The sequence below is a fragment of the Mustela lutreola genome, chromosome 7 (assembly GCF_030435805.1).
Source record: "Mustela lutreola isolate mMusLut2 chromosome 7, mMusLut2.pri, whole genome shotgun sequence".
NCBI lineage: Eukaryota > Metazoa > Chordata > Mammalia > Carnivora > Mustelidae > Mustela > Mustela lutreola.
Genome location: NC_081296.1, coordinates 26475060 through 27543317, shown reverse-complemented (window position 1 = coordinate 27543317; position 1068258 = coordinate 26475060). Strand labels below are relative to the sequence as shown.

The 1068258-nt window shown below is 42.5% G+C and overlaps 8 protein-coding genes and 1 long non-coding RNA gene across 24 annotated transcripts; 4 read left to right on the top strand and 5 right to left on the bottom strand.

Moving 5' to 3' along the window:
* Window positions 1-8870: 8870 nt before the first annotated feature.
* On the top strand, window positions 8871-61219 carry MTMR10 (myotubularin related protein 10). Of its 3 annotated transcripts, none has more exons than XM_059180210.1 (16): window positions 8871-9074; window positions 9667-9727; window positions 27583-27719; window positions 29539-29611; window positions 30326-30468; window positions 36849-36939; window positions 43655-43820; window positions 44444-44531; window positions 44614-44702; window positions 47115-47245; window positions 48477-48546; window positions 49582-49652; window positions 51900-52069; window positions 53141-53311; window positions 57256-57438; window positions 57829-58020. In XM_059180210.1, the coding sequence occupies exons 1-16, from the start codon at window positions 9015-9017 to the stop codon at window positions 57892-57894; spliced, it is 1770 nt and encodes a 589-aa protein (XP_059036193.1). In that variant the 5' UTR covers window positions 8871-9014; the 3' UTR covers window positions 57895-58020. The 3 variants fall into 3 exon arrangements, with proteins under 3 accessions (XP_059036193.1, XP_059036191.1, XP_059036192.1); XM_059180208.1 differs by lacking the exon at window positions 57829-58020 and adding an exon at window positions 58043-61219 and having other exon boundaries at window positions 8873-9074; XM_059180209.1 differs by lacking the exons at window positions 8871-9074; window positions 57829-58020 and adding exons at window positions 20887-21105; window positions 58043-61219 and having other exon boundaries at window positions 9684-9727.
* An 870-nt stretch (window positions 61220-62089) lies between these two features.
* On the bottom strand, window positions 62090-97340 carry FAN1 (FANCD2 and FANCI associated nuclease 1). Of its 6 annotated transcripts, none has more exons than XM_059180203.1 (14): window positions 97240-97340; window positions 94981-96396; window positions 92291-92431; window positions 89659-89860; window positions 81771-82004; window positions 76609-76740; window positions 74650-74758; window positions 73169-73288; window positions 70410-70574; window positions 69762-69912; window positions 66892-66995; window positions 66127-66321; window positions 65392-65520; window positions 62090-62352 (listed from the first exon to the last, which is right to left on the bottom strand). In XM_059180203.1, the coding sequence occupies exons 2-14, from the start codon at window positions 96233-96235 to the stop codon at window positions 62215-62217; spliced, it is 3075 nt and encodes a 1024-aa protein (XP_059036186.1). In that variant the 5' UTR covers window positions 96236-96396; window positions 97240-97340; the 3' UTR covers window positions 62090-62214. The 6 variants fall into 6 exon arrangements, 4 of the variants coding, with proteins under 4 accessions (XP_059036186.1, XP_059036187.1, XP_059036188.1 ...); XM_059180204.1 differs by having other exon boundaries at window positions 97136-97274; XM_059180205.1 differs by lacking the exon at window positions 97240-97340 and adding an exon at window positions 97123-97233.
* Window positions 97341-105709: 8369 nt separating this feature from the next.
* On the bottom strand, window positions 105710-124942 carry MPHOSPH10 (M-phase phosphoprotein 10). Its single transcript, XM_059180201.1, has 11 exons — window positions 124593-124942; window positions 122037-122715; window positions 121347-121501; window positions 120741-120912; window positions 118741-118882; window positions 117281-117348; window positions 115306-115443; window positions 113292-113402; window positions 107658-107765; window positions 106380-106610; window positions 105710-105962 (listed from the first exon to the last, which is right to left on the bottom strand). Exons 1-11 carry the CDS (start codon window positions 124679-124681, stop codon window positions 105813-105815), a joined length of 2043 nt encoding a protein of 680 aa, XP_059036184.1. The 5' UTR covers window positions 124682-124942; the 3' UTR covers window positions 105710-105812.
* A 126-nt stretch (window positions 124943-125068) lies between these two features.
* Window positions 125069-153880, top strand: MCEE (methylmalonyl-CoA epimerase). Its single transcript, XM_059180202.1, has 3 exons — window positions 125069-125232; window positions 136043-136380; window positions 153089-153880. Exons 1-3 carry the CDS (start codon window positions 125148-125150, stop codon window positions 153239-153241), a joined length of 576 nt encoding a protein of 191 aa, XP_059036185.1. The 5' UTR covers window positions 125069-125147; the 3' UTR covers window positions 153242-153880.
* Window positions 153881-213658: 59778 nt separating this feature from the next.
* Window positions 213659-456704, top strand: APBA2 (amyloid beta precursor protein binding family A member 2). 7 transcript variants are annotated; one of them, XM_059180196.1, is made up of 16 exons: window positions 214146-214339; window positions 219308-219460; window positions 259574-259680; window positions 330282-330335; window positions 386349-387354; window positions 409200-409280; window positions 410378-410414; window positions 432540-432685; window positions 433302-433337; window positions 436646-436732; window positions 439198-439383; window positions 442589-442768; window positions 443576-443788; window positions 445334-445453; window positions 452823-452963; window positions 455444-456704. In XM_059180196.1, the coding sequence occupies exons 5-16, from the start codon at window positions 386389-386391 to the stop codon at window positions 455513-455515; spliced, it is 2265 nt and encodes a 754-aa protein (XP_059036179.1). In that variant the 5' UTR covers window positions 214146-214339; window positions 219308-219460; window positions 259574-259680; window positions 330282-330335; window positions 386349-386388; the 3' UTR covers window positions 455516-456704. The 7 variants fall into 7 exon arrangements, with proteins under 7 accessions (XP_059036178.1, XP_059036180.1, XP_059036179.1 ...); XM_059180195.1 differs by lacking the exons at window positions 214146-214339; window positions 219308-219460 and adding an exon at window positions 213659-213777; XM_059180197.1 differs by lacking the exons at window positions 214146-214339; window positions 219308-219460 and adding an exon at window positions 213791-213902.
* LOC131835707 (uncharacterized) lies at window positions 319052-329887 on the bottom strand. The gene is made up of 4 exons (XR_009355336.1): window positions 329649-329887; window positions 320916-321373; window positions 320166-320297; window positions 319052-320033 (listed from the first exon to the last, which is right to left on the bottom strand). It is a non-coding gene; the product is annotated as an uncharacterized LOC131835707 (long non-coding RNA).
* Window positions 456705-457767: 1063 nt separating the features above from the next.
* ENTREP2 (endosomal transmembrane epsin interactor 2) lies at window positions 457768-956875 on the bottom strand. 3 transcript variants are annotated; one of them, XM_059180189.1, is made up of 11 exons: window positions 956415-956875; window positions 729124-729180; window positions 583288-583398; window positions 532939-533073; window positions 486169-486276; window positions 476621-476781; window positions 475916-476051; window positions 468622-468697; window positions 463696-463902; window positions 462107-462181; window positions 457768-461004 (listed from the first exon to the last, which is right to left on the bottom strand). In XM_059180189.1, exons 1-11 carry the CDS (start codon window positions 956631-956633, stop codon window positions 460682-460684), a joined length of 1608 nt encoding a protein of 535 aa, XP_059036172.1. In that variant the 5' UTR covers window positions 956634-956875; the 3' UTR covers window positions 457768-460681. The 3 variants fall into 3 exon arrangements, with proteins under 3 accessions (XP_059036172.1, XP_059036173.1, XP_059036174.1); XM_059180191.1 differs by having other exon boundaries at window positions 460880-461030; XM_059180190.1 differs by lacking the exon at window positions 532939-533073.
* NSMCE3 (NSE3 homolog, SMC5-SMC6 complex component) lies at window positions 594425-596068 on the bottom strand. The gene has a single exon (XM_059180192.1). It carries the CDS (start codon window positions 595944-595946, stop codon window positions 595080-595082), a length of 867 nt encoding a protein of 288 aa, XP_059036175.1. The 5' UTR covers window positions 595947-596068; the 3' UTR covers window positions 594425-595079.
* On the top strand, window positions 879197-887190 carry LOC131835703 (syncytin-1-like). Its single transcript, XM_059180188.1, has 2 exons — window positions 879197-879761; window positions 884480-887190. The coding sequence occupies exon 2, from the start codon at window positions 884978-884980 to the stop codon at window positions 886685-886687; it is 1710 nt and encodes a 569-aa protein (XP_059036171.1). The 5' UTR covers window positions 879197-879761; window positions 884480-884977; the 3' UTR covers window positions 886688-887190.
* Window positions 956876-1068258: the final 111383 nt, after the last annotated feature.

Below are 1068258 nucleotides of genomic sequence, written 5' to 3'. Positions count from 1 at the left end.
ATCTATTTACAGTAGTAATTTCCTTGTTGTAAAAAAAAAAAAAAAAAAATTACTCAGAACCTAGATGGCTTAAAACACCTATGTGATTATGCTCATGGATTTTGGGGGTTAGGAATACAGACAAGGCACAGAGAAATTCCCCTGATTTGTAATCTTTGCTGATTTTCATGAGGTAAATCCTCCTACCGTGACCAACTGCAAGCTACATGTGACATCACTGAATTCAGACTTGGGAAAAAATGCTGACAATTAGCTCCTGCAAACCAGTGCAAATGGGCCTGAGCACATCACTGTCTCTATTTCATGGTGTTTTTTTTCCTCAAAGATTTTATTTTTATTTATGACACAGAGAGATAGCCACAGAGGGAATACAAGCCTAAGGGAGCTGCAAAGGGAGAAGCAGGCTCCCCACTGAGCAGAGAGCCTGATATGGGGCTTGATCGCAGGGCGTTGAGATCATGACCTGAGCCGAAGGCAGACACTTAACCAACTGAGGCACCCAGGTACCCCAATTTCATGGTATTTGAGCTGAGAAGATTCAGCATCTGGAGGTGATTCAACAGCTGGAGGCTGACGTCATCTAGAAGCATCTTCCCTCACATGTCCGGGAGTGGATCCTGTCTGTCAGCTGTGATCCGAATCTCAGCTAGGGCTATTCACCAGAGGACCCAAGCATGGTCTCTGCATGTAGCCTGGGCTTTCTCACAGCTTGGCAGCCTCCTAGAAATCAGATTTTTTACATAGTAGTTCAGGGCTCCAAAAGTGAGTGTCCCAGTGAGCAAGGAGGAAATGTCATTGCTTTTTATAACTTAGTCTCAGAAGTCATGCAGAGTCCCTTCCATTGCATTCTCTTGGTTACAGGTGAGTCACTAAGCTCAGTCCAGACTCAGGGAGAGGGAGGAGTGTTAAGAATTTTGCAGACATAGAGCGTCTGGGTGGTGTAGTCAGTTAAGCATCTGACTCTTGGTTTCGGTTCAGGCCATGATCTCAGGGTCACAAGACTGAGCTATGTCTAGCTCTGGGCTCAGCATGGAGTCTGCTTGAGAGTCTCTATGCCCCTCCCTCCCCACCGCATTTCTCTCTCAAATAAATAAATATATCTTTGAAATAAAACAAAATAAAATTCTGCAGACATATTTAAAAGTAACATTTGCATTTCATTATAGCTTCATCACCTGAATGTCTTTTAGCACTATAATTGAGCTTTGCTCTATTTTTTTTTCCACTTTCTCTTTCCCATTCCTTTCTCTTTCTTATATCTATCTGTGGAAGAACACGAGCCATTTGTCTCGCAAAATTTCCCAGAGTCTGATTTTTACTAGTTGAATATTCATGCGTAGTTTGCATGTTTCACTGTTTCTGCAAGCTGGCAGAATTTAGAGGCTTACTCAGGCTTGGATGCAATTCTTTTAGCAAGGCTATTTGGGTGGTGTTGCTTCCTTCCTCGTGAGGCACATATGTCTACTTGCCTCTTTTTGGGATGTCTGTAGCTGTTGATACTGCTTGATACTATGAATTAAGGCTTCTTGATTCATATGAAGCTAAAAATCATAATCTACTGTACGATTTCTTTTTCCTTTATTTTTTAGAAGACTATAAAGAAATGATTCCTTTCACCTGTTATTTGGTTGCATAGTAGTACAGTTCATACCATACAGCAAGGATGACGATTGACTTTTCCCATTTATTTGTCAGTTTTTAGGATACTGAATTGGTTCCCTATCATCCTCTAATGGTAACCAATAGATTGAAATATATATATATATATATATATATATATATATATATATATATAATTACCTCATAGATTTTAACATATGGATGTGTTTCAATCCTTGCAATTATCATATTCTCACATTTTTTTCCTTAAGTATATTAAATATGTTGCTCTATTTTATTCTGGCATAAAGCATTGCTGCCAAAAAGTCTGAGGATAATCGAATTCCCTTTCATCTAAGTCACTTGCTCTTTTTGTCTAGATACCCAAAGAAATTTGCATTATTTTTTTTCTTTAAAGTCTGGTATTTTTACAAGAATGTGTCTTCGTGTTGATCATTCTAGGTTTATTTTCTCAGGTGCAATATGTTCTCTCAATGCATAGATGCAAATACATATATATATATATATATATATATATATATATATATTATATATAATAATAAATATATATATAATTTCAAGGAGGCTTTCTTGAAGTCTAATTTGTATTATTTGTTGTTTTCTTATCTCTGCCTCCTTCCCCCCTCCCCCCAGGGACTCCTATTACCTGAATGCTGGGTTTCCTTTCTCTATCTTCAATATTTGCCATTTTCTCTCTTTTTTAAACCTCTCTTCTTTGATTTTTAAAATCTTCCTCCTGCTCATCTTCCGCTTCTCTTAAAGCATAATTAAATGTGTTTACTAACTTTGGGTTTCATTTAGTCTTCATTTCCAAAGTAACTTTTTTCTTATTTCCAATTCTATTCTGAGTTTGTTCACTTCATTTTGATTGTTTCTAACTCTGATTTATATAGTTCCTTCTTGTCTCACATCATTTAGTGTCTCTTAAGTAGTGGGTGTTAGCTTTGATCTACCCTGTGCACATGTCTTTTTGGTGTGCTTTTATTGTCTGTAGAAGTGCTATTCTGTTCTTATTCTCTTTTCACAACAGTAGTCTTCTATGGGATTTGACTTCCATACTTTCCTGTTACTTGTGTGTATGTGAAATGGGTTTTCTTGAACTTTTGGAAGGAGGCAGTTTTCAGGATAGCTTTTCTGACTTCACAGAGAACCTTCTTCTGTTTTTACAGTGGTATTAACATTTAAAAAGTCAGCTTACTTTCTGAGACTTTTTGGTCCTCAATTTTTTTTTTCCTGGACCTCCTCTTTCCTTTGTTTCTATCTGGTGTAATTTTGTTTCCATGTCCAGAAGTCTGTCCTCCATGTGGCCCCTTTCCTAGGGAAGCCTTGACAGGTCAATTTCAAGAGTTCCTACAGCTATACTGCTCCAATCACCTCAGATCCTACCATGAGTCCCTCATACTCCCATCACCTTGGAGTCAGCAAACACCCATTCCTATTTCTGCTGCTCTTCTCAACTTGACTGGCCAGGACCTCCAGTGAATACTTTCTGGCTATTTTGGAATTTTCCAGATGTCTCGCTGATTCCCTTTGCTGATACAATAAAGATCTGTGACTGCCACTGCTTTGTTCCCACTTGCTGGTGCTGGAGATCATGGGGTTACCATTTCACTTAGACTTACTTGTAGATGTCATCTATTATCGCCGTCCCACAGCGATAATAACGAACCTCTGTCTGGTTGGGTTTCAAAAAAGCAAGGGGTTGGGTTTCAAAAAAGGAAAAAAGGGCGACAAATGGTGCCGGCACCCGGGAACTAAATAAAGGAATCTTGCAAGGTAATCCGCAGGAAAGCGGGGAGTAAAGGTCCACAGGAAAAGGAGGCTCCAATTTGGATCCCAGAGTGGCTGGTGCGTGCAGCCTTGCCTCCAAACACCAGTCATGATGCTGAAGATGCTGATGATAACTCTGGGGATGCTACACCTCCTGCGGCAGACTCAAGCCAGAGAGCTGTGAGCAGTGGTTAAAGCATGGCTATATCCTTTACCAGTGACTAACTCTTCTCTCATATTCCCTCCTCTCCCTTTGATGCATGGCAGGTCTGTAACTTGCTAGGAGCATGTACTGATATCTCAGCAGTGTCCATGTTAAATGGTGGCAAATTCCTCAACTGTTCTTATCAACAAAATGACTCTAGTACCTTTGAGACAACAGTTAATGTGTCTTGTCCCAATAATATTACTTATCAGCCCACTCCCATATGCGTCTGGCCACCGTTCCTTTTCCTTGTAACAAATGCTAGCTGAATGATACGTTGAATTGCACTAAGAATTGCTATCTTTCCCAGTGCTGGAATGTCACGGCTTTCAAGCTGGCTGTGATTATGCGTATCCCTACCCATGTTCCTATCCCAGTTTCCATTCCAGAGGACAAGTTACCGGTGGTGCTATCCAGAAAGAAGAGAGATTTTGGTATCACAGTCACCGTTGTGACATTGGCTATATCTACAGCAGCTGCCACGGCAGCAGCAGTCTCGCTTGCTGCAACTATACCCACTGCGGAAGCTGTGAACACCCTTGCAGAAGGAATGGCGGCTGCCCTTCAAACACAGACTCAGATCAATGCACATCTGCAAGCAGGAATCCTGATAGTCAACCAGAGAGTGGATTTGGTTCAAGAACAAGTGGACATATAGGGGGGCCCTATCGGGACTGGGATGTATAGTACCCTTCCCGGCAATTTGTGTAACTCCCATAGCCTATACTAATATGAGGGACTTACAGAATGTCTCCCGACAGCTCTCCCAATACTTGCGGGGGAATTAGTCCGCAGAATTCCAAAACTATACTCAGCACCTGCTACTAGGCATAACAAGGATAAATAACACCAGAGTTGAGTTTGCAACCCTCCCAGAGATAATCAAAACATTGCAAGATGTGTTAACCTTTACGAAACAATGGGCTAGCGTAATTGGTCTGATGACAATCCTCGTAGTGGGCTTGATTCTGCTAGTAAGGAAACTGCAAATTTGGAGGCGACAGCAACATAGGCAACAGCAAGCCATGGTGCAGGCTTTGTTAGCCATCGAGGCTGGAACATCCCCCCAGGTGTGGCTAAGTATGCTGGATCGGTAGTCAACGACGGGTAAGATTGGTGGGGGAAATATACCAACCTAAGACAGGACGCAGATCACTGATATCTGCCGTCTGATGACGGGTAAGGATATTCTCCACCACTGACAACCTAAGACAGGCACGATCCCTGCCATAAAAGAAAAAAGGGGGAGATGTCGGACACAGGCCACTGGCCAGGGCGGCCTCTGCCATTAAAAGATGGCACCTGGCTAGTTGCCAGGTTAGGATTGCCTCGTGAGACATAGCGGAACGCCCAAAGAGGAAGTAAACAGCATTGGTTGCTAGCGAAGTTGTTCGTTTAGGTGCACCACCTGATTCGCTCCCTCCTGTACCCTGCTCGCTGATTGGTCATGTAAGCATATATAAGTGTGTAGACTTGCGGAAATAAAGAGATAGAAGATGCATCCGAACTGGGGCTTCTTGTCGTCCTTGCGGGCAGAGGGCGATAATCTATGGGTTTTGATTTTGCTTTAGAATTGCTTTGTCTATTTTTATGTGGAGACCAAACAATAATGCTGCTGAATCTCCCCCACAGAAACAGACTTTTTAAATTACTGAATTGTCATCTTAAGGGTCCACACACCCAGGTGATGGCATAGTTTTGTAGACAGTATGAGTAACCATGTTTTACCTTTTCTACTGTTTCCACCATTACCTTCTTTTATCTGAACAATTCTAGTAGCTCTCAACTATTCTCTGGGCTTCTACCATGCTGTACCTCTACAGCAGTAGGAGTGATTTTAAAATATCAGCCAGATAACATCACTCTCAGCTCAAAATATTGCAAAAGCTTTTCTCAACTTTCAGGCCCTCGAGATCTGGCCCGGTCTTTCTCTCTGACTTTCTCTCCCAGTGGTTTAGGCTGCATCAGCTGCACTGGCCTCAAACACACCAGGCAGGCTCTCACCTCAGGGCATTTGCCCTGCTATCTACTCTATTCCTAAGCTTGTCCCTCTGATTTCCACTTGGCTCTCTCCCTCACTTCTTCGTCTCTGCTTAAATGTCATCTTATTAGAAAGGTCTTCCATGACCACACCTCACCTCCCATCACAAAATAGAACTCTCATCCTCTTGCCATGTTTTATTTTTCTTCATGGTTCTTATTACCATGACATGTTATATATTCATTTTTTAAATGTATTGTTCTACCCATAATGCCATGAAAAATAGGAACTTTGTCTTCCTGGCAACCTGAACAGTTTGTTTTTGTTTTGTTTTGTTTTAGCACAAAGGTAGCACTTGATACAAATTTGATAACTGAATGAATATATAAACTACCTAACACCTAACAGGTATTCAAGAAATGTTTGCACTTTTTTTTCTTCATAGAGAAAAGGAAATGATCTGTAGGGAATACCACTATCTGCCATGATAAAACCAATAATGGAACACAGTGAGAAAAATAAGAGAACGAAATGGTGGCATTAGAGCCAAAAGAAGAGGGTAGTCAAAGTATCAAGGAGGTCAGGGCTGAATAGAGGCACAAAAGTGGTGCTTTGGACTGCACTGTATCCCCCCCAAATTCATATGTTGAAGCCCTGACCCCCAATGTGATTACATTTAGAGGGAGGAGTTTTAGGAGGTAATTAGGTGTAAGTGAGATAGATTATTAAGGGTGGGATCCCGATGCAACAGGATCAGTACCCTTAAAAGAAGAGATACCAGAGCACATGTGCTCACTGTCTCTCTCTCTCCCTCTTCCTCTCTCCTTCTCCCACCCTCTGGCCTATGAAAACACAGCCACCATTAGCAAGCAAGTCAAAGAGCTCTTAGCAGAAACCTGTCTGGTCTGTACCTCAATTTTGGACTTCCCACCCTCTAGAACTGTGAGAAATAAATTTCTGTTGTTTAAGCACAGAGTAATATTTTGTTGTGGCAGTCCAACTGGACTAATACAGTTAGGTTTCTGAAAAGGTCACAAAATTTAGGGTTAGGTTAGTAACAAATCTGGAAATCAAAGTTTTTCTCCTTTTCTTTTTTTTTTTTTTTTTAAGATTTTATTTATTTATTTGACAGACAGAGATCACAAGTATGCAGAGAGAGGAAGGGAAGCAGACTCCCTTAGGGATTTAATGCAGGGCTTGATCCCAGGACCCTGGGATCAGGGCCCGAGCGAAAGGCTTTAACCCACTGAGCCACCCAGGCGCCCCAGTTTTTCTCCTTTTCAATTTTAAGGCCAAATCTTAAAGAGTTGTAGATTCTAAGAAAACCAACATAACCAAATCACAAAATCATTTAAGTATAAAGAAAAGCCCATATATCGCTTGAAGAGTATTTATGGGAAAAAAGCCATTTTTCCCTCAGTTCTGAGATATAATTGACATATATCTCTGTATAAGTTTAAGGTGTACAGCATAATGGTTTGACTTACATACTTACATATACTGGGAAATGATTACTGCAATAAGCGTAGATAGCATTTATCAATTTATAGAGATACAATAAAGAGAAAGCAAACAAAGAAAAAACTTTTTTTCTAGTGATGAGGAATCATAGAATTTACTCTTAACAGCTTTCCTATCATACAGCTGTATTAACTACACATTACATCATGCTATACATTAAATCCCTAATGTATGTATCTTTTGACCACCTGCCTCCAATTCTCCCTCCCTATCCTTGCCTCTGGTAATCACAAATCTGATCTTTTTTTGCATGAGTTTTTTTTTTTTTTTTAAATCCATTTAAGGAAGAAAAGTCACAGACTATTCATAGAAGTTTAAGAAATGCATGTGCACAAGTGTTTTTAACACCTATAACCACGTGGACTTAACATTTTAAAGTACATTTGTGGTTCCTGAGCTAATGAAATCATGTGTTACCCAAACAAATTAACCATACAGATCAGTAGGGTTCTGAATCCAGGATAAATTATTTTCAGAGAAAAAGCAAACTTTTGAATCTTAAAATTGTTTAATGTTTCAACTAGCAACACTTGTCGGTATGACTGTGATTCATATGACTACATTGCAGCTTCCTTGTGACGTTAGTTATAAAACGCTAGATTAGGGTTTTACTCTTCAAAGCAAAACAAGAATCAAGTCTCAACTAACAGGTCACCAAAATGATACATCACTAGCCCTTCTCCACCAAAGGCTGCTCCAGTTTCGAGTTAAGAAATGCCCTGTGCTCCATATGGTGAAATTCATCTGTTCTTTTCAATTCATGGATGGACTATTTGGTCCACGGCCTATTGAAGGTCCCACACTGATAGTGCCTCACTCTCACTGGGCTTTTGATCATTTTTCTGCTCACTAGTTTCTTTACCTGAGAGGATGGGCAAGAAAAGAAAGGAAGGTAACTTGCTAAGTATCTCTTAGCACATTCAATTTTTATAAGGAGGGTAAAAGTTAATAACCTAAGTTGAGGAGTCTGGATTGCCCGCCAGTGTTATGTGCCAGTTGCCGCCAGGCCGGGGCATCCCCTGGAAATCAGCAGTCCGCTCAGCTGGTAGGACGTCCTAGCCCCAAAGCTTTGCGCAAACACAACAGACGAGATGATGGAAGAAAATCTCCCCCAACCGTGGGACATTTAAGGGAGCTTTATCACATGCGGTACAGACCGCGCTGGACGTTTGATCGTGGCCACTGTCGGTAGCACGGTCCACTTTCCCAGTTCCGGTCCCTCACGCGCTGGATGCACCGCGGGACCGAGTCCGGGACACCAGAGCCCCCTTCCCCAAAGCCCCGGGCTCCTCCGGACGACTTAAAACCACAATGATCGCGCCAGCTGGGTGACAAACGAACAGCAGTCCAGGGAGCTGTTCCAGGAAAAGACAGAAAGGAGCAGCCTAGAAAGAGAGGGATCTGTGCCAAGGTCGTCGGCCCTCTCCAGCCTCCGCCATGACCCCCGCGGGCCCCCGTAGGTCCCCGTGGGCCGCTATGAGCCCTGCGGGCCACCGTAGACGCGCCGGTGCTCTCAAGATGGCTGCCGAGCCCTGCTCCCCCCGGCGCCTTCGCTGAGGTCCCGGCAGCCGGCGAGCGATGCAAGACTTGCGTTCCGGCACCAGCGCAGCCTAGAGGCCGGGAGCGGCCGGCCGCCGGCCCGCACGCACCGTCGCTCGGGGCGGGGCGCCGGGCCCCTTCCGGGGATGGGCCCCGGCGCCCCCGTCGACCCGACTTTGCCCCGGCTCCTCCCCGCTCGGGCGGGCGCTCCGCCGTGTCCCCGCCCGTCAGTCGGTCCGGCCCGGCTGGCCGCAGACGGGGCCTGGGCGGCCGCACCGGGAACTCTGAAACCCCGGGCGTCGGGAGGCGTCGGCGCTACCGCTGACCCGCGGCGGGTCCCGGGTTGCGACCCGGCCAGAGCGAAAAGGCGGCGACACCATGTTCTCCCTCAAGCCTCCCAGACCCACCTTCAGGTCCTACCTCCTGCCGCCGCCCCAGGTAAACAACCCCCACCCCGCGAGCGACCCTCTCCTTGGCGCTTCCTGGGAGCTGCCGGGCCGACTCCCGGGAGGCTCCCCCGGTCTCCCTGTTCCCAGCCGCGCGATTGCCGGAGCCCCGACGCCGGGGAACGCGCCTTCTCGGGAGCCCCCACTGGCTCGGTGGAAACTTGTAAAACTTCGCCGCAGCCATTCTCAGCTCGGAGACTTGTGATCCGTAGTTTGCCGTGTGATGAGACTCAAGGGAGTGTTTGGAGTCGGATTTATTTAGTTCTTTGCCTGGCGGTTGTCCGCACTGTGGCCGCCAGCATGATCGCATCGCTTCTGAGCATCTGGTGGAAGACGTTACCTATCTGTCATAAATGTGAACACCTGGAAGCGGCACGGCAGTTTTAATGGTTTTGTCGGACTCGCAATTGATAATGAACAGATCTTGAAAAGATCTGGTAAAACATGTGAAAGATTTCAAGGGGGGGGGCCGGGGGAAATGTGTATCTGTTGCATGTGTCATCACTTAGAAAACAAAAATTGCTTTAGTATCTCACGGGGGAGGAAAAGTTTTTATCTTGATTTATTTTGCTAATGTATTTCAGACTGACGATAAGATTAATTCAGAACCGAAGATTAAAAAACTGGAGCCAGTCCTTTTGCCAGGTAAACATCAGAGTTTCAACAGATACTTCAGTAAAGTCTTTTGGTCCAAGATGATTCTCCCAGCTAGTATCATGTGGTTAAGTTCTCCCTTGTATTTATTTATGTTAAACTTTATCCTGTTAAAAATCTAATGACTGAGATGACAGAAAAACTTGTTAGAACTAAGCAACAGCAACAGAAAGTAGTTCTGAATTTGGTGTTTGACCTTGAAAATGTAAGCACTCTAGAGAGCTGTCAAGAATATCACTACCTCATTTCTTTTTTTATTTCCTGAAATGTTCATTTTTAAAACTCTCATTACTTGGATAGGTAGTGAGAGTACTCCTTGCCCTTCATGTCTGCAACTTCATGCATTAATGATTAATGTCATCGTTTTAATCATGTGAAAAGCAACTTTTATTATGTTCGGGTCTTTATACCAATAACAAAACTTAGTAAACTTTGAATTAGTTAACTTGGCGATTTTTTTTTTTTTGGAAGGTGTCCGCTGTGTTTGCAAATTTACTTGTTTCAGTTTAGAATGGAGTTTCTCAACAGAGGCTCTATTGACATTTGGGGACTGATAATTCTTTGTAATAGGGACTGTCCCATGCATTATAGGATGTTTAGCAGTATCCCTGGCCTCTACCACCAGATGCTAATGGCACCCCTTCTCCATCTCCTAGTTGTGACCACCAAAATGTCTCCAGATGTTGCCAAAACTTACTTTTGTCTTTTGCCTCTGGGAGCAAAATTCCCTCCCAGTGGAGAGACACTGGTTTAGAACAAAATTTTACCTTGGAACACCTTAAGAGGTGGAGATAGGAATTGGCAATTGAAGTTTTAAATCATATAAAATATTATTTAATTGGTATTTGAATTGTATGACAATTGAATAATAAATGGAAAATTTAGTAGTTTAATATGATTCTTGTGGGGAGTAGCCGGATACTTAGGAAAGCCCGTTTTAAACCTGAAATCTAATCAAATACCAATTTGTGTGGCTACTGTCAACATTTAAAAATCTTAGTCATTACTTAATGCTAAACCTAGTAAAATGATTAGAACTTACAGGCAATACCTGAACAGATATGGAAACTTTAAATTTTGTGCTTTGAAATTTTAAATGTTAAGTGGGAACAAACATACTGCAGTCAACCTATAGTTCAATATTATAGATGCTAACTCTTAAAAATTGTTTTCGACTTTATTATGGGACTTAGTTATAAATATTTGGCCTTTATTTAGTTAATGCTTTTTATCCAACCAGTGTGTACTAAATAATCCTTTGTACTTTTCCTGAGAGTGAACTGAACAATAGAATTAATAAGTAACCTTTGCTCCCCCTGTGTGCTCTGTTTTAGCCTTAGTCACTCCAGGCATTTAAAAGTCAACTGTGGGAAACAGTACTCATCTTAAATGAGTGAGGGCCTGTGAGCTATTAACTTTGGCTTTCTTTACTTTTTCTGAATAGGCCCTGTTCTTAGGCCTTGATTTCCCTCTTCTGATAGGATATTTGGCATTAATAAACAACAGGTCTTAGATATAAATGATAGTGCTTGATTTTTTTAGGATTGACTTTTATATTTAAGATATGCTTATGAAAGTGTTATTGAATATTGATGAGCAGGAAGAACTTCACACTGAAGAATTATCCCTTCTGTAGAAACTTAGTTTCTACTAAAAAGTCACAGTTTTCTGGGGGAAGATATAAACTCATTTTCTGCCTTTAAGTGGTTTATGTGTCCTAGAAGGGGCAGCTGAATCTAGATACTCTGATTTGTGTTTGCAGCTAGCCTGTTTCCTACAAAATATTTAGCCAGTCCTAGATGAGTGTGTCTTCTGCCTTCTTTCCTCACCCCTTCTATTCTTACTCTCTTATCTTGGCCTTCCCATACACTCCCCAGTTTCTTTCTGTCTGGCTACCTCATTTTGGTCTCTGTTTCCTGCCCCCCCCTCCCCCCAGCCACCTACCTGTCTGACTACTACTAGAACCTCCGTTACTCCTCCTTTGGCTTGCATCCTACTCCTTGACCTGTGAAATCTGGAAGACAGCTGGAAAGTAACTGAGGCATTGGTGATCTAAAGACTTGGGCTAGGTTAGGGTTTTTTACTAAGAGGGCTTAATAATACAGTTCTTGCCTTCGTTATAGTCAGAAACCACAAGGAAACTTGGCCAAGTCACCTGTGGCTTTACACAGTCACACGGAACAAGAAGTGATTGTTTAGGGAGAGAGTATTGCATGTTATCCTTTGGCATAGAGCCTTAGGTTCAAGGATATCCTACTGTAGTTGCCCAAAGTTTGAACTTTTACGTGAAATGGATTGTGTATAGTTACTGTGTGTTCCTTTGGAACTTAACAAGGTTAAATTTAAAATGATCTCCATCTTTTATTAGGTGAAGAAAATAGAAGAAACTGGCAATTTAATTTCGATTGTGCTTTATGTTAGTAATTTTCTATTTGCATGGTTCATGAACTTCCTTGAGATAGAGATTGTACCTAATTCAGCTTTTGGCCTTGATGTCTTGTGTGGTGCACTGAGCTGCTGATTGAGCGATGACTAAATGAAAGAACCCCTAGAACACCAGCTTGAATTGTTACTATAGCCATGCCCACATGCTCAATCCCAGGCCCCTGAGATCATGACCTGAGCCGAAGGCAGAGGTCCAACCCACTGAGCCACCCAGGCGCCCCCAGAGACTTTGAATTTTTAAATACATGTGTGTGTGCATGTATGTTTCAGCATATATTTATTAAGGGCAAAAATTGCCAGACTAATATATATTTTGGAGGGGAGGATACAGGAGGTGAGAGAGAGAGAGAATCTTAGGCAGGCTCCACACCCAGCACAGAATCTAATGTGGGGCTCGATCTCAGAATCCTGAGATCATGACCTGAGCCAAAATCAGGTATGGGTCACTTAACCAGCTAAGCCACCCACGCACCCTAGACTGTGCTCATATCTTTTTCGGATAGCTGCTGGAGTGGTGAAGCAGTCACTGAGCACCTGAGCTAGGGGCCTGGCTCTGTGCTAGATGAATAAAAGTGCTGGATGAGTAGTATGCCTGGATCACAGCAAAGCTGTGGACAGCGTAGAAGACAGCGACCTATATCACTCTTTCCCAGGGTCTGGCTGGCATCAGATCTGGACGAAGTTTTTAACAGCCCTTGGTCAAACTAAGAAAATTAAGAAAAAATGCAACTTTTCCCCATAGAGCTGAGTTGATTTAAATGATTGTCCTGTATTTCTGAGATTTTGTCCTTCCAGTTTCCTTGGTATAGATGTGTTCTCTGTTAAATGATGGTGGTAGTAGCTGTGGCTTTAAAGAAGTTCGCAAAATGACTTTAAAGAAGTTAGCAAAATAAAAGGTTAAGAACTCTATGTTGGTTGCATGAATTGTTTTTGTGGTATATCTGATTTGTGAAATCTGGGTTAGAAACCACTTGATGAGGTTTTTATAATATCATAGATAGGATTTTTTAAAAAGATTTATTTATTTATTTTAGAGAGAGGAGAGAGAGCACAAGTGGGAGGAGCAGAGGGAGAGAGAATCCCAAGCAACTCTGCACTGAGTACAGAGCCCAGGGCAGGGCTGGATCCCAAGACCCTGAGATCATGACTTGAGCTGAAACCAAAAGTCAGATGCTTAACTGACCTGTCCACCCAGGTGCCCCTCATAGGTACAATTTTTTTTTCTTGTAAAGATTTTATTTATTTATTTGACAGAGAGAGATCACAAGTAGGCAGAGCAGCAGGCAGAGAGAAGGGGAAGCAGGCTCCCCGCTGTGCAGAGAGCCTGATGCAGGGCTCGATCCCAGGACCCTGGGATCATGACCTGAGCCGAAGGCAGCCACTCCACCAACTAAGCCACCCAGGCACCCCTCATAGATACAATTTAATGAGCACTTATACAGAGAACATCAGTAATTTTGTCTCCCTAGGAATTGTTTCACTGTCTTCTGAAAAATTTACCCTCTCTCCTTTGACACATCAAACTTCCCCGTCCCCACACTGCCTTGGGTTCTAGTGTAGCCAGCAAGGATAATAAGCCACCCCAGACTGCAAGAATGGACACAGCTGGGCCTCTGTTATTTTCAGATCGGTACTAAGGGAAGAGATCCTTTTTTGGTAGTTCTGCCAGTGGCCGTAGTTCCAGAGAACCTGCTCCAAAGAATGAAGTCCCATGTTTTAGAGAGAGGCAGAGGTACAACACTGAGGGGGACTTGTGAAGGCGTTCAAGCTGCTGGGCTCCATTTTGCTTGAAGTCCAGCCGACACAAAAGGCAGATTTCTTTTTGCTTAGCTGGCTCCAGGTACACTTCTGACACTTTTCAACTAAAATCCCTAACTAATACATAGCTTTCAGGTTACTCCTCATAACAGCTGTCTCAGGGAGGCACCCGTTTATCTTCGTGTGCCAGATGAGAGGACTGTAGTTGCACATGCTAAGTCACTTTCCCTGTATGGCAGAGCTGGAATTCTGAGCCCAGCTCTCAGGCTGTGCCTTTAACCACTAAGCAACAGGGCCTACCTCACTGCACTGGGGACATTAGGGTACAAATTTATGCTTTGGAACTGGAGAGAGTGGATTGGATGTTGGCCTAGAAGTTCTCTAGTTGGGTAAAAAAGAGCTCTGTCCTTAGCGGTGCCCTTTCCACAGCAGTGACAGATTTTGACCCAACTTGAGAAGCAACTTTCAATTTAAGCTGCCAGAAAAACGGACTGCCTTGGGAGGCAGGGGACTTCCTGTCACTGGCTGTGCCAAAGCAGAGGCTGGTGGAATGTCAGCGGCTTTGTCACGAGGTGGTGAGCTTTGCAGTAAGTGGGCTTGTTGGCCTTTTCTCTCTTCTAACTCTGGGATGGGATCTTGCTAAGGATCTGAGAGGTCGGAGGTAGGGCTTGAAGCGCTGTGGCTAGTAGTAAGGAGTTAATTGTTCCACAGGTTTCCAGTGCATGTGGCGTAAAAAGCTAAAAAGGTTGGGGTCCTGGCTTAGACAGTTTCAGTTCATTGGGGAAAATGCTTCAGGAGAGCAATTGTGAGAGCTCAGAGGAAGGTCACTGAAGCAAGATTTGAGGTTGGGGAGGCGTCAGGAAATGACTTCTGCTCTGCATCTTGAGTGCCTGCCCAGCCCGGGCCACTGTGCTAAGGCCGAGTCCGCTCAGCTCTTTCCCCCTTCCCATCTGTAATGCCAGCAGCGCTTTCAGCATCAAGATTAACTGTTAGATGATAATGAATGCACTCATTGTCAGAGTCTTTTGTAATCGGATCAGGAAAGCATACGGCCCTGGGCCATCTGGAAAATGAAAATAGCCATTGTTGGATAGATGTGTTGTTTATTTTCTTACATATTCACTGTTTAGACCATTTATGTACTATTCTTGTTTTCTGCCTCACTGTAACTCTTATTTCCTTGCTTGCACAGTAAGTCCGTTGAAGGTAGATGTTCTCTTTTGGGTGTTTTATGTTTTGTGTTGTTTTTTAATACCTTTTTGTAGATCGGCCTTCGAGATGATTGTAGACTGATTTTTTTGTAGTATCTTGCTTCAGAGGTATGTTGCTTTTGAAAGCCCGGAAGGACCTATAACTCCATTTTGGAATGGCGAAGCATGTAACTATTATGTTTGTCCCTCGCCTGTGGAGCCTTCATAGCGGGTCCTCCTCAGACTGCAGCTGCAGGACCTTGGGCCAGAATTTCGTTACTTGCTTCCTCACTTCTGACCATCAGTCTCTCTGTACCTTGGCTCCTGCTCAGAATCTCTCCATGAACTTGCACGAGTAAAATCCTGCTTACCCAATATAAAAATCCAATTCTGTAACCCCTGTGATTTGCCAGCACTCCACCTTGCTGACCTCTGCACTGTTTCCCAGCGCTGATAATTGCCTCAGTCAGGCTGGTTCCTTTCTCTCTCCCAAATGCCTGATTCCTCATTTAGGCCTTTGTCACTGTTGTCATCACATGTTCTATCTCTGTCCTCTTCTACCTTCAGGATTTCCTTCTGGTTTTTTCCCAGGGTCTGCACTTCTGACTCTCCTTCAGCCCACTTTGTAGGTGACACTTACTGGACATGCTCCTTGATCTCATACTCTTCTGTATAGTTATCATCTGCAAAATTGGACCCATGATGGCATCGGACGTTTTGTGTTTGTCTTCCATGTAGATTCAGCGTCCCTTAATAATTTTTAGGCTACTTTAATTCCTGTATTTATGTACAGCTAGGGTGGACAACTGGTTCCCTTTTGCCTGTGACCATCCTTGTATTAATGCTGAAAGTTGCAGACAGCCAGCCAGTCATCGTATGTAAAGCCATATACTGAACTCTGTATTGGCTTAAACACATTCTGTAGGTTAATTAGCCACTGTATACAGTGTGGCTTTGTCTTAAACTATTTCTTAAGCTAAAATGTATTATGGGAAAATTTATTTTTATTCATGAGGCATGTATTGACTTTCCAAATGTATTGGCTTCCTAAATGTGGAACTGATTTTTTGGTTCTCTGAAAGTTAAAAACCTTAGCTCTACCATTTTTGAAGATTTATTAATTTTAATTATATTTCCTTTCTTATTTACTTTTATGGGTGGAGGGGTCTTGCGAAGAGAAATTTTGATGATTTCTTGATCCCTTTCCAGGTTGTAGTACAAACTCTTGACCCATCATCTGATTTAGAGATAGCTTTTTCTGGGGGGCTTTTTGCTTACCACACAGTGAAACAAATTTCCTACTTTATCTTCCATGAGACCTCCCCGTGGCTTCCCTCCAGTGGTGTGCTGGGAAGTGCTTGGTGGTGAAAATCCTCTCACCAGGGCTGATTGCGAACTGCCATCTTAAAGGCCCAGAGCCAGGGCTGGGGGGCGTGGGGGGTGCAGGGAGGAACTGGAGGTTCTCCTGAGCCAGTTCACGCTGGCTAGCACAACACTGCTCTGCCACCTGACAGACGCCAGAGTTGTCCCTGGGAAAACTTCATGGTCTCCTGGAGTTCTGAAGCTTTTGTCAGGCGCTTTCTTTCTTAGGGCTCACTAATTCAAGGTGCAGCAAGGATAGTCTCAGTACTCTTGTATTTTGTATCCATCATCTCTAGGAAGAGCCTATTTAGTATCTTTTTCTTTCCTGTCTCTAAGCTCAACAGTACTGCAGTACTTGCAGTAAGCTTTAACAGCTCCTACTGTGTTACTGCTTTTTTATGGAGTATGAGCAGAAAATTGTTAGGAGAGCAGATAGCTGTGCTACGTGAGCCAACCATTTTAAAGACTGGTTGCATGTGAACATAATTTAGCGTCATCAAATAAACTCAAGCTGGGTTAACTTGACACTTACTTAATTATATGCTTATAATAATACGACTCAAGCAGAGCATTTCTCCAGCAGTACCCTCCTTTCCGTCCTCCCCTCAATCCCGCCCAATTTCTCCTCCCTTCCAAGGGCTCATTCCCATTTTCTGCTCTCAGTTCTGGTTGACACTTCAGTTTCCTTAAAAGACCACAGCCCAGAGAATCCCTATTGAGCTTTTGTTGTTACTTTTCTATTTCTGTTCAGTTTTTTCTCACTTTTATTATTATTTTTTAAAGATTTCATTTATTTTTGAAAGAGAGAACCTGAGTGGGGGGCAGAGGGAGAAGAAGCAGACTCCCCACTGAGCAGGAAGTCCGATGCGGGGCTCCATTCCAGGACCCTGAGATCATGACCTGAGCCGAAGGCAGAGGCTTAACCAACTCAGCCGCCCAGGTGCCCTCAGTTTTATTTTTAAATACACTTGGACTTATAAGAGTTGTATAAAAGAGTGCAGTTAGCATATACTGTTCACCCAGCTTCCCCTAAAGTTAGTATCTTATATGACCTTGTTAAATTTAGCTAAATTAAGAAATCAACAATGCTGTTTTATTCACATTTCCCTAGTTTTTCCACTAATGTCCATTAGCCGTTCCAAGAGGCTGTCAGGGATACCACATTGCATTTAATCATTATGTCTCTTTAGTGTCTTTACTCTGACAGTTTCTCCATTTTTACTAATGGTGATGACTTCTTTCATATTGGTGCCTGTATCCTTTTGAAATGACCTCCCACCTTCTCTTTCTCCTTCCTTCCTTTCTGGCATTCTTGACCTACCAGAGACTCCCTACTTATATTGTGTTTCCTCTGCCCCAGTCCTGGAATTAACTGTTTTTGCAAGGATCGCATGGTCTTTAAATACCAAGGTCTGTGTGCTGAATGTACTTTGTTACTGGAGTGTTACTGTTTTTAGGCCTGTAGGGGCCAGAGTAGAAAATATGCACCTGTGTTACTAATCCACCTATATACACATCTCTTTATGTTTCAGTATGTGAATATATGAATATATGTATATGTATATATGTAATATGTGAATATATGTAAAAGTTCTTAAGAAACCATGTCTAGCAAACTTTGTGTAAAGTAAATGTTTTGGACTTTGAAGGCCAAAATGTCTCTGTTGCAAGTACTCCGCTCTGCCTTTGTCCATGAAAGCAGTCAGAGCCAATACACAAACAAATAAGCATGGATATGTTTCAGTAAAATGTTACTTACAAAAACAGGTCTGTGGGCTGTGCTTGGCCATCCCCTGGACTCATTAAATGCATTCTCCTTTTATCTTTGTCTCATTCTCACTGTGTTCATGGGCTTGACATTTTACATTTGTGCCATCAGTAAGAGGATCATGTTGCTAGAGAAGAAGGGCTGTCCTTGAGTGTGCGCCTCATAAATACTCTAGGCTGATGGCGCTATGACGCGGCCATGTCCTGTCCCACAAAACCTCCATCTCTTTTTTCTGTTATCACGTCTTCTCCCCTTCTCAGGAACCTAAAATCCTGTGGTGTGGCCTTTTTTTTTTTTTTTTAAAGTTAATTTTTGAGTATACCATACATAAAAAATATATATGAGTCTTTAGAGTTAGAACTGAATGACCTTTTGTAGCACTGGTTTGAGAGTCCTTGGGCAGATGAGTTTGCTAGTTGAGAAAGTTGGCACAGCATGAAGTGATATAGGTTATACTTCGTGAGCCAGTAGTTCTTGTATGAAGAAATCAGTGTTGTAGGAGTATGACATCTGAGTGCAATGTGAATAATTAATTTAGGGGTTTTTTGTTTGTTTGTTTGTTTGTTTGTTTTTTAAGTTCAGGGCCCTCTTATAATTGGTAGTTAAGATTTCTTGGGGGGAAGACAGGCCCACATTCTTGGGAGGCATATCCTAATATCCCACGATATTGGGAGGCATTGGGCTCAAGGGGCTGTGGAAGATTTAAATTTTATGTGTTCGAATTATTTGATGAGTTTCAACGTAAATTTATGTCATTTAAAGTTTTTTTTTCTCATTAGAATCCAGTTAAGACTAATACTTTGAATCTTTAATTCAGTTTTTGTGCTTCCTGTTTCTAGGTATAGTAGGTTTAATTTTATGTAAGAATAGAGAAAACTGGATTTGAAATCAGAACACTTGGTTATAAATTGAAAACTTACTTCTTAATATTTTTTAAATCTTAAGAAAGTGATATAACTTCTTTGGATCCAAGTACCTTATCTGCCATACCTTATGGGTTGTTGAAAAAATCAAAGAGGAAAAATGTTGAGAAACTCCAATTAGTATATTTTACAGCTCCCTATGTATGTGGTAGGCACGCATAGCAGTTCTGTTCCTTTTTTCTAACTTGATGTGAATTTCCCATGCATTTTTTTTTTTTTTAAGATGAAGGGTACAGGTATTTTTATTTTTTAAAGATTTTATTTGTTTATTTGACAGACAGGGATCACAAGTAGGCAGAGAGGCAGGCAGAGAGAGAGAGGAAGAAGCAGGCTCCCTGCTGAGCAAAGAGCTGGATGCGGGGCTCGATCCCAGGACCCTGGGATCATGATTTCCCATGCATCTTTTTTTTTTTTTTTTAAAGATTATTTATTTATTTATTTCACAGAGAGAGAGAGAGAGAGAGATCACAAGCAGGCAGAGAGAAGGGGAAGCAGGCTCACCGCTGAGCAGAGAGCCTGATGCGGGGCTCAATCCCAGGACCCCGAGACCACGACCCGAGCCGAAGGTAGAGGCCCAACCCACTGAGCCACCCAGGCGCCCCCCCATGCATCTTATCTCCTCACCCTCTTGGCTGCTTGGCCTTGTTCAGTTCCTGGTTTTTGTTCTGTCTGGAATACCTCCTCTTCCATTATTGGTAGTTGCCTGGTGAACCAGGAAGCAGAGAAGTGATTTCACATGTTGAGCACTCATTTAATAGGCACCTGCCTTGTACTGGGCATTTGTCTAGGAACTGAAGTATCAGCATTGTGGAAAAATCATTCCCCCTTCTATCCTCATGGAGCATATGATCCTAAGGGTGGGACAGGTAGTAATTTAAAAATATATATATAATTGTAGCTGTGTAAATGCTAGGAATTACAAGTGTATGATGCTGGGATTGAGGGATTTAATCTAGGCTGGGAGATTTAAAAAAAAAAAAAAAAGGCATTTCTGAGAAAGTGATTAGGCTAAGGGAGAAAGGGAGAATATTCCCGGAAATGGGAACAACATGTGCAAAGACCGCATCTAGTGGGAGCAGTATGATCCCTAGGAGGGATGAAAAGAGCACTGTGGTGTGAGGGTGTAGGTGAGGAGGACAGTGGCAGAGGGTGAGGGGTGCAGGGCCTCAACAGGCCACGTGCAGAAGGTTTGTCTTCGGGATGGGAGATTATTCAGGTGGTTTAAGCTGAGACATTGACATGAGTAAATTTGAACTAAATCTTCAAGTAAATAGTAGGCTGCTGTTCTTAAAATTATCTTGTATATTTTTAAGAACTTTGAATAAAAGCTATTATTGCAACTCAGGTTTATGATAACAGTTTTGTTGAGTGAAAGAATCGCTTTGAGAACATAGTTGCATTCTTGAATTGGTAGGTTTTTGTGGCTTGTCAGCAAACAGGTTCTATCCACCACTGTTAAGGTTTTTATAATGATAAATATAGATGAAGTAGGTCAGTACCCTCCCTTTTCTACCACTGAACCTGAAGATGGAGTGCTTAAAAATGTCCGCGGGTCTCGTCGAATTTTAGATCTTGAAATTAAGGTTTATTTTAATGAAGACCACGCTTTAAATAAATAATTTCTTTCAAAGCACATTATAAATTTTGTTTTGACCTCTTACATTTCTTTCTTTAATCTTCCCCTTTTTTTTTTTCTTTTTAAAGATTCCATTCATTTATCTCACAGACAGAGATCACAAGTAGGCAGAGAAAGAGAGAAGGAAGCAGGCTCCCTGCCGAGCAGAGAGCCCGATATGGGACTCGATCCCAGGACTCTGAGATCATGACCTGAGCCGAAGGCAGAGGATTAACCCATTGAGCCACCCAGGCGCCCCTAATCTTCCCTTTTAACTTTGAAACTATATTTTAAAGTTTTATTGCCAAGTAAGTTATAATTTGGGTGCAGAGGGAAACTCACTTTGGCTTTATAAAATATAGCTTATTTAAATTTTTAAAATACAATTTATTTAAACTAAAAAAAAACAAACCAGTTCACCCATTTCTTCCAACCTGCACCTCTGGCAAACACGAAGTCGTTCTCTGTATCTAAGACCTTGGGTTGTTTTTGTTTGTTTGTTTGTTTTTTAGATTCCACATAGAAGAGAGATTATCAAGCATTTGTCTGACTAATTTCAGTTAGCATCATGCCCCCAAGGTGCATCCATGTTGTTGCAGATGGCAAGATTTCATTTTCTTTTATGACTGAATAGTATTCCTGAGCGGTGGGGTTAATGTGCTGCATCTTTACTCATTCATCCACTGATGAATACTTTGTTTCCATATTTTGGCTGTTGTGAATAATGCTGCAGTGACATGTGGGTGCATATATTTTTTCATGTTAATGTTCTCATTTTCTTTGGATCAATACCTAGAAGTGGAATTGCTGGATCACATGGTATTTCTGCTTTTAATTTTTGAGGAACTTTTATACTGTTTTCCAGTGTCTATACCAATTTTCATTCCCACCATCAGTGTAGAAGGATAGCCTCTTTTCCACATCCTTGCCAACACTTGTTATTTCCGATCTTTTTGATAATAGCCATTCCAGCAGATGTGACGTGATGTGTCATTGTATTTTTGATTTGCATTTCCCTGACAAATTAATGATATAGAGCATCTTTTCATGTACTTATTGGTCATCTATATGTCTTCTTTAGAAAATACTTATTCAGCTCTTCTGGCCATTTTTAAAATCGGGTTTGGTTTTGTTTTAGCTGTTGAGTTGTATGAGTCTTTTTTATATATTTTGGATCTTCGCCTCTTACATAATTTCAAAGTATTTTCTTTCATTCAATAGGTTGCCTTTTCATTCTGTTGATGGTTTCTTTTGCTGTGCAGAAGCTTTTTAGTTTGATGTAGTCCTACCTGTTTGTTTTGCTTTTGTTGTTTTGCTGTTGGTGTTAGAGTCAAAAAATTATCAACAAGACCTTTGTTAAGGAGTTTACCACCTATGTTTTCTTCTAGGACTTCTATGGAGTCTTTAATTTCTAAAATTCTAGTCATTCTAAGTTAGTTTTTGTGTATGATGTAAGATAGTGGTCCAGTTTCATTCTCTTGCCTATGGCTATCTAATTTTCTAAATGCCATTTATTAAAGAGACTGTCCTTTCCCCATTGTATATACTCTTGGCTCCTTTGTTAGAAATTAACTGGCCATATGTGTGTGGGTGGGTTTATTTCTGGGCTGTCTATTCTGTTCTATGGATCTATATGTCTGTTTACCTTGTTTTAATTACCATAGCTTTATAATATAGCTTGAAATCAGGGAGCATGTTACCTTCAACTTTGTTCTTTTTCAAGATTGCTTTGGTTATTTGGGGTCTGTTATGGTTTCATACAGATTTTAAGATAGTTCTATTTCTGTGGTAAATGCTGATTTCATACAGATTTTAAGATAGTTCTATTTCTGTGGAATTTTAATATTACATTGAATTTATATATTGCTTTGGGTAGAATGGACATTTTAACAATGTTAATTTGTCCAGTCATGGGCATGGGATATCTTTCCATTTATTTGTGTCATCTTTAATTTTTTTATTTAACATCTCATAGTCTTCTATAAACAGGCTCCCCCCTCCAACCTTGGTTAAATTAGATCTGGGTATTTTATTCTTTTTGATACAATTGTAAGTGGGTTTCCTGAATTTCTCATTCTCATAGTTCATTATTAGTATATAAAAATGTAATCACATTTTGTATATTGATTTTTACTGACTTTGCTAGTTTAGCCATTTTTTGATGAAGTCTTTAAGGTTTTATATATATCGTATCATCTTTGAATAATGACAGTTTTACTTCTTCATTTTCAATTTGGATGACTTTTGTTTTTTTCCTTAGCTAATTGCTGTGACTTAGAGTTCCAGTACTATGTTGAATTAAAGTGTGTAGCCTTGTCTTGTTTCTGATTTTAGAGGGAAAACTTTCAGTTTTTCACTATTGAGTTTATTATTAGCTGTGGGCTTATCACATATGGCCCTTATTATATTGAGGTGTGTTTTCCACGACACAGGCTTTGTTGAGTTTTCATCATAAATGGATGTTGAATTTTGTCAGATGCTTTTTCTGTATCTATTGAGATGATCAAAGGATTTTTACCCTTCAGTTTGTTAATGCAGTGTATCATCTTGACTGATTTGCAGATGTTGAACCATCCTTGCATCCCTGCAGTAATCCCACTCCATCATGGTGTATGATGGTTTTAATATATTACTGAATTTTTCTTATTTGTAAGTATTTTGTTGAGGATTTTTGCATCTGTGTTTATCAGGGAAATTGGCCTGTAATTTTCTCGTGCTTTTAGTAATTTATTCAAACTATTGACTGGAATAGAGTCCCCAACTGTTATTATACTGCTGTCTTATTTCTCCCTTTAAGGCTGCTAATAGTTTCTTTTTATATTTAGGTGCTCCACTGTTGGGCGCATAAGTGTTTACGAATGTTTTATCTTCTCATTGGATTGACCCTTTTATCATTATGTAGCACTCTCTTTGTCTTTATTGCAGTCTTTGTTTTCAAGTCTTTTTGTTTGATGTAAGTATATATACTCCAGCTTTGGTTTCCATTTGCATGGAAAATCCCTTGTTCTGTCCTTCTTTCCATACATCTATAGCAAGTCTCTTATAGGTAACATATAGATAAGTGTTTTTTAATCCATTCACCCACTCTGTATCTTTTGAGAGGAACATTTAGTCCATTTACATTTAAAGTAATTATTGAGAGATATGTGCTTATTGCCATTTTATTACTTGTTTTCTGGAAGTTTTTGTAATTCTTCTCTGTTCCTTTCTTCCATTGTTCTCTTCCTTTGTGTTTTGATGGCTTTTTTTTTTTTCTTGATGGCTTTCTTTAGTGGTATGCTTATATTCCTTTCTCTTTATCTTCTGTGTATTTAGTATAGGTTTTTGCTTTGTTTTGCAACTGTGAGGTTTAAATATAACAACTTCTATCTGTTACAGTCTACAGTCTTAAATTGATAACAAGTTTTGTACCATTGTAAAGCTTAAGATATTACTTTTGCCATTCACACTTCATGTTTTTGATGTTACATTTTACATCTTTGTATATCTTCAGTATCCCATAACCAAATATTGTAGTTTTAGGTAATTTTATTACTTTTGTCTTTTAACCTTCTTAATAGCTTTAGAAGTTTAGAATTCACTACCTTTACTATATGTTTATCTTTCCAGTGATATGTATTTTTTCATATGTGTTCTTGTTATTAACTAGTGCTCTTTCTTTTCAGTGTAAAGTAGTCTTTGTTAGCATACCTCCTTTAGTTTTTGCTTGTCTGGAAAATTTTTTATTTCCTCTTCACTTCTGAATGATAACTTTGCTGTGTAGAGTGTTCTTGATTGAAAGGGTTTTTTCTTTCAGCACTTTGAGTATATAGTGTCACTCTCTCCTGGCTTGTGCAATTTCTGCTAAAAGTTCTGTTGATAGCCTTGTCAGGCTTTGTTGTCTGTAGTAAGTTATTTTTTCTTGCCACTTCTAATATTCTCTCCTTGTCTTTAACTTTTAATATTTTAATTACAGTGTGTCTTGAAGTGGGTCTCTTTTTGGGTTCCTCTTGTTGGGAACTGTGTGATCTTGCTGGATTTGGATGTTTCCATCCCCAGATTAGAGAAGTTTTCAGCCATTATTTCCTTTAGTAAGATTTTCCCTTTCCCTTATCCTGGGAGCCTGATGATGCAAACATTAGTCCATTTGATGTCCAGTAAGTCCTTTAAGCTATCCGTACATTTTTCCATTCTTTTTTTCTTTTTGCTATTCTGATTTGGATGGGTTCTCTTGCCTTTTTTTGAAGTTGACTGATTCCTTTTTTTTTTTTTTCATCTACCTTTCATCAACCCTTTGGGGCATTTTTGTTTCAGTTATTGTTCTTTATTGTTCTTTGTTCAACTATTGTTCTGTTCAGTATCTTCTTAGCTCTTCCATCTTTTTTGTTGAAGTTCTCATTGTGTTCATGCATTTTTTTTTTCTTCCCAGTTTGGTGATCATCTTTTCTTTTTTCTTTTTCTTTTTTTTTTTTTTTTCACTTAAGTGCAATTTTTAAAAATCTGAGTATAGTTGACACACAATGTTACATTAGTTTCAGGTGTATGACTTAGTGATTTGACAACTTTATACATTATGCACTGCTCACCATAAGTGTAGCTTTACCATCTGTGGTATTACATAGCTATGACAATATCAGTGACATATTCCTTATGCTTTGCTTTTTATTCCTATAAGTTACTCATCGCATAACTGGAGACCTGTATCTCCTACTCTTTGCCTAATCACCCACTCTCCTCCCCTCTGACAACTATCAGTTTGTTGTCTGTATTTATAGTTCTGATTTTGATTTTTCTCTATTTTTTCCAGATTATACTTATGACTGGAATCAGACAGTATTTGTCTTCTCAATCTGACTAGTTTTAGTTAGCATGATATCCTCTAGGTCCATTCATGTTGTCTCAAGTGGCATGATCCTTCCTTTTTATTTTATTACTGTGTAATATTCCATTGTGTATATATAGCACATTTTCCTTATCCATTTGTCTATTGATGGATACTTACATTGTTTCTCCATGTCTTAACTATTGTAAATAATGCTACAGTAAACATAGGAGTACATTTATCTTTTTGAGTGACTGTTTTCATTTTTGGTGAGCACCTTTACCACCATTACTTTGAACTCTTTTTATCAGGTGAATTACTTATCTCTTTTTAACTAAGTTTTTTCTCTGAGGTTTTGTCTTGTTCTATCATTTGGAACATATTCCTCTGTTTCTTCACTTTGTTTGACTCTCTTTGTTGGTTTCTAGATAGTAGATGAAACAACTACCTCTCCCAATCCTGAAGGAGGGGCATTGTGTAGGAGATGAACCTTATTGTTTAGCCTTATTGTTCAACCTTATTCCCCAGCTCTTTGTTATCTCTCATACCATCCTGCTTGTCCAATCAGTCTATTATATTTTTAGTAGATCCCAGTAGTTTAGGATGTGCCAAACCAGTCAATATCCCAGAGGGGAGGATCTCAGTGCCTCGATTTGGCTGACTGGAAGCCAAACCCTTAGGCATCAACTTTTTAAGGTATGCAAATACATATAGTCTTGTAGGACAAGTGTAGGCCCTACTGGCCACGAGAGCCAGGAGGCAACCACAAAAATCAGGGTACCAGATGTATGTAAAAGCTGCCTTTTGAGAGATACTGGTGGTCTGGAGCACAGCAGAGGGAGTGTGTGGATATGGCACCCACTAGTCTCTGTCCCCAGAGAGTGTTCCATCAGGCTCCTAGATAGATGTGTTAAATAAGGCACCTGCCCTTCAGGCCAGGCCAGTGCTTTAATATAAGAAGGAGGTAAGCCTCCTTCGCTTGAAGTCTGGCTACCATCGCTGCCTCCGACCTGGACCCCAGGTGTGTGAGTCCAAGTGTCTTAGCTTTTTAAGAGCAGTTTCTCAGATCTCTAGGGTCTTATGGGTCTTGGGACACAAACCTCATTGGTTTTAAAGTTCATGTTTTGAGGGCTTGTCTCTCAAGGTATGTGTTAAAACTTGGGGTGCCTGATGTAGCATTTGAACCCTTCACTCTCAGGAAGAAAGTCTGGGTTTTGAGTTCCATCCTGGTTGTGGGTCACCATGCAGGGATGGTATATATATATATATATATTGAAATTATGTCCCAGCCTCTCCTACTTGCTTCCATATGGTTTAGTTCTCCTTTGCCCAGTCTGGAGCTGTCACTCAGCTAGCCTTTAGGGTTTAAAAGGAAATTATCTGTACGTAGCTGTAGACTCAGTATGTCCATGAGAGGAGATGAGTTCAGGGTGTGCCTAGGGTTCACCATCCTGAACCCTGTTTACCAATAATACATTTTGTTACTTATTTTGAGTCAATAAGTACTTTGGAGTTACTTACTTATTTTGGGTTAAGCCCAAACTCTGTTTCTCATCCCTTAGTAAAGGAATCAAAGACATTGGTTTGGGATGTAAAGTCACATGTTAATAAAACACAAATACTCCAAACAGTACTTTGAAGAAGATAGTGTAGTTTATTTCTTCTCCAGAATGCCTTTCAATAAAAGCTAATGGGAGGCAGTATCACATAGTATTAAATGCAGACTCAGTTTCAGCCTTTCTGGTTGAACCATCTCAGACCCTTCAGCTCTTCGTGCCTTAGTTTCTGTATCTTACAAATGGTGGGCAGTGCCTCACTGTTACTGCTGCTCTTGATGAAAGCTTTCCTGGCACCCGGCACCTGGTGAGCCTCCAGGGTTCATTCTTACTCTCGTCATCATGAAGTAATCCTCATAGACCACACGGTGACTGTAGACATTTTATGGTATAGTTGTAGCTCACACAATATTTTTCTTTTTTAAAAGGGGAAATTGTTGTAAATGAAGTCAATTTTGTGAGAAAATGCATTGCAACGGACACAAGTCAATACGATCTGTGGGGAAAGCTGATCTGCAGTAACTTCAAAATTTCCTTTATTACGGATGACCTGATGCCATTACAGGTGTGTGTTATTTGTGTGTTGTTTAGTTGTATCAAGGATTTGACTCTAAGCAGTATGTATAATTTCTTAAAGCACAAGTATGGAAAATTATAGTAAAATTATTATGCAGTTAACAACATTGGGAATGTGTTATATTAAAATTCAAAATAAAGTGTACAGAGAATGTTGGGACTCAAGGAGAAGAATTCGTGAGATGGTTGAGTTATCTTGCTTTTTTATCTCCTGTGATTATTGCTTAGATATCCTTTCAGTAATGGAGTTAGTATTTTCTTTCTTCTACATGTTTTAAACTGCTTTTAAAAATGAAGCTATCCTTTTTTTTAAAGTAGTCCTAAAGAGAAAAGCTTAATTATTTAGCAAATAATTGCATAAACACAGTGGATTTTATAGATTTCATAGTATTTTTAACTAATTCCTTTTCCAAACATCAAATTCTAGTTTGAAATTTCAATTTACTGGTCCAATTAGAAGGAAGAAAAATACTGATAAAATTTTTCTTTAATAACACTTGCCATTTTATGGTCTCACTAGAAACCCATAATACCGTTTAAGTTTGGTTTTTTAAAAATTGAGGTATTTGTTTGATTAACTTAAAAATTGTGGACTTTTCCTTGGCTCTTCTATTTTGATTTCTAAAGTGTTATATACTTTTATCTCCTAGACTTTTATTTATGATAGGAATTGTTCTCAAATCAAATATTTGGATATTAATTGTAAACTTTTGACTGAAATGTCTGACTCTGGATACATATATTTCATATAGCTTTTATTAGTTTACCAAAATATTTACTTTATATTTGTGTGTATATTGCAAACTATTGTAGGTATATTTAGACTGAAGGCAGTTATAGGTACCTAGTATGTGGACACACTAATTTGGCTATAGACCAAAGGGTTTTTCCTCTTCGTTTTTAGATTCATTTTTATCTGTGGCTGCAGACTTCACTGTAAATGAAATGCATATACTTAATTAAAATAGCCACATCTCATACTGCTGGTAGGGGAAATAAACCAGTGCTCTACTGACAGCTGGTTAATAGTGAGAACTATTTTCTTAGTTTAAAAATGGGTATAAAGGGGCGCCTGGGTGGCTCAGTGGGTTAAGCCGCTGCCTTCGGCTCAGGTCATGATCTCAGGGTCCTGGGATGGAGTCTCGCATCGGGCTCTCTGCTCAGCAGGGAGCCTGCTTCCTCCTCTCTCTCTGCCTGCCTCTCTGCCTACCTGTGATCTCTCTCTGTCAAATAAATAAATAAAATCTTAAAAAAAAAAAAAAACGGGTATAAAGTGTTTATTGACAGATTAAAATAAAACGAGCTGTAGTTTGCCTGAAGATTTTTATTTCTAGTATAATTTCTGCTCTAAAAATTACTTTCAAAAGAGTGATTTTCCAAAGTCTCCTTTGTAAAATCAAGCCATGATTTTGCCCATTAAAATCTGATGACTTGAGAGTACCTTTTTCTTTGTTATTTTAATGACCGTCTAACCAGAGTCAGACATACAAATGGTTGCCTATGAAGTGATTGATAATATTGCATATCTTGGATATTATAAACGTATTATTGTATACAATTTAACCTCATTTCATATATAAAAGTATGGAGAGAAAGGTGGAGAGAGTGCGAACGAACATAGCATGTGTTTCTTTTTCCTTTTCATGATTGCAGTATGTTCTGAGATACTTCCTCCTTAGAACTGTCATAGTTCTGGAGACAAAAGCATTTTGTTCTTTTTAGAGATAGTCATCATGGTAGAGTAAGGCAGTTACTACCATTTCAGGTTGTTGAGGAATGACCTAACATGAACATAATTTTTATTTCAGAAATTCCATTACAGAAACCTTCTTCTGGGTGAGCATGATGTCCCTTTAACATGTATTGAGCAAATTGTCACAGGTATGTAGTATTCTTTACTCAGTCCATAAAAGCTGATTCTCCTCAAGAAGTGTTGCTTGAAGACTCACACCTCTCAAACATTTGGGTTGGAATTTTATTTCTGTAGGTTTATGTCCCCCCTCCCTTTTATTTGAGTCCCAGGAATATTAATGAAAGAGAAGTCAATAAATTATTTTTTAAAACTTTTATTTATTTTAGAGAGAGAGGGAGAACAAATGTGAGCAAGGGGAGGGGAAGAGAGAGGGAGGGAAAGAATCTCAGAGTCCTCGTTGAGTGCCAGGCCCGATGTGGGGCTCAATCCCATGATCCTGAGATCATGACTTGAGCTGAAAACAAGAGTCAGATGCTCAACTGACTGAGCCACCCAGGTGTCCTGAAGTCAATAAATTATTTTTAAATGGAAATACAGCATATTTAGCTTTTTATGTTTTCTAAGTATTTGTCCTCTTTTTAATTAAAATTTTAAGCATTAAATGTGTCTAGATGGTGGTGGTTTTATGCAAAGATCATTTAAAATATAGTCAAAAGCGAAGTTAAAATCTATCCCCTTTCCAAGTTCTGTAAATTGTAGACAAATATAAAAGATACCAGAGAAGCAGTGTTTAAGTAGGGGGTAACCTAATTATTTTCAGTAATAATTTGTTAAAGTATACTAAAGAGTGAGTGACAAAAAAGAATTTTTACACTTTTTTTTCTTTATTTTTTCCTTTTTAGTAAATGACCACAAGAGGAAGCAGAAAGTCCTAGGTCCCAACCAGAAACTGAAATTTAATCCAACAGAGTTAATTATTTACTGTAAAGATTTCAGAATTGTCAGATTTCGCTTTGATGAATCAGGTCCTGAAAGTGCCAAAAAGGTAATACTATTAAGCTTTATCAAGTTTGGGGTTTTGCACTGTATTTACCAGTATCAGTTCTGTGTGGAAGTTCTTTTTTCTAAGTTGCTCAGATTTTTTTTATCAGCTCCTACAATACTAGAAACTATGATGTAGAAATTAATCTATCTTTTGCACTTAAACCATTATCAGCTGGTTTCTTTCTTGGTTAGAACTTTAGAAAATACCTTAGAATGTCATCAATGAACTAAGTTAGACTTAACAAGTTACATAAGGGTTAGGTAAAGGTACAGTTATGGGAGAGGCGTAATAATTATTAGTACTTTAAGGAAATCTTAGTGAATTAATTTGAGAGCTATTCCACGGGAACACCTAAAATCTAGGAACTTTTTAATTGGCTCTGTTTTTTTCCCTGACTTCTGGGAATGTTTATTGCCTGCTCATGGAGTGAGTTTCATGGGCAAAAATTCCCACTTCCTTGATCCCACTTTTGGTTTTGGCAGAGGAGGGAAGCTGGTGGACATGTTGCCTTACAGGTCCAGGCCATGATGCAGCAAATGCAGAGAATATAACACTTTCCAGGAGAGGTCTGCTCCCACACACTGGGAATACAGGAACAGTTTCTTAGTGAAGTGGAACCTTCTCTCAGAAATGATTCAGCTTTTGCACCACCCCAGAATGCTCTGGTGCTCTTGGTTTCCATGGTTAGTAGACTTATTGCAGTGAATTTTCTGTTGATATCAAAATGAAGCCGTCAAAAAATTCTTAAGGCAGCTGTTTTCATACCCTTTGGTGAGGACATTGTGGATCTATTTTTAGAACTTCGAATCATCAGTTTCCTCACAGGAAGGCAAGCATAGATAAATATCTGAACATGCTGGACCTCAAAGACTAGATTATCTAGCAGAGTGTGGCGAGCTCTGTGGCTAAAAGTATTCAGGTGTAAAACTATCTTTCGGCATGCTCCATAATCAAAGATTCAACTAGGTAGCTGTGAGTCATTGGTTCACGTTTTGTAGGCCGCTTTCATCTTTTCAGTTCTGCAGTTTGTGATTTGGGCATTTTACTAACTTGACATGCCTGCTCTTATGAAGAAGGACTTTTAAGATTATTTAGGTAGTAGGCTCATTATAAAACATTTTAGCTGAGTTACTTTCTTGAGCTTAAATATATACGTGTAATTTAATCAGTCAAAGTATCAAGAATCTGCTTATGAAAATCTTAATTTCAGAATGCATATCAAGAATAGGGACACCATTGCATGGAGCTCTGGGTATGGTACATAAACAATGAATTCTGGAACACTGACAAGAAACTAAAAAAATGAATAAAAATTAAAAAAAAATAAGAACAGGAACACCATAGATCTTAAGAGATTTTAGGACAGGATTTTTTTTTAAGTAAGAAATTGATACAGTGGCCCAATATTCTTTCAGAACTTTTCCCTCTCTCCCACTGTCAACTATATTTTTCAGATGACTCTGTTTCAGTAATTGGAAATCATAATTATTTGGCCTCATTCTTGAGCCTTCTAAGAAATACCTGCTGGTCATTTTTTAAGTGTGAAGTTGTGTGCTTAGTTGAGAAGACTAGAGCAGAAACACATGAAAATTGAAGAGTGGTACAAAGTAGTGGCATAAAAGATGTTTTCACATAAGTGATTAGTTGCCAAATGAATGAAACAGTTGAGTGCTCTGGAAATTCAGGATATCCCTTGTCTTGTGCTGCTGGTAAGTGATGAAGGGGACTGCACGGAACTGTCTACATGAAACACCCTAGTCCAACTGTTTATGCCCTTTTCCAAGACGACTTCTGGCACAAATCCTTTCTCCTCTGTCTTAAAATATTAAAAGCATGTAACTTCAGGCCTGAAAGAAATGCTCTTTTTGTCTTTCGTACAGACATGTTATGGGTGGGGGTTGCAGGTGCAGAAAAGAAAATTGGAGGCAGTAAGAATATAAAGAGAATTTTTTTCCCTGACTTACGTTTCAGACACAGAGGTGAAGGCATGTATGCTGGCTTCATTAGTTAAAAAGAAGAATTCTAGCATATTCTTTTATTTCAAGTGAAAGTTTTCAACTAAAATTAGGTAACAGTTGGGGAGCTACAGCTTGATTTTTACCTCCTGGAAATTTTGAATGCTAAATTTTCTGTGGAAATGCTCTGATTTTATAAGTTGTTTTAAAATGACCAGATGCACATTCAGAGTTCTCTGGTGGGTAAACCACTGATTAGCTTTGAAATACCAAAAGGATTTATATTTCTGTTTGAAATATGAAATCTCAAAATGCTAAATTGGTTCACGTTTTGTTAAATATTGCTCTATAACCCTCTGGTAGTCTAGTTGGTGTTGCCTAAATTGCGATAGGACAAAGTGAGATGACACTGTGCTTCTGCATCCATTAGCGTTCATCCTTCTCATCCTGGGTCTGTCAGCGTTTGGGACAGATCTGTATAAAGCAAAAAGGAATTTGATTTTGCAGAATTGGGTGTCTAGCCTCAAAGCAACTTGGAACCACCCTTTCCTTTTGCTGAGGAGCAAAAAAAAGAAATTGTTTTTAATGATTTATTACTTACAAAATATATATGTGTGTGTGTGTACATGTATATAAAGATGATAAGTGAAATGTATGCCCTTTATTTCTACTTTATTTTCAGATTAGTTGGTTGTGAACCACTTGTCAGGCATACTTTCTAAAAGTGAAAATTCAACCCATCTGTTTAAAGAATAGTTGGCTTTTCCTGAACTTTTTTTTTTTTTTTTTGCTTTGAATCAGAGACTTACTCCTTGGTAGCTTTTGGAGCACAAAATAAGGAAACCAGTTCTGTTTGTCAGTGTGCTAGAACTTGCTGAGGTTTGAGCTTCTCCAGGGCCGCACCCCCAGCTGGTCTTAGAGGAGAAACCAACTGTGGGCACTTCTGGCTTCTCTGTCCGTAAGATTGTCCTTGGTCCACAGATCACTTCAGAAGTAGTTTACTCTTTTCCCTCCATAATTTAATGTCTTTAATACCAAGATATTCTTCATTCCCTATGACAGCCAGGGCAGATGAACCATTTTCAGAAGCAGTGTTAAAAGATGTAGAGTTTTTCTAAAAATTTTTAATGCTATGGAGCACGTTGCAAAATTAGAATAATTTTACATAAAAATGAGACCTACTTTTTTGAGTCTTTCAAGCTCTTAGTGACGGAAGCTAGGAATATGGACGTAAGCTTTTTAAAGAGCGTGTACAGAAAAGCCTGAGGGAGAGGATTCTTGGCTTTATTTCTCTTCTCAAAATGTCCTACATAACAGCATGAATGTAACCCAGATAGCTCAAGTGATATGTGCCTTTATTTGGGTCCCCAAGAAGGTCCCTTGCTTAGGTTACGTAGAAGTAAGTTACACACACTTGTAATTACACTACTCAGCACCAGCTCTAGTTCAAGTTGTGCCCCCTGTTCCCTCCCCCCATCAGCCGTTGTGCAGGTGATTAACCAGCTTTGGTTTCACAGATTGTTCGTAGTCTTCTTGCACTGGAGATGCCATTAGGCACACTCATTTGTTTCCTGACCCTTTATAGATGTGGTGTGCTATTCTCAAGGGCTTTCTAAAAGTGGGCTACATTGGCTTTGCCTAGTTGGGTTTGCTTTGTTTGTTTTTGCTTTGTGACCATAAACAACATACTCCATAATGATCTGTGAATTTCTTTTGTGTAAACAAGGCCTGTGGCTGCTTTCTAAATGTGTCAGACAACGTGATATGCTCATTTCATTGGCTTAGAGGATTTTCCTTACTATGTTAGTAAATAATTTTGTCAACTAGTATTTTTAGTGCAGCTGCTGCTATACGCAAAGCACCTTCAGAAAGCTGCTGAGGAAAACCAAAAATGCAGAAGTCTTCAGGTCTTCACTCTGCTCTGCACAGAAAGGTCTTTCCTGGTCTCCTCCTCTACATTATTAATCTACTCCCTTCTCTACCTCACCCTAACACCTCATATCCCTCCCCCGCTGGGCTTATTTTTTCCTTTAGCTCTTATGATGATCTCACTATTGTTTTTCTTGTTTGTCTTGCTTCATGTCTGTCTTCCCCTTGTAGAATGTACGCTTCAAGAGGCTGGGGATGGGGATCTGGGTCTGTGTTGTTAATTGCTGCAGCCCCAGGGCTTTGGATGTGGTGGATGGGCAGGAAATACCTGTCCAATGAATGACAGAGGTAGCATCTACTTGAGGGATTGAATTTAATTTTGGAAGTAAAACGAAGAACCCCTATGCCTTTTCCATCTACACTCAAAACTATGTCATGAATACTTTGAAATTCATTCAGCTACACAAGCACAGCTAACAGAAGGGACACTTTATATCAGAGTGATTGTTCTTCACAGAGAACAGAAGGGTTTCTGCAGTTAATACTATGAAATCAGCTTGGACTAGGAAGACTGTGAAGAGATTTAAGTTCAACGAAGCTCGTAGATACAGGGACAGCATGGTTGGCCGAGCAGTGGAGAAGGATTTCTCAGGCAGAGTGTGGCGGGTAGGTGGCTGGGAGTAAGGCAGGCAAAATATGAAATATGGGCAGATACGTTGTTCTTGACAGGAGACCACTGAGGGAACATTGGGAAAAGAAACGATGTCTGGTAGAGGAGAGCCAACGTGGTGAAGAATCAAGAATGAGATTTATTTTATTATGCAGGTATCTGGGAACCATAGCAGGATATTGGGAAACACAGTTGCTGGTCAGAATTTCCTCTTTAGAAGAGACTTCTTAGGCATTGTGGATTTTTTTTTTTCCATAATACAGGGAAGCTCACAGAAATGCCGAAAGGTGAGTATGGCTTAAGAATATGGCTGTGGTAGTGCAGGGAAATGGAACAAAAGTGAAAGATAATCTTGAGGAAAGTACAACAAAGCTTATAAACTACATATGGTAACCAGAAGAATAGGAGGTGGTTGAGGACTACTTCAGGTATACGGAGGTCAGTAGTTTTGCTGCTGGAAGAAGCTCTCTGAGGAAGACTGTTCGACCGATTAGGGATGGGAATGTAGGTTACTGTCTCCTAATTGTGTAACTGGGACTGTTCTCAAAGGCTTTCCCTGTAGTCAAGAAAATTGAGGTATTACATAAAAGTTTCAAGAATCTTTCGTTATTGCTTTTAGTCAAAACTAAAACTAGTGATAAACTCCTTTTATTTGTGTATATATTCTAATTTAGTAAGACAGGAAACATTCTATAGAAGACTTTTAGTATACTTGTTAAACAAGAACTTGACACATAGTTGACCTATTAGTAGAATTTGTGTCAACCCTCCCAAACACCACTAATCAACATGGACTAACAACTAAACTTTTCCTGCTTGCTCCCTGTCAGAAATATATTGTTTTGGCGTAATGCTTTTTCTTCTAAATAATATTTAATCTTTTTAAGTAAGATCTTCTCTTCTCTCCTTTCATATGTCTTAAATTTCTTCTTTCTGTTCCAATCATTTAAGAATATTTTCTTCTGCAGTCTATCCAGGGCGTTGTCAACATAGAGCACTGTCCGTCCTTCCTTCTCTCCAACAGCAGTTGGAAATGATATCAACCATATTTCCATGTATGGCGCTTCTGCAGAGGCCAAGGCATGCATTAAGATTTAATCCTTACTGTAGCCATAGGTATTATCTTCATTTTACAGTTGCTCAAACCAAGGCTCAGAGAGGTGAACTGATTTTATATCATTTACAGGGCAAGTGTTTGGTAGACACTATGATTCATGGCCTGATCTGTTCGATGGGGAAGCCCACACTCCATCCTAGACGTAGTCTCAAAGCATTTTCTTAAACACAGTTGTTTGGTTCTTTTAATGAGTCACCCTGTACTTTTTGGGTTTCTTGCTAATTTTTACTTTTTTGTGATTGTAACTTTCCTATTAAGTCTAGTTTTTTTTTAATCCATGAGGTTATGAACATTAAAATTTCATACCTTACATTAAGCCTTCCAGATTGCTGGTATTAAATCATTACAGTCCACCAAAAATGAAACTTTTTTTAATCCTTTCTTTAGGAGTATGTATGTATATATATATCTATATCTATATCTCTTTCTGTATGTCATTACCTTTTTGGAGAATGCTTCTTTAGGTTTCAAGTTTCTTTATTTGAATAAAATTACTTTCCTGTTAAAATTCACAACAAGCACTTACTAAATACTTAACCATGTACTCCCTAAAGATTATAAACAGTGTCCTGGGGGCACAACAATGAATGAGATACCTGGCCGTAGGGAGCTTTTTCCCATTCTAACTTCAACAGAAAAAAACACGTAAATAAGAATCTATAATCACTGGCCCACCCAAGATGATGCTCCCAGTAACCAAGGCCTTATTGTACATTTCATTTAAATAAGTGTGTTAAAAATCAAATTCTAAATGTAGAATTTTTCCTAGGTATGCCTTGCAATAGCTCATTATTCCCAGCCAACAGACCTCCAGCTACTCTTTGCATTTGAATATGTTGGGAAAAAATACCACAATTCAGGTAAATATGAAAATACTAAATATTGTAACTAACTTTACATTGTATAAGTTTTATTCTTATGTTTATCAGAGGCTTCCAAGTACATGAGCTTTAATGATTGTAGAATTATTAGCTTCATAATTGCTACAGAGTAAAGCACTATATACTAAAAGAGGCGAGATTTGTTAGATTATTTGTTAGAAAGTGACCAGGAAGAACCTGTAAGTAGCTATAAACATAGGTTTATAAGAATCATGTTAGGTCTTTTACCAATGGTCCCTGGCTTGTATTTTACAGTCAAGAAAGATCCCCCTCCTCCCCATTTTTAATTGATAGCTTGAGTTGAAATAGTCTAAACTTTTAAAGAAAACAGAAAATCAAAAGATATTTGAAATGCATGATCTTTTCTGACATGGTGTGATTTTATGCAAAAGCTGAAGTGGTTAAACTTTTTAGTGGAGAGATCATCATTGAGGTCATCAAAATACTGAATTTATATTTCTTAATAAAACTGATGAAAGGAAGAGGAGCATTTGTCCAAAGGACAAGTACATTCCAGGCAGTTTTTGTAAAAGTAAAGTAGTACTATTCATATACTTCCTGACTGTGTGATTATTCAGTGATGACATCACCAAGGAAAATTCCAGATGATCATGTAATTCTGTACATTTCTTACATGCAAATTTAATTTTAATCAGCCATTTTTAAAAATCTGATAAAGGGAAGAGGAAAAACAAAGGGGTCATGTCTCATATTAGCCCTTTGTGGATTAGGGACCACAGGTTGACTCAACCTACTAAGGCACATGTTCTCCCACTACTAAGGAAGAAAAATAAATCCATTATGTATTTACAATCAAAGATCAGTTCACCCTAACATGGTCGGGAAAAGGATCTTACAAATTATTAATTATACTGGTCTTTCATTTTATTATCTCAAAACATAACATACTATAGTAATTTAACCAATGTAATAACAGCACATTTGAGTATTATTATATTGTAAATACATTAAAATGTAGGAAAAATACAGAGTATCTACAGGTGCATATGGTATAAGTATATTTTCACTACTCTAAAAGATCTTTGTAAACACCATAGAGATGGTATGTGAAAGTCACGCTTTGCAGAGGGAGTAGCTCTTATCATATAGTGTTGTATTTATAGAAATGAAAGACAAAGTATTTGTAACTTAATTTTTCTTATCAAAATGTAACCAATTGTAACTTAGGCTTGAACAAATTATTTTTAAAGTTTATTTCTTAATATAAATTATACATTCACTTATTGTCTAAACATAAAAGTATTGTAGATCCGGCATTGCTCATTAGGTGAATATTTCTTTGGGTCATCATCAAGCTACAGACCATGATCATCAAGGTTATTTTCAGTAAGATCCTCACCCACACTTGCAAGAGAGTAGCTGAAATGAAAGTTTCAAGAGGTCCGAGAGTTCTAAGAGTCTTTGATTCCCACTTTAATTTATGAGAAGATCAATTCTTGATGCTTTTTTTTTTCTAATAGAAATGATTCTGTCCAGGATATAGATTCATGATTTCTGCAGTTATGTAATGACCTGAGCTCAGCAAATGCACTAAACTTCATTATGCGTTTGGGAACCTGATGCCTGCTCTGGTTACTTCTCAGTTTTCTTCATCCATTCCTTGTGGGCATCTCTGGGTTAACAATACCTTAAATACTTATTCTACCCATAGCTCTGCTAGGGGATTTTCTTATTTACATCAATCGGTTCTGTATGTCTTCTTATATAAAGCTTTGTTGATAAAGTTTGATAATTAATACTTAAAATATTCAGGGACACTTTTTTTTTATTACATCCTTCAGTCACCTCCTGCTTTAACAGGTACTTCATAAACATAACACTTGGCCAGAGTTTTGTTACAATTCCTCATAGGGTAACACCCTTTAATATCCTTCCGTGCTGTTGCAGAAGCATAAACTGCATCCTTAAGATCAAAAGAAGCCTGAACTATCCACACACTGCAGTCAGAATTCATTAATTTGTGAGTGAAAGATGCCCAATAATCCACTCTTGAACTTCTGGATGCCACCTTGATTCCTTGGCTGGATTAAAGAATAAAGAAGTCCTTTTTGCAGGCAGGTAGGTGACAAAGCTGTTTCCACGAATAAGGTCTGGAGTTAGAGGATATCCCCTGCAGTTATCTAGGGAAAGACTCTCTTAGATGGCCTTAAGCACTCTGAGGTTTTCTTCCATGTTCGGCATCCCTTGAGTGAAAACACCATCTCTGCAGAGCTCACCAGTCATCCAAGTACTTCTGTGAGGATCCCGAAGTAAAGGACGTTGTGTAGCACCCCTAGGCTTGGAATCCCTCAGGAGGCGCTGGCACAAACACACAGAGGTTCTGGGTTCTTTCTTTCTTACCTTGAAAGAAACCACAAGGATTCTGCTTTCATCAGTCAGGTTGTTATTGGGCAGATAATGTCACAAAAGTACAGATGGATTTTTGTAATAAAATTGGTAAGATGTCAGATTATGCTTCCAGTCTGGAGAATTGAAAACCTCATGAATTTGGGGTACCTGGGTGGCTTAAGTCAGTTAAGTGTCTGACTCCTGATTTCGGCTCAGGTTGTGATCTGGTGAGATCGAGCCCTGCATCAGGCGCTGCCCTGGGCATGGAGCCTACTTAAGATTCTCTCTCTCCCTCTGCCCCTGCCCCTCCCCTGCTCAAAAAAAAAGAAAGCAAGAAAGAAAAGAAAACCTCACGAAGTTATCTGTAGCCTCAGTGTTAGCAGCTCTACTCCAGGGCAGACACTGACGACCTTGCAAATGCTGTGATATAATCTCAAGTTGTCATGTAGTCTCAGGGCAGAAAATGTTCATTTTCAATGGTTTATTTTATTTTGTGATTTTCTCCTTTTTATTAACCTAGGCCTTGGTATTAGATTTTTTCCCATTAAATGCTTATTTGAAAACCACTTGCAGAGTACATAGTCCATTTGAAACTGTAGACATTTTTAAAGTTTTTTGCCTGTTGGTTCTTTTAAGATTCTCAGTGTAGCTGTCTCTTGAATACTAGTGATTCCCAACCAGCGTCCTGTATCAGAATTCCCGGAGGAGCTTTTAGAAATGCAGCCATACCAGCTGTGCCCAGGCCCAAAGTCCAAGTCTCCTGGTTAGAACTACTTTGTTGACTCACCCTGTTGAACATAACATCACAGCTTTGTTTTTACAAAACTCGACATCCTTGATGACTTCTTGTTCCTGCAGTATTGTCAAAGCGATAGGCTTTCTTCTCATATGTTGACCATTTTTACTGTCTTTGCTGTTCTTTGAGGCCATTCTAAATGTAGATGGCAGTAGTTAAGTGGAAATTCTCTGATAATTTCAGCACGGCATGGGATCCAGACTTCTGAGCTGTGTCACAGAGGATAGCCAAGATGGGGCACCTGGATGGCTAAGTTGATTGAGCGCATTCAGTTCTTGATTTTGATTCAGATCATAATCTCGGGGTCCTGGGATCAAGCCCTGCGTCGGGCTCCGCACTCAGTGCGATGTTTGTTTGAGGATTCTCTCTCTCTCCCTCTGCCCTTCCCCCCACCCCGCTTATGCACACGTGTGCACATGTGTTCTTCTCACCCTCACTCTCTGTCAGATAAATAAATCTTAAAAAAAAAAAGAAGAAGGTAGCCAAGGTCAGGAGTGCTTACTATCTGGTTTTCACTTTTAGTTGGCTGAGGAGCTGTCCTAAAGCCTCAGGTAACTCTGAGGGGAGCTGGATCTTCGTAATATGACTGATCTTGCCACTGTGTTGCTGCATGCATTAGTAATCCGCTTGAAGAGCAGGCCACAGGCATCTGGCCTTTTGGACTTTCTGGAAAGCGTTAGAATTTCCACACTCTCTGATGCCATATTAAACATCTGCTGCACATTCTCTAATAAGCTGTCACTGAAGAAGATGTAAACATATAACCTAGCTCTAGTTGTTGAGAAATGGACAGGTTTTCAACAACCAAAACCTGTAAAATAGTAAACAGTGTAATATCTTATCGGTTCTCTCACCTGATCTTCAGAAGCTTTGTCTTTTCGTAGTTAGACCAGACTACATCTTTCTAGAGAAACTGTCTCATAAACTGTATGTTCTCAGTAGCTTACTAAAGTCTATAACTTCAAAACACTCAAAAGTGCTCCATTCTAGACTCCTAGCTGAGTGTATCCTGCCAAACTATTTGCATAGATAGCTCTTTAAAAATGGTGAATGTGCTCTTTATTACTTCTTTTTTGGTGGTGGCTGTCTCATCGCGTGGTGAGGACCTCTGATAAAGTGTTGACTGGTAATCAGGATAGCAGGCATCATTTCTGTTCCGGATTTTTATAAAGATGATGTTTACTGTGTGTTTCTGGTAATTACCCTTTATCAAGTAAGGAATTTCCCTTTGATTCCCAGTTTACTGAAGTTTGTTTTTTTTAAATTATGTGTAGGTACTGAACTTGATAAAATATTTTTCTGCATTTTGAACTGATCATAAGGGGTTTGTTTTTCCTCTGTAATTTGATCGCATGATGAATTATATCTTCTAATGTTGAATAGCTTTCTGTGGTTTTGGTGTTCTGGAACACTGTGAGTAATGTGACAGTTGCCTGGACATTCCATGAAGGTTCTGCCTCCCAGAGAGATGACAGCTCTCAAGTTTCTCAGCAGACTTTGCTGTTATAGCTCCTCTGGAGAAGGCTCTGTGATGGAGTGGCACTCCAGGATATGTGCTTGGCTTTAGCGTTTTACTATTAAATAAGCTCTGCTGAAATCAGAATGGGTAATTCAGATGCCACTTAAAGCATAAAATTCAAAATTCTGAACATGGTGCATAAGACCCTTTCTAATCTAGAGTAGCGCAGTCCAGGAAGGGAAATGTTCTCTCCTCTGCATTTTCTGGTATAGGAACCTCTAGCCACATGCAGCTGTTCAGCACTGGAAATGTGGCTGGTACAACTGAGGACCTGCATACTTTATTTTATTTCAATCGCACATGTGGCTAATGGCTACTGTTCGGGGCAGCAGAGACCAAGAGTCTTGGCTCCATCTCATTTTCCAGCCTCTCTTCCACCATCCCTTGCATCCCTTGTGCTCTAGCTGGTATTCTACAATTACACCATGTTTTTTATGTTCGGCTTTACCCAGCATGCCTACCTTCTTCTCATCTCGCCAGCCACCTGGCAACATTGGGCTCCTTCCTTAGGTCTCTGTTCAAGTGTGGTCAGATCCTGAGGTCTTTCGTGCCCCGGCCTCCGTCTCCAGTGAGTGCCAAGGGCGTCCTCCCCTGGGCTGTCGTTGCGCCTGTACATCCTGCTCACTGTGACTGGGGCCGAGCTTACCCTCCACTGTCTTGTTGGCAGTTTCAAGGTATAGATAAAACTGCACTCATTTTTAAATTTTCAGGCCTTAGCACATGGGAAGTTCTCCAAAAATACCTGTCTGCACCAGGTGTTAATAAATGGTCCACAGAAGTGGGCATGGCATGTTCTTGGGACAGTGAAGGGGTTTCTGTGGTTACAGGGCAGCACGGGGCTTAGGCAGTAATGAAAGGTCAGGTTGATTATCTAAGGGCTTTTTAAGCAAAACCACTTAGGTTTGCTTGAGGAAGTTGGAAAATGACCATGAGGGAAAGTTTGGGTGAAGGGTATAGCATCACGAAAGCACCATTTGGGGGCATTGGTCATGTAGCAGGCTACAGACTATTTGAGTGCTGCAGAACGTCGTGTCGGGGATGTCAGACTAGAAACTTGCTACCACCATTGCCACCTGCAGCAGTGAGACACAATCTTCCACGAAAGATTGTGTCGTCTGTCACCTCAGATTGCCAGGGTAGATGAGGCTGACTGCTGAGACACTCTTTTTCCCTCTGGTCACTCTGTTGGTTTTCCTGAGTCTGTGGGCATGTCACAGAGGACAGCAGTTCTCCATGAGAGAGGGCTTCTTGCTGAGGAAATTCAAGTGTAGGCCCTCTGCTGAAATCCCCAGATGGGAGTGGCCCTGTGGTGGATGGAGTACAAGGAACCCTTGTGAACTTATCAAAGGAAATTTGAGTAGATACAGGAGACCAAGGATTTTATAATGAACCGTAGAAAAGAGTGGGGCGTCAGTATTAGGCGGATAAAAGATTTGGTCAAGAGCAGACATGTTTGGATGCATTCATTGTTCCAGGCAAAACATATGGAAAAAATGAGCAAGGATTTGAATTTACCCCACAGTTTAGGGCAGGGGGATGAGGGAGGCTTGTGAGTGGCTTCCATGAAACGATAGGGTAGAAGACCATGGAAGAGGAGAAGAGCTGGGCAGCAAGCATTGTTCCTCATTTCGGGAAGATCGTCAGTAATGGGGAGGAGCGAAAAATGTCTATCTAGCGCGGTAGCTGGAGTGGTGCAGCTTGGTCTCGTGAAAGTCTTTTCAAAATCAAGGTGACCTATTTGAGTTTGAAGGCAGAGGAGAAAGGGCCAGTAGAAGGACAGAAAACCAACGGTGCTGAGGGAGTCAGGAAAGAGCTGATAAGGACGAAACAAAATGAGTTCTTCGAAGAGGAGGGCTGCCTCTTTCTCCGGACCGTTGGGAGCAGTCGGAGCATCTGAGGGAGACTTGAGAGACTCGCAGGGAGGAGGCGTCCCGTCCGCACGGGTTCCTGACAGGCGCCGAGAGCGGAGAGGGCGCGTGGGACGAAATGGGACCTTGAAATAAAATTAATCATACCGCTTTCTCTTGTAGCCAACAAAATTAATGGAGTACCCTCAGGAGGCGGCGGTGGAGCTGGCAGCACCCAAAAAACTCCGCTCTTCGAAACATACTCAGACTGGGACCGAGAAATCAAGAGGACGGGTGCCTCCGGCTGGAGAGTGTGTTCTATTAACGAGGGTTACATGATCTCCACTTGGTGAGTCCAGACTTCTTATGCGTAATAATCAGACTCTGCTCTCTGGTGACTTCCACGTTACCGTGAATTGAACATTTGTTTTTAATAGTGCTTCCATGGGTGTTTTAAAGATAAGGGAAGGAGAGAGAAAGGAGGATGCGTTCAGGCGCAGTGAGCCTGCCTGCTAGGAGTTGCTGTCCAGGCAGTGTCCTGGAGTCTGGGTGTCTTCTGGGGTTGGAAATGGTTAGAAGACGGAGAGAAGGAGCTAAAGCTTCTTGGGTTTGTGGCTCGGGTTTGGTTTTGTCTTCTGTACTTTTGTCCTTGCCCGTAGAGAACAAAGATGGATATGTTTTTCAGAAACCGAATACATCTTTGATTAAAAATCATTTTGGAGAATATTTCACACATCTCCTTTGGCTGTTTTCCATTGCTATAAATATTAGTTCTGTGATAATTGACCCCATGATACATGTTTTAGGCAGAGATGTCTAGGGTCTGCCTCGTCTTCCACGGTAGATGCCATGTGGCCGTCAAGTAGGGAACACACTAAATGGGCATAAATGTGTATACATGGCATCTGGAAAGTACATTTACTTGCCTAAAGCACAGGACTGTTGTGTCACAGTTTGCTTTTTCCTCTCCAGCCTTCCAGAATACTTTGTAGTGCCAAGTTCTTTAGCAGACCAAGATCTGAAGATCTTTTCCCATTCTTTTGTTGGAAGAAGGATGCCAGTAAGTGATGTCTGTTGGATTTCATTCACTCCGATGTCTTTTTCTTCTGCCCAGTTAAGTAAAGGCTCTGCTTCTCTCCTAGCTCTGGTGCTGGAGCCACTCGAATGGCAGTGCTCTTGTGCGAATGGCCCTCATAAAAGACGTGCTGCAGCAGAGAAAAATTGACCAGAGGTAATCAAGACATGGCTGTTGTTACTTGGGACATTTTAGTTATCCTAAATGAGTACAGTAAACTCCTGACTACTTGAAAATAGTTGGAAAATGGCATAGTTTTATTAATTAGTTAGCAGCATGTATTCTGTACATGAATTACCATTTTGAAAAAAAATGTGCATATATTAAAATTAACATTGAAGTTTATACTAAACATAATTTAACCCTTTGGCTTCTAAGACACCAGAGGATCTTACGTTGCTGACATCTTGCTATACCAGTGTCACCTTTAACATACTTCCAGAGTGCAGTGGTTTCTGGTTGAGATACTTCAGGATAAATCAGACTTCTCTATTAGTAGGTGTGTCTAAGGTCTAAGCTCCTTGTCATTAAAGCAGTGGGCATTCAGCAGGCAGCAGCCATCACTGCTGTTCTCTGTCTGTCCCTAAAGCGCTCTGCTCCTTCCCACTCTCCTGCAGCCCCTCTTTCTCACTGGTACTGTGTGCCCTCTGCAGCCCTGGCTCTTTGCAGACTACCTAGAAGCTGTCTGAAGCCACTGCTTCCTATTCTCTATTTCCTTCTTCATCTGTGGCTGTGGCTTCATTGATCATAAAATTTCTATCTCTAATGTGACATCTTTTCTGGAAGTCTCTCTCTCTCTCTCTTTTTTTTTTTTTTTTTTTAAGATTTTATTTATTTATTTGACAGACAGAGATCACAGACAGAGAGAGAGGAGGAAGCAGGCTCCCTGTTAAGCAGAGAGCCCGATGCGGCGCTCGATTCCAAGACCCTGGGATCATGACCTGAGCTGAAGGCAGAGGCTTTAACACTGAGCCACCAAGGTGCCCCTCTTCTGTGGAAGTCTTAAAGGCCCTTTAAACTCATGATGTCCAAACTCAGATGCCAGGACGGGCACCATGCCCTCTCCCAGCCTGTTCTCAGAAACCCAGGAATCATCCTGGATATGTTCTCTTCCTCTTCCTTCCCCACATTCAGTTCATCAAATTCTGTCTCTTTCTCAAAATCTTACAAACCCATGTGTATCCACTCCAGCTTCACCCCCAGTGTGTCAGGGGCCCTCATGCCTTCCTTCCGTGTCTCACCAGTACCAGGCCTGTTACTCCGGGCCCTGGCCCCGTGGACTGTGCCGGGGCTTTCCCACCTGATGTTCACTGGTGCTGTTCCCTTTCAGGCTGGCTGTCTTCATCCTTATCCTCACGCACTCTCTACCCCACCCGCTCAGTGCTCACTCATTCTTTATATCTCCGTTCAGACATCATTCCTGAAAGTAAGCTGTCCCTCACCTCCTAAATTAGATCAGGCCTCGAGTTATACATTCTCCATGGCTGTTTTCATCGAAACACTTACTTCGGTTTTTAATTGTATATGTGTGTTAGTTTGGTTACTGCCTGTCTTTGCTATGAGGCTGGAGCTAAAGGGACTACGTTTTGGACACCGTTGTACGTTCAGCACTCAGGAAATACCTGCTGTATCAGATACTTATTCAATACTTACAAAATAGATGAGGACAAAGGAACAGATCTTTGAAAACTGGCTCAGAGAGCCTCAGATTGTATATTACACACTATTATTGGTATAGCCAGCCAGATGCTAGGGTTTTTTTCCACACTGCCATACCTAAGAAAACCATGTTTGTTGAAGCAAATAGCCGACAAGTGACCCTCAAAGGAGGTTTCTGGAAAGGAGGGTGACTGCCTTCACATAATCTCTGATGGATTTTTTGCCTTGGTCACGTTGAAAGTGACCTGTCTGTCATGTCATGCTCCAAGGCCAGTGTTGACTGCCATGTCTGCTCCTGAAGTGCTCAGGAAGGGGCACAGCTATTAGAGGGAAGCCTGCAGCACTGCTGGGCCAGGGTTCTTTCTAAACTCTTAATCTTTTTAATCTTTTAACTTTATTAAGCTGCAAATTGTTTTAATTCCTTTGTTTTCCCAGCTCTCTCACCCTTCATAAGTAAGACAGATTGTCTTCGCTGTCTGCGCTCTCTCCACCCCCTTTTCCTTAGGCTCATCAGCTCAGCCCTAGTGGCCTTCTCTAGGATTCTCCACAACCAAGCTTGTGTCCACCAGAGGACCTTTGCCCTGACTATACCTCTGCCTAGAGCACTTACCCACCAATCTTGCATGGCTTCTAGTCATTTGGGTTTTGACTTCAGTATCATTTTCACAGAAAAGCCTTTCCAACCACGTGACCTGAACTAGCCTGTATTCATTCGGTGAAGCCACCATGGCCCCTTGTTACTTATTCATTTATCCTACCATCACTAAGCATAGAAGCCCTATGAGAGCAGAGGCCCCACCGGTGTCATTCGTCTGTCTCCAGCCCTTAGAGTAGTGCTTTAGCTCATAATAGGTCTTCAAAAAATATGTGTGGCATGAATGAATGACTCAAGGATTTTGTCTTTATTAGGATTTGTAACGCAGTTACTAAAAGTCATCCACAGAGAAGTGATGTTTACAAATCAGATTTGGATAAGACCTTGCCCAATATTCAAGAAATACAGGCGGCTTTTGTGAAACTTAAGCAACTATGCGTTAATGGTAATTTCATTTTGTGTGTGTGTGTGTGTGTATATATCTGTATATATATATGTATGTATATAATGAATGGGGGTTATAGCATTGCATGAGGTATGTTAGAAAAAGTTATATTCCTTGAAAATACACAAATAGACAGATTTAAGTTGAGGCTCATTGAAATATCTACAAATTATTAAATGTGACAATATCAGAAGCTCTTAGAAAATGAGGTGTTTAAACTGCTTTTTGTTTTGGAGGAAAGAAATAAACCAATGAAATCACTTTCAAAGTGTGAACTGTCATGGTAGGATCATTTGGTAAAAGTGCCAAGGAGAACAGTGAGCTTACCTTCCAGACAAACATACTGAGATTTTAATGCAGACAGTTACGTTGTGAGATATGGAACTTGACATGGATTTCAGACAGAGCCGTGTTGTAATCTGTGTGGCCTCCGAGTTCTAATCCTGTGTTTGAGCAGGTGCTTCTCAGGTGCTTTGAGTGTGTCCCAGGGAGGGGGTGACTCACGAAAGCATCTTTGGTGTGAAGTGAGTCCTTCCCAAAGGCTGCCCAGAGAGGGCCCCTTGTTACCCAGGAGCGAGGAGAGGCAGCTACTGGGGCAGGTCTGCAACGGTGAGGGGGCACTGGCCTGGAGGGAGAGCTGGCGGGGATGGGGGGAGTGTTAAGAAAGTACAGTGACATGAATGATTTTCGGCTGTCTGATGGAATGTGACCAGAGCCTGGAGTTCATGAGGTGAGAGACACCTTGGAGACAGGCCGGGCGGGACTGGGGAGGGCATGCAGGCCCTGCCAGGAAGGTGTCCTTGTTCCTGCCGTGGTCACAGACACCGTGTCCTGAGAGGCAGGGCGGACGGCAAGGGAGGTGGAGAGAGACAGGGAGGGCAGGTTTTGCCGGCAGGAAGCTGTGAGTGCGAGCTCCAGATTCCAAGCAGAGGCTGCCCAGGAAAGCGAGAACCACTGGCTCTTGGGAGCAGAGAGGTGCTGAGACTCTCCAGAATTTCCCTGAAAGCCAGAGTGAAGGAAACCAAGGCCCAGAAATCCTTGTTTTTTTTATAGGCTTGTACCATGTCTCTTAATGTTTGTATTGTTAAATGAAAATGCATAATATTTTCTTAAAGCCAGCTTTTAAATATGAAAAACTGTGATGTGTATCACTTAATTCTGATACTGGTCACGTAAAGTTCTTTAAAATGCCTAAACATGTATGTGTGTATAACTGCCATATTTATTGCAGAGCCTTTTGAAGAAACTGAAGAAAAATGGTTGTCTTCACTGGAAAATACTCGGTGGTTAGAATATGTAAGGTTTGTACAGCCACTTTCTTTTTTTGAACTTAACTTTTTTTATTTTGAAATAATTACAGACTCACAGGAGGTACAAAAACAGTGCAGTGCTCCATTTACTCCTCACCAGCTTCCCCCAGTGGTAACATCTTCCATACCTAGAAGATGGTGTCAAAACCAAGTGGCACGGGGCACCTGGGTGGCTCAGTTGGTTAAAAGCATCTGCCTTCTGCTCAGGTCATGACCTCAGGCTCCTGGGATTGAGTCCCGCATCAGGCTCCTTGCTCTGCAGGGAGCCTGCCTCTCCTCCTTCCTGCTGCTCCCTGTGCTTGTGCACTCTCGCTCTGTCAAATAAATAAAATCTTTAAAACAAAACAACACCACACCCAAGTGGTATAATGTATAGGCCTTATTCATATTTCATCCATTTATTCGTGTTTCCGTGTGTGCGTGCGGCGGTCTGTGTATCTGTGCGCGTATAGATCCCTGCAGCTGCCACAGTCAGGATAGAGACCTGCTCTGTCACCACAGGGCCTCCGTGCTGCCCCTTCAGAGTTGCATCCCCACCCCTGTCCCTGCAACCACTGATCTCTGTGTTTTGTGATTGTGATTTCAAGAATGTCATGTAAAGCCGCTGGGTGGATCAGTGGGCTAAGCCTCTGCCTTTGGCTTAGGTCGTGATCTCAGGGTCGTGAGATCAAGCCCTGCATTGGGCTTTCTGCTCGACAGAAAGCCTGCTTCCCTCTCTCTCTCTTGTCTGCCTTTCTGCCTACTTGTGATCTCTCCCTCTCTGTCAAATAAATAAATAAAATCTTTAAAAAAAAAAATGTCATGTAAATCAATCCCCTTTTTATAAAAGGGTTAATGAGTTTCCCTGATTAAAAAAATCAGAAGATACTCTGTTGAAGAATCATATAAATACTGATGAAATTCATAAAGGTTATTGAGAATACAGTTTAGTAGAATATTAGGTGTGTTTGATTTCATATACTTTAAAAGGAATATTTATAGTGGAAATCTGATTTTTTGACAGTATTTTTCCCTTTCTCTTTCCAGGGCATTCCTTAAACATTCAGCAGAACTCGTGTACATTCTAGAAAGCCGGCATCTCTCCGTCATCCTACAAGGTAATTTGTTACCAGTGACACTGGTCACCATGCCAGGCAGCTCGGTGACTGTAGTCCATTCAGTCACATGACTCCTAGCCATCTCTTACTGTCCACAGTGCCACCAGACACTACAGCTTCGGCACCTCAGTTGAGGACAGCTGTGGTCCAGCGGCAGCAGACAGAGAAATAGAAGGGAGTCTGCCCTGAGTTAAACCTTCCTTCCTATAGCATGAGAAGTGTGGGTCACAGCTCCCACTGGAGTCATACAAAGTGTTAATCTTGGCAGAGCATCCTTTCTCTCTAATCTTATGACGTTTTGAATTCATACAGATTTCAGTTTAAATGCCTTTGGATCACGCTGGATTGGACTCTAAAGAGAGTTGGGTACCAAAAAATTGAGTTGAATAGCCAATAATGTGAAGTTTGTCTGATGTTTAGGAGCAGTACAGTACAATATAAAAATATTTCAGTTAAGCAAAGGATAATTATATGTGAAATAACTTTACAGCTAAAAGAATTTCTAAGCTAACCAATGATGAAGTTTCATAAACCATGAGCTACCTTATTTTATGACATTCACATTGCTTAGTTTATGAATATGCTATGCTACTAAAGCTTACAAAAGTATTTTTACTAACTGTCGAATTTAACTGACTTGAGCAAAGTAAAGATATTTAAAACCTTTCGGGGGAGAAAAGAATAGTGATGCACTATTTCAAGTAATCCTTAACTGATGCAGTCAGAGTTATTTAATTCACAAATGCCTGCAGAACCCAGCAACCCAGTAATCTGTCCTCTGAGCCAGTGGGTCTTCTTACCCTATTGCAAAATCCTACTTAGCGCATGTTTTGAAGCATTTGTTATAATACAAAAGGCTTAGAAGAGATACCAAGCCTGCATTTTACTAACAATTTTTTTTGCAGAACATGTTTTTGAAATAAGTTATTATTCACTTAGTTTAAAATTCACCCATTTTGAGTGTAGGAATCATTATTTTTTAGTAAATATACAGAGTAACTGTAGAGTTCAGAGTCCAGTTTTAGAAATTTTTTATCACACCAAAAAGATTCCTTGTGTCCAAGCCCCAGACAACCATTAGTCTGCTCTCTGTTTCTGTAGATTGGCTCTATCTGCATGTGTCATGGAAACAGTCATACAGTATGTGATCTGTTGCTTCTTGCTTCTTTCATTTAACATACATGCTTTCGAGGTTCATTCATGTAGCATGTAGCATTTTTTTTAAAATTTCTGAATAGTATTCTTTTGTCAGTACCACATTTTACTTATATATTAGCTATTGATGGACATGGGTTTATTTCCATGTGTGGCTGTTATGAATTATGCTGCTGTGAACATTCCTTTAAAAGTCTTCATGGGGACATACTTGTTTATTTCTTGTGGGTAGGTGCATAGAAGCGGAATCCCTCAATTCTAGGAGTTACCATCCTTAAAGAATGATGTTGGTTGTGGGTTTTCATAGATTCCTCTTATGAGGTTGAAGTATGTCTGTATTCCTCGTTTAATGAGAGTTTTTATTGAGAATGAACTTTGGATTTTGATCACACAAATAATTTTTATGCATCTAATGAGATGATTATGTTATTTCTATCATTGATTTTATTTATATGAAGTGTTACTTTATTAGATGGATGTTAAACCAACCTTGCATTCCTGGAATAGATTCTTGCATTCATGAGATAATTTGACTTGCTCATATTTTGTTAATGATTTTATAATCTAATTACAAGGGATACTGGTAGACATTTTCTTTACTGATTTCTTTCGCTGGCTTTGATATCAGGGTATTTACTGGCATTATTGAAATGGATACAAACTATAAAAGATGGGAGGAAAATGTTTGCCACCTTTTCAGGTGATGGTGGACTGTCCCATCCCCCCTCATTCACTTCTGAGTCACCATATGGAGTTGCCAGTAGAAAAAGTATATTTAATGTTCTTAGGAAACAGAAGTAGAACAGACTCATGCAAGATTTCCACCACAAATCACTGAAATATAAGAAGTATGAGGGCTGTTCTCTGTTTTCTGGAAAATATTGATGTATAAAAGACTATCTCCCATTAGACACTAATTGATCTGAAAGTCTGTAATGCTTTAGAGTTGCTGGAATCCAGTGAACTTTCCTAATTTGGATTATTTTCAAGGCAGCCTAAGCAGAGAGTAATGTATTATCCACTTTATTCTTTCTTCCCCTTCTCTCAGCATTTTTCTAAGTAGTATTCATTTTCTTTCCATTTTCTTGACAGAGGAAGAGGGAAGAGACTTGAGCTGTATTGTAGCTTCTCTTGTTCAAGTGATGCTGGATCCCCATTTTAGGACAATCGCAGGATTCCAGAGTCTGATCCAGAAGGAGTGGGTCATGGCCGGATATCAGTTCCTAGACAGATGCAACCACTTAAAGAGATCCGAGAAAGAGGTAACAGAATCATAATGCTCCCTGGGAGGGAATCTTTAAGTGATACAAGATAAAATTCACGTCATCCTGTGAAGGGGTGTTCTGTCTGTAAAGAGATGAGGAGCCTTTTTAAATGTTGCATTTGGTACCTCTTAGCTTCTTTAGTCTAAGACTAGTGATGGATTAGCATCCAAATTGATGCACTTATAAAGATGACTATAACTATAGAAGTGAAATTCCAAAAAAAATTGACTGCTGCATTTCTCCAAGTTGAAAGCTGCTTGAAAAATGCTGTATTATCTCTTCTGTAAAGCAGATAATGAACACGTTAGGTATTTTGAAAAATCAGTTTTGGAATATCACATTTTCTTAAAATGGGGCCCATGTGTGGAGAATGGAAAGTTGGAGAGGGTCATCTTTTTGAGGGCTGTGGGCATTGTGAATGGCCCCGCACGCCTCTCACGGATGTGCTTGTCGTGGGAAGCGCGGCCTGACTCGCGGGCTCTCTGTTTCACCACCACCTTCTGAGGAAATCCCAACACTGACTGCTTCACTTTTAAGTTGCCGGGACTCCGGGATACAATGGCTGTCTTCAGCTGCTGGACTTGGTGACCCACCATATGACCGAGAGACTGGCGCCAACCGCGTTCTGAAACTCTGCCAAGTTTTCTGGGTGCTGAGCCTGCACAGTCCACCAGAAGCGAATACAGAAGTCGCTTTTTGCTTTGGGATTATTTTTTTCTTTTTTTCAGTGTTCTAAAGAATTATTTCCAGGGCAAGCTTTATCACATCTCTTAATGTCCCCCATTTATACAGCAGCAACCTGTCCATTGGCTTTGCCATTTCAGCTCAATAGGCTTCTTCGGCAAGGAAGGGCTGTGATGTTTATGGAAGTTGAACCTACCTCTGAGCTTTGGCAGAATCCGTGTTTAACCTGCCTGCATAGCCTTGGCACAGCTTGGGAGCTTAGTGTTTTAGGCTGAGGGGTTTTCTTAGTAATCTCTTCCTTAATGTGAGCCATAAATTTGGAAATAAATGGGAACAGTTGAAGGCTAACATTGAATGATCCCATTTTCTGTCTATGTCTGCCAGTCTCCCTTATTTTTGCTGTTTTTGGATGCCACGTGGCAGCTGCTCGAACAGTACCCGGCGGCCTTTGAGTTCTCAGAGACGTACTTAGCAGTGCTCTATGACAGCACCCGCATCTCCCTCTTCGGCACCTTCCTCTTCAACTCTCCTCACCAGCGTGTGAAACAAAGCACAGTAAGTGATGTGTGGCGAGAGCAACTGCTCGGTTTGTCTTACAGCTTTATGGAGGTAGAATTAAAGTACAGTTAGCTGCATGCTGAAAATACATCAATTAAAACTGTCTCAGCTACCATTTTAAGCTGCAGTTTCTGAATGAATTATTTAAAGACTTAAAAAATCTAGGAACCTGTTTCATTTTTATGAGTGAGCACGTTAGGTGTTTTTCTCTGATGTACATTGTACATAATAAACCAGTTTTTAGGGGCGCCTGGCTGGCTTAGTCGTAGAACATGTGACTCTTAATCTCCGGGTCATGAGTTCAAGACCTTGTTAAGCATGGGGCTTACATAAAAGAGAAAGAAAAAAGAAAATGTGATAAATAACAATTAAAAAAAACCCAGTTTTTAAAGATATAAATTATATAAATTATTTTATATATATATTTATATATATATATAAGTTATTTTAACCACTGTAAATGTTGTACTTTTATATTTATATTTTCACATTTGGGCTGTCCAGATCGATAATTAAAAAGGTTCTGCTGGAGGACTTTTATTTCCTGGAATAAAAGTTGTACAAAGCAAGATTATTTTCTTTAAGAGTTGTGTGGGAAGGACTGTCAGAGATGAAGGGTACCCATGTGTTAGACTGAGATTCTCAGTGGGTGCTGGCTTACCAGGTAATCTCAGAATCCATGTCACCTGCCACACAGCAGTCCTATTGGGGTAGGATTATCAGTTTCTATTCACATTTCATTGACCTAGAGGAAGAATCGTGACTAAGGAGGGTCTCAAGCCACGCTTGAGAATAACTTCTGATTGCCATTGATAGAACCTTCTGGAACCACAGGTTCTGGCTCGCCCACATTTGAACCAGCAGTGGGAATAGCTGGTATATTCTGTGATAACCATTGAGAGAAACAAAAAGGGCAGCTCTCGTGGGCCTCTCAGAAGACTTTCTAAGAAGGAGGTTGCCGTCTTGGTGAGGGGTAGGGTCCTCAGCCTTGGCAATAAGGCCCTTGGCCAGGCGACATAGCCTGGGTTAACATGAGTCCCACCCAAGGTTTGGGGGACCAGTGAGCCCAGGTTCCTCATCTGTAAAAATGGACCCACAAGACTAACAAGTATTAGCTTTGGCCTCGTTCTGTGAATGGAAAACATTTTGTCAACTGTGAAGCATTATGCTGCACTGTTTTCTAAAGAAATGAATTGTTCTAGATGTGGATATGAAAGACAAAGTGCACTGGACATTTGAAGAGATGATTTTTTTTTTTTTAAGATTTTATTTATTTATTTGACAGAGAGAGATTACAAGTAAACAGAGAGGCAGGCAGAGAGAGGAGGAAGCAGGCTCCCTGCTGAGCAGAGAGCCCGATGCGGGACTCGATCCCAGGACCCTGAGATCATGACCTGAGCCGAAGGCAATAGCTTAACCCACTGAGCCACCCAGGCGTCCTGAAGAGATGATCTTATTCAGGCTGTTGTAGTACGAATAGGAAGAACTTTATTAATGAGGAATACCCCAAAGTAAAGGAGGATGCCTGGAGGCTTATTACGTGAGGGAGGAGGAGACGTGAGGGAGCAGGTCTGGGCTCAGAGTAGGTGAGCCATGTCTCAGTGGTGCTGCTTTGCAGGGGCTCAGGGTTGGAGAAACTTAGCACTGTCATAGGGTATTTATTTTAGGTTGGAGAGTTGGAAGAAGATTTTCATAAAATATATTCTCTGCTTCCCTAGAAGAATGTCACCTATCCCAGTCCCATGCTGAGACCAGCAGTGGGCTTGGGCTCTTGAAGTGTGGTGAACTCTGTCCCTAAACTAATGGACTCTGAGTTGCTCCTTTTTGTTTCTCGTCCATTGGCCGTCATCCTTGCTGAGCTGTGGTGGTGCTGTGCATGGCACTGCTTGCCTGCCCTGGTGCTTCTCCCCTCCTCTCCCTTCACTGTCCCGCGAGCACACCTGTAGACACACACACACACTACACACACGTGAGCCTTCAAAATGTACATGAGGCTAGGAAATGAGACAGCCTTGTTAGATGGTAAAACCTTGGATGTAAAATGCCAGTACGTCAGCCTGGTGGTCCCCGTGACCACTGTGCTTGGGTATGTGGGGGGGGGGGGGCGCTCTGTGGAGCCCAGGTTGGCTTCCGAGAGACAGTCACTCCTCCCCCTGCTTCTTGGCTGGATTCTGGATGTGCCGACATAGGTTTACAAATAGATTTCTGTGGAGGAATAAAAGTTAATATTTTTTTTTTTTAAGTGTATCATCTATTTTTCCTGGTCTGTCCTCCAGTGCTATATTTTTTTTAACTTGACTTTTTTCAAAAGCTTTTCCTGGCAAGCACTAACATCAGATCCCTCCTGCCCTCGGTGCTTTATTATTCATGATTTGATCTTACAGCCAGACTCCAGGCCGGCAGTGCCGCCTCTGCCTTCCCTGGGAAACTGACTGTTGATTTGAGGTCCTGATTTTTAGCAAGACTGCTGTTCTCAGTTCCTTCTACAAAGACTTTTCCTTCTTTTCTCCATTCTGAGGCTGCCTTAGATGCTCATGGTCAGGTACTATTTGTGGAAAACCTAATCTTCCTTGGAGATATTTTTAGTTTTCAAATTTTAAAAAAAATGACTGATTTCTATATATTTTCCTAAGTAGGCCATTAAAACAGATTGGGGTTTATGTTTTATTAAATTTCAACTCTTAACAATAGTATTTTTTTAAATGGTGCTTAATGGGTTCAGTTTTACTCATTTGAAATAGACAATGTTGTAAACTGCCCTGTGCTGTTAGATAGCTTACCTGTTTCTGGCTGGCCCCTAGTCGACGTGGCGTGGGTCACACCTGTGGCACGGAGCTGGCCTCCTCACTGCTTTTCTTTTCTTTTCTTTTCTTTTTTTAAAGATTTTATTTATTTATTTGACAGAGAGAGATCACAAGTAGGCAGAGAGAGGAGGAAGCAGGCTCCCCGCCGAGCAGAGAGCCCGATGCGGGACTCATCCCAGGACCCTGAGATCATGACCTGAGCCGAAGGCAGTGGCTTAACCCACTGAGCCACCAGGGCGCCCCAGCGCTGCTTTTCTGATGACACTTAGTCTTTGCCTTTTTTTCTAATTTCCAAAGAAACTGGTTTTTTGGAGAATACTAGAAGGTACACAGAAAATACGAATCCATCGTCTCCCACCATCGGAGAATCGGTATCTTGAGATATTTCCTCCAGAGAGCTAATAATCTGCATAAACCTGCTTTTGTCACTCAGCTGAGATGAGGGTCATGCTTTGAGATGCTCCTCACCTCCTCCACGCAGACGCAGTGGGCTGTCAGCCCGCACCCTAGTGCCGCTGGCTCCCCAGGCTGCGTGAGCCCGGGGAGCAGGTGGTCCGGCCTCCGTGCATGGTCTTCATGGTCTTGGCCAGACACCAGGACGATGCACAGTGTGGGGGGCGGCTTCCTTCCTCGCTGCTCCTGGGCTATGGTTTGGATATCAGAGGTCACTGGGTAAGTGCAGGGTGTCTCTTCACCTAGAAGAATGGGGTAAAATAGACGCCAGTGATTTCCATCCGAAGATTGTCTTGCACATCCATTTTGAGTACATCGTGTGCTCAAAAAGTAAAATGCTCCAAGTACAGAAGTAACCGCGACATGTTTCAGACTCTGTGGTATCATCTCTGTGAAATTTCACTTCTAATCACATGCTCACTGCTTGGAGGCCTTGCTTCCTTGGGGTCTTCCAGGAGAAAAGGCCCTCTGCTCGCAAACACAGCATGTGAGGTGTCCCTCTGAGGCATGGTGCCAAGAATGTGTCTTCTCTCAAAGCAAAACATGCTGCCCTCGGGGAATAGAGTTGCTATAGTCCAGAAAATTCAGCTTAAATAGTGAGTGGCTCATCACAAAAAAGGCATGTATGTAAGAAAATCTTTCATTTGACAACTTTTCAAGATGTTCAAATATTTTATTTTGCAGGAATTTGCTATCAGCAGAAATATCCAGTTGGGTGACGAAAAGGGTTTGAAATTCCCCTCCGTTTGGGACTGGTCTCTTCAGTTTACAGCAAAGGATCGCACCCTTTTCCATAACCCCTTGTACATCGGGAAGAGCACGCCTTGTGTGCAGAACGGTTCTGTGAAATCTTTCAAACGGACAAAGGTAAATTACAGAAAGGCACTGACAATAAAAACCTGGTGTCTGCTCACACCTCACACAAGGTATATTTTCAGAACACTGAGTATTAAGAGCCAAGTCACTTCCCTTAACGACAGTGCCAGAACAGATTCTGAGGGATCATTTGCTTTGTACCTGAAATAACCCTGCCCCGACTTTTCTTCTTGGTGACTGAAGCCCACAGAGTTTGCTCAGCCTCTGGAATTTAGCAGATAGGAGCTCTGAGCCTGGGGGGCCCCATTCCTGAAACCCATCTGCTTGCCTGTTCTTTCTAGAATGAGCCAGGTGTGCACTTTTTCCTAACCAAGAAGTCTTAGAAATTTGCATTTAAGCAAATTACTGAACAGGATGTATCCCCTCCCCACCCCCATGCAGGCAAGTGCTGAGAGCCAGAGTCCGTTCCTAAAAACGTGGAACTCCAGTGGAGGAGGATCGGGATGAGTATTACAGGGAAGGAACCAAATGTTCTTTATGGCCGCAGTTCCACCATCTCTCATAGTACTAGGCTTCTGTTTGCCACTGCCCCTTTACTGTCTTTCCAAAAAGGGGAGCCCAGGAGAAATAATGCAAAATCCTGTCTTCTGCACAGAAAAGCTACAGCTCCACACTGAGAGGAATGCCATCTTCCTTAAAGAACGGAATCATCGGTGACCAAGACTTAGTTCCAAGGAGAAATTCATTAATATTAAAAGCAAAGCCCGACCCTCCTCAGCAGCCTGATGGCCAGCGCAGCGGGATGGAGCGGTATTTCAGGGAGTGGTTTTCCAAACCAGCCGACCTGCACGGCGTCCTCCTGCCGCATCTCTCTGGGACACACGTGAAGCTCTGGAAACTCTGCTACTTCCGCTGGGTGCCCGAGGCCCAGATCAACCTCGGGGGCTTCATCACTGCCTTTCATAAGCTCTCCCTGCTGGCCGACGAGGTGGATGTGCTCAGCAGGACGCTCCGGCAGCAGCGGGCTGGGCCTCTGGAAGCCTGCTATTCGGAGCTGGACAAGAGCAGGCTGTACTTCCGGGCCAGCGGCCCGCACGATGCCTCCGCGACGCCCGACTTCCTTTCCTCCTCCTTCCCCTTCTCCCCCGTAGGCAACCTCTGCAGACGAAGCATTTCAGGAACACCATTAAGCAAATTTCTAAGTGGGGCCAAAATATGGTTATCTACTGAGACACTAGCAAATGAAGACTGAAATGTACTGTTTTCTGAACATTTTGAGGGCAGCCATAAACTTTTCCTCTGACTTAAAATTGCTAACCTAGGCATTTGAGGCTCCAAGAATTTTCTATGTCAGAATAACAGTTGAAATTTGCACTAATATTTAAAAACATGTTGAATTGTGCGTCTTTCATAATTTTTTTTTAAATATAGGCAGAACTTTTCTTTCTTATGGCCTCTTTTTTGTCATTTCAGGCCTACCTTAGTTTTAGGTGATCTGTAGGCAGACATTCCCCCACTCTTAATACTGTGAGCAAACGAATCAGGTTTTGTCTGTGGCATTTATTTTGTCCGCATCCATTTTCTCCTGCCACCTTCTAAAGGTTACCTGGTCTTCAGGTGAGCACCCCAAAGAAGCAGACACCAGGAAAGCTAAGAAATTAATTTTAAGTAGATTTTCAAGATGCATCTGGTAAGCGCCCCTCACAGGTGTTAGGTGGTATTTGTATATGTTTCTGGTCACTTGGTTCTTGCTAATTGAACTCACTTGAGGGTTCAGTATTTCCAGGGCCATAATTTATTGGAGGTCACCTTGTTTGGTACCGTAGATCACTGTGTTTTAAAATCATGAGTTTGCTTTTACCCTCATAGGACTAATATGCACTGTTGACTTTAAAAGATTTGCTGTAGATAATACAAACTTAGAAGTGCCTTTGACATTAATAGTAATTAAGGTATGCATTAACACAAAGTTAAACACAATTTCAGTTTTTAAAATTAGGGTGTTAAAAGCCTACATATTAGAAACAGGTTTCTCACCACTGAGCTTCATACCAATAGCCAGGAGTGCCCAGAACTGCATTTCCTTCCCTCTGAAAGTCAGTGAGGACACCGCAGTCCTGTGGGGAGGACCAGGTTGGTGACAGCAGGAGGGCTGAGTGCTGTCTGTGCAGAAATCCACCCTCGAAAATAGAGGTCTTGCTCAGGCATTCGGGGCATTGCCTGTCAGGATTTCTGGTGCAGTTAACTGTTGCTGACGCTTTCCCTTGGAAATTGCTAATGAGGTGGTGAGTCTGCTCACCTGTACAGAAGGCCCTTCTCCCACGGACAGATTTCTTAGTGGTTAGGTATAGCCAACAGGACAAATAAAAGGGCACTCCTCTCAAAATACTGCCACCTTAATGTGGAGAGAAGCCCCCCCGCTCCTGGCCTCTGCCAGCAGTATTGTGATGGAGAAGCACACAAAGGTGTGTGTTGGTCAGATTGTGGGATAGGAACCCAGGACACACAGTGGAGGCCCTGAGCAAGGCTCGAAATGACAATGGCGGTCAGCACCACACCCTGGTCCCTGTTTATAGGATGGATGTTTTCTAATTGGGCGGTTACTTAGAGTTTCTTAAACTGCCACCTTAAGCTTTAAAGAAGTTTTATAGTGAAGTGGTTAATATTTTCTAAAACAAGTTTTTTTTGAAGCCGTATTTTACTGTTAGTGTGTAATGAGTAGCTGTTTCTATTTGAATTATTCTCCTTTTTACAAATGATGTCTCTGGACTTCAAGGACAGAAGTTTTTAGAAAATGCCTTAAGAAATGCATCTTGTGGCTAAACCCAATGTTTTTGCCAGCTTGTTGCCTAGAAGATAAGGGCTTTTTTTCAGTTTATATAAAGAAAATAGCACTGTTGCCATTAAACATTTTATAGTCCTTGATTGGAAACCAGTCCCAATCCCCTTAAAATCTTACAGCGTATCCTGCCTTAGAAAGTATAATAATTATCCCTTTTTGGTTAAGCTGCCTTTTTATTATTACAGATTATCCTAAATTGGGGGGTGTTGGAGAGGGGTTGTTAAACATTTATTTCTTTATACTTCTCTTTCCTCACACATTTATTTCAATCCCTTTAGCAGTTTTTTTGTTGTTAATTTACAAGCTTAAAAAAATTAGGTACTATTAATACTATTTTAAAATAGAAAATGTGCATATTTTTGTATGATAATCAAGTGTACTAAAAATGGTTTTTTGTTTTATTTTTGCTGGACAGTTGTTATATCATGATTATTGTGCCACAATTTACCGTGCATAATATGAAGAACAACTATACCGGCTTTAAGTCCTGGCTGTTGTAGAGCTGCCTGGCACCTGTGCTGGCAGAAAGGCAGCGGAGGTGACGGAAGTCTTGTGTATGGTTATGGACGCCGCGCTGAAGAGCGCCTCACGCTCCGGCCCCTCTGCCCTGCAAGCCAAATATGTGCCGACCGGACGCCACGCGGCCCTCACAGCTTGGGACTTTGTTGTACTGAACTGAAAGGTGTACAATGTCTTACTGTTATTTTATGATGGAAACCAGTTTTAAAACCAAAAATGTCTTAACTTTATTTAAGAAAAGTATATTAATTTGTGCTAACAGGGTTAAAATTAGTCTGCATACTTCAAGAAAACCTGCCTGCCGTAGCAGTAACCTCAAGTAGTTAGAACTTGATTTTGAGAGAAAACTAAAACCTTTGTGCCTAAAATTCTGACTTGAGTTAAAGTAGGATGAGCAGGAAGTGAGAGATCTTGTTCAACAGTGATGAATATGAAGGAAATTTTGACTGCTAAATAAAATTTCCACAGAAATTGGTTGCTGTAGTTATCAATACGAAATCATCTACAAGAATGCAGTGATTCAAGAAGCGAAGGCATTTTCTTCCAACAATACTTGTGTGGGTCTCATCCACTCCATTGTTTTGCCTGCTCTAATCAGAACTGGCTATAGTTAAGGCCATGTGGGTATTAATGGACAAAGCCCTAACCTGTCCTTCCATTAACTAAATTACCAAGCTGGGGAGTAACATTTCCCTAAAAAGGCCTTTGAACTAGTCTGGGGGGAAACTGGGGCCCCCATCCTGGACTCCTGGTCCTATCGTCCTGGTTAGTTGCCGTCCTACCATAGACCTTCCTTGGCTTAGAGCTCTTGGGAAGAGCCCAATTGCAATTACACTGTCTATATAGAAAATTGCCCCTCTAGTCATTAGGTTAGGGATGAAAAGGGACAGTTGCCTTTGATAAAGACTGTTCATTCCTTTGATAATCTAGGCCCAATTAGTAAAAGCAAGTTAAAAGTTATAGAACTTAATGAGAATTTATTTTTAATTCCCAGAGAAAGAATTTGTGCCCTTCTTTAGATAATCCTAAAGCAAGAATGTTCAACAGCTGAGTGTATCAGGGCAGGAGAGAAAACCTTAAATTCAGGTCTCTCCAATGTACTTACTAGAAACATCAAGAATGTTACTTTTATGAAGGACCAAAAGCTGTGAAACATCCCATTTGTTTGTTTTTTTTTTTTTCCCAGCTGTTTTGCAAGTCTAGTTTAATAACGTAGATGCATCCATTTCCTAAAATGGCCACCAAGGTACTGACCTAGAAAATTCATTACCTGCTCTGTGTGATCAATGAGTACATTTGAGCCAAGACCAAGTTTTGTGACACACAGACACTGTACAGTGATGGGTCTTAAACTCTCAGGTTTATTACTGACATAACAAAATCAAAGTTAAATAAAATGTAATGATGCTTTCTACTTTTGAAAATCAATCCATTTGTCACCAGACACCCCCAGCTCCACAGCTTAGTTAAGTGAGGCTTTTGCTCTTAGCTCCAATGGCAACCACGTGGCAGACTTCTACCTCAGCCCCCAGCTTCTGCAGTTCATCCAACCAGAGCATTTGCTTATGTGAAAGACGATCGTTGGGGCCTTTAACTTCCACCAGCTGGAATGTAAGTTTAAAAAAAAGTTATTAGTATCTTACTGAAACAATAGCCACGTATGCTATAGTAGTTTTCACCTATACTGCTCTACTTACATATATAAAATAAAGATACATGTATGGAACTCAGAATTATTCTGTAGAAAGTAGGCAGTTCTTCACAAAGAACTAGCAATTTGATTCTGATTATACAGTTGAGAAGCAGTTTTAAAGCATGCACTAGATTGTTGCTCCCATGCTTAAAACCCTTTGATTACTTTCTCTTTATTTGCAGTTAAATCCAAACTTTTGCAGTCAAATCCAAACTTTTGCCAGGACCTCTAAAACTATGATCTGGACTGTGCCAACCACTCCAAAGTTCCTGAGAAAGACCAGCCTCTTCCCAACTGAAGGGCCCTTACATATGCTTACTATTCCCTCTGCCCGGGACATTTCTTCCTGTTCTTCACAGGTCTGACTTCTTACTCAATGCTTAGCTTAAATTCATCTCAAGAGAGGTCCAGCACATCTCTAAGGAGGGTCCTTCCTATGCACTTCCTCCACGGCATGTATCCAAAGACAAAACTGTGCATTACATACCAGCTTCATGAAGGCGGAGACACTGTCAGTTTTATTCACTGCAGATTAATGAACTTCAAAACAGCAATAAAAACTACCCAGATTTTCCAAATTTGATGGAAACTATAAACCCAAGGATCAATGAACCCCAAGAAAAGAAACATAACACTACACAAAGAAATAATTAAGTAGCATAATTGGTGATAAAAGGAATATTCTAAAAGCAGCTAGAATATTTTAAAGCCTAAAGGTAAAGATTACACATATATCATTTAAAAACAATCTAAGCTAGAGGACAATGGACCATTTTCAAAATGCTGAAAGAAAAAAGCTGTCAACATAAAATTTTTTTCTTCAGAGAAAATACCCTTCAAAAGCAAAGATGAAATAAAGACTTAGACATAGAAAACCTAAATAATTCATCACTAGAAGGCCTCATTTCAAGAAGCGTTAAAGTTCTCTAAGCAGAAGGAAGACGACATCGCATGGAAATGTGGATCTTTACATAGGAATAACAAGCAGAATTTTTATCTGGTAGAGGGGGTGCCTGGATGGCTCAGTCAGTTAAGCATCCAACTCTTGATTTCAGCTCAGATCACGATCTCGGGGTCTTGGGATCAAGCCCTTTGGGCCCATGCTCACCAGAGGCTTGAGGATTCTCTCTCTCTCTCCCCCCCTCTTCATCAACCCCTCCCCCTGCTCATATTCTCTCTCTCTCAAATAATTAAATCAATCTTTGAAAACAAATTGTATCTAGGGGAGGAAAAATAATTTGTATCTATGTGAGTAATTACAAATATTCTTAAATCAACTGTAGAAAGCAAAAAAAATATATATATATATATAGAGTTTGTAACATGTAAAAATACGATGTATGAACAGAACAAAAAGACCAGGAGAGGAGATACAAAAACATACTCTGTTCTTTATACTGTACAAGGGATGGCATAACATCACCTGAAAGATGGGAAGTTTAAGATCTACACAGTCAACACCAGAGTGTTGACACTTACAACAAAGAATTATAACTAACAAGCTAACAAAGGATTAGAACACAATCTTAAAAAAAAAAAGATGAAGAAAAATGTGAGAAAAGGAGAAAAGAAAGCTCAAACAGAAAACAAGTATCAAGATGGTAGCTTTTTTTTTTTTTTTTAAAGATTTTATTTATTTATTTGACAGAGATCACAAGTAGGCAGCGAGTCAGGCAGAGAGAGGGAGAGAGGAGAAAGCGGGCTCCCCGCCGAACAGAGAGCCCAATGCGGGGCTTGATCCCAGGACCCTGAGATCATGAGCTAGCCAAAGGCAGAGGCTTTAGCCCACTGAGCCACCCAGGCGCCCCTCAAGATGGTAGCTTTAAAGGCAATCATCAATAATCACATCAAATGTAAATGGTCCAAATACCCCATTAAAAGGCAAGAGATTGTCAAAGTGAATTAAAAAGTCATACCCCGCTATAATGCTGCCTACAAGAAGCCCGTTAAAGATGAAACCAGTTAAAAGAAAGAACAGAAAAAGATACGTCCTGTTAGCACTAATCAAAAGAAAGCTGAAGCGGCTATTTACTAGTATCGGTTGATGTCTGAGTGGAGAACACTACCAGGAATAAAAGAGGGTCATTTCACGATGATGAAGAAATCAACTCATCAAGTGGATGTGACAGGCCTTCACGTTTATACATCTAATCACAGAGCTTCAAAATATAGGAAGCAAACTGGAGAGAACTAACTGCAAGGAGAAATACACAAATCCACAGTTCCAGTCTGAGATATCCCGTGACCCCAAAAGCACGATCCGTTAAAGAACAGAGAAGTTGGACTTGGCCAAAATTTAAGATTTTTGCTCTTCAAAAGATACTATTATGAGCATGAAAAGATAAGCCACAGCCTGGGATAAAATATATCTGATATGGGATATGTATCTAGAATTTTATTTTAATCTTAGAACTCAGTAATAAAAACCAACCTGGGATGGGCAGCAGGGGAAGACCAAGGTGAAGCAAGGTGGCCCTTGGCCTTGAACATGTGACAAGGCATTCACTCCTGGGAGCTTAGAGAACAGCACCCCATCATCTCAGCATCCCGGTGTTCACACCTGCAGAATTCCTTCCCTTGGAGGGGGGCACTGGAATCTGTGACTTGCTTCTAACACAAGAATTCAGCAAAAGTGATGGAAGATCCCTTCTAAGATCCGGTTAAAAGAGACTGACTCCCATCTTGCTCACACTCTGGCTCTTCTCGCCTGCATGCTCTGATGAATGAGCTGCTAGGTGGAGTGTTGCACAGCGGAGAGGAGAGGCCTCTACAGCCCCTGGTGTGGAGGCCCCACCAACAGCAACCGAAGAACCAGGGCCCTCAGTCCAACAGCTTTCAAGGGATTCGATCTTGCCAACAATCAACCAAGAAATGCCTAGACTGGAGCCTTTGCTTAAGTTGCTAAGGAAATTATCATGGAAATAGGACTTTCCATTCTGATGCAACTGACCTTACAGCGATGGCTCTGGGAGTCCCACACCACCAGGTCGGGGAGGCCCCCTCGGCAGTGTCGGAAGTCTGTGGCCAGGCGCCGGCACACACCACTGAGGATGGGGCCGCCCAGGCAGGAAACGAGGTCCTGAACACAAAACACAGGGCTGGTTAGCCACACCTTACAGCAGAAATCCTAGAATACTTTCACTGATCATGAAACAGAGAAAACTGTAATTCCACAGAGAAGGATTCCAAGGACAACAAGGGTCATTCTGCTGCTTGGGTCAGGGCCAAGGCCACAGGGCCCCTGGCCAAAATGCCCACCACAAGCTCTGGGAAATTAGGTTTCCTTTGCCCAGTCAGACTTCTATCTAGTCGGGAAAACCCTGGGGAACAGCTGAGGAAGAGGGAATTTGGTGTAAATCCTCAGAAATAGGACAAGGATGAAGGCCAGTAGTTGCAGGGACAGGAAGAGCACCTCCCTGCTGAGGGTCATAGGTCAGGGAAAGGGAAGCTGTCAGCTAAGGGGAAGAAAGCAACACTGGGCTTACTCTGTGTCCTGATATGGTCCCACTAATAACAGGGACATCTGGACTAGGGCACTAGAATCTCCATGAATGTATATGCAGGACCATCACATAGAGAAATATGCGTGCATGAACACATGCACACATGTGTACAGATCTTGCCAGAAGCACACCCAGCACTGGGGGGTGGTACTTTTTGGCCAACTCTCCCTGCAGATTTTCACCTGAGCTTGCTGAAGAGAAGAAAAGCGATCCCAGCTGACCAGGGAAGCCACTCTGCCCTCCTGGGCCTGCCACGCAGCTGCCACCCAGGCACGCAGGCTCTCCATGGGCGCACCATGAATCTGCTGCAACCTGGCCTCGATGGCCGGCCGCCGGCTGGCGCAGAAGCTGTCAGTGCACAAGTCCAGCGGGAAGGCCTGCGTCATGGGGAAAACAAGCCCTCGTTGGGTGCCCGGACAGAGCCGGGGTCATCAGAAGAACACTCGATTCCATAAAATCTGGGAAACTGGCCAATCGTATTAAATTGACACATTCTTCTTCTCAAAAGAGAAGTAAAAAATTAAGTAATCGCACGTAAAGCAACTTATTGCACTGGTTTGTCAGAGTTGTAATCGGTAAAAGGAGCCTTCGGTTTACATCAGCAGTGCTCTCAGCAGGCGTGTGCGACAGCACACGCGGGGAGGCCTGGCCCTGACAGGAGACTGACTGGTCAAGGTCGAAGCTGAAGAAACCCACACTACACGTTCAAGTGGAATGAAGGTAAAGTAGGTTCAAGGTGAAAAGTTAACAGACTTACATTTTAAGATCTGTGGATCCAAATGTAAAACTAAAGACCATTCTTACAGAGAATCAGCACCATCTCAGAGCCCGTCACTGGCAGGCTTCTGATGGCTACAGACACGGCCCGCAGGCAGGCGGGAGGCACAGAGGGCAGGAGCCGCTGCTCGCCTAAAAAGCACACCCGGGGTCTGGCGTGACCTGCGCACCTGGTAGGCATTTCTGAAGACGTCTGGTATCCCGTCCATGAAGATTATATCCCACAGGAGGAGGCCGAACAGCGTGCTGAAGGTGGACCCTTCCCCGTGAATCCCTAAGACAAAGCAACACACACAGCAAAGTCAGGTTTTTCTGTTTTTTAAAAACCCACCATAACCTACTGTTTACTCAATTTGAAGGAAATAATAGATTTTAGTTTCAAATGCAAAAGCTGTTTTCTTGCCATTCCTAACTCATCTGTTTACATCACTTTGCTTATATACAGAAGGCTCATTTAAAAGCAAAAATCTTAGTAATTATGGGGAAACTCAGACCCATAAAGTAACAGTTCTCCAACTTTAATGAGAAATGTAAGGAACGTGTTTAAAGATAAATAAATGAAAGCAGATATTCCCTCCTCAGGTTCCTGGGGATCGATTTGGCGGGTGTGGGTGGGCCAAGACCCCGGTGCGGGGCTCCGTGCAGGGTCCCGCAGCCAAACCTGCAGAACGGCTTCCCAGAACAGATTTATCAGAGAAAAACCAGCACCCAGGAACCCGCAGGTGCTGTTTCCATCCACCTCACTGGACCTAGTGTTCCACTGCTTTGTCCTGGACAAGTGAGCCCAGTGTTTCTGAGATCCAGGGCTCTCCTAGAAACCATCCATCCCAGAGCACCAGGGCTCTCCTAGAAACTTTCCACCCTAGAGACCACCAAGTTCAGATCCCTGCCTCACACCCCACACAAACTGTACTGACTGAACCAGGCCACACAGGTGTTCACAGCAGAGTTGAGGAAACCAGAGGCTCAGTCTTAGCACAGCACACAGACCTGTCTCCCAGACAAATGATCTGCACTTCAACACACCTGACAGGGGATGGTGCCCACATGGGTGCCTGACCCCTAGGACCCTGTCCTGATAGGCGAAATGAGGTGCTGACCCCTATGACCCTGTCCTGAATGGCAGGCAGAAGGGCTCTCACTCAGGCCTCTGGGCTGGAGCCAAGCTGTTTTCACCAGCAAGCTTTATACCAGGATCCGGGGCTCCTACCCAGCCAGGGGTAATGCTGGGTCTCCACTTCCAGCATGCTCTCTGCCCGGGAGTACACACCGTCCACCCTCCAGGCAGGAACACTGGCGGTCAGAATTCCTGCACTCCTAAGTGGTCTACATCAAGCATTTGTATTGGAAGTGAAGTCACTTTTGGTGAGCTCCTTCTGAGTCCCTCCGAAATAAACTTCCCTGAAGGGGGCCTGAGATGGGCCTTACTTCCAAATCTCCTCTCAAACACATGGACAGCAAGGGTTCCACTCATTTTCACTGCAGCATTTTTAAAAAATGAAGGAAATATTCTATACTCTGGAAATGGAATCACCTGTCCGTTTTTCAAGCTCATGGCTAGAATGAAAGCATTTCACTGTGCTCGCCTCACAGCCTGCCCACCACACGCCCTAATCCCCATGCGCTCTGCCCTCGACTGCCCAGTTTACGTGTCTCCTGTGGCTTCTCTGAGGACAGCTCTTCATTCTGTTTTTTTATTTCTAACCTTTAAGTCTGTGGTATCTCTGTCTTCACTGGGGTTTGTACTTCTTCCCTTATAGCATCTCCCTTCCCTGTGAGCAATAAAGATACCACAGAGATTAATCTCAACTGTCCTAACACTCATCGCCATTTCACAGTCCTCATTAATCTTCCGAAAGCTGATGTAACACTCAATGGAATAAGGTCCTTATTTTCACCAATTTGAAGGTATTAGGGTGTTTGTAATCCTCGTGACCCCTCGGCATGGGCAAGGGGAGTCCTGCCTGGCGGAAGGATGGGCTTGGTGGGCAGCCCCGGGAGCAGGCATGTGGGCCAGTGTTCGGGGTCGGCTTCCACGGCCTGAGGGTAGGGAGGCTGGAAGGAACACCGCAACCAGAGTACAGAGGGCTGACGGCACCGCTCCGCTTTGGTACAAGGGCATGTTCAATACCTTCCGTAACAGTTTTAAAAAATAAAGAATGACTAGAGTGGCCTCTCCAGCAGAGCTGCCCTGCCCTCCCCCTTGTCTCTGGGGGTGGCTGATGGGTGCTTCCTTTGCAATTCCTCTCTCACAGCATTTGCTTTTACTTTTTCTAGTCAGTACTACACTTTGCTAAGGACAGAGTGACAAGTTCATCAGAAAGCAAATTCCCAACATCTCCTCTTTGCCTGGGCCTTGGATAAAGCACTGATTGTCGGAGAGCAAAATCAAAACAATAGTAAGAAGAGGGGCTAATGCAGATAAACAAACACCAGCAATTCCAGAAGAGATAATTATTTAGAAACAAAACACTTTGCTGTTCCTGTGTTAACATAGCCTGTATGTTAAAGAACCAGAATTTTAATAAAAAATGTACAAAAAAGAAAACTAAAACAAAAAGCACTGCTCTTTCCAGCCATTTCTCTGGTTCCTCTGGTGCTATCCCATCGCAGGACTTGGTCCTTCAATCCCCTGAAAGTTGCTGGCTGACTATGAGGACTGCTCACTCTTTCCAGAACAACCTGGCCCAGCTCCACAGCTCCTACCTCCTCTAATGGGCTCTGCTACCAGGCAGCACCTCTGGAATCCTCTGCCCTTTCTTCTCCTGCTAGGTCCAACGAAAGTTCTCTGAAAGAAAAACCCAGTCCTACTTGCTTCTAACATCCACCAGAAAGTGCTGTTTCTCACAGGCCTTTGGCGGTGGATGCTGCTGGCTAAATGGAAGAAGACAGCCTTTAACAAATATCGTGAGTAAAATCCCTTTCCACGCCCTCCCAGGTCAGCAGATCTTCCACCGGGACAGGACGGAGATGGCGGCCACCCCCTGCTGACGACCCATCACTAGGGACCGGGCAGCCTGGGAGAAACGTTGTGCTTTACCCTGGTCAAAGCCGCTGCGTCTGTAATAGGCCAGCGCCACTTCCTCCACAGAACACAGGACTGCGGCAGGGGCGGTGGGCTCCCCAGCCTCCATCACAAACACAGACTTGCCCATCCCGCGCTGCGGGCACAGCCGGCCCGTGATGGTCACCTGAGATGGCAGGAGAACATCCATCAGTCTCCCTCGAGCTACAGTCCCTGCAAACCCAACTTTCCTGTCTTAAGGACCCACCTCGCTCTGCTCCCCGTAAGCCACCTATTCTAGCAGTGCGAGACCATGTGACCCATGCTCTGGCGACTGTGAGGGTATGGACAGGCCCCGGGAACAGGGGAGACATGGACCCCAAAGCTGCTCTCTTAGGGGCCCTGACCAAGCAAGAGACACTGGCAAAAGGCTGTGAGCTCCTCACTGGGGAGTTTTATAGAAAGTCACTCAGCCCAGGGCTCAAGCAGACCCACGCCCCGACCAGCCCAGCTTCTGATGTAGGAGCCACTGGTGTGAAAACAGAGTCCTGTCCTAAACGAGTACTAGAGTTTTCTACGTCTAAAAGAAAATGCATACAAGAAATTGTTCTTAGGCTGTTTCCTTTCAGGAAAAAACCCAGCATATCCACTTAAGTCCAAAGTGCCCAAAGGATATTTACTTACATGTTTGACATCATCCACAGTTATTTCTGGCAGCTGATGGAAGAGGTGCCTGTACTTCCGACAGCTCGGAGACTCTCTCAGGCGCAAAGCTCGCTGATACAGTGAAAGACGATGTCCCGTCCTGACTTCTGGATCAGCCAGCCCTTCTGTGATGCACTTAACAGCCTAGCGAAGAACATGGTCCCACATCAATATCCTGAAAGAGCTCATGGCAGCGTCCGCTAATTTAATGTGACAGGAAACCCCACTGTTTTTTAATTATTCAATTTTGTTAATTACTAAATGGGTAAAGCAATACTTCCATAGATAAAGGGTATTTCCTTAGATCTCATTCTGTTCATTTCTTTCTTTTTTTAAAGTAATCTCCATGCCCAACGTGGGGTTTGAATTCCCAACCCTGAGATCAAGAGTCGCCCGCTCTACCGACTGAACCAGCCAGATGCCCCATCATCCTGCTACTTTTAATGTTCAGGTCCACTCCAGGAACCACAGAGCTGGCCCAGCCTCCTCATTTACGGGGAGAAGAATCTTGTGTTTGGAGAAGTTAAATGCATTTCTTAAGGTTACTCAAAGTTGGACCAAAAACAAAAGTACTGAAAATACCGTAACATACGACTTCAGGCTTCAGAGGATGACTAAAATCTGAAACAAGGAAAATAGTAAGTGCTGACAAGGATGTGGGAGAAACCGGCACCCACGTGCACTGCTGGTGGAAATGAAATATGACTCAACCCTGGGGAAGTCAATGTGCGGTTCCTCAAAAAGCTAAACACAGGATTACTGCATGACCCAGCAATGCCACATCTAGGGACATCCCTGAAAGCACCAAAAGCAGCATTTTGAAAGATATTTGTAAACCCATGTTCATAAGCGGTGTTATTCCTAATAGCCAAAAGATGGAAGTGAGCCAAGTGTCCATGTGGAGACGACGGGACGGACAGAATGTGGTCAATCTGTACAAAGGAATATCATTCAGCCTTGAAGAGGAAGGAAATTCTGATTTCCAGGCCCGAACCTGGAACACAAGCTGCCAAAGTGAAACAAGCCAGAGACAAGAAAGAGGAAATACAGGAAATACCTAGAACAGGCAGCAGACGAGCCATTACCAGGGGCTTCTGGCGGGGGGGGGGGGGGGGGGGGCAACAAGCAGCAATGACTAGCTGGCTGCAGAGCTTCTGTGTGGAGTGATGACGAAGCCTAGAAACGGACAGCGGTGGTGCCGGCACAAACACCGTGATTATAACCAATGCCACCGGAATGTTCTGTATTAGTTCTTCTGATAAGAGAATAAAAAGTAAAAAACAAACAAATAAAAAAACATGCTGAAAATCAACAAAAGATCAGACCATCAGGAGTGGAATGGTCAAGGGAACGGGAGGGGCAAAGGAGACCCGGGCTCTGTGACCACGTCCACGGGAGGGGCCGGCCACCCGCTGAGCGCTCTGCCCACAGATTCCTCCACCGGAGACAGATGTAAAGAAAGAAAGGCGACAGTGATGAAATGATGAAGACCATGAGTGCGGCCAGGAAGATCTCTGAGAAAAGGCCAAGAGGAATGAGGATTTTCTGTCAATCTCAAAAATCTCTCCATGGCTCTTCTACCTCTGTGCTCCTGTGAGTAGAACTGTGAACAAGGGGTAAATCCAAACCCTCTGGAACCTCTATTTCAATGAAAGAAAGAAGTAGGGGCGCCTGGGAAGCTCAGTGGGTAAAAGCCTCTGCCTTCGGCTCAAGTCATGATCTCAGGTTTCTGGGATCGAGTCCCGCATCGGGCTCTCTGCTCAGCAGGGAACCTGCTTCCTCTTCTCTCTGCCTGCTTCTCTGCCTACTTGTGATCTGTCTGTCAAATGAATAAATAAAATATAAAAAAAAAAAAAAAAAAAAGAAGAAGAAGAAGAAGGAAGCAGCATAAATACAGGGTTTCTCTGCCTTTGGCTGTGGGGCCACCAGACGCCGTTTTTTGCTATTTCAGCCTGAGTCAACACGGAGGGGTAAGGAAGCACCACACCCACCTCCAAGAAAGAAAACAGCTTTTACCAGCTTGAAAAGCTTTAGGTAACAAGGCACTTTCTCAGTTTAAGGCAGTAAAAATAGTCTGTCCTATTTCCACACCCATGGTCAACCTTTCCACCTCCACCTCACCCTGATTCACTTCATGTTGCCGCTGGAAAAAACAAAAGCTTCCAGAGCCATAGTCCTCTCCGTTCAAGGCAAACAGGAGGCTGGTGGGGAGGAACCCCAGGCAGCCACACAAAGAGCCACTGTTGCCTCTGGGCTCAGCAGAAGCTGCCTTTGCAAACCACCCTCCCCACCCTGCTCAGCTCAGGCTACACCCTGGAGTCCCAAGAGGCCTGCTCAGCATTCAGCAGACCACACCATTCCCAGGGGAAGGAAACCTCTTCCATCAGACTTTCTACCTGGAGGCCCCAAGCAACAAATGAATAAAATCTCCATTTCCAAAACAAAAGGACCTTCCTTGAAAGCACCTGCAAGGTGGGGACCTCTAATTCTGCTCCCTTAATTCCTAAACCTCAACACAGAACTGACCACCAACCCATCTCCAGAATCAGTGTAAAGTGTCCTGTCCTCATTGTAATGCTTCTGTTAGCTTTTGGGGGGTTGGAAGAACTTAGACAAAAGAAGGTTAAAAAAATATATATTCTCATGACATTTAGGTTTCTAAGGTGCTAACATTAGGCTATGCATTTTCACTTAGGCAGAAGCTAAAGAAGGCTGTGGTGAAGCTAGTTACTGAATACCAGTTCAAGGCGTTTCAAGTGCTGGTGTAAGTTGAGCGCCAGTCTATCCCACCACCGGCCTCTGCTGTCGGGACAATACACTCTCTGGGACAAGAGGCTTTCAAGCTCCTTGACTGCTTCCTGTTCCAACAACAATAACAGAGAAAGCCCATTAGACTCGTATACTCCAAAAAAAGGAACTACATTTAGTAACCAAGAAGGTTGGCAAAGTACACTTAGAAAGCCCATCTTCCATCCTAAAAGGAGACCAAGGACCCTGGAGTGAGAACAGGACTCTGAGACGTTCCCCCTGGAGCAGGCCCACGCCCCTGAGGCATCGCCTGTCAACTGGTGAGAGAGTGTACAGAGCTCCGTCAACACTGCGGACTGGTAGTCTCTGCACAGCAAGTCCACGGGTGTGGGGCCGCACACAATCAAGTTCTGGGCAGCCAAGCACTGCTCCGGGGCTGCGAGCGCATGTGCTTCTGGGAACACAGCAGGTCACAGGGCCAACCGATGGTGTGAGGAATGAGGCGGGCAGAAAGCAGTGACCAGTGTGTTCATCTAAACACCCCTCTCAGCAGGGAGTCTTTTGGGTCTAGATTTATACACAAACTGTTCGGTTTTATGGTTCATCGATCTCTTTCAACATCTAATGTCTTCTTGCAGAACGTGCAGCACAAACGCCCATATACTCACAACTATGACTCTCCAAAGCCAATCCCATGGACCCTCTTGGGTTTCGTGGACCCATGTTAAGAACCCAAGTTCTGGACGCCTGGGTGGGTTAAGCCGCTGCCTTCGGCTCAGGTCATGATCTCAGGGTCCTAGGATCGAGCCCCGCATCGGGCTCTCTGCTCAGCAGGGAGCCTGCTTCTTTCTCTCTCTGCCTGCCTCTCTGACTACTTGTGATCTCTCTCTCTCTCTGTCAAATAAATAAATAAATAAAATCTTAAAAAAAAAAAAAATTCTAAGAAGCCCAAGTTCCATGTATCCTCTTTGTAAAATAGCATTTTTCCACATAGAAACGTTAACATAACAAAAGCTAACTCTACCACTCTCACATTTTGTATAGGGAAGGGATGGGACCAAATCTCTGATTTGTGATTTTAAATTACTTCCAGGCAGACCCTGCCAGCTGTCAGAGAAACATGAGCAGAGGTGAGGTTTCCACCTCGGAGATTTTGGGAGCCCTCCCAAGTCACACGTGGAGCCCTGACAGAGACTCACTTAGGCTGGGGCTCCCAGCACGGCTCCGTCCAGGACCACCAGGCCCTTCTGGTGCATGCACAGCCACTCACACGCAGAAGAGATGACTGGTTCTCTTTGGCCATCTCCCCACTAACCCTGGAGACAGCAGGCTGCCCACATCAAGCATGCTTTCGTGACATTTCGTGACATTCCTGTATGCTGAGCAAGTGGAAAATGCTGTCAGGCGGGCTCTCCTGTATAGCTTACCGCTGACCTACCAGTAAGCCAGGGGTCGGGGCTTGTGCTCTAACCTCATACATGTGAAGTCGCTGCAATATTTCAACAGTCCGAGACAAAATCCTTGTATAAATCCACCCAACAGTAAAACAGCGCAGAAACACTGGTAAGTTCTCATGGTATCTAAAATGAAGACAGACACCAGCAGTTTAGCAATCTGATTTATTTGTGACAAAACAATTATAAAAAGAGACAAAGCAGACCGAATTTTTAGCTTCTAAAAAGATACACTCCAAATATTATCAGTTGTACGCAGTTTTCTATATCACAAACCTGCATTCTTCTAGCCAGCCACCATTTCCTAGGACACTCCTTGGGATAAAATAAGAACCACTGAAATTTTCTAAGCCAGGGGTCAGCAAACCCAGGCCAAATCCTGGGCCCACCAGCTGATTTTCTATGTCCTGCAGACTAAGCATGGTTTTCCCATTTGGCAATGGTTAAAATAAATGAAAAGGAGAATAGTCTGTGGCATGTGAAAATTATGCACAACTCAAATTTCAGTCCATAAATAGTGCTGGCATCTTGCCCCTCCGGTTCGTTCACATTCCTCCTGGGGCTGCTTCTGCTGGGGGCAGCAGAGGTCAGCAGCTGCCACAGAAGCCAGCCAGCCTTTTATGAAAGTCGTCTACCAAACTCTGGTTTACAGTCATCTAACTTCCCGGCTATGATTTTCTTTTCTTTTTTTTTTTTTTTTGATGAAGAAAATCACCTACTAACTTGTTTTAACCATTTGTCTTGCTGCTTGGTGTGAGAAATGTTAATAAATTGACCTAACTTGTCATAAGAAGATCTTCCAGTGTCCATGGGTATCATAGGAGTAGTGACTCTACATTGATTATCTCATTTCTAGAAAGGCCTTTCAGGGAATGGCTTAATTTTCAATCTGAATTATAGAATACTTCTAAAGGAAATATGGGCAAATGCAGTTTTGTTTTTTTTTTCCTAACTTTAAAGGCTATTTTCTTGGCGATGATTTTTAAGTCATTATCATTTCTATATGAACTTTATATCCTAAAGGTTTTTTTTAAAAGAGCTAGTGAATAACACAAATTTTTCTCACCCCTATGTAAAAATAAAGGAACAAAATTTCTTAACAAATACAGAATATGTTTAACATGAAGAAAAAAAAAAATCATGTGTTGTGTACTTGAACTTTTAAAGAAAATGTTAATTTAGTTTTCTTTTTCAGATTAACACCTACTTGAATTTCCATTGGAAGAACACATCTACCATGGCTCTTACCACCTGCTCTTACCTCCTGCTTCTGGGTTTCCCAAACATTTAAATTCAGCTGACCAATGTTCAGAGAAGCGAACATACCAAAAGATGGTGAGTTAAGGGAATAGGAGATGCATAAAAAGGGTGAAAGGAATTAAAAAGTACAGACTTTCAGTTACAAAAATACGTGAGCCATGGGGATGTAATGTACAGACAGCATGGGGATGTAATGTACAGCATGAGGTTAATAATACTGTATTAATAACTCAGTTATTAACTCAGTTAATAATACTGTATATTCAGTTAATAATACTGGATTGCATAACTGAAATTTACTGAGAGTAGAAAAAAATTTTCTAAATATGGTGATGGATGTTAACTAGACTGTGATGATCATTCTGCAAGACAGAAATATCAAATCATCGTGCTGTAGACCTGAAACTGATACAATATTATGTCAATTATATCTCAATTAAAAAAAGAAAAAAAGAAGACAAATGGAAAGCCCATTTGTTTACTCCCATGCCTGTTGTATAGCAATTCGAGTTATAGAAAATTCACTTCAGACCTGCAGACATTTCCTTCTTCCTCACACAACACTGACTACACAAATCAAGTGGGGAATTCAACTGCGCAGCTGATCTGACCCCGGAACAAAAGGACTAAGGGCTTCACGAAGAGAATTACCTCAAGTGGTCAGAACAACTTGGTTAGAGAAGTAAATCTTAACAGGTACCTGGAAAAGATCTCACCTCAAGGAAGGGTGGCTTTTCAGTTTGTTCCAATCACGTTTTGCGCATTGAGAGAGCTCGTGAGCTTCTTTCCAGTTCCCATTGGCCATCGCGGTAGAAATGTCATTCAGCATGTGCGCAGCGGCTGCATATCTGGGGAAAACCCCCACAGCATCCAAGTTCAAATGTGAATGAACATTTACATAACACATACCACATCCTATCCCCGAGATCTAACCCTGAAGGGCAAAGTGTGTTTTTTGAAAGTATGAAGGGTATTTAAATCTGATTCTAGTAAAAACACGGTAGGATGGCCCTGAAGTAGCCTGAAACAATGAATACAGGCTAGCCAGCTAGAAAGATAAAAACATTCACATGTTGTTACATAACACATTCCATTATAGAAATGTAGTATTGATCAGCTCATCAGTTCTGATTCTTGGTACTCATTCATTCATTCAAAAATCTGGCAGCAACCCCAGAAACACATAACCGACTTCCAAATCACATTAGGGCATAGATCTGGTAACAGTCATTCGGTCAGAGGTTGCCCGGCAAAGGCTGCCCAAAGAGACACTCTTTGGGAGACAGCAATGCTGAAAGATTATGAAACCACTTAGCTAAACAGAGACAACTTCTTGCCTCTTTAGGTACCCAAAACAAAGACATTTGCCCAAGTGATACTGAGTGCAAGGTCATTGTATTTTGGACTCACACCTAAAAGAAAAGCACAAAATATTACTATGGGCAAACGTGTTCAAATAAGAAGAAAAGAAATTGCCTCTCAATGTAGAAATTTGCTCAAGAACTCTTAGATCTAATTCTCTCATAAAATGCTACTGGATAATTCTAAGGTTGATAAGAAAAGGGAATGCAACAGGGAGAATTGTCCAGAAGCTGGCCCGGCCCCGCAGGACCTCCTCCATGGTCAGGAGCGTCAGGAGCAGCCTCCACACTCCCAGCCCTATGGATCGAACAAGCCCCACCTTCGAGGGGCCACTGAGACCAACCCCATCGTGCCTCATCTCCGGATCCATCTCCAGTGCCACTGGAAAGGGTTACTGGCTCTCATCTCATCCATACCTCCCAGTACTGCTGGGAACTTCCCGTTCATCATCCCCTCTCCCATTTCCTCAGCCCCTTCCCCCCACCCACTGTGTCTCCTGCATCCTCTAAACCCCAGCTAAAAACACGGCCTCCCTCTCCATGCTGCACCCCCAGCCCTCTCACATGGAGGATAGCTCTTCTCACAACCCTCCTACCCAGAGACAGATGGAGGAGACTCCCTTTTTTTGCAGCTGCTTCCAAATCTTACTGTCCTCTCCTTGAAAGCCCCCTATTCCTTGGAAGCCTGTGCTCCCTCCTTGTGGGCACCAGCCCACCTCCTGTCTTGTCTTGCTCTGCCTCGCGTCTCCAGCCACAATGGCCTGAGACTTCAACGTCTGTGACACTGAGGGCACGCCCAGCCTGGAGACCTCCAGCCAATAACCCTTTCTCCACCTCCCTTCTGCTACCCACATGCGCACGGCTGCTCAGAACCACTGTCTCCCATGCACTGCATCACCCTCAAAATCTTCATTTTAGGCATTTCATTCACTGACCTCCACCTCCAATCCTTTCGGTTCACTTAGTGATGGAAACAGTTCTCCAACTTCACCGAGACCCACCATGACCCTTTTCTCCAGCCACAGAGCCTCCTGTCCTGCAGGCTTCCACCTCTTCCCCGCAGTCAACCAGCTACTATTCATTGGTGAATCCGCACTGGACATCGGGCCCACTCTCATCACGGTGTCCACGGTGACCACCCCCTCTGAGCCTGGACCCCCAGCTCCCTGAACTATGCTGAGCCAGGCTGGTAGGCTTCACTGTAATCCAAGACCACACCTCAGGCCAGCCCTGCTCCCCTGGGGAGCCTGCCCACCTGCCCACCCTGTAGGACTGCTGGGTCTTACCTTTGCCTTCCCAACCGCACTCCCCATGCAAGCTTCCCCATCAGACTCTCCTGCAGGGACCGAGGGAGGCCGTGGGAGGGGAACCTCTCAGATTCCCATCACAGCCGCCCCACCCCAGCCTCCACTCTCCCCTCCCCCAGTGCCCCGAACCCCAGCCCTCCCGTCTCCCCAAGGCCTGCCCTTCCTGTCTGTCCCCTCCTCCTTCCAGTCAGCGTTTCTTTTCCACCGGTGGGCAGGGCCCGAGTACACAAACACCCTCCCACGGTGCCCTCGACAGCAGAACAATACTGCTTGCCCTTACACTCCAGTGCAGCAGCAGCTGCTTCAAAGCCAACCTCTGACTCCCTTTCTTCCCAGAATGGCTCCAGTCCTCACCGTCATCCTCCGCAAATTTCTCTGAAGCGGCTCTTAACACAGGCCACCAGCTGCGCACACCTCGCTAAATCCAACGGCTCTACTTCCAGGCCCACAACTACTCAGCCTCCGAGTGACTGCAGACAAGCGACCTCCCTCGCCCCGAGCCACTCTTTTCTCGACTTCCACGTCACACGTGCTCCTGATCCCCCCGACCCCGACTTTCCTCGCTGCTCCTCTCTCCCTGACCTCTGAACGCTGGCTGCCACAGCTCGGTCCTCTGCATCCCCGCTTGGGGGTCTCTCCAGTTCCAGGGCCTCCAACACCATCCATGTGCTGGTGACTCCAAATGCTCTCTCCAGGCTGGAGCTCCTCCCTGAGCACCTGCCGGCACGTCCGGTGCCTCACCTGAATGGCCAGTGGGCGTCCCAAACAGCGATCCCCACCCAGCACTGCCATCCCTCCCGCCATCCCTCCCTGATCCCCAGGCTCATGGATGGTACCCCCAGCCCAGTCGGAACACCAGAGCCTTCCATGACTCCTGCTTGTCCTTCTCCCACAGTATCTGGTCATACTCATAATCAAAATCAAAATCAAGGCTTGTCTCTCCTCCTTCCATTCACCTCATTGCCACTGCCACGGCCCAGTCAAGACCAGCAAGGTTAAGCCGGCCTTCTCATGGCTTCCCTTGCTTCCTTTCACCTCCTATTCCACAGGATGCTTTTGGAAAATGTGAAACAGATCACTGGCCTGCCTAAACCTCTTCCACGGATGCTCACTGCTCAGAGAACACCACTGAGTCTGCTCATGGGGCTTCTGAGGCTGAGCGTCCCAGGCCCCACCTTCCTGTCAGACTACTGCCCTGGGGCTGTGGTCACAGAGGTCTTCTCCACCTCAGAGTTTCTCCACCTCAGCAAGCTCGCTCCTACCTCAGGAGCCTCCTGAGGCTCCTGCCTCATGCATGCTCCCAGCGTGACCTAAATGCATACCCCCTCCCCTCAATCCTGAGGCTCAAGCGGAACGTCACCTCTCCAGGGACACTCTCTCTACAACATGGAACCTGCCCAGTCTGCCCCTCAATCATCACAGCACTTTTCACATGCTACGATTCTTCTCTTTTCTGTCTCCCCCAAGAAAACAGAACCCCATGGTGGCAAAGACTCTGAGTTCTTGATGGAACCCCACCACCTAGGCCCATAATAGGTACTCAACACTCAAGTCAAGTATATTGATGAATGAAGAAAAAGGAAAGACAGGATAAATTATTTCATATACCCTTATGACCAATAAGAGTTCTCAGACCAGGTGTCATGTGACCAGGTATTATACAATTACCATTCCTGAAGTCAGTTAAACCCAATTTCATTTATATGTTAAGGCCCTTTGTCCAACAAAAGAAGTTTCAGTTATTATTTATAGGATACCTACTTTCTCAAAGGAATCTGACAGGGTTTCTTTTTTCTCCTAGCTCTCTCCCTTTTAAACCTGTCAACACAGTTTTCTCAATCACAGAACTGAAAAGTAATCTCTCTTAGATATGACAGTAATAAGGACAAGTATAATGCTAACTAAGATATACTAAGCCATCCCCAAGGGCAGGCTCTAAGCACTTTACATGTATTAACAGAGATCTGGAGGAATATACTATTATTCTCCCTATTCACAGATAAGGAAACTGAGGCACAGGGTGGTTTCACAGTTCATTTGTACAGAGATTGGAACTTGCCTTCAGTGTACACAGTCTCTCAAAAGAGAACAGCATAAACTCACTAAAAATGAAAAGGTAAAAAAATACGAGACAACTCAAAATAGAGTAAGGACATATTCTTATTAGAAGAATTTATTCCAATCAAACACAAATAAGACAGTGAGCTTCCTGAGAGCTAAGAAAACTGGGCTAGAGTCAGTTTATATCAATGCTGCTTTGATTCAATAATTTCAATGTTATTATTTTTTTTAAGATTTTATTTATTTATTTGACAGACAGAGATCACAAGTAGGCAGAGAGAGAGAGAGAGAGAGAGAGAGAGAGAGGGAAGCAGGCTCCCTGCTGAGCAGAGAGCCCGATGCGGGACTCGATCCCAGGACCCTGAGATCATGACCTGAGCCAAAGGCAGCGGCTTAACCCACTGAGCCACCCAGGCGCCCTCAATGTTATTTTTAAAGAACACATTAGACAAATATAAACAACTCTCCTAACATCACATATCAGAATCAATTTCAGTTGCTTCTGAGTCATAAACTTTAAGTCAAGAATCAAAAGTGCCATTTTAGGAATCTGAATTTATCTTTCTTATCAATGACGAGTTTTTAAAGGAAATCCAAGTATTTTTTTTTCCTCTAAGACCTATACCATTCTTTACCTAAACCTACTTTTGACAGTCAGAACAAATATTCACTGAGTGCACGTACCAAAACAGATTGGTGACAATCTCTAACCTAGCATGTGCATGATTCGAGTATATGCACACAGATTAGTATTAGCTTTAGCTGAAGCACTATTGCTAGGAAAACACTCACCTTCAGCTTTGTTCATGCCAACAACATATTCACAAGGCAGGTTTTGTTCAAATGTCTGTATTTACAATACACTTCCTGCCAAAGCTACTTGGGAAAATGAGTCAGGGAAAATTTTTGTAGTTCTAACTCAAAACTCATTGGTTTTGGCAACCTTAATCTAAGCACATTTCTACATTCTCCTTAGAGTCTCGGAAACGTATACAAGTCAGGCAGAAAGACAACAAAAACACAAAAAACTTAAAAAACTGCTTTGGCTGTGGACTTAGGTTTCTACTGTAAAAGGCAAACAATAATAATGAAACCTTTTACATACATGTAAAGTGACACAGTTATTACTATGAGCTAATATGATCTTACCTGATAAGATCGTCTCTGTCTAGGAAGATTTGGGTTTTCCGATTGATGGTGTACCTGGGAAACTCCATTCGGCCAAGATTGACCAAGAGCACAGTAGAAAGCTGTCCCTGACCTCCACAGGCAGCATCCTCATCTTCCAGTGAGTCCGTCAATGAAAATAGCAGCAAGACCCGGGAGAAAACAGCACGAGGACCTCTACAGACTCGCAGTGACTGTCCTGCCAAGCCTTTAGCTCTGAAAAATGTAAAATACAGAAATAACCTTCTGGTTTCTTAAAAAGCATTTGGATGTTAGAGTTTACAAATTACTTTCAGAAAAAATAAAGATAAGTGGCTTTCATTATTCTAAGCCTAAAGTTAATCTACCACTTCCAGCTGTGCAACCCTGGAGCCTAACTTAGCCTCTTTGGGGCTCAGAGTCCACCTAGGAATATGGTGAAGAGTATGTGAAATTCCATCTCCAAATGGTTGCACACATGGTTTGGCGCAAAAAAATAGCAACATAGGGTTTACATGGGTCGTGAATGTGTAAAATACCAGCAAAAGTCATAAAAGTATTATCTATTCGACATTAGCCATTCTCACCTCTTGACAAGTGACATTCAGATTAAATAATAGTTACTTATTTAAAATATCATTATTTGGGTGCCTGGCTGGCTCAGTTGGAAAAGCATGTAACTCTTGATCTTGGGGTTGTGAGTTTGAGCCCCATGTTGGACACAGAGATTATTGAATAAAAATTTTTTTTGAAAAAGTGAAATAAAATGCCATAAGCTGGTGGTTAGGTAGCATTATTTTGTGCACCAAGAAGTAGTACCAAGATTTGGTGCTGTTCTGTGATTTGCAAAGTGGTCCAGAAACATCTCCACTCCAGGGTAACCTGAGAGGAAATTCAGTTTGATTCTGGATGCCTTCAAGGTAGACCTGGAGGTCTGAAATAAATTCAGAGCCACTTGGGCCCTCTGGCTCTTACAATTTGTATACCATCCAGAACAGGGTTTCTTAAATTTGGCACCACTGACATCTGGGCAGGATAATTTTTTTTTTTTTTAAAGAATTTACTTATTTACTTGACAGAGACAGAGATCACAAGTAGGCAGAGAGGCAGGCAGAGAGAGGAAGGGAAGCAGGCTCCCTGCCGAGCAGAAAGCCTGACTCAGGGCTCGATCCCAGGACCCTGAGATCAAGACCTGAGCTGAAGGCAGAGGCCTAAGCCACCGAGCTACCCAGGTGCCCCAGGGCAGGATAATTCTTTGTGGGGAGGAGGGTGCTGTCCTGGGTGTCGGGAGCCAGTACAGGAGGCCTACTCTAAGAGCTGTAAGGGACTGAATATGATTGGCTGTTCATTTAGGTCCACTCTCGCAGGAGGTGCATGAGCACTGCATTTTGATTGGTTAACACTGCCTGTATAAAAACGCATGCGCCGAGGGTAGAGGGGAGAGAAAGAAAAAAGCGATTAAAGAAGAAGGTTCGCCGCTACGTGAGTTTCCGAGTTGTTCTTGCGGGCCGAGAGCGACAAGTGGTGCCGAAACCCGGGAACTCGTGCAGAAGAGACGCGCGGAGTTAGGCAACGATCAGGTAAAGAGTGCACCTATTTCTGTCTAGTGACAGGGAAAGTTCCTCAAGTTGAGGACGAGCATAGAAAGCTTTCCGGGATGGGAAACAAGATGGCTGCAAAGTTCCTAGGATAAGGACGAGAGTAAAGCTTTCCGGTATGGGAAACGAGATGGCCACATATAAAATGCTGGGGCCACTTTCTGATATCCTTAAAGCAATTGGTATTCCTTTAAAAAATAAAACAGCTTGTTTGTTTTTGAGAGAAGTAGGACAAACGGCTCCCTGGTTTTTGGAAAGGAGCAGAGGAGGGAAATTGCCCAAAAGCCAAAAGGTGAGCAAGATGCAAAAGGAGCTTGCAAAAAAGGAGGAAAAGCTAAAGAAGGCTATGGCGCAGCTCAAAATGCAGGGGAAAGTTATGGTGCAGCTGAAATTAAAAGTGAAAGAAGGAGCTATGGCGCAGTTACAAACAGAGACGGAAGTGGTAGATAACTTAGATCCTATGCCCACGCGCCCAGCCCCAACAGCGCCACCTTACGAGGGGCCTCCTCCGTATAAACCTTGCTGCACCAAGGCCTGCTATTGTGCGAGCTGCACAGCACGAGTGGCTGCCATAGTAGCCTCTCAGGAGTTTGGGTGGGAACAGGATTCTCATTCAGTCCTAAAATCCCCACGTACTCTAACTCCACCTTTTTTGGCTATAATTATACTTACCAAGACTCGGCGCAAGGTGCGTCAGCTCACCTTCTAGATAGGTGGCTGCTCTGCAACGCTGCACAGGCATGTACAGGCTTGGAAAGCCTTCACTTTATTAATGGGTCTACATGGCGTAACTGTACGTACAACTATCACGTAGGCTCTCGATTTGAAACAAATGTTACTTGCAATTGCACCTCAGCTAAGCACGTAAGTTACTCACCAACGCCCGTCTGTGTTAGAGCTCCCTTTCTCTTCATAGTTTTTAATGCTTCTACTATTAACAAGTCATCTAGTCTCTCTTGTGAGTCCCAGAATTGTCTGCTATCAGAATGTTGGAACGCCGTGGTGGGAGACTCGGCAGTAATAGCCAAGATACCGACATACATCCCTATGCCGGTGCAAGTGAACTCCGATAACTTGCCTGTGTTGCTACGGCATAAAAGAGATTTTGGGATAACAGCAGCCATTATTGCAGCTATCGCAGCATCCGCCGCCGCTGCTACTGCTGCCGTAGTAGCGTTGACAACCTCAGTACAGACAGCAGCTGTGCTCAACAACGTCACAGGAATGGTCGCTGAAGCATTGGCTACGCAAGAACAAATTAACGGACATTTGCATGCTGGGATCCTTATTGTAAATCAAAGGGTTGATCTTGTACAGGAACAACTTGATATCCTAGAGTCAATTGTGTCGATAGGATGCATACATAATATGGCCGGACTTTGTATCACCCCTATAGCTCATAACAACTTATCCTTAGCAGCTAACCTCTCTAGACAATTGGGAAATATGCTTAATGGTACCTGGAACCGTCAATTTCAAAATTTAACTAGGCACTTAGGAGCTCAAATTATATCCATATATTCTACCAAAGTAACTATTGCACCTGTTAGTGAGTGGAAAAAATGTTACAGCAATCTGTTTAGTTCCTCAAATAGTGGGCCGGACTTGGTGCCATGGCTGTTCTCTTAATCACAGCTAACGTAATAATGTTACATTGGGTGTGTGGCCGTGTCCATCGCAATCAACGACAATAACACCTCATGGTTCAAGCCATGATGGCTCTTGAGGCTGGTACCTCCCCCCAGATATGGCTAAGCACGCTAGATCGGTAGTCAAAGACGGGTAAGACTGATCCCACACCATAGCAACCTAAGACAGGGGCTCTTCGACCAGGGAGAGTACCCGATGACGGGTAAGCATGTGTGCTGAGGATTGGCAACCTAAGACAGGCACGATCTCAGCCATTATAAATAAATAAAAAAGGGGGACCTGGGCATTACAGGATGCTCAGCAGCATCACTGGTCTCTACTCACTAAAGCCAGCAGTACCCACTTCCCTCTTCATCAGGACAATCAAAGATGCCTCTAGACATTAACAGATGTTCCATGAAGGGCAAAGTAGCCCCCAGTTGTGAACCACTGGCCTAGTGGAAGACCTAACTTTTCCCATCCATCCCAGCAGCTACTAACCCAAAAGTAGTGCTGCATCTCTAGGAGCGTTGCAGAAATCACTGCTGCTATCAGGTACGTGGGGGGACAGAAGTGAGATTCCTATCACACTATCATGAATTGAGAACCATTCATCTATACTGATATAAAGTGCCCACTTCTTCCACCTCCAGGTCTCTGAGTTCAGAGGGAACCATTAAACATAGTAAAATAAACAATGATTACCTACTGGGATTAAGGAAGTATAAATAATGTGCCTTTTTTTATTTCTTCATGATAACAACAGAGTATGATAACAAGGCACTGCCCTCCTGAGGGCTGTCAGAGACTCAGATTCCACTGCTGGGCTCTACAACAAAATGCAGAAATAAAGTACAGTCCTGAAGGACAGAGATTTTAGTATAACTAAAATAGGCTTGAGAATGTTATGTTTCTAACAAGTCCAAAGTCAGGGATAAAAAAAAAAGTTAGCCTTATTTCTTTTATTTCTGTTCATATGCTTAGTGTTTATGCTGAAAGAGGGCTGCTAATTTTAATGTTCATTTACTTATAAAATGTTATATAAGGATAACATAAAATATTTAAATACAATTACAGAAAGGACTTAGAATGCAGGATACAAAATCAATGTACAGAAATCTGTTGCATTTCTATACACCAATAATGAAGCAACAGAAAGATAAATTAAGAAAACAATCTCATTTGCAATTGCACCAGAAATAATAAGGTATCTAGGAATAAACCTAAACAAAGAGGTGAAAGACCTGTCGTCTGAAAACTATAAAACAATGGTAAAAGAAAGTAAAGATGACACGAAGAAATGGAAAGGCATTCCATGCTCATGGAATGGAAGAAAAAATATGGTTAAAATGTCTATGCTACCCAAAGCAATCTGCATATTTAATGCAATCCTTGTCAAAATACTAATGGCATTTTCATAGAATTAGAATAAACAAGGCTAAAATTTGTATGGAACCATTGAAGACCCCAAATAGCCAAAGCAATCTTCAAAAAGAAAAGCAAAGCTGAAGGAATTACAATTCCAGACTTGAAGTTATATGACGAGGTTATGGTAATCAGTTATCTCTATAGCCAACATAAGGCTCGAACGCACAATCCCAAGATCAAGAATCCCACGCTCTACCAACTGAGCCAGCCAGGCACACTCAGAGCAGCAGTCATCAAACTCTATGGTGCCGGCACAAAAACAGACACATAGATCCATGGAACAGAACAGAAAATCCAGAAGTGAATCCACAATTATATGGCCAAGTAATCTTCAATAAAGCAAGAAAGAATATGGGACCCCTGGGTGGCTCAGTCAGTTAAGCATCTACCTTCAGCTCAGGTCATGATCCTAGGGTCCTGGAATCAAGTCCCATATCAGGTTCCTTGCTCAGCAGGGAGCCAGCTTCTTCCTTTGCCTGCCACTCCCCCTGCTTGTGCATGCGCTCTCTCTCTAACAAATAAATAAATAAAATCTTAAAAAAAAAAAAAGGCAGGAAAGAATATCCAATGAGAAAGAATGAGAACGGCAGCATCTTCAATAAACGATGTTGGGAAAACTGGACAGGAACATGCAGAAGAAGGAAACTGGATCACTTCCTTATACCAGACACAAAAATAAATTCAAAATGGATTAAAGACCTAAATATGAGTCCGGAAACCAAAAAAATCCCAGAGGAGAACATAGGCAGTAACCTCGTTGACATCGACTGTGGCGACTTCTTTCTAGATATGTCTCCAGAGGCAGGGAAACAAAACCAAAAATAAACTATTGGGACTTCATCAAGATAAAAAGCTTCTGCATAGAGAAGGAAATAACAAAACTAAAAGACAGCCTATGGGATGGGAGAAGAGATTTGTAAATAACATATCCAATAAAGGATTAGTATCCAAAATATATAAAGAACTTACAAAGCTCAACACCCAAAAAACAAATAATCCAATTTAAAAAATGGGCAAGAAGACATGAACAGACATTTTTCCAAGGAAGACATCCAGATGGCCAAGAAACGTAAAAAAAGATGCTCATCATCACTCATCATCAGGGAAATGCAAATCAAAACTACAGTGAGATAGTACCTCGTACCTGTCAGAATAGCTAAAATCAACAACACAAGAAACAACAGGTACTGGTGAGGATACGGAGAACAAGGCACCCTCTTGCAGTGTTAGTGGGAATGCAAAGTGATGCAACCACTCTGGAAAACAGTATGGAAGTTCCTGAAAAAGTTAAAAATAGAACTACCTTATAATCCAGCAATTGCACTACTGGGTATTTACCCAAAGAATACAAAAATATTAATTCCAAGGGATACATGCACCCTGATGTGTACAGCAGCACTATTCACAGTAGCCAACTTATGGAAGCAGCCCAAGTGTCCATTAACTGATGAATGGATAAAGATATGGGGGGTGTGTGTGTGTGCGTGTGTGTGTGTAATAGAATATTATTCAGCCATTAAAAAAAAACAATGAAATCTTGCCATTTGCAATGACATGGGTGGAGCCAGAGAATATTAAGTGAAATAAGTCAGAGAAAGACAAATTCCATATGATTTCACTCATATATGGCATTTAAGAAACAAAACAAACAAGTAAAGGGAAAAAAGAGAGAGAGAGAGAGAAATCAAGAAACAGACTTAATTCCAGAGAACAAATTGGTGGTTACGCAAGGGGAAGGGAGCATGGAAATGGGTTAAACAGGTGATGGGGAATAAGGAGGACACTAGTCATCATGAGCACTGGGTATTGTACCCAAGTGCCGAATCACTATATTGTACACCTTAAGCTAATATAATACTGTACATTAATCGACTGGAATTAAAATAAAATTTTAATAAAAAAATTTAAAAAGAAAAGACTTAGGGGACATTTAACATACCAGAAAGATGAGGATTTTATAATCCTAAAGTCAACTAGCTATAAATAGATAATTAAAATATTTTTTAAAATCTATGGTATAAACTTTTTGAAGTGTTAGTAGTGACAATTTTCTTAATAATGCATGCCTAATCTATACGCATGTTTTATAAAGTACTAGTATTTGTAGTACCTTCCCAACAAAGATGGGCTCCTGGTACACAAGAGCTCAAGTCACTTGAGCACATGCACATGTATGAAGGTATGTACATTCAGATATACACACAATATATTAGACAAAATAAATAACACTGACATTGTTTTTAAGTATTTTCAACAGCATCACTCACTTCATCCTTAACAACTCAAGAACAGTGGATTCCTAGACTAAAATTAATATAGTTGTTTTTTATAGATAATGTGAGTAGAAGAAATAAATTCTCGAATTTACATCTTTCCCAAATTGAAACAGTTCAAGGTCTTCACAAAAGCAAAATAAATAGGGGCGCCTGGGTGGCTCAATGGGTTAAGCTTCTGCCTTCAGCTCAGGTCATGATCTCAGGGTCCTGGGATGGAGTTCCACATTGGGCTCTCAACTCAGCAGGGAGCCTGTTTCTTCTCTCTCTTCCTGCCTCTCTGCCTATTTGTGATCTCTCTCTCTCTGTCCAATAAATAAATACAATCTTTAAAAAAAAAAAAAAGCAAAAGAAACAAACCACAGTTTCTGGTAAATTTTATGTCCTAGACTCAAGAAATATTGCATTTTGGGGCCTAGGTGGCTCAGTGAGTTAAAGCTTCTGCCTTCAGCTCAGGTCATGATCTCAGCGTTCTAGGATCGAGGCCCGAATCGGGCTCTCTCCTCGGTGGGGAGCCTGCTTCCCCCCCCCTCTCTCTCTGCACCTGCCTCTCTGCCTACTTGTGATCTCTGTCTGACAAAAAAAAAAAAAGTTGCATAGGAAGACTGACAGATTACACTTGAATAAAAAGTTGACTAAAGTAAGTATTTGACCTAATATATTACCCTTAAATCCTGTAGGAACAGTACTTGTAACTACATTTTTCTTGAATAATAAAATGAGAATTTACCAAATGCTTACTGCCTCCTTATTTTTCTTATTCCTAGAATATTATTACAAGAATTATTAATAATAAACCAAGAAAGAATCCAGACTATTGTTATACAGTTCTTCTGCCTTCTCAATCTAAATGCAAATGAAATAAGCAATTATAATCCAAAAAAAAGTACCATTTGTTATCATGAGTTAATCTGTGCTATCAACATTTTAAATGTTTTTTACTGTAACAATATCCAACAAAACCTTTTTAAAATCACTGCACCGACTCCAGGCTGATTCTTGCCCCAAGTGCAGACTGAAGGCTGTTTGGCCAGTTTGAGAAAGGTGTCCACCAGCTGCTGTTTCTGTCCGTTGGGATGCACCAAGTGAAAGGTCTTCGCCAGGGTTTTTAGTTCAGGAGCAGAAAGCAGCTCAAGCACTTCAGAGAGTTCTTGCAACTCAGACTCTGAAATGGATTTAAAAAAAAAAAAAAGGTTAAACATAGTTTTAAAGATTTTTACTGTTTTCTAGCTCTATTTAGTTTAAGAAGAATGAAGCTTAGTTAGATGCAAATATAATGATATTCTACCTCAGAAATCGTAATTAGTAGGGGCACTGGTTGGCTCCATTGGTTAAGCTGTCCCACTCTTGCTTTCACCTCTGGTCACGATCTCAGGGTTGAGAGACTGAGCCCCACATCTGGCTCTGCACTGGGCATGGAGCCTGCTTAAGATTCTTTCTCCTCCTCTCCCTACGCCCCACCCCCTTTCCTCTCTTAAAAAGAAACTGTAATTAGTTTGACAAACCAATTATTACAGAACATGAAAAATGGTAGGTATCTCATAGAAGTTTATAGAACAGAATTTCTTACCAAAAAGTAAAGGACACTGAATAAAATGAAGATACATATGGATAGCTACTATGGACTGGACATCCTCTTAAAAAATTCACTGGTGTGGGGCGCCTGGGTGGCTCAGTGGGTTAAGCCTCTGCCTTCGGCTCAGGTCATGATCTCAGGGTCCTAGCATCGAGCCCTGCATCGGGCTCTCTGCTCAGCAGGGAGCCTGCTTCCCCATTTCTCTGCCTGCTTCTCTGTTTACTTGTGATCCCTGTCTGTCAAATAAAAAATAAAAATAAAAATAAAAATTCACTGGTGTATTTGCTCTCTGATTACAAGGCCTCCAACCAGACCTCTCCCAAAGAGGTCAGGGAGTAAACTGACCATCAGCTCTGCTCCCCTCCCCACAGGCTCTGGCAGGACACCCCTTCAAGGGTTCACTCACTCAACACACATAGACATGTCTGCTATTATGGGAGCCAGACACCATGCTAGGCCTGGGATTCAGCTGAGTCATACCTGGCTGGTCTGCCTTCAAGGTGTTTACAGCTTAGGGCAGTGTCTTTTTCCTCCATTTAGTAACTACTTACGGGGTACACAATGCATGCTGAGGAACGTTCGATGGCCCGGTGCACACTACAATGAACAAACCACAACCACCTGGCCCACAAGGAGCTCACCTTGTATATATATAAGCAAGTATATATACATATACATATATATATATATAAAATAAAAATATAAATATATATTCTTATATACTTATATTATATATAAGCAAGTATCTATGTCATGCCGGTAACGACTAGAAAGAAAAACAAAACTGAGCAAGGCAAAGCAAACATGGTGGGAGGGATGGCTGTATACACGGGGCAGTCAGGCAAATCTCTGAACAGGTGGCACAGAGCGAGCTAGAGGAAATGAGGGAGGGAGCGTGTGGCAGCAAGCACAAGGCTCTGTGAGGGGAGCGCACCGAGCACAAGGGAAAACATGGAGGACTCGGTGGCCATGGCAGAGTGAGCAGGAAGGACAGCAGAGCTGGGGCCCAGGGGCCGTACAGATCGAGGGCAGGACTTGGACTTGACTTGCAACAGTGAGCCACTGGGGTTCTGGTTTTGTTGCTTAAAGGTCATTTAAAGGTAAGTCAAGGCTCACCTGGCATGCCTGCCAAACTTGTAAATTTACGAATCTGCACCGAATCCACACCAAATCCTCACAGTCAGCTGAGGACAGAAGCTCCCACGTGGCCCTTAAGGCACTGGCGTGTGGGAAACAGTGCTCTAAGCGGGGCCGTGTCCCGCTGCCCAGTCCCTCACATTCAAGCCTCTTCACCACGCCTCTCTGCCTCTGCCCCAGCCCCGCCACCTCACCTACCCTCTCCTTACCAACTGCTCTCCGCAACAAACTTCCACACTGAAACCATCGGGCTTTCGCCTGATTTGCTTGTTTCAGTCTAAACTGTCAGCAATTACCCAAGACTCCCATTCTCCCTCTGCCCACATTTCTGATACGATACTGCAATCAGTATGGGTAGGTGCTTAAGGAATGCCACTGACAAGAAGAGCAAGGCCATCCGTCTATCTCCTTGGCTTAAATCAACGAACTTCTGAGGCAACCAACTCCAAAACTGTAAGAGCTGTATGTGTGTAGGAGTGGGTGGATGGAGATTCTAGTAGTATTAGCTGCAAACAAGCCAGCTTTATTCTCTCACAAAGATGAGCCATCTGAATAAGTCAGACCTGCCGGAAGGTGAGAGCTGAGGAGGGAGGAGTTTCTTCGGTGGCCCATGGCCATGTGGCTCTCCAAAGGGGACTTTATCATCCTAAACATGAGACAGTCAAGAAAACAACAGTAGTCTTCACCCAGGCTAAGAATGGCTTTAATATGAATAATTTGTCCTCAATTTTAAACTCAATTTAAAAACAAAACAAAATAAAAACAATTACTATTTACCAGGCACCAAGCAGGAGAGGATACCATACTGGTATCACCATTATTCTGTAGAACTTAGCTCTTCATGTCCTATTTTCATTTTACATTTTCTTTGACCAACCATACCTGTCTGCAGAAAGCCTGCTTGCTGCAATTCTCCAATCACAGGTGTTAGGTCCGGGGCAATCTCTTCATATTCTAATTTATTCATCTTAATCCAGCTGAATTTACGTTGAAAAAGTCTTACATATAACTTCTGAGCACTATCTGGAATAAAGTTAAGAAAAATGATGAAAAATATTAGCACTCTTCTCAAAACAACCACTATTCATGTTTTGAAATTGAGTGTAAAAGTAAAACATATTCTATTAAAAATAACACTTATGCCGAGGCACCTGGGTGGCTCAGTCCATTAAGCATCTGACTCTTGGTTTCCGCTCAGGTCATGATTTCACGGATCATGAGATTAAGCCCTGCATCGGGCTCCCTGGGTAGTCTCCTTGAGAGTCTCCCCTTGTGTTTCCCCTCACCTTAAATGCATGCTTGTGCTCTCTATATGTAATAAATAAAACACATCTTAAAAAAATAAATACAGGGGCGCCTGGGTGGCTCAGTGGGTTCAAGCCTCTGCCTTCAGCTCAGGTCATGATCCCAAGGTCCTGGGATTGAGCCCCACATTGGGCTGTCTGCTCTGCAGGGAGCCTGCTGCCTCTTCTCTCTCTGCCTACTTGTGATCTCTGTCAAATAAATAGATGAAATCTTAAAAAAAAAAAACAAAAACAAAACATACATTTTATGCTTACTCAAACTGATCTTCCAAGAAAACATTTTTCTTCCTTTGGAAAATAAAATTTACTTCAAATAGAAGTCCTCATGGAGACATCTCCGTCTTGTGTACCTGTCAGCACAGGACAAGGAAGAGCATCCAGGGTAGGAAGCCTTGGGCCACCTCTGCCACTTCTGAATTATACGAGTCTATGAACTTCACTGAGACTCCATTTTCTCTTCTGTTAGAAAAGGGGGGGGACTGGGGCAGTAACACCATCTTCCTTTCAAAGTTGGTGAAAAGATTAAAAAAAAAAAAGATGAGGTAAGGGTGCCTGGGTTTCTCAGTGGGTTAAGTTAAGCCTCTGCTTTCTGCTCAGGTCATGATCTCAGGGTCCTGGGATAGAGCCCCGGGTCCTGCTCGGCAGGGAGCCTGCTTCTTCCTCTTTCTCTGCCTGCCTCTCTGCCTACTTGTGGTCTCTCTCTGTCAAATAAACAAACAAAATCTAAAAAAAAAAAAAAAAAAAAAAAAATGAGGTATTCAATGATTGGTGGATCAACCACTAAAAAGTTCCAATACTGATAATGATGATTGGCCATTTCAAAACTTCAAAGAACCAGGTTTCCCCATTTCCCACCACCACCATTGTTCCTCCCTCAGAGAAGCCCTACCCAAAACTCTAGTTATTTTGTTCTCTGCTTTCAGTTCACTATGCATGATTCTATTGTTGGATGAATATAATCTGAAAAGATTTTCAAAGTATGCGTAGCTTTGGTAAGGTAGCCATCCCTAACTCAGTGATCCTGGTAAAGTTATTTAATTAACCTGGTGAGTTTTCCTATTACCGGGATTATCTTTAAATTTCTGCCAATTCTAAAATGGTATAACTATACTTCTTAAATCTTCAATTTTCCCCCCTTTTTTCTTTAAAGAGGCAAGCTCTTATTACCTATACTTATTTTCACACAGAGACATTGCAAATGGTATCTGTGGGAGCCATACACAAGAATCCACAGAACTTGCACTAGGGAAACTATTCGTACTTCTCCGTCACACAGAAGCACAGAGCCATGGACCACTCGAACACTCACATGAATGTAACCAGCACCGACCACATTGATAGAAGAGTCAATGTGGTTATCATTTATGTCCATGTTCTGGTGAGGACTGCACAAGCAGAGATGGGGGGCTATGTAGATAATTTATGCAACACTGCCCAGGTAAGTATCACTCACACATTAAAAAGTAATACAAAGTCTGTAATTCCATTGTGCTTACTTAAAACAAAAATCCTTCTCTTGAACCTTACTGGTAATGTTTCAGGTATTTTTTTTTTTTTTAACTCAACTGGAGTCAGATCTGACTACAAATTATGAGAGATCAGTGTAGCCCCCAAATAAGCTTTTCCTACCTCAAAGGGGACTCAGTTCCATAAAGCCATCATGGCCCTTTGGATTAACAGTACAAGGGTGGTTTTTGCTCCAAATCTGCACTACCGGCTTGGAGCCACCACTGGCTGCCAAGGAACTGCACCAAATTAGCCTGAAAGTTTCCAATTCCTCCTCACCCTGACCTTAAAGGGCAGAGCCCAGAAACCTAGCATATTATCGGAGGAAAAAAATATGCCTTGGTGTGTTCTTTCCTGTATTTTATTTCATTTTTGAGAAAATGGTTAAGTGAAAACAACAGAACCACCTCAGTTCATCTTGATTACATGCTCAGAATGCAAAGTACACTCTTCTAAATCACTGTATTTTTTTTTCTTAACGTGGAAAAGGCTGTTTTACAAGCATCAAATATACACACAAAGGAAAAACAGCTGCTTCCATTATAACCAAAGTGCAGCTTGTAAGGAGAGGCTACTGCAGAAGCACATACAAAATCCTGTCTTTTTCATGCATATTCTTCTCAAGCCTTGTAGCTGGCTGAGTCCCAGGAGTATTCCCAGAGGACTCAAAGAACCACACTGACTCCTTGTGGTCATGAGTACTGTCCACATCAGAACAGTAAATGGAAAACAAAAACTTGAAAGCACACAAGGTTAAGATACCTGATAACTGACAAAATTTAGTTACAATTTCCTTCTCATGTTCATCAAAGAGCATCCTATCCTCTTCGTTCTCAAAGACAGCTTTCAGCACCACCAGGAAACTCCGAAGGTAGTAAGGATGTCTGGGTGGTACCGTAATCGTTTTATCAGGAACATCGCATCTTGACCCCTGCTCCGAAGGAATTCTGCAAGTGATTTCATTCTTTAAGTCACCGTCACCTTCCAGAAGGCCCTGGAGGTTACAACCTTTAGAGTCATCCTGTGTAGAACTGTGAGATTCTGCCTCCCAATCTGACAATTGTGTTTTAGGTTCTGAAGCAGCAGTCATTTTTAATTCTTCACAACTACCTGCCTCACATTTTTCAACATCTTTTCCGTCTATTCCTGTGACAGTCTCCCACTCAAGACTGTCCTCTGAAGTAGACCCCAATGGATTCCCAAGAGTTAAATCTGGTGAAAACAACACAGAAGCGTTATCTGAGAAGGCAGGGGTGAGGGGTGATCTCCCACATTCCTGGGTAGCATTTTGGCTTTCAGCTTCCAGTGTTTTAGTGCCTTCTACAGTATGTTCCTGAGTTCTCTGTTCATTAAAAGAGTCACAGGTAAACATGTTCTCCTTTTGAGAACTGTTCTCCAAAATTTCATCCTTGTCCTCTGTCTCTGAACAGTTATAAACTGGGCTCCTAACCACTGTGGATGGGGGACTCTGTGGACTCTTACTGGCAAATTCCTCATTCTTCTTACATATTGATCTTTTAGCTTCTGTGTATCTTCTGGACAGTTTAGATGACAGGCTTCCCAGAGTAATGACTTTCACATTATGATGTCTCAGCTGATCTTGAGTTTTGCACACCAAGTCATTATTATTTTTAAAGTAGGGGCTGGTCTGCTGTTTTATGCCCGTTTTTGCTGAACCACTTTGGTCAGGGGTTAAACTTGTCTTTGATGGTGACAACTTTTCTGGCGTTACATCTTCTAAGACTGTATGGGCTGAATTTACTGAGGATGCAATTGAATTCGTTAAGCCAACCTGCCTCAGATCAACTGGAATGATGTCACCACTGTTACAATTTTCATCGAGATGCCGGTTTAAGTCGAATCTTGGCACCATTTTACTACAAATGGGGCAGGCAAGTTTAGCAGGTGGGACATTGTTAAAAAATGAAATAATAGAGTTACATGCATTTTTTTTAGTTTTACTGACTGATAAACTTCTACGAGCTCTTTTCTTTGCAGGAGATTTCCCTTCTGACATAATGAGTATTAGAAAAACGGGGTGTTTCCGGTAAGAAAACCCAGGATTTCACCGCAGAGTGCCAGCACCTGTATACTCTTACTTCCCTGACTTGAAAAAATAACAAGTGGGATTCTAATCCTATTTGACTTCATGTTTCTCATTTAGTCAATTTCTTCCTCCTACAAAATAAAACACACGTGGATTAAAAACACTTATGAATTCAACAGAGTGGGCAAAGTAAAACATGGCAATGGCAGTATCCCTTGAGGTAAGGAAAATCCTGGGCTTGGGACAGAAGACCAGGGCCCTAATCCCGGGTCTACATGCAATATCGGTGTGTCCCTGAGCCATAAAATGACCAGCGCTGCGCTCCGCAGGCATAACTTCTGAGACTTCTTACGCTCTAAAATTACCCATTTTTTTTTTAAGGTGGAAATCTATTACAGATCCCCCCCCTTTTTTAAAAATTATTATTTATTTATTTATTTGACAGAGAGAAAGATCACAGGTAGGCAAAGAGGCAGGCAGAGAGCGGGGGGGGGGGGGCGGGGAAGCAGGCTCCCTGCTGAGCAGAGAGCCCGATGCGGGGCTCGATCCCAGGACCCTGAGATCATGACCTGAGCCGAAGGCAGAGGCTTAACCCACTGAGCCACCCAGGTGCCCCCAGATCCCTTTTTAAAACCATTGCATCAGTAACCTTTTCCGAGAGAGACAATGCCTATCTGCACGATCCCGGAGTCGATTCGGTCTCACAGGCCCGTACAGAGGAACCCTCCAAGTCGCGGGCATCCCGTCAACACGCGTGGGGCCCCCAGCGCAGCTTCAGCCACCGAACTTCTGAGGCTCTGGGGAGCACCGCCGGCCCTTCCCCGCTGGGACCGCGTGCGCGCACCTGGGACCCGCACCTGGGACTCGCACCTGGGCTCCGCCACCACACCCGCCAGCCCTTCCTCTCTCCTTCGCCCTCCCCGCCCCGCCGCCTCCAGCAGCCCGCGCGAATCCCTCAAGCCAGCAGAGCCCACCAGAAAGTCAGCCCGCGACCCCGGCGGGCCGCCCCGCGCTTCCCACGGAGCTCCGCGCGCTCAGGCATTCCCAGCCGATCCCCGCGTCTCGGCTCGCCACAGGCTCGGCAAGTAGAGGCCCGAGTGATCGATCCTCCTCTCTTCCATATTAATGGTTTTCCCCCATCCAGAGTAGCGGATGCTGGCAGAGCCGTCCGGGGCGACCCGGTGCACCTCCTCCAGCACACCTGGAGTCCCCTCCCTGCACGTGCACTGGAGGGAAGCCCTGTCCCGAGTCTTTGGGAAAGTGGCCTAGGGGGACGAGTAGGGGGCGCGCTCAGTGTCAGGGCGAAGCGGGCTCCTGTGAGCAGATGCACGCGGGGGCTCCACTGACCCCACGCCCGCGAGTCCACGTGGAAGGTTTAGCGGTGCGCTTGACTTTCCCTAAGATGTGCTGCTCGCCGCCTTGCTACAGTAGATGTGAATAACCTCAAGAGCAAAGAAACAATAAAATGCAGCCAACTAGTTAGGGAGTAGGGAGTGTGGGGTATTGATTATTTCTGTTTTTCATATGGTTTAATTGTGAAGTTATATAGTTTAGTGTATAATAATGGCTGCTTAACAATGGACCTTTTAAACTGAAACAGAAGGTGTATCACTCAGCTCTTGAGCACTGATACCAGCTGGTTCCAGCATCCCCATGATTGATTCTGAATGAATGTTCGTTTCCTGGGGGCAGGGGCTACGTGTTGCCCTTTGCCAGTGCTTGCAACAGTAGCCAGCACGGTGTAATTACGATCAGGATGCCAGCGTGGCCAGGTGCTTCTTCTGGATCCCAGGCTTCTGGATCCCAGGCTTCTGGTTGTATCCTCACATGGTGGAAGGGGCTAGGGAGCCCTCTTAGGTCTGCTTTCTTTCTAAGAGCACTAATCGCATTGAAATGGGCTCCTCTCATGATCTAATCACATGGTAATGGCCCCACCTCCTAGCACCATTACATTGAAGGTTAGCATTTCAGCATGAATTTGGGCAGGAGGGGTGGGGCATATGCAAACCTTAAAACCATGGCAACATGTAAGTTTGAAATGCCAATCAGACATCATTGTTGTGGATGAAGACACTTGAATTTATTAATTAAATCAGGTCAGGAAATAAAAATTTAGGAATCATCAGGCTTTATATGGTATCAATATATGACACCACAGAGTGAATACAAATAGAGAATTAAAAGGTTAGGAAGACTGAATGGCACAATAAAAAGAAGGGAGATGAGAGTGAGCCAGTAGAGGAGTCTGAGAAGTTACCAGTGAGGAAGAAGGCCAACAGCTGGCATCCAGAAAACTAGGTGAATGATGTGTGGTAAGGATGAGGCGGGGCTGGTTTTCAGATGCAACTCAAACAGAAGATGAGTATTGAGGACAACCATTAGATCTAGCAATGTGGAGGGCATTTGGTAACTTTGACAAAAGCTATTACTGTGAAACAGTGGGATGATTGAATAGGATTCAAGAAAGATGGGGAGAAAGGAATTGGAGACAATACAGGGACCAATTCAAAACCCAAGTTGGTATGAAGATTATTTTAAGCTGAAGGCATTTGGGATACAGAAAGAAGCCTTCTTGGAGCTTCCCTTATCTGACTAAAATCAACTTCTAGGAAATAACACTGCCATAAGTTCCCTCTTTGGGGGGGAGTGGAGACTGGGATTTTATTACCAGGAAGGAGACCTAGAGAATATCTACTATAAATTCCCTCTCCAGGGAAATCTTAAAGCCACAAAAGTGCATGAACACCTGCATGAACAACCATTATCACAGACTTTCTTATCTCCCATTTGTTCTTCTAGAAACCCATGGACCAAGACCTTTTCTACCCCTTTCCTTTCCTACTAACTTTAACCATCTATCAAGCTACTTCTTTTGTAAGCTCCCATAAGTAAATGAATAAGTTTTCCTGTTTTCCTGTTCATCTTCTTTTGTCAGTTTAATTCACAGGCACCTAGGCACTAAATCTAAGAGGGTTGAGGAAAAGTTCTTCCTGACAACAGAAGTGTAGACTTAAACAGGTTTTGTAGTGAAGGAAAGCAGAGAGGTATAGCAGAGCTGAAAGAGGAGGTGGATCTAAGAGTTTTGCTTATTTAAGATGGAAAAAATAACCGTATGTTTCTATGTTGATAGAAACATTCAGATAGGTGAAATCTGAAGCAGAGAGAGAAAGACTTGCTGGAGTAATATTCTTAGGTAGGTGAGAGGATGGGATATAGTTCACAAGGGAAGGGGTTGCCCAAGTAATGAAATAAGCATAGCACAAGAAAATCCCAAACTATTTATGGGAATGCAATAAATCCAGTCCCCAACATAGTAAATGTTGTAGGTTACTGAGGGAAATCTGACTATTGAATAAATGGCTCTTGAGAATAAGTTACCTATGTGGAAAAGTGAAATTGGATATCTGCCTCACACCAAATAAATACAAAGATTAAGGGTAACTAGATTAACAACTGTGAAAAACAAAACTTCAAAACTTTTAGAATAATAGACATTCCTCGAGAGATACCAGGTTTGGTTGCAGACCACAATAAAGTGAGTATCACAATAAAGCAAATCAAATGAATTTTTGGTTTCTCAGTGCATATAAAAATTATGTTTATACTACACTGCAGTCCATTAAGTGTGCAACAGCATTATGTCTAAAAAAAACACCACCCTATGTATATGACTTAATTTAAAAATACCTTAGCTAGGGATAGGGTGGTTGTGTTACGGACAATGGGGAGGGTATGTGCTATGGTGAATGCTGTGAAATGTGTAAGACTGATGATGCACAGATATGTACCCCTGGGGCAAATAATACATTATATGTTAATAAAAATAATTTTTTAAAAAGTATTTTACAGTTTAAAAAAAAATAAAAATACTTTGTTAAAAAATACTATCATCTGAGCTTTCAGCAAATCGCTGATCACAGGTCACTTTAAATAAAATCATGAAATAATAATAAATACAATCATGAAAAAGTTTGAAGTACTGCAAAAATTACCATAATGCGATCCAGAGGCAGCAAATGAGCAAATGCTATTGGAAAAATTGTGCCTGTAGACTTGCTCAACACAGGGTTGCCATAAATGCAGTATCTGTAGGGGCGCCTGGGTGGCTCAGTGGGTTAAAGCCTCTGCCTTAGGCTCTGGTCATGATCCCAGGGTCCTGGGATTGAGCCCCGCATCTGGCTCTCTGCTCAACAGGGAGCCTGCTTCCCTTCCTCTCTCTGCCTGCCTCTCTGCCTACCTGTGGTCTCTGTCTGTCAAATAAATAAATAAAATCTTTAAAAGAAAAAAAAAATGCAGTATCTGTATAAAACACAGTACCTGCAAAACACAATAAAGTGAAGTACAATAACATGAGATATTTATTATCTTGAAGGTATTATAGGATTCTTTTAAATAAGAGAAAAAGTGCTACCATAAAATAAGAGATTGACAAACTCAACTAGAGTTAAATTAAAAACTTCCTAGAATGGCTTTGTAGCTTGTATTTTATTGGGCTAAAAATCTTGCAGATCACAAGTATAAACAATGTAAAAATTACAAACAATATAAAAATTACAGAAACAAATGTTTCATTATAATTTTAAATTATAAACAATTATAAAGTGTAAGAAAAATAGTCTATTTGAAAACTTTGGAGAATGATCAAAAGTAGGCAGAAACTGGAGGGTCAGTAGCAAAAATAGTAACAATGCATCATAGGATTTTAACATACCTAGATGAATTACAAATGACAACAATAGCAAAAAGGATGAGATGGTAAATGTAAATATATCGCTACAAAGGTCGATCTTATCTGAAGTGGTAAAATATTAACTCTAAGTAGACAGTGTTATGTTAAAGATGCATACTGTAATTCTTAAACAACTGAACATCAATACAATGGAGAGCTAATACATGGAGAAATATTCCTTGATATTCCTAGAGTATCAACACATTTGATTTTAAAAGCAAAATAGGAAGAGAGAATAATTAGGAAAGACGAAGAGAAAATAAATAGCAAAATGGTAAAACCAAGTACAACAAAACCAATAATTACATTAAATATGCATGGACTAGGGGCGCCTGGGTGGCTCAGTGGTTTGGGCTGCTGCCTTCGGCTCGGGTCATGATCTCAGGGTCCTGGGATCGAGCCCCGCATCGGGCTCTCTGCTCTGCAGGAAGCCTGCTTCCCTCTTTTTCTCTCTCTCTGCCTGGCTCTCTGCCTACTTGTGATCTCTGTCTGTCAAATAAATTAATAAAATCTTTAAAAAAAAAATATGCATGGACTAAATCTTCAATTGAAAGACAGAACCAGGGGCACCTGGGTGTCCTTGGTTAAGCATCTGACTTCAGCTCAGGTAGTGACCCCAGGGTCCTGGAGTAGCTTGCCTCAGGCTGCCTGCTCACCGGGGAATCTGCTTCTCCCTCTGTTCCTCCCACTCCCGTGCTCATGCTGTCTCTCTCTCAAATAAATAAATAAATAAATAAAATATTAAACAAACAAACAAACAAAAGACAGAACTTGTTAGATTAGACTTAAAAAGCAATTCCTAACTATGTGATATAGCTAAGAGTCACAGGCAACTGGAAAGTAAGAAAATGGAAAATAATATAATATTCAAACAAAAATCAAATGAGCTCTAGTATTATATTGAAAATAGACTCCAAGACAGGGAGTACTACCAGAGAAAAAGAGGTCATTTTATAATCAAAAGGATCAATTTGTGAGAAAGACATGAAAATCATAAATGGGCATATACCTAATAGGTCTTCAAAATACATGAAGCAAAAACTGATACAATTACAAGAAGAGAAAAATCCACAATCATAATTAGGAAATTTATATGCTTTCTCTAATTGACAGACCTAAACAAACAAAAATCTGTAAGGATACATAATAACTGAACAAAAATACCAAAGTTTTGGACTAACTGAAATAAGAACACTATTAAACAACCGATGGACACACATTTTTTCCTTTTCCTAGTGGTATAAGTTTACTAATTCTGAAAACTACTTGTATATTCTAGGCTTGAGTAAATGAATAAATATACTAAAGATAATAGGAGCAAGATTTCTCACTGTTGGAAAAGGCATTACAAATATGGAAAGAGTGAATACTAGAATTTAATCTGCAGGGGTATTGGATTAGAATTGTAGGTTTTGGTATGCACTCATGTATAGAATATAACACACACACACACACACATACCACAACCACAGTTTTCTGGGTCTGGAAGTGGGGCTAGTGGCAACAGTAGCAATGAGCACATTTAGCACCTACATCTGTTTCAAAATACCATTCTCCACGAGGAACCAGGGTTCTGTGGAAAAATGGCCAATTCCAGGGAACAGACGGGATAAGCCTGGCACACTGGTTAGGAGCAGAGAATAAGTAAGTGCTCAGAGAATAATGGGAACATAACAGAACTCAAAAATTAGTTTGAAGGGCCTTCCGCTGTACTGGCCTGGGACAGCTAGAAAATCAAAATTCATAATAAAAGGATTAAAAAACTCTGAGTAATATAAAAATCAGTCAATACTTAAATAAAAAGAAGGGAAAACTTCCCTTACAGAATGCCAAATAATAGATATAGAAGAAATTAAGTTAGAAAATCATCAGTGGGTGCCAAACTGAAACATGATATTCAGAGGTTCAAAGTATCTCCTTAACATTACTAAGTAAAAAGGACAAGCAGTAACTTTATAGTGGGGAAACCTGGTGGTCATCACCATAACATGAAATGTTTTCATCACCAGCTTCACAGAAACAAATGGATTATCCTGACCTCTGTATTTGAGGTACTAAAGACACACCTCTGCTTTGGCTTTCCTGCCAAAGATGTATAACCTCAATCTATTCCTGGGAAAACAGACGAATCCAATTTTGTGAGACAGTCTATATAAGTGGCCCTATACCGCAAAAATGTTAGTCAAGACAAAGAAAGGCTCAGGAATTGGAAACTACACAGACATAACACCTAAATACAACGAGGAATCTTAGAATTACTTGATCCTGGACCAGGGGAAAAGAGCTAGAAAGGACATTACTGGGACTATCAACAAAATCTGAATAGGGACTATGGACTAATAGCATCCTATTGATGTTAAATTTCCTGATTTATATATATACATATATATATATACACACACACACACCAAAATTATATATATATAATTTGGTAATTATACTGCAGCTCTATGTGAATATTTGTATTCTTAGGAAATAGAGACTGAAGTATTTAGGGGAAAGGGCCACAATGTCTCTAACTTCCTCTTAAAATGTTCAGAAAAAAACAAGGTTCATAAAGCAAATGGAGCTAAACTTCCTGGAATTTTTCTGTAAAAATTGTATATAAATTTTGATATTTATTTTATATTTTTTATATTTATGTATCTTTTATGTAAATTTTAAAATATAAAAAAAACTAGCTAAAAATGAGACAGAACACAAGAAAATGCTCCATCTCATTAGCAGACAGATAAATTAATACCACACAGGTATGTCATTTTATATCCAGCAGAAAGGCACAGCATTTTTTAAATCTTGCTAATGCCAAGTCTGACAAGGATATGATTAAGTGCAAGATTGTACAACTACTTTGAAAAACAAGACGGCCGTAAACTTCTGTCTGCACTTTCTACCCAGTAACTCTACTCTGAAGGGCGTTAGAGGCTGGAGCCTAAGAGTGACAGTGTGTGGAAACAGGATGTTCAAAATGGCATTATTCCTAATAGTATAAAACAAAACAAGTATCTTCACAAGACAGGGTAAATAAAATCGTGATAGATGCATACGATACTATGTGGCAGTAAAAATGAATAGCATTATGGAGGAATGAGGGAAATCAAGAGTGAAAAAGCAAGCCATAGGTGAGTGCCTAGTGTTCTATTTTCATGAAATTAAAGTACTAGTAAACAATGCACTAAGGTACACAGGTGGCCAAGTATACATGAATGTAAAGGACGGATGATACACCACTCAGAGCCATGACTTCCTTCTTACCTCCTTACGTAGTTAAGTCAAGCAGATGAAGAGCACCACTAAGTATTATTTTGTGTTTTTAAAGATTTATTTTTTTTAAGTAATCTCTACATCTAACGTGGGGGCTCAAATTTTACAACCCTGAAATCAAGTCCCAAGTTCCACCCACTAAGCCAGCCAGGCAGCCGTGTTTTGTGCTGTTAGATAAAGGGTGGTTTCTACAATGTTAAATGGTGCTTCTAATTTGTGTATAAAAAGTATGAATGTATTCTACCAGAATGAACACTTCTGAAGTTTAAGAATTGTTTTGTTCAGTTATATCCCTGCTCTCTAGAATAATGCCTGGCACAGAGTATAGAAAAGAATATAACCTTTAGAATGTATCAAATATTACATTAAAAAAGTGAATGAACAGATACGCCTCACCTAGGGGTAGCGGGGAGAAATGAAGATAAAAGGGATTCAAACTAGGCACACATCAAACTGCCCTTGGACAGGTAAAGTGAATCATCACTTGAGGATCAAACATTCGGATCCTGATGAATGATTATGAAAGAAAGACTCGAGGGAAAGAGAACTAAGCTAGCAGTTGAATGGGGACTGGCAAACTGAACTGAAAAGAAAGCAGGAAGCCTTAGAGCTATAGAACACTCACACCAGCATTAACATGAAATGACACTTCCACTAAGGCTAGACAGAGACCCGGGGTTGCTCAAACAGTTTAGAAGACAAAGGTGCAAGGTGAAGGGAAGTCTCCTGAATAAAACTTCCAACAAATGACCAGGTAGTATTGACTGGTGCTCCAGCTAGCCCCAGCCAGCCTGGTTCTACCTGATGTGGCCGGCTGCTGCATTAGGAAGCAGAAATGCAGAAAACACATGCTCACAACCTCTTCCTTCCTGCTGATGGTTGCCTGTAGATGAAAAATCAGAAGGGCTTTCCCTGCTGCTTAAGGAGGTTAAGGTTTAGGGCATTTCCACCAGCATAGCATGAGGTCCTATGAGACAAAAGGCAGCTCTCCACAGATGCAGAGGTGAGTACCGGGGAGTCATGAAGATTCACCACACTGCCAGTCTGCCTTCCTTGCTGTGTTCGCCTTCCATCCTGTCTAAGTCACACCTGCCCTCTATGTATCTGACCATACTCTAGAGCCTACACAAAGTCTTCAGGCGGATGGCAGGTCACCTGTTTTGTGAAAGGATGACAGGGCAGTGGGAGAAGAAAACCAGGACCCAAAGAGTGAAGACCCCTGCTGTAGACAGCTGCTTGTGACAGGGACAGCTGGCTCCCGGGCCCTGGTCAGTGGTCAGGCCAGCTCCTGCTTACTGGCCAGTGCCTGAGCTGGCCTTCACCTGCCCCAGCAAGAACACAGTGTGGAAAGGGCTTTGGGGGTTACATTCAGCTTCACAGAAGAAGCAATTTGGGGCTTTCCAATGACAGTTTGGAATTTGTCTTTTCAAAATAAGGAATTCTCAAATATCTGCCATGTATGCAAAGAAAAGTTCTCAAAAAAATTTATTATAAAAGGGAACAATGACAGAATATAAACTTATACCTTAATATTTATATTATATTCAAAATATGTTACAGCTTTAATTTATGAACAGAAATATCCTGTCTTTTCTTCTTTTTCTTTTCTGTTTTCTTTGCATCGCTGATTTGCATTTTTACTTGATCTTGTAATTTGGAAAAGAATGCTTGAGACGACTTTAAGGCTTTGTCTTTACCTTCATCCTGCAATTAAAAATAATAACACACTCATGCTATAAAATGTTCTTGTAAGTAAAAAAAGCCAAATGCTTACAATGAAGTATAAAAGTATAAAAATCCAGAAGATATTATGAAAATACCTTCTCCTTATGAAGATATTATGAAAATATTGAGAAGATATTATGAGAAATCACACCAGTCAGCACAGAGGTATTATAAGCTTTCTATGCCGCTGCAATGTTCTCATAATTGAAGGGAGGAGGGAGTGGAAGACCACCGCTGCCAGGCCCCAGGGCACCTGTTTCAAGCTGTTACTCCAGCGGCCTTTCACTGGCACATGGGCGGCGTCAGCAGGCTCACAGTGGAGCAGATGTCACCACTGCTTACCACCACCTTGCCTACAAGGCCCCTCTATAGCGGTTTTCTTTCCTGCATCCTTACCTTTAGTAGTGAAGCTTTGCCTGTTCTGGTCAGCTGTTTTAACTTCTCTGAAGCTACTGCCTTTGTGTATTTCCCTGCTTGGTCTGGGTTGTTCTTTTCAAGCAATTTTCTCCGCTTTTCCTTCTCTTTTAGTTTCATATGCTTCTGATATTTCTTTTTCCTCCGTTCTCGTTTCTTGTCTGTAGCTGTTTTTTCAGCAGCTGTTTTTACATCTCCAGCTTTATTTTTTTCCTATTAAAGGTAACCACCAGCATACCAGTTAATCCAACTTATAAACCCTACTCAGGAAATGGGAAGAGCAGCTATTCCAGAGAGTGTGGCCAATGGGCTGTACCTGCCGCCAGGAGCTGAACGCACAGCACCCATCTGCACCCCACAGAGCCTTGGGAGCTCAGCTCTTTAAGACCTGGAATGCATTCTTTGACAAAGACTACAATGTAAAGGCAGCCTGGAGAGCCGGGTTATCCCACTGACAGTCCCAGAAGAGGGCCCCTAAAGCACCCAAGACTCCAGATGGACATCAGAGACAGCCTCAGCTGCTGAGGACAGCTACTGGCTGGCAGGAGGGGCTCCCAGAAATGGAAGGGAAACATCTATTCAGGGAGGATCAATGTCCTCTCTATTCTCCTCAGCTGCCAGCCTATCCTGCCACGGTTGTTACCCATAGAGGTGGCAGAGGTCCTGAAGGGGTGGGTGTGGGTGCAGCAAAGCAAGTGTGGAAGGACAAAGAGGCACGCTGCTACACCAGCCGGGAAGATGAGACCTGGCAGGAACCATCCTCCTGTGTAATGCATGAGCATCAATGTTCATGAGCCAGGGACCGCCTACATTTGGTGACCTCCAACTTCTAATAATCCAAATATTCTACTCTAGACACCAATTCCATTATTGATAAGCATTAAATGGATACAATAATGGGGAAAATGCTGGCATTAAAGGACTGCTAGTTTATGACCAACATAAACCATTTATGTTAACCCAACACCACTGCTAGTATTCAAATTGAATTATAACAAGATATAGACATTAGATATTTACAAGAAGCCTTTATAATAATTCTTGTACCTGTACCTCATGATATCTGATTATAGAAGACTGATGCTTGAATACTATGTAAAACTATTAGCTTGATTATAATTAAAAACTGCTGATACTTTAGAATAAAAGCTACAAATTCCAGGATAATGACACTGAGTAAGGATCTAGCTATAAACAACTAATTTATTAAAAAACAAACAAACAAACAAAAAACTAAATGTTTCCACACTGGTTTCCTACCTTGACTTCCTCCGGGGCCAGGAGAGCTGCATCACTCACGCTCACTGGGGCTACCTCCTCCATGGTTATGGCCGGCAGATTTGACACAACTTTAATCTCTGGAACAGGCTAGAAAAGAGACAACGTATATAAGAGGAAGTCATAAATAGTCCTAATATAAAATATTTGTATTGTGAACTTATTTATTTTTCTTAATATCCTTTAGAATTGACTTTACTATTATTTTTATGTAGTAGTTCATCATTTACATACAACACCCAGTGCTCAACCCAACAAGTACCCTACTTAACAGCCATCATCCATTTAGTCCACCCCCCAGCCACCTCTCCTCCAGCAAATCTCAGTTTGTTCTCTATTGTTAAGGTGTGAACCTATTAATTTAAAGCATAATACATAAAATACTTTATAAAGGGGAGCCTGCGTGGTTCAGTCAGTTAAAAGTCTGCCTCGGTTTTGGTTCAGTCATGATCTCATGAGTTACGAGGTTAAGTGCCACATAGGGCTCTGTGCTCCACAGACAGTCTATTTGAAGATTCTCTCCTTCTGCCCCACTCACTCTCATATAAATCAATCAATCTTTAAAAAAAGCTTTCCCACTGGGGCGCCTGGGTGGCTCAGTGGGTTAAGCCACTGCCTTCAGCTCAGGTCACGATCTCAGGGTCCTGGGATCAAGTCCCACATTGGGCTCTCTGCTCAGCGGGGAGCCTGCTTCCTCCTCTCTCTCTGCCTGCCTCTCTGTCAAATAAATAAATAAAATCTTTATTAAAAAAAAAAAAAAAAAAAAAAAAAAAAAAGCTTTCCCAGGTTTTAAAAAAAATAAAATATTTTATGGAGATTTAAAATGTGAGATGGTTGATAGCAAAGCTAACTGGAATGACAGCCATGCTGGTGGGCAGCATAGGCTGCTTGAGGAATCTTGATAATCTGAGTACTCAAGGGTCTTCTCTGTCTCACTGCTGCACCAAGAACACTTATTTCTACACTTTTGGAGGACATTTCTACCACATTTGAACACCTACTCTTTCGCCTATTACACTAAACTATTACCATCTGCCATGGACGTGGACATTTTCCAACAATCCTATCTATTGTTAAAGAATCTATTGATTTTTGTGAATATTATCCTGTCTTTAGTTATTAAAAAAAAAAGGCCAGCTATAAGAAATATACAGAAAAAGATACAAGGAAAAATGCTTATCAGAACAAGAGTCAAAATAGGCTACTGGATAAACAAATTTTCTCATCTTTTAGCTACTGAAAACACAGCTTTATAAACAAATGTGAGATGATCAAGAACTGCTTTGGAAAACTAAAGCAGTATTGAAATAAATCAAATCTGTTCATTATAAAAAAGAGGAATGTTATGCAATGTCATAAAATGTGATGGTAACTGAAGAGCCTTTTTTTTTTTTTTTAAAGAAATGTCCAGGAAAGACGGAAATTAAAACAAGCTTCATACAGATTATGGTGATAGCAGGACACTAGTGATTATTTACCTAACACTTAGACTAATGCACATCTCATTTACATCTAATTTTTGCGCATCTCTGAGGAGCACCACGGGACAGGGACAGGGACTCTGTTTCTAGAGTGAAGTAAAAGATGGAGTGTGCCCTGGAGAGAACACAGGCCTGAGGAGAAAGGGGTTCTACTGCAGAGACTGTCACTGATTCCTTTGCACACCTTTTCCTTAATGCATTCCTGGCCATATGCCAATCAACTAGCAGATGTGTGCCCCAGGAAATTTCAGACAGAACAAAAATAAGTCATACACACAATAGGATCATGGATTCTAATTGAAAAAAATGTCAGTGTGAAAGAAATGTTTTCTTCCATTGGACCACTGTTCACTTATTTATTAGGAACACTGTGTTCCAAACTACAATTTAAAGAGAAATACAAAGAAAATGGGAGACAACCCAGAAAATTAAAAAAAAAGAAAAGATGGTCAACAGGGTTTCTGGAGCTCATGAAATACGAAACTGAATATGAAAAAAAGTTTGTATTAAGGGGAACCTGTACCGAAAAGCCTACATTTCTGAAGAGGAATAAGAAAGGCTTTCAAATAGGGCATGTAGGCCCATATACTATTCCCGCCTTCTTCAATTCCCAAGGTTCCAAGGAAGATCTGAGTACCTCCCCATGGCAGGCTCCACATTAGTGTGACAGACACAGCAGGGAAATAGCAGTGAACAAAACACGTTTGTGCCAGCTTGATAATGAGTAGAGAACGATCAGCAATTGACCAATGGCGATCATAGATCTGAGGGAAATGAGGGCACGGAGGAGGGCGATGGCATTCATCTGACACCCCAGAGATTGGAAGGAGCCAGTCATGGAAAAAAGCAGTGTAGCCTAACAGGCAGAGGAGAGCCCAGCAGGAAGGTGTGGGGGAAGGGAGCACTTTGCCCACTGAAGGCACTGGAAGACGACGAGAGTGGCTGGGGGACAGAAAGCTGCAGAGACCAGACGAGTGAGAGGGAGCCAGATCACATGGGGCCTTGTAAGGCACAGGAAAGGATCATGCTCTTCACGTCAGTAACTTTTTCACAGTAGGACCTGTGGCCAAGAGGGGTTGAGGATTCCTCTTTTCTTCATCCCCTACATAGCCCACACTAGGTGCTTTGGTATCTAAAGATGGCTCCTGCCACCAAAACCTTAATAGAAATTACACTTGATTAACAACAACAACAAAAAACCAGGTGATAAATGCTGACTGAGAAGACAAGACACACAGGACAAAACATTTAACCATCAGGGGCACCTGGGTAGCTCAGTTAAGCCTCTGCCTTTGGCTCAGGTCATGATCTCAGGGACGTGGGATCGAGCCCCACATTGGGCTCTCTGCTCAGCAGGGAGCCTGCTTCCTCCTCTCTCTCTGCCTGCCCGTCTGCCTACTTGTGATCTCTATCTGTCAAACAAATAAATAAAATCTTTAAAAAAACAACAACAAACATTTAACCATCAAAGAATCAGAAGGATTTTGGAGATTACCTCTTCTTTATAGATGAATGTGAAGCAATTTGCCTAATTCTCAAAGCTAGTTAGGGGAGAATCAAATTCAGGTTTCGGACTTCTAGACTAGTCTCTGAGATTCATGGTACCTCATTTTTAGAAAACACAAGGGACACAAAGGGGCAATAGGTGAACAAGTACCAGAAAGATGGCACTGCATGCTTTACGGGTCCACAGACGACACTGAGAAGGAAGCTCTAAAAAGTACAGAAGCAGTGAGCCCAGTGTGGTGGGAGTCAGACAGACTGGAAGATCACTGGAGGTCTGGGCCTGGTGTAGGGAACATGATGCAACGGCGAGAACATGGATGCCCAGTTAGATCCAACCTTCCCAATCTCCTAAGCCTCAGTTTCCTCATCTGCAAACAGAAAGAGTAATACCTGCCTTGGTATTCTGTGGATGAAGAATTAACGGACAGGGCCACTACCGTCATCAAGACAACACTGGTCAATCCCTACTTTAGTCTTCCTCACAACACCAACTAGCACTATCCATACACAAGATAACACTGGAAAAATCCACAGGACTGTGAAGGACCACATTTAGAAGAGTAGGAGAGACTACACTCATCATCTTATCCCTATCCCAGGCCAGCTGAGAGAGACTTGGCCTATGGTTTCTCCAGTGAGAAGAGAGCCCAAGGTGGCCTTCGAGCTCCCCAGCATTGCAGAACGCTTCTGAGCAGGCCCAGTCATTTCTGTGTCATGGGGATCACAGAGGGAGTCTGTGGGACTTGACCACTGAGGATCAGACTGGGATGAAGAACAAGTGCAGGGCTTCTAGCAACCCATGCTTAGATCTTGGCAGACCATGTTCCTCTTCACAGGAGTGCCCAAGCAGAGATCCCAGCCAGCACCTTGCCCATCTGTAGAGCCAAGCAGGTGCCCTTCTCCGGCTCAAAGAGATTCTGTACCCCCATGACCATGGCAGGATTATTTACAACAGCCAAGTCATGGAAACAATACAAGTGTCCATCAACAGATGAATGAATAAAGATAATATGATAATATGGTGCATACATAAATACACACACACACACACACACAATGGAATACCATTTAGCCATAGAAAGAAGGAAGTCCTGCCATTTATGACAACACTGATGTATCCTGAGGGCATCATACTAAGTGAGATATGTCAAACAAGAAAGACAAATTACAATGTGATCTTTTAGGCAGGAACTAGGCATGTGCAACAAGAAGATGGACCTTAGATGTCCGGCTGGAGAGCCCCACGCGAGGACCACCACATTCTACCCATCTAGCAGCAGGTTTTGACTTGCGACATCCCAGCAGAAAAAGAGTTAAGTTTGTTATGCTTATTGCACTTATGCAGAAAGCAGCCATTTGTCCTTATTTGAGCTATGTCTCTAGAACAGAAATAATGCTGCAGTTGCCCACACTTGCAACCATCTTGGAAAGGACATGAGTACTTGGTTAATTATTATATAATCCAGGACTGTCACTCAAAAGTTGCTACCCTAGGACCCTCCCAAAAGAAAAAATGTGATAGAAGCACATATCCCAGAGTTTCTGGGGCTTTTGTCTCTCTTGACTGGCCCGCTCTTCCCCTGGACTATACTTTAATAAAGCTCTGCTCTCCTTTAGAACAGCTGCATGACTTGAGTTAATACTATTGTATTGTATATTTCAAAGTTGCTAAGGAAGTAGACCTTCAAAGCTCTCATCATAAAAAGAAAACTGTAACTATATGGGGAGAAGGCTATTAACTAAACTTAACACAGTAGTCACTCCCCAATATACATTTTTCCCGTACACCATGCCTTTCAAAAATTCACGCAAGGTGACTATACTTTCACAAAAGCCCTACATGAGTACCTGTTTTTGCTGACAGAAATCTGAGAATTATTTTCACTTTTATAAAAAAAAAAAAGTGAAAGGAAAAATAGCATTCAGCATTCTGCTGTGAGCGGCTCTGCCCAGCTCCTTCCTCAGGAACTACACTTGGTTTCTCAGTATCAAGCCACCATACCTTTAAACAGTGTCTGTGAGCATCTGTGCTTTATCTCGTTTTATCTGTGCATCTATTACAAGATTGGTCCTCAAGTATCAGGAAAGCCTAGGACAGGTTACTTTCGGAGTCTGAAAAGCTCAAAAAACTTTCCATTTAATTAATGGTAATGCTTCTTTGCTTTACCCCATTTAGGCTTGTGAAAGGTTTTATAGGAACATTTTGCTTTCTGATGGTAGGAGAACCTATTTATCAGACTACCGTTGTACATCTTAAACAGTATTACATGTCAATTATATCTTAATAAAATTGGAGAAAAGGGGTTAATATATATGAAGGACTTAGTATGGCAAATAGCTGGTACTCAGAAAATATCAGGTACAGACATCACAGGTCTCAAGACCAACCGCAGGATGAAAACACAACTGAAAGCTGAACAACAAGAATGAGAAATGAAGAGACTTTAGGTCTAGCACAGCGCATGGGGAGATCACTCTGGATCAGCAGAGGAAGCCAGAACTGCTTGGGACTAGAAATTCCTACAGGTTTGTATCCTAAAACCAAACAAAAAGCTAGCCTCACAGAAGCTCAAAGAGGAATTAAGGTCATGTTTGCTCTGATTACACACAGAACCGTTAACACACTTACTGGTTTAGGGATGAAGTGAAAGTTTGAGAGGGCATCCAATTTTAAGAAGAGGGAATCCATCATCTTCTGAATTTCTTTGTGCTCTGGATTTTCTTCTTCTGCTGTTTTTTGCTTAGAAAATAAGTTCAATGACATCAGACTTAGCAGCTTAATACACATCACAGGACAAAACACAAAGCTCAATAAGGATATGCCCCCATCTCTTATCATCAAGGTTTCAGCTTCAAAGACACAGTACAAGGCAGAATCAGAGTTATCAATACCACGTCGGAGCCAGCACCAGTCCAAGAAGCAATGCGATGTGCACTTCAGAGCTGCAGCGACCCCTCCCCCTATAACTGACAACTTACAGTTTCATTCCCTTGGTATTTACTTCTGTCAAGAACTAAGCCACTCCCACTCGGATGGCTCTCATTAAAAGAAAGGGGAGCTGGGTAACAAGGGTTAGATGTTGAAGAACTGGACCCGTTGTGCACTATTGCTGGTGACGATGTAAATGCTGCAGTCACAATGGAAATGAATGGGGCAGCTCCTCAGAAAGTGAAACAGAGAACTGCCATATGACCCGGCAATTCCATCCTTAGGTAAATACCCAGAAGAATTTAAGAAGAGGTTCTCAAACAAATACATCTGTTCAGAGCAGCACTATTCCCAACAGTCAAAAATAGAAACAACCCAAATGCTCACAATCCCCTTTTCCCTCTGCCCATGTTTAAAAGGCCAGGACTGTTTTTGTTTTATTAAAGCATAACAGAACAAAACAAAACACACCCAAAACAGGGAAGCAACTGGCTCTTTGCCTCCATGACCCTGAGGCCAGAGATGCATCAGGGTCTGCCTCCAACGTCTGTCATTTGAGCCCTCCTTCAGCCACATTGAAGCACTCACCACTGCTTATTTTAACTTATTTTTTAATCCTGAACATGTTGCTTACCTCATCCCACACTAATGGCTGTGAAATCATACATATACAACTATATACTATACATATATAACTAGAAGTTTACTCATGTGCCATGTACCATCACCTTGCTTATTACTTCCAGGATAGACACTAAATCGGAAAATACTCATCATCTTCCCCGGATGAACTCTTAATGGATGGGTGCAGAATAAGCCTAAATTAAGTCCATACTCAAAAACTTGTGAACTGGGTGCTGAATACTGAGACATAAATAAAACCAATTATTTACAGAGCTGGTACAGCTGTCACATTACGTATTTAATTTTTAACTCTCATGGTTACAAAATGCTTTACTGTATTTACTGAATCACCTCAAAGTAGCCAGGCAATGTTCAATAACATGTTCCTTCACCTACCACTTTGAGTTGCAAAGCAGCCAGGAATAATTAATTCAAATCTTTCCCGATCTTCAACTTAACAGTAGCATCAAGGGCACTGATTGCTATTGCCACTAACGTGACATTAATTAATCAAATCTGGCAGGAATCTTAAATGGCTTTTGCAAATAAAAATGCCATCTCATCTGCAAGCACATATTGACCACATTATCAATAAATCAAGTGTAAAGGAATAATTCAGTCACTATACTGGTGATACAGTATTATTGGAAATAGGACTTTGTCCTACTTAACCAGGTATATTTTAAAGAATTTAAGTGAAAAGAAATAAGAATCAAAAAACAAATAACCCACCGGACCAAAAATCTGAATCAATCTCACAGATAATGTTCTATCAGCAACTTCTGAAGTACAAATGAGAACGGATTTTAAAATTGTAGGACTACTATAGTAATTGTGTGGAACAGTCAGGTAACCAATAAATAACTGCAAACAAGCTCTTCTACACCCTCACATTCAGTGGCATTAAGTATTATAACCCCTCTATTCCTAACATACTCTGTCTCACATTTAAATGAGGTGAACCAAGAGCTCTCTATTTATTTCATGAATTTCAGCCATCAGAGTAGAAACAAGAGTGGATTTTCTATTTCTTTCTTTCTTTTTTTTTTTTTTTAAAATAATGATGGCTTTGCCTTCTGGGCTTCCTTACCTCGTTGAGTTTGATGTACTCCTGCTCATAAATTTCAGCAAGGCTCAATTTGCTCTTCTCATGGTCTAATGTTAAACGTTTTTTATATTCATATGCATCCTCTTTAGGTCTTTCTTTACGTACTACATCATCCCAGGCCTGCAATATGAAAGTTGGAAGGAACATAAATTAACAAAATCTATCATTTTATTCTAGGCTCACTTAGGACTCTGCCTCTGGAAAATTTGTGGTCAGTCCAGAGTAAGCAAATTAGAGCAAAAACTAATCAATTTCAACCTGCAAAATGTGTACTCAAGTCACAAAAAATAAGTATTATGAAAAGCAAAAATGGCATTACTTAAGTTTCCTTTTTGTTTTAAATGCATCTTTCTCCTGTTACCAACTTTAATTCCCCATTTCCCCATCATGGTTTGTTTAAAAGTCAACATTCGGAGTTTGTCTTGTTGCATTTCAAATTTAAGGATAGTCCACATACAGTACCACCCTTCAAATCCTTCCTATTTCAAGTGAACATTATACACGTTTTAACGCCATCCCTTGTTGTACAAGTCATACACCTAGTCTTATTCTAAGTTTACAAAATAGGATCAATTCTTTTTTCTCATGAGATTGGTATTTATTAAACACCTGTGTAGCAGACTGTGTAGATGTCCTGCTTCATATCCCCCAGCCCACCTCTAAGTTCACCTGTAGCTGCAGGGAGACCGTGTCTGTACATGCTGACAGCTTCCCATCTCAAGGTGGCACTCTGCTTCTTATCCTGTGGGTTTTCTAGACTGCCAGGGCATCTTGCCTATTTGTGCTCAAGACAGCTCTGAGGTGTCTACGACTTGACACCTTAACCAGTTAAGGACTGAGTTTAGTGGATAAATATTCTAGCAGATCCATCCCCAGAGGGGTAAATTCTGAGACAAATTCTACATAAATCCTCAGGGGTCCCCAGCAGGCTTTATTCCCAGATGCCCACTGTGACAGATAATTTCATGTGTTAATTTGATTGGGTGAAGGGATGCCCAGACAGACAGACGGTAAAACACTGTATCTAAGTATGTCTGTGTGGATGTCTCTGGAAAAGAACAGTATCTGAACTAGTATAATGAGTAAAGAAGATGTCTTCACTAATTTGGGTGGACACCATCTAATCCACCAAGGGCCCAAATAGAACAAAAAGTGGGAGGCAGGGTGAATCTGCTCTCTGCTTGAGCTGGGACATCCCTCTTCTGCCCCTGGACATCACTGCTTCTAGTTTTCAGACCTCTGGACTCAGACTGGAACTTGTACCACGAGCTCCTCTGGTCTCAGGTCCTGGGACGCAGCATTCCTGGTTTTTTGCTTGCAGACAACAAACCACAGGATTTCTCAACCTCCATCATCACATACATCCTTTTGCTCCTCATTTGGGGTTACTAAAACACTCTTCAGTATTTGATTTTAATGTATCAATTCTGTTTTTCATTACCTTTCTATACTTTTTAAGTGGTTGCTCTAGAGATCGGAGATCAATTCTTAAATAAAAACTCTGCTAGGTTTTTAACATTTGAAAAAAATAAACCCTTTATTTGTCCCAGCAGATATTGTGCTTAGATGGAAGGGTCCCAAGGAAGACCAGAACAATTCAGAATCAGTCCCCATACCTGTCACCCTCCATCAGCTTCACCAGGCACCACCAGACAGGTAAATAAGGGGCAAGGAAGAGCGGCAGTGGCTCTGGCTGCCCCTTCTCTTCACACACAACTGCCCATCCTTCCAGAGCACTAGTGAAAGGCAGTGTCTCACACAACAAAAACAATACAAAAGAGGAGGGCAGTGTAAACTTAGTAGCACATTTCAGGGTAAATTAAGGATTTTAAATGAAGAACTGATACAAACAAAATTTCTATGAAAACGAAGAAGAGTGACGGTCCCAAAACAGTCTCATATTATTTCTAAAAATCTCAGTGAATTTTAAATTAAGTTAATTTTCATTCTTACTGACCTGATCTCTTATCCTCTGCTTAATGATATCTTCCAGTTGAAGGGTAGTTTCCTCTGTGATCACAGGGGCTAAAGGAAATACAACATGACTCATTAGGTATAAACTAGACCAGTGGTCCTCAAATGGTGGTTATTGAACCAGTAGCATCAACACCTGGGAACCTGTTAGAAATGTGAATTTTTTGGCTCTGCCCCATACTTCTTGAGTCAGAAAGTTGGCGGGGGCACCCTATCTGTTTAACTAACCCTTCTGATGCTCCCTCCAGTTTGAGAACCACAAACTGGAGAATATCTGGTAATAAGCACTAATACTTTTAGCCCACGCACCTGGGTACTCTCCCCATCTTTTTTATTCTCTCTAGAACTGAATAAAATGAAAATTCATTTTGACTTCATAGGTATAAGAAAGAATTTGATGAGATGACCAGGGTTTCTGGCTAGAGTACAGAATTTAATCAGAGGACAATGACAGTAAGCATTGTATACAGATCACTAGCAGAAATCATTATGGATTACACATCAGGTACCCTATAGACACTAATTAGCATATTAGTAACTCCTGGATGAATTAAGAGTACTATGGCTATGTAAGAGAACGTCCTATTTCTTAGAAGATACATGTACTTAGAAGTGAAGTGTCACGATATTGATAAGTTACTTTCAAGTAAATCAGCGGAAAAAAGGGGGCTCTTTGGGCTCCAGAGCCTGACAGACATTTTCACAGAGGTAAGTGAGGAAAGCAGGAAGGGAGCTTGCTGACGGCATCAGTGCTTGACAGACTCTGTGTCCCAGGCACTGCTGTGCTGCATCCAGGAGGAGGCCAGTATGGCTAGGCTGTTGGCCCCTGCAGCCTGGAGCTGATGCGCAGAGGCCTCTGTGAGTCCCCCAGCCTGAGCCAGGCCCAACCACATTCAGAGCTTTTATTTATTTTAAATATTTCTTCAACATTCCACATTTGATGATGTAGATACCTCTTTCTTCCCTGACTGTAAATGTTTTAATACAAATTTTTTAAACTGTAAAAAAACAAAAAACAAAACATGCGATCACACAGATACACACACATGGGTCACATCTACAGGGCAGGGAAAGCAAATATAAAATGTTAACCGGTGAATCCACCTGAATGGCACCCTTATGTTTGCTGTACTATTTTTTCAACTTTTCTCCATGTTTACAAGGTTTGTTTTGTGTTTTGTTTTTTTTTTTTAAGATTTTATTTATTTGACAGACAGAGATCACAAGTAGGCAGAGAGGCAGACAGGAAGAGAGAGGGGAAAGCAGGCTCCCCTCTGAGCGGAGAGCTCAATGTGGGGCTCGATCCCAGGATCCTGAGATCATGACCTGAGCCAAAGGCAGAGGCATAACACACTGAGCCACCCAGGTGCCCCTGACTCTCTCTATGAAACAGAGAAAAAGTATGAGAACACACACTCGAAGGGGCCCAGCGGGCTCACGTACCCATGCGGACCGCATGGTCAAAGTGCAGAGTCTCTTCTAGGAGGCTGTTCTCTGGGCGCTTCTGAGCCGTCACTTCCCCTTGAAGCTGCCAAGGTTTTTTTTCCAACAATTCTTTTTCTAAAGATGCAATTTTTTCATTCATCTAAGAAAGAGACAAAAAGTTATTACATATCCAGGAAACAAAATCAGGCTTATTAACTAAATAAAAGCAACTAACATCTTTACAAACACAAAAACAAGAAATGCGTTCTCAACACATTTGTTTTGTTCTCGCCACCGTTTTATTACTAACCAACAGTGACTCCCAATTCCTGACACCTGAGGTGGGGTAGGAGCTGCAGATGATCTTTCCCTCCCTGATTTGAAATGGCCATGTTTATAATATACTGAATTCCCCTAGAAGAATCTGGGTAGATTTCTGGGCTCTATTCTAGTCCAGTGATCTATCTATTCACAAGCCACTATCAACTTTGATTATTAGAGCATTCGAACGTTAATTTCTTTATTAGAACATTAGTAACTGAAGGAGCCTCTTTTGACCCCACACTCCAAAATTCAAATTATTGCTAACTAAAAGATATCTCTTAATGACTTTATAGTATACAAAACTCCAGCCTTCTCAGCTGCTTTACTGAATTCTCACGTTTTTCTGAATAGCTTTCAATTCATCTGCTTAGGTTTTTCCAGTATCCTTTGCATATATTAATGCTCTTATCTTTCTCTTTTGTAGTTGCACTGACACTTCTACAAGAATGTTAAATAACAGTGGTAACAGTAATTGTGGACATTTTCTTATTCTTCATTTTAAAGGGATATTTCTAGAATTTCACCACTAAGTAGGACAGCACCTTTTGGTTAGATGTGTTTCTATTTCACTACAAGTGAAAATTAGGAATGGATACTGAATTTCATCAAATGCCTTTCAGACATCAGAAAAAAACCATGTGGTTTTCTCCTTATTCTGTTACAACCAAGAATTACATTAATAGATTTTCTAATCCCGAATCAAGTAAATGAGGCCCATCTGGTTATGGTGTTGTTAATCTTTCACTGTGTTATTTTGGATATTTAAACGATACCATGTGTGAGTGTTTTAATGTCAGGTTTGGCTATCATGCTGTAATAGCTTCAAAAGAAAAAGAAGTTTGGAAGTTCCCTCTTTATATGTTGGAACTGAACAAAATTCAGTGGTATTTCTTGAAAGCTTGATGTAATTCTCCAGTAAAACTAAACCTGCTTTTCTTTTTTCTTTTTTTTTGAAAAGACACAGGGAGGTTGGGAAACTAACTCAGTGCAATTTCATATTTTCTTTCCCAATGCTTCCCCACTGCCTCCCTTAAATCTCCTCTCTCTTCTGGAAACAATCCACAATCATGGATTTAACTCAGATTCTCTTTTTCTAATAATTACTTTGATATCATTGATATATTTTATATTTTATTATTTGCCTATTCTCATTTCTAATTGTGTGACGTCATTTTAATGTGGTTAAACAGTAAAGACAAATAATTGGAACCAGTCTATTATTTGCAAATGACACTTGATTTGTCTGAAATCCTAACACGAGGAAATAATTTTTATCAACTCTGGAAGATATGTTTGAGATGGCATTAATTAACATTCCGACTATGTGAGCCATCTACAGAATATCTGAAAGAAACAATATCCTCATGAGCAGCTGAATCAGCTACAAAGAGAAGTTCACAGGACAGCTAATTAAAAAGAACATGCCATTAGGTATAAAGAAACCAGGGACAGAGGAAAAAACAAGTTTTTAAACAAATCGAAGGCCACAGGTTGGGGAATGAAGCACTGATTTTTGCAAATTAGCTACCTATCACCTGGGCATCTCTATAAAGTGTCTGGTAGGAAGTAGCAGCAAGATTTTTGTTTTGTTTTTTAAAGGATAAAGTATTCTACCAAGAACTACAGAGTAGATTAGTTATGAGTGCCACAGTCCTGGTAAACATAAAAAAATTCCTTAAATTCTAAATTCTTACCTTTTCCTGTCTTTTTTCAAAAGAGGATTTAACTTCATCAGAATCTTTCTGTACATTTAAGATACTTGTATCCTCACTTTCCTCATCATCTGGCAAATCAAAAGTCACTCTTTTCGAGGTTTCTTTATGCTGCTTGCTGTCTTCACTTTCTTCAAGTTCATTATCTTCATCACTATAGTATACCAAAACATTTATGAAAGGATAATACAATTTTTCATTAGGAAAACAAAACCAATTCTCTAGTAATTATAGATATGTTGTATACCTAACACAGTCAGAATTCCAAAGTCATTCAGTTATTAAGGAACAGAAGATACTATTTAGGTAAAACAGAACAAAAGCGTGCAATATATAAAAAATAAATTATTCCTCAATCTGTAAGACAAATATATCTCACAATAATGACAGTAAGGTATTTTTAGTTTGATTGTCACTGCCAGTGATATTTATCTTCATTAGATGATCTCTAAAACCCCTTTAAACTCAGAAACTTTCATCTGATCTTAGAGAATGTAACTCCTTAGGACAAACATATTTGACAATTATGAGCACACACACACAATTGGACTGTTCTAGCTTACAGCGTAAAGAACTCAAAATACTCACGTTTCAGAAATGCTCTCCTCTCCTTCTTCGTCAGCAATTTCTTCCTCCTCTTCATCTGAACCCAGTTCATCGTCATGAGCATTTGCTAGGTCTTCATCACTTTCAACAGGATCAAAGAAGTCTTTGTATTTCAGGTTTCTGGAACTTTTACCTGACTAAAGTAAAAAGATTTCTCAAACTTTCAATTAAGAACAGAAGAACACATTAAATCATGCATGTATGTGGATGCATATGACATATGGGGAACCGGTGACAGACAACATCACCACACAGATGTAAGGGCTACTAGACTGTAACAAACTGGAAGGAAGCGTAGGTTCATTTGTAACTGATAAGACAGAGTACAACATCCTAACTCTAAAGCTTCTAACTATAATCATTTCTAAAACATCCCTGTCTAAAGTATACAAATGCCTTCCTCTCCCTATTATTTTTAGTGTTTGATGGAATATGTTTGAGGGGAATTCTGAAGACCTCTAACATGTGTGACAATGGTTCTTAGGTTCAAAACAAGCATTCTGTGATAAGGAAATGATGGCTTTGGTTTAATTTATCTAGTTCATCGTTTTCAACTGATCTAAATATTTCATTAATATTCTGGTGAGTTTTGAGGTATTTTAAACCACTTTTCAAGAAATAGAACAAAATCTAATTTAAGGAGGTAGAAAGTCTCTTCTCCCAAAACTTTACCTGAGGTTTTTGACTTCCAAGCAGTTCTCCCTCATCTTCATCAGAATCAACATCTTCAAAAAAATTAATGTCTTCCTCTTCCTCGTCATCTTTTGGTCCCTCTTCCTTTTCCATGTTTTCTAAAAAGGTCTCCATTTCAGAAAGTTTGAAAAATTTATCATCTACTATGGACTTCTCTCTTGGTTTCCTAGATACTTTGTCTTGCACCTTGCTCTGCTGCTCCAATTTGCTGATATCAAAATCAAGATCAGAATCCTCATCACTGAACACTGGACTTTTCCTCAGATCAACTTTGCTCAAGTTTTTAGCTCTCTCATCCACTTTAGGATCATCACCACTAGGGTCAGCCACCTCCTCCTCCTCCTCCAGATCTTGTTTGAAGACCTCCTGATCATCAGACTCCACCGCTGAGCCATCCTCTTCACACTCCTGCTCTTCGTTCTCTGGAAGAAGACTGATGTCTTCGTCTTTAACAGTTTTACTAACTGTACTCTGGAAGTACTGCAAAATTGGTTCATTTTGCAATTCTAGTTGTTGCCAAATCTGCTCATCATCAAAATTGTCTATCACCAGTTTTTTTAATGGACTTCCGTGGATCCTGTCATTCTCTAATATTTTATTAAAATCATAAAGTGCTTTTGTTAACGAAGTGAAGTTTGATGCCAATTCATCTTGAATCCTATTAAGAGAGCACAGGGAGGAAGTTTAAAGAGATTTATAATTATAGGGCAATAATTTCACAGGACTATGAATTAAAAGAAGAAAAAAAGCCTAACTTCTGTGTAAAATCAAACTTGAAAGAAATATCAACTTTAAGTAGAGATTCTGCCCCCAAAGAGTGTATTAGCTTGCTGAGGAGCCATACTAATATATAACTAAGTCTGTGATCTACTATATGGATTTTATGCAGGGAAACTATTACACACCCCTTTGCCTAAAGATATATGGTGAATCTTAGCCTTAAATGCCAACTCAGCTATATTATATGCCACTCCATTCCGTCAGCCAATGGTTAACACTTGCTTTGGCTCAAGAGTACTCAGCAAATACCTCTGAAGATCTGACATCTGAAATGAGACCTGTATACGAGGAGACATTCTTACAAAGACCTGGAAATATCTATTTTTAGCAGAAAAAATAGTGAGAGCAAAATTTTTAAGATGGAAATGAAGTCGGTGAGTTTGAGGAACAGAAATGAAGGCATGGCTGGAGTGTGGTGAAGAAGGCAGAAGGCCAAGGAGGTAGATGGGAGCTGTAACATGCAGGCTCCGAGATAAGAGTTTGCTGTTTTAAGTGTAAAGAGAAGCCATCAGAAAAAAATTTTTTAAAAAAGATTTTATTTATTTATTTGACAGACAGAGTTCACAAGTAGGCAGAGAGGCAGGCAGAGAGAAAGGGGGAAGCCCGCTCCCTGCTGAGCAGAGAGGCGGATGGGGGGCTCGATCCCAGGACCCTGAGATCATGACCTGAGCCGAAAGCAGAGACTTTAACCCACTGAGCCATCCAGGTGCCCCACCATCAAAAGATTTTAAGCAAAGGACGGGGCGCCTGGGTGGCTCAGTGGGTTAAAGTCTCTGCTTTCGGCTCAGGTCATGATCTCAGGGTCCTGGGATCGAGCCCCCCATCCGCCTCTCTGCTCAGCAGGGAGCGGGCTTCCCCCTTTCTCTCTGCCTGCCTCTCTGCCTACTTGTGAACTCTGTCTGTCAAATAAATAAATAAAATCTTTAAAAAAAAAAAAAGATTTTAAGCAAAGGAGAAAAACGATGTAATTTACACTTCGGAAAGATGACCAACAGAGGAAAAGGAACCAAAGTACAGTGATTAGGATGACACCGTCATCCAGGGAAAGGATAACAACTGTACAGGGGTTAGAAGAGCAGACACTGTGACACGCAGTCAAATTCAGAACACAGACTGAAGGCAGAACCGACAGAATTTGCTGATGAATTAGAAGCAGACATGAGAAAAAGGACGCTCTCAAGGAAGACGCTTAGTTACATGTCTGAATGACTGAAAAAACAGAGGCGCCCTTTACTGAGATAGGAAAGGCAGGTGCATGTGTAAAGGATTTCAGGGAGGGCCGACTATAAGACAGTAGACAGAAACAGGTCATTTTGGCCTAAGAAGTTCGAGATGCTGAGAACGTATACGGCTGGGGCTGCTGTGCGCCTGACGCTCAAGGGAAAAGTCGGGCGTCTGAGAGCCACACTTTCGTTAAGTCGTGCGTTCAGTCCTTCAACAAAATACGGAGAGCTTATGTTACGAAGTCCTAACCCTCAAGCAGCTCATCGTGGGACGGGGGCCGACAGACACCAAAGTTACTACTTTCAATAAAGTAGGAGTAACTGAGCTTGGTTTGGTTAGCACACGACTGGGAGAGCCGCACTGCGCAGCCTGTGACCCTTTAAAATCTTCGGACGGGCTAGCGGAGCGTAAGGTGAAACCTGGCGCCAACAGACGCACGCTTCCCTTTATCCCGCTACTCCAGCATCTGCCGGCAGGCCGCGCCCACGCGAGACCTGGGCCTCACCAGAGCCCGCGTTTCCCTTCACTTACGTGAGAAAACACTCTGGCTGGCCAGTGGCTTTATCAACCTCTTTCAGGCACCGCTCCAGGGTCCGCCGACGCCAGACCCGCGGCGCCATGGCCGTCTGCAACCCGGGACACAGCGCCGCATGCACAGGAAGAGGACCGGTCGGAAACCGCGCCACAAAGACGCGCCTCGCGCAACCTGAACCCGGGAGGCAAAGGTTCCGCGGCGTACAGGTTCCGGACCCACCCCACTCCAGAGCCAATGGCAGCGCAAGAACTTTCACTGGGCCATTGGTCAGTTCTAGCGCCTTTGAACTTTCTCTAAACTTTCTGTTTTGTATCCCTGAGGAGCCCAAAGGAGTGACGTGTCCTTCGTTTTTAAGTTTCTGCTTTAGACGCACTGGGTGGCTTCAATACGTCAAATAAGAACCAGCCCACCCGCCGCACCACGGGCGCGCAGCAACGCTCGCCACGCCTCCTAGCCTCGTAGGCCCCGCCCCCAGCCGCGTGGACCCGCCCCTCGACCGAGCTCCTTTCGCCGCGTGAAGCACCCGCGGGTTCAGTGGGTCACTTTCCAAAATGGCGCGCGTGTTGAAGGCGGCGGTGGCGACCGTGGCGGTGGCGGCGGCGGCGGCGGGGGCGGCAGCGGCCGAGAGTGCAGTAGGTGAATACCCAGCGCGGTCGGGGATCTCCGGGGAGCGGGGCGCGCGGGACGCGAGGCCGGGGGCTGGGACAGGCGGCGGGTGGCCAGAGCACCTAAGTCCACTGCGTTCTGTCCCCCGGTCAGCCCCTGCAGGCAGGAGTAGATGAAGTCAGTGGCAGAGGGACCGTGAATGTTAATTTCCAGGGCACCGTAGGAGACGGGAGAAACCAGAAAGAAGGGCAAGTCCTTTAAAAAACAAGGTGAACTCCCAAGTCCTTCCAGTATCCCGCTGGAAACCCTTGGAGGTCAGTTGTGTGAAGAATACCAAGGGAGTGGTTTTTTCCCTCCTGCCCTAGTATGTTTATTATTACGTATGTAAACAGGAAAGACAGACGGATTTGGCAGGTTCCTTGAGTCTTGTACACCCCCATCAAAAAAAAGCTGGATCGACTCAGTAAATGACAGAAACTCAAGTTTTCTGACTCTCAAGCCACTCACTTTCTCCTCTTTCTTTTTCTTTTCTTTTTTTCTTATAAAGATTTTATTTATTTATTTGACAGACAGAGATCACAAGTAGGCAGAGGCAGACAGAGAGAGAGGGGGAAGCCCGCTCCCTGCTGAGCAGAGAGAGCCTGATGTGGGGCTCCATCCCAGGACCTGGAGACCATAACCTGAGCTGAAGGCAGAGGCTCTAACCCACTGAGCCACCCTAGCCCCCCTCTTTCTTTTTGCTCTTTCTTCTTCATCTCTATTTCAATTAATGAAATTCCCTGTTAGGGAGAGTGCCAAGTGGTAATGTCTCAAGAGTTACTCCTGAGCATTGGCCATAAAGCCTTCAGTTCAGGGATGAACCTTTAGTAATGTTAGATCCCTTTGCTACGTAGTGCTTTCTCTATTCCGCCTATTCAAATGTACAGTTCTAGCCGGGCGTTGGAGTCCCACCTTAAACTAACCAGTTCTTTATTGACCACTATCGTCTTCCCGACCGGTCACAACATTTCTTAAACATTTATCATTGCAAGTCACCAGGGCTAAGTTAGAGCCACATACAAAGAAGTATGCCATAATAGTTTTAGTTGTCTCAGTACTTTGATATATCAGTTTGAAGAGGTGGTATGTATATATGAGAAAATACTATAAGAGGCTGAGCACAGCTTGTTGAAATGAATCTAATTAATAGGTGAGTCTAAAGCTTTTATAATAACATACCCTCCTGGTCCCTCCTTCCTCTCCTTGGTGAGATACAAGCAGCATCTTAGCTCATGCACAATTGCAAGCAACCCTTTGCAAAAAAACAAAGCTAAGAAAATGAAGACAAAAAGTCATCTCTTATTATCTCTTAGAAAACCCTCTGTTAGAATGTAGATATTGTGCATAAAATATACACTAGAGATATTAAAAGTTGAGGATCAAAAGAATGGTAAAAATTTCAGAGGAAAGAGAAAATTCAACATTATGGTTTAATAACACCAACTTTGATGTCAGACAGACATGGGCTTTAGGCCCAGCTTAGTGTGACCTTGAAGAAATTACTTAATCAGGCCTAATTTCCTTGTCTGCAAATGGGGAAAATAATATTTTTCGATGCATGGAATTATGGTAAAGATTGAAGTGCTCACTGAACAATTAGTGTTAGGTCTATTTTATGGCTGTGAGAACTAATAGAGCTAGGCTAGCACATGATGTACTTCTACTTCAGAATTCACGATTTCGCGGTTTGGTTAGGCAAGATTACAGACTTAGGCAAGTTTATAGGGTAATATTGTTGCATAACTCTCACAATGAAATAAAGTCATGGGTGTCTACTGGTAGTGAGGTCAGATCAACAAGATGGTACATCATGGTATGCCATAGGATTCAATTCTCTACTGTTAGTAAATCCCAGCAGTATGGAGAATGTCTAGAGACTAGGGCATATCTGCACTGGGGATAATAACCAGTTCATACAGTTCTTGAAAGGCAGAATTGTTACATAGTTTCCACTTCTACATAATGTTAAAAGGATTTCTCAAGTTAAAGCAATAGTGGTGAGCAGTGTGGGAGAGTTAGAGGGTTACTCTAAACAACTAATTTTAACTTGAAAAAATTGTAAATCACTATTCACGTATCAAAAAGCAAAAAGAGGACCATGCCTATAATACCTTCCAGCAGCATTTTTCCACCGGAGTGTCAGTAGTCACTAAACACTGAAATACAACCAAAGATCTAAAATCCCAGCCCACACCATAAGTTTCCTATAGTAAAAGGAGAGTGGTATCCTTGTGATAAAAAGTAGTGAGTTGTGGATTGATGGAATGATGCAGGGAATACAGAAATACTATGTGTGCCAAAACATTAATATGAGTAATACAAGTAATCTTTAGTATTTAAGTCTAGTCTAGTATCACATATAGGGTAGGTGCACAGTCAGTTTTTTCCTTTAATAGTGCAAAATATGTTAGAATGTTAAAATATGTTAGAGATGTTTATGTTTATAAGCAAGTTATTGATATAACCTTTCTGTAAGTGCTAATAATGATCATTCTTGGAATTTGCTATGTACTTTGTGCCAAGTACTTTTCTAAACCCTTTATATTATTCATTTTAGTCCCATGACTACTCTATGAGGTAGGTATTATATTCCTATATGAGAAAAGAGAGACATGGAGAGGGTACGTAACTAGGGTACTAATGCCAAGTTACAGAACTAATGGTAGCGTCAAGATTTGAACCAGGACAGTTTAACACTGGAGCCCACATTCTTACCCATAAGACATGCTGCTTCTCATATGATACTTACACACAAAACCTGAAAGTGAATGTATAAATAATAATTTGAATATTAAAGAAGAGACATTTTTATATGTGTATTTTTAGAAATATTTTTATTCAGTAGTTGATGGGGGGAAACTATGAGGAAGGGAATATAACTTCCAGAAAGTCATACCTTCATTGCCGAACTGAATGTTAATAAAGATACATTTTTTTGGTAAACTATATAGACATCTGTCACAAGGGAAAAGTAAAATGAAAATAGTGTATTCTAAAGGCCAGCTCTGATTTATCCTCCTATTTCAGATGCTTGAACCTTAAATAACCCCACTTTGTCTTTTATTGTGGTTAAATATACAGAACATAAAGTTTGCCATTTTAACCATATTTAGGTGTACAGTTCAAGGGCATTAAATTAGTTGACCCTTGAACAATATAGGTTTGAACTGCATGGGTCCAGTTATACTCACTATTCCCCAGTAAAGTACTGTAGATAAATTTCTTTTACGATTTTCTTAATAATATTTTCTAGCTTTCTTTATTGTAAGAATATATCACATACAACATGAAAAATATGTGTTAATTGACTCTCTGTGTTATCAGTAAGACTTCTGGTCAAGACTTCTGGTTTTGGGTAGTTATATGTGGATTTTTGACTGTGTTGGGGGTTGGCACTCTTAATACCCCCAGTTTGTTCAAGAGTCAATTGGATATTTGTATTGCGAATCCGTCACCACCATCCATCTCCAGAACTTTCACCATCCCACCCTGAACCTCTATACCCATTTAACAATAACCCCCATTATCCTCCACACCCAAGCCATGGTAACCATTATTCTACTTTTTATGAATTTGACTATTCCAGGTGCTGTATGTATGTGGAATTATATAATATTTGTCCTTTTGTGAGTGGCTGTTTCTCTTGGCATGTTTTTAAAGTTCGTCCATGTTTACCTAAGGTGTCAGAACTTCATTCCTTTTTAAGGTTGAATAGTAGTCAATTGTATGTGTACACCACGTTTTATTTTTTCATCTGTCAATGGACACTTAGGTTATTTCCAGATTTGGCTATTGTGAATAATCTATGAACATGAATATGTAAATATCTCCTTGAAGCCCTATTTTCAGTTCTTTTGGGTATATACCAGAAGTGGGATCACTGGACAGTGTGGTAATCTTATGTTAGGACCCCACCTTTAAGGAACATAATACTTCACAGAAAAACAGGAGAAGCTCAGAAAAATGAATCCTATTAAGCACACACAATAAATTCCCATTTGGCTTGCAAAGGATTGACTTCATGAAAAAAGGTAGTTTTGAAAATAGAAGATGATCTGGGACACCTGGGTGGCTCAGTGGGTTAAGCCTCTGCCTTCAGCTCAGGTCATGATCTCAGGGTCCTGGGATCGAGCCCCACATCAGGCTCTCTGCTCAGCGGGGAGCCTGCTTCTCCTTCTCCCTCTGCCTGCCTCTCTGTCTACTTGTGATCTCTCTCTCTGTCAAATAAATAAATAAATAAAATCTTTAAAAAAAAAGAAAGAAAATGGAAGATGATCCTGATAGGAGACAACTGTGGCCAAGTTATAGGACTGTGAGGAGAGATTTACTTTTATTATGGAGTCATATGTAAGTGGGGTAACAAAAGCATGGTGTGTTTACTGACTGAGGTAAGTAAAAAGTTATTCCTACCGGTGTTTTAAACAGGTTGTAAATATGGATATGGTGCTGTGGGGAATCCACTGGTTGAACACTGAAAATATATGGACTTCTTACCAAACAACTCATTACCAAACAACTTCATTAGACATTCATTAGAATGTCTTTCTAAGTATGTTATGTCTCCGCAAATAAGATACACAAAAGTTCAGACTTGAGAACTTACTACATGTTCTAAAATTAGATAATGTAAAATTTGAAGAACTTTGCAAATACATAAGAAAACAGTGAACACTTCAAATGAGGGAACCTTGTCGTGTGTAAATTATAGGAAGACCATATTACATGTGACTTTCAGACCTGTTAGGAAACCTTATTACAAGTGATTATTCACAGTTTTTTGGCACTTTATGTACAAACTCAACATAATTTCTTTTAAACAGTAAGTGCCCTTAATGCATTTGAGTACAGACCTTTGCAGCTGAAGCCTTGTTTGGAGCCCTGTTTGGAAAGACTGGTCTGAGATAAATGCAATCTGGATGGAAGGAAATGCAATGTTACTTTTAAGTCAAGACACTGAAAGTATTTAGTAAGAGCCAATATTGAAAGAAAGATATGAACCAAAGTTAACATACAGACCAGATTTGGTGACATATCGATTTCTTATATGTGAGATTCTTGTTTCTTAAATCTGTAGATACTCATCTTTGCAATCCTGTTGGGTTTTAACACTCCTGTTTTTTTTTTTTTTTTTTTAAAGATTTATTTATTTGAGAGAGAGAGAGAGCACATATAAGCAGAAGGGAGGAACAAAGGAAGAGGGAGGGAGAAAAGGACCCCTTCATTCCATGTTTTCTGCCCCAGTTTGCTTAGTCTATAGGATTGCACTTTAGACTTTTAGCTAAAGTAATCCCATTGTTGTTGTTTTAAGGTAATTCACATAATGTAACATTTTAAAATATACAAGCTATCAACATTATATTTACCATGTTGTGTAACCATAATCTTATTTAATTCCAAGACGTTTTCATCATCCCAAAGGGAAATCTTGTGCCAGTTAAGCAATCAATCCCGATTCCCACCTCTGTCCAGCCCTTGGCAACTACTATTCTGCTTCTTGTCTCTATGGACTTACCCATTCTGGCTATTTCCTATAAACATATGACCTTTTATGTCTGGCAGCTGTCACTTAGCATAATGTTGTCACTTAGTATAGTGTTTTCAGGGTTCATCCATGTTATATCATTGCTTCATATCCACTACATGGATTATATTCCACTGTATGAATATAAATCATTTTCCATGGCCATTGGGAATAGTGCTGTCATGAAAATTTGTGTACGAGTTTTTGTTTGAGTACATGTTTTCAATTATTTTAGGTACCTAGGAGTGGAATTTCTGAGTGACATGCTAATTGTGTTTTTAACTTTCTGAGTTTTCCAAACTGTTTCATGGCAGCTCTATCATTTTACATTCTTACCAGCAATGTACAAGGATTCCAGTTTTCCACTTCCGTATCAACACTTTCAGTTGTGCATATGAAGTGGTATCCTGTTGTGTTTTTGATTTGCCTTTCCCTAATGGCTAATGATATCGAGTATCTTATATGGTTTTTGCTTATTTTTATGTTCTTAACCCTTCATTTTTTAAAGTGTATTTATTCATTTAATCTCTACATGCAATGTAGGGCTCGACCTCATGACCCCGAGATCAAGAGCCTCAGGCTCTACCAACTGAGCTAGCCAGGTGCCCCTCTTTTTTTTTTTTTTTTTTAAGATTTTATTTATTTATTTGACAGAGATCACAAGTAGGCAGAGAGGCAGACAGAGAGAGGAAGGGAAGCAGGCTCCCTACTGAGCAGAGAGCCTGATGTGGGGCTCAATCCCAGGACCTGGGATCATGACCTGAGCTGAAGGCAGAAGCTCTTACCCAGGAGCCCCAGTTGTTAGCATTTTTAAAATTCACTACCACCATGCTCTTGAGATGGTTTCTTGCTCTCCACAGATTACCCTGCATACCACTCAGTTAGCAAATGATCATTGTATATCAATAATAATGAGAATGGCTGAATTTATTGTGCACCTATTATGTATGTCTGGTACTGTATTATATTTTTTATACCAAATATCTAATCTTTACAGCAAACTTAGCAAGATAGATATTTAGTGGGTAGTGACAGAATTTTTTTAAAAACTGAAATAAAATGCAACAGAGTAGAAACTGTCAGAGCACATCACATCTATTGAGTAGGTATGCTTTTCATGAAGTTTACTTTCAATGGTACATTTATGTACATGTGTACTAGTTTGGAATACACGCGAATTTCAAAATGCAGGTCGTCCATAGAACTGAGCTAGGTCATCCTGTTGATAATGACAACCTTTGGTTATTTCCGCTATCAGTAATACAGGCTTGAGCACAGCAGAAGACTATCTGAGGCTGAATTTTGCCTTCTACTGACCTATGATACATCACGTTTGTCAAGCAGTACTGGTTACCAATCCCAGGGGAAGACTAAATACTTCTCCCCGTTGCGTCTTGGTGTCAGAGTCTTCAAAGGAAACACAAGCAGTAGATGGCAGAGTGCTTTACTTTCATAGAAAGGAGACAGAGCAAGATTACCTTTAATAGTGGGTGTTGGTCCACCATTGCCAATGAGTCTCTCCCAGTGGCCAGTGCAGGACAGTTTACATATGCACTCTTCTCTTGTGCTGTCCCCTCTCCACAGAGGACTGATAAAACAATGAGGACTCATGTAACATATGACACACACACACTTTAAGCTGAGACAAAAGGGCATTCATTGAGCCGGACAGAGGGAAAGCTACTCTCGGGATAAGGTGATATGCCCTGCGCAGGCCCTGTGGGCTCTTCTCTCTTGGTAAGGAGGTTTTCATCTTTATCTGACTGAGTGGGGGGTTGAAAGACTACACACATGAGACTTCCTTTCCCCACAAGGTTTGTGGTCTTAAATAGTGTCATTTTAATTTCCTTATTATCAGTAATTTCCGTAAAGGGGAATTAATTATTTGTTAGCTGGAGCTCTGTGATACTAAGTACTGTTTAATGTATTTTCCATTAAGAGCTAAATCTAATTGTTTAGAATATGTGTTCTTCAATTTGCCATTTTGTACCTTCTTTATTAGCTGATGTAGTTTTACAAGATTATTTTTAGACCTCGTGTATGTATATAGCTTTCATTCTGGGGAGAATCTGGCTCTTAAAATCCAGTGTTTTGGGGACCAGGGAAACAGTAATCCACAGAGAGAACACATTACAAGTCTTCCATTTCTAAATGAAAGAGATTTCTTCACATTCAGAAGTAGTTCTGCTTCTAATTCTTCAAAATTATAAAAAGGAACAGTTTTAAAAAATCTGGTCTCAGAGGGAATTCTCAGAAGTTTAAGGACCCTCTTAATCTTTGCTTGTTTTTCTTGCAACAGTGAGATATTTTCCTTAGTAATTATTTTTTTAAATGACATTGAAAAGCACTGTAGTGGTTGTGACTTTTGATACATATTACTGTAAGACAAAAAATCAGTTATAAGTAGAAATAAAATTGCTTGTTCTCATCATTGAATGTGTGTTGTTTCACTGTCACATTCAAACTTACCTCTTATGAAATGCAGAGAATAGCAAGTAATCCTTAATGATGTGTAGTTGTCCTTTTAAGTGTGATCAATAAATAAATTATGAAAAATACCATCTTTGTTTTAAATCTAAAAAGCTCAGAATTAATTTTTTGATTCCAGACAGTTGTTTCAGAGCAGAGTAATTTTGACATAGTTTTTCCATTTATCTGCCTGATTTAACTTCAGTAATTAAAACCAGAATAGGTATATAAATGATTTTTACATGTATTATGCATTTCTTTTTTTTTTAAATTTTTTATTATGTTAGTCACCATACAGTACATCATTAGTTTTTTTTTAATTGGTGATTTTTTTATTTTAATTTTTTATAAACATATATTTTTATCCCCCGGGGTACAGGTCTGTGAATCGCCAGTTTTACACACTTCACAGCACTCACCATAGCACATACCCTCCCCAATGTCCATAACCCCACCCCCTTTGCCCAACCCTCCTCTCCCCAGCAACCTTCAGTTTGTTTTGTGAGATTAAGAGTCACTTACGGTTTGTCTCCCTCCCAATCCCATCTTGTTTCATTTATTCTTCTCCTACCCCCTTGACCCCCCCATGTTGCATCTCACTTTCTCATATCAGGGAGATCATGTGATAGTTGTCTTTCTCCGATTGAATTATTTCGCTAAGCATGATACCCTCTAGTTCTATCCACGTCGTCGCAAATGGCAAGATTTCATTTCTTTTGATGGCTGCATAGTATTCCATTGTGTATATATACCACATCTTCTTGATCCATTCATCTGTTGATGGACATCTAGGTTCTTTCCATAGTTTGGCTATTGTACACATTGCTGCTATAAACATTTGGGTGCACATGCCCCTTCGGATCACTACGTTTGTATCTTTAGGGTAAATACCCAGTAGTGCAATTGCTGGGTCATAGGGTAGTTCTATTTTCAACATTTTGAGGAACCTCCATGCTGTTTTCCAAAGTGGTTGCACCAGCTTGCATTCCCACCAACAGTGTAGGAGGGTTCCCCTTTCTCCACATCCTCTCCAGCATCTGTCATTTCCTGACTTATTGATTTTAGCCATTCTGACTGGTGTGAGGTGATATCTCATTGTGGTTTTGATTTGTATTTCCCTGATGCTGAGTGATATGGAGCACTTTTTCATGTGTCTGTTGGCCATTTGGATGTCTTCTTTGCAGAAATGTCTGTTCATGTCCTCTGCCCATTTCTTGATTGGATTATTTGTTCTTTGGGTGTTGAGTTTGCTAAGTTCTTTATAGATTTTGGACACTAGTCCTTTATCTGATATGTCGTTTGCAAATATCTTCTCCCATTCTGTCAGTTGTCTTTTGGTTTTGTTAACTGTTTCCTTTGCTGTGCCAAAGCTTTTGATCTTGATGAAATCCCAATAGTTCATTTTTGCCCTTGCTTCCCTTGCCTTTGGCGATGTTCCTAGGAAGATGTTGCTGCGGCTGAGGTCGAAGAGGTTGCTGCCTGTGTTCTCCTCAAGGATTTGGATGGATTCCTTTCTCACATTGGGGTCCTTCATCCATTTTGAGTCTATTTTCATGTGTGGTGTAAGGAAATGGTCCAATTTCATTTTTCTGCATGTGGCTGTCCAATTTTCCCAACACCATTTATTGAAGAGGCTGTCTTTTTTCCATTGGACATTCTTTCCTGCTTTGTCGAAGATTAGTTGACCATAGAGTTGAGGGTCTATTTCTGGGCTCTCTATTCTGTTCCATTGATCTATGTGTCTGTTTTTGTGCCAGTACCATGTTGTCTTGATGATGACAGCTTTGTAATAGAGCATGAAGTCCAGAATTGTGATGCCACCAACTTTGGCTTTCTTTTTCAATATTCCTTTGGCTATTCGAGGTCTTTTCTGGTTCCATATAAATTTTAGGATTATTTGTTCCATTTCTTTGAAAAAGATGGATGGTACTTTGATAGGAATTGCATTAAATGTGTAGATTGCTTTAGGTAGCATAGACATTTTCACAATATTTATTCTTCCAATCCAGGAGCATGGAACATTTTTCCATTTCTTTGTGTCTTCCTCAATTTCTTTCATGAGTACTTTATAGTTTTCTGAGTATAGATTCTTTGCCTCTTTGGTTAGGTTTATTCCTAGGTATCTTATGGTTTTGGGTGCACATCATTAGTTTTTGATGTAGTGTTCCATGATTTATTGTTTACGTATAACACCCAGTGCTCCATGCAATACGTGCCCTCCTTAATACCCACACAGGGCCAACCCACCCCCATCTAAAACCCTCACTTTGTTTCTCATAGTCCACAGTCTCTCATGGTTCATCTCCCTTCCAGTTCCTCCCCCCTTTATTTTCCCCTTCCTTCTCCAAATGTTCTCCATGCTGTTCCTTATGTTCCACAAGTAAGTGAAACCATATGATAATTGACTTTCTCTGCTTGACTTATTTCACTCAGCATAATCTCCTCCAGTCCCGTCCATGTTGATGCAAACGTTGGGTATTCATCCTTTTTGATGGCTGCATAATAGTCCATTGTACACATGAACAGACACTTCTCCAATGAAGACATATAAACAGCTAACACCACATGAAAAAATGTTCATTATTAGCCATCAGGGAGATTCAAATCAAAACCACATTGAGATACCACCTTATACCAGTTAGAATGGCCAAAATTAACAAGACAGGAAACAACATGTGTTGGAGAGGGTGTGGAGAAAGGGGGAGCCCTCATACAACAGTTCGTGGGAATGCATTTAGTTTTTTAAAAAATTAATTTTACAAATCCATTAATTCTCAAAAGGAGGATATCAATGGCTATTCACTTTTTCAGGGTTTTTTTCCAGACTTCAGACTTCAGCTCCGAAATTAAGAACTTTCTCCACATCACAGTCCTCGCTTCAAGCAGCAAGTCCTGTGTGGAACCTAGGTCGACTCAATCATGTAGCAATTGCAGTGCCAGACTTGGAAAAAGCCACAGCGTTTTATAAGAATGTTCTGGGGGCCCGGGTAAGTGAGGCGGTCCCTGTTCCTGAGCATGGAGTGTCTGTTGTTTTTGTCAACCTGGGAAACACCAAGATGGAGCTGCTTCATCCGTTGGGAAATGACAGTCCAATTGCAGGTTTTCTGCAGAGAAACAAGGCTGGAGGAATGCATCATATCTGCATTGAGGTATTTTATTTCAATGTTTGGTGTTTCAAATTTCTCTTTTACAAAATGTCTCTTACTCTTTAAGACTATGTATTGTCACTGTCATCAAAACTGGTATTAAGTTCTTTAAAGGGAATGGTAATAGTGGTCTTACTCAAAGATGGATCCGTGGGTATATTCTCTTTCCCTCTAGAAGACTGAGTAATAATAATAATAATAATATATTTTATCGAAGTCTGGATTTAACAGCCACAACAAAGGCCACCAAAGCTGGCCAAAGCGGATTTGTATCTTTGCTATAGTATTTATTGATCATACACAACCTTTCACGTAATAGGAATAGAGCTGCTTTCACTATCACAAGGCAGTTAGAAGAAGGTGAAAAGACTTCATAGAGTAAGAATTTCCATATACATGCTAACTATTCTTATGATTATTTTCTATCCTTAAAATTCTAATAATAACTTGTTCCTTATTATAAAAGCGATACATTTTCAATTACTGACTGTGATTTTTAAGACCTTTCAATTGCATCTTACAATTCCCAAGAAAAACTTGAAATGTTAGACAAGAACATTCTCATTAGAGAGCCTCTATCTGTAGATATTCATGTTCAGATAACTGCCTTTTGTAAGACCAGCGATACTAATTACGCTTCATTTAAATTATTTTGATAGGACAATTCTTTTCATAGAAAGAAAGGCATAATTAATTTGTAGGCCTTGTTCCTAATCTAGAATAGAAGGGGGTTGATTCTAGAGAGAATTCAAGGATTTATTCAGTTCATTTTGCAAACATATTTAAGAACCTACAGAGTGTACTCCACTGAGTAATGCGATTCAGCAGTGAAGAAGAAACAGACCACGCACACAGTGAGGAGGGACAACTATTTAAAAAGGGAATTAGAGTATCCTACGATAAAGCAAGATTAATACACATGTCTTCTCAGTAACATCAATAAGGGAAAGATTGCTCCTGGCTGGCGGAGGAGGTGAGAAGGCATCACAGGGCATGAGTTGTAATGAAGGTGAAGGAATTCCCCAGATCAACAAGAGGAGAGAGGTATTCCAGGCAGAGGGAACAGCATATGCGAAGGGATAGTTATACTAACCACTCACATTGAATCCTTTGGCAGTATATGAAGGACTCAGTGTGTACTATTTTCTTTCATTTTCACAGCTACTCTATGAATCATTCTACTCACCTTTGACAGTTAACTTGCCTCTAGTCAAATTAGTAGTAAGTGGGAAGGCTGAGGGTCAAACCCAGATTTGTTCTGATTCCAGGATCAGCACTGTGAGCCATGGTACCAAATTGCCTTCATTATATTGGGTAATTTTAAAATTTGAGGCGGGGGAGCCATAACATGTTAGGAGCTAAACATATCTACTATTTAACCTTTACACCTTTTTGGAGAGGTTAATTTTGGCTGCAAGTCTTTATTTCAGTGGACTTTAGGGTTTGTCTGAGATACCCCCCCAGGATGAGAAGCAGGATCATCAACCTTTGAACGGACGCTTCCCTGTCCCACACTGCAGTGTCTGTGTTCTACATCAGAGAGTCCATGCCTTCAAAGGAAGCTGCCATGTGAGTTAGAGTTCAGTTAAGTAAAGAACAGTGGAAGTTCAGTAATGTAACAGTGTATTCAAAAGTACAGATTAAAAGGGGGAAATGAAAATGTAATGTCAGTATAAAATAAAGGTGTACAATAGGAAAAGGTGTGAAAAGTTAGTTTCTAAGTTAGTATGACACCATCTGTCATCATTCTCTGCTCTTGGTAAAAAAGAATTAAGTGACTTAACTAGATACGTGGATAGATGGATTTTATTTTTCTCTTCTCAGTCTAAAAGTGAGGTGTTCCAGAGGGGAGGAAAGGCAGAGAGAAAATACAGGGCAAATGCCTGTAAGAGGATCTAGAAATTACACATTTCACTCTGCTCATGTCCCATCAGCCTGAGCTTAGTTACATGGTACTCTCGGCTGCAGATGCATCTGTAGGCAGGTGGCTAGGTACCCTGCTAACGTTTACGCTGTTGCTATAATTAAAAGGAAGAAAAGGGGAAACCATACTGGAGACCACCAATCTATGCTACGCTTGGTAACTTTTAAAAAGTGGTATTGCCAGAATAGCGTGACACTTTTTTCTGAATGAAGATATGCTGTAGGATAGTGTCGCTGCTGCTGCAGTCTATGAAATGAAGTCGTCATCCCATGCAGGGGTTCGATTCCCTGACTCACCAGAAAGAACAGAATTCCTCACCTATCCTTGAACAGGACACATTTCTGTTGAACGAAACCACTGAGATTTCAGGGTAATTTTTCTTTTTTAATGTAAAGACATATTTAATGATTCTTTCAATCACAGACACAGGATTAGGCAAACACCAAGAAGTGGATGGCATATTAAACTGGGTGATTTGAGGAGAGCTTAGAAAGGGAATTACTTACAAGATGTGGACCAAGTTTAGGTAGTCAACAGTACATAGCACAGTATCCCTAAGGCCTAGCTCTGGGGTGGGATGGGGACTGTTAGAACCTCTAAATCTGAAGGGGCAAGGGGCAAGTGAAAGACCATTACCAAGACCTATGAGGGAAGTGTCTTGAGCAGGTCTCTAAACAAGAGTGATGGCCTACCTCAGAGGGAGCAGGCCTGGGAAACTGGGCAGGGTGGGGTGGGGGAATAAATATCCTTACTTCACTTGTCCCTCACCTCCTGTCTTTGTATTAGCTGAACCCAGTTGGAACCAGAGGAAAAGCAAGTCAATGAATGCAGGCAAACTTCCTGACAACAGAGCACAATGAAGCAGAGGGGAACACAATGAAGAGGGAAACCAGAGAGGGAATGGAAGATATCTGGCATACTTGCCTTCCTGTTGACTCTTCAGGCTAAATTATTAGAGCACAGTAGAACTTGGCCTATTTTGGCTAATATAACTTGGGTCTGAAATTGCCTTTTACTAAAGGTACAAAATATGATAGAATTGGTCAGAAAATACTTCCTTGGTCATTACAGTTACTGTTACCATCAATATGCATTATCCTACACGTTGTTGTTGTGGCAAACAACAGCTATTTGATTTTTTTTTTTTTTTTACTTGGTTCAAGACTTCAATGGGCATAAGTAATAATTTTCATAGAGCAGATAACTATTTGATTTTGCTTAGGATTTTGTGGGCTGGGAGTTTGGGGGAGGGCTCTGCCAGCCAGTTCTAACTTGCGATCCCTCATGTGCATATGGTCAAATGCTGGCTGGGGATACAGTCATGGGAAGGCGCTGTTGGGCTGGGCATCCCACAGGCCTCACCTGAGGTGGCAGCTGATTTCCAGTTAGCAGCTGGGTACTTGGGCAGGCCTTCCAGTAGGAGCCCCTGTTTGTAACCTGTTCAGCTTCAGTTGCTGATGGTAGTTCTAAGGGTAGTTGGACTTCTTAGTGGTCAGCTGGCTTCCCCCAGAGTGTCCCAAGAGAGCCAGGCAGGACCACATGGCCGTTTTTGTCCTAGCCTCTGAAGTCCCACTGCAGTCTCTTCGTCATACACAAGCTTTTCAGGCCGACCAGCTGCAAGGGAAGAGGACGTCGGCCCTGCCTCTTAATGGGACGAGCAGCAAAGAATCCATGGACAGGTTTGATAAGCGTATAGCCATCAATGTGCTGATGTGTTCTAAGCAATAGGAAAATGTGGGAAACTTTCAAATGCCATAGAATGATTTTATTTCCAAAGAGCCAGAAGTGGGAACCAGCAGCATTCTCATATGCATGAGGAAGTAACCTATCTAGCTTTTGTATAAATAAGGAAATTCAAGATCCATGCTTTAAAGGCAGAAAATGATAAATATTACATACACAGTGATACGTAAAAACCAGTGACTTTGGCTTTTCCTGTTTGGAGGATAGGCAATGTTCAGAAATGTGTCTTTTTAAAAACTAATTATTTTTTAAATTGTGTTAGTCACCATACAGTACATCATTAGTTTTTGATGTAGTGTTCCATGATTCATTGTTTGCATATAACACCCAGCGCTCCATGCAGTCCGTGCCCTCCTTAATACCCATCTTTTGCATCCACATGGATGGGACTGGAGGAGATTATGCTAAGTGAGTAAGTCAGACAGAGAAAGTGAATTATCGTATAAGAAAAAAGTTTCAGTTGGCTTAAGAGAGATTTTAGACAAAATGAACTTTTTTCTTATATGTGAATTAGTTTCCCACTCACTTATCAACAGTTTTCTGTCAAAGTTGGCTTTTGGTTTCATTTTTTCTTTCCTAATCTCTTATACTTGGGTGGTTTGCCTTTTACTAGACTAGAGAAAGTTTAAGAGTCACCTTCCCTCGCTTGCGTATGGACCAAGTAGCCTGCTGTTGTCTCGCACAGCTTTTACTGATGCTGCTGGTGTGCACTTGGTGCCTTCTCCAGGCCTCTCCCTGAGGAGATGGTCCTGATACGGATAGAACTAGCTGTACTTTCCCTGAGTAACTTGCTCAGAGAGTAAGGTACGTCACAGTGAAAACCTTTCTTACTCAACAAATTTGTATTGAGGTTGTATAAAATGTTTAATGCTCCCATGCTGGCTAGTAAAGACCCCAAGTAACGTCTCCCTTCCAGAGGGACCCTTCCCTGGAACCTCTGCACTCCTCACGCATGTACACATGCACATACACACACTTCATCAACTAAGTTAGCACTTTCTGCAGGGGTCTTCCAGAACTCTGATCCCTAACAAGTTCCCCTCTCTTTTATTTGACTGGTATCTTTGTCTGCATTATATCACTGATAAGTATTTTCAGTTTCACTCTGATCCTCACTGCCTTCAGTCCTGGGGATATGTAGCTGAGCAGAACACAAGTCCCTCGCTTCCTGGAGTTGGGCTTGCCTCATTTATTCACGCATGCCCTGCATTTTCCACAGAGGACTGGTGGCAACTGACCAAAATACAGTTTGGAAGATATAAAATAATGAACATAATTAATAGTGCAAGTTAAAAAAGAAGTGTGAGGCAAAACTAAAGGTAAGATTAGTATATTTGTTTTACCCAGCATTGCTCCATGGTTTCCAAAACAAGAGGGAAAATAAAGAATAGTCAAAATAATTACGGCTCCTTCCGCCTTCTTTCCCTTCCCTTCCTGAACCAGTCAGTGTTGAAGACTTTGGGAAGGGCACAGCAAAATGGTTGTCAGTGTTTGTGGGGAGGGCTGGAGTAGCTCAGAGCAGGGTGTTGGGGCCAGAGTGGGGTAAGAAGAGCATCAGCAAGTGGGTGCTGGCTGCCATGAGAAAGCCAAGGATTGAGTAAGATGCCCAGGCATGAGGAGGTCCAGCTCAGGGTGTCAGTATCTGAGCAGGATAGGGGCAGAGAAGTGTACCTGCAGGGAGACAGCCCAGCTTCAGATGGCTGCATAGGAAGGGCATCAGCATGGAAGGCTAGCGCAGTGCAGGCCTGTTGAGGGTGGCATCCGTATGGGTGGGAGGGGGGCAGCATGGAATGTAAGAGCCTAAATAGTGTGAGGGAGGTATTAGCACCAGGTGTTGGGGGGGTAGGGTGGGGGAGGGGACCTTGCATGGAGAGTCAGGGCCTGAGGACTGTGAGGAGTGTGTCAGTGCAGAGGGAGATGGTGACACAGTGTGGGGAGTTGAAGCCAGGTGGGCTGGTGAAAGTTCTCACGTGAGGCAGCCTGATGTGGGGAGCCAGGGCCTGAGCGGGCTGAGGCAGACATCCACATGCGCTGGAAGCAGGTATAGGGAATCAGAGTCCAAACACCAGTGTACACCTTGGCGCAATTCTGTGCATGAGATTGGGACCCAAGCACGGTGAGGAGCACTGTCCTGCAGGGAGTGCCCAAACCCAAGTGGGTTAGATCTCCACACAGGGGGCCTGGTGATGTGGGGTAGTGATCGGGAGCGCAGATGGCTTGGGAGGGGGAGGCAGCCAGAGGAGAGGGAGGGGACATACACGTGGTGAAGAGTACATTGCTGAGGGAAGGACAGCTGCAGGAATAAGGGCTGATTTCTTAGAGGGTTTAATAAAATAAGTATAGTGAAGATAATGAGAGTCAGGTTTGCCAGTCTGAGAAATGGTATGACAAGTACAGAAAGGATAGTAGATTTCATCTAGAGGTAATCCTGCTTGCACCAGGCTGATGGGGGAAAGCACATGATAAATTTGTTATTTAAAAAATAGGATTGGGGTTTCTGGGCAAGCTCAGTTGGTTAAGTGTCTGCCTTCGGCTCAGGTCATGATTCCAGGATCCTGGGATCAAGCCCCGTGTCCAGCTCCATGCTCCATAGGGAGTCTGTCCCTCTCCCTCAGCCCCACTCCTGTTTGTGCTCTCTGTCTCTCTCAAACAAATAAATAAGATTTTCTAAAAAAAAAAAAAAAATTAGAAATAAGATTTTAAAAAGTGTAAAGAGATGCAGCAGTTTTATTTTCTGAGTAGTCCCATACTAGAGGATTTTTTTTGTTTGTTTATGGTTTTATATCTTTTATAGATCTGTTTCCATTGAGCAAATATTCCTTATGAAAGGAAAACTCTAAAGCTAGTGAGACAACTTACTTTTTGCATACTGGGGAATGTCTATTCTTTAACCAAAAAGGCAGAAAAATCTGCTTTTTGAAAAGTTCCATTCTCTTTTTGGCTTTATAGTAAACCCTAGGGGATAGTTAAGCTCTGTGAGTGATCTCTGTCACTAATTCCCAGATGTGAGAGTTTCATAGAACTATAACATTTTCAGAAAACAGAACAAAACAAAAAAAGTGGACAGTTTAATGAGGTTTTAAACTTTCTGTGTTATTAAGGGAAACAAATCTAAACTTCCAACTACTGCTAACTTCATTTTGTAAGAGAAAGTGCAAATTTACTACCAAGGAAAAGAAAGAAGGAAAAGAAGAGATCCTCTTAGAATAAAAAAATCCTGTCAGTTAAACAAATGTGGAAGTTGAGGTGAACTATGCCCTTCTGACAATTCTGAAGAATACACAGGAACCCTTTGAGCCCCATGCAAAGTAACATTGTTAGGTTTGCATAATTTACTGTCTTTAGTTTGGCGTGGGGAGACAATGAAACAAATATTTCATCCAGACTTTTCATTTTAACGTGGATGGTGGATCCATTTCATGGATTTATGCTAATTTGGAAATTAAATTTCATTCATTATTGATATCATTTAGGATCATTGTAATTTTATATAAAATAAAAAGCCTTTATTTTTGGAAGTAGTCAAAATATGCACCATTGAAAGTGCATTATTCTGTAAATTACTCAGTGTAGAATTATTGAATCAATGTAGTTGTATACCTGAAATTAATATGTTATATGTTAGTTATAGCACAATAAAATTTTTTTTTAAGTAGCATACTACTTCATAAAATTTGGTCACGGAGAGTTATGTACTTTAAAAAATGTTACTTAGTCCAACTCCTTGTCTTCAAACAAGTATTGACATTTTTCAGATGAGGCAGTTCAGGATCAAAGAGAGCACAAGATGAAGATTCTGAAGTCTGTTTGTGACAGTCCAAACATCTTTTATTTGGAGTACTGGCACTCTTAATTTAAAAATGACAGGAGAAATCAAAATAAATTTTTAGACACAAGGTACAACCCCACAACCACTACTACCCCCCCAAAAAAAAAGCTGATAAGAAGAAGAGATAAATAGCCCAGGTTTTCACTTAATGGCATTCAAAGTCATATAGAGCTATAAGATGCATAACTGTAATTGTACAAAGGACTGTAAAAGCAAAAATTCATAGATGGGTTATCATTAACTGTGTTATTTTTTATCCTTAGGGGGAAAGACTTAATTTCCCAAGTCAGATTGCTTTGCATTTCTCATAACCTTAAAGTACATAATGCACCTACTTTCAATTCAGAAAATTAAGACAGTTTTATTTCATTATTTTTATTACTCCCAAGCAAAATATTAGGAGTACTCCTGAAGAATTGTAGATTTTATAGCAACACTCTAACAGAAGGATGAATATGGCACAAGATCTTTAAAATCAAAATCAGTAATAGAAATAGATGCTTGTGCAATGTTAATGTAGGCATCGGAGACACAGGAGTCAACCCAAAGTGCCCTGGTAAGTGTCTCTATTAGTGTAGGCATTTTTTCAAAATTTAAATCTAGTTTATTAAATCTCAGAAGTATTTCTTGAATTAAGGGATATTGAAGAAGCAGTGTACTAAAAATGGAGATGCAACATCGTATTTGTAGATATTTATACTTGGGTAGAATGTTCTATAATGAGAATATCCATGATCATATTTAGCATAGAAGTTACCAAAAGGACACTTGGAAAAAAAGTCATGATTCTATTATGAATTTTTTCAAATGTAATGAAAGTAGAAAAAAAAATAATGTAGAAGAAGAAGTATAAAAATATAATGAACTCCCATATTCCCATCAGGCAGATTCAACAATTTTCAACATCTTGGCACATTTGCTTTTTTTTTTTTTTCTTAAACTATTTAAAAATCATTCACAACATGTAATTTTACCTTTATGTAGTTTGTGTCTCTAAGAAATGGACCATGATGATATTATCATAGGATCAAATTTAAAAATAAATCTTTTGTCACCATGATATACATAGTCCATGAGGCAGATAGGTTAGATTGATTCACAAATATCTCTAGATAGACTTGTTCTAATCAGGACTCAAACAAGGTCCACTTATTACAAATAGTTGTTAATCTCTTTAGGCCCTTTAAAAAAAAGTTATTAACTTCTTACTAGTATAGTACATTTGTCAAGATTAATGAACCAAATTGATACATTATTATTACCTAAAATCTGTATTTAGATTTTCTTAGTTTTTACCCACTGTCCTTTTTCTGTTCTAGGATCCCATCTAGACAAACCACATTACATTTAGTTATGTCTCCTTAAGCTCCTCTTGCCTGTGACACTTTCTCAGTGTTTCCTTGTTTCTGATGACCTTGCTATTTTTGAGGATTACTGGTCAGTTAGTTATTTTGTAGAAAGTCCCTCAACTGAGATTTTTCTCATGATTAGATAGACTAGGGTTATTGATTTGAGGGAGGAAGACCACAGAGGTACACATCACATCAAGGATGTCATCAACATGACTTATTACTATTGATATTGACCTTTATTCCATACCTGAGAGAATGTCATCATGTTTCTCCACTGTAAAGTTACACTCTTTTCCCCTTTCTCCATAATATAATCTTGGGAAGGAAGTCACTGTGTGAGGCCAATGCTGAAGGGATGGAGAGTTATGCTCCATCTCTTTTATAATTCCATTAATTATTTGGAATTTTCCTGAGTCGAAGATTGTTCCATTCTTCCCCATTTATTTATTTAATTATTCATTATTTGATAATTTGCTTATTTATTAGGACATTTATTTATGTCAGTGAGGATTTCTAAGTATTTATACTTAGGTCTATAATCCAATATCACTTTATTTTGTTGCTCAGATAATTCCAGTTTTGTCAAAAGGGCACTTTGGGTTGACTCCTATTTCTCTGATATACCTCATCTTTTTGTTTGTTTTCCTCCCACATTTCCTTAGTTTCTGGCATTACAAGATGCTCCAGATTTACCATTTATATCCTCTGCCCTAGCCTAAAACCAGACATTTCTCCAAGGAGCACTGGTTCATTTTACTAGAGAAGAGTATTAGAAACCAAGATCTGGGCTCTGTTGTTGCTACTGGAATGTTACTGTTTCTTGGCCTTTTGAGCTAACAGAGCAAGGACATATATGTGTGTATACTGGATGGATGTATAAATAAATGGATAGAGATTTCTTTAGATAACCAGATAGAACTTTTACAATGTATATATATCATATTCATGAACTCACAGGTTCATACTGGTGTCTCTAACTGTAACTAACCCATTACCATGGGAACCACTGGATCCTTCTTATTCATAACTGCCCATTCCAACTGAAAAACTTGACTCCCACTATCTGCCATCCGTTTATTTAATTGTGCAATTTCAGTATGGATATATAGTGGTTGTATTTGTTTCCTAGGGACGCCATAATAAATTACCACAAACCTGGTAGCTTGAAACAGCAGAAATTTATCTTGTTACAGTTTTAGAGCCCAGAGTCCAAAATCAAGAGAAAGAAATATGGGGGGGGGGGGGGCGGGAATGGGAAACCAGAATAGACCATAAGAGAGATGTAGAACATGGTCAAAGGTTTTATCCATATATGTGGAATCCCAGAAAAAGAGAAGAGAGAAAATAGAGCAGAAGCAATAGTTGAAGAAATCATCTAAGGCCATTACCAATTTGAGATAAGACATCCACCTGCAGATTTTGGAGGCTCAGCAATCCCATGTAGGGCAAATTCAAGTAAAACCGTACCTGAGCACACCACTGCCCCGCTGAAAACCAAAGATAAAGAGAAAATCTTAAAAGCAATCAAAAAAAGACAACAGAAATTGTGAAATAATACGTAATGACATTTTTTTAAGATACTGACAAAAAACACTGCCAATGTAGAATTCTAAGTTAGCTGAGAGAAGAGAGGCCAGATTTATCCCCTTGCCTAAAACAAACAAAAAATCTAAACAAAATATATGAAACGATTTTCTGGCATTGAACATCAGACAGCACGACACATTCCTGAAAGAAGGGAAACAAAATGAGCAATTTCCCAGCTTACTGGCTGGAGAAAGTTTCCAGGAGTCTGGGGAAGCCAGGGTGATTGAGTTTGCAGTATAAAGTATGAGAAAGAGAGTTTTCCAGAGATCTACAGTACCTCTCAGGTCTTCATCTGAATATTAAGTCGTGCATCCACATGAGGAAGCTACCTGAGGTTGGGAATAGAACTCTGGAAGTATTAGAGGTGACAATCCGTACACCAGCTGGAGTAGTTTGTGTTCTTACCCACCATAGTGGAAATCCTTGTGATTTATGGGACATAGGGTAGAATATTGAAAAGGACTTTGCCTTACCCATGAAGAAAATCAGTCCTAGACTAAAGTCTGCTCTGATCCTTCAGTAAGTGGGTAAATAAACTGTTATATACAAACACTGAGTTATTTTCAACACTGAAAAGAAATAAGCTATCAAGCTATGAAAAAATGTGGAGGAATCTTAAATATATATTATAGTGAAAGAAACCAATCTGAAAAGGCTAACTACTGTCTAACTATATAACATTCTGGAAAAGGCAAAACTATGGAGACAGTAAAAACATCAGTGGTCACCAAGGGTTGGCGGTGGGGAAAGGATGACTAAGCAGAGCACAGAGGATTTTTAGGGTAGTGAAAACACCTTGTATGATGCCATAATGATGGGTACATGTCATACATTTGTCCAAACCCATAGAACGTGTAACACCAAAATGACCCTAAGGTGAACTTCACTTTGGGTGATAATGCTGTCAATAAAGGTACTCAGTTGTAACAAATATCACACTTTGATGGGTGTGTTGATAATGGCAGAAGCTATGCACCTTTGGGGGCAGGGGTTATATGTATGAAATCTTTGTACCTTGGGTCAATTTTGCTGTGAACCTAAAACTGCTCTTACAAAAAGTTTAAAACAAAACAGTCATTCTAGAATTTTGCAGTTGATGAAAATATCCTTGAAAAATGAAAGTGAAATGGAAACATCTTACATTGAACAAAAATGAGAGGATTCCTGTCCGGTAGACCTGCACTATAAGAAAAACCAAAGAAATATGCAGGATATAGCATTCATCCCTTTAGGATAGAGGGTAATAATACCAAATGAAAATTCAGATCTTTACAAGGAATGAAGAGCACCAGAAATAGTAAATTTGTAGGTTAAAATAAAATAACTTTTTATTACTTTAAATTATATAAGAAACAATTGACTTGAAATTTTTTAAATGTAGGGTTTATAACAGAAGAAAAACTTGATAATTGTATAAAGGTGGGGAATTGGGCAAAGGAAAGTATACTGTTATAAGCTTCTTATATATGAAGTGTTAGACTAATCAGATAAAAATGTACATTGTAAACTCTAGAACACTCATTAAGAAAATTAAAGAAGGGGTTCCTTCTTTAATTTTCTTAATACTATGCAGCCATCAAAAGAAATGAAATCTTGCCATTTGCGACAACATGGATGGAACTAGAGCGTATCATGCTTAGCGAAATAAGTCAAGCGGAGAAAGACAACTATCATATGATCTCCCTGATGTGAGGAAGTGGTGATGCAACATGGGGGCTTAAGTGGGTAGGAGAAGAATCAATGAAACAAGATGGGATTGGGAGGGAGACAAACCATAAGTGACTCTTAATCTCACAAAACAAACTGAGGGTTGCTGGGGGGAGGGGGTTTGGGAGAAGGGGGTGGGATTATGGACATTGGGGAGGGTATGTGCTTTGGTGAGTGCTGTGAAGTGTGTAAACCTGGTGATTCACAGACCTGTACCCCGGGGGATAAAAATATATGTTTATAAAAAATAAAAAATTTTAAAAAAAATTTAAAAAAAAGAAAATTAAAGAAGGGATAACTAAAATATAATTAAGATAAAACTGAATAGTACGAAAATACATGTTTTCTTCCCCAAGTTTTTATTTAACGTCCAATTAGTTAACATACAATGTAATATTAGTTTCAGGTGTAGAATTCAGTGATTCAACACTTATAGTACCCAGTGCTCATCCCAATAAGTTGCACTCCTCATCCCCATCACATATTTCACTCCTCCCCCCACCCACCTCCCCTCTTGTAACCATCAGTTCTCTATAGTTAAGAATCTGTTTCTTGGTTTTACTCACTCTCTTTCTTTTTTTTTTTTTTTTCCAAAAATACATGTTTAACCAACAGAAGTCAAGAAAGGAAGAATGAAGTATTAATAAGACAAAAAAAAAAAAAAAGATAGATTCAACTATATGAATGTTAATTAAATATAAATGGATTAAACAGTTAAAATCCTAGGATTATATATCTGGATTTTTAGAAAAGATTTTATTTATTTGGCAGGGAGAGAGATCACAAGTAGGCAGAGCAGTAGGCAGACAGAGAGGGGGAAACAGGCTCCCTGTTGAGCAGAGAGTCTGGTGCAGGGCTCGTTCCCAGGACCCTGAGATATGACCTGAGCCGAAGGCAGAGGCTTAACCCACTGAGCTACCCAGATGCCCCATGTCTGGATTTTTTTTTTTAAAACCCACAGATCTAAAAATTGAATTAAGAAAGCAATTAAGATTTTAATTTTAATTTGATGCTATTATAATAGCATCAAAAACAGTTGAATACTTAGGAAAATTTGAACAAGAGAATGGCAAAAATTACACTCCAAAAACTACAAATCATTATTGAAAGATTAAAAAGGCCTCAATAAATGGAGAGATATTCTATGTCATGCATCATATGACTGACTATTGTTAAAAATGGCAATATTCCCTAACTTGATCTATAACTTAATCCAATCCCTATCCGAGTCTGTCTAGCTGGCATCTTTGCAGAAATGGACAAATAATCCTAAAATTCATATAAAAATGCAAGGGATCCCAAATAGCCAAAGCAATCTTGAAAGAGAATAGCAAAGTTGTAGGATTTACACTTCCTAATTTCAAAACTTTATACAATGCTACAGTAACAAAATGGCATGGTACTAGCATAAGGATAGACATAGAAATCAATAGAATAGAGCTAAGAGTCAGGGAGTCTAAGAGTCAGACATAAATCCTCATATATACAGTAAGTTTTCAACAAAAGTAACAAGACCATCCAATGGGGAAAGACTCGTCTTTTCAACAGATGGCTTTGGGACAGCTGGATACATGCAAAATAATGTATTAGGGGGTTGGCGCTTGGGTGGCTCAGTCGTTAAACATCTGCCTTTGACTCAGGTCATGATCCCAGGGTCCTGGGATGGAGCCCCACATTGGGCTCTTTGCTCAGCAGGGAGCCTAATTCTCCCTCTCCACTCACCCTGCTTGTGTTCCCTCTCTGGTGTCTCTCTCTGTCAAATAAATAAATAAAATCTTAAAAAAAAAAAAAAAAAAAAGAATGTATTGGGACACTTGCCTCACACCATAGGTTTTATAAGATTTAAAGATTCTTTTAACTGTGGGACACAATACAGTGACATGTAGATAGATGAAAAGCAAAAGTCTTTGTTCCTTAGAACTCCAAATGAGAGAAAGCTGCTGTGTAGGCCACATGAGATCACACCTGGGGACAAAGTAACAGCAAACTGGAGCTGTAGGGGGCAGCTTAGTGGGGCAAATGGGGTGGGGTTAGTTAGTTTTCATAGGCTCCCTTTAGATTGGCTAATCTGAATAATTCTGTGGGCTCTGGAGCAGATCTACTGTACCTAGTTGTCTGGTATCTATCTCTGGGGAAATTAGATTGGGCACATAATGGCTCCAGAATGTGAGACTGATAAGGGAAATGGTTGAGATGTGGACTTTATTAGTTGCTGGAGAAGAACTGACTAGCCTTTAGCCAGGGCCTCAGAACTGGGTCAAGACAGCATTTCACAAAACCCCCAAAGTTGTATTACACCAAATATAAAAATTAGAATGGGTCAAAGACCTAAATGTAAGAGCTAAAACTATAAAACTCTTGGGGAAAAAACAGGCATAAGTTTTCATGACCTTGAATTGGTCAATGTTTTCTTAGATTTAACACCAAAAGCACATGTAATAACACGGGGCTTCATCAAAATTAAAAGGCTTTGCATAAAGACACACAGAATAGGGGAGAATATTTGCAAATCACATATCTGATAAGGCACTTAAATCCAGAGTGGTCTAAGAACTGTTACAGTTTGTTTTTATCCTTAATCTTCTGTCTGCTTGATGTATGAGATACTGAGAGCTAGGCATGTTTGGTTTGCTTTTTAGTTTTCTGTTAGGTACACGCAGAGTCAAGATTGTTTTGTCATCTTGGTGGATTGTTCATTTTATTTTTAGGTTGTATCTGTTCTTATTTATTCGGCATATTTCACTTTAAATTTTGAACACATGGTTAAACTATCTCCAAGTTTGCTGATACACGACCCATAGCTCCTACCTTAAATTGCATGGTTTCTGTCCTGGCCAGCCCCTGCCCTAAGACTTGGGTATGGCCAGGTCTATGTTAGGAATCTATCTGGTCATCCTCTACCCTAAACAAAGATACTCCTCTCAGGTGACATGGGTTATCTCCCAGACATTGAAGCAAGACCTCTCTTAAGACAAAGCCGATTTCTTTACTAGTACACATATATGTAAATTTTATAAGTTTATTTCAGGATTTGGAGGAACATGTGCCGAACTGAGGAGAATAATTCACTGTGGAGAAAAGTGAGAGTGGTGCTAGTTTAATTACTTTAAAATGAAAAGACTAACTCAGACTAACTTTGGGAAAACGGAAAGAGAAGTTACATTCAATTAAATGAAATTCATTATATCCAGATATGAAAAGATAAGCCATCAGGAGGAATTCCACTGTTCTGAAAAAGATGAGAGTAGACCAATTATTTCAAGATACATGAAGTAACCATGGTTATGGTCTGGGCCTGACTTTGATATAGCTATCAAGTTTAAAATGAAACATTGTCAGGAATATACAAATAATAGAATGTATACTATTTGAAGAAATCATTTACTTATAGTAATCTAGTATCCTCCTTGTCAGTTGTTTGTCAAGTTTTAGAATTTATTATATAATCCTTGACTCACTGAAAATCAGATTCTATAAATATGAACATTTGTTAAATCTACATGTTGGGTACATGGGTGTTATATTCTCTGCTTTTTTTATTTTTAGAATGCCATTAGGCTATTAAACTCCAGAATGATTTATGACTGCCTAGGAATAGAGGATTTTGTATACCTTCCCATCCATTTATTGGGTTCTCAGTCTAATAAGGATGACTTTCCAAGATAGAGGAGCATCACTCTTTCATCAAATATATAGAAACACATTTGCTTCTTTTCAAGACTGCCAATAATATGAAGAAAATAGAAATGATTTAGAAGAGTTATAAAATTATAAATGTTTAGATTTTTTAGAATCGGAAAAAAACATTTTGGTGGCAATTTCTTAGTAATTTACATGGAAATATGAAGTTTTAATCTCAGAGGTGGTTTGGCAGGTGGGAGGTTTGGGGATCCAGAGGAACACTCCTATCTTTTGAGTATGTACTATAACCTGAGTCATATACTGCTAAGATCTTTTTTCTTTTTAAAGATTTTATTTATTTATTTGACAGAGATCACAAGTGGGCAGAGAGGCAGGCGATGGGGGGGGGGGTGTTATGGAACAGGCTCTCTGCTCAGCAGGGCTTGATCCCAACACCCTGAAATCATGACCTGAGTGGAAGGCAGAGGCTTAACCCACTGGGACACCCAGGCACCTCCTGCTAAGATCTTCTTATCTGGTTTCTCATTTTAATCTCTTGCCCATTTATATAGGCCTCATCTCTCTATAATAAATGATTATAAATTAGGAACTCAGAGCTCTTAAGAAAAAGGAGTATGTGCAGTATCACCGATAGTACCACTAAGAGAAAATATCAAGTGTGACATACATTTTTTAGGTTATAAGGAGTAATGTTTACTAATGGTGAAAATTCTTAAGCACTGTGATTGCTCACCTATGAGAATTTGCCGACTTCTTTTCCCTCTCTGGAAGCAGTAAACTTATTTTTAGATGGTTTAAGAATGATTCTGCCTGAAGGCAGAGGAGATAGACCTCATGAGCTTACCAAGTTTCTTCTAAGTTTTAAGATCCTGTAATTCGTTATTTTTGTGATCTTAAACCTGTTTTTATTTATTTCTTTTTCTCCAGGTGGATGATATAAATGCAGCTGTGATGGATTTGAAAGAGAAGAAGATTCGTAGTCTAAGTGAAGAGGCCAAAATAGGAGCACATGGAAAGCCAGTGATTTTTCTCCATCCTAAAGACTGTGGTGGTGTTCTTGTGGAATTGGAGCAAGCTTGATTTATATTTGCAAGAAACTTTAAAAATCCCCACCAAAATATACTGAAAATCCCCAACAAATTATACTCCAGCATTAAATCCTTCACTCCTTCCATCACTTAAAAGTTCACAATTAAAGGGGCACCTGACTGACTCAGTCAGCAAGGTGTGTGACTCTTTATCTCAGGGTGGTGAGTTCAAGCCCATGTTAGGTGTGGAGATTACTTAAAAATAAAATCTTTTTTAAAAGTTCAAAATCAAAAATTAAATTACAGGGGTGCCTGGGTGGCTCAGTCGGTTAAGGGTCTGCCTTCAGCCCAGGTCATGATCCCGGGGTCCTGGGATCAGGCCCCAGATGATGCTCCCTGCTCAGTGGGGAGTTTGTTTCTCTCTCTCTCTCTCTGCCCCTCCACCCACTTGTGCTCTCTCTCTCAAATAAATGGATAAAATCTTTAAAAAAAAAAAAAAGCAACCTAAATTACAGAAAGAGATTTTTAAAATTGTATATATATATATAATATTTATCAATATATATAATTGACATATTTGTTAATTACTTTGGTTTTTTTTCTGATTTGGAGGAATCCTTGATTAATAAATACTTAGGGAATATTGTTAAAATCATATTCATAGAAATAAACTATTCTTGTCCAAAATGGGGTAATTGACTGCAGTATGTTTCTGTGTGAGAGTGTGAGTATGTATCTACATGTTTGCACGCGTGTGTGTGTGAGTTGGGATGGAGCTATGAAAGGGTGCCTGGCAGTTGCATAGCTACATATTTGGGACAAAGTGCTTTCTGAGGATGTTATGGAGAGTTTTTTACACCAAGGTTAAAGAGTTTCAACCTCAAAAGTTTTTGCTCTTCTAGAACAATTCTTGTTCACCAATTCCATGTGGGCAGGTATTTTGAGTGCTAATGCTAGATATAGGAATAAGAAGTTTTGTGGAAAACTTCATTCATGATCTAGTGAGTGCATGGGTAGATGTTTTTTTATTCTTTATTTAAATTCAGTTTAGTTAACATATACCGTATTATTAGTTTCAAGGGTAAAATTTAGTAATTCATCAGTTGCATATAACACCAGTAGCCATTACATAAAGTGCCCTCATTAATGCCCATCAACCAATTATCCCTTGCCCCCACCCACATTCCCTCCAGCAACACTGTTTGTTTCCTAGAGTTTAGTGTCTCTTATCATTTGCTTCCCTATTTTCATCTTATTTTAGTTTTTCTTCACTTACCCTATTCTCATCTTTTTTGTTTCTTAAATCCCACATATGAGTGAAATTATGTGGTATTTGTCTTTCTCTGACTGACTTATTTCAGTTAGCATAATATCCTCTAGTCCCATCCATGTCACTGCAAATGGCAAGATTTCATTCTTTTTGATGGCTGAGTAATATTCCATTGTAGATACACACCACATCTTTATCTGTTCATTTGTTGATGGACACTTGGGCTCTTGTTGATGGACATTTGGGCTCTTTCTGTAGTTTGGCTATTACGGATATTGCTGCTGTAAACATTGGGGTGCAGATGCCCCTTCAGATCACTATGTGTGTGTCCTTTGGGTAAATACCTACTAGTGCAATTGCTGGGTTGTAGGGTATCTCTATTTTTAACTTTTTGAGGAAACTCCATAGTGGCTGTACCTGCTTGCATTCCCACCAGCAGAGTAAGAGGGTTCTTCTTTCTTAACATCCTTGCCAACATCTGTTGTTTCCTGAGTTCTTAATTTTAGCCATTTTGACCAGTGTAAGGTGGTATCTTACCATGGTTTTGAGTTGTATATCCCTGATGCTGGATGATGTTGAGCATTTTTTCATGTGTCTGTTGGCCATTTGTATGTCTTCTTTGGAGAAATGTCTGTTCCTTTCTTCTGCCCATTTCCTGATTGGATTATTTGTTTTTTGGCTGTTGACTTTGATAAGTTTTCTTAATAGATTTTGGATATTAACCCTTTATCAGGTAAGTTATTTGCAAGTATCTTCTCCCATTTGTAGGTTGCCTCTTAGTATTATTGATTGTTTATTGATTTATTGATTGTTTCCTTCACTGTGCAGAAGTTTTTTATCTTGAAGTCCCAATAGTTAATTTTTGCTTTTGTTTCCCTTGCATCAGGAGACATATCTAGTAAGAAGTTGCTACAGCCAAGGTCAAAGAGGTTGCTGCCTGTGTTCACCTCTAGGGTTTTGATGGTTTCCTGTCTCACATTTAGGTCTTTAGTCCATTTTGAATTTATTTTGTGTGTGGTGTAAGAAAGTGGTCCAGTTTAATTTTTCTGCATGTGGCTGACAACACCATTTGTTGAAGAGACTATCTTTTTTCCCTTGGATATTCTTTCTTGCTTTGTTGAAAATGAGTTGACGATAAAGTTGAGGGTGCATTTCTGAGTTCTCTGTTCTGTTCCAATGATCTATGTGTCTGTTTTTGTGCTAGTACCATACTGTCTTGATGAATACAGCTTTGTAATACAGCATGAAGTCCAGAATCATGATGCTTCCAGCTTTGGTTTACTTTTTCAACATTCCTATGATTATTTAGGGTCTTTTCTGGTTTCATACAAATTTTAGGATTGTTTGTTAAGGTTCTGTGAAAAATGTTGATGGTATTTTGATAGGGATTGCATTAAATATACAGATTGCTTTGGATAGTGTAGACATGTTAACAATGTTTGTTCTTCCAGTCCATGAGCATGGAATGTCTTCCCGTTTCTTTTTGTCCTCTTCAGTGTCTTTCATAAGTGTGCTATAGTTTTTGGAGTTATAGATCCTTTACCTCTTTGGTGAGGTTTACTCCTAGGTATCTTACAGTTTTTGATGCAATTGTAAATGGGATTGTTTCCTTGATTTCTCTTCTGCCTTATTGTTGGTGTATAGAAATGCAGCAGATCTTTGTACGTTGATTTTATATCCTGCAACTTTGCTGAATTCCTGTATGAGCTCTAGCAATTTTGGTGTGGAGTCTTTTAGGTTTTCTATTTAGAGTATCATGTCATCTTGCAAATAGTGAGAGTTTGACTTCTTTGCTGATTTGGATTTCTTTTATATCTTGTTGTCGTCTAACTGCTGAGGCCAGGACTTCCAGTACTATGTTGAACAGCAGTGGTGAGAGTAGAGATCCCTGTCCTGTTCCTGACCTTAGAGGAAAACCTCTCAGTTTTTCCCCACTGAGGAAGATATTTGCTGTGGGTTTTTTATATATGCCTTTTGTGATATTGAGGTATGTTCCCTCTATCCCTATATAGCAGAGAGTTTTTATCAAGAAAGGACACAGTAGGGGCTCCTGGGTGGCTCAGTTGTTAAGCATCTGCCTTCAGCTCAAGTCATGATCCTGGGGTCCTGGGATTGAGCCCTGTGTCAGGCTCCCTGCTCAGCTGGGCGTCTGCTTCTTCCTGTCCTTCTGCCCCTCCCCTCCACTTGTGCTCTCTCTTGTGCACTTGTGCTCTGTCTCAAATAAATAAATACTTTTTTTAAAAAAGGGAAGGATAAAAAGAAGGGAAGAATGCTGTATTTTGTTAAATGCTGTTTCTATACCTATTGAGAGGATTGTATGGTTCTAGTCCTTTCTTTTATTAATGTGATGTATCACATTGATTGATCTGTGGTTGTTGAACCACCTTTGCAGCCAAGGAATAAATCCTACTTGGTCATGGTGAATAAACATTTTAATATACTTTTGGATCCTAATAGCTAGTATCTTATTGAGAATTTTTCCATCCATGTTCACAAGGGATATTGGTCGGCAATTCTCCTTTTTAGTTGGATCTTTGTCTGGTTTTGGGTTCAAGGTAATTTTGGCCTCATAGAATGAATTTTGGAAGTATCCCTTCCATTTTTATTTTTTGGAACAGTTTCAGAAGAATATATATTCATTCTTCTTTAAATGTTTGGTAGAATTCCCCTGGGAAGCCATCCTGCCCTGGAATCTTGTTTGTTGGGAGATTTTTTTTATTACTGCTTCAATTTCCTTCCTGGTTATAGTTCTGTTCAGGTCTTCCATTTCTTCCTGTTTCAATTTGGGTAGTTTATGTGTTTCTAGGAATGCACCCATTTCTTCCAGATTGCTTAATTTATTGGCATATAATTGCTTATAATATTCTCTTATAATTGTATTTCTTTTTTTGTTGTTTTTTCTTTTTATTTAAAAAAAAAGATTTTATTTATTTATTTGACAGACAGAGACCACAAGTAGGCAGAGAGGCAGGTAGAGAGAGAGGGGGGAAGCAGGCTCCCTACTGAGCAGAGAGCCCGATGTGGGTCTCAATCCCACGACCCTGAGATCATGACCTGAGCCGAAGGCAGAGGCTTTAACCCATTGAGCCACCCAGGCACCCCATTATAATTGTATTTCTTCAGTGTTAGTTGTGGTCTCTCCTCTTCATGATTTCATTTATTGAGGCCCTTTCTCTTTTCTTTTTGGTAAGTCTGGCTAGGGGGGTTTATAGATCTTATTAATTCTTTTGAAGAAACAGCTTCTAGTTTCATTGATCTGTTCTACTGGTTTTTAAAATTTCTGTATCATTATATTTCTGCTCTAATCTTTATTATTTCTCTTCTGCTGGATTTAGGCTTTATTTGCTCTTCTTTTTCCAGCTCCTTTAGGTATAAAGTTTGGTTGTGTATTTGAGACTTTTCTTGTTTCTTAAGAAGGGACTTTATTGCAATATACTTCCCTCCTAGGACTGCCTTTGCTGCATACCAGAGTTTCTGAACGGTCATGTTTTCATTTTCATTTGCTTCCATGTTTTTTTTTTTTAAATTCTTCCTTAATTTCCTGGTTGATCCATTCATTCTTTAGTAGGATGCCCTTTAACTGCCATGTATTTGTGGTCCTTCCAATTTTTCCTTGTAGTTGACTTCAAGTTTTAAAGCATTGTGGTCTGTAAATATGCAGGGGATAATCTCATTCTTTTGGTACTAGTTGAGACCAGATTTGTGACCCAGTATGTGCTCTATTCTGGAGAATGTTCCATATGTACTCCAGAAAATGTGTATTCTGCTGGTTTAGAATGAAATGCTCTGAATATACCTGTCAAGTCCATCTGATCCAGTGTGTCATTTAAAGTCCTTGTTTCCTTCTGCTTAGATGATCTGTCCATTGCTGTTAAAGTCCCCTACTATTATTATTATTCATGAGATTTAAATTTTGTTATTAATTGGTTTATTTATTCAGCTGCTCCCAAATTAGGGACATAAATATTTACAATTGCAAGATCTTCTTGTTGGACCGACCCTTTTATTATGATATAGTGTCCCTTCTTCATCTCTTATTACAGTCTTTGGTTTAAAATCTAGTTTGTCTGATATAAGGATTGATTCTCCAGGTTTCTTTCAATGTCCATTGGCATGATAATGGTTCTCCATCCCTCACTTTCAATCTAAAGGTGTCTTTATGTCTAAAATGTGTCTCTTGTAAAATTGATGGGTCTTGTTTTCTTATTCTTTCTGTCTATTATTTGGAGCTTTTAGTACATTTACATTCAGAGTAATTATTAAAAGATATTAATTTCATGCCATTGTATTACCTGTAAAGTTATTGTCCCTATAGATTATCCCTGTTCCTTTCTGGCTTTGTTACTTTTCAGCTCTCTCTTCACTCAAAGGGTCCCCTTTAATATTTCTTGCATGGCTGGTTTAGTATTTACAAATTCCTTTAGTTTGTGATTGTCCTGGAAACTTTATCCCTCCTTCTATTCTGAATGACAGCCTTGCTGGAAAAAGTATTCTTGGCTGCATATCTTTTCCATTTATCATGCTGAATATATCATACCAGTCCTTTTTGGACTCCAAGGTCTCTGTGGACAGGTCTGCTGACAGACTTGTGTTCTACCTTTGTAGGTAAAGGACCTCTTATCCCAAGCTGCTTTCAGGATTTTCTTTGTATCTTTGAAATTTGCAAGCTTCACTATTTTTTTTAATTTTTTATTTTTTATAAACATATATTTTCTATCCCCAGGGGTACAGGTCTGTGAATCACCAGGTTTACACACTTCACAGTACTCACCAAAGCACATACCCTCCCCAATGTCCATAACCCCACCCCCATTCTCCCAACCCCCCTCCCCCAGCAACCCTCAGTTTGTTTTGTGAGATTAAGAGTCACTTATTGTTTGTCTCCCTCCCAATTCCATCTTGTTTCATTTATTCTTCTCCTACCCACTTAAGCCCCCATGTTGCATCACCACTTCCTCATATCAGGGAGATCAAAGAAATTGAAGAAGACACAAAGAAATGGAAAAATGTTCCATGCTCCTGGATTGGAAGAATAAATATTGTGAAAATGTCTATGCTACCTAAAGCAATCTACACATTTAATGCAATTCCTATCAAAGTACCATCCATCTTTTTCAAAGAAATGGAACAAATAATCCTAAAATTTATATGGAACCAGAAAAGACCTCAAATAGCCAAAGGAATATTGAAAAAGAAAGCCAAAGTTGGTGGAATCACAATTCCGGACTTCAAGCTCTATTACAAAGCTGTCATCATCAAGACAGCATGGTACTGGCACAAAAACAGACACATAGATCAATGGAACAGAATAGAGAGCCCAGAAATAGACCCTCAACTCTATGGTCAACTAATCTTCGACAAAGCAGGAAGGAATGTCCAATGGAAAAAAGACAGCCTCTTCAATAAATGGTGTTGGGAAAATTGGACAGCCACATGCAGAAAAATGAAATTGGACCATTTCCTTACACCACACACGAAAATAGACTCAAAATGGATGAAGGACCTCAATGTGTGAAAGGAATCCATCAAAATCCTTGAGGAGAACACAGGCAGCAACCTCTTCGACCTCAGCCGCAGCAACATCTTCCTAGGAACATCGCCAAAGGCAAGGGAAGCAAGGGCAAAAATGAACTATTGGGATTTCATCAAGATCAAAAGCTTTTGCACAGCAAAGGAAACAGTTAACAAAATCAAAAGACAACTGACAGAATGGGAGAAGATATTTGCAAACGACATATCAGATAAAGGACTAGTGTCCAAAATCTATAAAGAACTTAGCAAACTCAACACCCAAAGAACAAATAATCCAATCAAGAAATGGGCAGAGGACATGAACAGACATTTCTGCAAAGAAGACATCCAGATGGCCAACAGACACATGAAAAGGTGCTCCATATCACTCGGCATCAGGGAAATACCAATCAAAACCACAATGAGATATCACCTCACACCAGTCAGAATGGCTGAAATCAACAAGTCAGGAAATGACAGATGCTGGAGAGGATGCGGAGAAAGGGGAACCCTCCTACACTGTTGGTGGGAATGCAAGCTGGTGCAGCCACTCTGGAAAACAGCATGGAGGTTCCTCAAAATGTTGAAAATAGAACTACCCTATGACCCAGCAATTGCACTACTGGGTATTTACCCTAAAGATACAAACGTAGTGATCAAAGGGGCACGCGCACCCGAATGTTTATAGCAGCAATGTCCACAATAGCCAAACTATGGAAAGAACCTAGATGTCCATCAACAGATGAATGGATCAAGAAGATGTGGTATATATACACAATGGTATATATACACAATATATACACTATGCAGCCATCAAAAGAAATGAAATCTTGCCATTTGCGACAATGTGGATGGAACTAGAGCGTATCATGCTTAGCGAAATAAGCAGAGAAAGACAACTAGCAAGCAGTCACTATTATATGTTAAGGTGTTGACCTTGAGAGGAGTTCTCTGTGCCTCCTGGACTTGAATGCCTGTTTCCTTCCCCAGACTAGGGAAGTTATCAGCTATAATTTGTTCAAGTAGACCTTCTGTCCCTGTCTCCCTCTCCTCATATTTTGGGACTTCTAATATCTGGATATTATTTCACTTTATGCAATCTGAGTTCTCTAAGTCTCCCTTCATGATCCAGTAGTTTCTCTCTTCCTTTTGCTTCCTTATTTTCCATCATTTTATCCTTATCACTGACTCTTCTGCTTCATTTATCCTCACTTTTGAAGCCTCCATTTGGGACTGCATCTCGGTAATCGCATTTTTAATTTCAGCCTAACTAGGTTTTAGTTCTTTTATTTCTACACTAAGGGATTCTCTAGTGCCTTCTATGCTTTTTTCAACCCCAGCTAGTATCTTTATAATCATTTTAAATTCTAGTTCAGACATCTTACATCTATATTGATTATATCTGTGGCAGTGAGTACTACCTCCTGTTCTTTTCTTTTGGGGTGGATTTCTCTGTCTCATCATTTTGTACAGAAAAGAATAGAAGAGAGAAAGAGAAAGAGAAAATACAGCAATAACTACAGTGATACAGAAACAAAACAAAGCAAACCAGAAAAAAAAAAAAAAAAAGCAAAAGCAAAACAAGGAAGAGAAGAAACAAAACAGAACAAAACAAAAAACTAGATCCTGGGTGTGTTTTGTTCTGCTTGTTAAAAGAAACTGGATCCCAAAATAAGAAAGAAATACACACACACACACACACACACACACACACACACATATATATATATAATCAAACATTTTAAAAAAAAGATAAAATACAATGAAATAAATATAAATAAATAAATAAATAAATACAATGAAATAAATAAAAAAAATACAATGAGGGGCGCCTGGGTGGCTCAGTGGGTTAGGCCCCTGCCTTTGGCTTAGGTTATGATCTTAACATCCTGGGATCAAGCCCAGCATCAGGCTCTCTGCTCAGTGGGGAGCCTGCTTCCCTCTCTCTCTGCCTGCCTCTCTGCCTACTTGTGATCTCTCTGTCAAATAAATAAAATCTTAAAAAAAAAATACAATGAAAGGAAAAAATAAACTATATATATATATATACATATATATGTATATATATATATAATGTATATAAAAATAAAAATTAAAAAGAATTGAAAAAATAAGAAAATAACTGAAAAAATAATACTGAAAGACTTAAGAATAAAAAACCCCATGGGTGCTATATGCTGTTGTCCCCAAGAGCTTCAGCTTTGCATCTCTCTACGTTCAGTATACTTGGTGCAGGCCAGTTGTTTCTGCTGGTCTTCTGGGGGAGGGACCTATTGTGCTGATACTCAGGTACCCTGCCCTGGTGGAATTGCTCCTCTCTTGCCAGGGGTCCGAGCTCAGTGTAAGCAGCTCTGGATTCTACTATGTGGTGCTGTTTTGCTCCCTGAAGGCTTTCAGAACCAATGGGTGGGATAAAAATGGTGATGCCCCCCTCTCTAGCCCTGGAGCCAAAAGTTTATGGCTTCTACTCTTCAGAAAAGCAGTCAATCACTCTTGCTTCCCTCATTTCCATCTGAACTCTGTGTTCACCTGGACTGTGACCAAGCATTTTTTTATCTTGAGCACAAGACTGAGTTTCAAAAACCAAAGTTTATAGTCTCCTTTGGCCTGATCCCGAGGTATTCCTTCTGGGGGAATGGTGGTCTCACCATGCTTCTGTCATTTGCTGGGCCCTGGCCAGGAGAGCAGTTGTGCAACTGTGCAGCCATTCACAGTTTATGACAACACAGAGCAGAAAATTGGTACCTAGACTTACAGTTTTTAGCCAGCTTCTCCTCTCCCATACCTGGGAACTCTGCTGCACTCAAGCACCCTCATTCTTCTTGTGACCTTGGGAATCCTGAGACAATGCTGTCCTACCTGTGATTCCAACTCACCTTACTACCTGAGCACCTTTAAGCCAGGGACATACCCCACTGTAGCAGACTTCTAAGAGTTCTGATTTTCTGCTCCACTGCCTGTAACACTTATGGTAGCCTTCTTAAGCAGGATCCCTCTCCTCCACTGTATGCCAAATATATTACCCTGGATTCAAGTCTCTGCACCTCCTACCTTCCAAATGTGGTCACTTTTCTATTTGTAGAATTGCAGAATTTTTCTCAGATATCCAATTAATTTCACAGGTGTTCAGAATAATTTGAAAACTATTTAGCTGTATTTGAGGGACCAGAGAAATTTAGGGTCCCCTACTCCTCTGCCATCTTAATCCCCCTCCTCTGAATTTTTCTTTTTTATTGGCAGACATGGAGACAGCAGTGAATTTGTAGGATTATCTATCACTTCATGTGGCGGAACACCACAAATCCTAGTGGAAGATACAAAATAAATAGAAACCCATTGCCAAGAATTTTATAGTCCAGTTGGGGAAATTACTTTTTTTTTTTTTTTTAAGATTTTACTTATTTATTTGACAGGTGGAGATTACAAGTAGGCAGAGAGGCAGGCAGAGAGAGTGGGGGAAGCAGACTCCCTGCTGAGCAGAGAGCCTGATGCGGGGCTCGATCCCAGGACCCTGAGATCCTGACCTGAGGCAGAGGCTTAACCCACTGAGCCACCCAGGCGTCTCTGGGGAAATTACTTTATGAAGTATATGTAAATACTTAACAATCAACATGAATGAGTTGAAAAGAAAGGAAAGAGAAAGGAATATGGATCTTAGAGGATGTGTTTAGAGGCATATATGGTTAAAATATAATACAAGTAATTAAAATGAATTTCAAGAATCATGGATGGATGAATTTCTAAAATCATGGATGGGAAAGTGGCTAATGTCTTAAATTCATGGATGATTGGATGTTAGGTAAATGAGTAGTTTGTGTACAACATCTGGTTATACTTCTCACTTAAAAAGTAAAAGCAAAAACTATAATATCTGATGTGATTGTATGTATGTAAAGGTAATATTTAAGACAACTGTACCATAAGGGAGAAGGGAAGGATAATGGGACTTAAGTGGTAATTAAGTACCTACATTCCACTTGAAGAGGGAACTGTTGACACTAGTTGATTAAGATAAACTGCCTATGTATATTGTAATCCCTAGTGTAACCACTGAATATACAACACAAAGAAGTACACTACAATATGTACATAAATCAAAACTGAATACTAAAGAATGGCCAAATAACCCAGTTGAAGACAGATAAGGAGAAACGGGGGGGGGGGGGGGGAGGAAAATAATAAAATGACAGACTTACATCCTAATATATCAATAATTACATTAAATGTAAATGGGCTAAGCACACCAATTAAAAGAGATTAAGTGACTGGATAAAATTCACTTTAAATATAATGGTAGATTAAAGAATGAAAAATATATATACTCCGCAAACACTAATCTAAAGAAAGCTATGGTGGCTGTAGACTTCAGAACAAAAGAAAATTGCCAGAAACAAAGAGGTTCATTGCATATGATAAAAGTGCCAGATCATAAGAAAATATAGCATATGTATGTGCACCAAACAACAGAGCTGCAAAATAATATGAAGCAAGAGTTGACAGAACTGGAAAAAAAGAGATCAGTTCACAGTTAAAACTGGGGACTTCAGCATCTTTCTTGGTATTGTATAGAACCACCAAGCGAAAAGTCAGCAACTGCACTGAATTGAACAGTATCATTAACTAATACAGGATACACATTCTTTTCCAGCACGTATGGGACATTCACCAAGATAGACCATATCTTAGATCATAAAATAAACATTAACATATTTTTTAGAAGTAAAACCATAAAAAATATGTTTTGTGATAATAACTGAATTTAACTAGATATCACTGATAATAGTAAAAATCTCCAGAAATTTGTAAATTTTACAGCAAACATTTTTAAAATTTAATTTCAGTTAATATACGGTGCAATGTTGGTTTTGTTAGTAGAATTTAGTGATTCATTAATTACATACAACCCCCAGTGCTCATCACAAGTGCCCTCTTTAATATCTGTTACCCATCTAGTCCTCCCCCAACCCACCTCCCTCCATCAACACTCTGTTTGTTCTCTATCGTTAAGAGTTTCTTGTAGTTTTTTCCCCCTGGTCTCCTTTATTAAATTTCCTCCTTCCCATATCTTCATCTGCTTTCTTACTTAAATTCCACAGATGAGTGAGATCATATGGTATTTGTCTTTCTCTGACTAATTTATTTCACTTAACTTAATACACTCTAGTTCCATCCAGGTCTTTGCAAATAGCAAGATTTCATTTTATTCCACATCTTCTTTATCCATTCATCAGTCAATGAACATTTGGGCTCTCCATAGTTTGGCTATTGTTGATAATAGTGCTATAAACATCAGAATGCATGTATCCCTTCAAATCTATATTTTTGTATCCTTTGGATAAATACCTAGTAGTGCAATTGCTGGATCATAGGATATTTCTATTTTTTAACTTTTTGAGGAAACTCCATACTGTTTTTCAGAATGAACACAGCAAACTTCAAAATAATTAATGGGTCAAAGATGAAATCTCAGGGAAGTAAAAAACATTGATCTAAATGCAAATACACAATCTTTTTAATAAAATTCACTTTGTGAATTTAATTCATCAATTGGTAATTTAATACAATTCTATTTTCATAAGCAGAATAAAATGTGGTAGCAGTTTATGCAAAATAATATGTATCTGTAGTGTTAACAGCCTCTTGGCATCCATTCATCATTTTCTCCCTAATAGAATTCTGACTCTGTTAGGTGTCCCTCCCTTCCCACACACACACAGATAAGCCTCAGGTAAAGTCTCATAGTTGGACTTAAATTCCATTACCCTTGCCAATGATGGATTCATAACATGTAATCTATGACACCTCATAGCATTTTTCTAAAAATTTTTATTGTTTTAATATATTTTTTAAATATGATAATGTTTTATTTTACTTATCTTTTTAAAGATTTTATTTATTTATTTGACAGATGGAGATCACAAGCAGGCAGAGAAGCAGGCAGAGAGAGAGGAGGAAGCAGGGTCCCCACTGAGCAGAAAGCCCAACGTGGGGTTTGATCCCAGGATCCTAGGATCATGACCTGAGCGGAAGGCAGAGGCTTTAACCCACTGAGCCACAGAGGTGCCCCTATTTTACTTATTTTTGGTAATATTTTATTTTAAAATACAAAAATGCTTAAGTTTTCATCAAAATTATAGTTGAGAATTTATATATTGGAAATTATTGATATGTACCTAATTCTTCTGTGTGGAACATATATTTTTTTCCTTTTAAATAAGGCTTATTTTTAGAGAAGTTTCAGGTTCACAGTAAAATTAAGCAGAAAGCACTGAGTACCCATATAACCCCTTCCCCATAAATGCATAGCCTCCCCCCATTATCAACATCTGCATAAGAATGGTACATTTGTTAAAATTAATGAGCCTACATTAATACATTATTATCACTCAAAGTTCATGGTTTACCTAAGTGTTTATTTATTCTTGGTATTAGATCTTATATGGGTTTTGGCAAATATATAATGACATGTATCCATCATTATGGTATTATACAGAATATTTTCACTGCCATAAAAACCTCTGTGCTATTCATCCTTTCCTCCCCGCCTTTCCCCTGGTAACCACTAATATCTTTATCTCTCCGTAGTTTCGCCTTTTTCAGAATGTCATATAATCAGAATCATCAAGCAGTTTTTTTTAATTGTCTTTTTCATTTGACAGATCATTTCTTTTCAGTGCTGAATAATATTCTACATCCGGATGTAATACAGGGTATATATCCATCCACCCAGTGAAGGATATCTTGGGTACTTCCACATTTTGGAAATTATGAATAAAACTGCTATAAACATCTATGTGTAGGTTTTGGTGTGGACATATTTTTCACCTCATTTGAGTAAATACAAAGGAATATGATTGTGGGATCTTGCAGTAAAAGTACGCTTACTTACTCCTTTTTTTTTTTTTTTTAAGATTTTATTTATTTATCAGAGAGAGAGAGGGCGAGAGCAAGCACAGGCAGACAGAATGGCAGGCAGAGGCAGAGGGAGAAGCAGGCTCCCTGCCGAGCAAGGAGCCCGATGCGGGACTCGATCCCAGGACGCTGGGATCATGACCCGAGCCGAAGGCAGCTGCTTAACCAACTGAGCCACCCAGGCGTCCCACGTTTACTTACTCTTAAATAACATCTATCTCTTAAGAAATCACCAACATGTCTTCCAAACTGACTATTCTAGGCACCTGGGTGGCTCAGTCAATTAAGCAGCTGCTTCCATTCAGGTCATGATCTCAGGGTCCTGGGGTCAAGCCCTGCATTGGGCTCCCTGCTCAGTAGGGAGTCTGCTTCTCCCTTTGCCCCTTCCCCTTGCTCATGCTCTTAAAAAGAGCTCGTGCTCTTAAAAAAGAAAGAAAGAAAGAAAGGAAGGAAGGAAGGAAGGAAGAAAAGAAAGTGGCTGTACCATTTTATGTTACACTACATCTCTACAAACATTTGGCATTGTTAATGTTCTGGATTTTGGCTATTCTAATAGGTATGTAGTGAAATCTTGTTTTAATTTGTTTTGCCCTGAAGACATATGATGTGGAGTATCTTTTCATAAGCTTATTTCCTGTCTATATGTTCTTGATGAAGAATCTGTTCAGGCATTTCCCCCATTTTTAAATTGGGTTGTTTGTTTTTTTATTATTGAGTTTTAAGTGGTTTTGTTTATTTTGAATAATAATCCTTCATGAGATATGTTGTTAACAACTATTTCTGTCCAGTCTGTTACTTGTCTTCTCATTCTCTTGGCATTGTTTTTTGCAGAGTAGAAGTTTTTATTTTAATAAAGTCCAGCTAATCAACTTTATCTTCAACTTATCAGTCCTTTTTTTTTTTTTTTTTTTTTTTTTTGGGGGGGTCATGCCTTTGGTGTTATATCCAAAAAGGCCCCACCAAGACAAGGTCATCTAGGTGTTCTTCTATGTTATCTTTTAGGAATTTTATAGTTTTCATTTTACATTAGGTCTATGATTCATTTTGAGTTAATTTTTGTGACAGGTACAAGGCCTGCATCTAGATTCTCCTCTTTTTTTTTTTTTTTTGCATGTAGATATCCAGTTGCTACAGCTCCAGCCTGCTTTGTTGAAGTGATTATCTGCTCCAGTGTACTGCCTTTGCTCCTTTGTCAAAAGTCATTTGACTATACTTATGTAGGTAAGTCCCTGGGCTTTCTGTTTTGTTTCATTGATTTATTTGTCTATTCTTTTACCAATACCACACTTCTTGAGTCCTACAGGTTTATAGTACATCTTAAAATCAGGTAGTGTCAGTCCTCTGGTTTTGTTTTTCAATATTAAGCTCTCTTGTACTTACTTTTCTGCCTTGGCATATAAACTTTAGAATCTCTTTATTAAACTCCACAAAATAACTTGCATGAATTTTTTTTTAATGGAATGATTTTTTTAATTTATTTATTTTCAGCATAACAGTATTCATTATTCTTGCACCACACCCAGTGTTCCATGCAATCTGTGCCCTCTATAATACCCACCATCTGGTACCCTGACCTCCCACTCCCTGCCCCTTCAAAGCCCTCAGATTGTTTTTCAGAGTCCATAGTCTCTCATGGTTCACCTCCCCTTTCAATTTCCCCCAACTCCCTTCTCATCTCTAACTCCCCATGTCCTCCATGCTATTTGTTATGCTCCACAAATAAGTGAAACCATATGATAATTGACTCTCTCTGCTTCACTTATTGCACTCAGCATAATCTCTTCCAGTCCCATCCATGTTGCTACAAAAGTTGGGTATTTGTCCTTTCTGATGGAGGCATAATACTCCATAGTGTACATGGACCACATCTCCTTTATCCATTCGTCCATTGAAGGGCATCTTGGTTCTTTCCATAGTTTGGCAACCGTGGCCATTGCTGCTATAAACATTGGGGTACAGATGGCCCTTCTTTTCACTACATCTGTATCTTTGGGGTAAATACCCAGCAGTGCAATTGCAGGGTCATAGGGAAGTTCTATTTTTAATTTCTTGAGGAATCTCCACACTGTTCTCCAAAGAGGCTGCACCAACTTGCATTCCTACCAACAGTGGAAGAGGGTTCCCCTTTCTCCACATCCCCTCCAACACATGTTGTTTCCTGTCTTGTTAATTTTGGCCATTCTAACTGGTGTAAGGTTAGAATGTGGTTTTAATTTGAATCTCCCTGAGGGCTAGTGATGATGAACATTTTTTCATGTGTCTAATAGCCATTTGTAGGTCTTCATTGGAGAAATGTCTGTTCATATCTTCTGCCCATTTTTTGATATGATTATCTGTTCTGTATGTGTTGAGTTTGAGGAGTTCATTATAGATCCTAGATATCAACCTTTTGTATGTACTGTCGTTTGCAAACATCTTCTACTATTCCATGGGTTGCCTCTCTGTTTTCTTGACTGTTTCCTTTGCTGTGCAGAAGCTTTTGATTTTGATGAAGTCCCAAAAGTTTATTTTCGCTTTTGTTTCCTTTGCCTTTGGAGACATATCTTGAAAGAAGTTGCTGTGGCTGATATCGAAGAGATTACTGCCTATTTTCTCCTCTAGGATACTGATGGATTCCTGTCTCACGTTGAGGTCTTTTATCCATTTTGAGTTTATCTTTGTGTACGGTGTAAGAGAATGGTCGAGTTTCATTCTTCTGCATATAGCTGTCCAGTTTTCCCAGCACCATTTATTGAAGAGACTGTCTTTTTTCCACTGTATATATTTTCCTGTTTTGTCGGAGATTATTTGCCCATAGAGTTGAGGGTCCATATCTGGCATCTCTACTCTGTTCCACTGGTCTATGTGTCTGTTTTTATGCCAGTACCATAACTTGCATGAATTTTGATTGGAATTGTATTTAATTTATAGATCAAGTAAGGAAGAACTGACTTCATGACATAGTTTTCCAACCATGAATATGGAATATCTCTCCATTTATTTAGGTCATCTTTAATTTCTTTCATCAGAGCTTTGTAGTTTTCTTCATATAAATCTTGTATATTTGGCAGATTTATACCAAAGTATTTCTTTTTTGGTGGAGCACTAAATGGAAATGATAATGTGGGGTTTTTAAAAGATTTTATTTGTTTATTTGAGAGAGAGAGAGAGAGAGAGAGAGCATGAGCAGAGGGGAAGTGTAGAAGGAGAAGCAGGCTCCTGGCTGAGCAAGGAGCTCAATTCAGGACACAATCCTGGAACACCGGGATCATGACCTGAGCCAAAGGCAGATGCTTAACTGACTGAGCCCCCCAGGAGCTGCCCCCCCGTAATGTGTTTTTAATTCCAAATTCCACTTGTTCATTGATTCTATATAGAAGGCAATTGGCTTTTGTATATTAACCTTATATTTTATAACCTTGCTGAAATTACTTGGTAGTTCTAAGAATTCTTTGGATTTTCTACTTGGATGATTATATTATCTGTGAACAAAGACAGTTTTATTTCTTCCTTCTCAATCTGAATACATTTTATTTCCTTTTCTTTTCTAATTGCACTAGCTAGAATTTCCAATACAAGTTGAAAAGGAGGGGTGAGAGGGAATATTTTTGCCATGTGCCTGATCTTAGCAGGAAAGTTTCAAGTTTCTAACCACTAAGTATGATGTCAGTGGTAGGTTTTTGTAGTTTTTTTAAATCAATCAATTCTGCTCTCTTCCTAGTTTACTGATTTTTTTTTCTATCATAGATAGGTGTATTAGGGTTCTCCAAAGAAACAGAACTATTAGGATACATATACATTTAGATAGATAGATAGATAGATAGATAGATAGAAAGATTTATTGTAGGAATTGGCTCATATGGTTATAAAAGTCAAGAAGTACCAAGATCTGCTATCTGCAAGATGGAGAACCTGGAAATACTGGAGTAATTCAGTCCAAGTCCCCAGCCTGAGAACTGGAAAGCTAATGGTATAAATTCCAATATGAATCTAAAAGTCAGAGACCCAGGATTGTCAATGTCTGAGGGCATGAGAAGGTGGATGCCTCAGCTGAAGCAGAGTCAATTTGTCCTTCTTTCACCTTTTTATTCTGTTTGGGTCCTCAGATGATTAGATAATACCCACTCACACCAGAGAGAGCCATCTGCTTTATTAAGTTTACCAAACAACACACATGTTAATCTCTCCCAAAACACACTCACAGACACACCCAGAAATAATGTTTATCAACTATCTTGGCATCCTTAAGCCCAGACACGTTAAATTAATATATAACTATAATATATAACTAATAAATATATAACTATAATAACTATAATGATAGTGAGTGTGTTGGATTTTTTCAAATGCTTTTTTCCACATCTATTGATATTCTGTGACTTTTCTTCTTTTGCCTATTTGTTGTGATAGATTGCATTAATTGATTTTTGAATATTGAACCAGTCTTGCACACCTGAGTTAAACTCCACTTGGTCATGGTGTATAATTCTTGTTATACATGGTTGGGGTAGGTTTGCTAGCATATTAAGGATTTTCCCATCTATGTTCAGGAGCTACATCAGTCTGTAGTTTTCCTGTAGTGCCTTTGGTTTTGTGTTAAGAGTAATCTTGGCCTCATAGCATGAGTTAGGAAATATTCTTTCTGCTTTACCTTCTGAACGATTATAGAGAATTGGTGTAATTTTTTCCTAAATGTTTGGTAGAATTTACCAGTTACCCAATCTTAGTCTGGTGCTTTCTGTTTTGTAAAGTTATTAATTATTGATTTCATTTCTTTAACAGATATAGGTCTGTTCAGATTGACTTACTTCTTTTACGTGTTTTGGTAGATTGTGTTTCTCAAGAAATAGGCCCATTACATCTTGGTGATCAATTTTGTAAGCATAGATTTGTTAATAGTATTCCTTTACTATGCTTTTAATGTCTAGGTGATCTATAAATATCAATTACATTGATATTTCTTCTTTGACCCATGTGTTCATTAGAAGTGTCTTATTTAATCTCTACATATTTTGGAATTTTCCAAGCTATTGTTCTGTTATTAGTTTCTATCTTAATTCCATTGTGGTCAGAGTGAATACACGGTATGATTTCTGTTATTTAATGTGTTAAGATGCATTTTATGGTCCAGAATGTGATCTATCTATGTGTGCGTTCCATGTAAGCTTGTGAAGGATGTGTTTTCTGTTGTTGTTGGATGAAGTAGCCTATATATTTCAATTATACCCAGTTGATTGGTGGTGCTGTTGAATTTAGTTATGTTCTTAAAATTTTTTGCCTTTTGTATATGTCCATATGTGATAGAGGGATATTGAAGTCTCCAACTACAATAATGTGTTCACCTGTTTCTCTTCACAGTTCTATCAGTTTTTCCCTCATATATTTTGACGTTCTGTTGTTAGGCATACACAAATTATGGATTGTTTTATCTTCTTGGAGAATTGACCTCTTTATTAGTATATAATGTTTACTATTTATCCCTGATAATTTTCTTTGCTCTGAAGTCTGCTCTGGCTGAAACTAATATAGCAACTCCAACTTTCTTTCAACTGGTGTTTACATGGTAGATCTATCACTTTAGTTTTCATGTATTTGTGCCCTTATATTTAAAGCAGATTTCTTGTAGACAATATATAGTCAGGTCCTGGTTTTTTGGATACATTGTGAGTTCTAATGTCTGCCTTAAATCTTTTAAGTCTGTTTTGATGTATTTAGACAATTAATATTTAAAGTGACTATTGAAGGGCACCTGGTGGTTCAGTCACTTAAGTGCCTGACTCTTGGTTTTGGCTCAGGTCATGATCTCAAGGTCCCAAGATAAAGCCTCACATAAGGCTCTGTACTCAGCTCAAGGTCTACTTGAGGTTCTATCTTTCCCTTTCCCTCTGCCCCTCCCCAGCTCACACACTCTCTATAAAATAAATAAAGAAATAAAGAAATAAATTAAAGAAGTGATTATTGATATAGTTGAATTAATATCTACCATGTAAGTTTATTTTCTCTTTATTGTCTTTTCCCTCCTTATTTTTACCTTCTACAATTTTCTGCCACTTTTACTTTTCATTAAACATTTGATATGATTCCATTTTTCTCCCCTTTCCTAGCACATTTTACTTTCTTTATAAAAAACTTTTTCTTAATGATTGCTTTAGAGTCTACAATATACATTTACAACCAATCCAAATTCACTTTCAAATAACATTATTTCACTTAGCAGGTAGTGCAAGTATCTAATAATAAAATATTTCTAATTCCTCTCTCTCATCCCTTAAGACATTGCTGTCATTCATTTCACTTATATATAAGCTATAATCCTCAAATATATTGTTGCTATTATTATTTTGAATAAACTGTTCTCAATTAAGAATAAGAAAAATAAAAGTTTTTATTCTTTCTTTGGTTATTCCTTCTTTAATACTCTTTCTTTCTTTATGTAGATCTGAGTTTCTGGCCTATACCATTTTCCTTCTTTCTAAAGAACTTCTTAAATGTTTCTTGCAAGACAAGTCTACTGGCTTCAAGTTCCCTCAATTTTTGTTTGAGGGGTACCTGCGTGGCTCAGTGGGTTAAAGCCTCTGCCTTCGGCTCAGGTCATGATCTCAGGGTCCTGGGATCGAGCCCTGCATTGGGCTCTCTGCTCAACAGGGAGCCTGCTTCCCCCTCTCTCTCTGCCTGCCTCTCTGCCTACTTGTGATCTCTGTCTGTCAAATAAATAAATAAAATCTTTAAAAAAATTTTTTTTTTGTTTGAGGAAAGCCTTTATTTCTCCTTCACTTTTGTAGGATAAATTTGTGAGCTACTACTGGATTCTAGGTTGGTAGGGTTTTTTTTTCTTCTTCTCTTCCCCAACAATATATAATTTCAATTCACTCTCTTGCATGCTTTCTGGGAAAAAGTCAGATGTAATTTTTATCTTTGCTTTTCTATAAGTATTTTTTCTGCTTCTTTCAAGAATTTTTCTTAGTGTTTAATTTTCTGTAATTTGAACATGATATGCCCAGTTGTAGTTTTTATTATTTTATTTTACCTTATTTATCTCAGATCTGTGATTTGGTGTCTGACATTAATTCAGGAAAATTCTTATAACTGTCACTTTAAATATTGCTTCTATTCTTTTCTGTCTTTCTTTTTCTGTTATTCTAATTACACATATATCCTGTTCTTTTTTTTGTTTTTCAGTCTTTTTCTTTGCATTTCAGTTTTGGAAGTATCTGTTGACATATCATCAAGCTAAGAGATTATTTCCTCTGCCATGTATAGTTTACCAATGAGTCACAAAGGCATTTTGGGGGGTGCCTTGTTGACTCAGTCAATGAAGTGTCTAATCCTTTTTTTTTTCCTTCAAGATTTTGTTTATTTATTTGAGAGAGTGAGCAAGAAAAAGAGAGAGAGAGAGAGCAGGCACATGGGTGGGGGAAGGGGCAAATGGAGAGGGAGAATGAGGCTCCCCACTGAGCAGGGAGCCTGATGTGGGGCTCAATCCAAGGATCCTTAGATTATGACTGGAGGCAAAGGCAGCCACCTAACTGACTGAGCCACCCAGGTGCCCTAGTTAAGTGTCTTAACTTTTGATCTCAGCTCAGGTCTTGATCTCAAGATCATGAGCTTGGACCTCATGTTGGGCTCTATGCTGGGTGTGGAGCCCACTTTAAAAAAAGAGAAGACATTTTTTATTTCTGTTACAATGGATCTTTTTAAATTTTTAATTTTTTTTTCAAGATTTTATTTATTTGAGTGAGAGAGTGAGGTAGAGAGAGAGAGAGAGAACATGAGCAGGGAAGGGAAAGAGGGAGAGGGAGAAGCAAAGCAGACTCCTTCCTGTGCAGGGAGCCTGATGAGGGGCTGGATCCCAGGACTCTGGGATCTTGACCTAAGACAAAGGCAGCCACCTAACTGACTGAGCCATCCAGGTGCCGCTATAGTGTTATTGTATTTTTTTAAAAACTCAAACATTTCTTTCTGTTTTTTTCTTATAATTTCCATCTCCCACATTGCCGACCTGTTCTTGCATGCTGTTTACTTTATTCATTAGAGCTTTCAGCATATTAATCAGAGTTGTTTTAAATTCTCAGTCTGATAACTTCAACATCCCTGACATATTTGAGTCCTGTTCTCTTGCTTTCCATTTCTTCAAATTTTGCTTTACCTTTTAGTATGCTTTATAATTTGTTATTGTTGTTGAAAGCCATTTACAATGCATTGGGTAAAAGAAATCCTAATAAATAGGTCTTGTGGTGGTAATGTGTGGAAGGAGGGGAAGCTTTCAATAGTCCTATGATTAGGTCTTTTAGTGAGCCTGTGCCCCTGGGCTGTGAACCTCACAAGTGCCTCTGAGTTCCTCCCTCTTCCCCCTTAAGTGGGACAGAATGGCTGGAGGGTGCTGGAGTTGGGTATTTTCTTTCCCCTGGGTTGGTTAGGCTCTAGTAAAATACCAGTGCATTAGGATCTGGCAAAATTGTTTTCTCTTGTTAAAAAGAATAAAGTGCCCTGGCATATTACAAAATGGGTACTTTCCCTCTATCCAGGGAAATATTTTTTCTTATATTCACTGAGAGAACATGGTAGATGTTCTGGAGGTAATGTTCACTGAAGTGTGGGATCCCCATTGGAATTTTTAACTCATAGACTTGTCCACACTGAGCCTCCAGCAATTCATTGATTACAGTTTACATTTTCCACTGGTTCCCACAGGGGTTTCTGACTGTGGATTTCTGCTCTGGTAAGTCATGGTTCTCAGTATCTGCTTTTCTGGGCCTTCAATTGTGGGACCCTGGAAATGAACTCATTTCTCTGATGGTTGTTTAAAAAATTATTTTTTTTTCATTTCTTTGGCTTTTCACTTGTTGTGAGGATAGAGTGGTGAATTCCAAGCTCCTTATTTGCCAGACCAGAAACTGGATGTCTACAGTTTTCAAAGACATTTTTAACTGCTGGATTATTCAGTTATGAAATCAATCTTCCTCTGAACTGCCTTTTATATGAGCTAATTAATATCCTTAGTTTTTAAGCCAGTTTGGTTTGAATTTTGTTGCTATTTGTAGTTGAAAACATCCTTCTAAGGTACAATTGACCATAAAAATGAAACAAGCAGGGGCACCTGGGTGGTTTAGTGGGTTAAGCTTCTGCCTTCAGCTCAGGTCATGATCTCAGGGTCCTGGGATCGAGCCCTGCATTGGGCTTTCTGCTCAGTGGGGAGCTTCCCACCTCCCCCCTGCCTGCCTCTCTGCCTACTTGTGATCTCTCCTTCTCTGTCAGGTAAATAAATAAAATCTTTTTAAAAAGATGAAGCAAGCAGAAACCCCCAGAACTACATGAAGAAGTTCTAATTAGTTTCAAGTACAGAAAAAAAAAAAAGACTAAGTGTTCATAATTCATGTCAAGAATAACCCAAAAGTGTATCATTGGAAAGAAAAGCTAATGGTCACTTGCAGTTTTTTCAAGTATATTTTAAAATATTATATTTTATCTTGTTTAAATGTTTTAACAAGTTAGTTAGTAATGATTGTATGATATTGTGAGACATTGTAAGAATGGTTTAGGGTGTAGGCTGTTTTGTTCCCTATTGTAGTCCAGTGCCTCATACAACACTTTGCATTTATTTGGTGCTCAGTAAATTGTTGAACAAATTACTTTTGTTGGTTTAACTTCTTTAGAAAGCAGTTTAACAAAATATAAAATAAGGGCTTCTTAATCCTGGTAAGTTTCCTTATAGCAGGCATGGGCAACTAACCCACGTCTTTGACCTACTTGAGCTTCAAATTAGTGTTGCAGGTGCACACCTTATTGCTGTAAATGAGGGTGATGACACTAATCTCAGAGTGTTAGGGTTGCTGAATTCAGATCAAGTAAGGCCCCTAGAAAAGACGGATACTTGTAAGCCATTCCACTTGACACTTGCCTGATGGATATCAGACACTTCACTCTCTAGGGAATACACAAAGGCATCAGGTTTTTGTAGCAGTTTTTCAAAGGAGTTTCAAAATATCTTGTTCCAGAATTACTAAAACAATTGTCATATCTTCTTTGCCCTTCCATGTTGAGACTTCAGAGAAAGCCAGCTGGATTAAAGATTCATAATAAACAAAATTAAGGGCCAAATTAATTATGTAATGGCTCAGGAATAATGGTATGTGAAGCAGCACAAGTGGTGACGGCCTTCAGATTGCTTTCACAATGGATATAAGCCAATACCTATTGGTTTCACCAAATCTAGATACTTACGTATTTGAGTTCTCAAATTTTGCAAAAATTCGATCATCAAAATCTAAAGAACCTGTGGGGAAGCTGAAAAAACATTTTTAAAAAACATTTTATTTTTAAAAGTTATCTCTGCACCCAACGTGGGGCTCAAACCTATAACCCTGAGATTAAGAGTCACTTGTTCCACTGACTGAGCCAGCCAGGCTTCCCTGCAGAAGCATTTTAAAGACATGGCAAAATGGCTTTTTGGTGAAAAGACTAGACTTGATTTTCAAAAGACCAATTCAGGTTTCCTTAAAGTTCCCATTACTGTAACTTTTTTCTTAATCTGAAGTTAGTGTTGGGCTAAGGGTGGGGGATTAGAAGGTGGAATCCCCAGTGTTTTAAATTGTGCACAAGGCAATCCATTGGAATGCAGAAAGTTTTTTGCCCCTTTTTTCCATTTCCATTTTTCCCTCCCCCCCTACTTTTTCCATTTCCATTTATGTAATTGGAAATATTCTGCTTTTCTGTCCCATAATATACACAATAATGGTTACATACAGATATAATAATTATACCTATATAGGGAGGTATACTCAAGATGTGTTTACTGAAAATGTAATTATGAAAGTCTAAAGACTATTACACTCTCTGGTCCTCTCTGTGTCTCCTCTGGGTAAAAGGGAAAGGTGAAGGAACGGGGAAGGAGCCTGGAGTTGGCTCACTTACTATTGGTCCCCTTAATGTTGTCAAAGAAAAGAGACCACTAGGCGTGTGGAGATTTAGGCAGCTTCATGCCACTGGGCAGATGAACCAACAAATGGAGGCTTTTCTCTCTGAACTCTGAGGAGAAAACGGTCCTGCAGTCTATTTCACCTTGCAGTGGCTGTTGGTGTATAGAAATGCAACTGATTTCTGTGCATTGATTTTATATCTTGACACTTTACGAAATTCCTGTATGAGTTCTAGCAGTCTTGGAGTGGAATCTTCTGGGTTTTCCACATAAAATGCCATATCATCTGCAAAGAGTGAGAGTTTGACTTCTTTGCCAGTTTGGATGCCTTTTATTTCTTTTTGTTATCTGATAAGGCTAGGACTTCTAGTGCTATGCTGAATAGCAGTGGTGATAATGGACATCTCTGCTGTATTCCTGGCCTTGGGGAAAAGCTCTCAGTTTTCCCCCCTTGAGAATGATATTTGCTATGGGTTTTTCATAGACAACTTTGATGATATTGAGATATGGACCCTCTATCCCTACACTTTGAAGAGATTTGATCAAGAAAGGATGCTGTACTTTCAGACAAACTAGGTTTTAAATCAAAAACTATAAGAAGAGATGAAGAAGGGCACTATCTCATAATTAAGGGGTCTATCCTCAAGAAGATCTAACAAATGTAAGTATTTATGCCCCCAACTTGGGAGCACCAAAATATATAAACCAATCAATAACAATCAATCAAGAAACTCACTGATAATAATACAATAATAGCAGGGGATTCTACTCACAGCAAATGGACAGATCATCTAAGCAGAAGATCAACAAGGAAACAAGAACTTTGAATGACCCACTGGACCAAAGGTTTCAACAGATATTTTCAGAACATTTCATCCTAAAGCAGCAAAATACACATTCTTTTCAGATGCATGTGAAACATTCTCCAGAATAGATCACCTACTGAGTCACAAACCAGTACTCAACAAGTACAAAAAGTTTGAGATCATACCATGCATATTTTCAGACCACAACAGTAAAAAATTTGAAGTCAACCACAAGGAAAAATTTGGAAGGACCACAAATACGTGGGGGTTAAATATCATCCTACATGGGGTGCCTGGGTGGCTCAGATAGTTAAGTAACTGCCTTCAGCTCAGGTCCTGATCCCAGAGTCCTGCGATCAAGCCCCACATTGGGCTCCTTGCTCAGCAGGGAGCTTGCTTCTCCTTCTCCCTCTGCCTGCCTCTCACTCTCCTTCAGCTCTCTCTGCCTCTCTCGCTGCTAAATAAATAAATAAATAAATAAATAAATAAATCTTTTTTTAAAAAGAGAACATCCTACTAAAGAATGAATGTGTTAACCAGGAAATTAGAGCAGAAATAAAAAATACATGGAAGCAAATAAAAATGAAAACATGACAGTCCACAACCTTTGAGGTGCAGCAAATTGGTCCTAAGAGGGAAGTATAGAATAATATTGGCCTACCTCAAGAAGCAAGAAAAGTCCCAAATACACGACCTAACCTTACATCTAAAGGAGAAAAGGAACAGTAAATGAAGCCTAATGCCAGCAGAAGAAGGGAAATAATAAGTATTACGGCAGAAATAAATGATATAGAAATCAAAAAAGTAGTAGAACAGATCAACAATACTAAGAGCTTGTTCTTTGAAAGAATTAATAACATTGATAACCTCCTAGCCAGACTTACCAAAAAGAAAGGAGGAGGGACCCAAATAAATAAAATCATGAATGATAGAGGGGAAATCACAACCCAAAACACAGAAATACAAACAGTTATAAGAGAATATTATGAACAATTATGTGCCAACAAAGTGGGCAGTCTGGAAGAAATGGATATGTTCCTAGAAGCTGATAAACTACCAAAACTGAAGAGGAAGAGATAGAAAATTTGCACAGACTCATAACCATCAAATAAATTGAATCAGTTATCAAAAACTCCCAACAAACAACAGTCCAGAGTCAGACGGCTTCCCAGGTGAATTCTACCAGACATTTAAAGAAGAGTTAATACCATTCTCAAACCATTCTCCAAAGGAAAAAAAAAAAAAGAAGAAGAAGAAGATGAAGAAAAAGAATAGAAGGAAAACTTCCAAACTCTTTCTTCAGGGTCAGCATTACTTTGATCCCCAAACCACATGAAGACCCTACTAAAAAGGAGAACTGTAGGCTAATATCCCTAATGAACATAGACTCAAAAAGTTTCATCAAGAGAAATCCAACAGTACATTAAAGGAATTATTAACCATGCTTTAGTGGGATTTATTCCTGGGCTGCAGGGGGGATAAAATATTTGCAAATCAATCAATATGACACATCACATTAATAAAAGAAAATATAAGAACCGTAAGATCCTCTCAATAGATGCAGAAAAGCATTTGACAAAATACAACATCCATTCTTGATAAAAACCATCAACAAGGTAGGTTTGGATGGAACATACCTCAACATAATAAAGGTCATATAAGGAAGACCCACAGCTTATATTATCCTCAATGGGGCAAAACTGAGAGCTTTTCCTGTATGGTCAGGAACAAGATAAAGATGTCCATGCTCACCATTGTTTATACACACACACACACACACACACACACACACACACACACATTTGTTTATTTATTTATTTTAAAAATATTATATATTTTAAAGATTTTATTTATTTGACAGAGAGAGATCACAAGTGACCTGAGCTTAAGGCAGAGGCTTAACCCACTGAGTGACCCAGGCAGCCCAAAATTTAATATATTTTAAAGAGAAGGGGAGTGAGCAAAAGAGAGAGAGAATGGACATGAGCAGGGGAGATGCAGAGAAGCAGATTCCCCACTGAACAAGGAGTCCGACAGGAGTCTGGGATCATGACTGGAGCCAAAGAAAAATGCTTAACCAACTCAGACGCACAGACACCCTCACACTGTTATATAACATAGCATTGGAAATCTTCGCCTCAGCAATCAGACAACAAAAAGAAATAGAAGGCATCCAAATCATCAAAGACGAGGTCTAACTCTCATTATTTGCAGATGACATAATACTCTAGGTAGAAGATCCAGAAGACCCTACCAAAAAATTGCTGGAACTAATAAATGAACTCAGCAAAGTTTCAGGATATAAAATCAATGTGCGGAAATCTGTTACATTTCTCTACATCAATAATGAAGCAGTAGAACAAGGAATCAAGGAATTGATCCCATTTATAATTGTAACCACAACAATAAGATACCTAGTAATAAACCTAGCCAATGAGGTAAAAGATCTGTACTCTGAAAACTATAGCACATTTGTGAAAGAAATTGAAGAGGACAAAAAGAAATGGAAAGACATTCCATGTGCATGGATTGGAAGAATAAACATTGTTAAAATGCCTGTAATACTCAAAGCAATCTGCACATTTCATGTAATCTCTATCAAAATTAGCACATAAAATCCAGGAATATATCAAAGAAAAACCAGGTGCTTTATGCACATAATCCATTACATTCAGCATGATTAGGGTTATGTCTAAATGCCCCATTAAGACATTCATCCAAAGCATGCTGTGAGAAGAGTCATTAAAACTCTAATCTGATCATTGAGGGTTGGACTTCATTTATTTTATGATTTTATCACTCTAGAAACCAGAAAGTAAAATTCTCCTTATTGTTATTGGGTTGCCTGATCCTACTTTAGTGTGAAGCATCAAAAATATGTGTCCCCAAATTAGAAAATGGAGAGTTTGATCCTTCAACTTTATTTACAGCATGTGCATTCAGTGTGCCAAATCGATCTCTTCCACAATCTGCTTCTAACCTCTGTTTGGGGACTACTCATGCTTCTCTGTTAATTGGGCCACCTGGGGTCAAACCTTTATTATTCACTTAATGACTACAGATATTCCCCATCATCTGTTCTTTTTTCTTAGGCTTTTGGTTCCTGATCTCCTCGCTCAGAACTGATACAAACATGGTGTTTCTATGACCATGTGAAAGAAAACTGCATTCTTAGTTTTTTTTTCTAAACTAGCTGCTTATGGGCTTATCTCCCAAATATATAACCTCACATTGTCCATGTCCTCTTGGACTTGGCACTAAGCACTCTTTCACCCTTTCAGTGAGTCTCTTAATAGCTAGTTAATAAACTTTGACGTGTGCTCAAGATCAATTTATCTAAGAAAGTTTGTGGCAGAAGATGTGATAAAAATGGGTCAAAAATAATTAGACCACAAGCCCCAGTCCTGATCACAACTCAGTCTCAGGCTATGAATGACAGTTTTCTATCTTACAGGTTTTAAAATTTAAAAAATAAAAGACATTTAAGATTTTTAGACATACAGTTTAAATCAAACACTTCTCAAGACTTCTAATGAAAAACAGCAGTCCTTCAATACCAACACCCCATTTTCTCGTTTCCCTCTCTCCAGACACAGTCTCGTTAAAGTATCAGAGCTGATTCATTTAACATTTCCTTTCATATCACTAAATAACATACTTCTATTCCTATTTCTTGATTTTTCAGTTCTTGACATTTTTTATGGAAGATAAAATCAATCTCTTCAATATCTCCCTTGGCACCCAGTGTGCTTTTCACACATATGTAACCCATTCTCTCCCCATCATGCAAACATAATCATTTTGGGTAGATTAATATCAGGCAATTATACTATTACATTCCATTATTATGTCTATGTATGATTATGGGAGAGTTATGTAGTGTCTATGATTTCTTTTCTTGCAAAATGCTTTTCTTTTTCTTGAGTCAATAATTGAATTTTGTTTCTTTGCTTGATCAGTTATATATGACCCCAAAGCCCTGAATTGTCTTATCTTATATAGACATGTTCAGCTTTAAGATGTTTCTTAAAGGGTGCTGTAATTTCCATCTTCAGCATGCCTCTCCTAAAACCTTTGACCTGATCCAGTATGGTTGAATTGTCCTCTGCACTCAGCTGGGAGGACTCAGCCAAAGTTCTTTCCTACGCCTATACTAAACATTACTGGGATATGACAAAATAACTTATTACTTATTTCAGGAAACACTTGCTCTGGGAGGAAATCAACAAAATATATTTACTTGTCAGGACTCACAAGGTACTCATCAAGACTCTCTGGAACCCTGCTTCAGGGTGCTTAGTGATCCAAAGCCATCAGGTCATAAACTTTACCCATCTACCCTCTTTCTCACCATGAAAGACCCTTCTGAAAATCATCTAGCTGAGGCCCTAAAACTCCATAAAAATCTTCCACTGATTTCCCACTTTTGAGACATTACCAAGTTCTGTCAACATGATTTTATTCCCTACTGCAGTTGGCCTAATAGATTTAGGTATGTTTAATCAACAGGATTTTCTGGTGGTAGTTTGGGAGGTCAACAGTCAACAACTTTACTGATTTTCATCATCATTTTGTGGGTTCCTTTTGCCTCTCTTGTCATGGTCATACCTTAAAAATATTTATGCTTAGTCAATTGGGAATGATTTGAGCTGCATGTAAGAGAAAACCTAGGGGTGCCTGGGTGGCTCAGGTCATGATTCTAGGGTCCTGGGATCAAGCCCCGCATCCGGCTCTCTGCACAGCAGGGAGCTTGCTTCCTCCTCTCTCTCTGCCTGCCTCTTGCCTACTTGTGATCTCTGTCTGTCAAATAAATAAATAAAATCTTTAAAAAATTAAAAATTAAAAAAAATAGAGAGAAAACCTAAGTACAGTGGCTTAAATAGAGTAAGCTTTTCTTAAATAATTTGAAGTGGACATTTGCGGGCACTGGTTGAGAGGATCCATAACATCAGGGCCAACCATCTCTGATTTTTTCAGCCTGTCCTGCATGATAACAAGATGTTTATGTAGCCATTCCATCTGCATGGAGTGTGGAAAGACAGAGAAAGGGCACACATAAGCAATGTCTTTCTGTTTATAAGGAAAGTAACAGAACAATCACACCACCCGCAGCAGACCTCCCTTTTTACCTCATTGATCACATCAGTGGTCTTGATAAGGGTGCACCCAACTATTCAGTCTCTATCATGGAGACTCATAGTGTTATATGTTCTCTGAAAGGTGTTCTAAACCTTTGTGTCTTACACTCCTGTTTTCTTTACCTAGAAAACCCTTCACCCTATTTTTTTGCCCATAAAAATCCCCAAAGTTCCTTCAAGTATTTGCTCGAATTGTATCACATCCTGAATATTCATTGTTAAAATTGGTTTCTTCCAAAGTACTTACACTGTACGTCTATAAACAAGACCACAGCATACTCAGCTTACTGGTTCACCATGTCTTATTAGGTGTTTCCCTGTTAAGCAGTTCTGTTATCACCAGAGTTTCACTGTTTCATACAATACTGCGGAGAACATCTACAAACCTCCTTAATAACATGTGTCTTTTCCTAGGGTGGACCCCTGGATGTGGCATAATTGGTCATCATATTTCACATTAAAAGCTTTTTTTTTAAATTTAATTATAGTTGACACACAACATTACATTATTTTCAGGTTCAACTTTTCTATACATTATACCATGCTCACCACGAGTATAGCTAACATCCATCCCCATACAACACTATGACAATATCATTGTCATTGACTATATTCTCTATACTGTGCCTTTTTTAAAAAGATTTTATTTACTTATTTGACAGAGAGAGAGATCACAAGTAGGCAGAGAGGCAGGCAGAGAGAGAGAAAGGGAAACAAGCTCCCCGTTGAGCAGACAGTCCAATGCAGGGCTCAATCCCAGGACCCTGAGATCATGACCTGAGCAGAAGGCAGAAGCCTAACCCACTTACAAGAGTAGCTTTACCCCAAATCTATCAATGCTTGATCTTATCAAGCTTAATTATTTTCCAATTTGATGGAAGAGAATGGTATTTATTTTATTTATTTTTTGTTTTAACTTGCATTTCTATGGTTACTAATAAGGTTTCATAAGATTATTGAACACTTCAATTTTCCTTTCATTAATTACCAGTCATGTCATTCACCCACTTTTTCTATTGGCAGGTCGACCTTTTCTTATTGATTTGAATTGATAAGAATTGATAGGAATTTTTTTTTTACATGTTTGGAGTACTAATCATTGACCAGTCATGTATGTTGAAAATATTTCTCCATTTTGTGTGTGTGTGTGTGTGTGTGTGTGTGACGTGTTGTTTCCTCCATTGTGTTTTCTGTCATGCTGAAGTTTTAAAGATTTTTGTAATTAGATTTATTTAAAAAAAAAAGATTTATCAGTCGTTTCCTTTAAGCTTTTTTTTTTTCCTTTCATTTAAGTGTCTGGTATTAGAGGCATTCTCTTCATTTGAGTTGAATTAAATGATACCCCTAATAAATTTCCTACATTTTCCTATATTTCCTATACTTTCCTATATTTTCTTTTAATAATTTAAAATTTTTTTACTGATTTATTTTCTCTGGATTTTATTTTAAGCTATTTCTTCTTCTTTTCTTTGAGTTCCCAAACGGTTAACATGCAGTGTTATATTAATTTCAGGTGGACAGTATGTTTTTCCAAATGGGTGGCTAATTTTCCCAGCATCATTTACTAAATAACCAGTCCTCTCTCTACTGAATTAAACCACCCCCTCCAGCAGTGAAATAAGTCAAGCAGAGAGAGTCAATTATCATATGGTTTCACTTATTTGTAGAGCATAACAAATAACATGGAGGGCAAGGGGAGATGGAGAGGAGAAGGGAGTTGGGGGAAATTAGAAGAGGAGGTGAATCATGAGAGACTATGGACTCTGAAAAACAATCTGAGGGGTTTGAAGGGGTTGGGGGTGGGAGGCTGGGGGAACCAGGTGGTGGGTATTAGAGAGGGCACGGATTGCATGGAACACTGGGTGTGGTGCAAAAACAATGAATACTGTTATGCTGAAAATAAATAAATAAATTTTTTAAAAAGAAAGTACATAAAAACAAAAACAAAAAAAAGCAAAAAAAAACCCCAAAAACAAAAAAACAAAAAACCCCCACCCCCTCCATCAAATACAAAATTTCCACATAAACATCCCTGGGTGCTTTATTATTTTTTTGTTGAACCAGGCTGTCCCAGAGCCAGTTTTGCACTGCTTAATTATTTAAGATATCTAACAGCTTTTGATAACAAGTTGGCAAATTCTCCCACTTTCTTATTCTTTTTCAGGATCACTTTGGTGATTCTTGAAACTAACTGCATTCAACCTTCTGAATATTAAGATATTTGTCTCATGCAAACATCATTAGATTTTAATTGTGATTGCATTGAATACGTAGACTAATTTACATGGTAGCTGAACATGGTACATTACTTCATTTATTCAGTCATTCTTCCCCCTCATTGTCTTTTTTAAAAATTTTTTTAGTTGAAAGTCAATGTCACATTAGTCTCAGGGATACAGTGTAGTGATTGGACGAATTTATACATCATGCTATGGCTCACCACAGTGTGGCTATCATCTGTCCCACAACCTTGCTTTTAAAGTATCATTGACTGTATTCCTTGCTGTGACTTTTATTGTCGTGACTTATTCATTTCATAATTGGAAGCTTGTATCTCCCACTCTCCACCCATTTTGCCCACTCCTCCACCTTCCTCCTCTCTGGCAGTCATCAATTTGTTCTCCATATTTATAGGTCTGATCCTGCTTTGTATTTGTTTGGGTTTTTTTTTTTTTTTAATTTTTTTTTTTTTTCTTTGACAGAGAGAGAGATGACAAGCAGGCAGAGAGGCAGGCAGAGAGAGAGGAGGAAGCAGGCTCCTTGCTGAGCAGAGAGCCCAATGTGGGGCTCGATCCCAGGACCCTGAGATCATGACCCGAGCCGAAGGCAGCGGCTTAACCCACTGAGCCACCCAGGCGCCCCCATGGGTTTTTGTTTTTTTTGTTTTTTGTTTTTGTTTTGTTTTGTTTTTAGATTCCACTTATGAGTGGAACCATATGGTATTTGTCTTGCTCCATTTAACTTATTTCTCTTAGCATAATAAACTTTATTTTTTAAAAGATTTTATTTATTTATTTGACAGAGAGAGATGCAAGCAGGCAGAGAGGCAGGCAGAGAGAGAGAAAGGGAAGCAAGCTCCCCACTGAGCAGAGAGCCCGATGTGGGGCTCGATCCTAGGACCCTGAGATCATGGCCAGAGCCAAAGGCAGTGGCTTAACCCACTGAGCCACCCAGGCGCCCCAGCATAATAAACTTTAGATCCATAGATCCATCCATGCTGTCTCAAATGGCACAATTTCACCCTTTTCTATGGCTGCATAATATTCTGTGATATATCTATATATATCTCATTTTCCTTATCCATTTGTCTGTTGATGGACACTTAGGTTGCTTCCATGTCTTGGATATTGTAAATAATGGTGCAATAAACAGGGATGAATATATCATTTCAAATTAGTGTTTTCATTTTCTATTTGGCTAAATACCCAATAGTGGAATTATTATATCATATGGTATTTTTATTTTTAGTTTATTGAGGAACCTCCATACTCTTTCCCATGGTGGCTGCACCATTTACATTTCTACCACAAGTGCACAAGACTTTCTTTTCCCCACCTCCTCCTCACCTCCTCACCTCATCATTATTTCATGTCATTTTGAGTCCAGCCATACTAACTGCTGTCAGGTGATATCTAATTGTATTTTTTATTTTATTTCTCTGAGGATTAGTGATATTGAGTATTTTTTCACGTGTCTATCAGTCAACTGTATGTCTTCTTTGGGAAAATGCCTATTCAGGTCCTCTATTTATTTCTTTTTTTAGATTTTATTTATTTATTTGACAGACAGAGATCACAAGTAGACAGAGAGGCAGGCAGAGATAGAGAGGGAAGCAGGCTCCCTGCTGAGCAGAGAGCCCAATGCGGGGCTCGATCCCAGGACCCTGAGATCACGACCTGAGCTGAAGGCAGAGGCCTTAACCCACTGAGCCACCCAGGCACCCCTCTGTTTATTTTTTAATCAATTATTTAAGTTTTGTTTTTCGTGTGTGTGTGTGTGTGTATGTGTGTGTCTAGAATTGCATAAGTACTTATGTATTTTGGATATTAACCCCTTATCAGATATATCACTTGCAAATATCTTCTCCCATTCACTCGGTTGCCTTTTTGTTTTGTTGGTAGTTTCCTTCACTGTGCAAAAACCTTTATTTTGATGTAGTCCTAATGGTTTATTTTTGCTTTCATTTTCCTTGTCTTAAGAGACATAGCTAGAAAGATGTTTCTATGGTCAGTGTCAGAGAAATTATCACCTGTGCTTCTACTCTAGGATGTTAATTGTTTCATGTCTGGCATTGAGGTGTTTAATTCATTTTGAGGTTTGTGTGTGTGTGTGTATGTGTGTGTGTGTGTGTGTGGTGTTAGAAAGTGTTTCTTTCTTTTCTTTTACTCTTTTACATGTTTCATTCTTTAACATGTAGCTGTGCAGTTTTCCCAGCATCAATTATTGAAGAAACTGTCTTTTCCCCATAGTATATTCTTGACTTCTTTGTCATAGATTACTTGACCATACGAGTATGGTTTATTTCTAGGGTCTCTGGTCTGTTCCATTGATCTATGTGTCTATTTTTGTGCCAGCACCATGCAGTTTTGATTACTACAGATTTGTACTATCTCTTGAAGTCTTGTATTGTGATACCTACAGCTTTTTTCTTATTTCTCAGGATTGTTTTGGCTATTCAGTCTTTCCTTTATGTCCTTCAATTAAATGTTATATTCTATTATTAATATCATTATTTTTCCTTTTTAGTTTTTTGATTAATTATAGATGTAGCACATAAAACTTTTGATTTTGTATGTTTGGTATTGTATCTGATCACCTTGCTGAATTATTTTAATAGGTTAATAGTTTCTTAGTTGGTTTTCCTAGGATTTCTAGGGAGACAATCATATTATCTGCAAATAGTAATTGTCATTCACCTTTCTTTCTAACGTTTATATATTGTGTATTTTTCTTGTCTGACTTCATCATGTAGAATAGTTATACAATGTTACTTAGCAACAGTGAAAAGAGGCATCATTCTATCATTACTAAAGTTAATGCTTTTATTATTTGTTTGTTAAGCATGATTCTTGCTATAGATTTTTGGTAGAATAATCAGGACAGCATTTAGCTACATAAAAAAGAAACCTGATTCAATGACTTAAAGAAAGAAATACAGGTTTCATTTTTGTCACCTAAAATGTGCAGAGGAAGGTAGTCCAAGTCTCTTTCCTACTTCCCAATATCTTCTTTACTGTGTGGTTTTTGTTCTTACAGTCACAATTGAGGCTGCAATGCCTCCAGGCCTTGGGTTGCAGCCCATGTAGGAAGACTGGGAAGAGCAAAAGGTTGAGTCTTTCTCCTTTTATTTGAAAAAAAAAACATAGATTTCTAAAAAGTTTCAGGATTAGACTTCCATTTTCATCTTTTTGACTGCAACTAGCTTATGTCACAGCCCTTGGCTGCAACCAGTGAGAATTTATAACTGGGCACATTGCCATCCCTTCCATTAATAAGGAAAAAGGGGATAATGGATAGTAAGTAAGCAACAGATAGCATCTTTGATGATGCCTTTACCAGGTTATAAATTTCACTTTTACTTTTATTGGATAAAATCCTATTGATTTTATTAGGGGGACCCTATGGGTTTTAATCTTTTACTAAAATTTTATAATGTTAAATTACCCTTAAATTTCTGGACTAAAGCCTACTCTGTCTTCTTATAGTATTAAAATATAATACGCATAAAGAAATATGAATAAATCATAAGTCTACACATTGAGGAACTTGACGAAGTGAACTTGCCTCATAACCATCAGCCAAATTGAAATTAAAAAAAAAACTTCATAAACACCCATCAGTCCCTTTTATATCCTTTCCCAATCCTTTTTCCCTTTCTCCACTGCTAACCAATACCTTAGCTGATAATATAGATAGTTTTTCCTAATTTTAAACTTTGTATAACTGAAATTATACAAAATGTATTAATCTGACTCTGGCTTCTGTTGGTCATAAATGTATTCATGGGGTTCATCCATGTTATTGTGTGAAGTTATAGTATGTTTCCATTGCTTCATTGCTTTCACTGTGTACAGTTTAAAAATGGATTCATTAGTGCTATCACTGATGGACATTTAGGTTGTTTTCAGATAATGTCCATTACAAGAAGATTACTATAAATATTATTTTTTAAAAAAGATTTTATTTATTTACTTGACAGAGAGAGAGAGAGAGAGATCACAAGTAGGCAAAGAGGCAGGCAGAGAGAGAGGTAGAGGCAGGCTCCCCGTGGAGCAGAGAGCATGACACGGGACTCCATCCCCCAACCCTGAGACCATGACCCAAGCCGAAGGCAGAGGCCCAACTTACTGAACCACCCAGGCACCCCTACTATAAACATTCTTATCTATGTTTTTGGTTTTGAGTAATAGGGTATATAATACTTCAGCTTTAGTAGGTATTGACAAATAGTTTTCAAGAAAGACTGTACAAGCTCACACTCTTTCCAGCAGTGTATGCAGTTCCATTTCAATCCCATCCTGGCCAACAGTATTGTTTACCTTTCACATTTTAGCTGTCCAGGTAAGTGAGTGTCATTGTGGTTTTAAGGGAAATTTTATTTTTAATGAGATTGGAAATATATTTTTCACGTTTTTTAAAATTATTTGGATATTCTTCTTGTGATGTGTTTGTTCAGGTCTTTTGGCCAGTTTTTCTATTGGGCATTTTTCTCATTGAGTTTTAGGGATTCCTTATATCTTCATGTAATCTGGACATAAATCTTTTGCCAGGATATAAGTCTTTTTCCCACGCTGTGTCTTGACTTTTCACTTCCTTAATGATTACTTTTTGATAAACAGAAGTTCTTAATTTTAAAATTATAATATTTATGTATGGCTTCCTTAATTTATAGTACTTTCTGCATCCTTCTTAAGAATTTTGTCTACCTCAATCAAGATCATGAAGATAAGTTTTACAAAGATTCAAGTATAGATCCAATTTCTTGTATAACTATGACTCTTCATCAGGGTAAGTTGTGTTTTTCATAGAATTTGTTCGTTTTATCAAAAAAAAAATTCAAAGTTCTTTATAATATCCGTTTACATTTTTAATGCCCATAATGTCTGCCAGTGATGTGCTCCTTTTTGTTCTTCATATTAGAAATGTTTATTTTGTGTCTTTTTTTCTTAATCAGTCTTGCTAGGGGTAATCAGTTTTCTTAGTGTTTTCACAGAAGCAAACTTTGACCTCTTAAAAAAAATCTCCTTATTATGCTTTATTTTCTAGGTCTTTAATTTAACTAATATGCTCATGTTGATTTTCTTTGATTTTTTATCTGATTTTCAGGCTTTCTTTTTTTTTTTAAGACCTTATTTATTTATTTATTTATTTGACAGATAGAGATCACAAGTAGGCAGAGAGGCAGGCAGAGAGAGAGGAAGGGAAGCATGCTCTCTGCTCGATATGGGGTTTGATCCCAGGACCCTGGGATCATGACCTGAGCTGAAGGCAGAGGCTTTAACCCACTGAGCCACCTAGGCGCCCCAAGGCTTTCATTTTTTTTAATATATACATTTAAGACCAAAAAATTTACTCTGGTTATGGCTTTAGCTGTATCTCACAAATTATAATGTGTTGTATAGTCATTATCATGAACTACAAAACATTTTGTAATTTATCTTGCATCTTATTTGACAAATAGGTTATTAAAACTATTTGCTTAATTTCCAAACATTTAATTCTTCTGTGACTACATAATTTTTTATGATTAAAACTCTTTGGGATTTGTCATGATGTGCTGAGTGACCTAGTAGAATAAGATCAATTTTTATAAATGTTGCATGTGTACTTGAAAGGAATGTGTATTCTGCATGTTTAATGCATGAACCACATATTTTAATTAGATCAAGTTTGCTCAATGTATTTTTCAAAGATTCTATTACATTACTGATATTTTTGTCAGTTTTGTCAGTTACTGAGAGAGATCTATTAAAATTCCCCACAATTATCATTAATTTACTTCTTTTAGTTATGTTAATATTTGCTGTGTGTTTTAAGGCCATGTAATTAGGTATAAACAAATTCAGAATTACCATTTCTTACTAGTGGCTTCACCCTTCTATCATAATGAAATACCCTATCTTGAATAGTGGTCTTCCATTAAAGATTACTTGATACTAATATAGTTATACCTGTTTTCTCTTAGTCTTTGCTTGGTCAGTCCAAATTTTCTGTATCTGGATTTTTAACATGTCTTTTGTAAGCATAATGTAACTAAATTTCCTTTTTTCCCCTTCAAGTCTAATCCAAAAATCATTTTTTAATTTGGAAAATTTATTTTATAAATTTAGGTAAATATGATATATATGATATATGATATATTTATGCATATATATTCCTATACTGTGGTTGAGGGTTGAAGATGTCTCCTTTAGTTGAAATACATTTCATATTTCTGTTTCTTGGTGTTTTAATTTTTCAGAGTGATTTGCAACAGGAGAAGGAGGCAGATAAATCTTAACTCCCTCCTCTTAAACCCAGCAATAAACCTTTTATGTATTATGATTTAGAAAAGTACCTCTGCAGCCACAGCCTCTCATCTCCTTTTGGCCCTAATGTTGATTTTTTGGGTCATATTTGCAAAAGATTTATTTTATTGTTTCTTTCAAATATTATTTATAAACTCTTTCAAATTACCGAGGTTGAGGGATCATCAACTTCCTGCCAAGTATATAATAATTATATAAGTGTATTCTATTGTTAAATTAGTATAGAAATATATTTTTGAAAACATGCAATATGGGAGTCTTAAAATATGTGAATTTAACTCATGATTAAGTGGCTGAAGATATGTTTGGACTCTTTTCTGATATCTCATTTTCTGCTTTGTATTTATTATACTTTGCCTATCTTTCTCTCTTTTTTTAAACACTCTTTTCCTGCCCATAGCAGAAAATTGTCATGCTTTTTGTGGCTATTCAACATCTTCATAAGTTTCTAGGTTTAAAGGAACTTCTTATCTTTTGCATCCATGTATCCCCAAGGCAGGAACCAGAAACTTGCATCTTAGCCTCCCTAAACCCAGGGAATAAGCACGCAATCAGTCAGATTCCTTTAGACTTTATCGAAGGGAGAGAGATCAAGAAGTAAGCATCATGCAGAATCCATTATGGCCTCAGTGGTAGACATCTAGCTTCCTAGGCCTGCAATGGTAGTAGTATGAACTGCAGAGAGTGACTTGCCTATGACTAGGAGAGGTAACAATAGGCAGAGCAGGAATTCTCTTGTGGTGTCCTGCAGTATAATCTGAGCACTGTTTCTGCCATCTAGTTCCTATCGTGAGTCTCTGACCCATGTGCAGATTCTGTGATTTATCCAACATCATTAAATAGTTTCCTTTTCTACTTCAAGTAGTCAGGAGAGATTCTGTTGTTCCTGCCCAATGAATTTTACTCCCAGCTTGCTATTCAAAGACACTCTCCCAATTTCATCAAATCAAAATTTATTTAAATTTACTAAAGTGTTTTACTGACTTACATGCTCCCTAATATTTCTGGAATTCTATTACTTCTTCCTGGGTTCACTTGTCTTCATGCATTATTATCCTTTAGGAGTTCTTTGTGCAAAGATACCTGGATGGAAAATTTTCTAAGTATCCCTGAAAGTTTGTTTTATTCTCAGTCTAGAAAGATAATTTTCTGGGTTTGGGATTATGCTCTCAAAGTTAATGCAGGTATTTTCCCTCAGCACTTTGAAACTCTCTCTTATCATCTTTGTGTAGCAAAGGTTGCTAATAAGAAATCTGATGTTGCCAAATTTTTATTTCTCTCTAACTAGTTTATAATCTCCTTTCTCTCTCTGAAAGCGTTTCTCTCTCTCTTTTTTTTTTATCCTTAATGTGTTGAAGATTTACTGCATGTGTCTATGTATGTGTATGTGTGTGTATGGCACGCACACATGTACACAGGAGCATGATTCTTCTCAAGTTCTGTTCAGCACCTTGCCTGCTCATCCCCTGTATTTAATTGTTAATTTCAGTAATTGCTTTTTTTTTTTTTTTTAATTTCCAAGGATGGAATGAGTTCCTCCTTTATTTCTCTAAGGTGTACATATTTTAAAGATTCTTTTTCAGATGTTCTACTATCACTATACCCTTGGTTCTTCCACTAATTGTATTGTTTTGCATTTGTGGTATAAAATTTCCTTGGGTATTTGTTAATATTTGGCTCTGCACTTACCTTCTATGAGAAAAATTTCCCCTCTGTGCTCTGAGCTCTGAGCTCCTCCTCTCAGGCAGCCAGAGGGAGGCATCTCCATGCAGCCAGCCAGTACCAGTCCTGGTCTCCAGGTTGCAGATAGCTACAGACTCTCCTGTTTCCCATATGCATTTTCTCTTCTCTTTCCTTTCCTTTCCTTTTCTTTCTTTCCTTTTCTTCTTTTCTTCTCTGCTCTTTCTTTTCTTTCTTTTTTTTTTTAAGAAAAGCTTTACCATTTCAAACCCAAGGAAGTTCCCTTTTTTGGTTTCAGTCTTAGCTATGAATCTGTTACTCAGATTTTACATATATGTTCTACCATGTCTAAAGATGTCACAGAAAAGGCAAATTTTAGCATGTAGTCAAGCTGCTCTCTTAAGAGTAGACACTTAGGTCTAGCTGACACCAGACCAGAGTGGTGGTGGTAGCAGCACAGCAACATCTTGGTCTCATTAGGGGTCCTTTGTCCCATGCTGGCAATGGGACATGTCTCATGCCTACTCAGCCCTCCCTGCTGGCATCTACTGAGGTGTCTGTGATTCCCCTTTGGGCCCTGGATTTCTGGTAAATTTCCCTGTCCCAGTTCAATCTGCCATGGGTCATGGTACCTAGCTGGGTGAATACCATCTATATCCACCAGCCCTCCAGGCCCTGTGGGGAAACATTTGGCTGGTCCCCAGGGAGTCCTGTGAGGCTGCTGTCTTAGCCTCTCCTGCTCAGGTAACCCCTCTATTGTCTTTAATCCATTCTTTCACATTGATACCTGGTAATTCTCTCAGCTTGTGGTTCCCAAACTTTACTGTGCATCACAATCACCTGAAGGGTGTTAAATATAGATTTCTGGGCTCCACACAGGAGAGCTTCTGACTTTGGAGGTTTGGGGTAAAGCCTGAGATTTTCATTTCTAAGCAGGTGCCAGGGGATGCTAATGCTGTCAGTTGGGAAACCACAATTTGAGAGCCATTGTCCTAGACAGAGCAGCAGGGAACTATTTCTCTCTTATACCCAGACCTTGGCTTGGGAAGTAGAAAAGTCAGGAATTTGACTGATGTATTCTCTGATTTTGGTGGCTTGGGGACAATTTTTACAGCTAGGGATCTGAGCTGGAGGAGTTAGGAGAAGGGTGGGGTCATAGGGTAAAAAATGACATGGATGATCGTAATATCACCTGTCCAGTGTAGTTGGTATTTTAGATTTAGATTTTTTGTTTTCCCCTCCAAGAAGATATATACATATGTAATTGTAAGCAACAACTTTTTTTTTGGTGGGGGGTGTCGTTAGTCTCTCCTTCACCTGGAATAACACACTCCAGGAACTGGATGACACCTGGAGAACACTAATATTACACATCCTGGATCAGAACTTCAGATGCCTCAACTGGCTTCACAGTCACAGACAGGAGAAAACCAATTTGAGGGAGCCCTGTTCACCTGCCTCATTTGTCCGAGTTTATATTGAAGCAGCTACCTCCAGCTCTGAACATCTCTCCAGGTGATTCCCAGCCTCTGCCACTTTCTTCCTCACCTGATTCCTCAACCCACGGTAGAAGAACAGAGAAATAATTAACATTTTATCGATGGACTGACAGATCTCTTTGCACATGTGATTTACTTGCTTGGTATCTTAAACATGTTAAGTCCAAGACACATGTTGGAATTTAAAACTCCACTAAGGTGTAGGAGTAACTAACGTACATCATTTAAGAAAGGCACAGTTAGTGGTTCTCATAGCAACAGCGGAAAACATAGTAGATCTTTCCCAACAAACCCGGTCCTCTTTTAGCATTGCCTGTCTCACTGAAGGGCACCATCTTTGTTCAAGTTGCACAAGCCAGAGACTGAATATAAATCCTGGCACTCCCTCTCCCCAACCAACCGGCTCCCTAAGTGCGCATGTGCGCATGTACACACATCCGGCTCACAAAGGCCTCTTTATTTAGCCTTTCAAAGGGCTCTGGGTCCATCTGCTGCGCTCCCCTCCCCTTTGTCAGAGCTCCTTGCATCAGCTCTGGTCCCACAGTCTTTGTACACTCTGGCAGCCAGAGTGTTTTTTTTGTTTGTTTAATTTTATTTTTAGTAGTATTATTATTGTTATTACTATTATTATTATTATTTATTACGATTACTGCAACACACCTGTAGTCATGTAGCAGCTACTAAACATTGTCAAAAGAGTCTCAGCCTCACACAGAATACAGGAAGGATAACTTCAAGGCTTACTGAGCTACCACTTCCCACTGATCAGATGGGCAAAGATAAAAGCATTTGATAACACTCTTGACAATTGTGGGGAAGCAGAAGCCCTGCCATGGTAGTTTGGCAATATTTATCAAAGCCGTGCATTTGCATACATTTGGATACATTTTTACAAATTCATCCTATGGGGGAAATATTGTAGGGTGATGATGATTTGTTGCACCACTGTTTGTAATAGCATATGACTGGGAATCACCAAAGTGTTTGTCAATAGCAGACAGGTTAAGGGGTACATTCATATAATGGAATTCTATATGGCTGTGAAAAGCAATGAGGCAATTCCTTATGTTGGACATAGAATGTTCCTTAAGATATATGGTTTTGTGGGGAAAAAAACCCACAAACATGCTGTAGTATGGTTGTGAACCAATGCACAGTAGACACTTGAACAGTGCCAGGGTTTGGGTGCCAACTCCTTCCTTCCCATGGAGTCAAAACTATGTGTATAACTCATGATTTCCCCAAAACTTAACTGTTAGTAGCCCACTGTTGACCAGAAGCCTTACCAATAGCATAAATGGTTGATTAACACATATTTTGTATGCTATATGTATTATATACTGCATTTTTACAATAAAGTAAACTAGAGAAAAGTAAATGTTATTGAGACAGTCATAAAGAAAAGACATTTACAGTACCTTACTATAAAAATCCACATTTAAGGGGATGCATTCAGTTTAAACCCATGCTGTTCAAGTGTCAACTGTATACTTGTTTGTATATGCAAAAAATCTTTCTGGAAGAATACACCAGAAACTGATAACATTAAGTAAGCCATGGCAAAGGAGATGAGCGCCTGTGGGGAGAGATTCTTCCTATGTCATCTATTTTTACTTTGGAATTTCCAACCATATGTCATTGTTACCTACTCAAAATATTTCATAAAAATTTACAAAATGCATTATGTCAGCCCTTACAACATGCCTGGTATCTGGTAGCTCCTCCTTATTTGCTTAATGAATGTAATATACCCGCCCGCTCAGGAATATGCTCTGTATTGATTATTTTTTCGCTATGTAACTAGTTACCCTAAAACTTGCCGTATAAAACCACAAACATTTATTATCCCCTGGTGTCTGTGAGTCAGGAATCTGGGTGACCATGGTCACGGTCTCTTGTGAGGTTGTAGCTGAGCAACAGTTAACCTGAAGGCTCAGCTGGGGCTGGGGAACCTGCTTGCAGGTGCTCACACATGGAGGTTGGCAATGACCTCACCTGGGCTCCTCACCACATAGTCCACCCATAGGCTGCCCAAGTGTCCTTCCAGCATAGCAGCTGGTGAACCGAGAGAGAGAGAGAACAAGAGAAGGCATCTAAAATGGAAAGCCCAGTCTTTTTTGTAAATCAGTCTCAGATGTGACCTCCAATCACTTCTTCTGTGTTCCGTTCATTTGAATCAAGTCAATGAGTCCACCCACACTCAAAGGGAGAGGAATCACAGGGCATGAATCACAAGAGGTGTGGGTCATCCAGGCTGTCTAAATGGCCACATATCACATGATCTGATGATGGCTTTACTTATTCTTCATTAGGATAAAGACTTTGATGAGGTCTAGTAGGCCTGGCCTCCCACCTGCACGGACCCTCCTGTCTTTCCAGCCTCCTCTTCTTAGGTCTTTCTTAAATTCCTCAAACATGCCATGCTTCTGCCAGTTCTGAGGCTTTTGCACATGCTGTTCCCCCTACCCAGAAAAGAGAAAAATACTACCCTCTCCTACTATGAGATTTTTGTAGCACCATGTGCTCATCCTTCCCTCTGTTTAATTTGTAGTTTCCTTTGTTTGTGTGATTCTTGGATTAAGTCCATCTCTCCAGAAAGCTCTGAGAGGGCAGAGAGTGTGTCTGATTTTATTTCAGTGGTGTCCCCCGTGCCTAACACTAATTACATGGTAACTACTCAATGAATATGAGGTGAATGAATTAATCCTTGTCCTTGAGTTGGTCAGGGTCCCACTAGGAAACAGATGGTGCCACCAGAAGAAACAGTTGAGAAGAGTTCAGGGAAAGGACCATCTACAAAGGTGGGGCAGGGTTAAGAGAAACTGACAAGGTGGCACTCTGGGGCTGACAACACTGGGAAGCTGTTCGTACCCAGGAGCAATTTGAGGGATCAATCATGGCAACCCAGTGAGACCTGAAGTTGTGAGAAAGGCCTGTGAGGTAGGAGCTGTGGTCTTTGTTAGAAGAACATGACCAGTTTCACAGAACTCTGGAAAGAAGAGAGTTGGGGGGAAATCCACTAATATCACCTTTTATACTCACTCCAGTATCCTGCAAGCATGTCCCATCAAACAAGCCCAGCTGGAAGCTATGGGACCAGATAACTCATGGACACAGTCTACAGAGGTCAGTGTCCTGGGCATAGAGAAGGGCAGGAAGAGTACAGAGTGATTCTGGAGAGGCAAGTAAGGAGCTATCCGACGCACCCCACTGTTTTACCCTCCTGTCCTTTGCCTGGATGAGGAAGTGCCATCAGCCACCTTATGATTGTAGGACCGTGTCAACTCAGTCACATTCTCAGTTGGAACCTAAAATGTTAACCAGTTTTATTCACTTGGGAAAATTGGGGGTGAGGGGAGAAACAGTCAGTTAACATACAACATACCAGGTGCCAGGCACTATGTTTTGGTCCAGTCAGGACACACATCTGGACCATTTCCAGACCACATTTGGAAGAGCAGCTGCAGGTGGAGTCACTACCATATTAAACTGATGATGATCTGTGGACATTTTCCAGGATCCATATGCCATGGACACAGGCTGAAGAGACAAATCAAATGGGGCCATAACAGACCTCCCACTCTGCCCCTTGCAGACAATGATGGTGACTGCGGTCTCTGCAGCTTCCCACGAGGCAGTGCTGCTTCTTGTTTGCTATCCAGGGATGGAAGAGCAGTTCCTTACCCCTTCGTCCTACAATGGCCCTCATCCCATGGGTCAGGGGAGTCCCTGGGGACTCCGCAGGGAGCCTCATATGTCTAGTCCAACGATCTATTCTGGAACTGGGGGAATAGTGACATGATCCAGTCTGCAGGCCTGTTAGGTCCATTCTGAGTCAGATTTGGGCCCAAGCGTCATTTGCCTGACCACCACGAACCTCCACTTTGACTGGTAGAGCACAATGACATTTTTATTTCCTAAAAAAATTTTATAACGTTTCCTAAGAACTAATGTCACTTCTGAGCCAAAGGTCTCACATTTCCCTTTTTCCACTGTTAACATGACCCTAGCAAATGGCCAGAAGTCACAAGAGGTAAGAGCTGGAGGAAGATTTGCAGCATGTACTTATGGTGATGTTGCAGGGTCTTTCCTTCAGATGCTCGATCTCCCCTTTAATCAAGGGAGTCTGGGTCTGTGAACTAGCTTCAGGCTGGAAATTTGGCCGCTATTAATTTCATCCACCAGCGTCCATTAGCCACTGTCACAAGTCATGTGGGTCAAAGCACTCTGGTTTCCTCTCTCTTACTGCTTATTAGGACAAATACGCGTCCTTGTCTTTGGGAGTTAAGCATTGTCACCTGGTTTCTTCCTTTGTGGGATTCTACCACCACCAGGGCCACAAGCAGGACCATCTCAGCAGTGACATATCCCACCATCAGACCTGGTCTTCAGAAGGCCAAACACAGGGTCTTTAAGCAAGAGAAGGCTAGTCTCTTTAGACACAAGAGAGCAGACCATTTCCACTAGCTGGAAATAGACTCAGACTCATGTAGACTTAAGGTTCAAGATTCTCAACTTCATCTGAGTCTACTGACATGTTGCATCCCAAACCTCAAGGCCATATTCTTTCTCATGTTCACTTGGGTACCTGTCAAGTCTTTGAATTCAACTGACATTGTAATTCTCCAATATTCACATCATCTGTTTCTGACTGTAGGCAAAGTTAACACTATGGCAATAGCACAGAAAATGACAGAAGTTCTCTAGTTTCCTGACTGGGACTTGAGCTCTAAGCTTCAACTCCAAGTTTGTCATTTTCTTTCTGCAGGGGCTCTGGCATAGTAAGAAGAGCAACCCAGCCCCACAGTCCTTGAAGCCATCCTTACTATGGTTAAGGGCAGCAGTCACCTCATCCCCCAGGGCTCTGGCTTTCATAAGGACTTCACCCAAAGCAACCACAGGCAGGAATTTGACCAATTGTGACTTCCAGCATGGCATGGATTACTAACACCATATTTTCCACTGCCAAGGAGCTTAGCACTGTGCTCCAGGCATGGGTTATGACCAGACTAGCCCCAGAGTCTGTCTTGGAGTGTCTGTTTCTCGGAACATGCTTGATACTGTGTTAGGATCCAGGCTGGGAAAGAAAACCCACACCAGCTATTTTAAAAGAGAAATTTTATATAGAATTGTTTAAACATGTATTGGAGGACTCAATTAGCCAACTTTAGCTATTTGTCATTTCAAATTACAACAGCCAAATCTCAGAAGAGGGCAGCCATGCTAACATCTTCCACCTGGCCAAACCTTCAGGCCTTTCTTTCTCAGTCTATACCCTGGGCACCTATGCCCACATACGTTGCCCCATTGTCTGCTCCCAGCGAGGCCCTTATTATCAGTGTGCTGGTGGCAGGGCTCAAGTCAGTTTGTCATTGCTGCAGTCCAGGGTCCAGGCCAGTGTGTGGCACAGGAGTAATTTTTAAAAAGATTTTATTTATTTATTTGACAGACAGAGAGCACAATTAGGCAAATAGGCAGGCAGAAAAAGAAAGAGGAGGAAGCAGTCTCCCTGCTGAGCAAAGAGCCTGAAGCAGGGCTCAATTCAGGACACTAGGATCATGACTTGAGCCGAAGGCAGAGGCTTTAACCCACTGAGCCACCCAGGTACCCCAGGAGTATTTTGAATATATATGATTAAAGATAAACGAAATTCCCACAACCACTTTCTTTTTTTTTATTTTTTATTTTATTTTTATTTTTTTCTTTTCAGCATAACAGTATTCATTGTTTTTGCACCACACCCAGTGCTCCATGCAATCCGTGCCCTCTATAATACCCACCACCTGGTACCCCAACCTCCCACCCCCACCCCTTCAAAACCCTCAGATTGTTTTTCAAAGTCCATAGTCTCTCGTGGTTCACCTCCCCTTCTAATTTACCCCAACTCCCTTCTCTCCATCTCCCCTTGTCCTCCATGCTATTTGTTATGCTCCACAAATAAGTGAAACCATATGATAATTGACTCTCTCTGCTTGACTTATTTCACTCAGCATAATCTCTTCCAGCCCCGTCCATGTTGCTACAAAAGTTGGGTATTCATCCTTTCTGATGGAGGCATAATACTCCATAGTGTATATGGACCACATCTTCCTTATCCATTCGTATGTTGAAGGGCATCTTCCACAACCACTTTCTTTTTCCTTTTTCTTTTTTTTAAAAGATTTTATTTATTAATTTGACAGAGAGAAATCACAAGTAGATGGAGAGGCAGGCAGAAAGAGAGATAGGGAAGCAGGCTCCCTGCTGAGCAGAGAGCCTGATGCGGGACTTGATCCCAGGACCCTTCGACCTGAGCCGAAGGCAGCGGCTTAACCCACTGAGCCACCCAGGCACCCCATCCACAACCACTTTCTAAAGAAGAAACAATGACCTCATTTTTCAGTTGAGGAAGCTCAACCTCACCTAGAACTCCAAGAACCTGAAATATCAGGTGGGAGTTTAAAAAAAAAAAACCTAGGAAGGCAAAAACCCATTATAGGAGGATGTCTTTATTCTACAGCAATGACAATTATAATCATGACCAACAGGAATTAGCTCTTTTTACAAGCTAGTCTCTGGGTTAAGAGACGTACATCTTCCCCCTAATTCAACTCTTACGACAAGCCCCTAAGGCAAATGATGGTATTTTCCCCCTGTTTTACAGCTGAGAAAACTGAAGCTATATAGAGGAGAGCCACTTACCCAGGGTCATAGCCCAGGGCTGAGTTTTGGCGTGACGGTGGCTCCTTAACCATGACATGTGCTGCTTCTTTTGAACAGACATTTCTGAACAGTTGTGCATTGTGGCAGGCAGAACAGTAGCCCCCCAAAAGATGCCCACACATCCTAATCTCTGGAACCTGTGAATATTTACCCTACAGGAAAAAAAAAGATTTTGCGGACGTGGTTAAGGACCTAGAGATGGGGAGATGATCCTGGGTTACCTGGTTAGGCAGAATCTAGTAACTTGAGTCCTGAAAGCAGAGAACCTCTCTCACCTGTGGTCAGCGAGACAGGCAAAGACAGAAGCAGGGCCTGAGAAATAGGATTTTCTCGGCTGTGATGATGGAAGAAGGAGGTTATGAGTGGTCTTTAGAAGCTGCAAAAGGCAAAGCATAGATTTTCCCCTGGAGCCTTCAGAACACTTTGAATGTTAGCCTAATGAGGTCTATGAAAGACTTCTAGCCTATAGATCTGTCAAAATAATCAGTTGTGTTGTTTGAAGCCACTGAGTGTGTGGTAATGTGTTATAGCAACAGTACCAACAAATACATGCACCCTCCCCCGAAATCAAGTAGATGGTCGCAGGGAGCTTTGCTTCAACGGCTCGATAGGCATCCTGTCTTCCACCAGCTCCATGTGCCCAGAAACGGTACACTGTGTCTGAGTCTTGAGCGACCTGTCTCTAGAAATGGCTCCATTGTTTCCCCAAATCAGCTCAGATATTCAGCGACATACAAACATAGATGTCCAGTGATAAGGCAAGAAGACAACCACCTTAACCAATAAATATTGTTGCTATTATTATTATTTTTATTATTATACCATTACATACAATAGTCATTGGCTTCGGGCTGCTCTGAGGGTCTATAAAGTCTGGGCATGTCTAGCTCTCCACCCTCAGCAACTTCAGTACCCCAAGAGCAGGTCTCTAGAGAAAGATGTGGTACAAGCTGCAGCCAGGAGCACACGGTGGTGGAGAGAGAGCTAGTGATCCCACAGGAGCTCCCACAGGGTCTGCTAAGTCCCTCCCTTGTATGTCTTGGGGTTGCTTGCCTCTCACAGTCAATTTACTTAAACTTGTCCTGGCTTCTTTGGGATCCTGGTTGGTCACCTTATCTGAGGGATATCTTGCCAGGGAGGGTCAGCGGGATGGGCTTCAGACCCACAGCTGTATTTGGTCCCAAGGTCATAAACGATCTTCAATATCTCCCTCCGTGTAATGGGCTGAATTATGTCCCCTACTAGCATACCCACCCCCATCCCTGCTCCAAATTCATATATTGTATCATAGCCATCAGACTCAGACCATGGCTGTGTCTTTACAGAGGATGTCTTTACAGAGATGCTCAGGTTAAATGAGGCTGCTAGGGTGGCCCTCATCCAATGTGGTCAGTGTCCTTGTAAAAGGGGGCAACTTGGAAAGACAGATGAGGGTGTGTGGAAGACAATGTGAAGACACAGGGAGAAGATGACCTTCTACAAGCCAAGGACAGAGGTCTGGAACAGATTCTCCCTCACGGCCTTCAGAAAGACCCTGCCCTACTGATGCCTTGATTTTGGACTTCTGACCTCCAGAGCTGTGAGGCATTCCTGTTGTTGAAGCTGTCCAATCTGAAATAGTTTGCCATGGGCTCCCAGGAAACTAAGACACAGCTACCATCTGTCCTAACTCCCCTTACGCTTGGCTAGGACTGCTGGCTGGGTGATGTGCCCAGTGGGATCACCTCCATCTCTGGGGGGCGCTGAGCCCCTGGTTACCACACACTTACCAGGTTATGTCTACAGTGCTGTCTAGTCAGGGTTCAAACCAAGCATGGGAGCACCCAGAGATGCCACAATTCAAGTAGACTTCTCCTTGTTCCTCTTTCTACATGGCAATTAAGGTCAATTCCCCCACAGAACGGCAACCCTCCTCTTTTCCTATTGTCTCCTGGCACAAGGAACCCCAAATTACTGGGTAGCCCCTCTTGTGGTATATCCAGTGTGACTCCTCTTGGGTCTCCAGTGGAAGATCCCATCCCCTCTAGCAGCGATGACCTCTAGACACTTAGGAGACCCACAGAACCTAAAATGGCGGTGGTGGGAAGCACCAATCCCCAGTGTAAGTCAATAGGAATGATACTGGGCAGGGTCATTCCTACAAGAAACCGCTGCAGGCTCCTGGCTTGTGCATCTAGTCATTCTAAATCTGAGGTTGAAGGCATGTGCCAGCTGAAGAGCGGTGCCCAACCTTGCAGGATGTATCCCTAAGTTGGCAACTCACCTTCAATGTCAGGAGGCTATTTCCATGTTCTACCAGGTCAAAAGCTTCCAGTTGGTGCAAAATCTTGTAGGAACTTGGATCTTATGCTAATGTGCCCGTTGCTCCCTATACCTCCTTTGCCATAAAGTGAGTCTCCTGGTCCGAGCTGATGTGGTGCAGGATCCCACGTTCGTTGATCAGACAATGTGAGCACCCAAGAGAGTGTTTCTGATGGGAAATAGTGAACCATCCCAGGAATATGTGACAGTCCAATCAGGATGAGCTGTTGGAATTTACGGAAGTGAAGGGGTAATCGATTTGCAATCATGTGGCTGTTTGGTCTCTCAGAGGGTGGTGACCTATCTGGGGCTTGGCATGGTCTCTGTTGCTGCCAGGGGTACATTCGGCAGTGGCAGTGGCTAGATCAGTCTGGGTGAGAGAAGTCCACGCTGTTGGCTCATGCACTGCCTTCTTCTCTGCTACCATGGCTGCTCTTCATGGGCACCTTGTGCCCACCCTGTGCTGGTTGAGGACAGACACTGGTGGGCACCTCTCAGGTGAATCCCCTTGTCTACCTTGCTGCTGTCATGTTTCCTCTTTACTGAGTGTTGTCAGGTGGGCATTAGTGTGCCACACCGAGATCCTTCCACAGTACACCTACTCCCATAGGTCCATCCACATGTGACCACTGCGACACAGAACTTCCATGGTTGCTCCTTGGCCCTGACCAACCAGCCAAGTCACTTACCTGTGCCCACAAATCTGTCCAATCTTAGGCCATTTCTGTCTCCATTCCGGGTGGGTGACCATGTGGGGTGCCTAAAGTCTGTCTATGGGGGGATTTTCCCTCTCTGCTGTATTTCAGGGAACCCCCCTGAGCAAGGCTTCCCTCCCTGGCTGACAGGGCCATGCTTCTGCTCCAGGAGAATTGCAGAGGTTCTGAATGCTGCCATCTCTGAAGTTCTCCCACGTCTCCTCTGACGCAGGGAAGGAGGGTTTCTTCAAATGCTGCCACGTGCCTTAATGTGGTAACTGATCAACCTGCGCTGACTGTCTCCCCTCATTTCCCTCTTACCTACGATCCCCAGGAATTCTGCACCATCTGAGCCTCCCCTTCTACTTGGCTTCCAGTCTGATGCAACACAGGCAAGAATCTCAGGACTGCGATGTTCCAGAAGGGGAGTGGGGTGCAGTTCTCGGCACTCCGCTCATCTCTGCCTGGCAAGGCGGCTGTCTCCAGAGTCCTGGCCTCAGGAGCGGCTTTCCAGAGCCACTTCTGTTCCTTCTCAGATCTGGAGCCCCGGAAGCAGAGGCTGAGGTGGAGGTGCATGTGGAGGTGATGTCTAGGGAACTGTTCCCAGAAGATCCCCATGAGGGGGCCTTGGCAGAAGCTGAGGAAGGCTGCATTTTCAGGTGAATTCCCAGATCAGCTCAACCCCATGTGGGGCTGGAGGGGTGAAATACCCCTCTGGGGTTGGCGGTAAGAGAGCTTCCACACGCCTGTGCCAGTTCCTGCCCTGGGGGCTGCGCATGGGACCATGGGGGCACAGCTGGGTTGGCTGCAACCTGCCGCGAGAGCATCCTAATTTCAAACACGTATTGGTTCCGCGGGTCTGCTGTCACAATGTACCTGGGTGCCTTTCACGACAGAATCACATTAACTCACAGCCCCAGACGCTAGAAGTCCGAAATGAAGGTACTGGCTGGGTTGGTTCCCTTTATGAGCCGTGAGGGAGAATCTGTTCCAGGCCTCTGTCCTTGCTGCTGCTGGGGGCTTATAGACGGTCTTCTCCCTGGGTCTTCACATCATCTTCCCTCAGTGCTCGTCTGACTCTGTCCAAACGGCCCCTTTCTAGATGGACATCCGTCATATTGGATTAAGGCCCACCCTAATGATCTTATCTTCACTTGATCTTTGCTGCCAAGATCCTATTTCCAAATAAGTCACATCCACAGGTACTGGGGGTTAGGACCTTAACATCTTTGTGGGGGTGGTGACCAGCTCATAATGGCTTCTTAAATACAACGTCCTAAAGTCAGTGTGCTACAGCCTGCTCTGGGCTCTCCCGAGCTGAGTAGCTGTGGGCATGTATCTTTACTTATCTTGCTGGCCAAGACGTGGCCTCCTATACCTACGACATATTCTCAGATATGATACAGCCCTGTAGTTATCCGTTTGACGGGAAATGGCCACAAGGTAGATATGGAAGTCGACCCCAAATGGCCTCATGCACTTGTTGAAAGCATAGCTTCCAGTGTCAGAGAGAACTGAAAGATCATGCAAATATATAAAGAACCACAAGCAGCAACAAAAGCCACATAAGAAAATGTAGGCAGGCCAAGAAGGCCCTGTTGGAGAGTGCAGGGCCCTGTGAGGAGAGCGCTCTGGGAGGGCATCGTCAGGGCCAGGGCCCCTGGCAGGAGAGAAGCTGGCGGAGCAAATGGAACAGTTGTCAGGCGGGGTGGGGGGTGGCTGGCCTCCACTGCCTGCCAGGCTCTGGGCAGTGGGAGGGGACACTGCCAGGCCCCTGACACCCCCTCCTCTGCTGGAGCCCTGCACTGCCAGGAAGGCTGGGCTTTCTGCCTGGGGTGTCTTTAACAAGAGCTTCCCTGACAAAGCATCAAAGAGCCCACTCCAGAGAGAAAGGGACCCTGCTGCAAAGGAACAATGCCTCCAAGTCCTTTCTCTGGAAGCTAGAAGGAGGCTTCCTGGAGTCCGTGCATTCAGTGGAAAGGGTTCTAGGACTATTTCCAAGACAGGCAGCCAGAACCAAGGAAAGAGCAAGAATCCAGCCCAGGGATTGGTGCAAGTGAGGGTTGGGGGTGAGGGGAAGATGGGGAGTTAGTTAGGGGGATGTGGCAGGGAGGGAACCGGGTTGCAAGGCAGCCTCAAGGAGCAGGAGGGTGGGCTTGATGCACCCCTTCCAGGAAGGCCTCCCTGCAGCCCTTCTCACTGGGGAACCATCTACCTATCACCTGGCCCCTAATGCAGGTGTCAAGGTCATCACGAGGCCTTGCTAGACTTCAGCCCTGGGACCTCGACTAGCAGAGCAGGAGCTCAGTCATGCTCGAGGAAAAGGAACAGGGAGCACGCCTTGAGCCAGTTCCTCCCTCCGGCACTGGGCCTGCATGTACTTAGAGGCTCTATGCCTCTGTCTGGGGGTGGGAGACAGGGAATGGGTAACTTTTATGTATTTATATGGTTTTTCTTCTTGTAACTGGACACCTTAGAAGATAACATGGCAGGTTTCTCAATCTCAGCATTATTGGCATCTGGGTTTGGGACAGATCATTTCTCCCATGGGGAGCTATCCCTGCATTAAGCTGGTCAGCAACATCTCTGGCCCTGATCCCCTTAATTTCAGTGGCATTGGCTCCATCCGAGACAAAACTCAGAATGTCTCTGACACTCTGCCAGATCTTTGCAAAATCACCTGGGTTAGGCTCCCAGTTCTGACATGGGACGGGGAAATGGGGTTAACCTTGTTTAAATCACGCACAGCAGTTTCGTAGACAAGATGACCTCTGAGCCCAGATTGAGGTCATTCAGCGTGGCTCCTGCCCCTGGAAAAGCCACACTGTACGGTTGTCCTTGGAATCTCCATGTGGGCTCATCGGGGCCACACTCCCACTGTCGACCCCATAGTGACCCAGCATGGGTCTGTGCTTCCCTATCTGATTGCTGGTCCAGCCCCAGAAGGCAGATCTCTGAAAACCTCCTGGAAGCTCTCCTTCTGCAAGCTTCATGTACCTAGTTTTTAAAGTTCCTTTTAAGACATGGCTCCAAGGGGCCAGGCGTGCTCAAGTGAGATTGGTTTTGGAACTGAAATAGGCCCCGTGACAATAATTGCTGCTGTTCTGTCTGGAATTTCATGGTTCTATGTCTTCCTAGTATTTGCTGGTATCAGCTACACCCAATAAGCCTCATCATTCTCATTGTATCAGACAAGACTCTTAAGGTTACAGGAGACAGAGACTCAACTCAGACTGACTTATATAACTGAAAAGTCTAGCAGCAGGGAGATCAGGCATGGATGGATCCAGAGCTTCAAATGACGTCACTGAGGCCTACTGCCTCCTTCACCCCAGCTTTCCTCTGTCTTAGCCTCAGTCTCCAGCAGGTCCCTTCACAGGGGTCCCTGGTGGCTCTAGGCTTGCATTATACAACTGCTTATAATTTCCATGGAGAGGGTGTCTCTTTCACAGTACTTCTAGCAAAAGTCCTGGGACTAAACCTTAGGGACTTGCTTAGGTCACACACCTACCCCTGAGCTAAGCCCTAGAGTCAGGGGAACAGAATATGCAGATTCGGCTTGACCCAACTCATGTTCCCATCCAGGTTGCCCATCCCATGGGAGAGGTAAGTAGGCTGGTGGCAGCGGGGAGTGGGGGTGGGGTGCGGGGTGAAGGAGGCGGGCACCTTCTCCTAAGAGGAGGATAAGGGAAGGGTGGTTCCTCAGAGGAACATTAGTGTGGCCATTACAAGAAGGAGGACAACTCATTGCAACACAGAACATCTGATAGCCTCTGTGCTCAGGGAAGGGTAGAAAGGGGAGCTCCATAGCTCAGCTTGGAGTCAAGGATGTCTCATCTTATCACACCACCCACCTCACAAACACCAGTGACAAGTCCGGACTACTGCTGATTTGTCTTTTCTTGTTAATTGTGGATGCTCAGGCTGGCTATCCGCATCGTCTTTGAGACTGCTTCTTGCTGAGGGGGTTCAGATCCCTTCCAAATGCTCAGCTGCTCCAGCCAGGCCTCAAAGGCAGAAGCTTCTGGATACCAACAGTAAGCCTTCAAGATGGATCCTTCTGGAACTCTGGGCCCCACTGGGTCCCTGACACAATGAAATTCTATAGTGGGCTCTTCCCCTGGTCTGTGACTATACCTGGCCACAGCTCCCCAAACACATGCCCTGTGGACATACCCAAAGCACCTCTCTAGAACTGTTAGGCTGGGTCCTGCAGTCCTGTCCGAATGCCCTCCAAGCTTTAATCTGGGTCACCCTGTCCCTCTGTGGTTTCCTTCATGTTGCATCTCAGAGAACAGCAGTTGGAGTCATAGTCCCTCCCTCCCAAGAGGGCCCACATCCTTGTGAAGACTGATCCACCTTCAACACCCTTTACCCTTGACCCATATCATGTAATAACGGGTGTCAGAGTAGCCTTGTACTTGTCACAATCCGACCCATCCTCTCCACCCCACCAAGATGACTGTCACTGATGTGTTCCTTTCCTTGGAACTAGGCATGCTCAGGTGACTGTCTACACTGTGCCATACTTTGTCCAGCCTGCTCTCTCTGCTGCATGATCAACCTACCATCTGTACCATACATACTACCTACATCTATACCTCATGGTATAGATATATATATCTAGATATATATATCTAGATATATATAAAGAAGGTATTTGCTTTCATAGTTGTCAAAGGTATTTTTGTGCTATGTGTCTCTGTGTCTTCTAAAGTAAAGCATTGGGTCTTGGAAAAACCAGAGTGTGACCTGGTTGGTGAGTCTTCCCACTGACTTAAATCCTGAAGGTAAGAGCATCAAGAGATTCTCATGGTGGGGGGTGGGTAGATGACATTTCTTATCATATGTCCTGGACCTTGAAAATTTTAGAGGCCAACTTCCTCACCTGAACAGAGGAGGAAACTATACAATGGAGGCTTTAGGTGATCTACTTGAGGTCTTGACCTGGCTGGTGCCTTAGGTGGGATGAGAATAGTGTCCCCTTGGCTTCCAGTTCAAGGCACTTTGACTATACAAGGAGGAAAGGGTGAAGCAGTAAGGAAGAAAAGCTCAAATGCTTGGAATTAGCAGGAGAGGTGAGACCCAATTTGGCCCAGCGGTAACTTTATGAGAGCTGAGTTGTTCCGCCATCCCCACGGACAGGAGATATGTTTTTATCAGTCAAACCCATTTATAAACTTGTCTTCGGAAGAAAAAATAATATTCTGTCATGCAGGAGTTTTATGAGGGAATGTCTTCCCCAGACAATAACGCAGAGCATACATCTTCTGTCCTATGTAAGGAAAGCGGGTGTTATTTTTTAAAATTAAGTCATGGTGAGGGATGTCTGGGTGGTCCAATCAGTTAAGCAACTGCCTTCGGCTCAGGTTATGATCCCAGGGTCTTGGAATCGGGTCCCGCCTCAGGCTTCTTGCTCAGTGGAGACCCCGCTTCTCCCTCTGCCTGCTACTCCCCCTGCTTGGGTGCGCGCACTCTCTCTCTCTCTCTGACAAATCAATTTAAAAATCTTAAAAAAAAAACTAAACTAATTTATGGTGAGTGCTGAAAATCTGACAAATTTTAGACTCCATTTTATAAACGCCCGTAGAAAATCCATTCTGGTGGGGAACTCCCCCAGGCTGAACAGGACTGGCACCAAGCCTGCAATTCATGGATACTACCACTAAGTGGCGGTAGGTCTCACGGCCGCGTGGTCCAACCTTGGGATTTCTGCAATATTCACGTTAGTTTCTGGATCAGAGTGTCTATTGTTTTTCTTCCCTGGGGAAAAGATCAGAGATTTCAGAAATCTGTTACCCTTTACAGGGTTAAGAACCAGGGTTAGGAATGATAATTTAAGATTTTGTTTTGGGATAAATAATATATACTTCAAAAAAAATACGTAATCCGTGAAAAGTTACCCTGTCCCTCCTGCCCTAGTCACCAGCTTCCTTTTCACAGATGACCAATATTTATTAGTCTCTGATGATCCTTCCAGAGAAGCTTTATGATTGTGGACAGACAAGCATAAACTTCCTCTTTTTTTCTTGTTCTCTGTCTTAAACGTTCCATGTTAATTCATCATGTTTCCTTGTTTCCCCCTTTTCTGGCTGCATATAATTTGAGTAGATGTACCTGGACGTTTTGAACAGTCTGTTGTTCATGAATATCAAGGCTGTTGAGCACACAAATGACACCATGGATAATTCTGCTCATGGATACTTTCATGTGTGTAGCGTGTGTGTATTAAAAACTCTTAGAAACAGAATTTTTAGGTCAAAAAACTTGTATATTTGTAATTTTGCTAGAAGCTAATTTTCCACCATAGAAGTTGAACTAATTTCCGCTCCCCAACCGTGTGGGAGTCCGAAAGTTTCCCCTTGCCCTTGGGACGTATTGTGTTAATGCATGCCTGGGTGTCTGAGAGGTAAAAACCATGGTGTCGAGGTGTGGTTTTAACTTGCATTTCTAATTATGAATAAGGAAGTTATCTTTTCAGATGTTTAGAAATCCATTGTGCTTCCTTATCTTTGAACTGTTTTTTCATATCTGGGTCTATTTTATTCTTTCTTCTACTGAGTTGTTTTTATTCTCATCTTTTTTTGTAAGTATATATAAGTATGTACTTATATATACACACACATATATACACTTAAACATATAAGTATATATTTTTGATATGTATGTACCACTAACAGATCATTTCCCTAATACATCATATATACATATATGTATATATATTACTGTGTATACTATATATATATTACTATAATATGTTTACTATTTATTACTATGTATACTATATATATTACCATAGTATACATACTATGTATACTATATATATTACTATAGTATACTATGTATACTATATATTACTATGTATACTGTGTATAGTATACCATAGTATACCACACTATACATAGTATACATGTATACATAGTAATACATATACATATATTTATATATGCATATATTACATATATACATAGTATATGTATATACTATACATATATACATAGTAATACGTATACATATATTTGTATATGCATATATTAGGGAGATGAACGGTTAGTGTTCCTGAGTGGCAGATATTTTGTTGCTGATTTGTTGCTGATTTTGCTTACAGCAATGATTGGCATGTGGGAAGTTTTCTGAAATAAAACTTAGCAATCTTTTATGTTATATGGCTTTTTAAGTTTCAAGGAAGACTCAGGCCTTTCTTGCTCCAAAATTCTTTCAAAACCCTCTGATTAGTGATGGTTGGCTAGAGCTCACCAAATTTTGGACTCCTGAGTGAGGTAGAGGCACTCCTGTGCCCCCCGCCCATATTCACAGAAGCACAAGGCTGTGCAGACATTTCCAGGCATAAGGTACAAGGTAAGATGAAAAGATAAATGCACTTGGATTTCCTACCTGACATTTAATGCTATGGAATCATTTCTTCCCAATTGTTTCTATCCAGTCATTGGCATTTGGGGAAAAGCTGGGGCCCTAGCAGGATGGATGAAGCTGAACTTTTTGTTGCCTGGACGAACAGGATGTTTAAGTGGGCAGAACACAAACAGTGGAGATAAGCTCACCTCAAGGGCAAGGGGCAGTAGGTCAAGAATCTGCCGCTGGCCCGCTTTGGGGCTCTGCCTTCTCGGCCTTTGGTTGGCACTTGGGCTACAAAGCTGCCTACCAGGACCAGTTTCCCCTTAACTGTAGGCTCTGGCCCTCTGGGTCACTGTGAGTGTTAATGGGGCTGCTGGAGGGGACTGGGGAGTGGGAGGGAGCCCAAGGCCACAGGAAGTCCACCCCAAGTCTGCTGTTGGTGCCAGTCTGGCTCACGATTTAGCTTTCCCCAGCCCCTTTCTCTCTAGGTTTTGGCTCTAACCCTCAGAGTAGGGGGAGAAGGGTCTCCCCTCCCCCCACCGGGGCCTCCACTTCCTCCTGTGGGAGGAATCCTCTTCAGAACTGCCCCCACCACATTTTCACCCTAATCCAGCCAAAGGACAAAAGAAAACAGAAGGTAAATAATCAGGATGTAAGGGAGGAGGCACCTGAGCCCTTGCACTGAGCCTACTAGGTGCACTCAACCAGATAGAGCCCTCAGGTTATTCGATCTGCCCCAGGACCGCATGTAAGGGCCCCAGGGGTCAAACGTAACCCTGGCATCTTCAGCACAACCTTCAAGGGCTTCAAGGGGATTATTCACACTGTGGTGGGTGCGTGGGTATCTCGCCTTGGGAGGTGCGTGGGTATCTGGAAATGGACGAGGTTAGGATTCTCTCCATTCAGGACAGCAAGGAGAGGAAGCGCTAGGGCGAGGCCCCAGGTAGGGGACGTCAGCAGTGGAGGGCTAGGGTAGCACAGGGAATTAGGAACCAGAGGCTGGAGAACACCTGGAATGCAGCCCGCGACTGGGGGCCCTGAGGTGGGGGAGCCCCTCCTCCCAGATGGGGCCTCCCGAGAGGCTGCGATCCCGGAGGGCTGCTCGCCCAGGGCCTCCGCAAGCCGCCGCGCGGGGCCGAGCAGGGCGCGGTCGCCGAGGCCCCTCCGCGTCTCACGCGCTCCGGAGCCCGCCAGGGGGCAGCGCGGGGCCCGGGGCAGAGTGCGGGCGCGGTGGAGCTCGCCTACACCTGTTCGACCCGCCTGAGGACCAGACCCCTACGGCTCCCGATCCTGCAGGTCCGAGGCGCGCCCGGGAATCGGTGTGCGCCCCAGGGCCGGGGGCGGTCGGGGCGGCGCGGCTGCCGGAGCCCGGGCTTCGGTCCTTGTTCCCGAGCCCAGTCCCTGAAGGACCGGGGCCCCAGGTGCGCCCGCCGACTGTCCGGGCGCCGGGAGGGGGCTGGGCACCAACGCATCTTTGTCTTCCCTTTCTTCCCGCCGCACGCTCTGGCCCGCGGGCATTTTCCGACCCGCGGCTCCCGGGCGAGGGGCGGCAGGCGAGGCCGGGCGAGGCCGGGCGGGGCGGGGCGGGGGCGCGGGGCGGTCGCCGCAGGCTGGTGCGGGGAGCGCCCGGCGGCCGCGCCGCGTGCGCCCGGCAGAGGCGGCCCTGCGTGCCGTACGCCGCGTCCGGGGCGCGCCCGCCGCTATTCAGCTTCCCGGGCTCATTAGCAGTCTCGGTGTGCGGCTCGGCGCGGGCTCACAAAGAGCTGCGGCGGCGGCCCGGAGCTCGGCCTCGCGGACGGAGCCGGTGGCGGCGGGGCGGGGGCGGTTGTGCACCCGTGCGGCCCCGCGCCCGGGCCAGGTAAGCTGGGGGTCGCGGCCGCAACCTAGGGGTGTCCGGGACGGCGCGCGGGGGTGGTAGGGTGCCGGGGCGCGGGGCGGGGCGCAGAGGTTGTGGCCGGAGCGCGGACCCCGGACCCGCGGCACTGCGGGGCGGCCGGGCGCTGTCGGGGTCTGTTTGGTGCGGGTGGGGGGGGAGCCCGGACCTGCGCCCCCTCGACCGGCGGGCGGGCGCTGCGAGGCCGAGCCGGAGGCTCGCGCATCCCGGGTGGGAGACGCCGCGGTGAGGGGCGACCGTGCGCGGACTGGGGGCGCTGGCCGGCGGTGGCTGCCCGCTTGGGTCCCGGGGCTGGCCGGGCGGTTGGTGCGTTCCGCGGCCCGGCTTGGCGCTGGCAGCTAGTCCCCGTGCAGGGCAAGTCCCGAGTTTGGGGTCGCTTCGGGGGTTCTTGCCTCCCGGGAAGGCAAGTCCCGATCTTCGCCCCCTCCCATTCCCCTTCATAATGAGGCCCAGAGGGAGAAACTCCTCAATTAAAAATCCCCTCCCTGGTTCCCCTGGGCCGCCGCCGGCGCGGGGCTCGGGGTGCGGCGCGACCCGCCACTCGCCTCGGCCCCTTCCCTGCAGCGCGCACAGCCTGGGCGGGTTGCTACCGGGAGATTGGGCCACTGATGATCCAAGCGAACATCGAGTCCCCGACCTCCGAGCTGGACGGCGGGCGGCTGGCCTCGGTGTGCGGAGGCTGGGGGCCAACTTGCCCTGGGCTGAGCGCAGAGGAAGGGTCCGGAGGGCGCCAGGGAGGGGCCCGCCCTGTCTGAGCCTCACCGCGCCTGGAGGCTGAGATTGAGCCTGCTAGTCCTAACTTCATATTTACTTACAGACGGAGGACTTAATTTTTTTTTTTTTTTTTCGGATTTGTTCATTTACTGCCTGACAGGGGCCAGACTCAAATCTGTGATTAAAAACTCACGGATGACCACGCAGACAGTGAAGTCCCCCAAATCAGGACATCCCAGCACTTCGTCCCGTGGGCTGGGTTGTCCCCGGCCTCTTCAACTCCTGACCCCCTTTCTGGGATTCTGTCCCCACCCCCCGCCCCTGCTTTGAAAAAACCACAGCGGTTTTAGAAATAATGACCTGAAAGCTTCTGGATTAGCAGCGGGACAACTTTTCCCGAGGTGCACATTTGAGGTACTCTGTGGGTACCCAGAACCTAGGGGTTAGACCCCAGTGAGGTGGTGGCGGGGACTTCTCCTGTGGGCAGTGTTCACCGTGCTGGGCACGTGGTTCTGTTTCTCCGCCCAGAGCTGCTAGGATGTCCTGCCCTATGTCCTCACTCCAGGCTGCCTGTCTGCGCTGCTTTGCATTTGCAGCAGGGTCTGGAGAGGGTCTCCTGATGTGGAAGCCGTTGGGACTCTGAGTGGTGTCCAGGGAATTTGTGGACTAGCTGGAGCTTGTTGGAGGTCCCTGCACTGAGCTGGCAGCCTCTCCAGGGGGTTTGCCACCAGCCCTGGCAGGGGGGACCCCTGCAGCAGTCTCTAGAGCAGGCCTGGGTCTGGTGATTGCACTAGCAACGGGGTCCTGCCAGGGTCTTCTGTGGGAGCCTGAGTCTCTCCAGACCTCTTGTCATTTGTTAGGGATCATGGTGGTGCCCCTCCCCCCGTGGTCTGCCTTTCCATCTCCAGAGTACTGGGCTTCTGCTCCTGGGAGACGGGCAGGCTGAACCAGATGGTGTGTGTGTGTGTGTGTGTGTGAGAGAGAGAGAGAGAGAGAGAGAGAGGTGGGGTAGAGTGAAGATGGTGGTGGTCAACTTCTTACGCTGGTCCCACCCCTGTGTTTCTTTCTTCTGGCACGCAAGGCTGGATTGGGGCTCATTAACTTGTTTGCATAACCATCTCCTGAGTAGCTATAACTCTCTCCCCCTTTTTATATAAAATATTAGTTTCACAGGAATAATTGGTGGCGATGGATTGTGAAATGGAGGTGCATAAAGAATTCAGTTTGCTGACCAAACTAAGAAACGCTGGATAAAAATAAAAGATAATTGTAAAAGACACCAGTCGCACCCCTGGAAACTGAGAGGGAGCGCTAAAACACCTTGATTTTTCCTAGACACAACTGAGGAACTCAGAGGAAAAACACATGGACGGGGTGGCCACGAGGCCTGTCTTGGGGGAAAGTTGTACAGGTCCCTTCCGGGTCTTAGCACCTCCCTGTCCTGGCTCTACATGGTTGACCTAGTGACTCAACAGCTGAGGGCCTCTGGTGACCCCACAGTCTGAACTCTTGGAGAGACCCTTACTGTCAGGGGAGTCAGAGAGGGCTAGGGCCAGGAGGGCACAGAGGCCCTAAGCACATTCGCAGCAGGCCACAAGGGAGTTCTAGAAGCAGCGGCAAAAACCAGGATGTCTGCCTTGCAGGTTGGCCTGAGAGAAATGGAGAGAGTGAGAGAGCCCGGAGTGGTGGTAGCTTGGAGCATGCCAGGTGGCTGTGAGGAATACGGATGTGGAAACACTGTCACACAGCTCAGTCCCCAGCGTAGGTCCCGTTTGATGATTGCTCAACAAAAGGCAGCCCAGGTGCCTGTTGGTGGTTGGACCATGTGCCCACAGGGAGGATTCTGGGACTCCATCGTCCTCCCTGTGTCCCCCGCCCACCACCTGGGTTGGGTCCAGTTCGTGCCTCGGAGGAGCCTGCTGGCACGGGCTGAGTCAGCTGGCGTGGGCTGTCTTCCATTGCCTTTCCCAAAGTCAGTTCATTCTCTCCCTGTCCTCTTTTGGACACATGAGGGAGCCCAGGGAGGACAGTAACCACAAGGTCACAAAGCCAGGCTGTCTCTGCGGGGTTCATGGTTCCCTAGTGTTCTGGGGAGCCCTCCATATTGGTGGGCTGCCATTGCTGTGGGAATTAGGATTTCTGGGCTGCCTATGGCGTTTTGTAAGTTGGGCTGCATGGTTGCCTCTTGGCAGGTGGGGCCCAGACCAGGTCTGGCGTTCCTTGCTTAAGTCCTCCGTGGCTTCCCGGTGCTCACTCCACACTCATATTCCTTGGTCCGATTTTCTCAAGTTCCCTTCCTTGTTCCCAACCATGGTCCTTCCAGGCAGATGGGATCACTTCCCAGGCTTGCCCTGGGTGTTCCCACCCTGTCCCCTTGGCTTGGGGCCCTTGTGTGCATTCTTGATGATCCCAGCTACATGTGGACTTCTTTCCTCTTATCCCCTTGTCCTCAAATATGCCAAGCTTACATATGCCTCAGGACCTTTGCACCTGCCTTCCTCCAGATGTCCACCTGACTTGGTCCCTCACTTACTTCAGTTCTCTGGTTCTATGCTCCCTGACCCCCCTCCATAATTTAACTTTACCCCCCCCCTGCTTTTTTTTTTTTTTTAACCCTGCTTTGTGTTTCTTCTTCATATTTAACATTTGATTAGTTATTTATATACCTGTCTTTTTATTGACTCTTACTACTCCTGTGTAAACACCTTGTTCTCCTCTCTATTCCTGGCAGCTAGAACAGGGCCATGTACCACCTCAGTGCTCCTTGTTGGATGAATGAGTGAATGAGTGAGGCCCCAAGAATGGCCCTCTTCCTTTCAGTCCGGCTCTGGGCTCCTCCTTTTCCCAAGCCTCAGGGCTGGAACTGAGCTGTAGTCACGTTTGTGTTCATGGTTGGTTGGCTCCTTCCTAGAAGTCAGCACAGAATCTGGTACTCAGTGGGCAGACAGGAAAGAGCTGTGGAATTATACCGTGCAGGTGTGTTTTCATATAGGCCAGGAGACAACATGGTTGGAAAGGCAATCTGGCCCAAAGAGCGGGTGTCCTGATTCTTCACAGAAACTCCTTTTCGGATTTTCGGTTGTTTGGATGGTGTCCCTTCAGGCTCTCCCTGCTGCCAGAGCCAGCTCTGTGTTGTCCCTGCAGTCACCTGGGCTGGAGAGGCACTGGGAAGGAGGCACTCTCTTCTTACCCAGGTTCCCTTTTCCCTCCATCTGGATATTTCTAAGCTTGTCTTGTACCTTATGTCAGACCTGGCATCTTGAGGCTCCCAGCCAGTCTGCCTGCCCCATGTTTGCCAGCCTCTGGCTGCCGAAGTTTTCCCCCGCCAGATCCTCCTGCCTGTGCTGTGGTCTCACGGGGGAAGGTGCGCTGGTGGTATCAGGACGGAGGCAGCCTGAGGTTGGGAAGGACGGTGGGGTTAGGAGGAGTGAGAGCTCCATTCAAGGAATCTGGGTCTGTCACTCATCCTTGGGACCTGTACAAGTCGTTGGCCTTGGGAGCCTTCCTCACCTTCTGTCCTAATGACATTATAAGTCTCTCCTGCCGCTGTTTTGAGACCCATGTAACTATGTATACAGTTCCCAGTATCAAAGTGATGCTCCAAGTCATTACCAGGCCTAGGGCTGTGCAGGTGTGGGGGAGGGGAGTATGGCCTCTAGGCTTGCTGTGGTTTCTGCAATTTCTCTGATCCCTGCGGGGTCAGGTTGGGTAGTTTCAGCCACAACCTCATTAGGAACATGGGAGCTGTTCTCATCAGGTGCTACGTCTGTTGTTTTTGTGTCTGAAGGACCAAAATTAAGAAGGGGGGAAAAAGCACGTGGTTGAGTTTCCTGCATGCACTGACTGAGAAAATATTTTCGTCTCGTGGCATTCTGGAAACCAGTGTGCTGCAACATTTGAAGATGGTTTCTCATTTGGCGCACGCTGGTGGGCACTTGAATTGGTTGAGTTCTGTTCCTCCGTGTTTGCTCTTTTCAGTACCGAGCCGTAGATCAGTTGTCTCGCCTTGGCCACAGGGAGGCAGGCTATGGAGCAGGCTCTGGGGAATGCAGGGCTGTGCTGCGATTGTGGCTTGAGTGGGAGAGAGCTCGAGGTCCCTGTGCTCCCCCGGGCCCCCCATCCCATGGGGGCTTTGTTTGTATCATACTTGATTTTTCAATCGGGTGGTCGTGAGTGGGATGTGATCCACCCAGGGGTTAATTTTCAACATGTGTCTAGAGAACCTGATAGCTGGTGACCAGTGGACCTGAGTGCTGGTTGGCGTTTGGAGAGTAATGGACATGTCACAGGTGACCCAGCGCCCAACACGGGGACAGCAAGAGGGTTGTTTGGGAGCGTGCTGTCCAGCCAAACAGCAAATACTGTTGGAGGGTGAGTAAATGTGTTTTCCTTTTTGCACTTGAACTCACTGGCATTCTCTGCCCCTCCTGTCCTAAGCATCAGCCATGAAGACAGATGCTTGGGTCTGAAATGCTCAAGCCCTTGTTCTGAACAAACCTGAATACATAAATAGTCAGGAGGACAGCATTTGTATTTAGAACTCTCAGTTGGAATATAACGTGTACATATTTCTCTCTGCATACGTATATGTAATACATATCTATTTCTTTTTTAATTTGTTGGGTTTTGTATTCCTGGAGTTGATTCCCCGCCAAGGCAGCTCTCTAAATTTGAATTTTTCTGAATTGTTGTATGCATCGTTAATTTAATAAAAATATATAGTGTATCATTTTTCCCAATTGGTTTACTTATCACTTGTCTTGGAAAAACCCATTGGTTCAATACAGGAGACCCACTGACTGAGTGAACGCGTGCATTTAGGGATGATGGATTTCTCAGGTCCCCCTGGCAGCGAGTGTGCGCATTGTTCAAATAAAACGCAGTTTACGTTTCTCGGTCTTTTGGTGCGATAAGTGAGCCATGTGCTCTAACATCTGTTCATATTACCCAGAGCTGGTGATGGCTGTCGTGGGTGGGGTGGAGGAGGAGGGGGCCTGTGTTAGGGATCCGAAGCTCTAGAAAGCCGGGCTCTGCCTCCAAACCATCAGCGAATGCCCCTGCTCAGAGTTTGACCTAAATTCTCCTAAGAGGTCGCACATAGTTCTGGCTCCCTTCCTCACCAGCCACTGAGTTCCACGACGTTATGAAGATAAGGTGTGGGCAAGCGTGTTGTTATGATGAAATACTCACTTAACCCTGTCATTGGGGTTAGAGAAAGAGAGAGAGAGAGTTTCTTCCCAGCTTGCCTGACGGGCCTCAGATGCCAGGCGCACCTTGGGTCCCTGCCTGGCTCTGGCTGATCACAGCAAAGCGGGCAGATGACTGATGGATAATTGATCCTGGCCAGGGGTCCCAACGCTGCCCACTTGGCCTGCCTGCTGGATCACGGGCCCCTGGGACAGGTCGTGCTTGGTTGTGGCGACAGCTGTTTTCTCCAGGGAATGGTAGTGGGACAAGCCTGACCCACGGCCCCTCCTCGATGTGATTTCCTTTGTGTACACGGACTGCGAAGTTTCTGCCTATGGCCTTTCCCTGTTCTTTGGGTGCTGGACGAGCACACCAGCGTGGGGCAATGGCTGGGCCATCTGTCTCTGGTTCTCATGGGGACATATGTCTCTGAGCTGGTTCTTGGGTTGGAAACTCTGAGAGCAGAAGGCCCTCCAGACCAAGAACGCCTGAGTGTGCCTCTCCTTTGGGCTTTAACAGATTTCGGCTTCTAAATTAATTGCATTTCATTAAGTAATGGTTTTGTTCTTGATCTCAGGCTGCTCTGTGCTTAATCAGCGGTGGTGGCTCGTGCCGCTCGACTTTCTGGGATGCCCTCAGAGGCAGGGGCACCTCGGACTTGCATCAACTTCTTGTGGGGAGCTGCCTTGGGGGACCCCTAGATCTGGCAGCCTTCTCCCCGCTGCTGGCTCTGAGAATCCCTGCTTTGACTCTCTGTATGTGTCGCTCTTTTCATCTGTCATGCAGGATGGCTTAGGTGCTAATGGACACGGCAGGGTGCTGGGCACTTAAATGGCAGCATTGCCTCTGTCATTCACCTGCTGGTCCCTTGACGGGTGGGGTCTCTGCAGTGCAGACACTGTGGATGGGGCTTCCGCTTTAGAAACCCCTGAGCCCTCTGCTGGGAGATGTATCCATCTATCCATCCCTCCATCTGCTCCACAGGTAGTTTCTGAACACCTGCTCCGTTCTGCCTTTCCCAAGCCCTGTCTAGAGCTGGGTGAGGTCAGCAGAGAAGGAGCCAGAGAGGGGCCACTGGCAACTGTGGGATGGCATTGGAGTCCCCACAGATGGGAAGGTGTGAGAGCCCAGGCCTGGGGGGTGGGGGAGTCATGGACCCCATCCTGGGAGGGTAGACAGGTGTGCCCCTCCAGAGTCCAGGCCAGAAGAGCCCTCCAGGCAAAAGGGCCAGCCTGGTGTCAGGCATGTAGGGAGGCTGACTGTGTATTTGGCATCAGACACAGGTAGTGTGTGCAGATCAGAGCCGGAGATGGGGGAAGGGGTGTCCTGATCACCAGGGGCTTGAGCTGTCTTTGGGGGCTCTGAGGCATCCTTGTAGTACAATGGGGACATGGGGGTGGATAGAAATTACATGAGCTTTGCTGAGAGATCTTTAGGACAGTCTTTTCCATAATCAGGCTTTGCCACCAGTTAACAAGGGAGAAGGGCTCATGGAGGGCACGTGGAGGGGCGTTGAGAGAGTGCTGGGAGGGGTTTGTGGGGAGCCCACAAACATGACTGAAGAGGGGCAGGCCCCAGCTTTGCAGCCCTTAGAGCCACGTGGCTCCAGGGGCCTCGTTCCTTACTGTCTTATGGAGGAGGCCGCGGCTGCTGCCAAGTCCTAGCCTGGCCCTCAGGGATGTTTAATTTTACCTTTTAGAGATTTACAGGCTTTTTAGATTAAATTGCCACTGTTCTCCTACAAAAACGACAAAATCCTTGACAAACCATAAATCACATTATTAATTTGCTCCCATAGAGTTAACCTCTGTGGCTCTGCTGTCTTATGGGAAGGACGGTCACACAAACAGAGGAGCCCGGTTTCTAGTTGTCAGCGAGCGTGGAAAGACCAGGAGGACACAAGTCGCAGAGGCAGGTGCTGCCTCAGCCTGGCCACCCTGCCTGCTGTGTGGCCATCTTTGTGCTGCCTCGTGGGCACTGCCAGGGCTCCTGGTGGCTTTCTGACTCTCTGTAAGGAGGGGGCTGACTCCTCATGCAGAGGGGACCAGGAAGGCATGGGGCAGGGGTGGAGGTGGGGGGGGGAAGAGCTGCAGCTGCTGGACAGCTGTGCTGTGGCCAAGAAGCTGGGTACCAGAGGTCTCTGCAGGCTAGTCAGCTCCAAAGAGGCCCTCAGATGCCTCCTGTCTGTGGCCCTGACTCCCCAGGGCACCCACAACCTGTGTCCTCTCTTCCCCTTTTCGGCTCAAATAGGCTACAGTGGCTTTTCATTCCCTGGGTTATGGTGGCTCAGAAAACATCTGTTACAGGTTGCTTTCCTTTTTGGAGAGTAGTCTGCCGGTTTTCGGCTTTGGCGCAGGGCGGGGGGTGAGCACCATTTCCTCCCATGGAGCCCGTGGCCTGGCCCTTGTCACAGTTTGTTGAGAGAAACCTTCATCGGATGGAGGGTGCTGTCTGTGTGCCTACTGGATCCAGCCCACAACCCCCTCTCCTAGCTGCATCAGGCAGGGAGGAGTGGGGAGGGGGCTCTGAGCATCGTGTGCTGCTGGGACAGGGGGTCTCGGGGCTTACTCTCCTGATGGCTTGATCAAGGACCTAATACGACATTGCAGTTCACTTTGACCGAGCTGCTTTCTTCCTTCCTGGCAATAAAGAAGCCAACCCGTCCTGGATTTAATACCCAGTATTTCAGAGCAGATATCCAGTGGTTCTGTCCAGGCCTTGGCAGCTTGCCTGTGCTCATGCATGACGCCCCCAGGAGGGAACAAACGAGCACCTTGGCAGAGGGGCTGGCCATCACTGCCTACTGAGGCAGAAGAGGGCTCTAAAAGCCACACGTATTTGTGGAAGTACAAACAGAGTTTACTTTCTTAATGGCCAGCCTTGAGGTGAAATGAGCTTCGGTTTCATGGAAGTAAAAGGAGACATAAGTCATCTACTTGGGACCGATTTATTTATTTATTTTTTATCTCACCACCCTAATTCCTGAGAGTGGTCCTCAGGCTCTCATGCATTTTCCTTGTGCACACACTGTCCAAGCTGGCCGAGACCTGCAGTCTGTGATGGGGGTTCGCCATCCAGGATGACGGCCAATCCGTTGGACACCACGGGACCTCCCATCTCAGGCCCTCATACCCAAAACCTTTTTTTTCTTTCCCTGCTCCACACACATGTGCTTAGTGGGATATATTTTAACAAATTACTCATCCTTAAATAATGCACTATATTATTAATAAGAAGAAGGCTGACAACTGGGTAGAGGAAGGGGACAAGAGACACTTCACCTGAAGAAGGTCCAATAAACATACGAAAAGATGCTCGACTCCCTAAGTCAGCAGGGAGATGGAAAATAAATGATAGGTGTGTGTATTCGTCAGGGGTCTCCAGAGAGACAGAATCAATAGGGTAGAGTGTGTGTGTGTGTGTGTGTGTGTGTGTGTGTGTGCAGGTTTATCATGAAGAATCCTCTCGTGATTGTGGAGGCTGAGAGTCCCAGATCTGCAAGCTGGAGCCCTAGCAAAGATGGTGGTGTAACTCAGTTTGAGTCTAGAAGCCTGAGAACCAGGAGAGCCAGTGGTGTAAACCCCAGTGCGAGGGCAGGAGAAGAAACGAGCTGTCCCAGAAGGCAGGAACATGAGGGGTGAATTCCGCCTTCCTCTACCTTTCGTTTTCATTCAGTTCCTCTGTGGATTGGATGTTGCCCATCCATGTTGGGGAAGACCGTCCATTCGACTAAGTCCTGATCGAAATGCTGATCTCATCCAGAAACACCCTCACACCAAACACCCAGAGACGCTTTCGGATCTGGATCTGGGCTTGTCCATTGGATGCATGAAGTCAGCCATCATGATGGGATATCACCATGACACACCTATCACAATGGCTAGAGTTAGCAGGAACTAGCTGGTGTTGGGGACAATTTGGAGCTGTGGGAACTGTCGCTGTTGATTGGGGTATCAGTTTCTACAACCGGTTTGGGAAGCCGTTTTATGGAGTCAACTAAAGCCAAAATTACATATACCCTCTGACCAGTAGTGAGTGCCCCTCTGAAGCGAGCTGCAGGAAAGATAGAGCGTATGGCCACCAGCTGATAGGTGGCTCCTAAAGAAATCAGGCCCTGATCCCTGGAACCCACGAATGTTAACTTAGATGCTAACTTATATGTGATTAAGGGTTTTGAGATGAGATAAGCTTGGGTCTTCTGGGTGGACCCTAAATGCTGACGCGAGGGTCCTTCTGGGAGGGAGGTGGGAGGGGGTTGGAGGCAGAGAAGGAGGCTGTGGAACCACAGAGGCAGAGATGGGAGCAATGTGGCCCCATGCCCGGGAAGGCTGCCAGCCCCAGCAAGTGGAAGAGGAGAGGAATGAGTTCTCCAGAGCCTCTGGAGGGAGCACGGTCTGCTGACGCCTTGATTTCTACCCAGAGAACCTGCTTTCACCTTTCTCGATCCTACAACAGTGAGAGAATCCATGCATGTTGGTTTAAGCTACCCATTTGTGGGGTGACTTCTTAAAGTGGGCACAGGATGCCAGCACAGCCATTAAGAGGCAGGTGCGACAGTGCCCATGGCGGCATGGTTGTCATTTCAAGCTGCAGACCATGCAGGCGCCCATCAGTGGCAGGCCGGGCCCGGCATGCCAAGGTTTACTGGCGCATGGAAGACCACAGAGCAAGCCGTGAGCACTCACCTTCTATGAGTGCGTGCAACAGTGTGGATGAGTCTGGCCACATACCATTGAGTGAAAAAAGCCTCAGAGCCCTGAGTCCCTTGCTGCACATTTCCATCCATCGGAAAGTCAATGGGCAGCTCTTGTCTGTGCAGCTGGAAGTCAGGTTGCCTTTAGGAGGTGGTGATTGGGGAGGGCATTGTTGGGCTGGGCTGGGCTTTTAGAAGTGCCGGCAACATCCCATGTCTTGATCTGGGTGGTGGTTTGCATGGGTGAATTCCAATTCACGATAACGAAACTTTCCAGTATGTGTACTTCGATAAAAGCTGAAAAAACAAAAAAAGAGCAGTACGTCATCTTGAGATTCTCAAGGAGAACTTTCAACAGACTGACTCATGGCTTGTTTCACTGCTGGAACAATAATATCAAAATCAAGATTACAGTTAATGTGAGATAATGAAATTTTGCCATTCCGACAAGTTCTTATTAATGTTGAGATTCGAACCGTATTTTCTAAATGAAATCAGAGAACGTAAACCCAAGGAGGATGCTAAGATCCATATGCAAGTAATTGATAATGGATAAGTTATCTGGATGAAGTGAGTTTTAATTCCTAAATGTGAAGGGAGCCGTGCTCTCAAAACCAGACACAAACAAGCCAAGTATGTGAGGGTCAGATGCTGTGCACTGTCAGGGGAGTGGGAGGGAAACCAGAGAGCTTTAAGAAGCAAGAGCGGAAGGAAGTGGTGTCTGAACTCAGGGCCAGCCCTGAAATCTGGGGGGTAGGTCCCAAGACCTCATCCGCCCATGCAATCTCCAGGCCACCTTGCCTGCTGCATAGCAGTCCCCAGAGATCTCTGCTGTCTTTGCCCACACCTCTCCCTGGCCTGTTTTTCCTACCCCTTCCACCTGTGAGTTCTCTCTCATCCCTCCCAAACCAGGTCGGGCAGCCCTGCTGCTGTGCTGCATGGCTCTGTCCCTGAGACTGCCCTAAACAACCAGCTTGTCCCGGTGGTCTTTTCCATGGTTTCTTCCGGAGATGCAAAGGAAGCAGGTGGTGGCACGTGGCAGCAGTCACCATGCAGCCTCTGAGGTTCCATGCATGTCCATCTGGTGAACTGTCAGCCTTGACCTGGTGAGGAGGGGAGGGAGGGCATGGCGGCGGCTTCAACAAGGCCCTCTGAGAGGTGTGCCCATACAGGCAGAGGCTGGGGTCTGTGGGGGCCCTGGGCCCATCGGGAGCCAGCCTGGTGCTGCAGGGCAGCCCCAGCGCAGCCCCAGTGCTGGTCCAGGCTGATGTTGTGATGTGCTGCAGGAGCGTCACTGAGATTTTCAGAGCGGGTTCTATGTATGTGGTATCGTAGTTCAGGAATCTAGAAGCCTGGGTTCTCCATGCCCCCAAGGAGCACCCTCTTGCTGTATCTTCTTCATCCTTTGTTTATGAAGCAGGGGAGAGAGCTGGGTGGCCCCAAACCCAGCTCCTCATGCTCCGGTCCCCCCTCTCCTGGACTGGATGTAGCTTCCTAACTACTCCCTCCTTTCGCTCACTTGTTGCTGCTGAGACCTGTTCTCAGCTCTGAGGCCTCCCTGGTGTCCCTAAGTGCATCTCACCTCCTCACCTCCCACTTGGTGTTATTTCCCCTCTTGGCACTCATCCTCACCTGACCTATACCATGAGCTTGTCTCTTGTCCTTCTGCACAGAGAGCTCCCCGAGGATGGGGGTGCTCCAGTGTCGGGGAGGGGGGCATGGAGTTGGGGATGGGCCTGGGCTGGTAGCACTTTTTGCCCTGGACAATTAGTGAGGGAGCTGGACTCTTGCAGGAAGTATGCCCTGCCTGTGTTGGCTCGAGGACTACTCCCAGTGGCCTGGCCACCCAGGGAACGTTGGCCATCTCTGGAGTGAGCATTTCCACGTGTGTGGTGTGCAAAGCATCATTACTGGGTGCTGGCACACACGTAGAGGAAACGGTGTCGTGAAGACTCAGCCCTTCAGGGGGCTTTGGATTTGATGAGTTTGTTGGGAAGGGGGAATGTCATCATCAATGGGTAGAAGAATAAACGGGAAAGGGGGCTCCTGCAAGGTGTAGCAGCGGGCAGAAGACGCGTGCCTGAATGCGGTGGTCGTTCTGATGGTGGCTCATGGAAGTCAGAGGGTGCTAAGGGGGTGTGTACACCCCAGTCCCCAAGTGTAGACCATACTGGGTGATGTCCTTCCAGAGAGTACAGATGGAAATGGAACAGTAACTTGGCAGTGGGGGAACCTGACAGTCGCTGCCTTGGCTAGGTAGTCAAGGTCAACACCGACAGGGATGAGTCATGTTGAGTGTCTGTGTCCTTGATAGGATGTGATGGAAACGGCCCTTTACCTCTGTGGTCTGTCTCCCCCAAACCCATAACTTCTATCTAATCCTAAGGAAAATGGCAGTTAAATTCCAATCGAGGAGCATTCTGTGAATACTTGCCCGGTACTCCTTAACACTGCTGAATCAATAGTCTCATAAAAAATGGAGACTCTGTCACAGCCAGTAGGAACCTAAGGAGGCGTGATGACAGACTATGATATGTCCTGGTAGGGACCCTGGAGCAGAAGAAAGACGCTGGGGAAAAACTAAGGGGCTATCAATAAAATGTGGACTTTAGTTAGCAGCAGTGCATTCCTATTGGCTCATTAACTGTAACAAATGTAGGACATGAATGTAAGAGGTTCATGATCTTGCATTCTGGGGAAACGGGATGTGTAGGAATCAATGGAAAATCTGCTAAAAAAAAAATAAATCTGTTCTAAAAAGTGAAGTCGGAGCCTCGCTGTCCTTCCTCATCGAGCTCCAGACCCTCTTGGCTTTGTCATGCCTATGGGACCTCCTTCTTTCCCCTCTGAGGGAAAACGGAGGGAGTTCAGTTTAGAATTTGGAGTTACCTATTTTTGTATGCCTCGCATGTCTGGGTGCTTGACAATCACGGGTTTCTCAGGTGTGGTCGGTGTGGGTGCTGGGGACAACCCTGGGAAAGACAAGGCGAGCCAGGACAATCACAAGTGTGTGGGCCAGGTTCCCTCGGTCTCCTGAAGGGACAGCAGAGCTTTCTTCTGCTTCCTTCTTATGTATGAGGAAAAGGAAGCATTGACATCCGAGTATCTGTCCTGAGCTGCCACCCTCCCTGGATCAGCCCCTGGGTCACTTACAGTTAGTGACCAGAGACTCTTGGTCATACAGGCAACATGGACCCAAGCTGATGTGTGTATGGTTGAGGGTCGTGTAAGGAGCAACGGGGAGCCAAGTGTCTGTGTGGGCTGAGCTGGTGCTTAAGATTCATGGCCAACACCGAGTAGGTGGTAGAAATGGCTTTGTTCCCGTAGGAAGGGCTGGCTGGCAGGGATGCAGGAAAACAGCCCTCCCTCACCCCCCAGCAACTGAATGCCTGGTTTTGGGGAAATTTCATGGTCTTTAAAGTACATAAGATTCGCTTCCTATATTTTTGGAGGAGGCACAGCAGAGAGTGAAAGGAGGAATCCCATAGGGGAGGGAGAAGCCAGATCAGGATCCCTGCTGCTCTGTGAATGGGCCAGGCTTGGCCAGGAAGGCTCTGGTTTATGGAGAACTGGAGGGCACTGCCTGGGGCTCAGCCTCTTGCTTGCTGGGCAGTGATGGACGTGGCTTCCTCCACCTGCTGCCAGAGGAGAGGACACCTGCTTTGCAGGACAGCGTGAGTCAGGAACCAGACCGTGTGCTCCACGTCACTGCAGGATCTGAGGCTCAGGAGGTGCTTGGTGTGGGATAGGCGAGGCTTGATGCTGTGGCTGGTTGGGGGAAAGGTGCCTACACCACCGGGGACCTTGTGCAAGCCAAAGCCCCTCACAGGTCCTTGAGCCGGTGAGAGGGAACGATTCCCACAGGTCCTACAACTCATCTGGATTTTATGACAAAACCAAGTTGAGCCACATGAACCTGCTATTTTTGTTAACTTAGAAGTGGTCAAAGTCAAGCAATTTCCTATGGTTCAGTTCAATAGAGTTAATGCCTTTTTTTGGCAAGAGAGCATACTCTTTATCTTAAAAACTTTATTTTTAGTTATTCCACACCTATGAATTCATTGTGTTAGGAAGAAGAGATAAGCAAGCAGAAGAGGTGTTTAGATGCCCAGGTCTCCCTGCCAGGGGACCGTGGTCCCGCGGTGTCTTCCCGGCTGCCTGGGCACATGCTCAGCTCCTGGACTGTGTCAGGATCCCCTTCCCCTGCTGTCAGGCTTTTGCAAGGCACTCATGGCCCCCGGGCCCCCATGCTTGAGCATCGGAGTTGTTTAGAATGTTTTTCTGCTGTGAACCGTGCTGTAATAAATATTCTTGCAGCTCCTTTTTTCTTCTTTCTTTCTTTTTTGGTGGATATTCTTGTTTCTTTCATTATGATAGATTTCGGGTAAAAATGCTGGACAAGATGTGAGAGCTTCAGACAGACCTCCAGAAAGGTTCATTGCCCACTGACAGTGTGAGGAGCACGGGGCTGCTCTCCCTCCCTCCCTCCTACCCATCCTCTCCCCTTTCTGTCTCTCTTTCATCCAGTCCCTTCCCTCTCCTCCCCTCCCCCTCTCTCCATCTCATTCCATCCTTCCCTCTCTCCCTCCTCCCCCTTCCCGCCCCATCTCTCCCTTCCTCTCCCCCCTGTTTGTTGGGATCCCACGGCGCAGCAGTCCCCGGATCACATTCCAGCTGCCCCTCCAATGCCTTGCGACCCCCCAGGATCCCTCTGGTCCCCCCCTTCCAGGGTTTGCTTGCGGTATTTTGAGAGGAAACCAATAACTTGCGGGGGACCCGATATGGAGAGTTTCGGAGACTTCCTGCTGACACACAGGCAGCCAGGCAGCCTGGGACTGATGGCTCAGGTGTGATACCATTTCTTCCAGGGAGAGATCCCTTTTCTGATTGCTCCCGCCCCCCAGCATGCTGGGGACCCTGAGGTGCTGACCTCATGGGTCAGACCCAAACCCGGGGCTCACAGGCCATTATTAGTTTTAAAGTATCTTATTTTTTTCTGGAGATTTGGCAAGTGGAGTGATGCCAGACCCTCTCTTCCTGAACCGCCAGAGCCAGCTCCAGAGCCTGTGAGTCAGATGGCTGCTTGCCACCATGGGACACTTGGCCTGGTGTCCTGTCCTGGAGCCACCGGCTGCCCTGAGAATCCAAAGAAAGGCCGCCGAATCCTGCGGCCCCAGGAGGATCCTTGCCCTCCTTTTGCAGAAGCAATCGACTCGTGGATTCGCTCTGTTGAGCTGGAAGAAAGAATTTTTAAATTTCCTCTGGTTGAAGAACCTAAAATGGGACAATCTACATCAGTTCCCCCAAATTGGACTTTTAAGCATGTTCTTGGAAAAATGGACTGTTTTCTGTGTGTGGGAGCAAATTCCGTGGGAGCCGTCTGGTAATAAATTTAAAGTGCAGATCTATTAGTGTCATTCTCAAATACTGAGAGTCTTGAAAACCGGAAGCTGCCTGATCAAGTCCTGTGAGGCAGTGCTCCCCCCCACCCCAACCCTGGGGAGGGGACAGCTGGGGAAGTCCCTTTTCTCTGCCCCAGATCCCCTCTCTCCAGGTCGGCAGCATTGTTTGTAACCAGGGGTAAACACTCCTTCCACCACCTCCTGAAGATCCCAAAAGACATCAGAAGGGTGAGGTACAGTGCTGGAGTGACCCTGAAATTTACTGGGGTACATATTGTCTGGTAGAATGCAGTTTGCATGTAGTCTAACATCTAAAGAGCTAATAAGTAAAAGAAATAGATATGACATCTCTGTTTTTAAAATAGTGCCTTCTAACAATTCTCTCATTATCTCTAGAGGAGGAAAGAGCCATTTTTTCTGGCAGCAGACTCGGGTTGAGAAGGATCCTGGTCTCATTGACGAAGAAGGTGTCTGACATACTCTAGATCTGGGATTCCTTTGGCATTGGTTTTGCATGACCACTTTTTTTTTTTTTAACTCAATTTTAATTTCTGATTATAAAGCTAATAGACACTCATTGTAAAGATTCAAAATTTTCAGAAATACCTATGTAGAACATGACAGCCCCCCTCCCCCAACCCCCTGCAAAGACAACCATTGTTAAAGTTTGGTGCAGATTCCTCCTGGTTTTTTTGTTTGTTTGTTTTTTTATAGAAATGTTTTACTTAAATCTTACACAGATACCTTTATGTTTGTTATTTTTAATATTTTTCAGTGAACTGATATTGTATTACCAGTGTGGTTTGTCCATAGATCTCTTCCCCCAGCAATGCATTTCAGACATTGTGTCTTGTCAGTTATGCATGGTAATATTATTCTAACATTGTACAATACTTGACTGTGTACTTATTTATTTTCAAAGATTTATTTATTTGAGAGAGAGAGAGAGAGCAAGCATATGTGCAGGGAGGGACAGAAGGGGAGGCAGAGAGATCCTTTAGCAGACTTCTTGTTGAGAGTGGAGCCTGACGTGAGGCTTGATCCCACGACCCTGAGATCATGACCTGAGCTGAAACCAAGAGTCGGACGCTTAGCCGACCGTGCCACAGTGCTGCCCACGTGACTGTTGACTTATTGACGAACTTTTGGGTTGTTCCCATTGTCCACACGTTGGTCACACCAGGCTGTGGAGTCTCACACGTATGTCCTTGTACCTGGCATGGGAATGTCTCTAGCGTGGGTTCCAGAGGCAGACTTGCGGGGTCGAATGGTTTGAGATTTCTAGCATGAATAGTTATCACCGAGATGCCCTTTGGAGCACTCCCGACCATTTTAAAGGATGCCAGTTGTGTGGGACGGCTTTCTCCCCATGTCCTCATCAATGGATGCTGCCTTTGTAGTTTCACTTGGTCATACAGGTATAAAGTTATCACTGAGTTAAAATTAAGGATGAGAACAAGGTTTCTCACCGGTGCTTCATAGTATATCTGAATTGCTTCTCTTCGTTTTCTTTTTTGCATCCTTGCCTGTCTTTCTGTTAACTTGTTCATCTTTTCCTTTTGGATTTATAGGCATTCATCATGCAAGAGGGTTATTTCCCCTTCCCTCTCTATGTTGCAGATGTAGTCCTCCCCAATGTCTTTTGTTCTTCACCTTCATTTAAAGGTATCCTTGATGGCACGAGAATGTGGGAGATATACGTTGTCAGATCTATCAAGCTTTTCTGTGATAGCTCCTGCATTTTGTGGTTTACTTTGAGAAAGGAATTCTCTGCCCAAGTGTATACCTCCTGTACAGAGAGATTTTCTTCTAATATTGATGGTTCAGATTTTTTGACATTTACATCTTTTATTCATCTGGAATTTATTTCCAGGTACGTGAACTGGAGATGGAAGTTTTTTCATATGCATACAGTTTTTTGACGTGATGTATTAATAGCCCATCTTTTGTCTCTATTTTAAGATGTGCGTTCGTCATGTGTGAAGTTGTTGTTGTGTCCTGGGACGTGGGGCTGTCCCGTATGTCTGGACCATCCATTCTGATTTATTGATGTATTCTTCTGCCAGTATCTACTGTTTAAGTTACCATGGCTTTTTGGTATGCTCTGTTACCTTAAAGGGCCACTGACTCTGCATTAATTCTCCTTTTCCCATGCTTTTCTAACCTTTTGCATACATTTCTTTGACTGCATAAACTTCAGAATAAGGTAAATTCATCCCACAATCTGATTGGGATTTTGATTGGGATTGCTCTAGAGGTTTCTTTGAGGGAGAAGAGGCATCTTTATATTTCCTTCTCATTGGATATTGGGATTTATTCATAGGCTTTTTATATCCATCCCTAGTGTTTCATCACTTTGTTCACACACATTTGATACATTTCTTGTTAGGTGTATTCATAGGTATTTTGTAGCCCCTGCGGCTGTTGTCAGTGGAGTTATCCCCTTCTCCAGCCTCATTTCCCAGCTGATTCTGGTGGATATATAGGAAAACTGTTGACTTAGGAACGGCTGGCTTGTCTGTCCTTTGGCCTAAATCTCTCTGTTGGCCTAAATGGTTGGTTAGTTCTTTCTCTTGGATTTTCTCCTTGGGGGATCATTTGCCAATGTTGACCTCTCCTTCCGGATATATACCTTCTTATTCCTGGCTCATTGTTGTGGGGAGTCTTGATTCGCCAGCTCTGTAAACACCCTCTAGGGATGGTCATCTGCTTCACGTCATGGGGTCAGCCCTCTCGTGGGGCCCACATGGGTTCACAGCCTTTCAGGCCACTTGCTGTGCCCTGAAGTGGGGGCAGACTGATGGGGGATGCTGTGGGCTCCCATGTCAGCCTGGCATCTGCTCCTCCCCAGACTCGGTGGGGCTCCCCCCAGGCAACAGTGGTGGCCCTAGGCTTGTGCAGTTTGTGGGGGGAGGCGGGGAATGCAGGATATAGCTTGGGTTCTCAAAGCCCCTCTTTGCAGGTGGTGGGCCACCTGGGAGTCAGAGGCTGGGGGAGCCCAGCAGGGAAGTGTGGGCATTGGCCAAACCTGCCCAAGGCATACCCCATCCCAGCTGTGTCAAGATGTGGTGCCTATGTCACAGAATTCCCACGTGGACCCTCTGGGCAGGCCGTGGAATCTGTGGTGATGGTCATTCAGGGTCACCCTTCGGAAGTGAGTCCAGGTGGCAGGGAGGTGGGGGGTTGGATGGTGCAAGGGAGAGGAGAAGCTGAGTTGAATGCTGGATCCCTTTGGTCGAATCCCTTTGCTCAAGCCATTAAACAAAAACATGCCTTCCTCTTGCTTACACTGTAGCCTTGGCCCTGGAGCGTCACACCGTCTAGTTCTCGGTACTTCTTACTGACAAATGGTAGAGAACTGCTTTTGCAAGTTAAGACTCCTCGTTTCTTCTGCACATCATGGAGTTTTTGCATTATTTCCCCCCGTTTGCATGTAGAACATTCACTGAGGATAGCATAGCTCTCAATTCTTGTTCATAACATGTTTGGGATGATGGACGTTATTTCCTCCTTTTCTGAGGTAAACCAGCCACCTAGTGCCTTTGGGGGGTGGGGAGGTGGTGCTGATACTTGGCATTTCGGGGGTTGGTGGGCACTATGGTGGGTTAAGCCTAGAGGGGCCTGAGCCTCAGGGCACAGTGGCATGACCCATACCATTCTCTGGTGGTGACTGGGGTGGGCTCTGAGGCTTCCCAGTTGGGAGGTCCCTGCCCCCGGGGGTCAGCAGTCAGTTGGCAAGGCATGGCAGTCTGCCTGGATGGGTGCGCTCCAGACCTGGTGTTTTTGTTTCTTGCCCTCCTATCTGCCAGCATTCTGTTCCTCTTCCAGGCCCCTAGACACCCCATTTCCAGCCTCTTTCTGGCTCATTTCCACTGCTCATGGGAGGATGCACGGCAGGAGGCTGCATAGTTCTCTGTACTGTCTTCAGAGCTGATGGACGCAGAACTAGGCCAGCCGTGTCACAAGCCAGCGGAAGAACAGCTAGCAGGAAAACCCACTCTGTCCGTGGTACTGTAGAAATTCTGGTTAGAGGGAGGGCCTGGAGGAGGGGCGGGCGGGGGATCCACTGTGGATGGCAGTTAGCTCTCGGTTCCTGGGATATGGAGACACACCGAGAGAGGGATGGAAAGTCCAAGGGTCCTGGGTGTGTGACCTCTGACAGGGGCTTGGTGGGTCTCCGTGATTTGAGAAGGATGCAATCCCTGCTTAGCCAGACATGAGTTCTCTTTTGTTCGAGTCCTTCCTTGCAGTTCGGGATGGGTTCTAGAATTTGTATTCGAAGCGATGGAAAGGGGGCGGGCAGCCTTTCGTGATGGTGGGATTAACTCTGAACTGAAGAGGTGATGGTGTTAAAAGCCAGTAGCTCAACCCGTGCAATGTTAGTAAGGCCTTATGTACCTAATTATGGCCTGCTTGAAAGCTGGAAATCTGTAAGGTGACTTTTAGGATGCTTGGTGGGGGTGAGGGGCAGCCGTGTGCAGGGACAGGTTTGTATCTGCTTGTGTGCCCCTTATTTCCTGGGAATCACTGAGGAATAGCGCTTTGATTTTCAATTTAAAACCTGATCTCCCTACAGTCAGCCTTTTAGAACAGAATGTTGAAATGGGCTGCAATCATGGTGTTCCCATTCAGGTAGGTTTTATTTCAAAAGCATGGACGGTGACAGCATTTCACTGTGTTCATATGCCTGCTCACCTGCCCAGGTTTTCTTTCTTCTAATGGAACATGTGGAGCCAAAGCCCGCTTCACAATTCTGTCCCCCATGGTGGCCGGGGCAGATCCCGGCTCATCTCGGAGGGCACGTGCATGCGTGGTCGCCGGCCCAGCCACAGCCAGGAGGAGAGGGCAGCGGAGGAGGGGCCCCAGATCCCACTCAAGGACCCATGTGGTTTTTATTTTGCTGCATCTTGTCCAGAAGCATTTGTATTCAGGGCAGAGTTGTTTTGCTGTCAGCCTTCAGCAGGAGCAAGGCAGAGAGCCGTAGTACGCGGGTGTACGTGATAACCAGGGACGGCAGGCGGGAGCCCATGTGGGATGGAAGCTTAGGGCCCCAGGAGCCTTGCAGGGCCTGGCCCTTCTCAGCACCAAGACTTTGCTTTTGTAGACATCAGATCACGCTCTGAAGAGTAGTGCCTATGCCCTGTCATTCACTTGACTACCCACTACCTCTCCCTGGAGCTACCTCTTGGAATCTTCTGGAGTAAGTGAGTATCTGAGCTGCTCCTCAAGGTACTTAAACCCCAGGGAGCTCTGGGACCCTTTAGACCATAAAGTCTACCTTTCCCCAGAGAAGCAGATGACGAAGGTGTATTTTCTATTTGAACCAACCCTGATGAGGCCTCCTGAAGTGTCAGAAAGGAAATCTCATTCTTGACATATGCAGAGGGGAGTCCTTTCATTTGTAAAGCCTGTTGGAAACTCTGAATGTTCTTTAAAAAAAAAAAAATTAACTTTGCCATTGGTGAAAAAAAGAACCTCTTATGTCATTGGCAAGTGATGCCTTCAGCCTCTCTCGGGTCCCCCCTGAGCACGTGGCTGTGCCCCTGGCGTGGCCGGACCCCCTGGATCTTCCATATCTTCACTGGCCGGTTGTCTTGCCATGAACTGCCTGTGAGAAAAGGAGAAAAGGCAAGTCTCCCTGATTTTGATAGGAGGGTCCTCTGGGCCCCTCATGGTTCCGAGGTGTAGAGTGTCTTCTCTGACTCTTGCCATATCCTCCTGTGGTAAGTCTTGCTCCCATTTGCTTCCTGGCTCCTCATTCTACCAGGGCGTCTGTCCTTTCTTGGACAGGCTTCTCTTTAGGGGACCCCAGGCCTGGGGCTACTCCCTGGGCATTGGAACATTCTGAGAGAATCCTGTGGTGAGGTGCCTGATGTGTATCATCCCTCTTTGGTCTTCCAGTTCCTGGATATTATCTTTTTTGTTTGTTTGTTTGTTTTTGTTTTAGTTTTCTAAATTGTGGTAAAATAGACGTAGCCCCGTTCACCATTTGAATCATTTTTTAAACTATCGAGTTCAGTGTCATTAGGTACGTCCGTCCGCCTTGCTGGGCAACCGTCAGCACCATCAGTCTCCAGAACATTTTCATCTTCCCAAATAGAAACTCTGCCCCCATCAAATAGCTGAACTCTGTTTTCCACCCTCACCTCAGTCCCTGGCAACAACCATGCTACTCTTCTGTTTCTGTGAAAAAGTGATAGCACTAGGAGCCTCATATATGTGGAATCATACAGTGTTTGTCCTTTTGGGACTAGCTTTTTTTGTTTTTTGTTTTTAAGATTTTATTTATTTGTGAGAGAGAGAGAGAGAGAGAGAGAGAGAACATGAGGGGGGAGGGGCAGGGGACAAGGGAGAAGCAGACTCCCTGCCTAGTGGGGACCCCCAACACAGGGCTCGATCCCAGGACTTCCAGATCAGGACCTGAGCTGAAGGCAGACACTTAACCAGCTGAGCCACCTAGGGCCCCCTGGGCCTGGCACACTTGCTCCACATAATGCTCTCAAGGTTCATGTCTGCTGTAGCATGTGGTACAGTTTCCTTCCTTTATTTTTTTCTAGCTTTGTCAGAGTATGATTAATAAATAAAGATGCTATACATTGAGGGTGTACAATGTGCTGTGTTTTGGTAAGGCGTACACCACGATGATTTAATATACGTACGTGCTGGGAAGTGAGCACCTCAGTCAAATTAACACTTCCATCACCTCCTCTGGTTGCCTTTTTTTTTGGTGGTGAGAGCACGTAAAGATCTACTCTCTCAGCAAATTTCAAGTATATAATCCAGTCTCAACGATAGTCACCGTGCTGTACATAGGTCCCCAGAATCTATTAATCTTTTTTTTTTTTAAAAAGATTTTATTTATTTATTTGACAGAGAGAGAGATCACAAGTAGGCAGAGAGGCAGGCAGAGAGAGAAGGAAGCGGGCTCCCTGCTGAGCAGAGAGCCTGATGCGGGACTCGATCCCAGGACCCTGGGATCATGACCTGAGCCGAAGGCAGCGGCTTAACTCACTGAACCACCCAGGCGCCCTTAATCTTTTTTATTTTTTATTTTTTTAAGAAAGGGAGAGAAAGCAGGAGAGCGGGGGGCTGGGAGGGGCAGAGGGAAAGGAAGAGAGGATCTTAAGCAGGCTTTATACCCAATGTAGAACCTGACACGGGGCTTGATCTCATGACCATGAGATCATGACCTGAGCCAAAATCAAGAGCTGGACACTTAACCGACTGAGCCACCCAGGTGCCCCAGAATTTATTCATCTTATAACTCAAAGTCTCTACCCTTTGGACACCATCTCCCCCCCCCCCCCCCCAAACTCTTGGTAACCAGCATTCTGTTCTCTGGTTCGGTTTCAACTTCTTTTGATTCTCTGTGTGAGATCACATATATTCGTCTTTCTGTGTCTGGCTTACTTCACTGAGGGTGATGTCCTCAAGATTTACCCAGGTTGTTGCAAATGACAACGTTTCCTTTTGGATGGCTGAGTATTCCATTGTGCATGTGTGCATGTGTGGGCGTGTTTGTGTATATCCATTTATCCCTTGATGGACACTCAGGTTGTTTCTACATCCCAGCTGCTGGGCATAGCGCTGTAATGAACATGGGATCTCATTTCCTTTGGATATATGCCTGGAAGTGGGACTGTTGGATCATATGGTAGTTGTATATTAAGTATTTTGAGGAATTTCTGTACAGTTTTCCGTAGGGGCTGCACCAGTTTACATCCCCACCAACAGTGCACAAGGGTTCTCTCTTCTTCATACCCTCGCCAACCAACATGCATCTCTCACTAGCCATTCTAACAGGTGTGAAGTGATAGCTCCTCGTGGTTTCAATTTGCATTTCCCTGATGGTGAGTGACCTTGAGCACCTTTTCATGTATCTGTTGGTCATTTGTATGTCTTCATCCAGAAAATTGTCTGTCCAGGTCTTCTGCCCATTTTTAAATCTGTTTGTTCGTTTTTTTGTTTTTTGTTATTTGTGTGTTTTTTTTCTTCTGAGTTTTGTGAGTTCCATCTATACTTAGGATTTCATTCTTTTTTAAGGCTGAGTCGTATTCTGCTGTAAGTATAGACCATATTTTGTTTCTCCATTTATCCATCAGACATCAACAGTATCGCATGCAGCAGAAAGAACCAAAGCAACAAGCAGGGACTTGGTATGTGATTGCCCTCGGCCCCTCATACCCTCTGAAGTCACAAGAGTGTCAGCGGGAACTGGGTTGGCCAAAGTGGTTCTTGCTCACTCCTACATTGAGCAGACAGACGTGGTCTCCGCATGGGCCTCTGAGCCTGGTTCTGAGTGCAGAGGATGCTGAAGTGAGCAAGAAGCCAGGTCTTATTCTAAATGGTCAACAGGGACATATCAAATGAATGCCCCCTCCTATCTAGGGCTTTACGTTTCTTTCTTTTTTTCTTTTTCTTTCTTTTTTGAGAAAAGAACCTATATTCATCCTGAAGGCTGCATGGTTATGGGCCATCTGAAGGATGCTTATCTGGTCTCAGATAAGCTTCTTAGAAGAATGTGTTTCTCCTGGAGCTCCTGCTGCAGATGGGAACTCCCATGATGTGTTCTGTAGGAGGTATTCTGATCATGGCCAGTTGCACAAGAGCCTGGGGGTCCTGCCAGTGTCACCTCTCATACAAGGATGTCAATAAATATTATGTGAAGTCTATAATATATTCAGAAATAGAGTTTTAAAACGATTAGTTAGAAGGCTGGGAATAGCCACGAGGAGAATTAGAATTGGTAACGATGAAAAAGGTTGGCAATGGTGTGGGCAAGTCTGGATCAGGGAATGTGGCTTTTCATTAAAAGCCCTTTCCTCGTTTGATTATTTTTAGTCTGAATGAAGGAATCGTGTCCTTTTTTTTAGAGCCTCGCAGCAGCCAATGACTGGACCCATCTGTCTGCTTACCTGGTAAGGCTGAGACAGAGATGTCTGTCCTCGGATAGGTAGGGAGGGGAGAGCAGGCACAGCATAAAGCATCCGTCAGCATGAGGCAAAAAAATGAGAAGTGCTCAGTGATTGGTGGGGTCATAGTACCTGGCACAGTCATTCCTGATGAAACCTTAATAATGAACAATAAATTAGAGTGCTGCCCTAGCCAGATGTTCCATGCATTTTGACAGCAGCCTTGTCTTGTGTCAAAGGCATATGAGAATTGGGGCATTTTGAGTCCATGGAAGGGGTTGGTGAAGGAGTTTTCAATTTGGGGCACCTGGACTTTGCTTCAAGCCTCCACATCACACCATTGGGGTTGGTTGGGAAAGGCAGTGACTACTATCTTCTTTGTTTTAATAGACTATCTGGGGAGCAGTTGCAAGTTCACAGCAAAATCAAGGGGAAGGTGCAGAGATTTCCCATATACCTTCTGTTCCCCACAAGCACAGCCTCAGCCGTTCTCAACACCACCCTCCACCCCCACGATGTGATGCACCAGTCACAATTGGTGAACCTACATTGTCACATCATTATCACCCACAGTCCAGAGTTTACATTGGAGGTCACTTGGTGTTGGACATTCTGTGGCTTTGGATAAATCTAAAATGGTGATACTCCATTAGAGTATCATACAGCCCAACAGAATTTGTTTCACCACCCCAAAAATCTGTGTTCCTATTCATTCATCCCCATACCCCTGTAACTTGTGAAACCCCTGGTCTTTTTGCTATCTCTAGTTTTTGCCTTTTATACAACATCATGCAAGTGGAATCCTATGGTATATTAGCCCTTTCTGCTTGGCTTCTTTCAGTTGGTAGTATGCACTTAAAGTTCCTCCATGTCTTTGCATGGCTTGATGGCTCATTTCTTTTTAGTGCTTAATAATACTCCATCGCCTGTGTGTACCAGAGTGTATCCCTTCACCCACTGAAGGACATCTTGGTTGCTTCCAAGTTTGGCAGTTATGAAGAGCATGGCTCTGCACATGCGTGTGCAGGTCTTTGGGTGGTCGGAAGTCTTCTCAACTCCTTTGGGTGAAATACCAAAGAATGCCATCACTAGCCCATATGGTAAGAATAGTATGTTCATTTTTCTCAAGAAACTGTCAAAAAAAACAAAAAGAAAAAAGAAACTGTCAAACTGTCTTCCAAAGTAGCTGTCCCATTTTTCAACCCCAACAGCAATGAATGAGAGTGACTTTTCTCCACATTCTTGTCCACCGTTGGCAGTGTTCCAGATTGTGGCCATTCAGATAGGTATGTAGTGGTAGCTCGCTGTGGTTTTAATTTGCATTTCTCTGGTGACATGATGTGGAGGCTCTTTTCATATGCTTATTGACCATCTGTATATTGCCTTTGCTGAGGTGTCTGTTCACATGTTTGGCCCGTTTTATAATTGGATTGTTTGTTTTCTTATTGTTGAATTTCAAGAGTTCTTTTACATTTTGGATAACAGGCTTTTCATCAGATATGTCTTTTGTAAATATTTTCTCTCAGTCTATGGCTTGTCTTTTCGTTCTTCTGACAGTGTCTTTCACAGAGCAGAAACTTTCAATTTTAATGAAGTTCAGCTGATTTATTCTTCCTTGTGTGGGTTTCCCCTTTGGTGTTGTGTATAAAACGCATCACTACCAAACACAAGGTCATCTAGATCGAGATTTTTTTCCTATGTTATCTTCTAACAGTCTTAAAGTAATGTGTTCTTCAATTAGGTCCATGATTCATTTTGAATTCACTTTCATGAAGGAGATGAAGTCTGTGTTTGGCCTCCCGTTTTCACAGGCATATGTCCAGTTTTAGTGCTATTTGTTGAAAAGACTCCATTGTCATTTGCCTTTGCTTTTTTTTTTTTTTTTTGTCAAAAATCAATGGATGATTATTATGTGGGCTGATTTCTGGTCTCTGTAGTCTGTTCCATTGATCTATTTGTCTATTCTTTTCACCGCTCCTGTATTGTCTGGATACTATAGCCTTATAGGAAGTGAGGAAGTCCAGTAGTATCAGTCCTCCAACTCTGTTCTTTAATTTTATGTGCACCCATCATTTTCTCTTGTAACTCTTTACCATTGAACTGCGGTGATTTGCTTTCAAAGATGTCAGAACCGTGGTTGGTCTCAAGAACACCATCTTTAGGAATCCTATATCACAATAAAGCAATTTTTCTCTTTTCGTTTTTGTTATGGAGCTGCTTCTGTTTGAAACTTTAGTTTTATATCAGCTCTGTATCTGTGGGACATCTGGATGGCTCAGTCGGTTAAGCATCTGCCTTTGGTTCAGGTCATGATTCCCAGGTCCCGGGATCAAGTCCCACATCAGGCTTCTTGGTCAGCAGGGAGCCTGCTTCTCCCTCTGCCTTCTGCTCCCTCTGCTTGTGCTTTCTCTCTCTCTCTCACACATACTCTCTCTCTGGCAAATGAATAAATTAAATCTTAAAAAAAACAACAAAACTCTGCTTCAGAGATCATTTGCTTTCTATTAACTGGGATTGGCATGAAATTATTTAAAAGTTAGAACATTTTGAGTTTTAAGGATCATAAGTCTTGATTTGGGGAAATATCCCAACTTCATAAATGTGATTCTTTTTGCAAAAAGAGGATCACTATATGAATAACTTACCTTTTCTGCTTTTCCTATAAGAAACAGTGTTTCTGGTTTATAAATGTTAAAACATGAAATGTTAAACATCTTCTAGGTTTTGCAATAAGAAACACTGATTAAGTGTGTTAAAAAAAAACAACCACCATAAGATGTGATTTTGATTTTGACTTCATATAAATACCTTCTGGAACAGAAGGTTCTCTGTTCATGGCTCTGCATTGTTGATTCAGAAACTATGCTGCACTGAGGTCTGATCTACGAGGGAAGAGCCTGTGAGTGAATGGTTTGAGTTCTGCTGGCTGCCTTCCCACTCTTTATCTAGGGAGACTGGATCCCAGAGAAGGACAATAGCAATTAGGTCTTGTTGGGAAGAAAGAACACAGCCACCAGCCCTGCACCATTTTGCTTCCCCTGTACAAATAAGATAGTGTGATGCTGGTGCTTGGGGTTTGTGTAGGGCTCTGTGGCCACGGCTTGCCTGTTGGGCTGCTTGGTGGAGATAAGATGCCCAGACATATGCTGGGGTCAGGGAGGGGGTTTAATTTGTTGTACTTTCTTGCATGTCTTTTTTTTTTTTTTTTTGAAGATTTTATTTATTTATTTGACAGAGATCACAGGTAGGCAGAGAGAGGGGTGGGGAAGGAGGCTTCCCCTTGAGTAGAGAGCCCGATGCACAGCTCGATCCCAGGACCCTGAGACCATGATCTAAGCTGAAGGCAGAGGCTTAACCCGCTGAGCCACCGAGGTGCCCCACTTCCCTGCATTTCATTTACTTTTGGGGGGCTAATAACATTCCCTTGTTCTATAAGGAGCCATTTGTGGCTTCTTTCTCTTTCTTCAATTTAATGGAGCCTTGAAATCAAAATACATCTTGCTTAAGCCATCCAGAAATGTTTCAGGTTAAAAAACAAGAAAACCAAGCAGACAGTTGCGTGATGCTCCCCTCCCCCATCCCCCTCCCCAACTCCCACACCATGGCCTGGTGGACAGTCCCCTACACTGTCCCAAACCCGCTGAAAACGGCTTCTGATTCTCTTCAGAAAGGGAGCTGTAACAGTGCAGATGATAGATTCCCGTTAGCTTTCATGATGGAAGGGTGGAAAGAGATGCTTCCTTGTTATTGCCATTCCAAGTACAATAATGAGGCTGCATATTTGCAGCTAGCTGCTGAAGCCAGACGTCACCAGAGTCATTTGGATTCGTAGGAAGTTGGAACATATTGTTTTAAGAGAGATTTCAAGAGCATCATCTTTGGAAATCCCATATAGCAGTGAAGTAGGGTTGCTTTTTTTTCTTTTTTCAATCTTACTTATATAGCCGTATCTGTTTGAATTTTTCATTCCCTATCCATTCTCTCTGGTGGTGTATTTGCCTGAGCTATTTTGACTTCTCTTAAATGGGCTTTATATTAAATTATTTTAAATACTTTTATTGCCACTCAGAAGACATGGAAGTATTTCTAGTGTTCGTATTTGGGTCATGGAGATGTCACTTTGCATCACTTCGTCACATGCTATTTCAAGGAAGGGCCAGAGGAGAGACTTTCTATTTCTGAGAATATACTATGGATTAGGAAGCATGGCTTATGCAAAGATTTGTCTTTTTATGCTTTGAAATCTGAAATGGAGAAACTGGGAGCTCAGTCACTTGGAGATTTAGGATCTATGATAGGTTGATTAGGCTTTTGCCTTCATTCAGGATTGGCTCCCCCCGCCCCAACAACCACATCCAGCCCTAGGAGCACTGTTAAGATGAAGATATCTCTCTCTCTCTCAAATAAATAAAACTGTGGAAATAAAAATAATAAAACAAAAGGGCCACCTGGGTGGCTCAGTCGGTTATCTGCCTTCATCTCAGGTCATGATCCCAGGGTCCTGGGATCAAGTCCTGCATTGGGCTCCCTGCTCAGTGGGGAGCCTGCTTCTCCTTCTCCCTCTGCTCCTCCCCCTGCTTGTGCTCTCTTTCTTTTTCTCTCTCTCAGATAAATAAATAAAATCAAAAGAAAAGATGAATACCTCATGTTAAAGCCCCGAATTCCAAGCTGCTAGTCACTTAGCTGGGCAGGAGCAGGATGAAGGGGCTGGAGGGCCATAGCTCGGCACCGTCCAGGGCTGCCCCTCTTTCCTCTTTGTATTCCATAGGGATGAGAGAAGAGCCGGCCTCATTTCTGCCAGACACCCTCATCTAGTTATTGGGAAACCCTCTCGAACTGCTGGGATGTCAGAAGACAGGCCCCTGGTCCTGATGTCCTCCTGACTTTTATCCTTTGTTCCTGGGCCTTTTACTGGAAGGTATCTTGAGTGTCTATTTACTTTAAAAATACACATTTAAAAACTCATAAAGAAACGATTTCAAGGGGGCGCCTGGGTGGCTCAGTGGGTTAAGCCGCTGCCTTCGGCTCAGGTCATGATCTCAGGGTCCTGGGATCAAGTCCCGCATCGGGCTCTCTGCTCAGCAGGGAGCCTGCTTCCTTCTCTCTCTCTCTCTCTGCCTGCCTCTCAGTGTACTAGTAATTTCTCTCTGTCAAATAAATGAATAAAATCTTTAAAAAAAAAAAAAAAAGACTCTGCCTTTGGCTTAGGTCATGATCCCAGGATCCTGGGATCGAGCCCCGCATCGGGCTCTCTGCTCAGCAGGAAGCCTGCTTTCCCCTCTCTCTCTGCCTGCCTTTCTGCCTACTTGTGATCTCTGTCTGTCAAATAAATAAAATCTTAAAAAAAAAAAAAAAGAAACGCTTTCAAGGACATGTCGCATTCGTCCATGTATCCACTCATTCATGATCTGGCAAATACTTACCGAGCACCTGCTGCTGAGCACAGGGACGAGCAAACCGGGGTCTTCTTTGCTCCATGGGGCCTGCGTGCTTGTAATTGATACAGCCGCACTGTCTGGGGAGGGACCCCCGAGTTTTGTCATGTATCAAGCGTCTGCACCACAGTGTGCTTGTGTAAGGTACACAGGCTGTAAGGTACACAGCCTGAATGCAAGAACTTCTGGACAGCCAGAGGCGGTCTTGGGAGGGTTGCTCAGTAACCGAATTGAAAGCCGGGGGGTACGTCCATCCCATATGTGTGGGATCCAGTGTCTGTCCACTGCTTTGTCTCCACAGTAGCCTGGGCAGGACCGACGGTGGAGGCTGGGAACTCAGCTGAGTCAGGTGATGGAAGCCAATAACCCCGGGCAGCCCCCACCAGGTGGGGGTCACCGTCTTTAGAACTTGAGCTGTTATGAAAATTTTAGAGAAAGTGCTACTAGTTGTGTCGTAAAATCACTTCACTTCTTTCAGGGTGTTTTGAGGCTTGGGAGCCGTTTCTGCAGATTCTAGTTTGGGGATGTGACATCTATGTAAATGAGTGGCTGTGCCCATTAGCTTTGGCCTCCTTTGTGGGGGAGCCCCCACTCCCGCTGGGCTTCCGTGACGGGCTGCAGGATGGTGGGGCTGCCCTCAGACCTTTCTAGAACACAGGGTCTTAAATGTCCATTTGCCCTGGTCCTGCATCATAATTCCAGCTACGTGGTATTCCTTCCTCTGTGTGGAGGTCCTTGAGGAGAGAAACTTGAGAAGTACCTTTTGGTGTTCAAAAAATAGTTTCCATCATGTTTTAGTCTGAGAATGACATATAGGCTTTTTAATAATGTGAGAGTGCCTCCTAACAGAGGGTGTAAAATAGTCTCCTTGCTACCCTTCTGGGTAGCAGTGTCTGGCGTGTTGCCCATGAGACGGGGATGGAGGCGGCCGTTGGCCCCACCGCATCTGAGGCCTCCATCCTGCCTTGTTGCTCCACACCCTGTGAAGGTGCCTCACTGCCAAGCATGGTTTGTGTGAGAATTGAATTGTTATTAGGAAGTTTTAAAAGGGAAGCAGACATTAGAAGATGGGAAGAGGTGTATGTTCGCTTTGTCTAGGCAGGATGTGACATTGCAGCGGGAGCTTTAAGCAGGTTGGGGTTTTGGGGCCACCTTGCTGCCGAGTGTCTCTTCGGAGCGAGTTTGTTCTTCTGTGGACTCCCACAAGGCCTGCAGCGCGCTGTGGGATTAGATACCCTGTGGGATTGTGGGATTAGAGATTCCACCCAGATTTCAGAAGGGCGGCTGTTTGGACAAGCTGCTTCCATTCCCCGGGGCACTTTCACTCAGGGACTCTGCGTGTCCACCCCCTGCTCCCCGTCACAGCTCAGTTCTAATGCAGGGCTCTTCCTCTGCGCTCTTGCCTGACCTCTCCCCACCCAGAGAGGGTTAGAGAAAAAAATCTCCAGAGCACTTGGGGTCCACCTTGACCCTTGTGAGCCCCTTCATGAATGCTGTTTGGGAGGGGGAGTGCTTCTCATTCTCTCTGCCTAGAGAGGTTGCCTGCCCCGAGGCCTGAGTGGGTTGGCTACGGTGTGGGGTAGGGGTGATGAGTGGCGGCACCCCCTTTTCCCAAGCCCTGTGAGGGCTGAGCTGGTCCCTGCTGCGTGTTCAAGCCTGACAGCCTGCCTATCTTTTCCTGTCCTACACACACACCACTCACGACCCACATATACACACATATCACAGGGACACTGTGTACATACATACACCCACACCACCTGTATACACCACAGACGCCACACACACACACACACACACACACACACACAGCAGCCACACCACCCACCACACACATCCACATACACCCCCCCCCACACACAAAATAACACATTCACACACACCCGACACATACACTAGCACGTGAACCATTCAGGGAATGGTGCTGATTCTCTGCTTCGTGCCCAGATTAGCACCCAGCATCTCCCACTGTCCTGCCCTAGAACACCCCCAGGTCTCCAAGCCCCTATCTTCTTTCTATTTTGGGTCACCGCTTCCCCTTCTGATTTTGTTATCTCTGGGCTTGCCCTGTGATGTGTGTGGTGTCCTCCGCACTGGGGAACTTTGCGACTCTGCCCCAGCGGCTGTCTTCCCGAAGAGACTCAGGCTCTCCGCTCTGCTCTTCCCTGATGTTCAGGAGCAGGCGCTCCTGTGAGAAGCCCTGCCCGAGAGCTTCCCACCCATCCATCCCCTCCCCCTCCTTCTCCCCCTTCTCCTCAGCCATTTCTCTTACTGCAGACAGCTCCCTAACTATAATGTGAACTCCTGGAAGGCACAGACTGTGGTTTTCATTATGGTGCTGGTGCATAATGAATGTATTTGGGTAAAAGACTCAACCAGTACACACGTATTTAGTAAGTTAAAAGTGAACACCCCCTCAGCCCTTCCTGTTTTCCCTCCCTCCCCCAGGGGAAACTGCTGACAAGCGCTGGTCCTTACCAGTCTGTTCCGTATGCCTTTGCCTCCATACTCGACTTGCAGCTATGCCCGTGTTTACTAGCTAGCTTGATGGATCTATATACATACTCCTACCCTAGCTGTTTTACCATTTTCACTGCGCAATAGGCCATAAGATTTCTCTCTGTCTGTACACATTGGTCTACCTCTTTTAGAAAAAAACGCTTTGAAGTTTTTCAGCGCGTGGACTGGGCCATAATTTATTTAACTGTTCTCCTCTTTATGGGCACTTAGGTTGCTTCCAGGTTTTAGAATGATGGCTGCAATGAAGAATGCTCATACAGGCATCATTTCAGATATATGTGAGTCCCTCTGGAAATAGCGTTGTTGGATAAAAGGATATGCAGATTTAAATTTTTGATAGGGAATGCTGAATTGCTTTTCGGAAAGGCTTCACTGGGACTCCTCCTAAAGAGATAAATTTTTTAAAAAAGAGAAAACCAGCCAAAAAAAGTAATTCACCACTAACAGCTGAGTAAAGGAGAGAACACTCTCTTAGGCCATGAGCTGGGAAATACAGCAGCCTGGAAGAGGCCGAGGACATGGGCTAAGGTTTATACCTTTTCTGAGGCTCCTTTGCTGCCCCCACGCCATCCATCCCCCACCCCCCAAAAAAAAGCAGTCTGGGGGGAAAAGAAGATGAACAACCAAAACCCTGAGAACTTACTGGTCTTCCTCAATTTGGAGAGCTGGAGGCTGTGATGGCAGGCTTCGGGGGTAGGGGATGCTACTGGAGCCAAACGGCCTCCTGCAGGGGGCTGCCCAGGTCTGTTTGCATTGCACCCTGGGAAAATCCCAAAGCTTCGTCTTCCAGTTGACCCAATGGTGGTCTCCACGCTTACGTGTAGCCCTCTCAATCTCAACTATTAGATTTGAAAGCCTTCATGTCTTCCAGCAGTTTTAGGCTTACAGAAAAATCGAACCGAACATTCCACGTTTCCATTTGCCCCCTCTCTCTGAAACCCCCGCTTTCCCTTATTATTCACATCGAGTGTTAATATGGCATATCGGTCAGCACGGATGAGCCAGCACTGATACATTATTGTTATTATTAACTAAATTCGGGTAAGGCTCACTCGTCGGGTTGTGTGTTCCATGGGTTTTGACAAATGTTTTGACTCCACTAGTTGTGTTCTTGTCTTGGTAGCTTCCTCTTATTTTACAGCTATCCATTTGTGATAGTCTTTTGAGTCTTTGCTTCCTGTGGCATGGGGGAGGGCCAGGCTGCTGAGGGGCTGGCTCGTCTCTGGGGACAGGTGTTCCCATGTCCTGGTCTCTCGGACTCCCCCATTCTGGCCCTGTCTGGTCTCAATCTCCCTGCTGCCACTTCCATCTGCCTGTCCTGGAGCAGCTGCCCACTGCTTCAGGGCCATCGTGAGGCAAGGAGGGGCTGGCTGACTTTGCTGCCCTAATCGGTCCCCGATTACTCAGCCCAATTAATAGTCATCATCTCTGGGAACCTCTGCGAAATTCCCAAACTGGCAGTGAGGTGAAGTGAGGTGGCCTCCCTGCCTGGAAGGAAGCCCCCATGCTCCTCTTCACCAGTTTCCTCTCCTTAGTCCCTCCTGGATTCCATGTTGATCGTTGTGTCATGTTCTGGAACGCCGTGGTCTTTCACAGGACTACCTGGGTGGGGTGGGGGTGCGGGGCCTGTGTGGGAGCCAGGCTTTGGAAACAGCAAGAAGGGTGGCTGCTGCCCGGCCCGGCCGTCCCCGTGGTCGTGGGGATGGGCGGCAGCATGGTGTTCCGTGAGGGCTAAGGCCACGGCACAGTGGGAGGACACACGGGCCACTGTTCTTCTGCTAGGGCCTCACACGTGCCCAGGGATGTCCGTGTTCCTGTCCCCTGCTGGCTCCTTGAGGAGGACATGAATAGAGAGGAAGGTGAGGAGGGATTTGGAGTCCCTCCCATGTGACATCCAGCACCGATTTCATCGTGTGGTTGCAACAGGATGCAGCCTAGACGTGGGAGTCATGGTTGGAACAGGCGGTTTTCCACAGTCCTACGGTGGGAGGCTTCCCTAATGGCATTCTTCCAACTGCGGCCATTTAGAAGGCAGAACATGTGTCCCCCCTCGGTGTGCCTGGTGGGGATGTGGCCCTCCTCCCCAGTGGCCAAGGCCCCATGGGCCTCAGAGGCCCTTGTAGCTGGAGGTCTGGGTGGGGAGGGCAGTTTCCTTTCGTGTCACACATGTGAGCTGCTTTCCTGGTCCCACCGAGGGGGCCTTTGCTCACCCCCAGCCCATGTGTGGTACATAGGAGGTACTGATGCCGCTCATGTCCTCAGACCCTGGCTGAGTGACTGCTCTGCCTTCCTGGCCATTGGTCTCTCTGAGTGGGCATCCATCTCTGTGTGTGTCCTGGGGACGGTCCTGTCACTGAATCAACACTCAGAGGGTTGCCACGGAGCACTGTCATAGGCCTTGTAGGTTAGGGGAGTATTTCCTGGACCACAGCAGGTGGGAATTGCAGGGATTTCCACCCTGGCAGGCAAGGGACAGCATGAGGGGCACAGGGCAGGACGAGGGATGTGGCCTCGTGGTGAGTGGGACTCCATGCAGGTCGGCCTGGCATATCTGGAGAACAGCAAAGAGCCCATGAAGTAGGGGCAAAGTACGTGGCCAGGAGCAAAGCCAGGAGGCCTGGAGGTTGTGAGTGGAGGCCTTTCCTGCCACCCTGAGGACCTTTACTCTGAATGGCAGTGGGCTGCTGGAGGAGGAGGTTGAAGAGACGAGGACGTGATCTGACTTATAAAGTGCGTAACAGCTTTATTGAGATGTTCCCGTACCATAAAATCCGCCCCTTTCAAGTATACGGTACAAAAGTTTTTAAAGTGCTCACCATGTTATGCAGCTATCACCCCCACGTAATCCCAGAACACTTCCATCCCCAATGTCCTTTCGCGGGGATCTCCCATTTCCCCCTCCCTAACCCAAACCACTTTGATTTCTTGAAGCGAACATTTTGTTGAAGTATAACCGTCATCCAGGCATGTGTGTGCATCCCGGACTGAATGTTTGTGTCCCCACCAAATTCGTGGTCGAACTCCATGTCCGATCCCAGTTTTAGGAGTGGGGCCTTTGGGGGTAATTAGGTCATGAGGGTGGGGTCCTCACGATGGGATTAGTGTCTGTATAAGAAGAGGCCAGACAGCTCTGTGAGGAGGTCCACCACGTGAGGTCATAGCAAAAAGTGGGCAGTCTGTAACCCAGAAGGGCGTTCTCACTAGAACCCAATAGCACTGGTGCCATGATCTCAGATTTCTAGCCTCCAAATGGTGAGAAATAAGTTTCTGTGGATGCCCCTTCCCCCCACCAAGTCCATGGTGCTCTGTTTTCATAGCCTAGGCTCACGGAGACCGTGAGTGCAAAGCTCTTCCCGCGCTGGGTTGAAGGACCACACTCGCCACTAGGCTGCTGTGTAGGGTCTAGGCTGAAGCAGGAAGCCCTGTGAGGAGCCACGAGAGCATGCAGGCCGTGGCTGGCTGGGTTGCTGGGGAGGACCAGAGGAGCTGGAGTTCTGGAAGCATGTGAAGCTCGAGCCTGGTACTGTGTTCTCTGGTGGCTCAGAGGTGGGGTGGGAGAGCGGGGAGGCAAGGGTGAACCCAGCTGGGCAGTGCGTTGTGATCAGCTGGTAGTGTGAGAGGCTCTGCGTGGTGCTGGGTCTTTTGCAGGGAAACCTTGGCCCCGCTTGGACACACTGAGCTCAAGGAGCCTGTTAGACACACGCTGGGTGTGCCAAGAGGGGTGCTGTGAGTGCGGACTTCAGGAGAGCTTAGGCGGAGGTAACACACTAGGGAGCGTTCAGCATAGATGGGCCCAGTCCATGCTCCTGTGTCTGGGTGTGTGGTACAACAAAGGACACCCCACCCAGCCACAGCTGCGAGCTACTGAAATCATGACAAGCCTCGAGGGCAGTCCAGGGACTTCAGCTTCCTGTGCGGGTGTGGTGACCCAGCCAGAAGGCCAGGGAGCCGTTTGGAGGCTCAGTACCTTTCTCTAGGATTCACTTGTCCTGGGATCCAGTCAGGGGCCACATTCCCCATACATTTCTCCCCACGTTCGTATCCAGCAAATTAAGAATACTTCACAGAGTATGCAAAAATATTAGTCCCTCTGGAGCATTTATATACAGTGAATAGGATTTCCATCATCTTACCCCATTTGATCACACCAAGGAAATTTTTGTGGTAGCCGAAGAGAAGGGTCCTTTTGGCGTGAAACAAAATGATAGCACTCTCAGAAGTTGGCAAAGTACATAAATATACCTAAAAGTGTTTACACACGACACCATCATCACATCCCGCATCGATGCTCCACACGTCCGGTGCCCAGACGGAAGGCAGGCCGGGGGCACGAGGACAGAGAGGGCTTCAGAATGTGGTCACCCCAGGGTCAGGGCCCTGGCTTCTCTGGGGAGTTAGCTCTGCCCCCTCGAGCAAGTCGCTCGCCCTTCCATAGTCTCTCTGCTGGTCCATTATGGCAGGAGAAGAATAGAATCCCCTCAGGGCTGTGGTGCTAATTCCCCAGGGTGAGGCTGGTCCTCACTGGCTTCCCTCCTACTGGGCAGATGAGCCTGGTGTCTGAGGGAGGGCCTTCCCGGCTGTGGTTTGCAAGACAAGGGGCTCCCGTCCGAGGATGGGGACCCTCCACCCTCCGCTGGATGGGGGCCAGCGGTTTGGATTTGTCCCAGTCCCTCTGCCCTAAACCGTTGTGTACCCCTCTGCTCTCTCTGCAGGGGCCCCGGGCTTGCTATCCCTTTGCCTGCCCCCTCTAGCGCCCCTCTCCGAGGCACACGGAGCCTTGTGGTCCTTGCTTTCCAAAGTGGTGCCTTTCACAGTGGATCCTGATATTTTTTACTCCAGACACTTGTTTGAGTGGGCCCTCCTGCCTTCGGAGCCTGCAGAAGCCCCTAATATGGCTTCTGTCACATGCACCAGAGCAGAGCACCTTCCCAGGGACAGATGTTCTTGGAACACACCTCGGTTCCCAGGACCATGTGACAGGGGTGAGGCCGTCGAGGTGGGGTGTGCCAGTGGGTCTGAGTTTTTGTGAGGAAGAGTGGGTCCCCTTCTGCCATTTGTCCTGGTCCTGGGCTCCCCCTAAGAGCACAGCCCTACGCCACGTCCCCATGTCTGGTCTTGCAGAAGTGGTCAGCCTAGACTTTCCCTCAAGATGGTGCCCAGTGTGGTCCCCCAAAGCTGGGGAGTACCCCCTCTGCCTGGCAGTTTGCAGCTGTGGTGAGCTCCTTCCCTTAGGACCTGTTTCCTCATCTGTGTCTGGGAGGCCCGGCCCCGCAGAGGATCAGAGCATGGGGGCGTGGGCTGGTACGCATTTCTCAAGGCACCTTGCCCCTCCCAGGAAAGGCAGGAGAAGTGGGTGCCTGCCTTTGACTGGGTTTGTCTCTCGTGGGTTCCATCCGGGAGCCTGGCTGACAGGAGTGGCCTCTCGTCGTCCAGTCATGGGCTCGAGGCAGGAAGACTGCTCCACACCCACCGTTCCACACTATGACGTGTTTAGTTCCTTCCATCCTAGGAGGAGCTATTTTCTTTCTTTCTTTTTTCTTCTCCAGGAAAGTTATGGTGAACCTTCGTGTTTCCTGTCTGCAAAGTGTTCTTCAGAAGACCTCGTAGGGCTCACATTAGATCAGTAAGGAGAGTTCTCAGAAAGTACTGAGGACAGAGCCATTAGATATGTGGGCTTCTGAATTCTTATTTCCTTTCATTATCTTGATTAAAACTCTAGTTGTTCTCCATCTTTCCAGGGCTGCTCTTCTTGTTTCTCATTGCCCTGTGTCCTGGGCAGCCTCGACTTGTCAGTGTGGCTTTGGAGGGGTCCCGGTGCTTGCTCATCCCCAGCTGGCCCTGCTCTAGGTGGTTTGGTGCAGATGTTCCTCCTCCTCCTAGAAGCCTGTGGAGATTTCTGTTCTACAATCAGGACAAGAGAAGCCAGGGGAGTTACATGATTTGCTGGGGTTTTCAGAAAGTGAGCTCGGGCAGCCTGGCTCCAGATGGGCTTTTAACCACTCCACAGTGGCCTCTGGGTGTGCTTGTGGCCAGCCTGGGGTCCAGGGCCTGTGCCCACTGCTACTGGGGTGTGGTCAGGGATGCAGACCACAGCAAGGCCTGGGGTGTATGTTGTGGGGGGGGGGGTCTGTGTCACCCTCTGAGCCTCGGCTCCTCATCTGTAAAAGGAAAGGCTGGACCTGGTGCTTCTAGCTCTGGGCTCTCTGTAGCACTCTCTGGGGGCTTATTTGGAGGGGACATTTGGATCCAAGAAGGACTTCTTCTTTCTCCTGGGCAGCTTCAAATGCTGGAGTCTCGTCATTACCTGTGAGGTGGAGAGCAGCGCTGTGTCCCTGTCAGCTTCCTGGGCTGCTCGGTGTTGGCCATGGCATCCTCCCAGGGGGAGGATGGAGTCACTCATTCATTCCGCACGTTTTTATTGAATGTTGATTGAAAGTCCCTCCTTTTATATGGAGCTTGTTTCCAGTGAGGGAAAGCAGGCTATAACCAAGGTAAATGAAAGAAATATATCACATATTACATGGTGGTAATTGCTGTGGGGAAGCATAAAGCAGAGAAGGAGGCCAGGAAAGGCTAGGTGGGTGGCATTATGGTTTTGAGTAAGGTGGTCAAGGGAGGGTGATGTATGAGCAGCAGCATGGAGGAGGGGAAGGAGGGAACCATGTAGAAAGCTAAGAGAATGGCCCATGTAAAGCGCCTGGAGTGAGATCTGTCCAGTGTGTTCAAGGAAGAGCAAGGAGGCCAAGTGGCTGGTGCTGAGGGAGCGAGGGTGGAGGTCATGAGGGGCAGTGGGAGAGAAGGATGTCAGATTGTGTAGGGCCTCAGAGACTGGTGAGGACTTACCCTTGGGCTGGTGCTCCAGGACTAGGTTGGAAAAGGCCAGCACAGAGATAATGAGCTGTCAGGAGGCACTTCAGTCATACAGGGACGGGAGGCTCAGCCCAGGCACTAGTGGTTTCCTGATGGGTGTGAGGACAAGGGAAGGAGGGGGGCCCAGGATGGCTCTGGGGCTTCAGCCTAAGCAACCGGAAGGAAGTAGCCATCAATTGAGATGGGAAGGCTTGGGGGCGGGGACAATGAGAGCAAGTTCTCCATGTTTCATGTATCGGGGACCCATGCTTGGCTTCCCAGGCAGACCCTTAGAGCAGCCCCTGATTCTCTGGTCCTTGGAGGTAGAGGAAACGCGAAGGGCTTTTTGGACACTGACTTGGCTGTGCCAGGATACCTGTCAGGGCCATGTGCCATTTGCCTGAGGGCTGCGAGGAGGGTATGTCTGTCCCAGCTGCAGTTTGCCGCCCAGAGGCTGGGCTGCATGTGGGCTGGGCAGAGCCTCAGCACAGGACCTTCTGGCCTGCACATCTGGTGCTCAGCCCCTGGTCTGTACATTCTCATCTCTGTCCTCTCAGACCTAGGTTTTACCTTTTTGCCTTCTCAGGTTCTTTTTCTTTTTTGTAAGTTGAGGTGTAATCCGCATATAACATTATATTCGTTTCAGGCGTACAGAGCAGTGATTTGATGTTTATGTATATTGTGAAAGGAACACCACGTTCACAGCCTTCACCACGTGTAATTACAAAATAACTTTTCTTGTGAGGAGAGCTTTTAAGATCTTTCTTAGCTACTTCCAAATATGCAATACAGTGTTATTAACGATTGTCACCAAGCTCTTTCTTTAATCCCCAGCACTGACCTTATAGATGGGGGTTTGTACCCCCACTTCATGCATTTCCCCCTCCCCCCACTACCCCCTAGCTCGGGCATTCTGTTCTCTGCCGGTCTGTTCTCTGTATCTGTGAACTCGGGGTTTTTGTTTGTTTCTTTGTTGTTTTAGATTCCATGTATATGTGAGATCGTATGGTGTTGGTCTTTCTCTGTCTGACTTATTTCATGTAGCACAAGACCAGTAAGGTCCATCCATGTTGTTGCAAATGGCAGTCTGTCTGTCTGTCTATCTTTTTCTTTCTTTCTTCCTTTAATGGCTGAATAATTCTACTGTGTATATATACAGTTTTTTTTTTCAACCACATTTTCTTTATCCATTCATCTGTCAGTGGGCACTTAGGTTGTGTCCTTGTCTTAGCTTTTGTAAATAATGCTGCAGTGAACATGGGAGCGGGCAGGTGTGTTTTGGAGTTAGTGTTTCCATTTGTTCAGATCAATACCCAGAGGTGGAACGGCTTGAATGGTACTTCTGTTTTTACTTTTTAAAAGAACCTCCCCACTGTTTTCCACAGTGGCTGCATACCTTTCTTCCCACCAACCGCACACAAGGGTTCTCTTTCCTCCATGTCCTTGCCAATACTTGTTACTTCTCGTGTTTTTGAGACTGGTTCTTTGGACAGGTGTGGGGCGGTATCTCACTTAGGTTTTGAGTTACATTTCCCTGATGATGAGTGATGTGGAGTATTTTCACCTGTTTGTCATTTGTAAGTTTTCTTTTTAAAATGTATATTTGTAAAGATTTTATTTATGTGTGTGAGAGAGAGAAAGCATGAGAGTGGTGAGGGTCGAAGGGAGAAGCAGACTCCCCGCTGAACTGGGAGCCCAATGTGGGACTCGATCCTGGGACTCCAGGATCATGATCTGAGCTGAAGGCAGGCACTTAACCCATCGAGCCACCCAGGTGCCTGCCATCTCTGTGTTTTCTGTCTCAGATTCTTTAGGGACCAGGTAGAGAAACGCCTTGCCGAGCTCATCTGGGTGGTTGAGACTGGGAAGCCGACGCAGTGGGACTTTCCTCTGACTGAGAGGACAGCAGCTTCTGTGCGTCGTGCGCTGTGGAGGTGTGAGCAAGGGGCAGGACAGGGACGGACAGCTCAGCTGCAGCACCCAGAGGGCCTCAGACAAGAAGTGACTGTAGCAGGTTACAAAGGTTGGAGCATCCCCTGACCTTGGGGGCAGGCCTGACCCTGTGAGCTCTGCCTTCCAGAGCTTGGCCATTCTTCTGCTGTCCAGTGTCAGTGTGGACGTGGTGGAAATGGGTGTGACATTGCCATCACCATGTCCCTCTCAATAGACCAGGCTGTCCTCTGGCAGTGTCCTTATGCCAGTGCAGCCCTGACTGGGCTGTTCACCGCTGGGTCACTTCTTCCCAGTGCCCACCCATGTGCCTCCTTGTATTCTTTCTGGGGTTGGGAAGGAGCAGTGGAGGGCAGCAGCTGGGGGCTGCGCATTACTCCCTGTCCATTCACGACTAGGATTTATGAGTTGCTGATGTGTTTGCCATTTCCTTGTGAGCCTTTTCTGGGTGAGCCCTGTGTGTGGTTGAGTACAGGGCGGTGGGAGTGGGGTAGGGAGGGACACAGTGTCAGCTGGTCCTGCCGGGGAGGCTCGTGGGAGCAGACAGAGAGCTGAGGTCCTCAGCCTGGCACAGAGTTGGTTGGCCCCACAGATGGCTTTTGAATGGAGGATGGATGCTCAGCCAAGGAAGACTCCCTGGTCCCCGGCCAGCTGCCCTCTGCCCCTGTGGAAGGCCCCTGGAGGACTAGTGTTGCTGGGAAGCTGGCTGTATTTTTAGCCTCGGGGACATGCTGTATGTGACAGCCTGTGGCTCATGGCAGTTACCAAGCAGGTTGGTTAAAGGCAGTTTTGCAGAGTAATTATGCAGCTTTGGGGACTGGCAGGAGGCTTCCCATACCTAATGCAGGGCCGGGGGTCATGGGGAGCAGGGAGAAGCCAGGGAGGAGCTTTTCTGTGTTGTGAATCCCTTTGAATAGCGCCATCCACATAGCCTTTGGAGGGGCTCAGTGTAGTGTCGAGCCTCTTTCTTCTCCCCAATGACTCCGCATTCCTTCTGGGGGCTCCTGAATGAGCCCCACACCTCCCAGGTTGTCTTGCCCCTAACCAATCTGGTAACCTCCTTCTATAGTCAGAAGCTTTTGGTGGCCCCATTTGCCTGTGACTTATCATGGGCCTCTGATCTTGGTGGTGGGTAGGTGCTCCGTATGGTCTTCAGTCACCGGTTTTCTTACTTCCCTTCTGCTGCAGCTGGTGTCTGTGACCCCAGCTCAGCACTCCTGTTCAGAGTCCTTTCCCCATCTATGCAGTGTCTTGCGCTAACCCTCCCCTTTCTTTAAGGTTATGTTTGAGGCCCGGGTCCTTTGTTTGCAGTCTCTGGAATGCTGCCTTCAGGACGCCAGGTGGGCTCCTGGAGGGATCAGGGGATAGGATTGGCAGGCGAGAATTCTACCACTGAACCACCAATGCTAGGGGATAGGATTGGGAATGAAAGCTACAGCAACAGGCCAAGCTGAGAAGAGTGTTCTTACTGCTGAAGCTCAGGGATGCCTTTCCCCATTGGGTTTTGAAGAATGAATAGGAGTTTGTCAGTACGATTCTGGAGGAACCAAAAATGGAATGACTCGAACACTGGCGTGAAAGGGGTGAAGTACCAGTGGCAGGAGGGCTTGGGGCATGATGAGGGCTCAGGCCTGGAAGCTTGGCTGCCTTGCATGCCGCAGTCCAGAATCAGTGCCGTGTCCTGGAGTACCATACCTTCATGCACCCCCTTGGTGTCCCTGGCTGTAGCTGGGTGCTGGTGCAGGAGTGGTTGGGCCAGCGTGTTATCTGCACAGACAGTGGTGCTTTTGCCCACTGGTATTGGAGTGGGCCCATGGTCGGGGGTGCAGGATCCATGTTAAGACTTAGGAGACCTTCAGTTGGGTGGCCTGTTTCATGGGCAGGGAACACGGCAGGTGCCATCAACATTAAAGCTTAAGGCATGGGGGTCAGTGCCTTCGATCACCATGGTAGGGAGACCAAGGTGCTGGTGCTGGAGGTGGGGCCTGAAGCCCAATATCTCAGTGCTCCCCTCCTCCTCTGAAGTAGGGAAACTGAGGCATGGGTGGGTTTCCTTTGTCTTTCCGTGCTGTATGGGACAGAGTTAGGATGTGAGTCAGGCTGTCTCTCAGTACTTGGGCTCCATGCAGAGATCAGGCAACGGCCCACGCCATGGTGGCCCTGGTGTGCAGGCCGCCGGCTGAGCACCAGCATCCCCAGGGCGTCAGGGCGGAAATGACGCCACTTGCACAGGGAATGGCTTGCACTGTGCACCCACGCGTCCAAACGGTCGCCTTTCTTTGAAAAGGCTTGGGTTATCATTGTAAGATGATAATGCAAATGACACTGAGCTCTGTATCTTGTATCACATTTTGCGTCTTGGGAAAACAAACTGGGAACAGGACCTTGAAGAATGGACTTCATTACCTGTTGGAGCAAGTGAAACCTGCAATATTAATGCCACAGGGTTTCCCATACCTTCCTCCAAAAGGATTAGAGAAATACATTCCCTGCTCTCTCCGGTGGAGGCCTGGCTGCTGGTGGCCTCAAGTCGTTAGCTCTCTGTGCTTGCTGACCTTGGGGAATGAACAGGAGGCATCACTTGGAAACATGGAGAGGCTCACGATCTACTCGCAACTCTGATTTTCAGTCTTTGGCTGTTCTGCAGAACCCCAGAGTTCTGACCCTGCAGTTCTGAGCCGCTTTTAAAAAATTCTTTTATTTTTTCTTTTTTTCATTCTTTATTTTTTCAGTGTTCCAAGATTCACTGTTCATGCATCACACCCAGTGCTCCATGCAATCCGTGCCCTCCTTAATACCCATCACCAGGCTCACCCAACCCTCCACCCACCTTCTCTCTAAAACCTGTTTGTTGCTCAGAGTCCACAATCTCTCATAGTTCGTCTCTCCTTTCAATTTCCCCTAATTCACTTTTCCTTTCCTTCTCCCCATGTCCTCCGTGTTATTCCTTATGCTCCACAAGTAAGTGAAACCATATGATAATTGACTCTCTCTGCTTGACTTATTTCACTCAGCCTAATCTCTTCCAGTTCCGTCCATGTTGCTCCAAAGTTGGGTATTCATCCTTTCTGATGGAGGCATAATACTCCATAGTGTATATGGACCACATCTTCCTTATCCATTCGTCTGTTGAAGAGCATCTTGGTTCTTTCCACAGTTTGGTGACCGTGGCTATTGCTGCTATAAACATCGGGGTACAGATGGCCTTTCTTTTCACGACATCTGTATCTTTGGGGTAAATACCCAGGAGTGCAATTTCAGGGTCATAGGGAAGTTCTATTTTTAATTTCTTGAGGAATCTCCACACTGGTCTCCAAAGTGGCTGCACCAACTTGCATTCCCACCAACAGTGGAAGAGGGTTCCCCTTTCTCCACATCCTCTCCATCTGAGCCGCTTTTAGCACTTCGATGCAGGGTGCGGTTAGCCTCTCTTTTTAACGTGTGGCCCGTCGCTCAGCTAGAACGCCCGTGTGTGCATCGATGAGCAGCCTGCCCGCAGCCCACTGATGTCCTGTTTGTGTTCTCTTTCGTTCCAGTCTCCGGAAGCTTGAAGCTTTGCTGAATCCCGGGTGGGCACGCCAGCCTCTGAGGCCAGGACCGTCCTGCGGATGGCTGAGAGTCCTCTGGGGCCTGGTGACTCTGAGTGAGTAGGACCTGTGGTTGTCACTGCTGGGCTGCCCCCCCCCCCCACCACCCGCCCCGCCGAGCTGTTGGCATCGACACCTCAGCTCATGTGCTGAATGGAAGCTGGGAAAACAGCGATGTGTCTTGTTGCCCCCACCTCTGCCTAATGAAACCTTAAGTGTGGTGACACAAAATATTTTCATTGTTTTCCTTTTTTTTTTTTTCAAGTTTACCTTCATTTAAAAAAAAAATTTTTTTAAAGGTTTTGTTTGTTTATTTGAGAGAGAGCGCATGCAAGAGAGAGCACAAGCAGGGGGGGCGGCAGGCAGAGGCAGAGGAGAAGCAAGCTCCCCGCTGAACAGGGAGCCCAACACGGGGCTGGATCCCAGGATTCCGGGACCATGACCTGAGCTGAAGGCAGATGCTTAACCAACAGAGCCATTCAGGCACCCCATAAGTTTACCTTCATTTTGTAGAGAAAGATGGGAAGGAGTGCAGGACATGCCTAGAAATACAGTAGACTGTATTTCCTATGACCCTGTCTGACTCCCCTGTCAGACCTGCCAGGTCCCTTTCTGCTGCCCTGGTGTTCTGGGGGGTACTGTGTTGCCTCTGAGGCAGCCCCCATTCCTGTCAGGGGAGTGGCTCTCCCTGCAAGTGCAGCCATCAGGGTCCCAGGATGTTTGAATATGTGTTTCCAGTTCTTTTGTGTATAAACCTAGGACTGGAATTGCTAGATCATGTTATAATTTTGAAAACCAAACTGTTTTCCACAACTACTGTCTTATTTTACATTCTCACCAGCAGTATTTGAGGGTTCCGGTTTTCCTCATCCTTACCAACATTTCTGTCTTTCTTTCTTTCTTTTTTTTTTTTTTTTAAGTTATGGCCAACCATATGGGTGTGAAGTGGTACTTACTGTGGTTTTGACTTTATTTCCCTTTGTCAAGCTAAGGATAGTCTCTATCACTAATGTGGTGCATGTTTCTTTTTAAATTGAGAATTGGTGTTGGATTTTTGTCAGATACTTTTTTTGCATCAATTAATACAATCGTGTTTTTTTTTTTCTTCTTTAGTCTGTGTTACATTAATTGCTTTTCTCATGTTGAACCAACATTGCATTCCGGGAAGACATGTCACTTGGTTGTGGTGTATAATTCTTTGCATACATTGTTGGATCCTATTTGCTAATATTTTGGTGAGGATTTTTAAGGGTGTCCATGAGAGATACTGGTCCGTAGTTTTCTTGTAATTATCTGGTTTTGATGTTAGGGTCTTACTGGCTTCATAATTCAGGAAGTATTCCTTTATTTTCTTTTGTTTTTTTTTGTTTTTTTTTTAGAGAGAGAGAGCCAGTGAGTTCATGTGTGCATGCAAGGTGGAGAGCGGGGCACAGGTAGAGAATCTTAGGCAGAGTCCCCACAGAATAAAGAGCCTGACATGGGGCTTGATCTTACAACCCTGAGATCATGACCTGAGCCAACACAAAGAGTTGGACACTTAACCGGTTGACCTACCCAGATGCCCCATCCCTTCCTTTTCTAATTTCTGAAGTAGATTATAGAAAATTGATATCCTACCTTCCTTAAATATTTGATAGACTTCATGACAGAAGTCATCTGGGCCCAGTGATTTTTTTTTTTTAAAGATTTTATTTATTTATTTGACAGACAGAGATCACAAGTAGGCAGAGAGGCAGGCAGAGAGAGAGAGGGGGAAGCAGGGTCCCTGCCGAGCAGATTCCAATGTGGGGCTTGACCCAGGCCCCTGGGATCATGACCTGAGCCAAAGGCAGAGGCTTTAACCACTGAACCACCCAGGCGCCCCTAGAGAAAGTTCTTAATTATTGATTTAATTTCTTTAATAAAAATAATTGTTCACTTTGTCTTTCTCCTTGTTTGAATTTGGTAGTTTATATCTTTTAAGAAATTGGCACATTTTATCTAAATCATCAAATGTGGAGGCATAGAGTTCTTTGGTGTATTCTTTCATTACCCCTTTAATGTCCATGGGATCAGTATTTCTTTCATTTCCCGTATTAGTAATTTGTGTCTTCTCTCCTTTTTCTTGTGCAGCTTGGTCAGAACCCCCCAGAATTTTGGTGTGTTGATTTTTTATTTTCCTATCATCCTCCTATTTTCAATTTCATTGATTTACGCTCTTTTGTTATATTTCTTGTGCTTAATTTAGGCTTACACTTGTTCTTCATCTTGCTGCCTAAGGTAGAAGCTTAGGTTACTGAATTTAGATCTTCTTTTCTAACAGATACATTTAATGTGATACATTTTTTTTTCCTCTAAACACCACTTTTGCTACATTCTACAAATTTTGACCAATCCTATTTTCATTTAGTACAAAAAAAATTCTAAAAATTTACTGATACTTCCTCATTGACCCATGTGTTATTTAGAATTGTGTTGCTAGATTTTTGGGTTATTTGGGGATTTCGTCTATCCTCCTGTTGATTTTTAATTCCATTCTAGTCTATGGAAATTGTTTGTGATTTCTATTTATTTTTTTAAAAAGATTTTATTTATTTGACAGACAGAGATCACAAGTAGGCAGAGAGGCAGGCAGAGAGAGAGGGAGTGGGATGCAGGCTCCTGTTGAGCAGAGAGCCTGATGCGGGGCTCGATCCCAGGACCTGGGATCATGACCTGATCCGAAGGCAGAGGCTTTAACCCACTGAGACACCCAGGTCCCCCTATGATTTCTATTTAAATATATATATATTAAAGTGTGTTTTATGGCCCCAAGTGTGGTCTGTTTCAGTGCTCTGATCATAATGTTTGTATCTGCCCTTCCCTCCCCCCACCCCCATCAAGCCCCTTGCAAAGTCCTTTGTTGAAGTCCTACCCCGCAAGGTGATGGTACTGGGGCTGGGGGTTGGGACCTTTGGGAAGTGATTAGGCAGAGCCTTCATGGTGGTGTAAGTAGTACCCTTATAGAAGAGGCCTCACAGAGCTCTGCCGTATGAGGATACACTGAGAAATCTGAGCCCCAGAGGGGAACCCGCCTCTGACCATGCTGGCTCCCTGGTCTAGGACTTTCAGCTCCTAGAACTGGGAGAAATAAAAGATTGTTGTTTGTAAGCCTCCTAGTCTGTGGTATTTTGTTATAGCAGCCCAGTGGATTAAGACACTTGGGTAAATGTTCCATGCAAGCTTGAGAAGAATGTGTATTTGGCTGTCGTTAGAATATTCTATAAATGTCAATTAGATGCGGTTGATTGATGGTGCTGTGCAAGTGAACTATCCTTGTTGGTTTTCTGCCTGCTTGTTATATCAGTTACTGACAGAGGATGGTGAAGTCTCCAATTATAATAGTGGATTTGTCTCTCTTTTCAGTTCTGTCAGTTTTTGCCTCATATATTTTAATACTCTGTTGTTAGGTGCATAGCAGTTTACGATGGTAACATCTCCTGTTTAAAATTTAAATTCAAGTTAGTTAACATATAGTGCAGTATTGGTTTTAGGAGTAGAATTTAGCGATTCGTCACTTACATAGAACACCGAGTGCTCATCACAACAAGGGCTCTCCTTCATGCCCATCCCCCGACCCACGTTCCCTCCTCCAACCCTCAGTTTGTTCTCTGTACTTAGAGGAGTCTCTTATGGTTTGCCTCCTTCTCCGTTTTTATATTATTTTATTTTAGGATTAGAATATATCCCTGAAAAATTGAATAGAATTATATATCATTATGTAATTGCTCCCTGTCTCTATCCATGATGATTTTCCTTGTTCTAAAGTCTGCTGTGTCTGAAATTAATATTGGCACTCCCAATTTTCTTTTAATTGGCATTAGCATGGTGTATCTTTCTCCATTTCTTGACTTTTAACCTAGCAGAATCTTTATATTTAAAATGGGTTTCTTGTAGACAGCATATAGTTGGGTCTGGTGTTTTTATCTGCTCTGATATGCTTTCATGAGGAGAAGTCCACTGTTCCTCTATAGATAGAATATTTTCCCACTTTCTTCTGGCTTCTCTCATGATTTCCTCTTTCTCTCTCTTCTCTCTCTCTCTCTCTCTCTCTCTCTTTTTTTTTTGCAGTTTGCATAGATATTTTTTTGTTTTGTTTTGATGTTGGTTCTTTTTCTTTTCCTTTTTTAAGTATTTATTCTGTTCGGTGTTTTTTGAGCCTCCTGGATATGTGGCTTGCTGTTAGTAATTTTGGAAAAATTTTGAGAAAAAAATTTTTTTAAAAGATTTTATTTATATATTTGGCAGACGGAGGTCACAGAGAAGCAGGCAGAGAGAGGAGGAAGCAGGCTCCCTGCTGAGCCGAGAGCCCGATTTGGGCCTCGATCCCAGGACCCTGGGATCATGACCTGAGCCAGAGGCAGGGGCTTTAACACACTGAGCCACACAGGTGCCCCTTTGAAAAAATATTTTGCAAATATTTTCCTTCTCCATTATTTCTTCTGACTCCTCTTGATATTCGAAGTACACATATGTTATAATCTCTTGATATTGTCCCACAGCTCTTGGATGCTACTCCTAACCCCCGTTCTTTTTTTCTCTTTGCACTTCATTTGGGAAAGTTTCTAATGATCTATCTTCAAGCTCACCGATTTCTTCCTCAGCCTTCTTGAATCTACTGATGAGTATTCTTTATTTTCAAGGGCATTCTTCATTTCTATTACAGGTTCTTTTCTTTTTTTCTTTTTTTTTTTTTTAAGATTTTATTTATTTATTTGACAGACAGAGATCACAAGTAGGCAGAGCAGCAGACAGAGAGGAAGGGTAGCAGGCTCCCTGCTGAGCAGAGAGCCCAATACGGGGCTCGATCCCAGGACCCCAGGATCATGACCCGAGCCGAAGGCAGAGGCTTTAACCCACTGAGCCATCTAACCGCCCCCCTTTTAAGAGTTTATTTATTCCAGAGAAAACAAGGGGAGGAGCAGAGGGAGACAGCTAAGTAGATTCCCAGTGGAGCATGTCGCCTGATGCAAGGCTCCATCTCAGGAATCTGAGATCATGGCCTGAGCTAAAACCAAGAGTCAGATGCTCAACTGACAGAGCCACCCGCATGCTTCTACAGGTTCTTTTTAAAAAAAAAAAAATTTTTTTTTTTTTTTTCTAGCATCTGGGTGCTTGGGTGGCTCCCTCCGTTAAGTGTCTGGCTCTTGATTTTAGCTCAGGTCATGATTTCAGGGTCCTGAGATCTAGCCCCGCAGTGGGCTCTGCACTGGGCCTGGAGCCTGCTTAAGATCCTCCCTCTCCCGCTCCCTCTTCTTTCTTTCTCTCTCTCCTCTTCTCAAATAAATAAATAAAATCTAGCATCTCTTTTTGATTCTTAGACTTTCCATCCTTCTGTTTACATTATTAGTCTGTTCTTCCCTATTGTCTGTTTTCCCCACTGGAACCCTTAACATAGTAATCATAGTTATTTTACTTTCCCAGTGTGATAATTTCAAAATCTATGTCATACCTGAATTTGGTCACAAGGCTTGCGTTATTGGTTTTAAATGTGGGATTGAAAAAATGGATCTAGTTATATTTATATTCCTATTTATTGATTGATCAATTTGGTTTTCATCATGCGTTATAATTTGTTGAAAGCCAGGCATTTTCTGTTGGAAAATGAACTGAGGTCATAAGCCTTTCGTGTGAGGATTACGTAAATCTCATTAGGGGCTGGGGTGTCAGGTCTCCTGCAACTGCAGGTGCTGGAGGCATCAGAATTCTCCTTGGTTTTGTGTCCTCCCCTTTGACTTTGGCCTTCCCTTGGCCCTGCTGGGCAGGGACTCAGCAGCAATTTGAGCCATCACCCTCTGGTGTCCTACTGAAGCCTTGTGGCCTGGTGGAGAGGTGGGGCAGGGGAAGCATTCTGTAATCCCAGGATAAACGCTCCATCTTTAGGTGGGGCTGTGTACCTTCAGGTCTGGGAGTTTCTTCTCACTTTGCTCTTCCAACCCCCTCAGGTGAGACAGGGAGGTCAGGGGACTGCCGTGAGCGGACCACCTTTCCACAGTGGCTCTGATACAAGGTTCTGGCTGAGTCTATCCCCATAGACAGCAGACCTTTGTCACGGAGAACATTCTGGGTGTATTTCATCGTGGTTACTTCCTCCTCCCTCTGCCAGAGCCAAGAGATATTTATTGGTCCTTCAGATTTCAGGGGGCAGGCTGCAAGCTCTGTTCACTGAGGGGTCTAAGAAAAGTCCTTGGTGTTCAGTTCGTCCAGCTCTTTCTTATTGTAAAGATGCAGTGACCACGTCTAAGCTCTTTACAAACTGGAGCTGAAACCCAGCCCTTCCCCAGCTTCCGTTTTCCTCATGACTCTTGTCACCACCTGGAATTACATACTTTATTTGATAGTTCACTCATTTTTTGGCCTGTTTTCCTCATGAGAACATAAAACCTGGAAGATCAGAACTTCGTCGGTCTGTTCCCTCTCATCCCCAAACCTAGAAGGGGGGCTCTTTCCAAGAGCTCTCATGCTGGCGCTGGGAGCCAGGCACCCTGGGCAGCCAGGCAGCACAGAAGCAGGTGGCTTTTCTCCCGTCACTTCTAAATGGCCAGCTGTTTTGCCTTCTTGCTGTGGGTGAATCTCACACCTCACCCTTCTCCTCTCTACATTCCCAGTACTTTGTTTTTGGGATTGCCCATTGTGGGCAAAATTGCCCCCGTGCTCCACATCTTGCAGACGATCTGGCCACCAGCATCGGTTCTCACGAACCAATTTTTAAACCATCGCCATTGTTCTGCTCTTCATGCCGACTGTAAGAAACATTGTTTTCCTGATTCCGTCGGGGAAGGGGGAGAATAGGGATTCCGAAAGACCGGGCTCTTGTAGAGTGCCAGTGCGGCCCTGCCACTCATTCACTCCAGGTGAGGTTGCTCCTGCTCCCTGTTAAGACATTCGCAGTAAAGTTCATTTACAGAAAGGACAGTATCGGCCACTGATGTCTGGATAAAAGGAAGTTAGGAGAAGGGCGGATGTAACCAAGTCGGTGCTGTCAAGAACAAAATTCCAGCGGAGTGCGTTAGAACCCTCTGACTGTCTTCATGAAATGATTCGTGAATCGGGCAGCATGCGTCCAGTCGAGCAAGGGGAGGGGAGCTCTGAGGAGCTGTACAAAATTCAGGGTTTTTGTAGGAAGGAGGGTGGGGCAAGGAGAGAAGGGACTTTCTCTGGAAAATCTGGGAAGAGTAGGGAGCCTTATCATGCAGATGATCTTACTTCCTTTGAGGGTGGAGAGGATCCTGTGACAGATGACTTCACAGAATGCCAATCAGAACATCCTTCACGGAGATGCCTGGGTGGCTCATTCATTAAGCAGCTGCCTTCTGCTCAGGTCATGATCCCAGGGTCCTGGGATTAAGTCCTATATCCGGCTCATTGCTCGGCGGGGAGTCGGCTTCTCCCTCTGTCTGCCTCTCTCCCTGCTTGTGCATGTGTGCGCTCTCTCTCTCTGACAAATAAATAAATAAAATTTTAAAAAAAAAAAAGAACATTCCTCACAGACCGGGTAAGACTCCCATTCTTGCAGGAGGTGAAAACTGCCATTAGGTTAGATATTAATCTCCTCTTTGGTGACTTGGCCTAAGTGATGCCATTTTGGGCCTGCGGTTTTCTTTTTACACAATGCAGACGCCCAGAGGCCATGTCCTTCCACCTCTCTGGGGCCTCCGTCCCCTGGGATACAGGGTGGAAATGACTGGCAGTGATACACTGTGGCCTCTGCTGCTGTTGGGGATGTTTCCAGAAGAAGGCTACACTTGTGAGTTTGACCCAGGCCAGTGCTGAGCCGGTAGGGCCAACCGCCACGCTGTGGCACTGGGTGGGCCACGTCTGTGCCCGTGGTAGACGTGGGCGTCCTGCCCCACAGAGGGACAGGGGCAACATTTTCAGTGGTTCTCCATGGGGTTTGAACCAAACCCTTCCAAAGTACGGATGTGTCCCGCCCATGTGGAGTTTTCTGCTAGAGGACATCGGGGGGATTTCATTGGGAAAGGGTATGTTCAGGTCTCCTACCCAATGTGTGATAATGCTGGTGTCCACCTGGGACATCAGAGCTGGATGCCACTATGCCCACTACGTTGAGTTGCGTGCATTGGGTAAGAAACAAATGAGACGTGGCTTTATATTTACCCCTCTGTCTCTCCTAACCCGCCCCACTGAACATGCAGGGAAGTCCTAGAGCTTTCTGTTGTTCTAGGGCAATAAAATGTGCCTCTGGTCACTTTCAGCCCTAGAATCTCATTTCAGTCATCAAATGAGGAATTGTAGAATCTCTGGAGTTTCATCCACATGGCTGCAACAGCCTGACCTGTCTCGGAAGCCGGCAGTGGAAGGAGGGCCGTGTGTGTGTGTGTGTGTGTGTGTGTGTGTGTGCGCGCGCGCACGCGCGCACGCTCTGCTCTCTTCTCTTGCTCTGTCCCTGCTAGCCAGAGTTGGGCCCCGAAAGGTGCAGTATCTGGGCAGTCTGACCTAAGAGAGGCTGTTGGGCATGCTTGGGGCCCAGTAGATGTTGAGCTCTGAGCTATCCTCTTGAGGGGCACTTGTGTGGCTTCCCCAAGATGCTGCTGCTGGGAACTCATAACTCGTGCCTACGAAGCCTCGTTGGGCTGGTGCCGGGGACTGCTCCACCTGCTCGTGGCATTTGTGTCCCCATCCCTCACTACCCCTGGCTCCTTGGGCAGTGCCCTGGCTGGCCATGCCCCACACCCACAGGCAGCTGGCTGCTCTTCCCGAAGCAACTTCTCTTCCTCCCTTGGGGGGACAGCTCTGGCCATGGCCTCCTGCCTGTGGATTTTCATAAGACTTATATGCCAGTCCCCTAGATGCAGGGGACACAGAGAGGTCCTTCCGAGAGTCTAGAAGCCCTGCTCCAGAGGTAAACAGGGCCCCCTGCCCCTCTTGATGATGCGAAGCCCTCCAATAAAAGCTCTCCGCCGCCACTCCGACTTTGTCCCGGTCTCCTGTGGGCCAGAGCATTGGGAAAACTGGCTGGGGGATGTGGTCAGGGGGCATCTGTCAATGGTGGTTGTGGCCATGCTTGTCACCTCTGCCGGTGCTCCCACAGCTGGTGGCCTCCCAGGACAGAGAGCCCCAAGCCCGTCACTCTGGAACTCCTGGACTTTTGGGGGGGCTGCGAATAGGAGGTTATGGTGAAGACAGAGAGTTAAAGGGCACCGTGAGTCAGAGGGCATCTCTTGCCTCCACTCAATAAAGCAGGATGGGTGAGGAGTGGTCTGGTGCCCTTGTCCCCTGCCCACCGAGACCTGGTGCTGCAGCCTTAGGTTCAAGCCATTGCCACACTGTGAGCAGGGCACTGCTGCTCCTTTAATAGGTGGCTGGAGAAACGCTCTGATTTTGCAAAGCTGAGAGAAGGACTGTTGCTAGAGTTTGTGGAGGGGGCTCCACCTGTTTTCAGGAGCGGCTTGGCTCTAAGAGGGTTCCAGAGGGACTGTTTCCAGGAGTTGGGTGGCGTCTGAGGGTTAATTGCGATGTTGTTGTCTGCATTTGGCTTGGAGATGGGAAAGCTTTATGTTTATTCAAATAGCAGTTAATTTAAAATTACAATTTTAGTCTTAACTGTATGTATTTGGGGATCCCATTTAAGTCTCTGGAAATAATTGCAGAGTAATATTTTGGGAAGTTATATTAAAATGCACAGATGTTCGAGGAAAGAGAGGTCCCGGTGGGTGAGCCTCAGCCCTGACAGAGAGGGTGCCCAGGACAGCTTCCACAGCAGGGGAAGAGGTGACCCCCTCCCCGAGTCCTCAGTCTGCCTCTGGACAAGGCTGTGGGTGAAGCCTCGTCAGACACAGCATCAACCAAATCCAGCCCTCCCTCTCCAGTTCAGTGCTATCAGATTCCATGAAGCAAAGGCTGTAGGGTCAGTGTCTCTGCTTCTGGGAGGCATCTGGGGGAAGGAAGGGGAGCAACCAAGGCAGGGAGAACAGGAAGGGTAAAAGATGTGGGGCAGATGCTTAAAACCCTGAGGGGGGTGTGCAAGGCCAGGCTTTAGATGTGGTGTAGGCAGAGGGGGCTTCAGGTTCACCAGGACCTTCTCTAAGCCCTAGGGACCCCCCCCAAACCTCCCTGGTGAGCCTGGTGGTGGGTCTGCACAGTGCGGGGTTGCTGGCTCCTGGGCCCAGGAGTCACACGCATGAGGAGTTGCTGACCCATGGTAGAGGGGTTGAAAATCCGAGGACAGCCCTTCCCAGAGGACATCCTGGAGGAGCTCCAAGGGTCTCTCCTCTGCTCCTGCATGGGATGTGGGTCCTGGCTGGCCATGGGGCAGTTATGAGGGTGAGCTGCTCCTGCGACCGGTGCTCTAGGGCTTGCCGACCTAGGGGGAGTGTCCCTGGGGGCCTCCCCTTTGTCCTTGTTGGTCTTTCAGGTGTCAGTCCTGGGGTGGTCCCTGAAGGCCCGCTTCATTCTGTGCTATCCTACAGAGCAGCTGGGCAGGGGCACGCTTTCCAGTTAGGACCTACTAGGTCCTGCCAGTGTCTCTGTGCCCCTGGAGGCCTCTGCTGTGAGACCTCTGGGCTTGACTTCCGGTGACAATGACAAATGCTGGTTCGTGGCCCTTCCTGGCACAGGATTTACTCCGCACAGGAAGGAACCATATCCCCCAAGATCCCATCAGCATCAACTGGACGGGTTTCTGTGGCTCCTCAGGAGCTTCTGGGCCCCAGGCCAGGCTGGGCTGGGCCATAGCGTGTGGCATCTCATGAGCCTTGCCAAAGGCCATGGGGACGGGCAGTGACCGCAGAGGGGCCAGAGGCTGCACTTCCTGCAGGGATGGGTGTGGGGAGACCCTCCTCCTTGCCTCTGGCACTTGTGAGAGCAGGAAGCCCCTTCCACAGAGCAGGCAGGCCCGTGAGGGGAGACTGGTGGGTGGATGGCGCAGTCACACAGAAAACGCGCCCACATGCCGAGCTGGGGGTCTTCGGGGTGGGGTGTGTCCTTGGCACCTGACCTGCCATTGGGACCACAAAGGGGCACTGGAGTTTCCCCACAGGCTTGTTATCCCTCAGGGCAGGAAATGAAATGCCTCAGCTTCTCACAGGCCCCTTTGGCAGGATGGTGGGCGTTCTGGTGGCAGAGATGGAGGGCCCTCTGAAGGGGGGGTTGGTCCTGGCTTGCCGGCAGAAGGGACCACAGCCTCAGAGGCCAGGCTCCCGATTTCAGTACTGGGCAGGTGAAAGCTGGGTCTCTCCCAGCCTGCAAAGGGAATGAAAATGAAGGCCTTTCCCACAGTGGTTCTGCCTCCTGAAAGAGAAGGATTAACAGTCACTAAAGTGAGTACCAGCCCTGAACCCAACTTCAGCTGTTAGGATCTTACTGTTGGAAGTCACGTCTGCGAGCCTGCAGCTTACTGGTCTGAAGTCATGGCCATCGGTGGGGTCTGACGGGCTGTGTGGTCAGCCCCTGCAGCCAGCTGTGACCTCCGGGGCATCCTCTCCCCTGTGCGTGGGCCAGTTCGGCTCTGTGTGGAACGGGGAGTAGGAACAGACACAGCTCTGGCCCTCAAGGAGCCCACAGTTGGGGATATGATGCTGGCGCCCAAGGAGGGGTGGCCCATGGTAGGCTGGAGCAAAGGGCACTGGGGAAGTTTCCAGGAAGACGTGATGATTCTCTGAGGCTGGTAGGAGAAGATGGGTCCAAGAGAAGGAGAGATGGGGTGGCTTCCAGACAGAGAAAGCTGCCCATGTGTTGGGACAAGACAGGTAGTGCACAGCTGTTGATGGCTGGTCCAAAAAATGGAGGGAAGAAAGTTCTGGATCGAAGAGGCTGGGGCAGAGGTGAGGGGAACAGGCAGCTGGCCAGACCCCTGCAGCCTTGGAAATAGTTAAGGAGCTTGGATGGTGTCCCAGGGCAGTGGAGGCCATTGTGGGGGAGGGGGTGGAGAGCAGACTGAGCTTGCCCTTTGTGACTCTGAATGTGGGAATAGATGTGGCGGTGGCAGTTGCCTCTAGGAGCTGTGTACACCTTTCCACAGTGGGGAGACAGGGATCAGTAATTGGCTCTGATTGTGCAAAACAGGCCTGCCTGCTGTGTAGACCTTATTCTGGAGGGCTGACAGCTAAATGCTAGTCTTTGTGAGATAACAAAGAGGGAAAAAACGTCATCGTCCTCCGAGGCAGAGTGAAGGCTGACCGTGACCTATGAAGTCCCCAGGGCCCAGGTGGGTGTGGTTGCTTAGGCACCTGTGAAGGCTCTGGGTTGGCTGTGGGCTTCTTTATTGCTGGGGCTGCTGGTGGCTCAGGGCTGTCACTTGTCCACCTCAGTGCTTTATCCTCAGAGCCATCTCCATTGCTGTAGATATTCGTAGTTCTAGAAGGACTACTGGTCCTACATCTGGTGGCTTGGCCGCTCAGGGCTGTCGGCTCAGAGCTTTACTGTCAGAGAGTGAGGCCAGAAAAAGGAAAAACGATGTTTAAACAAAGTACACTGACCTGCCAGACCTACCCTGTGAAAGAGTAGCTTTATCCTGTAACGTCAGTTAGGACTAAGTTTGGCTGCATAAAACCGAAAAGGCAACATAATAGTATCTTCAACAAGAAAGAAGTTAATGTTTCTCTCACTTAAAAGAAGCCCATAGGTGTGTAGCTTCATGGGAGGGGACATTATGGACTTTTATGTCTTTTTGCTCTACTGTCTTCACACATGGATTTCGCTGCAAAGCATCTCATGGTCTAAGGTGGTTGCAGGAGCTCCAGCCATCAGGTTTGTGTTCCAAGCAGCAGAAGGAGAAAGGTTGGCAGAAGGAGCCCCTTCCAAGCTGAGTAAACTGCCTTTTAAGGATCTTTCCTAGGAGTCCCTGTTGCATTTCTTTATCTTTTTGGCCAGTCACTAGTTAACGTGGCCCCAACTAGCTAAATGGAAGACTATGCAGTTCCGCTTAAAATCCAAGTTTTGTTGCCAAAGAAGAGAGTGGAGGTGGTTGCTGGGGAGACCGTTCCTCCAGTCCCAGCCCCTTCCAGAAGCCTCTGCCCTATGGCATTGTTCTGCTCCAAAGCCAGACAGCCTGTTTGCTTGCTTTCTCTCTGCCTTGCCTTTGTCTGGCTCCTCTTTCTCAAGTGCTAGCTGGTGTCCACCAGCTGGTGGCCAGAGATGAATATGTCAGAGAGGAATCATGGGCCTTGTGGGCTGAACCTTTGCTTGCCCTGCTGCCCAGCTGCTGCTGCGGTTGGGTTCTGCAGATGGCAGGGGAGGCAGGCTTCTGAATGGCATGGGAGCTGAAAATCTGGGCAGAATTCTGTCTGTATAGCTTTCCTCAGCTGTGAGCTCATAAAGTGAGGGCAGGACTTTGGTCCTCCTGGGGCACGGTGAGCACAGAACGGACAGCAGTGCGCTGCGTCCCACATGGGTCCTGGTGCACTTGATAGAGCCATTGTTGTTCTTAGAAAAGACAAAAGCAGGGATTTTCCATGTGCCCCCAGAGGCTGAACTAGAAGTGGGAGAGGTAGTTCTTCTATACCATTTTTCTTTGAATTTTTATTTGGTGGATAATTCCCTAAATCACAGGTCTCCTTAAAACAGAACGAGAGGGCGCCTGGGTGGCTCAGTGGGTTAAGCCGCTGCCTTCGGCTCAGGTCATGATCTCAGGGTCCTGGGATCGAGTCCCGCATCGGGCTCTCTGCTCAGCAGGGAGCCTGCTGCTTCCCTTCCTCTCTCTCTGCCTGCCTCTCTGTCTGCTTGTGATTTCTCTCTGTCAAATAAATAAATAAAATCTTAAAAAAAAAAAAAAAAAAAAAAAAAAAACCAGAGCGAGAGCCCTGCACAGTGGCGTGAACCCTCAGGACTCCCTCCCATTGTCTCATGGCCCTGCTGTCCTCTGAGCCCTGCCTTCCTTCACCTGCCTGCTGCAGCATGAGGAGGGTGTACAGCTCTGCCCGTTCATTCAGTAATGTGCAGTCAGGGTGGGAATGGGGCGTTAGAACCTGCAGCGTAGGGTCCGAGTAAGTGGCTTTTAAATCACTGCTGGGGGATTCTAAGGCCAGCAGAGCTGAGGGCCAGAGCATCAGCACCTCTGGGCACAGGCAGAGGTCATCCGGGGGTTAGAGTCAAAGGGGTCAGCAGTTTGGGCAGTGGACAGTGGGAGCCGACGTTCAAGGTTGCTGTGCAGATCACAGTTGGGTGGAGTGCTGGATGGGGACCAGAGTCGGCGGGGCCTTTACCTTAGCCTCTGAAGTCTGTCTGGCTCAGGAGAGATGTAAAGTCTGCCCGAGGGGCAGCCCACACAGCAAGACTCAGACGGTCTCATCGAGCGCGCTTGTTCCTGGTGAGGGACCCCTACTTATCCAAGAGAAGAAGAGGCTTGTTCATTTCTGTTTTGCTTAATGTTAGGCTGTGTTAGTTCACATGGTTTGTTCACCATTCGTCATTGCCGCAGAGCCCGTCTCCGTTAACCGGATACAGGACTCGGCAGAACTGCTGTTCCCGAGCCTGAATGTGAAACAGAGAGTGTGCGTTCCGAGGAGTTTCTGACATCCTGATTTTGTCTTATTGCCTGCTGATTTGATTCCTTGTAGAGGAATGAAGGTTTGTGGCCTACCAGAAATTTCTTCCTCCGGAGATGTGTTTCAATCTGGTTGAAAATAGATACAGAATTTGGTTTTGCAGGGATCCTGGCATCTCCAGTAGCTGCAGGGGTGGGTCTGTTGGAGATGTGGGGAGCCTCCCGGGATGTGCGACGTTTGATCATTTTGCATTTGCTCCTCCAGCTTTGCTCTCTGCCTCTCCTTCTGCCAGGCCTCGTCTACATTTTATTTTTCGAGGAGGAGGTTTTGAGTAGAAGCTGTAGGGCTCATGGTCTCCTGCCTGCTGCCGTGTGACCTTGCAAACCAGCTCTACTGGGACTTGTGGGCTCCCTGCTTATTCCAGGACATAACCCCGTAGGCAGGAAAGCATCCTCGTGGAGCATGTGTGGACAGGGTGAGTGGCCAGCTCCGTGCAGGAGGCCAGCTTATACCCCGGGAGTCATCGACAGCTCCAGTGGAGAGATCATGACGCCCATGCATTAGGCCCTGGCTGGGTGCCTGGTTTCTCTGTGTTCCTCTACATGGATCAGATCTCCCACAGAGGACAGAGGGGGCTCAGACAGTGGGCTGGAAATGGCTCCTGGGTGGGGCCCCTGGGCTCTCTAACTGGGCCGTGCCATCCAGGAATGGACAGTTAGACCCTAAAGAAGGTGAAAGGGAAGCAGAGGGTCCTGGACAGGGTGCAAGTTGGGAGATTTGGTGAAGATGGGTGAGAACAGATGTGGGGGGAGACAGGGGCCCCGAGGGAGCAGAGAGGGAACGCCGGGGCCAGAAGCAGAGATGGGGTTTGACTCATCCTTTTGGTGACTGTGGTGCCCTCTGGGAACCCTGTGCTTCTTTGAGCCTCAGTGTCCCCTCCTTCCAATCTGTGAGATGAGCACAGTGGAAATCTGCTTATGCAGGGAGAGAAAGCAGTTGACCAAACAGCACAGCACTGTTCAGATCTTCCTGGCTCTACCTTCACAGACATGTATCCCTGTTCCTGTATAAGACCCAGGCCTGCCTTGTCCTGGGGGGACAGTGTCCTGCCAGCAGGGGCAGCAGAGGCTTTGCCATAGCGAGGGGCTCTGGGGGTGGCCTGGGATGCAGGGCACTTCCTGTCTCCTTCCCCATCCGTGTGGGCTTGGGGGTGTCCAAAGATGTGTGGTCACGATAGGTGCTTTTCTCCCTGGGAGAGCAACCCCTCCTGGCGATTTTGCCCTGGCTGAATTCACGCATCGCTGAATGTGTTCGGTGTGTGGCCATGGTCACAGCTGGCAGGGTCAGATGGAGGGTGGCGGCTCTGGGAGGGCAGGGCCCAGAGGTCGGAGGCAGGGGGGCTCACTCTCCAACCCAGCTTCTTCCTGGCAGTGTGAAATATCCCATCACTGAATTGCTTTTGCCCCTTCCTACAGCACACACAGCCGACTGCTGTCATTTCTCATACTTTCCATCTCGGATCTTTTATTGGGAACTTACCCAAACCTGTATTTCTTGTCTTTGGTTCTGTGCTTTATTAAAGGTTTTGGATGTTACTGTTGTTTTCTATGATTTTTATTCTGTTGTTTTTCTTGTAAGGAGCTGTGTTAGGTGTCCTCTGAGAGCTGGATGCCAAGGCAGGATTAAATATGTGTGGATTTTATTGGGGAAGTGCCTTGGGGAGCCTGGGTGGGCATGGGGAGCCATCAGACAAGAAAGAGAGGTGGGTGGGTGGACGCTTCCAGGCGTACGTCCAAGGAGGGCAGAACTACCTGGATTCACTTTGCATGGACAGTGCTGCTGTGGGAGTCCTGTGCCTCTCGGGGCAGGGTCTGCATGAGTGGCCTCACTGTGCTCAGCCTCTCAGAGGAGGAGGGGTCGCCTGTGCAGACACTGCTATGGCGTCTCAAGGTTACGGAGCCTGTCCCTGAAATGCTGCAGATTTTGACGGATAGCTGTTTTGCTTCGCAGTTTGCTTTGTCTTCTTGTGGGAGGCAGTGTGGTGCGGTGGTTAGGAACAGGGCTCTGGAGCCACATGGCCAGGGTTCAGATCCTGACTGCTCCCTGTTGGTGGGATCCCCCCTACCGGGGCAAGTTGTATGACTATGCTGTGCCTCAGTTTTTTCATCTGTAGAATGGACGTGGACCTGGGACAGGGAGGATGCCTGATTGCACAGCGCTGCAGTGAAGGTGGTTCAGGAGCGGGGCCCCGTCAGCTGGCACCCGGGCGGCTCAGGAATCATTCCTCAGATGCCTTGGTTGTAACGCCTTTTGGCCATCCTTATGCGGATTCATGGGAGGAGCATGAATAAACTGGTATTTCCTGGGGTGGTGGCCGGTCCTGGAGCCAGTCCAGAGTTTCCGACTGTCTTTGTCTCTCCTCCTCCTGTCCCCGGTCAGACCCCAGACGTGCGTGGCTCCTCCTCTAGTAAGTGACTTGAGAGGCGACCTCACCCCAAAGACCTGCATGATCTTCTGGTGAAGAGACCCGATGTGCAGACCAGAAGGACAGGTCCACGTGTGCAGCCGCTCCCTCTTCCCACCAGGCTTTCCCTCCGAAGAAAGGGTGAATGCCAGGCTCGGGTCCCCCTTGGCCCAGCGTCCATCATCCATGGAGCCATCGTGGGGCAGCCCACGGGCGACCATGCTGCCAACTGGGGCTTCTGTCGGAGCATCTCTGCGATGTGTTCCACCGTCTAATTTGTAAATGCTGTGACTCACCCCAAATTACAGAGCCGAGCTAATATGGAATCAAGACTTTTTAGATTTCCTTTTCCCTCGTGCAGTCCCTTGAGTCTGGGGAAAATTCAGCTCAGAACGAGAGGGTCCTCTAAGCAAGGCGTCAGGGGTGTTTGAGGCCTTGCCGGTTTCTGCCTGGTCGGGTAGGAGAGCCCTCGAGACCTTACACCAAAGGCCTGTTTCCTATCTCTGTGAGTCAGGTTCCACGCCTGGCAGCCCCTCTTGCTCTGAGGTGGAGGTGGTCCTAGAGCCACGGTGGCGGGAGTGGGGGCTGAGCCTTGTGGAGCTTACTTGCCGCGGTCTGGTCCAGTGACCTCAGGGGGCTGGATAGGTGGGGGCCTCCACAAACTATTTGATGAGCGGCAGCTGTCCGTGTCACCCCCATTCGTGTACAGCCGCTTTAGACTCCGAGAGAGCATTAGTCTTGCAAACGCTCACAAGGAGACCTTCTTGGCATAGGTGGTCTCGTTTGATGGGTGAGGAGACGGAGCCTCAGCTTGGGGCTCTAAGTGTTGTCTCGGGAGGTGAGAGCTCAGACCTGCAGACACCCCTAGAGTGTCCATCAGGCAGAGGTAAGCTTGTCGCTCAGCACTCCTGTGAGGCTGCTGCTTACCTGAGTCTGAGCCGGGGTCTCCTTCTCTGCAGGATGCCTTCTTCACCCCCACTGTCATGGTTAGGGATGCCCTGAGCTCCACTCCCCTCACTTCCCATTCTACTTTCTTTTTTTTTTTTTTTTTTTTAAAGATTTTATTTATTTATTTGACAGAGAGAGATCACAGGTAGGCAGAGAGGCAGGCAGAGAGAGAGAGGAGGAAGCAGGCTCCCTGCTGAGCAGAGAGCCTGATGCAGGACTCGATTCCAGGACCCTGAGATCATGACCTGAGCCGAAGGCAGCGGCTCAACCCACTGAGCCACCCAGGCGCCCCTCACTTCCCATTCTAGACCAAATACCCGTAGGCTCTTTAGGGATCCCAGACAGCCCCCTTCTAAGCTGGCCCCGGACAGCTGCCTGGAGAGGTACGGGGGTGGCCCCTGAGGGTACGCAGCTGGGAGTACCCCTCTGCTCCCTTCGTCTGCAGCCAGGGCTCCCCTTCCCCACCATCTCCACTGCTTCTCCAAGACGTCCAGAGCAGCCTCCTACCCTAACCTTTCCATGCTTCCCCCTCCGACCCGTTCTCCACTCTGCAGCCAAGCAATCTTTTCAGTAAGCGTAGCTGACTGCTGCCCTCAGCTGACCGCTGCCCTCAGGATCAAGGGCAAACCCTTTGCCAACAGCGTGCATGAGCCTGGCTCCCCTCCTCGCCCTACCTCTTGCCACCCTTCTCCATCTAGGCCTCAGCCCCAGCAGGAGGTTTTCTCTGGTCCTCCTCGAATTTCCCCGCAGGCCCTCCGTGAGCTGTGCCTTCCGCCTGGGATGCCTCTGCATGTCCTCCTCACTGGTCTTTCTCTTCGGTATGCAGCGTCTACTCCTTCCTGGGAGGCCTTCCCAGCTTTGAGGATCTGGGGGTACGTTATGAAAATCTCCCCTTGCAGAATAAAGGGAGATAGGGACGTTTTCAGTGTGTGTTTATGGACGCCAGCGGCTAGAAATCATAAAGTCATGATCTGGACTCATGGATTTTTGTTGTGTTGCTTTCCCAAGAAGATTGATGGAGGCAGAGTGTGCCCAAGAGGGCGGCCTTTTATTTACAGACCATCTTAAATAGAGCAGTGATCAGGGGAAGGATTCTGGCCCTATGGTCTGAGAGAGGTGGGAGAGGTTTTCACCTAACAAGGCTGTTGGGCTGTGGGGGCCACACTTGGTGTGATTCATTGAAGCAGGTAGATAATGAGTTTATCACTGTGATGCAAATGGAGAGACGCACTTCACAGGGTGCCTGCCTGCTTTCCTCCTCATGAGCTTTGCTTGTTTAGGAAAAGCCACTGACATGTTTGCCTGTTTTATGTGTGTTGAGTTTGAGGAGTTCATTTTAGATCCTGGATATCAACCTTTTGTCTGTACTGTCATTTGCAAATATCTTCTCCCATTCCATGGGTTGCCTCTTTGTTTTGTTGACTGTTTCCTTTGCTGTGCAGAAGCTTTTGATTTTTTTGGAGAACAGTGTGGAGATTCCTCAAGAAATTAAAAATAGAACTTCCCTATGGCCCTGCAATTGCACTCCTGGGTATTTACCCCAAAGATACAGATGTCGTGAAAAGAAGACCCCAATGTTTATAGCAGCAATGATCACAGTCGCCAAACTGTGGAAAGAACCAAGATGCCCTTCAACGGATGAATGGATAAGGAAGATGTGGTCTATGTACTCCAATACTCCATACTCCAATATGTGGTCAATACTCCAATACTATGGAGTATTATGCCTCCATCAGAAAGGATGAATACCAAACTTTGTAGCAACATGGACGGGACTGAAAGAGATTATGCTGAGTGAAATAAGTCAAGCAGAGAGAGTCAATTATCATATGGTTTCACTTATTTGTGGAGCATAACAAATAGCATGGAGGACAAGGGGAGATGGCGAGGAGAAGGGAGTTGGGGTAAATTGGAAGGGGAGGTGAACCATGAGAGACTATGGACTCTGAAAAACAATCTGAGGGGTTTGAAGTGGTGAGGGGTGGGAGGTTGGGGTACCAGGTGGTGGGTATTATAGAGGACACGGATTGCATGGAGCACTGGGTGTGGTGCAAAAATAATGAATACTGTTTTTCTGAAAATAAATAAATTATTAAATTATATAAAAAAAAAGGTAAAGCCACTGACGATCTTGGTTTTGTTGCAAATAGGATTCTAGTTGAAAGGGAGTGTGCTGGTCCCTTAAAGACATCTACACCCTAGTCCTGAACGCCTGTCCATCTGTCACTTTACATGGCAAAAGGGACTTCACAGATGGGATAGATACTGGGAGGGATCCTGGCTTATCCGGGGAGGCCCGATGCTGTCATGGGGTCCTTATTCTAGAGGCTAGAAGAGTCAGAGGAGAGGTGAGGGGGCGATGGGCCGGTGGTCACAGAGATTGGGGTGACGGACTTCGGAGATGGAAGAAGGGGCCACAAGCCAAGGAGTGCAGACACCTTCTAGAAGCGGGAAAAGGCAAAGGAACAGAGTCTCCCTGTGGCTTCCACTTGGTGAGGCCCTTGTGAGACCGCAGATTTGTGTCATTTTAAGTCACTAAATTTGCAATACTTCGTTACAGCAGCCATAGGAAACTAAGAAAGACCCCTGGCTGACCTTTAAAGAGGAGTCAAGGTTGGCCAGTAGTCCTGTCCCTGTGGTGGGCTCTCATTTTGCTGAAGTCCTGACGACCTTATCCTGCTGTTTTTAAGTGAGCAGAGCCTATTTGGGGCACCAGATCTCCCTTGCCCTGCCTGGGAATACTCGTACCTTTTGGGAGGTGAATGTTCTGCCTGTTGCTCTTTCTGGAAGGACCTACACTGGGCCATTCATGGGAAACAGCTGGTGAAATGAAAGGCAGCTCCCTGCGGGGATGATGAGCAAGGCCAGCACCTGAGCTCTGCTTACCTCTGGGTATCTGAGGTGTGTGTATCGACCGCATGCCAGCCGCATCCGACTGTCCGTCCTCATGGGCACAGCCAGGTGTGTGTGCAGGTAGGCAGGGGGGACCGAGCTGTTCTCGGTTCTCAGGGGGGTGCAGTGCCTTCTCTCTGCTTATTCCGGAGACACAGCTATCAGGAGGTGGCTATCACTCTCCTGTCCTGGCCTGCCACCAGCCAGGTCTCTTGGGCTGCCTCTCAGCCTCGGGGGTGTGGTGGCTGCCCTCAGCCTGGGCTCTGCAGGCTTCTTTGTTTCTTCTGACCAGTCCCACGACTGTGGCTGCAGAGCGAGGGGCTTGGTAGCCTGGGCCGTGGCCATCAAGTTTGGAAAGGCTTGGCTGCACAGCTGCTGTGGTACCAGACCCCCAGCCCCGTGTCATCATCGAATGAGCCTTAAACCCAGAGTTGCATGAGCCTCAAACGTGTGCCTCCAGAGATTAAGAAAGCTCCGTGGTAAATACTGCTCAGAGCTAATGATGGATTTATTATTCGGTAACTAGGATTATACTCTAGTCTGTTTATGGGTTTTTCCTCTAAATTGCTGATGTTTGAAGTGGAGACGTTCGACGCTGATTAACGTTTGATGCTTCTGTTTCCAGATTTGCTTTCAGGCAACTTATTTATAAATATCGTAGCTTTTCAGGGCTCACGCGCAAATTTCAAGGATGATTAGCATGATGAGATGCGTGGCCAAACAGGGGTGCTGGAGAGCCCCGTTCTCTGTATAGGGGCATGGAAATCTGGGTCCTTGCACCATTGCGAAAGGGGACATTTGCATATGTGGATTCATTTGATTTTTCAGAACAGCCCGTGAAGGAGTAGTTGGTACAGAAGAGGAGAGCCCAGGGCTCACAGAGTCAGTTTTTTCGGGGACCCCACTCGAAAGAGGGGGCGCTGACCCTTGTGCCGAGGCCGGTGCTCCTTCTGTCTTTTGAACTCTTCCAGTACGTACGTCTCATTTCTTTGCCATCCTGGCTACTTCTCTTTCCTCCCATCTCCCCGAGATCCCTGTTCCCTTTGACCCGTGGGGATTCTGAGTAGTTTTGAAAAAAGCACTCACATTTTTGGGCCCTAAGATTGAAGAAAAGCCCTCCCCCCTTTTCTTTTCTAAGGGTTTTGTTGTGACGTTCATTCTTCCTGCCCTATGTATCTTCAGCATTGGGCAGATGAGAGGAAACTGTCTGTCGGAGAGCAGGGCTCCCGGTTTTGTCCTTCCAGGCTCCTAACTGCCAGCAGCCCCGCTTGAATCAGTTTACCAGCAGCCGCTTCCGCCGACGCCCATGCCCAGGGAGAGTGAATAACCATTTCCCTTTTCTCATTTCTCTCCCGTGTCCTGTGCTGTGGTCTTACTGCACCTCTTCTCTTATTAGAGGTAGGGTGTGGTAATGGCGCCTACAGGCTGTAGCCTGTGATCTTGGTTCTTGGAGGGGCTCATGGCACAATTGAGGATGTTCACTTCAAACCAGCAGAGGGTGGAACGATAGGGGAATGTCCCAAGTTACGGGAGGGTCCCGAGTCCCCTCTGTGTTGTGCAGTTGCAGGCACGCAGCAGGTGGTTAGTAAATACTGGGGGAGGTGCGGTGGGGTGGGCATGAGGTTGGCCTGGGCAGGGGCGGATAAGGTCCCAGGCTGTGGAGAGCATGTGTCACCTGGTGGTAGCCAGCAAGTCCACTTTTTAACGCTGTCGCCCAAAGTGTCTGCCTGCGAAATGGCACGGATTTGGCTTTCGTCTGTCTTGCGAGTTTGGTTTCTTGTTCAAGTGAGGAGAACAGAGGGAGAAGGGAAAAGAGGGAGTGTAGGGCTGAGCGGCATGCAGGCCGGTAGAGCTCCCTCCTTTGCATGGCTGTGTACTGACCGCGGTGTCCGGGAACCGTCCCCAGAGCTGCCACGCCCGCAAAGTAGGATGGGCCTGGTGGGTGTGTGCCTGTGTGTGTGCCTGTGCGGGCGCCAGGCACAGAGAACAGAGAAAGGAATGCTTGCAAGGAGAAGAGCTTCTAGAAGACAAACGTTCAGTGGAGGCAGCCAGTCAGAGAGCTGGGGAAGCTTCAGGAATAGAAGCCCCCTGAGTTTCTGCAGAAGTCTTGGAGGCGGGGCTTGCACGGTTTGTGGAAGGGTGTGTGTGGGACCCAGCAGCCGCCTCTCCTGCTGCTTTTTGTTGTTGTTGACAAACTTTGACTTTTAGAACTGTTTTCCTTTTGTAGAAAAGTTGCATAAATAGTCCAGAGTGCACCCAGGTATCCCTTGCCCCACTTCCCTTCTCCTAATTGTTATAAACTTAATTATTTGTTTGCTTTTAAGTAGGGTCCATGCCCAACTGGGGCTTGAACTCACAACCCTGAGGTCAAGGGTCGCACACTCTACCGATTGAGCCAGCGGGGCGCCCCACAGTTTCCCTTCTTGTTCACATCTTGCATCAATGTGATATGTTTGGCTCAACTAGGGAACCCACACTGGCCCATTACTACTAACTGAACTCCACACTTTATTCTGATTTCCTTGGATTTTACCTAGTGTCCTTTTTAAATTTTTTTTAGATTTTTAAATTATTTACTTTGAGAGTGAGCAAGAGGGAGAGAGATGGAGTGAGAGGAGGGGCAGAGGGAGATGCAGACACCCTGCTGAGCAGAGAGCCTGACATGGGGCTCGATCCCAGGACCCTGAGATCAGGACCTGAGCCCAAGGCAGACGCTCAACCGACTGAGCCCCTTGGGTATCCCCCCAATGTCCTCTTTGTATTCCAGGATCCTGTGCAGGAGACCACATCTTAGCCTCCTCTAGTCTATGGCAGATTTTGGATGGTTTTAAGAAGTGCAGGTCTGGTGCTCTGTAGAATGTCCCAATTTCGGCTTATCTGATGTTTTCCTCATGGTTAGACTTCATTACGGGTTTTCGGAAAGAAGAGAGCCATTCTCAACAAATCATCTCAGAGGTGCATCTATCTACAAGATTTATCACCATTGACCTTGGTTGACCTTGCTCACCAGGCTGAGGTGGTGGTTTCTCAGTTTCTCTGATGTAAAGTCATCCTGGCCCCTTTCCAGAATCCTCTTGGGAAGGAAGCCACTATGCACAGTCCACATTTAGGGAGTGGGGAGTTACGTTCCCCCTTATAGACAGGAGAGTGTCTACATAGATTATTTGGAATTTTTGTGTTGGAGACTTTCTGTTCTCCCCCACTTATTTATTTAAACATTTCTTCGTGTCAATATTGACTCATGGGTATTTGAATTATAGTCCTACACTATTTTGTTGTATGGATGATTCTAGCTTTGACCAGTGGTGGCTTTTCCAGGTTGTCTCCTGTCTCTGACATGTCCCCATCTTCTCATTTTGAGTGCTTCCTGGTCTGTCTCAACACAAGTTTCCAAGCTCATCTTGCATTTTCCATGTTCCAGCCCTAGAATCAGCAGTTTTTCCAAGGGTCCCTGGGTCCTTTCGTTAGTTCCTTTTATGGGAGAATGCCATTAGAAACCAAGGTCGGAGTGTGGAGAGGGCTTGTTTCTACTGAGGTGCCATTGCTCCAAGCTCCCCTTGTTGGGCAGGTGTAGGAAATAGAGTGTGGAGTGTGCGTGCTAACCTGTGTACACCTATGTGTCTCCCCTTGCTTTTTGAGTGCATGGCCCCACTGATAGCCGAGCCCTGGACCCAGTGTCCCGATCACCTATGAGAGCCATCTCTTCATATCCCAGAGTGGAAAGGAAACACCTAGTCTGGTGGTTGAATGGAGTAGGAACAGACTAACGACTTGGAAGGGTGCAAGAATATTCTTGAGGTCTGCAAAAGACACAGAGAATAATAAAAGGAACATCTGGGTACTTTCTACCCAGTGTAAGACATAAGGTATGTGCAGTTCAAGCTGCTGTGAAGGCCCTTCCCCATCACCCCTTGGAAACCTACAAAAACAAAGCCACTGTTTAGTATTTTGGGGCACATTTTTATATTTTTTGTATAATATATATTTCTGTAATTTGTGTAATAATATATCTCTATGCATACGCCTAAATGATATCTCTTATTGTTACATATGTTGTCAGACTCCCTAAAGATGATATTTTGCTGTGTTTCTACAACTTGAATTCTCATTAACTGAGAACTTTTATACATATTTATCTTCTCAGCAGTCCTGAGAAACACAAGAGTGTCTCTGTGGTTCTGACAGAAATAGAACTTAGGGCAATGATAGGATTTTTTTTTTTTTTCCAACTTCAAGCAGCTAATAAAAATGGGCTCAAATTGTTATCTTCAGAGACCAAAAGTCTGTGCTCTTGATGCCACGGAACTGTTGCAACTCATCAGCAAAGAGAGGACAGAACTGGTCTCCGTGGTCGGTTTGTGACTCCCTCCCTCCCTCCGGCCTGGAGGACCGAACATCTCCCTTTACCTGGAATCCCAGCTTCCCTCCGGGTTTTGCAGGCTCCAGAAATTTTGATGAACTAGGGCTCTCATTATGGTTGGCTCAGACCCCCACCCCCTCATCACATCCTTCCCTGCCAGCATCTGTGCCCGTATCCTTCGCCTCTCCTGAGACTGGAAATAATGTATCCGGCTCAAAGCCACCCCCTCTTCATGTTCGCGCCAGATGCCGCCCCTGGAACTTCTCTCGGCCCCCCAGCACCGTTCCCTGCTCTCTATTGGATCCTTCTCTACGTTCACACATGCTGCTTCTCTCTCCCATCTGAGAAAAGAGAAAAAAGTCTCTTGCTCCCACTTCCTCCTCCCGCTACTGTCCTATTTTTCTGCTTTGTTTTGCTGCAGAACTTCTGGAAAGAGTTGTCCCTGCTGGCTTTCTGCAGCTCGTCGCCTCCCATTCTCTGCTAAACCCAGTCGGGTCAGACGTTTGCCCCTTCTGCCGATACTTGTACCAACCCTACCAAAACTGTGCCTGTCCAGGTCACTAAACATCTCTGAGTCACCACATCCTGCTGTCACTTCTCTCTCCTCTTGCTTGTCCGGACTGTCACAGCATCTGTCTTCTCCCTTCCCCAGGAAATGCTTCTTGCCTTGCCTTTCTAAGTGCCCTGTGCCTGGGATTCTCTTCACTTCACTCAGTCCCTCATCCCCCCCATCAGGGATGTTGGGGTATTCTTCGGACCCAAACCACGGACCTCTTTCCTGCTTGATCCTTACTCACACCCTTGTTGGTCTCATCCAGGCTTGTCACATTAAATCCATCCATATGCTAAAGAATTCTAAATTTATATCTTAGATCTGACTTTTCTCCTGAGTGCCAGACTTGTAACCCAAGCCCACACGGCACTTCCCCCTGGAGGTCTGACGGACATGCCAGCAGAGCAGGTGTCATTGGTCCCCCACCATCCCTCCCAATGCTATTTCCCATCTCAGTAAATGACACTCCATCCTTCCAGAGTCTTGGACCATAGACTCTAAGTCAACCTTGACCCCCATCTTCTTCCCAAGCTCTACATTTCAGCTGTTCTAGAATCCCATCCCTGGGCACCACCTGCACTGCCCCAGTCATATTCTGGCTGGATTGTTGAACTAGCCTCCAGTTTCGTCTTTCTCCCTGACCTCACAGCTTCCTGGCCAGGTCTGTCTCCATGCCACAGCTTTGAAACTGAAACCAGGGTGATTGCTTTAAAAGTTCTATCATGATCCTCCTCAATCCGGAGCCTTGCAAATGCCCTGTCTCACTCAGAGTGAAAGCTGGTGGCCCCGCTCAACTGTTTCCTCTCTGACTTATTTACTCAAGCTCTTCCCTGCAAAAACCTAGCTGGCTAACTTTATCACCTTCTTCACGTGCTGGGTCAGACATTTTCTTCTCCGTGAGGCCCCTGCAGACCAGCCTGTTTAGTCCTGGTTGCCCCCTCACCAGGCGTGACTGAGCACCTCCCATGTTAACTCTGTAACTTCTTAATTATTGCCTGCACCCCCTCCCCAGCGGACGTCTGGAAGCTCAGAGTTTTGGCAGGCCTCATCTTGCCCCGGTTTCCCAGGCCTGACACATGATGTAAGAGGCAGTCCCTGGCCGGCTGCTGCAATGACAGTCTACACTCAAGAGCAAGAGCCTGCTTCATTCAGCCTTACAGACTAGGCAGCTCACTCGCCTCCCCCGGTCCTGACCCTGCCTGGAGCAAAGTCAGGCAGCTCCGTGCCCCATTTGCCCCAGCGTCCACAAAAACCCAGAACCAGCCTTTCGTAGCTGCTTGGCCTCTGTCCATTCAGGGAGGGTCCCTCACCCTGGCCACCACGGTGGCATCCATGTGGACATTGACTGGTGGACTTGGTTTCCTCCAAAGAGGAAAGGCCAGAGGCACAACCGCTCCAGCCTCCATGCGTGTCACCCATGGGATGACTCAGTCCCTAGGCCTTCCCAGCAGCACTTCTCTAGGTCAAGGTCATCTGTACATTATAGATCTCAAATAGAAGTAAATTTCAGGAAACAATTTTTTACACTCACTAGAGGTGATGTATTCCGTATAGTACTCTACTTTGGAAAATTCCCAATAGTCTGTAAGCCAAGGCTCTTTCCCCCATGCTGCTCATCTTACAGATGACATATCTCAGCCCTGAGGAGCTACGGGTCTAACGAAGGTCATATCCTTTAATTTGTCAAAGAGCTCAGACTAGAACTCCATCCTCAAATTCCCATCCTGTGACTTTTTTAAGGCTCTTATAATTAATTTTAATGATTGTGCCAATGCGGTTTATTTAAATTACTCGAGGAGGAACATCAGCCCTATTAGAGGAACTTTATTGTAGCTGCCCACCTGCTCTATTCAGGGAAATGGCATCTATTGTGGGATTTCTTCTGGGTAATTAACAGATTCTAAGAAGCTGGTTTTACAGTCATTGATTTAACTGTAGATAACAATGAAGTTAAGTAAGAAAGTTGGTTTCATCTACAGGAGCATGGGAGTGATTTGAATTAGAAAGCGGGTTTACCAAAGCAGGGCTCAGGTGCCTAGGGAGGCAGGCCAGCCCTTGCAGGACTCTGGACTAGCCCACATGGTGTCCCAGGGCAGGGCTGTGATGTTGGATAGGGGTCACAGCCCCATTCCGTGAGGTGTCCTTGGGACAGTAACTGGTCCCTGTTGGAGGTGTTAATGTTGACTTGTGACTGTTTTGGGCTGTTAGACCCAGCTAGGAGCTGTGAGAAATGCAGTCTTGGGCCCTACCCCAGCTCTGTTGACCCGGAGTCTATGTGTTAACAAGGCCCAGGATTTATTTATATGGTTGGAGCAGCTGTGGTCTGAGGATTTGAATTTTGGGTTTACAGCTGTTTATCATCCATTTGGTCATCTTCAACAACTAAGTTACTAGGGTTTGGTTCCCCATTCAGGGCACCATGCTAGGTGCTAGGATAAGAAAGAATTATGGCAGAGCTCTCCCAGCCCTCTGGGGACTTCCATTGGGTGGGAATGAAGGACGAGTCACACAGTCATAAATCATGGCGTTTTCAGAAAGTGGGAGTGCTGGGACGCCTGGGTGGCTCAGTTGGTTGAGCAGCTGCCTTCAGCTCAGGTCATGATCCCAGCGTCCTGGGATCGAGTCCCACATCGGGCTCCTTGCTCGGCAGGGAGCCTGTTTCTCCCTCTGTCTCTGCCTGCCATTCTGTCTGCCTGTGCTTTCTCTCTCTCTCTCTGACAAATAAATAAAATCTTAAAAAAAAAGAAAGTGGGAGTGCTGTGGACTCCCCGAGGCATGCAGGATATGGATGCAAGAGGGAGAACAGGAGGGGAGGGCATCCCCAGCAGGGAGAATTGGGCGAAGTCGGGGCACACCAGTGGAGGCAGGTGATAGCCGGATTTTGGAAGGCTTTACATCTTAATTCAAGATACTTGGCCTTTATCCAGTGGGCCATGGGAGCCACTGTAAAATTTTTTTTAATTAAAAATTTTTTTTTCAAATTTTTATAAATTGTAGTACGTCTTCGTCCATAGGAGCTGCTCTAACAAAATACTATAGACTGAGTGACTTAGGAAAAACAAATTATTTCTTATGCTTATGGAGGTTGGGAATCAGGATTGTGGTGCCAGCCGATTTGGTGTTTAGTGGGGGCTCCCTGGTTCATAGACAGTGCCTTCTCCCTGTGTCCTCACATGGTGGAAGGGGTGAGGGAGCTCTCTGGGGGCTCTTTTATAAGGACCTAAAGTCCATTCATGAGAGCTCCACCCATATGACCTAATCACCTCTCAGAAGCTCCCCACTTCCTAATACCATCACACTGAGGATTAGATTTTCAACAGATAAAGTTTGGGGGACACAAACCTTTCTTCAGACTATATCATATGGTCAAATAAATGAAACATGAAATTAACCCTTCAGCCACTTTCAAGTCTATGATGAATCCAGCAGCGTAAGTCACATTCATATTGTTGCACTGTCATCCCCTCCATTCAACTCCAGAACTCTTTTCCTTTGCAAAACTGAAGCTCTGTGCCCATTACAAAAGAACTCCCCATACCCTGCCTTCTCCAGTCCCTGGCAACCACTACTGTGCACCTTGTCCCTATGAATTTCACTTAGGTACTTCATTTAAATGGAATCACAAAATTATCTTTCTGTGACTTAATATGGTATGACGTCCTCCAGGCTCCTCCATGTTATAGCATGTGTCAGAATTTTCCTCCTTTTTAAGGCTGAGTAATTGTCCATTTTATGAATACACCACGTTTTGTTATCTGTCAGTGGACACCTGGGTTGCTTCACCCTTCTGGCTGTCGTGAATAATGCTACTGTGAACATGAGTGTACAAGTATCTCTTCAGACTCCTGAAGAGATACTTAGGGTATCTCTTAGGGTAAATACTCAGAACTCGAGTTGCTGGATGATCATATGCTAGTTCTATTTTTAATTTCTTGGGGGAATTTCTGTACTGTTTTCCATCAGTTGTACCATTTTACATTTCCAAAGTACACAAGGGTTCCAATTTCTCCATATCCTTACCAACACTTGTCACTTTCTCTTTTTTGTTTATTCTTTGTTTTTGGTAGTCACCATTCTAGTGGGAGTGAAGCGATAGCTCAGTGACCTTTGATTGCATTTTCCAGATGATCAGGATGTGGAGCGTCCTCTTAAAAGGGGAGCACTGTGGGAACTTTGAGCAGTTCCATGGTGGGGAGGTGTAGGGTGCTGGTGATACTGTCCCCTTGCACCTGCAGATCAAGCTTCCTACATGCTGCTTTGGTGGCTTCTGTGGGAAGTTGCTGTGTCCAGGAGGCTGTTCCCAAGCCAAGAGGGAGCACTGTTTGTTTACATATTTTATTATTTTTAAAGATTTATTTATTTGGAAAGAGAGCATACGTGTGGGTGGGGAGGGGCACAGGGAGAGGGACACTCTCAAGCAGACTCCACATTGAGCATGGAGCCCATCGTGCAGCTTGATCTTGCTACCTTGAGACCGCAACCTGAGCCGAAACTGAGAGACACCTAACCAACTGTGTCACCCAAGTGCCCAGGGAGCATTATTTATTTTGACAGGTGGTCTGCACCAAATCCACTTTGCTCTAGGGCTATGTTCTCACTGTTACTGGGATGAAGGCAGAGGAACTGAGACAGGTGGGGGAGCATTTGAAGGTCATATACGTGGCTGTGGGTGTCTTTGTGGGAGTGGTAGGCTTTAGTGCCCAGCACCATTGGGTATTTTTGCTGCTGCTCCTCCTGGGTGCATGGGAGCATTGTGCTTCCCCACTTCCTCAGAGTTAGAGATGACCCTGTGACTTGTCTTATCCAATGAAATTGGAGCAGAAGTGATGGGCAGGTCAGAGCTTTAAAAGACTTTCCAGGCTCTCTCTCCCTCAGTCACTTCGGTCCTAGAAGCATATGTTGTGAAGGTCTTGCCATAATATTGTCTCTGCCTGGGAGTGGAAACAAGACCTGCAGTAGACATTGAGTGAGCAAGACAGAAACAATTACTAAGCTGGGGCACTGTGATTTAGGAGTTCCTTGTTAATGCAGCATAGCCTAGCCTGTCCTGACTGACGGAGGAGGAACTGGCAAAGTGTTTTACATGCAAAGGCAGGTTAAGATGAAAATGTAGTCTTTGGGGTAACTCCATATGCTTCTTAATACCTTGAGGTAACGAGCCCCTCAGATGTAGCAGACGTTTTGAGACAGCTGATGGGCTGCAGTTTTATGTAGGTGAGTCTCTTGCTGAAGAGTTCATTATCAAACATTAATGGTTTCATTTTGCCAGCAGCACACAGTTTTGGCCCACGATGGCCCTGCAGCCTGCCCCAGGTGGGGCTGGGAGGTGTTGGGAGCTCACTCGGGAGCACTCCACCTGTGTTTAATGACTTCTGTGTTTTCTGGTGCTTAGCAAATCCAGAGCCAATTTCGATTTTAGGAGACAACCCCAAACTCTGTGGGCCTCATTATACTTCCAAAGCAGGAGGGTCATTTTTTTCGTAATTATTCCCAACTTTTTGGAAGTGGGAATGCCTTTTTAATATCAAACATGTTCTAGACCTCTCCCACTTGGCCATAGTCATGTTTTTAGTACTATTTTGGTTGTTCAGTAACTATTCATTGAATGAATCTTTTAAACTTTCTATTATAGAACTTTTCAAATACCTACAAAAGCAGAGAGAATTATATTCATCTGTTCCTGTTATGGGATGAACTGTGTCCCCCTGCCTCCAAATTCATATGTTGAAGTCCTATCCCCCCAGTATCTCAGAATATGAATATACTGGGAGACAGGGTCTTTAAAGAGGTATGTATGTCACTAAGAGGTTATTAGAATGGGCCCCAATCCAACCTGACAGGTCTTTCCTTATAAGAAGAGGAGATAAAAACACAGACACTCACAGAGGGAGGATGATAACAAGACACAGGGAGAAGGCCATTTGTAAGCTGAGGAAAGAGGCCTCAGAAGAGACAAGCCTTGCTGACACCTTGATCAGAAACTTTCAGCCTCCAGAATTGTGAGAAGATAAATTTCTTTTTTCTAAGCCACCCAGACTCTGGGTAGTACTCTGATACTTTGCAATGGCAGCCTTAGCAGACCTCTACGGTCCTCATGCAACATACATCAGCTTCAGCATTGTTCAGTATGTAAATTATCTTCTTGGGCTGCCTCTGATGTGGCAGGAGCGTGAGGGCATACAGCCGAGAGTCCAAGATAGCATTTGCTCTTGGGAAGCTTACTGCCTATAGGAACTGGAAAAATTCACGAGGAAAAGTTGTAATTAAGAGCAACTTAGAATATTCCGCAATTACACAACATCTGTACACCTCAGAAACCATTGCCAGAACACAGAATGCAGCCAGTCTTCCAGCAGCACTGGGGATGCAGATGAATTCTTGGAAGCTTTCAACTATGGTGCACTCCTGGGGTCAACATTTAGGGACCAAGACTTCAGATATTAGATAGGTTTATGGTGTAAATTGGATGAAAATGGAGGAAGTCTGGCCCAAGCAGCTTTGCCCCTGTCAAGCCAAACCTGTCCTATGGATGGAGACTCAGGCTACTTCTGGGAGCAAGCTAGCCCCAAAAGGAGCCAAGATGCAAACACCATTCTTATACAATAAAGAAATGAGAGAATGAAGAGTCATACTGAGAAGTGATTCATTTGCTTACAGATAGATTCATCCAGCATTCCTTTAAATACCAAATCCCCTTGTACATTTAAAAATACCCAAGTTCACTCAAAAACATTATGCTGAGTGAAAGATGCCAGACACAAAAGTCTACATATTGCACAGTTCCATTTATATGATGCTTCTAGAAGAGGCCTAATTATAGGGAGAGAAAGAAGATTGGTGGTAGCCTAGGCCTGGGGATGTAGGTGGGATTGGCTGCAATCAGACATGGGGATGAGGCAAACATTCTAAAACTACATTATGATAGCTGAGCAACTGAAATTCACTAAATTCACTAAAATCATTATCGCTTATAATAGGTGGATTGTGTGGTATACAAATTATACATCCATGAAGCTGTAAAAAAAATACACAGTTGAGCTCTGTGGAAAATCAAGGGAGTCTTCTTAAAGGAAGTAGGCTCTGAGCTGGATGTGAAGGATTGAGTGTCTTTCAGTGAGGAAGGATGGCTGGAGGGGATTTCAGACGGAAGAGCACCATTCTGGGGGAGATGACAGGCAGATGTAATTGAGGTAGAAGGAAGGAGAAGCTTGTTGTAGGTGAGAAAATTAGGGAATTGAAGGGATATTCAGAAATCTCAACTCTGGTTGCACATTCCAGCCACCTGGAAAGCCAGTCACCTGGGCGCCATTCCTAGGGGATTTGGATCTAATTGTTCTGGGATAGATCTTAGACATTAGTTCTTTATTTTTGTTTTTTCAGATGTTAGTATTTAAAAAATATTTTTTGAGTGAAATAATATTCTAATTATAGCATTTCTTTTTTACATATTAGCCGGAATGATTCTGTAGACACTTTTCTCACCTCTGAGCTTACTCAGGGGACAATTCATAGAGAAAAGGCAGGGTGAACACATGATTCTTCCATTTCATTTACCAGTTTCAAAGACGATGAATGTGTTTCCCATAATCTTCCAAAGGTGATCAATTCATTTTTTTAAAACTATCATTATGAACTTATGGACTTGAATATATTTGTAGGTTTCAAACCATTGCACTCATTAACCCATACTGAAATTCAGATTGTTCTATCTTTGACCAATGGAGAGTCTTTGACTTGGCCCTTGAGACCTTTTGATACAATCCCAGTCCTCTTTGAGAGCTTCCTTGCATTTTTTTTTTTAATGAAGTAGTTTTATTTTTCCATCCTCTCCCACCAGATTCTTAGGTATGCATTCTTTTACTGTTCTTTTGGTGGTTGTCCTAGAGGCTATGATGTGCAGCCTTATTTCTAGACTCTAGTGATTATGGAGTCTTCTTTCAATCACTACTTTAACTATTTCCTGGACAATATGAAGACTTTTCAAACAGACATCAGTATTTTTTGAGAGCTGGGAAGATTTCTGTGGTAGCCAGGGTTGAATGGGTGGGGTGTTAGATGGGCAGTAGGTGTATTAAGGAAGTTGACAGCATGTAGGGGTAGAGAAGAAGACAGGACTGAAAGTCTTCGGTGAATAAGTACCCGTGTGAATTCCTTAGCTGGTTATCAGGTTCATATATTAAGAAGTGTTTTTCCATTTTGTTTGGTGTAGCCTGATATGATGATGTGGACTTTTCAATGTATAGGTTCTTTTAGGGCTGAGAAAAAGGGATACCCTATTGTTAGAGATGCTTCTGCCATTCGGGTGCTATAGGAAATTATGCAGCCCAGAGCTGGCAGGGGGATGTGTTGAGGAGTCTCAGCATGAGAGTTTGAGTGCTCACAGGCACCAATTCCTCCCGAGATGAGGGGTCTTCCCCTGTGCCTGCTGCATCATTGAGGGCCTTACCTGTGAGGTCAGTTAGTTCTTTCAGTATCTGACAGATGAGGATATGGAGGATTCACAGGAGTTCCCAGACACGTACTCAAAGTCATACAGCTGGCAGGTGGCACAGCTGGAATGTGAACTTAGTCTGTCCAACTTCTGTTTCCAGCTGGAAGGGGTGAGAAACCCTGCTTCCACTTCCAAGGGTCTGGCTGAGACCAAGTTTTCACTGACAACACATTCTGACCAAATAGGCTTGTTTTAGAATATTGCTTGGAAGGAAGCATTGTCTTTACTGTTATCCTATTTTGGGGGTGAATTGATATACTTTATTTAATTTACTTTTTAATTTTGAAATAATTTTAGATTTACAGGAAGGTACAAAGAAATGTTCAGGGAGGTCCCATACACCCTTCACCTCATCCTTCCCAATGTTAACATCTTGCATAACTAACTACAGCACGATAATAGTGAAACCAGGAAATTGACATTGGTATAAGCAATAGAACTTACTCAGAATTCACCAGTTCTACATGAGCAAATGTATGTGTGTGTGTACTTGTATGGTCTGATGCAATCAAATGTATAACTAGCTTCTTGTGACTACCACCATAATCAAGATATTTAACTGTATCATCACCCAAAGACTCCATCCAGCAACCCCTTTGTAGCTAAACACACACACGTGCGCACATACACACACACACCCTCTTGCATCGTTCCTAACCCCTGGCAACCTCTAATTTGCTGTGTCCTTCACATCTGTATTATTTCATGAATGTCATGTAAAAGGAGTCTTGAAGTATGTCTGTCTTTTTAAGGTTGACTTTTAGCCCTCAGCAGAATTTCTTTGAGGTTTATCCATATTGTGTGTGTCAGTCGTTCATTCCTTTTTATTTCGAGTAGTATTCTGTGGTATGGATGTGCCATAGTTTAACTGTTCTCCCATCAAAAGACATTTGGGAGGTTTCTAGTTTGAGGCTATTGTGAATAAAACCGCTGTGCGCATTCACATACAAGTTTATGTAGGAAAATAAGTTTTCTTTTTGAGATAAATGCCCAAGTATGTGCAATTCCTGAGTCATATGGTAAATCTACTTTTAGTTTTTAAAGATGTTGCCAAACTATTTTCCAGAGTGGCTGTACCATTTTATATTTCCAACAGCAATGTATGAATGATCCAGTTTCTCAGCATCCTTGCCAGGCGTTGTTACTGTTTTTTAATTTTAGCTATTTGCGTAGTGGTATCTCATTGTTTTCTATACATTTTTCTAATGCCTAATTATGTTGGACATTTTTTCGTGTGATTATTTGCCATCTGTTTATCTTCTTAGGTGAAGTGTCTTTCATGTCTTTTGTCCATTTTCTGATTGTATTTTTCTGTTGGGTTTTGTGGGTTCTTCATGTATTCTAAATTCAAGTCCTTTGTTGGATATATGATTTGCATACATTTTCTCCTAGGCTGTAATTTGTCTCTTCATTCTCTTAACATGAACTTTGGCAGGCAGAAGTTTTAAATTTTGATGAGGCCCAGTTGATCAACTTTCATTTTATGGATACTGCCTGCAGTGTCGTCTAAGAACTCTTTGCCAAATCTTAGGTCTCACAGTTCTCTCCATTGGTTTTCTTTCTAGAAGTTGCATGGTTTTATGTTTTAGATTTTTTTTTTTAAAGATTTTATTTATTTTGACAGAAATCACAGGGAGGCAGAGAGGCAGAGAGAAAGGAAAGGAAGCAGGCTCCCTGCTGAGCAGAGAGCCCGATGCGGGGCTCGATCCCCGGACCCCGGGATCATGACCTGAGCTGAAGGCAGAGGCTTTAACCCACTGAGCCACCCAGGTACCCCTATGTTTTAGATTTAAGTCCACAACACATTGTGAGTTGATTTTTGTATAATCTGTGAGGTGTAGGTAAGAAAAAATTGGACAATTCTACAGGTCCAAATGCTCTAGCACCATTTACTGTAGTAATCTCTCATCCACTGAATTGCTTTCACTCTTTTTCCAAAAATTAGTTGGGCATATTGGAGTGGATCATTTTTTTCTGGGTTCTATATTCAGTTCCATTGATTTATTTGTTTAGCCCTCTGTCCAATACCAAACAGTTATAGCTCTACTTGTAAGCCTTAATATTGAGTAGAATGATTTCTCCCACTTTCTTCTTCTTTTTTTGAAAATATTTAGCTATTCTAAGTTTTTTTTCTTTCCAAATAAATTTTAGAATAAGTTTATCTGTATCAACAAAAAACCATGCTGAGATTTTCATAGTACTTTTGTATATCTATAGACCAGTTTAGGGCAGAATTTTTTTGTTTTTCTTTTAATGTTGAGTTTTCCATTCCATGAACATAGTATATCTCTCCAAGTAGTTAGATCTCCCTTGATTTCTTTCACCAGCATTTTAAAATTTTCATCATAAAGATCCAGTACATTTCAAAACATTCATTCATAGATATCTCATTATCTTTGGAGCAGTTATAAGTGGTATTGCATTTAAAATTTTGATTTCTATTTGTTTGTTGTCATTACATAGACACAAAATTGATGTTCACGTATTGATCTTGTATCTTGCAGCCTCTTAGTGAATATGTTTTTCTCTCAGCACTGTGAGGTGTATCCCACAAATTTGGTATGCTGTGGGTTTTTAAAAATCCATTTCTCTGTATTTTGAATTTTTCTTTGAGATTTCCATTTTGGCCTATGGATTATGTAGAAGTGTGTTAATTAGTTTCCAAGTATTTGAAGATTTTTCCGTAATCTTTCTGCTACTGACTTCTAGTTTGATTCTGTTTTGGTCAGAGAAGATATTCTAAATTTCAATTCCTTTGAATTTATTAAGGTTTATTTTGTGACCTACAATATGATCTGTCTTAGTGCATGTTTCATAGCACTTGAAAAGAAAGTGTTCATGAGGTTGTTGGACAGAACTGTCTGTACATGTCAATTAGATCCTAATGGTTGATGGTATCGTTCGGTTATTCTATAACCTTGCTGATTTCCTGTCTAGTAGTTCTTTCAGTTTCTGAGAGTTGGGGCTGAAGTCCCCAAATGTCGTTGTAAGTTTGTATTTTTTCCTTTTGGCTAGATCATTTTTTTCTTCGTATATTTTGAGGCTCTGCTGTTTGATAAGTATAAATTTAGGATTGCTTTGTGTTCTTGAAAGGTTTATACTTTTATAATTATGTAATATACTTCTTTGTCTTTATTAATTTTCTTTACTCTGAAGTCTATTTTTATGTGATATTATTGTAGCCACTTTTGCTTTCTCATGACTAATATTTACATGACATATATTTTTACCATCTCTTTATTTTCAGTCTACCAATGTTGTATATTAAGTGAATTTCTTATAGATAGCATGAGTGGGTTAGGTTTGTTAAAATCACACTTCTAATGACTTTCTTTTATTTGGTATTGTTAGGCCATTAAGCCTAACAGTATTTGTTATATTACTGATAGGTGAGGACTTATGTCTGTATCTTACAATTTGTTTTTTGTTTCTTCCCTCTTTTCATTCCTTTGTTTCATTTTCCTTCCCTTCCTGTGGGTTACCTAAACATATTTTAGCATCCCATTGGTCATATTTATAACATGTCTGAGTATTCCACTCTGCATGCTTTTCCTTGTGGTTGCTGTAGATATTTTCACAACATTCTGGTATCAGAGTTTTGCCATTTTGAGCAAAGTAGTGAAACATTTTTTACTTTTTACTTCCACTTGAGTCCCTTAACCCTTACCATTTTTTAACATAACTGTCTTAAGTATTTCCTCTACATTCATTGTGTACCACATCAGATAAAGCTGTGACTTTTGCTTCAGCTTTAAAAGAAGATTAAAGAAACTCCTGAGAACCTAGGATAGTTCTGGTGTTCTTCTGTTACCATTTTCTTTCTGTTTGGAACACTTCCTTCAGCTATTCTCAAAATATGGGTCTGCTAATAACAAATTCTCTTCGTTTTTATTTATTTATTTTTGAGTATGTTTTTATTTCCCCCTCATCCCATTCCTGGGGAAATGGCTTTATGGAGATGTAATTCACATACCCTGGAATTCATGGTTTTCAGTATATTCACAGAGTTGTGATCCATCACCACAATCTAATTTTAGAACATGTAATAAGTTTTTAGGTCTGAATTTTTGTGTAACTTAGAGAGGAGAAAGAAAAGTAGTTCACAATCTTGTTTCTGAACCTGAAGTTAATGTACCTTTTTAAGTCTTTTGTAAAAAGAGGTTCCTCTCTCTTTTTCTTTACTTTTTAATTTATTTTAATTAAAACTTTTAAAAGCTGTGAAATATTTATAACCTAAAATTTATTATCTTAACCATTAAGTGTACAGTTCAGTAGTGTCAAGTACATTCACATCATTCTGCAGCCAATTTCCAGACCTCTTTTCTCTTGCAAGACTGAAACTCCACCTGTTAAACAACAACTCCCCAGTCCCTGCTCCGCAGACTTTGGCAACCACTATTCTACTTTATGACTGTGAATTTAACTATTCCATGTACCTCATATAAGTAGAATCATTACACTGTTTGTCCTTTGGTTACTGGCTATTTTACTTAGTGTCATGTCTTTATAATGTTGTAGCAGAAATCAGGATTTCCTTTCTTTTTAAAGCAGAATAGTATTTCATCTAATGGATGCATCATTACCATTACTGATTTTGTTAATGGACACCTGGGTTTTTTCCATCTTTTGGCTATTGTCAATACTGGTGCCATGAACATGAGTAAACAAATATCTCTTTGATATCCTGCTTTCAGTTCTTTTGGGTGTATACTCAAGTGAGATTGCTGGTTCATATGTTAATTCTATTTTTAATATTTTCAGGAACTGCCATATTATCTGTCCTCTTCTTTTCCCTACAAAATATCTACTGAGGATTTTGGGCTATTTGACCTGTAGAATGTCCCACAGTCTTATTTTGGATGGTTACACCCATGATGCAATTCACTGTATCCCATCATCTTCTTTCTTCTGCACATTGGTAGCTGGATCCATTGCCTGTGTCAGACTTAGATTTCATCTCTTTAACAAGGTTGGAGGAAGCACATAATGTCTGTGAGTGTAGCAACTGTTGGTGCTCAACACCACTGTTATAGGTTGACTGATATCCCCCTAAAATCCATATGTTGAAGTCCTAACTCCTGGTGTCTCAGAATGTGGTTTTATTTGGATGAATAGTCTTCACAGAGTTGATCAAGGGTGGGCCCCAAATCTAATACAATGGTGTCCTTATAAGAAGAGGACATTTGAACACAGGTACATACAGAAGAAAGATGATGTGAAGATATAAGAATGCAATATGAAGATGAATATGGCCATCTCCAAGCCAAGGAGAGAGGTCTGGAGCAGATCTTTTCCTCACAGCCTTCAGAAGGAAGCTCCTTGATCTCAAAACTTATAGCTCCTGCCAGCTCCTTGATCTCAAACTTGTAGGTTCCAGAACTGTGAGACAATATATTTCTGTTGTTTAAGCCACTTAGTTTTAGATGCTTTGTCATGGCAGCTCTAGCAAACTAATATAGTCACTGGTTCTTATGTCAGTGCCTTGCTGGTCATTTTGATTTTCTGATGCTTGCCTTCCAGTAGGTCAGGAAGACCTCATGAGATGGAAATCATTATGTCTTTGCATTTTGGAATCAGTTTCCTCTGTCCTTCATACTTGAAAGGCAGTTTTTCCTTTATAGTAGATCCTTGAGTGTCTTAATTATTCTGGAAGTAATCATAGTTGTCCAAAAGTTTGACAGTTACCTCGTTTACTTTCTCTTATGTGTCCTCTTTTATTTTGATATGCTCAATGGATATTGTGTGTGTGTGTGTGTGTGTGTGTGTGTAGTAATTTTATTAGGGTATGTCTTGATGTTGGTCATGCTGGGGTAGCATTCTTAAGTACATGGTGGGCTTTTTCAATATGTAATTTCACTTTTTTTAAGAAAAAAATTTTTTTTCTGAGAGGGAGAAAACAGTAAGAGAGAGCATGAGCAGTGGAGAGGAGCAGAGGGAGAGGAAGAAGCAGGTTCCCTACTCCCTGCTCCCCACACAAGGCTCAATCCCAGGACCCTGAGATCATGATCTGAGCCAGATGCAGAGGCTTAACTGACTGAGACACCCAGGTGCCTCACTTTTCTGTTTTCAATTTCAAGAAAGTTTCTTGAGGTTTTCAGTATTTGTTTCCCCTCCTCCCCCACTTTGGTTTTTTTCTTTATGAACTCTGGTTATGAATGTGCTAGATCTTGTTTGCTCACCTTCAGTAGTTGTCACTTGCTCTGCAATTCTTTTTTTTTTTTTTTAAAGATTTTATTTATTTACCAGAGAGAGAGAGGAGGAGAGAGCGAGCACTGGCAGACAGAATGGCAGGCAGAGGCTGAGGCAGAAGCAGGCTCCCTGCTGAGCAAGGAACCCGATGTGGGACTCGATCCCAGGACGCTGGGATCATGACCTGAGCCAAAGGCAGCTGCTTAACCAACTGAGCCACCCAGGCGTCCCTACAATTCTTTTTTTTCTTTTTTTTTTACCTCATTTTTGGCTTTCCACACTTTTCCTCCTCTTCATCTTGTATTTTGCAATGGGATTGTCTGTTCTTTTTCTTTGCTCTTGCATTCCTTCTAGTTTAGTCTTAATTTCTGGAATAATTGCTTTCTTTTAATGAAAACACATCTAATTCTTTCCTGAGCCCTGACATCTGATTTCTGAATATTTTTAATTTTGATTCATGTTGTTTCATGTTTTTTCTTAATTTCTTTCAGTTCAGTTTGGAACAATTTTTATGTTTTTGATTTGTGCAGGCATACATTTTTGGCATGCTTTTATTACCTGAAGGGATGTTATTTTGCTCCTTGTTCTCTCCCCCCAGCTCCTTTTTTCCTTATCAGGGTGTCATATAATGGTATTTGATCTTGATTTTCTGTTGTTGTTGTTCTTTTTAATGTGAAATTCATTTTCGTGAACTTTTGGAAAGAGATGTGGTTTAGGAGAGCTTTTCTATGCACATATAGTTTTGTCTTCTGGTATTTATATACCGTGTTACATAAAAGTGTGACCTCCTGAGATTCACTATTTCCTTTCCCCACTTGTACCTGGACCTTCTCTTTCCTTCGTCTCTGCAGTCAACGTTCTGTTTAATTTTGATGCCAATCCAAGTGGGGATCCTCCATGTGGGTCCTGAGTTGGAAGGGAGCCCTGGTTTCCTATTGGAGAGTCCAGAACTCATTGGTACCGACTGTGAACTCTTTATCCCACTACTGCTGCGGACAACACCCTCCCCAGAGTCTCTGTTGGGTTTTCCTGTGAATGTCTGTTGGATAGTCTGGGTCTCCCCTGTTGTCAGGTTTCTTAGACACCCTGCTGCTTTCCTGGTTGGTTCTGCTCATGTCAAGACCCACACAGGTCTTGAGGCTGTTGGTAGTCTCTTCCCACCTGCTTGTATTTTGGGGTTTATAGGGAAACATTGCTACCTAGTTGTTTTGTAAATATTGTCTTTGGTTTCTGGGTTTTAATCTACAGTTGCTATATTTGTTTTACGTGGGCATTTCAGGAGATTTCAAAACCATGCCGCTGACAACATTGCCATCTCCCCACGCCCTGCCTCTAGGTTTTGCTTATTGCCTGTGCTCTTGATAGGATGCCACTGATTATCTGAGCCCTTGGAGCACATCTGTTCTTTTCTGTGGTTCTGCCAAGGCACTAGTTCAGTTCCAAACAGCACCAGAAGGTAGATTTGGAAGGGAAGAGTGGCCTCTGTCAGTTGTTGGTGGGAGAACACCTTGTGGGGAGCAAGATCCTGCAACTTTCCCCTATTTGTGTTACAGAAGAATATGATTTGGGCCAAAAAAAAAAAAAAAAAAAAGGCAACAGGGGGAGAAGAGTAAGCAACATTTATGTCTATGTGGAGTGTACTGTTCAGATGCCAAGTGGCCAGGTTAGACACGATAGCAAAGGAGAGGCTGTGCTGGGATGCTGGGGGGCACAGGCCCTGGGAAACTTGTCTACCCTTGTTCTAGCCAGTTCCATGAATTCCTAGAGGTAACTGTGGTGAGTGGTGGTGTGGACCCTCTTGTCACCAGGCACTACCTTGTGGCTCTGGGCAGTGCTGAATGTCTTCAGTTGTGTGGGTGAATGACCCGCCTGAGACCTTACTCACTTTCCTGGTAGTGGCCATCCTAAGGACTGTTACTTTGTGACTGGCCCCTTTTATTAAGCCTTTGTCTCCAACAGACTTTCTTTTACATATGAGATGGAAATAGACAAGGAGAACTACAGAATGGCACCATATTAGTCGGTCATGGCCGCTATCACAAAGTACCATAGACCAGGGTGCTTACGCAACAGAAATGTATTGTTGTATGGTTCTGGAGGCTGGACGTCTAAGAACTTCACACAGGAAAGAAGCATAGGATACGGGGGAGGTCTGCATGGCATGGAGTTTTGTCAACGTGGGTGCTGTGGCGTGAACTCTTGGCAGGTCCTCACTAACTTGGGGGGTAATTATTGTTTGTTCTGAGTCATTAATTGGACTGGGTCTGAAGCATACATGGAGAGGAGCTGTCACTGGGACCAGGGAGTGTCTGCTGGTCGAGGAGGTGGGCAGCTATCACCTGTGTGAGTCTGAGCCCAGCTGTTGGTGACTCCATGTTGGCTGTGGAACACAGGTAGCCTAGTAGTGTGAGTGACAAGGATGCGTGTGTGTTTGTGTGCACAGTGACAGGCAAAAGAAGTAAGACAGGTCATTTAAGTCTGGATTCTGTTTTCGTAGGGAATGGGAAAACTTGGAAGGTTTGTGTGCTTGGGCCTCATATGGTAAGACTGATTTTAGGTCTGGAGAGCTATGGTATTCATATTGAATCTACATATGTTCTGATTAGTTCCAATGAGACCAGATGACTGGATGGACAGCCCCATGGTGCTCCCTTAGATAGTTCTGATTATACCAAGTCAGTCCTAACTGGCAAGCTGGACCAGACAGAATTGAAGCAGGTTTTTAGGCAGTAAAGCAGTTTTGACTTCATTTAAAAAATAAAAATGAAATAACTGAATATTCTTTGGGGACCCTGAGTGTAGAGACAGAAGGGAACACAGAGTAGGGTTTGAAACCTTTACATCACAGATCAAGCTACGTTCTGGCAAGCAAGGTACCAGTCATTAGTCTCCTGAGCCCTGGACTGTCCAGAGAGGGATTTGAGGGGGGAGTCTAGAGAAGGAAGCTAGCCCCTAGTTAACACAACACCCAAAGGGTAGATTTCCCATGTGACTGAAATGAAAAGACTAAAAATGGAAAGGAATGAACGGAGCCAAAGCTTACGATATTCCAGGTGGGGATGGTGACGAACGCCGGTCTGAATCATTTTGTAGTTCCTGGAATGTTCCCACGTAGGTGTCTAAGCCAGAACTGGAGAGAGTGCAGCACTTCCTCCCAAGGCTTGTCTGAGGTGTTGTGTCTGCCAAGGAAACACCAGCATCTCTCAAGTGAGGCAAGAGTTGAGGAACCTCCTAACAGCCTGCCCAGCTTTGAAAATCCACGTGTCTCAGAAACGCATTAGAGCTTTTCCCTGCTTGTTCAAGTTGAAATGTGAGTTTTGAGACGGGGTGACTTTGCATCTTGTCTCTTCTCACATTTTCCTGTATGTGGCAGAATAATATAAAACGCTTCCCATTATTCTGCAAAAATCAAAATCATTCAAGGCATACTACACAGTCTGATATGAAACAACCACAAAGACACATGCTGGTGGTCTTGAAAGTAAACTACAGAGACTCATGCGTTTTCTGATGGCTGTTATTATTAACACTACTACTGTTTTTAAAGGAACATTTTGAAGCGCACTTCATTTTTTCTGTGTAGCAAAGTCCAAGCCTACAACTTGTCATATTTAAAGTAACCTGTAAAATCCATCCTAATGTCTTGTAATTCACAGTCATCAGGAAGCCTGCATTCAGAAAACTTCATACAGGATGAGAGAGAGAGAGAGAGAGATCACCCTACCCTCAGTGGGGAGATGCCAGGAGTAGGTCTAAGATCTAATAAATCAAGTATTGGCTATTGAGGGAGTGAAAAAGAGGGGCTTGGAAAGTGTATGAGGTCAGAGGTTCTTCGGGGAGAGGGATACAACTTGAGAAGCATAGTGCCTCCTGGAGATTTAAAAGGAGGAGGGAACCAGATGGAGGTAAGGAATTTAGTGAAACAAAGCATCAAAGAATGAGAATGAGAAAGACCAAATTGGGGGTGAGTGGGAGGGGGTAAAGTTTGAGGAGGGGGGTGGGGCAGGGCAAGGTGGGGAGGGAGAGAGGAGGAGGGGAAGGAGGAGAAAAAGGAGGAAGAGAAAGAGGAAGAGAGGGGAGGGGAGGGAAGAGGAAAGGAAAAGAGGGAGCGAAAGAAAACGTCTGTTATTTATTAAAGAAGCTATACTTAAGAGTCGTCAGAAAGGAAGATAAAACTAAACCAGGTTCCCAAGCAAGCCACAAAAATCCCACTTACTTACTGCACCCAACCGCCTCCCCTGCCGAGTCCCTCTCCTGAGATTGCTGGTCCAGGCAAACTGGAGAGACTAATGAAAATAAATATAAATTTAAATAAACCTAGAATCCATACAATGTTACTGTTAAGAAAAAAAGATGAGTCACAAAATATTTAGGCGTATGAAGAGTCAAGAAACAAAGAAACAGAAATGCATTATAATTAACAAGCAATTGCAAATGTAAAAAAAAAAAAACACCATGAGTCAAGAAATTAAAAAAAAAATAGACTGGAAATGGACAAACACTAGGGGATATGAAGTGGAAGTTTATTAAACTAAGGAAAATAAGCTTTCTTTTTCTTTCTTTCTTTCTTTTTTACTAAGGAAAGGAATGGAAGAAAAAATAAAATTATCTCTGAAATTAGTGGTATATTATGAGGTGTCCAAGGGGACAGTAGATGCCAGTGAAAGTACAGTAAGTATAGAAATATATAGAATCAAGAAAATGAAAAGAGATGGAAAGAAATAGAAGAGAGATGGAAAGTCCCCAAACATACAGACAGTTGGAAAAAGATCCAACATACCTATAGTTAGAGACCCTGAGGAAGAAAAGAGAAGCAATGGAATAGAACTAAAATTAAATCTGTAATTCAGGAATAAATTCCTGAAACAATATCTGAATCTGCCCAGAAACACAGCTGGCCCTTGAACCACATGGGTGTGAACTGCATGGGTCCACTTCTTAGTGGGTTTTTTGTTTTTTTTTTTTTTTTTTTGAGAAGGATAGTACAATACTATAAATATTAAAATTTAAATCTTAAAATTTACTTAACATTTTCTTTTCTCTAGCTTTCTTTGTTGTAAGAACACAGTAGATAATACAGAGAACATACAGAGTATGTGTTAATCTAAACTGCTTGTTAATTATAAGGCTTCCCATCAGTGGTAGGCTGTTAGTCATTTAGTTTTTGGGAACTCAGAAGTTACATGTGGATTTTTAGCTATGTTGGGATCAGCACCCCTAATGTCCTCATTGTTCAGTGACCACCTGTAGTCTACGATCATTTGGGAATGGTCTACTCAAAATTATGCTTTAAAGCTATTAGACTTTAAAGATAAATGTACCATAAATATAAGTAAAGATATATGTACCATCAGCTGCACCTCTGGACAAAACGACCAAGTTACTTACAAAGGAAAGAAAACCAGGTAGACGTCTGACTTTGTGACAATGACAACAGTGGCACAATATTTTCAAGAAACTCAAGGAAGAAAAGGGAGCTAAAGGTTTTGTATCCAGCCAACTCTTCTTGAAGTATCAAGGTTTTAAAAAAACAGTTAAAAGACGCAAGAAATAGAAGAATATTGTACCCACCAGCCCTATTTAAAGAATCCACCAGAATTTGTGGTGTGCTGGGGACAGCAGAAGTGGTCTTCGCTGGATGCAGGCAATGAGTTGCTTCATCTGCAGATAATTTAAAAACACTGATAAAACTGACTAAAAGTTGGTCTGCATTTTATTATCACTGCGTTCCAGCACTGTTAAAGAATGTTAGTGTGAAATGTCCCTCCTGAAGAAAAAAAATATCTTTTTGGTATAATTTCTAAGCAATTTTTCCCATTATTGGCATTTTAGTAACGTGCACAGGGTTCACATGAGCACATCTGTATTACTTATGGTTTAATAAACATTGTTTTCTACATGGCACTGAATTTAAAGAACTCCCCCTTAGTCACCCTCTGACATACGTAGACTCAGGTATGCATGGATATTTTGAGAGTCAAGTTATAACCATTCAGAATCACTCAAGTTCCTTTCATGGACAGGCTTCTTCCATGGAACTGCACATTCTTGCATTTGAACAGTAGATGTAGAAATAAACAATGCTAGTCCAGTAATTGTGAAGACAAAGAAACAGAATTTGCGTTTCTCCAATTCTGTCATTTTTTGTGACCATGTGGCATCTTTGTGTTTATTTTTTTTTAAAGATTTTATTTATTTATTTGACTGACAGAGATCACAAGTAGGCAGAGAGGCAGGCAGAGAGAGGGCAGGGAAGCAGGCTCCCCACTGAGCAGAGAGCCTGATGTGGAGCTCCATCCCAGGACCCTGAGATTATGACCTGAGCTGAAGGCAGAGGCTTAATCCACTGAGCCACCCAGGTGCCCCTTTATTTGTATTTAAAGTTGAAACAGTAAAACAGAGCATAGACTATGAAGTGTGATACTTCTGTTTATTAGCAAAATAGTCGATACAGGAAATACTCTACTGAATTTGAATCATATCTTTAAAATGGAAATTAAAAAAAAATTGTTTAAGTTACAGATCAAACCAAGCAAATAATGACAATTACTAGTTATTATTGTGATTACTCCTGCAAATATAGTTGTCGTATAGAGGATGGAGGTGTTAAAAACAACCCCACTCTGTCAAATATATGTATGCTGTGCAATAGAGGACAGATTTTACTCAGTGAAAAGATAGTTGGGGCAGCCTTGGCAAAAGGATAGTGAGTATTAATATGGTTTTTAATTGCATGTGTAAGAACTAAAGCAAGGGTAGGGGTAGATGTGGAAGAGTAGATAGAAATGTATGAAAATTGACGAAATGGAAATAAGGTGAACTAAGGAGAAAGGCAAGTTAGAATAAGCTCATGGATTGCCCTACCAGTAGCAAAGTCAAAATATCTACTTTCCTAAATACCCAAATGGGAAAAAAGAACCTAAGGGAATGAAGAAAATAGACTACAAAGTGAAATACACATGGTAACTACAACACAAAAGAACATGACAGAGCTGAAATCAAACACACTGAGAAATTGAAGTGGATTTATTTTTTTAAATCTATTTAAAGAATATTGATGTATGTATTTGTTTTTGCTTCTGCTTATGAGTTTTTTAATGTTTACATCTTTTTTTCCAAGTTTTAATTAAGATTCCAGTTAGTTAATATAGAGTGTGATATTAGTTTGAGGTATACATATAGTGATTCAACAAGTCCACACATCACCCAGTGCTCATCACACAAGTGCTGTCCTTAATCCCCATCACCTGTTTAACCCATCCCCCACCTACCTATCCTCTGGTAACCACCAGTTCTCTGTAGTTAAGAGTCTGTTTCTTGGTTTACCTCTCTTTCTCTCTCTTTTCCCTTTGCTCATATGTTTTATTTCTTCAATTCCACATGAGTGAAATCAGATGGTATTTGTCTTTCTCTGACTGATTTAATTTCATTTAGCATAATACTCTCTAGCTCTATCCATGTTGTTGGAAATAGCAAGACTTCATTCTTTTGGATGGCTGAGTAATATCCCATTGTGTGTGTGTGTGTGTGTGTGTATCCTCATCTTTATGCATTCTTCAGTTGATGGACATTTGGGCTCTTTCCATAATTTGGCTACCATTGATAATGCTGCTGTAAACATCATGGTGCATGTATCCCTTCAAATTAGTATTTTTGTATCTTTTGGGTGAATACCTGGTAGTTTAATTGCTGGTAGGTCTATTTTTTCTTTTTTTTGAAAGATTTTATTTACTTATTTGACAGAGAGTTAGGGAGAGAGCACAAGTAGGCAGAGCAGCAGGCAGAGAGAGAAACAGGCTTTCCACTGAGCAGGGAGCCCAGTGTGCGGGGCTTGATCCCAACCAGAGCCAAAGGCAGATGCTTAACCAGCTGAGCCACCCCTGCCCGCCCCCTCCCGGATAGGTCTATTTTTAACTTTTTGAGGAACTCCCATACTGTTTTCCAGGGTGCTGCACCAGTTTGCATTGCCACCAAGAGTGTAGGAGGGTTCCCCTTTCTCCACATTCTAACCAACACCTGTTGTTTCTTGTGTTTTTGAATTAGCCATTTTGACTTGTAGGAGGTGATATCTCATGGTAGTTTTGATTGGCATTTCCCTGATGGTATGTGGTGATGAGCATCTTTTCATGTGTCTGTTGGGCATCTGGAAGTCTTCTTTGGAGAAATATCTTTTTCATGTCTTCTGCCCACTTTTTAAACTGGATTTTTTTTTTTTTGGTGTGTTTTGAATTTTGTAAGTTCTTTATATATTTTGAATACCAACCCTTTATCAGAGATGCAGTTTGCTAATATCTTTTCCCATTCAGTAGGGTGCCTTTTAGTTTTGTTGATTGTTTCCTTCGCTGGGTAGGTGGATTTAATCCAGCAAGTAGAAGACTTTCAGACTAGTTCATGCAGTGGTGTTTAAGGAAGTCATACCTGAAACAAAGTAACTATAAAGGCTGGAAAGAATGGGAGGGTGTACAGAAATGAAGCCAGCAGAAAGAAAAAGAAAATTAGGGGTTTTAATCCTGATTTCAACTGTGAAAATAAATAAAGGAAACCTGAAACAAATAACACATTATATGTTAAAACAAAACAAAACAAAGCCAGGAAGCACCAAAGGCGGAGCTCTTACATAGTACTGCCCAAATCCCTGCTGGAGAAGACTTACTCTCTCTACCTCAGCAAGAGGAAGGAAGAAGTTCTCCTTGCCCAGCAATAGCTGAGCCAACGAGAAACTGCCAATCCTAGCCAATAAGAAGCTGTTGCCACTCTCAACTCTGTGAAACGGCCCCTCCCAACTTCCTCCTTTCCCTTAAATGCAAGCCCTTCTCTGTTCTCTGAATTTGCCTATGGTTTGACCTAGTTTGCTTGTCCTGCATCGTAATTCCTTTGCTATTCCTGAATAAACTCATTTTGCTGGTAAAATGGCTGGCTCTTTTTGAGATTTTGTTTTTAAGGTCAACATTACCAAGGGAGAATTCATGCCAAAGACATGAAATGAAACAGAGGGATACAGTGTAATAAAAGGCTGCAATTCACAGAGCAAATATAATTGTGGCTATGAGTGCCACACTGAACATCGAAGAACCTCCTTGAAGGACCTGTGAAGCAGGAGATATGGACAGAAGCATACTCATTCTGGAGACCATGACAGCCACTTGCTATCCAAGATGTGTGAAGGAGACAAAAGACTATGCCCCCACCATACTGGAGTGAGTTTGTACTCCGATAATAGAGGATACAACTTTGTTTCCAGAACACATGGAACATTTGTGACAGTTGACATCTGTTAGGTTACAAAAAAAACACTTCAGTACGTTCTTGTAACATAAAAATGATCCATACAAGGTTCTGTCACCACAGTGCAATAAAACTAAAAGTTAATCATAAGATAAAAAATGAAAAGGCCTTTCAGCTTGGAAAATCACACGATTAAACTCTATAAATCCTTCAGTCTATGAGGTGCACATAAAGTTGTGCCTTAAAATAAAAAAATAAATGAATGAAGGAACATCAAACTCAGTGTTAAAGCAACCAAATAACTGAGTGAGAGCAAAATGGAAAATAAGCGTAAAGTTGGAAACTAATAAATTAGAACAGAGAAAAATATAAAAGTAATAAACAATAAAATGCTAATTTTTAGGTAAGAAATCAAATGAACAAGCCAGTATCTCACCTAATTATGGGGGGAACAAATATATAAAATAAGAAATGACAATAGGGAAATAATCAATAAAATAGAACATGTTAAAAAAACATTAAAATTTACTCTTTATAATACTGTGCAAATAAATGTGAAGTCCTGGAAAAAAGAGTACTTCTCTAGGAAAATGGATTTACCCAAATGGGCCCCAGTAGACACATAACATTTAAACAAACCAATTTTCCTTGGGAAAAAAAAATAGAGAAAAACCTTCAAACCTATATAGCTTCACATGAGAAGTCCATCAAATCTTCAGATAATGGATTATCTCAGTTCTACTTAAATCATTCTAGAGCATAGAAAAAAATGGAAATCTCAAGATTATTTGGTAAAAGAAGTCAACACATCAGTCTTACTTAGGAATATTGATGTAAAATTCCTAAATAAAATGTTAGCAGAGGGAACCTTTAAAAAAATAGTTTGGGGGCGCCTGGGTGGCTCAGTGGGTTAAGCCGCTGCCTTCGGCTCAGGTCATGATCTCAGGGTCCTGGGATCGAGTCCTGCATCGGGCTCTCTGCTCAGCAGGGAGCCTGCTTCCTTCTCTCTCTCTCTGCCTGCCTCTCTGCCTACTTGTGATCTCTCTGTGTCAAATAAATAAATAAAATCTTTAAAAAAAAAAATAGTTTGGGGATGACTGGATTGCGGAATGGGGAAAATTGCGTCTTTTCTCTTGAGTGGGAAAAAACCCAACCTCCTCTTCCCCCTGCCATGTGTTTCCTTTGTAGTCACACTTCTGACACCAGGTGTGTGGGGTTGTTCCACACACAAGCAACAGCTGTGTGTCCTATATTTTAACTCAGTTTTGACATTCTCTTCCTAGAGGTCGCGTCAGATCCCACAGGTTAAGAACTCAGTCCCATGAGACTGTTCCCATTCTCCTTCAGATGCCAGATATAAGTCCAGGTAATTGACTGGCTATAAATCTGAGGTTCCCCTGACCTCCTCCTTGAATTAATTCATTAATCAATTAATTTGCTAGAGTGGCTCAGGGAACTGAGGGAAACACTCACTTATGTTTACCAGTTTATCACAGGGTATGATAAAGGATACAGAGGTACATAGGACAAGGTCTGGCAGGGTCCTGAGTGCAGGACCTTCTGTCCTGGTGGAGTTGGGGAGTGTCACCCTACTGGTGTAGTTGTGTTTACTAATGTGGAGGCTCTCTGTACCCCATACTTTTGCCTCATGTGGGCATGATGAATCACTAATTCCATTTCTAGCCCCTCTCCCTTCTCAAGAGAATATGAATCACACCTTATACTTTTATACTTTTTGGTGACCAGCCCCCCCGCCCCATCCAAGAACCATCCAGGAGCCCACCAAGATTTCTCTCATTAGAACAAAGATACTCCAGTCACCCAGGAGATTACAAGGGTTTCAGGAACCCTGTATTAGGAACTGAGGTCAGAGATCAAATGATAACAAAAGATGCTCCTAGCACTCCTATCACTTAGGAAATGAGAAAAGAGTCCCTCTGCCAGGAACTGGGGCAGAGACCAATATATATTTTCATTATCTAACAATAGCTATTTGGATAAAGATAAAACTTAATTGATATCTTTTATCATCTACCAGCATATATTTCAGATGGTTCTAGATGGATAGATAGCTGCCACAAGTACTGGAAGAAAATGCAGATGAGAGAAATTATGACTCAAAATCCAAAATAACATAAAAAAGATTGATAAATTCAGTTGCATTAGGGATAAAAGTCTTTCCAGTGGGGGAGGAGGATATCATAGCAAAGTAAAAAAAAAAAAAAAAAATCAAATAATAAGCCACGAAAAAACAATTGCAAGTTAGGTCACGAAGAAAGCTTATTTTCCTAAAATATAAGGAATTAATAAAAATTAAAAGGAATAGGCCAAAGCCCAAATAGGAAATAGGTAAAAATATGTGAACAGATGGTTTACAGAGAAATAAATACAAATGGTCTTTTAAATGTATAAAAAGATGTTCAGCTTCTCTTGTAAGAAAAATGTAAATTAAAATTATCCTGAGATAATTTTATCCTGAGATACCACGGCTTAGATTGGCAAAAGTCCAAGTTTGCACTCTTTGTTGGTCAGGTTGTGGAGAAGTACAAAGTGCTCCAGTTCCTGAAGAGATGGACATCCTGGACCCCAGTGGATCTGCCTTGACCCTGACTCAGCCATCCCCCCTTCATTTAGAAGACAACACCCCAAATAAAAATATATACTCATAGCTTATGAAAACCTAATTTTAATAGGTCTTCTTTTATGTCCTTCAATAAATCAAGAGGTATTTTCCTTAAAGGTCTTGTATTTTTACATTAGATTTCTTGCTGGGTTTCTATTTGTGGTTACTGTCCATGTGGCATCTCTTTCGAAAGGACCTTTTGTGATAGTTGTTGAGCGGGTATGTTGATCTGCTTTTCAGCAACCTTGCAGAGTGGTTTGTAGACTCTTGGATTTTCTCCATGGATGTCATGGCCCCCACATATAATTCCAGGTGGATCTCATCCAATTCAATCCTCATTCTTTGATTTTTTTTTTTTTTCTTATTTCTTTGGTTAGGAGTGGTGGGACATTGTTAAGAAGATGCAGTGAGGCTGTGAGTTCTTGTCTTTTCCTTATTCCTGTGGGGGCCATAGCTAATGACCCACCATCAAACTGGCTGTTTGCTGTGGGCTAGGTGCACACTCTGTTCAAGAACACCCCTCATTTGGCTCCTCATTTCCTAAGAGGTTTTTTTTTTTTCATCTTTAATTATGAATGCATGTTGAATTTTATGAAATGGTTTTTCTGTATGACTGAGATGATCTTTTCATGGCATGACTTATGTGATTGCATTAACAGCTTTTCTAACATTACACCAACTTGGCATTCCTGGGATAAACCTGCATTTTATCATGATGTGTTTGTTTCCTTAGAAATTGCCAGGTACACTCAGCTAAGGTTTCATTTCAGAGTTTTGCATCTATGTTTATAAGTCAGTTTGGCCAAAATTTACCATTCTTATTCTGTCTTCCTTTGCCTTTAGTACAGAGGTTATTTTGGACCCATAACGTTCCATTTTCTGAAAAGTGGTTCATATAAGACGGTGATCTGTTCCTTGATGGTCCTGTTAAAGCTCACCTGTAAGACCTTGTAGCCCTGGTGGGTTACTAGTGGCTGGGTTTTTGACTTTAATAAAGTCTACACAGAATGCAGAAGTAAACCTTGCCTCACTGGTCAGGTTCCTCTGACACTACTGTTTTTCTTCTTTGTTAGTGTGTGACCCCATCCAGGATCCTTCCTAACTGAATGCTCAGTTTGGATGCTCAAAGTGGGAGCTTCCTCATTGCATCCACTGGGATTCAGCCTCCTGCTAACCTGTGAAGGCGGTGAATGAGGAGACCCTGCTTCATTAGGGCACACTCAGCTGCTGGCGTGCTGGGGGCTGCCTCAGGTTCTCTGGGTGGCTTCTGTCCAGCACATCGGCCCCCTGAAGTATTCTGGAATTGGGGAAAGTGAGGCATCTTCCAGACAGGCTCCTGTATCAGCTTCCTTTCTGCTCTCATCTGTGTCAGGCACATACTCTTTCTAGAAGATGCCTTGATGCTTAGCACAGATATGCTAAGCAGCACACAGAAAGAATGTTACTCACTGGCTGCCACGTGACTACCAAATAATCAGAAACTGGGACCTTTGGGCCACATACCTGTCTGTCCCATCCTCAGTGAAGAGGAAGTCAGGTCTCAGGCAGACCTCCGTTCAAATCCCAGCTCTGACACACAGGGGCTCGATAACTGCTCTGAGCCACATTGTCCAAAGCTGACACATGAGGAAAACAAAACAAAACAGGTCTCTTTCACCAGAGTGTAGTGAGGCCAAGCTGTGGAGGCCTTTGGCAAGGGTTGGTGTGCTTGGTGGGCTAGCATCTTTCTCCCTCCCTTTGCCCCCTTTCCCTCTCACTCAAAGGGGAGAGCCCTGTCCCTCTTGAGTGTTTGCCAAGGGAAGGCACAGGTGTGCTACCCACTTGTTCATGCCACTAACCCAGCTTGTGCTTGCCGTGTTGCAGTGTGGGACTTGTAAGCAGTCTTCCTCACTGTCACAGAGAACAAGAAGACAGCTGTGGCCACCTTTGTTCAGGCTGGCCCTGGGTTCTGAGCTCTGGAGTCTTCCGGAAACACGGCTGAGTGTCTGAACTGTGGGAAAGGGGAGGCCACCTGAAGTTAATAGGGCCAGGGATAGTGATGGGGCTTTCTGTGCCCCCTTGATGAGTAGCACTCACTCCCTAGAGGATTTTAGTGAGGGGCCCCTCCAGTCCGGTTCTTGGGCCATGAAGCCCACTCTGAGCCCACCCAAGGGAGCCACAATTGCTAATGTTCTCTAAGAGAGAGTCTGCCTTTATTTTTTTTTAAAGATTTTATTTATTTATTTATTCGACAGAGAGAGATCACAGTAGACAGAGAGGCAGGCAGAGAGAGAGAGGGAAGCAGGCTCCCCGCTGAGCAGAGAGCCCGATGCGGGACTGGATCCCAGGACCCTGAGATCATGACCTGAGCCGAAGGCAGCAGCTTAACCCACTGAGCCACCCAGGCGCCTGAGAGTCTGCCTTTAAATCATAAAGCTGTATTGGCGTCTTGTGAGATGTAATAGCATCAGCCGTGAGGATTCCATGGTCTCCGTGGTGGGTTCGTGTTCCTTTATGAGGGTCGGCATGGAATGGAGCACCCTGTGGTTTCCATCTCTACAACCTGAAATGCAGCAGGTGGTGGAGAGTTTCTTCTCCCAGCAGGAGTTGGATGGAAAACACCTTGAGCCTTAGGCCTGAACTGCTTAATGGTCCACAGCATTCGATGAGAGCAAAGGGCTCTTCACCTGCCACATCCGGGGATGTTAAGATCCTAAAATCCTACAGGTCTGACCCCACTGACCTACAGGTCCACCCACTGTGGCTTCACTATACCTGGTGTGGCAGCAATAGCTGCAGCCTACTCAGCTTTCTAGAAGTTCGAGAGGAGAGCTCTGAGCACCTGCCAGGGTGCACTGCACTCATCTCCTGCCTGGCCCCATCCCATTTCCAGACCAGGCTTCTGGATTCCCTCATACCTGCCTCTCCTCTCCTGATTGCTTCTTGGCTCTTCCTTGGTGGGTCCTGCCTGGGCACCAGTTTTCTTTCTGCTGGTCCTCTTCTGTCACTGGCCATTCTGCTCTGCCCCCACTCCTTATCCTTCAGCAGCAAGTGGCCCTCCCAAACCCTGGTCCATTCCTCTCAGCGTTGAGAACAAACAGTGTCTCATTGAATTTCCTTTGGGCCTTTGTTCCATCTGTTTGGAGTCTATCAGCCCCTGCCTGGCTGAGCATGTGATCTTCCCAACATCATTTGATTTGCCCATCCGGTTCTTTACTGCCCGCCTAGGGGTTACAGAGCCCTGCAGCTTTGCAGGACCACCAGACCTTCTCAGGGAAGCAGGGTGAGGAAGGGGACACTCTTCTCCTGTGGGGGAGCCTCCTGACACCCCCTGTCGTCCCCATGGACAGATGACTGCATCAAACGTCGGTCCCCCCTTGGCAGTCTTGGGCATAATCCTGGCTTACCATGTGCGCACTTCCTTGGATGTCCTCTTAGAACGGGTCTTGTGTTGTTGGTTCTGTGAATTTTTCCATTGGCAGGGCTCACCCTCACTCCTCGGGGTGATGTTTGCTTTTCATTTTGGGGGCGGGGAACCCCTTCTGCTCTTCAGCAGCCAGCAGCACCACCTTCTACACAGCCAAGAAAGCAAGTGGCCTGCTTGTCTCGGAAATAGGATGAGCATGTCATGAAGGCCACACCAGGGAAAAGCTGGGACACGGAAGGGGGAGTCATACTCTGTCCTCGTGCTACTCACTGACATAGTGCAGAGCCATGGGGGCAGTGTGTGACTATACTCGGTGACCCAGGAGGGCGGCACAGGCTTCCAGGCAGGAGAGGGGTAAGGCTAGAGTGTGGGGGTGGGCAGGAATGGGGCCAGAGTTGGGCCAGACCCCACGAGCCAGTTTGGACACGTGGAAGGGCTAGTGTGGTAGAGGGACCAACTGGGTGTGGGGGGAGATCTGAGGGCAGAGAGCAGGCAGGGCCTTCTGACGGAGGCTGACTCCCGAGACTTCAGGGCACAGCTAGCTCCCCAAGGTTGCTTGTGACTCTTGTGGGTTTCCAGAACCTTCAGCCTTGCTACTGAACCTTCCTCTTCCCTGGAGGCTGCACATGTCCCAGGTGTGGGTTCCTCTCCATGCGGATGGCTGCTCTGTGGAGGCTTGTGGTGACCACGGGCAGCTGGAAGCTTCTGCTTCCCTGATGTCATCCAGGTTCTGGGCAGAGCTCAGACTTGCCTTTGGTCATCAGGCTTGGCTGAGCAGATGGCATTCTCTGTGGCACAGTTTTCTGGGGAGGGAGTCTCAGTGCAACGTGAAATGAACCCAGGTCTCTGACCTTGTACATTTGGCCCCAGGCTCTGACTCTGAGAAAGTCACCTACCTCTGGACCCTTGGGTCTAAAACACACAGACAGTGAGGCTGAGACATGATATTGCTAATCCGTCCTTGGGCCTTTGTATCAGAAAGAAAGAACTGGAAAGAGAGAGACAGAGAAGGAAGGACGGAGGGAAGGAAGACCAATACAATCGTAGCCAACTGATCACTAGAGCCGTGCCTATTTATGAGGCTAATTAAGAGAACATTTCTGTCTGAAAGCTGCCTTGACGTTTTCTGTGAGCAGGAAAGTGTGGGTCAGGGTCAGAGTTATCTTTGAGAGAGGGAGGTGGTGCAGAAATGTTGGATGTACATTGTGCTGTTTCTCTTGTATGTTTGATAGAATCCCCACTGACCAATTAGGTTTGTCCTGTGGCTTTTGGAGAAGTACCAAAGATGTGGTCGAGTTAAATATACTTTCTGCCAGATTTTGATTGTGTAAGGCTTGGATATCTGACCTGTCTTCACACTTGTAAAGAATTAAGGGTTTTGGGGGGCGCCTGGGTGGCTCAGTAGGTTAAGGCCTCTGCCTTTGGCTCGGGTCATGATCTCAGGGTCCTGGGATTGAGCCCCACATCGGGCTCTCTGCTCAGCGGGGATTCTGCTTCCTCCTCTCTCTCTGTCTGCCTCTCTGCCTACTTGTGATCTCTCTCTGTCAAATGAATAAATAAAATCTTAAAAAAAAAGAATTAAGGGTTTTGGGTAAATCACTATGAACACAGCCTAGGATTTTTGACACAAGGCAGGACTTAATGCAACATAACTGAGCTTGCATTCCGTTGCTCTCTAGGCTGGCAAAGTCATGTTACCTCTCTGGGCCTCAGTTTCCTCATCCATGAAGACACTGGATCTAATAGAAAACTCATTTCACCATAATATAAACTTTCTCATATTGTTGGAACACATGGTTTCAGACAAGGCTTGATCTAGCAGCTTGACCTTATCATGGGTCCAGTTTCTTTCTCTCAGCCCTCTCTTCTATTCTATCAGCTTCCTCTCAAGGCTGGGTCAGTAAGAATATTCTGATTGTATATATTTCTGCTTTGGCAGTAGAGGATTTATATTTGGTTCTCCCAGGAGTCCTGTCTTAAAGAACAGTCTTGGAAAAATAAATTCTTAAGGTTGAACCTAAACAAAACAGCAAATTACTATGATACAGTGAGGCTAGCAAGAGGCCCTTGACAACCACCACCATCTGAAGGGCACATTGACGACGTATTGAGAGCAAACTTCCTTACGAGGCTGTCTGAGAACATTGGATGTCTGCCTGTAGGGCCAGCATCCAGCCCACTCCATAGAAGCAGAATTAGAGACCACCGGCCTTGGTGATGAGTCCAGGTTGTAGTAATCTTTAGGTAAAAATGAAATGGTAATGGAATGTATCATTGAACCAAAGGAGGCCTTGCAGGTGGGTTAAGGTCCTGGCACCTCAAAAATCGTGGGTTTATCAGAGTTGGGGGGAGATTGTTGAAGCAGGAAGTCATTGCATGTGCACCACCCATGTCTCCACTCTGAAAGCTGGCTGGGGATTCACAGGTGTGGACCCCAGAGTGACCACACCGTTTCCCTCTTCCAGTGGGCTTGGGTTACCTGCCAGATGTCTGAGGTCTGGGGGTGGAAACATTTCTGCAGACTTTTCCAGCCAGCCACCATCTCCCTGTATGTTTCCCCAGCCTGTGCATGGGGAGGGATACACAGGGCAATCCTTGCTTGAGGAGAGCCCTGTTCTGAAAGTGAAATTCACCTCCTTGCCTTTCTTTTCTAGATGAGAGGCTGCATATTTGTTGGTGGTATGTGTGTGGTGAGGAGCTGGTTTCAGTGTTGACGCAGATGACCCTGCCCAGGATCTTTGTCTCATACTCAGTTTGGGGGCACATACAATTTCGGTTCCTTTCAGCTTTTGCTAATATATTATTTTCGAGAGTCTCTTCTAGAAAACTTAACCCAAACTCACCTTTGAATTTTGTCATAGAGGTTGATGTGTCATAGATGCTGAAGCCCCCTGGGTACGTGGTACAGTGAACAGGTGATCTCCAGGAGGAGTGTCACCCCAGTGCCATCCCATTCCACCAGCAGCGAGTGAGGAAGCGAGCCAGGATGGGTTGGAGGGCCCTGGCCTGGGGGTGGCTCCAGGGCGGCTGGGCTTCTTTACCCACCAGGGAGAGAACCCCCTCTAGACCCCCCAAGACAGATTCCTGTCATCTGGGAAACCTCTCACTGTGGAAGGTGTGGGCCCAGGGGATGTGTTGGGAGGGGTTTCAGAGTAGTTTAGAGGGACTTTGTGACCCAAAGCACCCAGGCAACTCTTCAGCCACCACCCTGGGCTAGGGTCCTGCTGACGTATATGCAGAGGCCCTGACCTCCCCCAGGCCCCTGCCTCCCTCTGACTTAGTGGCTTCCTCTCTGAAAATGCTGCATCCTAGGAGGGCACCCAGACTCTCAGGCTCTGGTTTGAGGTGTGCTGCGGCTCTGAAAGAGTGTCTTCTGGGGGCCACAGAGGTGGCCTGGGTGGGGGTTCTGGAGTCAGGGAGTGGGACCTTGTCTATGTGCTGGGTGCTGTGAGTGCAGACCTGGGTATGGGGTACCCCTCTGAGGGTCTCACAGTGGGTGCTAAACAAGTAGCTGATGCATTCCTTCTTGGGGTGCTGGGGGGTGAGGGGGAGAGAGAGTAGGGCCAGCCCCAGGGCAGCAGGAATCGCATGGCTTTATGAGAGCCAGTCTGTGTTTCTCACGAGTATCTGCTGGCAGGCACCTCTGGGAGCCACATGGCAATCCTGTGAGGGAGGCTTGTAGGAGACTCATTATCCCCATTTCACAGTGGAGGACACTGAGGCTTAGGGTCACAGAGCTATTGAGTCCTGCGCCAGCACTCACACCGCCCCCTCCCCCCGCCCCCGAGCCCCTGAGCTGGCCTCTGATTGATTTCCTCCCAAGGTGGGCTGACTGTTGTCTTGAAGGCCAAGGAAGGACTGAGGGAGCTTTAGGATTCTGCTCTGTTTATTTTTCAGATTTTTTTTTCTTTGTTTGAGAGACAGACAGAAAAAGCACAAGTAGCAGGGAGCAGCAGGGGGAGATGGAGAAACAGACTCCCCACTGAGCAGGGAAACCAGGTGAACACGGATGTGAGGGGATCCCAGGACCATGGGATCATGATCTGAGCTTAACATGCAGACGCTTAACCGACTGAGCCATCCAGGAACCTCTCCCCTCCCCCATCCCACCTTCTCTGCTTCTGAGGCAGAGCCTGAGTCTCAGAGTGCTGGGGGGAACATGTTGTGGTTGCAGCTCTTAGGCAAAGGTGGGATGTGAAGTTGGGCCTTGGACTCAGAAGTCTGGCCATCTCCCTGTCTCTTGCCATCTCTGGGCAGTGGGAGAGAAGCCTGGGATACTGTGCAGCTCAGGGCTGAGCTGGTGGTGGTGGCCGGGAAGCTTGGGGGCATCGTGCCGTGTGGGCTCATGTCTGAGCTGGGCCTTCACTGGCTGGGAACAGAGGGAGGCCCTGGGCTGTCCTGGTCCCGAGTGGCTGAGCCTGGCCCCGTTTGGTCTGTGCCCACCCTGCACACCTGACCATCGCCGGGCATGGGGGCATCTATCTCTCCTGTGCCATCTCTGATACTTTCCCCAACACCTCCAGCATGGCCCACGCTTCCCCTCGCCCCTTCCAGTTCTCACCACATCTTCTTCCTCCTTTTGTCCACTGGGGCCAGCCGCAGAGAGGTGAGGAATGAACGAGCACAGATGCATCCGAGTTCTCAGTGGCCATCTTCCTAACAACAAGTCAGGCTCAAAAGAACAGCGCTGAAAGCATGGCTAGCGTTCTTCTGTCATCTCAACATGCTTTGTTGTTGTTTTAAAAGCAAGCGAGTGCAGAATATATTAAGGGTATCGCTGCTTCAGCTGTCACTTCCTAGTGAGAAAAGTGGTTGTTTCAATTAGAGTAGATTTTGGACATAGTTCTTTGAATGAGTAAATTGCAGAACGTAGCACCAGTTGTGAGCTGATGAAAGAGGATTGACAGTAAGAGTTGTGGAATACTTACGGTGGTTCCTCGGGAATCCCGACACAGGTCGGGTCCGTCAGATTTAATGGGTTCTCACCACTTTTGACTGGATTGGTTGACCCTGACCAACTCAGTGACTTCCAAGGAATGTACCTTTGCTTTTTCTGGAACCTGAAGGAGAGAGGGAGACAGACACAGAGAGAGAGACACACACACATGATGGTGTCCAGATCCTGGCTTCTGGGGAACCCCACCCTTCTCTAATGGCCTCAAGACTGGGGAGGTGTGGTTGAGGAGGAAGGCCACCTGGTGCTACCAGACATCCCCCTGTCCCTGCTGGCCAGGCTCGAAGGCTCAGACACACCCTCTTAGCCTAAAAGGACTCCCTGTTTAAATATATTGATAGAGCAAATCCTTCTGCCTCCTCTTCTGCCCACAGCTTCTCATGACTCTGCACCTTAGATGGGGTTTTTCTAAGTTCCCTATGCCCCTCAGAAGAGAAGCAATTCTCTGATCACCCAGAAGGATGAAGCGCCTGCCTGCCCCACTTCCCTGTCTTTTACTATCCACTATTTCTGACCATTGACCTGTGTGGACCTAACTCAAGTCTTATAGATTCATTTTTTATTATGAAATATTTGACATGCAAAAAGGGAAATAGAATTATGTTCCAAACCCCTGTATACCCACCACCCACTGAAAGTAGAGAATACTGCTATGCTGGTTATTGCCTTCTGTGTCACCAGTTATGCTAAAACTCAGCGGCATCAAACAGTAAACATTTACTACCTCATGCAGAGAGTCAGTGGGTCAGAATTGGAGCGCAGCTCAGCTGAATGACTCTGTCTCAGGGTCCAGATGTGGGCGAGGGCCATGGTCATCTGAAGGTTTGGCTGGGGCTGGAGGATCCACTTCTGAGGTGACTTCCTGTGGCTGTTGGCAGGAAATCTTGCTTCTTTCGCTAGGAGCCTCTCCACAGTCCTGCTTGGGGGTCCTCACAGTATGGCAGGCAGCTTCCTGCAGAGTGGGTGATCCAAGAGAGTCGTTGTCTTCTTCTTCGTCTTCGTCTTCTTCATCATCTGCTTTGTCTTCTTCGTCTTCGTCTTCTTTTTCCAAGAGAGTCTTGAGAACACCGCAGTGCCTTTTATGATCTGGTCTCCTTAGCCATACAGTGTCACCTCTGCCTTATTCTAGACCCATGTCACTAAGCCCAGCCTGCATTCTAGGAGAAGGGAAGTAGGCTCCACCTTTTGAAGGGAGTGGAAAAGAATTATTTATTTCTCTTATTAGTATTTTTTTATGTTATGTTAGTCATCATATAGTACATGACTAATTTTTTATGTGGTGTTCCATGATTTGTTCCTCGCGTATAATACCCAGTGCTCCATGCAGTCCATGTCCTCCTTAATACCCATCACCAGACGCACCCATCCTCCCACCCCCTCCCCTCTAAAACCCTCAGTTTGGACCCACAGTCTCTCATGATTCCTCTCCCCCTCGGATTTCCCCCGATTCACTTTTTCCTTCTTCTCCTAATGCCCTCCATGTTATCCCTTATGCTCCACACATAAGTGAAGCCATATGAAAATTGACTCTCTCTGTTTGACTTATATCTTTTTTTTAAATTTCTTTTCAGCGTAACAGTATTCATTGTTTTTGCACCACACCCAGTGCTCCATGCAATCCGTGCCCTCTATAATACCCACCACCTGGTACCCCGACCTCCCACCCCCCTGCCCCTTCAAACCCCTCAGATTGTTTTTCAGAGTCCATAGTCTTTCATGATTCACCTCCCCTTCCAATTTCCCCCAACTCCCTTCTCCTCTCTAACTCCCCATGTCCTCCATTCTATTTGTTATGCTCCACAAATAAGTGAAACCATGTGATAATTGACTCTCTCTGCTTGATTTATTTCACTCAGCATAATCTCCTCCAGTCCCATCCATGTTCATGCAAAAGTTGGGTATTCGTCCTTTCTGATGGAGGCAGAATACTCCATAGTGTATATGGACCACGTCTTCCTTATCCAGTCATCTGTGGAAGGACATCTCAACTCTTTGGTGGACATATTTTAAACCATCATCATTAACCAGTAGAGCTAGATCCCCTCCCTGACTGCATCCCCTTGTTTCCCACCCAGAAGTAACTACTACTAGAGTTTGGTATGTTTTTTAATTTACTGCATTAGTCAATATACTAAGCCTGTGATTTCTGCATGTCTCTAAGCATTGTGTAAACAATATCAAATTGTAAGTTTTTCTTTCTATAGCTTGCCTTTGTTTTGCCTCACTTTATATGTTCCCATTTCATCCATGTGAAAATGTGTAGCTGTCCTTTATACCTTTTCACGGCTGTGTAGCCTTTCATTGTAAGAACGTAATATGCTCTGTTCTTCATTGGTGGATGTTCAGATGGTTTCCAGTTTCTTGCTGCTACAGACAAGGCTGCTATGAATACTCATGTGTGTGTCTCTATGTGACCACGAGCTAGATTTGTTTAGAATACTTAGCAAGGATCGGAACTGCTGCGGGATAAATGTATGAATCTTTTTTTAAATTAACATATAAGGAATTATTTTCCCCAGGGTACCGGTCTGTGAATCATCAGTCTTACTAAATTCACAGCACTCACCATAGCACATACAGACCCCAATGTCCATAACCCAGCCACCCTAAATGTATGGATCTTTACATTTTCTAGAAGTGGCCACGTTGTTTTCCCAAATGGGTCTACTGATGAGTGCTTCCGCTAGCAGTGTGTGGGTACCCCTTCCTCCTTTTCCCCTGATTCCACTTGGTATTGTCAGATGTTTTAAATTTTTGTTAGTCTGATGGGTGAAAGTGGTGTCTACCAGGGGGGGGGGGTGTCTCTGCATTTCTCTGCCTGCCAGTAATGTTTATTTCATATATTTATGTGTATTTATTTCATTTTTGATTATTCTTTGAATTACTAGTTCGTACCTCTTGCTCCTTTTTTGAATTTTCTTATTGATCCTTCATTTGATTTATATATTATAAATCTCTTCTTTCCCCATTTCTTCCTCCCAACGAAATTTCTTAGGCTGCACTGCCAGGATTAAGTCCCAGCTCCAGAACTTCCTTTTTTTTTCCTTTTTCTTTAAGATTTATGTATTTATTTTTGGACAGAGAGAGAGAGTGAGCGGCAGGGGCAGAGGGAGAGAGAGAAGCAGACTTTCCCCCTGTGCAGGGACCCCCTTGTGGGACTCGGTCCCAGGACCCTGCAATCATGGCCTGAGCCAAAGGCAGACACTGAACCGACTGAGCCACCCAGGTGCCCCTCATCTCCAGAACTTCTTGTGTGACCTCAGACGTACCACTTAATAACTTTTCTGTGCCTTAGTTTCCTCATCTATAAAAGGGGTGACAACAACCCCACTACCTCGTAGCACTGCTGTGAGGATTAAAAGGCGCACCTCTGTGAAATAGTGTCATTACGGTGAGTGTGACATGGGCCCAAAGGACCCTGATGTCCCCTGAATGCTCATATCAGACCACATACCTATATCAACACCTTGCCCGGAGCTTTCTTGAGCACCCTGTCCTCATTTGAAAAGATTGGCAGGTGCTGCTTCTCTCTGGCTCTCAGCCATCTGGACGACCCTCCCTTCTGCATCCCTGAGCTGCCTGAAGAGAACATGAAATCCCCGCCTCCCTCCAGGGGACGCGGGGGAATTGGAAGGCAACAGACTCCTCGCAGCAAAAATAGAAACTTCATTTGCCTGGGAGAGAATAATAATGAGGAAAGCCCGGCAGATGCAGGCTTGGAAGGCTCCTCTGAACTCTCCCCTCCCATCCCTGGGGCCGGCGCAGACCTACCTGAGCCCGCCCCACCAGCGGTCCCCTTTGCCCTTCACCCCTCCCTCTTAAGACATCACTTCTGGCTGCAACGTGGACAGCCCTGGCACCGTGTTCTGACTTTCATCCCTCAGCGTTGCACTGTCCTTTCATTCCCCAGAGCCAGGCGAGAACTCCAAACACACACAAGACTGGTTTAATATTGAGAATCATCACAGAACTATGTCAGATGTTGCAGTGTATACACCTCAGCTAAGAAGAGCCCTGGGAGCTGGAATTCTGTCCACGGAGCTCTCAAGGACAGATCTATTGAGAATAAAGCGAGGCTGGGTCAGGGCACCTTTAGTTTCAACCCTGGCGTTAATAAATCAGCTCAACACTGCTGTAAGGAACTCTCTGGCTTGTTTGGTAGGGCCTCAGATGATTTTACATAAAAGCAAATGCAGAAAAAGTAAGTTGACGATATGGGACGTTAGAGCCAGTTGGGTTTAGAGCAAATTTTTAGGTTTTGAAATGGATCGAAATGATCTGTGTCTCTACCCCCAAATCTGCCATCGGTGTGGCTTCACAGGCCCTATGGAAAGAAAGTCCCCATTCAGGAAACTAATCGTGGATAGAGAGTGTTTGCATCGGAGTCTGGAGCCAGGAATGAGGATCTTCCCCAACCAAGGAGTCTGGTGGGAGAATGTGACACGTCCTGCTTGGCCGGTCACCTCCACACTTGGAAAGATCAGCTTCCAAGAATGGAGAGTTTTGACCATGCCATCAGTCACAATTTGTGCGCTTCTCTTAATAACGATGTATTTTAATAGCCTTTATAGAAGTCCCCTTCTCAGGGGTGCCTGGGTGGCTCAGTGGGTTAAAACCTCTGCCTTCGACTCAGGTCGTGATCCCAGGGTTCTGGGATCGAGCCCAGTGTCGGGCTCTCTGCTCAGTGGGGAGTCTGCTTCCCCACCCCCTCTCTCTCTGCCTGCCTCTCTGCCTACTTGTGATCTCTGTCAAATAAATAAATAAAATCTTACAAAAAAAGGAAGTCCCCTTCTCAAATGAGACCAATGTTTTTGAAACTTTGAGACGATTGAAGACAGATTTTAAAAATCCAGTGTGTTCCCAAAACGTTTGTTCACATGAGAATCTCAAGGTTTGAACTCTTTATTCTAAAGATGCAGCTTTCTTCCCAGGAGGAGAAAAGTAATACATACTGGTGTTTATAAATAGAGTTATTAGCATTTGAAGACTGCTCTTGCAGCTAGCTAGGGGACTGAGTTATCGAAAATTTTGAGATTTTTACTTGTAAACAGCCCATTGGTGTCCACTCAAGCTGGAAGATCCCCCAACTTTCCCATTACTGCTCCCTCAGCCCCCTTCCCACCATAACCTGGGCTGCAGCCTTTCTGTTTATCTGGCTCTGAGGACCTGGGCCCCCTTTCTGAGCCCTGCCCCTGTTTTCCTACTACAAATACTAGGGCCAGTATTTGAAGTGGTTCCTAAGGGCCCTCTTTCTTTCTCTTGGAATGGCCTTGCCGTGCCTAACTGAGCACTGTCCTGGTGAGTCCTTCCCATCAGGAAGCAGCAGACCCACAGTAAACTTGGGGAACATTCACACACCCACAGAATCCTCCCTTGTGGTTCCAGCCACACCTGTGGGGACACTGGGCTATTTCATGCTCCATCCCCCTGGGGCAGCTTGGCCGAGCTGTAGTACTGGCTCCCAGGAATTCTCTTCATGCAGCAGCTTCTCTGCCGGATGCTGACCTCTGCCAACTGCCCGTTCCCCTCTGGGAGACAGCCCAGTGCAGATGAGCCCCATCCCACCCTGGGCTGGCCCATGAAGGCCACAGGAGTGTGAACTCCTGTTCCAAGCTCTACATCATGCAGAGGTACTGACAATCGCATGGGCTCCTGGCTTTCAGTGTGGGTTGCAGCCACCGGGCTGGTACTAGAAAGAACCACACCCAAGCTGGCTGTAAGTTGCCACTCACGGGCCCTGTCTTTGATGCGTCCTGACTGTTCCCCCATGATTCTGGCCACCGTTCTCTGCGTAGACCCTTTCAGCCCTATCCCCAGACCCTCTGCTCAGTGTGGCCAGAGCCTTTCATCAGCAAGCATTTCACTGAATCTGGGTCATTATGGCTCATCAAATTCTTCTACTTATTCCACAATCCAGTTGCAGTCCCAAACCCCCATGCCCAGGGCCCAGCCTCTTATAAAGCACAGGCCTGGCTCTTTGGTTCAAGGAAACATGCTTCTGCTGGGCAGGGCCCCGGCCACTTTGTAAGGCTGTGAGATCAGCCTTCTGGCCTCCAGGCAGACTTCCTGCCTCGGCTCTGGTCACGTCCATCTCTGTCTACCTCTGTGCCAGGCTTCCTCCCAGGACAGCTTGCAGGGTTGGGAGCCCATCGAACTGCAAGTGTTGCCTTTACTTTGCCAAGAAATTGCTTATAAATTCTGGTTGCGACCCCCACGTCCCCCGGGCACTGCACCGTCGGTGCTGCAGGGTCCCCCTCTCACGGTCTGGGTGGAGGCTTGCTTGAGCTGCTCTCTCAGAGCCTGTGTAGGTTCTCTTCACCTCTGGGGTTTCCTGTCTCAGGGGCCCCCTCCTCAATCATGTGGGCCACTAATGGACCCCGAGGATGGCTCTTGGAGTTGGGGCCTCCCAACGTGTCCCCTGACCTAATACCAAAGGGAAGCAGCAAATTTATGAACTGTCCACTTGAAGCCATGTTTAGGATTTCTGTTTACCTCCCAAGTGTCTGGAAAGGCGGCCTTTCAAAGGCCCTGTGTGATCAGAGCTCCAACTGATTTGCCAGAAATGTGCATGTCGAATAACAGAGAATCTACAATGGCAGTTGCAGTGGGCATCATGTGGGAGAGTTAATTAATCCTGACACCAGATACCGACGCCTCGGCAACAACAGTCGTAAGCGAGCCAAACCGTGTGGTGTTTCAATTCAGGCAGCTGGAGGGCTGTTCCCTGGCAGGATTCTCTGTGCCTGAATTCTGCTGTGGATTCAGTGCCCCTGGCGAGGGCCTGCCCTCCCTCTGTACTGGTTCCAAAGGCGGTGGGGGAGGGGAGCTCTCCGGACCCCGGGGAATCCAGTCCTCAACATGCTGGCAAAAGGAGCCTTCGTGGAATCTGCCAGGCTCCTGGGGCTCTGTATTTCCCACCTCGCCTGGGAAGCTGCAATACAGGACAAGCTACCCTCCTTCTTCCCCAGATAGCTTGTGGGTGGGCCAGCAACTTGGAAAGTGGAATGTTTAAGTCTTATGGGGACACTTGTCTACTTCATTGTGTACCAATCCTGGGGCTTGGTAAGGACGAGGAGGTTATTCCAAAAAGGGTTGTGTAGGGTTGCAGAGGGGCGCCTGGGTGGCTCAGTCATTAAGTGTCTACCTTCGGCTCAGGTCATGATCCCAGGGTCCTGGGATCGAGCCCCGCATCAGGCTCCCTGTTCATCTGGAACCCTGCTCCCTCTGCCACTCCCCCTGCTTCTGTTCCCTCTCTCGCTGTGTCTCTCTCTGTCAAATAAATAAAAATCTTTAAAAACAAAAAACCAAAAAGGGGCTGTGTGTTACCAGAAGAGCAGGTGCTGGGATTTCGTATCACAAGTGGCCACGAGAAACAGGGGACGTGACCTGGCCCTCGATGCCTCCAGAGAGGGCAGAAAGAGGATGGGGACATGTGTGTGGCCGAAATAGGAACAGTCAGGCCATACCTGGCCGAGAAGAGAAGTCTGGTTGTTCCAAAGTGTAGGTGATTCTGTGTTCATTCCAGCTGCTAAAACGGGAGCGGGCCCTCCCTGGATGTCCCTGGCTAGGTTGGGGGACTCAGGGCCAACAGGAACCAGCTGACCCCCAGGCGCCTTCCCAGGTCTCTGTGCTCCATGACATTGTTGGTTTTTTGAAGGTGAACTGTCTGTCCAGAGGCACAGTTCACCAAAAAATAACACAACCCTGCTTTCGCCAACACAAGCGAGGGGCCCCGAGAGGGCAGAGAGAGGGCACTGCTCCATGGCCAAGAAAATTCATATTTTTCTTTGGAGGAAATGGAAAGTGATGCTGGGTCCAAGTGGTAGGTGACCTTGCTATTGAGTTAAAATGCTGCTGGGGAAATTAGAGAAGACAAACATGAAAAGAATGCTAATGAGTAGTGGTGGACCAGAGCCCAGAGCCTTGATTCCTTCACCGTCCACGAGGGGTACTTGTGTGATGCCTATAAATAGACACTTAAAAACTGATTCTAAATTGAGTTAAGATGTGGGCCCGTTTCCTCCTATGGAAAAGCGTTATGTAAAGTGCAGAGCTCTGCCCTTTCTCCCAAGGCAGCGTGACGATTCTGTGCCTCTGTAGGGAATCTGTGTGGGGCATATTAGGAACACTCAGGCTACAGATGAATGAGACTCTTGTCCTTTCAAGAGACTCGCAGACTGAGGGCAGGGAGAGGAAGAGCTGTGGCTCCTTCCTCCAGGTGGAGCAATGGGGCAGGCCTCCCCTCCAGGGTGGGGAAGCCCAGCTGAGCCTGCAGACTAGCTCTGAGTTTCCCCGGGAGGCTTCTGGGTTGGGAGGAAGTGGGAGAAACTAGATCTGTGGACTCGTGGTCACTTCCATGGGCCCACCGTAGCTCTGTGCGATGCGGGTGGCTGTGGACCTGAGAGAGGAGGGGAGAACATGGGGGACAAGCGGGGAGAATTCTAGCCTATGCTGGCAGTCCAAGGCTTCTGGGCTCTTCCCTGCAGCCCCCTTGGTCAAAATTGCCCAGAGCTGGAGTAGGGGATTCTGGGAGAGGACAGAGGTCCTTCTCACTTAACCTGCTTGAGTTCATAAGAGTAAGGAATCAAGACCCTGTCTTAGGACCCTGTCTTCTTGTCCCTGCTTTACATGTGATAAAACTGCGGCCAGTGGTGTAAAGGGATTGGAAAGGCAACAGAAGCACCGCACCTTTGGAAGAAATGGAACAGCTATGTCAATTTGCCCCTGAGCAGAGGCAAACAGATCACACATATACAAATGGCTTGGTCAGAATGGAAGCATCTTCAGCCTTTAAGGGAGAGCCAATTTTTTTTCCCCCAATCTTTTAAAAATTATCTGGATTAGAGGTATCTGCAACGGGCCAGTTTGGGGTGGCAGGAAACTCCCCCAAATTCCCTGATTAAAACCCACTGTTAACAATGTCTATCTAGGGAAATGAGAGTGACTGTCAGGTTTCATTAAAAAAAAGTGTCAACACTGGGTCCAGGAGAGACCTGTGTGATAAAGTAGAAACCTTTGTCTGCCTGTGCCAATAGCAGGCCATATTACCTTCCCCCCAAGAATGATGTCATTCCCTGTGATTTCAGACCCCAGGACCAGACTGAAGATGAACTGTCCAACCAGCACAGCTATTCATGAAATGCTCTTAGACCTTCTGTTCCCAGTAGCTGAGGCCCCTGGGAGGGGGCTGCCTTTGGTGTGGTTCTGAAAGGAACAAAGACATTCCTTTATAATGCTTTGTGTCTTCGGCCAAATTGGAGGAAGAAAAGAATTTTTTTAACAATTTAAATTCCATAGTTAACATACTGTTTTATATTGGGGAAAAAGAGGAATTTGGATGTGACGTTTAAGACCAATAAATCCAATAAATCCCCCTCCTCTTACACCACCCTAGGCTTCCTGCTCTCTGGCGATCAGCTGCCCCACCTTGAATTTCTGATCTAACCCAGAGTCTCACCTTGAGTTCTGGAACGTAGAATATAAGGGACTTCCTCTTCACCTTTCGTCTGCAAAGCTTTCGCTGTCCAAGTGGAGTACGAAGCCTGATGGCCTCTTTTCTGTTCTCTTTGTGAAGCCCCCTTGCCCAAGAGGAAGGGTGAGAACAGGTGAACTTGGGCAGAGCAAGTGCACGGTGGCCCGGTTTTCTTTCTCTTTGCTTTAATCTCTCTTCACCCCCCTCCGGCCCCCACAGACACACCCACCTCCTTCTGAAAGTGTCCCAGAATACGGGCTCTGCACACTGGTGGGGTCAAGCTTTGTTGTGGAGAAATACATATTCATGAGGGCTTTGAGGAGCTTCATTAAAATGCGGAGAGTCTCTCCTGGAGGGATACACAAGCCATGGCTTTATTTGCCCAACAGGATGCTCTTACGGCAATCATTATGTGAGGAATGGCTAAAGAAGCATTTTAATTATTTGTTTCTGGTAATTTGTGATCATCTCATTAGAATGATAATTGGTTCACTTTTTCCAGGTAATTCAAAACCTCTCACTCCTTCAGATGTCTGTATTTGAAAGGGCTCTGTATGAACACCCGTGTGTTTTCGGAAACCCAAGTAATTTCTTCTCTTTCCTTCTGTTTTATTCCAGAAAGATTTCGTCACCTGAAGGTTTTGGGGGACATTACGAAACCACTTGTTTTCGGTAAGAAATCTGAGGGCACCTTGCATGGAGGGAGGTTTTGCTTCGGATTATGTGTGAAATGGAATTGTTTTACTCGAGGGACACAGCCTTTCAGGTGGAACTGGGCATTTGCCACAGCTCCTTATTTTCTGGCTCATCTGCCCACAAGGGGTTTGAGGCTGGGGCTTGATTCCCAGCCACCGAGCCCATGAGCACAGGGCTCTCTGTGGGCACTGATGTTGCCTGGAATACTTTTCCCCGTCACCACCCCCAAGACAATGGCAACATCCCCCTCTCCCATACGTGCCCTCCTCACTATACTAGTGCCTGTGAAAACCGTAGTCCTCACCAGATTCAGGCACTTGTTTGTGTAACTTCCACCTCGATTCTGATTTATACCAAAATTAGCTAGATATCACCAACGATAAATGCCATGCACAACCAACCTTGCAGTATTAAACTGGAGGAATGTTTTGAACCTAACTAGAAGTGCACCCCCGTGAGATACCAGGACACTGAGAGGAAGAATTTAACTTGGATTAGAAAGAGTCCTCCTAAGCTGCTCAGGGAGGAGGGACAGTCCGTGTTGCTGTTGCCCCGAGGGGGAAGCTAGATTGCGGTCCTGATCGCACTGGCCCACGGTCGGCACTCGGTTTGCTCTTGTGAGTAGGACCTACAGCAGCAGATCTGCATGGGTCTTTGTAGCCCAGGTGCCTGCTGAGTGCCTGCGACAAGGGACGCTTGCAGGAGGCGTGTTCTGATTGAAAATGAGTAGGTGTTCTTTCTCCCAGGCTGAGTGGCTTGGTTGTGGGATTGCTGGTGTTAGGAGATGGCGTATGTTTGGAGAACGGCGTGGTGGATAGACTGTTGTTGGAGGCGAGGAAGCTGGGCCAGGAGTGGTCTCTGTGTCTCGATGCCAGAGCAGGTCTGAGCTTCTGATGGATTCCCCGGGTTCTTATGCATTTGTGGGAGGAAGCACTGTTGGGCTTGGCTAGGTTTGCTCTGGGGGTCAGTAGTCCAGAGCATCACAGATAGGAAAGTGGCTTGGTGACTTCCAAAAGAGAGGAAGATTTGGGGTTTCCCATTGGGGAAGCTCTGTGCCAATTCTGAGGGTAAAGATGAAGACCAGCAGGGGCAGGGTTGGGATACCAGAGCATCAAGACCTGGGTCTCAAACCACTGTCTTGCCTCTGGGTTGGCAGAGGGGTCCCAGAAGTAGTTGGAACTGCTGTTTGGGCTTCCTGCAAGGGGCTTCTTTTGTAAGTCGATGCAGATGCATTGATCTCAATTTCTAAAGCAGCCTCTGTCCTACCGGTAGGTCACCGCCCATGAGCCCGGTGCTTGTGCATGGGCAGGAATTCACCTGCCATCATACTGGGGGGTGTTCTTGTGACAGATGTCCTGGATGCATTCTGCAGTGGCTTTACGGGTAGGGAAGAGAACACATTCCTAAGACATTTAAGAGTTGGAACAATCAGCCCCTCTCCAAGGAAGCAGAGGGTGAAATGTCAGTGGAGCTGCTTGACTGCTAATGTGTCTGGGCATAGGAATAAACGAGCAGTTTTCTGAACTTATCCTTGGCTGTCAGTCTTTAAAGTTCGTGAATTTACTTCGGTGCTCTCAACGAGGCCTTTTCCATCCTGTTTAATTGTAGACTCGTAAACATTCGTCAGCCTCAACTAGAGGAGGTGCGTCACCTGCCCTCAGCTGTGACAACGCTGAAGAGTTTGGGGGGATTCTGGGAAGGGAGGAGATTTCGTGGGTAACCAGCAGCAAGGATGGCTTGTAAAGAGGGAGGTTCTTATGGGGAAGGGGTCTCACAACTGCAGTGAAAATCCCATCTTCTGGGAGCCCCCCGTCAAAGGGCTGGTGCAGTCCGTTGGTCCTCTAGGAGCGGTCCACCGTGAAATTGGCTTCTTGAAGTTTATCTAAATGAAATTGGTGTTGTCGTGGCTTTCTGATGGAGCCACGGGGCAATTCTGTGTTGTGCCTCTAAGGTATAAGGTATTTTTTTCCCTCTGAGCCCAGAAAAGACCTAGTGGGATCTTTATGTATCCTGAAATACTATTAGAGTTTCAAAATCAGCTGCAATAGGCAAGCCGTCTCACTCTCTTTCCGAGAGCGCTCACCCGTCTGCGGTGTAATGGGACTGACGTTTAAGTGAATGTACTCATCATAATTCCCAACAGCTTCCCTGCGGAAGAGCATATTTCTTCTGTGAGAGAAAAGTGGCAACGAGATGGATATTTTTAAATGTCAATTATGCTAGAATGGATCTGTGTGAGGAGAACTGCAGAGAGAAGAGACCCAGGTTTATTTATTTATTTTTTTCTACTGCAAAAGAACTATTCTATAACATCAGAATACCAATACCCAGAGTCTGTGCCTGGCATTTCCTCATAGAAGAACTTGGGGAATATGCTTCCACCCTCGGTAAAACTTTGGGGCTGTGTTCTATTCTCCCTAGCCCAGGAGAATTAAATCCTTGGCCTCACTGTCGTGTGGTATCAATCCTACAGGATCGGTGACTTGGAATTACAGCCGACCCTTGAACAATGGGAGGTTAGGGGTACTGACCCTCACATAGGTGGAAATTTTCAAATAACTTTTGACTCTCCAGAAATTTCCCTATGAATCCCCTACTGGTGACTGGAAGCTTTCATGATAACTGAAACATTCGATTAACACATATTTTTTTATGTTATATGTGCTGTATACCGTATTCTTATTATAAGCTAGGTAAAAGAAAATGTTACTAAGAAAATCATAAGGAAGAGAAAGTACATTTACAGTACTGCAGTATATTTATTTTTAAAAAGTACGCATGTGAGTGGACTCTCACATTTCAAACCCACGTTGTTCAAGGGTTTGTTGTTCAAATTTAGTGATTTCCTGAAGTAATGGTGGGAGAATTAATAAGCTATGTTTAAATCCTGGGAAGTCTCAGAAAATATGTTAAGTTAGAAGACATTGCGTTTATGGAAATGGTTCCCTGATATGTCAGCATGTTCTTACATGGAAAAGTGCTATGTAAAATCTGACCAAGAGTCATCCTAAAGTATAAGATCCAAAGAAGGCAGTGAAATTCCCAGCTACTAGATCTTAAAAGAAACACAATGCTGGAATGTTAAGGGGAAGCTGGCATAAGGGTGAGACAATGAGATTCCTGATGGATGTTATTTGTGTAGGGTGGTATTTGTGGTATTTGTGTAGGGAGGACAGAGGAATGGGTGGGACAGGATAGTGAGCCTAATAAACTCTCACATGCGCAGGACATGGGAGGTGTCAGAGATGTGTTATTGATCCAGTGGGGAAGGATGAAGGACGAATGGTTGTCCACATGGGAAGAGAGAAAATGAGATCCCTACCTCACATCATACACACAAGTAAATGCCAACAGAATTAATGACAAGGAAGGGCAAGATAGTAAAATGTATAGAAGAGATTTTCTGTATGCCCTTGAGGTAGGACAAGGTGAGGCACCCACACACAGGCACAGAAAAGGCTGATTAACTAAACACCAATATTAGCAACTTCTATAAGAGCAGACACACTATGTGACATTAAAAGCTAAGTATTACCTGAAGTAAATATCTGAGATACCTTTACTGTATGGGATTAGCATTCTGTCTGTATAAGGATCTCTTTCAAATCCATTAGAAAAGAGACAGTATAATTTTAAAAATGAGCAAATAATATGAAGAAGGAGGAGGTGGGATGATAATGCTGGGGAAGCCCAAAGGGTGTATCCATGGGTATTGTTACTACCCACACGTGCTCCTGTGTACTTGAAAAAACTGATAAAGAAGAGGGTTTGTGTCACACCTCGCTCTGTGCCCACACAAACCTCTCTGCTCTTGTGTTGTGTGTCCCTCTGGCAGGGTGATCCTGCTCCTACTTACTAGCTAATCCTCCAACTCAACTGGAGCTGCTGGCTTCCTAGGCTCACCTTTTTATAGATGGTTCTGCATTCGTGTCATTGAAATGATTAAGACTTCTTTTTTTCTTCCCAGCTTTATTGAGGTAAAACCAGTAAGCAAAAAAACCACATCGTGTATGCAGTTTGGTGAGTTTAGACATAGGAGTACACTAATGTTACTGTCACCACTATTCAGGTAAATGAACTTATGTATCACCTCCAGAAGCTCCCTTGTGCCCCTTTGTTTTTTGTTTATTTTGCAGTAAGAGCACCTAACCTGAGATATGCCTTCTTAAACATTTTCTGAACTACAGTCCTGTACTATAACTGTAGGCATTACGGTTCGCAAAGATTCTCTAGAACTTAGTCATCTTGCCTAATGGAGACTTCCCACCCAATCAGCAGCTCCGCATTACCCCTCCCCTCAGCCCTTGACAGCCACCATTCTACGTCTACTTCTGTTCCTTTGAAGACTTCAGATATAAGAGGAATCATGCAGTATTTGTCCTTCTGTGATGGGCTTACTTCACGTAGCATAATATCCTCCATGTCCATCTGTGGTGTTACAAATGGCAGGATTTCATTCATTTTAAAGGCTGAATACTGTTTCCTTGTACATATATACCTCATTTTCTTTATCTGTTCATCTGTTGGTGGACATTTGGGTTGTTTCTGTATCTTAGCTGTATGAGGCAGTCTTTGTACACTGGTCTGCCCTGTTGTTTCAACAGAAGTGTCTCCATGGGTCCTTTTTTTTTTTTTTTTTGGCTCTGTGTGGCCAATTGCTCTTCTGTGTGCTTCTCCCCATCTTGAAAGACAAGGCTCATGGGCCACCTGCTTTGAGGTCTTTGTTGGACATTGAAGCCCCATATGTGTCTGCTCTCTGCTTTCCTGCTGTGCTGCTGATCTCTCTGTGGACTTGCAAGCCCGCTTGTTCTGCATCCTTCACGATGTCCTGCCCAGTGCCTAGTGGGTAGTAGATGTTCTGGAAGGCTGTGATCATCATATAGCTCTAATTTCTTAAACTTCCAGAAGCTCCTTGTCCTCAGCTGTACACGGGGACTCATGGTTTTTGGGGGTGGTTATGAGAATGAACCACATCATGGGTGGAGAGCACATGGCATGTGATAGCTCCCCAATATTATTGGTGTCCTTCCCTGGAGGAGCAAAGGGAGGGCCTGGAGCTGGTCATTATTTGCTTTCAGGCGGTATGTGTGTTTTCAAATACTTGAAAATGCCTGCTCTGACACCTAACTTTTTTTTTAAGTTGCACGTTAAGAGAAAAAAAATTTCATCAACACCTTTTTTAAAAGATGAAAAATGTGTTAAGAAAATAGCGGGATGAGCTGCTACTAGGTTGAGCGCAACATAATTAGTGTGATTAAATTGAAGGAAGTTAGCCATTACTGTATGTAACTTTTTATTAATGACATTCAGATCTAATTAATTAGACCCAGTTCCAATTATAATTACATGAGTATGTAAGCTGGCGTTCTCAAACTGTGTTCTGTGGACTCCCCTGAGATGTTCCTGAAAATAGTAATCTGCATTCAGATGAGGCTGGGGACGTGCTGTGTGTACTGCCCCCTCTTGGAGCATCCCAGAGCACCATCATAAAGCCTTTTGAAGTCCTGCAAGAAAAGAGCTTACTTAATTCTACTTAACTCATCATTTTCCAAACTGATTTGGACCACAGGTGTTTCTAGATACACAAGGAAGTGCTAGTTGAAGCCAGAACAATTTTTATACCATAGCTTGTGCTTGGAATGGTTGAAAAACAACATCTATGTTTATGGAATGGTTCCCTAAGTCTTCCAGAGGAGCCCTGCGGGGGGTCTCCCCTATTGTGGCTGAGCAGGCTGCCATGAGTGTTGCTTTCATAGAGTCTGGAACCACGAGAGATTCACCTCCTTTCTTGGACAAATCACTTAATGTCCTTTGGTCAGTCTTCAGGGAAATATGGTGGTGTCCCACTTGTCCTTCAAGGTGGCTGTCAAGGTGAAAGTTAACAATTAGAAGTGCCTGGATTGGCTCCTGGGCTGTGGATGGGCTCCCATGGTTGTTAGCAGCCTTGGCAGAGACCCTCACTTATGAGGAAGGCCATGTCATTAACCATACCCTGGTCTCAGGGGTCAGGGAGGAAGCACCACTCATGCCCTGGCAAGGTGTTTATAGGAGATTTGAAGGTATTCATTTTCTCTGACCTCCACCTGCTCCGTGTGGTTGAAAATCCATGTATAACTTTTGACTCTCCAAAAATTTACCTACTAGTAGCCTACTGTTAACTAGAAGCCTTACCAGTAACATAAATAGTTGATTAACGCATATTCTGTATATGTACTATGTACTGTATTATTACAATAAACAGGCTAGAGAAAAGAAAATGTTATTAAGAAAATCATAAAGAATAGAAAGTACATTAACAGTACTGTACTGTATTTATTGAAAAAAAGTCTACACATAAATGGACCCATTCAGTTCAAACCCATGTTGTTCAAGGGCCAACAGCAGTTTGACTGGCTTGACAGAGGAGCCAAAGGATGAGGTAGCAGAGGCCAGACTGTCCTGTTCAGATGGCCACAGAGAACTCTGACAGGACTTCACCAGAGGGCTGACACATAGGTGTCTGTTGAAGGCAAGGGGAAGGGTGAAAGGCTCAGGTACTAGAGGCTCCTCATATGGTTCCTGAGGAGAGATGAGGTATTTTGAGGAAAGGCTGGTAGGGTGTGGAGGAAGAGCTGGCAGAGCCATGTGGTGGGAGCAAGAGGTGGGAATTCAAAGGGAGAGAAGACCATATTTGAGGTGGAAAAAGAATGGTCGAATTACTACTTCAGGGAGGACCACAGAGCTTTTGAGGGGGTGGGGGTGAGGCTGATGAGTCCGGCCCTTAGCCAGACTGGCTGAGGCCATGGGTGGGGATGACCTCCATGAGGAGTGGAGGATTGCAGAGAGGAGTGAGGAGCCTGAGAAGAATGTCGGGGAAAGTGAGTGGGAACCAGGAGGGAAGGGTGTCGAGGATTTTCAGTGATGAGGTGGGAGTTGCTGGACCACCATGAAGGATTTTTAAAAAACAGAGAAAGTGGCTGTGGGATTTTTCTTTTGCATGAACACGGACGAAGGAGGGGAAGGAGGCAAGAAGGGAAAGGGGTGGGCACAGAAGGGAACAAGGTATTTTTCTGTGGAGGTGGAAAATTGATTGTTGAGTGCAGTTCACGGATGAGGAGAGAACAGATGCAGCATGTAACAGACAAGCGAGGAGGGAGAATGGAGCCCGGGTGCCCATGAAGAGAGCTGCTTTCTGGAGGGAGCTGATGGAGAAGACCCTGAGGCCTTTCTGGCCATGACCTCTGTTCTCTCTGGGAGGCAGGAGTCAGTCTGTGAAGAGCAGAAAGGAGTCACCACGATGGATGTATGGTCAGCACCTGCGTTCGTCTTTGAACAAGTGTCTCCAGTAGTGGAAAGTGTCCTTTGGGAGGCTGGATTTGACTCATCCGGCTTCTGAAAGCAGTTCCCAAAGACAACAGACCTCCACCACCATTTTGAGCCCTGAAAATGTGGACTATCTGAATGGCCTCCGCAGGTCCTGCCTGAGGAAAACAACACTCGTCAGGGTGTTTGTCTGGCTTTTTTGTCTATACTCGGCCTTGACAGTCTTGACTTCGGGTCCGGTAGCGACGTGGGCACGTCGTGTGACAGGAGCTCTGGGATGTTGTTCCAGGCTGAGAGACTTGTCTGTTGCCAAGGAAAATCAGCTCCTACACACGACACAGTGAGACTTCATGTCAGAAAATCCATCAGCTCTGGCGAGCGATTAGCTTCGGGATAAATCATAGCTTCCTTCCCTTCCTCAGGCTTCTGGGGGGAAGGGGTGGGGTGTAGACTGGAGTTCACCAACCTTAGCTGTGCCCATATTCATTGCTCTGTGGGCTGCTTATTGAATCCAAGGATTCTTTCAGGCTCTGAAGCCACCAGGCTGCCTCTGCTTTCTCTGTGAGGTCCTGTGTTGGCACCAGGCAGCCCCCTGCATGGAAGGTACCTTGCAGGTGGTTTCACTTCTTCTGCCTGCACACTCCTTCCTCATCTACCTCAGACCCAGAGGCAACAGGAGCGGCCTGTGATTGAGCACAGTGGTGTGCCAGACGTAGAATCAGGCTTCATCAGAGCTCCTTAAACCGTGTAAGCAGATGCGGTGATTTCCATCTTACAGAGAAGGGAGGCTTCTGGGCACGAGGTCTTAGGCAAGGCCGGACAGTACGCTGCGGAGCTGGGCACTGTGGGGCACAACATCACAACATCGTGAGTGAAGCATGCGGCTCGCCCCTCCTCACCCTCCCCTGCAGACTCGGAGGCACCAGCCTGCCTCCTGCCCTTGGTGCCCACAATCGTGGTTACCGCCCCTCGGCAGGGGGAGGACACCCAGATGGCCCCGGAGCCCAGCCCTGCTTTGATGGGAAGGTTGCTTTGTGACCTGATGCCTCTTTGTTTTCTCATCCAGCAGAGGACTTGGGGAGGGGTGAAGAGGGAGTGTAATGGGCGGAGAGCTCAGGTTTGCCAGAGAAATGGGTTCTGGGCATGGATGGGAGTGGTGGACCCAGGACAGTGTGAATGTGCTTAATGCCACTGAACCGGACCCCTAAAAACGGCCTAGATGGTAAATTTTATATTGTTTATCTTACCGCATTTTGAAAAAGAGAAGGAACCCAGCCCAAATCCGTGAATGTTATTAAAAGCACAGGGCTGGTCACAGAGACACTTAACCCACGGAGGTTCTACCTACAATTATTCTTCACGGCCCTGAGGGCCTGCCTTCCCATCTTTGTGGGACTTGGTGTTCTGTCTCTCCTCTCTCCTGTCACTCGGCTCCACATGTCATCAAGACCGTGTCTCTGTCCTTCTCCAGCCTGGCTCAGGTAGGAAGCCATTCTCTGTGGTGCTTTCATCAGGATGGACTGTGTGTGAGTATGTGTGTGAGAGAGAGTGTGAGAGTGTATATAAGTCTTTGTGTGAGTGTATGTGTCTGTGTGTGTGTTTATGTGAGTGAGTCTCTGTGTGTGAGTGCGTACAAGTCGAGCATGTGTCTGTATGTAAGTGTATATGAGGTTTGTGTGACTGTGTCTATGTGTGTGAGTGTGTATGAGTCTGTGTGTGTATGTGTCTGTGTCTGAGAGTGTGTGAATCTGTGAGTATGAATCTCTCTCTGTGTGTATAAGTCTGTGTATGTTTTGTATGTGAGTATAAGTGTGTATGAGTCCAATTGTGTGTCTGTGTCTGAGTATATGTGAGTGCCTCTGTGAGTGCATATGAGTCTATGAGTGTGAGTCTTTGTGCGCATGTATGTGAGTGTGAGTCTCTCTGTGTGTATAAGTCTGTGTGAGTATGTGTGTGTATGTGAGTGAGTATAAGTGTATGTGAATGTGTATGAGTCCGATTATGTGTCTGAGTGTATGTGAGTGTGAGTCTCTGAGTGTGTGAGTGTGAGTGTGCATGCATGTATGTGGGTATGAGTCTCTGGGTGTGTGTGTGTGTATGTCTGTGTGTGTAGGGGAAGTAGGCTGGAGCCTTCTTCCAGATGATGAACCATCAGAAGTAAGACTAGCCTGGGTGCCCTCTCCAGGGACCTTACCCCTATGGAGCACCAGGGCCTCAGAGAGAAGGTTCCAGGAAGCCTGACTCACAGAAATGAGGGCAGTGTTTACACTGCGGTCCTGCCTGGACAGCAGGCACTGGTGCCTCAGAATGGAATCTGAAGGAAAACCTTAAAAGATGAGCCCTTGCCCATAATATGGCGGCTTCTCTAGTCTCATCTGAATTGCATTCCTCTTCCTTCCCTGTAACAGTCCACACCCCATAATGACCACTTGGACTTACTAAGAAAGTTGACTGAAAGCAGGAGGCGGTGCTGGAGACTCACCTTGTCAGAGCCTCTGTTGATTGCACAGTGCACAGGACCAGCAATAGAGACCATATTACTTTTTTCAAACATGTTTTTCAACTTGGTTAAATGAACAGAAAGTATAAAAATCCTGTGTTGATTACCGTGAATTTTTTCAAAGTGAATACATCTGTGTAACTATCATCCCATGAAGAAAGGAAAGCATCTCTAGAAACCAAGACTCCCCCCTCGCCTTCTCTCCTAGCCACATTCCCACTTACCCCAAAGTAACCAGAATCTTGTCACCAAATACTATTTTTGCTAATTTTTGAATTTTTGAGTAAATGAATTTCTACAGCTTGTACCCTTTTGTCGTAGCTTCTTTCACTCAATGAGAATCATGCCTGGTGTTGAGTGGGCAGTAGCTGATGGGTTTTCACTGTCATGAAGTTGTATATTGTGTAAATATACCGGAATTTATTAACTCTACTTTTGATGGAAATTTGAATCTTTTCCAGTTTTTGGTCATTATTGCTGCTGGGAACATTCTTATATGTTTGGTGCACACGGGTGATGGCATTTCTGTTGCTCTACTTAGGGGTGGAGTTGGTGGGTCATAGGTCATGGGTATGTTTATATTTTAGTGAACACTACTGATGAGTTTTCTGAAGTGGTTTTAATAAATTTCACCCCCATGTAAGTGTAAGAGTTTTAGTTGTTCCACATCCCCCTGTGTTGCCATTTTGACATTGACTCTGGTGGATGCAGAGTGGGATCCTGTGGTTCTAATTTGCATTTCACTGAAAACTAATGATGTAGAGTATGTTTTTTAAAAAATATTTTTGTAGTTCCTCTGGGTATCTTCTTTTGTAAAGACTCACCTTCCTGTGCGAGTCCTTGGCTCGTTTCTCTGTTGGGTTTTCTTTCTCTTTGTGCTTTGTAAGATTTCTTTACACGCTCAGTGCCTGATGACGTTGTTAGATGCCAGCATTCCATGTATTTCCTTCGTCTCCCTTTCCCACTTTTAGTGGTATCTTTAGGTGAAGAGAAAGCCTAGCTTGCGAATCATTTCCTTTAAGGTAATTTCTTCTTGTGCCTTGTTTAGGAAATTTATGCATACCCAAGAACATGAAAACATTCTTCTCCTTCTAGAAGCTTTATTGTTTGAACTTTCACTTTTAGATCTAAGTCCACTTGGAGTTGATTTTTTCATACGGTGTGAGGTAGACATTGAGATTCAGTTTTCTTCCAGTGGAATAAAGGTCTGACTCTGCCTTTTGGTTTGACTGCTGGCTACTTTCAAACCCTACCTCCTGCTTTTCTTTCTGCCCGCCTGTGGGAAAGCTAGTCAGAAAGCTGGCATATAATCTTGAGTGGTTATGGTGGGAAGTTTAGACAGCATCATCCTAAGCCTCCATATGCACACTCCTCTGTGGCCTAACCACCATGGCCACTCAAGACATTTTTGGACTGGCTTTTGTGCCTGCCATATTCTCCCCAGAAAGACCAATCTGTGAGTCATTCATCTCTTCATACCCTTTTGATAACTGCTGAATCACCGATCTCAACACCCAAACCAATTTTGTATGGGAAAGTAGATCCCATGCTCCCTGTTGTGATCACAACACACTACAGTATTCCAAATTGTGAGTGTGTGTGTGTGAGACTCTGTTCAGCTCTGCAGGGGTCTGTTGGTCTATCCTTGTACCATTACCACCAATACCACAATATCTTAATTACTGTGATTTTATAATAAGTATTTACTTCTGCTCCTTCAGTTTTTTTTTTTCCTAGATTATCTTGTTGTATTGGACCCTTTGCATGCCTATATAAAATTTAGAACCAACCATTCCATCAATTTCTATACAGACACTTGCTCACAAAATCTGACTGAGATTTTGATGTGAGTCCTTTGAATTATAGATTCTTTAAGAGGAAGTTGATACCCTTATAATGTTGTCTTCCAAACTGTGAACCTGTCATTTATTTCTCTTTGAGTTTAAATTTTCCTGATACATTATGTAGTTTTATATGTACAACATCTTCTGTTAGATTTCTTCCAAGGTATTTGGGTATTGTTTTGTTTGCTGTTGTTATTTCTGTCAAAAGTGTTTTTTTAAAAAATTCTGTATTATAATTGCTTTCCACAGGTGTTTATAAATGTGTTTGTTTCTTATGCGTTTCCCTTATATTTAGCAACTCTGTTAAATTCATTTATTAGTTGTAATAATTTATTTGTAAGTTCTTTTAAATTTTCTACATGTATAATCATGTTGCCTCTGAATACTGAGAGGTTTTTGTTTTTTTCCTTTTTGTACTGATTACAAGCCCCTGTTCAATAATTCCCCTCTTGGGGGAAAATCTTTCAGTATGTCACTTTGAATTAAACTGGTTGCTTTCAATTTTTTTGTGACTAGTATTTACAAGAGTAAGAAAGTTCCCTTTTATTTCTAGCTTGCTATGGATTTATCATGAATGGGGTTTAAATTTTATCAAATACTTTTTCTGCCTCTAATGAAATCCACAAATATTTTCCCTTTAATTAATGTGGTGAATTATCTGATTGATTTTTGAATATTAAACCAACCTTGCATTTCTGGACTCAATCCCACTGATTTCTGTTATGATATAATTTTTATGTATAAGTCTTTTTGATTTAATAATTTCTAATAGTTTTTTTGCAGCTGTGTTTAACAGGGATTTTCCTGTAATTTTATTGTCATATAATGTCAAGGTCAGGTTTTTGTGTCAAGAGGATGATGACTCTATGAAGTGAGGTGGGCAGTATTCCCTCCTTTTGTGTTCCCTGGAATATTGAGGGGAAATATTAATGTTTTCCTCCCTTTCTTCCTTTCCATTTCTCCCTCCCTTCCTGGCCTTCCTTCCCTCCTTTCTTCCTTCCTCTCTTTCTTTCTTTCACATTTTTAAATTGATTCATTTGAGAGAGCGCTCCAGCACACACGCAAAGGGAAGGGTCAGAGGGAGAAATAAACTCCCCTCTGAGCACAGAAGCCCTCAGGGACCCTGATTCCAGGACTCGGAGATCATCACTCGAGCCGGAGGCAGACACCCAACTGACTGAGCCACCCAGGGGCTCTTTTCTTTCCTTCCTTTCTTCCTTATTTCCTTTCTTCCTTCCTTCCTTCCCTTTGGATTTTTTTTTTTTTTTTCCATCTGGTGTCAGGTTTGCTAAGTTGTGTTTCAGGAAGCTGTACTTCCTGAATGTATAAACATGGTCACAATTGTTTGTGTAATTGTATAATGTCCATCATTATCTTTTACAAATGATATCTACCTTTTCATTTCTGATACTGTGATTTGTGCATGCTGTCTCTTCCTACCTTCCATTTCCACTTTTATCAGTCTTGCTAGGGATTTATAAATTTAATATTCCCATGGGGCACCTGGGTGGCTCAATTTGTTGGGTGCCCAACTCTTGGTCTCGGCTCAGGGCTTGATCTCATGGTCCGGAACCCTACCTCAGGCTCCATTCTCAGCGAGGAGACTGCCAGAGATTCTCTCCCTCTTCCTCTGCCCTTCCCCCCACCTGAGCTTACACTCTCTTTCTTTACTTAAATGCATTTTTTTTTAAAAAAGAAAGTAAATGGGTCAGAGGGAGAAACAAAGTCACCTCTGAGCACAGAACCCCTCATGGACCCTGATTCCAAGACTCTGAGATCATCACTCGAGCCGAAGGCAGACAGGGTTATCTAGATTATTTATGTTTACATCTTTTTCATTTTCTAATAAAGGAATTGGAAGTTACAAATTTCCCTGTAAACCTGCTTTAGCTATAATCTACTACTTTTAATTATTATGGTTAAAAAACACATAAGAAAGAATTTGTCATTTTTAAGTGTATAGTTCAATAGTATTAGCTATTCACATTGTAGTGAAACTTATCCCTGGGACTGGTTTTATCCCTCAAATCTGAAATTCTGCACCCATTAAAGAGTAACATCTTTTTTCCCCCTTGTTCCCAGCCCTGGCAACCCCCATTCTACTTTCTCTATCTATGAAATGACTATTCTAAGTGCTCCCCATATAAGTGGAATCATACAGTATTTATCTTTTTGACTTGCTTTTTTTTTTTAGCTTAGCATAACATTTCATACATGCTGTACCATATGTCAGAATTTCCTTCCACTTTAAAGCTGAAAGATATTTCATTGTATGTAAATGTCACATTTTCCTTGTCCATTCATCCACTGATGGACATTTGGATGGCTTCCACCTTTTGGTTGTTACGAAAAGTAAAGCTATGAATATGAGTATGTAACAATATTTTTTGATATGTTCTATTTTCATTAATCTGTTCAAATGTTTTCAATTTTTTAAAATATTCTATTTACTTATTAGAGAGGGAGAGAGCATGCTGGGTGAGCTAGGAGTAGCAGAGGGAGAAGGAGAAGCAGGCTCCCTGATAAGCAGGGAGCCTGATGCTGGGCTCGATACCAGGATCCTGGGCTCATGACCTGAGCTAAAGGCAGATGCTTAGCTGGCTGAACCACCCAGGCATCCTAAATATTTTTAATTTTTATAGCTGTTTTATTCTTTGATATGTGAGTTATTTCAAAGTGGTTATTTCCAAATGTCTGCATATTTTCTAGGCACACTTTTATTGTTTATTTCTTGCTTAATTATACTATAGCCAGAAACATATCTTTTATGATTTTTAACATTTAAATTTTGCTTCGAATCATTTTAGATTTGCCCACCATATGATTAATTTTGATAAAATTTTCTGTGTGTACTTGTGTGTAGTTTCTTGGTGCAGTAATTTACATACATCAACAAGGAAAATTTTGGTAATTATGGTGTTCATATCCATTTCCATTCTGACTCTTTTCTGCTTGTTATATCATTTACTGAGAGAAGTGTGTTAAAGTATCCCACTGTGATTTTAGATTTGTCTTTTTATAGTTCTGTCAATTTTCCCCTTCATACATTTTGAAAGCATATGACTAAATACATATAAATTTAGAATTTAAATTTGAAATTTATTCCTAGCAGGTTACCCTATGTTTTATTATGAATTACTTCTTTTTTCCCTTAGAAATGTCTTTTCCCTAAAGTCTACTTCATCTGTCATTATAACTACACCAACTTTCTTTAAACAGGTTTTTTTAACTTCAGAATAGCTTTAGATTTACAGAGAAATTGGATAGATAGTAGAGGGAGTTCTCATGTATCCTATACCCACTGTTCCCTCTTGTTAAAATCTTATACTAACAGGGTACATGGCAAGCAATAAACCAGTATTAATACATTATTATTAACTACAGTTTGTCCTTCATTCGGGTTTTCTTAGTTTTTATCTAACATCCCTTTTCTGTTCTGTTCCAGGTTTTCCATTTAGGATACCACATTGAACTTAATCTTCATGTCTTCTTAGGCACTTTTAGATTGTGATAGCTTCTTAGACTTGGCTTGTTTCTGATGACCTTGACAGCTTTGAGGAGTACTAGTCAGGTATAGAATATGCTGCAATTTACGTTTATCTCGTTTCTTCCTAATGGTTATATAGGAGTTAGGGGCTGTTGGTCAAAAGAGTGCCTAGGGAAGAGCAGCCTTCTCATCATATCAAATCAAGGGTACATAATGTATCACTCATTAACCTTGATCACCTGCAAGTTATGTTGCATCTCCATGAGGGGCAGTAGCTAACAAATTATGTGGAATTATTGCACACAGATTGGTCTCTTCTCCCTTTTTTATTGATATGTTCATTTATTTAATTTGTCTGTAACAGAACATATGTTATGTTTCCTAACATATCCAACATATCCAAATATCACACTCCTTTTTCTTTTCCCTCTTCTCTCCAGGAGTTTGGTTCCTCAGGTTCTCATTGTGTTAGTAGCCCTAAACTACAATTTCTTGTATCCCCAACCTTGTAAGATTGCCAAAAGTTCTGTTTAGTCCTTTTGCTTATTAACCACCACTTCCTGCTTGATTTTTAAGTCTCTTGGCTTCTACCAGTTATGAATCCACAAAAATGCCTTGGTGAGAAGAGCTGCACAAAATGCCGAGATTAGTGCAGTTATATTTTCTTGCTTGTCATGGGGCACCTGGGTGGCTCATTTGGTTAAGTGGCCAACCCTTGATCTCAGCTCAGGTCTTGCTCTCAGGGCTGTGAGTTCAAGCCCCACATTGGACTCCACACTGGGCATGGAGCCTAACTTAAAAAAACTTTTTTTCTTGCTTGTCAGGATCTCAGCCCCTCCAGTCCTAGTTGTCTTGGCATCACTCTGATGTTTCCATAGAGATTTTTTTTAAATGTCATCAAGAGTTTCTGGTTTTGCTTGGTGAGTGAATTAGTCTGGCAAAAGCTGGTGCATCATAGACAGAAGTAGGATTGATCAGGCATCATGCTTTTTGCTTTAATCCACTATGTCATGGTTAATGATGCCTCATAATATTTGAAGATCTGGTGCTTTGCTCTCAGTCATCAGATATCCTAAGTAATGCAGATTTTATATGTCACGTAGGAAAACAAATCATTCTGTACATATCCTTTATCTATACCTGTAGTCACAAGGGCTAGCAAAAAGGATGTCTGCTGACTTCTTCTCAAGGTAAGGGGGGAAAATAATGACCTTGGAAGAAGATAGACTTCATCACAGAGGTTTATGGTGAAAGGAACAGATGGGGAGAGCTGTGTGAAATGAACTTTTCAGTCTTGGGGACCTAGCAACAGTGCAATTACTGATGCAAATTTTTGGTTTAATCTTAAAAACATTAAGCCTCTCTGTATGGTTAAGAATGGATTAGTTTGAGGACATCACTTCCAAGATGAAGTCTGTGCCTCACATTAGGGTATCTGGCAATGACAGTGTATGTTTCACTAAATGAATCTTCACTATGTGAGATATTCCATGTATGCTCTTGCCAAGCCTTGCCTCTGCCACCCCTGTACTTGGGCTGGATATTTCCCCACCCTTTCAGTTTTGCATATTCTGTGGTTCTGAAGAGCAGCTGTGTTCCTTATTTTCACCCACAATGGAATACAACCAAATCATTGAGAAAGTCTCCACAGATTGAGTTATCCACGAACTGATGCCATTGTAGTATGATCATTCAATTAGGCACAAATCCATCTCACTTTGTCACATCCAATATAACATAGTTCAGTTTGACCCACAAGAATGTTGGGAAGGACCTGTCATGTATCTTGTTGAAACCCAGGTGCATTCTCTTTTCAGGATCTTCTTTGCATATGTCTCTATCAGAGAGAGAAATGGGACTTATTTCACAAGCAAATGGTTAGCTCTCACAATGGCTACTTTTCTTAAAGGTAATCACAAACCAACCCTTTAATAAGTGCATTTTAGAACTTCGCTGTCCAGTATGGCAGCCACTAGCCACGTGTGGCTATTTCTATTTAATTTAAATTAATTAAAATGAAGCAAGTTAAAACATCAATTTCTCAATGAACTAGCCACATTTCAAGTGCTCAAAGCCTACTGTATTGGGCAGCACAGATAAAACACTTCTATCATTGCAGGAAGTTTTATTGAACAGCTGTTCTAAATCTTGATTCTAGAATCAGATTCAAGTCCACCAGCCTACGCATTGCCCTGTCAGGATTTGACAGTGTCACAGACATCTGCACGGTACTTTCCTGTAGACACTCTTTCTCATGGTACTTTCCTGTAGACACTCTTGTTAGTGGTAGAACTTATTTTCATATCAGGAAGAAGAAAAACTTTCTTAATTGAGAGAATACATTTTTTTTTTTTTTTTAAGGAGTCATCAGGCAAGCTCAGGATGATCCGCCCACTGTTTGGAAGATTTGCTTGCTCGGTGGTGTCTGCACCCAAGTAGCAGATCGTGAGTCAGAGATGTGAGGGGACAAGTGTGTAGGAAGACCTGGAAGGAGGAGCTCTGGGCTGGGAGGCAGGGACTCCCATGCTGTGACCTTAGGCAGGTCATTGCAGTGCAGAGTCTCGATTTCCCCCCTCACCCCTTCTGTTTTCACAGAGTTATTGTGACTACAGGGAGCACTGCCAGACATCTTACCCGTATCTCTCTGGTCCTCAGAATACCCATGTAAGCTCGTATTAGTCTTCATTCTAGACGAGTCACCTGGAGCATAGAAAGCATGACTGTCAGCATGAACTCTTAGTAGACATTCACGCCTGTTCTTTTTTATGAGACGATCCCTTGGTTCCTGGGTCCAGACTTTTCCTCCATAGGATCTTAGATGGGTGGGGAAGGTCTCTTAGCCTGTAGCACTTCCCAGGGATGAGGAGATGGCAATGCCAGCTTCTAACCTGAAGGTGGCGCTTGAGCACGTGATGCCAGTGGCAGTGTGCCCTGCAGAGGACTGGTTGGATTCCTGTGATTGCAGCTCCAAGAAAAGTATCCGTGGAAAACCGGGAACCACTGAAATGCATTTCCACTCTATGGTGGACACTGTGACTCAGGTCGTGGGGTTGGTGGTAGAGAGAAGTGGCTCTTCTTTCTGTCCATGGGGTCCCCATCCCCAATGTGCTGTTGGGTTTCAGTGTCTCGGCTTACCCTCCCTGGACTTCTGTCCCTCCCTGGTTTCCTCTTTGCCTGTGTCTCCTCATTCTCTGTTTCTCTCTCCTTGCGTTCTATCTCCCTGTCTTTCTCCCACTTTCCTCACCCTTCATACTTCAACAAGTTCCTTTCTCCAGGTTATGCTTACTAAATAAATCCAGTGGTTAATATACTTAGGTTTCTTTCCAAGAAAGACAATCGAAAGGTCTGTAAATTCTGACTACAAGAAGAAGATAAGGAACCCAGGCACACAGCACTTCTGAGGAAGGGAGGGTTGGGTCCTGGAGCAAACGGTTTGGGTTGTGTGTTTGCGCAGTGTGGTGTCTTACCTGCCTACAACTGAGAAACCTGGGAATTCAATGTCCTGGTTTCCTGAGCTGGGGCATCTCAGTGGCTGAGCTAGAAAGAGAATCAGAGCCCAGAGTGGACTCACCCAGCCCTCGGTTTGGTTCTGAGAAACTTCTTTTTATTTTCTAGTTGATAATTTCCTTCTCTCTTTTCTCCCTTTCTGGAATTCCCATTTGGCTGATATTGGACCTCCTAATTTCATCCTATGGATCTTTGTCTTTTGTAGTTTTCCATCTCCTTTCTGTTCTGCTTTTTGGGATATTTCTGACTTTATCTTTAAATTCCTGTAGTGATATTTTTATACTCTCTCCCACTTTCAATTGGAAATTAAAGAGGTATTTCTGCTCTGTCATCATTTCTTTTTTGTAGCACCCCACTATCAGTTTTGGGGAGCAGTATCTTCTTTTTGTTGATTGCATTAATTACTATTTTGTTTCTTTTTTTTTTTCTTTTTTCTTTAGAGAGGGGGAAGGAGAGACAGAGGGAGAGGGAGAGGAGACTCTCAAGCAGACTCCCTGCTGAGTGTGAAGCCTGACTCCAGGCTCGATCTCATGACCCAAGATCATGCCCTGAGCTAAAATCAGACACTCAGCCAACCGCACCACCCAAATGCCCTTATTTATTTATCTTTGGCAGTTTCTCCTGTTTGCTGCTTTCTCATTGTTTCGTTTGGTTTCCTTGCACTTGCTTATCTGGATTTTTCTTTTCCTGTGTGAAGCCTTCCTCCCAAATCTGTGATCCTTGATCCCCAGAAGTGGATTGGAATCTCTGTTTGCACCTGTGGCTTCATATTATAAGCCAGGGAGCATTAAAAAGCACCAGTCCAGCGGCGGGGGTGGGGGTGGGGTTCCTGTCCCAGGCCAGTTGGCTCAAGATCTCATGGAGTGGGGTATTGATAGATTGATGGATAGAGATATACAGATGAAGACATAGATTTCAACTCACCAGTCATTCTGATGTTCAGCCAGAGCCGAGAACCGCTACTTCGCTGGTTGCCCTTTGGGGTGACAGTGCTGGTTCTTTCAAGAGTTAGCTCATCTACCACGTGTTCAAACCAGTCTAGAGCTTTTTAACGCCCTGGGTGCCTAGGAGACTCTGATGGCATCCACATGATTTTCCATCTTTCTGCACCTTTGGCAGATTTCAGAGTGGGACTCCTCAGTGCTTTAAGTTTCAGGGACCTGTGGGCAAGGAGGGTAAGCTCCCGTGTCTGGGGCGGCAGACAGACAGTCCATCTGCCAGACGTGTCTGTACAACTGCAGTAGGAAATATGGGAAGGAAGCAGGTCAGTCCAGCTGGGAAGAGTGGGATCTAGGTGGGGTGATCTGAGGCTGAAGTGGCCAGTGAGCAGCCCCTGGCTGGGGCATGGACCAGGATCTGTGAGGGAGGCTTTAGCAGAAGCCAGGAGTTTTGGTCTTTGGGCTCTGGTGAGACGAATCCTCCCTGTCCTCAGTGCTGGGAGAAGAGTGGAGGCCAGGAGTAGCGGGATATGGTGTATCAATGCCAATTTATCTACATCAGTAGTAAAAAGATGCCATGGTTTGAGAGTGAAGAGACAATGGGAAAGACTGGACTGTGGCGGACTGGTGAGACAGGTGGCCAGGCCTTGGGCCACCATCCCTCACTGTCTTGGGGCCTGGCCTCAGCCATGCCTCTTCTTGGAGTCTGGGCTACTTCATCTGGGAAGAGAGGGTCTCCTGATGGTCCCTGCCTTTGCAAGAGAGTAAATGGGCTGGTGCATGTTGGGGGATGGGGTTATAGACTGGGATGCGGCTATAGATGAGGCTGGATCACAAGAAGCCAGTTGGTGTTTTTTGTTATCTCAGTGTGTGTGGTATAACCTTCCGTCATGCAGTAGAGATCAAGTTTGCTCTTGAACTTGCAGACTAGATGAGGCATGAAGATGGAGGGGAGAAGGAATAAGCAGAAGGCAGGGCGCTCTCAAGGCTGCCCTCTTACTCGCGGTGAACTGGGCAGAGGGATGCTAGGTCCTTGGTGAGAGGGCCCCAGGGTGTCCCCTGACTTATCCTCCCCTCTCCCTTTACCTGTATGGTTCTCCTGGGGGTGGGGGTTATGTCGTTCTCTAAGGAAGAAGGTGGTCTCCTGCATTTTTTTTTTTTGGCTCAGGACAAGTTATTTTTGGTTTAAGGATATTATAGGAAGGCCAAAATTATTTGTATTTTCTTTGTAAGACACTTGAAGATCTGCACAACACAGAGGTACATTCTTCAACACAACTGAGATGTCACAGATAAAGCCAGACGCTCCCTTGGCGGATTCTCCCTTGTGTATTTGGATGAGCATGTGGCTGTATTTTGTTTTTACATGAACGGAGGGGATCTCAGAGTCCGTGCATTGTTCTGCTACTTGACTGTCTCACTGCACCCTCTTTCAGAGAACTTACATACAGTGCTGCCGAGGAAAGCTACCTGCTCTGGTTTAACCACCGTGTAGGGTTCCAGTGACCCAGTGACTACACGTACTGCATGGTGTTGCATGTACCCTCTCCTGCGATGAACATGTGGGTCATTTTCTAACATTTGCTCTGCAAGTGGTAACGTTCGTGGGCTCATGTTTCTCTAGAGTGCATGGCAAGAGGTGGGGATGGCAGGGTGATAGTTGCTATGAGGTTTCTTTTCAGAATGGCTACAGCTTGGTTTTGTCCCTACAGTGAAATCAGCTCTTGATGGTACAGTTTTGCAGATCTAATGGGAGGAAGATCACGGTCTTACTTCGTCATTTCCCTGATGATTTGTGAGGTTAAGGATATTTATATTGTCCCCCTGGGTCAATTCCCATTTGTCATTTTGCTCTTTGTCTCCTCCTGGGTTACTTGTCTTTTTCTTATTGGTATGTAGGATATGTTTCGGTGTTGGTGTGAGTGTTTGAATCTGTGGTGTACAAGCAAATGTTGTAACACATCCTGTATACGAATCTTTTGTCTCATATACTCCCACTATCTGTTCCAGTTAATTTGTCTTCTTTGTTTTTGGTGGGTTTTTTTTTTTTTCCTTCTGTGGGTTTAAAATTCTGATATAGGAAAAAAGTTATTAGTCTTGATGATTTTTTGTTATGTCTTACTTAAGAAACCTTCCTTGCATGAACTGTCTGCTATTGTAGAGTCATCTCCTTTATACTGAGATCATGAATCCATCTAGAATTTATTTTCATAAGAGGTGTGAGGCAGGTATGTCTTTTTTTCCTAAATGGGTAGCAATGATTATAGCCCATTTTCCCCCCAATGATTTGAAATGTTACCTTTATTGCATATTATATCATTATAGATGTTGGGCTATTCAGACACTCATCGTTTCTTTTGGTTCATGTATATATTCCTATGCCAATAAAAAAAATCACTATTTTATTTTTATATCTTTCATTGTTCTACAGGGTTTCTACAGTCTCTTCTTCTGCTGCCTGGATTTTATTATTCTTATTGAGGTTCTGCTGGAATTGTGTAGATTTTATAAATTGATTTGGAGCAAATAAAAATATTTGTAACACTATTATAATATATAAGTATTATCATATTATATATGCATATGCTTATATATTTATGTTTATGCTATATATAATTTTATATTATTATATTACCATATTTACAATTTTGTCTGTTGTCTCCATAATATATGTTTCTCATTAAAGTTTTATACATTTTTGTTACGTTCTTTTCTTAGATGCTTCAATTTCGTTGCTGTTGTGTCTGAAATCTTGCTCATTATTATATTTTCTCAGTTGTTATTGCTAATATTTAGGAAAGCTATTGAGTTTTATATGTTGAACTTGCACATAGTGACCTCACTAACCTTTCCTTTTAGTTCTAGTAATTGAGCTAGAGAAACGCTTTTCTCCCAAAGATAACCATATTGCCAGCAAAAATGCCTCTTCTCAGCTTCCCGCCTCTTAAGATTTTTTCTTGTGTTTGTAGCTCTGTCCGAGATGATCAGTACATGATGAAACAGTGACAGTGATAGCACACATCCTCCTCTTCTTCCTCAGGCCAAAGGGAATGCTTTGGTTGTTTTGTCATAAAATGGTCACTGCTAAACATCTATTATCAAGTTAAGGAAATCTGCTTCTTCACCTGCTTCTTAAGGTGATTTTCAATCAAGAATGATTCACTGGATTTCATCAAGCTCTTTTTATTTTCTTTTTCTTTTTTGGGGGTGTCATGATCATATGGCATCATTTAGGATTGATAGATTTGGGGAGGAAGTGATGGTAGTGGAAGTTTTATTAGCTGACTGTCATAATACTTTTTTCACTGAACTAAAGATTTTATAATTCACAGAAGAAGAGAAAAACCCTAATAAACAGGCATATCCATTGCCATATTTGCTTAGTTTTTAGTTTTGATGATTGGTCCCATTTGCTCTCCCCCCTTTTCTTTGCTGAAGTTTTTAAAATAAAACAAATGATGATAGCCATCAGTATTTGCCCATAAAATGTCAGTTTACACTTTAAAAATAAGCACATCTTCCTATCTTCCACAATACCACAATCCTGTTAATAACATCAGCATTAATTCATTAATATCCCCTCACCCCGTCTGTATTAAACATTCAGTCATCCCCAGAATGTCTTTGAGAGTTGGTCTTTTTACTGGGACTCAAACAAGGACCCAAACTGCACTTCCAGTTGTAAAGGTTCTTAAATCTCCTCTTTAAACTAGGATACTTCCCTGCTTTTTATTTTTTCCCCATTATATTTAACAATTGTAAAGACTGAAATGGACCAGTTGCTGTGTATCAAGTCTCATCTCCAGCCTTCGACTGCTTTCTTGTCGTATCATGTAACTTTCTCTCCATCTCCTGTGGTTCTTGTAAACTGGAACTTAGGTCCAAAGACTGGTGTATTAGTCAGTTCGTGCTACATAACGACAATGACAGAATCTTAACTGACATGTAACTGTGAGCATTTTTCTTTATGTTCACAGGCTGTGGGACAGCTGGGGCAGGTACAGGTTAAAGGTCTGCTGAGGTGGCTCAGTCTTTCACCTGCTTATGCTGAGACCCGGGCTGGTCTGAGACAGCCTGGTTATTCGGAGACCCAGCCCCAGGGGCTGACTAGGGAATGCATGTCTCATGGTAGATCCTGGGAACACAAGAGCAGTACATGGAAAGACGGGATAGCCCTCAAGGCATCATCTTGGAAATTTTGCATATTGTCATTTTGTCCACATTACATTGGCAAGTCACATTGCCAAACCCACTATCAATGGAGTGGGAGGTACCCTTCTCCCAGGGAGGAAGGCATAGATTGTCAGTGATAAATCCAATTTACCAAAGCATGTTTAGATTCAGATGAAAATTTCTTGGCAGGAATATTTTATCAGAGATGCTGTGTATTTCATATTGCAACGTATCACAGTTCACACATGGTATCTGGATGTCTCATGGCTGCTAATTCATCTGACGAGTTATGATTAATCCCCGGGTTAAGAGGGTGACAGCTTGGTCATCTGTTGCAAAGCTGTGTGTTCCCCTTGAGACTTACAAGTGATCTATGAAGGGCTCTTTGGTACTGTGTGTATTGGGTGCTCAGTTAACTTTGCATGATCCGTGGATGATCCTGGCCTGAATCAATTAATCTGTTAGTTGCTATAAATTGGATTTCATAATTCTCTTATACCATTTGCGTTCATTACCTGGCATTCTCTGGAAAAACATTGGTTTCTCCCATCAACTGGACCACCCTGTAGTATAATTTCTACTGTTTTTTAAATTATTTTTTTATTATTTATTTTTAAAAAAAGATTTTATTTATTTATTTGACAGACAGAGATCACAAGTAGCCAGAGACAGAGGAAGAAGCAGGCTCCCTGCTGAGCCGAGAGCCCGGTGCAGGGCTTGATCCCAGGATGCTGAGATCATGACCTGAGGTGAAGGCAGAGGCTTTAACCCACTGAGCCACCCAGGCGCCCCTATTTTTTTATTTTTTATTTAGAGAAGAGAGCACATGCTAGCGGTGGGGGGTGCAGGGTGAAAGGGGGAGAGAGAATTTAAGCAGGCTCCATGAAATGGGGCTTGATATCATGACTCCAAGATCATAACCTGAGCCCAAACCAAGAGTCAACTTAAATGACTGAGCCACCCAGGCACTCCTAATTTCTATTGTGAAAACACAATAAAAGCTAACTGTTTCCCTTCAATTATTAATTTTCAGAATAAGAAGTTGGTGTAACAGCCAGCTTTATTGGTATGATAGATTTTCTGAGGCCAAACCATCTTCCTTTTTATGAAATAAACGGTTTTTGGTCATAGTGTATTAGTCTTTTAATACTCATACTGAACATATTTGTTAAAGTTTTATTTAGAGTTTTTGTGTCCCTGTTCATATTGGAGATGGAATTTGTTTTCATAAAAGGAGTTGCTTTAGGGAGGCCTGGGTGGCTCAGTCAATTAAGCATCTGTCTTTGGCTCAGGTCATGATCCCAGGGTCCTGGGATCGAGTCCCGCATCGGGCTCCCTGTTCAGCGGGGAGCCTGCTTCTCCCTCTGCCTGCCACTCCCCCTGCTTGTGCTGTTTCTCTCTCTGACAAATAGCTTTTTAAAAAATGAGTTGTTTTAGCTTTCTTTTTCTTGGATCTGACATGATGATGATCTGTTTCTTAAAAATTTAATAAATCCCACTTTGTAATTTTATCTGGATCTGTTGCGTTTATTAAATTACATATGCGGTTAATTTTTAAATATATGGTTATTTATGTTTTATACTTATTCAGCCAGTTGTGATAATTTTTGTTAAGAAAAATATTCCTTTTCATTCAGTTACATTTGTAAGTTTATCAATATAAAATTCTAATATAAATATATATATATCAATATAAAATTCTATCACTTTAAAACTTTTCTGCATTTGTAATTATGGCCACCTTTTCAATTACATTCATTCCTTTTTTTCCCTTGATCATGTTTACTTTAGTAAACATTTAGTAAAGAATATGTAAACATTTAGTAAAGAATATATATATTCTTTTTATATTAAGCCAACTTTTGATGAATTTTGTCATTTAAATTTTTTATATTCTACTAATTTCTGCTTTCTAATCTTAAATTTTCACTTTTCCTTTCTTTAGACTTTCTTTATACTTTTGACCATCTTTCCTTACTTAAAAAAAAAACCCAGCTCTAATAAATGTGTATTTTTCCTAATGAGTGCTAATGCAGCCACATTCCTTAGCTGTGAGTTCCAATTTTTTAATTCATTTTAAAAAATGTATAATTTACATTTTGAATAGTTGTTAACTATCCCTGTAGCAGCCTGCATCCAAACAGGAGATAGAAATCATGCCGTAGGTTAAATAGGGGGAGCTTACTGTACAGAATGATCAAGTCTTTTAAAAGAATTGCTATAAGATATCAGAAACCCTCTATGGTACCCTAGGGGTGGGGGAGAGCACCCAAAGAAGGATAAACCTGAAAGAGATCCGAGGACATGCTCTCGTTGGAGAAGGCATGGATTAGCCACGAGGGAACAGGAACGTTTGTATTGTAACACTAGGCCACCCTCCAGGTGCAGGCCGGAGCAGGTAATGGGCAGTTGGTATGGGCCCACCATGGGATCTTAGGTGCCGGCAAGGGCAGAAGGCATATGGGTCATGCGGAAGTAATGAGTTCTTGGTATGGGACCCTCCTGGCTGCAGGTGGCTGCATGTGGGTTGTCAGAGGCTTGCCAGCAGAGCCCAGACAGGTGGCTGTGCAAAGGATCTGTAAGGGTGTTTGCTGAGGCCACAGACAGACAGCTCTGTGTACCAGGCTACACAAGGCCTTGCCAATGTGGTCTAGCAGGTGTAGCAGGTGTCTGGCTCAGTGGGGTTCTGTGTTCTGTGTTGAAAGAATGGCCTGACCAAGCGCTTGGGGTTCTCCCTCAGGACGACTCAGCCTCTTCTTCAATCAAGGGGCCCTAGGAGCTTGAATTGACTTACTTATTTTACTTTTTTTTTTTTCAAATTTGAGTTTGAAACCATGATTTTCTGCTTTGGCAACTCAACTCACATATCTTGAATTCTTCCTATCATATAGATGAAGCAGTACTCCAGAAGGCTATCCATCTGTTTCTTTCCTTAGAGACATCATGACCAGTCAGCCACCACGAAAGATCTTTGCCGGCCAAAACTTTCTGATTACTGACAGTTTCCTACTTTTCTGTATGGCTAACATGCCTGCCTTTGCCACTTGGCTTTGGCTACTCTGGGATCCCATCATCCCCGTTGCATCAGGGAGTTCATCTTGGTTGGAAAATCCCCTACAGTCACACTGCAATCTGAGTCACATTTAATTAATTATGAGTCACATCATCCTCATATTAAAAACTTCTATTGGAGGAGGTGTCAGTGGACACAGTAATGTACAATTTCACTAACTCTCCTAAAAAAAGAGGAGGGTACTCCCTTCACTGATGTATTTATCAATACTGTGGTGAATGGAGTATGTTCTGGGCCTTCTCATGGAACCTAGTGGAAGGGTTGAATGTGCAGGCCATGATAAATCCAGTCCAACATTCCTATCCCTCTGAGGCTTTGGGTAACCTCCTCCACGTCATGCTGGGGAAGCTCTGACATTCCAACTTCAGCAAATGTAGACCACCTTTGTGTCCAAGTTTCAACCAACCAAGTAAGCTGTCAGGGCCTCATCCAACTGCATGAGCTCATACATTCAATCTAGAATCCCTAGCAAGTGCCCCCTGCCTCAGTGAATTGAACTTATCGAGTGTTATATTCTACCTTACTTGGTCTAACACCCTCAGGATTCATTCCCACACGTGTTTCGCAGGTATCTGCCTATCTTTGTCAGCCAGGTCTTACAATGCTTTTGGTATGGAGGTGGTTTCCTCCTGGAGCGTGCACATCTGTCCCCTGGAAGGAGTTGAGATTTGTCACTGGGTATAAGTGTCATGGCAGTGAGGGGGTGGTTTGGGGTCAGGAGTATGAGCTTCCCCTTTTGAGGCATCTGCCCCAGGTAAAGTTATGACAGGTTTCTGAGCTAAGGAAGCCTGGTCTCCTCGGACAGCAGAGGTAAGCTACTTCTACTGACAAGAGATTCTCAGAACAACATTTCAAGATTGTCCGTTTCCTCTGGAGCTAACCAGATGTTCCCACTCAGGTCTCAGGATCTTGTTTGTTCCCAATGACTGCCCTGACTGGCCCATGAAAACTGGGTGAGACTGTGCATACCGTTGTTGTTTTCATTCAGCAGGTGCACAGTTACACTTGTGTGTGATTTCTGCCAATAACAGTAATATTCCTGTGGCTACCAGAGTCAGTTCTTTAACGGATGTCAGGGAGGCTGTCTGACTCTCAGAGCATGGTGGACCAGGAGTTATCAGACCTCAGTTTGGCATTTTCTGTCTGTAGGCACTCAAGGGCTCTCAGAAGGATCTATCGCCCATCACGGACCATGTAGTTGTCCTTAACCGCCACCAGAGTCAAGCGTGGCAGCCACTCCAGTTCCCAAATTACATGCTTCTGTTGCCACTTCATCTGTCAACCACTGCTCTTACCTTGATTAATTGCGATGCTGCTGTATTCCACGGTTGCTAGCATCCTACTTCCCACCAGTGGAGAGGAGTTCAGCATTGTGCTCAAGGTGAAGGGCATCACCAAACCCATTCCCAAATCCCGTCTTTAGGGGTCTACCTCCTGGGACCAATCCTGTCACATTCTAGTCTAATCAAGAGGTAAAAGTGACATATTAGTTTAAATGGGGGGGAAACCTAGTAAAAGGGATTACTAACTATGTTAAAATAATAACTAGAAGATATCAGGAAACTCTATGTGGTACCTTAGGGCTGAGCAGAAGTACCCAAGGAGGACAGTCTTGGGAGGGCTTCAGACTTTATTGGAGGAGGAGTGATTCAGCCATCAGATAGCAGAGACATTCAATGGCTTAGGCAGGCCAGAGCTGGTTTGGAGTTGCTGTTGACGGCAACAGGTTACCCCTCTAGAGCATAAGCAGGGAGCAGGCAATCAGCAGCTGGCGGTGTGGGCGTGCAGTGGGAATTCAGGCCCAAGCAGGCAGGAGAAGGCCTGCAGAGTGTGCAGACCCTGAGGGAGACCCAGAGGGGCCTGGCTGTGTAAGTCTCTGGTTTCTCCTTGGAGGGATGGCCAGATCAAGGCTGCCAGATTACAGAGGAACTGGGGTCCGGGCCTGTGGCGGGAGCTGGAAATTGCAGGAAGCTGCATTCCTCCTGCAGCGCCCCTCCGTCGCCCTCTATCCAGAGCACTTACCGTTGTGCTCACCTGAGAGAATTCTGTGGTCCATCACACAGCACAGAGTGACACATAGCATTCACACGTGTCACAACGGCTGTGTTCAGAGCTGAGAGGCAGTATGCTGATACCTGACACAGGCTTTCTGTCCTTAATTTCTAATTTTATCCCATTGTAGTCAGTGAGTACAGGCAGTACAAATTCTCCTTTATAGAATGTAAAAGTTCCTTTGTGGCCTTATACTAGCTACATAGTTTTTATTAAAACACAGTATATCTTTTTTTTTTTTTTTTTAACTCTGCTTTCTCTATTTGTTGGGTACAGAATTCTAAGTAAATCTCTGTCAAGCTTGTTAATTTTTACTTAAATCTTTATATCCTATGTCCTTGGTATCCTTATGTTTATATCCTTATGTTTAGTTATTTTTACCTCTGTTAAGGTCTCCCGATATGATCACGACTACGGACGTCATCTTTTATCACCATTAGTTACTTTGTTTATATTTTGAAGGAATGCTGTTAAGTTGATCTAGGTATGTGATGATGTGATGCTCTTGGTGAATTATTCCTCTCATTAATAGGAATTTTTCTTTTTGTCTCTTTCTGTACTTTTCCATTCATGTTTATTTTGTTCCATCAGTATTGCCATACCTACTTTCTTCTTGTTGGCATTTGTCTGGTGTATCTTTTTATCCATTTTTTACTTTGAGCGATCTCATATATTTTGTTTAGGTATAGTCATGTAAGAAATGTTGTGGTCTAAATGTTTGTTTCCCCCCAAATTCAGATGTTGAAATCCTAACCCCTCAATGTGGTGGTGTGAGGAGGTGGGGCCTTTGGCAGGTAGAGCCCCCATGAATAGGACTCGTGCCCTTAGAAAGGAGACCCCAGAGCTTTCTCACCCCATCTCCCAGGGGAGCACAGAGCGAGAAGACACAGCCACCTGTGAACCAGGCTTTCTCCAGATACCAGCTGGAGATGCCTTGATCTTTGACTTTCTAGGCTCCAGAACTGTGAGAAATAAATGTTTTTTATAAGCCACCAGGCTATTGCATTTATGTTATAGCAGCCTGAATGGATAAAGACTTCATAGTTGGATTTCCTCAGATTATCTGAAAATCTACCTTTTTCAAACAGACAGACTAAAAGAGAGTGTAAATAGCATGCTACAAATTTCCCTGGGCTGTCATAATAAAATACCACAGAAGTCCAAGATCAAGGGGCTAGCCAGGTTGGTTTCTTCTAAGAGTTCTTTGGTTTGCAGATGGCTGTCCTGTCCCACCCTGTGGCTGTCCCTCTGTGTCTGTGCATGCCTTCTGTCTCTCTGTGTGTCCAGATTTATCTTCTTATGAAAACTCAGGTCACTTTGGATTAGCCCATGCTAATGGCCTTGTTTTGACTTAATTACCTCTTTAAAGCCTTATCTCCAAATAATATTACATTCTGAGGTGCTGAGGGTTACAACATCAACGTATGAATTTGGGGGCACACGATTCAGCCCAAATAAGCACATAACTAGATTTTGTGCTGCTTTTGCAGACTAATCTTAAAATCTCTTTTTTTAGGTAAATTTAATGTGATGTTTGAACTCCTCTTGACATTGCAGTTTGTTCATATTTTCTTCTTGCGTCTGTTTTGTCTCTATTCTATCTTTGGTTAAGTGGATTGTGTTTTCTGAGTTCTCTTTGTTTTCCCCTAACAGTTTAGAAATGATGCATTCTATTTTTCTTAGACATCAATGAAAAACTTGCATTTTTGTGTTGCCATCTGGAGTTAAGGAATATGTCCTCCTTTCTCATAAAAACGACATGGATGGAACTAGAGGGTATTATGCTGAGCAAAATAAGTCTGTCAGAGAAAGACTGTCATCATATGATTTCTCTCATGTGGAATTTAAGAAACAAAACAGAGAAGCACAGGGGAAGGGAGGGAAAAATAAAATAAGACAAGATCCGAGAGGGAAACAAACTGTAAGAAACTCTTAACTCTAGGAGACAAACATGATGAGGGGAGGTGGGTGGAGGGATGGGGTAACTGGGTGATGGGCATTAAGGAGGGCACCGAATAGGAGCACTGAGTGTTGTAGAAGACTGTATAAGACTGATGACTACCTGAACTCTATGTCTGAAATTAATGATATGCTGTATGTTAATTAATTAAATTTAAATAAAATAAATTTAAAAAAAATATTGGTATTCTCCTCCTTCGCTCTCCTTGCCCTCTGCCCTTTCCTCCTGTGTGGAGATAATTCCTGATTTTAGTTCTAGAATTCCAGACTACCAAACTATTTCACAGTCATCAGGTATTTATGATGAGTTGTGTTTCACCATTACCCTCCCCATCACTGTAGCTCCTCATGTACTTATCTTTCCTCTTTGTGGCAGTACCATCAGGAATTTATGTTCTGTTTGCATGGCTGGATTTGTCTGCATCTTAAACTCTCCCATGAATGATAATTTGACTGGATATAAATTCCGGCCAGTTCTCTGTTACTCACACCTTTTAAAGATGTTTTCCCATTGTCTTCTTGCATTCAGTGTCGCTGATGAAAAGTCTGCAATTAGTCCAATAAGCTGGTTTTTGCTTCTTTGTATGTCATCCACACCACTGCCTTGCAAAACTTTTAGGATTTGTTCTTGTCCTTGCTGCCCTAAAAGTTCACCATGATGCGTGCAGCAGAACTGTTGGTTGGTCTGACATCCATTCCCTCCACACTTTTTTTTCCTTACTGCCTGGCCCTAGAGATGGAGGCAGTGGGCCCCCAGCTGATCTTATTTTGGTAACTCTGCCTAATCACCCTAGTTTGCTCAAGGCCCTTGCTGCCCTGCAGTCTGCTACATTAGAGCAACCTTGGAGTCTTGTTCACTTTTCCCAGAATTTCCTCTTTTGGGCATATATTTTGGCACACATTTCTGTCTACTTTTGAGTTATTTTAAGAAAAAGTAGTTTAGTTACTATGGGAAGACAGGGAACTCCACAGGGCTTGGGATAGATAGAAAAGACCCAGGGATATATGCCTAAAGGTTAATATATGATACATATTATAATTTTTTTTGTAATTCTGAGACCCAACCCCCAAATTATGTATGTATTTGAATTTTCTGGTGAATTAGTCTTAGTGTATGGATGGCAAGAATTTCTGAGTATACTAGAAGAGAGGATGAGAAAATTGATTTCTGATAAAGACCCCTGGTTTGGTGTCGGGAAGGTCCTTCAAGAGATATCTGAAGGAGAGACCCTGTTCCTTAGCAGGTGTGCCTGACATCCAAGCTCGGGATAGCCAAGCTACTTAAGACTCTGCCAGCCAGGCTACATTATACCTAAGTTTTGAATTCCACCGAGGATGTCCACAACTACCCCAGGAGAGGTCAGCCATGAGATCATGGGTAGGGACCATCAGTATGTGGCAGAGAAGACTTTCTTTGGGGGGTGCCTGGGTGGCTCAGTGGTTTAGGCCTCTGCCTTTGGCTCGGGTCATGATCTCGGGGTCCTGGGATCAAGCCCCATATCGGGCTCTCTGCTTGGCAGGGAGCCTGCTTCCCCCTCTCTCTCTGCCTGCCTCTCTGCCTACTTGTGATCTCTCTCTGTCTATCAAATAAATAAATAGAAATCTTAAAAAAAAAAAAAGACTCTCTTTGGGAGGGCCATAGAGAAGAAGAATGTCTAACTCCTTGCAGAACAGGAAGAGGTGACACCTCCATGAGAAAAGAGACCTTGTCTTGTTTACTTATGTTTCCCTAGTACTGGTGGGGAATATGTGTTGAACAGAGTAATACTTGGGCAGTCATGATGATTAGTTTTATGTGCCATCTTGGTTAGGCTATAGTACACACTTGGTCAAACATCGCTCTGTTGCTGTGAAGGTTTTGTTTTGTTTTGTTTTTGTTTGTTTGTTTTGACTTTTAATTTGTGATTAACATTTAAATCAGTAGACTTTGAAAGCAGATTCTCTCCATAATGTGGGTGGGCCTCATCCAATCAGTGGAAGGCCTTAAGGGAAAAGACTGACTTCCTCTGAAGAGGATATAATTCTGCTTCCAAACTGCCTTCAGACCCAAGACTGCAACATCAACTCCTGTCAGAATTTCTAGGCTGCTGGCCTGCCCCATACATTTCAGACTTGCCAGGATTCTCTGAGCCAATTGCTTGAAATAAATCTCTCTCTCTCTCTCTCTCTCTCTCTGTCTCTCTCTCTCTCTATATATATATATATGTGTGTGTGTGTGTGTGTGTGTGTGTGTATGTGTGTGTGTCCTCTTGGTTCTCTCCTTCTGGAGAACACTGACTGAGGCAGCAGTTTTTCCATTTGGGGATCCATCTGGTTCTCTTACTAACTTCCGACTTGGGATAGCCTCAAATTCAGAGACAAACCATCTGTCTCTTGGACTCTCCATCCCTAGTGGTGGTGTTGCCCATCCCTTCAATTCTGCCTTCTATTTAGTAGAGCTGACTGGTCCAGTTCTGTGCTCTGTGCTCTGTGCTCAGTTCACACAGGACCAGTGTTCAGCACTTGGCCTCCTGTGGTGCTGGGCCCTGTTCTGTGTCATTTCTATAAATCTTCCCTCTGAAAACAGATCCTGAGTGCTGAGGTCAGGGAGCATTTCTCTGTGGGCTGCTCCATCCTACAGTGGGACTCATGCAGAAGGCAGGCAATACATACAGACAAGTCTAGTTGGAAGGACAGATGTACTGAAAGTCCAGTCATAGCGTGGGCAGCATCACTCCATGGGCTGCTAGGACAGGATGGGTCAGCAAGAAGGCTGGCCTTCCTGTCCAATGTGGATTGGGAGTGATTTCCATCCTTAGCCAAGCTGTACCACTTGGGGCTGGTGCCTCCTCCAAGACAATGCTGTAGGTCCCATCCCAATCTCTCAAGAGTCACATAGCATAATGCCCAGGTGGTTGGTGCACTTTACAGGTTGAGAAGATCTTTGCAGGAAAACCTGCAGAAGGATGACCTGTGATCAAGGACTTGACAAGACCTATACCCACAGCTTGGTCTTCTCCTATTTCACACCTTTCCTGACCTGATGTTGCTTCTCCATGGTCTCTTTCCTTGATTTATGTGGTAAGACCTCTCTCCCAGCATCTGGAATGGTCTTACCAGTCTTCTTCACCAACCACCTCTTTCCCTGCCCCTAAATCCCTGGTTCTCAATGTGGAGGAGCTTTGGCTAATTGGGATGCTGGAACTTTCTAATTAGAGGGTTCCGGGCCAGTGATATATATCCCAACTGGATGTTTGATCTCAGTGCCTACTCTTGATCCAGAACTGTTCCCTTCATTGTTGGTGTTGCTGGCAGACCATCTCAGCCTCCTTGTCTCTTGCTGCCCATACACTCCCGGCAAAGTCGTATGCACTCTTTCTTTCAAGTGCCACCTCTGTGGGGAGGGCTGCCCCATCTGTCAAGCTGTGCCTGGGACGCATGTCTTTTAGGGAACACCAGTGCCTGTGAGGTTTGTTTCAGACCCATTGTGACCCAGGCAGCCCTCAGAGTGGTCAGTCCTCAGGGCAAGGACTCCATCCCTAGAGCAGTTGGCCCGGGTGCATGGCACAGGAAGTGCTGAATCTGAATTAGCGAAGGAATCAATGAATTATTCAAGAAACCCTTTACATCATTGCCTTAGGAGATTCATAAGTATTTAGGGTTCTCTAGAGAAACAGAGCTACTAGGACACACACACGCACATACTCCCACTCATACTGAGAATGTCGTGGTCCTCCATCTGCAAGCTGGAGATCCAGGAAGGGTCAGTAGAGTAGCTTGAAGGTCTGAGAGCCAGAGACATAATGGTACAGATTCCAGCCCAAGTCTGAAGATTTGAAGGCTTGAGAGTCAAGAGCACTGAGGGTAGAAAAAGATCAGTGTCCTGTCAGGCAGAGAGCCAGTACAACCTTCCTCTGCTTTTTTGTCCTGTTCAGACCTTCAACAAATTGAATGATGCCCACCCACGTTGGGGAGAGCTGTTTACCCAGTTCACCAGTTCAGATGGTAATCCCTTCTGGAAACGTCCTCACAGACAGAGAATGTTTAACTGGATATCTCAGTCAAGTTGACTGAGCCATGGGACACCATCACTGTGTGTTTGTCATCAAACATTTGGAAGATGCAGAAAAGCACAAAGGAGAGAAAAGCCTCTGTGATCACCAAGCTTCTTTGGAGGGAGGGCGGCGGGGGGTGGAAGGAGAGAGAGAGAGACAGAGAGGAGAGCCGTGTCCTGTACCTGCTCCTCCCTCTCTCTACCTTTTTCTTTTTTTCCAGTTGACAGTTAAATCAGATGCTCTACTATGGAGCCCTGGGTATTGGTCCATTTTATTTGTTTAATTTATTTGAGAGAGAGAGAGAGAGCAACAGAGATAGCGAGAGAGAGACAAGTGGGCAAGAGAGAGGCAAGCAAACTCCATGCTGAGCAGGGAGCCTGACATGGGGCTCGATCCCAGACCCCGGGCTCACGACCTGAGCCAAAGGCAGATGCTTAACTAACTGAGCCACCCAGGCCTCCCTAAAGCAACTCCTTTTATGAAAACAAATTCCATCTCCCATATGAACAGGGATGCAAAAACTCTAAATAAAACTTTAACAAATATGTTCAGTATGAGTATTAAAAGACTAATACACTATGACCAAAAATAGTTTATTTCATAAAAGGGAAGATGGTTTGGCCTCAGAAAATCTATCATACCAATAAAGCTGGCTATTACACCAACTTCTTATTCTGAAAATTAATAATTGAAGGGAAACAGTCAAGCTTTTATTCTGTTTTCACAATAGAAATTAGGAGTGCCTGGATGGCTCAGTCATTTAAGTTGACTCCCCGCTATTGGCCCATTTTAAAAACACTACCCAGAGATCGCTCATGTGCATCTGGGCCTGAGATGGTCTACCACTTTACATGGCTGCACATGACCCATTGCATGGATATTACTGTTAACCAATTTGCAGATGTTTAGGAATTTTGGATGTTGTTTTGTTTTTGTTTGTTTCACCTCCTCCTCCTGTCCTATCTCCACAGCCAGAACTGGACGCTCCTTGGGGGCCATGGCCTTGCCTGAGGCCTGTTTTTGTTCTGGACAAGCTCTGTACAGACAGAGCTGTTTAATCAGCTCTGACCCAGAATTAGCCACATTTGGTGATCCTCAGGTACCCAGGACCACTCTTGCTTCCTATCAGCTGATTACAATGTCGGGGGTTTCCCAGGATCACCCTGAGGTTTGGGAAGTTGTTAGAATGACTCCCTCGACTCAGGAAAGCATTCTGCTTAACAATGACACTTTTATGATAGCAAGTCCAAAGAGGCCCACACAGGGCCAAGTCTGGGAGGGTTCCAAAACAGGACGTGTTCTCTTCCCAGCATGGAAGTGTGGTGGTCATCACAGGGTAGTGCCTGTGATGACAACAGGGGAAGCTCACCTGATAAGATATTCCTATCACTTAGGCACTTAGGTATCCTACATGTTGAGAGGCTGCTTCTCAGGAATGCTTAGCCATTAACAGAGAAGGGCTCAGGTCGTATGGACGGCCCCTGTGAATTCTTGGGGCCCAGAAGCACGAAGTCCACCTTCACAGTAACGAGAGGTAGTAGTTCTCAGACTTGGGTGTGCATCAGAATCCCCTGGAGGCTTGGGAAGACCTAGATTGCTGGGCCCACCCTGAGTTTCAGTCCATCTGGGGCCAAGAGGTTTCATCTCTGACAGATTCCCAAGGGAGGCCCACAGGGCTGGTCCAGAGCCACCCTTACAGAATCACTGAAGTGGACCCTTTGCTGGGTTTTCGCATGGGATCCTTGGCCATCGTTTTTAAACTGCTGTGAAGGGATAGAAAATGTGGCTGGAATAAAGATTCCTTTTTACACACAGGCTCCCAAGGAGGTTCTTCCTGCCCTGGTGCCTCTGTCCAGCCGCCGGCTGCAGATCAGACCCTGGATCTTGTGACTGGGTTGACCTTAATGGAAACTGCTGGACTCAGGCATAAGATCCTATATGGACTGTGGCCTCAGACTGCTGGAGGGTGGCTGTGCATGTTCAGCTCTGGATGGGGGTGTCAGGAAAGCTTGGTTCTGGAGCCCCTGACTTTCAGGAGGGCATCTGACCCCCATCCTACTCTTAAAGCTTATTGTGAGGCCCCAGGTTGACTCAGCTTGGGTGGCTGGGCCTCGTCACTGGGGGACACTGACCTTCCCTCACTGGTAGGAGCCCACCAGCCAGACAGGCAGAGCTGTGTGGGCTTGCCGGTGGAGTAATGAACGTTTTAATGGGTTGCAACTGAGGGCTAATTAGGATAATTGTAGTAAATAGCCATCAGGTGTTGAAAAATAGGTTCATCAACAGCCTGGGAGGGCAGTTAGGTGTATCTGCCCAGATTTTGACAGGAAAGTGTAAATCTGCTATTATCTCCAGCAGGGGCTCCTGTGAGCTCTGGACCCTGCCCAGGCCCGTTGAATGGGTGAGAGTGGCTTTGAAATCCCGTTTTCTTTTTCATGCTTAGTGAACGAGGTGGGACTAGTGGGGAGAGGCTTCAGGGACCTACTGTGATGATTGCTTTTATTAGTCCCTCTCCCATCTGGAGCCTGCTAAGCTGTTTTTCCTGGAAGTCATCGTGGGATCTTTATTACTGATTCCAAAGAGGTGGCCGCTGAAGGGTGGACAGGGGCACCACATCTGGTCCCAGACCAGCAGCATCACCCTCACCTGTCATCTGCTAGAGTCGCTCATTCTCAGTTCTACCCCAGATCCCCTGCATAAGAAGCATCGGGAGTGGGGCCCAGCCCTCTACATTTTCACAAGCCCCGCTGGTAACCCCAATGCCCTAATGTGCAAGGCCCACCCTGCAAAGGGGCTGTTGGGAGGCGAAGCAGGCAAGAGATGCCGTGAGGGAACCAAAGAAAAGAGGCAGGTCCCTGGAGCCCCCAAACCCAGGGCAGCTCTGAGGTGTTTGTCCCCAGGTGGAGGCCAGAACTCAGAAGCTGCAGGTGGCAGGAACCCTTCTCCTGCCCACTTGCCCGGGCTGCACCATCTGGGGCAGGCAAAGGGCCCCAGGAGGCTGGAAAAGTGCCCGGGCTCATTGCCAGAGGCTGCCCCGCCCCTAACACCTGAGGCCTGCCAGGTGAGCCTCTGCCCCCAGCCTTTTGCATTCCCTGCCAGCCAGGCATCTCTGCTTGGCTTCAGTCTCAAGGACCACTGGTTATTGTGTTTTATTTTGTCTTGAAAAGCCACAGCCAGGGCCCTAATTTGAAAGTATGCACTGTCTCTCCCCTTACCACCCTTTTCTAGGGGAAGAAAATGTTACTTATGGGAAGAAGGCAGTCCAGGTCTTCTGTGGTAAGGATCAAAATTGTCCCACAGTCTTCAGCTAGGAGGGTGAATAAGAGCTGAGCCCAGGGGTAATGGGAACCTCTCTGGAGAAATCTGGTGGGCTCCTGTCAGCAGACCCCACGAACTGGGGTATGAGATGGAGCTGCCAGCAAAGGATGAGAGCCCTCCCCAACTTGAGCTAGAGAGCCTATGCTGGGGGGAGGGGGATGTGGAGACCATGTGCCCTCCAGAGGAAGGGTGGCCACAGGCCCGCAGGTGACCGAGCATCTTCTGTTGCAACACCTGCTTGCTCCTGCCAAGGACTCCAGAGTTCCCTACTTCTCACAGTGGAAACATTTGTAAAAGAGTTATACATAAATAAAGTTAAGTCATTTTAAATGAGCCAGGAGGAGCTGGCTATTTAAAGAAATCCTGTGGGAGATCTTTTATTCAGAAGATAATCATTTAACAAAGTGATTGAGTAGCCGACAATTTATTTCCATTTCCAGAGCTCTGTCTCCACAGCTGAGTTTCATTTACACTCATTGAGCCCCCTCTTCTAGGCCCTGGAAGACCCTCAAACATGAGACCCAGCCCCTGCCTCCACTGGCTTATGAACCGGGTGGGTGTGTGGGCACCATCTGCAGAGAGTTAAAGAATGTTCCAGTAGACCAAGCAGATGGCTTGGAGTGACTCGCCGGAAGGCTGAAGCAAATGAACGATTGTGTGAGATCACAAATTGGCCATCACTGCAAGCCAGTGCCTCCCGGGGTGGGGGTGTGTGTGTTAGGACTTGGGAGGGGGGTGAGTCGCACAGGAGAGGAGGGTCTGTAGGCATCCCTTGTGGGTGAAGACCCAAGGCAGGTAAGGAGATGTACCTCTCTGGCTTGGTTATTTCTTGCCTGAGTTAGCTGGGGCTGGGGAGATATCAGTGCCAGAGCAAGTGGGACCCTTGACTCTCCCTGTTAGGGTGGTTGTCCTTTCCTCTGGATCCCCAGTTCCTACATCCTGGGATGGGTCCAAGCTCCAGCTGTCATCTCTGGACCAGCAGCTGAGACCCTGTGCTCTGGTCTGGGCTGCTGGCACTGTGATGGCTCAGTGCTTTTGCAACTTCTGCTCACTGCTTTCTGAATTCTAGGACCCCCTACATTTTGGTAGTGGTGAACTGTGGCTTCCCACAGAGCTCTTCTCTGGGCACTTCCCCCCCTCAACAGGCCTGGGAAGTTCCCTTTTCCAGTTCCAGGTGACCCAAGCTTCAGGGATACTTGAGAACTCAGAGGACCCCAGCTGTGGAGGAGTGCAGAGGTAAATCTAAACCACAGGTCACACTCGCATGGTGAGCTTTGGAAAATGACTACCTCTTCCCCTAATAAAGGTTGGTTTCCTATCCTGTTTACATGATGCTGAACCAAGTTAGCAAAGCTGTACTTGGAAAATTTGATAGTCTGGCATCTCAGTCCTGTGATTAGAGCCCACAAGCCAGTGCTAAAGCAGTATGTCAAATGTGGAGAAGGGAGCCCTGGACCCCCATTTGGTAGAGGAGCCTTACACATGCATACCTCCCTCTTGGCTGCTGTCCTGTGTGCACTTCCTAGAAGGACCTGGAGATGATTGTATCATTATTGATCAAGGTAGAGGGTGGAAGCAGGCAGATGCCCAGCCTTAAGGCCTTTGAACATACCACCTTTTTCCTTACTTCAGCTTCATGCCGGGGTGTAAAGAGGAGAAGGCCACTATGAGTGAGTCAGGGCCTGTGCCGAAGGGCAGCATGGCTTTCCTGAGGCCCCAGGGGTAGATTGCTATGAAGGACCAGGATCAGGAGAGCCCTAGAGGTTTCATGTGCTGTTAGATGAAGACACCAAACACGTCAGATGCTGGCAGGGGTGAATGGTGGAGGAGAGGCTGCTTGGCCAATGCTCAGCAACATGAAGCTCTCATTCCCTACACAGTTGCCCCCTTCTCTCCTGGCCCAGAGCTGCTTATCTGGAAACTGTGAACCTTGGGGGATTATAGGGTCTTCCTTGAAGGGCCCGTGGCTCTCCGCCTTGGCTGTATTTCAGAGTCACTGGGATAGTTCAAAATACTGATATCAGGGCCCCACCAGAAACCCTGACCTCATGGGAAGCTCCCCAGCAGTGATTGTAATATGCAGCTGGGATTGAGGACCCTGGGACTGGTAGGAATTTTCAATTTGCCTCCAGCATAGCTTCCGCTCCTGCTGTTGCTGATGATGATAGCAGGCTTGAACCCAAGTCATCAGTGGCAGTTATTTGTGTTTGATGAATTGAACAAAATAAAAATAAGTGGGCTTTCGCTTAATGTCCTTTTAAAAACCTATGAACAGATCAATGGAGGACATCTGGTGCTGGCCAGGATTAAGTAAAACCACTAGGGCTTCCTCTCTCATTCATTAAAACTAAAAACAATTGAGAAGGAAGTCAAAGCTTGGATGCCAGGTAATTTGACATAATTATGAGTATAGAGGTTAAAAAAAAAAACCTCAGTAATATGTTAGCAAGGTATATCCAGCAATACCTAAAGATAGTACATTGTGACCAAGTGGGGTTATCCAAGGAGTACAAGGTTGCTTCGAAAGTTAAGCATTAGTCAATGTGTTACACAGAGTAGAGAAGAAAACCACATGAGCATCACAGTGGGGGTAGAAAAAGCATTTGATGAAAGACAACATTCATTCGTGATTAAAAAAAAAGAAAACTTAGCACACAGGAATAGAGACATCTTCAGTCTGAAAGAAGACATCTACAAATATTTACAGAAAAGATCATAATGAATGAAAGACTGAACGTTTTGCACCTAAGATCAGGAGCAGGGCAATGTCATTCCTGTTTATCCCTTCTACGGGACATCCTCTCCAGAGTGGTAAGGCAAAGAAAAGAAATAAAAGGCATATAGATTGCAGAAGTGTACGTAAAACAAATCTTTTTCTTTAAAGATTTATTTATTTGAGAGAGAGAGAGAGAGCGCGCATGTGCATGAGCAAGGGGATGGGCAGAGGGAAAGGGAAAGTGAGAGAGAGAAGCAGACTCCTTGATGAACATGGAGCTTGATCTCAGACTCTGAGACCATGACCTGAACTGAAATCAAAAGATGAATGCTCAACCGAGCCACAGGCACCCCTAAAGCCCATTCTTATTTGTGGACTTCATTGTTGTCTGCAAAATCCCAATGGCATCTACAAAAACTCCTAGAATTAATAAATGGATTTATTACTAAATCAGTAAAGCAATTCTGAGGAAAAAAAGAGAACATATACAGTGCACCAAAAAAAGAGAGAAAAGAAAAACATATAATTCTGACAAAGCATGTGCAAGATCTATAGGCTTAAAGCTGTAAATACTGATAAGAGAAACAAAAGAGGACCTAAATAAATGGAAAGATGTTCCTATTTATGTATTGGAAAATTCAGTGTGGTTCAGCTGTTAATTCTCCCCAAATTGAGCTATAGATTAGAGGCACTCCCGATCAAATTCCCAGCCAGATTTTTAAAAAATAGGTATCGACAAGATGATTCTAAATTGTATGTGGTGAAAAGGCAAGGAAATTTGAGTAACTGACACAATGGTGGAAACGCACCCTGATTACATGCTGGGGAATTCTGCAGAAGATAAAAAACAAAGGAACTCCCTTGAGTGAAGTACACATAGTCCTTAGGGATTGTATTAGTTGGCTAGGGCTGCTGTAACAAAGTAGCCCAAACTGGGTGGTATAACCAACAGAAATGTATTGTCTCAGGGGCTCCTGGATGGCCCAGTTGGTTACACAGAGTTGACTTCAGCTCAAGTCATGATCTTAGGGTTCTGAGATGAAGCCCCCGAGTCTGGTTCCATGCTCAATGAGAAGTCTGTCTCTCCCTCTGCCTCTCCCCTGACTTGCATGTGTGTCCACACACTCTCTCTTTCTCACTCAAATAAATGAATCTTAAGAAAAAACAAATAACTGTACGGTCTCACAGTTCTGGAGATCAGAATTCTGAGATCGAGGTGTTAGTGGGATTGCTTCCTTCTGGGGGCTGTGAGGGAGAATCTGTTCTGTGCTTCTCTTGTTGCTTCTGGTGCCCACCATCTTAGTATTCCCTACCTAGGAGAGGTCTGCTCTCATTGTCACGTGTTATTTTCCCTGTGTGAGTCTGTCTTCACATTTCCTCTTTTTATAAGGTCATCAGTCATATTGGATTAGGGCCCACCCTAATGACCTTATTGTAATTAATTATACCTGCAATGTCCATTTCCAAACGAGGCCACATTCTGAGCTCCTGGGGGTTAGGACATCAACATATAAATTTGGAGAAGGAAGGGGCACAATTCAGCTTGGAATGGGTTCTTTTATATCTGCACAGGGAGTGATGCATGTCTTTGGAAGTGATGGGAAAAATATGAATATTGTTGGAGAGCCAGCACAAACAAATCCATTTTTCCCAACTAGTCTTGTGGTTGCTTTCTTTGGGGTGACTGATTCCTTTGTCTTAGAGGATGGGTTTGGAGAAGAATGTGTTTAGAGCATCCTTCCTGGCACAAGGCCTTGGCAAATGCAGATGTGCCTTTTTCTGAAGCATGTTGAGAAAAAAATCAGTGCCGATAATTCTTGTGTTGTTTAGTTGTCTTCTTATCTGGACCCTTGATTTCTTTCTTTTTTTATATCTTATTTTATTTAAATTCAATTAATGAACATATCAGATATCATTAATTTCAGATGGTAGAGTTCAGGTATTCATCAGTTGTATGTAACATTACATCACATGCCCTCCTTAATGCCCATCACCCAGTTACCCCATCCCCCCACCAGCCTCCCCACCAGAAACCCTCAGTTTCTTTCCTAAGTTTGTTTCCTAAGAGTCTCTTATGGTTTATCTCCCTTTCAAATTCTGTCTTATTTTATTTTTCCCTCCTTTCCCCTGTGATCTTCTATTTTGTTTCTTAAATTCCACATGAGTGAAACCATATGATAATTGTCTTTCTCTTATTGACTTACTTCACTTAGCCCAACACCCTCCAGTTCCATCCACATCATTGCAAATGGTAAGGTTTCATCCTTTTTGATGGCTGAGTAATATTCCATTGTATATCTGCACAACATCTTCTTTATCCATTTATCTGTCAATGGACAATTTGGGTTCTTTCCAGAATTTGGCAATTGTGGACATTGTTGCTATGAACATTGGGATGCAGATTTCGCTTCAATGACATTTGTATCTTTTGGGTAAATACCTAGTAATGTAATTGCTGAGTTGTAGGGTAGCTCTATTTTTAACTTCTTGAAGTCCATACTGTTTTCCAGAGTGGCTGTACAAGCTTAAATTCCCACCAACAGCGTAAGATGATTCCCCTTTCCCTGCATCCTCGTCAACATTTGTTGTTTGCTGATTTGTTAATTTTAGCATCCTGACTGGTATGAGGCAGCATCTCATTGTGGGTATGATTTGTATTTCCTTGATGCTAAGTGAAGTTGAGCATTTTTTCATGTGTTTTTTGGCCATGTATATGTCTTCTTTGGAGAAATGTCTGTACTTCTGCCCATTTCTTGACTGCATTATTTGTTTTTTGGGTGTTCAGTTTGATAAGTTCTTTATATGTCTTGGATACTAGCTCTTTACCTGATATGTCATTTGCAAATATATTCTACCATTCCATAGATTTTTTTTTTTTTGCTTGTTTGTTTTATCTACTATTTGCTGTGCAAAAGCTTTTGATCTTGATGAATTCCCAATAGTTCATTTTTGCTTTTGCTTCCCTTTGGAGATATGCCTAGTAAGAATTTGCTGTGGCTGAGGTCAAAGAGGTTGCTGCCTGTGTTCTCCTCAAGGATTTTGATGGATTCCTGTCTCACATTGAGGTCTTTCATCCATTTTGAGTCTGTTTTGGTGTGTGGTGCAAGAAAATGGTCCAGTTTCATTCTTCTACACATGGCTGTCCAATTTTCCCAAAACCGTTTGTTGAAGAGACTGTCTTTTTCCCATTGGACATTCTATCCTACTTTGTCAAAGATTAGTTGACCATAGAGTTGAGGGTCCATTTCCAGGCTCTCTATTCTGTTCCACTGATCTATGTGTCTGTTTTTGTGCCAGTACCATACTGTGTTGATGATGAGAGCTTTGTAATAGAGCTTGAAGTCTGGAATTGTGATGCCACCCACTTTGGTTTTCTTTTTCAACATTCCTCTGTGTTTTGGGGGTCTTTTCTGGTTCCCTACAAGTTTTAAGATTTGTTCCAGCTCTGTGAAAAAATGTTGATGGTATTTTGATAGGGATTGATTTGTGGATCCTTGATTTCCTCCAGGAGGCAAGTGGGAACAGGCACTGAATTTGGTAAGCTGCCAATATCTCCAGGAGTTCTTGTGGGTGAAAGTTCACTTCTTGCAGTTAGGGATAACTAGTAAGAAGAGCAAGCATCTGCTGGACCACAAGTATGATACTTCCATTGATGAATGCTGGTTTCAGGTGTAGATGCCATTACAAATATCAGTTCCTGGGGACTTGCTATTGGTGAAGGGCTGATAGCATTTTTAAATTGTATTTCAGGGTCAAATCATTCCCTTTGCTTATTCTGAGATGAAGATTCAGTGGGCAGATATGCAGGCATATTGGATCCCCAGATAGAAAAAATCCTATCCCAGGACGCTTTCAAGAGATGCTGACACCTATGTCCTTTCTATGCAGAAGCATCCCTGGGCAGGTGTGGCTGCAGAGGGCTTACCCTCCCTGGCACTTGTTTTTTTTATGTTACTTGTCTGTAGAAATACCATATGCAGAAATGAAGAAGGAAGGGAAGTAAATAACATTATTGTTACCCAAAGGAAACCCTTTCTGGTGTTTTAATGTAGTTCTTAACAGTTTATTCTATGTTTATTTGGTTGTGAATAAATTATAACAACGCACTTTATGTGATAAACTCTTTGTAAATATTTTAGTCACTGCATAATTGTCTTGTGAATGTGCTGACACTGGCTTAACCAAGACCCTGTTATGGAAGGTTTGGAGTGCGCTCAACATTTTTGCCTTTTTTTTTTTCCTTTCATTTTCCAAAGAGAAGCATATCCCTCTGTGAGCTAAGCTAGTGTCTTGTGTTGGAACTCAGCCTGGTTTGGGGGAGATTATTAATGTCCCTTCAGAGTCTTTGGTTGTTTGATCTTGGAGCAAACTACTTAACAACTTTTGTCTGGGATGCTCGAGCTGAGTATACAGGTGTACTCCAGGACCATGTAAGCCCAAACTGTGTGTGGTCAGAGCACCTAAATTATATTTGAAAGGAAAAAAAGAGTATTATCTCTACAACAAGGACAGAACTGAGGAACATGATCATGGACAGTAGCAATCTGGTTGAGTACATATCTCATTTGTATGATGATGTTCTTACCTTGCCTGTAGATGGCCACCAAATCTCTCCTTCTCATCTTGGGCTGCTCTATTACCAGCCCTTCTAAGAGCTGGCTTATGCTGTTTTCCCATGCAGAAGAAAAATGTGATTTAGAATAAGGACACTGGGGCTCTTGATTGTTGACAATGAGCCTTTATTTCCCACATCTCATTAGGATGTTTCAGGAGGAGACTGCTGAGCCCTGAGTCAGGGGGCCGCATTTACTATTGATTTATGTGCTGTTCTAGAATTAATTGAGTCTGGACACAGGGCCTCATTTTCATTTTCTTGGATGCATAGTAGGTAATCGTGTTTCTTCTGTATATTTGAATTGCTTTCCAGATGGTCTGTTGTGAAGGATTTATCTTTAATATGATTAATCAGAAGCAGGGGACCTCAGTATGTTTGCTCACAGGCTCACATGCAAAGCTTCTCAGCACCACCGGTGTAGGAGTGCTTAACTCTTGGCCACCGCCGTCCAGGGGCTTTTCTGAGCACCTGGATCTTGGATTGAAAGAAAGTTTAAAGGGCCCTGGATAAAAGCCCTGGAAAGGGGTAGAAGGCCTAGAGTTGATTTCCAGGGGTGCGTCAGGACGTTATTTAGTGTGCAAAAATAGGACACAATCCATGTGTCAATAGGGAATGGTTAGATTATGTCCATTGGGCCAGGAAATACTATGTAGCTATTAAAATCAAAGAGAGTTCCTACTGCTTATTCTATTATGTTAAAAGAAGAGGGGGGAACATGACACTGTGTTTACCGCAAGACTTCAGCCATGCGAAAGAGATGTATAGAGGAGAATGGAAAGAAATACATCACAAAAAAACAGTAGCCATCTGTGGACAGAATAGCTGTGAGGGGGTGTCTCTTCTTCTCTGTATCCCCTATTACATAGGCAACAAAACAAATCATAATCCTTCTCCCTGGGAAGTCTTGTGCCCTCAGAAGCAGTCACCTCCTGGGTGCAAAAATCTGCCTGCATTCGCTTAACAAATGATGTGCTAAGATTAGTCACATGTCCTGCCCTCTTCCAAGGCAGGGAGTGAAGCTCTTCACAGCCTCCTACAGGGCAGCTGTCCCCTTGTCACAGCTGCACCCCCAGAAGGAGGATGCGTTGAAGTCACTGCAGATCTTCCCAGGAGATGCTGCCTGGGAGCCTTGCAGCCCGGGAAGGTGAGATTTGAGGGCTGTGTGGGACCTCCCTGCAGACACAAAGGGTGCCGCAAAAGTTGCTTGTAACTGAGGTGTTGTATGTGGAATCCTTTATTGTCAAGCCCTGAGCCTCTCTGCTGCAAAGGCAGTGAGTTAGGCCCTTGAGCTTGCAAATGCACCTTTGCTGAGTTGCACTGGGTGTTATGAACTCCGAACTCTTTCTTGGCAGAAACCACTTGGCTCTACCAATGTTTTGTTTTGTTTTGTTTTAAACATATAATGTATTATTTTGGGGCGGGGGTACAGGTCTGTGATTCATCAGGCTTACACAATTCACAGCACTCACCATAGCACATACCCTCTACAATGTCCATACCCCAATCACCCCATCCCTCCCACCCCTTCCCCTCCAGCAACCCTCAGTTTGTCTCCTGAGATTAAGAGTTTCTTATGATTTGTCTCCTTCTTGGGTTTTGTCTTGTTTCGTTTTTCCCTCCCTTCCCCCTGATGAGCCCCTGCCCTGCCTCTCAAATTCCTCATATCAGAGAGATCATATGATAATTGTCTTTCTCTGATTGACTTACTTCACTTAGCATAATAGCCTCTAGTTCCATCCACCTCGTTGCAAATGGCAAGATTTTATTTTTTTTGATGGCTGCATAATATTCCTCTGCATGTGTGGGTGTGTGTGTATCTATATCTCACATCTTCTTTATCTATTCATCTGCTTATGGACATCTAGGCTCGTTCCATAGTTTGGCTATTGTGAGCATTGCTGCCATAAACATTCGGGTGCACATGCCCCTTCGTATCACTATATTTGTATCTTTGGGGTAAATATCCAGTAGTATGAATTGCTGGATTGTAAGGTAGCTCTATTTTCAACTTTTTGAGGAACCTCCATGCTGTTTCCCAGAGTGGCTGCACCGCTTGCACTCCCACCAACAGTTTAGGAGGGTTCTCCATTCTCTACATTCTCACCAACATTGTCATTTCTTGGCTTTTTAATTTTAGCCATTCTGACCAGTGTGAGGTGGTATCTCACGGTGGTTTTGATTTGTATTTCCCTGATGCCAAGTGATGCTGGGCACTTTTTTATGTGTCTGTTGGCCATTTGGATGTTCTCTTGGCAGAAATGTCTGTTCATGTCTTCTGCCTATTTCTTGATTGGATTATTTGTTCTTTGGGTGTTGAGTTTGATAAGTTCTTTATAGATTTTGGATACTAGCCCTTTATATGATATGTCATTTGCAAATATCTTCTCCCATTCTGCCGGTTGTCTTTTGGTTTGGTTGACTGCTTCCTTTGCTGTGCAAAAGCTTTTGATCTTGATGAAGTCCCAGTAGTTCATTTTTGCCTTGTTTTCCAGCTTTTGGCGATGTTCCTAGGAAGGTCAGAGAGGTTGCTGCCTGTGTTCTCCTCAAGAATTTTGATGGATTCCTGTCTCACATTGAGGTCTTTCATCCATTTGAGTCTGTTTTTGTGTGTGGTGTAAGGAAATGGTGCAGTGTCATTTTTCTGCATGTGACTGTCCAATTTTTCCAACACCATTTGTTGAAGAGACCATCTTTTTTCCATTGGACATTCTTTCCTGCTTTGTCGAAGATTAGTTGGCCATAGGGTTGAGGGTCCATTTCTGGGCTCTCTATTTTGTTCCATTGGTCCATGTGTCTGTTTTTGTGCCAGTACCATACTGTGTACAAGCTTTGTAATAGAGCTTGAAGTCTGGAATTGTGATGCCACCCACTTTGGTTTTCTTCTTCAACATTCCTCTGGCTATTTGGGGGTCTTTTCTGGTTCCATATAAATTTTAGGATCCATTTTTTTGAAAAAAGTTGATGGTATTTTGATAAGGATTGCATTTAATGTGTAGATTGCTCTAGGTAACATAGCCATTTTCGCAATATTTATTCTTCCAATCCACGAGCATGAAACATTTTCCCATTTCTTTGTGTCTTCCTCAATTTCTTTCATGCGTATTCTGAGTACAGATTCTTTGCCTCTTTGGTTAAATTTATTCCTAGGTACCTTATGACTTTGGGCACAATTGTAAATGGGACTGATGCCTTAATTTCTCTTTCTTCTGTCTTGTTGTTGGTGTATAGGAATGCAGCTGATTTTTCTGTATTGATTTTATATCCTGCCACTTTACTGAATTTCTGTATGAGTTCTAGCAGTTTTGGGTTGGTCCACCAATATTTTTGCCTCACCTATCCTTCTCCCCACCCTTTGACCTCACCACACTTACTGATGTGGGAAGTGTCTGCTGTTCTCTGAATAGCCCTTGTGTGCCCAGGCCACTCACCTATGTCCTGCTGGGAGTATAGGTGACCGAGGACCTAGATCTCTGAAAGGGATAGGGAGAAAAGGTATGGAATACGATGGTCTGGGCATCTAGGGAAGGGTCTTATGTTTCTTGGCAAGGAGGTCATACCCATTCTGTAGTTAGTGGGAAGCCCCTGGAACCTCCCTGAGCATCTATTTAGGGCAGGGTTTCAAGTACAGTCCTAGAGCCTCTTAAATCAGAATCCCCTGCAGCTCTAGGCCTGGCTTTTGGCTCACCACCACTTCAGAATCTTGGGCCCACGAACCTGCATGCTCCCTGGGTGGGCTTTGCACGCATCAAAGTGAGTGAACCCCTGCTTTGGGGGAGCAATTCTTTTAATTTTTTTAAATTTTTAATTATTTTTTATTTTTTATAAACATATAATATATTTTTATCCCCAGGGGTACAGGTCTGTGAATCACCAGGTTTACACACTTCACAGCACTCACCATAGCACATACCCTCCCCAGTGTCCATAACCCCACCCCCCTTCTCCCAAACCCCCTCCCCCCAGCAACCCTCAGTTTGTTTTGTGAGATTAAGAGTCACTTATGGTTTGTCTCTCTCCCAATCCCATCTTGTTTCTTTTTTTCTTCTCCTACTGGGGGAGCAATTCTTAGCTTTCCCCAAGACCTCTGCCTGCCCTGCATTCCCACCTGGATGTACCCCTATCCCATTGCAGAGATGCACAATTAGGGCCCCAGCACTATCTACCTGTGTTGGCAGAGTTCCCATCGAAGGGAACGTAGATTCTCATCTAAGACACGCACCTAGTCAGGCATTCTCTCTCTTCGAATTTCATTTAAAATTTTTCTCGACTCCCTGTACGTTGTAGAAAAAAAAAAAAATTATAGAGTTGAGGTCTGCGTGGGTTTTTCCTCTATTTAACCCACGTCAAGCCCTGAAGGCAGGTGCTATCATTTCCAATTTACTGAGGGCAGAAGGCCATCCCTCTGTTAAATATCTTGCCCAAGGCCTGACAGTAAATGGAGGTCTGAATTTAAACAGGACCTTCTGTCTTCATCTGTAATAGAAGGGCTCTTTCTCTTATATACAGAGTGCCCCTATAGGTTAAATGTAATTCTGCAAACCTTTAAAGATGTGGCTCCCTGCTGCCCAGGGTTCTGCTGTGGGTCCCTTTCCATCTATATCCATGGAGAAGAGAACCAAATCAGAAGGTCCACACTATTAAACTGTAGACAAGCCAACAACTAGCATTGTATTTAATGGTGAAAACGTTTTTAAAAAATAGGATCATTCACAATGTCCAGCCAGAGACCAATGGGAACCTGAGACAAAAGAAAAATCAATAATACTGATCTTATCTTTACTTAAATCTTCAGTATTTTGTTTACCATCTATTCCTGCATTGATTTTTATTTTTTTAAAGTGTTGCATTTAAATATTCACTGTTTGGGGCACCTGGGTGGCTCAGTCAGTTAAGCATCTGACTCAATTTTGGCTCAGTTCATGATCTCAGGGTGGTGAGATCTAGCCCCACGTTGGGCTCCATGCTGGGCATAGAGCATGCTTAAGAGCCTCCCTCTTCCTCTGCCCCTCCTACCACCTCCTTTTTTTTTTTTTAAATTTTATTTATTTGTTTTACAGACAGATTACAAGTAGGCAGAGAGGCAGGCAGAGAGAGAGAGAGATTGAGAGGAGGAAGCAGGCTCCCCGCTGAGCAGGGAGCCCGATGTAGGGCTCGATCCCAGGACCCTGAGATCATGACCTGAGCCGAAGGCAGAGGCTTTAACCCACTGAGCCACCCAGGAGCCCCCTCCCAACTCTTTCTTAAAAAATAATTCTCTGCTTTGATTTCTGAGTTTGTTGATGCCCTTTTAAATTTTGTGACTGAGGTGAGTGCCAACCATACTTCACCCTGGACCAAACCTGCTAAGAAGTAAAGACCGTTTTGTTGCCATTAGGAATAAGTCAAGGATGTCACTTTCATCACTTAACTGTGTAGTAGAAGCCCAGGGCAGTGCAGTCAGACAAGGTGATCAAATGCTGAAAATGAAAAGAACAACATTTACCAGCTCAAAGTTATTAGAATTTAAAAATGGACTTTTACAAGCTTGTATGGATTTTTTTCTATGTGCCAGCAATAGCCAGGTAAACATGTAATGGGAGACACAGCCACAAAATTATATATATATATTTTTTTCTAAGAATAAACTCTCTATGAAGTATCCTGTAATGCTGTTGAGAGACATTTAATACTTGAATAAATGAGGAGCTATTTCTTGAGTGAAAAGGCTCAGTGTTGTATGTAGAAAAACTTCTCATTGTACGGGGCTAGAAGGTTTGGGGGGAGAATGATTTTTCTGGTGAGTTGGCAGCAGTTGGTTTGACCATCTAGATCTTGTCATTGACATGTGAGAAAGGAGGCCCCTGAGTTTTGTTTTTTTTTTTCAAAGGTTTTTTGTGTATTTATCTGCCAGAGAGAGAGAGAACCCAAGCAGAGGGAGCAGCAGGCAGAGGGAGAGGCAGAAGCAGACTCCCTGCTAATTAGGGAACCCAACTCGGAACTCCATCCCAGGCTGATCATGACCCAAGCTGAAGGCAGGCGCTTAACCAACTGAGCCACCCAGGCCCCCAGAGCTCCTCTATTTGTAAAGTATGGACAGTCCTCCTCTGACTGTGCTGCTTCGAGGGAAAATGTCCACACCTCCCAAAGCCACGGGACATAAGTGCTTTCTCTGAAACACCCTGGGTCTGTGAGCTGCACCCCATCCCTAGGACCATGAGTTCCAGATTTCCTAGGGGAGGGGCCATTTTCCCTTGAAGAAAGCAAATCTAGCCACATGCTCTGGAAACCTTGATTCTTTACATTTAAAAATCTACTCCATCTGGAAAGTATATACCATAAGGTAGGAAGCAACTTTGTTTTCTCCTCAATGGTTAGCCCAGTGGGTTTCAGATTTTGCTCTACATTAAAAAATATTTTTTAAAATTTTAATTTATTTTATTTTTCATTGTTCCCAAGATTTATTGTTTATGCATCACACTTAGTGCTCCATGCAATATGTACCCTCCATAATACCCACCACCAGGCTCGCCCATCCCCCACCCTCCTCTCCTCTGTTTGTTTCTCAGAGTCCACAATCTCTCGTACTTCGTCTCCCCCTCCAATTTACCCCCATTCACTTTTCCTTTCCTTCTGCTAATGTCCTCCATGTTATTCCTCGTGCTCCACAAGTAAGTGAAACCATATGATAATTGACTCTCTCTGCTTGACTTATGTCACTCAGCATAATCTTCTCCTGTGCCGTCCATGTTGATACAAAAGGTGGTATTCATCCTTTCTGATGGCTGCGTAATATTCCATTGTGTATGCCTACCATATCTTCTTTATCCATTCATCATTTGAAGGGCATCTTGGCTCTTTCCACAGTCTGGCAATTGTGGCCATGGCTGCTATGAACATTAGGGTAAGATGGCCCTTCTTTTCACTGCATCTGTATCTTTGGGGTAAATACCCAGGAGTGCAATTGCAGGGTCATAGGGAAGCTCTATTTTTAATTTCTTAAGGAATATCCACACTGTTTTCCAAAGTGGCTACACCAACTTGCATTCCCACCACCAGTGTAAGAGAGTTCCCCTTTCTCCACATCCTCTCCAATACATGTTGTTTCCTGTCTTGTTAATTTTGGCCATTCTAAGTGGTGTAAGGTGGTATCTCAATGTGGTTTTGATTTGAATCTCCCTGATGGCTAATGTTGATGAACATTTTTTCATGTGTTTGTTAGCCATTTGTATGTCAAAAAATGGGAAGAAGATGTGAACAGACACGTTAAATGTCTTGAGGCCAGTTCATACCTCATACCAGTGAACTTGGAATGCCAGGCATCAGCACTTGTAAAGACCCATACCACCAGGTGATCCCAGCGTGCAGCAAAGTTTTAGAACCACTAGATCAGCCAAGGATCCCCATACCTGTCAGTGAATTCGAATTTTTTCCACCTGCCTTAGGGTGACCACCCATTCTGGTTTTAGCACTGAAAGTTCTGTGTCTTCGGAAACTCCTCAGTCCCAGGAGAACTACATTTTATGGATAAAACTATGTAAACACAGACCTGTTTCTGGGATTCTCTAGTTTGTGCCACTGCTCTCTGTCTGGCAACAATACCATGCCATTTTAATTACCATGACTTCAGAGTCTATTTATATACTTGATGAGGCAAGGTCTCCTTCATTGCTCTCATTTTTAGATCTTTCTCAGCTATTTTCACGTGTGGATTCTTCCACATGAACTTAAGAATCATCAGGTCAAAGTTTCTCTGGGATAGCCTTACTTTATAGATTGTTTTGTGTGACTCATTTATAGGACCAGGGACTGTTCCATGTGGCTGTCATATATGCACTTTAGTCCTTTAGATTGGTCTGGAGGGCGTGATGTGTAGGTATGGGTGTATGTGTATCTAGGTATGCATGTAATTTTTTTCCCTCAAATGACAGAATTTGAATTTAAGCTGGAATTTGAAGTCAAGAGGTCCTGTGTACCTGAGTTTGTTCTTTGACAAGCGTGTAGAAACATGCAGTGTGCATGGCCTGAAGAGGAACAGAGACGTCGTAGGGATAGTGTCACTCCTAGCCGAGTGTTGAGGTGCAACTAACTGCCAGGCCCATTTGCCTTCGACCATCCTGATCTCGAGGTGTGGGAGTTTGGCTTTCTCTCTGCCACTGCATTCGATGCATGCTTTGGGACCATTTGGGGGAATGTCGTTACTAGAGAATGTGCCCACAAGAAGGTGACTGCCAGGTTCTGTCAGTCAGTGTCCCGGGCATTAGCTATCCTCTGTAAAAATAAGAGATCTGTTGTAAAATGGTAAGTGGCTGTGAGGCAGGTCAGAACCTTGGATGCACCCTATGGGCATCTGTGCTTTAGTGACCATTGTGCCCCTTGATTCCTACCTGGGAATATATCTCTGGAATCAGTTTTGGGGTTTGGGGATGGGGTAACCTGTGAGGACATTCAGACTCTATGGGTTCCATCTCAGTGATAATATTACTAGGGTGGGGTATCTTGCTATTCTTTGGAATGCTCTGGAGAGGAAACACTGTGCATCTCTCAGCATCTAATGATTCTATTAGGACATAGCTGTTCATGAGCCCCTTGTAAAGGAAACTTCCTTGGACTGATTCACATGTTGGAAGCATGTGCTCAGCCAGTAATGGTGCACACACTCTTGAGTGTCTGGATGGATGAAATAATTGTCTCCTCCATTCTTTTGGGAATATGCACAATGCTGTGACCGGCCATCTGGTAAACCCAGTGTCACAGCAAAATGCATTTAGGACACCACTATAAGCAAAATGCTGTGTGGGTGTTCTGGGGAGTACAAAGCACAAAGGGTTTTTAGTTTAGGACTTTCCTGGGGAGATACGGTGAAAGAAAGAAAATGTAGCGCCTGGGTCAGAACTGCCATGAGAGCCCATGTCTCCGACCTCCACTCATTCTCTACTCCTGCTGAGCCCACTGCTTCCACTGCCTGAATACTCCCTGAGCCATGTCTCCTCTTTCATTCCTGCTGCTTTAGTTTAAGCCTTCATTTCTTTAAAAACAAGTTTTCATTATGATAAAATATACATATCATGAAATCTAACCTTGTCAACGTTTTCACGGGCACAGGCTCTCATTTCTTCTCTCTGGGCACAGGAATAAGTTTTTAAAGAATAAATGAACTGTGATGGAGACAAAAACAAGATGTCTGTAATGTAAAAGTACAATTTGAAGAATAAAGCAAACAGGGGAGCCTGGGTGGCTTAGTAGGTTAAGCATCTGCCTTTGGCTCAGGTCATGATCCTGGAGTCTTGGGATCGCATCAGGCTCTCTGCTCAGTGGGGAGTCCTCTTCTCCCTCTGACTCTCCCCCTTCTCATTCTCTCTGTCTCTCTCTTAAATAAATAAAATCTTAAAAAAAGAACAAAGCAAATACCTGGGTAACCACTCAGCTGGAGAAACAAAATGTTAACCAACTGTTTGAATATCCTCTATGCCTTGATGCCTGATGCCAGTCCCTCACTTGCCCTAGAGCATGGACAAGGAATAGACTTTTCACTGCCTCTCTTCCTGCATCTCTTCTATGCTGGGTTCAGACAGATGAGGCTAAAAGAGAAATCCTGTGTGTCACACACCTGCTGAAATTTGCCCGATGACTCTGCATGGTTTATGGGATAAAAATGCAGAGTCCTGGGTGGTTGGGTAAGGACTTCTCCAGTTTGGCTGCACAGGGTCTTTGAGGTACCCTGTGATACCACAACCCATCTTCTGCAAGCTGCAGCCACACCCTCTGCCCTCTCCTGGGTGCTCCCCTTCTCTCCGTGGCCAGACAGGCACTGTCTTCCTCCTTGTGTTCCCCTTCTGTGCCCTCACCCTGATGAGCTCATGAGGCTAGAGCTCAGGTTCAGCTTCTCTGTATGGTGCTTGGCCTGGACAGGTCCTTGCAACTGTGGTCACTGAGGGAATCTGTTTGAGAGGGAGGAGGAAAGAGAGGCTTCTTTGCACTGGGGAGGGCAAGACAAGCTGATAGGGGAGGGAACTTGAGTGGGCCTTTGGGGAGCCTTGAGGATATAGACTTGGACGTTAGCATATCTCTTTATCAGACCTCATTATATCTTCTGAATGCAAGCTTCTCTCTCTCTCTCTCTCTCTCTCTCTTTTTCAAGAACAAATAACTTGATCTGATGACCGAAACTGGGTGAACATTTTCAAGAAGTCCTAAATGAGCTGGTGAGATTGTGGGAGAGAGGCAGTCTTTCCAGTGAATGGCAGGTGCCTCGCCTCTGCTCCTTTCCCTCCAGCCCTGCACGTCCTCTCTTCTCTTTGACGTGGACGTGCACAGCTGTGGTGGGGATGTTGCATTATCGGAACAGATGTGTCTTACCATTGCCATTAAACAACATGGTGGCCAAACCCTCCAGTGGGTCCCATGTGGCTGGCAGCCCATGGCCCGACACGATTCTTGGGGTGGCCATGCTTGGCAGGGTTCTCACTGTCCTCTCCAACATTCCTCCCCACAGTGGCTGCCTGCAGGTGACCATGGCTGTGTGAGTGTCCGCCATGGCCAACCGGAAGCGTCAGAGCACGGCGAGCAGCATGCTGGACCACAGGGCGAGGCCGGGCCCCATCCCCCACGGCCAGGAGCCAGAGAGCGAGGACACAGAGCTGCCCCTGGAGGAGTACGTGCCCAAGGGCCTGGAGCTGGCCACCCTGCGGCCTGAGAGCCCCACGCCCCCGGACCAGGGGTGCCACGACCACAGCCCCGATGGGGACTCCAGCTCTGACTACGTGAACAACACCTCCGAGGAGGAGGATTACGATGAGGGTCTCCCCGAGGAGGAGGAGGGCATCACCTACTACATCCGCTACTGCCCTGAGGACGACAGCTACCTGGAGGGCATGGACTGCAATGGGGAGGGGTACCTGGCCCACGGCACACGCCACCTGGAGACGGATGAGTGCCAGGAGGCAGTGGAGGAGTGGACAGACTCGGCAGGCCCCCACCCGCATGGCCATGGGGATGAAGGCAGCCCAGACTACCGGGACAGCCACCTCCCCATCCCGGAGGACGAGGCCTCTGTCCTGGAGGCCCAGGACCAGGAAGAAGGTGTCCACTACTGCCCCAGTGAAGAGGGCTATGAGGACTACTACCCCACAGAGGCCAACGGGAATGCGGGCAGCGCCTCCCCTTATCGCCCGAGGCGTGGGGACGGGGACCTGGAGGACCAGGAGGAGGATATCGACCAGATCGTGGCTGAGATCAAGATGAGCCTGAGCATGACCAGCATCACCAGTGCCGGGGAGGCCAGCCCTGAGCACGCACTGGTGCGGGGGCCTGAGCCGGGGCCTGGGGACTCCACAGAGGCTAGTCCACCCAGCGAGGCCAACCACGGCCCTAGCAGACACGAGGGAAGGCCCAAGACACTGAACCTCCCTCCGGAGGCCAAGCACTCTGGAGACCCCCAGAGAGGCTTCAAGACCAAGTCCAGGACTCCAGAGGAGAGGCCAAAGTGGCCCCAAGAACAGGTAGGATGCTGGTTATCCCCAGGGATGGGAGTCGGGGTGGGCAGAGGGGCCTAGAGAGTAAAGGATGCTCACCTGTCACCCATGTGATCGCCAAAGCCCATAGTTCAAATATGCGTTTAATTCTTCATCTGGTCCATTACTTGGCAGGTGTGTGGATGTTCTAGTGCCATCCCGAAGATGCCCCCCTCCCACTAGGGGGCTAGTAGGCCTCCTGCTAGGGTCTCTAGCCTGCGTGCCCTGGGTCTGCTCAGGGTTGGGGGTGGTCCGTGTCACTACCATCCCCCCACCAGCTGGTTTCTTCAGGCCGACAGGACGTTGGCGAGGATGTGAGCCTGCTGGCTCGTGCAGGGTCCTGCAGCCAGTGACAAGGGACAGTGACCTGAGCACATGTCACAGGGGCCACTGTATCCTGGTGACACTCTTCCAAAAGCTCAGCGGCTTGGCCTTATGGGCTATTAACTATAACCATTTTGAAAATTATTATGAGAAGGTTTGACTAAGGGGCGGAGAAGAAATGCTGCTGATGCGGCCAGTGGATTTAAGCATGACTGTATTCCTTTGAATGATATCAAAGTGAGCGTGTCTTCTAATAGCTGCCTTTGAAAAGCTGCTTTTCAAGAAAAAAAAAAACCCTCGTGAACATATAAAGAAGATGAGATGATTGCACTTGTGTAAAGGAACTTCTCGTTGGCCAATTCTGTGGGCAAATGAGAGCGAAACGCTTTTATATTTGTAAAGCTGTAATTATTATTATTTTTTTCCCCAGAGGAGTCCATGAGTTTAAAAAACACATACATGAGAACATGTCTTTGGGACATGAGTCAGATTCACTTGCTGCTAGATTTCTGGCACTAGCTTATTGATGCCTTTTGTTCTTTTTAGAGATTATTAAATGTAGGTTGACTTCACTGACAGGTGTTCCTGGAACTCAGGGCAACTGTGCCTGCATGGGGGGCGTTGGGTTGTAGAGAAACTGCTGTTGCACCAGTGGACTTGGGGAGCTTCCCCCAAGGGTGGGTAGCTCAGGGGCAGAGGTCTGGGCTTTGGGCCAAAGTGTCGCTGGCCATCTTCACTTTGGCCAAGTTGGACTCATGGCCCAACAACGGCTATGACCCCGCAGGGAACTCACAGCGGGCTGCCCGGGCCGGGTGACATACTATGCTTTGTTGTGGCAACTTCCCTGACAAAGTTCTTGTCAAGAGAACATAATCTTTAGAGCATGAAGGGGGGGGGGGCACTGAGGGGAGGAGTGGGTAACTTCTCTCCCTAAATAGAGTGTCTCCTCAAAGCAAATGCTCTTATTCAAGATACAGGAAAAGCTCATTTAGATGGGTTAATTATTGCATAGCTATTTTTGATTTACATATGCATTGGTAAGTGACTTCTTTCAAAGAGAAAGGCTGCCTGGTGATTCCCAGCTTAGGGCTGACAAGGGTCCTGGATGAACATGGGGTCCGAGGACTCCTTTGGAGGGCTCTGCCACATCTGAGCGAACATCACGTGACCTCTCATAGACCCAAGTGACCCCTTCTCCAGATGAGGAACCTTTTGAAATTTGACCCAAAACAGCCACTGTGATAGGATCATCTTGAAAGCAAGATTGTGTGAAGCAGGAGGTACAGTGGGAAACACGGGGACTCCTTGCTTCAGATCTCAGCCTACCTTCCTCCTGGAATCCCTGACTCCCCGCATCCTTACCCACCGCCCCCGCTGGGGACCGCCAGGCTGTGCAGTTGGAGCCAACCAAAGAGGGGCCTCACACGGGCTTCCAGAGTACATGAGTCCCATGCTGGCCTTTCCTTGGGCCATCTGCTTATTAACCATAAGGCTATGGTAAACAAAACCAAAAAGCTAAAGGAGAAAGGCTAGTACTGGCTTCCTAGAGCCTCCTTCCAGAAGCTCAGTCTGTGCGCCAGCAGCCTACCGCAGGAGGCTTCCACTGGGGGGAAACTGCACAGCAGAGTGGCCCTCTTCTCTCTGACATTTCTTTTAAAGCTGGAAAAGTTATGTCGTGGCCCCTCTGAAGAATATTGTGTAGCATTTTATTTCATCCTTGCATGGACAATGCCACAGTGGAATTAGAAATGGGAATATGGAGAAAGTTCCCACCGTGGCTCCCACCGCCCTCCCAGATGAGCTCTTTCTGTTTCCCTGTGTTCGCCTTCAGACTCCAGCACTGACCATGAATAGCATACGTGGCTATCACTGTAGTCCAGACATGATTTTGCCACCCTCCTCTCAGAACCTGACACTTGCAAGTATTTTCCCGTGTTACCGTGTAATTTTCATCATCATTTTTACTGACCTTTGCATGTCGCATTCAGGCCATGTGCCATCTCATTCATTCGTCTGCACAGACCCTGCTCCTGACCCTGCAGGTTGCACATGGCTTTGTCTTCTATGCATCAGACCTCCGAGGACATCTCCTTCCAAGTTTTCCTGCTGGTTTATTACGTGGAGATAAATTCCTGGAGTGGACATGAACGTTGACCATCTCCCCATGTTTGTCTTGCCTTCTTATTTCTCCTTTTCTATGAATGTTCGATGTATGCCCTTTATTTTTGGGAGGTCTGGATGATTTTCTATTTCCCAGGAGTACTTTGTGTGCTCTAGATGTTACTTATTTTTTTTAAAAAGATTATTTATTTATTTATTTGACAGAGAGAGAGAGAGATCACAAGTAGGCAGAGAGGCAGGCAGAGCGGGGTGGGGGGGGCGGGGAACGGGAAGCAGGCTCCCCGCTGAGCGGAGAGCCTGATGTGGGGCTCGATCCCAGGACCCTGAGATCATGACCTGAGCTGAAGACAGAGGCTTAACCCACTGAGCCACCCAGATGCCCCTAGATGTTAGTGATTGCTACAGATATTTCCTTCAGTATGTTTCCTTTATTTATTTATTTATCTGACAGAGAGAGAGAGAGATCACAAGTAGGCAGAGAGGCAGGCAGAGAGAGAGAAGGAAGCAGGCCCCCACCAAGCAGAGAGCCCGATGCAGGGCTTGATCCTAGGACCCTGAGATCATGACCTGAGTCGAAGGCAGAGGCTTAACCCACTGAGCCACCCAGGCGCCCAGCATGTTTCCTTTTGTAAAGGTTCTGGTTTGCAGGCGGACCTCTCCCCTGCATGATGCTGGGGAGACCAGGACATCTATACTGGGTGGGGAGGGGGCACTATTATGAGAGAACCCATATGAGATAGGCTCAAGTTGCCAAAAGACAGGATGGGATGGTGGGGGACAAGGGTCTGTGTGTGAGTGTTTTTTTACGGAAGAAAGAACTATTTCAAAGCAGTGCATGCTTATTGAGGGAAATTTGGAGAACAGAAGCAAAAAAAAAAAAAAATTATATTTTGCCACATGGCAGGGCTGAATTCTATCGCTGAGTGTTTTCAAATCAAAGAGGCGAACTACCTGACAGGATTTCCCAAAGCATCCTGTTAGATGTGTTCTGTAAACAAAGCCAGGCAGATCCTTGTTATTCGTGGATTCCATTACCTGTGACCCGGCCTCCTCGCTATCATTTACTTGTGTGAGCTTCAAATCAGTTCTCGTCGCACCGTTGTGAGCATTTGTGGGCATGCGCAGAGAGGCAGAGATGTGCGAGGCCCTCAGTGTGCACGACCTCAGCCGCGTGTGAACAAGGAGACCCTTTGCCTTCTTGTCTCAGCTCTCACACTGCGAGCAGGTGTCCTGTCCGTGATCCTTGTAGTGCCAGGGTTTTTGTTTGTTTGTTTGTTTGTTTTTTGCATTTTTGTGCGCTCTGTGGGATGACGCAATGACCTCCACGTGCAGTGCTGGCGTGCTGTCTGATGCTTCTGAGCACGAGAAGGCTGTGATGTGCCTTATGGAGAAAATACGCTGTGTTCAATAATTCATGTAGGTGTGAGTTGCAGAGCTGTTGGCCACGAGTCAACAATATGGTGCAGCCAGAGAGAGGGAGAGGAAATTCGCCGATCCGTACACAAGGTTGCTCTGAGAAGTGCTAAAGTAATACGGAGAGCGTGTGGAGAAACATTGGAGAAGTGGCTAACTTTGGGGGTTCACGAGATGACCCGCTAATAAAAAGAACACAAGAAGGCACTGTGATGAGGCCGAGAGCCCGAGAAATTTATGGTCTTATTTTCCGAGGTCAGGCAAGTGTGAGACTCTTTGCAACCGGTTTTATTATAAAGAAATACTGGATATAATTACTTGTGAGGAATGCACATTTAAAAAAAGTGTCTAAATAGAAAAACACATAAAACAGGTGATGTGTGGATCGGCCAACAAAAATGACGACCAGAGGCTTTGCAGGAACCTTATCCTGCATTTCTCCTCGGAGCTGGGTCAGTATTCACACACACGGAGATCACAGCAGGCTTACAGACAAGAACTCACACAAATAAGGAGAACCCACTGCATCTGATTGGCCACTGAGTTTGAGAAGCTTTACTGCAAAGGTATCCCATCTCTTTCGGTGTTATGTGTGCCGTGGGGCGAAGTCCCAGACTTACTATGACAGACACCTCCAGCTCCCATTGCCTAGTGTTGCCCCCCAAATCTGGATTATCAGGCCCTTTACCCTCCATGCAGGGCCGATCAGGAAAATACAGGCCCAAGTTGCTCATCTTCGGGGACGGAGAGCCAGATCACACGATTTCCTGAGGTCTCTCCCTTCTTGGCTGTATCCCAGGATGACTCAACATCCACCCAACATGCTGAGGACGGGAAAGATGTTGCCTTTGTCACCCTTGGGACCCTGGGCTTCTGAGGAGTTCATGTTTCTTGTCCTACCGTTTGTGGAAGTCCGTGGGTGCTGGTGGAGGTGATGCCGGTGTCCGTGGTCTTGGCCAGCATGGGGCTCCGGACTTCGTGTGGACGATCTCAGTGAGTGCTGGAACATTCAGGAGAGGTAGAGACGGGGGTTATTCCCATTTTACAGATGAGGCCGTTGAGACTTTCGTGGGCTCAGCACCACACCCGTGGTCACACAGCTCAAGGGGTAAATAGTCTGTGTTGCACCTACATTCATGCTTCTCACCACCGCCCCCTGCAGTCCTTGAAGGGCTTCTAGAAGAGATGATGCTGACTTCAGGGGCAGGGAGTGTTTAAGTCTGCCCGCTGGTGAATGAATCAGGCGATCTTCCTCCCAGAGAGCGGCTACCCCTACTACTCTATCCTTACTGACTTGGTAACCACAAGGCCTTGATGCCTATGTCCTGACACCTATGTGGTGACCAACGTCCAACAAGACTTCCAGGCCATAAAATTGTCTCCACGTCTGGCTTCGTGAGGTCTCAGGCCGTGGATCAAAGTCGTCAAGTAGAGATGGTCTATGAGTCACTTTCCTTAATTTTATTGAGATTTGTTGATACAACGTATTTTAATTTTTACATATGGCCATGAAGAATATGTGAGTTTCATCCAGCCTAGTTCGTATCGAATATCTAGATTGCGTTTCCATTCCTGCACCCCACCTCTGCTGTGAGCCGAGGGAGGACCTCAGTGGGACCCTGGTCCCACAGCTAAGGGGTGAGCTTTGGGGACTTGGTGTGTCATCGGTACAGCTCCAGGGGCTGCTCCTCCAGGCTCCTGTAAGACATGTTTGCTTAGCAGCCGAGAGAGTTCTGCAGATTTGCGGGGTGGCCTGGAATAGCGGGTTCTTGTAGTCTCTGGGTGATGTACTGTGCATCTCGGTTTGACAAGGACGAGGTTTGATTTGGACCGATTCTTTTGGGATCCCCATCTTTTTCCCGTGTTACCTTGAGACATCTACCTTGAGAAGAGGTACTCTGAAAATACCTGCTCTGTGCCCGAGGGTCCCCTCTCATAAATGTCTTTCTTTGGGCTCTGGAGGTTTCTGGAGCTGCAGGCATTCCTGGCCCTGTTCAGGTCCTCCATGGGCTGGGCGCCTGTCAGGGCATCTAGTTCAAGGTGTTTGATTTCTGCGGCCACTGTGCCCAGAACAGCTCTGCACTCTGGACGGCACAGCCTACCCCTGTTGTGATTATTGGGGGTTTTCTGAGATTGTTTGTTTATCATCCTTCCAGCCAATGCTTTCTATAAAGAGCCCTCTGACAATAGAAAAAGAAGGAAGATCAACGCATCATAGCCAACTTAATATAGCAGTTAAGTTGAGGTGAGGTACTGAGCCCTGAGACCACGTCAGATGTACAAGCATTTGTCATTGCTCCTTGTGGAGAAGGCTTTGCTGTGATTTGACAATCAGTGGAGGCTTGCCTTGTGGAGGACCTTTCGAGATTGTGATAGGAATGCTGGCACCACATACGGAGGGAAGTTGCTCGGTGCGTGGGTGACCTCGGCCCGCCTGGACGTGGGGTGGGCAGTGGCTCTGTGAGCGCTCCCTCAGGGCCGGTGTCTCTCATGTGTGTCCTGTTCAGCGGCATAGGAAGTTAAGTCTGGGCACCTGCTTTATACAAAAGGGAACCACACCCTGAGGGGCTGAGAGGAATACCCCGAGGTCGCTAGCTCCTGGGTAACCTCTGTTGGCATGCCACAGGGTAGCAGGTGCGTGAAGGGATCTGATGCTTGCACTGTGCCTGGGGTGCGAGCAGGTACATTCTGTCCCAATCTGTCCCAAGCTAGGACAGAGCTGGAGAAAGCCTGGGGACAGGAGCTGAGGGCACAGCCTGGTCAGGGGAAGGTCCTCACCCACCTGCTGAGCTTCTATGGAGTGTAGGTGGTCTCTGTCTTCCCACAGCCCTGCCCCCTATTCTGCCGGCAGCCCCCCTCCCCTGCCCACCGTGACATCGGGTCCTGCCTTTCTTGTGCACCTGGGGAGGTGGCATGGGAGAGTTCCCAGGGGCTCCCGTGCCCCTCTCCAGCCTCCTGGGCTCCCAGTGCCTTGATGGGTCCCCATAGCATCTGCCGTGACGGATTCCTGGGGCCACCCTGAGAGACAAAATCCAGGGTGTTCCAGCCTTGGCATTCTCAGCCCCTTGCTCGATCTGTTCAGGCTCCCAAACTTGATCTCTCTGGGACTGTTTGTTGAGTGAGCACAAAGGCCTTATTTGACTTCTGTGAAGCCTCTTGAAGACACATGACTGCTGGTGGCCATTGTTGTCATGGACCAGCTTATTCACCAGGATCCTGGGATTGCTTCAGCGCTTTTAAAATCTAGTTAAAGCCAGGGTCTCTAAAACACTGTTTTGTTGTCTAAGAAAATCATGTAGAGTCCTTCCACTAATGATAATCCAGACAGAAATGTCCCCACCTCTAGGCCTTGAAGAGAGAGTAAGGTGCAGTGGTTAGGAGAGCTAGGAAGCCTGGAGCCCATCCTGCTGCCCCAGCTCCCAGTTCTGGAACATGTTGGACACGTGATATGCACTTACCACTCACTGCCTATGCCCTGGGGCTTCGGGGAGCAGCGTTGGTGTGGATCGGAGTCTGCAGTAGATGTCAGGTGCATGGAACGCTTGCCCCAATGGTGACAGTGATGATTTCAAGTCTGGCGAGCCTTTTTCAGGATGTGAGGGAGGCTGCTGGGGGAGGCTCTGCAAACAGTTTGGGTGCAGGGCCAAGCTGTGCAGAGCTGGGGACACCCCTGAGCAGGTTGGCATCACTGACTTCTGGAAGGCCGTCAGGGGAGGGCGGAAGCCAGAGACACAGTGGAGGCAGGGCGGGTGTGTGTGTGGCCCGAGAGCTGAAAGGCTAGAGGTGCCCAGTGAAGGAGGGGCCGCTCCGAGGTGTCTGCGGGCTCTCCCCTCTGCAGGCCTTCCTTGGGTGGACCCTCTCCCCCTGCAGGGCCACCCAGGGTAGACAGCTCTCACTTGCCTTCTTGGGGACATTCTCAGTCCCTTTCTGCTCTGCAGTCTGATTTTGGGAGAACGAGGTGACACTGACACATCTCCAAGGGCTGCTCTGGTTTCCCACACTGCGTTCCTATAGGAAATTGAGAACTCCACTTTCTGGGCAGATGAGCTGGGCTCTGGGCCACCGGTCTCTCACTAATCCCAAATGGCCTTCTCCTCAATCTGGAGTTTCTGCACATAACTCCCACTCTCCTTCGAAGCTGACTGTCCCTAGCCAGGCCGCTCGGATTCCCTGGGCTGCTGGCACCTGCCTTCCTTCCCCAACAGCCCATGCGTCTTGGCACCTACAACGTGCCAGGCAGTGGGGGTGCAAAGATTTAAAATGACGTAAGCCCTCGCTGCAAACCTCATTCTAGAGGGAGATAGACACACAGAAACCTCCCAGTCAAGGTGGGGCTGGGTGCTCTGGAGAGGGACTGGCTGCAGCAGGGGTGATGAGCCAAGAGGTTCTGGGTCTTTGCAGAGATTGGAGGGGGGCTTGGGAAATGAGCCAACCAGGAGAGGCTGAACATGGAGGGGCCTGGGGGCTGGGATTGTGATGGGGGCTGAAAGCCCTGAAAGAGAGCCAGGGCGGGGGGCAGGACGTGGGATGATGATGGTGACAAGGGAGGGAGAAGGCCCATTAGTTGGGAGGGGAAAGCCAGGAGGGAGCTTAGGGGCAGGGGCATCTGGAAGGCCAAACACAACATGGCTGCTAAGGGAGGCCTTGCTGGGAAGCCCCCGTGCTGCTCTGATGGGCTGTAAGTGCACAGGGTCACATGTGGGAACCGAAGGAGGTAAATGGGCAGTGTCTGTAAGGACAAGAAGGGAGGGACCCAAGGAGTTGCAAACAGGGAAAGGAGGCCCAGCATGGGTGGGGCTTAAACTGAATCGCATTGTCCCAAGTCACGCCCGTTTGCCAGCCATGAGCGTCTTGGGCAGATCTGGGGGAACCGGAGGGGACTGGGTGCGGGACCGAGGCGGCGAGTCGGCGAGTCGGCCCACACCCAGCTCCCCTCCTCAGGCCCCTGCGGCACCTCCCACAGTCCCTCGCATGTCCCAGCGGCTTGAGACGCAGCCGGCTGACAAAACTGCTTTGTCACGTGACATTGCCTAGGAAGCGCAAGGCTCCACGGAGGAATTTTTAGAAACATCTTCTGTTCAGGGAGAAAGGCCACATGGCTGAACATGAGATTCAGAGACATGTAATGTCACTCGTGGGATCCTCTCCTGAGGTGGGACCATGTGGCCGTGGCCACCATGGGGTGGTCAACCCAAAGCATCCAGATCTTGGCCAAGGCTAGTTAGTTACTTAAGAGGTCACGGGACTATCGTAACAGGAGGCGAACAAAGACTGCCTCCCAATCCTATGTGGATAACACCACAGGCAATTTAGGAACATGAAGCACATCTCAGAAACTTCGAGAAGGAGGTGTGGGACAGAATGGTGCCCCAGGGCGCGGGTGAACTCCAGAAGTTGCCAGGTCCAGGATTGTTTGCTGATTCCACTGTCATACCAGAGAAGCTGATCTCTCTCTGCTTGAGACCAAGCCCAGTTACAGACTGCTGGAGCTGAAGGATGTTTGGAAATGGGCTTCCAAAATCTCCCAGTCTGGCTCCTCTGGTTTCAGTCAGGAGCACGTGGTCCAGGCTTGCGTCTAGTTCCTGTCTCCATTGAAGAGACATTGACTGAGATGCCATATGCCGTCTTTGGTGCCAAAACACCGCTGGACCTGCCCCCACAGTCAGGCACCTTGTCCTGCTGTGACAGCAGTCGGGCCACAAGGGTTAGGTCAGTGAGCCTGAAATGGACTCTGGACGTGGGGCTGCTGCTCGGTACAGAAGCTTGGCACATTGTAAGGCTGGAGGAACGTTACTGTTTGGGGAGGTTGCCCATTCACCCTCCTTGGCCAGCCTTCCTCTTCCTTGGCCCAGATACTTGCAAGTGGCCTCTGATTTAAGACTTGTTTGCCCACACTGAATCCTAGTGCAGCCCTACTCCTACCCCAACACTCCCCACTCAGCCTTTGAGCCTCTTGCTTCCCCTCAAATCAGCCCTTGGTGACAACGGGGAGACATCTGTCCCTAACTTTCCTTCCCAGAGTTTCTGGGTCTGCTGACTTTGACCATGATGCTGCTAACACAGACTCACCTGCCCGAGTGTCTTCGTCAGACAGGCTTAGACCTGGACCATGCCACACCCATGCCAGGTGTCTGGGTGCTTCTGGGATCTTTTGATCACTCCCGCTGCTGCTTCCTTTCTCTCTCTCTCTCTCTCTCTAAAGATTTGTTTATCTTAGAAGAAGAGCGAGATCAGGGGGGAGTGGCAGGGGGGAGAGGGAGAGACAGTATCCCAGCAGACTCTGCACTGAGCATGGAGACCAGCACGGGGCTCGATGTCACAGCCCTGAGATCATGACCTGACCCAAAACCAAGAGTCAGGTGTTCAACCACCTGAGCCATCCACGCACCCCTGCTTATTGAAATGACCCCTAGTCATTGAAAATAGAAGCTCTGCCTCTCTGTGGTCTGTCACCTGCTTCAATCATTCATTCATTTATTGGGGCCCAAGCATATAAAGATAGCTCACTAGTCACGTCAAGAAACATGAATGTTAATCTTCAAGAGAAGACAGGTGATCTAGCCACTCACCAGTCCTTAAAACCTGCTCCAGGAACAAGACCAGTATCAGGTCAAGGCTCTTTTTGTGGAATTGAATTTGCAATTTATGAGAGATATTGTGGAGTGAAATTGCTGCCCAAGGTTATTCTTGCCTAATATTTAATCTCCAGCCCTCTTTTAAATGCCAAGAAGAATGAAACAAAATGAATGAATCTGAAGAATGCCAAGTCATCTAAACTATGGGCAATTTGGCCCATATTCAGAGACCACAGCGTGGTAATTTTTTTCCATATTGGTAGGAGCATCGTTTTTTTCTTCTGTGCCACACTGATAGTCATAAAGCACAAAAGAAAAGAATTTTGGGGGTGCCTGGATGGCTATTAGTAAAGTGTCTGCATTTGGCTCAGGTCATGATCTCAGGGTCCTGTGATCGGGTCCCACATCAGGCTCGCTACTCATTGGGGAGCCTGCTTCTTCTCCTGCTTACTCTGCTCTCTCCCCCAGCCCCCATTCTCTCACTCAAATAACTAGAATCTTAAACAACAACAACAACAACAAAAACCAGAAGGAAAGACTTTTACGTGGAATATTATTCAGCCCGAAAAAGGAAGGAAATTCTGACGTCTGTCACAACACGGATGCACCTTGAGGCCACTATGCTCAGTGAAATAATCCAGTCCCAAAAAGACAAATCCTGTATGATTCCCCTCATGTGAGGGTCCTGGAGGAATTAAATTCAGAGAGACAGAGAGTGGAATGCTGGCTGCCAGGGGCTGGGGAAGCAGGAATGGGGAGTTAGTGTTTAATGGGTGCAGAGTTTCTGTTAGGGAAGATGAAAAGTTCTGTGGGTAGATAGTGATAATGGGTTGCACAACAGTGTGAATGTATTTCATGCCTACTTACCTGTCCACTTAAAAATGATGGAAAGGGGGGCTCCTGGATAGGTCAGTTGGCTGAGCATCTGCCTTTGTTGCTCAGGTCATGATCCTGGAGACCTGGGATTGAGCCCTGCATCCGGCTCCCTGCTCAGTGAGGAATCTGCTTCTCCCTCTGCCCCTCACTCTGCTCTTGCGCTCTCTCTTGCTCTCAAATAAATAATCTTTTAAAAAATGGTTGAAATGATACATTTTATGTATGCTTATGACTATTAAAAAAAAAAAAAGGAAAAGAAAAAGGGCTCTTGGCCTGTTTATTGGCCTGAGCCAATTTGAATCATCTAAAACCAAGTCGAGCCAATCTGAGCCCATGTAACCAGTATCAGACACCTCCCTCCCCTGACACACACACACATTCTGGGCCAATCAAAACCAGTCTGGTGTAGTCACAGTAGAGATGAGTGGACTGCACTCCTTTGGCCCTGTGGTGACTGTTGTGCATGGTCACAAAGCAGTGGATCTGTTCATCGTTAAGTAAGATTGTTGAGGTCCTACTTTGTTGGTATCATTCAAATAAAAATGTATTGTCAAATATATCATTAAAATAACAGCTAGTTCTGGGGCACCTGGGTGGCTCAGTCAAGTGGCTGACCGTTGATTTCATCTCAGGTCATGATCTTGGGGTCTTAGGATCAAGCCCTGTGTCAGGCTCCCCACTCATTGGGGAGTCTGCTTATCCCTCTGCCTTTCCCTGTGCTTGTTCTCTCTCTCTCTCTCTGTCTCTCTCTCAAATACATAAATAAGAATATTTTTAAAAATAACAGCTAGTTCGACTCTCTCTTCTTATCCTTAGTGTTAGGAAAACCAAATATTCTACATTGTATAATCATAGAAGTTGAACAGGTAGATTTGTAGAAGCTAACTGGGTCATTGGTATCTTCTTTACATATAGCTGGCTAAATGTATTTTTCAAATTATGAATCATAGGACTTTGTGTTAGTGTTTACAGGTTTAGGCAGTTCAATTGAGTTTTTTATTACTTAGGACTAATAGTATTGACCAAGAGAGAGAAGTCCTCATGTTAGAACAGAGAGCTGGTCACAGCAATTCCATATTGGGAACAGCGACCTCTTTAGATGACTACAAGTCCAATATAGAAAAACGCCCCAGGAAATGGAATTCTAACATTGACTTAGTATTGATCATTTGATTTCCTTTTGACTTATGCACCTTCGTTGCCTTCATTTATCAGATGTCAAGCTAGCTTTCCCAGAATGTGAGTGCTGGGCTCTAGGCTAGGTGGGAGGGGCCTCAGGTCTCCCAGGAGAATGCAAGAGCCTGCCACAAGGCCAAGAGACCATTCTTCTGCTCTGGAGAGCTGCTGTCATTAAACTCTGCTCACACAAGGCTTCTCACCTTTAAGTTGGCAGGATGGGAAAAGATGCCCGTGTTTGCTGCCAACCTGTGGAACCTGTGGCTCCCCAGCCACAGATTTAGAAAGGGGGTGGTGTCGGTTTCTTCCTTTGAGAACCGAACCAAACCAAATGGAAGACTCCTTAGTTCCATAGCATGCTTTGCTTTAATAAGTGGAACCCCCGGGATGCCTGGGTGGCCCAGTGGGTTAAGCCTCTGCCTTCAACTCAGGTCATGATCTCAGGGTTCCGGGATCAAGCCCCGCATCAGGCTTTCTGCTCAGCAGGGAGCCTGCTTCCCCCTCTCTCTGCCTGCCTCTCTGCCTACTTGTGATCTTTCTCTCTGTCAAATAAATAAATAAAATCTTAAAAAAAAAAAAAAAAGAGTTGGAACTCCCTTGGGTGCCTGGGTGGCTCAGTGGGTTAAGCTGCTGCCTCCGGCTCAGGTCATGATCTCGGGGTCCTGGGATCGAGTCCCGCATCGGGCTCTCTGCTCAGCAGTGAGCTTGCTTCCCTCTCTCTCTCTCTCTCTCTGCCTGCCTCTCTGTCTACTTGTGATCTCTCTCTGTCAAATAAATAAATAAAATCTTAAAAAAAAAAAAAAAGAGTTGGAACCCCCTTCTTTTCCACAACTGAATCCAAGTGTAATACTCTGATGTGTGATGCAGGTGACTAGGAGGGAAGAGCCTCTGTGCCACCTGGACAACCCACCTCCTTCCCTTGGCCTTTGTGTCCAAGGAGAGGCTTAGTCCTCCACAAGCTGGTGGGTGACCTTCAGCTAAACTAAAGTGAGTATTACAGGTAGGGGGTGGTAAGTCTTAGGTTCTTAAAGGGCTCTGGTTATTCATTCTTTCCACATTGTTTAAAAATAACTTTTAAAGATTTATTTATCTATTGGAGAGAGAGAGAGCACGCGCAAGAACAAGGGAGGGGCAGAGGGAGAGGGAGAGAAATACTTCAGTGGATTCCCTGCTGGGACCCCAGCCGAAGTCAAGAGTCAGATGCTTAACCAACTGAGCCACCCAGATACCTATCCATATTATTTTTAAACTGTAGCGATATATACACATAAAATAAAATCGACTATTTTGATCATTTTAATGTGTAGGGTTTGACGACATTTAGTGCAGGGTTGTGCAAGCACCTCTATTTGGTTCCAGAGCATTTTCATCCCCCTAAAGGGAGAGCTCATGCTTATTCCTCAGCAGTCACTCTTCATTCTCCCCTCCCCCTCCAACCCCTGCCAAAGACAAACCTGCTGTCTCTGGGTACAAATTTGCCTGTTTCCGGACATTTGCATCTAAATGGGATCACACAGTATGTGACCTTTTGCGCCTGGCTTCTTTTACTTGGCACGCTGTTTTCAGGGTTCCCCCATGTCCTAGCACGTGTCAGGACCTCATTCCTTTTCCTGGCTGAGTGATAGTCCATGGAAGGGATACACCATCCTTTGTTCATCCATTCAGTTTTTGACAGACACTGAGGTGGTTTCTGCCTTTTAACTGTTATAAATGAGGCTGCCACTAACATTCAGGTACAAGATTTTGTGTAAATAGCTGTTTTCAGCCCTCTGTGGGGTGGCGTTCCTGGATCACATGGGCATTCAGTGTGTAACTTCCTGAGGACTCCCATGCTGTTGTCCACCACGGCTCAACATTTTACATTTCCCCCAGCCATGTACTAGGGTCCTGGTTGTGCTCAGATGAGAAAGATCGAACCACCCCCAAGCCTTTAATGGTTCAGCCTTGGGGCTCCCCTCTTAGGCCCCTCAGGCTGGATCACACAGGAACTGCCGTTGTTCATATATGTATTTGTTTGTTCTCCGGCTTGCCCCACAGAGTGTCTAAAGCCAGCAGGGCTGGTGAGCTGTGCCACACTAGATGGGGAGATTTCCCTGGTCAAGATTTTTGTTGTATGTGTTTTTGGGGCCTCAGTGTAAGACACCCAAGTTGCTTGCTTGGGACCAGTCATATGGATGTGACCTTTTTTTTTTTTTTTTAATAGATTTTTTCAAAGATGTATTTATTTGAGAGAGAGATTGAGAGAACGAGTGGGAGGAGAGGCAGAGGGAGAAGCAGACTCCCTGCAGAGCAGGGAGCCCGGTGTGGGACTCGATCCCAGGACCCTAGGATCATGCATGACCTGAGCCGAAGGCAGGCACTTAACCAACTGAGCCATTCAGGCACCCTGGGTGCAGCCTTTGGACAGTGCTTCATAAGGGATTGAAATGCAGGGGGCCGTTTAGGAAAATTCACTTCTGCTCTGAAATGCTGGGCCAAGCACCCCAGGCACCAGTGAAGGGTTAGGGTTAGGGTTAGTGAAGGACAAAGTCAAGGACATGCTAGGTGGTCGTGGTGGTCAGTGGTAGGGGAGGTTTTAGCAAACCGGTTGCAGAGAACTAGGCCAGGCCCTGAGTGTGCCCTGGGGGAGCTCAGTGCAGGTGGCGGTCTCTCAGGCTCCAGGTAGGGCTGCCAGATGGAGTAAATAACAAGAGGACATGCAGTTAAGCTTGAGCCTTGGACAGAGGATGCAGAATTGTTTAGTATTGGTATGTTTCATGAAATATCTGGACAGGGGATGGAGAGAGTGTGGGGAGAGAGACTCTCCTTAACCCTCCTGTTCACAGGCCCGCCTGGAGATGTTAAAAGATAGACTGACTGGCTGGTTTCCCTAATGGACCTTGTCATGATTCTTTGAAGCCACAGATTGGCTTCAAAAAGATATGATCACCCCCATGGGGATGACTATTATAAGAATAAATACTTCATCCCTAAGCTCTCATTCTCCTCCAGACAAATGTCATACGAGTGATCAGAATTCTAAGAGGGGCAGAAGAAAAAGAACAATATTGTCATTTTTCTGAGCCACCCGCCTGTCAGGGGACAGGTTGAAGGGCTTGTGAAATATGTTCAGGACGCAATAGGCAGACCTTCAGTCAGCCCACCGAGGCTGACACTCTCAGGGCGGCTCTCCATGAGCCCCCAGCAGGCCGTGGGTCCCGGCTGACCCCGGCCATGTGGGACAGAGGAAGGCAGCTTTGCTCAATGTCTGATGTCTTTGCGAACAGGGAGCAGATGATTCCCAGAGAAGGCTGTCACTGAACTGAGCTGTCTGTAAGCCTGGAATGTGTCTGACAAGGAGTCACATGTGAAGGGAGACAGCATAGTTCAATGTGAAGCTTGTGGCTTGCCCGGCTTTGAGCTGGCGCTCTGTCCCTCCGTGTGTCACTAACGTGCTTGTCATTCAGGAGACTGCTTGGGAATGTTTGGTGTTTATTACAGATGGCGTGAGGGCGGGCGTGCTTGTTTGCTGTTGTTTCTTGTCAAGCCATGTGGGTTACGTTGCTGTATTTTCCATTTAATCAAGCAGACAAAATCTAAATTGACACTTAAAAAAAAATCCTAGCTCTGGCTTCACCAACTGGAGCCAAGATACTTATTAGAGCAATTTATTCAGATGAATATATTTTTATTACAGACAAATCATCCTGAACCCTGAACAGCTGTCCCTGGTTCTGGCATGGCCTGACCAGTCTCTGCCACACATTTCTGTTCTGTTCTCAGGGTGCCAGCAAGGGGTTCCTGCCCCATTTCCTCCCGCTAGATTTCACTTCCCAGTTTCACTCACCATCCTTCTCCCTTGGTGCGGCTTCCAGCCCCAGAGCGTCAAGAACAGCCCTCAGTGCTGGGCTGCTTCCCTGTTGGCTGAGAAGGACTCAGGTATCCTGGCTGGCCTCTCTTGCTGAGGTGTGGCTGCCTGCTGTGGTTTGGGGGTACCCAGAAGGGTGAGAGAGCATCTTCTGCTGAGATGCTGGGAACCCCCAACCCACGTGGGCCTCTATGATGTTAATTTCAGATGCTGCATCCCATGCTGCCAAGCGCGCCCCCGCCTTGCCCTCGAGATGAAAATCGGAGTGCCAGATGGGCTCTCCCAAGCCCACCTCTCTGAAAACAGCCCCGGCTGTTGATGATGAGACGTGGTTGTCATGGTGATGACTGGAGAAAACGCTGACATGGAGGAAAGGGTCGAGACTGTAGAAGCTCTGGGGAGAAATCTCTGTTATAAGTGGATCTCAGACCCTGTATTGCCCATGGTCACCACGTGCTGTGGCTCCATGCCAGGCGTTCCAAGGATGAGCATGAGGGCACAGCACCCAGCCTCTGCTCCCTACCCAAGCCCTCACCCGGTGGGGGCTGCCTCCCCCAGAGGGACCCCTCTTGAACCCATGTAAGATGAACAACAGGGCCGACATGGCCTTTTCCCGCAATGCATCTGGTGCCCTGACGAGAGTCTGTTGCCCTACATTCGTGGCAGAAAATGTAGATTCCACCCCAAGCTGTAATATTTGTAGATGTGGTGTTATCTTAGTCCATTTGGGTTGCTATAACAAAAATACCATAGACGGGGTGCTTATAAACAACAGACATTTATTCTCACAGTTGTGGAGGCAGGAAGTCCAAGATCAAGGCCCCAGAAGATCTGGTATCTGGTGAGGGGCCACTTCCTGGTTCACAGCCAGAGCCTTCTGGCTGTGTCCTCACATGGTGGAGGGAGTGAGGGAGCTCTCAGGGGGCTCCTGTTCATGAGGCTCCCATCCTTACCAGCTCATCTAATATGAATTATATACCAAATGCCCTTCTCCTTGAAGGTTAGGCTTCAATATATGAAATTGGTGGGGACAAATTCAGTCTATAAAAAGTGTGGTTGACCCATTTTCATCCATCAGTTGGCTGGTTTGTTTCTTTAGGCATTTTGGAGATGACTGTTATCCATCCAGCATTTGGTAAGATGGTGCAGGCCTTCCAGAAATGAAGTCCGTGAACTCAGCCTAGGAAAAGTCACCAGATTAGAACTCTTTCAAACAAGAGGGAAAACACAGATGTGCTCTAAATAGACCTTGAAATAGCCAAGAGTATAAGACAACAGAAGGTTTTCTGGGAGGATGTGGCAAATTTGGGTTTAATAAAGGTGGATGGGAATAGCGTTTGAAGTAAGAGTTCCCGTTGTACTCTTTAGGAGATATTGCCTGGTCTACTTTGGCCACAAAGGGAGGTGCAGAGCCAAGGAAGCAGAGGGAAGACTTAACTCAGAGACTGGGAAACCATCCTGGCTCCCTGAGGACCCTGGCAGGAGTCATTGCCAAGTCATCCTCAGCCCTACAAGAAGGGGCACTGTCCACTCAGCTTGGTCAGAACGGGTTCTAATGAAGTGGAGACCCTAGATGAATCACAGTCCTCTCCTCTAGGAAAGGATGGGTTCAGCTCCCAGAAAGAGGGCTAGGAAGGACCGAGGAGCATGCCAGTGTTCCCAGACCTGCCTGAGCCCCAGAGCCCTGCCTTGGGGCATACTGGGACAGCAGGATGAAACCAGGACCCATGTGAATTATCTGAGAGTTCACAGGGCTTGGGGTGCAGACAGTTCTTTGGGCTTCCAGCAAAGGAAGCAGAGACCAACCAACATCAGAACTTCCTGAGCCCCAGCTGCAGCTATGCTTCCCCTCTGTTTCAGGAAAGCCTCATTTCTTCCTGTAGCTTGAGTTTTAAATTTTTCTTGGTATATGGTGATTCCCTCCTTTCTTCCTCTGTGCTCAACCTTCCCCATGCTTGAAGCCCAGCCCCATTTTTCCCACCTCCTATCCGAGCCATCCCTAGACTCCCCACTCACCCCCCATCCCTGCCTTTGAGATGTAGTAGTGTTTGTAGTCACGAAGGGGATGCTCAGCTAGGAATCCGTGGTCTTCTAGGTGTCATCAGTACCAGGAGGGTGGGCCCATGTCCCTTCATTCTTCTCTAGCCCTGCCAGAGAGACTGAATGACATCAAGGAACACAACAGTAACAGTCTAGACAAGGAAGAAAACCAGCAGCAACATCTTGCTATGCCATCTAGACCTGTGGGAACCTAGCTATTATCTCCAACACCTGAAGCCTCAATCTTGTAAGCTGTAAAGCAAGAGTGGAAATAGTGTAAATTAATTATTTCTATGTAAACATGAGTGTAGTATATATTTATAATATAAATTTATTTATTTGTAAGTATAACTTATCATTAATCTCATCATCATCATTATATTGTTACTGCTTGATAATTTATTTCCAGAAAGTTCTGAAACTTCGCATGATGGCTTACTAAAACCTCCCTTGGGGTTTGTAGAGTGATTTTGGTGCTATGGATCTGGACTCTACATTCTGGATGGTGCAAAGCACCATATAGAGATACTCAAACTTTAAATTTTGTTAAAATTTGAGATTTTGGTTTGATGTCCTCTTTAAGAGAAGACTTATGACATGTCCTTGGAACATTTTGTTTTCCTTAGTAGTAGATTGACTAATTTGCATTAACCAACAAGTTTAGATTCTAGAGTTTAGAATTTGCATTAAACTAAGAATTCAGGTTTTTTAGAACTATGATTTTAAACTCTTGGATATTGCTGGGAATATAAAATCGTACAGTTGCTGTAAAACAGTATGGGGGTTCCTCAAATATTACAAATAAAATCACAATATACTCTTGCAATTCAATTCCTCTTAAGGGTGTATATCCAGAAAATTGAAAGAGGAACTCTAAGAGATATTTGTACCCATGTTCAGAGCAGCATTATTCACAATAGCCAAAAGGAGGAAGCAACCCAAGTGTCTGTCACTAGATGGATGGATAAATAAAATGGGGTATATGCAAATAGAAGAGTATTATTCAGTCTTGAAAAGGCAGGAAATTATGATACATGTTACAATATGGATGAACCTTGAGGACATCATGCTAAGTGAAACAGCCAGTCACAAAAAGATAAGATTCTACTTATGTGAGGTTCCTGGAGATGTTAAATGGACAGAGACAACCAGTGTCTGGGGGGAGAGGGTAATGGGGAATTAATGGTTAATGCATATATAATTTGAGATGAGCAAGATGGAAAGAATTCTGGAGAGGGATGGTGGTGATAATTGCAGAATGTTAATGTACTTAATGCCTCCAAACCATCCACTTAGAGTGGATAAAATGGTAAATTTAATGTTATGTGTGTGTTTTACCACAATTAACAAATAATAAATAATAAAATTAGAGAATCTGATTCAGAATATGAAGATGACACAAACAAATGGAAGACATATCATACTCATAGAATGGAAATTGATGTTGTTAAAGTGTCCACCCTACACAAAGCAATCTATAGATTCAGTGCAATCCCTATCAAAATACCAAAGTATTTTTCATAAAACTAGAACAAATAATCCTAAAATTTGTACATAAACACAAAAGACCCCAAATAGTCAAAGCAATCTTGAGAAAGAAGAGAAAAACTTGAGGTATCACAATCCCAGGTTTCAAGATAGACTACAGGGCAATAGTCATCAAAACAGTAGGGTACTGGCACAAAAAGAGACACACAGATCAATGAAAGAGAATAGAAAGTCAAGAAATAAGCTCCTCGGGGCACCTCAGTGGGTTAAGTGTCTGCCGTCAGCTTGAGTCATGATCCCAGGGTCCTGGGATCAAGCCCCACATGGGGCTCCGGCTCAGCGGGAAGCCTGCTTCTCCCCCTACTGCTCCCACTGCTTGTGTTCTGTGTCTCTCTGTCAAATAAATAAAATCTTAAGAAAGAAAAAGAAAGAAGCCCCTCCTTGTATGGTCAAATATTCTACAATATAGAGACAAGAATACAAACAGGAGAAAGATAGTCTCTTCAGTAATGGTGCTAGGAAAACTGGACAGCTGACTATATGCAAAGAAAGGGAAACTGGGTCACTTTCTTACGCCACACACAAAAATAAACTCAAAATGAATTAAAGACCTAAATTTGAGACCTGAAACCAAAAAAATCCTAGAAGAAAATACAGGCAGTAATTTCTTTGGCATTGGCCATAGCACCATTTTTCTAGATAAATCTTCTGAGGCAAGGGAAACAGAAGTAAAAATAAATGGTTAGGACTTCATCAAAATAAAAAGCTTTTGCATAGCAAAGGAAGCCATCCACAAAACAAAAAGACAACCTACTGAATAGCAGAAGATATTGATGAATGATATATCCAGTAAGGAGTTAATCCCTAAAATAGATATAAAGTTATGCAACTCAACACCAAAAAAAAAAGAAAAAAAAATTAAATAATGAGCAGAGACATGAATAGACACTTCTCCAAAGAAGGCAGACAGATGGTCAACGGGCACATGAAAAAATGTCCACCATGTCTCAGCATCAGGGAAATACAAATGAAAACTACAGTGAGATATCACCCCATATGTGTCAGAATGGCTAAAGTCAAAAGAGATAAGCAATAACAAGCATTGGGAGGATGTGGAGAAAGGGAATTCTTTTGCAATGCTGGTGGAAACATAAATTGATGCAACCACTGTGGAAAACAGTATGGGGGTTCCTCAAAAAATTAAAAAATAGAACTACCATATAGTTCAGTAATTCCATGGCTAGGTGTTTACCCAAAGAAAATGAAAACACTAATTTGGAAAGATATATGCACCCCATGTTTATTGTGGCATTATTTGTAATAGCCAGGATATAGAAGCAGTCCAAGTACCCATTAGTAGAAAAATGGAGAAAGACGATATGGCCTACATACACACAATGGAACATAGCTCAGCCATAAAAAAAATATGATATCTTGCCATTTACAACATGGATGGACCTGGAGGGTATTACGCTAAGTGAAATAAGCCAGAGAGAGAAAGACAAGTATCATGTACTTTCACTTATATGTAGACTCTAAAAGACAGAACAGATGAACAAGCAAACAAAAACAGACTCATAAATACAGAGAACAAACTGGTGGTTTCCAATGGGTAAAGAGTAAGGGGGTGGTGATGGGCAAAATAGGGTAAGGGGATTGAGAGGTACAAATATCAAGTTATAAAATAAGTCATGGAGATGAGAAGTAAAGCATAAGAGAAGTAAAGCATAAGAGAAGTGAAGCATAATATTATAATCATGTTGTGTGGTGACAGATGGTAAAAAAATGATTCAAAAACATTTTATAAATATAAAAGAATACATATTAATTGCAGATGAGTTTAAATGACACATATACACATATACATGCACATACATACACGGGCATTTCATAAAATTGTGTCATATTATATCTTGGTTTATTTCTCTAACATACAGAAGCACCATCTTCATCTTTTACTTTCTGGTTTCCAGGTTTGCAATGGCTTGGAGCAGCCGAGGAAGCAGCAGCGCTCTGATCTCAATGGACCTGTGGACAATAACAACATCCCAGAGGTAATTTTTTTCCAAGGATAAGTGTTGTGGTTTAAGTTCCTAATATTGAAGTTACCACACCACCATGGTCTGCTCACCCTTTCCACCATGTTCTTATCCCAGCCAGTGTCTTGGAAGTGGGGATTCAGTCAAACAAAGTTGGGTGTCCCTGTAGGAAAAGGAAGGAAAGTTTCTTTCCTGCTGATTCAGGCTCATACACACTGTGGGTTCATGCGTTTTCAGTGGCATGTGGGGTTGGGGGTAGGGAAGTTCATTTATGCTCCCTGGTTTGACAGAAACTTGTTCTACTTCATTATCTTACAGTTATGTTCTAAGTTAGGGTTACTCAATAACGGCACCATTGACATTTGGGCCAGAGCATTCTTTGTTGTGAAGAGCTGTCTTTTTCACTAAAGGATGTTTAGAAGCATCTCTGGCCTCTATCCACTAGATGCCAGCAGCACACAACCTCTTTGCCAAGCTGTAACAGCCAAAAGTGTCTACAGACATTACCCAATGTCCCCTTGGGGACAAAAAAGTCATCCTGATTGAGAACCTGTTTAAAACCTGTTTTAAAAACATGGTTTTGAAAAACAATCTTATATAGGTTAACACTGCCTTGATGGAGGTTGTTAAAATGAGGCCTTAAACCAGTTATTTCCCTTTTCTGGATGACATAGTTTGGATAGAATTTTCTAGCTTTGATGAAATAAGTCTGGCCACCCATAGAGTGGTGTCCAGTATCCTTTATCTTGCTTTTAAAGATGGACCCTAGTAATTCTCATGCCCACCAATTGGAGAACTATTGGTTGTATGGTCTCTAGCCTCCCTTCTAGCAGTGACATACTAATCTGGGGGTCCCTAACTTTAAATGATGGCCCTTTGTACCCCAAGTTTCCCCCATGGGAATGTTTCCATGTGTCCTGCCTAAACACCATGGTGCCTGAATGCCATTGTTTTGCTTTCTGGAGCTGACTTCTTAGGAACATCAGACACTCAGTAGGGTTTAGCTTTTCAAATACAGTACTCTTCTTAGCCTAGATGTTTTAGGACATCTACTTACACTGTCATGTGTGTCTTTTCTTTTCTTTTCTTTCTTTTTTTCTATTTCCCAATAGACAAAGAAGGTGGCATCATTTCCAAGTTTTGTGGCTGGTAAGTGACTTTGAATTTACTCTTAAAGAACAGTTGCATTTTTATCTCAAAGCAAATGGTATTTTTACCTTTGGTTTTCTCCTGCAAAGCTTGTGCAGAAAGCACACCTTCAAGGTAAAAACAGTGTTATAATAAGCAAAGGTGCTCACGCATTTGGTTGGCGGAGTACTTTGTAAGCCCCTATTGTTATGGAGGGGGGTGGTTCAGCTGATTAGGGAACAGTCAGCCATCCCTTTGAATTACATCCCTTGAGGAACACCTGGGTGGCTCAGTTGGTTAAGCAGCTGCCTTAGGCTCAGGTCATGATCCCAGCGTCCTGGGATCGAGTCCCACATCGGGCTCCTTGCTCCGGAGGGATCCTGCTTCTCCCTCTGCCTCTGCCTTCCACTCTGTCTGCCTGTGCTCACTCTCTCCTCCTCTCTCTCTGATAAATAAATAAAATCTTTAAAAAAAAATGCTTTGAATTACATCCCTTGACACTACTGATCAGGTTAATAGACTGAAATGTGTCTGTATAAGCAGCTCATTATGATCTAACACTTTTGATTAGGGTGGATATACTTGCATCCATATTCAGGCTATTACTTTTTTATTCTCCTGTCTTTTTTGAGGGGGTTAATATTGGATTTCAGCATTCAGTGTTGAGCCAACTTTGCACTGTCTGAATGGCCTCAGGGAAACTTGGGCTGCTCCTTTCCAAGGTCCTTCCACAACACCATAAAGAGCCTCTTAAATATGATGTTTCTTTAGCCAGGAGGCTGTTTCCTGCTGTTGCTAATGTTACAATAAAAAGTGTGGGTTTTATGAATTCTTTCAGTAAGCTGGTAATTAATTTTTATGAATATTTATGGGAGTAAGGTAAATCACTCACCAGAGATAAGTAACTTTAAAACCTCTCCTACCCTGGTTTTCTTTTTTAGTAAAGAGCTGACATCTGGGAAACTGAGACCCCCAAATCCCCTTTCAAGGGACTAGTTTGAACCAGGCTAACCCAATTCAAACTGGTTGAAAATGAATTGGTTTGCTCAACCCAGTTTCAGCGGGTTCAACATTGTATTGGCTCAGTGTTGCTCAAACTAGATTAAAAACAGTTTCAGACTGTTGGAATCCATGTTATATTGTTCAAATAAACTTGATTCTGTTTTGACCAACTCAAGTAGGCTCCAGTGGGTTTTGCCCAGGTATTTACATGTGGTGCTTATGGTTAAAACTGGATCAAATTGGTTTTCATCAGGCCACAGTAGATTGTGGTAATTCTAATCTAAATGACTAGTTGTAGTATTTTTCTGGAACTAATTATTCCTCTGATTCAGAGGACTGGACATCTCATAAATAGGGAAGATGCACCACTTTCCTGGGTAGTGGGAATGCCAGGATGGCTTGTACAGTCACACTGTTCCAGTGAGGTAGGCTCTTGTGGATCCAGGAAGCTCACTTTTCAAAGTATCATGGTGTCATTTGGGCAGGACTCTCTCAGACTGCGTAGGGGAATGGTTTGGGCATTAGACTCCCCTGGCTCTTGAGTCTGCCCTCTAACTAGAGGGGAAGGTAGTGGAGAAGGATTAAGAAGCACTATCAATGCATAGGTGCTCTGAGAAGTACCACTCACTTGTAGCATTCCAGAAGTCTTGCTTCCCTAAACCAGCTTAGAAATGTTCTAAACCAAAATCAAAACAATGTGGGATGCCTCAAACCAGTTTTGATGGGCTAAAACTGCCTGTCACTATCTCAAATCAATGTGGATAGCTTTAATTTAGAATTTCCTGTGGCTCAGTTGGTTGAGTGTCCAGCTCTTGGTTATAACTCGGATCATGGTTTCAGGGGCCTTGGATTGAGCCCCATGTCTGGCTTCACGCCCAATGGGGATACTTCTTGAGATGCTCTCGCTCCCCCTCTGCCCCTCCCCCTGGCTGCTGTTTCTCTTTCTAAAATAGGTGTATAAATCTTTAAAAAAAAGAAAAAAGAATCTCTGTTAGGCATGCCCATGGAGTGGTTGTCAGAGATATTGGCCCCTGGGAACATGAGGGTCTTAAAAACCAGGATGGCTCCACACATCCTTCTTCAGGGGTGTTTCTTACCCTCAGGCTCCCTCTAGCTCCTGGACAGCTGTGTGGACACTTGCAGAAGAGTCCAGCTGGAAAGCTGTATTTCCTGCCTTATTCCTTCTGAGAAAGCAGTCTCATGTCTACTTGAACTTAGGAGGCCTTATGAATCTGAATGTTTAGTTAAACCTTAAAACACCTTGAAGACCAACTCAGCAGTCTTCTCTTTGTCACTCATCGGCCAGACCTGTGCCACATGACCAGTGCCCTGGACTTTAGGGTTGACTGGAGGATCAGATATTTGGCTTTCCGGGAAGGCAGGGGAGAAAGTCTGGAGATGAGGGAGCAGTTCCCCAATGTCTGCCTATCCGGCGAGTGTTTCAAGGATGAGGGAGCCCCTAGGACTTGTTCAGCCCTCCAGCTGAAAGTCTGAAGAGTTGAGAAGACTTCATATAACTGACAGGAAAGCAGGCTTTCCTCCTCCTCTGGGTGAGAAATCACACTGGAAGAAAACCTCCTTGGAGTTTTAAGGAGGGATGGCCTTCAGTCCCAGCACATGCCTTATTTCACACCTGTAACTGTTAATAATAATGCAAGATAACAGTAATAGTCATAGGGACACCGTCCTAACCTTTATTGGGCATTTAGTGTGCAAGCCCTAGGGATGTGTGCTGTGCCCCTACTTCATGTCAGCCATCATAGGAGGGCTGATGCTTCTCCTCATTTGAGAGGTTAGGAAAAGTGGGGTTCAAGTGACTCATCTGAGGTCTGATGGCTGGGGACCAGGAGCTGTATCCTGGAGTAGTGAGGAATGGCGGGACCTGCAGGACCTGCAGGATGTCCTCTACTGCAGGACATGGAAGCTGGCAGTGGAATGAGTCCAGGTGGACCAGATGGTTGTCTACCTCTGAATGAGTTTTTGTAAAAGTCTAGCTTTTCCATAAAACCAGAAATGGGTTAATTAAAACCAGAAGTTTGGTGCTGGTCCCAAGCAATGAAGCCTAACAGTGGCAGCTTTTGGACAAAACCACAAGGGCTGATAGATAGAATTCTGCTCCTCATACTGTTCTAATCCAACAGCCAAAGCTTATGTGAGATGTCCTGAAACACCGCCTACCCCACCAACAGCTCTTGCCCTGTACTAGAATGTGGCCTGTCCTCAGGTATCAGGGCCCTGGGATCCTTTACAACCTATCTCTACTTTGTAACTTCCCACCTTTGAGAACGTGGGGACCCCCATCACTGCCAAGCCTGCCCCTCACACCTTCTTTCTCTTGGGGGTCCTCTCAGTGATAAAGCCACTTGTTTATTATCATGCACTGAACACCTATGACCTGACCTCTTGAAAATGGACAGTTGGGATGAACCTTTTCAGATGAGACTGCTGAACTGAAGGCTGCTCCCATCTCTTCCTCTTCAGCCCGTCAGAGTGGCCAGGCTCCTGAGCCACAGAGCAGGCCTGAGGGGGTGGGTTGGCATGGGTCTGGGGTGCTGTTGGCAGGAGGACCGGAGTAAGGTAAATCCCCAGCACCAGCGGGGCCCAGAGCGTTCCAAAGGGAGTTTATAAAAACCAAAATGACTTTCCTTTTTTACAAATAGTGTTTGATCTTGTCCAAATGGAGTCGTGAATAGGGATTATACAGATTTTAAAATAGGAATTTTTATTCACTAGAGGTTTGTTATTTCTGAGTACTTCTTAGAACAAGCCAGAAGCCATAAGAATTAAAAATGCATTCTACCCTGGAAATCCTTATTTCCCTTCTCTGTCTTCATATCCCTGTATTTCTCCCTTTTCTGCCTGCACATCCCACATCCCTAATCCCTTTCTGCAATCAAAGCTACTGTTGAGTCTCTGGTGACTCATCCCAGAAATTTCTTGGACATATACAAAACCATAGATCTTTTTCTTAAAATAGAGGTTACACTTGGACACATGAGTCCTTACTTCTTCTTTTTCTTTTTTCCCTTTTTTGAGATTTATTTATTTATTTGACACAGAGAGAGCATGTACACAAGCAAGGAGAATACAGGTTAACAGGAGAGGGAGAAGCAGTTTCCCTGCTGAACAGGGAGCCTGATGTGGGACTCGATCCCAGGACCCTGGGATCATGACCTGAGCCAAAGGCAGACGCTTAACGACCGAGCCAGGCACTCTTGCTTTTTCATTTCTCACTTCCCCTTGGAGATAAGCTACTACAGAGCCTCCTAATTATTAAGTGGCTGCCCAAGATTCAGGTTCATGGACATATGATGGGTACTAATCAGTCCCCAGTGGACCACTTGTTTGGTTCTGGTCAGTGCAGCAGTGAGCAGCCTCATGGATGTGTCTCCATGATCATGTGCTGTGTTCCTTCACAGAAGCTGTTCCTAGGTAGAGCAAGGTTGCAGGCCAGCCAGAAGCAACTTGGGTAGAAATGCCCAAGAGGGAAACGGTGTCACCAACACTGTCAGCCACCAGGCCAGTGGATGGAAAGTGGCATATTGTTGGTTTTACACTCAACATCCTCCACTGGAAGTGAAGCTGGGATGTCTGAGTGGCTCAGATGGTTAGGTGACTGCCTTCAGCTCAGGTCATGATCCCAGGGTCCTGGGATCCAGTCCCACATCGGGCTCCTTGCTCGGCAGGGAGCCTGCTTCTCTCTCCGCTTCTGCCTGCAACTCTGCTGGCTTGTGTGCGCACTCGTGCTTTCTCTCTCTATCTGACAAATAAATGAATAAATAAAATCTTTTAAAAAAGAAGAAAAAGAAGAAGAAGAAGTGAAGCCAAATGCTGTTTCATGCATTTACAAGCCTTTTTGGATTATCTGTTTTGTGTGTGTTGAGTTTGAGGGGTTCTTTATAGATTTTGAATATCAGTCCTTTGTCTGTATTGTCATTTGTGAATATCTTCTCCCGTTCCGTGGGTTGCCTCCTTGTTTTGTTGACTTTTCCTCTGCTGTGCAGAAGCTTTTGATTTTGATGAAGTCCCAAAAGTTCACTTACGCTTTTGTTTCCTTTGCCTTTGGGGACATGTCTTGAAAGAAGTTACTGTGGCCAATGTCAAAGAGGCTACTGCCTATGTTCTCCTGTAGGATTCTGATAGATTCCTGCCTCACGTTGAGGTCTTTTATCCATTTCGAGTTTATCTTTGTGTATAGTGTAAGAGAATGGTGGAGTTTCATTCTTCTATACATATCTGTCCAAGTTTCCCAGCACCATTTCTTGAAGAGACTGTCTTTTTTCCACTGTATATTTTTTCCTGATTGTCGAAGATGATTTGACCATAGAGTTGAGGGTCCATATCTGGTCTCTCTTCTCTGTTCAACTGGTCTGTGTGTCTCTTTTTGTGCCAGTACCATCCTGTCTTGGTGAACACAGCTTTGTAGTAAAGCTTGAAATCAGGCAACGTGATGCCCCCAGTTTTGTTTCTCTTTTTCAAAATTTCCTTGGCAATTTGGGGTCTTTTCTGGTTCCATACAAATTTTATGCATGTTTGTTCCAGCTCTTTGAAAAATACCGGTGGAATTTTGATTGGGATGGCATTGAAAGTATTTCTAGGCAGTATAGACATTTTAACAATGTTTGTTCTCCCGATCCATGAGCATGAAATGCTCTTCCATCTTTTTGTGTCTTCTTCAGTTTCTTTCACAAGTGTTCTGTAGTTCCTCGAGTACAGATCCTTTACCTCTTTGGTTAGGTTTATTCCCAGGTATCTTATGGTTCTTGGTGCTATAGTAAATGGAATCAATTCTCTAGTTACCCTTTCTGTATTTTCATTGTTAGTGTATAAGAAAGCCACTGATTTCTGTACATTGATTTTGTATCCTGCCACATTACTAAACTGCTATATGAGTTCTAGTAATTTGGGGGTAGAGTCTTTTGGGTTTTCCATATAAAGTATCACATCATCTGTGAAGAGAGTTTGACTTCTTCATTGCCAATCTCAACACCTTTCATTTCTTTTTGTTGTCTGATTGTTGTTCCTTGAACTTCTAGTACTATATTGAACAACAGTGGCAAGAATGGACATCCTTGCTATATTCCTGATCTCAAAGGGAAGGCTGTTAGCTTTTCCCCATTGAGGATGTTATTTGCTGTGATTTTTTTTCATAGATAGATTTTATAAAGTTTGGAATGTTCCAAACATAATCAGGAATGGATGCTGTATTTTGTCAAATGTTTTTTCTGCATCAATTGAGAGGACCATGTGGTTCTTTTCTCTTCTCTTATTGATTTGTTCTATCACATTGATTGATTTGTGAATGTTAAACCATCCTTGCATGTCAGGGATAATCCCACCTGGTCATGGTGGGTAATCTTTCTAATGTATCGTTAGATCCTATTAGCTAGGGTCTTGTTGAGAATCTTGGCATCCATATTCATCAGGGATGTTGGTCTGAAATTCTCCTTTTAGGTGGGGTTTTTGCCTCATTTGGGGATCAGGGTAATGCTGGCTTCATAAAAAGAGTCAGGAAGTTTTCCTTCTGTTTCTATTTTTTGAAGCAGCTTCAGGAGAATAGGTATTCTTTCTTCTTTGACCATTTGGTAGAATTCTCTGGGGAATCCATTAGGTCCTAGGTTCTTCTTTTTTGAGAGTTGTTTTTTGTTTTGTTTTGTTTTGTTTTGTTTTAATCACTGCTTCAATCTCGTTACTAGATATTGGTCTATTCAGGTTGTCAATTTCTTCCTGATTCAGTTTTGGAAGTTTATAGGTTTCCAGGAATGCATCCATTTCTTCTAGGTTGCTTAACTTATTGGCATATAACTGTTGATAATATTTTCTGATGATTGTTTCTATTTCCTTTGTGTTAGTCATGGTTCCTACCTATTCATTCATAATTTTGTTAATTTGGGTCCTCTCTCTATTCTTTTGGATTAGTTTGGCCAGTGATTTATCAGTCTTATTGATTCTTTCAAAAAACCAGATTCTAGTTTCATTGATATGTTCTACTGTATCTCTAGTTTCTATCTCACTGATCTCTGCTCTAATCTTGATTCTTTCCCTTCTTGTGTGTGGGGTTGGCTTAATTTGTTGTTGATTCTCCAGTTCTTTAAGGTGTAAAGACAGCTGGTGTATTCTGGATTTTTCAATTTTTTTGAGGGAGGCTTAGATGGCTATGTATTTCCCCCTTAGGACCACCTTTGCTGTGTCCCATAGGTTTTGTACTGATATGTCTTCATTCTTATAGGTTTTCATGAATTGTTTAAGTTCTTCTTTGATTTCCTGGTTGATCCAAACATTCTTAAGCAGAGTGTTCTTTAGCTTCCAAGTGTTTGAATTCCTTCCATACTTTTTCTTGTTGTTGAGCTCCAATTTCAAAGCATTGTGGTCTGAGAATATGCGGGGAATACTCTCGGTCTTTTTATTGGTTGAGCCCTGATTTGTGACCCAGTATGTAGTCTATTCCATGTGCACTCGAGAAGAGTGACTATTCTGTTGTTTTAGGGTGGAATCTTCTGTATATATCTATGAGGTCCATCTGGTCCAATGTGCCATTCAATGCTCTTGTTTCTTTATTGATAGTCTGCTTGGATGATTTGTCTAATACTGAGAGTGGCATGTTAAGATCCCCTACTATTAATCTATTCATATCCATATGACTCTTTATTGATTAACTGTTCTCTTATGTAGTTGGCTGCTTCTGTATTGGGGGCATAAATATTGACCATTGTTCAATTGTTAGGTCTTCTTGGTGGATAGACTCTTTAAGAATGATATAGTGTCCTTCTTTATCCCTTACTACAGCCTTTAGTTTAAGGTCTAATTTAACAATCTGAGAATTGCTACCCCAGCTTTCTTTTGAGGCCCATTGGCATGAAAGATGCTTTTCCATCCCTTCACTTTCAGTCTGGATGTATCATTAGGTTCCAAATATGTCTCTTGTAGACAGCATTTGGACGGGTCCTGTCGTTTTATCCAATCTACAACCCTGTGTCATTTTATGGGAGCATTTAGGTCGTTTACATTGAGAGTAATTATTGAAAGATACATTTTTATTGACATCATATTACCTGTGAAGTCCTTGTTCCTATATATTGTCTCTGTAAACTTCTGTTCTATGTCACTCTTGGTTCTTTCTTCTTTTATGGAACCCTTCTTAGTATTTCTTGTAATGCCTGCTTGGTGGCTACATGCTCTTTTAAACCTTGCTTGTCTTGGAAGCTCTTTATCTCTTCATACATTCTGAATGTCAGCCTTGCTGGATAAAGTATTCTTGGATGCTTATTCTTCTCATTCAGTGTCCTGAATATTTCTTACCAGCCCTTTCTGGCTTACCAGGTTGCTGTTCTGACAGGTCTGACATTATTCTGATGGACCTTCCTCTGTACATAAGGAATCTCTTCCCCCAGCTGCCCTCAGGAGCTCTTGTCTAAAATTATGATTCATCAGTCTCACAATCAAGTGTCTCGAGATCTTTCTAGATTTGTTGATCTTGGGGGATGTCCTTTCTGCCTCAGGGACATGAATGCTGGATCCATTCCCCAGATTGGGAAATTTTTCATCAAGAATTTGTTCAACTATATCTTCCAGTCTTTTTTCTTTCTCCTTCCCCTCAGGGATCCCAGTAATTCTGACGTTGGAACGTTTCATGGCATCATTTATCTCCCTAATTCTGTTTTCATGGTTTCCAAGGTGTTTCTTCCATCCTTCCTCCTGATCCTTTTTCTCTATCAGTTTGTCCTCTAGATCACTAATTCTTTCTTCTGCCTCGGTTACCTTAGCTATTAGAGTATTTAGATTAGATTGGATCTCATTGATAGCATTTTTAACTTCTTCCCAGGGAGACTTTCACTTCTGCCCTTAGAGATTCTATGTTGTCACTAATGGTTTTCTCCAACTAGCCATTGCCTGGATAATTGTTAGTCTGAATTCTCTTTCTAATATACTGTTTACATCCATATCCAGTAGTTCTGATGGAGAAGGCACAGTCTCCAAATTTTTCCTCTGTTGGGTGCTCCTCCTCCTAGTCATGCCACAAGCTAGGCAAGGTGCATCCTCTCCACCGATGTCTTCTGCCCCCACATAGATCCTAAAGTATATAATCTTAGATCTCAGGCTGATTTCATGGGTGTTTCAGAGTGTTCTGGTAGATAATTAGATGACTTTAGCGGACTGGTTGAAACAGGGTCTCCTACTTCTCTGCCATCTTGCCCCTCCTCAAACTATCAGCTACTTCTTCCAGGAATATGTACACATTCATTTCTTTCTAATTTTAGGATATAATTCCATCAGTAATGAGAGGGGAGAGTCAGCAGCTTAGATCTGATGGAGATCCAGTGTCCGCAATAAGTGGCTGGTGACATCTACAGAGTCCACAACAGGAAGTAGGCCAGGCCTTGCAGAAGTCCCTGCTGGCAAGCACACCCGCATGTATCAGGAAGGCCTCTTTGCCCTTCAGGGAGGTAGTAAGACACACCTGAGGTCTCACACAGGCAGTCAGGCCTGGCCCCAGTGTGTGGTCAATCAGTGGCTGACCCTGCCCCGAGGCCTTCTGGACAACGCCAGCCGCCCCAACCTGGTGGAGCAGGAGACTACAGTCATCTTTTGATATTTTTGCATTTTTAAAATTTTCATTTAAACCCCAGTTCGTTCTCACACAGTGTTACGGGTATTTTCAGGTATGTAGTATAGTGATTGAACACGTCCATGTATCACTGAGTGCTCATCGCAAGTGCCTTTCTTCATCCCCACCACCTGTTTCCCCCATCCCCCACCCTCACCCCTTCAGTAACTATCAGTTCTATTTAAGAGTCTGTTTCTTGGTTTGCCTAAATCTCTTTTTTCCCTTTGCTCATCTGTATAATTTTTTTCATTCCACATATGAGTGAAATCATATGGTATTTATCTTTTTCTAACTTACTTCACTTAGCATAATATTTTCCACCTCCATCCACATCATTGAAAATGGCAAGATTTCATTCTTTATTACGGCTGAATAATATTCCTCTGTGTGTGTGTGTGTGTGTGTGTGTGTCTACTACATCTTCTTTATCCATTTATCAGTTGATGAACAGTTGGGCTTCTTCCATAGTTTGGCTATTGTAGATAATGCTGTTGTACACATTGGGGTACATATATCCCTTTGAGTTATTATTTTTGTATTCTTAGCATAAATACTAGTAGTGCAATTGCTGGGTTGTACAGTAGTTCCATTTGTAACTTTTTGAGGAACCTCCATATTTTTACTTTTTAAAAAATGCATTTTATTTTACTATTATTATTATTTTTAGAGAGAGGAAGAATGTGAGAGTGAACATGAGTTGGGGGAGGGGCAAAGGGAGAACGAGAAAATCTTAAGCAGACTCATGCTCAGCGCAGAGCCCCATGTGGGGCTTCAGCTCATGACCTTGAGATCATGATCTGAGCCAAAATCAAGAGTCAGTCGCTCAACCAACTGAGCCACCCAGGTGCCCCTCCATATTTTTACTTTGCTGAACATTTTCTAACATCAATTGTATCTGTCTTTTTCCTTTGAAGCTACTAAGTTTTTGAGATTAGTATGACCTTAACAGTCTTTTTAAAAAAGATTTTATTTATTTATTTGGAGAGAGCATGCAGGAATGGGGGGAGGGGCAGAGGGAGAGGGAGAGACAGCACCTCAAGCAGACTCCATACTGAGCATGGAGCCAGGCGCAGGGCTCGATCCCATGACCCTGAGACCACAATCTGAGCTGAAATCAAGAGTTGGACACTCAAACAACTGAGCCACCCAGGTGTTCCAACCTTTACACTCTTACTATTATTTTTTTTTCCTTCTAGAACTTTTATGATTTTTTTCACTTGAGTTCCATATTTAATATTTATGGAATTTATTTTGGTATATGGATCCAGAAATAATTACATTTTAATCCTTTTCTTGCAAACAGCTAGTCATTTGTGCCAAAACCATTCCATAAATTTTTCCCTCTCTGATTTGAAATGCTGCCTTTATCATATAATACATTGTCCTTTATACCTAGTTCTGTTTCTGGATCTCCATTGAGGTTCCAGAACCAAGCTGCTTTGTTTAATTGAGGATTTATAGTGCATTTTATTGCCTGGAAAGCCAATGTCTGACTTCTGTCACTGTCATTTCTGTTCAGAACTTCCTTGGATCCTCTTGTGTATTTTTTTTTCCAATAGAACTTGAGAATTAGCTTATCAGTTAAACAATAAAAATTCCTATTGGCATTTTTATTTGACACGCATTACATTTATCTTTATGTTAGTATATGAAATGGCAGAAGCTTCCATTTGAAACCCCATATGGGAAATCTAGGCCCTGCTGATCTCTCTGTCTCTGGCCAGCAGCCTTGTAAGTGAACTTGGAAGTGGATCCTCCCCTGTTCTGAATGGCTGAAGCCTTGGGAGAGTCCCTGAGCCAGAAGCATTGAGCCTAGGGGCACCAGTGTCCCCCTGCCCACAGAAACTAACAAATCCTTATTGTTTTCAGCTGCGAAGTTTGGGACAATTTGTGATGCATATATATAGATAACTGATATCCTATGTTTTTAAGATAAGCATGTCGTGTTTCATACTGATTTTAAGATAAAATGCACCATGATTCATATTGTCAGGACTGTAGGGTTTTTACATTTGTACATTTTCCCCATCCTCAAGGACACCCACCTAATTCTGCATTTGTTTTATTCTATCAATCATACAATAGTCTCAGAGTAATAAGACCACATCACCAAGGACATGTGATTATAGATACAATTCAGGATTCATTTGCATTGACTTTGGTCTTCAGAGGATAGCCCAGGAGGGATGTACTGTTAAATTACTGCATTTTGAAATCATTCAGAATAGTTCTCTTCATTACCATGTCACGACTGCATTCACATTTAGATGCTTTTTTTTTTCTTTAGGAATTTGTTTTTTTCATTGAATTTTGTCTTATAATTATATAAAATACTTCCATGGTTCTGAAGTCAAGTATAGAAAACAGGATGTCTGCGAAGGCGTCTAATTTCTTACCCCATCACCCCACCTCCCAAATCCTTTCCTCCCTCTGGGGATCACCAGTTTTAACATTTCACTTATTTTTAGTATCTTAGGTGAATCTCCCCTTTCTTAGGTAAATGGTAATGAGTTAACATGCTTATCTTCATCTCCCCCCCCCTTTTTTAAAGACATTTTATTTATTTATTTAACAGAGAGAGAGAGTGTGCAAGTGGGTAGGGGCGGGTAGCAGAGGCAGAGGGAGAAGCAGGCTTCCCCCCAAGCAGGGAGCCCGATACTATGTGGGGCTCAATCCCAGGACTCTGGGATCATGACCCAAGCTGAAGCAGGTGCTTAACCTACTGAGCCACCCAGGTGCCCACCTCCTGTCTTCTTTTTTACACTTAACTCTAAGCCCTGGTGATTATGCTGAGTTCTGCCCACTGCAGAGCAGTACATGGAGGTGCACTGTGCTGTTTGGATGCCTGCTGCGTGGATGGATGTCCCCTAGGCAGGAACATTTGGGTGGTTTCCAGGATTTTGTTCTTAGAAATAGTGCCACAGTGAGCATCTTCATGCCTGTGCCTTTCCCTGTTTTGGGCCAGTTTTTTTATTCGTTCTGCTTTTTCTGGGATGTCATTCTCAGGTCCGAGGTCCAAGTGTGTTTAGGACCTGACTTGGGTAGATCTATCCACGGAATAGCTTGGCCTTGACCTTCCCTGACTCTTTTTCTTCCTCTGGCAGCTGGTGACTTATCTCGCTTGTTGGGGGTCTAATGATCCAATCTATGGGACTTTCACATCCTTTCCTTCGGTGATGACCCAGCCTGTCCTGCAACCCCAGGCAGGCCCTTGCCCCAGTGAATGTTCCAAGGCTCTGGTTTCTTAGACGGCATTTTCTTTTTTATTGTAGCCCCCTTATGGGGTCCCCTTTAACAGGGGCTTCTGGGAGGCCCAGCTCAGCCCACGGCAGTGTTGGCTATCTGGCTCTGGGACAGGCTGGTGTGTGCGGTGGGGGACTGGTATTCAGGGCAGGTGGAGCCCTGCCAGAGCCCAGAGACCACGTCCCAGGTTTGTCGGTAGAAGGTCTGACCTGAGGTCCAACTTCACGACTCTGAGGTTCATCCGCTTCTGCCGCCGCCGCTGTTGACACAGCTTCCCTTCCCCAGACCAGCTCTCGCCCTCATTTCAGTGGCTTGCCTGGCGTGTAGCCTCAGCACTTGGCCTGCTCCTAGCCCCTCCTCCCTGTCCTGTCTCCTTAGAGTCATGGCCCCTCCTTCTAGCTGAGACCAGTCCCTCTCTGTCCTTGTGAACCTCACCCAATTTGATGGGTTTTCTCTCCCATGTCTTACACTCTCCCCTCTGTGGGCTTCTGAGAGTGTCTGTCCTGACCCGCACGTGTCCATAGCCCGCACTCGACCACACGCCGCAACCCTTTGCCTGGCTCTCCGAGATCACTGCTGGCTTCCTGGTCACTGTGCACAAGAAACGCAAGGGCTCCTTTCTCCTCCTGCCAGCATGGGCACAGCTGAACCTGCCCCTGGGCACAGGGTGCTGGAGCACGGTGGAGCTGAGTCCTAGGACCTCTCCCCACCATGTCCCCCTCCCCTGATGATTCTTCTGTGTCTGCACCAACACGCAGTTTATCAGGACCCCTGAGTCCAGCTGCCTCCTGAGTGCCTTGGAAGACTCCCAGTTTCCTGCATCTAGATGTGCAGAATACCCAGCACCCCCCCCCCCCAGCATCCCTTCCTCATAGCTGCAGCTTTGTCCATCCCATGGTACAACCTGCTTCCCAGCACTCCTTCTGTGGAACTGAACCTCCAGAGTGGATCCAGTGTGTCGCTGTCTCTGACACCATCATCATGCTGGTCCACAACGTCACTACTATCACCGCCACCACTACCACCACCACCATCATCATCACTCACTCACTCACTTGCTAGGAGCAGTAGCTGCAGTAGCCTCCTAGATTCTCTCCCTTCTTCCCCTCTGTGGTTTGCCTCTCTGCGGACAGAGTTGCTTTGTAAAGACAGAGAGGCTGGGCCACATCCCTGACCAGTACTCTGCAATGGCAGTCCTTGGTGTAGCCCCAGGATCCTCGCCTCCAGCTGGCACTCTTTCTGCAGCCTCAGCTTGTTGCTGAGGCTGGCTCGCTCCATGCACCCGGGCAGTTTGCATGTTTTGTAGCTTTTGAAAGGTGTTATACTCTGTCACCCCAGGGCCTTTGCACCTGCTCTTGCCTGAGCCTGGAAAGCTCTCTTCTCTTTTCCCTCTGTGATTTTTTGATCCCTTTGCATCCTCCAAGCCTCAGCTCAGAAAGCAGCTACCGCCAGCTTCTCAAGGTCATACTCCCCTGTTGCTTCTTGACAGGTCTAGCATCCTTCCTTCATGGCTTCACCACATGCCATCCTGATGTGTTTATTCGGTGACTGTGGGACTGATTTTGGCCCGTGAGCTCCACATTTTCTGTCCTTATGGGAGGACTCAAAAATCCTAGTACCTGAATCAGTGGCAGTGGTCGTGTGCAAAGTCATTTGACTCCATGGGCACTGTCCTTATTTGTAAAATTGGGAGACACCGAGATCTGCTTCATGAGGGTGTTGAGGACTGAGTGGAACTAGACCTTTGTTACACACAGAGGTCTGGTGTGTCAGGGGTGGGGACTGTTCTCAGCGACCTTTCAGATACACACACGCCCGTCCTCTGCTGTGCTCTGACTCTACCCAGCAGTCCCCTCCCCACAAGACAAGCAGAAGCAGGCACAGGCCTTGAAATTAATGAGATCACCTGGATCCGGGCCAGTTGTGGGAAGCCTCTGTCCACCACCCACCTTCAAGATAATTTCCCCCAAAGGTGTCAGGGACAGAGGCTCCAAGGCATGACCCTGTTGGACCTCTCACCCCTTTCCCTGCTCAGAGAGGTCTGCAGGGCTTAGTTTTCCAACAGACATTTCAAACAGAGGCTTCCTCCAGGAGGAAGGAGCCTGGCACAGCCTATTTTTCATGTCCAAACTGTGCATATCCGTTCTGCATACGCTGACGTTTGTACAGTCACAACAAGAAACTCACAACAAGAAAACAGAAGTCAGCAATCATTCTCTGAGGACACAGGATGGCCTTTAAACCTCTTTTTCTTCTTTTGCCGTTCTGTCTCCCTCTGGTGGTCTTGGCCTAGGGTTAGTTCAAGAGTTGAGCCGAAGAAGAATTTACGCCCAGCCCGTAGAGGGCCCGCGGCTTTCGTACGTCATGAGGCTCTGTGATTTGTGGTTCTGCATTTCATGATTGGAGTTGAGAGCGGTGTCTGCGAGCCTGAGATGCCCGCCTCCCCACACCGGCCACTCTTCTCTGCTTCCTAATAAGTGTGCAAGAGCGAGTGGGTCTGACAGGCAGGCAGGAAGCTGAAGGCACAGTTTTTGTTTTGTATGGTTTCCTTTTTTGAAAGAAAGAGCAAGGCCGGGATGACAAGAACCTCCGGCGGAGGTGGGCAGCGGAGGTGGGCATCTTTCGGAGTTGTCACAAAGGCCGCAATCTTTCTCCGGCCTCTTCCCAGGGAGCAGGCGCCCATGGGTGCTGGCGGTAGACCCCTTGGCCCAGGATGGGTGCCCTTCGCACCCCACAGCAGTCTGGGCTCCCAGATCTGCTGGGCCTCATTCGGGGGTGGGGGGTGGGGGGCAGCTTTTAATGTGTCTACTCAGGAACAGGATGTGAATGTCAGGAAGGTCTGGCGAGCTGCTCCTGGCCGTTCTGGGAAGTGGCAAGGGGAAAGGCCAAGGGCAGCGGCCCCAGAGGGTGGGAGTCTATTCAAAAGGCAAGGCCTAACCTCCCACCCCCAGGGACAGGTTCCACAGAGAGCCATTCGACTCCTGCCCCATAGATAGGGCATGAAGACCCTTGTCCTGGCCCAGGCCCTGGGTGCTGGCTGAGGGTGTGGGCGCTGTGGGGAGCAGTTACCTCATGGCTGCTGGCACCACGGGACTTCCCCGCAGAGCACAGTGGCACCATCTACTGGTCAGTAGTGGTCATTGCAGGGAGGACAAATGGTTTGGCCCTGCTATGTATAGGGTGACCATCAGCAAATGATGGGGACTTGGAACCACACTTACTGGAAAGAGTGAGGCCTGAGGGGAAGATGGCATAACATAGCAAAAATGGACACGCTTCGGTCAGAAGCCCTGAGGGGCAGGGCGGGAAGTTCCACCGTGGGACTGGCCATCCTCTTTCCCTCTCTGGGGCTGGCACCTGCCTTCCCCTAGCGAGTGACAGGTGCCAGTGGGCCCGCAGTGCACACCAGGGCTGCTGATGCTCGGACAGGGAGGGGCTCCTCCCTCCACGCCCCTTTCCCATTCTGCAGCCGTCCCCTCCCATCTCGCACTCTTTTACCACGATGTCGCCAGCCCTGGCCAGCCGGAGGGGGGTTGTCATCTCCAGAGGTAGGACCAAGGTGCCTGAGATGGAAGGAGTCACCGGAAACCCTGCCCTTGGGACCTGGCGCTTTGTAAAGAGCCAGCCCTGCCAGGGAAAGCAGGTGCTGGCCTGGCCTCTCAGCAGCTTTGTTCCTAAGATGACAGGGAAGAAGAGGGCTTGTGTGCTGAAGGTCAGGTTTGCCCAAAGGGGTGCTCTTCAGCGTCACTGGGGCGTGTATGTAATGCGAAATCCCAGAACCCACCCGATGGGACTGGGGCCTCTGCAGGCCCTTGGGCTCTGAACACGATTCTGGACACAGAGGAGCTGCTTGGGATATTCTTCTGTCCCTCCGTCCCTGACTTCAGCTCCAGGGGTTTTAAATCAGGCACTTCCCAAGGCCCAGTAGGGTACCGGGTTTGGAGAGGTTTGTACCACTTTGTACCTGCAGAGTGGGGACTCCCCACGTCAATGACAGTGGAGGCCACCGTGCCGGATATGGCTGCCTTATGAGTATGGCCCCTGCTCCGTCCCTTAACATCAGTGTGACCGTGGTGTCCCTTTGTCGTCTGAGCCTCAGTGGGCTGTCAGACCATGTGCCCGCAAGACCATGTGAGCGCACTCACTGGCCTTGGACCCTGCCCACTGGTATTGCTGCTGTCCCCCTCAACTGGTGCTTGAGGCCCTGCCTCAGCTAAGTGCTATGATGTGTCTTTTGACTTACACGGAAATGAAATCTAATACTTCATTAACTAGTGCCTTTTCCTTTACATGCTTTTAGCATTTATGAAGCTCATCCTATTAATCTTACCTTTGCAAAAACCCTAAGAAGATAGAAATCAGGAGTCCCCCCTCACCCCATTTCACTGATGAGTAAATTGAGTCCCCCCAAAAAGAGAGAGAGAGAGAGAGAGAGAGATGACTGTTCCAAGGGCACAAAGCCTTTTCAAGCAGGACAGTTGGAAGAGCTCAGACTCCCGCCGTGTCCCTGGATCCATGAGCAGGCTCTGTGGGACCCTAGAGGGCTGTCCCCACCTCCTTTCAGACCCTGAGAGGGGTCCCAGAAAACAACACACTCCTTTTCAAGGATTTCCCTTTGCATCACACAGGTCTGTGCTCACCGTGGCTTCTGAGAGCAGCCTTCCCTTTCTTCATCAGATGCAGGCTGCACCCCCGTCCCCCTCACACTGGGGTTTGCTTCCTGCCTCCTAATTCTTATGGTCTGAGAACACCTTGCTTGTTTGTCTGCTTTTCTTACTCAGCTCTCTAAGAGAGGGCACCTCCTTGCCTTAGTCCCAGTCCTTGTTGTGGTTGTCCCAAAGCCCCCACGGAGTGTCCCTCATCGTTGACAGCGGGAGGGGGAGGGGCAGGTGCCTTCCCTCTCTGCAGAACTGGGGGGGGGCCCATTCTGCACCCCGCCCGCACAGATACCCCAAGTGCTTGTTGCTGTATTAAAATGCTCATGACAGTAACGTGGCTTGCTGAGCCCTTCTTCTAAGCTCCGGCCCTGCCCTCACTGCATCCTGCATGGGCCCTGGGGTGGGCGGTCCTGGAGTCAGAGGCCTGGGGAGTTGTAGGCTCCAAAATGGGCCCCCTCTCCTGGCCAGCCCTTCTTGTCCTCGGTTCTTTGAGAGTCCTGCCTGCCGCGGGGTGGAGGGGGGGCACGGGGTGCCGGGCCACCCGCTGCTGGGATGGCCTTCCTCTGGGGTCTCCACAGTGTTCAGAACTCCTTTCTCTTGTATTTGGGCTTGTGGTCGTAGAAGGGCTTTTTGACCTCAATAGTGGGGGGTGCGCGGGGGCGCCTCATTGTATCTGCGGGCCCTGATGTCATCATGGTGGGCACTTGGTCTCGGACCTCCCAGTGGGTGCACAGGCCTGTTTCGGAGGGGTGGCTCTGTGGGCTCAGGGCTGTGTGAGAAGTTTTGTGGACACTCCTGTGTACCTGCATGGGTGTGGGCGCTTGTACACGCATGCACGTGCATGTGTGGAGGGGTGAGGGCTTGTTGACTCTTCGGTGAAGTGAGAGGCTCTGGGAGGAGCCCTCAGAGTCCTCGCACTGAGGTCCCACCACCCAGGTGTCTGCGGGCCCCACCAGAGCCAGGACCAGCTGGAGGCCAGAGTGGGCAGTCCGGGAGGCAATTGGTAGACTGGGCTAGAATGGGTCCCCCCCCCCAGTTCTGGCCACTTGCACGGACCTTTGGGGAAGGTAGTGGTGATGACAGTTCAGATCAAGGAACGCTTGATCTGAGCATGCATGTGCGTGTGCTTTTCTGGGGTGTCTTTTAAATACTGGAAGGGTGAACTTATAAACCTGCCAGAAGCTAGGGTACCCCCTGGGCCCTCCAGCCCACCTGGCCCCAGCTCCCAAACTCCACCCCTAATCCTTCCCACCACCAGTCCTCAACCCAGAGTTCACCCCCCACCAGCCCCTGATACCCTCGTCTCAAGGCCCCCTGTGCCCCACCCCTCCTTGGCCTTCACTGACCCCCGGGGCTGTGGAGCCCTTGGACCACCACCCATCTGCTGCCACAGGCAGCCTCCAATGGATCCAGCAAGGCCAGCTGTGTGGGACGAGCTTTCCCAGAGAAAAGGATGTGGTGGGGAGACCACCCAGAGGGGCAGCTCTCCCCCTCCAGACGTAGGCCCTACTTTCTCCTGTCTCCTCTCCCCACCCAAGGCTCCTGAAAGGACCCCTTCACTTGGTTCTGGAACAGAAGATGCTTCCTTCCTCCAGACACAGATGAGGGGCTGGGAGAGGTACTTGGGGAAAGGCTTTGCCAGCAGACTGTGGGAGTCACGGGGGTGTCCATCCTGGCGGGAGGACTAGGTAGGCTCTGTGAGGGCTCTGTAGCCCTCTCAGAGAGGGCTGCCCCCAGCCCTCTGAGGGGCGGGGTTTGTTCCCTGAGGGTTTGGGGGAGCCGCCCAAAACTTATCCAAGATCCCTAGAACAAATCATCTGAGCCCCCAAGAGGAAGGGGTGTGTCCTCTGGGCACTGCTAGGGAGGCTGTCAAGGTCAGTGGGGAGCAAGAGAGGGCATCCCCAGGGCAGGGGTGTCAGGATGCGAGGGCCCCCACCATTCTGTGGTTCATGACCTGGGGCGTTCCTAAGGTGGGACCTGCCGGGCCCATTATTACCAACAGATTCCTTTCAAACTTCAGAATACTTGACCTTGTTCTAAAGCACGTTATAAAAATTGCCTTTAGTGCAGGAGCTGGGGTGCTGGCTTGAGAGAGAGGGGAGTAGGTCCCCGGCTGTCTGACATGTGAGCCCCTGGGGAGGGGTCTTCAGGCAGCCAGTTGAGGCTAATGGACACATGCTAGGACCAATTTCGGAGCTTTAATGGCAAGTCCACAGGCTGAGGCTTGTTCCAGTGAAAGCCTAATGCACGGGTCCCCACCAGACATCTCCCCGTGGGCCATTATCTCCTGTGGTTTGAAGAGAACTAACATTTCAGAAAGTAATTTGAAAAGCCCGCCCCAATCCAGGGTCGGCTGGACGTTCCCATCCCATCTCGGGGTGACAGCCTGCACACAGTGGGCCCCTCACTGAGCCCCTAGTGCCCGAGCAGCCGAGGATGGGCATGTGGGCCGGAGCTGGGGCCCCAGTCTCCGGGGGTCTGCTGACGTCGGGATGACAGAGCCCAGTGAAACTGCCCTTGTCCCCTCACACGCACGGGCCTCTGAATGGGAGCACTGGGTTTTGGGGCTCTCAGGACATTCTCCTGAGAGAATGAGAGGCCCCATGCAGTTTGCAGCAGGGGAGTTCTAAGAGGACCCTCTGGTGGCAGCGCGGGGAGTCACCTGTGGGTAGAAGGTTCAGGTCTTCGTCTTGCTGCTGTAACCAAGCACCAGAGGCTGTGGGGTTTATAAACCATGGAGGATGAAAGTCCCAGATCAGGGTACCCATGTGGTCGAGCCCCCTTCTGGGTGACAGACGGCCTTCTCTCAGTGTCCACGCGTGGCAGAAAGCAGTCAAGGTTGCTCTCCAGTGTCCCTTTTATTAGGGCACAGATGCCATTCCGGAGGGCTCTGCCCTTCTCGACCTCACAGATCACCTCCCAGAGGTCATACTGCTAATCCCATCATGTGGGGCCGGGCGTGGGGTGTTGGGGGGTGGGGAGGGTGCGAGGGCTTCCGCATCAGGATTTTGGAGGGCCACAGGCGGTCCACTGCTATTCACACGGTCTAGTTGAAGGCCGCCCTCACGTCCAGGATGGAAGGAGACAGTGGCGGTGGCGGAACCGGAGAGAGGCCCACTTGGACTGGGAGGAACAGCCTTCGGGGGTAGGTTGGTTATGGGGAAGGATGAAATGGTGCTTATGCAGTGGGAGAGGGGGCGCTTCTCAGGGGCACCTCTGGGGTCACCAACATGTTCTGAGGGTATTTTGGGCTGTGAATTTGGAATGGAACCAGTCTGCCTTGTTGAGCGGCTCTGGTTCTTTCCAGCGCAGGCCCGCAGGTAACAGGTGGCTGCAGTTGTTCCTCGGCCCTGGGGCCCACAGGTGGGACGTGAGGCAAGGAATCGTGGGTGTTGGGCAGATGTTATGGGACTGGTGGACAGTGGCATCCGGGCTTTTGGCAAGTCAAAGCTTTTAGCAGCAGAGGGGGTCAGAGGGGAGAACACAGTTCCCCACAGCTGGCTGAGGGTCGGGGTCTGGAGGGGACTGCTGGCCACGGGGACCAGCCAGCCAGGCCTGTGGACCGTGGAGTGAGGGGGAGCCTGAGAGTCAGAGCCAAGTTCCCTCAGAAGGAGGGGTCTGACCGAGAGGCAGGCAGGGAGAAAGAAGGCAGAGACTTGGAAAGGAAGGTGGTGGGTCTCAGAGGAAGGCCTAGTGATGGTCTGTGGGTTACAGGCTGTGGACCCGGGGCCAAATGCTCCCAGCCACCCGGGTCCATGTATGAGGTTTTCCAGAGCCTGCTCATAGATAGACGTGCCCGCTCATAGACAGATGGCCTGGGCCTGCTTTTGTCCTCTGGATGCTGAGTTGACTCGTTGGAACTAGACTGCAAAGCCTAAGATATTTTCCATCTAGCCCCCTGCAGAAAAGTTTTGCTGACCTTACCTATCGCTGCCTGTCCAATACAGGAGTCACTATCCACATGTGGCAATTTCTGGGTAAATTATGTAGATTGCATGAAATTTAAAAATTCATTTCCTCTTACAGTAGCCCCACACATGGCTAGCAGTCCCCGTACTACAGAGCACCAAGATAGAACATTCTACATCACAGCAGAAAGTTCCATTGACAGCGCTGGTCTAGAGGCTGCAGGGGGGAGCAAGAGCTATGTCACCCAGCCTGGATCTGAGGTGTAGGGAATGAGGGGACCCATCCAGGCGGGCATGTGATAGGACCAGAGCCCTACAGCGCAGACGCGGAGGAGAAGGCCCCAGTAGAACAGCAGGGTAGTGGGCAGTTTCTGCTCTCTGTCCTGTTTCTGGAGGGCTCAGGGGTAAGCCTGGAAATGCTGTCCAGTTTGGGAAAGTTTGTCTCTGGGATTGCAGCATATGGTTGTCACCTTGGAGGCTGAGATGCCCTGTGTGACAGCTGCCCGAGGTCCCGGAACTGTCCTCCCGAGCCATACGTGTGGACTTTTCTGGTCTGGGCGTTGCATTTGCTTTCTTCCGTGTACCACATGCTGCGTGGCGATGAGGGAAGGAGACTGGCCTTCCTCTGCTGACTGCGGATGGGCCCTGGGTCAGCCCTTTGCTTTCGTTCCCGGTCCCTGCGACATTATTCCTTGGTCCTCTGGGAGGATGCTGACTGTGCCCTCATCAGTTCCAGGGCCCTGTGAACCAGAAGACCTCATTGATGGAATCATCTTTGCTGCCAACTACCTGGGGTCCACCCAGCTGCTCTCAGAACGTAACCCTTCCAAGAACATCAGAATGATGCAGGCGCAGGAGGCCGTCAGCCGGGTCAAGGTACTGGTGGGCTCAGCAGGGCGCCGGTTTGGCCAAGTCAGCAACACTAATGGGGTCTGGCGGGAAGGGTGGGGGGTTGTCCGAGGAGATGCTCCCTCTGGGCAGGATAGGGTCTGTGGATGCTGCCAGCCCCTGGGGGCTGAGAAAGCATGTTGGGCCCCTCGTCTGTCCTCGCTGTCTCCTGACCTTCTTCATGGAGGCACAGGGACACGAGGTCATGGTGGTCTGGAGAAGAGAACACAGCACCCCGGGCCCTCCCGCTCCACACCCCAGCCCTGCTTCTCTGTCCAAGAGCCCGCTGCTTCTCTGCGCTTCCCGGCCAGTGGCATCACTCCGTCCCGTCTCACCCCGCCCCCCCCCCCCCCCCCCCCCCCGGATCCAGGCGGTTGTAGCTGATTCCCAGCGCCTGAGGGACGCGTGGGGGCGCTCCTCGTGGTCAGCGTGTGTGCTCACTCAAGTGGTGGCTACCCACCCCTCCTGCCCCTGTGGGGGGCTTCCCCTGAGCACAGGGTTGGAGTCCCTTGACCCCCAAGACCAAAATAACTTGGCTGCCCCTTCCTTCTCTTCCTTTCTTCCTTCCTTTATCCGTTTTTCTTTTCTCTTACATGCTGCGCAGAGGATGCAAAAGGCTGCTAAAATCAAGAAGAAAGCGGTGTGTAGGGCTGAGGGCTTGGCCTGGGTTTCTGGGCCTCGTCCTGTGCAGTTTGGGAGGGTGCGGTCCTGTTTGCAGGAATACACATCATGCGGCAAACAGCTTTTTCCTTGTCCCTGGGTAGATAAATAGTAGACTTTTGAACAAACTACAGACACTGGTGTGTGGTTTGGTTTTTTTGTTTTCTTTTTGTTTTTAATTTTTAATTAAAAATTAATTTAATTAATTAATTTTTTAATTTTTGTTTTTAATTTTTAATTTTATCCACTTATGGAAAAATCTAATCATTGCCCTTTTTCCAGATTTCTTGTTTATTCTCTCCCATGCTAGAACACGGTTAATGCCGTGAAGTTCCTATTTCACGTAGATGTTTTTACAAGTGACATTTGACACGACCATGTGATGCATTTAACACTTAGGTCCCCCGTACAAAATTAATTAAATTGTTCTGATATTTAAAAACTCATTAGGCTTAATTTGTTAAATCAGGATGATGATGAGAAGGTCACTTTGCCCACGAGATGCGTTCCCCACTGGAAAGGGTTGCTGCGGGGCATCTGGGAGGCTCAGTAGGTTAAGCATCCGACTCTTGGTCTCCACTCAGGTCTTGGTCTCAGGCTGGTGAGCTGAGGCCTCGCATCGGTCTCCACGCCCAGCAAGGAGTGTGCTTTAAAAAAAGGGGGGGTGGGGTGGGGGCACCTAGTTTCTGGCCATGAGCCAACTTAAAAAAAAAAAACAAAAACAATCACATTGGCCTCCAATCATGTGTTTGTGAGCCTGGTCACTTAGTAAATGCTCAGTCCTCTCGATATAGGAAATCTCAAATGTTCGGTGTTAGAAGACACTGATTTGCTGCCCTTTAAGCTTGTCTGTCACTTAAAGGGCAAGAGATTCAATCCTCTGTTCACCACTTGAACAGCATTTTCTGGGTCTGGATGCTCACTTCCTCCTGTGATGAGACTTCTCTCCCTGTGATGATATTTGCTCTTTGCCCGGTGGTGTCTCCTTGGATTCCTTGAGCTGTAGGAGAGGAAGGAACTCACCCATCTCCCTCCTCCCAGCGAGCCTTCTGCTAGGCACCTCCAGGCAGTGGAGATGGGCCTGGCTTTGCAGAGGTGGGGTATGCTTCCCTCCCAAGGGAGAGGGGCTCCCAGCCTTTGGTCTGTCCAGGGCAACTCTGGGCTGCCCAAGCACCAGGAGGCTGGAGCAGGGCTCTGGTCCTCAGTGTGCCATTCAGGGAGCCCAAAGGGGCTCCAGGGAGCAGGCAGGTCCAGCCCGGAACAGTCTCCAGACCTGCTGAGGAGAGCTGGTTAGATCCCTGGAGAGCTGTTCTTCCCAAACCCACGGCTCCTATTCTGGTCTGCTTACGTCTGGCCAGGCAAGCACTGAGAGGAGGATGCGTCACGAGTCTGGGACCAGGAGCAAGCAGCGTCCCCCACACAGCTAACCTGGAGTGACTATGGGGTCATGGCTCCCCATCCACAGACATGCCCACCCCGTTGTCTGGTGGCCTCTGTTGGATTCCTGCTGTTGACACACCCCCTTTCTTCCAGCAGAGAGCATGGCGGGGCGAGCTTTGCTGTCCCCTGTTACCGATCTGGTTTTGGCTTTCTCCATTCACCCCCAGTTCGAGCCCAGTCCCCTGCACGTTTGTCCCTCTTCTCCCATCAAGGGCACAGCACTCGAGCTTCCTCCAGAAATTGTCACTGAAACCCAGTCCACCTGCAACTTTTCTTCTTTTCCTTCTTCTTCTTCTTTTTTTTTTTTCCCCTTCTGGCCAAACCCACTTTTTCAAGCAAGAGGGTTTTGAGGAACAATCCCATAATATGTAATATTTGAAAGCATGTGGACATACGTGCTTAGACATACATGTTAGAATATAACCCGGTTTTTCAAATCAGAGGAAAAGTAGTTCCTCTACGTTCCTGCTATTTTCTTTTTCTTTTTTTTAAAAGATATTATTTATTTATTTGACCGACAGAAATCACAAGTAGGCAGAGAGGCAGGCAGAGAGAGAGGGGAAAGCAGGCTTCCTGCTAAGCAGAGAGCCCGATGCGGGGCTCGATCCCAGGATCCTGAGATCATGACCTGAGCCGAAGGCAGAGGCTTAAACCACTGAGCCACCCAGGCGCCCCACGTTCCTGCTATTTTCAACTGCATTATTTTGAACTGTATTTTTTTCTCCTTTTAAAATCAGTTGAAAGCAGTGTCACCTCAGGGTGGGCTGAAAGCCCAAAAGAACTTTTCCCTTGAAAACTGAGCTGCAATGCAAATATATCAATATTATATAGGGTCTCTCTGCAACTCTTGATTTCTTGAGGAATTGTCAGCGGGGGGATTTTGGATTTCAGATTTATAGCCAGGAATTAAATCACAGTTTCTGCTCTTTTGAAGTAGAAGATATGTCACCGTGGGCTCTCAGTGACCATAAAGTATTTCTTCCCTCAGTGGGTAAACTGAAAGAATTTGTATGTCATTGCCACTGTGCAGTAGTAATTAAAATTCCCATGGTTGTAAAAACCAATGAAAAGCTGTCCTGGTTTAGAGCAGACCCTGAATAAATAGTTCACCCAGCTTCTAGAACATTTCATGGACACATAAGCAATGGCCATAAGCTGAACACACTCCAGGAGCTGACAAAACAGGGGCGTTTGTGTGACAGCATCTTCTGATTTTTCGCATGTTGCTGGGAGGGCAGCACTGAGTCCTACTGGGGTCTTGCTTCCCTTAGGGTTTTTGGAAGATCAGCATTAAGCCTGCTGGGGGGTTGACATAACTAGGACTATTTAAATCAGAAGAAGATGCTGACGATCTAATCCAACGCCTTTGAAAATTTCTTCCCCATTTCTGGGGATATTTGGAATCCCAAATCCCGGAAACGTGTGCAGCCCGAGTACACAGACCCTGTGCCTTTACCGAGTTTGATAAGCGTTGGCAGGCAGGCCTACATTTTAGGGAGTGGAGGGGCTGCGCTTTGGATGCTGGGACCCAAGACCCCAGGCGTCCGGCCCCCTCCATGCTCAGGCTTCCGGAAGCTGTCTCCTCCCTCCTTCTTCACGCCCTGTGCAAACTGCCTTCAGAACTCAGTTCGCTAGAGATTGTGCTGGAAGGCGGCGTGCAATTGAGATTTCCCAGGGCTGCTCCTAGCCGGCGAGGCATTTCCCTCTAGGGGCGCTCAGGGTCATTAGTAAAATTGTCAGGCCTTTGTTCAAATTAGGTTTTTTGTTTTGGGTTTTTTTTTTTGTTTTTTGTTTTTTTTTTTTTGTTTGTTTTATTCATTTGTAACAGTATCCACTGTCCTATCTTAGAATTCGGAGGGGGATGCCCAGACCCTGACCGAAGTGGATCTCTTCATCTCCACCCAGAGGATCAAGGTGTTAAATGCGGACACACAGGTAAGCGCTTTAAAGACCGTTGCTTAAAATCATGTCATTGAACCCCTAACTTCCCACCTCAGGAACCAGAGGAGAACGAGGTCTGGCTGCGGGAGAACTTTCCCTCTGGGAGTGAGCTGAAGGGCTGTCCCTGAGGACAGTCGCTGCGGACCCCGCGGCTTGAATGGGATGTGGTTGTGAAATCTGGAGCAAGCTGCGGGGGGGCGGGGGGGGAGAAAACCCTGCGGTGTCCTGTGGTGTAGGTGTGCTGCAGCCCTGATTAAGGAGGCAAAATGAAGGGGAAGGTGTGGGGAGCCGGAAGCTGTGTGCTCACCATCAGGGTTCTAGAAGGGCCTTCCGGAAACCTGGGCATGCCAGGCCTGGGGAATGGAGCAGGAGGGTGGAAAGGCCGTGTGAGCCCTTGGCCCTCCGAGGGGGTGGTGCTCCACCAAGGGGGTGTGTGTGTGTGGGGGGGGGGCTGTCTTAAGATTTTACACCTGTGAACCATTCATCTGGCCAGCTTCTGCTCATTTTTCCTGGGCCTTCATCACTGCTGTTGGTGGGGAAAACAGATCCGTGAGGAACAAGTGAGCCGTGCCAGATAGAAAGGCCCACGCGGCGATGAGGAAGAGGGCAGGAGGCCAGCGGCATGGGGCAGAGGGAGGGAGGGGTCGGGAAGGCCTCTGGCAGTGCCCTGTGCCTGAAGTTTGCTGGGGAGAGGGAGGCTCCACTCACCTCCATTCCTAGACCCGTGGGAGGAGGGCCAGATGCCAGGGTAATGACCCCTTTGCTTCTTTGTCCTCAGCGAGTAATCTGTGTGGTGACTGTCCAGATGTGTGGGGACCCTGTTCCCTGATACCCATTTTGCCTGCAGGTTTTGGCACAAAGGATCATCTTGCTTGCGTTGGTTCTAACATTGGAAGTGCAAAAATGCTGCATTTCCTAATTATGTCACACTCTCCACTTTTTATTATTGCACCTGACCCCAGGCAGAAGACTTTTTGTTTCTTTCTCACTCTCTTCACTGTGGACAGATGGATCGATTTATTTATTTATTTATTTATTTATTTATCTATTTATTTATTTATTTTGGTGACTTGTGTTATTCTTTTTGGGGCGCTGGTAATCCCCAGTTGGACCTTTCAACTGGGTCCTGGGTGGTTTGGACATCTTTGCTTTAGTCGCTGATCACGTCCTTGCTTTCTGAGGCGGTGAGCTGTTCCGAGCTCCCCTGATGTTTCCCCAGCCGCAGACCTGGAATCGGCAGTTTCTTTGAGGAGTCACACGCACTTCCTTTCTGTGGGGAACAATATTACAGAAACAAAGATCCAGGCGCTGGCCGTGCCCATGGTCGCAGGGATCTCATTGTTCCTGGGGCTTTGCCGCGAGTGGAGCTAGACAGTATATGTGTTCTAAAAAGCCCAGAGTTCACACTTGTCCCTCTGTCTGCCCGGGATCTGTGGCCACAGGGTGCTGAAGAGGCACCCTCGGCGGTTTCCGGACCAGTCCCCCTTCCTGAAAAGTGGCTCTTGGGGCTTAAAACCCCCACCCCACCTCACCCCATCCCACCCCACATGGCCTTGGCCAGGAAACAAATCAGCTCCCGAAAGACAGACGCGGGGTAATATCTGCTGTAAAAGTAGATTCCGTGAGGAAGAAAAGAGACTTCCGAGGTTGCAGAAGCAGCCAAATCTTCTTTTGTGGAAAAAGCACAAAGGCATAAAAGACCAACTGATTAGTTTTTCAGAGCTTTTGTGTGCAGCCTTGTTACATAGGGGTCACAAGCAGGATGCTCAGGGGAGATTCCTGGAAGATGACAAAAACCATTAAGGGTAATGGACCTGCCAGGAGCCCAGGGGATTGAATGGCCAGAGACGCATCGATCAGTCAGGGGAGCTGCCTCAGGGTCCCCTGATGGGGGACTGTCCTGCTTGGGCTCCCCGGGAAGAACTCATCTGTGGAAAACTTTGGCCTCACAGCCTTCCTCAGCTGCTAGGGAGAAGCACATGGCTTGCAGAGAAGGGACCCCTCTCTAAAGCCACAGATTGCCTCTGCCAGCTGCCCCCCCTTCCCCCAGCAGGGACAAGAGCAGCCCCTGACCTTGTGCCTGCAAGAAACAGTGGGAGGGTGCTATGGGGCAAAGCCAGAGTCACTTTGACTGTGCATCACTGCCCTCGAACGCCATGTTTCCCAGAGCAGTGACTGTCAACCAGGGTGATGTTGTCCCCCATGGGGGCATTTGGCAAAGACTGGAAATATTTCTGGTGGCCACAACTTAGCAAGGGGGTGAAGCTACTGGCATCTAGCCAGGAGAGGTCGGGGGTGCCACTAATTGTCCTACAGTGTGGGGGACAGCCCTTCACAGTATAGAAGGACCCAACCCAAAGGGCATCAGCATTGAAGCCAAGAAATCCTGAACTTGAGTGTGTTGTGATGGCTTGTTCTCCCTAACGTTCCCTAACGTGGATCTGTCCCGTTCCTGACAGGAGACCATGATGGACCACGCCTTGCGCACCATCTCCTATATCGCGGACATCGGGAACATCGTGGTGCTGATGGCCAGGCGCCGCATGCCCCGATCGGCCTCGCAGGACTGCATCGAGACCACCCCTGGGGCCCAGGAGGGGAAGAAGCAGTACAAGATGATCTGCCACGTGTTCGAGTCCGAGGACGTAAGTAACCCTGCGGGCACACAGGGCCCCTCCCTGCGGGCCCGACCTCACCACCGCCCCAGCGGCATCCCAGGCTCTTTAGAAACTGCGCCTCAGGTGGAAATCTGGTGCACTGTCATTGATGTCTCCAATGGAATCAGAATTTTTTGGTTTTTGTTTGTTTGTTTTTCCTAACATTCAGAGTTTGCGAAGAGAGTGAACATAGTTTTATTTCACTTCGTGAAATAACGTCCTTCAGGGCTGTTTGTAAATTGAACGTGGTTGAACAGGCCAGGGGCGCTAACAAATTACTCCTGACTTTTTGGTGGTTAAGATGTGCATCTTCACACGCCAGGCTTGCATACAAAGAAGCAATGTCTGTGCCCAGGAATAGCTCTGCTTTTGCTCATGGCCATTTCTTGTCGTAATTCAAAATACTTCACACTCACTAAGAGACCATGAACCCCTTGACTCTTTCCTTCAGTGGGATGAGAGCATCTTTCTGAGCCTGGAGCTGGGAGAAGTGAACCAGAGAAGGGAGCAGGGGGCCAAGTGGTGAGCACAGGAGACTTCGGGCTAGGTCTCTCTGCTGCCCCCTGGCGGGAAGATCTTGTGGGTGTTGCCAAAGGAGAATTTCGAAAGCCAGTCCTCCCTGGATATTTGGAAAAGGGCATTCTTGTTCACATATGGGCTTGCAGGGCAGGGACCTGAAGCAGAAGGGAATAGCCCCCAGATTTTTATATGTGAAGGCAAGACTGAGGTAGAGTCTTCCTTTTGCTAAGCAGTTGAAGTCATCTAGAAGTGCTTTGAAGCAATGGTATATTGATGGGAGAAGAAATTTAAACACATACCCGCTGGTGCACACACAGATTCTTCTCCCCACGATCCAGATCTCCTTGGGCACCTGGATGGGCACTTCCATGGGACTCGGGGCTAGAGGATGTCTTAGAGACCTGGTGGGGAGAGATGCGTCCTCGGGAAGGGCTGTGAAAAATGGGCAGGGCAAGACCAGTGGCAAATGGTGAGCAGCCGGCCGGCAGAAAAGTCACAGGAGCAGGGAATGCCATGGGCCTCCGAGCTGCCAGCCCCTGTTGATGGCCGCGGGCCAAGGGCTAGAGTCGGAGGTGCTGTTGTCTGGAGGTGAGCATGAGTGGGACTCTGAGTGGCCCTTGAAGAATTGAGGGCAGGACCCTCCTGGTAGGGTGTGTGGGGGAATACCCAGCAGTTGCCCAGAGCATAGAACCTGGATGGTGGCTCCGTCCGGGGGGCTGCTGGGGATGAGTAAGGGGTCTGAGGGTCTGCTGGCAGCAGATGGAATACCTAGAGAAAATGAAAAGTGGCAGTAAGGATACCAGGGGCTCATTCTGAGACTCAGTTTCCCTCTATGAGATGGAGCTCAGACACTCCAGGACTGAGGCCAGGGTATATGACCCACACAGGCGAAAGTGCTAAGGCAAAGGAGCGCTGGGGTGTGGCAGCTCCCATTCCCCCCACCCCACCTCCTGCAGGAGGCCGCCTCTGAGTGCCAAACTGCCAAAGCCAACCCTTCTCTGAGCCCCTTGTACTCCCCCCTGCCTGAGCGGGGCTCCTGGCTTCACAGCATTGAACACCCACAGGCCCTGGCTGTGAGCTGAGGGGACAGGGGAGTCCCTTGTCTGCAGGGTTCCCAGTGTGGCCCCCAGGCTGGCTGGGAGGGACACTAGGACTTGGGGCAGATGGGGAATTGGGAGACTGCCCCCAGCTGTTGGTGGGGAAGTGCCTAGAGTTCTTGGATTGCACCCTGGCATGAAGGGCCTCACTGTCCCCAGGAGCTTCTATGGATTGGGGTGGGGCACCCAGGCAGAGCCCCAGACAGAGCCCCAGGGCATCAGACAGCATCACCAGGCGATCCATACAGGGGTGAAGGGAGCCATGCTCTCAGAACCCCTCCCTGTCAGAGGACTACAGTCAAGTGAGGACAGACATGGAGGCCTGGGGGCAGCCGGCAGCAAGCCTTGGGACCCCAGTCGGGCAGGGCAGGTCCTGGGCTCTCATTCACCGCCCCCACCTTCTTCTGGCCTCTTCCCGAGGTCTGACTCCCAGCTTCTGCTAGAGCCCTGGCTGTTCCTCTGCTGCTCTCCAGTGCACCATCTCTGGGCTCTCCACCCTTCAGTCCACATGTGCCCAGGCGGGGGTGTCCCCTAGTGGCCTCCAGGGAAGGCAGCTCTGGCCAGTCCGCCCTAAGCAGCGCAGCCAAAATGCTGGTCTTGGGAGCGAGCAGGGCTTATTCCTGCCAAGTGAGCATTGCCTGTCCTTCCTGTAAACTATTCTGGGCCCAGTGTGGGAGGGCAGTTCAATCTAGACTCCTTACCTATTTCAGGAAAGCTTTCCATACTCCAGCTCTACTTTTATTGTCCAGCCCAGCCCACTTTGGTACAAAGACATACTCATTTGTAGCACTTAAAGCATGCAGTGTATAGAGGGAGAAAGAGATTTAAGCATTTAGGTCAAAACCAGAGGGAAAGCCTGGCCATGACTTTTCAATGTCCAGCACTCTGTAGTGTCAGAAATTCAATGACGTCCACACAAGTGGTTCCTTGTAATGGAACGACATGCTTTGCTCTGTAGGGTCTGTACTGGTGTCTCCAGGTCTTGTGCTTTTCATCAGCGTCAGCCTGAAACAGCCACACTGCCCCCCACCCCCAAGAACAGCTGGACATATACAGTGCCTCCCCAGTTGACATTGGGTTCTGTTGCTAAAGAGACATAAATGTTGGGGAGACAGCTCAGTCTCTGTGACCCTCCTCCAAGAACACACAACTTAAGTTTATTTTTGGAATAAGATGGGAAGAAAGAAAATATAGTACATTTTTCAGTTAAAGCAATGAAAATAAGATGTTTAGCAAACAAGCCATAATTTTTCTGTACTTTATTTGAAACTGTGCTTTGTCCTGGATGGTCTGGGACTTAAATGGCTCAGGTGGGAGCAGATAGGATCGGGCCCTGCTAAGTTCAAGACAGCAAAGAGGCTCCCCCTAAGGTGGCTGACCGTGGGGTGTTGCCGTGAGAACAGCCCATCACCAGAGGAGGGTCTGCAGTTTCTCTCTTGTTGCTTTAAGCCCAGGCAAGGGCCTACCCCAGGCTTACACGTGCCCCTGCACCCAGCCCTGTCACAGCCCCTCCTCTCCTGGCTGCGTGGCGCCTGTGGTCCTGTGCCGGTCGCTAGTGGGCTTCTCCGTGCCCACAGGCCCAGCTAATCGCACAGTCCATTGGCCAGGCCTTCAGTGTGGCCTACCAGGAATTCCTGCGGGCCAATGGCATCAACCCGGAAGACCTGAGCCAGAAAGAGTACAGCGACATCATCAACACCCAAGAGATGTACAACGACGACCTCATCCACTTCTCCAACTCTGAGAACTGCAAGGAGGTGAGACACACACACCCTGGGCAGACCACAGGATGCCACACTGCTGTGGCCCCTGCCACCACCCACGCTGGGCCCCTGCACACCAGAGCTCCCCGACCCCCCGCCACGATGCCCTGGAACAGCTCGCTCGAAGGGCCCTCATGCGAATCCCCACCCTCATGGCAGAATGAAGCTCTCCCCGGAAAGTACATTTGTGCCTGCCTTTGGAGCTGAGCACTTGTGTGTGAAATGAGGTGTTGTTGTAACAAAGGAGCTGATTACAGTCAGTCTTAATGACCTTGAAAATGTGCCTTTTAATGCCGCTATTATCATCTACTGGAGCTCAGCACCCAGGAGGTGTTTCTGAAAAGCATATAAGAAGCATCTTCAAAATGGGGAGCTTCGGGGCACTGCCCAGGGGAAGGAATAATCAGACTGCTGTTGAATGAATGAGTGAATGAATGAATGAATGAATGACTATTCCAGACTTAGTGCTGAATGAATGACAGGCAGCTTTCTGAGAGTGAGCCTTGGAGTGGAATGAAGGTAGGACTTTTCTAGATCAGAGCAAGAGCCGGGGGCAGATTTGAGTCCTGGAGTCTATCATTCTTCTCGCCTCCATGGGTTGGTGGGAGGTGAGAAGAGCAAGAGGTAGGACCTGGAGGCCCGCTGGGGCCTGGAGGGGTCCATGCCAGGCATGGGCAGGAGGGTGTCTGTGCTCCTGGTTCAAGCTTGGGAGCCAGAGCCAGGCGAGGCCGAAGTGAGGTGGTAGGTGCACAGCTCCCCGGCCCCCACCACGGGCACCTCTCACCACTCATGTCCTTATAGCTGCAGCTGGAGAAGCACAAGGGCGAGATCCTGGGCGTGGTGGTGGTGGAGTCGGGCTGGGGCTCCATCCTGCCCACGGTGATCCTGGCGAACATGATGAACGGCGGCCCGGCAGCCCGCTCAGGGAAGCTGAGCATCGGGGACCAGATCATGTCCATCAACGGCACCAGCCTGGTGGGGCTGCCCCTGGCCACCTGTCAGGGCATCATCAAGGTGTGTACGTGGGGCCCCTGCCTTGTTTTATTCTCACTACCTTGTCCTTTATTACTTGACATGTGAGGAAACAGATCTGGAGAGACCCCAGCTGCCCTTGGGGGTGAGAATGGGATATTTAGTTTCACTGATGCCATTTCTGAGGGACATGGACCCCAGGCAAGGGCTGAGGACCCCCAGATGCAGGGTGACCCGGCATGTGTGGGACTTTCGCAGACTAGCACCAAGAGTCCCATTTCCTGGGCACATGGGAAGGGTTGGTCACCCTGCAGGGGTCTGAGAGCAGGGCTGGCAGCTCTGACCATCTGGCCCATGAGCCTGCAGCTTTGGGAGATGCTGAGCTCCCAGTCCCTGCTGGGGGATCCTCATGCCTGGTTGCCCTGGCTAGAGAAGAGCCTTGGGACAGGAAGCTCAGCGAGGCGGCCCAGGGGCCTGGCGCTCCTGTGCCTTTGTCCTGTCCAGGGTCTCCAGACAGTGGGCTCTGCCTGCTTGAGGGCAGCCCTGGGGCGTCCGTGGGCGTTCTGCCCCCATCCCCCTGTGGCTTGTTCCCTCCTCACCTGCTGCAGTCTTGGTGCTGGAGGACAGGCCTGTGTCCTCATCAGCCTGACAGCTGAAGGGCATTCAGAGGTCACCTGCTGGGCGACCACCTTAGAAGACAGACAGGTAGGCACCGCACAGCCCTCAGCCGTGGGACCAGAGACTTCGTCTGCGGGAACTTATCCTCACAGCCATGGCCTGGGGCACCTGCTGACAGTCACAACCTCTCTGGGGCCTGATGTCCCCCTTGGCTTCAGCTGGCCAAGTCTCACTGTGGACACTAGGTCCTCTTGCTTAGAGATTTTCACTGAGCCCCTCACCACCTGTTTCTGCCCCTGCCATTCGCACATTTTGTTTGGAGGAAGGTTTCCTCCTGGTCCTTCTTCTTCTTCTTCTTCTTCTTCTTCTTCTTCTTCTTCTTCTTCTTTTTTTTTTTGTTTTAAGATTTTATTTATTTTTTTTGTCAGAGAGATAGCACATGTAGCCAGAGAGGCAACAGAGGCAGAGAGAGAAGCAGGCTCCCCGCTGAGCAAGGAGCCCCATGTAGAATTCAATCCCAGGACCTCAGGATCATGACCTGAGCTGAAGACAGCCACTCAACCGACTGAGCCACCCAGGCATCCCCCTCCTGGTCCTTCTAAACAGAAGGAGCTCTTCCTGCATCCAGTGTTGGCTGGAGGCCCTTCCTGTGACCCTGGTGCTGTCCCGCTGGTCATGCACGGTGGTGGGCAGGGCCTGGCCTCTGTCTCCATGAGCAGCTTGGTTTCATCTGGGTCAGATGGCGTATCAGAGCACAGCGGGCCATGGCCTGCACTGCCGCCCAGGGTAGCCAGCTGCCGCACACGCGGGTTGCACAGAGGGACCTGGAGGCCGAGAGGGGGCTGACCCACTGGCCTTGTTCCCCTGCACCCCCCACCCTGCCCGCTGACTCAGCCTCGGTATGGGCGGGCGAGCACATGCTTGTAGGTGGCATCCGAGGCTCCCTGTGACTCCCGCCCCGTCCCACAGGGTCTGAAGAACCAGACGCAGGTGAAGCTCAACATCGTCAGCTGTCCGCCGGTCACCACGGTCCTCATCAAGCGGCCTGACCTCAAGTACCAGCTGGGCTTCAGCGTGCAGAATGGGATCGTGAGTCTGCCCTCTCCGCCTTGGCCACCTCCACTGTGCATGTGTGGGCCTGGATGTAGGGAGCCCGTGCAGGGGGTCGGGGGCAGCTCTCCACCCCCCTGCCCCTGCAGCCGCTTCTGATGGTGCAGGCCCCGGTGGGTGGGCACAGCTGGGCGGGAGCTTTCAGCTCTTCCAGGGGCAGGTCCCTTCCCACTAGGGAAGGAGGGCTGGTGTGTGTTGGAGGAATGGGTGGGTCCCTCTAGCCCTGCTCGAAGCATCCTTGTCCCCGTGATGGCTGGTCCCTCCTGTTTCCAACCACTGCAGTCTGGACACATCTGGCCAATGGCAACATCCTACTCTCTATGTTCAGCAAACAGATATTTACTCATTCACTCATTCGTTCACCCATTCAGAGCCATTTATGAGGTGCCTGCACTGGCTAGGCATGGAGGAAGCAGAGGCCTTCCAGGAGGAGGTGATTCTGGGCTCAAGTGAGTGTTAGTCTACCCCAACATCTGTGCCTATTCCTCAGGCTGAAGCAAGTAGTTCAGGGTTCCTGCCTTTTCTTTAACCTGTCTTTGGCTGAAGTGAATCTGTTTCCTTGGTCTTTTCCTTGGGACCTGCAAAGGTCCCAGTGGGCAAAGATGTGGCTACAGATGGAGGACAGAAGAGGTGAGGCTGGTCACTTCCAGATTGCTTAAGCCAACTTTGAGTCTTAAAGACCTGAGGAAGAGATCGTGCAGTTGGTGGGAGTCCTGTCAGGGGAGGGGAGATATGTATGGGTGCCCCCATGCGCAAGGAAGAAACACAATGGGAGAACATTCTAGAAAGACAACTGTCAAGGGATCAAAAATTTTCCCTGTTGCTATCCAGTGCAGAAGTGTGGAGAGGTACTTGTGTTGGGGAGAGTCACGGGGCCATTTCTGTCCCTTCTGTGTTAGTGTGCCCTTGCTGGTGTAACAAATATTCTCCAAATCTCAGCATACTGAATTGGTTCCTCATTCAGGTCACAGTCTGCTGTGGGGCTGGGGGGGTGGTCAGGTCAGTCTGCGTGCCCTCACCTGGGATTTGGAAGCCAGCACTCGCTGCTCTACGTCTGGCCAGTAGCTGCAGGAAGATGGGGACATAGGTGTGGTCCTTGCCATTTCTAGCCACACCTCACTGGCCCGACAGGACTTAGTCCCACACCACACAAAACATGGCAGGCTGGGAAGGTGGCCACCTGCTGCTTGTGACAAGAGGGAAAGGGTATGGGGGCATCTAGGCAGCGCTGGCCAGACCTTCCTCGCTGTGTGACCCTAAGCGTGTCAGTTAACCTCTCTGGGCTCTTCTCAAAATGCGACTGTGAGGGTTAATGGAGAAAATCCATAAAGTACACGGAGACATGTAGAGAAGGCCCACTGGTCCTGGATTCTGCAGAGGAGAACGCCCCTTTGGCACTTGCACCCAGGCCTGGGGCTAGGTTGTCTGCAGCCCTCTGGGGACTTCTGTCCAGGTCAGGGCCCAGATGCTGGCTGGGTGGGGGTGTGGCCTGACCCTGTCCTGCCCAGCCAGTCTGCTTACGGTGGGTGCCCTGGCATAAAGCAGCTGCTGGGAGCACGGTGTGGATGAGCTGGGGCCCCGTGATCGGGGAGGCACCAGGCGGGGCCTTCTGACCTGCCGCCGACATGCTAAGCACTCACACAGGGCCTGCCTGGGAGTGACGCTGCTGCTTCCAAGGAGCCTCCCTCCCATGTGGAGGAGGCTGCCGTGTGGTGGCGGCTGCCGTGTGGTGGCAGGGAGAGCTGCCTCTTCTCAGGGACCGTGAGCCCAGGACAAGCCTGACGCCACCCCCTCCCCAAACCCCTGCCTCTCTTCAGCTTGTCTCATTACACCTGCCTGAGGAGGAGTGTGGGTGGTCTTGAGGAGGTGACCGCCACACAGAGAGGCTTAGTACCTGGCCCCAGGGCCCACAGCCAGGGAGGCCCTCAGGGACTGTGGGGGAGAAGGTGGGGGCAGGGGCAGAGGAGAGGCAAGGAAGGGGCGCGGCTAAGTGAAAGCAAGCAGGAGAGGAAGGGGATGCTGTGAGGTGAGGTGAGCAGCCGTGAGGGACAGGTACGGTGGGTCTGAAGGGAAGCGTGAGGCTTCCTTCCCAGAGACAGTGGAATGGAGGTGGCTGGGAAGAAGGCAGGATGGCTGACGGGGGGCTCTCCTGGGGAGGGTGAAGGGGGGTGGTCTCTGCAGGTGGGGACGGGCACGCCGGTCCATGTCAATGACTGCGAAGCAGAGGGCAGTGAGGCAGGCAGAGGCGCTTCTCTGAGTGCTTGGGAGAGGTGGGGAGAAGGTCAGCAGCAGATCTAGGCTCTGGGGGTCTCAGAGTTGGGGGGGGATGACACCCAGTTCTGCAGGCAGCATCGCCTGGGTTGTGCCTCCCTGGTCACTGATGCGCAGACAGGAGTCCTGAGGCAGAGTGCTGGTCACTTCTTGGTGCATCTGCCACAGGTCCAGAGTACATGCAAAGCTTGGGGTCTGGGGGTGACACCATGGATGAGAAGCAGCGGGGGGCTGGTGGCAAAGAGCTAGGGCCTGGGCTGGTTCTTGAGGACTTGCTCCCAAGTATGTGGCAGCTGGCCCTGCGGGCCCCAGGGAGGGCTGAAGGTAAAGCAAACAAATCCGCAGGGTCTCTCCTGCCACGAGGCAGCCCCCCGGTGACCCAAAAAATGGGCAGCAGGTGGCTGCACAGATCAGTCCCCCATCTCCACTGGGCCCTGCAGCAGTGGCCTTCGGGTCAGCGGTGCCCAGGCTCTTCCTGTGCCTGCTCCGTGGCATGCCTGTGCCATGGACAGGTGTGGGGTATGGGGGCTTGGCTGTCCAGGGTCAGCTCCCTGTGTGCTCAGAGGCCCCAGGCAGCTGCTGCCACAGCCACCGCTCAGGCCATGTCTCCTCATCTGTGGTGGCTGACGAGGACCACAGGCTTGGTTGCTCAGCGGGGGCCTCATGGGAGGAGTGTGTTTGGGAGAACGTTCAGGAAGCCCAAGGGTGCTGACTCTTCTCAAGGGCTTGCTCTGGGGACAGAAGAGCTGGCTTTGCCCTTCACAGCATGGTCAGGGTGGACCTTGACTTCCCACCCACCCAGCCTCCCCACAGGGGCCTGGCCTGGTCACTGTCCCCTCTCCTGTAGTCCCCTGCTGCCTCGCAGTAGTGGAGCTGTCCCTTGGTTGGCATGTCTCTCACGACCAGTGGCCTCCCTGTCCTCATTGCCCATGAGGCTCTCAGGGGTCCCCTTCGACCCTTACCAAGCCCCACACTTAGAGTCCTGGCTCCCAGGAAGCCCTCCACCTCCACCCCGCCTGACCACAGCAAGACCGGACGGTGGCAGGACACCTGACTGGGAGATGGCATTAGTCATCTCCTGCACACACCCACTGTGGTTTTCTGCCCGATGACTACAAAAGCTTTTCCCATGGCAGGTGGCCGATGCCAGTGTACAGGGTAAGTGGTTAGAGGAAGGATGTCCCAGCACTGGGGTGGCTCAGGAAGTCTGGGTGCTGTCGCGTGAGAAGTGAGAGGGAGGGGTTCTCTGCACAGCCGTCGGCATGTACATGCGTATGTGTTGCATACAGGCGTGCATTTACATGCATGTGCATGTGCACATACTGTGTACATGTGTGCATGCGCACGTGTGTGTGTTTGGGAGAGGTGCTAGCCTGGGCACTGACTGCCTTCTGGAACTTGGCCTAGCCAGTCTTTTCTCCAGAACGAGAGGCCCTGAGTGGCTAAGAAGCTGTAATGGGTTTTAGAATCAGCCTCCTTCACTTCAGCCCCAGCTTTCTCCTAGAACATCTGTTTCTTCTGTTTGTTTCAATTGTGGTAAAATCGATTAACATAACATTTACCATCTTAACTATTTCCAAGCGTCCAGTACGTTGTACAACCCTCTCGAGAAGTCTTCACTGTGGGAAAGGGGAACTCTGCGCCCATCAAACACCGACTCCGGTTCCTTTCTCCCAAGCCCAGCTTCTGGCAGCCAGCGTTGTACCTTCTGTCTCTCTGAACTTGACCTCACTATGTGCCTCCATAAGTGGAATCAGGCAGTACTTGGCCTTTGGGGACCAGCCTTCTTTAACTCCCACCATAATGCCTTCAGGGCCCATCCACCTTGTAGCCTGTGTCAGACGTTCGCTCCTTTTCAGGGCTGAGTAATATTCCCATAGATGACTAGCCCACATTTCGCTTTTCCATGCATCTGTCAGTAGACACTGGGTTGCCTCCACCCCCCACCCCATGGGAGTGAATCGTGCTGTGGTAACATGGGTGTGTGGGACTTCTGTTTTTCCAGTTCTAGTTTCACTGTTGCAAATACTCCTAGGCCTCCTGGTCCATCTGTCTGGGGCGTCTGGCCATGCATCAGTTCTAGCAACCAGGAAATGAAGCTCTTCCCACAAGCCTCGGGCATCCCTGGGATGCTGGTGTCTGCAAGACTGGTCCTGTTAGGGAACAGCATTTTCTGTTACCATTTCACAGAGGACGAAGGAATAGGGAGGTCAAGGAACTTGCCCCAAGTCTCCCAGCTGGGAAGTGGCAGAGCAGGGATCAGGCCAGAGGCCAGCAGTTGTGAAGAGCGTGCCCACAGTCCCCGCTTGTACGAGGTGCCAGGGGGCAGTGGGTGAGCATGTGCATGGCCTTGGCAGCCCTTGTGAGCAGCTCAGAGGCTGATACATTTGTACCGAAGGCTAGGGTGTTAGTGAGCCCCGTACGTGTCCACTGGGCCCTGATTATGGCTTCGGGGCTGGGCCTGCCAGTCTCTCCTCTCACTAAGAGTGCAGGGACCACTGTGCTTCCTGGTGAGTACGTGCCACACAGCCAAGTTCCCCTGAATCCCCCGGAAAAGTTTGCTGACATCTGAGTTAGTCTCGCACAAGTGCTTTTTCCATTTTCAGCTCCATTACACCCAATGTACAATGCATTAGTTTGCAGACAGGCCCCGGATGACCCAGTTAGCGCTATTTCTAAACGGATCCTTCCTCTCTCTTTCCACACCACCATTCAGGACATCAGGAAGTCTCCCGCTGGGAGACATGGGCCTTCTCCCCCCCGCAGAAGTGCGCCCCATGAGGTTGGAACACACCTCGGTTCCTGTGGACATGCCTCGTTCGGGAAGGCCAGGACCCATGTGTGTGCATGCACACGGCCTTCTCCTCAGCATGTCCTGCCCCCCGCTTCTGTCTTCTCCCCCTGCCTGCTCCCCAGATTCCGACTGGCCATTCCTTCTAAAGGTGCAAAGCCATTGTCTCTCCTGCTTCTTCTCACTTTCTTTCCCTGAATCTCCATGACTAGGGAGGAGGCTGCTGGCAGGGACAGAACCAAGCAAGATTGCAGCTTCCACGGACTGTCCCAGCTTCTTTGCTGGGGAGCACGCTGGGCCTTGCCTGACGCTTGGTCAATCTGGGAAGCGAGCTCGGTCACTGTGAACTATCTTCCTTGGGACCTTCGAAGAGCCCGTTTCAGTGGGCACAGAATGCTGTCAGATCGTCTCGGGGCGGGGAGACAAGGAGTGGAATTCTCCTTAATTCTCGTATGGAGAACTGGGCAGTCAGGCCTCCCTGTGTCCCTCTCTCTGCCAGCCCCCTGGTCGACCCCATCTGACCTGAGTGCTCAGGTTCCAGGCCTGTGGCCTGCTCTGCTGCAGGAGTCCACTCGGCTGGGCCTGTGACCTCAGACTGCACATGTGTCCTGTACCGGAAAGACAGAAATCCCGAGGGCTGGGAGGGATGCAGATGGTTGGTTGAGAAAGGCCTGTGGCATCGGTGATGAGGCAAAATCCGCAAAACAAAGGACAGATGGGAATCCTGCATACGGTGCCAGGGTCAACCTGTGGTCAGTGGCCTTGGGAGTCTGTCTCAGCTTCAAACGTTGCCATGCCAGGTCCTGAGGTTGGGGACAGGAGGAGGGAGAGCAATACTGTCTAAGGGGGAGTGTCATCCCCCATCAGCCTCGGAAATCAGAGGCCCTAGCTAAATGAGCAGGCCAGGCCTGGGGTTGGATGCAAGGTGACTGTGACACTGTGACACAGGCAGGAGTCGCAGGGGTGCAGGCAGGAGGGCGTTCCCTACAAGACCCCGAGGAGAGTCCTGGATAATGACAAGCCTCGCCACGGAATGAGAAGAACGGTGAGGCAGAGAGAGGGCTTGGCTGTCCTGCCTGCTTTGAACACCCCGCCGTGGTTGTGCCTCCTGCGGGAAGGCTGACCTTTGATGTCTTAGGGCGCTGACCCGAGTCACCCTTCCTGATTCTGGGCTGGAGTCCCCTGCTGTCTCAAGTATGAAGATGTCTTAAGAAGTGACCAAATCCTCAAGGAGACAGGGGCTGTAATCATGGTGTTTTCAAATTAAGGACACCATAAGGACAAGGCCGAATTCACCATGAATTTGGTGGGGGCTCTAGATGACATGGGGTGGTCCCTGCGCACCTAGGCAACAGGGTCCAGACAGCCTAGGCTGCTCCAGCCTGGCTCCGGGCTGGGCCTTCCTCATTCTCCAGCATGGCTGGTGGGGTGCGGCCCTCCGGGGCTGCTGCGCTAATGTTGGGGAGGGGGCACCCGGGGTCTGGCCAGTGCTGGCCGAGGGGCTCCAGGTCAGAAAGAGACCTCCGGCAGTGGGTGGGCCGTCAGAAAACCTCAGCCCCAGAGTCCCTGCTGTTGGACCTATTTCTGCCCCTGCCTTGTGTTGTTGGAAGCAGCATGCGGTTCAGGGACCTGGTGTCTCCTCTGCTCCCTCCGACCACAACATCCCCAGGACTTCAGCATCGGGGTGCAGCTGGCCCCCTCTCTCCTGAGCCGGCAACTCTCACCCTCCGGGGTCCGCTGCCATCTCCCCGCTGTCTGGGCAGGCATCCACCTTTCTGATGGCCTGATATTTAGTGAATTCCACACATGGGTGAATTTCACAAGCTCAAAGCTTTCCTTGTCCTTTCCCCAAACTCTTTCCGTTCATTGGCTCTTGAATTCATCACCTCCTTGTGAGAGGGAGACAGTGACTTCTTAGCTTGTAAGAGGAGCAGAAGGGAGCCGGTGGGGGATCTTCCAGAATGTGCTTCCGCTGGACACACCACCAGCCCTCCACACTCCCCTGACACAGGAACTGAGGCCCTGGGATGGCTGGAGGGGCGGGGGGCAGATCTCCCGAGGGCCCGCAAGGTTCTCCCACAGGCCGTGCTGTTGACTTGTGTGTTTTAACCTAGTCCCGATCATAGATGTCCCTGATGGTAAGTCAGCAGTGGCATGCAGAAGCATTTGTCCTGTTGGCCTCTCCCTCTGCGTGCTCAATGTCCCCGCTTCCGGTTTGGGGATGGCAGTGAGCTCCTGGTGGGCGTGGCAGGGACTCGTGTGCTGACTTGACATGTGTCTGCTTAGATCTGCAGCCTCATGCGAGGGGGCATTGCAGAGCGAGGAGGCGTGCGAGTCGGCCACCGCATCATCGAGATCAACGGGCAGAGTGTGGTGGCCACGGCCCACGAGAAGATCGTCCAGGCTCTCTCTAACTCGGTGGGAGAGGTAAGGCTATGCCCCGTCACCTTGCTGGAGTCAGAGCCGGAGCTGGGGCTGTCTGAGCCCTACGTTTCCGTGACCGACCTCTATGCCCCTGAGAGGGTTTCCAGGGGGTGCTTGGGCAAGCCACTGACCCCTTCCTAGGAAAACCTTCCTTCTCAAGAGAGCCTGTCCTTGCTGGGAACTTGGAGCATGCCTTGACCTCTGCCAGTCACTCCCTCTGCAGGGGACCCTGGGCATCTGCTGAGCCGGGGGCTGTGTCTCTCACCCAGGGTGTGCCTGTGACAAGGCTGAGCAGATGGCAGGCGCCATTCGGCTGTTCGTTCTGGCTCTGTGCTGTGGATGGGAGGGTGAAGGTGGTTGACACCAGCTTTGAAATGGGGTCTTGCATGCTCCATGCGGGAGCCCTGCCCTCTGCGGGACTTACCCTCCCGGGCACAAGGCTCTGGTCCAGGGTTTGCCTCTGCCCGCTTCCTGCCATCTTCCTGCCCATGGAGCAGGCCAGCGGTGGCTGCTGCACCCTTTCCTGCATCGCTGGCTTTAAACTTCCTCCATTTCCAGTTCTTTCTGGCAACCAGCTTGAGGTGGACGAGGGTCAGAGCGGAAGGGCTCAGGTTTCCTCAAGACCTCATAAGTGAACAGGGTAATTGGAGATGAGAAGATGCTGAGGCTGTGCAACCAGTGTCTAGAAGGAGGACTCCCCCAGAGGCTAGTGTGGGGGGGTATTAGTGGCAATGGGGGCATGCGAAAGGGAGAGCCAGGACGAACGCGGTGAGGGTCTCCCCTGGAGAGGCGTGGGAGGCCGAGACCATGGCAGAGGTGGGTGGGGAGAGGGACCAGTTGCAAAGGGCGTGGGTGTTGGGTGGGAGTCACATTTGATTCTCAGGGCTGTGGGGGTGCGGCCCAGGGGGCCGTGGGGAAGAGGGTGTGGCTTCCATCTTAGTGACCACAGCTGGTGGGGGAGGGGGAGAGAGATGGAGAGCTTGGCCCCTGGGTGAGTTGGTGGGTGCTGTTTCCTAGGGGGCTTTTGGCCACATTTCCTGGGTTCCTACTCTGTGTTTTGTAAAACTACCAGGCTTAGGGAGGAGGTCTGTTTTCCCAGGGTTCAGTGGTAGCAGATGGCTGGCTTTTAAGATTGGGGTGGGGGGCAGGTAGGCACCATTAGCCTCCTTTTACAAATGGCTTCAAAGAAAGGAAAATCCAATTTTCCTAAGCGGGTGTTTGAAATGGCTGCCCCACTGGGGAGATGAGTCTCACACGTCTACGAAGAAACCAGTCACCGGGGGGAGAAATGTTTCCATGTCTTCAGACTTGGACCTGAGATGAAGTGGTACCCAAAAAGGCCGAGAGGCAGCCGAGGGTGTGGCTGGGCGATGGAAGTGTCTGCCTGCCGTCTCCCAGCATCCCTGAGCACGTGTGCAAAATCAGTCCCTGATAATAAGACGTGAGGTTTTGGATGGGTTTCAGATTGAGGAACGACACAGAATGTTCTGATGGAAGAAGCCACACCAGGCAGTGAAGGGGGCATTAAAATCTAAACTGAGTATGGGGGTGGTGGGGGCCAGCCAGGAGCACGGGACATTGTGAAAACACCCTGCACAGCTGGCCTCTCTCTGGGTTGGTCAGATGGGGGCCTGAGACCTGCTTGCTGGAGGAAGGGCGGCCCTAGGGCGGCCACACCATGCCCCACCCCCCGCCACTGGCTACCTCTTGCTGGGCACTGGGGGCATGAGGCCTGCAGCACCCAGGCCATCCAGATGTCCCAGAGCTACAAGGCCTGAGCTCGGCATAGACCTGGGAACAGGGTACTAAGAGGGGAGCAGAGCAGCAGAAGCAGAGCCCAGCTCCTGGGCTTCCACTGGTTTAACTCTTCCTTCTAGAACCATCACGGTGGGGAAGGGGGTGGCGGAGTGATGAAGGTCCCACAAGCTGAGTCTCCTGGGGAGTTATCTTGAGCCATGCCTGGCTACCCAGCTACTTGGTGCCAGAGAGTGATGGCTCCGATGGCCCGTTTGCTAATTGACCCTGGAAGGATAAGGCAAGAGCGAGGCTGCTGGCCCTCAGTGAGCAAGTTCTCCGACCCCAGAACACTCATGTTTCCAGGCTTCCCTGGAAGCTCTTCAGAGGCCTGGGCACCCCTGGCTGAGCGGGCAAACCATAGTTGCAGTTAAAAGTCCAATTTTTTGCTCCTCACCTGTCAGCTCCAGCTGAGGGAAAAAACTAGCCCTTTTTTAACGTGGGTCAGACACCCTGGAGACCCAGCTGGGGAGGCCAGCTCGGAGTCCGCTGTGTCAGGATGCGCTTTCTGAATCTCCGTGGAGATGCTCATTCCTCCTTCACTCGGCAAGCTAGTACTTAGCGCAGAAAAGCCTCAGGGGGTCCCGAAGTGAGCTGGTTGCCACAGTGTTTGGTTTCTGTGGATGGCATCAGGGGTCGGGGGGAGGCCAGTGTGGGCAGCCGGTTCAGCCCCTGTCTCTCATTGACAGATCCACATGAAGACCATGCCGGCCGCCATGTTCAGGCTCCTCACGGGCCAGGAGACCCCGCTGTACATCTAGGCCCACCCAGCCTGCTCCGCCCAGCCCGCCTGGCTTCAGAGGAGCCGGAAAGGCTGGACCCGGGACCTGACCCCTGACCCCCACAGCCCATCCAAGGACACTGGCTCCTCTGAAGGGCCTGCCCTCACCACCCACTTTTTTTTTTTTTTTTTTTTTGGACAAAAAGGGGTTTGTCTTCATCAAAGCAGAGTCACAGGAAGCAATCTCTGTACAAGAGTCACGTGTTTTGCCCATTCTGACCCGTTTTCTCGTTGCGACCAGCGGACAAGGGTGTTTCTTTGTAGCTGTGTGTGGTGTGGAGTATGTCTTCCCTCCCTGAAGCCGTGGAGAGCGGACGTGAAGGGAGCCCCGCGAGGACAGCGAGCTCTGGGGGGCAGCGGTCGTCCCCTCCTCCGGGGGGCCCTGGGGTGCTTCGGGGGAGGGCGCCCTGCTGCAGCCCGGCTCCCGGGGTGTGAGTTGTAAGTGAGGTCCGGGAACATGTGATTGTATTGAACCAGAGGGGAGACGTTCCTGAGTTCAATAAAAGATGATGGCTACAACATCGAAACTCCATATTTATTTAGACAATGTCACGGTGTTGACCTTTACTTTGAGAAGCCGATCTTCGGACCTGAGGGTTTTCGGATGACCCGCCATCGCAGCCGCTGCTCCTGTCCTCCCCCGAGGCTCCGTGGACTTGAGAGGGCACCCGCCCCCCGCCAGCCACCTCTCCTCTCCCTCCAGCCCCCCTCACGGCGGGGGCTGCTGGCTCGTCCCCCCAGGGACAAGGGACACCGTGGAGGCCCTCAGTTTCCGATCTCTGTCTACACACACGCATCCACACGCCAGCTCCCCGACCCCCCAAAGCCAAAATCCTCTCTGGACGACTCTGCCACTCCCAGGGTGGCCGGCAGCCGGCGCGGATCCCTGGGCCTGCCAGGCGTCACCACGAGCAGTATTAGCGCGTGTAGATAAAGTGAAACGTAGTCTAGTTCGGTTCATTAGAGGTCATTGTTAACCGACGTCCTTTTGTCTGGAAGTCTCTTTTTTTGGCCCCGGCCTCGGAGAATACACTGTGACTTAAGAAGCCTTACCATGCAGTAACTAAAGCTTTAGGATTACTGTATTCAAGGAGTGACCTGTGTGTTGCATGCAGCCGACCCTAGGAAGACTCGCTAATATCACTAATAAAGCTCAAGTCATGACCAAAGCGGTTTGCGTGGCTGGTTTGTTAATGCAGGAGCAGATGCCGGACTTCCCCTCAGCTAGGCACCTCACACAGTGCCTCTGGGATGGTGCCCTGATTTCTGATGGCATCCCCTCCAGGTCTGGGGTTGCAGTGGCGGGGGAGGGGGGCTCTTTCTGGGGAGGTGTGGGGGTGGGTGTTCCAGGCACCCGGTGTCAGCCTCCCCCACCCCCCGCCAGCCCCCCATCACCAGGGAGGAGACAGGCTGCTAACTGCCTAAGGAAGAAAAGGAGCCTTGTCATTCTCCTAGTTTAAAACTCAATGATTCCTGGAGAGGTGAGTTGTATGTGTGTGAATCTATGAAACAAAGTGGGACTATCCATCCTAGTGGCATCTGCTGACCTGGAGGGTACTTTGTGGCCTGTCACCTGCCGGAGGGAGGTAGGGGTGAACACGGGCTTTGATCAGAAGGCCGGGGCTGGGGTTCTCCCCGCACCCCCCACATTGGTCTGGGGAGCTTGGCCTGGTAGGACCCACCGCAGGTCCTCCCGCAAGTCATCTGCTCTCTGCACTATGAGCTATTGACCAGGGCCTTCGCCCTTGCCCTCGCCCTTGGGTGATGAGAGGGAATGTCACGTGAATAATAGCTGGAGGGAAAGGGTCCCCCCACTTAGGAGAGCCAAGCGGTATGCCCCTGCCTTGGCCAAGATAAGGCAGGGGAACAGGCTCCGGAGAAGAAAGCCGTGGCTAGCAAATGATGCAGTGGTTGGGGTGGAGGTGGGAGTCCCACCAAATGATTCACTTAAAAAATTCAAATGAAAGAGTCCTTGGAGCCGGTGGCCTGCATCCTTCTGGGAAGCCTCCGATGGATGTCACATGCGGGGAGGCACAGCTGTGGGCCAGCACAGGCAGGCACCTGCCCTCCACCTCTCAGCCCCCAGGACCTGCCCTTTTCTGGAAGGATGCTGGGAGACACGCTTGGGTGGCCACGGGGGCCTCACGCTCCCCACCGGCTGCTCGAGCTCCTGGTCTTCAGAGGCACATGGGCTCTCTGCCTCTCTGTCCCAATTAGACCCAGAGACACAGAGGCCAGAAATAGTATTTATTAAAACACGGATCATTATGAAAACACCTTGAGGTACATTAAATAAATACAACCTTCCAGTTGTACAAACAGGTCTCCTGTGGCTTGAAAACAATTTCCTATAAATTCTGCCTAATAGCAGCATCTGTGAATCAATAGAGCTGAGGGGCGGGGGTGGGAAACACGTCCATTGGAAAGAAGCTTTCTGTGACATGGTTTGTTACAAGCATTCAGTTGGCATTGTTGTCACCAGCTGAAGGAGAGCTTAGGTTCTTGTGAAGGATGAGTCCCCCGCCTGTTGGCCATGAGATGGGGTCCAGAGCTCACCCACCTCAGTGTTCTTTTGCCACACACACCCCCCCCGCCCACAGGCAAATGGCAGTGTCTGGACAGGCTCTGGCTCCCACGCCAGTTGACCCCATCTGGGTTGTGGGAAAAGTCCGGCAGAGTGTCCAGGACCCAGACTTCTGCAGGTGGGGGGTCCCTGCAGGAGGGGGACCCGTGCCTTAGCTTCCTGGTGCAGCCTGTGGGGCTCTGCCCTAGCCTGCTGATGCTTTATCAGGAGGAGAGGGGGGAGGCAGTGCACCGGCAAGGGGAACCCGCTTTCCTTTGGTCATGCGCCCATATGGTCTGGACTTGGGGTGTTTGCTGCTGAGCTCCGTTGAGCACAGCAGGGTCCCAGGTACTAGAGCTTGCTTGTTCCTAGGGGTTCTAACTGGTGCTTCCCTCTTCCTGGGACCTTTCAGGGAAGCCAGGATCTTGGGCCCTGCTGGAGCTCACATGGGCCGCCTGGGGCCCTGAGCAGACGGGCAGAAGGTTTTAGCTCAGTGGTATAAAACTGGGTACGATCTCCTCAACTGCAAGTTGGAGTTGTTCTGAGAGCAAATATGCAACTGAGCGTGGAAGGGTGCAGGAAGGGCAGGGCCCTTGAGAACATCCGGGACTCTGGGCTTTGGCCAGAGCTCCCGGAGGTACCCACGTGGAGGCTCAGGCTGCCGGAGGTGCCCACAATGGCCAAAGAAACACTGTCCCACTGCAGGGAGGAGAAACAAAGGACACAGGCCGCCAGGGTGGGCTCCCAGTGGCCACTTGCCCTGGCCACCCATACAATGAAAGGACTGATGGTCAAGCCCCAGCCCAGAGACACGGAAAATGCCCGGATTCAGAAGCCACAAATGCTGTGCCGATGAGCGCAGGGGAGGCTACTTGGGAAAACCACAACTAACTGGACCTGTGAAAGGATCCGCTTTGGGGGGGGGGGACTTCAAAAGCCCTCGGCTGAGAAAAACGAGAGGAGAGATTCCCCATTTTGTCATCTGAATAAAGTGCTCATAATTCACCTCTGGGGTTCGCCGGTGGAAGGGTTCCTGTTGGCATCAGAAGGCCCGAGGAGGATTCTTCCGGCTGTCTCACGTCACCCAGACGTGAGGGAGGCAACGACCAAGAACATTACTGAAGCAACGTGTCGAAAGCAAACCGTCTCTGCAGGCTCCCTGGACTGTCGGCGTCTGGACCGCAGAGCCTCCCTGCCAGCCCCTGCCCAGCCTCCAACCACACAGACGCGTCCCCAACACTACAGGTGGGGCGCAGAGCAGAGGGAAGGGCAGCACGCAGCCCCTCGATGGCCGGACGCCAAGCAATATAGTGGGCAGCCACCAAATCTTCCCCTTGTGCTCCCCATGCCAGGCCGTTGGGCTCTCGGTTGAGAACTGTGGTTTGTGGGCTGCCTTGTTCGTGGCAGGGCCACGGCATGGGTGCTGGTGGCCGCTGTTGTGGATGGCGCAGGGACAGGCGTTCCCACAGCTGCAGAAAGTTCTCGAGGACAGTGCTGCTCCAGGGCCATGGTGGGAAGTGGCTGCTGTTTAATGTTGCCAGAACATGGAGGGGGAGGGTGAAGAGGGGAACCAAGAAAGGCAAAATGCCCAAGCTGCCACTGCAGAGGGTCTGGGCCTGCCCCCTTCCACATACCCAACGCAGTGGGTGTTGTCTGGAAAGAAATGATTTATAGCCTGCGTCTTCCCGCGCAGGTGCCCAGCTGCCCAGCTGACTGGGAAGAGAATGCTCTGGGTTGGCAGCGACCCGCTTTCTGAGGAGGTGCACAGGTCCCAGGGTCCAGGCCTCTTCCCTCAGACCTCCACTCGTCCAGGCCATCTTGGGGAGAGCAGACACAGGGAGAACCTCCAAAGGGGCTCACCAGCAGTGTCTGCAGAGGAGGAGACAGGAGACAGCCCGAGAGACAGCGGGGAGGGTGTCCCAGGGAGGGAGGGTGGACAGGGGAGGTCCGGGAGACTGGTGACCCCAGGCGGGGTGGGGTGTCCAGCAAAGCTCCCTGCCACACCAGCTTGCGTCCCGGAGATGGCCAGGCCACACGGAGGTCCCCTATTGTGATTCACACGCACGACAGCCCTGCCTCCTGTGGGCGGTAGAGCTGGGCTCCCCCCGGCTGTCATCCGTGTCAGAATTTCAGTCAGCATATGACAAAGGTAGATTACTGACACATACCATAGAAGAAAATGGTCTCATTTTACTTGATATCCTCTACCTGCTCAACACTCAGCTGACTCAGAGGTGGGCAGAGTCTTACTTTGTGACGGCCCGGACTCTGAAGACACTTAGAGTCTCTGGTGTCCCCGTCACTGGGTTCTCAGAACGCTGCTTAGGTGCTCCATGTCTGATAAAACCAAAGAATTCACGGTGGCCGCGAGAGTCATTTTTCGGTATTAGTGGAACAGGTAGGAAGGGTCCTCCCCAAGACAATGACGGACTGGATCCTCCTGAAGAGAGGGACAGTAGTTCCCCGCCTGGGCCACCCCAAGATTCTCCTGGGCCACAGACCCCTCTCCACAGAGCACAGTGACCTCCAGCCAGGATGGTGAGTCCAGGCCCCTCCGTGGCCCTGTCAGGACCCGTGGGCTGGTCACACCTGGTCCAGAACGCCAGCACTGACCACGGCCTCCTCCATGTGGGCCTCCTCAGCGGGGACCACCGGGCCCAGGGTGCCCACCACATGCTGCACCTCGGGAGGGAGGGCACAGTTCGAGTGTTCCAAAAACTTAGCCACCAAAACCCTGGCGTCTGCGTGGGCCTTGCTGTCCACTAAAGAATGTGGCCGCTCTTTGAAGACCGTCTGTAAGGCCTCTGGCTTTCCCCGTGGGTCGGTTTTCCAGGTGTCCCGGGGCCCAGGGGGCGAAAGCAGGTGCTGCCCTGCACAGGCGGCCGTGACAGAGTGAGCTCGGGAAACTAGAAATCAAGGGAAAAGATAATATCTGAAAACAACCAAAACAAAAGGCAGCTGTTAAATGAGTTCTTGACAAAGCAAATGTGAGCCTGCTTGGGACATGCTTTCGGCTGGAATTTCCACATCCCTGGGCTGGTGAGCTGGGCACATCCTCATTTCCCGTGTCTCTTCATCCCCACTGTGGCCCCTCTCAGCCCTGAGTTGAGCTGGGGTTAACCTAGGGGGGCCACAGCTCCCTGGAGCTGAGGGGCTGTAGGGGGGCGGGCAAGATGCAAAGCAGGAGGGGAGAGAGGGGAAGGTGCAGGTAGGGGTCCCCCTGGGCTTTGTCTCTCTGCTAGAATTCCTGCTCTCACGGGGGCTGGCCCTTCTCAGCCTTCTTTGGCTCAATGACCTTTGCCCTTGTGGGTCTGATGGCATCTAGAGAGGATCTGCCTGAAGACCAGAGCTGGAGGTGACAGAGGGGCAGTGAGAACACCACACTGCCACCAAGTCAAGGGGTGACAGTTGCCACCTCTCAATGGCACCAGAGCTCAGAGCATGCAGACCCTGCTCCCAGTACCCACCCGGGGCAACAGCACTAGCTCCCAACAGGGCCCACTGCTGCTCTGGATAACCCAAGGGTCAAGCCATGGTCTGACGGTGCGTGCAGAGAAAGCTAGCCCTAGGCGGTCTCTTGGGATCGTCACCCCAAGGACCAGGTTAAGGCCTGACCTGCCCACAGCATGTTCCAAGTCACACAGAAGAAACATGTTCTGAGTGGGCTGCCATATTTTCAGTGGTGGAGGGGCAAGCCTGACCATGGAGGCATTGTAAAGACCTCACACATAAAGCACATCCCCCCTCCAAAGAGCATCTCACAAATGCGGTGAAGCCAGCAGCCACAGGCCTGGTACAGCAGCTGTAGCTTCTAACACATCTCCGGAGATAGCAGGGGAGGCAAGGCCGTTCTTTCAAAGCCTTCAGCACCCAAGAGCCTGTGCTTCTGGCCGACACTGTGAGGCCAGGTCTTGGACAAAGGCAGCCAAGCACCGGGAGTCCCGCCCCGCCCCCTCTCCCCCCATCTCGCAGCAGGTGTCAAAGTGCTTCAGAAAAGGAGTGTCTCACCGGTCCCCGGAGCAGCCCTGGACAGTCCTGCTTCCAGGTCCTGGCTGCAGGACGGGGTGTGTGAAGAGGCAGTGCCTTGATCAGAAAAAGAATTCAGTTAACAAGTGGCGGGGACGGGAGCCTCCCTCTCTTGTGGCAGAGAACTATCTTTTTGATGCAGGACTCACGGACACACGTGCTTTTCACCTGCGGGACAGTAACTGCTTTGCCAGCTGAGGAGAGGCTGCGCCAAGGGGCTGGTATGGGGACACGGAGGAGGCCCCGCAACAACTTGTAATCAAACCACCACTTCTCCTCATCCCCACCCCCCAAATGTCATGGTTTGCAGAGCCCAGATTTCCCTGCAGCGGGGATAGGCCAGAGGAAGCCATCAGGGGCCACACGTGCATGGGATCACGCCCCAGACATGAATGGGTAACAGCCCTCACGGGGAGGAGAGAAGGGCTGAGTCTGGCATATGCATGGGGGAGGTGGGGGTCTGACGGAGTCCTGCCTAGTGAGCTGGCAGCCGGATGTGGGAGGGGAGGGCAGCGAGACAGAGGGATGCGGGCCAAGGAGCCTGCAGGGGCAAATCTGGCATTTCCACCAGGAGGCCCCTTGTAGCCAATGACCTTGGCGGGTTTATGGTTCCTTCTGGGGATACAGTTCTCCTGCGGCACAGATCCTGTCTATTTGAGGTTCAGCCAGACAAGACCACTGAGTCCAGACACCCAGCAGGCCCTGTAGCCCTAAGTCACACTTTACCTGCAACAACACTGCCGCCGACTTCACCCCTCCCCGCCACTCCTCCTCAAGGCAAGCACTGTGGCACTGTGGGAGGAAGTGTGGGTTCTCCAGCTTCAGGGTTTACTTAGGGCCCCTAGGAGGTTGGTGTGAAATGCAAATCCTGGGCTACGGGGCCACAAACTCTGATGCCAGGTCAGAGAGCACAGGGAGGGTGCCACCTCTTCAAGGTCATGTGGGGGCAGTTTGGACCCAAGCTCCAGGCCACACAGAGAGTGCTGCCAAGGGGCCTATGATGTGCTATTGGAAACATCCTGTGTCTGCCTGGGGCGGCTCTGGCTGGGAGGCCCCACCAACCCACTGCTGCCCCTGAGGCAGAGCCTTGCCTTACGCTTGGTAAACAGCCCTGCCCCTGGGTCCCAGCAGGCAACGAGCAGGCACTGGCACTTCCCACAAGTTGGAGCCCACACTAGTCCTGGGTAGAGAGCCACCAAGGCCGATGGGTGGATACAGCCTGTGGTCACCAGCCCGACCTGAGTCCCCACCTAGGCCCCAGAGCTGGTGTGTAACTGCCAAGCTAATGTCAGGGGTTAACTGACCCCAGGAGGGGCTCTCATCACCCCACACCTTCCCTCCCTCCTCCCCTTACTCCCCAGCCAGAAAATAGAAAGCCTGGTGGGTGCTCAGCAGGGCCCCCTGACTGTCTGCCCCTCCCTAGGGCTCCCGGGCATTAAGGCCACTTTCCCAAAGTGGCCCCTGAGCACAGGTCCCAATGCCTGGCCTTGACTCTCATTTCACTGAGGTCTGCAGTGTCCGGGGCAGAGCAGGGCACATGCTGGGGACCCAGGGGACTGGACTAGCCATACCTGTCACAACAGATGAGCACGAAGTGGGGTCGCTGGTAGAGCGGGCCACACGCCCAGGACCTGGCGCCGCCCTTGTGCCCTGGTCAGGGCCCTCTGGGGGCTCGAGGCCAGGTGGCAGGGGCTGCGAGGCACCCCCAGGGCTTTCGGGGCTCAGGCCCGGTGCCGTGGCACTCTCGGATGCCAGGAGGCTCGAGCTATCTGCAGGCTCTGCAAGGCAAGGGACAGTGTTAGCACCGGTGCTGAGCCACCGCCGCGCCACCCAGGACGGACCCTGTGCCCGCCCACACTCCTGTTGGAGAGCAAAGGTCTCAGCCTCCTGCAGCCCTCCCACGAGGCCAGCGCCATCGGCCCTTCACTGCCCAGTCTAGACAAACCTGTAATTCCAAAGGCGTGGAAACACAGAGCAGGTTTACAAGTGCTTTATGGTGCAGGAAAGTTTGGGGGGGCACCAGACGATCTCCCAAAAATGATCCCAGAAGGGGTGTGGGATGCAGGACACTTACATTCTTCACATTCCATAAGACACTAAAAGTCAGAAACCAGCCCCATCTCCCATCCAGGGCATGGCTTCATAGGGGGCGGTCTGAAGTCCTGGAAGGGGGAGGCCACAGGATGCTCGAAGCACACAGTCCATGCAGAAAGAGGCTGGCCTTGGAGGGGAGGCACGGCACCCTAGGCGGTCCTCCTGGGCCTGAGAACATGCCTGCTGCACACAGAGGGTACGGCCCAGGGCCCGGAGTGCAAGCCTGGCCCTGGTCTGGCAGAGGCAGGAAGCTGGCTGGGGAGACCTGCCTGGTTCTCGAAGCAGCGGCAGCACAGCCTGGGAACGTGCCCACGTTCAGACCCACTGCATCAGAAACTCAGGGATGGGCCCAGCCATTGGGGTTTGAACAAGCCCCCAGGGGCTTCTGATGCCCCCTCAAGCCAAGTGTGCAACCCACTCTCTATTCCCGTGATACTGGTCAAGTGGGGCTCAGCCCCTCACCACTCCAAGACCAGCCACTTGCTGGAACTGCATCAGAATCTGTCTTAACAAGATCTCAGTGGACCTGTGTGCATATTGTTAAGGCTGGAGAAGCAGTACTCCCTCTGCTCTTTTATCTCATTAGCAGACAACATCAGATCTGCCTTCCGTGAGGCTCCTCACCCATCAGGCTTCGCAGATTTTTGAGGTGAACGGCCCACTCGGGGGACCCTTTGTAAGAGTCAGAGCAGCCTTGAACAACTCCGGGGTGGGGGGAGGGAAGATTTGGGGTCTGACCCTTCCATTCCTTTCCCTGGGTCTTAGGGGAGGCCTCTTTGTTTCCAGGGCCCTCCTATCTGCAAGCTTGGGTTTCCCGGTGACCTCCCACTTAATCCTCACGGCTCTCCCAGGCTACCACTCAGGAAACACGGCTGAGAGGCCTCGGAGGGAGAGGGTCATGAGGCCACAGGGTGGTGGAGCTGGTTGGAAGCAGCCCCATTCTAGAGCACTCTGGCTTCACCAGCCCTCTGTTGTCTACCCTTGCCCTCTCCATAGATGCTTTGAGACAATTAGTAGTCCATCTGGAAAAACGGAAGGATGAACTGAAACTCTCAAATCCTAGCAAAAAAAAAAAAAAAAAAAAAAAAAAAAAAAAATCTTCAGGGCAATTAATCTTTCTATTTTGTATTTTTTCTAGAGATGGAAGAGGCATGGGGAGGGGCAAAGGGAGAGGGAGAGAGAGAATCTTAGGCAGGTTCCATGCCCAGGGCACAGCCCAACTCAGGGCTCGATCTCCCGACCCTGAGATCATGACCTGAGCTGAAATCAAGAGCCCGACATCCAACCGACTAAGCCAGCCAGGAGCCCGAATCTTTTTCTTTTTCTTTTTTCCCAACCATTTTCTTTTTTAAGATACTAGAAGAATAGTGGTAGAAAATACTGGAGAATAAATCTAAAACCTCGGAGTGAATAAAGACTTTGTAAACATGATAGATACCACAAAGGAAAAGCTTGATAAATCTGACAATAAGAAAAATCGTTTAAAAAAATTGTAAAAATTGTATGGCAAAAGGCATCATTAACAGGGAGGAAGCCAAGCACAAACTGGAAAGGTGTCCCTGCAATGAATAGCAAAAGGGAGAAAATGTCTCTATTTAACAAATATTTTTCTGAAAAATTTATTTTAAAAAATAACCCATAAAACACTAAAAAAAAGTGGACCCCAAACTGACCTATAAGTAGGTAACAAACATGTAAGAAGGTGCTCACACCCCATCTTGTGTGTGTATTGGTCACCTCCAGGGGTGATAAGGTTCATCAGGAAAGATGACGTCTTGGGGTGTCATAAACAGCTTTCGTGGGTAGGGACACTAGCAGTAAAACCCTTCCAGAACGTCATGTGGCCAACACACTAAAACCTAAAATACCTATTTCCTTGGACCCCGCAAGTTCACTCATGGGAACTGATTCTAAGGGACTGGTTGGACAACCACTCAAAGCTGAATGTATCCATGAATGTATCCGCTTCTCTGTATCTTTGAAAGACCTCAAACCAGCAAGCGGCATTATTAACTGTATTAAATCACAAAGCAGCATACTAGAAATATTCTGAATCGTGTGCATCCCTGCTGATTCCTCTTGATCTCCGTGTTCTCTTTTTTACAGCTTTATTTTGGTATAACTGATAAACAAAACCCCGTGCAATTTTAATATGTAATATTTGATGAGATTGGACATAAGCATATCCTTGATCCTGATTTTCTTAATGTCAGTGAGAATCCAATGGCTGAGTTCTTCAGGGAAACAGAGTCAGAGAGGGAAATGTGACTTAGTTCCAAACAGTTGGCCTTAACAGAAACACAGAATTAAGGTAACATGACCAGGAAAGCTCATAGGTCAAGACATTCTTGTCCCCGCTCACCAGCTTTGCTGTTAGCCTGTTTACAGAGTACCACTCGTCCCAGCTTCCAGCTTTTCACCTAACGGATTGCAAGCATTTTTCCTAATTAATGTAAAATGATATATTTAGTGTATGTATCATATTTTCCTTGACTCTTATCAATGGACATCATTATCCCTATAAGTTTTTACTCTTATGAAAAATGCAAGTGATTTTTATGGGTACGGTTCTCTTTTCTTTCTTTCTTTTTTTCTTTTTTTTTTGCATTATTCCCCTAGGGCGGTTGCAGAAGTGTGATCACCACATCTAATGGCGTAAACATTTTTATGGCTCTTTATCAAGATGCTTTGCCAAAAGGAGTGGGTTGATTTGCAAGCTGCCCATCAGGGTTGGATGAAACAGCTTCCCTCTGGCCTTGCCAGCCTCCATGTCCTCATTATTATTTTATTTCAGTAAGTGAAAAACAATTCCAGCATCTACCCCCTTCCAGGCACCCGCACCCCCAAAATTCTAGAGCTCTTACGTGAGTCCAGCAAGGTTGCAGGAGACCATATGAACACACAAGAATGAATGACGTCTGTACTGCCATTGGTCACGTGTACTAACAATGAGTGTGCAGAAACCCAAGTCAAAGAAGACCCAAATCCATGGGGAGACAGACAAGAAGGCTCAGATTTGCAAACATAGCAATTCTACCCCAGTTGCTCTGTGGGCTTAATGCCATTCCTGCTCAATTCCCAGGTCGCATTTTTTGAGGACACAGACAAGTGGGTTATAAAAGGGATACGGAAACGCACAGGCCCTAGACTAGGACCTGGAACAATCCTGACGAAGCGGAGCAGAGTGGAGGTGTGGCTCCCAATGGGAACACTTCCCGCAGAGCGCCCAGTCATCAGAGCAGACGGACTGATGCACAGATGAAGGGAACAGAATACAGGGCCCGGAAATACCCCCACGCATTCTGCCGGGCTGACTTTTGACAAAGGTACCCAGGCAACAAATGATCTGGAGCAGCTGGATATACATAGGCCAAAAAAATGACATGGGCCGCAACCTCACCCCACCCAGAAACTACTCGGCGGGAGGCATCTTTTCTAAAGTGAAACCAGCTTGGCCTGCTGTCCCATGAGTATGTCTGTCCGTTCTTCTTCATGTAATCCTGCCAACTTCCAGGTCTGGCCCCTGGGCCGGAAGTCAGTGTTGGAGGCAGCCCTGAGCTTCCCAGTGGAGCCCAGTTAACTGTTCAGCTCCTGGGCAGTGAGGAAGGCCCCGCCCAGATAAGTTCCTGACTCTTCTGTCCATCTCCACCTGCTCTGGGCTCTGGGAACCACTAGGCTGCTTGGCCTTCCCTACCATGCTTTCCTCCAGAATTTGCATTTTGGGGAGTGGTTGGAATGGGGAAATAGACTTCCATCTCTGAATAAACCCATCCATCTGAGCCCACCCAAGGGCCCAGCCCCTGCCCCTGTGCAACCTGGGGTTGTCTGCTTTCCTGACACCTCAGACGACCTCCCTGCCTCTGGTTCCAGACAGCGGCTCCCACCTCACATCTGAGAGATGACCTTCCGCATTTTTCCTTCAATGTCCGCTAGGATACCACTTCCAGCATCCTTCCCCCAGCCTCTCCCGCCAAAGCCAGTGGGCCCAGGGGCCCAGGCCTGGCTCCCTCCTGATGGAGGATCCCTGTAGACAAGAGCCTGCTATGGTTTTAGCCCCAGAAAGGGTCTGTCCCAGATCAAGTCAAGCTGCTCTTCAAACCCATATCCCTCACGTGGAGGAGAAAGTGCTGGGGGAGGGGCAAGTCCCCCCAGAGAGAGCATGAGGCCCCCAGGTGTACTGACTTACTTATTACTGCATGTGGCTAAGTGGGGGGGGGGGGGTGAGCTTTGGAGAACATCCATGGTCCTAAACAGCAAAGCCTGTAGCAACTTCCAACCACTTAACAAGTAAGCAATGGAGGGAGGGCAGGAGCAGGAAGGAGACAGAAATAGGAGGTTGAGGAAAGGGGACATGCTTTGAAAAATATACACTTACTTTAAATGCTGAAAAAGGTTAAAATTACCTTGTGTGCTGAAGCCAGCGGTGGCATCTGGGTCCCCGGGGCTGGACTCGGTCACCTGCTGATCCACACTTGTAAGCTACGGCGAGAAATGAGGCATCAGATGGGACATTGCAACAGGCCCCAGAAACCGAGGCTGACTTCAGAGCTCATCTTCTAGAAGACATGTACGTGCATTTCTGCTTTTCTCCTCTAAATTTATGGAGTCAGGCTGTGAGGAATCCCAAGGTCAAAGGATCACTGCCAAGGTCAGAGCCCGTCTCTCTGACCTTCTGAAAGCCAAGTGCCCAGCTCTTCCCGAGAGCCCAGCCACCCTGAGCCCACTCACCTTCCACTTCCAGGGGCCCTGTTGGAAAACGATCAAGGCCACACAGGGTCCTCCAGAGTCACTGTAGGAGGTAGGACAGCCCCTGGCCTCGCTTCTAATTTCTCCCTCCCAACTGCTCTCCTCCTCGCTTCCCCAGCAGGAAGAATAAAGCCCTGGGGGACAGACATCGTGAGACCCGTCATGCACAGCCTGCATACAGGGTGGACTTTTAAGAAACAATCCTGACCTCTGTGAGCCCCTAGACTCCCCCAGAGTTTGCATCAGCTCCCTTCCCTTTTGCCTTCTGCAGATGGAAGCCAGAGGTTGCTCCCACGGCTGCCTGCCCCGCCTGAGCCTGAGCTCAGAGCCCAGGTCCACTTAGGCTGTGTGCTTGGTTGAATGTGGGCCCCATGGCTCCGGGCACACTGTCCAGTCCTGGTGGAGGGAATGGCCGTGAAGACTGCATCATGTTTGGAAGTCGTCATGCTCCTGCAGATTTCTTCTTGAACGGATCATTCTGCCCAGAAAGGACTTGGGGAGTACTGGGTGGGCGGTGGTGTTCTGGGAAGACCAGACCTCCTCTGCTGGTGGGGGATGGGTCATCTCTGCTCTGCGGCCCTGACGTCACCTGCCCATCCTCTGCTCGCACGCTCGGTTCCCACCCCGGGTGACCACATCTGTTCCACTGCTCCTTTTACAGGACAAGGGCCCCACACAGGCCACATGCCTGAATGTCATGAACACCGCACGCGTGTGCCCGTGTGCGATCTCCAAAAGCAATTTCTGCATCCTTGTGTTATTTCAGTATGGCTCTGGGGACCTGCTTGCAAATAATGAGCTCTGAGGGAGGCCCAGGAAGGTGAGGTGGGCCCCTGCGGCTTGGTCCCATTCCAGCTCAGGTAATCACATCCCCGCCTCCCTTGTCTTCCGCCACTTCAATCAGACAGCTGCTCGCCTTCATCTAGTCTTTCCACCAGGCTGGAGCTGTGGCAGGTGCTGGGCGGCAGCCCTCCCACCAACACAAAGCGGGGGAGGCATGCCCGTGCCGGGGACCCGCGACAGGGTTTGGGGGGCAAGAACGGCACCTGCGGTGAAGACCCAGGGCCGCCTAACCGTTCCCTTTGATCCCGCTTCCGTGTAAAACCGCACACACTGTGTTCCTTCCTCAGCGCACCCGTCCCGCGGGGGAGGGAACCGGGGAGGGAGAGTCCCATGGCCACCAACGCTCACCTGCTTTTTCACTGAAATCGCTATTATCTGCCTACAAACTGATGTAGGAAATCTCTGTCCAGAATATTCTGCTAAATCACATGAAAAAGAACAACGGCCTCAAGGTTCATTCCCTTCCAATACTCTTCCTGACTCTTCAAACACCTTTTTTTTTGCAGGCATGGGTGGCCACTCCGACACTCAAGGCCTGAAGAAGAGCTTCTAGTAATAAAGATATATAAATAAAACAAGAGAAATAAAAGGCACAGTGGGACAAGGTCAGGAGGAAATTGGATTCATTTCATATTTCGCAGCCACGGTGCTGGCTTCCCTCTGGCTCCCGGTCAAATCTGGTTTTGAGAAGAGACAGCTCCTGGCGGCGTATCTATCACATCTCATAAGCAGGGTGTCAAGGGTTTAATTTGAATTTGGCCCTCCCTGACGGCCAAGGCCACCTTGCCTCCCAAAAGCTGGGGACAGAATAGCTGTGAGGTCTGCACGGCATTTTCTATTAAATATAAAGGCAGCAGAGAAGGCAGGAGAAGGCATAATTTAAGTTGAAATCTGAGTTTAGCAATAAAGGCTTATAATAGCTCTTGTAGGAGAGGGTTGCTGAGAGGTGAGGCTGTGCCTATGGCCTCATGTGGGACACCCAGAGGCTGCCTTTGCTTGGACCCAGATACGCTATACTGACCAGTTGTTTTCATTAAAAAGTCCTTTGGGAGGCGCCTGGGTGGCTCAGTCGGTTCCTCTTGAAATCAAGTGGTTCCTCTTGATTTCGGCTCAGGTCAGGATCTCAGGGTTGTGAGATCGAGCCCCACTCTGGGCTCCACACTGGGCAGGGTGCCTGCTTGAGATTCTCTCTCTTCCTCTCCCCCACTCCCCTGCTCTCATGCACCCATGCATGTGCTCTCTCCCCCCAAAAAATAAAAATTAAAATTAAAAAAGTCCATTGGCATTGAACAAATAAGCCAAATCTCCGTTTCTTTTAGGAAGCTCTGTGGCTCAGACCCCCACATGGAAATCCTGCCCTATTTCTGCAGTAAATTTCCTCCCCCCGGGGTGGGTCAACCAGCAAATAATCTGATATTATCAGATTTTCTTCGGAGGCAATTGTCTGCAATGTGAAAATGTGAATTAAGGTCTTAGGCTAGGGTCCCAAGGCAATCTTTGAAGCAGCTGTGCTATCCAGATTTTTAAATGTAAAGGTGATTTCATTTGAAATTATAAATTCTAACCTTTAGGACTTGTGGTTGGCTGCACCTTGGCCATGTCCACTGCCTTTCTCACAATTTCTAGTCTCCTACCTCAGGTTTCCCTCCTGCCTGCCAGATGGCCACCAAATTAAAATTCTTGAAGTACTGCTGGATCACGTCAACTCCAAACGCCGAACTCTTCAAAGGCACTGCTTGTAGTCCAACATCCAAGGTCATAAAATCTATACCCAAATTATTTCCATGAACCTCCTTCATTATCTCAAGCTCCCCAGCCGGGCTCCACGCTGTCTCACCACGGTCTCTGCCCAGGCTGTCTCTTGATGAGCTTCCCCATTGTTCACATGCCCAATCCCACTCAAACTGTCAAGGTTGGTTCCTCCCCGGAAGCCCCAGAGAGGTTTCTTGGAGTCCGTCCTGTCACTACACCAGACTGCTAGTTCCGCGAGGAAGGGACTCTGCTCTGTTCGCAGTTCCGTATCCCACAGAACACGGCGCAGTCTTCTGTGGTCCCTGGAATGTAAGACTGTCATCCCTATAGGAAGATCAAACTGGCAAATTCTCGGGAATTTTCTTGTTATAGAAAAGAATGCACCCCTTTTGATCCTGCCCTACAGTTATGGTCTTGAGCCAAGAGAAAGAGAAGGTCATCACAAACGAAGTCTCCAGTCTGGGAGAGTGAATGGGTCAAAGTGAGTGTGCTTGGTCAAGGGGTGTTTTTTCTTCCTGTATTAAAAATCTCCCCCAAATGAGTGGCCTCCTGCCCCTGTACAGACCTCCCATAACACATGTCCTGCTTTTCCTTCTTCTGTCTTCCCCTCTCTACCCAGATGAGTCCTGATAGGCAATTTACATGCCATTTGTCCACAAAGGGAAGTAATTAACCTCTCCCTCCCCCTGGGAGAAAGGATGGTGCTGGAAAGGGGGAGTGGTTCCTTGCTGTGTGCAGGTGGGAGGGCTGCCCTGGAGGAAGGGGCAGCTGGCCCTGCAGCCGTCCCTCTGTGGAGAGCAATGGGTTTTTATTAGCTTCCAGACTCCCAGAGGTGTCTGTGGGATTGAAAATTGCTGCCAGACCATGGGGTCAAAGAGGACAGGCCCAGTGAGAGGAGAATGGAGGTGGCCCTTCAATCACCAGCTCCTCACCCAGAGGGGCTGGCCCAGAGAAAGGCCATGCAGACCCGCACTTCTTCCGCAGATCACATTTGCGGAGGGCCGTGTAAGCAGGTGGTTTCTGAGCCGACACAATGTGAGAGAGGCCTTATCAGTGCATTTCAGCTGGGCTGGGCTAAGCTATGATGGTTGGTAGGTTACAGGTATTAAGGGTATTTTCAAATTACAAGGGGGTTGTATCTCTGGTTGTAACCCGTTCATAAGTCAAGGAAGATCTGTATTCCATGTTCCAGAAGAAAAGACTAAACCAGATATAAAACACTCATCAGTATCCTTGGGGTGTGCAAGTGTAGGGTAGATCCAATGTTACATGCAAATCCGGAGGCCCCTTTCCACCATCTAGGGTCCTTGATGGGCTGGAGGGGGTGTTTCCCATTCCCATGATAAGGACAACTGTTGGGGGGTTCTCACCATCAGGACTGGGAAGCAAAGGGCTCTGAGAAGTCTGGCTGCTCCCCACAGGGTAGTGGGCCCAAATCACTCATCCTTCCATGGCATTCTGTGTTCTGGAAATGGGAATGAAACCTCACAAAAGGGAGGACAGAGAGGTGGGCCACAGCTGGTCCCCAGAATGGAGCTAAATTTCTGTGATGGCAATTAGCAGCAGGTGGAAGGGTGACACAGAGCTCCTTCTTCTGCCCAGGGCAGCTGTGGAGAATCACACACCTCTGGGCTTGTTGGGGTCTCCAGGTCCATGGATGGCCCTGCCTGGTGTCCCTGCTGGTTACAGGGCAGAGCTGACCATCTGAGGCTGGGTCAGTCTCCCTCTCCTTGCCCCTCTGTGGACTTCCCTCCCCAACCTTGGCTCAGCTGCTCCCAACCCCCAGGCCCTTCCAAAGCCCCTTGGTAAGTCCCCACGCCCCAGGCCAACAATCCTCCTAACTATCTCCTACCTTCTCTCCTCTTGGCCAAGTATCTCACAAGAGTGAGCTACTCCAGTTCTCAGGGTATCCCTGGAAAAGCAGCCCTTCAGGAGCTAGAGCTTAGGTAGGAACACAAATTCTCAGCAGGATCCCCTTCCCAGCTACTGACTCAGAAACTCCCGGGGTGGGCTAAGCCTGGGATGCCCACTGGAGTCCAAAAACTACTGGCTCACATCCCTCCTACAAGTCCTCATGTCCCATCCCCTCCTCTGTCCTTGTAGCTTCTCAAAGTATTGCCATTCTGTAGGGCTCTCCCTGCAGAACCTCCCAGTTCCCCAGAATTGGTGACCATCTCGGTGGCTAACATGGATCTCTCCAAGGCCCCAAGCTATAGATCCTGTCACCTGGTGGACACCTGCATGGATGTTCTGATGATCTCAGAACCAACTGGGCTGCCTGGGTAGGCCACCCTCTACCCATGTCATCCTCCTTGCAGATTCATCCTGAGCGGCTTTCTGTTTGAGGATATGCATGCTGCACTGTCCCTCCTTCTGAGTCTTGTGACCTGCCACCCACTTAGCCTGAGCCTTCAGCTCACATAGACTTCCTGGAATTCCCCAAGTAGAGATGGATATCCCTGCCCAGTGTCCTCCAGCAGAGCTTGGGGCTCCCCTCAGAATACTTATAACTTCCTTCACAGGAGACAGTTCCCCTTGATAACACTGATCTGAATTATTTTTATCATAAAGAGGAAAATAAATCACTTCAGAAAGGCAGAATTTTCCACTCAGCTTTTTACAGAATTCAAGAGAAGTTCAATTATTTTAAGTTTAGAAATAAGATTTCACAGTCACACTTTGCATCTCCACTAATGAATCCCACCCCAACCCCAACCCCAGGCAGCTCCTACACAACTGCTTCTACTGTGGATAGGAAAAAGGTCAAGAGTCCTTGATCACTCCCGGTCTGCCATCTGCAGCTTGATGAGCTGGTCCAGGACATTTCAGGGCAAGAGGTGGTGGAGAAGGAAGGCCTAGGGGGGGGTCAGGTGGTGAGCACCTTCGCCTGCACCAGGGTGGGCTGGGGCAGCCTGAGGAGTCCCGCCCAGGTGACCCTCAAAGAATATCTTTCTTGCAAAAAATGTGTAGCCAACGTCCTGCTGGGCACAGAGGTAAGCACTTCTTGCCTTTTCTTCCTGTCCCACAACCGTCAGGCCTGCAGAATGTGATCTCCCTTGTGGATGTGATCGTTTCTAGAGGCTTGTGGAAGCTGAGTCTGAAAAGCCATTGTGTAAAACCATTTCTCCACCCACAGAGGTCCCTTAGGGCCAGGCGCTCCTCAGTGGGGGGCTGAGGAAAGGACAAGCACTACCTCCTGGTCTTCTCACCACATGGCCTTGAGACCTCAAAGGAACAGGGCGGACATCAGAAGGTCTGGGCTAGATGTGAGACCCGCACTCCATCCTGGTAGGTGACTTGGGATCCTGTCTGAAGGTTCTGTGCTGCTGAGAAGCCCATAGGTATGTGGGTCCAGATGGGTTAGGGAGAGCTCAGTGGTGCCCTTCAGATGCTCCTGGTTCTTGTTTGCATACCCTCTTCTGCCCAGGGCTCAGGGCCCAGAACTGGCTGCAGTCCCCATTCTTGGCAGGATTTCTCAGTTCCCCTGAATGTGCCCCTTCTCAGCTTGACTGCTGTGCTCACCCATGGGCCCCCAGTTCTGGGCCTTCCCCAAACCCTGACCTGCACTCAGGTGCTATGTGAATTTTGAGAGTTCACATCTCTCTGCTCTGGCTTGTGGCCTTCGATATTCAGGAGTGACAATTGTGATGATGACAATGATGATGACAATATCATAAAAAGGGGCAACTAATGTTTGCTGAATCAGAACCTACTCTATGTCAGGTGCTGTGCTGGGTCCATTCCACACATTCCATTCCATCCTATGTGCCTGATACTATTATCCCCATTTTACAGGTGAGGAAACCGAGAATCCACCAACGCATCCCCCCAGTGCGTGCCCATTGTGGGTCAGGGACCCCAAGGCAATGGGAGTGCCTGACTCACCAGGCTCAGAGGAAGACACCTACACTTTGCCTGGTGGCTCAGGCACTTTCCTGGCCTATGGCCGCCAGGCCTCATGCAGGACCAGGGATCTGGCATGGCTCTCTCAACTCCCCAGTAGACAATGACAGAGGTATGTCACTGACACAGGCCAGAGTCCCCTGAGTATTCAGTTCATAGCCTGAGCTCTATCCCTAGGGGGGTCTCTGCTCATGGCTTTTAACCTGTATCAGCTCCTTCTGCACCGTGTCCCCAGACACACCAGCCAGACTTCAGCTCAGGTGCATCTGAGAGGAGCCAAGGGAGAGAAGCTCAAACACTGGGACTGGCATCCTTGGACTTGGGGTGGGGTCTCTGTAGGTCCTACTCTCTGAGCCTGCTGCCTTCTCTCCACAAGATCACAGAGAGAAATACAAATGCAAGGAGTGTGTCTTAGTACAGTGAACTGGCTTGTCTGGGGTGGGGAGGTCTCACCTGGCTGGTGGTGGTTGGGCCCACCACGGCCTCGTAGGGTGGGGGAAGTTCCGTGGGGTAGAGCAGGCCAGGACTGTTGATGGCAACATCATACAAAGTGCTGAATGGAGAGGGAGCAAAGTCCAAGTGGAGGCCCCTGAAAAGGCAGAACCATCCCATTGTCACTCCTGGGATGGGGGAGGGGATCCTGAACTGCTGACCTTTCTCTTAAAGGCAATCAGAATGTCTTTTGTCAGGGTTTCCCTTGGTCGAATACTCATTTTGTTTGTGAAATAAAAGTCTCATTCCCTAGGCAGTTTTACCTTTTTTTTTTTTTTTTTTTTTTTCCTGGAGAGAGGTCGACAAACCCTGTCCACTGAAATTAAAATAATCATAGAGCCGATTAAATCTTTAATTAAATTTTACAGGTCCTCTTAATGACCATAACTCAGCGGCAGTTTTGTTTCATGAGAACGTAATGGAGCCGTTCTTGTGGGGCTAGGTTTGCTTTTGTTGTTGCACGGCGGCAATACCAAGAGAAACGTTCTCTCTCAAAGCCAACATTCTCTCTTTTCACTGTTCATGCTCTGGTCTTTAATCAAACATGCTCTCTTATGTTCACTCTCCTCTGCTCAGCTGCCCCACTGAAAACGAGGGTGGCTGTTGCAAGTTCCACCTCCCCTACTGTCCGCATAGGTCACTGCCACCATCACCAGAAAGACCAACCTGTGGGCTTCGGCTGTGGGCGTGCAGGTGTACTCTGGCGGGTAATAGGGTGGAGGTGGGAGTGGGGGTATGAACTCATCGAAATCCAGGGTCTGGTGGAGCACGGTGCCATGGGGGGTCACACAGGCCGGGCTGGCAGAATGCACCCTTTGTGGAAGGAACTGGAAAACAGAGAGATTCAGAGTTATTTGGGACATCTTGTGTGGCTTGTGTCTAATTAAGCTAATTATCCATAAGCTTTAATGATTCGTTTGGAACTTATGTAATTTAAACTGTTGGACTGTGACGGCAAAACACACACTTAAAGATGATGGCTCCGTGAGGAATGCCTCGCCCCCACAGCTTCTTCGTTAGGCTTTGCTTCTCACAATGCTACACAGAATGCCTCCATTCTAAGGAGAAATGCAGTCTGGGAAGTCTTTAATTCCACCCCCACCCCTAAATATTTCTCTTTAGATTATACTACTCAAAGCCTGTGGGTCAAAATGGTGCCTAATGTCCATGATTTAAGATAGCACTTCCTGAAGTGCATTCATGAGGAAACACCAGCCCCTCAAGATGTTCCTCTACAGCCCCTCCCAAATTCCTACAGTGAAATAAATTTGGGAAATGCTACATAGTGTTGTACTCCCTTTTTGGTGCCTTGTAGTGCATGTTTGTGTGTTAAAGCTCCTGAGAAGGTCTGCACCAATAAATTAAAAAATAAATAAATAAATAAATAAATAAATAAAATAAAATCTGTTTAATCCATTAAAGGAATATTTCTCGAATATTTCATTATGGGTCCTTTTGGACACATGGTATCTATGAACACTTGTCAGTCCTAGAAATTCATAAACTCTGTAAAACACTGCTCTGAAGGAAAATAATCATAAGTTCCAAAACATTCTGTGGGGCAATCTTAAAACCAAGACACTGCTTGAGCAAACTGAGATAAAATTGCTTAAACAAAAAGAATCCTGCCTCTGCCTAGCTTTCCATTTCTGCCATAGGAAGCACTGGCCAATAACTTCCCATCTCTGATCACTGCTGCCAGAGATTACCTGTAGCATGGAGATGTCTGAGCCATTGCTCCAGTTCCAATCAACACTTCACTGTGAGTGCCTGCAGGTACAAGGAGATCTATGCTACTCAAATGCTACACTCTGGGCTATCCACCACATGAAGAGTGAGACAATCAACTGTATATGGCCAAGCAAGAACAGTTCTGCTAGTAAACAAGCTCTCCAAGCACTGTGTGGGGGCCTGGAGTCTACAAAGGGTTAATGAAGATGACATCTGAACAGGTCTGAAGATTGGGAGGTAGGCTTACAAGAAGGTGCTCTAGGCTCAAGAAGAACAGGTGAGCTAGTGAAAGATGTGTTTAAGAAAAGCAAATTTACATAAGACCCTAGAAGTTAATACTGGAGGCACTGAGGGGGGGGGGGGCTAGGGAGTGTGCTGGAGCTGGGAAGCAGTGCTATTAAAGTTGTGTGGTAGGAAGAACCTTCTGGCAGCTGTGCTTAGGGTAGTCTGGACTTCTTAGGAGGCTGGGATGGTAGGATATTTTTGCATGAGCAAGGGTGAGGTCATGATTCTGAATATGGCCAAATACCATTAAATTAGCATACTCCAGACTTAGAGAGAAAGAAAAGTGACCATGTCCACATATGTAACGCATCAGACTGAAATTATCTCATGTGGCTTTTTTTTTTAAAGATTTTATTTATTTGGCAGACAGAGATCACAAGTAGGCAGAGAGGCAGGCAGAGAGAGAGAGGAGGAAGCAGGCTCCCTGCTGAGCAGAGAGTCGGATATGGGGCTCGATTCCAGGGCCCTGGGATCACAACCCGAGCTGCAGGCAGAGGCTTTAACCCACTGAGCCACTCATGTGGCTCTTCTTAACACACAGAGCACATTCCTTGCGTTTTCAGCAGGTCTGAGCTGTGGCTTTGTTTAATTGTCTGAAACAGAGGTGAGTCAGTGGCTAGGAGCTGGTCGAATGTGTGTCTGTCATCCTGTGCCTTGGAAAGCTGTCAGCCCTGATGTGCATTGCACAAAGCTGAGCAGTTAGGACAAGGCCAAATGTCCTTGAAGTCTAATAGGGACATATTTTGAATGAGTCTCTATCAGAAATTAGAAAAATCAATAACAAACTCAAGCATGAAATGCAAAAGTCAACATGCTTTCTTATTAAAGGTACAATCCCACCAGGAGCGGGAACAACAAGCATTTTCAACGAGAAAGGCAAGACACTTCAGATGATCCTATTAGCCGGTTTAAATGCGTAGATGCTGCCATACACCAGAGGTGTTTTAAAAGCTAAATGACAGCTTTAACCACTTCTGCTCTAAACGCCAGATCACCTTTCCAGTGGTGTGTTGGCTCCATTTTCAGGGAAGTGACTCAGACTCAGCTTATTGCAAACTGAGCTTTCACCTAGGTTCCTCAACCTTCCCAGGAGGAAGTCTGCAAGTAACTCTTGACATACACCCTCCTCCACAACAAGGTGGGGTCTGTCTTCAAGTCCAAGGTTACCTGCTTGGAACTCTTCTTTGAGATGTTAGAGCTAGAAGTCTGCAAACCATGTTTCCCAGACTCCCTTGTCAGTTGGCTTCCTGTTGGGCTCTGCCTACAAGGGGCACTAGAGGGAGAATGGAAGAAGACAGCTACTGGTCTGCTCTTTCCCCACTCCTACCCTTGTGTTCCATGGAAGCTGCCTCCGTGGCTGCTCATTTCTGTGTCTGTTCTCTCTTCCCGGATCCCCACTTCCCTTTCGCCTGGCAACCTCCTAGTCATCCTTCAGGACTGACAGGAATGCTTCGTGCCCAGCCCACACCTCACCATGCTGCGTGTTCTCATGTCTACAGATCAGTGGCCAGGCTCAAAGACTGAGCCTGCATTGGGCTGTGGTGGGTGGAAAACCGGCTCTGAATCACCACTTCTTCCCCAGGTGGTCCTCCCTGTTCTGGGCCATCTGCAAATGTTTTGTTTGTTCCATGTATGGTGGAGTGGTGTTGGTACCCGACTGAAGTATTCCCACACCTGATGTGAGCATTATTATTGCCCAGCACTCGTCATCCACAAAAGAGGAGTGTGCATTTTTTTTAAAGATTTTTTTTTTTTTATTAGAGAGAGAGATTGAGGGTAGGCGGAGAGACAGGTGGGGGGTGAGGGGGAAGCAGGCTCCCCGCTGAGCAGAGAGCCTGACACGGGGCTTGATCCCAGGACCCTGAGACCATGACCTGAGCTGAAGGCAGAGGCTTAATCCACTGAGCCACCCAGGCACCCCAGGAGTGTGCATTTTAGACCCTGCTGGAGACAAGCCCCTCCTCATCTGTCTGCTCTGGAGAGGGAGTCCCAACTTAGGGGCTACTGTCCTTCCAGGCGCACTGGAACCAAGGAAGAGGGCTGGGGGTACACGGGCCTACAGCAGCTTCCCAAGGCCCACTTAGGAAGACCCTAAAATTTGGTTCTATAAGAACAGTCCATACTCTGGGGTCTCAGAGAGGATGTGAAGAGGTCAGCGGGCCTTGGGTGGCCCTGCCTGATCACTGAGGGTCCATGAGCACATTACTGACCTCTTCGAGTCTCGAACCCCTACTTTGACCTCATCCGGCCTGACAGGGTCACACTGGGAAACACCATTTCTGTCACAGATCCAGATGGCAGTGTGGTGTGGCTTAAACAAAGGACCGTATCACTGATATTTGCTCTGCAGTCCCTACAACTCCCTCTCCTGCCATGCAGGAAGGGGGAGGAGTGAGGAGTGAAGGGCAGGACAAGGGGCTGGTATTTCCAGGACGTCCTCTGAGTTCTGAGCAGCTTCTCCTCTTCCAGGCTCCAGGACGGGTCTGCCAGCCTCTTTTCACACCCCTCCCCAGACTCCTGAGCAGAGGTGGCCTCTCTGGTTCACTGGGGAGCAGAGCACACTCTCCTGGCTTCCCCGCCACACTCCTGAATGGCTCCTGAATGGATCACGCACATCTCTGAGATTTCCCATAAGGACTAAGAAATACAGGGCCACAGCTTTCTTCCTCTACCCTTGCTGACTCTTGGGAGAAATATGCTAATATTCCTTAATTGACCTCGCGTCGCCAACCGACTAGATGAGCTGGGCTTTGTCTCCACACTCCAAACACCGGAGTCATGCCCACCAGAAACACATTGCTGCTCTCTGGTCCTGCTACCACCCCAGGGACGTTCCCTGCCAATCTAGGGCACGGGGTGCTTTCTCCAGCAGCTAATGCCTAGGTTAGTTACGACCGTAATCTATAACGAACTATGAATGCAGGCAGAAAATCTTGCTTGTGCTATGAGAACCAAGTTGAATGCTTTGGGGAGACTTGACAAAGGAGCACAGCTGAGTAGAAAGTGCTGCCAAGCCGGGTCCTGGCAAGGCAGGCATAAGGGAGCAGAGAGGAGTCAAAACATCCGGGGGAACTCTGCGTTCTGCTCACTTTGCAGGTGTCACTCTAATTTAAAGGAACGGAATCTGGAAATTACAGACGGTGCTGTTTTCCATAAGTTTATACAGGAAATATAACTTGGTACACTGATATTCAGATCCCCAATCAAACAGAAGGTCTTGGCCCCAGATCAAAACCCTGGTAGACAAATGTTCATCTGCATATTTAAAGTCACAACGTTTGCAGCATCTACACGTTACACTGTTAGGATTGTCTGTTGTAACTAGCTTTTTGAGACCAATCAGGGAGTGCCTGGGTGGCTCAGTCAGTTAAGCATCCATTCTTGATTTTGACTCAGGTCAAGATCTCAGGATTGTGAGATCCAGTCCTGCATCAGGCTCTACACTCAGCACAGGTCTGGATAAGAGTTTCTCCCCCACCCTGAAAATAAATAAATAAAATCTAGAAGAAAGAAAGAAAGGACAGAGAGAGAGAAAGAGAGAAAGAAAGATGAAAGGGAGGGACAGAAGGAGGGAGGGGGACGGAGAGAAGGAAGGAAGAAAGATTGATTAATCAGACATCCTTTGGTCCTAGTCTGATAGATAAGTAGCATCTACCAGATAAATAAAATCTTTAAAAACAAAACAACAAAAAAAGGAAGACATGGAGATGTTTCCGGTAAACCCAGACCTCAAGGAAGGTCACTATGGGTCCAAGAAGGGCCAGCCTCCATGAGGCGCTAATGAGCTGGGGTGAGCTGGAGAGGTGAAGATGCTGGTGAACTTGAGTGATTCTGGGAGTTCCAGGCTTGGGGGTGTCCCTGACCACAGCACCCTTTGCTAGCTCCATGGGCAAGCCCACAGTTAGCACACCTGTGAAAGTCTTGGCATTCGGTCTGCACTTTCTGGAGGCCTTCTGCTTGACAGGGCACACGGCTGGTGTTGAAAACATAAATGACAATAATAAAAGATAAAGTTCACAAGCAAGTGCCTAATGGAGATGCATGTAATAGCATATGATGTCCCTTAGGGTAAAGTGGCTGGTAATAAAGTTCATGGGGAGGAAAAGAGATGAATAGAGAAATGGAGAAAATGAGATTACACTCAAGAAATAAAACTAAAAATGTGAGATCAGAGGTACTTTGGAGGTAAAAGCTTTCTCCGTTAAACTGTATCAATAAACTGAATTTTATCATCAGTTTGCCTTTTATCACTATTTCCAAAACGTATTAGAGTGCTCTAGCTTTATAAATTCTGATGCTAGGCATAAAGCTTTTCATCTCATGTATACATGCCTTCATGATGAGTTCCAAAAATGGTTAATTATCCCAACGCGCAGGCCCTCAGAAGCAAGGAAGGAATTAGGGGTTCCCTCCATGCCAGGCTAAAGTCCTTGCTCTGAGTCACTCTGAGGTCTGGGGTGCCCCATGGTCTTTGGTGCATAAATGAATTATCTTGCTTCCCGTTTCTGTGTTTTGGGAGCAGAGCTGGAACTTAAAAGTACTAGTAAAACAATGTGTGTGCAGACACCTCCAAGATCTTTAAAACTTTGTATCTCAATCCCTCATGACTGTCCCACCCACACTGAAATAGAGAGCAATTGATCTAGGACCCTCTTTCACTCAATCTTTCCAAAGCACTCATTTTTTTTTAAATTTATTTCTTTTCAGTGTAACAGAATTCATTGTTTATGCACCACACCCAGTGCACTCATTTTTTAAATAAGAGAGACAATGATCCTTTTTGACACTTATATTTCATTGGCTTCTATAATAGTACAATATGCACTTATAAGCCAAATACCACTGGCTTAGACCGTTTTGGGGACAGCTACAACTGACACTTAGAAAGCTTGTGACCCAACTGCTGGGAGCAGAGATGGCATGTGGGTGAACCAGAGAGGCTGCCGGTGGGTAGCTATGCTGTGGGGAGCAGGCAGCACATCTTACATGTGGGATGGAGAACCGTGGCTCTCCGGCCAGTGGGTTCAGCACAGGTGGACGAAGGGAGCTATAACTGTATGCAGAAGGAGCTTACAGTAGTGCCATCTGCACAGGACTATCAAAACCAAAATCAAAACCGAGAAACCACACAAGCATCCACACATAGAGAAATGGCTCATTAACGTTGCATGCACAGTCTCGTTCAATATAGACATGAAGACATTGTTGTGTACATTGACCTAGAGGGATGTCCTTTATCATTTCAGGTTACAAAATCAAGTTGCAGAGCGATATGAATGGTATGATCCCCTTTGGTTAAAAGGAAGGCATAACATGGGGTACCTGGCTGGTTCAGTTGGTTAAACATTTGCTTTTAGCTCAGGTCCTGATCTCAGGGTTGTGGGATCGAGCCCTGCATTGGGCTCCCCTCTCAGCAGGAAGTCTGCTTCTCTTTCTTTCTCTCTCTCTCTCTCTCTGATAAATAAAATTTTTAAGAAACAAAAAAAGGAAGACATAGCAGAAGGAGGAAGAGAAGGAAGAATGGAGAGAAGCAAGGAAGGAGGAACAAGGAAAATAGACTATTTGTATATGTTAATATAAACACTAAGAAATCAATAAAGAAATGGAAGGATTCGCTGCAAAGTTTCCTTAGGAGAATGAGGAGGAAGAAAGTAGCTTATTAACTTTGTCTTTATATATCTCTGTATTTTACTTGTTTCAGTGATCATATATTACTTCTTTAATTCAACAGTCTAATGAAATAAAGTAAGGAAATTAAAGTCAATTACACCTGAATAAAGCTGAAAAAAAAAGGAGAAGACTTTTCTAAAAAGTTAAAAAGAGCTGCTGAAGCATGCTCATGAATAACTCGATTCCAGGTTCCATCCCTCAGGGCGAACCATGAGTCCCTGTGCCTCCTCACTTCTCCTTCTTCCAGGGTGCAGCCTGTGTAGCCAGCCTTGCCCAGCCTCTGACCCATGTGGTAAAAGCCAACCTTCTCCAGGTGGGCCACCAGGGTTTTTCAAAGCCCACGCACATAGATTATCTGATTCCTCTCTCAGCGGCCACTGAGGACAGCAGAGCCTGAAGGGTCTTGCATAGAGCTGAGGAAACTGGGATGAAGAGGCAGCCTAAGGTCATGCACAGGTCATACAAAGCACCACGGTCATATGCCCCCAGTTCCCTTTAATGCCGCCGCCTCACCCCCCCGAGACACTGCAGGTCAGCAGCACCGCCAGAGACTTTCAAGGAGAGTAGAGCCTTGTCTGGTCCCACAGCCCTAGTCACAAAGGGAAAAAGACTCGCCAGCAGGAACTTAACTGATTTCTACTTCTATGTCAGGGGTTAGAAGCGAAGTTACCCACAGATACTCAGCCATGGAACAACCATGGGCTCTGAGGGCAGCTGTTGTCCTGGTGACCACACCTTACCTCCCTGTGGTATTTTACAGTCGACAGAGTACATCAAGGACCATGGCATTCACAGTCATGGCTCCAGGACATTCCTAATAACAAACCAATATTCCCCTTGCATTTAAGAGTCAAGTAGGTCACACTTCTTGAATGTTCACCAGGTATGCCATTCGGTCCATCTCAGAGGTGAGGAAACCGAGGCTCAGGCGGGTTCGGTGACATGTCCAGAGTCACTTTCTTCATACACAAAATAGGTGGGACTCAGATGAAGACATGGCTGACGCCAGGCCCAGGATGGCAGGCCCGCGGGCAAGCCACATGGCAGAATGATAGCGTGAGCCTACATCAATGTGATCACAACTGCATACACCATAACAGCTACCGCATGCCTCCTTCGGATTTAGTTGGTAATTTTCATTCTAATGCTTCAAACCGGGGAAGGCAAACTTTTATATTTACAGCCCTTTGGTTCTGTTAGGTTGGTCAAATTGGTATGATGTTTACAGATCAATGGTAAAATCTGCAGAGGTGAGTAGAACCCCACGGTACTTAACCTTTTCTTTATACAACAGGCCGGAGAAAATCACCAACATGAGGCCTCGGTGAGCGAGGCCAAAAGTTCATTGCCGCTGAATAACTGCTTAATTAAATCCCTTTCAGAAAACTGCCACCCCTCTGAAAGGTCAGGCCCGGGTGTGACAGCTGTGTAGATATACACTGAGACAAAGGGACGGACGTTGCATGTGATTAGAACCAATGAATTTTTAACGTCTTGGTAATGATGCTTTCTGGCCCTGTAACTTGAGGAACTGATGTATTGCCATGGGGTAGATGAGAAAAAGTAAATCAAACAGTCCACTGCAAGAACAGCTTGCTTTTTCATTCATGCGCCACATAAAACATTGAGGGGGAGGCAGGGCGGGTCTCGAAGAAGCAAAGAGAGAGACAGAGATACACATACACACACACACACACACACACACACGATTTCTACCCTTAGCCTTAGACAACCATGTCTTCCCATCAGTTTTTCTTTATCGTGCTGATTTTAGCGGTAACATACTGAGAACTGTGGGCTGTGTTTTATTCACGTTGAATAAATGAAGAGCCTTCATTATTAATTAAGCATGTACTTATAGACGTGTATTAATAAGTGTGTGACCCTTGCTCCTGGTCTCATTTCTCTCCCTTGGGAGTGGCAGTTCTTCAGCTGTAAGGCTTTGGCTGGGTGGGGAGAGGGGAGCAAATGATGGCCAACCAGTCACTCTGCCACTAGATTATGAGCTCAGGGTTAATGAGCAAATCTAAAAAGCGCAGATGAGCAGGGTTTTTTTCTTTCTTTCTTTCTTTTTTTTTTTTTTTTTTTTTTACTTGAAAAGGACTAATTTTCTAAAAGCAACTTCCTTTTATTAAAAGAGATTTCCAAAGCTGGAGGAAGGCACCTTGTTCTGGAGGTCCTGGACCCAGAGGATGTCTAGGGCTGTCTAGGACTGTCTCTGAAATTACTCAAGAGCACACACCGGGGGTCATCTAGACAGGTATGACAGTGGCTGGACTCCGTTAACACACAGTTCCAACAAAGCCTAAAATAAATACATTAATGGCACCAAATGTACAGGTCCTTGGTCTTCCAGAGGACAGCATGAGGTGACCACCAAGCTCCATGGACTCTCAGAGCCTGTCATCCCTGGGGCTTCTGGTTGGAAGTCAGAAGAGTCCACTCTCCTTTAGTTTCAAAAAGGCTGGAGGAGAAGGGGGTCAGTCTCACTATTTTGAGTGTGCTTGGGAAGGAAGGGGCCCACTCACCATCTGGAGGACATCGGAAGAGACCATCTGCATACAGCACATGGCCGTGGCCAACGCACACACGATGGTGGAGAGGACATTGAGGGCACACACGCTGAAGAGGAGATCCTGGGAGAGAAAAATGCAGCAGAATGTCAGTCTCCTCTCAACAACCCAGATGGCAGATCCTTAGCTTTTCCATCAAGGTCCAGAACGAGTGTGACCAGTTGCCTTCCACTTCCCAGAGGTTTTCTTTTGGAGTTTATTTTAATAATCAAAACTGGCCTTTAATATAGACACATTTGTTTACCCTTCTACAATGCTGACTGAATTATTCTTAGATACTGAAGGATGTATTTCACACTTTTGGTCATTATTAGGCACTCACTGTCTAAGAAAATCTTGAACTCACCAACATTTAAGTAGGGGGCAATTGTTATCAATTATACAATGTAACTTAAAATCTTGAAAACTAGTAAAATGCCAAGTTAAAATTTTTTTTTTTTGACAGAGAAAGAGAGATCACAAGTAGGCAGAGAAGCAGGCAGAGAGAGAGGAGGAAGCATGTGCCCTGCCAAGCGGAGAGCCCAATGTGGGGCTCGATCCCAATGACCTTGAGACCATGACCTGAGCCAAAGGCAGAGGCCCCAACCCGCTGAGCCACCCAGGCACACCGCCAAGTTTTTAAATTAAACTTTTTGCCTTCAGGTAATGGAAGATTCACAAGCAGGTGTAAGAAATAATACAGAGAAGCTCTGTGGACCCTTTGCCCATCTTGTAAAAACCATAGTGAAATATCACAACCAGGATTGACGGTGATGCAGTCAAGACACAGAACATTTCTGTCACCATGCGGATCCCTGCCCCACGTTGACCTTTCAGAGACACACGTACTTCTCTCCCCTGCTCCAGCTCCATCTCCCATTACCAATCCCTATCAACCATTAGCCTGGCCTCCATTTTTATAATTTTGTCCTTTTAAGAATGGTACACAAGTGGAATCATATAGCATGTAACCTTTCAAAATTGGCTTTTTTTACTCATAGTAATTCCATCAAGATTCACCCACACTGTTGCATGTGTCAGCAGATCATTCCTTTTTATTGCTGAGCAGTATTTCATGGTGAATGTACCACAGTTTGCTTAATCAGGCACCAGATGAGAAATATCTGTGTGGTTTTCAGCTTGGGGCTATTACAAATAAAGCTGCCATGAATGTTTGTGTACAGGTATTTGTGTTCATGTAAGTTTTTATTTCCCTGGGGAAAATGTCCAAGAATACAATTGCTAGGTCATAGGGTAACTAAATGCTTGGTTTTATAAGAAACTGCCACATTGTTTTCCAGAGTGACTGAACCATTTTATGTTCTTACCAGAAATGTATGCATTATCCAGTTTTTCTGCTCTCTTGCCCATATTTGGTATCACTATTTTTATTTTAGCCATTCTGATAGGTGTGTAATGATATACCAGTATCATTAAAAAATGATACTGGTTTTAATTTGAAGTTTCCTAATGGCTAGTGCTGCTGAATATCTTTTTGTGTGCTCATTTGATCTGTCTATCCTCTTGGGTGGAGTGCCTATTTGTATCATTTGCCCATTTCCAACAGAACCATTTGTTTTTTATGAATTTTGAGAGTCCTTTATGTGTCTTAGGTCTTGGTCTTTTGTCAGGTATGTTGTTTGCAAATATTTTTCCCAGTCTGTAGCTTTTAATCCTCTTCACATAAGTTTTCACAAAACAAAAGTTTCATATACCTTAGGTCCAGCTTACTAATTTTTGTTTTTATGGCTCATGCTTTTGGTGTCAAGATTTTCTCTTTTTTTTTTTTTAAAGTTTTTATAGTTTTACATTTTACATTTAAGTGTGTGATTCATTCTGAAGTAATTTTTGAATAAAGTGTGGGTTAGGTTGAGGTTTATTTTTGTGTTTCTACTTTTAATCTTGACGTGTTCATTGCTAGATATAGAAATGTGGTTTATATTTGTATATTTATCTGGTATCTTGTGACCTTGGGATTTATCTAGACAATGAGGTCATATGCAAATATTCTATTTCCTCTTTTCCAATTTGTATACTTTTTAATTTTTTATTGCCTTATAGCACTAGCTAGAATTTCAAGTTTATGAATAAGAAGATGAGTGAGATGGTAAGAATAGCTATCTTTGTCTTGTCGAATTTTGTGGAGTTTTAACTCTCCAAGTACAATTCATTGCTCCTTAGGAAATCTGTTCTCTAAAAATAAGCATGATTTACAAAAATGATACAGGAATACCTTGTAGATATCTGAGGTTGTGTTCCAGATCATTGCAATAAAACAAATATTGAAATAAAGTGAATCAAATGCATTTTTTTTGTTTCCTGGTGTATATAGAAGTTATGTTTACACTATACTGTTGTCTATTAAGTGTGCATTTATATATGTTTAAGCATTATATCTAAAAAATGTACATACCTTAATTTTAAAATACTGTATTGCTAAAAAGTGCTAAATATCATCTGGGGTTTCGGCAAGTTGTAATCATTTTACTGGTGGAGGGTTTTTCCTCCCTGTTGATGCCTGCTGACTAATTAGGGTAACAGTTGCTGAAAGCTGAGGGGGCTGAAGCAATTTCTTAAAATAAGACAACCAGTTTGCTTCATTGACTAATTCTTCCTTTCATGAAATATTTCTCTGTAGCATGTAATGCTGTTTGATAGCATTTTATCCGAAGAACTTCTTTCAAAATTGGAGTCAATCAATCCTCTCAAACTCCATTTCCGCTTCATCAGCTAAGTTGATGTACTATTCTAAATCCTTTTTTTAAAAATTTATTTTTTATTTTCAGCATAACAGTATTCATTATTTTTGCACCACACCCAGTGCTCCATGCAATCTGTGCCCACTATAATACCCACCACCTGGTACCCGACCTCCCACCCCCTGCCCCTTCAAAACCCTCAGATTGTTTTTCAGAGTCCATAGTCTCTCATGGTTCACCTCCCCTTCCAATTTCCCCCAACTCCCTTCTCCTCTCTAACTCCCCATGTCCTCTATGCTATTTGTTATGCTCCACAAATAAGTGAAACCATATGATAATTGACTCTCTCTGCTTGACTGATTTCACTCAGCATAATCTCTTCCAGTCCCGTCCATGTTGCTACAAAAGTTGGGTATTCGTCCTTTCTGATGGAGGCATAATACTCCATAGTGTATATGGACCACATTTTCCTTATCCATTCGTCCACTGAAGGGCATCTTGGTTATTTCTACAGTTTGGCAACCGTGGCCATTGCTGCTATAAACATTGGGGCACAGATGGCCCTTCTTTTCACTACATCTGTATCTTTGGGGTAAATACCCAGGAGTGCAATGGCAGGGTCATAGGGAAGTTCTATTTTTAATTTCTTGAGGAATCTCCACACTGTTCTCCAAAGAGGCTGCACCAACTTGCATTCCCACCAACAGTGTAAGAGGGTTCCCCTTTCTCCACATCCTCTCCAACACATGTTGTTTCCTGTCTTGCTAATTTTGGCCATTCTAACTGGGGTAAGGTGATATCTCAATGTAGTTTTAATTTGAATCTCCCTGATGGCTAGTGATGATGAACATTTTTTCATATGTCTGATAGCCATTTGTATGTCTTTATTGGAGAAGTGTCTGTCCATATCTTCTGCCCACTTTTTGATATGATTGTCTGTTTTGTGTGTGTTGAGTTTGAGGAGTTCATTAAGATCTTGGATATCAACCTTTTGTCTGTACTGTCATTTGCAAATATCTTCTCCCATTCCATGCGTTGCCTCTTTGTTTTCTTGACTGTTTCCTTTGCTGTGCAGAAGCTTTTGATTTTGATGAAATCCCAGAAGTTCATCTTCGCTTTTGTTTCCTTTGCCTTTGGAGACATATCTTGAAAGAAGTTGCTGTGGCTGATATTGAAGAGATTACTGTCTATGTTCTCCTCTAGGATTCTGATGGATTCCTGTCTCACATTGAGGTCTTTTATCCATTTTGAGTTTATCTTTGTGTACGGTGTAAGAGAATGGTCGAGTTTCATTATTCTACATATAGCTGCCCAGTTTTCCCAGCACCATATATTGAAGAGACTGTCTTTTTTCCACTGTATATTCTAAATCCTTTGTTAACATTTCACCAATCTTCACAGCATCTTCTCCAGGAATAGATTCTATCTCAATAAATCCTTTCTTTATTCATCCATAAAAATCAACTCCTTCATCCATAAAAATCAACTCCTCCTTAACTCAAGTTTGTTTGTTTGTTTTTTTTTTTTCCATGAGAGGGAAGCAATCCAGTCCCATCTTCAGGTTCCACTTCCAATTCTAGTTCTGTAGCTGTTTCTACCACATCTGCAATTACTTTTCCACCACTGAAGATCTGAACCCCTCAAAGTCATCCAGGAGGGCTAAATCAGTTTGTATTGATGTATGTATTGATATTTTGATCTCTTCTTGTGAATTATGGATGTCCTTAATGGTATCTAGAATGGTGAATTCTTTACAGAAGGTTTTTAGTTGACTTTGCACAGATGCATTGGAGGAATCATAGTCTATAGCTGCTATATAGAAGCTTATGAAATTTCTTTTTTTTTTTTACTGTTCTGAAAAATGCTTTATTTTTTATTGTAATTCTAGTATCATTAACATACAGTGATATTAGTTTCAGACGTACAATATAGTGATTAAAAATTCAATACATCACCTAGTCCTCATCATGACAAGTGTCCACCTTAATCTCCATCACCTCTTTCACCCATCCTCCCCCCCACCTCCCCTATGGTAACCATCAGTTTGTTCTCTAGAATTAAGAGTCTGTTTCTTGGTTTCTCTCTCTCTTTTTTCTTTGGTCATTTGCTTTGTTTCTTACGTACCACATATGAGTGAAATCATATGATATTTGCCTTTCTCTGATTGATTCTTTAGCTTAACATTACGCTCTTCAGCTCCATCCATGTCACTCCAAATGCAAAGATTTCATTTTTTTAATGGCTGAGTAATATTCCATTGCATATATACACACACCATATGTTCTTTATCTATTCATCTACCAATGGGCACTTGGGCTGCCTCCATAATTTGGCTACTGTAAATAATGTTGCTATAAACATAGGGCTACACTAATGAATTGTGTACCCATTTGAATTAGTGCTTTTGTATTATTTGGTTAAATACCCAGTAGTGTGATTGCTGGGTCATAGGGTAGTTCTATTTTTAACTTTATGAGGAACCTCCATACTGTTTTCCAGAGTGGCTGCACCTGTTTCCATTCCTACCAAAAGTGTAAGAGGGTTCCTTTTTCTCCAAATCCTCACCAACACTTATTGTTTCTTGTGTTTCTGATCTTAACCCTTCTGACAGGTGTGGGGTGGTACCTCACTGTGGTTTTGATTTGCAGGGAATATATTTCTAAAAAACAAGACTTGAAAGGCAAGATTACTCCTTGGCCTGTAGGCTGCAGAATGGATGTTGTGTTAACAGTCAAAAAACATTAATTTCAGGGGGGAAGGAGTGAAGATGGCAGAGAAGTAGCAGGCTGAGACTACTTCAGCTACCAGGAGATCAGCTAGATAGCTTATCTAAAGATTGCAAACACCTGCAAATCCATCGGCAGATCAAAGAGAAGAAGAACAGCAATTCTGGAAACAGAAAAACAACCACTTTCTGAAAGGTAGGACTGGGGAGAAGTGAATCCAAAGCGACAGGAAGATAGACCCCGGGGGGAGGGGCTGGCTCCCGGCAAGTGGCGGAGCAACGGAGCACAAAATCAGGACTTTTAAAAGTCTGTTCCACTGAGGGACATCGCTCCAGAGGCTAAACCAGGGCGAAGCCCACACAGGGTCAGCGTGGCCTCAGGTCCCGCAGGGTCACAGAAGAATCGGGGGTGTCTGAGTGTCGCAGAGCTTGCGGGTACTGGAACAGGAAAGCCGGCTACAGAGACAGAGCTGACAGTAAGATCACAGCTCGGTGTTACCTTGAACCGGTCGCAGGCTCGGTGAGCTCGGAGCGCGGCCGGAGGTCAGGCAGAGGCCGGAGACCAGGAGGCCGCCATTTGTATTCCTGTCCTCCAGAACCCTACCGAAAGCGCTCAGGGAACAAAAGCTTCTGAAAGCAAACCCGAGCGGATTACTCACTCCGGCCCCTGGTAAGGGCGGTGCAATTCCGCCTGGGGCAAAGACACTTGAGAATCACTACACCAGGCCCCTCCCCCAGAAGATCAACAAGAAATCCAGCCAAGACCAAGTTCACCTACCAAGGAGTGCGGTTTCAATACCAAGGAGAGCAGCAGAATTCCAGAGGAGGAGAAAGCAAAGCACGGAACTCATGGCTTTCTCCCTGTGATTTTTTTTAGTCTTGCAGATAATTTAATTTTTTTCTTTTTCATTTTTTGTTTTTTTTCTCGCCTTCTGGTAAAATTTTTTTTAACTTTTACCCTTTTCTTTTTTAATGTTTTTTAACTAGTTTATCTAATATATATATTTTTTCTTTTTTATAGTTTTCTTTATTCGTTTTCTTTTTTTTAAATTCTTTTCTTTTTTTTTTCTTTCTCCCTTTTTGAACCTCTTTTTATTCCCTTTCTTCCCCCTCACGATTTGGGATCTCTTCTGATTTGGTTAAAGCATATTTTCCTGGGGTTGTTGCCACCCTTTTAGTATTTTACTTGCTCCTTCATATACTCTTATCTGGATAAAATGACAAGACGGAAAAATTCACCACAAAAAAAAGAACAAGAGGCAGTACCCAAGGCTAGGGACCTAATCAATACAGACATTGGTAATATGTCAGATCTAGAGTTCAGAATGACAATTCTCAAGGTTCTAGCCGGGCTCGAAAAAGGCATGGAAGATATTAGAGAAACCCTCTCGGGAGATATAAAAGCCCTTTCTGGAGAAATAAAAGAACTAAAATCTAACCAAGTTGAAATCAAGAAAGCTATTAATGAGGTGCAATCAAAAATGGAGGCTCTCACTGCTAGGATAAATGAGGCAGAAGAAAGAATTAGTGATATAGAAGACCAAATGACAGAGAATAAAGAAGCTGAGCAAAAGAGGGACAAACAGCTACTGGACCACGAGGGGAGAATTCGAGAGATAAGTGACACCATAAGACGAAACAACATTAGAATAATTGGGATTCCAGAAGAAGAAGAAAGAGAGAGGGGAGCAGAAGGTATACTGGAGAGAATTATTGGGGAGAATTTCTCCAATATGGCAAAGGGAACGAGCATCAAAATTCAGGAGGTTCAGAGAACGCCCCTCAAAATCAATAAGAATAGGCCCACACCCCGTCACCTAATAGTAAAATTTACAAGTCTCAGTGACAAAGAGAAAATCCTGAAAGCAGCCCGGGAAAAGAAGTCTGTAACATACAATGGTAAAAATATTAGATTGGCAGCTGACTTATCCACAGAGACCTGGCAGGCCAGAAAGAGCTGGCATGATATTTTCAGAGCACTAAACGAGAAAAACATGCAGCCAAGAATACTATATCCAGCTAGGCTATCATTGAAAATAGAAGGAGAGATTAAAAGCTTCCAGGACAAACAAAAACTGAAAGAATTTGCAAACACCAAACCAGCTCTACAGGAAATCTTGAAAGGGGTCCTCTAAGCAAAGAGAGAGCCTACAAGTGGTAGATCAGAAAGGAACAGAGACCATATACAGTAACAGTCACCTTACAGGCAATACAATGGACCTAAATTCATATCTCTCAATAGTTACCCTGAATGTTAATGGGCTAAATGCCCCTGTCAAAAGACACAGGCTATCAGAATGGATACAAAAACAAAACCCATCTATATGTTGCCTCCAAGAAACTCATTTTAAGCCCGAAGACACCTCAAGATTTAAAGTGATGGGGTGAAAAAGAATTTACCATGCTAATGGACATCAGAAGAAAGCAGGAGTGGCAATCCTTATATCAGATCAATTAGATTTTAAGCCAAAGACTATATAATAAGAGATGAGGAAGGACACTATATCATACTTAAAGGGTCTGCCCAACAAGAAGATCTAACAATTTTAAATATCTATGCCCCCAACGTGGGAGCAGCCAACTATATAAACCAATTAATAACAAAATCAAAGAGGGGGTTTGGGAGAAGGGGGTGGGGTTAAGGACATTGGGGACGGTATGTGCTTTGGTGAGTGCTGTGAAGTGTGCAAACCTGGTGATTCACAGATCTGTACCCCTGGGGATAAAAATATATGTTTATAAAAAATAAAAAATTAAAAAAAACACAAAGAAACACATAAACAATAATACAATAATAGTAGGGGACTTTAACACTCCCCTCACTGAAATGGACAGATCATTCAAGCAAAAGATCAGCAAGGAAATAAAGGCCTTAAACGACACACTGGACCAGATGGACATCACAGATATATTCAGAACTTTTCATCCCAAAGCAACAGAATACACATTCTTCTCTAGTGCACATGGAACATTCTCCAGAATAGATCACATCCTTGGTCCTAAACCAGGACTCAACTGGTATCAAAAGATTGGGATCATTCCCTGCATATTTTCAGACCACAATGCTCTAAAGCTAGAACTCAACCACAAAAGGAAGTTTGGAAAGAACCCAAATACATGGAGACTAAACAGCATCCTTCTAAAGAATGAATGGGTCAACCGGGAAATTAAAGAAGAATTGAAAAAAATCATGGAAACAAATGATAATGAAAATGCAACGGTTCAAAATCTCTGGGACACAACAAAGGCAGTCCTGAGAGGAAAATATATAGCGGTACAAGCCTTTCTCAAGAAACAAGAAAGGTCTCAGGTACACAACCTAGCCCTACACCTAAAGGAGCTGGAGAAAGAACAAGAAAGAAACCCTAAGCCCAGCAGGAGAAGAGAAATCATAAAGATCAGAGCAGAAATCAATGAAATAGAAACCAAAAAAACAATAGAACAAATCAACGAAACTAGGAGCTGGTTCTTTGAAAGAATTAATAAAATTGATAAACCCCTGGCCCGACTTATCAAAAAGAAAAGAGAAAGGACCCAAATAAATAAAATCATGAATGAAAGAGGAGAGATCACAACTAACACCAAAGAAATACAAACTATTATAAGAATATACTATGAGCAACTCTACGCCAACAAATTTGACAATCTGGAAGAAATGGATGCATTCCTAGAAACATATAAACTACCACAACTGAACCAGGAAGAAATAGAAAGCCTGAACAGACCCATAACCAGTAAGGAGATTGAAACAGTCATTAAAAATCTCCAAACAAACAAAAGCCCAGGGCCAGACGGCTTCCCGGGGGAATTCTACCAAACATTTAAAGAAGAACTAATTCCTATTCTCCTGAAACTGTTCCAAAAAATAGAAATGGAAGGAAAACTTCCAAACTCATTTTATGAGGCCAGCATCACCTTGATCCCAAAACCAGACAAGGATCCCATCAAAAAAGAGAGCTATCCTTGATGAACACAGATGCGAAAATACTCAACAAAATACTAGCCAATAGGATTCAACAGTACATTAAAAGGATTATTCACCACGACCAAGTGGGATTTATTCCAGGGCTGCAAGGCTGGTTCAACATCCGCAAATCAGTCAATGTGATACAACACATCAATAAAAGAAAGAACAAGAACCATATGATACTCTCAATAGATGCTGAAAAAGCATTTGACAAAGTACAGTATCCCTTCCTGATCAAAACTCTTCCAAGTGTAGGGATAGAGGGCACATACCTCAATATCATCAAAGCCATCTATGAAAAACCCACCGCAAATATCATTCTCAATGGAGAAAAACTGAAAGCTTTTCCGCTAAGTTCAGGAACACAGCAGGGATGTCCATTATCACCACTGCTATTCAACATAGTACTAGAAGTCCTAGCCTCAGCAATCAGACAACAAAAGGAAATTAAAGGCATCCAAATCGGCAAAGAAGAAGTCAAATTATCACTCTTTGCAGATGATATGATACTATATGTGGAAAACCCAAAAGACTCCACTCCAAAACTGCTAGAACTTATACAGGAATTCAGTAAAGTGTCAGGATATAAAATCAATGCACAGAAATCAGTTGCATTTCTCTACACCAACAACAAGACAGAAGAAAGAGAAATTAAGGAGTCAATCCCATTTACAATTGCACCCAAAACCATAAGATACCTAGGAATAAACCTAACCAAAGAGGCACAGAATCTATACTCATAAAACTATAAAGTACTCATGAAAGAAATTGAGGAAGACACAGAGAAATGGAAAAATGTTCCATGCTCCTGTATTGGAAGAATCAATATTGTGAAAATGTCTATGCTACCTAAAGCAATCTACACATTTAATGCAATTCCTATCAAAGTACCATCCATCTTTTTTCAAATAAATGGAACAAATAATTCTAAAATTTATATGGAACCAGAAAAGACCTCGAATAGCCAAAGGGATATTGAAAAAGAAAGCCAAAGTTGGTGGCATCACAATTCCGGACTTCAAGCTCTATTACAAAGCTGTCATCATCAAGACAGCATGGTACTGGCACAAAAACAGACACATAGATCAATGGAACAAAATAGAGAGCCCAGAAATAGACCCTCAACTCTACAGTCAACTAATCTTCGACAAAGCAGGAAAGACTGTCCAATGGAAAAAAGACAGCCTCTTCAATAAATGGTGCTGGGAAAATTGGACAGCCACATGCAGAAAAATGAAATTGGACCATTTCCTTACACCACACACGAAAATAGACTCAAAATAGATGAAGGACCTCAATGTGCAAAAGGAATCCATCAAAATCCTTGAGGAGAACACAGGCAGCAACCTCTTCGACCTCAGCCACAGCAACATCTTCCTAGGAATAATGCCAAAGGCAAGGGAAGCAAGGGCAAAAATGAACTATTGGGATTTCATCAAGATCAAAAGCTTTTGCACAGCAAAGGAAATAGTTAACAAAATCAAAAGACAACTGACAGAATGGGAGAAAATATTTGCAAACGACATATCAGATAAAGGACTAGTGTCCAGAATCTATAAAGAACTTAGCAAACTCAACACCCAAAGAACAAATAATCCAATCAAGAAATGGGCAGAGGACATGAACAGACATTTCTGCAAAGAAGACATCCAGATGGCCAACAGACACATGAAAAAGTGGTCCATATCACTCGCATCAGGGAAATACAAATCAAAACCACAATGAGATACCACCTCAGACCAGTCAGAATGGCTAAAATCAACAAGTCAGGAAATGACAGATGCTGGCGAGGATGCGGAGAAAGGGGAACCCTCCTACACTGTTGGTGGGAATGCAAGCTGGTGCAGCCACTCTGGAAAACAGCCTGGAGGTTCCTCAAAATGTTGAAAATAGAACTGCCCTATGACCCAGCAATTGCACTACTGGGTATTTACTCTAAAGACACAAACGTAGTGATCCACAGGGGCACGTGCACCCGAATGTTTATAGCAGCAATGTCCACAATAGCCAAACTATGGAAAGAACCTAGAAGTCCATCAACAGATGAATGGATCAAGAAGATGTGGTATATATACACAATGGAATAATATGCATCCATCAAAAGAAATGAAATCTTGCCATTTGCGACAACATGGATGGAACTAGAGCGTATCATGCTTAGCGAAATAAGTCAAGCAGAGAAAGACAACTATCCTATGATCTCCCTGATATGAGGAAGTGGTGATGCAACATGGGGGCTTAAGTGGGTAGAAGAAGAATCAATGAAACAACATGGAAGTGGGAGGGAGACAAACCATAAGTGACTCTTAATCTCACAAAACAAACTGAGGGTTGCTGAGGGGAGGGGGGTAGGGAAAAGGGGGTGGGATTATGGACATTGGGGAGGGTATGTGCTTTGGTGAGTGCTGTGAAGTGTGTAAACCTGGTGATTCACAGACCTGTACCCCTGGGGATAAAAATATATGCTTATTAAAAAAAATTAAAAAGAAACATTAATTTCATTGTACATCTGTATCAGAGTCAGTCTGTCTTCTGAATCTTTGAAGCCAGGCATCAACTTTTTTTCTCTATCTATAGAGGTCCCAGATGGCATCTCCTTCCAGTAGGAGGCTGTTTTGCCTATATTGAAAGTCTACTGTTGAGTATCACCATGTTCATTAATTATCTGAGTTAGATCTTCTGGATGACTGACTGTAGCTTCTCCATCAGCACCTGCTGCTTCACCTTGTACTTTGATGTTATGGAGACGGCCTCTTTCCTTAAACCTCATGAAGCAACTGCTGCTAGCTTCAGACTTTCCTTCTGCAGCTTCCTCATCTCTCTCAACCTTTGCAGAACTGAAAAGATTTAGGGCCTGGCTCTGGATTAGGCTTTTTGCTTAAAGGAATGTTGTGGCTGGTCTGCTCTATCCAGACCTCTGGAACATTCAACATATCAGCAGTAAGGAAGTTTTGCTTTCTGATCATTCATGTGTTCACTGGAGTAGCACTTTTAATTTCCTTCAGGAACTTCTCCTTTGTATTCACAAACTGGATAACTGGTGCAAGAGGCCTAGTTTCTGGCCTATCTCAACTTTCAACATGAGCTTTTCACTAAGCTTAATCATCTCTAGTCAAAATGAGCCGGGAAATCGCTGGTCAGTGGAGCAGTCAGAATACATATATATATATTTATCAACTAAGTTCACCATTTATGTACGGGCACGGTTTGTGATGCCCAGAAACTATCATAATAGTAATATCAGAGATAACTGCTCATAGGTCACCATAACAAATATAATAATAATGAAAGTTCGAAGTATTGTGAGAATTGCCAAAATGTAACAGAGACATGAAATGAGTGAATGCTGCTGGGAAAATGATGCCAATAGACTTGCTCGATGCAGGGTTGCCACAACCTTCAATTTGTAAAAACACAGTATCTGAGAAGTGCAATAAAATGAAGCATAATAAAAGAAGTTATGCCTGTAATGATATGTTCTCTAATTCAATCTTAGTCATACAAACTTATTCAGGCAAAAATATACAAAATATTGTACATACTCAAAAAGCTATCAGGAAAAATGGATCTTTCACCTAAAGACAGTGGTATTAAATAGGCTAGTTTTAATAATTTAACCAAGGGGTTGACAAATCCTCAAGAAGAGATGGGAAATATCACTGTATTTCCTCACTGAATGCTTCATAGATGCATTAGATATGTGTCCAAATGACTTTCTTGTCTGGGAGATCCCCAGGATCTATTTACTCATAGATACAGGAACCCATATATTCTAATCTATACCATCCTTTAAAAAGGTTCCCCAATCTCCTGTAAATTATTGTGATCACAAAGTCTCTGCAAGCCCTTTCCCTGTTCATTTGTTCTCAAAGTTTCCTTGCATAATAGCAAAGAGGAAGATGATTATGATAATATTATAGGGGACAAAGTTAACATAGCGTGTTTAAATACATCCTCAAGGTTAAATCATTCAATGACAATGTGAAGACACAGAAGAGTCTTGTTTATAAGATTTGTTAGGCAGAACTGAGCAGGGTTCAGTCTATGGCTAATTATTCCCCACTCCTGAAGTAAGAGTGTTCTGGGCACTCTGAACAATATGGGCATGTGTACTACTCTCAGACCTGCATCACACACCGTTTCTAAACCTTTTTCCGTGGTTCTTTTCTAAGACAGTTTCTTCCCATGCATGCGCTAATCAATATCTAGCTGAATACTTCAGGGGGATCCTCTGAAGATCCCAGAGTTCCTCCCTTCTATTACTCAGTCCTAGGAACTCTAGTCTCCAGGTTTTAGTCTCCCTAGGACTCTTAGCTCTGTGTTCCCAACTCTGGGAGTCTGTAGGGATCCTCCTGAGCTCTCCATCCCTGTGCTGTGACCTGGAGGCTTTTGAAGCTATAAGTTGGGGCTGCCATAGGGCTCACCTCATTTGTTGACCATATCTCAGGATCATTGTCCCTAGTTGCCTGATATGTCTTCATATTCTGTCTATTTTGGTTTCTTTTGGCTGGGAAAGTGGGGAGTTGTTTCAAGTGGGAATCTAAATCTAGTTCCTATAATTCCATCTTGGCCAAAAGGTCTTGGTAACTTTCTGGTTTCCATTTCCTAAGTGGTTGTAGCAGGGCTTAGACAACTGCTTAAGTAATCTGTGCAATATTACTGTGGTCATCTCAAGTGTCCTCCCTGCTCCTGTAGCCACTAAGGATGGAGCAGGATGGGAGCTCAGCGGTGTTAAAGCACATGCACAGATATGGCTGGAAAGAGTCTAAGGAGCTTGGGTTTTATTTTCTAAGTGATGAGATACCTCTGAAGATGTGTGTTGATGTTGGGAAAGAGAATGCAGCCTATTGTCACAAATGATTGAGAGAGACACCTTTTGTAGGGCCAAGCACAGAGGCCAGGATTTAACGTGCTCAGTAAATAGGTGTTGAAATGAGAGACTGGCAGCATGGGGGTGATCATCTCACCACTGCTACAGAGGGTTGAAACCAGAGCACATGAAGGAAGCATGGAGACTGGGAGTCTGAGAATGACTTGAAAGCTGAAACCAGGAGAGCATGGTCATTGGTTGGGCACAGACGGGGATAAGGCAGAAGAAAGGAAATTACTCTGAGGCATAAGTTGTAAGTGGGAGCATGATGCCAGCAGTGTGCCAGGGGCCTGAGGGAAAGGAGCAGTCTTCACAGGCAAATAACCAATGTGGTCTGTGACATGTAAAGCTGGTTGCCAGGGACCTGCCCACAGAGATGTTCATGACCACTTGGAAAGGTGGGTCTAGTGCTCATGATGGAGGTCAGGATGGGAGATGCAGACTAGGTGTCATCCCTACAGAATCGAGATGTTCCTTCCCCTGTGGGTGCCCCTGATATATCTGATGGCCTGGGTTTACTCATTTTCTTCTCCCCCACCAGACTGCAGAGTATTAGGGTGCTCTAGATTTCCTAGAGAAGAGGGCATTCTTGGATGAAATTACAATTCTCACCTTAAAGATACATCAGAGAATAACCCGAGATAGTACACAGAAACTATATATATAGATATATATGTATGTGTATGTATGTGTGTGTGTATGTGTGTGTGTGTGTGTGTGTATATGATATCTCTCAGGGGGCAATTCAAAACTAGAACCAATATAGGGACATCTCTTAATGGACCATAATCAAAAATATAATCAATACCCTTAATTTTGTCCTCAATCTAAAACTTTCAACTTTATTGACCATATATTCCACTGTCATTAAAACAAATGCCTTTCCAAAAAGAACATTAATTTTGTATATACTTTCATTTGCAACCAAATAAAACTACTCACAGAAAAAAATAAACACAACACAGATCACAACTTTTTTTGAATATGCCTCATGAGGCAAGTGCTGCTTTATGTTTCATGGAGTGTATTCATTTGAAATACACACCAAAGACTTTTTTCCCCCTTCTTCCAGCTGTTAAAATGCTTGGCTTTTCTTTCTTTCTTTTTCTTTTTTTTTTCTAGATAATGGCACACCACCTGAAATTATGCTTATGTGTTTCTTTGGAATTCTCTTTCTGGCTTAAATAATGCCTTTACTTCTGCCCTTTGACAGCTTTATCAGAGAATCTTCTGCAAGTACTGAAATCCATGTTCTATAAAATATTTTTATAAGGTCATTCAAAATGGCAAGTGTGAAAACAAGGCAGGTCTTCACTGTGGATGCTAAGTTTTGCTGCCAGCCATCAGGGATACTTACGCTAATAAAATTTACTGTTGTCCAGAGGACGAACTGTCTTACATTCATTCCAGTTTTTTTTTTTCCCCTACGTGTTTTTTTCTTTCTTTGCATAAAGAAAGAGATCCCATAGGAGACCGTTATCAGTCAAAGTGTAATGATGGAAGGTGAGGAAAGTCTCTTAGCATAAAAACTAAGTGATGAGACCATAGCCAACAGTAATTTTGTGTGTTGTAATTAAGGGATGGGTGTAGGGCTTTATCAGAATTATCCTATTGAAACTTATCAATTACTCAATGCAAGGATGTCTGTCTTAATGAGTCTTTCATGGCAGGAAGGGGACTCCAATGTAGAAAAACAGGATGTTAGGGCGCCTGGGTGGCTCAGTGGGTTAAGCCGCTGCCTTCGGCTCAGGTCATGATCTCAGGGTCCTGGGATTGAGCCCAGCATCGGGCTCTCTGCTCAGCAGAGAGTCTGCTTCCCTCTCTCTCTCTCTGCCTGCCTCTCTGTCTACTTGTGATCTCTCTCTGTCAAATAAATAAATAAAATCTTTAAAAAAAAAAAAAAAAGAAAAACAGGATGTTAGAAAAGGCAGGTGAAAGCAGTGGGGAGTATAACAAAACAAACTATGCTTGTGGACATCCTGCTCTGTGTTCCAGGTGGGTAGGTCCAAGATTGGTGACTTCCAGAGCTTAGAACCTCCAGCATTAAAACACAAGATACACTCCCAATTAGATTGTTCTGCTTTGAACATGAAGCAATTATATGAAGACTTCAAAATTCTGGACGGGTTGTTCTCATGTCACAAGCTTGAACTGAAGCATCCTCTGTAGGGCTTTTCCATGTCCCTCCCCTCCCAAATCCAGTGCCTGTCCAACTCAGGCCTTCATTAACACACACGTTCCTGGGTAACTTACCCCAGCTTTCCAACCACTCATTCTCTGATCGACCCTACCTAGTGGAGTATTTAAAAGTCTCCTCTAATTATAATTCTTTCTTATGCTTCTTTGCCTCTTGGATCCAGAAGTGACTCCACTTTCAAGGTTCACGGTGAATCTCATTTCCTTCAGTGTCTTCTCCAACAGCTGATATTCCAAGGAATATTTCCTCCTTTGAACCCACAGGGTGGCCTGCACCATATATTCTTTATTGCACTGTGATGTTAGACCCTGGTCATGGACTATTACCTGGCATTTAATGCAGAACTATATTGGGAGAGGCAATCTGCCATAGGCCCTGAGCATGCCTGTAAGTTCCTGCTGGGTAGGTTAAGAAGATAAACCTTGACTCCTCTTTACCCCTCCCATTGCTCAGTGTTTTGTTTACAAAAAGCAACCTTGAGGAAAGAGGTAGCATTGCTCCTAGACAAAACATAGGCTTATTACAGATGCAGCAAATTCTCCAGGCTCAATGTTTCTCTCCCATAATGTGGTCCACTGATTGTGCAGGCATCTGTGATGGACAATTAGCATTGTTCCAAGAGACTTGGGGAGCAGAGGGAACTGACAAAAACCAACATAAATCTCTGGCAATACTTTTGCCATGAGTAATACCCCCTGAACCAGGGGGTCTTGTGTCTTCTACCACAGAAGTAATAGTAAACTCTAACAGGCCACTTTGTTAGCTTGAAAGCAGGTAAAAATCTCAGACCCTACACAGTTCCTGAAAATATATTGCCAATATCATTTTGAGAGGACAGCAAGAGTAGAGAACCAGTCTTCTGTTATTGTCTATAGTAGAATACCTCATTCGAAATAAGCAACTAGTAAACATTTGTTTGAAAATGTAGGGGATATTTCATTGTTCTCTTCTGAATTTTAAATTCAGACTGGAAGGAAATGATATGTTGACTTTCCAAATTTCCAACCACACACAGAGAAAAATTCACCATCACCCAAATAAATTAAAGGATAAGCAAAGATTCTGTACAAGAACTCTTGATGGTAGTATGGTCTGTGTGTGTGTGTGTTTAAAATTTGTGACTTCTATTTTCCATAAAATTTCTCAAGTGATGAGCACATCCTGGAACATATCCCAGGCCATTTAATTTGTCTCCATAGAAAGTAGTTCTTGCAGACAGAGGTCTTCGTGGCTGGCTTGAATACTGATCACAGTATTCAATACTGTGATCTGTGATATACTGATATCTGTGATATACTGAATACAGCGAAAATTAGGCTGTCATATGGAGAAGGTAAGTGATTCATGGAGGAATCCGTGAAAGTTATTATTTCAAGATGCAAACATTCTACTTAGGATCCCTACAAATTTAAGTGAATTTTGGCCTTGCTCTGGTCTCTCAGGCACCATCAATAACACAAATGCTACTAGAAGACAGGTTTGCTTCTCATACAATATGTGCTGTTTGTTCAATGGCACTTTTAACTTTGAGCAAGGACTTATGAAGAGATTTACACTCTCCACAATGGTACAGAACTGTGCCTTATTTGGTAATTCAAAACTGCTCCTCTGCCCTCTGAAACAACTGCTTTTAGTTTCTAGTTGGTGGATATAAATTGCTTAGATAACTATATAAATAACTGTAATTTGCAGACTAATTATTTTCTTACAATTCTATCAAATTTTAAGATCAAGAAAATAATCTTCAATGTTCCTGAAATTCAAGAAAGGGTAATCAGGTAAAAAATAAGTTTCTCTACCTATGTGTGTGCATGTATGTATATAAGCACATACATGTATCTTTGTATATTGTATTAATTTTTTCAAAATTTCCTTTTCGGATTTTTCTCCTTGACCCAGTGTTTGTTTAAGAGCATATTAGTTTCCACATATTTGTGAATTTTCCTGTTTCCCTGCCATTGCTGATTTCTAGTTTCATTTTTATCATGGTCAGAAAAGATACTTGGAAGGATTTCAATCTTCCTAAGTTTGTTAAGACTTGTTTTGTGCCCTAACATGTAATCTCCTGGAGAATGTTCTGTGTGTTCTTGTGCTGATGAACGAAAAGCTCTGTATGTGTCTGTTAGGTTTATTTTATTCAAATCCACTGCTTCTTTATTGATTTTCTGTCTGGATGTTCTTTCATTATTGAAAGTGACATATTGAAGTCTACCATTATTGTTTTGCTGATTTCTCCTTTCAAATATGTCAACATTAATTTATATACATAGATGCTGTGATGTTGAGTGCATATATATTTACAACTGCTATATCTTCCTGTTGAATTGACTTTTATCAATAACCCTTGTCTATAAACAGTTTCTGACTTAAAGTCTACCTTGTCTGATATAAGTATAGCCACCCCTGCTTTCTTTGGTTTTCATTTTCATGGAATATTCCTTTTCATCCCTTCACTTTGAACCTATGTGTGTCCTTGAATCTAAAGTGGGTTTCTTGCCTAGCACAGAGATGAATATTCATTTTTTTATCCAATCAGTCACTCTCTATCTTTTTATTGGGGATTTAGTCCATTTAGATTTAAAGTAATTATTGATAGGGAAAGACTTACTAATGCCATTTTGTTAACTGTGTTCTGTTTGTCTTACAGGCCTTTGTTCTTTTCTCTCTCTCACATGGTCTTCTTTTGTATTCTAGTCTTCTGATTTTTGTAGTGATAGGTCTTGATTCCTCGCTCTTTTTCTTTTAACTTCTATAGGTATTTTCTTTGTGGTTACTAAGAGGCTTACAAAAAATGTAGTTCTGACAGTATGTATATGTTTTATAAAATATATCTTTCCTATATATTCCTTTATAACATGTATTTTTCCTATAAATTCTGAATTTCTAAAACTTACTGTGATTCTAATTAACCTCTAGCTTTAAAACAATGTCAAACAAAGCATAACTGTATATTTATATGAAAGAAAAAATAAACAGGTGTTGTCAAGAAATCTTTGGAAAAGGAGAGGGGCTTTGCATACCTCAAAACATACCATACATTTACAATCACAGAATAGTGTTGCACTGATAAGGGAACGGGAGAGCCTAGATACAGATTCTTATTATAATGATGGTATATTACATAACTTGTGTTGAGATAATTGGCTGTTAAAAAAAATGAAGAAAACAAATCTGGATATGAAAAGAACAAGAGGAAACTTCTTCCTTGTGAACCTAAAGATAAAAATGCTAACCAAATTACTGAAAAACTAAATCCAATAACATATTAAAAAATGCATTATGAGGGGCACCTGGGTGGCTCAGTCAGTTGAATATCTGACTTCCGATCTCTGAGCAGGTCTTGATCTCAGAATTATGAGATCAAGTTCTGCATTGGGCTCCACACTGGGCATGAAGCCTACTTAAAAACAACAACAACAACAACAACATTATGACAAGTTTGTTTTATTCTTCTGTTATAAGGGTGTTTTAACACAAGATAATCAATTAATGTAATTCACCACATTAAATGAGAAAAACCATATTTAATCTCAATAGTGCAAAACATCAGTTGCTATTTCAACACTACTTTAGAAGCTCCCAATAACTGGAAATAGATGAATGCTCCCTTAATTTAAGAAGATCTATAGCAAATATCAGGAAGGAGATAGGGATGGCTACCATTATCACTTCTGTTCAACACCGTTTAGCAGATCTCAACCATTAGAATAAGACACGAAAAAGAAGTAAATTGTACAGAGTTACAAAAGAAGAAAAACTGCCACGATTTCCATATGATATGATTATTTACATATAAAACCCAACATTTTCAAATGTTTAAATTAAGTAGGATCGTTGAGCAATGTTGCTGGGTATAAGATCAACACACACAATTATAATTGTATTCTCATACACCAGCAACAAAAAGGAAGAATAACTTTTTTACAAGATGTGATTTAAGGGCACCTGGGTGGCCCAGTCAGTTGAGCATCTGACTCTGATTTTTAGCTCAGGTCATAGTCTTAGGGTCATGAGACTGAGCCCTAAGTCGGGCTCTGTGCTTAGTGGGAAGCCTGCTTGAGATTCTCTCTCCCTCTCCCTCTTCCCCACCCCCTGCTCCTGTGTTCTCTCTCTTGCTTTCTAAGAATACCAAATAAATAAATCTTTTTTAAAAAGTATGATTTTTATAGTAGCAACAAAAAATACTCAAGAATATAGAAAAATGGATGAAATGATAATACATTGAGAATTAATAAATGGTGTGATAGGAAGACTCATTAACATGTTAATTCTCTGCAAATTAATTTAGAAACCTGATGGAATCCCAATAAATACTGTTACAAGGTTCTGTGTATGTGTGCACAGACTGACAGGATGACTCTAAAGTCTAGACAGCAGAGCATAAGACCAAGAATAGCCATGGCAGACTTCCACTTCAGGTAGTACGGTTAGCAGATTTCCTGGGATGGGCTCCTGCTGCAGAACAGATTCCAAACAATGTATAGTTCTTGATGCATTGCTGACCTTGCAGAAAATAGAGGAGATCTCCAAAGACTTCATTTCCACGCCTCTTTCCAAATTTAAGGAACAACCTATGAACCAAAACTGGAGCTGGAAAATGTGAGCAGAGAGCAAGATTGTGCTGAAGGTAAGTGCTAACACCAGCACTCAGATCTGGTTCTTTGGGCTAGCAGTAAAAAGGGTCAATTGAATAGAAACTCCATAATTAAACTCAGACCTTGAAAGAAACTAAAATGTGCAGCAGTTCCAGGCTTCTAGAACACAAAGATGAATTGTTTTTGGAGGAAATAGTCCTCTGTTTAGGTCTACAGAATTCCTATTCATTAAGATCAAGCAGATAGAAGTTCTCAATCAGAAATCATCCTATATATGAGGACATGAGCCACCCACCAGTGGGAGGCATCAGAAAGAATAAACTACAGATTTAGATTCTAAAGGAGTTCAAATACCAGACTTGTTAGAAACATGGAGTACAGAACAGCTATGGAAATATTAAAAAATGTTTAAGGAAATATTAAAAAATGGAAGCACAATTATGAATGATGAATAGAGACGACTGAATTAACAGATTTTTTTTTAAACATTTCTTTTTTGCAGCTGGAGGTCAGCTTTTAATTGCCTAAACCATCTCACCTAAGGGTCAACTCTTATAGAGGTACAAATTTGGACTTCACTTCTTTTATCTCCCCTTGTATGGAAAAATACCATAAATAATCAATCATTGATTTGGAGGACACTGGTTCCTTATTAGTTTTTTAAGAGCCATTATCCAAGTATGCTATTGGCTTGTGAAATTCACACAGTAAAACTGCATTAATATGCAAAGACAAAAAAATGAATAGGTAGACCTAAAAATTATTTAAAAGGTTCAACAGATTTGCCTAGTTTTGATAGGTTAAGATAGACGTGAGATTTCAAAGATTTAACAGCTGGTACAACTTGAGCACAGCCAATGAGATGGAGCCCAGCATGGGCAAGGTACCAGCCAGAATGCCCTCAAGGCTGGATCCTGGAGGGTCCTGGGATCCAGAGAAAGGCTCAGGGCAGAAGGAGTGGTGGATATCAAATGTAAAGACTACATATTAGCACTCATGGAAGGGAACAATAGCTTTACTTTGGGATACATTTATAAGTTTAAATTACTACCAGCTATCAAGACTTATGATGAAACTACAGTTATTAAGAAAGTGTGTTACAAACGGAGGAAGAAAAGAAAAAGATTCATTCATATAAACAAAATAGTGAGCCTGGAAGAAGATGCAAATAAGTATTAGAACTTGATGCATGACAGATGGGACAAAGAAGATTTTTGTGGAAAGAATGAACTATTCAATAACCAATGTTAAAATAATTGGCTATTCATACATCATACTCAAAAATCAATTCTAAATGGATGAAGAAAGACATAAATATGAAAGGAAAAATTAAGTGAAATAAATATATGAGAACAGCTTTATGTCTTCAAAATAGGGATGGATTTCTAAAACGAGACAAAAAACAAATCTTATACAAATCAATTAAAAAGACAATCATTAGAAAAATAGGCAATAAACATGAAAGATAATTCTCAAAAAAGGAAACATAAATGACAACTATCTAAAAATATGATCTACTTCAGCAATAGCTGAGAAATCAAACTGAGATCATAAAATATCTTTGTATGTCTGTTAGATTGGCAAAATATATTGAAAAATGCCAAATGCTGGTGATGTGGATTAATGAGGATTCTAACAAATTTCTGATGGGAGTAGAAACTGATACAATCACTTTGGCAAAAACTTGGCACCATCTCCTAAAGCTGAATATTTGCAATAATCCTATTCCCGCAACTATTGTAAGAAGCTCTTACCATGTATACCATGGGACATATGCACATGTGTCCATTCTAATAATAGCAAACAACTGGGACCCACTCAGTGTCCTTCCACAGGGGAAGTGATGAATGCATAGTGTTATGTTCACAGATAGAATGTTCCACAGCCATGAGAATGAATGGATTACAACAATACACAACAACATGGATTAATTTTGGAAAATAAGTAGTAAATGATTATGCAACATGCCACCTATAAAGCTAAAGAAAAAGCATAAAACTAAACAATATTGTATATAGACATATGTGCCTATGTGATTAAACTATAAAAAAACAACAACAAAGGAACAAAAAGTATAAAATTCAAAATGGTAGTTCCCTTTGCTGGAGAAGCACACAGGTAGATGCCAAGGACTGGTGATATTCTAGAGTTCCAAGTGTTCATTTTATTATTATGCATTATAATCTAAAGAATACTTACTCTATTGTAGTATCCATTATTTTTCCAAATATTTATTTTTTTATTTGAGAGAGAGAACGCATGACCAAGAGCATATGAGTGGGTGGAAGAGGCAGGGGGAGAAGCAGACTTCCTGCTAAGCAGGGACCCAAAGCCAAGCTCAATCCCAGGATACTGAGAGCATGACTTGAGCCAAAGGCAGATGTTTAACTGACTGAGCCACCCAGGCACCCCTATTGTATCCATTATTGCATTAAAAGATACTAGAGGGATATTAAAGAAAGCAAGGTGGAAGAATCTTCCCCCACAAGATATCAAGATCTGTCTTAAAGGTGGAGTGATAAAATGCAGAAAAACAGACTAAGGGAGCAGAAGAGTTCACAAAAAGAACCACATATATGGAAAATTGACATATGACAAATCAGTAGGAAAAAGGATAAAAGTGTGATAAATGGTACTAGGAAAATTGTTTATCCATAAAGAATGATGATTTATTATACAACCATTCACCAATGGGAATTTAAAAAATCTAAATCTAAAAGACAGAACTCTAGAACTATTAGAAAATGGAAGAGACTATATCTTTATAACTTTGGGGAAGGTAAGTATAGTCAACCCTCATTATTTATAAATACCACATCTACAAATTCATGTACTTGCTAAAATTTATTTATGACCCCCCCCCCCAACACCCAAATCACCCACTGTAGTTTTCTGGTCATTTGAGGACATGCATATAGCGGCAAAAAAAATTCAAGATGCCTGATGTGCATGTTTCCCAGCTGAAGATGAACAAGGGCATGTTCTGCCTTCTTGTTTCAGCTCTCAAAACTGTAAACAAGTATCCTATTAATGACCTACTTAGTGCCACATTTTTTGTTTGTGCTTTTTGTGGGCAATTTTGCTATTTAGAATGGCTCCCAAGTCTGGTGCTAGAGTGCTGTCTGCTGTTTCTTAAAGTTCAGGAAGGCTGTGATGTGCCTTATGCAGAAGATACGAGTGCTAGATGAGCTTCAATAAGACATGACGTCTGGTGCTGTTAGCCTTGAGTTCAAGGTCAGTGAATCCAATAAATATTAAATAGAATCCATAATATTATATTAAATAGAAAGACACATACAGCAAGGTTCGTGTTGATGGGTTGATGAAAATTTTGTGACCAGAGACTCACAGGAACCTAACCCTGTATTTCCTCTAGGAGCAATGGTTCAGTATTCGCTCATTGAATGTCTGCAATGACTTTATAGAATATCAGTACTGCGAATAATGAGAATCAACTGTATTTGCTACACAAGACACCTGCCAATGTCCTGGAGGGACTAGGACCCCAGGAGGATAGGATGGAGTTGCCCCAGGCCTCACCTATAGCTGAGAGCATAAAGAGAGTACAGAGGGACCACCACAGTGAAGGGGGCACCTGACCTGCATGTGGAGTGAAGTTCTGAAGGAGACCAAACTCAATGTCAAGAGCTAAAGGTCAACAGAGGTGCAAGAAACTGCCCAAGCATATCATTTCAGAAAGGAGCATCCACGAGGCTGGACACAGTGATGGCTGCCGACCCCCGAGCTCTCAAGTCACATGGAGGAGCTCTGTAAGGCATGGGACCCAATGCCCTTGAAGGTGGCACAAGGGGCGGCTTGGAGGGGGTGAGACAGAATGTCTCAAGTAAAATGACAGTGTGCCATGAGGTGTTTTCTTTGTTTTCATGTAAAATGGTTTGCAAGGGAAATCTCAGAAAAGAAAAAGACCAACAACACTGTGGCTTCTGACATTACATGGTGTACTCATTGGAAAGCCACTTAGAGTCTTCTTCTGTGTGAAACCACTCTTGTCAATTATGAGCCTGTCTGTGAAGGTCTGGAAGCCAATACTGACCCAGTGTAAGAAAGGCCCCTGGCGCGGAGCTGCTGGGCACATGTTGCTTAACCTTGATTGACTTCAATTACTGTGTCTCATCTCCTATGGCAAAATAATTCTCCAAGGAGACAAAGAGCACTGGAGGGTTTTTGCTCACGAAATTACCCTTAATGGACCTCTTTTCCTTCGGAACTGAAGACCAATTAGATTAGAGCCTGCTTAAAAGAAAATCTTTTAGGAATCAATTAGTTGGCCCTATGCATCCACACAGTCACAAGGGCAGGGACCAATGTGGACTTTAGGAATTAGATCAAAATGGCAAATTGTGACTCCATCATTATTTATTGATTTAGCTTTGATTATGAAGGACAGTAACTGATTGAGCTACTTCCCTGGGCAAGCGCCAGACTAATGTAGTATCCTCTTGGTATCTCTCTTGTTAAATTCCATGGACAGTGGCTCCACAGCCACCTGGAGGGTATGGGTCTAGCTGAAGGGGGAGGTCAGCAAGTGGGGAGATTTGGTCACATAAGGACCCAGACTACAGTACTTGTTCAGACACCCACACCCTTGAGGAAGAGCAGTGAGGTCACAACTGGTACAGGCCAATGGGGAAGAAGAGAGAAAAGAAGTAGGAGCCCCATGACCAAGGCATGGACAAGCAGAGTCTGTTGGGGGAGAAGGAAAATGGAGTGTGGAGAGGATCATAGGAACAGAGGCCCTCTTGCCTTTCTACAATGGCCTTTATTCTTGTTTAATCAAAATGCCCTCTGTGTGGCTGGTGAAGCCCAAATCCTAGCGGCATCCTTGATGCCACTTGTCCCGAATACCTCATGTCCAAACCTGCCATGGTAGCTGTCAATACAGCCACCGAGGTCCCCAGAAATCTGTTCTCTGCTTGTCTTTCAGAAGACCCTTCATCCTAAGACTGGTGTGTGGTGTGTGGTGGGCGGTGGGGGTCTCCTGATTCCCCAGGATGTATTCCTGCTAACTGCAGTGCCCCCTCCAAGAGTTTCCAGGGTACCTGCTCTGGTTCCTTCCAGCATAAAATCTATGAAGGATGCTTGCAGCAGCTGGACAAAATCTATGCCTGTGGTCTGTCCCTCTCTCCATCCCCCTTTCTGCTTCACCACCATGAGTGAGCTCTCCACCTCACGAGATCTCCACCAGCCAGCTCCTAGGTAGCCATGACCAAAATAAGCAAGTTAGTATCTGTTAACATTATGAAGCATTCCCAGGATTGAACACTTAGACTAATCACCTGTATTTATGCTACTTCCTAACATTAATTAAATTTTTAGTTGCTTTATTTTTTTAAAGACTTTCTTTATTTGACAGAGAGAGAGAGTGAGAGCAAGAGAGGGAACACAAGCAGGGAGAGTGGGAGAAGTAGAAGCAGGCTTCCCGAAACAAGAAGCCAGATATGGGGCTCAATCCCAGGACTGTGGGATCATGACCCAAGCCGAAGGCAGACACTCCACACCTGAGCCACGCAGGTGCCCATATAGTTGCTTTAAAATGTTTTAGAATCTCTTATTTAGCAAGTAGAGAAGCAATTGATTTTAACGATTCATAAGTGAAATCTCTATAGTTAAAATTAATCTCTTCATAGCTGAAAAAGAAAGAAAGAATGAAAGAAAGAAAGAAAGAAAGAAAGAAAAGAAAAAAGGAAGGAAGGAAGGAAGGAACGAAGGAAGGAAGAAAGAGGGAGGCAGGGAGGGAAGAAAGGGGGGAGGGAGGAAGTTAGTTTCATTCATTTAGGTGAATGGAGAGATATTGAGGATTCAGAAAATATAGCAGACTTTATTTCAGGCATTACTTTAAAAGGAAAATAGGATAATCATAACCCTGAAAGATTTGTAAATGAGGGCTTGTTAAGATTGTAATTTCCTGAATAAAGACATCTACAGATATGACTTGGTTATTAGCACTGCCCCTGAGTTTTGGGATGTGACCTCACTCACTAGAAGAATCCCACGAGTCATTCACACGTGTCAATCTGGATTTCATGAGGATGACACATCATTTTCCTCCAATGTATCAAAATGACAATTTACTCCTTGCATGACAGGAGAATGGAGCTGCAAGGTAACATCACTGATATTTTATTCAGCTGGTAAGGAAGGGACAAACTGCCTTCCCCAGGGGTCTATCAAAACCAGAATCACCTCACACCCGGAGCCCTAAAGCTTTGCTTGGAAAGCGAGAACTTTTCTTCACAGACTAGTTCGGAAGGAGAAAACACAACACACTAAAGCCTTTTACTTGGGCTGCTTGGTAAAGGGAACTCATGCAACACAAAATATTCTGTTCAGAGGGTATTATTTCATGCGTGAACCATGAATTTGTGGTTTATCAATTTTCACAGTATTTTTTTTAAAGGCACTCAACATAAATTAAAATGCGCATCACTTAGTTCTTGGTAATTTAGAAAGTACTGGTTTGTGGGGTGCCTGGATGGCTCAGGGGTCAAGTGTCCCACTCTTGACTTTTGCTCAGGTCATGATCTTGACGTCGTGAGATCAAGCCCCACGTCAGGCTTTATGCTGGGCATGGAGCCTGCTTGAGATTCTCTCCCTCCCTCTGCTCTTCCCTCTTCAAATAAATAAATAAATCTTAAAAAAAAAAAAAAAAAAGCAATTGGTTTCTTGTTGAAGCTTGTTTTGAGCATGCGTGTTCACTGTCCTGTGGCTAAGCCATGGTCCTGGGTAGCAGGTCTACTTGTCCCCTGAAGATGGTAGTGAGAGCCAGGTGTCTGGAGCTAACTGCCTGACCAGCAGGGATCCTTTAGGGTCTGTGTGACCTTGGGAGGTTGTTTCATGTCACTGTGCTTCAATGTGCTCATCTGTAAAATGGGAAAAATGATACTCACACCTCACAGGCTGTTGTGAAGGGTAAGTGAGTTCATAAATGCTCAGTACTGAGAACAATGCCTGGCACCCAGCAAGGTTCAGTCAACACTGGCTATGATTTTCACATGTGACTGGCCACCTGAGTGCCTCCATTTGATTAAAACCACAAGCACCAGGGGCGCCTGGGTGGCTCAGTGGGTTAAGCCTCTGCCTTCGGCTCAGGTCATGATCCCACCATCATGGGATCGAGCCCCATATCAGGCTCCCTGCTTGGCGGGAAGCCTGCTTCTCCCTCTCTCACTCCCCCTGCTTGTATTCCCTCTCTCGCTGTGACTCTCTCTGTCAAATAAATAAATAAAACTTAAAACAAACAAAAAAACAACAATACACAAGCACCAGAGGATAAATTCACCAAAGGACTTTACAGCCTAGTCCATGAACACTTTAGAAAAGTAGTACCAAAAATTATTAGACGGCCACCCAAGAAGATACTTCTGCATTCTAAACCGATCCTATACTGTACCTCTTTTTGTTCAATCGATGGGAAAGAAAAGTCCACTTTTCATTGTTCTGCTATTTTTCTGTGTCCTGAAAGTTCCATCCCATGGCGGCTGCTTTGTCACCCCACCCCCTCCAGCCCTCAGCCTCGAGGTTAAGTGTGAAAGAAAGCCCTTTGATTAGAGCCCAGGCAGATCAAGATGAAGTTAAAAGGAATGGAGAGACTCGTGGGAAATACTGAATAACACGCAGAAGTAATTTAAATGATCTCATTAGCCTTTGCCTCTTGTGTACTTGGAGCTATTTATAATCAGAAGTAACATTTCTGATCTGTACTTACCTGATACTCTAACATTTCTTTAAAGGTGTAGGCATGCCACTTTTCCTATCTGGCCAGACTAGATACTTTTCCTTAAATCCCAGAAGCATGTTTGGATTAGAACCCAGAATCACGTCCTAATTCTGGAGAAGGAAGAGGACTCCATCAAGACGGGAATGGCCAGGGCACCAAGAGCAGCTGGGAGTATAGGTGGACAAAGCCACGTGCCATGGAGGTTTTAACACACCTGTCTTGGCATGTCCAGCAGGCAATTAGTTAGTGAGGGAGGACAGAGAAGAGCCAAACAGGCCAGATCTAATACACCTGCTAGAACCTTGTTCCCAACATGATAGCTGGGACTTTTACAAAGAGTCACCACAAACTTGGGCACAAAGTCAAGTTCAACCAATGGACACCAAAGGCACAGGCTCGTTGGCTACCTGACTACAGTGCCAATGTACACTGCTATTGTTACATTTGCTATTGATTTCAGAAGAGAAGCAAGAAAACCCTCCGTATGTCTGCACAATTCAAAATACACTGCTAAGTAACGCAGGGATTGAAAAAGAAATCATAATGAAATCAGAGCACCCTGGGAACGGGGAAAAAAAAAAAAAAAGGCCGAAACATCAGAATTTGGAGTGTGCAGGTAGAGACATCAAAACCTTACATCCTTATAGGAGAAAAGAAGACTGAAATTTATAACAAAGCACACAACCTGGGAAGGGAACAAAAGGGAAAGGAATTTGGAAGGAAAGAATCAATGAGAGCAGAAATGATGGTGACGCGAAAAAACAACAATAGGATCGATAAAACTAAAGCTTGTTCTTTGAAAAATAAAAAATAAAATGGGCAAGTCTCTGACAAGGCTGAATAACAAAAGAAAGAAAAGGAACAAATTACAAACACCAAAGACATAATTATGGGCACAGTACACACGTGTCAATGACTTGAAAATGTGAACAGAATGGACAATTCTTCCAGAAAAATAAAATATACTGACTATCTCAGGAAGAAGGAGGAAGATGATATGAGTAATAATGACAAATGCTTAATAAAATATAAGCAAAGTGGGTTTGCATAATCACATAAGAGATTGTGATTGGGTTTTATCCCAGAAATATAAGAATTCACTAATGTAATTCACTATATCAACAGAATGAAGTTATATATGTAACTACATATATATTCACATATATGTCTATCGAAAACATTAAATATATTAAAGAGTTTTAAGTCTTAGTCTTAAGAGTCTTAAGTCTTGTGTCTGAGCATTATATTGTACTGAGATAAATATGCATGTATGTGTTTGTTTATTCAAATGTGTGTGTGTGTGTATATAAAAACACACACATACATATTTATTTCTAGAGATGTAGCAATTGATAACTACTTTAACTTTAACTGGCAAACACTATTTAATACCAGAAAATTTCAGCAAACATTACTAAATATATGCTTAACTATTGAATATAATTCCTCTAAAATCAGGAAGAGACAAGGATGCCTACTGCTTTAATCTCCCCTCAATAATGTACTAGAACCATCACAGCAGTAAGAGAAAGGATGAGAATCACAAGATAATTTCAATACATGCAGAAAAAGCATTTGACAAAGTACAACATGTATTCATGATAAAAGCCCTCACCAAAGTAGATATACGGAGAACATATCTCAACATAACAAAAGCCGTATATGAAAAACCCACAGGTAATATTATCCTCAGTAGGGAGAAACTGAGAGCTTTTCCCCTAAGGTCAGGAACAAGATAAGGATATCCACAGTCACCACTTTTATTCAACATAGTACTGGAAGTCCTAGCTGCTGTAATTAGCCAAGAAAAAGAAATGAAAGGCATCCAAATCAGTAAGGAAGAAAGTAGAATTTTCACTGTTTGGACATGATACTCTATACAGAAAACCCAGGGGTGCCTGAGTGGCTCTGTCAGTTAAGTGTCTGGCTTCAGCTCAGCTCATGATTTCAGGGTCCTGGGACTGAATCCCCTGTTGGGTTCTCTGCTCAGTGGAGAGTCTGTTTCTCTCTCTGTCCCTCCCTCCTGTTCATGTGCTCACTCTCTCTCTCAAATAAATAAATAAAATATTAAAGAAAAAAGAAAACCCAAAATCCTCCACCAAAAATCTGCTAGAACTGATAAAAATTCAGTCAAGTCACAGGATCCAAAATCAATGCACAGAAATCTGTTGCATTTCTATACATCAGTAATAAAGCAGCAGAAATAGAAGTTAGGAAAACAACCCTATTTAAAATTGCACTAAAGATAATAAGATACCTAGGAATAAACCTAACCGAAGAGGTGAAAGATTTGTACTCTGGAAACTATGAAAACACTGATGAAAGAAATTGAAGGTGACACAAAGAAATGGAAAGATACTTCATGCTCATGTATTAGAAGAACAAATATTGTTAAAATGTCTATACTACCCAAAGCAATCTACACATTTCATGCAATCCCTATCAAAATACCAACAGCATTGTCAACAGAACTAGGAAATCACAGAAGTAGGGAAAAAATTCCAAAATTTGCATGGAAGAACAAAAGACCCCCAAGTAGTCAAAGCAATCTTGAAAAAGGAAAAGCAAGGCTGGAGGCATCACAATTCCAGACTTCAAGTTATATTACAAAGCTGTAGTGATAAAAACAGTATTGTACTGGCATAAAAATAGACACATAGACCAATAGAACAGAATAGAAAATAAATATAAATATATATAAAGAGAAATAAATAGAAATAAACTGACAATTATATGGTCAATTAATTTTCAGCAAAGCAGGAAAGAATATCCAATGGGAACAAAATCTCTCCAACAAATGGTGCTGGGAAAACTGAACAGCAACATGCAGAAGAATGAAATCAGACCACTTCCTTACACCACACACAAAAATAAACTCAAAATGGATTAAAGATCTAAATGTGAGACATGAAACCATAAAACATCCTAGAAGAGAACACAGGCAGTAATGTCTCTGACATCAGCTGTAGCAATATTTTTCTAGATATGTCACCTTCTGAGGCAAGGGAAACAAAAGCAAAAATGAACTATTTGGATTACATCAAAATAAAAATCTTCTGCATAGCAAAGGAAACAGTCAACAAAGTTAAAATAAAACTGACTGAATGGGAGAAGACATTTGCAAATGACATATCTGATAAAGGGTTAGTATCCAAAATATATAAAGAACTTATAAAACTCAATGCCCAATAAACAAATAATCCAAATAAAAAATGGGAGGAAGACATGAATAGACATTTTTCCAAGGAAGACATCCAGTTGGCCAAGAGACATGTGAAAAGATGCTCATCGTCACTCGGAAATGCAAATCAAAACTACAATGAGATATTACCTCACACCTGTCAGAATGACTAAAATAAAAAACACAAGAAACAACAGGTGTTGGCCAGGATGTGGAGAAAAGAGAAGCCTCTTACACTGTTGGTGGGAATACAAACTGGTACAGCCACTCTGGAAAACAGTATGGAGTTTTCTGGAAAAGTTAAAAACAGAACGACCCCCTGATCAAAATCACACTACTGGGTATTTACCCAAAGAATACAAAAACTAATATTCAAAGGGATACATGTGCCCTTATATTTATAGCAGCATTTCTTACAATAGCCAAGATAAAGCAACCAAGTGTCCCTCAGATGATGAATGGATATAGAAGATGTGGTTTTATATACAACAGAATACTGCTGAGTCATCAAAAAGAATGAAATACAAAGCAGAAGGATAAATAAATGAAGATATATATTTAAAATGACAATTCTCACCAAATTAACCTAAAAATGCAGCGCAGTTATGAGCAATGTTTTTTTGTGCAGGTGGTGAGTGAGGAGTGAAGGGGAAAGGGAGGAGGCAAAGGACCCAAAAGAGCCAAGACAACTTTGAAGAACAAAGTTGGGAGCTTATCCTACCAAATACAAGGCTAATAAAGAACTACGATGCGTTATAGACAAAGCATCAAGCCATACGCCAATGACAAAGAAAAGAAACCTCAGGAATAGAAGTCTTCAAATACAGAAACTTGATACACGACCATACAAACAAATGGCCCCAGACCGGTTCTGTTCTAACCAATGTTTCTATGTAAAAAATAAAATAAAATTGGATCTCTATCACATACCAAGTGCATAATTAAACCCCATGTGGATTCATGAACTAAATGTGAAAAGCCAAAGACTTCAAACTTACAGGAAAAAAAAATAATACAGGGTATTTATATGACCTCCAGAGAGGAAAACAGTGCTTAAATGCAACACGAAAAAGGACACATCATTCTGGGAAAGAATTTGAACTGCATTAAAACTGCAAACTTCTCTCTGACAAATGCTACCCAAAACATAACAAAACGACCAGTCACAGACTGCATGCAAGAGGTTTATGGCTAAAGGGGTCATTTAGAACAAAGAACAAATTGCCCAACAGGCGAACACACAAAACAGGCAGTTTGCTGGTGAGAAACCCAAAGAGGCAATCATCATATGAAAAGTCTGAACCTCAAGGATTTTTGGCACCCACACGAATGGAGCAAGGGCACCCCTCCCGTTGGCAGTCAAGAGCGGGCAGGTGCAATTTCTTTGTAGAGAAATAGGAGATGTCCTCTAAAAGTGCAGACACCCTCCCCCCTTACACCCTTGGAGTCTGCATGCATGTCAATGAGAGCACAGCTATCCCTTCAGCACCAAACTGAAAACACACTAACGTCCATGAACATGAGACAGATAAGCAAGGTGCAGAAGTTTAAAAGACAGAAGTAGGGCTACCCATACCCACGATCCACATGGATAAACATCGCGATGGTGGGTGAAGACAGAAGATGGCTTATGGTACTGCTTCTGTCAAATTTTAAGGAAAACCTTAGCCCCGTATGAGAACATACATGGGACCAGCAAAATTCACTAATCTCAGGATAATGGCTGGCCCTGGGCCCCTTCTCGTTTCAGACAGACAGAGGGGGAGACCATGGCTGGGAGTTAAGCTGAGTTTGTAATAATATATAATAACATATTTCTTATTAAAAATATTGGAAGCAAATATTATAAATCTAGGAAGATTGGGCCAGGTCTGAGTGGTATTTGCTACATTATTCTCAGGCTTTTTGGTACTTGAACTGGACTAACTTTGCAGGGTGGAGGGGCCACTCCCACAGGACCATCAGATGAAGAGGACAAGGGCCTATCTAGGACATTGTTGTTTGGACAGAAATGATCCCGTGCCAGTCACTGCTCTGTCTCCACCTCCTCCCAGGGGGACCATAGCGGTGGTGGAGGAAGCCCCAGATCTGGCATTAAAGACAAAACCTGGATCCACCACCAGGTAAGAGAATGCAGCTCAGTCCCTGCACGTGCTGGAGCCATTTTCTCGTCTCTGACATGTCCACAATCAAGTCAGCCTCTCAGACCTCACTGTGCCTGGAAGAAGGGTGGAGAAAACAACATGGCGGACCTAAAGAGGCTCTTTGCCAAAGAGCACAACAAGGACCAAATGTAAAGGAATACAATCATGCAATATTCCTCTGGTGGGCGGTTTCCTTCTCCATATGTTCTGCTCCTGAGCCAAAGGCTCTCTGTCCTGGGACCCCTCTCATCTTGCCCATCTCCACTATGGCTCCAAACGATTTCGCTCAGCCCTGCCATGATCACACTATTCCAAGTTTCTGCACCCAGTTGCCTATTCATCTCTGGATCAAATCAAATGCCCTAAACCGAGCTTCGAGTTCCTGCATCATCCCGTCTTTTGTTTCTTGGCCTTTAATCCCCTTCTTTTGTCCTAAAGACATTTAACAGCTGTACTGAGGAGCAACTGATGTACGAAACAGCACACATATTTTAAACATACAATTTGCTGAGTTCTGATACACATACACACCCGTGGAGCCAGAACGATGATCAAGACAGTGAATTTATCGGGGCACCTGGGTGGCTCAGTGGGTTAAGCTGCTGCCTTCGGCTCAGGTCATGATCTCAGGGTCGTGGGATCGAGTCCCGCGTCGGACTCTCTGCTCAGCAGGGAGCCTGCTTCCCTCTCTCTCTCTCTGCCTGCCTCTCTGCCTACTTGTGATCTATCTCTGTAAAATAAATAAATAAAATCTTAAAAAAAAAAAAAAAAGACAGTGAATTTATCTCCTGACCTCAAAAGCTGCCTCTGGCCCCTTTGTGGTAAGTACTTCCGTGCTTTCATGTTCCCTTCTGTCATTCCTTTGCATTCGTTCTAATGGTCTCATCATTGGGTTAAACTGAAACATTTCCCATACTGCATATTTCCCTGTCCATACTCACCTCCTCCCAGCATCCCTGTATTAATTGAGAGTCCTGAAAATAACTGAAGGCTTTAGAAATAACCTCTCATCAGCAGTGGTCCCCATGCAGTCTCCTCCAGTTCCCTTGTGTAAATCCTGAGTGTTTCCACCACTCTGTTTGTCTCCAGACAAGGCAACAGCACTCCTCCCGGAGTCCCTGATTTTATTTGGACACCAGAGCAGGACACTCTCAAGAGTGAAAATGCTGTCTATTATTACTTACACTGCGATCGTCCCAGACAAACCAGTGTGTTGCTAGTCCTAGTCAGAACGCTTCCCCCCCAGATCTAGAAGTCCAGGCTGTGCGACCTTTGCAGACATCCTGCAGCCTGAGGGAGGAACGAAATGGGCCAATATGTCTTTGCGATGCCTTAGCTGAATGTGCCAAAGATCCTGGGTCCCAGTGTGGGGGTGGGGTGCAGAGGCATCCAGGTCCTAGAGTCTCCCTGAGAAGCTGCCTGTAATCCTGCTTACATCACAGCCACCAAAAAACCCCAAAGGCAGCATATCCCTTAGTGATGGTTCTAGACTGTCTAGGATGCTCAGGGCAGCAAGCTAGGTGGCACTGGGGTGGGGCTGTGGAGTGGATCCTGACGCTGTATTTACAAAAGCACATTGCATCAGACCTTTAAAATGTCTGCTGTCCATTTCAAAGAATGGGAGTGCAGCCCATGGAAATGATGGGAGTTGAAAACACCCCTTGACATCACAACTGATTCCAAATCTGCCCCACCACACCCTCAGCTATCGGTCCTTGCTTTTCAAAATTAGGACACATTCCTAAGGTGGAGGATGGCTTCCAGTGACTTCTCAGAAGACCACATGCAGATGAGCTACAAGCTCAGTTGTAAGCAGCACCCCTCTAACCATCTTTTCTGGGACTCACACCAAAAAAAATTCTGAAACCTTCTAGACAGGTTGGGTTGATTCCCTTCCTTCACGTCCCATGTGATGCAGGCTTTTCCCTACTATGATGGTTAATTTTATGTGCCAACTCGACTGGGCTCAGAGATGCCCTGAAGGCTGACAAAACAATATTTCTGGGGAGAGCATCTCCAGAAGAGATTAGAACTTTAATCCATGGCCTGAGAAAAAGATGATCATCTTCCCCAGTGTGGGCAGGCATCACCCAATTCACTGAGAGCCTGAGTAGAACACAAAGGCAGAGGAAGGATGAATTCACTTTCTCTACTTCCACTGGGATATCAGCGCCTCCTGCCCCTGCCTGCCTCTTGAGCTTTCAAAATCAGACCACAGCTCACAGCATCGCCAAGCCAACCCCCACCGAGTCTCAGGCCTTTGGACTTGGACTGAATTGTACCGTGGGCTTTCCAGGCTCTCTGGCTGGCAGATGACAGACTGTGAGATAATATGCCTCCACACCTCTGTATTTATGTCTATACTTATGTCCGTCTCTACCCTAGTGGTTCCATGTCTCTGGAGAACTAGTCCAATCATGATTATAGGTCTTCAGTCATTTCTGTCAGGAATAAGTGGGGTATGTGTGTGGCAGCTGTGGGGTGCGTGTTTGGGATCATTCAGCAAAAGAAACTAAAATATTTGTTCTCTCTCTGCACTCCCCCAGTTTCTTAGATGTCACCAATTCTGTCCTTAGAGCTAACCCACCCCAAGATCTGCGTGTACCTAAAATTTTATCCGTTACGCCACTCAACAAATCCATTATGCCCTCTCTTAGGACAGAGTGGAGGATTGAAAATTCTTTTATAATTTAATATTTTTATTTCCTCTCACAGTGGAAATAAGACAGTGCATTGAAATTGCTGTTATACTTGTGATTTTTCCCCACCAGACCTGGTGGGAAAAGTCTGTCTTTTATTTTTGTACATCCAGGGCCCAACTCAGGCATGAAGGAAAAAAAAAAAAAAGGTGCTCAAAAAACTTCCTGAATGAATGAATTAAAAACTCACCGATTTCAGAAACATTTAAGAGTATTGATCATGTCGTGCCCTTCCCTGGAAGTCACAGCAAGCCAAAGATACCATTCTTCCCTCACTGAGCTTACTGTCCGGGGGCGGGTGGGGTATTTATTAATTCCTAATTAATAAATACATCACAAAAAGGCACAGTCACAATATGTGATAATTGTCACATGAAGATAAAGTACAAGGCATTATAAGAATTTAATGCACGGGTGACCTGGTCTAGTCTGAGAGGAAAGGGGAACACTGCAGGGTGGGGAGGAATAAGTTCACTGAAATGGGGAGAAGGAATGTTCTGGGCACAGAGAACATCATGAACCAAGATTATGGTAGAGAGACCTTTCTGGGGTATCCTGGAGGCTACCAGAGGCCAGTGTGACTGCGGGAAGGGGAGAAGCAAGAATGTCACAAGCTGAGGCCAAAGAAGTGATAAGGACTCTATAAGACAGGCTCAAGATTTAGGTCTCCACCCTAAAAGCAAGCGGTGACCCAATCGGTTGTGCAATTTTAACATCAGTATGGGATGGTGTGATGCAGGGGATAGAAAATGCACTGGGACCAGGGTGGAGGAGAATGTGATAGTTAATTTTGTGTGCCAACTTGGCTGACATGGTATTTGCATATGGGGCCAAACATTCTGGATGTTTCTATGAGGATACTCTTGCATGAGACCAACATTTAAGTCAGTGAACTCAGAGCATAGCAGATTGCCTTCCAAAATGTTGATGGGTCTCATCTAATCAGGTGAAAGCCAACTAAACCAAAAGACTCAGCTGCCCAGAGCAAGAAGAACTTCTTTCAGTTGATGGCCTTCAGTCTTGAACTATCACAGTGGCCCTTCCCAGGGTCTCCAGCCTTCTGGTTCCCCCTGCAGATTTGGACTTGTCAGCCTTTACAGTCATGTGAGCCAATTCCTTAAGATCTCTCTCCCTCTCTGTTTATGTGGTATGTATATATAAGTAGTATATATGTGTGCGTGCGCACACGCATGTGTGTGTCCATTGCTACACACATCTTGTGAGGTCTGTTTCTTGGGCGCTACCTGACAAATACTGGGGAGATTTCAGAGTTGAGGAATGAGATGGCTAGAGGAGTGCTGAGCAGTACAGCCGCCAGGTGAGGCTGGTGACCCCGAGCATAAGGCCTCCTGGCAAGGTCTGCTGGTCTTGTTGGTCAGGGTGCGAGTGTGAGCTGGCTGTGCTAGCCGGAGAGGTGCTAGGAAAAGACAGACAGGGTAGGAGCTCTGGGGCCCTGGTCCCTGCGTCTGTGACGCAGTGGATACAGCTCAAGGACAGGGAGAAGGATGGTATCACACAGTACAGTCTAGCTGAGACTGAACAGCAGGCCCGGTGGGGGTGAGAGATGGACAAACTGAAGGCAACAAGGCCTGGGCCAGAGAAACTGGGGAGCCCTATCAAGCCATCCTGCGGGTAGCAGGGCTCAGGGAAAAGCCCGGATCATGTGGTGACCTTAGAGGGGGCCACTGGGCTGTGTGGAGAAGGTGGGTTTGGAGAAGGGGTGTTCAGAGCCAGAGATGCCAGAGCTTTCCATGAGACATCTCCCTGGAATGCCATGTTTCTGGGGAGACCAGAAAGAGAAGGCAACTGAGGGACAAAGGCTAGGGACTGGCACCACAGAACGTGCCCTGACCCCCAGCAGCGAGCAAAACCTTCCTGGGCCTGCCTTTTCCATGCTTGGCCTGTCACTGGACTGACTGCCCAGGGGGGTGTGGGTGCTGCTCTGCAGATGCCAGTCCTGAGAGACCTTGAGAGGGAACCAGTCCAGTGAGGCCATGTCCATAGGATGGGACTGCTATGAACAGATCACTGAAAATACTTGCACCTCAATATCTGAGAACCTTGGACCCTGTTCCAACTCAGCAGCAGGGGAGGAGTTACTACCCCCTTGCGTAGAACCTCTGATCTGGAGGATTATTTCAGAGGCTCTTTAGTTGAACTGAGATTACATGGGTTTGTGTAGACATGCCACCAAACCCAGGATCACAAGAGACCTCTAGAATCAGAGGGTGGCAAGGCAGGGTTTCAAGGGTATTGGAAACCAGGGGCAGACATGCCACTCAAGGCATGGTGGGCATCCCCTTCTCCACAATGAGTCCTGACAGACATAAGTTGTGTTCAGTGGCCAAGAGAACTCACTATTTCTATTTATTCCTTTACATGGGTCCCATGGTTGCTAGTATAAGTGGGAAAACACAGAGGATCCCACCTGGCCAGAGGGACCATTAGTTTCCCTTAAGAATCCAGGGGTGAGAAGAAAGCTATACAGAGATAGAGACATCTGTCTTACTCGGGGTAGCTGCCCACTTCTGAAAATGTCAAGGTCATGTCTAGTGTGTGTGTGTGTGTTTGTGTACGATGCTGCACACTGCCAGTCCAGGCTGGGAGTTTTGTCACAAAATATTGACTATTCACTTATGCTCAGAATCATTTTTATTTCTTTAGCATGGTGAAGAACGGGTGGAAGAACAAAGGTTAAATGATGAGTTCATCTCTTAAGTCCCTTGGTTTTAGGAAATGATCTTGCCTTTTTTTTTTAGAGACAAAGATAAAACATCTGTAAGATAAGACAAGAAACCACATAAACTCGATAACTGATTTCTTGGGAAACTTTTATCTCCTTGTCCATTGATAATGTTTCTTTGGGTAATTTGGTTTCCTATGGCTCAATAAATTAAATCCAGATAGATGAAGCAAGAAATAGATTTTTAACTCTGTTCTGAATTAGAATTGCATCATTATAATAAAACCATCAGGACATTCTGGGATCTAGCAAAGAATTAAAGCTGGGATGGATATCATATCAGCATATGATGAAGCATATTCCTTCCCCAGTTAATCATTCCGAGTTTTGTAACCTTTTAAAAATTCTGTTAATACGGATTGGAAAATATGTCACAATCTTGTGCTGGGTTTGACTTGGCACAGGCGACCATTCAACTACCCAAACATCTTTTATCATTTATTTGATCATTTTATCTTACAAAAGCCTAGACATTATTTTATCAGGAGAAGGGATCTGTAGACTTGCTCCTTTGGGGAAAATTGCCCGCCATTGTCTATTGCTTTGTTAGAGCAGAGACTGAAATCATTGAGTTCTAGGCCCTGTTTATGGATCATTCATAATGGGATGCCCATAGCCAGGTCCCATCATCAGGGAGCAGAAATGGGAATCTTGGAGAATCAGACCCTCTGAGGAGCCCTGCCCATCACTCGACTTGCTCAGGGACCAGCAAGGAACCGTCTGACCTCACTCTACCTACACAATAAGCTGCGGGACAATAGGGCGCTCCATCCCTCTGGTTCTGCCATCCTGAGATCCCACCATGGCCCGATGGAGTTCGAGATCCCCGCTATCCCCTCTGCCCTGCCCTCACCCTTTGAGGGGACAGTAGCAAACTTTAGCAGGGCGCGAGGCATTATGTTGAAGTGGCAATCAATATCCTTAAGAGAGAAGCTTGTGTGTCGCCAGGGGTTCTCTGGTTGAAGAATAGGAGAATCCAGGAGTGGGGGTGGTTGGGAAGGACAGGAAAGAGACCAAGGGAGAGGGGGCTTCTCAGGCCCCCAGGCCATGGAAAATAATCTTAGGGCTGCATCATCTTTTGGATTCCAAATACATTATTCATTAGCCAGGAAACGTTTTGGTTTCTGCTTGTTTCCTCTGATGACAGACTGTGTGTGTACAGCCTTCTGGGATTAGGTGGGGAGTGGGGTGGGGGGAGGAGGGTGGCCCATTGGTAAATGAGTAGTTAGACCAATCTCATTAAGTCACTATCAGTTAACTCAAACACAACTGAAATGAAAAAAGCGTTGATTCCTAAACAAATTGCATGAGCTTTTCCCAGCACAAACTAAGTTCATTAGATACAAAGTATGGATAATCCATAATTTAATATGGAAATTTAGGCATGGAGTATTACTAATCAGATAACTAGAGCCTCAGATCAGACTATTAAGAGACCCAGTGAACCTGCTCTAATTGCTGACCAAAAAAGAACAGGCAAGGGAAATGAATGAAAACAATATTCCCCTTTGCACCTCCTTTGGCTAAGGGTTGAGAACATCTATAAGCTATAGGAAGGGGCTCCCATGGAAATATGCTCCATTTTATAAGAACGCCTCCCGTGTGTGTTCTGAGAGCTTTTTTTTTTTTTTAAAGATTTTATTTATTTGAGATACAGAGAGGGTGTGAGAGAGAGAGCAGGAGCAGGGGGAGCGGCAGGCAGAGGGAGAGGGAGAAGCAGGCTTCCCGATAAGCAGGGAGCCCAATGCAGGGCTCGATTCCAGGATCCTGGGATCATGACCTGAGGTGAAGGCAGATGCTTAACTGACTGAGCCACCCAGCTGACCCTGTTCTGAGAGTTTTAACACCAAGTAACACCAGGTCCCTGCCACAGAGGTTTTGACTGCGGAGATGTCACCAGGCACAGCGTGGCTCGAATGACTTCAAAAGTAATGAGTACATTAAAAATGACTGCACCACTAATTATAAGAAAATTAGAGAATGTGGCACTTAGACCTATATGAATCTCAGAGGAAGCAGTGCCTATATTTATGAGAAGGAAGTATACATTCTTAATTACGCTGAAGCCTATTTATATAGAGCACAGCATTTGATACAGGTTAGGAACCAGCTTTTGTGGTTTGAAGTATCCATATGTATCAGAAAAGATCTAAGAAAGATACAGACTACATTGAAAACGCCACTGTAATTAACCGGCTAGAGTCATCTGTGGTGACAACTGGGAGCAAATAGAGAAGGTTCTTGTAATCCAAGGGCTAAAAGCAGAGACACAAGGGCTCACGGAATAAGCGATAGAGAAGCAGTGACTTGCAAAGCGACCTACCAAAGCTCAAGATCATGTCGAAAGCAGAGAAAAGAGATACCACTCACTGCAGAAAACGAGGTAGGCAGAGAGCCTTAAGAGAAACTTTGGAGCAAAATAACATGGAAAAGGAAGAGTTTAAACAATGAGAGGAAAGAAAAGTAGTTACAAAAGATGGGTAAAGGTGGTCCAAGAAAATTAATGCATCACTGGACTCCACCTCTGAAACTAATAATACACTCCATGTTCGTTAATTGAGTTTAAATTTTAAAAAATGGTCCAAGAAGTGCAGTTATCCTAAAAATAAAAGAACGGGGAAAAAATTCAGATTTCTAGTTCAAGGAAACTTTGCTGAAATAAAGCAAGATGCAAACTCACTGTGCTGGAGAAAGCTGGAGAAAGGTCGATTAACATCAAGACATATCACAGTGGAGCAAATAGACTTGATAATTTTAAAAATATTATTGGCACCTGGACCAAAAGAACCCATTGCCTTGCATCAGACAGGTTAAGGTGGGCTAGGTTAAGGTGGTAACAAGTATCTCCAGATCTCAGTGGGTTAAAACAATAGAACTTTATTTCTCACTCATGCTACACTGTCCAATGTTGGTGAGTTATGGGGCTCTACCCGTCACAGTCACCTAGATTGATGGTGCAGTCTCCATCTACAACTTGCCAGTTACCGTGCCAGAAGGAACGAGAGCTCTGCACAATGTCTCACTACAGGAACAACTCGGGCTTGGAAGTGATACATGTAAGTTTTGCTCACACGGCCCTACACAACCACAAGGAGACTCTGGAAAGTACAGCCTTACCACATAAAGGGAAGTTGGAGAGCTAGAAATATTTTTAAACAGCACTAATGACCACCACATATCAAAAAGGGAGAAAACATTAGGCTGACTTTGGGTCTTTCTGTACAGCAATATAATATTAAGACAGAAAGCTAAAAAGAGCCCTGCCCCTACCATTTCAACAACCAAAACACTGAACGTTGTAAATTCACAACTTAATTTGAACCCATCAGGCAGCTGAGGTCCCAAGGCAACCAACCCACCGAAATTCAAAGGACATGAGAATTTCCATGTTGAGAAGCATGAGCACCTGTTCACCTGGGCAGATGTTTTGGTGGAAAAAAGGTGAACAGTGTGCGGGGTCACGTAGGTAATTCAGCAGAGAGAGGAAGGAGGCTATATGGAGAGTCAGATGGCTAGGCACAGTCACAGAAATGAAGGATGTCTTTGACTGGAGCATCAGCAGGCTCAGCAGAACTGAGAGAGAGCTGATCAAGTGTCATTTATATTGGGAATGCAAGGCTGGTCCACCATTCAAAAGCCAACCATTGTTTTTCACCACATTAGCAAACTAAAGAAGAAAAGGCAGATGAACATCTAAGTCAATGCAGAAAAAACAAATTCAACATCCACCCATGATTTAAAAACAAAATAAAACAAAAATTCTCAGAAAACAAGGAAAAGGAGGGAACTTCTGTAACCTGATAATGAGCATCTATGGAAAACTGAGAGCTAACATTGTATTTAGTCCCGAAAATCAGAAACAAGGTAAGGATGTATGCTCTCAGCACATCTATCCAACATTATACTGGAGGCTCTAGTCAGTGCAGTAAGGCAGAAAGAAAGAGAAAAAGAGGGAGGAAGGGAAGAAGGGTAGAAGGGAGAGAAGGAAGAGGGAGAGAAAAAAAAAATTAAGAGGCTCCCAGACTAGAAAGGAAGGTATGTAACCATCTCTCTTTGCAATTCTCATGACTGCCTACATAGAAAACCCAAAAGAATCTACAAAAGAGCTACAGAAGTGTTGAGTTTAATAAGAGCACAGGATACATAGTCAGTAACAAAAACCAAATTTCTATATACTAGCAATTAACAAGAGACAAGTAAAACTTTGAAGCACCATTAAAATAGCACTGAAATTAAAAATAGAGCTTAGAAATTAAAAATAGAGTAGTGCAATTGCACTACTGGGTATTTACCCCAAAGATACAGATGTAGTGAAAAGAAGGGCCATCTGTACCCCAATGTTTAGAGCAGCAATGGCCACGGTTGCCAAACTGTAGAAAGAACCAAGATGCCCTTCAATGGACGAATGGATAAGGAAGACGTGGTCCATATACACTATGGAGTATTATGCCTCCATCAGAAAGGATGAATACCCAACTTTTGTAGCAACATGGACAGGACTGGAAGAGATTATGCTGAGTGAAATAAGTCAAGCAGAGAGAGTCCATTATCATATGGTTTCACTTATTTGTGGAGCATAACAAATAGCATGGAGGACATGGGGAGATACAGAGGAGAAGGGAAAGTGGAAGGGGAGATGAACCATGAGAGATTATGGACTGTGAAAAACAATCTGAGAGTTTTGAAGGGGTAGAGGGTGGGAGGTTGGGTGAGCCAGGTGCTGGGTAATTGGGGAGGGCACGTATTGCACGGGGCACTGGGTGTGGTGCATAAACAATGAATTCTGTTACACTGAAAAGAAATTTAAAAAAAATAGCACCGGCACACATGAAATAGTATAAGCATAAATATTATAAAATATGTTAAGGCCTATATACTGAACACGGCACGACATCGATGGAATGTAAAAAGGCCCAAGTAAATGGAGGTCTATACCATGAATATGCCAATTCTCCCCAAATTGAGATATAGAGTTAGTGCAATCCCAGTCAAAATCCCAGCAGGATTTCTGGAGAAACTGATCACCGGATTCCAAAATCCTTGTGGAATGCAGAGAACTAGGCTAGCCAAAGCAATCTGGGAAAAGAACAAAGTTGAGGGCTGGCAGCAAACAGACTCTCATTTCAAATGTTCTCTCATCCTCCTGACCCCACATGAAATTCAGCTCCCCACCCCCTACACTGAAGGCCATTGTTCTCCCCACAGACCCTCAGCAGAGGGCCAGGCTGCTCACGTCTTGCCACTTCCAGACCATTGGCCCCCTACCTCAATCATGAATCCTCCCTCATCCGACCCTCATGCCACCAGCTCTGACTGTCCTGACCCCTATTCAAGTTTTTAAAACAAACTTATTCAGAAGTTGGGTGTAGTCTTCTGCCTTCAACTCTTACCACCATATTGGGCACTCTGAACACTCAAGGGGATGAGCCATTCAAGGAGACTCCCCAGCATTGACTTGAACTCTTTAAGTATCCTTCACCTCCTTCCATTTTAGCTAGCCCCTCCCAAGTGGCTTCCTCATCAGGACACTAGAGTAGTGGGTCAGGAGGGACCACAAGCTCACTAGCTCAACCTAGGCCTTTTTAGAGGGAGCACTGTTGTTCCAACACTCCCTTCCCAGCCATAGCCACCTCCTCTGGGGACAGTCAAAGAAATAGGTTCTGGGAGGCTCCCACAGAGTGCAGACATCAAAAAGGACCCCAAGGCCTTGGGAGAGCAGGTCAAATACCACCAATCCATCAACTGAGTGAGATATAACTTAGATGTTTGACTGCCTCCGTGCAGTCATTAAGCTTCCAGAACTACAAGATTCCTTGTGGACTTGTAGGCTCCCCCAGGGGGAGTGATTGCACTGTGATTTAATTATGACTACCTATTGGCTAGGTGTTTTTAAATATGGAAAGGTGTTAGGTGTTTTTAAATATGGAAAGAAAAGGGGCCCAGATTGAGACAGTGACTTGGGAGCTGTCACAATGAGATCTCAGAGTTAGTGCTGGCTGCCCCTGCCCCCATCCCAGAAAGACTATACATTGCCACGGCTGACCCTGCACATGCCCCGTGACACCGGAAGAGAGAAATCATGGTTGTATGCACTATGAGGCAGCAAGACACACCTTGCAGGTAGGATAGGCCCATGAATGCTACAATCTGTGTTACCCAGAGCCTGCTGGATCTATCACTCTGGAAGGCTGCTGGACCGCTGAACTTGGCCCATTCCTCCCTGCAAAACGAGGCAGGTTCTAGGGTGCCGGGCCCAGTCCAACCTTGTACTTTAGGTGTATTTTTTTATCTCTGTACGTCATTTCTCATTTGCCACCTGGTTTCACAGTGTCCTGGACCACCAGCAAGGAGCTCACCCAGATGAAGCTGTCATGCTGGTCAGCCTTCGAAAGGACTCTCAGGGAGGACTAATCCCAGGAACCCAATTCCAGAGGGCAATGTTTTTCCCCTTCTTCGCAGACGCCAGGGTGGATCTCTAGTCTCCAGATCCCCACATACTGTGTTCCTGATGCACATTCTCTAGAGCTCCCTACACAGTACAAATACAATTTCACCACCCACGAAGGATCCCTTTCACCTGGCTCGCATCCTCTTGGAAAGGTTTTCGCACACCTTTGTCCAGGAAAAAGAGAGAAACCAGGTTCATTGTTCATATGCATTTTTAAGCAGCCAATTTGGGTTTTGGGAGGAAAAAAACACTTGTTGGAAGAAAAAGCAAGGAACAATATAAACAACTTTCTATGTCACTTTAAAAGAAATCAGATGCTGTACACGAGAATAGACTACCGTGGGGAATTGGAAAATGTCTTTCTCCAAATATCTTTAAAAAGGCAAAATAAATACCCATCTGTTCCCCGATGGCAGAACAGCAAAAATGTTAGAAAAGCAGTAGAACGCATCACAGCCACATTTGTAAAGACCTCTTTCAACCATGCATATCCTCCTTCACATATGTCAGAGGTGGGAAAGTGGGATGGTAAAAATGGAAAAGGAGGTCCAGGAAGCAACACCTTTATAGTGAGAATCTATAATCCTATAAAACGTTCTCCGGAAAGACAGTCCCTCTTGCATTGAGCCTAACCTGAAGTGAATTAAGGACCGGGACCATATACATGAATAAAGTCTCCCGAAAATGTCTGTAAATGCATGGGATGGAATGCATGAATCAGGAGTGCCCTTGGCCGTCACCTTCAGTGTGAGCCTCACAGCGTTGCAGTCCTCCTGCAGCGGGTTCAGCTTCAGCGTCTCCCCAAGGTTGCTGCAGCCCGACGACTGGTGCTGCCTTTCGCAGCAGACACACACCTCGACACTGTCAAACTTAATCTAGACAGAGGAACACAGACAGATCTCACAATTAAAACAGCATTCTGCCCTGGGCGGGGGTACACTTGAGCTACACAATTCAGATCGTGTGAAAACGCACCCCACTTCCATTTTCCTTAAGTAATAAAGCCAAAATGAATTTTTTATGGACAAAAAAATGGAACAACAACAACAAAAAAAAAAAACACCAAAACCCCCCCCACACCCCAGTAGGAATAACTTCACGTTCCAATTTAAAAAGTGATAAATTAAAAGGAATACATGTGGAGTGATCGAAGTTATGAAGTTACAATTTTGGGCAAGCTGCAGAAGGAGATTAAAGTAAAGGAACGGAAAACTGCTCATGCTGAGGTATGCATGGAGACGTGTTCTCATGGCTCTGTGCCTTGGTTTACCAGTGCTGCTCCCTTCCTGACTCAATTCTTGGTCTACCAAACTCCTACTCATCCGTTAAGACCCAACTCCAGCGTAATCCTTGAGACCTTGTCTGGTTTTCCCTCTCTGGAGCTGCCTGCCTCTCCCCTGGGCAGCACACTTCCACCCCGGGTCTGCTGGAGACTTTTTTTTTTTTTAATTTTTATGTTTTTTAAAGATTTTATTTATTTGTCAGAGAGAGAGAGAGAGAGCACAAGCAGACAGAGCAGCCGGCAGAGGGAGAAACAGACTCCCCACTGAGCAGGAAGCCTGATGAGGGACTTGAACCAAAAACGCTGGGATCGTGACCTGAGCCGAAGGCAGATGCTTCACTGACTGAGCCACCCAGGCGTCCCTGCTGGACACTTGTGTTGTCCAGCTGCAGTTTCTGTGTCCTGCGTGCCCCCTGAGGACAGTCACCACACGTCACCATCATAGCGTTCATAATGCAATGAGGTGTGGCATTTTAATAAATGTTGAATAAATAAAAATGTCTTGGAAAATTGAAAACCATGGGAAGAAAAAAAAAAGGCAATTTGAGGGTTTTAAAAAGCCTGGAGCTCAGCAGGAGACCCTCAGAGCACACGGGCCGTCCTCCCCTGGCAGCCTGACGTGGGACGGCTCAGCCCAGGCTGCAGAGATGAGCAATACTGCATTCTTCCATTCACTGGGTCCTGCACACCCCCCACCCCTCACTTCCTCCTTCCCACTCCTAGTCGAGCCCTCCTCTGCACCTAATTGTTATCGCAATCACACCCAACTGCTCACAAACACAGACGTCCAGAAAGAAAAAGGAACAGCCACAGGTCAAGGGTATTGTCCACAGCCAAATTTTCATCTATTTTCAACCTCCGGATAGTTTGTCCCTTACTTGATGCTTCAATTTTTGCTCTTTTTTTTTTTTTTTAAGATTTTATTTATTTATTTGTCAGAGAGATAGCAAGCGAGAGAGAGAGCACAGGCAGACAGAGTGGAAGGCAGAGTCAGAGGAAGAAGCAGGCTCCCTGCGGAGCAAGGAGCCCGATGCAGGACTCGATCCCAGGACGCTGGGATCATGACCTGAGCTGAAGGCAGCTGCCCAACCAACTGAGTCACCCAGGCGTCCCCAATTTTTGCTCTTTTAATTTGATCTTCTAACGTAATGAGTGACGGGCTGGTAGAAGAGCATGGAGGTCTGGAGGTCAGCAGCAGAAGAGCCGTACCTGCATAAACTACCACCCTGGGCCTCCGGCAACCCAACCGACGGCAGGGGGCCTATAAAAGTCACCTTTGCCTCTCGTGCTTTTAGTGATATCTCCAGACTCCAGAGCTGGAGTCCACGCTGAGCACAGAGTGCAGCCCGCGAGCCCTAACAACACACTCGTAACAACAAACACCTCTCAGAGAAGGTACAGCCGGCACCTACTCTGGGTGTCTGCAGGGCCAGGCTGCTGGGTACAAGCCCTCCCACGACTCCCCTCCTTTGCGCAAGGCAGCCTGTCCTGCCGAGGCACAGAACACACAGAACTCTGGGCGCCAAGTGGGGACAGCTGGGTCTGGACCCCTGAATCCCGCACACCCAGATGTGTGCTCCGGACAAGGCCCCTTCCCGCCAGCTGGTCAGGGCTGTGAGGTGGCTGCAGGGACACTGTCCCATAACACACCCCTCGGACTGCAGGTTCTTCTCCAACTAGAGATGCCACGAAATGAAGAAGGGGCACCTGGGTGGCTCAGTCGGGTAAGCATCTGCCTTCCTCTCAGGTCATGATCCCGGAGTCCTGGGATTGAGCCCTGCAATGGGCTCCCTGCTCAATGGGGAAGCTGTTTCTCCCTCTGACCGTTCCCCCTCTTGTGTGCTCTCTTTCTCTCAAAATAAATAATAAATCAAATAAAAAAAAAAGGGAATGAATAAGTATATTTGGAAAGTACAACAGTCATTCCTCTTGCCTGGGAAAGTGTTTTGTGTTGGTCTCAGCCTATTGAGAGTGATGCTACTGGCTAGGAGAGGCTGGGGGCATTCACCTGTGCCCCTGTTACCTGTGATGAGTCCCCAGAGACATGACCCTGAATGGAGCTAATGATGTGGCTAGACCAGCCCTTATGGTTCTTAAAACAACTATAATATGATCCTCAGCAATACTCATCAGGGAATTTTGATAGAATAAAGCCTATCAGTCAAAGTTCCCGGAGGGTACCCCGTATACCCAGGGCCGCTTAGGGATGCCACAATGGGGTGGGGGATCGGGGGAGAGGCCACCTGTGGCTTTGCCTTTGCTGTGATTCAGGGTGGGGTAGATGCCCAGGATTTCATAGGTTCACTCTTAAAACATAAGAGCAAGTATTAGGGTACCGGAAGGGAAAAGCAGGGTCACTCAAGAGGTCAAGTTCTTTGGGTCACCCACGGCTTTCTAAGAGGGAATCTTCAGAGCTGGAGTGGCCATGTTCCTTTTCTCATCATGTAGCTTGTAACTGCGGGCAGTGTGTTTATTCAGGGTGGATGGCTTTGAAAAGAATGCCTTGATAATCAAAAGCTTAATATCAGGCACATACACTATAGAGACTCTTTCCCCGGAGCCCATTCCCCTTTCCCTGGTGTCCCCCGCATTTTCCGGGGCTCAACTGCTTAGGGAGGCCTCCCCACACCTTCCTTAATGCCTTCTGCCTTCCTCTGTTCTCTACCTCTCTCGGGGCCACTCCTGGTCCCCCTCACTCTTCTGCTTTCTCCTTTGACCACGGCATTTACCACCTCCACACATGCCCTAGGACTGGTTCATTCTGTTCATTTTCTGTTCCATGCATCAAGAATATAAGGGGGTGTCTAGATGGCTCAGTCATTTAGGTGTCGGCCTTCAGCTCAGGTCATGATTCCGGGGTCCTGGGATCAAGTCTGGCATTGGGCTCCTTGCTCAGCAGGAAGCCTGCTTCTCCCTCTCCCACTCACCCTGCTGGTGTTCCCTCTATCTTGCTGTCTCTCTCTGTGTGTCAAATAAAAAAATAAAATCTAAAAAAAAAAAAAAAACCCAAAATGAGTGTGTAAAGCTAAGATTTGGATCTGTGTTATTCGCAGATGCACGGGAGAACCTACAACAGCTCTGACTGGGAATGGTTTTCTCTGTCGATCTCTCCACAACCTGCCTGCTACCACTGCTGGAACAATATGAAAAGATCCTAGTTCCCATATTTCCCCTGAAAGGGGCAACACATTACACTGTCCACTAGCCTCATTGGCCTAATTAGCTTATCGTGTCATCCTCTTAACTGTGGGCATAAAATAGCCTAATGCTAGCAGAGGAAGGAGAAGACAATTTTGGTGGAGCCAGCAAAAAGGCCTAAAACAAGATTCTCATGGTGCCCATGGCTATGTTTGCATAAACTTGAAATGGTGTCCCATGTTAGATATCTATCTAAGTATTCTTGCTCTGAATTCAAAGCCACAGCCCAACACTTTCTACAGAGTGCACATTTTTTCAACTGAAAATTAAGATTCTATAATAAGGGAAAATCTATTTAAAATATAGGAAGTACCTAGTAGTACCTCAGGGAATGCTCAAGACCAACCATCACCCACATGAGTAAATGCACAGCCCAGCGATTTACTGAGACCAATACTGTCATGGTGTGGCTGGGACTTGATTTAATTTTAATGTAATTTAATTTGAATGTAAAAAAAAATCCTACACAACCTTTAGAAAAAAATACTGGAGAAGATCTTTAGGATCTAAGGCTAGGCAAAGAGTTCTTGGAGTGATACCAAAAGTATAAGAGCAAAAATGGAATTTTATGCTATAAATGACCAGTTACGAGGATGAAAGACATACTATAGGCTATGAGAAAATATTTCCAAACTACATATTTCAACAAAACCATAGACCATATGTGATTTCTGTCTTTTATTCTAAAATTCTGTTTTGTTTTATTGCTTGCTGAGTGTCCTCTCTGCCCATCTCTAATTCACCCTCGATCTCGCCAGAAGAACTGAAAATATCCTGAGTATGATCTTACACATCCAAGGTTCTGTCAGCTTTATTTTCTTCTTAGAGACCACTGCACTGAGCCCCCATCTTCTGCTTTAATCTGGACTAGTTAATCCATAGGCAGTCCATACACGCTGGTCATGTACATGTTGGGAAATCCTTCTGCCTCCGTCTCTCGGGGCCCCTGGGTGGCTCAGTTCTTAAGTGTCTGCCTTTGGCTTGGGTCATCATCCCAGGATCTTGGGATCGAGTCCCACATCAGTCTCCTTGCTCAGCGGGGAGTCTGTTCTCCCTCTGTCTATTGCTCCCCTTGCTTGTGCTCTCTTTCTCCCTGACAAATATTTAAATAAAATCTTAAAAAAAAAAAAAGTCTCTCTCTTTCCTGTGTTAGATACCCTCTTCTCCTGTTTCTTGGCTTACAGTCTCACTGTGGGGAAGTAAGCTCCTTCAGGACTTTTCTGGCTAAAATTTAAGACTGCAAATCCCAAGTAAGCCAGGATGGGAAGCACTGGGGACCCTCATACAAGTCTAGTAGGTGCATAAATTGACACAACCCCTTTGGAGAACGGTGAGACATTATCTACACTGTAGTATGAAACTTAGGATGAGCTTGATATTTCTATCCATAGATATCTAACTGCTCCAGTACCATTTGTTGAAAAAGGCCATCATTTCTCCATTGTTTTTGACCTTTGTCAAAAATTGGTTGAGTATATTTCTGGGTTCTCTAATTTTGTTCCTTTTGTCTATTTCTCTCTCTCTCTCTCTCTGCTTTGATTAATATGGCTATAAGTCTTTAAATCAAATAAGCTGATTCCTGCCCTTCATTTTTCTTTTTAAAAATAGTTTCTTTTTCTGGGCAGCTGGGTGGCTCAGCTGGTTAAGGCTGGACTCTTGATTTTGGCTCAGGTCGTGATCTCAAGGTCATGAGATAGAGCTCCACCTCAGGCTCTGTGCTGGGCATGGATCCTGCTTACGACTCTCTCTTTCTGGGGAACCCTCCTACACTGTTGGTGGGAATGCAAGCTGGTGCAACCACTCTGGAAAACAGCATGGAGGTTCCACAAAAAGTTGAAAATAGAGCTACCCTATGACCCAGCAATTGCACTACTGCATATATACCCTAAAGATACAAACGTAGTGATCTGAAGGGGCACATGCACCCAAATGTTTATAGCAGCAATGTCCACAATAGCCAAACTATGGAAAGAACCTAGATGTCCATCAACAGATGGATGGATAAAGAAGATGTGGTATATACATACAATGGAATACTATGCAGCCATCAAAAGAAATGAAATCTTGGGGCGCCTGGGTGTCTCAGTGGGTTAAGCCTCTACCTTCAGCTCAGGTTATAATCTCAGGATCCTGGGATTGAGCCCTGAATTGGGCTCTCCGCTCAGTAGGGGGCCTACTTCCCCCTCCCCTCAGCCTGCCTCTCTGCCTACTTGTGATTTCTCTCTCTGTCAAATAAATAAATAAAATCTTTACAAAAAAAAAAGAAAGAAAAGAAATGAAATCTTGCCATTTGCAATGATGTGGATGGAACTAGAGGGTATTATGCTTAGGGAAATAATCAATTGGAGAAAGACAACTATCATATGATCTCCCTGATATGAGGAAGTGGAGATGCAATGTGGGGGGTATGAGGGTAGGAAAAGAATAAATGAAAGAAGATGGGATCAGGAGGGAGACAAACCATAAGAGACTCTTAATGTCACAAAACAAACTGAAGGAGGCCAGGGGTGGGGGGTAGGGAGAAGGTAGTGGGGTTATGGACATTGGGGAGGGTATGTGCTATGTGCTACGGTGAGTGCTGTGAAGTGTGTAAACCTGGTGATTCATAGACCTGTACTTAATTAATTTTTAATTAAAAAATTTTTAAAAAGACTTTCTCTTTCTCTCACTTGCCCCTCCCCCACCACCTATGTTCTCTCTTTTCTCTCTCTCTCTTAAAAAAAAATGTTTCTTTCCCTTTCCATATACATTTTAGCATAAAACTATCTACAACATCTACAAAAAAACTTCTTGCAGTTTTGACAGGAATTGCATTAAGCCTGCATATCTATTTAGGGAGAATTGATATCTTTACTTTGTTGTATCTTCCATTTCATGAATGCAGTATGTCTCTCTATTTATTTAGAATTCACTGATTTATTTCATCATCATTATGCAGTTTTCAGTGTATAAGTCTTGTATATATTTTGCTAGATTTACATCTGTGCATTTTTTATGTTTATATTTTTTCTTTTTTAAAAAAAGATTTTATGTATTTATTTGACAGACAGAGATCACAAGTAGGCAGAGAGGCAGGCAAAGAAAGAGAGGGGGAAGCAGGCTCCCCGCTGAGCAGAGAGCCTGATGCGGGGCGCTATCCCAGGACCCTGAGATCATGATCTGAGCCGAAGGTGGAGGCTTAACCCACTGAGCCACCCAGGTGCTCCCAGCTATGCATTTTTTTAAAGACAGTTTTACTGATTTGAGAAAGAGAGAGGAGGAGTAGAGGGAGATGGAGAGAGAGAGAATCCCAAGCTGACTTCACATTCAGTGTGGAGCCTGAGCAGGGGTTCGATCTCACAACCCTAACATCAGGACCTTAGCTGAAATCAAGAGTCAGAGGCTTAACTGACTGAGCCACACAGGTACCCCACTTTTATTATCTTTTTGATGTCTATAGAGTCTGAAATGACATCCCCATTTGATTTCAAACATTAATAATCTGTGTCTTCTATTTCTTTTTCTTATCGTAGATTTCTCAAACAGTTGAGAAAATCAATGAAAAAAGGAGCTGATACTTTGATAAGACCAATAAAATTGACAAATCTACGATTTGTCACTCAAATCTACGATTTCACTGAGTTGTCTTTTTTATTTCCTACTTGCTTTGGGTTGATTTTGTCTTCCTTTTCTAGTTTCTTAAGGTAGGAAATGAGGTTACTGATTTGAGACTTTAGTTTCTTATGTAAGCATCTAGTACAACAAATTTCCTCTCAGTATTACTTTAGCAGCATCCCCCATATTTTGATATGCCATCCTTTCTAAATATATTTGAATTCCCTCTGGGACTTTTTCTTTGATTCATGGATTCTTTAGAAATGTGTTGTTTAATTTCCACATATTTAGAAATATTCCTCCTAATAGTCATGAAAACTTACAATATGGCCAGAACTTCCATGATAAAGACGAGTAAGATAGAAAAAAAGACAACATTTGGCAACCACACAAATATCCTACAGCAGGAAAAGGAAAAGGGAATGAGGAAGAAAAGACTCACAGCCTATAAACAGGACACCTCACTATTACAATGGTTTTAGAAAACAGAAAATCTTTTCTTCCTGGGTTTTTTTTTTTTTTTTCTCCCCATAGGTAAAGCATCATTTTTCTATGGCTGCTTCAAGATTTTTTCTTTGTCTTTATTTTTCTTAAGTTTGACGATGATGTGTCTTGGTGCAGATTTCTTTGGGAGTAGTCTGTTTGGATTTGCTCTACTTCCTGAATTTTTAGGCTAACATCTTTTTATCAAATTTAGGGAGTTGTCAGCCATTATTTCTTCAAGCGTTTTTCAGCCTTGCTTTTTTAATCCTCTCTTTCTGTAACTCTTAATGACATGAATGTTAGTCCATAAGCCGCTGAGGCTCTGCTCATTTTTGTTTCCAGTCAATTTCTTCTCTGGTGTTCAATTTGGGTAATTCCTATTGTTCCATCCTCCTGTTCACTGATTCTTTTCTCTTTCCCCTTAAGCCCAGCCACTGAGCTTTTTTATTTCATTCATTTTGGTTCTAAAACTCCCCTGTGGTTCTTCTATATTTCTTCTACTTCTTTGCTGAGGTTTTTATTTATTTTTTTAATTTCAGGAAATGTTCATAATTCCTGATAGAGGCATTTTTATCATAGACTACACATGAACATATGAAAGTCAAAATAATAAAACTGTGAGAAGGTAAGATAGGAGAATACCTTCATGTCCTTGGAGTAGGAAAACACTTCTTAAACATGACTAAAATGTGCTAATCATAAACAGATGACTGATGTATCTGACTATTTAAAATGGAGAATTTCTTTTCATCAAACAATACCCACATTAGAGTAAAAGCAGGAGATTTTTGCATCACAGGTAAGTACAGAGGATTTATATCAAACAAAACAAAACAAAACAAAACAAACAGAAGACCCTCTCTAAACATTAAGAAAAAGACAAACAACCCAGTGTGAAGCATGTGATAAGAAACCCCACCACAACCTTAATCTGAGAATCATAAATCAAAATTACAATGAGATGTCTGTTACACCCTCACTAGAATGGCTAAAATGGAAAAATAATTATATTAGACAATACCAAGTTATAATTAGGATGTGAAACAATAGGAACTCTTACACACTGCTGATGGGGGTATGAAATGGTACAACAACTTTGGAAAACAGCTTCTTGTTATATACTTACATTAAAGATTACTACCCAATCTCATGTAACATCCAAAAGATATTCTAATTCTAGGAACATATCCCCCAAATGCATGCAATGGTAATAAAAATCATGGGCTAGAAAGTTCAGAGCAACATTATGCAAAATAGCCTCCCACAGAAAAAATGTTTGAGGTCCATCCACAGTGAATGGACGAATGAACAATATTATACTCCCAGTATGCACTATTACATAGCAGTGGACATAAGTGAACTATGGCTATATACCACATGAATAAATTACATAACATAAAGGTGAATGCAAGAAGCCAGACACAAAAGACATATGAAATGTATTTTTGTTTAGATGAAGTCCCAAGAAATTAGCAAAATTATACTGTGGTGTTCAGAGGTGCATGCACAGTTGGTACAACTCTATAGAAAATAAAAGATGGGAATATCCTAAAAATTGAGATGGTGATCATTCTCAGTGGGAATGTAAAGGCAGCAAAATGGGAGTACCTAGGGAGAGCCCTGGGTTACTGGGGAAGCTCTTTTTCTAGATTTTACTGAAGGTCATGTGGATAGTTGTCTGATGATAAATGGCTGAGCCTTGTATTTTTGTTTTGTGCACTTTCTGAAATATGTTTTACATTTTCAATGAGAAAGGTTGAAAACAAATGGCTTACCTGAAAACAAATAAAATGCAAAACTTAAATTAGGAAAAGAACAAAAACCAAATTAACAGAAAATAGGGAAAAATAATTTGACACACACAAAAAATGAAACAAATGAAATAGGAATAGGAAAAGGAATAAAAATAAAGATGACTCGTGACCAAAAACAAAACAAAACAAAAACCCCAAAAAACAACCCCTCCCCCCAAAACAAACAAAAAAACCCCAGACAAATGCCTGGTAGGATTAAAAACAAACAAATGCCTAAGCAACTACACTGGAGACTAGAAAGGAGCTTTAACTATACACATGTTAAAGATTTCAAGAATATGAGGCGCTTTCTATCTATAAATCCAAAAATCTAGAAAACATGGATAATTTCCTAGCAAAATATAAACCACTGCACTAAGTCCAAGAGATGCAGTAAACTCAAAGTCCAATCACTATAAGAGATAATGAAAATTCCAAAATGGTACTTCAGGCTCCGTTCATTACAATGTTTTATGAAAAGATAACCCCTACATTTTAGCTAATGCAATAAGATAAGAAAATATTATACACTGTGTAAATATTGGAAAAGACAGCATTGTCTTTCTTTCCAAATGATATGACTGAATATCTTAAAAACCTAAGAGAATATACTTAAAAACAACTGGAATTAAGAATATTTGCTATATTAAGTATAATAAATATATTAGTAACAACAAAAACAACAAAATAAAAATAAAAATGGCAGGGCACCTGGCTGGCTTGATCAGAGGAGCACGCCACTCTTGATCTTGGGGTATAGAGATTACTAAAAAAATAATTAAATAAATCTTAAAAAAATAAAAATGGCAAACATATTGAACTCAAAGTTAATAATAATACGGAATACCTAGAAATGCATTAAACATGAAATAAATTAAACATGAAAATTAAATGAACAATGTGAAGCTATGCATCACAAATAAAAACAAAGCCACCCATTGTTATTCAACAGCAAAAACTCAGGTATAGTAGATCTGGATCATTCTATCTGGCTACCCACTGCCATTAAGTCTTCCTCCTTGGTTTGGGGAATCCTCACCTTATGAGTCTTCCACCTTCTCCAGAAATGCTTTCTAGGCCTGCCTTGTTGAGATGAAGACCTTGAGGGAGGGCTCCACCCATGAGACACCCCACACCAGACTTTAGGTGGGAGCTTAGGACACAGAGGTATGTACTGAACTCCATTTTGAAATGGGGGGCAGCAGACACACACAGTTTCCAGAGGAGGCAGGAACTGAGGCTCTAGAGACAATATCCAAAGCCAAGGGTCAGCAAGGTGAGTAACAGGATACTTGTGGGGTCACACCCCAGTGATGATGGGGTTTTCCTCAAACCATTCCTCAGTATAATTTGGAGCATCATTCCTTTCCTAGCTTCCAAACTTGGTTTCTGGCCATCCTGGAGACTGTGAGCTTAAAACCCAGACTGACACCACAGCCTGAGTCAGCAGAGGCGCATAGTCTGCTCCTGAAGGGAAACATAATATCAAAAAAATTGCCAATTCCTTCCCAAGAAATGCTCAAAATGTGCTGGCATTCCAATCAGAATCCCAAGGGAGTGACTGGAACTGGACAAAATCATTTTAAAGATTTGTGGAATAACAAATGTGTAAGAATTATCCAGAAATTTTGAAAAAAAAAAGTGATAATGGGAAGAGCGAATGTCATAATAGATATTTTTGTGTTACAATTAACACACTGAAGTCACGCCTTAAAATAGGCAGAGTTCAACCAGATAGAACAGTTTCATAAATCAGAATGATAATTTATAAGAACTCAGTATGTGGAAAACATGGCCTCTCAATTCAGTAGGAAAAAGATAGTTTGCTTAATAATAGGTACCGGCATCATAAGCTATTTATCTCTGATTTTCTCAAAACAAATAAAAACAAAATATATTTGACTAAGCTTCTAAATTAAAACAGTAAAAACCTAGAAAAAATGTAAAAGAATCATTGCATAAAGATGGAGTGTAGAGTCCTTTGAAAAGCAAACCAAGAATCTCAGAACGTTATAAAATTCTCAAGACAAAAGACAGACCAGGACAAAGTCTCTGGCCAGCGAGGTCCAGAGTAGAGCCATCACTACACACACATTTTCTATCAAGGCTGGTAACCCACCAGGTTATGGGTCTGGAGATCCCAGATATGTTTTCAGGAGATAGGTAAAGAGTTAATATCCCTAATAACTTTAGGGAGCATAAATACAAATGCATAGGGGACTAAAAATGGGAAGAAAATGTGAGGAATAACTTTGTGCCAGGAAATTTGAAAATCTAGAAAAAACAGACCATTTTCTATGAAAATGTCAGTTAATAAAATTGGCAACCTGAAAAGCAAAACAAAATGGAACAGCCAGGGTTACAAAAACACGGACCGATGACGAACCATAGAAGGAATCTTACAAGGCAGCACCTGAGGACATCTAGGTGGCCTAAAATATGTGCCACCTTCTTTAGAGGCTCGGCAGGGATGAAGTCCCTCAGTTCCCTCACCTGTCAATGACTCTACCAAAGATTCCAAGTCCTGGAGAAGAATTCCGGTTGGAACAGCTTGGTTCACAGGCCTGCCTCGTTGTTCAGGGAGTGCTGGGCACCAAGAATGCACATAATGGGGAGATGGGCTGCCCAGAAGAAAGCAGGCCAAGTAGCCATCCAGAAAATCTCATCTGGTTTAGAGACTAATCAACTCACAAAAAGAAGCCATAAGAAATTCACCAAATGGTTGTTTTCCTTTTCTTCTTCCCACGGAATCCTATTAATACAAGGGGTCAAATTACCCTCTGGCAAGTTCTTGTCATGCCATGATCACAAGCAGGCGGGCATCCCTGGCAATTCACCAGCTCTGGATCTGGGAGCATTGCCTTTGGCTTTGGTGTGTCATTCTGTTCAACTGGACAAAGTGTCCAGAGTTCTGATCTGGTCTGCTGTCCCACATCTCAAACCCCGCAAGGAATTATTTCACACAATCATGCACGATCATGCCATTACCTTGGCATGAAGACAGAAGGAGCTGGTGTAAACAGCAAGGCTGTTTCCTCAGGGAGAGGATAGGAAGGGGAAGACTGGGAGGCAGAGTTTATCACGTTAAATAACCCTTCTACGACCCCAGGGAATAGACATCAAAATAAATCTTTTCCATCAGTTGTTTCACTGAGTTTGTGATTAATTCTAAGAAAAATTCTGGAAACCTCCTGATTAGTTCTCTGACCTCAGCATCTTGGGTGTGCAGAAGGCTGACAGATTTATTTCGGGATTGCCCCTCCGTGTTCGGGTCACTGGGGACGACAGAGCAGAGACTTGGCAAATGAAGCTGCAGTAATTTTTCATGAATCTCTTTGGAGCATTCACCAGCTAGCCGACCCCCTTATTTATGGTCCATCAGCCTGTCTGGGAGTAGAAAGGACTCAGACAGCAGAGAGGGATGCCCCGCGATTCTTTTAAGAAGCACAAACGAGACAGCTATGTGACCTTCAGACACTCCCAAAAGGAACGCAGCAGGGGAGGCTGAGCCTAGGGGGCAGCTCAGTGGGCAGACCATCCCTGAGGGTGATGAGCCTTGCTGAGACCTGGAGAAAGCAAAGTGTGGAGTCAGAGTCAGACCCACTTGGGGTGCTTTCTGCTAAGGAGTGACCCAGGACAAGCCACAGAACCTCTCTGAGCTTCCTGTTCCTGGGGTACAAGTGCAAAGTGCAAATACTGCTGGTTGGTGTGTGTCTCACTGTCTTACTTTAATTGGAGAACAGGTTTGCAAAAACTCGGCCCTCGTTCTGAATACTTCTAGCATTCTACCGTTTTCACAGACATTCTCATTAATCTGTTGACATCTGCTAAAATCACTAACTTGGCTCATCCAGGCCCCGCCCTGCTAATTCTGAGTGACCCCTCTGTCCTGCCGTATCTCTGCTGCTGGCAGTGGAGGGTTCTTAAAATACAGGCTCTGCTGATGTGAGACTAGAGAATTTACACGCTGGTGGGACATGCAGGACACTGAATGACATGGGGCAGACCTCGGAAGTGCCTGTAATTGCATGACAAATCTGAAAACCTTATGCTGAGTGAAGGCCACACAACATAGGATTCCTCGAAATGGGATGTCCATATGAAATGTTCAGCCCAGAAAAACCTAGAGAGGGAAATATTAGTGGCTGCTTGGGGCTGGGGGTGGAGGTGGGAATAGGCTGTGGGGGAGGGTGATACCTAAAGGGTATAGGTTTGTTGGTTTGTTTGTTTTTGGTTTGTTTCTTTTTTGGGGGGAGGCGATAAACATGTTCCAAAATTGCCTGTGGTGGGGCCCCTGGGTGACTCAGTTGGCTGAATGTCCCACTCTTGGTTTCAGATCAGGTGCTGATCTCAGTGTCGTGAGATCAGACCCCTGTCAGGCTCTATGCTCAATGTGGAGCCTGCTTGAGATTCTCTCTCTCTCTCTCCCTGCCTCTGCCCGTCCCTCTCCCCGCCCACAAATAAATAAACAAAATCTTTTTAAAAAATAGAATTGACTGTGGTAATTGTTATGCATATTGGTGGATATACTAGAAACTACTGAACTGTACACTTTAAATGAGTGAATAATATGGTGTGTGAATCATAGCCCAATAAAGGGGTTTGAAAATAGAAACAATTATCATCACTGTCTTAGCTTTAATGTTCTGCCAGTATGTTTAATATTCACAAGTATGCCCAGAGCATAGAAAGTTTAAAACTAATGAACTCTACCTTCTCCATCACCATCTCCCCAGTGTGATGCTGCTAAGAGCTCAGTCTTAGCCAGACTCTCTGGACTGTGGAGAGACGGCCACCTCTTCCTTCCCAAGTACCCCCTTCCTTTCTTGCCATAGCAGCCCTTTCAACCTGGCCTCAGGCTCTTCCTTGCTCTGGAGGCATTAGGGACTGGGGCACCTGCTCCTGCCAGAAAGGCAGTGGGTTCCCACCAGGCTTGGAGATGCAGCCAGCCAGTCACTAGGAGGACAGGGCGCCCTGGCTTCCCTGCCAAGCCAGAGACACAACCCCACTTGCTAGCCTCTCCTGGCCTCGTTCTCCAAGGGCCTACATCCCCAGAAGGAATATTCCAGGCAACTTGTTGCTCAGCAGGGATGAGGGTGAGAAGGGTTGGGGAAGCCTGTCCTGGCAATCATGGCCTGACCTGTGACTCTGACCTTGAAAATACAGAATTAGCGAAGTCTTTGCTGTATTTCTTAAATGGAAATATATTTGACATGTAACATTGTGTAAATGTAAGGTATACGACCTCACAACAGTAGTTTGGGTATATCTAAGACTCTGCCTCAGCAGGTCACCCACCCTGGGGAAGAGAGAAGTAAGAGATTCTGCAGAACATTCTTGCCAGCCAAGCAGGAAACGTGGATAACAGCCTCATGAGACCAAGTTACCAGACGCTGTTCCATGCAGAGTAGCCGGGAAGGACCCCAGGTCCAACCTGCAGACCTGGGTACATGGCTTGTCTGGGAATTTAAAAAGCAAGTTTCTTCCACTGTCATCAACTTATAAGGACCCAGGCAAAAAAATAACAAAATCTCTGAGAACATGAGCCAAGTAAACAACTAATGTCCTAGAGGAGATGCCAGGACACACAGAACCGTGTCCCCCTCCACAGCCCCCCGCCTATATTCCAGATGTGGACGGCTTCAGTTTTTCTATGATTTAGATGTCATGTAGGGGGGTCTTGGTTAGTATTTTTTCTTTCAAGAGAAAATAATCCTTTTAAAAAGGATGCATGTCCTTTAACTTGTTTTAGAATGCTTTGCCAAGACAGCAACATGTCAGTAATGATTGATAATTAGTTATAGATTATCCTACCACTTTTTATTTCTTGGGAGATGTTTGGGATTTTATTTTATTTTATTTAAGATTTTATTTATTTATTTGACAGACAGAGATCACAAGTAGGCAGAGAGAGACGGAGAAGCAGGCTCCCTGCCAAGCAGAGAGCCCGATGCAGGACTCGATCCCAGGACCCTGGGATCATGACCTGAGCTGAAGGCAGAGGCTTTAACCCACTGAGCCACCCAGGCGCCCCGATGTTTGGGATTTTAAAAATTTCACAGTCTGATTCATTCTGAAGGAAATATGCAAAAAAAAAAAAAAAAAGTCAAACAGGCAGAGAGACATATAGATGAATTAACTCTACCCCATCTTAAGACTTTGAAATGGGAAACACCTTTTTCATTAGAGAAGTTAACTCTTAAACCAAGATACCGTGATACACTATAAAGATGGATTTATCCTTTGAAAAAGTTTTCAAGTACGTTTTTCAAATCATCTAAAAATATGAAAAGGTTAGACATTTCTAGATTCTTAAGAAATATAAAGTGAAAGTACTTGTGATCCCGACAGGCTTTAAAAAGGGAAAATACAGACCAAAAAGGATAGGGGGAAAAAATGACTTTGGTTCTTCACTAAAATAAACATTATTCTTAGGTGAAATTTTCTATTGGCCATATCTGCCGATACATACACATGTATATTTACATTTTAACTATAAGTGGACATAAAATCACTGCTTTGTGATGAATAACTGGTGCTGCTACTAGGATGTGACAGTTATCCAAGTCTGTGTGAGCCAGAACTGGGTTCAGAACTTTCCATCTCTATACCTTTAAAAAAGGGAAACCGAAGTTCAGAGAGGTTAAGTGACTTGCCCAAGGTCACAGAGCTTGTCTGGAGCCAGGACTGAATCCGGAACTTGTATTCAGAAGTTTGTACCACCTTTTCTTCACTTCACCTGTGTTTCGGACATGCCAAATTGTTTACATTCCTGGGACAAGCTGAGACCTTTCCACTCTCACCTTTATTAATAGTGTTCCTTCCCTGGACTGTCCCCCTCAAACAACCCCGTCCAGGAATCACATTCCTCAAGGCCCAGCTCAATGCCTTCCTGTGTGTAAACTTTCCTGATCTTACATTTAAAACTTTTGTCCTCTCTTCTCCCATTTCTTAACGATAGCACTCAGTTTATTTTGCTTTATGATGATATTTTAACTCTATCCTTTTTTTTTTTTTTCTTCCTAAAAAGCTGTTGTAGAATTCTTGGGAACTGGGACTTACTTTTGTGTCCCGCATAGAAGGGATGACAAACACAAGACACACATCCCCTCATTTCCCCCTCTTTTGCTCGTGGGAAACACAGTTTTTGTACTTCTCCCCCGTGGAGGACAGACACAGCCACAGAATCCTACTTAACACACCGCTTGCTCTCAGCAGCTACTACCAGATGATGGAAACTGGCACCCAAGGTAGAATCTACTTGGCATGACAGATAGGACTACCAAATAACAACAGCAACAACAAAACAACCCACAAAAAAAATAAAACAACAATAACAACAACAAAAAATCCATTCTTCCAACTGAATGTACATAAGGGTATTCTAAAACGTTGATGCCTAACTAAGGGACAATTAGCTTATTTCTTATTTCACTTTGAAACGATTAAGAAATGTTGGCCTATAAGCAGGCTTCTAAGTGCTCTCCTTGCCTCTGCCCAACAGCTGGGAGAAGCCATTCTCCCCTCTGCCCCAAGTTACAGTCCAGGTTTGGGGGAGGCACCAGCACACAACAGAGGTCTGACCCCTAAGCAAATGGGACACACATATACTCCTGGTGGAAGTGAAGATCAGTCCAGACCACTTGGAAAACTGTCAGCATCCACCAAAGCCAAGGACATATACATCCTAGGATCCAGACACTCCCCTTGACCAACAGAAAGGCATAGGGATATTCATCCGGAGATGTGCACTGCGACATCCACAGCCTCACCGTCCTCACTGGCCTCTCTGGGAAGAACCCAAGGTCCCTCAAGAGAAGAAGGGGAAAATCAACGGTGGCGTGTCCCCACAGCGAGAAGCCAGAACTACTTGTAGTGACCGACTCCAACAGATACAGAGAATGGAAAAACACTGTTCTCAGGCATGATTCTATTATCAGATGTTGAAAGCCAGGAAAGCTGATGGAGGTTAAGTCAGTGGTTGCTCTTGAGGAGGGTGAGCCCCAGGGAGAAGGAAAAATGGGGACTCTGGGGATGCTGGCCCCATCCTCTCTGCATCTGGTGCCGGTTCCCCATGTTTGCGAAAAGTCACTTAGCTGCATACTTGCAGTGTGTCAGGGGGACAGCTGCAGGTGATGGAGGGAAGCCAGAATGTTGCGCGTTGACACTGTTTCCCCTACTGTGAATATCCGTGACTTACACTATTGCCATTGTACTCAATGTGAAGAATGCGAAGAAAGGATCATGTTTTCCAAGTCTTGGCCAAAGCATCCTGTACTCGTATGCTGAGAAGCTTCTCTGTTTCTGCTCTCCCCAGTGGGATGGAGTACCCTAGGCTTGAATCCCCTGCCCCCACTCCAACAACATGCGAGCATCTCTCAGGGCACGGGGTACACACTACCCACTGACATCCCATACAGAGTGAAAACAGCCTCAGGACCAGCACCGCCTTCCCCAGAGCTGCACAAGGCCCCACACAGCTGACTCTGGTGCACAGTTGAAGAAGTTAGTGCACAAGCAAGGTAGATGCAAAGTGTCGTTTAGGTTCATTCGGTCGGATTATAGAGGCTTCAAAGAGGTTTCCTATTAATTATGTTTGTTATATTTTGCATTTTCTGAGGCTCTGACGTCTCCAGATCTTGTTGATTTTGGAGAGACAGCAGGTCCTAGGGCCAGCTGATCCCTGAAGAGTAAACAGCTTGCTTGTGAATCTGCCTTTTATATGCAAGGCAGCCACTCAGGAGCCCAAACCCCCAACCGCCCTGCATCTCCAGTTCAAGCTCCAGGTAAGCATCCCTCCTGCCCTAAATCACCCCTGGGGACCACCCCAAGGTCCCAATGTCCCAAGGCCCCAAGGCCGAGGCTTGATCATCTAGCACAGTGAAGGTTCCCGTTTGGTTTGCTCGGAGTCTCTCCAAGCTCATTAGAATGTAAATTTCCACCTTTACACAGACAGAGGATTTTAGGTCCCTACACTGCTTCATTATGACATTTCACACCATCAAAGAAGCTTGGCAGTTGCAGACGGATCAATGTTTCCAAATTCCACTTTTCATATAATTCAAGGACATTAGAACTCAGACGCGTGGTAGAGAAAGTGCACTCAGGCTGCTGATGAAGGCACAGAGCTGCCACGTTCATTGTTTTTTGTTTTGTTTTGTTTTTTCAGTCTAGCATTTTTTTAAAAATTTCTTTTCAGCATAACAGTATTCATTGTTTTTGCACCACACCCAATGCTCCACGCAATACGTGCCCTCCCTAATATACACCACCTTGTTCATTGTTTTTAATTGTGTTTTGGAACAAGCATCAAAGGCACAATGAGACAATATTAAAAAATATTCTTTTCAAACCTCAAAGCTGATGAGAATCTAGGTTTTTTTTTTTTTTTATTTGTATATGCGTGTGTGCACGTGTGTATGTCTTTATAAAACATTTAAGGAAAAAGTTCTCTAATTCCAGAAGATATTTTTATTGTAGCTTGCATTATATTGTTAGAAAGAAAACCAGAGACCCCAAATGCCATTATTTAGGTTAAAAGCCCCAAGTCAGGGCTTCTTATCTAACCTAACGGTGGTTTCAACCTCCACCAGAAATGGAGTCTTACTACCCAGTCAGTCTGGGAACGTTGTGTTGAGTACTAATAAGGTAAATGTCACAGGGCCCTCTCCATCCCTGTTCCTCACCCCCAAAGGAAGAGGAGGTAATCTGTATAGTTAAGACCCCAAGCTCTTCCCCCAACTAAGAAAGAGAAAGTGACCACACCCGAAACAATCCTTTCTTTCTTTCTTTTTTAAAATATTTTATTTATTTATTCGACACAGAGAGAGACAGTGATATAGAGGGAACACAAGTAGGGGGAATGAGAGAGGGAGAAGCAGGCCTCCCGCCCAGCAGGGAACCCTTTGTTAGATCATAGGACCCCAGGATCCTCACCTGAGCAGAAGACAGATGCTTAAGGACTAAGCAATCCTGCCTTTTCTTTTGTTATTAACTCCTTGTCCCACCCTCCTTCCTATAAAAACCTTCCCTTTTTACCACTCCTCTCAAATCTTTCCCTCTACTTGCCAGACGGTATGCTGCCCCGATAATTCAAGTCAAGAATCACATAGTACTGGCACAAAAACAGACATATAGACCAGTGGAACAGAGTAGAGGGCCCAGATATGGACCCTCAACTCTATGGTCAAATAATCTTCAATAAAGTGGAAAAAAGACAGTCTCTTCAATAAATGGTGCTGGCAAAATTGGACAGCTACATGTAGAAGAATGAAACTCAACCATTCTCTTACACCATACACAAAGATAAACTCAAAATGGATAAAAGACCTCAAAGTGACACAGGAATCTATCAAAATTCTAACGGAGAACATAGGCAGTAACCACTTTGACAATGGCCACAGCAACTTCTTTGAAGACATATCCCAAAGGCAAAGGAAATAAAAGTGAAAATGAACTTTTGGGACTTCTTCAAGATCCAAAGCTTCTGCACAGCAAAGGAAACAGTCAACAAAACAAAGAGGCAACCCATGGAATGGGAGAAGATATTCACAAATGATACTACAATCAAAGGGCTAATATTCAAGATCTGTAAAGAACTCCACAAACTCAACATATGCAAAACAGATAATCACATCAAAAAATGGGCAGAGGACATGAACAGACACTTCTCCAAAGAAGACATACAAATGGCTAACAGACACATGAAAAAATGTTCATCATCACTAGCCATCAGGGAGATTCAAATCAAAACCACACTGAGATACCACCTTACACCAGTCAGAATGGCCAAAATAAACAAGACAATAAACAACATGTGTTGGAGAGGATGTGGACTCTTAGACTGTTGGTGGGAATGCAAGTTGCTGCAGCCACTTTGGAAAACAGTGTGGAGATTCCTTAAGAAATTAAAAATAGAGTTTCCCTATGACCCTGTAATTACACTACTGGGTATTTACCCCAAAGATACTGACGTAGTGAAAAGAAGGACCATCTGTACCCCAATGTCCATAGCAGCAATGGCCACAGTCATCAAACTGTGGAAGGAACAAAGATGCCCTTCAATGGACAAATGGATAAAGAAGATGTGATCCATATATACTATAGAGTATTATGCCTCCATCAGAAAGGATGAATACCCAGGAATGGATGTTATCAAAAGGGACAGGACTAGAGGAGATTATGCTGAGTGAAATAAGTCAAGCAGAGAAAGTCAATTATCATATGGTTTCACTTACTTGTGGAGCATAAGGAATAACACAGAGGACACTTGGAGATGGAGAAGAGAAATGAGTTGGGGGAAATTGGAAGGGGAGACAAACCATGAGAGACTGTGGACTCTGAGGAACTAACTGAAGGTTTTGGAGGGGATGGAGGTGGGGAGTTGGGTGAGCCTGGTGGTGGGTATTAAGGAGGGCACTTATTGCATGGAGCACTGGGTGTGGTGCATAAACAATGAATACTGGAACACTGAAAAGAAATAAAATAAAGTAAAATGGACAAAAAATATAAAAATATATATTTTTTAAAAAAAGAATCATGTAGTAAAACCAATTAGATCTTCAAATGGACGCAGTTGGGTTTTGTTTTTTAACAGTAAAAATCATAAAATTAAGCCTTATAACATTCCCTGACCTTTTTTGGGGGGGCCTCCTTGTCGTTTATATCATCAGCTATGTTACCCCTATTTCAGTCTTTGTGTTGTTCTATTCTATCTACTCAAATTTTCATCACATGTGTGCCATCCTGATGAGAGACAGAATCTAGGAGTGTGAGAATTGGAAGGCGCCCATTGCAACTTTCCTGCCAACTAATAATTGTCAAATGTGTACACCACGCCAAGCTCACAGTCCTCTTCAAAGGTCATCTTCACAGGACACGGCAACAATTTCTACAGTCTTGGGGGGTTTTTACAAGACCTTTTTGCTCAAATGACATTTTCAAGGATGGCCTCTGGTAGGAAGCTATGAACGTCTCACACCAGCCTCCCTGGGAACAGGAAAATGAGACTGCTCTTCCTGAGATGTTCCTATCACATGAGAAGTGTGGAACTAGTCGGACACAGAGATTCCTCCTCTGGGCATCTCTGGTTCATTACATAGACTTGTGTTTTCAGTCCAGGCTCGGAAATTTCATTCGTTAGCACTGTAATCAAAGCAGAGTTCCACGAGGCTGGCAGACATGGAGAAAGGGCTGGAACAATTGGGCTGGTTAACAGGAAAATGAGGAGCGTTTAGTGCTTTTCTTCCAGAGAGACCCAGACAAGAATGTTTGCAGCAGCAGTGTTTAGAATAACAGAAAAATTGGAAAGAAGCTCAATGAGGCTCTGTGGTCAAATTAACTCAGGCAATAGTGTTTTAAAGAATTAAATGGGAATCTCTTTCTGCATGGCTTCCCAGAGCTTTAATGATCTAGGATGTGCAGTGCTCTGTGTCTCCAAGCAGGGAACTGCACAGAATTGACCACATACCTTCCCTCCTCCTTCTCCCCTAACCACCCCCATCCATTCACATCTCTGCAACTCATGCTCAGGAGTAGCTGGGGGGAGGCTGTTTCCCCCCATACCCCTGCTTTAGGGGTGCCAAGTGCAGGGCCATGGGGTTCCTTCCTGTTCCTCCCGTTTGGAATCACCATTTACAGACACAAATGCCTGTCACCTAGCCTTTGTTCATTACTAGAGGATAACGTAAGTAGCAGCCAATAAGGAAGAACATTTTCATTAGTTTTCAATTTTTTCTGGTCTCTACCCTAATGGGATGTGATATTCTCCTGACTTTCAGAGTCAAGCCAGACATGAAAATACATTGCTCACAGCGTGTGGTGCGCTTCTAGGTAAAACTGAAAATACCACTACAGTACTAGTCCTCTGGTTGGCCCTTAACAAATTATGATCTGTTCACCAATTCCGGTGGTGTGAGTCTATCCAATGGAGGGGGGGGTTGGTATTGGAGAAGAAGCAAGGGAGGAAGGATGTGGGTAGGGCTGTGGATTAGTCACCCAAGGGCCAATGGACAGTGATCTCAGCAGAATGAAGACCCTTCTCCATGGAAGGCACAGCTGACAGAGGACCGGGAGGGTGAAGAAGTCCCAAAGAGGATTAAGTAAAGTCTGAAGCTGCCAACTCTGTCTTCTGTCCTCAAACACAGGCAGCCCCACCTGTTCAATCAGAGAACTAGAAGGGCCCAAGCCCGAGAGAAAACACTCACACACGTTGACATTTTGGGGTCTCCTAAGGAGTGCTAGATGTTCCATCAAGAGTCCACACCGTTGGGCTAGACCATGATTGACCTTCAAGGTCTTGTTATGTTTCCATGAACTGTGGAGACAGGGCAGTGAGTCAATCCCACGCAGAGCTTACTGTATATAGGTACAGGGATGAGGAAACATCACCTAGCAGGTGGCAGGAGACTGGTAATAAGGTCACAAGTCATACAAGGCACAGAAGCAAAACCCCCAGAGGACAGTACAGTGATCTTACTACGAGGAGGGATCAAGTCCGGTGGAGAGAAGACTCAAGGCCTGAGCTTTACAAGGTGCATGGGACACACAGCAAGGGCTGAGGTGTGAGTTTGGGGAGCCTCAGTCCCTGAGCCTCTCTCCATGCACAAGGCTCCAGCCGCATGGCCTCCTTCCTGTTCTTCAAACTCCTCCAGGTACCCTCAGGGCCCCCTTCCTCAGGCTCCCTCTTCTGAAACCCTCCTCCTGCTGTTCCACACTCCCTGGCATCCTCAGGCCCTAGCTCATGTGTCACATGCTCAGAGAAGCTCAGAGCTGTCTCTCTCCCAACCCCCAACTGCCCCTCAGAGCCCTCTGTTTGATGTGCCATCCCCCTGTCCTCTACAGAGCCGAGACTTGCCTGTCTCATCACTCATCTGTCCCCAGCACCCAACCTCTGTAAAAATGTAGTGATCCAATGGATGAAAGAGTCGATGAATCGACACAGGACAGATTTGTATGGACCTGCTGCTGGCCCACGTTACATCTGTTAATCTTTATTTTGCTGAGAACATTTTCTTTGCTAAAAAGCTTTAGGATTCGGAATTAACTTTCAAACGGCTGCTTTAGCCGGGATAGTGGCGAATTCACACAAAGACAAGTTAGAGCAGAATTATGTGGCCACCAGGGAAAGATTCTGTGTGATCACGACACACACTGCAAAGAGCCATCAAATGCTAAATTTCTTGTGAGGCTGAGAGAGGCCACGACTTTTCTCGACCCCTGATTAGTAGAACAAAAGCTGCACCTTTTGGCAACAGAGGAAACTACGAAAGACCACAGGGCGACAAGCCTCCAGAGGGGCTGTGTAGTTTGAACAAGTTTCCCTTCATCTTTAAAGCCAGGCATCTCCAATAACCCCCACCTCAAGCCCTGTCCTGTCATAATTTATTATTCATCACGATGAAGCTAAATCAGAGTTGCTCTGGTTACTGTGGGGCTCTTCTGAGGGCTGTGGGTACATAATTGGTGTTGGCTTGGTTACTGGATGCTTTCAATTTTGAGACTCGAGTGGTGGTAATAAATGCATCTACGAGCCTCAAGAAAAAAGCTCGAACTCTGGAAAGCATGAGATCGTCACAGAATTAAGGTCCCGGTCCAAAATGCACCACTGAGGTCTCCACCTGTGGTCCTGAGAAATTCAGTGATAAAATATAAAATAACTGGCCCATAAAAATGATCGATGACTTTTTTAAAAGACAGTAACAGAGTCAGGAAACTATTAATTTGATTACTTTGGCTAAGTAAATCGGGCTGTTATACACAGGATGTGAAGTTTGCTGTGAACATCCTGCTCAGACCAGCATTCAGTGAATGTTTCCTGAGCCCTGTGCTGGACCCCAAGAGAAGGGCAAGTTTTGGGGACCAGCAGAGAGGAGGACGGACTAGAGGGAAGGTGACCTAGGAATGTGGCCTAAGGGTAGAGTTTCAAAAAAAAAAAAAGACAATAATGACTTGGCCAGCCAAGCAAAGCATTAGAAGGTCAGAATTCACCTGGGATCCCTTCTCAGTGGCCCATTACCCTTGTACCTCTGAGATCAGCCTGAGAATAAGGGAGAAGGGTTAACTGGCCTACAGAAATCCTAAATGTATTTGTGGGAATCTGGGGATCAGTGTTTTTTTTGATTTGGAACTTGGTCTCTAAGCTAAAGCCAACCTTGGGCAGCTGCAAAACAGTGGAAGTAAAGGGACGGCATATTTAGGGTCTGAGATGTTGCCCCTCACACCTACACTCATAAGAGACATGTGTGACATGAAGGGTCCCAGAATTCCTTTGTGCTCCAGGTGTCCCTGAGAAGAGATAGGGAAATCCCAAGCAGGTAGGTCTTGAGCAGAGACCCTGGTAAGGACCTCAGATATCCCTATCAGAGGCTAGCACAGACCCTCGAGATGGAAGGGCCATGGGTCATCATCCGTGCACCACAAAGGAGGGCACAAAGAACAGGCACCACTCTACCCATCCCCACTCCTGTGATGCTAAATGTATTCCCCCCACACCTAGATAGTGACAAAAAAGGAGGGGATGAAGAGGGAAGAAGTGCTGAATACCTTCTGGAAAGCGAGTTAATTGGAGAGATTGTTTTAAACTGATAGAGAGGAAATCACTTTGCGGTGATAAGAGTCAAATTTCTTTTTCCCAAATCAGTAGACACACACCAAGCTGAGACGGATTACAGAAAATGAGGAAAGCCTTTTGCAGTTCTGGGGCATAATGTAAACATTTAAACACACCACATATAATACAAGTCAATAGGAATGAGACCAAACCTCTCTCATAAACATAAATAGGCTAAACTTGCAGTTAAAGGAGAAAAAAAAAAAAAGACTTGAATATATTATGCTAAGTGAAATAACCCAGAACCAAAAAGACAAAAAATATTGTATGATTTAATACAAGGTGCCCAGAGTACACAAAACTGCAGAGAGATAAAGGAGAATAAATTGGTGGCCAGACACTGCACAAAGACGGAACAGGGGATTAGTGTTTAATGGACACATTTTCTGTTCAGAAGGATGAGAAAGTTCTGGAGATGGACGGTAGTGATGGTTGCACAGTAGTATTAATGTACTTAATGCCCCTGAGTTATGCATCTAAAAGTAATTAAAATGGTAAATTTTATGTTATGTGTATTTTACCACGATAGGAAAAAAAAGGAGAAAGAAGACTCTCACTTTTATAAGCAGATTAATTGCCATTAAGTGATTAACTCATAAGTGCAATGAAGAAGAAAGGCAAGATGCATAAATTAGCAATGATATAGGTAAAACCTTGCATACAGAGGAATATAAGATATAAAAATACACAAAATACTATAAAATATTTATGAAAGATTATGAACTGTTTATATTCATGACTTAAAAAATGATTGAGAGCCCAAAGAGATCACAAATATGAAAAAATACAAAAATTGACAAACAACTTTAAGTACCAACACTCTCAGACAGTTGGAGGAAATGTTTTTTTGACAAGAGCAACAAAACTGGCAAATCTCTAACAAGAAAAAAGATAAAAGCTACATGTTGACAATATCAGAAATGAAAATGGAGATATCACTACAGGCCCTGCAGACATTAAAATAATGATTAGGGAATAATATGAACTCTACATCTATAAATTTCACAGTTCAAAGAAAAGAATCAACTCCTTTAAAAGCACAAACTACCACAACTCAGCCAATATGAAATAGATAATTTCAGCAGCTTTATTACTATGAAGGGGATTAAATCAATAATTTTAAAACTTCCCCAAAAGAAGCCTTAGGCTTAGATGGGCCCACTGGAAAATTCTATCAAACACTTTAGGAAAAATCAACACCAATTCTACACACTCTCTTCCAGAAAAGAGAAGGGAAAACTTTGCAATTCATTTTATGGGGTCATTATTACTCTGATACAAAACCAGGCAAAAACAACAAAACAAACAAACAAAAAGACAAATATTTCTCATGAACTTAGATGCAAAATATCCTCAACAAAACACTAGCAGACTAAATCGAAAAAAAAAAAAATTATGAGACTGGTTATATAACGTGCCTAAGATATATTCAAGGTATGTAAAACTGGTTAGCATTAGAAAATCAATCAGTGGGGGCACCTGGGTGGCTCAGTTAGTTAAGCATTTGCCTTGAGCTCAGGTCATAATCCCAGAGTCGTGGGAACCCTGCATTGTGCTTCCTGCTCAACAGGAAGTCTGTTTCTCCCTCCCCTCAGCTTCTCCCCCGACTCATGCTCTCTCTTGCTCTCACTCACTCCCTCTCAAGTAAATAAATAAAATCTCTTTAAAAAAGAAGAAAATCGACATAATCCACCATATTGATAAACTAAATGAGAAAAATCATGTGATATTAATTGATAACAAAAAAAAATCTGAAAAAAAAATCTGACAAAATCCAACACCTAGTCATTTAAAAATCTTTCATCAAGTTAGGAATAGAAGGAAGTGAAAATCATTCTAAACATATATAAAACATTCTAAAACACAAACACAAACACACACACACACGAAAAAAAGCGTATACAAAAACCCCATAACTAACATCACATTAACAGTGGAACGCTGAATGCTTTCCCCCTCTAAAACTATGAGCAAAGCGAATGTGTCCACTTTCACATTTATCCCACGTGATACTAGAAATTCTAGCCAGTGCAAATAGGCAAGAAAGAGAAAATGCAAACAAATTGGAAGCAAATCCCAGGAAATCTATCAAAAAAAAAAAAAAAAAAAACTCCTAGAACTAAAAAATGAATTCAGCAAGGTCACAGAATACAAAATCAACACACAAAAATCAATCACATTTCCACATAGTAACAAGAAATGTGCAGAACTTAAATTAAAAACAAATGTCATTTTCTAACAAAATATCTAAATATACATTTAACAAATACGCAGGAGATCTATATGCTGAAAATTATGAAATGCTGTTGGAAAAAAATTTTAAAGGTGTACATAAATGTAGAGATATACCATGTTCATGGATTGAAAGACTCAACACAGAAGGATGTCAGTTCTCTCTAAACTGCTATGTAAAATTTATATAATTCCTATTAAAATTTCATCAATATATTTTGGAGACAGAGACAGCACATTCTAAAATATATATGTAAATCACAGCCTACGGAATAGCTAAAACAGTCTTAACAAAAAAGAATAAAGTGAGAAGAATCACTCTACTCAATGTTAAAGCTATTATAGCTACAGTAACCAAGACAGTGTGGTATTGGTAGACACTGTGTCCAGTGAGCCAGAACAGAACACAAAGAAGTAAACCCATGCAAATATTCTCAATTGATTTTTTTTTTTTAACGTAGATGCAAAAGCAATTTGGTGGAGGAAGGATAGTCTTTTCACTACAGTCTGGAGCAATCAATCACAGGCAAAATAATGAACCTTGACCTTAACACTTCATGCCTTATATAAAAATTGACTCAAATGGGACAATTTTTAAATTTAAAGTGTACACCTATAAAGCTTTTAGGAAAGACATCAGAGAAAAGTGTTCAGATTATAGTTCTTAGTCTTGACACCAAAATTAACATCTATGAAAGGAAAAAAATGAACAAACTGGACCTTATAAATATTTAAACTTTTGTTCTCTGAAGAGGTTGAAGAGCCAAGTTATAGACTGGGAGAAAAAATTTGCAAGCCACATATTTGGCAAAGGACTAATATCTAGAGTATATGAGGAAGTTGCAAAATTCAATAGTGAAATGCAAATAAGCCAATTAGAAAATGGACAACGCACAAGAATATTTATTTCACTAAACCACATATAGAGATGTCAGTGAAGCAATTGAAAAGATGTTCAACATCATTAGCCATCAAGGAAATGAAAAATAAGACAAGAACATATCACTACCTACTTACAAAAATGACTAAAAGCAAAGATAGTGTTGACAACACTAAAAGCTGAAGACGATGTGGAGACCCTCCATCACTCATACATTTCTGATGGGAACGTAAAATGATACAGCCACAGTGGAAAACAGTTTGGTAGTTTCTTATAAAACTAAAAATATAATTATCACATGACACAACCATTGCATCTTAGATATTCATCCCAGAGAAATGAAACTGATGATAGCACAAAAACTAGTATGTGAAGGTTCACTGTAGCCTTACTCATCAAAGCCAAAATCTGGAATTAACCCAGATGTCTTCAACAGACAATGGTTCAACAGTAATACATATGTACTATGGAATACGATCCAACAATGAAAAGGAACAAACGACTGACCCACACAATAACTTGGATGAATCTCCATGGAATTATGCTGAATGGGAAAAAAAAACAACCCTAATTTCACATAGTTATATACTATCATTCCATTTATATAACATTTTGGAATTGACATTTTTAGAAATAGTGGACAGATGAGTGGCTGCCAGGATAGGTTGGAAAGGAAGTAGGTATGGTTATGAAGACTAGTAGAGGAATCCCTGTGGTTTTGAAATATGTGGCTCAGTATCTTGATCATGACGTGGATATACAAATGCACACAGGTGACGAAACAGCATGGAACTTAACACACATACTCCAACACCTTTACAGACAGAAAAATGACGATAAGTCAAAACAGGGCAATCTGAATAAGATGGAACTGATTCTATCAATGTTAGTACTGCTGTTGTGATATTGTTGCCTTTGGGGGAAACTGGAAAAAGTGTACAGACAATGTCTGCTATTTCTAACAACTTCATGTGAATCTACAAATTTCTTAGTAAAAAGTTTGGTTCAAAAAATTTTAAGTTCTGTATTAACAATCCCAAACCTCCTCTATTTCCATTCTAGAAACAGAGCATTTGTAGGTGATATTCCTATAGATGTTCATTGTGGAGTAGCACCAAATACCAAACAAGTCTTTGTACCCATTTTCACAGGGCTCTTGAGATTTTTCAAATCCACTATTTATAGGGGGTAAAAACAAAGGATTTGTGGTTACTCTGTTTTATAGAAGTTATCTGATCAATACAGATAGACCTATTCTCCTTGTCCATTTCTAAAATGAGCAGATTAACCTTAGACAATGTCTAAATTTCATTCTTGCTATATAATTCTATATGTTCATTCAACAACTCCAATTTCCAATTCACGTGTTTACACAAAAAGTATTAATGTAGAAAAAGAAACAAGAGGGACTTAATTTGTATTTGTTCCTTTCTCCACACTAGCATGTACGCTTGTGCTTTAAATGCATTTTTAAATCCTTAACAATCAGGTTTAGCCACTTTTTTTTTTTAAGATTTTGTCTATTTATTTGACAGAGAAAGAGAGCACCAGCAGGCAGTGGGAGAGAAAGAAGCAGGCTCTCTGAGGAGCAGGGAGCCCGACACCGAGTTCGATCCCAGGACCCCGGGATCATGACCCAAGCCAAAGGCAGAGGCTTAACTGACTGATCTGTCCAGGCGCCCAGGTTTAGCCACACTTTGAACCAAAACATTTCATTTCTTTTCCTATCCCCAAAAAACTGCTTTGCAACAATTTAGGAGATGACTGGGTCAGGGATGGAATGAAAATGTGGATAACTGTATAACCCTTTTTGAATTACAAATGCCTACAAAAACAGTGGATGGCAGACACAATTATAAACTGTAAAAAGGGGCACCCAGGTGGCTCAGTGCATTAAGTGTCTGCCTTCTGCTCCAGTCATAATCCCAGGGTTCTGGGATTGAGCCCTGATTTGGGCTCCCTGATCCGTGGGGAGTCTGCATCTGCTTTTCCCTCTCCCTCTGCCGCACCCCAATCCAATCAAGCTCACTCTTTCTCTCAAATAAACGAAATCTTAAAACAAACAAGCCTTAAGAATGATTTGGTGCCCAAATTAAGTAAACTTGAAGCTGACCTATTGTATTGAATTAACTACATCCCTGCTTCCTCAAGTTAGCCAGGAAAAAGCAAGAGCTGAGAGACTAAACGTAAACAGTTTAAATAAAGGTCTAGATAGTTTTTCAAGTGCCTTAAAATTCATGAGAAAGAACAACACAGAGGCAGATGCATATACAAAGAAAGGCATAACCACTGTGATAACACTCATTGTCCAGTAGCATCAAACACAAAACAAGTCTATGATACAACATCCCCTAGGATGATGAAACACTTGCTGATACTTTGTCCTGACTCCAGAGACAATGCTTGGGTAAGGTGCAGTACACTTTGGTATTTATTCATGGAAGAAAACATCTGTCTTGTTTTCATCATTAATCCATTAACTGTTTTGGGGGGGTTTTTTTGGTTTGTTCGTTTGTCTTTTTTTTTTTTTTTTCCTCCTTCCTTTCCTCTCTTCCTCCCTTCTGTCTTTCCTACCTTCCTTCTCTCCTCTTTCCTTTCTTTCTCTTTTTGGTGCCAGAATTTAGGACAAAGGAACATGAACAAAATAAATAAAATAGCCAGGCTAGAGTGGGATGTAGTAAGCAGGGTAGGAGGATGGGGGAAACAAGCAAAAACAGATATTCAGGTAAAGAAGAAATTGTATGTTAATGAGTGGAGCAAGAGAAAATGAATCAAATATGAGAGCTTCCAGTAGAGGTATGCTAGTAAATGTTTAACAACAGACTCTTCAGAACTACATACATGTATAAACTAATTACAAATTTTAATAAAACAAAGATTTGTAAACAAGCAATTTACAATAAAGATACAAAAATCCACATTTAAGTATACTCTCCATACTTAAATAACTATGAATTCTACATCTATAACTTCAGTTTGACTTGCTATTTCTTTTTTAAAAATGCTGTCTTGAGATATAAGTCCAACTTACCTATGCAAAGTGTATGATTCAATGGTTTTAGTTTATTTACAGTTATGTGCAACTATCATCACAGTCAATTATAGATAGTTTTCAATCACCTCAAAAGGAAACCTTATACCCTTTAACTATCAACCTTCTTCCCTCCTTTCTCCAGCCCAAGGCAATCAATAATATACTGTGTATCTCTATAGCATTTTCTTTCTCTCTTTTTTAAAGATTTGTTTATTTACCTGGGGGAGGGGGGAAGGGCAGAGGAAGAAGGAAAGAGAGAATCTTCAGCAGGCTCCATACTGAGCATGGAGTTCAGTGTGGGGGCTTGCTCTCATGAACCAAGATCATGACCTGAGCCAAAATCAAGAGTTGGATGCTTAACCAGTTGAGCCACCCAAATGTTTTGTCATTTGGCACATACATGTTTAAAACTATCATATCTTACTGTTGTGTAGATATTTTAATCATTATAAATTATCCCTCTTATCTGTAGCAAAATTCATTATCCATTTTTATCCATTATTCATTATCTATTTCTTGCAAAATTCATTATCTATTTTTATTACTCAAATAAATCAGCTTACGAATAAATGCCTGATTGTCACTTTTGTATAAGTTAGCCGATTCGATGAAAGCAAAATAACAAAGACCTTTGGAACTTTACCTGACATGAGCAACTTCTTTGCTAAATCATATAATTACTTTTGGATAGTAGAAGAATATGTCCTCATCTTTTTTTTTTTTTCATTTATTTATTTTCAGGATAACAGTATCATCATTTTTTCACCACACCCAGTGCTCCATGCAATCCCTGCCCTCTATAATACCCACCACCTGGTACCCCGACCTCCCATCCCCCACCACTTCAAACCCCTCAGATTGTTTTTCAGAGTCCATAGTCTCTCATGATTCACCTCCCCTTCCAATTTACCCCAACCCCCTTCTCTCTAACTCCCCATGTCCTCCATGCTTTTTGTTATGCTCCACAAATAAGTGAAACCATATGATAATTGACTCTCTCTGCTTGACTTATTTCACTCAGCATAATCTCTTCCAGGCCCGTCCATGTTGCTACAAAAGTTGGGTATTCGTCCTTTCTGATGGAGGCATAATACTCCATAGTGTATATGTCCTCATCTTTTTGTGCTATATTCAATGTAATGGCTATAGACACAACACACTTTTATGTTTAATCTGCACTACTAACGTTTTTTCCACTACTTCCTTAATTCTATTCTTTCTAACTCCAACCCAGAGTTGGAGTACTATCATGCATGAGGCAAATTCAGCCCATGGCCTGGTTTAATATAGTTTTATCACAACACAGCCATACCCATTCATTGACTTATAGTCTATGACTGATTTTTGGGCTACAGTGGCAGAGTGGAATAGTTGCAACAGACATCATCTTCCCTACAAAGCCTGAAATATTTACTATTTATCCTCCCCCCAAAACAAAACAAAACAAAACAGCCTATACGTGAATCAGCAAGCTAACAGATAAAGCCCTGATTTTTAGTCTTTGCTGATTTCTAAGATACCTTACTCAAATTAACACTGAAGTGCTAAATAAAATCAGCAAGAACCGAGACAGACTGATCATCTTTCTGTGTCTGATAAACTATAATTATGACTTTAAAACGGTAAAAGTTCAAACACATGGATGTTTAACATTCTAAATAAGCGTTCCAAGAAAGAGAATTCAATGTTTTAGTAAAAGCAACATGATTTAAAAAAAAAAAAAAAGCCCTACTCCCGCCATGGCCAATTTCCGCTACCAACAAGACATCAGGGGAAGCAGAACTATGAGAAGAAGCACAGAAGCACACACAGGATGGTTAATTTTACACATCAACTCGAGGTGCCCAGATTAAACATTATTTCTGGGTCTGTGAGGCTATTTCTGGGTAGGATTAGCATTTGAATCAGGGACTCAGTAGACTGTCCTTCCCAATTGTGTGTGGACATCATCCAATCCACTGACTGCTGGAATAGAACATAACGTGGAAGGAGGGATTTGCCCCTTTTTTCCTGCCTCGTTGTTGAGCTGGGACATCCTACTTCACCTTCTCTGGTCCTTGGACTGGGGTTTACACTGTAGGCTCCCCTGCTTCTCAGGTCTTCGGACTCAGACTGAATGATACTACTGGCTTTCCCTGGGTCTGTGGTTTGCAGACAGTAGATCATGGGACTTCCCAGCCTCCCAGTAGATCATGGGACTTCCCAGCCTCCACAATCAGGTGAGCCAATTCCTCATAACAAGTCTCTTCATATACAATAAATTTCACATACATAATAAATTAATCTTTCTTTCTGCACAGGTATGCATGTATATATGTGTTGACCTTCAATACTGCAGGGGTTATAGGCGCTGACACCCTGAACAGTTGGAAATCTGCACGTAACTTCTGACTCCCCCAAAACTTAACTGTTAATAGCCTACTGTTGGACTGAAAGACTTACCAATAACATGAACAGTCGATTAACACATATTTTGTATGTCATATATATTACAGACTATTCTTGCAATAAAGTAAGACAGAGAAAAGAAAATACTATCATGAAAATTTTAAGGTAGAGAGAATACATTTACAGTACTGTACTGTATGAAAAAAAAATCCATGTATAAATGGACCCATGCAGTTCAAACCTGTGTTGTCTGAGGGTTGATACTTATCTCCCACTGGTTGTGCTTCTCTGGAGAAACCCACTAATATAACACATAATACAGTATTTCTATCATAAAGGACGTAATGAATGTAAAAAACCTCAAGACCACATGCTTGATGTGGCTGGAGAAGAGCTCCCATTTCTTACGAAACTACACACTGCTTTCACTTTTCTTTGCCCTGACATACAAGTCATGGTTTAGGTTCCTTGAAATTCTTCTCTATACAGGAAAGGATTTCCCATGTTTTCAATGACTGACTATGACCAAAATTAAAGGAGACATACTCTTTACCTCCACTGTCTGTTTCTTTTCCTTTTTTCTTTTTTTAACTATAAGTACTATTCTCAAGTTAAAATGCTATGTAAATAAATGTATTTATTTTTAAAAAGTGGTGAATGTTGAATATGTTATCTTGTTTTTAGTAGAATGTATTTAATTGTAATTTATATCAGTTAATTTTTAATAATAGCTATAGCCAGATCACAAAATCTGATCATTTAATAAGCCATTCTCCCAAATGGCTAGCGTGCTGTTCAAATTTTCTTCTTCCCTGCTGATCTTTTGTTTAGTTTTCCTATCCGTCATTTAAAAGGTGGTGTTGAAGCTTCCAACTATTATTGTTGAATCAACTGTTTCATTATGTCAGTTTTTGCTTCATGTGCTTTAGTAACATCCAGCATACCCTTCCTTCAGGAGCTACTTCTGCATCCAAATGAAGGAATCAGTTCCTAGGACAATCATTATCCCTTCTGTATCTCCTAGGTGGACTTAGAAGTAGGATAAGGTGGAAATTATAATTCTCAAATACATCATGCCTTCTGCCTTTGCTATGAAATGCTTTTCTTTCATCCCCTGTTCTCCTGGGTTCTGTGAAATATTCTTTGCTCATTACTTTAAGAAAAAGAGGTTGTCGTCTGGCTTCACCCACCAGAAATCATGCATCATACCTGGGAGGCACACATGAGGGGGAGCCTGAAATCAAGCTCTCCAAAGAGAAATACAAACATACAAGGAAGAAGAAGGTAGTGATCTGCTTCCCATCAAAACAATTGCACAGGTGTCATAGCTCCTGAGGCCAACATTTTACTTTGTTCTTGGGGTTAAAGGTACATAACACAAAACCTGGGCAGAGATGTCCAATTAGTGTGCAGATAACAGGCACAGCAGGATCAGGGATAGCCAGGCTCTCCAGCTGACAAGGATAGATCGCACTGTCTCTGCAGTGTGATGAATCTAATTAAAAAGGACTTAAGGTCAGGGCGCCTGGGTGGCTCAGTGGGTTAAGCCGCTGCCTTCGGCTCAGGTCATGATCTCAAGGTCCTGGGATCGAGTCCCGCATCGGGCTCTCTGCTCAGCAGGGAGCCTGCTTCCTCCTCTCTCTCTGCCTGCCTCTCTGCCTACTTGTGTTCTGTCAAATAAATAAAAAAAAAAAAATCTTAAAAAAAAAAAAAAAAAAAAAAAAGGACTTAAGGTCAGAAAAACGGTGGTGTAGTCCTGGGTGAACACAACATACTCATGTTACTGTTTACTTACAGGGAAAGATACATGCTTGATGTGGCTGGAGAAGAGCTCCCATTTCTTACGAAACTACACACTGCTTTCACTTTTCTTTGCCCTGACATATAAGTTATGGTTTAGGTTCCTTGAAATTCTTCTCTGTACAGGAAAGGATTTCCCATGTTTTCAATGACTGACTATGACCAAAATTAAAGGAGGCATATTCTTTACTTCCACTGTCTGTTGTTTCTTATCCTTTTTCATTTTTAACTATAAGTACTATTCTAAAGTTAAAATGCTATGTAAAAAAAAAAGAACTGTTTTCATGATTTGCCCGTGGTTACGAGCACAGGATGACTGATGCCAGCGCCTGCTAGCTCTATGACTTAACTCCCAAGGTCTCAATTTCCTTACCTGTAAAGTGGAAATTAAATAGCACCTGTCCCCTCTTCACAGCTGTCAGGAGAAAATGAATGAACATATATAATGTGCTCAGAGCAGTGCCTTCAACATAGCAAGTGCTCAAGAAAGCAATCATCGCATAACAATTAGTACTAGCTTTGCATAAAAATATCAAAGAGCACATTTCAAGCTTATACCTAAATACATATTAAAATGAGTAAAAATATACTTTTTATGAACTCTTCCACTTAAATTTCTAGTTTCTGTGGCAATACTGAATAGGAAAAATAGGAATACTGAATAGGAAACAGAGGAAACAGAGATTGTTTGTCTTCTTCTTAAAAAAAATGTGTACCTGACTATGTTTAAATTTACCAAAAACAAGGAAAAAAAATGCAGTTCATTCTGGTCACATCTGTGATAGCAAAACAATGGACATGAACTTGCTGCCTCTGAGCGCAGATGAACACGGCACACTACGGGGCAATGCACAAAGCTGCCTTTAAAAGAATGAGGGACCCCCTTGATATAGTTGACCAACATGTGTGTTAGGGGTGCCAATACCCCCCCCAAATCCTCCAAATGGGGAACTTTTGACTTCCCCAAAACTTTACTACTACTGTTGACCAGAAGTCCCACCAATAAGAGGAACAGTTTATTAACACATATTTTGTATGTTCTATGAATGATATATTGTATTCTTATAATAAAATAAGCTAGAGAAAAGATGTTCTTAAGAAAATCACAAGGAAGAGAAAGTACATTTACAGTACTGAATCTATCAAATAAAATCCATGTATAAACAAACGTATGCTGTTCAAGGGTCAATTGTGTATTTCCACAGTAATGTGTGAAATAATATCATTGAGTAGGGAAATGAGACAAAAGTATGTAAGTTTATTTAAAAATATATATATGAGGGGCGCCTGGTAGCTCAGTCGATTAAGCGTCTGCCTTTGGTTCCGGTCATGATCCCAGGGTCCTAGGATGGAGCCCCTGCATCAAGCTCCTCGCACAGTGGGGAGTCTGTTTCTCCCTCTTCCTCTGTGCCTGCCCCCCATGCTCCTGCTCTCTTTCTCTAATAAATAAAAAAACTTTTTAAAAACCTATAATAAGTGGCGCCTGGGTGGTTCAGTGGATTAAGCCGCTGCCTTCGGCTCAGGTCATGATCTCAGTGTCCTGGGATCCAGCCCCGCATCAGGCTCTTTGCTCAGCGGGAGCCTGCTTCTTTCTCTCTCTCTGCCTACTTGTGATTTCTCTCTCTGTCAAATAAATAAAATCTTTAAAAACAAACAAACAAACAAAAAAAAAAAACCTATAATAAAAAACCTCTCTGTGCATACACGTGTACACATAGATGGCTCATTAATATATATGCACACAAAGAGATTTGATGGGTCATAAAGTAATCATGCAGGGTGGCAGGGAGTGGGAGGCAGAGAGTGAGAAAAGAACTTTCATTTTTATCCTAATTTATGTATTGCTTACATCTTCTATAATAAGAACTATTAATATTTTATTTCACATTAAAAAAGGAAAACAGCATCTTTTCATTTAAGACAAAACACTTATCAACACACATAATGCATCACATTATGATGATCTGCATTTGAAGAGCATTCTGTTATGCTTTCATTGAAAAGCGATGTAAGAAACAACATACAGAGTTGTCAATCACTGTGTTGTACACTTGAAACCAATGTAACATTGTGCAGCGAGTGCCGTTCCATGCAAAAATACATTCCTTAAAAAAAGCAAGAAAAGTGTGAAATGAAATCCAGAAACTCTGCAGGATGAACTGAAAAAAGAAGGGCCCAAAGATTTTTAAATGAAAGTCTGATGCTGTCACCATTTATTGTACAAGCAGTGTCAAATGAAACAAAACGTGATGAGGCATTTTAAAAGGCTTTCGAAAACCAACAGTGCTTTTCCTTGTAATTAACCTAAGCTTTTCCTTGTAATTAACCTAAAAGGGCGTGTTGACTTAAAATCCCAAAATGATTTTTTTTACCTTCCTTGGGGGCTCTTAGGAAAAGAGCAACCGGGAGACATTCACTGCTTGATGACTCACTCACTCACTCACTCACACGCGCTCTGGGCCAGGAATGGCACCAGGCCCTGGACCTATGACAAACCGAACCCAGATGTGGGTTTTCCCATCTGCTGCCTTGCCAAGTAGGAAATGATGGGGAGAGAGGCCAGTCTCTGGAGGAAAAGAGAATGCCCTAAGGAAAGAAGAACACAGGTGGGGGGCCTCTCAGATAGGGTGATCCAGGAAGACCTCTCTGTGGTCATGCCACCTACTCTGGAATCTAGAGGATGAGGAGGAACCTCCCGTGCAGAGGACACAGCCCACAGGAGCAGCCCCAAGGGATAAAGAGCCTGGATCTCCCCTGGCTGGGACAGAGCAGTGTGGGGAGCATCCCAGGAAAGCTGGGGGAAGGAGAGGGAAAGCCCAGGGACAGCATGGGGACTATGGGGGTCCACCATATTAAGAAGCGGTGGGGAAGGGAGTCATACCAGGGTAAGCTCTAAGGGAGGGTGGGGGGATTTAGGGACCACCACAAGAAGCTGTAGCAGGACAGAGAAGGGGGCGCTTAGAGAAAGAATGGGAAGCTGGGGCAGGACATCACAAGAGGCTGCGTGGAGGAGGAGCAGGGCAGGAGGGCTCCAAAGGAACAGGAAGCAGGAGGGGCCAGATCAAAGAACTCACAGGCCACAAGGAGGGCTTTCTGCACAGCATTTTACGTTCAATGGAAAGCATATGATTGAATTTATACTTTAAGAAGCTCTTCATACAAAAATTTATGAATGGATTTGAATCCAACACACCGGGAAAATACCCAGACACACACACACACATAGTTAGAAGACACACACTCTCATGCCGTAGTATTAGAAGTTAACAGTAAAAGGATAACAGAGGAAAAAAAAATGTCCAGGTACCTAGAAAGTTAGGAACATAAATTTAATGAATGCTTAAACAGCAAGGCAAAATTAAAGTTCTAATTTCATTGTTATTCAGTGAGACTCGATGACACCACTGTGTACCTTTGTGTCTCAACTATGAAAGGGAGCAAATGAACAAATTATTCTTTGGGAAAGTAGAAGAGGTTAATAAAATAAAGCACGGTCAACAAAACAACTCAAAAGAGTAATCTTAAGAAAACTAGCAGCTGGTTCTTTGAGGGAAAACAATTTTTAAAAAAGATAAACTTTGAATCAAAGGAGAGGAAACATTTTAGCTTTAGAAATCAGAGAAGAGGGGTGCCTAGGTGGCTCAGTGCGTTAAGCCTCTGCCTTTGGCTCAGGTCATGATCTCAGGGTCCTGGGATTGAGCCCCACATCGGGCTCTCTGCTCAGTGGGGAGCCGGCTTCCTCCTCTCTCTCTGCCTGCCTCTCTGCCTACTTGTGATCTCTCTCTGTCAAATAAATAAATAAAATCTTAAAAAAAAAAATCAGAGAAGACATCAACCAAAAGATTTTTAAAATGATAACAGCCTTGCTGAGGTATAAACCACATACTATTCACCTACTTACGTAAAGCTGACAATTCATTAGTGTTTAGTATCTTGACGGAGCTGTAGAGCCACAGTCAATTTTAGGACATTTTTATCACTCCAAAAATACACCTTAAACTCTGCCAATGTCCCCATTTTCCTTCACGCCTTCCAGCCCTAGGCAACCATGAATCTACTTGCTATGTCTACAGATTTGCTAAAAATTTATCTTTTAATTAGAAAAGAACATGACCTTTAGATTTCTAACAATACAACAGATGAAATACACAATTTTAGAAAGATACATATTAACAAAAATTACAACAAACAACATAAATAACACAATGAGCCTATAAAAATATTTAAAAGAAGTCAAATCTCCACTCCCCAAAATGTAACAAACTGGCATAATTCCTAGGTTATTTCAATGGTTTCAGGACACAGATTAAACCACATGCTTCCAAGTTCATTCCAGGCAGGCCAAATGATTCCAATTCAAAAACTGGACAAGGCTGTGGCTAAAAGTAAATTTTGGGTCAATCTCAAGTATGAATTTAGGCATACAACGCTTCAATAAAATATTAGCAATTTGAAAGCCACATAATATGTATGCCTCAGAAGCGCCCCGGACCGAGGAGGGCCTATTTCCATAATGCAAAGCTGGTTCAGCATTAGGAAATCTATTAATGCAAATCACGACATTAATAAACTAAAAGGGGAAAGCTGTATGATCAGCTTCACAGATGTTGAAAGATGATGATAAAATTTACATGCATTCTTGATTAAAATAAAAATCTTAGAGAGCCAGGCAAGATGGAAGTGCCGTGAGTTATTAAGGGCAACTTTCTCGTAAGCTGACAGCAAACATTAGGCTAAATGGTGACTCCTTGGGTCAACCCCATTCACTTTGAACCAGCTTGAAAGTCAGCCAAAAAATGTGGTATTAAAAAGGTCTCTTTTATTAGTCAAACTTTTCCCCTCGTAAATCCTCATTGGGATTGGGAATTAACAGATGACACAGGGTTTGGTCTGATCCAGATTTCCCTGGGACAGTAACCTGTAAATTCAAACTTATTTAGTCCCTGCTTTCTTGGACACTATAGATCGAGGTGGAAATGCTCTGTCTGCCTCATTCGCCCTTGCAGGAGTCCAACTGATCAGGAAAGCTCTGCATTGGTAGGCAGGACTTGGCTTCTGGCTACAAACATGTTATAAAAATTATATTGTATATATTATTATATAAAAATTATATTCTTATAAAAATTATATTTTTATAAAAATTATATTTTATATATTATTATATATTATTATATTATATCACATTACATTATATATTTTATTATTATATTATATATTATTATATTATTAAAAAAGGCTTCTTAGTGTCAGAGTAGAACCTGAACTTCTGGGATAGCAGTACACAGCTTGGAAGATGATGGGCAAGGGAAGCTGCTGAGCCTCCTGATGATGGGAAGATTCTTTCCCTTCCCTCTGCTCTGTCTCCTCCCCTGGAGGAGCTCCATGGTCAGATTACAAGCCTACTTCATTGCAGGCTACTGAATGCCAACTGAAAACTGCATCAGTGTAAAAAGCCAAGAAAAAATACACAAGCTGTAAATATACATCATAAAGGGACAACACTCTTACTTTCACAGCTACAGGGCAGTCCATATGGACAAAAAAAGATACCCTGGAAAAACTTTTAGATTGAATAAAGAAGTTCTAGAAAACAAACAAAAATTAATAGCATTTCTCCTTCTGGAAAGAGAGGTGAATCTTTTTCTATCCCTCTAAGTACAACTAGGAAAACCCTGGATGTTATGTATCAAATGTATATCAAAAGACTAGAAAGTATAAAGACAGACTGGTTAGGAACCTCAGAACCCAGGGAAGGGAAAAGCAATGAGTTTCCTGGGTTTTCTTTTTGCCTCATGGATCCTGTAGCTGGAGATGAAGACAGAGAGCACCCACCCCCAGCCACCCCCAACTCCCACGATGTTGAGGGAGACCACATGGAGAGCTTGGGCTTCCACCTCATTGGGCAATAGGAGGTGCCATCTCTCCTCCCTCAGGTCAAGTGGTCACCACATAGCAATCATGAGGCCACCTCCCCACCCCATGTCAATATAAGCCACCTGGGGATCAGTGATGAGGCATTCCCACCCTTCCCAGCCAGGCAGGTACCAGTGGAGGCCCATGGAGGCTGGGGAAGTGCCAACTCTTGTCCTCACCCAGGAGAAAACCATTAATAGGATAGCTAAATTAATAATAGGTAGGTAAAGAATTCTTACACTTAACACCCAAAGCATGATCCATAAAAGCAAAAATTGATAAATTAGACTTCATCAAAATTAAAAACTTTTGCTCTGCCAAAGACCCCATTAAGAGGATGAAAAGGCAAACTGTAAACTGGGTTAAACATTTGCAAAGTCCATCTTCAATGAAGGACTAGTATCTAGAATGTAAAGAAATCCTAAATCTCAACAGCATAAAAAAATGGGTAAAAGATATGAGATGTGACCAGACACTACACCGAAGAGGATATACAGACGGCAATGAAACAAAGGAAAAGCTGTTTGCCACTGTTATTCATCAGGGAAGCACAAATTAAAATCACAAGACATCACTCCAAAGCATGAGAATGGCTCAAGTGAAAATAGGTGACAACCTCCAATGCTGGTGAGGATGCAGAGAAACTGGAGCTCTCGTACACTACTGGCGGGAAAGTAAAATGATATTGACAACCCAGAAAACAGCATGGCAGGTCTCAAAAAAATTAAACAGGTGTCTGTCGTACAACCCAGCAATTGTACTCCTGGGCATTTATCTCAAAGAAATAAATTATGTCCACACAAAACCTTTACGTCAATGTTCACAGAAGCTTTATTTGTGATAGTCAGAAAATGGAATAAGTGCAGACGTCCTCCCACAGGTAAATGGTTAAAAATGGTTAAGCCAACTGTAGTATATCCCTACAGTGGAATCCTGCTCCACAGAGGAAATAGGAAGAAACTCCTGGTATGTAGCAGCAACCTGAATGAATCTCCAGAGGATTATGCTGAGTGAAAAGAGCCAATTCCAAAAGGTTACGGATTATGCTGAGTGAAAAGAGCCAATTCCAAAAGGTTACATATTGTACGATTCCACTTATGTAACATTTTGAAAACTAAAAAAAAAAAAAAAAAAAAAAAAAAAAGAAAGTAATAGAAACGGAGTATTCTAAGGGACTAGTGGTTGCCCGTGGTTAAGAAGGGAGTTGGGGTGGAAGGGAAGTATGGTCATGAAAACAACATGAGGGACCTTTATGGTGGTAGGAACGTTCTGCATCTTGACTGTTAACAGTGTAAAGTAACCCAGTAACATGTTAGCAATGGGGGAAACTGGGAAAAGCTACACAGATCTCTCCATATAATTTCTTGCAACTGTTTCCAAACCCATGATTATCTCAAAATGAAAAGTTTAATTTTTTAAAAAATCAATAATTTTCCTATATTACAGCAATAAGCAACTATAAAAAATAATAAAGAAAAATACCCTCAACATTAGCATCAAAAACTGAAAAAAAAAACTAGAAAAAAAGTTAATATAAAATGCTTAAGCTCTTTATGAAGGAAGTTGTAAGACTTCCTTCAAGACATGAAAGACCTGAAAACAGGAGTGAAAGAATCCCTTTCTGGATAAGAAGACTTGATCTTTACACAGATCTCAATTCTTTCCAAAGATATCTACCTATATGTTCAATTCTTCTTCTATGAAAAAAAAGCTCAATCTCCCTGATAACCAGGGTATGCAAATTAAAATAATGAGATTTCATTCTTTGTCCTTCAGACTGGCAAACATTTTCATTTTTTAATATAACCCTTTCTGGAAGGCAGTATCTATAAAAAATTGTAATGCATTCACCCTTCGGGCCATCAGTCCAAATCTGAGAAAATGTCCAACATAAATACACACAGACTTGTCCCCAGATTTATTTGTAAGACAATGAGTTCCAGCATTATTTATGACATTAGAAGTTAGAGACCATGTAAGTGCCTTGCAGTTGGGGGCCTGTTAAATAATGTATACAAATTGCATCCATAGAATCTAATGCAGGAATCCAAAAGACAGACTAGATATGAGGCTATTTCTCAATTTTACAAACAGAAATTTCCATAAAGGTACATGCTGACCTAAGGTATTAAAGAGGACTTTTTATACTTCTGTAGTTTTGAAATTTTTCAATGGACCTATTTCTTTGATAGTTTGAAGCATCAAATAAATAAAATAGTTGCATTTCTGGAAAAATACAAAAGAAAGGAAGCAAAATAGACAATATAAAGCAGTATGAATGCAAATAAAATAAATAACATAATGTTAGCATAGGTATTTTTAAGACAATTCAATGCATTACTTCATATTAATAAATATGTAAAGGCCAATATAATGAAAAAAATGTTAATAATACAGAATTGTCAAAAGCTTAGAAAGAAATAGAAAAAAGCTGGAAAAGAAAACTATGTCAAATAACTATTTGATAAAATAGTGCTGGACTAGGGAATTATACATTTAGGTGTCAATATCCATCAAGTAATGGAAAATTCCTTAGATTTCATTTATTCAACTAAATGGAATGGTTGAAATTCATAAGTGAAATTATGAAAATCTGAAATTGAAAAATTAAATTATGAAATTGCTATACTCCAGAAACAAAGTATGGAAGGGTAGGAGAAAAATGAAAACTATAAATTAATTGCATTTATGAATATGAAAAATCATAAATATCAGCAGATAGAATCTAGTAGTATTTTCAAAGATTATGGGGATTTCATTCTAATTATGTTCCATGTTTCTTAATTTTGAGAATCTATTAATATAATTTATCATACCAATACATCAAAATAAAAATATATAATCTTAACAGATGTCCAATAAAACTTGATAAAACTTAACTTCAATTTTTTTTTAAAGGGCTCTTAGTAAAATATGAATAGAACATCATCACCTTAACATTACAAAATGGCTATTTGAAACCATCTCTTACCATCATATTTGAAGTAAATAATTATATTCAGCAACAAAAAGTAGACAATGAAACACCATTAATATCTAATGTTATTTTGATAATTTTAGACAAAATAATGAGTTGGGATAACAAGTACAAACACTGGAAAGCAGAGACAATATTATAATTACTTTTCCTGACAGACTATAAATAAAAGACTTAATTGTACATTCAATGGCATATACTATTAAATATAAATAATAAAAAATCACTGAATGTCTTACATATCACTAGGGACCTCTTGCAATATAAAATAATAATTTTTAAAAATGCACCCATCAGAGCAACAAGTTATTTAAAATATCTAGCACTAAACTTTAAAAGAAATATGTATGGTCTGCATGTGTATTTTTTAAAACTGTAAAAACATAATGGTATTTATAGCAAAATAAATGCAAGATCTATGAAATACATAAATATTAAAAAATTAAGCCCTAAAATTCTGGGAGCAAAATGGGAAAACTTTGTATAATTTTGGAGGGGGAAATGCTTTTCTAGGTAAAACATATAAGCCAGAAATCATATAAATATGATTTAAATATACACGAGTAAAGCAATTTGAGTTTATGAAATTTCCACACAAGAAAGAATACTGAAAAAAGTAAAAAAATGAATGACAAACTATGAAAAATATGTATCTGTTACACATATGACCGTGAGCAGATTCCTTAATAGAGGAAGTGCATTTATAAATCAATTATGAATAGCAACAACCTCAAAGAGAAATAGACAACAAAAATGAACTGGCAATTAGCAAATAAAGAAATCCCTTCCAAACAAACGTAGAAGATGCTTAACTTCACTTTTAACTAAAGAAATGCAGATTGGCAAAGACCACATATAATTCTGATGACACACAGAAGTTTGCATGGGTCTGGATAATTGAGTCCTGTTGGTGAGAGTCTGGTGTCCTATCTTTGGAAGTTAATTTAGGAATAACATTCTAAATTTAAAGTGCACTCTGATTTTGACTGAAAGGACACTCTTAGTAATTTTTTCTCTAGGTCTACATGTACCTTCTTCTCTGGTTGGCCACTGTTCCCTTTACACTCAGGTCAGTTCCCACAGCAGTAGCCCTAGCTATTCTATTGGCTGAGTAATTAATGTGCACAGAGGGTAGGTAATCTTCTCTGCCATGTTTGTTTTAGCAGAACACTAGAAACATCCCTAACCTGTCCTTCATTAAGTGGTGGTTAAATAAATTATCCTGCATCCATCCATCCAGTGGAATTCTCTGCTGCTCTTTATTTAACAGCTGGGCAGATCTCCAAGTGCTGTCACATAAATGTTGCCAAGCCACAGGGCTGGCTGACAAAAGCCACCTAAATAATGATGTATCGCATAGACTCCCCATGTATGTAAAAATGATAATATGCAAAATAAATGTACAAAATGTCTGGCTTCCAAAAAATTCCTGGAAGGGGGTGGGAGTTTGGAATAGAAAAATATATATATACGAGAGAATATGAGTTAATTTTTAATTATGCATAGGAAAAAGAGAAACACACATACAGATATGGAAATGTACTAGATAACATAAAGGAAAACAAAAACTGCACTGAAGGATTTACAAGAACAATTTGGAGAAACTAAAACACAAACAATGCTCCTGAATGGGAAAACATGCTATTGTTAACCCATCAACTCTCTCCCAAGGCAATCTGTAATTTTAATGTGATTCCAGTTCAACTCTCAAATCTATTCCTTTTGAGTCTTGACAAACCCCCCCACCACCAAATTTTAAACTATTCTGGAAAACTAAGCTTCTATATTTTTTAAAAGTAGATTAAAGTTTGGAATGGGGGCTGCCTGTGTGGCTCAGATGGTGAAACTTCTTATTCCTAGTTTCAGCTCACGTCATGATCTTATGGTTGTAGGATCAAGCCCCATGTGGGGCTCTGTGGTCAGAGTGGAGTCTGCTTCAGATTCTCTCCCCCTCCAACTCACTCTCTCTCTCACTCAAATAAATAAAATCTTAAAAAAAAATCTGGAATGGGGGTGTGGATAAGGCTTGTCCTACCAGTTGTAAAAAAAAAAAAAAATATATATATATATATATATATAATATAAAATACATATAAATATATATACATATAGACTCTCTTTATATATGTACATATAAAGATATATATATGTAAATATTATATTTATATATATATATATAAAACATTTCCCTCTCCATACACACACACACACACACACACACACACACACACAGTTAAAGTAATTAAAGTAATACAGCTCTGGAATATAAAAATAACAAACCTAGAAGGGGGGGGAGAATGAAAAGTTCAGTCATAGGCAAATAGACATAAGTAAGCATCAGTCTGCATGTGTACATCAGTCTAGATGTACAGCTAGAGTAGATATTGGTTGTTTTTCAATCACCAAACATTTTTGCCTCCTCCTACCTCAACCCTTCCTAATAATACCTAACTTTGTTTTTGAGGATTATCTCTTGAATCGCCTTGGATTCAGTGTGGCAGGACAGTTAAGTAGCTATCTGTCTTGCCCCGACCAATTAAATGCTCTCTCTCTAGGTTCTCACTCTAGAGCAAATGAGCTGAGATTAAAAACCACTGGAGGGGCCCCTGGGTGGCTCAGTGGGTTAAATCCTCTGCCTTCGGCTCAGGTGATGGTCCCAGGGTCCTGGGATCGAGCCCCGCATCAGGCACTCTGCTGAGCAGGGAGCCTGCTTCCTCCTCTCTCTCTCTCTCTCTGCCTGCCTCTCTGCCTACTTGTGATATCTGTCTGTCAAATAAATGAATAAATTAATTAATAAAAAAAACCACTGGAATTGTTTACTTCTGCAGAACAATACCCTGGGGAGTTGAGGGTTCCTGCAGCAGGCCCCCTACTCTGGCCCCCACTTCTGCATCCACAGAGAACCAGCCAGTTTCCAAGTCTAAGCTTTAGACCTCTTGGTTTTTCTACAGAACCTGCCATCTTTGCAATAAATGGCTATGGCTTTGTCAGTTTCTGTAGCTTTGCCATCAAAGGACTCTTAGGATTCAGGTGGCATGTCAAATCATCATGGAAATATTAGGTTACTCAGGGTAATTGTTTCAGGAAAATTAGTACTCATTTTGGGGAAGAGTTAAATTCTTTAAATAAATTCCAGAATATGAAAGAGTTAACTATATTTTTAAAAAGGGGGGAAGTAACTTGATCTTGGAAAGAATGTCTTTTTGCTGGTTCCAAGATAAGACCACAAAGGAAAACATTCATAGATTTAAATCCACTAAAACTAAAAGGCAAATAATAATCCAGGAAGTATATTTGACGAATACAAGCTGTAGGACTCAAAACCGTAAAATGTAAAGATCTCCTAAAAGTCAGCAAGATAGTTAAATCTTAAAAAAAATCTAAAAATGGGTAAAAGCCCCAATCAGTTCAAATATAACTATATTTCCTCTATGTTTTATCGTTATATTTCTTCTATGTTTTATATATATATATACACACACACATATATATATACTCACACACATATATACATACATATATGTTGCATATATGCATATACACATATAAATTTATGTATGTATAATTATTATATTAATGAATTACATAATTGCATTTATAAAGAGTTCTTACAAATCATTAAGATAAATACCCCTAAAAATGGGTAAAGGTTATAATCAACTCACTGAAGGAGAAATATAAATGGTACATACACTCATATCCATATATTATTACCTATATATGTATACATGCAGGTACATATATACACTTATGTAATGCAATTATAAATAATTGGTAATATTCAAGGAAGTTCAAATTAAAGCAATGATGTCATTTTATACCTTTTAAATTAGCATAAACTTTAAAAAGTAAGAATTTGCAGTGCTAGCAAAGGGTGTAGCAAGAACACCATTCTCATCTATTGGGATTATAAATTGGTAAACTCTTTTAGAAGGCAGTATGTCAATATGTATCAACTGCTTTAAAGATGTGGATTCCTCATGATCAAGCAAGTCCACTTCTAGGAGCTATAAAATTATTTTGTGTAGGGACTGTGGCAACCTTCATCCATGCAAAAAGCAGACATTGGTTAAATAAATAATGCTATATTCATCCATACAGAGCAGCCACTACACTTAAAGTTGTAGAAAAGAATTTAAAGTATTATTATATTATATATATAACATAATATATGTAATATACTAAATTATACATAATTTTCACAACCAATAAAAAATCAAATCGCAAAACTGCATGGAGAGTTCAGCACATTTAAATGTATGTTAAATACACACATGTTATGTATACATGCACATACATACACATACACACCTATTATGCACAGAAAATACAGGAAGGACATAATAAACATAGTAATAAAGTGCATTTTGCTTTTTGAATTTTCTGTAGTAATTACATATTTTTTTGTAACAGGAAAGGAGTATACTTTTGTGCATTTTATGAATCCTATCTTATCTTAGGAAAAGCTCAGGGCAGGCAATATCTACTCTTAATAGGAAACAGAAGTAAAGCTGAGACAGGGAAGGTGATTTGTTCTAAGTCATTAACTACGGGGTTATAAAGCCATGACTTTGATCCTGATTCACTGAGTCCAAATCCCCTACTCTCTCTACTATTCACGCTACACCTCAGCAAGTGACCACACTGATCTTGCTCGGAAATTACTGGCCAAGTATGAGCCTTGGGGTGGGGGGCGGGGGGAAATGGCCAGTCCCTTGCTAGTTGCCAGATGTTAGGATATCCACAGCACCTAGTATTTAGGAACAAGGAGGCTGGCTCAGTTAGGGATAGAAGTTGGCAAGTCATCCTTCCTGAGGGTGGTAGGGCTCCAGGTTGTATCAATTCTTAGCCTTCATGAGCAATACTGCAGTACATCAAGGATACTCTGTACATCCTAACTGGATAAGATTTTATCAGTGTGGTCTAGGTCAGCTGAACAGAAAGTAGCAAGCTGAAGCTCTCACAGTTAGTTTTTGGAACTCAGTAGCTGCCTCTGCATTGAAACTGAACCAAGGGACCCTAGTCCTTCTAGCCTAGGTAGATAAAAACTGGAGAGAGCAGCAGGCTTCCCAACAGCTGCTCCTCTGAACCCAAATGGCATGGCCACAAGAAAAAAAAGCATGGCTCTGCTATGGAGAAGCTTCGGGTAATTCAGGATAGCCCCTGACCTCTCAGAAGTAACAGCCCAAGGCCCAGCAAGTGCACAGGCAGCTGTGGAAGAGAATGGCTCTAAAAGGTAACTGTGTAGTCTCCAAGATTGATCAACAAATACCAGTGTCTCGCATCTAGCAGCCATGATCCTATCGGGAGTCAAACTATATAACCCCCACGCTCCTTAACAAATGTGATTGCCCCACCTGGAAGCACATATCTTGGTCCCAGGAGCTAAGTCATGATATGGAATGAAGCTTCTATCCCACAAAGCATTTATTGATCCCTTACAAAGTACACAAAACACTGTCTACCATTCTCCTAGATCTAAAAGATAATCTACTTTTTGAATTGAAAAAAAAAAAAAGTGAACTAAATTGTTTTGATGCACCCATTATCAAGCTCATATGTATCACAGCACTTACAATCAACTTACACAATTGATTTTTAAAAATTCAGTGGGGACAAAAATCAATGCCACAAATGCCAAAATATAATCTTTGCTAAAGACATTTGCTCTAAAAGCACTACGCTGTGATCCTGAGAAATACCCTTTTAGTAACTGACTTACAAGTAGGCTGAGTTTTAATTTGAGATAATGTTTAGAAATGAACCAACTTAACTCAAATTCCCTATACAATTATAAAACATCAGACTAAATCCAAGGATATAATAAAATTTATTTTTTAAAATTACTTTCAGGCAAAATCAAAGCCTGTGACCTTTTTCAAAAGGTTTGCATTTCATTACTCACCAACTGACAGCCTTCTAGGGAGTTCACTAGCTGAGCATTCTGACAGGAGAGAATTGAACCAGCCAAATTCAGCATTACGCACACTGCAGAGAGCAGCATGAAAAAGGTTATCTGGAAACAAACCAAACAAAAAATGGATTATTCACTTGGAGAAGTTCGAAGGAAAAGTGATTTGGCTTTTAAAAAAGCCTTCAGTTTATCAAATAATTATAAGAGTAACAGTTGTATTTCTTTTTTAAAAGACGGTATCATTTCTCAAAATTTGAATTACATAGTGAAATATTTTAGAGGCTCAACCTGAAAACACTATACATTATATAGGCTCAGAATAGTTTTATATTGTCTCAAAAATAATACATTGTAAATGACTAAAGAAAACCAACAGAAAGTAGTTTATTTATTAGAAAGCCTTTATATTTATTTAAATTTTTATGGAAAATTTCCTACCTATGCAAAACCAGAGAAGAGAGTTTAATGAAGCCCCCACCCCACATACCTATCATCCAGACTCAACAACTAACTAATTCATGGTCTGTTGTGTTTCATTTATACCTTCTCCACTCTAGAACGCTTTGCAGTAAATATCAGACATGATATAATTTCATCCTTTCAGTGTATGTTTCTAAAATAAGACTGTTTTTGAAAACACAGCCAACATAATGTCATCATCTCTAGCGTAACCATTCACTAATATCAAATGTTCAGAGTTCACATTTCCTTAACTAGCTCAAAAATTTTTTAAAAAATCAGTTTACACAGGATAGGAAGGAATTCGTTCCATATAAAGTAACTAATTGTTTTGCGTCTTTGCAATATTTTTTCATTGATGGGTTTTCCCACCCATTGTATTTTTTCTTCTATGAAATTTATTGAAGAGACCTGTTACTTTGTTCTTTACTTTGCTGTCTCCTCCTATTAGTTAACATTTCCCCATTCTCTGGATTTCTTGTAATTTGGTGGTTAGACATAGAAGTTTGATCAAATTGAGACTAATAGAAGGCAAATAATGTCTATGATGTTGGCAGCCGTTCTTAATGATTGTTTAGACCATTAATTTGTTAGGGTTTCCAAAACAGTGCTAGTATAACACCATCATTTCATAGTTCTTTATTCCTAGGGATCAGTATATAGAACACTTTTCCTCATCAACTTTTTAAAAAATTTAAATTAAATTAATTAGCATAAAATGCATTATTTGTTTCAGGGGTACAGGTCTGTGATTCATCAGTCGTATATAATACCCAGTGTTCATTACAACACATACCCTCCCCAATGTCCATCACCCTGTTGCCCCAACCCCCCACCCCCTTTCCCTCCACAACCCTCAGTTTGTTTCCTAAGGTTAAGAGTCTCTTATGGTTTGTCTCCCTCTCTGGTTTTGTCTTGTTTCATTTTTAACTCTCTCTCTTCCTCCATGCTCCTCTGCCTTCATCAACTGTTTTTTCACCCTACGGTACAGTTCATATAGGAAAATCAGAATATATGTTTGATTCTTCACTTATTTTCCAGATTCAAAATAATTAGTTGGGTCCCTAGTATCCTCCAAAAGTACTGTTTGCGGGGGGTGTGTGTGTGTGTGTTTGATTCATTATGAGCCACAAACTTAAACAAATTTCCTATGTTTTAATCGCCAGAGTCATTAGCAAGAGAGCGTCAATTCAAGTTGACCCAACTCTAGTAGACTTTGAAAGCTTTCTCCCTTTCTAATATGACAAGATTTTCCAAGACCATCACACATATCCCCTAGCCCAGCCCTGGAACCAGCCATTTCTCCAGTACAGCCTGGTTCCTTTCAATGAAAATGGTATTTAAATACCATACTTTTCAGGCCAAAGGTGCCCTTGCTACTTGGTCACTGTTTTCAATTATTTTCAGTTGTTAGATACAATATATCATAACATACTGATGTCTCTGATTCAAATTAAAAACTACAGGGTTTTTTACTTAATTACATCAACCTTTCCTTCCAACCATGCCAGAAACCTTATTTCTCATTGCAATTATCCATTTGATTTAACCCCATGATACCCACACAACAGTCTCAAAATGACAATACTAATATTAGCACCAAAAACACGATCCTTGAAAACAGGTAAAGACTTTTATATTTCTTTCTATCCTTAGATTACATTCTACCAAGAAAAAGTGGTCAAATTACTGTGTTTTAGAGTGACCAACCTTTCTTTATGAGTGGTTATTCTACTTCCTGTGAACCCAGATTCATTTTATTTATTTATTTATTTATTTATTTTAAGTTTTTTTATTTGACAGAGAGATAGAACACAAGTAGCCAGAGCAGCAGGTAGAGGGAGAGGAAGAAGCAGGCTCTCTGCCAAGTAGGGAGCCCAATGTGGGGCTCAATCCCAGGATGCTGGGATGATGACCCAAGCTGAAGGCAGTTGTTTGACTGACTGAGCCACCCAGGCGCATCTCATTTGTTTTATTTTTTACTGTTAGGGATATTTTTTAAATTTAGCTTTGCTTGGAATCATGCCTATAGCCATACCTTTACTTTTTTTCTAGGCAAACATCTTAGATTTTATATTAGGTTAGATTAAATTAGATTTCATACACATATAAAAATGTGTATGTGTGTGTGTGTGTATTCCCCCCTCCCTCCCCCATCATGTTCTTCTTTCTCTCTACTTGGTTGTGTACTTTTGGTCTTCAGGCTTTTGGTGGAAAGACCACATTTAAACTCTTTTCTCTCATCTTGTCCTTTTAAAAACATTGGACATCCAACCCCTAGTTAAACCTTTTTCCTAAACCACTGTAATACGTTCATATATTTTGACAACAGGAGGAACAGCTATAACATGGATTTGATCCTTACCCCAAGACTGTGGCTTAATTTGCCTTTGTCTCTCTATTTTATTTTTCACTGGTTGGGGTTTCAGAAGCATTGGCATATCCATACACTTCTAGATTCTCTCTATTCTATTCATCCCTAAACACATACCAGCCAAGCTTTTCCAATTTTGCCTCTTTCCTGAAATTTTTGCTAGACGCAGCCACAGGCACCAACATTCATGCTACTAGTGTTCTGTTTCCTAACTTTGTAGTTACAGGTTTATTAGGTGTTGATATGTTTCTTCAAGTTACCACAAAAGTCACTTCTACCAAATGCCTTTCCATTACGTAACACATATGGTCATCTTTGCAAACTCCTCTGTATCAGGGTAGGACTTTTGGATCAATTTCTGGACCAATGAGGACCGGGTAAGTTAAAAATAACTCTAAAATCTCAGAGGCCTAACAGAACTGAAGTGTATTTTTTATTCTGTTACAGGGCCAAAGTAATTCAAGTGGGTTTTGCCCTAGGTTCACTTAGGCACTCAAGCCAATGAAGGCTTCACTTCAGTGATGTTCCTATAATCATTTCAGCCATGGAACTTAAAGCTCCTGCTGGAGATGTCACATGCAATATCTGTTCACATTTCATTGGCCAAAGAAGGCAGGTGGCCACACTCAACATTCAAAGGGATGGAGAAGTACAGTCCTACCAAATGTCCCGAAGAGAAAGAGCATCCCTAATAACCACAACATCCATATCTGGCTCTTATACTGTAAATCCCCTCTGTGTAACCTTATCTAAGAACACGACGCATGGCTCCATTTATGTTAGTGACTCTTGTTTTTGTCTCCCTCCTAGACCTATTCTACCATCTATGAACAACTGTCTCCTCAACATTTCCACCTGGACATCTCAGAGGCTCCTCAAATTCACTTAACATAAAAGATCAAAATCAGGAAAATCTTCCTGAAATGTTGTCCGACTCCTGGCATCACCATCCTCCTTAATCTCCCACATTAGGGGTATGAGATGTTTTTGACTCACGCTCCCTTACTCTGACTGCACCTAATAAATCAGCAAGTTCTGTTAATTCTATTTAAGAAATCATGCCATCCCCACTGGTGCCACTCTCTAGTTTCAATGATCATCACCCGAGTCTCCATGGATGGCTTTTCTTTGTTCTTCCTGCCTCCAGTCTTACCTTCCTTGACTCTGGGACCAGAATAAGGTTACTAAAGTATAAATGGATTATTGAGAGCAGGGATCTCTGTTTTATTCAGTGATGACCACAAAAGCCTAGCTAGACAATTGATCCATATTTGCTGAATGAGTGAATGAATGAATGAATGAAAGATATCACTCCTCTGCTCAAAACCCTTCAGTAGCAACTCCTTGTCTTAATAAAACTCCTTGGTTTGAATTTCCAAGGCCCAACAAACCTTGTACATGGCTGACCCAGTCTTTGCCCATTTCCTCACTCTATCTCTAGCTGCTCCTGCCACACCCTCTACCATCCAGCCATATTGAGTATCTTTTAACTCCTGGAATTCAAGTTTCTGTTCATGTTATTTTTCTTTTCCCAAACACCCTCTTGGTTCGTTCACCTGATTCTTGTTCATCCCTAAGCCATCACCTGATATTAGCCTCTTCTGAGAGGTCTTTATTGATTTCTATAGATGGGGCTGGATTCTCTGCTGTAGAAGCAGAGATCATGTGTATCTTGCCACCACTGCATTCTCTGCAACTGGGCCACAGGAGGTGTTGAAAAAAATGTTTACTGAATGAACATGAGGTTGTGGGGAGAAATCCATAAGCAGCAGCTGCACAATGATCAAAATGGAAATGAGTATCTGCAAGAAACAAGACGGAGGAGGAAACAATGTCACTGAAGATCAGCTTGACAGTTCATCAAACACTTCCTGCATATGTGCCAAGCAGAGGACAAGACGACTGGATGTCAGCTCTTATTAATAGGACTATGCAAGCAGGGACTAATGGACCATTCATTCATTAACTCATTCAGCATATCGAGTCTCTACCAGGAGCCAGATGCTATAAAAAGTGGTGTGGTTGCCAACAAGGATAGATGCAGACTCTCCTCTCTGGTCAAGGTCCAGTAAAATCACCCAGACTCTACTTCGACTGCCCACAATCTGGTGTATTTTAGGGAACGACCTTGATCTGGGAAAGGTCCTTTGTCTTTATATTTTCAGAGATCAGTACTGCTGCAGTTGTTCTCCAAGACCCAATTCCAAATGTTAGTACAGAACCAAATTAGTTTGGGGACATGGACATCAAGATATGATTCTAGTCCATAGAAAACCCTTCTATTTAGATTTCCAAAACTTTCAGCTAAATTCCAAATAAGCAATGAACACACATTCTTAGTGACTACAGAGCTATTGATACTTTGGGGCAGAATAATTTAAATTCTACTTTGATTCCATGAACTTAGGCCCTAGAATAGGGAAAAACAATTTTGAATATCAAAAACCAACACAGAAAAATTAGGTTTGTTAACCATGGATCTGAGTACTCAGGCAGATTATAAGTCTAACAATGAAAAACTGTTGAAACGATAAAAGCTAGTCAGTCCTTTAAAGTGTATCTTATGAAACAAAATGCATCACATATTAGTAAATGAGACAGGTGAATGTGTCTGAGTATATAATGGGCTAAATGCAAATGCAGGGCAACACAGGGGCAAAAAATCCAACAAACGATGGCTAGAGTTGTCATAAATTCAGTAATTTCTCAAAGGAATTGGAGCCTAGGAATCCATGTCTGTGGCCTCCACACATTTCAAAACACAGTTGATCACATTTAACTATATTATCTCCTATATAACAGCAAGAAACAATGACACATTTGTTACTTTTTAAAAAATGCCTAAAATGAGAATCTAAATTTTCAAATAAGTCTTAGAGGGTACTTGTGTAGGCCTGCTATTTCCCAGCGAGGAAAAAAAGAAAAGCTCACAAAAGGTACAAAATGAGATAACTACCATGAAAAGAAAAAAGATTCACCAATAAACACAGTCACTGTGTTGTTCAGTTCCCATGAAAGGTCAGCTTTTTCCTTTACATTTCACTTCAAGCTCATCTTTAGAAATTAGCCTGTTCTGCAGCCTTCAAGCTGTGTCATTATACTACCTCTAGATGGTTTGTATGTCCTTTCTTTATACAGCATAACACTTAAACCTTCTCAAATCTGTTTCTTCCCATATAAAACAAAACAAATAAAATAGACTTACTAATGTGTATGGAAGCTTATTATATCCCCGCTGACTACACTTAGGGGTCGACAATTCATAATCAGAGAACAGAACTCTGATATTCAGAGTATCCCAAGGTTGGGTAAGAAAACTTTGTTAATACTTCAGAAAATGAATGAAGGGCGCCTGGGTGGCTCAGTGGGTTAAACCTCTGCCTTTGGCTCAGGTCATGATCTCAGGGCCCTGGGATCCAGCCCAGCATCAGGCTCTCTGCTTGGTGGAGAGCCTGCTTCCTCCTCCCCCTCTGCCTACTTGTGATTTCACTCTGTCAAATAAATAAATAAAATCTTAAAAAAAATAAAATAAAAACACTTTCTAGAAAATCAAGTGACCAAAAGTAATATGAAGAGAAAATCTGAACATCCCATTATTGAAATAAAATTAGGAATTAAAAATCTACCATTCCAAAAACACCAGGCCCAGAACCTTTTACAGGTGGATTTCTTCAAAACTTTCAAAAACATGTAATCCCTATAATATGACAAAAGAAGAGCAGCCCAACTCATTTACAAGAGTAGAACAATGTTTTCTATTTCTTTGGCAATTCAGTCCTAAAGCCATGAAGTGGAGCAGAGCAAGATATATGTGGGGGAGGAGTGAAAGACAAGGGCCCCAGGAGGGAGCTGGAGCCCAAGAATTGAGAGGTGGGTGTATGCCCAGAGAAAGGCAGCTCCTGTGGGATGTGAGCTCAGCACAGGGGAGCAGAAGGCATCCCCCATATGGGAAGGGGTAGCAGCCACAATTATAGACGGGTTACTTATAGGGGGATTGGTAAAATCAAGATTGTAAGGATAATAGAATCTGAGTTACTCATTGTTGGAGAGAAGATAGGTACAAATATAGAGGGGGTGAAACTAGAAGAACACTATGGTGTTAGAATGGGAATGATGTTATAAATGTAATCTCAACAGTTTTCATTAGATAATAGATCTGGAAAGTAAAGAAGTGCTCAGAATGATGGGAGCATGCTGAAGATACACAAGTCAGCTTAAAAATGTTCTCATTGGCCAAATCAGAGATGATTTGAGTATCAAAAGACATAATGATAGTAAGAGATTATAACTCATGTGTCTACACAGATAGAAAGAGACAACAAATAAATTGAAAATTTGGTGAGGACTATTTACAAAGTTTCAAAGTATCTCCCCACATAACTCACTCATTTATTGCAAAGGAGCATAGATAATTTTAGAGGAGGGGAATGGTAAACAAAACAAAACAAAACCTTCTTTAATCAAAGTGATCAAAATTAGCAAACAACAGGACAAATTGAAATTTTGTGCTGCTGATAGGATTCAAAAAGAAAAACACAGCATCACTTCTATGGTATTCCTGCTGAAGATGCGTAATTTGAATCTGAGCATAAAGCAATAGCAGACAAATTACAATTGCAGATGTTCTACAAAATAACAGCCTGTAGTCCTCAAGTGTCAAGATCATCAAAGTCAAAGGACTGAGGAACTGTTTGCAGATTGAAGGAGACTAAAGAAACATGATAACTAATATGCTTAAATAGCTGGTGGGGGAGGGGATAAAAATTCCTTGCACTGTGCTTACCACTCTTCTGTAAGTATGGGTATAAGTTTAAAAAAAGTGTAATCTCAAAGCCAATAATGCAATACAATGTAAGAAAATTATAGGCTAATTCCCCTTATGACCCAAAACATACAATTTATAAATTTTTAGCAAATAAAAAAATAATTGTTTTAAAATGTATCATCCACAAGAAGGATTTGTCCCAGGATTGCTAGGTATCAGAAAAACCTACCAGTGTTACTACACTAAACTACATTAAAAAGTATACTGAAATTGCGGTGTAAAAACAAAAATTTAATCATCTAGCAGTTTAATAAAGAATATGATACAACTTAAAAAAAAAAAACTATTCATAATTTTTCCAAACATCTTTAAGCAAGCTAGGAACAGGTGGGATATTTAAAAATACAAATAAGGATATTTATGGGAAAGAAAACTGAAACCAAACATAGTTAATACAATATCTTAAAAATTATTTTTTTTAAATCAGGAACATTCTTGAGGCCTGATGTTGCCACTCCTTTTCAAGAATGTATTGCAGTTCCAAGCCAATGCAGATAAGTCAAGACCAAAATGAAAGCTGTAAGAATTGAAAAGGATAAAAAACCCTTACGTTATGATGCTATAGAATTAAAATGGCATGGTATTGGCAAAGGGATAGGAAATCATATAAATCAATTTAGTCCCTGCCAAAATTTATATGTATGTGAAATACTGTATATAATAGAGAGCATATTATAAATCAGTGTGGATAAACGATGAGAAGTTGGTGCTAGGCAATCCATATAGAAAAAAATGAATATTATATCCATACCTCATATCATATGCAAAAACAGATTTAAAACATAAATGTGAAAGTCAAACATTTTTAACACTTACTAGGATTAAGGAGACTTTTTACTAAAGCCCTACACAAAAAATATAGCCCTTAAAAATAAAACATTGATGATTTTGACACATTAAAACTAAATCATCTGTATGACCAAAAAAAAAAGTGAAATGTGATAAGACGTTTGCCCTAGATATAACAGACAATAGATTAATATGCAGAACATATAAAGAAATCAAACAAATGAATCAAAAATAGAAAAAGTCTAACAGATATAAAATTTGATGGCAAAAAAAAAGATAATGTCACTAGTAAACTAGAGATGCAAGTTAATACTATAGCAAATCATCACTACATACCCACAGTAGGGCTGGAAGGGTTGATTTTCGCAAGGGCGGGGTCAGTGAGAAAGATCTCTACAATGTTGGCAAATTGTAATTTAACACAAGCTCCAGAGCAATCTGGCAATGCCCCATGATCTATTTATTTCTGACTAGAGAAACTTGCATGTGCCTAAGGAAGTGCTATACACTGCAGGCAAATTGCAAAAAATTGGAAAGGGCCTGTCCAACCATTAGGAAATGGATAACTGTTAATTTTTCTCCACCTGAAGGAACAACTATAAAGAACAAATCAGATGTTTGTGGCTGAACAAGGTGAGTTAAAACAGCAAGTTGCAAGAGTATAGTATAATACGCCCTATATAAGTCATAGAAGCTCACAAAATACTACATATTGTTCATATATGTATGTGGGGGGTGGGTAAAAGTGTTAAGTCATACCATGGGGGTGAGTAAAAGTGTTAAGTCATACCATGGAATGATGTCCACAAACTTTTGACCATCTGGGAAGGGTAAAAAGAAAAGACAGAGGGCTTCATCTGGCCTATAATGTTTTACATTTTAAAATCTGAGGGCACTTTGGCAGGCTCAGGAGGAAAACATGCAACTCTTGATCTCAGAGTGGTGAGTGCAAATCCCATGTTGGGTGTAGAGACTCCTTAAAATAAATAAAAATTTGAAAAAAGTAAAAAAAGATCAAATCTGAAGCAAAATGGTAATTCATTAAAGGTCAGTTGTTAACATCTCTATGGAAAAGTATAGGAGTGGGAAAAGAGATCTGTTTCAAACGGAACTGATAGCTGGTTCTGGTTTTGACCGTACGGGTGAAAATACCAGTGCTAAAACACTCCAGAAGGGGATTCAGTCAGTGAGGTAAGGGACCAGTAAGCAGGATGCTCAGTTACAAGGTAATTTATACACTGAAATAAAATGCAAACCAAGAAAAAATGCCTTCAAGGACCAATTATATTCCACTGATGAAATAAATGCAAATTCTAATTCAAGAGAATGAAATAAAACACAGTAACCTATCACATTCTTCTATACTGCTACAAACCCACCATAGACCCTTCTAGGGGTCATTTAGTCCAGGGTTGATCAAATCCACTTTTGTTGTTGTTAGCTGAAGTTAAATTATCTCATTTCAGCGTTAATTTGTAATAGCTTTTCAAACAATCACTTATTCACCCACTGAATAATTATTTGTCGAATCTGAGGACTATAAACAGCATTTTGCCAGAGGCTATGGGAATACAATGGGAGGAGACTAGGAGCTCTTTTCTTTGGACTCATTTAATCTATGTAACAAACTATGATATAGTTACTGTTTTTCCCATTTTATAGGTAAAATGAGACTCAAAGAACTTAAAATCTACCCCAAAACACTATGCTGACATAACATCAGCCCTAATACAAATTCTGTTTGTCAGACAACCTCAAAACCCATACCCTTTCACTATACAGTTAGCTCTCAAGCCCAGAATAGGACTTTTGTCTGTCCTGCTCTGCTCATACGGGCTGTACTCACAATATACCAGGAGTTACATTTTTCCAAGCACCAGACAGTAGAGACGGGCTAGAAGAATACTGATACAACTTTTGAACCAGTAACTCCTACTCTGTGATTGAGAAGATAATGACAGGAAACCTGAGAACAAAACAAACAACAAACAAAAACTTTACTGTAGACCCAAGATTAAAAAATAAATTTAAAAAGTTAAGGAACAAAGTTAACAACTAAAATCCTCCACACCAGGCATTTGTACCAAGAACTTTGCATATACTTCTAAAATCTAATTACCACATTATCACACATAGCATGGGCATCATCAGCTTATTTCACAGGTGAGGAAATATCTGTATACAAACAACATGCCTAAATTAACAGAGCTAGTTACATGAAGCCTGGATCTGAACCAGGTAGTGATTCCCAAGTGGGCATGGTTAATCACTAACAGTTTTATCCAATTTTTTTGTACCCAATGAGAAATGTATTTTCTTCCTTTTCCTTTTTAAAGATTTTATTTATTCATCTGAGAGAGAGAGTGAGCGAGCGAGCGAGCACAAGCAGGGGGAGAGGCAGAGGGAGAAGCCGACTCCCTGTGAGGCTTGACCCCAAGACCCAGAGATCATGAATTGCGCTTAACCATATGAGCCACCCAGAAGCCCCCAAGAAATGTTTTTTTTTCTATTTTAGATCGTGATCCAATATGTACATACCCATATAAAAGTAAGCTAGCTTCTACAAAACATTATTTACCTTAATAGTGTGTATTAAGAAAAAAGTTTTTAAGATGCTGCTTTTGAGTCATGAAATTACTATCTCATTAACCATGATTAAAAAAAGCACAATGCTTAATTGCTTCAAAGATATAGTATTTATTAGAACTATAGCAGCAAAAAAAGGGGATAAAAAGGAAAAAACTAAATGGCACTAAGTGGTCAGTCACAGAGCTGACTGATAATTATGAATATTTAAAAAATTGCTATTCAGAGAAAATACAATAGGTACATTACTTAGATGATGCATAATGCTTATATACATAGGAAACATAAATATAAAATAGCTGTCTTAAGGTAAAAAAGGATATAGACAATTACATTTTAATTTTTAATTTATAAAGTGTTTTATTTTAACTTACAAACTACTAAGAGACCAGATTATATCCACTTCGCTTTTATTTTCTTGGCGCCAAAACAATTCACCGATGTGTTCTTGTTTAAATACCTGTTCCAGATCATGGTACAAAGTTTTTCATTCAGTTGTATAATGTTAGGTAAACTTTTATGCCAAAATATACAGCGGTAAAACAAATCAAACCAAAAATCCTCTCCTAATATTTTTAAAAGTGAGAAGCTGGAACCAAATAACTGACAATATTAAAAGAGAACAGAGGTTTGCAAGAACCTCCTAAAGCCACACACATTTAAGCGTTACAGTAATACGCTTCCCCCCCCTACCCCTTCACCCAGTGCCTTTGACCTTCCCCAGAAACCCCTCAGAATTTGTCTCAGACTTCAAGAGGAGGGGGCTGGTCCACTTGTCTCTGGCCTGGCTCTGGCCTCCTCATCTGCCAAAGCCTCACAGTACTGTGCTGGCCAGTCCTTGGGGTCTTGATTATGGACTTTGGCCACAAACTTAAGAACTTTCATCTTGCTGGTTTCCAGGTTGGTTCGGGGGCCCCACTGCAATTCATAGTCTACGGGATCAGTGTGGGGTATCCGCCGGTACTCCAGGTAACGCTGCCGCACGAATTCTTCGGTGATAAGTTTCTTTGGGTCCCCAAACACTAAATGCTTCTTTGTGGGGTACACCCCTAAGCGACGCAGGAAGTCCCAGACCTCCGTTTCCTTGATGGTATTGCCCTTCATAAAGATGAGACCCAAAACAATCATCAGGAGGCCGGTGGTGGGCGTGCCCTGATCGCCTCTCACCTCCGCATCCTCCTCCACCGGTTCCAGGGTGTTGATCAGGATGTAGGTGTTGCTTTTGGGTTCCAGTTCCACCAGCTTGTACCCGAAGACGTACTCGAGGCGCTCGGCGGCCAGTTTGAGGAGGTCCGGGAAGATGTCCTTGTAGTCCCCGATGACGTGCTTCAGTATGTCCGTGCGCTTGATCGGGATCTTCTTCTGGTCCTTAATCAGCAAGAACTGCACCAGCTCGGCTACCTTCAGCTCCAGCTGCTGCTGGGACCTGGGTCCCACCTCCGGGGAGGCCTCGGCCCGGCGGGAACCCTGGGACGAAGCGCTCCGGGCCTCCTGGGAGCTGCCCGCCCCACGGGAGGTGCTCGGGGCCTCCTCGGCGGCGCCGCGGCCCCAGTCCCTCTCCCTCTCCCTCTCCGCCTGGGAGTTAGGGCGGCCCCGGCTCCTCGGTTTCTGCAACATGTCCCCGGCGGCGCGAGCCGTAACGGGCGGCGGCGGCAGCAGCTGCGGCGGCCGCGGCGGCTGCAGGATCGCAGCGGGGAGCGGGAATTGTGGGTTGGCGCGCGGCACGTCTGGGCGGCCGTGGGCGGGGCCAGGGGGGGCGCGCGTTGCATCATGGAGACTGCGCCTGCGTCGGCGGAGACTGCGCGTTGCGTCGGGGGCGTCTGCCCGGCAGCGGCGGCGGCAGCAGCGGCAGGGGCCCCGCGGCGGCGGCAATACCTGTAGTCCCGGCGGTGGTTCTCCTTGTAATTTAGAGCGTTGTCCTCACCAAACCACCCAGAGAAGAGGAACCGAAACTCCTAAGTCTGCGGCTAAGTTCAGGACCACACTCCCTGGCAAGCACTGCAGAAAGTGAGTATTAAGAGTGGTAAAATCGCTAATAGTTTCAAAAAAGTCTGAAAGTGGGAGAAAAGTAGGGTGAAGAGGAAGGTGAGAGCGTCAAGGTGAGACAGAAGCGTTTCCTGCCACACAAAACGACGTTAAGAAGAATAAAAGACCCAGATCACTCCCTCCCCTCGGCTTAGGTTCAAACCCACACAACCGTTCACCCGCCAGCCCCTAAGACTTGACTAAAAGTGAGTGGTAAAAAGGCAAGCTTGCCTTGCAACCAGGACTCTTCTTAACCGCCTTTTCACTCTTTTCAGTATTTACGGTCTATGCATTAAACTCCCTCTGCTCAACAGCTAGGACAAAACCACCCCCTAAAGCACGTTACAGTGAGGTCTTCCCGCGTCTGTCTTTTGGAAAGCACTTGCTCCCGTAAACTGCCTTGGGCCCGCAATCACAATTTCAGCAGAAGTGGCTAAGAAGAGGGCTGCAAACAGAAACGTGATCCCTCAAGAGATCCCCATCTAATTTGGGGCATCACTGATCAAGAACTGCCATAATGTGAATCTCTTAAATTAAATCTTCTTAATTTTTAATATCTTAGCCTTGGGGCCCAATGAGAAAGAAAAGAGAACCCAGGAGTGCCATTCTTCATAATCTGTGATGTGTGCACTTTACAGATATATTTTTAATTGTGCAGCTCCAATAGCCAACATGAGTCATTTCATTAACTGAAGCCATCTGCAGTCTGCTGCTATTACTTCTGCAGATCTTAGCAAATGGGTTCCTTTTCTATTTACTGTCTTGAAGAGAAGAAACTGAATTTCCTACTTTGTCTTTTTAAAGCTGCCCAGAAAGTGGGAAAACTAAAAAGAACCAAATCAAATTGAGTTCCTCTTTAATGCAAATATATTCAAAGGAAAGCAATTCAAAACACATTATTTGAATAATGGCATCAAAACACAACCCTATTAAAATTTCATTAAGTGCTAGTAACATAAAATTTTTGTAATTCAATATGAAAATGCAATCTGATAATGGCCCTGGAACTGCAAATCTAAATGTAAAATGATATTCCATGTTGTGATGCAAGTAGGCTAAGATCTGGGAAACTATGAGTAATAACTTTCTGTTCCACACAAGGTCTAACAACAATATATCCTCAAGCATGCATCTTAATGACAGACGCTTACTAAGAAAAACAAATATATCATCAAGGCATTCTTTTTTTTTTTTTTTCTTTTACAATGAAAATTCCTCTGCTTCATTTTCCTTCCTTATAAATTTGGACTTTTGTTAAAACTCCTGCAATCAAGAATTCTGCAGAGGTCCCTCCAGAAGGATCAATTGTACCCTGAATTTAAAAAAAGAAAGAAGGAGGGAGTGAGAGAAGGAAATCAGCAACCGACAGAGGAGAGAGAAATGGAAAATGAGATGAAAACCTTTGTCAACAATTGGGCTGCATTTTCAGTATAAATCTGCAGTGTCCTTCAGCAGCATCTTAATTCAGATTGTTATACTCAAAATAAGTCAGAAAAGATACTGGTTAAAACACCTCTCTACCCTGTCCAGGAGAATACAGGTGAGAAAATACAGAAATGTAATAATAGTATTCGAATGAACTTTAGGCATTGCATGAAGTCATCCAGACCACCCTTCATTTGAGAATGACATGGATGTTTGGGGAAAAACTATAGTGGTGATGATGGTAATAACAACACTGACAGTAATTATAATACATAAACAACAGATGACAGTTATTACAAAGGTAACTGTGGGTCAAACTCTAAGTGGTCTACATGTATTGCACTTCATTTAATCACCATGACAACCCTATAAGACCTGTGTGTGGTGGTTTTCTACTCACAAAGGAAGAAACTGAGGCACAGAGGAAAATATTAACTGTTTGAGATCCTACAGCAAGTAAGTGGTGGATCTGGTCCTAAATGAAGACCGCGTCCTTCTGGACAAATATGATGTCCTTGAAAAAGCGAAGGTATGGAGTTAGATGGACCTACGTTAGAAAACTTTGTGATCCCAGGGGAGCTACTGACACTCCTTTCTGTCTCCAGATCAACAAAATGAGATTACCATAGTCTTTCCTTATCCCGAGGGAATATGTTCCAAGACCCTCAGTGGATGCTGAAACTGCAGATACCACTGATTCCTATATATACTGTTTTTTACTATCATGCATATATACCTATGATAAAGTTTACCAGTTAGGCCCAGTTAAAGATGAAAAAGAATAACAATAACAAAACAGAATTATAACAGTATATTTAATTAAAGTTATGTAAATATGGTCTGTCTCAAAATGTCACCCTTCTTATGATGTGAGATGATAAAAGGCCTACATGATGAGATAAAGTGAGTGAATGACACAGCACTGTGATGTAGTGTTAGCCTGTTACTGACCTGAGAGGAGTCAGGATTGTCTGCTTGCACAGGGCAGCTGACCAATTGTAACTGAGAGTGAAAAGTGAAACTACAGTTAAGGGGGGGTCTACTCTAATAACCCAGGCATCAGGGAACTAATGAGATAGGCTTGTCAAGTACCTAGCTGGAGTCTGGGACAGAGAAGTTGGTAAGTTTGTTTCTTTCCACAGGGTTTATGTTAAGGAAAATATCTGAGGACTCTACAAAGCTCTATGTAGAATGTTGTTTACTAACATGAAACACTTGTACACACAAAAATGAGGAAAAGTTCTGGAAAGAAATCTGTCGAGATGCTATTAATTATTTTCTTTTAAAAATGAAATTCAGTGTTGATTGTCTTGCTTGGGAGATAAAAGCCTGCTGCCCTGACCCCCCCCCCCCCGCCCGCCTGCTGCTCTGCCTACTTGTGATCTTTCTCTCTCTCTCTTTCTGTCAAATGAATAAAAATAAAACAAAATAAAAAGAAATATGTTCTCAATGATTTTAACTTCCCATGACACCATCCATGCTCCAGCAGTTGTACACATTCAGATTTTCAGCAAATTCAGTGTGACTTAAATATGACACTTGTGACTTTGTTCAGCCAGTGAAGTAATAAAGACAAGTGGGGTTTGTTTGCTTTTGTTTTGTTTTGTTTAAGATTTATTTATTTGACAGAAACCATGAGAGAGGGAATATAAGCAGGGGGAGTGGGAGAGGAGGAAATCAATGCGGGGCTGTATGCTAGGACCCTGGCATCATGACTTGAGCCAAAGGCAGGTGTTTAACAACTGAGCCATCCAGGTGTCCCAAGACAAGAGGTTTAAAAAGAAAAACATTTTCAGTTTTTGTTAATGACCTTAATACTTTTATTAGACCCAAAAGAAAAAAAAAAAGAAAAATTCTTTGAGGCAGAATTTAGCTAGCTAAGATCTCGAATGCATTGAACAAAGAAATGCCTACCGGTTACCAGTTGCTCTTTAGATGTCTCTGAGTAATTAATTGCTTTATTTCATCTCCTTGGTAGCAAATGACTGCCAACAAGCTCTAATCATCTTTATTATCTACTGGATTTTCCTCTTCATTCACTGGTGTTTCTTGCAGAACCAGAGAAAGATTTTAAATTTCCTGCCAACCACATAGTGCAAAAAGCAGGTAAGGGCTTTCAGGGGAGAAAAGCAATGATAAAAGCATGCAGCCACCATATATGAGCAGCTTCTCTGCCTTTTCCAGTCAAAGAAAGTGGGACAGTGTGCAGCATGTGAGCAAAGGAGTTGGAGTGGGGGAGGCAGATACTATTTTGGTGAGTAGACAGGAGGAAAAGGATTCCAGATACTATAATTAATGGTTGCAATAAAATCCCTTGTGTCCACTCATTTGTAAAAGATCCGTACAGGTTAAATCACACAATAGGACTCCTCAATAACACTTTGTCCCTCATGGAAGAACACTTTAAATGACAACAGGGCTTCCACCAACAGAGCTGGTTGAAGGGGCTGGAGAGGTGGAGCTTGAGGAGAAAGCTCTTTCTAAGCATTGCAGCCATTTGGTCCAGAAACACCTTCTTAGACTCTTTACAAAAAATAAAAACCTTCCAGTTACACAGGGCCTTTTACTTACAGAAATCATTAAGGTCTAGTAAATTATAAAATTATAGACACATAAGGTCTCAAGAGTAGCCAGTAAGTTTCATGTTTGCTTGTTTTGCCTCTTGCACTGCATCTTTTCTCCTTTAGGAAAAGATGCTTCTTCCAACCTCTACGAGACCATGTTAAGGCTCTCCCTTTCTTTCCTGGGTGCAGGAGATTCAGACCAGCCACAGCGACTGGTTCAGAAGTCCAGTCAGCATCCTTTCAGAGGTTCACATAAGTTCTTTCTCCACGCCAAGAAGCGGAGTGGTGACGTTAAGCCTAGCCACCTTTGCCTTTGCTTGGACATAGCCTGCCTCATGGTGAAGCCAACTCAAAGATCTAAGGAGATGGAGAAATAGTCCTAATGCTGCCATTTGAATTCCTGGATCCCAACTTCAAGGTCAGATTCCTGGGGATAGCTACTTAGGGAAGCAAGTCAAATCACCTTTTGCTTTATCTGGTTCCAATTGGTTCTTTTCCCTTGAAACCTGAAAAATTCTGGCTAAACATTATCCAAACTCAATTAAGCAGGAGAAAAGTAGGTATTAAGGAATGAGACTTGGTTTCAAGAGAATGGAGCTATACAACGTGAATATTACCTATAAGGTTATTAAACACAATGAGAGGTGATCTCAATACAATTTGGCATTTTTACTATTTCTGGGCATGATCTGTGGTTGAGAAATGCTCTTATGATTTTAACTGCTAGCAATAAGGCCAAAGTAGAAATCATGAAAGACCGCTTTTCCATGTAGAATGTACATATGAGCTAATCTGGTGATTTAACACTGAAGAAAGAAGTTTCAGACAACCTAGAACATATCTTAAAGTATTTGTTATTCTAGAGTAGCTGTGTTCTCCATTTTTAACACAAAGCATTTTGCCACACCTTTCAAGGTGACAGAAATCTCATTCTTTTCTTGTAGGTTTCACTATCGCCTACAATAGAGGTATACTCACAGGGCAAGGACACTAAGGAGGAGAATGGACAAGGCTAGTACTCAGAGAGGGGCAAGACAGATAAGCTGTTTGGAGAAAAATGAACAAATTGAAATGGATTAAGAATAAAAAGTGAATGAGAAAGAAATGAAAATACTGAAGGTAGACAAGAAAAACCTCACATGTATACATAACTGGTGGTCCTGAAGAAGATAACAGTTATAAACTGAAAACCAGAAATAATATTCAGAGATGGCTGTAGGAATCCTGGACAGATGGTGGGTATGCACAGACCCCTTATCTTTGGTCCCTTCTCCTTCCTGGTTCCATCCTTTGAGCTCCCTTGAGCTAAATAAGCAACAAAAGCAGGTATGCATTCAAGGCTGGAGAGTACACAAAAGCCATGGGTGCTCCAAAATCTGCAAAGGAGAGTGTACAGGCTTCTTCCTCTCTGAGATGCAAGAGAGCGCTTGGGTACCTGGTAAGGAGAAAGCCTGCCCCTTCCCAAAGACTGGGAAGACCCAAGATCATATGGTACTTGTGGGTATTCAGCTGGCAGAAAGCCAGGTCTCTCTTTTGAGAGAGCCTACAGCTTTGAGGGTAGTTCTTCAAGAGCCTGTCCAGGCTGCTGACTAATTGCCCTCAGAGGAAGCCTTACTGGAAGGTCAAATGCTATCAAGCCTTGATGTTGGGAGAGGCCTTGAGCAGTTTCAAGCCCATTCAGCCTGGACTCCAAGAGGCCGCATCATGGTGCCTCGGGAGACATGTAAACAGTGTGTTCTTTGATTCACAGTGGCTCATAAAAGCAAAGTCTGCTGTGCCAGAAACTTCTAGGCCTCTGGCCACCTGCCAGCCTACTTACCATTAACTCCAGCAGCATGAAGTGTAGAGGAATGAAAGAAGTGCAGAACCTGGCACAGGTGAAATAAGAAAATGGCTCATTAAAGACAACCCAAGAATTTAGAGAAGCAGTAAAACTGACAAAGAGCTACATTGACCAAGAAAGAACACCCAAATTAATAAAATCAGGAATGAAGGAGGGGATATCACTACCAACCTTGAAAAAAATTAGAATGCTATGAGCAATAGAAAACAATAAATCAGATAAATTTGGTGAAATGGAAAAATTCCTGAAAGTCACAGGTTTCAAGAAGAAATAGAAAATATAAATAGGCCTAAAACAAAGAAAGATTGAATTAGTAGTTTAAAAACCTCCCACAAAGAAAAATCCAGATCCAGGTGGTTTCATTGGTGAATTCTACCAAAATTCTTGTAAAAATAATTTAAACCAACTTTTTACAAACTCCTTCAGAAAACTGAAAAGCCAATTCCCAGCTCATTCTGAGTCCAGTATTATCTTGATACCAAAACCAGACAGTAGGAAAACTACAAACCAACATCCCTTATGAACACAGATGCAAAAATCCTTATCAAAATAGTAGCAAATTAAATCTAATAATATATAAAGCAGATTGAAGACAATCCCTATCAAAATTCCAGCTGCATTTTGTACAGAAATTGACAGACTGATCCTAAAATACATAAGGAAATTCAAGAGAGACAGAATAGCCAGAACACTTAAAAAAGAACAGGAGGACTCACATTTCCTCACACTTCTACAATATGTTAAAACTTACTACAACACTATGTTAATCAAAGCTGGCCCAAGCATAAACATATTGTTATGGGATGAATTGTGTCTCCCTCCTCCTCAAATTTATAAATTTACGTCCCAATTCCTAGTACCTCAGAATGTGACTGAATTTGGAAGTAAGGTCTTTAAATGGGTAAAGTTAAAATGAGGTCATTAGAGAGGGCTGCTAATCCAATAAGACTGATGCCGTCAGAAGGACACCATTCTTCTTCACCCCTGAAAGAAACACCAGGCATGTGTGCACACAGAGAGAAGGCCATGTGAGGACAGAGTGAAAAGGCAGTGGTCTGCAAGTCAAGAAGAGAGGCTCAGGAGAAACCACACTAATGAACAGTTTGATCTTGCACTTCTAGCCTCCAGATTGTTAGAAAATAAGTTTCCGTTGTTTAAGCCATCCAGTCTGTGGTAGTTTGTAATGGCAGCTCTGGTAAACTGATACACATAGAGAGCAATGGAGCAGAAGTGAGAGTGCAAAAGTAAATCCATACATCCATGGTTAGAAAGAGGGACCGAGGTAATTCAATGAAGGGTAAAAAGAGATGGTGCTGGGATAATGGATATTCACATGCAAAAGAATCAATTGGACCCTGACCTCATACCACATACAAAATTAACTCAAAGTAGAAGATGGGCCTAAATGTAAGAATTAAAACCATAAAACTCTTAGAATGAAACACAGGAGCAAATTTCATGGCCTTGGGTTTGTCAATGACCTCTTAGATAAGAAACTAAAAGCAGAAGTGATAAACAAGAAGATTTGTAAGCTGTACTTCATCAATGTTAAAAAATTGTGTCCAAGGATACGCAAGAAAGTGAAAAAGTTAGGGCACCTGGGTGGCTTAGTGGGTTAAGCCTCTGCCTTTGGCTCGGGTCATGATCTCAGGGTCCTGGGATCGAGCCCCACATCAGGCTCTCTGCTCGGCAGGGCCTGCTTCCTCCTCTATCTATGCCTTCCTCTCTGCCTACTTGTGATCTCTCTCTCTCTGTCAAATAAATAAATAAAATATTAAAAAAAAATTGAAAAGGCAGTCTACACACTCTAGGGGAAATTGTTTGCAAATCATGTATCTAATAAGGGACATATATGCAGAAAATAAAACAACTCTTGGAACATAAGAAGATGACAGAAATCCAGTTGTAAAACTGGGCAAAATATTTGAATAGACATGTCTCCAAAGATGTAAGAATGGCTAATCACATGAAGAAATGTACAACATAATTAGTCATTAGGGGAATCCAAATCAAAACCATAATGGTCTACCACTTCACGCTCCAGAATGGCTATAAACAAAAAAGGCAGATAATATCAAGGGTTAGCAAGGAGGCAGAGGGATTGGAAACCTCAGATATTGCTGGTGGGAATATAAAGTGGTACAACTTCTGTGGAACACAGTTTTATTCTGGGGAATGGGGAATGACCACTAAAGGGTATGAGATTTCTTTTTGGGATGATTGAAAATGTGACAAAATTAGATAATTATGGTTGCATAACTCTGAAGTATGCTAAAAAATATTGTATACTGTAAACAAGTATATTAATAAATCTGTTTTAAAAAGAACCCAAAGAAGGTCAAGCTGAAGAATCTTGAATAATTTTTTCCTTCTGAAGTATAATGAAGTGAAACAGAAGACAAAGAAAACAGTAGTGAGAACCACTGAATGGATGCAGTTAAGACACTTTCTGGATCAACAGCAACAGAAAGAATTTGTAATTAAAAAGTTAAATTGAATGGAGCAGAGTCTACTGTTGAAACAGTGATTTTTGCCATTAGCACAAAAATGTTTCTATTTTGGGCAATTAATGAACATTTTTATGATACATGGTTTATGGAACATAGTTTCATCCTTCCTCGGCCACCAGTTTCCTCTGGGTCCTGGAAGACCTCTCACTGGTTAGGTCTCAGCCTCTTCACCAGCAAAAAGGTAGGGGTGAGTTAGGCAAACTCTTTTCAGCTGTAAAACACTATTAATATATGAAAGAATTCTGAGGGGCACTTGGTTGGCTCAGTTAGGCATCCAACTCTTGATTTGGGCTCAGGTCATGATCTCAGGTTTGTGAGATTGTGCTCTGCATCACGCTCTGCACAGGGTGTGGTTTCTTTTAGGATTCTCTCTTTCTCTCTAATAAAATATGTGTGTGTGTGTGTGTGTGTGTGTGTGTGTGTGTGTATGTATTTATATAAAAGAATTCTAAATCAGAAATCATACACACGTGTTAAAAAGGAAATAGAAAGCCCCTCCTGAAAGTAACATTTAAAGAAATACCTGGTTCCTCGTTTATTAGATGTCAGTATGCTGGACCATCCTGAGCTTCCCAGAGCATATGCTGGTAAAACAATAAATTTCCTAACTTGTCTCCATTTTTCCTTAAGCGACACAATTCTGTGACTTCTAGGACAAGTGGAGGTCTCCATTTAAAACTACTCTGTGGGAATGAATCTTTAACAGCAGCAAAATATCTTGAAGAAATGGGGGCTTGTTTCTCCTGCTTCCTGCCATCCTGTAACAGAGACACCAGAGAAAGGTAGGCTTTGGGGGGTTGCCTTGGCCCTTGGGTATTCTTGAGAGGAGAGCAAAATTAAAAGATAGGTCATAAAGTCAATCATGCAGGCATCAGGATCCTTTCAGAATTGGACCGACCTGCTTATGAGCAAGAACAAGTACCTGTTCTCTCAAAGAGATCTACAGTATCGAAACATACCAACCTCACTATGAAAATAGCTTCTGAATTAAGCCTAGTGCAATATGTATAACTTAATTCAGGATATTCACAAAAATGCAAAATCAGTTAACATCTGCAAAAGTATGTATTTATAAAAAGGTGTATTTATGATACATGATTTTAAACTAAAACCTTCTTTGTTTTACAAGCTTATTTTTTATTTCTTCATATAACCCTGAACTGAAGGCAAGATCTACTGCAATGAAAAATAAAGTAGCAGCCTCCCACCCTCCCCCCCAAAAGCGGTTCAGACACATACAATGGATTAATAAGCAAGTCACACACAATTTTAGGTACACATGTGCTCCTGATTGGGCCCAACCTTGACATGATCTCTCTTACCCTGACGTCATCACTTTACTAAGCTACATTCCATTAAATGAACTGAATTTGGTTCCCACCCTGTCTTAATTATGACAGCTGGGAACAGTGAGGTTCTATACAAGAACCCTATCAGGATCATGAAACTTAATAAAATCCAGTGCGAGCATGATTCAGGGGAGACGTGTCACCTCATCGATCTTGGGGTTCTGTCCACTCATTTGGCTGACCAGATTTCAAGTGGACCTTCTGAAAGGCTGCCCATCTGGTAGAAAAAGATAATCCTAACTGTAAAAGAAGATAACGAAGAACAGTGACAATCGTTTTTTCAGTTAATACAGAAAACGAGTATTTTCAAAGACTAAGAATTGATGTAAAGTATCTTCCTACCTAGGGGAAACAGAAAGTCAGATGCTCTGTCCTTTGTACATGGGCAACCCTTTCTCTAACTTGGACTCTCACTCACCTGGACAAAAAGGCATAATTGTTGCTTTTCTTAGTATGAAAACTGTTCAAATGAGCAAAATCTGCACTCAACCAGAACTCTCACTTCTGTTTACTTGTCTTCCAGCATTAAAAGACTGAATGCTATCCTATTTCCATGAAAACTTGCAAATCATTTAGGGCATATCTAACAACCCTGCTAAACAGAGAAGTTGGCCACCTCATTTGTTACAAAGTTACTAGTTCTCTAAGAAGGTACCCTGAGAAACTCAATATTAAAGGAACCTTAGTCCCCTATCCTCTAAGGCTTTCCTTGCATGTACAGGAGATGTTTTGGCTGCTAGTGGAGCTTTCAGAAGGCTTGAACAAAGAAAATATTAAGAATGGCATTCCAGGCAATAAACAAGTTTGATCTCATTTGGACAAAAGGAGGCACAAATAAGTCCTAGGGAAGGAAGAAACAGAGAATGGGTAAGACAGAACACACATTTTAATGTCAGGGAAAAAGGCAACTTTATAAATACAAATATGCTAATTGGGGGGAAATCAGATGGGGTGATGAACCATGAGAGACTGTGGACTGGGAGAAACAAACTGAGGGTTTTGGAAGGGAGGGGGGTAGGGAGATGGGTGAGCCTAATGGTGGGTATTAAGAGAGCACGTATTGCATGGAGCACTGGGTATGGTACATAAACAACGAATCTTGGAACACTAAAAAAAATAATAATAAAAATAAAGTTAGGCATGAAAATAAAAAATATGTTAAACGGCAAACATCTATCAGTGCTGTGGTTGAGAAAAGTGATTCAAGGAAGAGATAAAGCCCCACACCTAAGCTGAGAATCACATGCATCCAGGAAGGAAGAAAGAGCAGAGGGGAACCTGCTGCCTACTTACATGTCTGACCCAGCTGGTTGGCTGCAGTGTTGCTTCCCACAACTAGGAATCCACTGTGGGAGGGACAGCCCTAAATGCACAAGAGGCAGCGGAGCTCGGTTTTCTGAAGGACTCCTGCCTCTTGAAGATGGCAACATACTGTCTTCTGGCTGGATAAACCAGGGCATCTTTCTTGAGAAGTGTGATTTTTTTTAAATTCAGATTTTACTAATCTCACAGGTTTGAGAGAGGTGGTGTGGGAAAAGCAAATGTTAGCTAATTAACTGTTTCCTGGGATCCAATCAGTCATTAAAAATGTGCTTGTGTAATTTTCTTGAGCTGCTCAATTGTTTCTAATTACCATTGGTTCATACTACTCACGCATGTTTTCTTTTCCCTTCACATCTATTTCTAAGCAAATTACCTAATTCAGTGTGGTTATTACTCTGGATTACTCTGGGTATATTACTATATATTGTGAAACTTCACACAGTAATTAATGTGGATATATCTGTTATGCTTAATCCTTTGTGCCCAGGTGTGATTATCAGGTACAAATTACAGAAATTCAGCCCAACTCAATTGCCACTTAATATTAACATCCATTCACTTGTTCATTTGATTAATTGTACTCAAGGGTGATATTTTCTAAATTTATAAGAAAATTATACAGCCCACATAACAAATGACTGGTTTAAGAGTGGACATTGGCCCAGTTCTGGCCAATGAGATACTGAATATTTTGGTGATATGTGGGGGGCGGGGCATCTGAAAAATGTTTACTTGCTCTCAAAAAGAGGTTCACAGGAAAACAATTCCTCTTCTACTAGACATTTTATATCTGCATGTAATGCCTCAAGCAGTGGCCATCATCCAGTGACCATGAGCAGAACTAAACTGATACATCAACATATTGAAACTGGTAGAATGAAAAGCTAGAGAGAATCTGGATCTTGGATGACTTCTCTGGGCTGCTGAACCAACTAACTCTGGAGCAGCCCACCTTTGAACATGTGATTTGAGAAAATTTATGGCCTTTGTCATTGAAGGTTTTGTGAATTGGGTTTTATGTAACTTAGAGCCCAAAGCATCTCAGCTGACATCTGTAAACAAGAGAATCCCAGAAAAGGGAATGTAGCAGTTGGTTGTTCACACTTCACCTGGTGAAGCCAGGGCTCCCAGTTATCCGCCATGTGCCAACCCCCTTCACCTAACTCTGAGATCTATAGATGTTTCAATATCAGCTTGAAATACTGCTGAAGGTTGCGGTACAAGACTGCAAGTTGGCAGTCAGCCTCCCTCTCTATGGCAAAAAGACATTTAGATGTTATTGAGGACCTGCAAAGGTGGAGGAGCTATGATTTGCCCTGATATCTGGAATCTGTAAGTTAGAAAGGCAGAATTTGCTTGGAAGTCCTGTAGATATGTCCTTATATTTCATGGATCTCACCCTAGCCTCAGTGACGCCCATCAGCCAGTGGTTCCTTTTGAGTACCCGCTGAGGAGTTTACTCTCACTATACACTAAACTTCAAAGGATATCACAAACTTCCCATCACTCAATTCACTGTTTCAAGCAGGGTCTTTTCTCTACCTGCCTGATGGACTTGGCATTTTAGCTTCCTAAGGCCATCTTCCAGGAGACTGAATCTTCAGTTCTCTGCCTCTTGGCCTATACTGGTCCCTGACCCCTAAAGCCCTACTCTATGCTACAGACTTCGTTCCCAGTTTTCTTGGAAAGAGAAGACAAGAAGTTATAACCTGAGGGTCTGGAGGTTTTCAGGAGTGCCAATATGTCCTGACTGTGTGGACTCATGCAGCATCCCCAAGTCTAGCCTTGTTTCCTACCTATAACTATTAGTAATATGATGAAGACCAGGAGACAGCTGAGCTCTGAGAGTCCCAGGATGGCCAGCTAGTCACATGTTCTCTCCTGCATCTGATGATGCCTGGGGTGGAGGTGTGTCCAGAGGCTGACCTACTACTGCTCCTGTTGGCCTTTGATAAGGGTACATGCGCTTAGCACAGAGAGCCAAAATCAGTGACTCTACAGACCAAAGATAGTATGGAGAAGCTGCATCTCTGGAAGAGCTCAGAGTGAGAAGCAACTATTCCAAGCCAGAGTTGGAAACCCAGGGGCCTTTGAGCAGGAGAGAGGGAGCCCATATGACCTACCTGAGGTGTTGGCCAGCTGTCTCCATTGACAGAGAAGTTGCAGTGTAGGTCTGAAGAAAATCTAGCTCTATCTGATTCTGAAAATGGACACCATCCCTATTCCTACCCCGCCCTCTGCCATACCTAAAGTGTGACAATGTAGTTTGCCAGCCCAGTTGCCCCTTTCCCCCAGAGGGAAAACAGTCCCACCCTATCTGCCTCCATCTCTTCCTGTTACTCTTTCATGGCCTTAAAGGGGATCTTGCCATAGCCACCAGCTAAGCCCAAACCAGCACTGGGGGAACTCCTAGCAAAATGATCAGGCAGAGCAAACTCACATGTACACTGAAGATGCACAGTGGTTTAAAGAAAGGAGAGAGCCAAATTCCAGAACAGATGGCTACTATGGAGCAGAACAAATAGAAGAAACATAAATAGACTATCAAATAAAAACATAATGAGAACACATAAGGAGATGTTATTAGAGCACAATAAAATGCTTCTAGAACAGAATAATTCTCGATTTTTAAATTTAAAATTCTAGGAGAGGTACTATAAAAGAGAATAGTCCCTGCTGAAAACCAAATCACTTATTTAAAAGGTTCAAGTGAAAGATGCGTCACACAGTACAGGACAGAAGTTAATGGAATAAAAATCAATCACAGGGGAAATATCAAGAGATGAAGGGCAGCGAAGGAGGCAATATTATATAAATCACAGAAGTTTGGGAGAAAAAACATATGACAGAATAAGCAAAGAAACCATTTTTATATGAAATGCAACTCAAGTATTCAGATTTGAAAGGGCTCTTCAAAGGCAGAATTTAGCCCCATCCTTGCTAAAATTTCTGAATTTCAAGAATAGAAAAGTTGTGTAAGCTTCCACACAAAAAGAGTTAAGTTGTTTCTAGAAACAATCAATCTAATATCCCACTTCCCACTTGTAAACCAAAATTCTCTACACAGGCAAGCTATTATTACGTGAGTGCAAAGGGAAAGATTATGGGCCTTGCAGAGTGGGAAGCAGGTGCCCCAGGTGTCCTCTTTGAGAATACTCCAGTATACTCTCACCAAAGAACCAAATCAAACAGGGACCTATGGGACGTGAAGATACTTTAATAAGCATTAGGACAAATCTTACAATATTTATTTTAAAATCTCAATGAACAATGACAACGTGAATGTAAATGATACTACATTTGTTCATCATGATTCTCGAAGTAGAAAAAGGAAGATTTTGGTAAAAGCCTGGGCCCAAACAATCTCAGCATATCCCAGGAATAAGAAGAGGCAGGAGATGGAATATAAGGAAAAATGATTCTAAGGGTCTTGTCCAGGCAGAGTGAGATCAAGAGGACAGTGAAGATACTTCAGTGGGAGGGTGTGCTATTTATTAAGGTATGATCTCTCTGTTCCAAATCCACTGCTCTCTCGTGCTAGGGTTGGATCTCTGAAAGTTATGTTTTTCTTCTGTTAGATGCCTTTCTGTTGGGTTCTTCTAATAAGGGTCAATGGGGTAGCCTGAAAAGTGGGGCAAGGGGTAGGACATGCTTCTTCCTGTTTGCTTGCTCTTCTGGTCAGTAAGGTCCTAGCAATACCCCCTGCCTTGGCATCAGCAATTGATTCCAACCTCTCTGAACACTCGCAAAACCAGCTTCACTGTGCTCTCACACAGGAATGATCAACAGCAAGGTACATCCCTGTAGATACTAAAAAGATATGTGAATATGAGTTACGGTGTTCACCGGTACTTTTGAAAACCAATGAAATGGGCAAATTCCTTGGAAAACAATCAAACAAAACCTATACAAGAAAAAAATGCACAAGGTTATAACAGTCCTGGGAACTACTGAATCTGTAATTCCAAGTTTTCCCTCAAAAAAACCCCAAAAAGCCCAACCTACGAGACTTCACTAGTGAAATCTACTGAATGCTTAAATGAGAGATAACATCAGTCTTAAATGAATGCTTCCAGAAAAGAAAAAGAGGAACTATTCCCATTGTGTTTTATAAAGAAATCACAACTTTAATATAAAAAGCTGACAAGGACATTTTAGAAAAATGAAGATAAAAGGCCAATCTCCCTCACAAATATATAATCAAAAGCCCCGAAGAAAATATTGACAAACAAAATTGAGAGATTCAACATTGAGAAAGCTGAGTTTAATCTAGGAAAAGCAAATTGGCTGAACATTCAAAAGTCAATCAAGGTGATTCACCGTATTAACAGAATAAAGTATATCTTTCATATGGTCATCTCAAAAAAGAAAAGTCAAGGGATAAAATTCAGTATCTATTCATGATCTTAAAAAATACAAACAAAACAGGAAACTCAGAAATCTGGAAAAAGAAGGGAACTTAATTTATCACTGCAAATAATCTGCATTAAACATCACTCTTTATTGTGAAGCATTGAAAATGTTCCTCTGAGATGAGGAGTAAAAGTTGTAAAGATTGAAAAAAAAATTGTCTTTTTCTTTCAAATGACATGATTCTATATGTATAAAATTCAAAAAAAATGTACAGATAAACCATTAGAATTAACAAATTATCAAAGTGGTTGAAGATAAGATCCACATGCATAAATCAGTTTCGTTTCCATTTTTCAATGACAAACAGAAAATGGAATTAAAATAAATGCCATATGTGACACATTTTCCCAAAGATGAATCCCATAAGACTTTGGTACTATAATGTGGTGGCTGCTTCTCCCACCAAGAAGTGGGGACAATTCTTCCACCCCCTCAAACATGGGCTAACTTTGTGACTTGTTTTGAACAACAGAGTGTGGCAGAAGTTGCATCATGTGGATTTTGGAGCCTACGCCTGAAAAGCCCTGCATCTTCTGCTTTTGTCCTCCTGGGAAACTCCCTTTCACAGTGCTGTCTTTGCCGTGGACAGATGCCCCACCCAGACTAATAAGTGATGATAGGAGAGGCATCAAAGTTCTGAATATGTAAGTGAGGCTATTGGAACCGACCACCAAACATCTTCCAGTCATGATCTGAACACCATCATAGGAGGGACTCCAGGCAAGACCAACAGAATACCTATAGAGGGGCACCTGGGTGGCTCAGTGGGTTAAAGCCTCTGCCTTTAGCTCAGTCATGATCCCAGGGAGCCTGCTTCTCCCCTGCCCCTCTCTCTGCCAGCCTCTCTGCCTACTTGTGATCTCTTTATGTCAAATAAATAAATAAAATCTTAAAAACAAAAAGAATACCCAGAAAATCATCAGAGATAATAAACTGTAGGTATTTAAGCCATGACATTTTGAGGTGGTTTGTGGCACAGCAGGAGATAACTGATCACTATGCACAACACTGCCAAAAAAATTAAAGATGGGTAGATAAACAGGATTTATAGATAATGAAAAATATGTAGTATCTCTACTCAGAAACTTATAAAACAAAATATTATCAAAAGAAATTAAAGATGATCCAAATAAATATTCATAGGATGGAAAACACACTGTGGTAAAAATGTCAATTATCTCCATATTGATTTACTGATCCACTATAATCCCATCAGAAATTCTAGCAGGGTTTCCTTGTAGAATTTGACAAGCTGACTGCAAAATTTACACAAGAATGTAAAGGGCCATGAATAGCCAAACAATCTTAAAGAATAAAGTGCTTACTTTATTGGATACCAAGATTTACTTACAAAGTTTTAGTTATTTAAGAGAATGTATGATAAAGACAAAAAGCCAAAAAAGCAAATAGAGAATCTAGGAAGAGATCCATAGATACAAGAATACTTCTACATCACAGGGATGATATTGCACAGCAATGACGGAAGACTATCTTTCAAATAATTGGGTCTAGGTCAATTGGATATTATGTGGAAAAATATATCCATATTTATGTGGAAAAATAAAACTATATTTTTGTATTATAAAAAAACTAACTCTCAGTAAGTTATAGTTGTAAATTCAAAAGGGAAAATAAGACTATTTAAAGTTAACAGAGGAAAAAATCTTTATGACCCTGGGGTAGGAAAATTTTATTTTAATCTAGACACCAAAAAGATCATTATGAGATGAAAAGGCAAGCCCCTGAATGGAAGAAGATAATATGTGGGTGTATATCTACGTGTGTGTGTCTTTCTGATAAATTACAAACAACTTGATAAAAGAAGGGCCTATTTCCAGAATATATATAAAAACTCTTTAAAACAAATAAGTACCTACAACACAATGGAGAATGGGCAAGAGCTTTTTATAGGTACTTCACGAAGGAGGGTATCCAAATGTCTAATAAACATATGAAAAGGCATTCAGCCTCATTAATGATTAAGGAGATGCAGAGTAAAACTATAGTGAGATACCATGATATTGGCTCAAAGGAAAATCACTGGCAACACCAAGTATAGCTGATAATGGAAAAAAATGGAACTTTTGTACTCTGCTGGGGAAAATATAAACTGGAACAACCACTATGGAAAATTATAGGACATTATCTATTAAAGCTGAACCCATGTACCCTAGAATTTTACTTCTGGGTAGTGCACAAAAAAATATTTAAGTGAATGTTCATAGCATTATTTGCAATAGTCACCAAATTGAAATAATCTAACTGTCCATCCACAATAAAATACATAAATAAAATGTGGGACATACATATCGTAGAACACAATACAGCAACAAGAATTAAAGAACCACACCTAAATGCACCAACACGAATGGATCTCATTCTTTCTTCGTTGCTTTTGTGCCCTGCCCTCCCAGGATATGGGTACCAGAGGGACCCTCTTAAAAGCCTTTTCTCTGCTCACCATTACAGAGGTCCTGACCTTACTTAGGGTAAAAGGCAAAGTCCTTTAAATCATCCACACCAGCAAAGCCCCCAGCTGCACCTCTAACTTCAAGGCCTTTTACTTTCCCCTCAGACACTCGCCTCCAGCCCTACCTCTCCTTGCTGCTCCCAGAGTATGCTCTGTACTGGCTATTCCCTCTGCCTGGACAGTTTTCCAACCCCGCCCCCTCCTAGGCCTCAATCGATGGATCAATAGATCACACAGCTCACTCTCACCTCCTTCAGGTCTCCAGCAACAGGAGAGCACCTCTCACCACTCTATCAAATAGTCCTTCAGTCCTCATATTTCTTATGTGCTTCCTAGTTTTCCTTTTTTACTCTAACACTTACCTGCATGTGGCATATGATTTATTTACCTTTTTTTTTTTCTATCTCCCTGAACTAGAATAAATCTTCACAAGAATGGGAATTTTGTCTGTTTTTTTTTTTTTTTTCTTTTTCATTGCTCTATCCTCAGCATCCAGAACATTTCCTGGCACACAGAAGGTGCTCAATAAAATCCTATTTAAGAGTGGCCACATAAAAGGCACTGAAATGTTAACTGAAGCTCTCTCTATGCTTAGCAGGAGCTTGTCTACCAGTGGGCCTCACTAATGGTTTCCCCTACCTCCCCAGACCTTTTCTTCTCTCCTTGGACAGTGGACTTCTATGGAAAGGAATCCTCATGCTTCAGCCCAAGGATGGTTGGGACTAGCAGTTAGTGCTCTGGGAGTTGCAAAGAGGGAGTGTGAGATGGCCAATGGAGGCACACCCTCACCCTTCTCCCCCAGACCCTCATTTAATCCTATATGACAGAGACAGTTTGTGTCCCTAGAACATCCATGTGTGCTGCAGGAGCTCCAGCCTCCCTCAAAGATGGGATGGATCATGTGGCCAAGTCTGGAGAAGCAGAGTTGTGGTTAACACAACAGGGTTAAGGCACTTAACAGTCAGGGGACGCCCCCCCTTTCTTCTCCCTAGGCAGCTATGTGGGGATCATGGATAAGATGGTACAGACACAAACAGAAGCAGTCTCAACACCTCTCTACTGCACAGAAGAAAACTGCCCGGAGGAGTTGCTCAGCTCATATGAGACATTTTGTGAGCAAGAAACAAACTTTGTTATGTAAAGCCATTGAAATTTCAAGGTCTTTTTTGTTTGTCTGTTTTGTTCCTGCAGCATAGATTAATTAGCTCATACTGACTCGTCCCCATAGGCATCGCTCTCCTGCCTTAGCTGTACCTGTCATCTCTCCAGCTCTCCCTAATGTCTCCCTGGTGCAACCTCTGTCTACTCTTGGAGAGTGACAATTTCATAGCTATACATTCTCAGCTTGGGACTAGGGGGGTACAGTGGGTATGGGTCTAACTGCTTATTATACAGATTAAACCAAACCTCTAATTTTTGCCCCATTCACATCCCTGCCTTCAGGAACATCCAAATAACAAAACATTTAGTTTTTTTCTTCCCAGAAGTTCAAAGTTCATTTAAAATGTCAGCTAAAAGAACAAAAGGAAATGTTACTATTATCTTTTGAAAACTAGAAAGAGTGCAGCCCTGAGGTCTTAGAAACTGTTTACCACTTAAACACCAGGGCACAATCTAAGCTCCCATTTCATGGTTTTCTCATTTTTCTACAACTCGACATTACCTTGAATGCTATAATTTCTATCCCATTTCCCCACCTTCAATAAAAAGCTCATCTGTAAGGGCGCCTGGGTGGCTCAGTGGCTTAAGTCTCTGCCTTCAGCTCAGGTCATGATCCCAAGGTCCTGGGATCCAGCCCCACTTCAGGCTCTCTGCTCAGCAAGGAGCCTGCTTCCTCCTCTTTCCCTGCCTGCCTCTCTGGCAACTTGTAATCTCTGTCTATCAAATAAATAAATAAAATATATTTTTTAAAAAAGCTCATCTGTATCACTCAAAGAATACCTAGCTGAGGCCTGACTATCATTTTGCCAGTATTTTGAGGACCTTAATAAGTTATTTCACCGCTATATGAATACCAACCATCACAGGCTTTGGTTCTTAATTTCATATATGACTTTTAACATGATTATGTTCCCAAACACAAAAATAGACAATAACATAATGGAGAGATGTATTTGGGGATTGGAAACCGCAGAGGTTCACCACTGTGTAGCTGGACATCTTGGTCTAAAAAGAAACATAGCGAGGGAGGATAACACGTCTTTCATTTCTCACTTCTTTTCCACTCTTATGTATTCCCTCGAATACATGATTAGAAAAAGTGCCAAACACAGGTCAAATACATTCGCCATGGAAAACAAGATAAAAAGCAAAGTTTCCTGCTTCTCATAACTACTTTGTATTAAAGCACAATGATGATGCTTTCTCTACTGCAGTGATGCATACAGATAGAATCTCTCTGAGAGACCTGCATCAATGATGCTTTCACAAAAACACACCAGCAGGCAGGATCTGTATGATTCACAGCACAACCACCATTGCTTATCATGATGCTTTTTCTCGATTAAGATCCTCATGGGGCAAACACTATTGAAGAGGGTAGAAAACAGAGGTGGACATATGTATTAGGTAGGTAGGCCTTTGGGCTATAAGTGATAGAAGCCCATATCTCTGTCTTTGGCTTTGCTCTCTCCCTGGAGCATGGCTTTCATCACACACTGGGAAGCGCAAAAGTGGGCAGTGCTGAACAGCACATTTCAAACTCTGCCAGTGGGGACAGGCTGCCTGTGGGACTCCCTGAGCTAAGTCCAGATATTTTGAGGAGTAGGATTCTCCAGTCTACCAGGGGCTAGTTGTCACATCCAAATCAATACATTCATGCTGTCTGGACAGGGAGCTCTTGCGGTAACTGTAGGACAGGAAAGAGATGCTGGGCAGGGGATCTCGGTGGTCCCTACAGCCTGGCCTCCATTCCCTGCCTGCTTCATATGGTCACCAGGGAGCCCTGAAGCCTGAGGCTGACAGTGAAAGCCTCTGACCCCTCGCCCAGATGCCTGAGTCAAAGAGGATGTCCTGAATCACAGTGGAATAAGAGCCTTCTGGTGGGACAGTCAATGCAAAGACACCAGAGCTCAGAGCCTTGACAGCAAGGAGTAAGGACCAGGAAAGAAGAAATAGGTGGAAGCAGGAAGGGCACAGCAAGACTAGCAAATCCTGGAAGCAGGTATTGCCAGGGTTCTGGAAGTTCAAAGAACATGTGGAATGTGGGGGCAGGCCCAAACATTTAGTGGCCAGAGCCAAAACTCAACCAACTCCTTGCCTTGAACCACAGCCCACACTCTGCTGATAAAGGGCAATTCCACTGAGCCAAGGTGGAGGGGGAACGGAGGAAGCCCAGGCACGTAACTGTACTTGTCCTGCTGTAGCAGATCAACGGTGGGGGAGGAGCCTGCCCTGGGCACCCACCATGGAGAAACGAGAAGAACACTGTCTCTTCTGATGTGGGGACCAAGTTCAGAGTCCTTCAAAGGTTTGGCTGACAGACAAGGAGACTTCCACAAAACATTTCCTAGATGCAGATCCTGTTACTGTTATTTGTTACCTGGGAAACTGAACAACCACATAGAAACGAAAAGGGCCAGATCTCAGACACAAAAGTTCCTTAAGTACAAAATTATATTAAAATGCTGTGACTTTTTGAAAAGGGTTCCAATGTAGTGATTGATAGAAAACATTATGCTTTTTTTTTTTTTTTTTTTCGACAAGGAGACTGAATGTCTTATTTACAATTACTCAGGAAATGGCAAACGTAGCAGGGCTTTCCTATTCTTGGAGCACAGGTCAGAGTGAGCTGAGGGACAATTTCTCATCCGTGGGAGAGGAAGTCTTTAGCAACGAGGCAACCAGCCTGCCTGCAGCTCTGGGACCTGTGAGGGAAGCAGAGAGCTTCCAGGGACACACTCCAGGGCCTGCCACTCTCCCTGTGCTAAATGTAGAGGAATGCATGGTGCCCACATGATGCATTGGCCCCCAGGGGCTGAGAGGAGGTTGCGAGAGCCAGACCCCCAGAAGGGAAAAGAGAGGGACAAGACAACAGGGTTAGTACATGAAGATCCTCAGACAGCGCTTTCATTCCCAAAGCAAAGAACAACCAATAAGAGCCCAGTCTCTATCTCACCAGAAAAGTCAGAGGGCTCAGAGGGTTAAGCTGGTGTCCCACAAGGACAGTGGGGACCAACTGGTACTGGAACGGGACAGGGAAAGTGGCAGGGCCTCATGGAAGCTACATTCCCCAGGACCCGGAAGATGTCAGAGAGGTGAGATCTCAAAGCGAGACGCCAGCAACCCTTTCCCACCTGGCATCCTTGGAAGGAGCTGCGTACAAAGGTCAAGAACTGGATCACCAGGGGCCTTGAGAGAAGGGCAGCCACAAACACACGATGCTCCTGGCAGCCCCCTCAAAGCCCTGTAGGCAATAGTGGTACATCTCCCAGCACAGCATCCTCTCGTGGGAGAAACAAAGGCTGATGGTGAGGTCCGTGGTGTACAAGGAGGAGTCAGAGCCAGAGATAGTTTGAATTTTTTTAAAAATGTAAGAAAAGGTATATATCGGGGCATCTGGGTGGCTCAGTCGGTTGAGCGTCTGTCTTTGGCTCAGGTCATGATCCCGGGGTCCTGGGATCAAGTCCCACATCATGCTCCCTGCCTAGGAGGGAGTCTGCTTCTCCCTCTCTTTCTAAAGAACCCCATTCTGTGCTCGTTCTCTCTCTCTCTCTCAAATAAATAAAATCTTAAAAAAAAAAAAAAAAAAGGTATCTAGGGGCACCTGGGTGGCTCAGTCTGTTAAGCATCTGCCTTCAGCTCAGGTCATGATCTCAGGGTCCTGGAACTGAATACTGTGTCAGGCTCCCCCGTCAGCAGAAAGCTTGCTTCTCCCTCTCCCTCTGCCTACTACTCCCCCTGCTTGTGCACGCGCTCTCTCTCTCTCTCTGTCAAATAAATTAATAAAATCTTTTTATTTATTTATTTGACAGAGAGAAATCACAAGTAGATGGAGAGGCAGGCAGAGAGAGAGAGAGGGAAGCAGGCTCCCTGCTGAGCAGAGAGCCTGATGCGGGACTCGATCCCAGGACCCTGCGATCATGACCTGAGCCGAAGGCAGCGGCTTAACCCACTGAGCCACCCAGGTGCCCATAAAATCTTTTTAAAAAGAAAAAAAAGTTATATACCCAAAGGAAACAAAGTCACGATCTTGAAAAGATCTCTGTACTCCCATGTTCACTGCAATGTTACTCTAAATAGCCAAGATATGTGCACAACCCATGTCCACTGAGGGAGGAATGGATAAAGAAATTGCCTACGTATGTAACTTTGTGTCTATGTATGTACATATATAATATGTATAAGCATCTATAATGGAATATTATTGAGGCATATGAAAGAAGGAAACTCCACCACTTAGAACAACACGGATGGACCTTCAGGGCATTATGCTAAGTAAAATACTTCCGAAAAAGACACACACTCACTTACATGTGGAATCTAAAAAAAACGAATTTATACATTCAGAGAACATGCTAATGGTTATCAGAAGAGGGAGGGAGGTGGGCAAATGGGTGAAGATGGCCAAAAGGTTCACAATTCTAATTATAAGAGAAGTCTGTCTTAAGGATGTCACGTACAGCTTGTGAGTCTAGTTAACAATACTGTGATGTTTATTTGAAAGATGCTAAGATAGAAAATCTTACAAGTTCTCATCATAGGAAAAAAAAACCTTTTTAACTGTGGGAGGTGATGGATGTTAACTAAACCTGTGGTGATCATCTCACAGTATATCAAATCATCATGTTGTACATTTACAACCAACAATATTATATGTCAGTCATAGCTCAATGAAATTGGGGGAATTTTTTAAAATTAAGAACTGCGCTGTTTACGATGATTTTTATGGTGCTATATGTACTTAAGTCAATAGGCTTTGCATAAGGAAATATCATAAGAAGACTCAAAATATATCTCATAAGTGAAAGAGTTTATCCTTCAGTTTATCCGACAGTAACAAATGTGCCAACCAACAGGTCTAAAGTTGGAGCTCATTTTGGGCTAGTTGCAACAGAAATCTGGTTTTATTCCAATTATACTTCAAAATTTGTATCTGTAATGTGTGTAATTATTCTTAGAAAACAAAAAAACAAGAGACAAATATATATTGTTTGTTCCAGGTTGTAGATAACCATTTTTCTACATGATATCATGATTCATATTCTCCAATTTCCTTGACGTGATCACTATGCTAAGAAATCATTACTTTCTTAAGAGCAACTTAATATACACAACATAAAATTTTCCTTCTATCTGTGCTCTGTTCGGTGATCCCAACTTCTGCTCTGCTCATTCTCACTTTGCAGTTTTATGGTTGATCACACTTTTTTTTCCCCTAAAAAGGGCAGTTCATTTTCTTCTTAAAAATTAATTCTAATTTTATTAATTTGACACTCTTTTAAAAGCTATGTCCATTTAGGCATATTTTCTTAATTTAAGAATGCCCAGGATTCACCTGAAAAAACTTTCCAAGGCTCTAGAGTCAAAATAAAAATCTGTTTTGCTTGTACACTAAGCACTTCCATGCATTTGACTGCACTGACTAAACAAAAACAAACACAAAAACAAAGCCAACAAAACCGAAAGTCATAACCTGTTCAGAACATATAATACACACCTAAAAACTGAAATAACTATACACAACTATGAACTGAACGAGGAGAAAAATTACTAAAACTTTGTAACATTCCAAAAAATGGACCCTTTCTGTCTCCTTTTCAGCAGCTTTCCCTGGGACTGAGAAGGAAATGTCAGGTGCCCAAAGCCCACATGCCAAGGGGTGGGCAACACAGTGCAGCTCCTGGGAAGAGGGTTGGGTGACTTCAGGAGTCTCTCAGAGCTTTAGGGTGGAGTGGGGGCAAGATGGATCCAGGTAGAAGCAAGTCCTCCCTTCTCCCGTAGTCCCTCCAAGCCTGGTCCGACTGGTCTCCTCCCCCTCAAGCTAACCCAGCTGGGGTCACTGGGATCAGCCTCAGTTCATAAAACAAATCCAGGATCCTCAGCAGACAGTTGCATCCCATAAAAAGGAACTCCTAGTATGATGCCAGACTTCCATAATTATGGAGTTTGGAAACAAATGTTGTGTCATTGACTTGGAAGATAAATGATATGTAAACAAATAAACACAAAAACAGGGAACACTCCAAGACAGAGTGTTCCAGAATTGACAAGACTTACAAGTTGCTCAAAGATTCCAAAACCTTTCTTCTTTCTTGTAGAAAAGACCCAATTTGCACTAACTCCCTTTTCCCATTTCCTGTGAAAGGCATTAAAATGGTTGGCAGGGAAAAAAATGGGACATAATTATTTTTGGCAAGCAGGATCAGGTTATAAATATGCCCATTCTGAAGCTATTGTAAGAGCTCTTCATTAATTTTTCATTCATTTGAAAAATCTAATATAAAGTAGTCTGGCTGCTGCTGATGGACTTAAAGTTTATCAAGTTCCAGTGGAATTAATTCCTATTTGCCTTGAGTGCAAGTGAGCTGCACAGGCCCCTTCAAATACTAGGGTTTGCACTTCTCTGAGCCAGCATCACCATACTTAAAAAAAAGTCGGTGAGTGGGGACTTTAAATTTCATATTCCAAGATGAAAAGATAGATGAACGCTTATCATGATAAATGAAATATTTGTGTGTGTGTGTGTGTGTGTGTGTGTGTGTGTGTCTTGGTTACCAAATTCATTTCTTAAAATGATTTTCCTCAATTCTAAAACAAAACAAAACAAAACAAAAACAACAATGATTTTTGTCTTTTCATTCTCCTTTTGTGATTTTCCTGGAAAAGACACCTCCAACAAACAACGTAATATTTCAGACATGTGCAGTGTGAGGATGAAGAGTGAGAACATGCACAAACTGAACCAACGTCAGAAGTGAAAAAGCACAGAGGAAATGGAAACCTAGGTTTATAAGACCAAGATCTAAAGTTTCAAAAGTTCTGGTCTCCTGGAGAAATCCAGGGAGCTATAGTTTAATTGATAACCATGGCATCATTGAGTCAAGGTCAACATTTGGAGCCACAGACTCAGACATAAAACTTAGGTAAAATGTTTAAAATTTTTCCCATTTGCTAAGGGCCTGTCAATCAACTGTGAATTCGAGTAACATAAGAGGAAAGTAACATAAGAGGAAAGCAGATGGCATAAGAACAAAGTTCTCTGACGATCTGAAATTTTTGTTGATGAAAACCTTAAGAGCATAAGTAAGTTTTCTGCCTCAGTAAACAGGAAATCCTGAATGCCATCTAATCGTTATTTGATGCACCAAGACCTCATAATACTGCAAGGCAGTCCCTGAAGATTAGCAATGCTTTTCATGAATTTTGTTAAATTTTTTTATTTTTATAGCAATTATTTATTATTTTAGCAATGAGCATTGCAAAGAAAGCTCCTTCAGCTACCAAGAAAACCCCTTATGATGTTCAGAAGTGAACATATGAATAGAATGGTTTGAAAATTCTGCAGAAAAATACTAAACGAGAATGTAAGAGCTCCAGTGTTACCTATGTTCCAGTCCCTTTCCCTAACACTCCCATTAGGAACTTTACTTTTCTACTAGTTCCACAAAACTCTGAGATTGGGGGCACTTGGGTGGCTCAGTGGGTTAAGCCGCTGCCTTCGGCTCAGGTCATGATCTCAGGGTCCTGGGATCGAGCCCGCATCGGGCTCTCTGCTCAGCGGGGAGCCTGCTCGCCCCCCACCCCCCACCCACGCCTCTGCCTACTTGTGATCTCTCTCTCTCTCAAAAAAAAAAAAAAAAAAAAAGAAGAAGAAGAAAACTCTGAGATTGTATGTCTATACATATTCAGCTATCCAGAAATTATTTTTTAAAGGGACACAAACAGGGCATACTGGACTTTGTTCTGTATGTTGTTTCTTTCTCTGGGTAATTGTTCACAATAAAACATAAAGTTTTAACTTATTCTTCCTCTTCCCAACAGTCACACCATAATATTCCATTTATATTCTTTTTACCTGGTGAATCCCCACCATTGTGATTCCATACCTCATATCCATCCATCCATCCATCCATCCATCCACCATCCATGTGGCCAACAGATATTTCTTGAGTGACTTATGATATACCAGTTTGTAGTCTAGGCTCAGGGGACACAGCAGTAAACAATACAGACAAAATATATCTACCCTCATGAAGTTCACATTGTGGTGAGAAAAGATGACAAAGAATAAAAGTATAGTTCAGTAAATTAGTGATATAGTAAATCAGAAAGTAATAAAGCTGCAAATGTAGCTAATGTCAAAGGGTACGGGGAGGGGATTCCCACTTTACAGAGGGAGGCAAGGGAAAGTCTCAAGGAGAAGGCAACTGAGAAGGGGAGTGTCCTAACCTGGTGGGTATCTGGGTCAAGAGGGCTTTGGCAGAAATATAAAGGCCGTGAGGCAGGAGCCTGCCTAGTATGTTAAGGAACAGCCAAGAAGCCCATGTGGCTGCAGCCCAATGATCCTGGAGGTGAGTGATAGGAGGTGATGCTGAAGAGGTAGCATATCCCTCCAGCCACCGAGTCTTCCCAGCAGAGGTCCCAGACATCACAGTGTAGAGACAAGCTATCCTGACTCTGTGCCTTGAGAAATCCTGACCCGCAGAACCCAAGAGCAGAAGAAAGTGGTTTTCCTGTTGAGGCTGAGAGAGTTTGTGTGTACCAGTAAGTAGTAGCCAAGACACCTGTACCAAACGTGCTAACTTTTATCATGAATTCTTGTTGAACGTCATCACACAACTTCTTTCATTGGTAAAGAATCAAAAAATATTTCTTCAGCCTGTCACAGGCATAAATCAAGTTTGCAATCCTAGAGCCAAACTTTCCATGGCCATGATGTGCCGTCCTTCTTTTGTATCTCTAAGAATTTAGTTCCAGGAATATGTCTTTTCCTTTGATTTTCCCCCTCTTCATTTTAGAGTCATATTTGTTAAAATATTTTAGAGGATTTTTTGCAATATATTCAAGAGACAAAAGGTCCTATAATTTTTGTTCATCATAAGGCCCTTGGTAGGCTTGGTACTAAGGTTATGCTGCTTTCATAAGTGCAATGGGAAATGATCCCTCTTTTTTCTTTCATTATTTTATTATTTTACTTTATTTCTTTTCTTTTCTTTTCTTTTCAGTGTTCCAGAATTCATTGTTTATGCACCACACCCACTGACCCATGCAATATGTGCCCTCCATAATTTTCACCACCAGGATCACCCAATCCCCCACCCTTCTCCCTCCAAAATCCTCAGTTTTTTCCTCAGAGTCCAAAGTCTCCCATGGTTCATCCCCCACTCAGATTTCCCACAACTCACTTCTCTACTCCATCTCCCAGTGTCCTTCATGTTATTCCTTATGATCCACAAGTAAGCGAAACCATATGACAATTGACTCTCTCTGCTTGACTTATTTCACTCAGCCTAATCTCCTCCAGTCCCATCCATGTTGATACAAAAGTTGGGTATTCATCCTTTCTGATGGAGGCATAATACTCCATTGTATATATGGACCATATCTTCTTTATTCATTCGTCTGTTGAAGGGCATCTTGGTTCTTTCCATAGTTTGGTGATCATGGCCATTGCTGCTATGGACATTGGGGTACAGATGGCCCTTCTTTTCACTACATCTGTATCTTTGGGGTCAATACCCAATAGTGCAATTGCAGGGTCATAGGGAAGCTCTATTTTTCATTTCTTAAGGAATCTCCACGCTGTTCTCCAAAGTGGCTGCACCAACTTGCATTCCCACCAACAGTGTACGAGGGTTCCCCTTTCTCCACATCTTCTCCAACACATGTTGTTTCCTGTCTTGCTAATTTTGCCATTTTAACTGGTATAAGGTGGTATCTCAATGTTTTTTTTTTTTTTAAATTTTATTTGGTATTTTAATTTCTTTTTAGTGTTCCGGAATTCATTGTTTATGCACCACACCCAGTACTCCATGCAACCCATGCCCTCCATAATATCACCACCGGGCTCACCCAACCTCCCATCCCCCTCCCCTCCCAAATCCTCAGTTTGTTTCTCAGAGTCCACAGTCTCTCATGGTTTGTCTCCCCCTCCAGTTTCCCCCAACTCTCTTTTCCTCTCCATCTCCCCATGTCCTCCATGTTATTCCTTATGCTCCAAAAATAAGTGAAACCCTGTGATAATGGATTTCCCTGATGACTAATGATGATGAACATTTTTTCATGTGTCTGTTAGCCATTTGTATGTCTTCTTTGGAGAAGTGTCTGTTCATGTCTTCTGCCCATTTTTTGATATGATTGTCTGTGTGTGTTGAGTTTGAATAGTTCTTTATAGATCATGGATATCAGCCCTCTGTCTGGAGTATCATTTGTGAATATCTTCTCCCATTCCATGGGTTGCCTCTTGTTGACTGTTTCCTTTGCTGTGCAGAAGCTATGGATCTTGATGAAGTCCCAAAAGTTCATTTCACTTTTGTTTCCTTTGCCTTTGGAGACATGTATTAAAAGAAGTTGCTGTGGCCGATGTCGAAGAGGATACTGCGTATGTTCTCCTCAAGGATTTTGATCGATTCCTTCCTCACATTGAGATATTTTTTCCATTTTGAGTTTATCTTTGTGTATGGTGTAAGAGAATGGTCGAATTTCATTCTTCTACACATAGCTGTCCAATTTCCCAAGCACAATTTATTGAAGAGACTGTCTTTTTACCACTGGATATTTTTCCTGATTTGTCAAATATTATCTGACCATAGAGTAGAGGGTCCATGTCTGGGTTCTTTACTCTGTTCCACTGTTCTGTGTGTCTGTTTTTGTGCCATGCTGTCTTGGTGATCACTGCTTTGCAGTAAAGCTTGAAATCAGGCAATGTGATGCCCCCAGTTTTTTCTTTTTCAATGTTTAATGTTTCCTTAGCAATTCGGGATCTTTACTGGTTCCATGCAAATTTTAGGATTGTTTGTTCCAGCTCTTTGAAAAATGCCTGTGGAATTTTGATTGGGATGGCACTGAAACTATAGATAGTTCTAGGCAGTATAGACATTTTAACAATGTTTATTCTTCCAATCCATGAGCATGGTATGGTCTTTCATCTTTTTGTGTCTTAATTTCTTTCATAAATGTTCTGTAGTTCCTCGAGTACAGATCCTTTACCTGTTTGGTTAGGTTTATTCCCAGGTATCTTATGGTTATTGATGCTATAGTAAATGGAATTGATTCTCTAATTACCCTTTCTATATTTTCATTGTTAGTGTATAAGAAAGCAACTGATTTCTGTACATTGATTTTGTATCCTGCCACATTACTGAATCTCTGTATAAGTTCTAGTAGTTTGGGGGTGGAGTCTTTTGGATTTTCCATAAAGTATCTCTCTGCGAAGAGAAAGAGTTTGACTTCTTCGTTGCCAATCTGAATACCTTTTATTTCTTTTTGTTGTCTGATTGCTGTTGCCATGACTTCTAGTATTATGTTGAATAAGACTGGCAAGAGTGGACATCCTTGTCATGTTCCTGATCTCAAAGTGAGGGCTGTTAGCTTTTCCCTATTGAGGATGATATTTGCTATGGGTTTCTCATAGATAGATTTTATGAAGTTAAGGAATGTTCCCTCTATCCCTACACTTGGAATCGTTTTAATCAGGCACGGATGCTGTATCTTGTCAAATGCTTTTTCTGCATCAATTGAGAGGACCATGTGGTTCTTCTCTCTTCTCTTATTGATTTGTCCTATCACATTGATTGATTTGCAAATGCTGAGCCACCCTTGCATCCCAGGGATAAATCCCACTTGGTCATGGTGGGTAATCTTTTTTTAAAAATATTTTTTATTTTTATTTTTTTTAATAAACATATAATTTATTTTTATCCTCAGGGATGGTGGATAATCTTTTAAATGTACTGTTGCATCCTATTAGCTAGGATATTGTTGAGAATCTTGGCATCCATATTCATCAGAAACATTGATCTGAAATTCTTTTTGGTGGGGTCTTTGCCTGGTTTGGGAATCAGGGTCATGCTGGCTTCATAGAAAGAGTCTAGAAGTTTTCCTTCTGCTTCAATTTTTTGAAACAGCTTCAGGAGAATAGGTATTATTTCCTCTTTGAATGTTTGGTTCTCCAGGGAATCCGTCAAGACCTGGACTCTTCTTGTTTGGGAGGTTTTTGATCACTCTTCAATCTCGTTACTAGATATTGGTCTATTCAGGTTGTCAATTTCTTCCTGATTAAGTTTTGGAAGTTTATAGCTTTCCAGGAATGCATCCATTTCATCTAGGTTTCTTAACTTATTGGCATATAACTGTTGATAATAATTTCTGATGATTGTTTCTATCCTTGGTGTTAGTCATGATCTCTCTTTTCATTCATAATTTTATGAATTTGGGCCATCTCTCTTTTATTTTGGATTAGTTTGGCCAACAGTTTATCAATCTTATTGATTCTTTTAAAAAACCAGCTTCTAGTTTCATTGATGCATTCTATTGTATCTCTAGTTTCTATTTCATTGATCTTTGCACTAGTCTTGATTATTTCCATTTTTGTGTGTGGGGTTGGCTTAATTTATTGTTACTTCTCCAGTTCTTTGAGGTGTAAGGTGTATTCTGGATTTTTCAATCTTTTTTGAGGGAGGCTTGGATGGCTATGTATTTCCCCCTTAGGACAGCCTTTGCCCTATCCCATAGGTTTTGGACCAAAGTGTCTTCATTCTCATTGGTTTCCATGAATTATTTAAGTTCTTCTTTGATTTCCTGGTAGTTCCAAACATTCTTACGCAAACTGATCTTTAGCTTCCAAGTGTTTGAAATCCGTCCAAACTTTTTCTTGTGGTTGAGTTCCAGTTTCAAAGCATTGTGGTCTGAGAATATGCAGGGAATAATCTCAGTCTTTTGGTATCAGTTGAGCCCTGATTTGTGACCCAGTATGTGGCCTATTCTGGGAAAGTTCCATGTGCACTCGAGTATTCTGTTCTTTTAGGGTGGAATGTTTTGTATAGATCTATGAGGTCCATCTGGTCCAATGTTTCTTTAGTGATTTTCTGTTTGGATGATCTGTCTAATACTGAGAGTGGTGTGTTAAGATTCCCTACTATTAATGTATTCATATCAATACAACTCTTTATCATGATTAACAGTTGCCTTATCTAGTTGGCTGCTCCCATATTAGGGGCATAGATATTTACATTTGTTAGATCTTCTCGGTGGATAGACCCTTTAAGAATGATGTAGTATCCTTCTGTATCTCTGACTACAGTCTTTATTTTAAAATCTAATTTATCTGATATGAGAATCACTACCCCAGCTTTCTTTTGAGGCCCATTGGCATGAAAGATGCTTCTCCATCCCTTTACTTTCAGCCCGGATGTATCCTTAGGTTCCAAATGGGTCTCTTGTAGACAACAAATGGACGGGTCCTGTCATCTTCTCCAATCTGCAAACCTGTGCTATTTTACAGGAGCATAGGCTGTTCACATTGATTATTGAAAGATACATTTTTATTGACATCATGTTGCCTGTGAAATCCTTGTTTCTATAGATTTTCTCTGTAAATTTCTGTTCTATGACACTCTCGGGTTCTTTCTTCTTTTATAGAACCCCCCTTAATATTTCTTGTAGTGCCAGCTTGGTGGTCACAATTGAAGCTCTTTATCTCTCCATCTATTTTGAATGTCAGTCTTGGTGGATAAAGTATTCTTGGCTGCTTGCTCTTCTCACTTAGTGCCCTGAATATATTTTGCCAGCCCTTTCTGGCTTGCCAGGTTTCTGTGGAGAGTTCTGACATTATTCTGATGGATTTTTCTCTGTACGTAAGGGATCTCTTCCCCCTAGCTGCTCTCAAGAGTTCCTGTCCAAAGTTATGATTCATCAGTTTCACAATCAAATGTCTCGAGGTCTTTCTAGATTCATTGATCTTGGAGGGTATCCTTTCTGCCTCTAGGACCTGAACACTAGTTCCATTCCACAGACTGGGGAAATTTTCATCCAGAATTTGTTCAACTCTATCTTCTAGTCTTCTTTATTTCTCCTCCCCCTCAGGGATCCCATAATTCTGACATTGCAATGTTTCATGGCATCATTTATTTTTCTAATTGTGTTTTCATGGCTTCTAAGCTGTTTGTTCCAAGTCTCCTCCTGATCCTTTTTCTCCTGATCAGTTTGTCCTCTAGATCACTAATTCTGTCTTCTCAGTTACCCTAGCTGTTAGAGAATTTAGATTAGAATGGATCTCATTGATAGCATTTTTAACTTCTTCCCAGCGGCTTTCACTTCTGCCCTAATTGATTCCATGTTGTCATTCATGGTTGTCTTCAATGTAGCCATTGCCTGTATAATTGTTACCCTGAATTCCCTTTTTGACATACTGTTTATGTCCATATACAATAGCTCTGATGGAGAGGGCATAGTCTCTGAGTTTTTCCACTGTTGGGCGTTCCTCCTCCTAGTCATTTTGGTGAGAGGTGGTTGAAGAGAGGTATAGCTGAATACATCCACTGCAGTCCAGGCAAGCTGCACCCTGGAACACTTCTGAGCAATCGGAAGACACCATCAAAAAGAAAGAAAAAAGAAAAAAAGAGAGAAAGAGAAAGACAGGAAAAAGAGAGAGAGAAGAATGAGCCAGAATGGGCCCCACAGGTAGGATTTATATGGTATACAAACAAAAACAGACAAACAAAAAGTCCAACAAAAGTAAATGACAAGGAAAAAAAAAAAAAAAAAAAAGAACCCAGCCAAAATGAACTCCAGGGATAAGATTTATATAATACCAGAACAAAACAAATACATAGAAACACTGACAGAAGAAAAAGATGGGATGGTGGTTATAAATCCTCGATGTGGAGGAGGAAGATTACTTTTATTCTTCCTGGGTGTATCTTGATATCTTTGTTAAAGGACTCAACTTTCCAGAGATAAAGGGAGATTAAAACTGGTTTATATACATAGGGGTAGTATTGATTAGGGAAAGAGGAATACCTTGAAGCTTGTATCTATATGTATATTAAAAAATAGAAAAGCAAAAGAAAAAACACAGGTATATGTATGAAAAAAGTTCAAGTTAAAAGGTTATTATGGGGGGCACCTGGGTGGCTCAGTGGTTTAGAGCCTCTGCCTTCGGCTCGGGTCATGATCCCAGGGTCCTGGGATGGAGTCCCGCTTAGGCTCTCTGCTCAGCAGGGAGCCTGCTTCCTCCTCTCTTTCTGCCTGCCTCTCTGCCTACTTGTGATCTCAGTCAAATAAACAAATAAATCTTTAAAAAAAAAAGGTTATTATGGAATTTGTTGTATTGAACCTCCCATTGTAATGGTAAATAAGTTAAAAAAATTAAAAAGACAAGAATAGTGAGAAAGAATTAAAAATAAAAGTTGTATCTATGAAATATACAGGTTTTAGGGCAATATCGAAAGCTTAATATCTTGTTTTCCCCTGATATTAGGGTTTTACAGTTTTATGGGGACACTGTGGTGGTTGTCCTCTCATTCTTTTGGCTGACTTTATGGGGGAGGGGCCTGCCATGTTGTTTTTCAGTCAGTCTTAAAAGCTTGGGTTGAGTCCTCCTGCTCCCTATCAAGGGGCTGGGCTCTGTGGAAACTGGTTTTTCAGGCTTTTGTTCTCTGGAGGTTTTTGTTCCTTGGCGGATTATTGTGGCTTTCTGGAGGTTTAGTGGAAAGCAAACTGCACCCAGACCTCTGTCTCAGAGAGAAGCCTCAGTCTGCACCCCTCTGGGTGGTCCAGAGCACACAGACTCCCCCTCTGCAAACTTTGTTGAGCCGTGCAAACTCCCACAGGCAGTGCACGCCCCTGGCCAGCGTCTCAGGGGTCGCCCAAAGCACCCACTTGTCTCTGCACCCCCCTGCCACTAACACCTCCAGCAAGGGAGCCCCCTTCCATTGGCTGCCTTTGCCAGGTGCTATCTGGGGTCCAGACTGCCCAAGAGATCCCAATCAGAGATAGCAGGCTGAGATTTTTCAGGCCCAGGCTGGGAGTGTTCAGACTCTTGGCAGTCCTAGAGACCACCTCTCTCAGGGGAGCGTGGGAGTATGGTTCAGACCCCAGTCGTGCAGTGTACAAGGCTATGGTTCTATAGAGTGCCAACTGATGTCCACACCAGGCTCTCTTACATGCACCAACAGGAGCGTGCCTAGCCCAGCACTGGTGCAAGCAGGAGAATGCTGGGGGCTCAGGCACCATGGCCTGGAGTCTTCGTTGCACTCTCTCTGGCATGGGGAGTCACTGGTGGTGGCCGTCCTGGGTCCTTGGGCTTAGGCCCATGCCTGTGAACCCCCTGATTCCACTAGTTACCCCTTAAGATCTTTTGCTCTTTTTGAGTGCTTTTAACCAGACTCCAAGTTAGTGCTGGTCCTCCATCACAGGGCACTCTTATATTAGGTTATTACTTTCCAATGGGTGGCTTCTGGTGGTTCCCTCCCCCTTCTGTTTATCTTCCAATATCAGTCCGATCATTCCCAGTATGCTTTACCTCTACACTGGAGTCTTCTGCCTCTGTAGAGATCCAGAGTGTATAATCCTACATCTCAGGCTGATTTCATGGGTGTTCAGAGTGTTTTGATAGATAATTAGCTCACTTTAGGGGACCGGATGAAACAGGGTCTCCTATTTCTCTGCCATCTTGGCCCTCCTCCCTAATCCTTCTTTTTCTATTCTTTGGAAGAGTTCATGTACAATTGACCCAATTTCATTCTTATGTGTTCAGTAGAATTCCCCAGTAAAGTCATCTGGGCCTGAGGTTGTTTTTCAGGGAAGGTATTTAATTATGGATCCAATTTATTTAACCGTTAACTCAAATTTTGTATTCTTGGGTCAGTTTTGGTAGGTTGTATTTATTTCTTAAGGATTCCTCATTTTATCTAAATTTTCATAAATTTAGTCATAAATCTGTTAACAGTATCCTCTCATTGTCTTTATAATGTCTGTAGGATCTTAAGTAATACCTCCTTTACATTTCTGATATTAAGGATTTATGCCTTTGGTTTGCTTTTCTTCATCAATCTTGGCATGGATCTACCAGTTTTATGAGTGAACAATAAATCCTCTTTGGACTTTATTCATCTTTTTTACTGTAGGTTGAAATTTTATTATGTTGCTTTCTATGCTTATCTTTACTATTTATTATTTCTTCCTTATTAAATTTCCATTTAATTTGCAGCTCTTTTTCTAAATTCTTGAGAGGAATACTCAGGTCATTAATTCACAAAATTGTTTCTTCTCCAGTGTATGCTTCCAAGGCTAGAAATTCCCTCTAGTACAGCATTACTTCTATCTCCTTAGTTTTGGTATGGTCATTCAGTTCAAAATATTTTCTAATACTGATTATGATTTCTTCTTTGATCCACAGGCTATTTAAAAGTATAGAAGTTAATTTCCAAACATATACAGTTTTTCTAGTTAGCTTTTGTTATGTAGTTCTAGCTCAAGTACATTGTTCTTGGAGTCCATACTCTTGGTGTTTCTAACTTTTGATATTTGGTAAAACTTGCTCTGTTTCCCTGTATATATGGCTGATTTTCTTAATGATCTACATGTTCTGGAACCATCTGTATCCCACTGCTAAATTCTTTTGTTGTTTCAACACTGAATGTGATTCCTAAGACACTACAGTTTAGTCTCTTCATTTTAAAAACTCTTATGTCTATACTTCTGGGTTACTTCATTATATAGCAACAGTAAAGAGGATATGACAATTCATTGAGGGAGGGGTCAACAAAGACCTCCTGGAGATGGTAACTGGGCAGTGATTTGCTCTCCACCAATGACATTGTATCAGACGTTCCTCCTGTATTGCTTCACCAACCCCCCTGACACACTCTCTCCTTTCAACTTCAGCTCTCCATACTCCCGTCCTTATCCTTCTTCCCCTCCCCATTTCCTTTTTTTTTCTCTCTCTCTCCCCTTTTCTCCTCCCAATCAGATACAATGGGAAGGGTTGTATAAACCACTCCAGATCTTTGGTAAGAAGAAAACACCTTTGATGATTACATATTACCCCCTCTAAGAAATACTCATTTCCATAGAGCAGATTTCTATGTGATAGACAGATATACCCTCCCTCCTTTTAGTCCTCCTAAAATGTATACTCATTTTGTGCCCATTGTGGATGGGCACCACAAGATTTCAAATGAACTCTTTATGAAATAGCTACTTTATTTATACCTTAGGGAATATCTCAAATCAACTATAATATTAAAACAGTGATTCAAAATAGTCCAATTCATACCTGTTTTTTCTTGATGAATAGAACTAAAAGAATGAATCCACAGCCCTAAATGTCTTTTGCAAAGAAGAAAATTTACTACAGAGACAGGTTAAACAGCTGAAAACACAGATGTAAAGACTATTTGTCCCAATTTTCAGAAAGCTTGCATTTTGAAATTTTGGTAGAATTGCTTACAGAATTGTCTATTCTACTTAGAATGCCTTTGGTCTCAGCTCTTCACCAAGTAGGTCTCTCCATGGGCTGCTTGGGTGTCCTCACGACAAGACAGCAGGATTCACCTGGAGGGTTCTCTCTCCGAGAGAGCAATAGTTATAAAATACAGAATGTAGTTTGTAGTTTAAGTAATAATCCGATTTTCAATTTGTGTATTTACTCCTGTCACTCACACAAATAAAGCATTTTAACTACCAAAAAACCCCCAAAACCGGTTCTGTCTTTTTGTCCATTTTAATCTCAGTTTTTCCTGTATCTATTGAAGGACCTTGGGCGTTTTACCTGTAGTCAGTTCCCTGCATGCAGTCACTGATTATCTACTTTTGGTACAGTTCAAAATGTTTACTTTTTGCATGTATGTCTTATAAATAAGCAACAACAACAACAACAAAATAAGCAACAGGATTTAGAGACTTTGATTAGACTCAGGTTCTTTCTCTTTGGTAAGATGACAGGTCATACTGTGTTCATTCATATGAAGGCAAGCAATGTCTGGCTGCCAATGCATTACTACACTGGAGGCTGCAAAGTGATGATATTCTAATTATATTTTCTATGATATTCTTATGATAAATATAATTATATTATTTCTTCCTCATTTATTAATCTGAATTCTTTCATATGGAGATGGAGCCACTTATCTACAATGATTAAATCTTTCCCTTTATTTAGTCTTCAAGAGAATAAATTGGTTCTCTAGCATCCTCTGGGAGTAGCAGTTCATTTTTTTGTAAAGATCATTATAAATTTATAGACCCAAACATATTTAATATGTTTCACTCCTCTGCAATTTTATTCTTTTTAATGTACATATTGCCTTAATTTTGGCCAGTAAAAGCTTTCTAATTGTCTTTTGTCAATGTCTTAGGTCATTTTGGTTGTTTGAAACTTGTTCTCTCATGAATTCATCTAGTGAATTTTGACTGTATGCTAGAAATTGTGAATGTGCTGCTGTTGAGAATCTGAGTTTTAGTTTCTTTCTTCAGAGAGTGCTAAACTTTGTTCTAGCAGGTAGTTGATTTGTTAGTGAATCAGTTCAATCCTTTTGAGCTTGTTTTTAAGATTTGGTATGATGGGTCTAGAGCAGGAATTGGCAAACTTTTCCTCTATAGTAAATATTTTATACATTGTGAATCATATATATTCTTTGTTGCATATAGTTCTTCATTTTTATTTTTAAAGATATAATACTTTAAAAATGTAAAAATTGGGTGCCTGAATGGCTCAGTTGGTTAAGCGTCTGCCTTTGGCTCAGGTCATGATCTCAGGGTCCTGGGATCTATCCCCATGTCAGGCTCCCTGCTCAGTGGGGAATCTGCTTCTCCTTCTTCCGCCACCCTTTCCCCCTACTCATTCTCTCTCTCTCTCACTCACTCGCTCTCAAATAAATGAACAAAATATTTTTAAAAATAAGGAAATTAAAATGTAAAATCATTCTTAGCTCATGGATTTTACAAGAGGCCAAAACAACATATTTTGCCCATGAACCATAGATTGCCAACCCATGGTCTAGAGTAGCCATTTTTCTAGAGCTGAGGTAAACCTACTCTGAAGCCATGGCCTTTCATGGCTGTGAGCTCACTGCCCAGACTGTTCAATGATGTTTGCCCATGGTTGGAACTCCTTGCCATATTATGCAACTTCTAGAATCTGTTTAGCTCAAAGCCTTCCAGCAGTTCTTCTCTGGCAGATATTGCAGAATCTCACCAAACTTTATTTGGCTAAATAACTGGGGACTTTTATGAAGATTTCTGGAGCTGCTTCTCTGTACAGCTCTTTTCTCCCCAATATGCTGCTCTACAAACTCCTTTCATGTTAGCAGTTCTATACTCTAGTCTTTGTTCCCCAAACTCAGTGAAACAACTGTGCTCTTCATGGGCTCCATCTCCTTACATTGTACTGTGGAAGATGTCCTGAGGCAGAAAACTAGGATGACTATAGAACTCATTTATGAATTTCTCCTTTCTGAAGGATTGTAGTTTTGTTCTACTTATTATCTAATATCAGAAAATAATCATCTCATTAATCTTGTCTAGTGTTATAATTGTTTGTAGTGGGAGGGTTAATTGAGTACCAGTTATTCCATCATAGTGGAAAACAGAAGTCTCTGAGAAGATTTTTAAAGTAATGAGTTCTTCAAATTTTCGATAGTCTTATTTGTGAGAAATATGCAGATGGATGATAAAAATTTTAAAAACAATATTTTCAGCCACACAACTTTACAAAGAAGTTACAACTAAATAATTGAATATTGCTTTTTTTCCTTGACAAATGTCTTTTAATAATGCACATGGTTTTCAAATCTTTTCAGAATTACTCATATTTCTACATGATCATGGTACTGTAATTTGGAGAATGTGCTTGCTCTATGGGAGTATTTGCCCTGTGGTTAGTATAGACAGCACTGAAAGGACACATTAGCTCAAATAGCCAGAAGTATATGCTACAGATGAAGACAGAATTTTGATGCCACCAGCTATAGCTATACCATCCAGGAACTTGGCCTGCCTGCAAATCTACCTACCTACAACCCTGGGACAGCTGGAATACAAACTCTTCCCTCAGTCTCAGGGGCCCTACGCCCTCAATGAGTAGCAGTGGCTCAGAGTATCATGATGGTAGAGGGAATGTTAGATGTTGTTCCCTGCAGAAACCATGGCATGCACCTTTAGAACCAGCTTCTTTGAAGGCACCTTCAAGGAACTCAAGATATGAGAATCTATCATGCCACCAAAAGACACCTGAAACCATTTGTGGGACATCACTGTTCCAAAGCATACCAGCAGATAAATTTGATTTGTTCAGTTGTCAACTAATTGTATGACAAAAGCATAATTGTATGCTTTGTTGTTTTAAGCCATGCAGTGTGTGGTACTTCATTACAGCGGCCTTAGGAAACTAATACATATCCCGAGCTCATTGTTATTTTAATTGGGCTTAATTATATTTATGTGTTATGCTAGTGAAAACTGACATCTTTATAGTATTGGGTATTTATTATTTCATTTTTTAAAAAATCATGTTTTATGATTTTCTGTAGAGCTTCAGAGTTTTTATTTTCCTACAAGTTTGTAATATTTCTTATTAATTTTAGGACTAGGTATTTTACAGTTTTGTAAATATTTTTAAAAAGGACCTTTTTTCCCTAATATATATTCTAAAGAGTTTTGTTTTTTTTTTTTTAAATTAAGTATCACCCTGCTTTCTTCAGCATTCTCACATTTGTCATTCTGTTGGGATACTATAGAACTTCTGAGTTAGCTTTAACCTTTCTCTTTTTCTCCATCCCATATCCAAACTTTCAGGAAGTTATGCAAATCATCCTAAATCTAACTATTATTAGCCCCACTGCTACCTCCACCTGAATCAATCCACCATCATTTCTTTTTTTTTTTTTTTTAAGATTTTATTTATTTATTTGACAGAAAGAGATCACATGTAGGCAGAGAGGCAGGCAGAGAGAGAGAGAGAGTGGAGGAAGCCGGCTCCTCGCCGAGCAGAGAGCCCAATGCGGGGCTCGATCCCAGGACCCCGGGACCATGACCTGAGCTGAAGGTAGAGGCTTCAACCCACTGAGCTACCCAGGCGTCCCAATCCACCATCATTTCTTATCAGAGTTACTATTTGTATTATCCAGAGTTCTCCAGAGAAACTGAACCAACAGGATGTGTGTGAGGGGGTTGAGTGGGGTGGGGGCTGTACACACACACACACACGCACACACACAAGTCCAAAGGCAGTCTGTTGACGGAATTTTTTCCTGCTCAGGGGAGGTCAGTCTTTGTTCTATTAAGGCCTTCAACTCATTGGAAGATGTCCACCACATTATGGAGGGGAATTTGCTTTACTCAAAGTCCACCAATTTAAATGTTAGTCTCTTCCAAAAAACACCTTCACAGAAACACCCAGAAAAATGTTTGACCTAATATCTGGGTAACTTCTGCCTAGACAAGTTGATACACAAATTAGCTGTCACATTGTTAGAGCCTCCTCACTGGTCTTCCTTCTCTTTGCTTCCCTGCACCTCATCTCTTCTCAGCAACCAGAACAATCCTTTAAAAAAGTTAAATCAGACCATGTCATTATCTGCTTGCACACACACACACACACACACACACACACACCACTCTCTCTCTCTCTGTGTATACACCTTCTAGTGGTGCCCCATTTCACACAAAGTCAAAGCCCTTCAACTTACTTAAAAGGATCTACATTTTCTTTTCTGCTCCTTTCCTCTATGACTTCATCTTCTGATCTTCCTCTCTTGCTCACTTGCCTCTCCCCACAATGTCCTCCTGGCTGTTTTTGGAACCTGTCACTCCTACTCAGGGCCTTTGCACTAACTACTCCCTCTGCTTCAGATATCCACATGGCTAACTCCTTCACTTCCTCATTCCTTCACTTGGTCCAAGTATCATCTGCTCAATGGGTCCTGCTGTCACCATATAAAAATAGAAACCTCTCAGGGCACCTGAGTGGCTCAGTTGGTTAAGATTCTGACTCTTGATTTCAGCTCAGGTCATGATCTCAGGGTCAGGAGAGAGTGCCCCATGTTTGGCTCTGTGGTGGGCATGGAGCCTGCTTAAGATTCTCTTTCTCCCTCTCCCTCTGGCTCTCCCTATCCCCTATATCTCTCTCTAAAAAAATAAAACAGCAACCTCTTCCCTTATCACTCTCTCAGTACGCTGTACTATACTCTGCCTATTCCTTTTCCCCTAACACATATCACTTTCTAACATACAGCATTACCCTTTCATATTTTGTTACTTGATACTTTCATTAAAATATCAGCTCTCTATCTGATTTGTTCATTGGTGTATCTCACATTCTCAGAGCAAGTGCTCATAGTTAGAAGGTACTCAATAAATAGTGGTTGAATAAATGAATGAATGACATAATAAAATTTTTATTAGAATTCTCTATCGGAGTCTCTGGTTCTAGTGAAGATGAGACAAGCACATTCCACCGTCTCTCTCTAAACTGATTATAACTTAAAACCCTGTGCAGAATATACAAAGCAACTATCTTAGGACTCTGAAAAGTTAGTAAGAGCAGGCAGACTGGATAAGGAAACAGAAACTCAAAGTACCATAAGGTGATGAGGTTCCCTGTTTTTTGATTTGTGTTTAGTTTTGATCTCCTGGCTTAGATTCTTCTATGTTCTTCCTTCTCATGACATTGCTCTGAGGCCAATGCCATAATGGGAAGTACTTGAGAATATGGGAAGGAAAGAGCTTACATTTTATAGTCAGATCATTGAAAAAAGGCACCCTCAGAAACAGGAGAAAGCTCAAATAGCTGAAACAATTTTGAAAAAGAACAATGTTGTAGAACTCAAACTACATGCTCTAAAGGCTTATCATAAAACTATAGTGATCGATACAGTGTGGGATTGCCAAAGGGCAGACACACAGATCAATGGAATAGAACAGAGAGCTCAGATATCCTTTTACAAAAATGTGGCCAACTGTACTCTGACAAAGGCACAGTGGTAATTCAATGAGTAATTCACCTTTTCGGTGAATTTGGAGAAAAAGGTAATTCACCTCTTCCAAAAATGGTGCTGGGAAAATTGGGTACCAGTATGTCAAAAGGTACAAACTTCAAGGTACACGTCACATCACACAAAAACTAACTCAAACTGGATTATACACATAAATGTAATATATAAAACAAAACAAAAAAAGATCTCAGGAGAAAACATAGAAGGAAATCTTCAGAACCTTGGGTAAGGTAAAGATCCTTACATACAACACCAAAAGCATGATCCCTTAAAGAGAAAGCATTGAACAACTGGACGAGAAATAACTGATAAATAAACTTTTACTCAGAGAAAGACACTGTTAAAAAATGAAAAGAGAAGCCACATATTGGAAGGAAACACTTTCAAATCACATATCTGACAAATGACTCACATCTAGAATATATAAAGAATCTCCAATCAAACACCCTTATTTAAAATGAAAAAAAAAAAGTTCAGACAGTCATTTCTATGTGAAAAGATATACAGATGGCAAATAAGTATATGAAAAGATGCTGGACATCACTGGTTATTAGGGAAAATGCAAATGAAAACCACAATAATATATTACTACATGCACACTTATTAGAATGGCAGAACAAGTAAAAGGACCAGGCAAGTGCTAGTAAGGATGCACCTGGACTGCCACATATGCTAGAGGGAATGCAAAATGGTACAGCCACCCTGAGAAAACAGTTTGGCCATATCTTATGAAGTTGAGCTTCCCTCTGCATATGACCCAGAAATCTTATTCCATGTATTTCAGTGAAAGATACTAAAATGTATATCCATGAAAAATCTATAAATAAATGTTTATGGAAGCTTTATTCATTATCACCAAAATGTAGAAATAATGCAGTAGATTTTTTAAAAAGACTTTATTTATTTATTTGACAGAGCCAGATCAAAAGTAGGCAGAAAGGCAGGCAGAGAAAAAGGGGGGAGCAGGCTCCCTGCTGAGCAGAGACACCCCCCCCCCGAAAGCAGGGCTCAAACCCAGGACCCTGAGATCATCCCAAAGGCAGAGGCTTAACCTACTGAGCCACCAAGGCGCCACAAAATAATGCAGTGTTTTAATGGGTTAAAGGATAAAGCAGTTGTGTTATATCCATATGAATGAACGATGCCTAGTGTTATAAAGGAACAAAATTATTTATATACACAACAGCACAGATGAGTGTCAAATATAAATGAAGCCTGCCTCACGAAAACACATATTGCATAAGTCCACTTAGATGATATTCTGGAAGCAGAAAAACTATAGGGATGGAGAACAGATTGCTTGTTTCCAAGGATTAATAATAGAGCCAAAGTTGGGCTACAAAGGGGCAGCACAGAGAATGTTATAGTGATGGTGTTTATATTAATATGTATATATGTTAAAACTCATTGAACTATATGTCTAAAAAAGGTGAATTTTAATGTAGGTAAATTCAGTAAATACTGTAGGTAATTCAAAATATTTTGAATTCACTGCTCTAAATATGAAAATACTTGATAACCTGAGAAACTTACTCAGGACCCACAATATCTAATAAGCATTCTAGAACTGCATATTATTTGGATAGCACACTAAGAATACCAATATAACAATTTTTTTCCATTTGTTATATAGCCAGAAGGAAAAAATATTATCTAAACTTTTAATATTTTAGCTTTCAAAATTTAGCTTTATGATTTTAGCTGTCCTCAAGTATTAGGGAAGAGGCATAAACCATCTCAAGGAATTGTCTTTTTCAAAAAAAAAAAAAAAAAAACAGTGGTTTTATCTAGTGTTCACACTAGAAAACAGAGTTCGTCCCTCCCAAATTCTTGTCTCCAGTTCCACTTATCAATTCTACTCATTTCAGAAGAAAGAAGCAGAGGGTGAGGACAAGATTTTGTTGTATAAAAATAATCTGGACGAGGGGAATATTTTAGGTAGCAGGGCCAGGGATGGTCTTTGTATAGAGCTGTCATTTGAATAGTAGCCTATCAGAAAAAAAGGAGAAGGCCAGGGTAAGATCTTGTGAAAAGGGATGGCAGGGGGAAATAACAATATGCACACAAACTCCAGGGAGGGATAGCATGCAGGTGTACAAGGACAAGCAGGAGGGTGAGTGTGGCTAGTGCAGAAGGGGAGGGTCCAGAGGTGGGCAAGGACAAATCATACATGGCCTTGTAGGGCATGAAGAAGAATTCAGATTATTATTCTGAGTAACACTAGCAGCTGCAAAAGAATTGTGAACTTCAGAGTGATATGATGTGACTTTTCTATGTGATATGACTTTTCATATCATATGATAGTCATATGACTATGACTTTTCAGAGTGATATGATGGTTTTTCTATGTTCACCAAGGCACCTGTGTGGCTCATAGACATAGAAGCCAGAGTAGAATTAGGTAGACAGTATTATGGCTGTGGTGGCCCAGCAAGAGGTTATAGTGGCTTAGATGAGGGAAGTCATGGCAGACGCAATGAGAAAGAATGGGAATCTGGGTATATCATGAAGGGAGAGCTAATGGGTCTTGCTGATGGAACTACAGAGATACAGCAGTCAAGGAGGATCATTAAATGCTTGGTCTGGCAACAGGGAAAATGGTGGTATCAAGTTACTAATGTGGAAAAGGGCTGAAAAGAACAGACTTGAGCAGAAAATGAAGATTTCTGCTTAGGACATGTTCAATTCAGGATGCCTATCAGACATCCGTATAAAGACAATGACCAGGCAGCTAGACACATGAGTCTTCAGGAACCCAAGAAAGAAGTTGAATTAGAGATAGTATTTAAGGCCATGGGTCTGGCTGAAGTCATAGTAGTGAGAGAACATGGACAGAGAGCAAGACTCAGGACTCTCCCTTTTTTTTTTTTCATTTTCTTACAGTGATTTTTTTTTTAATTTTTAAATTGATTTTCAGCATAACAGTGTTCATTGTTTTTGCACCACACCCAGTGCTCCATGCAATCCGTGCTCTCTCCAATACCCACCACCTGGTTCCCCCAACCTCCCATCCCCCACCCCTTCAAAACACTCAGATTGTTTTTCAGAGTCCATAGTCTCTCATGGCTCACCTCCCCTTCCAATTTCCCTCAACTCCCTTCTCTTCTCTAACTCTCCTTGTCCTCCATGCTATTTGTTATGCTCCACAAATAAGTGAAACCATATGATAATTGACTCTCTCTGCTTGACTTATTTCACTCAGCATAATCTCTTCCAGTCCCATCCATGTTGCTACAAAAGTTGGGTATTCATCCTTTCTGATGGAGGCATAATACTCCATAGTGTATATGGACCACATCTTCCTTATCCATTCGTCCTTTGAAGGGCATCTTGGTTCTTTCCACAGTTTACCCTTCAGGAGGAAAAGCCAGCAGAGAAGCTGGTGGTGGGTGGGGGGAGAGCCAGTGAAGTAGGGGAGACCTGTGAGATTCTAGTGATCTAGAAGTCACATGGAAAGTAAGATGAGCCAAAGATGACTGCTGGATTCACAGTGTGATGATCATGGGAATCCAGAAAGAGTACCATAACTGCCAGGCTGTGTGGCAGGTACCCCCTGGGTTGCTCTCACAACACGTGTCAGATCCTTTGAGATGGGCTACAGTACGCAACCTGGGGCAAATGGAATGAGTATAGGCAAGTCATGAGGGACCCAGTGCTCAGGGTCTGAGCATTCAGCAGGCAGGAAACTGGACTCAGGGTGACCAGAAAACCTCTAGAACCAAGCACAGCCATACTTGGGGAAAGAGGAGAGGGACAGAATATGTTGGGTTTCCCAAATACAGGGCACTGAGGTGTGAACAGGATCACCTGAATGTTAAAGGAGATGGTGATGCCGTATGGCTGGAAGATTTAAGAGACCAGGATAGTTACAATTACAGAGAAGAAAGAGGTTATCTTTTCTCAAGGGAAAAGTTAAATATAAGAAGTTTAGAATACCATGTGACAACGCTTTAGCTTTAATTAACTTTCAGAATTCAGCACATTTCTAAAAAGATAGACTTTCCTTTCTAATCACACTGAGCCAGTTTTTTTACTTGTCTCATATATATTTTTCCCCCAAGAGCAAGTTATATCAAGGTACCTACGACCCACAGGCAAAAATTGGCAATATTCTTTTTTATTTTTAAGTTCATCTGCCAAGAACCCAACTGTTTTAAGCAGCAGTTCTCTCTAGTTTTCTGTAACTAAATGAGAACATTAAATTCCAAATGTATCTCTCTCCTAAAACCATAGAGTACCCTATCCTTTCTCTTACATTAAAAAACACAGGATGATGACCTGATCCGGTAGAAGGGAAATTTGAACAGCCACCTGTGAAGGGAGATTCAAAATGAAATCACACACTGTTAAGAGAATCACTCAAAATAGAGTTGAAAAGAGGTTGAGGAAGTAGAGCCTATGCACCTCTCCTGTTTCGATTTCCGGAACACCATGAACTTTTTAGTTTAATCAGTTGCAACTCCACCACTTCTTGGAACACATCCTTCTACTTTGGACTGAACTAGAGATAATGTAACACCTGTTAGTTTAAACTCTGCCAGCACCAATCTTCATTCTTTCAAAACAAGTTATATAACTTGGTTTTTGCCTTTATAAACCTGCAGTTACGCTAGCAATTTGGGCCACACTTTCCATTTCAGCAGACTTGGTCTCTTTGGGACCATAATGTCCCAAGTCCCAAATAAACACTTCGGTTGCTTTACAGCCTCTTCTCGATCGACATACCTTTAAAAGTTGATTTAATGTTATTTTTCAGCTACCATATCCAATACTCAAAGTCTACTTGCATCTTTAAATTCTCTGAACATACTGATCACACTCATTACCTCCTTTTTTTTTTCCTTAAAGATTTTATTTATTTATTTATTAGACAGAGAAAGAGATCACAAGTAGGCAGAGAGGCAGGCAGAGAGAGGGGGAAGCAGGTTCCCTGCTGAGCAAAGAGCCGGATGTGGGGCTTGATCCCAGGACCTTGAGACCATGACCTGAGCTGAAGGCAGAGACTTAACCCACTGAGTCACCCAGTTGCCCTCTCATTACCTTCTATGATAATCATCACTTAACAGTAAAAAATTAAGAATAATGTGCTGAGTGGTTCATAGATCAGATATTTAGACACAGATCCTTCCCACTGGTATTTATAATCCAGCTGCAAAAGTGGATGGAATATAAACACAGCAAAAAAAAAAAAAAAAAAAAAAAAAAAATCAAAGGGAGAAATGAGATTTAGAAAAACAAACCAACTTCCCTATTGCTAAAAACTGAATTGTGTCCTTCCGAAATTTGTATGTTGAAATTCTAAGCCCCCAGTGTGACTGTATCCAGAGGTAGGCTTTGAGGAGATCATTAAGGTTAGCTGAGTCATAAGGGCAGGATTCTAACCTGATGGGACTTGTGGCCTTTACAAAAAAGAGAGAGAGATCACTCTTTCTCCAAATGCATATACCAATGAATAGCCACATAGGGGCACAACAAGAAGCCAGCCATCTACAAGAAAGGAAGCAGAAGCCAACCAGGACTTAGAGAAAATAAATTTCAGTTGTTAAGCCATCCAGTCTCTGGTATTTTGTTACAGCAGCCCAAGCTGACTAGGATACCTATTAAGTCTTCTGCCCATTTTTTGACGTGATTATCTGTTTTTTGAGTGTTGAGTTTGAGGAGTTCCTTATAAATCTTGGATATCAGCCCTTTGTCTATAGTGTTATTTGCAAATATATTCTCCCATTCCATGAGATGCCTCTTTGTTTTGTTGACAGTTTCCTTTGCTGTGCAGAAGCTATGGATCTTGATGAAGTCCCAAAAGTTCATTTTACTTTTGTTTCCTTTGCCTTTGGAGACATGTATTAAAAGAAGTTGCTGTGGCCGATGTCAAAGAGGTTACTGCGTATGTTCTCCTCAAGGATTTTGATCGATTCCTACCTCACATTGAGATCTTTTATCCATTTTGAGTTTATCTTTGTGCATGGCAGTCTACGGCCATACCACCCTGAATGCGCCTGATCTCGTCTGATCTTTGTGCATGGCATAAGAGAATGGTCGAATTTCATTCTTCTACACATAGCTGTCCAATCTTCCAAGCACCACTTATTGAAGACACTGTCTTTTTACCACTGGATATTTTTTCCTGCTTTGTCAAAGGTTATTTGGCCATAGAGTTAAGGGTCCATGTCTGGGATCTCTACTCTGTTCCACTGTTCTATGCCTGTCTTGGTAATCACCACTTTGTAGTAAAGCTTGAAATCAGGCAACGTGATGCCTCCAGTTTTGTTTTTCTGTTTCAACATTTCCCTAGCAATTCAGGGTCTTTTCTGGTTCCATACAAATTTTAGGATTGTTTGTTCCAGGTCTTTGAAAAATGCCAGTGGAATTTTAATCAGGATTCCACTGAAGTATAGATTGCTCTAGGCAATGAATGGGCAGAAGACTATGAACAGACACTTCTCCAAAGAAGACATACAAATGGCCAGCAGACACATTAAAAGATGTTCATCATCACTAGCCATCAGGGAGATTCAAATCAAAACCACATTGAGACACAGTCAGAATGGCCAAAATTAACAAGACAGGAAACAACAAGTGTTGGAGAGGATGTGGAGAAAGGCGAGCCCTCTTACACTTTTGGTGGGAATGCAAGTTGGTGCAGCCACTTTGGAAAACAGTGTGCAGAGTCCACAAAAAAGTAAAAATAGAGCTACCCTATGACCCTGCAATTGAACTACTGAATATTTACCCCAAAGATACTGATGTAGTAAAAGAAGGGTGATACATACCCCAATGTTCATAGCAGCAATGGCCACAATCACCCAATTATAGAAAGAGCCAAGATACCCTTCAAATGACAAATGGTCCATATATACAATGGAATATTATGCCTCCATTAGAAAGGATAAATACCCAACTTTTGTATCAACATGGATAGGACTGGAGGAGATTATGCTGAGTGAAGTAAGTCAAGCAGAGAAAGTCAGTTATCATATGGTTTCACTTACTTGTGGAGCATAGGGAATAACCTGGAGGACATTAAGAGAAGTAAGGGAAAAGTGAATTGGGGGAAATTGGAGGGGGAGATGAAGCATGAGAGACTGTGGACTCTGAGAAACAAACTGAGAGTTTTAGGGGGGATGGGGGGGTTCAGTGACCCTGGTGGTGGGTTTCTTTTTTTTTTTTTAAGATTTTATTTATTTATATGACAGATAAAGATCACAAGTAGGCAGAGAGGCAGGCAGAGAGAGAGAAGGAAGCAGGCTCCCTGCTGAGCAGAGAGCCCGATGCGGAGCTCAATCCCAGAACCCTGAGATCATGACCGGAGCCGAAGGCAGAGGCTCAACCCACTGAGCCACCCAGGCACCCCTGGTGGTGGGTTTTAAGGAGGGCATGTATTGCATGGAGCACTGGGTGTGACGCATAAACAACGAATCTTGGAACACTGAAAAAAAAAATTAAATTGAAAAAATAAAAATTAATAAAAATAATAATTTTAAAAAGATACCTATTAAGAAGATTTTACTTTTATTTACTTTATTTTTTTTTCTTTTTTATTTTAGAAGAGAAACAACATGTTGGGTTAGATATCAACTAATAAATAATAGTGTTATTACATACTTCGATTATCTTTTCTGGAAGGCAAAGAGTTGAAAATTAAGTAAATTTCTTCCCCCAAGATTCCTGCCTACAGATCATATTTTTCATACACTGCTACCCCAATGATTTCCCCTAACAGTCATATGGATGCTTTTGATGCTTGTTTGAAAGTGTGGGGACTTGCTGGGGTGCCTGGGGACTCTTGGTGTCAGCTCAGGTTGTGATTTCAGGGTCATGAGCTCGAGCCCCGCATCAGGCTCTGTGCTCAGTGTGGAGTCTGCTTGAGAGTCTCTCTTCTTCTCCCTCTGCCCCTCCCACTCATGCTCTCTGTCTGTAAAATAAGTAAATAAACCTTAAGAAAAAAGTGTGGGGAGATGTCTGTATGGCTCAGTCCTGGGATCAAGTCCCACATCAGGTTCCCTGCTCAGCAGGGAGTCTGCTTCTCCCTCTACCTGCTGCTCCCCCTACTTGTGAGCACACACACTCTCTCTCTCACACACACACAAATAAATAAATAATTTTTTAAAAAGTGTGGGGACTTGTTTTGGCACTTGCATTAAAGATGGTAAAGATTGGTCACAGGCAAAGTGGAGAGCTCTTCAAAACTGACCGTCAAAAGCTCGATGACCTAACTCCAGGCATCAGAGCCTTGTTCATTCATCATTCAAAGAGCATGGCCTCAGAGTCTATGTGGACCCAGTCATGAATCCTGCTTCCACCCCTCACTATCTGAATCATTGTGTGCAATAACCTCATTTCTCTCTGACCCCCTCTTTCTTCATTCATAACACAAAGATCAGAGCCTCCCTGCAGGTCAGTCGTAAGGATGAAAGACTGACATTAAGTAAAGCAGCCAGGGCAGTTCCTGGCACCTAAGAGGAAGCTATTTCTATGACGACTGAATTACAGTAGAAGACATACTCTTGGAAGTCATTAATTTGAAAGCGGTCATACTGACAGTGTTCAGAGTATTTTCTTTAAGTAATATTTTCAGTTCATATAGCCCTGATGCCTGCTCATATGTCATGCACTTGCCAACATTGTCACAGTGACTGGTTTCCATGCCGTGAGATTCCCTCATTTGCTTTCACACAGAGGCAGCACCATGCAAAAAACCTTCAGGCTTCAGAGCAGGACTCTCTGTGTGCAAATCAAGGAGATGTTGCTTGACTCCTCTGAGCTGCAGTTTCCTTGTCTATAAACATGTTTGATGGTAACGCCTTTCACAAAAGACAATTACGAAGACAATTAAGAGATACAGGTCAAGCCCGCTGAGTAATTGCTGGCACTCAGAGGCCCTCTATAAACGTGCACCCTGGCCTCGCAGGAAATGGAGTGGGAGGCTGGGAGCTCACCTAAATACCCCTGTGTGGCAAGACCCTAGGACCCTCTTCTGGCCCCTTGTGAAATGCACAGGACAAATATTTTAAGAAATTCACCAGTACAATCCAAAGAAGGGAAGAAAAAGACACAACATTATATCCAAATTAGAGAGGGGCCTCAGGAACAGAAATAAGGGAAGAAATAGGTGGTTCCAAAGGGGTTTTATTCCTACCCCACCTTCACAAGTCACCATGAGCACAGAAGGTTTTACCTGAGTGTTCTCAGTCACACCTGCAAGTCAGAAGTGACACTAAAAGCACTCCAACCCATCTGCAATGTGAACTTGCTTTAAGCTTATGCATTCCCTGCTTGCCGACCTAAGTCCCTTGATCTGTTGCAGAACTAACTTACTTTCCTGGAGATTTGAAGACTACTGGCCTTGATGAGGAAAGGACCAGACTTTCTCAGAAGATAAGACCTGAGGACATTCAAAAATAGCTCCCACTGATGCCAGCAGTTCTGTTCAGGGTCGTGTCGAAAGATGACTCACTGCCTGGGCACCTGCTTCTCCTGCACCCCACCCTCTTCCCATGACTTCCCCTTTAAAGGCCTCCAGCTTCTACAGAGGGAATATGGCCTTTGAGACATCAGTCCACCATCTTCCCAGGTGGTCAGCTGCCTGAATAAAGCAAACTTTCATTTCCTAACTTCACTTGTCTCTTGAGTATTGACTTTCAAGTGGGGAGCAGCTGAACTTAAGTTTAGAACTGGTTCCCTGTCTGGTAATAATGTGAATGGGGTAGGGGGTGGGTGGTTTTAGGAAATAGTGTTTTAAAATACCTTTGGAGTAAGAGCTCATACAGTGCAGCTCATGGCTCAACAAAGGAAGAAAGGGCCAAGACTGAGGGGATGGGCCAGTGCTCACAGGAATGGGACCTGCCCAGAGCTCAGCCAAAGGGACATTTGATGGGGCTTCAGAAGGAAACTTAACACTTTGGGCCTTTGTAAGGGCAGCACTCAGCCTGCATGGGCTCTCCCCATCCTCTCTCGGAGGCTCTAAAAAAGGCTGGCCAGCAACATCTGTTTCTGACAGGGTACAATAAACCAGCGTGAAGGCTATGGGAGAGGAGTCACACACATGGGAACCAAGGAACTCAGAGCCAATGGCATCACACATGAGCGGGACAGAGTGTGAGCAGGTGCATATACAAACGAACATCTACCACGACAGCAAGCAAGTAAACAAACAGAGGCAGAAGGACTGAGAAAACAGAGCCTGACCACCAGGAAGAAAAACATAAACCCAGAAACAGAAGCTCCCCACAAGCACTTCGTGGAACCCAAGATCCCAACAACAATATAAATCCAACACCAGAAACATGCGAGGTGATAAACGGAGAGAGTACTATTACAGGACACTGGAGACAGAACTGAGGAAACCAATTACAAAGTGAGAATTAAACCCTCACCACGGCACATGTAATAAATAATTTTGAAAACAGCGAGGAACAGAGCAGACATGAGTGAAAAATCACAGTACTGGTATGGGGGAAAGTGTGAGATCGCCACAGTAATTTCATGGAGAAGGAAAGTGATGTGTGATTAATTACAATGAAGGGGATGTGAATAGCGGTTGGGAGGAGTTTGGTTTTGTTGTTGTTTTTCCCCTTAACTCTATAAACGAATGTGTCTTACCATGAAGGAGCCCTGGTCTGAAGTATAGAATTAACTTTCATCTCGCTTCAGTAAATCTTCTGTTAATTTCAAATAAAAACAATTGTTTAAAACAAATGTAATGTTTTTCCCTTGTAGCTCATGTCTTTTATCACTATATGCATAGAGAGATTTCTGAATTTATGGACGCTTAATGTGAAAAATAGATCATGACTCAATGGTATAAGTCTGTTAATTCATTGCTTTTGCTGTGGTACTTTTCTGTGTTGTGTAGTTTGTTAGAAATATGCATAATTTGATCAGTACTGTAAAAGGACGAAAATTCATTCAACATTACTTAGATAAATATATATGTATGTGTGTATATATGTATGGATAGATAGATAGATAGATAGATATACACTATAGATACATATTGTTTCAGGCACTGAAGGTTCAAGTCAAACTAAGATCTTGCCAGGCTACAGGTAAAATCAGGGAAAGCTGCAGATTCAGGAAGACAAAGATTAATCCAAATGCAGTTCCAGAAATGTAAAAGAGATTTCACAGTAGGAAATACAATTCCTTATATTAACAGAGCTAAGGAGAAAAATCATATCATCTCTAGGATACAGCAAAGATATATAAACAACTTCAGCATCCATTCATATGAAAAACACCAAAAAAAAAAAAAAAAAAAGAATTTAGGGTAATGATAAAGTCACACCACAACATAAGAGGAAACATATAAAATAAAGCATAAATCTCACCTCCAAAGCCAGCATATGAATGTACAAGATAATTAGAGGCTTTTCTGCTAAAGTCTGCAACAGGAAAAGGGTAGCTGCCATGTCCACTACTTCTGAACATGGAGTTCAAGGGATTAGCCCATTAATTGGACAAGAAAAATAAACTATAGCCATAAAGTCTGTGAAAGGAGAAGTTAAAATATCTTTATTTGCAGAGCACATTTACAGACTATATATGTGGAAAACTAAAAGAATCCATGCAAAACAATCACACACACAAAGAAAACTCAGTTAAAAAAAAACAGATTGTAACATAAATACATAAAAACCTATAATGTTCATTCATCCCAAATACAACAGTCAGCAAATATAATGGAGGGAAAGACCACATTTACAATAGTAGAATAGATAAAGAAATACCATCACTGTCAACTTGACAAGAAATGTCTAAAGCCTACATAAAGAAAATTGCAAAAACACTCATAAAAGAAAAAAGTACTTTGAATAAATGAAAAGATGCACTGTGCTCTTGGACAAGAAGAGCCAACAGCAGCAACGTCAGTTTTCCCAAAGTTAATCTATAAATTTAATACCGTATCAATAAAAACATCCCATCATTGTTTCCCAGAAGCCAGGTAAATTGATTATACAGTTCATTTGGAAGAACAACCAAGCGAGAATCACTAAAGAAACCTTAGAAGTGAATCAATGAGGAAGGCTAACCTACCAGATATTAAAATGCATTATAAAGCCTCTATTATCAAAGCAGGCATAGTATTGGTGTACAAATTGACAGACCAATGGAATAGAACTGAAATATCTAGAAACAGCCTTGTCTGTGGGAATCTAGGGGATGACAAAGGTGTAGTGTTGTTTAAAGCCACTGGGGGCAAAAGGGACTTTCTAATAAGTAGTATTGACATAACCAGTCTTATGGAAAATGGAAAATATATATCTGTCTTACACAAATTATATCAGGATTAAGTCTAAATTGATCAGATGCATAAGTGGAAAAGTAAAGGGAGAGAAAAGGAAGAAAGAGAGGAAGCATCCATTTAAGTATTAGAAAAAAATAGGGACTTCATCTATAAGCCATATATAAGCTATATGTAAATATATATACATATATATATATATATATATATGTATATATATATATGTAGGAAATACTTCCTAAAAATCCAAAGCATCAAAGGAAAAGAATAAGAAATTTAACTACATAAAAATTAAATTCTTTACATATAAAAAAACACTAGAACTAAATAAAAAAGACAAAGGGTTAAGTTCCCTCACATACCCAGTTACAGTACTATGCAGCTGTAAAAAGCATGAGAAATATCTCTATATTATGCTACAGACTTATCCCCAGGATATATCATTAAGTTAAAAACCAAGAGCTAGGACAGTGTTTCTAGAATGCAAATATACATGCAGAATGTGTAGAGTATATACACACATGCTTATAATTTTTAGATGAAAGTATAAAGCAAAAACCCATAAGACTGGTTGCTATGGGGGTGGATGTAAAGTGGTGGGGGCTGGGAGAGCAAAGAAATAGAAACCGGATAAAGGGGGCAGGATGATAACTAGAATTCTCCAAAAATCCTTTCTGGTATAGATTCAACTTTGCAGTAGTAAATGATCTATATGATCATGTGACAAAATTAAATCAACACTTAAAAAAGAAATCCCTAAAATCAAAAGCAAAAGGAAATAAATCAGTATGTTGGATTGGTGGCTCAACCACCACAGGGAGTGGTTTTAAAGTGGCCTTAAAACAAATAATTTACTGTATCTCTCTAGTGGTATATATCCTAAGGGATAACAGGGGCTACACAGGCTCTAGCAGCCCCCTCATCAGGTCTAGCAAAACAATAAAACAAAATAAAAGATAAAGAGACTTAAGAGACACAGACAGATACAGTGTGAGAAATCTGAATGTGGGATATTTTATGATAAAACAAATTACCAGTATTTATTAGGTGTGGTAATGGCTCTGTGACTTTATAATTTTGTAAATGGAATCCTTTTCCTTTACAGATACATACTTCAGTATTTTGAAATGAAATAATATGATGTCTCGGATCTGCTTTAATAATCCAGGGGACAAATGGTGACAGCTATCAGTAAAACAAGAATGGTCAGGCATTGTTGTAGCTGAATGAGGGATACATAAAGACCAATGCATTATTTTATCTACCTCTGCATGTATTTGAAATTATCCCCAATAAAAGTAAAAAACAAAAAAAAAGACGTAGGTTCAACAAGTTGGTGCAGCCATTTTGGAAAACAGTGTGGAGATTCCTTAAGAAATGAAAAATAGAGCTTCCCTGTGACCCTGCAATTGCACTACTGGGTATTGACCCCAAAGATACAGATGTAGTGAAAAGAAGGGCCATCGGTACCCCAATGTTTATAGTAGCAATGGCCACGGTCGCCAAACTGTGGAAAGAACCAAGATGCCCTTCAACAGACGAATGGATAAGGAAGATATGGTCCATATATGCTATGGAGTATTATGCCTCCATCAGAAAAGATGAATACCCAACTTTTGTATCAACATGGATGGGACCGGAAGAGATTAGGCTGAGTGAAATAAGTCAAGCAAAGAGAGTCAATTATCATATGGTTTCAGTTATTTGTGGAGCATAACAAACAGCATGGAGGACATGGGGAGATGGAGAGGAGAAGGGAGTTGAGGGAAATTGGAAGGGGAGGTAAACCATGAGAAACTATGGACTCTGAAAAACAATCTGAGGGTTTTGAAGGGGTAGGGGGTGGGAGGCTGGGGGAGCCAGGTGCTGGGTATTATGGAGGGCACGTATTGCATGGAGCACTGGGTGTGGTGCATAAACAATGAATTCTGTTATGCTGAAAAGAAATTAAAAAAAAAAGAAAAGACGCAGGTTCAGATCCTAACTCTTGGTCATGTGGCCAAGATTTTAAAATCTTCCTATGTATGAGGAAAATCTCTTCCTCCATTTTTATAAAAATGACACAAACACCTAAGTCATAAGACATATTAATGGCATAAAGAAGGTCCATCATGTAGTAGGGCTGAACAAAAACTGGTTATTTTTTATATTTACATAAATATAAAACAAATAGTATGTAGGCATGACTCTGCCAAATTACTGAAATATGTTATGAAGCATACAATCAAAGTAGTATTGCAGGGGCGCCTGGGTGGCTCAGTGGGTTAAGCCTCTGCCTTCGGCTCAGGTCATGATCTCAGGGTCCTGAGATTGAGACCCACATCAGGCTCTCTGCTCAACAGGGAGTTTGCTTCCCCCTCTCTCTGTCTGCCTCTCTGCCTACTTGTGATCTCTGTCAAATAAATTTTAAAAAAATCTTTTAAAAAAGTATTATTGCAAAAGAACTTTTAAAAGAGAAGTAAAAAATTAAACTATTTCGGTTTGATAATTACACAAAAAAGCCCCTTTTTTGTCTGTTTTTTTCTAGAGTAGGATTAAATTGATGCCTGAATGTATACTCAATATGGCCAAACTCAAATCCCAGGTACATATAATGGAGTCATTCTAACTAGTAACTAGTAACTAGTCCAAAAACTACATATAGTTATTACCATAAATGATATTTAATGTGTGGGACCACAGATGCCTGCTAAGCCTGCTGTTCCTTAAACTTTGCTGACATATTTTTGCCTATTGTCCCATAAAAAAAAAAAAGTAATCAGATTAGGTTAATTATAAAGCCACAGGCAAAATACTGCTCTTTTTTAAAATACCCTGGTAAATATGATAATTTAAAATGAGGAAATATTTTAATAAAAATAGGCAGAGACAGACCTCAAAGCATTAAGGAACTAGATCTGTACACTCTAGGGATTCACATTCAAAGACTCAATCAAATTTAAAGTCATCACTTATGCAAAAGAGAACACGAAACTCCCATTACAATGATCATAACTGCTGGTTTGTTAAAATGCTCCAATGCATTAGATATACCAGAGGAAAAGCCGATATTCTGTAATTCCAATAGTGCTTCTATATTAACCCAGAAAACATGGGGCTTGACCATAAAGCAATGAGAGATGTTACAGACCCATACAAAATTTGTCTTACTGCTTTAGAGAATGACCCACTCAACAAGACAAAAAGTCTCATAGCAACCAAATCCAGAAAAGCCAGACAGGGGCCCAGAGAATACATACATGAGATGGAGAAAAGAATCTTCAGCACAGATCCACAGAAAAAGACATGAGGTTGAGGTCAGATGAATACACCGGTGATTGAACCAGGCATTGTCTCAGGATGATGTCCTGGGTATGGCTTTTTCCACTGTGGCAGTGCAAGTAATTCTGGAACCACATGAATTCACTGAACTACTGCACTGCTTTTGAAAAAGAGTACTGGCTGAGTTTACTGAAGGCTCACCCACACCTGGCCCTCCAGTCAACAAGCAGCTCCTGATCTGAGGTGTAAATGTTCTTGTTTCTAGACTGTTGACCATATTTAGATGGCAAATTCTCAACCACACATCATCTAGTTTTCCTAGATGTGAAACAGAGGCAAGCTGGTAAAGATTAGGTGGAAACCAAAGTCTGCAAATGGAACGTTCTCTTTCGCCGGGAACATCCAACAAACCCACAGCACTTTCCTCTATAAAGCTGTTACTGAAGAGAAGCCAACTCACTAAAAATCATCTGTAAAACTAAATAAAAATTTGACTGTATGCCACCTGAAGTACTGATTCAATTAAAAAAAAAAAAAGTATGGGAAGTAAGAACCTCATTTCTACATCTGCACCACATTCTCGAAATGAGCGAGAGCTCTGCGAGGGGGTGCTAGAAAGCATCACACTGCTCCTGTGGACACTGAAGACACTTGAAAATAGTAACAACCACCTCCCTGTACTTTCATTTCATATGAATGGAAACATGAGGTTGTGTGAGGTTTTCTCTAACTCTCAGACACCAATAGGGTGTCTAAGAATTCAAGACCATTCTGATACTAACTAACCACAGTGTAGAACCTGCGGGGTAAGGACTCAGTCCTGTACCACTGTTGACACTTCAAATGCTAGTTGCAATTCCTGGGGCTACCTGGACTTCTGGCCAGCTGGCTGAAAGTCAGAGGTTCCCATAACCCCCATCTCAGGTTCAATAGTTTGCAAGGATGGCTCACAGAATCAGGAAGATGCCAGTTATGTTACTGCTTCATGGTAAAGGATAAAACTCAGAACAGCTAAATGGAAGAAATTTATAGGGTAGGGTTTGGGGAGGATGCCGGTGGGGGTAGGGAATGCAGAGCTTTTAAGCTTTCTGCAGGTGTACCACCTTCCCAGCACTTCCACATGTTCACCAAACCAGAAGCTTTCCAATCCCATTATTTAAGGTTTTTAAATGAAGGCACAGTCAGTTATTTATCACTGGTGATGGAACTTTTAAGCCCTCTGCTGTCCCGGGAGGTTGGTTGAGGAGGTGGGGGCTGAAAGTTCCAATCCTCTAATAACAGCTTGGTCTTTCTGGAGACCAGCCCCCACTCCTGAAGTTATCTAGAGGACCCCAGCCAAGAGCATCAGCATACAAAAAGATATCTTTGCACTCAGGGGGTTGGAAAGATTTTAGGCACTCAGTGCCAGGAATCAGAAACAAAGAAGAAATGCCTATATTGATTATACTACACAGATCTAAGTTCTATTAATACACAGGTTTTTTCATTACAAACTAGTAAAAAAAAAAAAAAAGTCTAGGAAAGCCTGAGCTAGACCCCTAATTTAAGAACTAGCTAGTTATTTTGAGCAAGAAGCTCAGATAGCCCTATTTTCCTCTGCAGTAACACAAGGGAGTTTAGATTGAATGAACTATAAGATCGCCAACTGTTGAAAAATTCTCTGAATCCCCAACTACCCAAACTAATTACTGCCATCCATTTGACAGTGGAACATGAGTTCTTCTTCACTAATTCACCCATACCCACACACCAGCCACTGGTAAGGAATTCTTTTGGAGTAACAAAATTCTCTTTAATTACTCAAACAGAGATGTCCAATTTCAGCTCTAAATGTAAAGAGCTTGAAAGTCATCAATCTCATCCTTACAACCAGAAACACACACACACACACCCCAAATTGAAGATCAACAGCTTTTCTTAGGCCCCCTGGGAAGCTAAGGTTTCAGGACAAACTGCAAACCAGAAACTCGAAGGTATAGTTGGAACCAGAGAGTCACAGAGAAGATCTGCTCACCTGGAGAAGCTGCTGGAGCCATGAATGGGTAGGAACACTTAAAATGTCAATTATGACAAACTGTTGGAGGCCAAGTATAAACTAGCTTGAGCATGAGGCTACAGTCTTTGGGGACCCCCATATTTTTGTGTGTCTTACCTCTAAGAACACAACCAGGTTCTCATGGTGAAGAGCCTAGAAAGGTTCCTTGTTGGTAGTGGCAGAGGGAGGGAGAGACTAATCCCTCAGTAGGTATACTAATCATAGTGAAATATGAATAGAACCTTCTCTATAAGAAAGAACTCCTCTCAGGGGTAAAAATCTTTACCACCTGTAGGAAGGGCATTCCCTGACTCCATGCCCCGCTAGCAACCTGTTTCACCTAATGAACAATTAAAAGTCTAAGAAACACACAGGAAAGCCACAGCATGGGGATACTGGCCCACTAGGACACTGAAATATTGAATGTTTCCCCCCATATAAACCTTACCACCATATAAGCAGAGCTCCAATGTAATTACAATGGATTGTAACTAAAAGAACTATAAGACACAAAGATCAGTTTTTAGGAAAGTCCAAAGGAAACAGATGAGACAAACAAAGGAGAATAGATGAATTTGAGGCCTCTGGGACCTCCAGAGAAAGTAGACTTTAAACAGGACCCAATCTCAGCCACAAAAGATAAAAATCTTAAGGTCTACTTACCTCAGTAATAGGTAATAGGTAATAACCTATTACAACACATTGAACTTTCAGCAAAAAATTTCACAGCATATTAAAAAGCAAGCAAAAAACAAAGTCTGAAGAGACAGAGAAAACAACAGAACCAGATTCTGAAACAGGAGAGATTCTGGAATTATTAGAGGGCTAATTAAAATAACTATGCCTAATATGCTAAGGGTTCCAAAAAGGTAGACAATGTGTAAGAACAGATGGGTAATGTATGCACAAAGATGGATACTCTGAGAAAGAATCAAAGGAAATACCAGAAATCAGAAACACTGTAACAGGAATGGATAATGCCTTTGATGGACTCATTAAGAGTCTGGGCACAACTGAGGAAAGAATTAGTGAGCCTGAAAATAAGTCAATAGAAATGTCCCAAACTGAAGTGAAAAAACAAACCCCCTGTCCACCCTCCCTAAACAACAACAACAGCAACAACAAAAGCCACATAAAACAGAAAATCCAAGAACCATGGGACAATTTCAAAGGGTATAATATATGCAGAATACTAAAAGGAGGAGAGAGAAAGAAACATGAAAAATATCTAAAGTAATAGTGACTAAGAACGTGCAAATTTAATGACAGACCCCAAACCGCAAATAAAAGAATGATCAGAGAACACCAAGCAGGATAAATTAAAAAAAAAATTATAGTTAGGCATATCATAATGAAACTGCAGAAAAAACAAAAAGAGAGAGAAAATTTTGAAAGAAGCCAGAGGGAAAAAATAACATTGTACCTAAAGAGAGACAAAGATGAGAATTACAGTGCATTTCCCATCAGGAAAGCAAACATGAACAGAATGAATATTTAAAGTGGTAAAAAAAACAAAATAAAACAAACAAAACAAAACAAAAACCCAAAACACCACCCTAGAATTCTGCATCCAGCAAAATTATTCTTCAAAATTGAAGAAGAAATAAAGACTTTTTTTGAGAGACAAAAATGTTGAAAATTATCGCAAACAGACATGCCCTAAAAAAAAAGTTAAAACAAGTTCTTTAGAGAGAAGGAAAATGAAATAGGTCAGCAACTCAGATTTACATAAATAAGAGAAGAACACTGAAGAAGGAATAAATAAAGGTAAAAGAAATTATTTTATTTTTCATATTCTTATTGATAAAAAATGTAACTTCTTAGATAATAGTAACAATGTGGTAAGTGATTATAGTGCTTGGATAAATGCAATGGCTGACAATAATGTCATAAAGTATGGGATAGAGAAATTGGGAACACTGCTAATAAGGTACTTATGCTACCTGTGAATCAGTATAGTGTTTCTTGAAGGTAAGTATAAATTAGTTAAAAGTGTATATTGAAAACTCTAAGACAGTCACTACAGCAGAACTGTAAAAATATAATTAACATGCTACAAGGGAAGATAAACTGGAACCACAAAAACATGCTCAATTAAAACAATAAGAAAAAAAACACAAAACAAAAATAGAAAAATGTACAAACATGCTAGATATGTCTCATCTTAGTTAGATATATATTTAACTGTATTAACCCAATTATATTAGTAATCACTTTAAATGTGGATGACCCAAATACCCCAATTAAAAGACACAGACTCTCAGACTGGATAAAGAGTCAACTATATGTTGTCTACAAAAATCCACTTTCACATTAAATGTAAAGACTCATATATATTAAAAGAAGGATGGAGAAATTTTTATGTTATGATAATAAAAAGCTATAGTGTCAATAATAATTTCTGAGAAAACAGACTTCAAAACAGAGAAAATTATCGGGGGAAGATAAGGGTATTACATAATGAACCAAAGGTGAATTCTGCAAGAAGACTTCACCATCTTTAATGTGTCTTCACTAACAACACAGAGTCAGAGTAGAGGAGGCAAAAAACTGATAGAACTGAGAGAAGAAACAGACAAACCCACTATTGTAATTCAAGACTTCAACACTCTATTTCAGATAAATCAAGACAGCAGATAATCAGCTAAGGATGTGGTTGAACTGAACGACACTACAGTCCATTTGATCTAATTGTTATCTATAGACAACTCCACCCAATGACAACAAAATACACATTCTTTTTAAAAAAATTATTTAAATTCAATTTAATGAACATATACTGTATTGTTAGTTTCAGAAGCAGAATTCAGTGATTCATCAGTTGTATGTAACACCCAGTGCTCATTAGTTCAGGTGCCTTCTTTTATGCCCATCACCCAATTACTCAACCCCTCACCCACCGCCCCTCCTGCAACCCTCAGCTTGTTTCCTAGAGTTAGAAGTCTCTTGCAATTTGCCTCCATGTTTTGTCTTATTTTATTTTTCCTTCCCTTCCCCTATGTTCACCTGTTTTGTTTCTTAAATTCCACATATGATTGAAATCATATGGTATTTGTCTTCCTCTTACTGATTTATTTTGCTTAGCATAACACCCTCTAGTTCCATACACATTGTTATAAATGGCAAGATTTCTTTTTGATGGCTGAGTAATATTTCATTGTATATATACCCTACATCTTTTTTGTCCATCTGGGCTCTTTCCATATTTTGGCTATTGTGGAATTGGCTGCTATAAGTGTTAGGATGCATGTGCCCCTTTGATTCATTGCTTGTATCCTTTGGATAAATACCTAACAGTGCAATTGCTGGGTTGTAGGTTAGCTCTATTTTTAACTTTTTGAGGAAGCTCCATACTGTTTTCCAGAGTGGCTGCACCAGTTTGTTTTCCCACCAAAATTCTGTTGTGTGGGAACAACACATCTCACATGGAACATCCATCAAGAAAGACCACACTGCTGGCTAAAGAGCACACCTTGACAAATTTAAAAGGATAGAAATCAAACAAAGTACGCCCTCAGATCACAGTGGAATTAAACTAGAAATCAATAACAAAAAACCAGCTGAAATTTATCAAATATATAGATACTTTAAAACACAATTCTAAATATTACATGGTTTTAAGAAGTTCTCAAATCCTGTCATTTGCAACAACAGGGATGGACCTAGAGGGTATTATGCTAAGTGAAATACGTCAGACAGAAAAAGAAAAATACTATATGATTTCACTTAAATGTGGAACCTAAAAAAAATGAACAAACAAAAAAATTAGAGACAGAATCATAAATGCAGAGAACAGACTGATAGTTGCCAGAAGAAAGAGGGATAGGGGACTGGGTGAAATGAATAAAGGGGATTAAGAGGTACAAACTTACGCTGAGTGAATTAAGTCAAGCAAAGAGAGTCAATTATCATATGGTTTTGCTTATTTGTGGAGCATAAGGGATAACACGGAGGACATGGGGAGCTGGAAAGGTGAAGGGATTTGGAGGAAATTGGAGGGGGAGACCAACCATGAGAGACTGTGGACTCTGAGAAACAGTCTGAGGATTTGGCGGCGGGGGGGGAGGTGTGTGAGGCTGGGTGAGCCTGGTGGTGGGTATTAAGGAGTGCACGTATTGCATGGAACACTGGGTGTGGTGCATAAACAATGAATTCTGGAACACTGAAAAGAAATTAAAAAAAAAAAATAAAGGCTACCTGAGGGGTGGGAGAATAAGCAAAACTGAATTCATCTTTGTTTCCACAATTGTTCTCAAATAGGGAAGGAAAAAAAGTAAAAAAGTAAGTACTGACTGAAGATTACTATTAAATCACTTTAAATCTAGACAAAGTGATTATAGAAACGAACTTATGAACTCTGTTTTCAGTAAGTTTCAGTCAGACAAATGATAGAACGAGAACTGAGAGACTGCAACAAAACTGTCAAAGATAACTTCATGGAATCATTAAGAATATTCAGATCTGTAAGTTTCAAGATAAGTGTATGGGTTCTCATTTGTTTGTTTGAGATAAATCATAATAATAATGTGATTTTCAAAGATTATCACTTAGTAATTCAATAATGTTCCCATGTAAGAGAATAAAACATTTTTTTTGAAAAAAAAAAAAAGGGTACAAACTTCCAGTTATAAATAAGTCACAGAGATGAGAACAACATAGAGAACATAGAGATACTGTAATAATATTATATAGTGACAAATGGTAACTACCCTTACGGTTGTGGGTATTTTGTAATGTACAGAATTATTAAGTCAATTTGTTGTACACCTGAAACTAATATAATATTTTATGTCAACTACAATGAAAAGACTCAAATGAAATGAAAATTTATTTTGAAATAAACAAAAATGAAAATACAACTTATCAAAATCTGTCTATGTATAGTAAAAGCAGTGTTTATGGGGAATTTATACCATTAAGTGACTATATTAGGAAAGAAGAATGATCTAAAACCAATAATCTGAACTTACACCTTGAGAAATTTGAGAAAAGAGCAATGTAAGCCTAAACACCCAGAAGAAAGGAAATAATAAAAATTAGGGTATAAATCAATGAAACTGAAAATAGGAAAAATGGTGGAGAAAATAGGCTGATGAAAAAAGAGAAAGAAAAGACAAAAATTACTAATATCAGAAATAAATTAGGGGTCATCACTACTAATCCCATGAACATTAAACAATAAAGAAAGGAATACTATGAACAATTGTATACCTACAAATTTGACAACTTAGATGAAATTGACTCATTACTTTAAAAACACAAATTACCAAAACTCATGCAAGAAGAAATAGACCAATCTACCAGAATAGTCCTCTATCTACTAAAGAAATTGAATCAATAATTAATAATCTTACCAAGCAAAAAAGCACCAGACCCAGATGACTGCACTGGTGAATCCTACCAAACATTTAAGAAAGAAATCATATCAATTTTCTGTAACCCCTTCCATGAGAGAGAAGTAGAGAAAATACTTCCTTTCAGACTCTACGAGAATTCTATGAAACCACCATCATTCTAATAACAACACCAGATAAACATAGTAAAGAATGAAAAAAATATAGGCCCACATTGCTCATGTAATTAAGTATAAAAATTCTCAACAAAATATTAGCCAATTGAACTCAACAATGTATAAAAATAATTATATATCTTAACTAAGGGTATTTATTTTAGGTATATGAGGCTGGCAAAATATTTCAAAATCAAGCAATGTAATGTACTCATATCAACAGGCTAATGGTGAAAAATCACATCATCATATCAATTGATGCAGAAAATGCATTGGACAAAAATCTAAGACATTTAAAAAATGTGTATATATTGGGAATAGAGATGAACATCTTCAACTTGATAAAGAGCATCTACAAAAAATCTGTAGCTAACATCATACCTAATCATCCTAATCATGGACTCTCTCCCCCTAAGAATAGGAACAAAGCAAGGATGTCTTCTATCACCACTCCTATTCAACATCATACATAAACTAATGCACTAAGACAAAACAAAGATTAGGGAAGAAGGTCTTTTTTCATAAATGACATGATTGTCTATGTAGAAAATCCCAAAGAATTAACAAAAAACCCCTCCTGAACTAATAAGTGAATATAGCAAGTTTGTAGGCTGTACAATGTTAATATACAAATTACCTGCTTTCCTATATACCAGCAATGAACAACCAGAATTTGAAATTTTAAAAAATTACTACTTACTATAGCACCAAAGAAGGAAATACTTCAGTATAAATCTAACAAAATATGTACAAAAACTGTATGCAGAAAACTAGAAAACTCTGATGAAGGAAGTTCAAAGATGCTCTAATTAAATGGAAAGATATTCTGTATTGACTTGAAGACATTATTAAGATGTCAGTTATTTCCAACTATATCTATACATTCAAAGCAATCCCAATTAAAATCACAGAAACTACTTTTTTTAAGATATCAAAAAACTAATACTGAAGTTTCCAAGAAGGCAAAAAAATCTAGACTAGCCAAGACAATCCTGAAGAGGAAAAAAAGGAAGTCGGAGGGCTCACATTACCCAAGTGATAGATTTACAGTGAAGTAATCAAGACAAAATAGCACTGGCAAGAGAATAGACAAATAGATGAACATAATGCAATTGAGATCCCAGAAATAGACCTACACAAATATGGTCAACTGATTTCTGGAAACAAGCAAATGCAATGCAATAGAAAAATAATAGTCTTTTCAACAAATGGTACTGAAAAAACTGGACATCCATATGCAAAACAAAGAACCTAGACACATGTCTTGCAAAACACATGTCTCTTAAAGGACTTGTATCCAAAATGCATAAAGAAATTTAAAATGCAGCAATGAGAAAACAAACCAAAAAAAGACCCCAAGTTTTAAAAATGGACAAATAGGGGTGTCTGGGTGGTTCAGTGGGTTGAGCCTCTGCCTTCGGCTCAGGTTATGATCTCAGAGTCCTGGGATTGAGTCTCACATCGCGCTCTCTGCTCAGCAGAGAGCCTGTTTCCCCCGCTTTCTCTGTCTGCCTCTCTAGCTACTTGTGGTCTCTGGATGTCAAATAAATAAATAAAATCTTCTAAAAAAATGGCAAATAGCTGAACAAATACATCGCCAAAGAAGATGTACAGACAGCAGATAATCATGTGAAACAATTAGCATCATTTGTCACTAGGGAATTGCAAATTAAAATAGCAAGAAGATATCACTGCACAGCTATCACAATGGTTAAAATCCCCAGACTGAGAGTAAGAATGGCTGCTGAAGAGGCAGAACACAGGAGCTCTCCCTCATTGTTGGTGGGAATACAAAATGGTACAGCCACTCAGCGAGGAGTGGGGAGCAGGTTAGAAGTTTCTTGCAAAACTAGGCGTAGTCTTACCATATGATCCAGCAATCACACTCCTAGATACATGCCCAATTCATTTGAAAATATCTGCACATGGATGTTTATAGCAGTTTTATTCATAATTGCTCAAAGCTGGCAGGAACCAAGATATCCTTCAATAAGTAAACAGATAAACTATGCTACATCTACACCATGGAATATTACTTGGCAATAAATTAAATGAACAATCAAACCACAGAAAGATATGGGTAAATCTTAAATAAATATTGCTAAGTGAAAGAAGCCAGCTACTTACCATATGCTATGGTCTGAATCTTTGTTTTCCTGCAAACTCATGTTGAAATTCTAACCCCCAAAAGTGATGGTATTCATATGTGGGGTCTTTGAGAGGTGCTTTCATCATGAAAGTATAGCCCTCGTGAATGGGATTAGTACCTCATAAAAGAGGCTCCAGACAGATTCCTGGCCCTTGGGCCATGTGAGAATTTGAGAATTTTGTGATCCCTGCACCAGGATCCCAGACTTCCAGCCTCTAGACAGTGAGAAATACATTTCTGTCATTATAAGCTACTAGATCTATGGTATTTTTGTTATGGCAGCCTGAAAAGACTCAGACACTCTAGGACTCCAAGTACCAACCTTCTGGAAAAGGCAAACCTGTAGCAACAGTAAAAAGATGAATAACTGCCAGGAGTTCAGAAGGAGCAGAGTGGATTGAATACATGATTCATGGGGGACTTTTTAGTGTGGTGAAACTATTCCTGGGATATTATGATTGTGAATACTACACTACATATTCGTCAAAGTCCACTGACTGGTAGAGCACAGAAAGCAAATCTTAATGTACACAATATTTTTAAAAGATGTATTTAGGAGGTTGGAAGATCCAAGGATGGAATACAGAATGTAGCAAAACAATCTGTTTTACAAAAATATGAAACAATCTCACCAAAAGGAGTAGAGGGGGAAAGGGCTAACCTAATTCATTCTGGAAATGAGTAGGGTCTATAAATCTAAAGGCAAAGGAAACTGTCCTGTGTCTTGTGGCCATTTGTATGTATTCTTTGGAGAGGTATCTGTTCATGTCTTCTGCCCATTTCTTGACTGGATTATTTTTTTGGGGGGAGTTGAGTTTGGTAAATTCTTTTTAGATATTAGATATCTGCCCTATATCTGATATGTCGCTTGCAAATATATTCACCCATTCTGTGGGTGGCCTTCCAGTTTTGTGGACTATTTCCTTTTTGTTTGTGCAAAAGCTTTTTATTTTATGAAGTCCCAATAGTTCATTTTTGCTTTTGCTTCCCTTAGCTTTACAGAGGTTTTTTGCAAGAAGTTGCTATGGCTGACATCAAAGAAAATACTACCTATGTTCTCCTCTCAAATTTTGATGGATTCCTGTCTCACATTTAGATCTTTCATCCATTTTGAATTTATCTTTGTATATGGTGTAAGAGGATGGTCCACTTTCATTCTTCTGCATGTGGCTGTCCAATTTTCCCAGCACCATTTATTGAAGAGATGGTCTTTTTTTTTTTCCCCCATTAGATGTTTTTCCTTAATTTGTTGTAGATTAGTTGACTACAGACTTGAAGGTCCACTTCTGGCTACTCTTTTCTATTCCATTAATCTATGCGTCTGTTTTTGTGTCAGTACAGTACCATGCTGTCTTGGTGATCACAGCTTTGTAAATACAGCTCAAAGTCAGACAACAGGAAACAACAAATGTTGGCAATGATGTAGAAAGAGGGGAACCCTCTTACACTGTTGGTAGGGATGCAAGCTCTAAAAAACAGTATGGAGGAGGTTCCTCAAGTTAAAAATAAGAGCTACCCTATGACCCAGCAATTGCTACTAGGTATTTACCCCAAAGATACACATGTAATGAAAAGAAGAGGCATAAGCACCCCAAGGTTCAAAGCAGCAATGTTTACAATAGCTAAACTGTGGAAGGAGCTGAAATGTCTTTCAAAAGATGAATAAAGAAGATGTGGTTCATATATACAATGGAATATTACTCAGCTACCAGAAGGATGAATACTACCATTTATATCAACATGGAACTGAAAAGTATTATGTTAAGTGAAGTAAGTCAAGCAGAGAAAGACAGCTATCATATAGTTTCACTCATATGTGGAATGTAAAGAATAGTGCAGAGGAACATAGGGCAAGGGAGGGAAAACTAAATGGGAAGAAATCAGAGAGGGAGACAAACCATGAGAGACTTGGGAATACAGGAAACAAACTGAGGGTTACAGAAGAGAGGGGGCTGGAAGACAGTGTAACTGGCTGGTGGGTATTAGGGAGAGCACATGATATGATAAACCCTGGGTATTATATACAACTAATGAATCATTGAACACTACATCAAAAACTAATGATGTACTCTACATTGGCTAACTGAGCATTAAAAAAAGAAGAAGAAGAAAGAAAGAAACTATCAGCACAGAATTCTAGTTGATAGAACTGTTTTTCATGGGGTTCCTGGTTAACAGTTCTGATATCACTATACAAGCATAATGGAATTGACCAATTAAGTAAATGAATGGTAGATGGGGAGTGTCAGGCTTCTCACTACTGGAGTGGGAGCAAAGGGAGGAGACTAGAAGTGAAATTAACATATGAACAAAGGCTTCACCATTGTACCCTAAGAAAATTCTCCTAACCTGACTTATTTATGAGACTGTTTTGCAAAAGTGGACCAATGCACTCATAAGACCAACTAAGACTGGAGAAATTGGGAAGAATTCTTACAGCTTGCACAAAAGGGAGCAGAAGTGAATCAAAGTAAGCTCTGTAAAGGAACACCTTGAGATCTACCTTCATCACGCTGAGACTGCCATTTTTTTGTACAGTTGATGTATGTACAAGTATGTCATTGGATGGAGCCTGAAAAGACAGTGATCCTTTTCCTCTTACCTCACTTTTTTTTTCCAACCTCCAACTATCTGCATGCACCCTCAAGAACCACCCTTCCATAGTAAAAGTTCATAAATACTCAGCTCCCCTTTACCTCAGGAAGGGGAATTCAAGAAATTTCCTTCCATCTTCTTGTTTGGCACCCTGCACTGAAAAAAGTTTTCTCTGCAAAAGCTGGTATCACTGTCAAGCTCACTACAAATCAAGCAATGAAGTCCTTTCTGGTAACAGAAAGATTCACGTGGTAATGGATTAAGGTTGGAGATGTCACTATGCACTCATGTTTAGCTTAATAAAGATACCAATGGTTCTATATTGTGACATAATAATATATATTTGATCTTCATCCCAGTTCCTGGCACAGAGCTCATAAAATTCCTATAGTGTCCTAAATGATTAGAGTGACAGGGGCATCTTTTGTTAGAACATTTGGTCTCTGTCCCCGGTTCCTGAAATAGTTATATAGCATAAAGGCAAATGTGACATTTCAATCCCTTGAGTTTTTGTTTTTGAGTTTTGAGTTTTTGAGGTGACCTTTGGGAAGCCCCTAAGAATGAGGGCTGGTTGCCAGGGCAACTGACCATGTGATTAAAGGGTTGGAACTTTCAGCTCCACCCCCTGACTTCCAGGGAAGGGAGAGAGACCTGGAGATCTAGTTAATCACTAATGGCCAACGATTTAACCAATCATGCTTAAGTAATGAAGCCTCCATTAAAAAAAAAAAAAATTAGGGGTACCTGGGTGGCTCAGTGGGTTAAAGCCTCTGCCTTTGGCTTAGGTCATGATCTCAGGGTCCTGGGATCGAGCCCCACATCGGGCTCTCTGATTAGCAGGGACCCTGCTTCCCCCTCTCTCTCTGCCTGCCTCTCTGCCTCATTGTGATCTCTTTCTGTCAAATAAATAAATAAAATATTTAAAAAAAAATTAACCATAAGGGTTTGGAGGGCTTCCAGGTTGCTGAATATATAGAAGTGCTGGGAGGGTGGTGTGCCTAGAGAAGGCACAGAAGCTCTGTGACCCTTATCACCTTGCCCTATGCATCTCTTCCATCTGGTTGTTTCTGAGTTCTATCTTTTTATAATAAACTTGTAATCTAGTAGATAATCTATTTTCCTGAGTTCTGTGAGCATTCTAGCAAATTACCAAACCTGAGGAGGGGATCATGGAAACCTTGATTTTTAGCCAAATCTGACATAAGTTGTGGGTAACCTGAGGACACATACAATTGGCATCTGAAGTGGGGGTGGGATGGGGACAGTCTTATAGGACTGAAACTTTAACATGTGAGATCTGTACTAACCCAAGATAATATCAGAACTAAATTGAGGCATAGGATACCCAGTGGTGTCTGGACTGCTGCAGAACTGGTTGATATGGGGAAAATCTCACATGCATTTAGTGACCAGAAGTCAAGTATTAAGAGTAGAGTGAAGGGGTGTCTGTGTGGCTCAGTAGGTTAAGCCTCTACCTTCGGCTCAGGTCATGATCTCAGAGTCCTGGGGATTGAGCCCCACATCAGGCTTTCTGCTCAGCAGGGAGCCTGCTTCCTCCTCTCTCTGCCTTCTTATGATCTCTCTGTCAAATAAATAAAATCTTAAAAAAAAAGAGAGAGAGAGAGTAGAGTGAAGAGTAGAGTGGAAAGAAACAGAAGAGTATTCCTTTCACATTTAAAAATATGTATAGTATGAATATACATGGGTGTTAGTATATGTCTATATATTTCTGGTTGAGAGGACCCAGACACAAAGATTCTCAGGATCCGTGAACACCCCTTACACCCTAATTTTGGTTTCTAAGACCATCTTCCAATAAAAGGAACCAGAGCTCCTTGGAGAAATAGTTGATTCTAGGACTGGGGCAAGAAATATGTAAGATTAGCCTGGAGTAATTTGTAGTGCCAGTGTATTACTGCTTTCTTACTTCCTGGCACTAATAATAAGTTATACAATAATATATCATATATATATATATTATAATATATAATAAAATACATATAATTATATAATAATATATATTATATAATATAATATATAATAAAATATAATTATATATAATAATAACATATATATATAATAAAATATAATTATATATAATAATAACATCAGAATGATGTGGGTGTGACAGAGAGACACCAGAACCAATTGGAACAATTTTAGCAACATGATAAACTAGTATTGGTCTATAATCCAAAGCATAAAATAAATATCTATGAATTCATGCTCATATAAGTAAACAAACAAATAAATAAATACATGGGAGAAAAAAAGACAAATATTCCATGCAGAAAAATTCCAAAGAATTTATGTAGACAGTCTCCCTTCAAGGGGAAGGAATATCTACCTCTCCTCAAGTGGGCTGTGCATTGTGATGTCCTACCAAAGAGCAAAGCACAAAAAATGGAGAAAGAAAAGGATAACTTCACAGCAGAGAAACCTGACAACCACTCCCTCAGCCAGGTGATCAAAGTCAACACCAACAGTGATGAGTCATGTTGACAGAGTGTGCCCTTGATAGGATGTCTTGAGAATGGCATTTTCCCTCTGCAGGCTTCCTCTCCAAAACCCATAAACCCAGTCTAACGATGAGAAAAAGCATCAGACAAATCCTAATGGAGGGTCATCCTACAAAATACCTGATGGGAATACCTCAAAACTGTCAAGGTCGTTAGTTTCTCTGGGCAAGCCTGAGAAACTGTCACAGCCAAGAGGCGCCTAACCAGACAGGATGACTTAATGTTACATGGTATCCTGAATGGGATCCTGGAGAAGAAAAAAAGGACATTAAATAAAAAGGAGAGAAATCTGATGAACTGTAGACTTTAATAATAATGTGTCAATACTGGCTCATTAACCATAAAAAAAAAGGGGCCCTACTAATGTCAGATGTTACTATTAGGAAACTATGGGAATTCTTACACAACCTTTGCAATTTTTCTGTAACTCAAAAATGTTCTAAAAGGTGAAGTTTATTTAAAAAATTCAAACAGCAATCATGCAGCACAAAGATCTCAGCCAGCCATCTCCCACTCCATTACAGGTTGTTTTTGCAAACAAACAGATCCTAGTTGCTCCAGAATCCCTAAGGGCTAGGCCCAGGGGCTGTTTCCTCACAATACATAGGGCAGGCCCTGAGCTGTCTGCCCTGGATTCAATCCCTAAATCAAATTAATGTGCATGTGGTGTGAGTTTTAGACTGTGGGAAGGGATGTTTAACACTGGCTTCTTTGATGTAGGGATGAATAACCCTAGACTATGATTTTCAGAAGGGCCAGAGAGGGCTTTTCATTCAACAGCAGGTAACCTGATGATCACTAGCCCACCCCTGTGTGCTGGACAGGAAGAGAGAAAAGCACAAGGATACACAGGACAGAGACCTGTGAGAAATGCCAGAGGGGCTAGTATTGTCCCTTGCCATGAAGGCCACAGCAGAATACAGCAGGAGCCAGGGATTTGAATCAAAAAAGCTGCCTGGATTCCTGTCACGAATCACTAAAAAGCACAGATGTCACTGGTGCTAATGCCCAAGACTCGAGCTTCTGCACTATTTCATTTACACTTCTGGAAGTAGACTCTTCAAATGCAGCTTTAAAAGGGAGAGTCTCATCTCTCTGCCTACAGCTGACAAAATCAGAGGGTTCCCCAGTGTCATTTCAACATGTCCCATGAAACAAGCACTCTTAATGTAAGTAAACACTGGTATACCAAGCTTCAGCGAGAGCAAGACCGTTAATATGGCAAGATTTCTAGCTGAGCTGCCGGATAAGCCACTTAGCTTTATGGGCTCCACCTTCCCACACAAGCCAAGAAAATAAAAGCACTAGAGCTTTGAGAGTCCCATGGCTGACAGGTAGGGACCCAGTCAAGAATCTGCCACACCTGTGGCATTCATTTACCTGTGCAGCTGGGATCTTTGCATTGCAGTAAGTCTAAAGGTAGAGAGTCTATATTATCACCCAATACCACAATCGAATATTCTTGAAGAACTTCCTCAACATTGTCATCTCTATTCTGTAGTGATTAGGTGAATATAAAAACCTAAATTGCACTTTGGAAAAATCTACTATAAAAATAAATACATATCATTCATATCTAATCACCAAAGTGCCAATCAATATGTCAATAATTTAGACATACAAGGACATACAGTTCATTGTTCATGAGGGCAAAACTTCTGACCCAAAAAAAAAAAAATATGTACTATAATAAAATTTAGGTCAGAGAAAGCTGTTGGATTTCTCAGGCCATCCTCAAAGAAAAAACTGGAAGTAAACAGGAATTGTAAAAGGAAGGCGGTGTAAAAATTCAGAGAATGAAATATGAAATCATGACCCAGTGTGATTCTATAGCCATAATTTTACATGTAAACACTGAATTTAAAATGCAAAATCTATGGTAACCTGACACTCAATTATTTATACTGGTTATTTACGGGTAGCTTCTAATGGAAGTCAATATTGAATATTTTTAAATAGGAAAAAAAAAAGTGAGGGAATAAATTCTCATTTGCCTGGAGAGCTTTGAGAGAGTTTTTTCTGAAGGGAGGACGATGGGTTAGGTGGTCTCTCAAGTTCCCTTTCAGCCTCTGATGCTGTGGTAAATGAATAGCAGAGGTAAAAGCAAGGCTGAGTGCAACCAAACCACACATAATAATGCTGCAGTTTCCTAAAAATGTAATACTTGGGTTTTAAGCACAAGTATCTGCAAAATGCATTCTAATAGTGCACATGGGGAAAGTAGGGTTCAGATGGAAATGGGAGAGAAGTTCCAAAAATGTCCCTCTCAGAAAATGACCCCAATAAGCAGTTAGCCTGATTAGCCTGGCAGGTGGCTGGTCACAGAGAACTGTCTCCTTAGAGGACATCTCACTCTACATATACGTGAAATCAGAAGTTGTTTGTCTTTCTCTGACTTATTTCACCTAGCATAGTACCCTCTACTACATGGAATCTAAAACAAAACAAAGAAGGATAGAAATAGACCCACAGATACAGAAAACAACCTGTGATTTCCAGGGGAGAGGGGGATGGGTGAAAGTGGGGAAGGGCATTAAGACATACAACCTTCCAGTCATAAAATAAATAAGTCACAGGGATGAAAAGTACATTGTAGGGAATATAGTCAGTAATATTATCATAACACTCTATGGTGACAGATGGTGATTATACTTATTGTGGTGAGCACTGAGTAATATATAGAATTTGAGAGGCCGGACAGGGTTGTGGGGGGGTAGGTAAGGAAAAAATGAAACAAGATGGGATCAGGAGGGAGACAAATCATAAGAAATTCTTAATCTCATGGAACAAACTGAGGGTTGCTGGGGGGTGGGAGGGTAGAGATAGAGTTACTGGGTTATGGACACTGGGAAGGGTATGTGCTATGGTGAATGCTGTGAAATGGTAAGCCTGATGATTCACAGACCTGTAGCCCTGGGGCAAATAATACATGAGTCAATTTAAAAAAGAATTATATGTCAATCAATTATATGTCAACTAAAAAAAAGAATTATCAAACTAGTATGTTGTATACCTTAAACTAATATAACATTGTATGTCAACTACACTTCAATAATAAAAATTGAAAGAAAGGGGCACCTGGGTGGCTCAGTGGGTTAAAGCCTCTGCCTGCGGCTCAGGTCATGATTCCAGGGTCCTGGGATCAAGCCCCGCATTAGTGGGGGTCGGGGGGGGGGTGGTCACTGCTCAGCAAGGAGCCTGCTTCCTCCTCTCTCTCTGTCTGCCTCTCTGCTTACTTGTGACCTCTGTCTGTCAAATAAATAAATAAAATCTTTTTTAAAAAATTGAAAGAAAAAAAGAACACCTTTCTTTTTTTTTAATTTATTTATTTTCAGCATAACAGTATTCATTATTTTTGCACCACACCCAGTGCTCCATGCAATCCGTGCTCTCTATAATACCCACCACCTGGTTCCCCAACACCTTACTTTCTGTGCTAACACCATGTGGACGTGCAGGGTACCTGTCCTGGGGTGGGAGGGCAGTGGAAGTTTGGGAACAGGGCATAGTTAATAAGCACTCATGTCCCATCCTTTCTAGCAATGATGTCCTTCTTTCCTGATTTCTATTACTTTTTGGTGATAGTATTTTCCCCAAAGCTTTATCTATTTTCTCTTACTCCCAAGGACATGTAATCAAAATTATTAGTTTCGGAAGCTGTCCTACGTTATGGGTGGAATTGTGTCCTTCTACAATTCTTGTTGACATCGTAACTCCCAAATCCTCAGAATGTGACCTTGTTTGGAAACAGGGCCACTGCAGAGGTTGTGAACTCAGATGAGTGACACTCAAGTAGGATGGACCCTAATCCAATATGACTGGTGTCCTTATGAAGAGGGGAAATTTCAACATGGAGACACAGGAACGATGTCACATGAACAAGCAGCCAGATACTGGAGGGATGTATCTACAAACTAAGGAGCATCAAGGATGGTCAGGAAACCACCAGAAGTTAGGAGAGAGGCCTGGAACTCATTCTCCTTCACAACCCTCAAAAGCTATCCATGCTAGGGCACCTGGGTGGCTCAGTCAGGTAAGTCTTCAGCTCATGGTATGATCTCAGGGTCCTGGGAGAGAGCCCCACATCTGGCTCCCTGCTTAGTAAGGAGTCTGCTTCTCCCTCTCCCTTTGCCCCTCCCCCCTGCTTGTGCACTCTCTCTCTCTCTCTCTAATAAATAAATAAAATCTTTAAAAAAATAATAAAATAAAAGGTCTCAAGCCTGCTGACTCCTTGCTCTGGGTCTCCAGAGCCATGGGACACTGTGTTTCTACTATCTAAACCCCCTGATTTGTGTACTTTGTTACAGAAGCCCTCCCTAGCAAACAAATACAGTCCTATAGACTGTGATGTTAACTTTACACAGGCTGTAACGTAAGCTTCACACAGATGTTCCCACAACTTCCCTGGGACATGATAACCCAGAAAACAAGTGAAGAAGGCCCTGGGGAGACACTGTCATTGTTCTACTTCAAGGTGCCTGCACAATCCTCATGGGGAGACCCCCAACCAGAAACTAAATGACTCTTCCTAACAAGCTCAGAGATGTACACTGCCCAGTACAGGCAGAATATGCTTTATCTTGAACGTGCATCTGAGTTTTTCAAGATGGAAAGAACTGTAAAGCAGTTTCCATTCTCACATCAATCCGTTCTAAGAGGCATGTTTCTGTCCTTAGAGGATTCTATGAGTAAGATCATAGAGTCTCTGCTCTTATGTTAAGCATTTGAGCAAATGCTTCACTTAAATGGGGCTTTACGTTGAATTTCACCTTAATTTATCAAAGCATTTCAATGTTGAAATTTACACGATTTCTTCTTCTATTGAGAACTGAACTGTAATTCTGGTTCCCTTGCATATGGGTGAGACTTGGGGACTTCTTGATCATGCAATATGAGGTAACACTCTGGGACACGGCAGCCTGAGTCATAAGCAGCCTGACAGCTTACATCCGAGCCTCCTAGAAAGCTCACTGTGGGAGAAACCAACCATCACATAATCAACCCAACTACCAGGAGATCACCATGCTCTGAGGAAGCCCAAATTAGCCACATGGATCCCATGAAGAGATGGGTTATCAGGCCAGCCCCTCCCCCCCCGCTACAGCCACCTCAGCCTAGGTACCACGTATGCATGTGAGTGAAGGAGCCCTTTGAATAGTACAGTTCCAGCGGACAGCACATAAAAAAGAGCCAGGGAACCCAGCTGATAGACAGAACCTAGTCCTCAGAGCTATGGCTCCAGCCATGACCAGTCACCATAAGGCTCCATTCACTGATAAGAAAGTACCATTGTGCCCTACCTAAATTTCTCACTCACAAAATTGTGAACATAAGAAAAGGGTGGTTGTTTAATGCTGCTAAATTTCAAGGTGGTTAATTATGCAGTAATATTGATAACTGGGATACCCTTTCTGTGAAGTATTTTTTTTTCCTTTCTAGCCTCTAACTGAGTTAGGTGAGTTTATCTGGAAGCTATAGTATAAACTGAAAGTCCATTAAAGATGCTTTTTAACAAAGAACCGAGACTCAAATGTCTTCCTATTACAGAGGACTGCACCGTCTTTGTCAAACCACATCTGATGCTGCGAAGTTACCCAGGAAAACATGCATCTCATGTTTATACCCCTCAAAAGCTGCCCAACTGAAATGGAAACTAAGATAGGATAGAAGAAGACTGTTACCATAACCTTTATAAGCGAAGTATGATTCAGCTTCAACGTAACAGTCAGAAATCTCAATAAAAGTGAACTTGAGGGAACGCTTACATGCTTCACAGCTCTCATTTCAAGAAGGCATCAGACACATGCCAAAGACAGTGTGGCCAGAAATCATGGAGAATGGACCACAGGTCACCCACCCAGGTGTTGCCTCCAGACAAGCCAGCCCCATGTGACCTGAGAGATGTCTCCCCCACAGTGTCTCTTCAGAAACACTGCCCCAACCTTTCTCTGCTGGTGTCTGCTCTGGCTCTAGAGTCAAACCATCTTGCTCATATCTTATAAAAATATTCTTTGTTGTTGACACAACAAGGAATATTTTTTCCTTTTGTCAACAGTCGTCTCATATCAGACTTTCCAACCCATGTTAACTGGAAGTATAATATCTGCTTTATAGACAGCCACATGGTTTTAAAGTGAACAATGAAAACCAACACTGTTTTAAAATCAAAAGTAAACAATAAAATGCTCCTAGCAACTGGAATCTGCCAGCACTTTGAAGAATACCCCCTTTCCAGATAACACAGCTACATGGTCATCTCAGAGCCTCAGGTCAAGCCTGTGTCAGCCCCATTTCCACAGAGAGGCTATGCAGCTCTCCTAGGTCCCACAGCTGGTTCCTAGTGCAGCATTCTCCAAATCCAGGTCTGCCAGATGTCAGAACTTGCAAGGAAAAGGTCTGAGTTGTGCCACCCTAATGCCACCTCCAGAAAGGCCCAGGTCCTCCCATCTGGGCAGTGAACACATGTACATGTTTCTCATCCCAACTGTACCCCCAGCATCTGGTTGGACAACATAGAGATCCCTTCCGCAGATCCTAGGGCAAAATGGCCAGAATCCTCAGGTCTGAGGCTATTTGTTTAAAGCACAGTTAGGTTTCAGTTACCCTGTTGTTAGAGAAAAATGGTTTTTAAATTATGTAAGGCACACAAAATTAAGGATTATGGATTTCCTGCAGTCTTCAAAGAGGGTATTATGTAGCTGTCAAAAGCAAACTGGCTACGGCTGATTTTTCTGACTTGAAGGAATGTGCCAATGCTAAGTGGAAAGTATAAAGCTGATGGAGACTGCGCATCATGTAAATTCATTTCCCATTAAAATAAAATCAGAGAACAGAAAAACCTCTGTGTGTACCTTGGTATAGGAAGGAGCAGGATGGTGTGGGTGGAAGCTCACAAACCTCCAACTTAGGTAAGCAAGGGAGCGTGGAGCAGAGCAAGGGGACCTGCCGGCCTCCTTCTGTAGACCTTCCCCTGCTGTTTGGCTGGTGACAAGGAGACTGTATTGTGCTTGTAATTTGGGGGTGTAGGATAGAAATTGCAGGGAAACCAATAGCTATGTAGAGCACGCAAAGAGGACAGATAGCACTATATCACCTGTGGCTGAACATCCAGGCTTTGCGATCAACCCCAGGGAAGAGTAATTTAAAATCAGAGACTAGTAATAGTTTAGATCATTGAAGGCCTTGGTTAAGTTCTTTGCATACACTATGACTCAATTTCGTTTCTTCTAAAATGTATTGTTTTAACTATTTCTAAGTGTGCAGTTAAGTGGTAGAAATAAATTCACACTGCTGTGCAACCTTTGCCACCATCCATCCCCAAAACCCTTTTATAAATCTTGTAAAATGGAAACTTTGTACCTATTAAATAATAGCTCCCCATTCTCCCTCCCCCAGCCCCTAGCAATCACTGTTCTGCTTTCTAGCTTTATGATATTGACTACTCTAAGGACCTTACAGAAGTGGAATCATAGAGCATTTGACTTTTTGTGACTGGTTTATTTCACTTAGCATAATGTCCTGAAGGTTCATCCATGTTGTACCAAGCATCAGAATTTCCTTCCTTTTTAAGGCTGAATAGTATTCCATTATACTGTACAGATCACATTTTGTTTATCCATTCGACCACAGAAGGTCATTTTTGTTGCTTTGATGTTTTAGCTCTTGTGAATAACCTTTTTATGAACATGGATGTACAAATATCTCTTTGAGACCTCACATTCAATTCTTCACTTCTCCCAGAAGATTGCTAGATCATATGGTAATTCTATATTTATTTTTTGGAGGTACCTCCATACTGTTTTCCACAGCAGCTGCACTATTTTATATTCATATGAACAATACACAAGTTTCCAATTTCTCCACATCCTTACAAACACTTGTTGGATTTTTTTGGGGGGGAGGGGGGTTAATAGTAGCCATCCTACTGAATGTGAGGTAGTATCTTATCATAGTATTGATTTGTATTTCCCTAATGATTAATGACACTGAGCATCTTTTTATGGGCTTATTGGTCATGTGTAGGTCTTCTTTGGAGAAGTGTCTGTTCAAGCCTTTTGCCCATTTTTCAATCAGGTTATTTTGTTCTTGTTGAGTCTTAGAAGTTCTCTATATATTCTGGATAGTAACCCTTTATCAGTTATATCATTTGTAAATATTTTCTCCCACCCTGTGGGTTGCCTTTTCACTCTGTGAGTACTGTCTTTTGACATACAAAAATTTTAAATTTTCCTGGAGTCCAATTTGTCTGTTTTTCTTCTGTTACCTGTGCCTTTGGGTCATATCTAAGAAATCATTGCCAAATTCAACGTGGTGAAGCTCTTGTCCTATGCTTTATTTTAAGGGTTTTACATTATTTTAGGTCTTACTGTTAGGTCTTTGAACCATTTTAAATTAATTTTTGTATCTGGCGCAAATTCATTCTTTTGCACATGGATATGCAGTTTTCCCAACACCATTTGTTGTGAATTGTCATTCATTTTTCACAAACACCCCATGAGGTAAGCCCTAGCACTATCCTATGTTACAGATGAGAAACTAAAGCACAGAGAGAGCAATAACTTCCCTTAGTTCCCAAGTCAATGGTAGAGCTGGAATTCTGACCCAAGCAGCTCACACACTCTATGCTTTCACATAATATGCTGTAGCACTTAAGAATTGTGTTGACTTCAAGTAAAGTATTCAATGATTTTGAGGGTCATTTTCCTCATCTGTCAAAGAAGGAGGGTAATACTGCCTCTTTGCAAGGACTCTTAAAGTGTTACATATACAAAAATTAGGCATCTCACTGGGTAATCTAAACTTGGCCAGCAGAAACTGACCACCCAGATAGGGGCGAGCCAGTGAGGGCCCTGGATCCCACCACAGGATGAAGCACAAATGAGGGACGTAGAGGCAGCTTCTGCAGGAAACGGGCCCTTCTATCAGAGTAGCCATCAAGGAGGTCTGGATGACTCATAGCCCAGCATTCTGCTGAGCATTTGGCCCCAATTCTCCAACTGATGATGTCTTTTAATATCTGTTCGACACTTAGGTGGCACAGGAAGAAACTACTTCCCTGTCAATAAAAAATGTCATACCCTCTTTGAGAATTGTCAAATAATTTTTTAAATACCATTTTCCAAATAAAACAACTCTAAGAGGCATATAAATGCTTAAAATTAAGATCATAAAATGAATTAGTGATCCCCAGCAAACAATGCTCTCCCACTTAGTTCTAAAATATTAGCAGACTCTAACTGGGTCTCAGACCCTGTGTCCAGGCCTGTCCTCCACATTTGGGACTGTAGGAACACGTGGCCCAGGAAGGTCTTTACATGAGCATTCTGTGTTCTCAAGGGCCAACCTCAGCAGGACTGGGCCAATTCCTAATTCACTAGCTTTAACATGAATCCAGCACCTCCATGACCTGGGCTGCTTTTCTGAATTATTTCAGTGATGTTCAGAGTCTGGCACAAGATGAGGCCCCTGGTGGCAACCCATCGTAACCACTCTTCAATCCAGCTCCGACGTAGCTGAGCCAGGGTCCGTGAGTGTCAAGACCTGTGGAACCAGGCTTTCTGAGATGTTATAAACCTGAGAGCGAAGCGGAAAAGTAAAGAGAAAACCAGAAGGAAAAATAAGAATGGGTTCTAACATCTAGGGAAGTGGAGATGAAACAAGTACACAGGACTTAATGGGGACAGAGTGGGGAGTGGCAGGAGAGAGACCCTCCAAGGACAGCTGCTGCATTGGGACAGACCCACCTGTGGCTTATGGGGTGATGTGGGGTGATCTTTGAAATAAAGGCGTAAAGGGAATCCGCGCTCTGTAACATGCTTGGCCCTTCCCCTACCTTACGTCATAGTAATACTTCAATCATTAGATCTGAACTAAGTACAGAATTAATTTACCAAATAATGTTTTAATGACAACAGCAGCAGCACCCAGCCGTGCTCCAATTTAAGCATAACTTCAAGATAAATTACATCTTTTGACTTGCAGAGAAAGATGCCTCATTAGGAAGATTTTCAAATATAAAGAATTGTCACTGTAAGGCATGTAATCTCATCACTCCAAAGTCATTCATTAACATATGAAAATGTTAACATTTAATAAACTGGCTATAAATGAATAAGTCAGCCTGGAGGTTCAGGCTATAGAAAACACGGTACAGGGATTGCCCCCCAAGTGGAAGGCGACAGCAAAGGTGCTGGTACCATGTCTGGCTCAGCCTCCTCCTAATATCATTGGCCATGGGCATCCCTTCCTTAGATGTAGCCACATGATGCATAGGTTTGCCATAAAAGATTCTTTTTTATTTCATATTATCATATCCTGGTTTTCTAGCTGGGAATAGGTCTGAATCAGAAATTATATTAGGATGAGAGATTTAAGATTCTCTTTAAGCCCTGGTGTTCAACAGTTTTTCTTAAGGGTTGCTTCAAAGTTATTGCAAGATGAAATCATTCAGAAGTCTGTCAATCAATGGCAATCATGGTGGCCAGACAAAGGCAGTAAAATGGCCATTAATTCCTCGGCCTTGCTCCAAATGAAGGCAGAATCACACTGGCTCCAATTCAGCACATACGCCAGGTTTTGCGATGGCAGGGAGAAATACTTCATGAAGTCAGCCTGGAGGTTCAGGAAGGATGCCTCTGTGGGTTCTATCGGATGAATAGGAGTTTACTAACTAGACTGACTCCAGGAAAGCATTTCAGGAAGAGGTTAACATGGACAATGCATGGAGCTTTGAGAAAAAAACACCACAAGAGGCTACTTCAGGCTGGTTAGGTGTCTGTTTGCTAATAAATTTGGTATTTTCTTCTACAGGCGGTAGGGGTGGGGCACAGATGGGCATTGAACAGGGTGACAAAGTGACTAGGACAGTGAGGAGGACGAATCTGGAGCCAAGGAGGGGTGGTCAGAAGGCCAGCGATGGGGAGAGAATATAGAGAAGCACGCTCTGTTTTCTGACCAAATGTGTTTGCAGGCTCACTGGGAAAGTGCACTCACATCAGCTCACCCAAAACTGACCGGAACGAGAGCTGTTCTAATAAAGCCAAGCATGAGTGGGGCCATGAAGACAACAACACACACTGAGAGCTGTACAATTTTTGATGGTTCTAAAACTCTTCTTTTTTTTTAAACAGAAAATCAGTTATTATCGTGGGAAAGCTACTATATCATCCCCCGCCCTACTTTTGTTACTGGAATGTTGCTAATTTGATTTTTAAAGTAGAGATAGAAAAGCCACAATGACGACCTGGCAGTGTGGCTGAGGAAATCGCAGGTGTGAGCCACCGTCCAATGCACAAGTCCCAACGCCCTCTGCAAGGTTCATCAGCCCCGTCTCCAGATTGCCAGGGCATCAGAGCCACGGGCCGTCTATTCTTCTACATTCCCCTGAGTTTTGTTTTGACTCTATTCTTCCCTTTCCAATTTAATGCTTCATTTCTTCATTACTCAGACATGCCAGGCACCGTGCTGGTAAGGAGCAGGTACGCGGCCCTGAGCCAGCCGGAACCAGCTGCCACACCTGGGGCTGATGTTCCCATGAAAAGTCAGCACGTACACACCTGGTTACCAACCACAGCTGGGCGAAACCCTCCCAAGGAGAGGTCAAGGTGCCTTTCACAACCCAGGTAGTAGACCTATCTCGCTCAAGCACACTCCCAAGCTGTGGCAAAGCTGCAGCTGAAATCTAGAATTCCTCATCTCCAGCCTGGCACTTTTTCCTATCACATTCTCTCTGCTCATTCTCTGTTTGGTTTCTTCATTCGTTCATTTGTTCATTCATATGTCTGTGCCCTCGTGCGTTCATTCTTTCAACTTTCGGCAAGTTTTTCATCCATCAAATGTACACACAGCAAGCACTGAAGATGCAGGCCTCCTGCCCAGCTGAGCTGTAAGGAGCTGAGGCATGAGGCATTATAGCTGGCTGATCGGTGTTGCACCTAGGCCAACACGGGCACCCCGGGTACACCTGCCAGCGAAGGTTGAGTGAGCATAGAGGGGCTCAGCAAAGGCATCACAGAAGTGACCCTGGACCAAACTAGAGAATGAGCAGAATTTGTCCCTTCTGCAATACGCAGAGAGGGATGACCTGTGCCAGGCATTACACAGACCCTACGCCTGCCTTCTTAGAGGTCATAGTCAGGAGGCAGAGAGGCTGGAAGCAAAGACACTGCACCCTTGGGCGAGTGCTTTGGAGAAAATAAACAAGCTACATTATGGGGAGGCATGGAGGTCTTCTGTGGAGAAGGTGGTGGCACCTGCATGAGGGGAGCCAGGAGAAGAGCAGTACCACATAAAGCAAAACAGGGGGGTGTTCCAGAACTTGGCAGGAGGCCAGTGGGGCTGGTGCACAGGGCACAGGTAGATGCCCTCAGTAACTTGGGCAAAGCATTGCAGGCCAAGGGGAAAGGTGTGATTTTTTTCCCCCTACATGTGATGAGAAGCCACTGAAAGGTTTGAGATGACTCACTGACAGGTTCCCACGTGTATCTTTAAAGAAGTAGACTGGTCAGACTCCCAATCCCACAGGAGGAGGTTTCCAAGTAGAAAAGGTTGCCCCTCCCTCTAGATGATGCAACAGGTCCCACCTTGTGGCCAGGGGCCTTTATGCAAGACAGAGGGTTCCTGATTCTGGCCTCTGCATAGATTCGGGGATGGTGACTGGAGATGGTGGCTGGAACAGAAGAGGGGGTTATAAAGACGGAGATGAGAGAATGGACTGCAGGCAACTTTTGAAGGAAAATCTGGCAGAGCTAGATGTGCACTTGTGTGGGAGAGTAAGGGAAGCGATTAAGGATTCCTTGCATCTTAGTTATATATTATTTTTAAGGCTCTATTGAAAGCTTTGAGTGCTAGAGAAATGCTTCAGAACTGCAGGTTTTTCATGGTGTGCGTGCCATCGTTTATCTATTTGTTCCACTGTGGACAGACTCTCAGTTGTCTTTGGTCTTTCGCACACACAGTGTTGCCCTGAGGCATCACTTCAGGGTCCCAGATCTGGGATTCCTGAAGCCAAGAGTGAATTCCCCTCTGGTCAGTTTAACACTGCCAAGTAATCCTGCTGGGGGCTGTACCATTTTACACTCCTATCAGCACGGCCTCCTCAAAAGAGCCTGTCGTCCAGATTGTGGGTTTCTGCCGGATCCGAGAGGTGAAACGTGCATCTCAGTGTTGTTTTAATTAGATTTTTCCTCTTGTCACCAGGGATGTTCACAGTATTTCCATGGGGGTAAGGCCACTGGATTCTCTCTCTTTCAATCTCTCTCTCTCTCTCTTTTTTTTTTTTTTTAATGAACTCTCTCCACGTCCATTTTTCTCTTGGATATGTCTGGTCTTTCTCTGATCAGTTTCCACAAAGTAGGAAGTGTTTGTGATCTGAGTGGGAAAGGTGTTTCCTGGTTTCATGTTTTGCTTTTGAATGTACTTGCTTTTTTTATTGTCATTTATTTATTGTTAATAGTTGATGTGCAATGTTACATTCATTTCTGGTGTGAAAGTCAGTGATTTGACAAGCTGATACATGATCCCGTGTTCAGCACAAGTGTAGCTTCCATCTGTCCTCTGACATTCCTGTTACAGATCTCCTTAGGCTCTGCCTCATATTTCAGTGACTTACTTATTCCACAGCTGGAGGTTTGCATCTCCCTCTCCCCTTCACCCATTTTTCCGAACCCCCCATGCCTCTCCCTTCTGGCAACCCTCAGTTTAGTCTCTGTATTTGTAGGTCTGATTCTGCTTTCTGTTTATTCATTTTTTTTAAAGATTTCATTTATGAATGGAATCATATGGTATTTGTCTTTCTCACTCTTTTTTTCACTTAGCATAATACCCTCTAGGTCTACCCATGTTGTCTCAAATGTCATGATCTCATCCATTTTTATCTCTCTGTAATAGTCCATTGTAGATATATACCACTTCTTTATCCATTCATCTATTGATGGACACTTAGGTTGCTTTAGTAACTTGGCTACTACAAATAATGCTGCAAAAAACATAGGGGTGCATATATCTTTTTGAGTTAGTATTTTTGTTTTCTCTGGGTAAATACCCAATAGGGAAATTATCAGGCCATATGGTATTTCTACTTTTAATTTTTTTTTTGAGGAATTTCCATATTGTTTCCCAAAGACAGCACCAGTTTATGTTCCCACCAACAGTGGATAAGTTTCTTTTTCTCCACATCCTTGTCAAGACTTGTTTCTTATCTTCTTGATTTCAGCCATTCTAACAGGTGTGACTTCATATCTCATGTGGTTTTAATTTGCATTTCCCGGATGATTAGTGATGTTGAGCATCTTTTCTGTGTTTGTTGGCCAACTATATATCTAAGAATAAACTTAATCAAGAAGTGAAAGACCTATACTCTCAAAACTATAAAACAGTGATAAAAGAAACTGAAGATGATGCAAACAAATGAAAAGATATTCCATGCTCATGGACAGGAAGAAAAAATATTGTTCAAATGTCTATACCATCCAGAGCAATCTACACATTTAATGCAATCCCGATCAAAATACCAATACCGTATGTCACAGAACTAGACCAAATAATCCTAAAATTTGTATGGAACCATAAAAGACCCCAAATAGTCAAAGAAATCCTGAGAAAGAAGAACAAAGCTGAAGGTATGACAATTATGGACCTCAAGTTATATTACAAAACTGTAGTGATCAAAACAGTATGGTACTGGCACAAAAATAGATACACAGATCAATAGAACAGAACAGAGAGCCCAGTAATAAACCCACAATAATGCAGTCAATTAATCTTTGACAAAGGAGGCAAGAATATGTAAATTTGGAAAAGACAGTCTTTTCAATAAATGGTGCTGGGAAAACTGGATAGCTACATGCAAATTAGGCTGCCTTCTAACACCACACACAAAAATAAACTCAAAGTGGATTAAAGACCTAAATGTGAGACCTGAAACAAGGCAGTAATTTCTCTGACATTGGCCATAAAAACATCTTTCCAGATATGTCGCCTAAGGCAAGGGAAACAAAAGCAAAAATAAAGTATTGGGACTACATTAAAAAAAAAAAAAGCTTTTGCACAGCAAAGTAAACCATCCAAGAAAACCCCAAAAAGACAACCTGCTGAATGGCAGAAGATATTTGCAAATGAGATATCTGATAATGGGTTTGTACCCAAAATATTTAAGAAGGTATACAACTGAACACAAATCATCTGTTTAAAAAATGGCAGAGGACCTGAATAGATATTTTCCCAAAGAAGAGGTACTTGCTTTTTTGACTCATTAATTATTTTACTGTGCAAATCTTTGTACTTTTATGTGGTCACATTTACATTTTAAATTTACAACATTCACATTTACAAAATTTTATAGCTGCATAGAATACTGAGCTGGTAAAAAAGGAATGGGGAAGCTATTTGGCCCAGATTTAGAAAGATCTAAATGTAATGTTAATCTAAATGTAATGGTAAGTGGGAATAGCAAATGGGTATAGAATATGCTCCTTTTTGTGTAAGAAAAAAGGGAAAATGGGAATCTGTGTTCCTAATTGCTTATATTTTCACACAGGAATTGTGCCAGTTAATTTTAGTCAGCTTGGTTAGGCTATGGCGTCCCACTGTTTGGCTAAACACCAGTCTAAATGTTGTTGTGAGGGTATTATTTAGATATGACTAACATTTAAATCAGTACACTTTGCTTTAAGTAGATTAACCACCACAATGTGGGTGGGCCTCGTCCAATTAGCCTTCAGAACAAAGACTGTTTCCCTGAAGTAATTCTTCTCAAGACTAACACAGAAACCTTGCCTCAGTTTCCAGCCTGTTGCCATGTGTGATATGCTCTCAAGACTGCAACGTCAACATTTAGCTGACTCTCCAGCCAGCTGATTTGTCTTACAGATTTCGGATTTGCCAGCCCCTATAATTGCATAAGCCAACTTCTTAAAATAAATCTCTCTCCCTCTTTCTCTCTCCCCTCTCCCTATAAATATATACATACATATATATGTATATATGCATATGTGTGGACACACACAGACACACACACACACACACACAATGAGTTCTGTTTCTCCAGGGAATCCTGATCATAAAGGAACACTGGCAGGTTTCCACAAGAAATGAATAAAAAATAATTGGGGAAAACAAAATAATTGGGCATAGGAGGGACAGGGGAAGCATAGACTATAACAGGATGGAAATAGGAATTCTCAACTTGGATTTTGTTAAGCTCAAAAATTCTAAATTATATAAATATATTACCTATTCAAAATAGAAAATGAAGTTTAGGAGAAAATCAACTTTTGGATGTAAACTAAAACAAATGCCATATAAATTGAGGGGTAAATGTTACTTGCTTTGTATACACTTGAGAGACACACACAAAAGGAATTACCCAGTTTTATTCAGAAAATGAATTCCTGGGGCACATTGGTGGCTCAGTCGGTTAAGCATCTGCCTTTGGCTCAGGTCATGATCCCAGGGTCCTGGAATCAAGTCCCACCCCGCCTTGCTCAGCGGGGAGACTGCTTCTCCATCTGCACCTCCCCCTGCTCATGCTCTCTCTTTCATTCAAATAAAAAAATAAAATACTTTTTTAAAAAAACAAATAAATAGAAAATGAATTCCTGAGGGACAAGGTACTTTTCAAAGCACCAAGATTTAATGTAATTCTTTTAAACATGATGTTATATATCATACTTAAAAATACATCATATTCTAATATCTGAGAGGAGAGCATGAGGTTGAGAAAGCATTGTACTCAGGATGGGGCAGACAAGGTTGCCCAGGGCTGACAGCAGCCCTGCTCAGGTCCAATATGTGTCTCTGCTCTCTGCAGCAGGGTCCCCACTACCATCAAAGCATACGTGGCCCCTTCAAACACAAGACAGTCAACACTCCTGAGCATAACACTCAGTGGCATCAGTTCTGAGGTCACCCTGGGCCATCAAGCCCCAACGGCCCACAGTGACAACCTTGCTATACTCTAGTAGGGATTCTTCATCCTGTCTCACTCACTCTCCCAGGCCTTCAGGCCTGCTCCCCTGTCTTGGGCTCTGCTTTAGGGTAACCTAGAAACAACTCCAGTGTGGAGAGCTCTTTGCATTCCAAGAAGATACCAAGGACCTGAGGTCCCTTCTACCATGTACCCCAGGCATCCATCTCCCATCCAAATTCTTCGGATGAGGCCACTGCCCATAAAACACACTCTCTAATGAGGCAAAACAATAGTAGTAAAAAATGGGACATTGATTCCTTGCCAGACACTGATCCAAGTATATTATAAACCATTTTAATTCTCACATGGGGAAATGGAGGCACAGAGAAAGTAACCCAGTTTCCATAATTAACCCAGCTCATAAGCCTCAGAATCTAGGTTTCAAATTGGATAGGCAAGCTCCAGAGTTTGTTCTTTAGGTAGAAGCTGTCCCACATGAGGAACACCAAGGTGAGGGCTTTGGAGGACCCAGGCACACAGAGAGCAGGAGGGAAAAGAACAGCCAGCAAAGCCAGGGAAGAAGCCAAAAGAAGAGAACAAAACCAGGTGAAAGACAAGGAAAGGAGCCAGAAGGAAACAGAGCACAGTCACCAATTCCTGAGAGAACACGCTGAGCGAGAAAGTCTCAGAAACATCACCCACTGGGCCCAGGTGTGGGTCTAAAATGCCTAGAGCTAAAGTCCAGACTGGGCTCTGCTCCTTCCGCCAGGAGCCCTGGTTTTTTCTCCCTTTCCTCTGTGCCTCACAGAGCAGACAGAGAGGAATGGAGGTCAATGGGTGGGGTCTTTGGTTTCTGTTTTCTCCATAAATGAATCCTATTAAAGTCAAATAATTACATTAACTAAATTCTTTTTTTATTTTATAGAACAGTTCCACAAATGGCATTTTTATTTAGCTTCAAATAGTCCTTCTCAGCTGACTTCCAAATTCACTATTTCACTTTCCTACTATCTTTGATGAAAGCCTATCATGTTCTGTATAGAGCAAGATTTACGTTGCCATTATTCAGTGGTTGTTGTTATTGTTGTTTTTCCTCAAAACTTGATGTCAACTTCAGATAATGCTCCACTTTAGCAGTTTTCAGGTTAAAGATTCTTGGCCACAAATGAAAACGAAGGCTAAATTCCAAAATGGACCAGTCATGTCTTAAAGGCAAGATCTGAGGGTACGTGGGCAGTACAGTCAGTTGAGTGTCTGACTCTTGGTTTGGCTCAAGTCACAATTTCAGGGTGATGAGATCGAGCCCCATGCTGGGCTCTATGCTCAGTGCAGAGTCTGCTGGAGACTCTCTCCCTCTGCCCCTCTCCTGTTCATGCACACACTCTCTCTCTAATAAACAAATGAATCTTTACCAAAAAAAAAAAAAAAAAAAAAAAAAAGGCAAGTTCTGATGAAACCTACTCTTTCCCAGCTTATCAGGGCATAAATTAAAATTTTAAGCCACAGGCCAAGAATTAAAACTATAGTTTCTGATCTGCTTCCAGTTTGATCTCTAGTTATTTATAGTCCACAGAAAAGTTTGGATTCACTTCAGAATGGCCTCTCACTCATCATTATCTGAAATGTTCTTGAAAGGCTATGTTTAATATAACCCAGAATGGATCCTCCTTTGTTCTCAGACTTCTAAAAGAAGGAATCATTTCTCATCTTCCAAATGGGTTCTTAATTTTGAGATTTAGATCTTTTTCACTTTTTTTCTACAGAGGGCATTGTTTCATTTTACATGCTTAAGAGGACATTCAAAGAGACTTAAGGCTTCATTTCCAAGTGAATGAGAAAAAAAAAATCTCTGCTAAAATAGAATAATTTTTACATGAAAAATTGCGGAGAAAGGAAAGTGCCAGAAGAGTTGATGATGGTTGATGAAGAGTAGCCCAGACTTCATGATGTTTGTTTCACTGGTAGGACCTAGGTAACGCAGACAGTGTATCTGGGTGGCAAAGATCAGCTGTATTTTGCATTTCTCTCTTACAGTACAGAACCTTCACCAAAGAATTCTATCTGGAGACCCACCTTCCTGCTCACCATTGCCAGTGTCAATGGAGAGTCCAGTTTAACAAATTTATAGAGAACACAACCAGAGACAAATAGAGAGTATTGTTGTATTACTGAATCAGGGTCTGAGAGGTTGATAGGCTTAACCAAGTGAGAGGGAGTTTATACAGGATGAATAGCCTATCGTGTACTTGGATTCCAAAATAATCAACTGCAAGTTTCTGAATTCTGAATTCACTGATTCATTCCAAAAGCACTGCCGTGTGTCTTCAACATGCCAGGCACTGTTTTCAGGATGGAGAAGCAACAGTGAATAAAACCCAAAAGTAAACTTCAATCAGTGAGAGGACAAGGAATGAAATAAACCATATAGAGTTAAAAAGTCGGTAAGGGGTAAACTAAAACAGGGGAAGTGGCTAGAAGGTGGAGCCACAATTTTAAATGGGGTTGGCCACACTGAAATATTGAAATCTGTGCAAAGACCGGCAGCACTGCCACTCTCTAGAGTCAGAATGTTCTAGACTCAGGAAACAGTGAGGGAGAGTATGACCAGCTGAGTTAGGAAGGGGAGTTCAGAAGAGGGCCTCAGGAGCGGGAAGGGAAGGTGGTCACAGACGTGGAGAGCTCTGGCTTCTATTCTGAGGAAACAGGGACTCTCTGGAGAGTTTCCAACATGAGATTGACGGGTTTGGACAGAAGGTCCGGAAGAATCCTTGTGGCTCACAAGAGTAGCTCAGTGGAAACAAGTTTCTGTGGCTTCCTTAATGTGACCCATGATTTTACACAACCTCAAGAAAAACCCAGCCCCAAAAGAAAAATAGCCGCTGGCCATATAGTATTCATACACATAAAAAAAGTATTCATACAACTACCAGAAGCCCAGAGAGGGACAAGGAAGGAGGGATCCTCCCTCAGAGCCTCCAGAAGGACCCAATCTTGCTCTTCGACATCTGGCCACTGCAACTATGAGAGAATAAGTTTCTGTTGTTTAAGCCACCAAGTCTGTGGTAATTTCCTATGACCACCCTGAGAAACAAATACGGTTTTTGTGTGGAAAAAGCAGTCTCCTGCATTATGATTTTCCTTCCACATTAAACCTGATTTCAGACCCAACCTTTGTTTCTAGGAAGCCTCAGCTCGGGCCTTTTAGGCTCCCACTCCCCACAGTTATGCTGTCTCTCACATGCCTGGAAAGAGGAAAATTTTGTTTTAAAAAAAGATGTTTCCTTGAGGATTATTGCAGGAAAAAAGCAGTCAGAGTAAGAGAGAATATATAACTCCCGAGGGGTCCACACATGCTTCCAGAAGGAAGGAGAACCAGATAATACCACGGCCTCTGGCCTGGAGGGTATGGCACAGGGTGAGGATAGGTATAAAGAAAAGAGACAAAGAGGCATGAAGCAGTGAGCCAGTGGGTACAGAGGTGAGATGTAGGAAAAGATGTTAGCCGTTCACAATCGGCATAAAATTTGGGGAAAGAAGAGAGAGACTCAAACTGGATTTTTATGATTCTTTTTATGTGCTGGGCTGTGTGACCCCTCCAAGCCCCCACCCCAGGGACAGCCACTTTAAGGAGACTCACAGTTACGATCTAATGCGATAGGCTTCATTCAGGTTTCTGCAGGAGCCACCCCAAGGATGGGCCACAGGGGGCGCCAGTCATGACAGACATTTTGGAAGCTGTTATCAGGAAGTACAGGAACCTCAGTCTAAAACCATCCCCCTGGGTCTGAGCAAAGAGTATATTTTCACAAGCCGTCTAATAAATTTATGTTGGAAAAGAGTGACAGCCCCGCAGACCCAAGCCATCCTGGTTCTTACAACAAAACTGCATGGACAGAGAGACATCATGGGAAACACATCAATTTTGAAACCGTTTATAGGAAATTTTCAAGCGGATAAAGAGATTTTTCACGGCACTCTGTAAGAACAGTTAGTTGAGGACATCCACAACGGCTCTCGTGAAGTTTCAAACTAGAGTTATTTTTATACTTTCCTTCACAGAAGCCCATTTTACTTGTAATTTATGACTTCTGATTAGAATTACAATTTGTCTGTCTGATCCTTCCTAAAAGCCTGGAGTAGGGAAGGAAGAAATAAAACAAGATGGGATCGGGAGGGAGACGAACCATAAGAGACTCTTAATCTGACAAAACAAACTGAGGGTTGCTGGAGGAGGGGGGTATGGAGAGGGTGATTGGGTTATGGACATTGGGGAGGATATGTGCTATGGTGAGTGCTGTGAAGTGTGTAAGCCCAATGATTCACAGACCTGTACCCCTGGGGCAAATAATACATTATATGTTAATAAAAATTAAAAAAAAAAACAACTATAAGCTGCTTGATGCTGAGACTTCACTTAGCTCATGACTGAACCCAAGGCAATAAGTAACACAGACTTTAATAAGGGCTGGGATGGTGACACACACCCGCCAAGGGTACCTGCCCACCAATCAGGCAACTGAGGTCAGGTTACAAACCAGGAACAGAGATATGAGGATTAGCACCAGGAGTCAGAGTTCTAGAAAACCAGGTCTGACCTCCAGAACATCAGGAAGAGGAGGCTTTAACAGAAGGGTACCCAAACCAGGGAACTCAACCAAGGTCTGGGAGCCAGCAGGAAGGACAGATTGGGGGCAGCAAATAACTGGGGGTAATGCTAAGTTCTCACTGTTACCTGGGGACAGTTCAGGGCAAAGAGCAGCTAGAAAAGCTCACAGATGCACCTTTTGCAGTTCCTTAAAACATAACCAGCTGTTGTCATTCTTGGCTTTTTGGCCTCTGCCCCCGTTGGCTGCCTCTGAGCACCATTGATGCCTGGAGTTATTTACTTGTTAGCATTCTTGTTTTCTGTCTGACTCTCCCAGCAGACCACGAGCTCCAGGCTCTCGTTTGTCCTTACATCCTTCGCACCTGAGTTCTCACTCAGCCGCGCCTTCAAGTGGAAACACTAGTTGGGTGCATTAACAGACGGGCTCCATCTCACAGGCAAACCCCTCCACGCCTACCTTGTCTCGCTTGATACATAAACCCATTCCTGGTGATACTGAGTGCACCTGGGCCAGGAAAAGAATGCAATTATATATAAATCTAAAGACAAGCTGGAAGGGACGCCTGGGTGGCTCAGCCAGTGAAGCATCTGCCTTCAGCTCAGGTCATGATCTCAGGGTCATGGCATCGAGTCCTGCATCAGGTTCCTTGTTCAGTGGGGAGCCTGCTTCTCCCTCTCCCTGCCATTCCCCCTGCTTGTTCTTTCTCTTTCTCTCTCTCTGACAAATAAATAAAATAAAATCCTTAAAGACAAGCTGGGGAAAAAATGCCTCCTGAAATTTAAATGGTATAAATGAAAATAGCCCACTTTTTTTTTCTGTACGATTGTGAACAAATATCTGCATTCCAATCAAATATTTCAAGGTTAGCAAACAAGATCATTCAGAAACTTGGGCATCATTTGAAAGCTTCGGCTCAAATGTCTTACCCACTGCAGCTGCAGTGAGCAAAAATTCATGTTGGAGTAGCAGGGCCCATGTGATGGGACAATGCACAGCAGATCCTGCTGCTCAGAGTTCCTCCCACTTGTCATAGGCACAGCTGATGCCCTTTCTAGAGCCAGCCAGACTAGCTGGGGCTGGTATCCTGACTGGACCACACTGTCTGCTTTTTCCAGACCCTTCTGAACATTCATCAGGCTTTCCCATTTGGTCAGCACTACTCCTTCTGCCCTGCAAAATCGGCTTCCACCAGGAAATGCCACAGCGTGTGCTCCTTCCCACAGGGTACACACAAAAACCCCAAATCCCAACATACATCCCCATAGTAAATGAAGTTGACTCTATGTCCACACCACAGCAAAGACAAAACGCAAGTCGGACTGTGGCATCCAGATTAACATAGCCATTGAAAATACACAGAACAGTTTCATCAGGAAAGTATACAAGCTTATCCTGCAGACAAATTGGCATCAATCATGAATACGTGAATTTTGGCTCTTTTCACATTTCGTGCATAGTACTGATTTCCATGCACACTGGCAAATCAGAACATAAACTCACAATACAAAAGATAACACATATTAGAAACAGTCCAAGCTGCCGGATACAGGAAGAAGCAGAGTGTTTAGCTTCCTATGGTGTGAAAAACTTAAGAGTGATAACATAATTAATTCACAGCAAGGCAAGGGGGGGAGGGAGGAAAGAGCACACTAACCTAGAAGAAATTACCACGAACTGTTCTCCATTTTCAGCAGACACTTGAACGCATCTTATTCCTGACCAAAGACATCTCTGTTGAATACCTCCCTGCATTAGGGGTTATTAATGCTGCCAACCAAGCAATAAATTATTTATTATTTTACACAATCTTCCGAATTAAGAGACCAAACTTATTTACTCATTTTATAATACTCAGTGTAAAGATACAATATCTGTAGTTGATGGATTAATGAATTGAGATTTAAGTACAGTATTCATGTTATGGATGTAACCAACAGTGAAAGTTAAGACAGCATATGACTGCATGAGAAGCCAGTCGGTCAGTTAGCAAGCAGAAGTCAAGGACACTTGAGCAAAAGGATAATACAAAAGGATAATGGTAATACAGTCGTATTGCTTGGTGACTGGATGGAACTCCCAGAAAAAATAAAATCAAATGATTAAAACTTCAGACTCTAAGGTACGGAGGTAGCGGAGGAGGGAAGAAAGGCGCAGAAGAAAGTGACCTCACTGTTCGCCCCCCTGGACCAGATTCTTAGCCTATTTTCCTACTGAATACTCTGCCTCTTACTTATTATCCTGTAGCTATTCATAATCTTCTGTACACTAACCCTTGCTTGATCACATCCTTGATATGCATCAGTAACTCATCTTTTCCTTCTGCAGTATTTTGCTGGTGCACAGACCTTCTTAGTTCTAACATTTTCCTTAATGGTTTATATTTTCTCTATGTTTTCTGCCATTTTCCTCTTCAAATATTAGTCTCTAGTCTATAGGAAATTTGCTATCAGACCCTGTACGAGGCAGGATCTCGTACTGTTCCTCATCTTTTTTCACATGGACGTCCAGTGGTACCTGCGGCTTTATTGAATAGTTGTCGATCCTTGTCCAGCCAATTTAAATAACATCATTTCTGTGATAAATCAAATTCCAATATTCATGGGTCTGTTTCTGGGCTTATTATTCTGTTCCCCTGATGTATTTGATTATCTCTAGACTAATACCACACCAATTTATTTTTTTACTAGATTTCATTTAAATTCAAGTTAGCTAACATATAGCGTATTATTAGTTTATCACACCTATTTAATTATTATGGTTTAATAAATCTCAGTACCTGGTGAAGAGACTCACTTGCTAGGTCCACTTCAAAATTCACTTGGCTATTTTGTGATCTTTAGTGATCTGTATGAATTATGGAAGAAGATTAGTTTTTTTTAAATTAACTTTATTATTATTATTATTATTATTATTATTATAGTGAGCAAGTACATTGCAAGCAAGTCTCTTATGGTTTCCCTCCCTATGCCATCTTGTTTCATTATTTCCTTCCCTACCCCCCAAACCCCCTACTCTGTCTCTCAAATTCCTCATATCAGAGAGATCATATAATAATTGTCTTTCTCTGACTTATTTTGGGGAGCAGTTTAGTTTAAAAAAAAAAAAACAAACTCTGCACTACATCAAAAACTAGTGATTAAAAAAAAAAAAACTAATGTACTCTATGCTGACTAACATAACATAATAAAATAAAAAAACAAATAAAGCTCTCTGGTATTCTGATAGGAACTGTACCTAATTCATGGGTTGATTTTAGAAGGCCTGCCATCTTTACGACACCAAACTTTCCTGCCTCCAACATGCTTTCTTCACTTAATCAGGGATCTATGTCCCTTAAGAAAAATCTTCTGCATCTTTTATTAAATTTTTGACTTACAATTTTCATATTGGTTTATGCTATTGTATATAAATGCTATATATTTTTGTAATTTGATCATGTTTTACCTTACTGGTTCTAACAGTTTGTAGATTTTCTATGCAATCAAAAAGGTTGTGAATAAAATAATTATGTTTTTTTTCCCTTTCTTATTTCCATACTCCTGATTTATTCTTTTCTTGTCTAATTTCATTGGCTGGAGGTGCCAGGACAAAACTGAGTAACAGTGATGGCAGTAGACGTCCTGTATTGTTCCCATCCTAATTTCAAACATTTAACAAATTTAATATGGTATATATTACAGGGTATACAGCATATGGGTAGATCTATGTTTTATTAGATTAAAGGAGTTCTACTCTATCCTAGTGTTCTATTTCTATAATATGATTTTGATAAATGTTTTTGTAACTTTTATTGAGAAAAATCATGTGGTTTGTCATCCTTCATTTTTTAAAATTAAATAAATTGTTAGATTTTAAAAGTTAACCCAATCTTTCTTCCCTAAAATAAACTGTGTTTAAGTTATACTGCCTTTTAATATAAATTCCTAGAATCAATTTGCTATGTTTCTTTTTTTCATTTTTGCTCATTAGTGAAACTGGCTTATAATTTTCTTTTCTTCTACCTTCCTTGTCTAAGGTTAGCTATTGCTTTAAGCCAGATTTATAAAATAAGTTAAGTCATTTTCCCTCCTTTTTCCATTATTGCTTTTTTTAAAGTTTGCTAAAATTCCACTGTTTAACCATCTCAGCCTAGTGTCCGTCAAGGAAAAGGGAGATTCTGGACTCCATTTCAAGTTCTTAATGGTTATTCTTCTATTTGGTTTTTTTATTCTTCTTACATTAATTTTGGTTCTTTATATTATTTATGAAGACCAGCCATTTAATTTATATTTTCAAATTATGTGTATAAAAGGTTGCTAATTATCATATAAAGTCTAAAATCCCTTCTTTACATTGCTATCTTCCCTTTTTGGATCTCTGTTTCCTCTTTGTTTTTATATTAATCTGTAATAACAGAGATGTGTGTACTTATAACTCTTTTCAAAGAATTTTGAGATTTTTGACTGTCTTTATTATTTCTTGGATTTCAATTTCATTACTTTTCTTTTAATCTTAAATTATTCTCTTTGTGGATTTATGCATTTACTTTAATAAATACAAATAGGAATTTAAATTTATCTCTGGTGTTTATAAAGTTTGAAAATGAAACTCTGAAAAAAAAACTCTAGAAGCCTCTCTCCCTCAAAGAAGGTTTCTAATACTTATTAATATTCAATAAGGCAACACACGGTGTTTTATTTATTTCATTGATGTGGGAGTCATTCTGACCATAGGCACTGAGGATATGTAAGATTAAAGTTTCACTCCAAAAAGAAAACAAAATTTAATAGTAGCAATATTACCAATACTAACAGCTACAGTAGTTTCATTATTTATTATATGCAAGGTACTGTTCTAAGTATTTCATATGAAATCAATCCTCAAATGACCCCATACAAAAGGATGAAAGGACTACACTGTTCCTATTTTACAGATGAAAATCCCCAGGAATGTTAGGGATCGTTGTATAACACAAATGATTATTAATAGCCATTAGCACTGTACATAGAGCCTTAGTGTCTTCAAGGGAAGTTGTGTTAGGTTTTTAACCGTCATCAAAACAGTTCAGGTCCTTGATTAATTGCATGACTTTTTTTCCTGCTTATGATATCACATGTTAAAGTTGTTTGGTTTTAGGAGTGCAGACTTTCTCCTTCCCTTGCCGTCTCTGCTGACTGCCTTTCTCACGTGGCTTCTCCTCTGTCATCCGTCCAATGTGTACTGTCAGCTCATTCGTCATCTGACAGATTTACTAACTCACTCATCATTTTGCCATTTATGAGCCTGTCCCTTGGTGCATTCAGCCTCCACACCCCAGCTGCCGCTCATTCTGACATGTCGACTGCCTGTCACTGTTCACCAGCCAAATCAGTACTTTTCCTTATAACCACTATTATCTCATTTGTCAGATTATTTTATTCCTTTTTTCATATTAACTTGATTTTGAATATTTCCTAGATTGTTTTCTTTCCGTTCCTCCGGGCCATCCATTTGGTTCATTTGCTTATTATCATAGGATATTATCCATCCTTTGTCATTTGACAGCTTTTTTGATTCCATTTCTCACGAGACATAAACATTTAAATTCTATCTCTTGTTTCTATTAGATGAAACACGTACAGGTTTTGCTCTGTGTGAAGTGACTTAGAATTTGCATGAGGATGACATTTAAATTAGCATGTATTCACTATGGCATCTGAAATCTGGAATAAAATGCCCATTTCCCTTTCACAGGAAGGAAAACCTGGATAATCAGTAGCATTTTACAAAACACCATGCAGCAGCATTTTAAAAAATGTATTAAGATATGTAATTGGGGCATCTGGGTGGCTCAGTGGGTTAAAGCCTCTGCCTTCGGCTCAGGTCATGATCCCAGGATCCTGGGATTGAGCCCTGCATTGGGCTCTCTGCTCAGTGAGGAGCTTGCTTCCTCCTCACTCTTTGCTTGCCTCTCTGCCTACCTGTGATCTCTGTCAAATAAATAGAAAAAATCTTAAAAAAAAAAAAAGTTAAAAAAAAGATATGTAATTTATTCCCCTCATTGTACAAAAATGGCAATATGTTCTCTTCTGAGAACTGAAAAAGATTCTTTATTCAATCTCCTTTGAATTGGTGCGTTTGATGGTATGTACTTCAGAAAAAAAGATGGGGCTAAGTACTGATCACACAAGAGAACTAGTCATGAAGAACACATGCACACTGGACATGAGCTCCAGATACCTGCAAACTAATGAGAGGAGCTTCTGAAAGGTCCTGCCTAGACAGACTGTGTTTGTATGTATGCATGCATGCATGATGTGTCTCTATGTGTATACGTGTATAGCTATGTACCGTGTGTGCACATATATGCATATGTGTGGACACACGTGTGTCCTGTGTATATATGCAAGTATGTATAGGGGTTCATATGTATATATGTAAGCAAGTGAATGCCTACTGTGATTCCCATGTGGAAGCCTCTGCAGTAAGGACAGTACCCAATACCTAAAAGCAGTATCTCATTTGGTCACTACCACAACCCTTATAATCTCAACACCAAAGGCTGCCACATAGTCACTGGTTACTACATGCCTTGATGCTCACCATAAGGCAGGTTCTATCATTTTCTCCACTGGCACAACCGAGTGAGCTGAGCCTGCATGGGAACGGAATCACTCCCCCAAGACAGGAAATCCTACTATTCCAATGGGGTCAGTGGGGAAGCTGAAACATAGGTTCAGAAGTGTGCTGAAGGTCATACAAGGAATAAGAAACAGAGCCTGTGCTTTTAACCATGTAATACTGCTTCCAGTAAGGAAAGTTCACCTTCTCTTAAAAAATGTATAAGAAGATACACATTTATGTATATGCACACACATACACAACTTAAATAAGGCCTTCCCATCAGAAGAGAATGAGGCCATGTTCCAAGATACTAGGGGGAAAAGGCTAATTCTTAAATAAACATTTTAATAAAACCAGAGAAATTCTTGGAAAATGTTTTTTAAAGATTTTATTTATTTATTTAAGAGAGAGAGAGAGGGAGAATGAGCAGGGGGATGGAGAGGGAGACACAGACCCTGTGTTGAGCAGGGAGCATGACACAGGGCTCGATCCCAGGACCTTGAGATCATGACCCGAGCGAAAGGCAGATGCTTAACTGACTGAACCACCCAAGTGTCCCAGAAATTTTCTATAAATTTCCTAACAATAAAAATACATTGCCTCTGTGAAACAGAAGCAGGTTGCGTTGACAAAAAAAGGAAGAGATGAAAATAGCTGGTGACCAAAATGAAATTAACCAAGACAAGAAGAAGCTGCACACACACCAAAAAAAAAAAAAAAAAAAAAAGAAAGAAAGAAAGAAAAAGGAAAAAGATATACATTCCAATTTAAACTCTGCATAGGAAACAGTAAAAAGCAGGCTGGATACTGAAAAAAAAAAATCAAAGTTGTTAAAAATATTTGCCATAGAGTAGCATTTAATTTCCCCCCAATTTTGCTAGATTTTTCTGCTTTCCTCCAGATCCACTGTGCACCCTGTACTGCTACCTGGAGACTGACCTTGATGGGTTACATGAGCTGGACTCCTCTGTTCTCCAAGAGTCTGGTCCAGCTATGTGAGGCATTGACACTATAGTGAGGAGGGGAGAAAGGTTGGGTTATTTAGTCCCTCTTTGGTGGGCATTGTATCACTGACTGCATCCTTCTACCAAAGATCACATCTCTTCTCAGGTGGTCCTTTCCTATGAATATGTTCTTTCCAGGCTCTAGTGCCACCCCTTCCCTCTGCCCTTTGGGCCCAAGGGCAGCTCTAACAGCTCTTAGCATCCCTGGCTTCCCTTAGCTCTCCCTAACCTTTGTAAATAGTCTCTCATTAAACTCTACCTAATTTGACTGTGTCATCTCTTTCTGCTGGATCCTGAAGGATACTGAGTAGAGAGGTCCAGGCATCCTCCCAAGACAGCCCCTTTATCTCTTTTATAAACTTTGGTTCTAGACAATGAATTCAGTTTTTAAGCAATCTAACTGCTTTTTTAAAAAGCAGTTCAAAATCAACTGGTGAAAATAAACTTAAAAGCACGTATGAGAATGCCAAAAAAGAAACAGAGAGATAAAAATATAGGGAGAAAAATCCCTCACTTGGACGATATTAAAATGACCAGTAATATAAAATTTCAGAGAAGAACCCAAAACACATAATTATGTTCTCACTACAGAATTAAACTTACATTGGCTTCAGGACTTTCTTCAATTGCTAGTGCCAGAAAAAATCATTACTCAAGAATTCTGAATCTAACCCAACTGCTCCTGTGTTGAAAGTAACAGATGGCTACTTTCGTTTATACATGGCCTGGGGGGAAATATATCCCCATGTACCCAATCCAAAGAGATGAACAAAAATTCAAGAGTGCTTAAGTCAGTCATTGTAGAGCTGACATGGGAGTGAAACCACTAGGTTAAACAAAGGGGTCGCCACAAAGAGAAGGCTTTGTAACCTGAAGTCTAAATAGAAAATGAAAATGCAAAGGGTTTTTTTTTTAATTTTTAATTTTATTTTTTCAGTGTTCCAAGATTCATTGTTTATGTACCACACACATTATACAATACGTGCCCTCCTTAATACCCACACCAGGCTCACCCATCTCCTCACGCCCCCAAAACCTTCAGTTTGTTTCTCAGAGTCCACAGTTTCTCATGGTTTGTCTCCCCCTCTGATTTCCCCCAATTCACTTTTCCTTTGCTTCCCCTAATGTCCTCCATATTATTCCTTATGCTCCACAGGTAAGTGAAACCATGATAATTGACTTTCTCTGCTTGACTTATTTCACTCAGCATAGAGGGTTTTAGATGAACAAAATGAAAAATGCTAATATGCATTTACAAAAGAAGAAGATTTTAAAATACAACTTCCTGAGGGGTATAATTCCCGTACAATGACACGTTCTCTAGTTTCACAATGGTGATGGTCACCTCGGCATTTATTTTTCTTCAAACACAAAGAACTTTGTGTTTAAAACAGATGAAAACTGTTCTATGTGAAGAAGAGATTTTTTAATCTTTGATTTTGGGATTTGGCAAATGTAGGATTGAGGACACTTTCACAAAATCAAAAAGTGGTCCAAAAATGAAAAGGTGAAATGTATTTTTTAATTATATCATTTCCATAGACATTTAAAAAGTAAAATACCGAGGATAAGTGCATCAAAAGATATCAAAGTCCTCTAGAGAGAAAAATCACAGAACCCAGCTCAAAATACTTTGTAAAAGGCTTAAACAAATGGAAAGATATCATATTTCATGGTCAAGACCATGACCTCGGCAATGTAAAGATGTTCATTCTCCTTAAAATGATATACAGATATAATAAAATTCCAATAAAAATACCAAAGAAGATACTCATGAAATTTCACCAGCTGATTCTAAAATCTCCGTGGAAGAACAAAGGGCCATGAACAGTCAAGATATTCCTAGAAAAATGAAGAAAGTAGAGGATTATTCCTTCTCAACTGTATGTTATAATAGAGAAACAAACAAAATGAACCAAAGCAATAGTATGGACTGCCCAGAAACACACACACACACACACACACAAAGTGGGCATTGCAGCTTCCTGGGTAAAGAATGAGCTATGGTGCTGGTATAGACAGTTATCCACATTAAAAAGAGAAAGGAAAGAGAATTCTGACCTCAAAGCATACACAAAATTCAATTCCAAGTGAAATAAATGCTTGAAAGAGAAAGGAAAGAGAATTCTGACCTCAAAGCATACACAAAATTCAATTCCAAGTGAAATAAATGCTTGAATGTGAAAAGTAACACTTCAGATTTTGAAGAAAAATATATTTATATGACCTCAGAGGTAGGAAAGTTTTTATTTTGTGGACTAACTTGAATTATAATTTACATAACATTGTGTAAGTTTAAAGTATGCAACATGATGATTTGATACACATATATACTGCAAAATGACTGGCACAACAGGGTTAATTAACACATCCATCATCCCACATAATTACTTTTTTGTATGTGTGCAGTAAGAACATTTAAGATCTACTCTCCTAGCAACTTTCAAATATGCAATATAGTATACTGTCGAGTATGGTAATGATGCTATACATTAATTCCCCAAAACTTATTCATCTTATAACTGAAAGTTAGTACCCTTTGACCAACATCTCTCCATTTCCCCCATATCCAAGTCTTGGCAACCATCAACATACTCTGTTTCTGTGAGTTCAGCTTTTGTAGATTCCACACATAAGTGAGATCATGCAGTGTTTGTCTCTCTCTGCATGACTTATTTCACTTAGCACAATACCCTCAAGATTCAGCCATGTTGTCACAAGTGACAGGATTTCCCTCTTTTCATGGCTTAATAATATCCCTGTGTGTGTGGTTGTGTGTGCACATGCATGTGTACGCTATCTCTATGATATCATCCATTCATACACACTCAGATTGTTTCCACATCTTGGCTATTGTGAATAATGTTGCAGTGAAACTGGGAATATAGATAGCTCTTCAAGACAGTGATTTCATTTCCTTTGGATGTATACCCAGAAGAGGGATTGCTGGAACACATGGTAGTTCCATTTTCAACTTTTTGAGGAACTTTCATCCACATGGTGGCTGCACCAATTTACATCCCCACCAATAGTGCACAAGTGTTCCCTTTTCTCCACACCCTTACCAGTACCTATCTCTTGTCTTTTTGATAACAGCCATTCTAACAAGTATGAGGTGATATCATGGTTTTGGTTTGATGAGAAGTGATATCAAAAACATTTTCATGTAACCTGTTGGCCACTTGTGTATATTTTTTGAAAAATGTCTATTCAGGTCAGTCACCCATTTTTTTTTTTTTTAAGATTTTATTTATTTGTCAGAGAGAGCAAGCGAGAGCGAGCACAGGCAGACAGAGTGGAAGGCAGAGTCAGACGGAGAAGCAGGCTCCCTGCAGAGCAAGGAGCCCGATATGGGACTCGATCCCAGGACGCTGGGATCATGACCTGAGCCGAAGGCAGCTGCTTAACCAACTGAGCCACCCAGGCGTCCCCACCCATTTTTTTTTTTTAAGATTATATTTATTTATTTATTTGACAGGCAGAGATCACAAGGAGGCAGAGAGGCAGGCAGAGAGAGAGAAAGGGAAGCAGCCTCCCTGCTGAGCAGAGAACCCGATGCGGGACACGATCCCAGGACCCTGAGATCATGACCTGAGCCGAAGGCAGTGGTTTAACCCACTGAGCCACCCAGGCGCCCCAGTCACCCATTTTTAATTATAACATCTGTTTTGATATTGAGTTATAGGGGTTTCCTCTATATTTTGAGTATCAACTCCTTATATAGTTTGCTAATGCTTTCCCCCATTCCATAGGCTGTCTTTTCAACTTTTAATTTTTTTAACTGTTCATAAGCTTTTCAGTGAGATGTTGCCACTTGTTTATTTTTTTCAATTTATTGTTATTTTTTTTAATTTAAAAAAATTTTTTTAAATTTATTTTTTATTTATTTTCAGCATAACAGTATTAATTATTTTTGCACTACACCTAGGGCTCCATGTAATCCTTGCCCTCTCTAATACCCACCACCTGGTTCCCCCGACCTCCCACCCCCCGCCCCTTCAAAACCCTCAGATTGTTTTTCAGAGTCCATAGTCTGTCATAGTTCACCTCCCCTTCCAATTTCCCTCAACTCCCTTGTTTATTTTTTATTTTATATTTTGTTACTTATGTTTTTGGTGTCATAGCCAAAAACTCATTGCCAAGACCAATGATCTTTCTTTGTAACTATTCTGCTAGGAGTTTTAAAGTTTTAGGTCTTACATTTAAGTCTTTTTTAGTCCATTTTGAGTTAATTTTTTTCTTTTTTATTGAAATATAGTTAATATACAGTGTTATATTAGCTTAAGGTGTACAATATAATGATTCAACAATTCTGTACCTTACTCAGTTCTCATTAAATAAGTGTACTCTTAATCCCTTTTATTTCACCCATACACCCACACATCTCCTCTCTGGCAATCACCAGTTTTTCTCTGTATTTAAGAGTCTGGTTTGTTTGTTGTTGTTGTTGTTTGGTCCCTTTTTTATTCTTGTTCATTTGTTTTGTTTCTTAAATTCCCCATATGAATAAAATCACAGTATTTGTCTTTCTCAGCCTGACTTCTTTCACTTAGCATTATTGTTCTAGGTCCATCCATGTTGCCGCAAATGGCAACATCTCATTCGTTTTTATAGCTGAGTAATACTTCTTTATACACACACACACACACACACACACACACACACACACTCCACACATCTTCTTAGTCCATTCATCTACTGATGGGCACTTGAACACTTGGGTTGCTTCCATATCTTGGTTATTATAAATAATGATGCAATAAACGGTACATATATCTTTCAGAGTTAGTGTTTTTGTTTTCTCTAAGTAAATATCCAATAGTGAAATTACTGGATTATATGGTAATTCTGTTTTTTGTTTTTTGAGAACCTCCCATATTGTTTTCTACCAGTGGAAAATTGGCTGCACCAATCTGTATTCCCACTAACAATGCATGAAAGTTCCTTTTTCTCCACATCCTTACCAACACATATTATTTCTTTTCTTTTTAATTCTAGCCATTCTGACAGGTGATATCTCATTGTAGTTTTGATTTGCATTTCCCTGATGATTAGTGATATTGAGCATCTTTTCATGTGCCCGTTGGCCATTTATATGTCTTCTTTGAAGAAGTATTTGTTCATGCCCTCTGCCCATTTTTAAATCAAATTATTTGTTTTCTGGTGTTGACCAAATTTTGAGTTAATTTTCTGAGTGTTATAAGATAAAAGACCAATTTATTTCTTTTGAACGTAAATATACAGTTCTCCCAAACCATTTATTAAAGAGACTTTCCTTTCCTCATTGAATATTTTTGGTTCTTCTGTCAAATATTAGTTGAGCATATATTCACGGGTTTATGTCTGGGCTCTCAACTCTGTTCTACTGGTTTATGTGTCTATTTTTATGACAATCCCATACTGTTATCATTATTATAATTTTATTATGTAGTTTGAAATCAGGATGTATGAGGCTTCCAGTTTCGTTCTTTCTCAGGATTGCTTTGGTTATTCAGGATCTTTTGTGGTTTCATACAAATTTTAGGATTGTATTTTCTGTCTGTGAGAAAAGCGACTGGAATTTTCATTTATTTCAAGATTAATTTGAAATCCTGTGTTAGTTTTCTTTTGACTGACTGATTTTTCATGAATGTGTTGTTTCATTTCCACATATTTATGAACTTTTCAGTTTTCATACTGCTATTAATTTCTAGTTTCATACCATGGTGATCAGAAAAAAAATATGATATAATTTCAATCTTCTGAAATTTGCTAAGACTTGTTTTATGACCTTATATATGGTCTGTCTTGGATAATAGTCCCCTATGTACTTAGTAGAATATGAATTCTGTTGCTGTTGGATGAAATATTCTGTATATATCCGTTGGTCCATTTGGTCTAAGGTATAGTTCAAGTCCAGTGCTTCCTTATTGATTTTCTGTCTGAATGATCTATCCACTGTTGAAGTACTGAAATCCCCCATTATATCTATATCATTATTTATTTCTTCCTTTACAGCTATAGACTTAGTATTTGCTTTATATATACATGTGCTAATAATAAGTACATATATATTTACAACTGGTATATCTTAATGAGTTGATATCTTTCTTTATATAATGACCTTCTTTGTCTCTTGTGACAGGTTTTGACTTAAAGTCTACCTTGTTGCAAGTATAGCTACTTCTTCTCTCTTTTGGTTTCCAATTGCATGAAGTACCACTTTCTATCCCTTCACTTTCAGCCTATGTGTAGGAATTTCTTATACAGAGTATAAAGTGGAGTTTGTTTTTTTTTTTTTATCCAGTTATCCACTCTATGGCTTTTAATTGGAGAATTTAATACATTTACATTTAAAGTAATGATTCAAAGGTAAGAACTACTAATGCCATCTTATTGTTTTCTGTCTGTTTTGTAGTTCCTTTGTGACTTTTTTCCTGTCTTATTGTCTTCCTTTGTGAACTGATGATTTTCCACAGTGGTAGGCTTTGATTCCCTTCTCTCTCTCTCTTTTTAAAGACTTATTGATTTATTTGTTTATTTTAGAGAAAAAGTGAGTGCATTCAAGCAGGGGAAGGGGCAAAGGGAAGGAATTTAATACAAAAGGAAAGGGAGGCTCCCCACTAAATGAGGAGACCAACACAGGGCTCAATCTCACTACCATGAGTATGATCGGAGCCAAAATCAAGAGTGGTATGCTTATCTGACTGAGCCACCAGGCACTTCTGATCCCCTTCTCTTTGCCTCTTTTTGTATCTACTGTAGGTTTTTGTTTTGTAGTTATCATGAGGCTTAGTAAAAACATCTTAGAGATATAACAGTCTTTTTAAGCTGATAACTTAATCGCATACAAAAATTCTACCCTTTTACTCCCCCTAACATTTTATGTCTTTGTTTTTTTATATATACCCTTTTATATTGTGCATACATTAAGAAACTATACCTACAGTTATTTTTAATACTTTTGTCCTTTAACCTTTATACCAGAGTTAAGTGATTAATATTAGAGTTTGTGGTTTTATAAATCTGACTATATAACTTCTTTTGCCAGTGGGTTTTATACTTTCCTATGTTTTTATGTTACTAATTATTGTCCTTTCATTTCAACTTGAAAAATATTCTTTCAGCATTTCATGGATCGCAGGTCTAGTAAGAATGAATTTCCACAGCTTTTGTTTGTCTGAGAAAGTCTTTATCTCTCCATTTCGGAGGCAAAACTTTGCCAGGTTAAGTTTTCTCAGTTGGCAGTTCCCACTTTGAATATATCATCCTATTCTCTCCTGGCCTACAAGGTTTATATTGAGAAATCCACTGACACAGCCTTACGGAGGTTTCCTTTTATATGAGGAATTTTTTTTCTCACTTTTTTTTAAAATTTCTATTCAGCATAACAGTATTCATTGTTTTTGCACCACACCCAGTGCTCCATGCAATCTGTACCCTCTCCAATACCCACCACCTGGTTCCCCCAACCTCCTACCCCCCGCCCCTTCAAAACCCTCAGATTGTTTTTCAGAGTCCATAGTCTCTCATGGTTCACCTCCCCTTTTTAAATTCTTTGTCTTTAATTTTAGAGAGTTTTATTAAAATATGTCTCAGTGGGTTCTTCTTTGGATTGAACTGTTTGGAGACTTACAGCTTTCATAAACTTGGGATGTTGAACTATTACCCCATATTTGCGAAGTTGTCACCCTTCATTTTTTTTTTTTTTTGAAATTATGCATCTTTTTATTTTCTGTAGAATTCCAATTTGCTATCATATTAAATTACTATGTTTACAAGAACAAATGTAATATATTTTTTCTTACAATGAATTAATAATATAAAGATGGCATTGATGCATTACATACAACATTATTTCTTATTCACTTTTATTTATTTATTTATTTATTCAGTCATTCATTCATTTTATTTTTTTCAGTGTTCCAAGATTGATGGTTTGTGTACCACACCCAGTGTTCCATGCAATACATGCCCTCCTTAATACCCACCACCAGGCTCATCCATGCCCCCACCCCCATCCCCTCTAAAACCCTCAGTTTGTTTCTCAGAGTCCACAGTCTCTCATGGTTCGTCTCCCCCTCTGATTTACCCCAATTCACTTTTCCTTTCCTTCTCCTAATGTCCTCCGTATTATTCCTTATGCTCCACAGGTAAGTGAAACCATGTGATAACTGACTTCCTCTGATTGACTTATTTCACTCAGCATAATCTCCTCCAGTCCCATCCATGTTAATACAAAAGTTGGGTATTCATCCTTTCTGATGGCTGAGTAATATTCCATTATATATATGGACCACATCTTCTACATCCATTCATCTATTAAAGGGCATCTTGGCTCTGTCTACAGTTTGGCAACTGTGGCCATTGCTGCTATGAACATTGGGGTACATATGGCCCTTCTTTTAACTACATCTGTATCTTTGGGATAAATACCCAGTTGTGCAATTGCAGGGTCATAAGGTAGCTCTATTTTTAATTTTTTAAGGAATCTCCACACTGTTTTCCAAAATGGCTGTACAAACTTGCATTCCCACCAACAGTGTAAGAGGGTGCTCCTTTCTCCACATCCTCTCCAGCATCTGTTGTTTTCTGCCTTGTAAATCTTTGCCATTCTAACTGGTGTAAGATGGTATCTCAATGTGGTTTTGATTTGAACCTCCCTGATGCCTAATGATGATGAACCTTTTTCATTTGTCTGCTAGCCATTTGTATGTCTTCATTAGAGAAGTGTCTGTTCATGTCTTCTGCCTATTTTTTGACATGATTATCTGCTTTGCGTGTATTGAGTTTGAGGTGTTCTTTATAGATCCTGGATATCAGCCCTTTGTCTGTAGTGTCATTTGCAAATATCTTCTCCCATTCCCTGGGTTGCCTTCTTGTTTTGTTGACTGTTTTCTTTGCTGTGCAGAAGCTTTTGATCTTGAAGAAGTCCCAAAAGTTCATTTTTGCTTTTTTTCCTTTGCCTTTGGAGACACATCTTGAAAGAAGTTGCTGTGGCCGATGTTGAAGTGGTTACTGCCTATGCTCTCCTCCAGGATTTATGGTTCCTGTCTCACATTGTGGTCCTTTATCCATTTTGATTTTATCTTTGTATATGGTGTAAGACAATGGTTGAGTTTCATTCTTCTATACATAGCTGTCTAATTTTCCCAGCACCATTTATTGAAGAGACTTTTTTCCACTGTGTATTTTTTCCTGCTTTGTTGAAGATTATTTGACCATAGAGTTGAGGGTCCATATCTTAGCTCTCTACTTTATTCCATTAGCCTATGTGTCTGTTTTTGTGCCAGTACCATGCTGTCTTGGTGATCACAGCTTTGTAAAAAAGCTTGAAATCAGGCAACATGATACCCCTAGCTTTGTTTTTCTTTTTCAACATTTCCTTAGTGATCCAAGGTCTTTTCTGGCTCCATACAAATTTTAGGATTGTTTGTTCCAGCACTTTGAAAAATGTCGGTGGAATTTTGATTGAGATGGTATTGAAAGTATAGATTGCTCTTGGCAGTATAGACATTTCAACAATGTTTATTCTTCCAATCCATGAGCATGGAGTGTTTTTCCATCTTTTTGTGTCTTCTTCAATTTCTTTCATGAGTGTTCTGTAAATCCTTGAGTACAGATCATTTATTGTTTTACTGTTTGGTTAGGTTTATTCCAAGGTATCTTGGTGCTATAGTAAGTGGAATTGATTCTCTAATTTTGCTTTCTATAGTTTCATTGTTAGTGTATAAGAAAGCAACTGATTTTTGTGCATTGATTTTGTATCCTGCTACATTACTGAATTGCTGTAAGACATCATTTCTTTTAAAAAGCTTTCTGCCTCTTTCTCCTTCTATTTTCCTCCTGGAATCCCAAAATACATAGATTTTTTTTAATGGTATTCTATAATTCAAATAGCTTTTCTCCACTCTTTTTTATCCCTTTTTCTTTCTTCTCCTCTGAGTGGGTAATTTCAAATGAACCATCTTCAGTTTTATAGACTCTTTCTTCTGCATTATCAGGTCTAATGCTCATGCTCTCTACAGTATTTTTTTTTTTTCCATTTCAGCCACTATCCTTCAGCATTAGTATTTCTGTTTGGTTCTTTTAAAAACTACTTGTATGGGATGCCTGGGTGGCTTAGTTGGTAAGCTTCTGCCTTCAGCTCAGGTCATGATCTCAGGGTCCTGGGATCAAGTCCTGCATCAGGCTCCCTGCTCAGTGGGGAGCCTCCTTCTCCCTCTCCCACTCCCCTGCTTATGTTCCCTCTCTTGCTGTCTCGCTCTCTGTCAAATAAATAAAATAAAATATTTTTAAAAATAAATAAAATAAAATAAAAATTATTAATATCTGTTAAATTTCTCATTCTTTCATTGTTTTCCTGATTCTTTTAAATTATCTTTCAGCTCAATGAACTTCTTAAAACAACTATTTTGGATTTTTCATCAGACAAATCAGATCTCCACTTCTTAAAGGTCAGATACTATAAAACTGTTGTGTTCCTTTCCCCTGTTGTTCCACTGTTGTGTGACATTCAGTAATGTAGCAGAATACAAAATCAATTTGGTCGTATAATGTTTCTATGATTTTTCATATTCTTTAACATCTTGAATTGTTGTGTTCATATTTGAAGAAAAAAATCACATACTCTGGTCTTTACTGACTGTCTTCAGCAGAAAAATACCTTATCATCTTAGAGATTCTGAGGCTTTCTCAGACCTCCTCTAAGTTCCACACTTCTTGTTCCCTCTTGGAGTGCGGGAGAGGTAGAATTCTTGAGACTGCTTTCTCTCAATCCCATCAAGCCAATCCAAGTGCGGACAGCCTCTCATTTGTTTTCCACTGATGCCTTCTGAGAGCCCTGGCTTCTGTTCTCCCAGCCCTTTCTACCCTCCAGTCATTAGCACACCTCAGATTCTGAGTGGGCCAGAAATAAATAGGTCTCTTTGACAGCATCCCACACAGTGGGGGATGCCAGTAGCATTCACTCACACACAGTCTCACTTTTCTCCTTGGGAGAAATCATGGGCTGAGAAAATTCTCTTGGCAATGAGCTGTGCTGCCTTGGGGGAGGGGTGAAGCAGTTAACTTGTAACTGTTCCTCTTACCCTCTTTATCGTCTCTAATCTTGGATAGTTTTTGTTCCAACAGTTTGCTGGAACTTCTCTGCTGGAGTTCCAGACTTCTGCAAAGGCACTCCCATCTGTGGCTGATCCTCACAATCAGTGTTCTTTGTGGGAGAAAATGGTAGAAAACTCCTCTTCCTCCATATTGATGATATCACTCCAGGAAGGATTTAACAAAAATCGCACATGCACAAAAATTACCCATAGTGAAAGAGATTGATAAATACAGAAAACCATAAAGAAAGTGAAATGGTAAGTCAAATCCTAAATGGAGACTTAACAAAGAAATGGCATCCAGAAGATATAATGTAAGTAAATTCTAGAAATAAATAAGAGAGAGATAAACAAAAATAAAGTACAGCACAAACCTATTATAGAAGAGGAAACTCACTGGCCAGTAAAGACATAAAAGTTGGCTGATTTCATCAAAAATAAAATAAATGCAAACTGAGACCATGAAATACTATGTTATATGCATCAGACTTTCAAGTCAAGCCCTGTGAAGTTCTTTAAAAAAAAAAAAAAGTGAACACTACTCGGTGTCTATATTGGCTGCTTTGGAAAAACTATGTGACATTATTCCATAAGAGTGAAAATATGCATTCCCTATAGCCCCGTGATTCCATTTCCGGGTGCATATACCAGAGGAACTCTCAGGTATATGAAGAGGTGGGTATTAAAATATGCACAGTAGCACAGTTCATAATGGGGAAAAAAGTTACTTGTTCCACTCAAGAAGAAGAGACAAACGTATTGTGATTATTCACATGATGGAACATTATACCAGCATTAAAAGCAATTAATCTAGAGCTACACACAAAAATATGGATGATCCCCTAATATTATGTTGAAATGAAAAAAAAAATGAAGTCATAGAAGAATAGAATGTGATTCTATTTATATTAAGTTCAAAAACAATAAAAATACCATATTATTTAGGGAGATGTACATATGTGGTAAATGAAGGGCGACCCTCAAACCCCTGCTCTGAATCAGAGAGAAGGAGATGAGATGGAGAGGGAACCATAAGCAGGCCCCAGAGTGGGTGATTTATGTTTCCTATGTCGACTAGTTCCGGGGGGCAGGGGGGCTTAGTTGTTTGCTTCAAGGTTATGCTTCATAATTTACATGCATTCCACATAGGTGTCATATATTTTGTTCTACTAATAAATATTTCACAATTTAAAATGGAAAAGATGAGCTATATTTTAAAATGTAACTGCCGGCAGAATAGGAAACTAGCTGCTTACCTTTTAAATGTTCGCACAGAGTAAAGCACACCGAATGGAGTGCTTTTAGAAAGAACACTAAAAATCAGAAGGACTGATGAAAAAATGCATAAAGGCAGAAAGATGAAAAGAATAACCTGAACTCATTCACACATATAGAGGCGATTTCACAAGAAACAGTCACCCCGTTTAAGCAAATTGATTTGGATTAAGAGACATCCCAGAATAAACTATCACACAGACGTAAAATAAAAATGATAGGCAAAGATAGCAGGCAAATCTGAACAAAAGAGAAATGATGGTGGTGCTCTAATTTTAGACAAGGCAGAATTCAAACGCCATAAAACATTCAATTGGGCAAGACCACTTCATATTAGTAAGAGACATAATCTACAAATAGTGAACACTAACATACATACAAACATAAAATCCAAACAGAGCACACAGGGGTGGACATGAGGAACTGGCAAAAACTGAGCTCCAGTGTGAGATCCCAATCTGGATCATGGAGCAAATGGCTGTTTGTAGGAAAAGATGAGGTGAGTCTGGTGGTGGGTATTAAGGAGGGCACATATTGCATGGAGCACTAGATGTTACGTGCCAACAATGAATCTTGGAACACTACATCAAAAATTAATGATATATTGTATGGTGACTAACATAACACAATAAAAATAAAAAAAAAAAAAAAGATGAGATGAGGATAATAGTGGCTGTGAGCAGGGGCAGAGCCCCTATGGCTGCCTTCTCAGTCATGTCCCTGAATTGTCCAGGTTTTCTAGAACATGTAGCTAATACTCACAGAGTGTGGGGGAAAAAACTTCATCAAGACCTGTTTTGGTGAGGCCCCTGGGTGGTTCAATTGACTGAGCATCTGGTTCTTGATTTCCACTCAGGTCATAATATCAGGGGCCTGGGATATAACCCCGCCCCCAGCTCTGTGCTCAGCAAGGATTCTGCTAGGGATTCTCTCTCTCCCTCTCCCTCTGCCCCTCCCTTCATTCATGCTCTTTATCTCCCTCTAAAATAAACAAATAAAATCTTTTAAAAAAATAAAGAAAGTAAATGGAATCGATTCTCTAATTTCCCTCTCTGTATTTTCATTTTTGGTGTATAAGAAAGCAACTGATTTCTGTACATTGATTTTGTATCCTGCCACATTACTGAACTGCTGTATGAGTTCTAGGAATTTGGGTGTTGAGTCTTTTGGGTTTTCCATATAAAGTATCATGTCATCAGTGAAGAGGGAGAGTTTGACTTCTTTATTGCCAATTTGAATTCCTTTTATTTCTCCTTGTTGTCTGATTGCTGTTCCTAAAACTTCTAATACTATGTTGAACAAGAGTGGTGAGAGTGGGCATCCTTGTCGTGTTCCTGATCTCAAAGGGAAGGCTGTCAGCTTTTTCCCATTGAGAATGATATTCGCTGTGGGTTTTTCATAGATACATTTTATGAAGTTGAGGAATGTTCCCTCTATCCCTATATAAAATTAACAAGACAGTAAACAACGTGTGTTGGAGAGGATGTGGAGAAAGGGGAACCTTCCTATACTGTTGGTGGGAATGCAACTTGGTGCAGCCACTTTGGAAAACAGTGTGGAGATTCCTTAAAAAATTAAAAAAAATAGAGCTTCCCTATGACCCTGCAATTGCACTACTGGGTACTGACCCCAAAGACACAGATGTAGTGAAAAGAAGGGCCATCTGTACCCCAGTGTTCATAGCAGCAATGGCCGTAGTCGCCAAACTGTGGAAAGAACCAAGATACCCTTTAACAGACGAATGGATAAAGAAGATGTGGTCCATATGTACAATGGAATATTACGCAGCCATCAGAAAGGATGAATACCCAAGTTTTGCATCAACATGGACGGAACTGGAGGAGATTATGCTGAGTGAAATAAGTCAAGCAGAGAGAGTCATTTGTCATATGGTTTCACTTGTGGAGCATAAGGAATAACACGGAGGGCATGGAGAGATGGAAAGGAGAAGTGAGTTGGGGGAAACTGGAGGGAGAGACAAACCATGAGAGACTGTGGACTCTGAGAAATAAACTGAGGGTTTGGGAGGGGTTTTGGAAGGTTGGGTGAGCCTGGTGGTGGGTATTATGGAGGGCACGTAATGCATGGAGCACTGGGTGTGGTGCATAAACAATGAATTCTGGAACACTGAAAAGAAAGTTAAAAAATAAATGAATAAGAAAGAAAAAAAAAAAAAAAGAAAGAAAGAAAGACCTGTGTTTGGTAATACCACACAAATAAGAAATGTAGATAATGTCTTTCTTCCTCCTAAAGCCAATCTTCAAATAATCAGTGTGACTGATTTTAAAAGTTTGCTAGTCATTAGATAATACTCCCTATCTACAGTGCTATTTTCAATGAATTTTTCTATCAATAGTTGAACTACACAAAGTGAATAGCAGAACAATCAATCTGAAAACTCTGAGTTTTCTTTTTCATTCCTAATCAGAATTTCTGAATTTTAACAAGAATTAGAACCTACAGAAACTTAAATTCAATGCACATAAAAATCAGGGTAAAATATGGATGTTCCAATATTACCATTACTTATTGTACAGCAAAAAAATTATTCAGGAATCAAAGATAAGGTCCATGAGTAATAATCTTCATTAAAAGAAGTTGGACATTTGAAAGAAAATCTGATAACTAATAGCCTATAAGTTACAATTTTTTTAAAGCTGGATAAGTAGAGACAGCTCCTCAGAACTGCATATTAAATTCACTTTCAATTAATATGGTTCAGCATTTTAGTCTTATGATTTGTATGCTTGGTAATACTTTTAAAATTAACTGTGCCACAGACAGACATACTACATACTTCTCAGCTGCAATAATTTTTCTAATGCTATATCTTTATAACAGTAATTGCCTTCTTTCTGAAAGAATATGCAGTTTGAATCTAGTGACACTTCATTTATTACTTTTCTTATATTAGAGCTACCTCAGCATATTAAGCTTTTTTTTTTTTTTCTTAACGACTTTTTTCTATTAGAAGACCATGAAGACCCCAGGGCAAAGGAAGTGCATTAGGAAAGAGAGACATTTTAGAGGTGGCAGGGATTTCTAAAGTGGACATCAGACAATTCTTTTTTTTTTTTTTTTAATTTATTTACTTGAGAGAGAGAGAAAGAGAAGGAGCACAAGCAAGAGGAGTGGCAGGCAGAGGGAGAAACAGGCTCCTCAGTGAGCAAGGAGCCTGATGCAGGACTCCATCTCAGGACCCTGGGACCATGACCTGAGCCAAAGGCAGACACTTAACCAACTGAGACACCCAAGAGTCCCGACATCAGACCATTCTTATCAAAAACAGACTGTACAGGAGACTCTCCATTTCCTTTAACTATAAATGCTTTTGGCAAATGTCTACACACAAAAGGCTATGGAATTTGCAAGACTTGTCATTAATATGGTGAATTAAATTGCCAGCACAGCAAAACACACATTAAGTATGTCACTGACCATGCCACTGCCACTCTCAGTTGAGGGGCCACCCTGCACCTGCTCCCTGGTCAGCTAGGACCCACCAGAACACTTGGAACAGGAGACAGAGCTCCTCCTGCACGGACAGCGGATTCAGTCTTTTCCAGACCATAAGCATCAAGTGATTAGATCAGTGTTGGAGCAAAACGAGTCAAGAGCCAGTTACTAAAGTATGACCAGGAAGCACTTCTAAGAAGCTACTCCATGGGCTGGCAGATTTGGGCAGTCATCTATCTCTTGAGGCTGGAAGCACTCAAGCAGAGGCTGAAGACAACTCTGAAAGCTAGAGAGAAGATTCAAGAACCAGCTGTGGCTCAACCACTGCCCTCCCTTTCTCCCCAAAAGTTTCTGCAACTGAATTTCTTCTGGACCCTTAGACCTTGTGCTTTTCTTGCTTCCTAGATTTTGTTGATGTTGTTCTGTTGGCTTGGCAAGGGTTCCAATCTCCAATCCACCTGCACAAATGCCACCTGTCTACATAGGTTGAATCCCATTCTCCCTGTAAGATGCATTCTGATTCATCCCTAGTGGAAGCAGCAGGACGTAATGAAAAGAGCAGACCCTTCAGAAGCAGACGGACCTAGATTTCTCTACCCAAACTCTGGCGAGTTCTCTATCCAAACCTGTGACCTGGGTCAATTACATATTACTTTTGGAAGGAATGCGTTCGTCACTTGTGAGAGTGAATACTTGTCTTGGAGGGCTGTTATGAGCTGATACACAAAAAGCATCAGCAAAGCATCAACTCCTTTCATCATTCAAAATAAAAAACTATGTCCAATTCATTTCTTGATTAAGTTCTAACCTGCAACTATTTCTTATTATCTCTTATTACTATTTGAATACCTTTATTGCTATTTATATTTTTCCAATCCATATGATTTCCTCATCTAGAATCCACACTTTTGAAGGCAAGACCATATCTTAGGCTTCTTTGTTCCCAACTCAACTCAGAGTTCTGCACTTTGCATGGTATATTTTGCTATCTGGAGGACTCCTGTGGCACAGAAGACCCTGAGCCTCATCATGTAACAATTCTGAACATTGCTGCTTATTGACCATATCCTGTATGTGTCCAGGACACACAGAATAAAGAACTGTCTGAAAGACAGAATCATCCCGGGGTTATACACGTGAAGGTCATCTACTGTCACGTACCAGGAAACATGTTACCAAGCCTCAGTAACTAGCAGCGGGGCAAACTCTTCTCTTCTGGAAACATCCTAATCTTTGCTGATGCCTGCAACTAGAGGATTCTAGATACTGGGTTAATTATCATCAAGAAATTAATCAGGGTCTGGGCAGTCAGTTACATGCAACTCATCTCACAACATACTTACCAGTGTACATGGATTACAAGTACCCACTCAAGACATTGATAGATACATAGGAAGGGTCTAGGATGCCATGCAGAGGCAAATACTGGGGAATCTGCAGCATGGAGGTATGCACGTTCCATAAGGCTTCTGAGCTCCCAAAGACCACCACCTGTCCTCAGTACTATTCCTGTGGACCTCATTGCTCTCCGGTCTCTGCCTTCAGAGGGAGAGAACAAAATTCCCCAGACTGGCCTACAGAAATAATTCCATCTCTCTAAAATGAGTCTCAACAGCCAGTCAGAAGCAACAACCAGGGGAAAGCCTATTATAGTTATTTCCAGGTATGAATCAAAATGATGCATTTAATTTGTTATGCTTGTAGGCACATGACTACCTTATTAGATATCTTTGTCTACCTTGTTTTTAATTTTCATATTCAAGCTCATTGTCTCTTGTAGAGAGTAACTTTTATTACATTTTCAATTAAAATGTACCTGATAGATCAAAACAGAAGAATTTATACTGAGAAGTAAATGACTCAAGCAAATATATTTTTAAAAAAACAGTCATGTTTTAATAAAATTGGGTATTTTACCAATGACCATCTTTAATTTCACTTGGCCTTCAGTGGTTTTCTTATGTTCTACTTTAATTACTCTGTGTCAGTCTTGGTTTTCTGGTGAGACTGTCTTTCCCTAATGAAATTTAATACTGTTAGTAAATTTAAGATGAGCGAATTAGTCGATCTTCATAAATAAGATAGAGTGTTTTAGATACTTAAGCTGCTTTATTAGCAGAGTAAGAGTCTGCATTGTTTCAAAGACCTGTAGAAATTTGTGCACATCTTACTTCCTTCTCCTCTTCAGCACTTAAGGTATGAAGGCTTCATCTTTAATGTAATCAAACAAAATACATTCTCTGGAAGAGAGGTCATGATCTTCACTGTAAGAAACCTCCAAAGTGGATTTATAACGAATTTTCTGAATAAATAATGACTCCAAATACATTTACATTAAATACATTAACCTTTAGCTCACCTAATTTTTAAACAGCATATTAAAGTTATATTTGAGCTCAATTCATGAGCCTGAAAGAAAGCCTTACAGGCTTTCTATAACTCATATTAAAGGTTAAAGTGATTCAAACATTTTTTTTCCCCACAAAATATTACCAAACATACAAATCTGTAGTGAAACTAAAGCTGAATTTCTGATGGGCACAGCAGGAAACATTTTCATTGGTACAAAAATTCAAAGACACTTTTAAAAAGAAGTTAATATATGCAGCATAAGATTTTTAAGCTTCTTATATTGGAAAATGATCGCCATAGCAATGAAAAGAGAGGGGGGAAAAACCCACCCTAATCCAGGTTGAAGTTCATTCATCAAATAGTTCTAATTCCTTGGCATTTGCATGTTTCATTAAATACTGCAGCTGAGAAAAAAAAACAATAACAAAATTCAAGCTGAATGGAAGGGCAATGAAAGCTATTTTTTTCTGTCATTTATCTGTAGGCTTCCAATAAATCTGGCACTATAAGAATCAGTCATTTATACTTGGGTATATAAGGCTGGTTTCTCTAAATTTGGGAATAATTTTTTTTTATTTTTTAAAGAAATCTATTCATTTTTTCTTAAAGATTTATTTGAGGGGAGGGCTGGGAGGACAGAGGGAGAGCGAGAATCTCCAGAGACTCCCCACTGCGCATGAACCCCTATGCAAGGCTCAATCCCATGACCCTGAGATCATGACCTGAGCCAAAATCAAAAACTGGTTGCTCAACTGGCTGAACCCAGGAACCCCTAAACTTAAGAGTAATGAGTAAACATCTATTACTACCACTCCTGGGACAGCTCTAATGAATTAAACTCCAAAAGATTGGAGGTGCTCTGGCAACTGCCCAGTGTAATGAAAGAGCTAATCACATCTCTTGGTGCCACATACTTGTGTTTCTCAGGGCTGGAATACTCCCTGAAGCGTAGGAACCACCCAGCACCTGCTGAGATGAATGTGAAATTACGGGAGCTGCCTTTTCTGAGAAAAGAAAATATGAAAGAAAAAAAAATCTTCCTCTATCTGGCAGCTTCTAATGAAAAGGAAATCATGAAATAATGAATTGGACATAAAAGCATTTTATTTAGTCTGATGCTGTGCTGCACTAAGTCTTAGCCTGACATGTTAAGGGAGCTGAATTTATGCTTCAGTAAGCTAAAGAAAGAGGTTTTTTGTTGTTAAATTTAAAGATCTCAAGTAAGGCAATGTGGCACAGGGATTAGGAGCAGAGCCTCCAGGACCCTACTGGTATGAGCTGGTGACCAGCCCATTGTTTACTCCCCCGCCCCCCTGCTCCCATCCTGTGCCTCCTTTGGGTGGGATGGTAACAGAGTGCGCCACTGGGGTGTCATGAGAACCAAATGGTGAGAATACTTGAAAAGGTCCTGCTACATAGAATATTTTACAACCATACTCATTACGGAGGCTAAACAGAAATGATGCCATGGGTCTGAACTAGTCCGAACTAGTATTATTTTTTAAGAGCCTCAGGTGGCTGATGTGCAGGCAGGATGAAGGCTAGCCTAGCGGTTAAGAGCAAAGGCATATTACCTGGGCTCAAACCTGAGCTCTGCCACTCACAAGCTGCAAAACCTCAGGCATGTCTAAAACTTGTTGTACTCACTTCATAGAGTGGTCCTTAGAAGAGTGTCTTGAACATGAAGAATGACTGATAACTATTAGTCATTACTGCTGACATCATCATCATCATCATCATCACCACCACCAGTCCAGGACAAGGCTGGCTTGAGGTATCTCTGAGCCTTCACAATGGATACTGAAGTTGGAAAAGCGGTTCTACCTGGTGGAACATCAGCCCTAAGCTGGTTGCCTCTCCCAGGAGGCCTGACATAGATCCTGCCAGTTCCCATGGATCTCCTGCTTTCAAAGATCCCAAAGATGGTCTTCCCATCCCAGGGCAGGTCTACCCAGGTGTGGGGGGCAGGAACTATGAAGGGCTGCACACCACCCTAGCAAGAAAACACAAGACACCAAGCAACCAACCATACCAACCACCTACCCACACCAACACAGTCCTCGCTTTGTACATATGAACAGGATAACCAACCATCTGAGTAAAACACATTTCCTGAAAAGCTAGATGAATAAAGAGGCCAACTGACCTGTGCAGGGAAGTGAGAATACAGAGGAGTGAGGAAATCTGACAAATAAAATTCTAATTAATACTCCTAAAGGAGACCGCACCCATACAATAAGTGCTTCATGAACTGTGAGCATATTGCTATGAAAAAGAAGCAATCAGAAAACAAGAGAATTCTCTGAAAATAACACGCTGTCGAAATGAAACATTTAGCAAAAGGGTCAAATAGTAGAATGAAGATGGCTGAGGTCCAAATTAGTTATCCAGAAAATAAAACAAAAGAAATAACCCAGGAAGTAAGAAAGAAAAAGAAAAATATTAAAACATGTTAAGAATTATTTGGCATCAATTTAGCAGGTAGAATATCCTTCTACCAACTCCAAGTAGGATAAATTCGAGAAGGCAGAGAAATATGAGAAGAGATATAATCAAAAACTTAACAGAAGAAATTTCCCCAGAAAATTTCTCTTAAATATCTAATAGACTAACCAGATCCAGAACAATAGGTCACTATGGTATGTTGTAGCCAGATATAAGATCAACACACAATATCATCTTTCTGGAGATTATAACAGAAAATATATCCCCATCTCTCAAAAATATAAATATTACTTGTCCAAAGTATATAAAAACAATGTAGATGTAGTCACAACCAAAATCAAAGCATTATGAGTATAAAACTTTATGAAGTGATTCAAAAGTTTTCCTAAGAGAAAATACACGTAAGTACCAAAATTTATGAAAAAATAAGAGTGATTCACTTTAAAGCTTCACTAATTAAAACATTGTACTGGCTTAATATGGATCAATAAAAAATTTTAAAAATGGACCAAAAGACTCATGAAACAGAATAGAGATTAATAAACAGACCCATGTCCAGAGAAGTAGGAAGGAGAAGGACACTTCACTTGTGAGGAGAAATATTAAACATTCAAAAATTGCTGCTGGAGAAATAAGTATTCATTTGGCAAAAGTAAAGTTAGAGCTTTACGTTTCATACCATATTTAAAAGTAAGTTTGGGATCAATTACCTAAACATAAAAAGAAAACTATAAATGTTTTGGAAATACACAGGAAAATAATTTCAGAATTGTTGGGCAAGAACAATCTTTTTAAGTACGGAACCCTAGACACCACATAAGAACAACAAAGTTTACAAGATAAAAAGCTAACAATTCTTTTTTTTTTTTTTTTAAAGACACTTCATTAAAACTAAAAAGGGAAAGACAAACAACAGACTGGCATAAAATATTAGCCATTTAGAGCAGAAAAGAATTACTATATGAAGAAACCCCACATACCAAGGAACCAGTCTTAGAGAAAAAAAGACAAAACAAATGAACAGCATTTCACAAAAGAAATTCAAATGAGTAATAAAATCTTACTATTTGTTTTCTTTATGTCTCATCTATGCTCTGTTCCCCCTTTTCTTTTTTTTTTTTTTCCTGCCTTCTTTTGGATAATTGGGTATTTTGCATGACCCCACTGTATTTCCTTTGTTGGCTTATTAGCCAGCTCTTCATTTTTTCTTTTTATTTTAGTGGTTGCTTTAGAGTTTATAGTATATATTTTAGCATATAGCACTTTGCCTTCAAGTGACAGACCTCACATATCTTTTAAGAGGCTTACATTGTATATCTCTCCCTCACCTTTACACGATTTTCTTCATACATATGTTAAAAATCCCACAAAATGCTGGTGTGTTTTTCTTCATATTTCCTGTCTGATGTGTGCATTGGGTTTCTCAGATCTCTGGGTTTATAGATTTTATCCAATTTTCAAAATAAAATTGGCTATTTTTTTTTGAATTGAGATTCAACTGACACATAACAGTGTGCGTGTGTGTGTGTGTGTATTTTTTAAGATTTAGTTATTTATTTCAGAGAGAGAAGTGAGCAAGCAAGCAAGAGAGAGAGAGAAGAGAGATCACAAGGGTCGGGGGAGTAGCAGAGGGAGACAGAAACCCAAGTTGACTCCACACTGAGCACAGAGCCTGACTTGGCTCAATTTCATGACTCATGAGATGGCGACCTGAGCCCAAACCAAGAGTCAAACACTTAACCCATTGCATTACCCAGGCACCCCAACATATTACATTGTATTAGTTTCAAATGTACATTATCCTCAAAGTCCTCAATCCTCAATATCCTCAAAATGATCACCACAATAAGTCTACTTAATGTCCATCACTACACCTTGTCACGAAATATTTTTCTTGTGATAAGAACTTTTAAGATCTGCTCTTAATTTTTAGTATTTTTTCTATTCATCCCCATTTCTTTAGGGACCCCCATTCCACATAGAGGCTTCTTGAAATTCTCCCCATTAACTCATAATTCATTAATGCTCTGTTCATTTTTCACATTTTTCCCCTCCATGTTCTACCTTTGGATAACTTCTATTGCAATGTCTTGAGTTCAATAATCTTCTCTTCTCTTATATTCTTTTAGATTTATTTATTTGAGGGGGGCAGAGACTCTAAAGCAGACTCTCCACTGAGCATGAAGCCCAATGCAGCCCATGACCCTGAAATGACTTGAGACTAAATAAACCAAGTGTCAGATGCTTAATTGACGAAGGCACCCAGACACCCCTCTTCTCTCTTACTGCATCTGCCATTAATCTCATCCAGCAAATCTTTTCTCTCTTATATTGAATTTTTCATTACTCAGAGTTCAAACAGGTATTTTTTAATATCTTCCTGTCTCTAGTTAACTTTTTGAACATCTGGAATACAGTTATAACTGTTTTAATGTCCCTTCTGTCTGCTGTCTGCTATTTCTAACATGTGGGTAAGTTTTATATCAATTTAAATTGATTTCTTTTTCTCATTTCAGATTGTATTTTCTTGCTTCTTGGCATGCTTAGTAATCTTTGATTGGATGCCAGACATTGTGATTATTATCTTGGTGGTGCTAGATATTTTTGTACTCCTATGAACATTCTTGAACTTTAACTTAGGACATAATTAAATTAGTTGGAAATGGTTTGATTCCTTTGGATCTCGCTTTTAAGATTTATCACAGAGCTTGCTGAAGTAGCACATATATTAAGATTTGTCATAAAGGACTGGAGTGACATGTACTCTGGGGTTAATTATTCCCCATCACTGAGGCAAGATTCTTCTAAAAGTATTCTACTCCCCTGTCTGAACAAATCACAAGATTTTCCAGTCTGGATGGTAGGAAAGCCCTGCTTTTTTGCCCGTACTATTCCCTCTAATCCACTCAGATGATTCTTTCCTGACCTCAGGTAGTTTTCTCATATGAAAAAGCTGATCAACATCAGCTAAATAGGGAATCCTTTGCAGATCTCCAGAACTCTGTTTGTGGAAGTCCCTTCTCTCCAGTACTTTTCCCTGTGAACTCTAGCCTCCTTGAAATCCCCAGACCTTCACCTTCTTCTTAACTCAGTGAGTACGCCAGGCTCTTCCCATGTCTCCCCTACCTGTGCTGCTGCCTATAAACCCTCTTACAGTTGGAGGCTGGGGACAACCTTAGGACTTACTATTAATGGTGGAGGATCAAGGTAGAAGGAATTTAGAGTAGAATTAGGCCAGATTTATTTCTATCTGCTAAGCAGAGATACTAACATTCAATGTTTAGCTGGAAGAATTTAAAAAAGTTTGTTCAGTTTGCTAACATATGAATTCAAAGGTGGAGGTACTCTAAATGAAGTTGAAATGCCAGACTTCCTTGGTATACTGTAAGAGGAAGAGATCTAAAGGCTTAAGGAGCCTGGAATAAGAATATGCATTGATCCCATAAGACTTGCTTGCCTGTCCTGGAGGATCCAGGGAACACACTTCTTACCACAACTATAAGAAATCTGTGAGACGAACTCCAACATCCTTGAAGACCTTTGTGATACCAGACTCTGCAGGCCAAAAATTAGATTGGAAATATCTGTGCTACCATCAAACTAAGTTCCCTAAATGCAATAAGGATTATGGGATTCCAGGGTGGCAGGGACCAAGTGACAGCACTATGTCACCAAGGACCCTGTGGTTATAGTTACTGAGTGGCAGTGGGGCCAAAGCAGTACTCAGAGGAGTCTGACTCACAGAGGTGCTTGCTGTTGGCTCCTAGAGGTTCTATTTGTTTGATTAAACCTTCACTGATACACATTCCCAACTTGGTTGATAAAAATTTTGCAATTAAAGTAAACCAAAAAGCCAGACTCCTCAAATAAAAGTAAACCAAAAGCCAGACTCCTCAAATAGTATAATATAAAATGTAAACAGTACTTCACTCAAAATTTTTTTAAATTACATTACCTGTGATTATGTCTGAGGCTAGTTCCATTATTGATAAATAAGCAATCACAAGATGTTCCACTGAATCTTTCAAAAATTATTTAAATCAGAGCTATAGAATTTTATTCCTGATTGCAATCTATCATAATATAGAACCTTTTATAGTTTAATGTAAGGAAGACAATTATCTCAACCACAGGAGACACTTCTCAAACTATTACAAAAAACAGAAGAGGAGGAAGAGTTTCCAAAGTCATTCTGAGGCCAGCATTACCCAGACACAAAAACCAGATAAAGACACTGCAAACAAAAAGAAAACTACAGACTAATATCTCTGATGAACATAGATGCAAATATCCCCAACAAATAAATAAAGCAACCAGAAGCCAACAATTTATTAAAACATTATTTATCATAAAAATGTGAGATTTATTCCAGGGATGCAAAGGTGGTTCAATACTCACAAATCAATCAATGTGATATATTACATTAACAAGAGACAGGATGAAAACCATATGGTGGTGGGTATTATGGAGGACACGTATTGCATGGAGCACTGGGTGTGGTGCATAAACAATGAAATCTGGAACACTGAAAAGAAAAAATAAATAAATAAAAATTTAAAAAAAAATTTATGGTCATCTCAAAAAACAGCTGGAAAAGTACAACATCCATTCATGTTGAAAACTTTCAACAAAGTAGGTTTAGAGGGAACATACCTCAACATAGTAAAGACCTTATATGAAAAACCAACAGCTAACATCATACTCAATGGTGAAAAACTGAGAGCTTTCCCTTTAATGTCAGTAACAAGACAAGGATGTCCACTCTCACCACTTTTATTCAGCAAAGTACTAGAAGTCCTACCTGCCACAATCAGACAAGAAAAAGAAATACATGGCATCTAAATTAGTAAAGAAAAAGTAAAACTGTCACTCTTTGCGAATGACATGATATATATAGAAAACCCTAAAGACTCCACCAAAAAACTACTAGAAGTGATAAATGAATTCAGTAAAGTTGTAGATACAAATTCAATATACGGAAATCTGTGCATTTCTATATAGCGATAAAGAAGTAGCAGCAAGAAAAATTAAGAAAACAAGCCCATTTATAACTGCACCAAAAATAATAAAATACCATAATCAAAGAGGTTAAAGACCTCTACTCTGAAAACCATAAAACACTGATAAAAGAAATTGAAGATGACACAATGGAACAAATGGAAAGCTATTCCATGCTCACAGATTAGAAAAACCACTACTGTCAAAATGTCCATACTACACAAAGCAATCTACAGATTTGATGCAATCTCTATCAGAATACCAACATTTTCACAGATCTACAACAAATAATCCTATAATTTGTATAGCATCCCAAAAGACCCCAAAAAGCCAAAGGAATCCCGAGAAAGAAGAACAAAGCTGACATATCACAATCTCAGATTTTAAGACATAATACATCATGGTAGTAATCAAAAGTAAAGCATGGTATGGCATAAAAATAGACAATTAGATTAATGGAACAGAATAGAGAGCCCAGAAATAAAACCATGATTATACGGCCAATTAATTTGTGACAAAGGAGATAAGAACATACAATGGGGAAAAGACAGTCTTGTCAACAAATAATGCTGGGAAAACTGCACAGCTATATACAGAAGTATGAAACTGGACCACTTTCTTATCCATACATGAAAATAAACTGAAAATAGATTAAAGACCTAAATATGAGACCTGAATCCATAAAAATCCTAGAAGAAATCATAGTAATTTCTTTGCCTTCAGCCACAGAAACATTTTTCTAGAAGTGTGTCTTCAGGCCATGAAACAAAAGCAAAATTAAACTATTGGGACTACATCAAAATGAAAAGCTTTTGCATACTGAAGGAAAGCATCAACAAAATGACAAGGCAACCTACTGAATGGGGAAAATATTTGCAAATAATATAACTAATAAGGGGTTAATATTCAAAATATATAGAAGACATATACATACCAAAAAGACAAATAATCTGATTTAAAAATAGGCAAAGGACCAGGGAATAGAATTTTTCCAAAGAAGATCAATCAACAGACACATGAAAAGATGCTAAACATCACTAATCATCAGAGAAATGCAAATCAAAGTCACAATAAGAAAAAAAATCACAATGAGTTATACCTTACACCCATCAAAATAGCTAGAACCAAAAAGACAAGGGATAACAAGTGTTGAGGAGGATGTAGAGAAAAAGAACCCCTGCATACTATTGGTAGGAATGTAAACTGGTGCAACCACTGTGGAAAACAGTATGGAAGTTCCTTAAAAAATTAAAAATACAATTACCATATGATCCAGTAATTCCACTACTGGGTATTCACCCAAAGGAAATGACATATGCATCCCTGTGTTTATTGCAGCATTATTTACAATAGCCAAGATCTGGAATCTACCCGGTTGTCTGTCCACAAATGAATGGATAAATAAAAAGGGTAAATATACACAAAGGACTATTACTTGGCCATAAAGAAGGCTGAGATCTTGCATTTGCAACAACATGGGTAGACCTAGAGAATATAATGCGAAACAAGTCAGACTGAGAAAGACAAATAGCATACTATTTCACTCATATGTGCAATTTAAGAAACAAATGATCAAACAAAGGAAAAAAGAGACAAAAAAACAAGACTCTTAACTGGTGGTTAGCAGAAGAGAGGTGGATAGGGGGTGGTTGAAATAGGTGATGGGGATTAAGAGTACACTTACCATGATGAGCATTGAGTAATGTACAGAACTGTTGAATCACTCTATTGTATATCTGAAATATTATATCATATAATAATTATGAACTAATATAACAATATAACCTGATATTATATAACTAATATAAGTATATATTAACTATACTTCAATTTAAAAAGAAGAAAAGAACCACATTAATGCAAAAATACATATTCTCTACTGAAATAGCTATTATCACTTTCCAGCATTATGAAAGGCTCTTATAAAATACCAGGGCAAAAAAGTCCCAGTATTTTTCTCCTCGTTTTCCCTCTGGCATCACATTCACCAGCCTGGAAGGGGCAACCTTCCTTCCCGTCCTCTCAGACAGCCTGCTGACCCTTCTCCCTTGCTTTTTCCTAACACAGTCTCCCCACCAGCATACCAGTCACTCCAGGCAAAAAGGATACCATTCCTTATCCCATTGTGTTTTATAAGATTGGACTGATGGAAAGAAAGGACATGTAGCAGAGATTAGGATATGACCCCACAGACCAGCCCTTCAGAGGAAAGGCACTGCCAGCAGACCAGTGACAGTACCAAAACCCTGCCTTCAGCATGCCCACGCATGGCTGTCCTCACCTGCCAGCCCCCGCAAGCATGGGGCATGGCGGTGCGGATCCTGGATTGGCAGAGCCCAACACTGCCTCTTCCAACCACCCTGAGAGACAGACACCCTCCTTCAGAGAGGGCAACTCCCTCTGGGTGGGGGGAGGGGGAATTCTTCGCGGGGACAGGGAGTGGTGGTGAGACCCCTGGAAATGAACCAAAATGGCCAGAGTGGCTCCTTTACTTTTATAGCTCCGAGAAGAAGGAAACACTATCATTAGGGTAGAGGATAGAAACAGGAGCTTGGGATAAAAGAATTCCTTAATTCTAGTTTAATTCTAGATTGGGAAAAAAGAATTCATTGATTCCTCAGTTCTGGCTGAGTTGAGTGAGTTTTTACTAACGAATCAAAAGGCTGTATTGTTACAACTCATAAATTATTGAATGCTACATCTGAAACTAATGATGTATTCTACGTTGACTAATTGAATTTAAATAAAAAAGACTGTATTGTCCTGGTCAACACAGAAGAATGATCTCACTGTAGAGAGGAACAATTTTCTACCAAAATTCCTACCGCCTCTTTACATAGTATGGAGCTGCTACTGGGAAGTTCAGGAAGGGACTACCTTTTCCAGCTTCCTACCCGGCCCAAAAGGGCCATGTGATAGGCCCTCCACAGTGGTTTGACGTGTGAGCAATGAGGGTCACATTTAAGCCCATCCACATTGCCTTTCCCATTCTACTAAAATGAAATAAGAGTCCACAAGCTTAGGGAACAGTACAGTCCCTTCTAGAAGGAAGCAACCAGGGTCTCTGGATCCCCTGTGATGGGGGAATGACCACTCAAGAAGAAGCATGTCCTTTGGCTGAGCTTTTGGGTTTTTACTCGTGCCATGTTAGGCCACTGACAGTCTGGGCTTTGTGACAGCACCTAGTGTTATCCTAACCCATCCCCTTGCCTCCCTAAGTAAAGAAAGTGGTCAGTTGAGCATGGGGAGGCCCTCCTCTCCTACCTGGGGCTTGGGTAGAAATAAATGAATGGGAGAAAATGCTCACCACAGCCCCATTGTGGCTTTTCCTTATTTGGCAGCCAGCACAAGAGGCCTTCCTTGGCCTGTTTCATCAGGGCAGGTGAGGAGGAATGAAACAGGCTGGCCCCGTGTCCCCAAAGGGAGCCCAAAAGCAGCGCCAAAGGGCATCTGCCCCACAGCTGGTATGTCCACCACCATTTCCCCCTGCACAGTGGAGTCAGCTCCTTGACACACTAGTTGTGATTTACTTTAAAATACTCCAGCAAGGGGCTTGGATCAAATAAGACAGGCCAAGGTTGATATTTGCAGAAGACAGATGGGAGGTCTACAGGGATTCATTATACTAGCTTCTCTCTCGACTTGTGTGCATGTTTGATACTTTCTACATTAAAAAAAAAATTTTTTTTTTTAAAGGAAATTTCTCAACAAGTCATAGGAGAAGAGGTTCACTGAATTAATGCCACTCTCTTCCGATGCCTCCTCAGGATGCTGCGGTTACTCTCGGGAGGGGAAGGTGTTTACAACAGGCAGATTTGTGGGATTTTTCTACTTCCATTAATATTTAGTACATGTCATTATCTCCAAACCTAATCACTTAAAGAAGAGATTTTAAATAATTGATGCCTACAAAAGAGAAAAAAAGCCATGCCGTGTTTTTTCATTATCCATCAAAACCCAGAAAACCTCTTCGTCTGGCCCTGACATGGACACATAAATATATTAATGCACACCCTGAGAAAAACATGCATACAAATCAATAGACATGAATCTGCTCAGGCTACTTGCCCGATGGAAAAACCATGCCATCCTTTCCATCTCCTGTGTGGCCTGCTCCTCCCCGACATGGGGCTGTGGCCATGGGAGAAGGGGTTCCAGCAATACCCCTGTGCCTTTGGAGCAAATAAACACCCTCCTCTGAAACACTGAGTTTCAGTCCCCAAAACACACACGCGGCTGACATTTCTTGAGCTCTGATAAAGGAGGGGCTGCCCGTGGGCGCATCCACGCACATACACATGTGCACTAATGTGTTTACACACCTAGAGAAAACACTTATACTGACACTTACAAAAATGTCTTTGTTCCCAGCACCCAGACAGAACAAATGAAGAGGACAGCCCATGAGCATCTCAGATGAGCACCAGACGGCTATTCTCCAAAGGACAGAAGGTAGGATATGCCCTGGTTGTTATCTAAGAGCCTCTCTCAGGTCTATCAAGGTCTCTGTCCCGCTTTCATCAAAGCAGCCAGAACTCTCTTTGCTGGTACCTTTTTTTTTTTTTTTTTTTTTTTTTTTTTTTTATAAACATATATTTTTTATATACATATATTTTTATCCCCAGGTCTGTGAATCACCAGGTTTACACACTTCACAGCACTCACCAAATCACATACCCTCCCCAATGTCCATAATCCCACCCCCTTCTCCCCAACCCCCTCCCCCCGGCAACCCTCAGTTTGTTTTGTGAGATTAAGAGTCACTTATTGGAGGCTTAAGTGGGTAGAAGAATAAATGAAACAAGATGGGATTGGGAGGGAGACAAACCATAAGTGACTCTTTGCTGGTACCTTTAAAGTGCTCACACCCCCGCAGGGAGGGCCCTGCTCCCTGGATGCCGTGGAGACAGGCGCAGACTTACCACCAGCGAGAGAGGCCTCTTCCAGGAGACGACGCCAATGAGCCCAGACAACAGCACCTGCAAGGACAAACAGTGCGGGAAGGTAAGACCCTTTGGAAACCTCTAACCGACCATCAACACAGTCCTGACCATCTCAGCTTGAAAACGGACTACTTCTAGAATTCAGCCCAAGTACAGGAGCAGGGGGACAATAAGGCTTGCTGTCCACCTGGAGGCTCACCCTGCAGCCACTGTGGGTGGCACATGGGCTTTTGAGACCACCGGGAACTCCTGAGAGATCACTTAGGCTCTGTATGGATGGGCCCAGGACCGGACACACTTGCTGGAAGAGCACTTACTCCACTCTGTTCCTGTGAGTTTTTTGGCTTTGTGACTTAAAAATCACAAGGAGGACTATAAACCCTACTTTGGGGAAAGGCGGCGCTCCCCCCTTGCCAGTCACCTGGCTACTTTCCTTCTGTGCATGGGTGCCAGGCACAGCAGACCTGGCAGGCTCCTTCTCTCCTTTCCCACACTTGGTCCCCCAGACAGCTTCCCAAGTCACCAGGAGTCGGTGCCACTAGATGACATCCCCAGCTTCCCACATACTGGCCTACATGGCTCCAGGTTCCATTGAGCAAGTCCCCTCCAGGACCTCTTCTAGCAGCCACTCCCCCCAGCCTGGCTCCCCCATGTCTCCCTAACGCCATGAGGATCATTGTGTCTTCTCTCTCAGGAGAACCACCCCTCAGCTCCTGGCTCACAATCCCTGAGGCACATGCTAGCCATGGATCCTTCCATTCCTAGGCTCCTTGGGACAGGCAGGGCCCAACAGATCACAGAGACACAACTGTTCCCTCCCCACTGCAATCTGGCTTCAGCCCTCACCACTTGCCCACACATTTCCCAAGGTCACCAGAGGGGTCGCTGAGTGCAACACACTAGTGCAGTGATCAGCTTGAAGACCTGAGGTAACCACACCCTCCTGTGGGAGGCTCCCTCTCCACTAGGCTTTGCATCACTTCCCAGATGTCCTCCCTTCTCTGCTCCATCAGGTCCTCCCACCTCTCTTCCCTTCCCACTCCCTAAGACCTGTCCTCCAAGACTGCTGAATCTTATTCACACACAACACACAAAACAAACAAACAAACAAAATGAACCAAAGAGCTCAACATGGCTCTGCTCCCAAGCACGTCACATACTCTTTCTTGATGCATGCATTTTGCAAACATACTCAATATCAACAAATAGTATTTACGAACACTTTCCCATCTCCCAAATCTCTCTTCATGATGTCACCCAGCTGCAACCTATATGGAAATCCCTGATTACTGTTTTCCTGTGTCTCTCTGAGCCCCAGTCCCCCATTCTTCATCCACAAGGTCTATAACCTCTCTCTTCCTTTTTATACCCAAACCACTCTCCCTCTTGTCATCTCTCCTCCCACAATGGCACCCCTCCTCCCGAGCTCTCAAATCTAAATCCTAGAGATGGCCCCAGCCCAGCTGGCCCTGACCCTGCCTTCTCCTTAGGATATGATTTCCAAAGAGCGTCCTCTGTTTTCCCTTGAGGCAGCACCAGCCTGAACCAAATAAAGCCTGGGTAGAGGATGGGAAGGTACACTTTCCAGAAAACATGTGTTTATACTCTGTCTTCTACTTCCCATTTCTACCATAAAAATTTTTACCTATTCTTTAAGACATGGCCCAACTCCTCCTTACTCAGGAAGGGCCTATGTATTCATGAGTACATGGGGCCCCACTAAATCCCTAAACTACCACCAGACCTCTCAAGCCATGTTTAATAAGCTCAGACAGAACGCCTTGATCTTTTCTTCTAAGCTGAAGTTTATAAAACTATCAAATGCCTACAGTGGCCAAGTTGATTATAACAGGCATATAATTGGGAAACCCACAAACCTCCAGAGAACAGGCATTTATAAACACAAAGGAAGTTAGTTAATAATCATTTAACTTAGGCTACAGTAAAAATTCTTGACCTTCCTTGCCTCCATCCCACAGTTATCATTCCATGAATCCCCTCAAATAATTTTACCTCCAATAAGTATGGGCAGTTTGCTTTACTGAAGAAAACGTTACATTTTCTAAGTATCACTGAGAACTGTAATTACAGATGGATCCAATTCCCCTACACAAAGGGAAAAAATAAAACCATCAAACTCTGTGGCATGTAAATCTTTAGATAATCCCTGATAATCCATGGGCTTGTATAAAGCCCTCCCCTTTATATCAATATGATGGGCTATCACTCCTGTGGTCCTACTCAGTGACACTTACAAAGATGTTGCCCTAGCAACACGCTGCAGCCTTTTAAGACCCTGGCCAGTTGACTCAGATAGGCCATGTCCAGATTCCTGACCTACAAAAACTCTGAATGTTGCTGTGTCAAGCTATAAAATTTGTGGTACCTTGTGACACAGCGGTAGAAAACTATTTATTAAGGACTAAATGTCCTTATGATGGACTAAATACACATGATGAAGTCCTAACCCCCCAGTGTGATGGTATTTGGATGTAAGCCCTTTAGGAGGTAATTAGGGTACAGTCCTCATGATGGGATGATGGCCTGACAGGATGAAAAAGATTTCTCTACTATCTCTCTCTCTCTCTCTCCCAATAAGTGCACACCATGGAAAGGTCACATGAGGACACTGTGAGGTTTCAACAGCCTGTAAGACAGGAAAGGGGCCCTCACCAGAACCCAACTCTGATCTCAGACTTCAGGCCTCCAGAACTGTGAGAAAATAAATTCCTGTTAGTCAAGCCACCGAGTCTGTGATACTTTGTTATGGGCACTCGAGCTTATTAATACCCTAATGTTAATAATGAAGAGTGGAATATTGTATTCTTGTTTTCAAATGTGCACTCTCTCCCCATGTCTCTTCAGAAGAAGCAGACTTCCCTGACCCCAGATCTAGAAAACCAGAACACCAGAGAAGCAGAGGAGGCCTCCTTTGGTCCACTTAGCATCATAGAAGAGAGGAGCATAGCTCCCCTCAGAAATGACGGGGTCTTAGTTTGAACTTTTTTTTTTTTTTCTCAATTCCCACTACCAGTGGGAATTATTGTTGCATGTTCTGCCACTCTGGTACTTCTGCAGGTTTATTTTGTACCACTTTGGTGAGGGACGAGGTCATTGAGCTAGTTAGCCGTGAAATTACTGCATCTCATGAAACCTTTGTCCCATTTAATTTGCTGATATCGTTATTCAAAGTCCACAGTTTACACAGAATATGAAGACATTGAAGAGGGTCAGAGAAGAGTAACATATAATTAAATAGCTGTGAAAGAAAAGCCAAAAAAGAATGTCAAAGGCGTGATATTGCTCAGAGAGAGAAGCTTAACTTTTTGAGCACCTGCAAGTTGTTAAAAGGACACCAACCCACTTTTTTTTTCTCCACTTGCTGCCCAACATAAATAGAGGCATGTGATAATATTAAAAATGAGACAGAATTTCCTGCTGTTGAGGGCAACGAAAGGGGATAATAGACTGCCAGGAAGTAATGGCATCTTTAGAGCCAAAGGCCTTCCTGTTGGATTGGTACTGCTGTCTGAACACAGAGACCTGGAAGAAATTAGCTCTTTAAATCCTGTCCTCTAAGATTGAAAAGTCCTTTCATTGTCCCAAATCAATTATTTTCTTCCAAGCTCCTCTTCTGGTTCAAAGGCAAATGATAATGCAACATTTTAGGTAAAGAAGCGAGTCCTTCTAGAATGCAGACTTGAAAGCCAATCCAATTATTTCACAAAACATATGGCAGGATTGTCTAATAGCTACCGTGGCATCAATTAACCCCTAAGAAGCCAGGCTTCACCACTTTCTGGAGAAAGAACTGTTGTTAAAAAATGGGGCAAATAATATTCTGAGCTTCCTGAAATGAATGAAGTCTACCTAGCCCACTTCCCCACGTTTTCCAGACTTCAGACCTATGTTGTGCATGGAGTAGGGGAACCTCCTGCTTATTCCGACTTACATTTTCTTTTCTTTCTGGGTGGTTTTCTGTGTCTGGGTCTCCCTGAAGCCACATGGAAGGGCTGACTCCATGATGCCTTCTGTGTCCATCTGTGTCCATCTCAGCACCCTTTTGAGAAAAATACATGCCTTCCCATCCACCCCATCTCCATGGCTTCTACCCCCCTTCTCTCAGAACAACCCCAAACCCATCTCTCTCCCAACCATTCACTCCCACCGGCAGTCCTGACTTTCTCCACACCACTTTCCACTGGAAGCTTCATCAATACTTCAAACTCAAAACGTCCACAAGGAACGCCACTCTCCTTCTCAGTCTACTTCCTCCATGATAGAAAAGAAATCTGTAGCTTTCATTCTCTCAATGTATAAAAGCAAAACTAGACACTGATGGGAAAGATAGCCTGATCGAAGAAAAAAGGAAACTGTTTTAAGATACTGCAAATAACCCATGAGTCAAAAGAAAACCCAAGCAAAATACAACACAGTCTGGGGGCACCTGGGTAACTCAGTGGGTTAAAGCCTCTGCCTTCAGCTCAGGTCATGATCCCAGGGTCCTGGGATCGAGCCCTGCATCGGGCTCTCTGCTCCTCAGGGAGTGTGCTTCCTCCTCTCTCTCTGCCTGCCTCCCTGACTACTTGTGATTCTGTCTGTCTAATAAATAAATAAAATCTTTAAAAAAAAATACAACGCAGTCTCTTCTGCAGTGAGTGTTTTTTTTAAATGCAAATTACTTCATATATGCTTGGAACCCATTCAAACTGGTCCTGCCCTATGTGATGCAGCCTCCCACCAGGGCTATTTACTCAAAACCCGCAACTGGACTTTGTTATTTAATGAGTTAAAAAAGCAGCATATGTATTTTTATAACACATTTCTAAAATATTTGGATTTTAAAAGATTTCAAAGTAATTGGGTTCCTCTATAATCCTATCTATTTCATTTTATGCATTAGAAAGACTTATTCTGAGATGGGCTCCCCAGGCTTCCCTAGGCTGCTATGAACCCTTGACGTAGAGGTTCCTTTAGTGCACATAATTTAGTGGTCAATTCCTTTTTTTTTTTTTTTTAAATCTAGAAATGTCTTATTTCACCTTCATGCTTGAAAAGTAGTTTTGCTGGGTACAGGGTTCTAGGTCGATGGTTTCTCCTCTCAATAGGCTGAAAACAGTATTCCATTAATAGGTTCCCGCCATGACCATCAGGAAGTTGGCTGTCCTTTTAACTGCTGTTCCTTGAGGCAGGAAGCTGTGCTTACTCTTTTTTATTATTTTTTGTTGTTGTTGTAAAAGATTTTATTTATTTATTTGAGAGTGAAAGAGAACATGAGAGAGGAGAAGGTCAGAGGGAGAAGCAGACTCCCCACGGAGTTGGGAGCCCAATGTGCGACTAGATCCTGGGACTCCCTGGATCATGACCTGAGCCGAAGGCGGTGGCTTAACCAACTGAGCCACCCATGTGCCCTTTTATTGTTTTTTTAAAGATTTTTTTTTTTTTTTTTTAAGTTTCAGAGAGAGAGAGTGAGCAAGAGAGAAAGTACAAGCAGGGTCCAGGGTGGTAGGGGAAGCAGGCTTCTCACTGAGGAGGGAGCCTGACGTGGGGCTTAATCCCAGGATGCTGGCATCATGACCTGAGCCAAAGGCAGGTGCTTAACCAAATGAGCCACCCAGGCACCCCGTCCTTACTCTTTAAGGCTTTTTAAAATCATCTGCTTGCCTTCAGTGTTCTGAGGTTTTTGCGTATTATGTCTAGGTGTGGATTTCTTTTTATGTATCCTTTTTGGCATTTACTGTGCTTCTGACATGATGAATTTACATTTTTCATTAGTTCTGGAAATTGCATAGCCAATATCTCTTCAAATATTGTCTCTCTGGCATTCTCTCCATCAGGGACTCTGGCAATCTCGTGCTAATCCTTCCTATTCCATCCTCCGAACCTCTTAATTCTGTTTTCACATATTCCACACCCTTGTCCTTCCGTATTTCATTCTGAAAAACTTCCTTATGTTTACCTTCCAGGTGACTAATTTTCCCTGAACGATGTTTAACCAGCTGTTGAACATCTGCATTTATTTAGATAATTTAAACAATTATATTTTATGTATTTATAAGTTCTGCTTTTATCTTTTCCCAAATATGGTGATTTGTTTCAGACAGCCTCTTACTGCATGCTCATCTGTACAACTGCTTAAAATATTTCATATGCAGATGCTCTTACATCCAAGATGTGCAGTGAACATTAGCAACAACAAGCCTGTCGCTTGTTGTTTCTGTTGACTCTCACTTACTGCAGAGTCCTTCCTTTGATGTTTGTAGGCTGGGGAGTCTTTTGTTGTTAACACATTGCTTGCTCTTAATTAGTGAGGTTCTGTGGACCCCAAATAGAGAAATTTTCCCTAAGACAGGTATACTTCTGCCAGTAACCAGGAAGAACCTGAGCTCTAGAAATGCTGTGATCTCCAAGGGGCTCAGCTCATGCCTCAATCTGGAAACCTCAGTCGGAGCCCTCCCCACCCCATCTCACTGCACAGTGGACATTCATGCCTAGGCACCTGTCTGCTCCAGTCGTGTACTAATCTGACCCTGCTCCCTGCCTCTCAGATTCCAGCTGCCTGCCACTCTGGACTTGGGTCATTGTGTGGAGTTTGTTTGGGGGTGGAGTGTTAGACCCCAGAGATCTGCAATGCCTCCAGGTGCATGCCCTTTGTCAAAGATCAGGGTGCCAGCAGATTCAATGTCTGGTGGGGGCTCACTTCCTGGTTCACAGATGGCCATGTTCTCACAAGTCCACACATCATGGGTCTCTCTTATAAAGGCAATAATTCCATTCATGAGGGTTCCTCATGACCTAATCACCTCCCACTGGCTCAACCTCCAAATACCATCACACTGGGGATAAGGCTTTGACATGTGAATCTTAGGGAGACACAAACATTCAGTCTATAACAATCAGGATATCATAGATGTTTTTCTAGGAAAATATGTTACTACAATTGAGTCCCCTTAAAATCAAAAACTAGGGCGCCTGGGTGGCTCAGTGGGTTAAGCCGCTGCCTTCGGCTCAGGTCATGATCTCAGGGTCCTGGGATCAAGGCCCGCATCGGGCTCTCTGCTCAGCAGGGAGCCTGCTTCCTCCTCTCTCTCTGCCTGCCTCTCTGCCTGCTTGTGATTTCTCTCTGTCAAATAAATAAATAAAATCTTTAAAAAAAAAAAAATCAAAAACTAAATTTACCTATAAACACCAATAAATTGGGAAAGTGGTCAAATACCCACAGGCAAATTCTTCAAAAGCTTCAAAATATGGAGATTTCCAACACAATTTTTTTTTCCTAGCACAGAGGGAAAAAACAAGGAAACTTTCCAAATTCTTTTTACAAAGGTCAGTCTAACTGTTACAACCCTGTAAAATATCACAAGAAGAGAAAACAGGCCAATTTTACTTATAAACAGAGGTATACAATTTTTAAATAAAATGTTAGAAAATAGACTTTAGTGGTACATTTAGAAGAATAAAGAACAAGGCAGGGGGTTCACATCAGGAATGAAAAGATGAATCAGTAAGAGGAAACACAGTAATAAAATTAATCATATTAATATGACAAAAATGAAAAATATCATTCAGTAGATATATAAAAGGCATTTGATAAAATTCAATCACTATTTTTTATGAAAAATAAATCTTAGTTTAATACAACAAAATAAAGATGCCCAAATTGTCACCTATATTTAAAACTAATCTGGAAAATACCAGTGTGGTGTGCAGAATTATGTGATGTTTCCCAATAACTGCTCCCCCCCGACCTGGTTGTATATTGCCTATAGAATCCCCTCTTCTTGAGAGTGGGTGGGATTATGAATATGATGAATTTCAGTCCTGCGGTTAGGTTACACTCTATGACAAAGGCAGAAGGATTTTGCAGTACACTCAGGTCCCAAATAAGTCTGGTTTTGAGTTCATCAAAAGGAAGGTTCTCTTGGGTGGGCCTGGCCTCATCAGGCAAATCCTTGGGTCTGGGCTTTCTGTAAAGCCAAAAATTCGAAGCACTAGGGAGAGTCTGCTGCTGCCTGAAGAAGTAAGCTGCTATGTTTTGAGAGGGACTCTAACAGCTGGATCCTCTACAGCTCACACCTGGCAAGAAAATAGGGATCTCAATCATACAACCATACACATAAACGCTGCCAATAACCTGAGGGACTATGGAAATGGATCTTTCACTCCTCAAGCCTCTGGGTGAAAATGCCTCTGGCCTCACTTTGATTTTAGCCTTCAGACTCAGCAGAAAGCCCAAATGTTCCAGGCTCCAGACCCATGGAAACTGCAAGATAATGTATCTGTATTGTTTTAAGCCATGGTGCCTGTGGTAGTTTGTTATATAGCAATAGAGAACTAATACAACTAGCTAATAAAACCAAAGAAGAAAGAAAAGTTAAAAATTTGTGAAGAGGAGGCAAATGATTACTACTTGAAAATGATACACTTATCTCAAATACTGAAGGAATAACAAAGTAATTACAAGAATTCAGTAAATCAAATGATTAGAAATTAATATATTTAAAAATCATGATATTAGTTATATTTAGTGAACACTGACTTATGACATATACCTACTAAGGTTTTATACTTTAACTCTTTGTATCTTGACAACTGGTAAAGGCATGTATGATTTTTGCATACCACTGCACAGAGGAGAAAATTAAAGCACTCGCCCACATTACAGTATTAGGATATAAGCTCATTAAGTATGGAAAAAAAATAGCTTTCCTATATACATGCAAGTGAAGACGGGTTAGAAAAATGAATAAAATTAAGTATTCCACTTATAACACTTCCATTTATAACAAAAAATTATATTTATAACAAAAAGGTAGAATGACTTAGAACACAGAGACTAAGATGAAATGAGCAAGAACAATATCAAGAAAATCTTGAATATCTAATGAGAACATAAAACTCCTCATATTAGATGCAAAAAAAATCCTTTTTTCAGGGCACCTGGGATCGAGCCCCACATTGGGCTCTCTGCTCAGCAGGGAACCTGCCTCCCCCTATCTCTGCCTGCCTCTCTGCCTACTTGTGATCTCTGTCTGTCAAATAAATAAATAAAATCTTTTTTTTAAAAATCCTTTTTTCAAAGTGAAGAACCAAAGAATGCATGAAGTTCCTTGAAATTTTAATGAAAATACTATTAAGAGGAAAAATAATCAATTCCATAAAAAACATTGGGACAATGAGTTAACCACTTGGAAAGAAATAAAAATCATTTTCTACCTTATTCTTTATACCCAAATAAATTTAAGTATAATCAAAGAGTAAACCAAAAATTAAAATCTGATAGTCCTAGAGGAACAAGCGAGCATTTTTTAAAACAATTTTGAGAGGAATTCAGTGTTGGAGGCATGACATGGAATCAAGAGTCCTAATAAAAAAAAGATTAATACCTTTTAAACGTTTGTTTAAAAAACAACACCTGTGGTTAGGTTACACTAAATGACAAAGACAAAAGGGGTAGAGTAGATCTTTGTCCTTAATCCCACGGCCTCCCCATATGACAAGTACAAGTCCATGCTTCTGACAAGTAATATGGAAGCCTCCCAAGACAATTCTTAGAGTCCCCATCCTCAGCTAATGTTGGGCTTGGCCATGAGACTTGCTTGGCCACACTGGGTGGAGGTGGCCCTCACCCTCAAGACCTCCAGGGCATCTCATGATGCCACCCAACAACACAAATTGCCTGTCATCCTCTGTGTACCTGCCCCTTGAGCCAGTGGACTGGACCCAGACAGCCATGGCCCCTTCAGCCTGGGCCCCAGAATGGATAGATGGTACAGACCCAAACCCAACCAAGCCTTCATCCAAGGTGGGGCCACCTCAGCTCTCCTGAAAACCAGAGCAGAAGACAAAGACTGGCTGCTGCCAACCACTGAGGTTTGGAGTGGTTTCTTTATACAGCCTTATCATGGCTAGAGCTAACAAACATATTTGAGATTTTAAAAGAACATAAAATGGAAAACCAATTCTAAAGAGGAAAAATACTTATAATACACACAACAAACAAAAGGTTTATTGTCTTAACTTACAAAGAGCTCCTATCAATTAAAAAGTAAAGGGAACCACTCAATAGAAAATAATGGGGAAGGATGTTCACATTTTTAATGGATGGTAAACATATAAAATGATGTTTCAACCTACTCCAGTTTTTTCTTAAAACAAGCCAAATCAACATGACGAATATTTTGTATCAGGCTGCCAACTTTTTGGTGAAGTGGCAAGGACAAAGGAGAAAAAAAGTTCCTCTTTAATATGATTGGTGTTGGCATAAAATGATGTAGTATTCCTTGGGAGCAATTTCATAAAACCCTCAAATATAGGAAAGGCACATACTTCTACTGAATGATTCACTACTGGGAACGTCACCTATGGAAACAGTACCGGAGGTACGCCAAGTCACTTGCACAAGGATATTTACCGCAAAAACCTATAACAAGTGGCTAACAATAAAGGGCTAGTTAAATAAACTTTGATATTTACATGTAACATGAATATATGCATTATGAAATTTGAGGCGGATCTATTTATGCTGATGTGGAGCAATGTCCAACACAAACAACTGACAAACAAGGCACAGCCTAGTGTGCAGAGCATGATCCCGTTTGTATAAACAGAGACAAATGAATGGATGCTGGAATCACACCTAAACGTTTTTCCCTGGAAGGACACACAAGAAATTCAACAATGGGAAACTGGATGAGGGAGGAAGGGAAGGGACACTTGCTATTAAATGTGTAACTTTCTGAAATACCAGCCTTTAATCGGTGCACGTATTATGGCATGAATATTTTAAACTAGGCACCACTGGAGCTGGTAATTCCACTCCTAAGAATTCCAGGTATTAATCAAAGTGTTCTTTATAATTTTGCAAATGGGAAATGACCCGAGTGTTTAGCAAGAGAGAAGTGCTTATATCTACTGGGTCTTTCCTAGCTGCTGCCATTAAATCATGTTGCATTAGAATATTTAGTACTGCGTGGAATGCTCACACCACATAAAAGGGAAAAAAGAAGCAAAGAAAAAGCAGGCTATGAAATGGTTTGGAGGAGGGATAATTTCCTTCATATTAAGTAAATAAATACAAATGCCAACACACAACAAAATACCTAAGGAAACCCGCATCAAATCCCAAAGACAGCCACGAATCCTCTCTGGAGAGCGGGACTTTGGTTTCCTCCTTGTACTTTTCAAGTTCCCATGTTTTGTGGGTAATAGAGAAAACATTTTATTGAAACATAGGCTAACAACAGCTGGTTCTGCCTTCTGAGGGAGGTGGGTATACCCAAGCAAGGGAGACATAATTCCTTCTAATGCTCCCTTCCACGGGTGGGAGATGTGGATGGGGCCAAACAAATTTCAGACTTGCACTGACAGGCCCTTTGCTTCAGAACACGTCGATGGTCTCTGAAGACTTACAGCCTGAGAACTGAGTGAAGATGTGGGAAATCAGAATCCCAAGCACTGTGATGAGAGTCCAGAAGGTGGTAGGCAACCAAGGAGTCTATGGGGAAGGCCCGGCCTGCCAGGAAACCTGCCAGCCAGGTGGCCATGGGCAATTCCATTGTAGGCTATTATTTTTTGACGGAGAATAATAAGAACTTACGATATAAAAGCAAGTTTCAAAGATCAGTTCCAACTAGAACCCAAATGTGTGTAAGAGCCTCCTGTCCCTCTCCTGCCCTCACCCAACATGGGGAAGAAACTATGAAGTGTGCAGGTATATTGCCTGTTTGGAAAAGAAAATTAGGCAAACCCATGTGCAAATCATTTTGAGTCTCTTCTTTTAGAAGTCTCCTCTTTGCACAACAATAAAAACAATGTATTTGCTGATACAGAACATTAATTCCATTAAAATCACATTACGTGTAATGAAAAGCTATCAGAGTATAATTATGCTAGTGAATTCACAGACCCACATCAACTTTTAAGTCCACTGGAATTACAATAGGAAGTGAACCTGCCTGGTAGACAAATTGCCCCTTCATTTCCAAATGATTATGAATAAAGGCCCACTGTACTGATGTTATAAATGACACACCATTTCCGAAAACTCCCAAATCTAAGACTGTTCCTTAAAGGTGTCTTCTTTGCCTGGGTTTTCCCAGAGTGATCCTATTCTTGGGGCCAAAGGCTATGCTCCTGAACCCTGAGTCTTCTAAGTTAATCTTGCTCCATGGCACACTCCCTTCTCAGAATTCCTGCCCCTTGAGCCCATGGACTGGACCCTGCAGGGTGCCCTGAATTCCTATACATTCACAGTGACCCCTTGGAGTATCCTCTGCAGTTCGGACCAGGGCCAGATGCTCCCGCCTGCCCAGGTGTCCTTCCATCCTGGCACCAGCCCTGGTCTTCAGGCCACACACACATACTTGGGTGCAGAGCAAGTCTTCTATCTGGAACTTAATGAGATACTTAATGAGGAGATGGAGGGGTGGGAGAACAGGGGAGGCAGGGGGACTTGCAGTGAGAGGGTACCAGGAAAACTTCTGCACTACTAGGCATCCCATGGGAGTGAGGACCACCATAACTGATGGCCATCCCATTGCAGTGGCTCTCTCTGGGATTCCACTTTGGCCTGACCTTTGTTCATGGTCTATGACCATTCACAAGTTCAGATCCTATGAGGAACCCCAAACAGAGTCTGGGAAGCCTGGTTGGCAATGCCATGCTGGTAACATGAGGGAATCTCCCCCCAGGTGGCCCTGAATGGATCCAGTGGCCTCCCCCAAGAGCGGGATGGTAGGGGCCTGCACCCTTGTAACTAACAGCTGGGCTCTATTCTCTAGTCCTGTTCCCCTTTCCTTGTGACTGGTCCCTGCAGCCACCCCCTTCTCTGGAACACCCCCACCAATCTCAGCCCTTTTCCCCTCCACCTGTGATCTGTCCTGGGAGAGCTCATACCAGCTGCTGAGTTCACGCCAGCCCTTCTCCCAGCCTCTCTGCCTTCCAGGCCCTGTGTACACCCAGAGGCACCATGGAAATTTGCTGGACACCTCATCGACATGTCTGACTCAATAGTGCCAACCATGCCATCATGACTCCACCCCCACTGGGACATTCTCTACCCCCGTCAGAGGCCTGCCATTCACACAGGTGTGCATTACCTCACTTCCTTCCCTGACATACGCTTATGCTCAAACCCCATCCAAAGCAGGGACAACAGAGCTCACACTGGATGGGCCCCCCTACCCATCCCTTCACTCACACGTCTGTCTGTCTGTCACTTTGCCTCCTGAGTTACAGCAACAGTGGATGATGGGTCTTCCTGCCCCCGCTCCTGACTGCCCCTCTAGCCAATTCTCCAGGCTGCAGAATCATCATGGTACAGTGCGGACATAACCACGTCCCTCTCCCCTTCTGACAGTCTTCCTTTCTTCTGCTTTTTGGGTAAGTTCCAAATCTTCAGGCTCAGAGAATCACTGCCCACCCATTCAGCCTCATCAGATCCTTCTACCACAATGAACCATTGTACCTCCCTCTTCCCACACAGCTGATCACCAGAACATGCAGCCCCCTCAGGAAAGAGCTATGGGACCATGGCACTAGGACACCAAGGCCCAAAATCCCATCCACATGCCCTTCTTCCTGCCACGCAGCAAGTACCAGCAGCAGAGGACATACCTTTTTCATGCAGGTAGTCCCCACACGGAGCCCAGGGCCTGGGTCCAAGTGATGTTCCTGAAGGCTCTCCGTGTACAGATGCTCAGCCTTCCAGGACCACCGTCCTTCTCACCTGCCTACCTGGCCATTTCTGCAGCCACGCAGGTAGCACAGCCCTGAGGGGGCAGTGTTCTCACTTTTACCCTTTTTTTAAATAATAAAAGCAATGCAAGTTCAATGTATTAAAATATACAGGGCTTTCAGGAAAGGTCTATCAGCTAAAGGAGAAAAGGAAACCATCTCTCTCTCACACTTCTATAACTTCTGCTATAGATTGGACTCTATTGAATTCTATTTGGCTTGATTTTTAAAAATTGGATCATAGTGTTGTCAATAATCTTCTCTCATTACCATATAACATATCATGATTACAACATCACACCCTGCAAGTATTCATTTGCATCACCTCAGTGGCTAAGCAATATTCCATTTTATGAAAAATCGTTACTTCAAGTCATCTCCCATTCGTCTATAAACACTAGAAATCAGAAACATAAGTAATATACTTTTGAGAAAGCGTATATGGATAAGAACACTGATATAATTTTTGCTCATCTAAGTGACTCTTTTACATGAATTGAAAAGTCAAGCTGCTCTCTAAAGAGGCCGTCATTTACAATTGTTTAGCTATTTCTTCTGGTATCCACATTTCTCTGCAGGATATTCTGGCTGCTTTCCGAGGAGGAAAGGTGAGGATTTTAACTCCCCCAGCAATCCATACACTCCCCAGGCAGAGCCAAATCCACACTCTCACCCATGCCCAATTCTAGGAGAGCAACAGCCCATCTGTCTGGTTATTCCAGTTCATAGTGTGAACATCATGATGAGATGTAAGTATTATCCATAACGGGGCCATTACAAGTACTATAATTACAGTGCCTTTTAAAAATCACATGACAATATTTAATTGGGGCTAATTGTCCCATTTTTCATTTCAGTCTTCGGTGCATCTATCACGAATTCATCCCCAGTCCTCTATAGACCTGACCGTCTCCACTCACTCTGAGCATACTAAGGGCTCCTGCTTTGGTTTTCTTGGATGTGTCCCTCTTGTAGTCCCTCCCCAGCTCCTCCTCACCCAGCTGTCCCCTTGGCCTGGTGCATGGCTCCCAGAGACTCCCCTTCACCCCTGTCCTGTGGGAGAGCCACTGTTTCCTTGATCCCATGTCTTTTTTTCCTCTCCCTTTTTTAAACAAGTTAAGTTTCACTCCATTTCCACTGCATCAGGATCACTGAAATATTCGGATTTGTTTCCACCTTTTAAATTTTTTTAATTATTTACCTGACTTCTATGCTTTTCACCTCTTTTGCTTTTATTTTTTAATTGACAATTTTTTCTTATTACATTTTTTTCTCTCTACTAATTGAGAATTTAGAAGGTTTCTTTTTCTTTTCCTTTTTTTTAAAAGTGATTTCACCCTGAGATTGTACCACTCTTATGTATTTAACAAGGCCTAAAATTTAACAACAAATTAATGACCTCCTCCAGTTTCTGGAAGCCATGTTTTCTTCCAGTTTATTGAAAATACCAATTTCTCAAAATTCCTATCTAGATGCTCCATTACAGGTTTTGAGTCTTTTAGATGCTATGCCCTTTGCCCTCTTCTGCAATATATTCAGAGACCACATATCTCATACTTATTAATAAGATGAAATGTGAATGAATTTATGAGTCCATTCACCATGGTCCTGCTTTTTGTGTATTTGTCTGGTAGTTACATCACCTTCTTGGATCTATTACTTCGATATAGGTTTATGTCCATAGCTCTCATCTAATTCAGTTTCTCAAAGGTGTAGCAGGTTATTTTTCAGGTGCTATCTCTCTTGCATCCCTTTCTCTGGATTTTTGATCCAAAACACTACACAAGAATTTACAATTTCCAAAATACATTGTAACCAGAGTTCACCAGTCACAGCCTCTACATACAATATTTTGCTCATGAACCATCCTTTCCCTTCCTCCTACCAAACTTTGTTACAGCTTTTCAAGTTTGTTTACACTGCCTAACATGGTGGTCCAGAGACATGTGGAAGGGTAGAGAGATAGAGAGCATTTGGTCAGCTTCAAAGAGTAGAACCCAAGGAACAACTCTTGATGAAGTTTTTCCCAATGGATACCTCAGGAAGCATCATGAGTGGCTTATTTTCTCCTTTCTTACAGACAAAGAAACCAAGTCTCCAACATGTGAAATAACCTGTTCAAGGAAACATATCTAGTAAATTGCAAAGTCAACAATAAGAAGCCTAAACAATTTCACAAAAAAAGTCAATACTTGCACAACAGCAAAGATATACCATAGAAGCAATTCCACACTCAAAAAAGACTGCTTTTTTTTTTTTTTAAGTCTCTAGTCCCATGTGCGATAATCTAAATACAAAAAGAAACTTCCGTGTGGGCAAAATATATAAGGAGTATATATTATCTTGCAAATATAATTCATGGCTATTTTCCATATAAATCATCCCAAATCAAGATCTGATTTTCTCTAATAGCTCTAGTCTGAAAAGAATCGTTATGAACAGGAGTGAAAAGACACATGCATTCACTGCTTCTTTAATTGCATTTTCTGCAAAACTCTGTAGCACTATTTTTAATATCTGATTACGCCATCAATAGAGCTATATTCCACAAAAGCAATTATGTTTTGCTCAGCAAAAAATCAGAATGGAATAACATGTGGCATACTAACAACTGTAAGAATAGAAGCAATTTAGAATATTTTAGAATAATGATTGGGATCATTTATTCAGAATTTACAGCAAACACATTTTAAAGACACGCTATCATGAAGTCTACTGCAAAGTTTAAGTTATGCACTCACAAATGAAAAATGCACAGAGAGCTCAGTATTTTATCAAAACATTAATAATAGCACTCTAAAACCAAAGCTTTTATCAAACACTTCCTGCTCACCAGCTCTCTCCAGTGTAAAAGCAGCATTTAACATAATGTGCTTTCATTTTCTTTTAAGAGATGTGTCCAAATGTCTGTCAAGTACTAAAGTGGAATCTTTCGAACAGGAAAGGCAAATGGGGGGCAACCCTCTCCCATGACCAAGAGAGACAATTCTCATCTATCACAGCACCACTCTTTGCCAAGTACAGATGGGACACAGTATTCCAGGCACAATTACTTAAAATTTGTGTTGCTGGGCCATACCTTACCTACATAAAGGTCCTACTGCACAGGTCAGAGCAGTTAGAGGGATGCAATTATTTATGCATAAGAGAAGCTTGGTTTATGTTCCCAAAAGGCAGTTCATAATTTTTCAGGTCTTCCACTTCTAGGCAGGCTGGAGCAGTTACCAGCCCATCAGTGTGCCCATCAAGAACAACTGAAAACGCTACATAAAATATGGAAATCAGCTCTTTGAAAGCGGCTGAGAGCAATGAAATTCAGAGCAGCTGCAATGAGGAGGAAGCCTTCCTCCTGGAGGGGAGCTAAACTTTGCAACTTCCTTTTTCTAGAGGCACTGGCCAATTTGTGACACAAACAGAAGCCTGAGAACACAGGCTTGACTTTAGGGAGAAACTTGGGATCAAAGCACAGGGTTGGCATACAACTTGGGACATTTTTCAAATTCTAAGGGTAAGACACATAAATCTTAACAAAAAGCCACTGAAAAGCTGGGTAAAGATAAAGATTAAAATTCAGAAACCCCAGAGGCAGGGTCTGTGAAAAATACAAAAGTCTCATTTGAAAACCCTACAAGGCCAGAGCTAGCCAGAACAAGGCTGCAGCTCACCTGGGCTGCAGCTCTGACACAACAAACAGTCCCAGCTGGCATAAGGACATGGCCACCAAACAATGAAATTAGCTCACCAACTTCAGAATGATTATGTCCAAGAAAACAAAATGAACAAAAAATGGACAAAAGAAATAAAAGAACTTCACCAGATAATTAAAAGCTTTAGTAATAATCGAAGATTAAAAGTGTAGAACTAAAGGGGCGCCTGGGTGGCTCAGTTGGTTGAGCAGCTGCCTTCGGCTCGGGTCATGATCCCAGCGTCCTGGGATCGAGTCCCATATCGGGCTCCTTGCTCCGCAGGGAGCCTGCTTCTCCGTCTGACTCTGCCTTCCACTCTGTCTGCCTGTGCTCGCTCTCGCTTGCTCTCTCTGACAAATAAATAAAATCTTTAAAAAAAAAAAAAAAAAGTGTAGAACTAAAAAAAAAAAAAAAAAAAAACCCAATATTTATAATTCAATGGACAGATTTAACAGCAAAAGATAAAAAGAAAAAAAGATAGAAGATAAAAGCACAAAAAGCAAAAAGTCAAAAGTAATATTAGAGAGGTATAAGACATAATGAAAAGGTCTGACATGTGTAATTCGAGTCCTAGAGAGAAAAAAAGAGATGAAGATGAAAGACATATAGCAAAGAATTTTCCAAAACAAATAAAACCTCAAACCACAAATTATTCAATTAGTCCTAGAAAGCCAAGCTGGCTAGTTACAAAAAGAGAAAGAAAATCACAGGAAAGGGAAAATCTTAAAAGGTGTAAAGGGATGGAATTGGACACACACATTACTGTCAAAGAACTAACAAAAAAAACTGAAAGTCAGTACCTCACAGGAATCATGGACACCACCTATAATGCTGTTAAAGAAAATAACTGGAAACCTAGAATTCTATAACCAAGAAAACATCCTTCAGAAAACAAAAAATAAACAAAGACTTTTTCAGGTAATCAAAGCAGAATTTGTGACCAGCAAAGCTGCACTATGAAAAGCAAAGGAAAATGACCGAGAGAGAAGCCCAGGTAAACAGGAAGAAATAAAGGCTGATGGAAGGAATAAATAAATATTGACTACAAAAAAACTTTGGAAGCTATGAAAAAGATAGACGGTTGGCTCTGATATGGCAGAACTGAGTAAGATGAATTCCAAAAGCAGCAGAAAGCAGAACAACCCAGTATACGCCTCAGAATTCCCAGAAGGTTCAGGCACAGGCCTCACTATGATGAGGGAACAGGAGGCTGGCTGAGGACAAAGCAAAAGCTGGCGCCTTGCACCCCCTTCATCCGCTCCCCTCCATAGGTGTAGCATTCCTCAGGCACCCCTGACTGCCATAAAATGATAAATAGTTAACTTGCTGAGATCACAATCCTGCAAGGCAGGAGTCTTCCTTGGTTTGCAAATGTCCTTGAGATTACAACAAAGAAGTTACCTTATCAATAGCCCAATTTCCAAAGACACAGAACTCAGTTCCTCAAGCCTAATGTTACCCTCCCCTCCATAAAAACCGAAGGAGGTGGAGGTAGAAGGAAAAGTAAATAAAGTTAAATTTCTTTAAACCTAAATCTCATTAACAAGGATGCTTGATAGCAGGAATGTAACATTCCACCAGACTCCCAATTGTCTTTAAACCTAAATCTCATTAACAGGGATGCTTGATAGCAGGAATGTAATATTCCACCAGGAGACTCTCAATTGTCTTTACTTGATAGTAACTAAGCCTTCAATATTCTGATAGTATTCTTTGCCCCAATAGCCCTTCTGAACACCCCTTTGTCCTCACCTACCCAACTCCTGCGTATATAACCAACCACCCCTCACAACCCGGGGCAGCAGCTCTTCCTGCCCACGGGTCCTGTCCCGTGCTTTAATAAACCACCATTTTGCACCAAAGATGTCTCAAGAATTCTTTCTTGGTCATCGGCTCTGGACCTCAGCCCACCAAACCTCACCTAGGTTCTAGAACTTCATCAACTAGACATCTTTGGAACCAGAGCTGAATTAATGTAGATTTAAGGGATTTGGTGGTTGGTCAGGGAAAAAGGTCAGAAAAGGCAGTAACCCACAATAAGCTTTAATCAGGTGATGCCCAGTTGCATAAGGGGGCCAGTCCCTTATAACATGACACTGTTCAGTGGCCTAAGGCCAGGTAGCCACCATCTAGAAGGGAAGGAGAGCAACAGTACTCCCAGAGTAGAGGTAGAAAAGCATCAGAGAGGGGCTTATTTGTCTAGGTGATGTCACTCAGCAGCACAGTGAGAGGGTCAGAGAGCTTGCCAAGTGGCAGAAGCTTGGGGCTGCTAATTACAAGGCTTGATCTTATCAACAGCCAGTAGAGGCTGAGGGAGGTCTTCCAGAGTATACAAAACAAGGAGGCTCTAAATGCTAAAAACAAAATAAAACAAAACTGTTTATTCATGCAATTCTTTAAAATGATTGGAATGTGTAAAACTTCAAGTTTGGCACCAGCAAGCTACTGAGCTAACAGGTCGCAAACTGTGGTGAAGAAATAAACAACCTAGGGGCTAGTAACACAAAAGAGAGTGAAACCATTGTTTGTCATTTATATAACAATTGGGAAGGAGGAACTAGAAATAAGGGGAAAGAATTGGGAAGGCCAATTGAAAACAGATCCCCAAATTCCCCTCCCCTTACCCTTGCAGAATTCTGCAGGTTTGTTCCCTGAAAAGATTAAAACAAAAGGTCTGTGGTGGAGGGACTGACCAACACTAGTCCACACTGCAGCAGTGTGAGCCAAGAGAAGGTACACGTTAAACCCAGGCAGCATTTTTTTTTTAAGATATTTTTAATTTGTTTGACAGAGAGAGAGAGAGGTCACAAGAAGGCAGAGAGGCAGGCAGAGAGAAAGAGAGAGAGAGAGAGAGAGAGGAGGAAGCAGGCTCCCTGCTGAGCAGAGAGCCTGATGCGGGGCTCAATCCCAGGACCCTGGGATCATGACCTGAGCCTAAGGCAGAGGCTTTAACCCACTGAGCCACCCAGGCGCCCCCAGGCAGCATTTTTTTAAGATGAAACTAATGTAAGATGTGCTCCACCAAAACAAGGGAGCAAAGCCAGAATAAGGAAGACCTAAGATCCAGAAAATAGGTAAATAGAATTCCAAAAATGATAGCAAAGGGAGAGTCCAGGATGACAGCTCTATAATAGGCCTTGAGAGTTATCAACCCAAGATAACAAAATGAGGTGCTCAAGAAGAAAAAGTGAATAGGAAAAGTACTTGCTGGAACTGACTTTGTGTAACACTCTTTGAGAGGTTACAGTAAGGGGAGATATTGAATGATTAAGCAAATGAAAAAGCAAGGCAAGTATCAACTTGAAGAAAACAAAAGGTAAGTTATGTAATAGTTATAATTCATGACACGGCTCTGACATGAATAATATTTGCATATGCATGATAATGTAAACCCAAATACTGACTTAACTAAACTTATAATACATCCACTCTCGAGGATAAGAAGCAGAAGGCAGAAGAGACAGTGGCAGAAGAGACAGCTAAATCCTCACTGCTGTAATAAGAAATCTAAAATGATGTCTAAAACTGATTAATCAAAGAAAATAAGATCTTCATCCTACTCAGAAATGTGCAAATGTAGTAAGTACTTGGGGAAAAAAAAAAACAAAACAAAACTAAGAACCAAAAGTAATTGCCTCTGGACAAGTTAGGGCAGAGAACTATTAGGTATTCCTATTTGCTATTTGACTTTTTAAACTATGTCCTTATTTTATTAGATGACATGAGAATTAATTTTAAAAAGAGGTAAATGTGAATATTTTTCTATTTAGCAATACAAGAAATGCTCAAGCCACCTAAGTAACAGCAGCATCTGTAACAGCTGTGAAAAAACAGCTGATCGTTTTCCATTTAAATTTTTTTTTAATTTAAAAGAGTTGAAACTCTCCTAAATTATACCAAAGCTCCCAAATTGCCCCATTTTTCATGGCACCATGGGGTAAAGTAAATCTGGCATTTCTGCCCACAAAGCACCAAAAGGATTAAGATCAGTTAATTTCTTCAATTATTATTTCATGAGCAATGGGCCCTAAGTACTGGACAGCAGCCCACAGCATTCCAGATGCTGAAGGTGGCATGGTGGAGCCCTGAAAAGAACTCAAGAAGACACACCAGCTGAATGGCACTGAGCAAGTGACCTCTCATCAAGGATAAGAACCCCACAGACCTATTATCTACTCTCCTAACTCTTGGTAAGTTGTAACAACCCTGTAACAGTTTCAGAGGCTGCCAGGACTGAGTAAAAAGTCCCTGAATTATAGTGGAAAAAGAAAGTTTAATTCTTGGATTTGAAAAGAAAGTACTGATGAAGTTCTAGAACCTAGGTGAGGTTCGGTGGGCTGAGGTCCGGAGCCGATGATCAAGAAAGAATTCTTGAGACATCTTTGGTGCAAAATGGTGGTTTATTAAAGCACAGGGACAGGACCCATGGGCAGGAAGAGTGGCTGCCCCTGGTTGTGAGGGATGGCAGGTTATGTACCCTGCGGTTGGGGGAAGGTGAGGGGGAGGAAGGTTTCATATGCTAAAGAGGGACTACAAGGTGCCAGGATGTTCCAGGCCTACCAGAGGCCTTGCCCTTGCGGCTTGATCAATGTTGTCTTTAGACCAGCCATTAACATTAAGATAGTTGGGAGACTTTTTGGTGGGGTGTCACAATCCTACTATCAATTGTCTTTGTTAGTGAGATTTAGGACATTTGTAAGCCAAGGGAGACTCCTGTCTTGCAGGATTGTGAGCTCTGCAAGTTAACTATTTGCTTATTGTTCATGGCAGTCAGGGCTGCCTGAGGGATGCTACACAAAGGACTGAGGGGGAGCAGATGGAGAGGGGGGTGCAAGGCGCCAGCTTTTGCTTTGTCTTCAGCCAGACTCGTGCTCCCTCATCAGTACCACAGGGTAAACTCTAAGAGTCTGGAGGAGAAGGGTCAGCATTTGTACATTAAATAAGAGAATAACATAGAAAGATCCTTGGTGGCTGTTAAAGACAAAGAACTCTGGATATCTGCAAATGTTGAAAGGTGTTTACACTCAGCTGTTTCAGAGAAATATCCCACCTCCTATCAGCTCCCCTACAAAATCATCAGTCAAATTTTTATGGTGCTTCAGAAAAGATGACCTGGTAAACCAGGGTGGAGGGAAGGTGACAAAAACTCACAAAAGATTTTTGTCTGCCAAATTTGGATAAGATGGGGCAGTGCCAAAATAGCCCCTAAGCATGAAAACTCCAGAGAATGAAGCACATAATTGGTGGGAATTAAAAAGAAAGCATGAGGACTGTTTGGGACATCCTGACCAAAGTAACCAGGCAGGTCCCAGCCAATTACAACAGACCTCAAAAGGCAAGGTGGGCGGGGGGTGGGGGGGAGTGGGGTGCTGCTGCATGGAATCTGAGACACATGATCAAATGAATTATTTTGGGATAAATGAGTGTGTGTTAGAGTGCTTCCTGCAGAAAACTAGTTTTACAAGGAAAGCACATCAAAAATTTTCCATAGTTAATGAGGTCTGAAAACATGATTCAGTATATCCCTTTCATGAAGAGTGAGTACACAGTGCACATCAGAGTAAAAAATGCTCTGGAAGGTTTTTGTTTGTTTTTTTTTTTTTTTTAAGATTTTGTTATTTATTTGAGAAGGAGAGCATGAGCCAGGAGAGGGGCAGGGGGAAGCAGACTCCCCACTGAGCAGGGAGGCTGACAAGGAGCTTGATTCCAGTACCCTGGGCTCATGACCAGAGCTGAAGACAGATGCTTAACCGACTGAGCCACCCAGGTGCCCCAGAACATATAACATGCAGCACAGAAAAAAAATAAAAATAAAAAAATTCAACCCTGAATAACTAGGCCTTCTCCAAGTGTGACTTTAGAATCTTTTTTTAAATTCAAAATACATATTTAACATTTTGCATAAGCTCTTCCTTCACTGCACTGTTATAGGAAATGCTGGCATGGGAAATTACAGTGGGAATTCAGAGAGATATAAGGTAGGGCACCTTCTTCTCAAAATGGAAATAGCTTTTTCTGACTACATAAATAATACATACTCACTGCTAAATTTAGAGAATATGAAAAATTATAGAGAAGAAAGTAAAATTTACCCATACTACCACATAGTGTATTTTTATGTAGCTTTTTTTTTTTTTTACTAAGTTCATTTGATATTTTGTATAAAAGCTAGGCTTACAGTACAGTGGTTCATTTAAAAAATGTATCGTGAGAACACCTGGGTAGCTCATTCAGTTAAGCGTCCAACTCTTGATTTCAGCTCAGGTCATGATCTCAGGGTCATGAGACTGAGCCCCACATCAGGTTCCATGCTCAGTGGGGAGTCTGCTTGATATTTTCTCTCTCTCCCTCTGCCCCTCTCTCTGCTTGCTGGCATCCTCTCTCTCCCTCTCTCTCTCTAATAAATAAGTAAATCTTAAAAAAAAAAAAAATGTATTGTAGACATCAGTGGACACAACCCTCCAAGAATGGACACTTAGATTTTTTTCTGTTGTGAAAAAGGATGAAGTTAATGTCATTGTTGACCTTCTTCTATGCTTTCTGGGCAGGCTCTACCCTCTCAGGTAAAGGGAATGAAAGAGAAGCTTCAGGCTGCCTGCATCATTTATAACCCAAGATGAGAGCACTGATAGCAGCAAGAAGAAGCAAGGGCAGTGGCTCTGTGAACACTGAGTTTCTGTTTTCTGGTCTTAACCATCAGACAAAAATGACAGGCAGTACACCACCCCCAGGCATTCTTTTTTTTTTTTTAAGATTTTTATTTATTTACTTGACATACAGAGATCACAAGTAGGCAGAGAGGTAGGCAGAGAGAGAGGAGGAAGCAGGCTCCCTGCCAAGCAGAGAGCCCGATGTGGGGCTCGATCCTAGGACCCTGGGATCATGACCTGAGCCGAAGGCAGAGGCTTTAACCCACTGAGCCACCCAGGTGCCCCACCCCCAGGCATTCTTAAGCTCACAGTCTCAATACATGTCCTTCTACTTATAACTCAAGCCCTTTTGAAAGTAGTGCTCTGGAAAAATTCCTACCACATCCCTCCAGTACTTCCCTGACTGGTGGTCACCAAAGCATCAAAACATATCTTGATCTTGTCAACCAAGTCATGTTCCACTAATTCTACTGACTTAGTACATTCTGTTTCTGCCATTAAAACCCATAAGACAATGTGTCTCCAAACATCTTTGTAGATGATTATACTAAATAGTTTTAAAGCCTCTTTACTCTGTTTACAGTTATTTTTGTATTACATTTTATTTAATCTTATATTGATAGCCCTACACTCCTTTCTTTGGTGCTTGCCAGATATTTCTTTGCCTTGGGTCTTTTATTTTAAGCTCATTTTTTGGTTAATAGCATCTATCAGATTTTTGCTTTTTGTCCCAAAGAACTGTCTTTTAATATGAGAATTTAACCAGCTTACATTTATTGTGATAGTTGACATATCGGAATTTTCTCTTGCTCTTATGTTTATGCTTGTTTATTACAATTTCTTATCTTTTATTTTTCTAATTTTCCCATCTTTTACTATTTGATCAACTTTTCTATTTGTTGTTTTCTTTTTCTAGTCATTTGGAAGTAATACACCATTTTTCTATTTAAATTTTTATACATATTTAAAACTACATATCTAACATGTATACATCAATGGTATATATACCAAGAGTCTCTATACAAGAAAGAGGGATTTTCTATACCTGCCTCCCAGACTTTATTGAAACAACCACATTAGCATCAATTATTCACACTTTATATTTTATTGGTTTAATTGCTCACTGATGAATCATTTATACAAATGTTTCTCATTTCCTGTCTTTACTCATAAATTTTTTCATTTGGCTTCCATACTTCAAGTAATTTTTTCTTTCAGAAATGGGATGCAGAGACTGCACCCATTGTATTTCTGAAGATAATTATTATTTGCCCATTTACATGAATGAGCTTAGGAATCTTCCATACAGAAAGCCTACAAACATCTTGCTTAATAACCTTCTTCCTGGGCACGTGGGTGGCTCAGTGGTTAAAAGCCTCTGTCTTCAGCTCAGGTCATGATCCCAGGGTCCTGGGATCGAGTCCCATGTCGGGCTCTCTGCTCTGTAGGGAGTCTGCTTCCTCTTCTCTCTCTCCCTGCTTCTCTGCCTACTTGTGATCTCTGTCTGTCAAATAAATAAATAAAATGTTTTAAAAAAAATAACCTTCTTCCTTCTGAAACATATAAATGTTGCTGCATTATCTTCTATTACTTACTTTTGAGGATTAAAATCTAGTATCAGGAGGAGTCAAGATGGCAGAGAAGTAGCAGGCCGACACTACTTCAGCTAGCCGGAGATCAGCTAGATAGCTTATCTAAAGATTGCAAACACCTGAAAATCCATCGGAGATCGAAGAGAAGAAGAACAGCAATTCTGGAAATAGAAAAACAACCACTTTCTGAAAGGTAGGACCGGCGGAGAAGTGAATCCAAAGCGACGGGAAGATAGACCCCGGGGGGAGGGGCCGGCTCCCGGCAAGCGGCGGAGCAACCGCGCACAAAATCAGGACATTTAAAAGTCTGTTCCGCTGAGGGACATCGCTCCAGAGGCTACCGGGGCAAAGCCCACATGGGGTCAGCGTGGCCTCAGGTCCCGCAGGGTCACAGAAGGATCGGGGGTGTCTGAGTGTCGCAGAGCTTGCGGGTATTGGAACGGGAAAGCCGGCTACAGAGACAGAGCCGACAGTAAGCTCGCAGCTCGGGGTGACCTTGAACCGGTCGCAGGCTTGGTGAGCTCGGAGCGCGGCCGGAGGTCAGGCAGACGGGAGTAACTGGGCGCGTTCTCTGAGCGCGCACTGAGGAGTGCGGCCCTGGGCTCTCGGCTCCTCCAGGCCGGAGACCAGGAGGCCGCCATTTGTATTCCCGTCCTCCGGAACTCTACAGAAAGCGCTTAGGGAACAAAAGCTCCCGAAAGCAAACCCAAGCGGATTACTCACCCCGGCCCCGGGTAAGGGCGGTGCAATTCCGCCTGGGGCAAAGACACTTGAGAATCACTACAACAGGCCCCTCCCCCAGAAGATCAACAAGAAATCCAGCCGAGACCAAGTTCACCTACCAAAGAGTGCGGTTTCAATACCAAGGAGAGCAGCAGAATTCTAGCGGAGGAGAAAGCAAAGCACGGAACTCATGGCTTTTGCCCTGTGATTTTTTTTAGTCTTGCGGTTAATTTAATTTTTTTCTTTTTCATTTTTTGTTTTTTTTTTCTCGCCTTCGGGTAAAATTTTTTTTTTTAACTGTTATCTTTTCTTTCTTTAACGATTTTTTACTAGTTTATCTAATACATGTATTTTTTCTTTTTTATATTTTTCTTAGGTGTTTTCTTTTTTTGAAAAATTCTTTTCTTTTTTTTTTTCTTTCTTTTTTCTTTTTTTTTTTCTTTTCTTTTTTTCTTTCTGCCTTTTTGAACCTCTTTTTATCCCCTTTATCCCCCCTCACGATTTGGGATCTCTTCTAATTTGGTTAAAGCATATTTTCCTGGGGTTGTTGCCACCCTTTTAGTATTTTATTTGCTCCTTCATATACTCTTCTCTGGACAAAATGACAAGACGGAAAAATTCAACAAAAAAAAAGAACAAGAGGCAGTACCGAAGGCTAGGGACCTAATCAATACAGACATTGGTAATATGTCAGATCTAGACTTCAGAATGACAATTCTCAAGGTTCTAGCCGGGCTCGAAAAAGGCATGGAAGATATTAGAGAAACCCTCTCGAGAGATATAAAAGCCCTTTCTGGAGAAATAAAAGAATTAAAATCTAACCAAGTTGAAATCAAAAAAGCTATTAATGAGGTGCAATCAAAAATGGAGGCTCTCACTGCTAGGATAAATGAGGCAGAAGAAAGTATTAGTGATATAGAAGACCAAATGACAGAGAATAAAGAAGCTGAGCAAAAGAGGGACAAACAGCTACTGGACCACGAGGGGAGAATTCGAGAGATAAGTGACACCATAAGACGAAACAACATTAGAATAATTGGGATTCCAGAAGAAGAAGAAAGAGAGAGGGGAGCAGAAGGTATACTAGAGAGAATTATTGGGGAGAATTTCCCCAATATGGCAAAGGGAACGAGCATCAAAATTTAGGAGGTTCAGAGAACACCCCTCAAAATCAATAAGAATAGGCCCATACCCCGTCACCTAATAGTAAAATTTACAAGTCTCAGTGACAAAGAGAAAATCCTGAAAACAGCCCGGGAAAAGAAGTCTGTAACATACAATGGTAAAAATATTAGATTGGCAGCTGACTTATCCACAGAGACCTGGCAGGCCAGAAAGAGCTGGCATGATATTTTCAGAGCACTAAATGAGAAAAACATGCAGCCCAGAATACTATATCCAGCTAGGCTATCATTGAAAATAGAAGGAGAGATTAAAAGCTTTCAGGACAAACAACAACTGAAAGAACTTGCAAACACCAAACCAGCTCTACAGGAAATCTTGAAAGGGGTCCTCTAAGCAAAGAGAGAGCCTACAAGTGGTAGATCAGAAAGGAACAGAGACCATATACAGTAACAGTCACCTTACAGGCAAAACAATGGCACTAAATTCATATCTCTCAATAGTTACCCTGAATGTGAATGGGCTAAAAGCCCCTGTCAAAAGACACAGGGTATCGGAATGGATAAAAAAACAAAACCCATCCATATGTTGCCTCCAAGAAACTCATTTTAAACCCGAAGACACCTCCAGATTTAAAGTGAGGGGGTGGAAAAGAATTTACCATGCTAATGGACATCAGAAGAAAGCAGGAGTGGCAATCCTTATATCAGATCAATTAGATTTTAAGCCAAAGACTATAATAAGAGATGAGGAAGGACACTATATCATACTCAAAGGGTCTGTCCAACAAGAAGATTTAACAATTTTAAATATCTATGCCCCCAACGTGGGAGCAGCCAACTATATAAACCAATTAATAACAAAATCAAAGAAGCACATCAACAATAATACAATAATAGTAGGAGACGTTAACACTCCCCTCACGGAAATGGACAGATCATCCAAGCAAAAGATGAGCAAGGAAATAAAGGCCTTAAATGACACACTGGACCAGATGGACATCACAGATATATTCAGAACATTTCATCCCAAAGCAACAGAATACACATTCTTCTCTAGTGCACATGGAACATTCTCCAGAATAGATCACATCCTGGGTCCTAAATCAGGACTCAACCGGTATCAAAAGATTGGGATCATTCCCTGCATATTTTCAGACCACAATGCTCTAAAGCTAGAACTCAACCACAAAAGGAAGTTTGAAAAGAACCAAAATACATGGAGACTAAACAGTATCCTTCTAAAGAATGAATGGGTCAACCGGGAAATTAAAGAAGAATTGAAAAAAATCATGGAAACAAATGATAATGAAAATACAACGGTTCAAAATCTGTGGGACACAACAAAGGCAGTCCTGAGAGGAAAATATATAGCGGTACAAGCCTTTCTCAAGAAACAAGAAAAGTCTCAGGTACACAATCTAACCCTACACCTAAAGGAACTGGAGAAAGAACAAGAAAGAAACCCTAAGCCTAGCAGGAGAAGAGAAATCATAAAGATCAGAGCAGAAATCAATGAAATAGAAACCAAAAAAACAATAGAACAAATCAAAGAAAGTAGGAGCTGGTTCTTTGAAAGAATTAATAAAATTGATAAAACCCTGGCCAGACTTATCAAAAAGAAAAGAGAAAGGACCCAAATAAATAAAATCATGAATGAAAGAGGAGAGATCACAACTAACACCAAAGAAATACAAACTATTATAAGAACATACTATGAGCAACTCTACGGCAATAAATTTGACAATCTGGAAGAAATGGATGCATTCCTAGAAACATATAAACTACCACAACTGAACCAGGAAGAAATAGAAAGCCTGAACAGACCCATAACCAGTAAGGAGATTGAAACAGTCATTAAAAATCTCCAAACAAACAAAAGCCCAGGGCCAGACGGCTTCCCGGGGGAATTCTACCAAACATTTAAAGAAGAACTAATTCCTATTCTCCTAAACCTGTTCCAAAAAATAGAAATGGAAGGAAAACTTCCAAACTCATTTTATGAGGCCAGCATCACCTTGATCCCCAAACCAGACAAGGATCCCACCAAAAAACAGAGCTATAGACCAATATCCTTGATGAACACAGATGCGAAAATACTCAACAAAATACTAGCCAATAGGATTCAACAGTACATTAAAAAGATTATTCACCACGACCAAGTGGGATTTATTCCAGGGCTGCAAGGTTGGTTCAACATCCGCAAATCAGTCAATGCGATACAACACATCAATAAAAGTAAGAACAAGAACCATATGATACTCTCAATAGATTGTGAAAAAGCATTTGACAAAGTACAGCATCCCTTCCTGATCAAAACTCTTCAAAGTGTAGGGATAGAGGGCACATACCTCAATATCATCAAAGCCATCTATGAAAAACCCACTGCAAATATCATTCTCAATGGAGAAAAACTGAAAGCTTTTCCGCTAAGTTCAGGAACACGGCAGGGATGTCCATTATCACCACTGCTATTCAACATAGTACTAGAGGTCCTAGCCTCAGCAATCAGAAAACAAAAGGAAATTAAAGGCATCCAAATCGGCAAAGAAGAAGTCAAATTATCACTCTTCGCAGATGATATGATACTATATGTGGAAAACCCAAAAGACTCCACTCCAAAACTGCTAGAACTTATACAGGAATTCAGTAACGTGTCAGGATATAAAATCAATGCACAGAAATCAGTTGCATTTCTCTACACCAACAGCAAGACAGAAGAAAGGGAAATTAAGGAGTCAATCCCATTTACAATTGCACCCAAAACCATAAGATACCTAGGAATAAACCTAACCAAAGAGGCACAGAATCTATACTCAGAAAACTATAAAGTACTCATGAAAGAAATTGAGGAAGACACAAAGAAATGGAAAAATGTTCCATGCTCCTGGATTGGAAGAATAAATATTGTGAAAATGTCTATGCTACCTAAAGCAATCTACACATTTAATGCAATTCCTATCAAAGTACCATCCATCTTTTTCAAAGAAATGGAACAAATAATTCTAAAATTTATATGGAACCAGAAAAGACCTCGAATAGCTAAAGGGATATTGAAAAAGAAAGCCAACGTTGGTGGCATCACAATCCCGGACTTCAAGCTCTATTACAAAGCTGTCATCATCAAGACAGCATGGTACTGGCACAAAAACAGACCCATAGATCAATGGAACAGAATAGAGAGCCCAGAAATAGACTCTCAACTCTATGGTCAACTAATCTTCGACAAAGCAGGAAAGAATGTCCAATGGAAAAAAGACAGCCTCTTCAATAAATGGTGCTGGGAAAATTGGACAGCCACATGCAGAAAAATGAAATTGGACCATTTCCTTACACCACACACAAAAATAGACTCAAAATGGATGAAGGACCTCAATGTGCGAAAGGAATCCATCAAAATCCTTGAGGAGAACACAGGCAGCAACCTCTTTGACCTCAGCCGCAGCAACATCTTCCTAGGAACAACGCCAAAGGCAAGGGAAGCAAGGGAAAAAATGAACTATTGGGATTTCATCAAGATCAAAAGCTTTTGCACAGCAAAGGAAACAGTTCACAAAATCAAAAGACAACTGACAGAATGGGAGAAGATATTTGCAAACGACATATCAGATAAAGGACTAGTGTCCAGAATCTATAAAGAACTTAGCAAACTCAACACCCAAAGAACAAATAATCCAATCAAGAAATGGGCAGAGGACATGAATAGACATTTCTGCAAAGAAGACATCCAGATGGCCAACAGACACATGAAAAAGTGCTCCATATCACTCGGCATCAGGGAAATACAAATCAAAACCACAATGCGATATCACCTCACACCAGTCAGAATGGCTAAAATCAACAAGTCAGGAAATGACAGATGCTGGCGAGGATGCGGAGAAAGGGGAACCCTCCTACACTGTTGGTGGGAATGCATGCTGGTGCAACCTCTCTGGAAAACAGCATGGAGGTTCCTCAAAATGTTGAAAATAGAACTGCCCTATGACCCAGCAATTGCACTATTGGGCATTTACCCTAAAGATACAAACATAGTGATCCAAAGGGGCACGTGTACTCGAATGTTTATAGCAGCAATGTCCACAATAGCCAAACTATGGAAAGAACCTAGATGTCCATCAACAGATGAATGGATCAAGAAGATGTGGTATATATACACAATGGAATACTATGCAGCCATCAAAAGAAATGAAATCTTGCCATTTGCGACAACATGGATGGAACTAGAGCGTATCATGCTTAGCGAAATAAGTCAAGCGGAGAAAGACAACTATCATATGATCTCCCTGATATGAGGAAGTGGTGATGCAACATGGGGGCTTAAGTGGGTACGAGAAGAATAAATGAAAGAAGATGGGATTGGGAGGGAGACAAACCATAAGTGACTCTTAATCTCACAAAACAAACTGAGGGTTGTTGGGGGGAGGGGTTTAGGAGAAGGGGGTGGTATTATGGACATTGGGGAGGGTATGTGTTTTGGTGAGTGCTGTGAAGTGTGTAAACCTGGTGATTCACAGACCTGTACCCCTGGGGATAAAAATATATGTTTATAAAAAATAAAAAATTATATTAAAAAAAAAATCTAGTATCAGTTAGGTTCTCTTTCCCTTTGCTTTTCTTTAATTAATGCTTATTTTTGATATTTTTAACCACTGAGATTCAGAAAATTCTATATATATGTGTATGTGTGTTTATTTATACTTATTTATATATATTTACATGTTATATATAAAACATATTTATATATAACATTTATAAAACATATAAGTATATAACATATAAGTATATGTGTGTGCATTACAAACAGACATAGAAAAGAATTATGCAATCAGGATTAAACATGGGGGCTTTGACTTATTATTGTGTGTTCAAATAAGTGATGAAGGAAGGGCCGTAGGCATGTGGGTTTCCAAGAGAGGTGGCAGAGTGCCCTCTTATATCTCAGCAGTGCTTTCTTTTTGTTCTTTACTCTGTGTGATTTATTTATTTATATTTAAAGCATACTAGAAACTGCTGTTGTATAAGTATCTACAAGTCTTTTTAAACACTATGTGTACTATTGTTGTTCTTATGCTTCTATTCTTAAAGCTTTCCAGGCCTAAATCATTACCCTGTAGCTACTTTCAGATAAATGTGAGTAAATGACTTCCCCTACTCCACAGCTCATAAGAATCCAACAGCGTGTGTATGACAGGGGAGATAGAAAGGCAAACTGCCTGAGTCTCTATTCCCAGACTGCCCAACTTGGGATGATCCCCAGTCTATTCATTGTCTATAGCTGATGTAACCAATGACTACAAACTTAGTGGTTTAAAACACATAAACCTATTATCTTACAGTTCTGGAAGTCTGAAGTCCAAAATAGGTTGGTAGAGATGCATTCCTTATGGCTCCAAAAGGAGAATCTGTTCTTTTGCCTCTTCCAGCTTCTAGAGGCTACCCAAAGTCTTTGGCCCATAGTACAACATTACTATGAGCTCTTCTCCCAACCTCACATCTCCTTCTCTGACTCCCCTGTCCCCCGTTTCCCTTCTGAGGGAAAAGGAGGAAGAAGGAACTGGTGGAGCCTAGACTCCTAGGTCACAGGGAGGAGGGCTGGGGGCCTGTAGTCCTGGGTCTGAGGGAGGTGGGGCTGGGGGTCCAGATCGCTGGAGTAAAAGAAAAAAAAAATGACACAGGGCCCTTGCAGATAATCTAGGATAATCTCCCCATTTCAAAATCCTTAATCATATCTTCAAAGTCCCTTTTGACAGATAAAGTGACACATTTACATGTTTGGGGGGATTAGGTTATGGACGTCTTGGAGGCAGAGGAACTGTTCTATCTACACACCCAGGAATCTGCACTTTTAACCAGAAACAACAGAATACACATTGGGAATACCAAACCAGAGGTCATGACATGGTCACTGGAATTAGGACATTCTCTAAGTCCTCTTTACCTTAAAAGTGCTACAAATGACACAGAGATGAACAAATTGACCAAAATATAAATAGAACACTTCCTATTCATTAAGATAAAATATTGTAACATGTACTCAATCTACTTATTGTAAGAATTAATTTTTAAATGGGATATCAAATGAGACAACAGACATGTTTAAGAGTCAGAAGAGTAAAATAACAATCAACCCAAAACCTTGGGGATGCCTGGGTGGCTCAGTATGTTCAGGGTCCAACTCTTGACTTCAGCCCAGGTCATGATCTCTCAGGGTCCTGAGACTGAGCCCTACATCGGGCTCTGCATTTAGTGTAGAGCCTGCTTAAGATTCTCTCTCTCCCTCTCCCTGCCCTTGCTCATGTAAGCACACACACTCTCTCTCAAAAAACAGAAACACAACAACAATGACAAAACAAAACAAAACAAACAAGAACAAAAACCATCACCACTAACACCGACAAAAAAAAAAAACAAACCCAAACCAAAAACCTGGGAGGTAATATTTGTGGAATCACTAGAACTCTGTTTTCTACAACTAAATCAAGAAGGCCCGTGTGATTAGCTTTATAAATTCCTTATCAGTTCTTTCACACTAAGCTTTTGGACAGCTAGACTCTCACACATTCAAAAAGTACACTATAATTTTTTAAAGCTTCACTTTACAATTTTTCTCTAGCTATTTTTCCAAAAGGAAAAAAAAAAAACCTTCTGAATTGTTTAAATACATTATTATGGAACAGAATTTAAAATGACCAGTGTTCTTAGTACATGCCCATCCATATTTCCAAATGTGTCACTATTTATATTATAAATAGCACCCAGAATTGACAGATTTCATAATGTGGGAGCTTCCTGAGCTGCCATTCACCAGCTGATATAAAAGTTAGTATAATGAAAATGTCAAGAAATAGCATCACACTTAGAAACCATGAAATACAAAAATGGAGCTATCACTCATCCCTAATGCTTGCCAAATAAAACTTTTAAATATAGTCATGGGTCATCAGAATTATAAGCAACAACTTTCACTGCACAGAGATCCACTAGGTTTGTTAAAAGAACCTGAATATTGGTCAGGTAGCTGAACACGTTAGCTTACACTGAACTTGCTCTTAATGGCAACACCCAGATTGTTTTTGCATTAACTGCCAAAATAATAGATCTTCTCTACCTTACACCGACACTGTTAATATTTACTTTGTTGTATTTGGATAGCCTATGTTAAAGCTGAGGTTTTATGTTTATATATATACTCTAAATCACATTTAAACCATCAAAAATGTCATCTTCTTTGTTGGTTTCAGGTCTTCCTCCCCTCTGTCCTGATTCTGACAAGATGTGGTAGAAAGGACAAGTCAGACTGTGGTTGAAACCTACAGATAGAAATGATCTAAAACAGGACTTCCCATGGTTCTCAGAGAAATAATCAGGTAATCAGCTTTAGAATGCCATCATGAGTAAGCAATACCCAATCCCAACCAGAGTGAGGACACCTCCATGATTTGAGGTGACAGGTGAAGGAGGAGTTCCAGTTAAAGAAGCTAATATGACAGGTCACCCTAACAGACGGTCTGCCTTAGTCATCCATGCCTAACATAAAGCCATGGACCCTTACCTGACCAACAGGAGATGGACACAGTCTTTCCAATCCTATTTAACCTATCATTTCTATGACTCACGGAGGCTGGTGTTACAGACACAACCACCTTTTCCTTCTCTGTAAGGAAAAATCAGTTCTGAGGGAAAGCACTGGGGAGGGCAGGAAGTGCAAACTTCTGCTGACCACTCTACTCAAGCCCCAAGCCTGCTCAGGAGTTGGCAAGGAGTCCATGGAAGTTCACAGAGATGGATGTGGCACCACAGGCCAAGATGGAAGCAGACACAGGTCAAGGCCAGGCAACACTGCTCCTGATGTCCCTAGATCCAGGTGATGATGAGGCAAAACCTACAGATGATTTCATCAACACAGGAAATAGGTAGAGGCATTGAGTTTTCTTCTCTTTCAGAGAGTAAGTTAGAGATAATGGCTGCCTCTCCCCATTGACAGAAGGCTCTTCCCATGGCTGGCTCCAGCCATCATACAGGTCTCAGTTCACATGTCACCTGCTCAGAGAGAGGCCTTCACTGAGCTCCCCAACCAAAGCAGTGACCTGACCCCTCTCTACTGCATTGCAGTTTTATTTCTTCTTCAACACATATCTCCATAAGAAATAGTTTACTTATTTATAGTATGTCCCCCTGCTCCAGAATGTAAGCTCACTAGGCATAGCCTGGTCCATCCTATCCAATACTGTATCTCCAACTCTTAGCATGGGACCCAGCAAGCAGAAGGAACTTAGATAACTATGGATGGATGGATGGATGGATGGATGGACGGACGGACAGGCAGATGGATGTGTGGATCGGTGAATGGGTGGGTGGGTAGGTGGGTGGATGGGTATATGGATGGATGTATGGATGAATGAATGGGTGGGTGGATAGTAGGCTGGCAGGATGACTACATGAATAGGCAGATGGAAGAGGGGGGAGAGAGGGAAAGAAGGAAGGGAGTGAAAGAGAAAAGAAGCAAGGATGGAAGGATCACCTTCTCACAATAAGGCCTGATCTAATCTAGCTTTAATTTTCCTAGAGATCACCACTTTCTTCAAAATAGCCAAGGACCCATTCTGAATCTTGGGTAAACTAACAAAAGAACAGAATAAAAAACAAAATGGGCAGTATCTGATGAAACCGACCTAGACATCATCCAGGTTGCCCCATGCTTGGCCCTACTGACACTGTGCTGTGTTCTCCCACCTCCCTGATGACCTTCCACTAATCTTTCTGCTTGTTAGTCAAAATTGGCTCCTGCTGCTTGCCCCAAGTACCCTCCATCTCAGAAGTGTAAATTATAGCTAAGGGTTCCTGATGCATACCATGTGCTAAAACTGTTCTTCACACTTGCTGTGCATTTCTATGTCCACGCACTCCACTTGTTTAACACTCATGAGGATCTGAAAAGGGAGGTACTGTTAAGATCTGATATTCTAAAGAAGAAAAACAGGTCTAAGTGGCCAGGAAACCCACATTAGGCCACACTGGTGGTAACAGGGAAACTAGGCTGTGAACCCAGGCCATCAAACTCTAGCATCTATGTTCAAGTCCACCAGTTGCCCCTGGAACAACACAGGTGTGAACTGCCCGGGCCCACTTACATGCAGACTTTTTTCATCACTACAGTATGGAACATGATTTTCCTCTTAATAGGATTTTCTTTTCTACAGCTGATGTGATGGTCAGAATGCAGTATATAATACATACAACATAGAAAATACGTGTTAACAGACTCTTTATGTTATGGGTAAACCTTCCAGCCAACAGTGAGCTGCTAGCATTAAGTTGTTATTAAATAGTTAATTTGCAAACATTATACATGGATCTTTAGCACAGGGCATGGGTCCCCCTAACTTCCATGTGGTTCAAAGGTCAACTCTACTACTTCCTGCCGTGGCATTCTGTCCCCTACAGGTATGGTTTTATTGTGATGAACTAGCATTCCATACATAAAGAATTCCACACTACTTATCTTTTTTATGAATCTAAATGTTTATGAAACAGGTCCCCTGAGGGGCAGTGGGGTCCACCTATATGTTGGTCTGAATCTTTTACATTGGCTAGACAATGCTTGGGATCCTTCTTGGACAATATCATTTTAGAGCTTGCCGGCATGCTCTCAATGACAATAGAGCCTACGAAGAAAAATTTATCTTGTAAAAGCCTCTCCCCAAATTTATGTAATATATATAACCATTTCTGTTATGGTTATTTTTAGACCCAAGCAGAGGTAAACTCATTAGCCTGATTGTAATCTTATAATCCCTGGCATCTCCAGGCCCAGAACATATAGAGCACAGCCTGGGGAAAATCAGTAAATAAATTAAAAAGTAAAATAAGTCTTATAAACCTATTTTCCCACAAAAAAAATTTTTTTAATTGCAATTTTTACAAGGACAAGGGGTGGGAGGTGAAAGCAATGAGATCAATCCATTTTCCTCTCACGCCAGGTCTAAAAATCCTCATTTTCTATTCTTCAGATTAATGAAATGAACACAAGACCACTCTGATTAGGAAGTCTGAAAATAATGGAAGCGCCAACACATTTGCATTTTCTTTCAATGTGAACAGGCTATTTTGATAGTTAGAAAAACCATGACAAATTGCAGAAGATTTCATCCTTTGTTGCTCTAAAATGGCTCTCTGGCCATAATATGCCATATCATTGCAAAACGCACTTACCTTCAAAGGAGGAGGCAAAGTGGATCGTGTTAAATATGAAATTAGTGACATGTTTTCTCAACGCATCCGCTCTAATTCTAAATTAAATGACTTTTGTAAGCCAAGGTAACTCCAGTACATTCCTGTTTAAAACTTCAGTTGGAATGTTTTGCAATTAGAATAAAACCTGCCCCCTGGCAGGCTTCAGTCCCCCGCCTGGGCCCCCATGCAGTTGGTCCTGCCATCCCCGTCCTCTGCCTGTCCCATCAGCACACCAATCATACCAGAGGTACTGCATATTTTTGTTTTGCATTTTAGTTTGCTCATCTCTCCTGCCTAGAATGCTCTTCACTGCTCTTGTCTCTGCTCGAATCTCACCTCCTCCTGGCAGTCCTCCCTGAAGAACTGCCCCAGTGCCGTTATCTTTGTAAATGCCCTATGTTACATTATCTTCTTCTTTATGAACTATCTCCAGTTGGACCCTCTCTCAGACACTGTAAAATCCACTGGAGCCAGGACTCTGTGTCCCCAGCACACACAGCAGGCCTCCAGGGACAGCTAATGACCAAGACTGCGGGGGTCACATACAGGATGGTAGCCCTGAAAATGGACTGGAAACAGCACAGCAGCTCACCCCTACACGGACCCAGTGGGCCCTGCTCCACTGTGGCCTCACCAACAGCCCTCCCTCCCACTCTCAGCTGCAAACTCAGACCCAGGGATCCACACTAGTAGGAGAAGCCCTTCTTCTCCCCATAGGTCTAAAATCAGGCCAACAGGACTAATGGTCCAGCCCTGAGCTCCTGCCTCCTGCATCACACTTGCCCCACCCCAACCCTCCCAGGGTAACCCACCTGTTCATTGCACCTCCAGCCAGGGCTCCATCATTATGTGGGAACATGTATCTTTCACTGACGGATGGTCCATGAGAACAGAGATAACGTCTTATTTATGACCAAACCTCCAGCATTAACGAAGCTCAGTCACATCCATAGCTCCCTATGCCTGGTCCTCTCAGAGGTGCCCACGTGGGTCCTCTAGGATGCTCCTTCCTCAGGGTCCTGGCACTCAATGCCATCAGAACCAGCCCCAGCACCGGTAGCTGTGATGCCATCCCCCCCCTCACATCATTTAGGCGTGTGGCTAGCCTAGGATGGTAGGTTCCAACCTATCCCAGAGAGCGAGGCCTTTGAGTTACATTTTTATTACAGTAACTAACCAGAATCTGGTCATGAAATTAAAAACTGTGCTCTGCCTCAAAAGGATCACAGATGCCTCCTTCCTTTTTGATGTGCCTTTCTTTTTTTGAACTAATGGTCAAAAATATCCTTGACCTTAGAAATCCCAAATTCCAAAGGTGATTTATGTACACTTTTTTTTTTTTCCTTAAGGCTGCTGATATGAATTCACATATCCACAAGAGAAAGGCCAATTTATTTAACGGTATAAATCTTACTTCCCGTCACATAACATAGCTAGTTAAAAACACATTCTTTTGAATCAAAATAAAATGATTCCTAGAAAGTTCCTTTTATTCCAGTTTGGATTAACTCAGCAAGGAATTCCCCCATCAGAGGCCTCAGAGGCTGGCCCCATAGTCCATCCTGGAGACTGGTAGAGAATCCCAGGGAGGAAGCCTGTCCCAGGACCCTTGTCTTCCACTGCCTGTCTCTCAGGGGAGACCTCAAAGACACCAAAGGAAGTTTGTAACAGGCAAATCTGAGAGCCCCTACACAGAAGAAGCTACAGCTACATTTTGACCCTAGGCCCCTATATCCTTCTTACCTAAACTGAACCACCCTTACCTTTGCACAAAGCATCCCTAGGCTATCTATTACCTAGTGACTGACAGCCACCAACCTGTCACTCTAGCCCCAAACCCTGCCTTATTTGTCATCATAAGACTGATTGTGGCCAGGCTTTACATTGCAGGTTTGTCTCTTTACTCTGTCTCTGCTGGAGCCTGGGAGCTTTGTACAACTGTACCTAGAAACAGATGACCAGTAAAATTTGCTGAATGAGCTAATGATCATATGGTTACTGTAGCTCTCATATTTGTCTTGATTTTCAGGGATTCCAGAATTCCCTGCAGTCTTTCAAAGAGGTCATTTGGGCTTCTGTGATGGCAGAAATCAGAAATCCACAAGTGAAGATCTAAGTGCTTCACCATTTCTGCCTTGGAGGAGACCGGTGATCTCTGATAGGTCTGGTGTTCATGAAGGCTTTTAAAAAGCTGTGTTTCCCCAATGCAGAGGTCCCCACTGTGTATGTCCCCTTGACCTTCCAAAGCAAGATTCATGTACGGAGTCTTATGATTACTGGGTATTTGTGTGATTAAAGCCACATTCTTGCTTTTCACCAATATCCCCTCACCTGTGTCTCACACCCATCCACAGCTGTCCAATAGAGCATACGTAAGATTCAATGTCCCTGAGAGGATCGTGTGCTACATATTACACATATTACACAATGCATACAAGATATATCCATGTATTGCCAAACAAAGACCTAAAGAGAAAAAGAGTCTTACTCTGGTGGGTTCAGCGAGAAGCCAAATGACCGTACTTCCACAGGAGGTAAATGTTACAACTCATGCCATGATGGTCAAGGTGAGGTCTGAGGACAGCCCACTGGCAGCAAAGCAAGGCCTTCATGTGAGAAACGACATCTCACATGGTGAAAAAGGCTTGTGTTGCCAACGGATATTTCGAAGTAGGATTCTGATAAAAGAATCAGCAAGAGAGCACGGCAGACACATGCCAAGTGTTGTGTGACCCCAGCATCACGTTTCTCAAATTCGAGTTTGTGGCTCCCAGGGAACCTCAGATGGGAGCACGACTGAAAAACTGCCCTCAACTCGGTGATGCTTATTTTCTGTGGCTATTTAAGTTGTGGCTTGTGTCAAAGGGAACTGAATGGCCTGGTTGTATACTTCCCAATTATCTCCCTCCTCTAGCCACTCTCCCATTATCCCCCACTTAACTCTGCTTGACCTCACAAACAGGTGTTTACTTGCAGGGACTGCCCCCATTTTCCTTTCTGGGGAGTCTGCCTCTGTCTGGCATTTGCATTTTGATTGTTTATTTGTTCATTTTAATGCATACTTATCAGCAATCCCACTCCAAAGTATGCACCCTCAATAAATGGGAACATATTTGCAGAAAAACATACACACTGATGTATACAGTAGTAATTCCATTCGTAGTCGCCCAAAAGAAGCCTGGAAACCCAAATGTCCGTCAATGCGTGAATGGACAAACCACAGTATATTCGTAGAAAGGAATACCACTCAGCAATGAAAAGAAAGGAACTATTTATGCAATAAAAATTTGGATGTATCTCTAAGACATTAATTATGCTGAGCGAAAGAATCCAATTCTTAAAAGGCTACGTGCTGTATGATTCTATACACATGACTATGAGTAAAAACAAAATTACAGTGATGGAAAGCTGAGTGGTGGTGGTCAGCAGTTCAGGGTGGGGGTACATTTGTCTATAAAGGGCTAGCTCCAGGGAGTTTTTTGGGGGTGATGAACCAATTCTGTATTCTGAAACATATAAGATGTACATGGGTTAAAATTCACAGAATTGTGTTCCCAAATATACCCTTTTACTGTACAGTAATTTAAAAAATAAAAGTAACTTAAAAATCAAAGATGTTTCCTTTCCTCAGGGGGGAAAAAGATCTTTGAATACAACCTTTTTAAATGGAATCTAATTAAGTAAGGGGACATAATCCCATTAGCATTTGAGTTAGGAAGCCAGCAAAAACCATGAGCTCAGAGATCCCTAGCTTCTCAAATTGTTCCAAGGTGGAAATAGACTTGCCAGTCTGCAAAGAGAAAGGAAAGGAGAAAAGAGAAAGGAAGAAGAAAGCCCTCAGGTCCTCAACAGCTTGCAGATGAAACCAGACCCAGATTTGGGTACATGTCCTTGGTACTCCCCGTACAAGTAAATATTTTACCAAGATCATGCCTCCCAGATTGGGCTTGTTTTCAGTACTGCTTGTTTAAATTTTAATGTTCATTAATATTATTATCTCTTACTGGATGAGAAAAATGACTCGAGTTCCCAAACCATCTTCATCGTGTCATTTTTTTTGTTTTGTTTTTTTTAAAACTTTCCTTTGGTTCTGGTCAAGCTGCCTTATTGGGAAAAAAAGGAAGAGCAAACATAAAAATAGGAGCAGACTATAAAATTAAGGCTTTTAGCTTCTTTCAAAATCACTTTGCCAAAAGAAATACAAAAATGTAAATGTCACTACAAAAATGCTGTGTCCCAGTTTGCCTGGCACTTCCTGGATTTTAGCATCGGAAGTCCTGTATCCTGGGAACCTCTTCAGTTCTGTTTGGCCAGCCTAATTATATCCAACATGACAGCACAGCATATGTGTCCACTGGGAGAACCATAAAATGCTTGGCTACTGACAAGGAAGCCAACGTATTCTTGCGGCCAGTGGAAACAGGGCGAGATAGGGTTCTGGGCTAGGAAAAACACTTGTGTCCACGGATGATATCATTCACAGGGTGGAAGCACGTGAAACTCCCACCAATCAATCCAGCAGGAGTTCAGACACCGCAAATTTTGCCATTTTTCATTTTCTGTTCATGCACAGGAATTACATTGTAAAACACCTACCATTCACCTAGAGAAAAAAAAATGTACTTGATTCTGTTGCAACATACTCAAGTTATCGTTCCTATGTCAGCAACATTCTCCAGGTCTTCTCTAAGTGTATCAACATGTGCAAAGAGTCGTGGATTTTATCCGTGAAGAAGTGCCTTGAGGGCACAAGGACTTTGGGTCAACGGTTTTTAAACTTAAAGACAACTTTTATTCTGCAAAGAAATTCCTAAATCAACAGACAAAAGTTGTGTTTTATTATCTTAAAAGTTCAATTTAGGGGCGCCTGGGTGGCTCGTGGGTTAAAGCCTCTGCCTTAGGTTCAGATTATGATCCCCAGGGTCCTGGGATCAAGTCCCACATCGGGCTCTCTGCTCCGCAGTGAGCCTGCTATTCCCCCCCTCTCTCTGCCTGACTCTCTGCCTGCCTCTCTGCCTACTTGTGATCTCTGTCAAATAAATAAAATCTTTTTTTAAAAAAAGTTAAATTTAAAATACTTATTACAGATTTAGTCAAAAGCACATGAAAGCTGGAAATTGGTATTATACAGGACAGCTGAAGTCACAACACTGCCTATGAAGATGATTTCCTCTAAATTCAATCTCAGTTGCTCACTATAGAGAAAAATTTGAATACAGATGAGTATGATTTTACAATTTTCGTAGACTCTTAAATTAAATGAATCTAGAGGCTTCAAGCAAAATACAAGGGAATGGATGATTTCAATGTTCAGTCATTAAAACGAACCAATGCCTGGTGTACCCACCAGTTTAAATATTAATTACTCAGTAGAAAGTATTTTTCATATATATCTATAACATTATGGGATTTCCAACAATGTTACATTTTAAAACATGCTATTTTGGTACATATTGAATCTTTAGACAAAATTTCAATTAAATTTACTTTGTTTTCCCTGCTCACTACAAACCTGCTTTCTAAGGACTCATAAGGCCCAAAAGAATAAAACTCACAGGAACCGGAGCCAAGCAAAAAAAAAAAAAAAAAAAAAAAAAAGTCATTAAAACCTTACTGTAATTTTAATTTGTCTTTTATATTTGACCTCCACTAACCATCCACACCTGAAGCCAGAGATCCCTAGGTTCATCATAACTGCAACTTCTCAGCATCTCTGATCCATGCAAAGAGCCAATGAAAAATCAGCTAAATAAAAAGAATTACTGGTTGGGGCGCCTGGGTGGCTCAGTGGGTTAAAGCCTCTGCCTTCGGCTCCGGTCATGATCTCAGGGTCCTGAGATCGAGCCCCGCATAGGGCTCTCTGCTCAGCGGGGAGCCTGCTTCCTCCTCTCTCTCTCTCTGCCTGCCTTTCTGCCTACTTGTGATCTCTACCTGTCGAATAAATAAATAAAATCTTTAAAAAAAAAAAAAAAAGAATTACTGGTTCTTTCCAGTACATTATGATTTCTCAAAAGCTAAAATCTGTAGTAGAGTGTAAAGCTTTATTGAGTACACAAGCCTAAAGGTCTACAAAGAAAAGAAGACCGTAATGTTTTTGCAACTAACTGTAAAATATGAAAATTAAGTAACAAATAACATGGAGGACATGGGGAGATGGAGAGGAGAAGGGAGTTGAGGGAAATTGGAGGGGGAGGTGAACCATGAGAGACTATGGACTCTGAAAAACAACCTGAGGGTCTTGAAGGGGTGGGGGTGGGTGGTTGGGGGAACAAGGTGTTGAGTATTAGGGAGGGCATGGATTGCATGGAGCACTGGGTGTGGTGCAAAAACAATGAATACTGTTTCCCTGAAAAGAAATTAAAAAAAAAAAAGAAAGAAAACGAAAAAAAATTAAGTAAGTAAATGTTTAAATTACTAACTTAAGCTGATTATCTGAATTCTAAGAGGAGATTCATGTCCAGTTCTAAATATAAAAATAAATAAACACCACAGGATGAACCTAAAAACTGAGTCTTCTGTTATCAAGTGGCCTGCTTTAAAAGTGAATATTTTATATAATATTCTGGCTCTAATTTCTGTTATTATTCACAATTCTGAAACGAGATTTAGAGTTTGGATAATTAATAAAATCACCCCTTCTACTCACCCTTGATTATAATTCATCAGGGTCATGTTTGTACTTCATTTGCCAATTGTAATCATTTATTTGAACCAGTGTCTCTGTGGTTCATCAGCTCTTCATTAGTGCTTGTAGGTTGGATAAAATGTGCTTGAATTTCCAAAGTAAATGCAAATCGTATTGGTATTTGCAGCAAAGATGTGAGTTTCCAGGATGTTTTCAAGTAAGACAGTTACCCCTGAAGACACTGGTTCTTAAGCGCAAAAAAAGCAATGTCCACCCCCAATAGCAGAGAACTCATGCACCCCTCCAGGCCTGAACATCCCATCCTAAAAGCCCTTCAGTGACCACAACATCAGGCTTCATCTTAGACCTGGCCTCAACAAGTAGGAAAATGTGTTGTTACTTAAGTAGGAATAAAGAGTAAAAGTCCAAAGGATTCAATACAAATTTTAAAAGCCAAAGAATCACCTAGCCAACAAATTCAAAATATAGTTGCTAGAGCCCCATACTGGAGAGCCAAATTTCCCAGCCCGGGGAGCAGAATCCCGCACTGGGATCAGCACAGCCTTGAACACAACAGGCCTGGATCCAAATCCTCATTCTGGCCCTGGGCAGTTGCACAGACTTGCACATCATAAACCAAGTTTGATGATTTCATCTTTTTTTTTTTTTTTTAAGATTTTATTTATTTATTTGACAGAGCGAGAGAGCACAAGCAGGCAGAGCAGTAGAGGGAGAGGGAGAAGCAGGCTCCTCACTGAGCAGGGAGCCTGATGTGGGGCTTAATCCCAGGACTCCGGGATCATGACCTGAGCCGAAGGCAGTCGCTCAGCCAACTGAGCCACCCAGGCACCCCTGGTGATTTCATCTTTAAAAGAAGTTGGTGACCCACAGTCCTTCAGAGTGCAGTGGAGGCCACAAATAAGAGAAGGAGGAAGTCCCTCACACAGTCCCTGGCACAAAAAAGGCCTCTACGAATGACCACTCTTTCAAAGATCTGAGGGACAATTTCTCTAGCAAAACAAAGTGGAATTGGAGAATTGAAATGCATGCCATGAGACAGAAGAGCAGGACAGACAGCACCATGAGGAGACAACGGGACACATCCAGAATGTGGGACATTCTACAGGACAATGGACCTCTTCAATGAGTCATTATCAAAATAAAACCTGAGGGATTTTGCTCCATTAAAAGGGATTTAATGGAGCCAGAGAAAAAAGTAACAAAAGCAAGGGGAGGAGACTGAACTTGACATTGAACCCGAGGCGCTGGATTAGTTAGAAATACCAGTACACACTCATGTTTAACTAGAGTGAAAGAGAGATAAACACAGCAATGCAGGTATGTGTGTATCCCTGGGTTCGTATACATACAGACTACCCCCATTACCCACAGCTTTCATATTTTCAAATTCATCTACTCACTATAATCTATGGGTAACCCTAGAATCAACGTTCCTCCTTTTGCAGTCATTTGCAGACATGCATATTGCAGAATGGCTAATAATTTGAGGCACATGTTCCCAGGTGAGGTTTCCAGCTGCAATCAAACAAGGTGACCCTCTGTCTTGTTTCAACTTTCATACTATGAACAAATATAGTTTTAATGGTCTGTGTGGTGCCACATTTTTCATACAGTTCAGTCTATAATATCACATAATGCTGTATATATGTTTTATCATTGCACGTGAGATAACCACATAAGTAGGTTCAGATACACACACATAATATATATATATATATACACATATAGACACATATACATATATATGTACACATACATATACATATATATCCATATATACCATATACATACATATATCCATAAATATATATACACAAATATACACCCATATATGTATATACACACATATACATACACACATATACATATATTTACATAAAACACCTTTTCCCACCTCACCTTAGAAATTAATTTCCAGGGTCTTGTTTGATATCATGCATTAATAATCCTGAAGTCGGGAGATTTCCAGAGAATTTTTACCTTGCAGAAAGTTTAGGTTTTGTGACCATACATCTTTTAAAACCATTACACTTGAGGCGGAGGGGCAAGATGGCAGAGAAGTAGGAGATCCTGTTTCAACTGGCCCCTTAAAGTGAGCTAAAAAATCTACCAGAACACTCTGAACACCCATGAAATCAGCCTGAGATGCAAGATTTTACACTTTTGGATCTCTACGGGAGCAGAAGGCATCAGTGGAGAGGGTGCAACTTGCCTGGATCATGGCTGATATTTAGCTATACAACCCCTCAACCACCTCTCACCAAAATGACAAGGAGGAGGAACACTGAACAAAGGAAAAATTCAGAGACTGTGTCCTCTCCATCAGAATATTGGATATGGACATAAACAGTATGTTGTAAAGGGAATTCAGGGTAACAATCATCCAGGCAGTGGCTAATTTGGAGAAAATCATTAGTGACAACATAAGGGTGGAAGTGAGAGCCAATCTGGCAGAAGTTAAAAATGTTATCAATTAGATCCAATCTAATCTAAATACTTTAACAGCTAGTGTAATTGAGGCAGAAGACAGAATTAGTGATCTAGAAGACAAACAGATAGAAAAGAAGGATCAGGAGAAGGCCGGGAACAAATAGCTTAGAAACCATGAAAACAGAATTAGGGAAATAAATAACACCATGAAACGTTCCAATGTCAGAATTATTGGGATCCCTGAGGGGGTGGAGAAAGAGAGAAGACTAGAAGATATAGTTGAACAAATTTTGGATGAAAATTACCCCAGTCTGGGAAATGAAACAAGTATTCATGTCCTAGAGGCAGAAAGAACATCCCCCAAGATCAACGAATCTAGAAAGACTACCAGACACTTGACTGTGAAATTCACAAATCATAATTTTAGACAAGAGTTCCTAAGGGCAGCTAGGGGGAAGATATTCCTTACATACAGAGAAAGGCCCATCAGAATAACATAAGACCTGTCTACAGAAACCTGGCAAGCCAGAAAGGGCTGGCAAGACATACTCAGGGCACTAAATGAGAAGAACTAGTAGCCAAGAATACTTTATCCAGCAAGGCTGACATTCAGAATGGATGGAGAGATAAAGAGCTTCCAAGACTGGCAAGGATTAAAAGAGTATGTGACCACCAAGCCAGCACTACAAGAAATAATAAGGGGTTGGGGGGGGTGTTCTATAAAAGAAGAAAGAACCCACGAGTGACATAGAACAGAAATTTACAGAAATAATCTATAGAAACAAGGACTTCAGAGGAAACATGATGTCAATAAAAACTTATCTTTCAATAATCACTCAATGTGAACGGCCTAAATGCCCCCATAAAATGGCACAGGGTTGCAGACTGGATAAAATGACAGGACCCATCCATATGCTGTCTACAGGAGACATATTTGGAACCTAATGATACATCCAGATTGGAAGTGAAGGGATGGAGAAGCATCTTTCATGTCAATGGTCCTCAAAAGCAACCTGGGGTAGTGATTCTCATATTAGATAAATTAGATTTTAAGCTAAAGACTATAGTCAGAGATACAGAAGGACACTACATCATTCTTTTTTTTTTTTAAGATTTTATTTATTTATTTGACAGAAACCACAAGTAGGCAGAGAAGCAGACAGAGTGAGAAGGAAGGAGGCTCCCTGCTGAGCAGAGAGCCCAATGCATGGCTCCATCCCAGGACCCTGGGATCATGACCTGAGCCCAAGGCAGAGGTTTTAACCCACTGAGCCACTTGGTTTATACACCAAGAAGATCTAACAACTGTAAATATTTATGTCCCCAATATGGGAGCACCCAACTACATAAGACAACTGTTAATCAAGATAAAGAGTCATATGGATATGAATACATTAATTGTAGGGGATCTGAACATGCCACTTTCAGGGGTAGACAGGTAATCTAAGCAGAAAATCAAGGAAGAAACAAGAGCTTTGAAGGGCACACTGGACCAGATGGACCTCATAGATATATACAAAACATTCCACCCTAAAACAACAGAATACTCATTCTTCTTGAGCGCACATGGAACTTTCTCAAGAACAGAACATATACCGGGTCACAAATCAGGAGTCAACCAATACCAAAGAACTGAGATTATTCCCTGCATATTCTCAGATCAAAATGCTTTGAAACTGGAACTCAACCACAAGAGAAAGGTCAGAAGGAATTCAAACACATGGAAGCTAAAGACCACCTTGCTTAAGAATGTTTGGATCAACCAGGAAATCAAAGAAAAACTTAAACTATACATGGAAACCAATGAGAATGAGGACACTTCAGTCCAAAACCTATGGGATACGGCAAAGGCGGTCCTAAGGGGGAAATACATAGCCAACCAAGCCTCCCTCAAAAAAATTGAAAAATCCAGATACACCAGCTCTCTTTACACCTTAAAGAACTGGAGAATTAACAACAAATTAAGCCAGACCCACACACAAGAAGGGAAATAGTCAAGATAAGAGCACAGATCAATGAGACAGAAACTAGAGATACAATAGAACACATCGACAAACTAGAAGCTGGTTTTTTGAAAGAATCAATAAGATTGATAAACTATTGGCCAAACTAATCCAAAAGAAAAGAGATAGGGCCCAACTTCATAAAATTATGAATGAAAAGGGAGAGATCACAACTAACACCAAAGAAATAGAAACAATTATCGGAAATTATTATCAACAGTTATAGGCCAATAAATTAAGCAACCTAGATGAAATGGATGCATTCCTGGAAACCTATAATCTTCCAAAATTGAATCAGGAAGAAATTGACAACCTGAATAGACCAATATTTAGTAACAAGATTGAAGAGTGACCAAAAACCTCCCAAAAAACAACAGCTCAGGACCTGACAGATTCCCTGGGGAATTCTACTAACCTTTCAAAAAAGAAATAATACCTATTCTCCTGAAGCTGTTTCAAAAAATAGAAACTTAAGGAAAACTTCCAGACTCTTTCTATGAAGCCAGCATTACCCTCATCCCCAAACAAGGCAAAGGCCCCACCAATAAGGAGAATTTCAGACCAACATCCCCGATGAATATGGATGCCAAGATTCTCAATAAGATCCTAGCTAATAGGATCTAACAATACATTAAAAAGATTATCTACCATGACCAGGTGTGATTTATCCATGGGATGCAAGGGTGGTTCAACATTCACAAATCAATCAGTGTGATAGAACAAATCAATAAGAGAAGAGAGAAGAATTACATGGCCTTCTCAATTGATGCAGTCATTTGACAAGATGCAGTATCCCTTCCTGATTAAAACCCTTCAAAGTATAGGGATAGAGGGAACATTTAAACTTCATAAAATCAAAACTCACAGTGAATATAATCCTCAATGGGGAAAAGCTGACATCCTTCCCTTTGAGATCAGGAATACAACAAGGATGCCCACTTTGGCCACTCTTGTTCAACATAGTACTAGAAGTCCTAGCAACAGCAATCAGACAACAAAAAGAAATAAAAGGTATTCAAATTGGCAATGAAAAAGTCAAACTCTCTCTCCTCACAGATAATATGACACTGTCTATGGAAAGCCCAGAAGACTCCCCACCCAAACTACTAGGACTTATACAGCAATTCAGTAATGTGGCAAGATCTATAATCAATGTACAGAAATCAGTTGCTTTCTTATACACTAACAATGAATATATAGAAAAGGAAATTAGAGAATCAATTCCATTTAGTATAGCACCAAGAACCATAAGATATCTGGGAATAAACCTAACCAAAGAGGTAAAGGATCTGTACTCGAAGAACTACCAAACACTCATGAAAGAAACTGAAGAAGACACAAAAAGATGGAAGAGCATTCCATGTTCATGGATCGCAAGAATAAATATTGTTAAAATGTCCATAGTGCCTAGAGCCATCTATATTTTCAATGCCATCCTGATCAAAATCCAACTGGCATTTTTCAAAGAGCTGGAACAAATAATCCTAAAATTTGTATGGAACCAGAAGAGATCCCGAATTGCTAGGAAATGTTCAAAGGAAAGGAAACATTGAAAAAGAAAAGCAAAACTGGTAGCATCACGTTGCATGATTTCAAGATTTACGACAAAGCAGTGATCACCAAGACAACATGGTACTGGCATAAAAACAAACACATTGACCAGTGGAACAGAGCAGAGAGCCCAAATATGGACCCTCAACTCTATGGTCAAATAATCTTCTACAAAGCAGGAAAAAATATACAGTGGCAAAAAGACAGTCTCTTCAATATATTGTGCTGAAAAATTGGAAAGCTATGTGTAAAAGAATGAAATTTGACCATTCTCTTACACCATACACAAAGATAAACTCAAAGTGGATAAAAGACCTCAACGTGAGGCAGGAATCTATCAAAATCCTAGAGAAGAACACAGGCAGTAACCTCTTCGACAATGGCCACAGCAACTTCTTTCAAGATATGTCTCCAAAGGCTTTGATTTGTATTTCCCTGATGCTGAGTGATATGGAGCACTTTTTCATGTGTCTGTTGGCCATCTGGATGTCTTATTTGCAGAAATGTCTGTTCATGTCCTCTGCCCATTTCTTGATTGGATTATTTGTTCTTTGGGTGTTGAGTTGGCTAAGTTCTTTATAGATTTTGGACACTAGTCCTTTATCTGATATGTCGTTTGCAAATATCTTCTTTCATTCTGTCAGCTGTCTTTTGATTTTGTTAACTGTTTCCTTTGCTGTGCAAAAGCTTTTGATCTTGATGAAATCCCAATAGTTCATTTTTGCCCTTGCTTCCCTTGCCTTTGGCGATGTTCCTAGGAAGATGTTACTGCGGCTGAGGTCGTATCACCTCACACCAGTCAGAATGGCTAAAATCAACAAGTCAGGAAATGACAGATGCTGGCGAGGATGCGGAGAAAGGGGAACCCTCCTACACTGTTGGTGGGAATGCAAGCTGGTGCAGCCACTCTGGAAAACAGCCTGGAGGTTCCTCAAAATGTTGAAAATAGAACTGCCCTATGACCCAGCAATTGCACTACTGGGTATTTACCCTAAAGATACAAACGTAGTGATCCAAAGGGGCACGTGTACTCGAATGTTTATAGCAGCAATGTCCACAATAGCCAAACTATGGAAAGAACCTAGATGTCCATCAACAGATGAATGGATCAAGAAGATGTGGTATATAGACACAATGGAATACTATGCAGCCATCAAAAGAAATGAAATCTTGCCATTTGCGACAACATGGATGGAACTAGAGCGTATCATGCTTAATGAAATAAGTCAAGCAGAGAAAGACAACTATCATATGATCTCCCTGATATGAGGAAGTGGTGATGCAACATTGGGGCTTAAGTGGGTAGAAGAAGAATCAATGAAACAAGATGGAATTTGGAGGGAGACAAACCATAAGTGACTCTTAATCTCACAAAACAAACTGAGGGTTGCTGGGGGGATGGGGGGTTGGGAGAAGGGGGTGGGATTATGGACATTGGGGAGGGTGTGTGCTTTGGTGAGTGCTGTGAAGTGTGTAAACCTGGTGATCCACAGACCTGTACCCCTGGGGATAAAAATATATGTTTATAAAAAATAAATAAAAAATTAAAAAAAAAAAGATATGTCTCCAAAGGCAAAGAAAAGAAAAGTGAAAATGAATTTTGGGGACTTCATGAAGATCCAAAGCTTCTGCACAGCAAAGGAAACAGTCAACAAAACAAAGAGGCAACCCACGGAATGGGAGAAATATTCGCAAATGACACTACAGACAAAGGGCTGATATCCATGATCTATAAAGAACTCCTCAAGGGGGCACCTGGGTGGCTCAGTTGGTTAAGCGACTGCCTTTGGGTCAGGTCATGATCCCAGGGTTCTGGGATCAAACCCCACATTAGGCTCCCTGCTCAGTGGAGAGCCTGCTTCTCTCTCTCCCTCTGCCTACCTGTGTGCTCTCTCTCTCTCTCTGTCAAATAAATAAATAAAATCTTTAAAAAAAAAAAAAAAAACTCCTCAAACACAACACACACAAAACAGATAATCACATAAAAAATGGGCAGAAGAGGGGCGCCTGGGTGGCTCAGTGGGTTGAGCCACTGCCTTCGGCTCAGGTCATTATCCCAGGGTCTTGGGATCGAGCCCCGCATTGGGCTCTCTGCTCAGCCGGGAGCCTGCTTCCTTCTCTCTCTCTCTGCCTGCCTCTCTGTCTGCTTGTGATCTCTCTCTGTCAAATAAATAAATAAAATCTTAAAACAAAAAAATGGGCAGAAGACATGAAGAGATACTTCTCCAAAGAAGACACAGAATTGTCTAACAAACACACGAAAAAATGTTCATCATCATTAGCCATAAGGGAGATTCAATCAAAACCACATTGAGATACTAACTCATACCAGTTAGAATGGCCAAAATTAACAAGACAGGAAACAACAACTGTTGGAGAGGATGAGAAGAAAAGGGAAACTTCTTATACTGTTGGTGGGAATGCAAATTGGTGCAGCCATTTTGGAGAACAGTGTGGAGATTCCTTAAGAAACCAAAAATAGAGCTACGCTATGACCCTGCCATTGCACTACTGGGTATTTACCCCAAAGATACAGATGTGTGAAAGGAAGGGCCATCTGTACCCCAATGTTCATAGCAGCAATGGCCACAGTTGCCAAACTGTGAAAAGAGCCAAGATGCCCTTCAACGGATGAATGGATAAAGAAGATGTGGTCCATATATACAATGGAGTATTATGCCTCCATCAGAAAGGATGAATACCCAACTTTTGTATCAAAATGGATGGGACTGGTAGAGATTATGCTGGGTAAAATAAGTCAAGCAGAGAAAGTCAGTTATTATATGGTTTCACTTACTTGTGGAACATAAGGAATATCATGGAAGACACTGAGAGATGGAGAGAAGTGAGTTGGGGGAAATCGGAGGGGGAGACAAACCATGAGAGACTGTGGACTCTGAGAAACAAACTGAGGGTTTGGGAGGAAAATGGGTTGGAGGTTTGGGTGAGCCTGATGGTGGGTATTGTGGAGGGCACATATTACATGGAGCACTGGGTGTGGTGCATAAACAATGAATTCTGGAACACTGGAAAAAAAAAATTTAATTTAATTAAGAAAGAGGATATGATCCATATATACAATGGAATATTATGCCTCCATCAGAAAGGATGAATATCCAACTTTTGTATCAACATGGATGGGACTGGAAGAGATTATGCTGAGTGAAATAGGTCAAGCAAAGAAAGTCAATTATCATATGGTTTCACTTACTTGTGGAGCATAAGGAATAACATGGAGGACAGTAGGAGAAGGAAAGGAAAAGTGAATTGGGGAAACTGGGGTGGGGGAGAGATGAACCATGAGAGACTGTGGACTCTGAGAAACAAGCTGAGGGTTTTGGAGGGGAGGAGGGTGGTGGGATAGGTAAGCCTGGTGGTGGGTATTAAGGAGGGCATGTATTGCATGGAGCACTGGATAAACAATAAATAAACTGCATAAACAATGAATCTTGCAACACTGAAAAGGTAAAATTAAATTAAAAAATAAAAAATAAAAATACCCATTACTCTTATTTCTGTGAGTATGTCCCAATCCCCAGAACATACCATAACACTAGTTGATTATTTTAGGTCACATTTTTTTTTTCCTGCAGTAAAATGTACATACAGTGAAATTTATAGGCTGTAAATGTGCAGTTCTAGGACTTTTGACAAATACATACACCTTATCTAACATCCCAATCAAGATATGGAACATTTCCACCACCTCAAGAAGTTCTCCTCTATCCCCCTCATATCATCCCCACCTCCACAGACAACCACTGTTATTAGAATTTCCATCACCATTGATGAGTTTTGCCTGTTTCTGAAATTCCTATAAATGGAATCATAAAACACTAGAGTCCTTAAAAAAGTGATTTCTGAACAAAGCCCCCCCCACCAAATCAAGTAATTATTGCAGCAGTGACCTAATTTCCTATTCTTTTTTAATGTCTAGTGCCAGCTAATGTGCATGTCACTTTGCATAGAACACTATAGGTAGAGGAAATATTTTTATTCTGCCTATAATAGAATAGTATGCATTACTCATAAAACTTTCGCAGTAACCTTGAGTTAACATCACATTTATACAATTACAACCTCCACTCATTTCCAACATTAACATGTGGAATAAGTTCACCTCCAACTTTCCAAATCTTACTGGAGAAAAACAGGGATACTGATATGGCCAGAAGTATCCAGTTTTCAACGTTAGCTCGGCTGCCATTTTGTGAGTCCCTCTGCCCCAACCATAGGGCTCAGCCATACTGGCTGCCTTGCCTGGCACTACAGGGCAGGCCAGCCCTGGATGACAAACAGCTCTCCCTGCCACCTCTCCCCACCCTCCCCTGCCTCAGAACCAGCATCACCATTCTCTTCTCTCTCCCAAATCCCACACCCCTCTCCCTCCAGGCCCTGTTCCACGGGTCGTGCCTTTAGTATCTACAACGGAGTCCTTCCACCATCCACAAGCATCCCCTGTCTCCCCATCCTAAAAGTGAACCTTCCCTTTGTTCATCAAAAACTTAAACATAGAATTACCCTGCGACCCCTCAATTCAACTCATAGGTATACACCCAAAAGAAATGAAAGCACAGACAAATATTTCTACACCCATGTTCCCAGCAGCATTAAACCCAACTGTCCACTGACAAATGAATGGATAAACAAAATGTGATCCATACATACAATGGAATATTAATCAGCCTTAAAATGGAAGGAAATCCTGACACCTGCTACAACACAGATGAACTTTGAGGACATTTTCTAAGTAAAATATGCCAATCATAAAAGGACAAATATTGTATGATTCCATTTATATGAGGTCCCCAGACCAGTCAAATTTATAGCCACAGACAGAATGGGAGTTGCCAGGTGGGGCAGGGAGAGGAAATGAAGAGGGAGTGTTTGATGTGTGTGGAATATCAGTTTGGGAAGATGCAAAAAGTTCCAACCATGGATGGATGGGGGTAGCCTACATACTAAAGTGACTCATAAACACACGCATCCCCCCCGTTGTCTAATCCAATGGGCCATTTGTAAGAGCACTCCAACCCACTCCTTTAAGGGCTAACTTGCTGGAAGCTTGCACCCTCCTTGCTTGCTGACCTAAACCCCAAAGTTTATAGCAGAACTAACCTACTTCCCTTGAGATCTTGCAGACTGTCTGGAAGATCTACCAGACTTTCTGGAAGGTAAAGCCTGACTGCACTGGAAAAGAGCTGCCACTGACGGAGGAGTCTTTAGTAAGAGCTACCTGGGAGCCTTGGTTCCTGGTACAGGGGGAGGAGACCAGACTGCCTCCTCAGATGCAGCTCCTGCGCTACAGGGTGGAGCATCTTTCATTGAGAGACACCTGGGAGCCTTGAGAATTGACAGAACAGAGCAATCTGGAAGCCCTGTGAGGACAAATGATTAAATGCTTAACTAAATTAACTAAATGCTTGATGAGCACCAGTTTCTGAACTTAGTCCCATCACCATCTTCCCCTTTACAAACCTCCTGCATCACCTGGAAGGGGGAAAATGGCCTTTGGGGCCTTAATCCTCCATCTTCCCAGGCTCCTACTTCCTGAATAAAGCAACCTTGCCTTTCCCCCCAATGTTTGTCTCTTGAGTACTGGCTTTAGAGCAGCAAGCAGCCAAATCCCACTTCTGAACCAATCCTTTTTTCCAGTAACACATCCTCAGAAATTGATAGGCTTGGATACTTCTAACCAAGTTCTACAGGTATAAGCCATCTGCTGCTCCAGAACTTACCTGTATTTACTGAGGGACAGGTGTATGTGGGGATGGGGTGTGTGTGTGTATGTGTGTGTGTGTGTGGATGGGAATCTACATTATAAATAATGCTGGACATGCATTTACGTACACACATGCACGAATCCTCTGTCTGTATAGTTCCACTTACTGAATGTTTACTATTCCTGCCAGGTACCCTGCAGCTGTTCACGTTTATCATTTCACATAACTAACTCAGATTATCCTATGTCGCTTCCTGACCATTCCACCAGCACCTCCAATGACTCCTATTTGGTTTCTTCTCCAGCACTCTCATACGGCAGATTCTTTGGGATTCTGTCCCTTGTCCTGTGAGCAGGTGAGCTCATGCACTCTGGTGGCTCACCACCCGGTTCCACAGCAATGGCAGAGTCTTCTCCAGACCAGGGCTCACTGCTCAGTTCAACACTCACAGCAGGGGCTCATCCAACATCTGCATCTGGACATCCCAGGAGTCTCTCAAACTCAACAAAGCCTGTACCAGCCCCGTCCTCTCAGATCCGCTCCAGTATCCATAGCTTCTTGTTTTAGAAACCTCTATTGTCTCTCAGTTGCTTATCTGACTCAGTCATGAATGACCCCCAAATCTTAGCAGTTTATAACAATAAGACTTTATTTCCCTTCCATCTGATCAGTCCGTGGGTGACCTGTTGTGGCTAGGGTCATGCTATTTCCCTTCCAGAACCAGGCTGATAGAGTCACCACTCCTACAACGTAGCTGATCATGAAGCAAAGGGCAAGAGAAGGTGAGCCAAGGCCTGGCTCTCAGGGCTTTCTGCTCAGAAATTGTGTATATTCCTTCTTGGAGACCCAGCCCACCTTCACCCTCCCTGGGAGGCATCCTTAGCTCCTCCAGGCATGAAAGGCTCCACATTGTGCCCACAGTAAAGCCTTCTTGCCTATCTATGGAAAGATCTCTCTAGTGTTGTGTAAAGACACACCACCACTAGGAGCTCCTCAATCTGATCATCTCAGCCTCAAATTCCATTCATGTATGCACATTTACTGAGACCCAACCAAGCAGGGCTCCAAGAGCTTGGAATACATGAATGGAAATGACAAAACTCCCTACCCGTATAGAGTTTACATTTGAGCAAGAAGAGACAAAGCAATAAATGTAATAGACTACAAGGTATGTTAGAAGGTAACAGGTGCACAGGAAAAAAAGGATAAAATAGAGAATGGTAAGAGGGATAGGAAACACTCGTGGCATGCGGGGAGTGGGGGCAGTATTAATAGGTGGTCAAGAGTAAGGCTCCACAAGGAGGCAGCAGATGAGCAAAGGTTTGGAGGATATGGAGGCAAAGCCAGGTGGGTGGTGTTAAAAAAAACTTCAGGCCTGGAATGGAGTCACTTGAATTAAAGCCCCACATCAACAAACCAACACTTACTACCTAACCTAATGGCAGTTTCAACCACACACCCTGGTATATAACCTTTAACCAGTCAACATGGAATTGCCTGGTCAGCATTAAGAAATTTACAGATTGCATGGAGCACTGGGTGTTATAGGCAAACAATGAACCATGGAAAATTATATCAAAAACTAACGACGTACTGTATGGTGACTAACATAACGTGATTTAAAAAAAAAAAAAAAAAGAAGAAATTTACTGGTAGACCCCTAATGTTCCCCTTAAGAGGGTGACCTGGGCTAAAATAATTTGCTAATAATTTCCTTTTTTCTACTCCCTCTCCACTTTTTTTTTCTTTTTTCTTTTTTTTTTAGATTTTATTTATTTATTTGACAGAGAAAGATCACAAGTAGGCAGAGAGTCAGGCAGAGAGAGAGAGAGAGAGAGAGAAGCAGGCTTCCTGCTGAGCAAAAAATCCGATGTGGGGCTAGATCCCAGGAACCTAAGATCATGACCCCAGCCAAAGGCAGTGGCTTAACCCACTGAGCCACCCAGACACCCGTCCCTTTCCACTTTTAAAAGCATTCCTTTTCCGCAGCTCAATGGAGTTCCTTTCTATTTGTTAGATGGATGATGCCTAATTCATGAATTGTTTAAGAAAGCTAATTCGATCTTCAAATTTACTCCCTTGAATTTTTTCATTTAACAGATCTGGTGTCAAAGATGGAATCCAAAGTGAACTTCCAGCGGCATCTGGGAACAAGAAATGCAGATGTTTACTCCGTGAACTCTCCCAGGTCACTTTCTTGATATTTCCGTGGGCTGTGGGTAAGTTCCTTTCAATTCTGAGCTCTACTCTCTTTGCATTCAGCTCCCAATCTAATTGGCTTTCCACAGTTCCCCATTATGAGTGGAAAACCCCGATCCTTTCCTAAGTCCCCAGATTGCACGTGGGGAGATTTGGTAGTTACTGGCCAGGGTCAGGCTGGGTCTGACCTGAACATGAGACCGGGTCCAGAATCGGACTGGGTCTGGGATCAGACTATCCCAATTTAAGCTGGACTACGTTGAATGCAAAGCCTCAGGTGAACAAAATTTGGTTTTAAGTAAAGAACAGTGTTAATGGGAATCTCGAAAGTTTGAAAGAAAAAGAAAAAGGCCATAAACACCGGTGGGCACAAGTCAAACATTTAAAGGTTATTAGAGAGCTCACCACCTCTACTCCCGTGATAAAATAACTTGGTCACAGAACAGGATAGATGGACACTGGATCACCAACCAACCTCAAGAAAATTTCCTTGCAACAAGGCATAATGTAAAATATCCCACAATTCCCAGATCCCCATGGCACTTCCCTCTTGGATGTTAGCTCTATTTTGAAAAACCCAAAGGCCTGGTAAATTAAACAAACGGGATCCTCTTAATCCAAAGAGTTGACCACACCACCTTCCAACAGACCTGCTTGTTTTATGTCTGAAAACTGCAGTCCTGAAAGCTGCAGGTACCTAGCAAAGAAAACAGACTCTTACTGAGCTTGTTCTGTGTCCTGAAAAACCTGGCTTGGCAACCATATGTTTTGGGGCTCCAAAATAAAGCCGGATAGAAACATGAGTTGCACCCCATATGTGGCTAGATGTGGGCTGAACTCCATTTGTGGTTAGGGTTAAACCAAACTATGGCCAGCCCTCAGGGGAATCTCCACCTAGAATTACAATGGTCATTATGAACAATGTTCCAATTTGATAAGGATATTTAAGAAGTGTACTTAAGAGCAAAGGCCTCCAAATTCCAAAAAGAGCTTCACTGAAAGTCTTGTTGCAAAAAGCCAATAAAACTCAAAAAGACACAAAAAGACTTAAAAAGACTTAAAAAAAAAGGTCAGGAACACGGCAGGGATGTCCATTATCACCACTGCTATTCAACATAGTACTAGAGGTCCTAGCCTCAGCAATCAGACAACAAAAGGAAATTAAAGGCATCCAAATAGGCAAAGAAGAAGTCAAATTATCACTCTTGGCAGATGATATGATACTATATGTGGAAAACCCAAAAGACTCCACTCCAAAACTGCTAGAACTTATACAGGAATTCAGTAAAGTGTCAGGATATAAAATCAATACACAGAAATCAGTTGCATTTCTCTACACCAACAACAAGACAGAAGAAAGAGAAATTAAGGAGTCAATCCCATTTACAATTGCACCCCAAACCATAAGATACCTAGGAATAAACCTAACCAAAGAGACACAGAATCTATACTCAGAAAACTATAAAGTACTCATGAAAGAAATTGAGGAAGACACAAAGAAATGGAAAAATGTGCCATGCTCCTGGATTGGAACAATAAATATTGTGAAAATGTCTATGCTACCTAAAGCAATCTACACATTTAATGCAATTCCTATCCAAGTACCATCCATCTTCTTCAAAGAAATGGAACAAATAATTCTAAAATTTATATGGAACCAGAAAAGACCTCGAATAGCCAAAGGGATATTGAAAAAGAAAGCCAAAGTTGGTGGCATCACAATTCCGGACTTCAAGCTCTATTACAAAGCTGTCATCATCAAGACAGCATGGTACTGGCACAAAAACAGACACATAGATCAATGGAACAGAATAGAGAGCCCAGAAATAGACCCTCAACTCTATGGCCAACTAATCTTCGACAAAGCAGGAAAGAATGTCCAATGGAAAAAAGACAGCCTCTTCAATAAATGGTGCTGGGAAAATTGGACAGCCACATGCAGAAAAATGAAATTGGACCACTTCCTTACACCACACATGAAAATAGACTCAAAATGGATGAAGGACCTCAATGTGAGAAAGGAATCCATCAAAATCCTTGAGGAGAACACAGGCAGCAACCTCTTCGACCTCTGCCACAGCAACATCTTCCTAGGAACAACGCCAAAGGCAAGGGAAGCAAGGGAAAAAATGAACTATTGGGATTTCATCAAGATCAAAAGCTTTTGCACAGCAAAGGAAACAGTTCACAAAATCAAAAGACAACTGACAGAATGGGAGAAGATATTTGCAAACAACATATCAGATAAAGGACTAGTGTCCAGAATCTATAAAGAACTTAGCAAACTCAACACCCAAAGAACAAATAATCCAATCAAGAAATGGGCAGAGGACATGAACAGACATTTCTGCAAAGAAGACATCCAGATGGCCAACAGACACATGAAAAAGTGCTCCATATCACTCGGCATCAGGGAAATACAAATCAAAACCACAATGAGATATCACCTCACACCAGTCAGAATGGCTAAAATCAACAAGTCAGGAAATGACAGATGCTGGCGAGGATGCGGAGAAAGGGGAACCCTCCTACACTGTTGGTGGGAATGCAAGCTGGTGCAGCCACTCTGGAAAACAGCCTGGAGGTTCCTCAAAATGTTGAAAATAGAACTGCCCTATGACCCAGCAATTGCACTACTGGGTATTTACCCTAAAGATACAAACGTAGTGATCCAAAGGGGCACATGCACCCGAATGTTTATAGTAGCAATGTCCACAATAGCCAAACTATGGAAAGAACCTAGATGTCCATCAACAGATGAATGGATCAAGAAGATGTGGTATATAGACACAATGGAATACTATGCAGCCATCAAAAGAAATGAAATCTTGCCATTTGCGACAACATGGATGGAACTAGAGCGTATCATGCCTAGCGAAATAAGTCAAGCAGAGAAAGACAACTATCATATGATCTCCCTGATATGAGGAAGTGGTGATGCAACATGGTGGCTTAAGTGGGTAGGAGAAGAATAAATGAAACAAGATGGGATTGGGAGGGAGACAAACCATAAGTGACTCTTAATCTCACAAAACAAACTGAGGGTTGCTGGGGGGAGGGGGTTTGGGAGAAGGGGGTGGGATTATGGACATTGGGGAGGGTATGTGCTTTGGTGAGTGCTGTGAAGTGTGTAAACCTGGTGATTCACAGACCTGTACCCCTGGGGATAAAAATATATGTTTATAAAAAATAAAAAATTAAAAAAAAAAAAGACTTAAAAAGACACAAGAAGTGCCTAAGACAAAAACTATAAAAATGACATAATTCTGGCTGACTCCCTATGTCCTCCTTCATTTGAATACTTATTCTAGTTATTCTCTATCTGACATGCCTTTCTGTGACTGGCAACAAAGTCTAATGACCTTACAGAAATCTCCTTAATGACCTTCAAGGAAGAGCCCCCTATGGGTCCCTCAGAACTGTCAAGACTCTAAGGAATTTTATTCTTTTTTAAAAATTTATTTATTTATCTATTTGAGAGAAAGAGAGAGAGAGAGAGAGAACAAGTGGGGGGAGGGATGGAGGGAGAGGCAAACTCCCTGCACAACAGGGAGCCCGATGTGGGACTCAATCCCAGGCCCCTGGGATCATGACCTGAGCCAAAGGCAGACACTTAACAGGCTGAGCCACCCAGGCTCCCTTTGAGGGATTTTCTGATAAATTGCTACCTTATTCCCTTCAACAGCCAAGGGAAAACTAAAAGGAAAAAAAAATTAATTCCAACCTAGGTGGGTAGACATCCAGGCTCCAACCCAATTCTTTGAAACATTAAAAGCAACTTTCCTTTTCTTACAAAACTAGATGTGCAGCTCTAGAGGCAATTCAAAGTTCACAAATTTTTTGTAGTACTTCTAAAACCTTTTCTATTTACCTCAAAAGGTTTGTAAATTATCGGCCTTGAGAAACCCAAATTCTTCTTGGAGAAACTTGCATTCTTTCCCTGTGCCTTCGAGATGAAAATATGAAAAGTACAAGCCTCAGAGAGGTAATTCCTACCAGAAGTGGAACAAAAAGGGGGAATTAGTCATTATGAAATTGAGACTAATGAAAATTCTTAAATGTCTTCTCCACAAATATTAGAAAAAAATGTTAGCCATCTGAGCTTAACTTACTCCACCTGCCAGAAAACAAGTCTGCTTCCAAATAATTCATTTACAAATGAGTGAGTTTTGCATTATCATACCCATCTCATGGCTAGACAACTTAAGACAATAGCTATAAAGTCCCTGTGTATAGGTTTATGTGTGTCTGTTAAAGATGTGTGACATTTCCTACCTCCAGATGATATTCCTAAAATTAATTTGTAAAGAATTCTAACTGGCTAAAAATGAGCATTTATAAATTAAGCATTTCTAAATCTCAGACATCTTGTAATAGAAATGAACCTAAATGTTTTAAAGAGTCATGTGATCTGGAGAAAATATTCAGTATTAAAGCTAATTTAAGGGGTGCCTTGGTGGCTCAGCTGATTAAACATCTGCCTTTGGCTCAAGTCGTGATTCTGGGCTCATGGGATTGAGCCCTGTGTTAGGCTCCCTGATCAGTGGGGAGTCTGCTCCTCCCTCTTTTTCACTGTCTCCCCCTATTTGTGCACTCGTTCTCCCTCTCTCAAATAAATAAATCTTTTTTTAAAAAAAAAAAAAAAGCTAAAAGCTAATTTGAGAGAGGAGCAAGGTGGCAGAGAAGTAGAAGACCTAAATATCATTAGGTCCCAGGAGTTTAGCTGGATATTTATCAAACCACTCTGAACACCTACAAACTCAGCAGGAGATAGAAGAGAAGAAGAGCAGTGATTCTAGGAACAGAATATCGACCACTTTCTGGAAGGTAGGATGTGTGGAGAAGTGAATCCGAGGCAACATTTAGGAAAATAGACCATGGTGGGAAGGGCTGGTGCCTGGCAAGTGGTAGAGCACCTGAGCACAAAATCAGAACATTTAGAAGTTTGCTTCACTGAGGGACATTGCTCCAGAGGCTAAGCAGGGTGTGGAGCCCTTGTGGAGACAGTGTGGTCTCAAGACCCGTGGGGTCACAGAAAGACTAGGGGTGCCTGAGTGTGGCAGAGTTCCCAGGTACTGGAGCGAGGAAGCCAGCTATAGAGACGGAGCTGAAGAGGGGGCTCTCAGCTTAGGGTTACCTTAAACTGTGATCCAAGGCACAGTCGGACAGCTGCTCTTCCAGCAGGCACCCCACAAGCAGCAAATCTGGGGAGACCCACCTTCCTCCAACAGGAGGAGTGGTGCAGGAGTGCACTGCAGGAATCTTCTGGGTTTAGAGACTCCAAATGGAGGCATTCACCAGAGATAGAAACATGTGGTCATAGGCTGGGTGAGCACGGAGTGCAGTCAGAGACCAGGGAGATGGGAGGGATTGACTGCTTTTCTCTGAGGGTGAACTGAGGAGTGGGGTCCCAAGCTCTCAGCTCCTCTGTGCCAGAGATTGGGAGGCTGCCATCTTCACTGCCATCCTCTAAAGCTCTACGGAAAGTGTTCAGGGAACAAAAGCTACCAAGAGAAAACCCGATCAGATAACTTAGCCCCTGGCAAGGACAGTGCAATTCCGCCTCAGTCAAAGACATTTGAGAATCATGGCAACAGTTCCCTCCCCGATTTAGCAAGAACACTGGGGCAAGACCACGTTCACCAATCAATGAGAACTGTGGAACTCCAGAGCTAGGGAAAAGCAATGCATAGAATTCACGGCTTTTTCCCCATGATCCTTCAGTCTTTCAAAGTTAACTTTTTTTTATTTTATTATTTTCTTATTCTATTTTTTAAAAAATTTTTTGTCTTTCCAATTTAACATTTTTAACTATTTTATCTTATCAATACCATTTTAAAAATCTTTTAAAATTTTCATTGTTACAGTCATATTTTACCTTTTATTGTTTTTAACCTTATTTTTTGTATACCTATAGGTTTTTTTTTCTTTAAAATTTTCGTATATAGATCAAAATATACCCTAAATCTAATGCATGGCTTTGTTCTACTCTCCAACCTGATCACATATTTCCTCTTTTTCTTCTTTTCTTTTTTCAACCAACATCTATTTTATCAATTCCTTTTCTAGAATATTTTTTAAATTTTTATCTTTAGAGTCATATTCTATCTCTTCATCATGTTTACCCTTATTTTTGTGTGTGTATATATATATATATTATATATATATGTTTTTCTTTAAAATTTTGGGAAGTAGTTTCTTGTAACAGATGAAAATACACCCAAAGTCAAGTGTGTGGCTCTGTTCTATGCTACCCTCTTAGCATTCTGTTCTCTCATTCATCTATTCCTATCTGGATAAAATGACAAAGAGGAAAAACTCACCACAAAAAAAAAAAAAAAAAAAAAAAAACAAGAGGCAGTACTGACCGCTAGGGACCTAATCAATAAAGACATTGTTAATATGTCAGAACTAGGATTCTGACTAGAGAATGATGATTATCAAGGTGCTAGCTGGGCTCTAAGTAAGTATGGAAGATATTAGAGAATCCTTTTCTGGAAAAATAAAACCTCTTTCTGGAGAAATAAAAAAACTAAAATCTAACCATCGAAATAAAAAAAAACTATTAATGAGGTGTAATTTTAAAAAATGGAGGCTCTTACTGCTAGGATAAATGAGGCAGAAGAGAGAATTAGTGATATAGAAGACCAAATTATGGATAATAAAGAAGCTGACCAAAAGATAGACAAAAAAAATTCCTGGACCATGAGGGGAAAATCTGAGAGATAAGTGATACCATAAGACAAAACAATATTAGAATAATTGGGATCCCAGAAGAAGAAGAGAGAGTGGGGTAGAAGGCATACTGGAGCAAATTATAGCAGAGAATTTCCCTAATTTGTCAAAGGGAACAAGCATCAAAATCCAGCAGGCACAGAGCACCTCCCTCAAAATCAATAAAAATGGGTTCACACCCCATCATCTAATAATAAAACTTACAACTCTCAGCTCAGGAGAAGAGGGCTGTAACATATAATGGTAGAAATATTAGACTGGCAGAAAACCTATCCACAGAGACCTGGCAGGCCAGAAAGCACTGAGGTGGAATTGCACTATCCTTGCCAGGGGCTAAGTTATCTGATCGGGTTTTCTCTTGGTAGCTTTTGTTCCCTGAACACTTTCTGATATGATATATTCAGAGCACTAAAAGAGAAAAATATACAGCCAAGAATACTATATCCAGCTAGGCTGTTATTCAAAATATAAGGAGAGATAAAAAGCTTCCAGTACAAACAAAAACTAAAAGAATTTGCAAACACCACTGGAGAAAGACAACTATCATATGATCTCCCTGATATGAGGAAGCAGAGATGCAACGTGGGGGGGGTTGGGGGGTAGGAAAAGAATAAATGAAACAAGATGGGATTGGGAGGGAGACAAACCATAAGATACTCTTAATCTCAAAAAACAAACTGAGGGTTGCTGGGGGAAGGGGGGTAGGGAGAGGGTGGTGGGGTTATGGACATTGGGGAGGATATGTGCTATGGTGAGTGCTGTGAATTGTGTAAACCTGCAATTCACAGCGATTCACAGACCTGTACCCCTGGGGCTAATAATACATTATATGTTTATAAGAAATTAAAAAATTATAAAAAAATAAAATAAAATATTAAAAAAAAAAAGAATTTGCAAACACCAAACTAGCCCTACAGGAAATATTGAAAGGGGTCCTCTAAGCAAAGAGAGAGCCTAAAAGTAACAGAGATAATAAACAGTAACAGTCACCTTACAGGCAATATAACGGTGCTAAATTCATTATCTTTCAATAGTTAACCTGAATGCAAATGGGCTAAATGCCCCAGTCAAAAGACACAGGGTATCAGAATCGATAAAAAAAAATAATAAGACCCACTGATATGCTGTCTACAAAAAAATCATGTTAGACCCAAAGACACCTCCAGATTTAAAGTGAGGGGATGGAAAACAATTTACCATGCTAATGGACATCAAAAGAAAGCTGGGGTGGCAATCCTTATATCAGGTAAATTACATTTTAAGCCAAAGACTATAATAAAAGACTGTAATAAGAGATGAGTAAGGGCAATATATTGTATGTAAAGGATCTATCCAACAAGAAGATCCAATAATTTTAAATATCTATGGACCTACCATTAATTAATTAATTAATAACAAAATTAATTAATAATAAAATCAAAGAAACACATCAACAATAATTCAATAACAGTAGGGGACTTTAACATCCCCCTCACTGAAATCTAACATTCCCCTCACAGACAATCTAAGCAAAAGATCACAAGGAAATAAAGGTTTTAAATGTCACGCTGGACCAGATGGACATCACAGATATATTTAGAACAACCCATCCCAAAACAACAGAATACACATTCTTCTCTAGTGCACATAGAACATTCTCCAGAATTGATCACATCCTGAGTCACAAATCAGATCTCAACCTGTTCCAAAAGACTGGGATCATTCCCTGCATATTTTCAGACCAAAATGCTTTGAAACTAGAATTCAACCATAAGAGGAAAGTTGGAAAGAACTTAAATTCATGGAGGCTAAAGAGCATCTTACTAATGAATGAATGGGTCAACCAAGAAATTAAAGAAGAATTTTAAAAATTCATGGAAACAAGTGATAATGAAAACACAACTGTTTAAAATCTTTGGAACAACAGCAAAGGCAGTCCTGAGAGGAAAGTATATAGCAATACAAACCTTTCTCAAGAAACAAGAAAGGTCTCAAGTACACAACCTAACCCTACACCTAAAGGAGCTGGAAAGAGAACAGCAAATAAAGCCTAAACTCAGCAGGAGAAGAGAAATAATAAAGAATCAAGTAAAATCACTGAATATCTAGGTCATTTCCAAATTAAGATAAAATACTGAAACCTTAATTACCAAACCAAGTTTGTTTACCTACTTTTGTCTTATCACAGTGGAACTAAAGATGTTTAGGTCTGTTAGTAAATGTGTTTTATGGCACACTGAGAAATTTTCTATGAAAAAAAAAAGCTCATATCTCAAGAAATTATAAAAAGTGTAAGTTTGCCAACTGACAGAAAGCTAATGTAAAAAGACAGTTCACAACTAAGTTAACTTCTTAGTTAAGTTTCCTAAAGGTTAAGAATTCCAACTAATTGGGGCACCGGGGTGGCTCAGTTGTTAAGTGTCTGCCTTTGGCTCAGGTCATGATCCCGAATCAGGATCCCCATTCGGTGGGAAGCCTGCTTCTCCCTCTCCCACTTCCCCTGTTTGTGTTCCCTCTCTCGCTGTATCTCTCTGTCAAATACATAAATAAAATCTTAAAAAAAAAAAAAAAAGAATTCCTACTAATATATATGGTTAAAGCTACTAGAAATGATAAGGGAAACATCTCCATATGCTCCCCCCCAAAAAAAAAAAAAAAAAAAAAAAAAAAGCAGTAGAATGTGTGCTTTTGATAAAAGAAGGTATGAAGAATGGAAATTATTTTTGTTAAGGGAAAAGAAAGTAACTTTGTCCTAACGTGAGTCCAGTCATTTAAAGAGGAAAAATATAGGGCAATGTCTGAATCTAAAAAAGAAAAGTTGTAGAAGGCCTGTGGAAAAGGCATCTGGCTAAGATTAAAATGAATCTATTTAAAAATGAGTTTTAATATAAAAAGTAGACTGGTACAAAATTAGAGTTTGGTTTTTCTCCCTATTAAAAGAACAAAGGTTTCCAAGACTATTGGTCTGTCCTTAATAAGAAATTGTAGACAAAGGCATTTCTTTAACTTTAATATAATCTGCTTAGAAAAACAAAGATTCTCTGTTTTATCTTTATCATTATTTAAGTAAATCTACTTTTAGTAACAGAAGAGCTAAATTTTGCCTAGAACTAGATTATTTTCTGTATTTGCCTGTGAAATCTTTAATTATGACCTTGGTTAAATAGACAATAGAATTGTTTCATAGTGATCTATGATCCTACTTGACCAAGTGTCCAAACCTTTTGATTTTTGACAAACTTCCCCCAAATCAAATTCTGAACACAGTATTTTTGACCTTGACTGACTTTGAAATATTCCAGAAGAATCTTGGGACATCTCAAAAGATTTGTTCTTTCTCCTTTTTAAAAGAAAGACAATAATCAAATAAGCTTATTTTCTATGTCAAATTTCATAGGAAGCATTATTGAGCAAAAAGTAATGCCAAGCCTTCTTTCTTCTGTGTGGGTATGTAAGTGTTCCAGAAATCATGTGAAATTTCTGAAAATCTGCTACAGTCCTGGTATAATGTTATCAGTCAAAATTCCAGTTATTATCTTAAAATGTATGTCACAGAAATGCCCAAATTTCATTGTCAATTGCATCATAATGCACTTGAATCAGACTTTTAACCATGCCATTTTAAGTCTTGCCATTTACAGACGGTTACTGTTTTACTCAGATGCTTTTACAAAAGCTTCCTGAAAAAAACTTCCTGCAAATTCATGGCAAGGAATCTGACAAGTATTCTAGGATACAGGCCTCTGATAACTTTCAGATCATACATCTCAACTGAGTCAGAATTTCTGGAACTAGTGGGAAAACTGAATTCAAGCAGAACAAGAACCAATAACGGGAATAAATTTACTTTGGGAAGGATAATTATATTTATGACTCTTCTTTAAAACATCACTGGTAGTGATCCGAAGGGGCATGTGCACCCGAATGTTTATAGCAGCAATGTCCACAATAGCCAAACTATGGAAAGAACCTAGATGTCCATCAACAGATGAGTGGATCAAGAAGATGTGGTATATAGACACAATGGAATACTATGCAGCCATCAAAAGAAATGAAATCTTGCCATTTGCAACAACGTGGATGGAACTAGAGGGTATCATGCTTAGCGAAATAAGTCAAGTGGAGGAAGACAACTATCATATGATCTCCCTGATATGAGGAAGTGGAGATGCAACATGGGCGGTTAAGAGGGTAGGAGAAGAATAAATGAAATAAGATGGGATAGGGAGGGAGACAAACCATAAGTGACTCTTAATCTCACAAAACAAACTGAGGGTTGCTGGGGGGAGGGAAGGTTGGGAGAAAGGGGGTGGGGTCATGGATATTGGGGAGGGCATGTGCTATGGTGAGTGCTGTGAAGTGTGTAAACCTGGCGATTCACAGACCTATACCCCTGGGGATAAAAATATATTATATGTTTATAAAAAATTAAAAATTAAAAAAAAAAAAGTCATCACTCCTTCTCTAATATCTTTCTTTTTTAGATTTTAGGAAAACCTTTTTTTCTTTTCTCTTAAGCTATTAACAATTTGGTAAGATACACCTTTGTGAACAAAGAGGAAACATGTACTTTTCTCTTCCTACCTGATCCCTCTAAAATTCAGAAATTCTCCAGTGTTCTTTTCATGGCAAAATAGTTACTAACATTTAGTTCAGTGAGAATCTGTTCTCCTTGTATCAGGACACACTTGGAAAAACCAGCCATATTACCAAGGCTTTGACTGGATTGTCATGTTTGAGAGAGACCTAAGAATTGGCTTGGTAACTTGCTTCCAAGTTCCCAGAAACGCACTCTTTAAAAGAGCTTATATGGTCAATCACTACTCTTACTATACTTACATAAATACCCAGGCAAAGCTGGATGCATTTCCTATACAAAATGGGGGTAATTATAGAGAGAAAAATTATGTTGAGAGCTTTGTCTATAGTAGATTCTAATCCTGTCAATTGTCTTTGTGTCTCTTTTATATTCCTAGAAATTAGACCGAATCCTGAATCAAAATCAAAATCTAGCTATGGCTCTCCAAACTAACATTTTCAGTTTTCTGCTACCCTTCTGATTTGGTATCTGGAAAAACAGACTTCCCTTGACTCTCCTTGGAAGGGACGATATCAGGTCCTCCTTACTGTCCAGATGACAGACAAACTTCAGGGACTTGAGCCTTGGATATGCATCTCATAACTAAAGAAAGATCCACCTGACATCTGATCCCATATGGATGCTGAAAACCTCCAAAACACATTGCCAAGGAAGAGAAGTAGCCACCCTCCAGGTGGACTGCTTCCTCCCAAGATGCTGGATCAAGAGTTCATTCTTTAAACATAAAACCCTCTCTCCTTCCCTTTCTTTCCTTTACTCTGCACTGGTCTGGGAAGATAATGCCATCATCCCTATCTCTCAGGCCATTGCTGGTGCTGGAGAAAAGAGGGGGGTGAAGGTAGAGGTAAGCTTTGCTTTTCAGATGGCTGAATTTGTCAGCAGAAACTCCTGTCTGTCCCTTAACAGTGCCACCATAGTAGAATGGGTTTGTTCCCTGGCAGGATTTGTCTTTGTCCATGGTAGTTACTATTCTCCTTGGGACCATGAAGGCCTAGATGGCTGGAGTATAACCAGGCAATGCCTCCTAGTTTACCTCCCTGTACCCCTTACTGTTGCACCTCATTGATTGACTCCCTCCTGGATTTACATCACTGAGCTAGAAAGGAATTACCCAGAGGCATTCATGACTCAGGATTCACTTCCTCGACAGGGTCATACTTTCCCAGTTAGGAATAAATAGAAATAAGAATGTCATCAGAAGCCTCTCCTGAACTCTTGAAGAGGTTGTAGAATCTGTTGCTAAGACAACAGCTGCCCAACAAAGATCCTTTATCCTCAAGCCAGAGCCATCCTTGATAATAGGACAGCCTCTGATTATCTTTTAGCTGAGCAAAGAGGTATCTGTGCTATGGCCAAGGCCAGCTGCAGCACCTGGATTAAAACTTGAGGCAAAGTTGAAACTCAATTACGTAAAATCACTGAGCCAGCCACTTGGGCTTCAAAAGATGACTCCTTCAGTGTGGTCTTTCTTTGACTTCTTCGGTGATGGGTTTGGGTCTTGGGTACCATAGCTCTGAAATGCACTCCAAACATGGGGAATCGTCCTGCCCATAAAATCATCATAATCCCCCTGATGCGTTGTATTCCCTCAAAAGTTTTGAGTGTGTGTTCTGAGTGGCTAACCACCAAACAAATGATCTCCCTAAGACTGGAACATCAGAAAAGGAACAAACACAATGACTGACTTAAAAACTGTGAACATGAGGTTATAACTTGTGAATATCACAATGATTATGCATAAACCTCTGAACTGGGAATACCACATGGAGGACCAAGGAAGGTTGTAGGACTACCAAGCAGTAGTTAAAAGTGGAACTGAAGCCTTGAATTTTGATCACATCTTTTGGTACAGTTGAAAGTCCAATCAAAAGGAGCAAATTGTTAAACCACACATGCATACACATACACACAGCCCAAAACACAGTCACTTATGTTAAGAGCCCCACGTCAGCAAACCAAGACCTAATACCTAGCCTAACTGCAATTTCAACCCCTTCTTCCAGCACAGGGAAGGTAACTTTTAACCAGTCAACATGGAATTTCCTGGTCAGCACTTGGGAATTTACTGATGGGCCCCTCCCGTTCCTGTATGGAGGCAACCTTGCCTAAAACAATGGCTTCTTTGCTAATAGTTTCCTTTATTCCACTCCCTCTCTACCTTGAAAAGCCTTTCCCAAACACCAAAAGTCCAGGGAAAAGGCTGATCCTTGGGAAGGAGTGAGTTAGGAATAATCAAGTAGCAGAATTAGCTAGTCCTATGTTAGCGCATCAAAACAGACCAGGACAATGACTAAGCTGAAAGTAATGGGATGACCACAACTCTGATGGGTATATCTCACACAGTGAGGGTTTGATAACCAGCCTTGAACACACGATCTAATGGGCACACTCTTAGGTAAAGACTGCTGGAGAGGCAACGGTCCCTAAAAATGGAGCTCATGTGATTGTCCACTGATCACTCTGAGACTCTGACTCTAGGAAAGGTGGGTATCAATAAGGCTGAAGACGTTGGACAAAGACTACAAAGGAGAGAGTTGCAGGTCAATGCTGACATCCCCCATCCTCACAGAAGAACCCAACTAACACTGCTTTCCCACACTACCTTTGTTTCCCAGCAGCACGTGACCCAATTCTGGTTAACAAGATGTGTGTGGAAGCCTCGGGGGTTCTTGGAAGACTTTCTCTTTCCTGAAACAGGTGCCATCCCTTTCTGTTTCCAATTTTGACTGCCTGGAAGACAGACATGTTACGTGGGCAGCAGCCCTATGGTAACCCTGAGACAAGAAACAGCGCAGAGCCGACATTGCTGAAGACTGAAATCAGAAAGGAAATGGAGCCTGGGTTCCAGGAGCACCATGGGGTAGGGAATGGGATAGAACTGGCTTTTTCTTTATAGTTCATGTTGTTTTGCTTCTGTATTTGTTTTTTATGGCTGTTGTAACAAATTACCACAAAAGTTAGCAGCTTGACACAACACAAATCTGCCATCTTAACGTTCTATAGAGTCCAACATAGGTTTTGCTAGACTAAAATCAGTGTGTCAGTAGGGCTGTGTTCCTTTCCAGAGGCTCTTGGGATGATTCCATTTATCTGCCTTTTCCAGCTTCTGGAGTGTTGTGTTCTTCCACAGCCCTTCCACTTAAAGGACCCTGGGCTCATCCAGATAACCCAGGATAATTTCTCATTTCTTGGCCAGCATATTAGCAACTTTAACTCCTCCCTCCACAACCTCTTTGTCATATAGCCTAGCAGATTCCTTACCACATTAAGATAAGGACATCTTTGTGGGACCATCACTCCACCAAGCACGAATTCTTACAAGCATTAACTCCTTTTGTAATTTGAAACATAAATCACTTTTAACTTAAATATTAAAAATTGGGACTATATGGAGCTATTAGGTGGCACAGTTCGGTAAGCATCTGTCTTTGCCTCATGTCATGATCTCAGGGTCCTGAGATCGAGCCCTGCAGGGGGCTCCCTACTCAGCAGGGAGCCTGCTACTCCCTCTCCCTCCGCCCCTCTTCCCGCTCATGCTCACTCTCTCTCAAATAATAAATGAAATATTTTTTTAATTGGGACTATGATCTAATAATTTGAAAAAAAAATTCACCCTTTGAAGCATAATGATCAAGAATGCCCTTGAAGATTTCCATGGAGAGAAGCAGCAGCTCCATGATTCAATGAGATTAAACCACTTCTAATCAACCCTGCTGTCCTGTGGAAGTGTCTGAATCTCACTGAATGCAGAGGAAGGGGAAGTTTTACACAGCATACCCCTTCACAGTCTTTACTAAGCTAGGGCCCCTTGCTACCTACCACATATGTGTCTGTCTGAGCTAGTGCTTTACATCCCATCCAAAAAGTGTCCAGGTTCTTGAATATTTTTTAGTTTACTTAAAAATAAGACGTAGGCAATGTCCAATTATTTAAGTTTTTAATTTTTTAAAAAGATTTTATTTATTTATTTGACAGACCGAGATCACAAGTAGGCAGAGAGGCAGGCAGAGAGAGAGAGAGGGAGAAACAGGCTCCCTGCTGAGGAGAGAGCCCGATGCAGGGCTCGATCCCAGGACCCTGAGATCATGACCTGAGCCGAAGGCAGAGGCTTAACCCACTGAGCCACCCAGGAGGCCTTAAGTTTTTAATTTAATAAACCTAATGAGATCCTTCTCTTTTCTAATTAAAACTACCAGGTATGCTTCTTAAACAAACAAAACAAACAAACAAAAAAAAAAAAACACTGGCCTGCAAGTGCATCATCTTTCTGTTGAGACAAGCTCTCCCTGAAACAGCACAAAGGGAGGGGACAGCACCCTTCATGGATAGTTTGGTTTGGTGGATGGCAAGGAAGACATATAGCAGATGTTCAAGATTCCCCATGGCAGGCATCTGTCCATCATTCAGCCCTCACAGACAGCTTCCGAACATGGACTTCTCCTACTTCTGGAACTTGAGAATGGGTACACAGGCGGCAAGCAGGACAGCTCTGACTGCCTGCTATATGAAATCCAGCTCAGGTCACAAAATCCACTCTGCACTCTATCCTAAATGTGCGTAGGGACTCCTTCTTCCCTTATCTTGGCACTGAGTGTTGGCACCAACCAATGTAATTGTACGTACAATGCTCACAGTTAAAGAAACCATCCACAGATGACGATGTTCAGGTCAAGAACAGATCAGGATGAACAAAGACTGTTCATCAGTAATGATATCTCTGTTCATCAGTAATGATATCGTTCATATGCAAACCTCCGTAAACTCTTCCACACATTACATCAGTGAAGATGAAAAGGAGACTGCTCAACCAGGTGATCCAAATATTTTTAACTGTAATTCCTTTTTATGTCAACTTTAAGACATTGATGGCATAATATAGACCTAGAGTAACATCATACATAATGATTTTACTCGACTGGATGGGACACCACTTTAACATGTGTTATAATAGACTTTTTTTAGAGTAGTTTTAAGTTTTTAGCAAAACTGAGTAAAAGGTTCAGAGAGTTCCGGTGTTTCCCCTGCCCTCCCCCACCCTGGCCTCCCCTACTGTCCACATCCCCTACCAGAGTGGTTTATTTTTATAATTGATGAGCCCATCCCGATGCATCATAATCACCCCAAATCTCCCTTAGGAGCAGGAGATGTGGTCCTATTCCACAGATGGGAGCACTCGGGTTCAAAAGGGCCGGAGCAGAGGCAGTAGCCTTTTACCTCTGTCTGGAGAGACTGGGTCTTTCTCCACTCCACTGCCTTGACCTATGAGTTGGGTACTGTCCCCACTAGAAAGGGGGATGAGGCTAAGTGTTAATTGTCAACCAACAAGTGAGTGGCTGAGCTAGATTCTAATCCAACAGGTGATTCAAACTTACTTTAGCTTTTTCCACCGTGTTTCCCAAGTATCTTTCCTTACTTGAAACTGGCTTTGAAAAAAGTAATGTGAAAACTTTGAAAAATATAAAAGACACAAATGCAATCTAAGTTTTTCAGAGAAGATGGTCTAAGGACACTTAATTCCAAGAACACTGCTCTCTTGTTAGTCTTCTCCAACCAAGTGGTCCTCAAGGTCCCCAGAGGGCCACGTTCCTCCCTCCTGGCCACTAAAGGAGAGGCTGGCAAGGACACAGGCTTTCCCCCTCCCTGCAATGCCCTCGAAACTTGTCCACTTAGTCTTCCATTTTAAAAAGCACTCAATTGATTGAACAAGGCCTGCTGGCAATTTGAGGAAAGCTCTCCTTTGAGAAAAACAAACACTGTTTATGTATGAAACTGTTCAGGAGAGAAGACAGGATATTGCAACCGCTGAAGAATGAACTAGAAAAAAAAGCATCAGCCATGAAAACCATAACTGCCAAACGTAGCTTTTTTTTTTTCCCTTTATCTAGGAAACCAACCTAAGAGAACCAGAGGGCTCAGATTGAAGAGGAGAGAGAAGTCAGTCCAGGATGGAATGAGGGAGCAGCATTCACAGACAGCTGAAGTCACATGGGACACCTGCATCAGGGGCTGGGGGAGAGGGGCAGCTGGAGAAAGAAGTCAGCAGTGAGGTAGTAATGGGGACAACTGGGAAGACCCAGGAAAGGCGCAACCACGCTCAGGAAGAGAGAGGACTTCATCACTGACTGCACAAGAGAAAAGGGAGAGAAGGAGCTTGGCAGATGAAATAGAAACAAAAATAATGATGAATGTGAATAATTACCCTTTATTTATTCTGTGGGACCCAAACTCAGCAGAATAAATCAGCGCCACGTCAGTCATGCTCAGGTACCACACGAAAGCCGTGAAGACTACACACAGTTAAGATAAAAGGTGACAAAAATGTTAATATTAAAGAAGAAAATGGATCTCATGATACCAACAGTTACACTTCAAAGGTTTTATTTATCTGCTTGAGAGAGAGTGAGAGAGCACAAGTTGAGGGAGGGGCAGAGAGCTCCCCGCTGAGCAAGGAGCCAGATGTGGGGCTCGATCCCATGACCTTGAGACAAAGGCAGACGCTTAACTGACTAAGCCACCCAGCAGCAGCCCCCCCCCCCCCCCCCGGCAACAGTCACACTTCAAACTCACCCCTGGAACAATGTGCTGACTTAAAGCTCAAGCCTTTTATTATTTTTGTCATCCTCAAAGACCCTAGAGCACTTTACAGTTTTAATTAGCTAAGCATTTTGTAGAGTACTGCAAATAAGGGAGATGGCTCTTTATCTTTTAAATATACTTTCAACTCTGGTAAAATCTTTCATATTTAGGAGTGTTGACAGCTCTGAATAGATAGGGGAACCTGTCAGCACATGCCCAAATGTCCACACCCCTCCCCACCCCAAGCCCTTCCCACTGAGCCCCAGTGGCACAGGGCCTGGAAAGAGCACCAGGGTCTCCCAGACGCAGGGCTGAAGTGCACATGCTGTGGATGCTGTGGCTCCTCTCCCTTCCCCCAAAGTCTCTGCCCTGGTAGGGAAATGGGATTTCGCCACATTCCCCAGGACTCCTATTCCCCTTCCCCCAAAAGTCTACAGGACCACACTAGCAGCTGGCTCTATTTACTTACAGCAGAGCCTCCTGCAAACATAGCATACAGACTCAGATGGAGTCACCAGGAGACCTCAAACACAGGAAGCTGATGCGGGGGGTGGGGTGGGGGGACCAAGGGGAGCTGGTAAAAAGCCAGGCAGGTCCAAAGAGGCAAAGAAGGGTCCAGGGATGCCGTGGACCATGCAGGGTGTAACTGAGTAGAAGGGATAGTTTAGAAACAACCCAGCGGATCCCCCCCTGCCCATCGTGGGAGGGTCCTCATTGTCTGGGGGAGCAGAGAGCGCTGGCTGCTGGAGACCTCCCCCTACCTAGACTCTGCAGGGTACCCTGGAGGGGCCAGGGTCCTGCTGACCGCAGTATCTCGATGAAACCCTGCTCCCCTGGGAGTCGTGCTCACTGGCCATGCTGGCTCAGAAGCAGTGCTAGGAAAGACAACAATAAAGCTTAGTCTTCAGTGCAGAGTTTCAAAACATGCTCCCTGAAACGAAAAGTTCAAACGCGAAAGTCCTGTTTCCTATATTGCTACCTTGGCTCCTCTGAATGGGAAATGCATCCTTTCTAGCTTCATCTTGTCGATTTTCTCTACAGACAACTCTCCATTAATTCCCTACACCAAACTAGAAATGTTTCATGCACACTTCATTCACACCGAGGCGTCAATGACTAGTGGCCTGCCCAGCTGTTTGCTCTCAGCAGCGTTCAAAGTCAGAAGCTGACAAACCCCACACACCCACACGCCTCGCTCAGCGCCCGCCTCCAACACAGGCCGTCTGGAGAGGGGATCCTGGGAATCCCAGGGAGCAGGGATCTTGAGCAAGAAGTGATCAGAGAAGGCAATCCAAGGCCTCTCATCGCCAGAAGACTCCAAAATACCAAGGAGAGGTCCTCTTACCCCACTGGGTGGTACGGGACTCCATGAACTCTGGCTAGTAAGGAGAACGTAGCCCCAGCACACAAGTTACCATGATGCGTTCCATGCTTCATATTTCTAAGTAGAGATGCTTATCCTTCCCCATCCTGCCGGTCCTATCTGCCTCTGACTTCAGAGACTTGATTCTCAAGCAGGAATGCTGTGTCCCAGAGACTGCTGTGGTCCTGTCTCTCCAGACTCCGGCGACTCTCCTGAAAGAGTGCTGTCCATCTCCACACGTCTGACGCTGCCCGATGTTTCCCTATCTCACATCTTTAAAATAGACTATATTTCTTTGATTCGAAGGGATATCTTTAATCTCAGCATGACAGTTGGAAGCAAACCCTTAAGGCATCGGGGGGGGGGGGGGGTGGATGGAAAGGAAGCGGAAGTCCCATCCCAGGGGAAGGTGGGGGCAGGAGGAAGGAGGAAGCCGGAAATGAAGCCAGAGGTCTGGCCAGGCTGGCGGGGCAGCAGGAAGCACAGGAAAGGGGAGCAGAAATTAATGGGAAAGCAGAGAAGGGCCGAGAGGAAATTAAACTGGAAGAATAAGAAGCAAATAATGTGACTCCATGAAAGGAAATGTCTCCCTGCTTCCGCCCCTTCTAAAATAATCACAAAGGGTTACTGACCACACACACACGGCCTTTTATGACAATAAAGGGATCCCGATTTTTAAATGACATATCAATGTTCTACGGAGAAGACAGCCACGGTCCCCAGCCATCACTGGACACACCAGTGTAGGCAGAGAAAACTAAGTAAGTTCTCCAAAAGGTAGTGATTGTGGGATTTTAATTTCAAGGTGACAACCTCAGAACCACGTACTGAGAGAATGTTACTCAACACGCTGATTTACCAACCTCATCTTTTTGGGGAAGGATTAAAAACACACATTTATCTAACTGAAATGTTACCCATGACTTTTGGCCGTCGTATTTTGATCTTAAAATACAGGAAGGCGCCTGGGTGGTTCAGTCCAGTCAAGCATCTGCCTTTGCCTCAGTTCATGATCTCAGGGTCAGGGTCCTGGGATCGAGTCCCACTTTGGGCTCCTTCTCCCTCTGCCTGTTGCTCCCTGGACTGCGTTTTCTCTCTATCTCTGACAAATGAATAAATAGAATAAAATAAAGCAAGAAAGAGGAAGAAAGGAACGTAGGAAGGAAGAAAGGAAGGAAGGAAAAGAACGCACTGGCTTAGACTTCTGAAAAACTAAAACTAAAATAAAATACAGGAAATGGTCAGTTCTGGGCAGAATCTCTGCAGGAGTCCCTGCACGCCCCCTGGTCACAGCCCCCTGCTGGGCAGCCTCAGGTGAGGACGCCCAGGGAGGGGACTGGCCGGCTCTGTCCCCAGGGGGTACACAGAGGGACACCCCTGCTGGCCCACAAGCCTCTGAGGCCTGGTCTGGATGCTTCCGGCTCCCTTTGTAGCCGGTTCCGACAGTAATACATGGATGAGGAAGGAAGTGAAGAACCCAGTAAAGGATAAAGAAATAATATACATCACCACCCAGGGATAACCGCTATTCATTTGTGACCTGTCTCCACACGGTATTTTTTTTTTTCCCCTGCACACATATTGTACGAAACTGGAATTCTACTGTATGGCGGGGATTTTCCTGTGTCTATTTCACGTTACATGAGGATTTCCATAGGTCACTGAACATTCTTTGAGAAAAGGATCTTAAGGACCATATAATCTAAGAATGGCATAATGTTAGCATCCTGCCATTGCTTCTAATTTCCAGCAGAGATAAATAAAGCCATGGTGAGGATCTTCACACATAAATTTTATTGATATCTCTTATTTTAGTAGGAAACCCTTCACAGTGAGATGATTGAGTCAAAGGATATAAACATTTGTTTTCCGCAAGGTTATGCCCATTGTTATGTCCTCCCGTGGGGTAGGGGAGTTATTTACCTGTCCTCGTATATGGTCACCCACATCAGAATTAATATTTAAAAGACTACTAGTTTGGTGGAAGAGAGAGAGAGAGAAAGAAGAATTATTTTAATTTGCATTTCTCTGATTACTTGAGAGGTTCAGCAACTCTCTGTTTATTTGCCTTTCATATTTCTTCAGTGACTTGCCGGTGAGGGTCCGTGCAGACGTTTTCCATCGGATGTTAATGTTTTCCTATTGATTTATGACGGCTTTTAGTATAATAGGGATGGATTGGCAGGCAGACAGTGTTACATCTTGACTTACCAATTCTGGTGATGGTGCTCGACACACATGGGACACTAATGGATTTGTGGTCAATTGCACAAATCTTGCCCCCTTATGATACCTTCCACTGCAAATAAAGTGTCACGAACCTTCAGCCTGGGATCCAGTCCCAGCTTCCCCACTCACTACCTGGGTGGTCATCGCTTTGCCTTGATTTCCTTGACTGGAAATGAAGGAGACTGGAGTGCATTTACTACGTAAGTTTAGTATGCAGCAGGCAGCCTCCCAGCTGGTCCCCAGGGACCCCACCTCCTGGTGTCCACATGAAACCCACTCAGGCCCAGCCAGGAAGGACCAGGGACCTGCTCACAGCCATGGAGTGAGCTGAGAATATAGTCCTCCCCACTGATACCTTCACTGTACCCTTGTAAGACCCTGACCAGAGGGACCCAGACAAGCTGTGCCAACACTCCTGGTCCACGGAAACTGTCAAGTATGAGCTTTCACTGTTCTCAGCTGCTAAGTTTAGGGGTCATTTGTTATGCACCATGAGATAACTAATACATAATATATGTAAAGTACTTCAAATAGTGGCTATGATAGATAGCAAAAAAAAAAAAAAAAAAAACCAAAACCGAAAGGGCCTAATACATTGCCACTCCTCCCACGTGAAGATGGGATTCTTTTTCATGCCCTGACTGTGCTTGCTTGACTCCATGACTTCATTCAACCAAAAGAGCAGAGGCAATGTGATGCAGAAATCTAAAAGGCACCTGCACACTGATGCCTTCCCTCTTGCTACACTTGGAGTTGTGTTGCTGCCATGTGAAGAAGCCCAGTCTGCTGGAGCCTATTGTACCTGCTATCTCTGTTACACCCCGGTGCATAGGCCTCCACTACAGATGCATGAGTGAGGCCATTAACTGCAGACTCATAAGGGAGCCCAGCTACAAGAAATACCTGCCATGCCCAAGCTAAATTTCCAACACATCTCATATGCAGAATAAGTGGGTGTTGGGAAATTCTGGGGTAGGTTGTTATGCAGCATGTTAGAACTGACATGGCTATCATTCTTAGTACTTACTATCGTTATTATCTTGGGATCAATTAAGTGCTCACAGATATTTCATAATAGGGCATTTCCTCTTTACATTTAACCAATCTACTGAAAACTTATTTTGGTTTATGATGTTAGCTGAGGATCTAACTTAATATTTTGCCACGTAGCCAATTCTCCATTTTCCATAAAACTGCAATACCTTATTTTTGTATATTAGAATCTAGAGGGGCACCTGAGTGAATCTCAGGGTCCTGGGATCAAGCCCCGCATTGGGCTCCCTGCTCAGTGGGGGCTGCTTCTCCCTCTCCTTCTGACCCTCCTCACCCCAGCTTGTGCTCCCTCTCTCTCAAATAAATAATAAAATCCTTTAAAAAAAAAGAATCTAGAGAATTTTAGGATATCATTTCCACTGATCATTTCTATTGGTATATTAGCAAATCTTAATACCATGGTTATTTGGTTTTGATTTGGTCCAGGCTAATATTATATATTTTTCTACTGAGACATGCCACAAGAAAGAGGCATGAATCAGACTGCAGGAAAGAAGCAGTGAGGCTGCCAGGGAAGGTGCCAGAAAAGAGGGAGAATGACAACAGCAATCTAGGACAAGTAGGTAGAAGAAGCAGGGAGAGTTACCGTTATCAAAGGGATGGCTCCAAGGCCATTTTTCCTCTGGAATCAAAATGAAACCTGTCCCACATTTCTAAGTCAGTCAGTGACAGGATTCCACAAGCTCTTTCTGAGTATAGTGCTAGGTACTGTGAAGGGATGGGCAGGGTGGAAGCAGAGATCTCGGGGCCTGTTCTCTAGGTGTTCACAGCCTCAGTGGGGCGATAGTTCTACATACAAAATCTCTGTAGATCAGATTCACAAATCCACAGAAATACAGACTGATAAAACAGAAACACCATATTATGGTTAAGGGGAGGGGCGCCTGGGTGGCTCAGTCGGTTGAGCGTCTGCCTTCAGCTCAGGTCATGATCTCAGGGTCCTGGGATCCAGCCCTGTATTGGGCTCCTTCCTCAGCGGGGAGTCTGAGTCTCCCTCTGCCCTCCCCTCAGCTCATGCTCTTTCTGGCTCTCTCCCTCTCTCAAAATAAATAAAATCTTTAAAACAAAAAAATAAAAATGGCTGAGAGGAGCTTAGGAGCCCCTGAGGGCAATCATGGAAGACTACCTGGAGGAAAGTTTTCAGATTTTGAGAAATAAGCTTTAGCAAAGAGAGGGTATGTGTGAAGGCAAGAAGCAGGAAGAAGGCATTCATGTACAGTAAGCAGATTTACTCAGTGAAAGTACAAAGTCCACATAGGTACACTAAGAAGTGAGTTTGATGAATAAGTAAGGATCAGTTTAACGATCTTCAGTGTCAGTCTTCACAGCAAATGAGCAAACTATATTTTCTTAGGAAAGGAGAGTAAGAGAGCATAGCTAAGGACCAACCCCTCTGCTCTTGAAACAGTTTTGTAATGCACCCAGCAACCAGGAACTGCTCCCAGTCCTGCCTCTCCCAGTGGCGAAAGGGGCATGACTCCCAAGGACAAGGCAAGGGGAAATCCAGGACAATTCCTACTGGAGAATGTCCAAAAGGCCAACCGGACCTCAGCTCTCTCCACACATCCATCACTGATTCTTTTTTTTTTTTTTTTTTTTTTTTTAGATTTTTATTTATTTGACAGACAGATCACAAGTAGGCAGAGAGGCAGGCAGAGAGAGAGAGGAGGAGGAGGCAGGCTCCCTGCTGAGCAGAGAGCCGGATGTGAGGCTCGATCCCAGGACCCTGGGATCATGACCTGAGCCGAAGGCAGAGGCCCCAACCACTGAGCCACCCAGGTGCCTCCTGATTCTTGATAGAGAGCAGGCAGGAGTACATTAAGAAAACAATTTCTTTTTTTAAATAAGGATTTTATTTATTTATTTATTTGAGAGACACAGAGAGAGAACAAGACAGTGTAAGCAGGGGCGGGAATAGCAGAGGGAAGGGGGAAGCAGACTCCCCACTGACGAGGGAGCCAATATGGGGCTTGAGCCCAGGACCCTGAGATCGTGACCTGAGCTGAAGGCAGACGCTTAACCCACTGAGCCACCCAAGGACCCAAGGACCACTTTATTTTTAAATTGTACTATCAGCTTTGATCCTAAAAGTTTAGAAATTAAAACATGAGAATCAATGGAGTCCTGAGCTACAGGACCTGCTCATGGCCCTGAGGTCAGCAAGAGCACAAACCAGTCCCTGGTCACTGGCAGATGCCATGCAGTGGGAAGCAGTGGGCACACAGGGAAGAGACTCAGCAGAGGTGAGACCCAGTCCGGGGCCTTGACCAATGCCTGTCCTACTGGAGCTGTTACCCGCTGCCAGGGCTCCAGCTGGCTGCCATGTGCCTCACCCCAGAACCTCCTGCATACTTCCCTGGTTATGTTCCTAAAGGCCTCTTCCACATCACAGGTTGCTCTGGCCAAGGTCTCCTTCTTCCCTCTTCACATCCCCATGGCCCCTTGGTCACTCGTCCCCAGTCAGCATGAGGCTACTGGGTATTTCCAGTACAAGTCAGACAGAAGGGTCATGTCTGAGAGTCACACTTGAGAGTTGCTTTGGCTGGCCTCCAGACCCCAGACCTGCCACCCGTAACCTATCACCTGTAACCTGCAGAATAATGTGCTTCCCCACACCTGAAGGAAGAGGGTGTTGGGTCTCAGCCTCAAAGCACAGGCCCTGGGGCACCATGGAGAAGGAGAGCAATCAGGAGCCCACCCACTGCCCCCTGCCTAGCCTTGGAAGTGTCCCCAGGAATGCATTTGAGGAGATGAGCCAAAGTCCCGGTCACGCCTCCTCTACATTCCAAGTCAGTCCAACTTCTACCAGTCATCATGTTTAAACAACCAAAGCTAGAAATACATTTTACTAGAAAAAGAGCAAATTCTCTACTGAGAGAGATAAACTGTTTCATACAGGTTTTTTTTTGGGGGGGGGGGGTCATGCTCTTGTTGACTTTCACAGGAATGTCTCTCCTCTGATTGTTCAGCAAAACATTCCCTTTCTTTCACGCTGTAGTATTTTCTTTTTCTGAGACCTGGTACTGCTTTTCCTCCGTTTGCTCTTCCTCAAATGAAGAAAATGGGTCCAGACCCTGAGCTTGCGAACAGATGGGATATGTGGATTTCCAGAGGTGTCTGGTGCTTATTCTCACATTTTCCCAGGTGCAGAGCTAGTGGACCCAATCTCAAAGCTAGAAGACCCTCCCAGCATGATGTAGCCTTCCCCGCCGGACCACCAGCTGCCATACAGGGCTAAGATAGAATTATGCAACACCCACTGCCTCTCTCTCAGATATAGGCAATCCACACGGTTCCCAAGAAACTGATCCCCTACTGCACTGCCCTGGGGCTTGGTCAACCTCTCCACGGTTCCCCAGCCAAAACAAAAACAAAAATGAAAACAAACAAACAAACAAAAAAACAAACCAGCCCTCGTCCTTCTGGTCAATCCAGCCATTTTCTAAGAATGTATTTTCAAAACAGACTAGAAAGCTGGGGTGGGAAAAACAGGGTGGCAGCCAAAACTATCAGGGTAACACTCCCTGGGAGAGGACAGTGAGTCCCAGCATTTTCCCTGAGGCCAGGCACGATGTTCTAGGAGGTGAAGGTAGCTGGGCCAGTTCCACCAGCTTTATAAGATATTTTCCTCGGTTACTGTAAGCCTCATTTCTTGAGGTTTCTTGGGTGCAATATATATTTTTTTTTAAAGATTTTATTTATTTATCAGAGAGAGAGGGGGGGAGAGAGCAAGCACAGGCAGACAGAGTGGCAGGCAAAGGCAAAGGCAGAGGGAGAAGCAGGCTCCCTGCCGAGCAAGGAGCCCGATGTGGGACTCGATCCCAGGACGCCGGGATCATGACCTGAGCCGAAGGCAGCTGCTTAACCAACTGAGCCACCCAGGCGTCCCTTGGGTGCAATATTTTAATCAAACTAGAAGCTATCCGCTAGGTTATATGAGGATTGTTATGAAGACCAAGGAGTTATCATCCTTAGCTCCTAAGGGACTGGCATGCAGACTTGGGCAAGGCTAGGAGGTAGTAACCCCAGGGGTTCCATGAAGGCCTGACTTTCTCCAGTGAGCCCCTGTGCAGCAAGGCCCTGGGCCCAGGAAGCCCACGGGCCCCTGCCCATGCTTTGTGTGGGAATCTGACCTTTGTGTAGTTAATCTCCCATCAACCCTACTTGACTAGATAAATCAGTTCCCGCTGTTAGTATAAGTGCCATTACCTACAGCTATATTAATATGCCACACTTCATTAAAAGTTGCAAAGTAATCAGAGAGCCTGCGTGGCTCAGTCTGTTAAGTGTCCAACTCTTTATTTTGGCCCAGGTCACAATCTCAGGGTCGTGGGACCGAGCCCCGTGTCCACTCCGAACTCAGACTGGAGGCTGCTTGAGATTCTTTCTCTCCCTCTACCCCACCCCTGCTCACATGCACTCACTCTCTCTCTCGAAATAAAATGATAATAATTTTAAAAAGCTGCAAAGTGATCTACTTACTAATCTCAAGTATGAATACCTAAAGACAATGTTTTCAGACTAAACGTTTAAGTCCAAAAATCTGAAACAATCCGTATGTCAGGTGCAATTCTTAAATTTCATGTTGAACTAGGCTCAAGGCCTTAACATATTTGAGCAATTTAGCAATTGCAAAATATTATGAGGATTCTTCTAAGCTAACAAGTCTAGACACTCACAGAAAAACTAAAGACTCTGACACCATTAACCTAAGTCACTGTCCCCTCTCCTCCAATTAATACACACCTGTTAGTGAATAAAACCTAGAAGTCAGTCTTGTGTGAGCTCTAAATTGACAAGAAAAAAAAAAAGCTATCTGGCTTTTCAGTTACTTTCTGATCTCTTTCTAGTTTTCATTTAATGGAAAACTTGTCAAGTTACAACTTTTTTATGTGCCTTGCTACAGAGCATTTACTGTCTACAAATGGGATTTTCTCAAGACAACAACTACACTGACAACACTAGGCTGATTGCCAGAAATCTATTTCTACCTATTTTCATGGGTGTTGGACATGCCTCACACTACCCTCTTTTGTAAATTTATTACCTTGTTCTGTGTGATCTTTGTGATAAATGTATTGTCACAGAACACCTTGCTGACTATCCTTTATTTCCCTTTATTTTATAAATGCCGTTTATTTAACGCCTACTGTCACGTAAGTTTGTCACCCAAATGTAACAGTTAAGACTGTGTTCTAAGCCATGGCATTTACTAATAACAAATCAGAAGACATGAGTTGGTTCTCACCAAATTTTTTGATGACCCAAAATACCCCACTGTTTAATCTCAAAAGAGGCTTTCATTTGGCATACCTTAAAAATTGCTGTAAAACACACGTAACACAAAATCTACCATCCTAACCATTTTTTTAGCATATACATCAGTAGTGTTAACTATGTCCACATTGTTGTACAAACCTATCTCTGGAAACCTTTTCATCTTGCACCACTAGAAGTCCATACCCTTTCCCTCCTCCCTCAGTCCCTGGCGACCACCACTCTATGTTCTGTCTCCATAAATCTGACTCCACTAGGCACTTCATATAAGTGGAATCAGGCAGTATTTTTTCTTTTGCTGATTTCAGTTAGCATAATGCTCTCCAGGCGCATCGATACAGTAACATGTCAGAATTTTTTTTCCTTTTGAAGGCTGAGTCATATTCTGTTGTTCATACATTCTATATTTTGTTTATCCGTTCATCTGTTGAGGAACACTTGGGTTGCTTCCACCCTTTGGCTGCTGTGAACATGGGCAGGCAAATTCATACCTGAGCCTCTGCTTTCAATTCATTTGGAGGCAAACTCAGAACTGGAATGATAGGACCACAGGGTGATTCTGTTTAATGTTTTAAGAAATCACCACGCTGATTTTCTTTTGATGTTTTTTTAAGAATACCATTTGACAGTTTGAGAGGGCAAGTGATGGTCAACTCAGGAGCAAGTTCTTGGAATCATTTGGAATTCTATCATTATATCTTTAGAAGCAATCTTCTTTGTGGCATGACCCCTTGCGTCCCCCCTGCAGACAAGCTCTATTGGCTGCACTTTACCGTGGTAAACAAGAAATTCCAAACAACTAGAACATTTTACAAAAAGAAGGAGGAGGAGGGGGAGGAGGAAGAAGAGGAGGAGGAGGAAAGGAGGAAAAAAATAAAAGCAACAGGATTCTAATATGTAGTTTCTGATTCTCTTGACAGTTTTAAAAATTAATGAAGAGGAAGAAATCCTGGTTAAAAGTGATACTTGACCTTCTCCACCTCTCTTCTCCCTTTAAAGTTCACAGGTACAGATCCACAAGGACAAGGAGATGGGGAGGTATGAGCATGGGTAAGAGGGTCCAACACATTCCCAGAAACCTAAGGCATGGAACACAAAAGGGTGACCAAGCTGGCAGGTGCAGGAAGGGGGAATTGAGGAGGTACAAGCGGATCCCCGTCCAAGGGGAAGGGTGTGTGGGGGGGGTCACAGCCCCTAGATGGCAGGAACGCAAGTGGCAAGGGGCACCAGGCTGAACACCAGGGCGTCTGTAGAAAATCAGATCCCTGCACTTGTCTCATGAAACCATATGAGACACACACACACACCAGAAGGATCCTGAAGGCTAGTCCCAGGGAAGCTCCAGAGGTCCAGAGCTGAGAGGAAACCTGGGCGCAGGGACTGACTTTCCGCAGGGCAGAGTCTGGAGCTGCTTAGGGGACAGGAGTGTTCTACAGCTGGGTGGTGTTACTGGTTCCACAACCACATCATTTACTGAAGATCATCAGTTGTACCCTTACAATGAGTGAATAATATGCATCGTAAATTATACCTCAAGAAAACTTAAAGAGATAGATAGACAGACAGATGGATATAGGCAGGCAGAAGTAACCAAAATACCCAGATACCATCAACTGACACATTTTTAATTTATTTCTCCTGCTGCCCAGCAGAATAGGAGTCTGAGAACAAAATAAGGTCCATTATAACAATTAGGGAACAAGGACCATAGATGATCCAGCAATTCCACTTCCGGGGATAATACCAACAAGCACCAAAAGCAGGGACTGAAACAGGTATTTGCACACCGGTGTTCACAGCAGCATTGTTCACAAAAGCTGACAGCTGGAAACAACCCGAGTGTCCACCAACAGATGAACAGGTAACCAAAACGTGGTTCTAGACCCACCACAGAACACTATGCAGCCTTAGAAAACAAGGGAGCTCTGCAGCATGGATGAACCTGGAGGACCATACACTGAGTGAAAGAAGCCAGTCACCAAAGGACTAATACTATGTGATTCTACTGGAAGGAAGTTCCTATAGTTGTAAAATTCACAGAGACAGGGAGCAGAATGTGGTTCCCAGGGGCTGCAGGGAGGGGAGGGAAGAATGAAGTGTTTGTGTTTAATGGGCGCCAGGTGTCCATTCTGCAAGATGAGAAAATTCCGGAAATGAGTGCTGGTGGTGATGGGTACACAACAGCATGTGTGAACCTGATGCCACAGAGCTGTGTGCAGAAAAATGGTCGAGATGGTAAATTTTATGTAATGGGCTCTTTTAGCAAAATAAAATTTATAAGTAAGTCTTTATTTTAGCACAAAAAGAAGAGGATCAAAGCAAGCAAGAGACTCGGGAGTGGCTGTCCCCAGGGCTGAGGCGGGGGTGCCCGTGTGCGGGGTGGAGCTGGGATGGCTGCTCTGATCACCTGCTTTTCAACACGATTTGACTTTCACTCTGTTATGTGCTGGGTGGGGTGTTCGGGTTTTTTTTGTTGTTGTTGTTTTTTATATTAATTTTAAGCCATCATGGGGAGCAGTGGAGATGCAAAGAAAAGCAAACCAAGGAAGGTCACATCAATAAGCCCAATGTCAATCCTGGTCCAGATCCAAGGGGGGGATTATCTGAGCAGAAGTCTCCTTAGTACTCAGGAAGGAAGTGCCAGGCCAAATTATCTCATTTTCTCTTTTAATAAGGTTACAAGATTGGCACATTAGAGGAATGCTAAGTAGAGGAGGACCTTTATTTCAGCAAGATGTTAACACACGGGGGCTGGCGCAGCCGCCCCCTGCCTGGCCTCAGAGGACACAGGTGGGGGTCCAGGGCACCGAGCCCTGGCCTGGCCTGGATGAAGGATGGGTACTGGCGGAACACTACAGGGATTAGGACATCGGGCTTGTGTCCTTGGACATGAGACACCAAACTGAGATCAGATCATCTCAACAGGCTGCAATGCTAACTTGCAAAGTAGAGAGATGAATTGATCATAAATGGTTACAAAGGTTTCCCATTTTGATACCAAACTTCATCAAACGCCATGAGTAGCAGACCATGAGCGGGGGGGGGGGGGGGGGGGCACATTGGGCGGAGGGGGGTAGAGTGGGAGGGGCGAAGCACGGGGTTTTAAGTGACCACCACCGCAACCTAAGGCAGCGGGCTCTGGGACTGGAAGCTGCCCAGATCACAGTGGAAACAATCCACTTCCTGTCCCCCTCCACCCAGTTCGGTGGTTGTCCAGAAGGATGAGACGCCCAGAAACCACCAGATGAAAGCTGGATGACAGGCCTCTGAGTGTGGGAGCAGAACGGAGCTACCAGGGAACGGGGTGCAGCTGTGGTCTCGCACTTGACGGACGACCATGTGGGAAGGGGATGTAAGGACCTTTCCTCATTCTGCAGAAGAGCCGGAGAAGTCGAATCAGTGTGCAAAATTAGATTTGGCTCCAGCTGCTTCCTCCTGACGATGAAGCCTATGACGTGGCGAGCTCCCCATCACTGGCTCCAGGAGACCAAGGAGCCATGAATCAGAAATACCACTGAAGGAAGCCTGCCTTCTGCAGAGGGCTGATTTAAAATGAACTACAAACACCTTCTGCTACCATATACAGTAAGAATAACAGCAGCACTGAAAAGACCATCTGACGCTAAGTTTTTACCACAGCTGCGCAATGCTAGGGGTTCTTTAAACGCACCTTTACTCGGTAATTCCATGACTCCTCAACTTTATGGTCCATTATAAATATAATCAGCAAACAAAAAATACATATATAAAGACATTTGATATAAATCATGAGTTCTTTAGGATGATAGTCCTATATAAATAATTTTCAATATTCTATAGATTTTTTTAAACATTTATTTATTTGCCAGAGAGACAGACAGAGCACAAGCAGGAGGAAGCAGAGGCAGAGGGAGAACCAGGCTCCCCACTGAACAAGGAGCCTGATGCAGGGCTCGATCCCAGGACCCTGGAATGATGATCCGAGCCAAAGGCAGACACTCAACAAACTGAGCCACTCAGGTGGCCTCAAAATTTGAAAGGAGGGGCACCTGGGTGGCTCAGTGGGTTAAAGCCTCTGCCTTCGGCTCAGGTCGTGATCCAGGGTCCTGGGATCGAGCCCCGCATTGGGCTCTGTGCTCGGCGGGGAGCCTGCTTCCCCCTTTCTCTCTCTGCCTGCCTCTCTGCCTACTTGTGACCTCTGTCTGTCAAATAAATAAATAAAATCTTTAAAAAAAAAAAAAGAAGAAGAAAAGAAAGGAAAATTTTAACAGTGTAAATGAAAAAGAAAGGACACCTCGGTGGTTCAGTTGGTGAAGTGTATGCCTTTGGCTTAGGTCATGATCCCGGGGTCCTGGGATCAAATCCCACATCAGGCTCCCTGCTCAGTGGGGAACCTGCTTCTTCCTCTACCTCTGCCATTCCCCCTGCTGTGCTCTCTCTCTCTCTCTCTCACTCTCTCTCTCTGGCAAGTAAATAAATAAAATCTTCAAAAAAAAAAAAAAGTAAAAAGATAAATGCGAAGCAAATTGCCTAATACTAACACCTAATTAATATGAATACCTGTCACACTCCTTCTTTTAGAGACATCAGTGATATACATAACAATTTTCAGAGTCAGTAGGTCCCCATATGAGTGATATTTCCTTTGTTTGTGCCCTGGAATCTTGGATAATTGAAGGTAGATTACGCCAGGCCTTGCTCCACCCACGACTGATGGAACTGCTGGGTTCACTCACTTATCCAGCAAACATTTATTGAAGGCCAGCAAAGTGGCAGGCATTGTTCTATGGGCTGGCGAGTCAGCTATAAACAAGACAGATGCCGTGCGGTCGCCAAGAAACTAGGAGAAAACAGGTACTAGACGGTGCAGGAGGGAACAGACAAGCCAGATCACAGAATGACAGATGGAACATAGGAGGCGGTGGCTGAGGGCTCCGGTAGCCTGAGTGTGTGCAGGAAGGGGAGCTCTGAGAAGGAACAGGGGTGGGAGCAGCGTGGGGCGGGGACCACAGAAGGGATGCACCCACAGGCTGTGTGAGGTTCTGGTGCTGGAGATGGAGAGGGCATCGACTTCTGGAGGAGGGAAAATCTGGTTTGCAGATCAGGAAGAACAACATGAAAAGGAGAAAGACATAGGAGGGCCAGTTCTGTCAAGGTGGAAAGAAAAAGGGAGGAGAGAGGAAAGGAGAGAAAGCACTGAGAGTCTACCCAGGGGAATGGTGAAGTCTGACTTATGTTTTTGTAATGATTACTCTGGCTGCTGGATAGAGACGGTCAGTGGACAGGTCAGGCAGACAGTGAAGAGACTAGTGAGAAAGATGTAATGACCTCCAGGTGAGTCACAGACGAGCCCCTGGGTAAGAAGCAGAGGCTCTGGGTGCCTGGGTGGCTCCGATGGTTAAGTGTCTGCCTTCAGCTCAGGTCATGACTCTGGAGTCCTGGGATTGGGTTCCATGTTGGGCTCCCTGCTCAGTGGGGAGTTTGCTTTTCCCTCTCCCTCAGCTCCTCCCCCAACTTGTGCTCTCTCTCTCTCTTGCTCTCTCTCTCTCTCTCTAAAAATAAAAATAAAAATAAAACTATTTTTAAAAAAGAAGCAGCAGCAACAGCAGAGGCTCAGCCCAGAGGAGCAGCAGCAGGATGGGGAGGGGGAACAGACTTGGGTGTGTCCCGCAGGCAGAGCTGAGGGGCAAGAGTGAAGGGAGAGAAGGGATCAAGATCCCTCTGAGGTTTCTGACATGAATGGCATATATGACAGCCAGGTAGAGAAGCTGCTTCTTGAAGATGGAGCCCAGAGAGCATCCCAGCCAAAGCGGCTGCCAAACCGGTAACTGCCAGACCTGCGATCTGTGCATCCGCCACTAAACAAGGATGGATAATGGCAAAACGTCGCTCACCCACAGAGACTGAATGTCCAGAATAAAGTCTGATCCTGCGCGCAGGGAGGCAGTGCCACTAAAACACCAAGGAAAAGACCACCTGAGCCTTCAATGGCAGCACAACGCGACCTGCAGGTTAACAAGGACGCTTTTGAAGGCTACAGCGCTTTTGTGGTTGGTCTGTCCCAGTTACAGGCACTCCCGGAGGCTGTGCCAGAGGGATTAAATGCGGGGACAATGCAGTGAAACGACCACTGTCCTGCTGTCATAACGTCACTCCTTCTAGGACCACACACCCTGAAGATTTGAAGGTGAACATCCGTAGCCCAGACTGTGACCCCACACAGCCGGGCACGGAGAAGGAACTGCCCAGCCATGCTGTCCTTCCAGACCTCCCGCTCTGCAGGGTGACTCCTTGGCCTTCAAATACACTCTGCCTGTTTCATCCCCCCAGTGGAAGCGGAGGTAGGCACACCCATTGCCTTTCTCCACGCTCCACGGCACAAACCCCACCCACCTACCATTTCTGGATCCAGTTCTCCTTCTCCCTGAAGCCTCACCTAATTGTTCCTATCTCCAAAACATTCACCTACATCCAGATGCTAATGGAACCATTACCCAGAGACCCTGGAGAGTGTTCACTGCTCCTTCTCTTGACGACAAACGGCACATGCTGGACACAATGCAAGGTCTTTAAAAGCAGAGACCAGCACTGTGTTGCTTTTACTGCTTCCAAACAACCCAAAACAGTGCTTTTGGTCCTAGGGGCACCCTGCAATGCACACACACACACACACACACACACACACACATACACACACACGATACTGATTAACTGGTGAGGTTTACAAAGTTGTGAAGCCATAAATATTTCTGAATGTATATTGAGCATAATTGTGACATTCCAATCTGGCATATATTCACTTTACAAGGTGGCCCTTGAGATGGGATCTCATTTGCAGTGGTGGGTCACCAGTCGTGGTCAAAAGTGGGCAATTAATAAAAGGGGAAGACCGATAAATAACCAAACAGACCGTTTGCAGAGTTGATTAAACTACTGAGTAAAGCTTCAATAATGTCTGAAGGTTTTCCTTGATTATTTTTGATTCATTTTTTTTTAATTTTTTATTTTTTATAAACATATATTTTTATGCCCAGGGGTACAGGTCTGTGAATCACCAGGTTTACACACTTCACAGCACTCACCAAAGCACATACCCTCACTATGTCCATAATCCCGCCCCCTCCTCCCAAACCCCCTCCCCCAGCAACCCTCAGTTTGTTTTGTGAGATTAAGAGTCACTTATGGTTTCTCTCCCTCCCAATTCCATCTTGTTTCATTGATTCTTCTTCTACCCACTTAAGCCCCCATGTTGCATCACCACTTCCTCATATCAGGGAGATCATATGATAGTTGTCTATCTCCGATTGATTTATTTTGCTAAGCATGATACGCTCTAGTTCCATCCATGTTGTCGCAAATGGCAAGATTTCATTTCTTTGGACGGCTGCATAGTATTCCATTGTATATATATATACCACATCTTCTTGATCCATTCATCTGTTGATGGACATCTAGGTTCTTTCCATAGTTTGGCTATTGTGGACATTGCTTCTATAAACATTCGGGTGCATGTGCCCCTTTGGATCACTACGTTTGTATCCTTAGGGTAAATACCCAGTAGTGCAATTGCGGGGTCATAGGGCAGTTCTATTTTCAACATTTTGAGGAACCTCCAGGCTGTTTTCCAGAGTGGCTGCACCAGCTTGCATTCCCACCAACAGTGTAGGAGGGTTCCCCTTTCTCCGCATCCTCGCCAGCATCTGTCATTTCCTGACTTGTTGATTTTAGCCATTCTGACTGGTGTGAGGTGATATCTCATTGTGATTTTGATTTGTATTTCCCTGATGCCGAGTGATATGGAGCACTTTTTCATGTGTCTGTTGGCCATCTGGATGTCTTCTTTGCAGAAATGTCTATTCATGTCCTCTGCCCATTTCTTGATTGGATTATTTGTTCTTTGGGTGTTGAGTTGGCTAAGTTCTTTATAGATTTTGGACACTAGTCCTTTATCTGATATGTTGTTTGCAAATATCTTCTCCCATTCTGTCAGTTGTCTTTTGATTTTGTGAACTGTTTCCTTTTCTGTGCAAAAGCTTTTGATCTTGATGAAATCCCAATAGTTCATTTTTGCCCTTGCTTCCCTTGCCTTTGGCGATGTTCCTAGGAAGATGTTGCTGCGGCTGAGGTCAAAGAGGTTGCTGCCTGTGTTCTCCTCAAGGATTTTGATGGATTCCTTTCTCACATTGAGGTCCTTCATCCATTTTGAGTCTATTTTTGTGTGTGGTGTAAGGAAATGGTACAATTTCATTTTTCTGCATGTGGCTGTCCAATTTTCCCAGCACCATTTATTGAAGAGGCTGTCTTTTTTCCATTGGACATTCTTTCCTGCTTTGTCGAAGATTAGTTGACCATAGAGTTGAGGGTCTATTTCTGGGCTCTCTATTCTGTTCCACTCATCTATGTGTCTGTTTTAGTGCTAGACACATCAACACCATGCTGTCTTGATGATGACAGCTTTGTAATAGAGCTTGAAGTCCGGAATTGTGATACCACCAACTTTGGCTTTCTTTTTCAATATCCCTTTGGCTATTCGAGGTCTTTTCTGGTTCCATATAAATTATAGAATTATTTGTTCCATTTCTTTGAAAAAGATGGATGGTACTTTGATAGGAATTGCATTAAATATGTAGATTGCTTTAGGTAGCATAGACATTTTCAAAATATTTATTCTTCCAATCCAGGAGCATGGGACATTTTTCCATTTCTTTGTGTCTTCCTCAATTTCTTTCATGAGTACTTTATAGTTTTCTGAGTATAGATTCTGTGCCTCTTTGGTTAGGTTTATTCCTAGATATCTTATGGTTTGGGGTGCAATTGTAAATGGGATTGACTCCTTAATTTCTCTTTCTTCTATCTTGTTGTTGGTGTTGAGAAATGCAACTGATTTCTGTGCATTGATTTTTATATCCTGACACTTTACTGAATTCCTGTACAAGTTCTAGCAGTTTTGGAGTGGAGTCTTTTGGGTTTTCCACATATAGTATCATATCATCTGCGAAGAGTGATAGTTTGACTTTTTCTTTGCCGATATGGGTGCCTTTAATTTCCTTTTGTTGTCTGATTGCTGAGGCTAAGACCTCTAGTACTATGTTGAATAGCAGTGGTGATAATGGACATCCCTGCCGTGTTCCTGACCTTAGCGGAAAAGCTTTCAGTTTTTCTCCATTGAGAATGATATTTGCGGTGGGTTTTTCATAGATGGCTTTGATGATATTGAGGTATGTGCCCTCTATCCCTACACTTTGAAGAGGTTTGATCAGGAAGGGATGCTGTACTTTGTCAAATGATTTTTCAGCATCTATTGAGAGTATCATATGGTTCTTGTTCTTTCTTTTATTGATGTGTTGTATCACATTGACTGATTTGCGGATGTTGAACCAACCTTGCAGCCCTTGAATAAATCCCACTTGGTCGTGGTCGTGGTGAATAATCTTTTTAATGTACTGTTGAATCCTATTGGCTAGTATTTTGGTGAGAATTTTCGCATCTGTGTTCATCAAGGATATTGGTCTATAGCTCTCTTTTTTGATGGGATCCTTGTCTGGTTTGGGGATCAAGGTGATGCTGGCCTCATAAAATGAGTTTGGAAGTTTTCCTGCCATTTCTATTTTTTGGAACAGTTTCAGGAGAATAGGAATTAGTTCTTCTTTAAATGTTTGGTAGAATTCCCCTGGGAAGCCGTCTGGCCCTGGGCTTTTGTTTGTTTGGCGATTTTTAATGACTCTTTCAATCTTCTTACTGGTTATGGGTCTGTTCAGGCTTTCTTTTTTTTTTTTTTTAAGATTTTATTTATTTATTTGACAGAGAGAGATCACAGTAGACAGAGAGGCAGGCAGAGAGAGCGAGAGAGGGAAGCAGGCTCCCTGCTAAGCAGAGAGCCCGATGTGGGACTCAATCCCAGGACCCTGAGATCATGACCTGAGCCGAAGGCAGCGGCTTAACCCACTGAGCCACCCAGGTGCCCCTGTTCAGGGTTTCTATTTCTTCCTGGTTCAGTTGTGGTAGTTTATATGTTTCTAGAAATACATCCATTTCCTCCAGATTGTCAAATTTGTTGGCGTAGAGTTGCTCATAGTATGTTCTTATAATAGTTTGTATTTATTTGGTGTTGGTTGTGATCTCTCCTCTTTCATTCATGATTTTATTTATTTGGGTCCTTTCTCTTTTCTTTTTGATAAGTCGGGCCAGGGGGTTATCAATTTTATTAATTCTTTCAAAGAACCAGCTCCTAGTTTCGTTGATTTGTTCTATTGTTTTTTTTTTTGGTTTCTATTTCATTGATTTCTGCTCTGATCTTTATGATTTCTCTTCTCCTGCTGGGCTTAGGGTTTCTTTCTTGTTCTTTCTCCAGCTCCTTTAGGTGTAGGGTTAGGTTGTGTACCTGAGACCTTTCTTGTTTCTTGAGAAAGGCTTGTACCGCTATATATTTTCCTCTCAGGACTGCCTTTGTTGTGTCCCACAGACTTTGAACCATTGTATTTTTATTATCATTTGTTTCCATAATATTTTTCAATTCTTCTTTAATTTCCCGGTTGACCCATTCATTCTTTAGAAGGATGCTGTTTAGTCTCCATTTATTTGGGTTCTTTCCAAACTTCCTCTTGTGGTTGAGTTCTAGCTTTAGAGCATTGTGGTCTGAAAATATGCAGGGAATGATCCCAATGTTTTGATATTGGTTGAGTCCTAATTTAGGATCGAGGATGTGATCTATTCTGGAGAATGTTCCATGTGCACTAGAGAAGAATGTGTATTCTGTTGCTTTGGGATGAAATGTTCTGAATATATCTGTGATGTCCATCTGGTCCAGTGTGTCATTTAAGGCCTTTATTTCCTTGCTCATCTTTTGCTTGGATGATCTGTCCATTTCCGTGAGGGGAGTGTTAACGTCTCCTACTATTATTGTATTATTGTTGATGTGCTTCTTTGATTTTGTTATTAATTGGTTTATATAGTTGGCTGCTCCCACGTTGGGGGCATAGATATTTAAAATTGTTAAATCTTGTTGGACAGACCCTTTGAGTATGATATAGTGTCCTTCCTCATCTCTTATTATAGTCTTTGGCTTAAAATCTAATTGATCTAAGGATTGCCACTCCTGCTTTCTTCTGATGTCCATTAGCATGGTAAATTCTTTTCCACCCCCTCACTTTAAATCTGGAGGTGTCTTCGGGCTTAAAATGAGTTTCTTGGAGGCAACATATAGATGGGTTTTGGTTTTTTATCCATTCTGATACCCTGTGTCTTTTGACAGGGGCATTTAGCCCATTAACATTCAGGGTAACTATTGAGAGATATGAATTTAGTGCCATTGTATTGCCTGTAAGGTGGCTGTTGCTGTATATGGTCTCTGTTCCTTTCTGATCTACCACTTGTAGGCTCTCTCTTTGCTTAGAGGACCCCTTTCAAGATTTCCTGTAGAGCTGGTTTGGTGTTTGCAAATTCTTTCAGTTGTTGTTTGTCCTGGAAGCTTTTAATCTCTCCTTCTATTTTCAATGATAGCCTAGCTGGATATAGTATTCTTGGCTGCATGTTTTTCTCGTTTAGTGCTCTGAAAATATCATGCCAGCTCTTTCTGGCCTGCCAGGTCTCTGTGGATAAGTCAGCTGCCAATCTAATATTTTTACCATTGTATGTTACAGACTTCTTTTCCCGGGCTGCTTTCAGGATTTTCTCTGTGTCACTAAGACTTGTAAATTTTACTATTAGGTGACGGGGTGTGGGCCTATTCTTATTGATTTTGAGGGGCATTCTCTGAACCTCCTGAATTTTGATGCTCGTTCCCTTTGCCATATTGGGGAAATTCTCCCCAATAATTCTCTCTAGTATACCTTCTGCTCCCCTCTCTCTTTCTTCTTCTTCTGGAATCCCAATTATTCTAATGTTGTTTCGTCTTATGGTGTCACTTATCTCTCGAATTCTCCCCTCGTGGACCAGTAGCTGTTTGTCCCTCTTTTGCTCAGCTTCTTTATTCTCTGTCATTTGGTCTTCTATATCGCTGATTCTTTCTTCTGCCTCATTTATCCTAGCAGTGAGAGCCTCCATTTTTGATTGCACCTCATTAATAGCTTTTTTGATTTCAACTTGGTTAGATTTTAGTTCTTTTATTTCTCCAGAAAGGGCTTTTATATCTCCCGAGAGGGTTTCTCTAATATCTTCCATGCCTTTTTCGAGCCCGGCTAGAATCTTGAGAATTGTCATTCTGAAGTCTAGATCTGACATATTACCAATGTCTGTATTGATTAGGTCCCTAGCCTTCGGTACTGCCTCTTGTTCTTTTTTTTTTTTGTGGTGAATTTTTCCATCTTTTCATTTTGTCCAGATAAGAGTATATGAAGGAGCAAGTAAAATACTAAAAGGGTGGCAACAACCCCAGGAAAATATGCTTTAACCAAATCAGAAGTGATCCCAAATCGTGAGGGGGGAGAAAGGGGATAAAAAGAGGTTCAAAAAGGAAGAAAGAAAAAAAAAGAAAAAAAAAGGAAAAAAAGAAAAGAATTTAAAAAAAAGAAAATGAATAAAGAAAAATATAAAAAAGAAAAAATATATATATTAGATAAACTAGTTAAAAAACGTTTAAAAAGAAAAGGGTAAAAGTTAAAAAAAAATTTTACCAAAAGGCGAGAAAAAAAACAAAAAATGAAAAAGAAAAAAATTAAATTAACTGCAAGACTAAAAAAAATCACTGGGAGAAAGCCATGAGTTTCGTGCTTTGCTTTTTCCTCCTCTGGAATTCTGCTGCTCTCCTTGGTATTGAAACCGCACTCCTTGGTAGGTGAACTTGGTCTCCACTGGATTTCTTGTTGATCTTCTGGGGTAGGGGCCTGGTGTAGTGATTCTCAAGTGTTTTGCCCCAGGCGGAATTGCACCGCCCTTACCAGGGGCCGGGCTGAGTAATCCGCTAGGGTTTGCTTTCAGGAGCTTTTGTTCCCTGAGCACTTTCCATAGAGTTCCAGAGGACAGGAATACAAATGGCTGCCTCCTGGTCTCCAGCCCAGAGGAGCTAAGAGCCCGGGGCCTCACTCCTCAGTGCGCCCTCAGAAAACAGCGCCCAGTTACTCCCATCTGTCTGACCTCCAGCTGCGCTCCGAGCTCACCGACCCTGTGGCTGGTTCAAGGTAACCCCGAGCTGTGATCTTACTGTCGGCTCTGTCTCTCTAGCCGGCTTTCCCGTTCCAATACCCGCAAGCTCTGCGACACTCAAAGACACCCCCGATCCTTCTGTGACCCTGCGGGACCTGAGGCCACGCTGACCCCGGTGGGCTTCGCCCCGGTTTAGCCTCTGGAGCTATGTCCCTCAGTGGAACAGACTTTTAAAAGTCCTGATTTTGTGCTCCGTTGCTCCGCCGCTTGCCAGGAGCCGGCCCCTCCCCCCAGGGTCTATCTTCCTGTCACTTTGGATTCACTTCTCCACCAGTCCTACCTTTCAGAAAGTGGTTGTTTTTCTGTTTCCAGAATTGCTGTTCTTTTTCTCTTCGATCTGCCGATGGATTTGCAGTTGTTTGCAATCTTTAGATAAGTTATCTAGCTGATCTCCTGCTAGCTGAAGTAGTCTGAGCCTGCTACTTCTCCGCCATCTTGACTCCTCCCTTTTTGATTCATTTTTATTAAGTTATTCTGAAATACAACCCTAATCATCAGTTGATAAATACATTATTTTTAAAATAATTTTATGATGATTACATCTGTTTTGAAACTGTTGCATGTATAAAGGGTTTCTTACATAACCCCGTTGGGTGGGGGGTCTAGCAGCAAATGTTAAGCTATGCAAAAAAAAAAGTATAAATACCAACTTTTTAAAAGTTCTTCTCATTTAATGTAATACCTTTTTTTTTTTCTTACACCAGTTAGAATGGCCAAAATTAGCAAGACAGGAAACAACATGTGTTGGAGAGGATGTGGAGAAAGGGGAACCCTCTTACATTGTTGGTGGGAATGCAAGTTGGTGCAGCCTCTTTGGAGAACAGTGTGGAGATTTCTCAAGAAATTAAAAATAGAACTTCCCTATAACCCTGCCATTGCACTCCTGGGTATTTACCCCAAAGATACAGATGTAGTGAAAAGAAGGGCCATCTGTACCCCAATGTTTATAGCAGCAATGGCCACAGTCGCCAAACTGTGGAAAGAACCAAGATGCCCTTCAACAGATGAATGGATAAGGAGGATGTGGTCCATATACACTACAAAGTATTATGCCTCCATCAGAAAGGACAAATACCCAACTTTTGTAGAAACATGGATGGGACTGGAAGAGATTATGCTGAGTGAAGTGGGTCAGGCAGAGAGGGTCAGTTATCGTATGGTTTCACTTATTTGTGGAGCATAACAAAAAGCATGGAGGACATGGGGAGTTAGAGAGAAGGGGATTGGGGTAAATTGGAGGGGGAGGTGAATCATGAGAGACTGTGGACTCTGAAAAACAATGTAATACCTTTCATAGAAGCAGCACAAAGGCCATTTGAGCAATCCTGCATGGCCAAATACCAGGAGACAACTCTTCCCCAGAGGCTCGAGGCTCAGGGATGGGGCTGGCACTCGGGGATGGGGGAGGGAAGAGCATCCACAGTTCCCCACTGCAACAATCTCCCTTCCAGAAATTTGACACCTGCTACAATGTGGACAAACCTCAAGGAAAACAGGCTAAGTGAAACAAGTCAGTCACAAAATGACAAATACTGTTATGATTCCACTTCCATGAGGTTCTGAGAGTCCTCAGATTCTTCAGAGTAGGATGGTGGTAGCCAGGGGCTGGGGGAGGGGAAACGGGAAATTACTGTTCAATGGGGACAGACTTCAGTTTGGGAAAAATGAAAAGAGTTCTGGAGACAGGTGGTGGTGAGAGTTGCACGACCCTGTGCATGTACAACTTCATGGCACTGAACTGTACAACTAAAAGAAACAATTTAAAATGCTTTATAAATTTAAAAAGGGGTCTCCCTTCCAGCCCCAAAGGTGGCCTTCAGCACACACACCTCCCAGAGGGAACCCAACAAGGCCCTTCCTGAGACCCCAGCCACAGCCAGGAGTTCTCACAGCAACACTGGTGCCTCCATCTCTCTCTCTCGTGATAGTCGAGGACCCTTTACCACCATGGACGTCCTTCCCTGTCCTTCCCTGAAATTGATGCCCATTGGTACTCAGAAGTAAGAGCTACCACCACAGACTTCCTGCCAGTGGCAGGGATCTGTTATCATGTACATTCAACACAGCTCTAAAAACCATAGAACGGATTTCTTCCCATCATGAAGAAAAGCCTAAGACAAGATCGAAGAGTGGATGCTGAATTAAATAAACCTGCCCAAGCATACCACAGAAAATGACAACATGCCCAGGTATTCTGGCAGGACAGGGCAAAGCCCAGTGGTTGGGGGCGGGGGTTGCCAGGGGGCCACCTCGATTGTCCAGGCTTGTTGCTTTCCATTGTACTGAATTCACAGTGGGCACTGCCCGTCCTGGGGTCTGCCTGCCCTTATTCCAGGCTGCACCCCACTCCTGAGCAGAGACGTGGGTTCTCAGGCTTCCCCTTAGGACACCAGCCCACCAGCAACTTGGCACACTTCCTCTCAACTCTCTGTCACTCCCTCACACGCTCCCTCCCTTCCTCCTGCCGGCCAACCCAGGGGTGTCAAATACCTGTCCCTAGGGCCATAGGTGCCTCCTTTCAGCTGTGACTGACACTGCCAACTGGCCACCTGGAAGCCCAGATGCACCTTGAAATCCTTCTCCATCCTTCCAGAAACTGTTGGAAGCCGTAATCAAATGGTGAGTGTTGGCAGACAAGGTGACTGATGCCGAAAAAGCCCTTCCTTTGATCCTCTTTTTAGATTAATTCATTGCTTGATTACTAGTTAGTGTTCATTTCTTGGTGCCAAGTTACCATTAAAGTCGTTCTAGCTCATACAGTCATTTGACAAACATCATCCCTTGTTTTAACATAAGCAACCACCATCAGGTGTGTTCTTATGATGTCCTAAAAGGCTGGCTGCTGTTCTTCGGCCCCCAGTGACTGCCTGCTGAAAGTAAGCCAAGCAGGGATTGTGGAATTACTCTACCTTTTCCTGCTGATTCCTCAGTTTTGGAGGCAGAGCTCAGCCCAACACAGAGGACCTCAACGGGCAATGCACAGAGCCCAGGAGGATCTTGAAGGGGTTCGGGGTCCTCCCAGAAGGATCTTGTGGCCAAGGGGAGGGGCATGAGCCCCGTGGCCCCTGCATTCATCCAGATCAACTCAATATTCACATTTCCCAAAAGCACACTATTTTGAGATTTTCATGGGAAGAAAAGACTCTGCTATCAACAGGGAAAGATCATTTCCCAAATGTTGGGTCAAGCATTGTACATAGAGGCCTCTCCCTGATGTGAAAAGCTCCAGCAAGCATTGCTCCTAGGTAGCTGCAGGAGCAACTAGAAGGATCTCCTGCATGCTCCTTGGATCCCAGGGTTTGAGCTGTGCCAGGCATGAGCCAAAGGGACCAGAAAGTTGTGCTGAACCAAGAAGGCAGAGATGCTGGGGGCAGAGCCACCTTGACTGCAGTGCCGAGGAGCTGGTCTTCTGCTGAAGGAAGGGAAACTGCCACCCACGAATGAGAGTGGATTTGGAAAACAGCAGTGACAGAATCATATACTGTGCAGGGGAGACAAGAAGGAGAAAGAGACCAGAGGCAAAGGCAGATAGGAAGTGAAGGCACGGGCTGGTAAGCATGTGAGCACCAGGGAGACCAGAGAGAGGCAAGGTGCAGAGAGCCAAGACACCTAGGGAGCAAAGAAGCAAGAGCTTCCCAGAAACAGCTAGAAGGACTGGCAGTTTGCTGGTAGCAAAGGAAGGACCAGACCTCTGCTGCCCAGTGCCTGTTTGCCCAGCACATCCTTCACAGCAGCGAAGTGGCAACGGGCCCCCAAGGTCAACACAGACACAAGGGAGCAAGCCGGAAGGCCCTCCTAGAGGAACAGAGCACCTTGAGTGCAATGGTCCCTGTGTCCTTCCTGTGAACACAAGTCCTACCTCTCTACAGCACAGTGTTTCCATCCCATGCCTCCTTCTGAAAAAAGAGTTCTTATCCATCCACACACATGGTTGCACACACACTAGCATGTACAAACGGTCAGGTGTGCTGCTCCGGGCAGCAAGCTGAAAAGCAGAGGGCCCAGACCATTGGCACGACATCTGGTCTGGTTGGGGGCAATTCCAGGGGTGGGTCACAGAGGCTCAGAAGCCCTAGAGAAGCCACTTCAAAGCAGGAATAGAGCCAATAAGCACAGGGCAGCACGGAGCAGCACAGGATGGGAGTCTTGGAGGGCTGGGATGGGTAAGGATCCTTGGCAGATGGGAAAAGTGAGGCACGAGCAACCACAGGGACAAGGAGCACCCCATAACAAAAGCAGATCCTCAGGCGGGTGGGGAGTGCAGCCGGAGCAGAGTGGAGCTGTCATTTTAATTTCCCAAGAACTTCAAAACAGGAGATCATCGGGAGCAACCCCAATGGTGACGTTTTCTAGAACAGTGCTCTTCTGATGGCACTGGCCACATTCTCTTGTCTCCCTCTCTGGGGACAGCTTCAGGGCTGGAGCCGTGCCCTGTAATCTAATTCTTCCAGTATCAGCCGTGACAATTCAGCAGAGGATATGAGAGGAAGACAGAACTGCCTCTGGAAGGGCAGGTGTTGAATGCCCAGAGCCACCTTGAAAATGTCACCAAATGACAGTGGCTTTCAATTAAGGCAGCTCAGGCTTCAGAGTATAGACAAACACAGACATATACACACACATAGACATGCGCCCCCCCCCACATGCATACATATATATACACACAAATACATGCACACACATATACATACAATCACACATATGCATAGACACATATATACAGGCACGTGTGGATACACGAATGCCACATGTATGTACAAAAACACACCCACACAAACACACACAAGGATACACCTACACTCATATATATACATACAAATGAGCATACACATACACATGGCTAAGAATCCCCTTTTCTCTATGTTCAGAGATGCCGGGGTTAAGCTTACAAGCACTTGCACATGATTAGATGAAAGGGATTAAAAACGTGTTATCAATATCTGTTGAAGGATAACAGGCACTACGGGCAGGGTAGTCCCCTTGGTCCCTGAGATGCTGGGCCGGAAGGGGGTTCAGCAAGCAGGCAGGGGTGGGTGTCGGTGGGCTTGGGGGGTGTGCATCTCACAACACCCACTGCCATCTTCTACGTCCAGCACTGCACAGCAGCTTTCCTGTCGGCTGCACAGGTTTGGCTCCTCACTCCCATACACAGCCCGACCCGAGGTCCCCTGCTCCTCCATGGCTTCGGCTGTGACCAAATCAGGGCAATCTGCCTTCTTCTGCAGCTGAATGTCAGCCTCTCTTTCCCTGGAAAATCTATACTACTTCAAGCAAAATAGGAAAGCCAGCGTCGTCAGACCAGGAGGCCTTCCTTTAGGTGAAGCCCTGAAGCAGCAGAAATTCTGGGCTGCTGGGCACATTCTGCTCCTTGCCCCCCCCACCCCCGTACCTCCCCCACCCTCACTATGGAAGGGCATCGAAACTGTGCCTGTGCTTGCAGAGCGGGGAGAGCACTGACTGCAAGGATGCAGCCCTCAAGGATGAGGCCCCTCTCAGACAAAAGGTTCCAGGGCTGGCACCGGGTGGGACAAAGAAATGCCCTTCAAAGACAAGGGCACCGAGGGGGCCCATGGCTGCCAGGAGCTCCACCTCCCCAGAATGAAGGCGCCGGCCACCCTCCGCTCAGCTGCCCTGCGGGAATCCACCCCCAGTGGGGCCAGATCTTCCAGTTTTGCCGAAGAATTCAAAATCCGTATTCTACTGCAAACTCTCCCACGTTCTAAGTGTTGGGAAATAATTAAACGTTTTTCAATGCTGCGTGAGCTAAATAAAACACATCGGGGTGGGGGGAGGTGCAGATGGCCACCTGGAGGCCTTGGTTTTATGGGCCAGAAGATTTCCTTCTATGTTCAGAGTAAACAGGAAAATATATGTTAAAAAAAAGAAAGAAGTGTCAGAAAGACCTCTCTGTTGATTTATGCTGGGTCAGTACCGGGCAAGGAAGCAAGGGCTGCTGGGCACTGGCCGACTTCGGTTCAGAGCAGATATAGGTGCCCACCTGAGGCTCCCCGCCGATGGACCCCAGGGTGTCGACCGAAACCCCAGCTCTCGTCTCCCTGGGTGAGTGTTGATGCTGAAGCGTGCATTCAGGACAGTCAGAACATCGCAAGGCCAGAAGCCCTAAGAATGATGATGGGGTCACAGCTTCCAACTGCTTCTGAAAGGGGCCCCAGACCTTGAGAAGGCTAAGTGCTACTGCCCTCATCAACCCCCTCACCCAACACACACATGAGAAAAACAAGACCTCCCAGCACAGAGGACAGTCAGGACAAAATACGGGACTCTCACGTTCAAGGTTGGGTCTCTTGGATGACTACTGACACCTTTAAACTTCCCCCTGGAGCATGGGCAGCATTAGGGCCTTAAAGAAAACTGCTCAAGTCCACAAAAGCTCAATTCTCTCCCATCTGCGTACTGAAGGGCATGCATTAGCTACTACAGAAATCAGGGTAAAGGCCCACATCATGTAAAGACAAGTCCTCACCCCAACCCCTCCCTGACACTTTCAAGAAAAGTCCAAATCAGCGAGCTCAGAGCTGGTGGGTAGGTAAGGAGGTGACCCATGATTCTGGGAAGCCAGCAAGGACAAACCATACACGTGTTTCCCTTGAAGTGGAAGCCTGGGGTCACAGTCACCCGAGTCCTCAAAGCAGCAAAACCAGGGCCGTGTGGGGTTCGGCGTCCTAAAGCTCAGATGGAAAGGGCTGGCTGTGTGTGGCCACCAATGCTACAGCCAGCCACGGTCCTTGTCCTGCAGGGCTGCCACCCCTCAGCAGCCTGTAGATGATTGGGACCCCCGTGGCCACAGGTTCTGAGAACATGCCCCGCCCGTGTTCAGGGACAGATGACCCAGCCTGCTGGTCTAGGTCCACCACGCCAGAGACCACCACCTTCAGCAGGCACCACCCTCAAACACCAGTCAGCACTCTGCAGGCTGTGGCCACCCTCACTTTTCTCCCTCTCCTTGTCAAGCATTCACTCCTTCCCTGAAACCTGGCTTCTGCCCACCAACGAAGCAAGATGGGTCCCCATCCCCGAAAGGATGTCACCTAGTCCCCAAGCTGCCCCTTCCCATCCTGTCACCACTTCCTGCTGGCTCTTCCTTCAAAATTCCATAAGAGGCTGATTCATCAGCCAGTACGCCCACCTGCTGGTTAGCAGGAGAGAGAAAGTGCCCGGAAGCCTTGCTGCTCAGCACCGTTCGACACCACCCAATGGGGAAAAGCACACAGAAGGGTAAGCAGGAGGCCGCCTGGAAAGCCCAGGATTGAGACCCAGAACAAGCCAGGCCATCCAAACGCCACTGGCTCTTGCACGGCAAGTGCGGGGCTCTGTCATCCAGAAAGGCTACAGGGCAATATTCCTGGGCACCAGAAAGGCTATGGGGCTCCAGAAATAGACCGCAGACATTAGCCCTTCAGCACAAAAACATTCCAGCTTCATGGTTACATCCGGTCTTTCAGGCCCTCCCCACCGCCAACAATCTCTACATTCCCGGGTCACCCAATGCATACTTGGGTGCCTAAACCTCCTTGACCATACAGTTCAAAGTCACACGTCTCAAGAGCATGAGTTCTCTAGACGGCTGGTCCCATTCGTTACACATTGATTCTTTCTTTTACTCTGTAAGGAAACCTGTTGTCCCATCATAGAGGGACCTCCCTGTTGTTCTCCTGCAGAATCCTGTGGGCCCTAACTTGGACAACCTTGCATAGAATCTGACTCCACAAAGAGCACAGGTTCATGCCCCAATACACCAAAATGCATGCAGCTTTTAACAGAAGCAGTGTGGGGGTGCGGGGGACAAGTATGGTCTGGGGGCCAGTGGGTACCTCCATTTCTCAGGGGAGTGATGCCAATAATGGCTATCGCTTCTGAGGACCGTGCTGGGGACTGATGAGGCTCATACGCCAGCACCAGGCTGAAGGTGGGCAACCTGTATGTAGTATTATTATTATTATCCCTGTGCTGAGCAGGAAAGCCACGCCCCCCACCCCATGGCTCTCCCCTAGGGCGGGTTTCATGGGGCTGCTGGAAAGTGGGGCTCACTCCACTTGGCTCCCTTGGCAAGCACCTGCAGTCCCAAACTTGAGCCTGGATTCAGACGGCCTGTCCACTCTGGGCTCAGTGGAACACGATTCACTTTCAAGAGGTCTGAAGCTGACTCTCACCGAGGCGGACAGAAGGCACAGCCAGGGGAGAGAGAAGGGACTCCAAGGCAAGACGCAGCTGTAGATGAGCAGAGAGGAAATGAAGCAGCAGGGCTTCTAGACTCCAGGGAAACCAGTTCCAACAGAAAGCCAGACTGACCCATGGTGACAGGTCTCCTATTTCACTTCTCAGTGACGTCTCTACCCAGTGGTGGACGCCTGTATCCTGTTCACATTAATTTCCATCCACGAGATAATAGTCTATCAAGAAATACTCACAGACAAGATAATCATATTTAGGGAAAATGGGACAGATCTGCAAATGAAAATAAATGCAAACTTACCAAATGTCAAGGGACAACTGTCTGAAATCTAGAGACATAATACTTACAAATAAATTTTAGACAGCAAATTATACTGTTCAAGATGAAACCTTAGCACTGTAATTTTTACAACTAAAATCTGCATTCTTTTAGTTCTAAAAATAATGTTTTAAAGTGAAATTGGTTATTTACATAATGGGTGAATATTTTGAAAAAAAGCAAACTGTGTATTTTAGTACATGCTTAAACAGCTTCAGAAACCACCGTAAAGTTCACCTCTCCCTGACCCACTACCCCCCAAAAGGAAAAAAAGTCTATGTTCAGAGAAGAGCAGGTAGCTGAACCTCCCTCATTTTGAGAAGGCTTTCTGAGCTAAAACCCCTGAAGAAAATGACATCAGAACCCTCATTCATGAAAGAACTCCTGCATGCCTGCTGTCCCAGGGCACCAAGGAAGTCAGCATGGGGTCTACAAAAAGGAAGGCCATGTCTGGCCTCATGGGTTGGCCATACAGCCATATGTCCATACAGGGCTCCTGGACATGTGGCCCTACTCTCCTACCTCTACCCCTGACCACATTCCAATTCTCCAGCCAGATTCTGGGCCTTGGCTGTTTTTATCAGAAGCCATAGGGCACTTACTCCTTACATGGCCGTAGCCTGCCTCAGGCCTGTCCTGCAGATCTAGCCTGAGCGTGGCTGCTCACAGCCTCCTCTACCCAGCCCCTCCCCACAGCTTCTAGAAACAGTCCAGGAAGCCCATTCAGGTCCATCCAACCTGGGGTCCAGCATGGCTATCTTGGTCTGCTATCCCATCACCTCCCACTGTGCCTTCAAAACCAGGAAGCGCTGTGTGACATCCTGGGATGTCCTCTCTGGGACACTTTGAGGTCAACAGCCCTGATACACAGGGGATTCAGCCCGCTTCTGCTTCTTCATTTCATTTCACGGTGATGTGTGTTTGCTGCAGAAAATACGAAAACCCCGAGAAGAAAAACGACCCATTGTCACCCCAGTCACAGACTACACTGTTAATTTCTTGATGGACACCCTTAGACTTTGTCCATACATGTACATAAATGTATGTGCACCAAAAGGGGGTCATCCTGTATTTATTTATTTGAGAGACAGAGAGAGAGAGAGAGACCAGGGGAAGGAGCAGAGGGAGAGGGACAAGCAGACTCCAGGCCGAACGTGGAGCCCCATGCAGGGCTTGATCCCATAACTCTGAGATCATGACCTGAGCAAAAGTAAAGAGATGGACCCTCAATTGAGCCACCCAGGTGCCCCTTCCTGTATATATAGCTTTTTATTAACTCTTATGAATTATTCATTCTACTTAATATGTCATAAACACTTTTCACCTTAACAAATAGACTTTCACAGAATAATATGTAATGACCATGTGTGATTTCACAGCATAGGTAGAGAACAACCTTCAGGTGTCAGCTGGTCATTACAGGACTGGGGAATGTTACTTGCATTGGGGGCATGGGCCCAAGTAGTGGGACCACCCCCTTGTGCATGGCTCTTGTGTGCACACACCAGCCCATAATCCTAACAGCATCCTCCCTGGGAATACTAATTTAGTTAATCCCCTTGAAGAGGATCTTTATGTTCCCATTATATTGCTTTTATAAGCACATGTTTGCATTCATGATGCGCTATTCCCTCAAGATAAATGTCAAGAAATGGAACTGCTGAGTCAAACAGGCACATTCTTCAAGGCTTTGGAATTATACTGCCAAGGAGCCTCAAAGACTTGGCAGCATTCATAGCAACTCGTTCAGAAAAAAAATACTACCTGTGACAAGCCAGGTGTTGTGCTAGGTCCTGGGGATTTGACAATAAACAGGCTGACCCTGGCCCTGATCTCTGAGAGCATGTTCAGGGCAAGGGGACAGCGTAGAAGAGACCCTGTTTCTTCATATCTTCACCAGCAATGGGTTTTACCATTCTTCAAATCTTTATTTATTGACATAACATATCAGTACTGACAGTAACACAGAAAGCTAGTATTTATTAAGAGCTTATCATGGTCCAGGCATCATAGCATTAAAAAGCTTTGCATAAATGATCCCATTTAACCTTTAAAACAATCCAAAGACTCAGGAATGATTATGCCTACTTTATTTTTGTTTTGTTTTAGCTGCAAGTAATCTCCACATCCAACATGGGGCTCAAATTCAGGACCAGGAGATCAAGAGTCACGTGTTCCACCAACCAAGCCAGGCAGGGACCCCTATTATGCCTACTTTATAGGTGAGAAAATGGAGGCATTAAAACAAATTAAAGCAGCGGGCCCCATATCACATGCTGAGGATTGGCAGGGAGGATGCAAGTCTGAGTACCAAAGTCCAAAGTCCAGATCTCCTGCCAAACAAAAGCATCATCTTGTCAGCCATCCCACTGATATAATTATTAGTGAGGTTTATCAAGACTCCAGTCATGCTCCTTACGCTAACTGGCCGTTGTTTTTTAAACTTCTAATTATCTTTGTACTGATTTTTCTCCTGGAATATTCCTTTCTTCTCCTATTGATTTGTTAGATTTGACATATCAAATATTTTAATACATTTCCTACCACAGGCAAACTTTTTTTCGTGAGCTTTCTGTTTGTATTTAATTTTAATTGAAGTACCAGTAATAACGTCTTAATAGCTACTTCAAAACATCTCCTCTCATTTCTGTTCCTTTATAAAAATTTCCTTGAACGTTGTTTTTCTATTTCTTCCTTGGACACTAGCCCAATTGGGGTTTTGCTGCTTCTTGAGAAAATGTGATGATATCTTTTCCTAGAAGAACATTTATTTCAATAAGGTTTTCAAATATATTACAGTTGCACAAATACTATATTTAAATGCTTATCTCTGCATTACATGCTCGTTTTCATTCAATATGTTTTCTTTGTTTTTCTGCTTTGGGGAGATTATTCTTATCATGTGATTTGTTTATCTTATTGGGCTTTTCCAAGAATGAGCCCCTAGGTTTATTCATCAAATCTACTATTTTTCTCTTTCCTAATTTTTTCATCTCCAATTTGATCTTTATTTCCTCCTCCTATTTTTAGTTGGGTATGGATTATTATGGTTTTTCTCTAGTCTATTGAAGTGGTGCATTCAGTTCATTTTTTAAAAAATTTTTTTAACAATGAAAGCACTGAAACTATCAATTTTCCTATGCAAACATGTACCTACATTTGATTATTGGTTTTTTTAAATTTTCATTTGGTATTTGGTATCATTTCTGTGCATTTTACACTTACAAAGCAAATGAAGCCTCCCTAAAATAATATTGTTTTGTATATCTTAAAATTTTATATAAATGGTATACTATATGGGCTTTTTTATGAGGAACCTGACATTTCGGTTTTGATTTCTCCTTTGATTCAAAGGTTATGGACCTAGTGGCTGTGTTTATTTATTCACCTTTATTGGTTTGCTTTTTTAAAAATGGCAACTGGTTAGCTTATCTAAGTATCTTTATTAAATTCTAAATTATAACGTGGTGGTCATAGATATATACATAATTTCTATGGAGATAAGCTGATGTTTTCCTTGAGATCTAGAATGTAATCAATTTTTTAAATGGCTCATCAGGATTTGAATTAAATGGGTGTTTTCCACTGGAAGAAGAGAATATTGGTATAGAGATACTAAACTGTCCTTTTATATTATTATATTGTTTCATATCTTTATTCATTTTATCTTATCTGTCAAAGAAATCAGCAACTTACAGACTACAACTCGAATTCTGCCAATTTCTCACTGCATTTTTTGATTTATTTTTTTATTTATTTTCAGCATAACAGTATTCATTATTTTTGCACCACCCCCAGTGCTCCATGCAATCCGTGCCCTCTCCAATACCCACCACCTGGTACCTCGACCTCCCACCCCCCGCCCCTTCAAAACCCTCAGATTGTTTTTTAGAGTCCATAGTTTCTCATGGTTCAGACACATGAAAAAATGTTCATCTCACCGCATTTTTTAATAGTTTTTATTTTACGTATTTTGAGGGTATATGTTTTGTGTAAAGGATCAGAACAATTTCAACTCAACTGCACAATCTACCTTTTTTTAACCATCAAACAACCTTACTCATTCTTTTTGATGCCTTCTGCTTTGATTTAATATCGTTTTTCATCTGTACCTGTCTTGTGTATCTTTGTCCATTATTTTTAACCTTTCTTGGTTTACCCATGCGGCTTTTTAGAAATTTATGACTAAATTTTATTCTATGACCACATCTATTTTAATAGAGGACTTTAAGCTGTTAACTGTAGGGACATCTATATCTGTCTTCCTTCTGTATATCTCGTTTTTTTTATTTCCCTAGATGTGCCATAACAATCACTGCCCTTCCCGTGTTTACCTCTCCCTGACTCACTGCAGTGTGGGTGTATTGGGTGTGCTAGTCCTGAGAGCTGGTGTATTATCCCCACCACACTCTCTGGACTTCCAGTCTCGATCAGAATGGCACGAGGATGGAAAGAGTGGGAGGGACCCATGCATCCCAGTGGCATTCTGGCACAAAGGAGTGAGTAGTATTTGGGTCCTACCCAGGCTCCCCACCTGCATCTCCAGCCTGGGTGGTCGGGGTGGGGTAGAAGGTGGCAAGAGTTCCTCTCCTCAGAGCTGGGAAGCTAGAGGCACAACCACTATTGCCCTTGTCCCCTGTTTTATTCTGGGGCTCAGCCATGAGCTTTCAAGGCAGTAACATGAAGACACATGATAGGATAAATTCTGCACATTGGCCTTCATGGGCTGCACTGTGTGACCCTCCAAGCATTTCAGGATGAAACTGGACTATCAGCATGAGGAGGAAGTAGAGAAAAGAGACTGGCTGAGAAAGGCCCATTCGTGCAGAGCCTGAAATCCAATGTGCTTAAGAATCCAGCAATCTTAAATTCCTAAATCTAGGTAATCCGACAGCTCAGCTTGATCTAAAACCAGCACCAACTGTGGTGGCGAAGGAGACCTAGAGTTTGGGCTTCAAGAAGGAAGATGACACCTGAAGTCCAAGCAAATCCTGTCACTCAGCCCCTGCGCAAGTCAAGATCCTTATGACAAGAAGGTTGGGGCAGAAATGACACCTGGGGGCAAAAGGCAGGTGACTGTCTCATTCTTACGTGGAGCAGGAGCCACGCTAGGACCACTGCAACGAAGGCCAAGAAGTGCCCACAAGAAATGACCGGAGGAAGTCTCAGACACCACTGGAGGGAGTGCACACCAGGACAACAGCGCGGAGATCTGGGGTAACTATTGCAGTTGCACCTGTGTGTGCCCTGTACCCAATATAGGGGTCCCCACACCCATCTTGATGGAGCCACATACAAGAATGCATCTGGCAGCACTGACCCCAATGGCCCAAACAGGAAGCCACCTACATGCATGTTAACAGCAGAATGGATAAATAAACAGGATATATTCACCCACTAGAGCCCTCCACAGGCAGGGAACACAAATGTACCACAACTCCACTCAGCAATAAGCATGGCATTTCACAAATGCTTTTGAGGGTGAGAAATCAGACACTAAATAACACCTACTATATGATTCCATTTATATGAAGTTCAAATAATAAGCAAAAATGTTTTAAAGAATTTATTTATTTATTTATTTGCCAGAGAGAGAGAGCGCACGCGCACATGCAGCAGGGGAGCTGCAGAGGAAGAATCAGGCTCCCCACTGAGCAGCGAGCCTGATGTGGGGATTGATCCCAGGACCTGGAGATCATGACCTGAGCCAAAAGCAAATGCTTAACCGACGGAGCCACCCAGGTGCTCCCAAAATAAGTAAAATTAATGTATAAAGCTAAAGATCAGAACAGCGTTAATCTTGGGGAGGCTAGCAACTGGAAGGGGGCACAAGAGGGCTCTTGGAGTACAGTTGAGGTTCTGCATCTTGACCTGGGAGCTGGTTACTCAGAGATACTCATTTTGTTTTTGTTTTATTAAAAAAAAAAAAAAAAAAAAACAGATTGAGCTGTGTACTCAACGGTTTGTACAATTCTCTGCATGTATGTTAGACTTGAACAAAAAGTTCAAAAAAATAAATAAATAAATTAGGGCTGGGGGAGAGAGTCTGTTGCTAGGAGACAAAGAAACCTGAATCCTTAGCTTCAGTTATTAGCCCTTAGAGCTCAGAGAAGAGATATACTCTAAAGCCTATGAAATGTTTCAGGGAATTTTAGTATCAGAGGAATACCAAGTCCAGCCAGCACTGGCCAGAGTGTCAGTCACCGGGCCACAGGATGAGGCCATCAAAGAGCCACAGCCCCAGCAGGGGCACTGTGCCCCCTCAGATATGGTGGGGGACAGTGGTCCAGGGTGGTCTTGTAGACTGGGCCAAGGTGCCTATGAATCGTGCCCAGATCCTGAGCTGTGCAAGATTCAAGGCTGCAGGCTCTTGCAGAGGAAGTGAATGTTCTTATGGGCATTCTTTTTCTTTCTTTATTGAAATAAAATGAACACAGTATTATTAGTTTCAGGTGCACAGTATAGTGATTCAACAATTCTGTATATTACTCAGTGCTCATCATAATAAGTGTACTCTTATTCCTCTTCATTTGTTTCCCCCATTTCCCTACCCACCTCCCCTCTGGCAATCACCAGTTTGCTGTGTTTAAGAGGCTGGTTTTTTGTTTGCCTTTTTTCCCCTTGTTTGTTGATTTGTTTCTTAAATTCCGCATCTGAGTGAAATCCTATGGTATTCATCTTTTACTGGCTTACTTCACTTAGCATGCTACTCTCTAGACCTACCATGTTGTTGCAAATGGCAAGATCTCATTCTTTTCTAATGGCTGAATAATATTGCATGGTGTGTGTATTTGTGTGTGTGTGTGTGTGTGTGTGTGTGTGTATCTATGCTACATCTTTATCCATTCATCTATGAATAGACACTTGTGATTTTTTCCATTTCTTGGTTATTATAAATAATGCTACAAAAAACACTGGGATGCATTAATCTTTTCAAATTAGTGTTTTCATTTTATTTGTGGAAAACAGTATGGAGGTTCCTCAAAAAGTAAAAAATAGAATTACCATATAATCTAGTAATTCCTCTTAAAGGTATTCTTAAGGTACACACCAGAAGAATGGACTGTGAGGACCCTGGGTGTCCGAAAGGTATGACCCGTTTGAAACATTGTTTCTACTACACTGGACAATAACTCCTTCTGTGGATCATGTTCCCCTTGCTTCCAGACAGCCCTGTTCAATAGAAACATACTCCAACACTTTGGAAAACAGTGTGGAGATTCTCAAAAAAACTAAAAAAGGAGCTTCCCTATGACCCAGCAATTGCACTACTGGGTATTTACCCCAAAGATACAACTGTAGTGAAAATAAGGGTCATCTGTACCCCAATGTTCACAGCACCAATGGCCACAGTTGCCAAACTGGAAAGAAACAAGATGCCCTTCAACAAATTAATGGATAAAGAAGATATGGTCCATATATACTATAGAGTATTATGCCTCCATCAAAAAGGATGAATACCCACCTTTGTATCAACATGGATGGGACTGGAGGAGATTAAGCTGAGTGAAATAAGCCAAGCAGAGAGAGTCAATTATCACATGGTTTCACTTAGTTGTGGAGCATAAGGAATAACATGGAGGACATCGGGAGAAGAAAAGGCAAAATGAACTGGGGGAAATCACAGGGGGAGATGAACCATGAGAGACTGTGGACTCTGAGAAACAATCTGAGGGTTTTGAAGGGGAGGGGAGTGGGGGGTTAGGTGATGGGCATTAAGGAGGGCACATATTACATGGAGCATTACAATGAATTCTGGAACACTGAAAAGAAATTTAAAAAAAAAAGAGTATGCCTCCATCAGAAAGGATGAATACCCAACTTTTGTAGCAACATGGACGGGACTGGAAGAGATTATGCTGAGTGAAATAAGTCAAGCAGAGAGAGTCAATTATCATATGGTTTCACTTATTTGTGGAGCATAACAAATAGCATGGAGGACATGGGGAGATAGAGAGGAGAAGGGAGTTGGGGGAAATTGGAAGGGGAGGTGAACCATGAGAGACTATGGACTCTGAAAAACAATCTGAGGGGTTTGAAGGGGTGGGGGTGGGAGGTCGAGGTACCAGGTGGTGGGTATTATAGAGGACACGGATTGCATGGAGCACTGGGTGTGGTGAAAAGATAATGAATACTGTTATGCTGAAAATAAAAAATAAATTTAAAAAAAGAGTATTAGTAACAACAAACAACATAAATAAATAAATAAATAAAACTTAGAAGAAGGAAGAACAAAAAAAAAAAAGAAGAAGAGGGGGGAGGGGAGAACAAGGGGAAGGAGAGGGGGAGAGGAAGAGAGAGGAGAAGGAAGAAGAGGAGAAGAAAAGGCATGCTGCCTTGGGGTCCCATGCACCAAAGAACTCGGTACCCAGGATCTCTGCTCCTCCCCTCCAGGAGGGCAGAGAGCCACAGCGTCCCTACAACCTGCTGCTATTCTGGAAAGGAGCCTGCAGGGAGACAGAAGGCTGAGAACACAAAGAGATGCTCAGAAGTATCTATATGGTGCTTAAGTGCATAGGGATCCCCTGGGGACATGCGAGTCCTGATTCAGCACATCTGGGGTGGGACATGGGGTCCTGCATTTCTAGCAGGTTACCACGAAATGCAGACACTCTCAGTCTATGGGCCACACTTCAAGTGGTAAGGGTCTATGGAATATGGATTAAACAGAATTAATTTAAAAACACTGATAAGGCAAAAAGATTAAAAATAATAAATTACATGCTTAATACACCCTGGCTTTCCAGCAGATGCAAGATTCACATAAAACAGACCAGTTATACAAGAAATAAGGAAGCCATGTGTTCCCTCCACACCATACGCACTTAAAATCTAATGAAAATTCTGAAGTAAACACTTATGCAGCATAAAGACAAAAAAATGTTAAACAATATGCCTAACATTTCCTGGTTCAGCACATGCTAGGGGTTCTTTTATTTATGGGACAAACCCATAAATAAAGGAGCAGCACCTTCGTCCTCCTTTATAAATCACAGAGCCTGGTCCCAGCCATTTTCCTTGGTAGGAGTGCTCCCTTTCTCCTCTGATCTGACGGATGAGCAGGTTCTGTTTTCCGGCCCCCAACACTGCTGAGCACTGCATTTTAAAATTCTAGTTGATTAGTAGACTTTGCTATTTAGAGCAGTTTGGGGTTCACAACAAACGTCAAGCAGCGAGAACAAAGTTCCCCACATCCCCTTCCCCCACACACTTGGTCTCCCCCATCCTCAAGGTTCCCACCAGAGTGGCACATTGTTACAATGTGTCACATTGTTAGCACAAATAAATACTGGTGTGTATCCACTATTACAGTATACAGACTAGGCTCCCTGCTCTAAAAGTCCCCTGTACTCCACCTGTTCTCTACCCCCACCCTTCCAGCCCCTGGCAACCACTGCTCTTTTAAAATATTGTTTCTGTAGTTTTGCTTGTTCTGGAATGTCATATCTTTGGAGTTATGCAATATAGATCCTGTCACGTGGCCTTCCTCCACTTAGAAAAATGTACGTAAAATTCCATTTAAGGTTCCAAGTCCTTTTCGTGGCTTGTTAGCTTGTTACTTTCTTGTGCTAAATCACATTCCATTGTCTGGATGTAGCACAGCTGTTTAACCATTCACCTACTAAAGGACATCTTGGTGGCTTCCAGGTTTTGGTAATTATGAGTAAAACTATGAGGAACATTCATGTGCAGGTTTTTGTGTGAACAAAAGTTTGCGGTTCGTTTAGTTAATAGCAAGGAGCATGGGTGCCGCATCACACAGTAAGAGGATGTTAGGTTATGTGAGAGACTACCAGACTGTCTTCCAAAGAGGCCGTACCATCTTGCATTCCCATCAGCAATGAACGAGAGTTCCTGTTGCTCCACATACTGTCAGCATTTGGTGTTGTCAGTATTTGGGATTTTGGCCATTCTGATAGGCATGTAACAGTGTATCACTATTGTTTTCATTTAAAATTCATTAGTGACAGACGCCTGAGTGGCTCAGCCGGTAAGTGTCTGCCTTCGTCTCAGGTCATGGTCTCAGAGTCCTGGGATTGAGTTCTGCATGAGGCTCTTGCTCAGTAGGGAGCCTGCCTCTCCCTCTGCTCTCCCCACTGCTTGTGTGCATTCTCTCTCTCTCTCAAATAAATAAACAAAATCTTTAAAAAATAAAATAAAATAAAATTCATTAGTGATATATGATGTTGAAACATTTTTTCGTATTCTTACTTGCCATATGTATATCTTCTTTGGTGAGGTGTCTGTTCAGATAGTGTGCCCATTTTTTAATCTGGTTATTCATTTTCTTAGTGTTAAGAGTTCTTTGTTTATTTTGGATAACAGTCTTTTATCAGATAGGACATTTGCACTCACTTTCTCCCCATCTGTGGTGCGTCTCCTCACTTTTTGACAGTGTCTTTTGCAAAGCAGAAATTTTTTACTTTAATACCTTTTTTTAAAAAAAGATTTTATTTATTTATTCGACAGACAGAGATCACAGGTAGGCAGAGAGGCAGGCAGAGAGAGAGGAAGAGGAGCAGGCTCCCTGCTGAGCAGAGAGCCCAATGCGGGGCTTAATCCCAGGACCCTGAGATCATGACCTGAGCCTAAGGCAGAGGCTTTAACCCACTGAGCCACCTAGGCGCCCCAGAAATTTTTTATTTTAATGAAGTCCATTCTTTCACAGATCACACCTTTGGTGTTGCATTTAGGATCATGGCCAAATCCAAGGTCATTTAAATTTTTCCTATGTTATGTATTATAAATTTTATAATTTTACGTCTTACATTACACTTAGGTCCATATTCCATTTTCAGTTAATTTTTGTGAAGAGTCTGCATGTAGATATCCAGTTGTCCCACCATCATTTGCTAAAAACAACATCCTTTCTCCAGTGAATTGGCTTGTTTCATTGTCAAAGATCAGCTGACTTATGTGTCTATTTCTGGGATTTCAATTCTGTTACATTGATATATTAGTATATTATTTTGCCTTTATGATAATGTCTTGATTACTAGGCTTTATAGTAAAACCTGAAGCTGGGTAACATTGGTCTTCCAACTTGGTTGGTTGTTCTCCTTTATTATTATATTGGCTACTCTAGGTCTCTTGCCTCTCTACATAAACTTTAGAATAAGTTTATTAATATCCACAAAATAACTGGCTGGGATTGCTGATCATTATAAACTTTTTAAGTGATTACAAAGCAAGTGGTTTTATAAATTCATTTAAAATTATAGATCTGTGTAAATCCTAAGTTTCAGCTGTTATGAAATCTGTGATTCCTCCTTTAAAGCTTTCATGCTATGATTATTTCACTGCTAATTAGTGCCCTTATGATCCTGAAGTTCTGGAGGACACACAAGGCAATACAGGGACACACACCACCTGGGAGGGCATTCAGGGCTCTCCCAGGATGTCAGCACTCAGAGGAAACAAACACCAGGTTTTCAATATTCTTTTAATGTTTTAATTTGCTACAACAAAGGTTGACAGCAAGAACGCTCCTTCGTGAACCTGAATGTGACCTTCACACCTAGTAATAAAAATGTTTCATTAAAATAGAAAGTTACCCCAGGGCTCTCACTATTCACAAATCCCTACCTGTGTGCATGGATTACATGTGGGTTTGGGGGCCCCTTTCAAGATCTTCATGTAAGCAACCAAAATTGTTCAGGAAGCAACCTAGTTCTCCAAAGATCTGCTCACGATATTTGTGTATCTGTATTCTGCTAGGCAGCCAGCAGAATAAATCTCTGGTCACACCACCAACACCACAGGTTCAAGACACCCAGGAGCATTGCTGCAGGAAGGTTAAAATTTTGTGCCCTTTAAGGATCAAATCACTAACAGTATGGGTGAAGGGTATTAAGGAAGGCATGGGTCATGATGAGCAGTCGGTGTTATACACAACTAATGAATCATTGAACACTATATCAAAAACTAATGATGTATTACACAGTGGCTAAATGAACATAACAAAAATTTTTTTAAATTTAAAAAAAAAACCCTATTAACAGTATAAACATACACTGTAACAAACACACACAGGACCAACAGAAAATAATCATTTGTATATCACACACACACACCCCTACAATGTTTATTTGCTTTTGTTTTGTTATGAAAAAGGCTTACCATACGTGCAAACAAATCTAGGTTTTTTTTAAGGGGTCACGCTAAAAAACACCAATAACTCAGACAGAGAAAGACAAATACCATACAATTTCACTTCTATGTGAAATCTAAAATACAAAACAAAAGAATAAACAAACGGACTCTTAAATACAGAGACAGACTGGTGGTTTCTAGAGAACAGGTAGATGGGGAGGATGGGTGAAATAGGTGAAGGGGATTAAAAGGCACAAACTTCCAGTCATCAGATAAGTCAGTCATGGAGAGATGAAAAGTACAGCATAAGGAATATAATCAATAATATTGTAATAACACTGCACAGTGATTATACTTATTGTGGTGAGCATTGAGTCATGCATAGAATTATCAAATCACTCTGTTGTACACCTGAAACTAATACAACACAGTATGTTAACTATACTTCAATAATAATTTCTTTTAATTGACCAAGAAAAAAAGATTCACTTAAGAGGCTCTCCCACTGATTTATAAATGCTTTGCTTCCCAGGGGCCTGCACAGCTTACACATTATTTACTGAATGAAATATGAAATTCATAAAGTATCTATTGCTTACAATATGAAAGGCAAACCCTCTTAAAAGAATGTATCACTACATCTAAAGTTAGAAAATAAGCTAGGGGCTATAACAGGGAAGAGACTATAAAGTTATGAGTTAGAATTTTTATTGTTCTATTTCTTGTTGGGTTTCATAGAACACTTAGCCTGTTTAAGGTCTTAAATCTTTAACCCTAAGCCTTACCCTGCAAGGCCAAGATATATTTTGTGGCCAATAACTAAACATTCCTGGCTTCTGGCCCAGGATAATAGCAAAAAGACAGTGTGGGCAGCTCCAAGGGCCCATCCCACCACAGGAAACATTGAAAAATCAAGCAAAAATAGAAGCAACATTGTCAGAATTCTGGGAAGCAGTAAAAGGCTCACAGCAACCAAACGAACACAGAAAGATGAAAGGGGTAATACAAAATAAGGGGGAGGGGAGGGAAACCCTGTGTATTTTTGTTTGCCCCTGCTTTGCCCTCCTCTCCACCTTAATGGTGTAGCGGTCTTAAAGATACAACCCACGTTCCCAGTGTAGGACCTCAGTCCCTGGCTCCAGAAGGAGCTGAGTAGATGTTATACATAGAGAATTATATGTCCGCTCTGTCTAGAGGTTGCCTCAAAACTGGCAAAGGGGCTCATCTCTGTTTCACCTACCTTGGAACTTTCTCAGGGTAGAACATCGGAAAGCACTCCTTAAAAACACTATAAGGAAAATGAACTCCAGGCAGCAGACTGGGATAGGTGATTACTACTGAGGCACACAAGACAGTGCCAAAAACCTGAAAGAAGTTGAAGGTAATTTCTTTGGGTAATTTGGGCATTTGGAAACACCCATGTTTCCTGGGAGATTTAGAGAGCTGTATGCATATCCAGGGCAGAATGCATGCTCAGAAAAGACCAGAAAAGACACTGATCTTTTACCTCTAGATGACCTTCACAGCAAATGAAGGCTAGGGCAGAGCTAGCTGCCTGGCTAGATGGTGAAGAAGTGTCCCGACACAGCCATTCTGCAAAGACTAGGAGAGGTGTTGCTCTCCCCTATTCATCCTCTCTCTCTCTCTCTCTCCCCACTCCTGGCACTCAAGGAAATCTCTGTGATAGCACTAGCTGAACCAAGATTTAAAGAACCTTCAAAGACTACATGCATTAGACCTGGAAAAATAGTTTTATTAAGATTTTATCTATTTGAAATAGAGCATGAGCAGGGAGCAGAGGTAGAGGGAGAAGCAGGCTTCCCACTGAGCAGGGAGCCTGACCCAGGGCTTGATGCCAGGACCCTGGGATCACAATCTGAGCCAAAGGCAGATGCTTAACTGACTGAGCCATGCAGGTGCCCCCACAAAATAGTTTTAAATAGTCACTAAACAAAGAGAAGGAGCCACAACACACCCTGAGGAGAGAGAATAATCTGACCTCCAGAGTTTGTATTATATAATGTTCAAAATTTCTCATTTTCAGAAAAGAATTATGAAACACATAAAGAAAATATAGCCCATTCAAAGAAATTAACAGAAATTGTCCCTAAAGAAAAAGACATTGGACTCACTAAACAAAGACTTTGAATCAACTCCTAAATAGCTAAAAGACTTAAAGAATAGTATGGATGAGGTGCCAGAGAATCCAAGAGAGTGATGTGTTAACATATACAAAATAGCAATAAAGGGATAGAAATTATAAAAAGGAACCAAGTAAATCGAGGCTGAGAGGTACACATCGACGGGACTGGAGGGATACGCTGAGTGAAATAAGTCAAGCAGAGAAAGACAATGATGTGGTTTCCCTTATACATAGAACATAAGGAATAACATGGACCACAGGGGAAGGAAGGGAAAACTAAATGGGAAGAAATCTGAGAGGGAGACAAACAATGAGAGACTCTAGACTCCGGGAACCAAACTGAGGACTACGGAAGGGAGGCACATGGGAGGACGGGGAAACTGGGTGATGAGCACTAGGGGGGCACGGGATGTGATGAGCACTGCGTATTATACGCAACTGATGAATCGTTGAGCATTACACCAAAAACTTATGCTGTATTATATGTTAACTAACTGGCCATAATGACAAAAAATAATTTTTTTAAAAAGATTTTATTTATTTATTTGACAGAGAGAAATCACAAGTAGGCAGAGAGGCAGGCAGAGAGAGAGAGAGAGGGAAGCAGGCTCCCCGCCGAGCAGAGAGCCCGATGCGGGACTCGATCCCAGGACCCTGAGATCATGACCTGAGCCGAAGGCAGCGGCTTAACCCACTGAGCCACCCAGGCGCCCCAAGTTAATTTTTTTTTTTAAAGTACACTAACTGAAATTTTGAAAACTCTCTAGAGGGCTTCAATTTGAGTAGGCAGAAGAAAGAATCAACGAAAGTAAAGGTAAGACAAGAGAGGGGCACATGGGTGGTGCAGTTGGTTAAGTGTTTGACTCTTGGTTTTGGCTCAGGTCATGATCTTGCAGTTGTGGGATTGAGCCCCATGTTGGGCTCTGTGCTCAGGGCAGAGTCAGCTTCATACTCTCTCCTTCTCCCTCTCTCAAATAAATAAATAAATCATTTTTAAAAATATAAGACAAGAGAAATTAGCCACTCTGAAGAACAAGGAAAACAAAGGAGTAAGAAAAATGACTAGAGCCTAAGAAACATGTAAGATATTATCAATAGTACAAATATCAATTGTGTAACAGGAATCTCAGAAGGAAAGGCAAAGAGATAAAGGAGCATGCAGAACATTTGAAGAAATAATGACCAAAACATCTCAACATAATAGAAGGTATGGATCTATTCACTCAAAAAGCTCAGCACCTCCAAGAAGGATAAACACAAAGGAATCCACACCAAAGTACATTATAACCAAATTGTCAAAAGCCAAGGACAGCAAGAGTCTTGGAAACAAGAGAAAAGTAACTCATCACATACTAATGATCTTCAAAAAAAATTAATTGATTTCTCATCAACAACCATGCAAGAGTGGGATAACATTTTTAAAGTGCTGAAAGAAAAAAAAAAAAAAGGCCATCAATCAGAAATTGTTTAACCTATAAAACTGTCCTTCAAAAATGGAGGAGAAATTAAGAACCACAGAATATATAGCTTTAATTATCTGAAATATCACAGAGTAGGTACACAGAGACAGAAAGCAGATTGGTGGCTTCCATGGGCCAGGGAATGGGGAAGGAAGAGAAACCTGTTAATGTGTACAGAGTTTCCTGTTAGAGTGATGCAAATGTGCGGGACCAGAGTAGAAATGGTGGTTGCACAGCAATGTGAATGTCCTAAGTGCAGTGAACTGTTCACTTTAAAATAATTAATTTTACATAATGTAAATTTCACCTCAAGAAACTAAAAATTGAAAAGTGCAGAAAATTCTGTCTTCTGACACATTGGCAGAAGGGCTGGTCACCATTAGCAGCAGAAGCAGCATTGACTGGCCTCTACTCACTTTCCTCCTTAGCTACCTAACTGACCGCATGGGCATCTGAGAGATGGACCCTGGTTTAAGGGTCATATACTAATCAAGCTTTCTAGAAATACCAGAAAGCAACACAATATAGACTGCACCTCATGGAGCTAAGAGCTCTCTAGCATAATTACTAACTTGCTCTTCTGAGTAAAACCCTACCCTTGGGCAAGAACAGGGAAGACGGAGAGGGGAACTTTTACTGGCAGTCAGCAATGCACCAGAATTTCACATACCAGGGCTGCCTTACATCTCACTGTTTCTTTGGTTTTGTGGGTGGATATTCCAAAGGGCTAGAAAAGCAGTTCAAAAATGCTTTAGCCAATTTTATTCTATGAATTTATGTAAGTGCAGCCCCCATGCCAATTACCGGTATCAGTTCTGATTCAGTGAATGAGAACATTAGCATTTCGCACAGAAAACCTTGCATCTGCCTAGATATTTGAATGCAGCCTAAATAGTAGCTCCAACAGACCCTCCATCAGTGTCTGCAGTTATGTGAAAGAGAAGTTATATCATCACTCCACGTGGACATACCATTGCCTGCTGCGGCCCACGAAGCCAGAAACATTTGCAGATTCTGCGACTCATCAGTCAGCTCCACAATTAGAGCCCCTGATGGCATATTTCTTCCAACTACACCATACCAAACGAGTAGACAGCTGATGATTTAGACACTTCCTGAGGATTTTCCTCTAAAGATCACCATAAAAAATGTTAAAGCTTGTCATACTCATCAAAATATTTTAATTCTCTTGAAATTATGATGTCACTTTCTCTAAAGAGCTCTACAGTACTAAGACGTTGAGTGATTCCATTGAGTCCAAAGCTTAACAAAGGAAAATGAGGATAGGTATGCGCTGTCCATCTTGTCTTGTCAGGGAACATGTCTGGGTCTGCTAGGTCTGGATCTACATTTTATGAAAAAAAAAATCAATTATTTTGCTCCCTGGAATTTTAATTTCCAACCCTGTGAACTCTACGTTTCCCCAGGTTTGGTCTTCCAGAGCCCTTTCAATGCATGTAGCTTTTGATTTGAAGAAAGAACAAAGTAAATGCAAAACATTTCCCACACTAGCCATCTGTACTAAACCCTTCAACTTTTCCTGAGTATTCCTAAATTGTTGGGAGAGGATAAAGGAAAACAGGTATTTATGTATGCCACGTAGGTGGATAAAATGGGGATCATTTTTACTTTTTTGACTTACGTCAATGACTAGAAATGAAGTTTCTCATTTTGGTTATGCCCTGGCTTACATCACACCACAAAGCAAAGGTAGAGAGTTTACAACAAAAACTCTTCTGGACACTAAGTATATCAGTCTCCTCTTTCAACTGAAAAAAAAAAAAAAAAAGTTGCAATCATCTAGTTCTTTTCTTGCACTACTTAATCAAAGAATCAAAAACTCAGTATTTCAAACTTACAATTTTTTTTATATACAATCAAATAGCAAGGCTAAACCTGTTACAGTGTGCTAGCCATCTGGCACAATACTTTTATTTCTACTGTTGCTTTGAATCTTGTTTAGTTTGTGGGTTTCTGGGTGGGCAGGGACAGCTAAAATTCTCAGGCAGGAAAAAACAATTTCAAGTAGAGCCTACACCAAGCCCACATTGACCACACATAACTTACTTAATTCCTCAAAGTTTTCATTTAATCACCTGCAGATTACAAAGTTGTGAAGACTAACAGTAACAGGAGTAAAACCTCAGCGGATGATAAGGAGTCACTGATTACAGCCTGTTAATAATCAGATTTAGTATTCAGTTCACACCCACCAGGGGGAAGTACTCTGGTCCAACATACTTTAGTTCTAGTTATGACTCCTCAATTTCCATGTGTTTGAGAGCAAGTACCAATTACCCTCTAAGTGAAAGGAGAGGAGTGTGTCCTCAATCAGGTTGTCGAAGTGTTTTATGGGACTCTAAGGACCCAGAGAGATACTTTGAAGGCCATGGAGGGTAGGGAGGGAGGTCTGCTAAAATTCAACTATCTGATGGTGCATTATAACTTCAAGTGTTGAAAATATTAATACATGGGTATAGCTTCCTGATGGAAAGAAAAGGCAAAGATAATTTTCTACATGCTATCAAACATACCACACACTGTTAAAATAGTATTTTTAGTTTATGTAGAAATAAGTTATTTTAAATGACAGTAAATTCAATTAAAGTCAAAATTAATGAAGTCACTAACAATTCAACAAATGCTTCCCATGCTTCCCTGACAACTTGCTTCAACTGAGAAACTTGCAAATCCTGATGTAAGCATCACACTTAATGCTGAGTATTTAAAAGTATTCCCAGTAAAGACAAGGAATTAAAAAAAAAGTAAGGTAATAAGAAAGAGATGTTATCATTACTTACTAATAGCCTTCAAAGGTTATATTAATCTAGTAAGAAGCCACAGTAGCTGAAGTAGATAAAATCATTCACCTAAAGATACCATGATCAAACTGGAAAAAAACAGAGGGAATCCTGAAAGCAGCAAAAGTGAAGCAATTCATCATGTACAAGGAATCCTCAACAAGACTAAAGGCTAATTTCTCATCAAAAACCATGGAGAACCCTAAGGCAATGGGATAACCTACTCAAAGTGCTGAAATTAAGAATAAAATTAGAGCGGTTGAAGAATAATCCTCTATCCAGCAAAAATTGTCCTTCAAAAATGAAGACACTAAGACATTTCCAGATATACAAAAAATGAGGGTTCATAGTTGCCCTACAAGAAATGCCAAAAGGAGTTCTTCAGGCGGAAGTGATGGGACACTAACTAGTAACCTGAATCTACATGAAGAAATAGAGAACACCACTAAGGGTACTACATGGCTACATATAAAACACAATATAAAGGCATTTCTGTTTGTAACTCCTTTCTTTCTATCTTAATACTCATCTGTGTGAAATGATGATTATGGGTCTATGTTGATGGGCAAACAATGTATAAAGATACACTTCATAAAAATAACAGCAGAAAGGGGAGAATGAAGCAAAGTTTTTGTATACAAATGAAATTAAGTTGGTATTAATAATAACTATATTGTTACAACTTAAAATGTTAATTGTAATCTCCAGGACAACCTTTAAGTAAACAACTCAAAAGATACAGCAGAGGAAACAACAAGGGAATGAAAATAATATACTATAAAATATTTAACACAAAACATGACAGTAATTGAAATAAGAAACAAAAAAGACACAAAATGTATAGAAAACAAACACCAAAATGGCAGAAGTTAAGGTCTTCCTTATTGGTAACCACATACTATGTACATGGATTAAATGCAACCCCGAAAAACAGGGATTGGCCAAATGAATTTGAAAACCTAATCAAAATATATGTTGCCTACAAGAGACTCACTTTGGATTAAAAGACAGAAATTGAAAGTAAAAGGACAGAAGTAGGCATTTCACACAAAGAGAAACCAAAAGAAAGCTAGGGTATCAGACCACATAGACGTTAAGACAAAAACTGCTACTGGGTGGCTCAGTGGGTTAAGCCTCTGCCTTCAGCTCAGGTTATAATCTCAGGGTCCTGGGATCAAGCCCCATATCGGGATCTCTGCTCAGTGGGGAGCCTGCTTCCCACCACCCCCCACCACCTACCTCTCTGCCTACTTGTGATCTCTCTCTCTCTCTGTCAAATAAATAAATAAAAATCTTTTTTAAAACTGCTACTAGAGCCAAAGAAAGACATTATATAATAATAATAAGGTTAATCCATCATGAAGATATAACAGCTATAAATATAGATATAACCAACAATAGAGCCCTAAAAATATATGAAGCAAAAACTGAAAGAATCAAAGAAAGAAATAAGCAATTCAACAATAATAGTTTCAGACTTCAATATCTCAGTTTTAATAATAGAACAACTAGACAGAATACCAGCAAGGAAAGAGAATATTTGAACAGTGCCATAAACCAACGAGACTTAACAAACTACTATGGACTATCCAACACCAAAACAGCACAATACACATTCTTCTCAAATGTATATAGAACATTCTCCAGGATAGAACATATGTTAAGCTTCAAAACAAGTCTCTATAAACTTTAAAACATCAAGTTATGAGAAGTATGTTCTCTGACCATAAGTTAAAAAAATAGAAAGAAATTTGGAAAAATCCAAAATATGTGCAAATTAACCAACATACTCCTACATAACAACTGGGTCAAAGATATTGCAGGGATAATTAAAAAGTACTTTGAGATAAATAAAAAATAAATACAACACACCAAAATTTAATCAGTCATAAGAGTTTACTCCCTCCAAATGAAAGTAATGTTCAGAAAGATATTTTTACCTGTAAACTCCTATGCTAAAAAAGAAAATATATCTTAAATCAATAACCTTCTTCTAATCTTCTACCCTAAAAAACTAGAGGAAAGAAGAGTGAACTAAATCTAAGTCAAACAAAAGAAAAAGAGAATGATGGGGAAAATGAAATAGAGAAGAAAAAATTTAAAAAGTCAACAAAATTTGAAAAGATCAACAAAATTGACAAACTTGGGGTGCCTGGGTGGCTCGGTGGGTTAAAGCCTCTGCCTTCAGCTCAGGTCATGGTCCCAGGGTCCTGGGATCAAGCCCCACATCGAGCTCTCTGCTCAGCGGGGAGCCTGCTTCCCTCTCTCTCTCTCTGTCTGCCTCTCTGCCTACTTGTGATCTCTGTCTGTCAAATAAATAAATAAAATCTTTAAAAAAAATAAAAAATAAAAAATTGACAAACTTTAGCCAGACTGACCACAGAAAAAATAGCAGAGAAAGTCAATACCAAATTTAAATGAAATCAATAGGATTTTAAGGAAATACTATAAAAAACTGATGCCAAAAAGATCACATAACCCAGATGAAATACACTAATTACCAGAAACACACAAGCTATCAAATTGACTCAAGAAGAAATGGAAGATATAAATAGACTAGTAACAAATAAAGAGAATGGGTCAGTGCTATGGACTGAACGTTCGTGCCTCTTCCAAATTCATATAATGAAGCCCCAATCCCAGTGCGATGGTATGAAGAGGTGGGGACTTAGAGTGTGAGAGTGGAGCCCACATAAACGAGATTACAGCCTTTACAAGAAAGGACATGATTATCTCTCTCCCTCAGCCATGTGAGGATAACAGTCAGAAGGTAGTCATCTTCAAGACAGCGCTGGTTTACTGGAAACCAGATCAGCTAGCACTTTGATTTTGGACTTCCCAGCCTCCAGAATTGTGACAAATAAATGTTTGTTGTTTAAGCCACCCAGTCTGTGGTATCTGTTACAGCAGCCCAAACTGGCTAAGACAGTCAGGAATCAAAAAAACTTCCAATCAGAACCAGATAGATGGCTTCACTGGTAAACTCTACAAAACCTTTAAGAAGTACTAACAATAATTTTTCTCAAACTCCTCGAAAACAGAAGAGGACTAAACATTTCCTAATTCATTTTATGGGGACAGTATAAGCAAGATATCTTTGACAAAGAAAACTTCAGACTAATATCCCTTGTGAATATACATGTAGAAATCCTCAACAAAATATTAGCAAATTGAATCCAACAGCATATAGAAAGGGTCATTCACCATAACCAAGTGGTATTTGTCCCAGAAACTTGAGGTTGGTCTAACGTATGAAAGTCAATCAAAATAATATACCATAGTAATAGAATAAAGCACATTACCTACCTTATCAATGGATGCAGAAAAAGTATTTGCTAAATTCCAGCATCCTGTCATGATAAAAACACTCAAAAAACTAGAAATAGAAAGGAACTTCCTCAATCTGATAAAAGGCATCAATGAAAAACTGGCAGTGAACATCTTACTCTTTTATTATTGAAGTAGAGTAGACATACAATGTTGTATTAAGTTTCAGGTGTACAACATAGTGTATTCACAATTCTCTACATTATGCAATCAATGCTCACCATAATCAGTGTAGTTACCATCTGTCACCATACAATGGTATTACGTAGTATTGACAATAGTTACTATGTTACTAATAGTTACTTTTCATCTCCATGCTTACTGATTTTATACCTGCAAATTTCAACCTCTTAATCTCCATCACCTATTTTGCCCATTCCCCTACCTTTCTTCCTTCTGGCAACTGCCAGTTTGTTCTCTGTATTTATAAGTCTACTTCAGTTTTGTGTTTTTGTTTGTTCATTTATTTTGTTTTTTGTATTCCATATATATTCCATATATAAGTTATATATAATACATATGTTATATTCCATATATAAGTATTCCATATTTTTTATAGTCCATATAAAAGTAAAATCATAGTATTTGTCTAGCTCCCTCTGACTTATTTCAGTTACCATGATCCCCCTAGGTCCATCCATGTTGTTGCAAATAACAAGATTTCATTCTTTTTTATGACTAATATTCCATTGTATATATACACACCACATCTCTTTTTATCCATTCATCTACAGTTGGGGACTTAGGTTGTTTCCATGTCATGGCTATTGTAATAATATTGCAATCAACATAGAGGTACATGTATCTTTTCAAATCAGTGTTTTCATTTTCTTTGGATAAATACCCAGCAATGGAACTATTGGATTGCATGGTATTTCTATTTTTAATTTTTTGAGAAACCTCTATATTGTTTTCCAGAGTGGCTGCACCAGTTTGCATTCCTACCAACAGTGCATGAGTGTTCTCTTTTCTCCATGTCCTTGCCAACACTTGTTATTTCTTATCTTTTTGATACCAGTCACTGTGACTGGTGTGATATGGTACCTCATTGTGGTTTTGATTGGCATTTCCCTGATGACAACTGATGGTGAGCATCTTTTTGTATATCTGTTGACCATCTGTATGTCTTTGGAAAAATGTCTATTCAGGTCTTCTTCACTAGCATCACACTTAATGAGGAAAGACTGAAAGCTTCTCCCTATGATTGGGAAGAATCACTTCTACTCAACACCATACTGGGGAATCTAGTCAGGGCAAAGAAGTTGTAAGCAATAAAATTATATAAAATGCTTGCAATTTGGGAAAAAAAAAAGAGGCAAAACTATCTCTGTTGTCATATGACATGATCTTATTCATAGAAAACCTTAAAGAATACACACACACAAAAAAATATTAAAGCTAATAAACAGGTGCAGCAAAGTGAAAGGACACAAATTCAACATACAAAAATAGGTTGTATTTAATATACACAGATAATGAAAAATTTGAAGTGAAATCAATAAAACAATTCCATTAACAATAGTAGCAAAAAGAACAAATATTTTTAAAGATTTTTTATTTATTTATTTGACAGACAGAGATCACAAGTAGGCAGAGAGGCAGGCAGAGAGAGGAAGGGAAGCAGGCTCTCCGCTGAGCAGAAAGCCCAATGCAGGGCTCGATCCCAGGACCCTGGGATCACGACCCAAGCTGGAGGCAGAGGCTTTAACCCACTGAGCCACAAAAAGAACAAATTTAACCAAAGATGTGTAAAACTTGTAGAGTGAAAACTATAAAACATTGTTAAATAAAATTAAAGAAGACTTAAATAAATGGAAAAACAGCCCATGTTCACAAGCAGATTCAACACAATCTGTATCTAAATCCCAGCTAATATTTTGCAAATATTGACAAACTAATTTTAAATTGATATGGAAATGCGAGAGGCCCAAACTAGCCAACAATCTTGAAAAGGAGCTACTAAGTTGGAGGACTCACACTTTCTGAGACAAACCATGTGAGACTCTTGACTTAGAAACAAACTGAGGGTTGTGAAAGGGGAGGGGAGTAGGGGGATTAGGAAACTGGGTGATGTGATGAGCACTGGGTGTTATATGCAACTGATTAATTATTGAACACTATACCTGAAATTGATGATGTACTTGCTACATGTTGGCTAATTGAATTTAAAATTTTAAAAAATGGTACTAGGACAACTAGATATCCATATGCAAAGGAATGAAGTAGGACCCTCATCTTATACCATTCATAAAAATTAACTTCAAATGGATCAAAAACCTAAATGTAAGAGCTACAAGTACAAAACTCCTAGAAGAAAACAGGTATAAATCTGCATGTCTGAGTCAAACAACAGTTTCTTGGGTAAGACACCAAAAGCACATAGAAGCAAAGAGAAAATAAATGAATTGAACCACATCAAAATTTAAAACTTTTGTGCATCGAAGGATAATATTTAGAAAGTAAAAAGACAACAGACAAAATTAAAGGTATATATATTTGTAAATTATTTAACAGAGGTATAATATCTAGAACATATTAAAAAAAAAAAAGCTGCCACAACTCAACAAGAAGAAGACAAATAGCCCAATTAATAAATGAACAAAGAATCTGACTAGAAATTTTTCCAGAGAAGACATACACATAGGCAATAAGTACCTGAAATGATGCTCACCATCACCAACCATTAGGGGAATGCAGACAAACAAAGGAAAATGACAAGTGTTTGGAGAGGCAACAGAGACACTGGAACTGTCATATCTTTCTGGTGGGAATGAGAAAATGTGCAAATGCTTTGAAAAAAAGCCTGGCAGTTTCTCAAAGTGTTAAACACAGAATTACTATTTAACTCAACAATTATCCTCCATATACCTAAGATAATGGGAAAGATATATTCACACAAAAGCTTGCACACTAATGTTCACAGTAGCATTATTCACAAGAGGCAAAAAGTGGACATAACTAAATGCCCACCAGCTGATAAATGGTTAAACAAAATGTGGTATATTCATATAATGGAAATCATTTGCTATTAAAAAAAGAAAGTACTGTTTCATGCTATAACACGAATGAACCTCAAAACATTACACAAAGAAACAGAAGCCAGACACAGAAGGTATATATGATAAGATTCCTGTTATATAAAATGTCCAGAAGAGGCAGAACCGTGGGAACAAAAAGTCGATTAGTGGACACCAGTGGCTGGAAGTAAGGGGTAATTGTTAATGGGTACAGAATTTGGGGGGGGGGATCATGGAAATGTTCTAGAATTAAAAGTAGTAAGGACTGGGATACCTGGGTGGCTCAGTCGGTTAAGAATCTACCTTCACAGTCCTAAAAGGAAAATATACAACGATACAAGCCTTTCTCAAGAAACAAGAAAAGTTTCAAATACACAACCTAACCCTACACCTAAAGGAGCTGGAGAGAGAACAGCAAAGGAAGTCTAAACCCAGCAGGAGAAGAGAAACAATGAAGATCAGAACAGAAATCAATGAAATAGAAAACAAAAATACAATAGAACAAATCTATGAAACTAGCAGCTTGTTCTTGGAAAGAATTAATAAGATTGATGAACTCCTGGCCAGACTTATCAAAAAGAAAAGAGAAAGGATCCAAATAAATGAAATGATGAATGAAAGAGAAGAGATCACAACCAACACCAAAGAAATACAAACAATTATAAGAGCATATCATGAACAACTATATGCCAGCAAATTTGACAATCTGGAAGAAATAGATGTATTTCTAATGACTTATAAACTACCAAAACTGAACCAGGAAGAGAAAACCTGAACACCCATAACCAGTAAGGAGATTGAAGCAGTCATCAAAAATCTCCCAATAAGAGTCCATGGCCAGATGGCTTCCCAGGGGAACTCTACCAAACATTTAAAGAAGAATTAATACCTATTCTCCTGAAACTGTTCCAAAAAATAGAATGGAAGGAAAACTTCCAAACTCATTTTATGAGGCCAGCATTACCTTGATCCTGAAACCAGACAAAGATCCCATCAAAAAAGAGAATTACAGGGGGTGCCTGGGTGGCTCAGTGGGTTAAGCCTCTGCCTTCAGCTCAGGTCATGATCCCAGGGTCCTGGGATTGAGCCCCACATTGGGCGCTCTGCTCTGCGGGGAGCCTGCTTCCTCCTCTCTCTCTCTCTCTCTGCCTGCCTCTCTGCCTACTTGTGACCTCTGTCTGTCAAATACATACATATATACATACGTACATAAATAAATAAATAAATAGAATTATGGACCAGTATCTTTGATGAACACAGATGCAAAAATTCTCACCAAAATACTGGCCAATAGGATCCAACAGTACAGTAAAAGGATTATTCACTATGACAAAGTGGGATTTATTCCTGGGCTGCAAGGTTGGTTCAACATCCGCAAATCAATTAATGTGATACAATACATTAATAAAAGAAAGAATAATAACCATATGATACTCTCAATAGATGCTGAAAAAGCATTTGACAAAGTACAGCATCCCTTCCTGATTAAAACTCTTCAAAGTATAGGGATAGAGGGTACATTACTGAATATCATCAAAGCCATCTATGAAAAACCCACAGCAAATATCATTCTCAATGCAGAAAAACTGAGAGCTTTTCCACTTAGGTCAAGAACATGACAGGGATGTCCATTATCACCACTGCTATTCAACATAGTACTAGAGGTCCTAGCCTCAGCAATCAGACAACAAAAAGAAAGTAAATGTATCCAAATCAGCAAAGAAGTCAAACTATCACTCTTTGCAGATGATATGATACTTCATGTGGAAAACCAAAAAGACTCCACTCCAACCTGCTAGAACTTGTACAGGAATTCAGTAGTGTCAGGATATAAAATCAATGCACAGAAATCAGCTGCATTTCTATATACCAACAGCAATACAGAAGAAAGAGAAATTAAGGAGTAAATCCCATTTACAATTGCACCCAAAACCATAAGATACCTAAGAATAAACCTAACCAAAGAGGCAAAGAATCTATACTCAGAAAACTATAAAGTACTCATGAAAGAAATTGAGGAAGACAAAAAGAAATGGAAAAATGTTCCATGCTCATGGGTTGGAAGAACAAATATTGTGAAAATGTCTATACTACCTAAAGCAATGAACACGTTTAATGCAATTCCTATCAAAATCCCATCCATTTTTTCAAGGAAATGGAACAAATAATCCTAAAATTTATATGGAACCAGAAAAGACCTTGAATAGCCAGAGGAATGTTGAAAAAGAAAGCCAAAGTTGGTGGCACCTCAATTCCAGACTTCAAGCTCTATTACAAAGCTGTCATCATCAAGACAATATGGTACTGGCACAAAAACAGACATATAGATCAATGGAACAGAACAGAGAGCCCAGAAATAGACCCTCAACTCTACGGTCAACTAGACCATAATCTTTGACAAAGCAGAAAAAAATATCCAATGGAAAAAAGACAGTCTCTTCAACAAATGGTGTTGGGAAAATTGGACAGCCACATGCAGAAAAATGAAACTGGACCATTTCCTTACACTACACACAAAAATAGACTCAAAATGGACAAAAGACCTCAATGTGAGACAGGAATCCATCAAAATCCTTGAGGAGAACACAGACAGCAACCTCTTCAACTTCAGTCACAGCAACTTCTTCCTAGAAACATCGCCAAAGGCGAAAATGAACTACTGGGACTTCATCAAGATCAAAAGTTTTTGCACAGCAAAGGAAACAGTTAACAAAACCAAAGACAACTGACAGAATGGGAGAAGATATTTGCAAGTGACATATCAGATAAAGGGCTAGTATCCAAAATCTATAAAGAACATATAAAACTCAACCCCCCAAGAACAAATAATCCAATCAAGAAATGGACAGAGGACATGAACAGACAGCTCTGCAAAGAAGACATCCAGATGGTCAACAGACACATGAAAAAAGTACTCCACATCTTTCGCCATCAGGGAAATACAAATCAAAACCACAATGAGATACCACCTCACACCAGTCAGAATGACTAAAATAAACAAGTCAGGAAATGACAGATGCTGGCAAGGATGTGGAGGAAGGGGACCCCTCCTACACTGTTGATGAGAATGCAAGCTGGTGCAACCACTCTTGAAAACAGCATGAAGGTTCCTCAAAAGGTTGAAAATAGAGCTATCTTATGACCCAACAATCACACTACTTGGTATTTATCCTAAAGATACAAATGTAGTGATCCAAAGGGGCACCTGAATGTTTATAGCAGCAATGTCCACAATAGCCAAACTATGGAAAGAACCTAGATGTCCATCAACAGATGAATGGGTAAAGAAGATGTGGTATAGATATACAATGGAATACTATGCAGCCATCAAAAGAAATGAAATCTTTTCATTTGCAATGAAGTGGATGGAACTAGAGGGTATTATGCTGAGTGAAATAAGTCAATCAGAGAAAGACAATTACCATAAGATCTCCCAGATACGAAGAATTTGAGAGGTAACATGGGAAGTTTGGGGGGTAGGGAAAAAACGAAACAAGATAGGATTGGGAGGGAGACAAACCATAAGAAACTCTTAATCTCACAAAACAAACGGAGGGTTGCCGGGAGAAGTAGGGAAGGGAGAGGATGATTGGGTTATGGGCAGTGTGCTATGGTGAGTGCTGTAAAAAGTGTAAGCCTAATGATTCATAGACCCCTGGGGCTAATAATACATTATATGTTAATAAAAATTAAAAATTAAAAACAAAAACCAAACCAAACAAAAAAAGAATCTGCATTCAGCTCATTTCATGATCCCAGAGTCCTTAGATCGAGACTGTTGTGGTGCCTGGGTGGTTTAGTCAGTTAAGCATCTGCCTTTGGCTCAGGTCATGATCCCAGGGTCCTGGGATCGAGTCCTGAATTAGGCTCCCTGCTCACTGGGGACCCTGCTTCTCCCTTTCCCTCTGCTGCTCCCCCTGCTTGTGCTCACTTGCTCACTGTCAAATAAATAAAAATTTTTTTTAAAGTAGTAATAAGCACAACACTGGAATCTACTGAAAATCACTAAATTGTACTCTTTAGAATGGTTTATTTTGTTATGTGACTATCTTAATAATAAAACATAAAAATAACAGAATCATTTTAATCAGCCATGCTAGCGAAAAACAACTAAATGTCTTTTGATAATCTAGAGCAAAGGAAATTACAAAAATCATTGCCTTCTGAATAGGCAATCAAAGGATATATGGCAATATATTATAGAAGAAAAAGTATTACAGAGCTGTGCTATGCAATTCTCAAATTTTTTCAAATGTTATTTTTCTGGATCACATGATATATTTGATACATTTCAAAGCATTTGTTAAATTTATAACTTGTGATTTATTTTCTCATTCTAAGTAAATACCTACATTCATGATTAATTTGTATTTATAAGGTTGTTTTCTTTCTGTTAAAAGAACTATAAAAGTCAGGTCCCACAAAATCTATGGAGGAAGCAGAAAAACAGTAACTCTTCCTGGCCTCTTGTAGGAGAACGAATTGATCTAAACGACTGAAAAAGCAATCTGGCACTTTTAGAGACATTAAGATGCCCACTCCCCATGTCCCAGAAATTCCACTTCTAGGGATGGGCTTTGCCAGCGTGTCTGTACCTCAACATGGGGGACCCATGAGAGGACATTATCAGGATCCTACTTATAAAGGCAGAATACCAGAAACAAGCTGAATGGTCATTACAACACAATGCAGATGACCAGGATATATTCTCACAAAGCAATTCTAAACAGGTGGTAAATGAATCCACAAAACCTGGATGGATATGGAAAACAACACAAAATGCTACAAGCAATTTTCGGAATGATACATGCAGTTAATACCACTTATGTGATTTTTTAAAAAGATTTTATTTAGTTGAAAGAGAGAGAGAGAGCACAAGCAGCGGAGACAGGGAGAAGCAGACTCCGTGCTGATCAGGGAGCCCAAATCAGGGCTGGATCCCAGGACTCTGGGATCATGATCTGAGCTGAAGACAAACGCTTAACCGAATGAGCCACCCAGTTGCCCCAGTGTGTGATTTTTTTTTTTTTTTTTTTTGAAAGCACACGTACAGGTACTGCATGTTTGTTCTGCAGACAGAAATGAAATGAAAAAAGAAGGTTCTCTTTGGTTGTGAAAGGAACAGACAGGCTGGGGGAGGATACAAAAAAGATTATCACTGAATCTGTCATGTTTTCATTTTTTACAATTTTAAAAATATTGTGAAGAACGGACTCGAATACTTCAAAGTTCTGGCATCTAAATTCTGTGTTGCACATATAGGCCTATACTTAGGCTCATTCTCTGACCTTTTTTTCTCCAAATCTAAGCTGAGAATATTTACCTGAGTGGAAGAAATATTTGCATGTTTAAAAACAAAATGTATTGGGGCATCTGTGTGGCTCAGTGGTTAAGCCTCTGCCTTCGGCTCAGGTCATGATCTCAGGGTCCTGGGATGAGTCCTGCACCGGGTTCTCTGCTCAGCAAGGAGCCTGCTTCCCTCCCCCTTTTCTGCCTGCTTCTCTGCCTACTTGTGATCTCTGTCTGTCAAATAAATAAATAAAATCTTTAAAAAATCTTTAAAAAAAAAAAACATATTTGCCAACAAAGGGGGTAAAAACAGTCACAAGCAAATCAGGAAATGCTAACAATAATGCATTAACAGCTTTTATCTGTTGAATTGGAAACTTTGGCATTGCCTCGCCCCCATACCTGGCCCCCAGAGTCATACCCCAGGCTGACAAAAGTTTAGGAACATAAATTTTCCCTTAAGAAGCCTGGAAAACATGTATCTCCCTTGGCTGCAACAGTTCTCACCTGGCAATTTACCCTAATGAGATTCTCCTGAAGTTGTGCAGACTCTGATACAAAGACCCATGGTGCCAAGTCACCTTGTAGATAAAAAAAGAAACAACCAGAATGCCCAACAACGGATGGGGAAACAGGATCTGTGAACTAAACCATGACTCTGGAGCAGATGCGCAAGCAGACACACGCAAGGACGCGAAGTATTAAAAACTCTCTGTCACGGGGCACCTGGCTGACTCAGTCAGTAGAGCCTGCAACTCTTGATCTCGCGGTGGTGAGTTCAAGCCCTGCACTGGGTAGAGAAATTACATTAAAAAAAAAAAAAAAATTCACATATGTCAGGTGGGCTTCCTGAAGAAGTGGGGAGATGGGTTCATTTCGTCACAGGGTCTCTAAAGCAGCTTGCGTGGGGTGTCAGAGAATTTTCAAACTTCTCCCAAGTACACGGTCATGCCCCGCCCCCGCCCCCACCCCTGGCCCCGAACTTCGCAGATCTCTCCTGAAGGACCTGTGAACTGACCTGTGCGGGCAAATCACCACGCCCAAGTACACATCTAACGCCCAGCAGTTTCATTCAATCCCCCCAAAACCTTGCGAGGTAAACCGCTCTAATCGCGGTGTCACAGGGCGGAAGGGGCGCAGATGTCATCCACCAACGGGCACAGGGCAGTACGCAGGGGGACCCAGTTCCCACTCCGTCATCCCGCACCGCTGACTGTGGTCCTCCCCATCACCTCCAACCTGGGGGCATGCTGGCCGCGGTCAGTATCCAGGTGAGGACAACCCCTTATTCTAGCATTGTATAAGGTGCCAGCAATGCCGGCAGTCACGCTGCAGGAGAAAAGGTGTGCCACGGAAAAACGCTGACACACCGGGTAATGGGGCGCGCCGTCCAGGCTATGGAAAGGTTGAGATGTGAAAAATCTGCACATCCTGGAATCAACATACCTTTTGCATAATAAAATAGGAACACTGATTATTTGAGAGTTAGGAAATTTAGGGCAGGTGTTATGGCCTACCTGTACTTTCTAAATTTTCTACAGTCAACCGTATTACTGCTAAGACGAGCAAAAATGACAAGTAAACATTATTTCAAAAGGAAAATAAATGAAACAATTGGATTTACTGTGAAACTAAGGAAGTTTAAGCTTCAGGGCCCTAGCCTGTTTGTATTGGTGGTTTTGTATCATTTGGGAGAAAGAGGTCCCCAAACTGTACGTGCTTCAGGCCCATAAAACTATGATCTGCCTTACAACCAGCACACATGAAGCATCCAACAAGTCTGAGCTTCCTGCTTTAAAAGAGAGAGATGGAAATATTTTCAACATCGGTGAGGAAAAAAGCAAGCTTAAATCATCACACCCAGGCAAAAAATAAAACATAAAAAAATAAATCAGTATTCTCTCTCTTCCTTTCATAATTATCAATCCTGCTCTCTGCCCACAAAATTCAAACCTGGAAGCCCTACACCCAGTGTGTCATGGTATTGAGAGAGATGGGGCCTTTGGGAGGAGAAGAGGGCTAGATGAGATCATGAGGGCAGAGCCCCATGCCTTTATAAGATTCATGCCTTAAAAGAGGAAGAGAGAGTGCTCTCTCTCTACCAAATGAACACCAAGCAAGAAGGTGGCCATCTGAGAGACAGGAAGAGAGTCTCATCAGGAAATGACTCTGCCGACACCTTGATCTCAGCCTTTCAGCCTCCAAAAATGTGTGGTATTTTGTATGGCTGCCCCAGCTAATAATACAGCTGCTGCCCCTGTAATGATCATACTAGGTCATACACTCACCCCACTAATGAATCAGCAATTTAAGACACCACCTGTCCCCGTACCACTGAAGTTTCCTACATAAATGGTGAGCTCCAGTGTTTTATAAATGCTACAGGAATATGCACCCAAGGATTTTCTTTTCTCTGGAATCTGTCAGATTCTTTAGTGAGTCAGCCTCTTTTCATCTGCAATGAGATTTTCTTTTCAAATCCCACTTTAAACATTTCCTTTTGTGGGATGTCTTAGCCTTAAGTACTGAACCTTAAAGAAAAGTTGTTTTCCATTCACTGCCTTGTTTTAGATATGCATTCCTTGCCCTTTGAAAATGGCAAAAGAAAGGATCTCAGGGCCACCTGCTTTGAACTACCCAGTGGTAGAAGGGCCAACTGACAAACCCAGTTAGAATCCTGGCCCCAAGGACCTTAAAGCCACATGCAGCAGAACTCTCTGCCAGATAAACCATTAGGCTGAACATCACAATGTAAAGCTGCTAAAAGTTAAAGTGCTCTCTTTGAAAAGGAGTAACAAACCCTCAGGTTCCTCTAAACCTAGTTTGAAAAACCATTGGTCTGCCTTACCGTCAAGCAAGAAGCAAAGAAAATGTAGGATTCTTTCCCTCCGCAAAAGCTGGATCTCCTCTATTTCGTCCATAAGAGGAGGCAGAAATACACCTGGCATGATACGTACACCCTGCCATCCTACAGGGAAACTGCTCGACACACAGCTAGAGTCATGTGGGATGAACAGGCAATTCTCATTTTAGCAACACCTTTACATCAGTTATTCAAATACGGTGAATATTTACTCCAGTTTAAAAACACACAGCATGCCTCCTAGACCCTGCCTGCCTGTCCCTATTCCACAAGGAGCATTCCTACCCAAGCATAAACCCTCAGTTTAATGAGCACACACTCATCGTTGGCAGCACCTCCAAGTCTGTGTCCTAGTGTCTGAGGTCTGGCGGGGCCAAGATTTGGGGCACATTCATGTGATCGACATACATTTATGAAGTTCCTGATCAGTGCCTGGGTTTTGTCTTAGACAATCTGTGAATAAGACAAATGACAAGCTCACCTTTGTGGGGTTTACAACGTAGAGGGGAGATGTCCAAAGTAAGTAAGTTAAGCACACCAGAGAGTGATCAGTGCTCCAGGGTAAAAAGGAGAGCACTAAAGGGAGGAACGGGGGGGTGACAGGGAAGGCCTAGATTTTTATTTCTGCTTTTTTATAGTGGTAAAAAAACACCTCATATAAAATTTACAACCTTAACCATTTTTAAGGGTATGGTTCAGTAGTGTTCCATGCGTCGTTGTACAACAGAAACTCTACCCACTAAACAATGGCACGGTGCCCCTCCCGCAGCCCTAGGGGTCTCATGTTCATGCAATCATAGTGCATTTTTTGGTGACTGCTTTTTTTATTCAGTGTAATATCCCCAAGGTTCATCCATGTTGCATACGACATGGATGCCTTCCTTTTTAAGACTGCATAGTATTCCACTGTATGGGTATAACATTTCTCTATCAGTGCACACTTAGGTTGCTTCCACATCCTGACTTCTGCAAATGCAATTAACGTGCAAGGACAGACATCTCTTCAAGATCCTCTTACCAGGGAAGGCCTTGTTTTTAAGCAGAGCGGTCAAGGTGGTTCTCACTGAGAAGCTGGCATCTGAGGAAAACAAGCTGGTAAGAGAGAGAAGGAGCCATGGGAACATCTGGGGGCAAGGGGAGTGAGACAGGCCACAGCCAAGGTGCTGAGCTAGGAGCCTTCCAGTGTAGCGGGAACACCAGCGAGGGCCTGAGAAACTGTGGGTGGTGGGGAGCGAGCCCCAGAGTGTCGGGGAAGAAGAGATCTGTGTCAGAGGGGGCAGATCATACAAAAGGAAAACAGGACAAGAGCTCGGCAGGATCCCAAGCAGAGGCATGGCATGCCGATCTCCACGTTAAAGGAGCTGAGTAGCGAGCTGCGAGGCGCAGTCACCAGAAGAAAGCGACAGTGGCTTGGACTTGCTGTGGCAGTGGAGGCAGAGGCAAGCGGTCACATTCTGGTGAGCCTGATACTCCCATTAAAGGAGTTGGGGGATGTGGACAGAGAGTGAAGGATGACCCCAAGGGTGCTGCCGAACAGAGGGTAGCTGTCATCAGTAGGAGGAGGAAGGCTTCAGGGGAGCAGGTCAGGGTGGACATGCATGGGATCAGAGATGCCCGCTGACGTGCACCTCACAGACCCCCCCTTCTCTCCTGTCTCCATGGGAGTCACATGACTTCTCTTCTCGGCACTGTCTCCACCTCCTGGGTGGGTGAAAATTCCCAATTTCAAACTAATTCCTGTCACTCTGTGATCAGTAGCTATGCAAGGCATCCCTGCCTGTCTGGGACACCCCCCACAGATTTCTGTGAACTCAAAATCACCTATTTTCTGAAGATAGATTTCTTCAAAGCACAGGGCCATTTGGGCCAACATGAATGAAAAGAGTAAAGCATGGAGATTGAAAAATAACTTGCGGACACAGGTGTCTGGCACAACATTTTCACAGGTACTTTCAGTTCCCCCAAAAAGAGAGTCCCTCCTCGTTTCCATCAACCAGACCAAACGGACAGCACAATGTCACCCATGACCTTGACAAGGTTGCTGCTGTCCTTATTTTCTACCAAAGAACGACCCATCAATAGAAGTACAGTACAGGGTCATGGGGCACCTGGGTGGCTCAGCTGGTTAAGCGTCCAACTCTTGGTTTTGGCTCAGGTCATGATTACAGGGTTGTGAGATGGAGCCCCGTGGTGGGCTCCATGCTCAGCGGGGACTCTGCTTGAGATCCTCTCCCTCTGCTCCTCCCCCCACTCATGTTCTGTCTCACACAATCTCTCTCTAAATGAATGAATGAATGAATGAGTGAGTGAATTATGGAGTCAGCAGGAAAACTCACCTTAAAGTCTTCCTTCAGATTTTTGAAATGTTCTGACACCTGATTAAGGAACCCTAAGAATTCAAGATTAAGAAAGGACTTCCTGAAGTCTTGAATAATCAAGACACAATCCACACAACCAGCCTGGAAATCCTGACAGAGGGCGGGACACCCAGCCACACAATGCAGGGAGCTCAGTCAGGATGGGTCACACCTGAGTGCTGACTGGCAGCCCACCTCTTCTGGCAGTAAACAAGAGATCCTGTATACGGACATCTAAGACTTGCGGTGGGGTCCATATATCATGAATTTTAATGATGAATGCTTAAAACTGTGCATAGTACAACAGTCATCAGCATCTGTAACCTTGAAACACATAGACAACAGCAATCCAGTGGAGTAATCGGCCCCCAGCAAAGACGACATTAAATCCGTGTATCTGATGCTCAGGTCGCAGGTGTGCGTGTTCACAGTCCTGCGAAGGGCAGCAGAGCCAAAAAAGGACACCCCAAAATGTCACAGAAGACTCACGCCCCGCAGGATGGGTGTGCCCAGGTGAGCACGAGAGCACAGGGGATCAGAGAGTGACACAGGCTCGTCACTCCACCAAAAGCAAACATGTCCTGGGTCTGCCAACAGGCGACTTACAAAATCTATTAGAAATGAAAAAACTAGGAAGCAGAGAGGCCCGGGGCAGCTTCTCAGGCAGCATCTGAGAAAGCTGTGAAAATAAAACACCTCTTTTTTTTTTTTTTTTTTCCTGGTGTAGAATAAAACACTCTTGTCTGATTAAAAAAAAAAAAAGAAAGAAAAGAAAAGAAAACACCTGCAAGCTCATAGTTCTGCTGGCGCCTCTGCTGACTGGCACCGATGTCTCTGGCAGGTCTTCCAGCCCCTCACTTGGTGAGGGAGGACATCCCCAGAAAGAAGCGACTGGAATGAGTTAGCTGCCTGATCTGCGAAGGTGGCCATGTGCCTGGGTGAAACCTGAAATCAATAAACCCACCAAGGGTTTCAAATTCCAAAAGACCTCTCTCCTAAGGGCTCTCATTTCAAAAGATATATATATATTTATTTCACTCCAATATTAAAGTTTACCTTGAAGGCAACCTGCTTGGAGGAGTTCATCACAAGACTGTCCTCTTCTCCCCCTCCTTTCTCCTCTCCCTGTGAAGGAAGGGGACAGAGCAGGTGGCCTGTGGCTGCCCCCATCCACCCCCATCACAGGACAGAGATTTGGTGGGGCAGGGAAGTGAGTGTGCTGAGAGGTAAGAAGTGGTTAAAAACCCAAGGAGCTAAGCTGTGGGGTCCAGTACCCTTGGCTTCCCAGTTGGTATTATTCCTGACTGGCATCCAAGCTATTTTTATATATTGTATTAGGAATCTGAGAAAGAGAACAACAAAATACCTGGCTTGGCTTAATGGATATGTTAATTGGAGAAATTTAATCACTCTTCATTAATAAGTATATATCGTGATAGTAAACATGTTTCCCATTCCACATCAGATCAAATCTCATAATGGTCTATTTCAACACTAAATCTCCTCTCACATATGCCTTCCTTTCTTCACTGTCGATTTACTGAACACCTACTGTGTGCCAACCACTGGTCTAGGTACTGGAGTATAGCACTAATCAAAGCAGACAAGAACCCCTGTCTTTATAGAGCAGGAGCAGGCAACAAACAAAGAACAAAAACAACAAACAATAACTATAGCAAACAAGTGAATGTTTCAGAATGCCAGGCAGGGAAGCACAGTAGGAGGGAAACAGAGCAGGATGTGGGGATAAGAAGTGGGGAGGGACATTTAAATGGAGTGGTCAAGGTAGGCCTCCTCGTCCAAGGAAAGATCTGAACAACAGGAGGGATGAGCGATACTAATATCTCGGGCTTTGAAAAGCATTCCCAGCAGGGGGAACAGTCCTGATGTGAGCCTCAGTGAACACAGCAGAAGTCAATACAGCTGAAGGCAAAGAGGCAAGAAGGAGGTGACTGGGTGGCTGGGTAGGTCATCTAGGGCCCCGGAAGCCACTGCGGGGCACTGGGCTTTGATACAGAGAAGAGCGGGGAGCCCCTGGAAGGTACTAAGCAGGGAGGGATGTGACTCTCCTATGCTTTGAGGGGGAATCTCAAGCTGCAGATAGCATGTTGGGAGACTGGAGTGGAAGCAGGAGACCTCCAGAAAGTTCCCCCAGTGATACCTCAGGAGACTGGGGTCTGGAACCAAGAGGACAGTAGAGACAGTGCAGAGACATAGCTGAGTTCTGAATATATTTTGAAAGTAGGGTCGACAGTATTTGCCAATGGACTAGTCAGAGAGGAAAAAAGCAAAAAATCAAGGATACTTGGCCTGCTTGTCTGGAAGGAAGGAGCTGCCATGAGCTGTGATGGTGGGGACATCGGGAGGAGCAGTATGGGGAGACCAGGAGTTTCCTCTGGAGATGTTGAGCTTAAAATGTCAACCAGACAGCCAATCACGTTGGTCAGGTGGGCGGCCAGCTGCAGGAAGCTGGAAGCTCAGGGGAGGGACCTGAGCTGGAGCCAGAATTTGGGAGAAAACAATTAAACCATATATCACATAGCACCCAACGTGAGAAAGATTCCCGTTTCACAAAGCAGGCCAGATAACAGCCTCTCCTACATTCCTCTGGAGTATCAGTGAAGAAGACAGAGAAAAAGATGAGAACCAGAGCACCACACTCAATATCCGACTCAGGGAAGCAGGTAAATAGCTGATCATGAGGCCACGAGGCTGGTGGCCCTGGGCTGATGAGCCCCTGGCCAGGTGGAGCTCTGGAAAATGGCAGGAAGAAGCTGTGCTCTTCTCCTGTTGGTCCTAGACGCTTGTCCATGATGTTGACCCACAGCAGCCTCAGCGCCCTCCCATCCCTGCCCTCACCAGCTCCGACACACCCACCCCCACCATTCCCTACTCCCAAGACAGTACAGCCACTCTCCAACGACTGGAAAGAAGCCCAAGCCCTGTAGTGGATGATCTTTTGAGAGATGCAGCTCCTCCCTCAAACTGGGCACATGGGAACAGGACCCCAGTGTCAGTTCCTAGGTTGTGTTGTTTTCATCATTCTCCATGATCACAGAAGGGGCAGGACCTCTGGAAGACAGCCTGCTGGAAGCTGGGAGTTCACACCAAAACCAAGCCACCCCTCTGTTACCCACTGCTAAGGTCGCACCACTGTGGCCCACATGAGCCTTCTCAGGTCCTGCTGACTGATAAGCCCCTGGTCTAGCCTGAGCTCACCCCTGGTTCAAAGAGAAAGAGAGAGTACCCTGGAGATAGAGACAGTAATGGTGGGATCATCTATACCCAATGCCCAGCCCCAAACTCCACCCAAAACAAGAGAGTGAGATACAGAGAAGCACGGGGTCAGGAAACACCGCTGCTGAGCAGGCCTGAAGTATGTGAGGCAGCATCCCTGCCAAGCCTGGGGGTGCTGGGACAGATAAAGCCCCTCTTCCTAAGCTGCTATCAGGTCCTTAGGAGGATGGAGTGGGGGTGGGCCTCGCACAAGGGCTGGGCTTCAGGGAGACCTGGATGTCCGCTCAGTCCAGTGCAGGAGCAGGGCAGGGCACAGGAGGAGATGAGGTCAGCCAGCACCTGAAACCTCACCCTGAGCTAAGAGTCTGGCCCGGGGTGGGTGTGCAGAGTTGGGAGACAGAGCAGAGCTAAGGCCCAAGATGGTGGAGCTCAGAGACAGAGACCTCAGGCCACTTGATGGCGAGACGGATCCACCACACTCAGTGGAAACCATGCCTGCCCCGGTGCTCTGCCTCTCGCCTTCCTGGGACAGGTCCCACCACTTGGCAAGAACTGGCCCATTCAAAGGAAGACAACCAGCAAGGAATGGAAGCACGTCAGTGTCCATGCATGACAGAGAAGAGGCAGATAACACATCCCAGGTAGATTAGTTTGCTAGAGCTGCCGAAGAACCACAGACTAGGGGCTTCAACAACAAAGTTTATTGTTCCTCACAGTTCTGGAGGCTGAAAGTCCAAGATCAAGGTGCTTTTGGGATCCGCTTGAGGACTGTGTGGGAGAACCTGTTCCATGTCTCTCTCTATGCCTCACAGATGGCTGTCTCCTCCCTGTGCCTTCACACCATCTTCCCTGTGTCCCTGTCAGTGTCCACATTCCCCCTTTTATGTAGATGCCAATCAAAGGGGACTATGGCTCTCTCCAAAGATCTCACTTTACCTCAATTACTCCTGTAAAGACCCCATCTCCAAGTAAGGCCATGGTCTGAGATGATGGGGTTAGTGCTTCAACATACAAACTGGGGATGTGTTGGAGCAGGGAAATATAATTCAACCATAATAAGAGGGGGAAAAAAATCACCCTAAGACAGAAGTATTCAGGAGGGATGTGGACATTGTCATCACTTGCCAGCATCCGTTCCTTCCTCTCTCCAATGTAGGAACCTGTACTGGGGATGGATCCTGCTTGACAGAAGGGGGTGGCCTCACAGGTCCAAGCCAATCACCCAGTCTCTTCTGCTTTTGCCAGAGTCACTGATGTTGGATGGGCATACTCTAGGACCTTGAGCAAAGGTGGGTACAGGGCAGTCTTTGGCCACAGCGATCGATGGGTCAAGGAGTAGGCCATGGCTTAAGCTGGTCCATTTAGCAGAAAGTCCAAAACACTTGCTCATACCCAGGCCGTGTACGGGTATGAGGTCTTAACACTGCTATGGCCATTTTGCTACTGTGGGGCCAGAGCTGAGCCACAGAAGAGGACAGAGAACAAAGAGAAGAGCAGAAAAAAAAAAAAATCTAATCGCTAATGACTAGACCCACCTGAAGCTCGTCGTAACTGCAGCTATCAACAAATCAATGAAACAGAAACGCCAAGAAAATCTGACATAAAACCATCAGTGCAAAGTGTGTCCTGGTAAACGTCATCTTTAAGAAGGGAGAACTCCTCACTCTTGCTAGTAATTGGGGAAGCTCTGTCTCTGTATATTGGCAAAAACATTAAAGAGTAACAATACAGGCGCCTGGGTGGCTCAGTGGGTTAAGCTGCTGCCTTCGGCTCGGGTCATGATCTCAGGGTCGTGGGATCGAGTCCCTCATCGGGATCTCTGCTCAGGAGGAAGCCTGCTTCCCTCTCTCTCTCTCTGCCTGCCTCTCTGTCTGCTTGTGATCTCTCTCTGCCAAATAAATAAATAAAATCTTTTAAAAAAAAAAAAAAAAGAGTAACAGAACTAAGGGATTGTGAACATGTGGATGAAAAGGAACTGCCAAATGCCAGAGTGGACATGGAAATTCGGATGGCCTCTAGAACAATCTCCCCCATCCCGTCTGGCCCCCCCATCCCTGCCTCCCCTGAAGGTGTTTACACCCAAATGCCCTGCCTCTATGCCAAAGAGAGTTGGCAGAGGTGAGGAAGGTTAGGATCTTGAGATGGGATAATCACCCTGGGCTATATGGGCGGTACGTGGATGTAATCTCATGAGCCGCCTGAGCCCTTAGGAGCAGAGAGACTTTCCCCGCTGTACTCAAGAGACAGGAGGCAGAAGAGATCCAAGAAAGGCTCCAGCCTCTGTTACCGGCTCTGAAGATGGAGTTGGGGCCTCTAGCTAAGGAACGCAGTGGCCTCCAGAGGCTGGTAATGACCTTCACAGTCACAGTGGGGAGAAAAGGATCTCAGTCCTAGGGACACAAGAAACTGAATTCTGCTATAATCCAGAAGCAGCAAGGAAATGGATTCTCCCTGAGAGTCTCCAGGAAGGAGAGCAGCCTGTCTGGACCTTGGCTGTAACCCAGAGAGATGGGCAACGAACAGCCACCAAATAGTAGGACAATAAATCTGTGCTGTTTTAAGGCACCAAACATGTGGCAATGTGTCAGAGCAGCGGTAAAAAACAAAAACAAAAACAAACAAGCAAAAAAAAAAAAAAAAAAAAAAACCCCAAAGAGAGTTGCTTTAAAAAGGAGTACAACCACAGCTTGCCCAGCCAATGAGGCACATGTCCCCTGGCCAGCAAGCGCCCACCCAGGTCTATACATCCTAGAACAAATAGTCCTGTCCCTTAGAACTCTCTGCAGCGGTGGGAATGTCCCACACCTGTGCTGGCCACTATGCCAGCCACTAGCCACTTGGGGTTCTCAGGCCCTTGACAACTGGCTGGTGCAAGTGAGGAACTCTATTTTTAATTCCTTTAATCTTAGTTTACTTACCTTGGAATAGTCAAACATTCTGTGGTTCCTGTATTGGACAGCTGAGTCTAAAAGCAGAGGTTGTCAGAAGCACATGGGTGGCTCAGTCTGTGAAGTCTTCGGCTCAGGTAATGATCTCAGGGGTCCTGGGACTGAACCCTCCATGGGCTCCTTGCTCAGTGGGGAGTCTGTTTCTCCCTCTGCCCTTCCCCCCACTCATGCTCGGTCTCTTTCTCTCTCTCAAATAAATAAATAAAATCTTTTAAAAAAATAATAAAACAGAGGTTGTCAAACACTGCTGCATGTCAGAATTTTCTTGGAGAGATTTTTTAAATGCTGATGACCAGGGTGCCTCTCAGATCAATTAAATTAGAATACCTAGGGGTGGGACCTAGACATCAGCATTTTTTTAACTCTCCACGGGATTTCAAATATGCAGTTGAGTTTGAGACCCAGTGCCCCAGGGAAATGGTCACACAAAAGCACATGGAGGTAGATACACAAACGGAACCGTAGCTAAAATCCTCCATTTGCAACACTAAACAATGGAAAACTCTGAGGTTTCCATTCATGCAATGAAATGTTACATATGCAAGTTAAGGTCTACACGTACCAACATGGGTAAGTATCAAAAACAGAGCACTGTGTAAAAGAACACAGCACTGATGACTGACAACATGATATCATTTGTGTGAATTTTCAAATATACCAAACAGTGCTCTGTGTTGATTACAGACACATGGGCACCTAGTAGGTGTTGGGCTGGCAGGAAGGGCTACCAAAGATGGCGAAAATTCCCGCCACAAGACCTGAACTCGGACAGGAGAACAAAGGACCAAGATGGTGAAAGTTCCCGCCACACCACCTGAGCTCGGACAGGAGAACAAAGGACCAAGATGGCGAAAGTTCCCGCCACACCACCTGAGCTCGGACAGGAGAACAAAGGCCCAAGCAGGAACCTGAGACCCCCGCCCTGGGCTCCTGTGGACCAATGGGATCCCGATGAGCAGGAGGGATATCCAAATAAGGGAAACTTGCCAAAAGACCCCTGAGCTTTCCCCAAGACCCCTTAAAAGCCCCCTCCTCCCTGCCTTGGGCGCGACTTCCCCCACTCTGCTTTCCAGAGTTGCGGAACCTCGCCCGAGGGTGCCCACCTCCTCCCGGTGCAACTTTCTCGGCTCCCCTTCACCTGGGCCCTGAAACTTCACCGGAGAGAACCTTTAATAAACCTTGCCTTACACTCACTTTGCCTGGTGTTGTGTTTATCTCGTCGGAAAAACCTTACATTTGGCGCCGAAACCCGGGAGGAGATTGAGCCCCCACCCCAGTGGGGAGGCTCTCTCCTTTCCCTAGCCGGACTGGACCTGCCTTTCCGAACGCCACTTCTGAAGCCGTGGTGAGTTTCCCCGATTCTGCGCCCCCTTCCGGAAAGCCCTGCCTTAATCGCGGCCGCGTCAGGGCGGACCCCGCCGGTCACCAGGTGACCTCTGTGACTCCGAGAGGCTGGGAGACGTCCCTACCTCTACGGCAGTCGATACAGTTTTTCCTCAACCCAGTGGTGGACGAGGGGACGCCTTCCTCCAGCCCTCGGGTTGCCTGGCAACGAATCATGGGGACCTCCCAATCCAAATTCGATTCTAAAACACCCCTAGGGTGCCTGCTGGACAATCTTAAGACCCTGGAACTGGACCAGGACTTGCGTAGGCGACGTCTCATACATTATTGTACCGTCGCTTGGCCGCAATACCAATTAGACAATCGGTCCCAGTGGCCTCCGGAAGGCACATTTGACTATCAGATTCTCATGGACCTAGGCAACTTCTGCAAACGCCAGTGCAAATGGGTCGAGGTCCCTTATGTCCAGGCTTTCTGGACCCTGCGCTCTCGCCCCTCCCTCTGCTCTCACTGCTCCACCTCTCAGGTCCTCCTGGCCCGCTCCCCTCCCCCTACCCTGCCACCCACTGCTCCTAAAGACCTGGACCTCTCCTCCCCGTCTCTCCTCTCTGATTCTCCCCTCTCTGAACCTCCGGAGAGCTTTACCCACCCGCCGACGAGAGGGGCCCCGGCTCCTCTGCCTCCTCCTCCTTATCGCGATCCCCCACCCCAAGGCCCCTCTCTCCCTACGCCCCCTAATCCTCCCGCCGCTCCAATCACCCCCCTTTCGGTCCCTTCCACCCCCTCCACCCTTTCCACCCCTTCCACCTCGACTCCCGTCTCATCCCCTCAACCCCCAAAACCTGAGTCTGCTCCTGATGCGGCCCCCCCGGAACCTTCCCCTACATCCCCTCCAGCCTCCCCTCCCATCTCCACCCGCACTAGGGCTCGAAAACCCTCCCCTGAGTTAGTCTGCCCCCTAAGGGAGGTTGCTGGAGCTGAGGGAGTTGTTCGAGTTCATGCGCCCTTCTCTCTACAGGACCTTTCCCAAATTGAGAAGCGTTTGGGCTCCTTTTCGGCCAGTCCTGATAACTATATTAAAGAATTCCAATATCTGGCCCAAGCCTATGACCTCACCTGGCATGATTTACATGTGGTCCAGACCACCACCCTCACCACAGAGGAGAGGGAACGCATCCAGGCTGCTGCCCGGGAGCACGCAGACCAGGTCCATCTCACTGATGCTGCCATGCCAGTTGGGGCCCAGGCAGTCCCAGCCGTAGAACCAGGTTGGGATTATCAGGATGGCCAAGATGGCCGCCGGCGCCGCGACCGCATGGTCCAATGTCTCATAGCTGGCATGCGGGCAGCTTCTAATAAGGCCGTTAATTATGACAAGATCAGGGAGATTGTCCAGGCCCCTGACGAAAACCCCGCTATGTTTCTTAACCGATTGACTGAGGCCTTAACCCAGTACACTCGCTTGGATCCTGCCTCCCCTGCGGGGGCCACGGTACTGGCTACTCATTTTATTTCTCAATCGGCGCCGGATATACGGAAAAAGTTAAAGAAGGCTGAGGAGGGCCCTCAGACCCCCATTTCTGACTTGGTGAAAATGGCATTTAAGGTTTTTAATTCCCGTGAGGAGGCGGCTGAGCTTAAACGACAAGCCAGACTCCAGCAAAAGGTTCAGTTGCAGACCCAAGCCTTGGTAGCAGCCCTGCGGCCGGCCGGCTCTGGGAGCCAGCAGAGAGGGGCAACCAACCGCACCCCCCGGGGACCTGTTTCAAATGCGGGGCCGAGGGACACTGGGCTCGCCAGTGCCCCAATCCAAAGCCGCCAACTCGGCCTTGCCCTCAATGCCATTTGATGGGCCACTGGAAATCCGACTGCCCTAACCTCGGGGTATCTTCGGCGCCTCAACGTGGGGGACCCCCCGAGACAGTAAGTCCGGCCTTTCAACTGCTTGGATTGGAGGACGACTGACGAAGCCCAGACTCGGCCACCCGTCTCACCCAGGCCGAGCCCAGGGTTACGCTCCAGGTAGCGGGTAAGTCCATCTCTTTTTTGCTGGACACGGGGGCTACCTACTCTGTTCTGCCTTCCTACTCGGGAGTTACTCGAACCTCACCAATTACTGTTATGGGGATCGATGGGACCTCCTCCAACCCTAGGGTGACCCTTCCCCTTACCTGTAGCCTGGATGGGTTCCCTTTCTCCCACTCGTTCCTAGTCATTCCTTCCTGCCCGGTCCCTCTACTGGGTAGGGACATTCTCCGGAAACTGAGGGCAACTATCTGTCTCTCACCTTCTTCTCCTCCCTCCACCTCAACCCGTCTCATCTTACACCTCTCCACTCCCTCGACCCCCGCTCCAGATGACCTACCTACTGTAGACCCTCAGGTGTGGGACATCTCTGAGCCCATCATCGCTTCCCACCTTACCCCGGTTAAAGTACAGCTTAAGGATAACTCTAAGTTTCCGTCTCGAGCTCAGTTTCCTATTTCCTTAGCCCACCGCCGGGGCCTGAAACCTATCATAGAACGGCTTAAACGTCAGGGACTCCTGATCCCCATAAGTTCCCCCTGTAACACCCCATCCTCCCAGTACGCAGGCCCTCAGGGGCTTATCGACCGGTGCAAGACCTTAGGCTTATTAATGAGGCCGTGGTCCCCCTCCACCCAGTCGTTCCTAACCCCTACACCCTATTGTCTCGCGTTCCTCCAAACACCTCTCACTTCACTGTACTGGACCTAAAAGATGCCTTTTTCACTATCCCCCTGCACCCTGATTCTTACTTTCTCTTTGCCTTCACCTGGGAGGATCCCGACACACACGTTTCTGGACAACTAACTTGGACTGTCCTACCCCAGGGGTTCAGGGATAGCCCCCACATTTTCGGCCAGGCCTTGACTACAGATTTACAGCAGTGCGCCCTTAAGGCCAGCACTCTACTACAGTATGTGGATGACCTCCTCCTCTGTAGCCCCTCCCTCTCGGTCTCCCAAGACGACACTTCCACCCTACTTAATTTCCTGGGGGCCAAGGGATATCGAGTCACCCCCTCTAAAGCCCAATTGTGTGCCCCTTCGGTTACCTATCTGGGCATACTCCTGACTCCCACTTCTAAGTCCCTTACTGGGGACCGCATAAGACTCCTCCAAGAACTCCAACCTCCCCAAACGGCGGATGAGATACTATCTTTTCTTGGGTTGGTCGGGTTCTTTAGACATTGGATTCCAAATTTCTCTATCCTGGCCCGTCCTCTGTACCAGGCAGCTAAAGAGACCCCCCAGGGTCCCCTGACTGATCCCACTTCAATCCGTCAGTCATTCCTTAAGCTGAGAGACCGCCTTACCACCAGGCCAGTTTTAGCCCTACCTGATATCTCTAAACCGTTCCATCTCTACACCGATGAGCGCTCCGGCTCTGCCACCGGCCTCCTAACACAACAGGTGGGACCTACGCATAGGGCTATAGCCTACCTATCCAAGCAACTGGATGCCACCGCCCGGGGATGGCAACCTTGCCTCAGAGCCCTAGTGGCAGCCGCTTCTCTTACAAAGGAGGCCCTTAAACTTACCTTAGGGCAGCCTATCACGGTCTACTCTCCCCACCGACTCACAGACCTCCTTAGCCACCGATCTCTGGCCCATCTGACTCCTTCCCGTCTTCAACTATTCCATCTGCTATTTCTAGAAAACTCTTATATCTCTCTCTCTACCTCCCCCCGCTTAAACCCCGCGACTTTACTACCTATACCCTCACCCACCCCGGAACCTGTTCACTCCTGCCTACAACTTATAGAAGACCTCACTCCTCCCCATCCCGGTCTCTCTGATCAACCACTATCCAACCCTGACCGCGTGCTCTTCGTAGATGGCAGCTCCCTCCTGGCCTCAGATGGCCAGAGGCACGCTGCTTATGCTGTAGTCACTATGGATGCGGTATTAGAGACAGCTCCCCTCCCAATCGGAACCACTTCCCAGAAGGCTGAACTCGTAGCTCTCACCAGGGCATTACACCTGTCGAAGGGACAACGAGTCACCATTTACACTGACTCTAAATATGCCTACCTCATAACTCACACACACTCTGCTCTTTGGCAAGAACGGGGGTTCCTAACTACCAAGGGCACCCCTATAGCTAATGGACCCCTCATTGCCAAGTTGCTTGAGGCCCTTAGTCTGCCCACTGAGGTAGCAATTGTCCACTGCCGAGGCCACCAAACAACCAGGGATCTGGTCTCCCTGGGCAACAACAGGGCAGACTCAGTGGCCAGACAAACGGCCCTAAGTACCCCTGTGTCTCCTATCCTCTTTCTTAACACCCCTCACCAGCCTTCCTACTCTACAGAGGAAACACAAGCCCTCCAGGCACGGGGAGGAAAAATTGGAGATAAAGGGTGGATCTACATTCAGGACAGGATTGCCCTGCCAGGCAATCTGGCGCACACCCTAATTACTGACATCCACCGATCCCTCCATATTGGCCCAAAGGCTCTCCACCAATTTCTTCAGCCATTGTTCTATCATCCTTCCTTATCTAAAGTAATTGAAGTTGTCCACAGGGCTTGCACAACCTGTTCCGCTGTGAATTCACAAGGAGGAATCCGCAGACCCGGGCCTAACCATCAGCTCCGAGGGCATCAGCCCGGGGAAGACTGGCAACTGGACTTCACTCATATGCCTCGCCATAAAACCTTTCGCTACCTATTAACCTTGGTTGATACGTTCACAGGTTGGATCGAGGCATACCCTACGGCTCGAGAAACAGCAGATGTAGTGGCTACAATACTCATCGAGCACATCATCCCGAGGTTTGGATTGCCCCGGACCCTCCAGTCAGACAACGGACCTGCCTTCATCTCCAGTGTAACCCAGCAGGTAGCGGAGAGCCTCAACATAACCTGGAAACTTCACATCCCATACCACCCACAGTCATCGGGTAAGGTAGAAAGGGCCAACGGGCTGCTGAAAGCCCAACTCACCAAACTTACCCTAGAGACCCGTCTTTCCTGGCCCACACTTCTGCCCCTGGCTCTCACCAGACTCCGAGCTACGCCCCGCGGGCCTTCGGGCTTAAGCCCATTCGAATTACTATAAGGCCGGCCCTTTCTTATAAATCATAGCCTTCCGGCCATCTCCCCACCTCTTTTATCCTATTTACCTTATCTTACTCTCCTCCGAGCTCTCTTAAGGGCTCACGCTGACACTGTCATTCCAGCCCCTAACGACCATGCTTCTGAAGGGGGTATACGAGATCTATCCCCTGGGGACCAGGTCCTCCTCAAAAGCTTGCGGCCAGACTCCTTACAAACTCCGTGGACTGGGCCTTATACAGTTGTCCTTACCACCCCAACTGCTGCAAAACTGTTGGGGCACTCTGCATGGGTACATATCAACAATCTCAAGCGGGCACCCACAGAGACTAATTGGACCTCCCAGATGGCAGGCCCCACCAAACTCCGCTTGGTTAGGGCCCCTTCTCATATTCCTTCTAATCCAGACAAGCCAGGCGGAATCATGTGAGTCTAGCTGCATGAGGGGTTCAGGTACTTCTCGCCATTTTTCAGCCTTTACTTATATGCCTGCAACCTGCTACCGGGGAAAGGAACCGACAACCTGTACGTATGACCAGAAAACCTATTGGGTCTCCGACCTTGTGACAGCCAAACGAGGTATTGCCCCCTGCAACATCTACCCCAGGTCTGGAAAAGTGTGCTGGACCTATCTGGGTCAGGTCGGCCTCTCCGATGGGGGCGGGGTCCAGGACCAGGCTAGCCGTGAGCACATTAAAACAGCAGTCAGGGACATGACTAAACGACTCCAACCCCCCAACGACCTGGTCTATAAGGGCATTAATCTCGGTAGCATCCAAAAATCCCCTACCACTGAACAACTGACAGTGGCCCTCCTGAACTCTAGTTACAGCCTATGGCGTAATGTGTCGAAAAACGGTGACAGTGACTGCTGGATCTGTTTCCCTTTTTCAACACGTTCTAACATTGTAGGGATACCCCTCCCTATGGATTGGCCACTCCCCAACTCCACGACCACAAATAGCACGGTTCATATTGGCCCCATTGGGGAAAACATACCTATTATTAATGTGTCCTCCCCCCTCACCACGGCAGCTGCCAACATCACTAACTCCTCCCTCCCGTATTGTACTCCCTCGGGAATATTTCTCTCGTGCCCTCAGGGAATCTATCGCTGTCTGACCACTAACGACTCCCTGGGCTGTATATTCATCCTATTATCTCCTTCTACCACCATTTACTCTGAATCCCAGCTGCTATCCATCCTATTCCCCCAACACCGTGAAGAAAGGGCCGTCTTCCTCCCATTCATAATAGGGGCAGGGGTAGCCATAGGGGTGGCAACTGGGACAGCAGGGATAGGAACCTCCATAGACTTTTATTACAAACTCTCCCAGGCTCTGAATGATGATATGGAACGGGTTGCTGACTCCCTCACAGCCCTACAGACCCAGGTCACCAGCCTGGCAGCCTTAGCTCTACAGAACCGACGGGCCTTAGACCTTCTGACCGCCGAAAAAGGGGGGACCTGCCTATTCTTAAATGAAGAATGTTGTTACTTTGTTAACCAATCAGGTATAGTTACTTCCAAGATCAAAGAACTCAGGGATCGGATCCAAGCACGGCGGCGAGACACGTCCTCTTGGGGCCTGGACCCCTACAACTGGGTAACCTGGCTGCTCCCTCTGGCGGGACCTGTATGCATAATCCTCCTTCTAATCTCAGTTGCTCCCTGTCTTTTCCGGTACTTGCAGGGTCGCCTACAAGAACTTGCCCGAGTATCCGTCAATCAACTCCTCCTCCAGCCCTACTCTCGCCTGCCCACTTCCGACTACCCTTATGACGACGCCCCCTGTCAGCAGGAAGTAGCCAGAACCGAGTCGACGCCCCTGACACCATTATATTAAGCAAAAGGTCGGAATGTTGGGCTGGCAGGAAGGGCTACCAAAGATGGCGAAAATTCCCGCCACAAGACCTGAACTCGGACAGGAGAACAAAGGACCAAGATGGTGAAAGTTCCCGCCACACCACCTGAGCTCGGACAGGAGAACAAAGGACCAAGATGGCGAAAGTTCCCGCCACACCACCTGAGCTCGGACAGGAGAACAAAGGCCCAAGCAGGAACCTGAGACCCCCGCCCTGGGCTCCTGTGGACCAATGGGATCCCGATGAGCAGGAGGGATATCCAAATAAGGGAAACTTGCCAAAAGACCCCTGAGCTTTCCCCAAGACCCCTTAAAAGCCCCCTCCTCCCTGCCTTGGGCGCGACTTCCCCCACTCTGCTTTCCAGAGTTGCGGAACCTCGCCCGAGGGTGCCCACCTCCTCCCGGTGCAACTTTCTCGGCTCCCCTTCACCTGGGCCCTGAAACTTCACCGGAGAGAACCTTTAATAAACCTTGCCTTACACTCACTTTGCCTGGTGTTGTGTTTATCTCGTCGGAAAAACCTTACAGTAGGAAGAATAAAAGTGTGGATGGGGAGGACACACAGACTGCAAGATGGCGGCTACCCACTGAAAAGGGAGTAAAGATGAGGCAGTGGGAGTGGGGATGCTGGGGGACATGTAGAGAGAGATCCAACTGTCCAGAGCAATTTCTTTCCTTTAATAGGATTTGAAGCAAATATGGCAAAATGTTGGTGCCCGTTATATGTGGATGCTCTGACACAAGTGTGTGTTGTAGATTATTTTTCTCTACACTTTTCTGGTTACATTAAATTTTTCATCATAGCAAGAGACCAATAATTGACTCTCTAGGCAGAATGCATACAGCCCACAGAGGGCAGTACAGGGGAGGTGTCTCTCTGGTGGGGGTGGGGGATTGGCTGGACAATATTGTCTTGAGTGAAAAAGAAACTTATGCTTGGTAGGTTTTTCTACCTAAGAAGACCCAATGCTCTTCAAGAATGTAAGGAATGGGGCACCTGGCTGGCTGAGTCAGTAGAGCATGAGATTCTTGATCTCAGGGTCATGAGTTTGAGCCCCACACTGGATGTAGAGATAACTTTAGAAAAAAAAAAAAAAAGAAATTAAGGGGTAAACCAATTATGATCCCTTCTTTAAACACAAACAAAAACAAAACAAAAAACTACCGGACTACAAAATCTGGCCATGCATGAATCAACAACATGAGGAAGTAGGCATGTCCTTTAGTAAAGGAAACAGCCTGGGTGGAATATGTGGTACCAGGGACACTGGTGTGTACCGAACACACCTAAATATGGGACAAAGATGAAATACTGCAGGAAGTAGGATAGCAGAGAAGACAAATGCTACTAACTTGCTCTATGAACTTAACAGTCTAACTAGACCAAAAAAAGGGGGGGGGGGTGGATAATGAGATTAAAATGCCAGACAGTGTCCTAAGTACCTTATATTACAAATTATAATAATATATATAATTATAACATTATATCATAATATGCATTATAATAATAAATATAATAATAACTCATTTAATGTTCATGAAAACCTGTGAGAAAGATACAATTATCAGGACAATTGAACCACAGTGAGGTTCCATGGTTTGCCCAAGGTCAAGTGGCAGAGCTGGGATTTGAACCCAGACTGTTTAAGTGCCAGGGGTTAACCCCCATGCTATACTATTCTGTGAAATGAAGTATGTGTCTGCTAATTTCCACTGCACTGGTAACAGGCATTCAAGAATCACTGTGTACAACTGAACTAGTTTCTGAAAAAATGACTCCAACTACTTAAAAATTTTTACAACATTTTCTACTGGACTGTGAGGCATATTCATATTCTGTTTCTTGTTAAATTATAACAAAAATAAATCTAAATTTTAGTAATTATCCTTACAGTAAAATGTATATAAAACTCTCTATACACATACTCTCTATTTATATCCATAAACAGAGGGATGCCTGAAATGCTGTTCACCAGATGGCACAGTGATGGGTATTTGTTGGAGGTGGCATTTTGTATGTATGGTTTTTCTCCTTTATTTTTTTTATACCTATCTGTATTGCTTGAATGTTTGTAGTGGTATTCCTCATTTTTTACAACACAGTCTACACCAAATGTCCATGTAATGATATTTTGATAAGGCAAAGTAAGAAAGAAAAGACCAAAGTACCTCACATAGAAACATGGGGAAAAGGAAGAGCATATGGACATTAAGAAGGAGAACATATCCATAAAAATGATGTGTAGGATCAGAAAGGTCTTTTGAAGATTGCATCCTGGGTGGACTGCAAGCAGACAGAGCCTCCGCGAGCCAAGGGCAGAGAGCCCAGGAGAGAGCAGGCTGTGCTCGGAATGGACAGGATGAAAGGCAATGCACTTGGAGCTAGAAGGAATACCATGGAGACTAAAAATGTAAGTACAAAAGAGGAGTTCAGACTGAAGGAAACCAAGATCGGAACTTATACCCTGGAAAACCAAACTAGTGAGAGAGGGAAAAGCTTAGGAGATTCTATCAGAATGCAAAAACATAAAAGAACACCACTTGATGAGGTCTACTGTAGTGAGAAAAAAGACGGGAGGTCACAGGATATGAGGACAACGTATATTGATAAAAAGTGCTACAAGATGAACTGGAAACGATTTTCCAAAGAGATACATGCACCACCGTGGTACAGAGGCAGACACTTATTGTATCAAATAAAATATTTCTCTACCAGTAAGTGCTCCAGATACTGCCTGAAATGCTCTCTGAGTACGTAGTAGAGGGACCAATTTGTTTTACCAGGTCAGAAAAATAAAGCCTGTTTATTTATCTGGAGCACCAAATTCTTTGGTATTCTAAGATAATATACATTTCCTTCTCTCTGTTTCTCTTTCTCCCACACACCTCATCTCACACTCACTAGTTAAGAAGTTCCTTTAATCTAAATTAAATAAAGTATAGTTCAAAGAGTATCAATAAATATAATTATGTCACAGGACAAAACTGAATACCTTTTTTTCTTAAGATTTTATTTATTCATTTGACAGACAGAGATCACAAGTAGGCAGAGAGGCAGGCAGAGAGAGAGGAAGCAGCAGACCCCTGCTAAGCAGAGAGCCTGATGCATGGCTCCATCCCAGGACCATGAGATCATGACCTGAGCTGAAGGCAGAGACTTTAACCCACTGAGCTACCCAGATGCCCCAAAACTGAATATCTATAAAATAAACAAGTGTGGAGTGAAGTCCCCAAGATGGTAAAATCGTTTTCTACTGTCATCTGTCACAGAACACCCATTTCAATCATCACCAGCAGACAAGAGTATCTCTGTGGGAGTTTGGAAGTCCAGCAGAGAAGTTTCAGAAAAAAAAAAAAAAAAAAGACAAAACAAGAACAGAGGCACAGAAGAGAGTAAGAAAAACAGTTTCACTTTGCCTGCAAAAGTCCTCTCACAAGACAGCACAGCTCAGGGACAAGAAAGACCCCTCAGCCAGCCTGTGATGTCTCCTGTGGGAAAAATGAAAACATGTCAGAGGTTTTCCCAGGTTTTCCTAGTTATGTGGGACACTGCCCAGAAGGCCTACTTCTTTCTTGCTCCACCAAGAATAATGAGGGGAACTATAACTTTTGGTACATGCTTTGGCTTTATGGGCTTACAAAAAAAGCATATGATCTTAAGAGCTACCCCTCCAAGAAAAAAACAAAAAAGTAGGTGGCAGGCACACCCATAAAAGGTACAAGAAAGTCTCAAAAACCCTAGATGTGCTGATTGTTGAAGGTATTTCTCTCCAAAGCCGGTCAGTAAAGACTAGGGGAGGTGACTGCTTCTTCAAACACAAGAATGAAACAAAAAAAGGATGCCCACTCTCACCACTTCTTTCAACATAGTACTGGAAGTTCTACCTAGAGCAATTAGGCAAGAAAAGACATAAAAGGCATATATATCAGAAAAGAAGTAAAACAGTATCTGTTTGCAGATGCTATGAACTTACATATAAAAATTCTGAAGGCAGAGAAAAAAAGGCAAACAAAAAAAAATGCAAAAAAAAAAACCCTGTTAGAACTAATAAACAAATTCAGTGAAGCTGCAGAATACAAACTCAACATACAAAAATCAGCTGTATTTCTATACATTAACAGTGAATTATCTGAAGGAGAAATTAAGAAATCACTTATAATAGCATCAAGGGGCATGTGGGTGGCTCAGTCAGTTGAGTATCTGACTCCTGGTTTCAGCTTAGGTCATGATCTCAGGGGCATGAGATCGAACCATGCACTGGGTCCACACTCAGTGTGGAGTCTGTTTAAGATTCTCTACCTCACCCTCTTCCTCTGCCCACTGCCCCCCCAACCTGCTCGCTCATGAGTTTTCACTCCCTCTAAAATAAATAAATAAATATTTTTTAAAAATAGCATCAAAGCAATATAATACTCAGGGGTAAATTTAACCAAGTTGGTGAAAGACTTGCACAATGGAAATTAACACTGATGAAAGCAATTGAAGATGGCTCACATAAAATCAAACATATCCCATGTTCATGGATTGGAAGAATTAATATTGTCAAAATGTCCATACTGCACAAAGTGATTTACAAATTCAATGCAATCCTTCTCAAAAACCCAATAGCTTTTTCACAAAAATAGGTAAAACAATCTTGAAATTCATGGGACCACAAAAGACTCTGAATAGCCAAATAAATCCTGAGAAAGAAGAACAAAGCTAGAGACATCATGCTTCTTGACTTCAAACTCTATTACAAACCTACAGTAATCAAAACAGTATAGTACAGGTATAAAAACAGACACACAGACCGACAGAACAAACCTGAGAACCCAGAAACAACCCACATATATACGGTCAAGTAACAAAATGCCAAGAACACACTGGAAGAAGGGGCAGTCTCTCCAATAGATGGTGCTGGGAAGACTGATTATCCACATACAAAAGAATGAAACTAGACCCTTATCTTATACCACTCACAAAGATTAACCTGAAATGGATTAAAAATGTAAATAAAAGACCTAGCTGTAAAATTTCTAGAAGAAAATATAGGAAAAAAACTTGACACTAGTCTTGGCAATGATTTTTTTTAGTAATGATGCTAAAAGCACTGGAAACAAAAGCAAAAATAGACAAACAGAACTATATCAAACCAAAAAGCTTCTACATGAATAAAATAAACAAAATGGAAAATCAAGATATGGAATGGGAAAAAACATTTGCAAACTACATATCACATAGGAAATTAATACCTAAAATATATAAGGCACTCATACAACTCAATAGCAAAAAAAAAAAAAAAAAAACCCACCATAAACAATCTTATTAAAAATGAATAAGTGACTGAATAGATATTTTCCTAAAGAAGACATACAAATGGCTACAAAGCACATGGAAAGGTACTGGACATCACTCATCATCAAGGGAATTTGACCAAAACCACAACGAGTTATCACCTCACATCTTTTAGAATGGTTGTTATCAAAAAGACAAGAGATAATGATTGTTAGCAAGGATGTGGGGAAAAAAGAACCCTTGCAGGTTATTAGTAAAAATGTAAATTAGCATAGTCATCATGGAAAACAGTATGGAGGTTCCTCAAAAAATTAAAACTACAACTACCATAATATCCAGGAATCCCACTTCTGGGGATTTATCTGAAGAAAACAAAATTAGTATCTCAACGGGCTATTTGTACCCCCATGTTCATTGCAGCATTACTCACAATAGCCATGATATGGAAACTACCTATGTGTTCATCAACAAATGAAAAAAGAAAATATGTGTGTCACACACACACAAATGCAGTTACATACACAAGAATATTATTCGGCCATAACATTAATGCAACAACATTAATATACCTATGGGACATTATACTAAGGTGGAATAAGCCAAATATAGAAAGAAAACTACCACATGATCTCACTCACAGTGTGGAATCTAAGGCTGTTTTTTTAAAGTCGTTCATAGAAACATGGAGAATGGTGTGGTTCTAGAAGGTGGAAATGAGAAAATGTTGGTCAAAGTGTAAAACTCTGTTATAAGATAAATAAGTTCTGGAGACCTAACGTACAACATGGTGACTATAGTTACTAATATTGTAGGTGTACTTTAAATTTACTAAGAGAGCAAATCTTGAGCATTTTCACCACAAAAAAAGGTAACTATGTAAGGTGATGTTTGCTAATTAAATTGTGACAATCATTTCAGTGTACAGTTGACCCTTGAACAACACAAGAGTTGGGGTACCAATACCCTGCACAGTTGAAAATCCACATGTAACTGTTGACTCTCCCAAAACTTAACTACTAATAGCCTACTGTTGATGGGAAGCCTTACAGATAACCTGAACAATGGATTAATGCATATTTTGTAAGTGCCATGTATTGTGTTCTATATTCTTACAATAAAGTAAGCTAAGACAAAGAAAATATTAAGAAAGTCATAAGAAAGAAAAACATATTTGTTGTACTGTACTGTTAAAGAAATCCATGTAAAAGAGGACCTGCACAGCTCAAATCCATGCTGTTCAAGGGCCAATGGAATATGTATATCAAATTATCACATAATACACTTTAAACATATATAATTTTATTTGTCATGTATACCTCAATTAAGGTGAAAGAAAAAATACAAAGCAGCAACAAGTCCAAAACCCATAAACTGAAGAACAATTCTGGATTTCTCGGAAATACTACTAAAGAATAAAAATAATCTTCTCAAAAAAATATAGCAAACAGATATACAATTTACAAGTGTCAGTAAAGGAGATAAAAGTAAACAATTTTTTATTTGGGTGAACAGAGAGCAAAATAACCATCAAACATTCATTTAACTCTGTGATATACGATCAAAGAATTAACTTTCCACCTTCATCCTTTCAGAATTATTCGGGTTACTATCAATACTATAATATCCCCACATTCATTGCAGCATTATTTACAATAAGTAATAGAAGAAAACCAACTTAAGTGTCCATCAACAGACAAATGGAGGGGTGCCTGGATGGCTCAGTGGGTTAAGCCTCTGCCTTCAGCTCAAGTCCTGGGGTCGAGCCCCACATCGGGCTCTCTGCTCAGCAGGGGGCAGGGCGCCCCCATGCCTGCCTCTCTGTCTACTTGTGATCTCTCTCTCTGTGTCAAATAAATAAATAAAATCTAAAAAAAAAAAAAAAGACACAAGTGGGCATACACATACAATGGAATATTACGGCCATAAAAAAGGATGAAATCTTGCCTTTTGCAGCAACATGGATGGATCTAGAGGGTACTATGCTAAGTGCAATAAGTCACAGAAAGACAAATACTATATGACTTCACTTACATGTGGAATCTAAAAACAAACAAAGCAAAACAAGAACAGACTCATAAATACAGAGAATAAGGGCGAATGATGGGATGGGCAAAACAGGTGAAGAGGATTAAGAGACAGAAGCTCCCATTATAAATTATATGTCACAGGGATATAAAATACAGCATAAGTAACACAGTCAATCTATGGTGACAGATAGTAGCTAGACTTACTGTGATAATCATTTTTTAATGTTTCTAAACATCAAATCACTCTATTGTATACCTAAAACCAGTATAATATTGTATTTCAACTCTACTTCAATTAAAAAAATACTATAGTAGTCACCAAATAAATAAATAAATAAATAAAATAAAAGTAATTCCACATATGGCAATCTGACCCTATATTAAATTGTACCCACCAATTCTACAGAACACCTCCCATGTTTCCTATGAAAAAAGCAATTGGAAAACTAAAGGAGTAATCCACATACAACTTAAACCTAAAAACCAGCACTGAAATAGAAAACAAAACTGTAAAGTCTTCAGTGAAAATCGACAAGAATTAAGTGAGTTTAGCAGCGTTGCAGAATACAAGATTGATAACCAAGATGAAACTGAATTTCTAGATACTAGTAACAAGTAATTAGAAACTTAACTTTTAAATAATACCATTTACAATAGCATTAAAATGAAGAAAAAAACACAAAATAAATAAGGGTTAAGTCTGACAAAAGATGTGTAAGACCTGTACACCGAGAAGTAAAAACTACCGCTGGAAGAAATTACAGAACTAAATAAATGGAGAAGTATAATGTGTTCAGAGGGAAAAAAACTCAATATTGTAACAACATCAATTCTCTCCAAATTGATCTACATTAGTGATTTTTCACCTAGAGGTGACGTCTCCCCAGGGGTTGTTTGCAATATCTAGAAGCATTATTAGTTGTTGCAACTTGTAAGCAGGGAATAATTCTGCTCTCTAGTGGGTAAAGACCAGGGATGATACTGAACATCCTACAATGCAGAGAACAGCCTCCATAACATACGATTACCCAGGCTGAAACGTCAGCAACGCCAGCGACAAGGTGGAGAAATACTCATCTATAGACTTAATGCAATTCCAATCAAAGCCCAGCAAGTTTCGTTGTAAAATGGAAACACTAATTCTAAAATTTACATGAAAATTCAGAGGATATAGAGCAGCCAAGACAACTTTGAAAAATAAGATCAATTGGAGGGCTAACACAACCTGATTTCAAGGCTTAATATAAAAGTTACAGAATGTTGGCTGAGTAATATTCCACTGTATATATGAACCATATCTTCTTTATCCATTCGTCTGTTGAAAGGGTAAATTCTTTTCACTACATCTATATCTTCGGGGTAAATACCCAGCAGTGCAATTATCATATGGTTTCACTTACGTGTGGAACATTAGGAATAGCATGGAGGACATTAGGAGAAGGAAAGGAAAAGTGAATTGGGGTAAGTCAGAGGGGAAGACAAACCATGAAAGGCTGTGAACTTTGAAAAACAAACTGAGGGTTTTGGAGGGGAGGGGGGTTGCGGGTTGGGTGTCCCTGGTGGTGGGTATTAAGGAGGGCACGTATTGCATGGAGCACTGGGTGTGGTGCATAAACAATGAATCTTGGAACACTGAAAAAAAAATAAATATTTGGTAAGAAGGAAAAAATAAATGGTAATAAATAAATTTCCCCTAAGGGGAAAAAAATCAATCAACCAATCAATCAATGATAGTTAGTTAACATTAAAAAAAACTACAGAATATTGAAAAAGAATTCTCCATGAATTTCTGCATCGTCTGGGCTTTCTTAGCAAGCAGCTCTGGAATACATAGTTAAAGGATGATTTGAATGCCTTGAAAGATAGAAAGAATGTATTGCTCAGGAGAGACATAGAGACTTATCTCGCGTATAGCCATTTTCTTACATTCCAGTGTATTGAACCTAGTGAACTTTCCTTTCCTCCACGGGGATTTGTTTACATTGCAGAGTAAGAGTCTCACCTCCTCCTCTCTCTCTCTCTCTCTGGAAGAGAAAAAGGGCAGAGGTGCCAACCAACCTATTTGAATTCACAGTTCCTCCCCAATGGGGCAATGCCACTGCACCCATAGGAAAACGATTACCACTCACCATGTTTCCCCTCAGGGAACTGATGCAAGATGCACTGTGAGCAATAAAATGTTTGTTCTCTGATACAGAGACCTTATTTCCTGAACACACACACACACACACACACGCATGCCCACACGCAGTTGTTTTTAGCTTATTAACCAAGACAATGGGGTAGTAGTAACAAGATAAACAAATAGACCAATGGAGCATTACAGAAATAGCCCCACACATACAGGCACAAAAAACTTTTGACAATCGTACAAAGGCAATTCCACAGAGAAAGGATAGTCTTTTCATCAAATGCTGCTGGAAAAACTAGATATCCATATGGACAAAATGAAATAAACTTTAATCCATATCTCAAACTACATACAGGAGTTAATTTCAAGTGAATCGCAGACCTAAATATAAAACTGAAAACTGTAAAATTTACAGGGAAAAAAAAAGAGAGAAAAATCTTTGTGACCTTGGATCTGGCAAAGGTTTCTTAGATAAGACACCAAAAACATAATCTATAAAATTAAAAAAATTGAGAGGCCAAACTTCAAAAAAAATTTAAGTTAAGTGTCTGTTAGTTAAGTGTCTGTCTTCAGCTCAGGCCATGATCCCAGGGTTCTGGGATCGAGTCCTTCATCTGGCTCCCTGCTTAGTAGGGAGCCTGCTTCTCTCTCTCCCTTGCTCCTTCCCCCTGCTTGTGCTCTCACACTCTCTCTCTCTCTCTGTCAAATAAATAAATAAAACCTTTCAAAAAATTGTACAACTCTTATCTTTTTAAAAACACCAAGACATCATTAAAAGAACGAAAAACCAAGCAAACAATGGGAGAAGATATTTGCAAAGTATATATTTCATACAGGATTTGTACATAGAATATATAAATACCCCTTAAAATGTAATAAACACAGTGAAGTCAGAAAAAAAAAAAAAAGAAAGAAAGACAGCATAAGCACCAATGAATAGTCTCTGTGCCATAAAACAAATGAGAAAATCGGCCCCAAATAGTCAGAATTGACTTTTTTCAGAACTCTAGAAATAAACAAAAGGCTTTCAGCATTCTAATGAGTGTTTATTAAATGAAAATGGCTGTTATCTCAGTAAGAACAGAGAGACTTGTGGCATTTTAAGTTTGCCCTATTCCAATGCCACTTTTCATACTCCGCTGCAACTGAAAACCAACAGCCCACAATCATGATGTATACCAGCAGCCTGACAAAACACAGTTAAGTTCCTTCCAAGTCCCATTCCAGGAGAACTGCCATTATTTGACCTGTCTGGTAGCTCTCTGAAAGAGCTCACTCAGAAGACTGTCTTTATTTGACCTGCCTCAGAGTTTGCTCAGTATGAAGTCTTTTTCCTTGGGGATATTTGTGAAAAACAATTAACAACAATTGTTAAAGTCACAGCTGCTAGATGCAATGGATACCAAAGGGGCAAAAAATAGGCTGACCAAAAAGCTTAAAGGAAAAAGCCATGAAAAAGAAAGAAGGAAGGAAAGAAAATTTTAAAAAGAAAAGAAAAGAAAAGAAAAGACGAGAAGAGAAGAGAAGAGAAGAGAAGAGAAGAGAAGAGAAGAGAAGAGAGAAAAAGAAAATGCCAAGTAACATGAGGGATCTATAGGGCCTTTGAAAAGCTCCAACATACATGTGAAAATCCAGAAGGCCATGATCATGCAAAAGGGTATGCACATGCCAAGGACTGTGTGTATGCTCAGGAAAGGCCTGAGAAAGTCCTAAGTTCTCATTTCTGACTGACCGTGTGATTCTGTGCAAGCAGAAAGTGAAGGCTAAGGAGGAATTGAAAACTAACTGGTTGACTGTTGAAAGCATGTTCTAAAATGTGCACACAGAGCCTTTCCATAAAGACGTCTGAAAGTCTAATTGATTCTAGGCATTTAGGAAATTTCTGTCTGATCATTAGTTGACCTCTACACTAACCATGCAGAGAATTCAGCAGCCACACCTGAAAAAAAACACAAGCTTTTACAGAATTAGTTTTTAAGAGGCATTAAATAAGCAACAACAAATAACGATAATAATAAACACCAGGGAAAGGGAATAATCAAGTTTCCAAAGTGCCCTCATTACATTACTTAAAATATCCAATTTTCAGGAAACAATTATGAGGCATCCAAGGAAGCAAGAAAATATGGCCCACATAGAGAAGGGAAAGAAATCTATCAAAAGAAGCTCCCTAGGAAGCTTGGATGTTGGGACATATCAGATAAAGACTTCAAATAAGGTATTTCAAATATGCCCAAAAAATATTGTCTCACCAGAGGATCAAATAAAGAGACAGAAATTATTTTTTAAGTGAAAATTCTGTAATTAGAAAAAGTACAGTACTAAAATAAAACACTTACGTAAGAGCTCAACTGCAGATCTGAGCAGGCAAAAGAAAGAATGAGTGAACTTACAGATAGGTTAAGATCATTCAGTCTGAGGAACAGAAGAAAAAAGAATGAAAAATACAAACACAGCCCAGCCTCAAAAATCTGTAGGACCCTACATAGCATAGCAATATATAAATAATAGTAGCCTCGGAAGGAAAGGGGAGAGAAAGAGGCAGAAATAATGTTTGAGGAACTAATGGTGAAAACTTCCATGAAAAGCATTAAATATGAGATGTAGCATCTAAGAAGTTCAATCAAACTCAAATTATGATGAACTCAAATGCATGTATACCCAAATCATAAAAAATTGTTGAAAGACAAAGAGAATCTTGAAAACTGCAAGAGAGAAGCAATTAAACATGTACAAGGGATCCTCAATAAGACTAACAGTTGATTTGCCATCGGAAGGCAGTGGAATTCAAAGTACTGAGAGACTCTCAACCAAGTATTTTATATTCAAAAGATTATCCTTCAGAAAGAAGAAATTAAGATGCTCCCAGATAAACTAAAACTGAGATAATTCATCACTAGCAGACTTGCCCTGTGAGATATATTGAAAGGAATCTGTTAAGCTGAAATGAAAGAATACTAAGTAACTGAAATCCACGTGAAGAAAAAAAAGGGCACCAAGACGGTAAATATAAAAGATGATGTAAATGTATTTTTTGGCCTGGAATTCTTTTTTTTTTTTTTTCTATCATCTGATTTAAAAGACATCTACAGGGAGTCTGGATGGCTCAATCTGTTAAGCATCTGCCTTTGGCTCGGGTTATGATCCTGGGGTCCTGGGATGGAATTCCACATCGGGCTCCCTGCTCAGCAGGGAGTCTACTTCTCCCTCTCCTCCCTCTACCCCCTTCCCATTTGTGCTTGCTCTCTCTCTTGCTCATTCTAATAAATAAATAAAACCTTTAAAAAAAAGAAAAGACATCTACATAAAAATAATTAAATACCTGTATTGCTCAAGAACACAATGTTTGAAGACATAATTTATATGATAATATCAGCACAAATGATGGGTAAGAAATGGAGATACATATAAGCAAAAATATTGCATACTGTTGCAATTAAGTTGGTTTTATTTTGAAGTACTTTTCATAAATTAATACTTTAATGTTAATCACCAGGGTAACCACAGTACAGTAACTCAAAAATTTAGTAAAAGAAAAGCTAAGGGAATAAAATGATATACTGGAAAATACGTATTTAATAAAGAAGGCAGTAATGCATAAATAGAGGAAGAAGACATAAGACATAACAGAAAACAAACAGAAAAATGGCAGATATAAATCCTACCTCACTGGTAATTTTATTAAATGTCAATGGATTAAACACTGACATTCAGTGTTACTCAAATTTTAAAAGGCAGAAATTTACAGAATGGATTTTTTACATGATCTGACTATATGCTGTCTACAAGGCAAACACTTTACACTCAAACATATACATAGACTGAGAGTAAAAGGATGGAAAAAAATACACTATGCAGACAGTAACCAAAAGAGAGCTGAACTAGCTATACTAACAACAAACAAAAGAGATTTTGAGATTAAAAAATATTACTGGGGACAAGGAAGGTTTAATAATAATAAAAATAGGGGTGCCTGGGTGGCTCAATGGGTTAAAGCCTCTGCGTTCAGCTCGGGTCATGATTCCAGGGTCTTGGGATCGAGCCCCACATGGGGCTCTCTGCTCAGTGGGGAGCCTGCTTCCCCCTCTTTCTCTGCCTACCTCTCTGCCTCCTTGTGATCTCTGTCAAATAAATAAATAAAATCTTTTTAAAAATTAATGATAAAAATATCAATCTAACTAGAAAATATAATTATTATAAATATATGCACACCTAACAACAGAGACCCAAAATATCCGAGCAAAAATAGGGAAAATTTAATACAGAAATAGACAATTCAACAATAATAGTTCCAGAGTTCAATAACCCACTTTCAAAAGGGACAGAATACCTAGACAAAAGTTCTATAAGGAAATACAAAACTCAAACAACATATAAACCAACTCAACCTAATAGACATCTATAGGACACTCCACTCGTCAGCAGCAGAATATATATTCTTCTGAAGGACACACGGAACATTCTCAGTATAAATCCTAAGCCAGGCCATAAAACAATAATAGTTTTGAGACAACTGAAACCATACAGAGTATGTTCTTTGACCACAATGAAATGAAATTAGAAATCAATAATGGAAGGAAATCTGTAAAATTCACAAATATGTAGATATTAAACATCCGGCCACTAAATAACAAGCATGTCAAATAAGAAATCACAACAGAAATTGGAAAATACTTTTACATGGATGAAAACAAAAACACAGCATACCAAAATTGAGGAGACGTAGCAAAATCAGTGTTCAGAGGGAAAATTATAGCTGTAAGTGGCTATATTTAAAAAGAAAATCTCAAGTCTACTTTAAGAAACTAGAAAAAGAAGATAAAGCTAAAGCAAACAGAACAAAATAAATAGTAAAGATTAGAGTAAAAATAAAAGAGAAAGTTTTAAAATAGAGAAAAGTCACTAAAACCAGAAGTTGGTTCTTTAAGAAGAACAAATTTTAAAATGGACAAACCTTTGGCTATATTGACTTAACAGAGAGGATGAGGGAGGGAGAAAAGGGGGGCAAGGGATAGACAGAAAAAGAGAAAGGGAAGGAGAGAGAGGATTCAAATTACTAATATCAGGAATGAAAGGGAGGCTATTACTATCAATACTACAGCAATGAGAGAAATATAAGGAAATACTATGAACTGAATACTGGCAAATTAACATAGATAAAATGGACAAATTCCTACAAAAGAAAATTGAGACTTTGAATTGAATAGACCTATAATAAGAGAAGAGGTTGACTCAATTTAAAAAAAAAAAAAAAAAAAAAAAAAAGGCCCCAGGATTAGATGGCTTCACTGGAGTCTTCTACTAAACTTTAACCTATCCTTAACAAACTCCCCAAAACAGGAGAGGGAATAGTTTCCAATTCATTCTGTAAAAGTAGTATTACTCTGATACCAAAATTCACAAAACTACCACAAGAAAACTACAGAACAATATTCCTAATAAATAATACCAAAATGCTCTTAACAAAATATTAGGACACTATATCTAGCAACTTATAAGAAGTATTGCACAGCATGACCAACAGGAATTTATCCTGGGAATGCAAAGTTGATTTAACACATAAAAATTAGTCAATACAATAGAAAATATCAATAGAAAACAGGGAGAGCAAACCATATGGTTGTCTCAATAGACACAATAAAAACATTTAAAAACTCCAACATCCTTCCATGATTATAAAAAAATAAACCTCAAATAAAAAGGAATAGAAAAACCACTCTGAAATAAAAAGAAACATCTTCAACCCAATAAAGGGCATCTACAAAGAACATACAGCTTACTGAAAGATTTCTGCCTTAAGATTAAGAAAAAAACAAGAATACCTGCTCTCATCACCTGCTTTTTTTTATTCAACACTGTACTGGCAGTTCTAGCCACAGCAATTCGGCAGGAAAATGAAATAAAAAGCATCCAGATTGGAAAAGCAGAATTAAAACTCTGTTTGCAGATGATATGATCTTCTAGATATAAAATCTGAAGGAATCCACAAAGATACCATTAGACCTAATAAATAAGGTCATCCAGGTTTCAAGATACAAAATGGATATTAAAAATTGATAATATTTCTGTAAATGTACAATAAACAATTCAAAATAAGTTTAAGAAAACTCCATTTACAATAACATAAAAAATAAAACAGGAATAAACTTAACAAAAAAGATACAAGACTTGCATGCTGAAAACTACAAAACATAATTTTTTGTTTTACACAATAAATTTATTATATATAATACATATACATATATTATATTATATATTATGTATTATATACATATTACTTATAATTGATAAATTTATAATTAATCTGTTAATTATAATTAATTATATATCATATGTAATAAATTAATAGTTTATTGTTTTATACAAATTAAGACAAATTAAAGAAAACTCAAATAAATGGAAAGATATACCAGGTTTCTGGACTAAAGGATTTAATTTGTCTAGATGGCAATATTCCCCAAACTGATCTAAAAATTCAATATAATCTCAAGATTTTCTATAAAAGTGGAAAGCATGGATTCTATAATTTATATAGAAATGTTAAAAAAAAAAAAAAGAAAAAAGAAATGCTAGGGACCAGAATAACAAGATTCCCATTTTCTGCTTTCAAAACTTACTATAAAGCTACAGTAATTAACAGGATGGTTTTGGCATAAGGGCAGATATACAAATCAATGGAAAAGAAGTAAGAGTCCAAAATGAAACTTATATTTATGGTAAACTGATTTCAACAGGAATGCCAAAAAAATTCAATGTGGAAAATAGTCTTTTCAATAAACAATGCTGGGATAAGTAGATAATCACATGCAAAAGAATTAAAACTGAACCTGTCTGACACCATATACAAAATTTAAGTTAAAATGGATCCAAAACCCAGATATAAGAGCTGAAACTATAAAACTTCTAGAAGAAAACAAAGATGAAAATCTTCATGATCTTGGATTAAATGGAATGGTTTCTTATATGTGACACCAAAAGTACAAGCAACCAAACTAAAAAACAGATGAATTGGATCTCATCAAAATTAGAAACTTCTGTTCTTCAATGGACACCATTAAGAAAGTGACAAGACAATGCACAGAATTAGAGAAAATATTTGCAAAGCATATGTCTGATAAGAACCTAGTCTTCAAACTATAAAGTGAACTCTTAGAACTCAGTAATAAAAAGACAATAGCCCAAATGAAAAATGAGTGAAGTATTCAAATAGACAAATAGACATTTCCCCAAAGAAGATACTCAGATAACAAATAAGCACACAAAACATTCTCAACATCTTTAGTCATTGAGGAACAGCAAATTGAAACCACAATGAGATACCACTTCACAACCACAACCACTTCACAATCATAGCTATAATCAAAAAACTGAAAAATGTAAGTGTTGGTGAGGATGTGGAGAGACTGGAGCCCAAAACACTTCTGGTAGGAACGCAAAGCAAGGCAACCACTTTGGGAAACAGCAGGCAGTTCCTCAAAATATTAAACAGAATTACACACAACCCAGTCATTCCACTCCTAGGCTCATACCCAAGAGAATAGAAAACATATGTTCATTCTAAATCTTGCACATGAATGTTCCCAGAAGCATTATTCATGGTAGCCAGAAAGTGGAAACTCAAATGTTCATCCAGTGATGAATGGACACACAAAGGTTGTATATCTCTACAATGGAATATTATGCAGCCATAAAATGGAATGGAGTATTGTTACATGCTACAACACATTGCTAAGTGTAAGAGGCCAGATGAAAAAGGCCAAAACTGAGATGTCCTTTAGTAGGTAAATAAATAACAAGGTGAGGTGAATACATCCAAATGGTGAATAATTCCAATGGATAGAGTACATCATCCACAAACAACAGTATAGATTAATCTCAAAGACACCGTGTTGGATGAAAGAAGCGAATCCCAAAGGATTACATACTATACGATTCCATGTACAGAACATTGTCAAAAAGCCAAAACTATGGGCATGGAAAACAGATCAATAGCTGGCAAGGATTGTAGGGGGGATGACTATCAAGGGGTAGCATGCAATAAGGAAGGTTTGTTTAAGATAATGGAACTGTTCCCTATCTGATTTTGGTGGTGATTACAGGAATCTACACATATTCATAGGACCATGAACGCAGAAAACAGAAACAAAAACCTAACCACAAACAGAAAGAAACAAAAATAAGTCCTCCTTTCCTGACATGCACATTTTTTTAGTAATTAATTAGAAAAGCTTTGCAACTCAAAAAAGAACTTAACTGAGACTTATTTCAAAAATGACCTAATCAAGTCCATATTTATTAAATCCAAATGTTTCCAAATGAGAATATTTAATATGCTATACCAGGGAGAGGTGCATTCTATATACTGAAGTATAAGAATAAATTATTCAAGCTTGGATGCAAAAAGTGCAAAAATTAAAATTAAAATTCCATGTGTATGATATAATGTCAAGCTTGGAGGAAAAAAAAAGCATTCCTGTAGATTGAATTGAAAGGCTTTTGCAAACATTTCAATCACCTGATAAAAGGAAAAATAAAAGGGAAAAAATAGGGTCACAATTCCATTCTATCACAGGGAAAGTGACCCTCTTTCAAAAACGAAATGCTCCCCCTCAAGCTTCTAGAAGATGGTAGTTCTACCTTAGTCCCTCTGAATCATTCTCCACAACCCTCACTAACAAATGTTTGGCTTCAAGACAAGCCTCAGCCCATCACCTTTACCTGCCTCCTGAATAAAAACTTGAAAACAGCCAGTTAGCAAGCACCCCGTCTCTCCTGGACATTCCAGCATGTGAGCCCCACACCCTTCCAGCACTTCCTTATTTTTCTATCCTTGCCAGCCTAACACCTCCAGAGAGCCATGTCTGCTCCCACACTTCCACTCTCTTCTCCATCAACCCATCTGACTTTGTCACCCATCTTCCACAAAACCTGTACCGCAGTGGTCACCAATACCCTCCACATGGTGGAATCCAAATGATGCATCTGTTCTCTAGCTCAGCTTCTCAGATGTCATCAACCCAACTGGATGCATGCTCTCCTTCTGGTCATATTTTCCTCTCACAAGCTCCTTAACATCCTCTTCATTTCCCCTGATTTGGCCACACTTTGTTGGTTTTCCTTCCTGGCCCTGTCTGCTCTCCTGGGCTTCTAAATAGTAGAATTCTTCAGGATCCAGGTGGAGGCCCTAATTTCTCCACACTCCCCCACTTTGCAGCCCATTTCTCCTCCTATTCCCCATGCCATCAGGATGAACCTACTCACCTTGTTCCATTGGTCCAATCTCTTTTGGGTTTCAGGATACTTTCTAATCGGTCAATGAGATCTGAGTTAACACTGCACTAAAAAAAGTTTCCGTGGGAAGGCAAGCTTGAGAAACATGAGCCTGTCCTCAACTTAGGAGTAGAAAAACAAGTATGTCTAAAACATTCTTAGAAAAAAAAAAAAAACAATCAACTAGTTCTTTTTCCTATTTTTACCTCAGTTTCTTTTAATTAAATGTTTTTACTTAAATTCAATTTAATGAACATATACTGTACTATTAGTTTCAGAGGTAGAATTGAATGATACAACCCAGTTTTCTAACAAGATTTGTACCACCTTCTGCTCTTCCTCCCTCACTGAAATTTAGTCCCAGGTGACATGAAACACAGAACTTACAGCTTTATTCCTAAGTAATTCCCAAGAATTTCCTTACCAGGATGCCAAAGCAGAGAAGCAAAAACAGAAGGGGTCTGCAGGCCCACTAGTCTTGCAGCCTCAGTTCTTTAAGGACCATGGAGACACTGGATGAAAGATGGAATTCCCTCCTCAGAAAAATGAACACATGCCCAAAACCCAGGCCTCTGTATAAAATTTCAAGGGTCCAAACCCTCACTCCCTAACCCATGGACTCAAGCTAAGCCTCCTATGCTGATTCTTGGTGGGGAGACCTCCACTCTTTCAGGCTTCCCAGGTTGGTCTCCCAAGAAAGTAAGCCCAATGCAAATAACAGTGTACACCATAACTGAGACCTCTCAGCCGAGGGATCAGCCCTACAGAAAATGCAGACTTGTTCATTTAACAAATATATCCTAAGCTCATCCTACATTCTAGGTGCTCTTGTACGCGGAGAAGATAGACTCAGTGAGCCCTTCCCTCAGGAAGGAGGTAACCCAGTGAATGGAATTGCTGATGCTGGGTCATCAGTAGTGTCATTTTATAGCATTTGAGACTCCATTCCATAAAAATTCCATCCAGATTTATAAGGCACCTCTACACCCTTTAAAATTAGAAACTACAGTCTCAATGTGAGGGTTGACCAAAAAAAAAAAAAAAAAAAAAAAGGGAGGGAAGATGAGCTGAAAGAGCAGCCACATGTCCTTCTAAACAGATGAAAAGATGCTCATCCTCTTGGCTCACCACTCCCAGGAGAAATCGAGCCTCTATTACCCAAGTGAGAGTCACACATTCCTGCCCAGCATGCCTAGAGTCACAACCATCTGGCACAATGGCCTTGTGCCCACTCAAAAGATAACAAGCCAGTTTCAAATGGTAAAGAAACCCAAAAATAAAGATGTAAAAACAGAGTCCCTAAAATGAGCCAAATTATACTTCCTCAGAAAACTCATCCTCTGATGGTAAATCAAGTCCAGAAGTCTTATTAAAAGAATTAGAATTCTAGATAGATAGTAAGAGGATTAGTTCCACAATGAAAGCCTATATACCAAAGCTGTTTTGTAATTCACTTAATTACAGATCTCTATACTTGAAAATTACATTTTTGTGTTTCAAATAGAAAAAAAAATTAAGAAGCAGTCTAAGCTCTATCAAAAGGAAAATGGTTTATAGATTACATTTGTAAAATAGAGTAATATGTAGCCATTAAAAATAACTACATAAAACTATGTATATTACTCAAGTGATATGTGTTGTTTTTTTTTTTTTTTTTTAAGTTTCTTTTTTTTTTTTTTTTTTTTTTTTAGCACATTTATTTTTTTATTTTTTTTTAATTTTTTTTATTTTTTATAAACATATATTTTTATCCCCAGGGGTACAGGTCTGTGAATCACCAGGTTTACACACTTCACAGCACTCACCAAATCACATGCCCTCCCCAATGTCCATAATCCCAACCCCTTCTCCCAAACCCCCTCCCCCCGGCAACCCTCAGTTTGTTTTGTGAGATTAAGAGTCACTTATGGTTTGTCTCCCTCCCAATCCCATCTTGTTTCATTTATTCTTCTTCTACCCACTTAAGCCTCCATGTTGCATCACCACTTCCTCATATCAGGGAGATCATATGATAGTTGTCTTTCTCTGCTTGACTTATTTCGCTAAGCATGATACGCTCTAGTTCCATCCATGTTGTTGCAAATGGCAAGATTTCATTTCTTTTGATGGCTGCATAGTATTCAACAGTACATTAAAAAGATTATTCACCACGACCAAGTGGGATTTATTCCAGGGCTGCAAGGTTGGTTCAACATCCGCAAATCAGTCAATGTGATACAACACATCAATAAAAGTAAGAACAAGAACCATATGATACTCTCAATAGATGCTGAAAAAGCATTTGACAAAGTACAACATCCCTTCCTGATCAAAACTCTTCAAAGTGTAGGGATAGAGGGCACATACCTCAATATCATCAAAGCCATCTATGAAAAACCCACCGCAAATATCATTCTCAATGGAGAAAAACTGAAAGCTTTTCCGCTAAGGTCAGGAACACGGCAGGGATGTCCATTATCACCACTGCTATTCAACATCGTACTAGAGGTCCTAGCCTCAGCAATCAGACAACAAAAGGAAATTAAAGGCATCCAAATCGGCAAAGAAGAAGTCAAATTATCACTCTTCGCAGATGATATGATACTATATGTGGAAAACCCAAAAGACTCCACTCCAAAACTGCTAGAACTTATACAGGAATTCAGTAAAGTGTCAGGATATAAAATCAATGCACAGAAATCAGTTGCATTTCTCTACACCAACAGCAAGACAGAAGAAAGAGATATTAAGGAGTCAATCCCATTTACAATTGCATCCAAAACCATAAGATACCTAGGAATAAACCTAACCAAAGAGACACAGAATCTATACTCAGAAAACTATAAAGTACTCATGAAAGAAATTGAGGAAGACACAAAGAAATGGAAAAATGTTCCATGCTCCTGGATTGGAAGAATAAATATTGTGAAAATGTCTATGCTACCTAAAGCAATCTACACATTTAATGCAATTCCTATCAAAGTACCATCCATCTTTTTCAAAGAAATGGAACAAATAATTCTAAAATTTATATGGAACCAGAAAAGACCTCGAATAGCCAAAGGGATATTGAAAAAGAAAGCCAACGTTGGTGGCATCACAATTCCGGACTTCAAGCTCTATTACAAAGCTGTCATCATCAAGACAGCATGGTACTGGCACAAAAACAGACACATAGATCAATGGAACAGAATAGAGAGCCCAGAAATAGACCCTCAACTCTATGGTCAACTAATCTTCGACAAAGCAGGAAAGAATGTCCAATGGAAAAAAGACAGCCTTTTCAATAAATGGTGCTGGGAAAATTGGACAGCCACATGCAGAAAAATGAAATTGGACCATTTCCTTACACCACACACGAAAATATGTGTTGTTTTATCTGCCTTAAACTCTATTTTTCTTAAAAATTCTCCTTCATCTCATGTGACTCTACTTGGAACTTCCGATTGTACTCTTACTACATGCTCCCCCACCCCCAGCCACATGAAATAAATCTATTAGAGTCTGGGGCGCCAGGTGGCTCAGTGGGTTAAAGCCTCTGCCTTTGGCTCAGGTCATGATCTCAAGGTCCTGGGATCGAGACCCGCATCGGATTCTCTGGTTGGCAGGGAGCCTCCTTCCCCTTCTGTCTGCCTGCCTCTCTGCCTGCTTGTGATCTCTGTCAAATAAATAAATAAAATCTTTATTAAAAAATCTATTAGAGTCTTCCCTAGGATTTCCCAACCTGGAAAGTGAAAGCGACTCACATGTCCAGTTAAGAGGCTGTAAGTACATGAGCTCCCAAGAACTTCAAGTAGCAAAAGTCCACATAAAGGTGTAGGGTGTGTGTGTGATGTGTGTGTGTGTGTGTACACACACACATGGCTGTCCCAGTATAGACATAGGAAGGCTAAAGTTCACACAGTTTATAATAGAGTGGAAGGCAAAGAGAGAGGAAATTCTACTTTGTGAAATTCAAGGGAAGTTCTAGGATTATTGGTGATATTTTTCTTTGTCTTTAATATGTTTCAAATTAAAGGAAAGGTACCATAGTTTATCACTGACAATACCCCCAAGTTGCATTCCATAACTCGGCTATGAGTCAGTTATTGGGACTAGGAACATATTTTTCCAAAGAAACCATGCTATAAACACTGAGGTTAGATCCCAAGCCAAACCCATAAATACTAATTTAAACCATTATTTACTTTAGGGAAATTACGTTTTTTTAAAGTCCTTCCTATGTGCCAGACATTATGTCTTCTAAAAACATGAACTTGTTTATTTCTCAAAACAATCCCTGACAGGGTTTGATTTCCTGAAATAGGCAGCTGTAAGGTTTGGGATAACCTGCCACCTCGAGTTTCAGGGTAGGTTTCTCCATCTCCATAAACTTACCTACAACTATGACATTCCCAACTTAAGAGTTCGAAGGGGGAGAAAAAGCAGAGCTCTCTGTGAACAGAAGCGAGTTGGTCAGTGTGCATTCTGGACCCTGATTCTCCTCTGGTTTCTTCATCATCCTCATCTCTCATTCTCATTTCCTCTTCGCTTTCCTTAAAACACCATAGTTCTCTGGAGTTCTGTCCTCAGCCATGAGTTCCTCTCATCATGAGTGCTTTTCTTGGGTAACTATGTCTACTTCCACAGCCTGAGCCATCCCCCCCTAAGCAAAGATTCCCAAATCTTTACCTAGAGGACCTACCAAGAACAACCCACATGTTCACCACAGGAGCCTCAGGTGTCTCAGTTCTAACAATCCCCAAATGAACTCAAGATCCGTTCTAACCTCTCCTCCTGGCTCTGTCTCTAACTCATTTTAGCAAAGCTGCATGATCATCATCGTACCAGTCTTCAGACTTCCAAGTGCTGTCATGTGCTTTCTTCTCCTTAATCCTCACTGAAAACCTCTGGACAGGCATGGACAGACACTGTGTTTGAAGAGTACCCAGAATTTGTTTTGATCAGATCTGGTTAGATATACAGGCACAAAATGCTCTCCATGAAGGAAGAAGTTTGATTCACAGTTGCCTAGAAACAGGAGGCACACCACACCACAGAGCCACATAATGAAGCACTGGGGTCAGTCATGGGGCGGGGGGGCGGGGGGGATGCGTGGGCGAGTCTTTGCTGTGGTTTCCATGGGAAGGATCAGGTGAGGCAGAGTAAACAGACTTAAGAACAGCTAGTTTGAATGATTTCAGGGGCTCTGGGTGTAGCGACTGTCCCTAGTTGTCTGGTAACTGACCCTGGGATGGGTAAAGCAGGTAGAAAGGTAGAGAGGGGCCCACAGTGTGGGAGTCCAATAGAGCAGGTGCTTGGGGGACACACACTCTGTATTAGTTAGTTTGTAACTTGAGAGGCATGCTTGCAGGCAAGTCATTTGCTAACTCTAGGAGTTAACTAGCACCGGGAGGGGCATCTTTCCAGGGTCAGCAAGGTCCCAATGTCAAACCCTCAAAATATAGAAAGTAAAAAAACATGAGAAATACACACTCCCTGTCTTACACAGAATGACATCCAGAGATATTCACCAATTTGACTAAGTTCCAATGGGCTAACGGAAATTCTACCTTAGAGTTCACACAGCATTTACCTGCATCACCTCATTTCAGATCTCACAAGAACTTTGAAGCATAGCAGCTTTATTTATGCCCATTCTGCATCTGAGGAAAATGGAAGCTCAGAAAGGCTAAAGAGTTTTCTTTCAGTCACCTGACTAAAGAGAGGCGGCACTACAAGTAAGCCAGACCCTCTCTTCCAGCCCTTTCCCTGAGGGCTTTACCACACAGCCTCTGTAGACATTGGCTCCCACTGGGAAAATTCATAAGAAGTATGAGGCCCCTGGGTATAGATGGTCCCTCTCAGTTGTATGAGGCCTGGCTGGGGCTGTCCTTTCTGCTCACGCCTCCAACACTCAGATATGCTGAAGACACCTCAGTGGAGAGGAGGTGCTCCAGAACATAAATCTTTATTCCAGAAGAAGACTTCAGAATCAGTCTTGAGCAATCTTCTCATACCAAGGAAGAGGACTAAACAAGTTCCCTGAGCCTCGCTCTACAGCAGAAGATCTTTAGGCTCTTATGAGACAGACTCTGGATTATCATATGGCCATGTCATTCCTGGAATTCCTGGGGAATTCCTGGCGATGGCCAGGCCAGGAATGGTAGCCATCTTCAATATAAGCAGTGCTAACCTTGAGATGTTAATTTGGCTACAACACCGATTTATATAATAATCTCAAGCCTAAAACTCCCCTCCATGCTTAAACCCAAGATGTTTCTCCATTGTTCTGATGGACACCAAGTGACCCAGCACTGCACCCACCAGGCCAGTTGTGGGGACTTTGGTGTGTCCAGACCTTTACCCAGAGCTGGCCCTCATTTGGGGAAATCATTCCCTGATGACAAGGCCACTCCAGCATAGTATCCTGCAGGGGCAGCTGTCATGTCCATGGTGATGGTAGGCAGAGGTGCAAGTATCTGGTCTTTCATTACATATCTTAGTGAGAGACTTGCCTAAGCATAAAAATACATATTATTTTATTGAAAATTATTTCCTTTTTTTTTAGACTGCATTTAGTGTTTTATAATGCTATTTGAAATCCTACCTGAAAGAGTACACTGGACTTTCTAGGACTTCCATTTGGGGACACAATAAAAAATATTGTAACCGAGGCCTGTGGGATCTGACAGGGTTTGGCCACAAACCCAGAGCCGGCTCTGGCCAAATACCTCCTGCAGCCTTTCCTCTGGGCCCTGTCCTAGATCCTGTCCATAGTTCAGTGCTCACATATAGACTCATCTCCAAAACAGCTCCCTCAACAGGCCTTTAACATCGATAAAGAAAGAACAGAGAAGAAAAGAGAGAAGCATGTTACTTTATTCTTCCTTTTAGTATCTAAAACCATAGGTGGAGTAATGGATACCCCAGTGTGGTTGTGCCATACTTTCTTCCAAGTTTTCCTCTCATCTACAATGGCTCTCTATCATTCTTGCCTTTGCAAATTCCTTATGCATGGTTTTCCTTGAGATGGAGAGTTAGCTGGGGAAGGGAGCAGGCAATTTTGTCTACCAATGATTCATAGAACAAACATACTTTAAATGCCTCCTATCTTTTTTACCAGGACTCCTCACAGACACTCCAAACTTTGAAACTAACCGTGAAATTTAAAGTAATTCGGAATTTCACATTAGAAGTGTTTACTACCTGGAAAGTAGGCCATTGTGGAGTATAGTATCTTCTACCTTGACTAGAGCCTAGGAGATCAAGAAGACTCCTGGTTCAGAGGTCTGGAATCTGAAAGAAAAAAGCAGGGCCCACCTGGGGAGAACTGAATATAGGAATACCGAGGGCCAGGAGATCAAATGGTTGTATGAAATGTTCATTTTTAATGTTTATCCCATATTAAGGAGTGCAGTTTTAAATTTATTTCACTACGCTGTGATCAAGGGAAAATATTTTCTTCAGAAAATATCACTGGTAAACAAAAAGCTCAAGAAGTGATCCATGTTTACTAAAACTTTCAAGTACATTTTAATATATTCTGCAAGGACAAAATGTAGTTATGCAAGAAGGAGACAGTGGTTTCTAACTTGCGGTATTCACAGCCCAGATACGCTATGAAAAAAAAAAAAATTCTCTTGACGATTTAGGCATCTATTCAGAATCGTAGGCAGAAAACATGGTCATACCTTCCTGCTGGCAGTCACACAAAAGCGATGCATCCCACACACTTGTTTTAGTAGCTCCAACACCGGCTGTTCTAGCAACTTCTGAGAGAATCTGCAATCACAGACTGGCTGTTGGTCACTGATGTGCCAAACAGCATCATCTTCTGACCTAAAACTAAAATCTCACTTTGACAAATGGGCTGACCAGATTAAGTTAGCCAAACCAATGCTTAAGCCTCAGTTTTGATTCTGAAAACTTTTTTTCTTTTTTCTAGATTTTTTTGTTTAGTTTCGTTTAATTTTATTTTTTCAATGTTCCAAAATTCATTGTTTATGCACTACATCCAGTGCTCCATGCAATAAATGCCCTCCCTAATACCCACCACCAGGCTCACCCATCCCCCACCACCTCCCCTCTAAAACCTTCAGTTTGTTTCTCAGAGTCCACAGTCTCTCATGCTTCATCTCCTCCTCCAATTTCCCCCAATTCACTTCTCCTCTCCTTCTCCCAAAGTCCTCTGTGTTATTCGTTATGCTCCACAAGTAAGTGAACAAAAAGGCACCCACAGAATGGGAGAAGGTATTTACAAATGACACTACAGACAAAGGGCTGATATCCAAGATCTATAAAGAACTTCCCAAACTCAACACCCAAAAAATAGATAATCATGTCAAAAAATGGGCAGAAGACATGAACAGACACTTCTCCAAAGAACATATAAAAATAGCTAGCAGACACATGAAAAATGTTCATCACATTAGTCATCAGGGAGATTCAAATCAAAACCACACTGAGATTTTGAACACTTTCTGCATATACTATAATAGCAAATAAGGATTTATATTGTTTTAACAAAAGAAGAGAGATCTCCCAGAGGATTTACCCCTACTAAATTTTAAAACCTACAAAATCCAAGGTCTTTCCAAGAATTAAAAGCAATTCTCAGATCGAAATACTTATAAAAATACATAAACTCCACTAAAAATACATAAACTCCACATACACACAAAAAGAATAAAAGGTATTAAATAGAAGAACCAAAATTACAGCCAAGATTGTCAACTATCCAAATGAAATTCAGTTATGTATTCACCATCCAAAGACAGCAGAGCCTTCCATGCTACTCTAACCTTGGTAGGAGCAAGGCAAGATTAACATGCATTGAGTACATGTTCTGTGTACTGTATACAGACCATTTCAGTTAATTCTCTCTGACTGTTGATTTCCTGCAGATAGGCTCCTTATCAGCACTCCACAGTTGCAGAAATGGAGGCTCAGCAACACACCCCAGGCTGCTTAGGCAGGAAGCACAAGTTGTGTCTAAAAAGACCTCCATTCTCTTTGGGTGTATCATAGCTATCTGATCGCGAATCCACAGCACGCCAAACTTCAACTCTCCAAAAATGTTTCCACAAAATTATGTTTTTCTCATCTCTTAAAAATGCACATTTTGGTTGCAGCAAGCAGTAGTCACTTTAAATATATCAGACATCAGAACCAGAAAGAGGTGCTCTGGACTGCTGATGCAGTGGTTACCAGTGGGGGAAGGAGAAGCAGTAGCTGAAGGAGTGACTGGGGACACAATTGCTGGACTAGGCTCAGGGACAAGAAATAACCTCTTTCAGTTTTTCTGCATGAAATACTTCTAAGTCTCCTCTGTCCCCCTTGCAAGAATTTCAATTTCATCATGGACTATAAGAATCCCAAGCAGTTTATGCAGCCCAGAAAATCTGGGGAAAGGTCCCTCATGGTCACCACTGAGTCTCTTATATCCCAGGTCCAGATGGTCCATTCCAAAGGGACTATGGCAGGGATTCTGCTCCCCCCCCCCCTCTCTGGTCATCTTCACCATGGAATCCTCCCTTTTCAAATGAACTGATCTGACACCCCAGTAAAAAAACAAGAGGCTGGCATTTCTCCCCTATAGCAAGGGAACCTCTCACCTGGGCAGACTGCAGCTCTGTGCTCTCTTTGGGGGGAAAAAGAAAAGAAATACCACTCATTCGTCAGCAAAGAGCCACCAGCAGACCATAGAGGGCTCAAGCAATGAGAAACAAGACAACATGTGGGTCTGTTTTCTATCTCTTCAGTTGTGCTATGCCAGGGTCCCAGGACTCTCCATGCATGACTTGGAAACTGCAGAAGATGTATTACATTGGACTGTATGTTACTGCCCAAATTGGACCATATGTGACCCCAAAAATGTTACTTTGTACCTTCAACCAAAGCCCACACTAGTGCAGTTACCCCCTTGGTAAAATTTAAAAAATAATAAAAATAATAAAAATTTAAAAAGGAGGATGGGCTTTCATGGGAAATGTCTGAGCCAACCAAACTCTAGTTCCAATCCTCAGGTTGCAATCCTAAATACTGGGAAGTGATTTCTGCATTGGGGTCTTTAAGAGGATGGGTTTTCACCTAACTAAAATGGATTTCATGGTAATACTGGGTTAGACTCTATAAATGTGGCTCATGAGTTCCAAACCTAAAATGGAAAACTGAGCTTCCAGGGTTTTATGATTATTGGTTTGTACTTCACTATTTTACTTATATCCCTCCTTGCTCTGAAAAATATTCAAGGGTTTTTATTTCACCATGTATAAAAGGGATGATTTAGCAACAGAACAGAAGAAGTAAAGTAGAAAGAAGTGTATTTCTTCAATGTCTATAAAAGACACAGATTAGGTGTCCAAGTTTGGAAAATACTTAATCTCTTTCAGCAATGAAATGCCAAAATTCTTTTAAAGGCTGAGAGCTTATTTATTTTAAGTAGGAGAGGAGTTAAACCTCTGGCAACCTCAGTCCATCAGAGGTGCCCCTACAGAGAATGTGGTAAGCACATTGCAAGGCATTATGGAGAAGGAACTTTAACTGCATCTTAGTGGTAGTTAAGTTCTGAGGCATGGTTATCACCACACTAAGGCTAGAGTCTAAGTTTTCCCATCCAGAGGAAATGAGAAAAATAAGCACCAATAAGTATCTGTAGCCAATGGGATGGATGAATGAATGAATGAATGAATGTACACTGTCTACTTTTCCAAAGAGATAATGTATTACATGTAAAGAGCTATCCTTAAAATTAAAATTAGTCTTTAACCTGAAGGTCCTCTATAACTTTCTTATTAAAATATCCTTTTTTAATGTAATGAAATGATGTGAAAGAAGACCACAGTTTCACTCTGAAAAAACAAAGTTAGCAGCCTTATATTGGACACCAAAATATTCTTGAACTTTTACTGGATGAAAAAATTGACAATGGGGGATCCACTGCTTTGGAGCACTGATTATAACCTTTATAAGGGAAATTGGAATCAGAGACGCATGGTCTGGCCAGAAAACATCCCCTGAACACAGGGTTGTAGACCCAGTAGACAACCTACTGAACAGCCATGTTTCCTTCTTCACAGGGCGAATCCCCAGGTTTGTTCATCCTTTTCCCATGTGACTCAAGCTCAAGTACCTCTATCTCCAGCTCCAGAAAAGGGTTACTAAGTAGCCTACTCCCCTTGCCTGTGACTGATTAGGGATGAGCATGTGACCAATAAGACAAGAGGGGAAATCTAATGGAAGACTCCTGGGAAAGATTTCTTTGCCAGTAAGAAGAGACACAGAAATGAGCAGTTCTTCTCCTGTTGGACACTGTCCTCTCTGACTGCAACACCTAGAGCTACAGCAGCCATCTAGCCTGAAGACAAGCCATGACATTCTTAATAGCAGAAAAGAAAAGGGGAAGGAACCTGGGTCCTTCATGATGCCATTCAGGCACTAAATTAACAACCTAGAAATCTTCTATTATGGGTTGCACCATATTCTCCAAAAAGACAGATTGAAGTCCTCAACCCAGTACCATAGAATGTGACCTTATTTGGAAAGAGGGCCTTTGCAGATTTAAACAGGTTAAAATGAAGTCATCGGGCTGGGCTCTAATCCAATACAACTGGTGTCCTTGAAAAAAGGGGAAATTTCATTGCGAACACACAGAAAAGAAAGACAATGTGAAGACACACATGGAGAAGGCCACGTGAAGATGGAGGCTGAGACTGGACCAAGGCAGCTGCAAGCCAAGGAGCACCAAGGACTGACGGCCAGCACCAGAAGTAGGGAGGATATAAGGAAGGGTTCCCTCTGGAGTCCCAAGGAGCACAGCTTTCTCGCACCTCAATTTCAGACTTCTAGCCCCCTGGACTGTGAGAGAATACATCTGTGTTGTTCTAAGCCACCCAGTTAGTGATACTTTGTTAGGGCAGCCCTAGGGAACAAACAGACCCTCCTTCTCCGAGACTTCTTACTCTGTGAAATAACAAATTTTCCTTCTGCTTCAGCCATTTGGAGTTGAAGATACCTATACTTGCCACTGAAAGAAACCTGACCAATAATGAGTTCTTAGCATGGTACTGGTCCCAAGAAGGAGGGGCCCAACCAACAGGGAAATCATCCATGGGAAGTAAATGCCCTTTAGAGTCCACCTGTGTGACCACCCAGCATCAACAGCCTCCCTTCATCCCAACCTCACACTTCCAAACACAAACACAGACAGCTTTGCTCCACACATCATGCCATGATCCTTCTGCAACCCAAAGCACTCCTACTTCAAGTGCAGGATCTCGATTAATGTCTATCTCTCCTTCAGTTTCCTCCTGATTCCTCTTTTAGACTAGCTTAGAGCTTAACTATAAAACTGAGGAACAGCAATGCACCTTATATAAAATAGATGCAAAATACAACTACTTTTTCTCAAGCCCAGGCCACCGCCGTCTCTCATTGGATCACTGAAATAGCCTCCTGACTGGTCCCTCTGCTTCCCCTCCTTCAAAGTATTCACAATAGAGCCACCAGAATGGTCCTGTTAGAACCTAAGTCAAGTCATGCTTCTCCTCTGCTCAGACTTCTAGTAGCTCCCATTTCATTCTAGAAAAAGCTGAAATCCTCCCAATGACTTCTAAGGCCCCAGATGATCAGGATCTCTGTTCCCTCACCATTTCCTACTGTTCTCCCTCTTCTTCTCTCCACTATTGTCACACTGTCCTTTGCGCACACCAAGGAGGCTCCAGTCTCAGAGCCTTTGCACTTGCTCTGTTCACTGGCTGAAATGCCCTTCCCCAGATATCCACCTAGCTCATTCCTTCACTGCTTCAGGTCTCCACTAAAAAAAATCACATCAATGAAGCCTTCCTAATCCCCTCCTCGTCACCCTTCAGACCACCTCCCCTGCCTTTATTTCTTCTTCCTAACACTTATCACTACGCATTTTACCTAACTTTCATGTTTATTGTCTATCCTGCACTAATATGTATGCTCCATGAGGGCAGGGATTTTTGTCTACCCTGCTACATCCCACAGCAGTGTCTGGGAGAGAGTCGACCACATACGTGAACAAGGAAAAGAACAGGAGGTGATGAATGTGGTCATTTAGACCACCTAGCATGGTCTCGAGTTTTGTACCAGCCACATACGGCTGGGCAGATTCACGCATGGAGTAAGCAAAGAGTTGGCTCCAACGGGGTTGGGGTTTTGCCAAAAATGTATAATGAAGGAAGAGAAGAGGAAGGGAGATAAAGGGGCAAACAATGGAGGTACGAAAATGATTGACCTCGGAAAGCAAGTTGGAAGAAATTAGGCTGGGTAAGGAGGGAAATGAGGATATGAGGGAACAAAGGACACGGAAAGATAAAAGAGTCAATGGATTAAAGATCAATGTGGGATTTAAGCTCTTTTTGGAGGAAGCACACCCACACTGATAAATTTGGTGTAACCTAAAATTATGTCTGTCCCTCCTTCCTTTAGCACCCTTGGCTTCCACTTATGCATACATTAGCTAAATCTGCATCTATGTAAATCAGCAAAATCCAAGTTCAGTTGGTATGTAAGCTTTCTCCTTGTGGACTTTGTAATAACAGCTACACTAACCCACCTTGCTTGCTGGGCTCTGACTCAAGTCTGGATGTAAGGGGTGGTGGGATATAAGCACGAGGAAACTGACTTCCCAGGTGTGGTGTTCAAGTGAGGGGGACCAGGACCTGCTGTGATCTGTCTTCCAAACCTTCCTCCACATTCCATCACAGTCTTCCTCAATCAAGAGCCAGACAAGGCTGTGAACAGACCTGCTAGTGGGATCCGCAACCAGAGGGGTCACACTTTGACCCACTGCCCATTTCAGTGCAATCATAGAAAATTCTTCATGATCAGGCCATGGCAAAAGCAGAAAGTTGAAGACCTTGGGCTCATCCTCCATGTTCCCTAAACTGACAAACCATGAGAAGCAACCAGCTCCTTTCTCCCCCAGTCCCTGACTTCCTTGGATACCTCTTCCTCTTCCATCTCCCTTCAGGGCCTTCAGGTTCACTTCTTGCTTTGGGTGATCAGAGGAAATAATCTCAGTACCTGGCACCCCTCTGCCTCCCACAAACTGTCACAAACTCATCATCACTCGATCTCGGCTGAACTGCCCAGCCTTCTTCCCCCACCTGGGTGAATCCTCAGACCCAGATATCCTGTCCCCATTGCCCAGACTGTGGACTCACTGCATCCACTTCTTACTCCAACCTGGTATTATTCCGGGCTTTTGTTTGCAAGCAAAAGAACGCAGGTTAGCTGAGCAAAGTGGAAAATGTAACTTGCCTAAAGAATGCTGGACGGCTTACAAAATCCCTAGCAAGGCAAAAGGAAATTCTGAGGGCTACAAAGCCAAGCACAAAGTCCTGCCCAGGGAAGGAGGGGATTCAGTGCTGGCTCTGGACAACAGATGGCACTCCTAGAGCTGGACGCAGGCACACCCTTGTGCCATCACAGTACATACTGCCAGGGAAGCCCACCATGATGCAGAGGCTTGCTGCCACTGCTGTTCTCCCTCTGCCCTGAGTCACTGTCTCCCAAGACAAGGTCTGAGCAAGTGTGGCCAGGGCAGGCCAGTTAGTCAGGTGCTCTGTGGCCTCAAGGGGACTCCTTTGTCTGAGTCACACCTGACAGCAAAAGCCCACAGCCCTTCCCTGACATCCCACATTTCCTGACACCCCAGCTTTTCTGGGAGCCCTAGCCATAGTCTTCCAGTTTTTTTTTTTTTTTTAAAAGATTTTATTTATTTATTTATTTGACAGAGAGAGATTACAGGTAGGTAGAGAGGTTGGCAGAGAGATAGAGAGAGAGAGAGAGAGAAGGAAGCAGGCTCCCCGCCGAGCAGAGAGCCCGATGTGGGACTCGATCCCAGGACCCTGAGATCATGACCTGAGCCGAAGGCAGCGGCTTAACCCACTGAGCCACCCAGGTGTCCCATAGTCTTCCAGTTTTGATGGAAGAAAAGAGACCTCAAAAAGGCCACTGAAGGGCATTCAAACGCAAATCTGTCAACTCCGTTTTCACACACCATGGCTGGATGAAATTGTTTCCAGGCACCAGCCAAGAGAATGGGGAACATCAAGTCCACAGGGGGAAGCCAAGCCAAGATTGGTAGATACGTGTCTACTTTTATGGTAATATGGCCATCTTAAAATAATACATCAAGAGTTATAACGTGTCAGGAGAGAAAGGCCTAAGATTTTGCTTGCCACCTGTAATTCCTTGATATCATAAAAGTAATTGCCAGCTCTTCCTTCATCTTGTTCTTAAGCAGTTAAGATGCCATTTGTAAAATGATGTAACCCTACGAACTGCACATGTGACCTCCCCCTCAGCAGTGTGATCCAGAAAGTGCTGAAGCCAACCAGGGCTCAGAGAGACCATACCATTGGACTTTTTAACATTTTTCTCCCAACACAAGTATAAAAAAACAACCCTTAAATTAAGTGAAAGGCAGGGGCGCCTGGGTGGCTCAGTGGGTTAAAGCCTCTGCCTTAGGCTCAGGTCATGATTTCAGGGTCCTGGGATCAAGCCCGGTGGCATCGGGCTCTCTGCTCAGCAAGAAGCCTGCTTCCTCTCTCTCTCCGCCTGCCTCTCTGCCTACTTATGATCTCTGTCTGTCAAATAAATAAATAAAATCTTTAAAAATAATAATAATAAAATAAAATAAGTGAAAGGCAGACAACAAAGTAGCCCTACAGCCTTGAATAGTTATCCTAATGATATTCTAGAGACCACTGGGCTAGGCATACAATCTGACTGAGGATGTGAGGAAAATATTTTTTAAAATAACAAAGCCCATTAAAAAGAATCCAGCTGGCATCTCAAGATGACAAAGCCAGAGCAATTCTTGGGTATCGACATGGCTCCTGGCCTGATGATCACAAACCACCAGGTATTCACAGACCTCTATTGAATATAAAGGGCATCACAAACTGACAAAGACCCACTGGACCCACCAGACCCACTTCTGGAAACCAGACAGTAGACACAGAGTAGTAAGCCTGCAGGAATCAAGGCTCATTTCATCTGTTCATTGGGTTATTCTGTAAATCCCTACTAAACATCTGCTGTTGACCAAGTCTGGTTCTAGAGGCAGAAGTGGATTCACCTACCCAGACCCCTGCCTCAGGGACCCTATGCTCCAGGGGGAGAAAGACAAAGAATCAGTGAAATTGAATTTCACTGAGAGAGGGCAGTGCAGGAGAGCAGGCCTGGGCAGGCCAGGGAATGGGGTGGGTGAGGGGAGGGCTGGGGTTCTTACAGCAAGAGGAAGGGTCAGGGGTCAAAGAAAACAACTAAAAACAAGGAGTTATAGGAACTTGGACTCAACATAAATGTCCTGTAACTGAAGGGAGACAGGGTTTGGGGAATGTTGAGAGGCCACTGTAGCTGGTCATGCAGGAGCTGCATAGGATGGTCTGAGGGGGCGGGTCACGGGGCCAGATGAAAGGGGCCTCCCAGGCCAGCTAAAGAGCAGGTTTATCCAGGAACAGTAGGAAATGAGAGAAGTGGGTCTTACATTGCTGACTAGGGCTGACACAATCAGCATTATTACACATACGTGAAAGCAAAATAGGCCTTAAAAAAAAAAAAAACTCATCTTTTACTCTTCTATAATTTCCTGAATGAGGTGGTTTTCCTGCTTTTGGTTTTAATTGGTAAGGTGCACTGTATTTTTATCTCATTCAAATAACGTCCCTAACTTCTTGGGTTTTTTTTTTTTTTAATGATTAATTTTTTGAATTTTTAGAAGTTTAATTAAAAAAAATTTTTAAACATACAGTTCTGTGTCATGAAGTATATTGAAATTGTCAGGCAACCATCACCGCCGTTCACCCACAGAACTTTTTTCATCTGGCAAAACTGAAACTCTGAAACCTTCAGGCACTAATACCCTGAGTCCCCGCTCCCCACAGGCCCCAACTTTCTGTCTCTATAATGACAACTCTAGGAACCTCATATAATTGGAATAATACAGTAGTTGTCCTTTTGTGACTGGCTTCTTTCACCCAGCATAATGTCCTCTAGGTTCATCTATGTTATAGCAGGTGTCAGAATTTCCTTCTGTGTTAAGACTAAATAATATTCCATTGTATGCACAGAGCATATTTTTTGGCCGTTCATCTATCAGTGGACACATGGTTGTTTCCACCTTGACTACTGGGAATAATGCTACTATGAACAGCAGGTACAAATACCCCTTCAAGTTCCTGCTTTTAATTCTTTGGGCTATATTCCCAGGAGTAACTTCTTACTTTCAAAGATACTCTCTACACTTGGTTACATATGGTTTACAATAGGAGCTTGGTGTAGGCTGAGCAAACCATGACCGTCCACTAAAGCTGTGGAAACCAGAGGACTCCCCTTGTGCCTCTGAACCTGAAGTAGACCCCTCCTCCTAGGACACACCTCCAGAGGCTCACATTGCTACCGACACAGTCATAGCCTTGATTCAAAAACATGACATAATTGGTTTTAGGAACTTGATGAGGAGATAGGTTTCATTTTCCCTTCAAAGTTATCTGGTGGAGAAAAAAATTGCTGTGTTTGACTTTCTCAAAGAATTTAAAACTTAGCTTCAGAAACCTATCACGTGTCTTACAAAAAAGAGCAAAAAATTCCCCCCTCCAATTTTTTTTTTCAAATCTGTAATCTCTCTGACTTTCATAATGAAAGTAACCAACAAGGTTGTCTTGATTCTATTAACATGACAGTCTCAAATTTCTATTCCCTTTGTTCTTCATTCATCATGATTACTCATATTTTCTATAAATGGGGGTTAATTTAGTAGAGGAGTTTACAGAACACATTCTATTAAAGCTAACTTTTAAGTATTTTTATTTCATTTCATATATTTTATATAAATTTGTATTTACTTATTAAAATCTTTATTCTAGATGATTTATTCAATACAATTAAATAATAAAAAATGATGCATGGCACTTTAAGGAACCTATTAATTTTGCAAAACACAGTAATATTGCAGAAGGAAGAATCAGAACACTTTCCAAGCCAAATAAACAGATATTAGAGAAAGGACATTTGCACATTAACTATTAATTGGCACATGGAACAAAATAATTCATGGTTAGTAATCAAATTCATACAGACAGAAAGTAGTATGGTGGACGCCAGGGGCTAGGGGAAGGAAGAAAAAGGAGTTGTTGCTTAATGGGTATGGAATTTCACTTCTGCAAGATGCAAAGAGTTCTGGAGGTAGATTTCACAACAGTGTGAATGTACTTAACACCAAACTATATATTTAAGTTGCTAAGATGGTAAATTTTATGTTATGGATATTTTACCATACTTTTTAAATTTCATTTAATTTTTTCAAATAAAAAAAATAGACATTGTTTTTTGAATAACTAATGCTAGCCAGGACTGGCTACCCATCAGCAGAAGACTGCTTCAGAGTCAGCTCAGATTAAGGAAGCCTTCCCTATAATTATTCATAATTCCCCAGGAAAATCAGCAGAAGAGGTCTTTCCTGGAGTATGGTGTTATGTCTGATCGGAACAGACAGCACTGAATTTACCTAAGGCTAATCCCCATGTTTCTTCTCCCGATGTTGAGGTGCCTCATGCAATCACTCTCAAAAGAAATCCACTACCCGCCAGGCAGTGGTCTAAGCTGACAAGCAGCTGTGCCTGCCTGTGAAGGTATAAACTTAACCAGGCATCAAAGGTTTCAGTTCCTAGTGACATATAACTGCATTGGTGGTTCCAGGTGGTTGAACGTACACTTCAACTTGAATACCTACCATCCCAACAAATGTCTTCAAAAAGATTACACGATGATAGAGAACTAAAACTAAACATTATTGTGTGGACAGAAGGTTGTCTTTCACATGGCTAAGCTGTACAATTAAAATAAGCAACAAATGCCAAATCTTTTGGGTACATCATAAAATGCTCAAAGTCAGGACAGGTCAACGGGACTGACAGATCCACTGTGACATTTCTCTGTCCAAAGTTTCAGCTGACTTTCCAGAACAGCTGTTTAATTTCCACAGACACATAATGCAATTATGGAAAAAGTAAAATTCAGGGCTTAACCAAAGAGGAAATGCAGGCATCTGGTAATTTTCAATATGCCTTAAAATTATGCTGTCCATCCCAGAAGGGTACGAGAGGTCAAGAACATGAGCATGGAGGAAGAAAAGCAAAAAGCATCTTGATAAAGGCTGCCAATACAACCATCAATGGCCAAAGAGATAACAAATAATTATACTGTGAATGAGAAGAGAGCTTACAATTCAAACTTTGTGATACTGAAGTTGAAACGGTATGACACTGGAGATAAATGTTGGGGATACCTACTAATGGTTAGAGAGCCTATGGAAACTACACTTATTATAGTAGTTCTTTTTTCTAAAAAGATGCTGCTTAATAAAGAGTAGTCTTTGTAACAGAAGGTACATCACATGTTTTATGCTACAGTAATTAATTTATTATGTGATGAACCAATTCATTTTTGCCACACTGAAGGTACTTACTGAAGGCCACCTTGTCTCTCACAGTGTATTATTAATCCACTGTAAACTCTTCTGAATGAAGGTAAAATACAGATTTTTTAAGTCATATATGGGTACTGTAAACTCAACCTACCACTAATAAACAACTGAAAATAGCTTCTGATGTTAATCCTAAGTATATCCAAGCATTGTTTAACATGTTTAAGATTGGTGTCCTTGACTGTGCTCACCTGAGAAAAAAAATGCATTCAACCTCAGGAAACACTGAAAGTATATGTAATGATTCTAAATCATTACCAGACAGTGATGTTTCACAAACAGAATCAACAACTTGATGAGGCTATTGCTGCCTTTATCATAGACCCATGCTATCTAACAATGTAATTTAGGTACTTCTGATATGACAAACTGTGGGATCACTTGATATAGGAAATTCAAACCATAAAACGGTACCAAAATTAACAACTCTAATGCCCAAGGGAAAGCCCTAGCCCATGACAATGCAAAAGGAAAAGAAACATCTTCTTTAAGATAAAAATAACATAAGGTATAAGGCAGTGGAAGAGAAGTAATAAAACATTTGAAGACCCTGGAAACCAAAAAATCTCCAAAATCACCAAAAGATAATAACTGTGAAGTTCCAGGGCCAGTATAAGAACAACAATGACACTGAAGAGATTCTTCAGATCCAATTCACAAGACAAAACTACTAGGAGTAGAAACCAAATTGGAAGAATGACTAACAGGGGCAAAGGAAGGAGAGAAGGACCAGATACAAGTGGCAGACAAGAGAAAAGGAGACAAATCTCACCAAATAATTGGCCAAAGTATCTGCCATGATGTGAAAAACACAGAAGGAATGCCAGAGTGATGAACCTAGAAACCTATCCTACCTATAAATGCAGGTAATAAAATTGGGAAATGGAAAAGAGGAAAATTAAATAATAAAAAGGAATTGAAAGATAGAAAGCCATAGAGAAGATAGGCAAAGAGGGTCCAACCTAAGTATAATAGGAATCCAGGAAGGGGGAATGGGGGGGGAGGGGACACAAACAGCTACTAAAAACTATAATCCATGCAGACACTCCCAAAGGTTAAAAAAGGAGGAAAAAGAAAATACCTAAAACTATATATTGACTCAGTTTTTAAAATAAGCAAAAGATCTGAATAGATATTTCTCCAAAGATATCTACAAATTGCCAATAAGCACAAGAAAAGATGGTCAACATCCCCAGTCATCAGAAAAATCCAAACTGAAGCCACAATGAAGTATCATCTCACACATCAGAATGATTGCCATCAATCAGTCAATCAAGCAATCACAAGTGTTGGCAAGAACACAAAGACACTGGAATCCTGTGTACTGCTGGTGGGAATGTAAAGCAGTGTGGCCATTGTGCAAAACACTACACTGTTCCTCAAAAAAATTAAAACCAGAATTACCATATGACCCAGCAATTTCACTTCTGAGTATATACGCAAAAGAAGCAAAAATAGGAACTCAAACATACCTGTACATACATGTTCACAGCAGCGTTATTCTCAACAGCCAAAAGGTAGAAACAACCCAAGTATCCATCAATGGATGAATGAATAAACAAAATGCAGTATATCCATACAATGCAATATTATTCAGGCTTAGAAATGAAGAGAAGTCTGACAGATGTTCGGCATGGATAAACCTTGAGGACATTATGCTAAGGGTCACAGAAAATCACAAAAAGACAAATATGTATGATTCCACTTAAATGAGGCACTTAGAGTAGTCAAATTCAGAGACAAAAAGTAGAATGGTTGTTGCCAGAGACTGAGGGGTGGGGGGAATAGGAGGTTGTATGGAGCTATACACCAAAATATGGTAAATTTTATGTTATAGATATTTAACCACAGTTTTTAAAAATTAAATTAACTACTATATTGAAAGGGCACACTATATTACTGAAAAAGGGGGGGGGCAGCGGACCAGGGCAGTCATACCACCACACACTCTGCCAAAATTATTAAAGGAGAAAGGATACACATATCTCCCTCAACTTACAGTGATGTTACATCCCAACAAACTTATTGTAAATGGAAAATATTGTAAGTCGAAAATGCGTTTAATAAATCTAACTACCAGACATCATAGCTTAGCCTAGCCCACCTTAAATGTGCTCAGAACACTTATATGAGCCTATAGTTGGGCAAAATCATCCAACACAGAGCCTATATTCTTTTTTTTTTTTAATATTTTTCTTATTTCATTTGAGAGAGGTAGAGAGAGACAACAAAAGAGAGAGAGCATGAGAGGAGAGAGGTCAGCAGGAGAAGCAGACTTCCTGCTGAGCAGGGAGCCCGATGTGGGACTCGATCCCAGGACTCCAGGATCATGACCTGAGCCAAAGGCAGTCGCCCAACCAACTGAGCCACCCAGGTGTCCCCAGAGCCTATATTCTTATAAAGTGTTAAATATCTCATGTAGTTACTGAATACTGTACTGAAAGTGAAGAACAGAACGGCTATACAGGTGCAGAATGGTGGTTAAGTATGCCAGTTGTCAACCCTTGGGATCGCAGGGCTGACTGGGATCTGTGGCTCGCTGTCATTCCCAGAGTATCCTACCACACATTGCTAGCCTGGGAAAAGATCGAAACTCCAAGTACAATTTCTATTAAATGCATATCACTTTTGTATCACCATAAAGTTGAAACATTGTAAGTCAACCATCATAAGTTGGAGTCTGTCTGTACAGAAGAATCAGAAGGTACCTCTAACACTTTTGCTATGCTTTAGTTCTCTGGGGTGAAAAAACTGCACTTTTTTTAATATAAATATTTAACATAATGAAATAATATTTAATATAATGAAAATTTATTATTTTCATTATAAAAGATGGGAATCTGCTGTATTACCCTCTTGTCTGCATGCTGCTTGAAATAGTCAATCGCACATTCACACATAAAATAAAGAGAACCTACTAGCTCCCATAACTGAAGAGTTCAGAGATTATTGTGGTCTTCAAGGCATGCTTAAACCAGGAACTCAATGTCACTAGAGTCCCAAGTCTTTTCTACCATCTACTCTGCTTTTGGGGCATCAGCTTCATCCTTGGGGTTCACACAGAAACCCTCAGGCTTCCCTCTTCTGATTAAATGTCTGAGGTGGTCTCCAGTCTCCAAAATTCTTATTAGGAGAGAGCATTTCTGCAGGAAACTTTCATTCAGGTCCTGGAATTCACTCTCACAGTCACTGAAATTGGATATTTTCCTTTAACGGTTGGTATGGCAAGACAGTAGGATACAATGATTAGGTCAAACTTACCAGGAGTTAGGGGTAAAGTAAGTCTTAAGAACAGAAAAGGGAAATGGAGGTAACAAAGGAGAAATGGATTCTGTAAGGCATCAGCAGCAGAGATCATAGTCCTGTGGTTGTTTCTCAGCCTCACAGATACTATCCTTCTGCTAACCTGCATGAAACCATCAGACACACCTAGATTTTCTATGAGGACGTAGCTCTACTCTTCATCTGCTATATATTCCTAACAACCCTTACGTAAAAATCACAGAGGTCTTTAGATATAGGATAACTTTTACAATACTCATCTGAGGAAGACAGAATAAATTAGAAATATTCGGCCCACACTTTCTCCTAATCTTAACCAAGAAATATAAAATTAAGGGAAAGCCCGCACATAATTAAAACTGAGTTGATAGTCAATGAGCAAATCTATCAAAGATGATGGAGAGTCTATGCACCTCTGGGTACTCACTCAATAAATACCATTTAGTCCATCTACTGCAAAAGCAAGTATCATAAATAATTTAACTCACTTAGGAAAGGATCTTTCCCATTATTTTATCTGGATGTTATCTTATCGTGAAGTCTGACAGTTACCAAAGCAAATAAAAGTTCTAACGTTCGAAATGCTAACATAATCATTAATAATTCATTTTCACTGAAGCTTTCTTGATAACTTTTTACTTCCTTGTTCTTGCCATAAATTAACCTAAAAAAAAGAAAAAAAAAAAAAAAAGCTAAAATCTGAAGAATTTCCAGGACTTTCAAACCACTCTAATTTAAAACAAAATTCATAACCAGAAGTTAACCCACCTCATCCCAAGGTCTCTTTGTGCCCATTTATCTTTCTCCAAGGCCATCCGATAACAGACTCATTCATCCATGCACACAGCCAAGATTTACACAGTGTCTTACACATGCTGGAAGGGCTGTGAAACACCACACTTCCTGAGCCCTTCTTTGCTGATGAGGAACTTAAGGTCAAAGAGAGTAAATTTTCTGCTCACAGCCACAGAGCTAATAAATAGGAGAAATCATGGGACCAATCAAGTTCCCTCAACTCCAGGCTGGTGCATTCTCCTCGCTGGTGCACTCCCTCCCCTGGGACTACAGAGAACACTATTATAGTAGTAGTTTTTGTTAGATTTGTGGCCGCCTAGCATCATTTGAACACCCTTCCTACATCTGGAGAATGTCCCCAAGAGAAGTAAGACCTCATCCAGCAGTTGTCCTGGCAGCAAGGGCACAGGCTCCTGACTCAGTTTTGCTGTTAGGTGAGCAGTGTGAGACAATGGGCACAAACGGAGGAGGGAAGAAGGCAATAGTGGCAGAACTGCTGGCATTGGAGCCAAGCAACTGGGGTGTCTGTGCTAAATGGTGATTGCAAAGCTATCTACACTTGTCCTAGCCCAGTGCTTTGGTCTTGGCACTGGTCCTTGCTACATGGAGTACTCTGAAGCTGGATAAAATGGACTCTGTTTTTTGCAACCAAGAATCCTGACTCATATACCACCTGTGTACTTTACTATCCACATGCTTAGAAGATACAGTAGCTATATTCAGAGTAAAGAGACCTTCTGTGAGAAACTTCGCTATGAATCGCTTCTTGGCCTTTTGGCTAAGACCAAGTGAAACCTCACAATGAGTGACAGGATACAATTCTTCTCTAACGAAGTCTTAATTTTTAAAAAGTCTAAATGGTTCTTTTCTATTAAAAAGAAAATAGTAGGACTCCTGCACTTACAGCAATATATACAGAACTGTCAAAGCCTCTTTACAGAAAAAATAATAATAAGAGGATGACAGAATGAAAAGTGATATCAAAATAACTTTTCCCCAAAATCTAACAACTGAGCAAAGGGGCTGCCAAGCCTCTGCTCTACACGGCAGGTCCTCATAGCCCCCAGCTCCACCCTCCTTGGAAGCAGGAAGCAAGGGAGAAGCAAGTAAATGAAATCCTGAACAATCTCACTAAGAGCCACCAACTTAGAGAGGAACAAAAGGGAAACAGCTGAAGGTAACTTCCAGAGACTAAATAGAATTCTCCCTAACACCTCCATGTCACCCCAGAGATGGGAAAAAAAATGCTGTGACTCCTGCAGAGAGGAAAGTAAAAAAAAACACTCTTTTTCCTATGGTTACAGATGGGAAATGTTTAAACTTGACAATGTAAAAGCAACAGTCATCTGAATTGACAGCATGGAGTGGGAAATGGGAAGATGGACAAATGCATTCATTTCCTCGTGTGTCTTAGAGGGGACTCACTCTCCTTGAGAACCAAGATGGGACCTAACACTGGTAAATCTAGAAACAAGAGCTTGCAGGTTGGTCTGTAAAGGTAAAATATAACAACAACAGCAACTAAAAATAAGAATATGAGAAATAAAACTCAGGAGATAAAAGGGAAAATGTAGGGGTTTTTTTTTTCAATTTTTTTTTTAAGATTTTATCTATTCATTTGTCAGAGAGAGAGAGAGGGAGCAAGTGCATAAGCAGGGGGAGCAGGAGAGGCAGAGGGAGAAGCAGGCTCTCCACTGAGCAAGGAGCCCAATGCAGAACTTGATCCCAGGACCCCGGGATCATGACCCGAGCCAAAGGTGGATGCTTAACCAACTGAGCCACCCAGGTGTCCCTTTTTTTCCAATTTTATAACAAGAAAATGATAGATACAATTTAAGAATTGCTAAACTAAGAAACAGAACATTGTATATAAATGCATAGGTTTAGATGAGTAACCACAGGAAAAACTAAAAGCAGACTCTAAATAATCCAATGTACTAGAAAGGAAACACTATATAGACACACCCAAATTAAAAAAGAAAAAAGAAAAACAGAAAAAGTGCACCTCAAAAGATAAACCATTTGGGGTGATAAAATTAGGACCCAATATATCTGTGATATCAAGTGCATATGACACAACATAAGTGTTATTGGCAAATGACAGGATACACCCAGAAAGTACAAGAGAATCCAATTTAAAAAACTGTTAGAAATAGAAAATTTAGCAAATTGACAATTTATAAAATTCAAAAATATCTTCTCTTCCTATAAACAAAAATAGACAACATGGGCTGAAAAGAGCTCGTTGATAATAACGCCTGGAAAGAATGGCACAGCAGAGAACTGACGTAAGAAGACAGAGCTGAACATCTATGCAGAAAACATGACAGCTCTCCCATGGGGCACAAAGAAGAAAGGAAAAGTAATACCATGTCCTTGCACAGGAAGATCCAATACTATAAAGTCAGTAATTAAAATTCTCCTTAAATTAATTCACAAATTCACTGCAAACCTCGTAAAATACCAAGAGGCTCTAGAATCATTTTGGAAATTGACAAAATAATACCAATGGTAATGCTGAAAAAACAGACATGTGACAATTACCAGGTGTGACAGCTTGTGCTTTCTGATGACAGTCCCTACAATATCGCCCATCCCACCTGCTTTTTTATAATGCAATGTGGCCTCCACTCCCATCTAGACTCAGGGGCTCCGTCCTTCCCCTTGAAAGAAGGCAGGCTTGTGACTGCTTTGACCAATAGCATGCAGAGGAAATGACATCGTGGAACTTCTGAGACCAGGCTAGAAAAAGCCATCAGCTTCCACCAGGTACTCTTGGAACCACTTACTCTGAGGGGAGTAGCCATAATGTAGGAAGTCCAACCACCCTGAGACTACAAGGCTGAAGAGGCCTCAAGTAGGCCCATGGCTGGGCTCCCAGCTGCCAGCCAGGAACAATGGCCAGCCCATGAATGAGCATATCCAGCCCAGTCGAGCCTTCGGATGACTCCAGCCCCAGCCGACATTTGACACAATCACACGAGACAAGAATTAGCCTGCAGAGCCCATCCAACTTCCTCACTGAAAAACTCATGAGCAAAATAAAATACCTGTTTTCAGTTGTTAGCTTTGGGGATAATGGGATATGCAGTTAGAGTAACCGGAATTGCAAGTAAATTCTGTGAAAAAGAACAAGGGGAAAAAAAGAAAGAACCAAGGAAGGAACATCCCTAACACATTCTAAAACATAATCTATCAAAGTTTATTCATTAATTCATTTAACAAATGTAGAGCGAGTGCCTACAGGTCCACAGCAGGCCAGGCTTTAGAGAGACAATGCTATAAAAAACCCTTATCTTGACGGGATTTGGATTTTAGTGACACAGACAAATTTAATTTCAGGTCATCATGGGTGTTTTTAAGGAAAATAAAAATCAAGATAACAAAGTAGGAAATGCTCTTAAAATAGGGTGGTCAACACAGGCCTCTCTGAGGCCATAACAATGGAGCAGAGACCACTAAAGGATTTGAGATTTTCTCACTTTCTGATGCCCATTTCGGGGTGGAATTCGCAAAATCTGCATCAGTCTAAAATGCAGGTACCCCTCGACCTAGAAATGTGTTGTCTAGGCAATGTCCTGAGAAGATTCTTCCTCAAGCCAGCATACGCTTTCAAGTGTGTTCTCACAGAAATGAAAATCACCACAGTGTGGAATCAATACAAGTTTATTAAATAAATTATGCTGTAGTCATTCAAAAGAGCACCATGAAGATTTTAGAAAAAGCAGTTGAGCCATATACACAAAAAGCCACAAGATACATGATAGCAAGAAAGAGTCAGAACAGTACACACAGCATCTCTCCCTCTGACTCACCCTTTGTCTGAAAGAAACCCTCTTTCCTCAGGGACACCTCTGGGAGAGGAGGAAGGCTGTAACTTCTCATTTTGTACCTCTCTGAATCACTTTTTCCAACAAGCTCCTGGACCAATTTCCCTTTTGTCTGATAAACGCCCACAGGGGTTCTCTGGGCTGTGACAGTTTCTCTCCAAAGAGAGAATCAAGAGTGCCAGGAAGATTTGTTTTCTCTTTGGGGAGTCTCTGTATTTTCAAAAACTAATCCCATGGGTTTTAAATTAAAAAACAATTTTTTTAAGAAGAAAAGATCTAACAACAAAATATGAAATTGTGTTCAGATACGTTCTACATATTATTAAGTACAGGGAAACCTATAAAACCCCACAGCAGACACCCCATTCTACACACAGCCAGCACTTCCATGGCAGCCAGAGAGACACCACTGTGGTTATCCAGAACCACACTGGTCTTCTGGTTCTCCACCCATTCTCAGATCCCCCACTCCAGCCAAGCTCACACTTGCCCAATCAGCTCAGAACCAGAGAAAAGATGTGTACCAAGCCCTCCCGATTTACCCCCGAGGGCAGCCTACTTGTCCAATGTTTCCTCTTTCCAGAGCTCAGTATGATGTGGGCAGCCCTGAGTAGGTCAGACACACCCCTAGTCACAAATGGAACAATTCCTTCTTCACCTCCGCCTCTGCCCTCACTCCCCATCACAGCACCCCCAGATCTCTGGCATGCTTCCCCCACAAAGGAACTATTTTTGCGAACAGTAATAAAAACATTTACTCTGAGCCTTTCTTGCAAGATCTTTCAAGGTGCCTAGCTGGCAGACTCCTGCACATTCTGGCTCTCCCAACTTCTCCAATTTTTACATCGCTCTTACCCATTCAAGGCTCTGTCCTCTGACGTTCTCTCTCTCCTGGCTTCAGCCCTACACAGGCGGCTCCCTCGTCCCACACCTGGACGTCAGCTCCCCACATGGGTGCTGTGCACATCCCCTCTTGTCAGCCATTCCCGTGTGACTCAACTTGGGAAGCCATGTCATCATAGGGTACAAACTGGGACACCCGGCTCAGGCCCCAAAGCCCTCCACTCCATGGCCAAAGGCTGGCTGTTTGCCCCTGAACACCTGGAATTGCGTAACACACAGTATATTCCTTCCTCTGAGCTCACAAGTTTGTCCGCCTGCAAATAATCCGCCAGCTCCTCACCATGGGTGAGCTAGCACATTAAGAGCTAGCTTCACTTCTTTATAAAGAACACAAATGTGAATGATTAGTCTTTCTAAGATACTGTGTTACATCAGAAATCTGCCAGAAAGCTCCTCGGTTCCACAGCTTGCCCCAATACCAGCCCCACATCCCCCCAACCCCCACTTACCACGCTCCCCTTGGGTCCCCATGTTATGGCAGGATCTCTGGCTTCCTATAGAGTAAGCTCCCACTTCCAGACTTCCTATAGAGTGAGCTCCCACTGGGCTTCCCAGAGCTCTTTAAGGCCAACAGACTCAGATCCACACCACAGTTAGGTGACCCTAACTGTGTCTCTCAGGGAGCAAAGATGGGGTTTTGGTTTCTTTCTCTAAAAGCGCAGAACCACATAAAAACTGATCTACCCCATTCCCAGCAACCAGCTTCAGGATCAAGGGTCACAAGGAGCAGAGCAGCCATGGAAACACACATAATTCCCATCACTGGCCCCTCTCCCACTGTCCACAAAGCCACCCACATACTTGCATCTAGGTAATTAAGAGCCCACTCAAGAGACAGTGGGTGAAATGAAGCTGCCCGCCCCCCCCCCAAGGATCCAGGATCACCATGGGACACCCAGGACAGGAGAGGCTGGCAGGACTGCATTATGTCCACACCTACTTAACGTTACCATGATGGGCAGTGTATAGCACTCATTGGGGCCAAAGGGGAACAAATCACAATTCATTTATAGGATCTGCGGTGTAGGTATACCTGCAGTGACCGTGTTCCACTGCTTGGACCATGAGAAAAGAGCCCCTCCCCTCCTCACATGCACCGTGAACAACCAAGTCCCTACTGCTTCCCCCTTACCTGAGAACCCAAAATCATGGGCTAGCCCTGCTGCCTAGAAATCTGTGCCTACTGCTTCTGTGTATTTTAGAATGTTGAATGTTATGCTCTTATACACTGGGATCATTTGAATGGGTAAAATGACAACTTTCTGGAATTTTACTTGTCCAGAGCATAGTCTGGTTTAGAAACAGAACTCGGATTCAAGCCCCACTTTGCACAGATAATAAAATTCAGGCTCAGGGAAGTTGTTCTGGTCATGCCACAGACTTTTCTTAAACAACCACCTGTGCCAGGGGATGATGGGCCCTTGTATATCCACCCATCCCTAAAAGGTGGAGGTTGGTGCGCGGGCATCTTGCAAGAGGGGCAGAGGGAAGGGAAGAGGGAGCATGGATGGTGGTGGTGCAGGGAGCTACCCAGAGGACAGCAGACTCCCATCTGTGTATTCCTGCTTTCCCTGCTCTGCAACCTGCTGAAAAGCCACCCCACCAGGAGAATTCGGTTTCCCATGCCTGGGGACTGCTATGCCTCATCTAGATACCATCAAGTCACCCTGACTCTCTCTCCTAGCTCCTTTTAACATGTCTCACTCACATCCACATGGAAACTTCCAGAAGTCTTTATTCCACACACAAGCCCCGGGAAATCCCAAGTCTAATCTTCTAGAGCAGAGGTCAGAAAACTATGGCCCTTGATTCAAATCTGATCTGCTTTGTTTCTGTGATCGAATTTTTGTTAGAACAAGGCTATGCCCAATCCTTTATGAATGGTCTAGGGCTGCTTTGGTGGGACAAGGGCAGAACTGAGTACCTGCAACATAGACTATCTGGCCCACAAACACCCGGTCTAGACATTTCCTTCTCCCTTCCTTGTAAGTGCTATCTTACTGGTCCTGCACAAGGCTGGAGGACGTGGATGGTAAGGGGACCACCAGTCTGAGTGGTTACGTTCCCACTCACCCATCTGGCTTCTACCCTGTGGAGTGGGGTGCTGTCATGTTAGGCCCCTTCTCAGCGACCCAAGAAGCTTCTCCTTGGAGTGAGTTGGGGGAGAATTGGAGGGGGAGACGAACCATGAGAGACTGTGGACTCTGAGAAACAAACTGAGGGTTTTGGAGGGTAGGAGGTTGGGGGGTTGGGTGAGCCTGGTGGTGGGTATTATAGAGGGCACGTATTACATGGACACTGGGTTTGGTGCATAAATAATGAATTCTGGAACACTAAAAAAAATAAATAAATAAAATAAAATAAAAAGAAGAAGAAGCTTCTCCCTGGGGACTCCTGACTCCTGCAAGCTCTTCCTTCCAGGCCCAGTGGGCTTTCTGCTTCTCCTTCCTTCCTGCTTCCTGTTGGGTGGCAACTTTCCTTCCATCAACCCCTCTGTCTTACCAACAGGGAGGGTGAGAGTCAAAGAATTTCCAGGCCTTTAAGTTTTGTTCTCAGTGTATAAAGAAGGCTTCTGGAATTTAGAGATTCCTTTTCACTCGCAACAAAGTGTGGTTTTCATGACTATAGCCTCTCTAGAGACTCAGCAAAGTGTTGGCACTCAAAGCTAAGTAATGAGCGCTTTGTTCTAGGGAGAGGACCTGCTATTCTCCCAAAGCAATGAATGTTCTTGAATGAATGGGTAGGAGAGGTGCAGGGTAACATGGTTTATAGGAAGTTAAAAATGGGCCAATTTAAATTCTCAAAAACATTATTCTTGCAATAACTTGAGTGAGGTCCAGAAAGTATACCCCAAGTGGTAGGAAGAGGGATATGGAACAGGACTTGGAAAATGAGGGCAGGACTCAAGGAGAGCCCGCAGGACTTCAGCTCCGCTATCCAGTCTCAGACTATGTGAACTGCTCCTCCCAATGGGCATTCTCCTCCCAATGCACTTAGTTTCCGTGGAAGAGGAGAAAGAGGAGACCATTTATAGTAATGGGAAAAAAAAGATTAAGATCAGTTATTGGCAGAGGAACCAGAGGGAAAGGTCTCTGATCCAGGGATCCAGGAGAGAAGGCTTGAGAGAGAGAAAAGCTCATCTGCATCTGTGAGCCCCCAGACCACAAGGCCCCAGAGGAAAAGTAAGAAGTAGGACCTAAAGCAGGTAACTCAAGGCCATCTGCAGAACTAGACAGACGTCCATCCCCAGACCCCCATGCCCTCACCCCGGCTCTTCCAGCACTGGTGTGTTAGCAGGCAAAAACCAAAAGAATGCTCTATGCACCAAAGAAATTAGTTTTCTGCCTTGTCTGTTTCCACAGAGAGAAGTCATGCCCCAGGGCTGACGCTCTTCAGAGTGGCCCAAGATACAGAGGAGAGGCAGCTAGCCTAGTCATGGCCCAAGTGCTCAAAGAAGTAGCTGCCAGGTGATATATCTTACCAGCATCCAGAGAGAGCAAAGTCAGGCCTTCATTTAATGGGAAGACAGGAACAGGGAGGAAAACATGCCAAGTACCTCTTTTTTTTTTTTTTCTTGTTAGTCACCATACAGTACATCATTAGTTTTTGATGTAGTGTTCCATGATTCATTGCTTGCATATAACACCCAGCGCTCCATGCAATATGTGCCCTACTTAATACCCACCACCAGGCTTACCCATCTCCCACCCTCCTCCCCCCTCTAAAACCCTCAATTAGCTTCACAGAGTCCACAGCATCCCCTACCCCCTCCCCTCTAGTTTCTCAGAGTCCACAGTCTCTCATGCTTCATCTCCCCCTCTGACTTCCCCCAATTCACTTTTCCTTTCCTTCTCCTAATGTCCTCCACACTATTCCTTATGCTCCACAAATAAGTGAAACCATATGATAATTGACTCTCTCTGCTTGACTTATTTCACTCAGCATAATCTCCTCCAGTCCATGTTGATACAAAAGTTGGGTTCTCATCTTTCTGATGGTTGAGTAATATTCCATTGTACACATGGATCACATCTTCTTTATCCATTCGTCCACTGAAGGGCATCTTGGTTCTTTTCACAGTTGGGCGACTATGGCCATTGCTGCTATGAACATTGGGGCACATATGGCCCTTATTTTCACTACATCTATATCTTTGGGGTAAATACCCAGAACCCAAGCAGCTCTTTTAACCAACTTTCACATCCCTTAAATTATAAACACCAAAGGACAACCAGGAACCACCTCACCGATAAGAAAAATCAAACAGGCAAAACAGACAGATTTAGAAAAATAAACAGACTGACCCTAGGGCCAAGAGAACTCAAGGATAAGAAGAAAACGGATTTTACTTAATTCCAACAGAGTACCCCAATGTAGAAATGAAAAAGTAATGCAAGCAGAAAGGAAGACAAATGCTAAGAAAAAATCAGCAGAAAAAATGAAAGAGATCATTGCAATTTTCATTATGGTTGCTGGGTAAGGACAGAGTTAATCTCACCCGGCCTGTTGCAGCCTACGCTAGGCTCCAGAGGGACTTAGAACCACAGGTACAGACAGTTAGCCAAACTGAATGAATTAATAAATGAATGAATGAATGAAATGCACCAACAAGCAATGAACATCAACCCATACTAGGGTGACAGGCTGATCTGGGCGACCCGCACCAACTCATCAGACTGTTTCTAGAAAATGTTCAGATTGACGGTTTGCATTTGGCTTCTCCAGATTTTTCTCTTTTGAACCTGGCTGTGTAACCTGGCTTTGGCTACGGGACGGGAAAGGGTAGAAAAGATGCACTTTCAGGTAAGGCTGTTGCTCTCAAATATCATGACAGTTCACAAAAGCACATCCTGTGCAACAGAGAAAGGATCCCGGGAGCTGCCCCCGGGTTAGCCGAGAGCTCTCTGATATTTGCTTGTGCTTCTTTCTCCTGCTACATTGAACTCTCCCTTCATTAAAGTCTTCCTCAGGTACCTCCCGCAGTCTCCAGAAGCCTTTCAATTGTCCAGCCTTGTGTCATGGCTGCAATTACTTTTTTTAAAATTCCCATAGATGATCCAGAAGAGGAAGCTGAAGACGTCACTCAGATGATAAAATCAAAGGCAAAGGCATCTAAAAAAACGGGATGACAAGCTGAGGAGACTAGAAGATCAACACAGGTCAAACACCCAGTGAACAGGAGTTCCGCAAAAGAGGAACAGAAAAAAACCAAGATGCAGAAATAATTAAAGAACCAGACTTCCAGCATTAAAGAAGGCACACATTGAATGGCGAAGACCCTTCACTAAATACTGCAGCGTATCAGAACATCCAAGAACAAAGAGTAGTCCCTAGAAGCTCCTAGAAGGGAAAAACTGGGTATATCGCCAACAAAAGTGAATAAGCCAGACAGACATTAGACCTCTCTCCACTGACATTAAACAGGAAGACAAGGTGTGCCTGCCACCGAAAGAAATAACAACAGAAAGGTTGAAAATATTTAACTTCGAGGAATGGGGAAGAAAGGAGCTGAGGGATGGATCTTCTGCATTTCAGTCTGTACCCTTCCATGCTATCTGAATCGCAGTTTTCACAAAATTCGATAGCTAATACTTTTGTCATCACCATCAGAATCAACATCACCATCATGAAACAGCAAGAGAGGAATGGGTGCTTTTAAGAGAACACGAACACGCACTGCCACGGCTGTTTCTCCACACAGAAACATTGTTTCTCTTCTCCTAAACTCTGATTCCATTCCCCTCACCTGAAAGATGCCATCTGGACTACCCCTGAAGGCCACTGGTAGAACTCTTGAAGTCCCTGGGCAGTGCCTTGCTCAAGGGGTTCCCAGCCCTTTGTTTTCTTTTGGGTTTTTGTTGTTTTATTGATTACAGGGCAACAACAACAACAAAAAAAGTATCATGGATATATATATATATATATATTTTTTTTTTAAATATATACTATTTTTTTCAAAGAGAAAGTCAATCTCCAGAGAAGCTATTTACCACCAGTTACAACAGACCTAAGCCCCCATTAATCCACTTCTTAGGAGTTATTTCTTTTCGAGAAAAAAAGAGTGGACACTGAGCCTCACCCCTATCTCGTGGCACCAAAAGGCAACGGCGGGCATGGAGAGAGGACACGGATGCTGAATTTTATAAATTGGCAGGTGAAAAGCAGATGCTGTGTTCCTTTGACTTTCTCTGAGACCGGGTCAAAAATCAGTGTCTAAAAAGGTAGTGAGTGTCCCTTTGTGAAAAGCTGAAAAGAACTCTGTGGGATATAACTGAAAAAAAAAAAAAGTATGTCTTTTTCTTAAATCAGGTGATTCTGATGAGTATATGCTCTTTGTGGCTAAGTAGCTTATTAACATGTTAAGTAGGTGTCATTATCATAGTCCTTTCAAATTTTGCTGAGGGTTCCAAATCTCCATTTTAAAATCACCACCCAAAGTCACTATCAAAGCCATTATCTGTAATTTCTCATCATGGATGACAAGCCAACACTTCACTCATAATTAGATAACTTCAGTATTTTTCAAATAAAAATTTACTTTTTCATGAACTCCACATTTTTTGTTTTTCTCTATAAAAGAAGGTGCTTAAATTTTAAGGACTTATTTTAGAACAATTAAACTGCATGCCTAGGTGGTAGATAACTGAATCATAGTCTCTAGTAGCTGCTGATATAAAAGACGTCATTTGTTTACATTTGCCACGCCCTGCCTGCTACTTGACTGAACACTGCCCCCTCCAAAATGTCAGTATCCTCAATTCCTGTAGGCTCCTTAAATTACCATCCACTTCACTATACTATACCTGTTAAGGAAAATACAATGTTTTTGTCAACAGTTAAATGTAGAGAAGATAAAAGCAAGCCATGATTATAAATTGAAATTATAATTCCAAAACATGATATCAATGTCAGGTCAGTTAAAGTGCCTAAATGCAGAAACAGAATTCGGGTTCTGCATTTAGTCTGGTGGTGGGCATTAAGGAGAGCATGGAGTGCATGGGTGTGGTGCATAAACAATGAATCTTGGAACACTGAAAAAATAGAATTTAAAAAAGAAGAAGAAAGAAAGAAACTATACCTGGTGTCTCAAAGAAAGGGCCCGGGGCTACCCCAGGTGGGCACATGGGCAGGGACACCTACAGAGCCTCCAGAAAAGCTAACAGGATCCATTTACACATACTGCCCCAGGGAGAAAGGCTTCTCCAAGGACTGAGGGGGTCTTCCCTTCATCAGGCAACGTTCTCAGCAGCAGGTGCCTGTGGAGAACCAAGGAGGGTAGGGTGCTGGGGGCAGAGACGAAGCCCTGCCCTAGCTTTCTCTGTATCTATCAACATCTCTCCTGTTGCTGTCACCCTGACATCAGCTCTGTGAGGATCAAGCACCTCACACATGGTTCGAATTCATCAACAACAATATCAAGTAGTCTAAGAAACCATCATGGGCTTTATTACATTTTCTTTACTCTTCAATAAAAGAGTACTTTTTTGACCTTTTCAAGATTCAAATTCAAAATTCCCCAATAAAAGACTGAACCATGAAGCAAAAAAATATTCTCCCTCATGCATTCAAAGAATATATATTATATAATGTTCAAAATCTATTTCCTTCTGAACTAGCCTTTCAGATTGAACCAGGGACAGAAAAAGCTTCCAGAGATTTCTTCCTGACAGGCTGCTGGGCAGGGGGTAGGAACTGGTGGAACTGAGGGGCAGGAAGGGGTGAAGAAACCATTCAGCCAGAAAGAAAAGGATAGTATCATATCAATCATTTCATTTGGTAGGCTATTAGAAAATTCAGTTTGGGGGTGTATGGGTAAGCATCTGACTCTTAGTTTCAGGACAGGTTGTGGGGACAGGTCGTGATCTCAGAGTTGTGGGATTGAGCCCCGCCTTGGGCTCCATGCTCAGTGCAGAGTCTGCTTGAGTTTCTCTCTCCCTCTGCTGCTGCCCCTCTCTCTTTCTCAAATAAATAAATTTTTTAAAAAATATTCAGACTGATGGAGCACCTGGCTGGCTCGGTCATTAAAGCATGCAAATCTTGATCTCAAGGTTGTGAGTTCGAGCCCTACATTGGGTGTAGGTAATAATTTTTTTAAAAAATTAAATTTTTTTAGGGGCATCTGGGTGGTTCAGTGGGTTAGAGCCTCTGCCTTCGGCTCAGGTCATGATTCCAGGGTCCTAGGATCAGGCCCCGCATCGAGCTCTCTGCTCAGCAGGGAGCCTGTTTCCCCCTCTCTCTCTGCCTGCTTGTGATCTCTGTCTGTCAAATAAATAAATAAAATCTTTAAAAAAAAAAAAAAGAAAATTCAGATTGAAATATTGTGAAACTAAGCTACCTAAGCAATCTACACATTTAATGTAATCCCTATCAAAATCCCATTCATTTTTTTCAAGGAATGAACAAATAATCCTAAAATTTATATGGAACCAGAAAAGACCTCGAATAGCCAAAGGAATACTGAAAAAGAAAGCCAAAGTTGGTGGCATCACAATTCCGGACTTCAAGCTATTACAAAGCTGTCATCATCAAGACAGTATGGTACTGGCACAAAAACAGACACATAGATCAATGGAATAGAATAGAGAGCCCAAAAATAGACCCTCAACTCTATGGTCGACTAATCTTCGACAAAGCAGGAAAGAATGCCCAATGGAAAAAAGACAGCCTCTTCAACAAATGGTGTTGGGAAAATTGGACAGCCACATGCAGAAAAATGAAACTGGCCCATTTCCTTATGCCACACATAAAAATAGACTCAAAATGGATGAAGCACCTCAATGTGAGAAAGGAATCCTCCAAAATCCTTGAGGAGAACACAGGCAGCAACCTCTTTGACCTCAACTGCAGCAACTTCTTCCTAGGAACATCGCCAAAGACAACAGAAGCAAGGGCAAAAATGAACTATTGGGATTTCATCAAGATCAAAAGCTTTTGCACAGCAAAGGAAACAGTTAACAAAACCAAAATGACAACTGACAGAATGGGAGAAGATATTTGCAAAGGACATATCAGATAAAGGGCTAGTATCCAAAATCTATAAAGAGCTTAGCAAAGTCAACACCCAAAGAACAAATAATCCAATCAAGAAATGGGCAGAGAGGGGCACCTGGGTGGCTCAGTGGGTTAAAGCCTCTGCCTTCAGCTCAGGTCATGATCCCAGGGTGCTGGGATTGAGCCCCGCATCAGGCTCTCTGCTCACCAGGGAGCCTGCTTCCTCCTCTCTCTCTGCCTGCCTCTCTGCCTACTTGTGATCTCTATCAAATAAGTAAATAAAATATTTTAAAAAAAAAAGAAAGAAAGAAATGGGCAGAAGACATGAACAGACATTTCTGCAAAGAAGACATCCAGATGGCCAACAGACACATGAAAAAGTGCTCCATATCACTCGGCATCAGGGAAATACAAATCAAAACCGCAATGAGATACTACCTCACACCAGTCAAAATGGCTAAAATTAACAAGTCAGGAAATGACAGATGCTGGCAAGGATGCGGAGAAAGGGGAACCCTCCTACACTGTTGGTGGGAATGCAAGCTGGCGTAACCACTCTGGAAAACAGCATGGAGGTTCCTCAAAAAGTTGAAAATAGAGCTACCCTATGACCCAGCAATTGCACTACTGGGTATTTATCTTAAAGATACAAACATAGTGATCCAAAGGGGCACATGCACCCGAATGTTTATAGCAGCAAAGTCCACAACAGCCAAACTAAGGAAAGAATCCAGATGTCCATCAACAGATTAATGGATAAAGAAGATGTGGTATATATATACAATGGAATACTATGCAGCCATCAAAAGAAATGAAATCTTGCCATTTGCAACAACGTGGATGGAACTAGAGGGCATTATGCTTAGCGAAATTAGTCAAGCGGAGAAAGACAACTATCATATGATCTCCCTGATATGAGAAAGTGGAGATGCAACGTGGGGGAGTTTGGGGGTAGGAAAAGAATAAATGAAACAAGATGGGATCGGGAGGGAGACAAACCATCAGAGACTCTTAATCTCACAAAACAAACTGAGGGTTGTTGGCGTGGGGGTAGGGATAGGGTGGTGGGGTTATGGACATTGGGGAGGGTATGTGCTATGGTGAGTGCTGTGAAGTGTGTAAACCTGGCGACTCACAGACCTGTACTCCTGGGGCTAAAAACACATTATATGCTTATAAAAAATAAAAACATTTTTAAAAAATTAAATCTTAAAAAAAAAAAGAAAATTCAGATTGAAATAGATTGTCCAAGATGAAAATATAATCAGCAGAAGAAGGGGGAAGCAGAGGAAAGGAGGGTTAAAGAATGGAACAAAAATCAACTTGAGGACAGATATTTATACAGCCTCATACACAGCATTATTCATGGGAGTCAAGAGGTAGAAGCAACTGAAGGGTGAATGGCTAAGCAGAATGTGGTACATATATACAGCAGAATATTATTCAGCCTAAAAAGAAAGGAAATTCTGTCACATGCGATGACAGGTAGGAACCTTGTGAAAATTATGCTGAGTAGAATAAGCCAAAATATATATATATATTACATGATTCTACTAACATGAGACAAAATGTTTCATGTTGAGTGGAAAGGAGGTAAAGGGTGCAGAGTGGCAGCTATGATAGCCGGACTTAGCTAATGTCCAAGCTGTAACGAAAGTCAGGATCTCTGGTCACAAGAGGTAGGGAAAGCCAGAACTGAAACCAAAGCATAAAGCTACCACCCTCAAAGAATGAACATTCAATAAATTTCTGGCACGTACATGATGTAGGAACTCTCAAGCAAATAAATTAACAGAAAAGTTGGTCCCAAGTGGTGATATCTGGCACCAAAAGTTCCGAAAAAAAAAAAAGTTTTCCAAAGCCCCTCTATAGGACTACCAGAATAGTCCACAAAACTTCTACTGAGGGAAACATCAAATGTGAAGGTATATAAAATCATTTTTTGCTTAAATTTACTAAAGACATAAATAATAATCAAGACCTTAAGAAAAGAACAAAGTACTATGACAGAAGGAGAAAAGGAAGATTTAGAAAAGACCAAAATAAAACCTTTAGAAATAAAAAACATAGTCCTTGAGAATCTCAAAGGACAGGTTTAATAACTGATAAGAAACAGCTGAAAACAGAGCCTGTGAAATGGAAGAAACATAAGGAAGTTATTCAGACTGGCACACAAAGACAGAGTTATACAATCTGAACAAGAGGAAAAGGGAAAGGCAGGATAGAAGGAAGTCCAAGATGGATATGGGAAGACATGATCAGTCTTCTGACTCAAATAGCTTTCTCTAGAACAGTATTCATGCCATAAATCCACATTCGTTGGAAGTGCAGACCATCAAATCAAAAGGATAACCTCTAAAGCAACCCTGGAAAAGGCAGATTTCTTACAAGCAGACTCAGGGTAAAATTTCTACAAAACCAGAGGCGAGAAGACATCCTCAAAATACTGAGGAAAAACAACCATCAACTTAGAATTCTACACCCCCACCAACAATCTTTCAAAAGATAGAGTGAAACAGAATTTTTTCAGACAAATAGGCATTCATAAACCTTCACTGAAAGAATTACTAAAGGCACCTTTGACTAGAGAAGAAATCTAAACCCTAAGGAAGTAACAGAATATAAGCAGCAATGATAACCAAAGAAACTGACAAGTATGTGACACAATCAAGTAAAGGTGTTGACTATAAAAATTATAAGGACAATGAAAGTCTCTAAGGCTGTTGGAATTTTTTTTAAAAAGGCAAGCATGGTGATATTAATATCAACTAGAGTGGAATCCAATACCAATAGCTCAGAACAGATCAAAGGTGTATACTCTATTATGACAAAAGATATCATCAATAAATAAGGTGTAGTCATAAACACACACACAAAATAACATCAAGGTAAAAAACATAAAGCAAAGTCATAGAAATACAAGAATGTAAACCATAAAACAGAGGGGATGACTTTAATATACCTGTGAAACAATGCAACATATCAAATAGACAATGACGAAAAGATTAAACTTGGAAAAAATTAACAACGCACTGATTTTCAAAACTGCTAAATTAAAAAAAAAAAAAAAAGAAACTTTGTAAGCCACAATGACTATCATTAAGTAAAACAAGAAAACAGTAACAATGACATCCAACCTCCACCTCTCAAAAAAGACTATGTGCAGGTCATCTAGGTGGATCCATTGGACAAGCATCTGCATTTGGTTCAGGTCATGATCCTGGAATCCCAGAATCGAGTCTTGTATTGGGCTCCCCATTCAGCGGGGAGCCCAATACCTGACCTTCTGCCTCTGACCTTCCCCTCTCTCGTGTTCTCTATCTCTCTCTCTCACTTTCTCAAATAAATAAATTTTTTTTTAAAAGCTATCTGCTAATTAAGAAAGGTTATTTTCAGAACACCAGAATCAAAGAAAAAAATCAAAATTAAAATTATAAATAACCAAAAATTAATGTAAGTGGGAGAACTCTGCATTGAAATCCATGTGCTACAAATACCCCTATACTCAATAAAAATTTAACTGCACTTGTTTTTATTATTAAAAAATGAATATGTCAAATATGAATAACTGACGTATCAGTAATGTATCACAAATCTACCAAACTAGGAAAATAAAACAAAACAAGGGAGCCATGTATAAAGATAAAAAGTGGAAATTAATGAGCTAGAAATGATTATAATAGACATCCAGTGACAATTTTTAAGTAGAAAAAAAGAAATAAAACCAAAAGTCAAAATTTGATGAAGACAGCTTAAATAGACCAAGATGTAAGACAATTAGTACTTATTGAGAATCTATCACTTAAAATGGTCAATTATAGACTTTACAGATGAGCTAACTTTTAAAGAACAGATCGTTCCCATGTTAATCCATAGAAAAATATGGAAAGCTCACCAATTTACATTACAAAGCCAGCACAACTTAACAAAACTAAATATAGTGTATGCTAATGTGTGAACAAAGTCCAGACCAACTTTATGTATGATTATAGAAGCAAACATCTTAATACATTAGCACATGGATTCCAACACTATATTAAAAAAAAAAGTGATAAAGTTTATTCCAGAAATCCAAGGATATTTCAGTGTTAGGAAATCTATCAGCATACTTCAGTGTGTCAATTACTTAAGGAGAAAAACTAAGGGATGATATAAACATACGACTGAAAACATTGGAAAAATTCAGCAGTCATCCTTTAAAAGAAATCTAAACATAAGTTAACCACCTAAGTATGACTTTTGAATTCCTAACTTGAACACTAGACTGGACAGTAGGCAGGGAGAAATATTTATAAGGAACATTTGGGTGACAACTGACAAAATTTGAATGTGGACCATAGATAACAGTGTTGTGTCCATGTTAATATCCCGACTTTTATTATTGTTCCATGTTTATGACATGCCCTTACAAGGAAATACACACTGAAGAATTTAGGGGCAAAGGGATCTGAGGTTTGCAATGTACTTGCAAGGGATTCAGAAATAATATGTAGATGGATGCATTACTCATGGATCAACTGGTCAATCAGAAGTTTGGGGGGGGGGGGTTGGAAATGATAAAACTAATAAGGCAAAATAAAAGTTAATAATTGGTGAATTACGGGGCACCTGGGTGGCTCAGTGGGTTAAAGCCTCTGCCTTTGCTCGGGTCATGATCCCAGGATCCTGGGATCAAGCCCCAGATCGGGCTCTCTGCTCAGCAGGGAACCTGCTTCTCCTCTCTCTCTGCCTATTTGTGATCTCTGTCAAATAAAAAAATAATAATAATAATAATCGGGGAATTATTAACATACCCCGGTTAAAGGTGTGGGATTCCTTGGACTTTTCTTGTAACTTCTCTATAGGCTTGATATTATAGCATAATTTAAGTAATCAAAATTAACTATCTACTAAGAAATATAAGAGCATACATCGATTCAAAATATCAAAATTAAAGCCATTCCCCTTAAAATCAAAAACAAGACATGAATGTTTCCTTTCACACTCTCCTTTGACATTATTAAGGTTTCAATCAATGCAATAAGTAAAAGAAATAAACAGTAGAAAACAAATATTGAAATGTGAAGAATACTGAATATGAAGAAACAAAACTGTTTATAGATGATATGCATATAGATATGGAAAGCCCAAAGTTACTTAAAAATACAGTTAGTACAGGGCGCCTGGGTGGCTCAGTGGGTTAAACCTTAGGCTCAGGTCGTGATCTCAGGGTCCTGGGATTGAGCCCTGCACTCTGCTCAGCAGGAAGCCTGCTTCCCCTCTCTCTCTGCCTGCCTCTCTGCCTGCTTGTGATCTCTGTCAAATAAATAAGATCTTTTTTAAAAATATAATAAAAAATAAAGTAAGTATGAAAATTTCTAAAAAGAGAAAGAAACAGTTTCCTTGTAGAGGAGCAGCAAGACTGTTAAAATGTTAATCAGGAGAAGCAAAACATGAAGATGGCATTATATTGTATCATGAACAATATATGAAGTTCGCCATGTCTGTCCACCCGCTTTCCCTTTATTTGAAGTCGCCTGGTATACCTTTTCTTTTATTTTTAGCCTTTTAGCTTTTTTTTAATTTTTTTTTTTTTTTAAAGATTTTATTTATTTATTTGACAGAGAGAGATCACAAGTAGACAGAGAGGCAGGCAGAGAGAGAGAGAGAGAGGAGGAAGCAGGCTCCCTGCTGAGCAAAGAGCCCGATGTGGGGCTCGATCCCAGGACCCTGAGATCACGACCTGAGCCGAAGGCAGCGGCTTAACCCACTGAGCCACCCAGGCGCCCCAGCTTTTTTTTAATTTTTAAGTCTATCTCTGGATCTTGCTTTGTTAGTCAACCTGAAAAAGTTTTTTAAACTAGGTTAATTGAGCTCATTTACATATATTAATACAGTCTATATATGCAGCATCAGCTTTGGCAGATATTTTAACCTTCCATTTAAAACACCTACACGCATACACGAAGTCTTTTGGTATGTGGGCTGCAGACTCTGCTTGCTTGCTCTCTCTCCCTATGTTTCTTCAGGTATGCAAGAAGGATCTGAGAGAGCCCCGATCTCTACTTACTACTTTTCTACAGTACCTTGTATAACCCCCTTGGTAACCTCTGCTTTGGGATATTATCACCTCCCTACTCTGAGCAATAATGCAAGTAGCAAGCGAACGCTCCTTCCTCCCTCCCTCGCTCTTTTAGAACCACCCAATCTGAGGTCTAGTATTCTGATATTAATCCTTAGAGTCTTAATTAAACTTAAATAAACTTAAACCTTCTCCTCCCTGCTTTGTCAGCTTCAAGAGATAGTTCTTACGTCTGGCTAATTCAACTGATGTGATGAGGAGCTTATTCTGTTCTCCCCTTCCTCTCCCTCATCTCCTGTCATTTATTTTTTTAGCTGTATAATTCGATATAATCAGAGCACATAATGCTTATATATTAATTTGCCCCCCTACTGTCATGTTTTAGCTTTATAGTTAAAACAGTCAATGCTCACCCCCAGAATTTATGAATCGTCACCAATCATTTTACAGTTTTCTGAAGCTTATTCTCTAGTAAACTCCTCATAGGTACAATATTCCCAGAGTTCTTGCAAATTCAAAACCGTGTGTCTGTGGGCTTTGTATTTAAAGGACAATTATCTGAATATAGGATGTCTGACTCACATTGTGAGCATATTAAAAACGTTGAGGTCCAGTTCCAGGTAGAGTAAGCAAGCCTACATTACCCAGTGTCTCCCACCAACTGCAGCTAGAAGTCCTAATGGAATGCATAGAATAAACAGCTTAAAAACTGAAAAGTAAAATAGCGGCCAGACTGAGGAAGAACAATATAATTCAAAGTACCACCAAATTGGCAGTAGTTTATCATTTTTCCCTCCACAGTGTCCCCCAGCCAAAACTCAACACAGCTTGAAACCCAAAATTGAGCATTCATGCAGACAGAAAGAGCCCAGAAGCCCTCTAGTTCTGGCTCAAGGATTTGGAAATGGGCTTCCCAATGCCAAAAGACAGTAAGGCAATCCCCATTGTTCTCTCGTTTGGATTTCGTTCTCTTCTTTCTCCCACACCCCAGCCCTCCAAGCAATACCATAGCAGCAATAGGAGCAGGCAAGGCATAGGAGAATGTTCCTTTCTGATTGCAAGAGCTTGGTCCCAAGATGGCAGTGCTAAGCCTTGTTGCTGATCCCCTATCTGTCCTCCTCCTGCATGGCCCCTACTCAAATGCAGACACAGGAAGGATGCAGCAAAGCAAGGTAAAGCTCTAGCCCTCTCGGAAAACAGAGGGCTAGAAAACATCCATGTCACAAAGAGGGAGGAGCCAGGGAAAGAGATCCCTAACATGTATTTATGAAGTCATAGCTCATCCCCAAGTCGTGCAGGTGTATGTACTACCTACCCTAAATAGTAAACACAAATTCTGGGAACAGACCTACAGGGTAGATCACCATCCGAGAGCTAGATTGGCCACTGGGTGGCCCACGTGCAGGACAGATGTGAACAGGACAGCAGAGACTTTGAAAACTGAACTGATCTCAGAACCACTACCCACAGTAAGCCAGTCACAAGTTGTGAAAACAAAAACATCAACGTTCTCCTTGTGATTCAAACAATACCCAGAGACTCACAACATAGCAGTCAATATGTCTAGGACACAATCCCAAACTACTCAGCATGCCAAAATTCAGGAAAATGTCAACTTCCATGGGAAAACGATGACAGATTTTGGAATTCTCAAACAAAAAGACTTTAAAGCAATGATAATAAAAATGTTCCAGGAAGTAAGGGTCACTACTTTGGAATATGAGTGAAAAACTAGAACCAAAAACTAAGAGGAAAAAATAGGAGGTTTGAAGAAGAACCAAATGGGATTTTTTTTTTTTTAAGTGAGAAGATAATAAATAGAACACACTGGATGAGTGTAATGGCAGAATGGAGATAATAGGAGAAAATATCCATCACCTTCTCTGGCAACAACAATCTAAAACACCATGAATTTCCATCAGAAAACATGGAGGATGGTTGGAATTGGAATACTTTTCAAGGCTGAAACGGAAGAATTATCAACCCAGAATTCTGTATCTAGTGAAAATGCTCTTCAGAAACAGATGTGAAATAAAGACATCCCAATGTAAAGAACAACTAGACACAGACTATTTAAAGTTCATATGGAAAAACTGCCAAGGCATTTTTGAAAAAGCAAAGTTTGGAGGGGCGTGCTTTACTAGAGAGCAAAACCCACCATGAAGTACTAGCACCAAAATAATGTGGTATTGGCTCTATGATAGACCATTAAAGGAGTAAAACTGAAGAGAGCCCCAAAACTGAACCACACAGGAAATCTGTCTGAAAGCAAATCAAGTTAGGCCCTTTTTCCCTATGAAATACAAAACCGATTCTGGATAAAATAAAATTTGAATGGAAAAAATAAAATGAGAACATTAGAAGGAAGTTAAAAAAAAATATTTGTGTGACCTCGATAATGATGACCCTCTTAAACTCAGAAAAAAAGGACCCAGAAACTGTAAAAGAGAAAAAGAACAGACTTGACTACATAAAAAGCCCTTAAATCTTTTATATGGCCAAGACGCCAAAATTTAAGCCAAATGAGAAGCGAGGAAGTTGCAAGAAAATACTTGCAACGTATAATAAAGTAACCATGGAAATGCAGATCAAAGGAAAACAAGGAAATATCTTTTTTTCTCCTATCCAGTGGATAAAAATGTTAAGAACTGCTAACATCCTCTGCTAGTAAGAAGGTCGCAAAAGAACACACTTATGAAATGCTTCTGTGGGTAGGAATGACTACAATCTTCTGAGGAAATCAATCTAGCAATACCCAACAAAATTCTAAATTTGAATACCCTTTGACCAGCAATTTCACCTTGAGGAATTTATGCTCGGAAAAAAAAAAAAAGAAAAAAACCCACAAGTACTAGCATCTCAGGTTAGATAAGCAGCAATGTTTGTAGAGACAAAGAATGGATACAATCAGAATATTCCCAACAGGAGAATAACTGAATAAATTGTAATAATTCATACTGTGGACTTTAACGCAGTCATTACAAATAATGGGGATAATAATAATAATGGGAATATTTATTACATACGAAACTTAAAAAGTCATGCAGTATGGTCTGTGGTGTAATCTTTTTGTAAATTTTTTAAAAGCAAAGAAACATATGCCACACATATACATTAATTATAATGCTTTTGTGATTCTATAGGAAGCATGGAAGGATCCCATTACCCAACATGATACAGTGGGTCCAGAATTAGGATAGATGGAAGCATTGTTATCATGTTTTCTTTGTTACACTTCTATGTTTCAGTTATTGCAACAAGAGTATATTACTTTTGAAGTATGAAAAAATCCAAGTGTTGGTTTCACAGAAAAAAAATACACATATGCACACATACAATACGCAATCACACAGTCGGCTCCCAATGACTATGTCTTCATCAATATAGGTCACTGGTCATGTACGTAATTCACAACGTGAATTTGCCTCTGATGTCCTGGGCCTTATAAAATTTTCAAAGAATCATAAGAAAGCTGCTCTGCTAAAGGACAACTATTCAAGACCTAGCTCCATGAGGCTACTAAACTGTTCATACAGATGGTCATCTCTCAAAATGCTCCAGGCATTCATCCACGAGGGAGACCAACCCACCTCCCAGCTCCTAGCTGGGTGGCAAGGACCCAGGCAGCAACACCATTTGAAGGTGGTCTGTCAATGCTAAAATAGCAACTGCTCCCTCTGGCCAGACCTGCTGCCCCCTCCACCCCCTCCCACCACTTCCACTCCCTGCCTTTCTCCAACTTGGCCAAGGTGCTTCCTAAACCTTACACATCCTTCCCAAAGGCAACACCTCTCCACGTTTTTCTTGAATGTTCACCTCTGCATGCACGTTTTGTGTTTTTCCTAAAAGACAGGGGTATGACGTCCTTGAGGAGATTTACATTTGATTCTTGACTATGGTGCTTTATTCTATCTTTTTGCCTCTGCCTAAGGGGGACAGTTTAAGTCTAAGGGCTAGAAGTATAGCCTCCAGGGTCAGAGCAACCAAGTACAAACCTGACCGTGGACGTTTACCTGGGCAACCTTGAGCAGCTGTGATGGTTAATTTCATGTGTCCACTTGACTGGGCTAGAGGATGCGCAGAGAGCTGGTAAAACATAACTTCTGGGTGTGTCTGGGAGGGTACTTCTGGAGGAGATTAGCATGTGCATCAGTAAACTGAATAAAGAAGACTGGCCTCACCAAGGAGAACAGGCATCATCCCGTCCTTTGAGGGCCTGGATTGAACAAAAAGGCAGAGGAAGGGTGAATTTGCACCCTCCAACTAAGCTGGGACGTTTGTCTTCTCCTGCCTTGAGATACCACTGATAGGGCCAATTTAACATTAAAACCTGTTAAACCCCTAAGGCCTGCCTGGGCCTACTTAGTCACTACTTAGCCATAGTGACTCCATGTTGCCTAGGTAGCCATTTTGTTGTTTAATAAATGCCTCAGCAGTTACTGATACCGGTTCCGGGTAACCATTGCTAAAACACATACCGTTACTAAAACACACAGGTAGGAGACATCCAATCAGCCAAAGCCACATATGTAGAGGTCTGCGGTTGTGCCCTATAAAACTAGCCTGCAAGACCAAGGGGTGGTCGCTCTCTTCGGAGGCAGCCCTGGCCAGTCAGTCTGATTTCTAATGGTTGGCATAGAATAAAGCTTTACCTAACTTTCACTTTGTCTCAGTCTCATTCCCCTGGCCGGTCAGTCTAACTCCTAATGCTTGGCATAGAATAAGGCTTTGCATAACTTTCACTTTGTCTCAGTCTCGTTCCTTTGATAACGGACCCAACACCACCACTCCTGGTTCTCAGACTTTTAGACTCCCACCAGGAATTACACAATTGGCCCTTTGGATTCAGACTGAATTATACCACCAGTTTCCCTGGTTCTCCAGCTTGGGGATGGCAAAATCATGGGATCTCTTGGCTTCCATGTTAGCCTCAAGTAAATGAATGAACGGATGACTGAGCAAACTATTGGTTCTTTCTCTGGAGAACCCTGTCTAATACAGCAAGTTACTTACTCCCCCTCCATCTCAATGCTCCCAGCAGCCAAGACTTCTTACAGCTTAGGCTCAGGCCTGAGACTGCCTCTGGTCCTCAGGATTCTACTGGCCAAGGCAAGTAGGAAACCCAGTCCAAATTCAAGTGGAGGGATCCGCACAAGAGTGTGGGCACCAAGGGCCACAGATTAAATGTGCTATCCCACCGCATAAAACACTCAGTTAAACATCTGTCACATAGTACATGCTCAAAAAATGTGAGCTCTTTTTCATTTGCATTATTTTCTCTTCAATAGAGATGAGTTATTTTTACAGTGATTCTTCGCTATGTACAAACCCCAGAGAAGGCCTAGAAATCTAGGGATTGTTAGAGCCCTCACATTTCATTACAGAAGATGCAGCAAAGTTAGAATGTGGCCGTAACCCCATAGGGCAGATTTCAGAATAAAGCCAGAAACCCGAGTCACCATTCTGAAATGAAAAATATCCTTGCAGGCCAGTTTCCAGGTCTCAGGGGACAGGTATATGAAAGGGCCAATGTTACCACCCACAGCCAAGCTAACATGCAAACGTGTCCTAACATAACAGGAACCAACCACCATTTCTGTAGAGGGCAAAGTCAGGATGTGAAAAATGGTGTATATTCCATATTAAAAGAATTTTAAAGGTGTTGTGGCAGATTAAGTTTGAAGAAAGAAAACATGGCAATGAGAAAATGGATATAAGAGGACAGAGTAGAAAATAGAGAAGTTACCCTAAAATCTCAAAAACATAAGCAGAATTTGTTGTGTGCAGTGTTGTCCCCAGAACCTAGAGGAACGCCTGCACATACCAGATATTGGCAGAACTACTCTGAATCGGGGGACGTTAAAACTCATAGGTTATACTTGTTGAAAGGAATAACGCTGAAAATGAAAAGTGAATTACTGTTTTGCAATTTACCCCTTCAAACTAAAATGGAGTCAATTTTTCACACAGTTTTTCTACTGTGTGGAGGTAATGTCTTCCCTTTTAGGTTTATTGTTAAAAGGCAGCTGTTTTTCAATGCCTTTGGGGAGTACCAAAAATCATAGCTAAGGCTAAATGGTAGAAAGGGAGGTTCAGGGAGGAGCCAGGAAGTGAAGCTAATCTACCAGTCTGCCACCTGTAGGCTGGTTCCAGCAGACATCAACATCAGTGCCCACAAAACAGATGACATGAAAATAATGCATATTAAATAATGCTAAAAACTGAGCAACAGATGTGTGAAAACTATATATAGTGGTCCATTTGAATCATGGCTCCCCCGTTCCTGCCTCGAATGTCCTCTCTCTGATTTAAACACCCGGAGCTGTGGCCACACATACTGTCGTTCCTAATCAGCTCTCCCAGACTCACCCATGGTCTGAAATAAGCTTTAGAAATTAATACCCCCATTAGGATGAAGGACTGCACCTGTATGGGTCAGGATGTCACAGAATCAGTTTCAGATCTCATTTCAAAAGCCATGCAATGGGCTTGGACAACAGAGGCCATTACAAAAGAACAACAACGTGAAAAACCAAAGCTGGACAGAATTACTAAATTTCAACATTCGAGAACAAACACCAAACATTCATTACAAGGGCTTAGTTTGGATTTCTGGAGAAGGAATTAAAACATACTGAGTTAACAGTTTAAGCCTGTAAGATGTACTTCAGCACCATAAACCAAATGTAGTTACAGATGTCAAGACTTCTCAGAACAAGTGCGTCTCTTTATAAATGTCTGCTCTCCATGTATTTTTCCGTTTCCATATGTCCACTCTTTATCAATATAAGGAAAGCACAACTTTCATCAAAAGGCTACAACCCCCCACCATTAATTCTTGGGGACAATCGCTTCCTTGTAAGAGAGATCTCCCGGTGGCTTTCTCCTACGGAGGCTTGTTAGTCCCTGGCTTCTCTAATTTGGGGGTCAACAGCCTGAAAATCGGTCACCATTGAGGTGTGGAGCTCAGAAAACACGCCCCCGGACGCGGGTTTCGGGTCTCCTGCCCAGTCCCGCCACCCACAAACCGTTCCGGACGCACGCGGGAAATGCCAAGTCCACGACGCCAAGTCTGGAAGTGGCCGCAGGGGGGCCGGCCAGTCTCCGCGCCCGGGCTGACCCACAGCAGGATCGGACGCGCCCGGTGGCCCCAGCCCCTAGTTCCCGCCGCCGCGCAGGCGACACGCGCGCGGAGTCGCAGCCCCGCACCCGGATCCGGCCCCTCGTCCCCGCCTCGGTCAGGGCCTCCTGGCTGCTGAGTCTGCACCTAGCCGGGCCAGAGCGAGTCGCGGGTCCCCAGCGCGCAGAGTCCCTGAGGGCCCAGTGCAGACCCCGTGGCCGGACGCGCACCCGCAGCCCACCCCTCAGCCGGTGGGCCCCCCGGCCGCTGCAGGCTCGGCGGAGGGCGGGCGCCTGGCTTCCGTTTCCTCCAAGAAAAGTAACTCGGGGATTAGCGCTATAGGAAAGGGAAAGCGATGCTCTGAGAGCGGTGAGTAAGGTCCCCGGAGTTATCAGCCCGGAGTTTTCTGAACTGCACCCCGCGCTGCCGCAGCTCGGCCCCGGCGTTCGCGCCCCGAACTTGGAGCCCGCGGTGCCGTCCCGGGCGGGCTGCATTCCTGGGGCCCCGCGCACCTCCCCGCCCGGCCGCAGACACTCACCGAGAAGCCGGCCCAGAAGGGGCAGGAGTGGCGGACGCGGGCCGAGGTGGTGAGCGCCAGCGCGGCGAAGCTGACGGCCACGATGAGGCATCCGAGCGCCATCTGCGTGGCCCCGAGCGCCAGCACGATACGGGAGCGGCCCGGGCACTCGCGCAGGCGGGACAGGCTGCGGGGCAGCGCGGCGGGGCGCGGCGCGCGGGGACCGCCGGCCCGAGGCATCGCGCCGGGCGCCCGCACGCCTCGCCCCGCTCCCGCCCGGCCCCGGCGCGCGTCGCCGCCGCCGCCGCCTCTCCTCACAGAGGGTCCGAGGCAAGTTGCGCCGAGCGAGGGGACGGCCTTCCCGCGGGTCGCGGGCGCTGCGGCGGCCGCGCGCCGGGAGCGGGCCGGGCCGGGCGGGAAGCCGGACGCCGGCTGCCCCTGCCCGTGCCCGCGCCCATGCCGCCGCCGCCGCTCCGCAAGGCCGCCCGCCCGCCGCCGGCCGCGCAGCGCTGCGCCCTCTCCCGCCCGCCCCGCGCGTTCCCCGCCCGAGCGCGGGCGCGAGCTACCGCGTGCCGGGGGCGAGCCGCCGCCGTCACCGGGCGCGAGCCCCGCCGCCGCGCGCGGGGCTGGGGCCGGGGCCGGAGCGCGAGCCGGGAGCGGGCGGGTGCAGGTGCAGTCCCCGCGGCCCGGCCTCGGTGCTCTCGCCTGTCACGCGGGACGGCACTAGGGACCGCAGACGCTTCAAGGTCGAGGGCAGCAGCCTCCGAGGCCGAACCCTCGGTGGGCGGGAGCTGGGGCCCGAGGGCGGGCCGAGTCAAGGGGACCTAGCCGCCGGCCGAGCCTGGGGCCAGCCCGGGATGAGCGCTTTCCGCGGCGGAGGTGGGGCGAGGGGGTCACTGCGCGTCCAGGCGGGGAGAGAGAGGAGAGGAGGTGAAATCCAAGTGCGCGGCCCCAGGTGTGGCGCGCCGCAGCCTCTAACGAATGCGGAATTCCAAGATCCAAGATGCCGCTTTCCTGCAGTTCCGCAATTTCCCAAGCAATCCGCTGAGAACTGGGCCCGGGAGGAGTCGGCGTTTAAACCTCCCCGGTTCACAAACGGATGTCTCTTACTCACCTTTAGTTTGCAGGGCTTTTGATACAAGTGAAAAGTTTAGGCTTAAATCGCACCGAACGAATTTAAATGAGCGGTGGCATTAAGGACCCATTAACTCATACCTACTCCCTTTAGCCAGCATAAGGTTTTAAATTGGTTAACGGCTTCTCTGAGGTACCAAGAAAACTTGGAAGTTTGGATTGTCACAGTTCTCTTTGTGGCCCTACTGTTGTGACTTCAAGACCACTGATATTGAAAAAGACTGTTATTAAGAGACCCACGAGTGTTGGGAAATCTAAAGGGATCGGACACAAAAAGGCAACGTTCGGTGTAAGAAAGGGCAATGGTAGGTCATTCCCCCAGGCCATCTGTCCACTGTCGCATGGTGGAACTGAGGGAGTCCCCCGCTGGATCCAAAACACTGGAGAGTAGCGCCCCAGAACGTCTCAGTTGCTGGTGCTTGAAATTTCACCGTTAGAGATATTGATTCCTTTGGGGCTTGACGAGCCTCTATTAAAATGCAAATTCCTCTTGAAGGGGCAATAGCTCAAGCCTTTATCAGCCAACACCTTAGCAGGGATGGGATTTATTTTCCAATTTAAAGGGATGGCCAAGGGATGAACTGGGGGTGGGGAATTCCACAGATAAAGTAGCTGACCTCAAAATGTTGGCCAGTGGCCAGTTTTTATCTGTAACATGGCTGAGCCTCAGGCTGGCATCATTTAGAGTACCAGAGTACAAATTCAAATTTCCTGGAGACATTCTCTATCTAGAAATTCTCAGGCAGCACTTTTTAAGGCCTTGGAACAATACCAGAGCCAGCTCCTGGACTGCCAGGAGGTTACGTTCTCAATGGAATCACCTCCCTCTCTCCCTCATTTATTTATTCCCCACAATAGTTTACAAAGAACTCTCTAAGCACCAGGCACTCTTAGGCCCTTAGAGTAAGTACAGAAGTGAACAAAACAGACAAAACCCGTGTCTTTTCGGTAGAAGGAGAGAAACAATACAATAAGCAGAACAAGTAAATTACAGAGTTTATTGACATTATGCAGTACTCAAAAAATATGTTAAGCACTCACTATGTGCTAGACACTGAACATGTAAGGATTAGCAAAAGCAAACAAGCTAGAGAATGTTCAGTCTACTGGTTAACTTAACAATACAGAGATAACTGCTCCAAGGCCAATTATGGCCAGGCACAGTGTGATGGAGAATTCTACGTGGTGCCAAAAACCAGCATCCTCTACAGAAAAAGAATTGAGGGATGCCCAAGAGAATGTAGAGTTCACATGTTACTGCTGTCATCTAGGCAAGAAATGACAGTATTTGGGATGAAGGTAGAGATGGTGGAGATACTCAGAACTGGATAGATTTGAGACGTTTGGCAGGTGTCCGCAGTGAATGAAATGTAGACAAAATACAGGGCAGCACCATGGGGCCATCCTGGGGAGAGTACCGAATGGTAGAAACCTCCCGTCAGCTCCCGTGTGTGTGTATTAGATGTGCTTCCAAAGTATATGTGAATCAATTCCTTCTAATTATAAATGGCATGGAAAGAGAGCTCTGGGCAGCACAGCAGAGGGTTTGGGTGTAGGTGGATTAGGAGAGGGATCGACGTTGTCTGTGAAATTTGATTTTGGGGCAGAGCCAGAAATTACAACCACTTAGCCATTTTAAATTTTGATTGTATTAAATGTAATATCTGACTTTCTCTTGGTAAACAACTGGAATTTGGAGATATAAATAAAGTGAGTCAATTTCACAGAAGTGAATCATAAAGAAAGCAAGGATGGAAGGAAGGAGGGAGGGAGCTGGCCTAGCCCTAGCTCTGATCCTAACAACTCATTGATCCTCTTTGCTCCTCAGCATTTTTCTTATAAAAGGCTGCATTGGGGGTGCCTGGGTGACCCAATCGTTTGAGTGTCTGACTCTTGGTTTCTGCTCAGGTGGAGATCTCAGGGTCTTGGGATCAAGCCCCACATCCAGCTCTTCACTCACTGGGGCGTCTGCTTGGGATTCTCTCTCTCCCTCTGCCCCTCCCCGCTAAAATAAATAAATAAATCATAAAAAAAAATAAAACGCCACCATAATACATGTCCTAGTATTATGAGAGATTCTTGGAGTCACCTGGGACCAACTTATCGTAACTTTTTCTTCTTCTTAGATCAGATGACACTAATAGATTGAGACCATTGTTTTTGTTTTGTTTTATTTTGTTTTGTTTTGTTTTTTAAAGATTTTATTTATTTATTTGACAGACAGAGATCACAAGTAGGTAGAGAAGCAGGCAGAGAGAGAGAGAGGAGGAAGCAGGCTCCCTGCTGAGCAGAGAGCCCGATGCGGGACTCGATCCCAGGACCCTGAGATCATGACTTGAGCTGAAGGCAGAGGCTTAACCCACTGAGCCACCCAGGCGCCCGAGACCATTGTTCTTAAGCATAGCATGACAAGGTGGCTGAGCTTTTACTGAAAGGTCGGCTGTATGCCTGCGTGCACCAACAGGAAGGTGAATAACACAAATGCCTCACTTAGAGTGCCCTTGTTCAAGTTTTTGCTCTTTTCAACATACCTCTCCAGCAATGGATAAAAAATAAATTTGTCCCTCCATACTATACGGCAGAAGAAAGTTCTACTTGGATTTCACAGTCTCCAACTCTGGAATAGTAAAAATCAGCAGAGAATCACCATTTCCAGGAACCTCAGGCTTGTAAATTTCCTGATGAACACAACTAAGAAGCCAGATGAAAAAAAAATTTTTAAAGTAGAGATAATGGGGAAACGAAGACCAAGGTTCAAGAGGAGAAGGGATCAGAGCCGGGTGTGCACCACATTGGAATCTTCTGCCCTGGGCACTTGCATTTCTGGATTTGGCAGACAAATAGGATTAGAAAGATAAATTTTGAGTCCAGGGCCCTCAAGAATAAGGACCCATTTCACCAGTTCCCTGCTTTGTGATGGAACCCCAGATAGCTGCACCCAGAGAGTAAGAAATAAGTTTGTCTTTCCTCTAACTGCAGACGCCCAGAAGTTCAAACCCTGAATTTGACTTACGATAATCCTTCGTTGGGGCACCTGGGTGGCTCAGTGGGTTAAACCTCTGCCTTCAGCTCAGGTCATGGTTTCAGGGTCCTTGGATCAGCCCCCGCATCGGGCTCTCTGCTCAGCAGGGAGCCTGCTTCCCCTCGGTCTGCCTGCTTCTCTGCCTGCTTGTGATCTCTCTCTCTGTCAAATAAATAAAATAATTTTAAAAAAAAAAGATAATCCTTCATTGCTTAGGCTGTAAGGACCTGGCAAAAGCAATAACAAATCACCTCTGGAGAATGATAGCTTTAGCCCAGGCCTCTCATTATTTCTTAAAATAGCATCTTAAAAAATTGCCATAACTTCCTCAACATGATAAAGGATATTTATGAAAACCCCACAGCTAATACCATACTCAGTGGTGAAAGACTGAACGTTTTCCCCCAAGATCAGCAATGAGATAAGGATGTCTACATTCAACATTTCCTATTCAACATTGCACTAGAAATTCTAGCCTGAGCAATTATATAAGAAAAAGAAATAAAAGACATCCAAAGTGGAAAGGAAAAATTAAAACTATCTCTGTTTGCAGAATGATATGATATGATATGATTTTTATAGAAAATCCTAAGAAATCCACAAGAAAGCTACTAGCAGTAATAAATTCAGCAAAGTTGTAGGATATAAGATCAACACACTAAAATCAGTGGTGTTTCTGCAGACCAGCAGTGAACAGTCTGAAAAGCAAGGAAGCAATTCCATTTACAATAACATCTAAAAGATAAATATACCTCGGAAATTCAAGGAGATGAAAGACTTATACACTGAAAAGCACAAAATATTACTGAAAGAAATTAAAGACCTAAATAAATGGAAAGACACTGTGTTCATGGATAGGAAGACTTTATACTAAGATGTCAATATCCAAAGTGTTCTGCAGATACAATGCAATCCATATTAAAATTCCAATAGAATTTTTTTTTTTTTTTGCAGAGATGGAAAAGCCAGTCCTCAAATTCATATGGAATTGCAATGGCCCCAAATAGCCAGTCTTGAAAAAGAAGTTGGAAAGACTCACACTTCCAGATTTAAAAACTTACTACAAAGCTGTAATAATCAAAACAGTATGATACACACATATGGATAGATAAACCATTAGAATAGAACAGAAGGTCCAGAAATAAATCCATCTATCTTAAGTCAACTGAGTTTTCACATGGGTTCCAAGTCTACTCAATGGAGAAAGAATAGTCTGTTCAACAGATAGGGCTAGGACAACTGGATTTTCACATGCAAAAGAAAGTAGCTGGACCCCAACTTTACACTATGTATAAAAATTAACTCAAAATGTATCACAAATTTATATATGAGGGCAAAACCATAAAACTTTTAGGAAACAACATTGGTGTATATCTTCATGACTTTGGATTGGCTATGGTATCTTAGATATGACACCAAAACCATAAGCAACAAAGAAAGAATAGACAACCTACAACCTTTGTACTTCATCAAAATTAAATTTTTTGTGCATCAAAGAATGCTATCAAAAGTAACTAGAATGAGAAGAAATATTTGCAGATTATATATCTGACAAGGTTTCAATATCCAGATATAAACAAACCCTAACTAAAAAACAAAGAGACAAACATGGGGCACATGGGTGGTCCAGTGGTTTAAGTGTCTGTTTTCAAATCAGGTCATGATCCCAGGTGCTGGGATTGATCCCCACATCAGGGTCCCTGCTCAGTGGGGAGTCTGCTTCTCCCTCTCCCTGCAACGGTCATTCCCCCGCATAAATAAATAAAATCTTTAAAACGCACACCCACACATGTACATACAAGGAGACAAACAGCCCAATTTAACATGGGCAAATGACTTGAGTGGACTTTTTTCCAAAGAAGATATAAAAATGGCACATAAGCTCATGAAAAGATGCTCAGCATTGCTGATTAGGGAAATGAAAATGAAAACTACAATGTGATACCACTTAGCATCCATTAGGATGGCTACTATAAAAATTGATTACTTGAGACACCTGCGTGGCTCAGTCATTTAAGTCTCTAACTCTTGCTTTTGGTTCAGGTCGTCATCTCATGGGCATGGGTCATCAGATCAAGCCCTGCATCCAGCTCTGTGCTTAGCAGGGAGTTTGCTTGAAGAGTCTCTCCCTCTGCCCCTCCCCTACTTTTTTATCTCTCTTAAATAAATAAATATATTTTAAAAGTAAAAATTAATTAATTAAAAAAAAAAAACAGAAAATAGCAAGTGTTGTCAGGAATATGGGTAAATTGGAAATCTTGTGCCCTGCTGGTGAGAATATAAAATGGTGTAGCCATTATAGAACATAGCATGGGAGTGCCTTAAAAAATTAAACGCAGAATTACCATTTAAGGGATGTCTTCGTGGCTCAGTCAGTTAAACATCTGCCTTCAGCTCAGATCATGATCCCAAAGTCCTGGGATCGAATCCCACATTGGGCTCCTTGCTCAGCAGGGAACCTGCTTCTCCCTCTGCCTGCTACCCCCCTGCTTGTGCTTGCTCCCTCTCTGTCTCTCTCTCTCTGACAAGTAAGTAAATAAAATCTTTTTTTTTTAAAGAATTACCCTTTAATCCAGCAATTCTTCTAAGTATATATCCAAATGGATTGAAAGCATATCTCCTTAGGTATCTGTACTTCCACGATTATAACAGTGTTATTCACAATGGTCACATGCAGAAACAACTCAGGTGTCTATCAACAGACAAGCGGATGAGCAAAATGTCATGTATCTACATATATATATATAATATATATATAATATATATCAATATGAATAATATTCCATCATGTAGATGATGGAATATTATTCAGTCTTTAAAAGGAAGGAAATTCTAACACATGTTTCAACATGAATGAACCTTGAGCATATGAGTGATATAAGCCAGGCACAAAAGGACAAAGGTTGTTGTGTTTCCCCTTATATTAGGTTCCTAGAGTAGTCATGTTCATAGAGACAGAAAGTAGAATGGTGGTTGCCAGGGAGGAGGGGAAAATGGGGAATTAGTGCTTAATGGGTACAGAGTTTCAACTGGGGAAGATGAAAAAGCTCTAGAGATGGATGGAGGCAATAATTGCACAACAATGTGAATGGAGTTAAAACCACTGAATTATATACTTAAAAATGGTTAAAACAGTCAATATTACATTATATCTGTTTTACCACAATAGCCAAAAAGTACAATAAAATACCCCTTCATATCCACTAGGATGACTATCATGGTAATTTAAAAAAAAAAAAAAAAGTCCTGCAAATAACAAATGTTGAGAAAGATGTAGAGAAATCGGAACCCTTGTACATTGCTAGAGGAAATGTAAAATAGTGCAGATGGAAAACAGTCTGACATTTCCTCAAAGTTAAACACAGAATTATCACATGACCAATAGTTTCAATTCTACGTATAGAATTGGAAATCAGTAACCTTAACTTGTTCCCCCATGTCCTCTGGTCCCAGCTCTGGAGCAGATTTGGTTAGATGATTGTAACTACAGGGTTGGAAGCCAGTGTGGGCAGCTCTAGACCTTAACAAACAATAACGCATGCATGGAAACTTTGACTCGTCTCTGTTCATTGGGTTATGAAATGTCTATCTCACTGCTATCTAAGAATAAATTTAACCAGAGTTGAAAGACTGGTACACTGAAAATTCTACAAACATTTCAGCTCAGAATATTGCTGAAAGAAATCAAAGAAATCCTAAACAAATGGAAAGGCACTGTGTTCGTGGATAAGAAGACAACATTAAGATGTCAATACCCAAAGTGTTCTACACTTAATAAACTAATTAAAGGACAATTTAGTGCAGGGAGGAAAGAGATCTAATTTTGACAGGACTTGAAACACTTATGATACTTCATAGGCTCTGTGATGAGATTTAAATTAGATCATGAATATATAAAAGTATTTTGCAAACATTAAAGCACTTTATGAATGCTGGGTGACATTATTCCATTAGTAATGAGTTCCTTACAGACAGAAGCAGAGTTTCATTCATGCTTGCATCCCCTAATACACCTGGCATAGTCCTTAGCAGATAGTGGTACTCTATAACGATTTATTCAGTTGAATTCTATATCCTACACTCTGTTAAAATTGAAGTTTTAATACTCCTGAGCTACTGACTAGAATTTTATGAGAGGCCCCGGAGAAATAAATGGTGCTGGATTAGTCAGTGAGTACAAAGAGGCTAAGTAAGTTCCACTTAAATTAACTTGACTACCACTATTAAATCAGGTTATTAGAATATATATTGTAATGATTTCATTAGAATAAGCAGTTACTCATATTCATACATATTGACTCAAACAAAATTATACAGAAAGTAATGTTTTGTCTTCAGGGAAAATGTGTCAAAATTATGAGTCAAGCCACACGAAACTTAAGAATTCTCATCCATCAACTGAACAGGAAATAATGAAGTAAAATTTATCATTTGCTTTTGAAATAGGAGAGTCACCTTCAACCAGAACTACTTGAATAGCCTTTTTTTTTTTAATAGGAAGCAAATATGAAACACTTTGTTCATAGATAAATGGGAAGTCTTTATGAAAATAAACATTAGGAATCGCTAATCTTTGGTGTCAATTACATGATTGGGCCCACTTTTCACAGCAATGATACATTGCTGCGATGTAATTCTTCAGGGATTTGCTTGGCTTTTTCATGCAACTAAACTGTATGCTGTATGCAAGTAAATCTAAGTCACAGCCCAGATGATCCAGCAAACCCAAGTTCTCTCTCTGCCCTCTCCAATATGTTTTCCTAGACTTCTGCTCCGGCAGGGCACTGGCCTTTGCTTTTCCAGCTTCTGGACATTAGTGAGCCATTCCTGCTGAGAATGACCTACTTCATCATCTATGCAAACTTTATCTCTCTTCTAGGTCTTTTCTCACTAGAAAAGGCAGGCCAGCAGAGTAGTTAGGGCACAAATGAAGGTGTCAGACTGCCTAGGTTTAGACCCTAGCTCGGCCACTTCCTAATGAAGGTAATAGTAGTCCCTGCCTTATAAGCTCCTTTGTAAGGATTAAATTTCTCTGGAGTACTTAGAACAGCACCAGCCTAGAGCAAATGCTACTTAGCATTTTTCTCATCACTTTTCTATTAGTGACAACACTGCTATATGAAGGCACGCCTGTTTGGTTCAACTTCTCCTGGCCCATGCAGAATGAGTTAGGTGAGAAAAGACCAAAAAGCAGGTTAAGCAGACCCTGCAACCAGGTAAAGACAGGTTAAGACTCAAATGGCAAGCCAAACTAAACAAAAATAGGAGGAAAGGTGAGCTTTGACACTGTTGGTAGACAAAGAGCCGATTACAGATGTCCAGCAAAGATGGAAGAGATCCATTTTCCAAACCACCATAGGGAAAAGCAAAGTAAGCTATTTCCCCAAATGTACGGTAAGTTTTAGGAGAGACTCCTAGATCAATATTTCTTTGGATTTCCTACAGTTCTCAGAATAGTGTCTTGTTAAAATAAAAGATATAGTAAATATTTTTGTTTGACAGGGCTTTCTTTTTTTTTTTTTTTTAAAGATTTTATTTATTTATTTGACAGAGAGAAATTACAAGTACACTGAGAGGCAGGCAGAGAGAGAGAGAAGGAAGCAGGCTCCCTGCTGAGCAGAGAGCCTGATGCGGGACTCGATCCCAGTACCCTGAGATCATGACCTGAGCCGAAGGCAGCGGCTTAACCCACTGAGCCACCCAGGCGCCCCTTGACAGGGCTTTCTTAAAGAATTTTTGTTTTTTACTTTTCTTCCTGATTTCATCCATCTATTCTATAAACATCTATTGAGTGATACTATGTACAAGGCATTGCCTTAAACATGTACAGGTCATTAAGACCCTATGCCAAGCATCATATCTCATATAGATTAATTCCCACATAATTCAAAAAGCATTATGGTAAGGTCTTTATTAGTTCTAGTGTTCCAGTTATATAATTATTTCAATGGCCTTTGAATAAATGAACTAAGAAATGAAAGCAGAAATCATTTAGTGATTTAAATATGGAGTCTGTTCCAAAACCACATTCTAGGAGGTTCCAGAATTGATTATAATGATACCTTACCTTGGAAAGGATGTGAAAGTCCCTTTCCTACTTTTTTCTCATAGGGATGAAGAAGACTTAGATTCTTAAAGAGGATATTTTAAAAAGAAAAGAAGGAGAAGAATAACATCCTTATAGACAATAAAAGCATACCAGAAAGATAAAACTATGAAATAGATCAAAATGCTAACTTACTATTTGAAAACAATGTGATAAGCTTTACAAACAATGCAAGAAAAACATAAATCAAATTCACAAAATATAGAAAAAGAAGGAACAGAACCCAGAAAAGATGACTCTACTTGATAAGACCATCTACAAAAAAACCTAAAGGTTAATATCATGCTTAATGATGGAAAACTGAGTGATTTCCCTCAAAGATCAGGAGTAAAGGAAGGCTATCCTTTCTCACTTTATTCAACATGGTTTGCAGGAAGTTCTGGCCACTGCAATATGGCAAGAAAAAGAAATAAAAGGCATATAAACTGGAAAGGAATAAATAAAATTTTTCCTATTTGCGGATGATCTCAGTGCCAATGTAGAAAATCCCAAGGAATCTACCTAAAAAACTCCTAGCAAGTTCAGCAAGTCTGCAGACTCAAGATCAACACACAGAAGTCAATTGCATTTCTATAACTAGTAATGAACATGTAGAAACTGAAATAAAAAACAGAATACACAGGGGCACCTGGGTGGCTCAGTGGGTTAAGCCTCTGCCTTGGGCCCAGGTCATGATCTCAGGGTCCTTGGATTGAGCCCCAAATCAGGCTCTCTGCTCAGCAGGGAGCCTGCTTCCCCCTTTCTCTTTGCCTGCTTCTCTGCCTACTTATGATCCCAATCTCTGTCAAATAAATAAAATATTTTTAAAAACCCAGAATACGCAATATCATTTACAATAATGCCAAAGAAAATGGAATATTTAGGTATACAATTAACAAAAAATGTAAAGGATCAGAAAGTAATATAACACTCTGTATTAATTATACTTACAAAAAGCCATTGACACCTGGCTTGCTCAGTCTATTAAGCAGCAGCAGGGAGTCTCCACCCTCTCCTTCTGCATATCCCTCTAATAGTGCATGCTCTCTCTCTCTGTGTCAAATAAACAAATAAAATCATTTTTAGAAAAAGGTAAAAAATCTGTAAATTGAAAATTACAAATTGATGATCATATAAAAAAAATTCTCCAGAGAAACAGAATAGGATATATACAAATAGAAAGAGAGAGATTTGTTTAAAACAATTGGCTCACACATTGTGTAGGATTGGTAAGTCCGAAATCTGCAGGGTAGGCTACTAGGATGGAGACTCAGGGAAGGGTTGTAATTTGAGTCTAAAGGCTATCAGCTGGCAGAATACCTTCTTTGTACAGCCTTTGTTCTAGCAAGACCTTCAACCGATTGGATGAATCCCACCCACATTATGAAGGGTAATCTGCCTTACTCAAAGTCCACTGATTTAAATGTTAATGTCATTCATTTCTGGGCTCTCTCTGCTCCAGTGTTCTATGTGTCTATTTTTGTGCTGGCACCACTCTGTTTTGACTACTACAGCTTTGTAGTACATCTTGAAATCAGGAATTGTGATAAATCCAGCTTTTCTCTTCTTTCTTAAGATTGCTTTGGCTATTCAGGGTCTTTTGTGGTTCCATACAAATTTTAGGATTATTTATTCCCATTCTGTGAAGAATGCCATTGGTATTTTGATAGGGATTGCATTGACTCTGTAGACTGCTTTGGGTAATATAGACATTTAACAATATTAACTCTTCCATTCCATGAGCATGGAATATCTTTCCACTTGTGTCATCTTTAGCTTCTTTTATCAATGTTTTATACTTTTCAGAATATAGGCCTTTTACCTCCTTGGTTAAATTCAATTTAATATTTTTTATAATTTTTATTCTTTTTGGTGTGGTTGTAAATAGAATTACTTCCTTAATTTCTCATTCCACTACTTCATTGTGAAATATGACTCCACCATAAAGAGAGAATGAAATCTTGCCATTTGCAACAACATGGATGGACCTAGAAGGTGTTAAGTGTCAGATAGAGAAAGATAAATATGATATGATTTCACTTATTTGTGGAATCTAAAAAACAAAACAAATAAGAGGAAGCAAACAAAGAGCAGAAACAGACCCACAAATACAGAGAACAAACTTATTCTTGCCAGAGAGGTGGAGGATGAGCAAATGTGCAAAATGAGTGAAGGAGAATGGGAGATAAAGGTTTTAAGTTATGGAACAAATAAACCACAGTAACAAAAGGTAAAGCATTTTAAAAATGTTAGTATTATTCAAAAAACACTTTCAAAGAAACATCCAAAATAACTTTTGACCAAAGATCTGGGCACCATCGCCCAGCCAAGGTGACACATAAAATTAACTATCACAATTATGAACTCAAAAGAGACCTAAACAAATGGAGAAGCATATTGTGTTCACAGATTGGAAGACTCAGCATAGTAAAGATGAGGATTATTCCTAAATTTCTCTATTGGTTAATGAAATTCCAATCAAAATTCCAGTGAGGCTTTTTTTTAGACATAAACAAACTTGTTTTTAGAATTATATGAAAAGTCACAGGCCCTGGAACAGCTGACCAATCTTGAAAAAGAAGAATGAAGTGAGAGGAATCACTCTACTCAATACTGAAACTTAGTATAGATCAATAGTAATCGAGATATTGTAGCTTTGCAAATATATGGAGGTTAAAGAAGACACAATTGCGCACAAAATAATAAGATACATAAGAAAAAATTCAACCAAAGAGGCAAAGAATCTGTACTCAAAAAACTATACAGTACTCATGAAAGAAATTGAAGAAGACCCGAAGAAATGGAAAAACAGTCTCTGCTCATGGATTGGAAGAATAAATACTGTGAAAGTGTCTATGCTGCCTAGAGCAATCTACACATTTAATGTAATCCCCATCAAAATACCACCAACATTTTTCAAAGACATGGGACAAATAATCCTAAAATTTATATGGAACAACGAAAGACCCTGGGGGCACCTGGGTGGCTCAGTGGGTTAAAGCCTCTGCCTTTGGCTCAGGTAATGATCTCAGGGTCCTGGGATCAAGCCCTGCATGGGGCTCTTTGCTCAGCAGGGAACCTGCTTCCTCCTCTCTCTCTGCCTACTTGTGATCTCTGTCTGTCAAATAAATAAATAAAAATCTTAAAAAAGAAAAGAAAAGACCCTGAATAGCCAGAGGAAAGTTGAAAAAGAAAACCAAAGCCGGCAGCATCACAATTCCAGACTTCAAGTTCTATTACAAAGTTGTAATCATCAAGACAGTGTGATACTGGCACAAAAACAGATACACAGATCAATGGAAGAGAATAGAGAACCAAGAAATGGACCTATGGTCAACTAATCTTTGAAAAAGCAAGAAAGAATGTCCAATGGAAAAAAGACAGTCTCTTCAACAAATGGTGTTCGGAAAATTGGACAGCCACATGCAGAAGAATGAAACTGGACCATTTCCTTACACCACACACAAAAATAGACTCAAAATGGTTGAGAGGCCTCAATGTGAGACAGGAAACCATACAAAATCCTTGAGGAGAACACAGGCAGCAACCTCTTTGACCTCAGCCACAACAACTTCTTCCTAGAAACATCACCAAAAGCAAAGGAAGGAAAGGCAAAAATGAACTATTGGGACTTCATCAAGATCAAAAGCTTTTGCACAGCAAAGGAAACAGTCAACAAAATCAAAAGACAACTGACAGAATGGGAGAAGATATTTGCAAATGACATATCAGATAAAGGGCTAATATCCAAAATCCATAAAGAACTTATCAAACTCAGCACCCAAAGAACAGATAACCCAATCAAGAAATGAGCAAAAGACATGAACAGACATTTCCGCAAAGAGGGCATCCAAATGGCCAATAGGCACGTGAAAAAGTGCTCAATACCACTTGGCATCAGGGAAATACAAATCAAAACCACAGTGAGATACCACCTCACACCTATCAGAATGGCTAAAATTAACCAGTCAGGAAATGACAGGTGTTGGCAAGGATTCAGAGAAAGGGGAACACTCCTACACTGTTGGTGAGAATGCAAGCCGGAGCAGCCACTCTGTAAAACAGTATGGAGTTTCCTCAAAAAGTTGAAAATGGAACTACCCTATGACCCAGCAATTGCACTACTGGGTATTTACCCTAAATATACAAAGTTAGTTATCCAAAGGGGCATGTGCACCTGAATGTTTATGGAACAGCACAATATGTCCACAATAGTCAAACTATGGAAAGAGCCTAGATATCCATCAACAGATGAATGGATAAAGAAGATGCAGTACATACATACAATGGAATATTATGTAGGCATCAAAAAAAATGAAATCTTGCCATTTGCAACAACGTGGAAGGAACTAGAGGATATTATGCTAAGTGAAATAGTCAATCAGAGAAAGACAATTATCATATGATCTCACTGATGTGTGGAGTTTGAGAAACAAGACAGAGGATCATAGGGGAAGGGAGGGGAAAAAATGAAACAAGATGAAACCAGAGAGAGAAAGACAAAGCATAAGAAACTCTTAATCTCAGGAAATAAACTGCAGGTTGCTGGAGGGGAAGGCAGTGGGAGGGATGGGGTGATTGGGGGATGAACATTGGGGATGGTATATTATATGGTGAATGCTGTGAATTGTGTAAGATTGATGAATCTCAGATTCGTACCCCTGAAACAAATAATACATTATACATTAATTTTTTTAAATTTCAAATTAAAAAAAAAAGAAAGAAGTCATCCAAATTGACAATGAAGAAGTCAAACTTTCACTCTTTGCTGACAACATGATATTCTGTGTTGAAAACCCTAAGACTGCACCAAAAATTTGCTAGAACTGATACAGGAATTCAGCAAAGTTGGAGTATATAAAAATCAACAGAAAGAAATCTGTTGTATTTCTATACACCTGTAATGAATCAGCAGAAAGAGAAATCAAGGCATTGGTCCCATTTACAATTGCCCCCAAAACCATAAGATACCTAGGAATAAACCTAACCAAAGAGGTGAAAGAAATTGAACAAAACACAAAGAAAAGGAAAAATATCCCATGCTCGTGGATTGGAAGAACAAATATTGTTAAAATGTCTCTACTGGCCAAAGCAATTTACACATTCAGTGTAATCCCTATCAAAATGCCACAGGCATTTTTCACAGAACTAGAACAATCCTAAAATTTGCATGGAGCCAGAAACAACCCAAAATACCCAAAGTAAGGTTGAAAAAGAAAACCAAAGCTGGACTTTTCAGAATTTCAGACTTGAACTATATTACAAAGCTGTAATCATCAATACAGTATGGTACTGGCACAAAAACAGACACATAGATCAATGGAACAGAGTAGAATAACCCAGAAATGAAACCACAACAAAGGAGGAAAGAATATCCAATGGAAAAAAAGACTCTTCAACAAATGGTATGGGGAAAATTGGACAGCCACATGCAGAAAAATGAAACTGGACCACTTTCTTACACTATACACAAAGATAAATTCAAAATGGTTGAGAGGCCTAAATGAGAGACAGGAACCCATCAAAATCCTAGAGGAGAATGGAGGCAGCAACCTCTTTGACCTTGGTCATAGCAACTTCTTGATAGATACATCTCTGGTGGCAAAGGAAAAAAAAGCAAAAATTAACTATTGGAACTTCATCAAGATAAAAATCTTCTGTACAGCAAAGGAAACAGTCAACAAAACTAAAAGGCAACCCAAGGAATGGGAAAAGATGTTTGCAAATGACATATCAGATAAAGGGCTAATATCCAAAATCTATAAAGAACTTATTAAACTCAACACCCAGAAAATAAATAATCCAGTTAAGAGAGGGCAGAAGACATTTCTGCAAAGAAGACACACAAATGGCTAACAGACATCAAGAAATGCTCAACATCATTCATTATCTAGGGAATCAAAACCATGATGAGAAACAACTCACACCAGTCGGAATGGCTAAAATTAACAACTCAGCAAACAACAGATGTTGGTGAGGATGTGGACAAAGAGGAACCCCCTTACACTATTGGTGAGAATGAAAACTGGTACAAGAAGTCTGGAAAATAGTATGGAGTTTCCTCCAAATGTTAAAAATAGAGCTACCATATGACCCAGCCACTGCACTGCTAGGTATTTATCTAAAGGATACAAAAATACTGATTCAAGGGGGCACATGCACTCTGATGTTAATAGCAGCACTATCAACAATAGCCAAATTATGGAAAGAGCCCAAATGTCAATCAACTGATAAATGGATAAAGAAGATGTGGTATATACATAAAATGAAATATTACTCAGCTATCAAAAAGAATGAAATCTTGACCTTTGAAATGATGTGGATGGAACCAAAACAAAACTTATTTTGCACAAAAACTGTAAGATTTCAGTCATATGTGGAATTTAAGAAATAAACAGATGAACATAGGGGAAGGGAAGGAAAAACAAAATAAGATGAAAACAGAAAGGTAGGCAAACCATAAGAGACTTTTACCTATAGAAAACAAACTGAAGGTTGCTGGAGTGGAGAAGGGTGGGGGGATGGTCTAAATGGGTGGCAGCCATTAAGGAGGACACTTGATGTAATGAGCATTGGGTATTATATGTAAGTGATGAAGCAGTAAATTCTACTCCTGAAACTAATACTACACTATATGTTAACTAACTTGAATTTAAATAAAATCTTGGAAGGAAAAAAAAGATATTGTGGTTTTGGCATAGGGATAAATGCACAGGTCAGTGGAACTAAATAAAGAGCTCAGAATAGACCACAAAAATATATGCAGCTGATTTTTGAGAAAGTTGTACAGACAATTCAGTGCAGAAAGAATGATAGCCTTTTCAATACATGGTATTGGAGCAATTGGACATCTATAAGGAAAAAAAGTGGTCTTCAACTTTTTGCAAAAATTAACTAAAAATAGATTATGGGCTTAAATGTAAACAGAGAAGGAAGAAGGGGCTTCAGTAATTGAGACTAAACTAGAAGTATATAAGTGAATAAACACAATTGATAATAAGCTAAGAGTGATAAGTGAAAAGGAATTTTTAAAACTATACATAAAAGAGTTTAAAAAGATTTATGAACAGCAGCATTTATTGGGGAGTATTAAAGAAGGTCCAACCTATGATTGAAAGGAGTGCCTGAAAAAAGGAAACTAAAGCAAGGGAACAAAACAAATATTAAAATCTATAATTCAATAAAATAATCTTGAAAAATTTTAAAGGCTGAAATTGCATGTTGAAGGAACATATCCTTCATAATCTTGGATAATGTCACCGAGAATGGGCATGACCAAGATAAACCATATTAAAATTACTGTACTCTAAAGAAAAAGAAGATATCCTGTGGGTATTAGAGCCAGAAGAACAAGTGGCTCATAAGGGAAATAAAATATTTGGCAATAATTCACTGTGCAAAAAAAAAAAAAAAATAGAAGCAATTTTGAAATAATCAGAAAAGGAAATATCACCCAAGGATTTTATATCTAATAAAATTGAACAAACTATCATCAGTGTGCAAAAACTCAGGTAATATCATATCCATGAGCCCTTCCTGAAGAATCTTATTAATTCATAAACTTCAAAGAGCCAAAATAACTAGAGGAACATCAACATAAGTAAAGGTAATGAGCATAAAATATATAGTTCCTTTTAGAACTAAGACTAAATGAGGACCCTTATCTCATACCATATGTAAAACTTAACTTGAGAATGAATCAAAGGGCACCAGTTTGCATTTCCACTAACAGTGCATGAAGGTTCCTTTTTTAGCATGTCCTCACTAACACTTGTGGAAAATAGTATGGAGGTTCCTCAAAAAATTAAAAATAGAACTACCATATGATCCAGTAATCACTGTAATGAGTATTTACCCAAAGAATACAAAAACACTAATTTGAAAGCATACATGCACCCCTGTGTCTACTGAAATATTATTTACAATAGCCAAATTATTGAAGCTGCTCAAGTATCCATCAATGGACAAATGGATAAATATGTGGTATATATATATATATATATACAATGGAATATTATTCAGCCATAAAAAGAACAAAATCTTGCCATTTGTAACAGCATGAATGGAGCTTGAGAGCTAGGTGAAATAAGTCAGAGAAAAACAAATGCCCCATGATTTCACTCATGTGTAAAATTAAAAACAAAACAAATGAACAAAGGGAGAAAAAGAGACAAACCAAGAAACAGACATTCACTATAGAGAACAGATGGTTAGCAGAGGGGAGGTAGATGGAAGGGTATTGAAATAGGTGATTGGGACTAAGAGTACACTTAACACGATGATCTGAGTAATATATGGAATTGTTGAATCACTCTATTGTACACCTGAAACTAATAAAACGCTGCATGCCAGAATATAAAAATTAAAAAAAAATTCTCTTACTGTGAAAAAAATTCATCAAGGGCCTAAATATAACAACTAAAACTATGAAATGCTTTGAAGAAATCATAGCTATACATCTACATGACCTTGAATGACCATGAAACCAATGGTTTCTTAGCAATGACATCTAAAGCACAGGCACCAACGAAAGCATAGATACATTGGACGTCATCAAAATGAAAAATTGTTCAAAAGACAGATCAAGAAAATGAAAAGACAACCCACAGAAAGAAGAAAAAGATTTACAAATCATACATCTGATAAGAGCCTAACACCCAGAATACATATAAGTTTTAAAACTCTTACAACTCAACAATAACAACATAACCCAATGGAAAAATGAGCAAAGGGTCTGAACTGACATTTCCCCAAAGAACATATAGAGGTGGCTACTAAGTGCATGAAAAGATGTTCAACATCATCGGTAGTTAGGAAAAAGCAAATCAAAGTCACAGTGAGATACCACTTCATGGCCACTAAAAAGGCTATTATCAAACTGGCAGACAATAACAGCTCTTGGCAAGGTTATGGAGAAAATGGAAGCATTGTCCCTGCAGGTGGGAATATAAATGGTGCAGTCACTCTGGAAAAGCCACTTGCCAGTTTCTCAACATGTTCAGCTTAAAGTTACCCCATGACTCAGCAATTCCACTCATAAGTATATACCCATGAGAAACTGAAAACATTTTTTTATACAAATCTTGCACATAAACATTAATAACAATATTGTTATGTACCATCATCAAAAAATGACAACAACCTAAAAAACCCCATCTGATACTGCACAAAAAAATGTGGTATATCCAGTGACATCATTTCTAGCCATAAAAAGAGATGTCATACAGATAAGCACTACAGTAGAGATGAACTTTGGAAACTATGCTATGTGAAACAAGCCAATTTAAAAAAAAAATGCATATTGTATCATTCCACTGATTCAAAATGTCCAGAAGAGGCAAATCCCTTGAAACAGACAATAGCTTAGTGGTTGCCAAGGGCTACAGAAAGGAGACATGAGAGTTTCTGCTAATGGGTACAGGTGTCTTTTTTAGGTGATGAAAAGCTACTAAAATTCTTTAGTGATGGTTGCACGTCTCTGTAGATACATTAAAAACTACTGCATTGCATACTTTAAAAGGGTACCATTTGTGGTTATAGGAATTATGTTTCAATTAAACTGTTATATTTTAAAAGACCAAATGAGTGTTAAAAAGAGTACTGGTTATGGGGCGCCTGGGTGGCTCAGTGGGTTAAGCCTCTGCCTTCAACTCAGGTCATGGTCTCAGGGTCCTGGGATCGAGCTCGGTGTCGGGCTCTCTGCTCAACAGGGAGCCTGCTTCCTCCTCTCTCTCTGCCTGCATCTCTGCCTACTTGTGATCTCTCTGTCAAATAAATAAATAGAATCTTAAAAAAAAAAAAAAGAGTACTGGTTTTGTGCTCTTTCATAGACTGAATGTTTGTATCCTTCCAAAAGTCATATTGCTGAAACTTGATTCCCAGGGTGATGATATCTGGAGATGGGTCTTTGAGAAGACTCTGCCCTCATGAGGGAATTAGTATCCTTCTAAGAGACCCCAGAGAGCTCCCTTCCGCCTTATGCTATGTGAGGACACGGCAAGAAGATAGCCATCTATCAACTAGGTAGCAAGCCCTCACCAGGCTCTGATCAGCTGGTGCCTTGATCTTGGACTTTCTACCTCCAAAATGGTGAGAAATAAATTTCTACTGTTTATAAGGCACTCAGTCTATGGTATTTTGTTACAGCAGCCCAAATGAAAACATGACAATGTAGATATAATACAGCTATTTAAAAAAAGGGGGGGGGGGTTGAATGAGGAGAGCAAATGCAAAAATTTTAACTACTCTCCATAAATAATTGGTTATGGTAGTATTCACGTTATTATTATGAGACTCTTGGCTGAATAATTCTGGATTAAGCAAATGAGAAATTATGGGTTATTCTAGTTATACCATCCCTTGTGTCCTTTTTAGAGGAAAGAAGTTAGAGATATAATATAGGTCGAGTTACAAAAACTCCTATAGTCCTGAATCTGAATGGGAAATATGAATTCATGAGATCTTGTTTATCTGTGTAGTTGTGTGTGTGTGTGTGTGTGTGTGTGTGTGAGAGAGAGAGAGAGAGAGAGAGTTACTTAACTCTGTCCACTAAAAATCCCAGAAACAATGACCAGCCCAATAGCAATAAACATCCCTAGGGCCCTGATTATCATCTTAAAATACCATTTCTCAATAAGAAAAAAAAAAAAAAGGCTGATGCCAGGCTTGGGATCATATAGCAAAAACACTAGGAAATGCTAGTAGAGTAATGCCAAAACAATTCTGGAGTTGATTTTGGATGTTCCTACTTGGTAAAGATGGGTAAATTTGAATGTCAATAAGGATATTCACTGAAATGCATTCAAAACTGTCAAATATGTTTAAAATCTACAAGTTCATAATGGTATCTTTAAAAACAACTCATTGGTTGTTAGAGATGAAAGGGAAACAACTCATTATCTTAAAACCTGACAAATACCAAGAATATAATTAGGCATTTGTTCCTCCTTTCCTATATGAAATGTCCTATTGGGCAACTAGACAAATAGATGAGGCGGCATGTCATTTTATTAAAATATCCCAATCAATAGTTGAAAAAGAAATATTGGATTAAAATATCACCATTTTGCAACTCACAATGAATAGAGCTCAGGGAGCACAAAAAGCTGCTGACATCAAAAAAGAGTGAAAACCAGACATGATGTGCCTCCTGATGAAAGAACACATCAATTATGTCCTGAGAAACATTTGAGCCTGACTCCAATCCAGTCTCTGGATCTAGCTGCCAATTTGCAGGAAACCCAGAAGGCAGAGTAACATGGTTGAACATGGCAGGGGTTAGCATCCTCAGCAAAACCTGGACTGCCAGACAGCCTGAGTTCTTCAACAGACAAATTGTAAAGAAAGGAAAAAGATGGAGGAGGAACCTATAGATTAAAAGAGATTTGAGAGACACTTTAAATTTTCTTAAATGGGCCAGAATAAACTGTAGTGTCTAGGGATAGGTACTTGCTGGGAGGAGAAGGAAGGGGCTGCCATTGGGATAGGGCACACGGAGGGAATTCTGAGATAGCTGGAAGTTTAATTTCTTGACCTGGGAAGGCACTCGCCTTAAAATAATTTATGTAGTCCTCCACTCGATTTGTGTGGATTTCTAAAGCTGTTTTACTGTGCCCTAAAAAGGTATTTAAAATCTTCCTCCCAGAAGCATGTTTATTTACAATTTCAGGTGAAAACCTCACATTCTTGGCTTGTCCAAGTTCATCATGACTTTCCTATTCCATGACTTTCGTGCCTGTATTTGAGAGTAAGTTTTTAAACAACTCAATTTTGCATCTGACATCACGAAACAAAGATGTATGTCCCGTTCTTCTGGAATATGCCTCTGTGCGTCTTCATTCATCTTGGATAAGTGGCTGCATATCATCTTCCAGATGGTGCTTGACAAGCAAACCCTTTATATAATGAAAGGAAACTGTGGCAATGAACACCTCATTCAGCTTTCTCCAAACACCACTGTACCTTTTAGATGCTAGCATAGACTGTCTTCCCCACTGTGGATTTATAGCTATTTGGATGTCAACTCTTTATTCCTCCCAAACTTAATCTGCAGCAGATTATTCAAAACAGGCAGCTGTGATACAGAGAGTGGAAAAAAAACAAGCAGGCTTGGAATCAAAACACCTGGCTCAACCAGTGACTCTGCAGCTATGTGATCAGGGCAGGCCACTTGATATTCCTGCACCTGTTGCCTCATCTGGAAAGTAGCACTGATCCACAGGGTATCATGAAGTTTCAGTAAGGTGATGAATAGAAAAGAAGCTTGTGGACTCTACAACTCAACGGTGTCTTCATCACTTCTACATAGCTCACTTACAATGAATTTCTTTCTCTCAGTCATCACCTATGATCCTATAATGGGTCACCTTTTGACTCTGCCCCATCAGATACAAAATGATGATCGAAAGATCTCAGTGTGGGGTGCCTGGGTGGCTCGGTGGGTTAGCCCTCAGCCTTGGGCTCAGGTCATGATCTCAGGGTCCTGGGATCAACCCCTGAATCAGGCTCTCTACTCAGCAGGGAGCCTGCTTCCCACCCCCACCCCACCTGACTCTCTGCCTACTTGTGTCTGTCTGTCAAATAAATAAATAAAATCTTTTAAAAAGAAGAAGAAGAAGAAGAAGCAGCTACATCTCTTTAAAAAAAAAATCTCAGAGCCCTGTGATTGCCTTTTATAGCAGAGCCTTTAGGAAGCCAAGGATTGGGGACATAGAATCTTGGAATATGAAGGCCTCAGGGAGTCTCAGAGCCATCTGCCCCTGAGTTCCAAGTTGTGTCCCTTCTAAGGAGACCCAGGGTTCCATGGCCAACTTCAATGGCTGCCTTAGGGCCCGGAAGAAACCTACAAGACTCTGACCATCACTGCTGCTTCCTTCTGAGCAGTTCGTCATCATCAAATTTATTTCTTGGTGCTCTGTGTAAGAGTTCATTTTTACAGGTTCTGAAAAACAATTAAACAACAGAAATATATCTGTTCCAATTCTCATTTTGCAGGTAAGAATAAAGACCTAGAAAAGGTAAGAGACTCATTCAGCATCTTTTATAAAATTTCTATTTTAATTCCAGTAAATTAACAGATAGTGTTATATTGGTTTCAGGTGTACCATGAAGTGATTTAATAATTCCATGTATCACCCTGTGCTTATCAAAACCAGGGCACTCCTTATCACCATCACCTATTTCTCTCATGCATCCACCCATGGTTACCCTCTGGTAACCATCAGTTTGTTCTCTATAGTCAAGGGTCTCTTTGTTGATTTGCCTCCCTCCCTCTCTCTTTTTTGTTGCCCTTTGCTTATTTGTTTTGTTTCTTAAATTCCATGTATGGGTGAAATGATGGTGTCTGTCTTTCTCTGACTGATTTTGCTTAACATTATACTCACCATCCATGCAGTTACAAATGGCAAGCTTTCATTCTTTTTTCTTTTTCTTTCTTTTTCTTTTTTTTTTTTAATTTATTTTCAGCATAACAGTATTCATTGTTTTTGTACCACACCCAGTGCTCCATGCAATCCGTGCCCTCTATAATACCCACCACCTGGTACCCTGACCTCCCACCCCCCGCCCCTGGTACCCTGACCTCCCACCCCCCCCCCCGCCCCTTCAAAACCCTCAGATTGTTTTTCAGAGTCCATAGTCTCTCATGGTTCACCTCCCCTTCCAATTTCCCCCAACTCCCTTCTCCTCTCTAACACCCTTTGTCCTCCATGATATTTGTTATGCTCCACAGATAAGTGAAACCATATGATAATTGACTCTCTCTGCTTGACTTATTTCACTCAGCATAATCTCTTCCAGTCCCGTCCATGTTGCTACAAAAGTTGGGTATTCGTCCTTTCTAATGGAGACATAATACTCCACATCTTGCTTATCCATTCATCTGTTGAAGGGCATCTTGGTTTTTTCCACAGTTTGGCGACTGTGGCCATTGCTGCTATAAACACTGGGGTACAGATGGCCCTTCTTTTCACTACATCTGTATCTTCGGGGTAAATACCCAGTAGTGCAATTGCAGGGTGATAGGGAAGTTCTATTTTTAATTTCTTGAGGAATCTCCACACTGTTCTCCAAAGAGGCATAAAAACAGACACATAGACCAGTGGAACAGAGTAGAAAGCCCAGATATGGACCCTCAACTCTATGGTCAAATAATCTTCGACAAAACAGGAAAAAATATACAGTGGGAAAAAGACAGTCTCTTCAATTAAATGGTGCTGGGAAAACTGGGCAGCTATATGTAGAAGAATGAAACTCGACCATTCTCTTACACCGTACACAAAGATAAACTCAAAATGGATAAAAGACCTCAACCTGAGACAGGAATCCATCAGAATCCTAGAGGAGAACATAGGCAGTAATCTCTTCAATATCAGCCACAGCAACTTCTTTCAAGATATGTCTCCAAAGGCAAAGGAAACAAAAGCAAAAATAAACTTTTGGGACTTCATCAAAATCAAAAGCTTCTGCACAGCAAAGGAAACAGTCAAGAAAACAAAGAGGCAACCCACGGAATGGGAGAAGATATTTGCAAATGACAGTATAGACAAAAGGTTGATATCCAGGATCTATAAAGAACTCCTCAAACTCAACACACACAAAACAGACAATCATATCAAAAAATGGGCAGAAGATAAGAACAGACACTTCTCCAAGGAAGACATACAAATGGCTATCAAACACATGAAAAAATGCTCATCATCATAGCTTTCATTGTTTTTTATGGCTAAGCAATATTCCATTGTGTGTATGTGTATGTATATATACATACACATACATACACACCACATCTTCTTTATCCATTCCTCAATTGATAGACACTTGGGCAGCTTCCATATCTTGGCTACTGTGAATAATGCTGCTATAAATAGAGGGGTGCATATATCACTTTCAATTAGTGTTTCTGTATTCTTTGGGTAAATATCCAGCACTATGACAGTTGAATTGTAGGGTAGCTGTGTTTTTTAACTTTTTGAAAACTCCATACTGTTTTCCACAGTAGCTGTACTAGTTTGCATTCCCACCAGCAGTGCACAGGTATTGCTTTTTCTCCACATCCTCACCAACAACTTTTGTTTCCTGTGTTGTTGATTTTAGCCATTCTGACGGGTGTGAAATATTATCTCATTGTAGTTTTGATGTTGGCTATCTGTATGTAGTTGGCTATCTGTATATCTTCTTTGTTTAAAAAAAAGATTTTATTTACTTATTTGACAGAGAGAGATCATAAGCAGGCAGAGGCAGGCAGAGAGAGAGAGAGAGAGAGGAGGAGGAAGCAGGCTCCCTGCTGAGCAGAAAGCCCCATGTGGGGCTCAATCCCAGGACCCTGAGATCATGACCCAAGCTGAAGGCAGAGGCTTTAATCCACTGAGCCACCCAGGTGCCCCAAATTTTATTATATTTTTTCAGTGTTTCAAGACTCATTGTTTATGCACCACACCCAGTGCTCCATGCAATACGTGCCCTCTTTAATACCCACCACCAGGCTCACCCATCTCTCCAACCCTCTCCCTTCCAAAACCCTCAGTTTGTTTCTCAGAGTCCACAGTCTTTCATGCTTCATCTCCCCCTCAGATTTACCCAATTCACTTGTCCTTTCCTTCTCCTAATGTCCTCCATGTTATTCCTTATGTTCCACAAGTAAGTGAAACTATATAATTGACTTTTTCTGCTTGACTTATTTCACTTAGAATAATCTCCTCCAGATCCTTATTTTCAATTGGATTATTTGTTTCTTGGGTGTTGAGTTTTGTAATTTCTTTAAAGGTATTTTTGTAAGATTTTATTTATTTCAGAGAGAAAGGGAGAGAATGCACAAGTGGGAGGGAGGGGCAAAGGAAGAGGGAGAAACAGACTCCTCACTGAGCAGGGAGCCCATAGTGGCCTCAATCCCAAGACCCCAAGATCATGACCTGGGCTGAAGGCAAACACTTAACTAAGCCACCCAGATGCCCTTTATTTCTTTTTGTTGTCTCCTGTGGTTAAGACTTCCAGTACTTTGTTGAACCAAAGTGGTAAGTGAGTATATCCTTATCTTGTTCTTGACCTTAGGGGAAAAGCTGTTTTTCCCCATTGAGGATGATATTACCTGTGGGTATTTCATATATGCCCTTTATTATGCTGATATATGTCCCCTCTAAACCTGTTTTGTTGAGGGTTTTTATCATGAATGGATGCTGTACTTTCTCAAATGTTTTTTTCTGCATCTATTGAAATTATCATATGGTTCTTATGCTTTCTCTTATTGATGTGATATGTCACAATGACTGATGTGGGAATATTGAACCACCCTGACAACCCAGGAATAAATCCCATTTAATCATGATGAATGATTATTTTCATGTATTGTTGGATTCGGTTTCCTAGTATTTTGTTGAGGATTTTGGATCTATGTTCATCAGAGAAATTGGCCTGTAGTTCTCTTTTTTTAGTGATGTCTTTTTCTGGCTTTGGTATAGGGTAGTGCTGGCCTTATAGAATGGATTTGAAAGTTTTCATTTTTCTTCTATGTTTTGGAATAGTTTGAGAAGGATAGGTATTAAATCTTTTTAAATGTTGTTAGAACTCACCTGTGAAGCCATCTGGTCCTAGACTTTCGTTTGATGGGAGATTTTTGATTACTGATTCAATTTCTTTGTTGGTTATTGGTGTATTCAAATTTTCTATTCCTCTTTCAGTTTTATAGTTTATGTGTTTCTAGGAACTTTTCCATTTCTTCTTAGTTGTCCAGTTTATTGGCATATAGTTTTTCATAATATTCTCTGATAATTGTATTTTATTTATAGTTTTATTTATCTGAGATCTTTCTCTTTTTTTCTTGATAAGTATGCCTAGAGGTTTATCAATTTTATTGATTTTTTTCAAAGAACAAGCTCCTGGTTTTTTATCTGTTCTATTGTGTTTTTGTTTTATTGTTGTTGTTGTTGTTGTTTTTAGTTTCCATAGCATTTATTTCTGGTCTAATCTTTATTATTTCCTTCCTTCTCCTGGTTTTAGACTTTGTTTGTTGTTCTTTTCCTAGCTCCTTTAGGTGTAAGGTAAGGTGGGGTAGGTATGGCTATAAACTTCCCTCTTAGTACACCGTTTGCTGCATCCCATAAGTTTTGGACCATTGTGTTTTCTTTTTATTTGTTTCCATGTACTTTTTAAATGTCTTCTTTTATTTCCAATTTGGCTCATTCATTGCTTAGTAACATGTTATTTAATCTCCATGCATTTGTGGTCTTTCAAGATATTTTCCTGTGGTTGACTTCTAGTTTCATAGCATTGTGATCAGAAAAGATGGTATGATTTCAATCTTGAATTTGTTGAGGATTGTTCTGGGGCCTAACATGTAATATCCTCTGTGATCAGTTGGAAAGAATATGTGTTCTGCTGTTTTAGGATGGAATGTTCTGAATATAACTGTTAAAGCCATCTGGTCCAGTGTGTCATTCAAAACCATTATAGACAGCATATAGATAAATCTTTTTTTTTTTTTTATCTTTTCTTTCACCCAATGTCTTTTGATGGGAGCATTCAGTCTATTTTTTTTTTAAGATTTTATTTATTTATTTGACAGAGAGAGATCACGAGTAGGCAGAGAGGCAGGCAGAGAGAGAGAGGAGGAAGCAGGCTCCCTGCTGAGCAGAGAGCCCCATGCAGGACTCGATCCCTCGAACTCGAGATCATGACCTGAGCCGAAGGCAGCGGCTTAACCCACTGAGCCACCCAGGTGCCCCGCATTCAGTCTATTTGTATTCAAATTAATTATTGATAGATATGGGAGTGCCTGGGTGCATCGATGAGTTAAGTGTCCAACTCTTGATTTTGCCTCATGTCATGATGTCAGGGTCCTAGGATCAAGCTCCACATCGATTTCTGTGCTCAGTGGGGAGTCTGCTTGAGAGTCTCTCTCTTCCTCTCCCTCTGCCCTGTCCTCCCACTCACATGCACTCTCTCTCGCTATCTATTTTTTCAAATAAGTGAACAAATCTTTCTTTTTAAAAAAGTAATTATTGGAGTACCTAGGTGACTCCAGTTTGTTAGCATCTGCCTTCAACTCAGGTCATGACCCCAGAATCCTGGAATCGAGCCCCACATTGGTCTTCCCTGCTCAGTGGGGAGCCTGCTTCTCCCTGTCCTCCCCACTCGTGCTCTCTGTCATGATTCTGCCTCTCTCTCAAATAAATAATAAAATCATTTAAAAACATAATTACTGGTGTATTTATTGTCATTTTATTATTTTTATAATAATATGTCATTTTGATATCATTTTATTATTTATTATTTTGTTGTTTCTAAATATTTTCTCTGTTCTTTCTTATCTTTTTCTCTTTCATGGTGTACTGATTTTCTTTAGTGACGTATTTGGATTTCTTTCTCTTTATTCTTTGCATATTTATTAGTGGTTTTTGATATATGGTTACTGTTAGGTTTGTGTATAACACAACCTGCATATAGCAGTCTGTATTAAGTTGATGGTTGTTTACGTTTAAACCATTCTTTACTCCTTTTCCCCCATGCTTTAAGTACATGTTGTCATATTTGGCAACCTTTTATTTTGTGAATTCTTGGACTTATTTTTTACAGAAATATTCATTTTTGCTGCTTTCCTGTTTCCTACCTTAATACTGCCACTTTAGTTTTCTCCTTCCCACTCAAAGGGTCCCCTTTAATATTTCTTGCAGGGCTGGTCATGAATTCCTTTAGTTTTTGTTTGTCTGGGAAACTTTTAATCTCTCCTTCTATTCTGAATGATAGCCTTGCCAGATAGGGTGTCCTTGGATGCAGATTTTTCCTATTTGGCACTTTGAATATATCATGCCATTCTCTTCTGGCTTACAAAGTATCTGCTGAAAAATAGCCAATGATCCTTGGGGTTCCCTTATATGTTACTGTCTTCTTTTGTCCTTGTGCTTTTAATTCTGTTTTTGTTGTGTTGTTGTTTATCACTGCATTTTGCCAGTTCAATTGCAATATGTCTTGGTGTGGATCTACTTTTGTTGATTTTGTTGAAGGCTCTCTGTGCCTCCTAGATCTGGATATCATTTTCTTTTCCCAGATTAGGGAAATTTTCAGCTATCATTTCCTTTTTTCAAAGATTTTACTCATTTATTTGATAGACAGAGATCACAAGTAGGCAGAGAGGCAGGCAGAGAGAAAAAGGAGAAAGCAAGCTCCCTGCTGAGCAGAGAGCCAGACGCAGGGCTCCATCCCAGGATCCTGGCATCAAGACCTGAGCCGATGGCAGAGGCTTTAACCCACTGAGCCACCCAGGCACTCCTATAATTTCTTCAAATAAAATTTCTCCCCTTTTTCTCTCTCTTCTTCTCCTGGGACTCCTATAATACAAATATTATCACATTTGATGGAGTCACTGAATTCCCTAAGTTTGTTCTCATGTTGTATAATGCTTCTCTTTTATTCAGCTTCATTACTCTCCATTACTCTGTCTTCTAGATCATTCATTCATTCCTCTGTTTCTTCCAGCCTGCTGTTCATGCCATCCAGCATATTTCTTATTTCATTTATTGAGCTCTTTATCTCTGCTATGTTATTCCTTAGTTCTGTGTCAAGGGTCTCTGCTCATGTCTTCCACTCTTTTCTGTAGTTCAGTGAGTATCTTTATGATTACTTCTTTAAATATTCCATCAGCCATGTTATTTATGTCTGTTTTTGCTTAGGTCTCTGGTCATGGCCTCATCCCGTTATTTTCATTTGGGATAAATTTCACTGTCTTCTCATTTTGTCTAAGTCTCTGCTTCTATGTGTTAGGGAAGCCAGGTGCATATCCTATTCTTGAGGGTAATGGCCTTATGAAGAAAAGGTCCTATAGTGCCCTGCCATGTAGTGTTCCCTATTCCCCAAGGCCTGACACTTCTGTGAGGGTCTTCAATGTGTGCTGCATGTGCTGTTATTTTGTTCTGCCACTTTGTCCTTCAGTCCAGTCATCTGCCAAAGCTCTCTTTGCCCATTGTGGACAGGGTTTTGTCCCTGGACTGGATATGGTGCATTTTAACTAAGTATGCTCTGGTCTGCTTGTGAAATAAAATTTGTCACCCCTGCCACCAGAACTGAGGTTCTGCAAAACTTCTGAGTCGGGAGATGAGGTGTGAGCAAGGGTTTGGCCTGTTTCCTGAGGGAGTGGGTCTTCCATGCTGGGACTGAGGCAAGACTGACCGGGAAGGGCAGTTCCACCAAAATGTAGGGAGTGGGTCTTGGTGCAAGCAGGTTGGGTAGCAAGTGAGCGCTGCATTGGTTACTGCAGGAGGGTCTATGTATATACTGGGAGGTAGGAGAAGGAAATGTCACTGGCCAGTTCCTTTTGTTCTTGGAGTGGTCTGTCTATGAATGCTGTCTCTCCAGGACACACTCTGAGATGAGAGAATTACCTCCCCACTACTTGCCCCAGGTGCTCTTCAGACTTCTGTTTCACTCTGTATGTCCAGGTTGTTTGCCTGTCTTTTCTCTAAGAACAGCACAATGCCTTCTGGGCTCTATCCCAGCCAAATCTGTTGACCTTTAAAATTCCAGACATTAAGCCCTGCTGATTGCCAGAAGTCACAAAATTTATACTCTTTCAGTTTCCAGGCCAATTACTGTGGGGATTCATTTTCCCTGAGAGCCCTCCTATGTGCTATTCTGTCTCTTGCCCTTCTCTGTAACTGTGGGTCCCTCTGCACTGCAGCAGCCATGATCCATTTCTCTCCCAAACCATGTCTCCATACTTCCTACCTTTTTCTATGTGGCCTCTTCTCTCCCTTTATTTATAAAATTTGTTCTGCCAGTCTTTAGGCCAGTTTCTGGGATATTAAGGATGATTTGATGGTCATCTAGTTATACTCATGGCAAGAGGTGAGCCTGGGGTCTTCCTACTCTGTCACCATCTTCCAACCCCTCTCATCCAGGCTTTCAACTAATGACAGGCAGAACTATGGCCAGAATGTAGTTCTTCTGGAATCTATGTCAGCATCCATTCCACCAAGTCTCTCTCTGTGGTGCCTCTGAGCTCCATTTTGGCCTTATGGATAAGAAGTGGAACTAGCAGCTGAGCAACCAGTTATGGTTGTGTCCTGCACAAGGATGGTCCATCAAGGCCAGGCACCCTGGACTGGTGCTTGTCCCTTTGGTATTTTTTGCTGAGTATGACTGTGCTGTGTGAGCTGGCTTTAGCCCTGGCCACCAACATCACCAACATTTTGTGCCAAGGCTCCCCAGCTTCTCTCTTCTGATTCCTTTCAAGGTGGCCTCACAATTTTGCCTCATCTCAGCTTTGTTGCAAACAGCACATCCATAGAATTGTGAAGCTTATTAGTTTTTCCAATAGTCTATGTCCTCAAAGTAAGTTAGATGGGACTAGAAACTGTAATTGCTTGTCTAAGCCACTAGAGTACCATTTAGGAAATTACTTCCTCAGTAAAATTTAGTAAATTACAGTTGTAATTTAGTAAAACTAGGCTACTCTTTGGTAAATTAGTGTTTCAGGGCAGTTGAAATCATTTCCTGCATAGACCTTAATGAATAGTATCCCAGTGACCTAAAATCCTTAATGCCCCTTCTAGGTGGACCTACATATAGGGGAAAGCTTCTGCATTGGGAAAAAAAATGTCCAGTTTAATTATAATTCATGGAGAAAGGAGAGACCAAGAGTCCTTAGGAGGTCAGAGGGTCCTCCCTATATCTGTTAAGGAAGATTTCTTGAACAGCACATGTAAATATCTCCCAAATGGATAGAGCATTTCACAGCTTTCAGGAAAAATAAATTTAAAAGGAGGAAAGAAGGAAGGAAGAAAAATTTTGCATGATTGATAGGATGGGATGTTTAAAGATGCAACCAAAATATTTCTAATGGATCCAAATATTCATAAACACATGGTAAGAATGACTGTGTTTTATAAATGCTCTAACATAAATTCTTGATAATATGCAAATAATGCCCCAGGGGACCTGTAATGTGCTTCTCCTCAGAAACTCAACAAACTGCTGTGTAAATGATTAGCTATTAATATTTTCTACATTAATCTTATACATTAATTCAATCTTCAAACATTACTGTCAGCTCTTTTGCCTATCTCCCTTCAGTCATTATTAAATAAAACTTCTCATTTATTTCTTCCTACAAACATCCTTCTTTTTCTCAAATCTTTCAGAAATTCTGGAATATACCAAAAGATATATTTTTAAAAATCTGTCTTGCTAGAAGATGCTGTGGCCAGTCAATCCTTCTAAAAGAATTAATTTTTTTTGAAATCAGCGCCTAGGTAGTTTTTCCACCTTCTTTTAAAGGAAATACTCCATTTTAGAATGTTCTTGTTAAGGGGAACTTATTCCTCATCTCACACCCCCAGAAGGAGCAGTGTGGCATGCCCAGTTCAGGTTTCTCTGCCCCTGGTTTGTTCCTCCCTGTAAAGGAGTGACTTATTTGATTAATGATTGGACCACATTACCTGGAGGGCACTGATGCTCATCTTAGCTGTTATGGGTTGACTTGCATCTCCCCAAAAATATGTTGAAGTCCTAACACTCAACATTTGTGAATGTGACCTTATTTTGAAATAGGGCCTTTGAAGATGTAGTCAAGGTCATTAGAATAGACCCTAATCCAATGTGATCTGTGCTCTCACAAGAAGAGAAGAAATACAGATGCATCTACAAGCCAAGAATGCCAAGGATTGTTAACAAACACCAGAAGCTAGAAGATGCAAGGAGGGATTCTTTCCTACAAGTTTCAAAAGAAGTATGGCCCTGCTGACACCTTGGTTTTGGACTTTTTGCCTCCTGTACTGGGAATTTTCAGCCACCAGTTTGTGGTACTTGTTGCAGCAACCCTATAAAACCAATACATCACCCTTGCTCTCTCTTCCTCTTCTATCTGCCTCTTGTACCCATGCATGGTGAGGGTCTTTTCTGGCCAAAGCTCCTCTTTCAAGTCCAGCTCTCACCTGTGGCAAAACCAGGCAAATCAGAGTCATGAAAAGTCCTAAAGATTTAGGTCTCTCTGTTCTCTCTCATCCAAATCTGTCACTTACCAGAGCTGCTCCAGAACGTTGCTTCATTTTATTCCTTGTGTCTGTTTGCAGATGATTATAACGTGGAGGCTCCCACCACTTAGCTATAACACACTGTCTGACTTATGTCACCTGCTCACCCCCTATGCTGGTTAACAAGCTAGTGCTGACCACAAATCTATCCTTGTGTTCTCTCTACTTTGTGTGGCTGTTGCCTGCCGTTCATTCCTGCCATCATCTTAAGTAACTTCAACCTGCTCTTGACAACCCATCCAGCAGCCTTGTCCCACTAGCACCTGCAAAACCTCACCTCCATGTCCTGCTTCACTGCATCTGACTTGATCACTCAACTATGACCACCCTTTGGCCATGATGTATCCCCTGGACCAATATCTGTCCTTGCCCCCTCCAATCCACTCCACACATCAGAAGCAGGGAACACTTTGCACATTTGGTCATGTTACTCTGAGTGTGTCAACCTTCTTCCTAAAAAAAAAAAAAAATCATAAATAAAATATATATAGAGAGAGAACAGAGTAACAGTTGCCAGGAAGGAAGGGGGTTGGTGGATATGGCTATAGAGAGGAAGGGTGAGGGAGCCTGATAGTGATGGGACAGTATCTTGATTGCAGTTCTCATGTGAATCTACACATGTGATAAAATTGCACAGAACTGTGCACACGCACACACACACACACACGAATGAGTGCATATAAAACTGCAGCTATTTGAACAAGCTCTGTGGATTGAATCAGTGTCAATTTCTTGCTTTTGATATAGTGCTATAGTTAAAGAAGGTGTTATGCTGGGGAAAAATGAATGAAGGGTACACAGGACTTTCTTGTAATTTTTTTTGAAACTTCTTGTAAACCTACAATTATATCCCCAGAATAGATTTTTTTAAAAAAGTAATCAAGTTGCCATTCCTGGCATTGTGTTAAATGTTGAAGACAGAGTCAAGAGCAAAGCAGATGGTATACCTTACCTCATATCATTGAGAAAGTTCAGTGGGGTTTAATTGTGTTCCCATTATTCTTGAAACAACCGGAATTCTGAACAAGGCTTGTAGGCTCCCTGATGGGCCCTGCCAACCCTGGAGGCCTCACCTCACATTACCCCTCATCTCCCTTCTCCATCCTCCAGCCATGCTGGCCTTCTCAGATGCCCTAGCATGCAGCAGGTTTCCTCCGTTACATGGCCTCGCATTCATCCACCTCTGAGTAGTTTTTCCTGAGTCCTAGACCTCATCAGGCCCCTGTTATAGGGTCTCCTACCACCTTGAACCTTTTCTCCAGAGGTGCAATAGATCTAATCTTTCCTATTAAATTATAAGAGTCAATGATTTCTCTACTCATGATTAAATCCTCAGCACCTCACACAGTGGCTGGAAACTAGGAGTCTCTCAGTCTGAACTTTTTGAATGAGCAAATGACTGGAAGGGCTTTAGGAAGAGGAAGGACATACTCTAATTTACCTTTGTTGAGATAATTGTTTTATATTTTAGGACTACTATGGAATTATAGAACAATTATGAAGGTAGTACAGAGTTCTCATACACTCCATATGCAGTTTTCCTATTGTTAACATCTTCTATTGGTATGATAGATTTGTTATAATTAAAATGTTAATACATTATCATTAACAAAAGTCAATATTTTATTCAGATTTCCTCAGCTTTTCTTCTTAGTATCCTTTTCTGTTCTAAGATCCCTTCCAGCACACAACATTAACAATCCATTGTCATGTCTCTTTAGACTCCTCTTGGTTGTGACAGTTTCTCAGACATTCTGTTTTTTTATGTCTTTGACAGCTCTGAGGACTGTTGGTCAGATACTTTGCAGAATTTTCCTCAACTGAAATTTTTTTTATATTACTCTCATGGCTTGACTGGGGTAATATAGTTTGCGGGAAGGAAGACCACAGACGTAAAGCACATTCTCAACACATTATATCAAGCGTACCTGTTACCGATATGATTTATCACTGTTGATGTGACCTTGATCATCTGGGCTTAGTGAGTATTTGTCAGGTTTCTCTACTGTAAAGTTACTCCCCACGCTTTCCACTCTGCTCTTGGGGAGAAAATCACTATGTGCAGCCCACACACGGGGAGTGAAATGTTATGCTCCCTTTCCTTAAGGACAAAGCTATCTCTATAAATTACTTGGAACTCTTCTGAAAGGGATTTATATCTTCTACACTATTCACTTACTTATATATTCAGTCATTTATTTATATAAATATGGACTTGTGGGTATTTATGTTTTCGTTATATATGAATTTGTTTTGTTGCACAAATAATTCCAGCTTTAGCCATTGGGAACTCTTTTAGTTAGCTCATGTATCTTTTTTACATACTTCCATTATTGTGATGAATTTTTTTTTTTTTTTAGCACTTCCTTACTTTCTGACACTACAAGATGCTCCAGGCTCATTGGTATATTTCCAACCTGAGTCCTAGATTCAGCCATTCTCCAGGAATCCCTGGTTCCTTCTACTGAAGAATGATATTAGAAACCAAGATCTAGAATGGATTATTTGTTCTTTGGGTGTTGAGTTTGCTAAGTTCTTTATAGATTTTGGACATTAGCCCTTTATCTGATATGTCGTTTGCAAATATCTTCTCCCATTCTGTCAGTTGTCTTTTGATTTTGTTAACTGTTTCCTTTGCTGTGCAAAAGCTTTTGATCTTGATAAAATTCCAATAGTTCATTTTTGCCCTTACTTCCCTTGCCTTTGGCGATGTTCCTAGGAAGAAGTTGTTGTGGCTGAGGTCAAAGAGGTAAGAACAAATAATCCAATCAAGAAATGGGCAGAAGACATGAACAGACATTTCTGCAAAGAAGACATCTAGATGGCCAACAGACACATGAAAAAGTGCTCCATATCACTCGGCATCAGGGAAATACAAATCAAAACCACAATGAGATATCACCTCACACCAGTCAGAATGGCTAAAATCAATAAGTCAGGAAATGACAGATGTTGGCAAGGATGCGGAGAAAGGGGAACCCTCCTACACTGTTGGTGAGAATGAAAGCTGGAGCAACCACTCTGGAAAACAAAATGGAGGTTCCTCAAAATGTTGAAAATAGAACTACCCTATGACCCAGCAATAGCACTACTGGGTACTTACCCTAAAGATACAAATGTAGTGATCCAAACGGGCACATGCACCCAAATGTTTATAGCAGCAATGTGTACAATAGCCAAACTATGGGAAGAACCTAGATGTCCCTCAACAGATGAATGGGTAAAGAAGGTGTGGTATATATACACAATGGAATACTATGCAGCCATCAAAAGAAATGAAATCTTACCATTTGTGACAACTTGGATGGAACTAGAGCATATCATGCTTAGCGAAATAAGTCAATCGGAGAAAGACAACTATCATATGATCTCCCTGATATGAGGAAGTGGAAATGCAACATGGGGGGTTAAGGGGGTAGGAGAAGAATAAATGAAACAAGATGGGATTGGGAGGGAGACAAACCATAAGTGACTCTTAATCTCACAAAACAAACTGAGGGTTGCTGGGGGGAGGGGGGTGGGAGAGGGGAGTGGGGTTATGGACATTGGGGAGGTTATGTGCTATGGTGAGTGCTGTGAAGTGTGTAAACCTGGCGATTCACAGACCTGTACCCCTGGGGATAAAAATACATTATATGTTTATAAATAAATTTAAAAATTAAAAAAAAAAAAGATCTAGACAGTGGGTGTGCTCATTTTCACTGAGAGCTTTTGCCGAGAGGTCTTCTCAGATGACAGGGAAAGGAAAAACATGTCTATAATCTAACCTGTGTACACTTCTTATCTATAGATATTTCTATATGCAACAGTATATTAGGATAAACATGAGTTCATACTGAGGTCTCCAGTTCTAATCCATTACCATGTAGATGCTTCTAACCTCCTTATCTTGCTTTTCTGTAACCTCCCACCCCCACAGTGAGAAAGCTAACTTCCACCATTTACTTAATTTACTTGTTGAATTCTACTATATATGTAGAGTGGTTTCAGACTTGTTAACCCATGCCCCTGAGAAACAACTTTACCCACTAGAATATGGTGCTTATTTTCAGTTCTTTGTGCCTTCAGTCTTTTTAGATGCACACTGTGATGTCAGTGATTTGTCAGGAAAGCTGCTTAAAGAATAAATTCCACAACCAAGCCCTTCTCCTTACTGACATTATTCTTATGACAATAATATTGCATGGCTGTTATGTTATTCCGTACACACTTTTCCACTTATCTGGAATGCCACCTTTCTTTCTCTGGATTTGTCCACATTGGAAATTCCAAAGCCCATCTCATTACTTTCATCATCATTATGATCCTCCCCCGCCCCTCCTCCTTCTCCTCATCCCAGTCTGGAGAGATCTTACTCTCCCCTGGCTTCTTGGGAAGATCAACATCTGTAAAAATTGGTTGTCAATAGATCATGTGTTATTTTGACACCCGTTGTATCATGATGTCTTACTAAATAACTAAAATTTAATTATTCATGTAAGGCAGTCCTCACTCTGCATGGTAGTGTGGGACAATAAAAATGACCCTGTAACCTGAAACCGTGCAATGAGATCTTAATGATCATAGGAAAAAATATAATTTTTCAATGACATTTAATAATACCTGTCAAAACATTTAAAATTCTCTTACTGTCAGTTGCAAATATATAGGAAAAGAAAGAAATAGTAAAACTAAGTATTTAATTAGCATGCTATAATGTAAAACACTAGAAACATTGATAATTAAAGTGTTTGTTTCTTTTTTAAAAAACTTATTGAGAGTGGTTTAAACAGCATTTTCTTTCTCATCTAGAACTGATGATGTGGAGCAAGCAACTTTTCTATGCCTGGGTGAAGTGTCTCCTTTCTAAGTTTGGGTCATTTCCAATGTTTTCCCCTTATTCTTTCAAATGGTGTATATCTGGGAGTGCTTTTAATATGAAGTGGGTTTTTGCTGGTGTTACTTCCTCTGGGACACCATTTTGGTTTTTTTTATCATGACTACTTTCCTCATTTATGTCTGTAACTTTGCCTTCATTAAGTTCATCTACCTGCACATCTATAGTCTTTCCAAAGGTGGCAGTGGCAACATTCCCATGATCAGCTCTTTCTTCTATGAGGTCACTTATGTCCAATTAAAATTTCACTCCCATCTTTATCACATTTTTATTTCTCTGGCACGCTTTCATCTCTGTTGACCAATTCTTCCTTTAGGTTATGCGTTTTTGTAAAATGCTTTTCACTGAGGGAAAAGGAGACAGTGCAACTGCACACATTGCTATCAGTTCATGAGCTGGTAAGAGATGCATAGTGACCAATCACTACAGACTTTGAGAGAAGTGCATGAGTGGTCACTGATCATGAAGAACGTGTTATTAACACAGTTATTTGTGGACTGGAGAGCTAGTAGCAGAGTTCGTACTTAAGTAATTGACAGTGACTATGCTATTACCACATTGTTAGGGGGCTGGTGTTATTTAACTGAACCTTAGTAACTGAGACTCATGCATATCAGAACCATGAAAAGTGAGAACTGCCTGTATTTTTATTTTTACTTTTTTAAAAGATTTTATTTATTTATTTGACAGAGAGAGAGATCACAAGTAGGCAGAGAGGCAGGCAGAGAGAGAGGGAGAAGGAAGCAGGCTTCCTGCTGAGCAGAGAGCCTGATGTGGGGCTCGATCCCAAGACCCTGGGATCATGACCTGAGCTGAAGGCAGAGGCTTTAACCCACTGAGCCACCCAGGTGCCCCCTGCCTGTATTTTTACTTTGTCTCAAGCCCAGCATGAGCCCCATGAGGTAGGACTCATGACTCAGGGAGTAATCTGCTCAGATTCCCTACCCTCACCCTAATCACCTGCCATAGCACTTTACATACAAAAACACTCAAGTGTTTATTGAATTTAATTTTCTTTCTTTCTTTCTTTTTCATCACTAGAGAAAGACCATGTAAATGTATCTTAGTGCTAGAAGTTAGGGGACCTCAATTCCTGGTTTAGATCTGCCACTGTGAATAGTTTTTAGACTCTTCGCCCAAATAAATGTATTATACCATATTTTCTGTCTGTTACCTAAAGATTTAATCAAAATTCTACCAATTATTGTGTACTAGCCACATTCAAATGGAAAAAACAGAGCCCTTTGTCTCAGTTTATTCTGCAATTAGAACTTTTAAAAAAATTTTTTAAATTTATTTTCAGCGTAACAGTATTCATTGTTTTTACACCACACCCAGTGCTCCATGCAATCCGTGCCCTCTCCAATACCCACCACCTGGTTCCCCCAACTTCCCATTCCCCGCCCCTTCAAAACCCTCAGACTGTTTTTCAGAGTCCATAGTCTCTCATGGTTTACCTCCCCTTCCAATTTCCCTCAACGCAGTTAGAACTTTAAAAGGTGCATCCAAATTGTCAGCACCATCCACCCTGGTGGAGTTCTTTTCTTTTTTGCGTGCTCATTTGTGCAAACCTGAGCCTTGGAAAACATATAATTTGGCCCATTTCCATTCTCCTTGATTCTATATCACTCACCTAGTCTCTCACTCCCCATACCTTTAACCATATCACATGTCACTCCATTTCGCCAAGTACAGAAGGAAAAGAGTTCTGTTCAGTCTAGAGCCTTGACAGTTTCACAAGGCACATAGCTTGAGACTTTTATAAATCTCCCATTTTGTGCCAAAAATGATACTAATGCTTAAAATTGACCCCTAAAATGTTAAAACTATAATTAGAATTTTTAAGGTATTCTTTCAGACCCTAAGTGAGTCTCTAAATGTGGGAATAAAATCTTTTTGATTTTTTCAAAGCAACTAAAATATTTTTCTAATAAATCAAATGTTATACTATGTCACCACTAAGTAATATTGTTTTACCTGACGGCCAAAATAAGGTAAAAATAATGATGATGTTTTTCTCTTTCACATAAAACATGTGCTAAGTTCATGCATTTTACAAATGGTTAATTTATCTAAAACTGTCATATTCTAACTATATATTTTTAGAGTCTTCATATTCTCTTCACTTTAATCAGCATTGTTATAAAATGCCTCTTTTTGAGGATCTTTTTTTTTTTTTTCTTAAAGAAAAGGATGTACTGCTTCTGGCAGTGTTCCTAGGAGCTCCTTAATGAGTCAAAAATGCAAAATCATTTTGACATGTGGATGTTAGCAGTCATGTGGGTTCATTAAGAGCTAAGTAATTTGATCCATATAGCTTCCTAACTGCAATTGTAATACAAATTTACATTTCATCAAAATGACCAAACACTACTGCGAAGGGCAAGAGAAGAGGATTCTAAGTACAAAAAGAACGGCATGTGCAAAGGCCCTCGAGCAAGAAAGAGCATGGCATTGCCTAGCTACCAAAGGCCACTGTGCCAAAGAGCCAAAAGCACAGAAAGATGTGGAGAGTAGCACAAGATTGTCCAAAAAAGAGTTTTAAGGAAGAGAATACCATGATTGAATTTTGAAATCCCTCTGGTTGCAGTATGGCAAGTGGATAGAAAGACAGTCATAATGGATATGGGAGAAGAAGCTATGGCAAGAGCCCAGATGGGAGTTGGCTCCTTGGTGAAACCAATGACCATAGAGACAAAGGAATAGATTCCAGAGATATCAAGAAGTCAACCCAGTGTTCTAGAGTAATGGGTTCTCCAAGTGTGGCTCCAGAACAGCAGCATCAGCATGTTGGGAACTTATTAAAAATACAAATTCACAGGTCCACCCCAGACCTGCTGAGCTAGAATCTCTAGGCCTTAGCAATTGGAGTTTTCATAAGTCCTCTGGGAGATTCTGACTCTCATTCAAGTGTGAGATCTCTTAGGCTAGGTAATAGAACAGAGAGAAGAAACTCTAAAGGCAACATACGAGCAAAGCTGGCTGTTGCTCAGGGCCTAGGTGGTGGGTGCCTTGCCAGGGCTGGATTTAAAACAAACCACCACCACCACAACAACAAAAATCCTACCAAACACTAAGCAAAAAGACAGCAAAATCCCATCTTAAATGTGAAACTCTTTTTGAAGGATATATATGACAACCTAAAAATTAAATATCTCTATGTAGCAAGAGTTGTCACCCAAAATTAAGATGAGTACCAGAGGAAGAGAAGATATGTGTAATATTTATAATAGGAGGTAAAAGGTCACTATCCCTAATACACAAATAACTCAATGAGAAAACTCAGTTGAAACTGGATAAAGAGTATGAATGGGAATTTCACAAAAAGAAGAAACACTGGCTAATAATGAATGAAAAGATAGTCAGTGATGTTAGTAATCAAACAAATGTGACAATGACAATGGGATCTACCTTTTGCTTGTCAACGGGGCAAAAGAATTTTTTTAGGACTGATAACATCCAATATTAGAGTTTCAGAAAATGGGCAGAGTCTACACTGTTAGTGAGAATATAAACTGGTACAATATTTGGTTATGGTAATTTGATAGCATCTTTTAAAACTTAAAAATGCATATTCTCTGAGAACCAGGAAAAAAAATTCCCATGAGATACATGCCACAATAATTTTTGAAAGAAATAAACTATAAGACAGTTTAATTTCTATGTAGATACCTTCTTATTCATAATGTATTATATCAAGTAATTCTCGATTTACTTTCCAAGTAATTATGTTATAAATCCCTGAGGTCATTATACACCTCACCCAATGAATTATAGTATCTAGCAATAACAACAACAAAAACATTCAAAAGGAGTAACTGACTCCGACCCTTCAAATATTTTATTTTGAATTTCAATGTGGAGTTTCAACTGAGCATTTTTATTTCTCTTGACAAAGCATCTCAACAGAGAGTTCTTTCACGGGGGGGGGGGGGGAGGCAGTTTTCATTCCTTATGAAATCCAGTCCATTCTAAAAGAAGCTGACCAGGGAGGAGAAATGATGCCACGGTTACCAGAGAGGGTGGAGGACCTAACTAGCCTCAAGCCTACGACACAGGTAAGAGAGGCTGGTACTCTGTGGGCCCTACCCAGGGTCATACCTACTGCAGTATTTTTAGGGTATTCCAATGCAGACCAACCTCAAACCCTGTCCCCTAACAAAGGTACAGATAAGAGATAATGTTTAAATTGAAGAAAAGCCCTGCAGGTTCTATAAAGCCTGACTGTCACTGAAGCAGTGTCACTTCCTGACCCACTCAGCAGTCAGCATGTGTACCCCTCCTCAGTGAACAATCAGAGACCGAAATGTGGATGACAGAAAATCAGAGGAAAAGGATGTTCCGATCCTTTGGGAATAATACTTTCTTAAAAGGGTAGTTAATTGCAAAATCAAAAGATAACTGACAGAATGGGAGAAGATATTTGCAAACGACATATCAGATAAAGGACTAATGTCCAGAATCTATAAAGAACTTAGCCAACTCAACACCCAAAGAACAAATAATCCAATCAAGAAATGGGCAGAAGACATGAACAGACATTTCTGCAAAGAAGACATCCAGATGGCCAACAGACACATGAAAAAGTGCTCCATATCACTCGGCATCAGGGAAATACAAATCAAAACCACAATGAGATATCACCTCACACCAGTCAGAATGGCTAAAATCAACAAGTCAGGAAATGACAGATGCTGGCGAGGATGCGGAGAAAGGGGAACCCTCCTACACTGTTGGTGGGAATGCAAGCTGGTGCAGCCACTCTGGAAAACAGCATGGAGGTTCCTCAAAATGTTGAAAATAGAACTGCCCTATGACCCAGCAATTGCACTATTGGGTATTTACCCTAAAGATACAAACGTAGTGATCCAAAGGGGCACGTGCACCCGAATGTTTATAGCAGCAATGTCCACAATAGCCAAACTATGGAAAGAACCTAGATGTCCATCAACAGATGAATGGATCAAGAAGATGTGGTATATATACACAATGGAATACTATGCAGCCATCAAAAGAAATGAAATCTTGCCATTTGCGACAACATGGATGGAACTAGAGCATATCATGCTTAGCGAAATAAGTCAAGCAGAGAAAGACAACTATCATATGATCTCCCTGATATGAGGAAGTGGTGATGCAACATGGGGGCTTAAGTGGGTACGAGAAGAATAAATGAAAGAAGATGGGATTAGGAGGGAGACAAACCATAAGTGACTCTTAATCTCACAAAACAAACTGAGGGTTGCTGGGGGGAGGGGGTTTGGGAGAAGGGGGTGGGATTATGGACATTGGGGAGGTTATGTGCTTTGGTGAGTGCTGTGAAGTGTGTAAACCTGGTGATTCACAGACCTGTACCCCTGGGGATAAAAATATATGTTTATAAAAAATAAAAAATTATAAATTTAAAAAATAATAATAATAAAATAAATAAATAAATAAATAAATAAAGGGTAGTTAATTGCTTTTTTGTTTGTTTTTTGTTGTTGTTGGTGGTGGTGGTGTTGTGTTAGTCACCATACATTATGTCATTTAGTTTGGTTGTTTTATTTTTTTAAGATTTTATTTATTTATTTGACAGACAGAGATCACAAGTAGGCAGAAAGGCAGGCAGAGAGAGAGGAGGAAGCAGGCTCCCCACTGAGCAGAGAGCCTGATGCGGGGCTCGATCCCAGGACCCCAAGACCACGACCTGGGCCGAAGGCAGAGGCTCAACCCACTGAGCCACCCAGGCACCCCCGTCATTAATTTTTGTTGTAGTGTTCCATGATTCATTGTTTATGTATAACACCCCGTGCTCCATGTAATATGTGCCCTCCTTAATACCCATCAATGGGTTAACTCATCCCCTTACTCCCCTTCCCTCTGAAACCTTCAGTTTGTTTCCCAGAGACAGTAGACTCTTATGGTTCTTCTCCCCCTCTGATTGCTATTTTGAATGATAAGCATGGACCTAGCCAAAGTTCAAGAGGTGTATAGTGGAAGTGAATCTGCTTCTCAGCCCCTGCCCGTCCCCCCTCCCCATTCCTGAGTGTCCTCCCAGGATAGTCTATGCACATATAAATATTGCCCAGACATATAAACGTATGGGTCATATTATACACACTCTTCTATTTTAACTTATTTTATTTAACCATATATTTGGGAAATTGATCCAGATATCCTGAAATCTGGATCCATTTCAGTTATATCTAGATCTCACTCATTTACTAAAAAAGTTTAATATGTAAAAAAAATCTTCAAATAAACTGAGCACATATATTACTGAATATTAGTTCACAAAATATCCATTTTAATCGGGTAATTCTCTTTTATGTTAGATTGTAATTCGCTTTTATGTTAGATTGTATTCATTTTTATAATCATGTTATTCTAAATAAAATATGAATACTGAAAACTGCATAAATCAAACATGTTGGCTTGTTGAATTCTTATGTGGCACACACTAGGGCAAGAAATAAAACTTTGCCAGCTGCCCCAGAAGCCCCTCCACAGACCCCACACTAGTCAGTGTCTCCTTTCTCCCACTGTAAGTAACTTTAATCTGACTTTCATAGGAATGCCTTCCTTTTATTTTTCTTTTTGTACTTTTAGCACCCAAATGTATTTCCATAAACCCTATACTTCAGTCTTTTTTTTTAACTTTTTATTTTTTATAAACATATATCCTATAATTCAGTCTTATCTATTAAAAAAAGTTTTGATATGTCTTTTAAGGCTCTTTTAATCTACACTTTTCTCCTCCATTCCTTTCCTTTCTTTACAATTTATCCCTTGAAGAATGTGGGCTGTTTGATAAGTAGAAGCTCCCCTAATCTGGCTTTTTTTTTTTTTTTTTAAATAAAGACCCATTTTCTATCATCTACTATCTGGCTACTCAGCGATGTGGCTCATATAAGGATATGAAAATACTGATTTTTTTCCTTTGATTTCCCAGTTTTCAGGATAAAGATTTGGTACCCACATATGTTCTGAAGGTGATTAATTCCTTTTTGTTTTGATGTTGTTATTAATTCATGGATTTAATTTATTTGATGGATTTTAACACATTTCAATTATTATCTTTAGTGAAATTCAAATTGTTCAATCTTGGGTCAATATGTGCTCCTTCAAGTTGGCTCAACTAGAGTCAGAACAAAAGGACCCAGGAACCATGAAAACACTGTTTTTCTTTGGAACAGGAGCTTTGCCATCTGGTGTGACAAGATATTCCAGGCTCATCTTGTACATTTCCTGCTCCAGGCCTCAAATCAATCATTTTGAGGTCTTTGTTTCTTTCATGAAGAAGTAGTATCTCAGTGCCATTGAGTGGATCATTGTTCCTAGGCCTTTTTGGTGGACCAAGCTAGAAAACAAATGAACACTCAAAATATATAAATGAAAAACCTCCTGAGTTTATATTTGTTTTAGTCACGGTTCTCCAAAGGGGGGAAAAAAACTGATAGGAGAGATAGGGAGAGAAACAGAGATAGAGAAAGGGAGAGAAAGAGATAAGCAGATGTAGATAAAATGTTTGTGAGTATGTAGATAGATAAATAGAGATAGATAGACGATAAGGAATGGTTCACATCATTATGGAGGCTGAGAATTTCCAAACTTTGCAGTCAGCAAGCCAGAGACCCAGGAGAGATGATGCTATATGGAACTATAATCCAAAAGCCCAAGAAATAGGAGAGCTGATGATGTTAAGTTCCAGCCGGAGTCTGGAAGCAGGGACTGTCCCAGCTCAAAGATAGGCAGAGAGCAAATCCTCCCTCACTACTCCTTTTTGTTCTAGCCAGGTCTTCAACTGATGGGATGAGGGTCCCACACATTTGAGAAAACAATCTGCCTTACTCAGTCTACCCATTCAGATCTTAATCTCACCCAGAAACACCCTCACAGACATACCCAGAATAATGTTTAATCAGATATCTGGGCACCCCTGGCCCAGTCAAATTGATGGTTAATATTAACCATCATGGTATTGGTGTTTCCCATTTAAATTTGAGGCATTCACCAATCTTTCTCTCTTTTACCTCTATGTCTTTCTTTTCATCTAGAAAATCCTAATTCTCAATGACACAAGTGATGGTAGAATTAGAAGTCCCAAAGTCATTTTTTTAAATCTTACATCACACACATAACATGCTCAGAATAATAGAACAATACCAATAATATGATTAACTAAAAATATTAAAGAATTTTTCTCATATGCTTTCCTTATTCTCACTTCATTTTATAATGGTTGGATTATGACCTCATTGTTAGAGCATATGGCTATTGCTTGCTATCCTTTCCTCTCAGCCTTCATTTACTCTTAGTTCTACAGGTTCATATAATTTTTTAATATTTATTTATTCATTTTAGGGAGAGAGAGCATGTGCTTGGGAGGTGAGGGGTTGGGGATGGAGAGACAATCCTCAAGCAGACTCCCTGTTGAATGCAGAGCCCAACGTGGGGCTCAATCCTAGGATCCTGAGATCATGACCTGAGTCAAATTCAAGAGTCGGCTGAACAAGGGGAGATGGAGAGGAGAAGGGAGTTGAGGGAAATTGGAAGGGGAGGTGAACCATGAGAGACTATGGACTCTGAAAAACAACCTGAGGGTTTTGAAGGGGTGGGGGGTGGGAGGTTGGGGGAACCAGGTGGTGGGTATTGGAGAGGGCACGGATTGCATGGAGCACTGGGTGTGGTGCAAAAACATATACTGTTTGAATACTGTTGCGCTGAAAAGAAATAAAAATTAAAAAAAAAAAAAAAAGAGTCAGCTGCTTAACTGACTGAGCCACCCAAGCACCCCTGTGTTCTGTATATTTAATGTTCACTTCCAGTCCTCATGATGATGCTTCTCTGGCCCTTTTGGTTTCTGAGACTTGTTCTTAAGAAGATTCCTGAGAACAATAGTCTATGAATTCTTTCATGTTGGTAAAAGTTTGCTATGACCTTTATAGTTGCAGGTCAGTTTTTCTGGGTATAAAACCCTCAGCTCATACTTTCTTTTCTTTACCAACTTAATATGTTAATCTATTCTCTTTTGGCATAAAGTTTTACTGCCAAAATCATCATCATCATCATCATCATCATCATCACCTGGTCATAGTCTATTTTTCTTTTCCTTATAAGTCACATTCTTTTTCTAATGTCCAAAAGATTTTTTTTCTTTTTCTTTAAACCATAGTCATTTTACAAGGCTATGTCTTGATGTTGGTCATTCCGGGCCAATGTTATCAAGTAGCACTGTACTAATTAAATACAGAGTTTCAGATCTTTTATGTCAGAGAAGTTTTCTTGGATTAAGCCTCTTGCTTTGGTTTTCTTCTTGAACATCTCTTAACCTATGTTCAGTACAATTTGGTGTTCAGTACTTTCTGTTAAATCCTTGTTATCTCTTTATTTCATTTTTGGGTTTTTTTTTTCTCATTTTCACTTTGTATTTCCTCTGAGACAGTGTTTCTTTGCTTTCATATTCCTTGTAAGTTGTGCTGCCTTCCTGGGTGAATTTTTCTGTTAGATCTATTTTTTTCCCAAGTTCTGTTGCTTCATTTCTGAGCTTTCTAATCCTGATTGATGTTATTCTTTTATGTCTATCATTTGCTTAACGTTTTTTTTTTTTTCTGAAATAGATGAAAACTGAAGTTTGATGTTTCATGACCAAGTCTTGTTAGTGCAAACTTTTTGGTTGCAGTTGATTCTTTTTTTTTTTTTTTCTGATAACTTTGTATACAATTGACACTGATATTATTTTGTTCCTTGTTTTTTCTTGTGAAATCTGTTTTCCTGAACTTTTAGAAAGAGGAAGGGCTTAGAAAAGCTCTTCAAACTTCACAGGACACCCATTTCTGTGTCAAAAATATGGCCACCTGTTTTCCAGGACTTCCTGGCTATTTCCTTCCCCCAGTTCAGAATGAAACTTGTTTTTCCTTCTTTTTTCTCATCCTTTCAATTTTTATTCCTCTTCCAGCACTTCTTCCCAAGCATGAGGCAGTCTTAAGCATTCCTGAGGGTATGACTACTCCAAGATGCTCTCCCCTTCTTACCATGAGCCCTTAACACTACCCTGTGCTGGAGAGTCCCCTGTCCCATTAATACCTAGTCTCTTTTGGGGTTCTTCTGTTCTCAGGTTCCTCAGGCACAAACCCCCTTTCTTCCTAACTTCTTTCAAACATTCATACTTGGTACCATGCAGGTCTTGAGTGTATTGGTGACTTATGTATGTTGGAGTTAGTTGGGATTATTCGACACCTAGTTTTGTTGTAAATATTGTGTGTGCATTCTGGATTTTGCTACATAGTTTCTCTATTTCCTTGTAGGGATTGGAAGAAATTGAAAAATGATGACCCTTGCATAGGATCTGCTTGCTTCATTCTCTATAACATTCTCTTGCCCCCTACTTATGGACATGTACAGTGTTTCTGAATTTGGCTACCACCCTTTGCCCACATTTGATGCTCAAGTATAGGCATATCTGTAGGATAAATTTCTAGAGGAGAAACTGTTAAATCAAAGAAACAAATGCAATAGGTGCTCAAAATATTTGTTGATTGAGTACATTTGTTGAAATTTGTTTACCACAATAGTAAAAAAAAAAAAATGTTTTGGTCTATAGCTCAGGTAGAGTCTTAATGTGAAAAATGTACTTAAAACAGACTACTAAGTACAATTCTGGGATTCCTTGAGTAGAACAAAGAGGGAAACAGAAAAGACATTGATTCATTCTTCCAGTTAGCAATTACATATTGGCTGTTAGCAATTATGTATTGACTGCATATGCACTAGACCGTGATGGAGCCTGGGGATATAGCAGAGGTCTGTTCTGCCCTGGCAGAGCTCACCGTTGAAAGGGGAGATGCCTTCCCTTGTTTCAGCACAATGCTGATAGTTAAATGAAGGCCATCCTTCATACTCACAGCCAGGCAACACTGCATAAAATGCACCATCCAGCCTTTGTCTGCACTTAGAAAACTGCAGAGTAAACCCCGGTGCAGATGGACAAGGAGAAAAGCTATCTTTCCCTGTCCATTTGGTCATATTATTTCTGGGAGTCGCTCTACAGTTCCTTTTTAAATTTCTTAAGAAGATTTTATTTTTTAGAACAGTTTAGATTCACAGCAAAATTAAGAGGAGGGTGCAGAGAGTTTCCATTTACTACTGCCCACACACATGCACAGACTTCTCCAATATTAACACCCTCCACCGTAGTAGTACTTTTGTTAAAATAAGTGAACCTGTATTGACACATCATTATCACCCAAAGTACATAGTTTACCTTAGAGTTTATTCTTGGTGTCACACATTCGATGGGTTGGAACACATGTATAATGACATATATCCCCCATTACTGTATTATACAGAATAACTCTTATGGGGTGCCTGGGTGGCTTAGTGGGTTAAAGCCTCTGCTTTCAACTCAGGTCATGATCCCAGGTTCCTGGGATAAAGCCCTGCATCAGGCTCTCTGCTCAGTAGGAAGTCTGCTTCCCCCTTTCCCCGTCTGCCTACCTCTCTTGTGATCTCTGCTTACTTGTGATCTCTGTCTGTCAAATAAATAAATAAAATATTAAAAAAAAAAAAACCTCCTATGTATTATGCCTATATATCCTTCCCTCTCCCCTTCTACTTCCTGGAAACTACTAATTTTTATACTGTCTTCATAGATTTGCTTTTTCCAGAGTAACATATAGTTAGTTTCATGTAGTATGTAATCCTCTTAGATTGGCTTCCTTTAGTTAGTAATAGACATTCAAGATTCCTCCATGTCTTTTCACGATCAATACCTCATGTCTCTTTAGCACTGAATAATATTCCATTTTCAGTTTATTAACTCATACACCTACTGAGGGACATCCTGGTTGCTTCTAAGTTTGAGCAATTATAGATAAACCTTCTATGAACATCCATGTGCAGGTTTTGTGCAGACATAAATTTCCAACTCCTCTAGGTAAATACCAAGGAGCACAATTGCTGAATTGTATGGTTAGCATATGTTTAGACTTGTAAGAATAAACTTCCCCTTTGAAGGCACCCTAAGTTTTCTGTAAGTGGACGAGTCTGCTTCAAGAGGACACTGTGATGCCTAGGTCCCTACCTGCACTGGAATATGAACGACTGTGGTAACTTTACAATGCATTGACTAAGGCTAGAAATATAAAATAGTAAAAACAGCAGACTTTGCATGAGCTTCATCCAAGCTCACTCTCCTTCCCAGAATACCAGCTTCCATGTTGATGTCCTTAATGTTGCCAATGATGCCCTCCTTCCCCAAGTCCAGTGTCAAAAAATGCAGAGCATTTTGATGCATACATCTCCATTTGCCTTTCCTCACTTGCTCCTACAATCTTTCTCACCATGGTGCTCCAGGCAATCTCTGCAGATTGACAGGAGAAGCCATCCAAGTTGAGCCTTATTTCTCATCCTCTATGGGACCAATGCACACTGAAATCTTGGGCTCCTCATTCAGCTCCTCTGAAGGGAATCAGTTCCCAAGCTCCATTCTATTGCCACCATTTCTTGATCATCTCTATACTTCTTCTACTCTTTCCAATCATCTTCCATAAGTTCTGCTACCAAGTTAACCTGTCACCCCTTTGAAGCCTGATGCATGTGGGCTGCTCTCACACTAAGGGCATGTAAAAGAAATGCAGTTCAGCAGACACTTGTAATTTTGAAAAACACTCAGGTTCTTTATTTGTGTTTCCTCAGTATGATAGAAGGGGATACAGTGTCCATGGAAACATTTCTCGAAATTTGTCTATCCCCCACTCTTGTCACTTCCTGGAGCTTCTCCGGTGCTTCTTTGCTTCCGAACTCCCCCAGCCCCCACCAAGCTCTGGACTCTGAGACTCTTCCAAGTCTCTCCTGTCTCTGAACTTTGCACCAGGAAAGCTCAAAGAGCCAGCATGGAAATGACCCAACCCTGCTTGGAGACCTGGCGGAGGAGAAGAAACCCAGCAGGGGAACCCTCTTTATCAGGCAGATGGAGGTACCTTAGAACTCATAAAACAAAAAATCTTGTAAGAAAGAATATCACTTTGATTTTTTTCTGCTCCTTGATATAGATTTCCCCATAATTCCCTAGGGTCAAGTGCCTGGAGTCCACAGCCTTGGGCTTGGGAGTGAAGATGACTCCAAGCATGACCTCTATCCATATCTCAAGCTTATCTTCCAGCCCTCATTCTGCCCTTCCCAATCAGTTTCTCTGCTGTTCCTGAGCATGCCACCAACATCCCAGCATGCTGGCTCCTCTCCATTTGTCTATTTCCTGTTTTTCCTTCTGTGTACAGGATCCTGGACCCAGTGCCTTGACATTCTTTACTGCTTTCAAACCTTTCCAAAATCTCATACTGTACAAAAGTGTTTGTCAAACAGGTGAACAGTTGAATCTCTTCTTCCTTGTCCTTCTCTGGCATGGAAATCTCGTTATTCAGGAAACAGCTTTGAACAACTCCAAAGCTTTCCTTAGCTTATTTCATTTCTTTTAAAACAAGGGTGCAATTTCTGTCACCATCATGTACCTCCACCCTTTCAAGCTTGTATTAATAAGCTCTGTTCTCTAATTTTATTTGGACAATTAACTTCCCAAAATATGTGTGAGAGAGAAAATTGCATTCTTTTTTTTAAATGCATTTTTAAATTATTTTAAATAAACATATAATATATTTTTATCCCCAGGAGTACAGGTCTGTGAATCGCCAGGTTTACACTTCACAGCACTCACCATAGCACATACCCTCCCCAATGTCCATAACCCCACTCCCCTTCTCCCAACCTCCCTGCCCCCAGCAACCCTCATTTTGTTTTGTGAGATTGAGTCACTTATGGTTTGTCTCCCTCCCGATCCCATCTTGTTTCATTTATTCTTCTCCTACCCCCTTAACCCCCCATGTTGCATCTCCATTTCCTCATATCAGGGAGATCATATGATAGTTGTCTTTCTCTGATTGACTTATTTCGCTAAGCATGATACCCTCTAGTTCTATCCACGTCGTCGCAAATGGCAAGATTTCATTTCTTTTGGTGGCTGCATAGTATTCCATTGTGTATATATACCACATCTTCTTGATCCATTCATCTGTTGATGGACATCTAGGTTCCTTCCATAGTTTGGCTATTGTAGACATTGCTGCTATAAACATTCGGGTGCATGTGCCCCTTCAGATCACTACATTTGTATCATTAGGGTAAATATCCAGTAGTGCAATTGCTGGGTCGTAGGGTTGTCCTATTTTCAACATTTTGAGGAACCTCCAAGCTGTTTTTCAGAGTGGTTGCACCAGTTTGCATTCCCACCAACAGTGTAGGAGGGTTCCCTTTTCTCTGCATCCTTACCAGCATCTGTCATTTAGAAAATTGCATTCTTATTCTGCAAACATGGCCGCTCTGTGGAATTTTTTTTTAAAGATTTTATTTATTCATTCGACACAGGAAGAGAGATCACAAGTAGGCAGAGAGGCAGGCAGAGAGAGAGGAGGAAGCAGGCTCTCTGCACAGCAGGGAGGGTCTTGATCCCAGGACCCTTTGATCCCAGGACCCTGAGATCATGACCTGAGCTGAAGGCAGAGGCTTAACCCACTGAGCCACCCAGGCGCCCCAGTTCTGTGGAATTTTTAAACAGATGCCAGATTTTCCACACATCTGTGATTTTTCTTCTTAAGAGTCAGTTGATATGGTCTTTTACTTCTTGTCATTGACTATGGTCCTTGACTTCTGACATTTTTTGCCATCCACTTCACATGCAGTTCACACTCATAATACTTTATACTCTCAATTTTTATTACATGAGGCTCTGGGACAGGAATATTTTGTGAGTTAGACTGCCATGTGAGAAGGTGAAGGCTCTCATACTAGATGAAGAGACTTTTATAGACAAATATCTCTGTAGACATAATGCTCTTTTCTGAATAACCCTGCTCTGTGAGACTGTCACAAGATCAATTTAAAAAAAAAAAAAAAGGAAGGAAGGAAGGTAGGAAGGAAGAAAGTCAACAAAACAAAAAGGCAACCCATGGAATGGGAGAAAATATTTGAAAATGACACTACAGATAAATGTCTGATATCCAAGATCTATAAAGAATTTCTCAAACTCAACACCCAAAAAACAAATAATCTAGTCAAAAATGGGCAGAAGAAATGAACAGCCACTTCTCCAAAGAAGTCATATAAATGGCTAATAGACACATGAAAAAATGTTCATCATCATTAGCCATCAAGGAAATTCAAATTGAAACCACACTGAGATACCACCTTAACAGCGATTAGAATGGCAAAAATTGACAAGGCAAGAAACAACAAATGTTGGAGAGGTTGTGAAGAAGAGAGTATCTTCTTATATTATTGTTGGGAATGCAAGTTGATACAGCCACTTTGGAAAACAGTGTGGATGTTCCTCAAAAAGTTAAAAATAGAACTACATTATGAACCAACAATTGCACTACTGTAGTGAAAAGAAGGGCCACATGCACCCCAATGTTCATAGCAGGAATGTCCACAATAGCCAAACTGTGAAAAGAGCCAAGATGCCTGTCAACAGACAAATGGATAAGGAAGATGTGGTTCATATATACAATGGCATAACTCAATCATCGGAAAGGATGAATACCCAATTTTGCATCAACATGGTTGGAACTGGAGATTAAGCTAAGTGAAGTAAGTCAAGCAGTGAAAGTCAATTGTTATGTGGTTTCACTTATTTGTGGAACATAAGGAATAGTATAGAGGACATTAGGAGAAGGAAGGGAAAAATGAAGGGAGGAAATCAGAGGGGGACATGAGCCATGAAAGGCTATGGACTCCAGGAAACAAACTGTGAGCTTTAGAGGGAAGGGGTGGGTGAGAGGGTGGGTTAGCCCCATGATGGGTATTAAGGAGGGCACATATCACATGGAGCACGGGGTGTTATACACAAACAATGAATCATGGAACACTACATCAAAACAAATGATGTACTGTAAGGTGACTAACATAACATAATAAAAAAAATAAAATTTAAAAAATTTGCTTCACAAAATGTTAATCTGGTTGCATTCTTTATTATCATTTATTTTTCTCTTTATCTGTATGCCTTTATTTATTCACTTAACAAATATTACCTGAGAGCCTACTATGTACCTGGAATTATTCTAACATTGATCAAAGAGTTTCTGTCATATGGAATATGGTATCATAAAGAAACCAGCACAGCTCTTGGTACATAGTTATTTGTATTTAATAAATGTACAGATACTAAATACTTTAGGACCAGAGTGGCCATATGTAGAAACACTGGTCATTGTTTATGGTGCTATTATGTACAGGACATTGAAATTGCCCTTTAGCCAAAAGTAGAACATCCAGATTTTTTGTTTTATTGTTTGTTTGTTTGTTTTTTACTGCAACTCTACAATTAATAGTTCATTTTCTGACATTCAATTAACTTCTTGAGAGCAAAGACTGCGGCATTCACGCTTGTATCCCCAGAATCAAGCACAGAGGCTAGAAAGAAGGTTATTTGTATTAAGTGGAATGGAGTGAACATTGCCAAAGGGAAATGATGGGTAAAAATGCAGTCTGTTCATTTGTAACATTGGCTACTTGAGGAATCATAAATAAATCTCAAAGAACTACCAGGAACAAAGAAAATTATAATGTTACAAAAAAAATAAAAAGACACAGAGCTTGTCTACAAGAGTTTACAGCATAAGTTCTAGCAGAATAAATGTAACTAATCTTCCAATAAGAAAGCTTGTTTAGGCCCAACTAAAACATGAATCAATTTTCTATTTAAAGAATGCTTCAGGGGTCCCTTTTATAGAGACACAAATTCCTTCCTGTGGTATTTCAAGCACAGCCCCCCCCCCCCATATGAATTTCCATTACTCTATAGTTTGGGGAGGAAATCAGGAAATTTTTACCAAAATAAAATCTGGACTATTTTCTCCAGAAATGAAAAAGGATGAACATATAATGTTCTTGAGTCTGCTTAAAAGCTCATCATCAATGAGCAAAACTTACACATTCTTTGGGGAATTATCAGTATCCTCTATTGAATAGGACTTGTCCAGTCCTAGATAACCACTTTCCTCATATGCTATGCATAGATTAAGAGTCCTCCATCACCAAGTAGGTCTTTTTTGTTAGTCTCCTCACAGATGCCAGGTTTTGAAAGATTCTAGATATCAAAATGCCTTTATTATTATCATTATTGATTGTCCTTTTGAATGAAACACCTTTAAGTTAGAGCTTTTCAGGAGCATGAAATAACTGTGTTGTCACCCCAAGTTGCTGTGAGCCCTCAGCAATGCCACAAATGCTAATGTGGTAGTCTAGGTAAACGTGTAAAAAGTAATTGAAATTATTAATATAATGAGAATAGACCAGGATTTCCAATACTTCTCTAGAAAGTACTAAGATTTCAGGAACCCTCCCAGACTTTATCACAATGTAAATTATTTCCATAATTATAACTGATACTTTTGTTTACTCCCTTTTCAAACTTTCTTTTTTTATTTTTATTTTTTTATTAAATTGATTTATTTATTTTCAGAAAAACAGTATTCATTATTTTTTCACCACACCCAGTGCTCCATGCAATCCGTGCCCTCTAGAACCTGGTACCCCAACCTCCCAACCCCCGCCACTTCAAACCCCTCAGATTGTTTTTCAGAGTCCATAGTCTCTCATGATTCACCTCCCCTTCCAATTTACCCCAACTCCCTTCTCCTCTCTAACATCCCTTGTCCTCCATGATATTTGTTATGCTCCACAGATAAGTGAAACCATATGATAATTGACTCTCTCTGCTTGACTTATTTCACTCAGCATAATCTCTTCCAGTCCTGTCCATGTTGCTACAAAAGTTGGTTATTCATCCTTTTCTGATGGAGGCATAATACTCCATAGTGTATATGGACCACATCTTCCTTATCCATTCGTCCGTTGAAGGGCATCTTGGTTCTTTCCATAGTTTGGCGACTGTGGCCATTGCTGCTATCAGACACATGAAAAAATGTTCATCATCACTAGCCCTCAGGGAGATTCAAATTAAAACCACATTGAGATATCACCTTACACCAGTTAGAATGGCCAAAATTAACAAAACAGGAAACAACATGTGTTGGAGAGGATGTGGAGAAAGGGGAACCCTCTTCCACTGTTGGTGGGAATGCAAGTTGGTGCAGCCTCTTTGGAGAACAGTGTGGAGATTCCTCAAGAAATTAAAAATAGAACTTCCCTATGACCCTGCCATTGCACTCCTGGGTATTTACCTCAAAGATACAGATGTCGTCCTCTGCCACAGCAACATCTTCCTAGGAACAACGCAAAAGGCAAGGGAAGCAAGGGAAAAAATGAACTATTGGGATTTCATCAAGATCAAAAGCTTTTGCACAGCAAAGGAAACAGTTAACAAAATCAAAAGAAAACTGACAGAATGGGAGAAGATATTTGCAAGCGACATATCAGATAAAGGACTAGTGTCCAGAATCTATAAAGAACTTAGCCAACTCAACACCCAAAGAACAAATAATCCAATCAAGAAATGGGCAGAAGACATGAACAGACATTTCTGCAAAGAAGACATCCAGATGGCCAACAGACACATGAAAAAGTGCTCCATATCACTCGGCATCAGGGAAATACAAATCAAAACCACAATGAGATATCACCTCACACCAGTCAGAATGGCTAAAATCAACAAGTCAGGAAATGACAGATGCTGATGAGGATGCGGAGAAAGGGGAACCCTCCTACACTGTTGGTGGGAATGAAAGCTGGTGCGGCCACTCTGGAAAACAGCATGGAGGTTCCTCAAAATGTTGAAAATAGAACTGCCCTATGACCCAGCAATTGCACTATTAGGTATTTACCCTAAAGATACAAACGTAGTGATCCAAAGGGGCACGTGCACCCGAATGTTTATAGCAGCAATGTCCACAATAGCCAAACTATGGAAAGAACCTAGATGTCCATCAACAGATGAATGGATCAAGAAGATGTGGTATATAGACACAATGGAATACTATGCAGCCATCAAAAGAAATGAAATCTTGCCATTTGCAACAACATGGATGGAACGAGAGCGTATCATGCTTAGCGAAATAAGTCAAGCAGAGAAAGACAACTATCATATGATCTCCCTGATATGAGGAAGTGGTGATCCAACATGGGGGCTTAAGTGGGTAGGAGAAGAATAAATGAAACAAAATGGGATTGGGAGGGAGACAAACCATAAGTGACTCTTAATCTCACAAAACAAACTGAGGGTTGCTGGGGAGAGGGGGTTTGGGAGAAGGGGGTAGGATTATGGACATTGGGGAGGGTATGTGCTTTCGTGAGTGCTGTGAAGTGTGTAAACCTGGTGATTCACAGACCTGTACCCCGGGGGATAAAAATATATGTTTATAAAAAATAAAAAATTAATTAAGAATTTTAAAAAAAGTTATTATGGAATTTGATGTACCAGACATCTCACTGTGATGGTAAATAGGTTAAAAAGTTATATATTTTTAAAAATGAACCAAAATAGTGTGAAAAAATTAAAAATAAAAGTTGTATCTATGAAGTAAAAAAAAAAAAAAAGAGCTGTCGTGAAAAGAAGGGCCATCTGTACCCCAATGTTTATAGCAGCAATGGCCATGGTCGCCAAACTATGGAAAGAACCAAGATGCCCTTCGAAGGACGAATGGATAAGGAAGATGTGGTCCATATTTTTTTTTAATTTATTTTCAGTGTTCCAGAATTCATTGTTTATGCACCACACCCAGTGCTCCATGCAATATGTGTCCTCCATTATAGCCACCACCAGGCTCACCCAACCTCCCACCCCCGCCAAAACCCTCAGTTTGTTTCTCAGAGTCCACAGCCTCTCATGGTTCATCTTCCCTTATTTACCCCTTTAAAAAACTTTTTTCTTTCTATTTTTGCAGAGTGGGAGAACCAAAGTTCAATAGTATAAATCCATCACAACACATTACTTAATTTTTCTGGACATGCCAGAGATAGATCCTTTTTTTGTTTTTCATTTTTATTGTGATATAATTGACATATAACATTTATAAGTTCAAGGTGTTCAGAGTGTTGATTTGATATATTCCCGTGTAATATGATTACCCACATAACATTAGCTAATAGGGTAATATGATTGCCCACATAACATTAACTAATGTCTTTATCATGCCACATAATTACCTTTTTTTGTGTGGTGAGAACATTTAAAATCTAGTTTCTTGGTATCTTCGAAGTAAATAATTCAGTATAGTTGACTCTAATCATGATGTTGTGCATTTGGTCTGCAAAATTATCCATCTTCTAACTGCAAGTTTGTACCGTCTGACATTTTCCTAAGGATTTTATTTATTTATGAGAGAGAGAGAGAGAGAGAGATTGAGAGAACAAGTAGTAGGAAGGGTAGAGGGAGAAGCAGACTCCCTTGCAGAGCAGGGAGCCCCACATGGGACTCAATTCCAGGACCCCGGGATCATGACCTGCACAGAAGGCAGATGCCTAACCGACAAAGTCACCCTCTTTAACATTTTTATTGTCATTTTTTAAGTAATTAATTTCACTGAAATATATTCAACATACAGTGTTAATTAGTTTCAGGTATACAATATAATGATTCAGTAATTCTATACCTTAGTCAATGCTCATCAAGGTAAGTATACTCCTGATCCCCTTCATCTGTTTTGCCCATTTGCCCACCCACCTCCTCTCTGGCAACCACCAGTTTATTCTCTGTAGTTGAGTCTGTTTTCTTCTTTGTCTCTTTTTGTTTGTTTCTTCGTTTGTTTTGTCTCGAATTCCACATATGAGTGAAATCATATGGTATTTGTTTTCCCTTCACTGAGTTATTTCACTTAGCATTATATTCTCTAGGTCCACCCACATTGTTGCAAATGGAAAGATCTCATTCTTTTTTTGTGGCTAAGTAAAATTCCATTATATATGTACATATATATGCATATATATATATATATATATATATATATATATATATAATTTGTCCATCTGTGCCTAGATATTTAGGTTGCTTCCATATATTGGCTACTGTAAACAATGCTGCAATAAACATAGGGGTGCATATATCTTTTCTTTTTTTTTTTCTTTCTTTTCAGTGAAACAGTATTCATTTTTTTTGTACCACACCCAGTGCTCCATGTAATACGTGCATATATCTTTTCAAATTGGAGTTTTTGTTTTCTTTAGATAAATAGTCAGCGATGGAATTACTGGATCATATGGTAATCCTATTTTTAATTTTTTACAACCTCCATTCTGTTTTCCACAATAGCCACACCAGTTTGCATTCCCACCAACAGTGTATGAAGGGTTCCCTTTTCCTCCACATCCTCACTGACACTTGTCATTTCTTGTGTTTTTTATTTTACCCATTGTGACAGGTGAAAGATGATATCTCCTTGTGGTTGTGATTTACATTTTTCTGATGATTAGACACTTTTCATGTGCCTGTTGGCCATCTGTATGTCTTCCACACATAGCTGTCCAATTTTCCCAGCACCACTTATTGAAGAGACTGTCTTTTTTCCACTAGATATTTTTTCCTGTTGAAGATTATTTGACCATAGAGTTGGGGGTCCATATCTGGGCTCTCTACTCTGTTCCACTGGTCTCTGTGTCTGTTTTTATGCCAGTACATGCTGTCTTGTTGATCACTGCTTTGTAGTAAAACTTGAAATCAGGCAACGTGATGCCCCCAGTTTTGTTTTTCTCTTTCAACATTTCCTTAGCAATTCAGGGTCTCTTTTGGTTCCATACAAATTTTAGGATTGTTTGTTCCAGCTCTTTGAAAAGTGCTGGTGGAATTTTGATCAGGATGGCATTGAAAATATAGATTGCCCTACGTAGTATAGACATTTTAACAATGTTTATTCTCCCAATCCATGAGCATGGAATGGTCTTCCATCTTTTAGTGTCTTCTTCAATTTCTTTCATGAGTGTTCTGTAGTTCCTTGAGTACCTGTCCTTTACCTCTTTGGTTAGGTTTATTCCCAGGTATCTTATGGTTCTTGATGCTATAGTAAATGGAATTGATTCCCTTATTTCCCTTTCTATATTTTCATTGTTGGTGAATAAGAAAGCAGCTGATTTCAGTACATTGATTTTGCATCCTGAATTGCTGAATTGCTATGAGTTCTAGTAGTTCGGGGGTCAAGTCTTTTGGGTTTTCCATATAAAGTATCATGTCATCTGCGAAGAGAGAGAGTTTGACTTCTTCATTGTCAATTCGAATACCTTTTATTCATTTTTGTTGTCTAATTGCTGTTGCTAGGATTTGTAGCACTATGTATGTCTTCCTTGGAAAAACATCTATTCAGGTTCTCTGCCCATTTTAATCTGATTAGTGGAGAGAGGATCTACATGTGTAAGTTCTTTGTATATTTTGGCTATTAACCCCTTATCAAATATCTTGTCCTATTCAGTAGGTTGACGCTTTGTTTTTCTGATGGTTTCCTTCACTGTGCAAAGTTTTCTTATTTTAGTGTGGTCCTAATAGTTTAATTTTCTTTTGTTTTCCTTGCCTCAGGAGACATATCTAGAAAGTTGTTGCTAGGTAGATGTCAGAGAAATTACTGCCTGTGTATTTTTCTAAGAGCTTTATGATTTCAGACCTCACACTTAGGTCTTTAATCCATTTTGTGTTTATTTTTGTGTATGGTGTAAGAAAATTGTCCAGTTTAATTATTTTACATATAGCTGTCCAATTTTCCCAGCACCTTTTATTAAAAAGACTGTTTTTTCCTCACTGTATATTTTTGCTTCCTGTGTTGTAAGTTAATTAACCATATAAGGATGAGTTTATTTTTGGGTTTTCTATGTTCCATTGATCTATGTGTCTGTTTCTGTGCCAGTATTACACTGTATTTGATTCTACAACTTTGTAGTATATCTTGAAATCTGGGATTGTGCTATGTGATACCTCAGCTTTATTCTTCTTTCTCAAGATTGCTTTGGCTATTTGGGGTCTTTTTTATTTCATACAAATCTTATAAATATTTGTTCTAGTTCTATGAAAAACATTGTTGGTTTCTTGATAGGGATTGCACTGAATCTCTAGATTCCCTTGGGTAGTGTGGATATTTTATTTTATTTTATTTTTTAAAAGCACAATTTAATATCCATTTGATAATATAGTTTAAATCTTAAAGCATATTTAGTAAGGTAATGAGAAAAGTGTGTACATTGTTTATAATGTGTGGACATATGTGTAATTAATATAAATACAAATAATGAGAAAGAGACAAAACTATGCATTTTTCTCATTAAATATAGTGTGGATATTTTAACAGGATTGTTTCATCCACTCCATGAGCATGGAAAGTCTTTCCATTTGCTTGTGTCATCTTTAATTTCTTTCAACAATATATTTTGGTTTTCATAGTATAGGTCTTTCACCTCCTTGGTTAAGTTTATTGCTAGATGTTTTATTATGTTCTGGTGCAACTGTAAATAAGATTATTTTCTTAATTTATCTTTTTGCTACTACATTATTGATATATAGAAATGCAACAGATTTCTGTACATTGATTTTGTACCCTATGACTTTATTGAATTCACTTATTAGTTCTAGTAGTTTTTTGGTAAAGTCTTTAGGGTTTTCTAAGTATTATATCATGCCACCTGCAAATAGTGAAAGTTTTACTTCTTCTTTACCAGTTTGGATATCTTTTATTTCTTTTTGTTGTCCAATTGCTGTGGTTAGGACTTCAGTACTATGTTGAATAGAAGTGGTGAGAGTGGACATCCTTGCCTTATTCCTGATTTTAGGGGGAAAGTTCTCAGTTTTTCACCATTGAGAATGATGTTAGCTGTGTGTTTTTCATATATGGCTTTTCTTGTGTTGAGTTATGTTCCCTCTAAACCTACTTTGTTGAGAGTTTTTAACATGAATGGAGTTGTATTTTTTTCAAATGTTTTTACTGCATCTATTAAGATGATCATATGGTTTTTAATCCTTTCTCTTGTTAATGTGATGTATTATATTGATCAATTTGCAAACATTGAACCACCCTTACATCCCTGGAATAAATCCCACTTAATTGTGGTGAATGATTTTTTTTAATGTATTACTGGATTCAGTTTGCTAATATTTTGTTGAGGATTTTCGCATCTATGTTCACAAAGATGTTGGCTTGCAGTTTTCCTTTTTAGTGTCTTTATCTAGTTTTGGTATCCTTCATAGAATGAATTTGGAAGCTTTCCTTCCTCTTCTTTTTCTTGGAAAAGTTTGAAAATGTAGAAGAGAGATCTGAGATAGATTCTTATATTTCCTTTCTCCTGTGTGTATGTTTGTCAAATAGAAAAAGGCATTGTTTCAGATTCACAAGCGATTCAATTTAGCTAATGCAATTATACTATATTAATGCACATATTGATATGGTAGTATCTGAAAGCATACCAAGTTTTGAGTACAACTCATTAAGAAGAACAGATGGCACCCATTTTATAAGATAATTACCTATTTTGTCTGTATTTTTCTGTTGCCACATAATTTATCTGATAATTCCCGTTTAGATCACTGTGACTGTGCTTTTATGAACATTGCTTTCTTTTTAAATGTTCTAATCTTAGTGTAATAAGAACACTTAATATAAGACGTTTCCTTTTAACATTCTCTTTAATTAAATAGGTTCCATGCCCAGTGCACAGAGCTCAATGCAGGGCCCAACCTCACGACCCTGAGATCAAGATCTAATCTGAGATCAAGAGTCAGACACTCAACTGATTGAGCCACCCAGGTACTCCTCTTCTTACTCTTCTCTTTTTTCTACTTTTTGTGGAAAATGTGGAAAATGCTGTACAGCAGATCTTGAAAGTTTATATATTTGGCTTGACTGAAACTTCATGCCCATTGATTAGTAGTTGCTCATTGTTGCCCCTGTCCCCAGCCCCTGGTAACCACTATTCCAACCTTTGTCCTATGAATTTGATTATTTTAGGTACTGCATATGAGTGGAATCATGTGGCATCTCCCTTCCTATAACTGTTTTATTTATTTATTTATTTATTTGTCAGAGAGAGAGAAGCGAGAGTGAGCACAGGCAGACAGAGTGGCAGGCAGAGGCAGAGGGAGAAGCAGGCTCCCTGCCAAGCAAGGAGCCCGATGTGGGACTCGATCCCAGGACGTTGGGATCATGACCTGAGCTGAAGGCAGCTGCTTAACCAACTGAGCCACCCAGGCGTCCCGAACTGGTTTGTTTTACTTAGCATAATGTTCTCAAGTTTCATCTGTGTTGTTGCATTTCAGAGAATTTCCTTTTTAAAGACTGAATAATATCCATTGTGTGTGTGTATATATATATATATATATATATATATATATATATATATATATAATGTATATTATCTATTATGTATATATCTATTATATATATCTATTTATATGTATTTATATATTATACATATGTATAATAAATATGTATAATTGTATAATATGTATAATAAATATACATATATGATATTTTCTTTATGCATTCATCCACTGATGGATACCTGGGTTGTTTCCATGTTTTGGCTATTGGGAATAATGCTGCAATGAACATAGGAGTGCTAACTAATATCTGTTCAGGATCCTGATTTCAATTCTTTTGGATAAATACCCATAAGTGGACTGGTGAGACAGGTATTGTTTTGGGGGCAGCCTCAGAAAAATTAAGGTATGGAATATACAAATCAACTCTTTCCTTTTCTGGGGGTGTGGGGAGGGATCTGGGAGCTGGGATTTTTCAGCAGTTCAATCTGTGCTAAGTGGGAGGGAGAATTAGTGGAGACTATCAGCCTACACTGCCACCTCTTCTTTCCCTAGGTGGCTGGATTGTGCTGGACCCATCAGAGCTCCAAGACCCATAAGACAGAATCCAGTTCTCTGGGGAGTGCCCTAAAAAGCTGGGGCACTAGACACATCAAACCCTTCTCATTGATGAGTGAACCCGTAAGCTAAGAGTTCTCTTCCTGGCTGTTGGCATTGTGCCAAGGACAGGGTCTCTGGGGACAAGGTGTCTCATATCTCACTGCCAAATTCAGTGAACCTGATTTTATGTTCTTCAAGGATGCAGGAGCCTATCAATTACTTTATTTCTCACAAATAAAATTGGCCCATGAATTGTTGCTGAATCAGTGTGTTTGTGGGAACGAGGAGGATCTGGGGCTTCCTGCTTCACCATCTTGCTGACATCCTTATTCCTGAATATTCATTTTTCACTACATGTTTTTTGTGCTACATGAAGTATAACAAAAAGGCAAAGAAAACTTCTGAAATATTTTGGACCTCATCTCCCATTTACAAATAAATACTTTGTTTTCTGTGATTCAACTCTTTATGTCACATTAATAACACTGACTGAATCCCTCAAAGCAAATCAGTGCAATTCATCAACAGAGGTGTATTTTAGTTGAAAAGAAAAGATTTTGGGGGAAAGATACTGAAACTGCCAAGCCTAGTAGTCACTAAATGTAGGATTGCAGATCACTGAAGTAGACACTCAGTAGGAAATACTGCGGTGTGGCATCCCTCAGAGAAGCCTACAACAAACAGCTCGTCCGGTGGGAACTACATGAGGCTGGGAAGGGACCAGGTAAGACTGATGCCCTGGGCTCTCTGACACACATCTGGGTCTTCAGCCTTTTACATAGGAGATGAAGGGAAGGCACCTCAATGTCTTCATTGCCAGAGCTCTTTTCACTGATTCCCTGAGCCTCACATTGAGGTCTCTGTTCTCTAACCAACTGTTAACTGACTGATAAGAAAATCAGTTCAGGCTAGGATTTCTTCTACCTCTTACTCGTTTTTTCTACTTTTTGTGGACTCCCTTCCTCTTTCCTGGATTTTTTTTTAATTTTATTAAGTTTTTAATTTTAACTCCTGTATAGTTAACAGTGTTATGTTAGTTTCAGGGGTACAATATAATTCAATAATTCAATACAGTACCCAGATTTCATCACAGCAAGTGCACTCCTTAATCCCCATCACCTGTTTCACCCACCCCCCACCCAATGCCCTTCTTATAACCATCAGTTTGTTCTCTATAGAGTGCCTGTAGAGTCTATGGAGTTAAGAGTCTGGTTCTTGGTTTCTCTCTCCTCTCTCTATTCTCCATTTTTATTTTTGATTTTTTTTTTCAAACATTTGTTTTGTTTCTTCAATTCCACATATGAGTGAAATAATTATGGTATTTGTCTTTCTCTGACTTACTTCACTTAGCATACACTCTCTAGCTCCACCCATGCTATAACTGACAAAATTTCATTCCTTTTATGGATGAATAATGGTCCATTGTATTTATATACTGCATCTTCTTTATCCATTTATCAATCAGTGGATACTTGGGTTTCTTCCATGATTTGACTGTTAAGAATAATGCTCCAATAAACATAGGGGTGTTTATATCCTTCTGGATTAATGTTTTCATATTCTTTGGGTAAATACCCAGTAGAGCAATTACTAGATTGTAACTCTTTGAGGAACCTCCATATTGTTTTCCACAGTGACTACACCAGCTTGCATTCCTGCCAATAGCAAGAGGGTTCCCCTTCTCCACAACCTAGAAAGAACAATTAGTTCATGTGTCTGTAGGTATAGGGGTATGGTTTTGGTTTTAATTGTTTTTTTCACAAATGGCCCAGGAAACCCTCTGTGAAATAAACCTAAACCTGTTTTCCCTGCGTTATAATAGAGAAATACAGAAATCAATGAGAAGATCTTTGTCTTTCAAGACCATAGCCTTTCAATAAAAACTACACATGTGAGCCAGGTAAAGTAAGCTTACATTACCTCCTAATGAACATGAATACAATTCTTATCTGAAACACAATCTAGAAAACCCAGGTGCCCAGAGACTACCCTAATGGATGGTGGCTGCAGGCAGGGTCCCCTGAAGAAGAAACTGTCTCTTCTAGTCCAGTCACATGGCACTCACAGCAAGCGACAGTCCCCATGGACTTAATGGGGGTCAGTAATATTCAGGGGTATACATGGTGTCAGGAAAAACACAGAAGAGCTTGGCTTAGCCCAACCCTCAAGAAAGAACCACAATACCCTGTTGATAAAGCAGAGAATTGGCTAAGATAGCCCCTGTAGAAACTAAAGAAAGAAAGCTACACGTAGGAGACAGAGACTGAATGGATGATAATTGGGAAAGATTCCTATGGCTGGTGCAGGAGCAAGACCACACTCCCAGTGGTGAGGAACCAAAGGAACCCATCTGAATTTTAAAGCTGAATCACATTTTTTGTGCACTTACTACATGTCAGGCACGTACTGAGTGTTTGACATTTCATATTCACAACAAGCTCATGATAGATCGATATCTTTATCTACAGGTAAGGAGACTGAGCCATAAAGGATTAAATAGCTTCTGAAGATGATACTTCTGGTCATGGTGCAGGTGGGACACATACAAACCTGGACTTGTCAACTCCAGAACCCACACACTTACCCCACAAAGCACAGTGGCTCCTGAGGGACAAGGACACAATGTCGAATAGCACCTGCAAACGGCAGTGTCACCTGTCTCATTGCAGTGGCCAAAAGTGGAGCTCCAATTGTTCAGGAAAGAGGTCGGTTCTTTTTGAGCTTCTATGACTATCACAGGACAGACACCAAGGATTCCCTGATATCCACCCTTCTGGGTCTTCTCCTACCTCTACTCATCCCTTTGTCAGGCTTGTCCTCCTCCTCCCGACTGGAGGGCCCTCCCATCTCTGTCCCAGGTGGGTTTTTAAAAAATATATACATAAAATGTATTATTTGTTTCAGGGGTACATGTCTGTGATTCATCAGTCTTACAAAATTCACATCACTCACCTTAGCACATACCCTCCCCAATGTCCATCACCCAGCCACCTTATCCCTCCTCCCCTTTCCCCTCCAGCAACCCTCAGTTTGTTTCCTGAGATTGAAAGTCTCTTATGGTTTGCCTCCCTCTCTGGTTTCATCTTGTTTCACTTTTCCCTCCTTTCCCCTATGATCCTCTGTCTTGTTTCTCATATTCCTCATATCAGCAAGATCATATGATAATTGTCTTTCTCTGATTGACTTATTTCACTTAGCATAATACCCTCTATTTCCATTCACATCATTGCAAATGGCAAGATTTCTTCTTTTTATAGCTGCATAGTATTCGCACGCGCGCACACGCGCGCGCGCCCGTGTGTGTGTGTGTGTGTCTCACATCTTCTTTATCCATTCATTTGTTGCTGGACATCTAAGCTCTTTCTCTAGTTTGGCTATTGTGGGCATTGCTGCTATAAACATTCAGGTGCACATGCCCCTTTGGATCACTATCTTTGTATCTTCAGGGTAAATACCTAGTAGTGCAATTGCTGGGTTGTAGGTAACTCTGTTTTCAACTTTTTGAGGAACCTCCATACTGTTTTCCAGAGTGGCTGCACCAGCTTGCATTCCCTGCCAACACCTGCCGTTTCCTGACTGGTTAATTTTAGCCATTCTGACCAGTGTGGGGTGGTATCTCACTGTGGTTTTGATTTGTATTTCCCTCATGCTAAGTGATATTGAGCACTTTTTCATGTGTCTGTTGGCCATTTGGATGCCCTCTTTGCAAAAATGTCTGTTCATGTCTTCTGCCCATTTCTTGATTGGATTATTTGTTCTTTGGGTGTTGAGTTTGATTACGTTCTTTACAGATTTTGGATACTGGCCCTTTATCTGATATGTCGTTTGAAAATATCTTCTCCCATTCTGTCAGTTGTCTTCTGGTTTTGTTGACTGCTTCCTTTGCTGCGAAAAGGCTTTTGATCTTGATGAAGTCCCAATAGTTCATTTTTGTCCTTGCTTCCCTTGCCTTTGGCGATGTTTCTAGGAAGAAGTTGCTGTGGCTGAGGTTGAAGAGGTTGCTGCCTGTGTTCTCCTCAAGGATTTTGATGGATTCCTTTCTCACATTGAGGTCTCTCATCCATTTTGAGTCTATTTTTGTGTGTGGTGTAAGGAAATGGTCCAGTTTCATTCTTCTGCATGTGGCTGTCCAATTTTCTGAACACCATTTGTTGAAGAGGCTGTCTTTTTTCCATTGGACAATTTTTCCAGGTGGCTTTTCTGATCCCTGGGCCATCTCCTGTGACTTCATCTGACCTGCCATGATGCAGAGTTTGGTCCTGCAATGCAAAGATCCCCAGGAAACTCAAACCCTCAGACTGTAGCTGGAAGACTGATCCTGCCTTCCCCCACATCCTCAGTCCTAGTGAGTGGGTCTGTGTCCGTCCTTCCTTCCTTCTCTCCCTCCTTCCCTCTTTCTTTCCTTCCTTCCACTTATATTTCTGTATTTCTTTCCTTCTTCTTTTCATCTGCAGTTACAATTCTTTATTTTTGTACCAGTGATTAATCATGAAAAATATGGGATATTAGTTCCCTTTACCCATTGGCATTTCTACTTATTATCCACCTTTTGATAGGTTTTCAGTGTCTTAATCCATGTGCCACAGTGAAATTCTTCAAAAATTCACATAATATCCATTCTCTCATTTCTCATTATCAAATATAATTTTAACCATTTCTAGCTTTGCTATAACAGAAACACTACAAGAGTTTATCTCTTCTCTTCTATTTCCCAATAAATGTCACACGCATGCACACATATATAGACAATATAGTATCTAGAAAACACTCTAACTCAAGTTTCTGGCCATAAAACAAATGTGTGGGTCGTGTAACCATACATTTTCTTGGCCTTGGTCTATTTGTAAGGCAACAAGTTTCCACCTGATCAGGGTTGTGTTCTCACAAAATGTTAGATTTGTGTAAACGCTATTCTGTCTCCAACCAGAACAGCACAGGATCTTGCTGTAGCTTAGTGATGTTATTTTGGAAAACTGGTGAGAGCTAACTATAGAATCTAAGAAAATCTATATTAAAGGGAAAAAAAAAAACAAGCATCAATGCTCGCTGCTTTTTTAACTGTTTATTTGGAAATGATTGTAGATTCACAAGAAGTTGTAAAAATAATACATAGAGTTTCTTGAGCCCTCCAATGGTGACATAGTTGTAGTACAATCCTAAAACCAAGAAATTAACATCTGACACACACTATTAACTAGACTCTGACCTTATTCAGTTTTACCTTTTTCTAACTGTATTTGTGTGTGTACACACATGTGTGTGCATGTGCGTGTGCTGTGTGTGTGTGTGTGTGTGGTTTTTTGCAGTTCTCGTCTATGCATAGATTCATGTAACAGGACATGTACAGGACACAGAACTGTACCATCATTGTTGATGAACTTTCTACCATCTCTCTATATCTCACCCATCTGCCCAACTCTTGGATCAGTTCATGACAATCCCTAACCTATTCTCCAACTTTATAGTCTTATCATTTTTTAAAATTTCTTTTCAGCATAACAGAATTCATTGTTTATGCACCACACCCAGTGCTCCATGCAATACATGCCCTCCATAATACCCACCACCTGGCTCCCCCAACCTCCCACCCCCGCCACTTCAAAACCCTCAGATTGTTTTTCAGAGTCCATAGTCTCTCATGGTTCATCTCCTCTTCCAACTTCCCTCAACTCCCTTCTCCTCTCCATCTCCCTATGTCCTCCATGTTATTTGTTATGCTCCACAAATAAGTGAAACCATATGATAATTGACTCTCTTTGCTTGACTTATTTCACTCAGCATAATCTCTTCCAGTCCCGTCCATGTTGATAAAAAAAGTTGGGTATTCATCCTTTCTGATGGAGGCATAATACTCCATCGTGTATATGGACCACATCTTGCTTATCCATTCGTCTGTTGAAGGGCATCTTGGTTCTTCCACAGTTTGGTGACTGTGGCCATTGCTGTTATAAACATTGGGGTACAGATGGCCCTTCTTTTCACTGCATCTGTATCTTCAGGGTAAATTCCCAGTAGTGCAATTGCAGGTCATAGGGAAGCTCTATTTTTAACTTCTTGAGGAATCTCCACACTGTTCTCCAAAGAGGCATAAAAACAGACACATAGACCAGTGGAACAGAGTAGAGTGCCCAGATATGGACCCTCAACTCAATGGTCAAATAATCTTCGACAAAGCAGGAAAAAATACCCAGTGGAAATAAGACAGTCTCTTCAATAAATGGTGCTGGGAAAATATAGTCTTATCATGTTGAAGATGCTTTAAGTTGACTCACCATATGTAACCATTTCAGATTGGCTTTTTTCACTAAACATCCTGCCCTTGAGATCTACCAAGTTATTGCATAGATCCATTTTGTTGGTGATTCAGAGTCTGTTCAACCTTGCACTATTTGAAGGATACTTGGGTTGTTTCCACTTTTTGATTAATATAAATAAAGCTGATATGAACATTCATATACACAATTTTGTGTGAATGTAACTTTTCATTTCGTTGCAAGGTCATATGGCTAATGCACATTTAGTTCTCTAAGAAACAGCAAACTACTTTTTTTTTAAAAAGAGTTTAAGATTTATTATGCAGATTTAAGGTCATGCCTTCTTCACTGATGAGAGTTTCTTTTTTTTTAAATATTTTATTTCTTTTCAGTGTAACAGTATTCGTTGTTTTTGCACCACTACTTTTAAGAGTGACCATATCATTTTTACATTTCCACCAACGATGTACTAGTGTTTCAGTTTCTTGACATCCTTGCCATGTTTGGTGTTATCCTTATTATTATTTTAGTCATTCTAATAAGCATATGGTGATATCTCATTGTGGTTTAAATTTGCATTTCCCTGATAGCTAATGATGTTGCATATCTTCTCATGTACTTAATGTGCTCTCTGTATCTCCTTTCAATGAAATGGTTTTGTTCATGTATTTTGCCCATTTGTCTAATTGGGCTTTTTTGTATGATTTTGGTTTTTTTGTTGTCATTATTGCTTTTACTGTTGTATCTTGAGTGTTCTTTGTGTATTCTACATACAAGTCCTTTGCCAGGTGTGTGTTTTGCAAATATCTTCTTTGCCCACAGCTTATCTTTTCATCATCTTACAAGGATCTTTGATAAACAAAAGTTTTCATTTTGATGAAGTCCAATGTATTACTTTATTATTTATGGATTGTGGTTTGGGAGTGAAATCTAAGACCTCTGCTTAGCTCTACATCCCAAGGATTTCCTCCTCCATTTTCTTTAAAAATTTTTATAGTTTTGTTTTACATTTAAATCTCTGCTCCATTTTGAGTTAATTGTATAAGGTGTGAGATTTAGGTTGTAATTCTTTTTTTTCCCCCTTATAGATACATGTTCAATTGCTGTGATATCTTTTGTCTAAAGGTTATCTTTCTTACCCAGAGTTGCTTTTACACATTTGTCAAAAATCAGTTGAGCATATTTGTGTGAGTTGATTTCTGGGTTCTCCATTCTGTTCCAGTGATCTATATCTCTCCGTCTGCCAATACTGTCTTGATTACAGTAGCTCTTATAGTAAGACTTACTATCTGCTAGAGTGATTCCTCGCATTTTATTCTTCTTTCTTAAGATATGCCTTTTCATATAAACTTTAAAATAGGCTTGTCTGTGTCAAAAAGATTTGCTTGAAATTTGATATATGTTGCATTAAGACCATGGAACAATTCGGGAGAGAATTAATACATTCACTTTGTTGAGTCTTCCTATTCAAGAACATAGTACATCTACATCTCCATTTGTTTAGATCTTCTTTGATTTTATTCATCAGTATTTTCTCATTTTGGCACACAGACTCTGGGCATGTTCTGTTAGATTTATATCTAAACGTTTTTCTCTTCTTTTCAATAATTGCAAATACTATTGTATTTCTAAATTTTTGTTTCTATATGTTGTTGCTTATACAAGTACAATTTATTTTTATGTGTTTATCTTTTGTCCCACAATCTTACTAGACTTGCTTACTAATTCTAAGACTTTTTTTCTAGTTACCCTGGGATTATCTACATAAAGAACCATGTCATGTGCAAAGGGGCCAGTTTTATTTCTCTCTTTTGGTTCTGTATCTTTTTAAATTTTTTTCCTTGCCTTTTGGAGCTAAGAATTTCAGTACTATACTGAGAAGAGTGGTAAGAGCAGACATTTTATCTTGCTCCAGATCTTAGAGGAAAGAAATTTGTCTTTCACCATTGAGTAGTCTGTTTGCAGTAGGTTATAGATGCTCTTAATCAAGTTTAGGAAGTTTTCTTCTATTCCTAGTTTGATGAGAGTTTTTCATAAAATGAATTTTGTCCATAACCATATCAATTTTGAGCATATCAAAAATAATTGTCTCCAATAGTCAAATCATCTTACTCCATTCTTGAATAAGAACAAAGCTGGAGGTATCACAATCCCAGATTTCAAATGTATTATAAAACTATAATAATCAAAACAATATAGTACTGGCACAAAATGGGCACATAGATCAACGGAACAAAATACAGAGCCCAGAAATAAGCCCATTCTTAAATGATCAATTAATCCACCGCAAAAGAAGCAAGACTAAACAATGAAGAGAAGACAGTCTTTTCAATAAATGATGCTGGGAAAACTGGACAATTACATGCAAAAGAATGAAACTGGACCATTTTCTTATGCCATACACAAAAATAAACTCAAACTGGATTAAAGACCTAGAACCATAAAACTCCTAAAAGAAAACATAGGCAATAATCTTTTGGACATCAGTCTTAGCAACATATATATGGATATATCTCCTCAGGCAAAAGAAACAAAAGCAAAATTAAACTATTGGGACTACATCAGAATAAAAAGCCTTTGCATAGCAAAGGAAACCATCAACTAAGCCAACTGAATAGGAAAAGATATTTGCAAATGATAAATCTGATAAGGGGTTAATATCCAAAATATATGCAGAATTCATATAGCTCCACACTGAAAGCCAATCCGATTAAAAAATGGGCAGAGAATCTATTCAGACATTTTCCCGAGAAGACATACAGATGGCCAACAGACACGTGAAAAGATGCTCAACATCACCAATCATCAGGGAAATGCAAATCAAAACCACAGTGGTATCATCACCTCTCACCTGTCAGGGTGACTAGAATCAAAAAGACAAGAAATGACAAGTGTTGGCGAGGACGTAAAAAAAAAAGGAATGCTTGTGCCCTGTTGGTGGGAATGCAAATTGGTGCAGTCACTGTGGAAAACAGTATGGAGGCTCCTCAAAAAATTAAAAGTGAACGTATCATATGATCCAGTCATTGGTAACACTCCTGGGTACTCACCCAAAGAAAATGAAAACACTAATTTGAAAAGATACATGCATCCCTATGTTTACTGCAGCATTACTTACAATCGCCAAGATATGGAAGCAATGTAAGTGGCTGTCCATAGATGAATGGGTAAAGACTTATCTCAAGGGCTTTTAGTTGTTCTTAGCAGAAAGGAGCTGAGAGAAATGAATCTCCATAAGTTTGTCTAGAACCAGAGACCTGGCTGGTTTTTTTTTTTTTTTTTTTTTTTTTTTAATGCTAGAGGTTTATTTTTTCCCTCTTGTATTTTATAGCTAGAAATTCCTGGAATTTTTCTTTAGAATATTGGAATAAATCCCTTTTTTTTTTTTTCAAACATATAAGTGTCTCATAACGTGCTTATTAAAATGTGATTAAGTACAGCATAGGGAATATATTCAATAATCAATATCTGCATGGTGGCAGATGATAACGATACTTAGAACCATGCAAGCATTTCCGATGTAAATGTTGAATCACTATGTTGTGCAACTAGAAACTAACATAATAGTGTACGTCAACTATATTTCAATTAAAATGGTTAAAAGTACACAGTTGGCATTGGTCAATGTAAGATGTATTAAAAAAAAAAAAAAATGGGACTCCTGGGTGGCTCAGTCATTTAAGTGTCTGCCTTCAGTGGGGTCATGACCCCAGGGTTCTGGGATCGAATCCTGTATTGGGATCCCTGCTCAGTAAAGAGTCTGCTTCTCCTTCTATCCCTTCCCCTTGCTCATGCTTTCTGTATCTCAAATAAATAAACAAAATCTTTAAAAATATATATGTATATATAAATATATATATATATATAAATTCTTTAAACAACTTAATGTGAGCACTTTGTACAAAGCAAACGTTTTACTGCACTTTCCTTTTTTTTAAAAAAAGATTTTATTTATTTATTTGAGAGAAAGTGAGTGAGAGAGAGGGAACAAAAGTGGGGAGGGGCAGAGGGAGAGGGAGAAGCAGACTCCCCGCTGAGCAGGGAGCTAGACACGGAGCTCCATCTCAGGACCCTGGGATCATGACCTGAGCTGACGGCAGATGCTTAACTGACTGAGCCACCCAGACGCCCCTGCACTCTCCTTTTTAATATCATCACCTTGTTTCCGTTCGTTATGCCTAAGTAATCATGGAATCTCAAAAAAAAAAAAAAAAAAGGTGATATAGAATTAGAATAACAGAAAATCCTATTTTAGCCAAAAATACATTGTGATTTCTGTGCCAAAGAAATACATGCCTTTGTGTGTTAAGTGACAGAGTCATTGCAGAAAAGATTGGTTTGGTTTGTTTCTTAACTTTTTGCCATATTAAAGTGAGAATTTGGGCTCTCCTATGAACAAGTGTCTCTGTGGGCACCATCACCCCGAGTCAAGACCCGTCTCACTCGCCCTTAACTATGACAAATGACACTGCTGCAGAGTACTCCAAGTGTTTGCCATTACAGACCACCTGTCACAAGTCTACCTCCCCGTGTGCTATTGTCACAGAGGAGCATGGTCCTGGAATGGTGCCACAAGAGCGGCTGAAAGGAATCAGGAAAGAGAAACACGAAATCCATGGTTTAATCATGCACTTTTTTTTTCCATAATCATCTCCACTATAAATACAGTGCATTTGCCATTTGCCAATAGTCATTGAAGAGTCCAGCCCAACAGTTTCTCTACTCATCCTGTGTATAAAAGCTATGTGCTCCCTGAAGTGTGACTTCCCTGCCTTGTTTTCAGAAGGCCTGCAGTTCTCTAACGCTGCCCATGCAGACTGATGATGGGTTTAGCGCCTTTTACATCTGCAACCTCTGTCCCCAGCCTCCTGCAGCCATGGCCACCCCATGGGCAGGCCCCAAGAGCAAGCTGTAAATGTTGCAAGCCATCCTGGGATGGCCCTGTGCCCCTTCTATCTGTCCCTTCTACCTCTCCTTTTTCCTGCGTGGCTTCTGCTTTTTTCCACCTGTCCTTCAAGATTGGCATCCTGGCACCCGTAACACTCAGGTGGGAGATCCCCCTGGGAAGCCCAGTCTTGCAGGGGACACAGGGAACTTGGACGTGACACTGAAAGACTAGCTGTACTGTCCTCAGCCCATCTGGCCGGCAGGAGGTCAGCTACGTGGGGATGAGACTTGACATATCCGGCCTGCTTTACTCTGGAATCCTGATTCAGGGACAGTGTCAGAAGCAAGACAAACATTGGCATGAGAATGGCATACAACGTGAATGAATTCTGATTGCTGAATAAGTAAACTTTCAGTTGGAGGAACACTGCGACGACAGACTCCCATGGGACTCAGTTCTCTGGAAAACTGCCTTCGGAGTACCCCAGGATTCTGTGACAGAGCCTGGAATCACCAATGTCAGCTCTTCTCCAAGTCCGGATGACAGTGCATTTCAAGTCCCACTGGAGGGCCCAGCAGACTAAGTACAAGTACCAAATTTCCAAGGGCCTGCAGCCTGAGGAGGGAGTCAGAGGGGAGAGTATCGATTCCAACCTTTGAAAGAAAACGCAGGATCAACATTGTTTTAGTTAAATATCTGTAAGATGCATTTTTAATGTCAAATAGTCCATTACAATTCTACTGATATATAGTGAGATAAAAGTTGCATTTGCTTTTGGAGGTGGGGACGTTTTAATATGTCTGGCATGATGGGGTGGGGGTGGGGAGTTTCGGGGTTTTTAAAAGAACCCGAAGCAAACCAGGAAAGTAGGACACAAAGATAGAAGGGTGGGAAGGAAAAGCACAACCTCGATAAATTTAGGCAAAATTATGCAATCAGAAACTTCGGAAGACAGCCATTTTCATGTCTGTTTTGTTAAATGGGGTGCGTGTTCCATTACGGGCTCAGTGGTCAGGGTCCAACCTGGACACCGCCCCCCGCAGCTGCATGGAGAGTACTTTCTGCTCCTGGCTACTCCAGGCTGGCCACACCCAGCCCCTCTGGTGCTTGGCTGCTGATACCCCCAAGGACGGGGTCTCCAGAATTCTGCCCCTTCGTGTGCAACAGAGAGAAGTACTCACCGCAGGGGAGGCAGGAGGCCCCCAGGCCACCATGGAAGAGGCTTGGCCAGTTTGCCAGACAGATGGGAGCTCAGCTCTGCCTGTAAGGTTAAAGTGTAAGAAGTGCCACCATTCGATGCTGGCTGTTATGTTTGGGATAAGGCCGGGACTCCATTCTGTTTCTCCATGGGCAGGCCAGGACCGAGCCTACGTGGTGCTGCAGGGGCCTAAATCTGCAACCCGCAGCCAGCTCTGCCCACCTCTTCCCACTAACACCTTCCCCACGTTTGGAGCCATCTATGGGGTCTGTGAGCCTGGGACACCCAGCCCCATCCATGTGTTTTCAGGACTCCTGTGCTTGGAATGGGAACACAGATTATATGGAGGAACTTGGAAGAGCCACAGGGCTGTACCATGTCCATCTAGCCTCCTGACACTGGGGAATAACAAGAGAAGAGGTTATCCTGGGAAGTGAAGCCAGAAGCACAACCTGGTGGGGTCCACAGGACAGAGCACTATGGGGGAGGGCCCTCCCACTGTGTGTTCAGGGTCACAGTGCGCTGCCCCCTTTTGAGTGTGGCTGGCCACCGTGAAACTGACTTAACAAGTCTTAGCTGAGCCCTTTTGATGAGCCCACAATGTACTGAGGAATCAAAAAAAGAAGTCTGCTCCAGGCAAGTGTGATTTATGGACGTTAATTGCAACCACGTTCATTTCCTATAAAGTGGGGATGAAGCTGCCATTGCTGATGCAAGGAAACGATGTGTCTAAAATATTGGCTAGGGTCATCAATACTGGGAGCTCTTGAGCCAGGTCCCTTCTGAGTTCTGATGAGGTAAGGCTATTTGGGAAGGAAAATGCCTCCAGAACATAAATCTATTTGACACTAAATGCCTACTTCCCATGGTGAATCAGACTCTTCTATGAAGGAGGCCAGAGATGCAGACGTGGAAAGAGTGGAGCTGGTCCCTACTTCAAGGAGAGAAAGGATCAAAAACTGCCCTGGGTTAAGGCAGGCCCTTTGCTAAAAGTTGTTTCGAGCTCAAACCCTACTCCCCCATTTCTCACCAAAACTATAGCTCTTAACAGTGATGAAAAAGCAACCTTGTCATCTTTGGTTATTTGGATTATGAGCAAAGGCAAAGGCTTTGAATGAGCATGTGCAGTTTGGCTCAGCTCATGGGTGCTGCCCATTCAGCTTGAGAAGAATATGTCCAAAGCACTGCTGGTCGGAAGATAAGAGGCCCTTGGAGCATGAGCTCAGTCAAACCCTGCCCAGATCGGCCAAGTCTAGTGACCCAGAGAGCCATGCATAGAGTCAATGCTTGCTGCTGCAAGCCACTGAAACTTTGAAAGTATTCATTCTACAGCCTTATTGTGTCCATCACCAAATCTAGGACTTTAGAGAAGTAATGTTTCTCAGAATTATTTTATAAGCAACCCTAATAGCAGCATAGTTTTCTTCCTTTCATGTCTTCAAATATTACATTACATTACATTACACACTCTGAATCAGGGGCTATTTTATTTTTAAAGTTCGCTACCTCCTCAGTATATATAATTTGGTCCTAATTCTGTAAAACATGAATATATATATATATACAGTCCCAAGAGAAGAGATTGAAGTGTTGAAGATGGTGTCAATGGTATTTCTGAGTTGAGGGATCTAGAGTGACTTGTGTACTATCTTAAAAATTTTCTGTATTTTCCAAATTTTCTAACATAAATAATTATTTTAGAATCAGATCTATATGCCTGATTTTTAAACAGGTAAAGTTTAACATAAATATATTTTTTATAAAGATATTTTAAACGTAAAGCTTACTACCTCAGAAACTTTGTGCTGGCTGTCAAAAACACAAACCAAGAAGATGAGTAAATCCTCACCCACTGCAGTTACTGCCCACCTTTTTCCAAAAGAAGAAACTGGGCGGAAATCTAAACAAAAAAATTTTCAGGTGTGGTTGGCCTCTGATGCTTAGGATTTGATGGAAGAAAAAATTGTCCTTGAGATCAGATCTTAATTAAATACAATTATGTTTTGATGCAATGCCAATAAATCATTGCAATAACCCCATTTGGGCATTTAGAGTGAGCAGGAGAGCAGTGAGCAAACCTTCCCAGATCCACTTCTCAGAAGTAGATCATGTTGCTCACTTTCTCTCCAGAAACTGAAAGGAAAATCCGATTTATCAAAAAGTCACCTTCCCATGCATGTGCCTAAATGGATATGTGAGGTTATGAGTAATAATACCTTTCTGTTTTAGAACTTGCCCAAATCAGAGCAAAGCTGAGGACTAACCCGACACATCCTTTAGTCTTTGTCAGGGAAACAGAACCACAGGGATGAGGAATCTACAATGGGAATGAGACCTTACCAGCTACTTGAGGAATCAGAGAAGTGAAGGTCTGAGAGGGGAAGTTGGAGGGCTGACCATAAGCCAGCCTGAGAAGTCAAGCAAACCCCACCATCAGCATCCATTAAAGGGGAAAGAAGTCCCCGGGAAGCTGTTCCTTGTGTGGGATTTCAGCCAAACATCTAGAGGTGGTCTGGGGTTGCTATTGGCCAGCAGGAAGGAAGAGATTGGGTGTGTGGCAGAGGCAAGCGAGGGTGAGCAGGATCCTGCTGGGCAGGATGTGTTTGTTGGTGGCTGTGTTTGTCGGTGGCTGCCCATTGACCAGGACTGTCTCAGTCCCTGTCATCATGAAAGACGGGAAGGTGAAATGAAATCTGGCTCTGTCAGCCAAGAAGAGTGGCTATTAGGCAGGCAGCCCAGAGTGACTGTGACAGAACCAGATAATTTAATTAATTCAAATAATTCTTGTTTGTGGGGGACTGATGTGGGTTAGCCCCATCCCTGACCTCTCTCCACAAGACGCCAAGAGCACACCCCTTCTCCCAGTGGTGGCAACCATAAATGTGTCCAGACATTGCCAAATGTCCCTGGTGTGGTGACAGGTAAAGTCATTCCAGTTGAGAAACTTCTGCATCATAAAGGGTTGAACCAAGATTTTAGAAAGTAGTGACACTTCTTCAGTCACACTGGTTTCACTACAAATAACTTGGTTTTTAATGATTTTTAGTGAGAATAAAAGTATTCCTGTGCAATTAATAAATAACAAATATTTTAAAAATATTTTATTTGATCTTTATCATTAAAAACATTTTTAAAATAAAGCATCCATAGAGAAAAGTATAAATCATGAAAGTTCTCAGTGCAGGGATCATCACTTAGTTAGGACATTTTAAATTAACACTTTAAGTTAAAATTATACTTTTTACATAATTAATTAATTATTAATTAATTCAAACACATCTGCCTCAAATGTGTCTGAACCCAAAAATGATTCAAACCAGCCAATGCTGATAAATGTCTAAGAATCCAATGTGCCAGACCCTTACTGGACCTGAAGACTCTTTCCTGACCATTGACATGAGGGAACTGTGTTTTAAGCTTTGTGGGGACTTATGAACTCAAGCCACCTATTGCATGGTATAAGCTTTAATTCTTGATTAGTATAATCACAATGAACTGATTTTTTGGAAAAGGGCCCTAAAATCTTCCTTCAAAGAGCCACTCAGTGGCTGTCCCCATGGATGAGTATATTATTGCTTGGCAAGTAGAAGTATAAATCCAAGATTCTATTTTCTCAATCACTGGGGAGCTCATTTCTTTCCTTTAACAATCCTTGAGGTTCCACTAAGATTACATTGTGGATTGCTCCTCCACAGTGGTAGGCAGCCCAGTGCAGGGAGTGTGCCCATAGTCAAGGAATCTGCTGCTTTTGGTGGTGAGTCACTCAACAGCAGTAACATCTTTATTTCTTAGTCATCAGTGAAGTCCTGGTCAGGAATAGTCATTGCATGAGACATAGTATGAATTCTTTTGTGTGTAATGCTAAAGTGTTGGTTGAGTTTTTTAAATTTAATTTGTAATCTCTAAACTATCTGCTGGAAGACATGTTCATCACTGGGCCTGAGAACAAGGAGTTAACTGAGCTACTGAACATCCAGTCCAAACTCTGTCTGCAGAGTCTCCACAGATCTGGATCTTGTGTATTCTAATTATTGACTGTATCTTCTCATTCAAATATACATCAACTCATAAAAACCAATGCCAGCAAGAATCCTGAACCACTTTTGACTCAGAAAGTCTGTCATTCTTTTCTGTACGGCGGCTAACATAGCATAATAAAAATAATAATTTTTTTTTTTTTTTAAAGTGTGAGCCTGGTGGCGGGTATTATGGAGGGCAAGTATTACATGGAGTACTGGGTGTGGTACATAAAGTGAATTCTGGAACACTGAAAAGAAATTTAAAAAATAAATAAAATATTTTTAAAAAGGAAGTCTGTCATTTACTACACTTAACACAGTTGTCTATGTTTTGTCTCTCTGGGTATTGTTCTAAAAATTCTGCAAAAAGTTTGTGGTTGACTTGTTGATTTTAGCCATTCTGACTGGTGTGAGATGATGCAACATGGGGGCTTAAGTGGGTAGAAGAAGAATCAATGAAACAAGATGGAATTGGGAGGGAGACAAACCATAAGTGACTCTTAATCTCAAAAAACAAACTGAGGGTTGCTGGGGGGAGGGGGTTTGGGAGAAGGGGGTGGGGTTATGGACATTGGGGAGGGTGTGTGCTTTGGTGAGTGCTGTGAAGTGTGTAAACCTGGTGATTCACAGACCTGTACCCCTGGGGATAAAAATATATGTTTATAAAAAATAAAAAATTTAAAAAAAAAGTTTGTGGTTGAGCTGTGCCTCACTCCACATCTACTCAGGGACTGATGGTTACAGAAATGCTGAGCTCACCTTGACCATTCATTTGAGAAAGCACCATGTTATATATTTCAGTAAACATCCTGCTTTCTGACTAGAGAAGGAACCCCTTCTGTTGTGGTTCTTTGTTAAACTGAAAACAAATGGCATTTCCCCTGGGGTTCTCTGGGTTCGTATATGTATACTCATGGTAATAAATAATTCTTTTGTTTACTTGGTAAAGTGGAGGGCTTCTGCCAAGGACAATTAAGTGATATCATGATTATTATGAGGGATATTTGATTTTGTAAGATTTTATATCCACGAGGAACACTGGAAATAAGACAAGATGCCAAATATATAACAGCTATTTTTTAATGGTATGCAAACATTTATAAATGCTGAAATGATCCAAATTGGACTTTCTGAAAGGTCCTTTAGCAGGACTAAGGAGAAAGTTGATCAGGAACTTCTCTATCCCCCACATACCCAGCAGCCCCCCAAAGTCATAAAGTCTCTGTCAGCCTGCTTCTCCATCATTTCTCCCCACTTCACTTCTCTGCCTCCTACTCCCCCGATACCTCTTGTGAGGAAGATAGCTTATGCCACACCAAATCCCTTGTTCTGTGGGAGGGTGGAGATGACCTCCCAAATCTGACTCAAACTTTGAGAAATATTTTCCTCCTCTCTGGCAATCATACTTGCAGTGCACACGATATCATAAATCAGTTTCTTGTCAAGTCTTTATTGCACCTGGCTAGCAGTGTTTATGCAGTAATATTTAAACCTTGGACAACAGTATAATTTAGAGCGATAATAAATGAATTTCAAATCCCACTACAGATAGGAAAAAAGTTACTGAATAATTTACATGCTTATTAGATACCTATACTCTGGGCCTTAACTTCACTGACTGATTAGGCTAATTGTCATTACTTTGTTTTTGTTTCTTGAGGTTTTGGGGTTTTTTAAAATTATTTTTTCAGTGTTCCAAGGTTCATTGTTTATGTACCACATCCAGTGCTCTATGTAATATATGCCCTCCTTAATACCCAACACCAGGCTTATTCAACCTCACACCCCCCTCCAAAACCCTGTTTGTTTCTCAGAGTCCACAGTCTCTCATGCTGCATCTCCCCCTCTGATTTACCCCCAAATCACTTTTCTTTTTCTTCTCCTAATGTCCTCCATGTTATTCCTTATGCTCCACAAGTAAGTGAAACCATATGGTAATTGACTTTCTCTGCTTGACTTTTTTCACTCAGCATAATCTCCTCCAGTCCCCTCCATGTTAATACAAAACTTGGGTATTCATCCTTCCTGATAGAGGTGTAATATTCCATTGTATATATGGACCATATTTTCTTTATCCATTCGTCTGTTGAAGGGTATCTCAGGTCTTTCCATAGTTTGGCGATTGTGGCCATTGCTGCTATGAACTTTGGGATACATATGGCCCTTCTTTTCACTACATCTATATCTTTGGGGTAAATGACCAGTAGTGCAACTGCAGGATCATAGGATAACTCTATTTTTAATTTTTTTGAGAATCTCCAGAGTTTTCCAAAGTGGCTGCACCAACTTGCATTCCCACCAATATTGTAGGAGGGTTCCCTTTTCTCCACATCCTTTCCAACACTTGTTGTTTGCTGTCCTGTTAATTTTGGCCATTCTAATTGGTGTAAGGTGGTATCTCAATGTGGTTTTGATTTGATTTGTCATTACTTTGGAAGAAAATCACAGTTATATAAGGCAAGATGTAATCCTAAGAACACCCCAAAAGTTATAATGCTTTTGGTATTTAGAAACCCTTAAGTGTGCTAAAGAAATTGATAGGAAACCGCTCAGGGATATACATGAAGTTACCTTGGTTAAAAGAGATTGAATCAAAGTTTCAATCCATTCAGAAAATGTTGGAGATGTAAGATATGGTTAACTTTTCAGTTATTTATGCAAGAGTTGGGTATAATACTTAACATGGTTAAAAAGAGAAATGTTATGTATATTTTACTACCATAAAAAATAAATAAAATTCAGGCTGCATAAACTTGAGAAAACTCAAGCATATACTTATAAGGTGCAAGATATCAGTGCTTTAGTGGGAATTTAAAATTGTAAACACCTATGTTAGAAAAAGGAAATTCAACTCAATAACCTTAATTTTCCACCTGAAGACACTGGAAAAGAAGAGAAAAATCACCCAAAGCAAGCAGAAGGAAGGAAAGAATAAGAATTAGAGAAAAATTTGATGAAATATAGAACAGAAAAATTATAGAGAAAATCAATACAACCAAAAGTTGGTTCTTTCAAAAGATCAACAAAATTGACCAATCTAAATTTAATAAAAAAGAACAGAATTATTAAAATCAGAAGTGAAATCTTTACTACCATTGTACCTAAATTTTTAAAAAATCATGAGGGAAAATTATTAAAAACTTGTGTGCAACCAACAATTTAGATAACTTAGATGAAATGGAAAATTCCTAGAAAGACCCAAACTTGGGTCTTTCAAATAAACTTGACTCAAGGGAAAATATATATATATATATATGTATACATATATATGTATGTATACACATATATATATGTATACATATATATACACACACATACATTCAATTTTCTTTTCTTCAAATTGAATTAGTAATTGAGAAAAATAAATACTTCCCACAGAGAAAAACCCAGGACCAGATGGTTTTACTAGTGAACTCTATCATTTAATGGGGTCTGAACTTTCATACATCCTCCAAAAAATAGAAGAGTAAGATATACTTTCCAACTCATTCTATGAGATTAGTATTAGCCAAAGCTATCAGAAGAAAAGAAAACACAGACCAGTATCTTTTATGAGTATACATGCAAAAATCCTCAACAAAATACTAGTAAATGGAATCAAGCAATGTATAGAAAGAATTACACACCATGAGAAAGCAGGATTTATCACAGAAATGCAATGTTGGTTTAATATTCAATGATTAATTGTTATAATAAACCTAATTAGTAGAATAAATGACAAAACATATGATAATGGTAATAGATGTAGAAAAAGCATTCTGAAAGTTCCAACACCCTTTCATGGTTTAAAAAAAAATAGAATGCTCTAAGAACTAGGAATAGAAAGGAACTTCCTAAATCCCATAAAGGGCATACAAAGTGGGAAGAGACTGAATGTTTTCACCCTAAGATCAGAAATAAGACGTCTTTTCTTGTCACTTCTATTCAGCCTTGTACTGTGGTTCTAGCCAAGAAAATTGAACATGAAAATGAAATAAAAAGCAACAAAATTAAAAGGAAGAAATGAAACTATTTATAGATGATGATATTGTATATAGAAAATACTAAGGAGTTCATGAAAAAAATTAATATTATTACTATTAGAATTAATAATAAATGAGTTCAGCAAAGTTTCAAGACTCAAAATCAACATGCAAAAATCAATTGTATTTCTATATACCATCAATGAATAATCCAAAAATGAAATTAGGAAAACAATTCCATCTATAAGAGCCTCAAAAGTTATAAAAAATAGTTAACGATACATTTAACCAAAAAATGCATAACTTGTATTCTGGAAACTATAAAACATTGTTGAAAAAAATCAAAGAAGATCTGGAGAAATGGAAAAACTTCCCATATTCATGGGTTGAAAGACTTAATACTGTTAACATGGCAATCTCCAGACTGATCTGTAAAATCAATACAATACCTAGGAAAAGCTCAGCTGACTTATTTTCAGAAATTACAAACTGATTCTAAAATTCTTAAGGAAATTCAAGAGACCCAAAATAATGAAAAAATTCTCGAAGAAGATAAGAGTTGGAAGATTCACAATTCCCAGTTTCATAACCTAACACACTACTGGTGAGGATGTAAATAGTGCAGGCACTTTGGAGAACAGTCTGGCAGTTCCCTAGATAGTTGTTGTATGACCCCATTATTCCACTCCTAAGTGTATACCCAAGAGAAATAAAAACATATGTTTACACAAACACTTGTACACTGATATTCATAGCAGCATCATTCATAATAGTCAAAAAGTGGAACAACTTAAATGTCTACCAACTGTTGAGTGGACAAATGATATGTGGTAAATTTGTACAATGGAATTTTTTGGCAAGAAGAATAAATTAAGTACTACACATGTTACAATATGGATGAACCTTGACAATGTTATGCCAAGTGAAAGAAGCCAGTCACAAGGGACCACATAATGTACAATTTTATGTGAAATGTCCAGAATAGGCAAATCTTTATAGATAGAAGTTATGGCTACTGAGGGCTGCAGGAGGGGTAATGGCTAAGGGATGCAGCTTCTTTTTGAAACAATGAAAACATTCTAAAATTGATTGTGCTGATAGAAGCACAACTGTGTGAATATACTAACACACATTTAATCATGCATTTTAAATTTAAGGATATATTGTCTCATATATGAATTATATTTCAGTACTTAAGGAAATTCATGATAGCATTTAGTCCCCAAGTTGCTGAACTGATAAGAAGAAATTGGGTGCACTGTGATCTTAGAGGACCTGCAAAATAGAGCAGGGTGTTATCAGAGAGCACTTATCAGAGAGATGAAGAATATGGAAAAGGAAAGAAATCCAGGGCCCTTTAATTTAGGGAGCTCATACCAAACATGACCCCCAGAGGTGATAAGACATGTGAGAATTCTGGTTCTCAGTTAACCCAGAATAAAGTCTTAAACAGTGAAAAAGATAGAGATACTGCCAACTGCAGGGACTTTGAAAGAAAAGAATGTGTCCAGCATCAAAGGAAGACTCAAAGGCAAAACTGTCTGGGAAAGAAAAGGCCAAGTTTATGGGCAAAGAACAAGGGGATCAGACTTCAGAAGCATTTACTGGTTTAATATAAAGCACAAGTGTTTAAAAGAATGACAACAACAAAAACCACACACACACACACACACACACACACACACACACACACTTCTCTTGCAGTATTGCCAAGGCTGCCACATATACCATTGTCTGTTCCTAGTGAGAAATCAGTAATGTGCTCACATGTTTCTCACTGATTGTTATATTCATAAACATCCCAATAGTTTTCTGGGAAGTGCTTGATATTTTATTTATTTGGGGGAACTAGGATAAGATGTGGAGACCCTGCCTTTTTTTAAATTTATCTCAGTGTGAATTATGTGCAGTTCTTTCTGACTGTGACATGTCATAGTGGAGGTGGGGCAAAATATCAGGTTTATACTGCCACACCAGGCTCATCTTGAAAGCAAAAATGCTAATTTCACCCAATAGAGGTCCAGGGACTCAGTTCCAAAGGCCATAAAACTGCAGAGCTATGCTCCCGTTTCCTCTTTCAGAAAAAGAAATTATTGTGTTAATTTCCTTTTGATGCATAAAAACTTAGCAGCTTAAAACAACATCCATTTGCTGTTCCAGAGTTCTGTAGGTCAGAAGGCAGTTGGCTCAACTGGGCTCTCTGCTCAGGATCTCACAAGGCTGAAACCATGTTGATAGCCAGACTAGGTCTTTAGCTAACGACTCAGGAAAAGAATCTACTTTGGAGCTTATTCAGAAAGTTGACAGAATTCAGCTCCATGCAGTGGTGGGAAACTGAGGTCCTGGTTTCTGGTCTGGTTGTCAGCCAGGGGCCAGGGACCAGGGGCTGCCACATTCCTTCACATGTGACCTCTCCTTCCCACCCACAAGGGCACCTGGGTTCCTTCTCATTCTAAGAATTTCTCTGACTTTCCTTTTTACCTTCCTAGTCTACCTTCCTCCTCTCAGATGGAAAAAGTCCTCTGCTTTTAAGGACTCATGAATAGACTAGATGCACAGAGAGAATTTCTGAATCTTAATGTCACCTGACCTGGAACTTTCATTACAACTACAAAATCCCTTCTTGGCAGCACCTAGATTAATGTTTGATTGAATAGCCACTGACAGGACTCCTGGGGCAGGAAGGCATTATTAGGACCCTGCCTACCACATCTGTAAACATAAAAGAGACAAAAAGGCTAATTCCTAGTTGACACAAGTGCTACCCTTTCTATCCTGAGCCCCACTGCAATAAAACAACCAGTCACTCAGAGAAATTGATGTGTTACAGTAGGCATTCCAACCCACTTCCTTTTCTACACATATTGAGACTTTGACTACCACATTAGGACCAACAGAAGAACAAGACTGATTATCCTTTGTGCTTCCATGCCTGTCAACTACCTGGCACAAGCCTTTTATATAAATGTGGCTGTCAGATTAAGTGTGCACCAGAAAGACTGTTCTTAGAAAATAAAAAACCTCCAGAAACACAATTTCACAGCTTATTATTTCTGCACTTGACTTTCTTCAACTGCCTTGGCAATGACACTTGGAACTTTAGATCCCTTACTCCAACTGGCACATGACAATCTATGAGCAAAAGCTCTATTGATGGAAGGGCTATGAGGGGCACAGTAGTTCCTTCTAGGTCACTGTATATGCCATTTTAATACCCTCTGAAATCAGAAGTTATTCAAGGAATAAACCAGCCATAGAACAGAACAACCACAACAAATTCCTTGTACAAATCTAAGCACAGCCTCCTTACAAACCTAGGAGAAATGGATATCAGTCTGTGCAAGACCTAAGAGCCATTCATGGAGTTATACCTAGGTTTCCAGAAGTCCATAATGCTAATGTTCTTCTCTCTCCAGTTCCACTATTTATAAGTAAATAGTCATTGTCCTGGCCTCACTAACCTTCATTAGCATTTTTGTAAATAAAGATTGTTTAGTTTTCCTTTATTTGGAATAACTAACAATATTTTTAGTCAATAATGACATGGGGATTCACACAGGCACCTTTATTTTTCTTCCAGCCTTTAAATAATAAATTTTAAAAGGCAACACTCTTAAAAGGTTAAGATTTCATTCAATATAAAAGACCTTACCTCATATTTACCTCTTCTGGAAAACAAGAATTCCATCTACTACCTGGAAGAACATGTGGCTGAATATGGTAAAGCCTGAAGGAAAAGTTATGATTTTGCCAAGAGATAGTACATTAGTTAGGAGGTGACCTCTCCATCAAAGAGCGTACTCTACCCCAAAATTGAATTACACAGATCCAGCCACATCCAAACCCAACAACCAGATGGGACTTGATAGGATTAGCAGAACTTAAGAGGTATTACAGACAATGAGTTCCCAACTCTTTCAGACTAATTGAAATCCTTCAAGAAATTACCAAAAACAGGTGACCTGAATTTACATAAGAAGCTGTAATAGGCTTTGTCACTTCAAAATCTAAATTGTAGGGGGAGGAGTCAAGATGGCGGAGAAGTAGCAGGCTGAGACTACTCCAGCTAGCAGGAGATCAGCTAGATAGCTTATCTAAAGATTGCAAACACCTGCAAATCCATCGGCAGATCAAAGAGAAGAACAGCAATTCTAGAAACAGAAAAACAACCACTTTCTGAAAGGTAGGACCAGCGGAGAAGTGAATCCAAAGTGACGGGAAGATAGACCCCAGGGGGAGGGGCCGGCTCCCGGCAACCGGCGGAGCAATGGAGCACAAAATCAGGACTTTTAAAACTCTGTTCCGCTGAGGGTCATGCTCCAGAGGCTAAACCGGGGTGAAGCCCACGCGGGGCAGCATGGCCTCAGGTCCCGCAGGGTCACAGAAGGATCGGGGGTGTCTGAGTGTCGCAGAGCTTGCGGGAATTAGAATGGAAAAGCCGGCTACAGAGACAGAGCCGACAGTAAGATCACAGCTCGGAGTTACCTTGAAGAAGTCGCAGGCTCGGTGAGCTCGGAGCTCGGCCGGAGGTCAGGCAGACGGGAGTTACTGGGCGATGTTCTCTGAGGGCACACTGAGGAGTGGGGCCCCGGGCCCTCGGCTCCTCCAGGCCAGAGACCAGGAGGCCGCCATTTGTATTCCCGCCCTCCGGAACTCTACGGAAAGCGCTCAGGGATAAAAGCAAACCGGAGCGGATTACTCAGCCCGGCCCTTGGTAAGGGCAGTGCAATTCCGCCTGGGGCAAAGATACTCGAGAATCACTACACCAGGCCCCTCCCCCAGAAGATCAACAAGAAATCCAGCCAAGACCAAGTTCACCAACCAAGGAGTGCGATTTCAATACCAAGGAGAGGAGCAGAATTCCAGAGGAGGAGAAAGCAAAGCACGGAACTCATGGCTTCCTCCCTGTAATTTTTTAGTCCGCAGTTAATTTAATTTTTTTCTTTTTCATTTTTTTTCTCTTCTTATGCTAAAATTATTTTTTTACTTTTACCATTTTCTTTTTTAACGTTTTTTAACTAGTTTATCTAATATATATATATTTTCTTTTTTATACTTTTTGTTATTCATTTTCTTTTTTTAATTCTTTTCTCTTTTTTCTCTTTCTTTTTCTTTCTTTCTTTTTGAACCTCTTTTTATCCCCTTTCTCCCCCCTCACGATTTGAGATCCTTCTGATTTGGTTAAAGCATATTTTCCTGGGGTTATTGCCACCCTTTTAGTATTTTACTTGCTCCTTCATATACTCTTATCTGGACAAAATGACAAGACAGAAAAATTCACCACAAAAAAAAGAACAAGAGGCAGTACTGAAGGCTAGGGACCTAATCAATACAGACATGGTAATATGTCAGATCTAGAGTTCAGAATGACAATTCTCAAGGTTCTAGCCAGGCTCGAAAAAGGCATGTAAGATATTAGAGAAACCCTCTCGGGAGATATAAAAGCCCTTTCTGGAGAAAAGAAAGAACTAAAATCTAACCAAGTTGAAATCAAAAAAGCTATTAATGAGGTGCAATCAAAAATAGAGGCTCTCACTGCTAGGATAAATGAGGCAGAAGAAAGAATCAGCGATATAGAAGACCAAATGACAGAGAATAAAGAAGCTGAGCAAAAGAGGGACAAACAGCTACTGGACCACAAAGGGAGAATTCGAGAGATAAGTGACACCATAAGACGAAACAACATTAGAATAATTGGGATTCCAGAAGAAGAAGAAAGAGAGAGGGGAGCAGAAGGTATACTGAAGAGAATTATTGGGGAGAATTTCCCCAATATGGCAAAGGGAACGAGCATCAAAATTCAGGAGGTTCAGAGAATGCCCCTCAAAATCAATAAGAATAGGCCCACACCCTGTCACCTAATAGTAAAATTTACAAGTCTTAGTGACAAAGAGAAAATCCTGAAAGCAGCCCGGGAAAAGAAGTCTGTAACATACAATGGTAAAAATATTAGATTGGCAGCTGACTTATCCACAGAGACCTGGCAGGCCAGAAAGAGCTGGCATGATACTTTCAGAGCACTAAACGAGAAAAACATGCAGCCAAGAATACTATATCCAGCTAGGCTATCATTGAAAATAGAAGGAGAGATTAAAAGCTTCCAGGACAAACAATAACTGAAAGAATTTGCAAACACCAAACCAGCTCTACAGGAAATATTGAAAGGAGTCCTCTAAGCAAAGAGAGAGCCTACAGATGGTGGATCAGAAAGAAACAGAGACAATATACAGTAACAGTCACCTTACAGGCAATACAATGGCACTAAATTCATATCTCTCAATAGTTACCCTGAATGTTAATGGGCTAAATGCCCCAATCAAAAGACACAGGGTATCAGAATGGATAAAAAAACAAAACCCATCTATATGTTGCCTCCAAGAAACTCATTTTAAGCCCGAAGACACCTCCAGATTTAAAGTGAGGGGATGGAAAAGAATTTACCATGCTAATGGACATCAGAAGAAAGCAGGAGTGGCAATCCTTATATCAGATCAATTAGATTTTAAGCCAAAGACTATAATAAGAGATGAGGAAGGACACTATATCATACTCAAAGGGTCTGTCCAACAAGAAGATCTAACAATTTTAAATATCTATGCCCCCAACGTGGGAGCAGCCAACTATATAAACCAATTAATAACAAAATCAAAGAAACACATCAACAATAATACAATAATAGTAGGGGGCTTTAACACTCCTCTCACTGAAATGGACAGATCATCCAAGCAAAAGATGAGCAAGGAAATAAAGGCCTTAAATGACACACGGGACCAGATGGACATCACATATATATTCAGAACATTTCGTCCCAAAGCAACAGAATACACATTCTTCTCTAGTGCACATGGAACATTCTCCAGAATAGATCACATCCTCGGTCCTAAATCAGGACTCAGCCCATATCAAAAGTTTGGGATCATTCCCTGCATATTTTCAGACCACAATGCTCTGAAGCTAGAACTCAACCACAAGAGGAAGTTTGGAAAGAGCCCAAATACATGGAGACTAAACAGCATCCTTCTAAAGAATGAATGGGTCAACCGGGAAATTAAAGAAGAATTGAAAAAAATCATGGAAACAAATGATAATGAAAATACAACGGTTCAAAATCTGTGGGACACAACAAAGGCAGTCCTGAGAGGAAAATATATAGCGGTACAAGCCTTTCTCAAGAAACAAGAAAGGTCTCAGGTACACAACCTAACCCTACACCTAAAGGAGCTGGAGAAAGAACAAGAAAGAAACCCTAAGCCCAGCAGGAGAAGAGAAATCATAAAGATCAGAGCAGAAATCAATGAAATAGAAACCAAAAAAAACCAATAGAACAAATCAACGAAACTAGGAGCTGGTTCTTTGAAAGAATTAATAAAATTGATAAACCCCTGGCCCGACTTATCAAAAAGAAAAGAGAAAGGACCCAAATAAATAAAATCATGAATGAAAGAGGAGAGATCACAACTAACACCAAAGAAATACGAACTATTATAAGAACATACTATGAGCAACTCTACGCCAACAAATTTGACAATCTGGAAGAAATGGATGCATTCCTAGAAACATATAAACTACCACAACTGAACCAGGACGAAATAGAAAGCCTGAACAGACCCATAACCAGTAAGGAGATTAAAACAGTCATTAAAAATCTCCAAACAAACAAAAGCCCAGGGCCAGACGGCTTCCCGGGGGAATTCTACCAAACATTTAAGGAAGAACTAATTCCTATTCTCCTGAAACTGTCCCACAAAATAGAAATGAAATGAAAACTTCCAAACTCATTTTATGAGGCCAGCATCACCTTGATCCCAAAACCAGACAAGGATCCCATCAAAAAAGAGAGCTATAGACCAATATCCTTGATGAACACAGATGCGAAAATTCTCACCAAAATACTAGCCAATAGGATTCAACAGTACATTAAAAGGATTATTCACCACGACCAAGTGGGATTTATTCAAGGGCTGCAAGGTTGGTTCAACATCCGCAAATCAGTCAATGTGATACAACACATCAATAAAAGAAAGAACCAGAACCATACGATACTCTCAATAGATGCTGAAAAAACATTTGACAAAGTACAGCATCCCCTCCTGATCAAAACTCTTCAAAGTGTAGGGATAGAGGGTACATACCTCAATATCATCAAAGCCATCTATGAAAAACCTACTGCAAATATCATTCTCAATGGAGAAAAAATGAAAGCTTTTCCGCTAAGATCAGGAACACGGCAGGTATGTCCATTATCACCACTGCTATTCAACATAGTACTAGAAGTCCTAGCCTCAGTAATCAAACAACAAAAGGAAATTAAAGGCATCCAAATCAGCAAAGAAGAAGTCAAATTATCACTCTTCACAGATGATATGATACTATATGTGGAAAACCCAAAAGACTCCACTCCAAAACTGCTAGAACTTGTACAGGAATTCAGTAAAGTGTCAGGATATAAAATCAATGCACAGAAATCAGTTGCATTTCTCTACACCAACAACAAGACAGAAGAAAGAGAAATTAAGGAGTCAATCCCATTTACAATTGCACCCAAAACCATAAGATACCTAGGAATAAACCTAACCAAAGAGGCACAGAATCTATACTCAGAAAACTATAAAGTACTCATGAAAGAAATTGAGGAAGACACAGAGAAATGGAAAAATGTTCCATGCCCCTGGATTGGAAGAATAAATATTGTGAAAATGTCTATGCTACCTAAAGCAATCTACACATTTAATGCAATTCCTATCAAAGTACCATCCATCTTCTTCAACGAAATGGAACAAATAATTCTAAAATTTATATGGAACCAGAAAAGACCTCGAATAGCCAAAGGGATATTGAAAAAGAAAGCCAAAGTTGGTGGCATCACAATTCCGGACTTCAAGCTCTATTACAAAGCTGTCATCATCAAGACAGCATGGTACTGGCACAAAAACAGACACATAGATCAATGGAGCAGAATAGAGAGCCCAGAAATAGACCCTCAACTCTATGGTCAACTAATCTTCGAAAAGCAGGAAAGAATGTCCAATGGAAAAAAGACAGCCTCTTCAATAAATGGTGTTGGGAAAATTGGACAGCCACATGCAGAAAAATGAAATTGGACCATTTCCTTACACCACACACAAAAATAGACTCAAAATGGATGAAGGACCTCAATGTGAGAAAGGAATCCATCAAAATCCTTGAGGAGAACACAGGCAGCAACCTCTTCGACCTCAGCCACAGCAACATCTTCCTAGGAACATCACCAAAGGCAAGGGAAGCAAGGGCAAAAATGAACTATTGGGATTTCATCAAGATCAAAAGCTTTTGCACAGCAAAGGAAACAGTTAACAAAATCAAAAGACAACTGACAGAATGGGAGAAGATATTTGCAAACAACATATCAGATAAAGGACTAGTGTCCAGAATCGATAAAGAACTTAGCAAACTCAACACCCAAAGAACAAATAATCCAATCAAGAAATGGGCAGAGGACATGAATAGACATTTCTGCAAAGAAGACATCCAGATGGCCAACAGACTCATGAAAAAGTGCTCCATATCACTCGGCATCAGGGAAATACAAATCAAAACCACAATGAGATATCACCTCACACCAGTCAGAATGGCTAAAATCAACAAGTCAGGAAATGACAGATGCTGGCGAGGATGCGGAGAAAGGGGAACCCTCCTACACTGCTGGTGGGAATGCAAGCTGGTGCAACCATTCTGGAAAACAGCATGGAGGTTCCTCAAAATGTTGAAAATAGAACTACCCTATGACCCAGCAATTGCACTATTGGATATTTACCCTAAAGATACAAACGTAGTGATCCAAAGGGGCACGTGCACCCGAATGTTTATAGCAGCAATGTCCACAATAGCCAAACTATGGAAAGAACCTAGATGTCCATCAACAGATGAATGGATCAAGAAGATGTGGTATATAGACACAATGGAATACTATGCAGCCATCAAAAGAAATGAAATCTTTCCATTTGCGACAACATGGATGGAAGTAGAATGTATCATGTTTAGCGAAATAATTCAAGCAGAGGAAGACAAATATCATATGATCTCCCTTATATGAGGAAGTGCTGATGCAACATGGGGGCTTAAGTGGGTGTGAGAAGAATCAATGAAACAAGATGGGATTGGGAGGGTGACAAACCATAAGTGACTCTTAATCTCACAAAACAAACTGAGGGTTGTTGCGGGGAGTGGGCTTGGGAGAAGGGGGGTGGCGTTATGGACATCGGGGAGGGTATGTGCTTTGGTGAGTGCTGTGGGGTGTGTGGACCTGGCGATTCATGGACCTGTACCCCTGGGGATAAAAATATATGTTTATAAAAAATAAAAAATTAAAAACAAAAAAAACCAAAATCTAAATTGTAGGTGACCCCCATCCCAGGTCTACCAGAATACAAAAACAAACAAATAAATAAATAAATAAATGATCATCACTTTGTGTCCTTTCAACACATTTTCTTGTGCTGAAACAAAAAAGGGGTGGCAGGAGGGTACCAATGTGATGGAGGCTTTGGCTCAACGTCATGGGAAATACCACTTCCTATTTAGGTATTTCTCTAGATTTAATGGCTAGTGTTTTCCTCCCTATGGTTGCAAAACTGGTAGATGTTTCTGTGGATGTCACCCTTGCCACACCGCTAATTTCAGCTTGTGGATTATGTTCAATCCTGTCTACTAGCTAGCAACATCCAGCATTGCTCAGTAGGCAGATTAACTATGACTGATCACTCTTGTTGGTCTCTTGTATGACCATCTGTCACTGATACAATCTCAATCCTGCAGTGTTGCTTCCACCACTTGATGAAAAAGAGCCTCATGACTCTATGACAGCAACTGTAAAATTGAGTGTCCAAGAGGAAGGTCACGTTGTTGTTTCCCTAGGGAATGTGGAGCAAATGTTCTTTTTAATTGATCAACGTCGATACTATTGAGGTTTGGCAGAGACTACATAAAACTGTAAGAGGATAACCTTCCACCCATGGCTGGGTCAGCCCAAGTGGTGGAACTAATAGCCTTGACAAGAGCAGGTGTCGAAAGGTACAAGTTAAGGCACATAGTGAGAATAATGATAAAGAAGGGGGAGGGAATGTGCTGGTAGATCATTAAACAAAATAAGTGGCACTTTTGTCCTTGTTGATAAGACTTATTTGTGATTTATGATTATATAGGACTTATTTATGATTTCTGATTACAATTGGACTTATTTATGATTTATTATTATGATAGGACTTATTTTTAAGAAAATGAATATATTTATAGATAAAATCTGTTTCAGACATAGGATATTAGCCTCAGGTTCAGGAAAAAAAGAAACATTTGCTAAAATCAAGTTGTTCTGTCAATTTCAATAGGTCCTAACGCAGCTAAGATGGCCCTTTGGTTGCACCCAACAAATGAGATAAAGTTTGACCAAAATGTAATAAAACTGCTTCCACCATGAATAAGTTTATGGGGGAAATTTCTCCTTGGTAGCTAGAGATGTGGAGGGCTTATGCTTAATCTTTACCATCATAACCCAGAAAACAACAACAACAACGACTGTGAAGGTGGGATACAAATGGGTCTGAGCCATGTCCCAGAGGAGTTTCAGACACATAAAGATAGGCTACATCCAGTTACCCAAGTAACAAGACTATTAATATTGCTTGGGATGGCTTATAAACTCTCTAGATGGTGAAGTCTTCTCAAACAGAAAAGCCACTGGAAGAAACGATATATCTACACAAATTGTTAGACAAGTTTTTCCCACCCGGGGGATACTATCTCTGCTCCCTAGTGTTAAAGGTACTGGGACAGTCATGAAAGAACTTGGTAAGGTTCTCTCATTTAATTGAAATCTTATTGCTCCTACTCACTGCAGTTTCCAGGAAAAGTAGGGGTACCAGCAGAACTCTCAACAACTTTAAATTGGGGCAGCAGGAGGAGGAAGGTACTTCTTTGTGGCAGTCTGGCTATTTTTCATTCCAGTTGTGGTGGTTTAAAAGCTGAGGGGATATGGAAAAGAGCTACCACTCCTAGCCTTCTTTCTCCTGAATTTGTGACTATTAGGTCCAAGATGGGCAGTCTGCTTTGTTTTGGGGAAGCCCCAAGAGCACTGTCATGGCAGTAGCCCAATTAATGCCCCCAGAAATTCTACTGATTGCCATCATCCCCAGAAGTCTGGAAGTGGCCAAAGCCACTGGCTCTGATGACATGATCTTGGTGGAGATCATTTGACATTTAGCTGTGATGTACCAAGGAACACAAGGCTCAAAATACATTTGGAGAGATGGAGAAAAATTTAGGTCATTTATCTCTTGGTAAGTGCAGCTGAAATTAACAGGAATAGCCTTTTAGTAAGAAAAAAAACCTGAAGGTACAATATCTCAGCAAATACTAATCTCTTGGGTTCCATGCTGACTTGGAAAGCTGCCAGGAAGACTGCTATTCAACATCAGAGAGGGTCTATTATTACTGTAGGATGCATTATTGACTTAAAAGGCAATTCTGGCCAGTCTGTACTGTGCCAGTAGAGGAAGATTCTTTGGATTTTCTCATATTCTTGCTAACAAGAAAGAAAATTACAGTGAATATAGTTGCACTAGGATTTGTTCACGCAGATAGGATGAAAGACTTGAACATTTAAAGAAAAATAGTTCTCTTGGGAGGTTTGGAGAACCTACCAATGTGTACATGACATTGTGTTTCTTTGAAACCATATAATGGTTTTAGAATCACCATATATGGCACCTGCATTGTGCACCAAATATGGTTGTATTTGGTTGATTTCAGGGTCATGAGTTAGAATCATCATGTTACAAAACATGTTCTGGTAGTGGAAGAGGGATTACAACTCGTGATATAATTTATAGATTATTAAGTTCAAATAATGATTAGAATCAAGGGTACATTTTGTTTGACTCTTGATTTGAGTCTCATACATACATGGGTGGCATTTGCTACAACAGAACATAATGATAAGAAAATACTAAAAAAAAAAATAAAAAGTATGTACCTTACAGTCTGCAGCCATTTTGGTAGACAGACATTTTGCAAGTGATATAAACAGGTATTATCTTAATTTCTGTAGTTTCTCTAAAAATTATATAATCTAGTTTTTTGAGTCATTTTATTGGATTAGACTAAGTTCTTTAGGCATTAACTATGTGGGCCATTGCCAAAATAGAAGTATTTACAGGGCACTGGTTCGTTGTCAATACTTTAGGAACCCTGCTAACGTTTTCTATTCCTTTTCCATATGCCTTGGAAGATCACTTGTTAAAAACAAGTTAAGAAATTATTCGTATCAGTTAAAGACAGACATGAATTTAGATTCTGATTTCTTTGAGTGACATGACTTCTGACTGAGCAGTTGGGAAAAATAATCTATGAATATAAGTGTGGTGCAATTGACCTCTATAAAAATTCTCAAAGATGATGAGGATTAACCCTGGAGGTTTTACTATCTGGTACAATAATGAGCTACATAGACCTCATCAACATAGGAAATGGAAGTTTTGTGGTGTTTGTTTTTTTTAATCCGCTAAACACTCAGTAGGACAAATACTCAAAAACAGTCTAAGTGGAGTGCCTGGGTAGATCAGTCAGTTAAGCACCCAGCTCTTGGTTTTGGCTTACGTGGTGATCTCAGGGTCTTGGAATGGAATCCCTCATGAGGGACATACTCAGCGAGGTGTCTGCTTCTCCACTCCCTCTGCTCCTCCCCCCAACTCATACACTCTCTCTCTTCAATAATTACATAAATCTTTTTTTAAAAATCACCATTAGAAATAATGACATTTTAAAAATTGAGAGTATTCTGGGGCGCTGGGTGGCTCAGTTGATGGGCGTCTGCCTTTGGCTCAGGTCATGATCCCAGGGTCCTGGTTTCAAACCCCACATCAGGCTCTCTTCTCAGCAGCAAACCTGCTTCTTCCTCTCCCACTCCCCCTGCTTGTGTTCTCTCTCTGTCTCTCTCTCTCTGTCAAATAAATATATCTTTAAAAAAAAAAAGAATGAATGAATGAATAAATAAATAAAAATTAAGAGTATTTTTTTAAAGATTTTATTTATTTATTTGACAGAGAGAGATCACAAGTAGGCAGAGAGGCAGGCAGAGAGATAGAAGAGGAAGCAGGCTCCCTGCTGAGCAGAGAGCGCGATGCAGGACTCGATCCCAGGACCCTGAGATCATGACCTGAGCCGAAGGCAGCGGCTCAACCCACTGAGCCACCCAGGCGCCCAAAATTAAGAGTATTTTGCACTAATAAATATAATAATGATTCCTAAGCTAAAATTTTAGAAAGATAATAGCTAATTACTTACAATCAGTCATAAATGATAATGTAAATAAATATGCAATAACAATGAATTAAATGTCTTTATAAGGAACAGGTAAAGCATTGGTCTTAAAAGAAAATATTTGCCTGAGAATAAAAAATAAAGAGAAACTGAATATAAAATATCAACAGCATCTATTTTGCATTGAACTCTTTGGTGGTGAATAGTGTTATATTTAAACATCATTGGATTTATGTTGATTTTTATTATTATCATTTTAAAAATATTTTTCAAATTTTTATTTAAATCCTAGTTAACATATAGTATAATTTTGATTTCAGGAGTAGAATTTAGTGATTCATCACTTACATACAATATCCAGTGCTCATTACAACAAGTGCCCTTTTTAATACCCATCACCCATCAAGCCTATCCCCTGCTCACCTCCCCTCCATCAACCCTCAGTTTGTTCTCTATTATTAAAAGTTTCTGGGGCGCCTGGTTGGCTCAGTGGGTTAAAGCCTCTGCCTTCAGCAAGCCCCACATCGGGCTCTCTGCTCAGCAGGGAACCTGCTTCCCTTCCTCTCTCTCTCTACCTGCCTCTCTGCTTACCTGTGATCTCTGTCAGTCAAATGAATAAATAAAAAAATCTTTAAAAAAAAAAAAAGAGTTTCTTACGGTTTGCTTCTGTCTTTTCTTTTTTTTTCTTTTTCTTTTTTTTTTTTTAAGATTTTATTTATTTGACAGAGAGAGATCACAAGTAGGTAGAGAGGCAGGCAGAGAGAGAGGAGGAAGCAGGCTCCCTGCTGAGCAGAGAGCCCGATGTGGGACTCGATCCCAGGACCTTGAGATCATGACCTGAACCGAAGGCAGTGGCTTAACCCACTGAGCCACCCAGGCGCCCCTGCTTCTGTCTTTTATTTATTTACCTATTTATTTATTTATTTTGCTATTCTCTATGTTCATTTGTTTCTTAAATTCTACATATGAATAAAATCATATGGTATTTGTCTTTCTGACTTAATTTGCCTATCAAAATATACTCTACTTCTATACACATTATTGCAAATGGCAAAATTTCATTCTTTTTCATGGTTGAGTAATATTGCTATATATCTATGTATATATACATAGATAGATAGATGTGCATACATACCACATCTCCTTATCCATTCATCAGTTTACTGGACATTTGGGCTCTTTCCATAATTTGGCTATTGTTGATATTGCTGCTATAAACATGGGGAGGGAGAATGTGCCTCTTCAAATCAGTATTTTTGTATTCTTGGGTAAATATATAGTAGTGCAATGGCTCAGTTGTAGGGTAGCTCTATTTTCAACTTTTTGAGGAAATTCCATACTGTTTTCCAGACTGGCTGCACAGCTTGCATTCCCACCAACAGTGTAAGAATGTTCCCCCTTTCTCCACATACTCACCAACATCTGATATTTCCTGTGTTGATAATCTTAGCCATTTTGACCAGAGTTTTGATTTGTATATCCCTCATAATGAGGCTGAGCATTTTTTTCATGTGTCTGTTGGTGATCTGGATGTCTTCTTTGGAGAAAAGTCTATTGATGTCTTCTGCCCACTTCTTAACTGGATTATTTGCTTTTGGGGTGTTGGGTTTGATAAGTTCTTTATATATTTAGAGACTAATGAGATATGTCATTTTATGAGATATGTCATTTTTAAAAATCTTCCGTCTTTTAGTTTCATTGTTTCCCTCACTGTGGAGAAGTTTTTTATCTTGATGAAATCCCAGTAGTTTAGTTTTGCTTATTTCCCTTGCCTCCAGAGGCTTGTCTAGTACAAAATTGTTACAGCCAAGGTCAAAGAAGTTGTGCTGTGTTCTCCTCAAGAATTTTGATGTTTTAAATATTTATTGCATTTTTATAGATTTGTTGGAGCTGAACATTATTTTATATAAACATTTAATTTTATAACGTATATCACTGTAAAAGTATGATTAGGATATACTAAATCAATATAATACAATAAAAGTAATGAAAATAAAAAGTAATAAGTCTAAGCTCTAAATTAAGAAAAAAAATTTTTTTTAACTGGTTATGTTCTCTGAAACTCCTGGACGTCCCTGGCTAAGAATTTTACCCCTAATGGCCATCAGGTCAGCCCATTCTGGAACTCCTAGACTATAAACTTATGAGACAATAACTAGAAGACCATGCACCTGTGAGTCTTAGCTCCTTTTTTAAAGATTTTATCTATTTATTTGACAGAGAGAGATCACAAGTAGGCAGAGAGGCAGGCAGAGAGAGAGAAGGGAGGAAGCAGACTCCCTGCCGAGTGGAGAGCCTGATGTGGGGCTCGATCCCAGGACCCTGAGATCATGACCTGAGCCAAAGGCAGCGGCTTAACCCACTGAGCCACCCAGGCGCCCCTGCAAGGTGGATTTTTAAAACTTTCACCTTTAGAACCTCTTCACTCCTTCACCTTAGATACTCCATATTCTGGAAAAGACACCAATTGGAAATCTTTTGTGGTGCAATCCTAGAAAGGATCTTATGAAGGCATCTTAACAGATACTGTCAGGAAACCACCAAGAGTTTATTCTTGAATCCACGAATCTATTTCCTATGCAAAAGAAGGTCACTGAAATTGATTTGATAGTACAGGACTACTGGGACTATATATCATTGGGTATCTCAAAAAAGACTTAAAAATACCTCTACATGAAATAAACTGTCTGATGACTGACAGCAGCAACACAAGTACTTTGAACCAAGCTGATGAATACTTGAAGTCGACAGCTTCTACCCAAGATTACCAGAAAATGACCCATTGCCCAAAACTATTAATTTTCTTTATTCCCTTCCTTCCTTCTTTTTAAATTATTTTTTCTGCTTTCTACTTGTCTCTAATTCTTATAGATGCTTATTCCTTTTTATTGACTTAGCCTTGCTGGTACTTAAAGTACTATGAATTATTTTATGTTTTTTAATCTTTTTAAGGCATAGAGATCTTTTACTAATCATGGCCTTTTTTCCCTTGCTAAGAGTGTAAATCCTCCAAGATATCTGATAAGCTGCTGTATTTTTGATCCATCAGCAACCTCTGGTGTATTCCATAAAATTAGATATCAAGCATTTCATATTTCTGCTCAAGATTTCCAACCTTATGATACTAACTTGCCTTATTAATCACATGTATTAAACACATATCCTCAATTATAAACACTGATACCATTGTTATAGTTATACTTATCCTGAATATTTGACTCATCCTGGACCTGAAATCTTTTCCAAAGTTTGAACTAAACCTGAGTAGGTTTTCTCTGATTATTCTTGATGTTCCTATCCAAATTTTTGTAAATGTATACTAAATTCCATGACTAATTAAAAATTGTTTCCTCAAGCAGTAGCATGTATGTCATGGAAATTCTCATCAAACCCAAATCAAGCTCAAAACTAAAATTTGGACCAAGAAGCAAACACTGTGCTAACACTACATAGAGGAAGGTAAATATATCTGTGCAGTTGGAGAATTCAAATATATCAAGTAATTAACATTTATTGTATAGCAAGCACTTGACATTTATTGTAACATTTATTGTATGTATTGTATACCAAGTAACATTTATTGTATAACATTTATTGTATACCATTGTATTATAACATTTATTGTAACATTTATGGTATTTATTGTATACCAATAAACATAAACTTTGACCATAAGACTTTATTTTATTTTATTTTATTTTGAGTTGCATAAACACTCTTTACTCTAGGATGATTTCTTAGTCTGTCCACTTGATAGTGGTTATTATGAAGTCCAAATGAGATAATGTGCATTTTGAAAGTAATTTTAAGCTATAAAATACTTTATGAATATTGGTAATGGTTCTTTATGACATTATTACTATTAATGCAGTCAAAAACTCATCTGGAACTTCTCAAATTATTTTCAAGTACATCACAAAACTATATGGGATAGAGGATTTTTAAAATTACATTCAGTGGTCACCATATAGTACATCATTAGTTTTTGATGAAGTGTTCAATGATTAATTAGTTATGTATCATAACACGTGCCCTCCTTAATACTGTAAGTCTTTATATAAAAGCTGTCCTGACTGGTAAATTCTTAATTTGTGGAAATCAAGAAATTCATTAATATGAAGGTCCACAGATTTCTAAATTCCCATATCTTCCAGGTACCTTTAACACCCACCTGATGCTTCCAATGAAATGAAAATCTATCTGAAGAAATTAGAGATGGTGGGGTTCATGTCTTTGTGAAGGCATAAAAAAACTATTATTATGGTAATCATTGCAAATAAAACTGTGCACTACAGGCTTGAAAATGAGTCTGGACTTTCTTGATGAAGTGGTCCTTAGAGAATTGTTTTAGATTATACACTAAAAGACCAAGGCAATATCTATGCGCTGGCTGAACCTCCTGTTAAAACCAAATAAATGAGAGTTCCTTACATAAAATTCAAGAACAGCCAACTGGTTATCTAAAATGTGACAACATGTACCATAGGATCTTTTCACACAGCTTGAGTTTGGCAAAAGAAAGAGTACTTTGTAAATATTAGTTATGCTGTTTCTAGCTCTGTTTCTAAACAGTACAGTTGTCATATTATTTATAAACAAGTTCTAAAATGCTGCTGCATACTTACCATCTCATCAAACATCAAATTATCCTAAATAAAAAAAGATTCTAAAGCAATTCAAACAAACACATTTCTGAGAAATTGGCACCTATGATAGTGTGTGATGATGGCCCCAATTCTTCATGCCTCTCTCTGTCCTTAGCTTCTTACGTGTGCCCTCTCTCTTTGAGGCATGGGATCATAAGAAAAGAGTAAAGCTGAGAACATAACAGGAACATGAGAAAAACTCTGCACTCAGCCCCAATCTATGGACAAGATAAAACCAGAGGATTTCGAAGCCTGTGGTGCACTGAAAGTAACCATAGCAACAAGATAACCCAAACCCAGATCAACTTTTGCTTATATTGACTTAACTTTCCACCCTAAAAGCCTAGTAGGAGATGTTCCCATTCCTACTTCAGTGCAAAATACCACTTACTTCAGCCTTTACTGAGCAACACACTGTGTCTGGCTTTCAACTAGAAATTGCAAGATATAAAAAGGCAAGATATAAAATTGCAATATAAAAAGTCAAGAAAGAGAAAACTCTTTTCAAGAGACAGAGCAATGAACAGAAGCAGATTTAGATATGACTGGATGTTGGGAGTACAGATAGGAAATTTTAAGTGAATACAATTAATATGTTAAAGATATGAAAAAGCTGGCAATATGCATGAACAGATGAAGAATTTCAGCAAAGTAATATAAACTATAAGGAAGAATCAAATGGAATGCCAGAATAAATCAAACTTGGTCAAAACTAATGATGTATGCCTGAATGGGCTCATTAAGACTTGACACCACAGAGGAAAGGATCAGTCAACTGGAAGAGAAGTCAACAGAAATTACCCAAACCAAAACACAAACAAGGAAAAAAAAGAGAGAGAGGATAATCCAAAAGCTATGAGGCAATATCAAACAGCCTAATATTGTTTGATATGAATCTCAGAAGAAGATGAGGATGAGAAAGGGAGAGAAAATCTATTTAAAGAGATAATGGCTGAGATTTTTACAGAAATAATGAAAGAAATGAATCATAGACTCAAGATGCTTGGTGAATACTAATCAAGATAAATACTGCCCTACCTCAAAACCATCCACCGAAATACATCATATTCAAATAGTCAAATTCAAAGAGAGAGAGAGAGAGAGAGAGAGAGTTAAAAAGAGAGAAAGAATCTTGGAGGCCAGAAGGAAAAAAATGCACAAGAGGAAAATAAGAATTACAGTAGATTCTCATCAGAAACTATGCAGGCCAAGGGACAATGGAACATTTTTAAAGTGCAGAAAGAACAAGAACCCTCACCTCTGAATGCTATACCCAATGAAAATATCTTGCAAAAATTAAAGAGAAATAGACTTTCTCTGACAAAAACTGAAGGAATTCATTACTAACAGAACTACATTACATGAAATAGTTTTTAAGGAAGTTTTCAAGGTAGAAGAACTCATAGCAGACAGAAACTTGGATCAATACAAAAAATGGAAAGATGTTCAACATTATTTGTCACTGGAGAAAATCAAACAAAACCACAATGAGACACCACTACACACCTCTTAGAATGGCTTAAATTTTAAGAATCAGACAATACTCATAGTGAGGGTCAGAGCAAGAGTTGCTCTCATGTATTGCTGGTGGGAAAACAAAATGGTGCAGTCACTTGGGAAAAGAGTTTGTTTCTTGTAAAGTTATACACTTACTAAATGACCTAACAGTCTTACTCCTATGTATCACCCAAATGAAATGAAAGCTTACCTTTATATAAAAATCTGTATACAAATGATTAAAGCTGCTTTATTCATAACCACCAAACACTGGAAATATCCTAATTGTCCATCAACTAGGATGAGTTGATAACCACATTGTGGTACATTAATACAATGGAATACAATTCAGCTATCAAAAGGAATGAACTGCTGATGTACACACGGCAGGAATGAATCTCAGATGTCTTATGCTGGATGCAAGAAGCCAGAATCAAAAGGCAGATGACATGCTGAAGTAGGCAAAATTAAAGGGAAATAAAACAAATCATGGGTTGCCAACAGCTGGGAATTAGGAGTGGGGGTGACTTTTAGGGGTGAGGGCATCTTCATGTAACTTCATTGCATGGGTGGCAATATCATTGGTTACACAAGTAGGGGTGCTGCCAAATCCCAGAACACTGTGTATTAATATGAGAGAAGCTTATATTTTACATAAATTTTATATTTTATATAAAAATATATTTATACTGGGATGCCTGGGTGGCTCAGTGGGTTGAGACCTCTGCCTTCAGCCTCTGCCTTCAGCTCAGGCTCGGGGTCCTGGGATCAAGTCCCGCGGCGGGTTCTTTGCTCGGCAGAGAGCCTGCTTCCTCCTTTCTCGCTCTGCCAGCTTCTCTGCCTACTTGTGATCTCTGTCCGTCAAATAAATAAATAAAATCTTTTAAAAATACACATATATATATTTATATTTATATATTATAAAATAAGGACAATTTTATAATATAAAATATATTTGTATGATATATATTATAAAATATATATAATTAAAAATATATTCTAAAATAAGGACAATTTTACAATGATCGCAACACTTGCATGGCACTTAGCATATCTGAAAGCTGTTCTAACCTGCCCAAGCTGGTAAGTGTCTCTGATACATAAGCCAGTAAGTAGATTTTGAGCAGCACACTAGCAAAGCTGATGACCAACCAAGAGTTTGAATGATCTCCATTAGGCTCACCTGAAAACTCTGTCAGCTACAGAACAAGATGGGCTTCACACAACCATGTACATCTATACAGATGCCTCATGTCCAATTCAGAGTGCAAGCTACAATCTGTAATTGGCAAAACCACAATGAGCCTCTCTTTTTCTGTGAAATCTGATTTTTTTTCCCTTTGGGGAGCTATTCAGTAAAATATATAAATGCAGCACTCGCATTTTCAGTCATGGAGTAGTAGCCCTTCTTCCTTTAACGACATAGTAGGATAACGACCCGCCGGTTCAGGAAATAGCCCTGCACCCCTGAAGTGAAGCTTTTTTCCAAACACTGTCCTGTCCCTCCTCCCCAAAAATAACGACTCTCATTCATCTACCTTTTTAAAAGATTTTATTTACTTATATGAAGGAGAGAGAGAGAACATGACCTTGATACCAGGACCCAACCGCTATCATATTTCTAACACCACAGGTTAGTTTTGCTTTTGGAACTTTACAGAAATAGAATCATACCAAATCATCCAGATACTTTTATGCCTGGCTTCTTTCCCTCCACATGATGCTTGCGGAAATGCCCGTTGCTGCCTGAGTAAGTAGTAGTTCATTTGTATCGCTGTATGATTCTCCACTGCACGAATATATCACACTACCATTATCTATGTGCTATTGTTGGATATTTGGATTGTTTTAGCTTTGAGGTATTATAAATAATAGTGTAAGGAGCATTCCATTTTATGCCTTTTAGATATATACTTTTGGGTTTTGAACTACGGAATGTAATCCTACTTTAAAATTAAATCAAAATTTGAAGTAATGAACAAATCAGTATTTCTTTAGGTTTCTTGCTGAAAAACAGTACAAAGTGTACAAATACATGCTTGCATGTAAACGTTATTTTTTTTCTTTGAGGGGAAGAGTGCAGAGGGAGAGGGAAAGAATCTGAAGTAGGCTCTATGCCCAGTGCGAGCCTGTTGTGGGGGATTCAATCTCACAACCCTGAGGTCACTACTTGAGCCAAAATCAAGAGTTGGACACTTTGCCCACCAAACCACTCTGGTGCCCCATGTATAAAAGTTTTTAATGTTTATTTCCAAACTTTGCCATTAGAATGTATTTATTAAAACTATTAATGATATTTAAATGAATTAAAGAGTATGGTTGTAACTGTCACATTCTTTCCTTTTCTATTATTTTCTTTCTTTCTTTTTTTTTTTTTTTGCTGATTTGTCAGAATTCTTTTTTTAATGTAAATTGCAAACAAGGCCAAAAATGTTCTTTAGTGTTTTAATTGAGAAAGGAAATTTAAAATTCCATTTGGAAGAATGCAGAGAATTATATCCTTTGAGAAGAAGAAAGTTTATATGATAGAATGCAGATGTCCTCCCTGTGTTTTAATTCAGCTGACCTCTAATTTATCTCTGAGATTGTACTTTAAAACCTGTATATACACAACAAGGGCCACATAATACTACATGGAATATTACAATTCAGTAGAACATTTAATGAGCTATACACACACACAAATTTACAAGTATCCACGGCTGTAATACACAGAAGTCATAAAACCATTAATGGCTTACAGTCTCCTTTTCACTATTAATGGTTCCTCTCTGCGCCATTATTAAATGTGCATAGAAAGTATTGCCCATGGAATAAGTTATTCCAGAACAGTGTTCTTGTCCATTTGAATACAAATGTGAGCAGTGACACACTTTTTAGCCTTTAAAACATAGTTTTTTCCATGCCCACATCTACTTGAGAGATCAGAATGCTATTTACCTAAGGAAGTACAGACACCTGATAAATGCTCACAAAGCTACTCTACTTGGGGTTACCACGGGAATACTTCTTCTGGAAGACACAGTAGATGGGTCGAAAAGACTGAGTTTTGGTTTTACTGCTGTCTTATTGTGCCTGCTTTTTAAAAATCCTTAGATTTGTAAAAATTTTCCCCAAAATAAAAATAAATTTTTTTTAATAATAGGGTAATATATGTCCTGGCATAGTGATATTCATGGGCCATCATTTCACGGCATTGTCTGGGCTTGGTGACATTTGTGACAGGTCCACTTCCACTGGCTTAGGTTCTGCTGCCTGGCCTGACCGAATGGAGTATCGCTTCTCCCCATGGGGGGCACCCCACCCAGCCTGCAGGCACATTTCTCTCTCCCTGCCCTCTGCTGCCCACTCCATCCACAAGATCGAGCCTCTCCCAAGTCAATTCAGCCATTGCCCTGACCCCACGCCCAGCTCGGCAGAGCCCTGAAACCCTCACAGGGCTCTGGGTCTGAGTCCCAGCTGCTCTGAGCCTCAGTGTCGCCATCTGTGACACACATGTTCAGTGCACTTCACAGGGAAATAGGAGGAATGAGAGGGAGTCATTTCTAAGAATCGTTTTTAGTAACTGCACTGGATTTTGCCATAAGTCACTTGACTTCATGTCAATAATAAAGCATGTCATAAAAGTATACTAAAATCTGAAGAGTTCTTAAATGTGAATTCATTTATGCTATAAAAGTGCCATGTTTTCTCAATGTGGTGAGCATTTTTGTTTGTTTGTTTGTTTGTTTTTTACTTTTATTTTCAAGTAGGCTCCACACCTAGCATGGAGCCCAGTACAGAGCTTGAATTCACAACCCTGAGATCATGAGTTGGACCCTTAACTGACTGAGCCACCCCAGCGCCCCAGTGCTGTGAGCTTTTAATTTGATGACACGGTCTGTTCCTGGGACTAAGGACAACTGTGTTAATAAACACATGGTGGTTCTGCCTCATAGATGGGGGAGAGGGGTAGACCTTGGTTTGCGGCTGCAGCCATAGCGCCAACGACTTTACCTCTATTTTGCATCTGCCGAAGCTTGCTTCATGGCCTCTCCATGTCTTTGGATTTCCCTGCACCAACCGCTGCTGTGTCCCAGCAGTCCTGAGCAGCAATGAGGTTGGTCTTCGAACCTTCTAGTACTATTTTCCAGTGGGAAGAGATTCTTCTTCTTCCACCTCCCATGGGGCTTTCTCCCTCCCTTGTCTCCCCTTGTAGCATTTGGATTCCATGGTCAAGCTAGTCACCTGCAGCTGGGACTAAAGCTGATGGCTGAATCTGTCTCCCCACTGTTGCCAGCGTGCATACAGCTACAAATTCCCAGCATCCCTTGCAGCTAGAGCAAGTTATGCCTATGCACTACCGTGGGACCCTTCTAAAATGGCTCATGCACGGTATCTGGCCCTCTTTCTCTGTGCTCAGGCTGGGTGCTGTGAGTGTCCCTCTGGCCTAGCCCCACCCTGCGCTATAAGACTTAGTGTTTAGAGTTCACTAAAATATGGGCATTTTAATGATTAGAACAACCCACACTCACTAGTTCAACTAATCTTGTAGTCTCCTTGCCAACATTTGGAACTCCCTTGAGCCTTTGTCCTTTTACACTTATATCTGTCTCTCCTGCTTACATGCAGATGCTGTGGGGCACAGCCAGAGAGAAATCTCAGCTAGGCATATCCTCCATGTGGGGCGAGGGGGGGTGCCACCTACCAGGCAATCTGTGTGTGTCCCCAAGTCAGCCCTCTCTCTATATATCACCTTCTGTGATGACGATTTCAAGTCTTTGGTTTTCTGAAGCCCTTGATTCTCATGCTCCCTTCCTCCTCCAAAGAGAGGGTTGCAGTCATTGGTTGGGAATGTACCACTAGCGCACCATTCTGAATTCTCCTTGCCCCCACTGGTGAGTCACCACCGGTCCTTCCCGGGACACTGGATCCTAGCCCCCGACCTTTGCAGGGACACTCATGCTCTTTCTCTCCTGCCTCTCCCACTCTCTTAGTGCCTCTCTTTGGTGCAGGGGACTCCGTATGCGGAATTCTCTACACGCTGAGCCTAGTTCAATAGTAAAACACACACAGCAGCTTTAATGCCTCAAATACCACTTAGAGAGCAGCTGCCAAGGACTATCAATCCTGCTAAAATGCAAAAAGTGCTCGGCTTTCCTGGTCTCTCTCTCTCTCAACCGCTGTACTCCCCCTAGATAAAACGGTTCTTTCCAAAGGGGTGGCACAGATCATGGGCTGCAGGGAGGGAGCACGAAACATCACTTGCTTTCTTGCTGGGGATAATGCAGACCCTCGGGGAATACTCACATCCCTCCGACTCCCTCCTCCTGGGAGGAAGCTGGGCTGTGCTAGAAAACATGCCATGAAAGGCATACAGTCTTTGCAGAAGTGCACTCACAAGCCGCAGGAGCGCTTGGCCCATTTGTGTCTGTCTTCCCAGGCCGCACGCCGCTCGCCACGGAGCCAGGCCTGACCCCTGCGTCCTCCTCTCCTTTGGCTAACATGATGGTCAAGTGTTTTTAGAAGACCTGTTTTGAATGTCTGACTATTCCAGAGATGACTCGTCTGCATTATGCAAAGTATAGGGCGTGTGCGTTTAGGAAATTCTGGGCGCGTGTTGAAATCCTCTTTGGAGAGAAAACAGAAGTTGTTTATACACTTGGGTGTCTAATCAGCCTCTGAAACTTCACATGTCTACAACGGAATTTGCATTCACCTTCTTCCCCGGCCCCCTCCACGTCCCCGGGTGTGTCAGGGGCCCAGGAGGAAAATCTGGCAGCGAGGTTTGACTCCTCTGGTTCTCGCGCACCCAACACCCCCCACACACGCAATGTTGTTGTTGGCTTGACTTTCCAGTTATGCCCGCACCGCCTCTGCCCTGCCTGCCCCCATCATCTTTCCTGGGCAGTTTCCATGGCCTCCACGGGTCATCTTGTTCCCACTCTTGTCTCATCAATGCTATTCTCTGCAGAAAAGCTAGAAAGGGGGGGGGGGGTTGCTGGTGGCTCAGTTGGTTGAGCCTCCCTCTGTTGGTTTCGGCTCAGGTGGTGGGTGATCCCACTGGGATGCGATCAAGCCCCACGTGGGGCTCCACGCCCAGTAGGGAGTCCGACTCAGATTTTCTCTCCCTTTCCCTCTGCCCCTCCCACTCATGCTGTTTCTCTCTCTAAAATAAGATGAATAAATCTTAAAAAGAAGAAGAAGAAGAGGAAGAAGGAAAAAAAGAAGAAGGAAGAGGAGGAGGAGGAAGAAGAAGAAGAAGAAAAAAAGAAAAGCCAGGGCACCTTGGGTGGCTCAGATGGTTAAGCATCTGCCTTCAGCTCAAGTCATCATCTCTGGGTTCTAGGATCAAGCCCCACATCAGCTTCCTGCTCAGTGAGGAGTCTGCTTCTCTCTCTTTCTTTCTCCCTCTGTCCCTCCTCACCACTTGTTCTCTCTCCCTCAAATAAGTGAATAAAATATTGGAAAAATTTTTAAAAAGAAAATCTAGACGAATCATCATTGAAAAGCTAGACGAATCATCATGAGAATCAGATTGCACCATTCCCTGCTGAAAATGGCCTTCTACCCTTACAGAATCAGATCCAAAGTCCCCAAGGTGCCCATCCAAGCTGGTGGCCAGGTGCTGGGGTCCCCCATCTGTTCCCTGCAAGTGCTGCCTCCGGCCTCCCTGCACCTTGCCGCTCCCCTCCCCAGCTCTATTGTGACATCACTAACATATAACATTGTGCAAACTCACTGTGTACACCATGATGACTTTGACTCAGGCGTCTATTGAGAAATAACCGACCCAGTAAGGTTTTTTTTTTTTTTTTTTTTTTTTTTTTTTTTTTTTAAAGATTTTTTTTTTTTAAAGATTATTTATTTATTTGCCAGTGATAGAGGGAGAGAAAGCAAGCAAGCACAGGCAGACAGAGAGGCAGGCAGAGGCAGAGGGAGAAGCAGGCTCCCTGCCGAGCAAGGAGCCCGATGTGGGACTCGATCCCAGGATGCTGGGATCATGACCTGAGCCGAAGGCAGCCGCTCAACCAACTGAGCCACCCAGGCGTCCCCCAGTAAGGTTAGTTAGGTCTCACCACAGACTCCTTTGGGCTTCTTGAGCCTGCCAGGCCAAATTCCATCTTCCAAATTTTGTACCTACTCTGTGCTCACCCAGGAAAGCTCTTCCCTGGG

Bases quoted from the DNA above. Each gene is read 5' to 3' on its own strand.
- FAN1 (XM_059180203.1), bottom strand. From the start codon at position 96,235: ATGTCAGAAGGGAAATCTCCTGCAAAGAAAAGAGCTCGTAGAAGTTTA. The intron at 76,741-81,770 runs GTAAGATCATAT...GGTTTTCCCCAG, and splicing joins GACAGAGACGATCTTATCAG to ATATGCAGCCGCTGCGCACA. The intron at 73,289-74,649 runs GTTAGAGCACAA...TTGTTGGAACAG, and splicing joins AGCGACTTCACATGTATGAG to GAAGCAGTCAAGGAGCTTGA.
- MCEE (XM_059180202.1), top strand. From the start codon at position 125,148: ATGGCGCGCGTGTTGAAGGCGGCGGTGGCGACCGTGGCGGTGGCGGCG. The intron at 125,233-136,042 runs GTGAATACCCAG...TCACTTTTTCAG, and splicing joins AGCGGCCGAGAGTGCAGTAG to GGTTTTTTTCCAGACTTCAG. The intron at 136,381-153,088 runs GTATTTTATTTC...CTTTTTCTCCAG, and splicing joins TGCATCATATCTGCATTGAG to GTGGATGATATAAATGCAGC.
- ENTREP2 (XM_059180189.1), bottom strand. From the start codon at position 956,633: ATGCCTCGGGCCGGCGGTCCCCGCGCGCCGCGCCCCGCCGCGCTGCCC. The intron at 476,782-486,168 runs GTGAGTGGGCCC...TCTGTTTTCCAG, and splicing joins CTTCCGATGTCCTCCAGATG to TTCCTTCCACAAAGGGTGCA. The intron at 463,903-468,621 runs GTAATTTTAACC...CTTGCCTTGCAG, and splicing joins CGCTGGCTTCAGCACACAAG to AGCCTGCAGATAGCTCGAGC.
- MPHOSPH10 (XM_059180201.1), bottom strand. From the start codon at position 124,681: ATGGCGCCGCGGGTCTGGCGTCGGCGGACCCTGGAGCGGTGCCTGAAA. The intron at 113,403-115,305 runs GTAAGGAAGCCC...TTATTTTCTAAG, and splicing joins AGTACATCAAACTCAACGAG to CAAAAAACAGCAGAAGAAGA. The intron at 106,611-107,657 runs GTAGGAAACCAG...TACCTTTAATAG, and splicing joins TGGCCCCGGAGGAAGTCAAG to GAAAAAAATAAAGCTGGAGA.
- MTMR10 (XM_059180208.1), top strand. From the start codon at position 9,015: ATGTTCTCCCTCAAGCCTCCCAGACCCACCTTCAGGTCCTACCTCCTG. The intron at 9,728-27,582 runs GTAAACATCAGA...CTTTTTTAAAAG, and splicing joins GGAGCCAGTCCTTTTGCCAG to GGGAAATTGTTGTAAATGAA. The intron at 52,070-53,140 runs GTAACAGAATCA...TATGTCTGCCAG, and splicing joins TAAAGAGATCCGAGAAAGAG to TCTCCCTTATTTTTGCTGTT.
- APBA2 (XM_059180195.1), top strand. From the start codon at position 386,389: ATGGCCAACCGGAAGCGTCAGAGCACGGCGAGCAGCATGCTGGACCAC. The intron at 443,789-445,333 runs GTGTGTACGTGG...CCCGTCCCACAG, and splicing joins CCTGTCAGGGCATCATCAAG to GGTCTGAAGAACCAGACGCA. The intron at 452,964-455,443 runs GTAAGGCTATGC...TCTCATTGACAG, and splicing joins TCTCTAACTCGGTGGGAGAG to ATCCACATGAAGACCATGCC.
- LOC131835703 (XM_059180188.1), top strand. From the start codon at position 884,978: ATGCTTCTGAAGGGGGTATACGAGATCTATCCCCTGGGGACCAGGTCC.
- NSMCE3 (XM_059180192.1), bottom strand. From the start codon at position 595,946: ATGTTGCAGAAACCGAGGAGCCGGGGCCGCCCTAACTCCCAGGCGGAG.